Raw genomic sequence first — 1085213 nt, 5'->3', positions numbered from 1 at the left:
TGCAATTCTCAAAGTAAGCATCAAACTCTCTGCAATGACCTACTACAGACTATCATGGAGCTCTGAGCTTCTTATGGCCTGATACAGTGGTTGCCCAGAGACCCAGCTATACTCCATGCCCTATTGTACAGTCACAGATATAGCACACATGGCTGACATGGTGACAGGGTGCATGAGATCTGTTCTCAGTCCCTCATATCTGCCCCATGCATGGAAAGAGAAAGAGGTATTCTCAGAATCAGCTACCTGTTGGTGCTCCACTTTTGCAGTTTAAGTTTCAGGACCTGGGATAGGGTGCAGTGGGGTGGGGAATAGATGTGGGCACCTCACAGTCCTACATGGGTGCCTTGTCTCCTGTCAACCCTCCAGGGTATACTCAAGGTTATTGGGGAGTAGGGATTTTTTTCCTCTGTTAAAATCCCCTAGTCATGCACACCAGAGCTGCCAGAGTTTCTACTGGCATGAAGATGGCGCTTTCTCCCTATTGGTCACCAGGCATCCTTATAGGAGCATGAGGACAAAGAATATGCTTTTCTTTTCTTTCCTTCTTTTTAATTTATTTGAGGTATTTCATATATACAGATTTAGGAACATATTGGTACTTCCTACCCTACTGTCCCTCCCACCCCCACTACTACTCCTTCCTTCTCCCTCTTCCAATCCCTCTCTTAAATTTTACAATGATTAACTTTCAGTTTAATTTATATTCATAAAATTAAGAGACAACGGCTGTAAACAATCATTGAATCTCAATTTCACTCCTATACATTACATTTTTGTACACTATTAGTTACAATAAATCAGGAAAAAAATACGGTATTTGTCTTTTGAGTACTGGCTTATTTCACTAAGTATAAGGGTTTCCAGTTGCATTCATTTTATTGTAAAAAACAGGGTTTCATTCTTTTTTATGGCTGAGTAGTATTCCATAGTGTGCATGTACCATAATTTCTTTATCCAGTCATCAGTTGATGGACATCTGGGTTGATTCCATACTTAGCTTTTGTGCATTTAGCTGCAATATTCATGAGGCTACAGATAGTTCACTATTCCATATGCTGATTTCATTTCCCTTGGGTAAATTGCCAGGAGTGGATTGCTGGGTCATATGGTAGATTCATTTTCAGCTTCCTTAGGAATCTCCATATTGTCTCCCATAATGGTTGTACTAGCTTACATTCCCACCAACAATGGATTAGTAACCTTCCCCTTCTACAGCCATGTGTGTCACTCTGAGAGTCACTGGTAAACTTGCTCTACCTAAGAAAGCTACATCCCAGCTGGTGGAACAACCCCCACAAAAACCCTGCAACATAGGCTACTGGGACACCTACAGAAATTGTTGACACTGATTATAGTTGAATAAGGTATATGGAGACTACACTACTACACCCACCAGGAACCAAAGCCATGTAACCTACCCAACCAATATCCCAAGACAAATCTCTAAGAGAGTCTTTTACTAGAAGACCCAACCTATATAATTTAATATAAAATAAACATATCCACAAATGCACAAATTTCAATGCAGGTATATATAAGATGCATGAAAAAAAGTTATGACGTGTCTCCCAAGGAATATGACAACTCTTTTGTAAGAGATGCCAAAACAAAGGAAATCTGTAAATTGCCTAAAGAGATTTTTAAATAATGGATTTTAAGAGAAAACTTAAGAAGATACAATGGAAAAAGATAGACAATTCCATGAAATTAGGAAAATAATCCATTATATGACTAACAAATTAAGCAAAGAAATAGAATGTTTCAAGAGTGAAACATAAATATTTGAGCTGAAGAATCCAATAAGTGAAATTAAAACAAACAAACAAAACACAGCTGAAAGCTCCAACAACAGACTAGATCAAGTAAAAGAAAGAATTTGAGCTTGAGGACAGCTCTTTTGAAATAAAAGAGTCAGACCAAAAAATCAAATAAAATAAGAATTAATTAATAACTGTGAGTCTTATGAGACATCATTAAGTGAATATTTGCAGTATAGATGCAAAGAGAAAGGAAGGGGGAATAACATAGAAAATGTATTATATAAAATAATAGCTGAGAGCTTTCCAAACCTTGAGAAAGATACAGAATCTAGATCTGGGAAGCTCAAAGTATCCCAAGCATATATTACCTAAGAATGTTCTATGTGACGCATAGTTAGCCAACTGTCTAAAGTCCTAGACAAAGAGATAATTCTAAAAACAAGAGAAAAGGGTCATGTCACACTTAAGTGAATCTTTATTAGATGAGAAACAAATTTCTCAGCAGAAACCTTACAGGATAGGAGAGGATAGGATGACATATTCAAATTCCCAAAGAAAAAGCTGCCAACCAGCAATACATCACTCAGTGACGCTATCCTTCACAAATAAGAGAGAATGTAAAACTTTCTAAAACAAGCAGAAAATAAGAGAATTCTTTACCACCAAACTAGACTTAAAAGAAATACTTAAGGAAGTTCTATCTCTAGAAAATAAAGGATGATAAACTGTCATTATGAGGACATGCAAAAGTATAAAACTCATTAATAGAGCAGATACACAAAGAGAGATGAAAGGATCAAACCTTATCCACACAGAAAATCACCAAATCACAAAGATATATAAGAGAAAAATAAAGGAACAAAGGATATACAAAAGAACCAGCCATCCCACTCCTTGGAATTTACCCAAAGGAAATGAAATTGGCAAACAAAAAAGCGGTCTGCACCCTAATGTTTATTGCAGCTCAATTCACAATAGCTAAGACCTGGAACCAACCTAAATGCCCATCAACAGTAGACTGAATAAAGAAATTATGGGATATGTACTCTTTAGAATACTATACTGCAGTAAGAAACAACGAAATCCAGTCATTTGCAACAAAATGGAGGAATCTGGAACACATCATGCTGAGTGAAATAAGCCAGTCCCAAAGTGACAAATACCATATGTTCTCCCTGATCGGTGACAACTGACTGAACACCAAAAAGGAAACCTGTTGAAGTGAAATGGACACTATGGGAAACAGTGACTTGATCAGCATAGCCCTGACTGTTAATGAACAACTTAATACATTATCCCTCTTAGTAGTTTTTTTGTCTGTTCTACTTAATATGACTGGTTTAATTCTGTAATTAATACACAGTTATTCTTAAGTGTTGAAAATTAACTGAAATGTGATCCCTGTTAAACATAAGAGTGGGAATAAGAGAGGGAAGAGATGTATAATTTGGGACATGCTCAAGCTGACTTGCCCCAAATGGTAGAGTTAGAAACATACCAGGGGATTCCAATTCAATCCCATCAAGGTGGCATGTACCAATGCCATCTCACTATTCCAAGTGATCAATTTCAGTTCACAATTGATCATAATGAAAGGACTAAGAGTCAAAGGGAGCACATAAACAAGTCTAGTACCTGCTAACACTAACCGATAGAATAAATAAAGGGGAGAGTGATCCAACATGGGAAGTGAGATACTCAGCAGACTCATAGAATGGCAGATGTCCTAAATAGCACTCTGGCCTCAGAATCAGCCCTAAAGGCATTCGGATCTGGCTGAAAAGCCCATGAGAGTATTTCAGGCATGGAAAGCCAAGACACTCTGGCAAAAGATCTCTGTGAGTGAGATCCCAGTGGAAAGAACAGGTCTTCAAAGAAGGAGGTACCTTTCTCTGAAGGGAGGAGAGAACCTCCACTTTGACTATGACCTTGTCTAAACAAGATAAGAATTGGAGAACTCAGAGGGCTTCCATAGCCTTGGAAACTCATGACTGGAGCATAGGGAGATTACTGATGCCATAGACAGGAGTGTCAATTGGTAAAGTCAACAACAGGAGTCACTGTGCACTTACTCCTCATGTAGGATCTCTGTCGTTAATGTGCTGTGCATTGAGATTTAATGCTATAACGAGTACTCAAACAATATATTTCACTTTGTGTTTCTATGGGGGTGCAAACTGTTGAAATATTTACTTAATGCATACTAAACTGATCCTCTGTAAAAAAAAAAAATTATCAACTCCCAACTTGACTCTCACTGGGATTAAACATGACAATAGGTCTGATCTGATTTCATTATCATTTATAAAAAATCATCTATTATTTTTCACTTTATGTTTCTGTGTGGGAGCAAACTGTTGAAATCCTTACTTAATGTATACTAAGCTGATCTTCTGTATATTAAGATAATCGAAAATGAATCTTGATGTGAATGGAAGGGGAGAGGGAGTGGGAAAGGGGAGGGTTGTGGGTGGGAGGGACGGTATGGGGGGGGAAGCCATTGTAATCCATAAATCGTACTTTGGAAATTTATATTCATTAAATAAAAGTTAAAAAAAAAAAGAACCAGAAAAAAGTTAATAGAATAATAGTTGTAATACCTTACTTTTTTTTAAACTTTTATTTAATAAATATAAATTTCCAAAGTACAACTTTTGGAATACAGTGGCTTTTTCCCCCATAACTTCCCTCCCACCCGCTACCATCCCATCTCCCACTCCCTCTCCCATCCAATTCTCCATCAAGATTCATTTTCAATATCTTTATATACTGAAGATCAATTAGTATTTACTAAGATTTCAAAATGTTTGCACACACACAGAAACACAAAGTGTAAAGTAGTATTTGAGTACTAGTTACAACGTCAACTCACATAGTACAACACATTAAGGACAGAGATCTTACATGGGGAGTAAGTGCACAGTGACTAATGCTATCGATTTAACAATTGACATTCTTACTTATGGCGTCAGTAATCACCCTAGGCTCTTTTTTTTTTTTTTTTTTTTTTGACAGGCAGAGTGGACAGTGAGAGAGAGAGACAGAGAGAAAGGTCTTACTTTGCCGTTGGTTCACCCTCCAATGGCCGCCGCGGCCGGCGCGCTGCGGCCGGCGCACCGCACTGATCTGATGGCAGGAGCCAGGAGCCAGGTGCTTTTCCTGGTCTCCCATGGGGTGCAGCACCCAAGGACTTGGGCCATCCTCCACTGCACTCCCTGGCCACAGCAGAGAGCTGGCCTGGAAGAGGGGCAACCGGGACAGAAACCGGCGCCCCGACCGGCACTAGAACCTGGTGTGCCGGCGCCGCAAGGCAGAGGATTAGCCTATAGAGCTATGGCGCCGGCCTACCCTAGGCTCTTGTCATGAGTTGCCAAGGCTATGGAAGCCTATTTAGTTTGCCAACTCCGATGATATTTAGAGAAGGCCATAGTCAAAGTAGAAGTTCTCTCCTCCCTTTAGAGAAAGGTACCTCCTTCTTTGATGGCTCGTTCTTCCTACTGGAATCTCACTCACAGAGATCTTTCATTTGGGTCATATTTTTTTTACCAGAGTGTTTTGGCTTTCCATGCCTGAAATACTCACATGGGCTCTTCAGCCAGATCTGAATGACTTAAGGGCTGATTCTGAGGCCAGAGTGCTGTTTAGGACATCTGCCATTCTATGGGTATGCTGTGTATCCCGCTTCCCATGTTGGATCGTTTTCTCCCTTTTTGATTCTATCAGTTAGTATTTGCAGACACTAGTCTTGTTTATGTGATCCCTTTGACTCTTAGACCTATCTGTGTGATCAACTGTGAACTGAAATTGACCACTTGGACGAGTGAGATGGCATTGGTACATGCCACCTTGATGGGATTGAATTGGAATCCCCTGGCACGTTTATAACTCTACCATTAGGGGTAAGTCCGAGTGAGCATGTGCCAAACTGTACATCTCCTCCCTCTCTTATTCCCACTCTTACATTTAACAGGGATCACTTTTCAGTTAAATTTAAATGCCTAAGAATAGTTGAGTGTTTGTTAAAGAATTAAACCAATAGTATTAAGTAGAACCAAAAAATACTAAAAGGAATGAAATTGTAAATCGTTCCTTGACAGTCAGGACAAGTTCTAATAAAGTTATTGTTTCTCATAGTGTCCATTTCACTTCAACAGGTTTCCTTTTAGGTGCTAGTTAGTTGTCACTGATCAGGGAGAACATATGATATTTTTCCTTTGGGACTGGCTTATTTCACTCAGCATGATGTTTTCCAGATTCCTCCATTTTGTTGCAAATGATCAGATTTCATTGTTTTTTACTACTGTATAGTAATCTATAGAGGACATATCCCATAATTTCTTTATCCAGTCTTCTGTTGATGGGCATTTGGGTTGGTTGTAGGTCTTAGCTATCGTGAATTTTGCTGCAATAAATATTTAGTTGCAGATAGCTCTTTTATTTGCCAATTTAATTTCCTTTGGGTAAATTCCAAGGAGTGGGATGGCTGGGTTGAATAGTAGGGTTATATTCAGGTTTCTGAGCAGTCTCCAAACTGATTTCCATAGCAGCTTAACCAGTTTGCATTCCCACCAACAGTGGGTTAGTGTCCCTTTTTCCCCACATCCTCTCCAGCATCTATTGTTGGTAGATTTCTGAATGTGAGCCATTCTAACTGGGGTGAGGTGAAACATTGTGGTTTTGATTTGCATTTCCCTGATTGTTAGTGATCTTGAACATTTTTTCATGTGCCTGTTGGCCATTTGATCTCCTCTTTTGAAAAATGTCTATTGAGGTCCTTGGCCCACCTCTTAAAGTGTTGTTTGGCTATTGTGGAGCTTCTTGATCTCTTTGTAGATTCTGGTTATTAATCCTTTATCGGTTGCATAGCTTGCAAATATTTTTTCCCATTCTGTTGGTTGCTTCTTCACTTTCTTGACTGTTTCTTTTGCAGTACAGAAACATCTCAATTTAATGCAATCCCAATAGTTGTTTTTTTTTTTGTTTTTTGTTTTTTGTTTTTTTTTTTTTTTTTTTTTTTTTTTGGCTTTGACTGCCTTTGCCTCTGGGGTCATTTCCAAGAAGTTTTTGCCTGTGCCTATGTCTTGCAGGGTTTCTCCAATGTGCTCTAATAATTTGATGGTGTCAGGTCATAGATTTAAGTCTTTAATCCATGTTGAGTAGGTTTTTGTGTAAGGTGTAAGGTAAGGGCCTTGCCTCTTGCTTTTGCATGTGGTGATCCAGTTTTCCCAGCACCATTTGTTGAAGAGACTGTCCTTGCTCCAGGAATTGGTTTTAGATCCTTGATCAAATATAAGTTGGCTGTAGATGTCTGGGTTGATTTCTGGTGTTTCTATTCTGTTCCACTGGTCTATCCATCTGTTTCTGTACCAGTACCATGCTGTTTTGATAACAACTGCCCTGTAGTATGTCCTGAAATCTGGTATTGTGATGCCTCTAGCTTTCTTTTTGTTGTATAAGATTGCTTTATGTATTCGAGGTCTCTTGCTTATGCATATGAATTTCAGCATCATTGTTTCCAGATCTGAGAAGAATGTCTTTGGTATTTTGAAATGCACCACATTGAATATATAAGGCACTTTTGGGAGAATGGACATTTAGATGATATTCATTCTTCCAATTTATGAGCATGGAAGATTTTTCCATTTTTTTGGTATCCTCCTCTTTTTCTTTCTTTAAGATTTTGTAATTCTCATCGAAGAGATCTTTGACTTCCTTGGTTAAGTTTTTTCCAAGGTATTTGATTGTTTTTGTAGCTATTGTGAATGGGATTGATCTTAGCAGTTCTTTCTCAGCTGTGGTATTGCCTGTGTATACAAGGGCTATTGATTTTTGTGCATTAATTTTATATCCTTTGCCAAACTCTTCTATGAGTTCCAATAGTCTCTTAGTAGAGTTCTTTGGATCCCCTAAATAAAGAATCATATCATCTGCAAAGAGGGATAGTTTGAGTTCTTCCTTCCCAATTTGTATCCCTTTAATTTCTTTTTCTTGCCTAATGGCTCTAGCTAAAACTTCCAGAACTATATTGAATAGCAGTGGTGAGAGTGGGCATGCCAGATCTCCATGGAAATGCTTCCATCTCTCCCCCATTCAATAGGATGCTGGCCATGGGTTTTTCATAAATTGCTTTGATTATATTGAGGAATGTTCCTTCTATACCCAATTTGCTTAGAGTTTTCATCATGAAAATGTGTTGAATTATATCTAATGCTTTCTCTGCATCTATTGAGATAACCGTATGTTTTTTCTTCTGCAGTTTGTTAATGTGGTGTATCACATTGATTGATTTGTGAACGTTGAACCATCCCTGTATACCTGGGTAAATCCCATTTAGTCTGGGTGGATGATCTTTCTGATGTGTTGTTGCATTCTATTGGCCAGAATTTTATTGAGAATTTTTGCATCTATGTTCATCAGGGAAATTGGTCTGTAATTCTCTATCTCTGCTGCATCTTTTTCAGGTTTAGGAATTAAAGTGATGCTGGCTTCATGGGAAGAATTTGGGAGGATTCCCTCTTTTTCTATTGTTCTGAATAGTTTGAGTAGAATTGGAATTAGTTCTTCTTTAAATGTCTGGTAGAATTCAGCAATAAATCTATCTGGTCCTGGGCTTTTCCTTGTTGGGAGGGCCTTTATTACTGATTCAATCTCTGACTTGGTTATGGGTTTATTTAGGCTTTCTATATCTTCATGGTTCAATTTAGATAGGTTGCATTTGTCCAGGAATCTATCCATTTCTGATAGATTTCCCTGTTTGCTGGCCTACAACTCTTCGTAATAATTTCTGATGGCTCTTTTTATTTCTGTGGTGTCTGTTGTTACATTCAGTTTTTCATCTCTGATTTTACTTATTTGGGTCTTTTCTTTTTTTAGTTAGTTGGGCCAATGGTGTGTCAATTTTGTTTAACTTTTCAAAAAACCAGCTCTTTGTTTTGCTGATCTTTTGTAATTTTTTTTTGATTCAATTCTGTTGATTTCTTCTCTAATTTTAATTGTTTCTCTTCTCCTACTAGCTTTTGGTCTGGTTTGCTGCAGTTTTTCTAGATCCTTGAGATGCACTGATAGCTCATTTATTTTTCTGCCTTTCTAAATTCTTGATGTAGACACCTATTGCTATAAACTTTCCTCTTAACACTGCTTTTGATGTATCCCATTTACTTTTGTTGTTATCCTCATTTACTTCCAGAAAGTTTTTGATTTCTCTTTTTATTTCTTCTATGACCCACTGTTCATTCAGGAGCATTTTTTTCAATTTCCATGTGTTTGCATATGTTCTAGGGATTCCTGAGTTGCTAATTTCCAGCTTTGTTCCACTGTGGTCTGAGAAGATGCATGTGTATGATTTCAATTCTTTTGAAATTGCTCATATTCTATTTTTGTTACTTCTTTATGATTTTTACCTTATGTAATATTTTTTCTTTTCTAGCATGCTCTCAATGTACTAGTCATCTAGTGTTTTATAATCTATTCTTATCTCTTATTGAGTCCTTTTAACTTTTAAATTTATTTGAAATTTTGTTTTTTTTTTTTTACTTAATCCTCTATCATCCTTTGTCTTCCCTTCCTCCCTCTCTTTCTCCCTTTCTTTGATCTGTGTTATATATTGCTTCTTTTCTGATGGTTATATCTTTGGTTGGCGTCAGGTATTCTTAGAGAACCAAATGGGGAGAAATGGGAAATGATCTTGAGAGCCCCCTTACTTACTTGTTCTCTTTGAATTCCTCTCCAGATCTATCTTTTCTTTGCTATTGAGGCTCGTCTTCTCTCAGTTTAGGTATCAAGATGTTGTCGTAGTTATAAAGGAAGCTACCCCTTCCTCCATTGCCTTCTCTCACCTTCTAATCTCCATCACTGGAAAAAAGACAATAGAAAAAGATGGAAAGTCTGTGTAATTTTTCCCTTAGCTCTTCCTTCATGTCAGGTTTGTGGTGCCAAGCCAAGCCTCTAAGGAAACATTGTCTACTTTTCTTGGGGCTGGCACATGCCTATAGACGTAATTGCTGTTATCAAAAGAACATTGGGCAGTCCTTTGGAAATTGAGAGAAATCTACATCCTGCTAGAAGTACCAAAGCTAAGATATTAGGTGTCAATGCTTTTCCACATTTCAGTCAGAGTTGGAAGTTGGAATAGCTATTTTTTTCTTGAAATAATGATGCATAAACTGGATCAGTTTGTGTGTTTAGACATGGGTATTGGAGAACACTATTTATTTATTTATTTATTTGAAAGTCAGAGTTACACAGAGAGCTGGATTGGAAGTGGAGCAGCTGGGTCTCAATCCAGTGCCCATATGGGATGCCATCACTGCAGGCCAGGGCGTTAACCCACTGTGCCACAGCACCAGCCCCATGGAGAGCATCTTTTAAAAAATGAATGGAGGGGCCAGTACTGTGATCTGGCAGGTAAAGCTGCTGCCTGCAGTGCCAGCATCCCATATGGACACCACTTCGAGTCCTAGCTGCTCCACTTCCGATCCAGCTCTCGGCTATGACCTGAGAAAGTAGTAGAAGATGGCCCAAGTCCTTGGACCTCTGCACCCATGTGGGAGACCCAGAAGATGCTCCTGGCTCCTGGCTTCAGATTGGCCCAGCTCTGGCCAATGAGGCCATTTAGGGAGTGAACCAGTGGGTGGAAGACTTCTGTCTCTCTTTCTGTCTGCCTCTGCCTCTCTGTAACTCTGCCTTTCAAATAAATAAATAAATCTTTAAAAAAAAAATGAATGGAGTGAGCCTGTCACATTAAGGAAAACAACTGGCAATATTTGTTGACAGTAATCAAATTCAAGCTTTCAAGAGAAAATTAGATTTTTGAAATCTTACATCCACTATTATGACTTGACAGCTTCCAAATAACTAAATACTTCTATGATGAGATTGTGATGATTTTAACAAGTATGATTTACTGAATATTGCATACTAAATTGTGTCAAGACTTGTAAGATTTACTTAACTCAATAAACTAATATTTTCCAAATAACCAATTATGCATTCTAGAAAATCATAAATGAGTAAAAATTCATTTCAGTGTGCAAGGAAATCCAATATAGATGGTGCACCCAAGAGGACATATGCCAACACTCTACTAGGTATATTGCTTTCCCATTGCCATTTTGCCCACATTTCTCATTCAGGTCACCAAGGGGACAAGCATCCACAGCTCTGAAAGATGGTTTCTTTTATTTCTTATCTCAGAAATGTTCCATGAAAATTTTAGGCACAAAATTGCCCCCACTAGATCCTAATAACCAACATTTCAGCAGGATAGAAAATTTCCTCTCTCAGAAACTGAGGTTTCAAGGATAACCTTTCACATGAAGCATTTTCTGATAGTGTGGATGAGTTACCAAACCATGAGCAGAAATGCAATATTTGAATGAATGTTGTTAAGTTAACATCAGTACCCTGAAGAGAGAGCAATAAGTTTAAATTCTTTTGAGCAATAATATATTAGGATGGCTACATTATGAAAGAATGTCTGAATTAGACAAAAGAAATTCATAAGATAAATGAATTTAAATTTTCTTCAATAAATATTTCCTTTTGAAAGTAACTTGTTTATCTGCCTTCCAATCACATTTTTTTCTTTTCCTAGTCTATTTTTATGTTTATTTTTAAATTTTACCTTCAAACAACCTTTTATTTAAGAAGAACACACTTCATGCATTTCATAAGTATGACTTTGGGAATATGGTGACTCTTCCCACCATATCTGCCCCCCCCACCCTTCCACCCCCTCCCTCTCCCATTCCAGTCCCATTCTCCACTAAGATCCATTTTTTATTAACTTTATACACAGAAGACTAACTCTATACTAAGTAAAAAGTTCAACAATTTGCACACACAAAAAAACTTCCTCAACATTTGAGACAAGAGCTGTTCAAAGTCATTGCATCTTGAAGTTAATTTCACTTCTTCTCTCTTTTTTTTTTTTTTTTGAAACTTAAGTACATTTAAAGAAGCACCCAAGAATGATATGATACATCTTTTGGGAGCATTTGGTCATAGTTATAATACAGCTCTTTGAGGACAGAGGTCCTGCTTGGAATGTTAGTGCACAGTCACTCTTATTATTAATTTAACAATCAACACTTTTATGTATGATGTCAGTGATCACCTGAGGCTCTTTTGTTTTGGTTTGGTTTGGTTTTTGATAGGCAGAGTCAGACAGTAAGAGAGAGAGAGAGAGAGAGAGAGAGAGAGAGAGAGAGAGAGAAAGGTCTTCCTTCCATTGGTTCACCACCCAAATGGCCGCTACGGCCGGCACACTACGCCGTTCTGAAGCCAGGAGCCAGGTGCTTACCCCTGGTCTCCCATGTGGGTGCAGGGCCCAAGCACTCGGGTCATCCTTCACTGCCTTCCTGGGCTCCAGCAGAGAGCTGGACTGGAAGAGGGGCAACTGGGACAGAATCCGGCGACCGAACCGGGACTAGAACCCGGGGTGCCAGTGCCGCAGGCAGAGGATTAGCCAAGTGAGCCATGGCGCTGGCCATCCTGAGGCTCTTGACATGAGCTGCCTAGGCTATGAAAGCCTTTTGAATCCACAAACTCCATCAGTATTTAAATGTGGTATGCTCAACAATTAAGTAAGGAGGACTGAAAAGGAATCTTTGTGTTTATAAATTCTAGGAACAACTACAGACTCATTCAATGGTCACTTATAAATCAGAGCAATACCAAATTCAAAAGCTCAAATAGAATCAATTATCCTATAAAAATGAGACAAAATGGCAAAAGTCTTTATTTCCTTCCCTACAAAATATTTATAAAAAATGGGATGCTGTTTCTTTGGTCAAGCAAATAATTTATCCAGTGCATTCTTCACTACTGACATTGAGTATTACAGTATAAGAATGAACTTTACAACTTGTAATAGGCAAAATACATCACTTGTTCAATTCTCTGGAGTATGTATAACTCACTATTTCTGCCTACACATGTTTTCTCAGGGAAAAGATGTCATAAAGTCATAATCATTCTCAAGCGGAACAGGCAATATTTGCCAGAACACTTCCATACTTCTCTTTTGCAAGATTTCCTTCTCATGAGGAAAACATCATAGCTATCTCCCTGGAATCTACCCCAGGTGGTCGTGGACACTGTTACCTAGAGCTTGTACTCTCCTATTCCTATGTCTCTTTAAATTGTATTTCCTCTTTTTAGATTCAAGGTATTGCCCAGCTAACTATAGACAAAAGTAACACAATGGACTGTTTTGAGAAAACTAAGTTACCTTTAAGACAATGTAACATTTGTATCCTATACACTCACCTGTACTGTAGTTTTATGAGTAAGACGTTAAGTGTGTAGTGACACAAAATTGGAAAGCCAAGGGGAACATGCTAAATTTGGGGGTAGGAGACTGTATGTATTGAGGCTCCACAATATTTATAATGAGGGTGAATTCTAAAACAGAAATTTAAATACATGAAAGGAAAAGTATTTCAACTTCATGGATTTTCCTTTGTTAATGGTTTGCCATTGGTGTAGACATTTTAGTGTCTACCAATTGCACTAAAGAGGCAGTGAGGATTGTCATGCATGTAAATGGTTTGTACTCTACTGTGAAAATCACCATGCTTGGGTAGTTTCCTTTGAACTACCAATTTCATTTGAGACTTCAAGAGGGAGAAACAATTATTTGTGGGAGATGTGAGTTTGTAGCATGTTACATACAGATAAGCTAAAGGAAATCTCCTGTTAGAATCCTTGAAAAACTCTGCCCAACACAGAAATGTCAGACCTGTGTCTTATTAATCACAGAAGGACTACATCTCCCAGGGTTAGTCAATTCCTAGAGGTAGTAAACAAATTTCTCAGGAGCACACTGACAACCAAGCCCATCAAGTCAAATGCAAACCAACTAATCAAGAGCCAATGCACAACTACCTCCATTAATGAGGCTCTCACATTCCAGTCTTCTATGTCCCCGTTCTAATTCTGGGGCCAGACACTATATAAGCAGTGAAAGCATCTATCCCCCAGAGTTTGCTGAAATTATTCAAACTACCCAATCTTAGACTTTCTTATCCTCCCTTGCCCATTCCTTCTCACAAACCATAATAACAACTTTTGCCCATAGTTCTCTGCTCTCTCTTTATCTCCTAACTGATCCAATTACTTTTCCATGTGGCCCCTATGGCATTGCATGATCTCTTTTCTTAGGATCTGTGAGTACAATAAACTACCATTCCAGTGGAAATTATCTCCTGATTTGTTGGCCCTACCATATCTAAATAATAATAAAAACTATATTCAGTATATGGAAAGAAACCAACCTGCTCCCTGAAACAGATGAACTCTGGGGTCCCTTATAACTCTAACATTTCTTCATTCTCCTACTTTGAAGAGAGCTTTGTGCTGTCTTTAAAACAGATATTTCAGTTATAGGAAGTCTTTAATGTCAAGGGTTTTCTGAATCAGAAGTTACATAAAAGGATATTACACAGAAAGTCTTGTGTAAGAGTCATTGCTTAAGTGGAGACAGGGGAACTGTTAGTCCTACTTTAGGAAATCTTTCTTTTTGTTCTATTATAGCTGAAAGATAAAAATTATCACAGTGTACCTTTTATGGACTCCTATTAACTTTTCTACTTTTCTTAGCCCTTTTTTTATTCTTTGTCTTTGGATACAGAGTAGTAGAAGGTTCCCTCCTAAAAATGTAATTGTTTAAGTTAGGGATTTTTATTGGAAAGAATTAGGAAAATATGGTACAATTATCCATTTAAAGGGTACATGGAGCATAAGACAAAACACAAGAAATATATTTCCATATGTGAATAACTAGATTGGTAATTGGAATATGAATTAATATTTATTAAATGAATGAGCTAAATTCTAATCTACTATGAATAGTGTTTCTCTGTGTAGTCTCTGTGTAATCCATCATTTCACCGTTCCTCACCTTTCCTTTTTGTTTAAAAACAATTATTCCAACTTGTCTCCAAATAAGCTTCATAGAACTGCTATGAAGAATCATTTGACTTTCAAAATAAACCTGGAATTGCTTTCAGTTACTATAAAAATAACAGAGAGGATTATGTGAGGGACAAAATTACGCAAGCCTTTGTGTAAGGGAATAAACAAAGAAATGTATTTCAGTTCAAGAATCAGCACTGTTTCAAGCTGTGATAGAGTACCACAGTTAATTAAAATTAAGAAAATAATATTTTTTCAGAAATTTTTTTGTGAATTCTTTATTATAGCTGCTATGTTTGGTTCTGAAAAATGCACACACTAACACAACCTCTGGGAAGTCAGACAAAATGGATTTTTAAAAAACCCTGAAATAGGCCAGAACTTAAGGTGATGTACAGTTAGCTGGGCATTTAAGAACACACTGAAGAAAAGGCTCATCTTTCTCTTCCATATGAAGTTGCCAAATGAAACCTTCCAAATATCCTAGAGAAACAAAATGCTCTGACTCATTCTGTTTTCCTGTGACTTTTTTTTTTATCCAGGCAGAGTGGACAGTGAGAGAGAGAGAGAGAGACAGAGAGAAAGGTCTTCCTTTTGCCGTTGGTTCACCCTCCAATGGCTGCCGCGGCCGGCGCGCTGCGGCCGGCGCACCACGCTGATCTGAAGGCAGGAGCCAGATGCTTCTCCTGGTCTCTCAAGGGGTGCAGGGCCCAAGGACTTGGGCCATCCTCCACTGCACTCCCGGGCCATAGTAGAGAGCTGGCCTGGAAGAGGGGCAACCGGGACAGAATCCAGCACCCCGACCGGGATTAGAACCTGGTGTGCCGGCGCCGCTAGGCGGAGGATTAGTCTATTGAGCCGCGGTGCTGGCCTCCTGTGACTCTCTTAAAATACAGTTTTTAAAATTGAAAATGGAAGAATGAAGGAAACAGATTAAAAGTCAGTTAATTTTGTGCAGAACAAAAATCAAGCTGTGAAATCTCTAGGCTATCATTTTATAAAAGGAATTTTTTAAAAAAATATACTCAATTTATCTTATGCCTTAATTCAAGGATGAAGGATCAATATTAAAGAATAGTGGTTCAGAGCTGCTCCTCAAGAAAGATAGCTTTCTCTGTGCCTTACAGACATTTGAAAGAACACAAAACTTGCCTTCAGAACTCTCTCTTAAGCTGGAGAAACCACATTCATCTGGTTATTAAAAATCCCTGTCAATGGAAATTTTCTGCTCCTACCCTGCTAATTCCTGATATACAAAGGCAAGATGTTCAGAGAGTCCTTTAGGAGTAGAGAAAACTATGCATAAATTTCAAATTATTTTACACAAAAATAAATTCATATTAACTTGCTGTAATATGTGTCAAAAATAATCCAGTTTGAGGGATTAAAAAGGATAATGCACCAGTTTGAAAAGAGCTCCTATCAGAGCAACATGAATTGAAAAAAACTGAAGCAAGAACAAACATCAACTTTGTATTGACGCTTAAATATGATTATTAATGCGGTACAAAATTTTATGAGGATAATACTCCCAAATAAATCTATAATTTATTTACTGAAAACTCTTTTTAAGAAGCAATGAGATGATTTTGAAGATAAAGCCCACAGCAGCCATCCACATCAATTTGTAAGGCACAAAACTGTTGTAGCCAGATCATAGATAAGAGCTATAGACAAGAGCAAGTCTTTTAATTGAAATCTTAAACAGATGGAATCAAGATCATGAAGCATTCCTTCAAATAACTGTAACAAGAGATGAAAAATGGCTTCATCATTTTTCTTGACAATCATGAAGAAAAAGCACAATAAAAGCAATGGCTATCAACAAACGGAAGTGGTTCAGCTAAGGCAAAAGCAGATCTACTGAGAGCAAAGTTCAGGAAAACATTTTTTTTTTTTTGTGGTGGTGGTAGCGGGGGTGAGATACTCAAAGGATTTTGCTGTTGGCTGTTGGTAAGCCCAAAGAAAAGTAACACGTGTTTACTATGAGTGTGTTTTCAGGAAATTAACCATAGCTTTAGCAGAAAAATGCCCTAGAATTCCTCACCAAAAAGTTTTTCTGAATATTACAAGGTTGCTACTCACTCCTCTCATCAAAGAAGAGAGATTTTGTGAGAACTTCAATGGGAAATCATTACTATCTTTAGTCTAGATTTGGCTCCTTCTGACCTTTTGTTTCCTAATCTTAAAAAATTTTTAAATGGAGCTCATTTTACTTTACTTTCATAATATAAAAAGGCTGCACTGAAATGGTTAAATTCCCAGGATCCTCAGTGCTCCCAGGATGGACTAAATGTCTGATATAATCACTTATAAAAGTACCTTCAACTTGATAGTGCTTGTTAAAAATTAAGTTTCTATTTTTATATTCAAATTACATTTTCCTATGAGCCTTCTGAAATCTTCTCAAATGAGTTTGGCTGTTTTTTTCTTGCTTTAAGGTCAACACAATTCTGAAAATCCTAAAGACCCTTCCCTCAAAGGCTAGATTCAGGTGTATGGTTCTCTCTGTCACCACCAGAATCTAAATTGATATCATCTGTAGGGCCAGGAATTCTGGGACATGAGAGAACAGGTAAAAATTAAAATATTAGGTGTACAAGTTGTCTTAAGTCTTTATTTATTTATTAATATAAGGGGAACAGGTTTCACATATTTCACATAAGCTGTTTTAAGAACATAATGATACTTCTTATGCTCCTCCCTCTTTATTTTTCTTTTACTTTTTGCAATGACATACTTCAATTTACTTTAAAATCACAATCTTAATCTTCCACTAAATGAGAAATTCAACAAGTAGTAAGAAGAAAAAAATCACACTGTTCCTTAGGAGTATAAAGAAGGGCTATAAACAATAATCAAATACCAAGATCCCAATTTCACTCATAGCATTACAGTTTTGTATATGACAAATCAGAGAAAATATATGATATCTGTCTTTTTGGTACTGGCTTATTTCACTAAGCATAATGGTCTCCAATTGCATCCATTTTGGTGTGAAAGACAGAATTTTATTTTTATGGCTGAATAGTGTTCCATTGTATAAGATACCATGTTTTCTTTATCCAGTCATCAGTTGATGGACATCTAGGTTGATTTTTTATCTTAGCTATTGTGAATTGAGCTGCAATAAACATGGGGGTACAGATCACTCTTTCATATGCTGATTTCATTTTCCTTGGGTAAATTCCTAGGAGTGGGATGGCTAGGTCACATGATCTATTTTAAAATTTCTGAGGGCATACTGTTTTCCATAATGGCCATGCTAGTTTAAATTCCCACCAACAGTGCATTAGATATCATTCGCTCCACGTCCTCACCAGCATTTGTTATTTTTTGATTTTTGGATGATAGCCATTCTAACTAGGTGAAATCTCCTTTCATTTTGAAGACAATATAGCTGAGTCTCAGAGCTGGGATTATACACTTGAACTTATCCTGAGACCTCTTCTGTAAGTAATCAGTTCTCACCCAAGGCTTTACGCCAGGCATTTCCTTAACCTTGATATTGTGAATGTCTCCTTAAGTCTTGCTAGAATGCTCCTCTGGTTGGCTGAGTTTGAGAAGATTAGAGAAGCCTTGTGGATACCAACTAATATTCACACTCGTGTTGTATAGATTTGAAAACAGAGGATTCTCTGAACAGATCTTTGTACAAGCTGTGGAGGTTATCTAAAATGCAAGATGAGGCATTAAGGTCTGGCATTCCCAAAGGCGACACCAAGTGATATGTCATTTGCCTTTTTACCCTTTTTTCTTTTCATTTGAAAATGTTTTATTTGGAGCAAGACTAAAAGGTAAAATCAATCATAGGCATCCTTTTTTATTTAAAAAAATTTTTTTTAAAGATTTTATTGGCCGGTGCCGTGGCTCACTAGGCTAATCCTCCGCCTGTGGTGCTGGCACCCTGGGTTCTAGTCCCGGTTGGGGCGCCGGATTTTGTCCCAGTTGCTCCTCTTCCAGTCCAGCTCTCTGCTGTGGCCTGGGAGTGCAGTGGAGGATGGCCCAAGTGCTTGGGCCCTGCACCCACATGGGAGACCAGGAGGAAGCACCTGGCTCCTGGCTTCAGATTGGCACAGCGCGCCGGCCATACTGGCCATTTGGGCAGTGAATCAACAGAAAAGGAAGACCTTTCTCTCTCTCTCTCTCTCTCTCTCTCTAACTCTGCCTGTCAAAAAAAAAAAGATTTTATTTATTTATTTGAGAGGTAAAGTTACAGACAGTGAGAGGAGAGACAGAGAGAAAGGTCTTTCCAAATGGCTGTAATGGCCAGAGCTGCACCAATCCAAAGCCAGGAGCCAGGTGCCTTCTCCCGGTCTCCCACGTGGGTTCAGGGGCCCAAGGACTTGGGCCATCTTCCACTGCTTTCCCAGGCCACAGCAGAGTTGCATTGGAAGAGGAACAGCTGGGACTAGAACTGGTGCCCATATGGGATGCTGGCGCCACAGGCAGAGGATTAACCTACTGTGCCACAGCGCCGGCCCTGGCATCCATTTAAGAAAAAAAGTTATTTATTTATTTATTTGAGAGTTACAGACAGAGAGAAAGGTCTTCCATCCACTGGTTCACTCCCAAAATGGCTGCAACTCAGCAGATAGGAAGCCAGGAAGAGGAGCAGCTGGGACTCAAACCAGTGCCCATATGGGATGATAGTGCTGCAGGTGGAGGCTTAGCCTACTATGCCACAGCACTGGCCCCTCTAGTCCCTTATTAACAGACATGTAATCTTAGATTTTCATTGCTATATCTCTAGAACACATCACATATAGTAGTACTATAAGTCTTTAGTACTTAGTACTATAGACTCTTTGTAAATATTTGGTAAATGAATTAAGGAATATGTTTTGTGAAAAGGAATTGACTTTTTCTTTTAAACCACATAAATATATACACAGCAGATAAAACTTTGAACTATTCTAATCAGTAATGTCTAAGTTACAGACTATTGTCTTAAATTCTACCTCCTCCTCACGCATTTGAAAAACAAGTGAAGACTACTGTCTTCAATAGTAAGTCAGGGAGAGACCTGGTTTTATTCTATATTTATCTAACTCACTTTGTATAACCTTAGGAAGCTCCTTAACTCTGTGTCTTTTTCTTTCCCTCCCAGTAATTTCACCTGATTTTTGGCAGAAATAGTGAAAAGCAAAAGCACTACAAAAAGTTGGTAACGATAAATGTTCATTAAACTGAAATGAAAGGTAGCAGTTTAACCTCTTCCTCTAGACAAGGTTGGTCTAGAATGTTATGAACCCACATTACTGGCAGGGAAGAAGAAGACTAAAAGGGAAAATTAGTATCTCTGAGATATCACTTTCCCATTTTCCTCTGCTGAAGGCCAAGTGAGCACATGAGAAATTCTGAGCAGCACCAATTTTGGATCCGATTTCTAATTTAGGAAATTTTCTCTGATAGTAGAGTGAAAATGGGTTGGAGTACGACAAGAAAAGTATACCAAATAGGAAGTTACTGGAGATTTCTTGATTATCTAAATAAAGAGGTGAGAAAAGGGCCAGAGAGGAAGAGGAACAATCATGTAGATAGTTAAAATACACAATCTATAGGATTTTTTTGTGGTAGTTTATGTTTGAGGAATGAGATAAATGGGCCTGAAATAAGCCTAGAGTAATTACCAAAGATGTAGGAATAAATCCATCAAGATTTCTAACAGAAGATCACAATGCCAATCATTATCTCCCTCTCACATGAGATACTGTACCTGTTGAGTCAGAGCAAATATAGGACTTATCAGAGGAAGTGGTAGGAAGTGAATAGCAGCATATCTAAGACTGGTCCCAGGGAGCCATTGCTCCCATTAGCTCTGAACTCTACAACAAGCAGTAGCTTCACTTAGAAACCTGCTAGAATTTGTTCTATGCTTGACTTACTGAATAAGAGAGTAGGAGTGGGACCCAGAAATCTTTTAACAAAACTTCCTGGTGATTGTTATTCACAATAAAATTGAGCACTGCTCTATACAGAAATAGACTCATTCATAATATCACTGAGAACTCAGGCAAAGTGAATACATAATCTTAAGCCTCTAAAATGGGGTAGTACTCAAGCTGAAGTGCAATTGGCTGGACATGTAAAGACCCAATAATGAAAAGGCTCACCTTTCTTTCCTACCTGAAAATGCCAAGTGAAACCTTCCAAGTTCTCAAGACAAAAAAGATGCCTGTGGGGCCAGTGCTGTGGCATAGTAGGCTAAGCCACTGACTGTGGCACCACCATCCCATATCAGCATTGGTTCATGTCTTGGCTGCTCCTCTTCTGATCCAGCTCTCTGCTATGGCCTGGGAAAGCAGTAGAAGATGGCCTAAGTGCTTGGGCCCCTGCACCAGTATGGGAGACCTGGAAGAAGCTCTTGGTTTCAGCTTGGCCCAGTCTTAGCCATTGTAACCATTTGAGAAGTGAACAAGTGGATGGAAGATCTTTTCTCTGTCTCTTCCTCTCTCTGGCAGTAACTCTGCCTTTCTAATAAATAAATAAAATCTTAACAAAAAAGTGACTGGAAAGTACAACTTTAAGATATTTGTCTTCAGGAATAATTACAAGTGTCAAAGAACAGGTACCAAGTTCTAATTCTCTACACAGCACAGTGGGACTAATAGAAAGGATAGGTTCTAGTGTTCTACACATCACAGTAGGGGTGATTATAGATCACAATAATTTCTTTGTATTTTCAGAAGAAACAGTTTGACTTCTTCCTTCCCAATTTGTATCCCTTTAATTTCTTTTTCTTGCCTAATGGCTCTGGCTAGAACTTCCAGAACTATATTGAATAGCAGTGGTGAGAGTGGGCATCCCTGTCTGGTACCAGATCTCCATGGAAATGCTTCCAACTCTTCCCCATTCAATAGGATGCTGGCCATGGGTTTTTCATAAATTACTTTGATTGTATTGAGGAATGTTCCTTCTATACCCAGTTTGCTTAGAGTTTTCATCATGAAAGTGTGTTGAATTTTATCGAATGCTTTCTCTGCATCTATTGAGATAACCGTATGTTTTTTCTTCTGCAGTTTGTTAATGTGGTGTATCACATTGATTGATTTGCGAACATTGACCCATCCCTGCATAACAGGGATAAATCCCACCTGGTCTGGGTGGATGATCTTTCTGATGTGTTGTGGTATTCTATTGGCGAGAATTTTGTTGAGGATTTTTGCATCTATATTAATCAGGGATATTGGTCTGTAATTTTCTTTCAATGCTGCATCTTTCTCTGGCTTAGGGATCAAGGTGATGGTGGCTTCACAGAAAGAATTTGGGAGGATTCCATCTTTTTCGATTGTTATGAATAGTTTGAGAAGAATTGGAGTCAGTTCTTCTTTAAATTTCTGGAATGATTCAGAAGTGAATCTATCTGGTCCTGGCCTTTTCTTTGTAGGGAGGGCCTTTATTACTGTTTCAATTGCTGTCTCAGTTATGGGTCTGTTTAGGTTTTTGATGTCTTCCTGGTTCAATTTAGGTAGGTTGCATGTATCCAGGAATCTATCCATTTCTGATAGGTTTCCCTGTTTGCTGGCATACAAGTCCTTGTAGTAATTTCTGATGATTCTTTTTATTTCTGTGGTGTCTGTTGTTATGTTTCCTTTTTCGTCTCTGATTTTATTGATTTGGGTCTTTTCTCTTCTTTTTTTAGTTAGTTGGGCCAATGGGGTGTCAATTTTGTTTATTTTTTCAAAAAACCAGCTCCTCGTTTGGCTGATTTTTTGTAATTTTTTTGATTCAATCCTGTTGATTTCTTCTCTGATTTTAATTATTTCTCTTCTCCTACTAGATTTGGGTCTGGTTTGCTGTAGGTTTTCTAGATCCTTGAGGTGAATTGAAAGCTCATCTATTTGGTGCCTTTCCAATTTCTTGATCTAGGCACCTATTGATATAAACTTTCTTCTTAACACTGCTTTCGCTGCGTCCCACAAGTTTTGGTATGTTGTGCTGTTATCCTCATTTACTTCCAGAAAATTTTTGATTTCTCTTTTAATTTCTTCTATGACCCATTGTTCATTCAGGAGCATGTTGTTCAATCTCCATGTGTTTGTGTATGTTCTAGGGATTCCTGAGATGCTAATTTCCAACTTCATTCTACTATGGTCTGAGAAGCTGCATCGTATGATTCTAATTCTTTTGAATTTGCTGAGACTTGCTTTATGGCCTAATATATGGTCAATCCTAGAGAAGGTTCCATGTACTGCTGAGAAGAACGTAAATTCTTTATGTGTAGGATGAAAAGTTCTGTAGATATCTGTTAGATCCATTTGGGCTATAGTGTAGTTTAAATCTACTGTATCCTTGTTGATCTTCTGTCCGGTTGATCTGAAATTAAAGGAATACAAATTGGGAAGGAAGAAGTCAAACTATCCCTCTTTGCAGTTGATATGATTCTTTATTTAGGGTATCCAAAGAACTCTACTAAGAAACTATCAGAACTCATAGAAGAGTTTGGCAAAGTAGCAGGATATAAAATCAATGCACAAAAATCAACAGCCCTTGTAAACACAGGCAATGCTATGGCTGAGAAAGAACTGCTAAGATCAATCCCATTCACAATAGCTACAAAAACAATCAAATGCCTTGGAAAAAAACTTAACTAAGGACGTTAAAGATCTCTATGATAAGAATTACAAAATCTTAAAGAAAGAAATAGAAGAGGATACCAAAAAAATGGAAAAACTTCGATGCTCATGGATTGGAAGAAGCAACATCATCAAAATGTCCATTATCCCAAAAACAATTTAAAATTCAATGCGATACCAATCAAGATACCAAAGACATTCTTCACAGATCTAGAAAAAATGATGCTGAAATTCATATGGAGACACAGGAGACCTTGAATAGCTAAAGCAATCTTGTACAACAAAAACAAAGCCGGAGGCATCACAATACCAGATTTCAGGATATACTACAGGGCAGTTGTTATCAAAACAGCATGGTACTGGTACAGAAACAGATGGATAGACCAGTGGAACAGAATAGAAACACCAGAAATCAACCCAGACATCTACAGCCAACGTATATTTGATCAAGGATCCAAAACCAATCCCTGGAGTAAGGACAGTCTATTCAGTAAATGGTGCTGGGAAAACTGGATTTCCACGTGCAGAAGCATGAAGCAAGACCCCTACCTTACACCTTACACAAAAATCCACTCAACATGGATTAAAGACCTAAATCTATGACCCAACACCATCAAATTATTAGAGAACATTGCAGAAACCCTTCAAGATATCGGCACCAGCAAAGACTTCTTTAAAAGACCTCAGAGGCACAGGTAGTCAAAGCCAAAATTAACTATTGGGATTGCATTAAATTGAGAAGTTTCTGTACTTCAAAAGAAACAGTCAAGAAAGTGAAAAGGCAACTGACAGAATGGGGAAAATATTTGCAAACTACGCTACAGATAAAGGATTAATAAACAGAATCTACAATGAGATCAAGAAACTCAACAACAACAAAACAAATAACCCACTGAAGAGATGGGCCAAGGACATCAGTAGACATTTTTCAAAAGAGGAAATCCAAATGGCCAATAGGCACAAGAAAAATGTTCAAGATCACTAGCAATCATGGAAATGAAAATCAAAACCACAATGAGGTTTCACCTCACCCCAGTTAGAATGGCCCACATACAGAAATCTACCAACAATAGATGCTGGAGAGGATGTGGGGGAAAAGGGACACTAACCCACTGTTGGTGGGAATGCAAACTGGTTAAGCCACTATGGAAGTCAGTCTGGAGATTCCTCAGAAACCTGAATATAACCCTACCATTCAACCCAGCCATCCCACTCCTTGGAATTTACCCAAAGGAAATTAAATTGGCAAACAAAAAAAGCTGTCTGTACCTTAATGATTATTGCAGCTCAATTCACAATAGCTAAGACCTGCAACTAACCCAAATGCCCATCAACAGTAGACTGGATAAATACATTATGGGACATGTACTCTATAGAATACTATACAGCAGTCAAAAACAATGAAATCTGGTCATTTGCAACAAAATGGAGGAATCTGGAAAACATCATGCTGAGTGAAATAAGCCAGTCCCAAAGGGACAAATACCATATTTTCTCCCTGATTGGTGACAACTAACTGAGCACCAAAAATGAAACCTATTAAAGTGAAATGGACACTATGAGAAACAGTGACTTGATCAGCCCTTGTCCTGACTGTTGATGTACAATTTAATACTTTATCCCTTTTAGTACTTTTTTTTTGTTCTAGTTAATACTATTGGTTGAACTCTGTAATCAACACACATTTATTCTTAGGTGTTGAAATTTAACTGAAAAGTGATCCCTGTTAAATATAAGGGTGGCAATAAGAGAGGGAGGAGATGTACAATTTGGGACATGCTCAATCAGACTTGCTCCAAATGGTGGAGTTAGAAATGTGCCAGGGGGCCGGCACCGCGGCCCACTAGGCTAATCCTCCGCCTTGCAGTGCTGGCACACTGGGTTCTAGTCCCGGTTGGGGCGCCGGATTCTGTCCCAGTGCCCCTCTTCCAGGCCAGCTCTCTGCTGTGGCCAGGGAGTGCAGTGGAGGATGGCCCAAGTGCTTGGGCCCTGCACCCCATGGGAGACCAGGATAAGTACCTGGCTCCTGCCATCAGATTAGCGCGGTGCGCTGGCCACAGCGCGCCAGCCGCGGCAGCCACTGGAAGGTGAACCAACGGCAAAGGAAGACCTTTCTCTCTGTCTGTCTCTCTCTCTCTCACTGTCCACTCTGCCTGTCAAAAATAAAAAAAAAAGAAATGTGCCAGGGGATTCCAATACAATCCCATCAAACTGGCATGTACCAATGCCATCTCACTAGTCCAAATGATCAATTTGAGTTCACAATTGATCACACTGATAGGTCTAAGAGTCAAAGGGATCACACAAACAAGACTAGTGTCTGCAAATACTAACTGATAGAATAAAAAAGGAGAGAACAATCCAACATGGGAAGTGGGATACACAGCAGACTCGTAGAATGGCAGATGTCCTAAACAGCACTCTGGCCTCAGAATCAGCCCTTAAGACACTCGGATCTGTTTGCAGAGCCCATGAGAGTATTTTAGGCACAGAAATCCAAGACACTCTGGCAAAAACAAACAAACAAAAAAAAAACACCTAAATGAAAGGTCTCTGTGAGTGAGATCCCAGTAGAAAGAACGGGCCATCAAAGAAGGAGGTACCTTTCTCTGAAGGGAGGAGAGAACTTGCACTTTGACTATGACCTAGTGTAAATAAGATTGAAGTCAGCAAACTCAAGAGGTTTCCATAGCCTTGGCAACTCATGACTAGAGCCTAGGGAGATTTCTGACGCCATAAACAAGCGTGTCAAATTGTTAAGTCAACAACAGGAATCACTGTGGGACACTCCTTATGTGTGATCTCTGTCCTTAATGTGTTGTCCTATGTGAATTAATGCTATAAATAGTACTCAAACAGTATTTTACACTTTCTGTTCTGGGTGGGTGCAAACTGATGAAATCTTTACTTAATATATACTAAATCGACCTTCTGTATATAAAGATAATTGAAAATGAATCTTGATGTGAATGGAATGGGAGAGGGAGTGGGAGATGGGAGGGGTGGGGGTGGGAGGGAAGTTATGGGGGGAAAGCCATTGTAATCCATAAACTGTACTTTGGAAAATTATATTTACTAAATAAAAGTTTAAAAAAATAAATAGATAGATAATTTAAAAAAAGAAGAAACAGGAGAGAGGAGCTTGAAGTTTCAAAACAAAGTAAAAACAAGGAAAAAGAAACATGAATTACATTATTTTGATCAGTATGCATTATTACATGTATTGAAATACTATATCCCATGAGTATATAAATAGCTTTAAAAACATTTAATGAAATTGAAGGGTAACTAGCCTCAGTTGATCATCACATACCAAGTATATGAATCAAATTATCACACTGTACTCCACAAATATTTGTAATTAAAATAAGAATTTTTTTACAAAAGAGGAAGCCTCTGTTTCCTCATTCTGAATTATCTTTGCTAGCTTTTCTTGTTTTTCTTTTTCTTTTATTTTTATTTATTTATTTATTGACAGGCAGCGTTAGATAGTGAGAGAGAGAGAAAGACAGAGAGAAAAGTCTTCCTTTCCGTTGGTTCACCACCCAAATGGCTGTTACGGCTGGTGCGCTGCGCCGATCCAAAGCCAGGAGCCAGGTGCTTACTCCTGGTCTCCCATGTGGGTGCAGGGCCCAAGCACTTGGGCCATCCTCCACTGCCCTCCCGGGCCACAGCAGAGAGCTGGACTGGAAGAGGAGCAACCGGGACAGAATCCAGTGCCCCAACCAGGACTAGAACCTGGGTGCTGGCGCCGCAGGCAGAGGATTAGCCTAGTGAGCCACGGTGCCGGACACTTTTCTTGTTTTTCTAATAACCCTAGTGACCTCTGCCTCCTGGTATCCATGCCTTTGGGAAACCACCTCCCCTCGAATGTAGGCAGAACTTGTGACATGCTTCTAATAGAATGTAGCAAAGGTGATGGGATATCATCACTTCCTTGGGTATGCTGTGTTATAGGTGAAAGGATTGTGCAGGTGAAATTAGTTCAGTTTGACTTTGAATTAATCAAAACGATTATTCTAGATGGGCCTGCCCTATTTAAGTAGCCCTTTAAAAGAGGGTTTATTTATTTCCTGAGCTCAGAGACTTCAGACAGTACACTCAATTTCCCATTGGCCCTAAAGAAGTACACCATCCTAAATTATTTAGATGTAAGAAAATGAATTTTGTCAACATCCACAAGGATGAGGGTTCCAAATCGTAGAGGACACTACCAGCTCCTTGAATGAAGTCTTGTGAAACCATAGGCAGAGGAACCAGGTAAGCTTTGCCTAGAATCCAGACCCATGGATGTTCTGCAATAATGCATGTTATTTAAGGCTGCTAAATTTGCATTAAGTTTTTAATTTAAGAAGTAATAGTTAATGAATATATTTTTATTCCCTATATTTCACCACCAACAATACCCACCCCTCAAATAATTGAAGAAGCAAGTATAGTGGAGGGAGAACAGGATAAGAGAGCAAGTATAAACCAAATGGAGCTGGTTTAAGTGCAATCACATCTTTACCTGTATCAAAAGTGTGGTACAGCTGGTAGGAAAAGGATTTCATATCATAATAGGAGCCTTCTATCTCTGTAAGGCTTTCAAGACATGTATCATTGTTCCACTAGGTTTGCAGCTTAAGATGTCAGCCAAAACTTTCTCTGATGTTCCAAAGACTTCTGAGACTTAGTTAAAAATTTTGAGCCATGTAAGTTCATTCTCATTTCATGAACTATACCAGGAAAGCTAGTTTGTTGCTTTGGAGACACTGAATTTCAATTTAAAGTGACATCAAATACTGCCAATACTCCCGTCACCAGTGCTTGGTTTCACAATCTGTCTGTTCACAGACACTGTGGTCACAGTCAGCACTATAAACACAGGCAATATAAACAAACCTCTGTGCAGACTGTGCAGTTTGGGCCCTGGCCAGTTCTTTGTATAAAAGTTTTTGCACTGTAAATAAGTCATCTCAGATAGCTTCTGGTAGTGTGTAGAGAGAAGAGAGATAAATAAACAGAGTGCTCATTTTTCTTCCACTGCATTTATTGAACAATCCCCCACATATCTAATACTGATCTAGCCATTGTGAGTTTATCAGTGAACTTGTTAGACATAATTTCTACTTTCATGGAGCTTATATTTTTTTAGGAAAGAGAAGCAACAACAAGACAGCTATGCAAGAGTTATAAAAAAGGAATTTAGAGTAAAATAAGACTATTGCAAGAAAGAAACAGGAATACAGGATATGGGAAATCTGATTGAGTGGGAGAAGTGCTTTGAAAAGGGCAACTAGGGGACTGGCACTGTGGTACAGCAGGTTAAACTACCACCTGCAACGCTGACATCCTATATGGGTCTCAATTCAAGTCCCAGCTACTCCACTTCGAATCCAGCTCCCTGCTAATGCATCTGGGAAAGCATGGAAAATGGCTCAATTTCTGGCCATTGCAACCATCTGGGGAGTGAACCAGCAGTGGGAAGTCGCCCTCTCTCTCTCTCTCTCACTCCCTGTCTCCCTACACCTTCTCTTCTAACTCTGCCTTTCAAATAAGTAAATATTAAAAAAAGAAAGAGTTGAGATATAGGGATTAAGATGGCAGAGTAGGGAAGCAGCTTACTGCTCTAGTCTAGGAGAAGATAATTGTTTTAAAAAATTGGAGAGAGTATAGTCTCAGAGAAGAGTCAGGGAGAAAATGGAAAGGGAATGCCATGCAAATTAGAGGGGCACAGTGAACCTATGTGGAGAGTGTGGACATACACAAATCAGGACCCCAGCAGCTGGGAGCTTCCACATCAGCTTTGAAGAGAGGTGAGACCAGACTGCAGCAACCCAAGCCACTGGCAATAAATCTTCAGGAAAATCCTGGAGGGAATCCAGATTGGATCCCTGTGGGGGATAGTGTACCTGCCATATTAGAGCTTGCAAAAAAAAGAGGAGGCATGTTTTTCTTTGTTTCTCCCAAATAAGCCTGCAATGGTGTACTGTAAGAAGCCAATAGAGAGCAGGATCCATTTTAGACAGCTTGTGTCTGCACCCAGCAACCAGCCAAACAGAAACTCCTGAGTCTGGCAGGGAGAACTGAAGGGGGGTTGGGTGCTAATGACTGTGGGAAGCTTGTGTGCCAGGACTGTGAAAACACTGAGACTGCAGGGCTTTGAAAACACTGAAGCTGCATGGGAAGAGTCAGGGTGTGGCTAGGACATTGGGCAGTCACTGTGGGAGGCTCCAAACACTGGCTGATCCCTGGTTCCCTTGTGAGGGACATTGCTGGGGAATCTGCTTACAAAGAGGACTGTAATCCTTGATGTAGTCCTTGTGGAAGTGTGGATGAATATTAGACCCACTGAGGCTAGTGCCCAGAAACTGGTCTCCTTTGAGGAGAGGAAATGAGCTGAGTCTACACCAACAGAACAGAAAAACCTCCCTTCTGATAAAAAAAAAGAGATGGAGATTTACCATGCCCAACCTGGGTGTCACCTTAACACTCACTTAACCTGGGAGCACTGAACAGCTCCCTGGCAACACACACCACACATCTCTTGGTATTCCCTGAAAGCAGATACTCCACTAATCAACACAGACATAATCTAAAGATAAAAGGCACCACAGTGAAAAACCAAAGAAAAAACCAGCAAGTATCTCCACAAATGCCAAATAATAAACACACCAAATCAAGAAACAAGAATAAGGAACACAACATGATGCCACCAAAAGAATATCACACTTCAATACTAGATTGTGAAGATGAAGAGTTTGAAGAAATGCCTGGAATAAAATTCAAAAATTTGATCATAGGATTACTTAGAAGTAATCAGAAGCAAATGCACAAACTAACGAAATCTGTACATGATATGAAAGAAAATTTGTCATACAAAACTGAGATCTTAAAGAGAAATCAAAATGAAATCTTGGAAATGAAGTAGTCAATAGAACAAAAATATGCAGTGGAAAGCCTTAACAACAAAATCAGTGGAGCAGAAGAAATAATATCCAACTTAGAAGACAAATCATAGGAAATTACACAATGAAACAGAATACAAGAAGAGGAAATTAGAAAATCAAAAAAACACTGTTGGGAATCTATAGTATACTATCAAACAAGCCAACATTTAGGTTCCAGGAGTTCCTGAAGGCGTGGAAAGAGAGGAAGGATTAGAAGGCCTTTTTACTGAAATTGTAACAGAAAACTTCCCTAATTTGGAGAAAGAAACGGACATCCAAGTACAGGAAGCACATAGAACTCCTAATAGAAGACCAGAAAAGATCTTCACCATGACACATTATAATCAAACTCACCACAAAAAAACATAAAGAAAAGATTCTAAAAAGTACATGAGAGAAATGCCAGATTACTTTAGAGGATCTCCAATTAGACTCAGAGCAGACATCTCAACAGAAACTCTATAGGCTAGGAGAGAATGGCAAGATATATTCCAAGTCTTAAGAGAAGAAAAATTTCAACCCAGAATACTGTACCCTGGAAAGATCTCATTTATACATGAGAGTGAAATAAAGACCTTGCATAACAAACAGAAATTGAAAGAATTTATCATTACCCATCCAGCCTTGCAAAAGATGTTCAAGGATGAGTTGTACATGGAAACACAGAAACAGAAACACCAGTAGGAAAGAAGGTAAAGGAATAAAATCTCCAAGTAAAAGTACAAAGGAAATCTAAAGTAAAAAATAGGAATTTTTATGGAAGAACTGCAGGGCCAAGTAATTACTTATCAATAGTCTGAATGTAAATGGCCTCAACTCACCAGTTAAAAGACACAGATTGACTGGATGGATAAAAAAGAAAAACTGTTAAAAGAGACAAAGAAGGGCACTATGTAATGATTAAGGGATCAATTCAACAAGAAGATGTAACTATTATAAACATATCTGCACCTAATTACAGGGCACCTGGCTATTTAAAAGAAATGTTAAGGGACCTAAAGGGAGACATAACTCAAATACAATATTATTGGGGGAATTCAATACCCCAGTTTCAGCAATGGACACATCAACCAGACAGAAAACAAGCAAGGAAACAGTACAGTTAATTAATATTATAGACCATATGGACCTAATAGATATCTACAGAACTTTTCATCCTACACTTGAAGAATACACATTCTTCTCAGAAGTGCATGGAACTTTCTCTAGGATTGACCACATACAAGGGCATAAAGCATGTCTCTTCAAATTCAAAAAAATAGAAAACATACCATGCATCTTCTCAGACCACAATGGAATGAAGCTGGATATCAGTAACTCAGGATTCTCTAGAGCTTAGGCAAACAAATGGAGATTGAACAACATGCTCCTGAATGAACAGTGGGTCACAGAAGAAATCAAAATAGAAATTAAAAAATTTCTGGAAATAAATGAAGATGATAATAAAATATATCAAAACTTATGGGATACATTAAGAGCAGTGTTAAGTGCAAAGTTTATAGCAGTTTGTGCCTACATCAAGAAATTGGAAAGGCACCAATTACATTAACAATCATTGCATATCAAGGATCTAGAAAAACAACAACAAACCAGACCCAAAAATAGTAGGAGAAGAGAAATAATTAAAATTCAGGAAGAAGTCAACAGAATTGAAACAACAAAAAATATGGAAGACTAGCAAAATGAAGAGCTGGTTTTTTGAAACATAAACAAAATTGACACATCATTGGCCCAACTAACTAAAAAAAAGGAGAAAAAAAGACTCAAATTAATAAAATTAGAGATGAAAAAGGAACTATAACAATAGACACCACAGAAATAAAATGAATCATTAGAAATTACTACAAAGAGCTGTATGGGAAACCCAGAAGAAATGGATAGATTCCTGGACACATACAACCTATATAAACTGAGCCATGAAGACATAGAAAATCTAAACAGATGCATTATCAAGACAGAAACTGAATCAGTAATAATGACCCTCCCAACAAAGAAAAGCCCAGGACCAGATGGATTCACTGCTGAATTCTACCAGACATTTAAAAAAGAAATAACTCCAATATTTCTCAAGTTATTCAAAACAAGTGAAAGGAAGAGAATCCTCCCAAATTCTTTCTATGAAGCTAGCATCACCTTAATTCCTAAACCTGAAAAAAATACAACAGAGAAAGAGACTTGAAGACCACTTTCCTTGCTGAACTCAGACACAAAAATCCTCTGCAAAATTATAGTCTATCAAATGCAACAACACATCAGAAAGATCATTCACCCAGACCAAGTGGGATTTATCCCTGGTATGCCAGGATGATTCAACATTTGCAAATCAATCAATATGATACATCACATTAATAAACTGCAGAACAAAAACCATATGATTATCTCAATTGATGCACAGAAAGCAGTGGACAAATTACAATACCCTTTCATGATGAAAACTCTAAGCAAAATGCATATAGAATGAACTTTCATCAATACAATCAAGGTAATTTATGACAAACACATTGCCAGCATCCTATTGATTGTTAAAAAAATTTAAAGCATTCCTACTGAGACCTGGTAACAGAAAAGGATGCCCACCATCACCATTGCTACTCAATATAATACTGGAAGTTTTAGCCAGAGGCATTAGGTAAGAAATAGAAATCAAAGGATATAAATTGAGAAGGAGAAAGTCAATCTATCCCTATTTTCAGATGACATGATTCTATATAAAGAGGATCCAAAAGACTCCACTAAGAGACCTCTGGAGCTCATAGAAGAGTTTGGTAAAGTTGAAGGATATAAAATCAATACACAAAAATCAACAGCCTTTATATACATAGACAATGCCATGGTGAGAAAGAACTTCTAGAATCAATCCCATTCACAATAGATACAAAAAAATCAATCCCTGGAGCAAGGACAGTCTCATCAACAAATGGTGCTGGGAAAACTGGATTTTCATGTGCAGAGTATGAAGCATACCCTTACATTACACCTTACACAAAATTCCAATCAAAATGGATTAAAGACCTAAACCTATGAATAATATCATCAAATTATTAGAGAACATTGGGAAAACCCTGCAAGACATTGGTACAGACAAATATTTCTTGGAAAAGATCCCAGAGGAACAAGCAATCAAAGCCAAAATTAACAACTGGGATTACATCAAATTGAGAAGCTTCTGCACTGCAAAAAGAAACACTCAGGAAATTGAGAGGCAACTGACAGAATGGGAGAAAGTATTTGCAAACCATGCAACTGATGAAGGATTAATAACCAAATATATAAAGAGATCAATAAACTCCACAACAACAAAACAAACAACCCAGTTAAGAATGGGCCAAGGACTTAAACAGATATTTTTCAAAAGAGGAAATCCAAATGCCAACAGACACATGAAAAAATGCTCAGGATCACTAGCTGTCAGGGAAATGCAAATCAAAACCACAATGAGATTTCACCTCACCCCAGTTAAAATGGCCCTCATTCAGAAATCAACAAACAACAAATACTGGTTTGGATGTGGGGAAAAAAGTACTCTAATACACTGTTGGTGGGATTTTAAGCTGGTAAAGCCACTATAGAAGACAATATGGAGATACCTCAGAAATCTGAATATAGACCTACCATATGACCCAACCATCTTACTCCTGGGAATTTACCCAGGGTAAATTAAATCAGCATATGAAAGCATTATCAGCACATTCATATTTATTGCAGCTCAATTCACAATGGCTAAGACATTGAATCAATCCAAAAGCCGGTCAACCAAAGACTGGATAAAGAAATTATGGGATATGTACATTATGGAATACTACATAGAGGTTAAAACATGAAATTGGTCATTTGCAACAAAATGGATGACTCTGGAAAACATCTTACTTAAAGAAAGAAGCCAGTCCCAAGGGGACAAATACCACATGTTCTCCCTGACCTGTGATAGCAACCGAGCACCTAAAAGCCAATAAAGAGAAACTGACCTTGAGAAGCAATGTCTTGAACAGCCCTTGTCTTGACGGTCAAGGAACAGGTGTTTTGTGTGTGTGTGTGTGTGTGTGTGTGTGATACTATTTGTTGAATTCTTTACTTAACATAGCATTATACATATGTATATAAAGTCAATTGAAAATAGATCTCAGTAAAGAATAAGATTGGAGATAAGAGAGGGAGGAGGAAGAGGGGTTGGGAGCATGGGTGGTAGGGTAGGGTCAGTGAAAAGAATCACCATGTTCCTAAAGTTGTATAAAGCTGTATAGTTCTGCATACATTCCTACAGACTTAATTCTAAGGGTACAGTTTAAAAACCTGCCATGGTTCCCCAAATCCCCTTAAACCTGGTGATAAAAAAATACCATCTTAAGTATTAAAGTGACCATATGGATAGGATTAAGGGTCTGGTAATAATAAAAATTAGAATTTAAAAGGAGTGAATTCTCCAACATGGGAAGCAGTCCACACAGCTGACTCATAGAATAACAGTTGCTTTAAGTAGCACTCTGACCTCAGAATCAGCCCTTAATTCATTCTGGTCTGGCTGAAAAGCCTATAAAAGCATTTCATACTTAAATGGAAAGCCAAGGCACTGTGGCAAAAAATGTCCTACATGAAGCACCTTGGTGGGTGAGATCTCAGAGGAAAGAAGTGGTCGTCAAAGAAGGAGGTAGTTTTCTCTGAAGGGAGAAGAGAACTTACACTTTGCCTATGGCCTTGGCTAAATACTGATGGAGTTTGTGTATTCAAAAGGCTTCCATAGCCTAGGCAGCTCATGTCAAGAGCCTCAGGTGGTCACTGACATCATACATAAGAATGTTAATTGTTAAATTAACAAGTGTCACTGTATACTGTCTTCCTATGTAGGACCTCTGTCCTCAAAGAGTTGTATTATAACCATGTCTAACAGCTCCCAAAATATGTATCATTCTAGGGTGCTTATTGAAAGTTAACTTTCTTAGGAAAAAAAAAGAAGTGAAATTATCTTTAAGTTGCAATTACTTTGAATAGCCCTTATCTCAACTGCTGAGGAACAGGTTTTGTTTTGTTTTGTTCTGTTTTTTCCGTGCAAATCGATGAACTCTTTACTTAGTATAGAGCTGGTGTATAAAGTTAATTAAAAATGAATCTTAGTGCAGAATGGGACTGGGAAGGGATAGGGAATCTTCAAAAGTGAATGGAGTTGCATATTATTAATAAGCAATGCATATATTTCATTTTTTATACTCTAACATCTTTTTTTAATTTAATTGTTTTTTAACTTTTATTTAATGAATATAAATTTCCAAAGTACAGCTTATGGAGTACAATAGCTTCCCCCACATAACATCCCTCCAACCCACAACCCTCCCCTTTCCCACTCCCTCTCCCCTTCCATTCACATCAACATTCATTTTCGATTCTCTTTATATACAGAAGATCAGTTTAGCATACATTAAGTAAAGATTTCAACAGTTTGCTGCCACACAGAAACATACAGTGAAAAATACTGTTTGAGTACTAGTTATAGCATTAAATCTCAATGTACAGCACACTAAGGACAGAGATCCTACATGAGGAGTAAGTGCACAGTGACTCCTGTTGTTGACTTAACAAATTGACACTCTTGTTTATGGCATCAGTAATCACCCTATGCTCTAGTCATGAGTTTCCAAGGCTATGGAAGCCCCCAGAGTTCACCGACTCTGATCATATTTGGACAAGGCCATGGTCAAAGTGGAAGTTCTCTCCTCCCTTCAGAGAAAGGTAACTCCTTCTTTCCACTGGGATCTCACTCGTGGAGATCTTTCATTTAGTTGTTTTTTTGTTTGTTTGTTTGTTTGTTTGTTTTGTTTTTTGTTTTTTTTTTTTGTTTGTTTGTTTGTCTGTTTTTTGCCAGAGTGTCTTGGCTTTCCATGCCTGAAATACTCTCATGGGCTTTTCAGCTGGATCCGCATGCCTTAAGGGCTGATTATGAGGCCAGAAGCTGTTTAGGACATCTGCCATTCTATGGGTCTGCTGTGTATCTCACTTCCCATGTTGGATCGTTCTCTCCCTTTTTGATTGTATCAGCTAGTATTTGCAGACACTATTCTTGTTTATGTGATCCCTTTGGTTCTTAGTCCTATCATTCTGATCAATTGTGAACAGAAATTGATCACTGGGACTAGTGAGATGGCATTGGTACATGCCACCTTGATGGGATTGAATTGGAATCCCCTGGTATGTTTATAACTCTACCATTAGGGGTAAGTCCGAGTGAGCATGTGCCAAACTGTACATCTCCTCCCTCTCTTATTCCCACTCTTATATTTAACAGTGATCACTTTTCAGTTAAGTTTCAACACCTAAGAAAAATGTGTATTGATTACAGTATTCAACCAAAAGTATTAAGTAGAACAAATAAAAAAATACTAAGAGGGATAACATATTAAGTTGTTCATCAACAGTCAGGGCGAGGGCTGATCAAGTCACTGTTTCTCCTAGTGTTCATTTCACTTTAACAGGTTTCCTTTTTGGTGCTCAGTTAGTTGTCACTGATCAGGGAGAACATGTGGTAGTTGTCCCTTTGGTATTGGCTTATTTCACTCAACATAATGTTTTCCAAATTCCTAACAGGGATCACTTTTCAGTTAAAATTTAAACCCCTAAGAATAATTGTGTGTTAATTACAGAGTTCAACCAATGGTACTAGAACAAAAAAATACTAAAATGGATAAAGTATTACATTGTACATCAACCGTCAGGACAAGAGCTGATCAAGTCACTGTTTCTCATAGTGTCCATTTCACTTCAACAGGTTTCCCCTTTGGTGCTCAGTTAGTTGTCACCAATCAGGGAGAACATATGATATTTGTCCCTTTGGGACTGGCTTAATTCACTCAGCATGATGTGTTCCAAATTCCTCCATCTTGTTGCAAATGACCGGGTTTCATTTTTTTTGACTGCTGTATAGTATTCTATAGATTACATGTCCCATAATTTCTTTATCCAGTCTTCTCTTGATGGGCATTTGGGTTGATTCCAGGTCTTAGCTATTGTGAATTGAGCTGCAATAAACATTAAGGTGCAGACAGCTTTTCTGTTTGCCAATTTCATTTCCTTTGGGTAAATTTCAAGGAGTGGGATGGCTGGGTCGAATGGTAGGGTTATATTCAGGTTTCTGAGGAATCTTCAGACTGACTTCCATAGTGGCTTAAACAGTTTGCATTCCCACCAACAGGGAATTAGTGTCCCTTTTTCCCCACATCCTCTCCAGCATCTATTGTTGGTAGATTTCTGAATGTGAGCCATTGTAACCGGGGTGAGGTGAAACCTCATTGTGGTTTTGATTTGCATTTCCCTGATTGCTAGTGATCTTGAACATTTTTTCATGTGTCTGTTGGCCATTTGATTTCCTCTTTTGAAAAATGCCTATTGAGGTCCTTGCCCCATCTCTTAAGTGGTTTGTTTGTTTTGATGTTGTTGAGTTTCTTGATTTCTTTGTAGATTCTGGTTATTAACCCTTTATCTGTTGCATAGTTTGCAAATATATTTTCCCATTCTGTTGGTTGCCTCTTCACACCCCTGACCGTTTCTTTTGCAGTACAGAAACTTCTCAATTTGATGCAATCCCAAATGTTAATTTTGGCTTTGACTGCCTGTGCTTCTGGGGTGTTTTCCAAAAAGTCATTTCCGGTACCTATATCTTGCAGGGTTTTTCCAATGCTCTCTAATAATTTGATTTTGTCAGGTCATAGATTTAAGTCTTTAATCCATGTTGAGTGAATTTTTGTGTAAGGTGAAATGTATAAATCTTTCCCCTTTTACTCTAACATCTTTTAATTCCATTTTTTCATGAACTTTTTGAAGCCCCCTTATTGTCCTGGTTCACCTGACAGTAACCAGCTATCATTGAGTCTCAACTAACAGTGAGATTTTTCTATTACTGAGACAAATGGTTATCAGGAGAAAACCATCTTGTTATTTTTTATAGGGAATTCTGGCTCAGTCGGCAAACATATTTTTTTTCCTGAAGTTGCTTAGCAGTGTTTTAAAATCAGTATCTTTGAGGTAGGCTTCCTGGAAAAAAATTTTATGAGGGAGAAGGTAACAAATTCCAAAAGATGTGTGTCTGGTAACTAGTGTGTTATATAAGGCCTGCAACTAGACTTGTCTCTGGCCCCCTGTTGTGCTGGGTAGGTTTCAGACCAGAGACATCGGAAGTTCCTGGGCCTAATAGAGCAGATGAAGGTAAGACTCAAAGAAAGGGCTTTAGATTCTTCTGTGTGCAGAAGCTCATACTGTGATACTGTTTTATGACTCTGTTCAAATACACAAATGGCCACCAGACCATGTAGTCATTCTCAGGGCCAGCACCAGGGGCTAGAAGAAGACGAGGTGCAGTATGCTATATTCCAAACGTTAAGAAAGGCTTCTCTAAGAATGTGATAGTCAGATTCAGACCTGAATAAAGGGAGGGGAGTAATTCATGTAGGTATCTAGAAATAAAACATTTCAGATAAAGGGATGAAAATACACAAACAACCCAGGGTTATAGAATGATCAAATTATAGGAAGTGGGCAGGTATGGCTGGGAATAGTAGGCAAAGGAGGAGAAATCAGAGGGTTGGCAAGTGTTCAGTCAAATAGGTCAGGTAAGCACACTGAGGGAAGGATTTGGGCTTATTATTTTTTGTGAATGAAATGGAAGTTATTAGAAATTTCTAAGGGGTGTGTATTACTCTGCTTTGTGCTTTTTTGGCAAAATAACTGACACAGCCTACTTAGGAAGAAAAAAGGTTATTTAGCTAAGATTTGGAGGCTCAAATTCCAGATACATGGCTCCGCCTAACTATGGTGAGAGCTATACTCCAGCCATGTGATACAACCATGGAGGCCTTCACCAGAGCTGAAAAAATTCAACTCCACCATTTTGAAACTCCAAATCTGTGAGCTAAACAAGCTTCTTTTCCCTATAAGTTATGTAATCTCAGGTAATTTGTTATGATAATGGAAAACTGCCTTATATACTACCCAAAACAATATAGAGATTCAATGCAATCTCTGTGTCCCTTTTCACAAATAGAAAAGACAATCCTAAAATGTATTAAAGACCCTGAATAGCCAAAGCAATCTTGAGCAAAAAGAAAAAAGCTAATCTGTCACAATCTGTTTTCAAATTATACTACAAAGCCATAGTGATCAAAGATGCATGGTACTGGGGTTTAAAAACACAAAAACTAAAAAAAAAAAAAAAAAAAAACAGATTTATAGACAAATAGAATAAATTAGAGATTCCAGAAATAAATCCACAGTGACAGTCAATTGAATTTCAACAAAGGTGGCAAGAATATACATGAGGAAAAGCTAGGCTCTACAACAAATTCTGTTGGGAAAACTGGATATCCACATGCAGAAGAATAAAACTGGAGCCTCATCTCATACTGTGTGTAAAATCAACTCAAAATGGATTAAAGAATAAATATAAGATCTTTTGAGATTATAAAATTGCTAAAATAAAATATGGGGAAGAAAATTTGCAGATATTTGTCTGGGAAATGATTTTTTTTTATAGGAACCCAAAGGATAGGTAACAAAAACAAAAACAGACAAGCAGTATTGAATCAAACTAAAAAGCTTCTGGATAGTCAAAGAAACCATCAACAGTGTAAAAGAAACAACTTATAGAATGGGACAAAATATTTGATTAGAGGTTAATATCCCAAATATATAAGGAACTGAAACAACCCAATAGCAAGAAAACCAATAAGCCAATTTAAAAATGGACAAATGAACTGAGTAGACATTTTTCCCCAAATTATAAATAACTAATGGTATATGCTCATGATCACTAATTATCACCTGTTAGAATGGCTATTAACAAAAAGACAAAAGAGAACAACTAATCATGAAGATGCAGAGAAAAAGGAACTCTTATACATTGTTGGTGGGAATGTAAATTTGTATAGCCAGAGTGGAAAATAGAACAGACTCCTCAAAACATAAAAAATAGAGTTACTGGATGGCCATTTGGCCCAGCCCAGTAGTTAAGACATCAGTTAAGATGCCCCATCCCATATCATCCAAAGTGCCTGTGTTTGAGTCCTGCTTCTACTCCCAACTCCAGCTTCCTGCTAATGAGCACCCTAGGAGGCAGCAGATGATCAGTAGCCAGATCCCTGTCATCCATATGGAAGATGGGGATTGAGTTCAGAGCCCCAAATTTTGCCCTGGTCCAGTCCCATCTTTATGGGCATTTGAGGAATAAATCAGCTCTGTCTCAAATAAATAAAAATAAACAAATAAAATTTTTAAAAAGTAGAACTACCCCATGATCCAACAAACCTACTTCTTGGAATATACTCAAAAGAAATTAAATCAGTACTTCAAAACGATATCTACTCCCGTGTTCATTGACACATTATTCACAATAACCAAGATAAGTAATCATACTAAATGTCCAGTGATTTGTGAATGGATTAAGAAAATTTTGGACCCGCTGTGCTGTAGTGGGGAAAGCCACCACCTGCAGTGTGGGCATCCCATATGGGTTCTGGTTTGAGTCCTGGCTGCTCCACTTTCCATCCAGCTCCTTGCTACCATGCCTGGGAAAGCAGCGGAAGATGGCCCAAGTGCTTGGGCCCCTGCACTCATGTGGAAGATTCAGAAGAAGCTCCGAGCTCCTGGCTTTGGATCAGCCCACCTCCAGCCATTGCCACCATTTCGGGAATGCATTTCGGGAATGGAAGAGTTCTCTGTCTCTGTCTCTCTATCTGTAACTCTGCCTTTCAAATAAATAAATCTTTTTTTTAAATTTTATACATATGTCTACAAACACACACACACACACACACACACACACACTGGAATATTATTCCATGTTTAAAATTAAGGAAATACTATCATTTACAATAATATAGGTGAATCTGAAGGATTCAGTGAAATAAGCCCGGTTCAGAAAGACAAATATTGCATGATTCCACTTCTATGCAGAATCTAAAATTATCAGGCTCTTGGAAGCATACAGTAGAAGGGTAATTGCCAGAACCTGGCAGGTAAGGGAAATGGGGCAATTGCAGCCAAGCAATGTTGACTTACATAGCATAGATAAGTTCAGGAGATCTACTGTACAGCATGGTGGACACAGTTAATATCTGCATTGTATACTTAAACTTTGTTAAGACAGTAGATCTTAAATGTTCTCACCACACACAAAACATAGAACTCTATGAGGTGATAAACACATTAGTGAGCTTTATAATGATAATCTCTTCACAATGTAATCAGATTCCAAAACATCAGAGTTTTGGAATCAGTAAGCATACACAATTTGTATTTGTCAACTATATCTCAATAAAGCTAAAAAAATAGAATAAAGGGCTCACTCTGGCTGATCTGCAGAGAACGGACAATAGGATGGAAGAATAAGCAGGGAACTAAGAGTTTATGGTGGTGATTAAGACATGAGACTAAGATAATTTAGACTAGAGTATCTGTGGATACTGTGGGGGTGATCTATGGTGTTATGGCAGTTGATTGGATACTGGATAAAGTTTGGAAGTGGAATTTGCTGATAATTTGGCTACAGGAGTAAGAGGCAGCACTGAAGGATAACTCCAGGTTTGGTCATGTTGGTAGTAGGGTGTCTTGCTGCCTTCCTGGCACCATGTCTGTACACAATCACTCTTCCTCCCCTCCCCTCTTTGTTTTACTACTCTATTTCTTCCAATACCAAGGGCTTTCAGGTCTCTTTACACAAATATCTTAATGTGACCTATCTCCCACCAGGCCTGCCCTCTTTGACGTAGCCTATGAATCACCTGCATAATCACTGATTAGCTATTTTCACAAAAGGAAATGAGCAACAAGTTGATAATTTGAAAAAGGAGGGACTTTTTTTTAGCATGAACTATTTCATTTATTTTATCCTCAGAGCAACCTTTCTGAAAACATGACTAGTAAGTCAATACATCTGGGGTCCAACCCAAACCTGCCTGTCTCTAGGATCCACACTCTTTCATCTATCCCATGCCCTGGCACAGCAGAAGGGTGTGTAATGAATTTCTGCATGAAGAGGCTACCAAGGATTGGCTTTTTCTCTAGAGGTGCCTGAGAAAGAAAAAAAAGTCAGAATGCTACCTTAGAAGTACATTTGCTTCCAGGGTTTGAGATAATTTTAGGAATGACAATTTACTACAATGCTAAAATACCTATTTCAGAGTCTAGAATCCCTACATGTCCTATGGGTACAAAGTCTACTGCAGTTTGAGTCCCTTGGAATAGCCTGGTAGTAAATGATGAAAAATAAAGTTAGAAGTTTAATTTAGGTATTTCTTCTTTTTTCACCAGACTCCAAGAAATGTAGGCTTTACCATTCCTGGCACAGGCTTGGAGCTCATGCGCATCTTTTGTAATGTGATTGTACCCCATCACATCTATTCCAGATCCCTTTAACCTTCACCTTTGTCTATGGGTTTAGGGAAAGAATGGGCCATTAATGATGCCATCAACTTAACAGACCATGTCAACTTCTCCATTTAGGCCTATAAGACAAAAATCAGACCATCTGGATTTGCTAACTTTCCTGCAGCTATGAAGTTTATTCTTCCTGATTAGGAACAGGGACATTATGAGAGACAGGAAATGAGGAAGGCTAAAGTAATAAATCTCATCAAGGTAACTTTCAGTCCTGCAATTATATAATTTAATTAGAATAAGCTTATCTAATAATTAAGGGTATTAGTCCGTATTTGTTTCATTGCTTCAGAAAATTGTTTGTGCCACAGTATCATATACTAAAGTTTATTCATTATCATATTGGTAGTCAATCTACTTCTTTTTAAATTTTTTATTAATATAAAAAGGACAGGTTTCATGTATTTCACAGATAAGATTCTAAGAAAATAACCATGCTTTCCTCCCTCTCTTAAGACCATTTAGCCCAAAGCCTAGACTTCTCACTTAAAATCTCCTCTGGTTATTCAGTAATCTCCACAGAAATGTTTAAAATGCATGTAGCATCAACACATTTAAAACAGAACTCCTAATTTTCCCCTCAACTCTGATTCTCCCATGGTGAGTCTCATCTCCACCAACAATTCATCTACCTAGTTGCTTGAGCCAAAACCTTGCACTGTTTGATTAATCTATTTCCTATTCTCTTAAATGTATCCACAATACTTCTAATTCTCTCATTTCTTTCTTTTCCAATGTTCTCATGCATATCTACTGCTATGACTTTGGTTAAAATATCAGCATCCATCATATGGATTCAAATAAATTTAAATAATTTATTAATGGATTTTTTCCTTCTTGTTTCCCAGCACAGACCTCTCCCTACTTATAATGGTTTGTGTTACATTTCTTTTACTTCATGATGTTGAAAGGTATACCCATACAACTATTCTGTTTTTCACTTTCAGCATGGCATTAAATAAGTTATATGACATGTTCAACATTTTATTATAAAACAGGTTTGTGTTAGATGATTTTTCCCAGATGTAGTTCAGTGTAAATGTTCTGAGCACATTTAAGGTAAGCAAGGTTAAACAATGATGGGTAGGTTTGGAACATTAAGTATATGGTTTAGTTTTTTTTTTTTTTTTGACAGGTAGAGTTAGAGAGAGAGAGAGAGAGAGAGAGAAAGATCTTCCTTCTATTGGTTCACTCCCCAAATGGCCACTACAGCCGGTGCTGCGCCAATCTGAAGCCAGGAGCCAGGTGCTTCTTCCTGGTCTTCCATCCAGGTCCAGGGGCAAAAGCACCTGGGCCATACTCCACTGCCCTCCTGGGCCACAGCAGAGAGCTGGACTGGAAGAGGAGCAACCGGGACCAGAACCCAGCGCCCATATGAGATGCTGGCACCGCAGGCAGAGGATTAACCAAGTAAGCCATGGAGCCGGCAACAACATGGTTTAGTTTTTAAATTTATTTAAGAGGCAGATAGGTAGAAGGAGAGGGGAGAAACAGAGAGTGAAGGAGCTGTTTACTCCCCAAGTGGCCACAATGGCCAGGGCTGGGCCAGGAATGAGGAGTGGCCAAGTGTTACACTACTACAGTTGTAATGACCTGTGATTACTTGGAAATTTGTTGTATGTGGGTGAAATGGTCATCTTCCCATTTGATTATTATTTATAGCCCTTGACTATATTTACACTAAACTTGTGCCTTTTTGCTTTTTAATATTGAACTCCTTATTAAGTGAAGCATTAAGCCCTTGACTGTAATCTAAATTAAAAATATGTTATCTCAAAAGCACAAAAAGAAAAGAAAAGAAGAGAGAGAAAGAGGCAGGGGTACAGGGATGAATGGGACAGAAGCAGACAGAAGAAAGGAGGGAGGGAGGAAGATGATATCATTAAATTCTTAGAATTGTATCTAATGCAAATCAAAACCACAATGAGGTTTCACCTCACCCCAGTTAGAATGGCTCACATTCAGAAATCTACCAACAACAGATGCTGGCGAGGATGTGGGGAAAAAGGGACACTAACCCACTGTTGGTGGGAATGCAAACTGGTAAAGCCACTATGGAAGTCAGTCTGGAGATTCATCAGAAACCAGAATATAATCTATGAACAATAATGAATCTGTTAAAATTAAGAAACTAAACTAAAATTTAATTTTTAAAAAAAGTTGTGAATCAGAAACTCAACCCAAGTCTCCCTCAGAGGTGGCCAAAACCCAATAACTTGAGCCATCACTGCTGCCTACCAAGGTCTGTACTAACAGGAGGTTTGAATCAAGAGTGAAAATGCTCTGATGTGAGACACAGGCATCTTTACCACCAGCCTAAACGCTCATCCCTGCATTTTCAACTTATGGTACATTTATCAGGATATAAGTCCACTGTATGTCAAATAGCATCTGTAGTTCATTCCCAACAGACAGGATTATCATGTCTTTCTATTCAAAACTCTACAGTGGTTTCTTGTCTTTCTTGGAGTTTAAGCCTATAAAGTTATAAGTGATCTGTCTCTCTCCTGTTACTCTTCTCATTCACGGTACACCTGTCATCCTGGGTTTCTTACTTGCTCTTGATTACAAGCCTCACACTGCCACCTCAGGGCCTTTGCACTGGTTGTTCCCTCTGTCTAGAAATAACCTTTTTTTACAAATTCCAAATATTACTTATTTTATTCAATTATATGTTCAATAGTTACCTTATCAAAGAGACCTTTCCTGATTACATTAATAGAAAATAGAAACACTTACTTTTCTATCTCACTAATACTGATTAATTTTCCTCCTAGGCATGTTGACTATTTGACATACTAAATATTCTGTTAGAAGGGAATAGTTATCCTATGTTGTTGGATGTGAGGAGAAACTCCTGTAGTATTATGACTATGAGGAAGAAGGTGATTGGCAGAAATAAAATTTGGAAGAGGTACTGGAGGAAAAGATTGTGGATTATGGTTTGTGAAAAAGAACTTTTACTCTGTGGTTAAGCTTAATGCTGCCAATGGCCTCCAGGGTATTTATGACCATGGGAGGGATATGTGGAAAAATAGGGAAAGATTTTCAAACTTACATCATTTGTATGTAAGATATGAGAAGTGGAAATTTCAATCACAACTTAGTTTCCCTCCAGCCTTTTCCACATTGAATTGAACTAACATTCCAACCATGTGGTTTCCCATAGAAGAGCAGATATTCCAACTGTAAGGCAATGCTCTGATTAGGGTGGCTCCTTACATTACTGTATTCTATTTTTATCCCCTTCTATGAAGAGTGGTGAGTTGTAAATGCCATAAGACATCACAAGTCCAGGATTTGGCATTGGGCCTGCCATGGCTCACCTCCAGATCCCTAGCTTCCCTAAAGCTACAAGCCTGGTTCTGAGATTATAAAAGCAACACTTTGGCAGCAACCACTTTGAAAATTTGCACCCAGACTGCAATTTCAAGGATTTGAGAAACCACAGAAATACTTTTCTCTTTCCATTTCCAAAAGTGGAAAAATAGAGGGCGTTTTGAAAGATAAAGATATTTCTGGTGAAGTGACTTCTTGACTAAGCCATACTAATACCACTAGATCAGACATTAATTGTCACAATCACCAGATAGGACAGTAAAGTAGAGAATTATGCTTTGTGTATCGCCCCCCTGCCTGAAGCCCCTTCCCCGGCTTTTCTTTCTGTATACAGGGTACAGTGACCATATGCTGTATTTTTTTCATTTGTCATTCCCTTCTGCAGTCAAAAGCTGCTCTTAGAAAACAATCTTATATAAGTGTTTTATTCTTGAGATTTGAGACTATTTACTTTGTCTTCTCTCTCTGCTTTAAAGTATGTTTTTTTTTAAAGTATGCTTTAGCTCTGCAGTATTGTAAAGGCCACACTCTGAGGCATCAGGAGAATGGAGGTAGAAAGCAGGAGCAAACTTAGTTGGGGAAAGTGAGGCACACAGAGAAAAACCCTGTCAGTGAAGCAAAACAGGAATGGGTTACCCTAGAGTCAGAGTCAGAGTCAGAGCAATAGGCAGTAATATGGGATCGGACATATACAAAATAATTCGGAGGTAAAGCCAAGATCCAAATGAGTAAAAGAAGGCCAAATTAATTGTGTTTGAGGTAAGACACAAAAAATAGGAAATGTATGTAATTTGTCTGAATGAATTCCCAGATTTTCAGTGAGGGTGGCAAGTGTGGCTGGAGATGGTTCTCTTTTGGAAACTGAAGACTTGTGGAGGCACAGGTGGACTTCTACTGTTCTGAGAACAAGCTCTTCACCAAGGTGTTTCTCTGTGAGAGGCATTATGCTAATGGATTCAGTTGGCTTATCTCATTGAAGTCTCACAGCTCTATGATGTAATATGTTTATTCCCATCACTAGTTCAAGCTCAAAGAGTTACATGTGTTACATTCAGGATTTAGATCCAGCATTGGCTAATTCTAAAGGCAACACCCACTCTGAACAGCCATATGTCCTCCATATGGTAGAATGTTGGATGAACACACAGCCTGTATTTGACATATAGCAACACTTCCCAAGTGAATGGAGTGAGACCTCCTCAAAACCCTCTCTCATGTAATGCTGTTTCCATGAGATTTTCAATAATCCTGTGATGCTGTGGATTCTGTGATGATAATTTATCTTTTTTCAGGTCTCAAAATTTAGTGAACTAGCCATGGCTTGCAGGATCTAGTCTCTGAAAAACTAACTCAGGACCAGATCTAATGTGCTTATTTTATTTTATTTATTTATTTTTTTGACAGGCAGAGTGGACAGTGAGAGAGAGAGACAGAGAGAAAGGTCTTCCTTTGCCGTTGCTTCACCCTCCAATGGCTGCTGCGGCCGGCACACTGCGGCCGGCGCACCACGCTGATCCGAATGCAGGAGCCAGGTGCTTCTCCTGGTCTCCCATGGGGTGCAGGGCCCAAGCACTTGGGCCATCCTCCACTGCACTCCCTGGCCACAGCAGAGAGCTGGCCTGGAAGAGGGGCAACCGGGACAGAATACGGTGCCCCGACCAGGACTAGAACCCGGTGTGCCGGTGCCACAAGGCAGAGGATTAGCCTGTTGAGCCGCGGCACCAGCCCTAATGTGCTTTTTAATCCAATCCAAATGTGCCTAAGGAAGGCAGTCTTCAATGAGTATAACCATAAAAAAACTATTACGAAGGCATGAGTCGTGACATTTATATTATAAATTTTGTCATCCCCTAATAACATGTCAGGCTGACTAAATTCACCACTGAGTTTCTGATTCCCCAACAGTATTCCCCTGGGGGATATATTGTCCAAATTTCTGAAGGGAATTCTAATAATTAGAACATACTGCCTAATTCTATTTCTAATTTCAAAAAACCCTATTCTGAAATAGATAGATAAGCACTGAATCAATACTTTTCTTGAATCCACTCATCACTCTCTTTGCTGACATTCATTTGCCTAACACAGAAGAGCATTTGACTTTGGGCCATGCCTTAAGACTCAACACTGAACAGGTCAGTCATTATCCGTTGGAAGCTGGAAAGTGGGAGCCACACTGTAATCAGATAATATCTGTAAGTTTCACAATACTTCCCAACAAGCTGAACTTTTCAGTCATATTTAAATCTTAGTCAAATACAAAAGGGCCCTTAATTTGTGTTGAAACTGCTCCTGGGTCCCATATAGATGAAGAAAATTCTTAAAGAGTTGAGCTTCCTGGTTATAATACATTCTGCTTCAATATGGAATAAATTTATTCCTACTGCTGCATATTACTGCTATGTATATAACTTTCACTTCCTGGAAAACTTTTCCTTCTACTTTGTTTATCTAATGCTTTTCTGCTTTTTTTTTAGCCCCAGTTCCTGTCTTCAGAGTTTCTCTGAAACTCTCCCTGGCACCAGGAGATCCTTAACCTAAAATCCCAGGGCATTCATTATCTGTGTCACTGTTGTCATGACTTCTTGGGTTACTTAAGTCTTCTCTATCTACCATACAGGAATATTTTTCACCTTTTCATCTTTGTATTCTTTTGTTTAGAAAAATGCCTAGCACATGAAAGCTATCTAGAAAATGTTTGTTTGATAATACAAACACATATTTCTCTATGAACTTATGATTATCAGAAATACAGAATAAATTTTTTGAAGATAAACACATTATAACAATTGGCATTTGGCCAGAGAATTTTATCCTTAGACCCAGGATGTGTGTTTTGCTTTTGTATATCCATCCACATCATGTGGTCAGCTTTTTTTCAGCACTGGTTCTATACATGGTAGTATATTACAGAAAGAGAGAAAGCAGCAAGAAATAAGGCTTATGGTTCCCAAGACTGCTCTGGTAGCTGATATTCTTGGGGAAGTGGTTTGTTGTTCAGTTCTATGGATTATAAAGGCACTACATATGACATAAACTAAGGAATTGGGTGAAAATCCTTCATGGACCATTAGCAGTTAGAACAAGATAAGACAATGGGCTCAAATAATAAGAAACATCAAGAATTTGTCACAGACACATTTTAAAGTCAAAATAAAAAGGTAAAATTAAACACTATATTTCATTCATCCCGTTACATATTATTTTATGTGTATTTCATATAAAAGTTATATGGAAAAATTGATATATAAAGAGCCATTTTACTTTTTGATATTACATCTTCAAAATCTGCCATGTACTTTGCATTGAACATATCTCAGTTCAGACTATCCACACGTCAAGTGTTCAACAGCCAGATTTGACTAACAACTATCATACTTGGCAGCATAGTTTCAGCCCACTGGTGCCAGTGGGTTTCTACTCCTGCTTATCTTTGGGCTGCTTCACCTTCATCCTTTGTTTTACCTTTTAGTCACCAGACGGCATGTGCAGCTGTTTGCAAGAATTAAAAATCCTTCACTGTAAATATTTTAAGCTGTTTCTTTTAATTTTTTTTTTTTAAACCAGAGCCTGACTTTAAAAAGCATATTAGGGGCTGGCATTGTGGAGCAACGAGTTAATCCACTGCCTGTGATGTTGGCATCCTATCCTAACTGCACCACTTCTGATCCAACTTCCTGCTAATGCGCCTGCAAATGCAGAGGAAGATGGCCCAAGCACTTGGGCCACTGTCACTCACATGGGAGCCCCTGATAGAGTTCCTTGCTCTTGGCTTCAGCCTGGCTAAGCTTCAGCTGTTGTGGCCACCTGGGGAATGAATCAAAAGATGGAAGATTCTCTCTCTCTCTCTCCCTCTCTCTGCTCCGCCTGTCACTTCCACTCCCACCTTGTGTGTGTGTGTGTGTGTGTGTGTCTCCTTCACTCACTTTCTGTAACTCTGCTTTTCAAATAAATAAACCTTTAAACAATAAAATAAAAATTTAAAAGGTACATTGATAATGCCAAAGAATAAATACCAAAAAGTCATCCATGGGTTGATGGAAAAGGACAGTCACAGAAAACAAACTTTAGCAGCACCTCAAACCATGATTCCAAGAGAGCAATTTTGGCAATCAGACTTTTGGAATTATCAGTCATGCTGGGAAAGGTGTCTTGTACTCTTTTTAGCAAACAAACTTTCATTGAATTCTTCCTCCTTTCCTTCTTTGACTCCATTGCTCTAATTCTGTGCACACTTAGCAATCTGCAATTTGGCTTCCAATGTAGATCTGCCCACCAAATAAGAAAGCATTAGCTATGCAGATTAAAATGCCTAGCACCGTTGTGACATAATCAGGCACCTGAATTCAAAGGTCTCTACTCAGCAGCATCTTGCTGCCCCATGGCAGACCCTGCAGAAGTCTGCTCTATTGCTTCCAGTAATAGACGTGACCTGGCAGGTTTTAACTCTGTGCTTGAGCTTTCCCTCTGTGAAATGAGAGGAGATGGATTTTATTCAACTTTATGGTCATGGAGAGCTGGAAGGATCTGTAGGTCTACTGGTCCAAATCCATAATTATGGAAAGGAAAGTAGGGCCCATGAGGATTTAAAAATTTTCCCATGGTCATGCAGCAAGTTAGTAGCAGAACAAAGATTATGACCCATGTTTTCTGCCTCTTAAAAGAGTGCTCTTTTATATTGTGTAGCATATTAGGCTATTGCTTAGATCCTAGACAAAATCTCAAAGCTATACTTATCTAACTTTAAGATTCTCCAATTCAGAAATTATATATTACTTAGCCCATAAACATATAAGTTTATTTGAAATTTTGTAGATAGTCTCACTTTGGGCATGAGAAATCAGGCTAGGATCTGAGATGCTGTATTTAATAGCATGGACATTTGAGCATAGTGTGCTCTGAGCAAGGTTGGTCAAAATACACTGCTTTCCCTCTTTCTAACAAAGTGTGATCCAACCTATCTGTTGATGGATGATGCTGAAAATGGGATGGAATTCATCTCAAATGCCAAGGATTCGGGGCCAGCACTGTGGCGCAGCAGGTTTAAAGCCCTGGCCTAAAGCACCGGCATCCCATGTGGGCACCAGTTCGAGACCTGGCTGTTCCACTTCCAATCCAGCTCTCTGCTAAGGCCTGGGAAAGCAGTAGAAGATGGCCCAAGTCCTTGGGCCCCTGCACCCACGTGCAAGATCCAGAGGAGACTCCTGGCTGCTGGCTTCGGATCAGTGTAGCTCCAGGTGTTGTGGCCAAGTGGGGCGTGAACCAGCAGATGGAAGACCCCCCCGATCCGTCTTTCTATCTGTCTCTGTCTCTGCCTCTCCTCTCTCCATGTAACTCTTTCAAATAAATAAATAAAAATAAAAAACCAAGGATTTTTTTTAACAAGAATTGTTTAAGATTGAAAGTAATATTTAAAATTGTATGGCTGGCACCACGGCTCAATAGGCTAATCCTCCGCCTGCAGCGCCAGCACATGGGGTTCTAGTCCCGGTCGGGGCACCAGATTCTGTCCCAGTTGGGGCACTGGATTCTGTCCCGGTTGCCCCTCTACGAGGCCAGCTCTCTGCTGTGGCCCGGGAGGGAGTGGAGAATGGCCCAAGTGCTTGGGTCCTGCACCCCATGGAGACCAGGAGAAGCACCTGGCTCCTGGCTTCGGATCAGCGCAATGAGCCAGCCGCAGCGCGCTGGCCACGGCGGCCAATGGAGGGTGAACCAACGGCAAAGGAAGACCTTTCTCTCTCTCTCTCTTTCTCTCTCTCTCTCACTGTCCACTCTGCCTGTCATTAAAAATAAAATTAAATTAAATTAAAAAAGAAAGTAACATTTAAGGTTGTAGGAAACAAAATGTAACAGGATTCATTCATTCACTCAGTCAGTGGATGTCTACTAGGCACCGGGTGAGGCAATACAGAAAAAACAGTAAGCCAAAGATTTTTAGTTTCTGCCCTTATGAAACTTAGATGCTGGTATAGAAGATGCATAATAAATAAGTGTCAGATTAAAAAATAATTATAGTCAGTGATAAATGAAAAGAAAATTAGCAGTTTGCTATGATAGAGAATACTTGGGCATTTACTTTGGGTGGGATGGCTTGGTAAGGTCCCTCTTGGATGACGATACTTAAGTTGAATCCTAAATGAAAAGATTAGTGCATGCCTTAAGGGCTGATTCTGAGGCCAGAGTGCTGTTTAGGACTTCTGCCATTCTATGGGTCTGATGTGTATCTCGCTTCCCATATTGGATCATTCTCTCCCTTTTTTATTCTATCAGCTAGTATTTGCAGACACTAGTCTTGTTTATGTGATCCCTTTGGCTCTTAGTCCTATCATTATGATCAATTGTGAACAGAAATTGATCACTGGGACTAGTGAGATGGCATTGGTACATGCCACCTTGATGGGATTGAAATGGAATCTCCTGGTATGTTTCTAACTCTACCGTTTGAGGTAAGTCAGCTTGAGCATGTCCCGAATTGCACATCTCTTCCCTCTCTTATTCCCACTCTTATATTTAACAGCGATCACTTTTCAGTTAAGTTTCAACACCTAAGCATAACTGTGTATTGATTACAGTATTCAACCAAAAGTATTAAGTAGAACAAACAAAAAAAAATACAAAGAGGGATAACGTATTAAGTTGTTCATCAACAGTCAGGGTGAGGGCTGATCAAGTCACCGTTTCTCATAGTGTTCCTTTCACTTTAACAGGTTTCCTTTTTGGTGCTCAGTTAGTTGTCACTGATCAGGGAGAACATATGATATTTGTTCCATTGGGACTGGCTTATTTCACTCAGCATAATGTTTTCCAAATTCCTAACAGGGATCACTTTTCAGTTAATTGTGTTAATTACAAAGTTCAAACAATAGTACTAGAACAAAAAAATACAAAGTGGATAAAGTATTACATTGTACATCAACAGTCAGGACAAGAGCTGATCAAGTCACTGTTTCTCATAGTGTCCATTTCACTTCAACAAGTTTCCCCTTTGGTGCTCAGTTAGTTGTGGCAGATCAGGGAGAACATATGATACTTGTCCCTTTGGGTCTGGCTTAATTCACTCAGCATGATGTGTTCCAAATTCCTCCATCTTGTTGCAAATGACCGGGTTTCATTGTTTTTGACTGCTGTATAGTATTCTATAGAGTACATTCCCATAATTTCTTTATCCAGTCTACTGTTGATGGGCATTTGGGTTGGTTCCACGTCTTAGCTATTGTGAATTGAGCTACAATAAACATTACGGTGCAGACAGCTTTTTTGTTTGCCAATTTAATTTCCTTTGGGTAAATTCCAAGGAGTGGGATGGCTGGGTTGTATGGTAGGGTTAAATTCAACTTTCTGAGGAATCTCCAGACTGACTTCCATAGTGGCTTAACCAGTTTGCATTCCCACCAACCGTGGGTTAGTGTCTCTTTTTCCCCACATCCTCTCCAGCATCTATTGTTGGTAGATTTCTGAATGTGAGCCATTGTAACCGGGGTGAGGTGAAACCTCATTGTGGTTTTGATTTGCATTTCCCTGATTGCTAGTGATCCTGAACATTTTTTCATGTGTCTGTTGGCCATTTGATTTCCTCTTTTGAAAAATGTCTATTGAGGTCCTTGGCCCATCTCTTAAGTGGGTTGTTTGATTGATGTTGTGGAGTTTCTGGATTTCTTTGTAGATTCTGGCTATTAACCCTTTATCTGTTGCATAGTTTGCGAATATTTTTTCCCATTCTGTTGGTTGCCTCTTCAACTTCCTGACTGTTTCTTCTGAAGTACAGAAACTTCTCAATTTGATGCAATCCCAAATGTTAATTTTGGCTTTGACTGCCTGTGATTCTGGGGTATTTTATAAGAAGTCATTGCCGGTACCTATATCTTGCAGGGTTTTTCCAATGCTCTCTAATAATTTGATGGTGTCGGGTCGTAGATTTAAGTCTTTAATCCATGTTGAGTGAATTTTTGTGTAAGGTGAAAGGTAGGGGTCTTGCTTCATGCTTCTGCACGTGAAAATCCAGTTTTTCCAGCACCATTTATTGAATAGACTGTCCTTACTCCAGGGATTGGTTTTGGATCCTTGATCAAATATAAGTAGGTTGTAGATGTTTGGGTTGATTTCTGGTGTTTCTATTCTGTTCCACTGGTCTATCCATCTGTTTCTGTACTAGTACCATGCTGTTTTGATGACAACTGCCCTGTAGTATGTCCTGAAATCTGGTATTGGGATGCCTCTGGCTTTGTTTTTGTTGTACAAGATTGCTTTAGCTATTCGAGGTCTCCTGCATCTCCATAGGGATTTCAGCATCATTTTTTCCAGATCTTAGAAGAAGGTCTTCGGTATTTTGATTGGTATCGCATTGAATTTTAAATTGCTTTTGGGAGAATGGACATTTTGATGATGTTGATTCTTCCAATCCATGAGCATGGAAGATTTTTCCCATTTTTTGGTATCCTCTTCTCTTTCTTTCTTTAAGATTTTGTAATTCTCATTGTAGTGATCTTTAACGTCCTTGGTTAAGTTTATTCCAAGGTATTCGATTGTTTTTGTAGCTATTGCAATTGGGATTGATCTTAGCAGTTCTTTCTCAGCTGTAGCATTGCCTGTGTATACAAAGGCTGTTTATTTTTGTGCATTGATTTTATACCCTGCTACTTTGCCAAACTCTTCTATGAGTTCCAATAGTCTCTTGGTAGAGTTCTTTGGGTCTCCTAAGTAAAGAATCATATCATCTGTAAAGAGGGATAGTTTGAGCTCTTCCTTCCCAATTTGTATCCCTTTAATTTCTTTTTCTTGCCTAATGGCTCTGGCTAGAACTTCCAGAACTATATTTAATAGCAGTGGTGAGAGTGGGCATCCCTGTCTGGTACCAGATCTCAGTGGAAATGCTTCCAACTTTTCCCCATTCAATAGGATGTTGGCCATGGGTTTTTCATAAATTGCTTTGATTGTATTGAGGAATGTTCCTTCCAAACCCAGTTTCTTAAAGTTTTCATCATAAAAGGGTGTTGTATTTTATCAAATGCTTTCTTGGCCTTTATTGAGGTAATCATATGGTTTTTCTGCTGCAGGCTGTTAATGTCGTGTATCACATTGATTGTTTTGCGCACATTGAACCATCCCTTCATACCAGGGATAAATCCCACTTGGTCTGGGTGGATGATCTTTCTGTTGTGTTGTTTCATTCTATTCGCCAGAATTTTATTGAGGATTTTTGCATCTATGTTCATCAGGGATATTGGTCTGTATTTCTCTTTCAATGCTGCATCTTTCTCTGGCTTAGGAATTAAGGTGATGCTGGCTTCATAGAAAGAATTTGGGAGGATTCCCTCTTTTCGATTGTTCTGAATAGTTTGAGAAGAATTGGAGTTAGTTCTTCTTTAAATGTCTGGTAGAATTCAGCAGTGAATCCATCTGGTCCTGGGCTTTTCTTTGTTGGGAGGGCCTTATTTCAGGCATGGAAAGCCAAGACACTCTGGCAAAAACAAAAACAAAAACAACAACAACAAAAATCTAAATGAAAGATCTCCACGAGTGAGATCCCAGTGGAAAGAATGGGTCATCAAGGAAGGAGGTACCTTTCTCTGAAGGGAGGAGAGAACTTCCACTTTGACCATGGCCTTGTCTAAATATGATCAGAGTCGGTGAACTCAAGGGGCTTCCATAGCCTTGGCAACTCTTGACAAGAGCCTAGGGTGATTACTGATGCCATAAACAAGAGTATCAATTTGTTAAGTCAACAACAGGAGTCACTGTGCACTTACTCCTCATGTAGGATCTCTGTCCTTAGTGTGCTGTACATTGAGATTTATTGCTATAACTAGTACTCAAACAGTATTTTTCACTTTATGTTTCTGTTGGGTGCAAACTGTTGAAATCTTTACTTAATATATGCTAAACTGATCTTCTGTATATAAAGAGAACTGAAAATGAATCTTGATGTCAACGGAAGGGGAGAGGGAGTGGAAAAGGGGAGGGTTGCAGGTGGGAGGGAAGTTGTTGGGGCGGGGGGGAAGCCATTGTAATCCATAAGCTGTACTTTGGAAATTTATATTCATTAAATAAAAGTTAAAAAAAAGAAAAGATTTGTGCAACTCCCTATAAGAGGAAGAAGCATTCTAGCCAGAAAGAATAATTACAAGTGTGCTGAAGTGATAAGTTCTGGAATCTTGACCCAGCACAATAAGCTGGAAAATATTGGAATATAGGTGGATTCTATTTTGTAGTAAAATAAAATGAGTTTGAATTCAGACTTGACTTATTATCAAATGTGGAAAATGTGTTCAGTAGCATGCATGGACACAAGGAACGCTGTCTCACATGTGGTTTCCAGAGGTTTCTTGTACAGTGCCTGAAGGTTGTGACAGTGAAAAAAATAGAGTAAATTAGAAAACTAATTATATTCCAAAATTTAGAGCCCTAAAATAAAAATGAACATTCCATCTTAATAGACAACACTAATTGGCAACACTAATTAGACAACACTAAAATGTGAGAGCTCAAAGAGGGAAAAGGACAGTGATCACCTCCTCATCCTTCCTCTGATCCTCCATTAATATATTTCATGCTTAATAGTAATTGGAGAAGGTGACTTTTATTCTTGAGTTTTCATGGATAAACCTAAAACTTAGCATAAAACTAGCACAAGAGGGAGTAAGGGCTGGACAGCTCTAAATCAGAATCTCCTGGAAGCGTTTTATATAAGCAGAGATTTCCAGATACCTATCAGATCTATGAGTCAGAATATCTTGGAATGAGGACAATTATATATATATTTTTAAAGTTCTCTAATAAATGCACCCAGCTCTGGAAGCCACTGTATGCATTCTTAATAAAAATATGAGTAATAAGATATTATGTACTATATAATACTAATATAATAAGAATTATATATAATATATAGCAATTTTATATATATTTATGAAAACAATGCTCTATTCCTGTATATATTTGTAATTTTAATGTTCTATTAAGTTCCTGAAAACACTGAATTAGTAAATATTGATCACTCCTACTAGAAGTAATACAGGTTTAGGTTTCTGGGAGTCTCTGATCCTAACATTTTTATCAATAAATCAATATATAACAGTCTTCTGACTTGGGGATTAAAAATATATTTTCCAAAAGTCATATAGTTTATAAACCTTAAAGCCAAAATAAATCAATATATAACAGTCTTCTGACTTGGGGATTAAAAATATATTTTCCAAAAGTCATATAGTTTATAAACCTTAAAGCCAAAATACCTGTTCTGTGATGTATCAATCAAAAACCCATGATCATAGAAATTATGCTGAATTGTCCCTCTCCCAAATATAGTGCCTCACACAAGTGTTTCTTGCTTTCAAAGATTCTTCCTTTTCTGGGTATAGTCAGTAGATGAATTCTATGTCCTCTATTTCAAAATGGTCACTCTTTTGATGAGTTGACTTATCTTGTCAATCATAATATGCTATCTTTTCACTGAAACACTATGGCTTATAACACTAAAGCAGCGACTATCCATAGGGTAAGTTTGCATGATGTTCAGCCCAAATATTTAGGACTTAATCGTTTAACAGGAAGGGTGATCAATACTATTGGAAAGTCTTCTAAATCTAAGGCATAGGTATCAAAGTTTATATCTATGCAGAGTTTGGAGTTCTGGAATTGGATTCCCACCTCTCTCCCCACCACTGAATCACAAATATCAATTTCAACATGATAGGAAATATGACATTCTGTTTTTTAAAATATCAACAATACATAAATATAAAAAAATCACTACTAAATTATTATTTAACAGTTGAATGAAAAACGCACTTTATAAGGCACTCATTGCCATATATAAATTGTACTGGTAAAGCAATGAATGATTTTAAAATTTGAAATACTATAATTTTTTTCTCTCCAAATAAACACCATATGGATCTATAGGTCAATCATTAAATATCTTCAAAATATTCTGATACTAGCTTATTGAGAAAGTGTTTTGAATTACTTATTCTGCAAGAAGCACTAGTTTCATGAATGAACACAGAGTTTGTTAAGCTGAGAATTTGGAATATTTGTCTCCAGCAACTCACAACACATAATTGTTCAGTATTCATCAAGTATACTCTTAACACATGTCAATCTCCACTACAATAATAGCACTTAGCAACATGACATGAAAACAATGACTATCCCTATCCCTCTCTCCTTTTTTCATGAGGGTGTGCTGTTCATTTTATCGCTTAGAGGGATTTGCCAAGAACAACGACTACTCAAGGTGTTAGAGTATACTCAAAGGATAATCCAGATGCATCTTGAATTGACTAAAAACTATTCTTCCATGAAAAGATTATTTTTACCTCATGCCAAATGATGAGTTTGATTAAGGAACTTGATTGGATCATTAGAAACAATGATATGGAAATGATAGTTGTGCTTATCTTGTAATTTACAGCATGAATATATAATTATTCAGATTTTATTGAACCAAACAGCCAATTTCTGATTAAAATACAAATATTAATTTTTCATCCATTGGATTTTATTATTAAAGAAAACCCTGACTAAATGAATTGCTGGTAAAAACTGAACTGGAAAATTAACTTGCTAAGAATGAACCTTTTTGCTGTATTTTTAAGTTTGTGATTGGCATAAAAAAATGTTCCATTGGGTACAACTAGTAATTTTCTGTGATAATTCAGGAAATTCTCAAGAGATACAAAAAGAAGTACCGATTCTGAGGAGCAGGAGAGGAGAAAGGGTGAGTCCCTTATTTTGAAATAGTGTATTTATTCCAGGGAATGGGCAAGTGTTTTCGACCCCAAATAAGTTCCAAATAAATAAAAACATCCCAGTAGGATTGGATAAGAGATGAATATGTGTCAATAACACTGATATGCAGGAAAAGAGTTACTTTGGCTAAAGATTTTCAACAAGTACTCAGAATTTTTTCTCATAAGTGACTAGGAAACATGAATTTAGATGCCAATGAACAGATGAATCAGTATAGCACTAAGAATAACTTGAATTAGGTATATTAGAGATTGTATACTTTCATTTCCAAAAGAAAAGTAGAGATTTTCTAATTTCTCATGAGCACCTTCCACAGAGAACATTCTTTCCTGAAAAGTCTAATTAATAAGCTGAAGAGCTTTGCAAGGAAGGCAGGGAGATTTTTATACTTAGTATATGCCAGGTACAAGTGTGGAATAAGTCTTCGCAACTCATAGTTCACACATTTTATAAAAATAGTTATGAATGTTTTCACTTCCTGCCTGAAATGAAAACACAGTTTATGGAAAATTCAGATATTTATCAACTAATTAATATTAATTGAATATTAGTCAAACATGACTTAACCAACTTATCATTGTCTCATAAAAGTTTGGTCTTTAACCTAAAGATATGAAATAAATCCCTATAAAAGTAGAATCAGACTCCTGGGAGAAATATAAGTAAAATTTTGTAAACTTTATCCATGTTTTAGATTCAAATATGTGAAAAGTCCCAAAACTGGTACTGGGGATGTCCATGGAAACTGTGGCCTGGTAGAGGAGATAAATGAAAACAAATGTTTATAGCACTTTGGTTGATAAGATTTGCCAAGTGTTATGAGATCACATAGAAGGGAATAACTATGAGTTAGATAAGGGGAATCATTTAGTGTATCAAAGGATAGTTGAGCTTGGTACTAGAAACTGAATAGAAATTGAGTAGGTAGACAGTGGCTGGAGCACTTTTCAGGAAAAGGGAAAAACTTAATGTTATATTATGTCATGTTGAGTCATAAGGTATATGAGGGGCTGGCACTGTGGTGTCGTGGGCTAAGCCTCCTCCTGTGGCACTAGTTCTAAACCTGGCTGCTCCTCTTCTGATCAACTCTTTGCTGATGTGCCTGGGAAAGGAGTAGAAGATGGCCAAAGTGCCTGGGTCCCTGCACCCATGTGGGAAACCTGGAAGAAGCTCCTGGCTTCGGATTAGCCCAGCTCTGGCAGGAGTAGCCATTTGGGGAGTGAACCAACAGATGGAAGACCTTTCTCTCTGTCTTTCCCTCTCTTTGTCAGTAACTCTGCCTGTCAAATAAATAAATACATCTTAAGAAAAAAAAAAAAACAAGTGAATGAGGAGGAATAAAAGATGTGATTGAGTTAAAGGAAAATTATTGAAGGGTTTTATGTTGCATTGAGAAGGGCAGATTGTGAGTAACAAGAATGAAAAGAGAGGAAACAGTTAAGAGCTTAGTATACAAAGAGTATAAGTGATTGATATAGCTTTGCAGATGACACTCTGGAATTTATTTAATGAATATTTTCATACCACTTATATTGAATTCACCGATTATATTATTCCTATGGAAGTATCATCATCATCATCCCCCTTTTAATAGTTGAGGAGACACAGGCACAAAGAGAATGAGAATAAATGATAGCTTTAACACCTGTTTTCTTAAACACTATCCCTTATTGTATTCCAGGATAGGAGTTTTCATTCTATTGGCTAGATAACTAGGTAGATGATATCACCATTCATGGAGACTAGGAACACAGAAGGAATACCAGATTTCTTTCAGATGAGTTCAGAGCTGGAGAGCTCAGTTTTAGAGATGTCAATTTTTCTGCCCAATACTTTATTCAGGCCTAATCATAACATGATAGCCAACTATTTCTAGAGCCTAGAAACTTGGCTAAGTAACAATGTCAGTGATGGTCTAAATCCTCTTAGAGGATTGTGTATTTTAAACTGAATGCTGCGGCATACCAAGGAAGTTGATGAGGCCTGTGTACTTCCGAATACACAATTCTCTGTAAATCAGACTCCAACGGAGGAGTAATTCACTGAGAGTTGTATTACAGATACTTCTCGTGGAAGATTAAGAATATGCCATTCTTTCAATTTCTTTTCCTTCAAATTCCATTGCTAAGATAAAAGATATTTTACATTTTGTTGGGCACATTTTGAGCAAAAATCTTATCCCAAGAGTCAAGGAGTTAGGGTGATTGTTACAAAAATGATAAGTGAATAAAATATAGATGACTTTAATTCAACTCATATAAGACAGAGCAATGAATAAAATATCTTCTTACAAGAATTAAATTCAGCCAATGATTTTCCTCAAACCTTTAGATTCAACTTCTTTGCTGTCAGTCAGAATTATACAAAATATTTTAAAGAGGTGACTAAAGTCTATGATGCATGATTGTGTCAGATTTTTCTATTGGTTGTTACTTTGATTTTTTTTCCATTGCCAAAGTATAAATTTGGGTACAAGATAAAACAAAGTTCTGAAGCAAGTTTCAAATCTCTGGTATTGTTGAATTCTGTTCTTTAACATTTTGCCCCAGGATAGGAGGGAAATCAAACATTTCTCAACAAAAAGGTAAGTTTTGACATATTGTCTTGTCATGCAAGTGGGGACGGGAAAGGGAAAGGAAAGTTGCTTTATTTTTGAATAAGCATTGCTTGATGAACAATGGGACCTCTGGGAAGGTCTCTGGATTCACTTTCTGACTCTTAATTCTTCAAGATGCATCTAGTTTTCTCCAGGTTTCCATGATGTAAGGACTAGTTCAATAGTTTTCTTTTGACCTAGAGTGAAATGAGTTCTCCCTTAATTTATCCCAGAAGTTCACAAGTCAGGAAGTCAGAAAACCACTGCAGACAAACGCCCCTAAGTTTTTGGCAGAGTTTGTAGATTATATTAGGGGTATCTCTTTCCAAGTACAGGCTGTACCCATAACAGAATGATAGGCATGCCAAGCTACTCAAAATAGTCTTTCCAATAACCAACACATGGGTTTGTATTAAAATACTGTATTATTATCCTTGGAGAGGGTTAAGTGACTTTTCATTTTAGGTCCTACTTATGAAAGCAATGGATGGTATAAAATTTATAGAGTTGAATAAATAACCTGTAAATCCAATTCCATCTTTTCCTCTGGTCTCATGGACTGATACATTAGACTACATCCAAGTCAACTTCACCAGAATATCATAAAAACTTCTATCTTAACATGCCTAACATCTTTTCTGTAAGATACTCTTCCTCTTAAGAGTTTTTTTTTTCAGTTAGTGGCATTATCAGGTATCCAAACCAGAAACCCAAAAGGATTTTTCAACCCTTCTGTTTTTCTGATTCCCCACAGCAAAGAAATAGCCCTGGCTTTATGTATGATCTTCTAAATACCTCTCAACTAGACTTTCTCTTCTCCATCACCATTGCCACAATTATTGCTTTATTTCAGGCTCACATTATCTCCTCTATGGACAATGGCAACTGCCCTAAAAGCAGTCTCGACTGTTTGCAGTTCCTTCATTCATTCTATCTTTTTCCCTCCAAAAATCTATGTAAGTGATATTTCTAAATCACAGTTTTAATCCCTTTCTCAACCAGTTTCCTTTGGTGAGTTTTAAAGTTTTTTTTTTTTAAAGATTTATTTATTTACTTGGAAGTCAGAGTTACACAGAGAGAGTAGGAGAAGCACGCGCGCGCACACACACACACACACACACACAGAGGGTGGGGAGGGAGAGAGAGAGAGAGAGGTCTTCCATCCTCTGGTTCACTCTCCAATTGGCTGCAACAGTAGGAGCTGCGCCAATGCAAAGCCAGGAGCCAGGAGCCTCCTCTGGGTCTCCCACGTGGGTGCAGGGGCCCAGGACTTGGGCCATCTCCTACTGCTTTCCCAGGCCATAGCAGAGAGTTGAATCAGTAGTGGAGCAGCTGTGTCTCAAACAAGCGCCCATATGGGATGTCAGCGCTTCAGGCCAGGGCATTAACCCACTGTGACACAGCACCAGCCTCAAATTTTTAAAGTTTTACACATGAAGGTCCAAGATCCTAAGAATGTCGCCTGAGAACCTTCATGATTTAGACTTTCTCAACCAAGTTCTCATCTTCATTTTCCAGTAATCAGATCTCAAGTTCAGAGACCATTTTAGGGCCCTGAATCTTCCAATATTTCATACCTCTGTCCTTGTCCAAACTAGGTCTATTCCTTCAATATATACTGATTGGGCAACACCCAAAATATCTATGAATATCCCTCACACCTATTTCTTTAGCTTAGGAAATTATTCAGGATTAATTCCATGATTGTAGTCATGCTGTACCCATATTTTCCCTCTCTGTTAAGTCTCTTTTTCCAGTACAGTTCTATAATCTATGTTTCTTCTTAAAATATTTCTCTTTTTTTTTTCACATCTAGTTCCAAACAGAAAAATCTGAAGGCAGATGATACTTTATCCCTACATTCCTTCCCTAAGTTCCTCATACTACATCTCAACAAGGGTATATCTTGTGGATGGCATGAGTCTATGCCTTTATAAAATGCCCTCTCATTCATCTACTAATTACAGATTTTTTTTTTTTTTGGGCCAGGCAAAGTTAGACAGTGAGAGAGACAGAGAGAAAGTTCTTCCTTCCATTGGTTCACTCCCTAAATGGCCGCTATGGCTGGCGCTGCGCCGATCTGAAGCCAGGAGCCAGGTGCTTCCTCCCAGTCTCCCATGCGGGTGCAGGAGCCCAAGCACTTGGGCCATCCTCCACTGCCCTCCTGGGCCACAGCAGAGAGCTGGACTGGAAGAGGAGCAACTAGGACTAGTACCGGGGGTGCCGGCGCCACAGGCAGAGGATTAGCCAAGTGAGCCACAGTGCCGGCCCAGATCTTTCATTGTTCTTCCAAACCCAGCTCAAATGTTATCAACTCTGAGAAGCCTTCCAGTTGTATCTGGATTAAAATATTCTTTCCTACATGTAGCTCGGTATCTTATACAGATTTCTACTTTATTTATTAGTGTCTATTGTGTCATCTTAGGAAATATTTTTAAATTTGCTGTGCTTGATCTTTAAAACTGGGTAAATCAACTCAGGGTTGCTTTCTGTAAGTGCTTACTAAGAGCTGGTGGAAAGGATACTTCTATCCATAAGGGAGCCATATAAAGGTTTGGGATACATGCATTCCATGACTATTTTAGAGATCAGAAAGGCACTTTTATAATCATAAATTCCAGTTATCCAAGTTTAAAAAATTCTGGATCCAGACATAGTAGAATTTACATAACTGGGTCCTCAATTTCACAAAAATTCTTTGAAGAAAATGTTAGGAAAAATAGACAAACATTATAAATGCTTGTGAACGGATTTTTGTGTGTCCTGAACAGTAAATAGAATATTTACACTTTCAACCGGTTCAATGAAGTTGTTCAATGAACTTAGGAGTTGTTCCCTTTTAGTGAAGTCATCTTGCATCTATAAACTGATGTTCCTAGATCAATAATTTATAAATAGTATACTTTTTCACAAATATATCCTACTATTAGGATTTCCTTTGTAACTCAAATTTCAGGAAGTAAAATGAGTATTATCCCAAGGCTAGTTTTGTTTTCCAAATGGAACAGTTTCAAAAAAACTTTCTCCCTATTTGAACATTCAGTGGCCATTCAATGGTCACCAGACCTGACCTCCTCAGCTTTTTCTCAGTCTATGTTTTTTTTTAAACTCTTTGCACTATTTGGCACTCTTAAAGCCCATTTTATTCTTTATGAAATATATTGCTCTTGGCTTCCACGGTGCTCAGCTATCCTGGTCTGGTCTGGCTCTTCTCATTTTTTATTTCTTCATACTATGCATGTGAGTTTTAAACTTTACTTGGTTATTTGACCTTCTGCTTTTTCTTTTCTTTATCTTGTCTATGTCCTTTGGATGGGTGGATATAGCCAAATCAATGTTTCTAACCCTGCTTCTGTTATAAGATCCTGTTTGGAATTTATTTCTGTCTGCTAGGTATTTTCATAAAGATACACCAATCATTAATTGAAACTCAATACCTATGTCTAAAGCCAATCACAAGCAACTCCTTCAAGAATAGATTCTATCTATGCTACTAATGCCTCATGTTTCAGTCATACAGGTTTTTGATTAATGAAGAAAACATAAGAAAATACCTCAAGTACATTTTTTCTCTGGTCATTTGGAAGGCAGATGGGGGATAGATCTGTACTTTATCATAATATTTACATTACTATTTGAAATGTGTATCATCTACATGATTAAACTTATCTGGAAAGATATTCAACCTAAATAAGTTGAGAAAAGAATTTTTTTTGTATTTTTTTAACTTTTATTTAATGAATATAAATTACCAAAGTACAGCTTATGGATTACAATGACTTCCCCCCCATAACGTCCCTCCCATCCGCAACCCTCCCCTTTCCCACTCCCTCTCCCCTTCCATTCACATCAAGATTCATTTTCGATTCTCTTTATATACAAAGATCAGTTTAGCATACATTAAGTAAAGATTTCAACAGTTTGCTCCCACACAGAAACATAAAGTGAAAAATAATAGTTGATTTTTTAAATGATGATGAAACCAGATCAGACCTATTGTCATGTTTAATCCCAGTGAGAGTCAAGTTGGGAATTGATAATTTCCTTTTTTTTTTTTTTTACAGAAGATCAGTTTAGTATACATTAAGTAAAGATTTCAACAGTTTGCACCTACATAGAAACACAAAGTGAAATATACTGTTTCAGTACTCGTTATAGCATTAAGTCTCAATGTACAGCACGCTAAGGACAGAGATCCTACATGAGGAGTAAGTGCACAGTGACTCCTGTTGTTGACTTTACAAATTGACACTCCTATTTATGGCATCAGTAATCTCCCTATGCACCAGTCATGAGTTTCCAAGGCTATGGAAGCCTTTTGAGTTCTCCGACTCTTATCTTGTTTAGACAAGGTCATAGTGAAAGTGGAGGTTCTCTCCTCCCTTCAGAGAAAGGTACCTCCTTCTTTGAAGACCTGTTCTTTCCACTGGGATCTCACTCACAGAGATCTTTCATTTAGGTGTTTTTTTTTTTTGTTTTGTTTTTTTGTTTGTTTGCCAGAGTGTCTTGGCTTTCCATGCCTGAAATACTCTCATGGGCTTTTCAGCCAGATCTGAATGCCTTTAGGGCTGATTCTGAGGCCAGAGTGCTGTTTAGGACATCTGCCATTCTATGAGTCTGCTGTGTATCCCACCTCCCATGTTGGATTGTTCTCTCCCTTTTTTATTCTATCAGTTAGCATTAGCAGACACTAGTCTTGTTTGTGTGCTCCCTTTGACTCTTAGTCCTTTCATTATGATCAATTGTGAACTGAAATTGATCACTTGGACTAGTGAGATGGCATTAGTACATGCCACCTTGATGGGATTGAATTGGAGTCCCCTGGTATGTTTCTAACTCTACCATTTGGGGCAAGTCCAATTGAGCATGTCCCAAATTGTACATCTCTTCCCTCTCTTATTCCCACTCTTATGTTTAACAGGGATCACATATCAGTTAAATTTCAACACTTGAGAATAACTGTGTATTAATTACAGAATTAAACCAGTCATATTAAGTAGAACAAACAAACAAAAATACTAAGAGGGATAACATATTAAGTTGTTCATTAACAGTCAGGGCTATGCTGATCAAGTCACCGTTTCTCACAGTGTCCATTTCACTTCAATAGGTTTCCTTTTTGGTGTTCAGTCAGTTGTCACCAATCAGGGAGAACATATGGTATTTGTCCCTTTGGGACTGGCTTATTTCACTCAGCATGATGTGTTCCAGATTCCTCCATTTTGTTGCAAATGACTGGATTTCATTGTTTCTTACTGCGGTATAGTATTCTAAAGAGTACATATCCCATAATTTCTTTATCCAGTCTACCGTTGATGGGCATTTAGGTTGGTTCCAGGTCTTGGCTATTGTGAATTGAGCTGCAATAAACATTAGGCTGCAGACCGCTTTTTTGTTTGCCAATTTAAATTCCTTTGGGTAAATTCCAAGGAGTGGGATGGCTGGGTCGAACGGTAGGGTTATATTCAGGTTTCTGAAGAATCTCCAGACTGACTTCCATAGTGGCTTGACCAGTTTGCATTCCCACCAACAGTGGGTTAGTATCCCTTTTTCCCCACATCCTCGCCAGCATCTGTTGTTGGTAGATTTCTGTATGTGAGCCATTCTAACCGGGGTGAGGTGAAACCTCATTGTGGTTTTGATTTGCATTTCCCTGATTGCTAGTGATCTTGAACATTTTTTCATGTGCCTGTTGGCCATTTGGATTTCTTCTTTTGAAAAATGTCTATTGAGGTCCTTGGCCCATCTCTTAAGTGGGTTTTGTTTGTTTTTGTGGAGTTTCTTGATCTCTTTATAGATTCTTAGTCCATTGTTCTCTTCCTTTTTTTGAGGTGTATGTTTATATGGTCACTTTCAACTGCTTTTTTTTTTTCAAAATATGCATAAAAGACTGCAAATCCTCTTCCAATCTGTACTTCAATTGCATCCCACAAATTCTTCCCTTTATTATTTCCCCAAGAACCTTGGTGCTTACTGGTCCTCTTTTATGAGCCCTGCTTTATCAGTGTGCTGAGGACACAGCTAAGCATTTCAGCCCCTCTGCTCCTGGTAACCACACTGCAGGGAAAAAGGCTTAACGTTCTTCTCTCCTCCTTTTCTGAATCATGGCCCTACAAAATTTTAGTAGCTTTCTGACACTCTCCAACAGAAGTTTTACATATTTTGACCATTCTTTCTAAGTGAACTCACCTGAAATTTATTCAAAACCCCTACCCTGAAATTCCCAGATGCTTGGTCTTCTGGGAATCCATCAACTTTTGGCTTATTATTAAAGTGATGGTACCAAACTTTCCACTTTTGACATTGGATATGACAGAAAAGCAAGCAGTTTCAGAAAGTAAAGAGGTCGCATGCGTACTCAAAAATATTGTCTTGGCATTATCAAGTAATACATTTATCGTGGGATGAAATCAGAGTTATGAAATTTGGTCTCAAGGAGCTTGACTGTGAAGCTCAAGTTGAAATTTTTAAAAAGATCAAAACAGCATGGTGCTGGTACAGAAACAGATGGATAGACCAATGGAACAGAGTTGAAACACCAGAAATCCACCCAAAGATCTACAGCCAACTTATATTTGATCAAGGATCTAAAACCAATTCCTGGAGCAAGGACAATCTATTCAATAAATGGTGCTGGGAAAACTGGATTTCCACGTACAGAAGCATGAAGCAAGACCCCTACCTTACGCCTTACACAAAAATCCACTCAACATGGATTAAAGACCTAAATCTACGACCTGACACCATCAAGTTAGTAGAGAACATTGGAGAAACCCTTCAAGATATTGGCACAGGCAAAGAGTTTCTGGAAAAGACCCGGGAGGCACAGGCAGTCAAAGCCAAAATCAACTATTGGGATTGCATCAAATTGAGAAGTTTCTGAACTGCAAAAGAAACAGTCAGGAGAGTGAAGAGACAACCAACAGAATGGGAAAAAATATTTGAAAACTATGCAACAGATAAAGGGTTAATAACCAGAATCTATAAAGAGAAAAGAATTTTTTAAGAAAATATACCTGAATTGGGGCAGGCGCTGTGGTGCAGTGGGTTAACACCCTGGCCTGAAGCGCCGGCATCCTCTATGGCTGCTTGTTCAAGACCCAGCTGCTTCACTTCCAATCCAGCTCACTGCTATGGCCTGGGAAAGCAGTAGAAGATGGCCCAAGTCCTTGGGCCCCTGCACCTGCATGGGAGACCCAGAGGAAGCTCCTGACTCCTGGCTTCAGATCGGCTCAGCTCCAGCTGTTGCGGCCAATTGGGGAGTGAACCAGTGGATGGAAGACCTTGCGCGCTCTCTCTCTCTCTTTCTCTCTCTCTCTGCCTCTCTTCTCTCTGTGTAACTCTGACTTTCAAATAAATAAGTAAATCTTTAAAAAAAAGAAAATATACTTCAGTTTTTATTCTTTAGAGGGAAAATGTGAAATCAGAAAACTGAGGAACAGTTTTGTTCCCTTAGGTTGGCAATACTGTGCTGACTGGTTGGTTGGTTGGTTTTTGCAGCCAATTTTCACTATCAGTTAGGAATTCTTAGTTTTCTAAGACCCATTTCTAAGGAGTACCCTTTTGAGATCCAAGTTCTTTAATGCCAATTTATAGTTAAAAGCTTTCTAATACAAGCATCTTAAGAGTTATATTTATAAAAACTTAAAATAACTATTTTTCTTGGATCTGCACTCAGCAAAGCAAACTCATCAATTTCTCCATGATCCTTAATATTACCCCACAAAGCTGCTATAAGGAGAGAAACTTCTTTGTTTGCCCCTGTTGAAGAAAGTGAGTAGTCAAGTCTTCCACTACTCCTTAGGCCCACAAGTATCACATGTATAAATAAAACTCACAATTGGCTGAGCCATCTCATCTCATTGTTTAAACCTCACCCATGAGATGACTCAGACAGACTGTGTTTACTCAATTGCAAAAACTACATATTTTCAGAATGTAACAGAAAATGTATCAAGCCAGTTGTTGGTACTACAGAAGATAGGAAGTTCACATCAAGTCTACAGAAAGCAGATGGGAAGAAGCCAAGTTATTTCCAAGATCAAAGACTTTGGCTTCAGTTCCATGGGAGAAGGCTTTAAATTTTGCTAATTAATAGCTTCAGCATTACAAATGTACAAGGTCTTAAAGATGCCAGGGTAGCTGTAGAAGTTGATTATTGCTCTGATACATAAAAATCTATTTTTTCTTCTTTACAATTTTTTTTCTCCTACCAATAAAAACAAAGGGGTCAAAAACATGCCAAACAGTAATGAACTGAATGAGATGATGCCATGTAGGGATCATTTGAATGTTTGTGTGGTCTTTCAATTTTAATAATATTCAGATGCTCAGTTATTTTCATTTCTTCTTCTAGATTTCAAAAATACATCAGGAAAAGATGTGACAAGCCACTGGAAAATCTATCTGATGGTGAGAACTTAAGACAGCCACATTTGTTTCCTTCTTTCCCTCCCCTTTTATTTAGTTTCAGAATTCTTTTGAAATTTGCATAAAACAAATATTTCACAGTTCAGAGACATTTTTTCTAGAGTCTTCCTGTGCAAATTGCCAGAAAGTCTTGGCAAAGCTTACTGCTTAATGAAAAGTAGCACTATAGAGTGCTCTAGAATGTCAGTTACCATTGAGAGAAGGTCATCAACATTAAGTCTGTGGTTTCGAATCCTGCCTGAAATGGGGTTTGGATTTAGTTGATTGATTATCTGTTGCAATTCTGTATTCATACTTTAGTTTTAGTCTTGGACAGCATTTATGTTGGGAATTTTCTTGCTGTTATCCAAATAACACCTGTGGCTATTTTACTAAGAACCATTGATTTGGACAATCTGAAGAAAGGCCATAAACAGTCAATCCCCATTTCAAGCATGAACACAGCTTCTGAAGATTTCCTCTATTTTACTAAACCTCTGCTTCTTATTAAAACCAATGACATCATTGAATTGTGTTTTCCAAAAAGCTGCAAACAAATTCATTTTTTATTATCTATTTGGACATCGGATCAGTCACAAAACAGTTTGAGTCACTAAGCTATTTGTTTTTAATATCTCATGCTATTCACGCATTTTGATTATTTTGTGCATTACCCCATGATGTCTTCATCAAGCATTTGAAACTCATTAAACTTCAGGTATTTTTGTTTTATAAAGTGAAAAAAGTCTGCAAGAGGCAATGTGTGGGAATGTGCTCATCCAGGTAAGTATCAGTTGAAGAAACTGAGAGCAAACCATATCCACAACCAATCAGTATTTTTTTAAATCCTTAAAATATTTATTTTATGCTAATATGCTGAGTTGGAAAGTGAAACAGGTAACTTAATCACTAGCATAAAGCTATTGCTTTATGTATTTGTTCATTCAATGGACACTATGAGAAACAGTGACTTGATCAGCTCTTGTCCTGACGGTTGATGTACAATGTAATACTTTATCCATTTTAGTATTTTTTTGTTCTAGTACCATTGGTTGAACTCTGTAATTAACACACAATTATTCTTAGGTGTTTAAATTTTAACTGAAAAGTGATCCCTGTTAGGAGTTTGGAAAACATTATGCTGAGTAAAATAAGCCAATCCCAAAGGGAAAAATACCACTTGTTCTCCTTGATAAGTGACAACTAACTGAGCACCAAAAAGGAAACCTGTTAAAGTGAAATGAACACTATCAGAAACGGTGACTTGATCAGCCCTCGTCCTGACTGTTGATGAACAACTTAGCACATTATCCCTCTTAGTATTTTTTTTGTTTGTTCTACTTAATACTTTTGGTTGAATACTGTAATCAATACACAATTCTTCTTAAGTGCTGAAACTTAACTGAAAAGTGATCGCTGTTAAATATAAGAGTGGGAATAAGAGAGGGAAGAGATGTGCAATTTGGGACATGCTCAAGCTGACTTACCTCAAACGGTAGAGTTAGGGGATTCCAATTCAATCCCATCAAGGTGGCATGTACCAATGCCATCTCACCAGTCCCAGTGATCAATTTCTGTTCACAATGGATCATAATGATAGGACTAAGAGCCAAAGGGAGCACATAAACAAGAATAGTGTCTGCAAATACTAGCTGATAGAATCAAAAAGGGAGAGAATGATCCAACATGGGAAGTGAGATACACAGCAGACCCATAGAATGGCAGATGTCCTAAACAGCACTCTGGCCTCAGAATCAGCCCTTAAGGCATGCGGATCCAGCTGAAATGCCCATGAGAGTATTTCAGGCATGGAAAGCCAAGACACTCTGGCAAAAAAAAAAAAAAAAAAAAAAAAAAAAAAAAAAAAAAAAAAAAAAACATAAATGAAAGATCTCCGGGAGTGAGATCCCAGTGGAAAGAACGGGTCATCAAGGAAGGAGGTACCTTTCTCTGAAGGGAGGAGAGAACTTCCACTTTGACCATGGCCTTGTCCAAATATGATCAGAGTCGGTGAACTCTGGGGGCTTCCATAGCCTTGGCAGCTCATGACAAGAGCCTAGGGTGATTACTGATGCCATAAACAAGAGTGTCAATTTGTTAAGTCAACAACAGGAGTCACTGTGCACTTACTCCTCATATAGGATCTCTGTCCTTAGTGTGCTGTACATTGAGATTTAATGCTATAACTAGTGTTCAAACAGTATTTTTCACTTTATGTTTCTGTGTGGGAGCAAACTGTTGAAATCTTTACTTAATGTATGCTAGACTGTTTTTCTGTATATAAAGAGAATTGAAACTGAATCTTGATGTGAATGGAAGCGGAGGGGAGTGGGATAGGGGATGGTTGTGGGTGGGAGGGACGTTATGGGGGCAAAGCCATTGTAATCCATAAGCTGTACTTTGGAAATTTATATTCATTAAATAAAAGTTAAAAAAAAAGAAAAAAGAAACTAAATGATAGAAAAAAAAGAAAAGAAATGTACTGATGAATGAAAAGAACCTACATCTGTATTTTGGTACATGTAAGTGTTACACAAATATTGACTAACACGATTACTTTCTTGAATGTTCTGAATTGTGATCTATGTAGCTTTTCTGTTTCTTACTCAAGTATCAAAATCATGTGTTTACCCAGAAGAGTATTTGCTTCATCTTGGTTTACAAATGCACTGAGGATATAGTTGTTCATAGTATTATTTTAGTTGTTATTTTATAATTGTTTGCTCTAATATAAATTCTACCCCTTCATTCTGATTTTTCTTTTTATTTTTTTGCTGATTAGCTTTACTAAAAATTTATGAATCTTACTGAATTCCAAAAAATCATATGGTTTCATTATCACTTGATCTTAGCCAAAAGGCCGAGAAGCAATTATGGTTTCATTATCTATTCTGTTCTTGGATTTCTAATTTTCAAGGCTATTCTTTTATATAATGTGTATATATGTGTATTCCCAATCAGGAATTTTTTTAGTTTGCCTTTTATTCAATTGAACATTCTATCACATTGTCATTAAAGAATATAGTCTATAAAAAAAATAGTGCAGGGATTATGAGAGTAGAATCTTGCAAAGTCAAAGAGATAACATGGTTGGGTGTTTTGCTTGCTTATTTTTGTAGTATATGCTGTTGTTTTATCTTGCCTATACATTACCTCTATCCAAATAAGATCTTCAGTGAGTTTGGCAAATGGAGTGAAGAAATTGAGATAGTGACCTCACTTGAACCTGAAAAATCCAGAATGGGAGGAAATGGTTAATGGTATTTACTACTCACTAACCCCAGCAAATAGAATGATCCACACTAATATTTAGCCATGGTAGGGTCTGCCAGATTCAGCAAATAAAATTTTGGGATGCCCCACAAAATGTGAGTTTCAGATGAACAATGAATATTTTTAGTATAGGTTTACCTCATACAATATTTAACATATATTAAAAAGTGATTTTTTATTTATCTGAAATTCACATTTTTATGGGATACCCTGTATTCTGCCTGCCAGTCTTGTGAAGTAGAACACTGTTTTAGAAAGATTTTATAAAGATTTATTTATTTATTTATTTATTTATTTATTTGAAATGCAGATTTATAGATAGAGAGGGAGAGAAAATAAGGGGGGGAGTGGGAGGAGAGATATCTTCTATCCACAGGTTCACTGGGTCTCCCAGGTGGGTAGCAAAGGCCCAGGTACTTGGGTCATCCTTTGCTGCCTTCCAAGTTGCATTAACAGGGAGCTAGAATGGAAGTAAAGTATCCACTTGAATGGGGGCTCATAGGGGATGCCAGCATCACAGGTGGCAACTTAACCCACTGCTCTCCATCACCAGCACCAACATTTCAATTTTTATTGTAGTATTTACTTCACATCATTGGAGAAATCAAATAATAGCAAATATTATAAGGGATCCCCATTGTGGACTCCCACTTACCAGAGGCAAACACTTTCAATATGTTTTGCTGTTTCTCCTGGCATCATTTACTTTCGTACTTCTAAGTTGCATGCACAAACTGCAACTGCCATTTTAGATATTATTTGTTATGTTGATTTCTGTATATAAAAAATTAAGGGGGCCGGCACTGTGGCACAGCTGTTTATGACCCCCTCTGCAGTACTGGTATCCCATATTGGTGCTGGTTCAAGTCCTGGCTGCTCCACTTCTGATCCACCTCCCTGCTAATGGCCTGGGAAAGCAGTGGAAGATGGCCCAAGTGCTTGGGCTCCTGCACCCACATGAGAGATCCAGATGAAACTCCTGTCTCCTGGCTCCTGGCTCCAGTCTGGCCCAGCCCTGACAATTGTGGCCATTTGGGGAGTGAACCAGTGGATGGAAGATCTCTTCTCTCTCTCTACATTTCTGACTTTCAAATAAATAAATAAATCTTAAAATGTTTTAAATATTTTTAGTTTGATTTTATATGCAGAGAACCAACTCCATGTTAAGCACTGATTTCAACAGTTTGCACCCCCCCCCCACACACAACATATAGAGTACAGTTTGAGAACAAGATTTGCAATTAATTCTCATAGTATATCTCATTAAGGATGGAGGTCCTACATGAGGAGTGAGTGCACAGTGACTTCTGTTGTTCCTTTAACAATTAACACTCTTATTTATGACATCAGTGATCACCTGAGGGAAACTGCATTCATTAAAATAAATCTTAAAAAATAAATATAGCTGTCCCTCTTGGGAACTGGGATCAGTGTTAAAAGTAAAACAAAAAAAAAGTTTTAAATATTAGGATATAGGTCTCTTACACCCGTATATACACATAATTTCTTTCTCTGACCTCTCACCCATTTTCTCAATATATTTAAAAAATACAGTCTTCTCCCGAAAAGAGAAATATTATATCATTTCCAACATATAAATATGGTTTACAGAAGAATCACATGTGTATTTTATTTTCTTCTTTGTATTACTTTTATTTTCCCTGGAGTTAATAATGCTTAATTTTTCAATATTCATTCTTCCATGTACTAACTCTTAATTTACTTCCAAAGTCTTCCAAACAATTCTATAATCTTTTAAAAGTCAAACACAACAGAAAATCATAAGTTCCATTTTATTTTTCCCATAAAGATAGTCTTTCTGAAAACATCAGTTCTCTTGTTTTGATCTAGACTAGTTCCTATGTAAGCTTGATTGCCAGGTGTTATGGGACTTCTCTCAAGTCCCCCTTATGCTGGTAGAGTATATTTCTAGTACTTTCGGGATGAAGGGCATATGGGTGGGATCCACAGACTCCTGTATACCCCAGAGTTATTGCCATTCATCAAAAAGTCTGCACTGATGATAATATTTTTAGAATTGAAAGAATTTTTTAAAATTACCCTTTATTTTACAATTGAGGAAACTGAGGCTGAAGAATTAAAGTAACTCTCATTATAGTTATGTATTTATGAAAAATATAAGAAATTATTCTTGAAAAGAATACAGAAAAATCCACTCTACTGAACTTTGGTAGAAGCTTGTAATGCCCTAAACTATTAGGTTAAACAAGCAGAGGTGAGAAAGAGGATAAGCACAGATATCTCCATATTAAGGTAATTTGTTCCAACCTGCTAGTACAGGACATTCTCTTATCAATCCTGAAATGAATGTATTTACTGTTCATTGTCATTATTCACTTTCTTTCATTGATTAGTAATGAAAGAGAAATAGTAGAGCTTAGGATTTCTGGTGGCAACATCCATCTCTTTGAAATCAATTATAAGAGATAAAAATAAAAATAAATATCATTTTCTTTGAGAACTTACAACTCAAAGAGATAACAAAATTGTTCTCTTTTAAAGTCTTTTACACCTAACCAGTTTGATTCAACTAAAACCGTGATGTCTCTCAACATCAAGAACCTTTCAGTAAAATAGGACAAGGTACCACTGAGCATCTCTTCATTTTTAAGAAGAAAAGCCCAGCCTTATACAACAATAAAATGGTCTCTATCACATGTAAGGACCATAGAATAATAAAAATTTTGCTTCTATTGAGTATAATGAAAATAATGTTGGACAGGATAGTGCCTTTGTAATCCTTCAAATTGGACCATGGGCTGGGCTTGGGTATGGAACTAGAGATTTTACCATAAGGTAACAAAAGGATTTTCACAATTAATCAATAACATCAAATTTGAATACCAAAGAAATCTGAAAATTGTCTAGTACAACAACCATCCTTGTTTCAGAAGACTCTGCAATGGCTTGCACCTAGCTAATTAAAATAGACCCTGCTTTAGCATTGTTAATTTTCGCCTGCCCTGTTATGAAATCATCTCATCAATTCTTGAAGTGTTCCTGCATCTAGAATTTTCCTAGCTTCTGAAATCATGTGTTGAATCATTTGTAACCTGTTGAGAGCTACTGTGATCTTTCTTTAAGCTTAAAAAGAAATAACTCCAACCTGATGACTTCATCCTCAGGCAATCCTAGAAAAGAAGAAAGCTTAGAAGTAGAGAGAAGAAAGGCAGTTTGTTTTCTCCTGAGGTCTGAAACCATAATGGCATGTTAATTGAATCTGAATTTCTTGTTAACAGCTATTTCATTGGAACATTTTTGGGAACTGTATTAAGTTAATTATTTATAGGAAAGCAGGTGTTTTCTCATGTTTTTGTATGCACTATCCATTTTCCCTTTTTCTCTCTGAATAATTCATTCTCACAATATGCTTCTGACTTTTTACTTTGTAAATCTCCTTTATATTTAACAAATATTTGTTGAAAAATGTGATAAATACTTGAAGATGTTAGTTCCCCCTTCACTAAATGCTATTGGTGGCTTTATCAATAATAATTTAAGTCATAGAATAAACATTGCTGATCTGAGAGATGCTCATATAACTATGGTCTTTGCATTTGCACTTTATTTTAAATTCTATTACATAAAACAAAGTCTATGGTCCATGGGTGGGAAATAAATGGCCTGCGGGCAGTATAATGCTTGTGAAATCTTTTGGCCTGGCCCTGCTAAGGCACCTGCAGGTGGAACTCAGAATTAAATAAATCTACAGCAGGTTAATTTTTAAGCTGATAATTTTGTATGATCTGCAATGATGTTATCCAAATGCCTATATTTTCAAAAACTAAGAAAAATGCCTTTTATATTTACTTTTATTTTAAAGCAAATCTTGGGATCTTCAGTTCTCTGTAGATGAGAAGGAAGTTGAGAGAGACAGAAAAGTATGTCAAGTGACATGTAACCAGTCTAGAAGTTTCTGCTGCACAGGACTATCCATTGGTGAATAGTCTAAACTCTCTTAGAAGGTTTCAATCCCTCTGTACCCTGTGGAGAAACAGTGAGAAAACTAGTCCTAGGACTAGTCTTGGGGTCGGGAGAGAGAAGAGCAATACCATGAAGCTTCGCAGAAAGACTGTCCTTGTCCTTAGTCTCTTTCATCAGCCAGTCAAGCAAAGGAGCTGGCAGAAGGCCTTCAACAGACAAATTAATCAGGCTCTCTTAACAGGTGAGATACCCATGCTCATAATTTAAAACAATACCATGTGGGCAAGAAAGTAAAACTAAGAGTAACTGTGTGTGGTTCTTTGAACTGTAAAGAGTGAGAGTAGTCAATCTTTGAGGTCAGTGATGACTTGGTAGCCTCCTGTTAATTACCTTGGGAGAGTATCTTGGGCTTCTGAAGTTAAATGCTCCTCTGGAGCATATTTGGTCTGATTTACTGAGATATAAAGGATATTGTAAGTGCAAATTTTTCAACAAAGGGACTTCAAAAATTCATGGAAAATCAAATTAAATGATTTGTTTATTTTGGAGCAAAAAATTTGAACTCAATGTATATTATTTTCATAGTATGCATTTCAATGAACTTCTGAAGACACCTGTTTTGTTCCCTCCCCCATATAAGTTTGCCATTAATACCACACGTCTTCCAGAGCTTCCTAGTCTGAAGAAAAGCAAAGAGAGTCCCTTTATTGTTTTAGAAACCATCCTTTAAGAGTTCACTGACCACTAACTGTGACTAGCATAATACTGACAGCCAGTAAAGTCCCAGTGAAGTTTATTTTATCCCCATTATTAATATTTCAGTGATTCTTAAGATCCACAGTGACTCACTCACTTGTATTTTTATTTCCATGACCTCAACTAAGGAATTAAAAGTAATTATGCATTCTTTGGGAGGCTGTTGAAGTTCTTCTTCTGGAATCATCTTATAGACTGAAATTTCTTAGATTGCTGTGTCATCCTGAAAAATAAATAATATGTGATTATAGTCTAGCATTTTTACAAAACTAACAGCTAGACATACTGCTGTTCCATTTGTTTGATTTTAGTATCAACAACAAAATGTCAGAAAATTCTGTCAAAGATATAAAACATGTTCTCACTGACTATGTGCTACCTTATACCTCTATTTCATAATTTTCAATAGTAGAGAATACATTTTATGCCCTTTTGTATGGTTTACAAGCAGTCTAACTTAGTGTAGTTAAGTCCAGATGAAGTTTCTTACGGAAAACATTTTTCTAATCAACTGTCTTGTTCTAGGCTAGAATAAAAGGAATATGAAGTTACTATGAAAGAAAGTTATGAACAGCAGGCTGAACAAAACTCTCTTCCATTCATAGCATTATTCACAACAGCTAAGATATGGAAACAATCTAAATGTCACTGATAGATGAATGGATACAGAAAATGTAAGTGAGTGAGCATGTGTGTCTGTGTGTAGTACAGCCTTTAACAACTTTTTGAAAAAATTTGCCCAAAACAGATGGACCTGGAAGAACTTATGTTACATGAAATAAACTAACACAAAGAAAACTATTGCCCAATGTTGCTTACATGTGGAATATTTTTTATTTTATTTTTTAATTTTTATTTTTTGACAGGCAGAGTGGACAGTGAGAGAGAGAGGCAGAGAGAAAGGTCTTCCTTTTCCATTGGTTCACCCCGCAATGGCCGCTGTGGCTGGTGCGCTGCAGCTGGCGCACCACGCTGATCCGAAGGCAGGAGCCAGGTGCTTCTCCTGGTCTCCCATGGGGTGCAGGGCCCAAGCACCTGGGCCATCCTCCACTGCCCTCCAGGGCCACAGCAGAGAGCTGGACTGGAAGAGGAGCAACCGGGACAGGATCTGGCACCCCGACCGGGACTAGAACCCAGTATGCCAGCGCTGCAGGTGGAGGATTAGCCTATTGAGCCACGGCGCCGGCCGCTTACATGTGGAATATTTTAAAAGGAGCCCAAATACATAGATAGAAAATGAAATAATGATTACCATGGGCAGTAGGGGAAAAGAAATTAGAGATCTAGGTTAAAGGAAACAAAATAGCAGATATGTTAGATGAACAAGTTTAGAGACCTAACGCGCAACTTAAGGACTGAAGTTAATAGAATTGTTTTGTACTAGGGATTTTTGTTAAGCAGATTTTAAGTGCTCTTATAACACAAAAAATTATTTTTGATATTATAGATACATTACTCTGCTACACTATAGTAAGCATTTTACTATGTACATAAAGGTACTTCAAAAATTCATAGAAATACATATCATGAAAAAATATGGATTTCAAAAGATTTTGCACCATAATAAACTTACCCTGTAATTTCATCTTTCATTAACTTAAACTACCCCCATATGTATCTCATAATGTTATGCTGAAAACCTCAAATATACACAATAAAATTTATTTAAAAAATATGTTCATATTAAAAGAAGCACTCAAGAAACTCAAGTTTAGTTGAAGTCACAGAGTATCAATATAAGCCAACTTAATATTCTCATATTATCAAAAGTTCAAACCCTAGATTCAAATATTAACTATTTCTAAGAAATGACTCTTAATGTGGGTGCTCAGCCTACTGTCAATCCTCCCAGCCAGGCTCAAAGTCAGTGGGTAATGTGGATTTTTGCCTCTACTAGAATCTCTGTATCACATGAGGACACAAGAGCCACTGCCAAATGTTGTCGTCTCCCCAGTGCTATCACCAGTATTGCTGAGAAGATGGTGTCCTGTCTTAGCCAGTTGCTGTGCATTTGTACAAGGGCTTCTGCAGCTGCTACTTAGGCCCAGAATGGCGCCCACCCTCTCTCAGCCTGGCACCAGGCATTGTTGTGGGGAGGATGGGGTGAGAGAAACGCGCCCCTTTTTCTTCCATTAGGTCCATAGGCACCAGATAGCCCCTAGGGTACCGCATCTACAACCAACTTATTTTTAACAAAGGAGCTAAAATCAATCCCAGGAGCAAGGACAGTCTCTTCAAAACACAGTGCTTGAAAACTGGATCCCCACATGCAGAATTAAGAAACTAGAACTATATCTTATACCTTACACAAAAGCCCACTCAAAATGGATCAAAGACCTAAATCTATGACCTGATACCATCTAATTATTAGAGAACAGTGGGAAAATGTTGCACAACATTGGATAGAAAAACATTTCTTGGAAAAACCCTGAAAAACAGGCAATCAAAATCAAAATTGACAAATGGGTTTACGTTAAACAGAGAAGCTTCTGTACTGTCAAAGAAACACTCAGCAAAGTTAAGAGGCAACCAATAGAATGGGAGAAAATATTTGCAAACTTTGCAAATGATAAGGAGTTAATAACCAGAATCTACAAAGAGCTGAAGAGATTCAACAATAAAGCAAACAATCTAGCTAATAAATGGGAAAAGACTTGAACAGGCATTTTTCAAGAGAGGAAATTCAAATGGCCTATAGACACTTGAAAAAATGCTCAGGATCACTAGCCATCAGGGAATTGCAAATCAAAACTACAATCAGGTTTCACTTCACCCCTGTTAGAATGGCTCTCACAAAGAAATCAACAAACAACAACTGCTGGAGAAGATGTGGTGAAAAAGGTACTCTAATCTACTATTGGTGGGAATGAGAACTGGTCCAGCCACTGTGGAAGACAGTATGGAGATACCTCACAAATCTGAATATAGACCTACCGTTCTACCCAGCCATCCCACTCCTGGAAATTTATTCAAAGCAAAAGAAATCAGCATATGAAAAACTTATTTGCACTCCCATGATCACTGCAGCTCAATTCACAATAGCTAAAATATGGAATCAACCCAGATGTCCATCAACTAATGACTGGATAAAGAAATTATGGTATATTTACACCCTGGAGTATTAAACAAGGGTAAAAAAAATGAAATTGTGTCTTTTGCAACAAAGTGGATGCAACTGGAAATCATTATATTTAGTGAAATAAGAAAAGTCCCAAAAGACAGATATCATGTTTTCCATGGTCTGTGGTAACTAATAGAGTGCCTAAAGGGTAATGTTTTGGAGTGAAATGGACATTTTGAGATATGATGATTGTTTACAACTCTTGTCTCTTCAGTTGAGGAAGGGTTTTTTCTTCATATTATTTGTTGAACTTTTTACTTTGTGTATGACTAACCATGAATATTAAGTAAACTGAAAATAGATCTTTGTAAACATTAAGAGTGGGAATAGGAGAGTGAGGAGGAAGAAGGGTTGGAGTGTTGGTGTAAGGGAGGGTTGAGTGGGAAGTATCACTATGTTCATAATGTATATATGAAATACAGGAAACTTGTATAACTTAAATAAAATTGAAAAAAAAAAAGAAAACACTCTCCATCTCCCTTCACCCACAGGTGAGTACAGAAAGACAGTTTTGGATTTTTTGCGGGCGTGCTTGTTTTTCTGTTCTTGGTATTCCTTATCTAGGGCACAATACATTCTAAGTTCCTCCTCCCACTACCTCCTTGGGGTGAGTCACCAAGCTGGAATTACAGAAGCAGGCCTTTAATAGAGTAATTTAGGAAGAAAAGGAATTTATTAGCATAAGGGCATGTAAGAATTATGTTCTTCTTGATGCGAGTCACTTTTAGCAATATGAAAAGTCTAATAGTTCTGAAGATGCTTGATCCCAGTGGTTAATCTATGGGGAAAGGAAAGAATATGAGTCTGCCTGAGTAATTCCCAACTCGAGACACTGTTAGCTCACATGCATCCATGCAGGAGGAAATCCCACGGAGACAGTTCCCGGGGAACTGAGGACAAAGGCTGAGGAAAGTAAACAAGTTTCCTAATGTTGCAGAGACTGATGCATCTAAACAGGTGTGAAGAGAGCGGTTCTTCATAGAGAAGGGATTCCAGTATCTAGAAGAGGGGATACCACATAGAGATTAGAATGTAGGCCTATTTCACCAGAAGAGCTTCTGGGAGACAGAAAATAGAGAGGATCAGTCACTCATCATTACACACACGGTTGATGTACAATGTAATACTTTATCCATTTTAGTATTTTTTTGTTCTAGTACCATTGGTTGAACTCTGTAATTAACACACAATTATTCTTAGGTGTTTAAATTTTAACTGAAAAGTGATCCCTGTTAGGAATTTGGAAAACATTATGCTGAGTGAAATAAGCCAATCCCAAAGGGACAAATACTTGTTCCCCTTGATAGGTGACAACTAACTGAGCACCAAAAAGGAAACCTGTTAAAGTGAAATGAACACTATGAGAAACGGTGACTTGATCAGCCCTCACCCTGACTGTTGATGAGCAACTTGATATGTTATCCCTCTTAGTATTTTTTTTGTTTGTTCTACTTAATATTTTGGTTGAATACTGTAATCAATACACAATTCTTTTTGAGTGCTGAAACTTAACTGAAAAATGATTGCTGTTAAATATAAGAGTGGGAATAAGAGAGGGAAGAGATGTGCAATTCGGGACATGCTCAAGCTGACTTACCTCAAACAGTAGAGTTAGAAACATACCAGGGGATTCCAATTCAATCCCATCAAGGTGGCATGTACCAATGCCATCTCACCAGTCCCAGTGATCAATTTCTGTTCACAATGGATCATAATGATAGGACTAAGAGCCAAAGGGAGCACATAAACAAGAATAGTGTCTGCAAATACTAGCTGATAGAATCAAAAAGGGAGAGAATGATCCAACATGGGAAGTGAGATACACAGCAGACCCATAGAATGGCAGATGTCCTAAACAGCACTCTGGCCTCAGACTCAGCCCTTAAGGCATGCAGATCCAGCTGAAAAGCCCATGAGAGTATTTCAGGCATGGAAAGCCAAGGCACTCTGGGGGGAAAAAAAAAAACTAAATGAAAAATCTCCACGAGTGAGATCCCAGTGGAAAGAATGGGTCATCAAAGAAGGAGGTACCTTTCTCTGAAGGGAGGAGAGAACTTCCACTTTGACCATGGCCTTGTCTAAATATGATCAGAGTCAGTGAACTCAGGGGGCTTCCATAGCCTTGGCAGCTCATGACAAGAGCCTAGGGTGATTATTGATGCCATAAACAAGAGTGTCCATTTGTTAAGTCAACAACAGGAGTCACTGTGCACTTACTCCTCATGTAGGATCTTTGTCCTTAGTGTGCTGTACATTAAGATTTAATGCTATAACTAGTACTCAAACAGTATTTTTCACCTTATGTTTCTGTGTGGGAGCAAACTGTTGAAATCTTTATTTAATGTATGCTAAACTGATCTTCTGTATATAAAGAGAATCGAACATGAATCTTGATGTGAATGGAAGGGGAGAGGGAGTGGGAAAGGGGAGGGTTGCGGGTGGGAGGGACATTATGGGGGGGATGCCATTGTAATCCATAAGCTGTACTTTGGAAATTTATATTCATTAAATAAAAGTTAAAAATATATATATATAAACAAAAAAACACAAAAAAAAACCAGGACCCCACTAAAAAAAAAAAAAAAAAATGTTACATGGGGCCGGTACTGTGGCATAGCAGGTAAAGCCACTGCCTGCAGTGCCGGCATCCCATGTGGGCGCTGGTTCAAGTCCCTGCTGCTCCACTTACTATCCAGTTCTCTGCTGTGGCCTGGGAAAGCAGTAGAAGATGGCCCAAGTTCATGGGTTCCTGTACCTGCTTGGGAAACCTGAAAGGAGCTCCTGGCTCTTGGCTTTGGCTTGGCGCAGCTCTGTCGCCACCATTTGGGGAGCAAACCAACAGATGGAAGACTTTCTCTCTCTGACTTTGCCTCTGCCTCTCTGTAACTCTTCCTTTCAAATAAATAAATAAATAAATAAAGAGTATGTTACATAATTCTATGCTGACAATGAAAGACGATGTAATATACCCATATTAACTTAAGAAATTAAAAACACTTAAAAATCTTCCAATTGAGATAACTGAAAACCTAAATAGTTTTATTAGTGAATTCTACTAACCATTTAAAGAATAGCATAAATGTATTTTCAGAAAAAGGGAATAATCAGATGCCTTCCAACTCATTTTATTTTATTTTTTTTTTAAACTTTTATTTAATGCATATAAATTTCCAAAGTACGACTTATGGATTACAATGGCTTTCCCCCCGTACCGTCCCTCCCACCCACAACCCTCCCCTTTCCCACTCCCTCTCCCCTTCCATTCACATCAAGATTCATTTTCGATTATCTTAATATACAGAAGATCAGCTTAGTATACATTAAGTATGGATTTCAACAGTTTGCTCCCACACAGAAACATAAAGTGAAAAATAATAGATGATTTTTTAAAATGATGATGAAATCAGAGCAGACCTATTGTCATGTTTAATCCCAGTGAGAGTCAAGTTGGGAATTGATAATTTCTTTTTTTTTTTTTTTCTTTTTTTTTTTTACAGAGGATCAGTTTAGTATGCATTAAGTAAGGATTTCAACAGTTTGCACCCCCATAGAAACACAAAGTGAAATATATTGTTTGAGTACTCGTTATAGCATTAAATCTCAATGTACAGCACATTAAGGATAGAGATCCTACATGAGGAGTAAGTGCACAGTGACTCCTGTTGTTGACTTTACCAATTGACACTCCTGTCTATGGCATCAGTAATCTCCCTATGCTCCAGTCATGAGTTTCCAAGGCTATGGAAGCCCTCTGAGTTCTCTGATTCTTATCTTGTTTAGACAAGCTCATAGTCAAAGTGGAGGTTCTCTCCTCCCTTCAGAGAAAGGTACCTCCTTCTTTGATGGCCTGTTCTTTCCACTGGGATCTCACTCGCAGAGATCTTTTGCCAGAGTGTCTTGGCTTTCCATGCCTGAAATACTCTCATGAGCTTTTCAGCCAGCTCCGAATGCCTTTAGGGCTGATTCTGAGGCCAGAGTGCTATTTAGGACATCTGCCATTCTATGAGTCTGCTGAGATTCTCACTTCCCATGTTGGATCACTCTCCCCTTTATTTACTCCATCAGTTAGCATTAGCAGGTACTAGACTTGTCTATGTGCTCCCTTTGACTCCCAGTCCCTTCACCATGACCAACTGTGAACTGAAACTGATCACCTGGAACAGTGAGATGGCATTGGTACATGCCACCTCGATGGGATTGAATTGGAATCCCCTGGTATGCTTCCAACTCCACCACTTGGGGCAAGTCAGCCTGAGCATGTCCCAAATTATACATCTCTTCCCTCTCCCATTCCCACCACCATGTTCAACAGGGATCACATTTCAGTTAATTTTCAACACTTAAGAATAACTGTGCATCAATTACAGATCTAAACCAGTCATATTAAGTAGAACAGATAAAAAAAACTACTAAGAGGGATAATGTATTTAGTTGTTCATTAACAGTCAGGGCTATGCTGATCAAGCCACCATTTCCCATAGTGTCCACCTCACTCCAACAGGTTTCCCTCTTGGTGTTCAGTCAGTCGTCACCGATCAGGGAGAACATATGGTATTTGTCCCTTTGGGACTGGCTTATTTCACTCAGCATGATGTGTTCCAGATTCCTCCATTTTGTTGCAAATGACTGGACTTCGTTGTTTCTTACTGCGGTATAGTATTCTAAAGAGTACATATCCCATAATTTCTTTATCCAGTCTATCGTTGATGGGCATTTAGGTTGGTTCCAGGTCTTAGCTATTGTGAATTGAGCTGCAATAAACATTAGGGTGCAGACCTCTTTTTTGTTTGCCAATTTAAATTCCTTTGGGTAAATTCCAAGGAGTGGGATGGCTGGGTCGAACGGTAGGGTTATCTTCAGGTTTCTGAGGAATCTCCAGACTGACTTCCATAGTGGCTTGACCAGTTTGCATTCCCACCAACAGTGGGTTAGTGTCCCTTTTTCCCCACATCCTCGCCAGCATCTGTTGTTGGTAGATTTCTGCATGTGAGCCATTCTAACCGGGGTGAGGTGAAACCTCATTGTGGTTTTGATTTGCATTTCCCTGATTGCTAATGACCTTGAACATTTTTTCATGTGCCTGTTGGCCATTTGGATTTCCTCTTTTGAAAAATGTCTATTGAGGTCCTTGGCCCATCTCTTAAGTGGGTTGTTGGTTTTGTTTTTGTGGAGTTTCTTGATCTCTTTGTAGATTCTGGTTATTAACCCTTTGTCTGTTGCATAGTTTTCAAATATTTTTTCCCATTCTGTCGGTTGTCTCTTCACTCTCCTGACTGTTTCTTTTGCAGTACAGAAACTTCTCAATTTGATGCAATCCCAATAGTTGATTTTGGCTTTGACTGCCTGTGCCTCCCGGGTCTTTTCCAGAAATTCTTTGCCTGTGCAAATATCTTGAAGGGTTTCTCCAATGTTCTCTAGTAACTTGATGGTGTCAGGTCGTAGATTTAGGTCTTTAATCCATGTGGAGTGGATTTTTGTGTAAGGTGTAAGGTAGGGGTCTTGCTTCATGATTCTGCACGTGGAAATCCAATTTTCCCAGCACCATTTATTGAATAGACTGTCCTTGCTCCAGGAATTAGTTTTAGATCCTTGATCAAATATAAGTTGGCTGTAGATGTTTGGGTTGATTTCTGGTGTTTCAATTCTGTTCCATTGGTCTATCCATCTGTTTCTGTACCAGTACCATGCTGTTTTAATTACAACTGCCCTGTAGTATGTCCTGAAATCTGGTATTGTGATGCCTCCGGCTTTGTTTTTGTTGTACAAGATTGCTTTAGCTATTCGAGGTCTCTTGTGCCTCCATATAAATTTCAGCACCATTTTTTCCAGATCTGAGAAGAAGGTCTTCGGTATCTTGATTGGTATTGCATTGAATCTGTAAATTGCTTTTGGGAGAATGGACATTTTGATGATATTGATTCTTCCAATCCATGAGCATGGAAGATTTTTCCATTTCTTGGTATCCTCTTCTATTTCTTTCTTTAAGGTTTTGTAATTTTCATCGTAGAGATCTTTAACGTCTTTGGTTAAGTTTATTCCAAGATATTTGATTGTTTTTGTAGCTATTGTGAATGGGATTGATCTTAGAAGTTCTTCCTCAGCCATGGCATTGTCTGTGTATACAAAGGCTGTTTATTTTTGTGCATTGATTTTATACCCTGCTACTTTGCCAAACTCTTCTATGAGTTCCAATAGTCTCTTAGTAGAGTTCTTTGGGTCCTCTAAATAAAGAATCATGTCATCTGCAAAGAGGGATAGTTTGAGCTCTTCCTTCCCAATTTGTATCCCTTTAATTTCTTTTTCTTGCCTAATAGCTCTGGCTAGAACCTCCAGAACTATATTGAATAGCAGTGGTGAGAGTGGGCATCCCTGTCTGGTTCCAGAACTCAGTGGAAATGCTTCCAACTTTTCCCCATTCAATAGGATGTTGGCTGTGGGTTTTTCATAGATTGCTTTGATTGTATTGAGGAATGTTCCTTCCAAACCCAGTTTGCTTAGAGTTTTCATCATGAACGGGTGTTGTATTTTATCAAATGCTTTCTCGGCATCTATTGAGATAATCATATGGTTTTTCTTCTGCAGTCTATTAATGTGGTGTATCACATTGATTGTCTTGCGCACATTAAACCATCCCTGCATACCAGGGATGAATCCCACTTGGTCTGGGTGGATGATCTTTCTGATGTGTTGTTGCATTCTATTGGCGAGAATTTTATTGAGGATTTTTGCATCTATGTTCATCAGGGATATTGGTCTGTAATTCTCTTTCAGTGCTGCATCTTTTTCCGGCTTAGGAATTAAGGTGATGCTGGCTTCATAGAAAGAATTTGGGAGGACTCCCTCTTCTTCGATTGTTCTGAATAGTTTGAGAAGAATTGGAGTTAGTTCTTCTTTAAACGTCTGGTAGAATTCAGCAGTGAATCCATCTGGTCCTGGGCTTTTCTTTGTTGGGAGGGCCTTTATTACTGTTTCAATTTCTGTCTCAGTTATGGGTCTGTTTAGGTTTTCGATGTCTTCCTGGTTCAATTTAGGCAGGTTGCATGTGTCCAGGAATCTATCCATTTCTGATAGGTTTCCCTGTTTGCTGGCATACAAGTCCTTGTAGTAATTTCTGATGATTCTTTTTATTTCTGTGGTGTCTGTTGTTACATTTCCTTTTTCATCTCTGATTTTATTGATTTGGGTCTTTTCTCTTCTTTTTTTAGTTAGTTGGGCCAATGGGGTGTCAATTTTGTTTATTTTTTCAAAAAACCAGCTCTTCGTTTGGCTGATTTTTTGTAATGTTTTTCTTGATTCAATCCTGTTGATTTCTTCTCTGATTTTAATTATTTCTCTTCTCCTACTAGATTTGGGTCTGATTTGCTGTAGGTTTTCTAGATCCTTGAGGTGAATTGAAAGCTCATCTATTTGGTGTCTTTCCAATTTCTTGATGTAGGCACCTATTGATATAAACTTTCCTCTTAACACTGCTTTTGCTGTGTCCCATAAGTTTTGGTATGTTGTGCTGTTATCCTCATTTACTTCCAGAAAGTTTTTGATTTCTCTTTTGATTTCTTCTATGACCCATTGTTCATTCAGGAGCATGTTGTTCAATCTCCATGTGTTTGCGTATGCTCTAGGGATTCCTGAGTTGGTAATTTCCAACTTCATTCCTTTATGGTCTGAGAAGCTGCATGGTATGATTCTAATTCTTTTGAATTTGCTGAGACTTGCTTTATGGCCTAGTATTTGGTCAATCCTAGAGAAGCTTCCATGTACTGCTGAGAAGAATGTAAAATCTTTAGCTGTAGGATTGAAAGTTCTGTATATATCTGTTAGATCCATTTGGGCTATAGTGTCGTTTAAATCTACTGTATCCTTGTTGATCTTCTGTCCTATTGATCTGTCTATTTCTGAGAGTGGAGTATTGAAGTCCCCCAGTACTACTGTATTGGGGTCTAAGTCTCCCTTTAAGTCCGTTAATAAATCTTTTAGATAAACTGGTGCCCTGTAGTTAGGTGCATATACATTGATAATTGTTATATCTTCCTGTTGAATTGATCCCTTAATCATGATATAGTGTCCCTCTTTGTCTCTCTTAACAGTTTTTGTGGTAAAGTTTATGTTGTCCGATATTAAGATGGCTACGCCCGCTCTTTTTTCATTTCTGTTGGCATGGTATATCTTTTTCCAGCCTTTCACTTTCAGTCTGTATGGATCTTTGTTGGAAAGATGTGTTTCTTGTAAGCAGCAAATAGATGGGTTTTGTTCCTTAACCCAATCAGCCAATCGGTGTCTTTTAACTGGACAGTTCAGGCCATTCACGTTCAAAGTGACTAATGATAAGTGGTAACTTTGCCCTGCCATTTGCCAAAGACAAGTTCTAATATATGCTTTGAATTCCCTGTGATCTTTTGCTGTGAGGTTTCCTTCCTTGGTTTCCTTCCTTTACCTTCTTTCATATTGATGACCGTGTTTCTGTGTTTCTGTGTGTAACACATCTTTAAGCATCTTTTGCAGGGCTGGACGAGTGGCAACAAATTCTTTCAATTTCTGTTTGCAATGAAAAGTCTTTATTTCACCTTCATTCACAAATGATAGCTTTGCAGGATATAATATTCTGGGCTGGCAGTTGTTCTCTCTTAGTACCTGGGCTATATCTCGCCATTCCCTCCTAGCTTTTAGAGTTTCTGATGAGAAGTCAGCTGTGAGTCTGATTGGAGATCCTCTGAGAGTAATCTGACGTTTCTCTCTTGCACATTTTAGGATCTTTTCTTTATGTTTCACTGTGGAGAGTTTAATTACAACGTGTCGTGGTGAGGATCTCTTTTGGTCGTGTTTATTAGGGGTTCTGTGGGCTTCCTGTACTAGGATTTCTCTGTCCTTCTCCAAACCTGGGAAATTTTCTGCTAATATCTCACTAAAAAGGCCTTCTAATCCTTTCTCCCTCTCCATGCCTTCAGGAACTCCTAGAACCCGAATGTTGGGTTTTTTAATAGTATCCTGAAGATTCCCGACAATATGTTTCAGATTTCTAATTTCCTCTTCTTTTCTTTGGTCTGACTGTATCCTTTCCTGTTCTCTGTCTTCTAAGTCCGATATTCTCTCTTCTGCTTCACCCATTCTGTTTGTAAGGCTCTCTATGTGTTTTTCATTTGATCTATTGAATTCTTCACTTCAGTCACTATCACAGTTTCCTGTTGTACTAGTTGTTTCGTTTCATTTTGATTCCTCCTTAATATTTCATTTTCACGAGAGAGATTTTCTATCTTGTCCATTAAGGATTTGTGTAGTTCCAGAATTTGTTTTTGAGAACTTCTTAATGTTCTTATCAATTTTTTGAGATCTGCTTCTTGCATTTCTTCTATGTCATCATCTTCATAATCTTGAATTGGGGTGTCTTTTTCATTTGAGGGCGTCATGGTGACTTCCTTGTTTTTATTACCTCGGTTTTTGCGTTTGTTATTTGGCATATTGGAGATATTTGGTTTCTTCACTGTGGTGCTTTTTCTTGTTATACTATGACTCTAGATTAAGTGGACTATCTGTTTTTGATGGAGCCTTAGGGCTTGAGATGGGTGTGGCCTAAGAGCTCTGTTTGGTGTGCCAAAGGTGACACTCCCAGGTTAGGCGTGGTAAATCTCTCTCTCTCTTTTTTTTTTTGATTCAAAAGGGAAGTAATTCCGCACAGCTGAACGAAGTTGGAGGTAGTTAGCAGGCAAATGATATACCCACAGGAGCCAGAGATCGGAAGCTCTTTCCCAAGATCCCCACAGGGAATCTGTTCGGCCCTCAGAGTGGGCTCAAATTCTCCTTCAGCCTCCCACTGGGTTGCCAAAGTTACGGAATTGTAGCGTCTCTGGAGAGTGCTCACGTGAATTCCGTGAGTTCTCTCCCCCACCGTCTCTTTTTTCACAGTCTCAGTTCAGTAGCACCACAAATTTACTAGCTCCTAATCTCCTGTTAATTCGCCCCACCCAGAGTCGGGTTTTTCTGCTAGGCTCAGGGCCGGTGCAGACCTGAGGTCGCTCTGCTTATGACGTATGTCCAAGATGGCGCCTGCTCTTTGTCTTGCTCGCCCTTGAGAGGTGAGCGGAGAGAGAGAAACCCGTGTCCGTACTAGTCACCCTTTTTTTTCTCTCTCTCTCTCTTCCAGTTAGCCTTGTGAACTTCCCCCCCCGGGGGTCGTTCCCTCTAGTCTCCTCTCTCCGCTTGCCTGCCGGTGTCTCGGGCTATTGAGGTTCGGCTCACCTCGCGTTCCATCGCTGGTGTGTTGAGTCTGCCGCTGATGTCCCGAACTGTGGGCTCCCACGCTCTCCACGCAGGTCCGCTGTGAGTCACGCGTTCCGGAAGAGTTTCTTCTGCTGTTTCCTCCCCTACTCTTCCTTGAACCTGCAGTATCTCCACTTTTATTAAACTATCTCTCCCCAGACTATCAGTGTGCTCCCTTCCTATTCCGCCATCTTGCCGGAAAAAAAAACTCATTTTAAAATATCAATATACACTGATGACATAACTTAATGAGTAGAAAAAAGATAACAGAACTATAGTTTAATTAAAAACCCACAACTAATATATAATAAATAAAATCCAGAAAATAATAAAAACAAAATATGAATCAGGTTTTTTTCTCTTTATCTTTTCTCCATCTGCTCTACTGTTGAGGTTTGTATATTCATGATGGCAGTTATCATCCTTTCACTTCTAATGTAGGACTCCTGCATTTCTTGTAGGACTAATTTCATTAAAATAAATTCAGTTTTTGCTTGTCATGCAAAGTTTTTATTTCTCCTTCATTTCTGGAGGATATATTTGATGGGTATAGTATTCTTGGTTGGCAGGTGCTTCTAATTTGGTTTTCTGTTTCTTTTTTTCTTCTTAGGATTTTGAATATTCTATCCAATTCTATCCTGTCCTCTGATACTTCTATCATTAATCTATTGAGGATTCCCTTATAAGAGACTTCATTTTTCTTTTTGCTATTTTTAGAACTTTGTTTTTGTCTGGTAAAGCCACTAAGGAAGTCAGTTTGGAGATTCCTCAGAAACCTGAATATAACCCTACCATTTAACCCAGCCATCCCACTCCTTGGAATTTACCCAGAGGAAATTAAATTGGCAAACAGAAAAGCAGTCTGCACATTAATGTTTATTGCAGCTCAATTCACAATAGCTAAGACCTGGAATCAACCCAAATGCCCATCAACAGTAGACTGGATAAAGAAATATGGGACATGTACTCTATAGAGTACTATACAGCAGTCAAAAACAATGAAACCCGGTCATTTGCAACAAGATGGAGGAATTTGGAAAACATCATGCTGAGTGAATTAAGCCAGTCCCAAAGGGACAAATATCATATGTTCTCCCTGATTGGCGACAACTAACTGAGCACCAAAGGGGAAACTTGTTGAAGTGAAATGGACACTATGAGAAACAGTGACTTGATCAGCCCTTGTCCTGTCGATGAGCGACTTAATACTTTATCCCTTTCAGTATTTTTTTTTTTGTTCTACTTAATACCAATGGTTGAAACTTTAATTAACACACAATTATTCTTAGGTGTTGAAATTTAACTGAAAAGTGATCACTGTTAAATATAAGAGTGGGAATAAGAGAGGGAGGAGATGTACAATTTGGGACATGCTCAGTCGGACTTGCCCCAAATGTTAGTTAGAAACGTGCCAGGGGATTCCAATTCAATCCCATCAAGGTGGCATGTACCAATTCCATCACACTAGTCAAAATGATCAGATTCAGTTCACAATTGATCATACTGATGGGTCTAAGAGTGAAAGGGATCACATAAACAAGACTAGTGTCTGCTAATGCTAACTGAAAGAATTAAAAAGGAGAGAATGATCCAACATGGAAAGTGGGATACACAGCAGACTCATAGAATGGCAGATGTCCTAAACAGCACTCTGGCCTCAGAATCAGCCCTTAAGGCATTCACATCTGGCTGAAGAGCCCATGCGACTATTTCAGGCATGGAAAGCCAAGACACTCTGAAAAAAAAAAAAAAAAAACCTAAATGAAAGATCTCTGTGAGTGAGATCCCAGTGGAAAGAATGGGCCATCAAGGAAGGAGGCATCTTTCTCTGAAGGGAGGAGAGAACTTCCACTTTGACTATGACCTTGTCTCAATAAGATCGAAGCTGTCAAACTCAAAAGGCTTCCATAGCCTTGGCAACTCATGACAAGAACCTAGGGAGATTATTGATGCCATAAACAAGAGTGTCAATTTGTTAAGTCAACAACAGGAGTCACTGTGCACTTACTCCTCATGTAGGATCTCTGTCCTTAATGTGTTGTCCAATGTGAAATAATGCTATAACTAGTACTCAAACAGTACTTTACACTTTGTGTTTCTGTGTGGGTGCAAACTGTTGAAATCTTTACTTAATATATGGTAAATTGATCTTCTGTATATAAAGAGAATTGAAAATGAATCTTGATGTGAATGGAATGGGAGAGGGAGTGGGAAATGGGAGTTTGCGGGTAGGAGGGAAGGTTTTTGGTGGGCAAAGCCACTGTAATCCAAAAGCTGTACTTTGGAAATTCATATGTATTAAATAAAAGTTAAAAAAGAACTTTGTTTTTGATCTGCATTGTGATGTAATATACCTTAGATAATATCTTTTTTGGTTAAACCTATTATGCTCCCTTGGGCTTCTGAGAAACAGATGTCTACAAGTTTCCCAACATATAGAGTTTCCAGGAGTTATTTCATTGAACAGATTTTTTTCTATTCCTTTTCCTTTCTCTTCTATTCAATAAGTCTCAAAGGCTTCTTTGCTCTTTTAAATTATTTTTATATTTCATTTTTTCTTTCCTGTATCTCTCTCTCTCTCTCACTGGTTTTTTTTTAAGGATTAATTAATTTATTTTAAAGACAGTGTTACAGACAGAGGTAGACACACACACACACAGAGAAAGATATATATATATATATATATATATCATATATATATATGTATATATATATATATAGAGAGAGAGAGAGAGAGAGAGAGAGATCTTCTATCTTCTTGTTCATTCCCCTAAATAGTCACAATGGCCATGGCTGTGCCAGAACAAAGCTAGGAGGAGCCTGGAACTCCATCCGGGTTTCCCACATGGGTGCAGGGGCCCAAGGACTTGGGCCATCCTCCTCTGCCTTCCCAGACACATTAGCAGGGTGCTGAATCAGAAGTGAAACATCCAGGACTCATATTGGTGCCCCTATGGGATGCTTACATTTCAGGTGGCAGCTTATCCCATAGTGCCACAATGCCAGCCCCTGACTATTTTTAAAAGGCCTGTTTTAAAACTCGCAACTTCTCCTGTCTACTCAATTCTACTGTTGAGGCTCTCTATTGTATTTTTAATTTCATTCATGATTGGTTGTTATTTATCATCTCTACCTCTTTGTAAAATGTCTCATCCATATCATGAGTGTTCTTCATAATATTGAATTGTCTATATTCTCCTGAATCTCATTAAGTTTCTTTAAAATCATTATATAGAATTGTCTAACAAATTCATTGATTTCCCTTTTTTTTGTTCTGTTTCTTGAGAGTTGTGTTAATATGGAGGCATTATGTTATCATATTTTTTCATTTTCCTTGCGCCTCATGATTAGTCATTGTACAATGAGTCAGTTGCTTATACCGATTTAATAGGATAGCTTTTGGAGTAAAAGACTTGCTGTGGGGCCAGCGCTGTGGCTTACAGGTAAAGCCGCTGCCTGCAGTCCCACCACCCCATATGGGTGCCAGTTCGAGATCCACCTGCTCTGCTTCCAATCCAGCTCTCTACTGTTTCCTGGGAAAGCAGTAGAAGATGGCCCAAGTCCTTGGCACCCTGCACTTGGCTGCTGGCTTTGGATCGGCACAGCTCTGGCCTTTGCAGCCAATTGGGGAGTGATCCAGCGGATGGAAGAGCTCTCCTTCCCTCTCTGCCTCAACTTTTCTCTGTGTGTAACTCTGACTTTCAAATAAACAAATAAATTTTGCTGCAATGTGTTCTTGGGTGCTAGTTGGGTATGCTTCATTGTCTTTGGTTCCAGGTATGTATTTTAATACAGTGTTCATGTAGTTTCCTCAGTTATAATTAATGTTAACAATATCTTTGGCCAGCGCCGCAGCTCACTAGGCTAATCTTCAGCCTGCGGCGCCGGCACCCCGGGTTCTAGTCCTGGTCGGGGCGCCAGATTCTGTCCCAGTTGCTCCTCTTCCAGTCCAGCTCTCTGCTGTGGCCCGGGAGGGCAGTGGAGGATGGCCCAAGTCCTTGGGCCCTGCACCTGGCTCCTGGCTTCGGGCCGGCACAGCGCGCTAGCTGTAGCGCCATTTGGGTGGTGAACCAACGGAAGGAAGACCTTTCTCTTTGTCTCTCTCTCTCTCACTGTTTAACTCTGCCTGTCCAAAAAAAAAAAAAAAAAAAAAAAAAAAAAGGCAAACAAAACAAAAAACCAAAACCAAAACCAAAACCAAATCTGTAGAATCTCAGTATCATAGGTTACAGGAGTTTGAGGATTGCATTGCCTTTTGGGTTGAAGCTCCCTTTGATGGAGCAGATTAGTTGGCCGCTCTGGGTATGGTGTAACTGGCTAAGAGTATGAAGTCTGTGCCAGTTTTCATGAGTCATGTGAGGACGGGGTCACCCCTGTGGATTCAGCTGGGTATGGTGCAACATGCCCCATAATATGGTTGGGTGCCTGTCAGTATCTGGGTGCTGTACAGGAGTTAGGCCACACTAGTCTGCCCAGATTGGGCACCCTCAGTGTATGAGGGTTACACAGGTAACTTTACAGGTCTTCCAGGTCTTATCTGCTGAGGATGTTCTATCCAGCCTCTTCTTTCTGAGGCTAAAGGTAGGTGGGCAGAAATAAGCATCTTTTTCTTAGGGCCTCAGTGGGCTCAGTTGTTTTTTTTCCCCAAAGATTTATTTTTTTATTTATTTGAAAGACAGAGTTACAGAGGAGGGAGACACAGAGAGAGGTCTTCCACTCACTAGTTCACTTCCCAAAAGGCTACAACAACTTGGGCTGGACCAGGCTGCTGCCAGGAGCCAGGAGCTTCTTCCAGGCCTCCCACATGGGTGCAGGAGCCCAAGTACTTGGGCCTTCCTCCACTGCTTTCCCAGGTGCATTAGCAGGGAGCCGGATTGAAGGGGAGCAGCCAGGACACGGACCGGCGCCCATATGGGATGCTGGTGCCGCAGGCGGAGGATTAAACTACTGCGCCATGCGCCAGCCCAGGTTCTATTCTAAAAGCAGTAAAGAGGGTCCTGGAACTCTGGTGTTATTTTTACTTTAGAAATTAATGTCTTAGGAAGAGAGATAAGAGAGCTTGTTTCTCCCAGGGTCAATTTTAATCTTCCCAAAAGGATCCTCTTTGGGCATGGCTATGTCATATACCCAACTGTAGATAAATTATTCTATCCAAGATAATTGGCCAGCCTGGGAATGAAATTGTTCTGATGTGGGAGAAGCAGAGCTATGTGATGAGCAACAACTCCAAATAAAAATATGCTGGACAAGCTGAAAAATTAATACTCAATAAATGAACATGTGCACTATATTCTAGTTTTCTGGGGAGTCATGTGTCAGTTTTTTGGTCATTTCAAGGAACTATTTCTGATCTGTTATCCATTTTAGAAAATTTTTCTACTCCACTAAATATATAATCTTTAATTATGTAATCTTCACAAATCCCTGCTTTCTCTCTTCTTTTGGTTTAGTTTGTTATTTAAAAAAATCCAGTTGCATCTTAGTTTATTTTTCATCTTTTTTTTTAGATAAAAACATGTATCATAGCCTAACGTGTTTTGATATCTTGTACATTCACTATTTTATTCATAGATTCATAAACAATTTGCTTTTTTCTTTAGCTCAAGAAAATTTTATTTGTTTTGTAAATTTCTGAGAGAGAATAAATATTCTGTGCTACCCTTTTGTAGTAATTTCTAATTTTACTACATATTGGACACAGAATATGAATTCTGAAATTTTTACTTACTAGAATTTATGATTTAACACATGATGAAAGGTTTCAAATTTTCTAAGAATGTTTGCACAGTCCAGACTCTGTTTGATGTATGTATGTATCATTGCTTTATTATTTTTCATTTTTGCCTTCAAATATCTTTTTCCTGTCTGCTTGATCCACCAATTTCAAAAAGTAATATGTTAAAGGACACTCTGAATATCTGAAGATTTAGTTTCTATAAATTTCTCTTTGTACTTCTAATGACTTTTGTAATACACATTATGTAGTTATGTTATTTGACATATAGACATTCATGCTTATATACCATCTTTGTTTCATTTAATCATCTTTTTGAATTTTATTCTGATTTTAAAAAATTATTTATTTATTTGAAAAACACAGTGCGTGTGTGTGTGTGTGAGAGAGAGAGAGAGAAGGATCTGCCATCCACTAGTTCATTGCCCAAATGCCCTCAACAGATGGGGTTTAGCCAAGCCAAATGCAGAATATAGGACTTCAAATTATCTTCTCCATAAAACATGGTTGATTAAGACCAGTGTGTCATTTGCAGCAGGCAAATAATATTTGGGGGGTAAAAGAGAACATAATTAAATTGGAATTATTATGTTTTTTGTCTTGGATATATTATAAAGTATCATTTATATAAAAAATTTCAAAGTAAAACATTTCTCTGTGGCTTAACTTGGTATTTGTCCAAATACAAAGACATACTTGGTAAGAATTAGAGATGCACAATGTAATATTTTCATATTAGTTTTTAAGGCCCTTTACCATATTTTCTTTTTTGGGGGAAAACTTTTATTTAATAAATAAAAATTTCGAAAGTACAACTTTTTATAGGCTAATCCTCCACCTAGCGACGCCGGCACACCGGGTTCTAGTCCCGGTTGGGGTGCCGGATTCTGTCCCGGTTGCCCCTCTTCCAGGCCAGCTCTCTGCTGTGGCCTAGGAGTGCAGTGGAGGATGGCCCAAGTGCTTGGGCCCTGCACCCCATGGGAGACCAGGAGAAGCACCTGGCTCCTGCCTTCGGATGAGCACAGTGCGCCAGCTGCAGTGCGCCAGCCGTGGCGGCCATTGGAGGGTAAACCAACGGCAAAAGGAAGACTTTTCTCTCTGTCTCTCTCTCTCACTATCCACTCTGCCTGTAAAAAAAAAAAAAAAAAAAAAAAAGAAAAAAAAAAGAAAGTACAACTTTTTTATTATAGCGGTTTTTCCCCCTATAACCACCCACCCACCCGCAAACCATCCCATCTCCTACTCCCTCTCTCATCCCATTCTTCACTAAGATTTTTAACTATCTTTATATACAGAAGATCATTTTCAAGAATACAAACAGAACTCAAATCCTGTTTCTTGCCTAACTCACCAATATATTTCTTGGTGGTGTTGAAAGGGTTTGCCTCAGAGGAAGTAAAGAAAGAGGAGGGACTAGGGTCTAGGCACCAACTACCTCAAGTCAGGAAATCTCTCCTTTTCCCCATATCAAATCTGCAACTGCATTCTATCATCCGCTGGGCTGGCCACAGCTGTGGCTGTTGCCAAAATGAAAATGGAATCTAGCCATAGTAGGATTTCATATTCTCTAGAGCTGCTGTTCCTCTGGACATTATTTTCAGAAGTATAACTTTGCACAGCAACTTACTTTTTTGAAATAGCTTATAAAAAATTTAAAATCCTTTTTTTCCTTCTAAATAAAAAGACTAATGTACAAGTTTTCAGTCCATTACCTTTGCCTTTGGGATATCTTTATCTAAATGGAAATGAGAGAGCATGATTATTTGACCTGGCTTTCTTCCATGAAAACATTTTTTCACTAAAGAAGATAAATTACATTTCACGCTATTCATAACATAGCAGCCTGTTTGACACAAGAGTCTTCAAAGTGAAAGACTGGTGAATTCTTGTTAGTTTGGCTGTTCAATTTAGGTCAACCAACATTCTCTAACAGCCTACATTTATCAGGCACAGTGTCAGATACAGATGACAAAGTGACAAGTAAATCATGGTTCCTACCCACAATGAGTTCACAAATCAGTTAGGAAACAAATGCAAAACCAATAATAACTCCACAACATTGTTTATTATAATGGAAATACTATGTCCAGTGTTTTGTATAAGAAGAAATTTTTGACTTTCACTGAAAGTATAGAAGACATCAGAGAGGAGGTACTGGAGAATCACTGGCCAACAGAGAAAAGAAGCATACTTGCCAGATAGAGGACATAGACAGTGCAAAGGCACAGAGGAATGACATATATTCTTCAAAATCTCAAAGGAGATGAAAATGTTTTACGCATAAGGATAATGGTAGCAGTCAATGAGGCTAACACAACAGTCTGGGGTCAGGTCACAGAGGGACTTCATTCTCTAGAATGTTAAGCAGGGGCAAACACTTGGCCTAGCAGTGAAGACACTGATGCTCACATACTGTATCAGAGTGGCTGGGTTTGAGTTCTGCTTCCATTCTCCATTCCAGTTCTCTGCTAATATCTTGGAAGGCAATAAGTGATGGCACAAATAGTTGGGTACCTGCCACCCACCACCCATACGGGGGACCCAGATTGAGTCCCAGGATCTCTGCTATTCAAATTAAATAAATAAATAAAGTTTTTTTTTTAAAGTTTCAAGCGAAGGATTATATCGGTAATGTTGCAGTTTCTGGATTGACTCTGGCTTGGGACAAGCTAAATTAGAGGAGGATGCTAAAGAAGGCAAGAAGACTGATTAAAAAGCAATGTTGGCCTCAGGCTAAAATCTCTTAGCCTCATACACACACTCATTCTCATCATTATCCATTCCCTTTCTTACATTCTTCTCTTGTATTTTTTTTTTATTTTTTGACAGGCAGAGTGGAAAGTGTGAGAGAGAGAGACAGAGAGAAAGGTCTTCCTTTTGCCGTTGGTTCACCCTCCAATGGCCGCCGTGGCTGGCGCGCTGCAGCCGGCGCACCGCGCTGATCCGATGGCAGGAGCCAGGTACTTATCCTGGTCTCCCATGGGGTGCAGGGCCCAAGGACTTGGGCCGTCCTCCACTGCACTCCCTGGCCACAGCAGAGAGCTGGCCTGGAAGAGGGGCAACCAGGACAGAATCTGGCGCCCCGACCAGGACTAGAACCCACTGTGCCAGCACTGCAAGGCGGAGGAATAGCTTAGTGAGCTGTGGCGCCGGCCCTTCTCTTCTATTTTATCACTGCCTTGCTTCCTTCTATTCCCTATAGTTCCCCCTTATATTTTATGTAACACTATAGAAATTTTAGAACAAATGCTTTTATATATCCTGCATCATCTCACAGTCAATATGGCTAAGCTTCAAAAGCAAATTGGCAAAAGAAGGGAAGAGTTAACATAGCTCATTGAAACAATATGTAAAGTTTTTCAATTATAAATATCTTGGAGAAGGTACTGTTGAAGAATATATCTGGTAGCTTTTCTGCTGGTGGTGTTTGTTTATTTTAAAATGCTTATGTAGTTTTTTTGAAAGGCAGAGAAAGAGAAAGAAAGAGAGATCTTCCATCTCCAGGTTCACTCCCCAGATGAATGAAACAGCTGGCACTGGGCCAGCCTGAAGCCCAGAACCTGCAACTCAGTCCGGGACTCCCATATAGGTGACAGGGACTCAAGGAATTGAGCCATCACCTGCTGCCTCCTCAGGTGCACACTAGCTAGAAACTAAAATCAGAAGTGGAGCTGATACTTGAACCCAAGCACCCTGATATCAATGCAGGTCCTAAGTGATATCTTAACTCCTAAGATAAAAGCCTGCCTTGCTGGTTCTGTTAAATGATGGCAGATTAGATAGCAGAGCCTGATAGGTTTTCCCAATAATAAACAGTGTTATGGATTAAACAGAACTTGACTCCCCAAACTCATATAGACATTTAAACTCAGATTTTCGTGTTAACTGTTAATGGATTAATGCTAATGGTTGATGGGTTAGAGTGGAGACCTGAAGTAATCACAGTGGAAAGGAGGTAGGACCAACGGGAAATCTGTAGGTCACTGGGCTTGCCCATGGGAACTATTTCTCAGAAAAGGGTTTTTTATTTAAGGCAAGTTTGGCCTATCTTCATTCTCTGCTTCCTGGCTTACCACGTGATCAATCCTCCACACACACTCTGCCATTGTCCACCTCTACCAGTTGCCAGACTAATGGGATCTCCTGATCTTGAACTGTGAACCTTCAAAATGTAAACCAAAACAAACTTTTCTTCCCAAGAAGTTTCTTTCAAGTATTTTAGCTAAAGTGACAAAAACCTAATTAATACTAATAACAAGGAACAAAGTTTCTCATTATTAATGACCTGGTTTGTGGCTTATCATGCCCTGCAGACTTGATTGACTACAGGTCCTTGGCCAACCAAATATAATCTGACAGTAGTTACTCTTGTTGTCTGTATCACAGGTGATTCCTCTGTACACTTCTGTATGGATAAGCTGACTTCTTTGTGGCCTGCTCCATATCCAAGGCATCGGTTCATGGTAGAAAAGGAGGAGACACCTATAGTGGAGGAGTTGCTCCATTTTTAAACATGTAGACGAGCCACAGTCCAGTCTGACCAGTTAAGGTAAAGGACATTGAGGAGTATAAGAAAATTGCAAAAGGATCCCCAGATAGATAGATAGATAGATATAAACAAATCTGTCAAAAATGATTTGTACTTCTAAATGAGGTGTTACTCTTAGTATATATGAAATCCAGGAGAGGGGGATGTGAGGAATTTGAAAGACTATAAAATGTTTATTCAGGTTGGTCTTGTGGCGCAGCCTGCAGTGTTGGCATCCCATATTGGAACACCGGCTTGAAACCTGGCTGTGCCACTTCTGACCTAGTTCATTAGTAATGTATCTGAGGTAGCAGCAGAAAATGGCCCAAATGCTTGGGCCCTGGTCACACATGTGAGAGCGCTGGATAGGATTCTTGGCTCCTGGCTTCGGCCTGGCTCTTGGCTTTGGACTGTCACAGTCCCTGTCATTACAACCACCCAGGGAGTGATCCAGTGGATGAAGATCTATTTCTCCTCTGCCTCTCCTTCTTTTTCTGTTACTCTGTCTTCAATTAATTAAATTAATCTTTTAAAAAGTGATTCTTTAAAATGTTTTTGTGAGAGGTAGGTGTTTGTTGCAGGATAAGGTACTACTTGGGACACCTACATCCTATATCATAGTGCCTGGTTTGAGTCCTGCCTCCTCCACTTCTGACCAGCTTCCTGTTAATGAATACCCTGGGAGGCAGTAGATGATGGGTCAAGAACGTGGGTCCCTATTACTAACATGGGAGTCCTGGATTGAGTTCTGGGCTCCTGGCTTTGGCCTTACCAAACCCTGGCTGTTGTGGGCATTTGGGAAGTGACGTAGTGGATGGAAGATCTCTGTTTGCTCTCTTTTGAATAAAATGAAAAGGATAACTAAAATGTTACAAAAGTTTTTATCAAAACATTTTCATTTACTTGGAAAATTTAAATGTACCAGAAAGAGTGTGGAATATCTGTGCTTGTGAGAAGAGAATGTGTTTTTTTTTCTTTTAGACTAAGAAACACTGCTCTAATCTGCCCATATAACATACAGTGAATAGAAAGAAGCAAGCTAAAAGAATGAAGATCAAATCTAATATCTGATACGATAGTCTGAGAGGATTCTTTCCTACATTATGCCGGAGACTTTTCCTTTATAGTTAAAAATAAGTGGTCCTTTGACTAGAAACTTATTATCCCTTAAAAGAAATATTCAGAAGGGCACACCTTTGAAATTTTGATATATTACAAAACAGAGTTAAAACTGGTTTATTATAAGGCCGGCGCCGTGGCTCAATAGGCTAATCCTCCACCTTGCGGCGCCGGCACACCGGGTTCTAGTCCCGGTTGGGGCGCCGGATTCTGTCCCGGTTGCCCCTCTTCCAGGCCAGCTCTCTGCTATGGCCAGGGAGTGCAGTGGAGGATGGCCCAGGTGCTTGGGCCCTGCACCCCATGGGAGACCAGGAAAAGCACCTGGCTCCTGGCTCCTGCCAGGATCAGCGCGGTGCGCCGGCTGCAGCGGCGGCCATTGGAGGGTGAACCAGCGGCAAAAGGAAGACCTTTCTCTCTCTGTCTCTCTCTCTCACTGTCCACTCTGCCTGTCAAAAAAAAAAAAAAAAAAAAAAAAAAAAAAAAAAAAAAAAAAAAAAAAAAAAAACTGGTTTATTATAAGCAATAATATATAATAAAATGTTTAAAGTCTGTTTGCAAAGAACATTGTACATTTTCTAAGTAGGGTTTGGCTTCCCTCTTTAATCATAAAATGTACCTCCATCTTAAAAGTAAATTTAGGATTAAGAATTACATTGTGAGAAGAGGGCCAAAGATGGTGGTATAGCAACAGAACATCCCAAGTTACACAGGGAATAGTAGTTGATAAGCAAAGGGGATACAAGCCGCTGTCAGAATTGCAAGTTCACGGAGTAGCCCAGGAGTTCAGCAGACTGCCCAGGTCCACGCTTAGGGAGTGAAGAGGAAGGGAAAGCGGTGGAGGCACAGTGAAGACGCAGCAGAGAGGCCTAAGGAGGAGCATGGCGCCACCCACTCCCCACAGAGAACCAGGTAGAGACTGTGAGTCCACGGAGCTGTGGATAGCAGCGGCGGAGAAGCCTCATGCACTGCGTTTGAAGCTCCCAGTGGGAAGAGGGAGAAATTATAAGAGGGACAAACAGAGAGGTTGGGCACTCCACGGCCTGTCTATGTCTCCCGCCTCCCACAACCTGACCTATAGCCAGGGAGAGAATCCATATTGTTTACATTTTCGAGTGCAAGCAGGGTGCTGCCACGTTTGTCTCCTGTGCACACAGCCATCAATTGCAGGGGCCACCTCACAACACCCCACACCCGGGAACCAAATCACAACATTTCAGAGTGATTTCCTTCCCACCACGCAAGCTGTACAACAAGGAGTAGTCCTAAATTGCAAAAACAGAAGCTTGTTAAATGAACAAGTGAGAAGTGAGCCCATCCCCAGTAGGCGGGACTTAGTGCCCCAAAGTCCTGGTACCCACCTCCATCACAATCTAGAAGTAAACAGGGCTCCAGGAGGCAGGGCTGCATGCTTCCACTTGCAGCCCACAGACACATAGCAGAAGGAAATCATAACACAGATACAAATTAAAATCAGCCAGAAATGCTGAAGAACAAAGGAAAAATCCTTAATAAGAATAAGGAAGAATTTATGAACTTGCCAAAGGAGCAATACAATTCTTCAATAATGGAGGCTGAAGAAGAAGAGATCAAGGATTTGCCAGAAAAGGAATTCATACAATTAATAGCCAGATTACTTAGAAGCATTCAGAAACAAATTCATGATCTAAATGAAAAGCGCTCCCAAGAAACTGAGATTTTAAAGAGAAGCCAGAATGAAATACTGGAAATGAAGTATTCAATAGACCAAATTAAAAATGCAGTGGAAAGTCTTAGCAATAGAATAGATGAGACAGAAGAAAGAATATCAGAACTAGAAAACAAATTTCCAGAAATAATACAGTCAGACCAAATGTAAGAAGAAATTAGAAAATTAAAAATCATGGTTGGGAGCCAGTGCTGTGGCTCGCTTGGTTAATCCTCTGCCTGTGGCTCCAGCATCCCATGTGGGTGGCAGTTCTAGTCCCGGTTGTTCCTCTTCCAGTCCAGCTCTCTGCTGTGGCCCGGGAGGGCAGTGGAGGATGGCCCAAGTGCTTGGGCCCCTGCACCCACATGGGAGACCAGGAGGAGGCATCTGGCTCCTGGCTTTGGATTGGCGCTGCGAATGGTAGAATTTCATTCTTCTTTATGGCTGAATAATATTCCATTTTGTATTTATACCACATTTTCTTTCTCCATTTATTTGATGATGAACACCTTTGTTGATTCCAAATTTTGACTACTGTGAACAGTGCTGCTATAAACATGGTGGTGCAGGTATCTCTTTGATACATTTCGTTCAAGTCTTTGAGGTATATATCCAGTAGTAGGATTGCCGAATCATATGGCAAGTATATTTCCAGTTTTGTTTTTGTTTTTTAAGAAATCTCCACAGTGTTTTCTACAGTGGCTGCACTAATTTACATTATCACCAACAGTATATAAGTGTTCCCCTTTGTCCATATCCCACGTCCTCACCAGCATTTGTGACTCTATGTGTTTTGGATCTTAGTCATTCTGATGGGGTGGAATGATAGCTTATTGTGGTTTTGATTTGCATTTCCCTTATGGCTAGTGATGCTGAGCATTTTTTTCATACATTTGTTGGCCATTTGTATTTCTTCTTTTGTGAAGTGCCTATGGAAGCCCTGTGCCCATTTCTCAACTGGACTGTTTGGCTTTTTGTTACTGAGTTTTTCAAGGTCTTATATATTTGGGATATTAACCCTTTGTCAGATAGGTGGTTTGTAAATATTTTTCCCATTCTGTCAGATGTCTCTTCACTCTACTGATCTTTTCCTTTGCTGCGCAAAAGCTTCTGTGTTTGATATAGTCCCATTTATTTAGTTCTGCTTTTGTTATCTGTGCTTTGGGATTCTTGTTTAAGAAGTCATTCCCTACACCTATGTCTTGGAGTGTTTCCCAAATGTTTTCTTCCAGCAACTTTATAGCCTTGGGTCTTAAATTTAGGTCTTTGATCTACCTTGAGTTGATTTTTCTATCTGGTGAGAGGTATGTATCTAATTTCATTCTTCTATGTACATACACCCAATTTTGCCAGTATCATTTGTTGAAGAGATAATCCTTATTCCACTGGAGGGTTGAAGCACTTTTGTCAAAAGTCAGTTGGCTGTATGTATGTTGATTCATTTCTGGGCTGTCTACTCCATTCCATTGATCTATGTATAGTTTTTTATGCCAGTACCATGCTGTCTTACTTACTTTAGCTTTGTAGTATGCTTTGAAGCCAAGTACTGTGACGCTTCCAGCTTGATTTTTCTTGTTCAGGATCCCTTTGGTTATTCTGGGTCTTTTGTGATTCCATATGAATTTTAGGATTGCTTTTTATAATTCTGTGAAGAATGTCATTTGTATTTTGATAGAGATTGCACTGAATCTGTAGGTTGCTCTAGATAGCATAGACATTTTAATGATATTGATTTTTCCAATCCATGAGCAAGGAATATCTTTCCAATGTTTTGTGTCCCTAATGATTTCTTTCATCCATGCTTGAAAATTTTCATTATATGGATCCTTTACTTTGGGTAAATTTTCCTAAATATTTGATTTGTGTGTGTGTGTGTGTGTGCATGTGTCTACTGTGAGCAGGATTTCTTTCTTGATTTCTCTTTCTGTAAGTTCATCATTATTATGCTGTTTTGGTATGCTATTTTGTAAACTGCAAATTTACTGAATTGATTTACCAATTCTAACAGCTTTTTAGTGAAGAGTAGGTTTTTCCATTTACAACATCATGTCATCTGCAAACATGGATAATTTGACTTGCTCTTTTTCAATTTTAATGTCCATTTTTTCCTTCCCCTCCATAATTGCTCTTGCTAAAACTTCCAGTACTATATAGAGTAAGAATGGTGAAAGTGGACATGCTTGTCTTGTTCCAGATCTGAGGGGAAATGCTTTTAGCTTTTCCCCATTCGATATGTTATTGGCTGTTAATTTGTGATAAATAGTGGCCAGCGCCATGGCTCACTAGGCTAATCCTCCACCTGCGGCACCAGCACACCAGGTTCTAGTCCCGGTTGGGGTGCCGGATTCTGTCCTGGTTGCTCCTCTTCCAGCTCTCTGCTGTGGCCCGGGAGGGCAGTGGAGGATGTCCCAAGTGCTTGGGCCCTGCACCCACATGGGAGACCAGGAGGAAGCACCTGGCTCCTGGCTTCAGATAGGCACAGCACGCCAGCCATAATAAACCAGCCGTAGTGGCCACTGGGCGGTTAACCAACGGAAAAAGGAACACCTTTCTCTCTGTCTCTCTCACACTGTCTAACTGTGCCTGTCAAAAAAAAAAAAAAATAGCCTTCATGATTTTGAAGAATGTTCCTTCTATACTTAATTTGTGGAGGGCTTTTATCATAAGATGGTGTTGAATCTTATCAAGTATTTTCTCTGCATCTACTGAGATGACCACAGGGCCTTTATTCTTCATTCTATTGATGTGATTTATGACATTTATTGACTTGCAAATGTTGAACTACCCTTATATTTTTGGAATAATTCCCACTTGATAGTAACATATGATCTTTTTTATATAATTTTGGATTCAATGTGCTAATATTTTGGTGAGTATCTTTGCATCTATGCTCATTAAGAATATAGGTCTGTAGTTTATTCATGTCATGTCTTTGGTTTTGGTATCAAAGTAATTCTGGCCTCATAAAGAGTTTGGCAGAGTTCCATCTTACTAAAAAATTTGGAATAGTTTGGAGAGTACTGGAGTACTTCCTCCTTGAATGTTTTGTAGAATTCAGTAGCTCCCAGACTTTTCCTTGATGACAGACTTTAGATTACTGCTTCAATCTCATTGCTTGTTATGGATCTGTTTAGATTGTCTGTATCTTCTTGATTTAATCCTCGTAGGATATATGAATCCAAGAATTTATCCACTTCTTTGAGGTTTTCCAGTTTATTAGCATATAGTTCTTCCTAGTAGTTTCTTAAAATCCTTCATATTGCAGTGGTTTCAGTTGTAATGACTCCTTCTTCATCTCTAATTTTATTTATTTTTTTCTTTTATTCTTATTAGTCTGGCTAGAGGTTTATCTATTTTGTTTATCTTCTCAAAGAACCAACTTTTTTGTTGATCTTTGCCTCCTGCTGATTCTAGGTTTGGTTTGTTCTTGCTTTCCTAAGTCTTCAAAATGTATCATTAGATCTTCAATTTTAGACATTTCTCTCTTTTTAATGTAAGCACTTAATGCTACAAACTTGTCTCTTAATACTGATTTTGCTGCAGGGATTCTGATATGTTGTTTTCATTTTTATTTATTTCAAGAAAGTTTTTTTTTTATTTCTTCAATGACCTATTGATCATTCAGTAGTATGCTGCTTAATTTCTAAGTATTTATAGTATTCTATTGATCTTGTTGATTTCTAGTTTTATTCCTGTATGGTCTGAGAAGATACCTCATATTATTTCAATCTTTTTAAATTTGCTGAGTCTTAATTTCTGGTCTAAAACATAGTCTATTCAAAGTGTTCCATGTGCTGATGAGAACAATGGGTGTTCTGTGTCTGTTGGATGAAATGTCTTGTGTGTATTGGGTCTATTTGCTTGATAGTGTGTTTTAACTCTGATGTATTTTTATTGATTTTATGTCTGGATAGTCTGTCCATTGATGACAGAGGAATGTTAAAGTCACCCACAATTACTGTATTGGAGACTATCTCTCCTTTTAGGTCTAATAGTATTTTCTGTATAAATCTGGTCTTGTATTGGGTACAAAGATATTTATGATTTTTTTTTTGTTAAATTGAAACTTTCATCAAAATATAATTTACTTCTTTATCTCTTTTTACAGTTTTTGATGTCTCTTTTATCTGAAATCAGGAAAGCTACACCTGCTTGCTTTTGGTTTCCATGTACCTGGTTTACCTTTTTCCAATCCTTCATTTTCAGTCTGTGTATATCTTTGTGAAGTGAGTTTCTTGTAGGCAGCTTATAGTGGGGTCCTGGTGTGGGGAGCAACCGGACTAGACTGAGTTACTGGAATTAAGACTTATTCTATGCATCTGCTCTCCCACAATATGGCACTGGGAGAGAAGTAAACAGCTTCCGCACAGCTGCCTCCGGTTCAACTAATAAACTGTAGGACTTGCTCCTGATTGGAGGAGAGCAGCGTACTCGGCGTGTGGGCAGCCGAGTTGGGATTGGCGGAGGAGGACTATAAAGGAGGAGAGAGACGGCATGCACCAGGAACATCTATGGGGAACATCTAAGGGGAACATCTAGCTGAAGGAACACCCGTGCAGCCCCCGAGAAAGCCGGCCGGCGGTGTGCCGCTCCCCTGCGGAAGTGGGGAATGTGGCCAGGGGGAACCGCCCTTCCACGGAGGTGGAAGGGATAGTAGCCAACCCGGGAAGAACCAGCAGCAAACCCGGGGAGGGCCGAGCAGACGAAAGAACAGCGCAGGGTCCTGTGTCGTTCCTCCACGAAGACGGGGAGCGACATAATGGTGCCGTGACTCGGATATGAAGCCTAGGCAGGGCTTAGTGTCGTTCCCCCATGAAGACGGGGAGCGACATAATGGTGCCATGACTCGGATTAGGAAACCTAGCTCGGATAGGAAACGTGACTCGGATTAGGAAACCTAGGGCGGATAGGAAACTTAGGAGGGAAGAAACGTGACTCGGATAGGAAACCTAGGACGGATATGAAACCTAAGAGGGAAAGAACGGGAAGAACTAGGGAAAATATCGGAGAGAGAAACTAGTAAACAGCCTAGGGAAAAGCCGGACGAAAAAGGAGCCGGAAGAAGCTATTGAAAGCCTAGGCATAGACTCGGATACGGACTACGGGGGGAAGCTGGGAGAAATCTCTAAGGTCGAAAGTGAAAGTGAAAGCTAGAACAAACAGACTCGGATGCAGACTGTGGGGAGAGGCCAGGAGAAATGAGGGAGGAATATTGTTGGAGGAAAGCTTGGGGAAACATACCGGGTAGAGAAAAGTGTTAGGGAAATTGAAGCCGTGGGGGGCAGGCCGAGGCGGATACGAAAGCCACTTTGGGATTCTCAAGTTAGCCCGGGAATGGGGGGCGAAAAGTTGAAACCAGAAGCTGAAACGTAAGCCAGATTGGGATCCGTCTGATTAGCCCGGGGAGCAAAGGACGGGAAGCCAGATCGTGGGGCGGAGACGTATGCTGGGTTGAATTCGCCAGGCTAGCCCGGGGAACTTAGATTGAATGCTAGTGGCGGACACGTAAGCTACGCTGTGTTACTCGCGGAAGCCGCCGCGTGCAGAGAGAGCACGGGGCGTGAATAGATAGGGAACGGGGCTGGCGCGAGGCCGTGGTGCAGACGCGAAGGGCGTGGAGACCGCAGAGCGCGCGAAGCCAAGCCGCGCAAAGCCGAGCCGCGCAGATGAGAGAGATGCGGGCTGAAGCGGCTCAGAGCCGGAAAGCTGCCGAGAAGCAGCCTCGGGGCGGGCGCAGCCGGGAAGCTGCAGGGATAAGAGAAACAGAAGTTTAGAAGTAAAGTGAGAGAAATAGGAATGCTGGAAGATAGAAGTGGAATGGGAGAAATAGGAATGCCCGGAGATAGAGAAATAGAGAAATAGAAAGGCCTCCCCTCAACATGGCAATAAGAAAGCTTGGATTCGGTCTGCCCGATTAGTGAGGTGATGAGCACCTGGGCGGCTAGCAGCTTATGCGCCGCAGGTCACCGAAGACAGGCACGAATTAACATCAGTAAGGCTTCCCCACAATACAACAATGAGAAAGCTTGGATTCGGTCTGCCTAATTAAGGCGGTAAGCGCCAGCAAGCAGCTCGACCAGAGTATGAGCTGCAGGTCACCGAAGATAGGCACGAACCAACACTAATAAGTCTCCCCCACAATACGGCAATGAGAAGGCTTGGATTCGGTTTGCCTGATAGGTTTTGTAAGCCCCTGCGGGCAGAGCAGAGCATGCGCTGCAGGGCACCGAACACAGGCACGCATCAGCGCCTAAAAACCTCCTCACAATGGCGAAGAGAGGACCCGGATTCGGTTTTCCTGATTGATAGGACTTGTAAGAGCCTGTGGCAACTCTAGCAAGTAGAGCAGAGTGTGTGCCGCGGGACACCGAAGACAGGCGCGTATCAACGCCAAAAAATAAAAAGAAAGGGGGATCTGTGGGGAGCAACCAGACTAGACTGAGTTACTGGAATTAAGACTTATTCTATGCATCTGCTCTCCCACAATATGGCGCTGGGAGAGAAGTAAACAGCTTCCGCACAGCTGCCTCCGGTTCAACTAATAAACTGTAGGACTTGCTCCTGATTGGAGGAGAGCAGCGTACTCGGCGTGTGGGCAGCCGAGTTGGGATTGGCGGAGGAGGACTATAAAGGAGGAGAGAGACGGCATGCACCAGGAACATCTATGGGGAACATCTAAGGGGAACATCTAGCTGAAGGAACACCCGTGCAGCCCCCGAGAAAGCCGGCCGGCGGTGTGCCGCTCCCCTGCGGAAGTGGGGAATGTGGCCAGGGGGAACCGCCCTTCCACGGAGGTGGAAGGGATAGTAGCCAACCCGGGAAGAACCAGCAGCAAACCCGGGGAGGGCCGAGCAGACGAAAGAACAGCGCAGGGTCCTGTGTCGTTCCTCCACGAAGACGGGGAGCGACATAATGGTGCCGTGACTCGGATATGAAGCCTAGGCAGGGCTTAGTGTCGTTCCCCCATGAAGACGGGGAGCGACACCTGGTTTTTTGTCTATTCAGCCAACCTAGGTCTTTTTGTTGGTGAATTTAATCCATTTACATAGTATTGATAGATAAGAACTAAGACCTGTAATTTTGTTGATTGGATAATGACGCTACCTGCTCTGTTAGTGAATTTGGTGGTGTCATGTGTTTTCATGATGTTTAACTCCTAATTCAGGATGCCCTTCAGAATTTCTTGTAAGGCTGGCCTGGTGGTGGTGAATGCTCTCAGTTTTTGCTTATCTGAAAAATATTTCTCCCTCACTTTTAAAGAAGAGTTTTGCTAGATATAATATTCTTGGCTGGAGGTTTTTTTCTTTTAAGACTTTGAAGATATCATACCACTCTCTTCTGGCCTGTAGGGTTTCCACTGAGAAGTCTGATGTTAATCTAACTGGTTTTCCTTTATATATAACTTGATGTTTTTCTCTTACTGTCTTTAGGATTCTCTCGTGTTTAACTTTTGAGAATTTGATGATAACATGCCTTGAAAAAGACTTTGGTTGAGTCTGCTTGGAGTTCTTTGAGCTTCTTGTATCTGAATGTCTACTTCTCTGGGAAATTTTCTGCTACTTCATTTAGTAGTTCTCGATGCCTTTTTCCTTTTCTTCTCCTTCAGGAATACCTATAATACAAATATTTAGTCATTTAATGCTATCCAATATTTCACACAGACTTTCTTTATTCTTCTTAATTCTTTTCTCTTTATTTTTGTCTGGTTGGGTTATTTCAAAATTCTTGTCCATGAGGTCAGAAATTCTTTCCTCCACTTGGTCTATTCTGCTATTAAAGTTCTCAATCATATTCTTTATTATACTGATTGAAACTTTAATCTTAAAAATTTCTATTTGGTCTTCTTAATGAGTTCTATCTCCTAATATTTTCACTAAGGTCATTAATTGGTTTCCTCATTTCTTTAATCTGCCTATCTGTATTCTCTTGCGTATCATTGAGTTTCCTTACAATAATTATTTTAAATTCCATATCTGCCATTTCATACATTTCCTTTAGTTCAGGACCTAGTTCTAGAGGAGTATTGTGTTCTTTTGGAGGCATCATGCTACCTTGCTTCTTCATGTCTCCTATGTCCACGTTGACATCTGCCCATCTGGGATATTTGTCCCTTCTTCTTTATGGAGAAGATTTGATTGTAAAAGAGTTCATGGTTTAGCTGGTATGCAGGATATTACTTGGCTTGTTCCTTTGACTTTGGTTTTAGGTTAGATCAGGAATGTAGTTTCTGAGTGATTTATCTTGTCTTAAACAATGCCAGCTGTCTATAAGTGACACAGTGGAGTAGTCTGCTGCAGTTTGGAGGGACAGCAGTATGGCTTTGAGTTGAATAAGGGTTTCCTGGGGTGTTTATCTTTGGTCCACAGAGAGTTTATGGTCAGTTTTCCTGGCAAATGTGATAGCCAGGGCCTTGTTCTTTGTGCTGAGGAAGACAGGTGTGGCTTCTACCTTGTCCTACTGGCAAGCCTGATTGATGCCAGAGTTTACGGCACCAACTTCTGTGGCTCTAGGACTGTGTGATATATATGGACCCTTCCTCATGTCCTGCTAGAAAATTCCAGCTGGCTTGTAATACCAATAGCTCTAGTTTGAACTGAACCCCATTTTGGTCCTACAGGGCAACCACAAGGTATACAGGAGATTTTACTCTGGAAGGTATGAGTTCAGAGAAGTAGAATGCAGGTAGGTTTTTCTCTATGTCCACTGGCTAGATTCCAGTGGCACCATGGATTTAGAATGAATTGTTACAGTCCTAGCTTTGTATAGTAGGATCTCCCAGGGTGGAAGAGGATATTTTGTGGGCTGCTTCTGGTGTTCACCCCCAGAAGCTAAGGCAAATCCTCCTGGCTCACATAGAGTGCATGAGGGTAGCTCTGGGGTTAATGCCCCAAAAGTTTCACAGTTGCAGGTTGCAAAGGATCTGTCCTTTTTCCCACACATTGCCCTGACTCTGACTATGATGCTGGTGGGAGAACAGAGGCACACTGTGTCACATTTTTGCTGCTACAAGCCTGGCAGTTACTCAGACCCCAGTCAGCTATCCAGGCTCAAGTAAAAGTCAGGGGTTGACTGTGGAATTCCCTCTCAGCTAAAATTGCCAGCAGCAGGGAGCACAGCATTTTGGTCCTATCTTGACGTGGTAAGATGGTGGCTGGCAGTACCACACACAACTGGCGGCAGCACTGTCTCTGTCTTCTATTTGTCCCATGGAGTCTTTGTGGTTTTTTGTTGTTGTTGTTTTTGGTGGTAGTTTTTTTTTTTTTTTTCCTACTTCTTTGCAGAAAATTTGTGTCAGCCGGACCCCTGGAAACATAATCCTTCTTTTGTTCTTTTCATATCCCAGATCAGTTTAAGTTAGTGTGGCCATACCCTATTCAGCCATCTTGGATGTCCCAAGAAGTAAATTTTAAAAATGTCAAGTATCCAAAGATCATCAGTTCAAACAGGATATTTACTTCTCCCACGAAAATATACACTTTTAACAAGACAGGACTGGCAATGAATGGTACCTGCTCCCACAAGAAAGAATAACTTGGGAGAGATGAGGAAAATAATGGCTATATTAAGCAACATAGATGATTTCTTTAAAAAAAAATAAATGTTTTTACCTAAAAGCAGGAAAATCTGTTTGTATAAAGAGAATGTTGGTGCTTCAAACTCTCGGACTGATAAGCACATGAATCAAGACATCTATATATAAAGGTAGAAAAAGGAGCAGCTTTTTATCCAAATTAACCTGGTGATGAGAGAGTGACTGGCCATCGCTTAGAGTCAGTTTTCCACCATCCCATAATTAAGACTTTACATGTAGAATTATACCCATACTATGCCTTGCATTTTGGGGAAGCAAAATTTGAAATAGCAATTTTTAAAAATATTACAAATACATGGATGTAAAAGGCAATTTGTGGCAATTTGCAAACTCACTTCAATAAGAAATGTCCTATGCATTTTTAAATATTTATTTATTTGAAAGGTATGGAGACAGAAAAAAAGTTCTCATCCACTGGTTACTCCTCAAATGCCCAAAATGGCTGGAGCTGGGCCAGCCTGAAGCTGGGATCCAGTAACTCATGCCAGCTTGAAGTAGGCAGGCATACTGGTTAAAATCAATTAGGTTTGTGAGCTGGAAGACCATGCCTTCACCACACCCCATGTGACCTCATGCCCCTACGTGGCCACACCTGGGTGCCCACCAGCCAATCAGGTTGATTAACCATTCCTCTTTGGAAGTGGGTTAAAAGCCCTAGGCTTCCTGGCTTAGATGCTCCTCCACGTGGCTGGTTCCTGGTTCTCGGTATGAACCCAGATTTACCTCTCTCTTAGATAAAGCTCTCATTCTCAAGTGCATCTTTCCCACTAAATAAAAGCCTAAAATGTACCATGCTGCCTTGTTCATTTGTGCCGGTATTTAGAATTCTTCTCTGAATATTAGGCAAGAACCCTCTTGGGCTTATTAATATTGGGGATTTATTAATAAACATGTGGTGATATCATATGGCACCCCAAATTCCAGTAGCGTATGTGGCATCCCAGATGGCGCTTCTGGAGAACTTTAAGGGGCCATATTTCTGTATAGATTTTAGGGGGTCATCTCTGAAATCAAGCTCTCACACTTAGGTGGCAGGGACTCAACTTCTTGAGTGAGTTCCTGTGGCCTTCTAAGCTGTACATTATCAGGAAGCTAGAATTGGGTGTACAGTCTGAACTAGAAACCATGTAATTTGATATGGGATGTGGGTGACTCAACCAGCATCTTAGCAGCTAGGCCAAACTGCCACTACATACTCATTTTTAATGTGCACAGTAAATGTAAAGACATAATATAGTTTGGCATCACTGCTTCCACGTGTTCGCTCCCATCCAGCAGCCATGGCACAAGCCCTGACCCCTACCATCAGCCCCCAGACTGGCAACACAGTTCCCCCACCCTCATGCTGATGTCAGCTGTGAGAGTTCATGCTTAAGCATGAAATCAGGCCTCTCTGGAGACATTCAAACAGGTTGGACAACCGCTTTTCCAGAACAGAGAGGAAACTCATGCATCAGAGAAGGTGACTAATAAACATATGAAAAGAATATGGCTGGACAAATACCAGAACCCAATCAGATAAAACAGTTCAAAGAATTTCTTGGAACCTACAATAAATTTACAGAAACCTGCTTTATGGACTGTGTTAAAGATTTCAGAAGAGGCCAGCGCCGTGGCAGCTTATTTGACTAATCCTCCGCCTGCAGCACCGCAGGTGGTTGTAGTCTCCATTGGGGCGCTGGATTCTGTCCGGGTTGCTCCTCTTCCAGTCCAGCTCTCTGCTGTGGCCCAGGAGTGCAGTGGAGGATGGCCCAAGTCCTTGGGCCCTGCACCGGCATGGGAGACCAGGAGAAGCACCTGGCTCCTGGCTTCGGATCAGCACAGCATGCCTGGCCTTAGCAGCCATTTGGGGGGTGAACCAATGGAAAAGGAAGACCTTTCTCTCTGTCTCTTTCACACTAACTCTGCCTGTCAAAAAAAAAAAAAAATTACACAAGAGAGGTAAAGCCTGAAGAGACTACCTGTTCAGAACATTGCTTACAGAAAGAATATCCATGAGATTTCAGGAATATCACATCCAGCAGAATGAAGCACTGGCAGCCAAAGCAGGACTCCTTGGACAACCACAATAGAGAAGTCCTGAAGGATGGACTTTGCAATGAAAGATTGCCAGCAGGTGTTGCACTGAAAATGGGGATTCATCTGATAGAATACCTGAACGCAGTAGGAACCATGACAAACTATCTGTCATGCCTGTCTAGCAAAGGAAAACCACTGGAGAAACAAATACTGTTGTTTACCAGGAGTGACAAATAGGTCTTACTGTTCAATGAAAATAATAAGATGCAACATTTTGTTGAGGCTTTAAAATTTAGCAGCTTGGTCACTTGACTAGAAAAATAAACCATTGTTTCTTCAATTGTGACTGTTAATTTTAAAGTAAAATATGTGTTCAATCATGTGAAATGTATTAAAAGATTATTACTCAAAGTAAAATAAATGGAAACATCACCAAGCAGTTTTTTAAAGAAAAAAAAAAAAACATAATATAAGCAACCTTGGGGAAAAATGTAACTAGCATAATTCCAACTTTCTTGTAAATTATAAAGGCTATCAACTATGAGTATTTTCTTATAACAACAGAATTAATGACTAGATAATGGAAAAAATACACAGCTACTAAGTTTCTTGATATAGAGGTTATGTGGCATCCAGTTTAACTATTTTGAATAGTTGCTTCAAGTGACGTTAGCTGGACTGCTCTTCTGGTTGCATCCACCTATTGGCTCAGATGAAACAGAAGGTTGGAAAAGGCCTTTCTCACTTGTTTGGGTGCCAAGATGCTATTTGACAGAAATACTCAGTGTCTCCCTTTACAGCCTTGCTTTCCTTTCAGTAGCTTGAGGGACTTGACACATAATCCTTCTCTCCAGTAGGATATCCTGAACTTCTGAAGTACCATGTCCCCAATTTTAAATATCCCCGTGCACTGATTTCATCTGAGAACTAAAATTAATTTATTTTGGAATTGCTTCTTAACTCCCATTGTTAAAATATATTAAGGTGTCCAGACTTAAATTTGGAAAACATTTTTAACTACAAAAATATTTCATAAAAGTAACAAAGACTTCTATTTTTTAAATTTGAACAATATGTTTTCAGGGAACTATGTGTTGGAAGAAAAGAAGAAATTCATTCCTCAAAGATTATAAAACATTAGGCCACTTGTTTCCTCATTCCTTCCTTCTTTTTTTAAAAGTATATTTTACTTGAAAGGCAGACAAACAGAGACAGATATGGAGAGACAGAGATATTTTCCACTTGCCATTCACTCCCTAAATGCCCACAACAGCTAGGGGTAGGCCAGGTTGATATCAGGAGCAGGGAACTTAACCCTGGTCTCCCATGTGAGTGGCAGGGACTCAAATACTTACGCCATCACCGGCTGCCTCCCAGGGTATTGTATTAGCAGGAAGCTGGAGTTGGGAACAGAGTCTATATTCAAACTCACACCTGCCCCCTTTCTTGTTTTTCTCTTTCTCCTTCCATTCCTCCTTTTTCCTCAGTTTTCTCCGTCTCTCTTCCTTTCTCCCTTCCCTCCAAAATACTTTAGTATAAGAACCTATTTTGTACTAAAGAATTAAAGATTTCTCTAGAATTTGCTAAAACATTTAATGTTACAATAGCAAATGTTCAATAACATAAAAAGAAAAATATAAAAAGAGAAGGAAAAATGTATCTCTGTGAAAAAGAAATCCTCTAAGTGACAAAAGATTAAATCACCTCTGAGAATGGGATCTCTAGAATTGTTTGGGTTTTGCTTTAGAGTCCATTTGACTGAAAAAGTCATTAAGGTAACAAAGCAATTTATTTCTCAGATTCAGAGTGATTATAAAATTCCAAAATATACTATCAATTAAAAAAGAAAAAAATCATAAACAATTAAGAAATTTGACCAAATAATTTAGAATAAATTTGCAGCATTTCTGGAGATATATATTTGTTTGAAAAAAAAAAAAAAAAAACTATTGACCATGATAATAAGATTAAGAAATTAAGTGATTTGTGCTCCAGAGTCAATAAATATTCTGTTTGGATTTTTATTTTTGCCAGTAGAGAGCCAGGTGGGATCTGTACTTTCATTTAGAATAAACATATTTCTCCAGCTAATAAATAAGTAACCTTTATTTAAAAATTACAACCAAAATTTTTATTTGTTTCTATTTTAAAATTAACCATTGCTTGTTAAATATCCATGGATATTTGTTGTAATTATAATGTATTTCATTAATCACATTAATCATAAATAGAAATTAAATTTGTTTAACTTACATTCATATTAAAATATAACAATTTTTCAAAGCTTTTACGAAGTCTAGAGGAATGTGAAATATATAGATACAACATCTTCTTATAAACTCATAGCACATCTAGAATAGTTTGAAGTGTTCTTTACTAATTTCACCAGTCAGCAAAATATTCTTCACATGTTATATGATCTCTGGGCAAAGGTAAAAGCCCAAGGTGCCACCAGCAAAACATGGTCCCAGGTTTAAGATACATGAAAGGTTTAAAGACCCTTTGTAAAGACTTTTGGCCTTTTACACTAGAGAATCTTATGGGCATTTTCTGATTCTCAGCACAAGGTAGAGGAGCATGATATCGCCAGATTTACAGATGTAGCTTTTTATCTAATGCTGTGGACTAAACTGATACAAAGACTCACAGAGTTTAAGGAAATTGTATGCATAAAGACATGGATAAAAGAGAACAAAGCAGTTAGGTATTTAAGGCCTCAACTCTCTACAGGTCTTTTCTTCCTAAGCTTTGTTCTTAAATCTTCTTCTACAATCAAAAAGATTGCCAAAGCAGTTATATATTAGAACATAACAAACCACCTCAAAATTTAATGGCAAAGAACAATGGCTTTTAAATCTCTCACGTTTCTGTGGATCTGACTAGAGGTTCTTCAGGCCCAAATGATGTTCCCACCTGAGGTCACTCGTGTGGCTGTATTCAATATTCACTAACTAAGCTGAGCTCCGTGACTAAGTTGAGCTAACTCAACACTGCACTCATCTGTTGGGGCTTTAGTGCTTTCCACGGGTTGAATGACTCCTACCCCCAACTTTATTTAGGTTCTAATCCCCACTGAGATGGTATCTGGAAGTGGGATCTTTGGGTTGTAATTAGGTTTCTAGATGCCACAATGTGAAGCCCCTGTGATGAAATCAGTACTCTCAAAAAAGGATGAAGAAACCAGAGCTCTCCATCAAGTAAGGACACAGCAAGAAGACAGCTGTCTGCAAAGAAGGAAAAGAGTTCTCACCAAGCACCCAACCATGCTAGCACCCTGATCTTGGACTTTTAACCTTCCAGCCTCCAGAAATGTGAGCAATGAATTTCTGTTGTTTAAGCCACTCAGTCTGACATTTTCATTATAGTAGCCCAAATTAGGAGAGTGCTGTTGGCTAGGGAATCTCACTTCTGCCTTATGTAGCCTTTCTCTTCATGTGTTGTAACTAGGAATTCTCCACACGGTCCCTCTGTACAGGATGGCCTGGAATTCTATTATGATGGCTCAGGAGAGTGAAAGTGAAAACTGTCATACTTTACTTTCACTGTGTTTTATAGGAGAAAGTAAGTTGCAAGGCCATAACAGATTGAAGGAGAAGGGAAATGGACTTTATCCTCTGAAGATACTACAAGGACACACACTTCTGTGTGTCCAAGAAAGAAGGGGAATTATTTAGGAGTTATTTTTGAAAACTATCTTTCAAGGATCACCATTTGGCCACAATTTTTGTCCCTCTCACATGCAAAAAATACACTCATTCTGTATCCTGAAATTTTCACCCCATATGACAAAAGGTTAAATTCAGGATATCAGCAGCTAAATCAGGTACAGGTGTGGAGAAAACGCCTTGTTATTATCCTCAGGTACAAATGCTTAGGTGTAGTTTTCCAAGTGCCAATCTTGAAAGAAGTGAGGTTAGCCAGGATGGGAACCAAAGCACCTGCTGTTGTTTCCTAAGGAGACACTGCCAATCGCTTGGCAAGTATAATTGCTTAGTAACTCTTCACTTCTAGGGAAGCCAAGTCTTTTGGTATATATTTGGTCAAAACAGCAGACTCATTGCAAGCATTACACGAATAGAGAAATTTAATAAAGGAATTAGGACTCACCCAAATGTGGGTGTTACTAGGAGAGTTAATGTCTGGAAGGCTGCAGCAGAGGAGGATTAGAGAAAACAGTCAATAACTAGGCCAGCACAACACACTAACAGTACCTATGTTCAAATAAGGATATTTGAAACATGGAATTATATGGGAAAATGTTAAAACATTGTTAAATCTATGTGTGCTTGTTGAACTGTATACTTTCCCATATTTGAAATATTTTAAAATAAAAAATATAAAAATGCAAAAAACAAATTTTAGTGCAAAAAAATTTAGAAATCTGTGCTTATGAGATGTCTCCAAAAAGTTGATGGGGCTGGTGAGACACATTGGATTAAGTCGCCACTTCTGATGCTGGCATTTCATATCAGAGTGTTGATTTGAGTCTACTATTACAATACAGCTACATAATAAACAGTTATAAAACCAAGGGGAATAATAACCCTTCTTTGTTCATATCTAGAATCTGACAGGGGTTACATGACTGATAATCCTGGCTATGATCATTCACATATCTGGAAGTTGGTTGGTTTTGTCAATAGAGACATGAATCAGTAGGGTGGCCAGGACAACCTGGCTATGCTCCGTGGGTGTCTCATCCTCCAGCAGTCTGGCCTTACTAAGCCTGTTCTTATGTCAAGAGCAGAAGCACAAGTAGAAATACACTAGGTCTCTGGAAATGTATATGTTCCAGAATCAGAGTGAGTGGGTACTTCAAAGGAACCTTAAAAAGGACCTTGAATAGAAGGAGGAGTAAAAAATTAGGGCCATTTTGCAATGTGTCATACAAAAGAAAAACAAGGTAAGGACAGACAATTCATTATTTTAACAGATATTATCATCTTCTTAAGGGAAGAATTTGAGATTCTATCTGTACATAGTTATAAATTAGGCTCTTAGGAAGTATATGGGTTATCTTTCTTACCCCAGCTGTGTGATGAGGGGCAAATGTGCAATAGGAATATTCCTTTTTTCTCCTTCTGTTAACTGTTATGTGTAATTGAGTTGCAGAGCCAATTAAATGGCAATATAGTTTGGCTCAGGAAAGTCCAAATTTAGCCCTGAGAAATCCAACTTTGGCCCTGCTTAAGTCAATTCAAGCCTTCATCTATTCTCAGGGCCAACTTCTAAACACGAAGACATCTATTTTGAATTCAATCTTATAAAATATTGCTAAGTAAGCAAGCTAGTTAATCTGGCTCTATGAGGCTAACAACGTTCAAACCTTCCATAATCCACATTCCTTTTTATGAACAGTATAATAAAATGGTAAACTCACTGAACCCAAAGACATCAGAAGTTCTAGACTAGGTATTACCACTAACACATTGTATGATCAGCAGTTTACTTAACACTTACTAGTCAGTTGCCACATGTATATTACCAGGAATTGCTCTAAAATACAATATTCCAAATGTCTTATTTCCCTAGGATGTTAATTGGTGTTAACATATTTACATACTCAAGTACATTTAGGACACGCTAACTTAAATGAAGTTCAAAATGTTAATTTGTTCCATGACTTTTTTAAAACCTTTAATATGCTGTATGTTTTGAATCTCCAAGAGAGAAATCTATGTGTGGCAAATACCTCATCAAGAACTCTTTTTTTTTTTTATCCCCATAAAGCATGTTCTGTTTACCACTGCACATACCTTGGGAAACGACTGTTGTTTCTAGCATCCAAATGGTTGAATTTATCAGAGTCCCAAAAAGAAGCAGAAGGAAACTTCAAATGCAAACATATGAGAAGAATGTAATAAAATTCCTGTTTACAAAGGTATAGGGCAGGATTTAGGGAAAGCAACCAATGGTAAAGGAGGGGGAGCAAGGACTTCAACCTAGACAGAAACCTGGAATAACTGCATGGGAAGCTAAATGATGCCTGACAGGATAGAATTCAGTAGACAGACACAGACAATGCATGGCAGGAGGGGAGCCAAGGAAATGAAAAAGACAATTTTATCTACCTTTCAATTTCCAGTCTCCTGCTGGTGCTTCTCATCTGTTGAACCAGAGAGAAGCCAGAGGGAAAAGGAATCTATCTCACAGAGCAGAGAACAGAACGGAAAAGAGTGGAGAGTGGACCCAGAGAGGCACAGGGAAGCTATCACAGAAGGCTCCATTAAATGATGTCTCTATTCAATTGTTTTTTTTTTTTTTTTTTTTTTTCCCTCCACTCTGCTTTCTATCACTAGCTTCATGTTAAATCAAGCTCTTTTCACCTGGTAGCATACACTGCTACAAGCAGTTCTTGGTTTAATCGTTCTTAGTTTACACTTCTAAATAAAGAGTAAACACATACAAGCACAGCACTTACTATATTCTAGGCATTGCTGAAAGCCTCTTAGAAATACATTCAGTTAATCCTCCTAATAATCCTATAAGGTAGCTACCATATTAACCACCTTTTATAGACGGACAAACTGGTAATATGGTTGGTGAGTAGAAAAGGGAGAGGTGAGATTTAGGTTCAGGCAGTTTAGCTGCAGAGGCTGTGCTTTTACAAATAACTCTCATTGCCTGCAGCAGCCATACTACTTATAAAACAGGATGCTGGTGCTCTGGGATCATGTGTTCATCCTCAAATCGATCACTGTGGTTAGGAAGTACTGGGCACTTATCTTGCTACACTGGGTCATTGGTCCACTCCTATGGCAGGGCACAGTTTTGTTTTTTTTTTCTAACTCTTTCTCTCTTTTTAAGATGTTATTTACTTATGTGAAAGAAAGAAAGAGAAACAGACAAATAGACAGATCTTCCATCCTCTGGTTCATTCCCCAAACAGTTGCAATAGCCAGGACTGATTCAAGCCAAAACCAGGAGCCTGGAATTCCATCTGGATTGTCCACATGTATAGGAGGGGCCCAAACATTTAGGCCACCGTTTTCTGCTTTCCCGGGCACATTAGCAGGGAGCTGGATCAGAAATGGAGTAGCAGAGACTCGAATCGGCACTGATACGGATGCTGTCATCAAAGACTAGGGCTTAACTGGCTGTGCCCAGTGCTTGTCCTGGCAACATAATTATTAGCAATTTCCCCTTAAAAAATATCAGGCAGATGTAAAAGTCAACAAATGTTCATCACGGGCAGTGTAGACTTAAAGTAACAGCCCTAACCCCTGAAGCTCTAATTATAGTTCTGTCTATATTTGTCACTAACCTCAAGGAAGTCAATTATTACTCTCTTTCAGCAAGAAGATTCTGATTCCACTTATCCCTAAATGGGGTGGTGAGTATAGGTGAAAAGACACAATTACCTCTAAACAAATATGAAATGATTCTTATTATATGTGTTATATCTAATTACATAGATACAACACATAATTAAAATGTAATAAACTGAAATGTGCTAAAATTGAGCAAATAACTTCTGAAATAAGTTATTCAGTCTACACTATCTATGAGAAATTCCCTTAGATATAATTTCCTTTTATAAAAACTTAAGGTAGGGGCTGGCGCCGTGGCTCACTTGGTTAATCCTCCGCCTGCAGTGCTGGCATCCCATGTGGGCGCCGGTTCTAGTCCTGGCTGCTCCTCTTCCAATCCAGCTCTCTGCTGTGGCCCAGGAGGGCAGTGGAAGATGGCCCAGGTGCTTGGGCCGCTGCACCCACATGGGAGACTGGGAGGAGGCATCTGGCTCCTGGCTTTGGAACAGTGCAGTTCCGGCCATGGCAGCCATTTGGGGAGTGAACCATCGGAGGGAAGACCTTTCTACCTGTTTCTCTTTCTCACTGTCTATAACTCTACCTGTCAAAAAAAAAAAAAAAAAAAAAAAAAAAAAAAAACATAAGGTAAAATGAATGAAACCGGTACTTTTTAAGTAGTCTTATAGGCATTATTTATGATTTTTCTTAAGAATAAACAAAGCACAACTATAAGTTTATTGATTTTAGCAAAATAAAATGACATAGGTAGCTTATTAAACACTAATGTATAAGTTTTTTTGTTTCTTTATCTCCAGAGCATTTGGCATTCTTTATCAGCTGGTACATAAAAGAGTAGAAAAATAAAAGATTGTCATATTGTCCTTTGTATTTCTCTTTTAATATATCAGTGTGGTAGTCTACTAAAAAGTAGTAAATGGCTTCAATTGTGGAAAGGAAAGTGTCTGGCTTTCCTTTTTGATGGCGCCAAAAGCAAGTTTTTCTTGTTTTCAACTCAACTTGTAACAATCCTGCCAAAAAAAAAGGAAAGAAAAAGAAAAAAAAAAGAAAAATATAAATATTTCTTCTTAAGCAAAGGGCATGGAACAATAATAACAACTTCTTTTAATTATTGAAAGAATTTGTTATTTTAGGAAATACAGATAACTTTCTTCATTCTCAATTCCAAACAGGGTATTTTCTTAAATTCATAAGGTATAAACAGAAGGAATTTAAGACACAGTATGATGTATTACTCAACACTGGTCTAAGGAGCTAAGAGCATTCTGAGTTTCTGTGTTGACACTGATTTATAAGAGATGAAACATAACTTACAATATATAAATCTTAGATTTTATAGAAATGGATTAAAAATAATTAACATTTAAGATACTCATTTCTTTTACCCTCTATGAATCTTTTTTAATTTTAACCCAGGATAGGGTTAAACTCACCAATTTTCAGAAGGGTTTCATTTCCTTGATACAGTAACTTCAAAAATATTCCAATGCTCATAAAATGGCCCATGCTACTAGTAAAAGTTTACTTTTAAATTATCACTTTTAGGCTATATCTTCATTAATAGAACTAGAGCTGTATCTTTAGCTCTGTCATACCTATACAGTAGAGCCCCAAAACACACAAACAGCTAGAATATCTTACACTTCTAAACGTAAAGAGGAAATGGTTAATGAACTAACAATACTATCATCTCTTATAAAGCAGCTGTCAACACACATACCCAGAATGCTATTAGCTCCTTTGACCAATACTGACACTTAAATTAAAATTAAAGCTATTTGTTATACATTTTAGCATACTTTATTTTTAAAGTGAGAAATGTTGGGGAGAAGGTAGCATCATCAAAATTGGTCCAATGACCAATTTGGAATCTCTGAGTGGTCAATTGCTTCCTATCGTCATACCCTACATTTACACCAAAGCTATCAGAGAAATGTAGCCAACAGTGGTAAGACATAAATACATATGTTATGATATTAAGAGATATGGAAAATCAAGGGTCTAATAGGAATATGTGGGGGACAGAAAAAAAAGAATAAAGATAGCATTTAAAGAGATAACACCTCCGACTTTTTCAGAAATTGTTTTTTAAAAGGCAAAGCCATATAGACACATGAAACATAATATATCTCAAATAGCATAAATACAAAGAAATTAGTGGCTAGATACTTTATATAATAGTATAACTGCAAAGCACTAAGAATAAAGAGATTTTAAAAATATCCATTGAGAAGGGACAGATCATATGTAAAGGAAGGTAAGTAGGATAATAGGAAACGTTTCATTAGCAATAATAGAATATTGAAGATGGCATAATAATGTCTTCCAAATGGCAAAAGACAATAGTGGGGCTGGCACTGCGGCATAGTGGGTAAAAGCTGCTGCCTGCAGTGCCAGCAACCCATATGGGCGCTGGTTGAGTCCTGGCTGCTCCAATTCCAATCCAGCTCTCTACTAAGGTCTGGGAAAGCAGTAGAAGATGGCCCAAGTCCTTGGGTCTCTGCACTAGTGTGGGAAACCTGGAAGAAGCTCCTGGTTCCTGGCTTCGGATAGGCACAGCTCTGGGCATTGCAGCCAATTGGGGAGTGAATCAACGGATGGAAGACCTCTCTCTCTCTCTCTCTCTATCTCTCTCTGTGTGTGTGTGTAACTCTGACTTTCAAATAAATAAATAAATCTTAAAAAAAAATAGCTGGCTAGCTAAAATTACATGCCTAACAGAATAATACAAAGAAAGGGTAAAAAACATTAATAGACAACACACCAATAAAACCCAGTTAAAAGAACACTAACGATAACATTGTCAATAAGGAGGAGGCTGCAACAAGCTCAAGTGTACAAAGTCCCTAAAGTGTTTAAAGCAGAAGTTAAAGACAGTATTGTTTGCCTTTCAATATTTTTTGTTTTAATTTAAGAGGCAGAGAGAGAGAGGTAGCAAGCTTCCATCTGCCAGTTCACTTCCCAGATACCTCAACAGCCTCCCAGCTGAAACCAAAACTAAAAGCCAAAAACTCAACCCAGATCTCTCATTGGGTGCTAGGAACCCAATCTCACGTAAGCCATCACTACTGCCTCCTATGATCTGTATTAGCAGAAAACTGGATACAGGAGCCAGAATATAGGAATCAAACCCAGGCACTCTGACACAGGACATAGGCATCTTAACTGCTAAGCCAAATGCCTATCTCTGGGTCTGAAATTTATCAAGGGACATATGTGTATTTCTCTAAAAGAATTGAAATAGGAATATTAAAAACTGGAGCAAAACAAAAGTTAATTCAATAAATGGAAAGAAAAAAATGGTAAAAAGAAAACCAAATAGATATAAAATTAAGATGGTAGAAACAGAAAATATATCAATATTCACAGCAAATACAAATTAAACTTGCCATTTAAAATAAATAGATTATCAGGCTGAAACATGAGAAGGATGTTCTCTACAGAACTTCCATTCAATATTTTAATGGAATTCTTATAGTAATAAAGAATACATTAATTAGATTTATAAGAACTGGAAAGGAAGAAATACAACAGATATTAAATGAGAAATCAATAATTTCCAATAATAATTAGTAGAAACTTAGCATATTTAAGTAAATTTAAACAAAACATAAAAAGTACTTAACATATAAACTGATAAATTCTGGCCCAGTGCTGTGGCGTAGTAGGCTAATCCTCCACCTGCGGCACCAACATCCCATATGGGTGTCCTAGCTGCTCTTTTTCCAATACAGTTCTCTACTTATGGTCTGGGAAGGTACTGGAGAATGGCCCAAGTGGTTGGGCCCCTGCACCCTCACGGGCGGCCCAGAAGAAGCTCTTGGTTCCTGGCTTTGGATTGGCTCAGCCCCAGCTGTTGCAGCCAATTGGGGAGTCTCTCCCTCTCTCTGTAACTCTCTCTCTCAAATAAATAAATAAAATCTTTTAAAAAACTGATATATTTTATGAATATTTTTCTCAAAATTTATCATAAAGAAATTAAAAAGATGAGCCACTAACTCTAAGAAGACATTTCAAAGCAATCTGTATTTCTGGAATATATAAAGAATTCCTACAAATCAGCTACATAAAATCTTAGAAAAATGCGCAAAGGTATTTCACAGAATGGGATGTGTATATGACCAAATAAATTAACAAAACGATGCTCAGTCCAATTAATAAGTAGAAAAACAAATTAAAAACACGAGATACCATTTTATATGTGTTAGATAACAAATTAGACATATTAGATAACAAATTAGACATTTGACAAGTAAGTAAAAGGGATTATGGACTGATGGACGTCTTACACAATAATAATGGCAGTATAAATTTATAAACCCTGGGGCCGGTGCTGTGGCACAGTAGGTTAACGCCCTGGCCTGAAGTACCAGCATCTCATATGAGCGCCGGTTTGAGACCCGGCTGCTGCACATCCTATCCAGCTCTCTGCTGTGGCCTGGGAAAGCAGTAGAAGATGGCCCAAGTCCTTGGGCCCCTGCTCCCGCGTGGGTAGACCCAGAAGAAGCTCCTGGCTCCTGGCTTCGGATTTGCGCAGTTCTGGCTGTTGCGGCCAATTGGGGAGTGAACCAGCGGATGGAAGACCTCTCTCTCTCTGCCTCTCCTCTCTCTGTGTAACTCTGACTTTCAAATAAATAAATAAATAAATCTTAAAAAAATTTTATAGACCCTGTTTAAAACTATTTGTCATTATCTTATAAAGCTGACAATTCATACTCAATAACCCAGCAATTAGATTCCTAGATACATTTGCTAGAGGAGCTTGCACACACATGAGAATGTTTGTAGTAGCACTATTTGAAGCAAAAACTAGAAATAACCCAAGTGTCTCATCAACAGGAGACTAGATGAACTCATATATTCCCAGTCTGATGTTTTACGGCAGTCAAAATGAATAAACTAAAACCATAGTCATGTGACAATACAAATAAATTTTGATAACTTTAGGAAGCAAGTCCCAAGAAAACTTACAGGTGAAAATAAAGCAAAACTAAATAATATATGGCTTATGAAAAATAATGTACATAGTACTGCTAGAATCTATAGAAGTAAAAGAGGGACAGGTGTTTGGCCTAGCAGTTAGGACACAGCTTAGAATATTTGCATCCCTTAACTGAGTGTCTAGATTTAAGTTCCAGCTCCACTTCCAACTCCAGCTTCCTTTTGGTGTGTACCCTCAGAAGCAGCAGGTGATGGGTCAAGTAGCTGGGTCCCTAACAGCCAGATAGGAAAACCGGAATGAGTTCCCAGTTCCTGGGTCAGTCTGGTCTACCCTGGACTACTGGGAGCATTTGAGGAGTTAACTAATGGATGGGAGACCTCTGACTGTCTCTTTCTGCCTTTCAAATAAATAAATAAATAATTTTTTAAAAAATTAAGATAAATAATTAGGAGAATAATTGTTGAGAGAAATGATAATGGCATAGGAAATGAGAACACACAAGTAACATACTATTCTGGTGCCTGGGTTCTTAACTATTCGTTATGTCATTATCTGTAAGTTAATATTCAATATATTCTTTCATATGTATAATTCCTTATAAACATATAGCAAAAAAAAACACCAAAAACAAAAACTAAATCATTGCCTGTGTTTAGTCACAGGACTGGGTCTAATAGATATCCAACCAGTCCTTCCGACTGGATTTAAAACACAATCTAATCATGTCAGTGACAGGCATACAATTTTTTAATGATGTCACAGTATCCAAAGAACAAATTCTTCAGGCATGACATTCAAGGTCATTCATAATTTGAATTTATTACTGTCTTTTCTCCTACTATTGTCATATATGAATGTATTCTAGGCCACAGTATTAAAGTATTTCAGTTTCTTGAATGCAAATGTTTCCATACTCATGCATACAGCATTCTCTTGGCCTGAAATGTCCCTCCCTCACCACTCCATCCATCAAGATTTGAAAAGCAATAGCAACTCCTCTGAGAAATCTTTCAGAGGATGCTGCACTGCATCTAAATCACACTATATTTTCTGATTTGTTTACCTGTTTTTCATGATAGATTATATAACAGAAAACTCTCACTGCTTCTCAATAATCATTTTCTCTCTCTCGTAATAATAAAATCACAATTGTCTTCACCATGGCATGTGTCTAGCTAAAAATAATTTTCCTGACTCCCTTACAGCCAAGCTGGTCATTATGAACTAGTTCTGGCCAAAAGAAGGGAAAATGAAATCTACTATGCAGAACCTAGCCTTTTTATTTATTTATTTTTTTAAATAGAGAACACATATGGTTCTTTGCTCTTTGTTTTTCCTGGAATAACTATGTGGATCCTTGGAAACTAGCAGGTGTCTTGTAAGCATGAGGATGAAAGCAATGGTGGATGAGGAAACCAGTTCCTTTTTTTTTTTTTTTTTTTTACACATTATCTTTTTCATCAGATACATTTGTCTTTTTGTTTAAGATTTAATTATTTATTTGAGAGGTGAAGTTATAGATAGAGAGACAGAAAGACGGAGAGAAAGGTCTTCCAACCACTGGTTCACTCCCCAAATGGCTACAACAGCTGGAGCTGAGCCAGTTCGAAGCTAGGAGCCAGGAGCTTTTTCCAGGTCCTGTGGGTGCAGGACCCAAGCACTTGGGCCATCTTCTAGTGCTTTCCCAGGCTATAGCACGGAGCTGTATTGGAAGAGGAGCAGCCAGGGAAAAGAATTGGCACCCAAGTGGGATGTTGGTGCCAGAGGCAGAGGCTTAGCCTACTAAACCCCACTACTGGCCCCAAGTTCCAGTTCTTAATGGCATTGTGAAACTCCTATAGCAGGCCTGCATTTTCCACCTTTGGACTTTTACATGTGAAAAGTAAAGCTGTTACTTGTCCAAAAGATTCAAGGAAGAGTTTCTATTATATGCAAGTGAATACAACCCTAACTATAGCCACTGTGATCAACCAGAAGGTAGAGACTTATGTTATTCTCCTTTTTACCTCTCAATTCTAGGACACTGGCTGTCCAGGGAGAATGAAGCAATCATAAAGCCATTCTTCCTTTAAGTATTCTAGCTAGGTATTTTGAAAACATTTCATCTTGAATAATTTGGATTTAAATACATGCAACAGTTTTGATTTTGTTATTGTTAATTATAATCAAGAGGTAAAGGCAGACATTTGAAAATATTTTAAGTAATTAGCACAACTAAAAGTTTTTTCACCTTATGATTTTTTATTTCTAGATTTCATTTCATGTATAGCCTCTAAACATGAAATCTGTCTTGGGTATGAATCTTGTGTATCTTTCTGAAAAAGAAAAAGTGATCTTTGGACTAAGTCTGATAATCAGTGATTTGTTTTCCTGGCTTAAACATAAAAGTTTTCTCCAGGTATTTATTTTTTCTTTTCATTTAATTCCTCTAGTCATACATGAACATGTTCTTGTTACAAAAGATAAATAAAGAATACAGATAAAGCAAAAGTTCCTTTAGGTAATCTCATCTCTCTGTTCTAGTCTCATTCCCTTCTCTAACAATGTCAATGATGCTTGATACGTATTTCTGCTACACTTTACCCGATATTTAATATACATTATATAATTAAAATGTTAACGGAGGATTTTGACATTACCAACATAATTCCTAGAAAAACAAATTAAGAAAAACTACCAAATTGTGTCTGTTTCCTATGACACTTCGAATATGTTCGAAAATGTTTGCTATAAAAATGAAGCTTCAGTGATTAAGTAATCCAACCTGTTTTAAAAATTTGCTTGGAAGTACAGAAGAATCTTTTAAAAGTATTAGAATGTACAGACAAGGTATTATATAGAAAATTAATATTTATTTTTAAAAATTCAACATGTAACTTTTTTCTTGCTAATATTTCTAAGAGTCAGTAACTTCATAACAAAATAAGTAAAAAATTTTGGGGCGGAGCCAAGATGGCGGAATAGTGAGGGCGCGCACCGATAGTCCGGGAAAATTTAGTTTAATAAAAGGGGAGTTACGGTAGCCTCAGAAAAAAGAACCAGGAAAATATTGCAGACAAAACTCTTCTGGATTCAGTGGGCGTGAATCGGAGGACCTACTGGGAGAACAAGGTCGCCCACCGCGCGCGAAAGCCGAACCGCAGGACCGAGCCGCGGGACTGAGCCGCGGAAGCCGAGCCGAGGGACGGAGCTGCGCAAGCTGCAGGGTCTGCCCGCAAGTGCTCGAAGGGGAGTGCAACAGCGGGGAGACTTGGGAAGTCCAGGGCTCCGAGTCCACACATCGGCGCTGGAAGGGGAGCAGACCTGCGTGGAGAGCGTGGGAGCCCACAGTTCGAGACATCAGCGGCAGACTCAACACACCAGCGCTGGAACGCGAGGTGAGCCGAACCTCAATAACCCGAGACACCGGCAGGCAAGCGGAGAGAGGAGACTAGAGGGAACGACCCCCGGGGCGGGGGGGACTTCACCAAGCTAACTGGAAGAGAGAGAGAGGGAAAAAAAAAAAAAGGTGACTGGTATGGACACGGGTTTCTCTCTCTCCGCTCACCTCTCAAGGGCGAGCAAGACAAAGAGCAGGCGCCATCTTGGACATACGTCATAAGCAGAGCGACCTCAGGTCTGCACCGGCCCTGAGCCTAGCAGTAAAACCTGACTCTGGGTGGGGCGAATTAACAGGAGATTAGGACTTAGTAAATTTATGGTGCTACTGAACTGAGACTGTGAAAAAAGAGACGGTGGGGGAGAGAACTCACGGAATTCATGTGAGCACTCTCCAGAGACGCTACAATTCCGTAACTTTGGCAACCCAGTGGGAGACTGAAGGAGAATTTGAGCCCACTCTAAGGGCCGAACAGATTCCCTGTGTGGTCCTTGGGAAAGAGCTTCTGATCTCTGGCTCCTGTGGGTATATCATTTGCCTGCTAACTACCTCCAACTTTGTTCAGCTGTGCAGAATAACTTCCCTGTTGAATCAAAAAAAAAAAAAGAGAGAGAGAGAGAGAGAGAGAGGTTTACCACGCCTAACCTGGGAGTGTCACCTTTGGCACACCAAACAGAGCTCTCAGGCCACACCCATCTCAAGCCCTAAGGCTCCATCAAAAACAGATAGTCCACTTAATCTAGAGTCATAGTATAACAAGAAAAAGCACCACAGTGAAGAAACCAAATATCTCCAATATGACAAATAACAAACGCAAAAACCAAGGTAATAAAAACAAGGAAGTCACCATGAAGCCCTCAAATGAAAAAGACACCCCAATTCAAGATAATGAGGATGATGACATAGAAGAAATGCAAGAAGCAGATCTCAAAAAATTGATAAGAACATTAAGAAGTTCTCAAAAACAAATTCTTGAACTACAGAAATCCTTAATGGACAAGATAGAAAATCTCTCTCGTGAAAATGAAATATTAAGGAGGAATCAAAATGAAACGAAACAACTAGTACAACAGGAAACTGGGATAGTGACTGAAGTGAAGAATTCAATAGATCAAATGAAAAACACAATAGAGAGCCTTACAAACAGAATGGGAGAAGCAGAAGAGAGAATATCGGACTTAGAAGACAGAGAACAGGAAAGGATACAGTCAGACCAAAGAAAAGAAGAGGAAATTAGGAATCTAAAACATATTGTCGGGAATCTTCAGGATACTATTAAAAAACCCAACATTCGGGTTCTAGGAGTTCCTGAAGGCATGGAGAGGGAGAAAGGATTAGAAGGCCTTTTTAGTGAGATATTAGCAGAAAATTTCCCAGGTTTGGAGAAGGACAGAGAAATCCTAGTACAGGAAGCTCACAGAACCCCTAATAAACACGACCAAAAGAGACCCTCACCACGGCACGTTGTAATTAAACTCTCCACAGTGAAACATAAAGAAAAGATCCTAAAATGTGCAAGAGAGAAACGTCAGATTACTCTCAGAGGATCTCCAATCAGACTCACAGCTGACTTCTCATCAGAAACTCTACAAGCTAGGAGGGAATGGCAAGATATAGCCCAGGTACTAAGAGAGAACAACTGCCAGCCCAGAATATTATATCCTGCAAAGCTATCATTTGTGAATGAAGGTGAAATAAAGACTTTTCATAACAAACAGAAATTGAAAGAATTTGTTGCCACTCGTCCAGCCCTGCAAAAGATGCTTAAAGATGTGTTACACACAGAAACAAAGAAACACGGTCATCAATATGAAAGAAGGTAAAGGAAGGAAACCAAGGAAGGAAAGCTCACAGCAAAAGATCACAGGAAATTCAAAGCATATATTAGAACTTATCTTTGGCAAATGGCAGGGCAAAGTTACCACTTATCATTAGTCACATTGAACGTGAATGGCCTGAACTGTCCAGTTAAAAGACACCGTTTGGCTGATTGGGTTAAAAAACAAAACCCATCTATTTGCTGCTTACAAGAAACACATCTTTCCAACAAAGATCCATACAGACTGAAAGTGAAAGGCTGGAAAAAGATATACCATGCCAACAGAAATGAAAAAAGAGCAGGCGTAGCCATCTTAATATCAGACACCATAAACTTTACCACAAAAACCATTAAGAGAGACAAAGAGGGACACTACATAATGATTAAGGGATCAATTCAACAGGAAGATATAACAATTATCAATGTATATGCACCTAACTACAGGGCACCGGTTTATCTAAAAGATTTGTTAACGGACTTAAAGGGAGACTTAGACCCCAATACAATAGTACTGGGGGACTTCAATACTCCACTCTCAGAAATAGACAGATCAATAGGACAGAAGATCAACAAGGATACAGTAGATTTAAACGACACTATAGCCCAAATGGATCTAACAGATATATACAGAACTTTCAATCCTACAGCTAAAGATTATACATTCTTCTCAGCAGTACATGGAACCTTCTCTAGGATTGACCACATACTAGGCCATAAAGCAAGTCTCAGCAAATTCAAAAGAATTAGAATCATACCATGCAGCTTCTCAGACCATAAAGGAATGAAGTTGGAAATGAACAACTCAGGAATCCCTAGAACATACGCAAACACATGGAGATTGAACAACATGCTCCTGAATGAACAATGGGTCATAGAAGAAATCAAAAGAGAAATCAAAAACTTTCTGGAAGTAAATGAGGATAACAACACAACATACCAAAACTTATGGGACGCAGCAAAAGCAGTGTTAAGAGGTAAGTTTATATCAATAGGTGCCTACATCAAGAAATTGGAAAGGCACCAAATAGATGAGCTTTCTATTCACCTCAAGGATCTAGAAAACCTACAGCAAACCAGACCCAAATCTAGTAGGAGAAGAGAAATAATTAAAATCAGAGAAGAAATCAACAGGATTGAATCAAGAAAAACATTACAAAAAATCAGCCAAACGAGGAGCTGGTTTTTTGAAAAAATAAACAAAATTGACACCCCATTGGCCCAACTAACTAAAAAAAGAAGAGAAAAGACCCAAATCAATAAAATCAGAGATGAAAAAGGAAATGTAACAACAGACACCACAGAAATAAAAAGAATCATCAGAAATTACTACAAGGACTTGTATGCCAGCAAACAGGGAAACCTATCAGAAATGGATAGATTCCTGGACTCATGCAACCTACCTAAATTGAACCAGGAAGACATCGAAAACCTAAACAGACCCATAACTGAGACAGAAATTGAAACAGTAATAAAGGCCCTCCCAACAAAGAAAAGCCCAGGACCAGATGGATTCACTGCTGAATTCTACCAGACATTTAAAGAAGAACTAACTCCAATTCTTCTCAAACTATTCAGAACAATTGAAGAAGAGGGAATCCTCCCAAATTCTTTCTATGAAGCCAGCATCACCTTAATTCCTAAGCCGGGAAAAGATGCAGCACTGAAAGAGAATTACAGACCAATATCCCTGATGAACATAGATGCAAAAATCCTCAATAAAATTCTCGCCAATAGAATGCAACAACACATCAGAAAGATCATCCACCCAGACCAAGTGGGATTTATCCCTGGTATGCAGGGATGGTTTAATGTGCGCAAGACAATCAATGTGATACACCACATTAACAGACTGCAGAAGAAAAACCATATGATTCTCTCAATAGATGCCGAGAAAGCATTTGATAAAATACAACACCCGTTCATGATGAAAACTCTAAGCAAACTGGGTTTGGAAGGAACATTCCTCAATACAATCAAAGCAATCTATGAAAAACCCACAGCCAACATCCTATTGAATGGGGAAAAGTTGGAAGCATTTCCACTGAGATCTGGGACCAGACAGGGATGTCCACTCTCACCACTGCTATTCAATATAGTTCTGGAGGTTCTAGCCAGAGCTATTAGGCAAGAAAAGGAAATTAAAGGGATACAAATTGGGAAGGAAGAACTCAAACTATCCCTCTTTGCAGATGACATGATTCTTTATTTAGGGGACCCAAAGAACTCTACCAAGAGACTATTGGAACTCATAGAAGAGTTTGGCAAAGTAGCAGGGTATAAAATCAATGCACAAAAATCAACAGCCTTTGTATACACAGACAATGCCATGGCTGAGGAAGAAATTCTAAGATCAATCCCATTCACAATAGCTACAAAAACAATCAAATACCTTGGAATAAACTTAACCAAGGACGTTAAAGATCTCTACGATGAAAATTACAAAACCTTAAAGAAAGAAATAGAAGAGGATACCAAGAAATGGAAAAATCTTCCATGCTCATGGATTGGAAGAATCAATATCATCAAAATGTCCATTCTCCCAAAAGCAATTTATAGATTCAATGCAATACCAATCAAGATACCGAAGACCTTCTTCTCAGATCTGGAAAAATTGGTGCTGAAATTTATATGGAGGCACAAGAGACCTCGAATAGCTAAAGCAATCTTGTACAACAAAAACAAAGCCGGAGGCATCACAATACCAGATTTCAGGACATACTACAGGGCAGTTGTAATCAAAACAGCATGGTACTGGTACAGAAACAGAAGGATAGACCAATGGAACAGAATTGAAATACCAGAAATCAACCCAAACATCTACAGCCAACTTATATTTGATCAAGGATCTAAAACTAATTCCTTGAGCAAGGACAGTCTATTCAATAAATGGTGCTGGGAAAATTGGATTTCCACGTGCAGAATCATGAAGCAAGACCCCTACCTTACACCTTACACAAAAATCCACTCAACATGGATTAAAGACCTAAATCTACGACCTGACACCATCAAGTTACTAGAGAACATTGGAGAAACCCTTCAAGATATTGGCACAGGCAAAGAGTTTCTGGAAAAGACCCGGGAGGCACAGGCAGTCAAAGCCAAAATTAACTATTGGGATTGCATCAAATTGAGAAGTTTCTGTACTGCAAAAGAAACAGTCAGGAGAGTGAAGAGACAACCATCAGAATGGGAAAAAATATTTGCAAACTATGCAACAGATAAAGGGTTAATAACCAGAATCTACAAAGAGATCAAGAAACTCCACAAAAACAAAACCAACAACCCACTTAAGAGATGGGCCAAGGACCTCAATAGACATTTTTCAAAAGAGGAAATCCAAATGGCCAACAGGCACATGAAAAAATGTTCAAGGTCATTAGCAATCAGAGAAATGCAAATCAAAACCACAATGAGGTTCCACCTCACCCCGGTTAGAATGGCTCACATGCAGAAATCTACCAACAACAGATGCTGGCGAGGATGTGGGGAAAAAGGGACACTAACCCACTGTTGGTGGGAATGCAAACTGGTCAAGCCACTATGGAAATCAGTCTGGAGATTCCTCAGAAACCTGAAGATAACCCTACCATTCGACCCAGCCATCCCACTCCTTGGAATTTACCCAAAGGAGTTTAAATTGGCAAACAAAAAAGCGGTCTGCAGCCTAATGTTTATTGCAGCACAATTCACAATAGCTAAGACCTGGAACCAACCTAAATGCCCATCAACGGTAGACTGGATAAAGAAATTATGGGATATGTACTCTTTAGAATACTATACTGCAGTAAGAAACAACGAAATCCAGTCATTTGCAACAAAATGGAGGAATCTGGAACACATATGCTGAGTGAAATAAGCCAGTCCCAAAGGGACAAATACCATATGTTCTCCCTGATCGGTGACAACTGACTGAACACCAAAAAGGAAACTTGTTGAAGTGAAAGGGACACTATGGGAAACGGTGACTTGATCAGCATAGCCCTGACTGTTAATGAACAACTTAATACATTATCCCTCTTAGTAGTTTTTTTGTCTGTTCTACTTAATATGACTGATTTAATTCTGTAATTAATACACAGTTATTCTTAAGTGTTGAAATTTAACTGAAATGTGATCCCTGTTAAACATAAGAGTAGGAATAAGAGAGGGAAGAGATATATAATTTGGGACATGCTCAAGCTGACTTGCCCCAAATGGTAGAGTTAGAAACATACCAGGGGACTCCAATTTAATCCCATCAAGGTGGCATGTACCAATGCCATGTCACTAGTCCAAGTGATCAATTTCAGTTCGCAATTGATCATAATGAAAGGACTAAGAGTCAAAGGGAGCACATAAGCAAGTCTAGTACCTGCTAACACTAACCGATAGAATAAATAAAGGGGAGAGTGATCCAACATGGGAAGTGAGATACTCAGCAGACTCATAGAATGGCAGATGCCCTAAATAGCACTCTGGCCTCAGAATCAGCCCTAAAGGCACTCGGATCTGGCTGAAAAGCCCATGAGAGTATTTCAGGCATGGAAAGCCAAGACACTCTGGCAAAAGATCTCTGTGAGTGAGATCTCAGTGGAAAGAACAGGTCTTCAAAGAAGGAGGTACCTTTCTCTGAAGGGAGGAGAGAACCTCCACTTTGACTATGACCTTGTCTAAACAAGATAAGAGTCGGAGAACTCAAGGGGCTTCCATAGCCTTGGAAACTCATGACTGGAGCATAGGGAGATTACTGATGCCATAGACAGGAGTGTCAATTGGTAAAGTCAACAACAGGAGTCACTGTGCACTTACTCCTCATGTAGGATCTCTGTCCTTAATGTGCTGTGCATTGAGATTTAATGCTATAACGAGTACTCAAATAATATATTTCACTTTGTGTTTCTATGGGGGTGCAAACTGTTGAAATCTTTACTTAATGCATACTAAACTGATCCTCTGTAAAAAAAAAAAAAAAAAAAAAAAAAAAAAAAAAAAAAAAAGAAACTATCAACTCCCAACTTGACTCTCACTGGGATTAAACATGACAATAGGTCTGATCTGATTTCATCATCATTAAAAAAAAATCATCTATTATTTTTCACTTTATGTTTCTGTGTGGGAGCAAACTGTTGAAATCCTTACTTAATGTATACTAAGCTGATCTTCTGTATATTAAGATAATCGAAAATGAATCTTGATGTGAATGGAAGGGGAGTGGGAGTGGGAAAGGGGAGGGTTGTGGGTGGGAGGGACGGTATGGGGGGGAAGCCATAGTAATCCATTATTCGTACTTTGGAAACGTATATTCATTAAATAAAAGTTAAAAAAAAAAAAAAAAAAGAAAAAAAAAATAAATAAAAGATTCCTTCTTCAAAAAAAAAAAAAAAAAAAAAATAAGTAAAAAATTTTAGCAGTACAGATTTAAAGCAGACATTATAAATGACTTTCCTGCCAAAATCACTGCGTGAATTTATTCAACTGCAAAATGAGACTAAAATATTTTACCTACTCCCCTATGCTTGTTGAAAGAACTGAATGAGGTAGTACAGATACTCTCTGACCTAAAATAGTTTGCCTTCAGAATTTTTTAGCTTTACAATGGTGTGAAAGTGATATGTATTCAATAGAAACATTACTTCAAATTTTGAGTGTTGATCTTTTTCCAGGCTAGCAGTATGCAGCACCGTACTCTCGTGATACTGAATAGTGAGTCTCAGCGATCACGATAGGAAATAACCATATGCTGTGCTGGATGGTGTTGCTGACACTGCGATGTTCTGCAAATCAGGTGTATTAAATGCATTTTTGACTTAATTATGTTTTCAACTTAGTATTTGCTTATCAGGAGGTGAACCCATCATTAAGTAAGGAGCATCTGTAGATGACATAGTGCATATAATTTAAGCAATAATTATAATACGAACAAGTATTATATTGAAAATTGTATCAATGCAGTTAAATGAGGGGACAGCTGGCTTATAATTTTAACAAATTACAATATCATGTAACAATTAATAATATGGGCTCCTCCCAACAAAAAGAAAACATCTTTAATCCTGCATTCTCCCAGGCTTCCTATGCTGAATCTCCAAAAATCTTGTCACTCTTCACTTACCGTTTTGTTTTTTTTTTTTGAAGTTTGTTTGTTTGTTTGTTTTTATTTAAAAGTCAGAGTTACGCAGAGAGAGGAGAGGCAGAGAGAGAGCGAGCGAGGTCTTCCACCTGCTGGTTGACTCCCCAGATGGCTGCAACAGCCAGAGCTGCGCCGATCCGAAGCCAGGAACCAGGAGTTTTTGCCGAGTCTCTCACGTGGGTGTAGGGGCCCAAGGACTTGGGCCATCATCTACTGCTATCCCAGGCCATAGCAGGGAGCTGGATAGGAAGTGGAGCAGCCAGGACTCAAACCAGCGCTCATATGGGATGCGGGCACTGCAGGCGGCGGCTTTACCCGCTATGCCACAATGCCGGCCCCTCACAGTTTTTAAGTTTACCTTTGGTTATTACATCAGGCACTAAACCTTCCAGTGTTTTATTTTGACACTGGTAAAAGACCTAAAGCATTTCACTATAAAGTCTGATAAAAATAGTATATGTAGCTTTACATTGTTAAGGGAATTCTTAAACTCAGCATGCACAACAATAAAAAAATAGACACATAATTTTCAGTACATTATACTTGACAGTTCAGGCTGAGGTTAGAATTAATCATCTCAACTTAATCCCATCAAATAATAAATTATTTTAAACTCTAAGCTTTTTAGCACAGCAACTAAAGCAGCCTCCTGGGATGCTGGCATCCCATATGGGCCCCAGTTTGTGTCCTGGCTACTCCACTTCTGATCTAGCTCCCTGCTAATGGCCTGGGAAAAGCAGCAGAAGATGGCTCAAGTGTTTATGTCCTACCACCAAATAGGAGACATGAATGAAACTCTTGGCACCTGGCTTTGGCCTGGCCCAACCCTGGCCTTTGTGCAGTCTGGGAAGTGAACCAGCGAATGGAAGATTCCCCCACCCACCCCCCCTTTTCTGTCTCTCCTTCTCTCTGTAACTCTGACTTCCAAATAAATAAATAAATCTTTTTTAAAAATTGAAAAAAAAAAAAAAAAAAAAAACAACAAAACACTAAAGCCAAACAGGGATCGTTTCTTGTGGAAGCAACTTGGCTTACTCAGAGACTGATACTTCATATATACAGAAGTTATATGTAATTATGTGTGGATCCTTAATTATTCTCTGTGGTGCAATGAGAAGCCAGAAGGGGCAGGGATTGAAGTAAGGCATACAGTAAAGCCTGCCTCTAGAAATCTGTTTATTTTAAGACTTTGAAGGGATTAAGAAATCTCTTTTAAAATTTTTGAATAGCACTTCTATGTGGATTGGAAAGGAATAACAGAAATCTTTTGTACAAATCTGATTTTAGGCAAGCCTGAAGCACAAACAGATTTTGAATAGTACCACAATAATTCCTTTTATAGTTTTTAAAGGGTTTTCACTTATGTTCTTTCATTTGATCTTTTCAATGACCAAATAAGGTAATTATAAAGAAAAATCTTCAAACTGAGGAGTAACTTGCTGCTGTAAACATCCAAGGGAATGTGGCAGGCAGTACTCCTTGTCACTTTCAAAGGGCAGGGCCTTAGGGTAGTTCCTTTTCTACCAAACACCAGCAACAACATTTTTAAAGGTTCTATGCCCTGTAGTAACTCCCACTTCACACAAACACACAAGCACACACAATTAGATCGGCAAAGCAACCTTACTAATGTGATAGCATCTCAGAGGTACAAATTATATAAATTAAACTAGCTAAGTCTAATGTCAGCTGGTGACTAATTAACACAAATCAAACTCCAAAAAGTGTCAGAAACTTTCTTTTCAAGATTATGTACATTTTTAACTCTAGCTTGATAGGAGCTCTCCCAGGCTGAAACTTTTAACAACTACTTCCTGCCATCTCATACTTGATTCACAAACAAAGCCATCAAATAGCTAGGAATAAACCTAAAATTTTTAGAGGAACAACTGAGAAAGCCTGAAGATCTAAGTAAGGAGCAAGAGAAGAAGAGAGGCAATATGTTCTTCATATTATAAGGTGTGTTACTTGGCAAATAAAGTAACTCTTTTAAGCCACCAAGGTTCTCAATCTACCAGAAAAAGAGACACAGATAAAAAAATAAATAAATAAATAAATAAATAAAATCTCTTTGTAATGTTAAATCTCACTTGAAGCTATCCATGTGAACTCATGATATATATTTATTTTTCTTGGCTGTCTACTGAGGAAATAACATCTGAAGGGTAACAAGTTTATTAGATCTTAGGTTCCTAATATCATTTCCAACCAAAAGGAACCACAGCCCCTTAAAACCTTATTGATTTCAGGTCTGGGACAGGTAAAAAGTACAGGTATACTTGGGACATCCTTTTTTTTTTTTTTTTTTTTTTTTTAATCAGAAAGACTAATGAGGCAATGCCACAAGGATTTCAAGGGTTCTCACTGGCAAATTTGAGATAATTTGAGCATCAAAAGAACAGAACCATTAAAAAGCATATTGAATTAAAAAGAAAACCTGTAGGACTACAGTTTACAGTGATCTAAAAAAGGGGCAGGAGAAGGGAGAGAAAAGAAAAACAAGAAAAAAAAGAAAAAGCTTTTTTAAAAATATTAATATAAGAATGATAATTATAAAATGTAGAAGAAATAAGACTCCTAATTAAAACCTCATAATTTTTAAGTTTTCAGTGTGATCTTTGATTTAGGCAGGAATCAATAAATACCAAACCCACTCAGTGAAAAGCTGTTGGGAAGCAGTCCATAGTCTCAAAGCATCACTCTATAGATTATTACTAATTACAAAGAGAAAAACAAAACTACATAATGGAAAGATCTGGCAATCATCACTTTAATCAAAGTTATCACAAATAATGAAACAATCTGTATTATATGCCTCCTGATTTGATATAACAGTAAGTATACAACTTTACTTAGGAATTGGTTAATCATATAATTTATCATCTTAATAATTCATTTCTGAGAGTGAAAGGGCATGCTATTAATAACTATACAAAAACAACAAATATTAACTGAAATTGCCATAGACAATTCTGGATTTGCCCTTACCTATTGGCACCTTAACCAAAAATATTTAATTTTTATTTATGTATCTTCACTTTATTTGAAAAACAGACAGAGAAAGAATGAGAGATCTTCTATCTGCTAGTTCCCTCCCTAAAAGTACACAATAGCCAGGCTGGGCCCAAGCTGAAACCAGGAGCCCACAGTTCCATTTGGTCTCCCAAGTGGGTGTCAGGGACTCAAGTATTTCAGCCATTACTGCTGCTTCCCAGGGTGTACCTTGTCAGATAGCCAGATGGGAAGTCGAGTGGCTAGAACTCAAATTAGGCACTCTGATATGGGATGTGGGTGTCCCAACTGGTGACTTACCCATTGCATCAAACACCTGTCCCTAGCTAAAAATATTTAAACGGAACCTAATTATGATGAAATATTTAGATTATTGATCTGACCTCTTTAAAAAGGTCTAAGCCATGAAAACCAAGAGATTATTCTAGATTTTTAAAATACCAAAGATACATCATAAAAAAGGTAAATGTGTGGAGGTCAAATGCTGAATCAAGAGAAAAAAATCTACAAGAGATAGTCTTTGATCAGTTAAGGAAATCTGAATGCACACTTATACTGGACAATACTTACAGAACTTTCACTAACTTTTAAGAATGATGTTATTATGTTTATTATGCAGAATATCCTTATTCTTAAAAGATGTATACCTAAGTATTTAAAGGTATAGTGCTACAAAGCCTGCAACTTACTTTCAGATGGTGCAACCAAAATTTTATAAAATATAAATACACACACATATAAAAGAGAAAGCAAATATGGCCAATGTGTAGATATTCAATGCAATCCTTTCAATTTACGAGTAAGTTTGAAGTTCTTAAACATAAAACTTGCTAGAAGAGGAATAACCCAAACACATTTTTTTCCTTACCTTGAAGTCGCTCATCAGTCAATATTTTGTTTGTTTGGTTCCAGGTACTATCTATAAAAATTATTTTTTTCAGTGTCATGTCTTTGCACTTGCTGTCAATCAAATCACAGTCCTCCAGTTCTTCAGTTTTTTTGCGTTTAACAGATGGCTTGTCAGGGTCATCATTTTTACCTCTAATATTATCTTGAATTCTTTTTTGCAGATGAAAAGAAATATCTTTTATGGAGACTGACTGAGGTCCAGGAAAAACAAGTACAACCTAAAACAAAGAGACTAATGTGAGCGGTGTGCTATTATTATCTTCAAAATGAATTCTGACTGACTTAAAACTTCAAGAAAAATAGGCACCGAATGTCTGGCAGGAAAAAAGCAATGGGTTGCTATTTCTTTAGTATGTATGGTAAAGTTTAGGTTTTACCATTGTATAATCATAAAATACTACCTAAATGCATGATTTATTTCAAAATAAGTCTCTCACTGATTTACAGGGCCATGTTAATTGTACCTTAAATAAATAAAATATATAATATTTAATAAAATATAAGGCAAAGTACATGATACTTTGTAAAAGAACACTACAAGGGCAGGCATTTGGTACAGTGTTTACGATGCCACTTGGGATGCCCACAACACAATTCAACATGCCTAGGTTTCAGCCCTGGCTCCACTCAAGTCTAGCTTCCTGCTAATGTGTACCCTCTGAGGCAGGAAGTGCCGGCTCAAGTACATGGGTACCTACCACCCAGCTCCTGACTTTGGCTTGGCTTAGCCTAGGAAATGGTCTCTCTCTCTCTCTCTCTCTCCTGGTTTTTACTTGGCTCACTCTAGGATATCTCTTACCACCACCTACCTACTTCCCACCCCCCAACCATGGTTCTACTTAACTCAGCCTAGGAGATCTCTCTCTCTCTTTCTCTGCCTCAAAAATATATTTAAATAAAGTAAAAAAAAAATAGTGCAAAACTTCTCAAGTTTTAAATGCCATTTTCATTTATATGATAAGGATAAAACAAATGATTCAGTGAATACTGGTGAGGAAATGGTGATAGGAGAGTGAAACAGCATGACCTTTCATGAAAGCAATATGACAATTTAAATGAAGAGTCTTAAAATGTTCATACCCTTGGCACAGTGATTTCATTATGGGAATCCATCTTAATAAAATAATCCTAAATATATATACACTCACAATAAAGAATATGTTGTATAGAATGTACTTTTATTATGGAATATTAAAATGAAAAATATAGCTTTTAAGGAAAAATTTAAAAAATTATGGTACCTCCTTTCAGCCCCCTTTCTGAGATCTTATACTGTTGGAGCCTTCAATGACTAAACAGTTCCTGACACAATACAGCTACCAAATAAACATTTGTTAAATGTACAAATACTGATAGAATCATGCATATTTTATCCCTCACACTTCTCCCTATTCCCCACATTTTCTTCAATGTGCAGGTACATTTTTAAATTTTTTATTTGAGAGGCAGGGAGACAAAGAGAGAAAGCATGAGAGAAAGAGAGCTCCTATCTGCTAGTCCACTTGCCAAATGCCTGCTAGAGCCCAGGTATAGGCCAAGACTCAAGCCAACATCCAGGAACTCAAGCTAGATCTCCCAGGTAGCTGGCAGGAACCCAACTACTTGAGCTATCACAACCACCTAAAAGGGTTTGCATTAGTAAGAAGCCAGAGATGGGTATCAAACCCTGGCACTCTGATATGAACGTAAGCATCATAACTACTAGGCCAAACACCTACCACATATATACAATTTTGAAAAAGTCAACATTAATAAAAACAAATACATAATAAATAAAATTAAGAAATAATCTTGAATTTTTAAATTTCAAAGTTATAAAACTTCAAATTTTCATAATACATTCCTATACCTACATAGCAAAGTCCAGGGCTTCTTAATTTTCTTGGATTATAATCAAGGTTCCCCTAATAGAACCTATCACTGTATTTATTTAAACAATGTAAACAGCATACAGCTGACCAGAGAAAGAAATGCAAATATAATGACAGATCTAAAACTGAGACTATAAAAAGTCAATATAGATAGAGACAAGAAGAAAGAAAGAAGGAAAGAAAGAGAGAAAGAGAGAGAGAGTGTGAGAGAGAGAGAGAGAGAGGCAAACCTTACAAAATCTTTCTGGAATAAATGAATGTGTTAAATTTGTTTCCAGACTGACCACACCAATAAATGGTCCCCAAGGGACCTAAATAGATTCAAATGATTGTTTTAGAAGTATCCAAGGTCTAAATTTTTGAAATCTATTGTAAAATCAGTTCTTACCAAAAGACTAGCAATATCTCACCAATATGAAAATTTCAACTCTGTGAAAACCAATTAAGAATCTAACAATTGGCTGGCGCCGCGGCTCAATAGGCTAATCCTCCACCTAGCGGCGCCGGCACACTGGGTTCTAGTCCCAGTCAGGGCGCCGGATTCTGTCCCGGTTGCCCCCTTCCAGGCCAGCTCTCTGCTGTGGCCCGGGAAGGCAGTGGAGGATGGCCCAAGTGCTTGGGCCCTGCACCCCATGGGAGACCAGGAGAAGCACCTGGCTCCTGCCTTCAGATCAGCGCGGTGCACTGGCCGCAGCACGCTGGCCGAGGTGGCCATTGGAAGGTGAACCAACGCAAAAGGAAGACCTTTCTCTCTGTCTCTCTCACTATTCACTCTGCCTGTCAAAAAAAAAAAAAAAAAAAAAAAAAAAAGATTCTAACAATAGGCAAGGAAGACCTCTGAAAGCCAAAGGAAATTTTACAAAGGCTATGTACTAAAGCTCTTTAATTTGGGAGAATTCTTGAAAATTCTTCCAATTCAGTCTTTCTTTCATTCTTTTGGAGAAATTTCAACAATATTTGTAATCTACTTTTCTAGTCTGCATCCATTTAAAGCATGCATATGTAGTACTGGAATGAGAATAAGAAGGAAGAAAGTAAAAGCATGCAAAGTGATATCAGCAGTGTAAAAGAAATAAGGCAGAAAACTAAAATGAACAGAAAGACTCAAAATAGTATAACAATCCAGGATCATCTGACCTTTGAAGCATTAATAAAATAAGCTGTACCATTTAATGCTACATGAGCATAACACTAGGCTTTTAGGAAAAATATTGAATTAAAATAAGCTCATAAAAGCAATGAATTTTAAAATTCATTTTACAGTCAAATGTGAAAATCTATAAAAAATAAGCAGCCTACTTCATGGTCCTTTTCTTCATATTCTGGAATACAAGGATATGTGTAAATGTTTACAAATTCAGGTGCTAAAAGTTTTGCATGTATAGCTGTACTTTTGCCATCTGTTTCATTTGGGTGTTTAATGATGTCGATCTTCAATGGAAGCTAAAGTAAAACAAACAAAAAAGGCAAATGAACAAAAAAATCTAATTTTTATATTAATAAAATGGTCTTTAAAGCTAAATACCAAGCTCACAATGAGTCCTATAGAAATACATATGGTTTGAAAGGCATATTTTTCTAGGCCAGAATTTTAAGAATTATGAATGTCATAAAGCAAACCCAAGTTCTTCTTCAGGATTGTTAATTATGCAAGAAAACAACTATTGTCAACTTTCTTAACATAGAACCCTTTTTAAACAAAGCTCCAATGTCATTTTCATTTAAGTTATATAGTTATTAAGTCCAAATCCTAACATTTCTGTATCTGTACCGATAACAGTTTTTATAATTCTGACCAACTCCAAGTTTGTTTCCTTTATGCTATTTTAAATGGAAAATTAAGTTTTGGGAAAAGCTTCAGATCTAAATTTCAAACTGAAGTTCCATTCTTTGTATGTCCTTTCCAATCACAGGCATGTTGTGAACATCATGATCTTCACCAGCACATTTTAACACCAATCAAATTATTATCAATTGAAAAAAAAAGTAACAGAGTAAGTCTAAAAGGCATGATCTTCATATCACAAATAACTCTCTGCAAAATCATCTTGTCTTGAACAGTTCCCTTAAAGTTTCAGTACTTGTTATGGATTATGTTCCATCACTGTGAAAAAACTGGATTCCTTGAATTAAGATTCTTCTAGTATCTCACTTTATTTGGTTTAACTTTCTTTATAATGCCTACACAAATCCTGCACTCAGCCATGAATATGAAAATGAATGCTGAGACATATTTTTTCCACTATATATGAAAGAAATTCTCCTGAGATAGGTTCTTCACTGCAGATTTAAATGTCCTTTTATTAGGTACTATCTACCACCTCCAATCCCTATTCCCACACTGAATAGAGAGGATTCTAGGAATTTACCCTGGATCACACAGCTGTTTTGTCCTGCAGTTCAGAACTGTTTTTCTTGAGCTAGACACTGCATATAATTTAACTGTTATGATACAATAAAATGAATCACATATTATACCCTTGAGCCTATCACCACAATGAAGACAATGATCTGCAACTACCAAAGGTCTTCTGTTGTTCCTTACTTCCCTTCTCCCCATCAACCAATGCCTCCAGTCCTCAGGCAGCTATTGGCCTGCTGTGATTACAGATTGACTTTCATTTCTTATGAATGAAATCATATAATATGTACTCTTCATCTGACTTCTTTCATCCGGAATATCACTGTATACATCACTAGGTCTAAAATTACTGTTAAAAGGTATAGTGCTGCATGCTCCTAAATAATGCCAATTTCATGTTTTTTTTCTTTCTGGATAATTATGTGGGTACAGAAAGATCCTAGCTTACAAATAATTACCTCAGTTTTAAATTAGAGTTTAAAATACCATATCTCCTACCCTTTCCCTCTGGCCTAGTGATCATTTATAGGTTAGGGCCAATTATTTCATATCATCACACCAACTTCTAGTTGTAGAAAATTTACTATGTAAGTAGGCAGCTTTCAAGTGATTTTACACCAGTCTACTTCTGTCTGAACTCTACTTTAGACTTCCCTCATGACAATTAGTTTCAGCTGACACTATACTCTCCCTCCCCAGGGTCTCTGAGTGTCAGGTCAGCATTTTCTTAGTCCAGAGAAGGTAGAGAAAAGGAAAGAAGAAAAAGAAAGCAGACCATGACAAGGTATTCTATTACTAAAAAAATTAAATTTCTTATAAGATTGATGATTAGAGCTGAAAATTCTAAAAGCTATCACTAATACTCAAATCAGGTGGCTATCTTGAAGGACAGGACTCAGTGCTATTGTTACCAGATTTTACAAATCATATACACCTATTTTTAAAATTACACAATAAAGAAAGTATTATAAACTAAAATCTAGAAAGTATAAGACAATTACGCAAAATTTGTACCCCTGAAACCCAATCCAGGTATCATCAGTTCTCTGTGTTTAAGCCTGAGGTTTCCGACACTATAAAACCAAAACATGCAAGCAAATCAAATATGAAAATTGTATCTGTGTGTGCTAATTCACACATCATGACAGAGAATGGAGTAACAATGTTTACCAGAGGACAGTTTGAATAGAGATATTCTATTTTCAAACATGTACAGACTATCCATTTGTTCTATTTTCTGGAAGTGAATGACCACAAATCTTTTTGTTTAGGATATCAAAATGCCTTTAGCCAGGAGACCCCAACATTTTCCGAAATAATTATCAACTTTCCCACAAAGAAAAGAAAGCCTTTTTAAACTAGCCTTTTAGATTCTAATAAAACTGGAGGTTTTTTTTTTTTAACCTCCTGATTTTTTCTCACTTTTCAGAAAATCCCCAAGTACCTTTTACCTTTACCTACGCATTTTACAAGGCTTTTATAAAACTATATTCTGCATTAAAATGTAAGTATTTAGAATTTGTCCCCTAGACTAAAATTTAAACCTAAGAAGGACTTACTCATTATATAGCCATGCTCCCTTCCCAAGTAGGCTACATAAAAGCAAATGCTAAAGGGTTTGTTAAACAAACTTCAAGTAGACATCAGAAAAAAATACTTTGTAGAGTTTTTATTACCATTAATATATATGAAAGATTGAATTTATATATATAACAGATTGAGTTTATATATATATATATATATATATATATATATATAAATAAACCAATAAAAAAGAAGCACTAGGGGAGGCACTGTGGCATAGGGGGTAAAGTCGCTGCCTGCAGGGCTGGCATCCCATATGGGCACTGGTTCAAGTCCCAGATGTTCCACTTCTGATCCAGCTCTCTGCTATGAGCTGGGAAAACAGTAGAGGATGGCCCAAGTCCTTGGGTCCCTGCACCTGCATGGGAGACCTGGAGGAAGCGCCTGGCTCCTGGCTTTGGATCGGTGTAGCTCCAGCCTTTGTGGCCAATTGAGGAGTGAACCAGAGGATGGAAGACCTCTCTCACTCTCTTTCTGCCTCTCTTTCTCTCTCTGTGTAACTCTGACAAAGAAAGAAAGAAAGAAAGAAAGAAAGAAAGAAAGAGAGAGAGAGAGAGAGAGAGAGAGAGAGAGAGAGAGGGAGGGAGGGAGGGAGGGAGGGAGGGAGGGAGGGAGGGAGGGAGGGAGGAGAGAGAGAGAGAGAGAGAGAGAGAAAGAAAGAAAGACAGACTATAGAAAACCTTGCACAATCCAGACCATTTCGAGTCAAACATTTACATAGGGTTTTGAGTCATTTCTATTAAACAGTGGACATTAGTACACTGATTTGAAAAATAACCTACTGTTAACTTATATGAAAATATCATTTCTGTAAATATAAAGGTATTTCAAAAAGTTCACTAAAAAGAATTCAAAGAAAAATTTTGGCACAGAAAACTTTAGGAACCATGCACAATTTTTTTCATAATATACATTTTCCATGAACTTTTTTGAAGACCTTTAAATTATTGACTTGCATTATTCTTATCTGCAACCCTTTCTGAACAGAACACTTCTTAAGATAAAATTTTAATGGGACACTTCCTTTATGTAACTATGATATGAACCAAGACAGAATAATTCTATGTATACTTCAAAAACTGTACTCTGAAATATAACAGTCCTTTAATCTCAAGGTCTTGGTCCTCCTGAACAAAATGAAAAATGGCTGGGCCATTGCAGCCAGTTGGGGAATGAACAGCAGATGGAAGATCTCTCTCTCTCTGAAACTCTGCCTTTCAAATAAATAAAAATAAATCTTAAAAAAGAAATAGTCTTGATAAGCAACAAAAAGTAAAAAGTTAAGCAACTGATTCAAGTCAACTTTTAAATCTGGTTTTAAGTCACTATAATTATAATATAGCCCAATGAATAGGTCTAATCTTTTTTCTAGTTTAGCTTAGTTTTGATGACTGAGATCTAGTACTCCTCCCCATATAGGATTGAGCTAAGTCACAATAGCTTGAAAAAAAAAGCTCCTTAGGTAAGTCTATAAACTTGTCTATTTAGTATTCACTTTTTAAACCAACGTATCTCAATTCTATTTCTGCGCACTTTTTTTTAGATTTTTTTTAAATTTATTTGAAAGGCAGAGTTAGAGAGGCAGAGACAGAGAGAGAATGAGAGAGGTCTTCCATTCACTGGTTCACTCCCCAAATAGCTGCAACAGCTGAAGCTGCGCTGATCGAAAGCCAGGATCTTCTTCCTTCGGGTCTCCCATGAGGGTGCAGGGGCCCAAGAACCTGTGCTATCTTCCACTGCTTTCTCAGGGCCATTAGCAGGGAGCTGGATGGAAAGTGGAGCAGCCAGGACTTGAACTGGTGCCCATATGGGCCATATGGGATGTCAGCACTGTGGTGCCGGCTTTACCAGCTACACAACAGCACCAGCTCTGTAATAGTCATGTTTACAAAACACTTTTTCTATAATGTAAATAAACTATAATCACTATTTCAAAAAGTAATTGATTTCATTAAAAATTAGAAACACCATTCATTTCAGACCCAAGTGTTTTTACAGAGCTAAGGAAAACAAATAGGTTTAGTAAAATATAGGATAACAATTTCACTAACAATTTGTTTTCATACTATTGTTTCTCAAGCTTATCAATCATATCACAGCACAAGTATATGAAATATAGTTGTTGCATCTATTTCCCTACTATCAAACAAGTAAATTTCTTACTAACCTTCACAAGTGGAATCTGTTCAACAGGTACATTTTCAACTGGGACATAGCACGTATAGCAGTAAAACATTCTGGATCCACCGCATTTGCGACACTTTGACCTCCCACTTTGCTGAGCTTTTTGAAGAACATCTTGAGATGCTAAACATAAGTTTTGAAGGGGATCTTCTGAAGCTACAGAAGTAGTTTGTGACTGTTTTGTCTCCACAAATTCTGAGTTATTTTCTTCAAATTTAAGTGAATTGAGAGACATTCTTCATTTAAACTAAATGTAAATATTTATTGTTAAAAACATTTATTACAGGTACACTGTAAAAAAAAAAAAAGTAGGAGATAAAAACAAAAGACATTTTAGTCATTGTCTCTATAAATAAAACCACACAATCCACACTGTGAATTTAATATTTAACAATATTAAGAAGTTTCAGAAAACCACTAAATTGCATGCTTTTAAATATAAAAGTCAGTAGTCAAAACAACAAATAACAGTTCTCCTTTTGGGCCTTTCTGTACATAAATTGGAAATGGCACTATCTTAGAAAAGTTATTTCAAATACAAAGTTTGGGTACTGACAATCTACTTTTTAAAAATTCTTTTTGTTCCAGAGATGGCAATTTTATTTCATAAGTACTAAAAATTCAATGATTTCGAGATTCTGGCACTATGGTCATGGCGGAGGGGACGGCAGTGTTGAAGCGGAACAGGCCGGGCACCAAGGCGCAGTGTTGTTATGAGTAACTTACAGGATTTCTATAATTGGCCTGATGAATCCTTTGATGAAATGGACAGTACACTTGCTGTTCAGCAGTATATTCAGCAGAACATAAGAGCAGATTGCTCCAATATTGATAAAATTCTTGAACCACCTGAAGGCCAAGATGAAGGTGTATGGAAGTATGAACATTTAAGGCAATTCTGTCTTGAGCTAAATGGACTTGCTGTCAAACTTCAGAGTGAATGCCATCCAGATACTTGTACTCAAATGACAGCAACTGAACAGTGGATTTTTCTGTGTGCAGCTCATAAAACTCCAAAAGAGTGTCCTGCTATAGACTATACTAGACACACGCTTGATGGTGCTGCATGTCTTCTGAATAGCAATAAATATTTTCCTAGCAGGGTTAGCATAAAGGAATCATCTGTAGCAAAACTAGGATCAGTATGCCGTAGGATTTATAGAATATTTTCGCATGCTTATTTTCATCACCGGCAGATATTTGATGAATATGAAAATGAAACCTTTTTGTGTCATCGGTTTACTAAATTTGTGATGAAATACAATTTGATGTCCAAGGATAACCTGATTGTACCAATTTTAGAAGAGGAAGTTCAGAATTCAGTTTCTGGAGAAAGTGAAGCATGAAGGGAATCGTACAGAAAAATGTACTGATCACATAATTAATGTTAATTATGTACTGTATATATCATTTTAGACACATCAATCATGTATCCATATTATAGCTTCTTTGTTTAGATTAGGTTTTTGTATGCTGTGTGTTGCCTTTTAAAAGGGGAAATACTTTTTAAGTTATTCATAAGCTGTATATTCACTGGTGTGGCACTCATGGTTTTTTAAATAAGATTAGTATTATCTGTTTATAATGCCTGTTAATAAAAGAATTTACAGTTTGGTAAAATTGCTGCTAAACAATCATTGGATTACAATCCTCATCAAATAAACCCATATATAAAAAGATGAGTAAGCTTGAGGTCTTGCACAAACCATTTACTAAAGAGATAGTAATGTTTTCCTTTCATTTTGTCCCTGAATTTAGATATTATAGAAAATTCTATAGAACATAAACTGTAAACTTTTCCAAAATGAGATAAAAGTACTTTAAAATTCTGTTTATAGTTTTTGATATGCATTTATGATTATGTGTATATCCAAATATAAATGCAAATGAAGCATTAGTAATTCTTATATAATCTTACTATGCTATATAAAGTATATTCTAGGCCAGCATACTTGGAAAGGATATACCTTTTTACAACAGTGGACTGTTACATATAAGTTGATGCTAATGATAAGGCACATAAAAGGTATTCCCACTGGAAATCTGTTCACCCCCTTCTCACTTCCCATAATCCTGTCCCCAGATACTTTAGCTGAGAAGTCTTTCACCAGACTGTGACTTAGTGGTGACTTATACCTGTTTATACTCATGTTTGTATTAATTGCTTACAGATTTACCTCATATTAGCAATTATATTACACTACAAGAAAGATGTGTTGGCATAGGCTCTTTGTTTTGTGAAAATTTTCTAACTACTTGGAAAACAGACCTTAAAGCCATTTGATTCTTCCTCTCAGTAATATTAATCTTTTCATCTTACTCTAGGCAGCATTAAATAGAGTTGAAGAAATATTATAGTATTTATTTTGTACCCTTTCTCCACAAAATTTGAATTAAATACATATGTGAGGTTATTTGCAATAATTGATGCAAGGGTGTTGATGAATGGCCATACATTTTTTAGACTTTGTTGTAGCATATAAGAATTTGGGTGCAGATGTAACGATCTTATAATCTATTGAATGCAGTTTTTCATGGAGTACTAGAGAGGTCTTATTGCCAAATTGATTGTAATGAGGCACTAAGATAGGGTAGAAAAATTATACATGTAGTGAAGAAAATACTTAAACTCATCTCTAAGACATATTTAACAAATGTGAGAAAATTTTTCATTTAAAATAGTTATTTTGAAATGAAGATGAAAATGTATTCATCTTGATTGTCTTCAAAGAAATTATTTATACCATATTATGAGACAAGTATGCAAAGAAAAAAATATGAGAAATAGTAACATACTGAGAGTGTGTGTATATAGTTTATGCCTTTCCAAGGCTGCCAATCGTTTTGGCTTTGAACAGTACTATCCCAGCAGCCACAGTCCTTATTGTACCCCAACTCACAGCTATCTTTTAGAAGTTTTATGTTCACGGTGAAAGGAATGTTGAGTTTGAAATTATACGTTTTTTTTTTTAATGTCACTATAAACTAATGGAATAGTAATTTTTAAGCAAACTTGCTGAATATTGAGAGAATAACCTACTAAGCTCTTCTCTCTTGATGGTTTCTCATAATGGCTTTCTGTTACTTGACTATTTTCTTGGTGAACATTAGAACTAAAATAGTGACTGGAATTGGTTATCTGGCTAAGGATTTTGAAACACATTTTGAATAATATGACTTAGTGTTTAATGGGGAAATAAAATGATATTTTTTCGTATTCATTCCATCTTCCCTGTACTGTGTTTGGAATTGATCATAAAAGAAAAAAAAACTCCAAAAGGAAAAAAAAAAAAATTCAATGATTTCATGTTAGTATTAGCCAGGAATATATTTAAGCTGTTAGGCTCTGATTCTGAATTGACTTTACATAACATCAAATTTCATGCTTAACTCTAATGAAAAAAAGCTTCCAGAGAAATCAGTAAAATTTAGCGGGAAGTGTTCCAAAAGATATATTCCACTTTAACTTAAAATGTGTGTGTATACTAAAAAATAAGAGGCATCTACTACCACTTACAATTTGTAAAACATCCCATAATTGAAATGCCTGATCTTAAAAATTATAAAGCGTTACAGAATGACATTAATGTCCATTCATTCTAAGGTTTTAAACTACCCAGGTCAGCGTTGTGGCACAGTGAGTAAAGCCACTGCCTGCAGTGCCAGCATCCAATATGGATGCTGGATTGAGTCCCAGCTGCTCCGTTTCCAATCCAGCTCTCTGCTATGGCCTAGGAAAGCAGAAGATGGCCAATGTCCTTGGGTGCCCGCACCCGTGTGGGAGACCCGGAAGAAGCTCCAGACTCCTGGCTTCGGGTTGGCACAGCCCCGGCTGTTGCAGCCATTTGAGTGACCAGGGGATGAAATTCCTCTCTCTCTATCTCTATCTCTGTGTTCCTGTAGCTCTGTAGCCTCTGTGTCTCTGTAGCCTTTCAAATAAATAAATAAATCTTAAAAAAAAAAAAAAACAACAGAATTTATAATGCCTTTTAAAAATACACACCATTCAGATTCTGCAGTACACGAGATAAAGTAGTAAAATCACTTTCCCACTTAATATTTTCTTAAGGGTGAGAGCTGCAAAATTTTTTATTTGAATTCCCTTGAAACATGATATCTTTCAAGGGAGAAAAAAGACTGGGCCTGTTGATTTGATATGCATTCCACAGCTATAAAACAATTTTTCTGTTACAAAGCCTTATGGCACTGTGATGTTTAACTATGATGCTTCAGGCACTTTACAAGAAGATTTCTTTGGTCTTCCAAATGAAAGTGAACAGAAAGTCCAGAGAGACAAAGAATCCAACACAACTTGCTAATAAGAAGTTAGAGATACTAAGACTGTAAATCCAAGAGAGCTTGAGACTCAAAGAAAAGATGCCATCATTGAAGCGAAAAATGCACTTGCCAAATTTACCCCTGGAGAAAACCGAAATACGTATACTATATTTTTTGCTGTTTACTAATTAGGTGGAGATTTACATTTTGGGTTGCTCAGAAAAATGGATATGTGAAAACACTAGTCCAATTCCTTCTTTAAGCCTCACAAATGGAAAATAAATTCTACTTCTGACCACAATTCTAAATCACCAAACTAAAAATGGCTTCTATCTCTGTGGACATGTCTTCAGTGCTTACAGATTAGGAAGCTGTTGCCTTTCCTTGAGTCTCAGATCCTTTTAGGAATCATAAAAACATTAGTCCTTATTCCGCAAAAATACATATCCAAACTCAATTATTTTTTACACAATTTCAGAATCCACCTACGGATACAGGCAGAGAAATCTTGAGTAAGAAAATTCATTTTAAGTACAGAAGTAACCCTACAAGTTTGGGGAAAGATCCTATTAATCTCCAGAAACCAGAGCTATCCTCTGTTGGCCAACAAAGTGCTAACTGTCTCAAGCCAATAGAAGTCTTATAGCTGCACTTCGTGCACTAATTAAATTTCACCTATAAAAACCTTGTTTTGGGTCTGTTCTGTTGTTGCCTGAAGTTTTTACATAAAAACGCTTTACAGCTTTAATAGTCTTAAATTATTCAGATCACAGGACTCATCCTAAGAATGAAATTGGACAGGTCTCATTCAATGTGACTTGATTCCCCAGGCTATTCCTGTTAGCAATTTAGAGGGTTTGCCTGTATCACCAAAGAGCCCACACATACTGGAGCTTAACAACGCAGTTCCTGTGGATGTCATGGAAATCAACGTGGTAGTCTGACATTTAACAGAAAACTACTGGTTTCTACAGTTTTCTAAAGCCCTCAAAATACATTCTTCCTAAGATGCCTCAGAAATATCACCCTGCACTTCACTGGCCTTATGTTCTTATGTTCAGATAACTAAATGGATATTTGTTAAGGCTTATATAAATTAATATCCTCTACAAAATCAAAATAATAACACAAATACCTGTGAGGCAGTGAAAGGGAAATGTTTTTGCCTCCTCTCCCTGCCTCACCTACACACTCTCACCTATGGCTGAGGTGGCCACATAGAAGAGGCCAGCAGTTATAATACTGCAGCTCCCTTCAAGAGTCTCTGACACCATATGATCACAGCGTCTGTCCTGACCTAGCCAACAGCCTGTCTTCAATGTGTACCAATCATTTGTTGCAGTTTTGTTATTCAAAACCTTCAAGGCTTACTTATTAGCATCAAATATGTGTGGGGAAATACAACTGAAGTCCTGGGAGTTAAAAAGACAGAAAACATAAAAAGACTATTCTTAGGGAACTATTAAATAGTTTTAGAACCTTGATGTTACATCCATCATTCTGCAACTTAGGCTAAAAACAAATTTTTATTCCTCTTTCTACCCAATTTCCCCCAAAAACTAACTAAAGACACCAAGCTGCATCAATTTTATCCTGCATAGAACCTTGTATTTTCAGTCTCAAAGTCAGGACAGTGATTCAGTTCCTAATAACTCATGGATGGGTCAGGACACTCTTACAGCTCCTTACCTTTGAGCACTTATTATTGGTTCCACATATTTGACATGGAAAAATACACTTAATTTGGAGGTACCTTTGAGTGAGGCTGTCCCTCCCAGGAGATTCAACTGTGTAACAGCAGAATTCTTTCTTGATCTCACCTATCCCTTAATCTAATGCACTTAGAATTCAACAAACACTAATGAAATCAAAGCCATTTTGCGAAATGACTCTGGTACACACCTTGCTGCTTAAGTACCTGAAAAACTACCTTCGTGGGCTATCTGGAGCCTGGCACAAGTGACAGCCTGGCAAAACATTTTTTGTTTTGTTTTGTTTTGCTTTACAAAACAGCAGAAACCGTTCTTTGCTTTTTAATTCGGTACTAGATAAAATCCACTTCAAATTTTCTTTCTGGAGTATTTTTAAGAACCTAGTGCCATAATATAATCACATCCAACATCCATTGTCTGAAATCTAAGGTATCAGCTACATATATATGATATATAGGACCATATATGACATATATATGACAAATAGGCCCTCCCACAGCACCCACTGATAGGCTGATAGACGACTTGCTTTAGTTTTTTCCTCGTACACTGGACTTCAGTCCTTACATATTGTGATCTTAAACCAGTTCCCAAATTTATTACACTAACTCTGTAGAACTGGCGCCCGAAAAAATGTTAATGTACTTCCTTCCTTATCTACATTCACAAGAAATAATTCAGACACAACAAACAGACTCCGTTGCTTATTATGTAGCCACAATATTAATATTTTAAATACATCGCGTGGCATGCCTATTCCCACAACTGTACTGGACTTCCGAGATGACTGACCCTTCACAAACCACTCCAAAGACAAAAAAAAAAAAAAATGGAGTTTCTAGGAGTCTGAAGGAACACTTTCCTTAGGACAGAAAAATCCGAAAATCACTGTTTAATTTTTTTTTTTGAGGAAAAATCTGTAAGCTTTTTTTCCGAAAGGGCCCGCTAGATCTTACAAACCCAAGAGGCAGGGACCAGGGCTGCCCTCACAGGCGACAACCAGCGCGTCCTCCGCTGGCGCCCTGTTCAGGAGCGTCCACTTCCCGCGGCCGCGCGGCTCGGGCCAGACCGCTGAAGCGGCGCGCAGACCCGCACGGGGGATGGGAGTGGGATTAATCACACCTGCACAGCTCGCGGGTTCTCGCGCAGCTCCACGAGTCTTCCGCCTCCCGAGCCCGAGGCGCGCGCCGGGCCGTGACCGCGCACGGACCGAGCGGAGCGCTTTCCGGGAGACACCCGAGGGAGGAGCTAGGCGGTTGCCGCGGCAAAGGTAACTGACGGGCGGCGGGGCGGGGTTAGACGGGAAGTCCCGCCTCCGCCTCTCTCTCCTCGGGCCCTGTAGCCCTTCTGAGAGACTCTGTGGGAGCCGGGCTTGGGCCGCTGGGGCGAGGCCCTCACCCCGGCCGTCCTGGCGCAGAGCTCGCTCGAGGCTGACTGGGACATCAAAACGGGAACGCGGTGCTGGGAATGCATTCTCAAGGCTTAGTTGCAGTGAGCTGTGAACCAGTGCTGACCCCACTGAACACTGACCATTTTACCAATCCTCGGTGTATTTAAATTGTGAGAACTTGGGTCTGTTACTTTTCTGTATCAAGTGTTTCATGTGCTACGCAGTGCTGAAAGCTACTAGAAAAATCGAAAGATTATACTATGGAGTTTGCCCTTCTGGATATAAAAAGCAGCAAAAGCAAAGTCTTTAACCAGGAATAGTTCACAGCCATTTTCTCTCTTTTTTTTTTAAACTTAAATCTTAAGTTTTATCAAACTAGTTTGCACAGACTAAAAAGTAAATTATATATTTAATTATTAGCGTGTGGGGTTGTTATTTGTAAGGAACCAGTTACTCCAAAATATGTCAGCTTGAAATGACCATTTTATTATATTCGTGAGCTGTATGGTCAGTGGGGCACAATATGTTGGCCTTTTTTATGGTAACAACTGGTGAGCCTAGGCATGCTACCAGAATTCCTGTTTACAACTCCTCCATGTGGCCTGGGCTTCCTCCCAGAATGGCAGTAGCACTGTCAGACTTCAGTTTAGACCCTTGTCTTCAAAAGGAGTATTTAAATAAACAGGGCAGAAACTGCATGTGCTTTTCTGACCTAACCTCAAAAACTAACAGTTTGCTTTAGTCCATTTTTTATTGTCACAGTTTTGAAGGGCCAGGAGCACGCACTGGCTTATTCTTGGCTTTCTTGAGGGTCTCGTGGCAGATGGCATCAGGATATCAGGAGTTCCTACAGCAGAGATAAAGAGACAGGAAGTCATATTTAGCTATTATAACCCACACTTAAAGGAACCAACTAACTTTCTAAGACCAGCATTACCCAGGGCAATGACCAGAATGAACTAATCACTTTCCAGGAGCCCCCACCTCACCCACCACCACCACCACCTCCACCATCCCTTAAAAGTTCCATGGCATCCCAAAATCCACACACTGATGACCAGATGTCCAACATATGACCCCTTGGAGGACACGCTAAGCTACATCCAGACCATAACATGGTGTCAGTTTCTTTAGCTTCTTTCCCTCACAAGTCCTGTCCAGATTTTGGAGAAAGACAAAAGTCCTACTTCTCAAAAGATTAGCAAAGACTTTGTAGCCATTTAGGAAAAAGAAAAAAACTGACAGTGAATTTACTGCTTTAACTGAATTCTCGCAAAAGATCCATTGTGATTGTTGCTAGTCAGATGAAAAAGGTTGACTCAAGACTCATGGATTCAGGTTTATTTTCACTGGTTCTGTAGCCTTCTAGAACTTAGGGTCTGTAACTTCTCTGACAAGATAGAAAGTGTGGTAAATTATACAAGAACCTGTGGAGGTCAGCTCTAAAAATAGTACATAAATTGTGCCACATTCCAGTTCAGAATGTAGTCCCAATACCTCTCACTGTAACTGTAAGGTAGCCTGGAAAATGTAGAGGAATATATATATATATATATATATATATATAGGTGAGTACTATCAATTTGTCACATTCTAGGTTTTAAATTAAACCCCATAGTATTCAAGCCCTTCACTTGGTTCTTCTCACCAAAGGAAAATCCCTTAACAGCTTTTAATATGTCTTCTGTTATTTACTGTTTCTAAATATATTATAATTTCTTGAGTTTTTAAATGTCAGACATTATCCATTGGTTTTCTCTTGTGGAAGGCAATGGTGTTGTTCTTTTATAATACTACCCCAAGCATGTGAACATTTCCTCTCTTCCAGTTCTACACTCTTCTTGTCTCTCCGTCTCTCAATATAGTGATATCATAGTTTGGGTCAAATCAATTTTTAATATTATCACTAGTAAGTCTAGGTCAATAACATTCAACCCCGAACCACATAGTATACCACAATTATATTAATAAAACTTTTCCTTTCTCTTAATAACTACTGTATTTTGTGTATTCATTAGTAATCTGTTCTTCAGAGATTCTGAAGTGATAAAGCATAAAAATCAAATACATCAATCAATAAAGCAGTTTTTTTGTCCTTATAGATATTCCTGAGAGCATTATAACATTTAGTCAATTTAGGATGATTGATTTCACAGATCCAACATTGTTATACTGTGTTTAGATTCCTTTTTCTTTGTTTAATTCTGTGTGTTATGAAATATGCCCTCTAGTATCTTCCTGAGAAACATAAATGGAAGCATGGGAGAAAATTAATAACCTCCCCTTACAAGATGTCCACATTCTAGTTTCCAGAACAAATGAAAATTTTATATGGCAGAAAAAATCACCTATGCACCTCAATGTCTTGAGGTGGAAAAATTACTCTATTATCTGGGTGAGGTCTCCTAATAAGAGAGAGACAAGAGGTCAAAGAGGGGAGAATGCTCCAGACTTTGAAGTTACAGGAAGGAGCTATGAGGAAAGGAATGTGGGAAATTGCTAGAAGCTGGAGAAGGGAAGGAAGTTGACTCTGCTAGAGTATCAGGAAGGAGCATAGCCCCACAGACCCACTTTAGACTTCTGACCTCCAGAACTATGAGATAACGATCTTGTGTTGTCTTAAGCCACTGTGTGTAATAATTGGTTACAGCAGTAATATGAAAATAACACAGAAATAAATGGGGATTTTTAAACTACCTTGCAAGAAAGATGCAACAGATTTAATTAATGATTAGCTTAAATTTGAATTTATAGATTGAAAGTCATTTTCCTGCAGAATCTCCTAAATTCTTATATTTTTCCTCTGATTCTTGTTTTTCTTAAACATTTTTCTTCTAAAATTTCTTCAGTTTTTGTTCCATAACCTTTTTTTGGAGTATTTAATTTATATCCATTATGTGTACTTTACATTTTGTATTCTCTATTTCTTTATATCATGCTGCTTTTGTTTCAAGAATGCCTTATCTTATAGCACTTTAAGTATCTTAAAGACTGTTTTGAAGTTTCTTTTTGTTCCCCACATTGTCTGTATACAGCTGGATTTTATTCTTAGCTATTTATTTGGGTTTCTATTTTATATTTTTTATCGTAAATACTTGGTAGTCCTTGCTTCAATTTATATTGACGAATAAGAATTAAAGTAAAGACAGAATCTTCATTGTGTCTGAACAGGAATTGTCAAGCATTCACTTTCTTAGTTTATCACTGGGAGTTTCTCAAACATCTATAAGAGAAACAAGACTAATAAAGATAAAGGGAAAAATCAATGAAATTGATGTTATATGTGCACTATCGAGAAATCTAAGAAGGCCAAACTTGGTTCTTTGGAAAGACTAATAAAATTGGTGGAACTTGAGATTGATCAAGACATAAGTACAAATATCAAAAGTTTAAAAACATCATCACTGACCCTACAGATAGCAGATAAGAGAATATTAAGTGTAAAATACTTATGTCAAATACTTGATAATTTTTATTTCCTTGAAAAATAATTTACCAAAATGAATATAAGTATTAATAGAGTATCTGCATGACATTATATTAATTTTGATAAACTGTATCTGTATTAGTCTGCTCAGACTGTCAAAATATAATAGTAGACTGGATGACTTAAACAACAGAAATTTTTTTTCTCATAGATAAAGAGACCAAGGCTCCATCAGGGTTGGTTTATGATAAGACGTTTCTTCTTATATTGTAGGCCACTAACCTTGCACCAGGGCAACATAGTGAACATAATGAATTAAATAATAGTTGAAAACTTCCCAAGCCTTGAAGAGATATAGACATGAAGATATAGGAAGCTCAGAGGAGCTCAACCAAGACTCAACCAAAAAAGACACTTTCCAAGGCATTTTATATCCAAAGTGCTAAAATTTTAGGACACAGAGAGAATCTTAAAGACAGAGACAAAACATTAAGTCACATATAAAGGAAAACCTATTAGACTAATAACAGACTTCTCAACAGAAACCCTACAGGCCAGAAAAGAGTAGGATGATACAGTCAAGGTCTTGAAAGAAAAAAACCTCCAGCCAAGAATATTATATCCAGTGAAGCAATCCTTCATGAATGAGATAGAAGTAAATTATTTCCCAGACAAGAAAAAGCTGAGAGAATTCATCTCACCATGCGAGCCTCACAAGAAAGCCTGAAATGAGACCTACGTTAGATGTAACCTTCATGAAAACAAAACAGTACAAAATTCAATGAAAGAGCAAATGCACAAAAGGGAAACAGAAGGGTATCCAACCTTATGGCAGAAGGCTACCAAAACACAAAAATGATAAGAAAGCAGAAAGAAGTGGAGAATATGTAAAATGCTAAGCAACAAACAAAGGGATGTGGGGTTAGTGCTTACCTATCAGAATTAGCATTGAATGTGAATAGATTAAATTACCCAAAAGATTTAGTAGATTAAAAAAAAAAAAAGACCCAGGTATATACTGTCTACAGATAACTCACTTCACAGGTTAAGATACACATAGAATGAAAGTGAAGGGTTGGAAAAAGATATACCATGCAAATAGAAACCAAAAACAAGTTAGAGTAGCTATATAGTCACATAAAACATACATTTCACATTTTTTAAAATGTGAAAAGAGAGAAGAACATTATATATTGATGAGGATCAACTCAGGAAGATGTAATCATTATAACTGTATATGCATTCAACACAAGACCACTCAGATGTGTAAAACAAATATTATTAGACCTAAAGGGAGAGACACAATCCAATATCATTGTAGTAGGGAACTTTAACACCACAATGTTATAGACATATAATCTAGACAGAAAACTAACAAAGATACGTCAGATTTGAAATATACTATACAGCAAATGGGCTTAATATTTCACCCAACAGCTAGGCTAGACCATATATTAGGTCACAAATCAAGTCTCAGCAGGTTTTTTTTAGGGGATGAAATCCTGGTTTTATTTATTTGAAAGGCAAAGTTACAGAAAGAGCTCTTTCATCTGCTGTTAACTCCGCAGTGGGGAACTATTTATTACCCTCAATAGTTTACTATCTAGTTAAAGCTTAACAAGCAATTTGAATTGTCACATAGCAACAACTTATAGAAACATTTACCAAAAGGCCTGATGTCTTCTATAGATTTTAAGAATACAAGAGTACATATATTTGGAAACATTTATCTTTCACACTTACAAACTTATTTTTTAACAATTATAGTTAAATTACCTAAGAAACTAAAATATTAGATATGCATGGTTACTATCTTAAGTCATGATCTTCCCAGAGAACAACTCTAGAAGCTAAATTTGACTTTATAGGAGTCAATGAACATTGTATCATACCTTTACCTATGTTATTTGTTTTTAGGTTGATATAATAACTTTATAATTCCAAATATCTAACACAAATAGATATAACTTTTGCTTAATCAGCAAACCGAAACACAAACATGTGAAGCACTCTGAAAACATCTTTAGTTTCTTTTTACCAACGAATTTAAAACAACCTCTGAAAACATCTTTAGTTTCTTTTTACCAACGAATTTAAAACAACCTATCTATCAGAGATTTATCCAAGTATTTATGTAACACAAACCAAAAAAACTATTTTGGGTTAATTTAATAGTTTTAATTTATATGAGTGCCCTTTTATCTATAAGTCATTTAGAACAGACCTCTTAACAAAATTTTGCATGTAGATACAACATACAGCATGTACACAGTTATAATGCATTCATAACATACATCACAGGACAGAACAGTAAAGCAGATTCTGTTAACAGCTTTTGAAAATCTTTGACTTCTTTTAAAAAACAACTATCAATCAATTAGAATCACTTCTTGCTCTTAGTTACCTGAATTAACCATACTTTTTTTCAGTTGGAACCTGAAGGAAAAAAAAAAAAAAACTTTACTTGAGCATATAGTTTGTAAAATAACTGTAGTCCCAGTAATTGAATTAGACATTTTCACATGTAAAGAAAATAATATCTTTATTTCAGATTCTGTTAGCACTCTAACAGAGAAATGTTTTTGTTTATTATGTTTATAGTTTCTTGCTCCCCACTGTCAATTTTATCAGGGGCATCTGTAGGAATTTATACAGGTTTTAAGGGATCAGAGTCATCCCTGAGCCTGTGCTCTACCATTGTGGTGAGGGGGAGTCAAAGCTCTGCAGAATTTTTTAAACTAGGAGGGCCTCCTACCATATCTCCTTGGGCATCAATTACTGTAGACACAGCAATTGCAAGGTTTAAGGTATTTACCAAATTTCTAATAAAACCTCTCTAACTGCAGAATAGCATAACAGGTAGGGATCCATTTAACAGCCACCTTTCTTTAAAATCCAACATATATGTAGACCACACAGTATTTCCATAGGACATCATTTCCTTCTTAGTCATAGGCTATCACCTGTAAGCTGCCCAATCAGCCAAGATGCAACCTAGGAGGTTTTTGGATAGAACAGAAATTGAACTGCTCTTGTTTAACCAAAGAGAAAGAAATTCTCACATAACCAACCAACCAAAAGGGTACTATACCAAACCAAATCAAAATCCTCCTTGTAGAGGAACTGAGGTAAAAGTCTTAGAATCTTACCTCCTGCCAACTCAAAAAACTAATGTCATGAAGCCCAAACAGCAGATAGAGAGGATTCCCAGTGTGCACTTACCCAATGCGACTTACTCAGACTTAGAGTCCATCGGCTCCTTACCCATTTCCTCATACCAACAATGCTTTTATAGATAGCTAATGCCTCAGTAGGGAGAGAAGACAATTCCCCCACAGAAAGTGCTCTCAGCAGCTGCTTAAAGTGTCCCTGGAGTCCCATTCACAGGGTCAGCTCACCATAGCAACTCTGGAGTGGGGTACAAGTGGCCATTGCCCTTCCTTGCTGGTATGCGAGTGTTAGGCTACTTGAAGAATACACCCCAACGATTATTTGTTACCAAATAATCAGGCCCTTGCTGTTCTCCACTTGCATAGCCAACTCATCAGAGATAAGCATTGGTAAAAGGAAAGGATTCATTTCAAGAAGCCGACATCATGGGGAAAGAGATATCTCTTGATTCAAAATGTGCTCTTAACCCAAGTCTCAGCAATTTTTTTAAAAACGAAAACATGTGTTTTTTCAGACCACCATGGAATAAACTAGAAAGCAATAAGTACAATAGATGTTTTCAAACCAATGGAAATTGACCAAATGCCCCTGAATCACCAATGGATCATTGGAGAAATTCAACAGAAAATCAAAACTTTTCTTGATTCAAATGAAAATGAAAATTAAACATATCAAAAGCTGTCAGATACAACAAAAAAAAATTGAGAAAGTAAATTTATGCTAATAAGTGCATATTTAAGAATATACAAAGATTTCAAATAATCTAATGATGCATCTTAAGGACTTAGAAAAGAAAGAACAAACCAAGCCCCAAATTAGCAAGAGGCAAGAAGCAATAAATATCAGAGCAGAAATAAAACCCAAAAGTTAAACAGAATGAAAAGCTATTTTTTGAAATGACAGACAAAACTTTAGCTATATTAACAAAAAAGAGAAAAATTTGGGATGATAAAGGAGACATTGCAATTGATTACCACAGAAATAGAATCATAAGAAACTACTTTGATTAACTATGTGCTGGCAAATTTAAAACCTCAAGAAATGAATAAATTCCTGGATATGCACAACTTTCCAAAATTAAATCAAGAATGTATAGAAAATCTAAACAGAACTATAGCAAGTAATAAAATTTAAAAAGTAATTAAAAATATCCCATCAAAGAAAAATATAGGGTCCAGCATTATACCACTCTTTGTGGTGCCAGCTATCCCCTATCAACATCCCTTAACCTAGGTGAATCCATTGTCTGCTTCCAACCCAGCCTTCTTACTATGTTATTGGAAATGCAGCAGGTGATGATCCAAGTGCTTGAGCTCCTGCTGGTCTATGGAAGGAGGAGGAGGATGGAGTTTCTGACTCCTGGCTTCAACCTGGCTTAGTCCTGGCTGTTGCAGCCTTTTGGGGAGTGAATCAGTGGTTGTAAAATCTCTATATCTCTCTATCTTTCCAATAGCCAAGCCAAAAAATAAAAATAAAAAAAAATCAAGGAGGAGCCATCACAATACCTGATTTCAAAGTATGTAACAAAGCTATGGTAATTAAAAAAGCAGTGTGGTACTTGAATAAAAATCCACACATAAATCAATGGAACAGAATAGAAAACCCAGAAATTAATTCACATACATAAAACCAACTGGGTTTTTCACAATGGTGCCAAGAAATTTATTATACAAGGGATCTTTTCTTTAGATTTATTTTATTTATTTGAAAGGCAGAGTTACAGAGAGACAGAGAGAGATCTTCTATCCGCTGGTTCCTTCCCCAAATGGCCACAATGGCAAGGGCTGGGCCAGGTCATAGCCAGGAGCCAGGAGCTCCATCTAATTTCCCATATAGGTGGCAGGGTCCTAACTACTCGAGCCATCATCTGTTGCTTTTCCAGGCATGTTATCAGGGAGCTGGATTAGAAGCAGGGTAACCGGGACTCAAACAGGTACTCAGATATGAAATGCTGGTATCCCAGTGGGAGCTTAACCCACTACACCACAATGCTGGCTCTTCTATTTTTATTTTAGTCAGAATACATACTGTTAAATTTAAATTATTTTGACATTTTTAGGTTAAGTTGTTTGATAATGTTCAAATGTTTTTCATCCTTTCTGATTTGTGTCTACGTATGTACCTGATTCACCAATTATTCATAGAGGTTTGTTATATCTCCAACTGTAATTGTGGTTTTGTCTATATTTCCCTTTATTTTTTCAATGTCTACTACATTTATTCTAAATTATGCAAACACTTTCAGCACTGGTGTGTCTTCTTAATGAATTGACATTTTTTTCACTATAAAACATGTTTATCAACGTCTGGTAATACTCCTTGTCTTGAAGTCTACTTAGTACTTAGTATGATGATAATATAGCCATGCCAAATTTCTTATGATTAGTATACTCATAGACCTATAATATCCACTTGTTTCTTTTTTAGAATTTCTAATCATCTTGAAATATATAATAACTTTATGCACGATTATCCAACCTATGTTGTAAAAATCTTTAATATATTTATGGTAGCTATTTCAGAGTCCTTGGCTGCTAATTGTAACTGGTTTCTGAGTTAATTGGGTTATGTTCACAGTGTTTTCCATGACTTAGGGTCCTGTTTTCCTCTTTCTTTGTATGTCTTATTTATTGTGTGTTTACACATTATGTAGAGAAGCTTATAGAAGCTGAAACTTATTTTTGCTTGTTTTCAGAGAAGACAAGACCTTTCCTTTCTTTGGTATTTAGAGTCTGACCTTTTAGAATCCTCTGGGAGTTGAGCTGAGTTCAAGAATTTACAATAGCTTTAATTAGATTAACTTCACATGTGATTAGCTCAACCTCCAACCTCTTTCCCTCAAGGTCACCTCTTATATCTTTTGAATATTTGAGCTTGATGTAGGTTGGACTGAAGTTTTAGATAATGTTGGTTCAACGTTGGGGTCAACTCTGTTAAAGTTGTAGAATCTAATAACTGGAAAAGTATGGTCCTGTACAGTTTCTCTCTTTTCATATTGTCCTCCACTGCCACTATCATAAAAAAAAAAAAAAAAGTGGGGTTTGGAGGAAGGGAAGAAGGAATTGGCTAAGTCATTTGTGTTTACATTTGTATATCTTTCAGATTCCAGTTTGTTCCCCCAAATCACTTATGTCTAAGGCCTTGCTGATTTCTCTTCATCTCTGCAAAATTACTGCACCATGGCAGGCCAGCAGAAACATCAATGGATGGCCACAGGTGGCTCACAGGTAAGGAAACTGCCACAGCATTATGGTTGCTTATAAAGAGCTTGCTTTTTTCTGATTTCAAGTCATCAAGGCTTCCAAGGAAGGGTCAGGTTATGGGCTTGTGACTTCTACATTTAGGATAGAATCTCATGCTGAAAATGACCCCTTGCCCCTGATTTAATGCTCTTGTATTACCATCTTTAAATTCTTAATGATTTTTGAACAAAGGACTCTGAATTTCCACAAATAATGTAATTAAGCCTGCTTAGTAACATCCACTATTTTTCACTAACCTCACAGAGAAGTATGCTTTTTATTTTGTCTATGTTTCTCTTGCATTCTTCTATACCCTACCAAAAGTAGAAGTCTGTTTAAGTTATGCCTAGCCTCCTTTTAGCTTTATCCTGAAAGATAAAGAATTTTACATTGAAATTAGCTGGAATTTTTTTATACAAATTTCAATTCCTTAATTCAATTTTTCTAATTCCCATTAATTGAAATTTGTCTATTTTTCAATTCTTTGTACTAGAAGTAGTTTGACAGCCATTATAAGAAAAAAAAAGTCAACATCTAAATTGTTTTAATTAGGGTTTTTTTATATTCTGGGCATCTAAAACTATACTGCTAGGGCTTCTGCCCCTCATGTGGACAGTGACTGAGGAGCCATGTGCGAGAGAACCAAGGAACCTCATTGAACCCTAGGAATGCCCTTGATGCATGACACTGATAACATCCACTGCAGTGAAAGGACCACAATGTGACATCCAACTGAAATTAATGCTGAAATAATCCACCAAACTGATAACTAAAGAAACATCCTCTGGAGCTGCAGGCTCCTGGCTTTGGCCTGGCCCACCCTTGGCAGTTGGTGCCATTTGGGGAGTGAACCAGTGGATGGAAGATCTCACTCTCTTTCTCTCTGACTCTCCCTCTCTTTCTTGAACTATTTCAAATATATAATTTTTAAAAAAAAATTTAATACTAACACAATTGATAGATAATATGGTACAATAATCATAAAGATTTTTAATATTTGGTTAACATATATTAGTTTAAGTGTTTAAATGAAATAAAATATAATCAGCTAAAATATTTGGTAAGGTTCACTATTTGTGTAATTGGTGACTCATTAGGTACTAGAAATTATTAGCCGATATTTAAAATATGATGACAACTACTATGTTTCATAGGTGGCTCCTTTCAATTCTATTTATCTTTAGCCTCTTTTTATTTTTCAGAATTAAAGTTTTTATGGAATTAAAGTTTCTACTTAATGTGCCAACAGGCATTCCTGATCAATTAAAATGAACCCTCAGGGACAGGTGTTTGGCACGGCTTTAGGATGACACTTAGTATGCCCACAGCCCATGTCAGAGTATCTGAGTTCCGGTCTGGCTCCACTCCCAATTCCAGATTCCTGTGTTACTCACCCTGGATGCAGCGGGTGATTGGTCAAGTAGCTGGGCCCTGCCATCTATGTGAGAGACCCAATTTAATTCCTGGCTCCTGACTTCAGCTTGGCCAGCCTCAGCTGTTGGAGGCATTTATGAAGTGAGCCAGCAGACAAGAGACTCTCTCTCTCTCTCCTTCTCCCTTTCAAATAAATCAAATAAAAATTTTAAATTTCCATTTTTTTTCTTTAATATTTAAAATTTTATAAATGGATTTTGTGATTTGTGTAGCAGAAAAAAAAAAAAAAAACAAGAACTGTCAGGAAAAGCAAAAATGAATTCATCTTAACAGTTGTAAGGACTATTGAGGCTGTGGAATCAAGATGGTGTACCAGAGATAAAGAATTTGAATAGGGGAGGAAAATGGAAAGCCCTGGAAACTACTAAATATTTAGATATGACAGCGTATAAGAACCATAGCAGAATTCCATTCAATAAGTGGAGTTAGAAGTTATCACCAAGTAAACAGTATAAAATAAAATTAACCTGATACATTGAGGGCTTCAGAAATAGAGTTTTAAAATTCTCCAGTATTTAGATAGCAGTTAGGTTTTAGAATAAAGATTTATTTTTTAAAGAAAAAAAGATATATTTATTTGTTTGAAAGAGTGAGAGGGGGAAAGAGGGAGAGAGGGAGAAAGAGAGAGCTCCTGCATTCAATGTTTGCTCCCCAGATGGCCACAATGGCTGCCCCAGCTGAAGCCTGGAACCACTAGCTTCTTTTGGGTCTCCCTCATAGGTGCAGGGGCCAAACATTTGGGCCATCCTATGGTGCTTTCCTAGGCACATTAGCAGGGAACTGGATTGAAAGTGGACCAACAGGACTCGAACCACTGTCCATATGTTAAGCCAGAATGGCAGATGGCAGCTTAACCCATTGCACCATAGCACCATAGCACCAGCCCCTAGAGAACGAGAGACATTTCTTTCTTTCTTTCTTTTTTTTTTTATTTTATTTTTTGACAGGCAGAGTGGACAGTGAGAGAGAGAGAGACAGAGAGAGGGGTCTTCCTTTGTTGTTGGTTCACCCTCCAATGGCCGCCGCGGCTGGTGCGCTGCGGCTGGCGCACGGTGCTGATCCGATGGCAGGAGCCAGGTACTTATCCTGGTCTCCCATGGGGTGCAGGGCCCGGGTACTTGGGCCATCCTCCACTGCACTCCCGGGCCACAGCAGAGAGCTGGCCTGGAAGAGGGGCAACCGGGACAGAATCCGGTGCCCCGACCGGGACTAGAACTAAGTGTGCCGGCACCACAAGGCGGAGGATTAGCCTAGTGAGCCATGGAGCCGGCTGAGAGACATTTCTTAAGGAAAACACAAAGCATTAATATAAAATATTGATATATTTATCTTTATTGAAGTTAAGAAGTCATATCATTGGAAAACAACTTAAAGAATGAAAGTAAGTTAAAACCAACAAAGAACATATTTTATACATTGAACGGATGGTAACAAGAATGACAAAACTATATAAACCAATAAGAAATCACTGCTAAGCAAGCTTAAAAATTAGAAAAGGAGGATAAGCATTTCACAAAAGAGAAAAAAGTTAATGAAATAAAAAAATGTAGAATACATTCACGGGCAGTTGTGGCACACTGGTTAAGCCTCTGCTTGGGACACCCACACCCTATGCTGGAGTGCTGGTTTGATTCCCGGCTGCTCCGCTTCTGATCCAGCTTCCTCCTAATGCACCTGGGAGGCAGAGGGATCGAGTAATGTGTTTCCTTCCACGCATGTGGGAGATCAAGATAAGGTTCCAGGCTCTTCTGGTTTGGCCTGGCCCAGCCCTGGCTGATGGGGCATTTGGGGAGTGAACTAGAAGATGGAAGATTTATTTCTATTTCTTTCTGCCCCAAGTAGATGAAAATCAGTAAATATTAAAAAAAAATTTAAAAATATATCAATATTTTGGTGGGAAAAGAATTAAAGGCCACATAAATAAATGATATACTATTCTAATAAATGATTAAAATTAAAGTATTTAACATTAAAAAAAAAAAAAAAAAGAAAAAAAAAAAGAAACATCCTCAGCAAAAGCCATCAGTCCATGAAAGCCGCCCTTTAAAGTCATCCACTATGCTGATGTTCAAGTAGTAGTCCAGGGACATAAGAAGTATGAACAAATAAGATAATATAAGACACCAAAAGGAACAGAGTAATAATTTAGTATAAAAATATAAACAAAGGGAGATTGATAAAATGCCTGATAATGAATTTAAAAGAAGTATTGTAAGTCTAAACAAAGAGATACAAGAGAATATAGATAGTTAAATGAAATTGACAAATTCAAAAAAATGAGATCTTTTTCAAAAAATATTTATTTATTTGAAATTCAGAATTACAGAGAGAGAGAGAGAGAAAGACAGAGAGAAATCTTCCATCTGCTGATTCACTTCCCAAATGGCCACAATGGCCAGAGCTGGGCCGATCCAAAACCAGGAGCAAGGAGCTTCTTCTGGGTCTCCTTCATGGTTCCAGGATTCCTAAGGACTTGGACCATCTTCTTTCACTTTCCCAGGTGCGTTAGCAGGGAGCTATATCAGAAGTGGAGTAGCCACGACTCTAACTGACACCGACATGGGCTGCTGGCACTGGAGTCAGTAGCTTTACCCATCATGCTAGAGCACCAGCCCTCAAAGTGTTAAAAAAAAGAATGAAATATAAATCTTTAAGAACTTAGTAAGTCAAATAAAAAACGCAATTAAAACCTGTCAACAATAAATCAGATCAGTTAGACGAAGCAGTATCTTAACATGAAGTCAAATTTTTTGAAATATCTCAGACAAAAAGCAGAATGGAGACAACCTCAAAGATTGTTGAGATACAATTAAACAAAACAATATTTGCATGCTTGGGACCCCTGTGGGAAAAGGGAAAGGCACAGAATAATCTATTGAATAAAATAGTAACTTTAAAACTTTCACAAACTGGAGGAAGATGAGGACATCCAAGTACAGAAGGTTCATAGGATTCCAAAAAGACATGGTCAGAAAGTACCAATACTATGACACATTACAGTCATATTCACAAATTTACACCAAAAACAATTCTAAAATTTATAAGAAAAAAGCACCAGGTCACTCTTAAGAAATTCTCCATTGGATTAACAGCAGATTTTTCAACAGAAACCTTATCTGCCAAGACAAAATGGAATGGTATATCCAAGTTCTGAATGCAAATAGCTGTCAACCAAAATTACTTTACCAGTGAAGTTATCTTTCATAAATGAAGGTGAAATGAAGACTTCCCATTACCAGCATACCAGACTTAGGATACTTCAGCATGTCCTATATATAGAAGCAAACACAGCGAACATCATGAAAATAGGTGAAAGCATAAAATCATCTAGAAAAAGAACAATGGACATTCAAAAAAAAACAAAGAAATATTTAAAAACAAGACTAAACTATTACTTATCAATAATAACTTTGAATGAAAATGGATTAAATTCCCCAATTAAAAGGTACAGACTGGCTGAATGGTTTTAAGAAACAATGTACTCTGGGGCCTGCACTGTGGCACAGTGGGTTAAAGCCCTGGCCTGCAGCACTGGCATCCCATATGGGTGCTGGTTCGAATCCCAGCTTCTCTATTTCTGATCCAGCTCTCTGCTATGGCTTGGGAAATCAGTAGAAGATAGCCCAAATCCTTGGGTCCGTGCAACCATATGGGAGATCCAGTGGAAGCTCCTGGCTCCTGGCTTCAGATCGGTGCAGCCCCGGCTATTGCAGCCGATTGAGGAGTGGACCAGCAGTTGGAAGACCTCTCTCTCACTGCCTTTCCTTTTCTCTCTGTAATGCTGACTTTCAAATAAATAAATAAATCTTTAAAAATTTAAGAGAGACATGTGAATATTACTAGTCATCAAGGAAATGCAATTCAAAACCACAGTGATGTACCATCTTATTCCAGTTAGAATGGCTTATAAACAAGAAGAAAAAAGAGGCCGACTCCATGTTTGCAGAAGGGTAATATTCTCCCTGTGGCACTGGCATCCCATAAGGGCACTGGTTCTAGTCCCGGCTGCCCTTCTTCCAATCCAGCTCTCTGCTATGGTCTGGGAAAGCAGTAGAAGATGGCCCAAGTCCTTGTGGCCCTTCACCCTTGTGGGAAGCTGGGAAGAAACACCTGGTTCCTAACTTCAGATCAGCGCAGCTCCAGCTGTTGGGGCCATCTGGAAGGAAGACCTTTCTCTCTGTCTCCCCCTCTAACTCTACCTTTCAAATAAATAAATAAAATATTAAAAAAAAAAAAAACAAGAAAAAAATAAATGAGGCAAGGATGTGGAGAAAAGGGAACCATTGATACACTCTTGATCTTAATGCAAATTAATACAGATATGGAGAACAGCATGGAAGTTCTTCTATAAACCAAAATTAGATGTATCAATCATCTATCCCTTTTCTGGATATGGTTAAAAGGAAATTAAATCAATGTATGAAAGAGACACCTGGTACTCCCATGTAGGTTGCAGCACTATTCACAATAACCACTATATGGAATCAACTTATGTGTTTGTTGATGGATGAAAAGGTTAAGAAAATATGGAATATATGCACAATGGAATATTGTTCTGTGATAAGGAAAAGAAATTCTGACAAATTCATGAAAATGAGTGGAACTGGAGATCATTCTGTTAAGTAGAACATGGATGTAATGGGTTCTGGTGTCTTGAAGCACAGTACAGTTCAGTGACTATAGATATTGATACTGTATTATGTTCTTTATAAAGGACTGGAACAGAAAAGCTGGTGGGCTCTAAAAACAGAAAGATAAAGAAATAAGAAGGCTAATTGCCTGGTATGATCCATTTATATTGTGTGTATGTGTTGAACTATTGCACTATTCTCCTTAAGAATTTTGAGTTGTACATTAAAACAAAATTTAAAAATAAATTTAAAATGCACATGTAAACTGCTAGTTCCATATAACTAAATTATCCCTGAGGGTATTTATTGAACATTTTCTCTGTCTGTCTCCAAGCCTTTCGTGCACACTGTGTCTTGTATCCCTCACCCTTCTCAGTCTCGCTAGCACTAGGGAGCCATGTTTTTGTAAAATTTTCTTGACAGCTCTATTCATCTTTGCTCCTGTCTGAACACTTATTTGCTATAATGGCTTCCACAGATACCCTTCATTGTACTGTTATTGTATTGCCAGTTATAAATTTAGTTAGAGCCATTATATATATCAAACAATATTGAGAATAAAATATTCTTTCAACCTTAAATATGAATTTTTTCAGAACATGGCCCTGTGGTTTTATAATTTTAGCTGTTTTATTTATTAATGTAAAATATATTTTATAAAGAAAAATGAGGTGTAATCTATCCAGCTATGTCATTGTGAATATTAAGTTACTAGACTTCCAAAATTCTTATTTTCACTTTCTTTTCACTGGTTTTTCATTCTCTAGAAGTGTTTTCATTATTACTTCTCAAATAGCTATACATTTCTGACATTCATCTACTAATTTACTCTTAATTTTTGCATACTGTAAGTACTTCTTATGCACTGACTATGCCACAGCCACTGTGTGAAATTTAGACAGTTCAGTCATGATTACACCATAGTCTCTGTGTTCTTACTCATATGAATCTGCTCTATGTTACTATGCAGAAACATCTGGGGAGTCAAAGAAGGCTTCCTGAGAAAAGTGACTTTTAATTTGATACTTAAAGTAAGAGTTAAATATATAAAGAAAGCATTGGAGAGATGTTGGGACTGAGAAGCTTCTAAGCAGAAGGAAAAATGTGTACAAAGTCTCCAAGGCAAAAATGACCAAGGTGTGGTCTCCATTAAAATTAATGTGTGTAATAGTGAATACATTTTCAATTCACAATAAAACTACTAATACAAATGATACTATTACTTATTAGACTGAAACATCCTAATATTTAAATTGTAAGTTAAATATTTAAATTATATTCACCATGTCACCATGCCTTTCTAAAATAATTCATCAGCAAGAGGAATTTATTATTATATTTTTGGCCATGGATTTATTATGGACATCATCCACAATGGTTCTAAATTTCTTGGAACTCTTGTAGGAATTTTAAATGAGGACATTTAACAAGATTCATGTGAAGTTTTTCTCTAGGGGCAGTGTATAAGAGAGAAGGGTTTTGCAAAATTTGGTTTGGAACTTCAGAATTTAAAGTTATCTATGTTCCTTTTCAAAGCGCAGGGACCTTATAAATGGAATATTTTATAATGTATTACAGCTCTGAAAATTTTAACCTAGTAGAGTATCAAATTTAAATAAATTATATATAAATATTATGAGCAACCTGAATTTATGCCAATGAGCAATGTTGATTTTATTTCATTAGAAAATGCAAGAACCTCCAAAAAGCATTGAAGAATTCTTAAAGCTTCAAAACTGTGTAAGTAGAACATCCTATTTTATATGCCAATACATCCTTTAAAAATACCAGTATTTTGAAGTATAATATGAAGACCTAGAAAAGATTTTAAGAATAGAAATTCAAAAAAAATATTTCAATTAGGGAGGTGTTTATCAATATTAATCTCCCTTCAGTAGGATCTATGTTGTAGCCATTCCCTCAAGGCAATGCTTAATTATTTTTCTTACATTTTAAAAGCTCTAGCCCTATAGAAACATTCTGTGTAGTTTTTGCCAATGTAAGATTTTTATCTTATATATTTACACCTTGAAGACTGACAGGTGTGCTTACCTCATTTATCTATGATCCATGACTAAGATTTAATGTAATTTGTAGAGGTATTCATTAATATTCCTTGACTGTTGAATCACAGTGAAGTATCTCTCATGTTGAAAGCTCCAACTTCTGTCATTATTTGCAACTACTGGCTTTGTCTGGAGTTACTGGATTAGCTAAAGAGTTTTCCCTTGTCAGGTTTGTTTGGTATTGAGGAGTGTCAAGTAAGGGCCAGGATAAAGATGTTAGTGTGGAAGTCAGGAGAAAAGGTAGCTTTTTAATGAAGAACATTTGAATTTGTGTGAATTGGGGATACAAATAATTTGTATTTCTTTATGCTTAAGTATAAACAGAAGCATAATTTGATATAACAAAACTATTGACAATTTGATTTCAGAAATAATTATTTTGAACATGTATTCTCTGTTCTTATATCTATTTAAATAGATTTTCCCCCGATGTTTTGGAAAATGTTGTGTCGTCCCTTTATAGGTACAAATAGAAAATGAAAACATTCCTAGCCTGCAAAAGTTTATTTCAATCACTGTGATAGAGCCAAATATTCATAGTACTTTTGGGACAAGCTTTTTGCAGCTACTTTGTTTTAAATAGTGGTAGAGATGTCCTGAAACTTAATGACAATGTTTATGGTCTTTTTAATATTGAAGGGAAGGGATTATAGTTAACATTAATCTCTGGCCATTGCAGTCATTTGAGGAGTGTACCAGCAGATGGAAGACCTCTCTTTCTGGCTCTACTTCTCTCTGTAACTCTTTCAAATAAATAAAATAATTATTTAAAAAAGTAATAGAGACTTTTAGATAATACCATCATTATACCTGTTTCAGGACCCATGATTTTTAGGTGAAAATCTTTGATTATTTGAAGTGGAAAGCTCAAAACTCCTCTGTTTAAATTGAGAATGTAACCAATCAAATCAAGATGGTAGGTGTGTGCCAGACCTGACTAAATATAGAATAAAATAAAAATCAAAGTGAAAATCAAAACACATGTCATTTTAATTATATATGTTAGTGTATCATTGTATGCAAACAGCATATTTATATTTGTGTTTTCAAAGGCTCTATCTAGGGGTTAATTTTCTGGCATAACTATTAACACTGCTGCCTGCAACCATGACATCCTGTATGGGCATTGGTTTATATCCCAGTGCTTAAGCCCCTGCTATCCATGCGGGAGACCAAGAAGAAGCTCCAGGCTTAGTCCTGGCTCTACCCTGGCGATTATGGCCACTCGGGGAGTGAACTAGCTGATGGAATACCTCTCTGTCTCTCCCTTTCTCTGCAACTCTGACTTTCAAATAAATAGGTAAATCCTCCCTCCGCCTTTTTTAAAAAAAGGCTCTATCTATAACCTGCAATTATTTACACTTATAATTTGATAACACATTTCATAATTTATGGGTTTATTTTAAATATATTTTATTGTCTGTGTTTCCCAGCCAAATACTCAAATTCTGTAGTTATTTTATCAAGGCCTTTCCACATCTGTGCATTGCCAAACTATTGGATATTTGAGATTATCCAGGAATAAAATGACTAGATGCTGGCCGGCGCCGCGGCTCACTAGGCTAATCCTCCGCCTTGTGGCGCTGGCACACCGGGTTCTAGTCCCGGTTGGGGCGCCGGATTCTGTCCCAGCTGCCCCTCTCCCAGCTCTCTGCTGTGGCCAGGGAGTGCAATGGAGGATGGCCCAAGTCCTTGGGCCCTGCACCCCATGGGAGACCAGGAGAAGTACCTGGCTCCTGCCATCAGATCAGCGCAGTGCGCCAGCTGCAGTGCACCGGCCACGGCGGCCACTGGAGGGTGAACCAACAGCAAAGGAAGACCTTTCTCTCTGTCTCTCTCTCTCACTGTCCACTCTGCCTGTCAAAAAAAAAAAAAAAAAAAGACTAGATGCTTAATAGTTTGCTTGCTGGACAAAGTTTTTGTGTATAGTCAAGTAAGAAAGAAATAATTCTACTGATTCATTTAGGAAATTCTTTTAGTACCTTCTATGTACAAAGCATATAGACATTTATGATATGTCAGTGAATAAAACCAAAGATGTCTACCCTCATGAAGCTGTTATTATTTTAGAATTGAGGCATATTGTAAGGAAATAAATGAATAAAACACAAGAGAAGTGAAAAATATATCCTAAACTGCTTATGACTTTTTGAAAAGATTATTTTATTTTCTTCTTTGCTTATAAACTACAAAACTGGAGGTATATGTATAGTAGTGTGGTCTTTTAGAACAGAGTAGTTCGGTGTTAGATTTCCTATGTTCAAACCTTGACCCTGCTGAAGCAATAGAACAGAATCTGCAATCTACATGTTAGCTGTTGGTTTCTTAAAAAAAATATTTCTTTGACAGCAGAGTTAGAGAAAGAGGGAGGGAAGGAGAGATTGACTGACAGGCAGACAGATCTTCCATCTGCTGGTTCACTCCCCAAATAGCTGCAACAACCAGGGCTTGGCCAGGCCAAAGCCAGGTGCCTGGAGCTTCACCTGAGTCTCCTACATGGGTTCAGGGGTCCAAGCACCCGGGCCATCTTCCGCTGCTTTCCTAGGTGCGGTAACAGGGAGTTGAGTTGAAAGGGGAGTGCCAGGACTCAACCTTGTGTTCATATAGGGTAATGGTATTACAGGTGGTGGTTTAACCTGCTGTACTACAGTGCTGGCCACCATTAGCCATTAGGTATTTTTTATAATTTATCTTTTGTCACATGATCTAAAGGCCTCCCTTTTTTGCCATTTACTATCCATTTCTAAATCTCTTTTATAATTGTAATACTTTCCTCTCTATCTCTTGTTATAGATCTATGTACCTTTTTATTTCAGTAATTTGTATACTTTGATTATGTATGTAACAGTTGTTACATTCTTCCCATGTTACTCACCCTTAACTTTATTGCCATTTGTTTCTATTTTTATATTTCATTTGTATAGCATGCTGTCATTTTTTTTTTTTTTGACAGGCAGAGTGGACAGTGAGAGAAAGAGACAGAGAGAAAGGTCTTCCTTTGCCTTTGGTTCACCCTCCAATGGCCGCCGCGCTGCGGCCAGTGCACCGCTGATTCGATGGCAGGAGCCAGGTACTTCTGGTCTCCCATGGGGTGCAGGGCCCAAGGACTTGGGCCATCCTCCATTGCACTCCCTGGCCACAGCAGAGAGCTGGCCTGGAAGAGGGGCAGCTGGGACAGAATCCAGCGCCCCGACCGGGACTAGAACCCGGTGTGCCAGCGCCTCAAGGCGGAGGATTAGCCTAGTGAGCTGCAGCGCCGGCTGGCATGCTGTCATTCTATTTCATCATTGTCACCTCTATTATCCTATTCATTTATTTATTTTGTGAATTTTTACTACCTATTTATCAGGTATTTTTCTGGGTATATAGATATAGCAATGAGCAAAACAGGCAATAATTCCTATCCTTGTGAAGTTTATATCACCCTCACACTTCAGCCCCATTTCTTTCATATTGTCACACTTTTTATTCCTTTTTACTTCTTCAGATATTAAAGGTTGGTTCCAATTCCTTTCTTATCTATATATCACATTTGATCTTCAATGTTATTTACTTCTTATTCTAAATCTTCTTCTTTTTTCTTTCATAAACTTATCTAGTAGCACTTTAATTCATCATTTTATATATCATCAGTGCCAGTTTTTGTTAAGAGACTTACTAGGTTTGTAATCCAGATCTGGGAAGCACTTGGGTCCCCATTGTTATTTTTCTCAGAGGATCAAACTATTTTATAATAGAATTATTATTTCAACTCCATTATCTTTACTCAGGGAATAGCCTGTTTTATTTTTTTTACTTATCCTTCACTCATTCAAATCTCTCTTTATATAGAAGCCTAAGAAAAGGGAAGAAGAGCTAACAGTCACTTCTTCCTCCAACCCTAGTCATGCTTCTTAATTCTTACTTTTATTGGTTACTTCCACATGCCTGTGAGGTACAGGATGTGGGTGAAGACCTAATATTATATTCCTTAAGTGAAATCATTCTCCACATTTCAGGAAAGCCCTTTTGTCCATCTACTCTTCCTTCTCCATCTCTAGTTTTGTACTAGGATATAGTAATTTGGCTTCTGCCCCTGTCAAAGTTAATTGTTCCAGTTAAAAGAAACATAATAAATACATGGCTGATTCTTGTTCACTTACTTTTTTTTAAAAGATTTCTTTATTTGAAAGTCAGAGTTACAGAGAGGCAGAGGCAGAGAGAGAGAAATCTTCCATCTGCTGATTCACTCCCCAAATGGTTTCAACGGCCAGAGCTGCACAGATCCAAAGCCAGGAACCAGGAGCTTCTTCCGGGTCTCCATGTGGGTGCAGAGGCTCAAGGACTTGGGCCATCTTCCATTGCTTTCCCAGGCCATAGCAGAGAACTGGACCAGAAGTAGGGCAGCTAGGACATGAATCAGCGTCCATATGGGATGCCGGCACTGCAGGTGGCAGCTTTACCCACTACACCACAGCGCCGGCCCCACTTACTTTGTTTTTAATAAGGCAATTGTTCTACTGGAGTCACTGAAGAACTTAGTGCCAAAGTGGAATGGGGAACAGAATTTTCCAGTTGAATTCTTTTCTTCTTTTGGACTTTGAATCCACTTATTTCCTTTAAATTAATGTGATCTCTGTGGACTCTGGATGCTTCATCCTTTGTAATGCTTTTTCCCCTGAAACAGTAAAGACCTGACTTTTGCCTCACGGTTCACTTGCCTACTGGCTGCTAGGTGACTCTTGTTTACCTTCCCTTGGTCTGGCTATAAAATTTACTTTTCAGACCATATTCTATTCAAAGAGAATCTAGTTGAAGGCAAAATGCAAATGAGGAAAAAAAAAAAGGAAAGTAGAGAGATGAGAAGAGGACAGCTGATTATGACTTATCAGAAAATATTATTTATTCCAAACCATCGTAAGCTGGCCTTTTGATAATACATCCAAAAAGAATCTAGTGAAAGAATCAGGGTTTATGACCGGTGCTGTGGCATAATGCGTAAGCTGCCACCTGCAGTGCCAGAATCCCATATGGGTACTGGTTTGAGTCCTGGCTGCTCCACTTCCAATCCAGGCCTCTGCTATGACCTGGGAAATCAGATGGCTTAAGTACTTGGGCCCCTGCACCCACGTGGGAGACCTGCAAAAATCTCCTGGCTCCTGGCTTCAGACCTGCCCAGCTCTGGCTGTTGCTGCCATTAGGGGAATGAACCAAACTCTTTTTCTCTCTGCCTCTCTGTTACTCTGCCTTTCAAATAAATAAATAAATAAATATTAACCAAAAAAAGAATCAGGGTTTATTTAAACATCACTTTCTAAGTATTAATAGTTTTGGAATCCAGGTCACTCTTTGTTTACCTTGTTAATATAGCAAAGACAGAGTCTCACTGGTAGAGTTTCAAGATACTCTATTCATGAATAATCATAATACAGGTTGAATATTCCTTATACAAAGGACTTGAGACCAAAAATGCTTCAAGTTTTGAACATTTTTAGATATTTTCATTTATATAATGTGATATATTGGGGATGGGACCTAAGTCTAAACATTAAATTCATTTATGTTTCGTATATACCTTATACACACAGACTACAGTTAATTTTGTAAAAAGATTTAAATAATTTTGTACATGAAACAAAGTTTGTATATATTGAATCATCAGAAAGCAAAGGTGTGACTTTCTTAGTCACCCAAGAAGACGATCTGTGATTATTTGGTATCACCATCATTCCTCACTCTGAATTTATATGCTATTAATAAGAAATAATTTTATAATTATTCTCATGTAAGTACTTAATGCTAAAAAATATGACATAGCATAATGCAGTGAAAAATGAATGTGTTCACAGTAATAATTAAAAGGCACAGTAGCATCACCAGAATACCTGTATCAGATGCTAATCAACAGGCCAACAATCACAGGCTTCCAATCTCTACCTACAATGCTGCATTTTGGTTAAAAGGTATATTGTACACAGCATTTTTACTTTATTTTTTTCAGTTTAGAAGAAAGATGAGAATCAGTTCAATGACCAGTTCCCTTAGGCATAGACAGCCATTCTGCTGAATGGCTTTTTGAAATGTTTCCTCCAAAGTCATGTGCCTTGTTAACAATAGATTTTTTGTCTTAGAAGCCTGTCTGAAGGGGAGGGTTATGGGTTGGAGGGACGTTATGGGGGGGGAAGTCATTGTAATCAATATTCTGTACTTTGGAAATTTATATTCATTAAACAAAAGTTAAAAAAATCACAAAATAAAAATAGTTAGCTCTGAAAAAAAAAAACTGAGACAATTTCTTGTCCTGTTATGAATTCATGCTTCCATTGTCTTTCAGTAGTCCCATCACTTTGACCATGCCATCTAGAGACACTTTTCCTGCAGTGTTAACATCATCTTCATTGTCACAACCATCTTGATTCAGAAATTTTTGGTGTATTTCATCATTCATTAGTGAATGAATACTGGAGTCTCATTTCAATGTTAAAACCTCTTTCAAGATCCACTTTTTTTAGCTCACTCATGGACTCAAGTTGTAATTCTTTGTATACATAAAGAAGTAAAACATCATAACTTACAGAATCCTTTGAAGTCACCATGTTGTTGATCAACATCACTAAACTTTGACAAAGGAGGTAAAATCCATCCCTGGAGCAAGGATATTCTCTTTAACAACTGTGCTGGGGAAACCGGACCTCCACATGCAGAGTATGAAACTAGACCCATACCTTACACTTTATAGAAAAATACTCTCAAATTGGATCAAAGACCTAAATCTATGACCCATCAAATTACTAGAAAACGTTGGAGAAACTCTGCAAGACATTGACATAGGAAAAGACTTCTTGGAAAAGACCCTGAAGCACAGGCAGTCAAAACCAAAATTGATAAATGGGATTACCTGAAGCTGAAAAACTTCTGCACTGCAAAAGATGCTCTCTGTGAAGTGAAGAGGCAGCTAACAGAATGGGAGAAAATATTTTCAAACTATGCAACTGATAAAGGGTTAACATCCAGAATCTGTACAGTGCTCAAGAAATTCAACAACAAAACAAACAATCAAGTTAAGACATGGACAAAGAACTTGAATGGCTGTTTTTTTAAGAGAGGAAATTCAAATGGCCAAAAGACACTTGAGAAAATGCTCAGGATCACTAGCCATCAGGGAAATGCAATTCAAAACTCAGTGGGGTTTCACCTCACTCCAGTTAGAATGGCTCTCATACAGAAATCAACAAACCATAAATGCTAGCGAGGATGTGGGGGAAAAGGTACCCTGGTTCACTATTGGTGGGAATGTAAACTAATGCAGCCACTGTGGAAGACAGTATGGAGATACCTCAGAAATCTGATTATAGATGTACCATATGGCCCAGCCATCCCACTCCTGGGAATTTACCCAAACCAAAAGAAATCAGTATTTGAAAGAATTATCTGTACCCCCATGTTCATTGTAACATAATTCACAATAGCTAAGATATGGAATCAACCCAGATATCCATTAACTGTTAACTGGATAAAGAAATTATGGTATATGTACACTATGGAGTAGTCCTCAGCTGTAAAAAAAAAAAGAAAAAATTGAAATCCTGTCTTTTGCAACATGATGGACACAACTGGCCACCATTATACTTAGTGAAATAAGCCAATCCCAAAAAGACAGATGTCATATGTTTTCCCTGATACGAGGTAACTAACAGAGTAGCTGAAATGTAATGTATTGGAGTGAAATAGACATTTTGAGATTTGATGATTGTTTCTAGCCCCTGGCTATTCTGTTGAAGGATAGTGTTTTTTTATTTTTTCCTTCATACTATTTGTTGAACTCTTTACTTAGTGTTGGGTTAACTATAGAATCATTAAGTAAACTGTAAAAATTATGAGTGGGAATGAGGGAGGGAGGAAGAGAAAGGGTTGGAGCATAGCTAGAAGGGAGGGTAGGGGAGGAAGTGTCACTGTGTTCCTAAATCTGTATTTAGGAAATATATTAAACTTGTGTAACTTTATAAAATGTTTACAAAACCATTCAAATAGAAAAGGGATATTTTAAATTGTCTTTGTTTGTAGATGAATGTATCCTGACAGCTCATTGTGGATCAGCCCATATGAATCAAGATATGTGATTATGAAATGCCAGACATCTAAAGTAAATGTTTGGAATTCAATGGGTAAATAAATGCTGCTTTGGGGATATTTAAAAATAACAATCACATTTATGGTAGTAGCATAAAAATAAATTTAACCAAGAATATAAAAATCTGTACACTGAACACTATTTAAAAATTGATGAAAGAAATTGAAAATGATGTAAATAAATGGAAAGATAATCTATGTTAATGGATTCAAAAACCAGAATTGTCAAAATGTCCATTGTACCCAAACTAACCTACATGTTCAGTGGACTAAATATTGAAATTTGAGTTTGTTTTTTTTTTTTTTACAAAACTAGGGGAAACAAATCTTTTAATGTATATGGAACCATTGAAGACCTTAAATTATCAAAACAAAAGAACAAAGCTGGAAGCACCACACTATTTAAGACATATTACAAAAGTATAGTAATCAAGGCCCGGTGCTGTGGCATAGCAGGTAAAGTCACTGCCTGCAGTGCTGGCATCCCATATGGGCACCGGTTGGAGTTGTGGCTGAAGAGAGCTATGGCCTGGGAAAGCAGTAGAAGATGGTCCAAGCCCTTGGGCCCCTGTACCCTTGCAGGAATACCTGGATGAAGCTCCTGGTCCCTGCCTTTGGATTGGCCCAGCCCCAGCCATTGTGACCAATTGGGGAGTGAACCAGTGATGGAAGACCTCTCTCTCTCTCTCTCTCTCTGCCTCTACTTCTCTCTCTGTGTATTTTTTCAAATAAATAAAATAAAAATCTTTTTAAAAAGTATAATAATCAAAACAGCATGATAATAGCATAAAAACAGACACATTGGCCAACAGAGTAAACTATGTGGCCTAAAAGTAAATATATGTATTTATGTTCAATTGATTTTTGACAAAGGTGCCAAGCCCACAAAATGGAGAAAGGACATTTTCTTTAATAAGTGATATTGGGATGATTGTGTGTCTACATGCTAAAGAATGAAATGCAGGGGAAAAAAAGCTCAAAATAGATTAAAGATTTAAAGTTAAGATATGAAAATGTAATACTACGAGAAAAGACATTGCTGGAAAACTCCATGACATAGGTCTGTACAATGATTGTTTTTTTGGGCTGTGGCACCAAAAACATGGGCAACAAAAGCAATGATAGGCAAATGGGATTTCATTAATCTGAAGACCTCTGCATGTCCAAGGAAATAATCAGCAGAATAAAGACACCACCTGGAAAATTGGAGAAAATATTTGAAAACCATACATCTGATAAGGTTCAAAACATGATATCTCTGTTAATATTCAAAATATACAAGGAACTCAATAACTCAATAACCAGAAAACAAATAACTCAATTTAAAAATGGACAAAGGACTTAACTAAACATTTCTCAAGGGAGGATATGCAAATGGCCAACGGGATGTGAAAAGATACTCAAAATCATCAGTAATTATCAGGGCAATGTTAATTAAAACCATAATTAGATATTACCTCACATCTGTTAGAGTGGCTATGATCAAGAGCTGATATTGTGGCACAGAGGTTTAAGCCACTGCCTACAATGGCAGCATCCCTTATGAACTCTGGTTCACATCCCAGCTGGCCCAGCTTCTAATTCCATTTAGGGAGTGAACCAGCTGATGGAAGATACCTCTCTTATCTGTTTCTCTGTGTCTTTCTGTAACTCTATGTTTAAAATAAATAATAACATAAATCTTTTTAAAAAAAGAATGATCAAAAAGACAAAAAAATGGATGTTGATAAGTATGTGAAGAAATGGCAGTCTTGCAGTAGGAATGTAAATTAGTCTCGCCATCATGAAAAATAGTATGGATATTCCTTGGAAAATTAACAACAAACCTACCATCTGATCTAGCAATCCCACATCTGAATATATAGCCAAAGGAAATGAAATCAGTCTGTCAAAGAGATATTTGTACTCCCAGCATTATTCAGAAGAGTCCAGATTTGGAATGAACGTAGATGTTCATCAACATATGGATGGAAAAACAAATGTGTATGTTTGTGTATATATAAGTGGAATATTATTCAGCATTTAAAATCATGAAATCCTATTATTTTTATAAAATGGATGATCCTGAAGGACATTATGCTAAGTGAAATAAGCCACACATAGATGATTGCTACCTGTTCCAACTTACATGTAGAATTTCAAATTTCAAATTTTCATAGATTGAATTTATAGATTGAATAAGTTCTGGTGATCTATTGGACATAATGGTGACTGTAGTTAATAACATATAACACAGTTGAAAATTACTAACAGAGTAGATCTTAAATGTTCTCACTACAAAAAAAAAGTGTGTAATGTGATGGCTATGTTAATTAGCTTTATTTTGGTAATCATTACGCATAATATCATATGCATAATATCACATGAATATCACAGATAGGCCCAATGTTTGCTTGTTACTAATACAACTTAAAAAATGGAAAAAATTAAGAATAAATAAAACTAAGCCTCCAAATCTTCCTTCCCCCACTAAAACAATATTGAAGAACTATTACAGATTGAAAGAGAATAAAGAGACATGAAACCTAAATGCAATGTATGATTCTGAACTAGATTTTTTTTCTATAAAAGGTGTTATTGGTTCAATTGATGAAACTCAAATACAGTCTGAAATAAAATAGGAAAAACACACCAATGCTATATTTGTCTACTACCTGTTATTAGAATGAAATATTTGAGGGTGTGTACCTTGTATTTAGCTCACATTATTGGAAGTTGAAAGTCCAAACAGTAAGGTGCTGACTCTGGTGAGGGCTCCCCTAACTGATTCACAGCACCAGAGATGGCATCATTGTGAAAGTGCATGAGACAGGCAGCGAGATCATATAGCAAGATAGTAAATCAAAGAGAGAAATGGGGAGGAGCTATGTGTACTTTTTCGTAACAACCCCTTTGTGAGAACAAACCAGGATCCTAGGAGAACTACATCAATTTCTTTTAAGGGTAGCACTCTCAAATGATCTCCAAATAGTCCCACCTCTTAATGGATGCACTGCCTCTTAACATCACCACACTAATGACCAAGTTTCTTATACATGAACTCTTTGGGGAACAAATTATAGTTGGTTCAAATGTCCTGATTCTTATATTGTTATTATGTAGGAAAATGTTTATGTTTTTTATAAATAGATGTTGAAATACTAAAGGATGATTGAGCAATAAAGCAGCTTTCTTATATTGTTATTATGTAGGAAAATGTTTATTTTTTTTATAAATAGATGTTGAAATACTAAAGGATGATTGAGCAATAAAGCAGCTTATCCTCAAATGATTCAGAAAAAAATGTAAGCACTAAAATGTTCAGTAGTTTGTGATTATTTCAAATTTTTTTTTTTTAATTAGACAGGTAGAGATATAGTGAGAGAGACAGAGAGAAAGGTCTTCCTTCCATTGGTTCACTTTCCAAATGACTGCTACAGCCGATGCTGCGCTGATCCAAAGCCAGGAGCCAGGTGCTTCTTCCTGGTCTCCCATGCGGGTACAGGAGCCCAAACACTTGGGCCATCCTCCACTGCCTTCCCGGGCCACAGCAGAGAGCTGGACTGGAAGAGGAGCAACCGGGACTAGAACCGGTGCCATTATGGGATGCTGGCACCGCAGGTGCAGGATTAACCAAGTGAGCCACGGCGCCGGCCCCAGATTATTTCACATTTTAAAAAAGAAAATATACCAGCTGGCGCCGCGGTTCACTAGGCTAATCCTCCGCCTTGCGGCACTGGCACACCAGGTTCTAGTCCCGGTCGGGGTGCCGGATTCTGTCCCAGTTGCCCCTCTTCCAGGCCAGCTCTCTGCTATGGCCCGGGAGTGCAGTGGAGGATGGCTCAAGTGCTTGGGCCCTGCACCCATGGGAGACCAGGATAAGTACCTGGCTCCTGCCATCCGATCAGCGCGGTGCGCCTGCCGCAGCGCGCCAGCCGCGGCGGCCATTAGAGGGTGAACCAACGGCAAAGGAAGACCTTTCTCTCTGTCTCTCTCTCTCACTGTCCACTCTGCCTGTCAAAAAATAAATAAATAAAAATTTAAAAAATATAATAATATGAAATAAAAATCTTAATTTTAGTTGTTTTGACTTTGAATTCTACTTTCTCTTTCATATTGTTTTCAGGATTGTTGGCCAAGGGAAATCTGTTTTAAAGATCATGATAAGTGGGTACACATTATGAAAACTATAAAAGAAGATAGTTCATTTACTTCAATTTATTCATATCTATGGAAAACTGTCCCTCGAATAGATGAGGCACACATGTCAATGGAGTCAAGATTAAGTGAATGTTCCGTTCTTCTGAAAAACCATGCATCCAGAATATTTGAGTGGAATGACATGATTTCCAAAGCAAGTAAGCATTTTTTAATGTATGAGTGAAATAATGGTCAGTTCTGTGCTTGTGTGTGTGTGTGTGTGTCTGTGTTTCTATGTGCATTTTCATGAAGAATAAAATACTAAGGTAGAAAATATCTTGAAATGATAAGAAATTATTTTTTTAAAACATCTTCAACATAAAATGTCTAATACAGATTTTTAACTGAAATAAACTTGTGGTTTTGAAGAAAGTGTTATTACTTCAAGAAAGCCTGAAACAGTTGTAAACTTTGTTAAACTGCAGTCGAGGTAGGGGAATGCCAGGAAAACATGATTGTATCAAGATAACTATAAACAATTCAGCAAGGATTGGGATAGAAGGAAACAAGGACCTAAAACTTGTAAGAATATTTAGTATTCATTATGCAGTAAATGAATTAGTGAGAAGCATATCTATAACTAACAACAGTTTTTACTTCTTTTTAGTACTTGTATAATTTTTCTCTTATCTAATTATGTTGATACTTCCAGAATAGTATTAAATACTATTGGTGATTCTTGTCTTATTCTTGATTTAATGGGAAAATATGTAATATAGAATCTTTGAAAGTGATAATATCAGTTAAATAAATTGATTAGTTATATTTAGATATTTAATTTGCTGTTTTAGAAGAAGAATTTTTAAATTCTGAGAATGTATTTAAATACATTACTATTAAATTTACTATTTAAAATTTTCTTATTGACATTTTTAAAGATTATTTTATTTATTTGAAAGGCAGAGTGAGATAGAGAGAGAGAGAGAGAAAGGGGGGCAGGGGAGGGAGGTACACAGAGAAAAATCTTCCATCTGCTGGCTCATTCCCCAAATGGATGCAATGGCCATAGCTGGGCCAGACTGAAGCCAGGAGCCAGGGGCTTGATCCATCCTCTGCTGCCCTCACAAGTATATTAGCAGGGAGCTAGATGGGTAAAATGTTCAGTAGTTTGTGCTTATTTCAAATTTTTTTAATTAGACAGGTAGAGTTACAGATAGTAAGAGAGAGACACAGAAAGGTCTTCCTTCTAATTAGTCTTCCTTCTAGCAGGGGGTGAACCAACGAAAGGAAGACCTTTCTCTCTGTCTCTCTCTGTCTCTCTCTGTCTATAACTCTACCTGTCAAAAAAATAAAATAAATATATATATATATACACAAACATTATCTCCACGTTCCATTATTGCACAAACTTTAAAGTACCCTCAAACATATATATCTGTGTATATGTACATACATATATTTATATATATATATACAATTAATGTTGTAAAGATACCTATAAGCAAACAGCAAAATATGAATGTATCCCTTCATACCTTCCTCCTGATTAAAATAATTTAAATTTGTAGTCTTAAATATGTAAATACCAAGCTTGGATTTAAGTCTACAATATCTGATTTCAAAGTCCCATAATCTTTCACTGGGCCATGCACAACATTTCTTCACTTATTGATTTAAGGTAACCACGTAAAACCCAAATGTAAGTGACTGACATATTTGAAAAACATGGACTTTTTCAGAAGGGAAGGATTGAGGTAACACTTTAGATATAAGAGTATGTGCCTAGGGCTTGCACTGTGGCATAGTAGGATTAGTCTCAACCTGTGGTACCAGCATCTCCTACAGATACCAGTTCATGTCCTAGGTGATCTTCTGATCCAGCTCTCTGCTATGGCCTGGGAAAGCAGTAGAGGATGGTCCAAGTGCTTGGGCCCCTGCACCCTCATGGGAGACCTGGAAGTTGTCCTGGCTCGTGTCTTCAGATCTGTTCAGCTCCTGCCATTGTGGCCATTTGGGGAGTGAACCAGTAGATGGAAGACCTTTCTCTCTGTCTCCCTTCTCTCTGTCTATAACTCTACCTCTCAAATAAGTAAATAATTCTTTAAAACAAAAAATTAAAAAAAGAAGCACACTATATTAGTTTTTTTGTCACTTTAACTAAAATAACCAAGGAGCTTCTTGATAAAGAAAAGCTCTATTTTGACTTTCATTTTGGAGGTTCACAGTTCAAGATTGGGTGGCACCATTTGTTAGGCATCTGATGGAGGTTGGCAGTCATGGGTATTTGCAGAGGAATGATCACATGATGCACCAGGAAGCAGAGAGAGACACAGAAAACACACTCCACTTACATAACCAATGCTCTAGAGAAAATTACCTTCTGAGGGCATACCTCCAATTACTAAAGACCTTCTACAAGCCCACCTTCTCAGATGCTATAATTAGATCCAGTCTCCACCCTTAATCCATCAACTATTAACATAAAATTTTTGGGTTTAAACATCTCCCATTAGATTGGGGAGCTAAATCCTGTTCAGTCTGTAAGAATACTATAAATATGTTACTTGGAACATGATATTTCAGAAAAGCAAAGCAGAATATAAGAATTCTGATTATCCATTCAACTAAGAGTGTGTCTTGCATTGTACTTATTAAAATAACTAGTTGAATTCACTAAATGGTTTCATATATAATTTCTTTAAATTGTTTAAACTTTTCCTCAGTTTTATAGTATATGTATGTGTGTTGTGAATTCTTATGTTTTGTAAAGGTGCTTACGAAAAACTGGGAAGATACAAGACATTTGTAAAGAAGTTTGATAGGAAAAAGAAGATAATGGTATGGTATTTATGTTTCTATCATCCTTAAAGATTATATTTACACAGAAAATGTAGGCAATATAATTCCACAGATAAGCACTACAGTTTTGTAAATTTTCTTTTAGTCTTTTGTATTCTATCTATCTCTGTGTTTTTAAAATAACTGAACTCTTTTTCCCACACTTAATATGAGAGTACTGGCATCTTCATATAACTACAAGTTATTTGAAAAATTATTTTAATGGTTAAATATTCCATCATCTAGGTATTTGATAATTTATGACAACTTATATGTAAAATGCACGTTCTATATTGGTCATTTTCCTTTAGAAACAAATTTAACTTGAAACAAATTTTTCATGATCTTTGAGAATTTGATTAAAATTATAATAGAATTTTTAATTACTGTTAGATATTTAGAATTTTTGAAACTACATTCTAAAATTATATTAAAGCTATGAAAACTTTGTCACCACAAGTCTGTCCACCTCATTTAATGTTAGTTTTTTTAATTTTTGAAGTTTTTTAAATTTCAAAATAACTTTTTTTGAAGATTTATTTATTTATTTGAGAGGTAGAGTTACAGATAGAGAACGGGAGAGAGAGACAGATCTTCCATCTGCTAGTTCACTCCCCAAATGGCCGCTGACCAGAGCTGAGACAAGCTGAGATGATCCGAAGCCAGGAGCCAGGAGCTTCTTCTCGGTCTCCCATGTGGGTGCAGAGGCCCAAACACTTGTGCCATCCTATACTGCTTTCCCAGGCAATAGCAGAGAGATAGATGGGAAGAGCAGCAACCAGGATAGGAACCGGCTCCCATTTGAGATGCCGGCACCACAGGCAGGGTCTTAACCTATTACACCACAGCGCCGACCCCCAAAATAAGGCAGAAATACAGAGAAAAGAAAGGAGGGAGGAAAGAAAGAAGCGGGGGGTGGGAGGGAGGGGAAGAAAAATCTTCCATCCACTTGCTCACTTCCCAAATGGCTGCAAAAGGTTGGATTGGGCTTGACTAAAGCCTGGAACCAGGAGCCAGGAGCTTCCTCCGTGTCTCCCATGTGGGTGCATGGACCCAAGTACATGGGCCATCTTCCACTATTTTCCCAGGAGCATTAGCAGAGTTGGATCAGAAGGGAAGAAGCTGAGCCTCAAACCAGCACCCATTTGCAATGTAGGCACTGCAAGCAGAGGATTATTAAACTTTTGTGCCACAGTGCCAGCCCCTCAAAATAACTTTCATTCTTCATTCATCATTATGACTAAGGTAGTCATTTTAGAAAATTTAAAGAAATAAATGTATAATCACTAAAAAAGAATTGGCATTATAATTCAATCATTTAAGATAAAAATGTCTCTCATTCTGACTACTTAAATTTTCATTTATCTAAAAAACTAAGATTATAATCATTAAATGTATTGTGAGATTTCTATCATATATATTCTATATTCTATCATATATCTATAACATTTTAAAAATGTGTATTTCATAAATAATCTAATTCAATAGCCATTTTGTTGGACACAGGTTGGATTTTTTTAAGAAAACTTTTATTTAATAAATATAAATTGAAAAGTACAACTTTTGGATTATACTGGTCTTTACCCCCATAACCACTCTCCCACCTGCAAACCATCCCATCTCCTACTCCCTCTCCCATCCCATTCTTCATTAAGATTCATTTTTAATTATCTTTATATACAGAAGATCAACTTAGTATATACTAAGTAAAGATTTCAACAGTTAACATCCACACAGACACACAAAGTACAAAGAACTGTTTGAAGACTATTTTTACCATTAATTCTCATAGTACAACACATTGAGGACAGAGATCCTACATGGGTAGTAATTGCACAGGGACTCCTGTTGTTGATTTAACAATTGACACTCTTATTTATGACGTCCAATCACCAGAGGTTCTTGTCATGAGCTGCCAAGGCTATAGAAGCCTCTTGAGTTCGCCAACTCCAATCCTACTTATACAAGGTCATATTCAAAGTGGAAGTTCTCTCCTCCCTTCAGAGAAAGGTACCTCCTTCCTTGATAGCCTGTTCTTTCCACTGGGATCTCACTGAGAGAGATCTTTCATGGACGCAGGTTAGTTTTCATGTTCCAGCTTTTATGAAGATATTTGGAGTTAAAGATTGCACTTACCCATGATTATTTAATAAATTTATTTAATAAATTGATCAAAGTAGAACCAGTTGAAAGAGAAAATCTGGAAACCTTAAATTGTTTTCTGTAAAGCTACCTGAAATTTTTTAACAACATATTTGTGAATGATCCCTTATCTACTGCCTTGCAGACATTAAATATTATCACATTTTTAAAGTTTACAAACTTAATAGACAAATTTTTTATAAATTGTTTACTTTGGGCAGAGCCAAGGTGGTGGAATAGTGAGGGCGCGCACCGATAGTCCAGGAAAATTTAGTTTAATAAAAGCGGAGTTACGGTAGCCTCAGAAAAAGGATCAGGAAAAAAAATTGCAGAGGAAAATCTTCCGGAGCTAGTGGCAGTAACTCAGAGGACCTACTGGAAGAGCAGAGTCGCCCACCGCACGGAAGCCGAACCACAGGAACCGCAGAGTCTGAGCGCCAGTGCAGGAAGGGGAGTCGATGTGACACAGACACCAGCGGGGAGAGGAGGGATGCCCAGGGCTCCAAGTCCACACATCGGAGCTGGAAGCAGAGGTGAGCTCAGGAACCGGAGACATTGGCACGGAAATGGCAGACAGAATTTTAGAGGGAAGCAGGCTTTGAAGCGGGAAAGTTCAACAGACTACAGGAGACAAGGGAAAAAAAAAAAAAGGTGAGGGCATACTGGTACAGACAAGTTCCTCTCTCCACCAAGAGACAAAGAGCTGGGATATACATAATAAAAGGGGAGAGTTAAGGCTACAATTCAGTAGCCTAGGCAACCCAGTGGGAGTCCGCAGGAGAAACCCAGCCTGCACAGACTCTTTGGGTAGAAGCCAGAGATCTGAAGCTAAATACCATCCATTCTGCTCAACCTTGCAGTATTACTTACCTCCTGAATAAAAAATAAAATAAAATAAAATAAATGAATAAATAAATAAATAGAGATTTACCACGCATAACCTTTGCACACCTGTAACCCTGAAGAACCAAGCAGAGCTCTCAGGCCACACCCATCTCAAGCCTCCAAGGCTCCTCCAACAGCAGGCAGTCCACTTAACACAGACATAGTATATAAAAAAAAAAAAAAACACCTCACAGTGAGGGAAAAAGAATTAACCATGCCAAGCAATAAACACAGAAATCGAGGGAACAAGATCAACGATGGCACTATGATGCCTCCAAATAAACAAAACACCCCAAGCCAAGAATATAAAGATGATGAGATAGAAGAAATGCAAGATACGGATTTCAAAAAATTTATAATAAGAACATTTAAAAGTTTTCAAAAGCAAATCCTTGAACTACAGAAATCCTTATTGGACAGGATTGAAAATCTCTCTCGTGAAAATGAAATTTTAAGGAAGAATCAAAGTGAAACGCAGAAACTAGTAGAACAGGAAAGTGTTATAGTGAAGAGAAATCAAAATGAAATGAAGAGCTCAATAGATCAAATGACAAACACATTAGAGAGCCTTACAAACAGAATGGGTGAAGCAGAAGAGAGAATATCGGACTTAGAAGACAGAGAACAGGAAAGGATACAGTCAAACCAAAGAAAAGAAGAGGAAATTAGAAATCTAAAAAATATTGTTGGGAATCTACAGGATACTATTAAAAAAACCAACATTCGGGTTCTAGGAGTTCCTGAAGGCATGGAGAGAGAGAAAGGATTAGAAGGCCTTTTTAGTGAGATACTAGCAGAGAACTTTCCAGGTTTGGAGAAGAACAGAGACATCCTAATACAGGAAGCTCATAGAACCCCCAGTAAACATGACCAAAAGAGATCCTCACCACGACACGTTGTAATTAAACTTACCACAGTGAAACATAAAGAAAAGATCCTAAAATGTGCAAGAGAGAAACGTCAGATTACTCTCAGAGGATCTCCAATCAGACTCACAGCAGACTTCTCATCAGAAACCCTACAGGCTAGGAGGGAATGGCGAGACATAGCACAGGTGCTAAGAGAGAAAAATTGCCAGCCCAGAATATTATATCCTGCCAAGCTATCATTTGTGAATGAAGGTGAAATAAAGACCTTTCATAGGAAACAGAAATTGAAAGACTTTGTGGCCACTCGTCCGGCCCTGCAAAAGATACTTAAAGATGTGCTACACTCAGAAACACAGAAACACAGCCATCAATATGAAAGAAGGTAAAGGAAGAACACCTACCAGTAAAAGAGCATGGGAAGCTCAAAGCATATATTAGAACTTATCTTGGGCAAATGGCAGGGCAAAGTCACTATGTATCAATACTCACATTAAACGTGAATGGACTTAACTCTTCAGTTAAAAGACACCGATTGGCTGACTGGCTTAAGGAACAACACCCAACTATTTGTTGCCTACAAGAAACACATCTCTCTAACAAAGATGCATACAGACTGAAAGTGAAAGGTTGGAAAAAGATATTCCATGCCAACAAAAACCAAAAAAAAGCAGGTGTAGCCATCTTAATATCGGACAACATAAACTTTACCACAAAAACTGTTAAGAGAGACAAAGAGGGACACTATATAATGATTAAGGGTTCAATTCAACAGGAAGATGTAACTATTATAAATGTATATGCACCAAATTACAGGGCACCAGTTTATTTAAAAGGTATGTTAAGGGACTTAAAGGGAGACTTAGATTCCAATACAATAGTACTGGGGGACTTCAATACTCCACTCTCAGAAATAGACAGATCAACAGGACAGAAGATCAACAAGGAAACAGCAGATTTAATCCACACTATTGCCCAAATGGATCTAACAGATATCTACAGAACTTTCAATCCTACATCTAAAGACTTTACATTCTTCTCAGCAGTGCATGGAACCTTCTCTAGGATTGATCACATACTAGGTCATAAAGCAAATCTCAGCAAATTTAAAAGAATTAGAATCATACCATGCAGCTTCTCAGACCACAGTGGAATGAAGCTGGAACTTAGCAACTCAGGAAACCCCAGAAAGTATGCAAACACATGGAGACTGAACAACATGCTCCTGAATGAACACTGGGTCATTCAAGAAATCAAAAGAGAAATCAAAAACTTTCTGGAAGTAAATGAGGATAACAACACAACATACCAAAACTTATGGGATACGGCAAAAGCAGTATTGAGAGGCAAGTTTATAGCAATAGGGGCCTATACCAAGAAATTGGAAAGACACCAAATAAATGAGCTTTCAGCTAATCTCAAGGACCTAGAAAAACTGCAGCAAACCAGACCCAAATCTAGTAGGAAAAGAGAAATAATTAAAATCAGAGAAGAAATTAACAGGATTGAATCCAAAAAAAAATTACAAAAAATCAGCCAAGCCAAGAGCTGGTTTTTTGAAAAAATAAACAAAATTGACACCCCATTGGCCCAACTAACTAAAAAAAGAAGAGAAAAGATTCAAATCAATAAAATCAGAGATGAAAAAGGAAACGTTAACAACAAACACCACAGAAATAAAAAGAATCATCAGAAATTACTACAAGGACTTGTATGCCAGCAAACAAGAAAATCTATCAGAAATGGATAGATTCCTGGACACATGCAATCTACCTAAATTGAACCATGAAGACATAGAAAACCTAAATAGACCCATAACTGAAACAGAAATTGAAAGAGTAATAAAGGCCCTCCCAACAAAGAAAAGCCCAGGACCAGATGGATTCACTGCTGAATTCTACCAGACATTTAAAGAAGAACTGATTTCATTTCTTCTCAAACTATTCAGAACAATCGAAAAAGATGGAGTCCTCCCAAATTCTTTCTATGAAGCCAGCATCACCTTAATTCCTAAGCCAGAGAAAGATGCAGCACTGAAAGAGAATTATAGACCAATATCCCTGATGAACATAGACGCAAAAATCCTCAATAAAATTCTTGCCAATAGAATACAACAACACATCAGGAAAATCATCCACCCAGACCAAGTGGGATTTATCCCTGGTCTGCAGGGATGGTTCAACATTCGCAAATCAATCAATGTGATTCACCACATTAACAGACTGCAGAAGAAAAACCATATGATTATCTCAATTGATGCAGAGAAAGCATTCGATAAAATTCAACACCCTTTCATGATGAAAACTCTAAGCAAATTGCGTATAGAAGGAACATTCCTCAATATAATCAAAGCAATTTATGAAAAACCCACGGCCAGCATCCTATTGAATGGGGAAAAGTTGGAAGCATTTCCACTGAGATCTGGTACCAGACAGGGATGCCCACTCTCACCACTGCTATTTAACATAGTTCTGGAAGTTTTAGCCAGAATCATCAGACAAGAAAAAGAAATTAAAGGAATACAATTTGAGAAAGTAGAAGTCAAACTATCCCTCTTTGCAGATGATATGATTCTTTACCTAGAGGATCCAAAGAACTCTACTAAGAGACTATTAGAACTCATAGAGGAGTTTGGCAAAGTGGCAGGATATAAAATCAGTGCACAAAAATCAACAGCGTTTGTATACACAAGCAATGCCATGGCTGAGAAAGAACTGCTAAGATCAATCCCATTCACAATAGCTACAAAAACAATCAAATACCTTGCAATAAACTTAACCAAGGACGTTAAAGATCTCTATGATGAGAATTACAAAATCTTAAAGAAAGAAATAGAAGAGGATACCAAAAAATGGAAAAATCTTCCATGCTCATGGATTGGAAGAATCAACATCATCAAAATGTCCATTCTCCCAAAAGCAATTTATAGATTCAATGTGATACCACTCAAGATACCGAAGACCTTCTTCTCAGATCTGGAAAAAATGGTGCTGAAATTTATAATGAGACGCAGGAGACCTCGAATAGCTAAAGCAATCTTGTACAACAAAAACAAAGCCGGAGGCATCACAATACCAGGTTTCAGGACATACTACAGGGCAGTTGTAATCAAAACAGCATGGTACTGGTACAGAAACAGATGGATAGACCAATGGAACAGAATTGAAACACCAGAAATCAACCCAAACATCTACAGCCAACTTATATTTGATCAAGGATCTAAAATCAATCCCTGGAGTAAGGACAGTCTATTCAATAAATGGTGTTGGGAAAACTAGATTCTCACGTGCAGAAACATGAAGCAAGACCCCTACCTTACACCTTACACAAAAATCCACTCAGCATGGATTAAAGACCTAAATCTACGACCTGACACCATCAAGTTATTAGAGAACATTGGAGAAACCCTTCAAAATATTGGCATAGGCAAAGAATTTCTGAAAAAGACCCGGGAGGCACAGGCAGTCAAAGCCAAAATCAACTATTGGGATTGCATCAAATTGAGAAGTTTCTGTACTTCAAAAGAAACAGTCAGGAGAGTGAAGAGACAACCGACAGAATGGGAAAAATTATTTGCAAACTCTGCTACACATAAAGGGTTAATAACCATAATCTACAAAGAGATCAAGAAACTCCACAACATCAATCAAACAACCCACTTAAGAGATGGGCCAAGGACCTCAATAGACATTTTTCAAAAGAGGAAATCCAAATGGCCAACAGGCACATGAAAAAATGTTCAAGGTCGCTAGCAATCAGGGAAATGCAAATCAAAACCACAATGAGGTTTCACCTCACCCCGGTTAGAATGGCTCACATACACAAATCTACCAACAACAGATGCTGGAGAGGATGTGGGGGAAAAGGGACACTAACCCACTGTTGGTGGGAATGCAAACTGGTCAAGCCACTGTGGAAGTCAGTTTGGAGATTCCTCAGAAACCTGAATATAAGCCATCCCACTCCATGGAATTTACTCAAAGGAATTTAAATTGGCAAACAAAAAAGCGGTCTGCACCCTAATGTTTATTGCAGCACAATTCACAATAGCCAAGACCTGGAACCAACCTAAATGCCCATCAACGGTAGACTGGATAAAAAAATTATGGGATATGTACTCTTTAGAATACTATACCGCAGTAAGAAACAATGAAATCCGGTCATTTGCAACAAAATGGAGGAATCTGGAACACATCATGCTGAGTGAAATAAGCCAGTCCCAAAGGGACAAATAGCATATGTTCTCCCTGATCGGCGACAACTGACTGAATACCAAAAAGGAAACCTGTTCAATTGAAATGGACACTATGAGAAACGGTGACTTGATCAACATAGCCCTGACTGTTAATGAACAACTTTATTCATTATCCCTCTTAGTAGTTTTTTTTGTCTGTTCTACTTAATACGACTGGTTTAATTATGTAATTAATACACAGTTATTCTTAAGTGTTGAAATTTAACTGAAATGTGATCCCTGTTAAACATAAGAGTGGGAATAATAGAGGGAAGAGATGTACAATTTGGGACATGCTCAAGCTGACTTGCCCCAAATGGTAGAGTTAGAAACATACCAGGGGACTCCAATTCAATCCCATCAAGGTGGTATGTACCAATGCCATCTCACTATTCCAAGTGATCAATTTCAGTTCACAATTGATCATAATGAAAGGACTAAGAGTCAAAGGGAGCACATAAACAAGTCTAGTACCTGCTAACACTAACCGATAGAATAAATAAAGGGGAGAGTGATCCAACATGGGAAGCGAGATACTCAGCAGACTCATGAATGGTGGATGTCCTAAATAGCACTCTGGCCTCAGAATCAGCCCTAAAGGCATTCCGATCTGGCTGAAGAGCCCATGAGAGTATTTCAGGCATGGAAAGCCAAGACACTCTGGCAAAAAAAAAAAAAAAAAAAAAAAAAAAAAAAAAAAAAAAAAAAAAAACAAAACCTAAATGAAAGATCTCTGTGAGTGAGATCCAAGTGGAAAGAACAGGTCTTCAAAGAAGGAGGTACCTTTCTCTGAAGGGAGGAGAGAACCTCCACTTTGACTATGACCTTGTCTAAACAAGATAAGAGTCGGAGAACTCAAGGGGCTTCCATAGCCTTGGAAACTCATGACTGGTGCATAGGGAGATTACTGAGGCCATAAACAGGAGTGTCAATTTGTAAAGTCAACAACAGGAGTCACTCTGCACTTACTCCTCATGTAGGATCTCTGTCCTTAATGTGCTGTACATTGAGACTTAATGCTATAACAAGTACTCAAACAGTATATTTAACTTTGTGTTTTTATGGGGGTACAAACTGTTGAAAGCTTTACTTAATGTATACTAAACTGATCTTCTGTTTAAAAAAAAAAAAAAAGAAGAAGAAATTATCAATTCCCAACTTGACTCTCACTGGGATTAAACATGACAATAGGTCTGATCTGATTTCATCATCATTTAAAAAATCATCTATTAATTTTCACTTTATGTTTCTGTGTGGGAGCAAACTGTTGAAATCTTTACTTAATGTATGCTAAACTGATCTGTATATAAAGAGAATCGAAAATGAATCTTGATGTGATTGGAAGGGGAGAGGGAGTGGGAAAGGGGAGGGTTGCGGGTGGGAGGCATGTTATGGGGGGAAGCCATTGTAATCCATAAGCTGTACTTTGGAAATTTATATTCATAAATAAAAGTTAAAAAAAATTGTATACTTTTACTAATGAAATTGAATTGTTTGGTTTTTATTAGTTCTTTTATTTCTCTTATTGTGAATTACTTATTTATGAAATTTTACTATTTCTGAGCTTTTTTCTTTTTATTTCTAAAAGCTATTTATACTTTAAAAATATTGACCCAATCAGTGACTTATAAATATTCATGTCACTCTCTCTTTTCCCTTTTTAGCCCAAAAATCTTTTTTGATTAGAATTTTATATTTGCATGGATATACTATTTTTATTGAAATTTTGTTTTAGTGACATGATATTTAAGAAAATTAAGTATAGTGGCCAGCGCAGTGGCTCACTAGGCTAATCTTGCACCTGCGGCGCCGGCACACCTGGTTCTAGTCCCGGTCGGTGTGTCGGATTCTGTCCTGGTTGCCCCTCTTCCAGTCCAGCTCTCTGCTGTGGCCTGAGAGTGCAGTGGAGGACGGCCCAGGTACTTGGGCCCTGCACCCACATGGGAGACCAGGAGGAAGCGCCTGGCTCCTGGCTTTGGATCGGCGCAGCATGCCGGCTCCAGCGGCCACTTGGGGGGGTGAACCAACGGCAAAGGAAGACCTTTCTCTATGTCTCTCTCTCTCTCTCTCTCTCACTGTCTAACTCTGCCTATGCAAAAAAAAAAAAAAATTAAGTATAGCACAAGATCATAGATATAGTCACATGTGTTCTGTATTATTCTCAAATATTTATTTTTTCTATTTGATTCTTTATTCCATCTGGTGTTTGTTTTTGTGTGTGTACTATACGGGAACAAAATATAAGAATATTATTTTAGGCCTATCAATAAATTTGCAAGATTTTTTTCATGTAAGTTCTGTACATTCTCTATTAAATTTTTCCATTGATGTTTTAAATTTTCATTACTAATGCCAACTAGATAGTTCTTCTATTATTTTATTAAATCAGTTGTGTTAGTATATATAATTTTTTTGCTGTATGAGTATTATTCACCAATATTAGGTATTTCTCATCACCAATATTAGTAGAAAGGATACTAATTAGAACTTTGCAATTAAGTATAACTTTAAATAGTTAGATAGCTATATTCTTTAAGGTTAAGGAAATTGATATTCCTAGTTTATTATACTAAAGATATCTAGACATATTATGGATGTGAATATGAATGTAGATGGGGTATCACTGTCCTCAAATCTTAAAGAAAGCTGTGTGATTTGAAAGGGAAAGAGAGTAAGTCAACTATGCTGACAGGAACATAGCAGATTGTATTAACAGCTTTTCAGAAATGGAAGCATTTCATTTTCTTAGATTATACTTTTTAAATTCATTACTAGAGTTTATTGGCTTTATTTAGTCAGGGATCTCTATTTGGTAAGATTTACTTATGTTTTCCCATATTCTCTTTGGTTGCTTGGGGTATCAAATTTATACTAACCTCAGAAAATGAAGTCCTTTGCTTTATCTTTCTTTCTATTACTTCATAGAAATAGGGACAACATTTGTTCTTTGAATGTTTCACTAAAATTTCCTGTGAACTTTCATTGATTTATTTATTGTTTGTAGAAAAGCTATGTGGAAATTAATTACATAAATATCTGCCTTGAATGTCAAAACTTAATATTGAGTGAATGAATCAAGTTACCAAATAATATTTACAGTAGATATATCATCTATTTAAGATTTAAAACACATGAATCTCTGTTTTATTGTCTGTGTGTGTATGTATATGTGTACATAGTTAATAGAATGGAACATATAGAAACCAAAAAAGGATAATTCCAAGATGGGGAATATACTAATAGAACTAGAGATCATAAATTTTATATTTTGTTATATTTAAACTTCTTACTTATTTTAAAAGTGTGGTCTTGATTCAAGTGCTAAAATGTCAACAAGAATGTGTTCTAGGCTATGGGAATATGGAAACAACTGGTATTTATATTATTCATAAAAATGTTCTGGTTTCTTTTTATTTTCAAAAGAAGTTTTAAAAGTCTGACCAATTTTATCAGATGAATTTTTAGCTACTACTTAAAAGACCTTTAGATGAACTATACTAACAAAATTTTTAAAAATTATTCTTTATGTTAAATAAAAATGTTTTACTAGATTTGATTTTCAGGATTTTGACACATAAAAATGTTTTAATTTTGAATTTTTAAATGTTTTCCAGCTTTCAGATATAATGATGACAAAGAAGAATATAGAGGTATTTAAAATTTCTGTTCTGACACATTATATGTCAAAAGTATTATGTGGGGGCTAAAGTAATGTACACAATATGTATATAGCTATAAATACAGGTAGAGGTCTCACGGGAGAGAGTTGGAAGCAAGAATAGAAGCTTTCTGTTTGTGCCTAGTCCATATTTCTTTATACATAGTCTAGGTAAAATTCTTGGTTATTTGAGTATGTATAAAATTATTTCTAAAATATTTTGTTTGGCTTTTGGATTTGGCATGGGGTATACAAGGACTTTTAAGTTTCAAGAAGCAGAAAATATGAAGATTTTTCTTAAATTCAATGTAAAATCTTTTACTTGTTTTAGTAAAAAGAATTTAAATAAATTTGTTAATTGAGTGATATTTAAATATTTGTCCTTTGTAGTCATATGAGACTACTACACTGTGAGTAAAATAATAACTACTCTATGATGTTTCTTTTTTTAGGGTTGTAACTTCCCAGGATTCAAAACAAATGAACTTACTCAGCTACCCAGACATTTGGATGCTGAACGAATTTATCTTTTTGTTTTACAATCCCGAAACTATGATGTATGTAAATATTATCTTTAGGATCATTGTATAATAAAGTTAAGACTATAATGAATCAGGCCTTTATTTAAAACCGTGATAAATTAGCTGTTAAAAAAATTGATCCTTTGGACATTAAATTTGTTAGTAAAGACCAGTGATGCTCATTCCTTGATTACCAGAAGAGAAAACATTAGACTCTTTGTTACATTCACAGGAGTCTGAGGTTGCTAGTGTGTATGGGTTTGAAAGAGTAACAGGTGGTTTTTACTCTCTGTTCCTACTCTATCAGCTCAGGATATTTCAAACTTGCTAATTTTGACCCTGAAATAACTGATGAGAGCACTTCTCTGCAATCCTTTTGTTGTTACTTTTGAGCCTCCAAGTGTCCTGAGGAGTTGGGTAGTATCCTTAAAAAATAACCAAATGATAGAAGATTGCATATAAAAGGTGGGAGTATTAATGGCCAATGATTATCAGGGGTAAAATGGGGGTGGCTTATTACTGGTAAAATTGTTTATTTTACTCTAAGTATTTTAATTTTCTACTTTTTATGTTCATATGCTTCATATACATTTTTTAAAATTTATTTGACAGGTAGAGTTATAGACAGTGAGAGAGAGAGACAGAAAGGTCTTCCTTCCGTTGGTTCACCCCCCAAAATGGCCACTACGGCCGACGCTGTGCCAATCCGAAGCCAGGAGCCAGGTGCTTCCTCCTGGTCTCCCATGCGGGTGCAGGGGCCCAAGCACTTGGGCCATCCTCTACTGCCCTCCTGGGCCACAGCAGAGAGCTGGACTGGAAGAGGAGCAACCGAGACTAGAACCCGGTGCCCATATGGGATGCTTGTGCCACAGGTGGAGGATTAACCAAGTGAGCCATGGCTTTGTCCCCTCATATACATTCTTTAACATTAAAAGTACTAAACCTGGGGCTGGTATTGGGGCACAGGGGGTCAAGCTGCTGTTTGCATCACTTACATCCCATATCAGAATGCTGGTTTGAGTCCTAGCTGCTATGCTTCTGATACAACTTGTCACTAATGTTCCTGGGAAAGCTTCAGAAGATGGCCCTAGTCCATGGATCCCTGCCACCCACGTGGGAGATCAGGATGTAGTTCCTGGCTCCTGGCTTTAGCCTGTTCAAGACCTGGCAGTTGTGGCCATTTGCAGAGTGAACCAGTGGAGAGAAGGTCTCTCTTGTTCTCTGGCTCTTCTCTCTCTGCTGCTCTACCTTTCAAATATAAAATAAATAGATCCTTTTTTTAATTCTTTTTTTTTTTTTTTGACAGGCAGAGTTAGACAGTAAGAGAGAGAGAGAGAGAGAAAGGTTTTCCTTCCGTTGGTTCACTCACCAAATGGCTGCTACGGCCGGCGCACCGCACCGATCCAAAGCCAGGAACCAGGTGCCTCCTCCTGGTCTCCCATGCGGGTGCAGGGCCCAAGCACTTGGGCTATCCTCCACTGCCTTCCTGGGCCACAGCAGAGAGCTGAATTGGAAGAGGAGCAACTGGGACAGAATCCAGCGCCCCGACTGGGACTAGAACCCAGAGTGCCGGCGCCACAGGCGGAGGGTTAGCCTAGTGAGCCGCGGCTCCGGCCTTAGATCTTTTTTTTAAAATACTGAACCTAAGTTGAAGCTATTACCAGTTGTACTGTTTACTAAGTAGGATATTTAAAAGAAATGCTCTCCACAGATTAGGTGACAAATTTCTTGTGATATGTTTGCATGATATACTCTGTGTAGACTTGAGATAAATAATTGTCTTGCTATAAAAGTTGTCTGATGTTGTGTGTGTAAACTTGTATTTGAGGAGTAGGAATTTGTACCAATGGATTTCATTAGAAAAATATTGCATTCTACTGAGTCTGGCATTTATAAACTTTGGTGAATAAGAAAAAAAAAATGATCAGTTGAATATGCCTATTTAAGCAAAAATGTATAGTCTCTGTCATTACCAATATATTTAACCTTATGTACCAATTTTGATCAATTTCCATGACTGTTGATCCTTGTCTTTAGTGGAAAAATGAAGAAATTATGTATCTTACATTTTTGCTATTGTTTCTCTATCCTTGTAATAGCAACTATTCATGTATTATTATTGAACATATGAAATATGGTTCACGCAACTAAGGACCCCAATTTTTAATTTTATTTCTTTTAAATTATAAATAAAACTAAACACTATTATTTGCTTCCATTATTGAAAAACTTTAAATTATGTTGGAACACAATTACAGTCATATATTTTAGAATGTCTATATAGTGATCTGGTGTTTCTGATGAAAATGTATTCAAAACAAGATGTGTTATAAATATGAAATATAAACCATCTTTCAAAGACCTAGTACCAAAAGGGTAGAAAATATTTCATTTGGTTAAATAAAATGTCTTCAGGATTAATTTCACCTTTTACTTTTTCAATGCGGCTACTAGAAAATTTAATATAAATGAGTGATTCCTGTTAAATTTCTGACAGTGCTGGCCTATAATCACTGAATACATACTATTTTTTTTTTTTATTTTTGACAGGCAGAGTGGACAGTGAGAGAGAGAGACAGAGAGAAAGGTCTTCCTTTGCCATTGGTTCACCCTCCAATGGCTGCCACGGCCGGTGCGCTGTGGCCGGTGCATCGCGCGGATCGAAGCCAGGAGCCAGGTGCTTCTCCTGGTCTCCCATGGGGTGCAGGGCCCAAGCACTTGGGCCATCCTCCACTGCACTCCAGGCCACAGCAGAGAGCTGGCCTGGAAGAGGGGCAACTGGGACAGAATCCGGTGCCCCGACCGGGACTAGAACCCGGTGTGCCAGCGCCGCAAGGCAGAGGATTAGCCTAGTGAGCCATGGCGCTGACCATACATACTCTTTTTAAAGCCTATTTATGTTAAAATATTTTGTGATTTTTAAAATTTGATTTTTTTTTCCACAGGAAAGAGTTTTTAAAACCTGGAAGATGTATTTTCTCTCAGAAGCCTCCATTGCTCTTTTGCATGACTCTTTCTGGTGGTGGTTTCTCCATAAATTTAAGGTGAGTGGAATTTTAAGTTAATTTTTAGCTTAATTAATTTTTCTGTGGAAGTAACCCTGACAAAAGCTTTTTTTCTGGATTGCTTCACAGAGATTAGTTTTTAAGCATCCCACACATGTTAGAAGTCCTCTTGAAGTCTAGAGTTCTTTCAGGAAACAATAATTTATATTTCGAAGACTCTAGATCTTCATTAATCAAAAAAATGGTTAGTGAAATTAAGCATTACAGTGTGTAATGGAATTAGAGATTTACTCATTACAATAATGGACTTGTGAACACTGAATAGAAGACCTATTGCAAATAAGTGACATTGAAGGAAATTCCATTTGGCAAAGATTTTACAGATTAAACAATGGATCTTAATTGATTCAGAAACATCAAGATTCTGAATAGGACTAAAAACACAAGGAGAGGATCATCTGGGAAAAAAAAAAAGAGTGGAAATGCGCACCATGTGAGCTAACAGTGTTTGACTAGAAGAACCTTACTATTGATATTGTAGTATCTTTAATTTTTTGAAAAACTGTCCTTTGGACCTTGGCTCACCAAAATTTTTAGAAAGATGGAAAGTACATTATTTCTACCCGTATGACAACAATAAAAATATATATAACCCAATAAGTCACAGTGTTTTGAACCTATCATACACAGTAAATAATCAAACAATGAAATCAGGAACAAAGAGAATAATTATATAATGATAATACAGTCAATTCATCAAGATGTTATAATAAAGTTATTTATGTACATACCTAATAAAAATAACTCACAATGCATCTAATAAAAATGTTAACACTTCAATGAGAAAACAACAAATCCATAAATATGGTTGAAGATTTCAGCTTCTTACTCTCAATAACTGATAGACTATCTCAAAACATCACTAATGTTATAGATTGGTATAGAAGAATTTAGCAATATTATCAAACATCTTATCTACAACATTTATTTATATTTGATTATTTTTTTAAATGTAGAATTAGAAACAGACAGAGATTTTCTATTCACTGTTTCATTCTCCAAATGCCTACAAGAGCTAGAGCTGAACCAGGTTGAAACCAGGAGCCAGGAATTCTATCCAAGTCTCCCAAGTGGGTGGTGAAGGCTTGCTGCCTCCCAAGCTGTGCATTAATTAGCTGGATGCTAGAACTGGAGAAAGAGCTGGGATTTAAACCCAGGCACTCTAATATGGCATGTGAGTATCCCAAACAACATAATAAACTGCTGTGCCAAGTTCGTTGTCCAACCAATGACATTTATTTTTTTTTAATTTAAAAAAATGTTTTTTGACAGGCAGAGTGGACAGTGAGAGAGAGAGAGAGAGACAGAGAGAAAGGTCTTCCATTGCCGTTGGTTCACCCTCCAATGGCCGCCACGGCCGGTGTGCTGCGGCCGGCACATCCTGCTGATCCAAAGCCAGGAGCTAGGTGCTTCTCCTGGTCTCCAATGTGGGTGCAGGGCCCAAGGCCTTGGGCCATCCTCCACTGCACTCCCGGGCCCAACCAATGACATTTATTAAACATCCCTCTTGTGTTAGTCCCTTTTATGCTACTAAAACAGTATACCAGGGGCCAGTGCTGTGGCATAGCAGGTAAAGCCACTGCCTGCAGCGTTGGCATCCCATAAGGATGCCAGTTCGAGACCCGGCTGCTCTTCTTCCAATCTTCTTCCAGATCTCTGCTATAGCCTGGGAAAGCAGTAGAGGATGGCCCAAGTCCTTGGACCCCTGCACCCACATGGGAAACCCAGAAGAAGTTCCTAGCTCCTGACTTCGGATCAGTGCAGCTCTGGCCATGTGGCCATCTGGGCAGTGAACCAGTGGATGGAAGACCTCTCCCTGCCACTGCCTCTTCCTTTGCTTCTGCCTCTGCCTCTCTGTAACTCTGACTTTCAGATAAATAAATAAATCTTTTAAAAAAAATAGAATACCACAGACTAGATCATTTATACTGAACAGAAATTTATTGATCCATAGTTCTGTATTCTGGGAAGTCTGACTGAGGAAGCAGCATCTGTCAAGGATTCCTAGCTGCACCACCCCATGGAGATATGTAGAAGTGCAAGACTGGGAAGAGAGAGTGAAGAATTGAGAGAAAGAGAGGGAGAGGGAAAAGGGGAGAGAGAAAGAGAGAGTAGGTATCTCACTCCCACATAAATAACCTATTTCCTTGATGATGGCATTTATCTATTCATGAGGTCAGTGCTGCCGTAACCCACATAATTCCCTTTAGACTCTACCTCCCAACATTGCATTTTGGTGATCAAGTTTCCAACACATGAACTTTAAGGGACACATTCAACCATGGCACCTACCAGCAACAACAAATACATGTTTCTCAAGAACATGTTAACCATTTACCAAGATAAACTACATCCTGAGCTAGAAAAGCACCCTGATAAATTTATAATAACTCAACTCATATAAAGTGGATTTGAAGACCAAAATGGTATTATAGATGAGTAATAGTGAGATTTCTGGAAATTCCCCTAATATCTAGAAACTAAATAAAACATTTTTCAGTAAACGTGGGTCAATCCAAGAATCAACAGTGAAATAAATTCTTTTCAACTGAATGAAAAGGAAAATACAGATTAAATTTTAGGGACAGTAGCTAAAGCAGTCTTTAGAGGCAAACTTGTGGCATTAAAATTCCTATTTTAGAAAAAAAAGACAAAGTTCTCAAAAACTATGACCTTAGCTTCTACCTTGAAAAGCTAGAAATACATGAAGAAATGAAATTGAAGGCAAACAAAAGAATTAAATAATAATAACTAGAAAGGAAACCATTAAAAATAAATACGGAAAAGAAAGAAGAATTGCAGATCACTCTTTTCATATGCTGATTTCATTTCCTTTGGATGAGTTCCCAAGAATGGGATGGCTGGGTGATACGCTAGATCAGTTTTCTATAATGGTTGTACTAGTTTAAATACCCCCACCAACAGTGTATAGCTATACCCCCATGTTTATGGCAGTTCCATATGTATATATATGTATATGGAATTGCCATGTATATATATGTGTGTGTGTGTATATATATATATATATATACACATATACATGCACACATACACGCAATGGTATACCACATAGCCATAAAAAGAATGAAATCCTGTCTTTTACAACAAAATGGATGCAAAATAGAAAGCATTATGCTTAGTGAAATAAGCCAGACACCAAAATATAAATATCTTATGTGATTTGTGGTAGCTAATATATAGAATACAAAAATGTAATACATATGAGTTAAGTTGACATCTTGAGATTTGTTTATTGCTTATAGTCTTTTCTATACTCCTGAAAAATAGTGGTCTTTTCTTATTTTCTACTCATTGAATTATTTATTTAGTGGAGGATTAAGCCTTTAATCATAAACCAAATTTTAAATATTTTATCTCAAAATTTAAAAGAAAAAAGAGAAAGGAATGAAGAGGGAGGGTGGATGGGGGTATCATTACTTATGTGCTTAAAATTGCACATATGAAAATGCACTAAATCTGATCTCTTTATACAAATTTAAAAAGAAGAAAAATGAAGCCACATATGCTTGCTTAAGGGATAAAATTACTTTGGTATCCAAAATTGAAATAAAATATCTCAATTATTAGAGAAGACGAATAACAAGAAGAAAAGGAGCAGGAAGAAGAAGGAGGAAGAAGGAGGAGGAGGAAGACAAGAAGGAAAAATAATTAAATAAAATCAATGAAGTAAAAAACTGGTTATTGGAGAATTCTAAAAAGTAATACAAAAGGAATTTGAAGGTTGTGTTTCATGAGAGTAACTATAGCAAAAACAAAATCAAAATACAGTTCAACAATGTACTTAGTTGACTTGAGTCCCTAAAAGTCTATGGAAAAAAAAAGGCATGCCTATTTGCCAGCTTAAATTCTATATATCACCATTTCAACTAGCCTTTTGAAGATGCCAAGCTATCAAACAGAAATTATAAGACGTATAAAGAAGGAGCAAATAAAGTCAGAGATGAAAAAGGAAATGTAACAACAAATACCACAGAAATAAAAAGAATCTTCAGGAATTACTAGAAAGAGCTGTATGCCAACAAATAGGGAAACAGAAAAAGTGTAGATTGCTGGACACATACAATCCACTAAAGTTGAGTCATGAAGACAGAGAAAACCTAAACAGACCAATAACCAATGCAGAGATTGGGTCAATAATAAAGACCTTCCTAATAAAGAAAAACCCGGACCAGATGGCTTCATAACTGAATTCTACCAAACATTTAAAGAAGAACTAATTCCAATTCTTCTCAAGCTATTCAAAACAATTGAAAGGGAGGGAATTCTCCCAAAATCCATTTATTAAACCAATATCACCTTAATTGCTGAATAAGAAAAGGATACAATGGAGAAAGAGAACTATAGACCAATATCCCTGATGAACCTAGATGCAAAAATCCACAACAAAATATTAGCTAATCAAATCCAACAACACATCAGAAAGATCATTCATCCAGACCAAGTGGCATTTATCTCTGGTATGCAGGGATGGTTCAACATTTGAAAATCAATGAATGTGATACATCACATTAACAAACTGAGAAACCAAAAAAAGATTTTTCATTAGATGTAGAGAAAACATTTGATAAAATACAACATCCTTTCTTGATGAAGACCTTAAGCACTTTGGGTACACAAAAACATTCCTCCACACAATCAAGGCAATCTGTGACAAACACACAGGCAGCATCTTATTGAGTGGGGAAAAATTGGAAGCATTGTCACAATGATCCAGAAGCAGACAAGTTTGCCTACTCACACTTGCTATTCAATATAGTCCTGGAAGATTTGTCCATTAGGCAAGAAAAAGAACTCAAAGGGGTACAAATTGGGAAGGAGGAAGTCTAATTATCCTTTTGTAGATGACATGATTCTATAAATAGGGGATCCAAAAGACTCAACTAAGAGACTATTGGAGCCCAAAAGACTCAACTAACAGACTACTGGAGCCCATAAAAGATTTTGGTAATGTGGCAGGATATAAACAACATGCATAAATCAATAGCCTTTGTATACCTAGACAATGCCATGACTGAGAAACAATGTTTAAGATAAATCCCATTCACAACAGCTACAAAACATTAAATACCTTGGAGTAAATTTAACCAAGGATGTCAACAATCTCTATGAAGAAAATTATAAAACATTAAAGCAAGAAATAGAAAAAGACACAAAAAATGGAAAAATATTCCAAGTTCATTGATTATAAGAGTTAATATCATCAAAATGTCAAGACTACTGAAAGTAATTTACAGATTCAATGTAATCCAAATCAAGATACCAATGACATCCTTCATAGATCTATAAAAACTGATGTTGTGGCCCCTAACTACAACTTCCTGCAAATGCAGACCCTGGAAGACAGTGGGAGTGATTCAAATAATTGGATCCCAGCCACTCTTAGGGAGACCTGGATTTAATTCTCAAATCCCTGCTTGAGCCCCATCTATTGTGGACATTTGGAAGTGAAACAGCAGATGGAGTTCCCTATCTCTGTCTGTACTTCTAACTCTCTAATGAATTAATTAAATAATTTAAAAATGGGCAAAGTACATTATTACTGCAAATCTGAAAAATGGTATGGAGTCTTCTCAAACTAAAAATAGAAATAGCATGTTATCCTGAAATTCATCTCTATATATATCCAACAAAATTGAAATTGATGTGTTGAAGTAATACCAACCTAGCTATGTTCATTTAAGCATTATTATAAGCTTACAAGAAATGAAATCAACCTAAATATTTAAAAGTGAATAAATAAAGAAAATATATAGATATATAGGTTTTTCCAAACTTAAAAAAGAAGGAAATCTTATTATTTGACACAACATGGATGGAATTAGAGGACATTATGCTAAGTGAAGTAAACTAGGCACAGCAAAATATGTATTTGCGTGATCTTACTTATATATGGAATCTAAAATAGTTGATCTCATAGAAACAGAAAGTAAAAAGGTGGATAACAGAGGCTGGGACAGGACAATAGGAGGAAAGGGAAGATATTGATAAAAGGCTGTGAAGTTTCAGTTAAGACTAGGATTATAAGTTTTAGTGCTCTATTGCACTGCATGATTGCAATTAATATTGTATATTTCTTTTTTAGTTAATAAAGTGATTTTTTATTTCCGTAAGTAATACACAAATCCATTCTCATAAAGCCACATTTCCCATGGAGACAGAATACGGGTCTGGGCCAATGTATGCTTGCCTCCAAATTCACACTTTCTCCACTACCTGTGACATATCTGCCTCACTATTCCAGTTGTTAGCTCTGAAATGTTCATTTTTTTATATCCTCCATTTAATACACTAAAAGGAAGTGATTCTTTGGAACAAGCTCTACTATTAAGTCTCATGATATAACTCTTTGGGGACAGAGGTCCTTCATGGGAAGTTGGTGCACAGTGACTTTGTTGTTTGTTTAACAAATAGCACTCTTATGTATGACATCACCCAAGGATCTAGTCATGAGCTACCTCAGCTGTGGAAGACTTTTGGATGCACTAGATCGACAAGGCCATAAGCAAAGTGGAAGTTCTTGCCTCCCTTCAAAGAAAGTACATCCTTTTTTGTTGGCCACTTCTTTCCACTGGGATCTCACCCACAGAGGTTCTTTATGTAGAATATTTTTTTGCCATAGTTTCTTGGCTTTACATGCCTGAAATGCTTCCCTTTGCTTTTCAGCCATACTGTAATGCCTTAAGGGCTAATTCTGAGTTTGAAGTGCTATTTACAGTGATTGTACTTCTGTGAGTCTGCTGTATGGACTGCTTCCCATATTGGAGCCTTTACTCCTTTTTAATTCTATTATTATTTCCAAACACTTAGTCCTATTTATATGATCACTTTAACACTTGATCCTATCTGTATGGTCACATTGCCACTTAATCCTATCCATTTGATCTCTATAACACTTAAGCTGTTATTTTTACCAGGCAGCTTAAGCGAATTTGAGATCCCATGGCAAGTTGTTAAGCTGTACCCTTGGAAGTAAGTCCATAGGAATGTATGCAGGACTATACTGCTTTGCAGTTACAAACTTAATATAATTCACAGTTACAACTTTAGGATCTTGGTAATTCTTCCCACCATACCCACCCTCCCACCACACTCCCACCCCCCTTTCTCTTCCCTTTCTTATTCTCACACTTGTTGTTTACTAAGAACAATTTTTAATTATCTTTATACATATGGTTAACTCTATCTTAAGTAAAGAGTTCAATGATTAGTATGAAAGAAAAAAATAAGGAAAATATTATAAAGGAAAAGAAAATAAAAAGAAAAATATAGAATAAAAAGCTATTCCTCAACAGTCAAGAGAAGGGCTATTCAAAGTCATTGCTTCTTAAAGTGTCAACTTCATTTCTATACGTTGCCTTTTAGGTGCTTTATTAGTTATCACACGTCAGTGAGAACATATAGAATTTGTCCCTTTGGGACTGGCTTATTTCACCAAGTATGATGTATTCTGGGTTCATCCATTTTGTTGCAAATAACCATACTTCATTTTTGTTATGCTGTGTAGTATTCCATAGTGTATCCCGTAACTTATTGACCCAGTCTTTAGTTGATGGGCATTTGAATTGATTCCATGTCTTTGGTATAGTGAATTGAGCTGTGATAAACATGAAGATACAGATGCCTCTTTCATAGGCTGATTTCATTTCCCTGGGGTTTATTAGATTCCCAGGAGTGGGATGGCTGGGTCATATGGTAGGTCTGTATTCAGACCTCTTAGGTATCTCCACACTGTCTTCTATAGCGGCTTTACCAGTTTACATTCCCACCAACAGTGGATTAGGGTACCTTGTCTCCCACATCCTTGTCAACATTTGTTGTTTGTTGATTTCTGTAGGAAAGCCATTCTAACTAGGATGAGGTGAAACCTCATTGTGATTTTTATTTGCATTTTATGATGGCTATCGATCCTGAGCATTTTTCTTTTATTTATTGTTTGTTTTTTTTTTTTTTGACAGGCAGAGTTAGAGAGAGAAAGACAGAGAGAAAGGTCTTCCTTTTCCGTTGGTTCACCCCCCAAATGGCTGCTGCAGCTGGTGCGCTGCGCTGATCTGAAGCCAGGAGCCAGGTGCTTCCTCCTGGTCTCCCATGCGGGTGCAGGGCCCAAGCACTTGGGCCATCCTCCACTGCCTTCCTTGGCCACAGCAGAGAGCTGGACTGGAAGAGGAGCAACCAGGACAGAATCTGGAGCCCCAACCAGGACCAGAACCTGGGGTGCCGGTGCTGCAGGCAGAGGATTAGACAAGTGAGCTTTGGCACCGACTGATCCTGAGCATTTTTCATGTGTCTATTTGCCATTTGGATTTCCTCTTTTGAAAAATGTCTAAGCCTTTTTTTTGTCCATTTCTTAACTGGATTGTTTTTGTTCTTGTTGAGTTTCTTGACCTCTTTATATATTCTGGTTATTAATCTTTTATTGGTTGTATAGTTTGCAAATATTTTCTCCCATTCTGTCAGTTGCCTCTTAACTTTGCTGATTTTGTTTTGCAGTACAAAAGCTTCTCAATTTGATGCAATCCCATTTCTCAATTTTGGTTTGATTGCCTGTGCTTCTGGGGTCTTTTTCAAAAACTCTTTGTCTAAGCTGATGTGTTGTAGGTTTGCCCTAGTGTTCTCTAATAATTTGATGGTGCCAGGTCATAGATTTAGGTGTTTAGTCCATTTTGAGTGGATTTTAGTGAAAGGTGTCAGATAGGGGTCTTGCTTAATGCTTCTACATGTGGTGATCCAGTTTTCCCAGTACCATTTGTTTAAGAGACTGTCCTTGTTCCAGGGGTTGATTTTAACTCCTTTGTCAAAGATAAGTTGGTTGTAAATGTTTGGATTGATTTTGGGTGTTTCTATGCTATTCCATTGGTCTATCCATGTGTCTTTGTACCAGTACCAGGCTGATTTGATTTTAATTGCCCTGTAATATGTCCTGAAATCTGGTATTGTGATGCCTCTGGCTTTGTTTTTGTTGTATAAGATTGCTTTAGCTATTTGGGGTCTCATGTGTTTCCATATGAATTTCAGCATCATTTTTTTCTGCCTCTGAAAATAATATTTTTTGATATTTTAATTAGTATTACATTGAATCTGTACATTTTCTTGAATTTGCTGAGACTTGCTTTATGGCCTAACTTGTGGTCAATCCTACAGAAAGTTCCATGTACAGGTGAGAAGAATGTGTATTTTGTGGCTGTGGGATGGAAAGCTCTATAGATATCTGTTAGTGTCCATATAGTGTCTATTAACTATTTCCTTGCTGATTTTCTGTCTGGTTGATGTGTCTATTGCTGAGAGTGGGGTACTGAAGTCCCTCATTACTATTGTATTTGAGTCTATGTCTCCCTTTAAACCCATTAATTCCATTAACATTTCTTTTAAATATCTATGTGCCCTATAATTAGGTATATATACACTTGTAATAGTCATATATTCCTGTTGAATTCGTCCTTTAATCATTACATAGTTTCTTTCTTCATCTCTTTTAATAGTTTTTGTGTTCAAGTCTATTTTGTCTGATACTAGCATGACTACACCAATGCTTTTTTGGTTTCTGTTAGCATGGATTATTTTCCATCCTTTCACTTTCAGTCTGTGAGTATTGCTGTTAGTGAGATGTATCTATTAAATTTTTCATTGCTAGTATTTCATTCTGATTTCTCTTCAGTATCTCAATTTCATGAGAAAAATTTCCATTTAGTTTCATGAATTTGCTTCTGATTGCTTCTAAGTAATCTGATGATTAGTTTTCTTAATTCTATTTCTGGCATATTTTCAATCTCTTCATCTTCACCTTCTACTATTGAAGTGTTGTAGTGTTCCTTTAGGGGGCTCTTGCTGTCTTCCTTATTCTTATTTTGTTATTTCAGTTTCTTCCCTTTTTTGGCATTTGTGTAGTTTTTTTTATTGTCTGGTGACTTTTACCTTTGATTTATGTCTCTGTGGCTTAGTGGGATGTCTGTACTTTCAGTGAATGCTTAGATATGTGTGTTAGATGTTGTCTGGTGCTCTGTTCAGTATTCCAGGGTGGAGCAAGTATCCAAGGTAAGACTCCTGTGGGGTTTCGTAGCTTTCCTCTGGCTACTGGATGAAGGAGGGTTGTCACCTCTGTTGGTGTGACCCACCCTTCTTACAGCTGTGTGACACCCCCGTGTTAGTTTCTGGTGTGTTCACCACTCATTGGCACTGCCTAATGAACTGTACCTTTGATGTATGGTTCCCTCTGTTATGAGCTGCAATAGGTAACCAATGAAATCAGGCATGTGGGGAAGTGCTCTGTGGTTGCCCAGGGCCTAGGTATACTTTGTCTCTGAATCATGACCCAGGGTGGGCTTTTTTTCTTTGGTTAGATCTGTGGGTTGGAGGCAGGCATGCAGAGCCCCTGCCCACTGGAGCCCAGCTCACTTCTCAATGGTTGTAGGCTTCTCAATGTAGGTGGGGCTTCCCTTTACCATTTACATGAGGGGGAAGGAATTCTTCTGAATTGTTATGGCTCTCATTGTTTGGGTAGAGGGTGAGGTGCCCCCCACTATTGCTGGGCACATATATGGGAGGTAGGGGTGGCAGACACCTGCCTGCATAAAAAAAAAAGAAAGAAACTAACAAAATGTCTTTGCCCTGCTGGCTGCAGGTCTCTACTGTAGCAGGGTAGAGGAAGGGGGGTGGAAGGGGAGAGAGGTGCACCACCTCCTTATTTATTTATTTGTTTTTTGTTTGTTTGTTTTCTTTTTCTGGCTCTGCTGTCCCAAGGGGGTTGCATGGAACTTTAAAATCAGTTTGTCAAGCTCTCTCTCCTGCTGCTATCCTCAGTGCTTGGGCCTGCAGATTCCCCTCTCACCTGATCTGCTTGGGCCAGCGTTCTCCTCCCCGGTTCAAGCCTCCCCCCCTTTTTTATTCATATCTGCTCTTTTAGCACAGACCTGGGCCTTCTCTATTATTTTCACTGGGTTTCCTGCCATGAATTTCCCACAGCTTTATCTTAGGCAAGTAGTTTCATCCCTTTTAAAATACTAATTTTGCCCTGCAGATTCAGACCATCCTGTCGCTATTCCATCATCTTGGAACTCCCCCTGAAATGTTCTTTTGAAGAAGAGTGTGTGTGTTTGTGTGTGTGTGTGTGAGAGAATAATGTGTATTTCAAAATTCATGTAAGAATGTTGTTTAAATATTCTCACCATAAAAAAGTTAATGGATATGTTAACTAGTTTGAATCCATCTACAGTGTATATACATAAATCCAAAGAATCATATTGTAGTGTGTAAATTTATACAAATATTATTTGTTAACATCAAATACTTGTTTTTAAATGGGGAAAAGACCTGACAGATATTTCTGAAAAGTCTCCCAAATGACCAGAAGTTTTCTGCAAAAATGCCAAAACATTAAAGCCACAGTGTGTTAGAATGGCTATCATCAAAAGGATGAAAGATAACAAGTGTTGGTGAAAATGTAAGAAAAGGGAATTTTTGTATATTGTTGATGGGAATTATTACTACAATCAATATGGAAAACTGTATGGAATCTCCTCAAAGAACTAAACATAGAAGTACTCTGTGACCCAGCATTCCACTTTCTGGGTATATTTCCAAAGGAATTGAAGTCAGTATGTTGAAGAGATACCTGCATGTCCATGTCCATTGTAGCATTATTCATAATAGCCAAAATGTGGAATAAAACTAAGTACCCATTGATGAGTGAATGGGTGAAGAAAATGCTGTAAATACCTGTCTACCCAAAGGAATATTATTCAAGCCCTATAAAAAAAAAAAAAAAAAAAAAAAACAGAAAATCCTGTTATTTATTGCAGTGTGGGTGAACCTGGAGGACATTATGCCAACTGAAATAATCTAGACACAGAAAGACAAATATCTCATGAACACACCATATATGAATCTTTAAAAAGTGAACTCGTACAATTGAGAGCAGACTGGTGATAACTAGAAACCTAGGTTGGGAGCAGTGAGTGGGGAGATGTTAATATGATGTGGTTAAATAGAGGAAATAAGTTTTTGAGATATGTTGTACCACAGGTTCACTAGAGGTAATAATACAAGATTGTATACTTTGGCCGGCGCAACAGCACACTAGACTAATCCTCTGCCTGCACCACTGGTATTCCGGGTTGTAGTCCCAGTTGGGGCGCTGGATTCTTTCCTGGTTGTACCTCTTCCAGTCCAGCTCTCTGCTGTGGCCTGGGAAAGAAGTGGAGGATGGCCCAAGTCCTTGGGCCCTGCACCTTCATGGGAGACCAGGAGGAAGCACCTGGCTCCTGGCTTCAGATCGGCACAGCACTGGCCATGGCAGCCATTTGGGGGATGAACCAACGGAAGGAAGACTTTTCTCTGTGTCTCTCTCTCTCACTGTCTAACTCTGCTTTTCAAAAAAAAAAATTGTATACTTCAAAATTACTGTTAGTTTCAAATGTCTCTTCTCAAAAATTAGGTGAGATGCTGAATAGATTAATGAGCTTTGTTTAATCATTACACATTATATAAATATACCAAAACATTACACTGTATCCCATAAGTATATACAGTTATGATTTGATTATATAAAATGAAAATAATTTTAGAAAAAGAAAGACCTCAAGTAAGCCACTTAACTTTATACATTAAGGAAATAAAAAAGACAAAATAAAATCCTAAATCAACAGAAGAATGGAAATAATATTAGAGTATAGACATGTGAAAAAAAAAGAATAAAAAATAGAAAAAAATCAATAAAACCAACAGTTCAAGTAGATCAACAAAACAAACGATGCCCTAGTTAGAATGACCAAGAGACATAGAGGGCTCAAATAAGTAAAATTAAAAATATAGCACTGTCGGGGGAGGAGACAAGATGGCGGAATAGTGAGGGCGCGCACTGATAGTCCGAGAAAAGATAGTTTAATAAAAGTGGAGTCACTGTAGTCTCAGGAAAAAATTACAGAGGAAACACTTCCGGATCTAGTGGATGTGACACGGAGGACCTATGGGGAGAGCAAGGATGCCCACGGCATGGAAGCCAAGGCGCAGGAGCCAAGCTGCAGAAGCCGAGCCGCAGAATCTGCGCACCACTGGAAAGGGGAGGTGAGACAATGCGCACTGGAAGGGGAGGTGAGACAAAAACCTCGGTAACCTGAGTCATTGGCGGGGAAAGGCAGAAAGAGCCTAGAGGGAACGAGGCTTGAAGCCCCACTGGGAAAGTTCACCAGGCTGACTGGAGGAGAGAAAAAAAAAAACACATAAATAAGGGGAACCGGCACAGACACTAGCCTCTCTCTACACACACCTTACAAAGCAAAGCAAGACAAAGAGCAGACTCCATTTTGGACATACTTAATCGGCACCCACCATCAGCCAAGCAGAAAAACCTGACTACAAGAAACACATCTTTCCAACAAAGATGCATGCAGACTGAAAGTGAAAGGCTGGAAAAAGATATTCCATGCCAACAGAAATGAAAAAAAGCAGGTGTAGCCATATTAATATCAGACAAAATAAACTTTAACACAAAAACTGTTAAGAGAGACAAAGAGGGACACTATATAATGATTAAGGGTTCAATTCAACAGGAAGATGTAACTATTATAAATGTATATGCACCTAAGTACAGGGCACCAGTTTATTTAAAAGGTATGTAAGGGGCTTAAAGGGAGACTTAGATTCCAATACAATATTACTGGATGACGTCAATACTCCACTCTCAGAAATAGACAGATCAACTGGACAGAAGATCAACAAGGAAACAGCAGATTTAATCCACACTATTGCCTGCATGGAACTAATAGATATCTACAGATCTTTCAATCCTACATTTAAAGATTTTACATTCTTCTCAGCAGTGCATGGAACCTTCTCTAGGACTGACCACATACTAGGTCATAAAGCAAGTCTCAGCAAATTTAAAAGAACTAGAATCATAACATGCAGCTTCTCCTACCACAGTGGAATGATGGTAGAAATTAGCAACTCAGGAATCCCTAGAGAGTATGCAAACACATGGAGGCTGAAAAACATGCTCCTGAATGAACACTGGGTCATTCAAGAAATCAAAAGAGAAATCAAAAACTTTCTGGAAGTAAATGAGGATAACAGCACAACATACCAAAACTTATGTGATACGGCAAAAGCAGTGTTGAGAGGAAAGTTTATAACAACAGGTGCCTACATCAAGAAATTGGAAAGGCACCAAATAAATGAGCTTTCAATGCATCTCAAGGATATAGGAAAACTGCAGCAAACCAGACCCAACTCTAGTAGGAGAAGAGAAATAATTAAAATCAGAGAAGAAATCAACAGGATTGAATCCCAAAAAATAATAATAATAACAAAATATCAGCCAAGCGAAGAGCTGTTTTTTTGAAAAAATGAATACAATTGACACACCATTGGCTCAACTAACTAAAAAAAGAAAAGACCCAAAACAATAAAATCAGAGATGAAAAAGAAACGTAACAACAGACACCACAGAAATAAAAAGAATCATCAGGAATTACTACAAGGACTTGTATGCCAGCAAACAGGGAAACCTATCAGAAATGGATAGATTCCTGGACACATACAATCTGCCTGAATTGAATAATGAAGACATAGAAAACCTAAACAGACCCATAACTGAGACAGCAATTGAAACAGTAATAAAGGCCCTCCCTACAAAGAAAAGGACAGGACCAGATAGATTCACTTCTGAATTATTCCAGAAATTTAAAGAAGAACTACAATTCTTCTCAAACTATTCAGAACAATCGAAAAAGATGGAATACTCCCAAAAACTTTCTATGAAGCCACCATCACCTTAATTCCTAAGCCAGAGAAAGATGCAGCATTGAAAGAAAATTACAGACCAATATCCCTGATGAACAAAAATCCTCAGTAAAATTCTGACCAATAGAATACAACAACACATCAGAAAAATCATCCACCCAGACCAAGTGGAATTTATCCCTGGTATGCAGGGATGGTTCAATGTTCACCATCAATCAATGTGATACACCACATTAACAAACTGAAGAAGAAACATATGATTATCTCAATAGATGCAGAGAAAGCATTCGATAAAATTCAACACCCTTTCATGATGAAAACTCTAAGCAAATTGTGTATAGAAGGAACATTCCTCAATATAATCAAAGCAATTTATGAAAAACCCATGGCCAGCATCCTATTGAATGGGGAAAAGTTGGAAGCATTTCCACTGAGATCTGGTACCAGACAGGGATGCCCTCTCTCACCACTGCTATTAAACATAGTTCTGGAAGTCTTAGCCAGAGCCATCAGGCAAGAAAAAGAAATTAAAGAATACAAATTGGGAAGGAAGAACTCAAAGTATCCCTCTTTGCAGATGATATGATTCTTTATTTAGGCGACCCAAAGAACTCTACTAAGAGACTATTGGAACTCATAGAGGAGTTTGGCAAAGTAGCAGGATATAAAATCAATGCACAAAAATCAACAGCCTTTGTATACACAGGCAACGCAACAGCTGAGAAAGAACTGCTAAGTTCAATCCCATTCACAATAGCTACAAAAACAATCAAATACCTTGGAATAAACTTAACCAAGGACGTTAAAGATCTCTTCGATGAGAATTAGAAAATCTTAAAGAAAGAAAAAGAGAAGGATACCAAAAAAAATGGAAAAATCTTCCATGATCATGGATTAGAAGAATCAACATCATCAAAATGACCATTCTCCAAAAAGCAATTTATACATTCAATGCGATTACCAATCAAGATACCAAAGACATTCTTCTCAGATCTAGAAAAAAAGATGCTGAAATTCTTATGGAGACGCAGGAGACCTCGAATAGCTAAAGCAATTTTGTACAACAAAAACAAAGATGGAGGCATCACAATACCAGATTTCAGGACATACTACAGGGCAGTTGTAATCAAAACAGCATGGTACTAGTACAGAAACAGATGGATAGACCAATGGAACAGAATTGAAACACCAGAAATCAACCCAAACATCTACAGCCAACTTATATTTGAACAAGGACCCAAAACCAATCCCTGGAGTAAGGACAGTCTATTCAATAATTGGTGCTGGGAAAACTGGATCTCCACATGCAGAAGCATGAAGCAAGACCCTTACCTTTCACCTTACACAAAAATCCACTCAACATGGATTAAAGACCTAAATCTACGACCTGACACCATCAAGTTATTAGAGAACATTGGAGTAACCCTGCAAGATATTGGCACTGGTAAAGACTTCCTGGAAAAGACCCTAGAGGCACAGGAAGTCAAAGCCAAAATTAACTATTGGGATTGCATCAAATTAAGAAGTTTCGGTACTTCAAAAGAAACAGTCAGGAGAGTGAAGAAACAACCGACATAATGGGAAAAAATATTTGCAATCTATGCAACTGATAAAGGGTTAATAACCAGAATCTACAGAGAGATCAAGAAACTCAAAAAAAAAAAAAAAAACCCACTTAAGAGATGGGCCAAGGACCTCAATAGACATTTTTCAAAAGAGGAAATCCAAATGGCCAACAGCCACATGAAAAAATGTTCAAGATCACTAGAAATCAGGGAAATGCAAATCAAAACCACAATGAGGTTTCACCTCACCCCGGTTAGAATGGCTCACATACAGAAATCTACCAACAACAGATGCTGGCGATGATGTGGGCAAAAAGGGACACTAACCCACTGTTGTTGGGAATGCAAACTGGTAAAGCCACTATGGAAGTCAGTCTGGAGATTCCTTAGAAACCTGAATTTAACCCTACCATACAACCCAGCCATCCCACTCCTTGGAATTTACCCAAAGGAAATTAAATTGCCAAACAAACAAGCTGTCTGCACATTAATGTTTATTGCAGCACAATTCGCAATAGCTAAGACCTGGAACCAACCCAAATGCCCATCAACGGTAGACTGGATAAAGAAATTATGGGATATGTACACTACAAAATACTATACAGCAGTAAAAAACAATGAAATGCAGTCATTTGCAACAAGATGGAGGAATCTGGAAAACATCATGCTGAGTGAAATAAGGCATTCCCAAAGGAAAAATATCATATGTTCTCCCTGGTCGGTGACAACTAACTACCACCTAAAAGGAAACCTGTTGAAGTGAAATGGACACTATGAGAAACAGTGACTTGATTAGCCCTTGCCCTGAATGTTGATGAACAACTTAATACTTTATCCCTCCTAGTATTTTTTTGTTTGTCTACTTAATACTATTGGTTGAATTCTGTAATTAATACACAGTTATTCTTAAATGTTAATACTTAACTGAAAAATGATCCATGTTAAATATAAGAGTGGGAATAAGAGAGGGAAGAGATGTACAATTTTGGACATGCTCAAGCTGACTTGCTCCAAACAGTAGAGTTAGAAATATACCAGGGGATTCCAATTCAATCCCATCAAGGTGGCATGTACCAATGTCATCTCACTAGTCCCAGTGATCAATTTCTGTTCACAATTGATCAGAATGATAGGACTAAGAGTCAAAGGGTTCACATAAACAAGACTAGTGTCTAAAAATACTAACCTCTAGAATAAAAAAGGGAGAGAACGATCCAACATGGGAAGCGGGATACACAGCAGACTCAGAATGGCAGATATCCTAAACAGCACTCTGGCCTCAGACTCAGCCCTTAAGGCATTCAGATCTGGCTGAAGAGCCCATGAGAGTATTTCAGGCATGGAAAACCAAGACACTCTGTCAAAAAAAAAAAAAATGACCTAAATGAAAGATCTCTGCAAGTGAGATCCCAGTGGAAAGAATGGGGCCATCAAAGAAGGAAGTACCTTTCTCTGAAGGGAGGAGAGAACTTCCACTTTGACTATGACCTTGTCTAAATATGATCAGAGTTGGTGAACTCAAAAGGCTTCCATAGCCTTGGCGGCTCATGACAAGAGCCTAGGGTGATTACTGACACCATAAACAAGAGTGTCGATTTGTTAAGTCAACAATAAGAGTTACTGTGCACTTACTCCTCATGTAGGATCTCTGTCCTTAATGTGCTGTACTTTATGATTTAATGCTATAACTAATACTCAAACAATATTTTTCACTTTGTGTTTCTGTGTGGGTGCAAACTGTTGAAATCTTTACTTAGTATATGTTAAACTGATCTTCTGTATATAAAGAGAATTGAAAATGAATGTTGATGTGAATGGAAGGGGGGAGTGAGAGGGAAAGGGGAGGGTTGCGGGTGGGTGGGAATTTATGGGCGGGGGCAAGCCATTGTAATCCATAAGCTGTACTTTGGAAATTTATATTAATTAAATAAAAGTTTAAAAAAATTCTGAAAAAAATGTAGTACTGTCAATTTTGCAGAAATCAAAAGGATTCTAAAAGAGTACTATGTGAACAGATTTGGTCACATAGATTAAATGGACAAATTCCTGGAAGTATGCTACCTGACAAGGTTGAATCACAAATCAGTAATCAAAATATACTGTAACTATTAAAGATTTTGAATCAGTAATCAAAAACATCCCAACATAGAATTCTACCAATAATTTTAGAAGAATGAACACTAATCCTTTTCAGAATCTTCCCACAAAATTAAATAGGAGTTAGTATTATTTGATACTAAAAGAAAAGACACTACAAGAAAAACAAAACCTCTTATGATGAATATTGATGAAAATATCTAAAAACAAAATATTAACAAAGCAAATCCAGAAAGGATTATAAACCATAACCAATGAGACTTATTGCTGGAATTCAATGATAACTGAACATACAAGTATATTAAATAGCTTGACCTAATTAGTAATTCATATTCTCTCTAGCTGCAAGTTACATTTTTTATGAAGCATACACAAAACATTTACAATCCTATTTTTTGCTAATTCATCACTTCATTTAAGGTATACTCATATATGATCTGGACACCAGGTTGAATTACATTAATCAAAGACATATTTTGGAAGTTTTCATCTTGTAACTTTTTTTTCTTCTTCATACATGTTAAGTGTAGATTATGTACTTGAAACATGCTTTCTTGAGTAAGTCATATATAGAATTTTATTTAATTCTCACAGAATCACTGTTACCAAATGATCATGAACTTCTATTAACATCATCGTTATTTTTGCTATTACCTCCTTCCATAAAGTTATTAAACAAGTATGAGATTTGTATTGGGAGGTAGGAGACCTTGGTTCTAGTGAGGCTTTTGCCTAGTTAGCTAGATAATTTTTAATAATTTATTTATTTATTTAATAATTTATTTAATAATTTATTTATTTATTTGAAAGGCAGCATTACAGAGAGGCAGAGAGAGAGAGAGAGAGAGAGAGAGGAAGAGAGAAAAGTCTCCATCAGCTGGTTCACCCCCCAAATGACCACAGCAGCCAGAGCTGGGCTAATCTGAATCCAGGATCCTGGAGCTTCTTGCAGGTCTCCCATGTGAGTGCAGGGGCCCAGGGACTTAGGCCATCTTCTACTGCTTTCCCAGGCCATAACAGAGAGCTGGGTTGGAAGTGGAGCAGCCAGGACCCGAACTGGTGCCCATTGGGATGCTGGCACTGCAGGCAGCAGCTTCACTCACTACACCACAGTGCCGGTTCCTGTAATAATTCTTTAAATTTTCTGAGCGTCAGTGCAGCCATTGAAGTACAGAGACAAGCTAAGTAGTTTCTAACTTAATTTTAGGTATAAGATCCTATGTATCTAAAAATCCATTTTTTGATTTGCTAATTTCATAGATACTACTATAAAATGTTATAATCTTTTGCTTTTGTTACCAAAAGTTGTCAATTCCAGTTTCTGTTTGTATAACTAACCTCATAAAAAATTGAACTTCTTAATTTATATTTGCTTAATTCATGGATTTCGACTCTAATTCATCCTTCATTGCACATTAAAGCAGTGATTCAGAGTGCTACATTATTATATTAATAATATTATATATATATTTATATATATATGTGTGTGTGTGTATAGGGTCCTTTCTTCTTACATAATTATTTTCAGTTTTGTTTTGTTTTGTTTTGTTTTGTTTTGACAGGCAGAGTGGACAGTGAGAGAGAGAGACAGAGAGAAAGGTCTTCCTTTGCTGTTGGTTCACCCTCCAATGGCCGCCGCGGCCAGCGCGCTGCAGCCGGCGCACCGCGCTGATCCGATGGCAGGAGCCAGGAGCCAGGTGCTTTTCCTGGTCTCCCATGGGGTGCAGGGCCCAAGCACCTGGGCCATCCTCCACTGCACTCCCTGGCCACAGCAGAGAGCTGGCCTGGAAGAGGGGCAACTGGGACAGAATCCGGTGCCCCAACCGGGACTAGAACCTGGTGTGCCGGCGCCGCTAGGCGGAGGATTAGCCTAGTGAGCCGCGGCACCGGCCCTATTTTCAGTTTTAGTATTATGTACAATCTTACTAGTTCTGGCTTGCTCATATATCTGAGTAATTGCTTTAATTTCACACTGAGTTACTAATAATGAAAGAGTAAAAACTGTCACTGAACAATGGAAGGTAACTAATTCATTGGTGGCTTTCTGCATAACACCTGTGAAAGAACCTTCAACCTCAAATGTTTGTGTGATTTCTGTGTCCAAGGCACTGATCTAAGGACTTCAAATACACAGCTATGTAAAACATGATCTCTATCTTTATTTAATCTTACTTCATGCCTTTGATGTGTGGATATTATCTATCTTTGACAGATGAGGAAAACAGGACTTAATTAACTGAAAGGGTAATATAACTAATGAATAATGGAACCAGTATTCAAAATCAGGTCTGCATGATACCAAAACCTGTACTCCTTCCAGTATACCAATTGATCTGCCCTTTAAGAGGAAATAAAGTCACTGATTTTATGCAAATTCCAATTTTAAACTGTAATACTGACTATAATTTCATGCATGTTTTATATCTTAAGCCTGACAGAGAAAATCAAGATTACTTATTTAATAGAATTTCAGAAAGTTATGTGATACTTTTCGTGAGCATACCTCTAAGTCGAAAGGATACTTTCTTTCAGGTAATAGTAGAGATTAACAGTTATACTAATTATTTTTTGAGTGAATTAAATAGAAAAACTAGCTACTTCATTTAGATATATATGAGAATATATTCTGTTACTTTTGAAACTAAAATTGGCTTAGTGTGGAATATCTGATGATAATATTTTAAAGTTACACTGTTACCACATTCCTATCCCAAATACAAGTCTTGCCTCAAAATCTTCAGAATGTCTTCAGTGGTATCAACACTGTGTTTGAAAAGTAATAATTTAAAACATATTGACTTATTATATATATACATAGGTGTTCTTGTGCTTTTTATATTTACTAGAAAATTATCATTTTCCTTATTTTAAGCTCATAATGTATCTGTTTAAGAGGACTGGACAAGTTTATGTCACATTTAAGGATCAAACATGTGTTTATACAAAGCATAAAATTATGAATCGATGTTTGCTTTGCTTTTTTGTTGTTATACCAGCTAGGGGATGGAGTTGATTAAAATAATGTTCTTCAGTAATGTGAAATTAAGAAAATAGAGATTTCATTGAATATTGATAAATTTAAACTCTAGCATTTCAAAACACAACCCATATTCAAATATGCTGCTTTGGCAATCAGTAAATCAGAAATAAATAAGTATTTTGGATTTTGTATTTTCAGGGTAAGACAGACATAAGATAAAAAGTGTCATTCACAATGAAAATAAATATACACTCACAAATTTCCCAAATATTTACATTCAATCTTGACCTATCTTATGAACACATATATAAAGTGTAGTAGAGAGAAACCAATAAGTAGATTTAGAATAAAGAGATATGTTTTCATGTCCAGAATTTGCTACTAATTACCTGAGTAGTCTTGGTAAGCCACACAACCTCTCAGGTCCATAACTGGGTTATACATCAAATTAAAGGTTTGTTAGACTCATGATTTTTACTTTGTGGAACAGTGGTGTTGTGAAAGAGAAACTGGAATTTTCCTCTGTTAATATTGAAGTTTTTTTCTTGCTTTCAGGAGGTGGTTTAATGATTAGAAATTTTACAATTGTCTACAAATTACAGAAGTTCTGTTTTTACTACATTCTTTAAGCTAGTCTTTTGTAGTTTTGATATTAATGTATTTACTAATTTGCTCTATAGATTCTGGATATTAATCCTTTATCAGTTGCATAGTTTGAAATATTTTCTCCCATTCTGTTGGTTGCCTCTTCACTTTGCTGAATGTCACTTTTGCAGCAGAAGCTTCTCAGTTTGAGGTAATTACATTTGTCAATTTTGGCTTTGATTGCCAGTGCTTCTTAGGTCTTTTCCAAGAAGTCTTTGCCTATGCCACTGTGTTTTAGATTTTCTCCACTCTTCTCTAGTAATTTGATGATATCAGTCATAGATTTAGGTCCTTGATCCATTTTGAGTGGATTTTTGTGTACAGTGCAAGGTACGGGTATGAAAAGTAATACCATGGCCAAAAGCAAGTAGTAGGAAAAAAGAAAAATATATTTCCAGATCTGAGAAGAAGGTCTTCGGTATCTTGATTGGTATCGCATTGAATCTATAAATTGCTTTTGGGAGAACGGACATTTTGATGATATTGATTCTTCCAATCCATGAGCATGGAAGATTTTTCCATTTCTTGGTATCATCTTCTATTTCTTTCTTTAAGATTTTGTAATTCTATCGTAGAGATCTTTAATGTCCTTGGTTAAGCTTATTCCAAGGTATTTGATTGTTTTTGTAGCTATTGTGAATGGGATTGATCTTAGAAGTTCTTCCTCAGCCGTGGCATTGCCTGTGTATACAAAGGCTGTTGATTTTTGTGCATTGATTTTATACCCTGCTACTTTGCCAAAATCTTCTATGAGTTCCAATAGTCTCTTAGTAGAGTTCTTTGGGTTGCCTAAATAAAGAATCATATCATCTACAAAGAGGGATAGTTTGAGTTCTTCCTTCCCAATTTGTGTCCCTTTGATTTCTTTTTCTTGCCTAATATATCTGGCAAGAACTTCCAGAACTATATTGAATAGCAGTGGTGAGAGTGGGCATCCCTGTCTGGTACCAGATCTCAGTGGAAATGCTTCCAACTTTTCCCCATTCAATAGGATGTTGGCTGTGGATTTTTCATAGATTGCTTTGATGTATTGAGGAATGTTCCTTCCAAACCCAGTTTGCTTAGAGTTTTCATCATGAAAGGGTGTTGTATTTTATCGAATGCTTTCTCTGCATCAATTGAGATATTCATATGTTTCTTCTTCAGTTTGTTAATGTGGTGTATCACATTGATTGATGGTGAACATTGAACCATCCCTGCATACCAGGGATAAATCGCACTTGGTCAGGGTGGATGATCTTTCTGATGTGTTGTTGCATTCTATTGGTGAGAATTTTATTGAGGATTTTTGCATCTATGTTCATCAGGGATATTGGTCTGTAGTTCTCTTTCAATGCTGCATCTTTGTCCGGCTTAGGAATTAAGGTGATGGTGGCTTCATAAAAAGAATTTGGTAGGACTCCCTCTTTTTCGATTGTTCTGAATAGTTCGAGAAGAATTGTAGTTCTTCTTTAAATGTCTGGTAGAATTCAGCAGTGAATACATCTGGTCCTGGGCTTTTCTTTGTTGGGAGGGCCTTATTAATGTTTCAATTTCTGTCTCAGTTATGGGTCTGTTTAGGTTTTCTATGTCTTCCTGGTTCAATTTAGGTAGGTTGCATGTGTCCAGGAATCTATCCATTTCTGATAGGTTTCCCTGTTTGCTGGCATACAAGTCCTTGTAGTAATTCCTGATGATTCTTTTTATTTCTGTGGTGTCTGTTGTTACGTTTCTTTTTCATCTCTGATTTTATTGATTTGGGTCTTTTCTTTTTTTAGTTAGTTGGGCCAATGGGGTGTCAATTTTGTTTATTTTTTCAAAAAACCAGCTCCTCATTTGAGTGATTTTTTAATTATTTTTTTTAATTTTTTTTACTTTTATTTAATGAATATAAATTTCCAAAGTACAGAATATGGATTACAATGGCTTCCCCCCCATAACGTCCCTCCAACCCACTGATTCAATCCTGTTGATTTCTTCTCTGATTTTAATTATTTCTCTTCTCCTACTAGAGTTGGGTCTGGTTTGCTGTAGGTTTTCTAGATCCTTGAGGTGAATTGAAAGCTCATCTATTTGGTGCCTTTCCAATTTCTTGATCTAGGCACCTATTGATATAAACTTTCCTCTTAACACTGCTTTTGCTGCGTCCCATAAGTTTTGGTATGTTGTGCTGTTATCCTCATTTACTTCCAGAAAATTTTTGATTTCTCTTTTAATTTCTTCTATGACCCATTGTTCATTCAGGAGCATGTTGTTCAATCTCCATGTGTTTGCGTATGCTCTAGGGATTCCTGAGTTGCTAATTTCCAACTTCATTCCTTTATGGTCTGAGAAGCTGCATGGTATGATTCTAATTCTTTTGAATTTGCTGAGACTTGCTTTATGGCCTAGTATGTGGTCAATCCTAGAGAAGGTTCCAAGTACTGCTGAGAAGAATGTAAAATCTTTAGCTGTAGGATTGAAAGTTCTGTAGATATCTGTTAGATCCATTTGGGCTATAGTGTCGTTTAAATCTACTGTCTCCTTGTTGATCTTCTGTCCTGTTGATCTGTCTATTTCTGAGAGTAGAGTATTGAAGTCCCCCTGTACTATAGTATTGGGGTCTAAGTCTCCCTTTAAGTCCCTTAACAAATCTTTTAAATAAACCGGTGCCCTGTAGTTAGGTGCATATACATTGATAATTCTTATATCTTCCTGTTGAATTGATCCCTTAATCATTATATGGTGCCCCTCTTTGTCTCTCTTAACAGTTTTTGTGGTAAAGTTTACGTTGTCCGATATTAAGATGGCTACGCCCGCTCTTTTTTCATTTCTGTTGGCATGGTATATCTTTTTCCAGCCTTTCACTTTCAGTCTGTATGGATCTTTGTTGGAAAGATGTGTTTCTTGTAAGCAGCAAATAGATGGGTTTTGTTCCTTAAGCCAATCAGCCAATCAGTGTCTTTTAACTGGACAGTTCAGGCCATTAATGTTCAATGTGACTAATGATAAGTGGTAACTTTGCCTGCCATTTGCCAAAGATGAGTTCTAATATATGCTTTGAATTCCCTGTGATCTTTTCTGTGAGGTTTCCTTCCCTTAACTTCTTTCATATTGATGACCATGTTTCTGTGTTTCTGTGTGCAACACATCTTTAAGCATCTTTTGCAGGGCTGGACGAGTGGCAACAAATTCTTTCAATTTCTGTTTGCTATGAAAAGTCTTTATTTCACCTTCATTCACAAATGATAGCTTTGCAAGATATAATATTCTGGGCTGGCAGTTTTTCATCTTAGTACCTGGGCTATATCTTGCCATATTTATTAAATGAACATTTTCTAAAAATAAGTTACTAGGTGTCTGCTAATACTAGCTGATATAATTAAAAAGGACAGAACGATCCAACATGGGAAGTGCGATACACAGCAGACTCAGAATGGCAGATGTCCTAAACTGCACTCTGGCCCCAGAATCAGCCCTTAAGGCATGCGGATCTGGATGAAACACCCATGAGAGTATTTCAGGAATGGAAATTCAAGACATTCTGGAAAAAAAAAAAACTAAATGAAAGATCTCCGCGAGTGAGATCCTAGTGGAAAGAATGGGTCATCAAGGAAGGAGGTACCTTTCTCTGAAGGGAGGAGAGAACTTCCACTTTGACCATGGCAATCCTGTACAACAAAAAAAAAAAGCCAGAGGCATCACAATACCAGATTTCAGGACATACTACAGGGCAGTTGTAATCAAAACAACATGGTACTAGTACAGAAAAAGATGGATAGACCAATGGAACAGAATTGAAACACCAGAAATCAACCCAAACATCTACAGCCAATTCATATTTGATCAAGGATCCAAAACCAATCCCTGGAGTAAGGACAGTCTATTCAATAAATGGTGCTGGAAAAATTGGATTTCCACGTGCAGAATCATGAAGCAAGACCCTTACCTTTCACCTTACACAAAAATTCACTCAACATGGATTAAGACTTAAATCTACGACATGACACCATCAAATTATTAGAGAGCATTGGAAAAACCCTGCAAGATATAGGTACCGGCAATGACTTCTTGGAAAACACTCCAGAAGCACAGCCAGTCAAAGCCAAAATTAACATTTGGGATTGCATCAAATTAAGAAGTTTCTGTACTTTAAAAGAAACAGGAAAGTGAAGAGGCAACCAACAGAATGGGAAAATATATTTGCAATCTATGCAACTGATAAAGGGTTGATAACCAGAATCTACAAAGAAATCAAGAAACTCCACAACATCAAAACAAACAACCCACTTAAGAGATGGGCCAAGGACCTTAATAGACATTTTTCAAAAGAGGAAATCCAAATGGCCAACAGACACATGAAAAAATGTTCAAGGTCACTAGCAATCAGGGAAATGCAAATCAAAACCACAATGAGGTTTCACCTCACCCCGGTTAGAATGGCTCACATTCAGAAATCTACCAACAATAGATGCTGGAGAGGATGTGGGGGAAAGGGACACTAACCCACTGTTGGTGGGAATGCAAACTGGTTAAGCCACTATGGAAGTCAGTCTGGAGATTCCTCAGAAACCTGAAGATAACCCTACCATTCAACCCAGCTATCCCACTCCTTGGAATTTACCCAAAGGAAATTAAATTGGCAAACAGAAAAGCTGCCTGCACCTTAATGTTTATTGCAGCTCAATTCACAATAGCTAAGACCTGGAACCAACCCAAATGCCCATCAACAGAAGACTGGATAAAGAAATTATGGGACATGTACTCTATTGAATACTATATACAGCAGTCAAAAACAACAAAACCCGGTCATTTGCAACAAGATGGAGGAATTTGGAAAACATCATGCTGAGTAAAATAAGCCAGTCCCAAAGGGACAAATATCATATGTTCTCCCTGATCGGTGACAATTAACTGAGCACCAGAGGGGAAACCTGTTGAAGTGAAATGGACACTATGAGAAACAGTGACTTGATCAGCTCTTGTCCTGACGGTTGATGTACAATGTAATACTTTATCCATTTTAGTATTTTTTTTTGTTCTAGTACCGTTGGTTGAACTCTGTAATTAACACACAATTATTCCTAGGTGTTTAAATTTTAACTGAAAAGTGATCCCTGTTAGGAATTTGGAAAACATTATGCTGAGTGAAATAAGCCAATCCCAAAGGGACAAATACCACTTGTTCTCCTTGATAGGTGACAACTAACTGAGTACCAAGAAGGAAACCTGTTAAAGTGAAATGAACACTATGAGAAACAGTGACTTGATCAGCCCTCACCCTGACTGTTGATGAGCAACTTAATATGTTATCCCTCTTAGTATTTTTTTTGTTTGTTCTACTTAATACTTTTGGTTGAATACTGTAATCAATACACAATTCTTCTTAAGTGCTGAAACTTAACTGAAAAGTGATCCCTGTTAAATGTAAGAGTGGGAATAAGAGAGGGAAGACATGTGAAATTTGGGACATGCTCAAGCTGACTTACCTCAAACAGTAGAGTTAGAAACATACCAGGGGATTCCAATTCAATCCCATCAAGGTGGCATGTACCAATGCCATCTCACTAGTCCCAGTGATCAATTTCTGTTCACAATTGATCATAATGATAGGACTAAGAGTCAAAGGGTTCACATAAACAAGACTAGTGTCTAAAAATACTAACCTCTAGAATAAAAAAGGGAGAGAATGATCCAACATGGGAAGTGAGATACATAGCAGACCCATAGAATGGCAGATGTCCTAAACAGCACTCTGGCCTCAGAATCAGCCCTTAAGGCATGCGGATCCGGCTGAAAAGCCCATGAGAGTATTTCAGGCATGGAAAGCCAAGACACTCTGGTGAAAAAAAAAAAAAAACTAAATGAAAGATCTCTGTGAGTGTGATCCCAGTGGAAAGAACGGGTCATCAAAGAAGGAGGTACCTTTCTCTGAAGGGAGGAGAGAACTTCCACTTTGACTATGGCCTTGTCTAAATATGATCAGAGTCAGTGAACTCAGGGGGCTTCCATAGCCTTGGCAGCTCATGACAAGAGCCTAGGGTGATTACTGATGCCATAAACAAGAGTGTCAATTTGTTAAGTCAACAACAGGAGTCACTGTGCACTTACTCCTCATGTAGGATCTTTGTCCTTAGTGTGCTGTACATTGAGATTTAATGCTACAACTAGTACTCAAACAGTATTTTTCACTTTATGTTTCTGTGTGGCAGCAAACTGTTGAAATCTGTACTTAATGTATGCTAGACTGATCTTCTGTATATAAAGAGAATCGAAAATGAATCTTGATGTGAATGGAAGGGGAGAGGGAGTGGGAAAGAGGAGGGTTGTGGGTGGGAGGGACGTGATGGGGGCGAAGGCATTGTAATCCATAAGCTGTACTTTGGAAATTTATATTCATTAAATAAAAGTTAAAAAAAAGAAAAAAGAAACTAAATGATAGAAAAAAAAGAAAAGAAATGTACTGATGAATGAAAAGAACCTACATCAGTATTTTGGTACATGTAAGTGTTACACAAATATTGACTATCAGGATTACTTTCTTGAATGTTCTGAATTGTGATCTATGTAGCTTTTCTGTTTCTTACTCAAGTATCAAGCCATTGCAATCCATAAGCTGTACTTTGGAAATTTATACTCATTAAATAAAAGTTAAAAAAAAAGAAAAGTATATTTCAGAAACTAAACAATATCTTTGGTAATAGGACACATAAAATCTAACATAAAATCTAAAATTAATCTGATTCTTTTTTGATAGATATATCCTGATTGTTTGACACAAGCTATCTATGTAACATTCCAGGAAGCATTCCCAGAATCTAGTAAGATCTTTAATGATAAATTTAAAGAAGATATAGGAAATAACATATTTCTTTGGATGTCAGGTATGAATATATGCATTTTGAATATTGATTCTTATTTTTTTCCTAAAACTTTGGTGTTTCAGTATTTTGTTTACTTCCATCAGAAAAGGTGGTTCTTGATCTCATAAAACATGCCATATTACTGCCTCCTTTAAAATAATAATGATATTACATTTTGTCCAGTAAGTTTGTTGTACAAAATTTAATGGGTTATTAACTTCAGAACCCAAATAATTTTCTAAGCAGTGTTATTATTATAGACAAATCAATTGCCACAGAAATGAAATCACAACATCCTAAGAAGAATTTAATGCCTGTGGATTAGCAAAGTTAATCATAGCAACAACAAAAACCAAATACTGTTCAATACCTTACTAGATGAACAGAAGTGCATCTACTAAGCATCAAGCAAAACGAATCAATAAAATTTATTTCCAGGTATAAAAATTATTTACTTCATCTTTATGATGCTACATAATATATCTGACTTTCAACAAAAGGTATATAAAACATACCAAAAAAAGAAAGCAATAAAAGAGATGAAGCCATCAACACAACAAGTTTCAGAAAGGACTCAGTAAAATATCAGTCAAGAAATCTGAAATAACCTATGATTAATAGTTAAAGGCTCTGGCCGGTGCCGTGGCTCACTTGGCTAATCCTCTGTCTACGGCACAGGCACCCTAGGTTCTAGTCCCAGTTGGGGTGCCGGATTCTGTCCCAGTTGCTCCTCTGCCAGTCCAGCTCTCTGCTGTGGCCCAGGAAGGCAGTGGAGGATGGCCCAAGTGCTTGGGCCCTGCCCTCGCGTGGGAGACGAGGAGGAAGAACCTGGCTTTTGGCTTCGGATCGACGCAGCGCTCTGGCCGTGGCAGCCATTTGGGGGGTGAACCCATGGAAAAGGAAGACCTTTCTCTCTGTCTCTCTCTCTCACTGTCTAACTCTGCCTGTCCAAAAAAAAAATATGTTAAAGGCTCTAGTAGAAAAGGTAGGTAACATGCATGATCAGATGTTGTTATTTCAGCAGAGGTGTAAACTTTAAGAATCAAATGCAAATATTTGAAATGGAAAACACATTAACAGAGATGAAGAACAGCTTTGAGGTACTTATCATGAAGACTTGGCACAGCCAAAGAAAGAATCTACTAATTTGATGATAGACGAGTAGAAATAACCCAAAATGAAAAAGAATTTAAAATACAGACAAACATCTAAAAGTATAATTGAAAATCTCTAGAGAAGAGAGAAAAGAGTGGATAGAAAAAATATTTGAGGAGTTAATGTCTGAGATTTTTCAAAATGTAAAAAAATACTTTTTAATAAATTGTCTGAATAACTGGTTATCATATGTTTAAGTATAAGCAATTATTTAAACCTTACACTATGCAAAAATTAACTGAAATGGATTATGGATCTAAGTGTAAAATCTAAAACTGTAAAACTTCTAGAAGAAAGCATAGAAAGACAGTTTGTGTAAGTTTACGTTAAGCATAGATTCTTAAATAGAACATGAAAAAGAGAAGTCTTGATAGATTTTACTTCATCAAAATTAAGTTCTTGCACTACTCAGAAGACATTGTTAATAAAATGAAAAGATAAGCTGCAACCTCAAAGAAACTGACTTATCATCTATGATAAAACATTTTATCTGGATATATAAAGAACTCAAAATTCAGTGAAAAAAATCAAACTTCTCAACTTTAAAATAGGCAAAACATTTGAAAAGGAAAATAGGCAAAACATTTGAAAAGGAAATTTACCAAAGAATGTATGTGAATCTAAAAGTAAAATTTCAAATTATTGGCATGACTGTACTAATTCAGGAATAAATAGACAACTGTCATAGTAATTGATAGAATAAACAAGCAAAACACAAATAAAAAACAAAACATAAAGGATTTATACAACATGGTTAAAAAGGGTGAAACAACATTTACATATAGAATACTGCAATTGAACAATACACATTACTTTCAAACACATAATGTTCATAAAATTCTCCATATATTTTGCCCAAAATCAAATATTGCAACTTTTTAAAGAGTTTAAATCACACAAAGCGTGTTGATTCATTGAATGCAATGATATGTTAGGAACTATGATCCAGAAAAGTAGAGAGAATTGTTTCATGTGTGTGAAAAATAAAGTGCCTAAATAACTCAATGATCAAAGAATAAATAATAATGGAAATTTTTAAAAATGGTTTTGAGCTGACAAGAAAAAAGTACTGTGTATAAATTTATATATATATATATATATATATATATAACAATTAAAATAATTCTTAGAGTATTTTGTGGTCCTTAATGCAATTGTTTAAAGAAATATAAATTGAAGATCAGTGGTCTAGGCACCCATCCCCGATGGGAGAAACTGATCTTTCAGCCATTTCATTTTTTTCAGTCTCCAAAAAGAGAAAACAGAAAAGGTATGGACAGAAATAATCAAAAACTTTATAACTTCTGAGAAGAGTTTTGTTTCCAGTTTGAAGGGGATTATCTAGTGTTTAGGACAAGGGATTAAAATATGTGTGCATTATTTTAAATTCTCACAATCCTTAGACAGAACATGCTACAAGCTTCTAGAGAACAGACAGCACAAGAAAGATAGTATCATCCCTCTTATCAGCAACTCTTAATGTAAAAAGACATATTACGATCATTAAGTAAACTGAAAATAGATTCTTCTAAAAATTAAGAGTGGGAATAGGAGAGGGAGAAGGAAGAAGGGTTAGGGTGAGGGCAGGAGGAAAGAGGGGGTGGGAAGCATCACTGTTTCTCAATCTGTATTTATGAAATGCATGGAACTTTTATAATTTAAATCTTTTTAAAAAGCTAGAAGACAGTGGAAGGATGTTTTAAAAATTCTGACATCTGAGTGTATGTAGAAACAATTTGTATAGTAAAGGGGTAGTTGGGAACTAAGTTAATTATGAGTACATAGAAAATAAGTAAAGAAAAATATCAGTTATTAACTTCAGAGAAAAAAATTTTCCCAAGAAACTAATTATAGTAAACCATGTAACTCAGTTGTAAATAAAATTTTACATAGTTATAATAATGTAAATGTTTTTATTCATCCAATAAAAAAATGTAACATTTTGGATATTATGTAAAGGCTGAAAAATGAATTATATGTGGTAATTTGAGGATGGGAAAGTTAAAGACTATTAAGTAATTATCTCCCCTCATTGGAAGTTCATAGATAATGCCTGAAATTAAGACATCAAGAAGTAGCAACATTGTCCTGTTTCTGGTATGATATGAATACCAAAAAAGTTGTTGATATGGATTGGAGATGTGTGAGGAACTATTGGGATTTTGAAATATATAACTCTATATGCTTGAAAATATTTTCTCAAATAAAAAAAGAAGCTTAAGTTCCTGTGTATGCAAGCTACCTAGTAATTGCAAAATTATTTGGAAAATCAACTCTTTTTATTTCTTATGCCATTTATTTCTAAACCCTGTCTGGTAAAAATTTTCTAGGAAATATTTGACTAGATCTTACTGAAGTTTAATATTTAAAACTTATCAAAGCTAAAGATAAGGAGATACTTCACTTAAGTATTATCTTTCTATTTTAAGGCCATTCTTTGAAACAATCCATCTTAAGTGATCAATTTTTTAAAAAGATTTATTTATTTTTATTTGAAAGGCAAAGTTCCAGGGAGGCAGAGGGAGAGTAAGAGGCAGAGAGAGAGGTATTCCATTTTCCATTGGCTGGTTCACTCCCCAGATGGCTGCTACAGCTTGAGTACTGCAGATCAGAAGCCAGGAGTCAGGCGTGGGCCGAAGGACTTGGGCCATCTTCCTCTGCTTTCTCAGGCACATTAGCAGGGAGCTGGATTGGAAGTGAAGCAGCTGGGACTCGAACCTGCACTCATGTGGGATGCCAGCACTGCAGGTGGTGGCTTTACCCACTACACGCACTGGTCCCTCAATTTTTTATTTGTATTTAATGTTAGGATTACTAATTATTATTATTAATTATATATTAGTAGTTAATTGGGGAAAGAAAAAAAGATCAACTGACTTATATTAAGTGATTATTAAATTCATACCTACCTCAAGAGCAGACAGGAACTAGGTTAAATTAAATTTTGTATCCATTGTGGTTCATTGAGTGAACCTCTGTGTTTAACTGTATCTATACATCAGGACTAAATATGGTTCATATGTAAAATGGCATGGTTGATCAACAAGAGAGTATTATTAAAACTATTAAAACTAGAGTATTATCAACACTAGAATGTATAGTATTAGCTTTTCATTTTCTGTATTTTGATACCTTGACATCTGGGGCCTTACTGATTTTAGGAGGAATCCTCTTCTGACAATGACATGAGCAGCCCTTGGCTAGACTATTGAGGAACAACTTACTATTTTGTTCCTTTAGTATTTTTGTTGTTGTTGTTGTTGTTGCTCGATTTGCTCTACACAAGACCACTGGCTGAACTCTGCAATCAATGCACAACCATTCTTAAGCATTTAAAAATTAACAGAAAATTGATCTCTGTGGAACATAGGGGTGGGAATAAGAGAGGGAGGAGATATATAGGACGGCATATACTCACTCAGACCTACCTCCAATGGTGGAACTGGAAATGTGCCAGGGGATTTCAACTCAGCCTTACCAAGGAGGCAAGTACCATTGCCAGCACACTTGGTAAAGTGACAAATATAAATACACAACTGGTCAAAAAGATAGGGTAAGTGGCAAAGAGATTACACAAATAAGACCAGTGTAAGCAAATAATGAAAGATAGAATCAAAAGGGAGAGAATGATCCTGCGGGGGAAGCAGAACACACAGCAGACTCATAGAATGGCAAATGCCCAAAACAGCACTCCTGCCTCAGAATCAACCCTTGGTACATTCGGATCTGACTAAAAGGTCCATGAGAGTCTCACAGGCATGGAAAGCCATGACACGGTGGCAAAAAACAATCTAAATGAAGGATCCTGGTGAACAACACCCCAGCAGAAGGATCAGGCCATCAAGGAGAGAGGCGCCTTTCTCTGAAGGGAGGAAGGAACCTCCACTGTGATACGGCCTTGACTAAACAAATTCAGAGTTCTGAACTCAAGGGGCTTCCATAGCCTAGACAGCTCATAGCAAGAGTCTTGGGTGATTGCTGACATCATAAATAAGAGTGCCAATTGTTAAATCAACAACGGGAGTCACTGGGTTCATGCTCCCCACACAGGATCTCTGTCCTTAATGTGTTTAACTATGAAACTCAAAAACAACACTACTAGTTGAACAATACCCTATACCTGGTTCGGTTGTGTGAGTGCAACCTCTTGAAATCCCTGCTTAGTATATACTAAGTTGATCTTCAACATATGAAGGTAATTGAAAATGAAACGTGATGAAGGGCGGGATGGGAGAGGGAGTGGGTGAGGGGAGGGCTACGGGAGGGAGGGAGGTCGGGGGGGAAGCCACAACAATACAAAAGTTGCATTTTATATTCTACTTAAAACTATTGGTTGAACTCTGTAATTAATACACAATTACTCTTAGGTGTTTAATTAATGCTATAACTAGTACTCAAATAGTATTTTACACTTTGTGTTTCAGTGTGGGAGCAAAATGTGGAAATCTTTACTTAACATACGCTAAATTGATCTTCTGTATATAAAGATAATTGAAAATTAATCATGATGTGAAGAGGAAGGGGAGAGGGAGTGGGAGAGGGGAGCGTTGTGGGTGGGAGGGAAGATACGGGGGGGGAGGAGGCTATTGTGGTCCTTAAGCTGTACTTTGGAAATTTATGCTCATTAAATAAAAAACAAACAAACAAACAAAACAAAAAAAAACACAACACATAAATCAATGCGATAGAATAGAGAACATAGAAATTAAACCATGTACATAGAGTCAATTGATTTGTGACGGAGGTGCCACAAATATACATTGAGGAAAGGAATCTCTTCAATGAATGATGCTAACAAAACATACATAGAAAATTGTTATTAGAAACCTACCTCTCACCATGTAGAAAAATCAATTTTCAATGGATCAAAATCTAAATGTAAAGTCTGAATTGATATTACTAGAAAAAAACATAGGGAAAACACTTCAAGATATTGCTAATAAAAGACAAAGTACGAAAGTTGAAAAAAATAAATAAATATATTGAAATGTAACCTAATTACTTTGGGAGAAAAATATATTTTCATTACAAAAAGCCTTAACCATTCATTTTAGATAGATCAATATGTAGAAAGATGATAGGTTGATGATAGATAGATGATAGATGATAGATGCAAGGAACTGTGACTGGGTGGGATAAACTCAATGGGAAAAGCCAGTGCATACAGCTGTGCAAAGTTAGTCTCCCATAGATTCTGTTGTTGCACCTCAAGTGTCACTTTTGATTGGAAAAATGTGCTATCTTATAGGAGTTTTTTAAAGTACTGTAAAAGGCAACAAACACATCACATTGCATAATTATTGACATATGTCTCACACTCAATAAACAACATTTTAATTATTTTAAGACTTACTATATTGGGACCAGCGCTGTGGCATAGCAGGTAAAGTTGCTGTCTGCAGTGCTCGCATCCCATATGGGCGCTGGTTCAAGACCCAGTTGCTCCACTTCCAATCCAGCTCTCTGCTATGGCCTGGGAAAGCAGTAGAAGATGGCCCAAATCCTTGGGCCCCTACACCCACATGGGAGACCCAGAAGAAGCTCCTAGCTCCTGGCTTCAGATCAGTGCAGCTCCGGCTGTTGCAGCCAATTTGTTGGGAGTGAACCAACAAATGGAAGACCTCTCTCTCTCTTTCTGCCTCTCCTTCTATATGTAACTCTTTCAAATAAATAAATAAATCTTTAAAAAAAAAAAGAAGGAATCCTCTTCTTAGGATTAATAAAATAGTAAAGATAGTAAACAACTTGCCAGTAAACATGCTTCCCAAATACAAACCAACCAATCCAAATCTGATGACACTTCCTTTACCAGGCTCTCCCAGCTCTAGCCACTAACCACCTGCCATAATCATCCCTGATGAGATAACACACAAGTAGGGATAACCCCTATGACCTAGAGTCCACTGAAATTATTCAAATGAGCTGGTTATAAGCTTGCTTATTTTTCCATGCTCATTCCTCCTAGGAAACCCTATAAAAGCTCTTGCCCATAGTTTCATCCTCTTCCTCCTGACTGACCCCAGTGTTTCCTAAGATGTCTCCCTGTGGTGTGAAATGCTCCTTCTCTTGAGTATTTTGAAAAATAAACCATCTTTTAAAAATATTCTCTCATATATATATATATACATATATATATATATATTTCCACATATGAGAAAAAAATGTAATGTTAGTCTATCTGTGCCTGGATTATTTCACTTACCATGATGATCTCCAATTCTACTTTGTTGCAAATGTCAGAATTTTATTCATTTTAATGGCTGTGTAATATTGAATCAGGTATACATACCATATTTTCATTATCCAGTCATCAGTTGATGGATATCTAGGTTGATAACATATCTTTGCTATTGTAAATTAGGCAGCTATAAACATGGAAGTGCAGGAATCTTTTTCATATACTGATTTCATTTTCTTTGAATATGTTCCCAGAAGTGAGATGTATGGGTCATATGCTAGGTCCATTTTTAGTTTTTTGATGAATCTGGTACTGATTTCTATAATGATTTCACTAATTTTAATCCCACCAAAATTGTATTAGGATACTTTTCTCCATGATCTTGTGAGAATTGATTTTTAAAAATTTTTTGGATAATAGCTTTCTAACTAGAGTTTGATATACTTCATTGTGATTTTTATTAGCATTTCCCTTATGGCTAGTGATCCTGAGCATTTTTTCATGTGTCTGCTGGCCATTTCTATGTCTTCTTTTGAAAATATCTACTCATATTATTTGCTCACCTATTAACTGGATTATTTTGTTGTTGTTGAGTTTCTTGAGCTCTTTATATATTCTGGATATAAATCCTTCATCAAATGCATGATTTACAAATATTTTCCCTCACATGTTAGTCACTGTTAGTTGTATTTTAACTTTGTTAATAATTTCTTTTGCTGTGCAGAAGCTTCTTAGCTTGATATAATCTTATGCATCTATTTTTGCTTTTATATACTATGTTCCATGGTCCTTCCCAGAATAAACCATCATTTCAGTGTCAGTCAGCGGATCTGTTAACTTTACTATATTTCAAATTTTCTATTGCTATAAAATATTTCAAGACATAAGCCATCTTCCAATAAGAATTCTAGAGAATCAAATTGAAGGCTTCTATATAGTTTATCTAGTGAATTCATGCTAAATAGGTGGTAATTTATCTAAAAACACTTAGGAAATTCTAATTTGATAAACTAATGTATCAAATAATCCTCACTACTCTCAACTGAGAAAATATTGACAATATTCTTGAGTATGTCAATATATAGAAACAGTGATAATAACATTAATTAATATTTGTGTGTGGCTTTTCTTTTACTGAACACTTTAAAATATATTTTAATAAAATCTCAGGACAAATATATGAAGACTAGAAAGGATTTTACTTTTCTCTTTTTAATTGTTGAAAATGCACATGTTTAGAATGGTTAAAGGACATCTTGAACCCTACACAACGTGAAAAGAACAAGTAGAAATTTTTGTCCTTAGGTTTAAATGTATAATAGTATAAAATGCTTTGACCAATTAAAAGGTATTTTCAAAATTGTAATTCCTTTGCCTAATGTTCTTTTTATATTAAGGTTTAAAACCTCAAAGAGGCTTTTGGACCCATTGGAAACTGAGAGAACTTTCCACAACAACCATACATGGTAGCAAGAAAGCACCTACAAAATCAATAAAGCAAAGGATCATAAGCAGTCAAGAATCTATGTCACCTGGTAAGTAAATTTTTTAAACTTATTATTGTAATACTCAAAATCAAACATATCAGGTTATTAATATTCTGAATTTTCTAGTAATTTGTTTTTGAAGGCCTTGAAATAACATTTGACTTATAGATTAGTGTTGTAGTGATACATGCTTAATTCCTTTCCTCATTTCTGAATATATATTATATTTCTGCACCAACACCAAGATCCTCAGTTACTGTACATTAATTAGCTTTATGAGGCAAGTTTTTTTTTTTTTGGTCATACTGTATCTCCAGTGCCAAATGTAGGTCTGATAGTCAGACCTCCTTTCTGGCAAATTAAATTAAAATCTAGGCTCATCATTTATTTGAAGCTCCTTTAATGATTTCAGCATGCAGGCAAAGTTAAAAAACATTAGTGTAGACGGAAATATCTTTCTAGGGAAGAGGAAGGATTAATGTACTCAATCTAATAATCTGAAAGGTGGTCTGATTTGAAAATGATTTTATCAGTTAAGCACTGTTCCTACTATGTGTGCACTGTGAATTTAAGTAATTACTTTTTGAGCTGTGGGTTTCCCCACTTTTATCACCATAGATACCATCCTAAATGATTTCTATCTGTCAGTAACTGTTAGAAAATGCTTGTTTGCTAATGTCACCCTTAATAGTTTTTCTAGATCTTCATGTATATGTATTTGTTGTTTGGAGATCTTTTCTAAGAATTTGAAATGGCAAGAGAAGTAGTATGATATCTTGACCTAGTTTTACAGATCTATTTTTACTTAACACCTTCATATGTGAATAATTTGACTGAAGACAAAATCAAGCAGTTTGGAAGAATGATCTGTTTTGCTTTGTATAATGTTATAATGTTAACTTGCAGAAAAGTGATAAAAATAGCCTAAAGAATTCTCATCAATCCTTTTCCCAGCAGTTATTTACATTTTGCCAGTTTATCATTCTCTCTATGCTTTTTCAGATAAGAACTTTTAAAACCATAAATTTCTCTGTGTATCATTTTAATCATACTCTACAAATTTAGATATGTTGTTTTATTATTTAACCTAAGATGTTTTCTAATTTCCCATTGTAATTTATTTTTACTTTGACCTCTGTTATTCAGAAAGTTATTGTTAATTTCTAAGTACCTGTGCTTTTCTAGATAGCTTATAATTACTCATTTCTAATTTAAAAACTATAGTAATCTGAGAAAATGCTCTGCACAATCTTTTGCAATGTTTTCAGACTTGTTGTTTAGTGTAATACATGGTCTGTCTTGTGTACATTCCATGTACACTGGGAAAGAGTATACACTTTATGAATCTCAATTAGTTCAAAAAGTTAATAGTGTTATCACAATCTCCCGTATCAGAGATCAGCCAACTGTAGCCTGTAGATCAAATCTGGCCTGTAACATGTTTCTACATATATCTGTAATTTTTAAGCTTTATAAAAAACAAAACAAATGCTTTTTCTTTTCAAATCTCCCAACTATTTTTATTTGGGTGTTTGTCTTCTTCTTATTGAGTTATAAGAATACGTCATATTTCCTAGATACAGGTCCTTTATTAGATTTTTAAAAATTTCCCCTCCCTCAATCTGTGGCTTGCCTTTCCATTTCATAAAAGTGTCATTTGACACCTAGAACATAATGTGTTCGCGTGGTTTGTATTAACTTCGGATAAAGAGTCAAAGATCATCCTCTGAAGATTTGCAGAATGCTCTCATTGTACATCTCTGTCTTCTAGAGTACACTCACGTGTGAATTTTAGATTGCTTCAGACTTCCTGAATGCTCAACTTTAGTTTCTCAATTCAGTGAGCCCACTGTGTTCTATTTAGATTTACACCTTTTGCAGCATACATTGAAAATTCTTTACACACAAAACCTGGGACAAGTGAAGGGCTCTTTCATTTGTTTCTCTTCTCTTGGAGATCACTATCTGTGTAGTCTGTTATCCAAATTATGAAAATCATTGTGTCATATATTTTGTCCAGTGTTTGTTTGTTTCATACAGGACAGTAAAAGAAACCCCCATTATTACATCATAGATAAAAGTGGAAATGATTATACGAATTTTTAAAAGATGAAGAGAAAACTTAAACTTCTGTATTTATTCACATATTTATGCTTTCTGATTTTTTTTTATTCCTCGCTGTATATCTGAGTTTCCATCTATCATTTCTGTTCAGCCTGAAAAACTTCCTTTTTTATAAACTAGGAAACTAAAATATAAGATTAAGTAACTTATCCAAGGTCATATAACTCTTAAGTGCTGGAATAAGAATTCAAATACAGGATATTTTGATCTTGAAGTCTGAATGAACTGTTAACTTCACATAGTGTTTCTCAGTCATTTGATTTTACAGGCTTGTTAATACAGTGAGGTTTAAAATTATCATTATGGGTTAAGTGTTGTAATTTATGGGAGTTACCATAGCTGTAATCCTTCACTTATGAAAAACATGAATGAATTTTTAAAAAATGTTGGAAGAAGGGCCAAAAAAATAGTAGAAGTGTTGGAAGGCTTGAGGACATCACTTGTTTCCAAAGTTAGTATATGGACTCCTTTCGAAACAGCAAGCAATTGTTTGGGGAATGAAAAATGAACCCTGTGGGGCCAAAGTAGTACAAAAACAATGATAGCAAAGGGCTCGAATTCTTAAATCTCTTGAAGAAACAGAGCCTTTGTTGGAAACCATATATCAACTAATTACCACTGTTTTTAGAGGGGATCTAAAAGGACAGCTTTACCATTTCAAAAGGGCAAGCAGTACTTTAAAAGTATTTTTTAAGTTTCTACTTAGTTTGTAACTACCAGAAAATCTGGGTGAAGCAGACATTTATTCAAATATACATTTCCTTATTTGAACTTAGACTTTCATATTTCTCCAGATCCCTAGCCTACTTTTTATGCTGTCTTCTGAGTTTTCATATTAGTTAGTAGTCAGTGAGTACTTCTCTTCCACACAATGATTCAGGGCTTCAGGCTGCATCCATGTGTGGATTTACCATCCTATGCAGAGCTCCACAGTAATTAGAATATATCTATATCAAGAGACTAAAAGGAGGAATAAGCATACACTCTTAAAAAAGACTTTGTTCCAATCACAGAGTATTACCAAGAATAAGTCATGGCTATACTGAGGTGTAAGGTATTGTGGCAAGTAAGATTTCTGACTGGAAAGTTGCTACATAGTGACAGCTCTATACTGTGGAAAAGGGAGCACAAAATTTAGAGAAGCAGCTCATCTCTCTACTACAGGCAATCAGTTAAATAGTGCAGTTATCCTTACTTAACAGAGAGCTTTTGTTATGATCAATAATGAAAGTTTAGCTTCAAAGCAAAACATTGTGAAGAAACTGTATCCATCACCATGATCTAGAAAGTTTTCAATATTTAAAATACTTTCCTGATGAGATTACTGGTTGTATTACTGAACATGACTTTTTGATTATATAAAGAAGTGTGTGAATACTTAGAATATCCATATAACTCACTGAACCAGTTTTTTCTAAATGACCCTACATTATATTTTAAAAAAATCATACCTGCTTTTTCAAGTGTGAAATCTCAATGGATTTTAATGTAACACAGTACAGTGCTGATTCCAGATTCCACATTGCAACATACTATTATGAAACTACAACTTTAGAAGGGCATTTTTTACCTAGAAGTTCAGACTCTACTTGGATTGCTCACATCCCATATTGGAGTGACTGGGTTGAGGTTCTGACTCCATTCCCAGTTCCAGCTTCCTGTTAATTTGCATGCTGGTAGGCAGCAGGTAATAGCTTAAGTGTTTGGGCCCCTGACACCCATGTGGAAGAACTGGATTGACTTCCTGGCTGCTGGCTTCAGCACCCAGCTTTGGCCTTGCCCAGCTCCAGCTCTTCAGGGTATTTGAGACAACCAGCAGATGAGAGTAGGCAAGTGTGCTCTTTCTCTTTTTCTCTCTTTCTCTCTCTCTGCCTTTCAAATAAATAAACAAAAAATGTTTTTAAAACTACAAATTATCAAGTTTTGGTATAGTACCAAAGAATAATCACAATTATATGGAAAGGCTTTCAGAATATTCCTCCTTCTAACCTACTGTATGAGCTGTTTTTTATTTATGTACTTCAAAGTTTTTTTTCATAAAGTATAAGTATAGATGTTTTTGCTGTTTTTTAAAATTAATATAAAGAGAACAGATGTCATGTATCTCAAATACAATTCCAAGAAGACAACCATCCTTTTTCCTTCCTTCCCTCCCTCAATCCTTCCTCCTTTCTTTCCATTTTATTCCTCTGTTTTTACAATAACACACCCTCAGTCCACTCCACAATGTTAGGCTCAATGCACTAATCAAAAAGTAGAAAGACTACTGTTCCACAGGAATACAGTCAAGGACAATAAACAACAAGCAAATCACAAGGTGTCAGTTTCACTCCCATACATTGTTTTGGCTTTGTATTCTATATTAAGTACCACAGATCAGATAAAACAAATAATACTTGTCTTTTGAGGACTGGCTAATTTCACCAAGCATAATCATTTCCAGTCATGTCCATTTTGTTTCAAAAGACGTGATTTCATTGTTTTTTATGGCTGAGTAGTATTCCATTGTATATACGGAATCGTACATTTTCTTTACCCAGTCATCAGTTTATGGACATCTAGATTGATTCCATATCTGACCTATTAGCTATTGAGCTGCTGTAAAGATGGGGGATACAAATAATTCTTTCATATGCTGATTTCATTTCCTTTGGGTATCCCAGGAGTGGGATGGCTAAGTCATATTTTATATCTATTTTCAGATTTCTGAGGAATCTCCATATTGTCTTCCATAATGGTTGTACTAGTTTACATTCCCACCAACAGTATATTATGGTAGTGTTTTTTTTTTTTTTACACCCCACTAGAACTTATTATTTTTTGAGTTTTGGATGACAGCCATTCTAATTGGATTGAGATGATAACTCATTGTGGTTTTTATTTGCATTTCCTTGATGGCTAGTGATCATGAGGATTTTTTCATGTATCTGTTGGCCGTTTGTATTTCATCCTTTGTAAAATACTTGTTCATGTCCATTGCCCATTTCTTAACTAGATTGTTTTGTTGTTGTTTGAGTTTCTTTAGTTTATTGTATATTCTAGACATTAATCTTTTATCAAATGCACAGTTTGCAAATATTTTCTCCCATTTTGTCGGTTGCCTCTTTTCTTTGTTGAGTGTTTCTTTTTCCATGCCTAAGCTTCATAGTTTGATGCAATGTCATTGGTCTATTTTTGTTTTATTGCTTGTGCTTCTGGGGTCTTATCCAAGAAATCTTTGCAAATGCCAATGTCTTGCAGAGTTACACCAATGTTTTCTGTAGTAATTTTATGTATCAGGTCATAGATTTAGATCCTTAATCCATTGTAAGTTGATTTTTGTATAAGGCGTAAAGTAAGGGTCTTGTGTCATACTTCTGCATGTGAAGAATTTTTCCAATACCATTTGTTTAAAAGAGAATATTTTTTCTCCAAGAAGTGATTTTATCTCATTTGTCACAGATTAAGTAGGTTGTAGATGCATGCATTCGTTTTAAAGAGCCAGCTGCTCTAGCATTTAATTATTGCATGATGACCTTCTTTGTCCTTTTAACAGTTATTATCTTAAAGTCTATTTTGTCTGATATTAAGACAGCTACTCCTAACCACTTTTTATTTCCATTTGCATGGAATATCTTTTTTCATCCTTTTGCTTTCAGTCCGTGTGTATCTTTGTTGGTGAGGTGATTTTTGTAGGCCTCATATAAATTGATCTTGCTTTCTAACCCAATTTCAGCCTATCTGTATCTTTTAAGTGGAGATTTTAGTCCATTTACATTCAAGGTTATTATGGATGAGTAATGACTTGGTCTTGCCTTTTTTTCATGAACATTCCTACTGTTTGTTTTGGATATCCTTTGTACTGATCACAATACTCAAATAATTTAGGTACTGGGGAAATGAGTATATTTTTATTTAGAGACATTTCTATATTCTCTAATGTTTCTTCAGCTTGGATATATTCAGCTTGCACATAAAATACTTGAAAGTTCTTGAGCATGTCATATAAACGAACTTTATTTTTCCAACTGAATAATAAGGTAATTAGGATATATTCATTCTACAACCTCATTTTCTAACATTTTGTTACTTCATGACTTCTATCTATAGATACTGAATAATCTTCCAAAATGATTGTTGCTTATTAAAGACTAATTCAAAATGGAGGCAAGTAGTTTAGGATTGATGAGAGAGCTCTTTCTACTTTTTAGCTATGTCGGGTAGTGGTAGAAACTTTTTGTATATTAAAACCTTAATTTTGGGGCCAGCGCCTTGGCTCACTTGGTTAACCCTCCGCCTGTGGTGCTGGCATCCCATATGGGCATCAGATATAGTCCCGACTGCTCCTCTTCCAGTCCAGCTCTCTGCTGTGGCCTGGGAAGGCAGTGGAGATGGCCCAAGTCCTTGGGCCGCTGCTCCGGGATACTGGGAGACCGGGAAGAAGCACCTGGCTCCTGGCTTCAGATAGGAGCAGCTCTGGCCATAGCGGCCATTTGGAGGGTGAACCAACAGAAAGAAGACCTTTCTCTCTGTTCCCCTCTCTCTCACTGTCTATAACTCTACCTGTCAAATTAAAAACAAAAACAAAAACACCTTAATCTTTGTGCTGGAGGAAGCCTGAGGCAGGTCAAGAGCAGAACATAGGTAAAGCATGAGCATATATGTATATGTCTGCATATAAGGGGATTTCATAAAGGTTGTGGGAAAATGGAATAGAAAGATTATAAAAATAGAGACCAATGTATTTGTGCAGAAGATAGAACCAACTCTTATGATACATGTGTTCCAAATTTGAGTGCTGGGTCCAGTCCTGGCTACTCTTCTTCTGATCCAGCTTCCTGCTAATGTACCTGGGAGGGAAGCAGATGAAGGCCCAAGTGATTGGGCCTCTGCCACCCATATGGGAGACTTGAATGCAGTTCCTACCTCCTGCTTCAGCCTGTCCAGTCTTAGCTATTCCAAGTGTTTGCAGAATGAACCAGCAGATGGAAGATTCATTCTCTCCCTCTCTCTCCCCTCCTTTAATCTTTGCTCTCTTTTTCTCTGTAACTCTTCCTTTCAAATAAATAATAAATCTTTTTAACCAAACATACAAACTTTTTCTTTCAATATAAGTGCCATCTAGTTCAAGACATTTTTGTAAGCAGTGATACCAGCTACTTACTGTATTCCTAAAGAATTGAGGGTTCTGGAACTCATCTATGCCAGCGCAGTGATTTTTTACACTATTTATTTATGTGAAAGGCAGGGAGAGTGAAGGTGGCAGGGGGGGGAGGGAGAGAGAGAGAGAGAGGAGACAGAGAGGAGAGAGAGAGAGAGAGAGAGGGAGAGGAGAGGAGAGGAGAGGAGAGGAGAGGAGAGGAGAGGAGAGGAGAGGAGAGGAGAGGAGAGGAGAGGAGAGGGAGAGAAAGAGCGCACTCCCAATTGCCAATTCGCTTCCTAAATTCTCACAATGATTGGGGCTGGGAAAGGCCAAAACATAAACTCAATCCAAGTGCCCCACATGTGTGGAAGGAAACCCGTTATCTAAGCCACCACTGCTGCCTCCCAGAGTTTACATTAGGAGGATACCTGAGTCAAGACCTGGAGCCAGGTGTCCAACCAGGTACTCTGTTGTGGGATGCAGGCATCTTAGCCACTAGAGTAAATACCTGGCCAATTTTTTACCTTATTAACTGAGGGAAGCAGAGTCTCCTTTAAAGACTTTTTATGATTAGGAAACCAAGTCAGAAGGAGCCAAATCAGGTCTGTAAGATACATGCCTAATATTTTCCACTGATGCTCTTGTAAAATTGCCCTGATGTGATGAGAGGAATGAGCAGAAACTGTCAAGGAGAATTCTCTGGAGAAGCATTCTCAGAGGGTTTTCTGCTAATTCTGTGGCTAACTTTCTTGAAACACTCTCATATAGAACAGATGTTATTGTTTTTTGGCCCTCTGTAAAGTCAACAAGAAAAATGTCTTGGGCATCTAAAAAATGAAAAAAGCATTCAAACTACTATATAAATGAATTCTACTCTTAACCATTCTGCTTTTGCTCTGACCTGATCACTTCTACCTCTTTGGTAGCCATTAATTTGATTGTGCTTTGTCTTCAGGATCATAATAATAAAGGTATGTTTCATCTCATACAGTTCTTTAAAGAAATGCATCAAGATCTTAATCCTACTTGTTGAAAATCCTCATTAAAATCTCTGCTCTTGTTGGGAGATGATCTGGGTGCAAATGTTTTGGTATTCATCAAGCGGAAGGTTGACTCAACTTTAATTTTTCAGTCAAAATAGTGTTAGCTGAACCAATTGAGATGTCTGTGATGTGACTATTATTTCAGCTGTTACTCTATTACTCATTAGTCTTCTTCAATTAGTGCACAGAAATTTTTTCATGACAAATTGATGTAGATGGTATAACACTGTGGATTTCATCTTCAACACCATTTTGTCCTTTCTTAAAATGAGTTAACAATTTGTAAACTGCTGATTTGTTTGGGGTACTGTTCCCATAAGCTTTTTCTAAACATCATTGATTTTCATCATTCTCTCCAACCCAGGTTTAAGCGTGTTTTTTCTTGTGCTAATTTTAGCAGAATTCATATGATCTGATAGAGCTTTTTTTCAAACTGATAAGTTATCTTTCTTACTGCCTCAAAGTAGATCCCGTTCAGCTATGTCATAACAAGTTAGCAAGAGTTTATTTTGATGCAAAGCTTTGTTTAAATCTGTGCAAAGTTTTTTCACAATATGCATTTCCTGTGAACCTTTTGAAGAACCCTCATATAGATGACTTTCTAGTGATAGAATAATCTGTGTTCTGCATCTCCTGCTGTCTTAGAATTGCATGTTGTAATCCAAAACATATTTAAACATAATTTTTTCTTCTTGACATTTGGGATGCTTCTCGTCATGTGGAGTTATTTTTTTCAGAATTTTAATAAAAATAGCTGTTTATTCTGGTTTTTAATGAAGTTGATAGTGAGTAGTTAACAGTTTGCCTGTCAAACAAAATGGAATAATATCTCCTTTATTATGACGAGGATATTAGCAGTTACAGTTTCAGTATCTGGAATGACTTGGGATTTACAAGCCAGCTCCCCCTAACAAGTGTATTGTTTTATTATTTATAAGAAAAAAGTTTTAGTGTTCATTAAATGGTGATACAACACCATTTAAGCTTTTAAACTCAAAGATCAATTTTTGAACCATTATTTTCACCTTTTTTAGCACTTAAGTTTTTTTTTTTAAAGATTTTATTTATTTCTTTGAGAGGTAGAGCTACACTACAGAGAGGGAGACAGAGAGAAAGGTCTTCCATCCGCTGGTTCACTCCCCAGATGGCTGCACTGGCTGGAGCTGGACTGATCCAAAGCCAGGAGCCACGAGCTTCATCCAGGTCTCCCATGCAGTGCAGGGGCCCAAGCCCTTGAGCCATCTTTGCTGCTTTCCTAGACCATAGCAGAGAATTGGAGCAGCCGGGACTAGAACCAGTGTCCATATGGGCTGCCAGTGGTGCAGGCAGAGGCTTAGCCCACTAAGCCACAGCAGAGGCCACAGAACTTAACTTTTAAAACATTAACAAGCCTCATGATTTTTATATCGTTTAAACCATAAGTCAAAAAAAATCCTTATATTTTAATTATCATTTGACTTTAAATACCTGTTGTACATTACTCTACTTTGCACTATGGGAAAATAAAAAATAAAAACAAAATATAGTATCTTATACCAAGTTCTTATTGATATTTAGCAAATGACAACGCTACATAAATGCTTAAAGTAATAACCAGATGAGCTAGAAACATTTGTGTTAAAAGAGATACTTTAATTTTAATTTTAATTTTAATTTTAATTTTAATTAAGGGGCCAGCGTTGTGACAATCATGTTAAGCTACCACCTGAGGTGTCATCATTTCATATGGTGCTGATTGGAGTCCCTCCTGTTCCACTTCTAATCCAGCTCCTGCTAATGAGCCTGGGAAAGCAGTAGAGAATGACCCAGGTGCTTGGGCCCCTGCACCCAGATGGGAGATTTGGAAGAGGCTTCTGGCTTCAGCCTGGACAAGCCCCAGATGTTGTGGCCATTTGGAGAGTAAACCAGTAAATGGAAGACCTCTCTGTGTCTCTCCTTTGCTCTCTCTGTAACTCTGCCTTTCAAATAAATAAATGAAGTACTTAAACATTTTTAATTATTTTAATTGTACCTTTCATTTTCCTAGCTTGTCACTGTTAGAAATACTTAGAAAGAAGACCCTTAAATCTCTCATATAATGTAGCGCTTTGATAATTGAGACAATAAAATCTCCACATTATGCTTTTCATTGTATAGCCCTGAAAGAAAACTAAGAAATTCACACAGCAAAATATTTAGGAAGTCTCCAAAATGTAATTATAATGGACATACCTATAATCACCCAATGTGGTGATAATTTAATAAGTTGTGTGTTGTCTTGTTATTGATTGTCCTTTATAGTATGTGGGAAAAGACTGTGAACATAAGCGGAATGAATAACATTAGACATAGAATACAGGTAGTTCAAAGAATCTAAAATAGGCTATGTTTTTACAGAACTATTCATGTCTGATCATTGGAGTTAAATTTCATAATAACTTGTATAATGTGTATTTAATACCATTTCATGCAATGGCATTGTGACACTGCAGGTTAAGCCACTGCCTGCAATGCTGGCATCTCACTTTAGAGGGTCAATGTGAGTTCCAGATGCTCTGCTTCCCATGCAGCTCCCTGTTACTATGCCTGGAAAGACAGTCCAAGTCCTTGACTGCTGCCATTCATATGGGAAACCAGGATGGGGTTTCTAGCTTCTGCTTTGGGCTTGGCCCACACTTGGTGGTTATAACCAATTGGGGAGTGAATCAGCAGTTGAAAGATTGCCTCTCTCTCCCTTTCTCTCTCTATCCCCTCCTCCTCCATCTGTCAGTCTGCCTTTCAAATAACTATTTCACCTAATTTTTGCTTTGATGCTATGCACACCAAGGAACTAAATACTAATTTAGCTTCCATAGCAATTTGCCATGGCATATGATAAATTAACCCTCAAATGCTTTCCCTAAGTTTATTGGTCTGTTGATTGGTAGCAGTAGTCAAAGGTGTTGGATATCATTTTTAAAAAAAGAGGATTCTATTGTATTGTAAAATATATCACTACATACTAAATCAAATGAGATATAAATGCTATGGTATAGAGAAATAAAGGATAAGATTTTAGTACTTCTGAGAGATTTAATCATCAATTTTCACAAAACAAAGTGGTACTTTTCTGGTCACTTGCACTCAACACATTTGTTTCATGCTCAGTTACTAGATGGATGCTTTATAGTGATGTGTACACATTTGGTCACTGAATTGGAATTGATTTACCCACTCATTCAGTTAAAACTTACTGAATAAAATGAATACTTACTGATACCTTACTTATATATTCTGAGCACATACAAATATTTACTAAGTGCTTGACAGATAGTATGAAATGTTGCTGGGAAACATCAATTACCATTTTCCTTGTACCACATACAACTAGTCAGGGGAGACAATAACTAATAAACACAATAAATTATATAGTATTTATAGGGAGCATATATATTCCTACCACACACCTCTAGTTGTGGTAAAAATACTGTGTGAGAGAATTGCAGGGTAAATATTGTCCAAAAGAGGACAGTCAAGTTGTCATTAGAGTAAATCAGTAGAATGCATAAACATTACAAAATGTTAGGAAAAGTTTTCATTAGTAAAGTTCATCTAGCACCATGGAATTTCAGGACAATACTGGACCTTGTCAAACACAAAATGAAGTCATCCAGAATGTTATCAAGAACAGGACAGAATTTGAGTCCTTGCCATTCCACTTCTAATCCAGCTACCTGTTAAGGCATCTGGGAAAGCAAGGAAAGGTGGCCCAGTACTTAGGCCCCTGCTACCCATGTGGGAGTCCCTGATGGAGCTCCAGGCTCCTGGCTTCAGCCTGGCCCCACGGTGGTTGTTGTGGCCATCTGGGGAAGGAACCAGAGGATGTGAGATCTCTCCCTCTGTCTCTGTAACTCTGCTTTTCAAATAAATAAATATTTAAAAAAATAAATCTTTCAAATAAATAAATAAAACCTTAAAAAGACTCAAGCTTTAAATTTCAGGCTATCTAGGGTCAAAGTATAATGTCAATTAATAGATATTCTTCCACTTATGATTGTGTTCAATCCAAACAAACCCATTTTAGGTTGAATATATCAAGTTGAAAATGTATTTGAACAGATATTCTATGAAACATCCTAGCTTATTCTAGTCAACCTTAAAATGCTCAGAATACTTACATTAGCCTACAGTTGAGCAAAATCATCTAACACAAAACGCATGGATGGATAGAGATAAGTTGAAACATTCTAAATTATAGAAACAGTATTTACAGATTCAATGAGATTCCAGTCGGAATACCAGTTTTTCTCAGATCTAGACATTCTTTTCAGATCTCAAAAAAAAAAAAACTATGCTGAAATTCATATGGAAACACAGGAGACCCTAAATAGCTAAAGCAATCTGATACAACAAAAACAAAGCCAGAGGCATCATAATACCAGATTTCAAGACATACCACAGGGCAGTTATAATCAAAACAGCCTGGTACTGGCAAAAAAAAAAAAAAAAAAAAAAAAAAAAAAAACAGATGCATTATGTCAGTAGAACAGAAAAGAAACTCCAGAAATCAGTCCATCCATCTACAACCAACACATCTTTGACAAAGGAACTTAAATCAATCCCTGGAGCAAGCACATGCTTGGTATTGAGAAAATTGGATCTCTACATATAGAAGTTTGAAGCAAGACCCGTACTTTACGTCTTACACAAAAATCCACTTAAAATGAATCAATGGCCCAATACCATCAAATTATTAGAGAACATTGGGGAAATCCTGCAAGATGTTGACATAGGCAAAGAGTTCTTGGAAAAGACCCCAAAAGCACAGGCAATCAAAACCCAAATTGACAAATGGGATTAGATCAAACTGAGAAGCCTCTGCAGAGCAAACAAAAACACTTGCAAAATGAAGAAGCAACCAACAGTTTGGGAGAAAATATTTGCAAACTATGCAACTAATAAAGTATTAATATCCAGAATTATATCCAGGATATATAAAGGATTAATATCCAGAAACTGAACAACATCCAGGTAAGAAATGGGAAAGTTTTTTTTTTTTTTTTGATTCAATCCTGTTGATTTCTTCTCTGATTTTAATTATTTCTCTTCTCCTACTAGATTTGGGTCTGGTTTCCTGTAGATTTTCTAGATCCTTGAGGTGAATTGAAAGCTCATCTATTTGGTGCCTTTCCAATTTCTTGATCTAGGCACCTATTGATATAAACTTTCCTCTTAACACTGCTTTTGCTGCGTCCCATAAGGTTTGGTATGTTGTGCTGTTATCCTCATTTACTTCCAGAAAATTTTTGATTTCTCTTTTAATTTCTTCTATGACCCATTGTTCATTCAGGAGCATGTTGTTCAATCTCCATGTGTTTGCGTATGCTCTAGGGATTCCTGAGTTGCTAATTTCCAACTTCATTCCTTTATGGTCTGAGAAGCTGCATGGTATGATTCTAATTCTTTTGAATTTGCTGAGACTTGCTTTATGGCCTAGTATGTGGTCAATCCTAGAGAAGGTTCCAAGTACTGCTGAGAAGAATGTAAAATCTTTAGCTGTAGGATTGAAAGTTCTGTAGATATCTGTTAGATCCATTTGGGCTATAGTGTCGTTTAAATCTACTGTCTCCTTGTTGATCTTCTGTCCTGTTGATCTGTCTATTTCTGAGAGTGGAGTATTGAAGTCCCCCTGTACTATTGTATTGGGGTCTAAGTCTCCCTTTAAGTCCCTTAACAAATCTTTTAAATAAACCGGTGCCCTGTAGTTAGGTGCATATACATAAGTAGCAGGGTATAAAATCAATGCACAAAAATCAACAGCCTTTGTATACACAGAAAATGCCATGGCTGGGGAAGAACTTCTAAGATCAATCCCATTCACAATAGCTACAAAAACAATCAAATACCTTGGAATAAACTTAACCAAGGATGTTAAAGATCTCTACGATGAAAATTACAAAACCTTAAAGAAAGAAATAGAAGAGGATACCAAGAAATGGAAAAATCTTCCATGCTCATGGATTGGAAGAATCAACATCATCAAAATGTCCATTCTCCCAAAAGCAATTTATACATTCAATGTGATACCAATCAAGATACCGAAGACCTTCTTCTCAGATCTAGAAAAAATGGTGCTGAAATTTATATGGAGACGCAGGAGACCTCAAATAGCTAAAGCAATCTTGTACCACAAAAACAAAGCTGGAGGCATCACAATACCAGGTTTCAGGACATACTACAGGGCAGTTGTAATCAAAACAGCATGGTACTGGTACAGAAACAGATGGATAGACCAATGGAACAGAATTGAAACACCAGAAATCAATTCAAACATCTACAGCCAACTCATATTTGATCAAAGATCCAAAAACAATCCCTGGAGTAAGGACAGTCTATTCAATAAATGGTGCTGGGAAAATTGGATTTCCATGTGCAGAATCATGAAGCAAGACCCCTACCTTTCACCTTACCTAAAAATCCACTCAACATGGATTAAAGACTTAAATCTACGACCTGAAACGATCAAATTATTAGAGAGCATTGGAAAAACCCTGCAAGATATAGGTACCGGCAAAGACTTCTTGGAAAACACCCCAGAAGCACAAGCAGTCAAAACCAAAATTAACATTTGGGATTGCATCAAATTGAGAAGTTTCTGTACTGCAAAAGAAACAGTCAGGAAAGTGAAGAGGCAACCAACAGAATGGGAAAAAATATTCGCAAACTATGCAACAGATAAAGGGTTGATAACCAGAATCTACAAAGAAATCAAGAAACTCCACAACATCAAAACAAACAACCCACTTAAGAGATGGGCCAAGGACCTTAATAGACATTTTTCAAAAGAGGAAATCCAAATGGTCAATAGGCACATGAAAAAATGTTCAAGATCACTAGAAATCAGGGAAATGCAAATCAAAACCACAATGAGGTTTCACCTCACCCCGGTTAGAATGGCTCACATTCAGAAATCTACCAACAACAGATGCTGGAGAGGATGTGGGGGAAAAGGACACTAACCCACTGTTGGTGGGAATGCAAATTGGTTAAGCCACTATGGAAGTCAGTCTGGAGATTCCTTAGAAACCTGAATATAACCCTACCATTCAACCCAGCCATCCCACTCCTTGGAATTTACCCAAAGGAAATTAAATTGGCAAACAGAAAAGCTGCCTGCACCTTAATGTTTATTGCAGCTCAATTTGCAATAGCTAAGACCTGGAACCAACCCAAATGCCCATCAACAGTAGACTGGATAAAGAAATTATGGGACATGTACTCTATCGAATACTATATACAGCAGTCAAAAACAATGAAACCTGGTCATTTGCAACAAAATGGAATAATTTGGAAAACATTATTCTGAGTGAAATAAGCCAGTCCCAAAGGGACAAATATCATATGTTCTCCGTGATTAGTGACAACTAACCAACCACAAAAAAGGAAACCTGTTGAAGTGAAATGGACACTATGAGAAGCAGTGACTTGATCAGCTCTTGTCCTGACTGTTGATGTACAATGTAATACTTTATCCATTTTAGTATTTCTTCTTTGTTTTGTTCTAGTACTATTGGTTGAACTCTGTGATTAACACACAATTATTCTTAGGTGTTTAAATTTTAACTGAAAATGATCCCTGTTAAATATAAGAGTGGGAATAAGAGAGGGAGGAGATGTACAATTTGAGACATGCTCAAGCTGACTTGCCCCAAATGGTAGAGTTAGAAACATAGCAGGGGACTCCAATTCAATCCCATCAAGGTGGCATGTACCAATGCCATCTCACTAGTCCAAGTGATCAATTTCAGTTCACAATTGATCACACTGATAGGTCTAAGAGTCAAAGGGATCACACAAACAAGACTAGTGTCTTCGAATACTAACTGATAGAATAAAAAAGGGAGAGAACGATCCAACATGGGAAGCGGGATACACAGCAGAGTCATAGAATGGCAGATGTCCTAAACAGCACTCTGGCCTCAGAATCAGCCCTTAAGGTATTCGGATATGGCTGAAGAGCCCATGAGAGTTTTTTTGGCATGGAAAGCCAAGACACCCTGGGAAAAAAAAAAGAAGACGTAAATGGAAGATCTCTGCGAGTGAGATCCCTCCCAGTCAAAAGAACAGGGCCATCAAAGAAGGAGATAGCTTTCTCTGAAAGGAGGAGAGAACTTCCACTTTGACTATGACCCTGTTGGAATAAGATCGAATTTGGTGAACTCAGAAGGCTTCCATAGCCTTGGCAACTCATGACTAGAGCCTAGGGAGATTACTGACGCCATAAACAGGAGTGTCAAATTGTTAAGTCAACAACAGGAGTCACTGTGTGCTTACTTCTCATGTGGGATCTGTCCTTAGTGTGTTGTCCAATGTGAAGTAATGCTATAACTAGTACTGAAACAGTATTTTACACTTTGTGTTTCTGTGTGGGTGCAAACTGATTAAATCTTTACTTAATATATACTCAATCGATCTTCTGTATATAAAGAGAATTGAAAATGAATCTTGATGTGAATGGAATGGGAGAGGGAGTGGGAGATGAGAGGGGTGTGAGTGGGAGGGAAATTATGGGGGGGAAGCCATTGTAATCCATTAACTGTACTTTGGAAATTTATATTTACTAAATAAAAAATAAATAAAATAATAGAGTTGAGATAAGCACTGTCACTTCATAAAACAATGGCAGATAAAATTAATAAAGGGGAGTAAAAATATTAGATGCTTCTATAAAAGCCTGTAATCATGAATTGTTGGATACTAAGAGATGAAGTATTTGAAAGCAGAATGTTACCAAACAAAAAACTTTGATCTCTTGCTTTCCTAATGTATTGTTTAAATTGTATATTGCTTCCAGTGCTATCTGAAACAACTTATACTATCATACCTGTGACTGAAATCATTTTACCAAAATATAGATGTGTTTTACCTCACACAGTGAGTTATGCATTTATAAAATAACATTTTAAGAATAGATCCTAAAAGACTTCATACTGAATTTTGTTTAGGTATAGATAAGATTATTCATGTCGCATGGTTATATACCTTCAAAGATCATTCTATTTATAATTTATTATATATCTTATAAGTAGAATACTCATATATTCAAAATTAAGAGTATTATATAATTTTTGATATTCTATTTCCTTACCTACTTCCATGGGGAATTTCAAACTGGCAATCACTGTTCTTACTTCCATCACATTTAAAACATTTGACATATATTTTTTAAAGCTATGTGGTTTTTCTTAGATTTATTTATTTATTTAAAATGTGGTGTTACAGAGAGGCAGAGCAGAGAGAGAGAGAGAGAGAGTCTTCCATCTGCTGGTTAACTTCCCAAATGGCTGCGGTGGCTGGAGCTGTGTCAATCTGAAACCAGGAGCCTGGAGCTTCTTTGAGGTTTCTTTGCAGGTTCAGGGGCCCAAGGACTTGGGCCATCTTCCACTGCTTTCCCAGACCATAGCAGAGAGCTCGTTCAGAAGTGGAGCATCAGGGACTTGAACCAGCGTCCATATGGGACACTGGCACTGCAGGCAGCAGCTATACCTCCTATGCCACAGTGTCGGCCCCTAAGACCCCTATTTTTATAATAGGATTTTAATTAACTTTCTGAAGGTTCCCCTTTGGCATAGATTTCACAACTTTTCGCACCAAAGTAAACATTTAATTCCATTTGTCATGAAATTTTTGAAATAATTTATACAGTACATGACACAACTGTAGTAGGCTTTCAATATATGCTTGTTTACCTGAAGTAGATGAGGACATATATTCATAAACATTGTATATGTATCTATATATATGTATCTATGTTTGCACATGTATTTGTGTGTGTGTGTATGTGTGTGTAATCAGTTGCTGGACTATATCATAATAATTTTCAGAGAAGGAAAAAAATCATGTAAGGCAGGGATAATACAGGTTAAGAGATAAAGCTCATTAAATTTGAACCTTGTCCTAAAAGGAAGAAAAGGATGAGGACTGACAGTAAAAAGCAGATATTCTGGATGGAGGGGACAATACAGAAAAAACTCAAAGGCAAACACAATATAGTCTGCAAAATATGAAACACAATGGATTAAGTAAATTCTAAGATTTAGATTGAACAAGAAGTTTCTACAGGTACAGTAGTTTGACTGCTCTGGCTATTTTTTTTTAAGAAATTGAAACTGAATAGGCAAACAGGAACCATTATGGATTTTTTCAACTGAAACTGTCAAAGCAATATTTTAGAGGGATTAAGGAAGCATATGAGATAGGTAAGAACTGAAAACAGAAGGAATTCTTGCTAAATTGCAGGCATGAATTAATGAAGTTGTTGAAGGATCAAGAAAGTGACTAATACAAAAGGTGTTGAGAAAGAAGAGGTTAGGAAAACATTGGTTATTTATCAGAGTCAAAAAAGCAGAGACATGGGTAAAAGTTGACTAAATTTTGAACACAACTAAATTTTGAACACTCGCGTGCATTGCTGGTTATAAATTAAAAAAAAAAAAAACACTCTCTAAAGATTAGTTTTCCATTCTATTTCTTATAATTATCCTAAGAAAATTATTAAAAATATAAAAAAGCATATACAAAAATGTTCACATTTATATTAATGAAAAATTTAAAACAAAGAAAATAGCCAAATCAGCTTTCAGTTAAATAAATAGTAAAACAGAAAACCTTCTCACTTAGCCTAGATGAATGTATTGTTTGAGTAATAGAAAAATGTTAAATTGATGAATCATTAAATTTATATAGATAGATAGATAGATTTAAATATGTTTACTTTAGACAAAAATGTACCTTAGTTAATTTTTTATGTAGGACTATTACCTTTCCCCTGAGTCTGATTCTAATAGTTATACTGCCCATTAAATATTGTCTACCATGTCTAATTTCAGTTCTTTGGCATGAACTGAGATGTTAGAGGTATGTGCCAAGCACTTTGCATGCATAATTCTTCAATATCTTTATTACCTCTTTCCCATTTCATGCCTAATTCAACAGAAAAAAATTTATTCACTCACATTTTTCTATTTCCACTTCATAAATCACCATAAGGACTTAAGATTCTATTCTGAGTAATATGGAAAATAATTGCAGTTTGAACAGAAGAATTGCATGATCCCAAATACATTTTAAAACAGAGTCACTCTGTTTTGCTTGAGAATGAACTATGTGGAAGAGAAGACTTTGTGCATTTGTATTTTATAAACACTTTGGTGAAAAACAATTGTAGTTCTCTTTCTAGTGTTGACATTTCTCATTACCCCAATTGTGAATAGAAAAAAACAGGGAGACACCTAGGAAAACCAGGGGAAAATAAGACCTTTACAATGTTTGAGAAAGAGACAAGGTAAAGAACCATATGTGCTTCCTAAAAAAGTTTAGGGTTTGTTTTTGTTTTTGTTTTACTTAATTAGTTCTAAATTACAGAGGCACATTCAGATCTCCTGGGGAGTTAAGAACATACTATTATCTGAGACCTATTAATTATACGTATATGATGTAATTGGGCTAGAATGGGACCTAGACCTTGTCCCTTTTTTATTTCTATTTTTACTCTTAAGTTCCCAGGTGGATTCTTATGCCTCTAGCATTGAAACCAATTCCTTCCAATTTTTTTTTTGTCTTCTTTTTTTAGATTTATTTATTTATTTGCAAGTCAGAGTTACACAGAGAGAGGAGAAGCAGAGACAGAGAGGTCTTCCATCTGATGGTTCACTCTCCAGTTGGCCACAATGTTCAGAGCTGCGCCAATCCGAAGCCAGGAGCCAAGAGCCTCTTCCAGGTCTCCCACGCGGGTGCAGGGACCCAAGGTTTTGGGCCATCTTCTACTGCTTTCCCAGGCCATAGAAGAGAGCTGGGTTGAAAGTGGAGCATCCGGGTCTCAAACTAGCACCCACATGGGATGCCGGCGCTTCAGGCCAGGGTGTTAACCCACTAAGCCACAGCGCCGGCCCCTTTTAGGTCTTTTTACTTTTTTAAGGTCTTTTTACTTTTTTATATATTTATTTGAAAGACAGTAACACAGAAAAAGGAGAGGCAGAGAGAGAGAGGTCTTCCATCCGATGGTTCACTCCCCAATTGGCCACAACAGCTGGAGTTGCACTGATGCGAAGCCAGGAGCCAGGAGCCAGGAGTCCCTTTCGGGTCTCCCATGCGGGTGCAGGGGCCCAAGGACCTGGGCCATCTTCTACTGCTTTCCCAGGCCATATCAAAGAGCTGGATCAGAAGAGGAGCAGCCGGGACTAGAAGCAGTGCCTTTATGGGATGCTGGCGCCTCAGGCCAGGGCTTTAACCCACTGAGCCACAGTGCTGGCCCCGTTTAGGTCTTTTTATCCTCAGATAGACATAGGCAATCTGTGACTAACTGCCTTCACCATCTACGAAAAAATTCTCTAGAGCCCAAAAGAAATTCAACTGACATCCCTATCTTAATCTCAGAAGGCAGGACCATTAAGAGGAGGATTGCCTTCAGGTTGTCTGAATGCAGGGTAATTTCTGTCATGTGGAGGGCAAGTGGTATTTTTAGTTTTCCAACAATACAGGGAGTCCTAACGAAGGGCAACTTAGACTAAAGGAAGTCTATGCAGTGGATCAAACCTTTTCTACCTTATCCTGAGTAGAAATGGACCGTACAGTGTCCCCCATGAAAAGATAATGAATGTTTCCAAATAGAATATACCTATTTCATTCATACCTTTCGCTTCTGAATGGCTCACTACTGAAACCCATGAACTCCTCGTATTAAGCCCTCAAGAATCTCAGCTTATGGTACTGACCTTAAAAAAAAAAAAAAAAAAAAAAAAACAAACTAGTGTATGGCAGTCAGTCATTCAGATGACCTGCTGTGATTCTCACCTTCAGGTATTACTTCCTCATGTAATACCCTTCCTTCTTTGTGTAGGCAGAAGTGACATCACTTTTTTAAAAAAAAATAGATTTATTTTATTTATTTGAAAGACAGAGTTACAGAGAGAGGTAGAGACAGAGAGAGAGGTCTTCCATTTGCTGATTCACTCCCCAAATGGCCCCAATAGCCAGAGCTGCGATGATCCAAAGCCAGGAGCCAGGAGCTTCTTCCGGGTCTCCCACATGGGTGCAGGGGCCCAAGGAACTGGGCCATCTTTTACTGCTATCCCAGGCCATAGCAGAGAGCCAGATCAGAAGAGGAGCAGCCAGGACTAGAACCAGTGCCCAAATGGGATGCTGCCAGTGCTGCTGGCCAGGGCTTTAACCCGTTGTGCCACAGCCCAGCCCCATAACATCACTTTTAAGAACAGGTTAAAATAAAAACTGTGACTTGCTGGTGCTGGCACTGTGGCTTAGCAGGTAAAACCACTGCCTGCAGTGCTGGCATCCTGTACCGGTGCTGGTTCTAGTCCTGGCTGCTCCACTTCCAATCCAGCTCTCTGCTATGGCCTGGGAAAGCAGTAGAAGATGGCCCAAGTGCTTGGACCCCCACACCTCCATGGGAGACCCAGAAGAAGCTCCTGGCTCCTGGCTTCGGATTGGTGCAGCTCCCGCTGTTGCGGCCAATTGGGGAGTGAACCTCTCCTTCTCTCTGTGTAACTCTGACTTTCAAATAAATAAATAAATCTTTAAAAAAAATTGTGACTTGCATTTTGGACACTTTCTCTTGTTCTCTGATTTTTTTGTTCTGTGGCAATCTATCATGTTATAAACAATATATGAAGAAACCTGTGTTGTGAGGATGTGATATGCCCAGCCAACAGTCAATGAGAGCTTGAAACATATTCCTCTCTGATTTCAGATGGCTATATAGCCATAATGAAAACTTTGATTACATCCTTATAAGTGATTCCAAACAGAGATACCTATCTGAACCATGCCTGAATTCCTGAATCATGCCTATTGTTCCTGAACCACTTATAAACTATGAGATAATAAATATTTGATGCTTTAAGCCATTAAGTTTTCATTTTATACTAGAATAATTAATAATACCCATCTATTACTGGATTCTCCAAGAGAAGGACTTGTAATCTTCAAACTAATTGTTATTGTTGCTGACATTTCAGTATTAGGACACAAATACTGATGATATTAAGGGAAATAAATTTGCATAGACTCTCATAGATGCAATGATGTGAAGTTTGGAAAATAAAACCACATAATAATCAAGAAGTTAAAGGCAAACATAAGAGCCATCTTCTCAAGTGAGAGTAAGTACCTGGTTCCCTGAGAGGTGTAATTTCAAAAGTGGGAAATCAGAGATTGTTGGGAAGAAAATAGTATGTTATTATTTCTTGCTTCCTATAAGGTCTTTATTTGAGATAAACCATTTCTTGACAAACTATTCAAAATTGGAGAATGGGTTAGAATAGATGTAGGCATAAGGGAACAAGTCACCTTCATTGAAAGCTGCTGCTTTTTTGAATAAAGACAGAATAAAGAGTAACCTGACAACAACGCTAAAACAGTTAGACATGAAGTTTTAATGAACTATTTCATAGTTGGATACACATTTGAAACTCAAACCAGACAGACCAATTAATAGATATTTTTCAAATAGTGTTCTAGAATGATCATAGATGTGGTCAAGGCTGATAATCATCTAATACCACAAATTAGTAATATTAACTTGCATCCATTCTCATACATAGAGAGATATTCTGCTTGGCCAGTAACCACTCAAACAGGCTGTTAAATATTTTTAATACCACACCTGTACATAGTAAACTTAGATTAAGTTTTGTTTTTCTTTAGCTGTGTGTTATTTATATGTGAAGTTGGAGAATGGGAGATACCAAATCTTTTGTTTCTTATTTGTGTAACACAAATATATAGCAGTGAAGTGAGAGTGTAAATAAAGCCACCTGATAAATCTTGTATGTCCCTCTGAATCATCAGTTTTACTCACTGGTGTTGATTGGAGATTTTTAGAGCAAACACAAATGAATCATGTAGTAAAATGAAAAAATCATATGAATTTTAAGAGAAGAGAGACTTTCAAGAATTTTTTTGTCTTTGGTAGGACACCTTTATATTATTCCCTAGACTCTTATTCTTTTCTAGGCTTATTCTTTGTTTAATGTTTACATACATCAGTAGAAACTTCTGAGGGTCACTGCTTAAGGGATATTTCGTTATAGAATTGCTTTTACTACAGCTAGATACCCTAGTCAATCTTTATATTCTTTGGCACTATGGAGAACCAAAAGAGTGAACTCTTAAATTTACTTCTACTCTTAAGATGTAGAAGCTCTAAGAACTTATCTCTAACATTCCTTCACTTCTGTCATTAAATTGAATTTATAGCCAAATCAAATCCAAAGGCTGATAATTTATACTATAGTTTATGTCAAAATAGTTTACTTACTGCATCAAAAGTATATTTTTATTCTTCTATTAACATTTCATATTCTTTTATTTAATTGCTTCCTTCCTAATGTTTGAAACCCCTGTATTTAGCTAATTTTCCCTTTCAAAGAGCATTTTTGAAAGGGCTACTCTATTCATGTGGATAATTTGTACAATGCTCTCCATTTATAAAAAAAAGGGGTACACATAAGAGTTGAATGAAAATCATAATTGGAAATTACATCACTTCTTTTCTTACTCTGAGTCAAAAAATCACAATATAGATCAGTCATTGTGTCTGAAATAAATTGCCAAAATATGGGTCATATTTGTTTGTTTGTATTATCAAAAGAAATAAGAAAGCAAAAACAGGAGGCCACTAGCTAATAATCATAAACCAAGAGCATGTGCTAAATGACCAAGAATCTGGTAATCTATTCAGTTGCATGAACTTAGCTATATCAAAATCTCAATTTCCCAATCCACAAATGAGTAAGAGGATTAAATCTCCTTACAGTTTTAAGAGTCTAGAATTTTAAGTATATGCAACTAGAATACATTTTATTTTATAAAATTTTCATAATAAATGTTTCAGAAAGGAAAAAAAAAACAAATAATTAAAGGTATATGTTTCTAGAAAAATTTTTAAATGACTTAGACTACCAGAAATTCATTTACTACTAAATACTGATTTTACCTAATTCTGCATTGCTGTGTAATTTGGTGATAACTATAACTGTAGACAAAGAATATTTGGTCCTAAAATAGCTTGTATATATATATACACTATTCCTGTTTAAATTTTATATAATCATATTTTACTCTTTTTAAATTGAACTAAGATTAGTTTAATTTTGAACTTTAATATTCAAACATTGAGTGATTCTATAGAAAAATTTTTATGGACATTCAACTAGACAATAAGAAAATAAATATGAAAAATGTTAAGTCCTCCTCTGCCCTCAATATGTTCACAAGTTTGCAATCAAAGAAGCCTGATCTTGAAACCAGGGCCAGCAAGGTTTGGAATTGCATTCATGACTTCCTCCCAAGAGTATATCTGAAGAAGGGCAATGCTTTCTGATTCCTGCAACCTGGTAATGCAGGTGAACCACAAGAAAATCAAGTAACTGTTCTTTCTGTTGACCTAAGCTTTTAATGCAACTCTTACCTATAATTACCAAATAATATTTATTAAAGGAAATTGAATGATAATCATTTTGAAATTATAACACAATGATTGGCATCCAGTGATTTAATTTAAATAAATGTTGACCTCCCATTTGGTGAGCATTTCAAGTATGCCAAGATCTGTCAGTGGAAGAATTTTAAAGTGGAAACTCATTTTTCTAAAATGCCTGTGATTCCTAGTCTGACCTCAAGCCCTTATGATAGTCAAGGCCCTACAACCTCTATTTTAGGCATTGTGTTCTTGCCATCTAACAGAAGAAAAAAAAATTCAACGCTGCCATCTTTTGGATGGCAGAGATTTGTAGAAATTAGAAATTACTAACTTCAAATACATATAGCTTTAAAATACGGTACTTTTCTTCCCATGTAAGGAAATATTAACTTTGAAATCCTGTGAGTTCTTTTATCTGCAGTGATTTTGCTTATATGATCCAATTTAATTGGCAAGCGTGTGTGACAAAACATTTTTCACATATTTGTATTGTTCTCTGTAAGACATCAATTGTAAGCACTGCTGCAGGCTGTCATTTTTGTCTTTCATCCAGGATTTGCTGGCCCAAGTATTATATACTAGACTTGGTGTCAGTCAAAAGGAGGAAGGGAAATTAGCAGTTGAGCCAGATGGTTTTGTTATTTCTTTAAAATTAAAAGCATATGGAACACATACAGCTTATTAAGGTTTTTTTTATAAATAACATAAACTTAAATAACAAAACAATAAAATTCAAATACAACTTAAAATAGAGTTTAATGCTATAACCACAGAAAAAAGCATGATTATTTGTGGGAAGAACATTATCAAAAGCCATATTCCTGAATATGAATTCTATAAAAGGCAGATTATGTTACTGGAAAAAAAGATTTCTGAATTTTACTTTTAGGGATTATAAAATGTTATTTTGTGGCAAGTGAGATGAAATACAGTATTATCATTATTGCTATTTTATATACAAAGTTTTTGAGAACATCCTTTTCACAACCCTTTCAATTTGAGCAGCTTTAGGAGTTTGTTCTTATTAATAGGCACAAGCATATCCTAATCCCATGATTTGTAAAGCTATTTGACTCAATTCCACAATAGAATTTTTGAATATATTCCTTTTTTCTGATTAGCATTTAAGTGGATCATTATTTTTACTAAAATAAATTTTAAATACTGCTCTTCTTCCATTCTTAGTTTGGCTTGATTATCTGACAAGTCATTCCAGCAGCCTTTGGTCTGACATATCTTATATAACATCATCTGCATTATTTCTATTATTATAGCAGCCATTTTATTAGCAGATAGGAATATTTAAATAATCATTATCAGATAATCAAATCTAACATACTCTCAAGAGTAAATTAATTTAAGAAAAAAATTACTATTACTAACACCATGATTGTACAACCAGTTTTAAAATTTTTTACAACTTTTACTTACTAAATCTGATTTTTGTGTATATTTTTTCAAATCTTTCTTTAATGCAGTCTCTTAAAATAAACATAAATGCGCAAGTCCAGCTTGATCAGTTTTTCAGTAGTTTTCCAGCCTTTCTTGGTTACTTAAAAAAAAGAAAAGAAAGAAAGAAAGAAAGAAAGAAAGAAAACAGTCCATTTAAAGAAATCTCCCTGCTGGAACTGGTTTCTTATATACCATATATGATTAGGTTATTGCCATAGGAAGAAAGTGGGCCGTTTTTTGTTCTTTCTTCGTTTTTTTCCCTCTTACAGGAACCCCCTTTTGATTTAAGGCAACAAACATTTCTCCTCCACTGTGTGTCCATTTAGCTGATGCGTATGTGTTGTAATGGTTTTCCAGAATTAATTCCTTGAAGTTGCAATCTTCATTGCATTCTTTCTGTTAAAACAACAAACAACATTATCCAAATGATTTTTATGGGGGCTCAATTAAAGAGTAAGCAAGCAATATTGAAACATAATTGACTTTTTTACAACCCTAGGTTAAACAGGCCTAATACTTGGGTAGTATATTGCCAAAAAGGCATCTTATTTCAGAAACTAAGATAACATAACACAAATTTATTTATGCAACAGAGTTTCAAAACTGTTGCTTTTTGGCAGTTTGTTAGTATGAGGACCTACTTCCTCCTCAGTAGTACTCACTTTGCTATACCAAAGTCACTATTTCTCTACCCATTGAAAGTTTGGTGTACTTAGCAGATTCTGTGCTTCCCTCATCTGAGGGACATATTTCACAATCATTTCTTTATTAATATTACATTTATTTTAGTGGAATATAAAATTAAAAATTAATATATTCATCCTTCAATCATTCATTTATTCAATCAACCCTATATTATTATGTAATTAGCCTATGCTAGGTATTACACTGAGCTATGCGAATTCAAAGGAAAGTCAATTATAATTTATTAGTGTGGGATAAATTGTTAGATGTTTTGCATTGTAATAAAGTAGGAACAATGTGAATGCTTACAATTCAAAGCCCATGACTGTGAGATTGATGTTGATAAATGAACTGAATGAATACGTCAAGATTTTTCCCCAAGAATTTTCATGTCAGCAATATGCAAATTGCATGAATGTAACAAAAAGAGCTTTAATACCGACAGCTGGCAATTTCATATTTCAAATATCTAAAATGCATATGGAATTTTAGAGCTGGAAGAGTCCTTACAGACCAGTAAGTCCAACGCATTTTTACAGATGAAGAAACCAAGGAGCTTTAAGCAATTTGTCCATGGTTATACAGAAAATATTTTTTTCTTAATGCCTGAGTATAAGTCATTTTAATGAAATCATTAAATTATATAGTTGGGAAAAAATTAGTTCCATTTTTTACTTTGCTGAAGGGCAAGATGCTTTGACAAAAACAAATTTTAAAAATTAAAATCTAAGCTATCATTTATCAATACCTTTGCATACAGTTTTCCTTCTTTGTTCATTGCAAGATAATATTCACTTTCCACCCCTTTGATTGCCACAATTCCAACTGCCACAGTCCTGATTTCCATGATATCTGCAAAGAATCATGGGAAAATATGTCAATTATTCACTCAACATTGTAGATGATTTAAGAATGAGTATTCTTATTTCTGTTCCACTGGAAGTTAAGATTGTTAATGTACTTATTTAGTTGGCCCAACAGTCCCTACCCATAACATATTCAAACACCAGAGCAGTCACTAAGTACGGGAAGTGCAGACTCATGATTTTTTATTTTGCAGAAAATGGTATCTGTAATTCTAAGAAATTGTTACATACTTGGATTTCTTCTCAAAACTACATTCCTATTTTATAGTAATAATAATGATAACTAATAATAACAGTAATAATAGTCGATAATGTTTATTGAACTCATGCATAATATAATGTCACAGATTGTTCGAGTGCATTTGTGTATTAATTCACTTAATCATCTCCACAGACTATGAGGCAAGGGCTCTTGTTTACCACACTTGACAGATCAGGAAACTGAAGCCCAGAGAAGTTATTTAAAACAAAATTGTAACTCCTGAACCAATAAAATTTTATAACTTTACACCTTTCTATTTGTGAAATTTTTTACAAATATATACTTACATAAGAATGTTAACCCCATATTTTCTTTTATTATATGTTTCTTCCTTAAATACTGTATTTTAGTGATTCATCCTAAATATATTAAAATCTTAAGAAATTATTTTAAAGGATGTAGGAATTAAAAGTTTAGTATACTTTATCTATGACTTCCTGTTAATTAAATTTTCTATATAAAGTTGCAGTCCTGAAACATTCTCTCACCTGTGCCCAATACAAAAAGCAAATTCCAAGTGAGAGTGATCTGTATAAATTAAGTCTCCAGAATCCATTTTCTAAAATATTCACTTAATTAAAGGAAAATCTTTTTTTACCAGATACCTCCAACTTCATCCTCTTAATTATTCTTTTGCTTAAGACCTCCTATCTGAATAATTAAATTGCTATTCATGTCCTTAGCATTTAATGTAGCCTACCAAGTATTTGTCATCGCTTTCACATATATGCTATATACAGCAGCCTGTTTCCCAATATATTATTCTTAGCACTAGTCAGAGCTTATGGAGCTGAGTTTCTCAGCTGCTTTCCTAGAAAATGGAGTATATGAAGAAATTTCAAAGGAATGGATACTAAGATTTTTAGTATTTAGGAAGCATTGTCATACATAGAACCCTATGATAATTTTAGCATACAGATTGAGAGAAAAAAACTATTGTCTGAATCACAGAAGTAAACATCTAATAGAAATGGCCAATGCATCTATGAAATATGTGTTAATTTAAAAAGAAGAAAACTTTTTAGAGAGCACAGTCCTGATGAATATAGAGAAAATTTTAACAATGACTTACATGCTCGTGAAGGTTTATGATACTGATGCATTCACACAGAATTTAGCTAATCTTCACTGTGAGCCAATTCTATGCCAGGCTTGCAATTCAGGTACAAGCACTTAGCATATTCTATTATCATGAAGGGATGAGCAAAGGAAACCATACACCATGCAACAGAATCCCATTAGGTTAAACTTCTGCTACTACCATGAGGAATATTGAAGAAATGCATTGATTCAACATATTTTCTATACCTGCCAAACTCATCCAATCTGTGGAGGATATATGTAATAATTGACTTCAAAAATTTATCACTTGAAGTTTTTAAGAAGACTTAAACATTTTTCTTTTCTCAAGTCTCTTTACTCCTGTCATTCTTCCCTTTGTTAAATATATTTTCTTTTAGATAGAAAGGAGAATACTGATGCATAGGCTTAGGGTTTCTTTTTTTATGTTTATTGAAAAGGCAGAGTTAGAGAGAGAGAGAGAGAGAGAGAGAGAAGGGAAGACAGAGATCTTCCATCTGCTGGTTCACTCCCAAAATGGCCACATTGGCTACATCTGAGCTGATCTGAAGCCAGGAGCCAGAAGCCTCTTGCAGGTCTCCCACATGGGTATAGGAGCCCAAGGATTTGGACCATCTTCTGCTGCTTTCTCAGTTTGTCAACCAGGAGCTGAATCAGAAGTGGAGAAGCTGAGACTTGAACCAGCGTCCATATTTGATGCCAGCATCATAGGCTGAGGCTCAACCCACTGCACCACATTGCAAGCCCTTATGGTGTCTTTCTTCCTCCCCTGTACCCCTGCCAGGATATCTTTCATATTTTCTTGTAATTAGGAATTGAAATCCATAATGTTTGCTGGCTTCTTTAACAGAACAATTGTCCCCACAAATAACTATTGGATGATAAAGTATTATTAAGTATTTTATGTGGATAACCACTTTAAAGTCCAGACATGACATATTCATATTGTCCCACACCCAAAGCTTTTTCTTTTATCATCTGCCTGTCCATTTCTCTTTTTTTAAAGATTTATTTTATTTATTTGAAAGGCAGAGTTACAGAGACAGGTAGAGACAGATAGCGAAGTCTTCCATTTGCTGGTTCACTCCCCAGATGGCCACAATAGCCAGAGCTGCGCCAATCTGAATCCAGGAGCCAGGAGCTTCTTCCAGGTCTCCCACATGGGTACAGGGGCCCAAGGACTTGGGCCATCTTTTACTGCTTTCCCAGGCCATAGCAGAAAACTGGATCAGAAGAGGAGCAGAACCAGCAACCATATGGAATGTCGGCACTTAAGGCCAGGGCTTTAACCCACTGTGCTACAGCACTGTCCTCATGCTTGTCAATTTCTTTATAACACCATGATATTCAGTCGGTGATGGACATTGTTAATATTATCCCTCCTCATATCAACATTATGGATGCTGTGAATTTCTTTGTAAAGACCTCGCCTTTAATTGGGATGAGAATGAATTTGAATAAGATTAGATTCCTATATTCATTACCTGACATATTTTTTAAATTTTCACACTATGAAATCAACATATTTAAAAATCAGTGATTGGGGGAATGTTAAGCTGTATTGACAGAATCATTATGCTTTCAACCCTGCTATAGTTTGTTTGCCTCATGTGCTATGTCCATCTTCTAGTGAAGAACTCAAAAATGCAGAAATTAACATTATCACACTTTTTCAGCAATACTCCTTTCCATATCCACAAAATTCTGCAGAAATGCTAACTTTAAAATCATGGAATCCTACCTGCCAAACTAGAAGCCAAAGAGTCGCTTGGAAAATATAATTTAAAAATACACAATGTGCAAACATTAAGTTAGCTACTCTCATAAGTTATTCTTTGTCTTTTTGTCTACAGTATGTATGTATGTTGCCTCATATAAGAATACAAAAAAAGATTGTGTGTGTGTGTGAGAGAGAGAGAGAGAGAGAGAATTTATATTTCTAGTCAAGAGAAGATTTTTTGTATTCAGTAGCACTTATGGTAAATTTGTTCCGAATGTATAAGGCATATTATAGATGCATGAAATTGTTAACATAATGACTGTGGTAGCATGATGGTAGAGTTTTTAAAACAGCAAAAAAGAGAGTAAGGAGGAGAGGGAATGAGGGAGGGAAGAGAAGGGGAGAGACAGAGAGAGAGACTAAAGAACACAGTTTTGAAAAATGATAAAATATGAAAGTAAATCAATCATTAAGCCTTGTTAACAATAATATAAATTCATTATTTAGTATGGCACCCTTAACACATTAGAAAATATTGTCCAAATAACTTACATGCTTTTTTCTCTGTGGTTCAATCTTTAATGAAGTTATCTAATCTTTTTTTGCCTGTTTTTTGTTTGTTTTTGACAGGCAGAGTGGACAGTGAGAGAGACAGAGAGAAAGGTCTTCCTTTGCCATTGGTTCACCCTCCAATGGCCGCCGCGGCCGGCGCACCACGCTGATCCAAAGCCAGGAGCCAGGTGCTTCTCCTGGTCTCCCATGGGGTGCAGGACCCAAGCACTTGGGCCATCCTCCACTGCACTCCCTGGCCATAGCAGAGAGCTGGCCTGGAAGAGGGGCAACCGGGAAAGAATCCGGCGCCCCGACAGGGACTAGAACCTGGTGTGCCAGCACCGCAAGGCGGAGGATTAGCCTATTGAGCCGCGGCGCCGGCCCTTTTTTTGCCTGTTTGTTAAACTTATACTTGGAAAGAGAAGCAAAGAACTTTAATATAAATTTCTATTACATTTTTTAAATTCTTTAACATCAACTTCTAGAATTTTAAGTGTTCTCCTAATATTGTAGTTCAGAAATTTTTTTTTATTTTTATTGCCAGTAACTTTCTGATTTTGAAGTACTTTAACTTTCCTGTTTAAAAGTATTTTTCATGTCTTATACACAGAATTCTACCCTCATTCCAGCATGTTGAGTGTTTCTTTTCTATGCATATATTAAGCTGTATGGGGAAAGTTTTGAAGGAGCATGCGTTAATATTGCTGTGCTAACACAGGACTAAACATTTTTAAGTTGAAAATACACAACATTTAATTTTATGTTTAACCAGATATATCTTCTTGAACACATTAAAACCAAGAACTTGTAGCAGCAAAACTGAAACTTTTTGATTTTAAATAACTACAGTGATTTTCTGTGAAACTTTGTTGATTGGGAAATCATAACCATTCCATGTTTATATTACGTGGAATGTAATCTATTACTATAGATTCCATTCATTTTTATGTCAAGCAAAAGATACACTCAGTATATCCAAAATATACAAAAAAAAAAAAACCCTTAAAACTAAGTAAAGATTTCAACAAAAATAGTATGAGGAAAAAACAAGGGTAGAACAATCATTAAATCTCAAAGTGTCAATTTCACTCCTATACATTACCTTTGTGGTACTCTCTTAGTTACCATATCAGGGAAAATATATTACCTGTCTTTTGGGGACTGGCTTATTTCACTAAGTATAAAGCTTTTCAGTTGCATCCAATTGGTTGCAAATGAAAGGATTTCACTTTTTTTTTCACTGTGGAGTAGTATTCCATAGTTTTTATATTCCATAATTTCATTATCCAGTTATTAGCTAATGGATGTATGGGTGGATTCCATATGTTAGCTATTGTGAATTGAGCTGTAATAAATATGTGGAGTACAGATCACTCCTTCAACTGCTGATTTCATTTCATTTGGGTAAATTCCCAGGAGTGAGATGGCTTGGTCATATGGTAGATCTAGTTTCAGATTTCTGAAGTATCTCCATACTGTCTTCCACAATGGTTACACTAGTAGTTTACATTCCCACCAACAGTGGATGAGGGTACCTTTTACCCTACATCCTTGCCAGCATTTATTGTTTGTTGATTTCTGTATAAAAGCCATTCTGACTGGAGTGAGGTGAAACCTCATTGTGATTTTGATTTGCATTTCCTTGACAGCTAGTGATCTTGAACATTTTTTCATGTGTCTGTTGATGGTTTGAATTTCCTGTTTTGAAAAATGCCTGTTCAAGTTCTTTGCCCATTTCTTCACTGGATTGCTTGTTTTGTTGTTTTTAGTATTTTGAACTCTTTATATACTCTGGATATTAATCTTATCAGTTGCATAGTTTGCAAATGTTTTTTCTCATGCTTTTGGTTGCCTCTTCACTTTACGGAATCTTTCTTTTGCAGTGCAGAAACTTCTTCAGCTTGATATAATCCTATTTATCAACTTTGGCTTTGATTGCCTGTAATTCTGGGTCTTTTCCAAGAATCTTTGTTTATTCAAATGTTTTGTAGGATTTCCCCAGTGTTCTCTAGTAATTTGATGGTATTTAGTCCCAGATTTAGGTCTTTGATTCATCTTATGTGGATTTTTTGTGACAGTTATGAGATAGGAGTCTTGCTTCATGCTTCTGAATGTGGAAATCCAATTTTCCCAACACCATTTGTTGAGGAGACTGTCCTTGCTCCAAGGATTTATTTTAGCTACTTTGTCAAAAGTAAACTGGTTGTAAATGTAAAAATTGACTTTGAGGGTTTATATTCTGTTCCATTGGTCCGCATGTCTATTTTTTTGGCCAGTACCAGCCTGTTTTTTTAAATGTGCCCTGTTGGATGCCTTGAAATCTGATATTGTGATGCCTCTCGCTTTGTCTTTCTGTATAAGATTGCTTTTGCTATTTGAAGTCTCTTGAGTTTCCATATGAATTTTAGCATCGTTTTTTCTAGATCTGAGAAAAATGTTGTTGGTGTTTTGATGGGGACTATGTTGAATCCATGCATTTCTTTCAGTAGTATGGACATCTTGATTATATTAATTCTGCCAATCTATGAACATGAAAAATTTTTCCCTTTTTTGTATTTTCTTCTATTTCTTTCTTCAGTTTTGTAATTTTCATTGGAGAGTTCATTTACCTCCTTGGTTAAATTTATTCCAAGGTATTTAATTTTTGTAGCTATTTTTTTTTGGACAGGCAGAGTTAGACAGTGAGAGAGAGAGAAAGGTCTTCCTTCTGTTGGTCACCCCCTAAATGGCCGCTATGGCCGGCATGCTGAGCTGATCCGAAGCCAGGAGCCAAGTGCTTCCCCCTGGTCTCCCATGTGGGTGCAGGGCCCAAGCACTTGGGCCATCCTCCACTGCCTTCCGGGGCCACAGCAGAGAGCTGAACTGGAAGAGGAGCAACCGGGACAGAATCCAGTGCCCCAACCAGGACTAGAACCTGGGGTGCCAGTGCCACAGGCAGAGGATTAGCCAAGTGAGCCGTGGTGCCAGCCTTTAGCTATTGTGAACTGGATTTTTCTTAGACATTCTTTCTCAGTCATGGCAGTCTGTGTATACATAGGCTATTGGTTTTGTGTGTTTATTTTATGTGCTGCCAATTTACCAAATTCTTTTATGAGTTCCAATAGTCTCTTAGTAAGATCTTTTTGTTCTATATGTAGAATCATGTCATCTGCAAATAGGGATAATTTGACTTCCTCCTTCCCAATTTTTACCCCTTTGATTTATTTTTCATGCCCAATGACTCTGTCTAAAATTTCTAGGACTATATTGAGTAGAAATGGTGAGAGTGGGCATCCTTACTGGTTCTGGATTATAGTGGAAATGCTTCTAACATTTCCCCATTCAATAGATGCTGGCTGTGACTTTGTCATAAATTGCCTTGATTGTGTTGAGGAATGTTTCTTCTATGTCCACTTTGCTTAAGGTTTTCATCATGAAAGAATGTTGTATTTTATCAAATGCTTTCTCTGAATCTATTGAAATAATCTTTTTCAGTTTGTTAATGTGATATATCACATTGATTGATTTGCAAATGTTGAACCATCCCTGTATACCAGGGATAAATCCCACTCTGTCAGGTGAATGATCTTTCTGATTTGTTGTTGGATTTGATTAGCTAGTACTTTGTTGAGGGTTTTTACATCGATGTTCACCAGGGATATTGGTCTATAGTTTTCTTTTCTCTGTTGTTTCTTTTTCTGATTTAGGAATTAGGATGATGCTGGCTTCATTGAAGGAGTTTGGGAGGATTCTCTCCCTTTCAATCATTTTGAACAGCTTGAGAAGAATAGAAAATAGTTCTTTAAAGGTCTGGTAGAATTCAGCAGTAAAGCCATCCAGTCCCGGGATTTTCTTTATTGTGATGGTCTTCATTGATGATTTAATCTCCATCTTGGTTTTTGGTCTATTTAAGTTTCCTATGTCTTCATGACTCTATTTTTGGACAGTATGTATCCAGGAAAGTATAGCTTTATTTAAAGAATAAGGCTAGATATGCATCCACCATGCTTTAACTTCTGTACACTGACCCAATTTAAAGGATAGTAAAGAATTTTATAATAAGTGTTATAGTTTTTATCCACTAAAAACCTGTATCTTGTTATGTTTTTACATATTCCACACATAATTGCTCCTGTAGTTAAACACATATGCATGTTTATTTGCTATTGTAAATTCAGAGTAAATGCTTTAAAGTAGCACTCAATCTGGATTCCACCTGTACTTCCTGCCTCTCTTGGAGTTCTTCAGTCACTCTTTTCTTTGCCTTTTGATTACAGGAAGCTTGGAATCTTTTCTCCAAATATTTGTCTCACAAGGAATATTTTAGGACCTTTATAGACCCAAGGTACTTTATTTCCTGAGACAACCCTACACAGTTCACACATATTTAAAAATATATCCATGTTGCTCAATATATATAATACTTCATAATTATTTTTAAAGTCTATTTAATTGTTTGGAAATTTTTGGCTTAAGGTAACTCATTGAATTTATCTTTGGCAATAAACTTTCTGCAGATGTACACATTCTTGGGTACTCATATAAGGTAAAATATATAATCAAATGGGTTTCAATCATCATGAAAAAAGTATAATCAAGTTGGTATGATGGTATATTTTACATATTAAAATTTGTCAATCTAATATTTGTTTTATTTTCAAATTCTACTGCCAGTATTTTAAAGTTTTAACTGTAGTTATTACCCCTTGAAATTTTCATAAGTCTAGTTTCTGTGGCTATGACTCAAATGAATAAAATATCTCAATGCCTAACTCTGAAATATTTCAAAAGCCCACACAAAATTTCTAGAATATGTAGACTAAATCTGCTCATTCTCCTTTAATTTAATCCTTGCATCCTTACTTCTAATCTCCTTATTTTGTTTTCTCTCATTAAGGTCATTAGTGACCTCTTAATTGCCAAATCTCAAAGTAATCTTAGTAGACACAACTTTCTTCTATGTATTCTTTATTACACTTGACATCCCTTATGCAATAACTAATTTCTACTGCACTGTCTTGGTGTACAAATCTACTGAAAATTGTTAATTTTTGTATAACCATATATATATATACATGTTTTTAAATAATTTATCATTTTTTCTGCTTAAAATAAATTTTTTATCCCATTGTCTGAAATATATTTTGTTATAGCTTTTATAGTTTGAATTTTAAACACAAATTCCAGTTCTTTTAAATTCATCTGGATTTAATTTTGTGACATAATGTGAGCTGAGATTCTGAGCTGATATTTTATCCCTGCAAATAGCTGCTTGATTTTTTTCAACATTATTTATTAAATATTCCATTTATTTTTACTGGCCTGATTCCTCCCTTTTGCCTTTGCTGTCTATTTTGTCTCACTGATTTATCTATTTGTTGGTTATATACCTACATTGATTTATTTCAAGTTACCAATTCTCAAGCAACTTATTACATTTATCAGTAGCTCTGATTCTAGGTGTTACTCATTGCTCTTTTATCATTTTAATTTTAATTTTAATTTTAATTAAATCTTAACAGATTCAATATGATTTGTAGATACAAGTCTAAAAACTTAATTATAATCCCTTCCTACCTCCTTCCCATCCTCCTTTGTTCTACCTTTCTGTCTGTCTATTTTTAGTATTTTAGATAACATTTTAAATTTACATTGCAATAAAAAGGCTTAATACTTCACCAAATAAGAAGTTTAACAAGTAAAATGCAAAAAGAAGCTAGGTTAGTAGGAATATAAACAACAGCTATAAACAATAATTGAATAGAAAAATGGCTATTTCACCCATATACAGTTTTTTGATCAGTCACTCTAATTTCTTTCAATTAACTAGAGCCAATAACAATGTAATATCTAAACATTTCCTGTGTGATTACAAGATAATAATTAAGTTCATTTAAGCTTTAAGTTATGGAGATACAAAATGGCTTGAACTTATTGTTCTTGGATATATCCTCTGAAGCTGTACAGAATAGATATCATTTCCATATAACAGACTTTCAGAGAGTACAGACATTGATCATGCCCCCGTCTTCCATAGTTTCTTTAGCTCTCCACATACAGCATAGATTCTAGCCTCTTAATCAGATATGTAAACTAATTTCTCAGCAAGAACTGTACTGATATACATATAGATAACCTAAAACAGAGCGTTTAACTTTTAACTAATAATGAATTTTTAAATATTTTGATATAATTATGAAAAAAACTCTTTATTTGTGGACCAATACATTTCAAAATGATTTTATGTAATGTGTTCAGACATTACATATAAAAACAGACATTTAATATAAAAGTATATTCAATGATATAAGTTGAAATACAAATATCATATTATCAAAGATGACTATATATGAATACAATGGATATCTTTTCATTTGATTACTATTTATAGCCCTTGCCTATATTCCTGCTGAACTATGATCTTTTAACTTGTTGAACTGTTTATTTAGCAGAGCATTAAACCTTAGACTATAATGCAAATTAAAAATGTTATCTCAAAAAATAAAAAAGAAGCAAAGAAGTGTCATTATATTCTTACACTTCTATGAATTACATTGAATCTGTTCTCTTTGGTTTAATATCACGTTAAATCATATTGATGATAATTGTGGGATAGTAATCATCATGCATTTGTTGTGACCCTGAGAATCTAATGTATTAATTAATTCCTTAAAAATAAAAATAAATAAACCCAGACACTGAAAAAGATGATAAAAGACACATTCCTGTCCTGTGCTATGTCTAACAAGTTAACTCATCTATTTTTGGAATCTCTATGGTTTCTAAATGATTAAATCAGAGAGATGGTTCCATTCTGTTATTTGCAAATATTGCTCCACAAATAAAATATTGCAGGTGTGGAGAGTTATTATTTCCATCCCCCCCAAAACGTGACATCAACTCCAATAGTGATTTTAAGAATATTTTCTGTAGCATAAAAATTATTTAGCAGATAGTTATTGAGTCTTTATTGACAGACGGCATCCTAGACTCTGAGACGACTGATTTGGAGAAATTTCTATAAGTGAATAGTGAATTGTCAAAGGTTTGTGTGTGTTTGTGTGTGTATAAATATATAGAGAGTGCGAGAGAAGTGAATTTTTGAGTTATTTTTATGTTTTTTATTTAACTCGGTGTCCTTTATACTTTCTGATGTTACACAACAGCATATTATGGTTATGAATTTAACAGTATATGACAATGAAGGATCTTATTTATATAATAGTGAAAGTCATCATGACTTGATTAAATATTGAAAATGTCTGGGCCCTCGCCGCAGCTCACTAGGCTAATCCTCCGCCTTGCCACGCTGGCACACTGGGTTCTAGTCCCGGTCGGGGTGCCGGATTCTGTCCCAGTTGCCCCTCTTCCAGGCCAGCTCTCTGCTATGGCCCGGGAGTGCAGTGGAGGATGGCCCAAGTGCTTGGGCCCTGCACCCCATGGGAGACCAGGATAAGTACCTGGCTCCTGCCATCGGATCAGTGCAGTGTGCCAGCCGCAGCGCGCCGGCCGCGGCAGCCATTGGAGGGTGAACCAATGGCAAAAGGAAGACCTTTCTCTCTGTCTCTCTCTCTCACTGTCCACTCTGCCTGTCAAAAAAAATTTTTTAAAAATTTAAAAAAAATTAAAAAAAAAAGAAAATGTCTGTTAAGTAACTCATGGCAATTTTATCTGGTCTCTCTAATTATCAGACATGCAGATTTAACATACCTGTGCAGGCTCTCAATCTGTTCTTTTCTAAAGTAGAAAAGTATAAAATTGCTTTTTTAAAATATAAAAGTTAAAAAAATATTCTGTTCTGCCATTAGTAAAAATAATCCCCAGGTATCTTGGAAACTCTTCTGGAAACCTCTAGGTGCTCCACATACAATTGCCAAATAAATTGTGAGTGGAATTTCTTACTTCAACCTGATTATGTTGGCTATTTTAGAAGCAGTGGCACACTTTTGGCTTATGTTAGATTTGCAAAATGCCCACGACTTTACTTATGTGAATTAATTACATCTCCTACTTGTTTTTATCATGCAATATATTTTAACTAAAGTTCAGGTCTTTGTATCTATGTCTAATATTCACTATCCCTTCCTGTCACAGTTTTTAAAGTTGTAATTCAGCCACTTCAATCCTGTTTGTAACGGAATAAATTATAAGTAAATGGTACATGTGTATATGTAAAAATTTTGGCACTTGAAAACTTATATATTCTTTGTACTTATTTCTGTACATCTGTAAAGTCACATAGCTACTTAGATCTTCTCTGTCTCCTGTTTTTCATTGTATCTGTATATTTTATATAAATTTTATTTATACATTTTGATCATTCTCCTTTTCTTATGAGGTATTCTAAGCTTTCTAGTCTCTCCTTGTATTATCTTAGTTTCTGAAGTTTTCTAACTTATGATAGCACAATATCATTCATTGTACCATTTATTCATTCAATCATATGAATCATTTTTCTCTCTTTCTGAGCAAAGAAAGTTTTATTCTCTGGCATCCATTCTCTTCTATCAAATTTTAGCTGACTGTACAAAATCAATATCACATCTCAGTTGCCCTTGCAGTTCAGTGTGGCCAGTGACCAAGTTCTACGTAATGCAATGTATGTGAACTATCCTATGACAGCTTCAGAAATCTTCTATAACAGGTATCCAGCAGGAACCCTTTGTACCTACTTTTTCTTCCTCTGTTCCATCTTCCTACTGGAATTTGGATTATACTTTGGATTATGAAAAAAATATAGTTATGGAACCGTGAGCTGAATGGACCTGCAGACTCCCAGATATTTTTGTGAAATAAAGTCTTCACTCCTCCAGATATTAATTGAATGGAGAAATAAACTGCTTTATTTAAGTCAAAGCAAATCCTAACTAATGCATCCCAGTTTCATTTTCCTGTCAAACTCATTCATTATAAAATGCACATGAAAATCCAGAATCCTATTTTTCCAGTTTTTGTAAGTCACCAGCCAGAAAGACAAGTACTATTTTAAAACTGATTTAATAACCAAGTATTTACTTCCATAATTCTTTTCACTTCTAAAGTTAAGAGTTTAAACCAGAAGAAGAAGCATAACAACAGTGTGTTTTTATTTTCAACTTCCTATTTAGAATTTCAATGTCATTAGAGTTCCCATCTTTTTCTGGGACTATCACTTATTACTTCCTGTGCTGGCATTTACTTAGATTGAAAAATCTTCTGTGCGTCTCCTTTATGTATTGATACACATGCCATGTAAAGCCTCTACTAAGCTGTGTCAAACCTGTGTTCAGTTACTATCCAGTTGGGTAATGACCTAATTTCAGTGAGCTTTTCTGATTGCTCTTTATTGTTAGATAAAGCATGAGATGCCATTACTGCTCTTTCCATAAGACCTAGTTTGTCATTCTTGTTTGGAACATCTTAACAGTTCATTTATGAATAAAAGAATTTATTGTGTACTAATTATGTTCAGTACTCCTTCTATCTGTTCTCTGTCTTCCATGTAAATTTTTTTCCATTTTCCATGTAATAAATGATGGTATGAATTCTCCAGCCTCCTGGGTTTTATTTCCTTTCTTGGCTTCCCTTCTGAATTAGCTTTTTACCCCCTCTAAAAATTCTTACCTTCTCTAACAAATTATGGTATAAGAAAGAATATCTCAAACCTTTTCACTTTTACCTCTAGTGAAGTAAAGCAGCTTTTATTTATATTACACATTTGGTGACCATCTCAGACACAGGTCAAACACAACAAATGCATTCCAAGTCAATTGAAATAGTTCCTTTAGTGTCCTTACATCCTGGAACTACTTCAAGGTAGTTGTTGAGATCCTGGAAGCATTTCTTTTAATTCTTTGTGACTAATCCCCTTATCACTGATTCTATACTTGGCTAATCTTTCAGAAAGTGGTACATACTACTGGAGTGTATCACCTTAAACTCAAACCTAACTTCTTTCAACAAATAGACTAGAATACAAATAATCAATATAAACAGGAATGAACCAGGTTATGTCTATCACATTTACTCATTCTTCTTTTTTTTTAAGATTTATTTATTTTACTTGAAAGACAGAGTTACACAGAGAGGAGAGGCAGAGAGAGAGAGAGAGAGAGAGAGAGGTCTTCATCCGATGGTTCACTCCCCAACTGGCTGCAACAGCCAGAGCTGTGCTGATCCAAAGCCAGGAGCCAGGAGCCTTCTCCGGGTTTCCCATGCGGGGGCAGGGGCCCACGGACCTGGGCCATCCTCCACTGCTTTTCCAGGCCATAGCAGAGAGCTGGACAGGAAGTGGAGCAGCCAGGTCCCGAACTGGCGCCCATATGGGATGCCAGTGCCTCAGGCCAGGGCATTAACCTGCTGTGCCACAGTGCCAGCCCCTACTCATTCTTCTTGATACCCTCATTTCCTCAACTTCTAGGACCAGTGGATGTTGAAACCAAGGCATAAGGATTTGGAGAAATCAAGAATATTTCTAACAGATCATTTTGAAAATGAATGTTGAGAAAACTTGTGAAGATAACTATTTTTACTAGGTTGGCAGTGATAACTTGTTTTAATGAAAACATTGAGTTCGAAGCAGTTTGGTTTTGTGAATCTATTCCTGAATTCGGTATAAGAAAATCACTTTATGATCTAAATCCACAATTAAATTATAGCTATAGTCGATATATAAGTTTTTAAAATAAGTTTACACAATGCCAAGAAGTCTCAGAAGATATCTAACTTTGTACAATATAGTGATAATACTATAGTGTTTTTTCATTTTTAAAATATTTAATGTTCACTCAGTTTTTCCAAATTCTGTGTTAGAGAATTATATGTAGATGTCACTTTGAAGTATTCTCACATGATCCTCTAGGCCTGCTTCCCTCTTTAATCAACTTCTGAGACTTTGTTATTTAATATGCTCTAACTACAGTATTAACATCTTCTAAAGATGGAGCAAAATCAAAATGTCACAGTGTTTTAAAAATCAAAATACCATAGTATGTATTAAAGCATAATTACCGTTTTTATTTAATGCCACCCTCTGTTGGTAAGATGGAATCATTGAACTCTTTGTTAAACTTTTATTTATATGAGAGGTAGAGAAAGAGAGAGAGACAGAGAAAGCTTCCATTTGCTGGTTCACTCTCCATATATCCATAATGGCCAAAACTGGGCCAAGACTAGAGCAGATGACCAGAAAAACAATCCAGTTCTTCCACATGGGTGGCAGGAACCATATTGCTTGAGCCATCACTGCTAACTTCCAGGGTCTGCATTAGCTGAAGCTAGAGTCAAGAACCAGAGCTGAGAAACTCAGGTTCTCTGATTTGGACATAATCATCTTAACCATTAGACCAATTGCTGCCTCCTTATTGAACTCTTAATTGCACTGTGGAAGTAAGAATGCTTTAGTTTAATTTGTATGTGTAGCTTCTCAGTTCTCATTCCTTGTCATTTCTACTTTGGAATTTCCTTCTTATTACTTAGAGTCATAAGACTGAGAAATAATAGCAATATATTTCATCTAGTATCTTCTCATTTGAATTATTGCTATCATCAATTACTTTTAAAGGCATAGCTTAACTGTGATCCATATCTTTTTTTTAACTTTTATTTAATGAATATAGATTTCCAAAGTACAGCTTATGGACTACATTGGCGACCCATATCTTGTTAATGAATATTATATCATTCACTGAAGCCAACTAGTTGCAAACGAGATACTTGCCTACTTTTTGTCCTCCTCTTCATAAAATTAACGTATTTAAATAAACAGTTTATTGAATGATTAGTGACATCTAATAATTTAATCTATAAGTCACTATTTTGGCTTTCACTATAAAAGTAAGACTAAGAAGTGCAGCAAAAATTCTTGCACTGTGAAAATCCACATGATTCATTCATCTGAGTTCTTAGAATGAAATAAGAATATTGCTTGTAAGCCAAATATAATTTATTATAATTAAATATAAAATATTTTTTATTAAACAGCTTTTGATGATCCATAACATTCAAATAGAAATCAAATTATAAATAATGTTAAGAGAACTCTAGAGTAAGTAGCAATTCTGTGTAGATATTACAAAGTGGATTGAATGATACATTTACCTTTAACCAAGAAATTAGGCAAATATGTTTGAAAGCAGAGTAACGTAAGTCTCACATTAACCATTATGAAGAAATTTCTTATAAGGAAATAAATTACCTAAGTAGCATTTTAAATTTATTCCTGTCATGATTATTTCTAAGATAGTTTGTAAGTCATTTATTCTCTTGTAAATAACAGATAAGGACTTCTCTCTTGAACCAAGTTTTATCAAAATTACGTAAGACATACTCATTTAAAAACATACAATTACAGTATTTTGTTTCAAGGTATCACCCAGAGGCATAACTGACCTTTAGGGGCTGGCACCATGGCTGACTTGGTTAATCCTCCGCCTGCGGCGCCAGCATCCCAGATGGGCGCCAGGTTCTACTCCTGGCTGCTCCTCTTCCAGTCCAGCTCTCTGCTGTGGCCTGGAAAAGCAGTGGAAGATGGCCCAAGTGCTTGGGCTCCTGCACCCACATAGGAGACCAGGAAGAAGCACCTGCCTCCTGGCTTTGGATTGGTGCAGCTCTGGCCGTTGCAGCCATTTGGGGAGTGAAGCAACGGAAGGAAGACCTTTCTCACTGTCTGTAACTCTACCTCTCAAATAAATAAATAAAATCTTTAAAAAAATTAACTGACCTTTAGTAATGTATCAATATTATTCAAAATTGACTTTCTCAAAAGTAACAATGAAATAAATCCCAAACTATGAGCACATAGATTAAATAAATTTGTTTCATCAATTAAGTGGAGGAACTTAACATGGAACACAAATCTCTGGCCACTCTTGTTTTGGGTTTGAACAACTAGGTGGATATGCTATAGACATGTTGACTTTCCAGAATGGAGGGAATGATTCACTGTTTGAATTTGGAAACAAAATGTTCATTTTATTCATATTTCTTTATTGACTTTTACTTGGAGATGACACAAAAGCCTTCATGGAGATAATGTGGCAGTAGTCTGGATAGAGAACTTGCTTCCAAATTCTCTTTCTTTTCCCATTAACTCTAGAATCCATTATTATAAAGATAATACACTTGGGGCCAGAGCTTTGGCATAGTGGGCTAAGCCTACACCTGAGGCACGGGCATCCAGCTCTCTGCTATGGCCTGACAAAGCTATAGAAGATGGCCCAGGTCCTTGGGTTCCTGCACCCACGTGGGAGACCTAGAGGAATCTCTCAGCTCCTGGCTTCAGTTTGGCCCAGCTCTGGCTGTTGCATCCATTTGGGGAATGAACCAGTAGATAGAAAACCTTTCTCTCTGTCTCTCCCTCTCTCTGTCTATAACTCTACTTCTCAAAATAAATAAATAAATAAAAACGATAACACACTTGATATGCATGGTTGATAATTCTAACATTGTATTTGAATCAATCTGCCCTACGAAATCATGACCTTCGAATGTTAAGTAACGGATCTAAGACAGTACTTTGAAATACCTTAAAAGAAGTAAGAAAACTAATCAAATTAAAACCAGTTAGAAAGAAACACAAGTAGGTAAATTGTTAGCAAAACCTAGAATGTATAATTCTTATTGAAGCAGCATGAAATTCTGAATAGTTCCATGTGATTGCATAATTGCTGATATCAAATATAACTGAAATCTCCTGTAATAATATGTAATAATATAATTTGATTCCACATCATCATCATCATCTTTCAGGAATAAATCAATATAGTTCTTATCAATCTTGTATCTGCTTTATAATACTATCAAAATCACTTAAGTGCCTTGTTGGACTAAGTAAAAAGAATCATATAATTAATTTAGGGATTTATTAAGAAAATAAATAAACCATCATGAATTGTTTAGAAAGTACACATAGTATAGTGATGGCAATGCTTTCTTTTGAAAGAATTTAAACTGCAGCAGCTTGTTTCAGCAGGATTAAAACTATGCTGAAATTAGAAGCAGACTATTCAGTTGTACAATAAATTGGGTGATATTCATCCAGTAGCATATTAATGAAGAATATTATGGAAACACAGTTGCACTGTATAATGCAGACATATTTCTGTACCAGTTGACTGACCTTTTCTCTCATCACTAATGACCCCTCTGGAACTCAGAGGGCCTAGTATTCTCATTTGGGTCAGGGGAGATATTCTCTTTGAATCAGACAGAAAAAAATGCTGTATGATTACTCTCAATCACTGGAGGTGATTTTATTTTATCACTTTTATTCAGAAAGAATTATTTGTCTGATTACGTAGAATATTACATATGCTAAATACAGTATCTTTACTATGTTCTAAATGGTCCCAGAGTTACCAGAATATAGATACTTATAATCCTCAGATAATGAGAAAACAGCAGAATTTTATGTGAAATGGAGATAACTGAATAAGTCCCTTCACACAACCTAAAATATGACTCCCATTTTCTAGTATTTCCTAAAGTCAAACACAGAAAAATCAATCTTCATTACATAGGTTTAGAGGTAGGATTCAAAATACAAATATGCCTGAGAAACACAAGCATAGTCTCGTACTGTGGCATAAACTTCTGTCTCTTTTCTGGAGAGCAGAATTTGATTAGGCTACAAGAAAGTGAGCACAAGAGGTGAAACTAAAAGTGTAAAGTGGTCATAAAAGGAAGAAATTATAGAAACTTCCATTTACATCTTTCTTAAGCTAGCCCTAGAAGTTCAAGAGCCTCTTTGCTAAACTTCATCTAATTCATAGACATAGCTTCAAAGATCAACTGCAATTCCGCTTCATCTTTCCATTTTAACTATTGTTATCCCCTGTGAAATTTTATTGTCTGGCAAATAATATAGTGTAATTTTTCTTCTTTACCTGTTTCACTTGTATTTGATTTTTCTACCATGCAAGCAATAACTCTAAACATTGGTTTCAGATCATACCAGTTATCAGTATTTAGAAATTGCAACATGACTTAAAGTCATTTTGGTCAATGGCTCTTTTAGGAATGTTTAAGTGGACATCACTGATTTCAGTCTGAACAATGAATTCTGGGGCAGAGTAGTTGGACATTTTTGCAGAAACAAAAGTGAAAGGGAAAAGGAAGAAATAAAAACATTGATAATGCAGCGATACTTAAAATACTAAAAGGAAAAAAAAAACCAGAAAGGTATTCAGGACACCCTAAACTCTTATTAGAATGTATTACAAATGTGTATCTGGTACTTCTTTTCTGTTCTCACTGCCATATTAGTCCAGACCTTCATTATTTTGTACCTCAACTATTACCATACTTTCTTAACTAGACCTCTGCCTTCAGCCTCTCTATCATCATAGTTAGCCTTTGTGTGTATTCATAAAGGACATGCTATAAAGCTTACTTTTAAGTGTCAGTGGTGCACTCCCCTAGAAAGCAAAACAAAGCAAACCCTCTTTTACTAAGAATGAAAATCTTTTCCAAAATCTGACTCCAGCCTGCTTTTATATTTTTCTCCCGTTGTTTCTTTACATATTTCCTTTTGGCATCAAACAAATGATTTACTCATTGTCTTGCTCTCCCATGCAGAATGCCAGGCATGTTCCTTGCTCTTCCCACCAGTCCCCATAATTACATAGAATTCTCTACTACAATATTTGCCAAACATTGCCTAATGGACTGGACTGTCTTATGTTTCTGCCAGTTCCCAGCGCTGGCTACAGGAATTTGTATGTGGCAGGCTCACATCAAATACAGATGTAAATAGAATGATACACAAACTCCTCCTAACTAGTGTGTCAGATTAGAAATCAGCAAATGAAAGTAAGTAACCAGGTTTAAAAAATTAATGAGTGTTCTAATCAAACTAAACGTCAAAAGATCCGAGGCTAAAAGACTGATAAACCAGTATTTATAAAACTGCATTCTAATTTTCATTATATTTTTGAGGTTTATATAATTAGATAAGCAGAAAACTCTTTGATTAAATTAAATAGCTCGTCTAAGATTGTATTTCATTGATGCCAGCTCAAAAACATTGAGAGAATGCCAGGATTTTCTGGTTTTCCCATCAGTTATAGATTTTTCTCACTAGTTTTAGCTAAACCTCTCTTGAATCTATTTGTATTTTTAGCATGCAACACTTATATGAGTAACAACTTCCATATGCTTTTTGTTTGCTGTGTAATATAGCACTACTATCTATCTCTTACTCCTGGCACATTAAGATGTTAAGAAGTACACATTAGTTCCAGTATTTTATTAGTTAAATAACAAGTCTCTGTTCTCCTTATATATTTTTTTTACAATTTTATAAAAATTGAATATAGTCCATCTTAATATTCATTTTAATAATATTTACTATTCTAGATGGTAGACCAAATAAGTATATCACACAGTGCATGTCTTACATCATTCATTCAAAATCCAAGCTGCTTCCATTGTATTGTGTAATCTTTATTAATTCTAAGAAGGGAGGTTGACATCTGTATTCCATATGTAGATATATCATATTGTTTATGCAGAGATATTATAATATGTTTTGTTTTGTGTCATATTCTAACAAATAATGTTCATTACTTCATTGGTCTTTTGACTACAGCTATACATTAATATAACATCTTTAGGGAAACATCCAAAGTGATTTCTTGGTGCCTTTTTGGTAATGATGTTATTATTCTTTTACTTTTATATTTAAAGTATAATTTAAATGCTATTATGAAATTTATTACATGAAAACTCATCTGCCAGTTTTCTGTCTACCTGCATTGCAATATTCTGTCTTATAACATTTTATTGCCAATAGCTTATTTCACTAGTTGAAAGCTGTTAGCATAATCTGCAAATACAAAATTTTCACCATACATTCAACTTTTAGATAATTTCTAAAAATGTCTACTAATTTGGTTAATTTTACTGACTCCTATAGAATCACACTGTTACACATTTTTGTTGAAAATATTCAAATGAATTCCATATTCATCTTCTTATTTGAAGAAATAATCTATATTTATTCATTTTAAAATAACTACTGAATACCAGATATTACACCAACTCAGTATTTCAGTGTTTTCCTAAAAAGTCCATACTAAATATTAACTAATCTAGTTTTTGTTGTTTTTTTAATATTTTTTTTTATTTCACAGGCAGAATTAGACAGTGAGAGAGAGAGACAGAGAGAAAGGTTTTCCTTCCATTGGTTCACTCCCCAGATGGCCCCTACGGCTGGCACGCTGCACCAATCCAAAGCCAGGAGCCAGGTGCTTCCTCCTGGTCTCCCATGCGGGTGCAGGGCCCAAGCACTTGGGCCATCCTCCACTGCCCTCCCAGGCCACAGCAGAGAGCAAGACTGGAAGAGGAGCAACCGGGACTAGTACCTGGCGCCCATCTGGGATGCCGGCGCCGCAGGCGGAGGATTAACCAAGTGAGCCATGGTGCTGGCCCCAACTAATCTAAATTTTAAAATCCATGGTTCTTGCCGGCGCCACAGCTCAATAGGCTAATCCTCCACCTTGCGGCGCCGGCACACCGGGTTCTAATCCTGGTCGGGGTGCCGGATTCTGTCTCAGTTGCCCCTCTTCCAGGCCAGCTCTCTGCTGTGGCCCGGGAGTGCAGTGGAGGATGACCCAAGTGCTTGGGCCCTGCACCCCATGGGAGACCAGGAGAAGCACCTTGCTCCTGGCTTCGGATCAGCACGATGCGCCGGCAGCAGCGCGCCGGCCACTGTGTTACCATTGGAGGCTGAACCAACGGCAAAAAGGAAGACCTTTCTCTGTGTCTCTCTCTCACTGTCCACTCTGCCTGTCCAAAAAAAAAAAAAAAAAAAAAAAATTTCCATGGTTCTTAGTATGACAGACTAGGAATGAGGGTACAGGAAGATATTGTTGAACAGAGAACATCCGGAAAAAAAAAATGGTGTCAGAATCACTGGGACTTTCTCAAACTACACATACTCTGTAGTGATTTAACCTGTTCAGTCTCTCATCTTAGGAAAGTCAATCCTTACCTACCCCATCCCTCATGAGATTTGTCGCAGTAGTTAGCCAAAGATTCTAATAGAGTTGTTCTCCACATAATAGGTATTTAGCGGGTAGAAGAAATCCACAGCCTATTCAAAGCCAAGTTTTAAGCTGTCTCACTTCCCTAATACAAAGAATCATCTCTGTCCTAAGAGCATAATACTAACCCCTTAAAAAATAACAATATCTTTGTTTCTTGAACCACATCAAATCATTTTGAACATCTACAAAATGATTTCTACATGTTTATTTGCTCACAGAACTTTAGCAAAAAGGTATAATTTTCTCTTTGCATAAACAGACTTAACTTTCCTCAACATCTATTCCATAAATATTATTACTTTGTAACCTGTACCGTAGTGAAATAGGAAATAAACCCCCCCCCAAAAAAAAGCTTCATGAAAAACGTGCAGGCGGAAGATTAGCCAAGTGAGCCATGGCGCCGGCCGAAAAATGTGCAGAAGCCTAAAACACTGTAGCATTTGGGAGTTGGTTTGCTGCGCTTGGAACATAAACGGGTTGGTCTGCTAGGAGAAGAAACAAACAAACAAACAAAAAAGGCAGAACTAGATCATGAAGAACCTTATGTGGCTAGAAGACTGGATTTTTATCTTTCAGAAGAATATGGAAGTAGGAAGAAGATGGTAGTAGGGAGAAAGGTGGAGGGAGCAAGGGAGGAAGGAAATATTATTTTCTTAGAATTGTAGCTACAACTACATTGAATCTATTAAAAACTAATTAAAAATTAAAATAAATTTTTTCAATAAGAAAGAAATCTTTAACATCAGTGTGGGAAATGGCAAGAGGCAAGAAAAGTAGAAAGAAGTAGAAATATAAACAATATTAGTCTGGGCAAGAGCTGATGATGAACAAATCCATGGCGAGAGTGTCAGGACTGGGGATGAGGACATGTGTTTCTTCAGTAAGGTTATATTTGCGTAAATTGTTAGTACAGACCCTAAATCCTAATCTGAGTGATTTAAGATACAACCTCTTAAAAGACTCCAAAGTATTGTTGTCACAGTTCCAATATGCAAAAATTGAATGTGTAAAATGCCTAAATTAAGAACTAGAGAAGAAAACTTCTTTTTATTTTTAATGTAAAATCTTTATCATCTATCAATAATCTTATAGAATATAGCCATCTCTGTCCATGCCACAGTCTTCTGTAGTCTGAACTACTTAAATATTCTTCTCTCATTTTTTTAAATCTTTCAAAGTTATGTTTTAACTTAATTGAAAGTAAAATAGATTTAATGGGAGGAGAAATAAAGGAGAGCAGTCACAGAATCTTTGAGGAAATGTAGGTTATCTTTCATGACCTACTCTTACCCTGCTACTCTACACTTCCTAGTTCTATGCCATGGAGAGTGGATCATACAGAGTGAATCAAGAGGCACAAAGTTAAGATAGAATCATGATAGACTAGTAAGCTATGTTTGTCCAAGTGGGAAAAGAGAATTGTGAGACTAGATTCAAGATATTTCTGGTCAGAGGCTGAATCTCTAGCTAAAGTGATGGAAGAAAAGATGCGGAACACCCCCTATCAAGAAATTGCATCCAAAGATACCTGAATTTAGTAAACATATGAGGGTAGTTGAAAGTTTCATGAAAACTAAAATTAAAAGTTTATTTTGTTTTAAAAAGTTGAAATCCATGTATGCAGAGTCTTCAAAAAAAGTTCATAGATGATGCATATTTCAAAAACTTATTAATGAATATAAACAATTTTTTGCACCAAAAACTCCTTTAGTTGTACTTTTCCACAAACATTTTGAAATACTTTAAATAGTAACATATGTATTATATGTGTATATATATCATATATGTCTGTCTGTATGTATTTTACTTAAATTATATTTCACTATATATATATATTTGACCATATATTTATTTATTGAACTTAAATATATACATGTATGGGCCTCAGACACCCACATGGGATACTTGGATGGAGTTCTTGGTTTCTGGATCCAATTTGGTCCAGCCCTTGCTCTTGCAGGTATTTGGGAAGTGAATCAGCAGATGGAAGATCTCTCCCCCACAGCTTCAAATAGATGAAAATACATATATAATAAACTTTAAAAATATATTCTTTGGGAAGGATTTCCTGTATGATATTTTAAATAATGGGATCTTTTTTAACGTGTTCAAATGTGATTAAGTTACTGCAAAGAAACTATAATCAAAACTATACCTATTAAATAATCAGAGTACATTTGTAACTGTATACAGACATGAGCTTTCTTTCAAAATTAAACCAGTCCAATAGCTAGCACAGGGAAATTCAACTTGACTTTCCCATGTGTCTTCTTAATGTTTCACTAAAATATAAAAAAATTTATCCTCAAGAAATCGGAAGTGCTTTTGCTTTTTGTAAAAATTTATTTTGAAAGAGTTCTAGAAAGAGAGGAAGAGAGAAAGAATGAAAGTTATTGACTGCTTACCTATCTAGTGTCCAGCATTGTTAGTGAATCTGTCATGCAGTACATGTGGAACACAGAAAAAAATATGTTGCAAGCTTTGAAAAAGTCATCTTTTGTGGAATCAGGAGATACAGTTACCCAAATGACAAGGAAGACTATAAGTGACAAAGTAGTGAAGAATGGGCCAATGTCAATAGTCTAGCCAAGCAGGACTACTGAGGACAGGAAGGCCTTGAACAAGTCCTTTAAGATGGGCATTATTTAACTCTGGAAGAAACAGATAGAATAAAAGGAAATAAACTAAGAAAAATGGCAGGTGTGGGGTGAAGGGCAGTGTGTTCAGAATAGAGCTGACCTCATTTAATACACATCACCCCTCCTTGTGGTCCATGTGAATTCCAGTTATTAACATAGACTTTGACATAGTGGAATTTGGCTGGGCAGTATTCTTCTGAAAAGGAAAAAAAATCAAACTCTAAAATATTCTGAAAAAAGGAAAATATAAACAAAGTGAACAAACGTACAAACAACAAAACCTTCTTTGATATTTACCTCATATGTAAAGACCACACAGCTTTGCTTTGCATCTCTGCACAGTGCAGAAAATCATGTTGCAAAAATAGAGAAGTTACAGTTTTTACAAGGGTCAGAGGGTTTAAAATTTTTTAATAATTATATACATGACTAGTATCTAGTCTTTTTTTTCAAACTATAATGAGTACAATGTGTGTGGGTTAAAATATTTGTTTTATGACTTGGCTGTTGCTAGAACATTTTTGGAATTTGCTAACCCTCCCACCTCGAATATTTGGTAATGATCTTCTGGATTATGAAGAAATGTGAAAATATAAGTAGGAAAACAAAGAAATTATGCTACTATAGATTTAGAATTTGAGCTAATTTGAGTACATACATTCTAGACTTTTCAGGGGAGTCAGTGATTTTATGTAGATACAAAAACATACCTGCAACACTGATTTTGTTCACTACAGTCAAACTTCACTTTCCTTAAGCATGACTGTACTGTGTTTCTTAGCATATTGTTATCTGTGTGTGTATCCGTGATTACATATTAAACATTCAGTATGTGGTTTATTTGTAGAAGGACTGAGCTTGGGGAGTTTCTTTTATAGGCCATCAGAAAGAACTTCACAGGTAGCAGGGAGAGGTTTCCTTCCTCTCTTCAGAGTCCGGGGCTTGCCTCTTCCATGATACTTGATGCTCTGGCTTGACTTTCCTTGCACAGGTTTCCAAGCACTAATAAAGACACGGACAAAGCAGCAGCAAAGATATGAAGTCTGTCTTTGTGAGAGAACAACTAGGAGTAGTGACGTGTTCTGTCCAGGGAGGAAAGTTATAGTCCTGGACATTTCTTCTGCAGGCAGTGGGTGGGCTGGTAAATTTCAACAACTGACTCCCAGAAGAAGCTGTTCTGATTTATAACGCTTGCCACTTTCTAAGATGAGTGTCATGCTTCTATCAAGAAGGCAACATGGTATTATGGTATTGGGAGAAGATGCATACTGTTGATCTCAGGTACCAGGATGAGCACACTCTAACACACCACCACCTGTTAGTCTCTTAAGCACAGTTCACTCTATTAACCATAGCCTGGCATTGACCCCTGAAAAATGTGTAACAACATTTCTCAAAATCATAAAATCATAATGGTACTATCCAAATATTGATTGTAAATATCCCCCAAAATATGAATTCACATTAAAGCAAAATTTACAAAATAATAGAATATAAAAGAAAGTAAGAAGAATTTAAAATATTCTAATTAAGATAAAGATAGATAGAGGAAACTGTAATTCCTTTATCAGAAAATGAAAAATACTTAACACAGTACTTTCATTCTTTACACTTTCATTCTTCTGTCTTATGAAAAGGTAAAAAGCACCATCAGAATGTGCAGAACATGGACTCGAAGGCTCATAACATTCATTGGACAGGTTTGCTAATTTCAGGTGCTCTGATTCTAAGAGAATTTTTGAGCGTGCTGAAGGCATCCATTGTGCCGTTTCTCGGGGATACCTAACTCAAAGAACCTGTTGGGGAACCCACTTCATGAAAGTGGCCGAACATGCACAAATCTCTCCTCTGTGCAGGAGGGCTTACATCTGGACACCAACTGTAGTGTAGTTGGAGAAACAGATACATACACAATCTGTCTACCAGATAAAGATTTGGGGCATTTTGAAATTTTCCAGGGCTAGCACTATGCCATAGTAGGCTAAGCCTCAGCTTGTGGCACCAGCATTCCATATGGATGCCAGTTCATGTCCCTGCTGCTCCTCTTCTGATCCAGTGGAAGATGGCCCAGGTGCTTGGGCCCCTGCATCCACATGGGAATCCTAGAATAAGCTCCTGGCTCCTGGCTTCAGATCTTTGTGGCCATTTGGGAAGTGAGCCAGCAGATGAAGACATTCTCTCTTTCTCTCTCTCTCTCTCTCTCTCTCTCTCTCTCTCTCTGTAATTCTACTACTCAAATAAATAAAATCTTAAAAAAAAAAAAATTTTCTAGGCCGGCGCTGCAGCTCAATAGGCTAATCCTAGCGGCACCGGCACACTGGGTTCTAGTCCCGGTTGGGGAGCCAGATTCTTTCCCGGTTGCCCCTCTTCCAGGCCAGCTCTCTGCTGTGGCCAGGGAGTGCAGTGGAGGATGGCCCAAGTGCTCGGGCCCTGCACCCCATGGGAGACCAGGAGAAGCACCTGGCTCCTGCCTTCGGATCAGCGCGGTGCGCTGGCCGCAGTGCACCAGCCGTGGTGGCCATTGGAGGGTGAACCAACGGCAAAGGGAGACCTTTCTCTCTATCACTATCCACTTTGCCTGTCAAAAAAAAATTTTTTTTTCTAAGAAACTCGTAGGAATTTCTGTAAATTTTAATTTTTTTATTAGTACTACCAAAGAAAGAACAGATATGGTCAAGCATTAATTATATTGCAGTAGTTTTTAAAAATAGAAATTAAAAACAATCAAAGGAATTATCCTATTAATCTGGATAGCAAATAGATATTAGTGGAGGATATTCTTATGTCTCACAATTTATAGTTATGTCTAAATGCTCCCAGAAGTTGTATCATTCTTTCATTCTTGGATGCTTCTTTAATTAAGTTTCTTAAAAAAAAAAAAGTGAAATTAACTTTGATATTCCATCTTTGAACAGCACTTGTCTCAAATGTTGGGGAACATTTTATTTTTGTTTTTGTTTTTGTTTTCATGCAAATTATTAAACTCTTACTCAGTATAGAGTTGGTCTTCTATGTATGAAGTTAATTGAAAATGGATCTTAGTGGAGAATGGGACTGGGAATGGAAGGATTGGGAGTGTGGTGGGATGGTGGGTATGGTGGGAAGAATCACTATATTCCTAAAGTTGTACTTATGAATTGCATGGAGTTTGTATTCCTTAAATAAAAGGTCTCTTTGGGGGAAAAAAGAAAATAAATAAATATTTTCACAGTCAATGGTAACTTTTATTTAATAGCCTGATTAAATTAATTACAATGAAAGATATTGGGCAGCCTAGAAAAAATTGATAAAATACTTGTACAAAAGGGAAAATATTCTGAATTTATCTACAAGGCTTAATTTTATCTACAAATTGAATTTATAGAATAAATTTTTAGAAGACAAGATCTTAGGACTGCAAAAATATCCACAGCTGTAACTAATCTCACTGATTTTAGAAACATTATCATAATGTTGTTTTTTCTGATGTATTACATTTTCAATTGTATGACTGTCAGAAAATTTGGGAACATAAACTTAACTCTGATTTCCATAAAGACAAGAGTTTGGCAATGATAAAAAGCAATTTTTAGTCACTGTGTTCTTAAAGCATTCCTTCTAGTATTATCTTAAAATGCATGAAGTGTGTTGAATTTTAACTGGGAAAGAGAGAACAAGAAAATCTTGGATGAAAAATAATCCAAATAAAACTGAAACCTTTAAATGATAATTAATTAGAAGCACAAGTTAACAATGCTGGAAGTACATGTTTATGAGTTTAAATGACCTTTAAAGATGACTCAAAGCCACGTAATAGCTTATTTGTGGATTTTGACTATTTAAATGTGTGATTATTTTTATTTTTTCTCAAAAAATCGTTAGTTTGTGTTGCTAACCATAAAAATCCTTGACATCTATCTCACGCAACTTAAACCCTACTTCAGCACTTTTTACTAAATTTTCCATGAACTTTCACATGTTGTATTTTATTTGATCTCCCAAACAGTATTTTTTGCTATGAAGTGAATATAGTGCTTTATGGAAAAAAAAAAAAAAAAAAAAAAAAAAAACAAGACCAATTAAGAAATCACTGCCTAAACAAAATAAATAACATCAATAAATGTTTGTTTGTTTGTTTGTTTTTGACAGGCAGAGTTAGTGAGAGAAAGACAGAGAGAAAGGTTTCCTTCTGTTGGTTCACCCTCCAAATGGCCGCTACGGCCAGCGTGCTGCGCCCATCCGAAGCCAGGAACCAGGTGCTTCCTCCTGGTCTCCCATGCGGGTGCAGGGCCCGAGGACTTGGGCCATCCTCCACTGCCTTCCTGGGCCACAGCAGAAAGCTGTATTGGAAGAGGAGCAACTGGGACAGAACCTGGTGCCCCATCAGGGACTAGAACCCTGTGTGCTGGTGCCACAGGCAGAGGATTAGCTTAGTGAGCCATGGCACCGGCCATCAATATAAATGTTTAAAACACCTGATGCCAACATTAGCACAAAAATTTCTTTGTTAGATTTTTTATATAGTAATGAACCTTTCCAAAAGAGTTTAATTGTTGACTATAAAAAATTCTGTTTAATATAGTGCATTCATGAATTCTCTTAATTTTAAACTGATAAAATAAATAAGGACTCAAAAATTGCCTTGCACTTTCTAAATAATGAATTCATAGACATTAGAAATCTACTGTCATTGGCATGACAGGACCACTTCAATGAGTCTGCCCTAAGAAGACACCACTTATTTTATAGATTCATTTTCCTGTGGTTTCTCTCCTCTGGAGAAATGGAAACATTACTCTTCTTTAAGGAATTTAATAATATATATACTCTTATAAAAATTATTGCTATATATTTTAAGAAAAAATTATGTAAGTAGTATTTTACTAAAATTTACTAGAACCCTCTTGATTTTCTGTTTAAATGGCATCACAATTTTCCAAAGCATTTGGCTTTGAAATTTAAATGATTTTTAAACAATTCTCATTTCTAATCTGTTACATCTGATTACATTTCCTATGGATTCCATCTATGGGATAGTTTAAACATGGGCCCCTTTCTTTTTTCCATTTCTATCACCAACACCATTGTATCACATTTGGAATATTACAGTTTAAACTCTCTACTCTCCCCACTCCAATCTATTCAGTAAATTGTTTCCTGTTTCCTAAATAAAAATTAAAAAACACTATTTAGAAGTTTTTAGTAATTCTCTATTATTCATGAAATAAAACCTAAAGTCTTGGCCTAATATGTGGAGTTTTCGTGTCTTGGCATCTTGTGTTGACTTTGAGGCATGGTTTTAAACCTAGATTGATCTACATTTTAGTTTTGTGATCTTAAGCAAGGTGACTTACTTAGAATCCTGAGTTTCCTTCTCTAGTATAGGAGGATAATTGTGTCATTTTAAACATTAGATTAAGTTGTAATGCACTTAATACAGTGTCAAACACGTAGTGTCAACCATTACCTACCTTTTTGTAGCCTTGCTTCTCATCCATGAAGTTGGAGGCCATTGACTCACATCTCTGAACCTTTTGTTCATTCAGCCTGCAAAATGACCTCCTACTCCATGTTTACCTGTCAACCACCCTGCTCATCTTTCAAAGCTAAGCTCCAGTGTCTTCACTGATCCTCCATTTTTTCCCTTTTCAAAAATTCCAAAAATATAATATCTCCCATTCTTTTAATAAAGAACACTTATCTTATCCTTCCTTTGTAGTTACTTGTGTAGTTATCTCCCCATTTAGGCCATTAACTACTCGAAGAAAGAGAAGCAAAAACAGCAAAACACAAAAAATTATTCTTGAGTGTTTTATTTTTTTATGTATCTAGCCCAATGCTTACCCTTGATAGAAACACTGTATTTGTTAAATGAATAGAAATATCATTTTTGAGAATTTACTTCAACTATGTTACTGATAGCATTACATTTACATTAACCTTTTCTTTTTTACTTTAACCTTGCTGAACCCTGTCAGACCATTTTAATTGGCAATAAATGACCTGTCATGTAAGACATTGTCCAGCTGCTTTCCCTTTTTATTAGTTCTTTCAACTTCTAGATATGACTATCCACTTTTTAGTTCACAGAGGGGTATGATGTGGTCATCAAGCACATTTTGGAAATTTGGATAACAACTCAGGTCTCAGAAGGAAATGGGATAAAAAAATGAAATTGTGAAAAACTAACTCTGAACTGTATCATATCTGGAGTAAGAACCCAAAAGAACCTCAATAAAATGTATTTAATCAAAACAGATGGTCTAGACACAGACTCTAAATTTACTTTAAAAATTTTTAATTGTCTCATAAGTTTAGTCATAAAAAACAGAAGTGGCATCATTATCTGGTCACATTAAATAGTCAAATTAAATCATGTAACAGAGCCGGCGCCGTGGCTCAATAGGCTAATCCTCCACCTTGCGGCGCCGGCACACCGGGTTCGAGTCCCGGTTGGGGCGCCGGATTCTGTCCCGGTTGCCCCTCTTCCAGGCCAGCTCTCTGCTATGGCCAGGGAGTGCAGTGGAGGATGGCCCAGGTGCTTGGGCCCTGCACCCCATGGGAGACCAGGAAAAGCACCTGGCTCCTGGCTCCTGCCAGGATCAGCGCGGTGCGCCGGCTGCAGCGGCGGCCATTGGAGGGTGAACCAACGGCAAAAAGGAAGACCTTTCTCTCTCTGTCTCTCTCTCTCACTGTCCACTCTGCCTGTCAAAAAAAAAAAAAAAAAAAAAAAAATCATGTAACAGCATGTTGAGCCAGTACCTGGTTATTTAGGTTAATGGAAAGCTCTTACGGAGTATTCCTGATACTCCCTAGACAACAAAATTCCAATTTGAGGGTATTTTCCAACACAGTTTGAATTCTAAAATAAAAATCAGAAGGAGTTTATTTCCAAATACCAAAAGAAAAAATAATAGAGGCATGGTTTTACCCATAGATGATACAATTGAATATTTGAAAAAAACCTGATTTTGTTCCTTTATTATGCCTATAGTATATTTTGTTATTTTCTCCAACTTTGAGAAAAACCTGAAAAGCATTTAAGTGTTGCTGTTTTAATATATGTATGTTTAGAAGTGTGTATGATAAAAACTGTTTGAAATATTTCCTAAAGGACTTCCTCTAAATGATTCTTATAACTGATGATAGACATAACCACAAACTCAGCTTTCAAATGTGTCTTATCTTTTTCAGAGTATTTCATTTGAGCAGTTACATGATTTAGCACTTACTGCTTTTAACACGTCCTTACTACATTTATGTTACTTAAGGGAACACACGTGTTGTTTTTAAGAACATTTGTATTTCATTTGTTTCTTTGCCCATGATGTCTGTCAAGAATAAATATTTTTATAATGAAAGCAACGTATAAAAACAGATTGGCCTTGCTTTTCACACTAGGTGAATTCATGACAAATACAAACACCATACATTAGGGATATCATGTACACTTTTTTAGCCCTGTGTATTCAACACCTACCACAGAAACATAAATGAACAGGAGTTCACCAAAATTTGAAGTGCCGAATATTTAGTAAGTATACAAATCATCTGAGAAGCCTATTAACATAAAAGATTTGGATTCAGTGACAGGTGAGGCTTAGAGAATATGCTTTCAAAGAAGTAAAGTGGTAGCCCTAAGCCAGAATCCAAACTAAGTCATACTGCTCTGAAAAGGAAAAGTCCATTTTTCCCCCATCCCGGCTCACTAAAATCCCTGGAATTGGCAGAAGAGGATAATGAGACTGAAGACTGCCCAGAGTGCTTTAGGAGTACAGCCATTGTGGAGAAACCTAGATCTTGGGGACTTCATCTAGAATAGAAGTACACATAAGTTGTATAGAGCCCCAGTACTTTCTCATTCATAGGGAATTCCAAAGAACTGAATTTTTAAAAAGATTTATTTATTTGTATTTACTTAAAAGGCAAACAACGGGTTGGGGAGAGGGGAGGAGACATGAAGGGAGAAGAGAAAGAGAAAGAATTTTCCATCCACTGGTTCACTCCCCAAATGGTTACAACAGCCAGGTCTAGGTCATGCTAAACCCAGGAGCCAGGAATTCCATCCAGGTCTCTCAAATGGGTTGCAGGGGACCTTCAATCACTGCCTACAAGCACTTAGCAGGAAGGTAGATGGGAAGCAGAGCAGATGATCTTGAACTGCCCTCTGATATGGGATATCCTTGTCACAACAGCAATTTAACTTGCAGTGCCACAATGCCAGCCCCAGAAGAGCTGAATTTACATGTAGGCCATTTACATGATAGGTAAATACTTTTCTATATATGGAGCATGGCACTCAAAATACATTGGCTGTTAGTATTATCAGGATTTTTACCTAAGTTAATATTAGTGTTTCTTCCTCCAGTTTATCTGTGTATGTTTTGTTTCTGGGATTAAAGTGGAAATGAGGGAAAGAAGAAATACACATGAGAGCTCTGAGAGTTGCTCTTCCATCTGTGAACATTTGTGTGATCTATCATATATCTCAGGGATTCCCGGGCAACATATTTAATCTTTGTTTATGATAACATGAAAACGTCACAAGAATAATATTCAATATGGCATTCACTCTATTTTTTTTAAGATTTACTTATTTGAAAGGCAGAGCTACAGAAAGAGAAGAAGATACAGAGAAAAATCTTCCATACACTGGTTCATTCTCCCTAAATAGCCTTATCAGCCAGGTACAGACCAGCTGATGCCAAGAGCCAGGAAGCCCATGTGGCTTCCTGCATGAGTGGCAGAGACCCAAGCACCTTGGCCATCCTCCTCTGCATTCCCAGGGGCATCAGCAGGAAGCTGCACCAGAAGTGCAACAGTTGGGACTGGAACCAGCACTCCAATATGAGATGCAAGCTGTGCCACAGTTCTGGCTCCCATTCTATTTTTTAAACTATTCACCATCTATGTTTTCTATTGTTATTCACCAGGAAAACAAAGGGTGAGAGAACAGACAATGAAAATATACATAAGTGTGAAAAGTTTGTGTGTTTGACGCAAAGAAAGCAGTGATGTAGAGTTAGAGCAGAAGGAAGAAGGGAAAAGCAAGAGATGTTGGAACTACATATTTGGTTTTGATCTCATAGACATTAGAACACCATTTGTGGGGCCGGCGCTGTGGCTCACTTGGTTAATCCTCCGCCTGTGGCGCTGGCATCCCATATGAGCACCGGGTTCTAGTCCTGGTTGCTCCTCTTCCAGTCCAGCTCTCTGCTGGCCCGGGAGGGCAGTGGAGGATGGCCCAAGTGCTTGGGCCCTGCACCCGCACGGGAGACCAGGAAGAAGCATCTGGCTCCTGGCTTCAGATCAGCATAGTTCCAGCATAGTGTCCACCTTGGGGGTGAACCAATGGAAGGAAGACCTTTCTCTCTGTCTCTCTCTCTCTCACTGTCTATAACTCTGTCAAATAAATTAAAAAAAAAAAAAGAACACCATTTGTGACCATATAAGTGAGAATGCAATAATTAGATTTTTATTTCAGAGTTATAGTAAATCTGAAGGATAGACTGGAAGCTGAGAAAATAGAAAATTGCAGATCATTTAAAAGACTGTTAAAATAAACTGAATTAGGGGCATGTGATGGATAAGAGCCTTAATTAAGGCTCAATGGAAAATATTGGCAGTGAAAGAAGGGAAGAAGTGGAAAGAAATTCATCTTTACTGATAATTGCCTATTATACTTTATACAGTTTAAACCATAAAACTCATTTTTCAAGAGACAAAATTGAAGCTCAGAGACATTAAATTTTCTCTTCTAAATTCTTTTTTAATATTAACTCAAAATGAAGCTCAGATTCAAATTCAGACTTCTTGACTTATCTTTTCTATTATACTACTCTTCCTTTCTAGTCGTATCAACTTTCTAGGAGATTTGAGGATCTAGTTTGAGAGATACTTAAGTGGTAGAATAGTAGGACTTGGCGAATAAAACTGGCAACTAAAGCAGATGGAGGAGTGCAGGGCTTCCAGTTTGGTCAACTGAATGGGTGAGGTCATAACTCAAATGTAAGGATAAGTGCAAGTTAGAGAGGGAATCTTATGAGCTCACGGGAAAACACTGAATTTTAATTTTCTGGAGATCAAGGAAAAGTATCTTGTGGGCATTAAGTGTGTGTACCAGTAGCTCAAGAAAAGGAAAGGGAATGAATTTCAGATTTCAGATGATCATATTGGTCATAAGTGAAGACATGGGTTAGATACAATTACTCAGAAATACAAAGGAGAAAAAGACAGTTGTTACAATGTAAAATACAAAAACATGCTGCAACTTTTCATTGACCTCAGTGCAATATTTTAGAATTATCCTAGATTGTTTACAAAACCACATTTCCACAGTTTTAAGAGAAAGGAGAAAAGGCATCACTGTATTCATGACACAATTTTTAATGAGTAACATGTTATAAATTTGGGCCCTATGGGAGGAAAACCAGTTTAAAGTGAGACAAATCACGACTTTTGAATATATAAAATATTTAGTGAAATTTAATTATCTTTTTGTTCATAACATAAGTGAAGCATAAACAATAGCTAACATATATTAGTTGCATATATTGTACTATGCCCTGTACTGAAATAATATAACTGTAATTCTAATAGAGAAACCAAGATTCAGAGGAACTAAAGAATTTGCATTACTTAATAGCATTTCAAATCTTGGCTTTGCACTCTATCTAAAGTCTCTTTATTTTACTTCCTAAAATATTATATCCAATACAGTTCTCATTAAAATAGTTGCTTAAATAAAAATATAAACAATTATAACTAGAAAACAATTTTATGTAGACTTTTTCTTAAAGTGTCAGAAGATAATACTATACTTTAATAGATTTTTGGTTTTTGATTTGTTTACCAAGCATCCTTTTTCACAAAAAGTATAAGGATAAATATCAAGGAGTATTCCTTTCCATTTTCCAAATGTGAATTAGTGGGGTAACTAATTTAAAATTAGTTAATTTAAAACTAGTTTAAAATTCTGGTTGGTGTTATTAAATAAATTTTGAATACATGTCAAGTAGTATGGTAGGATATTATATTGACAGAGTTTTCCCAAAGACCTTTTTTTCTCTAGTTATTATATTGAATCTCAAATTCTGAAAGGATCCTGAATCCCGAAATCGCAAATTATAAGTTGCAATTGGAAGAACTTAATTTAAAGTAAGTCATTGCCAAATAGACTTAAAAATATTTCTTATGTTTTCTCTCTGGGCAAAGGATTTTCTTATCTTCTGTCAATTGGCATATAAATATGATTTTCAAACCTAGTTAATAAGAGATTCTAAACAAAGACCGAGAGTATTAATCCCTAAGAGAGTATTCAAAGCTAGAAGATATGTTTCATGATTTGAGAAATACTTAAAAATTGCAATTAGGTTAGGCTTCTAATTACATTTCATTTCATGTTCAGCCAAAATAGAAATGTGAATTAATGCATTGTATGGTCAGCAAAGAGGTGAATTGAAGAAGACTCATAACAATTTGAAATTACTATTAATTACTATAAATAAATTACTATATAAAGACTAAAATTTTAGTAAAGTTAAAATTTCTAAACTTAATCTCATTGTTGAGATTATAATCTTGTGTATATGTATATATTTCAGCAAATATATCTGCAACACTCAATATATCTGTGCCAAATATACATGCAAGGTATACATGCAAATATATGTGATGTTGGTTAAAATACTCTTTAATTCTGTCAATATTTTGTGGAAAAAAAAGAAAGCTTCATGAAACTATTTCTGTGCCTAATAAAACTTTTTTTTATAATTTGTCTTACAAAACCTTAGATTCTATGACCATAAACGATATTGAAAAAAGTTAACCTCAAGGTGGACATTTGACACAGTGGTTAAAGTCACTGCTTCGTGTGTGTTTCCTATACTGGAGTGCCTGGTTTGAGTCCTGACTGCTCCACTTCCAATTCAGCTTCCAGTTAATGTACACCCTGAGAGGCAGCAGATAATTGCTCAAGTGCTGTGTCTCTGCCACTAATGTGGGAGACCTAGGTTGAATTCCAGACTCCTAGTTTTGCCTTGGCTGATGGTTGTGGGGATTTGGAAGATGAACCAGTGGATGGAATATCTTTCTCTGTCTCTGTACATCTCTTTCTCTTTCTATCTCTCTGCTTCTCAAATAAAAGGAAAATAAATATAATAAATAAAAATGTGGTCTCATAGAAGTTAAAAGTATAATGGTTTTCACAAGGTTGGAGAAAGTAGAGGTGGAATAGGTATAGGTTAATTAAAGGGTGCTACATGGGAATAAGAAGTTTTGATGATTTGGTGCACAGTAGGGTCAGTATAGATAACAATAATGTGCTGTATATATCTCTTTAAAAAATAGAAGATGTTAATTTTCACCATAAAGAGATGTTAAATGTTTGAAGAGATTAATATGTTTACTCTGAACAGTACACAATGTATGCATGCGTTGAAATATTACATGATACCCAAAAATATGGACAATTGTATATGTCAGTTAAAAATGCAAAAAAAATTCTGGGACTAGTGCTGTGATGTAAATAGGCTCACACTCCACCTGCAGCGCCAGCATTCCATATGGGTGCCAGTTCATGTCCCAGCTGCTTCTCTTCCAATTCAGCTCTGATTATGGCCTGGGACAGCAGTGGAAGATGACCCAAGTGCTTGGGCCCCTGCACCTGCGTGGGAGACTCAGAGGAAGCTCCTGGCTCCTGGATTTGTATCAACACAGCTCTAGCCATTGTGGCCTTTTGGGTGTGAACAAGTGGATGGAAGATCTTTTCTCTGTCTCTCCCTCTGTCTTTAACTCTACCTCTCAAATAAATAAACAAAATCTTTTTTAAAAATGAAAAAAAAATTTTCTTAACAAGAACTATAGTCATATATAGTTATGTAACCTTTTCTAGAAATTGGAAAACTCAAGGTGAATGTTTGACCTAGCAGTTAAAATGCTGCTTAAGACTCCAAGATTGGCTGGCACCAAGGCTCACTTGGTTAATCCTCCGCCTGCAGCACCGGCACCCTGGGTTCTAGTCCCAGTTGGGGCGCCGGATTCTGTCCCAGTTGTTCCTCTTCCAGTTCAGCTCTCTGCTGTGGCCAAGGAAGGCAGTGGAGGATGGCCCAAGTGCTTGGGCCCTGCACCCAAATGGGAGACCAGGAGGAAGCACCTGGCTCCTGGCTTCGGATCAGCGCAGCGTGCCAGCCACAGCGGCCATTTAGGTGGTGAACCAACAGGGAAGGAAGACCTTTCTCTCTGTCTCTCTCTCTCTCACTGTCTAACTCTGCCTGTCAAAAAAAAAAAAAAAAAAAAAAAAAAGACTCCTAGAGTGCCTGGATTCAAGTCCAGACTCCACCCCAGTTCCAGCTTTCTGCTAATGCACACCCTGGGAGACAGCAGGTTATGGCCTATGTACTTAGATTCCTGACATCCAGATAGGAGACCTGGACTGAATTCCTTCCCTCTCATCTTCAGCCTGGTGTAGCCCCAGCCTTTGCAGGCATTTGAGGAGTGAATAACCAGTAGATAAGAATGTGTTCTCTCTTTCAATGTCTCGCTCTTGCTCTCACTCTCTCTCCCTCCCTCCCTCTCCTTTTCTCTCTCCCTCCCTTTCAAATAAATAAATATTTTTAACAAGAAATTATCCAATTCTAAATTGTTTAAATTTCAATGACAATATTATTATATATTTCACATGTAAGTTGTCACATTCTTAGTTTATATTTAGGAAGAAAATGCATATAAATCCTACAGAAAATTGTTTTCTGATGTGTTTTTTCCAGATCATGGGATTTATATCTGACTAAAATTATAGTACAATTAAATTATATCTTAAATAAAAGTTTTTTAGACATCCAACTTTTACACACTCACACACATGCACACACACTGCTGATATTGACTAGGACAATAAAGTTTTGGGTCCATTCAAATGAGTTGGTTAAGTGTAGATATGCTAAGCACATCTCTAGTTTAGTTGTGCAGTATTTTCCAAATAGGTTTAGCCCACATGTGGAAAAGATTACCTGGCAACTCGAGAGAACCTAAGCTATCCAACTGTGTGTTAACAGATTTTATAGGCAAGCAAGATGAGATTTATTTTAAGATGAATTATCATAACAAGTTCAATTTTATTAACTTTTTATTGAGTTGGATTTGAAGATCAAGAACATAATTGAAAAACTATGGTATAGCATCAAGTTGTATAAGAAAGATTTTCTTCTCCAAAATGCTTCTTTCTTGTCCACACTCTTGCCTACTGCTAAATACTCTACAGTAGGCATCATATTCCCAGGGGCACATAACTAAAGGGCAGATATTCCTGAGAAAGCTTATGCATTGAGCTATTCACATTATAACATCAGTTTATAAAACTGATATCTAATGTGGATGACTGAGAGAAGGGCCCTGAAAAACAATAGTATTCAGGAAACTTTTTAGTAAGGGAAAGAAATTGATCTGTAGCAATATAGTCCCAATGCAGGTAACTCTGGAAGGTCAAAGTTTCGAGACTTGGAGGAGAGGCAGATAGTGTGTACTGTCAGAGAAGTGCTGAAAGATAATGATGGGGACAATGAACACACAGCTCATCAGTTATTAAGTAATGTCTCATGTCAGCTGAGTATTGCTATTGTAATTTTTTTTTACCATTCTAATTCTGTTATGGTCAATTTCTTTAGAGTGAATTTCCATCTAGTAAGAAAGAGTTATGCTACAAATTTATGTTTTTAATTTGTTTCTCAGTCTTATGAATGAACACAAGTTAGCCACATGCATTGCTTATCCACTTCTGGGTCTATGCAACTGCGTTTGTATGAATGGCAGTTTCCCAGACTAGTCTGTGATTGGGCAGGACAGCCTCTTTACAGACATCTATAGAGTGCTCCTTCCATGCATTTCTAAAAGTCTACTTTCTAAAACAGAAATTTTAACAGTGGAAAGCCACCGGTGATAACAATATGTTAAGTAATCTCTATACATAGTTATCTGACTTTTTTTATAATTGACTTCAGTGTTGGGATGAAACAAGATAAAATTTAATAAAAAGGATGGCAAAGAGCTATGAACATAGGTTCAAAACAGCAATTACACAAGTACAAAAGCAGAGGAGACATTACTTGGCAGCAATTAATTCAGTTGAAAGACACCTGACACTTTTAGTAGACAAGGTTAACATAAGCCAACAGTATGACCCATCTACTGCCAACTATTTTAATGGCAAGCTTGACTGCCTTAATAGAAATACAGTGTTGCCAAGGAAGCAGCAGTTTTGCTGCTCCTGGACCCAGCCTGCTGAGTTTGGAGCACTGTGTTCTGGGAACCCATTTAAAATGTTGATACTTTTAAAGGACTTAGTGGGTAGTGGAAAATTGAGAAATCCTATTTAAGTGTAATGGTTGATGGAATTTACATTGCTTAGTCTAAAAAAGATATGATTAAATACAAATCTGTATACTAAAATAACTCTCCCATAGAGAATGTAGGTATAGGATTAAAAATATTTATTAATGCATGGTCTTATTTTAGATCATGTATAGATTGATTCATGTAGTTTCATTTCATACAAAAAGGACAGTAAATACTAGAAGCCCAGTGAGAGTCTATGTAGATGGAAATTAAGTAACAAGAAAACCTTAGACTGGATAATATAATCTGAAAAACTTTTAGAAAAAGTAAGCAATTCTGTACCAAGTGGAAGTATCATTCAAGTCCCTACTAAACAGGAAAGCATTTAAAATAATCAAAAATCACTTCAAATTGTTATAAGAGCTCTAAAAAACCATACCTAGAAAAGTTTCTAGTGATTACCTGGTTTACTCTTCCTATAAAGAATTGAGGTTGGGGCCGGAGTTGTGGCATAGTAGGTAAAGCCATAGTGTGCAATGCTGGCCTTGTTTGTGTCCTGGCTGCTCCACTTCAAATCCAGCTCCATGATAATGGCCTGGGAAAAACAACAGAAGATGGCCCAAGTGATTGGGCCCTGATACCCATTTGGGAGACCTTTAGGAAGCTCTGGCTTTGACCTGGAGCAGCTCCAGCCATTGCAGCCATCTGGGGAATAAACCAGCAGATGGACGATCTCTCTCTCTCTCTGTCTCTCTGCCTCTCTCTCTAAAACTGACTTTCAAATAAGTAAATCCTTTTTTTAAAAATGACAATCTTTTTAAAAAAGAAATTGAGATTGAGAAAGTATTATAATTCTGTCTACATGAGAATGAAATTTAGGATGTTTTATAAAGTTTCAGATCTTTAACCCCCAGAACCTATTTGAATATTTTAAAAATTTTATTGCTACAGACTAATTATACATATTTATATAGTACAGTGTGATATTTTAATGCTTGTATATAATGTTTAATGATGAAATCAGCATAATTAGCATGCCCATCACCTAAAACTGATCATTTCTTTGTGTTGAGAGCATTCTAAATATCCTCTTCTATTTTTAAATACACAAGAAAATATTAATTATAGTCACCTTACTGTGCTATTTAACACTAGAACTTAATCCTTATAACTAACTATAATTTTGTACCCATTAACCAACCTCTCTTTATCCCCTTCTCCCTACTACTGTTCCTGTCCTACCAATAGCTATGAAATCAAATCTTATTAGCTTCCACATATAAAAAATGCAGCATATGTCTTTCTATGCCTGCCTTATTTCACTTAACATTCTGTCCTCCTGGATAATCCATATTGGTGTAAATGACAGAATTTCATTCTTTTTTATGGCCAAATGATAAATATTCCATTGTTGAAAAAATTTATTACTGTCATTGTACACTGAAAGATATTCTGGAAAGAAAAATATATATTTTTGAAAATGTTTTAATGCTTTCAGAATTCTTAAAAGCTTATTCAATTCTTAATAGCTTTTTTAATTCTTAAAAGCTTATTCAAGAACTTTCATAAGCCAGAATAATTCTCATAACAGTTACAGATAAGTGATTTGAATGTGACATGAAACTTAAAGACCAATTAATCTTTAAGTAATTAATATCCCTGAACTCAAGCATATACACTTACCTAACCACAAAATTTAAAATAAAAATCTCTATTGAGCAATTTTGAGTTCAGTTATTCATGGTTGTCTCTCATTTTTCTATTAACCTTGGGAAACAAGTGTATTTATATTTAATTATTTTTCTACCATAGTCCTCAAAGAGGAATACCATTTTCATTTTTCATTTTTTGTTTTTTCTTTCTTTCTTTCTTTCTTTTTTTTTTTTTTTTTTTTTTGACAAGCAGAGTTAGACAGTGAGAGAGAGTGACAGAGAGAAAGGTCTTCCTTCCGTTGGTTCACCCCCCAAATGGCCACTACGGCCAGCACGCTGTTCCGATCCAAAGCCAGGAGCCAAGTGCTTCCTCTTGGTCTCCCACATGGGTGCAGGGGCCCAAGCACTTGGGCCATCCTCCACTGCCTTCCCGGGCCACAGCAGAGAGCTGGACTGGAAGAGGAGCAACCGGGACAGAACCAGCGCCCCAACCGGGACTAGAACCCGGAGTGCCGGCACCGCAGGCGGAGGATTAGCCTAGTGAGCCATGGCGCCAGCCCATTTATTGTTTTTTTCTAAATATTTTATTTATTGATTGATTCTAGAAGTAGAATTACAGACACGAAGAGGGAGAGACAGAGAATAAGGTCTTCAATCCACTGGTTTACTCCCCATTTGCCTCAATGGCCACAGCTGGGCCAATCCGAAGCCAGGACCCAGGAGATTATTCCAGATCCCTCACTTAGGTGCAGGGACCAAAGCACCTGGGCCATCTTCCACTGCTACCCCAGGCCATAGCAGAGAGCCAGATCAGAAGTGGTGTAGCCAGGACACAAACAAGCGTCCATATGGGATGCTGGCACCGCAGGCAAGAGGCTTAGGTTAATAGGCCACAGCACCAGCCCCACCATATTGTTACGTTTTCTTCTTGATCCCTAGTGCCTTGGCCCATTGCTTGATACTAATAGTCACTTAATAAATATTTATGGAAATCATCCATTCTTTTTCTCAACAAATATTTATCGAGCTCATACTACATTCCAGACACCATTCTGAGTACTGGATTTATAAACATGAATAAAACAGACAAAAATCCTTGCTTTGTGATTGGGGAGTTTACATATGAGATGAATAAAAATAATACATATCATGTTAGGAATGATACATGCTAAAGAGACCGATATAGGAAGAAAGAGGATAGACATTTGTGTGTTTGGGTAAGAGGACAGGGAAGGACTCAGTGAAAAGGGTAATATTTCAGTCACCTAGGAAAAGCACAGGAGGCCACTTTGAAGAGAATGGCATAAGCAAGGGAGATAATTGTGCAGGGGACAAGGATAGTTCTTCTGGTTCTCTGTAGGCCATTGTAAAGACATTGGAGAGCTTTCTCTGCTGTGGCCTGGGAGTGCAGTGGAGGATGGCCCAAGTCCTTGAGCCCTGCACCTGCATGGGAGACCAGGAGAAGCACCTGGCTCCTGGCTTCAGATCAGTGCGGTGCGCCGGCCGCGGTGCGCCGACCGCAGCGGCCATTGGAGGGTGAACCAATGGTAAAGGAGGACCGTTCTCTCTGTCTCTCTCTCTCACTGTCCACTCTGCCTGTCCAAAAAAAAAATGACATTGGAGAGCTTTGAGCAGAGAGCAATATGTTCTAATATATTTTTTTGAAATATTTTCTCTAATATTGCATTTTAAGAGAAGACTTAAAATTACTTGGGTGGAAGCAAAGAGACCAATCAGGACGCTTTTACATTAGTATGGGTAAAATAGGACAGGAGTTTGGACTAAAGGTCTAAACAGTGGAAGTAGCAAGAAGTGATCAGGTGTACATGTTTTGGATATTATAGAGACAGTAGGATTTATTAACAGATCAAATTAGGCTATAAGAGAAAGATAAAAGTCAAAGATTACTCCAGAGTTTTTGGCCAGTTAACAGGAAAACTGACATTGTACTTTCTATTTTCTTTTTATTATTATTATTTGACAGATAGAGTTAGACAGTGAGAAAGAGAGACAGAAAGAAAGGTCTTCCTTCCGTTGGTTCACCCTCAAAATGGCCGCCACGGCCGGAGGTATGCCTATCAGAAGCCAGGAGCCAGGAGCTTCCTCCTGGTCTCCCATGCAGGTGCAGGGGCCCAAGCACTAGGGCCATCCTCCACTGCCCTCCTGGGCCAGCAGAGAGCTGGACTGGAAGAGGAGCAACCGGGTCTAGAACCTGGTACCCATATGGGATGCCAGCGCCGCAGGCAGAGGATTAACCAAATGAGCCATGGTGCAGCCCCTGTATTTTCTATTTTCAAGAACAATTGGAAGAAAAATCCTGAGTCAGTTTTGGACATGCTTAGTTTGAAATGTCTAATAGCCATCCAGTTAGAGATAAATTTTGAAAGTTAGAGGAGTCAGCAAGGCTAATAACATAAATGTGGTAGTCATTAACCATGAAAGTTAATGAAATCATCAAGGCCATGAGTGTAGACAAGAATATATTATTTCTCTTAAGAAAATGTTTTATTATTGGCATACCAATTTTATCCATATGCAGAAAAACAACATGACAGGAATTAAATTAAAGTAAGGAGTAGCTTCCTTATATATGAAAGTGCCCCAACTGTTAGGGCAATTCAATATTGGAACAGACTGCAAAGAAGTCAAATGTTCAATTCCTGAAGAGCTTCAGGAAACATTTTGGAAGTTATCTGTCTTAGACAGGTGGGTATTTGAGGAATCCTTTCTTGATCTGTGATAGTGTGATTGAAAGAAGAAATTAAAGCCACATGTCAAAAGCAATATAATTTATTATGCATATATACAATATATGCATCAGAACCACTATATTCCTAAAAGCTGTACATATGAAATTTGTATTCATTAAATAAAAACCTTCTAAAACACACACACACACACACACACACACACAAGTAGACTACTTGGCCAGAGTATGACAGGCATTCCTTTTTAGCAAAAGCGAGGGTTATGTGAAATAAAAGGAAAAGAAAAAAAAAGAAAATTGGATATACTTCAGTTCTATATTGTGTCTAGTTAAAGCAAAGAAAAGGAAAATAGGAATTAAAAAGAGTATGATGGGAATAAAATGGAGAAGGAAAGACTTTAAAAAAAGAGAAGAAAGGATGGAGGAAAATCTAGCAGGAAAGAGGAGAAAGAAGAATAGAAGGAAGGAGAGGGAGGAGATGCAGTGAGAAACTGAAGAGTTAGTACAACAATAGAAAGATGTCAAGCAGAAGGTTGAAAAGGTTTTAGTAATTTATGAGAGATTTCTTGGGATAATCTCCATTCATCTGGCTTTCAAACATGTTAGCTCTAAATAATAAGAGCATAATATGTTGCCTTTGAAGTTCAGATTAATTTGTTGCTACTGGTTACAAGTCTTTATGTACTCTTTGGCATTAAAATAGTTTCAAACAGGTCAATAGAATTTCTGGAGCATCCTGTGAGTGGGAAAGTTCTCTGGTAGAATATAAAGCTGGATCCCTACAGGACAAAAACCTAAAGAGTCTCTCTACTTTAAATATTAACCTGCAGAAAAAGCAAAGGATAAAGCAACCAACTGCTTATTCAACATATTCTAGTTCTATGAATCTTGAATTTTATTTTTTCCATAAAATTGATTACCAGTAAGTTGAATTAATCTGTAGTCAATAGTAATGAGCACAAAGTCATTCCACAAAAAATGCCCTCATGTACTCACTAACAATTTTCCAAGAAAACAAAGATATGAATTCAATTATTTGGAAATATATAATTTGCATAAATTTATTGCAATTTGCAAGAAATTCACCACAAGCAAATATACCACTTTTGATGAGCATTTATTTTAAACATGACAACAATACATCAATGTACTTGATACCAGGATTTACTTAATTGTATATAATTAAATCACATGAAGACTGAGACGCTCTGCTTTAGCATGATGCTTTTGCTAGTTGCCATATTGTTCTTTTTTATACTTCAAGTGTACAACTGTGTATCTAGAAACCTAGATTCCAAATATGACTCTACCACTAACTAGCTTTGTGATCTTAACTTACATGTCAACTTGACAAAAGTTCAAACCAAAGAACCCCCTGAACAAAGCTCAAAGTGATCAAACAATATTTTTGCCATATCTGTAGTTTCTTAGATTGGTTATATAATGTCACTTTGTCTATATAAATTACTAGTTCAAGGATCAGTTTTTAGAAGCTTTAGATCAGTGTAGGAAACCACAGCTTTTTATATCTGGCCTATAACATAATTTCATTTGGGGCTTAGGGTAACACTAGTAGGATCACAGTCCATTTATTCAGAAAGAATTCTTGCACTTCACACCCTCGGTGGGTTCTCTCCTTACTCCCCGCCAAGGTCTCTGTGGACTTCAGAACTTCTAGTGCATCCCTCTGCTTTTTGTCTCTCCTCCTTTGTTGCTGAATCTGTGTATTCCTTTTCCTTTTCTTTAGTGATCCCTCTTTCTCTACTTCTCTCCCTGCATGTTTCTCTTTTTACTTCCTAACACCCTATTTATTGTAGTATCTATTAACTAGTCCTGTGTTGCTACTTTCCTTGCACCATCTTCTCTAACTAAATTGGACCATAGCTATTAGAGCAGAGGTCCCCACTCCTCTTCACTCTTGCCCTACCACGTTTAAATCTTTTTTCATGCTTTGTTCCTCCTTTAGCAGAAACCTCTTTACCATTTGTTCTGAGAGGCATAGAGACAGACACAGAGAGAGAGTTCCCACTGGTTGGCTCATTCCCCAAATGCCTGCAGTGGGCAGGGACTGAGGGCAAAAGTCAGGAACCAGAAACTCAATCTAGGTCTTCCTCCTGGGAGGTACTAATCCAATTACTTAAACCATCACTACTGCCTCTTAGGGTCCACCTTCGCAGGAAGCCAAAACTGAGCATCAAACCCAGGTAACTGAATGTGAGACTTGGGCATCTTAACCACTATTTTAAATGTCCACCACTACCCTCTATCAAAATCCTCAACCAATGTCCCTTTTGTACAGAAACACCTTTTCCAGTATGCTTTCCTTTCCTAATTCTTCCACTTTCTCCCTTCACCTCCTTAGGCATACCCAAAAGTATGCTCTCACACTCTCTTGATCAAATGAAACTTATTAGTAACTTATTTGAACCTTAAAATGAAAATTGTTAGTAACTTTCAGAATTTACCAAATTATTTCTGTGGAAGAATAGTAAAAGGCAAAAACCATATTGTTTATCTTTGTTTCTTTTATTGCATACTGTTACTGTATATTAAAGATGCTCCATAGGCTTGAATTCTTAATTTAATTTCTAATAAACTAGATTGCATTGCCTTTTGATTCCATATGACACTAAGTTTAGCAGCCCTTCACTAAAAATAAGAAAGTCTCATTTATATCAGTAAGTGAAGTCTTCTCCAGAGAAACTGTCGTCAGCCTACTCCCAACTATAATGTACTAATTATTTCCTCAGTCTGATAAGAAGAGTTAATTAGAGGCCAGTGTTGTGGCCCAGCAGATTAAGCCATCACGTGAGATTCCCACATCCCTTATCAGAGTGTCTGGGTTTGAGTCCTACATGTGCTTCCAAATCAGATTCCTGCTAATGTGCACCTATGGAAGCAGCAGATGAAGGCCCATGTTCTGGGAGTCTCTACTCACTTGTGGCTCCTGTTGCCACATGGCCCAGCCCTGGCTGTTGCAGACATGTAGGGCATGAGCCAGCAGACAGAAGATGGATCTCTCTCTCTCTCTCTCTCTCTCACTGTGCCCCCACCCTGGGTGAATGTGTATATATGTGTATGTGTGTCTCACTCTGCCTTTCTTTTTTTTTTTTTTTTTTTTTTTTGTCAGGCAGAGTGGACAGTGAGAGAGAGAGATGGAGAGAAAGGTCTTCCTTTTCCATTGGTTCACCCCCCAATGGCCGCCGCGGCCGCTGATCTGAAGGCAGGAGCCAGGTGCTTCTCCTGGTCTCCCATGGGGTGCAGGGCCCAAGCACCTGGGCCATCCTCCACTGCACTCCCTGGCCACAGCAGAGAGCTTGCCTGGAAGAGGGGCAACCGGGACAGAATCCGGTGCCCCAACCGGGACTAGAACCCGGTGTGCCGGCAACGCTAGGCGGAGGATTAGCCTAGTAAGCCATGGCGCCGGCTCTGCCTTTCTAATAAATAAAAAAACAAATTAACTTTTTAAAAATAATTTAAGAAAACACTTGTATATATAATGTACAAGAAAATTAAAATCTGAAATATCTTAATTCTAATAAAGAGAAGACATGAAATCTGTAGTCATAATGTAGATGGGAAATCTGATACTTTGTCACTTTAACAAAGTTATGTTTGCCTAGGGAAGTCACTGTCTAATCTCAAGTGGTCAGAATATTAAATTTTAGTTTGAAATTATCTAATAACTTGAATTTATTTGGTGATAAAAGAGTTTCAAATATATCTTACGTTCTTTTTTATTGCTTCTTGGCAAACATTACCATAAGCAGGACATTGCTTTAAACAGTTGTTTACAATTTTTAATAACTGAATAGCTTTTGTAATCTGAACTGAATAAGTCATAGATATTTTACATGAACCAAAACAATAAAAAAGTTAACAAGAAATAAAACAGAGCTTAAGCAAAAGGTCCATTTGTTTTGGATAAAAATGTTCTAAAGAAAAAGTAATAGAAAATTTAAATATTAAGTGGAAAAATGTCTAAAGAGGAAAAATTAACATTAGAAAAATAAGTTTTGGAGGCTAGCGTTGTGGCATAGCAGGTAGAGCAGCTTCCTGCAGCACTGTCATCGCTGCTCCATTCCCAATCCAGCTCCCTGCTAATAGCCCAGGAGGAGCAGCAGAAGATGACGCAAGTCGTTGTGCTCCTGCCACCCAAGTGGGAGACCTACAAAAAACTCTTGGCTCTTGGCTTTGGGCTGGTGCAGCCCTGGCTCATTCAGCCATCTGGGGAGTGAACCAGCGGATGGAAGACCTCTCTTTCTCTCTGCAACATCACCAAGCCATATTAGAGTGCCAGTTAAGTCCTCTAGATGGAATTTCTGGATCCCGGCTTCGTCATGGTACAGTCCAGTCCACTGTGGCCATTTGAGGAGTAAATCAGCAGGTGGATCTCTCTCTCTCTCTCTCTCTCTCTCAAACTCTAACTTTCAAATAAATAAGTAAATCTTCAAAAACGTTTTTTAAATTAGAAATCGTTATCCTGAAAAAAGAAGATCACTAAGGATACCTTTAGTGTACCTAAAATCTATACAATTATTAGAACTTTAACTAGCATGAATATGTATTTGTTAATCAAATCTCAGAACACTGGTATTTAGAAGCTTTCTTCATAGATTTGAATATGATATTTTAGGACAAATATTAACAATTTTATCTATTAGGTTGCAAATTTGCTATTTCTTTTAGCTCAAAGTATAGCACAAAACAAATAGGTACAAGATGATCCTCAAATGATAGAGTCATAGAAAATCTTAAAAGAACTGGAAATATTTGGGATTTATTTCTAACCTTTAAGATAGGCTATGGGAGAAAAGTACAAAGTGTCCTTGGTATGCTATCAGTAACAGAATATTAGGCTAAAAAGATCCCTGATCCAACTCAAATCTGCACATAAATACTTGATTAGATTTCATATCATTTGAGCTTCAGGTAAACCTTATGTTCTTAAAGAAAAATAACATTTATGGGGCCGGTGCTGTGACTCAGTGGGTTAATGCCCTGGCCTGAAGTGCCGGCATCCCATATGGGCCTTGGTTCTAGTCCCAGATGCACTTCTCCCAGTCCAGCTCTCTGCTATGGCCTGGGAAAGCAGTAGAAGATGGCCCAAGTCCTTGGGCCCCTGCACCCGCGTGGGAGACCCGGAAGAAGCTCCTGGCTCCATTCGGATCGGCGCAGCTCCGGCCATAGTGGCCAATTTTTTGGGGAGTGAACCATCGGATGGAAGACCTCTCTCTGTCTGCCTCTCCTCTCTGTGTAACTCTGACTTTCAAATAAATAAATAAAATCTTTAAAAAAAAAAAAAAGAAAAAGAACATTTAACTGAATATAATTAGACCCAAATAATACAAGCTATTGATGTTATTAAGTATATACTTAAATGTTATTTCCTTGTCTACCTATGTTTTTCATAAAATGAAGTTTTAAAAGGCTAATTTTTTTTTTACTTTTTATACAACAAAACAGAATCTGCCACTGTTTAAACCAACTTTGCTTCCCTGAATTTTAAGATCTTTTCTTGGTAGTATATTTTATTGAAATATTAAGGAAAATAGAGATGAGGCTAAATTGCTGAATTGTGGGCTTCCATTCTCTGTTTTCTCAATTGTCTGGAAAGCAACCATAAATCCTAATGAGGGAGAAGGAATACTACAATGAAAAATTAAACAACACATGGTTCTCATCAATGAATAATCTACCATCCCAGCAGTGCCACTTTCCACCCCAAGATTGCTTCCTACACTGCTCTAAATTTCCTGTAACAAGATTGACCCATTCCTGTTTGCCTAGCACAGTCTCACTTTAGACTTGCTGTGTTGGTGTGATTATTTATAGCGGCATCTTTTACTTCCAGGAGTATTCCAGTTTGGATGACATATTACTGTTTATGTAGATGTGTTCTGTTTTACAACTGACTCTTAGGAAAAAGGTAGACATATGAATGCACACATTACTAATATAAAGGAAGCAACACATAATTGTAAATAATAAATTGGATAATACTCATAAATTCTTTTGTTGGTTTTAACTTTTTTCTGAAACTACCTACAGTTACCATAAAGAAACAAATATAGTTCTGACAAAAATGGTTGTTGATATTTGCATTCATGCTAATAAGATGAAAATGAGTCAGTGAAGATGTATGTTGGAACAGCACTTAATTTTCTGATGATGTAACTGCTGAATTAAATAATAGTTTTTAGGGATACTGGAAAGATATTTTTCACTTTTTGTCCTACTTGTACTTGTACAGTTACAGACAAAAACATTTAAGCTTAATAAGTATTAACATTTTCTCTGTCATTCTCTTATGTCTAGATAATCAACAAAATAATGAGTCAATCTCTAATTTGTAGCATTTGCCAATTTCTGTGGTATAAATACTATCAAGAAGACATCACTAAATAGAATTGGGAAGAAATACACAGTAGAATACCATTATGTAGTATTTCCATCACCTAGATACATTAAAAATAAGTAACTTCAAAAGCATAGATAATAGTAAAATAATTCAGAAATAAAGAGTTTTGAATATTACCTTTGCTCTTAATGTAATTTATTTAATTGTAAATTTTATAATTAAATGTTCAATAATAGCTATATTTGACAATTTCACAAATTAATAATTGATAGTACAAGTCAGCTCCAGCATACCTCTGAATATGTTCACCCTACTTATATCTGGTCTAATTCATTGGACAGATATTTTTCAATCAATATATGCCAAGAATTGTGCTAGTTGTTGGAAATGCAGTACAGCAGCACTTGGGATAGAAACTATTTCTGTCCTAACACAATTTCTAGCCTTCTTCTATCCACTTCTACCACTTCTAATTTTTTTTCCTAACAAACCTGTTGAGTAGTGTAGGTAGCACATAACTCATGGATGGCTAGAACTGAGTAGGGATATAGTGAATATGTGTGTGTGTGTATGTGTGTGTGTGTGTATAAAAGAAAAGCAAATGTTTGGGCACTTGAAGTATCTGGTGTAAATAGCAACAAATTAAAACAAGGTTTTTTCTGTGAATGCTTAAATAACGATGCTAGTAGCTTTCTTTTATACACGGCTTTATAATAGTCAGAAATTAACAAATGACACTGAGTAAGGTGATTGGGTGGTAACTACTATACGTAGAGCACAAGCTTGATATCCGAGGTGATGAAGGAATAGAGAAAGTTGATGCTAGGGTCAGTGCTGTGGTGCAATGGGTTAAGCTATTGTCTGTAGTTCTGGCATTCCATAGGGGCTGCTTCATTAACGCTCTGCTAATGGCCTGGGAAGGCAGCAGAAGATGGCCCAAGACTTTGGGCCCCTGCAGGTACGTGCAGGAAGAAGTTCCTGCTTCCTAGCTTTGGCCAGGGCTGGGCTATTTAAGGAGTGAACCAAAGGATGCAAGATCTCTGTCTCTTTCCCTCTCTCCATAAACTGTCTTTCAAATAAATAAATAAATCTTCAGAGAAAGAGAGAAAGTTGATGCAATACATGGACAGTTGTTTATCAATTTAAACTCCTGATCCTAAGCTCTAGGAGAATATAATAATCTAAGAATAAAAATAACAGTAATGCCTTATATTTGCATACTAATTTACAGTTTTCACATTTTACACTTACATTGTAGAAATATGCACAGAAATGGCATTGCCAAGGGAAGCTTTATGGGAGAGTTGGGATCTAATCTTCGAACTAAAGAATGGCTGAGAAGAAAAAATTTCTAATTAATATGATCGTCAACAGAATGAAAAGTATAGATGTTTATTTCCTTTGGAGAAAAGGATACAATAGAATCTTTTCATTAGCAAATAGTAGAAAACAAAAGAAAAATGGAGCTAAATGATAGCATCTTAAATGATGAGCTTAGGGAAGTTTTACAATGCTTTATTTCATGCAAATTTTTATTTCTTTTTCATTAATTCAGTTGCTCAAACACTTCCCCTCTAAAGGGTCAAACAGTATCTGGGTCTACAAATTAAAAGAGGAAAAGAAAAGATCCCTGACCTTGATGAGCTCTAGCCAGGACGTTTGCATCTAGACAAACACATACAATTAGTTATCATCTTTGTGCACTATACTAAGAAAAATAAATGCATAAATGCAATAAGAAAATGGTTCCCTCCTCTTACTGCCCACTGAAAATCAAATTCTGTATGGTAGCCTCTGGTTTGACACCCAATGATCCCCACCACTTAGTAGTCACTATCTGTACCCTTGTGTCATTCACTCCCACATTTTACTAGACTTGATTGGTGTGAGCAATAAAATAAGCCAGAAATAATCATATATCACATTGTTGCTTCTATCTTGGAATATCTCTCTCCTCTCCTCCCTCTCTCTCTCTCTCTCTCTCACTCATTCTTTCTCTCTCAGTACTCTTTGTAACATTTTACAATTGAAATCTCTTCAAATGATCTAGTCTAATTAGTCTAACTATCTTTGTTTTTAAAAGAAACTGAGGCCCAGGATGGTTAAGGCTCAGTCATTCAATTAATTTTTGGAAGAAAAAGAGGAAAAAACCCAAGTCCCAAAATAACTAGCACAGTGTTAGCTCCATGCCCTCATGCTGCCCCTCACTTTCTAACTTAATCACTTTTAACCTATTCAAACTACTCGTAAGTAGTAGATAATATGTAATGTCCATGCTAAAATAGCATTACCATTATGATAAACTAAGACTGATAATTATTGATAAATTTTAAGCCTACTTTTTCTCCTACTGTCAAATAGTGGGTAAGCAAATTAATGGATATTTATGAACGTGAGTTAATATTTTTACATACGGGTAGTCCTGGTAATAAGCTTTGACAAGAAAAAAAGTTAAACTTTTCAACAAAATAATTTTGTGTTACTAACAAATATTACCTATCCAGGTCATATTTGTGAATGATGTACATAACTGACTGGTGTTTTATTTTGTTTTGGTTAAGTAGTTACTGCTTTTACCCTTCTTTTGCAATTGTTTCTTACTACCTATGGGTAAAATGTTCCCTACAATGAAAAACAGATTTCCAAGGTACAAGATATCACTGCCGTCTCATCTCTTCCTACTTCTTGCCTAGAACTTGATACTCCAGAAACACTAATTCCCATATGTGCATATTTTTCTGCATGTAGTATTTTCCAGGAAGAAATGCTCTTTTCTCTGACTCCTTTCTCCATTCCCTACTCTCTTCTCTAGCCAGATTCATTCTCACCAGCTCTTCAAGATGTGATTGAAATAGCATGTCCTTTAAGAGTTTTGCCCTATCTTTCCTGGGTTATGTTAGCTAAGATCCCTAACTCCCTAAGCGTATATTTATCATCATACTACTTTCTGTTAGAATTGACTCTCGTGTTCATATCCCCAAGCAGACTGAAATTTCCCAAACAGTAGGTCTTTACCCTGTGTGTCTATGCATCCGTAGTACATGCTTATAGCACAGTAAGTGCTCAATCAGTATTACAATGAATTGTATTTCAATTTTGTGAAGAGCCACTGAACTTTCAGAATAAAAAATTTCTTAGATATTCTTAACATATTTAGAAAAATATAAGATCAACCATTTCACAAAAATATATATAACATTTAGTTTGCAGAAAACTATTGAGAAACAAAGATATAATATGATTTATCCAAAATCACACATATACACAAAATAACTTTCTTAGACTAGCATTCAAGATACACTGTCTTTGTATTAACTCATTATTTTTATTTATTTTGCCTCTGCTTTTATTGGGCAGGGTCCTAAGAGGAAAGAAATAAATTGAGAACACAATAATTCAGGACAAAAGAAAGAACCAGTTTGCCAGTAAACTATTTGTTTTTCAACTTATCGTTCAGAAGTATTTGTTAGAACAAACTCTCTGCTGTTTATTTTAATAGTTTTTGTGTTTGTTCTGTTTGGATTTAGTGACCTTTAGAGAAGAAACTATCTGGATGTACTCCTAAAAATGACTGATTTATTCTCTAAAATTAAATTATGTGTGAATATGCATTATATAATAATTATGCAGACACTAATAAAGTATAAATATTTTAATAAATGCCAAAAATATTTTAAATACAATCCAAATAAATTTTGAAGCATCTTAAGCAACTTGTAAGGAAAATAAACTGAATGTTGCTCCACCAACTCAGAGGAAGACAGATGGAGATGTTTTGTGCAAGGAAAGTTGGAGTAAAGTTTTTATTTAATAAGAAGATGATAATGCCAAATACTCAATAGGTCATATTACAGAGAAGAAAATTTCAGCTGTTTATTATTCAGATGCAATGGGTCCCCCTGTGTGGTACAAATTAGTATTTGATGTTGTATTAACACCAGCGGCAGTATAGTGATACATGTGGTGATAACTAAAACTCTGCTTTGGAGTTAAGCCTATTTGGGTAGCATCCCAACTCTAGCTGTGTAACCTAGAGCAAGTTACTTAATTCTGTGAGACAAAGTTATTCCATCTGCAAAATGAGCTTAATCTACCAAACTTATAGGTAGCTCATGAAGATTAAATTAGAGAATGTACAAGTCTATGAAGTTTTTAGCACAGTGCCAGGCCCTCAGACACCATTCATCGGTTTAACTCCTGTCATAATAGTAATTGTTTTTGCAATCCCAGAATAGTACTAATAGCATGTGTTTTCACTAAGGGGAAAGTGCTACTTATAAAATGTCTTGCTTTTTCTTCTTAAAAGTCTCTAGTAAATTGTGTTAGCTGTAAGTAAACTGGAAGATCTATAAACCACATTCTGTACAGGAACTCCTTGCACTTTATGTGTCTATGTAATGATGTTCATCACACAGTGAATTCATCAGACTTACTATTCAATATCTCTCTTTTGTAAGTTAACCAACACCCAAATATTGGCAGAAAACAATTAATCATTGCACATAAAGATTTATGACATGATCATTTGAATCACTGATAGTTTTGAACATCAATATATTTCTTAATTAAAAGGAATATCTAAATGGAAAGAAAAACAGAACCATGTAAAATTTTTAAATTATAACTTTCATACAAGAAAACCTATTCATCTGGCCAATTTCCCAAAGGTCTTTGTTTTCCTTTGTAAAATGAAATAATAGTGATTGTAATCTTATAGCAAAAGGATATTTTGAGAATTAGTTAAAATGGAATATTTTTTCTATATCAATGTTAATATTGGATATTTGTATATTTTAAAAGATTAAAATTGAGATTATATTTTAAAGATTTTAAAATCAATTTAGTTGTATACTTATGTTTAGTTACTCAACAAAAAGGCTCAATTTTACACTGCACAATTTTGCATAGACTAAGAAGATTTATGGCACCAATAACGAAATTTATTTCCACACAGTGCAGTAATTTAATGGTAATGTAAATGTAAATGCAAGATAAAGTACTAAATAATACTTTAAAACATCATAAATTTTAAAGTGCAACTTAATATCCATAGATTTATGCTCCTCTCCTTTGGGATGTATTATTTAACATCTCATCAACTTTAAGCAAGTTAAAAGACTATTTGGAGAGAATATTTGACCAGAGTCTTTCAAATCCAAAAGCACATCCTCTATGACTATAAAACATATGATTTTAAAACTCATTAGTTATACAAGAAGGGAGATTAGCCTAATTTCCCAGAAACAGAAACACCTGGATAGTTTTACTAAGTGGAGGAAAACTCACCTCATTGCTTTGTGAATTAAAGGGAGTAAGACTATGCACACCTACTGGACTACTGAGTGTCCTGATTATAGTTGATATAGGCAGTCAAACACATATGGTAATAAAAGAATGATTTGTTTTAAAGAATGAGGAAGATAAACTGCTTTAATTTGTCTGACTACTAAATATGTGCCTGAAAATTATTGTTTCTCTCACTTCCTAGAAACAGTTATGTACTTTGTAGAAACAGTAATGGAAGAAAATTCTCCATAATGATGGAGCTTTTACAGTGATTATTTGCAACAGCTGACTTAAGCAGGTTATAGTTACAATCAAATAATGAAAGGCATTAAAATGAGATAATATGCAATTACTCAGGAAAATTAAATTATTCCAATTAGTTTGAACTGGAATTATGCCTTCAATGAAACTTACTCTGTAAAGGAAAGATATCATACAAACTTTGAAAGATTTTGTGAACTCTTTTTTTTATTCTTTTTGAAATTCAACAAATAGCCATTGATGCTACTTCCTTTTGCCAGATGAGAATATAATAGTGAACAAATATACAGTTTATGTTTTTAGTGAATCAATTGGTTTATTTGGGATACTTGTGTTTTTAATAACCATAGCAATGAGACAAAGTCTGAAAATTGAAAAAGAACAATTGTTCTCCTATTTTTAATTGGAAGACAGTGATTTTTATATAACATTTGCAGTATTCATTAAGAAAGTATAGCCATTTTGGCAAAAATTTGGCATAAATATACAACCTTATTTCCCATCTAAAGTTAATGAGAATACGTTTTCTATTAAATGTGGCATTGAGATAAAGTGCCAAAAACTAAACTACAACCTTAAAGTTTTAATTTCACATTCTGACTATCAAAAACAGTTAAAATTTCTAAAATAATAGATCTTGGGGAGCTTCAACATGAACACTTGGAAAGTGTTTCTCAACCTCTCTTAATTGCCAAATATTTACAAAAAGTGTTTCCTCTTAACATTATATGTCTGTATTCTTTCATTCAATTCATCCTCTGATAATTTACTCTCAAAAAATACTTCCACACTCTCCCTCTTCATGTGGGGTTGAACAACCCTCTCTGTGTTCTAAACTTGTCTCATTTTTTCTTCTTACTCCCTACTAAACCATTATTTCTCCAAAAACATGGACCATGGGAGTAGGCATTTGGCAAAGTGATTATGACATCAATTGAAATGCCTGCATCCCCTGTGGGAGTACCTGGATTTGAATCCTGGGTTCACTGTCAATTCAAGTTCCCTGCTAATGCACATCCTGGAAGACAATAGTGATGGCTCCCCGCTACCCATTTGCAAGACATGCCTTGAATTCTCAGTTACCAGCTCTGGCATCACCCAATGTTGCAGGGATTTGGGAAGTGAACTAGCAGACCAGACCTTTCCTTCTCTCCTTTTCCCCTACCTTTCCCTCTCCTTCTCTCTTTTCTTCTTCCTCTCAAAGAAATAAACAGGGCCTGGTACTGTGGCATAGCAGGTAAAGCCGCCACCTGCAGTTCTGGCCTCCCATATGGGCTCCTGTTCAGGTCCCAGCTGCACCACTTCCAATCCAATTCTCTGCTATGGCCTGGGAAAGCAGTAGAAGGTGGCCCAAGTCCTTGGACCCCTGCACCCCATGGGAGACCTGGTAGAACTCCTGGCTCCTGGCTTCGGACTGGCACAGCTCCAGCCGTAGCGGCCAACTGGAGAGTGAACCAGTGAATAGAAGACCCCATTTTCCTCCTCTCTGCTCTCTTTTTCTCTGTGTGTAACTCTGACTTTCAAATAAATAAATAAATCTTGGGGAAAAAAAGAAATAAACAAAAATAAACTTTAAATTATTTTAAATGAGCACTATAGATTTTTTGACTACTGTATCATCAGTCTGGCAAAAGGAGGTATCAGTCAATATTGGTTGAATTAAAAATGAATGATATGAAGCCATCAGTCTTCCAGATTTTTGTATGTCTTCATTATTCATGCAAATGAATAAATCTTGAATCAGAGCATGTACTTGGAAGTATAGTTAGAGATAACCTAAGACAACAAACGACCCTCCTGAGGATCAGGCTATTAGCACTAAAACAAATTAAGAGTGAATTCACCAACTTTCTGGTTCTCTGTCTGTATATACGTGAGCCCTTTCTTCCCTTCAGTGCTGATCACCAAGTCCCAGATCAATCTTATTTGTAGATAGATTTCCTACCCAAAAACTATCAGTCCACTGCTTGCTTTCTATTAGTTAGGATGGTTCATTTAATTCTTAATGAGTTTCTTCTCTATGTCTGCTTTTATTGAGGATATTCTTTAATCTATTGTCAGCTATGAGTCACTTTTTTCCTTCAATTTTTTTATATACAGAGATTAGTCAATAATTATGAGAACAATAAGGTTGTTGAAGAGGCCCACAGCTCTTCCAGGACTGATCTTCACCATGCCCTGCCAATCACCCAGTGTCACTAGTGGTGCCTATGTCTGCTTATATAGTTGACCTCTATAGTAAAACAACTTCTCCACTAGTTTCTTGAAATTATCTAGAAAGTAAATCAAATTGGTTCCAGAAATCAATACTTTTTTAAATGATATAGAGTAAGAGAAGGATTGGGTGTTTTTTATCAAATCTTTTGATACTTGCCCACATAAAAATTTCATATAACTCAGTAATCTATTTCTTACAGTCATTTTAGAAGTGTAATAATTAAAGGGGAAATATATTGTGATTATCAGTATTTCTCCATTCTTCCACCTCTTCCATTGTATTAAGTGTTGCACCTTCTACATTGGAGATAAAAGGAAAAGTAAGATAGTATGCTTATCTTTCCAGAACTGGCATTCTAGCACCAGCACCAAATGCAAACAGAAGAAACCATAACCTAAGCCACATGTGCTATATATAGGTAGAAAAGCATTTGGGACACAGAAGAGAGTAAGAATATTACTGGCTCTTTCTCTATTTAAAATTTCAGGGGGAGAAAGGCAGAGGAAGGTTGAATGATGGATACCAAAACATGGTTAGAGATGGAATAAGATTTAGCTTTCGGTAGCACAGTGGGGTGACTATAATTCACAAGAACTTATTACATATTTTATAAACATATAGAAGATCTCTAAGTCTCCAGAGAGTACTGACAAAGAGAAGAAAAGCTTCATCAATAGTTTAATTAAAAGTTTGATTAGGGGGCTGGCGCTGTGGCTCATTTGGTTAATCCTCCATCTGCAGTGCCGGCATCCCATATGGGCACCGGTTTCTAGTCCGGGTTGTTCTTCTTCCAATCCAGCTCTCTGCTGTGGCAGGGAATGCAGTGGAGGATGGCCCAAGTGCTTGGGCCCCTGCACCCCATGGGAGACCAGGAGAAGCACCTGGCTCCTGGCTTCAGATCAGCATAGCTCCAGCTGTAGCAGCCATTTGAGGGGTAAACCACCTGGGTGCAGGGATCCAAGAACTTGGGCCATCTTCTACTGCTTTCCCAGGCCACAGCATAGAGCTCGATTGGAAGAGGAGCAGCCAGGACTAGAACCGGAGCCCATTTGGGATGCCGGCGCTTCAGGCCAGGGCTTTAATCCAGCATGCCATAGTGCCGGCCCGTCTTTATTGATTTTCTATCTGAATGATCTGTTTTTAAAACTGGGATGTTAAAGTATTCTGTCAGTATCATACTAGAATCATTCTATCTTTGTGATTTAGTAATATTTACTTTATGTATTTGGATGTTCTAATATTGAGTACATATATATTTATGTTATTAATGTATTGAACACTTTATTATTATATAGTGATCTTCCTGGTCTGTTCTTGCTGATTTCGTCTAAAATCTATTTTATCTTGTAATGGTATTCCTGCTTTCTTTTGGATTACATTCACATGGAATATCTTATTCCATCCTTTCACTTTGACTCTATGTATGGGCTTAAATGTGAAGTGAGTTTCTTGTAAGCATTGTATAGTTGGGTCTTTTTCTTTATCCTCTCCTCACTCTATACCTTTACATTGAAGAATTTAATCCATTTACTACTGATAGATAAGGTCTGACTACTGTCAATTTGATGTGTGTTTTCTAGTTTTGTTGAAGTTTTTTTTTTCTGCCTCCCTCTCTTCAGTCTTCCTTGCTTTGTTAGTACCATGAAGCTTGCCAAAATAATTGATCTTAAGAAACTATTTTGCAATAACAACTTAACATTGATTGTAATGATAGGGAGAGAGACAAACTTAAACAAGAAACAATAATAAAGAACTCTATGGGGCCGGCGCCGTGGCTCACTTGGTTAATCCTCCGCCTGCGGCACCGGCATCCCGGTTGTTCCTCTTCCAGTCCAGCTCTCTGCTGTGGCCTGGGAGGGCAGTGGAGGATGGCCCAAGTGCTTGGGCCCTGCACCCCATGGGAGACCAGGAAGAAGCACCTGGCTCCTGGCTTCGGATCAGCACAGCATACCAGCCGTAGCAGCCGTTAGGGGAGTGAACCAATGGGAGGAAGACCTTTCTCTCTGTCTCTCTCTCTCTCACTGTCTAACTCTACCTGTCAAATAAATTTAAAAAAAGTAAAGTTTAATTAATTACTTTGATTTTGATTTTACCACTACACATTGTATAGATGTGTTGAAATACCATTCTATACCTCATAGATATGTGTAATTATTAAGTGCTAATCAAAATAATTTAAAGGTTTAAGAAAAATAATAAAATCTCAAATAAGTGAACTCTTCAGAGGATATAGAAATTAGTTCTTTAAATTTATAGTCCTCTCATCAGGTTATGTTAGATTTCTAATTTCTAAATAGTGTTTTTCCAGTAGAGAAAACTTGTTTTTATTCATATAATTAAAATAACTACAACTTCTGCTCAAACAACTTTGTTTGAAAAACAAAGTTTAATTGTTTGCGGTCCATATAAAAATAGCTTTTCAATGATGTTAGGACCCTGAAACACTTTTAGGTTCTTCATGGAAAATGTTTTTGGTCAGTTTATAGGTTGCACAAATAATAGCTATTGGGCATCATGTCAGATTAGGAGAATGGTGCTATTAAACTGCTCTGAACTCAGAAAGAACTTCAAATTAGGCTGAAGTTCCACCACAGATCTCTGGGTTTCAGTCCAGCATCTATGCCCAAAAAACCACCCTAATAGTTGGAAATTTTTATAGAGAATCCTGGTTTTGGCATAATTGCCTGGTTCAAGTTCATTCTTAGAATATTATTTCAGATAAATTTTATAACCATTTTACTTAGGTCAAGCAACTGAGTGTCAGCTTGGTTTAGTTCTTGGCTACAACAAAAACAGATCACAAACAATATCTGTCAAATTGAAATTTAATGAAAGGTAAATGTTCTACCCAAACCAGGGGCTGGGAATGGGAATGGGATCACACATAGTGTTCTGTGGTCAAATAAATTTGGGGAAGCTTTCTAATTCACATTAGTGTAATATAGGTTAAGAGAAATTCCAATTTAAAAAAACTTGTTCAATTTTACTTAAGCTAATATTTCCCAGTTGGTTAGCCACAGAAACTGTGCTTCAGGAAACACCATTAATATCTCAGGGGACATGAGTGTTCTAAGAAACACAGTTTGGAAATACTTCCTTAAGAAAAATAGGCATAAATTCAAATTTGAGTTGATTATGAATTCGGTCTCAAGTCATTTTCTCAATATTATCTATTATTACATATAAAGTTCAACTAGGTACATAAATTGGGGATTATGCATGATATGAAATTATAATAGAATATGAAAATATGCTATTTAAAGTAGTTCAAATCTGCATTTCTTTTGTATTACATTTATCATGAAATAAGCCAAATTTTAGAGTACTCTGATAAATTAGCAAAGATTATCAGTTTGAGGCACAAAATTAGCTAATAGATTCAAGCCTCCAACTTGAATAATATCTGCAATAATATATTATTATTATTTCAACCTCTTTGCACACTGTTACTACAATCTCAAGTTAAATCTTTGGCCTCTCATGAATTTTAGAGATTTTGTTTTGTTTGATCTCAGAATTCTCCCTCAATCATCTTATCCACCCATTGCATTCCATTGCTCTAATTCATTAAATGCATCCAAAAAAACTTAGAGCTCTATCTTATAAGAATTCTTTGAACTTTAAGTTTATAGAGGATTTAAAACCTATTAATTTTTATATAATTTCCTCCTTTTTTCTTCTTTTGCTCTTTTCCCTCCTGTTCACAAAGATATTTTCTTCTTATTTAAACAGACATGAGCTAATGGCTCTGTCAAGTACTAATGACCACTCCAGTAAGAGTTTACTTTCTTCTGCAAGGAACTTGACTGGAACAACTGGGTAGTCTTTAGGGTCAGTTATCCACAATAAATATCAAACTTTTTCCCTCTGAGAATATTATCTGCCTGAAAGATAAGGCCTTATCTGAGTGTTGGATAATTCACCTCTCTCCCTCTCTAAACCACACTAGTTCATACTAAACCTCAATTTCACTTAACAAGAGTTCTTTTTTTCTCTATATTACTTAGGTATACAAAATTCCTCCTTTTTCGTCTATGTGTCATATATAAAATTAAAATATGAAGAAGTACTGACCTTAATACCAGAAATCATTTCATACAAAGTAATAGAGCTAGAGCCCTTAGAAAATAAATACTTGCCTTAATGTACATTATCCCAATCTTATGACAAACTTCTGATTTCATGTCCATTTCATTAATCTGGATAGATCTTCTAAACTAATGGTTTCCCTCCACACTTGGTTTTCTATGCTGGAAGTTGTGTCTGAATTTTTGCCTTTGAAATTTGTAAAGTGGCCATAAGTGGTGAAAGTGTAATTTAGTGTCATCTGTGTTCACAGTCAGAAGTGGTTTATTTAAGTTCTGAGTACATTGGAATGGATGGTTGAACTACAGGCCCCTGCTGCAGTGCCACATGAAAGTGGAAGAGATTCAGACCTGTCTGTCATTGTCGGACTATAGCACAGGAACTATTCTCCCCTGCAGCAAACTCATTCACCAAAACATCTTTCTTTTAAACTCATAGTAGCTACAGATCTGTCATCACATTTATTTTCAGGTCAGTTCACCAAATATTGAAACCTCAGATTCATCAGAGAGGTCAGATGGGCCCAGAAGAACTCCCTCGGCACATAATTCAGAGATACATTCCTGATTGAGCGTATTTCAAAATCCTCTAGTGTACAAGTTGACTCTGAAGCCCTCTAAGGGCTCTGGAACATTCCCAGGAAACCTGAGGAAGCCCGTGCTTCATCAGAATTCTTGGTCCCGTTAACAGTGGCTTGCAATCTTAGCTTTTCATTAAGATCCCTGGAGAACTTTAACAGATACTGATGACTGAATCCTCCCTGCCTCATGAGATTGATTAACTTGAGCTGTGAGTTCCCTAGTAATGTAATGTTATCCTCTAGTCCAGTGATTCTCAGCCTTAAGCATGTCAGAATTATCTGGGGACATTTTAAAATTCTTGATGCACATCAGGTCAATTTGGTGAGAATTGGAATTCTTTCTTTTTTTCAAGTTCCCAAGCTAATTAACAATATGTAGGCTGAGAAATAGAAAAATGTAGGTAAAGCAACGTCTTAACATATATCTAACAGATGACTTCTTGTACTCTCCAGTTCATTGATCCCCTGAATTCTCTAAACTATAGACTAAAGAGTTGTCATACGGCTGAGTCACAAGAAAACATGATCAGGCCGGCGCCATGGCTCACTTGGCTAATCCTCCACCTGTGGCGCCGACACCCCAGGTTCTAGTCCCGGTTGGGGTGCCGGATTCTGTCCCAGTTGCTCCTCTTCCAGTCCAGCTCTCTGCTGTGGCCTTGGAGGGCAGTAGAGGATGGCCCAAGTGCTTGGGCCCTGCACCCACATGGGAGACCAGGAGGAAGCACCTGGCTCCTGGCTTTCGATCGGCGCAGCGCACCAACTGTAGTGACCATTTGGGGGGCGAACCAAGGGAAGGAAGACCTTTCTCTCTGTCTCTCTCTCTAACTCTGCCTGTCAAAAAAAAAAAAAAAAAAAACAAAAAAAAAACAAAAAACCATGATCAGATGTTCTGAGTTGATATGGAAATGAAAGTGGTATAGCGGTATAGAAATGGTCAATTTAGACTTGGATTCATAAAAGAAATCAGAATTTATAAGAAATGTGCCTGTGGCAATAAATGAACTTATCATTTTATCAGTGTCACATTTGATAGAGAGAAAAAATGTAGATTATGAAATGAAAAATAATTAGTAGTATTAGAGTTTTCTAAGAATAGCTAATATTTCCAAATCTACTCCACAGTGATTTGTCCATCTTCCATAATTTAATACCTTGACAAGTTACTTAAGGGAATTCAGTTCACCAGACCAATAAGGATTCCATCTTATCAGTAATTTCTAGGATTTTGGTTCAACTTCTTAGATATACTCCATATTGTCTGGTGTTTTAAAGACCACTATTACCTTTACATTTTTAAAATTTGATAACATGAATTATTACTTTTTTAGATAACTTACTAAGATATTTGGAACATAAGCAGGTTTTCCAACTCCATATTCATAGGTGATATGCGTATTTGCTAGCTATTAACAGAGATTACTGTTGAGTGGGAGCCTATCCAAAGAATTGTTGACAGTTGAGTTGCTGAAGATTTTGTGGACAAAGTCAAATTCAACAGCACTGTGTTTATTTGCTTTTTGCCAATTGTTAGGCCATATCCCATCACAGTCTAACAATCCAAAAGAGAATGTTGCCAAATGACTGGCCAGTTTTCAGAATGGCTAACCCTTTTCTTGCAATGGAACTAGCAATGCTCAATTATATCCATGTGAGGCATACTTTCTCTTGAAGCAATGGTTTATGACAAGGACTTCTTCTTAGAAGAAGTGAGTAATATTGAGTATGGTTTTGAAGAGCACAGGTTTTTGGTAATTAGATACCAAAAAAGAATATCATCTCGAGGGATTAAGTTCTGAATTCCACATCTGTCAGGGCAGTTGTCAGATGCCCCGTGCAGTGTTGCCATCTCTCACTCAGCACTTCAGCTCCCAACATAGACAGTAATGTTATTTCTGTCAGGTGTGGAGTGATTGTCTCAGTCTGCTGGTTGATGCCTGGTCCAGTAATTACCTAAGTTTGCCCTCCAGCCTTGTCCCCAAGGGGAGAACTTTGACGGAAGTAGAAGTATTGACCTTTCATTTCCAGTCCCTTTATGTTATCAACGCTCTCCTGCAGAGAACATGAATATTTATCTCATTTTGGATGAGCATTTTAGAGGGACATTTTATGCTTTTATTATCCTTGTTACTAGTTCGAGTAAGGTTCCAGGTTCATTGCATAGAAACCTAATCTAAAGCTAAATGTGGACCCACAGACAAAACAAGTTTAGAGGAGAGGCTTTCTGCCTCCTGGGTGAGAGTAATGTGCAATCCTTAGACTAGTCTCTAGTCTTCTCTTCTCCAAGCCCCAAGAGTAGAAATGTAGTCCAACTTCTCTTGGTCTCTCATGAATCCTCTCACCTGTGTTGTGAGTCCTTATTTATAGGTCTACTAATTCAAGTTTTATTTCTGTTGGGTTTCTTGGTATACTTTCTGCAGTTTGTTCATGTCTAATCTAAACTTTAAATATTTCAACAGACAATACTGCAATCAGCTAAGACTGAAGTTCAGTAAGATCCTCATTCTCTGGGATGCTTTAAGTAATTTTTTAAATTCTCAATTGATGTGAGACATGAGCAGTTATAATCACCTCCCCCCTCACCACTCCCCTTTCCTTCCTCCCTGCCCTTCGTCTAATTACCCCAGCACAACCCCTTCTGGAAATAGAATGGTACATCCAGATTAATTTCTCTAGCTCCAGGCCATATTTACTAGTATCTTATAAACCACACTGCTATGCAGGAGTTGTGCTTCTCTGGTGAAGTGAGCCATTGTTGAGACACATCAACATCCTCAGGTTATTTCCCGCTTCATTCAAAGCAGGCCATGAGAATGGACTGGGTGGGGACTTTCTTATGTTAACAGAGAGAACAATTATGTTTCACATGCATGCCATCCTCTTTTATCATCTAAGACATTAAAGTATTTACCTCCAAATGTACATTAAAAGACCCCCAAAGATCAACAACCTCTTAAAAATGTAGGTTATCAAAACATTAATAATGAAATTCGGAATTTGATTCTGATCTCTACTTTCTGAATTCATCCACTAGCAGGCAATCCAATTGCCTTTTACTCCCATTTTAATGACCAAGGGAAGGAAATGTCTTTTGTTCATTTGCTCATTCAGTTAGCAACTGAAAACTGTAAATAATCTTCTGGTTTTGTAATTTCATCTTCTTTGAGTATTTTAACCAAATTCTGCTAAGTATTTTCCTTGTACCTAGCTTTCCTAACATAATGGCTTCAATTTCACATCTATCAATTTGCATGTTTATGTGCATTCTTTAAATGAGTAAGACTGCCACATAAGTAATAGGAAATGACAATTTCCTTCTAATAAATTGTTCTCCATATTTTCTTCATTGAAATATTTTCTTCTATACCTTACTATTTCCTATATTTAAAAATGCCTTAGCCTCTTTTCAGCTTTGTAAAAATCTTACTGACTCTTAAAAAGCATAACAGCATAGACAATAATTTTAGAGTTTACTTAAAGAATCCTAATGGAAGTTTCCTTTTCCAGGATAATATACCATATCAAGAAAGCATAACACACACACACACACATATATATATATATATATTATGAAAAAGCTTGTAGGTAAGAATTATTTATGTAATGCATACCATGTCTTTTTAGTACATATGACATTCTAATTTATAATGACATAACTTTGTTATTGCAGAACTAATATTAGAATACAAAATATTAATCAAATTGAGTTTATGATTACTCCAGGCTAGCATTAAATTGTGTCTCAAAATATAAAATAACTTTAACCCTTTGTTTATGTATATAAATACCTTAGTTTCATGATTTTAAGAAATTTTAACATAAAATTTATGGGTGATTTATGTATGTGAATTAATTCCAATTGTAGATATTTTTATCTCAAATACTTACACATACTATTCACTTCCACTGAGTTTTACATTTAAGTTTTTACTTTTCATTATTTGTTAAAAGCATTCAAAAGGAACTACCTTTACATAGGATTCTGTAGTGTTTGTTTGATCATTCATTACTACAATTTGACAATAGTTCCAGCAGTTGATCTTACCATCAGATAATATTTAATCTCATTTGTTGTGTGTGATAATTATAAAATAGATACTTAGGTTTCTTCATATTTATGTAGTATGTTATGTAGTTTAGAACAGAATAGACTATAAGAGTTAGAAAGTACCTTAGAAATCATCTGTATACATCCCATGTTTTAAAAATGGAAAAATTGAACATTACAAAAACTAAGAGATTATACCAAAGTCATTCACACACAGGAATTGGACCTACGTGTTATAAGTCCACCAGAGTACTATCATCTCCACTAGACTCCATTAACTATGACAAATCTCAGTGAATACATTGATGTCTACAAGTCAAATCCTTTTGCTTATATAAAACTTCCTCCAAATACTCATTTGCTTAGCTAAAAGTCAGTATAACTAGAACAATCTTCTAGAATTAACATACCTTTATTAATGCCAATAATAATAATAAAACCATAACTTAATTCATTAAATGGCCTTAACATCATGTATCAATTATAATTTTAAAGATCTCTCACTTTGACAATGGAAATTTATTGGCTGATTAGGTAAGAAGCCTAAAAGCAACTCAGTAAACAGCAAAAGTTTTAAGTAACTATTTCAAGCCTGGCACTGTTCTAGGTATGTGTGTTTACACCATCATTCCCATGTATTCCTTTATAACTGACTTTAACACACACATTATAAAATATGTACCATTAACATTGTCCTAGTGCTAGTAATGCAACAAAAATTCATGTTCATTGAGATATTTTAAATCTTTAATGTGTATGTTGAGATATATTTTGCCCCACTAAATTTAATATTATTGAAATTGGCTACTAATCCTGTTAAATGAAAAACCCATCCCTTAAAATTTCATCATGAATAGAAAAACTGATCCTTGGGGAATATATCTTTTCAACTGGAAATCATTGAATTAATATCTCTTCCAATTCATTTTTATTTCCTCACACTTATGTTTATCTTAAGGCAACATATAACTTGTGTGATATAGAAGATTTGGTTAAAGAAAATGTTAGAAGAAATCTATTTTTCTGTGTAGGTATATAATTAAGCAATTGTATAAGTTCATTATGACTTGACTGGATAAGGATACCATAGACTCCCTTCTGTTTCATAACTACACACAATTGGATAAGAATGCATTTTTAAACACAGTTTAAGTATTTTACATCATGAAATATTCTTTGAAAGGAAATCAAATCAATAAAAATAAATGAATTTTGTTTCTCACAGGAGTGATAAGTAGTTTTAGTGAGCATTTACTTAGTACTATATGACATTCCCTAATGAGTTTTGCTAGAAAATTATAAATCACATTTCATTGTGAATAATATATTTTACATTTTGCTTTATTTGTGAGCATTTTGAGATTAGGACATGCAACATTTATTTTCAAATTGTCTTTTGTTATCAATTCAAATATAATATTTATAATATTCATAATAATATTTTCCCTGTTCTAGAGGATATTTTTAAGGACATAGTTCAACTATCTCAAGTTAAAGAATTAGGTGACATTTCACTTAATTGCTTTAAAAGGAAAATGAGAAAGCATGTCCCCTGAAAATTGATCCTTTAACAGATTGTTAAAGTTCATAAGCAGTGCTTTAAACAAAAGACGTTACTTACTGTAATTGTTCTTCATCTCTTGAGTCCCTTTTACTTTGCCTCGTTTATCAATCCTCAGATACCACTGTGTTCGACAGAAAAGTCTTCTCACTCTTATATCCCCTCCTTCCATGTAATCATAACTTCTTGTATGTCGCTCAGGGCTGGAACAGTTCACATTTGCAGCCATTTGCTCTGGAGTCATGTCATTGCAAGCTAAAGATATAGTGGCCACTAGACAGATAATGTGAAAGCATGATCTGTAGAGCAAAGTTGGCAGGATCCATGTCAGTATCCATTTGTGCATTATAGTGTAGTGCTCCGGGTGTTCATGAATAACATAATGAAAATTAAATCTTGAGTTGATTGTTATTCCTAGGTCATTGACCTCTTCCTATCTTTGAATTGCAGATTGATTTAAGAAAGAGTAGTTGCTCTTTCCAAATGTTAGACTTATCCTTTTAGTTCCTGATAAAATATAGGATTCCTCCTTAAGTAACTCTGATATATCCTTATAAAAACAGGTTGTAATAAACTCAGTTGCTGCGATGCTGTTTGCTACTTGGCTTCTGTTTATAATGAGAGATTGGGAATGGGGAAGGGAGAAGAAAAGGAAGATAAAAATACTATGTATAAATTTCAGTGGCTAAATAGTATTATAACATGCAATGTAACTTATAGTACAAAGATACATTTAAAACAGCTTTCATAGAGGATGTCAGCATCTTTACCATTCTACATGTAGATTTATAAAAACTGTGCATTAATAGAGACAAATAAGAATTTGACTGTTCATATAAGAATATAAGAATTCATATGAGAATATGTCCATTCATTCCGGTTGCTATTTTGTAAGAAACATCCTGTACTTACAGCTATTTATTTAAATTAAGTTATACAGTTACTGTTAACAAAATATAAATGCTTTTCCTGGATTTCCTTATTATATGCTTTTACATTTTCAGTTATTTTCTCCTAAACAGCCCACATTTTCAAGTTAAGTGTCAGGAGTTCCCTGCAGAACTTCAGCTTTATCTTTACATAAGTTCTACAGCATAATTATATATTCACATAGCTCAGAAATCTGGTCACTTTACTTTTCCCTTCAACACTAAAACCAGAGAAAGAGACAAACTTTTAGAAAAACATTCAGCATTGTTTTTAAAGACAAATAACAGTAACTTACTTGTTCTGTTTATAACAGCTGGATACACAAGAATTCCATGTCTGTTGTCTGCCTTGTGCAACTTGAGCCTCTCTACTGTAGCTACAAACTATTTCTCAGCTGAGAAATTCTCCAGCAGAATCATAATTGTTTCCATAAATCAACAGGCAAGAGGATTTTCTTTCTGTGTGTGAGCGCGTGTATGCTTGTGTGTGTGTGTGTGGAGCCTTTTTATTCAGCGCTTTTCGATAAATACCTTTGCTGACCTCATTGGAAGCAATTAAAACTTAACCAGTGAGCTGTTAGTTGAATACAACAGCAAGAATAAAAAGAGGCTTGTATAGTATTCAGTGGTCATGAGAGGGAGCTATGAACATGGTTTATGTGTAAATCCACAAACGGGTACCTACTTTGAAAATAGATCTGATTCTGAGGTAGTTAGAAGAGGAAAGGGTAATTTTTACACCTTCTTTCCAGATCAGAGTTGTATAGATTGAAAAATATTCCCTGAAACATATATCCATATTATACACAGTGTTTTTAATAGTTAGAAAATCTATTCCATAACTTTCTGATATATGTATGTCTTTAATTGCTCCTTTGTACTCAAAATGCAAAAAAAAAAAAAAAACCTACTAATACATATTAACTCACATCTTAGTGTCTTAAAGCACTGCATAGCTGAGCTGATGGTGTATCTCTCCATACGGAGATAATTTACTGTTGCATATTAGTATACTTTTTATATCTTCTATTGTTAGGTTAAGAGTGAGAAGACCTAGTCTTATGTGAGTTGAGCCACTATTGATCAGTATGACCTTAGGCAAGTAATTTGATGTTTCTGAGTTGCAACTGCTACATTTGTAAAATTTGTACATTAATCTAAAAGAATCTGTTGTGCCCTGTAGTTTTAAAATTCTGTGACCTGTGACTTAGAATATTAATAAAGAAGATACATATTTTTAAAAATTAGTATTATTGAAAGTTAAAATATTTTACTTTAGTTACCAATATTTGACTTTTGACTCAACAAATTCATTGACACAGTAGACAAATGTCAATTTGGGGACAGAATTATAAGAGCTGTAGCTAATGTATATTTGAGAAACCTATTTTACTTTACAATACGGGTTATTCTGTCCTTTACATCCTGTTCTATGTATATGTATAGTAGAAATTCAAATGTTTTCTTAGATACTTCATGTTGAATAATTGTGTTGTCACTCTAAATAACTACTTAAGAATGTATATAAAAATTATTTTCCCCATGTTAGATACCTCTTTCCTCTCTCTCTCTCTCTCTCTCTCTCTCACACACACACACACACACACACACTTCTGTACTTGAAAATTAGGACTTCACCACTAGGTGGTGCATGTGGACCAAATAGGAAATAAAATTAAGTCTATTCATTTGTGATTTCTCTTTGAATTGATGCTTTTAAGACATAAAATCAAGCACACAGAATAGTTTAAATGTATCCAATTACTTTTTATGAACCGAATTATCCAAAGTGCTGAGTTTATTAAAGTTTATTAGAGAATTTTTCTATAGTTACCTCTTGAAAGCTGGTTTACTCAAAACACTGTATCATGTATTTCTCTAAAAGAAGAAAGAGGGAAAAGAAAGAGAATTTGATGCTATTGTGTTCTGAATGATACTTGGTAGTTTTGGAGGCTTCAGTAATGAGCAAGGTCAGAATCCCCAGGACTTGGATATTCCTTCTGAAGTAATGAAAATGATTAAGTAAGTATACCAAGTGAAGCTATGCAGAGCTACTGAATCCATCTGTTTCATGTGGACATTACAGACTTTAGATAGAAAAATCAACAGATTAGAAGTCAGTATTTGCTAAATAAATGCTTATGACTTCCATGAAAGTAACAGATAATTTGTTAGTAATAAGTGTTTGGCGCCTCCTTAATCTAATATACAGGATTAACCATAAAATTGGAAATAAAGAATAAAATTGTTATCTACGCATGTTAAGTACATTGGATGTTATTATACTCTATGATTTGGAAATGTTCACATGATCCCCATAATTTATTTTTTAAATATTTATTTATTTAAGGGACAGAGTTGTGGCATAGTGGGTAAAGCTACCACCTGCAGTGATGGCATTCCCACATGGGCCAGTTTGAGTCCCAGCTGCCCCACTTCCAATCCTACTCTCTGCTATGGCCTGGGAAAGTAGTAGAAGATGGCCCAATTCCTGAGCTCCTTCACCTTCATAGGAGATCCAGAATAAGCTCCTGGCTCCTGGCTTCAGACCAGCCCAGCACTAACCTTTGCGGCCAATTGGGGAGTGAACCAGCAGATGGAAGACCTCTCCCTCCCTCTGCCTCTCCTTCTCTCTGTGCTTAACTCTGACTTTCAAATAAATAAATTTAAAAAAAAGATTTATTTATTTATTTTGAAATCTGAGTTACACTTGGACAGAGAGATCTTCCATCTGTTGGTTCACTCCCTAGATGCTTGGAACAACCAGCACTGGACCAGGCTAAGGCCAAGAGCCGGGAGCTTCATCAAGATCTGCCATGCTGGTGGTAGAGTCCAAACAGTTGGGCCATCTGCTGCTGCTTTTCCCAGGCCGTTAGCACGGAGCTAGATTAGAAGTGAAGCACCGGGACATGAACCTGTGACCATATGGGATGCCAGCATTGTAAGAAGGAGGCTTTACCTGCTACACTGCAATGCCAGTCCCAATCCCTATGCTTTTAATGAGAAGATTAATCTAAACCAAAGAACAACATCCATCATTTAAATTCTTTGATTATTAGTTTCCCAACTATAGAAAAAATAGTTCAAGTTGGGCCCACAGACAGTTTCTCTAGTATCACAGTTGTAAGGGAAAATCTCAGTTAGATTTCACTGACACTCTTACTATACTTCAGGAGGAATTCTATGGGAACTGAGATACCTCAGATATCTCTAAACAGGGTAATCCTCCAGGGTTTTTATGTTCTAAATTGGCAACCATTTATTGCTCTTTTTAAAATATACATTAGTGATAGACTAAGCACAAAAATATCTCAAAGATTGTTTTTCATTTGTTGTTTATGGATTGAGTTAACTTTATTGTTTTATTGTCTCTGAGTTTTAATTTTGCAAGACAAAAAAGATTCTTCTGTTACTAAAAATTGGCTCTTCAATGTCTTTCAAAAGTAGAGGCTAGCACCTGAAATTCTTCAGAAAGAAACAATAATTTACCAGTGAATACCATGAAAACAGGCAGTTACAAAAATAATAATTAACCATCCAATAATGCTTAAGCAAGTTTTAGTATATCCTGCATTCTATAAGGAGGTAAATGATAAAAAGTATGTATAATATAATCAATAGAAGGAAACATCATTTAATACTTTGATTACTTTGTGGACCTTTTTTCAAAGATTTTATTTATTTATTTGAAAGAGTTTCAGAGGCAGAGGGAGAGACAGAGAGGAAGGAAGGAAGGAAAGAAGGATGTTAGGAAGGAAGGAAGGAAGGAAGGAAGGAAGGAAGGAAGGAATAAAGAGAGAAAGAGCGAGAGAGAGCAAGAGAGAGAGAGAGCGAGAGAGAGGGAGAGAGAGTTCCCATCTGCTGGTTTACCCCCAGATTGCTGCAACGGCCAAGGCGGATCCAGGCGAAAGCCAGGAGCTTCATTTAGGTCTCCCACATGGGTGGCAGGGGCCCAAACAGTTGGGCCATCCTCTGCTGATTTCCCAGACCATTAGAATAGAGCTGGATCTGAAGTGTAGCAGCCAGGACATGAATCGGTGCCCATATGGAATACCTGCATCATAGGCAGCTTTACCAGCTATGCCACAATGCCAACCGCACTCTAAAGTCTTAAATTCTGTCCTGCTTCCTGTGTTTCTTTTCAGTTCCCATCTGTTCCCAAAAATATGGTCATTGTTAGTAGTTTCTTCTATATCTTTCCAGTTTCCTTATGTATATGCATGCAAACAGAGCACATATATATGCAGTTTTAAATATTTTTTAATTGTCATCCTTCCTATACAAAAGATGGCATACTATATGCTTTGTTCTACATGTAACTTTTTCAGTTAATACAAATAGAGAATCTTAAGTATTTTAGGAAGATTTCTTGCCTTTTTATAGCTGCATAGTATTCCACTGAATGTATATATCACAATGTATTTGAATAACCCCATTTGATTAACATTTAATATTTTATAATATTTTCTATTACAAAAATACAGTGGAGAATAAATTAAAATGTCATTTATAATATGCAAATATATCTATATGGTCCATTTCAAAAAATAGACTTGATCAAGTGATATATATATATATATGTGTGTGTGTGTGTGCTTATAATTACTATTTTCAATATACTCTCCAGAGACTGTTCTGGTTTTACAATCCCAGAAGCAGTACATAAGAGTTCCTGTTTGTTCAACAGAGTGTATTGTCAAACTTTTGGAGTTTTGCTAATCTGAGAAGTAAAAAATGGCGTTTCATTGTAGTTTTTCCTTTCATTTCTCTTCTTTAATTTTTTTAATGAAATAAATTGATCTTTAGTGTGATGAGGTTTTTTAAGATTTATTTTATTTATTTGAAAGGCAGAATTAGAGAGAGAGAGAGAGAGAGAGAGATCTTCCATCTGCTGGTTTACTCCCCAAATGACCCCAATGGCCAGGAATGGACCAGGGCAAAGCCAGGAGCCAAGAGCTTCTTCCATGTCTCCCACATGAATGCAGAGACCCAAGGACTTGGGCCATCTTCTACTGCTTTCCCAAGGACATTAGCAGGATTGGAAGCAGCCAGGACACAAACCAGCACCCGTATGGAATGCCTGTGTTGTAGGCGGCTGCCTAACCCATTACACCACAGCACTGACCCCTCATTTCTTTTCTTGTGAGACAAAGCAATCATCATGGAAAAGGGATATAAAGAAAATGCACATGGCATTCCTTATATAAAAGATTTCAGTAGGGAAGGTATTCCTGCAAAAATGTAGAGCTGTGCTTTGAAGCATGAGTGGGACTTAACCTTGCAAAGGGGTATCTAGGAATGTACAGAAACTCTGTACTGAAAGACAGAATACCTCTTTCAGCCATCAAATGCCAGTATTGCCCTTTTAGACAGAATGAGAGGGACTGTGGTACATGAAGAGACTAGAGAGGCAGGATCTCAGTGGGCACATTAAGGATTCAATTTTTATCCTAAGAGCAATAGGAAAATATTATAGTATATTAAGAAAAAAAAATGAAACTATCACAACTACACTCCCTGTCGCTCCCCCATTCACGGAGGAATGACACAGGACCCTGCGCTGTTCTTTTGTCTGCTTGGCCCTTCCCGGGTTTGCAGCTGGTCCTTCCTGGGTTGGCTGCTGACCCCTCCACCTCCGTGGAGGCGCGGCTCCCCCTGCCACTTTCCCCACTTCCGCGGGGGAGCGGCACACCGCCTGCCGGCTCTCTCGGGGGCTGCTCAGATGTTATCCGGATGTTCCTGGTGCATGTTGTCTCTCTCCTCCTTTATAGTCCTCTTCCACCAATCCCAACTCTGCTACCCACACGCCGAGCACGCTGCTCTCCTCCAATTAGGAGCAGGATCAGCTCCTGCAGCTCATCAGTCAAGTTGGTGAGAGGCAGCTGCGTAGAAGTTGTTTGGTCCTTTCTCTCAGCGCCATATTGTGGGAGAGCAGATGCATAGAATAAGTCTTAATTCCAGTAACTTAGTCTAGTCCGAGTTGCTCCCCACAACTCCCTATCTCTGTTTCGGTAAAAACTTAATTCCTATGGACAGAATAGATTTATGAAACATTAAAATTTGTTCATTTAGCCTATATTTTCTGCTTTTCAGTTCTCAGAAAGATAGTCATTTGTCATTGGAACATTTGGAGGGAAATGTCATATATGTTTTCCAACTTGGATAAAATCTGAGTTGGTTTTAAAAGATTTGTGCTCTCTCTCTCTCTCTCTCTCTCTCACTGTCTAACTCTGCCTGTCCAAAAAATAAATAAATAAATAAATAAAAGGAAGTCCTCTCTCTATCTCTCTTAAAAAAAAAAAAAAAAAAGATTTGTGCTGAGTGCCTTGAAGACAAGGGAAGCCTAACATGACTTTTGAGAAGCATCCTAGTGAAAACAAAGTCCCAAGACTTGGGAACTTAGAGAAATTCTATGGGCTGCATATTTGAAAAGTCAAGCTCCTATATTTCTGGTACCAACACAGCATACAACAGAGGCAATGAAACTCCAGAAAATAAGGACTACCTTATGTCTATAAATAGATGGGTCCATAACTGTCATTTCAAAAAGATTCCTCATATTTTAAAAGAAATATGGAATCATCATGGAGCCCAGACATCAAGGAATTGTGTAAACAGAGCTAATGAATTCTGCAGAAGTAACCCAGGTAGACAACTCCATGACTAGAGGCACTTTCCATGGCACTTCATGAAACCCTTGAACTATATCCCATACTGAAACAGAACTGAGGTTAAGTTTTCCACCAGCTTGGGAGTGTAGAATTCCCAAAATTGCAGCTGTTGATTTACATATTTAAATTTATATTTTTCCTTGAATATCCAAAACTGTGGTCCAAGATTTATTTCTACTACATCCAGCTATCCTCACACAATGATTTGTCTTCTTCTGTTCTTCTGTCAGTCTCGTTCCATAAATTCCACCTCAATTCTGCATCATGCCATCCAACCAATCAGTGAGAAGATATACATAAACAATCCACCTCGATCTTGAGGTGGATGGTGCTGGCAGATGGGGCTTGGGGCTGGGAATGCAGGTGGTTCCATGCAGATACAGAGATCTCGTATTCCAAGAACTGAAAGAAGTTCAGTATGAATGAAGTGCAAGAGCAATGGGGAAAGCAGTGGGAGGTGAATGAAGATGAAGTTGGAGGCTGGGGCTTGATCATCAAGAACTTTGTTGGTCATGTTAATAGGAATTTGGGCTTATGTTAAGTATAATAGGAAGTTAAAATACAAACATGCCTACTCAAATCTAATGGACCTGGTCAAAGACAGTAGTTTAAACTCAGGAGTAAAATTCCAAAAGTAATTGAGCAAGCCTGAAGTCCCCATAAATCCTCAATTATGTAAACTTTGTGCTTACCTTTGGCATAATGCTCTAGCATTTTAAAACTAATTGTATATAAGATACAAAGTCTGAGTCATATGCTCAGAATTGTGGCGTGCCTATGACTCAACTATATAAATACCTCAGTTTACAAATGTTACTTGACTCTTTGTATCTCCGAGCCTATAAAAATTTATGTTTTACTTGATTTATATTTATATTTGTAAAATCCATCTGAGATGCTAAAATTCTTCAAAATATATCATGACTTTATTGAATTATAAGCAGCTTTAATTAAAGCAACTAGTTGATTTTTTCATTTTGTGAATTTCTATATACTGGGGACACAGTATATAATTCACTCTTAATTGTCTTGATTCCCTCTTAAATTATTGCTTTATTTTAGGGGGAAAAGCAATCCCCTTGATTTAGGGTCATTTAACCTGATAACTGGCTTTAACAGCCCAATACCTTTCCAAAAGTAAGAAAGTGTTCTAATGGAGAGAGTTTTGCTTCGTCCCTAGGAGAATATTGTGAAAATCCCAAGGATTCTGTGCAATTAGGATTACTACATTGTGTACTAAAATTGTCATCTTTGCTTCTATATTAATTGTCCACGTAGCAGGGAACAAAATTGGGGGGGGGGTAAAAATAGCAATAATTCTTTCAGTGTCTCATGGATGTCAATGTGCTAATAGCAAAACTGCTTTAATTTATTAGCCTTGAACCCATGACTTTTCAGCACCACGTGAACTTTACAAAAGTAGGAGAAAAGACTGAACAAAGGTAGTTATGATAGTAAAGAACAATCAAGTATGGTTACACAATCTTTATTATGACAATTAAAGGAGTTTAGAAAATGCCACCCTAAAATGAGATACTTTGGAATGCTGATTAAATAGAGGACAGTTGGGGTACAAGATATGGACAGAGGTTTCCTCCAGGCTCTTTTTATCTGCCTAAGGGTGGATCTTCCAAAAGGAACGCAATCACTATAAATACCTTCCCTGGGGACCTCAGCCAGGAAGAAGACTGGACGTTGATACCAAGTCCAATAGGCTAGCACCTATTCTCAGAACTGCTCGGAAAGAAATTTTATTGCCTGAGACTTTTGATATTCACACAAGACAGCCTTATTCACCTTACATGTCTTCCCCTAACCCTCCCATATCTTGAGTTCCCACTGAGCTCCAGAAGACCCAATTCCCTATTCCTTTCTGTAGCTCAAGATGCTACATAAGCTTCAATCTTCTGACCTTTCTTTAAATCTCATATTTTGTTGGATTCCTATGTATACATACTTGATGAAAATTTTTCTCCTGTTAATCTGTCTTATGTCAATTTAATTTGTAACCTATCCAAAGAACCTAGAAGGGTGCAGGGATACAATTTTTTGTTCCTCTAAAAAAATGCATCCATGAAAAGTCAGGTATTTGGTAAAATATGTACTCATTTATAAGAGAAAGGAAGTTCATACTTACCCTTATGTTTCTCTCCAAACTATACATTCCTGCTATCATCATACATTACTCATAATTTTTATCCAATGGTAGGTAATATGAACTCAGACATAGTGAGTCCCCCTTATTCTTCTTCCAATTAATTCCAAAAATTGTAAATTCTACCACCATAAATTTTTCCATACATATTTCTTTCTGCCAGTTATCACATCCTACAGGTCAAGTCATTATTACAGCTCATGTCAACTCTATTCCAAACCCATTTCTGTGCATCTCATCTCTCCAATATCCAATCTATTTTAAATGTTGAAATAAGTCTTCCTAAAACACAGTTGTAATGATGTCATTTCTATGCTCAAGAGTCCTCAGTAACACCCTCTTTTTTCCTGAATAGAGCCCTAATTTTCTGCCACTATGCCCAATGTCTTCTGTCATCCCTGCAACCCCCCCAAACACAAGATTTGGAGTGAAAGGAGATTCACCCACTCCTATTTGTCCTCTTGGTAGAAAATAGGACTAATAAGGAAGAAATCCCCCCCATACATACTCTCCCCTCCTTCTCTCCCTTGCTCTTTCCCTCTCTCTTTATATATTCTCTCTTGTATTTTCAGTCTTGGTGAATGACACAGGAGACATGTCAGCAATTATCAGTTATTTCCTTGGAAATTATATGAATTGAGTTTTCAATGATGCAATAAACTCCTTAGCCCTATTTATTCTGGTAGCTAATCACCTCAAATCAACACTTACTATGTATTCAGATAGTATGCAATAAACTATTCAGTAAGATAACCATGGTTCTTGCTTTCATGGAGTTTAAACTATGGAAGAGAAACCAGATAATAAACATATAAAAATAATTCTGGTGATATGTATGATAGCAAATACAAAGGAGAATCAGGGTTGGCATATGGTCACAGATGTGTCTGAAGCAACATTTAAACTGCAGTATGAAAGATAAGAAGAAAATGTAAATGGAGGTGGAACATTCTCCACAAAGGTGACAGAACAGAAAGTTTTGAAGTGAAAATTAGCTTGTTGTGTTTTATCAAATGAAAGATAGCAAAGCTGGAGCGCAGTGAACAAGGGGAGAGTCAAGTGGTGAGACTATGTAGGGCCTTGACACCAAAGGTAAGGAGTTGGGATTTGATCCTAACAATATAGATTATAATTAGCAAATAATGTGATCATTCTGAAAACTTTGTAGAGAATGGTTTAGGAGATGGCAAAGATGAAGTCAGGGGATCGAAGGCCGCGGCTCAATAGGCTAATCCTCCGCCTTGCGGCGCCGGCACACCGGGTTCTAGTCCCATTCGGGGCATCGGATTCTGTCCCGGTTGCCCCTCTTCCAGGCCAGCTCTCTGCTGTGGCCAGGGAGTGCCGTGGAGGATGGCCCAAGTGCTTGGGCCCTGCACCCCATGGGAGACCAGGAAAAGCACCTGGCTCCTGCTTTCGGATCAGCGCGGTGCGCCGGCCACAGAGCGCCGGCCTTGGCGGCCATTGGAGGGTGAACCAACGGCAAAGGAAGACCTTTCTCTCTGTCTTTCTCACTGTCCACTCTGCCTGTCAAAAAAAAAAAAAAAGGTTAAATTCCAGATGTCTGACATTTTTAACTGGATAAATGGTGGAGTCATTGGCTGAACTAAGGAAACCTGGAAAGAGTCCAGCATTGGAGAAGAAAATCAAGCAGTTGGAAAGTTTGGGTGAGAAGAATGCCATAGCCCAAAGCCCAGCTCACCCACATCAGAGAAATCTGGATTTCTTACTGCCTTGAAAAGGGAAAATCTTGAAAATCAATTATATCAAAAGTGTGGAAGTGGAAACAGAATCTCACTTAAGGGATATTTGATGCAAAATAAAACTTCTCTGGGATTGGAGCTGTGGCACAGCAAGTTAAACCACTGCCTTCAGCTGTGGCATTCTTTATGGGCTCCAGTTTGAGTCCCAGCTGCCCTACTTCCAATCCAGCTCCCTGGTAATGGCCGGAGAAAACAGAAGAAGATGTCTCAAGTGATTGGGCCCCTGCTCTCATGTGGGAGACCTGGAAGAAGCTCCTGGCTCCTGGCTTCCATCCTGGCTGATGCTGCCTTTTGGGGAATGAACCAGCAGATGGAAGATCTCTCTGTCTTTGTCTCTGTCTGTGTGTGTGTGTGTGTGTCCACCCCCCATTTCTTCCTCTTTTCTCTGTAACTATGCCTTTTTAAATTAAAAAATCTTTTTTAAAAAGCAAATTTTCCTGTGTGATGTTACGTTTTTGATGAAAATGTTAAGGGTTACCCTCTCCATTTGTCTAATTAAAAATGTCTCTGATAACCAAAATATTGTAGGTCCCAGTATTAAAACACATGAAACGTAACAGAAGTCAGGCTTTGTACTCTGGCCTCAGAATCAGCCCTTAAGGTATGCGGATCTGGCTGAGTATTTCAGGCATGGAAACCCAAGACACTCTGGCAAAAAAAAAAAAAAAAAAAAAAAAAAAAAAAAAAAAAACAAAAAACAAAAAACAAAAAAAAAAAACCTAAATGAAAGATCTCCGCAAGTGAGATCCCAGTAGAAAGAACAGGTCATCAAAGAAGGAGGTACCTTTCTCTGAAGGGAGGAGAGAACTTCCATTCTGACTACGACCTTGCCTAAATATGATCAGAGTCAGTGAACTCAAAAGGCTTCCATTGCCTTGGAAACTCATGACAAGAGCCTAGGGTGATTACTGATGCCATAAACAAGAGTGTCAATTTGTTAAGCCAACAACAGGAGTCACTGTGCACTTACTCCTCATGTAGGATCTCTGTCCTTAATGTGCTGTACAGTGTGAAGTAATGCTATAACTAGTACTCAAACAGTATTTTTCACTTCGTGTTTCTATGTGGGTGCAAACTGTTGAAATCTTTACTTAATATATGCTAAACTGATCTTCTGTATATAAAGATAATTGAAAATGAATCTTGATGTGAATGGAAGGGGAGAGGGAGCGGGAAAGGGGAGGGTTGTGGGTGGGAGGAAAGTTATGGGGGGAAAGCCATTGTACTCCATAAGCTGTACTTTGGAAATTTATATTCATTAAATAAAAGTTAAAAAAAAAAGAAGTCAGGCTTTGTAATGGGAGCTTTATTGTAAAAGTTAAAAACAATTTTATTCTTTGATTTTAACCAGAAATGTGTTTAGAGATGTCAAATATAACTTAATGCACAGTGCTCAAGCCAACTCTTGTGATATTGAAAAAGAAATTTTAAAACAATATGTTTACATCAATACTTAGTACCTTCTGTGATTATTTTACCAAAAAAAAAAATGCTTCTATGTGAGCAGAAGAACATAGTAGAGTAGTTCACATTAGCTTATAAAAGGCCTTAGTGATGGGCTAACATTGCAGTGCAGTAGGTTAAGCTGCCTATTGCGATGCTGGCATCCCATATCAGAGTACGAGTTCAAGTCCCAGCTGCTCTACTTCCCATACAGCTTCCTGCTAATATGCCTAGAAAGATAGTGAACGATGGCCCTGGTGCTTGGTCTCTGGCTACCCATGTGGGAGTCCCAGATGGAGTTCCCAGCTCCTGACTTCAGCCTGATCCATATTTGGCTTTTGCAGCCATTTGGGAAGTGAACCAGTGGAAAGAAGAGTTCTCTCTGTCTCTCTCTCTCCTAGTCATTCTGCCTTTCAAATAAACAAATAATTCCTTTATTAAAAGCTCACAGATATAATTTTTAAATATATTTAAATATATCATAGTAGATTACACAATAAAAAGAGTATGTTAAAAATGAAAATCTTGTCTATCTAATGCCAAGAAAAATTGGCTAAGTTGGCACACACAAAAAAAAGAGAGACAATCTTATTAGTCATTTGTTAGTGGCCAGAAAAACAACAAAATATGACTGACTGATTTATTTCTAATAGAATTTTTTGGTTGCACTTGATTATAGCTTTGGTTTCTTGGCTGAAATAGCTTGGGAATTGGAAACATCATATATTGAATTAAGAAAGTTGCTGAATTAGTAAAAATCTGAAATTATAGCATATTTTAAAGAAATGTTTCTTAATGCCAAATACTATTTCTGTAATAAATCAAATTATCACCTGGTTTAATTGAATCAATAGAAAGACTGTGGAAGCAACTTATTAGCTTTTCTGCAAATGTGGATATGAAAACACTAAAAAATGTTTCTAACTTGTCTATTCTGTTATTTTTCATAATCCTGGAAATGGGTAATTTACTAGGATAACATTCATCACATTATTTTGCCTTGGGTAAATAAAGAGGACAATTCTAGTTCATAGTACAACTAAAGGGAATTCCAAGATGGCTAAATAGGTAAAAGATGTGCTATTTTTAATCAGGGGAAAATAGCAGAAGAGAAGCAGAGGCAGTTCATTCTTAGGGGAGAGTTGGAAAGAAATTAGCAGTGGAAATTCTACAGAAAAAAAGTGGGTTCTGTGGAGCAACGTAGAAGGTGTGGAAGTGCAGCACTGAGAAGGGTTACCACACATGACTCCCACAGCCAAGAGCTGAAGGAGATGCCAGCCCAGGGGAGCAAGGTAAGAGCAGATGGCAGCAGCCCTTGTCACCAGTGATATTGCCTCAGGAAATACCTTGTGGACCACACTGACTTTGAGTCTGACCTGGAGCCACAGCCAGGGGCAGGGTATCCATCTAATCTATTGATGGAAAAACACAGTTCTTTCTCCCCGTTCCCCCACAAGGGCACTTGGCAACAGTGGGGAGAAGGTGGGCCATTTTGACACCAGTAGAGACTCAGAGGCTCTTAGCTCTGCATGGACCAGGCATGCTTGCAGGACTGAGTGGATGCACTGCACCTTGCGACTTTGGGAGCCTTGTGTGCTGTGCTGTGGGAATGCTGTGACTGCACGATAGGGCGCAGGATGTGCAGTGTGTTTGGCCTCAGAGGCTCAGAGCTCCCTGATGGCCCAGCATGGATAATTGCAGAGAGTTCCTTGCTCACACTGAGGCCACATAGATCCTATTTGCAGTTCATGCACCAGCATGGAAGGGGGTTGTACCCACTGTGGGCTAACCCCAAGCATTGATCACCTTTGAAGAGAAGAAGTGAGGTGTTGTTCTTGGAAAAGACCATAGAAACACAGGCAATCAAATCAAAAATAGACAAATGGGATTATATCAAGCTAAGACATTTCTGCACTACAAAGGAAACACTCAGCAAAGTGAAGAGGCAACTGACAGAATGGGAAAAAATATTTACAAAATACAGAACTGATAAGGGATCAATATCCAGAATCTTTGAGGAGCTCAAGAAACTCAACAATAACAAAACAAAAATGATCTAGTTAAGAGATGGACAAAGGCCTTGAGCAGGCATTCATACAGAATTTAACAAACAATAAATGCTGGCAAGGTAGTGGGGAAAAAAGCACCCTAATCCACTGTTGGTGGAACTTTAATTAGTACAGCCATTGTGGAAGATATTATGTAGATATTTCAGAAAGCTGAAAATAGATATACTATATGACCCAGCCATTCCACTTCTGGGAATTTACCTAAATGAAATGAAGTCAGCATATTTGAAAGAGTGACCTTACCCCCATGTTCTTTGCAGCTCAACTCACAATAGCTAAGATGTGTAATCATCCCAGATGTCCATCAACCAATGATTGGATAAAGAAATTATGGTATATATACACTATGGAATACTACTTAGCTGTGAAAAAGAATGAAATCCCATGTTTCACAACAAAATGGATGCATCTGGAAACCATTATACTTAGTGAAATAAGCCAGTCCCAAAAAGACAGATACTACATGTTTTTCCTGATCAGTAGTAACTAGTAGGATACCAAAAATATAATGTATTGGAGTAAAATTGACATTTTGAGCTTTTTGGTTTTTTTAACTTTTATTTAGTAAATATAAATTTCCAAAGTACAGTTTATGGATTACAATGGCTTTCCCCCCATAACTTCCCTCCCACTCGCACCCCTCCCATTTCCCGCTCCCTCTCCCATTCCATTCACATCAAGATTCATTTTCAATTATTTTTATATACAGAAGATCAGTTTAGCATATATTAAGTAAAGATTTCATCAGTTTGCACCCACACAGAAACACGAAGTGAAAAATACTGTTTGAGTACTAGTTATAGCATTACTTCACACTGTACAGCACATTAAGGACAGAGATCCTACATGAGGAGTAAGTACACAGTGACTCCTGTTGTTGACTTAACAATTTGACACTCTCGTTTATGGCATCAGTATTCACCCTAGGCTCTAGTCATGAGTTGCCAAGGCTATGGAAGCCTTTTGAGTTCACCGACTCTGATCATATTTAGACAAGGTCGTAGTCAGAATGGAAGTTCTCTCCTCCCTTCAGAGAAAGGTACCTCCTTCTTTGGTGGCCCTGTTCTTTCCACTGGGATCTCACTCGCAGAGAATCACTATGTTCCTTAATATGTACATAGGAAATTCATGGAATTTGTATCCCTTAAATAAAATTTTTTAAAAAAATACAATTTAAAAAGATCCTCTTGAGGCTTTTGCTTCTGAGGAGGATGCAGTAGTTCTCACTGCATCCCCTAAGGCTTAAGTAATTAGGAAAAAACAGAATAAATAAAAAAATACTGTGTTTAAGAACACTGGAAACAATAGGAACACGAGATTTTTTTTTTTTTTTTGACAGGCAGAGTGGACAGTGAGAGAGAGAGAGACAGAGAGAAAGGTCTTCCTTTATCTGTTGGTTCACCCCTCCCCCCCACCATGGCCGCTGCGGCTGGTGCGCTGCGGCCGGCACACTGCGCTGATCCGAAGCCAGGAGTCAGGTGCTTCTCCTGGTCTCCCATGCGGGTGCAGGGCCCAAGCACTTGGGCCATCCTCCACTGCACTCCAAGGACACAGCAGAGAGCTGGACTGGAAGAGGAACAACCGGGACAGAATCCGGCACCCTGACCGGGACTAGAACCCGGGTGCCGGCGCCGCAGGTGGAGGATCAGCCTATTGAGCCGTGACGCCGGCCTGGAACAAGAGATTTAAATTTTCACATGAAGAAGAATTCTTCCTATGTGGACTGACAATGTCTAGTCATTTTCTTTTCTTGAAGGCATTTACTGATTTATTTTTTAAATGTTTATTTATTTGAAAGGCAGAGGAGAGAGAGAGAATCAGTGTTCCACCTGCTGCTTCATTCACCAAGTGCCCACAACAGCCAGCACTGAGCAGGCTGAAGCCAGGAGCCTGGAACTCCCACTTGGTGGCAGGCACTGAAATACTTGAGCCATTCCCAGAGGGCACATGAGCAGGAAGCTGGAATTGAAGGAGGATCTAGGACTTGAAACCAGGCACTCCAGTATGGGCTTCTGGTATCCCAAGGAGCATCCTAACCTCTGTGCCACAATGCTTGTCCTAGTGTTTACAGATTCTGAGTACTGCTGAGTGTTAGGTTTGGAATAGGCTGAAACATTATACTCTGACAGAAAGGCTGTACTTCCACAGTTATATAGATTGGTATAAAGTCTAGAGGATCTCACCTACTTAGCAGCCAGTTTTTACCATGGAATACTTGCTGAGTTGTGTGGTAATATAAAGTCTTGGCCAGAGCTGGGCCAGAAATTTCTAAAAGCTGTATGACTTTTCTTATACTTGTTTTTTTTTTTCATTGAAGAAAGAGTCATCTATGCTTTTATAAAAAATGTGGGATATAATACAAAATGCCATGAAGTCAGTGGTGCTACATAAAATATCTTTGTTTCTTTTTCTTGGGAGAAAGGAACTATATGGATAGTTTTTTTCATTTTTTCATTCCTCTATGTCCAAAGTTGTAGGCAGGTTATATTATAAGGTCCATCACATCTTCCAAACTGAAAAACCACTTATGCCATTTTTCTTCTAGCCATAGCAACATGGAAAACAGTCTCATGTGCTATTAAGAGTCCACAAAAAATGAAGTAATTTATAACACAGCAGCCAGCCTCCCATCTAAAGAGGTGAATAGGGTTTCATACTGAACAAAAATTTTGCTTTCTTTCAGCATCCTTGCAACTAAATCCAAGCATTCATTCACAGGATTAGCCCCTGCACAATCTGGTCCTTCCTTAGAACAATGAAAACACATTGTAAAAACTCAAGTGTTAAGACTTCTGAGAAAGAAGTCAACAACTTTCTTCTCTAGGAGAGAAATCCCTCTTTTTATCCAAAAATGTGGATTTACACATGTAAAAATGTGTATTTGAAAAGAAATTGTGGTGGTTTATTCGCACATAAAATGAACCTTGAAATCCTGTCCTTACTCTTCTTTAACAGATAAACTGGACCTTTGATCTTATCCAGGAAATCTATGTCACAGGATGAGCCAGGATTCAAATATATAAACATGTGTCACTTTAGCATCTCTTTTCATTTCAAATTCCAGTGCAGATTTGGAATTTACTGCTGCAGTCTCAACTGTGCGCCTCACGGTAGTGGCTGATCTGGAAGACAAGCTCTGCAATCACCTTGTATTTACTCTTCTTGTTTGGAACAACAGGTAGAGAACTGACAAGTACCCCTACCTAAGCACCTGCTTCAAACTAAACATCAGCCTTCAGTGTGTAAATAATTTCTTTATAATTAGGAAAACTGCAGCAGAAGATTCATATCAGTGGCTTCTTTCTTTCTGGGGAAGTCAGCCTGACAGCTGCATGCCACGGGGTTCTCTGTTGAATCTGAGAGGTGGAACAAAAGAAAAGCAGTCTTTTCCATCCCAAATCATGGAGGTAATGTGCAGAGAAGAATATCCATATTTCAAGAACGAGGAAAGTGACTGGATAAAGGAAGCAGGACTACCCACTCTAGGAGTCAACACAGAAATATTTGCCAAATCCTAAATTCAGAATCTTGTTTTCCAGATGAATAAAAAGCACTTAAATGTCAAGGGAAATGTTTTTCCTGTGATAAGGAACCTTACACGGCCCAACTGCTACACTTGGCCTCCCGGGGGCCTTATGCCCCCAGCCCAGAGGCCAGCAGGCCACGGCCCGCCTCACTCTACCATCTTCACTCCTTCTCAGCTCCGCAAACCCTCTCTTATCCTTCTTACAGGAGGCAAAGACCGATAAATACCTGATTGGTCTTCTTCCCCATAAGACACATATCTGATTTTCAATATGTGAATTTTTGATGTTTAAAGAGTTAAGTTCAACACATTCAAAGGGTAGAATTGAATCTCCATCAGGTTCTCATACCTGACAATTCAAGGACTTCCCAGGTTCTTAACTGAAAGTCTTTGAAGGCCTTGCTCAAAGGAGAGGGAGGAAACAGAAGTAGGGTAATCTAACAAAACTAAAGTCCAGCTCTGGTTCACCTTAATCATGTTTAAATCATGGGACTTGGTCTCACATCCTAAATGGGAAAAGGGAGGACAATCTCTGCAGAATACAAAATTATCTACAGGCTCAACACTTCTATTAAACATTATGCTTGGTGGCCGGCGCCGCGGCTCAGTAGGCTAATCCTCCGCCTTGCGGAGCCAGCACACTGGGTTCTAGTCCCGGTCAGGGCGCCGGATTCTGTCCCGGTTGCCCCTCTTCCAGGCCAGCTCTCTGCTGTGGCCAGGGAGTGCAGTGGAGGATGGCCCAAGTGCTTGGGCCCTGCACCCCATGGGAGACCAGGAGAAGTACCTGGCTCCTGCCATCAGATCAGCGCGGTGCACCGGCCGCAGCGCGCCGGCCACAGTGGCCATTAGAGGGTGAACCAACGGCAAAGGAAGACCTTTCTCTCTGTCTCTCTCTCTCTCACTGTCCACTCTGCCTGTAAAAAAAAAAAAAAAAAAAAAAAAAAAAAAAAAAAAATTATGCTTGGTGTTTGATGATGGATTACAAGAAAGCGAAGGGAGTGAGCCGCAGAGTCTGAGTGCCAGTGTGGGAAGGGGAGTCTATGTGACAAAGACACCAGCGGGAAGAGGAGGGACGCTAAGGGCTCCGAGTCCACACATCGGCGCTGGAAGCGGAGGTGAGCTCAGTAACTGGAGACATTGGCAGGGAAATGGCAGACAGAATTTTAGAGGGACACGGGTTTTGAAGCGGGAAAGTCCAACAGACTACAGGAGAGAAGGAAAAATAAATAAATAAATAAATAAATAAATAAATAAAAAGGTGGGGGCATACTGGTACAGACAAGTTCCACTTTCCGCCAACCTTGCAAAGGCAAGCAAGAGACAAAGAGCTGGGATATACATAATAAAAGGGGAGAGTTAAGCCTACAATTCAGTAGCGTAGGCAACCCAGTGGGAGTCCACAGGAGAAACGGAGCCTGCACAGACTCTTTGGGTAGAAGCCAGCAGAACCTAAATACCATCCATTCTGCTCAGCCTTGCAGTATTACTTACCTCCTGAACAAAAAATAAAATAAAATAACATAAAATAAAATAAAATAAAATAAATAAATGAATAAATAAATAAAGAGAGATTTACCACGCATAACCTGAGGGTGTCACCTTTGCACACCTGTAACCCTGAAGAACCAAGCAGAGCTCTCAGGCCACACCCATCTCAAGCCTCCAAGGCTCCTCCAACAGCAGGCAGTCCACTTAACATGGACACAGTATAATAAAAAAAATAAATAAATAAACTCACAGTGAGGGAAACAGAATTAACCATGCCAAGCAATAAACACAGAAATCGAGGGAACAAGATCAACGATGACATTAGGATGCCTCCAAATAAACAAAACACCCCAAACCAAGATTATGAAGATGATGAGATAGAAGAAATGCAAGATACAGATTTCAAAAAATTTATGATAAGAACATTGAGAAGTTTTCAAAAGCAAATCCTTGAACTACAGAAATCCTTATTGGACAGGATTGAAAATCTCTCTCATGAAAATGAAATTTTAAGGAAGAATCAAAATGAAACGCGGAAACTAGTAGAGCAGGAAAGTGTGATAGTGAAGAGAAATCAAAATGAAATGAAGAGCTCAATAGATCAAATGACAAACACATTAGAGAGCCTTACAAACAGAATGGGTGAAGCAGAAGAGAGAATATCGGACTTAGAAGACAGAGCACAGGAAAGGATACAGTCAAACCAAAGAAAAGAAGAGGAAATTAGAAATCTAAAAAATATTGTTGGGAATCTACAGGATACTATTAAAAAAACCAACATTCGGGTTCTAGGAGTTCCTGAAGGCATGGAGAGAGAGTAAGGATTAGAAGGCCTTTTTTGTGAGATATTAGCAGAGAACTTTCCAGGTCTGGAGAAGGACAGAGACATCCTAATACAGGAAGCTCATAGAACCCCCAGTAAACATGACCAAAAGAGATCCTCACCACGACACGTTGTAATTAAACTCACCACAGTGAAACAGAAAGAAAAGATCCTAAAATGTGCAAGAGAGAAACATCAGATTACTCTCAGAGGTTCTCCAATCAGACTCACAGCAGACTTCTCATCAGAAACCCTATAGGCTAGGAGGGAATGGTGAGACATAGCACAGGTGCTAAGAGAGAAAAATTGCCAGCCCAGAATATTATATCCTGCTAAGCTCTCATTTGTGAATGAAGGTGAAATAAAGACCTTTCATAGCAAACAGAAATTGAAAGACTTTGCCGCCACTCGTCCGGCCCTGCAAAAGATACTTAAAGATGTGCTACACTCAGAAACACAGAAACACGGCCATCAATATGAAAGAAGGGAAAGGACGAACACCTACCAGTAAAAGAGCATGGGAAGCTCAAAGCATATACTAGAAAATATCTCCGGGAAAATGGCAGGGCAAAGTCACTATGTATCAATAGTCACATTAAACGTGAATGGCCTGAACTGTCCAGTTAAAAGACACAGACTGGCTGACTGGCTTAAGGAACAACACCCAACTATCTGTTGCCTACAAGAAACACATCTCTCTAACAAAGATGCATGCAGACTGAAAGTGAAAGGTTGGAAAAAGATATTCCATGCCAACAAAAAAACAAAAATAAGCAGGTGTAGCCATATTAATATCAGACAAAATAACTTTAATACAAAAACTGTTAAGAGAGACAAAGAGGGGCACTATATAATGATTAAGGGTTCAATTCAACAGGAAGATGTAACTATTATAAATGTATATGCACCTAATTGCAGGGCACCGGTCTATTTAAAAGATATGTTAAGGGACTTAAAGGGAGACTTAGATTCCAATACAATAGTACTGGGGGACTTCAATACTCCACTCTCAGAAATAGATAGATCATCCGGACAGAAGATCAATAAGGAAACAGCAGATTTAATCGACACTATTGCCCAAATGGATCTAACAGATATCTACAGAACTTTCAATCCTACATCTAAAGACTTTACATTCTTCTCAGCAGTGCATGGAACCTTCTCTAGGATTGATCACATACTAGGTCATAAAGCAAGTCTCAGCAAATTTAAAAGAATTAGAATCATACCATGCAGCTTCTCAGACCACAGTGGAATGAAGCTGGAAATTAGCAACTCAGGAAACCCCAGAAAGTTTGCAAACACATGGAGACTGAACAACATGCTCCTGAATGAACACTGGGTCATTCAAGAAATCAAAAGAGAAATCAGAAACTTTCTGGAAGTAAATGAGGATAACAACACAACATATCAAAACTTATGGGATACGGCAAAAGCAGTATTGAGAGACAAGTTTATAGCAATAGGGGCCTATATCAAGAAATTGGAAAGGCACCAAATAAATGAGCTTTCAGCGCATCTCAAGGACCTAGAAAATTTGCAGCAAACCAGACCCAAATCTAGTAGGAGAAGAGAAATAATTAAAATCAGAGAAGAAATTAACAGGATTGAATCAAAAAAAAAAAAAACATTACAAAAAATCAGCCAAGCGAAGAGCTGGTTTTTTGAAAAAATAAACCAAATTGACACCCCATTGGCCCAACTAACTAAAAAAAGAAGAGAAAAGATTCAAATCAATAAAATCAGAGATGAAAAAGGAAACGTTAACAACAGACACCACAGAAATAAGAAGAATCATCAGAAATTACTACAAGGACTTGTATGCCAGCAAACAAGAAAATCTATCAGAAATGGATAGATTCCTGGACACATGCAATCTACCTAAATTGAACCATGAAGACATAGAAAACCTAAATAGACCCATAACTGAAACAGAAATTGAAACAGTAATAAAGGCCCTCCCAACAAAGAAAAGCCCAGGACCAGATGGATTCACTGCTGAATTCTACCAGACATTTAAAGAAGAACTGATTCCATTTCTTCTCAAACTATTCAGAACAATCGAAAAAGATGGAATCCTCCCAAATTCTTTCTATGAAGCCAGCATCACCTTAATCCCTAAGCCAGAGAAAGATGCAGCACTGAAAGAAAATTACAGACCAATATCCCTGATGAACATAGACGCAAAAATCCTCAGTAAAATTCTCGCCAATAGAATGCAACAACACATCAGAAAAATCATCCACCCAGACCAAGTGGAATTTATCCCTGCTATGCAGGGATGGTTCAACATTCGCAAATCAATCAATGTGATTCACCACATTAACAGACTGCAGAAGAAAAACCATATGATTATCTCAATTGATGCAGAGAAAGCATTCGATAAGATTCAACACCCTTTCATGATGAAAACTCTAAGCAAATTGCGTATAGAAGGAACATTCCTCAATATAATCAAAGCAATTTATGAAAAGCCCACAGCCAGCATCCTATTGAATGGGGGAAAGTTGGAAGCATTTCCACTGAGATCTGGCACCAGACAGGGATGCCCACTCTCACCACTTCTATTTAACATAGTTCTGGAAGTTTTAGCCAGAGCCATCAGACAAGAAAAAGAAATTAAAGGAATACAAATTGAGAAGGAAGAAGTCAAACTATCCCTCTTTGCAGACGATATGATTCTTTACTTAGGGGATCCAAAGAACTCTACTAAGAGACTATTGGAACTCATAGAGGAGTTTGGCAAAGTGGCAGGATATAAAATCAATGCACAAAAATCAACAGCCTTTGTATACACAAGCAATGCCATGGCTGAGAAAGAACTGCTAAGATCATCCAATTCACAATAGCTACAAAAACAATCAAATACCTTGCAATAAACTTAACCAAGGACGTTAAAGATCTCTACGATGAGAATTACAAAATCTTAAAGAAAGAAATAGAAGATGATACCAAAAAATGGAAAAATCTTCCATGCTCATGGATTGGAAGAATCAACATCATCAAAATGTCCATTCTCCCAAAAGCAATTTATAGATTCAATGTGATACCAATCAAGATACCGAAGACCTCCGTCTCAGATCTGGAAAAAATGGTGCTGAAATTCATATGGAGATGCAGGAGACCTCGAATAGCTAAAGCAATCTTGTACAACAAAAACAAAGCCGGAGGCATCACAATACCAGATTTCAGGACATACTACAGGGCAGTTGTAATCAAAACAGCATGGTACTGGTACAGAAACAGATGGATAGACCAATGGAACAGAATTGAAACACCAGAAATCAACGCAAACATCTACAGCCAACTCATATTTGATCAAGGATCTAAAACCAATTCCTGGAGTAAGGACAGTCTATTCCATAAATGGTGCTGGGAAAACTGGATTTCCACGTGCAGAAGCATGAAGCGAGACCCCTACCTTACACCTTACACAAAAATCCACTCAACATGGATTAAAGACCTAAATCTATGACCTGACACCATCAAGTTATGAGAGAACATTAACATTGGCGAAACCCTTCAAGATATTGGCACAGGCAAAGACTTTCTGGAAAAGACCCGGGAGGCACAGGCAGTCAAAGCCAAAATCAACTATTGGGATTGCATCAAATTGAGAAGTTTCTGTACTGCAAAAGAAACAGTCAGGAGAGTGAAGAGACAACCGACAGAATGAGAAAAAATATTTGCAAACTATGCAACAGATAAAGGGTTGATAACCAGAATCTACAAAGAGATCAAGAAACTCCACAACATTAAAACCAACAACCCACTTAAGAGATGGGCCAAGGACCTCAATAGACATTTTTCAAAAGAGGAAATCCAAATGGCCAACAGGCACATGAAAAAATGTTCAAGATCACTAGCAATCAGGGAAATGCAAATCAAAACCACAATGAGGTTTCACCTCACCCCAGTTAGAATGGCTCACATACAGAAATCTACCAACAACAGATGCTGGCGAGGATGTGGGGAAAAAGGGACACTAACCCACTGTTGGTGGGAATGCAAACTGGTCAAGCCACTATGGAAGTCAGTCTGGAGATTCCTCAGAAACCTGAATATAACCCTACCGTTCGACCCAGCCATCCCACTCCTTGGGATTTACCCAAAGGAATTTAAATTGGCAAACAAAAAAGCGGTCTGCACCCTAATGTTTATTGCAGCTCAGTTCACAATAGCCAAGACCTAGAACCAACCTAAATGCCCATCAGCGGTAGACTGGATAAAGAAATTATGGGATATGTACTCTTTAGAATACTATACCGCAGTAAGAAACAACGAAATCCGGTCATTTGCAACAAAATGGAGGAATCTGGAACACATCATGCTGAGTGAAATAAGCCAGTCCCAAAGGGACAAATACCGTATGTCCTCCCTGTTTGGTGACAACTGACTGAACACCAAAAAGGAAACCTGTTGAAGTGAAATCGACACTATGGGAAACGGTGACTTGATCAGCATAGCCCTGACTGTTAATGAACAACTTAATACATTATCCCTCTTAGTAGTTTTTTTGTCTGCTCTACTTAATATGACTGGTTTAATTCTGTAATTAATACACAGTTATTCTTAAGTGTTGAAATTTAACTGAAATGTGATCCCTGTTAAACATAAGAGTGGGAATAAGAGAGGGAAGAGATGTACAATTTGGGACATGCTCAATTGGACTTGCCCCAAATGGTGGAGTTAGAAAAGTGCCAGGGGATTCCAATACAATCCCATTAAGGTGGCATGTACCAATGCCATCTCACTAGTCCAAGTGATCAATTTCAGTTCACAATTGATCATAATGAAAGGACTAGGAGTCAAAGGGAGCACATAAACAAGTCTAGTACCTGCTAATAATAACCAATAGAATAAATAAACGGGAGAGTGATTCAACATGGGAAGCGAGATACTCAGCAGACTCATAGAATGGCGGATGTCCTAAACAGCACTCTGGCCTCAGAATCAGCCCTAAAGGCATTCCGATCTGGCTGAAAAGCCCATGAGAGTATTTCAGGCATGGAAAGCCAAGACACTCTGGCAAACAAACAAACAAAAAAAAAAAAAAAAAAAAAAAAAAAAAACACCCTAAATGAAAGATCTCTGTGAGTGAGATCCCAGTGGAAAGAGCAGGTCTTCAAAGAAGGAGGTACCTTTCTCTGAAGGGAGGAGAGAACCTCCACTTTGACTATGACCTTGTCTAAACAAGATAAGAGTCGGAGAACTCAAGGGGCTTCCATAGCCTTGGAAACTCATGACTGGAGCATGGGGAGATTACTGAGGCTATAAACAAGAGTGTCAATTTGTAAAGTCAACAACAGGAGTCACTGTGCACTCCCTCCTCATGTAGGATCTCTGTCCTTAATGTGCTGTACATTGAGACTTAATGCTATAACGAGTACTCAAACAGTATATTTCACTTTGTGTTTCTATGTGGGTGCAAACTGTTGAAAGCTTTACTTAATGTATACTAAACTGATCTTCTGTAAAAAAAAAAAAAAAAAAAAAAAAAAAAAAAAAAAGAAGAAGAAGAAGAAATTATCAATTCCCAACTTGACTCTCACTGGGATTAAACATGACAATAGGTCTGATCTGATTTCATCATCATTTAAAAAATCATCTATTAATTTTCACTTTATGTTTCTGTGTGGGAGCAAACTGTTGAAATCTTCACTTAATGTATGCTAAACTGATCTTCTGTAGATAAAGAGAATCAAAAATGAATCTTGATGTGAATGGAAGGGGAGAGGGAGTGGGAGAGGGGAGGGTTGCGGGTGGGAGGGACGTTATGGGCAGGGAAGCCATTGTAATCCATAAGCTGTACTTTGGAAATTTATATTCATTAAATAAAAGTTAAAAAAAAAAGAAAAAAACAAAAAAACAAGAAAGCGAAGGGAGTGATAGAAATGGACACATAAATGATCCATGCATTGGAACTTCTGTCTTTATTGATGCAGAGCAACAGCTTTAAATATTACAGGAGTCGGCATTGTGGTACAGTGGCTTAAACCACTGTCTGCAGCACCAGCATCCCATATGCGCACTGGTTTGGATCCCAGCTGCTCCACTTCCAATCCAGATCCCTGCTAATACACCTGAGAAAGCAGTGGAACATGGCCCAAGTGCTTGGGCTCTTGCACCACATGGGAGACCAGGATGAGGTTCCTAGCTCCTGGCTTTGACCCAACCGTCACAGCCATTTGGAGAGTGAACCAATGGATAGAAGATTTCTCTCTCTTTGCCTCTACCTCTCTGTGTAACTCTGTCTTTGAAATAAATAAATAAATCTTTAATTAAAAGATTATCATAAATATATTGAAACATAATGGGAAAAGATGAACAAAATGGAGCAAAAGTAGAAATTTTCACAAACTACAATTTACAAAAAAGAGTAAAATATATGTCCTGGAACTGATAACCACAATATCTAAAGAAGGCAGAATAAGTGACTTCAAGGAATTCCATAGAAAATATCCACACTGAGATGCACACAGACAGAACTGAAGGAAAATGACAGAGTATGTGAGTCCTTATGGAGATGAGAGCAGGTCTGGAGCAGAACAATATTTGAAAAGATAATGACAGAGAAGTTCCCAAAACTAATGAAAGACATCAATTCATATATTTAAAAAGTTTAGCAGACCCCAAGGAGAATAAAGGAAACCACCGTTAGGCATGTCATAGTCAGACTGCTAAAACCAGAGATGAAGGGAAAAATTTTAAAAACAACCAGGGAAAAAAGATATATTACTGTCAAAGGAGCAATAGAAATTTTCAACAGAAACAATGCAAAGTAGTTTAAAGTGCCAAAAGAAAAAAAAAAAGTCAAAACCCTCTGCCGAATACAAATATACACTCTGAAAAAATACCCATTAAATGTGAAAGTCCAATGCAGACTTTTAGAAACAAAGTAAAAGGATCAAGCATTCAGTATGTTGGACTTTTTCTATATTATTTTTGTTATTTCCCAAGTCACAACACCATTATTTTACATTGCTATTACAGATCAGAAGTAATCTAGCATGTTCTCCAACTTCTTAAAACAATTTAAAAATGTAAAACTGTTGTGATGAATATCCTATACCTGATATTTGGATCTACCAATTTTAAACATTTTTTCACATTTGTTTTCTCTTTCTTTTGTAAAATTGTCTTGAAAACAAGTTGCAAATTCTGCTAGCATTAAAAATAAAGCACACAAAAAGAACTGAAATATCTATGATTATAACTTTCTATGCCTACAAATAATCTGTGTCCTTGGAAGCAGCCTCCATGTGAAAAATTCAAGGGCTTGTAGTCTGTTGGAAAGGAGCAAGGTACATGGGCTGGAGAGGGGAGAAGTGATACAATGAAAGAAGGGCAGTCAATGAAAATCAGTATGAAGCTAGCTATCACATGTGACAAGATACATAATCTCCTAGGGGAACGCTGGGAGTCAGGGGGCAGGTGAACAACACATGCCTCGGAACTATCCTAGTTAAGGATGGGGTCTGGAAGAAAGCTGTGGCATCTATTAACCGTCTCTCACCAGTCAGGAATTAAGGGATTTCCCTCCAGAGATATTAATTCTGGTCTCCCGTGTGTGGCCAAGGTGAGTTCTGGCAGCCCTCTGATCAGGATGTAGTTGCTTGTCTCATGAAAAGCAGGCTGGTTTATTGAGAGCACCAGTAGTTTTTCAAGAGCAAATTTAACACATTTGAACAACAAAATTAGGAACAAATTGTTCAGAGCAATGTACTTCTTAAGTTATTGAAATAAAAAGACATGTAATAAGCAAAGAGAAATCTAGGTAGGGGTAACCATCAAAGAAAGATACAGTCATGTGTTACTTAACCGGAGGATATGCTCTGAGAACACTTTATTCTGCAATCTTATAAGGTGTTACTATCATAGGGTACAAACTAAATTACACAAACTAAGATGGCTATCAACACTAGACAATATAATGTTATGAGACCACTGCTGTATATGCGATCTGTCATTGCTTGAAATGTTGCTATGAGATACATGACGATAGCTGCAATCTTTAGCACTCTAGTTGTCATCATATAATTTTTCTTTCCCTTACATGCTGACTAAAATCTGTAGGAAATGACATTGAACTTGTTTCACCCAGCTGCTTTGATTCAGCAGGCAACAAGTGTTAAAAACAAGGGTATCAGAAAATTTGGGGATGGTATCTATGTCTCTGAAAAAGGAACAATTCGGCAGGCTGATGAATAAGATCTAAAAGTTGCCTGGCCATAGAAACAAGAACTTGGATTATAAACCTAATCCATGACATTTTAACAATGCAATAAAAAATCTATTAAAAGAGAATTTGAAATGCCTATTTTATGTTTTTTGGGTTGTCTTTGTCAAGGATCAGTTTTTTGTATTCACATCTTGATTCCTCTATGTTTTCTTCAAATGTCTGTTATTCTGTGCTCTGTAAACATTTTATGTATAAAACAGTGATTCATTTCATGAGTGTCTTTCTGTTTCTTGCTATGTTCATCTCTGCATTTACTGTTTGTTTGGCTCCTTCGGGCTCTTAGAATTCCTTTGCTCTCATTTCCTTTCGGGTTTACTTTCTCTTTAGAAGTCCCTGCTCAATCTCACCTGTGATGCTGCCACTAGCATTATCTAGTCATCTTCTTTGAAAACTCTACTCCCACTTCAGATACTGTAAAGCACTCTGTTTATTTTTTGTGTCCAGTACCCATCCCTTTATCTTTCTCCAAAGGGGAAGTTGGTCCCCTATTTTGATTTTTACATATGATGGTCTCAGATAAGTGACATAATTCACTTCACACATTTGTTATGAACAATATCACAATACAGATATATCTGACTGCAAGTCGTCTGAAAACCTGAAAGTTCTTCCTATGCCAAGCTTGTTCCATATTACATTCAAACACTATATTCTCTTATTGTGAAAGAATTCTGCACATAGCTTTGTTTTATAAGTAGTTTTTAATGACTTCTCAATGTCTAGTTCTCATTTTTTGTCTTCTCTTTGCAAGACATAGGGTTTGTGATCTCCTCATCTCCATAATACTCTCTATGTGTCATTTAACTGTGAACAAGCAGAAATGATTTGCTCACAAGAAGAGTGAATCATTTTACACGTTTAGCTTCCAAGATTTCTTATTTTGAAAGAATAAGTTTCCAAATATTGACTTGCTTTAAATCATTACCCATATAAACTCCACCTACAAAATTTTATCTTTAAAAAAAAGTTTATGCCAGTTTAGATTACATGAATAGCTCTTTTAAAATTATTGGATAAGATTTTAAATTACCAGAAGTTGCATCATTATGGGTTATTATTTGAGAATTGTTTGCCTTATATAATATGAAGTTATTCTCAGAGGGATACTGATTATAATAGAAACCAGATGTGTTTTTCAAGCCCAGACTGGGGAAAAAAAGATAAGCAAGTAGAAAATTAATGTAAGAACAACATAAGGAGGTTTCTAGAAACCTGAAACGTGGGTATGTTAGAAAAAGAATGTGAGTGTGGACTAGTGTGTGATGGGGATTGGGGTGGGGGGTTTGTATTAGAGGGTGGGGAAGAAGGAAGGAGGGTGAGCAAGTGGAAGAAAAAAGAAGTAGAGGAGAAAAATGCAGAGAGAAGGAGGAAGCATGATGGAAAGGATGAGAAAACAAAATTCCCAAGCCTTTGTCAATATTTGCTAACACTAAGGAAATACGCCTCAAAGCATAATTTAATTTTACCTGTAAATCAAAGAAGTAAAAAAAAAAAAAAAGAGAAAAGATGGTGTCCATGTATGAAAGGAATAAATAAATTACAAATGAGAAGAGAACCATTGTTCAAAGAAAAAACATCCCGTCTCAACTCTAAAGTGTAATATGTTCTAGGTATGAAAAAATAATTCAGAAATTTTATGCATTTCATCCTATCTTGCTATCATTTTATGAGGGATAAAAAGAGAAATAATGTTTTTGTCACTTTTTTAGTTGGCTTCCTCATGGCATATTTGGTTATTTTGGAAATAAGCTATGTTTACTACCACAGTAACTCAACACGCTGATTAAAATGAAATGGAATGGAAGACATGAACAAAGTAATCAAGGGAAAAGAGGAATATATCATAAATAATTTCACTATAATGTTTCTCATATCCCTTAGCTCTTGGAAAACTTTATTTTTTGAAATACCTACTGGTTGTTAATAGCCCACCTAGAAAATACCATATGCTATTTTGCTGAGAAATTGAAAATAAAAGGTAGATTCTTAATTTAAGGTTATATATTTAAACATTAAGCTACATGAGAGTGTCATCATGGCAACTGGCATCAATGTGTGATATCTGTAGTAGTTTGGAGAGTATACGGTAGCTCTGGAAATACTCAAATACATGGCATAAAATAACAGATGTTAGCAACAAGGGCAGAGAAAATATTTTGTAACAAATGATATATTGCAACCCCTGATGTGAATTGGATCTGTCTTCTGTTGGTGCATGAATTTAGAAGACTACAATTCTAGTGACATTCATCTTGCTTTGTTCACAGATTATTTTAATGTTACTAGTGCAAAAGGACCTAACTGTATTTGACAGAACTTACCAAAGTCCATGCATACAGATGGCATGTACAGATTTTCAAGAGCACTTTGATAACACTCTCTTTAAACAGCTAAATTTATTTAGTGGCCCTCATAAGGTTCCCAAAGTCCTCCTAATTTTGAAATCTAATATTCCATCTTCACTGCTGGCCTTACTGGACATCTGAAAAACAACTGACATGGTTGACCACTCTCGACATCTAAAAATACTTTCTAATTTGGTTTCTCTTTTGTTTTCCTTTTTATTATTAAATGTTGGTTTCTGATTTTTTTTTATTTTTTGCATTTATCTTTTTAAAATTTTTTTAAGATAAACAAATTTCATGTATTTCATGTATACAGATTTAGGAGCATAGTGATACTTCCTGCCCTACCCTCCTTCCTGCCCACTTTCCTGCCCTCCTTTCCCCATTCTTTCATTTAATTTTTACAGTGACCTATTTTTAGTTTATTTTATACTCATAAGATTAACACTACACTAAGTAAACAAATTCAACAAATAGTAAAAGGAAAACCACTGTTCCACCACAGTGAGAAAAGGGCTGTAAACAATCATCACATCTCAAAATGCCAGTTTCACTCATACACATTATATTTTGTGTACTCTATCAGTTACCACAGGTCAGGAAAAACATATGATATTTGTCTTTTTAGGACTGGCTTATTTCACTAAGTATAATGGTTTGTAGTTTCATCCATTTTATTGTGAAAGACTGGATTTCATTATTCTTATGGTTTTGTATTCCATAGTGTATATATACCATAATTTCTTTATTCAATTATCAGTTGAGGGGCATCTGGGTTGATTCCATATCTTAGCTAGCTGAGCTGCAAGAAACTTGGAGGTACACATAACACTTTCATATGTTGATTTCATTTAATTTGGGTAAATTCCCAGGAGGAATCACTGGGTCATATGGTAAGTCTGGTTTCATATTTCTGAGGGATCTCCATACTGTCTTCCACAGTGGCTGTACTAGAGATTACATTTCCAACAGTGGATTACAATCTACCAACAGTGGATTAGGGTACTTTTCTTCCCACATCCTTGCCAGCATTTATTGTTTGTAGATTTTGGTATGAGAGCCAGTCTAACTGAGTGAGGTGAACCCTCATTATAGTTTTGATTTGCATTTCCCTAATGGCTAATAATCCTGAACATTTTTCCATGTGTCTGTTGCCCATTTGAATTTTCTCTTTTGAAAAATGCCTGTTCAAGTCCTTTGACCATTTCTTAACTGGATTGTTTGTTTTGTTGTTGTTGAGTTTCTTGAGTTCTTCACAGATTTCTGGATATTAATCCTTTGTTAGTTTCATAATTTGCAAATATTTTCTCCCATTCTGTTGGTTGCCTCCTCACTTTGTTTCTTTTGCAGTGCAGAAGCTTCTTAGCTTGGTATAATCCCATATATCTATTTTGCCTTTGAATGTCTGTGTTTCTGGGGTCTTTTCCAAGAAGTCTTTGCCTTCGCCAATGTCTTGCAGTTTCTGCAATGTTCTCCTCTTGTAATTTGATGGTATCAGGTTGTAGATTCAGATCCTTGATCCATTTTGAGTGGATTTTTGTGTAAGTGGAAGGTCGGGATCTTGTTTCATACTTCTGTGTGAGGAGATCCAATTTTCCCAGCACCACTTGTTGAACAGGCTGTCCTTTCTCCAGGGATTGATTTTAGCTCCTTTGTCAAAGATTAGTTGGTTGTAGATGTGTGAATTGATTTCTGGGGTTTCTGTTGCATTCCATTGGTCCACATGTCTATTGTGTCTATTTTTTTTTTTTTTTGCCAGTACCAGGTTTTTTTGATTATATATGTCCTATAGTACGTCTTGAAATCTGCTATTGTGATGCCTCTGGCTTTGTTTTTGTTGTATAATATTCCCTTAGCTATTCAGGGTCTTTTGTGTTTCCATATGAATTTTAGCACCATTTTTTCTAGATCTGAGAAAGCATTTGTTAAAATACAACATCCTTTCACAATGAAAACCTTAAGCAAATTGAGTATAGAAAGAACGTTCCTAATATAACTAAGGAAATTCATGGCAAACCCACAGCAACATCTAATTGAATAGGGAAAAGTTGAAAACATTTCCACTAAGATCCAAAACCAGACAAGGATGCACACTTTCACCACTACTATCTAATATAGTCCTGAAAGTTTTAGCCAGAGCCATTAGGCAACAAAAAGAAATCAAAGGTATACAAATTGGGAAGGAGTAAGTCGAATTATTTGCAGGTGACATAATTCTATATATAAGAAAACCGAAAGACTCCACTAAGAGACTATTGGGACTCATAAAGAGCTTGATAAAGTTGCAGGATGTAAGCCTAACACACAGAAATCAATAGCCTTTGTATACCCAGACAGTGCCATGGCTGAGAAAGAACTTCTAAGATCAATCCCACTCATAATAGCTATAGAAAAAAAATAATTACCTTGGAAATCATTTAACCAAGGAGGTGAAAGATCTCTATGATGAAAATTATAAAACGTTATGGAAAGAAATAGAAGAAGACACACACAAAAAAAATGGAAAAACTTCCATGTTCATGGATTGGAAGAATTAATATCATCAAAATGTACATACTACCAAAAGCAATTTATAGATTCAATGAGATCCCAATCAAAATACCAAAGACATTCTTCTCAAATCTGATATGTCTTTATTCTTCTTACCAAAATATCTCACAATAAAAACTAAAACAAAACCTGGAAAAGTCAAAATTAAAGGAAATAAATATGTAAATATCTACTCAAAGAAAGCTGGTCCGGCCCAGCCTTTGTGGCACAGGGTGTTAAGCTGCTACTTACAACATTAGCATCCCATATGTGAGCCCAACATGAGTGTGAGCCCCAGTCACTGCACTTCCAAGCACAGAAGGAAAAGCAGAGATGATGGAAGGTGATGCTGGAAATAAGGGAGATGTGATGATGAGAAGAATTTGTGGAAGTTCTCATTGCTTTAATATTCTCATTGTAGCAGAAGGCAAAATCATCATCTGAGAATGAGGATAGGTAATGTAATGTTGGAGATTTAAAAGGGTAAAGGTGGAAATAGTTGTCTAGGTGAGTGGGAGAAATAGGATAGGGAATATAGTATGATTGACAGAATTATTACCTTTTGAGGGGGCCGGCGCTGTGGCGCAGCGGATTAATGCTCTGGCCTGAAGCGCCGGCATCCCACATGGGCGCCGGTTCTAGTCTTGGCTGCTCCTCTTTTGATCCAGCTCTCTGCTATGGCCTGAGAAAGCAGTAGAAGATGTCTCAGGTCCTTGGGCCCCTGCAACCATAGGAGAGAACTGGAAGAAGCTCCTGGCTTTGGATCCGTGCGGTTGAGGCCATCTGGAGAGTGAACCAGCGGATGGAATACCTCTCTCTGTGTCTCTACCTCTCTCTGTAACTCTTTCAAATAAAATAAAATCCTTTAAAAAAAAAAGAACCTTTTGAGTTATGTAATTATGAATTTAAAATGTTAGCATGGTTCTATATTTAGTTTATACATTAAGATATGGAAAGAGTGAAGAATTATCTCTAATTAGATTTGTAATGTCTTCAAGTAACTTACACAGTGGAAAATTTGAGAAGGAAGTAAAAGGGAATGCAAAGGAATAACTATAATGATTGACCATGGTATTCAATTTAGGTACAGAGGTAAGTGAAGACATCAGTGGGCTTAGGGACAGCAGAAGGGTACTAAGGTCTATATACTGCTAGGACTTCATTTATGACTTAGTTTGTGAAAATTTTTTGTAAATGTTCCATGTACTTGCCCTTGAAAGGAGTATAGAGTCTTGATTTGTTGAATGCAGTATTACACACACACAAACACACACACACACATACACTCACACTCACAATACATATCAAACTAAGTAATGTTTCCTAATATATAGTATTTGCTAATTCTTTTCACAAAATTTAGGTATTGTTATCTAAAATGATTAAAATATTCCCTCGTAATTATGGCTTTGTCTGTTAATTCTTGAGAGTTTGAACATTTTGTCTTTACATACTTATATATATATATATACATTTTGACACATTATTTCTATAAAAATACATTTTGATACATTTCTATTCACATGTATGTCTTCTTGTTGGATTATCTTATCAGCAGATGATTTCCTTCACTCTTCCAGTGATTCCATGAAGTTGGTATTGGTGGTGTCAATTTATGGCTGAGAGCACAGGTTCAATATCACATCATTAGGAAGGAGTGATTCCAGCTCTGCACCCTCTGTCCATCTGCTGTTCAAAGGGTGACTCCAAGATCATGAGCATCACCAACACCTGTGATGTTATTTGAGCCCAGAACTACTTAAGTTTAAAAAAAAAAATACAAGATCCTCAGGTATTTCTTATGCCCTTTGAAGGTTATAGAACACTGCTGTGTACAAGTCCATTCTTTCCCATTCAGTACTTTCCACTAGAACATAGTGGCACAAATTATTTTTTAAAAAATCAAATTGTTTCTTAGATCATATAGTAACACTCAGTCTTTTTCAATTGGAAGTATTATTAAGAAAGACAGGTCTTCCCAAGGTACTAACTAATTCAAACCTTCCATAAATTTTATTAGTGTCTTGTGGTCTTACAAATGGAACTTCTGGTGGTGTTCCTTTTCTTGGTGTGATTGATTTGATTAAGTCTGGATACAGTTAGTCTCAGCAGTCAGGGTAGGAGCTTAGTGGTAGCCAGATCAAAGAATTTTGGATTGCTAGCCTTATAAGAACCCATTCTTATTCTAATCATTCATTTTAACTGTTAATTTCTCATTCACTGAGAAAGAGCTTGGTTTAATTAAAAGCAGAACCAAATTTTACAAATTTGATCTTGGAATATGGACTTATTTTAAGGCATATTGTTAGTGGTAAATATTGAGAATCCACCCATGGAAAGAGCTTGAGAGCCTATAATTTATTTGTTTTAAATAATGGAATCAACTGTTAGTTTCTTTGTTCACTACAGAAGTCTGACTTACAGTAAACATTCTGATGGAAAGGGTTTGGTGAAAGGGTGGGGATCTGACACTGCGTCACTAGAACTTCTGCTAGCATTTTTCCTATTAAAGCACAATGGCTCCAAATAAAGAGGAAATGATATGGGTGAACCACAGCACCCTCCATTTAACATTTTCACTAAAACAAAGGGCAGTGGGCTCTTGCATAAGTTTTTTCCCAACTACGTTTGACCCCTCAACTCACATTTTAGAAGAAGCATGTATATATCCTATAAAATGTCTATAACACTGACCTCACCAATGTGTAAATCCTGTGTCACTTTGATTGAAGTACTTCAAGGTTTTGAATATTTAAGCTGAAAATATTCTACTGTATACCTCTACAGTAATAAGTATTCCTCTATGATAACATGTAGCTATGCATTCTTTGGCTCCTCTTTTCTATATCATTTTCATAGTGGTAGGATTGGTCCATTCCTGTTGCTATTATACTTTAACTTTACTCACACTAACAAAACTTTGAAGCCCTTGGCAAACATTTATAAATTATTAGATGACAATATATAAAACAGCCATAATTGCTGTCTACTTCCAATAAGCTACCATGTTACCTTTCTGTTTTATAAGCAATCTATGGGGAAATGAAGTTTATGATAATTTAAAATAAGTAGGCTCATTAACAACTTTGTGACTTAAGGGGTAAAACCACATCAGTCATGTCATTTCTTAAGCAACTATAGTATTTAAGTGAACTCTTAATTACCCACCAATTATTTTAATCATACTCAAAGATGTGAGTTCAGTGCACTATTTCCTGACACACTTTAAAGTCTTCTGACACTAGGAGAGCTCTCCATCTTAATGTTGCTCTTTTCTTTGCTCTCTTTCTTCATTATTTTTAAAGTAAGGACAGTCCCTAAAGCAACCTTTGGCTGCACTGAGGGTGGTCTTCTCATGGTCCTGCCCAAATGTCTGTTATCCCGTCTCACCACTATGTATCCTCCAGTGGCCTGAATTATTTTTTCATGTCTGAAACGTATAAATCTAATCAGCTTTTAAGTGAGACTTCTCTAATGACCTCACCCTACAAACAGTCCCTATCTCATCCTAAATGTTTCATTTCTTGTACACTTTATTTGCCCCTTAACCTACTATCTTTGTGATATAATTTTCCACACGTGTGGCTTGTACTTATGATTCTTATCAACCTATTTGATTATAATTGACTTCCCAAGACTGTGTCCTTTATGTCTTTTGAAATTTACAGTGTTTTTCAGATCATCCACAGCATATGAATCAATTAATAAATGGAAAATAGCAGATTTAGACTTGAAAATTCAGATTCATGTTTCCACCCACCCCTCCCCCACTTCTTAGAGGTCAATTAACTTGATCTATCTCCTCATTGTTCATTCATGTAAAATCAAGAAACATAACTTGAGCATAAAGTTTTTTTTTAGAAAGATAGCACGTTTCACAAATGAAGTTGAGACTCAATTCAAAAGTGGCTTGATAGAAAAGTGAAACTAAAACTTTCTGAGCCAGTGGTCTCTCAGTCATTAGGCCATTTCAAGGAAAAGATAACTGAGAGATAAGGTAAAATGTACAGGTCAGTTCATACTGCAAGTCACATGTTCCAACCCATTTTTTTTAAAAGATTTATTTACTTATGTGAAAGGCAGAGAAGTGGTAGGGGAGGGAGGAGAGAGAGAGATGGAAAGAGAGAGAGAGAGATATCTTGTATCCACTGGCTCACTTCTCAAATTTCTCAATTTTGTATTTCTTCTCAAAGAATCAAATCTTTGTTTAGTGATTCTTGTATTGTTTTTGGTCTGTATGTCATTTATTCGTACTCTGAGTTTTGTGATTTCTTTCCTTTTACTAATTTTAAGTTTCACTTGTTCTTATTTTTCTAGTTGCTTGAAGTATAGCAATAAGTTGTTTGAGATTTTTCTGCTTTTCTGATATTCTCCTTTATTTATTTATTTATTTATTTTTGACAGGCAGCGTGGACAGTGAGAGAGAGAGACAGAGAGAAAGGTCTTCCTTTGCCGTTGGTTCACCCTCCAATGGCCACCACGGCCGGTGCGCTGCGGCCGGCGCACCGCACTGATCCGAAAGCAGGAGCCAGGTGCTTTTCCTGGTCTCCCATGGGGTGCAGGGCCCAAGCACTTGGCCCATCCTCCACTGTACTCCCTGGCCACAGCAGAGAGCTGGCCTGGAAGAGGGGCGACCAGGACAGAATCCGGTGGCCCGACCGGGACTAGAACCCGGTGTGCCGGCGCCGCAAGACAGAGGATTAGCCTATTGAGCCACCGCGCCGGCCAGATATCCTCCCTCTTAATACTGCTTTTGCTGTATCCCATAGGCTTTGCTGCTGTGTTTATATTTTTATTAATTTCAAGAAGTTTTTAAGATTTTCTTCTTAATTTCTTCCTTGATTCATGGGTTGTTCAATAGTAAAGTCTTTAGTCTTCATGTGTTTATGTAGCTTTCAAAGTGTTACGAGTTATTAATTGCATTATAATAAGAAGACACTCAATGTGATTTAAATTTTTAGAAATTTGTTGAGATTTGTTTTCTGAAACTCCAAATGGTATATCCTGAAGAATGTTCCATGTGTTGTTGAAAAGAATGTGTATTCTGCACCTGGAATGTTTTAAGATGTCCATTAGGTCCAGGTGATTTAGGATACAATTTAACTGTCCTGTTTCTTTATTGATTTTCTTTTTTAAAAAAGATTTATTTTATTTATTTGAAAAACAGAGTTACAGAGAGAGGTAGAGACAGAGGTCTTCCATCTGCTGGTTCATCCCCAGTTGGCCGCAATGGCTGGAGCTGCGCTGATCCGAAGCCAGGAACCAGGACCTTCTTCTGGGTCTCCCATGTGGGTGCAGGGGCCCAAGCACTTGGGCCATCTTCTACTGCTTTCCCAGGCCACAGCATAGAGCTCGATTGGAAGAGGAGCAGCCAGGACTAGAACCGGAGCCCATATGGTATTCTGGTGCGTCAGGCCAGAGCTTTAAACTACCATGCCATAGCGTCGGTCCCTCTTTATTGATTTTCTATCTGAATGATCTGTTTTTAAAATTGGGATGTTAAAGTATTCTGTCAGTATCATACTAGAATCATTCTCTCTTTGTGATTTAGTAATATTTATGTATTTGGATGTTCTAATATTGAGTACATATATATTTATGTTATTAATATATTGAACCCTTTATTATTATGTAGTGATCTTCCTGGTCTGTTTTTGCTGATTTCATCTAAAATCTATTTTATCTTGTAATGGTATTCACATGGAATATCTTATTCCATCCTTTCACTTTGACTCTATGTATGGGCTTAAATGTGAAGTGAGTTCCTTGTAAGCATTGTAGAGTTGGGTCTTTTTCTTTATTCTCTCATCACTCTATACCTTTACATTGAAGAATTTAATTCATTTACTACTGATAGATAAGGTCTGACTACTGTCAATTTGATGTGTGTTTTCTAGTTTTGTTGAAGTTTTTTTTCTGCCTCCCTCTCCCTTGCTTTGTTAGTACCATGAAGCTTGCCAAAATAATTGATCTTAAGAAGTATTTTGCAATAACAACTTAACATTGATTGTAAAGATATGGAGAGAGACAAATGATAAACAAGAAACAATAATAAAGAACTCTATAGAATACTATACAGCAGTCAAAAACTATGAAATCCGGTCATTTGCAACAAAATGGAGGAATCTGGAAAACATTATGCTGAGTGATTTAAGCCAGTCCCAAAGGGACAAATATCATATGTTCTCCCTGATAGGTGACAACTAACTGAGCACCAAAGGGGAAACCTGTTGAAGTGAAATGGACACTATGAGAAACAGTGACTTGATCAGCTCTTGTCCTGATTGTTGCTGAACAACTTAATACTTTATCCATTTTAGTATTTTTTTGTTTTGTTCTAGTACTATTGGTTGAACTCTGTAATTAACACACAATTATTCTTAGGTGTTTAAATTTTAACTGAAAAGTGATCCCTGTTAAATATAAGAGTGGGAATAAGAGAGGGAGGAGATGTACAATTTGAGACATGCTCAATCGGACTTGCCCCAAATGGTGGAATTAGAAAAGTGCCAGGGGATTCCAATACAATCCCATCAAGGTGGCATGTACCAATGCCATCTCACTAGTCCAAGTGATCAATTTCAGTTCACAATTGATCACACTGATAGGTCCAAGAGTCAAAGGGATCACACAAACAAGACTAGTGTCTGCTAATACTAACTGATAGAATCAAAAAGGGAGAGAACGATCCATCATGGGAAGCGGGATACACAGCAGACTCATAGAATGGCAGATGTCCTAAACAGCACTCTGGCCTCAGAATCAGCCCTAAAGGCATTCCGATCTGGCTGAAAAGCCCATGAGAGTATTTTAGGCATGGAAAGCCAAGACACTCTGGAAAAAAAAAAAAAGAAGAAGACCTAAATGAAAGATCTCTGCAAGTGAGATCCCTCCCAGTGGAAAGAAAGGGGCCATCAAAGAAGGAGATACCTTTCTCTGAAAGGAGGAGAGAACTTCCACTTTGACTATGACCCTGTCTGAGTAAGATCGAAGTCGGCGAACTCAAAAGGCTTCCATAGCCTTGGCAACTCATGACTAGAGCCTAGGGAGATTACTGATGCCATAAACAAGAGTGTCAAATTGTTAAGTCAACAACAGGAGTCACTGTGTACTTACTCCTCATCTGGGATCTCTGTCCTTAATGTGTTGTCCAATGTGAAGTAATGCTATAACTAGTACTCAAACAGTATTTTACACTTTGTGTTTCTGTGTGGGTGCAAACTGATGAAATCTTTACTTAATATATACTGAATTTATCTTCTGTATATAAAGATAATTGAAAATGAATCTTGATGTGAATGGAATGGGAGATGGAGCGGGAGATGTGAGGGATGCGAGTGGGAGGGAAGTTATGGGAGAGGGAAGCCGTTGTAATCCATAAACTGTACTTTGGAAATTTATATTTACTAAATAAAAAATAAATAAATAAGGAACTCTATACTTGTGCTGCATTCCTCTCTACAAATGAATTTTTAATATCCATTTTACCTCTGTATATAGCCTGCCTCCTAACATTTTAATGTAGTAATTATAATTTAATCAAATATGAATTATAATTGGAAATATTATGTTTTATGCACCACGTTTACAACATTAGAGCATTCTGAATTTGTATAGTTACACAGTGAGTTTTCCATTTTCTGCTTACTCTTTAGTATCTCTTTCAGCATTAAGAATGCCTGTTAGCATTTGTTGTAGGAAAATATTGTGGTGCTGAATTCTCTCGCTTTTGTTTGGGAATGTCTCTCTCTCCTTTTTCTGAAGGACAGCTTTGCTGGAACGGTATCTTTTAGCTGATTTGTTTTTCAGTGTTGTGAAAGTCATCACATTCTATCCCAGCCTGTAGGTTTCTACTGAAAAGTCTTCAGACAATTCACAATTCCTTTAAGTGGTAATCATTCCTTTTTTCTTGCAGCTTTTAGAATCCATTCTTTAACCTTGGAGAGATGGACTGTAATAGTCTTGGGATAAACTTGTTTGAGTTGAATCTAACTGGACCTTTGAGCTTCCTGTTTCTGGAGAGTTGTGTGTCTCTCTAGGTTTGGAATGTTTTCTGTTATTATTTCTTTCAATGTGATTCTACCCTCTTTGGCTTTCTCAAGTCCCTCTTGAAACTTAGTAACTCATATATTTGCTCTTATCATGCTAAACCAAAGTTTCCATAAGATTTCTTCATTCCTCTTGATTCACTTTCTTTTTTCTTGTCCAACTGTTTATTTTTAAATGGCAGTCTTCAAGTTCACTGATTCTTTCTTCTATATGGTTTATTCTGGTAGTGATGCTTTTAATGCATTTTAAAATTTTCTTAGTGTGCATTTCAGGTGAAAGGTTTCTATTTGTTTTTTAAATTACTTTCATCTGTCTGTAAGGTCACTCTGTTAGAATACTAAATCGTTCTGTGTTTTCTTGAAGTTTGTTGAATTTCCTTAAAACAGCTATTTTGAAATCTTCCAAGAATTTGAGAATTTTGATTCCTAGATAGAAGCCAATCTGGTACCTTATCTTCCACATTCAGTGAGGTCTTGGTTTCCTTGAAGTCCTTGATGCATGATGCATTTTGGTGTATGACATCATCTGTGCATTGAAAGATTAGTTATAGTAATCTGGCTTTGTTTGGCACGGAGTCCCTGGCTTTGTTTGTAGCTGTCCTTTTCAGAAATTCGAAGCAGTCTGTTTTTTCTCCTAAGCCTCTGCTATTTCAATACCAGATGATGTCATAAGTTGAGGTTCACTTCAAGTCTGCTATTGGTGTGTTTTCACTGTTTCAGTATGAATATATACCCCAAACTCAGATTTGTCCCAAATCAACAGTTGATATATTCAGAATGAATTGAGAAAGTATCCAGAAGAGGATAGTCCATCCCTACAAGCCTCTTCATACATAGTACTGGGGTATGCCCGAACACCTAGTGCTGTGGACACCAAAATCATGATGGTGGATCACACTTGGAACCTACAGCCTGCCAAACTAATGCAGCCTTGGGGTAGGACCAAAGCCCGGCCTGCTGTGATATGTCTGTAGCAAATATGAACTCATAGTTCAGGACTGCTCCTATCACCCACTGTTGATGCTGGCTATGATGTAAGACTGATCAACCGGAGTCACAGAATTCTCTTTGACAACAGAGCAGTTCCAGAGGCTCCATCAGCAGGCACTGACCTGGTGACAGGAATCATTAGGATTTATTCAATATTGGGTTTTACTAGCCTGGCACTGAGACCCAGTATAGTTCTGTTGTTCCTTGCTGTCTGCCCAAGGTTGAAAGAAGAGTAATACAGGCAGCCTATCAGTTGCCCAAGCAGGCACTGCATGGATCACACCTGTATCTCACTGTCACTAGGTCCCTTTCAATTTTGATGGTACACACTAGGCCCGCATGAGGCTAGCAGTAAAACTTGTGGAACAAGTCTGTCCCATCAAGGCGTGTATTCCTGCCTGATAGTAGGGCAAATCTAGATAGTAGGGCACTAACCCAGAAACAGGAACCATTAAGATTTGCCTAGTGTAGGACTTTACCAGCCTGACATGCAGTCCAAGACACAGTTCTGTGGTTCCTTGCTGTCTTCCCAAGATTGGGGGAGGGTTGATAAAGGCAGCCCCTTGCCCATCCAAGTTGACACAAAGCTGGATCTCACATCTGGATCTCACAGTCACTGCATTCTGTAAGGTTCAGAGATACATACTAGGGGAATTTCAGGCTGGCAGAGACACACACACACAAGGGTCTGTCCCACCAGAGAGCAGGTCTCTGCCTGATGCCCTGAATACTCTAGAATTTCCATTTGTGAGCACTGGTCTGAGGGATAGAGGCCTTTGGCCTTTCTCGAGTGCTGGATCTGGATCTTATGGTAGTGGGCCCAACTCTAAGCTCCAAGGCAAGCTCTAAGCTTCCTCTCTTGCAGCAACTGGAGTCCTGATCTGCTGGGAAAAGTGTGGCAGAGGCAATTTGCTGGCCACTCGGCTATGGAAAACACAAATACTCAGTTTGCAGGTATGAGAACGCTGAATTTTATCATGGTGGGCCTGGCACTGGGATTCAGGTCTCTAGGCTAAACTTAATATCTTCTCCCTCTCCTAAAGTAGGAGGCAAGGTGTCTATCTTAAAAATTATATATTTTTTATTTATTTATTTGAAAGCTAGAGTTACACAGAGAGAGGAAAAGACAGAGAGAGGAATATATAGAGAGTGGGAGATCTTCCATTTGCTTGTTCACTCCCCAAATGTCTGCAATGGCCAAGGCTGAACCAGCCTGAAGCCGGGAGCCTGGAACTTCATCCAGTCTCCCATGTAGTTGGCAGGGGCCCAACTCCTTGGGCCATCTTCTGCTTTTCCAAGTGTATTAGCAAGGAGCTGGATCAGAAGTGGAGCAGCCTGGACTTGAACTGATACCCATAAGGGATGCAGGCATTGCAGGGAGGAGCTTAACCCACTGTGCCACAACACCAGCCCTAGCATCTATCTTTACACCAGACTATTTAAAGCTGGGGAATGGTTGATGCAGGCAACTCTCTCCTTCCTACTTTCTTCAATATGACTTTTTTTTATTATTGCACTAAAACCAAGCACTGTGGCCTCTCACCTGGCTTCTTTAGCTCTTGTGAAGGTTACTTGGTGCATACTTAGCTTAAAAAATGGGTTTCTCTGCAGAGAGAGAGTTACTAGGGCTTCTTACTCAACTATCATCTTGTTATACTTCTCTTAACTCATATCCCTTTATATTTCAATATTAAATAAGTCTGTTTCTGAGACTAGTTCAGATTTAAATCAGGCGTGTTCTAAAGTACATCTATGAATAATGTTTTTCCGTTTCTAAAGTTTAAGTATTATAGTTAAATATTTATAATGTGCTTGACCTTTAATTTTTTCAAGATACATTAATTATTTGCAATTCAGAAAGACTATTAGAATAAAAGCTGCAAATGTGGAGAGAGATAGCCATACTTACCTGTGTACCTCCTGGTAAGGAAGCAAATACCTCTAAAATAAATAGACGTTAATTTTAAAATGAAATGTTACCATTGTAGGTGGGAAAAGACTGGGACCATCTTTCACTAGTGGGATTTCTGAAGACTTAGTACAAACAATTAATACGTACTTTCTTAAAGATTTATCAAATGTTGTCACTCTCCGCTTCTCGGGTAATCTGTCTAAGCTCTCAGAGATGCTGAGAACAGAAGAGTCACAAAAGCTACAACTGGGAGAAAAATTAGTATTTTCCCTAAAATAAATCAGTGAGTTGGGGAAAGTTGAGTTTCAAAAGGGACTTGAAAATGCCGAAGGGGTAGAAAGCATATTCAAAGATACGATAACAGAAAATTCCCAAACTGAGAGAAAGATACAACCATGTAAGTATAGGAAGGGAAGAGGTCACTAATTTACATTCAACTCAAGCAAGGTCAGCCCAAGACATATTATAATCAGGCTCTCCAAGTTTATAGACAAAAAAAGTATTCTCAAAGCTGCAAGAGAAAAGAAACAAAGAACACTTAAAAATGTCCCAATTTACCTAGCTGCAGACTTTTTGGCAGAAACCTTACAGGCCAGGAGGCAATGGAATGAGACTTTCACAATAAACTGCCACGCAAGAGTACTACATCCAGCAAACCTATCCCTTAGATAGTAAGGAGGGATAAAGACATTCCCAAACAAAAGCTGAGAGAACTTACCACTACCAGCCCTGCCTTACAAGGAATTAATAAAGAGAGCTCTTCAAACCAAAAGAAAGAGACAATTAAGAGTACAAAGAACATATAAGGTGGGAGAAAAAAATTCACTGTTAAGACATACAGGGTCTGGCGCTGTGGCATAGTGGGTAAAGCCACCACCTTCAGTACCAGTATCCCATATGGGTGCCTGTTCGAGACCCAGGAGCTCCACTTCCACTCCAGCTCTCTGCTGTGGCCTGGGAAAGCAGTAGAAGATGGCCCTAGTGCTTGGGCCCCTGCACTCGCATGGGAGACCCAGAAGAAGCTCCTGACTCCTGCTCGGCTCAGCTCTAGCTTTGTGGCCATTTGGGGAGTGAACAAGCAGGTGAAAGATTTCTCGCTCGCTCGTTCTCTCTCTCTCTCTGCCTCTACCTCTGCCTCTGTGTAACGCTGCCTTTCAAATAAATAAATAAGTAAATATTAAAAAAAAAAAAAGAGTGACCATACAGGAGCCAGTGCTGTGGTATAGCAGGTACAAGTACAGATTGCTCAATACTGTAATCATGATGCATAAACCATTCATATATTTAGTATGAAGACTAAAATATAAAACAATTTTTAAAATGATGACTATGTTTTTTATTATTCATATCTTTGCAGGGGTGTAGTTTTGTCCAATTTTTTTCTCTGTATTTTTCTTCTTAAATTTCTTTGGTTTGTGTTTTTTATTTATGTCTTACTCTTTGTGTTTGTTGCCATTACTCCTAGATTACATTCTTTGCTTGATATTAATGTATTACTTTCTGTTTACAATAATTCTGCAATCAGGATCAGGTGATCTGAAAAATAAGTGTTTTATTGTGTGTAAAATGAATGAAGTAGAGCTTTCTTTTTATTCTTAAAATTATACCTGTTCACAGAAAATTAGACTTGATATTGCATAAATATGTTTAACACTAATTCAAAGTAAAGATTAAAATTTTAAGTATATAGTTTGTTACCTTTTTTGCACATTCTAATTCTACCTTAATGTAACCCTGGTATTACTCAAAACTTAAAATATGTATTTCAATAACCAATCCTTTAATTTCTGGTGGAGACAAATTCCTGTCCTCTGGTAATTCAGACTAATGTCTAATTTCTGATTGTCTGATATCAAAAATTAATCAAGTGACTTTCCTCAACTCTTAAGTGTTTGTCATTAATATTACAATCCTAGACAGAACTAGCCTACATAGTCACTGATAATCGGTACCAGAATCTGCAGTAAACCTCTCAAATAACCTTTTTCTCTCTACTCTGTGTCAATGTATATGTAATGCCTAGCTTGTGCTTTTAGTCTTATTTACAGTGTTGATCTAATCATATGGTTTTCCTTTCTTTTGAAAGTTTGCCTCAGTATTCTTATGTATTTTAATGCTGATTGGAAAGAAAGATTGGCAAATCTTTTTTTCTCTGTGTGGTATCAGAATATGGGAAAAGTGGAGTCTGACATGCAGAGAACCAAGCTTCCTACTGTACTTACCTGGAGGGTTATGGAAAGAGATCTGGACTTAGACACAAAAGAACTAGATCTGCTCTCTACTAGTTAATAAACAGTGGCTTAAAAAAGTTAAAGAATTTCTTGTACTTTGGTTTTCTCATCTTGAATTGTTAGGAAATGATACAGATTTGTGGGGATAACTTGAGATCATAGATATCAATAAATTCTATAAACTCTAAGACCCTACTTAGTTAAAACATGATATAAGGACATTCATTTCTGTAAGCAGGACAAGTTACAACAATGTCTAATCCTCTATCATCCATGTTTACTTCTCTCCACATTTAGGGTACATTGCTAAAAGGAAAAAGTGAGTATCAATGCCTTTTTATGAAGGAAAACATCAGATTTTTAAAAATGTGTTATTTCCTGTTTCAGCTATAGACTTCAATACAGCAAAAATTTTAAAGAATCCAAGAGCATATACAACGTCCACAATCAAGGAAGACTCAAGACCTACAATGAAGGTTTGGAATATAGTAATTATAAAGAATGTTCTTACTTGTTTCATTTTCAGTGTAATTGAAATTTGCTGGTTTCACATAGGCAATGTTGGTTATAACATTCTCAACACACATTTTAGGAAAAAAATAGTTATTAAAGAGGTTTATTTTAAAGGATTAATCTTAATAATAAAAATATGAAAATATCTCCATCTCCAAAGAAAAACTCATAGCATTTATCTCTTCCTCACAACACTTCCTGACATTGGTTCTCCTTGATGTGACACACAGATTTCTTTTACTGTTTTCACCTGGATGTGATCTCAAAAAGATCAAAGTGGCAGGGAAAACCTCAAAGGAATATCAGTATAGTTGACTGTGCTCACATCTTAAGCCATGGTCCCCATAACTGACTCCACATATCCACTGTGACTCTTGAGTATTGAGTGCTTAGTTTCTCCATGTTCGTGAAGTTGCCTTGCAACCAGAGATCTCAGCGACTTGCTGCTTTGTGTTGTTTTAACCAAGATTTGATGAGATTATTGGCTTGAAATTCTGAATCTTGTCTCTTAATTTGTTAGACATTTAGGTTTTACATCTGTATGATGTTTGTTGATAAAATTTTGTCTAAATCAACTAGTTAATTATGGCCATTGTTTAAAGTCAGAAATTACAACTATGTAAAATCCACTTTCTGAAAGTCACTGTTCATATATTTCCTTAACATTAGTATTTCAGTTTTATATAATCTCTTCCTACCTTTTTTCCAACTTTTACGATGCTGTCAAGGATAGTTTGTAAATTAGACTACAAACATGATCTAGACAGAAATCCATTTTGGATTGATGACAATGTCACCCCATTTCCTTCTGGGGCAAGATTACTAGATTTAGGAATTGGGAAAATGTAGTAGGAATTTACATATAATCTTCATGAAGCACTGTAATCTCTTTTATTTTGTTTACTGGTTAAAAAAATAGAGACAAAAGCATTTGTAATTGACTAAGCAACTTTAATCAAAATGAACACTCTCAAAATGATAGAAAGTCTATTGGAAAATCTTATTTAGTAGTACAGCATATTACTACATCATTGGGCTTCTCCCATTAAATTAATCAGCTTTGGCTAGCATTAAAAAAATCATCAACTGGATAGATTAAACAAGAATTCATTTCTGACAGTTCTGGAGTCTGGAAAATCCAAGGTCAAGGAGTCAATCAATTTGGTTTCCAGGTGAGGGTTCTCTTCCTGGGTGTAAATGACCTTTTGTTATCATTGTTGTATCCTCACTTGGCAGACAGAAAGCTCTTGCCCCTTCTCCTTGTAAGAACACTAATCCCACTATAGATAAACTCATCTAAAGCTAATTACTAAAGACCCCCACACACACACCTCCAAATACCATTACAATGGAAATTAGAGCTTCACCATATAAATTTAGGAAGGGATACACAAAATCTTTTTTTTAAGATTTTATTTATTTATTTGACAGGTAGAGTTACAGACAGTGAGAAAGAGAGACAGAGAGAAAGGTCTTCCTTCCGTTGGTTCACTCCCCAAATGGCCACTACAGCCGGGAGCTGCGCCGATCCAAAGCCAGGAGCCAGGTGCTTCTTCCTGGTCTCCCATGTGGGTGCAGGGGCCCAAGCACTTGGGCCATCTTCTACTGCCTTCCCAGGCCACAGCAGAGAGCTGGACTGGAAGAGGAGCAACTGGGACTCGAACCGGCACCCATATGGGATGCCAACGCAGAAGGCAGAGGATTAACCAACTGTACCATGGAGCCGGCCCCCAGGGATACACAAATTCAATTCATCTTGGAGGCAGGGAAGTGCCCAGGGAGCTCCTGTCTGCATCTTCCTTGCCTCCTGCTATCTGCAGTGTGACACCCTGACCTCCCTGCCCTGCACTTTGTAACTGCTGTTCAGGAGTTCACTCAGGGCCCCAGTATACCATAATAGGGAAAAATGATAGAAGAGAGTGAAATAGGGATAACATCACCTGGAACTCCTCCACCACACCCTGCAGGCCTGGCTGCTGCTGTCACCTTTGCCATCCCAGTTCCTTTAGCTGTACCCAGTTATTTCTCTTCTGTAAATGTGTCCTCTACGGAGTCCTTGCCACCACACATGTATTCTATTCCTCAGCCATCCCTTGCTCCTGCCAGACATTCAGCACCATTGCCTTTTGTGCCACCTTTCCCAATTCCTTCAGTCCCCTCCCTTGAGACTTCTCTACCACCTCCTGTGTCTTTATCACCTGCTACTGCTTTCAGTAATCCTCATCTGTCCCACTTCCCACCTTCAACTTCTGCTCCAAGTACTCTTTCATCTGCACCCAATCTGGGTCCTCCTGTATCAGGATTTCTGTTGGTTCAGCTCATGACATTACAAGGGGACATGCATGAAGATGCCCCTGATGTCATCCTTTTCTGCCAACTCATTATTTTGCCAACTCTTACTACTCAGCAAGCCAGCTGGACATCTCTAGAACAAGGAACTGGAACCACGTTGGCCATTGCTTTCTCAAAGGAACATGAAGATCCTAGAATCAAACAAAATCAGGATGAAGCATCTGTTGGTGGAATCTGGGGTTTTATTAAGGGTGTGGTTGGGAATCCTATGGCGAAATCTGTGCTTGATAAGATGATTTGGTTGATGAGTACCCGGCTGGATGCTGGCACGGCTCCATATATAAAATCCGGAGGTGAACTGGATATTGTAGTGATCTCAAAGAAGTAAAAGTGGCTACTGTCTGTGATACCTTCCAGGAGGTCTTTGACTTCGCTGTGGTTGTAGGTGAAGCTGGACAGTCCAACTCTGCCCCACAACCAGTGGTCACAGATGGTCTAAAGGGAGCCCAAGAACACAGAGATAGCTTGCGTAGAACTGGAATGGTCCACAAGAAACTGTGTCAGTGGAAAACTTCATTGCAGAATTGCTGACTGACAAATGGTTTGACATTGGCTGTTTGGTGGTTAAAGATCGTGTATAGGGCATTCATCTAGAAGCATTTACACAGGTCACACCAGTGCCTCTAGTCCCAGTACAGAGTCTAACTCCCCGGGAATACAATCAGGTGGTCAGGCCTTTTGGTGACAGTGGGCGAAGTCCTGGAAAAGAATTTTACTCAACATCAGCTGGACTGGTTGGCACATGGCTTTCACCATACTGTCTCATCGGCGATGATCTACAGCACAGCCAAAGCAAATGCAGGCATGTATAAGCAGCACCGGCCCTGTAGGACCGTGTGAGTGAAACCTGTAAGGGAGACCAAGATTTTTCCTCTTCGGAAAATTTCCATTTAAGACTTCTTAAATGAAAGCCTCAATGAATCTGACAGTTTTGATAATTTTCCTGTAGGCTGCAGTTTTTCTTTTTGTAGAAAGACATGGTGTTATTCTAATCAGTAAAAAGAAACAGATCCTTTAATAGTCATGTAATTACATGTCATATTTCTCAAAAAAGAAAATATACAAATATAATTATAGCACGATTTAATGTGCCAAATTTGTGGAGACTGATGTGCAAACTTAAACTCTTGATATTTACTTGATTATTTTGTTGTGTAAAGAAAATGTTTATTGATTATTTTTTTAAAAACTTCAGTTCATAACATGTAGGATCTACTCCATGCTAATGAGACAATAATTGGCGTACTATGGTTGCTATTGGCGATCCACATTGTAAAAGCCTGTAAACAAATGTAAATACTTTAAACAGAAAATCAACATGATGAAGGACTTTTAAATAGAAAGGAAAAGATTCTGGAAGCCATAATAACTATTTTAAAATAAGTAGAGAGCTACTATGGTGCATAATTACACTTTTCCCATGTGGTTCAAAAGAAGTGTAACTCTTACCAATAAGTGAAAGTTATGGGAGACAGATTATAGCTCAACTTTATGAAAAATAAAATTTCCAAGCATTGGAGTTGTCCAAATGCTTAATGGATGCCTGTGGGTTCCCTGTCACTGAAAGTGACATTGGATGTGATCATTAGCAGAACATTCATTGAAACCTCAAAAATCAGGCTGGCGCCACAGCTCAATAGGCTAATCCTCCGCCTGCAGCGCCGGCACCCTGGGTTCTAGTCCCGGTTGGGGTGCCGGATTCTGTCCCAGTCGCTCTTCTTCCTGTCCAGCTCTCTGCTGTGGCCCGGGAGTGCGGTGGAGGATGGCCCAGGTCCTTGGGTCCTGCACCCGCAGGAGAGACCAGGAGAAGCACCTGGCTCCTGGCTTTGGATCAGCGCGGTGGCCACTGGGGGGTGAACCAACGGAAAAGGAAGACCGTCTCTCTCTCTCTCACTGTCCACTCTGCCTGTCAAAAAAAGAAACCTCAAAAATGAAAATTTTGCTTTCTGTTCATTGTCAACAATTATCTTTTTAAAAAGTAATAGAAAATTTGGACACCAAAACTACCCTTTGGACTCTCTAGTTCATCCCTGATGATGCTTCTAAAGTCTACAGAGTTGCTTGATTCTTCAAATCCAATGCTAAGTTGACTTTTGACTAGAAATGTCTTATTTAAGGAATCTTAAAAGTTCTTGAACAAATTTCTGCTATTATCTTTTGTGAAATGAATGGAAGCTTTGGGGTTTCTGTCAATTTGTCCATTAGGCATATCTCTATCAAGATTCTTGGAATAACTTGGCAATTGGTGCTTTAAAGAATCTTTTTTTAAAATGGTTCGGTGTCCACAAAGCATTAGATTTTCATTTAATACCTAGTTTTACTCTTGCTTAGTTGAATATCCTTAAAAATAATAGATCCTCATAGAGGAAGAAGAAACTATAAACTGTGGTTTTCCCTACTTTAATAGCTCATAACTGAAGAAAAATAACAGAATGTCTATTTCAAAAAAAAAAACTTTATTGTTAGAATATTTATTTTATATTACCCATGGAAGAATCAGGAAAAGGGCAACAAAACATCTTTACAGACAGGACAGTTATTTTTAAATCTAAACTGTGCTTGGTTTTACATAAATTTTATGGGAATTTTTAAATTTTTAAATTTAATTTATTTGAGAGACAAAGAGAGAGAGAGATTGAGACATACAGACAGAGAGCTCCCATCTCAGGTCCACCTCCCAAATGCTTGCATTAGCAATGGCTGAGCCAGGTCAAGGTGGGAACTCAGCTCAGGTCTCCCACATGAATGGCAGTGACCTAACACATGAGCCATCACCTGCTGCCTCTCAAGGTATCCATTAGCAGGAAGCTAGAATCTGGAGCAAAGTTGAGACTTGCACCATGACACTCCAATATGGAAAATTAAGAAAAAAGAAATTATATATGTAATTGAAACATGTCTGATATTGACATTATGTTTTCACCATCAAAGAATTGCTTTTGATTATTATGGTCTCATCATTTCAAATAACTTTGAAGCATTTGGGAATTCTGAAACACACATTGTTATAAAAACCTATAGATCAGCCAGCGCTGTGGCATAGTAGGTAAAAATGCTGTCTGCAGTGTTGACATCCCATATGGGCGCCAGTTCGAGTCCCAGTTGCTCCACTTCCATTCTAGCTCTCTACTAGGGCCTGGGAAAGCCGTAGAGGATAACCCAAGTCCTTGGGCCCCTGCATCTACATGAGAGACCTGGAAGTAGCTCCTGGCTCCTGGCTTCAGATCAGTGCAGCTCCAGCCATCCAGCCATTGCGGCCATCTGGGGTGTGAATCAGCAGATGGAAGAACTCTCTCCCCCACCCCCAACCCTGTAGTTCTGCCTTTCAAATAAATAAATCTTTTTAAAAAAACCTACAGGTTGAAAAAGTGATCAGAAGCAAAAGAAATTCAGGAGAATTGTATGTATCAATAAAAACAAATGAAAATAAAAATCTTATTTCCCCACAGGAAATGGTGTTAATAACATCTCACTTTGGCATTACAAAGATTGAGGGAACTTAAAACACAAGTAGTTGCTATACTTGTCTCCCATCAGAAGTCAATAATAAGATCTTGGAGTAACTATATTTATGTTTGTTGTTTTTTAACAGAATTCTTGATCAACTATTTTTTCCAACAACACTGTGATTCTGTCATCTCACTGCTTTCTGGCCTCCATATTTTGTCTTCCTTTTAATTTTTTAAATTTTTTATTTATATAAGGTGAACACATTTCATGTATTTCATATATACAGGTTTAAGAGTATAATGATACTTCACACTCTAGCCTCCCTCCCTCCCTCCCATACTTCCCCTTTCCTTCCTTCTTCCTTTCTCATTTTTTCTTTTAATTTTTACAATAATATACTTTCAGTTTACTTTATAATCACTAGCATAACCCTCCACTAAATAAAGAGTTCAACAAGTAGTAAGTAGCAAAACCACTGTTCCTCAAGAATATACACAAGAGCTATAAACAATAATCAAATCTCAAAATGTCAGTATCACCCATATATATTGCATTTTTATACTCTGCATTTTAGTTACCTAAAATCAAGAGAAATATATAATAATTGTCTTTTTGGGACTGGCTTATTTCCCTAAACACAATGGTTTCCCGTTGCATCCATTTCCCAGATGTCCATTAACTGATGACTGGATAAAGAAAATATGGTATACATACACACACTCTGTGGAATACTACTCTGCTGCAAAAAAAAAAAAAATCCTCCATTGTTATGATGAGAAGTCAGCTGTTTATATTACTAAGGGTCCCTTGTATGTAAGGAGTTGTTTCTTTCTTGCTGCTTTTGAGATTTCCTCTTTGTCATTAAATACTTGGTCTAAGATGTGTTTACATGTGAATTTATCCCATTTATAGCTATTGAAGTTCTTGGATATGTTCTCATATAATTTGGAAAGTTTGGGATATTATTTCTTTATAGTTTTTCATTCCTCCTTTTCCTTGCTCTGTTCATTTTCTTTAGTCCTTTTTCTTTCTTTTCTTCAGAATGAATAATTTATTTATCAGTACTCAACCTTGATGATAAGTGAAAAAGTTAGAAGAGCCTTACTGAATATACCCATAGATTCATACTTTGGTAAAGTCCTTTAGTTGAGGCAATTATTATATAATATACATATATTTAATTTTATTTATTTTAATACTTCAAATGGTAATTTTTTATACTTATAATGAAGTTATATTTTATTCACAGTTCTCTAGAAATACAAAAGTAGTCATTGACTTGATGTTTTTTTCTTTCTCTTGCAGTCTCATTATATTAGCACTGGTCCAGAGTTTTACCGTATTCTCTTCAATGTTGGAAGTCAGAGTCCACTAATTCTGTATTATCTTAAGAGGCATAATCTAACTGGGGTTTTCAAAGCCCTTAAACAAACCAAGATTAAACTCACTGCAATATTCCAAGAACCATATCCTTTTTTAAGTTCTTCTTTAATATGATATGTATAAAGTATTCAATTTGTTATAGATGCCTCAAGGAAGAAACAAATTGCATACTTCTTTCTTTACTTATTTTTGAGATAAAATATTTTTAATTTACATTATATTCAAGGGCTTAATGGTTCAGTCAATAGAGAGTTCAACAAGTGAAAAGTAAAAGACCATAGTTCAGCAAGAATATAGGCAGGTAATAAGCAATAATCAAGTGACTTTTGTTTAACATTCACTTATACTCAAAACTACTGCAGCATGTTTGACTAAAGTGCTTTCTCATTTAACTCTGAGGTTGTGGTTTTGGCATGTAAAAAAAAAAAAAGAATAAAACCCAGGAACTTCAAAAACTAGTATACTTAGCTCGCTGATAAAAGGAGGTGTCTTTGAAACTTTACCATTCAGTGTTAAATTTCAAACATTTTCAGAAATGTGGTTCATGGACTTCTCCAGAGAGAATTTCAGACATGTTTAAGCTACGTAATCCTTTGTTAAAATAAAAATATATCAGAAAGCTCAAAATGTAAAAAAACAAACGAATGACCTTGCTACAACCTTGATTGTAGCAAGGAGAGGGGCCAGGAATTCTGTTCACCTATACTCCTGTGCATCTTCTGTACAATACCTCTTGGCCAAGGCCCCACGGGAGACTCAGGTGATTGTCAAAGGGATCTAATACAGCTATGAATGTTGAAAAAATAAGACTCCTATTTATATCTATATCTATCTTTAAAAATAAAAAGGAAGTTACATTTAACTAATATTTAATAAAGGTTCTCTCAGCTGATGGTTCAGTCTGCCCTGTACTATTTTGAGGGATGATGATGGTATCTTTGCACTTATGGTTTTTTTCTTTCTTCTCTCCTTCTTTCAGCTTCTCTCTCGCTCGCTCGCTCTCTCCCTCCCTCCCTTCCTTCCTCCCTCCCTCCCTCTCTATCTTTCTCTTTCTATCTCTCTATCTCTCTCTTTATCAGAGGTAGGGAGACAGTGAAAGAGACAGAAGCAGAGAGAGCTCCCATCCACTGGTTCAGTTCACTCCCCCAATGCTTGCAGTGGCCAAGACTGGGCCAGGCTGAAGCGAAGAACTGGGATTTTAATTCAGTATCCCACGTGGCCAATTACTTGAGCTGTGATTTACTGTGTCCCAGGTCTTCCTTGGCGTGAAGCTGGAGTCAGGACCCAGAGGTAGTTATCAAGCCCAGCCACTCCACTATGAGACATGGGCATTTTAACCATCATCCTAACCAGAAGGCTAAATGCCTACCCACCCAACCCCCTGCCATGCCACGTTATTTTTGGAATACCACAACATATTGCTGTTTTCTTTGGGTTATGAAGTAGATTCACAAATTACAGCATATAGTTTTAACCTAATCAACACTCATTAATGAATGAGGAGCTTAAAAAGACTCCTAAAAAGAAATTTTAGATGATGATAATAGTTATAATGCCAAGAACAAATTTTTAATACATGAAATTAGAAGAAATATATTTTTCTGATTCCTCAAAGAAGCTCCTTTTCAACCATGCTAAGAGAAGAAATCAATAAGTTCCACCAAGAGGTAGGCAAAAGAAACTATTTGAAAAATGCATATGCATCATAATTATAAACAATGAATCTAAGTTTATGTTTTCCTTTTCAATATTAGATAATGATATTTGTTTTAATTAGCAAGACATTTAAAAGCCAACTGTTTAGAATATCACTATAAATATCTACAATTTAAGAACAAAAAGATTTGGTGTACCATTAATAAGTTAAATTTAATTTTTAAAATATCTTTATTTCATATCACTGTTTTATATTTTTATTTTATATATATAACAATATACATAATATATTAATATTTATTTGTGTATTTAATGTATTAATTCAAAATTATACCTATATCAGAGTATGCTCACTTGTCTTTTACTCATGAGATACAAAATGAGGAAAATGTAGAGATCACTTCTCTAGAAGTGTTCTCAGGACCCTACCCAGGACAGTTTTTCTCCTGCATTTTAGTCAAGACAACCTCCAGAGCCGCACTGACCACAGACACCTGGAATTTATTTGAACCACTCTGGAACACAAGGAGAGACAACTGGCAGATTAAATTAGTCTGTTCTCAACCTTGTAGCTTAAGTAATGATGCAAGAATTCTCACCAACCTCAGACTAGGTCCAAAACAAATTTTTAAAATGTTTAGAAATTAAGTTTGAAAAGTATCTAAGGACTATCATATTTTATTTTTAACTAGTTTTTATTCTGATTATAAAAATAGCACTCTTTATGTTTGCATTTCTTTGGGCACGGATTTGTCTGACAGGTATGCAGGGATTCATACCCCCAGTTCAAGTAGAATGTGGAAGGAGTGAGAGTATGTGTTGGGGCAGGGAACACAGGAAGTGGAGCTCTAAAGTATAAATCTTTTACAAGATATTTTCCTGTAAAATTTTGAAAAAGTCATCATTAGGAATGTAATGGATTTTTCCATGATGTTTCCAGAGATTATAAAATGTAGTACCCACTGACAATATATAATGTTTCTAGATCTTTTTTTAATTTTTTTACTTGAAAGTGGGGGTGGGGGCAGATCTGAAAAAGAGAAATCTTCCATCTGCTGATTCACTCCCCAAATGCCCACAACAGCCAGGGCTGGGACAAGCTGCAGCCAGAAACCGAGAACTGTATCTGGGTCTTCCGACATTAGTGGCAGGAACCCAAGTACTTAGACCAGCATACGCTGTCTCGCAGGTGCATTTATTGGAAGCTGAATCAGAAGTGTGGAGTAGCCCGGACACCAGCCAGGTACTTTGAAATGGAATCCTGGCATCCCAAGTGGCGTATGAACCCACTGCAACACAACATCTGACCCTGACATAATGTTTAAAGTACACTTTTAAGGAAAATAATAAACATCTTTATTAAGTAATGACAGTAAGTCATTTAAATATAATTTTTATGAATGCTCTTTGAATTTCTTCTCTTAAAATCTGATCATTTAGTATTAGAGTTGTGAGTAAAATGAGAAGAAAACATTGACTTCCAGGACTCAGAACTGAAAGTGTCATGCAACTTCTAGCTGTGCAAAATGTTTCTAGAGCTTCCACTGTTCCCTTCACGCATTGGTCTGTGCATTTGTAAACCACGTTCTGCCCTTTATGTGTTGAGGGTAAAATAACAAAAAAGTATCTCCAAATCTAACTATTCTTAGCATGTGAAATGTAAATTTAAAGTTTGTCTTAAAATTGAAAATTTAACAAAATATTGGTGTAAACCTAGACACTGTAACATATATCTCTGACATGAATGTTCACATTTTGTTGCAGTTTAGAAAACTATACTCAATGCAGTGTCAAGATGAGTGTATTATGTACTATAAATACATATTCCCCTCATCATACTCTCACATACTAGTACACAGTTTTTTAACATGTAATGTAAAAACTGTCCAGAGATGGATTATTTGAACTCTACAATTGAAAATAGTGTGCGATATATCAACTTACTCTGCATTAAAAAAAGACTTATACAAAGAAATCATCTGCTGTGAATTATCTATGATGTGGGAGATGCAGCAATCAATAGTGAAAAAAAAAGAAATGGAAAACATTCTGAGACTCCAGAAAGGTCATAAGCTCTGTATGAATATACCAATATAACATTCCATCTTCACACAACAGGACCCAGCAGAGCCTCTTTAGAGTCAGGTGTAACTTACCACTTTTATGGATGTAAAGATGTTTGATAGCCTCCACAGCCATGTACACATAGATTTCTTTCTATTATGTGAATAACAATTTCTAACTTGTTACTAAAGTTACTGTCAATCAGTGACTAGTTAATATATATTAAGGAACTGATGATACAATCACTTTTTTTTAGATTTTTATTTATTTATTTTAAAGGCATAGAGGAAAAGAGATGGCCAGGACTGGGTCAGACTGAGCCAGGAGTCAGGAGTTTCCTCCAGGTCTCCCACATGGGTACAGGGACCCAAGGACTTGGGCCATCTTCCTCTGTCTTCCTACATGCATCAGCAGGGATCTGGGATACACTCACAGTTTTTAAAGATGCATTTATTATTTGAAAGGGAGAAAGAGAATCTTCCACTCACTGGTTCACTCCCCAAGATGGCTGCAACAGCCACAGCTGGGCCAGGTCAAAGCTATTAGCCTCGCAGTCTCCCACATGAATGGCAGGCATCTTTTGCTTTCCCAGACACATCAACGGGGAGCTGGATCAGAAGTGGAACAGCTGGAACACGAACTGGCACTCCACGATAGGATGCCGGAATGTTATAATCAGCGGCTTAATCCACGGCACCACAATGCCATCCTTGATCGCATTTTTAAAAAGATAAATTAGCTGAACACAAATATGTGAAAAAAAACTCTAGTCCAGGACCCTCCCATCTAATTGATTTTTCAGTATATACAAGATAAAATACCATTTTTCCTTCAATCCTTCTGAAATACTCATGGTGAAGTAAATAGGAAAGCCCACACTTCTAGAAAGCTCACTCCATTATTTATGAGATTTTTACAACAACAACAACAACAAAAGTAACTCTCACTTCCCCTCATCTTCAAAAATCAGAAGGTGACTATGACAATGCTGTCCGTTAATGAGATCTTTCGGATAATGGAAAACAGATATTAGCTTTCTGGAATGTGAGGTTTCTTTAAAGACATGTTTTTGTTCAAAACAGCTCTGAAAACACTCTGGCACTACAGAGATGAAGGACTACCTCCACCCCAGTACAATGGAGTTCTGCTATTTTCTCTAAACTCTGAAAAGGGGGAAAACAGGAACCAAGTTAGCTCAGTGTGGGGGAAAAATGTAACATTCGCAGGCCCACTGAGCCTCTTCAGCAATACAGGAAAACAAAATTTAACCTAATTTGAGCCTCTTCTCCATCCACATTAAGTAGATGAATGGGACTAGATAAATTTTAAGTCTCTTTCAACCCGAAATTTTGTGACTCTGTTGGAGGAATTTGACTTTAAACACCATTGGTGGCTGAATTAGTTCAGTATTTCCCTAAAATGATGACATTCTCATTTTGTCAACTCACTGTAGCACAAAGTTCTCCTGAGACTAAACTAAGAAAAAGAATGCTTAGAAACCATTTTTCCCATTGTCAGCTGTTGACTTATAAAAAGACCAGCAGAATAACCTGTGTAGTAGACTTTCTGTAGTAAGCGAGGATACCAGTTTCACAGGGATTTAGTAGTGTCTCCAACAGGGAAATTCCAGGAGGACATTTGCCGGGTTTTAAGATCTGAGTTGGGTGATTTTTGAAGCAGGCCTTGGAAGGCAGGAAAGTGCCTGGAATCAGGTAGAGTTTATGATATTATAATTTTGGATTAGCTGATGAAGCAAGAGTCTTGAAGTGAGCTTCGATTAGGTTGCTCAACTTTATCGTACAGGGAGAGCATTGCCTGGAGCAAGCAGCTATTACTTTTGCTTACTCTCAGCATTGTTAAGCATAGCAGGAGAAAAAATGGTGCATGTTCCTCCCAATGTAGGAACAAGAAGATTTGTATAGGAGATGCTCTCAAAGCCCTGATATAGAAGAAGAATAGACTTACTCTTCAGCTCCTCTGGATGGTACTAATCCCAAAAATCCTCAGCCGCCAACACCCTACAAAGATTAGTTCATCTGACGATAGCAGCCTCATCTAAGATTACGTCATATATTCTTCACAAGTAGCCATAACAACTTTGCCCTTCCCACCTGCTTTTGTTACAATGTGACCTTGGCACCTTTCCCATCAAAGTATAGTGCCTGTATTTGCTGCCTTTGAATTTGGGCAGTCTTGTGACACTTCCACAACCAAGAGGGTGCTTTGCGGTCTAAGGCTAGGTCATAAACGCCTTGACAGCTTCTGCCTGTTTGACTTTGAATTTTTTGGAGGCTTGTCATTGGAAACAGCTGTGATGGTAAGACAGTTCAGAACACATGGAGAGACCATGTTCCAGCTGACTGCCACAACAGAGATTCAGCCACAGCCAAAATTAGCCATCAAATACCTGAGTAGAGAAACCTTTCAGGTGTCTTCAGCCCCAGTCACCTGACTTTGTCCATAGGCTCATCAGCTCATGCAGCCTTTTTCCAGCCTTCCCCCTTATGCTTACCTGAGCACTCTCTGTTCTTCTTCTCTCCTTAAAAGCTGCAGCACAGATGGCCTCACTTTGCCTAAAAATGGATGGAATCCACAGAAAAATGGGTATAATTTTTTACTTGTCCTGGAAGCACAAGGGGCATCATTTAAAACATAAGTAAAGGGGCCAGTGTTGTGGCATAAACAGTAAAGCCACCACCTGAAATGCTGGCATCCCATATGGGAACCAGTTTGAGTCTTGGTTGCTTCACTTTTTATCATGCTCCCTGCTAATGGCCTGGTAAAAGCAGCAGAATATGGCCCAAATGTTTGGGCCCCTGCCACCCTTGTGAGAGACCCAGATGAAACTCCTGGCTCCTTGCAGCCACGTAGGGAGTGAACAACAGGTAGAAGATCTCTCTCTCTCTCTCTCTCTCTCTCTGCATCACTTTGTAACTCTGAGTTTCAAATAAATCTTTCAAAAAAAAATTAGTCAAGTTCTTACAGTGTTGAATAAGGGTATCTTGAACGAAAACTTAGTCTAGAAAATGGAAAGGAGGGTCACCAGGTTGCCTTTCTCTATGGAACGACCACAAAAAGGGAGTCTGCTTTTTTTCTACATTCCATATAATAATATTTTCTACATAATCCATTATAGAGATGAGCTGGGGAAATTTCACCAGAAGGGTGAGACAGAGTAAGGAGGGAGTAGAATGGGGAAATTAGGGACAAAGAAACAAACCAGAAGCGTGGAAAGGCATAGAGATTTGAAGAGAGAGAGAGAGCGAGAGAGGAAAGTAAGGAAAGAGGCAGGGAAGGAGGGAAGGAGGGAAGGGAGGGAGGGAGAGAGGGAGGGAGGGAGGGAGGAAGGAAGGAAGGAAGGAAGGAAGGAAGGAAGGAAGGAAGGAAGGAAGAAAAATTAAACAGTACTTGTTTGTGTCAATTTGGTTAACAATTAGGGGCTTTTGGATAACAATAAGGGGCCAATTCACCATGTCTTTGGCTTCCATATCCCAGAGGAATAAGAATGTTAGGAAAATCAAAGACATCTTCACCCTGGAGCATGTAAGAGAGAAGTTGCCTAGGCTGTAGGGACAATAAAAAGTCAACAGTGCAGAAGATACAACAAGGTTAAAAAAAAAAAAAAAAAAGGACTATGAAAAAAAGCAAATTAAAATGCTCCTGTTAGGTATTTATCATGTTTTTTTCTTTCTACAGTTTCTCTGTCCATTATCATGGCTACTAGCCATGTGTGGCTATTTAAATTAACAAAATTAAGTGGAAATTCAGTTCATCATTTACATAACCACATATCAGATATTCACTTGCCATATGTGACTGACTACTGGACAGAGAAAATATCAGACATTCCAGCATCACAGAAAGTTCTATGGACAGCACTGCTTTTAGTAAGAAGAAAAGTTTAATCTATGTTACAGAACTTGAGATGTCACCTTCTGATATCAGATTAAAAACATGTACAGAATTCCTTTTTTGTCTTGTCATTTGCAGGCTTCTAACTTTAGAAGGAGAGGTTTAGGAGATTACAAATTATCTTGTTCATTCATTCATTCTTGCATCTATCCAATAAAATTCCTGTATATATTCAAAGTTAATTTCCCATCTTATACTGCTTCTTCTTGGTCAGATTGTTTTCTCTTTTTTTCTAGTTTAGTTTTATTTTGTGTCTGGTTTGTTTTTGCTAAAAAAAAAAAAAAAAAAAAAAAGTACTTTCAACATAATGCCAATTTTTGGGCCATACAGTTCCATACAGTATGGCTTCAACACACATAAGAGAGCGTGCCACTCTCTGTTCTAGCCCTGAGGTGAATAACTTTGTAAATAACCTAGATCTCCATGAAAGCCAGTGATTGCCTTTTTATAGTCAAAAGATTTCTGATCCATGGATTCCTTCCTTTATTTCATTCCCTTTGATGCTAACTTTTGCCAACTACCTAAAATAACATCATAACTCTCCTACTTGGTTCTCAGGGATTCCATAGAGGATTGAATTTTAGTTTTTAAGAAATACATTTAGGGGCTGGTGCTGTGGCACAGTAGGTTAATCCCCGCCTGCGGCACCAGCATCCCACATGGGTACCGATTCTAGTCCCAGCTGCTCCTCTTCAGTCCAGCTCTCTGCTGTGGCCCGGGGAAGGCAGTGGAGGATGGCCCAAGTGCTTGGGCCCTGCACCCACACAGGAGACCAGGAGGAAGCACCTGTCTCCTGGCTTCAGATCGGCACAGCTCCGGCCATTGCAGTCATTTGGGGAGTGAACCAATGGAAGGAAGACCTTTCTCTCTCTCTCTCTCTCTCTCTCTCTCTCTCTCTCTCTCACTGTCTATAACTCTAACTCTCAAATAAAATAAACAAAATCTTAAAAAAAAGATTTTTTTAAAAGAAATACATTTAAAGGGGTGGCATTGTGGTTCATATGAGCACAGGTTCCAGTCCTGGCTACTCCAGTTCCAATCCAGCTCCCTGAAAATACTCCTGGGAAAGCAGCAGATATGACCTAGGTACACAGACCCCTGCCATACATATAGGAGACCTGGATGGAGTTCCTGGCTTCTGTCTGGCCCAGCTCCAACTGTTGTGGCCATAGATAAAAGATTCTCTCTTTCTCTCTCTCTCACTTTGCCTAATAAATAAATCTTCAAAAAGTACATTTAAATTTATATAAGAGTACTTTATAAACAAAAAAATTCATGGAGGCATAGTAAAATAAAGGTTACATCAAGTATTTAAATTTAGCTCTTAGAAAAGAGAAGGGTGTTTTATGTTTAGATGACTTTTGCTTAAAGCTATTCAAACCCTTGTTGAGTAGGTTGCTAAGTTTCTTCCATTTATAAACTCTGCCAAGTGTTAAAAGGAATGAAAATGAAAATAATTGTATAAGAACGTGAGGAGCAAAGGGGTTTAGTTATTATATGTGTGAATATGTGCACGTGTAGTGTAAGCATTTTGCAGCCACCTTGAGCCATAGACAAATCTAAAATTGTCTTTAAGATCCAGCCCCTTTTTCTTGCAGACTCAGTTCAATGTATTTTAATAAAATACACAAGACATGTACCATAATTTTCCAACTTGTTATTATAGTAACTAGTTAAATAAAGAGAAGGCTTCAATTGCTTTAAGTAATCAAATATTTTATCCATGATTCATAATTTCGATTATAAACACAGCTTAATGTAAAATAAGAGAAGGGGATGGAATAAAAAGATAATAAGCATTTTCTATGAACATTTTGAAGCTCCTTCGTTTATCTGTTTGCTGTATTGTTACTAACAATCAGATTTGGTCAATCTCTGGGAAGTGATGGCTCCAGAGTTTCTACCTTCATGTGGAAGGACTTGGATAGTCAATTCACTTGCAGGCAGGGGGCTGGAGAACTTGTCTCCAACATGCATTTGCAAAACAAACCCTAAGTTTGTATGTTTTTCAGAATAGCTTTGTGGGGGTGGATGAATTAATGGAACTAATGGAGATGGTTAAACTTCCTCCAAACAACCTTTGGAACTGGGTCTGTTAAAGGGCATCCATTATAAAAATGTTGGAATTTCTATAAATCAACAATTTATTTAATCCAGCCTTATCAGGGATAAACTGTCACCCATAATTAAATGTTCCTGAAAACCAAAGCTGACCATGTGAAGCACTAAGACTTTTTATGTTGACCATTCTTTTTTAAAGATTTATTTTACTTATTTGAAAGACAGAGTTAGAAAGAGAGGTAGAGAGAGAGAGAGAAAGAGAGGTCTTCCATCTGATGGTTCACTCTCCAGAAGGCCGCAACGGCTGGAGCTGCGCCGATCCGAAGCCAGGAGCCAGGGGCTTCTTCTGGGTCTCCCATGTGGGTGCAGGGGCCCAAGGACTTGGGCCATCTTCTACTGCTATCCCAGGCCATAGCAGAGAGCTGGATCGGAAGAGGAGCAGCCGGGACTAGAACCGGCGTCCATATGGGATGCCGGCACTTCAGGCCAGGGCCTTAACCCACTGTGCCACAGCGCCAGCCCCAATGTTGACCATTTTTTTAAAAAGATTTGTTTATTTATTTGAAAGGCAGAGTTACAGAGAGGCAGAGACAGAGACAGAGGCAGAGACAGATAGGTCTTCCATCTGCTGGTTCACTCCCCAGTTGGCTGCAATGGCCAGAGCTGCGCCGATCTGAAGCCAGAATCAAGCAGCTTCTTCCGGGCCTCCCACGTGGGTGCAGGGGCCCAAGGACTTGGGCCATCTTCTACTGCTTTCCCAGGCCATAGCAGAGAGCTGGATCCCATATGGGATACTGGCACTGCAGGTGGCAGCTTTACCCACTCTACCACAGTGCCAGACCCTTTATTTTGACCATTTTAATGAATACTTTCATTAAATAATATCATACTTACCTGATTTCTTAATATAGCAAAAAAAAGTTAATTTCATGATGATGACTGGGTTTCTCAGGGTGAAATCTAAGAGTAAACAGTCCTGAGATATGAATAAGAATCTTTGTTCAGTAGATGAAAAGCAGTAAATATTTACTGAGTACCTATACACACTAGCACTGGTACTGTATGAGGGTGCTAAGTAATCCAGCAGCTAGGGTAGGAATTACTGTCACTAGTACTCTGTCCTCCACTTGGAATCCTATAGTAGAACAAGGATGCACTCTCATCCAATTTGAGACAGACTGCACAAAAGAGTAGACTTCTAGGTTTTTTATGGTGTTTTTGCTTTGTTGTTCTGTTTATAACACTTCTTTCTCCTTCAAAGACTGCCTGTTGTCACTTCTCATGCCTACTAGCTCCTTAAGGGCGAAAGCCATGGTCTTACTCATCTTTGTGTCTCAAGGCCCAGTGAAAGTCCTGGCAAGTGTGCTGAGTGCCTCTAGTTAAATATGTGTTACTACTTCCAAGTAGCCTTATTCCCTTAGTTTTCTAGACTATGCTACAAAACTGCCCAACTGATATATTAAATAATGAAATTTACTAAAACAGAGCTTGACTTTATATACACTACCAGGCCACCTAAAATCAGCATAAGATTCCATCAATGACACTATCTTATAGAATAAGGCATGTGTGCATAGTGATAATTTTTTAATATTTGTTTTATTTGAAAGTCATATTTAGAGAGACAGAGAGAAGAGAGGTCTTCCATCTGCTGGTTCACACCCCAGAGGGCCACAACAGCCAGGACTGGGCTGGGCTGCAGCCAGAGCTTCTCCTGGGTCTCCCACATGAGAGCAGGGACCCAAGCACTTGGGCGACCTGCTGCTGCTTTTCCCAAGCCATTAGCAGGGACATGAACTGGTACCCATATGGGATTGCAAGCAATGGCTTTACCAGCTATGCCACAATGCTGGCCCCATGGTGACAATTTTTTGGGGTTTCTGAATACATGGTTATGTAGATATTTAGCACTCATATCCAACATTAAAATATTTGAAGTGTAAGCAAAGGTAAACATTAAGCAGGGAATCAGTTTAGGATACATGTTATTAAGTTATTCCATAAACTCAGTTTTTAGGATTTAAAATCAAATTAATTCTACAGTAAAAGGAGATTCTGGCCACTGCTTGATGCCTAGCTTCATTTTACTAATTGTGCAATAGCACTATTTGTGTAATGGGCACGTTGGCCTTAAACTTGGTGATCTCATCAACAACTCCGAATGCGATCTATGGAAAATCTCTAGAGATGTGAGGGAGACAGCAAAGCCTCCTATAGCCTCATTCTAGGACAACATGTTTGGCAAATAAGAGCAAAATTTTTACCTGGGAAATTCTTTCCATGATTCTCACACCCAGGGTGTCAAAGACAAGGAACTGTACTTCCAGAAGCTCTGTTTCTCCATCTATAACATAATTGAATTGGACCCTGTAATTTCTAAGGTCCATTGTTTCTCTAATATACTGTGATTCTGAAGGGAGACAAAAAGCCCCAGTATAAATTGAAGCTTCTAGGATGTTTCAGGTCTTGATTTGTTGCATTTCACCATGGTTGTTTGAAAATCCTGGAATGGGACCATTTCATTTGTCCCCAAATGGCTCCTTCTCTGTTTAGTGGCTTGCCCTGTAGCCTCCACATAGTAGTACATGGGAAAATGAAATTTTAGGCCAATTCAGACAGTGGAATTGGAAAACTTGTTGCCACAGCCATCCCGAAGGAATAAAATATAGCTATTCTTCATAATTTATAAGTTTAAAGTATGTTATTTTTCTACAACTGGGAACAAATTTATGGCTTTAAGTATCTGGAGAAAATACAAATTAGGATATTCATTAAGACAAATTAACAGAAATCCACCATCATAATGCAGCCCAGAACCTCACTATACAGCATAAACATACAGCTTTGACCAAAGTTTGTGGGTAATTAGAATGACTTTATATAGAATGTATACACAGTTCATGTCAGCAAAGTGATATGCTCAAAATTAATAATTTATAAGAAATAAAACATAAATCTTTATTTCAATAGCAATAATGTTCTCTATGAAAATCCAATTAGTTCAAATCGGCAAATATATCTTTTCACAAATAATCATGGAAGCCACACTCAAGAGCATATTATCACTTTGTAGAAGAATAAAAATCTTTGAAATTCTAACAGGAACTCTGAGGGATACACAAAGTAATAGCAGTAAATAACTGCGTGCAAATAAAACTTGAGCAGCTCAACACCACCTGTCCTAGGAACAGTGTCTCATTAGTTGATCTAATCATTTTACAAGAAGAATGATATTCAGTGTTCTGAGTTCTTTTCTCAGAGAAGTCTTAGGCTGTCAATCACTTGATGTAGCAGGGTAAAGTAAGACAAGAATTTCAAGGAATCTAGTATCATCAGTTACCTCTCATTTCAGGAAGATTGCTAGACCTTCCCTTCTAATTCTGCTGGACTTCTTCCTGGTGTATGACAAAAAAAAAAAAAAAAAAAAGGATGAAACTAAAGATGAAAATCTGGCATGACCAGAATTCAAGGCAATGTGATATAGTAAGTAATTTAATGAGCAGAATCATGGCCTCTTTGTTTTTCTATGTGAATCATTCCAGTTCCAAGCTAAGTAAGACTAGAGTTATCTTTTCCCAGAATTCATAGGGACCTACAATAGGAGAGATGCAGTCCTCCCTCGTTAGACTCTTGGGGGCAACAGTGTCATATTAAAAAACCTAACTGTGGAAGAGAGAAGAAAATGGTTTCTTATTTAAAAAAAAAAGCAAAATTTGTACCATGCTATATCATCAGGGCAACAGAGCCAACACATGCACCTTATACACAAACTTAATGAAAATGTTTGTAAATATTAAAATAATTACTGTAAAACCTGAATGTCTGGAGAATTTATGACACTGAGAGTAACCACATTTATAAAATAATATATAATATAACCACAATAATATAAAATTTATTTACATATGTCAGATAGACACATGAAAATGGTTTTTATTTTTTAAAGAATGAGATCATAGGAGAATTTTTTCTTTTTATTAATGTTTCCAATCTTTGTACAATATCATTAGGAAATGTTTGTTAAAATGGGAAGATTTGAAAGATTATGTTTTTCTCAGTTTTAATGACTTAAAGTGAGGCTTCTACTGCTTCCTTTTAAATTTAAGGACTGATGTGTTCTTAATGTTGAACATTCATTGAATAATCAAAAATATTACTAATCTCAAAACCAAAACTTGAAAGAAAGCTGGGGCCAACCTAAGGTCCTGTGTACACTTCACTCCCCTTCCTTCATGTGGGTGATGTCTCTCACACACACACTTTACTGTCTAATTCAAATTAATGTTTCTATGAGGGAAGAACACTGGAGAATCCAGCAAGTGTTAATTCATTTCATTTCTACTCCACTTCCAACTCCTGTCTCACACCTTCACTACCATCTGATTTGATTCCTATCAAGGCAAAACTGTAGTTCATAAGTGTCGCTCCCCCTCTTCATGGAGGAACGACACAGGACCCTGCGCTGTTCTTTCGTCTGCTCGGCCCTCCCCGGGTTTGCTGCTGGTTCTTCCCGGGTTGGCTACTATCCCTTCCACCTCCGTGGAAGGGCAGTTCCCCCTGGCCACATTCCCCACTTCCGCAGGGGAGCGGCACACCGCCGGCCGGCTTTCTCGGGGGCTGCACGGGTTCCCTTAGATGTTCCCCATAGATGTTCCTGGTGCATGCCGTCTCTCTCCTCCTTTATAGTCCTCCTCCGCCAATCCCAACTCGGCTGCCCACACGCCGAGTACGCTGCTCTCCAATCAGGAGCAAGTCCTACAGTTTATTAGTTGAACTGGAGGCAACTGTGCGGAAGCTGTTTACTTCTCTCCCAACGCCATGTTGTGGGAGAGCAGATGCATAGAATAAGTCTTAATTTCAGTAACTTAGTCCAGTCCGGATTGCTCCCCACACATAAGAACACTTACTCCAGAAATATCACTTAGAAGATCCCTGAAGACAGGGTCATTTGTACAAGAGCGGTGTGATCAGAGTTTGTGAATGTCCTGGTATTCTGATGGCATTGCTGTGTTTCTCATTATAGGTTTCCAGAACATTTGACTAAAAACTGGTAATTCTAGTAGATAAATTGGTCATTCAATAACTGTTACTGTTTGCATATAACCTACATCACTATAAAATTTCTCTCCTTAAGTAAAATGAGTTTCCATTAAGGGCATATTTGAAATTGGACTCCAGCCTCAAAAAATGAAATCCCCACTAGGAGGAGACTTCTTGGAATGGCCTCTGCCAGGCAACAAGTAGGATTATGTTAGGTAGAGCCATGTTCATTTAAGTGGAGACACCAGTTACCCTTTCATGTTGCAGCCTCAAACACTGACACAGGAGTGAGCAGTCAGGTTTGAAAGTGCTGCCTGTCATCTTGGGCCCAGGGAGCCTTCCTGGCACTCACTTTCCTGGAGTAGGGCTGGTGGTAGGGTCTGAGCCAAGGTCCTGTGTACACTTCACTCCCATTCCTTCATGTGGATGATGCCTCTCTCACACACGCTGTACTTTCCAGTTCAAATTAATGTTTTGGTAAGGGAAGAACACTGGAAAATCCAGCAAGTGCTAATGCTAATTCATTTCATCTCTACTCCACTCCCAACTCCTGCCTCACACCTTCACCACCATCGTAGATACTGTACCTTCAAGGTTTCTTAGTTAACACCATCTTCCCGCAATGTTTGAAATAAGAAGTAGGTTGGGGACAGGCATTTGGCACAGCAATTAAGTTGCTGCTTAGGACATCTACATCCCCTATCAGAGTGCCTGGTTTGAGTCCTGGCTCCTCCACTTCCAATCCAGCTTCCTGCAAATGTGCACCCTGGGAGGTGGCAAATGATGTCTCAATATTGGGGCCCTTCCCATCCACATGGGAGACCAAGACTGAGTACTTGGTTTCTGGATTCAGCCTGGTTCAGCTCTGTCTGGGATATTTGGGTAGTAAACCAGCAAATGGAAGTCTCTCTCTCTCTCTCTCTCTCTTTCTCTCCTTCTCCCTCCCCCTCCCCCTCCCCCTCCCGTGTGTGTGTGTGTGTGTGTGTGTGTGTGTGTGTGTGTGCCTTTCAAATAAAATTTCACTAAATAAAAGGTTTTAAGAAAAAGAAGAAAATTAACTTGACAACCTGAAGGAAGTCTTCCCTGGACCCAGACTTCCACTGTTAGAACTTCACTGTCAGCCTTCTGAGCAGGTATCAGTTGGACATGGGAAGATTTAGGGGCTGCCCACTAGGCAGGACTAGCAGCCTAGTACTATCACCTGCACTGATCAAGCTTAGTGCACCAAATCATTCTTTTAGAAGTTCCTCATGGTCTGTAATATTATTCCAGTCTTAAGAACACCCATTTAAAAATAGCGCCAAGTCATATAAGTTCTTTATATTAAAAATGCCAACTTCTTTCCCTTCTATGATGTTATCAAATCATCATACTCTAGAGTTGGTGTGGTCCAGATAATGATCTGATGGGTGTTGTCTTCTTTCCATCCTTTTAGTATAACTCCAGACATAATATTCATGTTTGCACCTGAGATTACTCATGACATGGAAGCATAGGCTAGTGGTCCTCTTGCGTCTCCTGTGAAAGGTATTGTTTACCACTCCCAAATGTTGTGAGTTGGAAAGCTTTCCTTAACCATGAGCCCAGCACACCACCTGCTCCAACATACTCTGATATCATCAGGGAGGCGAAAAAACAATTTGAAAGAAACTACAAGGAATTTAGAATGTAAGCTGCTGCCAAACTTCTGTTAAATATAAAATCATACTTTTAAATAGCTGGAAGTGATCATAGAAATCATCTAAATTAAGCTTCTTATTTTGCTGATCCTGCAAAATATCTGAGCATCTTACAGATTTAGAGATTCTTTTCAGGTAAATGGTGTATGTTATAACCATAGAGCCATAGCAAGTGTCAGGAACCAAAGAGAGGAAGGAAGCTATACTGTGGTGTGGTTGAGGATGCACCCTAACGTGGGCTACAGCTGCAGGGAATACAGTATAATCCATGTACAAAGATGAGCCCTGAAAAAGGGAAGAGCTTGTGTGTAGTAGGGGTTCCCTGGAGCTGGATGGAAGCTGGGGTGGTATTGAAGAAGGTAAGAGAGGTATTTTACAGAATGCTTTCTTGGGGAACAGTTTCAGGTTTTTGTGGTTAATTTAAATGACTGCTTGTGCCCAATCATGTACTAGAAAACTACTGATGGGTTAATAAATGAGTTATCCATCAGTTTTTATAAGAACAAATTGGCAGGATCCAGTTCTTCAGTCCATATTAAGGTAACTGCCTAGAGACTTTATTACTGTAAGAGGGAGAAAGGATGGGTATCCTCCTCTTTGGGAATCCATGGCTGGTCAGAGAACACCTATTGCTAAGTGAGGTAAGTAAAGGAGCAGCCAGATAGGACCTATTCAGCAGACAGTGACAGTTCTGAGACCCTGATTTCCACAGATGCCCAATCCCCTTCCCTGCCACACATGCAGTATATTTCCCTTAGATTTCCTAAGCTTGCTGGGAACAAGATATCCTAGTAAGGGTGCCATGGAAGCAGAAAGATGGCATTCAGGCCATAATAAGGTGTCTTGGGCAATGCTTTGGGCACATGTTTCTAAGAGGGAGTGTGTTGGGTGATTCCTCACATCAAATAGTGCATAGACTCTGGCCTCAGAATCAGCCCTTAAGGCATTCAGATCTGACTAAAAAGCCCATGAGAGTTTCTCAGGCATGGAAAGGCAAGACACGGTGGCAAAAAATGACCTAAATGAAAGATCTCTGTGAGTGAGATCCCAGTGGAATGAATGGGCCATCAAAGAAGGAGGTACCTTTCTCTGAAGGGAGGAGAGAACTTCCACTTTGACTATGGCCTCGTCTAAATAAATAAGGTTGGAGTTTGTGAACTCAAGAGGCTACCATAACCTTGGAAGCTCAAGACAAGAGCCTCGGGTGATTACTGACATCATAAATAAGAGTGTCAATTGTTAAATCAACAACAGGAGTCCCTGTGCACTTACTCCTCATGTAGTGTCTCTGTCCTTATGTGTTTACTATGCAAATTTATGGTAAAACTTGTCTTCAAACAGTACTTTATACTTTGTGTGTCTGTGTGGGTGCAAACTGTTGAAATGTTTACTTAGTATATACTGAGTTGATCTTCTATATATAAAGATAATTAAAAATGAATCTTAATGAAGAATAGGATGGGAGAGGGAGTAGGAGATGGGATGGTTTGTGGGTAGGAGGGTGGTTATGGGGGGAAAAACCACTATAATTCAAAAGTTGTACTTTTGAAATTTATATTTATTAAATAAAAGTTTTCTTAGTGCATAGAGAGAGATAAATTAGTTTGTAAAGGACATTTACTGACATATTTGTGCCAGTTAATTGATTATTTATTCTTTCCCAATTAAGATTGCCTGCTTTATCTTAAAATTTAACTCCAAAATTTTGACTTCATAGAGAAAAGCAAAGAATTAATGAAGAAATAAAATTCCTAAAACAGCGACAGGAAAGAATTGACAAGGAGCTTGACAGGTTTGTTTTGTATTCAACTTCGTAATACTTAAAGTCATTTTAATTAATGAATGTTACATTAAATCACTAGTTATTAAGTAAAACTACATTCACTATAATACCTGCAAAATGGATTTTCTCCTTAACCAGTTCATCTGGAATAACACTTTTTTATCCACAAAAATCACCTATCTTGCTAATTTAATTACTAAACATTGTCATCAACTGTTTTTACTCCTCCAGCTATGGGACTTAAAATAAACCCAGCCCTGCCCTAGGGAAGATGTAAACTAGAAAAACAGCATGTTTAGCTGGTCTCTCCTGGGCTAATTCCTTGTTTCCATTCTGTTCTGCCTTTCTGCTTCCTCTACACATACAAACATTTTTCCCCAATGAAGCAAGGAAAATTGAGCTCATTTAATTTGTTTATTTTATAAATTGGAGTATAAAAAGGAAAACTACAAATTTTAAGAACAACCACTTCTTCCAACACACCCACATGCACAAGAATAAGTATCAGATGGGTACAGCCCTTCACAAAAAGCCCCCCTGGGAAACTAGAACTGCGCCAGTCACATGTCATACTTGTAAATACTATTTTGGAACTTAGAAAACTAGTTTTCACTTATATGAAAAAATCCAACCCATTATTTTAGAATCTTATCCCCCTTACCAGAAACCTCGCATTCAAACGTGTAAGGTCAAATTTCAAGTGGTGTTACAGGTTTCCACAAATAAATCCACACAAGACAGAATTTCTCACCGTCGAAGCTGTGCAGAAGAATCTAGGCGAGTTCTCAGGGTAACCCCCAAGAAGCATCCAGATATATTTTATGTAAGGGCACGTTGTAGGAGAAAGTGAAGGGGAAAATACTCATTTGGCTATATAAATCCCATGTGCTTGTGAAATTTATAGGCATGGCATATAAGCTTCCATCTGTCATCTTCAAAAAAACTACACCCATGAAGTCGAAAGGCAGTCACAAGAGGGAGGATTAGATAGTGACAATGACCACAGGACTTGGTGAATATTTTTTTTTTGACAGGCAGAGTTAGACAGTGAGAGAGAGAGAGACAGAAAGGTCTTCCTTCCATTGGTTCACCCCCCAAATGGCTGCTACGGCCGGCGTGCTGCACTGATCTGAAACCAGGAGCCAGGTGCTTCCTCCTGGTCTCCCATGTGGGTGCAGGGCCCAAGCACTTGGGCCACCTTCCACTGCCCTCCCGGGCCACAGCAGAGAGCTGGCCTGGAAGAGGGGCAACCGGGACAGAATCCGGCGCCCCGAACCGGACTAGAACCAGGAGTGCCGGCGCCACAAGCGGAGGATTAGCCAAGTGAGGCGCAGTGCCAGCTGACTTGGTGAATATTCTAAAACCAGTGACTGGTATACATTAAAAGGGTGCAACTGAGAAAGGGCACCAGGGATAATTTGGAGTGTGTTTAAACAGGATTATGAATAAGAGCCAGTTTGGGATAAGAATGAAAAGACAGATGTGTGACCCAGAGGAAAACAGAAAGTGAGAAGAAAACAGAGGTTGAGGAGAAAAAACTGACAGAGATAAAGACTGAGTGAGGGGCATGTGTCTGTCACAGAGCATCAATGCAAAAGACCTACGACTTGGTAGCCTCAGACTGAAGAAACACGGAAGGAACCTAGAACAGGCCTGTCAGCTAATCCACACTTCCTGGTACAGCAGTGTGTACTTTGAATTTTCAGAAAATTTTACTTCCTACAAATTTTATGAGGAGTTGGGAATCTTCTGCTTTCCCAGGCCATAGCAGAGAGCTGGATTGGAAGTAGAGCAGCCGGGACTTGAACTGGCGCCCATATGGGATGCCAGCACTGCAGGCCAGGGCTTTAACCTGCTGCACTGCAGTGCCAGCCCCACATATTAAAATCTTTATAAATGTTGGCTATTACTTTGTGTCAGTATAAAGACAGTTTGGTTACTAATTTTCCTTATCCATAATTAGACTCCAAGCAAAGGCTATGAAGAAGCCTTATGAAGTTCAGAGTGACTTTGAGAAGTTCCTACATAAATTGGTATGTTTCCTTTCTGAAAATAATAATTCCTTAGTTTCTAATATATACACTGGATAATATTTCATAAGCAGTATCTGATTCACACCCAAGTTACAGTGGCGCAACAAAATATATTCTTGGTATTTAATCATCCATATGCACATTTAAGATATTCTTTATTTAACATATTTACTGACAATCTCATGCCCTCTTTTCCCATTCCTTGCCTCCAATGGACAGTTTATGCAACTGAAAACCTCCAAAAGCCGTTAGAGCTACAAACTCAAGTTTCCTTTTATTTTTCATTAATAATTCAACAAAAGCATATTGAATACGTTGCTATGTTAGATGAATGGCCCCTGGCCTAAATTAACCAAAACACAAGGCAGACTGCGATAAAGCTCTAAACAGGACTCTACTGTGAGGAAGAAAGGAAGGGAAGGAGACTCTGCCTTCTTCCTGGTTTTCTTTGTCCTTGTCCCTTCGGCTCCTTCTTACTTTGTGGAAAATTCTGTTAAGTCTAAAGGACCTCTTCATGTCCAACAGGCACATGTATACAATAAAGCTGAAAGTGGTACAAGTGGAGATCGGCAATCAAAGACAACTTTATATTTTCAGTATCTCAGGCTTCCACTTAAAATCAAGAGCAATCCAATTGGCTAATGGTATAATGTCAATAATGAGTCAAATAATAAATTCCTACTTGGGCCTGAAGGGTGATAGAACACAGTGAAATACCTGGATGTCTCTCTTGAGCAGGGCCATTCTTTACTTCACACACGCACACACACACACACACTCATTTTTCTTGATTTATCTTTCCTAGTATCAACAGACGCATGGTAAAAGAGAAACACTTAATGTAAGAATACAACAGTGTCACTGTGCTGGTGAAGGGCGAGTGGTCTCAATTTGTCAATGCAGGGAAACTACAAGGGGCTGTGGGAATTGTAGCACCCTGGAGAGTCACACCTCACCTAACAAGGCAGCTACTACCTCAGCTCCAGGTCTTTGTTGCCTTGTAGGCAGGTAGACCAAAATGTTATCAGATTTTCCACTATCAGTAATAAAGATTCTTCAGTAAAACCTTCTTCTTTGAACCCCAAGATTTTGAAACACTGTATGAGTATTTTCTGACTACATTTAGTTTGCAAAAAAACATCTGTAAACCAGATGTGGCCCATAAACTGACAGTTTGCAACCCCCGGTCGAAAGTCTGCCTGGATTTGGACCTTTTAAAAAGCTGGCTCCAGCCCATGTAGCCAATATTATTCTTCACTATATTCCAAAGCCTCTGTACACATCGTGTGCATAGGTTCCACTCACATGCAACACCTGCTCTCTAGCTTTCAAAATTGATTCACTAGTCCATTTGCTGCATGAAACTTTTCTCCAGTGACTCCAGACAAGTTTTCTATCTCTATTATAAATACCTAGAACAACTCTTAGTGATGGTAGAATTGAAATATAGTTCTTTTCAAGCTAGAAATCAAAACAGATATGTATTTGATGGCTTACAGGAGTACACACAAAATTTTTATTCATCTATTGCAAAGCAGAAATCATGCGGTTAAAAAATTTAAGTAGTATAGCAAAGTGATGACAAGTATCTTTTTTTTTTTTTTTTTTTTTTGGACAGGCAGAGTGGACAGAGAGAGAGACAGAGAGAAAGGTCTTCCTTTTGCCGTTGGTTCACCCTCCAGTGGCCACCATGGCCGGCGCACCACACTGATCCGAAGGCAGGAGCCAGGTGCTTATCCTGGTCTCCGGTGGGGTGCAGGGCCCAAGCACTTGGGCCACCTTCCACTGCACTCCCTGGCCACAGCAGAGAGCTGGCCTGGAAGAGGGGCAACCGGGACAGAATCCGGTGCCCCGACCGGGACTAGAACCCGGTGTGCCAGTGCCGCTAGGCAGAGGATTAGCCTATTGAGCCGCGGCGCCGGCCAAGTATCTTTTTTTGTAACAGTGATTCAGGTATCTTTAAAAAGTTATACACACATGACAAATCCTTTGTGGAAAATTGCAAGATATTAAAAACAAAGGGTTTTAAATTTAAACTACTTGAATTTAAAGAATTCAAAATTTTTTCAACAAAGTTTAATTAAGAATTCTGAAGTGCCTACCTTTCTGCTAAGAATAAAAATTTATCAGAAGTTTATTTTACAACAGAATATTTTTCTAATACTTTATGTATGTTGTCCTTTAAGAATTATCATAACCAACTTTTCTTAGGCCACTGTAAAACTGAGATTCTAGATGATGATGCTCAATCTTTGAGTTGCGCATCAATGAACAATCAAAATCAAAGAAAAATGGAAAATTGTGATAGTTTCCTAGATAATTCAAACTGCAAAACCGCTGTTTATGTTATCTGAATATTTTAGCTAATTGTGTTTTGGTCAAAATTACCATATAATTCAGGAAGGCATTCCTGTAGTCTGACCATGAAAGAAAGTCATTCATTTGCCACCATTACATGGCCAAACATTTCTTTCCACTCTTGATGAATACACACAGGTACCCACCAATACTATTACCAAGCCTACAATCAACTTTAAGCCTTTTCCTGCTACTCTCACCTATATCCCTGCATACCTATATCCTTACACTAGCCACAGTACTCAGGTAACATAACGACATTCCTGCACACCTACCTTACTGGCTGAAATACTCATGTACAAACCAAAAAACAAAACAAAACAAAAAAAACCCTCAGTAACCTACTCATGAAAACACACACAAAAGTGATGGAAGGCATCAGTGTAGTTTCCAGAATACATGTTTCTTGGATTGAAGATGCATTTGAGGAAAGATTGGATAGAGTGGGAAGAACAAATCAAATTATCTGAATTATTATCTAGATAATTCTATATTTCACTATGATATGAGAGACACTTATAGTGTCATCTAAGTTAACTACTGAGTGATGGAGATAGTTTAAGTGCCAAAAGAACTACATTGTATGACAATACATTTTTTAAAAAAGCAATTTAAATGATCCTGGGTTTTTCTTCCTAATTCCAATACATCGTTTGCCAGAAAAAAAAAGTGACCCTTACCATCTTAATAATTTGGAAAATTTCACATTCAAGTACACGGTGTTAAAGAAAATTTATGAATTTTCAATCATGTATTATTTTCACAGCGTTCTGAAGAAAGCATGGATTTAGAATATATGACATCACAGTCATCATCATCAACGGAAATCTACACATTGGAGGAAGCAGAACACAGTGAGAAACCAGAAATTAATTAAATTCAAGAATAATAGACACAGTCAATTTTATCAGTTTAATTGTAGCAGTATGTTTATTTAAGTCAAGTCCAATCCATGTATTTAGAGTGTTTTATCATTTATCTTTAAAAATCTTCCCATCGACAATCTCAGTAAATCATCCTTAAAATACCTAAGTCTAATGTTGTCTCTGATTAGTTTTTTAAAATCCTATTTTAAGGTGGAAAAATAATCATTATGAAGCATAGAGAGCTTTCAGCTGTTTGTAAATACATCTTTATAATAGCAACTGTAAATTATAACACAAAACAGAAAGAGAATTAATTTACTGTGGCATAGGAAGTCTTGCAAGTGCCTAAATGCCCTAAATAGTTTTCTGAGATTTTTTTACATTGTTTAGGCCTCAAGGAAAACCAAAGCCCCACCTCCAGGTTTGGTAGCAAACAAGCTCTGTTTCTCAGGTGCAAAGCTTGCGTCACTCCCCTGGTAAAAAGCTTCCTGCACATTTGCCAGGAAGCCAGGCAGCTTGTCAACAGGCACTATTGATACGGTGCAGCCTCCCCATCCTGCTCCAGTAAGCCGTGATCCTTGAGCACCAAATTTCCTAAAACAGAAAATGAAAATAAGAATGATTTGCTTGGAGTCACAGAACACATTGCCAACCCATGTTCTCGACAGGGAATATGTGGGGGTTTTTGGGTGGTGTCAAACACTTTAGGACATCAAGAAGCATATAATGTTTCACAAGGTGATTTGGAATGTCTTCATTGTATCCAAAGTGAGTCCCTGCTTTTGAATGCAAGGAGTAAAAGTACTCCCATTTCTGAAGTCTGGCAATAACCAGCTGTAGACTTGATTCCATAAAGTAGCCACTTAAAGAGTTGTGTTTCAAGACTAAAGGTAAACCAGGAAGAGGGAGTAAAAAGAAAACAGGCAATGGACATGATTAATATGAATCAGAAGATCACTTCAAATAAGGGCAAATCAAAAGCAAGGACGCTTCCTCCTGTGGCTATTTCAGCTGCATTCTTCAGGCTTGGCTATTTCACACATTAGAGTCAGTCCCCTAGAACAGATAGCCTAGATTCATGCTAAATAAACATATCAGCAAAGAAGTTGTTATTAAACTCTAGGAGAGTTGGTTTCAGGAGTGGGGAACCTTTTTTCTGCCAAGGACCACTGGATATTTATAACATCATTCACAGGTCATATAAAATTATCAACTTAAAAATTAGCCTGCTATAGATTTATTGAATTTCCAGTCCCACCTGTGGTTGCCTTGGCAGAGACAGACCAAATGATTTCCTGGGCTTTATGTGGCCCACAGGCCAGACAGTCCCCAACCCTGTAAAATCTCTAATGGAAAAATAGGCAAACCTTTCCACAGAGAGGAAGGTAGACCCTACCACTTCCTACCACCTTCCCCATGTCTTCTGTTGTTGGCTTGAGAACTGGACTCAGAACTACCATGAGAGGAGATGTGTCTGCCTGGGAAATGAGCACATAAACTGGCACACAGCAAGTGGTATTTCAGTCACCATCAACCAGGCACAGTTTCAATCCTAAGATCTGAACCAACGAAAACGGCGCTATACAGAGTGCAAGGATCACTCATCTTTAAAAGATGCAATTTGCCCTGCCAACAAAAGTTAACATGTACTTCCAATTAATTCTTTCTAATAAAATTTACTCCAAATTAGTAGCATATTAAAAAACACCATAATTAATTTAGCACAGTTTTGTCCCTTTTTTCCATCTAAATGAGCTACTTTACTTCCTGGAAAATATCAATAGATTATTACCCCTATTCCAGGACATTAGAATTAGTGTACACCAGTAATTCATTTCCCCCCTCAATGATTTTCTCAATTGATTTCTTTTCATCATCCATTTTATTCATTAAAATATGCTTTCCAAATGAAAATGAATATTTAAGGAAGAAAAATGCTTACAAACAAATAAAGAATACTGATTTCTGCCTATCCTTCAAACATTCAGCATGTGGTACAGAAGCTGAACTGAGCCAAACTCTTATCCAGACTAAAAATGTTCTCTGATTCTAGGATTCTAGGATTATTTTGAGTTCCTAGGTTGGCAAAGGGCCTGTTTGCTGTTGGCTGATTATTTTTAAAGTTGTCATCCAATCATATCAAAAACTCTAACTATGTAAGATGCTGGAGAAAACTGAGAGGTCTCTACAGCCTCTGCGGAAGACCCAGCCAACCCTGGAGCAGTCTAGAGAACAAAAATGTGCCAAACCATGCCATTGTGCTGGACTCAACTCACCAAGTCTTTAATGGTCTTTAATGCATATTTTCTTACACTTTCTCATTTGAGCAGTTTTTGAAAGCTGTGGTTTCAAAACTGAACCTAAAGCAAATTGAGAGTATTGTTTCTAATCTGGATGCAAAACCCATAGGAATTCTGCTAGAGGGCATATTTTCCTGAGCCTCCTGCCAGTTTCCAGAGAGCAAAAACTGGAAGTCCTTGTAGGTGAAAACTCACGCGTTCACTTCTGAGTCTCCAGAACCGCTCTGTCACCACCCTGCCTACTGCAGATGAAATGGGCTGGGTCGTATCAGCCACAAGGTCCAGAATGATCAGAGCTCAAATTTCCCAAATAGGGAATGGTAAGTGCTTCATAAATGGCCTTCTGTCCCTGCGCCAATGGCACCAGTCAACAGCCTGCCCTGCTACACACACTCACAGCAGCACAAAGATTGTGTCTGCTGTGTCTCTTAATAGGCCGTATATCATAGAAATTTCAACGGAGATTCAAAAGTTAGGAGACCAACATAAGCTTTAAATTAAGAAAGAAAAAATAGGTGAGCAAATGGTATTGTGTGCATTTTTGCATTTTTTTCTGCAAGAACAGTGAAATACTTAATATATCTCCTGAGCTATTGCACATTAGAGAGGTGATTCAAGAGTTACAAAAGCCAAAACCCTAAAATCTCCCAAATGATACTCTGATAATTATACCCATTGGATTGGGAAAAATGTGGAATGGTTTGTTAAAGCAGCCTTTCCCTTACAGAGTAAGATCTACAAAACAAAGGCTAAGGTAAATGAGGGATGGAGGTTGAAAGGACTTTTTCCTTTGAACCTCTTATCACCAAAAAATGTATTTGCATAATTAAATGCCCAGATACCCAAAATAACCTAACTAAAATTTCCCATATTTCAATGAACTGCTTTGACCATGAAACATGTGCTAAATTTTAAGGGTCGAAAAAGAAATTAAAAAGGACACAACTGCACTACACACTGGAAAGAGGGAAAACCTGGTAATGCATATGCTGGGAGGCAAGCACTCAAGTACTTGAGTGGGGGACCTGGACTGAGTTTCTGGCCAGCCCAGCTTTTGCAGGCATTTGGGGTATGAACCAGTGGATGAAAATATGTCTATGTCTGTCTCTCTCTCTCCCTCTCTCTGCCTTTCAAATAAGAATTTACAAAATTACATAATTTTTTTAAAGATTTACTTATTTATTTGAAAGGCAGAGTTACAGAGAGGCAGAGACAGAGAGAGACAGAGACAGAGACAGAGTCAGTCTTATATCTGCTGGCTCACACCCCACATGACTACAACGGCTGGAGCTGTGCAGATCCAATCTGAAGCCAGGAGCCAGAAGCTTCTTCCAGGTCTCCCACATGGGTGCAGGGGCCCACGGGTCTGGGCCATCCTCCACTGCTTTCCCAGGCTATAGCAGAGAGCTGGATCGGAAGTGGAGCAGCCGGGACTCGAACCAGTATGCATATGGGACACTGGCACTCAGGCCAGGGCTTTACCCACTATGCCTCAGTGCCAGCCCCAAACTTAAGAGAAAAGGGGAGAGTAGGGAATTATGCCTTGCATTTCTGTTCAATTTGACTTATTTCAAAATATACCTTTTTTTAATTTTTTTAACTTTTATTTAATGAATATAATTTCCAAAGTACAGCTTATGGATTACAATGGCTTCTCCCCACCATAACTTCCCTCCTACCCCCCACTCTTTCTCCCCTTCCATTCACATCAAGATTCATTTTCAATTCTCTTTATATACAGAAGATCAATTTAGTATATATTAAGTAAAGATTTCAACAGTTTGCACCCACACAGAAACACAAAGTGAAAAATACTGTTTCAGTACTAGTTATAGCATTAAATCACAATGTACAGCACATTAAGGACAGAGACCCTACATGAGGAGTGAGTGCACAGTGACTCCTGTTGTTGACTTAACAAATTGACACTCTTGTTTATGGCATCAGTAATCACCCTAGGCTCTTGTCATGAGTTGCCAAGGCTATGGAAGCCTTTTGAGTTTGCTGACTCTGATCATATTTGGACAAGGTCATAGTCAAAGTGGAAGTTCTCTTCTCCCTTCAGAGAAAGCTACCTCCTTCTTTGATGACCTGTTCTTTCCACTGGGAGGGATCTCACTCGCAGAGATCTTTCATTTAGGTCATTTTTTTTTTTTTTGGCCAGAGTGTCTTGGCTTTCCATGCCTGAAATACTCTCATGGGCTTTTCACCTGGATCCAAATGCCTTAAGGGCTGATTCTGAGGCCAGAGTGCTGTTTAGGACATCTGCCATTCTATGAGTCTGCTGTGTATCCCGCTTCCCATGTTGGATCGTCCTCTTCCTTTTTTATTCTATCAGTTAGTTTATATCTTACATAGCTGGATATTAAATTATTTGATGAAATCTTGAATTTGGAGACAGTCATTCTGTCTCTAATCACAACCTAGCAGAATTCTAGGAATCTGTAAGTTATTATAATTGACTGCCAAACTGTTAAATTTATTTTCAAATATAAAAGAACCTTACATATAAATATAAGCAATCAATCAGTAGCATGTTCTATACCACAAAATATTTCTAGCTTCTAATCTCTGGAAACTGGCAAGAATCTCGTGAAAATAGAAAATAGACTTTTCCACACAATTTCTATGATACTTACAGTTCAGTTACAAACACTTTCAGGCTGATTTAGATTCAAGAAACTACAGCCCCCAAATAGGGTTCATACAAGAAAGAATATGAAAATATGCCCAAGTCTATTTTAAATCTTAAGCCACTACAAGGCCACTGAAGAGCAGTTGCTGGGGAGCAAGCAAATGACGTATTTATCAACAAGTGAAAGAGGCCCAAAGAAAAAGAGGCCCTGGGGTAGGGGAAATGGTTCCCTCCACTTTCCATGCCAGGATATACAGATTACCATTTTTTTTTTTGACAGGTAGAGTGGACAGTAAGAGAGAGAGACAAAGAGAAAGGTCTTCCTTCCATTGGTTCACCCTCCAGTGGCCGCTCCGGCAGCGCGCTGTGGCCGGTGCATCACACTGATCCTAAGCTAGGAGCCAGGTCTTCTCCTGGTCTCCCATGAGGTGCAGGGCCCAAGCACTTGGGCCATCCTCCACTGCCTTCCCGGGCCACAGCAGAGAGCTGGACTGGAAGAGGAGCAACCAGGACAGAATCCGGCGCCCCAACCGGGACAGAATCCGGCGCCCCAACCGGGACTAGAACCCGGTGTGCTGGTGCCACAGGCAGAGGATTAGCCTGGTGAGCCGTGGCGCCAGCCAGATTACCATTTAAAGTCAATGGGGGAAGAGCAGACACTAGGGGACTGCACTTCATTCTTCCCCATTCACACCTGACGGAGAATGGGTGCAAGGGGCTGGGCAACCAAGCCCTGGAATAAAGTTGTAGAAAGACTTCTAAGGAGAAAAAGCAAATTACCTTCTGTAACCATTGTCAGTCCATTAAAATTTGTCATTCATTGGCCTTAATAGCTTGGGCAATAATGCCGCAATGGATCCTCTCTAATTTCAACAAATGTTAAAACAGAAATAAAAGGCATGAACTATTTTTTTTTTTTTTTTGACAGGCAGAGTGGACAGACAGAGAGACAGAGAGAAAGGTCTTCCTTTGCCGTTGCTTCACCTTCTAATGGCCGCCGCGGCCGGCGCACTGCGGCCAGTGCACCGCGCTGATCCGATGGCAGGAGCCAGGAGCCAGGTGCTTCTCCTGGTCTCCCATGGGGTGCAGGGCCCAAGCACTTGGGCCATCCTCCACTGCACTCCCTGGCCACAGCAGAGAGCTGGCCTGGAAGAGGGGCAACCGGGACAGAATCCGGCGCCCCGACCAGGACTAGAACCCGGTGTGCCGGCGCCGCTAGGTGGAGGATTAGCCTAGTGAGCTGCGGCGCCGGCCGGAACTATTTTTTTGTAAGTAAAACCAAATAACTGATAACAAATGAACTGTCCCACACATAACTGTTTTAGCTTTTTGTGTTCCTCAGTAAATTCTACTTTAAAGTTTAGCCATTTCTTTAAAAAAAGATTAATTTATTTATTTGAAAGGCAGTTTTAGAGCAAAAGGGAGAAAGAGAGGCAGAGACAGAGAGAGAGAGATAGAGAGAAAGAGATCTTCCATCTGTTGGTTCACTCCCCAAATGACTGCAATGGCCAGAGCTGGTTCAGTCTGAAGCCACAGTCCAGGAGCCTCCTCTGAAATCTCCCACGTGGGTGCAGGGGCCCAAGCACTTGGGCCATCCTCCACTGTTCTACCAGGCCACAGTAGAGAGCTGCATGGGAAGTGGAGCACCTGGGACGCAAACAGGCACCCATATGGGATGCTGGCATCACAAGCAGAGTTAACTGTATGCCATGGCACAGGCCCCTAGCCATTTCCTTACATTTACATTTTGTTCATTTAAAAAAGATACTTTATAGTTGCCCAAATATCACCTTGTTCTTCATTATTATGCGTTTTCACACAATTAAAATTCTAACATTTATATTTTAATGATTTATTTATTTCTTTGAGAGGCAGAGTCACAGACAGAAAGAGAGAGAGACAAAGAGAGAAAGACCTTCCATTCACTGGTTCATTCCCCAAATGGCCACAAGGGCCAATCGGAAGCCAGGAGCCTGGAACTTCCTCTGGATCTCCCATATGAGTGTAGGGGCCCAAGCACTTGGGCCATCTTCTACTCCTTTCCCAGGCCACCAGCAGAGAGCCAGATCAGAAGAGGAGCAGCTGGGACACAAAACAGCGCCCATATAGGATGACTGTGCCACAGACAGAGGATTAACCTCCTGAGCCACAGCACCAGCCCCTAATTTGATTTTCAATAAATCAATTAATTATGTTAGTGTAGTTTCCTTCTTTATCCCTGGTCCTTACTTTGGATTCTAAACTGTTTCTATTTTTTTTTTTTAAAGCATCAAAAGGCACAATTGAAAAAACAGCAAACATTGATGATTTCTTATACTCTTTCTTCCCCTATTCTGTCTGCTTGGGTCCTGAAGTTGTCCTACACATGGTCCTATGGGCGAACTACCTAGGACACCTTTGCAATGCAGTCTAGCTCAGATCACACCAAGATTTCCACTTTTATGTAGTGCCATGGGTATTTCCAGGCATTCAAACTTTTCACTCAGTCATTCAATTAGTTGTCTTTTTCTGCAATTGCTTGAAAGAAAGCCTTCAGAAATACTGAGGAATTTTAAAGTACCACAGGTGGACCAGGGAGCACCATCTCAAGACCATCTTGGCAGTGTTCTTCCTTGAACTGATTTCAAGTCCTTCCTCCTTCTGGTTCCCTGAAGATGGCTGATCACTCAGATTGCCCAGGTTTACTCACAGCTTCTCCACCGATGTTAACATTTTTCAGGGGAGTATGGATGTGTGGAGATAGCTGTGGTCCTTAATGTAATACTCTACCAGATATTGAGCTTGTGGCACTAGGTGGCCCACACCAGGCCTGCCAAGTTCCTTCGCTGCATATCCAACACCTCCTCTGCCTGGATGAGTGAAGCAGTCATAAGGCCTCAGAGGAAACTAGCATCACCATCATTCATTTGATCCTTTCCCCATGTTTACTACCTGCTGCTCTTCCACCATCTGTCTTGCCAGTTTTTAACCATCTTTTATCTCAGGGATTCTTCTGAATCCCTCCTCCTTGCTGTGTCGCCACAGCTTTTGAAAGTGGAAACTAAGCTTCAATTTCACATGATACACAAATATCCATGTGAAAAGTATGTGCTGACCTTTAAGAAGGAATGACATCAACTCTTGCATCTACTTAATTACTCTCTAAGGTTGTCCTGCCACTCAGATCTTTCAGTAGCCAGCAATCAACTCGGATATTTGGCTGGAGTATTTGGAGACTATTATCTGCTGGTCACAGTGACAGCAAACAAAAATTAATTATATAAGAAGCCTAGAAGATGGCAGAATAGTGACGGTGTGCACTGGTAGTCTGGGAAAAGACAGTTTAATAAAAGTGGAGTTACTGTAGTCCCAGGGAAAGGCTTGGGAAAAAAATTGCAGAGGAAACTCTTCCAGATCTAGTGGATGTGACACGGAGGACCTACAGGGAGAGCAAGGACGCCCACGACTCAGAAGCCCAGCCACGGATTCTGTGCACCAGCGCTGGAAGGGGAGGTGAAACAAAAACCTCAGTAGCCCGAGACATTGGCGGGGAAATGGCAGAAAGAGCCTAGAGGGAATGAGGCTTGAAGCCCTATTGGGGAAAGTTCACCAGGCTGACTGGAGGAGAGAAAAAAATGAATAAATAAGGGGAACCGGCATGGACACGAGCCTCTCTCTCCACTCATCTTACAATGCCGAACAAGGCAAAGAGTAGGCGCCATTTTGGACACACATACAGCAGCGCCCACCATTAGCCAAGCAGAAAAACCTGACTCTGGTGGGGACAAATAACAGGAGGTTAGTGAAGGTGTGGAGCTAATGAACTGAGACTGTGAAAATCTGAGGGCAGGCAAGAGAACTCACGGAGTACACAAACTCGTTAACCTTGGCAACCCGGTGGGAGACTGCAGAGAAATTTGAGACCACACTGAGGGTTGCATAGACCCTTTGTGTGGTCCTTGGGGTAGAGCAGACAAATACCCACAGGGGCCAGATTTCATACATCGACTACCCTCAATTCTGTTCACCTGTGCGGCATTACTTCACTTCTGAGTCAAAAAAAAAAAAAAAAAAAAAAAAAAAAGAGCGAGCAAGCGAGAGAGAACAACCTGGGTGAGTCACCTTTGGCACACAATTAACCCTGAAGAACTAAACAGAGCTCTCTGGCCACACCCATCACAGCCTCTAAGGATCCATCAAAAGCAGACAGTCCACTTAATCTAGAGTCACAGTATAATGAGAAAAACACCACAGCGAAGAAACCAAAGAATATCTCCACAATGCCAAACATCAAACGCAGAAACCGAGGTACAAGAACAAGGAAGACATTATGATGCCCCCAAATGAAAAAGACACCCCAATTCAAGATTATGAAGATGATGAGATAGAAGAAATGCAAGAAACTGATCTCAAAAAATTGATAAGAACATGAAGAAGTTCTCAAAAACAAATTCTTGAATTACAGAAATCCTTACTGGACAGGATAGAAAATCTCTCTCGTGAAAATGAAATATTAAGGAGGAATCAAAATGAAATGAAGCAACTAGTAGTACATGAAACTGTGATAGTGAAGAGAAATCATAATGAAATTAAGAATTCAATAGATCAAATGACAAACATTAGAGAGCCTTAAAAACAGAATGAGTGAAGCAGAAGAGAGAATATCAGACTTAGAAGACAGAGCACAGGAAAGGATACAGTCAAACCAAAGAAAAGAAGAGGAAATTAGAAATCTAAAAAATATTGTCGGGAATCTACAGAATATTATTAAAAAACACATTTGGGTTCTAGGAGTTCCTGAAGGCATGGAGAGGGAGAAAGGATTAGAAGGTCTTTTTAATGAGATACTAGCAGAAAATTTCCCGGATTTGGAGAAGGACAGAGACATCCTAGTACAGGAAGCTCATAGAACCCCTAATAAACATGACCAAAAGAGATCCTCACCACGACACGTTGTAATTAAACTCACCACAGTGAAACAGAAAGAAAAGATCCTAAAATGTGCAAGAGAGAAACATCAGATTACTCTCAGAGGTTCTCCAATTAGACTCACAGCTGACTTCTCATCAGAAACCCTACAGGCTAGGAGGGAATGGCAAGATATAGCCCAGGTACTAAGAGAGAAAAACTGCAATCCCAGAATATTATATCCTGCAAAGCTCTCATTTGTGAATGAAGGTGAAATAAAGACCTTTCATAGCAAACAGAAATTGAAAGACTTTGCCGCCACTCGTCCGGCCCTGCAAAAAATGCTTAAAGATGTGCTACACACAGAAACACAGAAACATGGCCATCAATATGAAAGAAGGTAAAGGAAGAAAACCTACCAGTAAAAGAGCATGGGAAGCTCAAAGCATATACTAGAAAATATCTCCGGGAAAATGGCAGGGCAAAGTTACTACTTATCAATAGTTACATTGAATGTTAATGGACTCAGTTCTCCAGTTAAAAGGCACAGACTGGCTGAATGGATTAAGGAACAAAACCCATCTATTTCCTGCCTACAAGAAACACATCTTTCCAACAAAGATGCATGCAGACTGAAAGTGAAAGGCTGGAAAAAGATATTCCATGCCAACAGAAACCAAAATAAAGAAAGTGTAGCCATATTAATATCAGACAAAATAAACTTTAACACAAAAACTGTTAAGAGAGACAAAGAGGGGCACTATATAATGATTAAGGGTTCAATTCAACAGGAAGATGTAACTATTATAAATGTATATGCACCTAATTACAGGGCACCGGTTTATTTAAAAGGTATGTTAAGGGACTTAAAGGGAGACTTAGATTCCAATACAATAGTACTGGGGACTTCAATATGCCACTCTCAGCAATAGACAGATTAACCGGACAGAAGATCAACAACAAAACAGCAGACTTAATCGACACTATTGCCTGCATGGATCTAATAGATATCTACAGATCTTTCAATCCTACATTTAAAGATTTTACATTCTTCTCAGCAGTGCATGGAACCTTCTCTAGGATTGACCACACACTAGGCCATAAAGCAAGTCTCAGCAAATTTAAAAGAATTAGAATCATACCATGCAGCTTCTCAGACCACAGTGGAATGAAGCTGCAATTTAGCAACTCAGGAATCCCCAGAAAGTATGCAAACACTTGGAGACTGAACAACATGCTCCTGAATGAACACTGGGTCATAGAAGACATCAAAAGAGAAATCAAAAACTTTCTGGAAGTAAATGAGAATAACAAAACAACATATCAAAACTTACGGGATACGGCAAAAGCAGTGTTGACAGGAAAGTTTATAGCAATAGGTGCCTATATCAAGAAATTGGAAAGGCACAAAATAAATGAGCTTTCAATGCATCTCAAGGATCTAGAAAATCTGCAGCAAACCAGACCCAAATCTAGTAGGAGAAGAGAAATAATTAAAATCAGAGAAGAAATCAACAGGATTGAATACAAAAAAAAATTACAAAAAATCAGTCAAGCCAAGAGCTGGTTTTTTGAAAAAATGAATAAAATTGACACCCCATTGACTCAACTAACTAAAGAAAGAAGAGAAAAGACCCAAATCAGTAAAATCAGAGATGAAAAAGGAAACGTAACAACAGACACCACAGAAATAAAAAGAATCATCAGAAATTACTACAAAGAGTTGTATGCCAGCAAACAGGGAAACCTGTCAGGAATGGATAGATTCCTGGACACATGCAATCTACCTAAATTGAACCATGAAGACATAGAAAACCTAAATAGACCCATAACTGAGACAGAAATTGAAACAGTAATAAAGGCCCTCCCAACAAAGAAAAGCCCAGGACCAGATGGATTCACTGCTGAATTCTTTCAGACATTTAAAGAAGAACTAACTCCATTTCTTCTCAAACTATTCAGAACAATCAAAAAGAGGGAATCCTCCCAAATTCTTTCTATGAAGCCACAATCACCTTAATCCCTAAGCCAGAGAAAGATGCAGCATTGAAAGAAAATTACAGACCAATATCCATGATGAACATAGACGCAAAAATCCTCAATAAAATTCTCGCCAATAGAATACAACACATCAGAAAAATCATCCACCCAGACCAAGTGGGATTTATCCCTGGTATGCAGGGATAGTTCAATGTTCCCAAATCAATCAATGTGATATACCACATTAACAAACTGAAGAAGAAAAACCATATGATTATCTCAATAGATGCAGAGAAAGCATTCGATAAAATTCAACACCCTTTCATGATGAAAACTCTAAGCAAATTGCCTATAGAAGGAACATTCCTTAATACAGTCAAACAATTTATGAAAAACCCATGGCCAGCATCCTGTTGAATGGGGAAAAGTTGGAAGCATTTCCACTGAGATCTGGTACCAGACAGGGATGCCCACTCTAAGACTACTATTCAACATAGTTCTGTAAGTTTTAGCCAAAACCATCAGGCAAGAAAAAGAAATTAAAGGGATACAAATTGGGAAGGAAGAAGTCAAACAATCCCTCTCTGCAGATGATATGATTCTTTATTTAGGGGATCCAAAGAACTCTACTAAGAGACTATTGGAACTCACAGAAGAGTTTGGCAAAGTAGCAGGATATAAAATCAAGGCACAAAAATCAACAGCGCTTGTATACAAAGGCAACACTATGGTTGAGAAGAACTGCTAAGATCAATCCCATTCACAATAGCTACAGAAACATTCAATTACCTTGGAATAAACTTAACCAAGGACGTTAAAGATCTCTACAATGAGAATTACAAAATCTTAAAGAAATAGTAGAGGATACCAAAAAATGGAAAAATCTTCCATGCTCATAGATTGGAAGAATCAACATCATCAAAATGTCCATTCTCCCAAAAGCAATTTATAGATTCAATGCGTTACCAATCAAGATACCAAAGACATTCTTCTCAGATCTAGAAAAAATGATGCTGAAATTCATATGGAGACACAGGAGACCTTGAATAGCTAAAGCAATTTTGAACAACAAAAACAAAGCTGGAGGCATCACAATACCAGATTTCAGGAAATACTACAGGGTAGTTGTAATCAAAACAGCATGGTACTGGTACAGAAAAAGATGTATAGACCAATGGAACAGAATAGAAACACCAGAAATCAACGCAAACATCTACAGCCAACTTATATTTGATCAAGGATCTAAAACCAATTCCTGGAGCAAGGACAGTCTACTCAATAAATGATGCTGGGAAAACTGGATTTCCACGTGCAGAAGCATGAAGCGAGACCCCTACCTTACACCTTACACAAAAATCCACTCAACATGGATTAAAGACCTAAATCTACGACCTGACACCATCAAGTTATGAGAGAACATTAACATTGGAGAAACCCTTCAAGATATTGGCACAGGCAAAGAATTTCTGGAAAAGACCCAGGAGGCACAGGCAGTCAAAGCCAAAATCAACTATTGGGATTGCATCAAATTGAGAAGTTTCTGTACTGCAAAAGAAACAGTCAGGAGAGTGAAGAGACAACCGACAGAATGGGAAAAAATATTTGCAAACTATGCAACAGATAAAGGGTTAATAACCAGAATCTACAAAGAGATCAAGAAACTCCACAAAAACAAAACAAACAACCCACTTAAGAGATGGGCCAAGGACCTCAATAGACATTTTTCAAAAGAGGAAATCCAAATGGCCAACAGGCACATGAAAAAATGTTCAAGATCACTAGCAATCAGGGAAATGCAAATCAAAACCACAATGAGGTTTCACCTCACCCCAGTTAGAATGGCTCACATACAGAAATCTACCAACAACAGATGCTGGCGAGGATGTGGGGAAAAAGGGACACTAACCCACTGTTGGTGGGAATGCAAACTGGTGAAGCCACTATGGAAGTCAGTCTGGAGATTCCTCAGAAACCTGAATATAACCCTACCATACGACCCAGCCATCCCACTCCTTGGAATTTACCCAAAGGAAATTAAATTGGCCAAAAAAAAAAAAAGCAGTCTGCACCCTAATGTTTATTGCAGCTCAATTCACAATAGCCAAGACCTGGAATCAACCTAAATGCCTATCAACAGTAGACTGGATAAAGAAATTATGGAATTATGGGACATGTACTCTCTAGAATACTATACAGCAGTAAAAAAAAAAAAAAAAAGAAAAAATGAAATCCAGTTATTTGCAACAAAATGGAGGAATCTGGAACACATCATGCTGAGTGAAATAAGCCAGTCCCAAAGGGACAAATATCATAACTTCTCCCTGATTGGTGACAACTATCCGAGCACCAAAAAGGAAACCTGTTAAAGTGAAATGGACACTATGAGAAACAGTGACTTGATCAGCCCTTGCCCTGACTGTTGATGAACAACTTAATATTTTATCACTTTTAGTATTTTTTGGTTGTTCTACTTAATACTGTTGGTTGAATTCTGTAATTAATACAGTTATTCTTTTTTTTTTTTTAACTTTTATTTAATGAATATACGTTTCCAAAGTACGAATAATGGATTACTATGGCTTCCCCCCCATACCGTCCCTCCCACCCACAACCCTCCCCTTTCCCACTCCCTCTCCCCTTCCATTCACATCAAGATTCATTTTCGATTATCTTAATATACAGAAGATCAGCTTAGTATACATTAAGTAAGGATTTCAACAGTTTGCTCCCACACAGAAACACAAAGTGAAAAATAATAGATGATTTTTTTAATGATGATGAAATCAGATCAGACCTATTGTCATGTTTAATCCCAGTGAGAGTCAAGTTGGGAGTTGATAGTTTCTTTTCTTTTCTTTTTTTTTTTTTTTTTACAGAGGATCAGTTTAGTATGCATTAAGTAAAGATTTCAACAGTTTGCACCCCCATAGAAACACAAAGTGAAATATATTATTTGAGTACTCGTTATAGCATTAAATCTCAATGCACAGCACATTAAGGACAGAGATCCTACATGAGGAGTAAGTGCACAGTGACTCCTGTTGTTGACTTTACCAATTGACACTCCTGTCTATGGCATCAGTAATCTCCCTATGCTCCAGTCATGAGTTTCCAAGGCTATGGAAGCCCCTTGAGTTCTCCGACTCTTATCTTGTTTAGACAAGGTCATAGTCAAAGTGGAGGTTCTCTCCTCCCTTCAGAGAAAGGTACCTCCTTCTTTGAAGACCTGTTCTTTCCACTGAGATCTCACTCATAGAGATCTTTTGCCAGAGTGTCTTGGCTTTCCATGCCTGAAATACTCTCATGGGCTTTTCAGCCAGATCTGAATGCCTTTAGGGCTGATTCTGAGGCCAGAGTGCTATTTAGGGCATCTGCCATTCTATGAGTCTGCTGAGTATCTCACTTCCCATGTTGGATCACTCTCCCCTTTATTTATTCTATCGGTTAGTGTTAGCAGGTACTAGACTTGCTTATGTGCTCCCTTTGACTCTTAGTCCTTTCATTATGATCAATTGCGAACTGAAATTGATCACTTGGACTAGTGAGATGGCATTGGTACATGCCACCTTGATGGGATTAAATTGGAGTCCCCTGGTATGTTTCTAACTCTACCATTTGGGGCAAGTCAGCTTGAGCATGTCCCAAATTATATATCTCTTCCCTCTCTTATTCCCACTCTTATGTTTAACAGGGATCACATTTCAGTTAAATTTCAACACTTAAGAATAACTGTGTATTAATTACAGAATTAAATCAGTCATATTAAGTAGAACAGACAAAAAAAACTACTAAGAGGGATAATGTATTAAGTTGTTCATTAACAGTCAGGGCTATGCTGATCAAGTCACCGTTTCCCATAGTGTCCATTTCACTTCAACAGGTGAAATCCAAATGGCCAACAGGCACATGAAAAAATGTTCAAGGTCATTAGCAATCAGAGAAATGCAAATCAAAACCACAATGAGGTTCCACCTCACCCCGGTTAGAATGGCTCACATTCAGAAATCTACCAACAACAGATGCTGGCGAGGATGTGGGGAAAAAGGGACACTAACCCACTGTTGGTGGGAATGCAAACTGGTCAAGCCACTATGGAAATCAGTCTGGAGAATCCTCAGAAACCTGAAGATAACCCTACCGTTCGACCCAGCCATCCCACTCCTTGGAATTTACCCAAAGGAATTTAAATTGGCAAACAAAAAAGCGGTCTGCAGCCTAATGTTTATTGCAGCACAATTCACAATAGCTAAGACCTGAAACCAACGTAAATGCCCATCAACGGTAGACTGGATAAAGAAATTATGGGATATGTACTCTTTAGAATACTATACTGCAGTAAGAAACAACGAAATCCAGTCATTTGCAACAAAATGGAGGAATCTGGAACACATCATGCTGAGTGAAATAAGCCAGTCCCAAAGGGACAAATACCATATGTTCTCCCTGATCGGTGACAACTGACTGAACACCAATACAGTTATTCTTAAGTGTTGAAACTTAACTGAAAAGTGATCCCTGTTAAATATAAGAGTGGGAATAAGAGAGGGAAGAGATGTACAATTTGGGACATGCTCAAACTGACTTGCCCCAAATGGTCGAGTTAGAAACATACCAGGGGATTCCAATTCAGTCCCATCAAGGTGGCATGTACCAATGCCATCTCACTAGTCCAAGTGATCAATTTCAGTTCACAATTGAAAATAATGATAGGACTAAGAGTCAGAGGGATCACATAAACAAGACTAGTGTCTGAAAATATTAACCAATAGAATAAAAAAAAGGGAGAGAATGATCCAACATGAGAAGTGGGATACACAGCAGACTCATAGAATAGCAGATGTCCTAAACAGCACTCTGGCCTCAGAATCAGCCCTTAAGGCATGAGGATCTGGCTGAAAAGCCCATGAGAGTATTTCAGGCATGGAAAGCCAAGACACTCTGGAAAAAAAATGACCTAAATGAAAGATCTCCACGAGTGAGATCCCTCCCAGTGGAAAGAACAGGTCATCAAAGAAGGAGGTAGCTTTCTCTGAAGGGAGGAGAGAACTTCCACTTTGACTATGACCTTGTCTAAATATGATCAGAGTCGGTGAACTCAAAAGGCTTCCATAGCCTTGGCAACTCATGACAAGAGCCTAGGGTGATTACTGATGCCATAAACAAGAGTGTCAATTTGTTAAGTCAACAACAGGAGTCACTGTGCACTCACTCCTCATGTAGGGTCTCTGTCCTTAATGTGCTGTACATTGTGATTTAATGCTATAACTAGTACTCAAACAGTATTTTTCATTTTGTGTTTCTGTGTGGGTGCAAACTGTTGAAATCTTTACTTAATATATACTAAATTGATCTTCTGTATATAAAGAGAATTGAAAATGAATCTTGATATGAATAGGATGGGAGAGGGAGCGGGAGAGGGGAGGGTTGTGGGTGGGAGGGAAGTTATGGGGGTGGGGGGAGAAGTCATTGTAATCCATAAGCTGTACTTTGGAAATTTATATTCATTAAATAAAAGTGGAAAAAATAGGAAAAAAAGCCTAAGAACCAGACAACTATTTTGGCCAGTATTTTCAACATGCCAGAAGAGAAACTTTCAATATGGGAAACTCTGACCTTACCCAGTTATATAATAAGTAGAAATTCATTTTGATATATACCCATTCCAAACAAAAGAACCTTGAAAAAGGCATATAGCTCCCTATGCTGGATCCAACTGCTTTTTTCTCAGAAAATCAATATAATTGATGAAAATGATCTAGTCAGAAAAACTTTAGCTGCAATTAAGAAAAAGAAGTTTCCCAAAACAAGTAAAATATTTTTTAAAAAATAAAAGGTGCTCTTCCAAACCCATTTAAGACATGCCACAAAATCTTTTACTAGAATCACATATATAAATATCCTCTGCTCAAATATCCCGATAGACTGGTAGAAAACAGACAGACTCTGGAGATCATGAAGCAAGACTACAGTTCAAAGTTACAAGGCACCAAATGAAAAGAAGCATGGCTAGAACTCAGCCTTCTTAAAATTCCATGCTGTCTGCCTTCTCACAGCATGGCTTTTCCCAATGTTTGAATGCTAGAAAACATGACATCCAAGGCTGCCATCATAGATTCAAAGCTAGGAGATGAAAATATATATTTTTTTAAAAAAGACCCATTTGAGTGTAATCACATTTCAGGATAACCCAAGGGGAAAGAGACAAGCGTGGAACACACACTGGATTGGGGGTCAGGTTTTCCCACTAACTCATGGTGCAAACTCATATGTTCAAGTCACTTTGTATCACTGTCTTCTCAGATCTTAAAGGCCCCTTCCTGTTGTCATTTCTAATAGTACTGTAAGATAATCAGGACCCAGAATGGTGAAATGTGGCTTCCAAGCATGGGACTTTGAGAGAAACAAAGACAAATTCTCAGGCCAGAAACCCAGGAGTCATATTAATTCCTCTCTTTCAGCCACACAGAAGTGTCTGAAACCTTTCTTCAAGACACATGACACTGAATCACTTAGCATTCCACCACCCCTTTTCCTGCTCAGAGCTGGAGTCCTTCCCACAGTCTGCAGAGGCCACTGCATGGCTCCCCACTGCCTCTTCCTGCTCATCCCCTGATACTTTCTCCTTCCTTCACTGCCCTCCACCAGGTCTTTCTGTGCTCACCTGTGACAGCCACGTGGCCCCTCTCAGCCTATGCACTTGACTCTTCTCATTTCTGAATTTCCTTCAGGAGGGCTCTGCTCAAATATCACTTCCTCAGAGAGGCCTTCTCAAATATCACTTCCTCAGAGAGGCCTTCCTAGACCACTCAATGAGAAGAGTAACCCCCCTCCACAACCCTGGCAGTTTCTATGCCTTCTAATTTTTTTTCATAGCACTGAATACTACCACGCAAAGCATTTTTGTCATCTCCGGTCTTCGCATGGGAATGAAATCCCAAGAGAATGAATCTATGCTGATTGGCTATCCCAGGAAGGGGAAGTTCATTCAATTCCTGGAGTCTGGCAAGTGACCCTCCACTGCTTTCCAGGTGGGATTCAAATAACCCCACTCTCTTCCAGGCAAAGATGCTCTTTCCCGACTTCTGTACAAATCATTCTCTTCCAAAGCTGAACAGTAAGTGCCCCTTCCACTTACTGGGCCCTTGATATTTCAGAAAAGAGCACTTATAATGAAACAACCTTGGTAAGGATTTTTGGCAGTGAGTGAAAAAACACTGACGTCAGTAGAGTGATTCTCGTCAAAGCTGTGTTCAAGTCTCTCAACAAATTGGGCTATACGTGTCATTTGTGATCACTGGAGCTACTTGGCTTAAGTTTTTCAGGCTGGGAGTGTGGCAATGAGTTAGGCAAGCCACAGGCGCCAAGTGGTTAATTATATTTCCATTACTAATTGCATGCAGCACTATAGTATCTTCTCACAGTGAAACGGAATCTCAGCCATTTGAGTTCTCCCAGTTTCCCTTTCAGTTCTCCCGAGGTCAGTGAGCTCCCTGCTGGCTAAGAGGACCACTCGACTCTATTAACCCCATTCTTTTACAATTATAAGGAAGCTGTTTCCAAGCTTTGGGAAAGAGTTTTTTTTCTTTACACTTCTGTCTCAACTGACCATTTATAACCTGAGCTTTCTTCGGTTCTCATTTTCCCAATTTGTCTAAACTAAACCTGGAAGGCAGAAAAACACTGGCTGGCTCTCTGAGTGATTCGTTCAGCAAGCTCTCTTCCCCACATACTCCTATCATCTGAATGGAACCATTAAACTTCATTAGGACAGCAGACAGGAGGTTCTGGCACAGCAGTCATGTAGTAATTAAAATATCATGAGGCAGTAACAACAGGGCCCGTGCCTGAGAAAATCTGCCTACCTAAAGCATCCGCCTTCCCTAATCATCCAGGCATGGAAAAGTCTTTCTCTCAATGTTGTACAGACCTGACTGCAAACTGGCCCCAAACTCAAGACCTCATGAGACCATGAAGCCAGGTCGCTAGTCTTTCATGCCGCAGATACAGAAGAGGAAACACATTCAGCTCATATGAGAAGTGGGAAAGGATCCTCTTTAATGAAGAAGATTATGGGAAATGGTGCAGTGTTTTGTTCATTGACTTCAACAGTATTCTCTGGCAGTATCCCTTGGTTCCCACCACGCTGCTCTCCCAGCCTCACCGACAGATGTCCACCAGCTGGTCCAGCTCAGGACAGCTGCACTCGTACATGTCCCTGCAGCTCCTGTGGCTCTGGTTCATCAACTCTCCCAGCTGCTGGACCACGTTGTCAGGTGCTTCTTCACATATCTTCTTAAACTGAAGCACTCGTGCAGCCTCACTGTATACGTGCTTTGCACGTTGGTAGAGTTTGAAGATGGGCACTGAGGGAGGAAGGGCATTAGAAGGAAGTTAAAAATGGTTTACTGGACAGCCCAATACAAAGAAAAATATAGTTTTGAGGGCTTCCATTTTTGCCTTCATTATCAATATCTTAGACTTCAAATAGTTTTCTATTTCACTGAAAGAATGCTTTCTACCCAAAATTTGTGTTTGCAAGTAGGTTTTACTTTATTCTTGATTGTGAATCAAATCTTATAACTGTATTTTCTTCAGTCTTTCCAACCCACCCAGATGGGTGCATGCATACGCATGCAAACTAAACCATCCCACAGGAGGGAAGAGGGTTACGTGTGTGGAGCACTCCCTACCTGTCAGATCCTTCAAGCACTACCTAATGTAGTTCTCATAGCAGCGGGTGACGTGCAGCAGGATCCTTGCTCAACAGACAGAGACTGAAGCTGAGAAAAGCAGAGTGAGTTGCCAGGGGTCCCACATCCAGAAAGTGGCAGAAGCAGAACAGATGAGGGGTGTCTGGCCCCAGAGCCATGTTCTTTCCTCTGGGTCCACCAGAAAGGAGCACTGAAACTGCTTGTGCTGGCAACGATGCACCCATGTGTGCTATAGCATTCCTTATCATAGAAGAAAATAAGAGCCCAATGTCCGGTAAGAGGAGGCTTTAAAAAAATTACACTATAACCATCAAAAACCTGAAACTCAGTTCTAAGGCAATTTCTTCCTGATTGGGTTGTGAAATAACACTTAAAACTATGTACAACTGACACCAATTTTGCATACACATATAGACATATTTATGTATATTTTTTAATGACAAGAAGGCACCAAAATTTCATCAGTAGGTCTCTCTGTAGTCCAGTATGGGTGATTTCTTGGTCTTTATCACACCTTTCTGCACTTTCCATATTATTCACAAAGACTGTGCTACACAATTGTATTTTCAGTTACAGAAATTTGTCCTAAGCAATAGTTGTGTCTTTTCTGCTTACACATTCCCTTGAATAACATCTGACATCCTCACCGTTGTCAGCCAAGCTGAACAGTGACTGAGCTGGTAGGTGTGGTAGGTCTGGGAAAGCTGTGGGGAAAAATGTATGGGATTTACCTGGCCTGGTGGAAAAAGCCAGGGCTAAGACCCAAAAGACCTGTCATTTCTTATCAACTCTGTGACAACTAGCTATCACACACGTTGCTATCTCTACAGAGCATTTCCTTGTGTCTAAAATGAAGTTGAGAATGACTTCCCAGTGTCCTTCCAACTCCAACATTTTACAGTTCTATGAAGAACTTTCTCCGAGCATAATCCCTCAACATTTCCCCCATTTTGTTATCCTTTGTAAAGAGGATGCTAACTATGACTATGACCTTTCTGGTTGCAATTCGGGTTCTGCATTCTGCCCTTCTCTACCCTGCTGTGTGCATCCAGACGCTGACCTATATAAACTACTTCAATGAGTTCCTTTGCTGTCTAGAGCAGAGCAGAGGAGAAGATCAGCAAACAACGGGAGGAGAGACAGTAAAGTCAGACGATTGATTTCCTGGCTTCCCTCTTGCAGAGCCAGCTAGACTTGAACATCCAGGACACCATGCATCCTTCAAGGCTGCCTTTTCTGCATGACTGTCTCCTGCATCTGCCTCCATGTTGCTTTCCCAGGAACTATGACTACTTTTTCAGAAGTACTTTCACGTTTCTAGTTATGAGCCAATAAATCCTGTTAAAGTTTCATGTTGTCTTTGTAGTTTCCACTGTGCAGCACTGCCCCCATAACTCTCAGAAGTAGAGGAAAAGGCGGTCAGGGTTAGAGGAAGTGAATAGTCACTTGTTACAAACTGCATGTTTCTGTCTCCTCAAACTTCATGTGTGGAAATCCTAATCCCCAGAGGGGAGGTATTAGGAGGCGGAGCCTGTGGGGGTAATTAGGTTTAATGAGGTCATAAAAGTACAGACCCATGAAGGAACTGGGTGTCCTTATAAGAAAAGAAGAGACCAAAGCTCACTTTGTCCACCATAGAAGGACACAAGGGGAAGACAGCCATCTGTAAACCAGGAAGAGGACCTTCCCCAGACACCAGATCTGCTAGGACCTTGATCTGGGACATCCAAGCCTCCAGCACTTTGAAAATAAATTTCTGTTGTGTAAGACACCAAGTCTATGTCATTTTTGTTAGAGCAGCCCAAACTGACAAAGACATTATTTTTGGTATTTGTGAGGCCAAACTTCCCATAAATTAATAATGAAGAATTAAAATTTTTTTCAGAGGTTCTCAATTGAGTCATATGAGATATATTAAACTTACAGTTAACCATTTTCATGAAATGATGCAGATTTGTGTGAATTTTCCTATTGTTCTTTTTTTAATTTTTATTAATATAAAGAGAACAGATTTCAAGTATTTCATAGGTACAATTCCAAGAAGAGAACCATACTTACCTCCCTCCTTTTTTCCCCTCCCGCAGTCCCTCTCCTTCCTTCCTTTTTTTTTAATTTGTGCAAAAATAATTTCAGTCCACTATAAATTATAGGCTTAAATGCAGCACTAACCAGAGGACTTGTATTCAGTCATGTGACTGGTTCTTCTTTCCCAGTGTGTCTTGCAGCCATCCCCCACTCCTATTCCCTCTGTCATTATCCAAATTTCCAATTTTATTCTCTTTTCCACCTGGACTATTTTGCAGCAAGCTCTGAATTTATATTCCCCTCTTGATCACTCCTCCCTGTGACCTACATTTGATCAACACTCACAGACTGCCAACAACAGATGTGAATTTAAAATTCAAATAATAATAATAATGACAGGAGTTACAAGTGAAATGTAGGTGGGAACAAAAGTACAACAACATGTTTTGTCCCATCGGTAGCCAGGTCATGTGAATCAGCCCACACTGTAATGTGAATTTGTTATTCCCATCATTTAGTTCTCTTCAAATGGGAATGTGATTCATTTTAGGGTCTGAGTGTCAAAATATCCCAAGGGGAAACATGTCTTACCAATACCCCATACTGGCAATACACCGTCTTCAAAACCCACTGTCTGAAGGAGCAACACAGGAGCATGTAGCAACTTCTCAAAATCTCTCAATGGGAAAGGGAAAAGAAGGGCAACTGGTGGCCATGTACATGCCTGAGACAGCACTAATCATTTCATACCTGTTCTTGTAATGCAGGTTGTATGATTCGCATTTTGAAAGCAAAGAAAGTGACTTTGGTAACTGTGGCTTAAGATTGTTCTTTTTTAAAAATTTGAGGTTGAAACAAAAGTTTAAATACCATGACCCCGTATGTTTCAGTTTTACTTTTGAACTACTTTACCTCCCATAATCATATATGAAGTTTAAAGTTCCCAGCATGGAGAAGAGGAGGAGAAAGCAGAGTTGTTTTGTTTTTCCTGTAAAGTACAGAGGATTAAAAATCACCTGATTTCCAAGTCCACTGCTATTTATGGCTGCAGCACAAAAGGTACACGAAAGTGGCGTCGACTATGATAATAAAGCAGTGCTATTTAGCTGACAAGTCAGGCTAGTATGCTCTGATGTGCAAAGGTTTCTTTTAACAAAAAATTTAAAACATATGGGAAAGTAGAGAAAATGCTATAATAAACCCCATAAGCCCATCATCTATAATGAACAACTATTAATATTCCCCATTTGTGCTTTGATTGATATCTTGCTGAAGTATTTTTAAATAAATTATAGATACACATATCTCCACTTACATATTTCAGCATACATCTCTATAAAACAGAAATATTTTCCCTATATTACCACCATATAATTATCACACTTAACAGAATCACCAATGATCCATTAATATCTTATATCCAGTCCATATCTAAATTTTCCCTGTTGTCCTCCAGTTTAAATTTCAGTTGGTTTATACCCAAGGTCCACACATTATATTCAGTTGTTATATCTAATAGGTTTATTTTAATCAACAATTTATAATCATTTTTGGCACTCTGGATTCTCAGTATCATATCCAAGTACATTTCAGTGCCATATCCTGCAATAAAACTCAATATACTCTGAGAAATATGCTTTGGTTTTCCTTTAGGATTACATATTTATTTAGGATTAAATGTTCTCAAGTATAAATTGTCCAGAGAGATGTTTCCTATTAAACCTTAGGGTTGGTGCTTTGATTTGTGACAAGAAACATTCTAAATGCGTCAAGCATATTACCAGAACCTCTCGATCCTCGCACTTTCTGGCGTCTATTCTGTTTGTAGAGGAAGCATTTCACATCAGGACTCCTGAAGAGGAATGCCTAACGAGGACTCTCACTGGGCAAACTGAAGGTGCATTTGAGACTGCCATAGCTCACACCCTCTGAACAGTAGTAACTCCGAAAACAAGGCGAGGGCAGAAAGGGCATCTGTTTTCAATTGTGATACAAAGATTTTGCCAAAGGCTACAAGAGATTTGGAGACCACCCTTTGGGAGAGAAAGCAGTTTTGTGCTGGCTGGATATCATAAATGCTCTCTGGATCCAGGGTTCTGGCTCGTTATGTGCTGGCAACTCATCAGGTCTCTGTGCTCCAGATAAAAAAAAAAAAAAAAAGAAAAAAGAAAATCTGAAACTTTGTTTGGAACAGTTTTTTTCCCTGTCCAGTTAACTGTATAATTAGATGTTCCATCGGCCTATAAGCTCTTGCAATCCGTGAGAGCAATTATTATATTAAAGGATGGAGGAAGCTGTTTCTTACTATGTTCACTACATGTAGGATTACTTCCAAGGCACATTCAATTTGAGAATATAATGCTAGATGCTGTTTTCCTACGAGACCACTAGTGGCCTAACCTATCCATGGGAAATCCAGGGCTTCAAAGCAAGATATGCCACATGGACTTTGGAACATTGTTTTTCTCTAGCATGAATCTTCAAGGATTATTGAATCTAATCCTGAAACCATGACACATTGACTCCAATCTGAAACCTAAAAGTTCGTGGCAATACACACTGAAACTGCAGAATAAATATTTCATTTTGCTATTGAATAATTTCTATTTTTATATAAGCTCTGTTTGCTAGCTCAGATTTTTCCTTTTCTTCTGACTTCATCCCTCACTGCCCACCCCTTTCCCAGACACACTGCCTTCACACTTTGCCTCCAGAATCTGCCAGGGGCTCCTGCCTTGGGCCCATTTGCACAATAGCTGTTTTGTTGCTCTGAAATGTTCTCACTCATAATTTTCACATGGCTGGCCCCTTTTTGGTATTTAAGTGTCAAATGTTATAGTTGCAAGGAAAATTTCCCTCTAAAAATTCCTATCTAGAGTAGTCCACACAGCATATATTCTCTCCATCCTATTTTACTCTCCCAACATTTATGACCAGATAATAGTTTCTGGTGTGTTCACAGGCTTGTGGTTTTCTCCCACAGCTACAGTCAGCTCCAGGTCAAGGGCCGTACCTGATTTCAACACCACTGTATCTTCTAGCAGCTAACGTGATCTGGCACATGGTAGGGACTCCATAAATGTGTGCAGAATGAGTGCTTCCATTCCTGGTCTTTGTGACAAAACTGTACTGAAACTAAGCTAAATAGGGGCCAGCATTGTGTCATAGTGGGTTAAGCCAGTGCCTGCAGCGCTGGTATCCCATATGGGGGCCAGTACGAGTTCTGGCTGCTCCACATCTGATCTACCTCCCTGCTAATGTGCCTGGGGAAGCAGCAGATGATGGCCCAAGTGCTTGAGCCTCTGCACCCATGGTGGGAGACCTAGAAGCTCCTGGCTACTGGTTTTGGTGTGGCCCAACCACAGCCATTGTGGCCATTTGGGGAGTGAACCAGAGGATGGAAGAGTGAGTATCTGTCTGTCTGTCTGTCTGTATCTCTGTCTCTCTCTCCCTGTAACTCTATCTTTCGGATAAATAAAATCTTAAAAAAAAAAAAAAACTAGACTAGATAAACAATTATGGGACAAACACAATAGGGAATATATAGAAGACCTGCTATTTTGGCAGTCACACTTACTAGTCTTCTCACCAAAAAAATTGGGAAAAGTTTGCTAGAGTAAAGTTAGTAGGTTCCTATGCCCAAAGTGGACTGTAATATCCATTATCACAGATGACTGAGAAGCATTTGTTTATAACATATTCTGCTTCAGAGACATAGGAGAAAAGATATTTCTAAAACAAAATGTGTTTCAAATAAAAGTGAAGGAATAGAAAATAGATCATCATCATAACCAGTTTAAATAGTCTTTTGTTTTCTTTTAGGCAATCTTTATAACAAAGAGGTGCCTATTAATCTAGCTCAAAAGATGGATGGCTACAGAGTTCATCATAAGAACCCATCTCTAATCAAACAATCTAAACCAGGACACAAGTAATTGGTTATTTTGTTGTACTTTTGGTGTTAAAAGATGTGGGAAACTCTTTGACAGATGAAACACACCGGGCACTATTTTGCTAACAAAAACTCTGAGGGGGTAGGTATTTTGCCTAGCAGTTAAGCCACCCATTAGGCAATATCCAAGTGCCTTGGTTCATGTCCAGTCTCTGATGCCCAATCCCAGCTTCCTGCTAATGCAGAATACAGGGGACAGCAAATGATGGCTCAAGTAGTTGGGTCCCTATAACTCTCATGGGACACCTGGATTTGAGTTCCCAGTTCCCAGCTTTGACCCATCTAAGCCATTGAAGGTATTTGGGGAAGTAAACCAGAGGATGGGTGTCTCTCTCTCTCTCTCCAATTTTTTTAATAGGTCTGAAGACAGCAGCTCAGTAGTAGATAAAGGATATGCCTATTCAATCTCTAAAAAGAGATCCACTGGTATAATTTTAAATTCTGCATGAAGAGCTGAGGACTTCCTCTTCATTACCTCATCTTCTACTAAAAGTAATGCCAAAAGCCCTGAGTCAGATGGCCATGTAGCAACATTCAACCAATAGTTCTTACTGAGTACTTGCTATGTGCCCCATACCATGCTCCAAATGAGATGGAAGACACATGAAGTAGAAGCCCCTGCTTTAAGAAACTTGTAACTCAGTTAAACAGGTAAGACACACGAACAGACCACTGGACAGTGACCAACTGCAGCAGATACCTGAGAGATGGAGATGCTAAAGGTGCATGAAGACAAAGTTTAATGTTCGGGGTGCGGCAGTAGGAGGTGTCATGGGAGAAAGGCCTGAGCCTTAAGCTCCCCTGCTATGAAGACAGATGGTCAAATGGCTGTGGACGGGAACAGGCAGGCTGGAGAGAGCAAGCTGACCAGAACATGGGCAGCCTCTCCAGGCAGCCATCCTCTCATCTGATGCTTCCACATCCCCTGCTCCACAAACATTGTGCACTAACAACCTATGGGCCATAGCCAGTGACAGTGGTGCCCTCTTCACTGACAAGATATCTTTAAATTGGGAAATTATATATGAGTGTAGATTTCTGCTTTTTCTTGAAAAAACTGAAAGTTCTAGCTGCCACAGAGCAACAGTTGACAGGAGCTGAGGAGCAGCTACCCCCTTGGGACAGGACACACACACTTTAGTTCTCACAGTTCTACCATCACCAACTGTCTGACATTCAGCCTGCCCAACTAGTGTATACGCCTGCCTGGTCACCATGGGTATCTGCTGTGGCCCTTGTTCCACAAAACTCTATATGATGGGAATTCTCAGCAGAGAGAGAAGAGTGGGTAAAACTCTTCCCTAGGGAGTCATCTTGCCATAATGAGTCACTCCTACTGTTACTAGCAAATGCACTTTCCACTTATATGTATTGACAGCTCTGCATTGAAATAGTCTCTCTTGCTGTAACTTCTGCTATTTGGTTGTGGTTCTGTTACCCAAATTTACATAAACACAAGGTATCTGAAGATAGCTCTCATGTCCTATGTCTTTAAAAAAAAAAAAACAGATTTATTTATTTATTTGAGAGGTAGAATTACAGGCAGAGGGAGGAAGACACAGAGAGAAAGATCTTCCATCCACTGGTTCATACTGCAAATGGCCACAACAACCGGAACTGGGATGATCTGAAGCCAGCTTCTTCCCGGTCTCCCACACAGGTGTGGGTCCCACACACTTGGGCCATCTTCCGCTGCTTTCCTAGGCCATTAGCAGGGGGCTGGATCAGAAGAGGAGCAGCTGGGACATGAACAGCCACCCATATGGGATGCCGACATTGCAGGTGGAGGCTTAGCCTACTGCACCACAGTGCCAACCCCTGTTCTAAGTCTTTTACACATTGGTAGTCTGTGTTGAAACTGAGGGAACCATGATAAATAAGTGTTCCTTACTTACAAGAAGTAACACTCTACTAGAGAGCATTAAACAAGAACAGATGCTAAGGCAACCCCTCACAGCTACAATGGAGATACCAAGGCATCCTAATCTAAATTAACCTGAAAGCAGGTTGCAGATGAGGTGAAGATGTAAGAAAACTGAGATAAGAAAGGAGAGAAGCCGAGAAAGGAGGCTTAATAAGTGAGTTACCAATGCTTCCTCCTCTGAATCTACTTTAGTCTGTGCTGGCCCTTCCTGAAGGGTACCTTCCAGGACCTACTTACAGATTCACAAGAGAGCGGAATTCATCTCGTGAGCTCAAGGGAGAGCTGGACTACGGTCCCTCTCACTCTCCACATAGCCTCCCATCACTAACCCACATGAGGGTTTATGAACACACAAGAGGGCAGAGCACTGGTTTTCCAGAACGAAGCTAAAAAGTGCTAAGTGTTTTGGGAATCAGACGTGGCTTCATGAAGACTTCATCTCTAGATAATCAAATCAAAATGAATAAATATGCTGGTCTCGAAGAAATAGAAATATTTATCATATAACTGCATAATTTATCTTTCTGAGAATCTCACATCCCAAAATACTTTCCCATTGTTTGGGTAGGGGCTAAGAGCAATTATGGCCTTAGCAGTTTCTGCACAAGCACGCTGCTACATGCTACTGGCCAATTTCTTTGCAAAGAAGAAAAATCCACTGGGCTAACCCAAGCGTCGGTTCCAAGAACAGCAATCGGAGGTAGATGGGGAAAACCACTTCAGAACCTACTCTGGAGCTCGCTGTTTTCTATGCAGCACAGTTATAAGTCCCTGCTCTGAGGCAGAGCCTCTTTGGAGTATTTAAGCAGCATAATGGAAAAACACTATACAATCCTCATTGATGTTGGACTGTGGTTGCAAATTTATTTTCCTAGTAGTAATATTTTTCATAAATGTGAAGTTTCTGAAATGGTCAAACCCACAAAAAATAAACTGCTGTTTTCAGCCACATTAGTACCCCATTCCCATGCTACAAAGCTTAAATTCAATTAGCATTTTACATTTAAAGGGGGAAAAATCTTTAACTACCTGCTTTTAAAAGCAAAACCACTGATGAAAAAAATATATATGCACTTTCAACACAGACCACATTAATCCCTGGAAAACTACATTCCAAAAACATTTGTAAATATTTGAAAATCCACAGCATAATGCCATTTTGTACATGAAGACTAACAGCACCCCGCATGTTTATAACTTCCCTTTCTCAGATTACCAGAGTAGCAAGAACCGGCACCATCTGTTTCACAGTAAATTTTACTCCTCTGATCTTGAAACTTTTGCTCTAGTTACATTCACCTGTATTTAACACTCTGGCAATACACTAAACTGCAAATAACCCCAGGATCACTCACACAACAGGAAGGAGCCTATTGCTCCCTTGTTTTTCATGCTATCATCTACCCTCCAGGTTCACAGTCTTAGCACGCAAGTCTGAACCACTGCACTACCTTCTAACTGATCTCCCTTTTACCTCTCAACCTGGACACAGCTGCCCCAGGGGTCTGTCGTGATGCAGTGGGTGAAACTGCCACCTGCAACTCCAGCATCCCATATGAGCAGTTCAAGTCCCAGTGTCTCACCTTCTGATCTGGCTCCACGCGTATATGCCCAGAAAAGCAGCAGATGCCTCAAGAGCTTGGGCCCCTGTGCCTAAGTAGAAGACCCAGATGCAGTTCCAGGCTTCTGGCTTTGGCCTGGACCAGCATTGTTGGCTGCCATCTGCAGAGTGAACCAGAGGATGGAATATTCTCTCCCTTTCTCTCTCTCTCACTCTCTCTCTCTATCAAATACATTTAAGATTTTTATTTATTTGAAAGTCAGAGTTACACAGAGAGAGGAGAGGCAGAAAGAGAGAAAGAGAGAGGGAGAGAGGTCTTCCATCTGCTGGTAAACTCCCTAGATGGATGAAACGATGGGAGCTGCGCCAATCCGAAGCCAGGAGTCAGGAGTTTCTTCCGGGTCTCCCACACGGGTGCAGGGGCCCAAGGACTTGGGCCATCTTCCACTGCTATCCCAGGCCATAGCAGAGAGCTGGATCAGAAGAGGAGAAGCCAGGACTCGAACCAGCACCCATAAGGGATGCCGGCGCTTCAAGCCAAAGCGTTAACCCATTGTGCCATAGTGCCAGCCCCCAAATACATTTAAAAAAAAACTTTAATAAAAAAAAAGACCTAGCATGTGCATCCTACCCACACTGACTGCATTCCCCGCATCTCTTCCAGTATTAACCCAGACGCCACCTCTTCCATAGCACACTCAGAGGAATTCATACCCTCCACCACTGCACACCTCGTTAATTACTGTGTTCCTTTCTAATTGTTTTTGTAATACACTGCTTTAGGAGGAAAGGAACCTTCACTTGCTCTTCACCTTCATAGCTGCCTTAGAACCCAGCAGAATTCCTGGAATACAGCAGGTTCCCAATCAATATCATTTCCTTGCCCCCATTCCATCAATGCAGGAAGAATCTGCAGCTGTTCCCTTGATGAGCCACACTGTTCTATTTTCTACTTTCTTGGGGGTAGAACTTTCCCACTGACTTTCCAGCTCTTCCCTAAAGCTTTGTTCATGGGGAAAGTGAAAAGAGGAGATAGTATCAAATCCTTGAAAAGGAGCCAGGGAGTTGGAAAGGAATCTCTGTCGATGCAGAGCTGAATGAAGCCTGTGGGAACAACGGTCAGGCCTGTTCTGGGATTTTTACACAAAAGGAAATTAGTTCCTGTCTTAGTTTTAATCTGTTAATTGGATTACAGGGAGAAAAGTAAAAGAATAAAAAGGGATTAAAGAAGGCCATCTTTGTGGCATAACAAGTTAAGCCAGCACCTGCAATGCCAGCATCCCATAAGTGCCCCAGTTTGAGTACCAGCTGCTCCATTTCTGATCCAGCAGCACCCACATGAAAGACCTGGATGAAGCTCCTGGCTTCAGCCATTGTGGCCCCAAGCCACTGCAGCCATTTGGAGAGTGAACCAGCAGAGAGAAGATCTCTCTTTCCCTCTCTCTTGTAACACTGCCTTTCAAATCAATAAAATAAATCTTAAAAAAAAAAAGAAAAAAGAATGGGGGCCAGCATTGTGGTGTAACTGGTAAAGCTGCCGCCTATGAAGCCAGCATCCCATATGGGCACCGGTGTGAGATCCACTTCAGATCCAGCTCCCTGCTAATGCACCTGAGACAGCAGCAGAGAACAGCCCAAGTGCTTGGGCCTTTGCACCCATGTGGGAGACCTGGAAGAAGCTCCTGGCTCTCGGCTTTGGCCTGGCCCAGCTCTGGCCATTGTGGCCATTTGGGGAATGAATCAGCACATAGAAGAGCTCTGTCTCTCTGTCTCTTCCTCTCTGTGTATCTCTGCATTTCAAACAAATAAAACTTAAAAAAAGGGGGGGGGAATGAAAGAAAGGCAAAGGAAAACTTGGTGCTTATCTGAGAAAAATCTGAGAAAATATTTCTACCAGAACACCTTTGTAATTATTTTGTTGTTCTCGTCCCACAAAACGCTAAACCAAATGAGGAAAAGGATTTTTCTGTCCTTGCTAATTGCCAACACTGTCTATCACAGTGCTTGAATTATGGGGCCTGAGTTGAATATTTGTTGAGTAAAGGAATCAAAAATTGATAGTTGAAGCAAATGTGAAGATAGGTTATATACCAGGCAGCTAAAGACTCATGTGGATTACACAGGCTGTTGCCCCAGGTTTGCTTTTGAAAAGCATTCACATGGGGCCAGTGCTCTGGCATAGCAGATAAAGCCACCACCTGCAGTGCTGGCATCCCATATGGGCACTGATTTGAGTCCCGGTTGCTCCTCTTCCAATCCCTCTCTCTGCTATGGCCTGGGAAAGCAGAGGAAGATGGCCCAAGTCCTTGGGATCCTACACCCACACTGGAAACCCAGAAGAAGCTCCTGGCTCCTGGCTTCAGATCAGCACAGCTCCAGATATTACAGTCATCTGGGGAGTGAACCAGCAGATATAAGACATCTCTCTCTCTCTCCGTAACTCTGCCTTTCAAATAAATAAATAAATCGTAAAGAAAGGAAGGAAGGAAGGAGGGAAGAAAGGAAGAAAGGAAGGGAGGAAGGGAGGAAGGAAGGAAGGGGAAGAAATTAATTCGCTGAAGCAGACCAGAGTGACCTAGGCACTGGGTGCAAGGTGACTGAGAGTAAGGGAGCTAGGACTTGTGTGCTAAATGTGGCCCTCCTCTGAAAATTCTCATAGCAACTATCAAAGGACAATGTACTTATTTTTTCCCAAAGAAACCTTTAATTTAAGGAATACAAATTTCATAAGAACAACTTTAGGAATATAGTGACTCTTCCCACCATACCTGCCCTCTCACCCACACTCCCATCCCTCCTTCTCCTCCCTCTCCCATTCCCAGTTCCATTCTTGATAAAGGTTCATTTTTAATTAACGTTATACACAGAATACCAACTCTACACTAAGTAAAGATTTCAACAATTTGCATACACACACACACACAAAAATACCTGTTTGAGGTTGACTCTCATAATACAACTCATTGAAGACAAAGGTCCTGAATGGGAAGTTAGTATGCAGTGAATCCTGTTGTTAATTTTAATTTAACAATTAACACTTTTATATATGATGTCAGTGACCACATGAGGCTCTTGACATGAGCTGCCTAGGCTATGGAAGCCTTTTTTAAAAAAGATTATTTATTTATTTATTTGACAGGTAGAGTTACAGTCAGAGAGATAGAGACAGAGAGAAAGGTCTTCCTTTCATTGGTTCACCCCCCAAATGGCCACACAGCCGGAGCTATGCCGATCCAAAGCCAGGAGCCAGGTGCCTCTTCCTGGTCTCCCATGCAGGGGCCCAAGCACTTGGGCCATCCTCCCCTGCCTTCCCGGGCCATGGCAGGGAGCTGGACTAGAAGAGGAGCAGCTGGGACTAGAACCCAGTGCCCATATGGGATCCCGGAGCTGCAGGTGGAGGATTAATCTAGTGTGCCACGGCGCCAGCCCCAATGGAAGACTTTTGAATCCACAAACTTCATCAGTATTTAGACAAGGCCATAAGCAAAGTGGAAGTTCTCGTCTCCCTTCAAAGAAAAGTACATCCTTCTTTGATGGCCACTTTTTTCCGTTGGGGTCTCACTCACAGAGATCCTTCATGTAGAACATTTTTTGCCACAGCATCTTGGCTTTTTATGCCTGATGTTCTCATGGGCTTTTCAGCCAGACCAGAATGCCTTAAGGGCTGATTCTGAGGTCAGAGTGACATTTAAAGTGATTGTCATTCTATGAGTCTGAAGTGTGGACTGTTTCCCATGTTAGAACATTCTCTCCTTTTCAATTCTATCTACTATTATTACCACACACTTGATCCTACTTATATGATCACTTTAACACTTAATATGGCATTTTTATCACCCAGTTTAATGGGATTTGGGGTCCCAAGGCAAGTTTTTAAACTGTACCCTTAGAAATAAGTCCACAGGAATGTATGCAGAACTATATAGCTTTATAGTTACAAACTTCCTACTCCTTCTCTTATTCCCACTCTTATTTCTTACTGAGATCTATTTTCAATTGGCTTTATACACATATGGTTAACTCTATGTTAAGAGTTCAACAAATATCATAGAGAAAAACAAACTGTTCCTCGACAGTCAGGACAAGGGCTGTTCAAGTCATTGCTTATCAAAATGTCAATTTCACTTCTACATATTTCCTTTTAGGTCCCCTATTAGTTATCACAGATCAGGGAGAACATATGGTATTTGTCTTTTGGGACTGGTTTATTTCACTAAGTATGGTGTCTTCCAGATTCATCCATTTTGTTGCAAGTGACCAGATTTCATTTTTTTAACCTCTGTATAGTATTTCATAATGTACATATCCCATAATTTCTTTATCCAGTCTTTGGTTGACAGGCATTTGGGTTCATTCCATGCCTCAACTATTTTAAATTGAGCTGCAATAAAATGGGAGTGCAAATAACTTTTATTTATTGATTTCATTTCCCTTGGGTAAATTCCCAGGTATAGGATGGCTAGGTCATATGGTATGTCTATATTCAGATTTCTGAGGTATCTCCAAACTGTCTTCCATAGTGGCTTTACCAGTTTACATTCTCACCAACAGTGTGTTAGGGTACCTTTTTCTTTTCTTTTTTTTTTATTTATTTATTTGACAGATAGAGTTAGACAGTGAGGAAAGAGACAGAGAGAAAGCTCTTCCTTTCATTGGTTCACCCCCCCAAATGGCTGCCATGGCCGGAGCTATGCCGATCCAAAGCCAGGAGCCAGGTACTTCTTCTTGGTCTCCCACGTGGGTGCAGGTGCCCAAGCACTTGGGCCATCCTCCACTGCCCTCCCAGGCCACAGCAGAGAGCTAGACTGGAAGAGGAGCAACCGGGACTAGAACCCGGTGCCCATATGGGATGCTGGTGCCGCAGGCGGAGGATTAACCAAGTGAGCCACGGTGCCAGCCCCTAAAGTATCTTTTTCCCCACCTCCTTGCCAATATTTGTTGTTTATTGATTTCTATATGAAAGCCATTCTAACTGGGGTGAGGTGAAACTTCACGGTGGTTGTTTTTTTTTTTTTTATCTTTTATTTAATGAATATAAATTTCCAAAGTACGACTCATGGGTTACAATGGCTTCCCCCCCCATACCGTCCCTCCCACCCACAACCCTCCCCTTTCCCACTCCCTCTCCCCTTCCATTCACATCAAGATTCATTTTCGATTATCTTAATATACAGAAGATCAGCTTAGTATACCTTAAGTAAGGATTTCAACAGTTTGCTCCCACACAGAAACATAAAGTGAAAAATAATAGATGATTTTTTTTAAATGATGATGAAATCAGATCAGACCTATTGTCATGTTTAATCCCAGTGAGAGTCAAGTTGGGAATTGATAATTTCTTCTGGTCAAGCCACTATGGAAATCAGTCTGGAGATTCCTCAGAAACCTGAATATAACCCTACCGTTCGACCCAGCCATCCCACTCCTTGGAATTTACCCAAAGGAGTTTAAATTGATAAACAAAAAAGCGGTCTGCACCCTAATGTTTATTGCAGCACAATTCACAATAGCCAAGACCTGGAACCAACCTAAATGCCCATCAATGGTAGACTGGATAAAGAAATTATGGGATATGTATTCTTTAGAATACTATACCGCAGTAAGAAACAACGAAATCCAGTCATTTGCAACAAAATGGAGGAATCTGGAACACATCATGCTGAGTGAAATAAGCCAGTCCCAAAGGGACAAATACCATATGTTCTCCCTGATCGGTGACAACTGACTGAACACCAAAAAGGAAACCTCCTGAAGTGAAATGGACACTATGAGAAATGGTGACTTGATCAGCATAGCCCTGACTGCTAATGGACAACTTAATACATTATCCCTCATAGTATTTTTTTTTGTCTGTTCTACTTAATATGACTGGTTTAATTCTGTAATTATCACACAGTTATTCTTAAGTGTTGAAAATTAACTGAAATGTGATCCCTGTTAAACATAAGAGTGGGAATAAGAGAGGGAAGAGATGTATAATTTGGGGCATGCTCGGGCTGACTTGCCCCAATTGGTAGAGTTAGAAACATACCAGGGGATTCCAATTCAATCCCATCAAGGTGGCATGTGCCAATGCCATCTCACTATTCCAAGTGATCAATTTCAGTTCACAATTGATCATAATGAAAGGACTAAGAGTCAAAGGGAGCACATAAACAAGTCTAGTATCTGCTAACACTAACCGATAGAATAAATAAAGGGGAGAGTGATCCAACATGGGAAGTGAGATACTCAGCAGACGCATAGAATGGCGGATGTCCTAAATAGCACTCTGGCCTCAGAATCAGCCCTAAAGGCACTCGGATCTGGCTGAAAAGCCCATGAGAGTATTTCAGGCATGGAAAGCCAAGACACTCTGGCAAAAAGATCTCTGTGAGTGAGATCCCAGTGGAAAGAACAGGTCTTCAAAGAGGGAGGTGCCTTTCTCTGAAGGGAGGAGAGAACCTCCACTTTGACTATGACCGTGTCTAAACAAGATAAGAGTTGGAGAACTCAAGGGGCTTCCATAGCCTTGGAAACTCATGACTGGTGCATAGGGAGATTACTGATGCCATAAACAGGAGTGTCAATTTGTAAAGTCAACAACAGGAGTCACTGTGCACTTACTCCTCATGTAGGATCTCTGTCCTTAATGTGCTGTACACTGAGGCTTAATGCTATAACGAGTACTCAAACAGTATATTTCACTTTGTGTTTCTATGGGGGTGCAAACAATTGAAATCTTTACTTAATGTACACTAAACTGATCTTCTGTAAAAAAAAAAAAAAAGAAATTATCAATTCACTGTGGTTTTGATTTGCATTTCCTGATTGCTAGTGATCCTGAACATCTTTTCATGTGCCTGTTGGCCATTTGGATTTCCTCTTTTGAAAAAAGGACAATATACTTATAAGATACCCAGACTTTCCAAAATGCAATCTATAACTGGGAAAGATAAAAAGGTTTAATTTTCACAGACATCTATTGAGACGTCCCTATTTTCAAGGTATTTACAGTCTAACTAGCAAAATCCTGAAAAGATAAATGAGGATGCTATTTCATAGTCTTCCATGGTTATAAATGTGTTTATGTAGCTCTCTGGGGGCTAGGGTGGGATGCGAATGCACACCAGCACAAGTTTGTTTGTGTCTTTTCTGTATTGAGCCTTCTGGGCTTTTCTACACCTCACAATTCAGTCTCTCCCTCTTTATCAGATCCATTTTCCTCTTCTCATTGTCCATGTGACTCCTTCCCTTTTGATTTTCTTCCTCTCTGTCCTCTTTCCTTTATGAGGCTAATCTACACTTATCTTTCTATTTCTTGTGTTAATTACAGGAAAATTTTTTTGTTGTTTATTTGTTTAAAAGACAGAAGGACAGAGACAGATAGTAAGAGATTTTTCCTTCTGCTGGTTCACTCTCCAAATGTCCATAAAAGCCAGGCAGGGTCAGGCCAAAACCTGAATTCAGGAAATACATCCAGGTTTTCCATACAAGTGTCAGGGGCTCAACTAATCAGGCCATCAGCAGCTACCTCTCAGAGAGCACATTAGCAGGAAAGTGGATGGAAAGCAGATGTGGAACTCAAACCCAGACCTCCAAACCCAGTACTGGATGTGGGCATACCAGCCAGCAACTTAAACCACTGAGCCACAACAGCCACCCCAGTTAAGTAGAATTTAATATTCCTTCTTCCTGGAATATTTTATAATTTTATACATTTTATAATTCCTGGAACATTTTTTAATTTCCCATCAAAAACCAAAATCATATTGTTTTCCTAGGTAGACAGTCTCTGGCTTTTTTACTGTTCCTGATGGATAAAGTTTTCCTAGTATTGAAGAGGTTCTAATAACTGAGGGAATGAATCTTGGTGGTCTCTCCCATTCCAATCTTTTCTAAAGACAATGCAGAAACTATATCCCTCAAACTTTTTCTTAAATAACTATGCATTACCTCTGACCTGAATGTGGTGTGGTGGCCTGGCATGTTTTCATGTGATACTTGCAATATGAATGACAATCAGTCGAGGTCCCTTAGGTTTATAACTGTTTGTATCTATGCAGATATGATGGATCATTATTTTTGTTGACATTGCTTTTGATATTTGGGAACAACATGCCAAAAATCACTAGATCCAGTCTTACTTCTGCTGACCAACATGGAAACAAGCAGTATGATGGGTAGAAAGGAGTATCTAATTTCTAATTTAGAAGACCTTATTAGGAAATTTTATTCTGCCTGAGGCTAATTACATATTTAGCATCCCTAAAACAAAAACTGAGGCTGGCGCCGCAGCTCAACAGGCTAATCCTCTGCCCGCGGCGCCAGCACACCGGGTTCTAGTCCCAGTCCAGGTGCCAGATTCTGTCCCGGTTGCTCCTCTTCCAGTCCAGCTCTCTGCTGTGGCCCAGGAGTGCAGTGGAGGATGGCCCAAGTCTTTGGGCCCTGCACCTGCTTGGGAGACCAGGAGAAGCACCTGGCTCCTGGCTTCAGATCAGCGCGGTGCCATTGGGTGGTGAACCAACGGAAAAAGGAAGACCTTTCTCTCTGTCTCTCTCTCTCTCTCTCACTGTCCACTCTGCCTGTCAAAAAATAAAAATACATTTAAAAAAACTGGAAATTGGAAATGCTCCAAAATTTGAAACTTCTTGAGCACCGACATGATGTCACAAGTGGAAAATGGCACACCTGATGTCATGTGACAAGTCACAGTACAAATGTAGGCACAGACCACATGGTTTATTCAGTTTCTGTAAAAGAGGAAAGACCCTTCCAGACCCTTTTAGCTGTGCTGTATCTTTTCCACGCATGCCTGAATTCCTCACACAAGCACATTCACAAAGGGTAACATATGGCACATGTGTAGGGTGGACACCCAAACAGCAGATTCCCTATAATGCCCTATATGAGGCTAAGACCTGTGGGCTTTACTCTTTGTGGTTTTTGCTTAGTCTCTGCTCTGCAGTTGTAAAGATACTGTTCAAAATGTCAGAAAGCACTGAAGATACCTCTGTGCATACCAGTGATAAGAAAAGGAAGCTCTCACAAAACTCACGCTGTTGGAGAAACTAAGACAGCAGTGTTAGAATGAGTATGGAATCAGAATGATTATCATTTATGACCTGATGAAATAGAAAGATAAAACACTGAAGTTCTGTGCTGATTACTTTCAGAAGTTAACAAAACAAACAAACAAAAAATAAAGCTAAAAATGAAGATCTCAGTCATCTTTTGGAAGAGTGGATCTGTCGGCCTCACAGGGAACATTTGCCACTTAATGGTATGCTGGTCATGAAATAAGCAAAGTTCTATTATGATCAATTGCAAATTGAGGGAAACCATGAACACTCAACAGGCTAGTTGTAGAAATTTAAGAAAAGACACAACATTAAATTTCTAAAGATCTGTGATGATAAAGTATCTGTTCATCACAGAACAGTAGAGAAATGCATTAACGTGTTTGTCAAGATCATCACTGATTCAAATCTAACACCAAGACAAGTGTATAATGCTGCTGATAAGCATCACTGTTGGGCATTATTGCCCAGAAAGACACTGATCCCAGCTGATGAGACAGCTCCCACGGACAGAATAACTGCTGGGATGTTCTAATGCAGCAGGCGGGCTTAAGTGTAAGTTTGCTGTAATAGGCAAGATCTTGTGTTCCTGTTGTTTTAAAGAAGTGGATTTCTTACAAGCTCATTAGAACACTAATAAAAAGACCCATTGGATCACTAGCATATCTCTTCTGGTTGGTTTCACAAGCATTTGTACTAATGTCTCATGCTCACTTCAGAGAAGCTGGACTGGACAATGACTGCAAGATTTTGTTACTCCCTGATGACTGTTCTCATCCTCCAGCTGAAATTCTCATCAAAAAAAAAAAAAATATATATATATATATATATAGTTGCCATGTACTTTTCACTAAATTCATCCATGTGACCAGGGTTCCCTAAATCAAAGAATAATAAATAGAAAACACTTTCTTCAACAGCATGCTAGAGTAGTGAAAAGAGGTGTGGGTGGGGAAGGTTTCCAAAAGAAGTTTGGCATAAAGAAAGCCATATATGCTGCTCCCAATGCTTAGGACCCAGTGACTAAAGACATGCTTGCCTGGCACAGCCTCCAGCCTGCATCTACATTCAGTGACTAATGATGGTGTCTTGGAAGTGTTCCTCACATCAAGTGAAGAAAATCTGGATGTCTGACTCCCTTACATACACAAAGATTTATATACCTTGAGAGTCCATTCATAAGCAAAAGAACTGAGTAGCAAAGTTTTTAACATAGATAATTAGGCTCCAATTGTTAATTCACTGGCCAAGGATGAAGCGGACAAGTAGTTCTGAATCAAGATAATGTGATAATAGTAATGATGAACATGACATTGTTAACACTACAGGAATGGTATCTACAGATGAGATGATGAAAACATGTGATAGACTTACTGAAGGACTAAGGCAGGGTGTATTCATAATGGAAAAAGAAATCATATCAGTTTATAAAATCAAAGAGAGCCTTCTAAGACAAAAACCATGGGTAATGAGGCAGAGCTGACTGGAGAAAACATAAATGAAAGTCATCCATCCAGTAGACCATCTCTGCCTCCCCAAGGGATACACTTCCTGGTCTCTTAACTATGTGATGTTTTTTCTCACCAAAAGTAAAACAAAATACAGTATATGGTAATCTTTTAATCAAAACACAGCATCGTAGTGACTAAGAGCCTACCATTTGTTTATTGGTACTGCTATTCAACAGCTGACACAAGGGTTCTGGTGATGCTACCACGCTACTTGCTCACCCTGAACATGTGGACTTTACACAGTCTTAATGTTGTATCATATTCTTTACTGTTTAACACTTATGTAAGAATAGGGATAAGAAAATGATTACTTATTAGTAGCATATTAATTGAGAGTCAGGGATGATGCTGATACCAAATACCCACAAATGTCCACATGGGTGGCTGAGATGGTGACACGTTTGCTTTTTAATGGTTCAGTGTACACAAACTTTGATACATGCACAAAATTATTTCTAAATAATATTTTAAAATTATTTTTAAAAAACTACCTTCAGGGTATCTGTATAAGGTATATATGAAACATAAATGAATTTCAAGTGTAGACTTTAGTACCATCCCCAAAGTATCTCATTATGTACATCCAAATTTCCAAAATGTGGGGCCAGCGCTGTGGCATAGTGGGTAAAGCCATTGCCTGCTGGCATCCCATATGGGCACCGGTTGAAGACCCGGCTATTCCACTTCCAATCCAGCTCTCTGCTATGGCCTGGGAAAGCAGTAGAAGATGGCCCAAGTCCTTGGGCCTCTGCACCTTTGTGGGAGACCCAGAAGAAGCTCCTGACTCCTGGCTTCAGATCAGAGCAGCTCTGGCCATTGCGGCCATCTGGGGAGTGAACTAGCAAATGGAAGACCTCTCTCTCTCTGCCTCTCCTCTCTCTGTGTAACTTTCAAATAAATAAACAAATCTTAAAAAAAAAAAAACCCAAATTTCCAAAATGCAAGGCTGGCACTGTGGCATAGTGGAAAACATGCAAGAAACAAAAGCAACCAAAAAAAAAAAAAAGGGAATATGAAATCCAAAACATTTCTGGTCCCAAGCATTTCAAGGAAGAGGTACTCAAACTGTACTTTGAAGAAGAAAGACAGCTATAGGAAATGAATAACCTTCAAAGGAAAGATGTGTTCCCAGACCAAGCCCTAGGATATTATAATGGGAGGCTCTGGAAAAGAGACTGTGTGAACTCTACAAAACAGAGAAGAAAGTGACAAGCCATCAGGACAAAGGAAGCTTCCATCAGACCAAGTGCACAGAAATGCTAGTGTGAAAGAAATGTGCAACAACAAAAAAGCATGTCTGTCTAATTCTTAAGTGAAAATATCACGGAATTTGTTTAAAAACAATAGTCATTGTGCCAGATGTCTGAAAAGAAATGTCAACTTCATATGCTTATATGAGCAAGTAAATTGGTTCTCAATGATATCACCAAAAATTGACAAAATGAGAATCATAGCTACACAGCATGGAGAAATGTGGTTATCATTAGAGCTGTTTCTAAATATTCCAGTTCTCCTCATACAAGTTCATACTGCACTTTCCCATCCCCTTTGAAGTTCATCACATTCATGTTACTTGCTTTGGCCAATCAAATGAGAAATGGAGTAATGGGGGTCAGTCTGGCAGATAGTAAGAGCCAGTGAGCAATTAGCAACACTCGCTTCCTCCTGCCACAGTGACTATGGACAAAGGCATTTAGGTGGAACTCCCTGACCCACGCTCAGGTCCCAGAGTGCCTCAGATGAGCGGACCCCTTTGTTGACTTGTATTAGAGATGCAGAGCAAAAACACTTGTGTTTTGTTGGGTTAGGCCACTGAGACTTTGGAACTGTTTGTGACTGAAGCATAATCAGTTTTAATCCACTAATACTGGACAGACCAAAAGAAGTATAAGAAAAAAAAAGTGTAAAGTATTTCTTTATTCAGAAAAAAATGAAAAAAAAAACATTTTCTTATACAGAAACCTGAAAATATGAAAAAAAATCAAAAGTAGCACAAAAGGAAAATAGGATGGCAAGATGTTGTCCTCTTAGTTAGATGGTGACTATAGATGATGTCTTCCTGTAGAAGATGTTTCCAAAGCAGCAGAGAAGCGACTGAGCAGATGATGAGACATCAGCTGACCTCATATCTGCACGAGCCCCATTCTGCTCAAAGCAGAGTGTCCAATCACTTCACAGCTGATCCTGTGATAATTTTTTACCTCTCAGAAGACAGAGACACATCTATGATGAATTCAAGCAAAGGAATACCATGGAACAAATCCTCAGACTTAAAAAACATACATTTAGAAGTTTAGATATTACAAATGTCCCTTTCTGTTTCTTCCCTTCCCTTGAGGCAGCCATGAATGGCAGAGCCAGCAAGCCTAGGACCAAAGAGGCTTCTGGTGCTAAGGCATCCAGGAACAGCGGGGTCAGAGCCATGGAGGCTAACAGGGCCAGACAAGGAGGGAGGTCAGAACTCAGGAGCCCAGTGGCATCAGCGATGCCAAGGTCAAGGAGGCACCTGGGGTAAAGAAAGCTCACAGGGTCAGGAAACCAAGACATACAGGGGGATAGGAAAATAAATAAGCTAAGAATGATGAAACATATTTTTTCTACTTCATGGGTCTACTTAGGGGAAGCTGATTCCATTGTAGCTCATGCACATGGTTACCTATCTGCTGATCTCAGCAGCCAGAGCCACTGCTACCATCAGCCTTGTTGGGTAGGAGGCAGCCTCTGAGTGCTAGCCTACCCACCAGCAGCTTCCCTTGTGACCAACATAGAACACACACAGCTGGTGTGAATCCCCCCCTCCCAGTCTTGGGCTGTCCCTAGAGTGGTTTAGAATGTTAAGATGCTATGTCTTTGAAATCATACCTAATAACATACGCTCACATTCATCTTAATTCCTTAAATATTTGAAGAGAGAATGTGAGCTCCAGAAAAGGAGAGCCATGCACACATCTGAAAACGGAAGCAGAAGCACGGGCAGGAAGGCCCATTCTCACATACCAGTGCAGTCCATTTTTTCCTAGAAAATAAAGTAGGAACTTTTACTCCTGATATGAACCTGCCCTCGATGGCCAGGCAGCTGAGAGATCAATAGATACTGAAGAACAAAAAAAAAAGAAAAAGAAAAACCAGGCAGAACAGGCAAAGGAAAAGGACTAAATGAAAGACAATTTTCTCCAGACTTGATTTCCAAAACAATTTAAAGCATAATATCTTTTGTGTATAACACAAATAGTTATTATTTGATTTTACTTTGTTTCATTAATAATCTATTAGTTTATTTCATCTTGCAAAAATGAAAACAACAGATAAAACCAAAGCACACATTTCATTTGGCCTTATTATTAGAAGTCTTTCATGCAGATTTTAAGGATTTCTGCTCAACCAACATCTGTAAACTCCTTTGGATTTCTTTTAATGAGAAATTTTTCAAAAATTTATACACGAACAATTCACTCTCTTGAAACAATAGAAGGCTTTGTTTCCATTTTTTTAATAGAGATATAGAGAAAGCTCCCATCCACTGGTTTACCCCCAAAATGCCCCCAGTGACTGTGGCTGAGCCAGAAGAAAGCTGGGAACCAGGATCAATTCAGATCTCCCATGTAGGGGGTGGGGACCCAACTACTTGCGCCAACACTTCTTCCTCCTAGGCTCTGCAAGGGTAGGAAGGAGGAGTCAGGAGTCAGAACTGGGAATCAAACCCAGGCACTCTGTAGTGGGACACGAGTGCCTTAAGGAGTAGGTCACCCACCCCAACATCACGGAGTTTAGAACTTGATGTCTGATTTTTAAATTAGTTTCTCTGATATCTGAGAACAATTAGCTAGAAACTTAAACTTTTAAAAAAACTGACTGGATGTATACTGTAAAGTACCATGACAATTTTCAAGTGGATCAAAACAAACTACCCTTCACAGACTTAACAGAGATAATCTACAAGAACTATATTTTTAAAAAATATGTGCATATGTATGCATGTATTGGAAGGGCAGAGTGATAGAGAGGGAGATACCAAACACAGAGAGAGAGATTGAGACAGAGAAAGAATCTTCCATCTGCTGGTTCACTCCCCAAATGGCCACAGTGGCCAGGGCTAGGCCAGGCCAAAATCAAGAATCTGGAAATACGTCTGAGTCTCCTAAATGGGCAGCAGGGGCCCAAGTACTTGGGATATCCTCTGCTGCCTCCTCAGGCACATTAGCAAGGAGCTGGATCAGAAGCAGAGCAGCAAGGACTAAGAACCAGCTTTGCAAGCAGTGGCTTAATCCACTGTGCCACAACACTGGCAGGAGAACCACATTTCCTACCAAAGTGAAAATTCCCTATCAGTTCTCACAGCCCTTGAACACCACAACCCGAGTTATCCTCACGCAAAATGAGCTCTGGCTGCCATGCAGCCCTACCTCTTCTAAGGTCCAAATGCCAGAATCAAAAGTAGTCGAAAAGAAACTATCTGCAAAGCAGCCTATTTTCATCATCTATCTTTAGTCTCAAGATAAAACGCAGGAGCCGGTGCTGTGGTGCAGCAGGTTAACACCCTGGGCTGAAGCACCAATCCCATATGGGTGCCAGTTTGAGACCCGGCTGCTCCACTTCCTGTCCAGCTTTCTGCTATGGCCTGAGAAAGCATTAGAAGATGGCCCAAGCTTTTGGGCCCCTGCACCCATGTGGGAGACCAGGAAGAAGCTCCTGGCTCCTGGCTTCAGATCAGCACAGCTCTGGCCATTGCAGCCAATTGGGGAGTGAACCATCATATGCAAGACCTCTCTCTCTCTCTCTCTCTCTCTCCCCACCTCTCCTCTCTCTGTGTAACGCTGACTTTCAAATAAATGAATAAATATTTAGAAAAGAAAGAAAAAATGCAAAAACTCCTTGTTAAGGAGTTTGTGCAATTAGAGCCAAGCAAATTCAAAATTAGACAATATCTCCCTTATTTGGTAAGGGACTGCCAAAGCCAACTTACAAATATACAAGATGTAAAACTAAAAAAAAAAAAAAAAAAATACAAGCTAGGGTCAGCTGTTGTGGTGCAGCACAAGGTAGGCCAACTTGTGGGATGCTGGCATCCCATATCAGAGGGCCTGGGTTTGAGTTCCTCCTCTACTTCTGATACAGCTTCCTGCCAATATGCATCCCAGAAAAGGAACATATGACAGTTCAAGTGTTTGGGTCCCTGCCACCCATGTGGGAGACCCAGAGAGGGTTCCTGGCTCCTGGCTTCTGCCTGGCACAGTCCTAACTGTTGTAGGCATTTGGGGAATGAACCAATGGACAATCAATCTCTCTCTATCTCTCTCTCTCTCCCTCTCCCCCCCCTCCCTCTCTCCTCTCCCTCTCTCCCTGTCTTCCTCTCTTCCTCCCTCCCTCTTTCTCTCTCACTGTCACACTGTCTTTCAAATAAATAAAAATTAATAATAAATTTTTGGAAAAACTAAAAAGGAAGAGAGTATTGGATTAAGTAACTCAGAAGCCTAGGATCTGGAGTCTGGCTGCAATGTGTATTATCTATAGGCTTAACAATCATGTAACTCAGTTTTCTCATCTGTGAAATAAGGATAAGGGTTGTTGAGAGATTCAAATTGGATGATGTGGGTGAATAGTGTAATGTGTAAACCATAAAGTAAACAAGCTGTGTGTTTTACTATCAACTGTAAGTGTCTTCCCAAAGAACAATCTATGCCAGTGCCCAGTCCTTGAACAAAAGCCAAGATTACCACTCATGACTTTGGAGATCACAATATCCAAACAAATTACTCAGCAACTGCCCCACCCCTTATCAGCACAGGGACAAAGGCAAAGCTGGTAATCTAAGCACTGAAGTTTGTATCCAGTCCAACACAGTACAACTAAGCAGCCAAGCCACCCAAATTCTAAGCAGTTTGGACACTCATCAAAAAATGTTCCAAATAGATTCTCCCCTTTTTAAACTAGGGATCATGTCACCTGGCCCACTCTCTACCTTAGTCCTCATTTAGTTCTTCACAGATTCCTCTGTTTATCCTCCAATGTGTATCCTTGACTTAGCTCCCAAGCTTCATAGTTGTGTGCAACTCTCCTAGCTTAGACAACAATTTCTTCTCTTCCTATTGGATTATGCTTTGGGAAATATCCCTCCAAACTAAGGATTCAGCTCAAAGTAGAGCCACATTCTTCAGGCATTTATCTACTCTATACTCCATATTTTTAAGATTTTGATAAATATTTTTATTACAACTGGCATTAAATACTGTGAGTGCGTTGGACACTTAGTCACTACAAGGTAAAAGTCATGTCTATTTAACTTTGTATGCCAATTTCTAGCACAATACCAAGTCCCAAGAAATCAATACATATTATTATCTGAATTAAAGAAATCAGACAATGTCTTAGGTCAAAACAGAAAGGCTATTCTCCTAGAAGCTCTCTCTATCCCACGTCTACCCTACACAATTTCTTCATTCAATAAAAATTTTATTAACTTCCCCATTACCTATAAAATTCACACAAAGAATTTAACAAGGCCTTTGGTGATCTGTGCCTGTCTTTATCAGCTTAATATCATCTCACTTTCTAGTATGTATATTATTTTTAAGATATACTCAAAAATGTGTAGTTCCTTGGGCATATACCCTCTTTCACACCTCTCTGCCTCTGTAGTTGCTATTTTATCAGCCCTGAATTCTTTCTGATTGCTTGTCTGTTTAGAAAATTCCCATTTCTTATGTACCTTTTGGCTGACTGCTATCTCCTTAGTAAAGCTGGCTTTGAATTCTTTGTTTTCTCATCTCCCTACACCTCCACCACCACACCCACCTCTATGAGCACCTCCATTACCAAGCACTGTTCTTAGCACATTACATAGGTTACTCCTTTATATCCCTTTTATGCCTGTTTTCAAGAGAAAACTGAGGTAAGCTTTGGTCTAATACATGTTTAGAATGGAAGTCAGCAAACATTGTCTACAAAGGGCCAGATAGTAAACATTTTAGGTTTTGTAGCCTGTTCAATCTATGTCACAACTACTCAACTCTGCTATTGTAGTGCAAAAGTAGCTATGGCAAATACATGGTGGTATTTTAATAAAAGTTTATTTCACAAAAGTTTTTATCAGGTATAATTTTAATAGTGGACTATAGTTCACTTGTCCCAGTTATAGAGACTCAACAATTGTTCCTAAAATTAAACTGGATATGACAATGTTAGACATCAAATGAAACCAGTCCCTAACCTCAAATGATTACTTTACCCCCTCCCAAAGTTGTCAGTAGTTTCAGCCTTTTTTTTTTTTTTTTTTTTTTTTTTTTTTTTTTTTTTTGACAGGCAGAGTGGACAGTGAGAGAGAGAGAGACAGAGAGAAAGGTCTTCCCTTTGCCGTTGGTTCACCCTCCAACGGCTGCCGCGGCCAGCACACTGCGGCTGGCGCACCGCGCTGATCCAATGGCAGGAGCCAGGTACTTATCCTGGTCTCCCATGGGGTGCAGGGCCCAAGCACTTGGGCTAATCTCCACTTCACTCCCTGGCCACAGCAGAGAGCTGGCCTGGAAGAGGGGCAACCGGGACAGAATCCAGTGCCCCAACCGGGACTAGAACCCGGTGTGCTGGCGCCGCAAGGCGGAGGATTAGCCTAGTGAGCCGCGGCGCCGGCAGTAGTTTCAGCCTTTAAGATATGAATTTTCAGGCATACCCACAGTAGTCCCTCAAGATGCAATTGTAGAGTTGAACTTAATAGAATGAAAGTTGGAACCCTGAAGCGGATCTTCGTGCCAAGCTCCCACACTACCTACCCCTACTCCAAAGGACAACTGGATCTTAATGCAATGTCCTTGCACCTAACATTGACTCCCCATCAATAGACAACCTCCACTTCTAAGAGGAACAGACGTTTCAAGGCTCCATCCTGTGCCTCCAACATTTACCTTGCCTTCATTTCATCTTGTGATGGTACTGGTATAAAAACAAAATTACTTAAAAGCAACAGCTGGGCCATAAGTTCCAATCTGAGCCATGAAGGTCTCTGGTATTCTAGAGTAGTATGTTTGTTCTCTCTTCTCTCTCTCTCTCTCTCATCAATAAATAAATAAATAATGAACCTCTTGAGGGCAGGAATCATGTTTTATTCACCAAAATACCTGGCATGTAGCACACCAGGAAATGTTTATGATACTTGAATGAATATATAAAGCTAAGGATCTAGATAGTTGAGTTTCCCAAAGTATGTATGCATTCCCCAAATTCCCTCAAGTATGCCTTACAATCCAATAGAATCCATGGGGAAGTGGGAAAACATTCCAGCTATAAATGAGGACAGCTCACACCCTGGTTTTTCTAGCAAACTCACCATCTCGAGTGTTTTGACTCAGGATCTGGGTTCGGAGTTCATCCAGGCTAATACCCAGACACATGCAGATCTCCTCAGGGCTATAGGGGTCAGAGTGAAGGGCATCCTCTGTGACTGAGAGCATTTCTTCCAGACTAATCCCTAGCTGGGCCTGTACCTCCTCCAGTCGCAGAACTTTGTTCCATTGCAAGCCTTTGTGCTTAGCCAGGAGCTGCAAGTTTAAACCAAGATAATGGTCAGTTTTCATTTTTCATTTCAGAATTTGATATGTACTATTTTAATTAGCCAGATTCAACTTTAAGCTGTTTTTTTTTTCCATTCAACCTATCCAAATTTTGACCATTGTTTGGACATGCATACTGGGTTCAGATGTTTGGAATTAAACATGCTTGTATGATGCTCAAACTAGTGAAGTATTTGTCCCAACACAGACACACACACACACACACACACACACACACACATGACTAATCTCCCACTGATTTTTTTGGTCTGTCACCACTTTCCCTGAGGCTTTTTCTTTGAATAATTTCATTCTTTTATCTTTATTCAGTTTAACACTACTATGTCCCTCTCTGTAAAGTCTAGAGGAAACTATTCAAATCTCATGTGACCTGAGTACTGAGATGGACACTGTATGCCCGGTTTCATTAGAGCACTTCCTGTTTACTACATGCCTCTTTGAAAATGGCTAATGAATTTAAGTATCTTGGCGTTTGGAGTAAAGTCCTAGATTTTAAATGAAAACCTCATTGGTGACCTTATAAAAAACCACTTCATTAGATCGCTAGTAGCAGAAGAGCTGTCTGTTTCTCCACTCTCAAGAAAAGGCATATGGCTTACAATCTCTTCGTGGGGCATCCTCCAGTGGACACAGAAGGTTAAGTACAAACCAAATCTTTATAACCGGGTATACTCCTGGTAAACCAACCTAGATATGTTTTTTTCATTCTCCCCAAACCACTGCCCTTCACAGGAGGTGACAATCAAAACTGTTAAGATTTCTGTCACTCTGAGGTCCATAAAATTCATTGCCAAGGTATAAAGACAGCAGGTGCAGACAGTTCAAACAACAATAAGAAACAAGAGAAGGAGAAACTCGTCTTCAAGGAAATGTGCATCTGATTTACTCTTCTATTATGTTGCTGAGTTGATTTTCATTCTTTTCGACAGGAAGCAGAGTTTACCAAAAAACTATTGTACTTTGGTTAGGGCAACTCACTTCTGAAGAATGTTAATAACAGAAGTTCTTAAATTCATTAATCATCTTTTTTAAAACCTTGGCTCACACACTTGAACAGTTAATGATTTTAAAGCAGAACTTGGAAAAGAGACAATAGAATTATGTTTTTCTGTTCAGTTATTTCATAGAACATGCTGCCATTTTTAAAGCAAGAACATGAGCTAAGACTTTTCTTCTGCCCTTGTTTGCTTAGCACATTTAGTTAGTGCTATTAACAGTACTGGGTTAATAGTCCTATAGAATGACCCACTTGTTAATTTAGTAAATTCATTTATTCATGTTCTATATTTCAAAGTATTCTAAAACCAATTTGAAAAAATCTTAAAAGGCATATATAAGAAGAAAATGAAATTTCGAAGATAGTGTTGTGGCACAGAGCTGCAATCTGTAGCGCAGGCATCCCATATGAACGCTGGTTCTAATCCCAGCTGTTCCACTGCAGGCTCCTTGCTAATGCAGCTGGGACAGCAGCTGAAGATAGCCCAAGACCTTGGGCTCTGTACCCATGTAAGCAACCCGGAGAAGCTCCTGGCTCCGGGCTCTAGCCTGGCTTAGCTCTGGCTGTTTGTGGCCATTTGGTGAGTGAAGCAGCTGATGGAAGATCTCTGTGTGTGTGTGTGTGTGTGTGTGTCTTTCTCTGTCTCTCCCTCTCTCTGTTATTCTGACTTTCAAATAAATAAATCTTTAAAAAATATTTTTAAAAAGAATGAACATAAAATATATATTTATTTTATATGGAAAGAAAAGCTGAAGTCAACGATTTCCTACAACGATGCATTCTGGCAACATATCCAGAATGCATCTGAGATAAATAATGGAAGCTAGCGAAAATAATAGTGCTGTATGGATTAAAATGTGCTCTTTAATTCTTGTAATCTTCAACAACCCTGTGAGATAGGTATTTTTACTCTTTGTGAGAGATAAAAGTAAGTGATTTGTCCAAAGTCACCTAACTAGAAAATAACAGATTTGAAATTAAATCCAGGTGCTACATCTCTCTTTCTTCCCCAAGGCCACATTCTCTAGGAGATATGGACGATATATATGCTACTCATGTTAGTTCAAATCACCATTCAGGTCTTAGAAATGCATTTCTAAGCATAAATTAAGATATGTGCTAGAAGTCAACATTCAAGTGATTTTAAAACACTTTAATAAACAGTTGTTTCTTTCAAAAAAGGAAACGCAAAAGGGAAAATGTCAGAGAACTGCCCCCATTATCAGAGTGGGTTCTTTCTAAGAACTTTTCAGTCAAAAACGGTCTCCGAGTTCCCATCCCCATTCTCACTTGAACCAGTCACACTGCCCCAGGCCCTTAATTCAAGAAAATTCGGCCAGTGATGCGTGAGGAGAAAGTCTGTAAAAGATGCCTGCAGCCCACAGGTTTAGTTTTCAAAGGCAGCCTCCCCATGTGCTTTTCTTCTACAGACAGAGGAACTAACATACAAAAGTCCACGTTCACTCCAGCAACATCCCGCTTTGCTCTTAGCCCAATTGTCTACTTAGCCTTCAGCTGGAGGGTCCATTCAGCCAATTTGGTGTGTATTTCAATTAAGGATGAAATCTACCACATGCCCTCAAGGACAGCTGCATAGCCCATGAGCCGTTGAATTGCACTACATTGAGGGAGTAAAATAGGAAAGCCGCTTAAGCCCTTTGAAATTTGGCTCAGGAAACAGAAAGATGACTTGCAGATGAGAGAAGTGGGTGGGTAAGACTGCTGTTGCTCAAGGACAGAACTCCATGAGGGAATCTGTCACTTACGGCTCTGGTGACTAGCCGACTTCACATTTGTGAAGCAGGGCTATGAGTCAGGGATATGGGTCGTTTCGTCATGAGTCCCTCACTCAGTAGCGGAGTGGGGAAATAAGAGAAAGCGGTTCTTTGTCATTGTTCACCATTTTCTTTTCACCACAGCTAACATTAAGTATTCATTCAGATACCACTTCTGGGAGGTTCCTGAGCTCTGTTTTCATGCTTTGCAGACAAGAAAGCAGACAACAGCTGCTTTGTCCACAGTCATGGGAAGGAACTCTGTTAGTGCTGGGGTCCTGACACAGGTTGGTTTTTCTCTGAAACTCGTGACAAGAATTTGAAGGCAAGAATTTAGGAGCAGAGTGATCCCAACAAGCACCAGAATAGGAATGGAAAGTGAGACAGGAAAAAGATGTCAGTCCATGGGGCACTGATGCAATCAGGTGAGGCTGGGCCTTATGGATCTTCCGAGATCTGTCTATATAATCCCCAGGGGCGAGAAAACTCAGGTATTTGCCCCCTAAATCCCAGTAAGTTTTGGTTGAGGCTTCCATCAAGAGTCTGAACTCCCTATCACCTCCCAGTTGTGCCAGATGCAAACTAAAATACTAAGATCTTGCCTACAGCCAGAAAAAAACCCTGACTGGGGCTTCCAATAAAGGGAGTGTACTAAGAGAAGGACCCTCACTCAAGAGACTGTCAGAATCCACCTCTTTTTGACTTTCTCCTTGTATTTGACTGACACCTCAGTGAGGAAAGCACCAATTCTTCTCACTAGGTCCATGAAGGGAAATTTTTCTAATCCTTTCTCTGTGTCCCCTCTAAAAATAGCAATTCATTCAAAAAGTTATTTTCCACACAACAAAAGCAGCTGTGTTGTTGTTTTTGGTTGCATAAATCACACATGCTCATTGTAGAAAGTTCTAAGTACTCCCCCCAAAAAAACTGAAATAAATGAATCATCTTTAATCACTCAATTCAGTTAGCACACCGATGTGACAGGCATTCTAGCATGCACTTATTATGCACACCTACACAAACACAATTTGACATACATAAGATCTTACATAGCAACTTTTACTGTGGACACCTTTTATCTTTCTTTTTTTGGGGGGAAGGGTCTTATTTCCCTTTCATCCCTCTTCCAACTACATGGAGGCCTTCCCCAGCATTCCACAGTAGTTAGTGATTTCTGTGTCCATGTTCCACCCCTAGCCATAACCACATTCATCATGTGACCTTCCCCAATCCTATTCATCCCTATTGTCATGTTCTCCATATTAGTTTGCAGGCCACAGACTAAATCAAGTCATGCAAACGAAACTTCTACAATTCTCCCTGCACCCTCAGCACAGCCTCCTTTGTAAGGCAACACCATGCATTGTGCTCTAGATCCAACTCATGCCCAATAGCCAAGAAGTACAATGCAAGGAGCACAGGCTAAGGCAGACCTGGACTCCTCTATTCAAAACCATCACAACAGACCTCTCCTGAAAGCCACAGTAAGTGAAATGAGACACTTATTGGCTACCTCACAAGCTATTGGGAAGGCTAAATAAGATAATAATAAAATCAACCAGCACCCTGCTAGCCCAGAGGGAGCCTTGAAGGATTAAATTTCCTTCCCTCAGGATGGCCCAAGTGCTTGGACCCCTGCACCCGCATGGGAGACCGGGAGGAAGCACCTGGCTCCTGGCTTCAGATCGACACAGCGCCAGCCGTAGTGGCCATTTGGGGAGTGAACCAAAAGAAGGAAGACCTTTCTCTCTGTCCTCTCTCTGTGTCTATAACTCTACCTGTCAAAAAAAAATATTTCCTTCCCTCCCCACATTCTCCTGCCTCTCTAGCTTGTCCTCTCCCACCTGACACCTCTTCATATGTCTTTAAACATAGACAGATCAGCCGGTGCCGTGGCTCACTTGGCTAGTCCTCTGCCTGTGGCGCCGGCACCCCAGGTTCTAGTCCCTGTTGGGGCACCGGATTCTGTCCCAGTTGCCCCTCTTCCAGTCCAGCTCTCTGCTGTGGCCCAGGAGGGCAGTGGAGGATGGCCCAAGTGCTTGGGCCCTGCACCCACATGGGAGACCAGGGGTAAGCGCCTGGCTCCTGGCTTCAGATTGGCGCAGTGCGCCGGCCATTGCGGCCACTTTGGGGGTGAACCAATGGAAAAGGAAGACCTTTCTCTCTGTCTCTCTCTCACTGCCTAACTCTGCCTGTCAAAAATAAATAAATAAATAATTAAAAAAAAATAGATCCACCCTAAAATTCCTGTTCCTAAAGCAAAAGCCCTTCATTTCTCCATCACTTCACCATCCAACACCTAGAACCAGTGGAGATACTCACCAAAGCTCTTAGTAACTATATTAAATACTGAATATGGCCACCCAAAGGCCCTTCCTCATCTCTAAAAACTGAAGCCATCTTGCTTTTAATTTTTACTTAAACTGTGGCTTTGGGAATTCTTCAACACTCTGTGTTATATTGGCTTCTAGAGTATTGAATTTTCCTAGTCTCTCTCTCACCTCTCTCTCTGATTCTTATATCATTTCCTTCTGTGACTCATTTTTTCCCTTTCTTTATTGAATTACAGCATTTCCCTAGCTTATTCATAGCCTTCTGGCCCTCTCTTTTCACATTTCTTCCCTCAGTGAACTGAATGTGGCTCTTGGTTTCAACGATTATCTCAAACCAAATACATCTGAAGGCTACAGCCCCATCCATGAGATACTCTCCTAGCTGAGATTGCCAACCACCTACAAGAAAATTCTGTAGGGAATTATCTTCACCTCCTACTCTCCCGTCACCTTCTACCTCAACTTCTCCAAACCTACCAGTGGCAGCACTGCCCTTTCTGTCCAACATTTTAGCTCAAACTGCAACTTGTCAACTCAACACTTTCCTTTATTCATGCACATCTGCATGCAATGAGTGTCTGCTAAGTACCTACTACCTCCCAGGCTCCAGACAGACAGCAGTAAACAAGGTACACATGGCTCCTGGCCACATGAAACTCTCAATCCTAGCAGAGGAGACAGATGTTAAATAGAAATCACCCATTGAAGAACTTAACCTGTGATGAACTATGGTAAATGAAAAATACAGGACATGACAGGAACATATGAAAAAGTGTTCAACCTAATGGGTATAGAGAGGTCATCAAGAAAAACTTCCTCAAAGTAATGATGCAGTAGGCCAGAAGGAAAACTGAAATCCAGTCACAGAGAGCCTTGTACTCGACCCTTTACCAGGCCCAGTCATAGCTTCTCTCCCTTTTCATCTCAACCTCACTATTATGCTAATACCCACCTCTTTTCACCCAAGGCAAAGGTTTCTCCTGCCAGAATAATAATTCTACAATCCCCTGCTAACAACATTAACAGCTCCCCTCTACTCCCAGGACCAAGTCCAGGTGACCCTTAGCCCGGCCCTGAAGGTGCTGCCACAAGGCGGTTCCATGAACAACATCACCCCTATTCTCCAGAACATAACATCAACTGCCATGAAGCTTGGACTCACCATTCTCTGCATACTCCATGCTACAGTCTTGGCAGAGTATGCTCTACCGAGTCAGCAGGCTGTGTGAAAGTGGCCACATTCTTGGGTATTTGGTTTTTCTCTGCTTGGATTGAAGGAAACTGCCAAGTCCTGAGAAGTATAATGCCAACTCTCCTCACAGTCTATCACCAGAAAGAGAATAAGTTCCATATCAACCACTAAATGACAGGAACTGAAAAACTGTGAGTGATGGGCCGTGACCAGACAGGCCTTGTAAAGAATCGCTGTAAATTTTCCTTACAGTGTCACAGGACCACATGAAACTCCCCTCCATTGCTTCACATGTTGCCACGAGGAGCTCAGAGCATTCAAAAAAGCAACGGTCTAATTTCTCTTCCCTAGCTGACTTCTCATAATACTTACTATTGGCATCACACATTTTATCCCTCAGTATGACTAGGGATACTCTCTTTTATAGGCATGAAATATTTCTACTTAAGCCACTAAGTATGTGCAAAATATGAAAAAAAAAATTGTGCCCATTAAAAATCCCTGGCCACTTTGTTAATTTAAGAACACAAAAATGTGCTTCACTTAAAAGTATCACTTACGCAAGTAATAATTATAAATCTCTATTGAGTTTGCCTTGAAATGTTTTCAATTTTAGTTCAAATACACTACAATACTCTGAATTTTAATGAATCTAAATCAGTTAATTTTTTAAAGTTAGTCGAGAGAAAGAGAGAGGAAAATTGAGAACAGGAGATATTTTCAATGAAAAAAAAAGTACAACAAAGAAAAATCTTTATTATCTTAGTATACTTTTCAGTGTTAATGATATGAAAGTCACTCAGTTTCAATAAACAATCTTGGAAGGAGAGGAGGAGAGGAAAAGTACATATTATTCATTGCAACTTTGCCAGGTGGCGCTCCGTCTGATTAGTCTCATTTTCTCTTTTTCTTTTTAAAGTTTATATTATTTATTTGAGAGGCAGAGTTTCAGACAGTGAGAGGGAGAGACAGAGAAAAAGGTCTTCCACCTGCTGGTTCACTCCCCAAAATGCCCACAGCTGCACCAATCCAAAGCCAGGAGCCAGGAGCTTCTTCGGGATCTCCCACATGGTTGCAGAGGCCCACGGACTTGGGCCATCTTCTACTGCTTTCCCAGGTCATAGCAGAGAGCTGGATCAGAAGAGGAGCAGCTGGGACTTGAACCAGCATCCATATGTGATACCGGCACTGCAAGCGGAGGATTAACCCTCTGTGCCACAGTGCCGGTCTCTAGTCTCATTTTCTAAACTACCATGATTAGTCATTCTCCAATGACATTTTGTTATTATCTTGTGAAAACAGCAAGTTTATCCAGGCTGAGATATTGTTCTCTACCTTTTCACATGGGAGTTTATTTCCTTATTTAAGGAGACCATTTTCAAACAAAAATTGGATTCATTCACATATTGCCAAAAATAGAAGAAAGGACAACAAAATATAAGAAAAATATGCTTAGCAGAATCCCAGCCTATATTTTTAACACCAATATCTACAGGTACAGTCCACTGTGTCAGTTTTATCTTCAATTTCCTTTTATATAGAACCTTGGATTCCAGTGATTTGCAACAACACAATTTAGAAAACATTCTCCATCTTGATAAAATTGTTCACTTTTCAATCATCACACACATCCCAATGGCTTTTACTATAAAGATTCAACACCATAGTTGTATTCTTCACTTTCTTCTTACTTCTCTGAAACACAGTATTCACAACATGACCCATTTCACATGTCCCATCCCTGTTTCCGCTCACCTATGGATCTGGCACAATATATCTGATTTTGTGATAGAACTTGGGAAACAATGTGTCTATATTTGAGATCTTCTTAGGAAGACAACACTTACTCATTGACCTCAAGATAAAAAGTCAACAAGCGTAAGCCCTCAAACAAATAAGACACTAATTTTTCCATTTCCTGAAAGAGGAAGTATGTCCTGAAGAAGAAAAAAAGTTCAATGAGCCCTTTATAATGAGGTTTACTGCACATATATGCACAGATGAGGGGCTGTAAAAAGTTTCATGTTAAAATTTTTCTCTTACATCATTTTTAGAAATTATTGAGTAAATTCCAAATTTGAAATATGATCTTTTTAAAATCTGTAAGCTCAAAACTTTCTAGAAACAAGCAAACCATAAAACTTTAATTTTTCTGACTTTCCCCACTTCACAACATCAGGGGTGAGAGTAAGAGGAGACATGCAGAGTCAATCACACAGGATAACAACATCTTGCGTATCTCTACAGAATCTATTCGGTGCTGGACACACGATGGGCACTTCTAGAAAACTGTGAAGCTGAGCAAAGTGAATGGAACAGAGCAGGTGAGACAGAAAGCAGTCATCTGTGTATTCACTAAATGTATATCCTATGTCTACTTTAGTCTAAGCATACATCAAGCATTAGGGGCAGAAGAGTAAAGAAGGGTACAGTCTCAGCTCTGCAGCAAAACTGAATCTGAAAGAAGAGATGGACATTAAACAAATAATTGTAGTAAGTACCATAACTGAGTAATGCAAGTGCTATACAGTACAAAGAAAGTTCTACCTTAGTCCAGAAGTACAGAAGTCAAGGAATGTTCCCCGAGGGAACTGGATTGAGAGTTCAAAGAGGGTTGGAATAGTGTACTAGGCATGGGCAAAGGCCCTGAGAAGACATGATCCTCATTATTGGAATGCAATGGAGTAGGGGACTCTAGGAGACGAACAGGATGAGGTGTACAGGCATGAGGTTTCGAGGCTTTCCACGTGTTGATAAGCACTGTTTAATGCAATGAAATAAGAAGCCTGTGAAAGGTGTTAAGCAGGGGAACCACTTAGATTTAAATTTCTCAACCACCATTCTGCTTCTTGAAGAGTGACTGGGATATAGACAAGTATGGATTAAGGAACAGTGAGGAGGCTAATGCAATAATCAATGAATGATGGGACAAACAGAGGAGTAAAAGACTTGTGAGAAGAAGAATGAGCTCAATTTTTACATGCTCAGTGTGAAAAGTCTATGACTCATTCAAATACAGATGTTCAATAAAGTTCTGTATAATATACAAGTTTGAAGCTCAGCCAAGAAGACCTGAGTCAATTCATCAGCACAGAGACTGAAGTTGAAGCTATGATAGAGTATGAGATTAATAGAGGAAAGACCACAGGAAAGAAGACAAGGTCAAAGTCAAAGCCTTAAAGAACTCCAATATTTAAAGACTGGTTGAAGATTGAATTCCACCATCCCTTTACCCTTACCTTTGAGGAGAAAAAAAAAAAAAAAAAGGAAAGCTAAAACTAAAACCAAAAAATAATGGCAAGGGAACAGAAGGAAAAAAAACAGGAAGTGCATTATAATGGAAACCAAAGGAAGAGAATGCTTCAAGGAGAGAATGGTAAACCTTATCCAAATGAGGACTAAGATGAAGACCAAAGAGTGTCCACTGCAGTTACTAATTCTAAAAAAAGAGTCTTCAGTGGCCAAGAAAGAACAAATTGAGTATTGTAAAAAAAAGCAGAACTGAAGGCTTAGTAGATTACAGAATGAGAGGGAAGTAATGGAGGAAAGATAATATCTATTGAGCAATTTATGAGTTTACTTGTGAAGAGAACAAGAAAATAGAACAGAAATGGTAGTTGGGAGAGTTGTGAGATATTGAACAGATTTCTTTTTTAATGCAAAATAATAACTATGTGAGGTCTAATGAAGAGGATTTAGTAAAGAGATGGAGACAAGAGACAGATCAAAGATGGAGGGAGTCCCTGCAAGCACGCAAGGAAGGGCTGGCTTCAAGAGGAGATGCAGATACAGGGAGACCTGCACACATGGTGGCAGGACACCATAGCCTGTGTGATCACACCTATCTCAACATGAAATAGGGGATACGATCACTTTTGGAAGTCAGTCAAGCTGATTTTGGATATGGTTTGAGTATCCCTAAGACTTCAGGTATTGAAATCTAACCCCAAAAATGAGATATTCAGAGCATGGAAACTTAATCTGACTCTAGTGCTTAAAGGTAAAGTCTTTGGAAAGCAAATCAGGATTAGAATAGGTTGTTAAAGTAGAGACCCCATGATTGAACCCTAGTGACTTTACAAGCAGGAGAGACGTATAGCACAGATATACACGTGTGCTCCCTGTCTTTCTGTGATGACATGCGCTGCCTTGGGACTCTGCCAGCAAGAAGAACATCACCAAACAAACACAGCCTGTTTACCATCCAATTCCAGATCCATAAGTAAAATGAGCCTCTTTTCTTTATAACGTTAGTCTGCATCAGGTATTTTATAGTAACCCCCAAAACAGATTAATATAGTCAAGTAATGAGAGTTTGAAAGGAGTAAGGAAGGTATGAAATTGTTACTAGGAACAAAGTAGATTTCAGAATGTGTTTAAGGCCTGGTGAAGATCGGTGGTCATGAATCTTAGGTGATATCCATCACTTCAGTAGGGAAGAGATCAAAGGAGGAGCAGGAGAAAGTACAGTGGAGCTCCAGACCCAGAATCCACTCCCTAATCCTCAAGTTCAATTCCCTCCAATTTTCTAGTCATATTATGTGCTCCTGAATCCTTCATAACATTTAAGTACTACATCACTTTTTACTACATGATCACATACTAAAAATTTCCTATTTGGTATTCCCCTAACTTCAACTCTCTACTCTGTCTATTCCTATGTCCTTGTGTATGTCTTCATACTACTCCGCAGACAATGGCTACTCAGTGAATGATTCCTAAATAAATTTAAGGATCTTCTAAACTGTCAAATAGAGAACTGCCAATATTCCCTCTGGTTTGTGATTTCCTGGTAGACATGAAGAAATCTTTTTAATCACAGGGTGGTTGCACCAAGCCTTTATTTTTGGAGTGATCACTAACAGCAATGGTGAAAAATGGTGTATCTGAGAAAACCAAGCAGAGACTGCCATCACTTCTGGTTAGGAAACAAGACCAGGTGAGGTCACTTCCTGTCAATCACTCCAAACTATCTTTTTCCACCCCTCAACCTAACCCATGGACTGCGCTTTATGGATATAAACTGCCCTCTTCTTCTCACTGTCACCATGGAAAACAGTGGTTAAGTTCATGTAGCTTCTGCAGAGCTAGAAGTCAGAGGGCACACACCTACTGGCTTATCTATTTCCTGAGTTTGGATTCAGATTGCCAACTGTTCCTGCAGTCACAATGTTGTCCTAAAATTGGAGAGAGAGACAAAGTGATAGAAACAAAAAGAACAAGGACAAGAAAAGGCCTACTTCAGATTTCACTACTTTGCCATGTTCATACCTTTGCAGCCAGCCGACACTCCATCACTCTGATATTAAAATGGGAAGTTGCTGCTTTGTTCATTTCCACACAGCTGTTGGCGATCACAAACACTGCTCCACTTGGGAGTTTAACATCAGTCGCCCTCAAAGGACTAAATTCTATCAACTTGGCCTATTTGAAGAAAAATGGCAGAGGAGATATAACTAATTAGAATTCAGACATGTCTAAGCATAGATACACTAATTTACCTTAACAATATCTTTTCTCAAAAATGCTTTCATTTATTTAAATATAATTTATTGACTTCCAGGCACAATACTAAATGAATAAGATAGACAATGACCCTGCCCTCACAGAGCCTATCATTTCCAAGTTGTGTGACAAAAGCACCAAAGCAGAATATGCTATATAAACACACACTTGAAGCACCTGATCACATAAACCTAGTACATTTTCCTTTGAAAAAGGGAAATTTAAACCAAGTCCTAAAGGAGTAACTATAGTAGGACAGACAGAGGGTTCTCTCCTCAAACAGGATGTGAAGAACAGGGAAGAGCTCTGTGAGTCCAGAGGTGACAAACAACGTGGATGCTAACTACATTTTGGGAATTGTAGTTTGGCTGGAGCTTAGAGTCTGAGAAGTGAGAGGTGGCAAGAGATTACAATGGAGGGGTAAAGCAGAGGTCAGATGATGAAGTACTTTGCAAGTCCAAAAAACCTGGACACTGTGCAGACTTTATAGCCAATGTACATTAATGTCAGCACACTTGCTATCATGTGTGATTGTTGGGCCTCATCCAAAACACCCGTAATATTTTTCAGAGTATTAAACCAAACTTCTTCATTCCACATGTCTTTGACTTAGGGAAATCAACAGCAAATACTTTTAATAAGAAGGAATCTAGGTGTTCTTGGAAAATAGCCAAGCCTAGAGAACTCTGAAAAAAAAAAAAAAACCTAAGATTTTAAAGAAATAACTGTTTCTATTTTGGAAGTGGGTAGATTATAGACAACAACCAAAATCTATGTTCTACCTAAAGAAGCTGATAGCCAAGAGGAAGTGGTATTTGCTGGGGAATTCACTCTTGGCTTGCTTTCAACATTCTTTTTCCCACCACTAAAGACCCAAAAATGTTGACAGAGAAAAATGATACCAAAGAGTAAATTATAAAAAGAGGAGTTAGGAATACATGTGGTAAGAAAATGAACATATGAGTTTAAAACCAACATGAGATTAGGAAAATGCCATGAGATGAGAAGTGATTTAGGACAGAAGTTACAAAAGGGGCTGAAAAAACTAGGGAATTGAAAAATCTCTTCCTAAAAAAGAAGAAAAAAAGGAAAAACACATGAGAAAAATAGTTTTGAGGTATGAGTCTGGAAGTTTAGAGTAGAAGTGATCAGCATGAGACAAAGTAAATTCACCCGTGATAGCCTTGGGTTACAAGGCAACTAGAAAATAACACCCTACAGTAAAGCATAACAAAGAAGAGGCCCATAACCCAAAATGCTGGTGATCCCAAGGCCTTCCTCACTGTGTGAATTTCTCCAAGCTGATGTTTTCAAATAACTCAATGCCACCTACAGTTCCTTCTTCTGCAAGAAATGATATGGATTGGTCCATGCCTCCTCCTTCAGTGCCAATATAACGTTCGCTCTTAGCACAAATTTCTGCAAGTTCCACCTGAAAAAGTAAAGATTGATTTGTACTGTGAGTACAGCTTTAATCTATTTCTCATCCTTTTCTTACATCAAGCATGACAAATACAGTGCCAACTCTGACCAACTAATAGTAGCTGGCTGTAGCATTGTGTTAACAAGAGCTGTAGGCAACAACTGAGCCCAATAGGAAAAACACTAAGATTGTTTAACAACATCTGCTTGAGTGTAGAATGAGATATTTACTGTGTGCCATGTTTTTGCTATCCCTAAAAGATTCCATAGGGCAAGCATTTCCTCCCTTCCTTCTTTATACTCCATCCTTCTTTAGATTGGTGTCACTAAACATCACATATGGGCACTCATTAATTTCTGCCTCAGATTCCTTTGTCTTCCAATGGTGGACTATTCTGTAGTCTTCTCACTGTCAAAGTGGGGTCATTCACCTATATTTTTCAGCCCAAAAGTAATGCTGTCTCCTTGACATTTCCATTAAATATATGAATCAGAACTAGTGTCACCAAATACATCTTACTCAAACCAACATGAAGAGGTACAATTCGTGAACACAGTTTTAATCCAAGCTGAAAAGCTCAAAATGGTTTTTTTAAGGATCTTCAGTGGCTTCCTACTAAATAATGAAATAAGTCCAACCTCCTCAATTTGCCATTTCAAAGCCTTCGAAAACCTGGGACCAATTTGCATATGTAATTGTATCACCTATCACTCTTTTCCAGTTAGATTTGTCTCCTTGACCATCTCATACACATTCATGCAACTGGTATTACTTCCTGTCTTCTCTCCTATATAAGTCTTGTTGCTACTCAATACTCAGCTTATACACAAGTCAGAAGGCTGGCCATTCAAATCTTCCTCCATCATGTCTTCTTCAGATATTGTTACCACTTCGGTATCCCCTTTCTCTACACTCTTACAATACTTACAGTTATTATCTATTTACTCACATTATTATTCATTCATCTATCTGTCTTTCGTCTAAGACTTGTTTCAGGCCCTGGTTTCTCACTTGTTTTACCTGAAGCTGTTCCTAGAGTCATCATTCTGAAACACTGGCATTTTGTAATCATCTCTTGCCTGCCTGGTTTCCAGTACCTTCATACTTAGACTTCTCAGTACACAAGGCCTTTAATGACTTAACTCACTTCTCCAAACTGTTCTACCACCGCTACTCCCATAAACTTGAAGCTCTGCCCATAAGGAATGCTGAGCAAATGCTGTTCTTCATCACCCTCAGACTTTCCACCTCTAGTGACTTTACCAAGATGCTTCACTCAATATTTCTTTCATCACTAACATTCCACAATTCCAGCCTTACCTCCCCAGGGAGCCCACACCACCACTCAGATGCATACATACCACATAAACCCTCTCCTATGTTCCATATTAATAGCTCTATTATAGCTTATTGATTGATGCATTGAGTGTGGATTTACTTGTCTCTTTACCCACTAGGCTATGAGAGCCCATGTGGCACCCAAACCAGAGTCCACTTAACTAATATGAGCTGAATCATAGTGTTTATTATTGTTCCTTAATTGTTTCTTGCTTCCATCACATCTATTTTCCCCAGAAAACTGTGAGTCAGAGAGACAGATAAAGTACAGTGTTCTTTCTGTACCTACTTCACACAACACTAAGCGCGTAGTAAAGACTCAATAAACACCTGCTGCTTCATTTTCTGAGAATAGCTACTCAATTACCACCTGTCAGATTCTGCAAGTGTCATATTTCATCTTGGTCATGTGGATTCACTAACATTAACTTTGCCTTGTGACAAGAGGTCAACTTGAGATGTCTGACGTAATAGGCATTGCACATGGCCTAACACACAGAATCAGTGGCCTGTCCATAATAAGCACATTAAAAATAAGTTTGTAACTAAAAGGTCAAAACACTTGGATTAAAAACATAGAGAAACAACACATCCAGACGGAGCAATATGCATAGCATTCAGTGAAGAATAATGAAATTGGGGTACCCACGTAAGTGTAACTCTGAGACAGTGTAAGGATCACCTCTCCTTTAACAGCAGTAACAGCCGCATAACTGAGAGCCAGGTAGCTGTCAAGTATGTTAAGTACTCTTTATTCTCTTTTGTATTGTCTCTTTTGTAAGAAATACCTCCTTTTCACCTCCAAAAACCTTCTGCTTACCCCCATTATATGAGTACAGATGAGAAAAATGGAGTTGAGAAATATAACTGGGAGTAGAGGAACCTCACCCAAAAGCCTGTGTTCTTTACACACTGAACTTCAATTATCCCTTAAAAAACAGAAATAATATGACCTATTTCTTCACTTTCTCAAGGAATGTAAAAACACCAAAGAGATCTACCAAAATGTAAATATTATCCCTCTTTAAGAGGAACAAAACCATGGCATTGAGCAGTTTATGCTTATTCTTTATTAACTGGGGCCAGAGCTGTGGCCTACGGGGTAAAGCTGCCACCTGTGATGCCAGCATCCACTATGGGCACTGGTTTCGCCCTGGCTGTTCTACTTCCATCCAGCTCCCTGCTAATGAGCTGCAAAATGCAGCAGAAGAAGGCCCAAGTACTTGGGCCCCTTCTACCCACATGGAAGATTCAGATGAAGCTCCTATCTCCTGGGTTTGGCTTGGCCAAGTGATGGCCATTGTGGCCACATGGGGAGTGAACCAGCATATAGAAAGTCTCTCTGTCCCTCCCTCTCCCTAATAACTGTGACTTTCAAATAAAGAAGTAAATCTTTGAAAATAAATTAAAACATAAATAACTACTTTTTGTGTAAATCAAATGATTGTTTATTCACTATGCAAAAATAAAGTTTACAATTGCACAGAGCTTTAGAGCACCATGAGGTGTTCTCATTCAAAGTGTTTTTTTTAATTCATTGGATTATCATAGTAATCTTGTAGCCAAGGAAACAGGTATTTTTTTCATCTTGTGAAGGAGAGATCATGTGACATGGTGACTAAGAGTATGGGTGTTGTGGTTAGATAATTTGAGTTTGAATTTTAGCTTTAGTATTAATTAGCTTAGTCTCAGCCAATAAACCTACTCAACCTCTTCTTTATAAAATGGAGAGAGATACCTACCTTATAAGCTTGTGTGAGAGATACATAATTCAGGAAAGGCAATTAGAACAGCATTTAACAAATAGTAGGTGCTCAGTAAATCTTAGCTGCTAAATCGGGGCAGGCACCATAGTGCAGTAGGTTAAGCTGCCACTTGGGATACCCACATCCCATATTGGAGTACCTGGGTTCAAGTCCTGCCTCTGCTTCCAATCCAGCTTCTGAAATGCACATCCTGGCAGGCAGCAGATGGTGGCTCAAACACACACAGGAGACAGGTGGAGTTCCTGGCTCCCAGCTCCTGGCTTCAGCCTGGCCCAGCCTCAGCTATTAAAGGCATTTGGGAATGAACCAACAGATAAAAGATGGATTCATATTCTCTCTCTCTCCTCTCTCTCCCTCTCCCTCTCTCTCTCTTTCAAATAAAAAATAAACATTTAAATGAAACTATTATTGTTGCCAACAAGTATATGGATAAATGAAAACTTGGAAAAGTGAAGTAATCTAAGGTCACTTAGCCAGTAGGCAGGAGAGTCAGGGCTTGCACTGAGATTTGGAGTCATCTGATACCAGTTTGTTTTCCACTAATTTCTAAATTCTTCATGCATTTGTGGGGTAGGAGGGGTCTATAAGATAGTTCATTCTTTCTTCCATCTTTCAACTTCCGTATCTTAATTTTCTTTATTTTCTCTCCACTTAGAGCTGTTAGGTATTATCTGTTCAATTACAGGATTGAGCTGTCATAATTCAGCAGAAGAGGGAGCAGAAAGATGGAGAGATACCCCCTGCCCTTTGGTGTGCTCGCCTGATTCAGAGACTGGGAACTTCTGGATGTGCCTCTGAATTCTGTCCAGAAAGATAGATTTGAAAATTTCACAGCCTGTACCTATTAAAACACAGTTGTTGCCACGCATCAAGAACTTTTTAAAACAATAAGCATAAACTTCTCATGCTTTCTTTTCTCTTGGGAGAATATTTAAATTTTGGTGAATTTCATTAGCATTTTCACATTCCTTTAAGAAAGTGAAGAAAGAAGTTACGTTATTTCTATTTTTAGTGGGATAATTGAAGTTCAGTGAGAAAAGAACACAGGATATAGAGTCAAACAGATGAAGTTCCTCCACTTCCTTTTTTTAAGGTTTTTATTTAATGAATACAAATTTCATATGTACAGCTTTTAAAGATATAGTGCTTCTTCCCCCATTCCCGCCCTCCCACCCCCACTCTCATCCCACTTCCTACTCCCTCTCCCATTCCATTTTCCATTAAGATTCATTTTTAATTGACTTTGTATACAGAAGACCAACTCTATACTAAGTAGAGATCTCCACTATTTGCATCCACACAGACACAAAAAGTATAAAGTACAGTTTGAAGACAAGTTTTATCATTACCATAGTACACCTCATTAAGGACAAAGATCCAACATGGGGAGCACGTGCATAGTGACTCCTGTTGTGGATTTAACAATTAACATACTTATTTTAGAGGTCAGTGCCACCCGAGGCTCTTGACATGAGCTACCAAGGCTTTGGAAGCCTTTTGAGTCCACAAACTCTGTCGGTTTTTAGACAGAGTGGAAAGTGGAAGTTTTCTCGTCCCTTCAGAGAAAAGTACATCCTTCTTTGATGGCCCCTTTCTTTCCACTGGGGTCTCACTCACAGAGAGCTTTCATGCAGAACCATTTTTGTCACTATGTCTTGACTTTCCATGCCTGAAATGCTCTCATGGGATTTTCAGTCAGATCCAAATGCCTTAGGGACTGATTCTGGTTCCTCCACTTCTGGTTACATGTTTGAAACCTCAGTTTCCTCACTTGTGCTCGTATACTGGGGTAAAGCAGAGGGTCTTTGGAGGTTTACAGGAGGTAATTCTCACAAAAGAGAAAATACAAAGTGGGAAGACAAGTTACAATTATTCTGGAGTTTAGAACCATGTTTTAAGCGCTCAGGGAAAGACATTTTTCATATTCTGAATGTCTCTAGAAAAGCCAATTCAGTGAGAGGGAGCAATAAGCCTGAGGTGAGCAGGCAAGCGTGAGCCTCGATAAAAGCCCCGCAGTCCCACTGAGGGATGAGGGAGTCCCTACCCGCTGAACAAAGCGTGTCTGCAGTGGGAAACTTCAGGCCAGGCCACAGGATGGCTTTCTCAGTCCTCCTAGTCCTTCATGCCTATGCTAAAAGTAAAAAGTGGCTATGATGTCTGAAGAAACTAGAAACAAATGTGGTGTTTTTTTTTTCCTTAAAGCCTTCTAATCCTATTTAAGGAAAAATTGTGACAACAACAACAACAAAAAAATGAGTTAGGTCCACAGCCTAAGCCAGAGGTGGCATGACCCGAACTCAGAGAGCCTCTAGTAGAAGGACGGTAACACCCTCAGGATGTAAATAGAAGCAGAGAGTTCCTGCCATCCCGCAGGATATGACAAAGACATGTGAGCCTGCCCACGCCTTTTCTGTCCTTTGGGACACTGGAAACAGAACTACAGAATGTCCTCCAAGAATTATAATCAGACAGTTTGACTTGCAAATGCACTAAATTATAGCTCTGTACCTACATAAGTCATAGAAGATCTCCAAAGATTGCTGGAGAAGAGGGAGGAGCTATCAAACACACATTAACAGAAGTGCACGGAAAGGAAGCCTCGCAGAAGCCAGCCCAGCAAACATGGAAATGAATTTGGGGACTCAGTTCTAGTTAGCAAAGACAGAGTTTTCTTGGTACCTGATGACCAAGGGATACCCAGATGGAGGTCCCCTAGTTTTGGCCTAGCCCAGCCCCGACCATTGCAGCCAATTTGGGAGTGAACGAGCAGATGAAAAACCTCTCACTGTAACTCCTTGAAAAGTTACTAGACATCCCTGTCTGGTACTGGATCTCAGTGCTGAGTGAAATAAGTCAGTCTCAAAGGGACAAATATCATATGTTCTCCCTGATCTGTGACAACTAACTGAACACCTAAAAGGAAACCTGTAGAAGTGAAATTGACACTATGAGAACCAATGACTTAATCAGCCCTTGTCCTGACTGTCAAGGAACAGCTTACTATTTTATTCTTTTTAGTATTTTCTTTTTCTACTTAATACTATTGATTGAACTCTTTAACACACAAGTATTCTTAGTCATTTAACTAAAAAGTGATCCCTGTTACAAATAAGAGTGGGAATAACAGAGGGAAGAGATGTATAGTTCGGCACATGCTCACTCGGACTTACCCCTAATGGTAAAGAAATGTGCCATATGACTCCAAATCCCATTAAGTTGGTAGGTATCAATGCCATCTTTTTAGTTAAAGTGATCAGTTTAAGTTCACAATTGATCATAATGATAGGATTAAGTGTCAAGGGAACACATAAATAAGACCAGTATCTGCTAATAAGAATTGATAGAATTAAAAAGGAGAGAACAATCCAACATGGGAAGCAGGGTACACAGCAGACTCATAGAATGGCAAATGCCCTAAACAGCACTCTGGCCTCAGAATCAGCCATTAAGGCATTCAGATCTGGCTAAAAAGCCCATGAGAGTTTCTCAGGCATGCAAAGCCAAAGCACTGTGGGGGGGAAAAAAAAAAAAAAAACCACCTAAATGAAAATCTCTGTGAGTGAGATCCCAGCAGAAAGAACGGACCATCAAAGAAGGAGGTACCTTTCTCTCTGAGGGAGGAGAGAACTTCCACTTTGACTATGACCTGGTCTAAATAAGGCCGGAGTTTGTGAACTCAAGAGGCTTCCATAGCCTTGGCAGCTCATGACAAGAGCGTCAGGTGATTCGTGACGTCATAAATAAGAGTGAAAATTGTTAAATCAACATGGGAGTCACTATGCCCTTACTCCCCATGTAGGAACTCTGTCCTTAATGTGTTGTACTATGAGAATAAATTGTAAAACTAGTCTTCAAACAGTACTTTACACTTTGTGTGTCTGTGTGGGTGCAAACTATTGAAATCTTTGCTTAATATATACTAAGTTGATCTTATGTATATAAAGATAATTAAAAATGAATCTGAATGAAGAATGGGATGGGAGAGGGAGTAGGAGATGGGATGGTTTGCGGGTGAGAGGGTGGTTATGGGGGGGGGACTGCTATAATCCAAAAGTTGTACTGTTGAAATTTATATTTATTAAATAAACATTTTCTAAAAATAAGTTACTAGGTGTCTGCTAATACTAGCTGATATAATTAAAAAGGAGAGAACTATCCAACATGGGAAGCGGGATACACAGCAGACTCATAGAATGGCAGATGTCCTAAACAGCACTCTGGCCTCAGACTCAGCCCTTAAAGCATTCGGATCCGGCTAAAAAGCCCATGAGAGTATTTCAGGCATGGAAAGCCAAGACATTCTGGCAAAAAAAAAAAAAAAAAAAAGACCTAAATGAAAGATCTCTGTGAGTGAGATCCCAGCGGAAAGAATGAGCCATCAAAGAAGGCAGTACCTTTCTCTGAAGGGAGGAGTGAACTTCCACTTTGACTATGACCTGGTCTAAACAAGATCGGAGTTTGTGAACTCAAGAGGCTTCCATAGCCTTGGCAACTCATGACAAGAGCCTTGGGTGATTACTGACGTCATAAATAAGAGTGTCAATTGTTAAATCAACTACAGGAGTCACTGTGCACTCACTCCCCATGTAGGATCTCTGTCCTTAATATGTTGTACTATGTGAATTAATGGTATAACTAGTACTCAAACAGTACTTTATACTTTGTGTTTCTGTGTAGGTGCAAACTCTTGAAATCTTTACTTAGTAGATACTAAATTGGTCTTCTGTATATAAAGATAATTGAAAATGAATTTTGATGCGAATGGGATGGGAGAGGGAGTGGGAGATGGGATGATTACAGGTGGGAGGGAGTTTATGGTGGTGGTGGGGGGAAGGCCACTGTAATCCAAAAGCTGTACTTTGGAAATTTATATTTATTAAATAAATTTTTTTTAAGTTACTAAAAAGGAATGCTAATCTCTTTGAGTCAGTTAACCAGCCCTATGGGAAGCCTAATCACTCAGAACCTAAGCCTTTAATCTAGCAGAATCCAGCTACTGCTTTTGGCCACCCTTAGTGCAAGTCAAGAGAAAGGAAGGAGATAAAGAGCCCTATTCTATTCACTCAATAATCATTAAATAGTATTCTACATGCCACTGTGAACATGCCACTGGCTGCCTTCAAGGAGTTCAAAGTACTGAGATTGTCCTGGGGAGTAACTCTTTACAAGAGAAAATGTGAAACTACTGTAACTGACAGCTTGATTGCCCTTCCAGATCTGCTGCCCACCTACTCATCGTGGTATCCGCCTCAGCAGCAGGCTACCTAGGGTGACCCAGAGCACAGGCTCCTGTGCACTATGCTTTCCACTGGGTCCTTCCAACAGAAGACCCAAGCATGAAAGAGGGAAGGGAGGGGGAGTGAGCTCAGATGCCTCTCTGCCAAGGGCACTTGCAGATCCAAAGGCAGGTAACAACCCAGCTACAACTAGTCCTGAGTTTCCCCTACAGCCACAGTTTTTAAATAACCCCAATGAAATACACTGTCCTTTATTACTGACGATGCCATTTGTTCTCCCTTAGAACCCTGACTGCATATCTAGATAAGGTGAAATGTGATGGCTCCTCTGACTCTTCTTTACCTCAGATATTTTCTGCCCTGTCAATCCTTCTCTACTCTAACTTTCCAAATGCTTGGGTTCTTACCTAGGTTGTTTCAGATTTTTTCCCAAATTGGCAAACTTACCAGGAAGAGCCCTTCTAGGAAGGAGGAACTACATGAAACGGCACCAAGGCATGTGTAAAAGAGACTGACATAGACTTGCCGTGTTCTGTAGCATGGCTGAAGACCAAGCTCAAATCTGGAGATTCTGTGGAGTGTTTTAAGGGGGGAAATGAGCCTTGCTTTAATTTAAAAAAAAAAATGAGGAGGAAGCTATTATTTCATCTTCACATTTCTAACTCAAAGAAATGTCACTCAAAGGAATTAGTAATTTTTGCTTTATTACTGCAAGAGGAGTTGCCTGAGAACAATGATAGCTAATTCCCCAGCATGAACACAGCAGAGGCAAGTGACCCTGATAGCTGAGGCTTAAAAGTTTCAGTAAATAACAAAGGAAAGAAAACAACAGTGAGTAGGTTTCTCTAAAGTAAATCTGAGGGGCAGCATTCGGTCTTGCATTTAAAACACTGCTTGGAATACCATATCCCCTGACAGAGTGCCTGGGTTCAAGTCTCAGCTTCACTCCCTATTTTAGCCTCCTGCTGAAGCATACCCTGGGAAGCACCAGAGTATGCTGCTTTCAAATCCATGAAAGAAGATTTTATTACTCAATAAAGTTTATAATGAAACTGAAGCATAGGGAAGTTAAATTGACCAAAATCATTCAGCTAGCAAGTTGCAGAGCCAGGACCCGAAGTCACAACCTTGACTGTATTCTTTTAAGCACAATAGTATACTTTATCTCTAAATGGGAAAGAGTTGAACCCAAAAGTTAGGAACTTCAAAAAGCCTTTCCAACACACTTATTTCTCACATATCACAATTAATTAAGCCCCTTTCTCTGTTTAACTTCTTAAAAAATAAAGTAGGGGTAGGTAGCAAACAAATACAACATTTATTGGGTAAATGGAAGAGAGAATTGCCAAGAAGTGGTTGTGGTGTGAGAACAGGAGGGAGCAGCCTGGCCAGATTGATGGAGTCTGACAAGAATATGACCCAAACACTGCTACTAAATACCAACGGGGCCTCCAACACCGTTGTAAAGGCTAGTGTCGCTTCCTTGGCAGGCAGACCATTTACTTTGGCTCTAACATTCCAAAAAAAAAAAAAAAAGGCAAAGTAATGATGATAATAATGAATGGATGGCAGCCCTACAATCGCTGTGGTTTGGCAAGTGTGTCCTGGGACTACACATCCTCCCATGATCAGAGGGACCCTCCCACTCCCCAAGGGAAGGTTTTTCACACTGTGTTTTCAGCATCATTCTCCTGTCCCACACTAGTCCACACTGCAGGTACCCCCACTGTAACCAATCCAGACTCTCCAGGACAATGTAAAGAAGGGACATTCACTTACTTAATGACTGCTACCCCCAGCATCATAATAATAAAAACCAAAACCTGTTGACTTTCCTAATATGAATCTGAAAATACAAATGTAGACATAAACCAAAAGGGGCAAGAAAATTACTCCCATGCATCATTGTCTAATCAGGGTATGGGGAACCTGTTTCTGCCAAGGGCCTTTGGATATTTATAACATCATTCTGGGCTATATGGTCCATACAAAATTATCAACTTAAAAATTAGCTTGTTGTAGTTCTGTTGACTTTTTAATCCCTCCTGTGGTTGCCTTGGCAGAGCCAGACCAAATGATTTGGTAGGCCTTATATGGTCCACAGGCCAGACATTTCCCACCTGTGAACCAAATATATATAACACAATGTATATATTAGACTGTGGTATACAAGAGTCAACTCACAAAGACTTTCACATGAAGTTGAAAGATTCTTTAAGGCCAGGAAATGGTGAGGTTGTTCAAAGTGTGTTACATGAAACGAATTTATTTTACTGAGTTGTTATCAAATGTTATGCCATGAGCATCTAGCAAAAATTATTCTAAGAAGCAGTCATGGTAATAACAATTTTGCATTTGTTTTCACACTGTTGCAGAGAGTCATTTCATTATTTCGATTAAGTGAAAACAGTCTGTCTCCACCAAAACTCATGTGGAAGTTTGATCCCAATGAAATGGTATTAAGAAGTGGTGGAGTCTAAAAAGTCTTTGAGGTCATTAGCAATGTGCCCTCAAGAATAGTTAATGCTTCTCTACGGGAATGAGGTCACTGTCTCAGAAGTTTGGTCCCCTTTTCTTGCGATGCCTTCATGTGCTCCCACCATGTGATGTCATTCACAATATCAAGATGCAACGTGAGGTCCCCACCAGGTGTAGCTGCCCAATCTTGAGCTTCCATGCCACCAGAACCATGAGAGAAATAAGTTTTCTTTGTAAATTACCCAGTCTCAGGTATTCTGTTACAGCAACAGAGAATAGGCTAAGACAGTTACGTTTTTATGTGCTGTAAAGAATCCATGTGAAAAATGCATTAGAGAATTTAGCACACTAGGGGAAAACAAAGCCTCTTCTGAAGGGCTGAAATGATCCTTCTATTCTGTTCTATGAGATCTATAAAACTTACTAGGTTTCCCTCTTTATCTTGGCTTCCAGGAGCCTCAGTAGATAAGATTAAACAAAAAAATTTCATGAAATAATTAAGTTGGTATGTTTTCATTCTTCTTTCCTCTGCCCTGATAGTCTACTTCTAACATATTAACCTTATTTAATAAATATTCTTGGTTGTATAGTTAGTTCCTAGATTTTTTAAAATTTTTATTTATTTATTTTAATGTTATTTGAAAGGTAGAAAACAAGAGCTAGAAATATCTTCCATTCACGGGTTCAGTTCCCAACAGCTAGAGCTTGGGGGCCAAAATCAGGAGGCCAGAATTCAATCCAGGCCTCCCCACGTGAAGTGGCAGGGACCCAAGTACTTGAGACATTCTTTGTTGCCTCCTAGGGTGCACATTGGCAGGAAGCTGAACAAAGAAGAATAGCTAGGACATGAATCACACACTCTGATCTGGGATGTAGGCATCCTGAGTGGTGACTTAACAACTGTGCTATATATCTGCCCCTGGACTTTTTTAAAAGGAAAGCAAAAGGGTATTACGTATAAGGAAAAGGAAAAAAATAAGACATAACAGGCCTCAGATGGAATAGTCACATGAAGATAAGAACACATTCTAAGAAGCAAGGGGAAGAATAAGGAGGAGGTCCAGTAACCGTATTCCGTAAGGAATAGTTGCAAGATCAGTGAATATATGATCTAAATAAAGAATAATAAAATAAAGTAAAATAATAAGCAAAAAAAATAGAATAAGAGGCATCAGGACAGGTTCTTTCATACTGTGAAGAATTCAAATTCTAAAGAAGGAAAAAATTGAGAATTTAGGTAGAAAAGGTAGATTTTGTTTTCATGGTTTTTTTGGTTATTGATGAACAGAGAGATAGAAATATAGACAAAGAGACCCCATTTGCTGGTTGATACCCCAAATGCCCACAACAGCAGGGTCTGGGTCAGGGCTGAAGCCAGTAACCCTGAACTTAAACCAGGTATCCCATGTGGGTAGCCAGAGCCCAATTAACTTGAGCCATCACCATGGCTTCTCAGGGTCTGCATTAGCAGGAACCTGGAGTCAGAGGCCAAAGCTGGGTGTGGAACTCAAGTAACCTGAAGTGAGGCAACAGGCATCTTAAACAGCATCTTAATTATTAGGATTAATGTCTGCAGAACACATATATTTTTACTCAGTATAAAAAAGATGTGGGGGAGGGACATTTGGCAGTGGTTAAGCCACCAACTGAGATACTGCATCCCATATCAGAATGTCTGGATTCAACTCTTATTCTACTCCCAATTCCAGCTTCCTGTTAATTCACACCTTAGGTGGCACAAGGTAATGGTTCAAGCAGTTGGCTCCATTCTACCACATGAAAAGTCTAGATGGAGTTCCTAGCTCCTGGCTTCAGCTTGGCCCGGCCCCAGCTATTGCAGGTATTTGGGGAGTGAATCAGTGAATAGGAAATCAATCTCTCAATCTCTCTCTCTCTCTTAAATAATTAAAATGACTTTTTTAAAAAATTATTTATTTATTTATTTGACAGGTAGAGTTACAGACAGTGAGAGAGAGAGACAGAGAGAAAGGTCTTCCTTCCGTTGGTTCGCTCCCTAAATGGCCTCAACGGCCGGAACTGTGCTAATCCCGAGCCAGGAGCCAGGAGCCAGGAGCTTCTTCTGGGTCTCCCACGTGGGTGCAGGGACCCGAGGACTTGGGCCATCTTCTACTGCTTTTCCAGGCCACAGCAGAGAGCTGGATTGGAAGAGGAGCAACCAGGACCAGAACTGGCACACATATAAGATGCTGGCGCCACAGACGGAGGATTAACCTAGTGTGCCACGGCACCAGCCCCTAAAATGACTTTTAAAAGTTGAAAAAAAAAAAAAAACTTTTTTCTAATACATTCAGTCATCCAAGAATGAATATTTTGTAAAGCGGTGAAATCACTGGAGTTATTCAAGCAGAGAAGCTAGAAAACTACCTCCTATGAATGCTGAAAAGTAGAATTTTGCTCAGGTTAGATGACGAAGTATGCATGTACTCAAAGAGAGGACTCCAGAGATCTGGGGTTCAGAGACAGGGGCCTGTTAATTTCCAACTGCTGGAAAAACTGTATATTTCTTTGCCCTCCTCCAGATTTTAAACTCTTAATGACATTACATTCCATAAAAGATGAAGATGTATATAGAACTCCTAGAGCCAATTCAAATTCCCTGCCCTTTGTGGGGAAGAGAAGTTAAAAAAGAACTTCATGAAAAGTGGAAAATTTCCTGTGTTCCAAAAATGTGGATTGCTGGACACAACTCTAGACTCCATCATCCTAATTAGGTCCCTTCAGACACACCACAAGAGCTTACCTTCACCCTCCATGCAACATCCCAGGCCCCCTGCCTGCACTGTACAACATGCCCTATGAAAGGGCAGCTCTGTTGCAGATCCAGTCAATCTTTTATAGAGCACTTTCAAAGACATATTTAGACCTCTACACCATACACTGTGGGAGAACCAAAAGAAGGGCCAAGACCCAATATCCACTTTCATGGGCAGACAATCTAATTATGAATCACAGTCCAAGGACAGTCCAATCCAAAAGGCATAAAAAACTGACCAAGAAAATTTACCCTTTGGAAAGTAAATTCTGACTGCATCTCCCTAAATTTTCATTCCCTGTTAAGTTCCTTAAATGAAGTCATTTCTGATATTCCTCAAAATTATAAAAGTTATAAATGCTGTGTTCAAAAAAAGACTAAGATGAAAATAGAGACAATATTGCAAATGATATTGCATAATCACTCTCCTAGATATATAGAAATGCTAGTCAATGGTTTAGTAAACTACTAGTAGATGGGCTAAAAACAAGAGGAAATGATTTCTAAGAGAACAGGATCTAATGTGGACCAGAAGATGAGCCCAACTGGTAAGGCAATTTCCATACATGGAAGAAACTCTAACATTGTCTAAATGGAGATAATGTGAGAGAAGGGGAAGAAAAGATGGTGATCAGTTCCATGAGATCCCAGTAAGGGCAGTGCTCTGCAAGGTGGATAATAGGCTCTCTGCCTTTGGACCTCACAGCAGCCTGCAATATCAGCCACGGTTCTTGTAACATCTGTGCCTTGGGTCTCAGCTCTGTTCTTTCCCTCTTTCCCTCCTGATTCCTTCACCTTCTTGTACACCTCAACTTACTCCACTAAGACATCCCCAAAAACTACCCTCCCCATATAAAGTGAGTTCTCTCTCATAACCTACTTCCTTCAGCATTCATCAGTCTTTGTATAGATATTTATATATGTTTGTTTAATTTTGATCTCCATTATTCTAAGCTCTATGAGGTGGAAAAGTAGTCTATTCACTTCTGTAGTTCTAATATCCAACAATTTGTTAATCAATGAATATTTAATAAATGAACAAGGTCAATTTCCCATTCTCCTACTAATCTGTCATATTAAAAGATAAAAATCTGCTCCTAAAAAGTGAATGAGTACCAAATGAATACCCTGGAACTGATTAATTATTCACTCATTGCACAACATTGGTGTGTGTTGGATAGTGAAATATTACTTTCTTTTGCTTCATTTAGGATTTTATAATAGGTGATCAATCTCATTCTCCCTTATATTTCTGTGTGCTAAGACATAGAAAAAAAATACAATAAAAATAAAAAAAACTCACTTTGGCCAGTAATTTTCAACTTTATTCTTTGACAAAAATATGAGATGGTAAGAACTTCATGTCTTTCCATTTTCCTGATTTATTTCATGGGAAATGTGCAAATAATTATCAAAATATCTACAGTGTTAACAGGGAAAGGAGAACATAAAGGACCCAAAAAGTTCCTCCAAAATAGAAACAACACACTATCAAGCCAACGATATTTTATGTGGAAGAAAAGAGAGCTGAGTAAAAACTACCCCAGCTATTCACAAAGAGAAAATTTCTCAGTCTGTCACTAGGAACTCGCTACTGCCCCTATCAAAGAGATTGATGTTTCCCCTTCTTTGAATGAGCCCTGGAGACAGAAGACCTTGGCAAAGATCCTTTGCATGACCCAACTTTAGTCAGATTCCTAAGCCATCTACCAGGCACATCTGTTCACATTCTTCTAAAACCCAATTTTAGCAAGAAATTCCCCCCACCCCCTGGTATCTGATCACTTTTGATGTCTGATCAGGTTTCATATCTTCTACCCACTCCCCACAGGTGACATCTGATCACCCTAGCCTGCTTTCAGCATAAATCTGCTAAGTTAGTGTGGCTCCTGATCACCTTAGTAATTTTCCATCCACTGACTGCGACCACCAGCACCACCCCAGCTCCTTGGCAGTAACTTCCCAGTAGCCTATGCTGTAGTCCATGCTGTATTGAGGGGTTAGCCAAATCTCTCTCCCCCACTGGGTCCCCCTACCTATCACAATGGTCCTGAAGAGAGTCTGCCTTGCTATGTTTTTTCTTTAACAACATGTACTCCTTTACTTTGCTCAAATATCCCTCCTCCATAATGGTTTTTACCCCATTATCTCTTTTTCCTCCAAGGTTCCAAGCCTTACTCTCAGTTCCCTGAAATTAATGTATTATTGATACAGCTTAGTGTTGTTAGGTGTCATGATGTATATCTAACCACCCTATCTCTACCATTTTGGAGGGGCACTTCCCTCTTTTCCCCCTTTCTCAAACCTCCCATGCCTACCAACGACCACAGATAAGAATATAATTCTTGTTTGCCAAATTCACACACTAATCCTCTCCCTCCCATCCACCCAACCCACCCGGCCACCACATTTCATAGTTCCAGGGGTGAGTACCTTGAAAACAATAACCAGATAGATTCCCTTCCAGATCTCCTTCTCCAGAAGCATCTTCCTGATGGAAGAGAGAGCCAGTTTGGTAGAATTTGAGTCTGTCCCATATCTACACAGGGACCAGAGAAGTAGAGCAAGAAGATCTGAGGACAGATGGATGAAAGAGAGAAGCAAAAAGAACAAGGCAAGTGAGAGAAGCAGAGTTAACCACATTCAGGTTTCTGGTTCCTGCACTTTCCTGAAACCCAATGATACTCCACATATTTAACAGCAAAATGGCCACAAATCCTTTCCCTACCTGTTCTCACACCCCTGCAATATGACTTTGCAACTCCTTCCATCAAAAGATGAAACATAGGGCAGGCATTATGGCACAGCTCATTGGTCCACTGCTTGAGATGCCCACATCCCATATCAGAGTGCCTAGTTGAGTTCCAGCTACGGTGAGCTTTCAATCCAGTTTGCTACTAATGTGCCTGGAAGACAGCATATAATGGTCCCAGTACTTGGATTCCTGCAACCCATGTGGGAGTCCCAGATGGAGTTCTTGACTCCTGGTTTCAGCCTAGTCTAGCCCTGGCTGTTTCAAGTATTTGAAGAGTAGACCAACAGATCAAAGATTTCTGTCTGTCTGTGTCTCTCTCTCTCTTTCTCTCTCTCTCTCTCTCTCTCTCTCTCTGTGACATTCTGCTTTTCAAATAAGTGAATATTTTTTTTTAAATGATGGAATCTATTTCCCCACCTCTTGAATCTGGGGTATAACTCTCTTTAGCTAACTGGGACAGTGGCATATGGGACACAGACACTTGAAAAGCACTTGTACATTGGGGTTGCCCTATTGCTGTTCTTGGAAGCCTGAAACCTCCATTTGAACAAGCCAGGGCTAGCCTGAAGGATGATGAGAGATATGCAATCCCCATCAGCCCAGCTGACAACCAGCCAATCCAGAATGAGCACTGCCTGGCTGACCAGCAGCCGAGAGCAGATGTTTTAATGACCCAGCCAAGATAAGCAGAATTATTGTCAAGTTGAACCCAGTTCAAATGGTTGTTATTTTAAGCCACTAAGTTTTGGGAGGGTTTGTTTCACAGCAAAAGCTGAACTATGAAATCAAGTCCCTATACAGTGCCTTTGGACACAGATGCCAGACACCATCAGGCCTCAGTCTCCCAGCCTCCCTCCTTTAGCCTTAAGTTTCCTTGCCCTGGTTCTACATTGCAAATCAAACCACTTACTAAAATAAACTCTCTAAATTGAAGGAGTTATTCAACTGATCCCAGAGGGTCCCAGATGACGAGACTCATGAGGTCATTTATCACCCCTATAGACAACATCTTGATATTTGGTCTCATCTTGAAGAATTTAGGACCCCAGGCCCTGAGCAAGAAGTCATTACCATCTGACTGACAGAAGCCCAATTTGTCATCATCAAAATTCTCAAAAGAACATGGTTGTTGCTGACTAATCCAAGGAAGGCCATGAGCTCTGTGGACTGACCAGGAGCCTGCACACAAGCTGAACACGCACTTTTCAACCTCAATCTACAAGAACTTTTACTCCTAACTCCTCAGGGAGTCCAAGAATCAAGCAATGGCTGCCCATCTCCTTGCTCTGAGCTTTGAAAATAAATACCTACTTTCTTCTACCACTTCAATGTCAGTGATTGGCTTTCTGCATGTCAGGAAAACAGACCCAGGTTTTGGGATTCTGCAACAACTACATATCCACCTTTGCATTTCAAGACACAGACTTAGAGCAATTCCTTTTAATTCAAGATAGTTTGACTGAGTGATCTTTCTTTGGCATCAAAAATTATAATAATTCACCTTTGCATTTTCAAATGCTTCTCTTCACAGGAGCCCAAAGAATATTCAAATATTAAACAATTTTAAACATTTTGTTCCACTGAGATTTTTTCAGATGAAGCTACTCACACATATTATGCTTTCCTAGGCTCCATAATCATCTATGTCCTCTATAGTTTCACCAATCTTAAGCTTCTGCATGCTGCCAAAGTATGTATCTTATAGACTTTCTACCAAAAAACAAAAAAGATTTATGATCTGACCCCTGCTTATTCTTTGTACTACAGATTCCTGTTGTTTTTATCACATGGTTCATGATTCTGTCAAAGTGAACTACTTTCAGTTTTCTGAATATGCTATGTTCTCCTATGTCTTTAAGTCTTTGGAAATGTCCTTCATTCTTGCACTTATTTAACAACCATGCATTAAGTGCCAAGTGTGGGCAAAGCACTATTAAAGCTTTTGGGGATCCAGCAGGGGGAGGAAACAAAATTTTAAACCTTTCTCACCTCATAATGGCTCTATCACCAGAACTTACTTCAAGCAGCAGCTCCTCTGGGAAACTTTCCTGGCCTCCTGGAACCTGAGTTACACACTCTTCACTCTCCACTCTATCATGGTATTTCTTGGTATAGCATAGTGGTTAATTCATACAAGTTTCTTCATCTGCAAACTGGGAATTATAATGGATTACAGGTGTGTACCCTGTGTCATTGTCCCTTTTACTCCTTGCCACTCCCTGTCTTAAAACTCTCACCTCTCAGGTGAGAATGTACAAGGCAGGGAACAAAATTTAGGAAGTTCAAGTGTAGGATTTAGAGACAGTCTTTACTAGTATCATCACTATAACAACTCTCCTAATTGACAGCTTTGGATATATGGAACATATTTTCATATATGTGTAAGACAGACAAAGCCTGTTAGTAATGTGGAGAAACTCAGCACTAGGAACAAATACACAAAACTAGAGAAAACAGTCACAATTTTGACAACTAGTGTGGCACACATTCCAACTAGGAAGAACAAATATCAGCCATAGGAGAGGAAGGTAGCATATTATTAGCTTAGCCCTACCTACAACTTAATAACTCCTCAATAAATGTAAATACATTAACATTCTCTGGATTAGATCTAATTGTAAAATTTTTAAACTCTCAAATGGTTATACTACATAAAAGCTCAAATAATTATTTTTGTTTTATCCAGGAATTATCATGTTGCAAATGATACATTTTTTTTTCTTAATTCAGCTGGACACAAAACTGCCTGATCTAAATCAGTTGTGATGTGGATCTTTTGGGGTCCAAATTTTACAAGAGATAGGCTCTATGATTGAAAACCTAATGGTGGTATACAAGGAAATATCCTTGCGATATAAAATAAGAAGTACTATAGTGAGATTAGGGGTTATTCTGAGATCCTATATGTTGGGGAGCCTTAATATATGTGTTGGGCATGGGGGTTGCCCATTAAACCAGTCAGCTACCTCACATGCCAAGTGACATGGATGGTATTGAGTAAGCAAACACATGCTAATGGTTCAGTACCCAACCATACATGTTTCCATCTGCCTGATACATCAACTTACTAAGCAAAGGCCTGAACTATTTATCTTTTCCTTCCTACATTGTACTAACTACATGACTGGAGAAGCCAAAAAAGATCAAATGATAGTCCTGATTTCTATCAACCCCACACACCTAAGAAGGGGGGAAAAAGGTTAAATACACATAAATTGCACATACACATGGGATAGGCAGGGCACTCTCAAGTTCACCTGTTCCCTGCAGAAGCTCTGGCTTACACCAACATTATCTAGACAGGCTGCATTATCATGTTTACAGATACATAGCCTACTGACCAACCTTTCTGAATCCAACATAAAGTTTTAAAGAATTAAGCCTGTGTAGTATAAACCCCTTAAAAGATTACAATAATTAGAGATACAGAGACATGTAAATATTTGTTGGTCAAACCAAATTCGTGTTGCCTGGTATTTTCCTTGGAGCCTTCCCATGCCATTACCCTGAAATATGATATATACAAATGCTGAGTGACTGCAAATGAAATAATGTGACCCTATATACACAGTGACAGTTTAAAATTACATTTGCTTTGGTTATTTTTATGTTAGACATCTCAAACAGTTTATCCCAAGCTTAGTACATTTCGTTTCCTAAACAAAACAATGAAGGGGAACATAAAAGTACTTAAATAGCAGTGCAACAATGAGTAATTTTAATTCCTTGACAAAATTGAGACTATGATTTTTAAGTCATTGGTATTTTCATTCATTCAACAAATATGCATTGAGTATTGTATTTATTAAAACACATAATAGAAGACTATATCAGTGTCTGTGATCACTTTTATTAGACTTTTAAAATAACTATTAACAAAAAGGCCACATTTTAATGGGGAATTTATATCACACACCTAAACTAAAGCATTCTTTTGGATAGGTAGCAGATTTCTACCTATCTAAATACTGTTTTAAAAAAAAAAAAAAACATATAATTGGAGAAAGAGAAACTTACATATAATGTGATTCACTGATAAGAACATCTGCCACTACATTATATTCCTGAGGGGCGAAACAGCCTCAATCTAATAATAAGGCAATCACATGACAAAATGAAATTGAGGACTTGATCCCACCCCCACCCCCACTGACAACACTCAAAAGAAAAAATTGGCCTGGACTTTTCAAAAATGCCAATGTCATAAAAGGCTAAAAGCTGGGGAACTGTTTAGAGTGCTCAAAAATAAATGAAGCTCAAAAAACATGACAATTAAATGACAGAGGCTAGAAAGTGGAGAACAGGCTGCAGTGTTGGGGCTAGCTGGTTTAGCTGCTGCCTGCAACACCTGCATCCACTATAGGCACGAGTTCATGTCTCAGCTACCCCACTTCTGATCCAGCTCTCCACTTATGTCCAGGAAAGCCCTGGAAGATGACCCATGTGTATGGGCTCCTGCACTCATGCAGGAGACTGGGATGAAGCTCCTGGCTTTTGGCTTCGGCCTGTCCCAGCATTGCCTGCTGCAGCAATCTGGGGAGTGAACCAGCAGATGGAGGATCTCTCTCTCTCTCCTCTCTCTCGCTGTCTCTCTCTCTCTTGCTCTGTGTGTGTGTGTGTGTGTGTGTCTCCCTCTGTCTCTGTAACTCTGATTTTCAAATATATATAAATAAATATTTTTTTAAAATGTAATGAGGGGCCGGTGCAGTGGCCTACTGGGTAAAGCCACCACCTGCAGTGCCAGCATCCCATATGGATGCTGGTTCGAGTCCCAGCTGCTCCTCTTCTGCCCCACTCTCTGCTATGGCCTACAAGATATGCCCACGAGGGGGACCCGGAGGAGGCTCCTGGCTCCCAGCTCCAGCCGTGGCAGCCATTTGGGGAGTGCAGCAGTGGATGGAAGACCTCTCTCCTTGAATAGATTCTGGATCAAAAAAAATTTTTTTAAAGGAAAAGAAAAAACAGAAAAAAAAGTTATAAAAGACATGATTATTGAGGTATTTGGGAAATTTGAATATGGACTGCATTTTAGATAATAATATTGTACCACTGTTGGGTTTTCCAAGCCTTGCTCCCAGAAGATACATAGTGAAGTCTCCAGCGGTGATGTCTACATTAACTTTTAAAAAAAAAAAAAAAAAAAGATTTATTTATTTATTTTGAAAGTCAGAGTTAGAGAGAGAGAGGGAAAGACAGAGAGAGAGATCATCCATCTGCTGGTTCATTCCCCAAATGACCACAATGGCAGAGGAAAAGCAAGGCTGAAGCCAGGAGTCAGGAGCTTGAGCCATCTTCCAATGCTTTCCCAGGCCATTAGCAGAGAGCTGGATCAGAAGTGGAGCAGCCAGGACATGAACCAGCACCCATATGGGATGCTGGAAAACAAAGTACAGCTTTTCCTAGTATGCCACAACACTGGCCCCAGCAATTAACTCTTAAATGGATCAGAAAAAAAAGAAAGATAAAAGCAAATGTGGCAAACATTTATATGGATTTAAATGAACAATGTGCACGTGTTCATTGACTCTTCCACATTTTCTGTACTTTTTTTTTGACAGGCAGAGTGGACAGTGAGAGAGAGAGACCGAGAGAAAGGTCTTCCTTTGCCATTGGTTCACCCTCCAGTGGCTGCCGCAGCCGGCGAGCCAGGTGCTTCTCCTGGTCTCCCATGGGGTGCAGGGCCCAAGCACTTGGGCCATCCTCCACTGCACTCCCATGCCACAGCAGAGAGCTGGCCTGGAAGAGGGGCAACCGGGACAGAATCTGGCACCCCAACCAGGACTAGAACCCAGTGTGCAGGCGCCGCAAGGCAGAGGATTAGCCTATTGAGCCGCAGCGCCGGCCATTTTCTGTACTTTTAAAAGTTTCTAATAATAAACAGTTTGAAGGAAAATTTTAAGTGCTACATTAGCAATCCATGTAATTGTGTGTATGTGTGTGAATGTGTGAAACAGAAATAAGAGAGATACCAACAATGTTATCTCCAAAACTTGAAGCAAATCAATGTAAATTTCTAAAGGCAGCCTACATGGAAACATGGATTTCTATGAATTATTCCTAAAAGAAATGCATATTTCTTACATTTTTCTAAAAATTTTTGGCTTTATCGCAAATTTTCTTTTCTCTTTCAAGTGTTTTGCCTTATCACCAAATTTAACCATAACTACTTCATTTGAAGAATTAAATGATTTGTAAAATCTGACAATAATTAAGATATTTCATCATGAAAATTAACATACATACAACTCAAATTATGAAAATTACAAGGGGGACTTTGATTTCCTTACACACGTTAGAGCCCTGGTGTCTTGAATTTTTCCATATGTTTTACAAAGAAATAACACGAATTTATCAAAAGAAAAATTAGTCAGATACTCTGTGGATGTCCTGCTAACCACAGGGATCATGGCTAGTTTTTAAAAACCTTCTCTGTAACTGACTTAAATTATAGGAGATTATAGGCTTTGATGACCACACATAAAGTTCCAGAGGGCCCCACTTCCACTTGATTTAAATAAACACAGTCAAAATTAACAACTGGTTAATAGCCCAGAATGTCTTCTTATGTAGAACAGATGTTACTAAAGATCTTTGAAACAATTGTACTTTATTTGCATGCTTAAAAGAATTAAATCAGCATATTGGCTGAAGAGTAACCTGGGTGGCACTCATTAAAATCTATCATTTGAAAGTGATCCCCTCTAGGAAAAAAAAAAAAAAAAACACCGACCTCCTCATAGGCTGTCTTTAGCAAGTTCAGACTGGTGCTGATACTAAGCAGGGCACTGGGGTTTCTAGAAGATGAATTTTACAAACTTTCCTTGTTCGTTATAGGAAATAAAATGAAATTGGATCCCCACTCCTGCTTCCAATTCTGCTCCAAGAAGTTATGATGTTCCAAGGGAATTAGTTTAGTTACAGATAAAGATGTTCCCACTGTAAATCACTTTAATATGTTGAACTGCCAATCTGACAGTATGATACTCTACACACATGAAATGAAACTTAAGGAAATGTTAACTCTGCCACTCACACACCCAGGAAAAAAATCCTTCTTTCTCTGAATAATTTATTCTGTAAAATATTTATTTTTTAAGAAAATTAATAAGGAGAACAATAGGAATCCTGGCTTTTACATTTTTCTTTTTAGATATATATTGTGGGATCTCCAATCACATATATCAGTGAAATGATAATTAGAGATACAATGACATCATAAGAGTCAAAGCCATAAATTATACGATATTGGACATCAGAATAATATTTGACCATAGAAGTTTGGCAATTTGGAGCTGGCACAGTGGCATGGCAGGTTAATCCTCTGACTGCGGCGCCTGCATCCCATACAGGTGCTAGTTGGTGTCTCGGCTGCTCCTCTTTCAATTCAGCTCTGCTAATGGCCTGGGAAAGCCAGTATGACCCAAGTGCTCTGGCCCCTGAACCCATGTGGAAGACCTGGAAGAAGCTGTTGACTCCTGGATTCAGACTGGCCCAGCTCTGGTCATTGCGGCCATGTGGGGAGTAAACCAGCGGATGGAAGACCTCTCTCTCTTTGTCCTTCCTTCTCTCTGTCTGTAACTCTGCCTCTCAAATAAATAAACAAATCTTAAAAGAAAAAGTTAGGCAACTTGAGGATCAGGCATTTAACTTAGTGGTTGAGATGCCTGCATCCTGTATCTGAGTACCCTAGTTCAAGCCACAGCTCCAGCTCCTGACTCTAACTATGACAATGCAGTCCCTGGGAGGTAGTGGTGATGACTCCAGTAATTGGGTTCCCACCACTCATGTGGGAAATCTGGCGTGACCCAGCTTTGGCCATTACAGACATTTAAGGAGTGAGCCTCCCCAAATAAATAATATAATTTTAATTTTTTTTTCTTTTTAATTTAGGAAATTTGAGGCAACTGGCAGTATTTATATACCTAACAAAGCAATGTCAAAGATCTGGGACTTCTTCAGGCAAGCTCCAGAAGAGTAGCTTCCCAATTATAGCAAGGTAGAATCTTTATAATACTTAGAAATACCATGATTGGAATACCCAAAAGGCACATTTTTTCCTCTTGAATTTTGTTTTAACATTTCCTTGATGTTAATCTATTGCCTAATAATGTCCATTTTTAAATATCTAAGTTGAATAAAGAAATAGCACTCCTGACCCAGGTGGTTTGCTCCCAACAGAACCCCATGAAAACTGGGAAAGGAAATATGAAAAACATTACATTTGGAAATCCACTAGAAGACTTCAACCCAGAAACACAAAAGGCTGACCACAGCGGCTGCCATTTCCGTGGACTCTGGGTTAGCTACCCCTGGATAGCCCCAGGAAGAAGAGAGAAGCCCACCCACAGGGGTTTGAAGTACCGTGTTCAACCATGGCACCACCATGATGATGAGTCGGCAGAATAGAGAAGACTATACCCAAAGAGCATTACCAAGCCCCTCAAGATGAAAAATTTGCAACCAGCAGGGTGGACCTTATCAGAGATGAAAGGTTCAGAACAGTTAATAGTTAAATGTTTAGGCCAGCACTGCGGCTCATTTGGCTAATGCTCTGCCTGCAGCGGTGGCACCCCCGGGTTCTAGTCCCGGTTGGGGCGCCAATTCTGTCCCAGTTGCTCCTCTTCCAGACCAGCTCTCTGTTGTGGCCCAGGAAGGCAGTGGAGGATGGCCCAAGTGCTTGGGCTCTGCACCCGCATGGGAGACCAGGAGGAACCACCTGGCTCCTGGCTTCGGATCGGCGCAGCGCACCAGCCGTGGGAGCCATTTGGAGGGTGAACCAACAGAAAGGAAGACTTTTCTCTCTGTCTCTCTCTCTCACTGTCTAACTCTGCCTGTCAAAAAAAAAAAAAAAAAAAAAAAGTTAAATGTTTAATAATACACTTCAGCTCAACTGTCACTCTCTACAGTTTTATGTTATTATATACCCCAATACTCAGTTTTAAAAATAATTAGTGATTGTTGCATTTGGCAATATTTTCTCTTTCACACCTCTCTTATTTTAATTCTCTATACTAATCCTATGATCTAAAGTAACCTTTCTCCAAGCCATTCTCCATTATTGCTAAACTTCATTCTCCTTCTTAGGTAAATTAACCCTATGTGAAAATATCTTTCCCACTCAGTTATCATATCTGTCTCTCCCATCTAGAAAATAAGCTCCTGTCTACTACTCTAGCCCCAATTCTGGAAATAGTGCCCGTTTCCATAGACAGTAATGAATAAAGGAGGAAAAGTAAAGTTTTTCGATTATCCTAATCTATGTGGGTTCCTAAGGAAAATCATAAGGCTTCCAGTGACCTAGAATGCCTCACTTACAGAGCAAATCTACCTTTTAATAAACAGAATAAGAATTACAGATTGCTATTAGTATCATCATCACTATTATTATAATGTTGTGATGATGAAAGAAATGATCATTATGACTTATTTTGAGTTAGGCCCTATACTCTTCTTTTTTTTTCTTTTTTTTTTTTTTAAGATTTTATTTATTTATTTCAGAGGTAGAGTTACAGACAGTGAAAGGGACCTTCCATTGGTTCACTCCCCAGATGGCCGCTACAGCCAGCGCTGCGCCGATCTGAAGCCAGGAGCCAGGTACATCTTTCTGGTCTCCCATGTGGGTGCAGGGGCCCAAGCACTTGGACCATCCTCTACTCCTTTCCCAAGCCACAGCAGAGAGCTGGATGGGAAGAGGGGCAGCTGGGACTAGAACCAGTACCCATATAAGATGCCGGCGCCACAGGCGGAGGATTAACCTACTGTGCCACGGCGCCGGTCCCCTCTATCTTCTTATAGAGTAAGGCTGTTAAGTAAATATGAATATCCCAACTTTTCAGATTAAGAAACAGGTCCCCAGAAAGTAAGGAATGTGCCCACAGTCCCACAGCTCTTGAGGGAATGAGCTAGGAGCCCAAGGTCTGGCTGACTCCAGAGCCATGCTCTTTTCACCTGACTGTGCTGTAAATTGATGAGATGAAATTACCCCCTTCAATTCCATCCTTCAGGATTTAAGATCAAGCCAACATGCTTTCCTGTCCCCCTACCCCTTACCAATTCTGCTACTAAATAGTCTCTTGTAGTACTTCTAAAGCATCTGGTATGTAAAGTAACTAAGGAAACTTCAATTTGTAAAATGTTTCCTTTCAGTGCTTGTGCTGTGGCCTAGTGTGTAAAGCCATCCATTTGTGCTGCCAGTATCCCACATGGGCACTGGTTCATGTCCCAGCTGCCTCACTTCCCATCCAGTTCCCTGATAATGGCCTGGGAAAGCAGTGGAAGACGGCCCAAGCGGTTGGATCCCTGCATCCACGTGGGAGATGTGGCTGAAGCTTCTTGATAATAGTTTTAGCTTTGCTCAGGCCTGGCCGTTGCGGCCATTTGGGGAGTGAACCAGCAGCTGAAAGATTCTCTCTCTCTCGGGGCCGGCGCTGTGGTGCAGCAGGTTAATACCCTGACCTGAAGCACTGGCATCCCATATGGGCGCCGATTCGAGACCCGGCTGCTCCACCTCCAATCCAACTCTCTGCTACGGACAGGGAAAGCAGTGAAAGATGGCCCAAGTCCTTGGGCCCCTGCACCCACATGGGAGATCCAGAAGAAGCTCCTGGCTCCAGATAGGAGCAGCTCCGCCCATTGTGGCCAATTGTGGAGTGAACCAACGGATGGAAGACCTCTCTCTCTCTCCCTGTGTAACTCTGACATTCAAATAAATAAATCTTAAAAAAAAAAAGAGAGAGATTCTCTCTCTCTCTCCTCTCTCTGTAACTCTGAATTTCAAATAAATACATAATTGTCTTTTACAAAAAACATTTCATTTCCTCAGTCATTCATTTTAGAAATATCTAGATAAAGTGTTATTATTTTACATGACTATTTTATTCATTAAGCAGTAATGAACAATGTAGGCACTGATTCCCTAAAATTATCCATATATATCTTCTTTTTCTATCCTCATTCTCTAGCATTACCACCCAGAGTTTGACCCCAGGATCTTGCTTTCATAATCATCAAAGGCCTTAGAATAATTGAGTTGGAAAAAGTCTCAATATACTTGGTAAAATGCTTCCATCTCTGAAAAAGTATAAATACTTATAAATTGCTCAATATGCTTTTAGGAGAGTTGATTACTAAAATTTTAATAGGAAAAAATACTCAAAAGAAAATTAAAATTATGTCTGTTAAGACTAACCCTAACAATTAAATTTGAGAAACAGGAAAACTTGATAAATGAGAAGTTCTTAGATTTTTTCAAAGATAGTAAATTAAACAATGATTTCAAGGGGTATGGGTATTTGCAAATTAGGTCAATGTATCTGGTAGTTTTTTATTGTTGCAAAACATTTTAACGAATGCATGTTTGTGACAACTGCCATTAGAGCTGATAGTAGCAGTAGGCAGTGTTAGCTTTAGCATTATATTCATGTGGAAATATACTTATTAAATTTAAATTTTATTAACTTCAGACTATAAGTCTGAAAAAAGAAAACATTTCTAACCCACTGAATTGTCCTAAGTATTTGAGGTGATGCATATGTTAACTCGTTTGATTTAATTATTGCACATTGTATTCATAAACATACTTAGTTTTAATGGACGCTTTGAAATGCTTCAGGATGATTTATAGAGTCTTTCAATATGTCCTTAAAGCCATGGGAAGCTGGGTTTCACTCTCAGTCCTCACACCCTCACTTTTTTTGTTATTCTTTTCTTTTTTTGTTTATTCATTTATTTTAATTAGAACTAAAAGCATACTATCCAGAAGTAAAAATATGTGTGGTAAATTGAAGGGTTTGGTTACCCCAGTATCTCCATCTAGTGGACACTTAGATTATAAAGTTTATTCAGTAAATTCCTGATCGTCAAGTTCATCGAGCAAAATAATAATGAACAAGATTAACAGTAGAAAAGCAACAGGTATTTTCCTAGAGTTGAGATGTTCAATTAGCAAAACTAGGAGAATCACATTACATTGTTATACTGGAACCCATCCCTAAAGCCACAGTGTTTTAATTTTCCTAAAATTAGGATATGGCTCTCCAGTGTTTTCCTTCATTTCCAGTGACGATTTTCTTGTCACTAAGATCTCGAATCTTGAAAAATTCATTAGAAGTTTTAGATTTAAGCATAAATTTATTTACTGCTATGCAATTATTCACAAAAACCTAGTCTTAGATACAGAATCTCAGTGCTAAAACAGACCTAAGAATTAGTTGTCTAAATTTGCTCATTGTATTAATGAGAAAACTACAAACCAGAGACTTCCCCTCAATTATAGTAATGGAGCCAGAATTCAGATCAGCTCTGTTTTACAGTTCCACACTCTCATGGTGAAAATAAATGCACCCTCCCAGGAGGAGATACTGCTCTCTTTGGAACAAAGTATTCCTGTTATGTTTTTCTCAATTTATCCAAAGTAGTAATAATATGGAAAATGGCTATTTGAAGGATTATAGTAGTAATGCTAACTCACTAATTTAATCCAATCTAATCAATTGCCTCCTTTATGGCAGGCATTGTAAAGATGCCCACACCAACTAAAATAATCATCTCTTTCTTCAAAGAAAAAAGTTTTTGTAAGGTTATTTACTATTTTCCAAGCTGGTTGCACTTATTTCATTATTAATGGAGTCGCCTTTCAAAAGATTGAAAAAGTCATTCCCCATTGTCAATTTCCAGGAGCCCATCTTCCCAACGACTGTCATTTTGTTGTTAATGATGTTTGGTATTGTAGGCCCTAAGGGCAAGTAGCGGGCAACACTGACATATTATGAAAGTGAAATAGGTCATATCTCTTGGCTATAACATAGAACCCAGAGCTCCAAGTAAACAATCCTATAGTTGAGGTCCAGAAAGTCTCTTCAGGGCAGGACTATGATCTAAGCAGCTCATACCTTACCTTACAGAGCTAAGAAGACTAGCATGTGGAACATGGTAACATTCTTTAAAATTTTCCAAGTGATAAGCAGATGCTAACTTGCATTATTCATTCAAAAGGGCATATCTCACTGCATTATTGCTATTAGAAAAAAAAATGTTCCTGCTTGCAATTCAAATCAGTCACAATGCTGGATCCTCTGAGTAAGCTTCTAAAGAATCAAGATCAAACAAGTGGTAGCCCAGAGAGCCCTCAGGCCCATATAAGGGAAAAAGGTACTTAACTCCTGAGAAATTCTAAATAAAATGCTTGAGTCTATCGGGCTCATTTGTGTAAAAGTCCTTTATTTTAAAATTAAAGAATGTATTTTCAACTCGAGGAAGATAAAACTGAACATACATGCAATAATCCCATCCTGTATATTTACTTAAATATGACTGAAGTGATTTTGCTTCAGAATTATTAGTTTAAAAGAAGCCAAATGGAAAAACAGTTGGAGAATAGTGAATATTTACATTATATAATAAATGAGTGGTTAACATGGAAAGCGTTCTTATAAAGCAATGAGGCAACTAATGCACACTCCAGAAGAAACTGAGCTGAGTAGATACCCAGCCAAATCAGAAATTCAGATGGCCAATAAAAGGTATGGAATAGATTTTTTAAACTACTTGATAACCAAAGATGCATCCATAACGGCATCTATCAGCTTGGAAAAGATTTTAAACATCAAGAGTTTTAATAAGTGTATGGGGAAATGGATCTTCTTGTGCAACATTGCTGAATTTGGCAAAATCTTTCTAGATGGCAATTTGGCAATGTATTTCAAAAGTTCAAATCAGAATATCCCTAAAACCCATAATTTTATGCCCTGAGATTTATGCAGAGGAAAGAACTGCACAAGTATGAAAATAATTGGGGAAGACTATTCATCAGAGATTTTTATAATAGTGGAAATTTGAAGCAACTTAGATTCTCACCATAGATGTGTAGTTAAAAATTATAGCATATCCTTTTAAAGACATCTCATTAAATATGAAAACAGGTATTATATAAAACCCTGGAAACAACTGAAATGTACAGTAATAGAACCAAATGGATTACAGTGTGCCTATATATTAAAAAATAAGGCAGAGACCAGCACTGTGGTGCAGTGGGTGAAGCTGCCGCCTGCAGTGCCAGCATCCCATGTGGGTGCCCATTCGAGTCCCAGCTGCTCCACTTCTGATCCAGCTCTCTGCTGTGACCTGGGAGGCCCAGGTCCTTGAGCCCCTGAGCCCACATGGGAGACCCGAAGGAAGTTCCAGGTTCCTGGCTTCGGATCGCCCCAACTTCAGCCATTGTGGCCACTTGGGAAGTAAATTTCCAGATGGAAGACTTGTCTCCCTCTCCCTCTCCCTCTCCCTCTCCCTCTTCCTGTCTCTCTCTCCCTCTGTCTCTCTGTAACTTTGCCTTTCAAATAAATAAATAAATCTTTAAAAAAAAAAAAAAAGGGCAGCTGTTAAAGGTAATTCAGTAATGTCCTGACATGGATTGATTCTCAAATTATAGCTTTAAGAGAAAAAGCAGGAGAAAATGTTCGTATAATTTGTATACATTATTTATACATAAAATTGTCCTATGTGTTTCACAAAATGGGGGAACATATGTATCTATTACCTTGGAAAGAGTATTTCTAGTTGATGCTGGGATTGAAAGGAATCTTACCATTTTTTTCTTTTGCTGAACTATAAGACACTAGAGGATAGTGTATAAGTATAAAAATAAAGCTTAATAATGTATCATCACAAAGGAAAGAACCTTGCAGTCAACATCAAGAAACAGTGAGAGTATTGAGAGGAGAGGAAGATGGAGATGGGACGTTACTAATCAACTAGCAGTCCAAGATGAGTAAGCTTCAGAGATCTGCTCTACAACATTGTACCTGCAGTCAACACAAGTGTATTATACACTTCAAAATGTAAGCAGTGGGAAGATTCTGTTTACTAGTTTGCTGGCTCCCTGTTTTTGTTGATCCATGTATTTTGTTCCAGCTCCACATCCTACATTGAGGATATAGAGTGATGTTATGTGCTTTCATTTTTATGATCAAATAAAATCCTACAACAAAAAGCATATTAAAATGGTGGATATCATGGTGTCTTTGCCATGTGAATAAAAGGGAGAAAAAGAAGAGAAGAAAAGAAAAAGAAATGAAACACTGTTAGCACTCTATAAAGTCCCTAGAGGTCCCCAGCTGGTCATTTCCCCTCCCTAATTCCCAAAGGCAGCCACTATACAGAAATCGATTTAAAACTGGCTAAGAATTCCCATCATGAATACTAAATTTTATCATTGCTTTCCCTTATCTGTCAAAATGATGACCTTTCATTCTTTTAATCTGATAAATTACATTAATGAATTTTTAAATGATAAACCAATCTTTAATTCTGAGAACACACACAATTTGCCTATGATGTATTATCCTATTGTATTACTGGATTAAATTTGTGGACATTCTGTTTTGTGTCTTTTTTGCATTTAAAGTCATTAGAGATGGACTTGTAATTTTCTTGTGATGCCTTTATCAAGTCTGGTATCAAGGTTACACTGGCCTCATAAAAAAGTTCAGAAATATTCTTCCTTTGGCTATTCTTTTGAGGAATTTATAGATGATACTTTTATATGACATTTCTATTTTTATGTTAATCCAATCTCCTGCACATAAATTGTAAACTCTTTAAACCTAGGGACTATATCTAGAGTTTTCTGTATCCTGAGCATACTACCCTTTACTTTGGGTGTAGTGGAATTTTAAAAATAATCATTATTCCCTTGACAAAACAATATAAAATGTCACCTATAAAAATGCATATTACTAAGCATATACATGAGATCTTATGATTCACTTTCATCTTTTTAAGAATTTTCTTTTCAGAAGAATCATAAAATGTTGGGCTGTACCACATTTATCGGGTGGTCACTGTGTCTGATACCAGTTACATTAGACCCTAAGGTACCTTATACCATGGGTAACAGCACGAGTTAAGTAGAAAAGTATCTTGTTTTGGCTCAAATACATGTCAATTGGAACTTGGATAACTCCATTCATAGGTTATTTGTCTTTGGTCACATTATATAAATTCTCTGAGCCTCAGTGTTTTCCTCTGCAAAATTGTAAATCTTGCTTTACAAAGTTACCACAAATTAAGAGATGATGTGCATAAAACATCTAGGTGATTAATAGAAATGGTGGGGGGCATCTTTTACTCTCACATAAATTCTAACATAGAAATTTAAGGTCATGTTTTTCAGTAGTAACTTCCAAATCTTGTCTCTCCAAAGCTGCCATGCATACCTTAAACAGTCTCCATTCATTAGCCATTATCTTTCAAGTCACTTTTTTCTCTATGTAATACAGTTTGCCTCCTAACTGTTTCCATGACCACCAATACCTCCAAAAAAAACTTCATACAATTACAGAAACTTCCCTGATTGCTAATTTATTTTCCTCTCTTGCCTGTATTCTTGTTAAATCCTTTCTCTTGCAAATATTCTTGTTAAACTTTTCTAAAATCTATGAGAAAGATCAGAGAACTAGAGGTATTAAATCAATGTCACTGATTTACCCCTGTGAAGTTAAAAGAACTACTCTCATTTTCTTTTTTTTTTTTTTTTTTTTTTTTTTTTTTTTTTTTGACAGGCAGAGTGGACAGTGAGAGAGAGAGATAGAGAGAAAGGTCTTCCTTTTGCCGTTGGTTCACCCTCCAATGGCCGCCGCGGCCGGCGCACCGCGCTGATCCGATGGCAGGAGCCAGGTGCTTCTCCTGGTCTCCCATGGGGTGCAGGGCCCAAGGACTTGGGCCATCCTCCACTGCCTTCCCGGGCCACAGCAGAGAGCTGGCCTGGAAGAGGGGCAACGGGGACAGAATCCGGCGCCCCGACCGGGACTAGAACCCGGTGTGCCGGCGCCGCAAGGCGGAGGATTAGCCTAGTGAGCTGCAGCGCCAGCCTCTCATTTTCATTTTAGAAACAGACACTGGACCGGCCATTGGAGAGTGAACCAACGGCAAAGGAAGAGCTTTCTGTCTCTCTCACTGTCCACTCTGCCTGTCAAAAATAAATAAATAAATAAATAAATAAATAAAATAAAAAAGAAACAGACACTAAAGCACAAAGAAGTCCTCACAAGTCACAGAGCGAATCGGTCACAAAAGGGGAGAAAGTCCAGGTGAGCTTTAGTAGTTCTTCTTCTGGAGTCAGCACAGGGGTAATTCTTAACCAAGGTGGTTCCTATCACTCCTGTGAAATATGAATTAATAGAAGATAAAAAACACCTTGAATTTGGTAGGAAAGTTACTTATCTTTATATTTTCATCTTTGGGGATGTCAGATGCATACAATAAATGTAGTAGTTAAGGGCTAGGCACATAGATGGTGTACTTAACATCATTCCCACTGTTCCAATTAATTATTTAAATACTGGGTGCTACTTAACTGTTTGGAGGCCTCTAAACACAGTGACCTAATAATGATAAGAATCTAACGATCACAGTAAAAGTTCAAAACATGAACAGGAATACATATGAATTTGCAGCAATAGTGATTATATTTGAAACCACTCATAAACAGTGACCCATACTCTTCCAATCTGCTATTCCTTAATTAGTCTTGTTTGCCTCCGTTTATGCTAAAGGTAAACATGTAGTTAGCCTAGGGGCGGAAATGGAAAAAAAAAAAAAAAAAACACAGAGGTGACCTAAACAATCTCTGCAAAGCAAGCCCGCTAATCTGCAATCAAACAGCTTAGTCACAATCCAAGTTACTCATAATCATTAAATAAATGATTCAGTCTCCAATCCTACTCCTAAAAAAGAATGCAGAGATACAAACACCGTCCCACATGACTGAAACATGTGGAGGTTTTTAATTGATAAAACTATGTGAATGGTTTTGTATTTACATTTTTATTAACTTAAAATTTCATATACATGAGTATTTAAACACTGGTCACTCAGAGCTAACACTAAAGTTTCCTTGTTTTTGAACCAGTGAGCACATGGCCTGTGTCCATGTTCAACACTTAATCAAGAGATTCTTTTCAAAGATTGTATTTTGGATTTACCATCTTCTTTGAGGCTGTGCTGCTGCAGTTCATTAGCAGTCAACATCTGGCTAGAATGTTTTAAACTACTATTCTCCTTAACCATTATATGGCTGAGATTTTTGTTATTCTAAGCAAACTGAAACAATGTCCTTGTATGGATTTCTAAACATAATAATTAGTGACAGTGCAAATTGGTTTCTGATTTTTCTTGTAACATGCAGCAAACTGATATTGAAACATTCAAATCATAGCTTAAACCTTTGTATGATTATGAGAGTGTTTGCGATGTGTAATGTAGATGTGGCTTGACTTTGCAGGCACAAAGTCTCATTCTGAAGGCTGAGGAGTATTTCTTTAAATGTAGCTACAGGAGAAGATTAGCACAGCCCCAAACTTTCTCAAGAAAACAGCCTTTATCAACTCAGGGAAGTGAAAGCTTAGAAAATCCCACTTATTCTTCTTAGGTCCCCTGCATAGTGTGGATTTCAAACTTCAAAAACACTCCCTTCTTGTTAAATTAACAACAGGAGTCACTGTGCACTAACTCCCCATGCAGGACCTCTGTCCTCAATGAGTTGTATTGAGAGTTAATTGCAAAACCAGATCTCAAACAGTTGTGTGTATGTGTGTGTGCAAATTGTTGAAATCTTGACTTAGAATAGAGTTGGTCTTCTGTGTACAAAGTTAACTGAAAGTGAATCTTAATGGAGAATGGGGCTGGCAACAGGAGAGGGAGGAGGAGGAATGGTGGGAGTGTGGGTGGGAGGGCTGCTATGGTGGGAAGAATAACTGTACTCCTAAAGTCGTTCTTATGAAATTCGTATTCCTTAAAAAATAAGAAAAACTCCCCTCTAAAGAGCATCAACCCATGTCTATACCATTAATTCACCCACTGAAACTGAATAAGTTATAGCTGTTCAGGGACTTCAGCAACTTGAAAATTTCCCTGTAGTCAAATAAATTTTTTCAAGGACCTTCTTGAAGCTGCATAAGAATCTTGGCTGGCGCCGCAGCTCACTAAGCTAATCCTCCGCTTGCAGCGCTGGCACTCTGGGTTCTGGTCCCGGTTGGGGCGCCAGATTCTGTCCCAGTTGCCCCTCTTCCAGGCCAGCTCTCTGCTGTGGCCCAGGAAGGCAGTGGATGATGGTCCAAGTGCTTGGGCCCTGCACCCACATATGAGATCAGGAGGAAGCACCTGGCTCCTGGCTTCGGATTGGCTCAGTGCGCTGGCCATAGTGGCCATTTGGGGGGTGAACCAATGGAGAAAAGAAGACTTTTCTCTCTGTCTCTCTCTCTCACTGTCTAACTCTGCCTGTCAAAAAAATAATAATAAAAATAATTTAAAAAAAAGAATCTCTAGGCTTCAGCTAACACTTATAAAGTGGCTCAGAGAACGGTTACATGTATGGGTTCACTCTGTCTGAAATGCTCTCGAGCCTCCCAGGACTCTGTGTCATGACACGGCTTTCCCTTCCTTTAACGTTTTCTTACATGAAATCTTCCCTGTTTAACTTCACCAAGGAGCCATTATTCAACCTTATTCTCCATGCATACTTGAAATACTCCACACCTTGCAAGAGATAGATGTTCCGTTTATAAATCCTCTGTTAATATTCCACCATGCACGGTACATTCCAGAAGGGCACTGACGTTTTCCTTTCTTGTTAGAGTCTGCTCCCTTGCCTGGGTGGGGTACAGGAATGATTCTCCCAGCTCAAAGAACTCCACCGACGTAAAGCACGTCTTGCCATCCCAACTCACCACCCTCCAAAGGCTTGCTATCACACTTAGACTACAAGCCAGAGAAAGCTCTACAGGCCCTGGCTGCCTCTCAGCTCACCTCCCACCACCCTACTGCTCACTCAGAGCAGCGAGCAGTCAGCGCTCCAGCTACACGGGTCGAACTCAAGCTTGCTCTCACCTCAGGGCTTATGCACCAGCTGCTCCCTCTGCTTCCTTTCTGTTCGCTCTGTTAAGGACTCTGTCAAATGTCCCCTCCTGGAATTGGATTTCTTCCAGCTCCCTAGCTAACTTAGCAGACTTCCCTTGCCACAGCCCGTTTTGCTTCACAGCCATATATGATTTTTTATATATGCATTTCTCTAGCTTTTCATTATCTATCTCTCACCATCACCACCAGCAGCAGCATGGAAATTCCATGAAAGCAGGGGCTTCCCTGACACTCTGCACAGTGGTATCTCTGGTGACTAGAACAATTCTTCTGACACATACTGTGTGTTCAGTAAATGTCAGGGAGTCACTGCTTCCAGGACTTGGGACAGAAGTTCATACTGTGGCTGGAAACACTGTCCTCTCTGGAAAGCACTCCCAAGCAAATCCAGTGTTAGTCCTGTTAGTCCAGTCCTCCCAGTGAATGAGTAAGATTCTTGAGGCCAACTTTGAGCTTCCCCATCTTCCTCACTGGACTGCAAATCTCAAGGAAACCTTTCATAGCCAATCTGTATTCTGAATTATTCGGAATCACATTAACTGTGTTTCTGACAAAATGCCAAAGTAGAGATATCCGAAGACGTCTCTTCTACTGTATCCCCCAGATCCTCCAAAGTGGGTCTTCTGAACAGCTCTTGCTCAGTCCACACCTCATTAAATTCAAAACTTACACCCCTTCTCTTCCCACTCCAGCAGAGGGATGAATTTGTGGGTAGAAGCCAGCACAACCCACCTTACTACTCGAGGCTAGCTTTTGGAGTTGCAACCTGTTTCCCAACTCAGCCAGCTACCTCCAACCTAAGATCCTTAGGAGGCACTTGATCCTTCCTTCATGGGTTTCAAAGACAGCTCCAAGGACAGATAGAAGCAGAACACATATATGGTAAAGCAACCGAACTCTTAAGCTAACAAGATGCAGGCATATTTTACAGAGTATCTCGGCAACTAAAATTTTCCTAGTGGAACACTTCTTAATTTTTTTTTAATAATCAAACTTCATAGAATATTTGTATCTTCCAATACAACACATTTTGAAAGGTGCTAATATAGGAAATATATATTTACAGTTTAAGACCTCAATCCCACATTGCAAACAAAACAGCATGCAATGCTAACACCAGGTGTCAACAGAGAAGATACACAGGTATTAATAAGTAAGGGACTTGTTTGTGAACAGTCATATTAACTGTTTGATGTCTAAGAAAATTGGTTTAAGGGGCCAGTGTTGTGGCGAAGTGGGTTAAGCCACTGCCTGAGATGCCAGCATCCCAAAGAGCACCAGTTAGAGTCCAGGCTACTCTACTTAGTATCCAGCTCCCTGTTAATGTACTTGGGAAAGCAGCAGATGATGGCCCAAGTGCCTGAGCCCCTGCCACCCATATTAGAGTCCAAGATGGAGCTCCAAACTCCTGGGTTCAACCTGGTCCGACTCTAACCATTGCAGCTATTGGGGAGTGAACCAGCAGATGCAAGATCTCTTTCCCCCACCCCGACCCCTCTCTCTCTGTGTAACTGTCTGGCTTTCAACTAAATAAAACTTTTTAAAAGAAAGAAAATGGGTTTAAGCATTTTTTTTTACCCTACTTCTGTGTAGAGGAAGTTTCTCTGTGTTTTTCTAACATTGTGGGAAGTTAGAAATGTTTGAGTTGAGGAATCATGCATAATACTTTTTCCTGTTTAATAAGAAATTGGGTCTTGCAAAATGATTTTCTGCAGAACATCTGATTTTTAGAACAGCCTATTGCCATTAAATGAAGATGCCTGTTTTTTCTGGATTCTTTCATCTAAAACCCACCATCAAGCCTCCCCTGGCCCTTTCTTACTTAGTCCCATTGCAGCAGCTCATCTGTTCTCCATCTCTAGCCTTGATTCACCGAATCCCTTCCTGCCTGTTCATCTTCCAATACCCCCAGTTATGGTCATTGAGGTCATCCACTGCTCCTTTTAATTTTCATTGTATGACTATTCATCTCTCCTCTCTATCCTTGTCGTTATTTCACTTTCACCAAAGGGATATTTGCACATAATCTAAAAAATCATATGGAGCCAAAAGCCTGAGAACAAGAATCCGTAGCTCTTACCCCCTCATGCCATCCCCATTGTAGTGTGTATACAGGCAGTTTCAGCTTTTTGTTCTCACTTCAAATTATTAAAACATGAATAAAATGGTCTCTCCCAGTTATTCCAATTTTAACTTTATCTAATGCTTTCCTATTAAGGCAAATGAGGATTTTAATTTATTATATCCACCTTTCTGTCCACCCTCATCTTTCTCAATAAATTATGCCAAAATGTTGTTTAAATCTGTACTCAGTATATGAAGTATTCTGACTATTGTTCACTTACGAGCCATTTCCTGAAAAATTATTGATTTCCTTTCTATTATAAATTTTAACAGTTGGCTCATTTTTCTCTCTTAGCTTTATCTGTATATCTGCCCAAGCCTTCCCAAACCCTACAACAACTCTGTAAAATTACTTTCATTCAGGAGCAGGTGTTTAGCCTAGTGGTTAAAATCTTGTGTCCCACATTCGGATCTGACTAAAAGGTCCATGAGAGTCTCATAGGCATGGAAAGCCATGACACGGTGGCAAAAAAACAATCTAAATGAAAGATCCTGGTGAACAACACCCCAGCAGAAGGATCAGGCCATCAAGGAGAGAGGCGCCTTTCTCTGAAGGGAGGAAGGAACCTCCACTGTGATACGGCCTTGACTAAACAAATTCAGAGTTGGTGAACTCAAGGGGCTTCCATAGCCTAGACAGCTCATAGCAAGAGTCTCAGGTGATTGCTGACATCATAAATAAGAGTACCAATTGTTAAATCAACAACAGGAGTCACTGGGTTCATGCTCCCCACGCAGGATCTCTGTCCTTAATGTGTTTAACTATGAAACTCAAAAACAACACTACTAGTCGAACAATACCCTATACCTGGTTCGGTTGTGTGAGTGCAACCTCTTGAAATCCCTGCTTAGTATATACTAAGTTGATCTTCAGCATATGAAGGTAATTAAAAATGAAACGTGGCGGAGCCAAGATGGCGGAATAGTGAGGGCGCGCACCGATAGTCCGGGAAAATTTAGTTTAATAAAAGGGGAGTTACGGTAGCCTCAGAAAAAAGAACCAGGAAAATATTGCAGACAAAACTCTTCTGGATCCAGTGGGCGTGAATCGGAGGACCTACTGGGAGAACAAGGTCGCCCACCGCGCGCGAAAGCCGAGCCGCGGGACTGAGCCGCGGAAGCCGAGCCGCGGGACTGAGCTGCGCAAGCTGCAGGGTCTGCGCGTAAGTGCTCTAAGGGGAGTGCAACAGCGGGGAGACTTGGGACGTCCAGGGCTCCGAGTCCACACATCGGCGCTGGAAGGGGAGCAGACCTGCGTGGAGAGCGTGGGAGCCCACAGTTCGGGACACCAGCGGCAGACTCAACACACCAGCGCTGGAACGCGAGGTGAGCCGAACCTCAATAACCCGAGACACCGGCAGGCAAGCGGAGAGAGGAGACTAGAGGGAACGACCCCCGGGGCGGGGGGGACTTCACCAAGCTAACTGGAAGAGAGAGAGAGGGAAAAAAAAAAAAGGTGACTGGTACGGACACGGGTTTCTCTCTCTCCGCTCACCTCTCAAGGGCGAGCAAGACAAAGAGCAGGCGCCATCTTGGACATACGTCATAAGCAGAGCGACCTCAGGTCTGCACCGGCCCTGAGCCTAGCAGTAAAACCTGACTCTGGGTGGGGCGAATTAACAGGAGATTAGGACCTAGTAAATTTATGGTGCTACTGAACTGAGACTGTGAAAAAAGAGACGGTGGGGGAGAGAACTCACGGAATTCACGTGAGCACTCTCCAGAGACGCTACAATTCCGTAACTTTGGCAACCCAGTGGGAGACTGAAGGAGAATTTGAGCCCACTCTAAGGGCCGAACAGATTCCCTGTGTGGTCCTTGGGAAAGAGCTTCTGATCTCTGGCTCCTGTGGGTATATCATTTGCCTGCTAACTACCTCCAACTTCGTTCAGCTGTGCAGAATAACTTCCCTCTTGAATCAAAAAAAAAGAGAGAGAGAGAGAGAGAGGTTTACCACGCCTAACCTGGGAGTGTCACCTTTGGCACACCAAACAGAGCTCTCAGGCCACACCCATCTCAAGCCCTAAGGCTCCATCAAAAACAGATAGTCCACTTAATCTAGAGTCATAGTATAACAAGAAAAAGCACCACAGTGAAGAAACCAAATATCTCCAATATGACAAATAACAAACGCAAAAACCAAGGTAACAAAAACAAGGAAGTCACCATGAAGCCCTCAAATGAAAAAGACACCCCAATTCAAGATTATGAGGATGATGACATAGAAGAAATGCAAGAAGCAGATCTCAAAAAATTGATAAGAACATTAAGAAGTTCTCAAAAACAAATTCTGGAACTACACAAATCCTTAATGGACAAGATAGAAAATCTCTCTCGTGAAAATGAAATATTAAGGAGGAATCAAAATGAAACGAAACAACTAGTACAACAGGAAACTGGGATAGTGACTGAAGTGAAGAATTCAATAGATCAAATGAAAAACACAATAGAGAGCCTTACAAACAGAATGGGAGAAGCAGAAGAGAGAATATCGGACTTAGAAGACAGAGAACAGGAAAGGATACAGTCAAACCAAAGAAAAGACGAGGAAATTAGAAATCTAAAACATATTGTCGGGAATCTTCAGGATACTATTAAAAAACCCAACATTCGGGTTCTAGGAGTTCCTGAAGGCATGGAGAGGGAGAAAGGATTAGAAGGCCTTTTTAGTGAGATATTAGCAGAAAATTTCCCAGGTTTGGAGAAGGACAGAGAAATCCTAGTACAGGAAGCTCACAGAACCCCTAATAAACACGACCAAAAGAGACCCTCACCACGACACGTTGTAATTAAACTCTCCACAGTGAAACATAAAGAAAAGATCCTAAAATGTGCAAGAGAGAAAAGTCAGATTACTCTCAGAGGATCTCCAATCAGACTCGCAGCTGACTTCTCATCAGAAACTCTACAAGCTAGGAGGGAATGGCGAGATATAGCCCAGGTACTAAGAGAGAACAACTGCCAGCCCAGAATATTATATCCTGCAAAGCTATCATTTGTGAATGAAGGTGAAATAAAGACTTTTCATAACAAACAGAAATTGAAAGAATTTGTTGCCACTCGTCCAGCCCTGCAAAAGATGCTTAAAGATGTGTTACACACAGAAACAAAGAAACACGGTCATCAATATGAAAGAAGGTAAAGGAAGGAAACCAAGGAAGGAAAGCTCACAGCAAAAGATCACAGGGAATTCAAAGCATATATTAGAACTTATCTTTGGCAAATGGCAGGGCAAAGTTACCACTTATCATTAGTCACATTGAACGTGAATGGCCTGAACTGTCCAGTTAAAAGACACCGTTTGGCTGATTGGGTTAAAAAACAAAACCCATCTATTTGCTGCTTACAAGAAACACATCTTTCCAACAAAGATCCATACAGACTGAAAGTGAAAGGCTGGAAAAAGATATACCATGCCAACAGAAATGAAAAAAGAGCAGGCGTAGCCATCTTAATATCAGACACCATAAACTTTACCACAAAAACCGTTAAGAGAGACAAAGAGGGACACTACATAATGATTAAGGGATCAATTCAACAGGAAGATATAACAATTATCAATGTATATGCACCTAACTACAGGGCACCAGTTTATCTAAAAGATTTGTTAACGGACTTAAAGGGAGACTTAGACCCCAATACAATAGTACTGGGGGACTTCAATACTCCACTCTCAGAAATAGACAGATCAATAGGACAGAAGATCAACAAGGATACAGTAGATTTAAACGACACTATAGCCCAAATGGATCTAACAGATATATACAGAACTTTCAATCCTACAGCTAAAGATTATACATTCTTCTCAGCAGTACATGGAACCTTCTCTAGGATTGACCACATACTAGGCCATAAAGCAAGTCTCAGCAAATTCAAAAGAATTAGAATCATACCATGCAGCTTCTCAGACCATAAAGGAATGAAGTTGGAAATGAACAACTCAGGAATCCCTAGAGCATACGCAAACACATGGAGATTGAACAACATGCTCCTGAATGAACAATGGGTCATAGAAGAAATCAAAAGAGAAATCAAAAACTTTCTGGAAGTAAATGAGGATAACAGCACAACATACCAAAACTTATGGGACGCAGCAAAAGCAGTGTTAAGAGGAAAGTTTATATCAATAGGTGCCTACATCAAGAAATTGGAAAGGCACCAAATAGATGAGCTTTCTATTCACCTCAAGGATCTAGAAAACCTACAGCAAACCAGACCCAAATCTAGTAGGAGAAGAGAAATAATTAAAATCAGAGAAGAAATCAACAGGATTGAATCAAGAAAAACATTACAAAAAATCAGCCAAACGAGGAGCTGGTTTTTTGAAAAAATAAACAAAATTGACACCCCATTGGCCCAACTAACTAAAAAAAGAAGAGAAAAGACCCAAATCAATAAAATCAGAGATGAAAAAGGAAACGTAACAACAGACACCACAGAAATAAGAAGAATCATCAGAAATTACTACAAGGACTTGTATGCCAGCAAACAGGGAAACCTATCAGAAATGGATAGATTCCTGGACACATGCAACCTACCTAAATTGAACCAGGAAGACATCGAAAACCTAAACAGACCCATAACTGAGACAGAAATTGAAACAGTAATAAAGGCCCTCCCAACAAAGAAAATCCCAGGACCAGATGGATTCACTGCTGAATTCTACCAGACATTTAAAGAAGAACTAACTCCAATTCTTCTCAAACTATTCAGAACAATTGAAGAAGAGGGAATCCTCCCAAATTCTTTCTATGAAGCCAGCATCACCTTAATTCCTAAGCCGGGAAAAGATGCAGCACTGAAAGAGAATTACAGACCAATATCCCTGATGAACATAGATGCAAAAATCCTCAATAAAATTCTCGCCAATAGAATGCAACAACACATCAGAAAGATCATCCACCCAGACCAAGTGGGATTTATCCCTGGTATGCAGGGATGGTTTAATGTGCGCAAGACAATCAATGTGATACACCACATTAACAGACTGCAGAAGAAAAACCATATGATTCTCTCAATAGATGCCGAGAAAGCATTTGATAAAATACAACACCCGTTCATGATGAAAACTCTAAGCAAACTGGGTTTGGAAGGAACATTCCTCAATACAATCAAAGCAATCTATGAAAAACCCACAGCCAACATCCTATTGAATGGGGAAAAGTTGGAAGCATTTCCACTGAGATCTGGGACCAGACAGGGATGTCCACTCTCACCACTGCTATTCAATATAGTTCTGGAGGTTCTAGCCAGAGCTATTAGGCAAGAAAAAGAAATTAAAGGGATACAAATTGGGAAGGAAGAACTCAAACTATCCCTCTTTGCAGATGACATGATTCTTTATTTAGGGGACCCAAAGAACTCTACCAAGAGACTATTGGAACTCATAGAAGAGTTTGGCAAAGTAGCAGGGTATAAAATCAATGCACAAAAATCAACAGCCTTTGTATACACAGACAATGCCATGGCTGAGGAAGAACTTCTAAGATCAATCCCATTCACAATAGCTACAAAAACAATCAAATACCTTGCAATAAACTTAACCAAGGACGTTAAAGATCTCTACGATGAAAATTACAAAACCTTAAAGAAAGAAATAGAAGAGGATACCAAGAAATGGAAAAATCTTCCATGCTCATGGATTGGAAGAATCAATATCATCAAAATGTCCATTCTCCCAAAAGCAATTTATAGATTCAATGCAATACCAATCAAGATACCGAAGACCTTCTTCTCAGATCTGGAAAAATTGGTGCTGAAATTTATATGGAGGAACAAGAGACCTCGAATAGCTAAAGCAATCTTGTACAACAAAAACAAAGCCGGAGGCATCACAATACCAGATTTCAGGACATACTACAGGGCAGTTGTAATCAAAACAGCATGGTACTGGTACAGAAACAGATGGGTAGACCAATGGAACAGAATAGAAACACCAGAAATCAACGCAAACATCTACAGCCAACTCATATTTGATCAAGGATCTAAAACTAATTCCTGGAGCAAGGACAGTCTATTCAATAAATGGTGCTGGGAAAATTGGATTTCCACGTGCAGAATCATGAAGCAAGACCCCTACCTTACACCTTACACAAAAATCCACTCAACATGGATTAAAGACCTAAATCTACGACCTGACACCATCAAGTTACTAGAGAACATTGGAGAAACCCTTCAAGATATTGGCACAGGCAAAGAGTTTCTGGAAAAGACCCGGGAGGCACAGGCAGTCAAAGCCAAAATTAACTATTGGGATTGCATCAAATTGAGAAGTTTCTGTACTGCAAAAGAAACAGTCAGGAGAGTGAAGAGACAACCGTCAGAATGGGAAAAAATATTTGCAAACTATGCAACAGATAAAGGGTTAATAACCAGAATCTACAAAGAGATCAAGAAACTCCACAAAAACAAAACCAACAACCCAATTAAGAGATGGGCCAAGGACCTCAATAGACATTTTTCAAAAGAGGAAATCCAAATGGCCAACAGGCACATGAAAAAATGTTCAAGGTCATTAGCAATCAGAGAAATGCAAATCAAAACCACAATGAGGTTCCACCTCACCCCGGTTAGAATGGCTCACATTCAGAAATCTACCAACAACAGATGCTGGCGAGGATGTGGGGAAAAAGGGACACTAACCCACTGTTGGTGGGAATGCAAACTGGTCAAGCCACTATGAAAGTCAGTCTGGAGATTCCTCAGAAACCTGAAGATAACCCTACCGTTCGACCCAGCCATCCCACTCCTTGGAATTTACCCAAAGGAATTTAAATTGGCAAACAAAAAAGCGGTCTGCAGCCTAATGTTTATTGCAGCTCAATTCACAATAGCTAAGACCTGGAACCAACCTAAATGCCCATCAACGGTAGACTGGATAAAGAAATTATGGGATATGCACTCTTTAGAATACTATACCGCAGTAAGAAACAACTAAATCCAGTCATTTGCAACAAAATGGAGGAATCTGGAACACATCATGCTAAGTGAAATAAGCCAGTCCCAAAGGGACAAATACCATATGTTCTCCCTGATCGGTGACAACTGACTGAACACCAAAAAGGAAACCTGTTGAAGTGGAATGGACACTATGGGAAACGGTGACTTGATCAGCATAGCCCTGACTGTTAATGAACAACTTAATACATTATCCCTCTTAGTAGTTTTTTTGTCTGTTCTACTTAATATGACTGGTTTAATTCTGTAATTAATACACAGTTATTCTTAAGTGTTGAAATTTAACTGAAATGTGATCCCTGTTAAACATAAGAGTAGGAATAAGAGAGGGAAGAGATATATAATTTGGGACATGCTCAAGCTGACTTGCCCCAAATGGTAGAGTTAGAAACATACCAGGGGACTCCAATTTAATCCCATCAAGGTGGCATGTACCAATGCCATCTCACTAGTCCAAGTGATCAATTTCAGTTCGCAATTGATCATAATGAAAGGACTAAGAGTCAAAGGGAGCACATAAGCAAGTCTAGTACCTGCTAACACTAACCGATAGAATAAATACAGGGGAGAGTGATCCAACATGGGAAGTGAGATACTCAGCAGACTCATAGAATGGCAGATGCCCTAACTAGCACTCTGGCCTCAGAATCAGCCCTAAAGGCATTCAGATCTGGCTGAAAAGCCCATGAGAGTATTTCAGGCATGGAAAGCCAAGACACTCTGGCAAAAGATCTCTGTGAGTGAGATCTCAGTGGAAAGAACAGGTCTTCAAAGAAGGAGGTACCTTTCTCTGAAGGGAGGAGAGAACCTCCACTTTGACTATGACCTTGTCTAAACAAGGTAAGAGTCGGAGAACTCAGAGGGCTTCCATAGCCTTGGAAACTCATGACTGGAGCATAGGGAGATTACTGATGCCATAGACAGGAGTGTCAATTGGTAAAGTCAACAACAGGAGTCACTGTGCACTTACTCCTCATGTAGGATCTCTGTCCTTAATGTGCTGTGCATTGAGATTTAATGCTATAACGAGTACTCAAATAATATATTTCACTTTGTGTTTCTATGGGGGTGCAAACTGTTGAAATCCTTACTTAATGCATACTAAACTGATCCTCTGTAAAAAAAAAAAAAAAAAGAAATTATCAATTCCCAACTTGACTCTCACTGGGATTAAACATGACAATAGGTCTGATCTGATTTCATCATCATTAAAAAAAAATCATCTATTATTTTTCACTTTATGTTTCTGTGTGGGAGCAAACTGTTGAAATCCTTACTTAATGTATACTAAGCTGATCTTTTGTATATTAAGATAATCGAAAATGAATCTTGATGTGAATGGAAGGGGAGAGGGAGTGGGAAAGGGGAGGGTTGTGGGTGGGAGGGACGGTATGGGGGGGAAGCCATAGTAATCCATTATTCGTACTTTGGAAACGTATATTCATTAAATAAAAGTTAAAAAAAAAAAATGAAACGTGATGAAAGGCGGGATGGGAGAGGGAGTGGGTGAGGGGAGGGCCACGGGAGGGAGGGAGGTTGTGGGGGGGAGCCACAACAATACAAAAGTTGCATTTTATATTCTACTTAAAACTATTGGTTGAACTCTGTAATTAATACACAATTACTCTTAGGTGTTTAATTAATGCTATAACTAGTACTCAAATAGTATTTTACACTTTGTGTTTCTGTGTGGGAGCAAAATGTGGAAATCTTTACTTAATATACGCTAAATTGATCTTCTGTATATAAAGATAATTGAAAATTAATCTTGATGCGAAGGGGAAGGGGAGAGAGAGTGGGAGAGGGGAGCGTTGTGGGTGGGAGGGAAGTTACGGGGGGGAGGAAGCTATTGTAATCCATAAGCTGTACTTTGTAAATTTATGCTCTTTAAATAAAAAAAATTAAAATAAAATAAAATAAAATAAACCTTGTGTCCCATATTGCAGTGTTTACGTTCAATTCCTGGTTCTGGCCCTGGCTCTTGACTTCAGCTTCCTGCTAATTCACATTCCTGGGAGGCAGCATAGATGGCTCAAGTAGCTGGGTCCCTGCCACCCTCATGGGAGACCTAGATTGCATTCCCAGCTCCAGCCATTGAAGTCCTTTGGGAAGTGAAGCCACAGCTAGGCCTCTGTCTCTTTATCTCCCTAATTAAAAAAAAAAAATCTGGATTCATTTTGCCATGTGATTGAACATGTAAGATTTATCAGATTTACTTCTTTTCTGTTAGGATTTATGAGCTCCATTTTCTCCTTCCTCTTCTCATTCTAATCTTTACTGTGTTCTAAGCTACCAGATATTATGATGTTATATTGCAATTTCCCTTATTCAGTGTTCTATAAATACCCAACTCCTTTTTCCAGTGTTGGATTTTCCATTTCCTAATACCCTTGTCAGCTTCTTTTTTGGATTACTCTCTAGTTTTTCTGAATTACTTCCTCTCAACTTTTAGACTTTGCATGTTGAAAATGTTTTATTCAATATTCACATTTAATTAATTCATTTAAACAGAGCATCTAAGCTAAAACTCATTCATATTTTAAAGACATTATACTGCTACCTTCTATCTTCCAATACCATTTCTGAGAAATTAATTTTTATTCCTGACTTTCTGATCTATCTCTCCCTTCTCTCTTGCTCTCTCCATCAGCTTTTAGTTTCTTTTCTATTAACACTTGAGTTTCAAAAATCTCAGATGATTGGGCCAGCGCTGTGGTATAGCAGGTAGAGCCGCCAACTGCAGTGCCATCATCCCACATGGGTGCCAGTTCAAGTCCTAGATGCTCCACATCTGATTCAGCTCTCTGCTATGGTCTGGGAAAGCGGTAGAAGATGCCAAAGTCCTTGAGCCTCTGCACCTGTGTAGGAGACCCAGAAGAAGCTCCCAGCTCCTGGCTTCAGATTGGCCCAGCTCAGCCATTGCGGATATTTGAGGAGTGAACCAGCAGATGGAAGACTGACTCTCTCTCTCTCTCTCTGCTTCTCTATAACTCTGCCTTCCAAATAAATAAATAAATCTTTAAAAAAAAGAAAATTCCCAGATGATATGCTCTGTTTTGGCCTTTTTCATTAATATGCATATACCCAAGGAGCCATTTTGATCAGAATTTACATTTTCACTTTGGAGAAATATTGTTTAAAAATAATTTTCTAATGACTTTTTTCTGTTTTTCCTTACTAGCTGTAATTTGGATATCTGGAAATGATCATAAATTTTCTTATTTTCTCTTTCTCATTACCCACCTCTTTTTTTTTTCAGAGAATCTTCTAATCCTTTCACTGAACTTGTTTTAGTGATCCTATTTTTAATATCCCAAAGCTCTATCCTCTTGTCTGTTCCTGTTTTTAAAAATTGTTATTTTTCAAGGATTTAACTTTTATCTTGAGATTTATGTATTTATTTTAAAGGCAGAGTTACAGAGAGAAAAGAAACAGAGAGAGATCTTCCATTCACTGGTTCACTATCCAACAGCCAGGTCTGGACCAGGATGAAGCGAGGAGCCTGAACTCCATCTAAGTCTCCCATGTGGGTGCATGGACCCAAGCACTTGGGCCATCTGCTGCTGCTTTTCCCAGGTGCGTTAGTAGGGAGCTGGATTGCAAGTGGAGCAGCCAGGTCTTGAACTGGCATCCATATGGGATGCTGACATTGACCAGTGGCACCACAACTCCATCCCCATCATTTTTTCATCTCTAAGGACAGCAAGCATGTCTTCTTTGATGCAGTCTTCTGTTCACAGCATTGTGTCTGTCTCCTCTGAGTTCCTGTTTTCTCTTTGGGTTTTTATTTGCTTCATTTGGGAGGCCTTTCCTCCAAAATCTGATTAATCTTGATGCCCTATCATATTTAAGAATGAATCATTTGGAAGATGATTAGGATTTATGCATATGGGCTTCCAATGGGATTACAGATTAGCTGGGGAATTTCTGAGGAAAGGGGTTCCCCAAATATCAGTGTCTGTAGGTCTTTTCTCTAGGATGGCTGCATTTCCTCTAAGAAGGATCCACCAATTATCCTAATGGATTATTATTAAGGTGGTGAGGCTGCCAGTAGGAGGGAACTGGAAATTTCACTGTTCAAATACAGACTGTCCTTTAATTCCCCAGTTCTCAAATGTGTTTTTTGTCCTGCCTTTCTCAGTGCTCAGTGTCCCCAAGTCTAGATGATCTCTGGTTGTTTATCCAAAGACTCCTGCAAAGGTGGATGGAAATGGTCTCAGTTGAGAGCGGGCTTTGAGGGTCTGACTGACTCTAATAAAGACTTTCAGATGGGCTCCCAGCTATCACATCGTGCTGATTTCTCCCTAAGCCTTTCCACAGGGCTGCGGGGTGAGTCAGACTGCTTTCCATCTTTCTCTGTGTCCACAGGCACTTGGCCCTGACCTTTCTCCACTCTGCTATGTCATGCACCAGTTTTCCACCCACTTTCCATCTTTATATTTTGTGGCTTAGGGTTATTTATGTCTCTTTGGTTATCAAAGCTGGGGCTTGTGTTTCCTTGTCTTATTTTCCCTGTTGTTTGGGAGTGGCTTTTGATAAAAGACTAAAGAACCAAGAAATAAAGAGTAAATATGTGTTTATTCTGACATCTTAAATCCAAAAAAGTCTTTTACCACACCATACTCTCTCCTATCAGTACCATTCTGATTCATGATTTCTGGTTTCTACACTCTCTGGCTGACTAGCCAAATTGTTTTACTGGTTTCAAACCTGCAACATTTAAAGAATTAACAAGTTCTACATCTTCCTACCATGCCCCATTTGCAGCAGTTGTGTGCAGTGGCGTGGGGTACAGTGTCCATATCAAATAGGCTGGTTATTCCCTGTTTGTCCCTGTGCTCCTTGTTCTCACACTTTCTCGACACCAGAAGACTGACATCAATGAACCAACCCCCTCCTCCACTCCTGCTCCTTGCTACTCTCACCCATACCATTCTTTCCCTGCTTCACTGTATTTCTCTACAGCCATAGCTCCTTTGGCTTCCTAAGGAAACCCTTCCTAGTTGTTTTGTTTGACCTTGCTCACACCTCTGTAAGTAGTTGCTTTATTAAGTTCTGTATCCCACATGTCATTTGTTTACTACTGAGACACTGATACACCCATAAAAAGAAAAGTTTTAACTACTTTATCTTGAAATTTTATGATTTTCAAAAATCATAAATATGATCATACTTAAAGACTCAGAAAATTGGGGACTTCTCCTCAAAGATTCTGACTTGAGAAAAAAGAGGAAGGAAGGAAGGAAGGAAGGAAGGAAGGAAGGAAGGAAGGAAGGGCTTTCCAAATAATTATGTTCATCCCCTAGAAAATACGAATTTTTATTACAACTTAGATTAGCGGGGAAAGCCAGAAGATACACATTGCTCCCTTTATGCTGTAGACTTTGGAGTCAGTTCTGACAAAAATATTCTTTGCTATTTTTTTGACCTTGAAAACAGAAATAGCACAACTAATTCTAAAGCTTCAAATGTTTCATTTTCTGTGTCTTTTATTCTTTCCCCTTAATAGTCACATTATCAAAGGGCCAGAAAAACACACAAAAAAAACTTTTACCAAACCTCCCTAAAAAGAAATGAATTCCTTGACTTCACACCTCCCTTCAGACACCAGAGGATCTTGTTGTCCAGGCACTGCCAGACATTTTGTATCGACACACCTTTCTCAGTTTCTCCTCCCTCATAAACCTTTCAACCCATTCCCGACCCCACTTCCTTTCTAAACTGTCCTTCCCAAAGTTTTGTTCAGTTTCTTTGTTGCTCTTTTCCCTGGAAGCTTCTCAAGCCTCACCCTCTTGGAAGCATCTGACAACACTGCCACTCTCTTCATGAAACATCGTCTTCCTTTATTGTTATTTCACTGTCTGGTTTTCCTCCTACTGATTGGGATACTCAGTCTTGTCGGTGGACATCTCCCCTTGCCATTCCTCAGTGTTCATGCTTATGGGGCTCTGTCCTCATCTTCTTTATATGTCCTCTAAATTCCACTACTGGGTGTTCTCATCCACTCCTGTAGATTCAAAAGCCAATGACAACACTAACGATTCTCCAATTGACCGTCTCAAAGCCAGATCTCCCTCTTGAATTTCAGAGATTTTTTGGTAACAACTCAATAACTTATCATAATGCAGAGACCCTCACACTCAGCATGTCAGATCAATTTTCCATCAACTCTATTTTCCATCTATGTTCCAATGAATAAAGCCAGAGACATGGGTAGAATCCTTGACTCCTGCTGTCCCCCATCCCTACACCCAATCAATGGCCAAGCCCTAATGATTCTGAGATGTGCCTTGAATCTTTCATCCAATCCATTCTCAGTGTCACTTCCCTATACCAAATCACCCCTGACAACAACATTATTACACTCAAATCTAAACTTAACCTTGTCACAATTCAGACATGATCATGTTACCCTCTTCTTATAACCCTGCAATGGTTTTCCATAGAAATCAAGATAAAGTGCAAATTGTTCAACATTTTTTACAAGGCCCAGCATCTGATCTCCTACCCTGCTACCCAAGTTACTACATGTTCCACACTTACTGAACCCCTTTTAGTTCCTTCAACAAGCCTGATCACTTTTATTTATTTATTTTTTTGACAGGCAGAGTTAGACAGTGAGAGAGAGAGACAGAGAGAAAGGTCTTCCTTTTCCGTTGGTTCACTCCCCAAATGGCCACTACAGCAGGCGCGCTACGCCGATCCGAAGCCAGGAGCCAGGTGCTTCTTCCTGGTCTCCCATGCGGGTGCAGGGCCCAAGCACCTGGGCCATCCTCCACTGCACTCCCTGGCCACAGCAGAGAGCTGGCCTGGAAGAGGGGCAAGCGGGACAGAATCCGGCGCCCTGACCGGGACTAGAACCCGGTGTGCCGGCGCCGCTAGGCGGAGGATTAGCCTAGTGAGCCGCGGTGCCGGCCGCCTGATCACTCTTATACCAGATTGTTTCCACATGATGTTCCTCCCACCTGATATTTCCTTATCTCATGTTATTAGCACTATAATCCCATCAACATTTTTTATTTTTCTTTATTTTATTCTATTTATTTGATAGGCAGAAACAGACAGCTCCTATCTACTGGTTCATTCTCCAAATGCCCACAAGAGTCAGGGCTGGTCCAAGCCAGAGCTGGGAGCTGGAACTCAATCCAGTTCTCTCATGTGGGTAGCAGGAACCCAACTACCCAGGCACTCTGATATGTGTTGTAGGCATCCCAAACAGCATCTCAACAACTATACCAAAAGCTCACTCCTCCATTAGTTTTGTCTTGTATTTGATTTCCTTTCTCTCTTCCTTTGTTTCTTTCCTCTTTTCTTTCTTCCTTCCTTCCTGCTTTCTTTTTCTTTCATTTTCTTTCTTTTCTCTTTTTCTTTATTTCTCTCTTTCATACATAGAGAGTGAGACAAAGATAGAGATCTATCTGCTAATTTATCCCCCAATTGCCTTCAACAGCCAAGACAGGATCAAGCCAAAGCCAAGAACCTGGAATTCATCCAGGTCTCCCCTCATGGGTGGCAGGGACCCATTTACTTGAGCCACAATTACTGCCTCCCAGGCTGAATATCAGCAGGAAGCTGGATGAGTAGAAGGCTAGGACTCAAACCCAGGCACTGCAATATGCAATGCAGGCATCCCAAATGGTCTCTTAACCACTGTGCCAAATGCCATCCCCCATTAGTACTTCTTGACTAATATCTACAATTCCTTGACTCCTTTATGTCTCAGGTGAGATGTCCTATGCTCTCTAAATCTGTGTTAAATCTGTTCCCATACCACACTACTTACCCAACTGCCACATTATAACTGCCTATATATTTGTCTCTATTCCCCTTTAAGACCATAAGTACAGTAAAGTTTAAGATGGTATGTATTATATCTCAATACTTTAACATCACTCAGCACAAAGCAGCCATTAAATAAATATTGGATGAATGATGAAAAAACAAATGAACAAACTACCAGACTGAAAGTTGAACCTATTTCCCCCTTGCTTTCTCTCTTCTCTAAAATCAAATAATAAGTAATTATCCTTAGTTACTTATCATCTGCCCCAAATAAGTCATTGCTTACAAAGGACTAATTATGTATACTTACACATGACACTAAGGCAAAGAATTCATTCTATCTTTGCCTTTGCCTTCTCTTTCATTGTTTTCCTTTTCCCCACATATAAAATGTTCAAACTAAAAATTTAAACACACTTAAAAGAGACTAAGTATGTGACTGACCTTCTCTTCTGCTGCCTGCTGCCTAGTTTGTTCCCAAACTACCTGTAAACTTTGCAGTGTCTTACAGGGGCAGAGAAGAACCTATGATAACATTTTATTTGAACCAGAATGCCAAAACATTAATTAAAGCTGAGCACATGCACTCCGAACTGCAAGTCAGAGATTTATGTGAACTTGTAAAGTTGAGGCTTTCTGGCCTCTTGCAGGATTTACATTTCCTTTAAATAAGCATTTCCTCTTTTAAATGCCATTTTTTTTTTTTTTAGTTTATGTTAGTGACTAACCTGCCAGCATAAACAGATTTGCTGTTCAGTTCCTTTATTACCTGCTCTTTATCCTTTTCACCCACTGCTTGTCAAATATTTAAATTTAAGGTTTTAGGTGCAAATAAGCAGATTCAGCCACAAGACCTAGAATTTCTTGCTCTAAATTTACTTTGTTAATGAAGTCACTGAAATATACCTTCAAACTGCATACTTAATCCAAGAACATTTTAATACAGTTATTCATAGATCGGTTCACTCACTATCTTATAGTGATTTAACACAAGCAAGACTTGGTAATTTAACATGCTTGCCCACCTGTGCTGTCCTTTCAGGGAACACAAGGTTTCTTGATCTTGAAGGATATTCTGATTTTGAGATTCGGATGCTAATGCCTTTAGAAAGAAAGGCTGCTGTGAGCACTACTATAAAAGGTGGTTACCTTGGATAGGTTCATTCCCAGTGCTGTGAGTGTCACCAAGCCAGCACAACAAACTAAGGCACTGGAGCTGGAGAGGCCAGAACTTGGCGGTATGTTTCCATCTACCAGGCAGTTCATTCCAGTCAGGTCACTGAGACCAAAGTGTTCCTAAGAACATAAGGAAAAACAGCAATAGTCATTTCAGTGTTGAATTTAAGGAGTAGTATAACCTTCAGAGAACAGAGGTTCACCAGTAGACTTCTTATAATATTTATAGAAACTAGGTGTACAATTCAATTTAATTGGGACTATACATAACATTTTTTTTTTTTTTTTTGACAGGCAGAGTGGACAGTGAGAGAGAGAGACAGAGAGAAAGGTCTTCCTTTGCCGTTGGTTCACCCTCCAGTGGCCGCCGCGGCCGGCGCGCTGCGGCCGGCGCACCGCGCTGATCCGATGGCAGGAGCCAGGAGCCAGGTGCTTTTCCTGGTCTCCCATGGGGTGCAGGGCCCAAGCACTTGGGCCATCCTCCACTGCACTCCTTGGCCACAGCAGAGAGCTGGCCTGGAAGAGGGGCAACAGGGACAGAATCCGGCGCCCCGACCGGGACTAGAACCCGGTGTGCCGGCGCCGCTAGGCGGAGGATTAGCCTAGTGAGCCGCGGCGCCGGCCTATACATAACATTTTATTTAATGGCTCTTGGCCAATGGGTAAGGCAACCTGAAAATCACTTTTTTACTTTGTTCACCAAAAAGCTACTGGTCCATTTCCTAAAATTGCTGTGAATATTCTTATATATTGAATTTGAGCAAATGCAAAAAAAAAAAAAAAAGACAATGAAAGTTCAACATGTCAAGTATAAGAAAAGAAAGACACAATTATCAGCAAAGTGGGTTAAAACTCCACATAGTACATCTCCAGCATTCTTGCATTATAAAAATTCTAACGCCTAGAGAAGTGCTGGCTTCTATGCACTGTCTCGCTTCAGAAAGTCCTCTGGAAAACAGAGTTTCAAGGTTTCTCAGTTCTATTTTACTTACAGAAAAACCTAGGCACCAAGAGATTAAGCGACTTTCCCAATATCACACATAGGGAGCTGGGAATAGGTCTCGGTTCTCAGATTCCCACTGCAGTTAGAAATCGGGGCCAGCATACTGTCACTGTGATTTAATGGAAGTCAGCTATATGAGGAAATCCAGATTTCTCCTCAAGTTTATAGATACAATTTGGCCATATGGTAGCTTTAAAGACAGCCAAATTAGAATTCAGCCACAAATGAGAATGGAGACTCTAAACAAGGCAGGGAAACTCTGTTTCTACAAATAGGGAAGTCCAAAGAAACAGTAAGACTCAGACTTAGACACAAAGCTCTAATATACTCACAGGACTAACTGGGACTATGACACTGGGTGATATCATATAGCCTTTGTGGTTTAGGATTAAAGATAAATTCAAGGCCACCTCCTCCTCAAGAAAAAGTACCCTCATCTTTGCAAGGCTCACGCAACTCAAGACCAAAGTATGAAATGCTATTATGTTACCTAATTATGCATTTCATCATACACATTATTCTAGGGAGAAATTTCAATACACTAGATAGAATAGCCAGAGTAACAACAAAACTCTGCAAATAAAAGATCATTTCTTTCCTTAATTTTTTTTGTCCTTTTCTCCTAGCTGGCAAAACTCATGTACCACAAAAGAAGAGATTCACTTGGATGTGCTTCTCTTTTTTATTTCAAGTCATTGAAAAATTTCCTTCCAGAAATACAAATTATAAACTGAAACACTGCTTCTGCCAGTGCCCTTTCATACAGAATGTTAGACAGCTTGCTTAAAAAAATAATCCTTGTAGGATACTATCTATTTAACTATAAACTGATCTACAGGGTGTCTTGAATGTGAGTCAGACTTACAAACTTATCACACAGTGTTTAAATTAAAATGTACAACAGATTCAAAAATGCAAATGGCTTATGCCAAGTTCTGTAATAGCTCTATCCCAAAAGGATACATGTTCAATTTTGTATAAACAGATTATTCTTTGGAACTTTCTAGTATTTTAATTTGAAGGTTTCTGAACAGGCAAACATTTATACTACTTTTCTGCTAGAAGTTCACTGTACAAACCTGCTCTTGCACATAAGTTGTCAAACCAAAGAGGAAGGTTTTTAACACAAAATGCTCAAAAACAACACAACGTGCATTATTTAGGCCATTTTACCCACACACTACAAACAGACTTGTTGTTGTATGGAAAACACAACTGCATTTGCCAGGCAAATGCTTCCAAATACTGTAATTCCCACTAATACTTCTGACAAGCCAGATGGTTTGAAGGTTTAGAACCTGCCAATAACTTTTCCCATAAGTTATTACCACAGGAGAAATAAAACACACACACACACAAAAGACAGTAATGAATGTGGTAACTCTAAGAAAAGATACCACATTTAGAGTTCAGGACTATGCATTTGATGCATCTCTGTAACAGATATGCCACTGAATCCTGGGCTACACACGAATAAGTTGTAAATATGACCACCGGGCAGTCAGGAACACAAGCTCTCTAAAACAAGAGTTAACATATCTGCTTTTGGTCTAAAAAGCAAAATCTACCTCTCATTGTTCTTTGCCTGTGATTCTCTCCAAGAGCCACTACCAATAACATAATTGTCTAAAATATTAAATTGTTATAAAAAGCAAATACCCATTTTCTTTTTTTAAAGATATTTATTTATTTATTTGACAGGTAGAGTTACAGACAGTGAAAGAGACAGAAAGGTCTTCCTTCCGTTGGTTCACTCCCCAAATGGCCGCTATAGCCAGGAGCTGCGCCGATCCAAAGTCAGGAGCCAGGTGCTTCTTCCTGGTCTCCCATGCGGGTGCAGGGGCCAAAGCACTTGGGCCATCCTCTACTGCTGTCCCAGGCCATAGTAGAGAGCTGGATCGGAAGAGGAGCAGCCGGGACTAGAACCGAAGCCATATGGGATGCCAGCACCGCAGGCGCAGGATTAACCAAGTGAGCCACGGCGCCAGCCCCCAAATACCCATTTTCTATTTTGTCCTTCATACTTTTTAAAAATTTATGAAAATGGAAGTATTTCCTTGTTCTTACACATGACATTAGATATTTTCAAGGGAATTATTCAATGTTTCTAGGAAAATACACTAGTGTATTTCACTGTATCTTTTTTAACCCCATCTGAGGTAAGCAGTAACAACACTACTTACCATTTATTGGATGCCTAACAACATCACACACTGTGTTATCCTCACAACAACCTCTGTTAAGAGAGCAGTAACATCTACTGATAAATCTGAGTCTTATGTGGCTAAGTTACACGCCTGAGTAGCATAGAGACTGAAATTCAGGACTGCCCAACTCTAAATTCTACTACAGTGTACTCCTTTATAGCTCAGGAACAAAATGTAAACAGTATTATGAGAAAGGATCTTCAAAAGATTCAAAAACCAGACAGAGGAGGTTCGTGTTTGGCACAGCAGTTAGGATGTCCATGTCCCACACTGAAGTGACTAGTTCAAGTCCCACCTCTGTTTCCAATCCAGCACACTGTTAAGGTGCACCCTGAGAGGAGGTGGTGAGGACCCAATTATTTGGGTCCTTGCCACCCATATAGGAGACCCAGATTGAGCTGATGGCTCTTGGCTTTGGCCTGGTCCAGCCCTAGAGGTTGCAGGTATTTGGGGAGTGAAAAAGAGCTCTCTCTATCATTATCTCTCTATCTTTCAAATAAATGAGGGGGAAAAAACCCAGTCATTTAAAAACAAGACAGACATTTGTCAGATATACCTGATTTATGAACAGCCAGCTATCTATGAAAGACCACTACCACCTGCTATGAGCAATACCCAGAAACATTCATATTCCCCCATCCTGTGAAAAATAAATTAGCAAAATAGAAATGTACATTAGTACTGAAAGGAAACAAAAATTGATACAGCAAATTTTAAAATGTGACATAGTACACACCACAATTTCATTTGCTAGTAGGTGCTTTACAAACCAATTTACCTGAATTCCTTTAAATCCACATAGGAAATAGTTGTGCCACAGAGGCTTGGTTTTGTCGATCTGAATGTTATTAGAACTAGTACTGAAGTCCCTGCAAAAACAAAAGACAACATGGATTTAAATCTGGAGGCCTTGAACTGTAAAAAAAAAAATCAATGGCTATCTGCTGCCATCTTGTGTCAAAACAGCGATACTGACATTTCCTTGAGCATTGAATTTACGTACTTCACAGTCTACCCTGAAACAACGAAGACATCCAGCTGCTGCTAAAAGTAAAAAGGGGAAGCTGTAGAGGCCTTAATGACTAAACTACCTCCAAACAACCCTTTTTACTTCCTGAAACAGAGACGACAAATGTATTATCGCATAACCTACAACCGTTTTCTCTTTCACGTTGGACCTCAGTTTGCAGGTGTAAACCACAGGAATGCTTTATCCTCTGGGCCTGCCGTTTGGCAGACCCCCAGCTGAAACAGACCCAAAGTGATAGTCCCCCCCTCTCCTACCACCTATCCAATTTTGCCATCTGTACAATTTAAGAAAAAGAACGAACACACAAAATACATGATTCTAGTAGAGTATCACACATTGAACAAACTAAGAATCTATGCTGAAAAAAGAAACACAAAAATGTAACAAAAGCGAAACTATGTGCCTGGTACAAAGTGGGGACCTGATATGCTGACTATGTATGTTTGCAGATGAATAGACCTGAAGGTATAAAACCCAAAGCATTTATAGGCGTTACCTCCTGAAAAAGGTATGTGTGTTTTTAATCACATACACTTGTAGTTCTTGAAAATTTTTTGGCAATGAGCGTGTGTTACTTTTTTAAAGATTTTTTTTTATTTATCTATTTAAGAGGTAGAGTTACAGACAATGAGAGGGAGAGACAGAGAGATCGATCTTCCAGACCCCGGTTTACTCCTCAAATGGCCTCAATGGCCGGAGCTGAGTCGATCCAAAGCCAGAAGCCAGGAGCCAGGAGCTTCCTCTGGATCTCCCATGCGGGTGCAGGGGCCCAAGTGCTTGGGCCATCTTACACTGCTTTCTCAGGCCATCGCAGAGAGCTGGATCTGAAGTGGAGCAGCTGGGACTAGAACCAGCACCCACATGGGATGCCAGTGCCACAGGCAGAGGATTAACCTACGGTGTCACAGCACCAGTACCATGTGTTACCTTTATATGCCTTTTTAGCAATTACAAAGGAAGAAATGAAGTAAAATTCCATGCATCTAAACTGATATAAATTAATAAATGCATAAATAGTTAAGTGAAGAATAAACTCTTCCTTACAGTAAAATGCCAAAAGGGAACTTCAAAAAGTTCAGGAAAATTGCACTAAAAGATAATGCACACTTCCCACATACCCTCTGAAGTACACTTTAAAAAACTGATTTATTTATTTGAGAGGGAGAGTTACAGACAGACAGAGGAAGAGACAGCGAGAGAGGTCTTCCAACTACTGGTTCACTCCCCAAATGGCCACAACAGCCAGAAGAAGCAAGCCAGGAGCCAGGAACTTCTTCCAGGTCTCCCTCGTGGGTGTAAGGGCCCAAGCACTTGGGCCATCTTCCACTGCTTTCCCAGGACATTAGCAGGGAGCTGAATCAGAAGTGGAACTCAAACCAGTGCTCATATGCAATGCCAGTGCCAGAGGTAGAAGCTTAACCTACTATGCCACAGCGCCAGCCCCTGGAGTACCTGATAGATGTAGAAGAAATGGTGGTGGAGGCAGGCGTTGTGTCACATTGAGTTAAGCCACAAAGTCACAGCTTGAGATGCCTGTAATCCCATACCTGAGTGCCTGGGATGGGGTCCTGCCTCGATTTCCAACCCAACTTCCTGCTAATGCACTCAGGAGACAGCAGATGAAGGTCTAAGTACTTTGGTTCCTGCCATCCCTTTGGCAGGAGTTCCTGGCTCCTGGCTTCAGCCTAGCCCAGCACTGGTCACTGTAGACATTTGGGGAATGGAACACCAAATGAAAGAGCCCTCCCCTTTCCTTTTCTCTCTCTCTCTTTCTCTCTCTGTTACTCTGTCTTTCAAATAAATAAATTGTTAAAAAAGAAAAATCACTACATGGTAAACTCCATTATAATTCTTTCAGGAAAGAATCATCAATGGATGCTAAAATTGGAGAGTAAAATTTTGGTGAGAAACAAGATATTTTCATAGACTACAAGTATTTCCCCATGAGATAGTTATTAATTGTAACATTTTTAATACTAACTTTATGTTGGAAGATTCTGTCAGATATCACCTTAACCAAATGATCAAAATTAACATCACCTGTAAAAGGATATCATACGCCTCCTTATGTGATGTACAGAAGATGAACATGTGTGGAGCCTTTCAGTTATTTTCAAGACATCCTTGTGCTTTATTGGTGAATAAGTTATGGTATTTCCATGCCATGAATGCCACCCAAAAAGTGAACAATTCTGAGAGGAACGCTCATACTTCCTAGGAGTCCTGGTGTAATCATACCCCTTGCCTACAGCAGAGGCTACCTACCTTGAAAATGTATCTTTACTTCCCTAACTCTTATATGGTATACTCTATTGCTCCTAGGCTACAAACCCATACTATTTGATACTATAGGCAACTTTTTTAAAAAAAGATTTTTATGTGAAAGGCAGAGTTACAGAGAGAGAGAAGGAGAGATAGAGACAAAGAGAGATCTTCCATCTGCTGGTTTACTCTCCAAATGGCCACAATGGCCAGGGCACAGCCAGGCCAAACCAGGAGCCAGGAGCTTCCACTGGGTCTCCCCTGTGGATGGCAGGGGTCCATGAACTTGGGCCATCATCCACTGATCGGAAATGGAACATCCAGGACTTGAACAGGTGCACATACAGGATGCCAGTGTTGCAGGCAGTGGTTTAAACCACTGCGCCACAGTGCCAGCCCCAACTGTAGGCAATTTCAGCACAGTGGTACATATCTGTATATATAAACATATCTAAACAGAAAAGATACACATCAAATATGATCTTAACATTTTTTAAATAGCACATTTGTACAGGGCACTTGATATGAATGGGGTTTGTAGGACGAGCAGTTGCTCTGAGAAGCCAGTGATTAACTGGTGAGGGAATGTGAAGGCCTGACATTACTGTCTACCACTGTGGGCTTTATAAACACTGTGCATTTAGATTATGCTCAACTTATTTTTTAATTGTCTCTTCAATAATCAAATGAGCTTAGCTTAGCTTACTGTAACTATTTTACTTTTAATGTCTTTAATTTTCTAAGAATTTCTTGTTGTTTTTGTGATAATACTTAGCTTGAAACACAAACCCATGATAGGCAATAGGCATTTTTCAGCTCCATTATAACTTCATGGGACCACCATCAGGCAGGCAATCCATCACTGACTGAAATTTGATTATATGGCATGGGTCACTATACATTATCAACAGATAGGGCTTATCTCAGGGATTCAAACATGGTTCAACATTAGAAAACCCAGCAAAGTAATTCATCATATTATAAAAAAACTGATCTTCAAGACTGAATGGACATTTAATAAAACTGAAAACCCATTATTGAATGTTTTAAATCCTGGTAAACTAGAAATCTAAAAAGAAAAAAAAACTTAACTTGATAAAGTGTCTGTACTAGAAACTTGAATCTGTTATGCACCAGACTCTCTTCCTCACGCTGAGGCTAGGGCATTGAAGAAAAGGGACAACAGTACCTCCAGTCATAGAGCTTACAATCTGTTGAGGGATACAGGTAAGCAAAGAGGTAATAATACAAAATATAGTAAGATGTTGTGACAAAGGACTTACCATGTGCCGCACAAACACAGGACAGATACTAGGCCTGACTGCTCAGTTACTTCAGTAGACTATTTTAAATACCTCTGCGCAAGATCAGAATTATTGTCACCTTTGTATCACCTGGTATTAAAGACAATGCCTAGCACATGGTAAGTGTTTGGTAAATGCTTCTGAATGAAGGAATAAATGAACAAAATGAACAAACACTAAATACTGGCCTTAGATTCTTTTAAATATCAGATACAAAATTTCAATAAATTATATGAATGATTATATATGTGGTTATTTCCTAAAGAGTTCTTTCAGGCACAAATAGTCCACTACATACACACACACACACACACACACACACACACCAGCAATCATAAATACTCACGGATATAAGGGGTTTGTGTTGCCCAGTTGGAGAGTGTTTGTTTTCACAGGTTCCACAGCTATTAACATATCTTGTTCTACAGCCATTGGAAGTACAGAATATCCACAGTAATCTATATGCTCTCCTAGAAAAAAGAGAAACCATGTTTATCACTGCTACCACATGAAACAAAAGAATTCAAGTAGGTTGACATATACAAAAAAAAAAAAAAACAACAAACAAACAAAAAAAACCTGACCACAAGCCAGGTTTAACAACAAAATAAAAATATTATAGGTGAAGTTATTCCATTTTCTTCCCCTCTCCCACCCTCTGCCAGGATATCTGAGCCGGGAACTTCTGCTAGCCATAAGTATATCAATCAAAAGTTTCTGTTAATTTGTGGATATCTTTAAATCTTAAAGTTTTATTTTTCCAATTTCTAATTCATGATGATTTTCAAATATTTATGTTATGTGGAAAACTGTATGAGCATAAAGCAAGTATTTCCTTTTTCAGTTTCTCTTTTGTATTACCTTTTTGAAAATGAACAGAGGAGGGGAATATTATATTCTTAGACTTGTATCTACAAATCATATTGAGTCTATTAAAAATTAATTAAAATGAGCCGGCGCCGTGGCTCACTAGGCTAATCCTCCGCCTTGCGGCACCGGCACACCGGGTTCTAGTCCCGGTTGGGGCGCCGGATTCTGTCCTGGTTGCCCCTCTTCCAGGCCAGCTCTCTGCTGTGGCCAGGGAGTGCAGTGGAGGATGGCCCAAGTGCTTGGGCCCTGCACCCCATGGGAGACCAGGAGAAGTACCTGGCTCCTGCCATCGGATCAGCGTGCTGCACCGGCCGCAGCGCGCCGGCCACGGCAGCCCTTGGAGGGTGAACCAACGGCAAAGGAAGACCTTTCTCTCTCTCTCTCTCTCTCTCTCTCTCTCACTTTCCACTCTGCCTGTCAAAAAAAAATTAATGAAAAATGAAAAAAAATTTAATTTTTTAAAGAAAATGAACAATCAAAGCCTTTAGCTCATTCTCCCTTATATTCACATTATTTGAGTTTCACTCTTCCTACAGCTTCCTATTGGTTTTAGTAAGCCAATGAGCTTACTAAAGGTAAAGACTTTGCTTAGCTTTATTACCTTACAAAATGTCTAGCAAATTAGATTGGCACTTGTAAACTGTGTTAAATGTGTTAGACTAGGAAAAAGAAAAAAAAAAGCCAGAAAAAGAATATGCAACCTGAACTTTTATATATAAGCAAATAGCCTCTTTTGCTTTTCATGCTAACTGCTCCATGACTCATCAGCAGGGATTTTTTTTCTATTATGTTATAATGTCTTCTCCAAGTTACCATTAAATTCAAGGCTGTTATTCATAAGATTTAAACAGAAAATAACAAATTCAAGAAAGACAGCCTAGCCAAACCCTGAAACATATTTTTATATCTAATTGTTACTATTGCAGATATCAGTCAACTAAGAAATAGAAAATTAACAGAAGACAATTCAACTGCATAATTATATTTTAAATAAACATTATTCTACAGATTACAGGCAACAAGTTTTTGTTTCCATATTGATTTGTTGTTTTATGGATTAAAAATAACAGATACAGCAGTTTTCAAAGTTATCTTTTACACCAACTACCTTCAAAAAGACAATAATGGGACATGTGCCCTAGTAGTCAAGACTCTGCTTAAGATGCCCACAACCCATATTAGAATACCTGCATTTGATACCTAGCTCCAGCTCCAGATTCCACCTTCCTGCTAATGTATACCCTGGAAGGCAGTGATGGTGGCTCAAGTAATTGGGTCCCTCTACCCATGTGGGAAACCTGGATTGAGTTAGGCTCCTGGTCTCTGCCTGGCCCAGTCCCCTACCATTTGGGCATTTGAGGAGTGAACCAGCAATGGGAGCTCACTGTTGTGCTCTCGTTCTCCCTCTCTCTCTCTCAAATAAGCAAATAATTCAAAAAGACAATGACATGAAACAAGTAAATGTATTCAAATAAGCTGAACTCCAGGGAAACATTCAGATTCTGTTAGGGAGGCTGCAGCACAGATGGCAGCCTTCTGAGAATGAATAATTTCTCCCATAGTCAAAACTGGTGAAAACAAAACAAAACAAAAACAAAAACACCACCCTGGGTGAGGAATAGGGAGGAAGTAGGAATTTCCCAAGAAAAGAAAACAAAAGGCAAGAAAAGATAATAAAATATAATAATCCTTTTAACAGAGATTAAAATTCATTTTCCCATGAACTAACTATATTGAAAACACGTAGAGACCACTCCCTTTTAAAATTAGAAAATAGTCAAGTAACTTACTAGAAGAATTATTCATCATGAAAACCCTTTGGAATCACTGCCCCCAAAACCAAGCGCACCCTGGCTCTGCCTGAGGATGGTGCTTCTCTGCTAAACAGGGGCACTGTTGATGTCCTCCTCCCACTTCTCACCTCCAGGCCTCCTTCTGCACTTCTCTTCTCCTGAGGTTCCTGTCTCCTCTCCTTCTGATCACTTTCATCTGACTTTCTTAGATACCTTGCTCCTCATGGAAGACCTCAGCACCCAACTATAAACCCTCTCCACCTAAACTCCACAAGTATCTGGATAACATTCAGGTAAAACTGACCTTATCCAAGGCCCTAGCTTCCCAAACCCTGACCTACAAGGAGCCTGACCTTCTTTCTGTTTCCAGCATCCATTTCCATGGCCTTGATAAATCCAGCAATGACCACAGATCTTCTTTTTTAATATTTATTTTATTTATTTGAAAGACAGTCAGGTCAGGACTCCCATCCACTAGTCCACTTCCCAAATGCCCATAACAGCCAGCTTCTTGTTAATGTAGACCACAATGACTGAAGTAATTTGCTTCCTGCTATCCATTGTGTGAGATCTGGATTCAGTTTCTGGCTCTAGGCTTTGGCCTGTCCCAGTTCCAGATGTTGTAGCTGTTTGGGGTGTGAAACAGCAGATGGGAGAGCTCTCAGACTCTGTTCATCTGTCTCTCTAATAAAAAGAAGAGTGGAAATTTTAAAAATTGGGGTTTTTTTGATCCTCCTTTTGTCTTCTGAACTTTTCTCAGCTCCCCCATCCCATTTTTTTCTTGATAAAATTTTTTTCTTATCCTGCAGGTCATCATTCATAACTTACCCAAGTCCCTTCAAGTCAGGATTAAGCACCCTTCCTATAAACTTCTATCATACCCTTTTTCTCTACAAAGAAAATATAATAATTTTAAAATATAATAATAAGAAAATAAATTTTTAAAATATTTAGTTGCAGATGCCTTTGCTGAAATGAAATCTTATACGGACATGAAATAAGAAAGAAGATAAATAATATGCTCCTTTTACTGAGCCCATGGCATGACAGGTACTCTACTCCTAATAGTGGTCGTTGAGCAAACTGCAAGGAATCTTCTGGGCTTTGCAGAACCCAATACAGAAGCACACTATCAGAGTGTTAAGAATTCCATCATGATTGTCATTTGACTAACTTTTGTGAGGGGAAGGACTATGCCTTTTTAGTCTCACATGGCTAGCCACACCTGCCATATAGAAGATAAGATATACAACAATTCTACTAAAAAGAAGAATGGATAAAAGACTCGCTTTGGGTAAAATCTTAACTTCTATGTAGCACTTGAAACATGCCTATTCTTAACGTGGTGTTCTCCTCAGCTTCCAAGATACCATTGTGGTGGTCAAGTTCAAGCACCACCTTGATGAGTAAAAGGAGAACTGGATGGCATTATTTCTAGGTGTGTCTGTGAGGATGTTTCTAGAGATTGACATGTGAGTCAGTGGGCTTAGAGAATGCCTTCCCTCAGTGTGGGGAGGCACCATCTAATTGGCTGTGGGGCACAGATAGAACAAAGAGGCAGAGGAAAGGCCCATTTGTACTCTCTCCTGGAGCTGGGACAACCTTCTTTCCCTGCCCTTGGACAGCAGAATTCCAGATTCTCCAGCCTTTAGACTCTGGGATTTGCACCAATAATCCCCAAATGAATAAGCCTTTGGCCTTAGACTGGGTTACACATCAGCTTCTCTGGTTCTGAAGCCTTCAAATTGGATTGAGCCAAACTATTGTCTTTTCCTGGTTCTGCAGAGTTTGTAGATAGCATATAGTGGGACTTCTTGCCTCCAAAATTTTATGAGCCAGTTCCCCTAATAAATCCTCTCTCATATATCTCTATCTTTATACATCTGTCCATATATCCCATTGATTCTGTTTCCCTGCCATCCTGGTTTTCTTCCTTCTGGCTTGGCCTTTCATCCTCATTCTCTCTGTGGGGCTTATTTCCTGCTCTTCTGTTAAGTTACTCTTCTTAAGGCTCCTTTCCTCAGAACTTTGCATTTTTCATCTATACATTTTCCCTTAGCAATTTAACCTATCCTAAGAGCTTCAGTGATCAGGTATATACCATTTACCCAAATCTGTATCTTCAGCCCCACATTTCTTTCAACAAGCTTCAGAATACATATGCAAAGGCTGCTTTTAGATAGCCAAAGGCACTTCAAATTTACATTTAAGACTCTTAATATTCTTCTCCAAACCTACTCCTCTCCTGGGAGTTCCTGTCTTAGCAGACAGTGCCACTATCTACTCAGTTGCTCAACCATGGAATTTATCACTCAGTCCTCGTCTCATATACAAAACAACAACCAAAAAACAAAAAGTAATATATAATTGATTCTTCTACATAGCAATGTTTATTGAGCCCATCAATTTCTTTCTATCTCCACTCCCCGCCCTCCCCACTCTCAATCCTCACATCACAATCCAGCCATATTTAATGACTTACACTCTCAAAGTTATGCCAAACTCTGAATTGGCTCCAGTTATTGCACTCCTGTCCCCTCTAAGTAGAATGCCTTTCTCCTTACCCCATACCCTTTCCTTCATCCAAAAAATTCTCATTAAGAGTTTTAACTTTCCAGTCTCATCTTCCTGGGGAAGACTTCACTACCCCCTTCATTATTTGAGCCAGTTTTCCATTGTTCCTGCCTCTGTATGAAGCACAGCCCACTATATCTTCCTCAGGCACAGAGATTTAGGTGGAATAATTCCAACTAGAAGGGGAAACTGGGCAGACAGACACCTTCACTGATGGACAGTTCAATGAAAGAAAGAAATCTGTAAGATAACCAATAACTAATCAACAGTCTGTTATTAGACTCCATCTAAATATGAATAAAGTTTGCTTGTGAATCTAAATTAAGAATTGTGAAGTAGATAAGTCTGATATCAACTGAAACTAAAAGGATGCACAGAGATGTAGGTATAGGTCCAATAAGAGTCACAAACAGAAGGCCCAATTTACAAGGCAGTAAAAAATAAGAGAGTAAGCATCCAGAATAAAGAGTAATAGAGAAAATAAAGAGTAACATTTGGTAGAATAATGAATATCTAGAAAAAGTATGAAGATAAGCAAAGGAAGAGTATGCAGTTAACTACCTTATGGGACAGAACTACAGCAAAGATCTACAATTTATTTGCTGCTTAATTTTTTAGCACTGCCTCTAGTTTAGTTTAAGTTTCCATGAGGCCCAGCTGTATTTTGGCTCCTGTCCTTATAAGGCCCTGTCTCTCCCTTATTACTACACATACAAAAACATATATATGTTTGTACATGAACTGGTCAAATTAGTTCCTTTGTTCTAGTTGGGCTCTTTTGGTTGTGAAGAAAAATTAAAAATTTACATGAGGATGATTCCTATATGTTTGATTTCCTACAGTATCTTTCAAATAGAACATAAAACCCTAATTGTACAGTTTAGTGAAGCAATTCTACCAAAGACTAAATGGTGTATTTATTACACAAAGGGGTCTAGTGATCTAGATTAATGCAAAAATGAACTCTACAGTATACCACCTAACAGAATGTAACCTTCACTTTCCATAATAGAGTCATCTGAACAGGTCTCAAAAAATAGGCAGATGGCTGGCACCGTGGCTCACTTGGTTAATCCTCCGACTGTGGCACCAGCATCCCATATGGGCGCCGGGTTCTAGTCCCAGTTGTTCCTCTTCCAGTCTAGCTCTCTGCTGTGGCCCGGGAAGGCAGTGGAGGATGGCCCAAGTGCTTGGGGCCCTGCACCCGCATGGGAGACCAGGAGGAAGCACCTGGCTCCTGGCTTCAGATTGGTGCAGCACACCGGCCGTGGCAACCACTTGGGGAGTGAACCAATAGAAGGAAGACCTTTCTCTCTGTCTCTCTCTCACTTTCTAACTCTGCCTGTCAAAAAAAAAAAAAAAAAAAAGAACAAAAAATAGGCAGAAATTGGTCATGTGGACTAGGATATAGGCTAAAGGTTTCAGGTGGAGGAAAGAACATGAGGAAAAGCAAAAATGGAATAGTAGGAAAAAATATGATTCAACTCAACCCTCCAACATTAAATAGATGTATTCTACATAAGTGAACCCAGAAATGAGATAAATATTCTTCAAAGATTTAAGGGTCAGCTGGCAGCCACCTGTTCTTTATGCTCTAGATCTACACAGGAACTCCCCACCTAGTCATCTCCCTAGGACCTTATGCCTTAGGGAGACTCAAGGAACAACCAGAGGAAGCTTCTGTTCCTGCTCTTCTGGCAGCCAAAACAAACATCCAGACCATGCAGCACAGGATATGGACTGTTCTGGAGTGATGGAAATGTTCTATATCAGTGCTGTCCAATACAGTAACCACTAGCCAAATGTGGCTACTGAGATTGAAATGTGGCTGGTCAATTTTAAATTTTGTTTCAGTTTAATTTACTAAGTCACATGTGGCTACTGGCAACAGCAACAGAAAATATATATGATCTTATCCTCAAAGTAGGAATTTTCCATTGCTTCTTCAAAGAATGGCCAATATCTTCAGTAATATATCCTCATTGGCCTTTTTTTTTTTTTTTTTTTGGACAGGCAGAGTGGACAGTGAGAGAGAGAGAGACAGAGAGAAAGGTCTTCCTTTGCTGTTGGTTCACCCTCTAATGGCCGCCATGGCTGGCGAGCTGCAGCCAGCACACTGCACTGATCCGAAGGCAGGAGCCAGTTGCTTCTCCTGGTTTCCCATGGGGTGCAGGCCCAGGCACTTGGGCCATCCTCCACTGCACTCCCGGGCCACAGCAGAGAGCTGGCCTGGAAGAGGGGCAACCAGGACAGAATCCGGCGCCCCGACCGGGACTAGAACCCGGTGTGCCAGCGCACAGGCGGAGGATTAGCCTATTGAGCCGTGGCACCAGCCCCTCATTGGCCTTAATAATGGGTCTCATTATAAATAACACAGGCACAACTTGGTAAAAACAACTCTGCGTGTAAAGTACATATATTTCTGAAATCCACTTAGATCCAGAATAAATTTAGAAGAAAAACAGGATCTAAATGTCCTCTAAGTAACATTCAACTCAAGAAGGCCTATAACAAAAATTCCAATGCTAAGAATCTTGCTGATCAGAAATATAAATATTTGTAAATGCAAACATTGTTCCTAGCTCCTAAGTTGGCCACCTCCTAATAAACTAAATTAGAAAACATTCATTATTTATTTGTTTGTTTGTAAGGCAAAGAAAGAAAGAGAGAAATCTTCCATCTGCTCATTCACTCCTCACTAGCCAGGGCTGGGCCAGGCTGAAGCCATGAGCTAGGACACCATCAAGGTCTCCTACCTGGGTGGCAGGAGTCCAAGTCCTCGAGCCGTTATGTGCTGTTTCTTAGGCGCATTACCAGGAAGCAACATTAGAAGTGGAATAGCTGAGTGGTACTCAAACCAGCATTCCAATATGGGATGGGGATGTCCCACCATGTCACAGTGCTGGCTCCTAATAAACTTTCTCTCCATTAAGACCATGGCATCACTATCTGGATTTCCAATGCACGTGGGCAATGAAGCTCTTATTGGCTCAGTGACAGTAATACATAATGACAACTGAATATGCTGTTCTTACCCAATGTTTCTTTTTAATCAATCTACTGGCTATAATATTGAAAAATTTGAAAGGTTTATGTATATTTAAAGAAAACTGTTCCTTAAATTTCAATTTAGCTATTGTGAAGTCATTAAAACAATCATTATGAATACTGGAAATGGAAAAATATTTATGATCAGTTAAATGAAAAACAGAATAATGTTACATAACTACAACTATATCAATTTTATTTATATATGAAGATGGACAAAAAATTATAGGCAAAAATGTTAAAAGGCTATGCTATTTATTTCTAAAAGAAAGTAAAACTCAAAATACTTCACAGAAGAAACAAAGACAAAGCCACCTAGAAATCTGAAAAATGTGGGCCACACTTATAAAGCAAGGAATCTAAGCATTCCAAATGTTCCTCTGACTCATGATTCAGTATAAACACAGTAAAATTATTACCACAGTTTAAAATTTTAATCTGAGGCATAGCAAGATATATTCATCCTCCATTAAAAAATATTAACATCTAGATTTCAACAAACTTACAGATTTAAAAAACAAATGGACAAAATTAGTGTTAGTAATTTGGATTGAGAAAAACAAAAATAAAGTGTGTTCCTTATGCAAAATTATATCTTACTATTAGTGGATGTATGTAAAATATTCTATTTTAGAAAAATTAAGAAAGAAATACATTAACAAAAATTTGGGTCTTACCAAAGGAAGAGGAAAATGTTTAAAAAGAAACTTTTGAAATACCTATTATATTGACTCTTCCTGGGGCTCGAACATAAAATTTGGGAGAGGATCCAAACTTGGAATTAAACATCTCCTTCAGCTTCAGCAATCTGAAAACAAGAGTAGACTATTTCATAATACCATATAATACCATATAACAGAAAATCCAGAAGACACACACACACTCACATTTCATGTAACCCTCAACATTAATTACTGCAAAAAAAAAAAGGCAAAATCTTTAGTGATATACCTCTGGAAAACCCCAGGACAATAATATCATAACCTCCTAAATGACATAAGGTAATGTTAAGGCTGATGTAACCAGCAAGGGGGAAAAAAATCCTGCATTTATGAAGAATGTAACTTTCTGCATAATGTTTAAGTAATATTCAAGGCAGAATCTCTTTATACTAAAGAAGTAGCACAGGATATGGTGTATTTGTTTCCTAAAGATGCCATAACAAAATACCACAAATTGAATGGCTTAACAGAAATGCATTGCTTCACTCTTCCACAGGCTACAAGCCTGAACTCAGGGGTCAACAGGGTTTAACGCCTTTGAAACCTGTAAAGGAGACTCCTTCCTTCCCCTTCCTACCTTCTGGTAGATGTCAATCCCTGGCACTCTTTGGCTTAGACCTGCATCACTCCATTCTCTGCTCCTGGCATCTCCCTGTGTCTCTGCTTTTCATTCTTATAAGGATACCAGTCAGCTTGGATAAGACCCACCTCATTTTAATTTGGCCACATTTGCAGAGATGGTAGTCCAAATAAGGTCACATTCTAGGGTTCTAAATGGTCATGAATTAAGGGGTTATGCCATTCAATTCATTACAAGTAGTCAAATGAAAACTAGACTTGGTATTATGAGACCACAGGTATAATTCCGATAAAGCCTCTAATTCAACACCAGTTTGTTAAATTGTTTTCCTTCAACCTATACTCTAAAATTCAGGAATTTGAGCTAGACAGTCCTCACAGGCCCTTTCCAGATCTAAAATGCTTATAAGAGATTCAATAATTTATACTGTCAAATCATCTCTGGTCAAACAACTTCACTGTTTGTAGTCCTATATCATACTGTGTATAGATAAAAACACCAGGGCAGGAGCAGACATTTCACATAATAGTTAAGACACCACCTGGGATGTCAGCATTCCCATATCAGAGTTCCTGTGTTCAAGTCCCATCTCTGCTCCAAATTCCAGCTTCTTGCTAACGTGAACCATGGAAGGCAGTAGGTAATGGATGAAGTGGTTGGATCCCTGTCACCAATATAAGAGACCTGGATAGAGTGCCTGGCTTCTGGCTTCAGCCCTGGGCTAGCATTGACTGTTGCAGGTTTGTGGAGAGTGAACCAATAGATGGGAGATTCTCTCTCTCTTCTCTCTCTCTCTCTCTCCATCTCTGCCTTTCTAATAAATAACTTAAAATAATTTTAAAATAACAGAAAGTTAACATTTATTAAAGCCTACTATATTTAGGAAATTAATTAATGAATTAGTCTGAGACATTAATTAGTTGCAAGAAATCCACACATAAAAGAAAAAAGATAAATTTTTTATAATGATAGAAATGTCTGTTGAATCTTGCTGGAAGTTATTCGAACAGAGCTCCTGGTAATAGAAAAAGATCAAAAACCTTATAGAAAAATGCATGGAAGATATGAACAAAATTCATAATAAAAGATTACTGAAAGGGGCCAGTCTTGAGGCATAGTGGGTAAAGCTACCACCTGTGCAGTCAGCATCCCATACGGGCACCCATTCATGTCCTGGCTGTTCCACTCGGAATGCAGTTCTCTCCTACTAGCCTAGGAGAAGTAGGGAAGGATGACCCAAGTACTTGGGTCCCTGCTATTCATGTGAGAGACCTGGATGAAGCTCCTGGTTCTTGGATTCGGCCTGGGTCAGCCCTGGCTGTTGTAGCCACCTGGGAAGTAAACCAGTGGTTGGAAGATATCTATCTTTATCTCCCTCTCTCTGGGTAACTCTTTCAAATAAATAAATAAATCTTTTTTAAAAAGATCATTGTAAAATACCAAAACATGGAAAGATTTGCACCTAACTTACAAATGGAGAAATGCAAATTAAAATTACACTGAGATACTATCAGATTGGTGAAAATTAAAAAGTAACATTGGGGTTCAGTGCCACCCCTCAGGACATCTACTTCTCTTATCAGAGTATCTGGTTCAAATCCTGGCTACTCTGCTTCTGATCTACTTTTTTGATAATGTGCCCAGGAGGCAGCAAGTGATGCCTCAAGTATTTCAGTTCCTACCTCCCTTGGAGGAGCACCAAATGGAGTTCCTGGCCCCTGGCTTCCACTTAGTCCAGATCACCTGTTGTGGGCACTTGGGGAGTGAACCATCAGATGGAAGATGTCTTTTTCTGCCCCCACCCATCCCCAGGATTCTCTTCCTCTCAATTAAGTGAATGAATGAACAAATAAAACTATAAAAATAATTCCCTTCCTTAATTTTAAAAAAAGAAAGAAAGTAGGAAACGAGAGCTCCTTAAAGAAAAGGCTGATTCCAGAGCTGGGCAGAGAAAATACAAGACTTTATAAACCTACAGCATCTTGCTATGCCAGACAGTAAGAAGTACCCAATGATAGCCATGAGTCAGAATGGCCAGGAATCCACCTGAGCAAGTTCTCATTGCCCAAATCTGGAAAAACTGAGTATCAAAATAAAAATAACAATAATGGTAACAGAATATAATCCATAGATTAAAAATAAAAATCTATTAGTCCATACTGATACAAAGGGAAAGCACTTCTTCACAACAGAATATCAACTAATAAGTTTTTAAAAAGTATGAAAAAATTAGAAAGTCACTGTTTTGTGATCATCAAAGTAATAACCGATTCAGGCATAAATGGATGCTAAAGCTGTAAATCAAAGTTTGATAAGAAATACAATAGAAAAGGGCAGGTGTTTGGTCTACTGGTTGAGCTGTAAGTTAGGATGCCCTCATCCCACGTAGGAGTGATTGGGTTCAATTCCCAGTCCCAGCTTCTGACTCAAGCTTCCCTCCAATGTTGATCCTGGGAGGCAGCAGTGATAGTTGAAGTAATTGGGTTCCTCCTAGCAGCCAGGTGAAAAACCTGGATTTTGTACCTGGCTCCTGGCTCCAGTCCCATGCAGACATTTGGGGAGTGAACCAATAGGCGCAATCTCTCTCAAAAAATAATTTTTAAAAAATACTTTATTTTCAAAGGAAGCATTTTCTGATGTTTTACTAAGTAGTCTCAGAAAGGAAATTAATAACAGCTCTGGGCCTCAAGGAATATGTATCTGGCAGAAGAGGAAGCTAAAAATTACAATATGGGGTACAATAAAAATGATAAGACAGTTGAATACAGTTCTTTAGGAGCAAAGACCATTAGCCCCTATTGTTGGAGAATTTGAGTGGTAAAATAAATCAAAAAGAGGAAAGTAAGTTACAGAAGTCTCTCCAAAGAAGCAATGATTGAAATGAAATGGAGTGAAGGATTCTAGGCAGTGGGCATGAAAAGGCCCAGCAAGCTGCATTCAGAAAACCACAATTAGCGCCTGGGGTTATGGCATGGTAGGCTAAGCCTCTGCCTGCAGCACAGCATCCCATATGGGCAATGGTTAGTGCCCCAGCTGCTTCTCATCCAGTCCCGCTCCCTGCTGATAGCCTGAGAAAGCAGAAGATGGCCCAAGTGGTTGAGTTCCTGCACGCGTGTGGGAGACCAAGAAGAAGCTCCTGGCTCCTGGCTTAGAATGACCTAGCTCCAGCTGTTGCGGCCATTTGGGGAGTGAACCAGCAGATGGAAGACTTTTCTCTCTGTCTCTTTCACTGTCTGTAACTCTACCTCAAATAAATAAATAAAATCTTTAAAAAAATAAAAAGAAAACCACAATTAGAGTTTCAATAAACACAAACAGAGCTTAAATAGAGAAAGAGGGGAGAAGAGCTAGGAGGCTTATCAAGCCCCAAATCTTAAGGGGTTTTATTCAAGAGTGATTTAGAAGACTGTGGGAAAATGCATTTAAAAGACAATGTCCATTTTTAAGAATTTTTTTGAGGTTCCCTCATATGCCATGTCTGGAAACTTGTCTTTTAACATATACACAGTGGGTGTGAACAGATGTTTAAGGATGGAGTGGTATCATCAATTTGCATTTAATAAATTTCACTGAGTAGCATATAGAAGGGTTGCAAAACCAAAGAAATTTAACAGAAAAGCTAGAGAGAAATGCTGAGACCACTAGCTGTGGAGATAGAAAGGGGTCACATTAAATTGAGATGATAATTAAAATATCAAATCCATAGGAGTTGGTGACCAATTGCCTGTGGGAAAGAGGAAGATAAGGCTGATAACTTCCAGTTTTAGGGCTTAGCTAACTCTGCTAGTCTAGATACAGATTAAAATCATACATAGGGCCGGCACCTCGGCTCACTAGGCTAATCCTCTGCCTGCGGCGCCGGCACACCGGGTTCTAGTCCCGGTCGGGGCGCTGGATTGTCCCAGATGCCCCTCTTCCAGGCCAGCTCTCTGCTGTGGCCAGGGAGTGCAATGGAGGATGGCCCAAGTGCTTGGGCCCTGCACCCCATGGGAGACCAGGATAATTACCTGGCTCCTGCCATCGGATCAGCGCAGTGTGCTGGCCGCAGCGCGCCAGCCGTGGCGGCCATTGAAGGGTGAACCAACGGCAAAGGAAGACCTTTCTCTCTGTCTCTCTCTCTCACTGTCCACTCTGCCTGTCAAAAAAAAAATCATATGTAGATGAAATTCATATATAGAAAATTATATATAGACTCTTGAACTTGAATCCTTATTAATTAGCTTTTATAAGCACTGTAAACACAAAGTAAAGTGCTAACATCAGAGTTAGAATGAGATTTCTAAAATGTGTTTAAGTGAAAACATTCTGAGTGATTAAACTTTGTGTCATTTTTCCCAGAGGACCTGAGGATAATAGTTCGTTCACTTAGAACTGTTCCATCACCAAGAGGCTTGCTATAAAGCACTTCTACCTTTTAAATTTAGATGCATGCAGGCTACAAAACAAAATAATGGGAGCATTTTTCTCTAAGAACAGAAAGCACTGAAGTGCACAGGAGCTTTCTAAATGTCATACTTAATCCCCTGATAATGAAACAGTGTGGTTATAATGAGAGCAGTTTGTACTTTTACCTCTGAGATTCCAACAACAAGACTAAAAGTCTTAGGGGCCAGCGCAGTGGCTCACTTGGCTAATACTCCTGCAGCACCAGCACCTCATATGGGTGCCGGGTTCTAGTCCTGGTTGCTCCTCTTCCAGTCCAGCTCTCTGCTGTGGCCCAGGAAGGCAATGGAGGATGGCCCAAATGCTTGGGCGCCTGCACCCGCATGGGAGACTGGGAGGAGGTGCCTGGCTCCTGGCTTCGGATTGGCGCAGCACCGGCCATAGCGGCCATTTGGGGGGTGAACCAATGGAAGGAAGGCCTTTCTCTCTCTCTCTCACTGTCTGTCAAAAAAAAAAAAAAAAAAAAAAAAAAAAAGACTCTCAAAGTCTTAAAGTCGTAACTGAAAGTATGCCCAAAAAAGAGTGCAGTGAGCATTCCTTTTTCTTTTTTTTTAATTTTTATTTAGTAAATATAAATTTCCAAAGTACAGTTTATGGATTACAATGGCTTTTTCCCCCCATAACTTCCCTCCCACCTGCAACCCTCCCATCTCCCGCTCCCTCTCCCATCCCATTCACATCAAGATTCATTTTCAATTATCTTTATATACAGAAGATCAATTTAGTATATATTAAGTAAAGATTTCAACAGTCTGCACCCACACAGAACATAAAGTGTAAAATACTGTTTGAGTACTAGTTATAGCATTAATTCACATTGAACAACACATTAAGGACAGAGATCCTACATGGGGAGTAAATACATAGTAACTCCTGTTGTTGACTTAACAAATTGACACTCTTGTTTATGGCGTCAATAATTTCCCTAGGCTCTTGTCATAAGTTGCCAAGGCTATGGAAGCCTTTGAGTTCGCCGACTTTGATCTTATTTAGACAAGGTCATAGTCAAAGTGGAAGTTCTCTCCTCCCTTCAGAGAAAGGTACCTCCTTCTTTGATGGCCCGTTCTTTCTACTGGGATCTCACTCAGAGAGATCTTTCATTTAGGTGGTGGTTTGTTTGTTTGTTTGTTTGTTTGCCAGAGTGTCTTGGCTTTCCATGCTTAAAATATTCTCATGGGCTCTTCAGTCAGATCGAAATGCCTTAAGGGCTGATTCTGAGGCCAGAGTGCCTCAGGACATCTACCATTCTATGAGTCTGCTGTGTACCCTGCTTCCAATGCTGGATCGTTCTCTCCCTTTTTATTCTATTAGTTAGTATTAGCAGCCTTTTTCTTTTTTAAAATAATTTATTTGTTTGAAAGATAGACAAAGACAGCAATCTACCATCCCCTGGTTCATTCCTCCAAAAGCCCAGGACAGATGGGGCTGAACAAGGCTGAAACCATGAGCTCAGAACTCATTATGGGTCTTTAAAGCAGATGGCAGGGTCCCATGTACTTGAGCCGCCACCTACTGCCTCCTAGTGTGTGCATTAGCAGGAAGCTAAAATTGGGAGCAGAGCCTGGACCAAATCAGACACTCAGATATGGGATGTGCACATATCAAGCAAATCCACCAGGCCAAATGCTCACCCCAACAATGAGCATTTTTGATAGGAAATTAAGAGCTTCTTCAAAAATCATACTGTTAAGGGAGCTGAATAGGAAATAGAACAGCTGGTACTCAAACTGACACTCATATGGGATGCAGTGGTTTAACCATCGCACCACAACACTGGCCCCAAAAACACTAATTTTTTTATTTTTATTTTTTGATTTTTTTTAAGGTGAACAAATTTCATGTATTTCATAGATACAGATTCAGGTACATAGTGATACTTCCCACCTTACCTTCCCTTCCACCCACACTGCCACTCTTCCTCCTCCATCCTTTCTTATTCTGTCTCTTCATTTTCACAATGATATACTTTCAGTTTATTTTATACTCATAAGATTAATCCTATACTAATTAAAGAGCTCAACAAATAGTAACAAGAAAAAAACACTGTTCTTTAACATTAGAGACAAGTGCTGTAAAAAAAATCATTGAATCTCAAAATGTGAGTTTCACTCCTATCCATTACATTTTTTGTTACTCTATTAGTTACCACAGTTCAAGGAAAACATATGGCATTTGTCTTTTTTGGACTGGCTTTTTCATTAAGTATAATAGTTTCCAGTTGCATCCATTTTGTTGCAAGATAGGATTTCATTTATTTGTTTATGCATGAGTAGTATTCCATACTATATATATATAAAACACAATTTCTTTATCCAGTCATCAGTTGATGAACATATGGATCAATTCCATATTTCAGCTATTGTGAAATAAGCTGCAAAAAACATGGAACTATAAGTCACTCTTTCATATGCTGATTTCATTTTATTTGGGTAAATTCCCAGGAGTGGGATGGCTGGGTTATATGGTAGACCTATTTTCAGTTTTCTGAGGTATCTCCTTACTGTCTTCTACAATGACTGTACTAGTTTACATTCCCACCAACAGTGGATTAGAGTACCTTTTTCTGCACATCCTCATCAGCATTTATTGTTTGTTAATGGCTGAATAAGAGTCATTCTAACTGGGGAGAGATAAAACCTAATTGTGTTTTTGATTTGCGTTTCCCAGATGGCTAGTGATCCTGAGTATTTTTTCATGTGTCTATTGGCCATTTGAATTTCCTCTTTTGAAAAATGATTGTTCGAGTCCTTTGCCCATTTCTTAACTGGATTGTTTGTTTTGTTGTTGTTGAGTTTCTTGGGCTCTTTATAGATTCTGGATATTAATCTTTTATCAGTTTCATAGTCTGCAAATATTTTCTCCCATTCTGTTTGTTCCCTCTTTACTTTGTTTACTGTTTCCTTTGCAGTTCAAAAGCTTCTCAGCTTGATGTAATCCCATTTGTCTATTCAATAACACTAACATTTAATACTAATGTAAGAATATCTGGCTACCAATAGGAATTTTAATGATAGCTTATATAGGCTGCTATTTGCCTTATTTTTCTCATGTACAAATTGAGGCTAATACAGCAACTCAATGCAACACTTTTGAAGATTTATAAGTACATGATAATAAATATTCATTATTGCTGCTATACTTGAAAATGTAAAATATGTTATGGATGGCATTTCAAAGTATGGTCACTGCCATTAAGAGATGTCAAGAATCTCACTCCTTTCATCACAATAAATTCTCCCTAGATAAGAAATTGAACATAAAAATGAAACCAAGTTAATTAGAGATTTTAAGAAAAAGAAGTAGTAATGGTAAAAAACAGAAACTGTAGACAGGTTAAGCAGAAGAATGAAAAGAGTTGCAGAAAAAATTAGTGAACAAGAAGAAAAGTTGAAAGCAGAAATTGAGACCAAAATAACAGCTTTTTGGAAAAGAAAAATGGGGGCTCTACATATCAAAATCCATGACATGGGACCAGCACTGTGGTACAGTGGGTTAAGCCACAGCCTGTGACACCAGCATCCAATATGAGTGCCAGTTCAAGTCCCAGCAGCTCCACTTCCAATCTAGCTCCCTGCTAATGTGCCTGTACTCCTGTGCCCAAGTGGTATTAAGACATAAAACAATCTAGCAACATCTTTTTTGCAAGCCCATTTAGGAACTATCAAAATTTTAAGTCCATTTCCATGAATTATCCTCAAAAATATTTGCACAAATGCTGAAAGATATATATAGAAGGATGTTTATTGCAGCATTATTTCTAAGAGTGAAAACTTGGATATCTAAATGTACCAAATAGTGAAGTAGCTACATAATAATGGTATTCACACTACAAAATAATCTCAGCCTTTAAAAAGTGAATTATATCTATATGAACTGTTTAAGCCAGGATCTCTGAGAAAGAGGAAGTGAAAAACATAGATTTCACTTATGTGAATAAGCAATATTTGTAAAAAATTTTAAAAAAGGAAAAGAATGATTTTATAAGGATGCAATGAAGTTACAGGATTCAAACCAAATGTTTGACTTCTAAGAAGGGAAGTAGGAATTGGCAGCACAAGGCTGAAATCAGAGACAACAGTGAGAAAAGGAACTGCAGGATTTTCAGGTTTCATTGAGTGTATTTTTAAAGCATCCAAATCTTTAATACTGAGAATATGTTCAGTGTCACCTAGCCAGCTCAGTTGCAGGAACATGAAACTTTTAAAAATGTATCCATAAAGCATGACATATAGCACTATTATTCATGAAAGCCAGGTAAAAGAAGCAACCCAAAGGCTGATAAGAGGATAAAGAAAATGTAGCACATCCAAACAAAAGAATATCATTTAACCATGAAGTGGAGTAACATCCTGATAAATGTTACAACACAAATGAGACCTTGGAAACATTATTCTAAGTGAAACAGTCACAAAATAATACACTTATTATATCATTGCATTTATTAGCAATGTCAAGACTGACCAAATCTATATAGAGAGAAAACAGATTAATGGCTGCTTAGGGAACAGGGAACACAGAATGGGGAGCTCAGGGGTGACAACTTAGGGATGTCAGGTTCCTTTTTAGTATGAAAATACTAAAAAACACAGATAAATTACATGGTATGTGGATATCAATAAGTCCACTGGAAAAAAATAATAATAATCAACTATTTAAAACTTAATCGTGAAGAAAAGAGAAGAAATAAGTTACCACTACTAAGAAAGCAAAGAAAGCTAGAACAGGGGAATTTGAAATCTAACAATACAGATAATATGCAGGAGTGGAATGCAGAAATAAAACATTACAACATCGATTTCAACATGATTTTTATATAAAGAGAACAAAAAAGAAATTGTTTTTATTGAAATTCACAGTGTAACAAGTGCCTTTACTCAGAGCATCATGCACCCTGTGAAGGTGAAGAGGCATCCTGAAGACAGTAGGAGTTCCACAAGGAAATAGACTGACCTAAGGGCCTCATGGCTTCCCTTTCAGCACACTGCAACACGTGACCTGTTAGGTGGGTCTGCAGATTGCTATTTAGATTGAACAAGACTCACCCCTCCTAAAATTGTTAAGTGGCTTCCCAAGATTCTTGCAAACAAAACATTGCCTGAAGCTAAGAATTGCCTTGCAAGCACAAGTGAAAATAGCAGAGCTTATCTGAATACTGTTATGATCTCTTCTGTGGCTAGCATAGGACAGCAAATAGCAACATTTAATGTTTACTGCATGAATGAATATAGTAAAAATCATGAGAGGCAAGAAAGGATACTAAGGAAATTTAGTAAAGAATTCTTCACTTTGAGAACATGTGCCTGTACTTGTTACCACCACCCACTAGCCCCTACAGCCTAACTATAAAAATATAAACCAGAAACACATTAGACATATATGAAATATATACATGAACACATTCTATGTAATTAAAAAAAAAACTGAACTACAAGGGGCTGAATTGTTTTCATGTAACAAGTTCCTCATGGGTCTTATTTGAAACATGACTTTTTTTTTGTCTTTAACAATGTGTCCTAATTCATTCAAATATATAAGGACAAAGAAGTTTGCAAAGACCTCTAGAGAATACATTAAAACATTCAAAGATATTCAGAAACAGTCCAAGGCTCACTGTTCTCTGTAATTTAAAAAATGATAACTAAAGACACATTTTGCTCACTTAAGCATGAAACAATATTTCAAGTTAGAGTACAATATTATCAACAGTAACATGATGGAAATAAACCAGGAAGCAAGAATTGCTTAAGGAGTTGATGTTAGAGGAAAAAGCTAACAGGAAAAGCAAACAAAAAGCACTTTAAAAAAGAGTGTGAGTGAGGAAAAGCAAAGAGGGACAGGAACCAACCTCAGAAAAGTCCCTGGGCTAGTGCAGCTATGAGACTTCGTTCTAAGAGGTTTCGGTCCTACAAATCATAACAAAGTATTCCTACAAAGTGTCTGCAATTCATGAGATTCTCCACCAGACAACACTAAACTGTTACCTATGCTGTAGCTAGGGACTGGTAGTAAATTCATTCCAGGAAAGACAGCTCAAATATTCCCGGATATTTTTTTAAAGAGTGCAGAGACCTAGAGGTTAATGTGTTTGTTTTCAATAAATACTCATAATTAGAGAGGAGACTTTTTACAATACTACCAATCAGCAGGTATGACAGAAAAGGATTTCAGAGCTGATCCGGGCATCTGTACTAAAGAAAAGAAAAAGAAACCCCACTCATGAGCAATACACCCAATCCTCCACAGCAATCCCAGGTGGAAACTGACGCATGGTCTTTCTTGCAAGCCTAGCCTAATCACACGGCCAGACATAATCCCAAGGACACTGTTTGCGTCCCGGTGGGGGAAAGGCAGCGCCTCGGGGACGCAGTCAAATCGTGGACCCTACCTGCACCTGCACAACCTAGGCAGTCCCAAAGCAGGGAATCTCCCTTCCCCCACCTGGGATGTTCTGCAACCTGGATTCGACGCATGGCAGGGCCTTCCGTTGCCATATTTCTCTAGATCTTTCTTTCTTCTGCAGCTTCTAGTGGCAAAGCACAGCAATCACGAGGTATCTGCCAGAAGCCGCTTTCTTCCGGATGACACGGACCCTCAGTCTGCGGAAATCCTGCAGCTGCGCTGAGGTGGCCACTCCAGCGGGCTCCGCCTCCGACTCCTCCTCCCGGATCTCCCTGCGGCTTTCAAGTTCAGCCGCGAGCTGCCCTGAGCTCCTGGCGGTAGGAACTTGTGGGAGCCCCTTCCCCTGGCACTAGGGATAAGGTTTCCTTCTGCACTCTGGGAATGTCTAAGGACAAAATTACAACCAGGCCCACACACACCTTCTACATCTGATCTTAGGCTTTTTTCTTTTTTCCTCCTTAATATCCAATAACTATGCATTAAACAATACTAAAATGTTTAGCTTTGCTTCTTGTGAGGATTATTCCCAAATCAAGCAATATAAAATTGATGTAGCATTTGATTAGTGGGCAGGGGTGGGGGGAGAAACACATATCTTTCAATTTGCAAGAACACTTAGCATCCAGTTCAATCCCTTTATTTTTCTTGTCTAGGAAAATCCCAGATGCTTTCTAAAGAGGCACAATGTTACCCCACAATGCCCTACCATATTACTGACTTTTCTTCACAATTCTCAGAATATCACAAAGCACCCTGCCAGTTTACTTTCTTATATATGTACTGTCTTTCTTACCACCTCCACCATCATTGCTACTAAAAGGTGAGCAACATGACAGCAGGAGCTGGGCATCTCCAGCCCTCAAAACAGTACCCATCAGATTGGTTTGGTTTTTAAAATTTTTTAAATTTTATCCTTTTTTTTTTATTCTATCCTATTCTACAGGCAGAGGGACCGACAGAGCTCCATCTCCTGGTTCACTCACCAAAAGCCTGCAGCTGCCAGACTCGACCGGGCTGAAGCCAAATGTCAGGAATTTAATCCACGTCTGTGATATGGATGACAGAGACTCAAGTATTTGAGCCCTTACCTGCTGCCTTCGAGGGTGCACATTAACAAGAAGCCAGAATTGGGAGTGGAGCCAGGATGCATAGCTGGTAAGGGATGTAGACATGTCAAGTGGTGTCTTAACCATTAGGCCAAATATCCACCCTCAAATTGATTTTTAATAAATGGACAAGATAAGCTGAATGAATGAAAGGTGAAGTGACATGCTCTTCAACAGCAAAACTCAAATTCAAATTCAAGTCTATTAGTTCTCAATCTAGTGCATTTTGTATCTTGGAATACTAAGACTAAACCTGAGGAAAGGCAGCTGGCAATCCAACTATTTGTAGACTCCCTAAATGAGGAAGTTTGGGCCCATATGCCATGTTAGTCTGTTTTCTGATGCTATAACAAAATACCTGGGATTGGATACTTTACAGAGAAAAGAGATTTAGCTCACAGTTTTGGAAACCCGAAGTCCAAGATTGAGTAGCCTCATCTATTTAGCCTCTATCAAAATGGCAGCAGCATGCTAGAAAGATTCAGGGGTCAGGCTCCCACTTTTTAAGCAACCCATTCTCAGGTCAATTCACTCGCTCTCAGAGACATTAATCCCTTCCCAGGGCAATATCCCCAGTAACCTAATTACCTCTCATTAGACTCCAACTCCTAAAGGTTCCACTACCTTCCAACATTACCATATTGGGGACAAAGCTTCCAATTCATGAACATTTTGGGGAGACACTCTCAAATCATATCCAAACCATAGTAGTGTCCAACACACTAGGGACAGTAGCATAACTGAGAGAGATTCAGTAAGTTACCCCTCCAGAATCTCTAAGTGTATGTCAGCAGGTAGGGAAATGGAGGCCAAAGAGCAAATCAACAATACCAAAGTATAGCCAAAGAGGGGCAATCTCTTGGCACGTGTAGGGATTCAGCTTGACAGAACTACAGGCATTTTGGTCATAATCACCATCTTGCCCTATAGGAAACTCTGAAAGCCATCTCAAATCTTTTTTTTTTTTTTTTTTTTTCAAATCTTATGGGATAAACAAAGCCAGCTGGCCATATCTTGCCCAGTCAAATCCTGGAATATCCCTTATCTAATGCCTGACATATCTACATTTCTTTAGAAAGTTCAGGGTGCACTTAGGTTAACTGTGGACCACCTTTGTCTAGCTTGACATAGAAACCACCTTGTACTGACTGGGAGCACACACATCCATTTCATTTGTGTTCACCTGAGACCATGCTTCTGTCCGTAAACCCCCTCAACAAATTACATTCTTTGTCATCTTTAAATTATCCTTTCTCCAGTTTTTGAGCATTGCTTTTGGCAGTCAATTGTTATACACCAGGTTTTTCTGAAACAGCATCTCATGAGTTATTACTGTCAATTGTACTTGGGGCCAGAGTTATGGCTCAACAGGTTAAGCCAACGCCTGCAATGTCAGCATCCCATAGGAACACCACTTCAAGTTCCAACTACTCCACTTCTGATCCTTCCTTGCTAATGTGCATCACAAAGCAGAGAAAGATGGCCTAAGTAGGCCCCTGCCACCTACATGGGAGACATAGATAAAGATCCTGGCTCCTACCTTTGGACTGGCCTAGCCCCAGTCATTGCAGCCCTTTGGGGAATGAACCAGCAGAGGAAAGCTGTGTGTGTGTGTGTGTGTGTGTGCGCGCGTGTATGTCTGTAACTTTCAAATAAATAAATACATAATTTTTTTTAAAAAAATGGTACTCCACAGTTATTTCTGGTCTCAGGGCTGCCTTCTCACTATTACTTTGCCCTCTCCATTATCATTTTCAACTGAATAAATTATATCTTCTCTTTTTGAACTCCAATAAATCTCAGTATAATGATCATTGTGGCTTAATCATCCTTGTCAATCCTTGTACATAAGTTTGAACAGGGAGAGATTCTAGGTGAGATGAAATGGAAAATGTTTAGGAATCACTAAATTTGGAAAAGGATAGGATATTTTTTATTCAGACATATTTTTAATTATTCTCATACACTGCTTAACTATAACCACATTTTAAAGCTTTGAAATAAACTTATTTTAAACAGGGTTAGAAAATGAAAACAATGACTATGGAAACTCTGATTCATAAAAGCATACTTCCTATTGATGAGTATTTGGTGACCAAACATTAACTTTGCTAAATGAAACAAACACCAAATCATTGGTTTCTATCTTGGATACATTTCTATTACATTATCAACAGGGCTAATGCAGATTGGGAAGCAACTTATAGTGCAACTAGTAAAACATCCTTTTTTGAAAGAATTTGCCCAAAATAAAAAAGCATAGTGGACCTGAAATTAAGACCCAGGTCTCTGGTATCCTAGCCCAGAGGCCATACTACTTTTGAATGTATGGCCTTTGACAAGGCCCCCGCTTAAAAGCAAATAATTGTCCCCAAATTAAAATGTGTACATTATAGTTTTCATAAAACATTGTTCCTAAAATAAGCTACTATCAAACCACAATAGAATCCCAAAGAGACAACAAAAAACAAAATTAGCATTAATTCTTTTTCCTATCTTCTTTATGCCAGGCATCTTGCAAAGTAAATGCTATACAAACACACACAAACACACATTATTAACTCTTTAAATCTTCACAACAATCATTATGGGATAGAAAAAAATATTCGATTTTAAAAATATAGTCTTTTGGTTCTTATTAGACATCTCTCATAATAAAAATATTAAAAACATATTTTTTTCAAAAAAATTTTTTTGAAAGCCAGTGTTAAAGAGAGAGAGGGAGACTCAGAGAGTAAGATCTTCCACCAACTGGTTCACTCCCCAAATGGTCGTAATGGCCAGGGTTGAGCCAGGCTGAAGCCAGGAGCCAGGAGCTTCCACTGAATCTCCCATGGGGATGCAGGGGCCCAGGCACTTGGGCCATCTTCTACTGCTTTTCCGAGGTCATTATTAGAAAGCTTGATCAGAAGTGGAACAACCAGGACTCGAACTAGTGCCCATATGGGATGACAGCATCATAGGCAGCAGCTTTACCTGCCTTACCACAATGCTAGCCCCAAGAATATAAATTTCACATTATTATTACTTTCAACTCTCAGACTTCTCAGTTTATTTTTTGTATGAAGGTACATTTATAATAAGGTTTATAGTCTAAATTGTAAACTAACAGATGGTATATCATGATAGATTCTTTTTTTTTTAAAGATTTTTTTATTTTAAAGTCAGAGTTACACAGAGCAAGAAGGAGAGGCAGAGATAGAGAGAGAGGTCTTCCATCTGCTGGTTCACTCTCCAATTGGCCACAACGGCCAGAGCTGCACTAATCCGAAACCAGGAGCTAGGAGTTTCCTCTGGGTCTTCCCACATGGGTGCAGGGGCCCAAGGACTTGAGCCATCTTCTACTGCTTTCCCAGGCCATAGCAGAGAGCTGGATTGGAAGTAGAGCAGCAGGGACTGGACCTGGTGCCCACATGGGATGCCGGCACTGCAGGAGGCGGCTTTACCCACTACATCACAGAGCCGACCCCCATAATAGATCATTAAACAGAAACCTAATTAATAAAGTTGAAATTGTTTCTCAAAGGACATTAGTCTCTTTACAGGTAAAATAGTACACCAAACAAAAATAAATAAAACAGACACTAAGATGAAAAAAAAAAAAACTTGATTCAACATAACAAAAAAAGCATGACTATTACAGTCTTACAGACCTGGCATTTAGGTCTCAGCTTAGAAATGACTTCTTCCTCCAGGAAGTTCTCCCTGTTTCCTATTCCTACCTCTACCTTCAAAATTAAGTGAAACAATAATCAGTTATCTGAAATAATGTTATTTCTATTGTTTAGTTATGCAGCCTCTATAAAAAATATTTCCAGGGCCAGCACTGTGGCATAGCGGGTAAAGCCACTGCCTTGCAGTGCCAGCATCCCAAATGGGTGCCAGTTGGAGTACTAGCTGCTCCACTTCAGATCTAGCTCCCTGCTAATGCACTTGGGAAAACATCAGAGGATTGCCCAAGTTCTTGGGCCCCTGAACCCATGTGGGAGGCCCAAAGAAGCTCCTGGCTTCTGGCCCAGCCCTGGCTAGTGAGGCCATTTGTGGAGTGAACCAGGAGATAATGGAAAAGATTTCCCTCTCTCCCTCTCTCTCTGTCTCTCCCTCTGTGTGTAATTGTGCCTTTCAAATAATAAAATAATAAAAAAATTCTAGTTTGATTTATAATCAAAAAGTATTGGTCATAGTTGGGAGAATCTAGTCACTAAGCTGGGTATTTTTCCATTGTGATAAATAATGTGTTATTATTCCTAAGTTTCTTCTTTATAATGTGTTATGTTCTTTATTTTATATATAAAATAAATATATGAGGAGACTTCAAAAATTTCAAGAGATGGAATTAAAATATAAAAATATATAAACTATTTCTCAACATACACTCAAGTTCAAGACGTTTTTGTAAGTGATAACAGTCTAACAGTAAGTGATAACACTCTAATAGTCATTTATCCCACCTCTAAAAAAAACTGAGAATTCTGGGATTTAGTCACTTCAATGCAGACTTTTTTACATTATTAATTGAAGAAAAATGGGTGCCCTTAGAGATTTTTTTTAAGACTGGGAAACAAAAGTCAGAAAGGAACCAAATCAGGACTCTAAAGTGGCTGCCTAGTCATTTCCCAACAACACTTAAAATTGCCCATGTCTGATGAGAGGAATGAGAAAGGAACACCCTCATGGTGGAGAAGGACTGTCTGGGAAAGCTTTCCTGGGCATGCTTCTGCTGAAACTTTGGTTAACTTTCTCAAAACACTCCCATAATAATAGATGCTATTGTCCATTAGCCCTCCACAAAGTCAACAAGCAAAATGTAGTCTGTTTTTCCTTTGATGGGACCACTTTCAACTCTTAGGAGCCATTGCTTTGATTGTCCCTTGTCTTCAGAACTGTTCTGGTAAAACCATGTTTCATCTGCAGTTTCAACTTCTCAAAGAAATGTTTCAGGATCTTGGTCCCACCTATTCAAAATTTCTATTGAAAGATTTGTCCGTGACAGATTGGTACAGTTTTGGTCCCCCATTGAACAGAAAGCTTGCTCCACTTCAGTCTCTCAGTTGGAATGCTGCACGCTGAACCAGTTGAGATGTCTATGATGGTAGCTACTGTTTCTGCTTTCAATAATTTGTCTTCCCCGGAAGAACCTCCTGACTTTGGATCAGCGCAGCTCCAGCTGTTGCAGCCATCTGGGGAGTGAACCAGCAGATAGAAGACCTCTCTCTCTATCTCTACCTCACTCTGTAACTCTTTCAAATAAACAAAATAAATATGTAAAAAATAATAATAATTTGTCTTCTTCAACCAGAGTATGAACAAGATGAACTCTTCCTCACAACTACATGTGGATAGTCTGCTACTGAGAGCTTGACTTTCAACACAAACTCATTCCTTCTTAAAGTCAATTATCTACTTTTGAATTGCTAACTGTCCCCACAAACTTTTTGTGAAGCATCAATGATTTCACCATTCTTCTATTCAAGCTTCAGCATAAATTTGATGTTTGTTCTTGCTTCAATTTTAGCAAAATTCATGTTGATGACAAAGGCTTTTTTAAATAGTGTATTTTTCTTTTTAGTGCTTCAAATGAGATTCTACTCAGAAATATTATAAGTTTATTGTAATAATACAAGTTCATTTTGGTGTGGAAAACTCCTGAACTCCATGCATAATTCTCTGTAATGCTCATTTTCCATGAACTGTTCAAAGGCCACATGTTATCTTTTTAGTTCATAATCATTTAAGCCAAAAGGCGAAAGATAAACTCAGGAATCAGAGAAATATACATTTATGTCATTAAGTATAATATTTTAATATCTTATAAATCAATATGAAAGGGACAGAAATTGTGTAAAAATTATTTATAGAATATATTTTGCAAAGCAAAAAACTAAACAAAATTTCTGAGCACCCTCTGCTTGCCTGCTCACGGTAATTATTATACCAGTACTGTAAATATTTGTATGTTGGCTTGTCTGTCTATTGTCTACACCTTGCTACTCAAAATGTGGTCTTCAAACAGAACCAGCATCAGCATCACCTGGGAGCTTTTTACAAACGCAGAATCTTGGGCCCAGACCTACCGAATCAGAATCCACAATGCAAGCCAACCAATCCACTTCAAATGGAGTAAAAAGTAAAGTTAATTTTAATATTTTATTAAATATATACAAAATCTTATTTAAAATATAATAATTTTAAATCCAGATATTTACTTTTTGTGGCAAGCCTCCATAATCCAGTGTATGTTTTAAACCAAATACATATTTCAATTCCAGCTGGAAATAAGTGGTTACTGCATTAGATGGCACAGATCTAGCCTATAAGCTCCCTGAAGGCAGGGACTGTTTTATACACTCTGGCTGCAAAATTTGAAAATTGCAATTTCAAAAAATAGAGACTTTTTATAACATCAAAGTCAACTCAAGGAATGAAACTACTATTATGTTATAGAAGAGAAAAAATTTCTCTTAAATTTAATGGCCAGAGTCTACAAGTTAAATTGACAAATAATAGATTAACAGGAGAAAAAGCATATAAATTTTGACATTTTTAATTCTGTGTAAATGAGGGCTTTACTGAAAAGAAATGAAATGTCAAAGAAGTACTCAGAAGTTTAATAAATAAAGAGAAACAAATTGTGGAGAAGTAAAGAGCAATACATAGGGAGAGTTAACAGCAAGGATTTGGCATGGTTAACAGCAAGGATTTGTGCTGGCTCTTTGCATCCTGGTGTAGGAGAGGGGGCATATTTATGTTATCTTTACAAAGGAAGCTTTATATCATGTTTTTAGGCAGATAATGAGAGAGCAGAGAACTTTTCTGCAGCTGTTAGTTCTCAACTGACTTCAGCTCAAAATAATCTTTATGTCAAAGTGACATATTTGGGGGTGGAGTATTCCAGACTCCTTCAATTATTAGTTATCTCTATTTGCTCATTACTTCTATGGCAATTTTAGAGATGAAAGATGTTAACTGCAGTGCAGAGCATTCTGAGGTCTTAGTATGAGTAGTTGAGTTATGATCCATTTACTGAGTACTTTGCAAACACCATTCATTTACCTGCACCATTTTATTTACTCTAAAGAAACCATGACAGACTAAATAGAGAACTAACCAGGTAAGGACATCAAGCCTGAAGTGGAAATGTAGTGAGATCCTGCAAATAGAACTCCTCGCAGGAAGGAGTGAGTGTTAACAGTAGGCAGAAATAACATTTTGCTAAGTCAGTTAGTAGGGTCATAAGATCAAGGGCTATGCTCCAAAAACAAAAGTCACCAATTTGCCTTTGGAGAACAGAAAATTCCTTTCCTTGGTGAAGTATACAATTTATGCTATAGATGAATTATACGAGATAATGTTGTGCTATTTAACCCCTGTATGACATCTGGATCCATTTTCCACCCTTCTCTGTGCTACTGGGGCTGGCTGGGGTTGCTCAGGGAAGGACTAAAAGGGTGTAAGAGAACTGAGGCCGACATATGTGTTTCCCCAACCTCCTACCACACCTTTGACAGGGGATTGTGGCAGTCATTGTGTTTTTCTACAATCACAGATGCTGTTGGGAAGCTTTATCTTCCATGCCTCCCTCCTTTTTCTAGGCTCTGGTAAAACCATTTCTTTCCTTTTCCCTTTCAAGCCTTCAAGGTGTGATAATGATTCCCAGCCTGCTGTTAGAATTTTTACCTCCTAATTTTTTCCTTAAGCCTGCTTCCATCAATGTAAATATAAATAGTCCCTTCATTAAGCTCTTTTCAGTTAAACCCTCTGAATATTTCATGACCTGGGCCAGCACTGTGGCACAGTGGGTAAAGCCTCCACCTTGCAGCACTGGCATCTTTATAGGAGTGCTGGTTCGAGTCCCAGCTGCTCCACTTCCGATCCAGCTCTCTACTGTGGCCTGGGCAAGCAGTAGAAGAACACTAAAGTCCTTGGGCCCCTGCATCCACCTGGGAAGCCAGAGAAAGCTCCTGTCTCCTGGCTTCGAATAGGAGCAGCTCTGGCCATTGCAGCCACTTGGGGAGTGAACCAGTGGATGAAAGACCTCTCTCTCTCCCTCTCTCTTTCTCTCTCTACCTCTGCCTTTCAAATAAATAAATAAATGTTTAAAAAATAATCATTAAAGAAATAAAAATTAAAAGCATAATAAGATACTACTATACTCCTTCTAGAGTGGGAGTGGCTAACATTAAAAAGACTGACGACACTAAATGTTGGCAATGCTATGAGGCAACCAGAACTACTATACATTGCTGGCAAATACACAAAAAGGTAAGATCACTTAAGAAAAAAATTTGGGGGCTGGCAAATGTGGCGTAGCGGGTAAAGCAGCCACCTGTAGTGCCAGCATCCCATATGGGTGCTAGTTCAAGACCCGGCTGCTCCACTTCCGAGCCAGCTCTCTGCTATGGCCTGGGAAAGCAGTAGAAGATGGCCCAAGTCCTTGGGCTCCTGCAGCCACATGGGAGACCTGGAAGAAGCTCCTGGCTCCTGGCTTTGGATCAGCTGTCATGACCAACTGGGGAGTGAACCAGCGGATGGAAGACCTCTCTCTCTCTCTCTCTCTCTACCTCAACTTCTCTCTCTCTGCAACTCTTTCAAATAAATAAATAAAATCTTTAAAAAAAAAAACAATTTGAGGGTTGCATAAAAATTGAAACACATACCTATCATATAATGCAACCGTTTCACTACTTGGTATTTACCCATATTAGTATCTATTGCTGTATTACAATGTTACTACAAACTTAGGTGTATAAAGTAATACACATTTACTATTGCACAATTTCTGTGGCTCAGGAGGCAGGATATGGCTTAGATAGGTCCTCTACTTTATGGACTCACAGTCTTAACTGAAGTTCAAGTAGAGAAGGATTCAGTTCCTTGTGTATTGTCAGTCTGAAGGCCACAGTTTCATCCTGGCTGTTGGCCCAGCACTACCCTCAGCTCTCTGCCACATGGGTCCCGCTGCATGGGCACTTGCCAACAAAGAGAAAATCTCTCCTAACAGAATAGATGTAACAACCTGTGTAACGTAATCATGTACACATAATCATGCACATCACCTTTGCCGCTGTATCGTATTGGACAGAAGCAAGTCACAGATCTTACCTACGCTCAAGGTGCAAAGACTTATCCAAAGGCACAGATACTGAGGCAGCCACCTTATAGTCTGTCTGGCACATAACTGAAGACAAATGAAACCTCTGTCCACACAAAAACTTGGACACAAATATTCTTAGCAGCTTTATTTATATTAGCCACAAACTGAAAAAACTCAAACATCACCAAAAGGTAAATGGATAAGATAAATTGTGGTTGATCCATACAATGGAACACTCAGCAATAAAAAGAAACAACCAATTGGCCCATGGAGCAACAGATAAATCTCAAAATAATTTTACTAAGTAAATGAGCCATCTGATTCCATTAATATAAAATTCCTGAAAATGTAATCCTATCTATAGTTGACAAAAAGCAGATTAGTGGTTGCTTAAGTGAAGTGGGGGAGGAGATGAATTGTCAAGTAATCTATGGACAAACTCCTGCAGTGACAAATATATCTTGGTATGCTCATGGTTTCACAGGTGTATACATAGCCAAACTAACCAAATTGTACACTTTAAATATGTGCAGCTTAATGTACCTCAATAAAGCTGCTAAATTATACTCCAATAATGCTTTAAAAAAAAAAAAAAGTCCTCGCTTGCTTTGATGCCAGAATTCCATATGGACTTCAAGTCTCAGCTGCTCCACTTCCAATGCAGCTCCCTGCTAATGAGCCTGGGAATGCAGCAGAAGGTGGCCCAAGTCCTTGGGCCCCTGCATCCATGTTCTAGGCTCCTGGCTTCAGCCTGGCCCAGCACCAGTTGTTGCGGCCATTTGGGGAGATGGAAGATATTTCTGTGTGTGTGTGTATGTGCATGTGTGTAACTCTGCCTTTCAAATAAACAAAAATTCTTCAATTATTTATGATTGAATAAACTTGATGTCAACAAAAGTAAAAAAGAATATCTTAGCTACTCAAAGTATTCAGGAGAGGCTCTGTAAATGAGATAACATTTAAATGGACTCCTAAGGACAGGAAAGATTTCTCCACATTCCCTGTACAAAAAGATTAATTCATTCACATGTTTATTCAATAAGCATTTACTAATACCTATGTACCCAAATAGCATGCTAAGGACTGTGAATGCCTTTTCATTTGCTTTTAACAAATTTCCAAATTGGGCTTAATAAATTTGGCTATGGCCAAGGAAATTATGCTCAAAACTCAGCATCCATTTTCCTAGTGTTCCTAGTCACCAATTTACTTGCATGATCCTTTCCTCATTACAGGAGTAAGGAATTCCAATTAAAAACAGAAAATTATGTAAATAAATTCAATGTGAATCATCACACAGTTTTACACATGGAATCAGTATGTGTTAGTAAAACGGCACCATGTTACTTGTGGCGCCATCTATGCCCCATCTATGTGAGGGTAGGTATTTGGGGCAGCATAAAGTCACCACCTGACTCCCGCATCCCTTATCAGAGTGCCTGAGTTTCAGTCTCCACTGCACTTCCAATTCAACCCCTGCTAATGCACACTCTGACAGGCAGCAGGTCAGGGCTCAAGTACTTGGGCCCCTTCCACCTAAGTGGGAGGCCTGAATTGGGCTGCAGGTTCCTAGCTTTGCCTTACTGCTCTTATAAGAATTATGACACAACATCCAGTGAGTATTAAAAAACCCGACTGTAATTCCTTTTCTTGGATATTTTTTCTAAGAAAAAATAAAATGTCAAAGATATTCACTTAAGAATTGTTTCAAATAGTGCTATTTTTGCAACATGCTGGATGTACAGTAATAATGGATAAATTAGAGCATGCTGCTACATGCAAAGGAGGGATTATTACATAACCATTGAAACAGTAATTGTCAAGAATATATCGGCCCCTGCCTCTACAAAATTGGTGTAAACAGAATCCAAAATTACATCTGGGCCACAACTATGTTTATAGACTAAAAGGAACAAAACCGGACGTTGATATGGAAAAAGCTACCTGTCTGATAAACAGTTTTTCCTCTTATATTTTCTCTTTTTTCTGCTCATGGCTTTGTGCAAGAAAAATGCAACTTTTAAAAATAGGTCGTTAACTATTACCTTAATTTCGTCAAGGCAGTAAAGGTCAGTTTATAACCCAATAAGATTTAAGGCGCCTCAACTGTTGACATACGAGTATACCTACTTTGAGATATCCACTTAATTGTTTCCCCGACTACAAATATAACCAACATTGCGTGTCAACTGTGTTGCTGAAAGGGTCGCGAACCATCACAAAACATCCACCGCAACGTGTGGACCAAATGCATGTAGATAACGGTGGCAAAAATAATACAACCTGTCATACAGCACGGTCATTCTCTGCCTTTTACCCGCGAAAGGCTTCTGGTCCTAGACTGGCTCTTTCTTTGACCAGAATGAGATAGTTCCAGACTCGCAGGCAAAAGAGAACTGTTCCCTCACGCTGGAGGCTGGAAACTGCTCGACCAGCGCGCAAGGTTCCGATTCCCCAGTTGCTATGTTTAGTTGCTAAGGCACCAACCGTCTCGCAGGAAGAGCCGGGTCGTGTGCCTCCTTTTGGCGTCGTAGCTAATCCTCTCGGTGCTGAGCACATTGGTTCCGGGAGGAAACGCAGCTCCTCTAAGAGCCACGGGAAGGCGAAGAGAAGCTGGGAGTGACGCGCTGAGCCGCGGAGGATTGTGGGAGGAGGTTGTCTCCAATTTCTCCTCCCCCTCCCCCCACCCGGCCAAGATGTCTGACATGGAGGATGATTTCATGTGCGATGATGAGGAGGACTACGACCTGGTGAGGCGCAGGGGACGGAATGCTGGGACTGGAGATGGTGTCTGGCTTTCCGGGCCGGGGCTGTGGTGGCCGCGGCCTTTCCCTGTGGAGCATGTGCCCCTTCCAGCTTGTCCCGGTGTAGTGACAGGACGGGTTTACCTCCTCCCCCTTCCCGCACCGGGCCTGGGCCCTGCTTCTCCAGCACGGGGGCAAGAGAGGGTCAGGGAGGCTGCTAAGGGGGTCCCAGGCATTGCGTTCCGAGTCCAGGCGCCTCCTTGGTTTACACGGACGCTCCTGACCGCGGGCCTCCGGTTCTCGCTGCCTCCTGCCTCCTCCCTTCCACGCGAGACGCCTCAGGGACCGTGCAGCGGTCTAGGCCCTGGCTTTGCCCTTTCGGGCCCAGCATTCCGGGCCCTTGTGCTTCACACTTGAACTGAGCAGGTTGTTAAATGCTGGGAGAAGAGTCTGAGAACTGGGGGGCCATCCTGCTGCCAGGCCTGGCCCGGAAACGCTACTTGTGAGTCTCCTGGAGGTAGCGACCTCACAGTCTTGTCCAGGGCCGGTTCTGGTCCCAGGTAGAGGTGCAGTGGACAGGTCAGAACAAGGAGAACTGCAAAAGTTGTTGAACTGTGTGTTCGGTTCTTTAAGGAGAAAAGCTGGGGAGGAGGTGTTGCTGCTGCTGCCGCCTGGCTTGTTGTTTTGGAGGAGGGGTAAGGGGATTGAACCAATGGCTTTTTCCTTAACTTAGGAATTACCCAGTATTCAAAGTTTAAAATATCAACAGGGTAGGAATAAACGGATCTACCTACTTGACTGGTGCTTTTTAAAGATGGAAGGTTTAATTTAAGAATGCGCTTAATAACATTTCTGGTTGCTTTTCAAAAACATTATCTGGGAACCAAGACAAATTATCTTGACCAAAAATTAGCGCCAGCTTTGCTTTGCTGCTTTTTGCCTTTTTTTTTTTTAATTTTTATTTTCATTTTCTTTTAATGTGGGCTGTTTGGTTCTTATGTATTGTAATGATGCTGCATTATCATCAAGTTGTTAAGTAGATTCTTTGGGAAGTGTGTCTCATCTTAACATCTTAGTGCCCGAGATTCTCAAGTTATGAATATATTTGTTTTTAATTTGTATGTAATGTATATTTGTATAGGACAGTCCATAAGTCATCTCAAATTAATCTTTGCATTCTAGAAGAAGGCACATTTTGTAAAAGGAATAGGGAAATGCTTACTGTTACTTGAAAATCATAATAGATTTAGACAATTCTTTAGTTGGAGTTTTGCTAATAGTTATGGTTCTACATTACATTTCCATTTATGCGACCCAAACCAGTTGTAGTGCTGCTCTCAGTTCATTAAGCTTGTATTACTTGTGGGATCTGTGTTATTTTTATTATTACATGTTTATTTGTATTTCAGGCTTTTTGTAGCTATCAAAGTGTTTCTTTTACACGTGTTTGTGTTTGTAAATATTCCTGCCCATCTCTTTCGTAAGCAATGGTCTATTTAATAGCCACTTATCTACAGTGTGATTAACTTGAAGATCATCAATGTAGTAATAGCAGTGAGAATCTTATTGTTTCATTAAATACGCCATTCTTTTTTGCAAGATTTTTAATTAAACATATGGTGTTTTAATTTGGCTATGGTTCCACAGCCTTTTAGGGCCTATACTACATGACAGTATATGTAGTTGTTTTGACTTTTAAAAAATTTTTTTGACTAACTTTTTGGGGGTTTTGGGGGAGGCTTTTTGGTTTTCAGCATTCTTTTAAATAGCTGTCCCTCACCTTAATCTCCCTCTCATGTAGATAACATTCTGGATTCCCAATCAGGTGTTAAATAATGGAAGCTCTTACTCCCATCTACAGATAGTTAAAACTTTCAGAAAACTTAGTAACTGATTTTTCAATCATTAAACAGCGTGAATTCAAAGAAGTTCATGAAAATGCGTATTAGGAAAAAACTCTGCATGGATTTCAAAATTTTTGAACCAAAATAACCTATTAAATCCTCATATGTTTAAAAAGAAGACTCAAGGAATATGTTGTATATTGCCATTTTATGCTTTTGCCTAAGAGGTTTTTTTTTTTAAGATTTATTATTTCTTTGAAAGTCAGAATTACACAGAGGAAGGAGAGGCAGAGAGAGAGAGAGAGAGAGGTCTTCCATCTGCTGGTTCACTACCCAATTGGTCGCAACAGCCAGAGCTGCACCACTCCAAAGCCAGGACCCAGGAGCTGCCTCGGGGTCTCCCATTCGGCTGCAGGGGCCCAAGGACTTGGGCCATCTTCTACTGCTTTCCCAGACCATAGCAGAGAGCTGGACCAGAAGTAGAGCAGCCGGGACTCAAACCAGTGCCCATATGGGATGCCAGCACTGCAGGCGGTTGCTTTACCAGCTGCGCCACAGCATGGGAGAACTATTTTTGAAGATTCATTTAATTTATTTGAAAGGCAGAGTTAGAGAGAGAGGTCTTCCACTCACTGATTCCACCCAAATGGCTACAACGGCCAATCGGAGCCAGGAGCTTCCTCCGGGTCTCCCATTTGGGTGCAGGGCCCAAGGAGTTGGGCCATCCTCAGCTGCTTTCCCAGGCGCATTAGCTGGGAGCTGGATTGGAAGTGGAGCAGCTGAAACTTGAACCACTGCCCACATAAGATTTTGGCACTGCAAGCCAAGGTGTTGCCCCCCCCCCCTTTTTTTAATAGTTATTTTGCTTGAGTCTTTTTTCTGTCGCTTAGGATTTTAAAAGTCTAAGAATGACTTGCTGTCTTACGGAGAGAAAAAAATAAAAGCTTGTTGGAAAATTGGTCATCACCTCATTTTAGTTAAAATATTGACTAGAGCTGAGTGTTTCTGACCACATTAATACCATATTTTTATAGTTTTTCAATGATAAATTTTAACACCTGACTCGCTTTTTGTTCTTGCCCAACCTAGTGGAAATAAGTAGTTAGACTATCACCTGAAAAATTAAAAATATTTCTTGACTGTTTTTATCCAAGAAAGTAAATAACAATTTGTGCCCAAGATCTAAAAGGAAAAAGAAGAAACAAAGGTAAAAGGAACTTAATATGCTTGCCTCGTACCTCTAAGGTCTGTTTAACTTATACGAGGGAGAAGCAGGCATTTTTTTAAGCATAGTAATCTATGTAACTGAATAGAGAGGTTGGAGATGGCACTAGTAAATGCCTTTTAGTCCAATGCTAATTTTCTGGATTTGTAGGTTATTTGCTGGTCTGATACTAAAATAAAATGACTTAATACCAAAAGTTATTCTTCAGTAAGTCCTGTTATACCAGGGTATTTCACAGAGTATGTGGAATCATGGAATTAAAAGATAAGTTTGATGCAAGAAAAAATTGAAATCCAAGCATAGTTTTTTCATAGTACACATTTCCCATGATCTTTTTTGAGAAACCCTCATATGTGTGGATTTCAAATTGTGTACACCAAAATAAGCTTATTTCAATTTCATTGCTCATGAAGTTTTTGAAGTATCCTTGAAATTTTATTTATATGTATTAAAGGTAAAACATTGTTCAAAAAATAGAATAATTCGACTTAGTTAACTGTGTTACCAAGTTGTGAACCTCATTATATTTTCTTAGTCATATTCATAGTCAGGATTAGTGAATGAATATATACTAGTGTTATTCTTGTCTTAATATATAGCAGGATTTATTGTTTAATGTATTTGAAAGACAGGGAGAGCTCCTATCCACTGATTCATTCCCCAAATGCCTGCACCAGTCAGGACTGAGATGGAGAGTAGCCAACCTGAGTCTCCTATATGGAAGGCAAGAACCCTATTAGTTGAGTCATCACTGCTGCCTCCCAAGGTCTGTAGTAATCCGGAGGCCAAGCTGAGTGTCGAACCCACGAACTCCAATATGGGTTAACTAACATCTTAACCACTAGGCTAAGCACTCATTTCTGTAGCAGTGTAATACTGTAAACTTTTACTACTGTTTTTTTTTAATCTGCATTTTTTTTTTTCAAAGAAAAAGGAGATGAATCTTAGCTACAGGATATCTTCAAAAATTATTTATTTATTTATTTATTTGAAAGTCAGAGTTACACAGAGAGAGATGGAGAGGCAGAGAAAAGTCTTCCATCTACTGGTTCACTCCCCAGTTGGCCACAGCGGCCGGAGCTGTGCTGATCCAAAGCCAGGAACCCGGAGCTTCTCCCATGTGGGTGCAGGGACCCAAGGACCACAGCAGAGAGCTAGATCGGAAGTGGAGCAGCCAGGACTCGAACCAGCGCCCATATGGGATGCCAGCACTGCAGGCGGCAGCCTTACCCACTGCACTACAGAGCCAGCCCCAACACAGGATATCTTACAGAATCTCTTATTGTCATCGTTTTTATAAGATCAGAGAGATGATTTTCAACGGTCAATTGCCAGCACTATGCACATATTCACTGTAAATATTAAGCTTTAAAAAATATTGAAGAAAATGTAATACATATTATCCCAGTTTTGCTAGGTGGGAAAGAAATTAGAAATGATGTCTGGAAATAGGTTATTGGTGATTTTAGTTTTTAATTTTTTTTAATTTCTTACAAACTGTTCACAATGAACCTGTATTTTATTGTTGGTGGTTGTGGATAGGTCGTAGTCTACAAATGATGAACAGAAACGTTACTTTAGTCTTGGGAAAGCAAAATTGACTTCTTAAAGTTCAAAAATTGTCTTTGGAACCTGAAGAATGTTTAACCTAGCTTTTTAAACTAGGTAATGGTTCATGCACATGTTTCAAAAACAGAAAATATAAAAGAAAATATATTTAAGTTTCCACTGCTGTTCCTCTTCAAACTAGTTCCTATTCCTTCCATAAGTAACTAAATAACTAAATATACATGTTATCTCCCATCTCCCTTTTTAACCAGAATATAGCATATTACATATTGTTCTACACTTTGCTTTTTAATTTATCCTAAAGATTATTTAGTGTGAATATTCAAAGACTATATTAGAGTACTTCAAAAAGTCTGTAGGAAATGCATATTATGAAAATACTACATGGATTTCAATTTTTTTGACCAAAATAAACTTTCCTGGTTTGTCTGTTTTTTTTTGTTTGTTTTTGTTTTTTTGTTGTTTGTTTTTTTTTTTTTTTTTTGAGATTTACTTATTTATTTGAAATACAGAGTTACAGAGATAGTGGGAGAGACAGAGAGGTCTTATATCTGCTGGCTTACTCCCCAAATGGCCACAACTGCCAGGGCTGGGCCAGGCCAAAGCCAGGAGCTTCATCTGGGTCTTCTGCTTGGGTGGCAGGGGCCCAAGCACTTGGACCATCTTCCACTGCATTCCCATGCACATTAGCAGAGAGCTAGCTTGGAAGTGGAGCTGTTTCTTAAAGCTAATATATCAAAGAAAAGTATTAATTTGTAATGTATTAATTAATTTGTAATGTATACCTCATAGGTATACCTTGTAGAATGAAATTAGAGAGATTCAAACAAGGATAGCTACATTAAGTAATGGTAGATAACTCATACATGCTAAGAAGAAATAGTTATATTATTTAGATTTAAGTGGTAAATTAATACATTTGATAATTTAACAATTAGCATATATAAATTTAATAAATGGCAAAAATAAATTGAAGCCTTGTCATTGGTAATTTACATCTCTAACAATGAATATCCAGCAGAGTGATTTATCTTTGTATGTTATATCTCGATGAATACTTGACTCAGTAAAATTTAGAAACTTTATCCTGGATTCAACTCTCAAAATGGAAATTACAAGAGTGATGTGATGTATCTAAATTAATAGGATAGGCATGCATATAGCTTAGCATTTAAGATGCTTGCAACCAACATCAGATTACCTAGGTTCAATTTCTGGCTCCAGCTCCTGATTCTAGCCTCCTGCTAATGCTGACTCTGTGAGGCAGCAATGATGGCGCCCACATGTAAGACCTGGATTGCCTTCCCATCTCTCAACTTCTGGGCCATTGCAGGCATTTTCAGAATGAACCAGTGGATGAGAGTGTTCTCTCCTCCCCAGCCCCACCTCTCTGCCCCTCAAATAAATAAATATTTTTAAAAATAAGTGATTTTGTGATACAAATTAGTGGAAAGCCCAGATCGAATGACTTTTATTATGTCTCTCCTTGAGAAATTGAATTTGAAAACTCAAAGGTCAGGCCAATTTAAAGAACACTTTAATTTACACCGTTGAAAACAAATCCAGATCCCTTTACTTGAGTGAAAGTTTTCCTGGGACCCTTGCTGTAGCATAGCAGATTAAGTCACCCCCTACAGGCCAGCCTCCCACATGGACAGCTGCTCCACTGGTCCCAGCAGCTCCACTTCCGATCCAGCTCCCTGCTAATGTGCCTGGGAAAACAGTGGAAGATGGTCCAAGTCCTTGGGCCCCTTGCACCCACATGGGAGACCCAGCAGAAGCTCTTGGCGCTTGGCTTTGGAATGGCCTAGCTCCAGCTGTTGCAGCCATTTGGGGAGTGAACCAGCAGATGAAAGATCTCTCTGCCTCTGCGTCTGCCTCTCCCTCTCTGTAATTCTGCCTTTCAAGTAAAGTAAATAAATCTTTAAAAAAAAAAAGTTTTCGAAACTTGCATAACTTTATGAATAGCTAAACCACAAATGGCTGCCTATGATTTGGATTATATCTGTTCTTTAAGGATAATAGCACATATCTTGGTGTGCTTAGCTTCCTAGACGTGGTCAAGGCTTGGAAAGCATTGTTAATGAGTCTTATTTTCCTAAAGTACATTTCTTTGGTCCCCTATTGGTAACAGATACAAGAGTAAGTAGATGGACTATCAAACTGACCCTGTTCAGTAATTTCTGCATTCCAGCATATAGTCAGGATAGATAAATAACCCTGCCTGTTATGTGTTGCATTCTTTTGGAACATTCACCCACTTGTCATTTCAATTAACCATTTATTGAGCAATGTTGGAATGCAAAGATGAGTAATAAAGTTACTTGTTTTGAGAAGATAAATGGAGCAGAAGGGGGATGACAACAACATACAGAGCTGTGTGTTAGAGATGCATGTCATATTGAAGCAGGGCTGAGGAAAAAATTATCTTTCCAAGAATTGGACAAAGAATCATGAAAGTAAATCTTGATGAACAGATTTTTCAAGAGTGTTAGCAACTGAGAAACTTAATAGAAAAGCAGGAAGGTTAGAAGGAAAGGTGGTTTAGAATTCCTAACAAAAAGAACAGTTTGTGCCAAAGCGGAGATTTTAAATTGTGTGACATATTTGGAGAAAAGAATAGATTTGAGTAGTATGGCTGGAACACAGGTTGCTGGGCATGAGTTATTCTTTACGTAGGTTGGAGCTATTACTGAACTTCAGCATTTTTAAAATCCCTTTTACAATACTTATTTTTCATACATTGTGTAGGTTCTTCCTAGGTTTTTTTAGATTTATTTATTTGAAAGAGTTACACAGAGAGAGAGGCAGAGAGAGAGGTCTTCCATTTGATGGTTCTCTCCCCACTTGGCTGTGCCAGAGCTGCGCCAATCCGAAGCCAGGAGCTTCCTCTGGGTCTCCCATATGGCTGTAGGGGCCCAAGGACCTGTGCCATCTTCTACTGCTTTCCCAGGCCATAGCAGAGAGCTGGATCGGAAGTGGAGCAGCTGGGACTCGAACCGACACCCATATGGGCTGCCAGCACTTCAGGCCAGGGCGTTAACCCGCTGTGCCACAGCGCCAGCCCCATCTTCATAGGTTTTCATTTTTTTCATTTGAGAGCAAAGAGACAGAAAATGAGCTGCTATCCACTGATTCATTCCCCTGATACCCACAACAGCCAGAGGTGGGCCAAGGCTGAATGCAGTAGGCAGTAATGCAGTGCAGGTGTCCCACCTGAGTGGCAGAAGCCCAATCACCTGGACTATCACTGCTGCCTCCCAGGGTCTGCATTAGCAGAAAGCTGGAGTCAGGAGCCAGAGCCAGGAATTGAACCCTGGTGCCAATAAATCAGGATGGGGGGCACCAGTGTTTTAACAACTAGGTTAAATGCTTTCTCCCTTAGTTTGTTTTTCGAAGCATTCTTCATATGTTGATTAAAATTTCATTTTTTCTTCTATTAAACATTTTATTTAAATGTTTTCAAATTATCCCAGTCATTTGAATAAGTGGATTCAGTTTAACAATACTTAATGTTTCTCAAAATTCCCTGTTTTGATTTTTTTTATCTTTTATTTATTTTTATTTATCTGAAAGGCAGAAAGAGAAACAGAGACATTCCATCTGCTGGTTTACTTCCCAGATGCCAGCAACAGGGCTGGGCCAGACTCAAGCCAGGAGCCTGAAAATTCAAGCCTTCCATGTGGATGGCAGGTTCCCAAATACTTGAGCCATCCCAGGTATCCATTATCAGGAAGCTACAATAAGACACAAAGCTGGGACTCAAACCCAGACACTTTGTATGGGCTACAGATGTCCCAAATGCCTGCCCCTTCCCTATCCTGATTAATGGTACCGTGTCTTACAAGCAGTTGTCATTATAAATAAGTTTATTTTCCTTTATCTTGTACCCACACGATGAATCTCCTATTTTATATCATAACATCATTTATCAGCTTTATTTATTCCATTCTCTTCCTTTTCTCCCCAGTCTGTTACTTGGGATTAGGACTTTATCACCTCTTAGCCTGACTTAAGAGTATCCTTTAGGCTACTTCATTGCTAGTACTCTTCTTAAAAGATTATTTCCTTAAGGCTGTCAATGTCTCCCAGTTAGATCTTAAGTAGATTTGTGTTTTCTTGTTGCTCCATCCAACTGATCTCTCATTAACCCTTTACATACATTCTGTGCTTCAGCCTAATCTATTCATGGTTCTTCCAAATGTGTAATACTATTTCAAGCTTGCCTTAGCACTGCTTGTTTTATTTCAGCTGCCCTTTCTCATCACTGACATCTCTTCTTCATGCTTTTATACTTGTTTCAGGTATCTTTTCCTTCCTCTAACTTAGGAGTAATTGTTCCTTTTTTGAAATACCACTGTACCTAGTTTGTGTCTCTGTTGCTGCCTTTATTATGTTACATTGTAGTTTTGTTTGCATATAGACCATGAGTAGGTTGAGGGGAAGGACTTAATTTGCATTTTTGTAAGCAATACTTCATTACTGGCATATATAGTCTTGTGCCTCATAATGACATTTCAGTCAACAACAGACCACATAGGTGACAGTGATATCACTTAGTGCTATAACTGTCTTTCTTTGTGGAAGTAGTCTTTGATGTTCACACAGTGACAAAATCGCCTAACAAAACATTTCTCAGAACTTGTCCCTGTCATTAAGTGACATATGGTTGTATTAAGACCATGATTATTGATTATGAAAGAATAGAAGCATCAACAGAATTGTTCATCTGAAGGCATTTCAAAATGTCATCAATTTTAAAAATTATGCCTGTGTATTAACTGAAGAATAGTTTGTTGTAGTACACAACTTGTGGTAATAATGTGATTCATTGAGCTACAAATGACAAATTAGTGATGTCATATTGGCAGCTTCAAACCATGTGAACATGTTGGAAATCAGCATGGAGACTATCTGTGTCAGTTCTTTCATATTTGTTCATTTGGGCAATAATAGTTTAAGTTGAATTGCAATTATGTGAAAAATATACATTCCACTTAATCCATATAACATGAAAAACAAAAAATATATATTCACAAAATGGTGATGATTGGATCAAGTCATATCTCAACTGTTGTTTCTTGCTTGTGAACTATCCAAGGTTTAGAATCTCATTGATCTGAAATCTGTCAGGTCCCAAAAATGGCAAGTACTCAGTCTTGGAGTATAAAAGATATAGGCTCATATGAGACATGGCAGGAAATGTAAAGGATCCTGTATTCAAAAAAATGTTATAATTGGTGTGGTAATTTCCATATAATTAAAGGTAGTCTCTTCAATTTCCAAAGTATTTCAGTTTCCCTTCTCTGGGAAACTCTGTAATTCCAGTCCTGTCATTCATGTGTGCCTCTCAGCTTCTGCTTCCCTCTTCTGATATCCTGGCCTAGTTGTTTTTCTAATCTGTTATGGACCAAGAAATAAAACATAAATGGACTTTGATTGAGTTCAGATTTTTAGATTTTTGTGGTAAGTGTCAATCTGAAATGTTTCATTTTGTTTCCAGATTCAGAGCTGTGATCTGAAGGCTTTGGGTACAAAAAAGTAATATTCTGCTTTAGCAAGCTATTCTGTTTTACTGAACAGTTTTAAGTGAGGTTTTCAATAAAAGTTTATTCTATGATAAATTATTCCAAACTAATAAAAGAATTCAAGAAGGACTAACTTCCAAAGGATAGATTAGGTTTTATATCTGTGTTTTTATATATATATAGAGAGAGAGAGAGAGAGAGAATGAATGAATGAATGAATGTATTTGAAGGCAATTAGAGGGAGAGATCTTCCATCTAGTGGTTTACTCTGGAACTTCATCTGGGTCTCCCATGTGGGAGCAGGAGCCCAAGGATTTGGGCCATCTTCCACTGCTTTCCCTGGTACATTAGCAGGGAGCTGGATCAGAAGTGGAGCAGCTGCCCATATGGGATGCCAGCACCACAGGCAGCAGCTTAACCCACTGTGCCACAGTGCTGGCCCCAATATAGCTGTGATTCTTTATTCCAAGTCTTCCCTGAGGAGATGGCAGTTAAGCTGAGATCTGAAATACACTGTAGTTAACCAGCTAAAAGAGAAGTGGAACGAGAAGGGAAAATCACATTAAAAGTGAGGAAGAGTATAGCCACTTGTGAGTTCAGGCCAAGGTGGTTGCAGCAAAATGAATGAGAGCAGGCTTCAAAGAAGATATGGTTGAGCTTGATTGTAAGAGCGATGGGAAGCCATTTTTGAGGGTAGAAATGAGATATTTTATATTTTATGAAAATTGTTCTCTGTTTACCATGAGAAGATTGAAACTTAAAGGTTACAAAAGAGAACAGGAAGAATGTTATAGTTTGTGGAGAGGTTAAAGTGGCTCTACACAAAACTCGGGAAGAAGGAGAAAGTTGGATGCATTTGAGAATTATTTTTGAAGGTAGTTCATTAAGGTTTTTTATGTTCCAACAATATGACTGCTTTTAGTTCTTCAATTGCCTCCATTGCTTATGCTATTTTTGAATGTGGTGTTCACTTTACCTTCTCCCATTTTATTAAGTAAACTCTCTCATTTATCTGTCAAGCCCCAGCGATGACATCACAGTATTATTAAGTATAGAGTTGAAGTGCTTGCTTATTTATTTATCTAGACTTATTTTTATTTGAAAGTCAGAGTTACAGAGAGGCAGAGAGAGAGAGGTCTTCCATCTGCTGGTTTACTCTCCAAATGGCCACAATGGCCGGAGCTGGACTAATCCAAAGCCAGGAGCTTCTTCTGGGTCTCCTACATGCGTGTAGGGGCCCAAGGACTTGGGCCATCTTCTACTGCTTTCCCAGGCCATAGCAGAGAGCTAGATTGGAAGTGGAACAGCCAGGAATCAAACTGGTGCCCATATGGGATGCCAGCACTGCAGGCAGTGGCTTTACCTGCTATACCACAGCTCTGGCCCCTTATTTATTTTTTATTAATTGCTTTTTTAGTTTGATCATTTTCATTGGAGTCAACTAAATTATATGGGTTAAGAAATGAATGAGTCTTTATGAAATTTACTTACTACCTAGTTTTGATCTTGTCCTTAACAGAAGTAGCACAGGGGATTTTCATATATTAAAAATAGCTGAATTCTCGGTCTTAAAACATGTCATTCATGTCCTTATGCAAGGAAATAATTATCCTCCAGAGGGCGCACATTACCAAGCTATTATTTTGATTATTGAAAAATTCATCTTGTGTCAATATATTTTTAGTCTTCTAAACGCTTATCACACTCAGTATACCATTCTTCACTTCTCTCTGCTTTTATAAGACTTTACAGAATTTTCCATTTTTTATACAGCAGTTTATTAACTGGTTAAATTTGGAAATAACTCTAATACTGCTTTCATCTTTTTGTGTTTATTTCCACATACTGTTCTTAACTTAACATAAACTTATGCCTTTGCAATGAACTTTTAGCTGAGGTGAAAATAATCTGTTTCTTATGGCTTCCTAAAATAATAATTTTCATTATACCAGTTCATGTGTGTTGTGTAATTCCCATTATTGTTTTGAGTATCTTGAAACTATTTAGAACTTATTTATACTGCTCACAAAATAGTTGTTTTATTGCACTTGTCCTTTATGCCTTCTTTTTTTTCACTAAGAATTGAATTTAAAATTCTATAAATTCATTTGTTTTACTTTGATTTGTTACAAAGTTCAGTTACATTAACAGCTGTTCTAATGTTGAATGCACATATGACACGTATTATTAGCATATAATTATACTTAGCATTAGACTGCTCTGCCATATGTGAATTACCACTCTCACTAGTTAGATGATGTAAATATAAATGATATTTAGGCTTAAGAGGGTAAAAGGGTATATTACAGAAAGATAACTAATTAGAGCATATCTATCCTAGATTTTTCTCCAGCAGAGATTTAACTACTGTAGAATTGGGGGTCATTAGCCAACAATAGCTCTTTGCATTCTGCTTTTGGGTTTTTTTTGTTTGTTTGTTTTGTTTAAGAGTTATTTATTTTGAAAGTCAGAGCTACAGAGAGGGAGAAACAGAGAAAGAGAGAGATCTTCTATCCACTGGTTCACTCCACGGATGACCACAGTGGCCAGTGCTGGGCCAGGCTGAACTTCATCCAGGTCTCCCACAGGGGTGGCAGAGGCCTAAACACTTGGGCCATCCTCCACTGCTTTTCCCAGGTTATTAGCACAGAGATGGATCGGAAGTAGAGCAACTGGGACAAAAACCAGCACTCATATGGGATGTTGGCATCACAAGCCTTACCTGCTATACCACAAAATTAACCCCTCAGCTTTTGTGTTCATTCAGGTTTCAATCTGAAATAGAGAAATTGTAATTTTGATCTCAAAGAAAATTATTCTATTATACTATACATATTTTGTTCTTCCCACCCTCCATTTTAAAATAATGATTAAGGGGCCAGTGCTGTGGCGCAGGCCAGCATTCCATATGGGTGCCAGTTCGAGTCTCAGCTGTTCCACTTCGAATCTCGCTCCCTGCTAATATGCCTAGGAAAGCAGCAGAAGATGGCCCAAGTCCTTGGGCCCCTATACCCATGTGGAGACCTGGAAGAAGCTCCTGGCTTTGGCCTGACCCAGTCAGATTGTTGGCGGTCATTTGGGAAGTGAACAAGTGAATGAAAGAGCTCTCTCACTCTCTTCTCTCCTTCTATCTATAACTCTGCTATTCAAATAAATAAGTAGATCTTTTTAAAAAATAAAATAATGGTTAAGCATCAGTGGCATTTTGCTTATTATACCAAGTTGTTTTATATAAATGGATAATTTTCATTTTTTATAATATAGGTTTCTTTTTTTCCATCTAATGTCTCTTTCTTTCCAACATACAGGAATACTCTGAAGATAGTAATTCTGAGCCAAATGTGGATTTGGAAAATCAGTACTATAATTCTAAAGCATTAAAAGAAGATGACCCAAAAGCAGCATTAAGCAGTTTCCAAAAGGTTTCTATTTTTTCCCAACTGATTGTATTTTAAATTTTATTTTTTCTTAATCATATTTTAGATCAAATTAAGTCCCAAGTGATTTTGTCTCAGAAATGTGTTTTGAATACTTAGTGATAACCCCATAAGGTAAGTTTGTATTAAGAAGCACAAGCAAATATCCAGTCAAGCTATCTGTGGAGCAGGACCATTGTCTTGAAAAGCTAGTATGATTCTGGCAGGGGAAACCAAATGATAATCACTAGGGATTATCACTACAGTCTTGTTCCTTTTGGTACCAATCACATGGGTATGGTTACATTATTATAAATAGCTTGATTTCTTGACTTACTAATACACTATTGGGTTATGCTTAGCAGAGTTTATTCAGGAGGAGAAAGTATTTCTGTGACTATATAATCAAGAAGTAATTTGTGTTTTAAATATTTATTTATTTATTTGAAACGCAGAGTCACAGGGAGACACAGAGAGAGGTCTTCCATCTGCTAGTTCACTCCCCAGATGGCCGCAACAGCCAGAGCTGCAGTGATCTGAAGCCAGGAGCCAGGAGCTTCTGCTGGGTCTCCCACATGGGTACAGGGGCCCAAGCACTTGGGCCATCTTCCCAGGCCATAGCAAAGAGCTGGATCAGAAGTGGAGCAGCAGGACATGAACCAATGCCCATGTGGGATGCCCACACTGCAGGTGGCGACTTTACCCACTATGCCACAGCGCTGGCCCCAAGAGGTAATTTTTGATGAAGGAACTTCAAAATAAGCTCACTAAGTAAGCATCATAAGACTTATTTCTTTTAAAGTCTTTTAAAAATGACACTGAAAAAGGATAGAATTCTTGGGGAAATTTTTTTCATGAATATGAGGTAAAATTACTTTGAAACTACACATTTAATGCAATTTAAGAATAATGCATTGGGACTGGCACTCTGGTGTAATGAGCTAAGCCTCCACCTGTGGCACCAGCATCCCATTTGGGTGCTGGTTTAGGTCCTGGCTGCTCCTTTTCCCATGCAGCTCTCTGCTGTGGCCTGGGAAAGCAGTAGAAGATGGCCCAAGTCCTTGGGCCCCTGCACCCACGTGGGAAAGACCTGGAAGAAGCTCCTGGCTCCTGGCTTCAGATCAACCCAGCTCTGGCTGTTATGGCCATTTTGGGGTTGAGCCAGTGGATGGAACACCTTTTTCTCTATCTCTCCCTCTCTCTGTAACTCTGCCTCTCATTAAATAAGTAAATAAAATATTTTTAAAAAATAAATAAATAATGTGTTAGGTGTTTAGACTAAAAATGTATTCCCTTTTTTAGGTTTTGGAACTTGAAGGCGAAAAAGGCGAATGGGGATTTAAAGCACTGAAACAGATGATTAAGATTAACTTCAAGTTGGTAAGATTTGTTTTGAGGGGAATTCAACTAATAAATAAATTCTATAAGTAAAAACATTGTAACAAAATGCATTTGTATCTTCTTATTTTCTATTGCTTTGTTTCTGTATTCAATCTGATTTGCAGTTACGACTACGGTATTACTACTCAGTAAGAATATTCTCCTTAAGATATAAAAGTTTTCTGTTTCAGAAAACTTACCCTTTGGATATAAATGAACACTATTTAGCTGCCTTATTTATAGAGTGCCTTTTCCACAAATGACTAGTGTTTATTTTGGAGTTTATAAATTCAATTTATTACAAAGATTTTACTTTAGTACTTAACTCTGTCTCTCACTTGATGAATAACCCATTGACAAATCCAGGTGGCTTTTTATATCTTCAGAATATATCCAGTATCCAATTGCTACTTAATGTTTCTAACTCTGCTGCTGTGGTTCAAGCCAGCATCACCTCTCACCTGGATGATTGCAGTAGCCTCTTAATTGGTCTCCTTCATCCTTGCCCTGCTGTAGTCTGTTCTCAACTCATAACACAGTAGTCATTTGCAAATTTAAGTCAGATTATGTCATTCCTTTACTCCAGATCTTCTAGTGGTCCTTCACTCCCCTCAGTAAAACCCAGAATCTTTACCATGGCCTAAAAGTGTCTGTACGAGCTCACCCTTTGCTACCTTTCTGGTCTGTTTCCTAATTGTTCCCTTACTAACCTCCTTGCCGCCCCTCCAGTCATCACAAGTACGTCCCTGTGTGAAGGCTTTTACTTGCTGTTTCCTCTGCCTCAAATGCTATTTTAATTCTGGTCTCTGCTCAACTGAGACCAAATATCAGGATGATCTTCTCCTGACCACCTGATATAAAATAACATCCTTCCCATCATCGTTTAATTTCATATTATTGTGCTTTTTCCTTCTGTGCACATTACTACATGATCTATTATTTATTGCTTGCTTCACATCAACTGCTATCGCCACTCCTGCAATAAGCTGCAAGCTCCATGACAACAAGACTTTGTTTTATTCCTTTGTTATATTCCTAGCACCTATTGTAGTGGCTAGACTTTAGAAGACTTCAAATATTTTGTTGAATGAACTCACAAATTAACTGGAATTTGCATGAATATTACAAGGCAATATTCAATTTCTTTTTTTTTCCCCCAAGATTTATTCTATTCATTTGAAAGACAGAGTTACAGAGAAAGGTAGAGACAGAGAGGCATTCTACCTGCTGGTTCATTCCCCAAATGGATTCAATGGCCAGAGCTGAACCCATCTGAAGTCAGGAACCAGGAGCTTCCTCCAGGTCTCCCAGGCGGGTGCAAGAGCCCAGGGACTTGGGCCATCTTCCACTGTTTTTCCAAGCTATAACAGAGAGCTGGATCAGAAGTGAACCAGCTGGGTCTTGAACTGGCGCCCATATGGGATGCCTGCACTGCAGACAACAGCTCCACCCACTATGCCACAGCACTAGTCGCAGTACTCAATTTCTTTACACTGAAACAGTCATGCCCCTTTTTTAGTTGGATTCATTATATTACCATGTAGTTGCTTTAGATGGTAAAACATTTGAAGAGTTCATTATCAACTGCTCTGTTTGTTCACCACTGCAACTAAAGCCAATTTATTCAGTCTTCCTTCAGTCTTTAATTGCTGCAGCATAATTTTTGAAAAATTAGCTTTAAACTTATAGAATAAGGAGATAAATTCAGAACTAACTTTTTGCTAAAATCCTTTCTCTGTACCAAGATAAAAATCTGAAGAGTTGGGACAGTCATATTTTTCTGATTTCCCTTTTTCTATAAGATGTATTCTAGAACTTGAGTTTTGGCAGCTCATTTATAGGCTGTTAACCTATTATTTACCCATACAGGAAAACTGTGTAATTTAGAGACAAAAATAGAAACACGATGAGTATGCCAAAGTTTTTCCGATGGTTCTGTCCGTTTTCCCCACCTACTTCTTTTCAAGGACTTTTCTTGAATTGAGTCTTGGGGCTTGAAGAGATTTCTTCATTTCACATTTTTATGCAGAGCCATCCAGTGGTAGGGAGAAAGAAGACATGTAATTCTAAGAGAGCTTCCTAATGAAGGGATGAATCTCGGGGGATAGTAGCTGGGGTCTAAGACATTGGAAAAGTTGGTCTTTATAACTCTCAGTCTATGAGTTTTAGTAGTTTTTACCATTTACATAAATGTTTTGTTAAATGAGGAACAATGTGAAATTTGGAAAATTTGTTGTACTTGTTTCATAGTCTCCACAAAATTTGGTTTATGTAGGAGTAATATAGTCATTTCAAACTTAAGATAAAATGTAGAATGTGTATATAATAATAGTATAGTGTAGGAATACTATATATTCCTCTTTCATAAAGCTATATTATGAACTGTATGAACTATATTTCAGTTATATAGTAATTTGTACTATAATCTTATGTGTACATATTTTAGCATATAAACTTTATCTAATTATAATTTTTTTTCTTCCCTCACAGACAAACTTTCCAGAAATGATGAATAGATATAAACAACTATTGACCTATATTCGGAGTGCAGTCACAAGAAACTATTCTGAAAAATCCATTAATTCTATTCTTGATTATATCTCCACTTCTAAACAGGTTAGGCTCAATTTTTTCTTCATGGTACTGTCAATGTGATTGTAATAGCAAGCTTTGTTCCTTAAAGAAGAAAAAGCCTAAAGGTTCTCTTTAGTCAGTTATGCTAAGTTGCTAGAATGCTTTAAAAATAACACATAGTTTCTGTGATTATAGAATTCATTGTATAATATTAAAAGGTAATAATTCCAACTTAATCTCTCTAAATAATATCTTCATATTTTAAAATAAATAGCTTTTGCAGACTTACGAGTATTAGACTCCATACAGTTACTATCACAGTTCCTTCTAATAAACTGCATCACCACTTCAGCTAGCCATTTGGAGGTGTTAAATACTTCACATCGAATCATAGGTTATTTGTGTAGATTTCATTGGGTTAAAATCTTTGAGAAGAGCCTATGCTTACATCAGTGCTTAGCATTACTCAGTATGTCCTCAATAAATAAGTGGATGAAAGGAAGGTCTGCTGATGAAAAAAACTAAAAGGAACATCAGGAGTGATAGTGCTTTCATTAGTCTAGATTTTGGTTGAATTAGATCATTTGTGCATATTCTTTTAAGTGACATAGCCCTAAGTTTTAGCTTTCTTACCCTATGGTATTTGAGCACAAGATGTATTCCATATATCATTTAGCTTTTCTCAGAACATTTGACACGTTTATATTCATAGTAAAAAATATTCATCTCAGGACTAGCCTTTCATTTCCTGTCTCTTGTACTACATTTTTATTTCTTGAGATAGTTGTCTCAATATTTTGAATTTAAAATGTATGTAATGGGAATAGAGGGAAGCAAATTTACATGGTTTGTTAGAATGTTAAAACACTTAGTGGCACTAATTCCAGAATTAAGTTATATATTATGGGATTTTCTGAAGTGGGAAAATGTTCCCTGAGTCTTAACAAACAAATGTTATCACAACATTTTTTGAATGCTGTTTATAAGTGTTATTTCAAATGTTGGGGGAGATGACTAAGTGATTTTAAAACTTGAAGATTGTTTTCTTCAGTGTGCTATTATGTATGAACTTTTTTCCTTTGAAAGTAAGAGTAGTTTTTGGGCGGATGGTACTCGAGTTACTCTGTATTCCATCAGCAGTCATGAGTAAATAGGCAGCCCTTCCTGAAAGTATTCATCCTTCCTTCTCTGATGGTCCTTGTACTTCTTGATCCTGTTGACTAGAGATTTTGAGAATCATAGTCAAAAGCAGAGTCAGAAGTGTGGGAAGAAAGGTGGACAGGGAAGCTTATCACGATGCAAAACAAATAGGGATTACCTTGGGGAAAAAATGTATACTTAGATTAGAGACAGCTAAAACTAGACTGGACTTCTCCACCTAGCTTCAAGGTTTATTAGTGACTTAAAAACGGTGTTGTTCAGTTAATTGATTAGTCTATTTATAAAAACAAATTTCAGAGAAGGAGCTCATTCTTGTTTCTTCAGCAACTTGCTTGGTGTTTGCCACAAAGCAGCTAGCAAATAAAGGTTGAGTGGGTGATACATACACTGGTAAGAGTACAGCACATTGTTTACTTCTGTATGAGTTTATTAGATTAGAAGGGACAAACCTATACTATTGCAGCACTAGAATTTATAGTAGTATAGATACAGTGAAAAAATGTTTTCTGAATTTTATAAAACAAATATGAAAACAGATTTGGGCATGTGTCTTACAATCTATATTTTGTTTCAATTTTGTTCGTTATGGGGGCTATACAAGACAATTGGTGAGATACAGATAGTGTATCTTATGTGTGTTAAAGTTCAAAGATGCACTTTTAGTTTGCTCAAATAAACTTTATTAACAGGTACAAATTTGCTGTTTACAATTATAGAATTCTGATTTTTTATGTCAGATGGATTTACTGCAGGAATTCTATGAAACAACACTGGAAGCTTTGAAAGATGCTAAGAATGATAGACTGTGGTTTAAGACAAACACAAAGGTAACAGTTACAACTACTTACATGTTTTTCTTCTGGAGAGTGGGTGGTTTTTCTTAACAAATTCTCCTAAAGTTGAACATCTTCTTTTGTTGAAATGTTTTGATTTTAATAAGTTTGCTTTCTTACAGCTTGGAAAATTATATTTAGAACGAGAGGAATATGGAAAGCTTCAAAAAATTTTACGCCAGTTGCATCAATCCTGCCAGGTAACATTACCTTATTTTTTCTTTATATTTCTTTCTTCATAATAAAAAACACAGGAAGTATTTGTGTTTGAAATACTGTTTAAGGATATTCTTGCTCAAACATTATCCCAGAATAAAATTTGGAAAATAAGTTATAAAAATGCTACTCTTTCTAAGGATTGCATTTCTTGCTTTAATCCTAATTTCAGTCTTTATCTTTTGTGGAATGAGGTATAGATATCAATGAACAGTCTAGTCATTATACTTACTAAGAATAAACCTTGATGGGGCTGGCATTGGAGCACAGTGGTGAAGTGGCCACTTGTAACACAGTTATCAACCATATTGTACTGCCACCTTCTCCACTTTCAGTCCAACTTCCTGCTAATCTGCCTAGAAGGGTAGAGAAGATGGCCCAAGTATTTGGGCCCCTACAACTCATAAGAGAGATGAGGATGGATTTCCTGGTTCCTAGCTCCAGCCAGGCCTAGACCTGGCTGTTAACAGTCAATCTGGGGAGTAAGCAGGTAGATAAAAAAATCTGTCTCTCTTTCTGTGTCACTATTCCTTTCAAATAAAAAATCAATAAACCTTGATATTTAGTTATGCGCTCTATAAAAATAGGAGAGGTGAATTGTAAACATACATAATAAACATATTCTGTATTTCAATTTATGATATATAAAGCCTCTATAGCAGCACTGCCCAAAAGAACTTCAAGTAGTACTGAAATAATTATATATCTGTGCTGTCAGTATGGTAGCACTAACATTGCTTTTAGTTATGCATTGAAATGTGACTGGAGTGACAGAGGTACTGAGTTTTGAATTTAGATTTGAATAAGCCATATGGACAAGTCAGCACAGCTCTCTGCCTTTTTAACTTTGGATTCTCTTTTTATGATTCCTTGTTTTGTCTTGTTCAAATAAGTCATTTGATGTTAGTATACATTTTATGGAAAAAATACTATTTTTAAATATTTTTAAGCTTTTCCAATGCCTTTTACTATTACTTTAATATATAATTTCTGTGGATAGAGAAAATGATTAAGAAGCTATTCTAAACTATTTACTTGCAGATATTTTCATTTAATAGCAGATCAGTTATTTTGAATTATTTATCTACATATTGTTAACAAAATATCAATTGATTCATAAGTAACTGTGGGTTCAGATCTATGTCAAATGGAAATGGTAAAGAGGCCATATCTGAATGAAATAGTGTCTTTCAGTATGTGTATTAGGAATATGAAAAAACCTTGTGAAGAACTTTTGCTTGGTTACCCTAGCAACATAAAATGTTATCTGTATTGTGAATAGCAGTATAGTTCTTAATATTTGATAAAATTGTTTAGACAGGGATTCATGATAATCAAGATATAAAGATTGTTTTTATCACATATTTTACCCTGGTCATTATTAATGAAAAATAAACAGAATTTTAAGTTGGAAGACCCAGTAAACAAGTTTTTGCTTAATGTATATCAGTATTTGATATTCCTGGATATCTGTTGACTCTATGCTGTTTTCATGGCCCTTATTTTGTGAGGGTTTGGTCATCCCTCAAAACTGAGCTGTTGTGTCACCACGTTTTGATTCCTTTTGCATCCCCCAGGAGAATTAGTCCTTTTTCTTCCCTCTCCTAGGTACATGGTTCATACTTCAACTAGAATCATCATAATTTATCCATTGACAGTTCCATCTTCTATTGACAGTTTTTGAGATGAGGAGGTTTAACTTATGAAATAACTTCATATTTCCCCAAATTAGACCCACTGCCTGACACGTGGAAGGCACTCAGGAAAGTGCTTTTGGATTGAATAAGTGATCTAAAGCAATTGTGAAGATTTGGGAAATACCATAAGTAAATCTCCAAGAAAAGGCATAAACATGAAAAAACCTCTGTCCACTTTTACCTTCCAGTAACCAAAAAGTAGAAAGGATATATGGATTTCTTTGTGGTCATGAAAAGTAGTGTTCTTCATGCTGCAATTCCCAAATAAAATTTGTAGTGTGTTTTTGCAGAGAAATAGTATTATAATTGTACAGTTCCCAAGCTAACTCAAATACTTGTAAAAATTACCAGATTGTCTCTGAATTCTGTCTTGACTGAACTTAAGTGTTTACTTTCCTAGACTGATGATGGAGAAGATGACCTGAAAAAAGGTACACAATTATTAGAAATATATGCTTTGGAAATTCAGATGTACACAGCACAGAAAAATAACAAAAAACTTAAAGCACTCTATGAACAGTCACTTCACATCAAGTCTGCCATCCCTCATCCACTGATCATGGGAGTCATCAGAGGCAAGTGTGGTTTGGAGAGGGTGGGCAGTGATATTGGATCAGGTGTCAAGCTTGTGACTTAGTGACTATGTTTTACTGTTTCTGTTTACTGAAACTAAGTGGCTCAAGTATTGAAGTCAGTGAAGTGACCTCACATTAGAAAGATATTAGCTTGAACTCTCTGTGAAACTTATAGCAGTAAAGATATTAATAGAAAATTTACTTTACCAGAAGTTGTGTTTCTGAATTGTAACAGTGCGTTCAAGATTAGTGCTTCAATATGTATGCCCAGGAGCCAATAGTATTAAAGATATAGAATTAAAAGACTGAAAGCCAGTGAAATACTTTTTATTTGATCTTTATAAAGTGATTAAATTTGTTACAGAACTGAAAATGTTTTCTTGTGGTTTATTCTTTACAGAATGTGGTGGTAAAATGCACTTGAGAGAAGGTGAATTTGAAAAGGCACACACTGATTTTTTTGAAGCCTTTAAGAATTATGATGAATCAGGAAGTCCAAGACGAACCACTTGCTTAAAATATTTGGTCCTAGCAAACATGCTAATGAAATCGGGAATAAATCCATTTGACTCACAGGAGGTATGTGTGCTTTAATTCTTAAATTCTTGTGTAGTTCTGCATACATTCCTAAGAACTAACTTCTGGGCCGGCGCTGCGGCTCACTAGGCTAATCCTCCGCCTTGCGGCGCCAGCACACCGGGTTCTAGTCCCGGTCGGGGCGCCGGATTCTGTCCCGGTTGGCCCTCTTCCAGGCCAGCTCTCTGCTATGGCCCAGGAGTGCAGTGGAGGATGGCCCAAGTGCTTGGGCCCTGCACCCCATGGGAGACCAGGAAAAGCACCTGGCTCCTGGCTTCGGATCAGCACAATGAGCTGGCTGCAGCGCGCCGGCCACGGCGGCCATTGGAGGGTGAACCAATGGCAAAGGAAGTCCTTTCTCTGTCTCTCTCTCTCTCTCACTGTTCACTCTGCCTGTCAAAAAAATTTTTTTTTTAAAAAAAAACCTAAATTCTAAGGACACAGTTAAAAACTTCTTACGGGACCCTAAATCCCATTAAGCTGGATGATAAAAATGTCATCTTAAGTGTTAAAGTGACCATATAAATAGGATCTAGTGTTGAGTAATTATAATAGAATTAAAAGGTAGAGAATGTTCCAACATGGGAAACAGTCCACACAGCAGACTCATAGAATGACAATTGTGTTAAATAACACTCTGACCTCAGAACCAACCCTTAAAGCTTCCTGATCTGTCTGAAAAGCCCATGAAAGCATTTCAGGCATGGAAAGCCAAGACACTGGCAAAAAATGTTCTGCACAAAGGCTCTCTGTGAGACCCCAGCAGAAAGATGTGGCCATCAAGGAAGGATGTTCTTTTCTCAGAAAGATGTGGCCATCAAGGAAGGATGTTCTTTTCTCTAAAGGGAGGAGAGAACTTCCACTTTGCTTATGGCCTTGTCTAAATACTGATGAAGTTTGTGTATTCAAAAGGCTTCCATAGCCTAGCCAGCGCATATCAAGAGCCTCAGGTGGTCATTGATGTCATACATAAGGGTTTTAATTGTTAAATTAACAACAGGAGTCACTGTGCACTAACTTCCCATGTAGGACCTCTGTCCTCAGTGAGTTGTATTATGAGAGCTAACTGCGATACCTGTTCTCAAACAGTTTTTATGGGTGTGTGTGTGTGTGCAAATTGTTGAAATCTTTACTTAGCACACACTTAGTATAGAATTGGTCTTGTGTATACAAAGTTAATTGAAAATGAATCTTAATGGAGAATGGTACTGGGAAGGGGAGAGGGAGGATATTGGAAGGAAGAATGGGAGCGCAGGTATGGTAGGAAGAATAACTGTATTCCTAAAGTTGTACGTATGCAATTTTATTCCTTAAAAAATAAATTAATTCAATGATTTTTTAGAAATTGTTAATTTCTCTTATTAGCTTTCTTTTGTAGAATTAAATGTTTTTCTTTCTTTGTTCACATACCTAATTTTTTTTTTTACTGTATTTAGGCCAAGCCGTATAAAAATGATCCAGAAATTCTAGCAATGACAAATTTAGTAAGGTAAGAGTCTATATTTTGGTTAAGGTAAATTTCCTTAGAACATTCATGAAAGAAAGAACTTTGCAGAATTCACTTAATATTTGACATTTGCGTTTTCACATGAAATATATAAATGTGATTTATAAAATATTTTTATTTATTTTGTATTTGAAAGATAGAAATATAAAGAGACAGAACTCTCCCATCTGCTGGTTTATTTCCTTATGCCCACAGTAGCCAGTGCTGTGCCAGGCCAAACTCCGAAGCTGGTGACTTAGTGCAGGTCTCTTATGGAGGTAGCAGGGACCTATATACTTGAGTCTTAACTTGTTAATTAACAGGGTGTGCATTAGCAGGAAGTTTGAATTGGAAACAGACCCAGAAATCAAACTTAGGAACCCCGCTATGGGATCTGGGCATCCTAAGTAGTAGCTTAACTTCTAGGTCAAACATCCATACCAGTTGATCAAATTTTTAACTTCTGAAGTCATTTGTTGTGCTGTTTTAGCTAGTCACAATATTTTATAAAGCTTCCACTATTTGTTTTTTTCTTATTATCTATGTATGTTTGGGGTGTGTGTGTGTTTGCATGTATGTATATGTACCTGCTGTTTTTCAGTGAAAAACTGATTGTGGGTCTCTTAAAACATTATTTTACAATGTTTGTTGCCTCTGTCTACCTGAATCCAAAATGAAATTATGAATTGATCCAATGCAAGTCAAGAATTTTCAGTAAGACAAGACTGCAGAAACATATTTACTCATTTATTTTCTCAACAACAAGATCAAAATACCATTTTAAAAAATGTCTACCCCAAGTGATTTTCTGAGGTAGAGGATGAGAAGGCCAAAAGGTTATTATAATGTAAGAAATCCAAAGATTTATTGAATATTTCTGTGCAGAAAGATGTGAATAATGATGATTAGCAGCTAATGAATTTGCCAGAATTAATTAATATTAAACAAAATTGTGAAACCAAAAGAGAAGGCACCTATTTGTAAAAGATATTGAGTAGCAGAACCTTTTCTCTGTTCTTTTCTCTTCCTAGCAAAAAGAAATGGAGCTAGCTCTAATCTTTTGTGGAGCTTTCTTTGTAGAAAAATATAATAAACCTACCAAGTTTCTCTAAGTCCTTTGTTTTAAGTTTTACAGCTGAATTTACACTTCTGGAAAAATGTAGTTAGGGACATAGGGTAAGGTGTTATTTGGGGGGGCTTTTTTTGTAGGTATCTAGATAATTTAGATGATAAAATGTTTCTTACTAGTATTTTATCAATTAAAAAATACTATTAGACTGTCATTAATCATATATATAAATTATAAATGGAGAAAATAGCTTATTTTGTAATATTGAATTCCTATGTACAATATTTTCATTTACTTCCTTTTTATTGGCTGTGGGTTTACAAGTTGCTAAAATTTTTTTTTCTAAGGAAATCTTAATTTTAGCTGTAGGAAAAAAAATTGAGGGGTTTTTTTTAGGGGGGACTAGGAATATTTGGGGGATAAAAAAACCTAAATTGCCATATTAAAAAAATCAAATTTGTGTTTATTTAGTTACTACTGTAGTCTATTTTAATATATGTATGTTGAATTAGGTTAGTTTTAGTTATGAAAGGTAACTTCTCCATCTTTATTGCAAACAGTTTATTGTATCTACATTTGGCCATATTAGCTAAGGTTAATTTGGTTAGAGAATAACTTCAAAATACCTTTTAAATGTTTGGTTTATAATGTTAAATTGCTGTATAACAGTTTAAACTTTTAAAGCTTTTTTTAAAATATTGAGGAAAAGTTTTGTCCTAGACATTGACATTTTATATAAATGAAATTTGTTAAATGGGTTGAAGATCTGAATTGCTGACCTATAAAAATTCCTAACTGTTCTTATATATTTGTTAACATCTGACTGCTAATCTCAGTGAAGCCTTTATATTGGAACTCAGAAGTTTATTTTAATGATGAATTTTGACCCAAAGAAGTTGACCCATGGTGTAGTCCACTTCTATATAAGATTTTTTAAAAAATAAACCCCACTTAAGAAATGGAAGAATGTCTCATGATTAAAATGTATATATGTATATATGTGAATATAAAATAAAATGTAAACATCTGTAAATGTTTTCATTACTTGAATATGCCCTCCTACAGTATATTACACTAATGTATTCTGTGTAGGTTAGAAAGTAATGCTTCCTAATTTTATCTTCCTAGTCAGTTGCCAGCAGACTAGAGGAAAATAATTCCTGTTGAAGCACTTGAATCACCTACCCCTAACATGAAGTTACATTGCGACCCAACAAATGGAAGCACATCAGAGGGCGTGCAGAATGGCTGTGATATGTTTTACTTATAAAGCAGACAGTGGTGCCATATCCAGAAGGTTGGCTTCTTCCTTCTCAGCACCTTAGAAATCCCCATAATGCCTTACAGAATTCATTCAAGAGTAGGTATTAGATATCTCAGGGAAATTATGAACATAATTTTGAACATAAATCAACCTTTGGCCTTCTGCAACAAGGAATTCCATCACTCTCTACCTTGTGTGCCCATTTAGTGCTATTTATCTGCTGCTGATGTTTCTGTTCAGTGGAATTTTAAGGACAGTGACACTTGAGAATGAAATGTTCTTTTTGAAAAGTTTTGGCAGTTCCTGATAGCTCTCTAGAAGTTAAAAATTCAGAAGCTGCATTTGTGAATAACCTTCAAGAGAGGATATACTTGAAAGACAAAGCCTAACTCCTCCATGTAATAATGTGCGTGAAACCTGGTTTTTTCTATCAAGAACAGTCAGGTTGGGGGGATTAACCTAGCACTTCCTGGTTTCAGTACCTGACTCTGACTCCTGACTCCATTTTCCTGCTAAGACAGACCCTGGGAAGCTGCAGTGATGGCTCAAGTAATTCGGCTCCTGCCACCCATGTGGGAAATGTGGATTAAGTTCCTGGCTCCTAGCTTTAGCCCTGATTCAAGCATTTGGAAAGAGAACCAGTGAATAGGAGTTCTCTTTGTTTCTCTTTGTCTCTCTAAAATAAATTTTTAAAGGCTTAAATTTAACTTTAAAATATTTAATATTTGAAAATACCAAGTATTTAAAAATATTGAATATTCGTTAAACATTTTATTGTCTATATAAAAATATAGTATATAACCATGAAGGAAGATTTATTCAATCTTTCTTTTAAAAGAGCAAAAAATTACAAAGGAAATGTATTTTTTTTGACAGATGGTGTATTTGTGGGTATGTGTATTTAATTCTAATTTCCATGACAGAAAACAATAATGTAATTTAGATTTTTACATATGAAAATTGAGAAACAGCTTTTTGGGTCATCTGATTTTATTGACTTCTTCATGTTTGACAAAATTTACATTTTTTTTATTAGTGCCTATCAGAATAATGACATCACTGAATTTGAAAAGATTCTGAAAACAAATCACAGCAACATAATGGATGATCCTTTCATAAGAGAACACATTGAAGGTATATTCTTTATGCTAACTGAATTCTGTTTCTTTGCCACTGTCAAACTAATGCTTAATAGAGCTGCAGTTTACTGCAAAGTACGGAAATGCTGTCATGGAATAGGAGACTCCTTAAAATGATTAAGCAGTTTCAATGAAATCACTAGCTGATTTTATGTGACAACAAAAGCTTTGAAAACTCTCCTGCCATCAGTTAGGCTGAGATCATTTACTAAAAAGATCATGTAACATTGGGATAGTTTCATGCCACGAAGGGAATACGATTTTTGGTAAGTTTTGCTGAATTACCAAGGAAAAAAATCACTCCTTTGTGTTCTCTCTCACAACTGCGCTTTTTTAGGGTTTTTAAATGGCCATTTGGAACTACTCATTCAAGTACTTAAATTCCAGGTATGTCAGGAAAATCTGAAGAATACTTCAGAAAGCAGGATTTATAGTTCCCTACCTTTCTCTTTCATTCAACAGACATTTTAAAAGTTCTTATATGAACCTGGAATGGTACTGCACTTTGTAGACATTGAAAATACAGACTCATTGTCCATGAATTCTAATCTAGTTTAAAAAAAAATTAAAAAGACAATTGTATGTGAAGAAATTGCAAGAATGTATAAAATCATTGTATAAGATATAACACTGTGGGTTTTGAGAGCATAAAACAAGGAACTTGGCTAGTATAAATCAGCTTCTTGAAACATGCTAGCTATTAAGGAAGTAGTCAGTGGGATATTATTGGGAAGGCAAGAAGTTACTTTAATAGAGTTGAACATAAGCAAAATGAGGGAGGTAAGAACAAGAAATGAGAGAAATGTCTAATCATGCTCCGTGGACTCACAGTGTTTTTAGATTTAAATACTCCTTGCAAAAGAGAAAGATGATCTTGCAAAGCGGAAAGATGTGTTTTGAGAAAATAAATGTTGTAGATAATTACTGTGATTTAGAAGTACATAATAATTCATAGATACCCAACTACTAAATACAAATATTTTAATTTTTGTCTTTTCTTTCAGAGCTTTTGCGAAACATCAGAACACAAGTGCTCATAAAATTAATTAAGCCTTACACAAGAATACATATTCCTTTTATTTCTAAGGTACATATATTCTTGGATTATAATGATCTTTCTAATTTGTAGTTATAAATGCGGTCTGCCTATCTTTCATTTAAAAAAGTAAACCTGACTTGATAACATTTTTTTTGTCATTTTTTTTTTAACTTTTATTTAATGAATATAAATTTCCAAAGTACGATTTATGGATTACAATGGCTTCCCCCACATACCGTCCCTCCCACCCACTACCCTCCCCTTTCCCACTCCCTCTCCCCTTCCATTCACATCAAGATTCATTTTCGATTATCTTAATATACAGAAGATCAGCTTAGTATACATTAAGTAAGGATTTCAACAGTTTGCTCCCACACAGAAACATAAAGTGAAAAATAATAGATGATTTTTTTTAAATGATGATGAAATCAGATCAGACCTATTGTCATGTTTAATCCCAGTGAGAGTCAAGTTGGGAGTTGATAATTTCTTTTTTTTTTTTTTTTTTTTTTACAGAAGATCAGTTTAGTATACATTAAGTAAAGATTTCAACAGTTTGCACCCCCATAGAAACACAAAGTGAAATATATTGTTTGAGTACTCATTATAGCATTAAATCTCAATACACAGCACATTAAGGACAGAGATCCTACATGAGGAGTAAGTGCACAGTGACTCCTGTTGTTGACTTTACCAATTGACACTCCTGTCTATGGCAGACTTGATAACATTTTATAATATTACATTTTTTAACAAATAGAGCAGTAGAAATTTGTTTTCTTTTTTAAATGTTATTAATATAAAGAGAACATTTATTTCATAGATAGAATTCTAGGAAGATATACTATATACATACTTGATTCCCTTCCTCCCTCCCAGGACTTTACTTTTGATGTGGATTTTTCAATTTTCTTGGCCTAAATTGAGTTATCCCAAAGTGCCTTAACAGTGTAACAAAGAAATTGAGATTGAATAAATTTTATTTTAAATATTTCTTCAGCCTCAGTCTTATCTACAATAATATGGTTAGGAAAATACTTCAGAAGTTAGAATATTAAATCTTTATCAGACTTGTGTTCTCAGAGGTATTTTAGAATGATATTGGAATTTGTTTTAAAATCTTCTCTGCACTAATTTTCCTTTAGGTGATAGAATTGAATGTAAAATTAGAATGGTTACATGAAATTATTAAAACTTTTAAAATGCTGATTAGTGGAATTATAATAAGTCTTTTGTCTTAGGAGTTAAACATAGATGTAGCTGATGTGGAGAGCTTGCTGGTCCAGTGCATATTGGATAAGTAAGTACTTTGCTATTTTTTAACCATAAAATGTTTTGGACCATGAATTTTAAATAATGTTAACAAAGTTAGTGGTTCAATTCTTGATTTTTCATAGAAAACACTCCAATTTTCTGTTAGAAGATCTTTTGATGGTTTTTGATCAGTGAATGAGCATTTTAAACACATGATCTCTGCAAAATTTTAGGTGTTTTTTCAGAGGGATTTCTTGTTCAGTATATGTCATTTATATAGTTGAAAGAATTATCTAATGGATAGCAATTTTTGTCTGCATTTTTAAAGGTATTTGGTAGATAACAATTTTTAAATCATCTGAGTATATTATTTAAAGCATCACAGATGATATTTGCCTTTGATGGTAGGGTGAGTCTATGCTTAGTGGTTCTTTGAGTGAAACTGATGAAAGGTGACTGAAATCTTGTTTCTGTCTGGAGTTTGAATAAGACAATAACATTATTTTGAATCTGAACTCACTCAATGTAGATAGCAGTGTTTTGTCTTTTAAAATATATTTTTTTTTTTTTTGAAAGGCAAAAAAAGGCAAGTGACAGAGTCAGAGAGACAGAGAGGGAGGGAGAGATATCTTCCATTCGCTGATTCATTCCCCCAAATACCCTCAACAGATGGGTTGGGCCAGGCCAGAGCCAAGTACTTGGGCCATCATCTGCTGCCTTCCCAGTGGCATTAGCAGGAAGCTGAATCAGCAGTGGGGTTGCTGGGAGTCAAACCAGCTCTCTGATATGTGATTGCAGGCATCTCAAGCAGCAGCTTAACCCACTGTTCCACAATGCCCACCCCAGGATTTTTTTCTTTTGCATTTATTGACCATAAATATTTGATGTAACATTAATCCAGTAACTACACTTAATGAAAATGATCTGTAGACAACCTTTCTGTTATTTATTTATTTCCAGCACTATTCATGGCCGAATTGATCAAGTCAACCAACTCCTTGAACTGGATCATCAGAAGAGGGGAGGTGCACGATATACTGCACTAGACAAATGGACCAACCAACTAAATTCTCTCAACCAGGCTGTAGTCAGCAAACTGGCATAACACAGAACAAGCTTTGACAGACGTCCTTGAGGCAACAGTGCAGAGATGTAAACCTTAAAAGAACTGGGAATGGCAAAACTACTGTCGGTTGATGTGTCCTGAAAATTATTGGAGTATGGCAGAAGTGCTTTTTTGATCAACTGGTTTGTGTTTTGCTGCTGCATTTATCCCAAGAAAAACAGCTTTAATCTCCAGAAGAAAACCAAAATACCATGGGATTTATGCTGTATTGACATCTTGCCCTAAACATACAACATCATAGTAATTTGTCATGGGCAACATGACCAGAGAGAAGATTTTGTCATGATTTTAAATATACTGACACGCTACTGTTGGTTAAATTTAAACATGTTTTACCTGCAGAAATTCTCTCACAAATAACCTGCAATAACTTGAAACGCATACCCTTTTGAACACTTCCTTTTCTCATGTATAAATGAAAATGTTTGCTGCATTTTGCAAAATGTCAATTCTCCAAAAATGTGTCCGTATATTTCTGTACCTGCAGTGTAGTAAAGGTTTAGATGAAACCCCATAATTATAGTGGCATACTGTCACTTAGGTTTCAAGCAGCAAAATAAACAGTGCAGCTCAGAAATTGTAGTTTGGTTCTTGATGTGTTTTTATTACTTTTGGGATTGTTTTGTTTCTTAGTACCTTAGAAATTTCAAACTATTTTATCTTCAGTTAATGATTTTAAAAAGCCTGGGGGCAAATAAGTTGTGGTTATTTGCTTTCAAGTTTTTAAAAGTAGTCTTTATTGACAAAGTAAGGAGAACTACTTTCTAACAAAACACTTGCATAGTATTTACTTTGACAGTGATGCTTTAAAGGAATAAAATTCTTTTTTTTTTTTTTAAAGAATGCTATTCCTTTAAAAAGAATAAGTTCTAACTCTCAGAATGTCACTTTAAGCAAATATGCCAGAACATAGACAGCTAAATGAATGTTACCTTGCATAGTGATCATGCTGGAAGGTTATTTCCTGATGCCAGCAGTTTACCATTGCCCAAAACCTCTTGGGTTTGCTCTTTTATAATTGCATTCAAAGTTAACTCATGCACACTGTTAACTTTATGAGTATGCATTGTTTTAAAAAAGAAAAAAATATATTTTAGCAAGCTGATTGTTTTTAGCATTATTTGGCAGTTTCCAAAAATTAGATCTGAGGTAATGCAGAGTGTATGCAAATGTCTTTGAAAGCAATACCAAAAGAGTTTTAAAGGTATTTTGAGCAGTGGCAGTGAAGTTCACAGAATGAACTGTGGCCTTCCAAAGGTGACTACCTTAAAGGAACTCAGCTCATTTGAATGTATTGAGTTTTGGATGTATTTTGTTTCATTTTTTAAAAAAAGGTCACATTATTTTATAGTGTCAGAAGGAAGAACTAAGATTAACATAATTTCTTTGGTTTTTCTATTGCTTGTTATTATGTAAAAAGTGAGTGGCAGTGCAGAAAGAAGACTGTTATAACTGAAGAGTGACAACCAAGAATTTTTGATCATTAAATCAGATTTTATAAACAGTGGAAGGAGCATGGACTTAAAGCAAGGCATGCTTATTCGGTTTTGTCAAATTTTACGAAAATATGTGATATATATTTATACTAAAACTATATACTCCTTAGATTTAGGAAAGCAATCAGTTAATGTCTTTAGCAGATTAAAGCAGTATTAAATACAGGTAAAGGTTGGAAATTGTAGAAAACTGAAAGGAAACAAAAGACAAAGTTACTGTCTATGGTAGGGAATAAAAAAGTTTAAGATATTATAAAATTATGTGTATTTTCTTCTCTTTTACATAAATCATTTGTGAAAAGTGTGCTAAATTTTTTTTACAGGAGTGATAATTAGGATTTATTTTTCAATATAATTTGGAGACCCTTTGTTACCCAAATAAAAATGACAAGTTTCTGTGCCTGTATTCAAATATGTATGCATGTGATAACCTTGGGAAGCTAAACATCTGCTTAACTTTGAATTTGTGGAATTAGAATTCAAAGAATTTGAATGATGTGATTTAACCCTTACCCTGCAACTCTTAATAGTCCCATTTGTCCTGTGATGAGATCTTCACTAGGTGTGATCATGCATTTTCCAGTTTCTGGAGAGAAAGTATGTACTTCATATTCTTTGGAAACCTGAGCTCAGTGTATAACAATATCCATAGTTACACCATAGCCCTTAGCTTACTATAATTGTATATGTACCACAAAGGCTTTGTTATAAAAACCTCAGATACAGGTTAATATCAGTCGATAACTTAGAACAGGTTATTTTTCCCTTTAAATGGTTTTCTGTGCTTTCATACATCAAATATTGTAAATGTTGAAATCTTAGAAATTGCTTATCAGAATATAACTAAAATTTAAGGGAAGGAAAAAATCAGTTGGGAAATTCGTAGCATTTATCCCCTAGTTAAATCTTTCCTGCAAGTAGCTTTTATCATTGTAATGTGGTCACCTCATTTTTATTTTTCATTCCTAAATCTGATAAAATTTACTCTACAGCAATCCTTGGCTTCCACAAACTGACGCTATTGACTATAAGAGCTGGATTTTTATTCCTCATTCTTGTTCTTATATTAATTTTTTTTTTTTGACACTGTGGACAGTGAGAGAGAGAGACAGAGAGAAAGGTCTTCCTTTGCCGTTGGCTCACCCTCCAATGGCCGCCGCAGCCAGCGCGCAGCGGCCAGTGCGCAGCGCTGATCTGATGGCAGGAGCCAGGTACTTATCCTGGTCTCCCATGGGGTGCAGGGCCCAAGTACTTGGGCCATCCTCCACTGCACTCCCTGGCCACAGCAGAGAGCTGGCCTGGAAGAGGGGCAACCGGGACAGAATCCGGCGTCCCGACTGGGACTAGAACCTGGTGTGCCGGTGCCGCAAGGCGGAGGATTAGCCTAGTGAGCCGCGGCGCCGGTGCTCTTATATTAATTTAAGATTTATTTGTTATTCTTTTGTTCTCTACATCTTTTTTTTTTTTTTTTAACTTTTATTTAATGAATATACGTTTCCAAAGTATGAATAATGGATTACTATGGCTTCCCCCCCATACCGTCCCACCCACATCCCTCCCCTTTCCCACTCCCTCTCCCCTTCCATTCACATCAAGATTCATTTTCGATTATCTTAATATACAGAAGATCAGCTTAGTATACATTAAGTAAGGATTTCAACAGTTTGCTCCCACAAAGAAACATAAAGTGAAAAATAATAGATGATTTTTTTTAATGATGATGAAATCAGATCAGACCTATTGTCATGTTTAATCCCAGTGAGAGTCAAGTTGGGAGTTGATAGTTTCTTTTCTTTTCTTTTCTTTTCTTTCTTTTTTTTTTTTTTTACAGAGGATCAGTTTAGTATGCATTAAGTAAAGATTTCAACAGTTTGCACCCCCATAGAAACACAAAGTGAAATATATTATTTGAGTACTCATTATAGCATTAAATCTCAATGCACAGCACATTAAGGACAGAGATCCTACATGAGGAGTAAGTGCACAGTGACTCCTGTTGTTGACTTTACCAATTGACACTCCTGTCTATGGCATCAGTAATCTCCCAATGCTCCAGTCATGAGTTTCCAAGGCTATGGAAGCCCCTTGAGTTCTCCGACTCTTATCTTGTTTAGACAAGGTCATAGTCAAAGTGGAGGTTCTCTCCTCCCTTCAGAGAAAGGTACCTCCTTCTTTGAAGACCTGTTCTTTCCACTGAGATCTCACTCACAGAGATCTTTTGCCAGAGTGTCTTGGCTTTCCATGCCTGAAATACTCTCATGGGCTTTTCAGCCAGATCTGAATGCCTTTAGGGCAGAATAAATAAAGGGGAGAGTGATCCAACATGGGAAGTGAGATACTCAGCAGACTCATAGAATGGCAGATGCCCTAAATAGCACTCTGGCCTCAGAATCAGCCCTAAAGGCATTCAGATCTGGCTGAAAAGCCCATGAGAGTATTTCAGGCATGTTCTCTACATCTTAATGTAACATAACTGAATTTTTTATTTTTTTTTAAGATAAGATGAGCTTGTATGCGCTAAGTACTGCTTTTATCACCTGAACCCCTTCTAACTAAAGGTTGATAGTCTATCTTTTAAGACTACTGAGATCCTGTTTTCACAATGGAAATATAGTTTTATGTGGATCCTATTCTATTTTAAATGGGCTATATTGTAGGTGGTATACTACTGTTTGTTACCTTATCTAAGACATAGATTTGTCCCAGATACAAAAAAAAAAAAAAAAAGAATTGTTATTTAAAATATCCATGAGAGTAGAAATTTGAAAAGAAATTTTTAATCAATAGTCTTCATAATTCTTCAGTAAACACAAATAAGGTAAGTAAGTATATTTCTGTTTTAGGGAGGAGGTGTCTAAATCAGCATAGGAAAGTTATTTGTTTGATATATATAAGACACTGATCAGCTTGATCCATAAGATAAAGTTAGTTGCCTGATGGAGTCCTCTTAGCTCTTAGGAGGAGCTCAGAGATAACACTAATGATTTAATTATCAAGGCTTTTTGAAAATTACTATTCTAGCTCTGTTTTGAATAAAACAGATATTTTCATTTGATTCAAGTCCAAAGTGATATTTGAACATAAAGCATTAACTGGGAGTTTCATTCTTTGAATGTATAACTAGAAACTATCCGTAACATTTTGAAAGTGATAAACATCATTTTGAACCGAGATGATAAAGGAGATAGACATGTACTTATTTTGTTTAAAGTATTAAAGAACCTGTCCATGTGCTTAGAACAAGACATAGGATTTCAGATCCCAAAACTTGAAACTCAAAGAGTCTTGGATCTTCATTTGTATGACCAAAATTTTAAGATTTCCTTGTCATTTTTGGAGGTCTTTTTTTTTTTAAGATTGATTTTATTTATTTGAAAGAATTACAGAGAGAGGTAGAGACTGAGGTCTTCCATCCGCTGGTTCACTCCCCAATTGGCTGCAATGGCCGGAGCTGCGTTGATCCGAAGCCAGGAGCCAGGAGCTGCTTCCGGGTCTCCCATGTGGGTGCAGGGGCCCAAGCACTTGGGCCATCCTCCACTGCCCTCCCGGGCCAGAGCAGAGAGCTGGCCTGGAAGAGGGGCAGCCGGGACTAGACCCAGTGCTGGCACTTCGGGCCAGGGCTTTAACCTGCTGCGCCACAGGGCCGGCCCCTTGTTTTTGTTGTGTTTTCTTTAAGCTTTAGTTCCCCCTTTCCCCTCAAGGAAGCATCCTGTATTTGTTTAGATACAAGTAGGAATTTGTAAGACTTTAGTCAAATTGCAGTGTGTTTTTAACTCAAAACTTTATTAGACTATGTGATTTCTAGGTATTGTGTGCCGTTGATGGCTTAGGTTAGTCAGTGATTCAAAACTATTACTCTATCAGATGAAATGTAAAAAGCCTTAATTATTGGAATTTCAAGGAGAGCTCTAGAGTTTTAACACCATTAAGAGGATTTACATTTTATGATATTAAGCACCTTGAATTAAAATTCTGTCAGTAGCTCTAAATATTTCTCAAAAAGCTACAGTTCAGTATCAGTTACTTGCTTTTGAGTCTTAAAAGATAACTTTTTAAAAATCTCTAATTTTTGCCCTTTTATTCTCTAACTGCTAGAATAATTAAAAATCTTAAGCCATAAAGTGTCAGGATATCAAACATAGATACCAACTCTACCTTAAACCCTGTGACGGGCAAGAAAAAATTTATCTTACTATTTGGGACAAACTTTGTTACATCTTGGCAAAATTATAAATCTTGGTCAGAATTTCCACATGAATGGTGTGTACAGTTCTTGTGGGTGTATGTATATACAGAAGGCCTGCACAAGAGGTCTTCAGAAAGTTCATGGAAAATGCACCTTATGAAAAATGTAAGCATACATTAAATTCTTGCTTCAAAATAATCTTTAAATTCCATTCTGCATGAATTTTGTTAAGTCATATTTATATTGAGTGAACATACTGAACGCCCCAATGCATCACAATAGTCTTAACCAGTTTCCATTACTTGTTATCACTTGTGGCTGACTCAAGTAAGTATATTCCATAAAAATAATTGCTAGTGTACCTGTCACATTTCATGACCATCACATGTAAGACTGTCCAAATGTAGGTAATAATCTAGAGGAATTTTGTTTGAGGACATTGTTTTTTTTTTTTTTTTTTTGTTTTGTTTTGTTTTTTTTTTTGACAGGCAGAGTGGACAGTGAGAGAGAGAGACAGAGAGAAAGGTCTTCCTTTGCCGTTGGTTCACCCTCCAATGGCCGCCGCTGCAGCCGGCGCACCGCGCTGATCCTGGCAGGAGCCAGGAGCCAGGTGCTTTTCCTGGTCTCCCATGGGGTGCAGGGCCCAAGCACTTGGGCCATCCTCCACTGCACTCCCTGGCCATAGCAGAGAGCTGGCCTGGAAGAGGGGCAACCGGGACAGAATCCGGCGCCCCGACCGGGACTAGAACCCGGTGTGCCGGCGCCGCAAGGTGGAGGATTAGCCTAGTGAGCCACGGCGCCGGCTTGTTTGAGGACATTGTAAGATCAAATACTAAAGATGACTTGCTTTATTGGACTTGATTGGTCTTCGGTAAATTTAAAGATTAGTAGAAGTGTGTTTAAGATGTTTCATTTTAGGAATGGGCCTGTGGTGTAGCAGGTTAAGCTGCTGGCAACAGTGCAGGCATCCCTTGTGAGCACCTGTTTGAGTACCAGCTGCACCACTTCCAATCCAGCTCCCTGCTAATACGCCTGGGAAAGCAGTGGAAAATGGCCCAAGTGTTTGGGCCACTGAGCCCACGTGGGAGACCCAGAATTTCCTGGCTCCTGGCTTTGGCACCAGCCCGGGCTGTTGCAGCCACTTGGGGAGTGAACCGGCAGATGGAAGATTCTCTCTCCCCTTCCCTCCCTAACTCTGCCTTTCAAATAAAATAAATTTTTAAAAAATTGTCTCATTTTGAATCATGTATTTGGTTATATAAGTTCTCTCAATTTTGTTTTGCTTAAACTAATATTAAAGTTGACAAATTACTTGAGTTTACTCTAATTAGGTGTAAACAGTACGTGACTAGGAGCATTTCAGAGTGGCAACCTCCTAGAATTGGAAACCTCACAAGTTAATGCTTGAGAATTGAGTTTACCAATATTTACAGGATGAGTCACAAGAACCATAAGGCCTAGGTACTCAAGGGTTTCTTTAACTCATCTGAAAATATGCATTACTTGTTGGTAACAAAAATTACATAATGTACCTCTTAGGAAATATTTACTGTGTAAATATTAGTAACAATTATCACAAGACCAGCACAGTGATATAAACAGTATAATACTTATGCTTGATTGAGTACCTCTGTAACATAACTTTGAGTGTTTTGAGAATTTTTCTCAAAGTAGAACTGAAAATCATTCATTTGGTTTGAAAATAAGGGCTTTAATGTTCTTTTAAAGTTGCTTTTTTGTTCTTTGAATTATTCATGGAGGAGTTGGCCTCTCCTGACCCCTGTTAAATCTGTCCTGGAACAATTCAAGTTGCAAACAACTGTTTTTTAGAAACTATTCTTTTATTCTTTATCAAATTAAACATTCTGAAGCAGGAAGTAAAGCCAAGGAAGAGTGTACTCTCTGAAATTTCTCCTAGGGTGCTTTAAGATGAACCGTTTGAGAACTGCAACATCTAAGGAACCATATGTGAGTTTAAAGTACTGTTTTCAGGAATAACCTTCACTCCAGGAGAAAGGGCCAACCTTAAATCTCAAAAACCATGATAATGCAATCAGCATTTGAAAGTCAAAAGAACTTTGAGACTAGTATCTATGTGACCAAAGTTCCAGTGTGTAAATGTTTTGAAAACCAAAGTCATAAATTGCAAATCTTTTGCCCTTCCAAGTTGTAGAAGTACAACAAGAGTGAAGTGGATTAGCTACTTAATATTTCAGCTGCATTTCAAGCAGCAGTAGTAGGTGGTATTACATTGATACCCAGCAAGGAACTACATAAGCAGTATGTATACATCCAACATTTTGAGTTGCTTTTATAATTTAATAGATTTATGTTCCCAACTCTTAGTTTTTAGAGAAATTTACAGTTTTCTTCTAGAAACCTATCCTAAGTTTTGCATTATGATTATCCTCGCTAAGTCAGTGGTCTTCAACCAGGACTTGTTAAAAAATTTTTTGAGAATAAATGTAGCTTATAAACTGATACACTTTGTTGGGTAGGGTAGGATTGATTGCTAAAACTTGGTTACACCTCTTTCTCATTGTTGTCTTCAATACTAAGAGGCAGTTGGAACAGAAGTCCAGAGGAGCTGGAATTTCTCAGACCCCTGCATCTGTTTATTTAACTGGTTAGGTGCTCTGTGCCTCCCAAGTGCTTGGGACTGTCCGAGGTCTGAAGAATACCATATGGGACAAATCATCCTTGTGCTCTAAGAGCTTAATTCTATGGGGAGAGGCAGATAAACAATTTGATTTTAGGTAGAGCAAAGTTCTAGCAATCATTGAGTGAAAGCTGATTGCATACCTGAATGAGGAAAAGAAGCTGGATATGCAAATCTAGGGAAAGAGCAGGTCAGGAAGAAGTAAGGTGCATCTGAGTTGGGACAGGTACACCAATCTGAGCAAGGTGAAATAAGATTGGAGAAGTGGGCAGGGACCAGATTAAATACTCTTGTAATTTGAAGTCATAAGATTTTGTCCTAAATATGATGGGAAGCCACTGGAAATCTAAAAGACGGTTTGGGCTATTTGTGGGAAAATTAATTATATAGGGCAAGAGAAGGCAGAAAGACCAGTAGGAACCCACCACAGCCGTCGGAAAGAATGATGGAGGTTTTTGGACAAGGATTTGGAGAGGACTGCACAGAACCAGGATGGAACCAACAGAACTTGTTTAGGAGTAGAAATTGGATGCTGTGAAAGAAAAGCATAAAGGATGGCTTTTAGATCTCTACTAACTGGTAGATAGCAAACAGGAAAAGCGCTTTTGTTCTTTGCTTTTGGGGGTTTTTGTTTTTGCAAAAGAGTCATCAGCAGGCCGGCGCCGCAGCTCAGTAAGCTAATCCTCCGCCTAGCGGCGCCGGCACACCGGGTTCTAGTCCCGGTCGGGGCACCGGATTCTGTCCCGGTTGTCCCTCTTCCAGGCCAGCTTTCTGCTGTGGCAAGGGAGTGCAGTGGAGGATGGCCCAAGTGCTTGGGCCCTGCACCCCATGGGAGACCAGGATAAGTACCTGGCTCCTGCCATCGGATCAGCGCGGTGCGCCAGCGGCAGTGCACCGGCCGCGGCGGCCATTGGAGGGTGAACCAACGGCAAAGGAAGACCTTTCTCTCTGTCTCTCTCTCTCACTGTCTGCTATGCCTGTCAAAAAAAAAAAAAAAAAAAGTCATCAGCAAAAGAATGAAAATAAATGAGTGCTATCACAAGCAAGGCATTTCAAATAGAAAAAATCATCAACCAAATGCTGCTGAGATAAGAAAACACAGAGAAGTGCTCTAGCATTTAGCAAGATGCAGATCTTTGTTGATGAGCATTTTCAGTGGAGCAGTGAGGTTGTTTACAGCTCTTCTATTTGACTATGAGGAACATCGCATAAACAGTCACTGTCCTTAATTTCCCATTATAAATTGGAGGCTTTTACAAAGGCAGCAGCATTTTGTCTAGCAGTTAAGATACTGGTTAAGATGCCCAAGTTCCTGGGTTCTAATTCCTGGCTCCAGTTCCAGATTCTAGATTCCTGCCAATGCAGACCCTGGGAGGCAGTGGTAATGGCTCAAGTTATGGGCTCCCCTTCTCTCTCGTAGTCTTCTGGGAGTTAAGCTGTCTCTGCACACTCTCATGATCTCTCTCTTCTTCCCTCATTCCCTTTCAAATAAATAAGTAAAAATCAGAAAACAAACAAAAATGACTGTACCATTTACGCTATAACCAGCATGTGCGTAAGGATCCCGATGTTCTTCCATCTTACAGAATATCTGACTTTCTAAAGTGATATCATTATTTTTTAAATATTTATTTATTTGGAAAGTAGAGGGACAAAGAGGGAGAGACAGAGATATTTTATCTGCTACTTCACTCCCTAAATGCCCAAAACAGCTGGGGCTTGGCCAGGCCAAAGCCAGGAGCCAGGCACTCCATCCTGGTCTCCCATATGGGTGACAGGAACTCAAGCACTTGAACCATTGTCTGCTGTTTCCCAGGAACATCAGCAAGGTGGTGAATCAGAAAAAGAGTTGCTGGTACTAGAAACTGTCCTCCCTTCCGGGCTGTGGGTGTCCTAAGTAGCAGCTTAACCTGCTGCACCAGAACGCTGGTCTCCTGTTCTTTTTAATTCACATTTTTGTGATGGTGATGCAGCTTGGACATCTTTTCATACACTTACTAGCCATTCACTTTTCCCCTTGTATGGACCTACTTTTGTGGGAGGTGTATTATTGTTATAAACCTCTATCTCTTCTATTTTAAACTTGCAAAAGTTATCTGAAGCATTGTCTCATATCTCCTTTACTGCACATAAAGGTTTTTGATTTTGATGTTAAATTTATCCCTTCCTCCTTACCCCTCACCCCCATCATCCATACATTTTTGGGTCTTGTTTAAGAAAGATTTTCTTAAAATCTTAAAACAAAAATCTTAAAAGTGTTCTTTATATAGTTTTGTTAAAAGTGTTCTTTATGTAGTTTTGTTGTCTTTATATTGAGGTCTTTATCTGGAGTTTCTTTTGGTGTATGATATGGAATAGTAATCAAGTTTTCTCTTTCTTGTGTAATGAGCCAGTTTTCTCAATACCATATTCTAATTACTATCCTTTACAGATTTGTGTTGCCATCTTTTCAACTACTGAATCTCTAACTATTTCTTTGTTCCCTAATCTGCTTAACTCTCCTATTTGCTCCTTCACCTGTACCACCTTGTGTTGCTGTTGTTAAATTTTATCATTTATTTTGAGAGACAGAGACAGAGCGCTGTCATCTGCTGGTTCATGCCCAAGATGCTTACAACAGCTGAAGCTGATCCAGGCCAGAGCTGGGAACTCAATCTAGGTCCCCACATAGGCAGCAGGAGCCCAATTACTTCAACTCTCACCTGTTGCCTCCCAGCGTCAGTATTAGTAGGAAGCTGGAGCCAGGGCTGGTGCCCAGGCACTTCAGCGTGGGATGCCGGCTTCGTAACTACCAGGCTAGGTGCCTGCTCTACCACTCTGTGTTTTTATTACTGAGCTGAATAGTGTCTTCACTGCTGCATCTCCCTACTCAATTTGCTGTCATTATGATTAGTTTAGTATCCATGGACTTTTTTTTCTTATTAGGAATTTTATTTCTGTATTTTTAACTTTTATTTAATAAATATAAATTTCCAAAGTACAGCTTTTGGATTACAGTGGCTTTTTCCCTCCTATAACTTCCCTCCCACCTGCAACCATCCCATCTCCCGCTCCCTCTCCCATCCCATTCACATCAAGATTCATTTTCAATTATCTTTATACACAGAAGATCAATTTAGTATATATTAAGTAAAGATTTCAACAGTTTGCACCCACACAGAAACACAAAATGAAAAATACTGTTTGAGTACTAGTTATACCATTAATTCACATAGTACAACACATTAAGGACAGAGATCCTACATGGAGAGTAAGTGCACAGTGACTCCTGTTATTGACGTAACAATTGGCACTCTTGTTTATGGCGTCAGTAATCACCCTAGGCTCTTGTCATGAGTTGCCAAAACTATGGAAGCCTCTTGAGTTCGCCAACTCCGATCTTATTTAGACAAGGTCCTAGTCAAAGTGGAAGTTCTCTCCTCCCTTCAGAGAAAGGTACCTTCTTCTTTTGATGGCCCATTCTTTCCACTGGGAGGGATCTCACTCACAGAGATCTTTCATTTAGGTCATTTTTTTTTTTCCAGAGTGTCTTGGCTTTCCATGCCTGAAATACTCTCCTGGGCTCTTCAGCCAGATGTGAATGCCTTAAGGGCTGATTCTGAGGCCAGAGTGCTCTTTAGGACATCTGCCAGTCTATGAGTCTGCTGTGTATCCCGCTTCCCATGTTGTATCATTCTCTCCTTTTTAATTCTATCAGTTAGTATTAGCAGACACTAGTCTTGTTTATGTGATCCCTTTGACTCTTAATCCTATCATTATGATCAACTGTGAACTGAAATTGCTCACTTGGGCTAGTGAGATGGCATTGGTTCATGCCACCTTGATAGGATTGAATTGGAATCCCCTGGCACGTTTCCAACTCTACCACTTGGGGCGAGTCTGATTGAGCATGTCCCAAATTGTACATCTCCTCCCTCTCTTATTCCCACTCTTAAATTTAACAGGGATCACTTTTCAGTTAAATTTAAACACCTAAGAATAATTGTGTGTTAATTAAAGAGTTCAACCAATAGTATTAAGTGGAACAAAAAAATACTAAAAGGGATAAAGTATTAAGTTGTTCAACAGTCAGGACAGGGGCTGATCACGTCACTGTTTCTCATAATGTCCATTTCACTTCAACAGGTTTCCTTTTTGGTGCTCAGTTAGTTGTTGCTGATCAGGGAGAACATATGATATTTGTCCTTTTGGGATTGGCTTATTTCACTCAGCATGATGTTTTCCAGATTCCTCCATTTTGTTGCAAATGACCAGATTTCATTGTTTTTTACTGCTGTATAGTATTCTACAGAGTACATATCCCATAATTTCTTTATCCAGTCTACTGTTGATGGACATTTAGGTTGATTCTATGTCTTAGCTATTGTGAATTGAGCTGCAATAAACATTGAGGTGCAGACAGCTCTTTTATTTGCCAATTTAATTTCCTTTGGGTAAATTCCAAGGAGTGGGATGGCTAGGCTGAATGGTAGGGTTGTATTCAGGTTTCTGTGTAATCTCCAGACTGATTTCCATTGTGGCTTTACCAGTTTGCATTCCCACCAACAGTGGGTTAGTGTTCCTTTTCCCCCACATCCTCGCCAGCATCTATTGTTGGTAGATTTCTGTATGTGAGCCATTCTAACCAGGGTGAGGTGAAACCTCATTGTGGTTTTGATTTGCATTTCCCTGATTGCTAGTGATCCTGAACATTTTTTCATGTGTCTGTTGGCCATTTGGATTTCCTCTTTTGAAAAATGTCTATTGAGGTCCTTGGCCCATCTCTTAAGTTGGGTTGTTTGTTTTGTTGTTGTGGAGTTTCTTGGTCTCTTTGTCAATTCTGGTTATTAATCCTTTATCTGTTGCATAGTTTGCAAATATTTTTTCCCATTCTGTTAGTTGCCTCTTCATTTTCCTGACTGTTTCTTTTGCAGTACAGAAACTTCTCAATTTGATGTAATCCCAAATGTTAATTTTGGCTTTGACTGCCAGTGCCTCTGGGGTCTTTTCCAAGAAGTCTTTGCTGGTGCTAATATCTTGCAGGGTTTCTCCAATGTCTTCTAATAATTTGATGGTGTTGGTCCATGGACTTTTTTAATATCAATTTTGGAATCAGTTTGTTATGGTACCTTGAAGTATTGTGAAGTTTTCATCAGAACTGCCTTAAATGTGAAGATTAATTTGTCGTTTTATGCTATTTAAGATCTTCATTTTTATCTAGAAAAATTTTGATGATTCATTGTTAAATTAATATAACAAGTATTTTTGAATAAATAGGCATTATTGGGCTTCATTTCTGAATTTTTATTATTTGTAATCTTCTCTAAAGTATTAGAATCGAATAATTTACTAATATTTGCATATTGATTTTTCTGTATACTGACCTTGTTCCTCTTTACTGATTAATCTCAAATTATCAAGAAAAAACCAGATTTCTGTCCATTCCTTTCATCACTACACCTCCTATTTTCTTTTTCTTGTAAAGATGTATTTATTTATTTATTTGAAAGGCAGAGTTACAAAGGGAGAGGTCTTTCATCTGCTGGTTTATTCCCCAGAGGGCCGCAGGCCAGAGCTGCGCCGGATCTGAAATCAGGAGCCAGGAGCTTCCTCTGGATCTCCCAGGCAGGTGCAAGGGCCCAAAGACTTGGGCCATCTTCTACTGCTTTCCTGGCCATAACAGAGAGCTGGATGGGAAGTGGAGTAGCTGTAACTCGAACCAGTGCCCATATGGGATGCCAGTGCTGCAGGTGGTGGCTTTACCCACTATGCCACAGCGCCAGCCCCTATTTTCTTGAGGTAAGTCTCTCTGCTTTGTGCAGGATTTCCCGTAACACTTGGAACAACCATGATAAAAGCTGGCATCTTTGCCTTGTCCCAGCCTCAAGGATAAAGCGCCTCAAGTTTCTCTGTCAGGTGTGAGGTTTATTGTCAGTTTGGGAAAGTGAGCTTTAAAATTTCCTTGTTTTTCTAAGATTGATTGATTGATTGATTTTGAAAGTCAGAGTTACAGAGAAAGGGACAGAGAGAGATCTTCCATTCGCTGGTTTACTCCTCAGAAGGCCACAAGGGCCATGGCTGCCTTCCCAAGCCATTACAGGGACTTGGATCGGAAGTAGAACAACCAGGAATCGAACTGGCTTCCGTATGGGATGTTGCTTTACCCTCTATACCACAACACCAGCCCAAGAGCATTCCCTTCTATTTTGAATCTTGTAAGAGGATTTCTTTTCTTCACTGTAAATAGGTTTGGGGCTTTAGTAAAATGTCAGAACCTCAGAATGAACATATGATTTTTTTTTAGACCATTACAGTCACAGGTTTTTCTGATGTTAATCATCCCTGCTTTCTGGAATAAACTCAGACTGATGATTATATATTCCTTTTCAGTACAATGTTGGATGTGTTAGCCCACATTTTATTTAGAGATTTTCCATCTGTGTTCTTAGGTGATGTTGAGCCATATTTTTCCCTTCTTGGGATATCTTTAATCAGTTTTGCTACCAGTACTATTTTACATTATAAAGTGAGTAGGCAGCTTTCACTCTTTCTCTGTTTTTTAGATCAATATGTGTAATACAAAGATAATCTGTTTTTGTAGAAGAACTCATAATTCCATTTGGGCTGTGATTTTTCAGAGACAATGAAATTTTGTTAGTATTTCAGTTCATATAGAGTTTATTCATCCTTTCAAATGTTTATCTTCCACTATTTTGACACCTAAATTTTTGTGAAAAAATTTAACACATATATAAACATTTTCACATACTTATGGGGTACTATGTGATGTTTTGATACTGGTATACATTGTGTAATGTCTATTTAGAGTGAATAAATTATCCTTTCAATTAACATTTCTTTATAGTGAAAACACACAAAATCCTATTTTTTCAGTTACTTAGTAGAGAAATACACAATATGTTATGTATAGTAATTGTTCTGTGCAATAGAATGCCAGAACTTCTTGCTCCTATCTGGCTATAACCTAGTACCCATCAATCAACCTTTCCCCATCTGTCTGTCTGCACTTTCCTCTCCAGCTTCTGGTACCACCTCATATTTTCAATCTCTATGAGATCACCTATATTTTAGATTCCACATAGGATTAAGACCATGTGATACTTGTCTCTCTGTGCTTGGCTTTTTAGCATAATGACCTCTGGTTCCATGCATGTTGTTGCAATATTTTGGCATTTTATTTGTTCTCAGAAATACATCTTTTTTGTCTGGGATAAAGTTGGTAATATTATTTTAATTTTTATGTTTTCCCCACCTGTCTGGTCTATTGCCTTTTCTCCAACCATCACATTGGAATCCTTTGAGTTTTAGTTTCAGATCACTGCGAATACATTTGGACACTTTGATCATTGCTTCTTTAGATCACAAGAAAGTCTGAATCCATTACTCTTCTTGTGAGTGCATTCAGAGAGACTCTTTGGTAAATTTTCTGAGTCTCATATATGTCTGTGGATACCTTGTTTCAACTTTACATACAAAGGAAATTCAGCTAAAATAAAATTGTAGGTTCAATTTTTTTTTTTTCATCTAAGCTTTACACATTACCCTGTTGCCATTTTTACTTCCAGGATCACTTTCCTTTTACCTCTGGAAGCTTGTGAAATTGTTTTTAGTGTTGCTTTGTTTGTTGTATTTTTCATAACCAGACTGTTTAGCATTCTTTTGATATAAAGACATATTTCTGTGTAATTCTAAAAAAAATCAGTCATTATTTCTTCAAAGGTTTCTTCCCTTCCATTTATTCTTTTTTTTTTTCATTTTGAAAGCCTATTAAAAGCCCATTAAATTCACACTTATATTCTTGAGCTATCCATCACCTGCTACCTCCCAGGGTGTGCATTAGCAGGAAGCTGGATCAGAAGGTGAGTCACCAGGACTCAGACACTCCAACAGGGGATGTGGCCGTCCCAAGTACTGATTTAACCACTGCACCAGACACCCTGCCCCTTTCTCTCATTCTTTTCAACCTTTCTCCTCCTTCTTCATGAATCTGCTTTTTTGAGCTAAATTTCAAGTTCACTAATTGTTCTATTATGACTTGTTCAACAATTTATTCCATCATGTTATTAATGCAACTTATTCACAGGAAGAATGTGTTTGTACCCATTATCTTTACTTTTTCTCAGAACTGCTTCTTTTAGATGTAGCATATTTAACCTAGAATGTGAGGGTAATTATCATGCTTACTTTAAATTCTTGTGATCTAGGCCATTAATTCTGTTCACTCCAGAATAAATTTATCTTTACTTTACTTATTTTGAGGTAATGTTTTTTTGACACATACACATTTAATGTTTCTCATCCTGGTGAATAAAATCCTTTATTGTTATGATGTATTTCTTTATCTCTGGTAATACTTTGTGCCTTATAGTCTATATATGCAGCCTCTTTCATTATTGTTTCCACAGTATGCATGGGATTTTTCATTTTTAACTGTGACGTTTTTACGTTTTCATGCTTTACGTAAGTTTCTGTTAAAAAAAGATTTATTTATTTATTTGAAAATCAGAATTACACAGAGAGAGAAGGAGAGGCAGAGAGGTCTTCCAACCACTGGTTCACTCCCCAGTTGGCCACAACAGCCGAAGCTGTGCCGATCCGAAGCCAGGAGCCAGGAGCTTCTTCCGGGTCTCCCAGGTGGGTGCAGGGGCTCAAGGACTTGGGCCATCGTCTACTGCTTTCCCAGGCTGTAGCAGAGAGCTGGATTGGAAGTGCAGCAGCTGGGACTTGAACCAGTGCACATATGGGATGCTGGCGCTGCAGGCAGCAGCCTTACCTGCTACGTCACACCACTGACCCCTTGCCCCACAAATTCTTTTCATGCTACTTATCATAGGGTCCCTCATGATCCACAGATCAGTTAAAATCATCTTTATATGAACAGCGGAGCTACAAGTCCTTGGGTTCTTTTATTTTATAGTGAAAATCTTTGCTGAGGACATATGCCAAGGAAGTGGTATTAATCTGCCTGCCTTTGAAGAACAGTATCCCCCCTACCCCCCAAAAAATCGCGCTTTTGTCTCCACCAAGATTCATTTCTGGGAAATGTTTCTATGGGCTTTTGAATGCTTATTCTGATCTTAGCTTGGACTTTGTCATAGTCTGGGGCTTTAGGAGGGCTTTTTATGTCTGTATTCTTTAACTTTGATCACTGATGTTAACTCCCTATCAAGAGACTGCTTATCAGGACATTTTAAATTTTCACTAGGTTTATAAAGAATGCAGGAAAATTTAGTTATTAGCGAGTTTTTGACTTTTCTATTGTAGCACTCAAGAGTGCAAACAAGGTGCAGACACAGTGTAGACACAGAGAATCCATTGCTGTTATGATACAGCTACAGCCCTTAGAGTCACGATTATGACTTAGTGAAGGAAAACACTGGACAGAATTGGGTGAGGCAGCAACGATACATCCAGGTCACTATGATTTGCATGTGATTTGTCTTCCAAGTGTTATGTTGGAATCATGGTCCCCAGTATGGTCATATTAAGACTTTAGACGCGGGGGCCGGCGCCGCGGCTCACTAGGCTAATCCTCCGCCTTGCGGCGCCAGCACACCGGGTTCTAGTCCCAGTCAGGGCGCCGGATTCTGTCCCGGTTGCCCCTCTTCCAGGCCAGCTCTCTGCTGTGACTAGGGAGTACAGTGGAGGATGGCCCAAGTGCTTGGGACCTGCACCCATGGGAGACCAGGAGAAGTACCTGGCTCCTGCCTTTGGATCAGTGTGGTGCGCCGGTGGCAGCGCGCCAGCCGCGGCGGCCATTGGAGGGTGAGCCAACGGCAAAGGAAGACCTTTCTCTCTGTCTCTCTCTCTCTCTCACTGTCCACTCTGCCTGTCAAAAAATAAAAATAATAAATTAAAAAAAAGACTTTAGACGCAGGGATGAATGTGAGGTAATTAGGTCATTGAGGGCATCAGCTTGGAAAGGCATGCATGCTGGTATCTCTTGGAGAGAGTGATCCCAAGAATGGATTATGATATTAGCGTGAGCCCGACCCTCGAATCTCGCTGGCTTCCTGTCTTGTGATGTGATCTCTCTATCCCCTGAGCATCTCCATCTCCATGTGCTCCCACAGTGATGCCATCTGCCACACAGTCACACAGTCACAGTGCCCCGACGAGAGCTGAGCAGATGCAGGAGGCTTGCTCACAAACCTCCAGAACTGTGAGTTTAAAAAAACCTCTCTTCTATATGGAATGCCCAGCCTTGGATATTTTGCTATAGCAATAGGAAACAGACTAACACACGTGTGGACAACTAAGTGGGACTGGAACCTATGAATCAGAAGAGTTTCTTCAGGATGCAACTTCATTGAGTTACCTCATTTTAGTGAAACTGTTACAGCTAAACGCCTACATTTTTGGAGTAACTGTGAATGCTTGGAGGGAGTTCTTAATGAAACTCACTGTTCAACAAGAATTAGGCTATATGTAAGCATTATTATATTATAATAGCCATGCACACGTGTGCACACACATACTTGTTTATTTTATTTATCTATATGTTGTCTTTTATTTTGAAAGACAGTTTCAGATGACTACCTTTTTATGTCTTCTCTCTCAACTATTCCTGCTGCTTTGGGATCTACTCTTAATTTGGAAGTATAATTTTTTTTCCTGTATCCAGTTTCATATGGCTTAGAAAATTACACTGCAAATAATACAGACTCATTATTAAGAAATTAACCCAAGAGTACACAAGACTACATATCGAGAAGTACAAGAATCCTGATGTTAGATGTAGAGTCACTGTCACAGATTATTGTCTGTCTTTCCAGAAATTATCTGTGCATATAGATAAATATTTTTTCATAAATGAGATCCCACTAAATATTCTGTCACTGACTTTGTACCTAATATGTGTATTTTAAGCTGACATTAAAAAGGCACAGCCTGCAGTGTGACATTTCACGCACAGAATTGTATTCTTTTGTTCTTCATGGCAACATAAAGTGTCTTTAAAGTAACCTTTGTTTCAGTGTGCATGGCAGGAACACAAGAGTATTACAATAAACAATATCTCACAAGAATGACTCATTATTTGGAGGAAAAAATCCAGCAAATGTCTTGAGAAAATGTCATATGCAGCTGGTGGTCAGCAAAGTTTGAGTGGGATTTCTGCCTAGTTCTGCTGCATTCCATATCTAAGCTCACAAAGAATGAGATTGTGAGAAAACTCTAACCAGTGGGATGTTGGATGAAAAAATTTTTTGACTGAGACACTACCACCATCCTCAAGACCTATAAACTACTTATATTTTTTAAAATAAGCTCCATAGAAAGCATAATGTTTATTATTTTTAACACTGCAAATGTATTCACTTGTGCCTTTAAAGAAACATCTTCTACTAGTTAATTATTTTAAATCTTACTATCTGCCAAGCTATGATGAGTTCTTTTTTTTAACTGGCACATAAAAATTGTACACATTGATGGGGTGCCATGTAATATTCAGGTACACACACACACATGTATATAATGCAATGTTCAACTTCTAATGACTTTTCTATGTATATTAACTCATTATCCTCCCAGCAACCTATAGGGTAAGTACTTTTTCTTTCTTGTTTTCTTTCAGCAAACAAAAGTAAGGCATGTGAAGGTTAGATAACCTGTTCAAGGTCACACTACTTAAGGGGAAAGCTGAGATTTACATGGAGGTCAGTCTGACTCCACGGGCTGTATTCTGAATTCTGAGCTGTTTACCTCCTGCTCCTATGTGAGATCTTGCCCCATCTCCCCCCACCTACTGCCCTGATGCTCAGGGTACAGCCCCGCCAGCCCATCTGGAATGCCAACTTCAACTGCGTATTGCCTTTTTAGAGTCTCCTTTGAATCTCCCTTCTAGGCAGTCCTGTCTTCAGCAGACACTTCCCATCAAAGTGAAGGCAGGAGTTCACACCGGCCAGGCAGCCTCTTTCTGCAACCTGACAATGCGTGAGCTCTGTAAGCCACAGATGCTTGTTTACGAGCTGGAGTTAGCCTGACCTGTATGCTTAGAGTAGTGCAAAAGGAGTTAACATGGTTAGCAGAACAGGTTGAAGAGAAACTCATCGCACCTGGCCCTGAATCCTCTCTAGGCCAAAAGGAACCTTGAATCTTGACTCCTCCCTTGTAACTTAACTGTCAAAGTCTTTACTCCCTCCTACCTATCCAGTCTCTTTCTCTCCCAAAATTATATTGTGAGTTTATTTTTTTTTCTTCTGCATCTGCATCCTTGAATCATTATTTATAGGTATATACCAGTGAGATGAGTGAGTGGTTGGCAGAGTTGAATGTTTGGATGTGTAGTGTGTGTGCGTATGGGTAACAAGGGCATTTGTATGCCTACAACACGCTCTGCCATACTCATATATTCAACAAATGGGACAAATAAATAGGAATAAAGATGCACAATTATTTTCCTATTACAAGAATGCAATTGCAGAGCTAGGAAATTTCTCTCAGGCCTTTTCCCTGTGGCTAGCACACCTCTTTGTGCCTTAGTCACGGCTTGCAACATCTCATGTCTTCACCCTAACGGCACACTTCTCCCCTGACCCTGACCTATAGATTCCAAATTAGTACCCTCAACTCTTCTCTTTCAATTCTTTCTGGTAGCTGATATCAGATTTGTCTTCCTGAAACTCTCTTCTTGAGAACCCAGGTATTATGAACTGAATTGTGTCTCCCTACATCCAAGTTCTTATGTTGAAGCCCTAATCGCTAAGGTGAATGTATCTGTAGATAAGGTTTGAAGGGAGTAATTAAAGTTAAGTGAGTTAATAAGGGTGGGCCCCCAATAGTATTAGAGCCCTTGAAATAAGAGGAAGAAAGGGGCCAGGACTGTGACGTAGCCGGGAAAGCCACTTCTTCCAACACTGGCATCCTATGTAGACGCCAGTTCGGGTCCTGACTGCTCCACTTCTGTTCCAGCTTCCTGCTGGTGCACCTGGGAAAACAGGAGGATGGCCCAGGTCCTTGGGACCCTGCGCCCTTGTGGGAGACCCAGAGGAAGCTCTTGGCTCCTGGCTTTGGCCTGGCCCAGCCCTGGCATGTTGCAACCATCTGGGGAGTGAACCAGCAGATGGAAGACCTCTGTCTCTCCCTGTCTGTAACTCTGCCTCTCAAATTAATAAAGTAAATTGTCGCTCCCCGTCTTCATGGGGGAACGACACTAAACCCTGCCTAGGCTTCATATCCGAGTCACGGCACCATTATGTCGCTCCCCCTCTTCGTGGAGGAACGACACAGGACCCTGCGCTGTTCTTTCGTCTGCTCGGCCCTCCCCGGGTTTGCTGCTGGTTCTTCCCGGGTTGGCTACTATCCCTTCCACCTCCGTGGAAGGGCGGTTCCCCCTGGCCACATTCCCCACTTCCGCAGGGGAGCGGCACACCGCCGGCCGGCTCTTCTCGGGGGCTGCACAGGTGTTCCTTCAGCTAGATGTTCCCCATAGATGTTCCCGGTGCATGCCGTCTCTCTCCTCCTTTATAGTCCTCCTCCGCCAATCCCAACTCGGCTGCCCACACGCCGAGTACGCTGCTCTCCAATCAGGAGCAAGTCCTACAGTTTATTGGTTGAACTGGAGGCAGCTGGGTAGAAGCTGTTTTCTCCTCTCCCAGCGCCATATTGTGGGAGAGCAGATGCATAGAATAAGTCTTAATTCCAGTAACAGTATAGTCCGAGTTGCTCCCCACAGTGGGAGAGCAGATGCATAGAATAAGTCTTAATTCGAGTAACTTAGTCTAGTCCGGGTTGCTCCCCACAGTAAATCTTTAAAAAAGAAGGAGGAGGAAGAGCAGGTGAAGGAGAAGGAGAAAGAAAGAAGACAAAGAGAAAGCAGAGCTTTTCATCTCTGTGCCAGCACAGAGGAGCAGCCATGTGAGGGCACAGTGATCAAGGGACTCTGTGAGCCAGGAACCAAACAGGCTTATACCTTGACATGGGACTTCAAGGGTCTGTTGTTTAAGCCAACTAGTCTATGGTATTTGTCTTGTGACACTCGTAGCTAACATACTAACATATGACAGTAACTTCCTATTTTTCTGAAACCAGACTGCTTTCCACCTCCCACTAATTTCAGTTCCACCATAATTACCTATCAACTCCAACCTCTCCCTATTTGTCCTTCTCTGCTCTCATCGTATGGCTCTCCAATGCTCCCTGATACCTCTGTCATTTGTTCGTGGTGACTCCCTGCTTAAAAATATGGCCATGCCAACTACTTCACACCACACTCACTGCAGCCATCCTGGTTCAAGCGCACATCATCTCCCACAAGATTATTTCACGTGGCCGGCACTGTGGTGTAGCGGGTAAAGCCGCAGGCTGCAATGTCGGCATCCCATTTGGGCGCCAGTTCAAATTCCGGCTGCTCCACTTCCGATCCAGCTCTCTGCTATTGCTTGGGAAAGCAGTGGAAGATGGCCCATGTCGTTGGACCCCTGCACCCACGTGGGAAACCCAGAAGAAGCTCCTGGCTCCTAGCTTCAGATCAGCACAGCTCTGGCCGTTGCGGCCATCTGGGGAGTGAACCAGCAGATGGAAGACCTCTCTCTCTCGCTCAATCTCTCCCTCTCTCTCCTTCTTCCTCTCTCTCTGTGTAACTCTGCCTTTCAAGTAAAAATAAATAAATTAAAAAAAATTATTTCGCCAGCTTCCCAATTGGTCTCTGAGCCTTCAGTTTGTCCCTAGTTCTCTGCTAGCACAGTTTTCGTGGCAATTTGATTAAAGGTACCCAATTATCTCATTCATGGACCCCAAACCTTCCATTGGCTTCCCATCTATCACTCAGCCTAGTAGACCACATTCTTAAGACAGCCCCCAACACCCTGTCCGCATCCCCTTTCTCACCCGATCACCTGCTGTTCACACAGTCGCTACACTGATCCCTTCTCCCAAGCCACAATGATCTCTTTGCAGTCTCTCTGACCTGCAGGCGTATCCCTCGACACCATAGCTGCACTTGCCGTGTGCTGTGGCTGGGACTCAGTTTTCCTGGGAGAGCCAAAGGAATGATGCCTTCATTTCCTCAGGCCTGTGCTCGTCTGCATCCCTTTCTAAGAGACACTATCCCTGACCACTCGATTTTAATTTGCACAAATACTCCCAAATTCTTTTTTGTTAAAGATTTATTTATTTATTTGAAAGAGTTACAGAGAGAGGTCTTCTATCCTCTAGTTCACTCCCCAGTTGGCCACAACAGCTGGAGCTGCACCAATCCGATGTCAGGAGCCAGGAGCTTCTTCCAGGTCTCCCACGCAGGTGCAGGGGCCCAAGCACTTGGGCCATCTTCCACTGCTTTCCCAGGCCACAGCAGAGAGCTAGATTGGAAGTAGAGTAGCCAGGACTTGAACAGGTGCTCATATGGAATGCTGGCATTGCAGGTGGTAGCCTTATCTGCCAAGCCACAGCACCGGCCCCCCACACTTCTTAAAAAGATTCATTTATATTATTTGGAAAGCAGAGCAACAGAGAGAGAGAGAGAGAGAGAGAGAGAGATTCCATCTGCTGGTTCACTTCCCAAGTGGCCACAACAGCCATGTCTGGGACAGGCTGAAGCCAGGAGACAAGATCTATTGTGGTTTCCCACAGAAGTGGGAGTCTTGTACCGAGTAAGTGCAAACAGAGGAGCACCACACATTGATGAAATTTGATGGTCCTTTACTGCCAGCGGTGGAGAGTGGGCTCATGACCTAGAGAACTCTCGACCCCAAGCCCAAAGCAACAGGGCTTATAAAGGCAAAAACCACAGAAACGGGAGAGGGAATACATGGTTGCTAGGATCGGGGGGAATACATGGTTACTGGGGTCAAGCTAACCTAAAGCTTATGCAAAACTAATACCAATTTTAATCTTAACAGAAACTGATATCAGTTATAATCTTAACAATTTTAATTATAATCCTGACATTAATCCAGGTATTGGCCTAAATTATATGTAGAACATAGACAAATTGCAATCTTGTCATTAACCCAGGTGCAATCATGCTAGGAGGTTTCTGTGCTTTGCCAAGTGTGATGTAGTGGGAGGCTATTGTCTGAGTGTTTTAGATCATAGTTTCAGACCACAATCTCACGGTGTGTTGGGGGGTGCCTTCTCAAGATGGAGTCTTGCGTGCTCTAAAATGGAGTCTCTACTGTCAAGGTGTTACTTCAGGAGGAGTCCAAGAACTCGGGCAAATTTCCACCGCCTTCCCAGGCCCAGTTGCAGGAAGCTGGATCGGGTGCGAGCATCAGAACTTGAACTGGCACTCTGATATGGATGCTGGCTTTGCAAGCAGTGGCTTAACCCACTGTACCACAACGCCAAACCCATATGCTTCCAGCTTCTTATCTCACTATCTATTTTATTTTTCCATTGTTATTTCCTATATACAAGGGTAGTTCATAAAGGTCTTGGGAATGGGATTAAATGATAACCTTATTTTGGTGCAAAAATTTTGAAATCTATGCATTATTTTTTCATAATACACATTTTCCATAAACTTTTTGTATACTTCTCATATTTTACTTATTTTTTTATTCTCATATCCTCACAGAATTTAAGCTGTCAGAACCTAGGAATTTTGTCTACTTTGTTCATTGCTTTATCTCCAGTGATGGGACAGTAGCTGACACGTAGGAGGTGCTCAAAGGGAATTAAGTTCAACCTGCCTCATGGGATGGGCATTTGGTCTGGTTGCTGAGCCTCTGCTTGGGATGCCCACATCCTATGTCAGGGTACCTGTGTTCAGATCCCAGCTCCACTCTCAACTCTGGCTTCCTGCTAATGCACATCCTGGTAGACAGTAGGTGATGACTCAAGTAGTTGGGTTCCTGGCACCAAATGGGAGACCTGGATTGAGTTCTTGGCTCCCAGCTTTGACCTGACCCAGTGCCAGCTGTTGTGGGCATTTGAGGAATAAGCTAACAAATGGAAGATGAATTTCTTGGTATCCCCCTGCCACCACCTTTCAAGTAAATAAACTAAGTATATTTTTTGAGAGTAAAATTCAGAGTTTTGTTTTAAAGATGTATTTATCTATTTGAAAGGCAGAGTTACAGAGAGAGAAGCAGGGATAGACACACAGTGATACCTTTTAACCAAATGACCCCAAATGACCGCAGTGGTCGGAGCTGGGTGAAGCCAAAGCCAGGAGGCAGGAGTTTCATCCAGGTCTCCTGTGTTGGCCCAGGGTCCCCAAGGACTTGGGCCATCATCCTCTGCTTTCCTATGTGCAATAGAAGGGAGCTGGATCAGAAACGGAGCACCCAGGACTTGAATCAGAGCCCATATGGGATGCCAGCGTTGCAAGCAGGGGCTTAACCAGCTGCCCCACAACACTGGGCCCCCCGAACTATCCACTACTCCACTATCCTAAAGCACAATACTCACCCCTAACCTGTTGGGACCTCAACTATTCTGTTCAATATGTGTTTAGTTTTATCTTTCCAGGCAAGTTATACATTACTTAGGGCAAAGATGATATCATGTTTCTTTTCTAAAACCACAGCTCCTAACTGAATACTGGGCATGTAGCCAACATTCGTTGGATTTTTATTATGATTGGGTTCTACCCACAAAGAACCAGAGTCTTTCAAGGTGAAGCTGCCTATTGGAAAACTATAAAAAATTTCCAAAGGAACCAGGCAACTGAGCAAAAACAGTACTTCCTTCTTGAGTACTCAAATTCTTTGTAATAGAAATTTCCACCTTCCAGAAGAGTCAAGTGGAGAGTCTGTTGCTTCTCGGGAGTTTAAGGAAATATGAAAGCTGCACAGGAATCATCAGTAATTTCTAAGATGATGATTTGGGGCAATGCAAAGATGGCTGTAAGTTTTAGAATAGTCTCTCCTCAGTCTAAAACTGCTGAGAAGAGGATGAGAAAGCAGATTCAGGGGTATATCTGAACACAAAAGGTGAACTTGAAACCCTGGGGTGGACTTGAAAAAAGACAACACGGCTGCTTTGTAAATCAGCTTGGCAGTTTCTCAAGAAGTTGAACATAAAATATATTTCACTCCTACGTATCTATCAAAAAGAAATGAAAATATAAGTCCATGTAAGAATACTTTTTTTTTTTTGACAGGCAGAGTGGACAGTGAGAGAGAGAGACAGAGAGAAAGGTCTTCCTTTGCCATTGGTTCACCCTCCAATGGCCGCCGCAGCCGGCGCACCGCGCTGATCCGATGGCAGGAGCCAGGAGCCAGGAGCCAGGTGCTTTTCCTGGTCTCCCATGGGGTGCAGGGCCCAAGCACTTGGGCCATCCTCCACTGCACTCCCTGGCCACAGCAGAGAGCTGGCCTGGAAGAGGGGCAACCGGGACAGAATCCGGCGCCCCGACCGGGACTAGAACCCGGTGTGCCGGCGCCGCTAGGCGGAGGATTAGCCTAGTGAGCCGCGGCGCCGGCCCATAAGAATATTTTTTAAAAGATTTATTTTAATTTACTTGAAAGGCAGATTTACAAAGACACAGAGGCAGAGGCAGAAAGAGAGAGAGAGGTCTTCCATCTGCTGGGTAACTCCCCAAATGGCTGCATGGCCAGAGCTGAGCTGCTCTGAAGTCAGAAGCCAGGAGCTTCTTCCAGGTCTCCCACGTGAGTGACAAAGGCCCAAGATTTTGGGCCTTCTCTGCTACTTTCCCCAGGCCATTAACAGAGAGCTGAATTAGAAGTGGAGCAGTTGGACACAAAGTGGCACCCATATGGAAGCCTGGAGTCTCAGGCTTCACCCGCTATGCCACCACAACACTGGCCTTAGTAACCAGATATTTTATGATACTCTTTACAATAAATAAATGCATAAATAAATTTTTGCAGACAAAAAGTAGATTAGTGGCTGATTGGTGCAGGGTGCAGGAATAAGCTTAATTGTAAAGCAACATGAGGGATCTTTTAGGGATGGTGAAAATGTTCTAAAACTGGGCCGGCGCCGCGGCTCACTAGGCTAATCCTCCGCCTTGCGGAGCCGGCACACCAGGTTCTAGTTCCGGTTGAGGCTCCGGATTCTGTCCCAGTTGCCTCTCTTCCAGTCCAATTCTCTGCTGTGGCCAGGGAGTGCAGTGGAGGATGGCCCAAGTACTTGGGCCCTGCACCCCATGGGAGACCAGGAGAAGCACCTGGCTCCTGCCATCAGATCAGCGCAGTGCGCCGGCCGCGGTGGCCATTGGAGGGTGAACCAACGGCAAAAGGAAGACCTTTCTCTCTGTCTCTCTCTCACTATCCACTCTGCCTGTCAAAAAAAAAAAAGTTCTAAAACTGATCTACGACGACAGTTGTACCACTGGGTAAAGCTAGTAAAATCTGAACGGTACACTTAAATGGGTGGATTTTATGGTATGGAAAATATTCTTCAGTAACAGTTGTTTTCAAAAAGTTAATAGACCTGTTTCTGATTGTAAAAGGAATATATGCTCATTTTAGGAAGCACAGAGAAACTTAGAAAGGAAAATAATCAGTACCTATCAAGAGATTAAAATCATCTTATTTCCTTCTGGTATTTTTTATTTTATTTTTGAAAGGGGGGGAGAGAGAGAGAGAGACAGAGAGACAGAGAGAGAGAATGAGAATCTCCCATTCTCTGGTGAGTGCTGGACCAGATCAAAGTGAGGAGCCTAGAACTCCATCCAGCTCTCCTACTTGGGTGGCCCAAGTACTCGAACCATTACCTGTTGCCTCACAGGGTGTGCATTAGTAAGGAGCTGGAATCAAGATTGGAGCCAGGACTTGAACCCAAGCATTCCAGTATGGGATACAGGCATCCCAACAGCATCTTAACTGCTATTCCAAACAACTGACCTGGTCTTTTTTTTTTATGTGTTTTTTTTCCCTACACAGTTGAAGTAATTCTTTATATGCAATTTTATATCCTAATTTTCTCACTAAAAATTACACTATAAGCATTTAACTTCATCATCAAAGACTTTTAATGAACATCAGCTGGTGAATAATATTTCATCATTGGATACATAAGAATTCATTCAACTTCCCTCTGTTGGTGAATATTTCCATTTTATTAGCAACACATGATGAACATCTTTGTAGAAAAAGTCATTAGGGCTTATTTTTCAATCTAGTTCTTCCCCGGTTCTTGGTCTATGTTACACATTTCACATTTTGAATTTGGAAATGTAACCTTTGAAATACGGGAAAAGAAGGAAGAATAAAGAATCCTAGGTTGGAGAAATGAGCCCTGCTTAAGTTCAGAGAGCCACTCGTGATTTCAAAATAGGGCATGGGTGAGCACAGAGTGGGGCTGATTGGCTAAGCCTGTTTGTACTGGGGAGAGGGCCAAGCAGATATCAGGCCCTGGGATCTACACCGGAGGGTGAGGCTGGAAGCAAGTCCAAGAGCCCTTGGAAAGGTGGGAAAGGTGACCAAGGCGCTTTAAAGCAGACTCCAGGGTGTCAGTGGGTGACCTGGAATCAGGAGTGAGCTGGAGCCCCAGCAGAAAGAGATCATCAGCTCTCCCAGTCCATCACAGAAATGAGGGGCAGAGCCAAACACAGTGCCAGCGATAGGAGCCCAGAAGTGGGTGTGGGCCTGGGGCCAGGGTTGCTGTCTTCCTCACATGTTGACCAAAAGGAACCTGTTTGCTGCACGTGGGAGTCCTGGTTAATCTTCCTACCTGTCCAGAGGTAGAAGGACTGAGTTATGCGCCTTATTAATCCAGCAGTCTTGGTTTGAGGAATATAATTTTAAATAAATAATTATAAACTAATCAATGGAAACTGATATAAAATGCTATGTGAATTGGAAGTGATTGCACTCTCATCATTCATAGAAATTGACCAGAAATATTACACACTAGACTGTGGTGATGGCTGGATAAACTCAGTGAAAATACCAAGGCTCATCAAATAGTACACTGTAAGTGGGTGAATTGTGTGGTATACCAATTATATCTCAATAATACTGATTAAAAAGAAAGAAAAAGAAATTGATCACAATGGGCTACTCATTAACATACAGACAGGAGAGCAAGTGAACTTCTCCCCACGTTCAAAATCTACTCCATCTGCATCCCAGGGAACCCACGGTTTCATCACCAAGAACTGATTCTTTTGTGTCATTTGATTGCTTCATCCAGGCTTCAAAGTACCCTGGAAGACTCAACGTGGAGGAAAGGTGCTAAAGAAAACAGTGCCACCTTGCCTCTGGGAGAGTGCATGGCCCTTCCAGGCTCCGTGAAAATGTGGAATCTATATACAACATCATTACAACCACAAGGGGAAAATCTACGCAAAGAAAAAAAAATTAAGGAAATTAACAGGCTAACAGCAGTGTAGGGGAAGTAGGGAGAGGGATATTTCCCTAGCAACTTGCATCTTAATGTTTCCTTGCCTGTTAAGGGATAACATTCTGTGCTTTTTAATACTCTCTGGAGAGCCAAGCATGCACACAGTTCTGCTCAGAGAACTTGCTCTATGAAACCTGCTTTTTGTTCTGTAACAGAAGGAGTCCAGGGAAATCTGAAAACTCAGTATGCTCTAAAGGGCTGAAAGAAGAAAAAAGAGCAGAGGTAAAGGCAAGGGAGAGGAGCAAAGAAAGCTGCCTTTTATTGCTCCTACTTGGAGTTTGTGTATTCAACCATATTTAAAAAATCAACTTGAGGTTACAGCTATGTAGGACAACCTGGTTTATCTTCTTTCATCTTGGCCTCTTCTACTTCAAAATATTTTTTTTGTGTGAAGAGACCAGATACCAGCTGCTATTCTTCTCTTAGAGAGAGATCTTGTACCAGGTGAACTGAAATAAATTCACATCTGTTTTATATGCAATGGAGATAGTAAAACAATACAAATATCAATAAAAGCGTTTTTCTAGACACCATGACTGGGTTACCATGAAGAACGAACGTTGCCTTGTGCTCCAGCTCTCTGGAGGACTGATCCATATTGGGAAGTGATGGTCTGCTATGGAGAGGTTAGGTCAGTTCTGGCCAGACTGGGGCTCTCAGAGCTGCTTAAAATGAACAAGTAGTACAGTGGAAGAGGACTGGCCCATTCGTTTCACTGTCATTTTGTGAATGAGAAAACTGAAGCCCAGAGAAGTGATGATCTATCCACAGACACGTCAGTGGCACAGCCAGAATCAGACTCCACACCACTGCCTTGCAGCTCAGTGCCAGGCCTTTCTAAGGCCAACCCAAACCTGACTGCACAGAGGGCCCGCAAGTGCCCTGTCCTCATCTCTCCTCTTGTTTCCTTGGAAACAAACCTGATCCTAACGTGGATTTCTCTTTCAGTGCTGCCTGAACCCGAGCGTAGCCAGGTCTAGGCTTGCCCTCTGGAGCCAGGTCAGCCTGAGCAGCTGCAACGGGAGGCTTGGGAGGGCTCAGTGTGTGGCAGACCTGGCTCGCTGAGAAGTCACTGGGTCATTCTGCATTTCAGTCTGCGAGTGTCCACAGCAGTAAGTGTCCTCAAGAGCAGCAAACACGAAGCGCAAAGGTGGAGGCAGAATGCTTGTGGTTCTGGGAACCATTGAGAGCTTATGAAACATCAGCAAGCTGCTGGTTTGTGGATGGGGCTGGGGGAGATCCTGGGATCCTGTGACAGCTCTGGGTTATGCAGTAATCCAAACAAGGAAGCATTCCTTTGGGCTGGAAGGGAGTGGCCAGGGATGTGCTAGAGGTAGAACCTTGGGAAGAGGTCATGCACAGCTTTGTATTCTCTTCTCTCTACTTCCTGCAGGTCAGCAGCCAAATGCCCCACAATTTCAGCAATAGCTTTTTCCAGCACATCTGAGGTGTGTCTTGCAGGGCACAATCAAAATCTAATCACAGCAACCAGAAGAAAAAATCAAATGTTTTCACTTTGAAGATCAGCAAGGTTGTGCATGATGATGAGTTTTAGCAATTCTCCGTGCCTTTTGCTAAGGTTTAACCAAGTATTCATACCTACGCGGTGAGTTAGCCATGTTTAAGCAGAATGCTTTCATGAGAAAATTCAGGACTTTCCATGTAAAAACATTTTTTAAGATGGGATACATCAACTGTCTGCTGAAGATACAGCTCAGTGGATAAGAAGACATTTCCCTAGTGGATGTCTTCAGGCTAGAAGTGACCTTAAAGGTAACCTAATCCATCCCCCTATGTGAGAAGTGCTTCTTGGGGCAAGCATTTAGCCTAGTGGTAACAACATAGGTGAAGGCACTCATGCTCCCTAAGGGAGTATCTGGGTTCAATACCTGGCTCCAGCTCCTGACTGCAGTTTCCTGCTAATATAGACCCTGGGAAGCAACAGTGAAAGCTCAAGTAATTCTGTGCCTTGGATTGAGGAATAGGGCATGGGGGACCTGGGTTGAGTTTCTGGCTCCTACATCAGCCCCAACAATGGGCCATTATGAGCATTTGGGGATGAACATGATCCAGTGGTTGGGAGTGTGCTCACTTTAAAATGTTACTTTATATTAGGGAGATTCAATCTAAACTTTGTCAAAACTATCTTATGTTTGTTTGGAGGACTAAAGTGTACTCTTCACAAGTTACAAATACATGGAGGTTTATTTTAAAGCCACAATATTGCCTAAATTCTTTCAAATTAAGTTTATATCACTGGGAAATTAAATTTCTTTCATTATTCTAATACTAAGCTAGATGATTATATGAAATCATCTATAATTCATGAGTTTAATCTGATAGTTCAGAAAATCTTTTTGTAAATATCTGTCACTGTTTATATTATCTTTTTAGAATGAAAAGACTGCATTTCAGATATTTAAAAAACAAAAGATACATATACATGAGTATTTTATATATCATCTTTTTTTAATGTATTTTTTTTTTTTTTGACAGGCAGAGTGGACAGTGAGAGAGAGAGAGACAGAGAGAAAGGTCTTCCTTTGCCGTTGGTTCATCCTCCAATGGCCGCCGAAGACGACGCGCTGCGGCTGGCACACCGCGCTGATCCGATGGCAGGAGCCAGGTACTTCTCCTGGTCTCCCATGGGGTGCAGGGCCCAAGCACTTGGGCCATCCTCCACTGCACTCCCTGGCCACAGCAGAGAGCTGGCCTGGAAGAGGGGCAACGGGGACAGAATCTGGCGCCCCGACCGGGACTAGAACCCGGTGTGCCGGCGCCGCTAGGAGGAGGGTTAGCCTAGTGAGCCGCAGCGCCGGCTTATATATCATCTAAAAATAAAACTTGCATACTTCTAATGGATCCTCATGAAAAATTTAAGAGAAATTGATTCTATTATTATCAAATTTAAAATTTTTCTTGATTTAAAAAAATCAACTGACACATAAAAATTGTGTATATTCATGGAGCCCCAATGCAACCTGATATGTGTACACATTGTGCAATGTTCAATCAGGACAAATATATCCATCTAACCCTGACCCGCTTGTATTTCTTTATGGTGAAAACATTCAAAATCCCATATTCTAGTTCTTGTTTTCTAATATAGAAATATAGAGTATAGAATATAGAAATATAGAGTACATTGACATTATCTGTGATCACCTTCCTGTGTAACAGAACATAGAATGCATTGCTCCTTTACATGACTTAGCATCTGTCAATCAACCCTTCCCTTCCTTCCTTTCCTCCTTCCCTCCCCAGCCTCTGATAACCACCAGGATACTTTTTTAAAAAAATAGTTATTTATCGGAGTCAGAGCTGTGACCACCTGAGGGGCCGGCATCCCATATGGGCACCAGTTCAAGACCCAGCTGCTCCACTTCTGATCCAGCTCTCTGCTATGGCCTGGGAAAGCGGTAGAAGATGGCCCAAGTCCTTGGGCCCCTGCATCCGTGTGGGGGACCCAGAAGAAGCTCCTGGCTCCTTGGCTTCAGATTGGTGCAGCTCTGGTCTCTTTCTTTCTTTCTCTCTCTCTCTCTGTCTCTCTCTCTCTCTCTCTCTCTCTCTCTCTGCCTCTCCTCTCTTTATGTAATGCTGCCTTTCAAATAAATGAATAAATCTTTAAAAACATTTATTTATTTGAAAGGCAGAGTTATAGACAGAGAGGGAGAGGGAGAGAAGAGATCTTCCAACCGCTGGTTCACTCCTTAAATGGCCTCAATGACCAGGGCTGGGCCAGGCTGAAGCCAGGAGCCAGGAGCTTCCTCCAGGTCTCCCACATGGATGCAGAGGCCCAAGGACTTGGGCCATCCTTCATTGCCTTCCCAGGCCATAGCAGAGAGCTGGACGGGAAGTGAAGCAGCCAGGACTCGAACTGGCCCCCAGAGGGGATGCCTGTGTTGCAGGCTGTGGTTTAACCCAGTGCACCACAGCCCTGGCCCCACCAGGATACTTTAAATTTCTATGAAGTTGAGGCCGGTGCTGTGGCATAGCGAGTGAAGCCTCCGCCTGTGGTGCTGGCATCCCACGTGAGCACCAGTTCTGTCCCTGCGGCTACACTTCCCATCCAGCTCTCGGCTGTGATCAGCCCAGCTCCGGCTACTGCGGCCATCTGGGGAGTGAGCCAGCAGATGGAAGACCTTTCTCTCTCTCTGTAATTCTGACTTTCAAATAAATAAAATAAATCTTTTTTTTTTTAAATTTCTGTGAGGTCACATGCCATATGCTATTTTTTAATATTCCTGAACTGGAAAATAAAGATGGCACCAACTATTATAATTCTTTTCTCAGTGTATTTCAAAGGCAGAATGACCAACTTGGAGAGCTATCTAATGCATCAAATTTCCAAAATAAATATTTGGATATCTCCACAGAGTAAACTAATTCATGGATGCAATAAAATGAGATTTAGAAGGAATTAATACACAGGTATTATTTTGGTGGCTTTTAAACAAAATGTTGAATCACTTGGAAATGTTTAACTTACACAAGAGAAGACTAGGGAGAAGAAAGAAGCTATTCACAAGTACTTATAGCATTTTCAGAGTGGCATTGGCCTTGCTTGTTGCTCCAGAAGTTAGAAGTAGGAGCCTGGAAATAGTGGGCCATAATAAGGAGAAATTGGTTTCAATCACAGCCGAAGGCAGAGCAAAGGGCCGTTCTGTAAATGGAGAGTTCCCGCTGAAGAGCCTTCTAAGCAGTAGTGGTTTCAATATCTAAATCGCTGTGACTTGAAGAAAATAAGCTACTCATTACAGTCTCCCACCACCCAGCCTCCTTCCCAAAACCAGCATGGTAGCCTGCACTGGACTGATAGCCCATAGATTTTGGAGTAAACTCCTGAGTGTAGACTGATGCTTATTGCTACATAAAGGTAAAACTGAGGGTATATGAAATGCTTAAAATCAAAAAAGTATGTAGTTAGTCTGATAAAAGACATTTTAATAAACACTGAAGAAATATTTGTAATCCCTTTTAGCTTTTAAAGCATTTCTTGGCACATTGAAAAATGTTTGACTTTTACCACATTGCTTTGTACTCAGGACTGTGTGTGGATTATGAAACAAAAGCCTTGTAGCCAGTGTCTGCAGGACTCTCAGAGAACCGGTTATTTCATAACAAAGCCATATCGAATTTTAGCCCAGCTAGGAAACCAATCAACCTACAGCCTCACTTTTGACACAGTTTAAAGACACTTTGAAGGGGCCGGTGCTGTGGGTTAAAGCCCCAGCCTGCAGCGCCTGCATCCCATATGGGTGCCAGTTCCAGTTCCAGCTACTCCTCTTGCCATCCTGCTCTCTGCTGTGGCCCGGGAAAGCAGTAGAAGATGGCCCAAGTCCTGGGGATCTCTGCACCCACATGGGAGATCTGAAAGAAGCTCCTGGCTCCTGGCTTCGGATCAGCTCATCTCTGGCCGTTGTGGTCATTTGGGGAGTGAACCAGCAGAATGGGAGACCTCTCTCTCTCTCTGGCTCTACCTCTCTGTGTATCTTTGTCTTTAAAATAAAATAAAAATAATTCTTTTAAAAAAGTAAAGACAGTTTGGAGTTGAAGATGGTAGTTTTACTACTAGAAAAACATAACCATGGGACCAGTGCTAAATGGTGTCAGCATCCCGGTTGAGTCCCAGCTGCTCCACTTCTGACCCAGCTCTCTGCTATGGCCTAGAAAAGCAGTGGCAGATGGCCCAAGTGCTTGTGCCCCTGCGCCCACATGGGAAACCCAGAAGAAGCTCCTGTCTTTGTATTGGCTCAATTCTGGTCATTGCAGCCATTTAGGGAGTGAACCAGCAGATGGAAGATCTCTCTCTCCCTGTCCTCCACCTCTCGCTTTCTCTAACTTTACCTTTCAAATAAATAAATAAATCTTTAAGAAAAAAAATAACCACAGACACTATCTGTTTGAATTTTTTTAAAAAGATTTATTTATTTTATTTGAAAGTCAGAGTTACACAGAGAGAGAAGGAGAGGCAGAGAGAGAGGTCTTCCATCCAATGGTTCACTCCCCAAGTGGCCTCAATGGCCAGAGCTGCACCGCTCCAAAGCCAGGACCCAGGAGCTGCTTCCAGGTCTCCCATGCGGCTGCAGGGGCCCAAGCACGTGGGCCATCTTCTACTGCTTTCCCAGGCCATAGCAGAGAGCTGGATTGGAAGTGGAGCTGCAGGGACTGGAACTGGTGCCCACATGGGATGCTGGCACTGCAGGCGGCAGCTTTACCCACTATGCCACAGCGCCAGCCCCTCTGTTTGAATTTTTAAGAGCAATGCTTTTCCCCTTTACTATATAGGAGGTTCACTAATAAAATGTCATGCATACCTACTGGAAAATTAAATAAAATTTAACAAAAGAGAAAAGAAGTGAGATTTTGGAATCCTTCCATCTAGAGAATTCAGAGGTCATCACTTATGGATGCACCTGCTTATTCAAACCAGCAAACAAAACAGTCATTATGTTGCATATTTAGTTTTGACTGCTGCTGCTTTTTGTTAACCTAATGTTATATTCTGGTTAGTTTTTTGACATTTTGTTAAAGAATTCCCTCCTTTTCCTTTCCTTATTTGCCTCATAGTGTTGGGGTATTTCTTACTCCATACCCATGTGCCACCACTTTAAAGAGAAGTTTTGAAGGCATTTATCCATCCTACTTGAACGTCATTGTTTAAAATTATGGATGGAAGACTTTACAAATTCCTTAAAATGGAATTTAAGAAAATCTTCCATGTTTCATAAATCATATCCTATTCAATGTGCTATTTTCAGTCTTTTTTCCCCAAGCAGACAAATTCCCCAGAGCTATGCAACATTCCAGAGCATCCTCTTTTTATTTCATTATTTGAGAGGATGAAAAGCTTTTTCATAGCACTCCCACAAAATCTGCTATCCCAGGCTCTACAAGAAGGCACACATAGCATTGAGCCCAACACAAGGCCTGCAATTGTCACTCTCCTCCTCAGCTTTCTGCCTCGATTCTTCAGGCTGTACTTTGTACTCATATCTCTTCCGGATGCAGGTTTAACACTAACAGACCCAGTACCACACCCATCCTGTGTCTGCCTCAGAGTGTGGAGGAGTTTTTCTCCGGCGTGAGAACTCCCCAGTGGAGGATGGATCACATAGGAAGCAGTTCTGTTGTCAGATGATAGGAGGGGCGACACTTGCAATGTACTGCCAAGTGTCCTGAAGCAAAAGCCCTCCATGTTGGTAGCTATCTTTCAAAATACACCCTGGCTTCAACTTAATAACGACATGCAGCAAGTGATTTGATTTGGATAGCGACCCAGCCATACCTTTGGCAAACAGTTCAGTGCAGAAGTTTCCCCAGGAAGTATGAGAATACTGCTCACAGACTTTCTCTGAAGAGTTGTTTTATGTGTTTGCTTTTGGGGGTTGGGTGAAATGGGCTTTAAATTTTTACTTATTTATTTATCCTCACTTCATTTGAAAGGCAGAGAGACAGAAAGAGAGATCATCTATCTGCTGGTTCATTCCTCAAATGCCTGCAACAGCCAAGGGTGGCCAGGCCAGAGCCAGGAGCCTGAAACTCCTCCTGTGTCACCCATCTGGGAGGTAGAGAGCCAACGACTTGACCCCCCAGGGGGCACGTTAGCAGGAAACCAGAGCTCTAACCAGATGCTCCACATGGGATGCCGTGTCCCAAAAAGTGGTTTAACCACTGCACCAGATGTCCAACTCAAAGCCTGCTTTATAAACTGCTTCCCATCAATGCCACTTCAGGTGTGCTGCCATGACATGGAAGGTAAGGCTTTGGGTCACTGATTCGTCCCAGTGTCGATGGAGAGTCACTCAGGTCTCAACTGAAATGAATCTCCTGGGCCTTTATGAGTGGCTGTGCCTCACCAGTTTTTAACTCACAGATCCTGTGAGTCATGATTGCCCACCCCCATAACCGCCAGGAAGACCAGACACATGCCTGTGACCCTCCCCTGCAGGTCTGTAGAACTTCAGGACTTAAGCCTGACAGCTGGCCCTATTTTATTTCTTTGACTATATTTCTATGTTACAATTCTGTCATAGGTATTTTCTGTGAGATATCTAAGATTCTTCCTGGAGATATGTCAATAAGTAAGTTAAAATAAATTTTTCATTTCATACTGAGCAGAAAGAGTTCTGATTGGTTTTGTGTTAAAGAATGATTTTTATCTGTGAGATATTTAAGTTATACAGAAGCTTCCTTTAGGAGCTGACAATCTTTAAAAGTCCATCATCAGGCACTGGTGTTGTGGTGTAGCGGGTTAAGCTGATGCTTGGGACACTAGCGTCCCAACTGGGTACGGTTCGAGTTCCCTCTGCTCCACTTCTTTTTTTTTTTTTTTTTTTTTTTGACAGGCAGAGTGGACAGTGAGAGAGAGAGAGACAGAGAGAACCTCTGCTCCACTTCTGATCCAGCTCCCTGCTAATGTGAATGGGGAAGCAGAGCAAGATGGTCCAAGTCCTAGGGCCCTCGCACCCACGTGAATGACCCAGATGAAGCTCCTGACTCCTGGCTTTGGCTTAGCCAAGCCCTAGTTGTTGTAGACATTTGGGGAGTAGATTACCATAGGGAGATCTCTCTGTCTCTCCCTCTCTCTCCGTAACTCTGACTCTCAAATACATAAACCTTAAGAAATAATAAAGTCCATCATCAGTTATCCCCCTTGTTACTCCTTCCATGCTTTCTAAAATCATTATATCATCATTCTTTTTTTTTTTTTTTTTTTTTTTTTTAATATGAGAGGCAGAGACAGAAAGAGAAAGCTACTTGTTGGTTCTCTTCCAAAATGCCCACAATATCTGGGACCAGGCCAGGCTGAAGCTGGGAGCAAGAATTCAGGACTCCCACATAGGCGGCAGGGACCCAACTATTTGAGCCATCACCACGGCCACCCAGCATCTGCATTAGCGGGAAGCAGGAGTCGGTAGCTGGAGAAGAGGACTGAATCCAGGAACTCCAATGTGGGATGCCAGTGTCTTAACCACTAGGCCAAACACCTGCCTCACCTCTCCTCTCTTGTTTTTGTTGTTGTTTTTGTTTTTGCCAGGCAGAGTTAGATAGTGAGAGAGAGAGATAGAGAGAGAGAGTTATAGACAGTGAGAGAGAGACAGAGAGAAAGGTCTTCCCTCTGTTGGTTCACCCCCAAAATGGCTGCTATGGCCAGCGCGCTGCGCCAATCCAAAGCCAGTAGCCAGGTGCTTCCTCCTGGTCTCCCATGTGGGTGCAGGTCCCAAGCACTTGGGCCATCCTCCACTGCCTTCCTGGGCCACAGCATAGAGCTGGACTGGAAGAGGAGCAACCAGGACAGAATCTGGAGCCCCCAGCTGGGACTAGAACCCAGGGTGCCAGTGCCACAGGCGGAGGATTAGCCTAGTGAGGCACAGTGCCGGCCTCCTCTCTTGCTTATTGAAGGAGAATTAAAAAGGCACTGTGGCGGAGCGGGTTGAGGCTCTGGCCTGAGGCGCTGGCATCCCATATGGGCACCGGTTCTAGTCCCAGCTGCTCCTCTTCTGATCCAGCTCTCTGCTATGGCCTGGGAAAACAGTGGAGTATGGCCTGAGTCCTTGGGTCCCAGCACCCACGTGTGAGACCTGGAAGAAGCTCCTGGTTCCTGGCTTTGGATCGGCGCAGCTCTGGCCGTTGCGGCCATCTGGGGAGTGAACCAGCCGATGGAAGACCTCTCTCTCTGCCTCTCCTTATCTCTGTAACGCTTTCAAATAAATAAAATATATCTTAAAAAAAAAAAAAAAAAGGCGATCAGGAGAGCCCATGTTAAAAGGGGAAAGAAAGGGAATATTAGATATACAAATGAGAATTCATTTAAACTTATTAGTAAATTGTCATATATATTTAGAGTATACACACTGGCTTATTAAATTAAGTCTATCATTCTGGGTGAATTATTAGAACTCTTACTGAAGTTGATGGGAACTAGAAGCTAAACAGACTTTATGCACTAGCTAGTCTATATAGTCTCCTAAATGTACAGATAGAAATAGGTATGTCCTATATAAAATTTAATGTCTGCCAGCACCGCGGATCACTAGGCTAATCCTCTGCCTGCAGCACCGGCACCCCAGGTTCTAGTCCCGGTTCCTCCTCTTCCAATCCACCTCTCTGCTGTGGTCCGGGAAGGCAATGGAGGATGGCCCAAGTGCTTGGGCCCTGTAGCCACATGGGAGACCAGGAGGAAGCACCTGGCTCCTGGCTTCAGATAGGCGCAGCATGCCGGCTGTAGCGGCCATTTGGGGGGGTGAACCAACAGAGGAAAGACCTTTCTCTCTGTCTCTCTCTGTCTAACTCTGCCTGTCAAAAAAAATTTAATGTCAAAGAGATTAATTATCTGGACCTTTTAGAACATAATTTGCTGGTTGATTTATGGGTTTCAATCTGCTTTTGGTTACAAAGAGTCTGAGATATTTAGCAAAGGAGTGGAAAGAGCAAAAGGTCATTGCTATTTAGGGCTAAAATAAAGAAACATGAAAACCTCATCAAAGTCAGACATGCTTACTATAGAAAAAAAAAAAAAAACTCTTCTGTGAAATAACTTACACCAACCTCATCACTGAAGAGAATTTCTTGTGACCAGATCAACAGAATAGTATTACTGGAGTCTCTCTAAAAACTAAAGTTACTCTTGGGACTGGCACTGTGGTGTCATAGGCTAAGCCCCAGCCTGCAGCAAAGGAATCCCATATGGGCTCTGGTTCATGTTCCAGCTGCTCCTGCTTCTCTGCTTATGGCCTGGAAAAGCAGTGGAAGATGGATGAAGTACTTGGGCCCCTGTACCTGCGTAGGAGGACTGGAAGAAGCGCCTGGCTCCTGGCTTCAGATCGGCTCAGCTCCAGCCGTTGCTGCTGTTTGGGCCGTGAACCAGCAGATGAAAAACCTTTCTGTCTCTCCCTCTCTCTTTCTATAACTCTACCTCTCAAGTAAATAAATAAAATCTTAAAAAAAAAAAAAAAAAACTAAGCTAAAGTCATTCCTGTACGTAGAAGCCAGTCTTTCTCATAATGTTATACAAATATGCACATATATTTTCTATAATATGTTTGTATTTGTAATATATGCCATACATTCTATACATAAAATATACACTTATAGGGCCAGCACTGAAGCAAAGTGGATAAAGCCACCTCCTGTGATACTGGCATCCCATATGGGCCCCTGATGAGTCCCAGCTGCTCCATTTCCAATCCAGCTCTCTGCTAGTGTGCCTGGGAGGCAGCAGAAGATGATCCAAGAACCTAAGCCCTGCATCCATGTAGGAGACCTGGAAGAAGCTCCTGGCTCCTGGCTGCAGATTGGCCCAGCTCTGACCATTGGGGCCAGTTGGGGAGTGAGCCAGTGGGTGGAGGATCTCTCTTTCTCTTCCCCTCTCTCTCTGTGACTCTGCCTTGCAAATAAATAAATAAAATATTTATAAAAATATTTATGGAAGTCAGAGTTACACAGAGAGAGTAGGAGAGACAGAGAGAGAGAGAGAGATGTCTTCCATCCGCTGGTTCACTCCCCAATTGGCCACAACAGCCAGAGCTGCACCAATCCGAAGCCAGGAGCCAGGATTTTCTTCCGGGTCTCCCATGAGGGTGCAGGGGCCCAAGGACTTGGGTCATCTTCTACTGCTTTCCCAGGCTGTAGCAGAGAGCTGGACTGGAAGTGGAGCAGCCGGGTCTCTAACTGGCGCCCATATGGGATACTGGCACTGCAGGCAGCGGCTTTACCCGCTACACCACAGCACTGGCTCCAATAAATAAATAAATTTTTGGCTTAGCATGTCCCTACTTATCTTGGTAAATGCACAGACAATTTAATAAATAGTGTAAAAGTCTGATGGAAAATAAAATGCAGGGAATGCTAATCTCTGTCTACCACAGCCTGTATTCTTGATGACCATCTTTAATGATGAAACCTTGGTGGGTTTGAATTTAGGATAAATTATATGTTGGCTGTCTCCAATTGCTCTGAGATGTTAATAAAGTCTTCAAATTTTTTTGAATAGCTGATGTCTGCTTGGTCCTCATTAGACAGACTACAACTAGAATTTACTGACCTTGGATGTTGATACTTTCTGTTCTTAACTGATGAACCTTCTGATTAGCCTTTGATTTTTCCAGGCTACTGTTTGCTAACAAGTACTATTTATTTACTTTAACTCTGGTTTTCTATGATTTCTTCCACCCAATTACTGGAGCTTTTTCTCTCATTTCTTGCTCTGAATTAAACACTTTGAGTTCATTGTGTAAATTGACATTGTGCAATTTTTTTCTATTTCACACAGTAAATCCTCTCTAATCTTACCTTGTTATCTATTGCAAACTTTGCTAAAGGTAAAGCAAACGTTTTGATACAATGCTTAAAGTGCAATACTCAGTTCTCATCATGTATTTTATTTCAATCTAATTTTATTACAAACTATTTTAACCAAAATCTCAATACCATTTCTCAAGAACTTCCAGTTGCTATTTCATCATAGACCCTGCATTATTTTTTATAAAAAGGCCACATTTTGTTGGCTCTAATTAGTTTGGTTCAACCCATTGGCTCCAGGAACAATAAACCAATTGTCAGTGAAATTAGCCATTTATCTGTCACCCTTCCCCCTCCTCCATTTTCTCGCTTAGTATAGAGAGAAGAACAGAGTCTGCTGATTTGAAACCAATTATTTCATCTCTCTGAGCTTCAGTTTTCTCATTTGCAAAACAAGCACCGCAACACACACATGTTAGTGTTGCTGGGCAAAAGGATCCAATTCCTCCAGAAGAATCAACAGTAAAGTGAATGTCCTTGGCTTCAAAGAAGGAGCTTGTAGGAAATTATACCATCCAAGCTAAATCACTGGAGAGCAAGAAATCAACTCTTAATCTTAGGTTCACATTCAGGCTTGGAATTACTCTCCTAAACAACTTTCTTTTCTTTTAATATTTATTATTTTTATTTGAAAATCAGAATTACACAGAGAGAGGAGAGGCAGAGAGAGCAAGAGCGAGAGAGATCCTTCATCTATGGTTCACTCCCCAGTTGGCCACAACAGCTGGAGCTGCGCCAATCCAAAGCCAGGAGCCAGGAGCCTCTCCCGGGTCTCCCACATGGGTGCAGAGGCCCAAGGACTTGGGCCATCCTCCACTGCTTTCCCAGGCCATAGCGGAGAGCTGGATCAAAAGTGGAGCAGCTGGGACTAGAACTGGTACCCATATGGGATGCTGGCACTTCAGGCCAGGGCACTAACCTGCTATGCCACAGCACCAGCCCACCAAACAACTTTCAACAATTTAAAGCAAAGAAGTCCAAATTGAAGCTTGAAAAAAAGAAACCCATTTTTAAATTTGTCCCTTCATTTAAAATTAACTTCCAGCTTAACAGTCCAATGATGAGAAATTCATTTTGATAACATTTTGCATTTTTCTTTTATAGTATTAATCAAAATGACAATGAATTGTGTTGGGAAGGACTGTGTCTGTCTTGGTCCCCTCTGTATCCCCAGGTGAGAACCATTTGCAAAGGCAGTGAGTGAGCACAGTAGTTTGTGTTTCTTTTTAAAGTTGTGCCCCCTGAAAGTCTGTAGGTGAAATTACTTTGAATCCATTTTTTTCTTTCCCCCGAAGACTTACAGTGAAATTATCACAAATGCTTTCTCCCTGTTAGGTAGCAAGTCAGAAATTGAGCCCATGTGTGTATGAGAAAGGCCTGAAGACCAGCACCTACTGCAGAAGCTCCAGAAGCCAGCATCTTGCACTTCAAAGTCCTGCTCAGACCCTGATAACTTTTCAGGTGGTCCCAGCCCTTCCCCCAAGGAAAGCTCCCAGGAGAATTCTCTCCTCTGGACCAAATGGGCTACTTGACCTGATAACATGGGACAATCAAACCTTCTCAGATGCCCAAAGGGAAGCCCCTATTCTGCCCTGTGCCAGCAAATCTAGGGAGCAATTTGCTAATTTTCACCCAACAAACCCCTTTGCCAGGACTCTCCATCATTTGTCCTGGAGGAGAGGGGGAGGTGGGTAAACAGACTCCCTTAAAAACCTAGGGAGTCCAAACAGACTGCGGTGCTCAGCCCTCTGCCTCTCTGCTGAGCCACCCGCCTGCCTGCCCAGGTGTAATCTCTCCACTCAACCAGGTAACCCCGCTTTCCCCCAGTCTGAACGACTGGGCACTCTCTCTCAGGTTCTGTCTGGACAGGTGCCCATCTGTTCTTATAGATGTCCCTACCCTAATAAACTTTGCTATTTTGCTTTCCACTATTCTGTCTCATGCCTGAATTCTTTCTTGTGCGAAGACAAGAACCCTTGCTTTCTCCGGTAACACAGACAGCGACTTTACCCACTACACCACAGCACTAGCCCCCAAATCCATTTTAGTTTCTTATTCTATGCAACAAAAGTGTATTTGCTACAACTCTACTGAACATTTTCCATTCATTATTTAACTAAAAGTCCATTGGAAGCGAATCTGCCTTAAAATCCATCAGTAGAAAAAAAAGCAATTTAATATTTCAATAAAACCAGGGACTGGGAATGGAAAGAATATAGAATGGGTTTGAATTCTTCAACAGCTTTTTTTTTCCTGGGGGTGGGGGTGGAGGAGGTTGGCGATGGGAAGCTTTTCTCTAAGAGTTATTGTGATGGATCTTTTGACAAAGGCAGCTCTTTTTTCATTGTTTTTCTGGCTCTTATGGGTTGGGATAAGGATCTTAGAGGATGGAACATATGCAGATCAACACATGAACTGGAGCTTGTCATATTTCAAAGAAATTTCTGAAGAACATAAGATTCTTTAGCTTTGCCAAACACAATTGGAAAATCACTCTTCTAAATCTGAATATGAGTAGTTCCCATCTCACACTAGTCCTTGAAACAAGACTATGTCTGGAAGAATTACCTGGGAGTTTGTGAAGAGTGTACATACATACATGGGCCTGAGGCAGGCACTGCCTGTTAACCAGCAGGCTCTGAGCTTCTTCTAAAGATTACCATTACTATGCTTGGAGAGAGACACTGGTTTTTTAAGGACGTCTGTTTTAATTTTTAAAACTTTTTTGAGTTTATTTGAAAAGCACATAAATGGGGGTGGGAGTGCGATCTTCTATTCACCGGCTCACTAGCCAAATACCTGCAGCAGCCAGGGCTGGGCCGCGTCAAAGCTGGGAGTCAGGAACTCAATCCAGGTTTCCCATGAGAGTGTCAGGGATCCAAATACTTGAGCCATCACCTGCTGTCTCCCAGGGTGTGCATCAGCAGGAAGCTGGAATAAGAAGCGGAGCTGGGACCTCTTCAATAAAACCAGGGACTAGGAGTGGAAAGAATCTAGAATGGGTTTGAATTCTTCAACAGCTTTCCTAATTCCTAATAGCACACAGTCTGCTTGGACTCCCTAGGTTTTTAAGGGAGACATTCCCATGTGGGATGTGGGCATCCCAAAGCACCTCACTGCTGAACCAAATGCCACTGCAAGAGACAAGAGTCACTATTTTAAGACGGAAGGGGGCAACTGTGTTTCAACTGACCTCTCCACTTTTCCCGTTTTTCCTTCTCCATTTCCAATCAGTCAGTGCCTCAAATAACCTTCCAGGGGTTCCCCATCTGCTTTCCACCAGGATCAGCCCATCCAGAAAAGGTTCATGATAGTATGTGGTCTCCAACTGCTGTCCCAAGTCCTTACCCCACACTCCTATCCTGCACTTCATTTTAAGACCATTTGGTACTTTGTTCCCTGGTCCACAATGTCACCATTTATGTTTCTCCAGGCATGTCATCCTGGACCTTTGTGGACCACAGTGACAATCTAAAAATGTGTCTGGAGTGGAGTAATCATGGAACCCACATCCCTGAGGACTGGGAACTGAGTTGTGCGGCTGAGAGGATTTAGCTGTGTGAAGATAGTTATCCCTGAGGGGATAGATGTCTTATGGAAGTCAGCTTAGACTTTTCTGTGGAATTCCATGAGTCCTAACTAAGACAACTGAACAAAAATTACTCAAATCTGACTCTAGACAAGAATAAGGGTAAACTTTCTAAGAAAGATAGTAGCCTTGCAAAATTACAAATATCCAGTCCCTGGGAGTGTTCAAACAGAAAATGGAGAGCTTCCTATAAAGCGTTAGGAAAAGAAAATATTCTATTAGTGAAGATCCGTGTTCATTCATTTGTTCATTATTCAACAAACATCTACCTTGTGGATAGTGCTGCAAATGGTGACGATACAGAGATAAATAAGACACCTCTATTGCTTTGGAGGAGCTCAGCATCTTGTAGATATTTGGACATTTGAGCAAACACATTGCAATGTGGCATGTTGAGCACAATAGAAGAGTACACACTGCAAGCTAGAGAGATTCCAGCTCTGAAACTTTGAGTTGCCCCTGCCGACATCAAATTGAGTACCAATAGGCTCCCTGCAAACCCATCTTCACTTGAGTTGCAGATTTTGGAACAGATATACATATTGCTGTTGTTTCAAGTGCTAAATTTTAGGGTAGTTTGTTATGAAGTGACAGATGACCAGAACAAGGATGAAGTGAATTAGTCCACACAGAGATTATACAGCAGCTGTCTAGCACATGCTAAGTACTCAGTAAGTATTAACTACTATGATTATGATTTTATTATTACTTACCATTTTTTTGTTTTAAAAACACAGTATGTCATGATCGATGTCTATTTATTCAGCTTCATTATCCCATGAACTATCTGCTTGGATGTTCTGTCTTTTTCCACTTGCATTTCCTCCATCTTCTCCCACTGCTTGCATTATCCACAGCCACAGGATTATGTCTGCAAGGGGCTGAGTATTTAACATTTACCATTTATCATCTGGACTATTGCAGTACTCTCCTTCCTGGTCATTTTGTTGTCCCTCTAATCCATTCTGAGAGACGTTTTTAGCTTTCTTTATAGCTTAATTAATTAACTGACTTTCTTATTTATTTGAGAGTGGTGGTGGTGGTGGTGGGGAGGCAGAGCTCCCATTTGCTTGTTTACTCCCTAAATGCTCACAGTGCTCGAAGGGACTGGGCCAGGCCAAAAACCGGAGCCAGGAATCCATTCCAGGTCTCCCACATCGGTGGTAGGGACTCAGTTACTTAAGCATCACTTGCTGCCTCTCAGGGTGTTTGTTAGCAGGAAGTTGGAATCAGGAGAACATAAATCATGCACTCTGATCCGGGATGCAGGTGTCCCAAGCAGGTATCATACTTGCTAGGCCAAATGGCCACCTCAGAGTGATTTGTTTTTAAAATACTCACATATAGCCACATACGTATAGCCACATTCTCCTACTTAAAATTTCCCAATAGCTTTCCACCCACAGCACACAGCTTCCAGTCCTAATCATGGCTTCTAGCACTAGATAATCTGCCATTGGCTCACCTCACTAGTCTCATCTTCTTAGCTCACTGTTCTCCAACCAGCCTGGCCTGCCTGTACCTCCATCTCCTTCCTGCCTCTACATCCTGGAGCACACAGTTCAGTCTGGTTTCCTGAGGCTCTTTGAAAAGGCTTTAATTGGGTTGATTTCTGTCTTTGATGCATCGCTTTAAGTTTCTTTGTCTCACAGAAGACCCCAGTTCCACACTTCCTAAATAATAATAAAATTACTATTGTATAATTGTTTACTGTCTGCCTCTATAAAGGCCAGCCACATCCCCAACATCTGGTACCCAGGAGGCAAATGAGTGTCTAATTGATTCATTTCAATGGGGTGTGCTTAGTCTATTTTGATACATGCATTGTACTTTAATTTTTTAGAGTAGTTTTAGGTTTATAGCACAATTTAATGAACAGTACAGAGAGTTCCCATATAACCCTTTGTCCCAGATATGCACTTTTCCCACTTACGTACCAAGTGCTATGTTGGTTACAATCAGTGAACCTGACCCCAGACAGCAAGAGCTGCTTGGTAACCAGGTTCTTGGTCTCAATTCAAGAAAGATTTTGGAAGTGAGTTGGAGGGGCTGGCACTGTGGCGTACTTGGCTAAGCCTCCATTTGTGGTGCTGATATCCTATATGGGCACCGGTTCTTGTCCTGGCTGCTTTTCATCCAATCCAGCTCTCTGCCTGTGACCTGGAAAAGCAGTGGAAGACGGTCCAAGTGCTTGGGCCCCTGCACCCACATGGGAGACCCGAAGGAAGCTCAGGGATTCTGGATTCGGATTAGCTCAGCTCCAGCTGAGCAGTTATACAACTGCAATGAAATCGCTTAAAAAAAATAAAAATAAAAGCATTATCCAAGTGTTTCCTGTTTGGGTGGTTCACCAAAATGGATGCACCTGTACATGTGGCTTAGTCTATTTTCTGCTGCTATAACTGAATACCATAGACTGGGTAATTTATTTTTTTAAAATATTTATTTATTTGAAAGGCAAAGTGCCAGAGAGAGAGAGAGAGAGAGAGAGAGAGAGTCTTTCATCTGCTGCTTTTTCTTCCCAAATGGTTGCAACAGCTCAGACTGAGCCAGGCTGAAGCAAGAGCTAGGAACCCCATCTGAGTCTCCCACATGGATGGCAGGGGCCCAAGGACTTGGCCCATCTTCCACTGCTTTCCCTGGTACATTGGCAAGGAACTGAATTGGAAACTGAACAGCCAGGACTGGAACCATTGCTTCAATATGGGATGCTGGTGTAGCAAGCAGTGACTTAACCCACTGTGCCACATGAAAGTTGGGTATTCAGCCTATGGGTTAGGATGTTTGCACCCCACTTGGAGTGCCTGTGTTCAATTCCTGGCTCCACCTCTCCATTCCAGCTTCCCATCATTGCAAACCCTTGAAGGCAGCAGGTGATGGCTCAAGAGATTGGGTCCCTGTATCTACATGGGACACATGGATTGTGCTTCCAACTTTTAACTCTGGACCCAGTCCCCCCTCCCCCACAACCAATGTGGGCATTTGGGGAGTGAACTAGCAGCTCTCTCTCTGTCTCTCCTTGTGTGTCTGCTTCTCAGATAAATAAATTAAAAATTTAAAAAGAATGCAGCAGAAACAAGATGTCAGAATCTGAAGTGAGTAGGAGATCTGGGAACCCAAGAACCCTTGAGTAGCAGCACAGATGAGACATAGTGCTTAAAGCTATGTTTACTTACTGTCATAAAAGTGGGTGTGCTTATAACGCTGGAGGACTTAATGATACCATCAGCTGATAGCCAACTGGGGGTGATATCAAGCATAGACAGCAAGACCAAGTGTTACAACACTTCATGTTGCAAATAATTAAGGCAGAGTTATCATTGTGGCAGAGAATTGAGATCAAACAGAATTAAGAGAATACACTTCAAATAGAATCCCCCCCCAAAAACCTGTAAAGAGTTTAAATTGTTAACATTTGGTCAGAGAGAATGACTCCTCAATCCCAGCAAGGATTTCCTGGTCAATAAATCTGCTGTACCTTACAATAAGGAAGCTAATCATTAGGTACAATCTGTACCTTAATGCCACATGGGATCAGTGGCCAAAGAGAGCACTAGAATGATAAGGAGAAGCACCTCTGGCAACAGGGCTCTCTTTTTATGATAATAAATTAGCAAAGGCTTTGAAGTCAACAACTGTATAACATTCTAAGGAGTATTACCTTATGATGTGTAAAATATGCGTTTCCACTTGCATTGCAATAACAAGGGCTTTAATTTTTTAAGAGGCAGAGAGGGAGAGGGAGAGGGAGAGGGGGTGGGTGAAGGAGAGAGAGAGGAGAGAGCTCTCCATCTACTGATGTTATCCTTAAATGCCAGCAACAGGTTGGACTGGGACATGCTAAAACCAGGAGCCCAGAACTCTGCCCAGGTTTTCCATGTGAGCAGTAGGGATCCAATTACTTGAGTGATCACCTGCTGCCTCCCAGGGTCTGCATTAGAAGGAAGCTGGAGCCAGGAGCCAGGGATAGGTATTCAACCAGGTAGTCTAATGTGGTACTCAGGTATTTTAACTTCTAGGCCAAATATCCATCTCAATTGGACTTTGTGTAGCAGAAAAAGCATAAGGAATAGTCCTCCAATGCCCACCTTGCTTAATTCAGGCACAGCACTAATTGTATTGCATTTTAACATCAGATAATGTCTTTTTCCTCCAGTGGACCTTGCACAGCTTGAAATCAAAGACTGCTCCTTCATTAGACCCTAGAACATTCAACATCCTCATAAGAGGAATTACTTTTATAAGTGCATCAAGAGTTGTATTATCTTATAGTAGCCAAAGCAAATAATACTAAGCATCAAAGTTTTTCTCTATAAAATAAAATGGTAGAGTTGTGTGGCTGCCAAGATCTCCAGATTTCCAGGACATTTTTTGTCTCAAATAATTAATATAGTGAAATTATTTAGAACTTCATGAAGTTTCCCCCAAGAAACCATTAATTGAATCACTCAGGGCAGAACCTTATCTCCTAGACGCCAGGATCTCCATTAAACATTGGAGAAGTCCATGGATATCAAAGTGAGGGGGTGGTGGGGTGAAGATTCTTCTTTTGGGAGTCTATAATTTCATCTTCAACAGTAAATCACTCTAAATGAAAGAAGTCAGACAAACAGCCAGATATGGCTTGATTCCAGTTATATAAAATATCCAGAACAGGTAAAACCTAAGGACTTCAGGTTAGCAGTTGCCAGAGGCTGGGAATGGGGAGGAAAGAGAAGTAAAACTATTTAATGGTATTTAATGGGTGGGGGATCTGCTTTAGAGGGAATGGAAATGATCTGGAATTGGGTAGAGGTGATAGTTGTACAACCTTGTGAATGTTGTAAATGCCACTGAATTTTACACTTTAAAATGGTTATGGGAGTCCTTAGCAAAATCATCTAATCAAACACTGTGATATTGATGGAGTCCTGGCTTATTGGTAATTCTGGCAAAACATCCTATGAGAAAATATTAAGTGGAGTCTTTTTTGATTATAAAAATGTCATGCTGTGCTTCCCTCCCTCATTCATTCATTGATCCTGTTACACATTCTGAGTCATTGTAAGGTATACATCTTCAATATTTATTAGCACAACTATATAAGTCACTGACAACCTTGAGTTAGGTCAAAACTGAGTACCAAACTTCAGTCTCTGAAAGCACAAATTGCATGATGTTAACTCTCTACAGAAACCTGTTGAAGGACTACTCAGGTATCTCAATTATATTGGATAAACAATTCCAAACATCTCTTTTCCAATAAGCTTTAAATTAATGATATTAATAATATTAATAACAGTTAACATTTATTGTGTTTATTATGTTTAAGATACTCTTCTTATATCTGTGAGGATTTAAACTCATCCAATTCTCACAATAATCCAATGATGCTAGTATGATTGTTATTTTAATTTTATAGTGGCCAAAGTTCACCCATCAGAGTAGCAAGTGACAAGACTGTACTCAAAACTCCAATCTGGGGGCCAGCACTGTGGCATAGCAGTACCCATATGGGCACTGGTTTGAGTCTCAGCTGCTCCACTTCCAATGCAATCCCTGCTATGGTCTGGGAAAGCAGTAGAAGATGGCCCAAGTCCCTGGGCCCCTGCACCCACATGGGAGATCTGGAAGAAGCTCCTGGCTCCTGGCTTCAGATTGGAACAGCTCTGGCCATTGTGGGCATCTGGAGAGTGAACCAGCAGATGGAAGGTCTCTCTCTTTCTCTTTGTCTCTCTGTTACTCTGCCTTTCAAATAAATAAATCTTTAAAAAAAATTCCATTCTGACTAACTCAGGCCTATGTTCATTATTAATGACTTGGAGGACACAATTAATATAGTCTGTGGTAGTACCTGCAACTGATTAGAAGAGATTGTTGAATGAGATAACCAAGTTCTCTATACATTTTTCTAATTGTAAAGATACACTGGTCTAGTTTTCAAGTGAATGAGTATAATGATGGGGTCTAGTTGGTGAGCAACAACCTTGAAAGAGATTTCAAAGACTTAATCCAATTAAGGAGGACAAAGCCAGAGTGAGCCTTATAAGCTCCCAGTGTCTTGGGAAATCTGCCAACACCTTCTTCAATCAGACTTTCCAATGACAAAGACCCTCTGCACCCAGGTCCCTAAATTCCTTCTTAGAAGGACAGGGATACCCTCTCCCCAGAGGAGTCCTTGGCAAAATCATGTACGTAACCATGCTAATATTGATGAACTCTTGGCTTATCGGTAATTCTGGCAAAATAACTCATGAAAAAATAATGTGAGCCCAGCCTTTACTGCTTGCACAAGTGCACTGCTTTGCTTCCTTCAGCCAATCAATCGTTTATCTTGTTACATGCCCCAGAGTATCCTAAGGTGCATAGCCTCACCCTTCTGAATATGACGCAACTCTTAGATCTCATTGTTCTGTGAATAATCCAGGTCATTTGAAATCAGGTGATGTGACCCTGTGGCCCAAGTTCTGGGCTTGCATCCAGCATCATTTGAATAGTATGCTCTTTCAAGGTGGCTTTTCCTCATCCAGAGTCCACACTTCACATCTTTATATCTGTGACCTACCACATCCTCCAAAAGGATTAGTATGCCTGAAATTCATCTCCAGCTATTACAGAACACACATCCTTGTACTTAGCTGCTTCACTTGGCCAGTGTTTCTGCCTGGGTTATGGATAATATTTAAGGAGCATGATTTCACTGATTGGGGTCCTTCTGAAATGTCAAAGTCTAACTGCTCAAGAGGGACTTTGGTTAAGCTACCGCCTGAGAAGCTGGCATCCCATATCAGAGTGCTGGTTTAAGTCTCAGTTGTTCTACTTGTGATCCAGCTCCATATTAATGTATCTGCAAAAGCGGAAGAAAATGCTCAATTACTTGGGCTTTGCCACTCCTACGGGAGACTTGGATGGAGTTCCAGCCTCCTAGCTTCCACCTGGCCCAGCCCTGGCCATTGTGTTCATTTAGGAAGTGAACTAGTAGTGCTCGCTTTGGCAGCACATATACTAAAATTGGAAGTGAACTAGTAGGTGGAAAATCAATCTCTCTCTCTCTCTTTCTCTCTCTCTCTATTTCTATCTGTCTCTCGTTATGCCTTTCAAGTAAATAAGTAAATTTTCTTTTTAAAAACAAAGAGGCACTGTTGGAGACTACTATGGTGAACTCTACAAACCAACTGGTCCCTTAACAGCTCGTCTAATACTCTTCTACCTGAGCATGGAAACAGAGAGCAGACCTCTGCATGATGGAAGGTAGTACCCTTGAATTCCTTTTTCAAAAATAAGATTTATTGGGGCCAGCACTGTGGTATAGCAGGTTAAAGCACTGGCCTGAAGTGCCCACATCCCATATGGGCACCGATTCTAGTCCCAGCTGCTCCTGGGATTGGAATAATCCAGGTCTCTGGGAAAGCAGTAGAAGATGGTCCAAATCCTTGGGCCTCTGCACCTACATGGGAGACCTGGAGGAAAGCCTGGCTCCTGGCTTCAGATTGGCACAGCTCCGGCCGTTGCGGTCAATTGGGGAGTGAACCAGCGGATGGAAGACCTCTCTCTCTCGCTCTCTCTCTCTCTCTCTCTCTCTCTCTCTATCTCTACCTTTCTCCGTAACTCTATCTTTCAAATAACTAAAAATAAATTGTTACAAATGTAAGATATATTTATTTGAAAAGTAGAGTGACAGGGTTGGGGGAGGAGAGAGAGAGAGAGAGAGAAATCTTCCATTCACTGGCTCATTCTCCAAATAGCCTCAACAACTGGGTCTGGGCCAGGCTGAAGTCAGGAGCCAGGAACTCCATGTCTCTCACACAGCTGGCAGGACGTTAAGCACTTGAGCTAACATCCTCTGCCTTTCCAGGACTGGTAGCATTAAGTTGGATTGGAAGCAGAGGAGCTGGGATTCAAACTGCCACTCTAATAACATGGGATGCAGGCATGGCAAATGGCAGCTTAACCTGCTGTAACACAAAACCTGCCCCTGAATTCCTTCCTTTTTTTCTTACAAATTCAGATCTCTACCTATTGACCAATACTGCTGTTAAAAGTGTTTTAGTAGGGGCTGGCACTGTGGCAAAGCGGATAAAGCCCTGGCCTGCAGTACCGGCATCCCATATGGGTGCCAGTTCTAGTCCCGGCTGCTCCACTTCTTATCCAGCTCTCTGCTATGGCCTGGGAAAGCAATAGAAGATGCCCAAGTCCTTGGGTCCCTGCACCCACGTGGGAGACCCAGAGGAGGCTCCTGGCTGCTGGCTTTGGATCACCACAGCTCCAACATTTGTGGCCATTTGGGAAGTGAATCAGTAGATGGAAGGCCTCTCTCTCTGCCTCTGCCTCTCTGTAACTCTGCCTTTCAATCAAATAAATAAATAAATCTTTTTAAAAAAGTCTTAGTAAACACCACCTCACAATGAGCTCTGTGCTTGCTTTGTAACTACCTACTTAGCATGTCTTCAGCCTTCTCAAATTTCATATGTCCAAAACTGAATACTGGATTTACTACCTTCCTCTTAAACTTTTCCAATCTCACTAAATGGCTTCATCATTCACCCATTCCTCAGGTTGAAAATCCAGTGATGGTCTTGAATTTTCTCTTTCCTTCACATCCAAATCATCATCACATCCTCTCATGTTTGCCTACAAAACATATGCCAAACCTCAGATTCTCCCCAGTCTCTCTTCCTTGGTTACTCTGATAGCTCTAAGTTGCTTTCCTGCTTCTACCCTTCTCTCCTACGTCTATTATATAATCAGAGGTCAAAGTGATCTTTCAGAAACATAAATCACGTCACTTTCTGTTCAACCCCTGCAATGACTTCTCATTGCATTTACAATACAATCAAATCTATGAACTATAGCCTACCGGGCTCTGCATAGCTTTGTAGCCATAAAGACACAGCCTCCCTCCTGAGTCTGTTCTAACTTGATTGACCTGGAAGTTTTTCCAACTCACCCAGCCCATTTGATCTCAGGGCCCTTGCACTTGCTCTTCTTTCTGCCTGGAGCAAGGTACTTCCATAGATATTTGGCAAGGTGCTTCCCTCCCTTCCTTCAAGGCTCTACTTAAACATCACTTTTTAAAAAAATGTATTTATTTATTTGGAAGTCTGAGTTATACAGAGAGAGAAGGAGAGGCAGGGAGAGAGAGATAGGGAGAGAGAGATCTTCCATCCACTGGTTCACTCCCCAGACGGCAGCAAAGGCTGGAACTGTGCTGATCCAAAGCCAGGAGCCGAGAGCTTCTTCCAGGTCTCCTATGCGGGTACAGGGGCCCAAGGACTTGGGCCATCTTCCACTGCTTTCCCAGGCCATAGCAGAGAACTGGATCGGAAGTGGAGCAGCCGGGACCTGAATGGGCACCTATATGGGATGACAGCACTGCAGGCAGTGGCTGTACCCGCTACACTACAGCATCGGCCCCAACATCACATTTTGAGTGAGGTCATTGCTGGCCAGCTTATATAAAACAGCCCCTCCTACATTTTCTATTATTGAACCATGATATATTTTTATTCATTGTAGATATCGCTTCTGAAATAGTTAAGTATGTGTTGATTGAATGACTTACCAACAGTACTGCAGAGTGAATTTTCACCACCTAATGTTATCCAACTTTCTATACAGTAGTATCAAATCTTTTCCCTTTGCATATAGTATACTTCTCTCAAAACAGATTTTCTATCAGCAACAGAAAGAATATCTTAATACTTTTGACACTGAGTCCAAACTAGTGACACTAACATAAAATTTCAAGAATACAAAAGTACAAAACCACCAACCTGGAGCTCAAGAAGATAAAAGGCTAGAAGCACCGAATCACAGAGTTTCACAGCATGCAACCATCTCTCTCCTGCAGCAGCGGGGTTGCAAAATGTTACCGATGACACAGGTCAAAGGCTGCCACAGGGTCCTGGTGGAACAGGACTCAGGACTGAGTTACACCACTGAAAGCGCTATGATGCTATCAGATTCCAACCCACAGGACTTGACCCCAGTGAGAACAAGGACACTAAATGCGCTGGAGTTGAATGTCTCACTCTGCTTCACGTCCTAGTACAACAACCTAGTAAATGAGTCACACCCCACCCAGAGCCAGGGCTAGCAGCTCTGTCTGTGCTGCCTGCTTCTGGGTACAGCACTTGCAGGGTGAGACAATAGAAGGAAAAGGTGAATGATGGATAGATAGGAAAGGCAATGTGGTAGGGTGGGTAAAGAACAGAGGGAGAGAAATAAAAGGACACTTGAGGAGCCGGGATGGAGCTGAGGGGAAGAGTGGGTGTGTGTGTGAGGCTCTGTTGGAGCACCATACCCTCAGCCACCCCTGTCCTGTTGGTGGCACTGGTGCTGGCCTTTGGTACTGGGTATGATGAAAAGTGAGAGAGCCCAGGGTATTGACAATCTTCAAGGAACACAAGGTCTTACTAATTGGGGCCCTTTTTACACATCAACTTTTAATTGCTCAAGAGGTACCATTGGAGGCTATGATTTGGAACGCCATAATCCTTAACATCTAATCTAATCAGCTCCTGTGCCTGCAGTTTTGAAACAGTGAGCAGCCTCTCTTTGTGTCCTCTCTGCTTGAGGCTCTTATTCTCCTCTCCTGTCTTTCCTCTCTGCATATTCCTTGTCCCTCTGCTTTCTTCCTTGCAAATGCCCTGATTTTCATCAGCTGGGGAGGCTGCATTTATTGCCTGTGAGTGAGATGATTGGTTTTTCTTGCACCCTGGGAAATATAGTCACAGATGTGTGGACACCTGTGTCCCTAGAGCAGCTTTGCCAAAGTGGTTGCTGCTCTTTTCTGGTCAGTTGGTTGGGACATCCCAGACCACAGGCTGTGAGCAAGTTCGTGAACTCACCAGGAGGACCTTTGTCCTGACCACTTCAGCAGGTGGGAGGAGGTTTCCTATGCAGGGCATTTCTATCCAGCACAGGACCAAACAGCCGTGAGTCAAACTGTCTGGCTACATGTCTGAGATGCAGCACTTTGCAAAGCTTGCCCAGCTCAGAACCCGACAGCCCATGGGTTTCAATGCAAATTAAGTGTTCTCACTTTACCAATCCTTATGTACAAGCTTCTTTGTTTGCCATATTCAAATTCCAGCACTGTCACTTTCTAAGTATAGGGAGATCTTGTGTGAACTCATTAATTATAAACATCAGTTTCCTACCTCAAGGATGGGGTGAAGATTAAATGAGATGCTTGCTGTGAGGGCTCGGCACTGCTTCTGGCACATTCAGTGTAAGCCATTGTTACAGTCACTACTCAGTGAGAGGCCATTGTGAACAGTCTCTGCCTCTCATTGTTCTTGACCGCCAGGGGCTGCAGCTCCCATTGTTTCTCTCATAGAGGTCTCCACCAGTTCAAAGTCTGTGCATTGTAACCTGTCAGAGCTTGGCACAGCAGGAAATCCAGAGGCCCAGTGGTCAGCTGCTGAGGGAGTGGCAGAGTGAATGGTATGCCTGTTATAAGTCCAGGTGAAGAAATGGGGCAGGTCCGCCAGAAGCAACAAGCCTAGGAGTGTTGCGGGCATTCTGCCAGCTGTGTGGAAGGACTGGGGAAGAGCTTGGGGTTTTGCAGCAGGTGCAGTTTCTTGTGCACAGGTCTTAGGTGGAAGCAGCACAGGATACAGTGATGCCTTCCCGGTATCTCCAACACAATTTTAAGATTCTTTATCATTACCTTTCCCCTCCCAATATTTGTTTCATACTCCTTTCCACCTGCAGGCTCAGATAATACAGGGCAAAGATATCTTGGCAAGGGAGTGTGGACTTGATATAATCGTCAATACGAAGACTCCAGCTGTCCTTTAAATGAATGAAGATGATATTTGAGACCTTGTGGGAAATACTCTGCTCTGGGCTCAGTGATGGGCTTCTGGACCTTCCTGACCTGGGTCACGTATCAGACCAAGTGACTTACACCTTGGAGTCAGTCATGCCCTCAACTCTCAAATTTCTCTAGTCTGTTTTGAGCTCTTCCCAAGTTTCTGGAGGTTATTAAACAGACCCCCAGACGGGACAGAGGTTTATTCTTGCTCCGTAGACCTGACAGTCCCTAGGTTACACAGATATAAACTATAGCATATAAACACCTGTGCATATATAGATGAACCAGGAACTAGTAAAAAAAATCCTTTTTATGTTGGAAGATAAGCTGGTGGGTAGTTTTCTTTTTTATTCTGCAGCGGGCACCTTTTCAGAGGTGCTATCTCTGCTGGTTTCAGATATTTAAATAGCACTTATTTTCCCTCTCAGGCTGATGATCATGCATCTTGCTTGGTCAAGTTGGTGAGACGTCTTAGGGAAACTTGGTGACATACCAAGGCTGGCATGAAGTACATATTCACAGGTGGAATTTTGTAAATTCCTGGGTCCAACCATCAGGTCCTGTTGATGAAGTTTTCGCTAGGTTCGGAGAGGAAATTCCAGAAAGAACAGAGTTTTGAGCAGCTGTGGATGTGAGCCACTGACTCGAAAAATCCAGATAGCTTGTTTACAAAGGTTTTTAAACGCAAGGGGGAAAACCATTTAGGTGAAGGAGATTTTTCAGTTCAGCTTCTGTGACATTTCCAAATGAAGGGGAACTATCAGAGACTTAATATCATCATTATTGCTAACAACGTCTTCTAAAGAGAGTGAAATTTGGAATCATTTGTGAAAATAATTTGAAGGATACCAAATAAATTTGAGAAATTATTTCCCATTTTTAGCTAGGATGGCCTGAAATTCTCGCTGCCTTAATGATGGATGCCAGTCTAACATTTTATCTGCTTTATTTATGCAATAAATTCATTCCTTTTCAACTCACTCTCACCTAAACCAGGTTATGTACAAGATTATTGTGCTTAGTCTTTCATGTAGTTGATCTTACCATCTACTGATCATTTTTGGATATTATCATCTTCTGTCTTTATTTTACTCACATGAAATCTATGTTCTGGAAGGATCTAGGGACTCCCCCCCCTCCATGGAATCTACCATTTAATTATTTCTCTTTCTTATTCTATGAATGTTTGAGCCAGCTATAAAGGCAAGTTCATTTGTTCATTCAACAAACATTATTGAGTAACACTATTCCTCTTAGGAAGGAAATAATTACATAAATAATTATACACAATGTACAAACAGTCTAAGGCAAGATGTGGCACAGCAAGCTAGAGGAATTTTAAAGAGGATTTTTTTTATCCAGAAAATGGAGAAAACTATTTTTATTATGGGAGGGGCAGGCTAAGTAGAAAAAAACTGCATGAGCAAAGTTAGGGAGGCAGAAAGGCACAGAATATATTTGAGGCGACGGTGAGCCACGCTAGGAGTTTTCAGACTGAGCCAGGTACCTGCTCAGAGCTTGTATGTGGAATAGCAACAACACATATACACTGAGGGCCTCCTATGCTAGGCAGTGTTCTAAGCCCTGGAAGTACTCAGCAGTGAGCAAAATTAACCAACAAACAAAATCCCAGGCCTCATGGATCATTTGGCTGGAAAATGACAGTCAATGAACAAACAAAGCAAATAAAACACACAGCATTTCAGGTGGCGATAAGCGGTGTGGAGGAAAAGCTGAGAAGGAACAGGGAGGGTGTGTCTGCGTGGCTGTGTTACAGAAGGTGGTCTCAGAAGACCTCACTCCAAGGTCACAGCTACTGAAGCCAAGGCCTCAAGTGCGGCCTTGGGCCCTGTGGGATAACAGGGGCAAGAATGTTCCAGCTTGCAGAAGCCAGAGGCTCCCAGGTGGGAAGTGTGCTTGGAACGACAGGGGGACAGCAGGGAGGCCATGTGGCTGAGCAGAAAGAGTAAGGTGGAGGCGGAGTAGGCGAGGTGGGGGCTTCCATGCTGCTCTAAGGACTTTGGGAAGCTCCACTGGAGGGTTGAAAGAGAGGAACAGCACGATCTAAGATTTTATAGCTCACTCTGTCTGGGAGATTATTTGTGCCAGAGATTCTTAACTCTTAATCTAAATGTGTCCCACGTTAAGGGCCATTCCTCTTGGGGGTGGGGAGCCTTGTTTCTGCCAAGGGCCATTTGGATATTTACAACATCATTCATGGGCCATACAAAATTACCAACCTAAAAATGAGCCCGTTACAGATTTATTGGATTTTTAGTCCCACCTTTGGTTGCCTTGGGAGGGCCGGACTAAATGATTTCGCAGGCCTTGTTTGGCCCATGGGCCAGGCCTTCCCCATCCCTGAAGCTTGTAATGTGTTTTTACATTCATGTCCACAACCTGAACCTGTCAACACTATGCGTTGGACAGCTAAGAAAGCTGAAGCCTAAGTGACATTCAAGGGCCCATGGCCTATAACGGGCAGAGAGAAGATTTAAACCCAAGTTGTCAGTTCTTAGTCCAATAGTGCTCCTCCCACGATAATGCTGATATTATCGGTGGGACCTTCTTTTCTGTCAATTTGCCACTATCGCAAAGGAATTCTGGTGGATTGATCTTCTAGGCTGCAACCGTGGAACCATGACCACCAGTAATTTTTAAATAATACTACCTTTAGCCAGCTTTGATTCTGTGTTCTGTCACCTTAACTGCCCTTTTGCCATTAGATCGTGTTACTCTTCTGCAGAAAAAAAATATGATCGACCCTCAAGCTCACCTGAGTTCTGGCCTTAGTGTCTGGCCCAAATCTGCCTTTCAGCTTTGTCTTCAACCTTGGCCTCTGGAAAGCCGAACCACCAAATTCCTGTTTCACCTCTTGTAACTCTAAACTTGGTACGGTCCCTCATCATATGGTGATCTCACTTGGTAATCATTACATCCAATTAATGTCACTGTGTAAGCTACAGGAACAAAGTATATCAGACAGAGTTAGTGCTAACATGTGAATATGCCCTTTCAAATATAAGGAAGCATTTTGGAAGTAACTCCTTATGATGAAGTCCAATTAATAGTCTAAATATAGAGTATATTTCAGTCATAAGGGTGGTTATGAAAATGGTTAATTTTATGTAAAAAGACTATTGAGAACTTTCCAATATTTAAATAAACAGGGAAATAAACAAACACTAATACAACTTTAAGAAAAAGCTTGGCTAGATAAATTTAAGGAAATCATCTTTATGAGCCACCACTATATACAATTTAAAAAGGTATGTAGAAATAAACACATAGAAGAAATAAAAACTCCAAATGAGAGTAATAACCTCGGGTCTGCGTCTGAAGATACTCACAAAGCGTCTTTGAGCACAGCACGAGCTTCAGTTTCTAGAAGGCTTCAGTGAAATTGAATTGTCTCAATTGGTCATATCTTCCAAGCCCAGGTGTTGAAGAGCAGATAAAACTTTACCTAAGTTCCTCTTAAAAAGGAAAGGAAGCTTAAAAACAGGGGCAACATCACCCTCAGAAATATCCTATCCCAGCGAAGCTGACCAAAAATGATCTTGCTCCCTATCTGACTTTAGCTGAAAGTGGTCTTTTATTTAAAACTGCGATGTGTAGAGGCAGACTTCAGTCCAGTTGTTAAATTGCCACTTAACATGCCCTCATCCCATATTGAAGTGCCTGGGTGGAGTCCTAGCTAATTTCCTTCCAACCCAACTCCCTGCTGATACACACACTGGGAGGTAACGAGGTGATGATTCAAGTACTTGGGTCTCTGCCTCTTATGTGGGAGACCTGGACTGAGTTCTGGACCCCTGGATTTGGCCTGGACCAGTACCATCTGTTGTGGGCATTTGGAGAGTGAACCAGCAGATGGAAGAGCTGTCTCTGCTTTTCAAATAAAAAATGAAAAATAAATTTAAGAAATTTTAAAAAGCACAATGCATGATCTCACAACTGCAGGAACATGTAAGTAATAATAATGCTAAAAAGTTATTCCTGCACTAATTCAAACTTAAAACTTACTAAAAATTTTAATAATAAAGTTGTAATAATAATCTAATTCTTAAACATTCAGATTTGTTTATGTATCCTAACATCTGAGTGAGGGGATTCCTATTTGCTGGCTCACTCTCTAAATGCCCACAACAGCAAGGACTGAGCCAGGCCAAAGCCAGCCCATAACAGATCCAGAAGACGCGAACCCTGTTCAGGTCTCCAGTATGTGTGGCAAGGATCCAATTATTTCAGCTATTACTGCTTCAAGGCCAAGAAACTGGAGTCGGGAGCCAGTGCCAGGAACTGAACCCATGTACTCCTATGTATCTTTTTTTAAAAATAAAGATTTATTTATTTGAGAGGTAGAGTTAACAGACACTATGCCATGGTGCTGGTCCCCACTAAGATATATCTTAAATGCTAGGCAAAACACTTGCACCACCCCTTCCAACCCTACTCTCCATGACTGTTTGGCTTAGAATTAAATTTAAATTCCTAACCATGGCCTGTAAGCTTTTACATGGTCTTATTCTGGTCTCCTGTTCTATCATTGTTCTCCCCCTCCCACCATTCCAGTTCCCACTGGTCTCTTTTCCTCCAATGCATGATTGTCCCCTCCTGGGCCTTGCTTTGTCATTCACCTCTCCTGTATTCCTCAACTCTCAGGTCAGATGTCACCTCCTCAGAGGCCAACCCATTTAAAATAGTCCACCTCCTTCTTCATCTGCAGTTATCATAATAACATGTTTTACACCCATGATAATGTTCATCTTTATTTGAAATTGCCTTCTTTTTTTTTATTTTGTCTGTCTTCCAGACTAAATTATAAATTCCATGAGAGCAGGAATTTTGTTTTATTCACTATTGTATTCAGTGCCTAGCATGAAACATATGCTCAAAATTGTTGTTAAATAGATAAACATATGTTTATGGTTTCAGGAAGGGTCCCCAAAGGACAATAGGCACCAAGTACCCTCACATCTTAAACCCAGGTGTGTTAGTTTACCATGCAAGACATTGCTAAGAAAGTACAGCCTGGTATTATTCATCATTCACCTGCAGCCCAGAGACAGTGAGACAGAGTCCTGTAAGGGACAGATGACTCACGAAGACTATTGCTTTGGAGATACCTGATCCTTACCTATACCTCCCACGGGAAAAAAAAGAGACGCTTCCCCTTATCTTAAGCTATGTGAGAGGAGCTTTCAGGAAAACACTTGGTGAACTTGATACATGTCACCTGGAGTCTGGCAGAGTACAGGGACTTGGGTCCTGATACTTTGTGGAGAAAACCAGACAGAGACGGGCATGAAAGAGAGGGACACAGGTGGTGGAAGAGTGAAACAGAGGGTGAGAGAGAGCACACACACACAAGAGAAAGATTGGGAATAAGCTTCATTTTACCACTTCTAGGTACATCAGGGGAAGAGTACTGAAGTCTGCAATCTCCTTTTTTTTTTTTTTTAAAGATTTATTTATTTATTCAAAAGTCAGAGTTACACAGAAAAAGGAGAGGCAGAGAGTTAGAGAGGTCTTCCATCCGCTGGTTCACTCCCCAATCGGCTGCAATGGCCGGAACTGTGTCGATCCGAAGTCAGGAGCCAGGAGCTTCTTCTGGGCCTCTCATGTGGGTGCAGGGGTCCAAGGACTTGGGCCACCTTCTACTGCTTTCCCAGGCCATAGTAGAGAGCTGGATTGGAAGTGGAACAGCTGGGTCTCGAACCGGCGCCCATATGGGATACCTGCGCTTCAGGCCAGGTCTTTAACCCGCTGCACCACAGCGTCAGCCCTATGCAAACTACTTTTATAAGATGGATTAATGTGTGGATAAAGGGAACGATGGATGAATACTTACATGATAAACCAAGTCTAGCAAAATGATCCCAGGGGTTGGTGGGAAGGAATTCTGCCTGATGCCAGTTTAAATGGAACTCCAGTTCAGAGGACTGCCCTGCTGAGCCCTCAAGGAATCAAGCGGGAGGTTGAACCTCAGAAGCCCAAGGGCTGAGCGCCAGGGTCATACATGGTTGCCCTAAAGTGATTCTGCGTGTCTTAGCAATCGAACTAGGTGGAGCCCTTCCAGTCAAGCCCTCACAACCCAAACCTGGAAGAACCCAAAAGCCTAATTAGAGAGTGGCTCAGGTGGAGGAGATAGAAACATGGGAAAGGCAGAAAACCAAACAGAAGAGGATCTTGCCACGTTCCCTCACGGGAGGTTTCTGGAAGGATGGAGCTGGGAAGAGAAAAAGCTCTCATTTGGAATGAAGTTTGCGTGACCTTCATTAGATTTCATTCAGGGCAGAAAAAAAAATAGTCTTCAGAGAATTTGAAGGGCAGCACAGTAAAAAGGGCAACAATCTTCTGCTCATACCACCCTCCTGAATCCTGCTCATTCAGTGAAATATACATGTGTAGCAAAAGCCCAATCCTGGACGAAAGAATCCTGATTTACTATTATATTATATGCTCATTTATTCAATAAATACTTATTGAGCACCTGCTATGGGCTAGACATTGGTATAGGTAGTGAGATGCAACAGGATATGACACTTGATATAAGTAGAAAAATTTTAAATATCACTGGGGGTAATGGTAGCATTTTATATCTTGATGGAGATTTGGGTTACATAGGTGCATGCATTTGTTAAACCTAGAGTTAGCTATAGTGTTTTTTTCTTTTGATGTACAATTTGCTCTATGCTGATATGGAAAATCTTACATTTATGTTTCCTGAGTCTTGACAAGTGAGCCCAACAATTTTGCCTCCTTTCCCCAGGCCGGCCCTTTGGCAAGCGGCTAAAACAGCTGCCTGCAGTGCTGGCATCCTATATCAGCGCTGGTTCTAGTCCTGGCTCATCCGCTTTCAATGCAGCTCCCTACTGATGTACCTGGGAAAGCAGAGGAGAATGGCCTAAGTCCTTGGGCTCCTGCACCCATGGGGGAGATCCAGATGAAGCTACTGGCTCCTGGCTTCAGTCTGTCCCAGCCCCGGCCATTGTAGCCATTTGGAGAGTGAATCGGCAGAAGATTTCTGTCTCTCTGCCTCTTCTTTTCTCTAAATCTTTCAAATAAATAAATAAATCTTAAAAAGAGACAGAAGCTATCAGACAAACATTCCTTCAACTCTTGGCAACAAATAATATATCTGCAGCTATTATCTACTATCTTCCTTTCCAAACTTGATATATCTGTCACCATTATCTATCTTCTCTTCCTTGTCTCCTGTTAACAGTGGACAACATGTCCCTACTCCCACAGGAGGCCTTGCCCTATTAGATTATCCCTTACATCTGCACATCCTAAACTCTCATCTCAAGGAGTGAGCAAAAGTAAAAATGCTGAATTCTTTTTCTCCTTGGGTGCTAATGCATGCCATTTCCTCCTCCTCCTCTATTTTTTTTTAAAGAATTTTCCTTAAATTGTTTTATTTTGGAGGCAGAGAGAGAGAGAGTGAGAGAGAGAGAGACAGAGCTGGAGATAGAAAGAGAGCAAGAGGGAAGGAGAGAGAGAGAGAGCAATCTTCTGCCCTCTGATTCTCTCCCCAGATGTCAGCAAGAACCATGGCTGGGCCAGGCTGAAGCCAGAAAGCCAGAAATCAGTCTGAGTCTCTCACACAGTTGGCAGGCACCCAAGTACCTGCTTCCCTACAAGGTGAGCATTAGCAAGGAGCTGGAATCAGGATCAGGTCTTGAACCCAGGCTCTCCAATAGCAGCTGCAGGCATTTTAAGGAGTATCTTAACCACTGCACCAGACGACCTGATCCTTTTATTGAAGCCACTTTCCTGCTTCTTTTCCTTTACCCGTTATAACTGCTCCAAGTCTTTGCTTAGATGCTATTTTTTTCAGATATGAATTCCCTGACCTTCCAGCCCCATTCCATGGTATAGCCAACTGAACATTTTTTCACAAAACTCACATAACTTGCAATAACTTGTTCTATGTATGTGTTGCTCCCAAGATAAATAGTTTCTGCCCCATTGTATTTGTTAACTGCTATACCTCCAGTAGGTAGCATAGCACGTGGAACATTCAATGCAGTACTTATTACTAAATAAAATAATTAACTCAAATGCATTCATATCATCTGCAAAATGTAGTACTTGTGAAATTTCTTCATAGATTTAATTTTTTTAATATCTACTGCCACCTTTTTAAGTATTACATTAATTAAGAAGGGCATTATGATTCTGTTCATATGGTTTAAATGAATGTCTTGTACATGGAAGATTCTTAACAAGAATTATCTCACGGCCTAAAAATCCTATAAGGTGAACAGATCCTTGGAGATCCTATCTTTAAACCTTCTCAGGTCATTCTTCAGGAGAAGAAAGAGGAGCCCATGTTGTGGCACACGAGTTAAGCTGCCTGCGATGCCAGCATCCCACATGGGTACCAATTTCATGTCCTGGTTACTCTGCTTCCAATCCAGCTCCCTGCTGATTTGCCTGGGAGGGCAGTGGAGCATGGCCCACATGCCTGGGCCCTTGCCACCCATGTGTGAGACCCCAGTGAAGCTCTTGGCTCCTGTTTCAGCAATTTGGGGAGTGAACTAGCAGGAGAAAGAACTTTCTCTCTCGTCCTCTTCCTCTTTCTCTTTCCCTCTCTCTCTCTGTAACTCTGCCTTTCAAATAGATGGGTGAATCTTTAAAAATAAATAAAAAAGAAAAACCAAAGTACTGTAGTATTTTTATGACTGCATTATTTTTATCTTTTTACTCAGATGAGGGTATCTTATGACTGGAGATGACCAATGTGGAGGGTCTGAAAATTGAGTTGATTCTTTCAATTGTGAGGAAGATGATCATCTGTTCGTTTACATAACTTCACCTTATAAATAGCTCAGTTTTTCTGAGCAACTCTAAACTCATTCAGGATACAGTGAATTCTGACTACATGTGTATTAGGCTCTAGGAAACCAACATTACATTAATTGCACACACATGTAACAATCGCACATACATGTGCAATTTATATACACGAGCATATTAAATTTGAGGAGGTAGAAGAATGAATAATACTGAATAAATGAGAGATCTCTATGTACAGGTGTAAATATTTCTCCTTACAAACTGCTTCTTCTGCAGCCTTGATAAATGTCTTGCTGACACAATACAGCTCCTTTCAGCAGGCCAAAATACAGTACCAAGATAAGTACAATCAGGAGCTTCACAGAACAGCCTCATCCTGGGCGTCTTATTCAGAGAAAAGAGACTAACCCAGACTACCAGATAAGGCAATTCAAGACTTCACTGACATCTGCTCAAGTATGACAATGCAAATTTCTTAAAGTTCTCGTTCCCTTTAGCTGACACTGTTTTTCGTATTTCTTCTTCCTCACCCTGGAGCTGACCTGCAAGCAAGAACTCTTGTGGGAGGGTGTGTCTAGGAGGGAATTTGCGCGCCAGGGAAGTGTACAGTTTCATGGCAGTCTTTACCCTGTAGGAGCTAATGATCTTGAAGATTCAGAGGAACTATCAATACCTGCAGTGGGGGAAGGCAGCATTCCTGAGGATGTAATTACCTGTTGGGCGATGTTGTATGGATTCTGGGTAACATGAGGGGTTCTGAGACAGGAGAGCTCAGCCTGGACCTGAACAAAGAATTCACTCATCAATCAGTACCTGCAGGGCTTTTGAAAAGGGATTCCAGAAGGTGGCCACTCTGTGTAGGCATTTTATATACGCACTTTCCCTAACTATTTTCACCATCTCCGCATTCCTTTCTGGTCATGACTCCCTTTATCTGGAGAACAGGAAGAAGGCTCCTACGTATAGTGGGCAGCGAACAGCTCTCACAGCGTGACTAAGAGGTGGTTTTCGAGTCTCGAGAGTTCTTGAGGACTGGACTCCGGGTCCAAGTGGCCCGACCCCCACGGGTTGGCGGCACCTGCTCCCGAGCTCCTCCTTCAGACCCCAGTCTGGCTAGTCCTCCCACCCGCGCTCAGGCCATTTGCCGTCACTCAGCCTCCTCCCCCCTCCCTTCCCTTCCGCACACCTCCATTTCCGACTACTCCTCCGCCCATTTGGGCCCTCCTCGGCTTCCGTCCCAGATGATCCCACCCCGAAGCTGCCACCGCCTCCTCAATCTCCGGGAGCTGGAGCCGCCTCCTCGGCTAGTGGCGTAGCCGAGTCGCTGTCGCGTCCAGGCAGATAGGGGCGGCGGTCCGGAGCCCAGTGTGGACCCGAGCGGGGGGCCATGGAGAAAGCGGCCCGAGGCATTCTCGTTACCGATTAGAGCGGGCCTGTTGCGGCTGCTGGCGCCATGGACCGAGCCCCCACCGACCAGGTACGCGGGCTCGGGCCGGGCCGGCCGGGCCAGGGGATGGGGGTCGCCGCTTCCTGTCAGGCCGGGCCGGGTCTCCGGGCGTAGAACCGGAGCTCCCGGGTTCCGGCGGGCGCCGACCCCCGTCCTGCGGGAGCCGGGCTGCGCCCCGCTCTCCCGCATTGTTCCCGTCGCTGCCTCCGGCTCAGGGGCTTTCCCTGCCCCGCACAGCCTGGCGCCTGCGGCCTCGGCCGATGCCTCTTCCTCCCCGGCCTGGTGGAGGGGACCCGGAGGCTCCAAGTTGCCCGAGCTCTCCCGAGAGGAGGGATGATAACTTCCAGCTATGCGAGCCCCCTCCCGCCCCGTTCCCCCCCAGCTCTGGAATGTGCTTTCAAGGTGGAAGGGCTTTTTGCAGCCTCTGCCCTGGAAGAACGTCCGCGAATAGGTGATAACTACAGCCCCGGAGGGGTCTCGGCCTGTCCGCTGGGTGTTGGGGAGCGGAGCAGTGTGCATGTGTGTGTGTGTGTCTGTGTGTGTGTTGGCATTGGCTTTAGAGAGGTTATTCCTTCTAAGAAATGGTACTACGGGTCCTCCTTGCCCTTCTATCCAGTTATTTTGCAAAAAAATTGTAGCTAGTCCCCCCCCCCCCCAATGGAACGTAGATTTTAAAGGTTTGGCCAGAGCGTGAGTTCATTTCCGAATGCGTTTTCCCACTCGCAAAGTCGTCCCGTCAGCGTTGTTTTGTTTTTCATTGCATCAGATCCTTGGTTGTCCGTGCTAGGAGGTGCTGGCAGGCAGGGATAATGACAGTGTTTTCCCCCAGTATTTTCCGCCCTGAGGATTTCTACGAAACGACTGAATTCGGTTGAAGTCGAAGTTTATTCAGTCTCCGTTTCCGTCTCCAAAGGCTTTGCCTAGTTTTGAACTAGACAGACAGCTGAAGAGGAGAGGCTAGTGGTTTGCCTGTTAATTTTACAAAATAGATAATTAGCACCTGAACAAATGAGACAAGGTTTCCCTAATTCCTAGAAGTGACTCTGGGTACTTAGAGCCGGTGTTGTTTCTGAAATCAGACTCTGAGCAGGCGAAGCACACCTTCCTAGTTGTGAATATTTGTTTTTGCAGAAGTTTTAAGAAAAAAGCTTTATGTGACTGTAACTGAAAGCACAGGTATTTTTATGAACTAGTACCTGGGATTACCAAAGCAAAACTGATGTGGAAGCCTCTTGGCACGTACAGATTCATCCCATAGAGCAGGAGTATTCTATGTAGTCTATATCCAGCTTAACTAAAAATACTTAAGATATCTAGCTGTCAAAAGTACCCATGATCTTAAAGCTCAACAAATGAATAGGAAATGTCCTTGAACAGTTTCCCAGTATGTATGTCACTAATGAAAGGGTTCAATGTCTTGGTCTTTCACCAGCAAGCCAGAGCTGTAACCAGTAATGCTGCCATATATATACTTAGGGTTCCTTTCATCCTGGGGGAAATGTAATTAACTCTTTAGATTGTGACTTTCTGCGTAGCTGTTCGTGTGTGTGATTATCTTAACAGCAAGTGCTGTAAGCAATTTATTTAAACTAGGCAGCCTCTTCCTCTTTCATCCCACATCTTCCCAAAGTCCCCTTCCTATTAAACCCTTGTACAAATTTAAGGACTAGGGTGAAACCACGAGAAAAGGTTTTACTATTGAAGATTTTTTTTTAGTACCTTCTGCTTCTTCCCAGCCTAAACCCACAGAGAATAATTTGAAACTCTCCCATTCCTCAGTACACCCCCTAGAAAACATAATGCATCTTTGCCTAGTTAACTAGGCTGTAGTCAGTTAATTTAGGGATCTATGGGTGACCTGGAAGGAGTGTGCCTCATTTTATATATGTGTTTTTCTGGGCAAGACTCCATTAGTTCCATCATATTCTCAATGGAGGGTGTATCATTCAAAAAAGTCCAAAGACCATTAACCGAATGGTTAGGTGCTGAGATTTCTCAACTTCTGGAAATCTTTATAATTTTCACTGTACTTTAGAGTAATGTAATGGCTTTTCAAGGTTAAATTTCCAGTAAATTTCAATTATAAAAGTATATGCTGAATTTCCTTTTTTCCTCACAAAATGTTTGTTTTTTCCTTTTAAACTAATGTTGACTTATATCCAGAATTTCTAGAAATGCTTGTAGCATTAAAACATAGTATTGTAGTGGTTAGCAGGTCGTAGAAGTTTGATTTTTTAAAAATAGTTCTTAACACAGATTTTCTGCATTTTATCATAACCTACCTCTTTAAGTACTTACTGCTCAAGTGTAACTTTTTAAAAAACAAAAGCTCTTTTGCCAAAAGTTCATGTTGCAGAATTCCTTTTTATCTTTTACATAAAATCTTTTTATAAAATGATAAATTGTGTATATATTGATAAAGATTATACAAAGTAAGTCGCTGGTAATACCGTGCTAGGTAGGTAGTCTTTTTGCAGTAATGACTGTTTGAAGGAATGTTAAAACCAAAGAGAATCTCAGGAGTGTTGTCCTTTTGCAAGACTGTATTAAATCAAAGGAAGTAGCTTAATTTTAGCTGCTAGAGTTAGATGTTCTAAGAACAGATATTACTTGGCATAAATGCATTTTTCCCTTAAAAAAGCTAGTGTAAAGGGATGTGAAGAATAAATCATGAAGTTCATTTTCTTTATAAAGGCTTAGTTTCCATTTTCAGGAAATTTAGGAAAATGTTTTGAGTGTTTTTTTTAAATAAACTGGGCTTAGTGGTAACCAAACACCTGAAGTTCATAGATGTTTATGTTATCACAGATAATTTAAATATTAACTTAATTTTTAGTGCATTACTGTATATATTCTTCCAAAAGAATTTATGATTATTAGTTATTAACATCTTTAATTCTTAGAAAAACAAATATGCAGTGGATGCATATGATTGTATGCAGAGCTGTTCACCAATAAGATGTAAAACTATCTGTTTTATAACTTTCTTTTAAATAATTTATAAGGTTCAAATAATGTTAGCACTAAGTAAGTCAGTATATCATTGCTCTGTATTCTGGTTAGTTGGTGGATTAAAAATATTCAAGAAAAAATTATAATAAACAATACACTTTTTTGGGGTCATTATTCCCTAAACAATGCAGTTTGACAACTGTTTACATAGCATTTAAATAGTGTTAGGTATTATTAGAAACCTAGAGATTATATAAGGTGTCTAGGAGATAGTGTATATATTATGTGTGAAAGGAAAAAGAATTTGAGCATCTGAGGCTTTAGGCATCTGTGGGGAGGCCTGGAACCCATCGCTTCAGATACCAAGGGATGAATGGATCCTAAATAAGTTACTGCAAGTAGTAATTATTCAGCAATACTTGTACTTGACTTCTATATATGGATATAAGTAAATGATGTATCTTATCAGATAATACTTTTATAGCCAGAAAGTAAATACATGCTCATTTAGAAAAACTGCCATTTGGAAATTTAAGGAGACATTTTCAAGCCTTTAGGTCAGGAAGGAAATAAAAAGTAGAATTATAGATTATTGAAAAATGATCGCAATAAAATGCCATATGTGAAAACTTTTGGGATGTGGTTGAAGCTATAGTCTGAGGCAAATGCATAGCAAATGCTTTCATTGTTAAATGGCTTCAAAATGAAATAAAAATTTAGCAATCTAGGCAAGAAGTTAGGAGGAAAAGTCTGCCAGAGCAAGAGAGACGATAATAATACATCTAAAACCAGAAATTGATGAATTAGATAAGCCAAAAACTAGAAAGTTTTTTTTTGCAAAATACCATCAGATTTGAACAGGATTAGATTTAATCTGGGTTAATAAAAGGGGGAAATGTGTAGATAACAAACATCTGGGCCCGAGTCTAAGTTAAATGTTTCTCCTCAGTATTTTCTGAAGTCTTAGAAAACTTACATAACTACCGCAGTTTGTTTTGGCAAGTGGTTTACTTTCAGTATAAGCCAATGAAGTCAGAAAACAATATAATCAGCAGGTATCTCTTAGACATTTGTCATTATTTTTCCTTCAGAAAAGGAAGTATTTTGTAAAATATCTTAATGTTTGATATATTTTTACCTTAACATAGAAAGAAGATGTAGGGTTTGCATGGTCCTGTCTTTTCCTGTGGGTGGTTGGTACACACTCTGAAGTTTCACTGTGGGAGACTGTCTCATTATGTTCTACTTTAGTTTTGACTTTAAGTGGGTGTCATTTTTTTTTATAAATGCTTAATCTGGGAAAATTACTTGCACTCTCCTGGAGGTGCCATCTCTGAGTTTAGTGTGCATTCTCTGCTGATGTGTGCCTCTTGGTAGTGTGTGCTGATTCCTCTAAACTGCTCTAGGACAGTTCTCTTTCCATGCCTGATGCATGGTCCTTGAATGATATGAGTTCTGAATGATATGGACGTGTTTGTCTAAGAAACTGTTTTAAACAAAGTTTTTATGCTTTTATGTTTTGATAAGTTCTTGGGTTTTTCTGGATTATTCACACCAAAGACATTCTTGACATTTGATTTAATATGTACAGAATTACAAATGAGTGTGACACTGCTGAAATATTTAAAATTTTTTATATAAAGGGAATAAATTCATGTATTTCATATAAACAGTTTTAAGAGAATAATGATACTTCCCATCCAACCTACTTTCCCTCCCTCCCTTGCTCTCCCCCTGCCTCCTCTTTCATTTCTAATTTTTCTTTTAATTTTTTGCAATGGCATACTTTCAGTTTATTTTATAATCACAAACTTTTCTCTCGCTTTTTTTTTAATTTATCTTATTTATTTGAAAAGTAGATTTACATAGTTAAGTCTTCTATCCACTGGTTCATTCCCCAGATGGCCACAGCAGCCAGGACTGAGCCAGGCCAAAGCCTGGCTAGGAATTTCTTCCAGGTCTCCCATGTGTGTGCAGGGGCCCAAGCACCTGGACCATCCTCTGCTGCTTTTCCAGGCGCATTAGCAGGGAGCTGGATCAGAAATGGAGCAGCTGGAACTGGAATTGATCCCATATGGGATGTCAGTGCTGCAGGCTATGGCTGTAAACCACTGTTAATTATCTCAAGCTTAATCCTCCACCTAAAATAAAGGATTCAGTAAGTAGTGAGTAGAAAATCACTGTTCCTCAGGAGTATAGACAAGGGCTGTAAACAATAAGCATATCTTCAAATATTTTTTAAAGATTTATTTATTTATTTGAAAGAGTTACACAGGAAGCAGAAAGGCAGAGAGAGAGATCTTCCATCTGCTGGTTCACTCCCCAAATGGCCTCAACAGCCAGAGCTCCACTGATCCGAAGCCAGGAACCAGGAGCTTCTTCGGGGCCTCCCATGTGGGATCAGGGACCCAAGGACTTGAGCCATCTTCTAGTGCTTTCCCAGGCCATAGCAGAGAACTGGATTGGAAGAGGAGCAGCGGGACTAGAACTGGCACCCATATGGGATGCTGGCGCTTTAGGCCAGGGTGTTAACCTGCTGTGCCAGAGCGCCGGCCCCGAAATAGTTTTTCAAAACAGTTTCCTGGAATTAATATGTTCATTAATTTGGAAAATTCTGAAATAATTTTTCAAAGATAACTTTACTATGGAGATAGTTGGAATTTTTTGAAGCCAGTAGTAGCATAAGAATAATTATAGACTTTGTTCAGTGGCAGTCAGACTTAGAGATAATCTCTGCAATAAAATTTCTGATCACTAAAAAGTAGATCATGGCAAAATAGAGTAAGCCCAGAAATATAAAATTGAGGAAAAACTTCATATGAAGTTAGCTAGTTTAATTTTTCATAACATCCTGTCCCTATGCAAAACATTTTTCTTTGATGTCTCCATTAATACAAGGATACTTCAAAAAGTTTGTGGAAAGTAGAGTTAAAAGACAGCTTATTTTGGTGCAAAATATTTTTAAAGTCCATGAGTAAAAAATTCATGGAAAGGCGTATTATGAAAAATCTGCTTGAATTTCAGATTTTTCACATCAAAATTAACTTCATTTTCCACAATTTTTGGAAATAGTCTTACATAATTAAGATATTACAAGATTATGTTGTTTGCTTATTATTATATTATCTATATGAATTTTATTATGTGGAATTTTAAGAGTAGTTTGGGTTCTTTACATTGCTTCTCAGGCCTAAGAACAACAGATGCTATATTTTGATGTATGATACTGACAGTCTTAAAAGCACAATAAACTACTTTCTGACTGTGCGGAGTTGTAGCGACAGGACAGGAAAAAGTTTGCCATTCTGTTCCTACTAGTGACATCTTCTGTTTGTGCAGCTGTTGACTATAGCAGCTTCTCTCTCTCTCTCTCTTTTTTTTCCCCTTTCTGAAAACAAAGGATCATTTCAGTGTTTCTGAGTTTTATTGTTGAACTTTGGTATCTAGAATTGCATTTAGAATAGAAGCCAATGTAAATTTTAATATTTAAAGGTATGTGCTGTGTTTACTTGCAGACATCAGTTTAAAATTATGCGTAAAACCTTTTGAAAGGTAGGCTGCCTGAGCTCATAAAGTACAAATGAAATTAGGAGTAAAAGATTATTGCAACCTTTGACCTGAACAAGAATTTGAAGTGATTTATTAATGATATTAATATGGTTTCTTTCTTCATTTTAGACTGAGAATTTGATGTACTTGTATTCATTAGTGTGTCCAGATTTATAAAACTTATGAATTTTTTTTAAGATTGATTCATTTATTTGAAGGGCAGAGTTATAGAGGGAGAGACAGAGAGAAAAAGCGTGCGAACATATGAGTGAGCTTCCATCCTCTGGTTTGCTCCTCAGATGTCTGCAACAGCTGGGGTTGAGCCAGGCAGAAGCCAGAAGTCCATCTGGGTCTCCCACATGGGTGCAGGGCCTCAGGCTCTTTGACCAGGAGCTGGATTGGAAGTGGAGCAGCGGGGACTTGAACTGGTGGCTAGATGGGATTGCAGGTGACAACTTTACCCACTGCACCACAACGCCAGCCCCGTTCAGAGAGTTTTTGTATGTTCCAAAGGACTTCTGATTTTTAAAAGAAATCTTAAAATTATTTTTAAAATGTAATTTAAGCCTCTTTTCTTACACAGATGTATGAACTGTATAAACAAGTTACCGGCCGGTGCCATGGCTCAATAGGCTAATCCTCTGCCTTGTGGCGCCGGCATACCGGGTTCTAGTCCCGGTCGGGGCGCTGGATTCTGTCCCGGTTGCCCCTCTTCCAGGCCAGCTCTCTGCTGTGGCCAGGGAGTGCAATGGAGGATGGCCCAAGTACTTGGGCCCTGCACCCCGTGGGAGACCAGGAGAAGCACCTGGCTCCTGCCACCGGATCAGCGCGGTGCGCCGGCCACAGTGGCCATTGGAGGGTGAACCAATGGCAAAAGGAAGACCTTTCTCTCTCTCTCTCTCTCACTATGTAACTCTGCCTGTCAAAAAAAAAAAAAAAAAAAAAAAAAAAGTTACCATTACGTGTGCGCTATTGCTGAAAGGTGTTTTTTTTCCCTGACTGGAGAAGCATTCATTAGCTTGATATTAAATTATAAATAAAGTTTTGGGTCCCAGTGAATACCACTTCAGATTTGGTTCATACAAGTATAAACTTCAAAATTAAAGGACGTAGGAGGATTAATGAGTGAATATTGCTATATTGTTCATATTTTGTCTCTTCCATCCCTTTCCCCTCCTTTTAACAAAGATTTTTGAATATTTACAATGAATTGTTTTTTGAAAATTTAATTTTTCTAGGTATGTATTGAGTGTATCAGGTCTTTAGATTTTCAGATTTATTACTAACCACTTTTGTGAAACATGTCTAAAATTTATTCTGAAAACTATGACAACTTCTTGTATAAATGTAGTGAGTTTGTTGATAAAAAGTTCTAGTTAGGACCATTGCTTTTACAGTAATTGTTTTGAGTAATTAGAAAATTGGCTTGCATTTTACTTACTGGTTTCATTAAAAAGTTTAATTTTATTTACACTATTTATGTTTTTTTTAACTTATATTTAGCAAATATAAATTTCCAAAGTACAGCTTATGGATTACAATGGCTTCCCCCCCCAAAAAAAACTTCCCTCCCACCTGCAATCCTCCCAACTCCTGCTCCCTCTCCCATCCAATTCACATCAAGATTCATTTTCAATTATCTTTATATACAGAAGATCAATTTAGTATATATTAAGTAAAGATTTCAACAGTTTGCACCCATACAGAACATAAAGTGTAAAATACTATTTGAGTACTGGTTATAGCATTAATTCACATTGAACAACACATTAAGGACAGAGATCCTACATGAGGAGTAAGTGCACAGTGACTCCTGTTGTTGACTTTACAAATTGACACTCTTGTTTATGGCGTCAATAATTTCCCTAGGCTCTTGTCATAAGTTGCCAAGGCTATGGAAGCCTTTTGAGTTTGCCGACTCCGATCTTAATTTAGACAAGGTCATAGTCAAAGTGGAGGTTCTCTCCTCCCTTCAGAGAAAGGTACCTCCTTCTTTGATGGCCCGTTCTTTCTATTAGGATCTCACAGAGATCTTTCATTTAGGTCCTCTCTCTCTCTCTCTCTTTTTTTTTTTTTTTTTGCCAGTGTCTTGGCTTCCATGCCTAAAATACTCTCATGGGCTCTTCAGCCAGATCTGAATGCCTTAAGGGCTGATTCTGAGGCCAGAGTGCTGTTTAGGACATCTGCCAGTCTATGAGTCTGCTGTGCATCCCACTTCCCATGTTGGGTCGTTTTCTCCCTTTTTTATTCTATCAGTTAGTATTAGCAGACACTAGTCTTGTTTATGTGATCCCTTTGACTCTTAGACCTATCAGTATGATCGATTGTGAACTGAAATTGATCACTTTGATTAGTGAGATAGCATTGTTACATGCCATCTTGATGGGATTGAATTGGAATCCCCTGGTATGTTTCTAACTCTACCATTTGGGGCAAGTCAGTTTGAGCATGTCCCAAACTGTACATCTCCTCCCTCTCTTATTCCCACTCTTATGTTTAACAGGGATCACTTTTCAGTTAAATTTAAACAACTAAGAATAATTGTGTGTTAATTACAGAGTTCAACCAATAGTATTAAGTGGAACAAAAAAATACTAAAAGGGATAAAGTATTAAGTTGTTCATCAACAGTCAGGATAAGGGCCGATGAAGTCACTCTTTCTCATAGTGTCCATTTCATTTCAACAGGTTTCCTTTTTGGTGCTCAGTTAGTTGTTACCGATCAGGGAGAACATATGATATTTGTCCCTCTGGGGCTGGCTTTTTTCATTCAGCATGATGTGCTCCAGATTCCTCCATTTTGTTGCAAATGACCGGATTTCATTTTTTTTTTTCTGCTGTATAGTATTCTATAGAGTACATATCCCATAATTTCTTTATCCAGTCTACTGTTGATGGGCATTTAGGTTGATTCTATGTCTTAGCTATTGTGAATTGAGCTGCAATAAACATTAATGTGCAGTTTGTTTGTTTGCCAATTTAATTTCCTTTGGGTAAATTCCAAGGAGTGGGATGGCTGGGTTGTATGGTAGGGTTCTATTCAGGTTTCTGAATATATTCAGGTTTTGAGAGGCAGCGAGGGAGATCTCCCAGCCACTGGTTTACTCTCCAATTGGCTGCAAAGGCTTGGTACAGGTTGGGCAAGAGCTGGGAACTCAATCCAGGTCTCCTGTGTGGGTGGTAGGAACCCAGTTACTGAAGCCATTACTGCTGTCTCCCAGAGTCTACATTAGCAGGGTGCTGGAGTGAGGAGCTAGAGCAAGGTATTCAACCCAGGTACTGCGATGTGAGTCTGTGGAGGTCATAACCGTTTGGCTAAATGCATGTCCCTTACTTGGTTTTTAACATTCTGCTTTTTTCCATTTAATATACTGAAAACCACATAAATCCTGTGTAGAGCTTAATGAATCGTGATTCATTAAAAAGTGGACACTTTGTCAGTTACACACACACACATACACACACACACACATACGCACATACATACACGCATACACCTCTACCCCTGTTAAGAAACAGAGTTTTGCCAGTCATCCAGAAGTTTTCCAGGTTCCTCCAAGATACAGCTCTCTCTTTCCTTAGTGGTAACTCGTATCCTGACTTTTGTAGATCTTACTTGTTGCTCATACATGTATCCCTAAATACTGTAGTTTCTTATGTCTTCTAAATCTCTGTAGATGTATTATGAGACAAGGTGTAAAACATGAACTAAAATGGAGTACATGTTACGAATTTGTTTGCTGAGATGTCTGCTGGGAAACTAGTACTCATCACCCTGCTCCCGCCCCCGTCCTCCCCCCCCCCCCCCGCCTCGTTTAACTGTGAGCCAGAAGTTTTTCCCCTAGTTTTTTTTTTTCCGTTCATCTTAAGATATTTTCCTTCCTATTAATTTCATGATACTAATCTAATTTCCTGAAATGGTCAGAAGTAGACTATTTTTTGGACTATTCAAACAAATATAATTATCCTTTAGAACTCCGTTTAATGCTTTTTTATCCCCCAAAGAAAATTAGCAAAAAGCACATTGTTTTGTCTGAATAGCCAGTTCTTTACTTCCAGCTTTATTTTTAGACCCTGAGGTATGACTTCCTTATACTCTTGATTGCTTTAACAGCTTTGATTACATAAGAAGTTATTTCATTGAAATATAGTAACTTTTGATACATTTTTCTTATTTTATTTGATGACTGTCTAAATAACTTGATCATTAAAGTTGACATTGTTATTCCTTTTGGATATTTTGTGAATACTGAGAAGTGACCTAATTACTATTTATAAAGACTATTCTGCTAATTTGTGAATTTATATTAAGTTGTTTGCTCATTTGTTATTAATCATTCTACCTTCTCTTTGAAGAATGTCAAGCTGTCAGCTGAGGTAGAGCCGTTTATTCCCCAGAAGAAGAATCCTGATACATTTATGATCCCTATGGCTCTCCCAAATGATAATGGAAGTGTTTCTGGTGTAGAACCAACTCCAATTCCAAGCTATCTGATTACTTGTTATCCATTTGTGCAGGAAAATCAGTCCAATAGGTAATTTCTTTATTATTGTTTTATTGTGGAGTGGTGGGGAATATAAAAGTTGGCAGAGAATGCTTCTAAATTTTGTTCTTCTGTACCTGTAAACATGAATCGTCTCTGTTTATTTTCTAAGAGGAGTAAAATAAAACCAAATGATGTGGAAATGTGAAAATTGTTTTTTCTTTAAATATTTACTTATTAATTGAAAGAGTTATAGAGAGAGAGAGGGAGAGACAGAAAAGTTTTCCACCTGCTGGTTCACTCCCAAATGGCCACAATGGCTGGAGCTGGGCTGATCCGAAGCCAGGAGCTTCATCCAGGTCTCCCATGTGGGTGCAGGGGCCTAAGGACTTGGGCCATCTTCTACTGCTTTCCCAGGCCATAGCAGAGAGATGGCTTTGAAAAGCAGCAGCCGGGGCTCAAACCCGCGCCCATATGGGAATGCCGGCACTGCAGGTGGCAGCTTTACCTGCTATGCCACAGCACTGACCTTGAAAATTGTTAACATTGTTATCATTCTAAGAGGACATGGAGTTTTTTGGGTATGTCTCTTCTATTGCCATTGAAATATATTTGAAATAAATTGACTGAAAGGGAGGAATGAAGTATATAGAAAGAAATAAACAAAAACTCTTTTTAAGATTAGGTGTCTAATCTCATAATTGCCATGGTGGTCTATGGCTTGAGAAGAAAATGTCAAGGCATAGTCCTTAACTTTGAAGCTTTTGTGGGTAGTTAGCATGTTTCCAGACTCCAGTTTTAATTTGAAGTGTGTGCTGTAGTCTCACAGTGATTTCACACAGTGCTTGCGGTTCAGATAGTGTGTGACCTACTGGTTAAGAGTATATCTCGGGGCCGGCGCCACGGCTCAATAGGCTAATCCTCCACCTTGCGGCGCCGGCACACCGGGTTCTAGTCCCGGTCAGGGCGCCGGATTCTTTCCCGCTTGCCCCTCTTCCAGGCCAGCTCTGCTGTGGCCCGGGAAGGCAGTGGAGGATGGCCCAAGTGCTAGGGCCCTGCACCCGCATAGGAGACCAGGAGAAGCACCTGGCTCCTGCCTTTGGATCAGCGCGGTGCGCCGGCCGCAGCGCGCCAGCCGGGGCGGCCATTGGAGGGTGAACCAACGGCAAAAGGAAGACCTTTCTCTCTGTCTCTCTGTCTCACTGTCCACTCTGCCTGTCAAAAAAAAAAAAAAAAAAAAGTATATCTCGGCCAGCACCGCGGCTCACTAGGCTAATCCTCCACCTGCGGCGCTGGCACCCCGGGTTCTGGTCCCAGTTGGGGCGCCAGATTCTGTCCCGGTTGCTCTTCTTCCGGTCCAGCTCTCTGCTGTGGTCCGGGAAGGCACTGGAGGATGGCCCAAGTGCTTGGGCCCTGCACCTGCATGGGAGACCAGGAAGAAGCACCTGGCTTCCTGGCTTAAGACTGGTGCAGTGCACCAGCCGTAGTGACCATTTGGGGGGTGAACCAACAGAAGGAAGACCTTTCTCTCTGTCCTCTGTCTCTCTCTTTCATTGTCTATAACTCTCTCTCACTGTCTAACTCTGCCTGGCAAAAAAAAAAAAAAAAATGTATCTCATGAAACACAGAATAGCCTTTCTGACCCTGCTTAGTTTGCCTGAGTGATTGCATTTCATTGATGTAGTTCCTTTTTTGAAGTATTGAAGTCCTTTCAACCTTTTTCAAGTTATGTTGCACAGAAAATTGTATTTTTCTGGCATTATGGGGTAAATGGATGAGGCAGGTGGTGACTTTAGGCTCAGCCCAACTATCCCCGAGGGCTGAGACAATCAGTATTTCTACACAAATATAATACATTGTGTCAGTGCACATTTTTTGAGAAATTCTGGATGTATGATATGTGAGGCCATTGAACTACCTTCTCAGGTATTAAATATTCAAGTTAATATTGTGAGATTCTTAAAACAGAATCTTGGGATTGGATAAACAGTCCAAACTAAAGGATCCTTTTCAGTTGAAATTAACATTTATATTAAAAATCTTAGACCTGTTAATGTACAAGATGATTCATAGCCTTAATTTAATAGTACTGTTTTTCTGTTTGACAAAATGGCCAAGTGTACAGTATGATGTTTTTAAATATTTATTTATTTATTTGAAAGGCAGAATTACAGAGAAAGAGTTAGGGACACAGAGGAGAGAGATCTTAACATATATTGACTCACTCCCCACATGGCCACAACTGTTGGGACTGGGCCAGGCTAAAGCCAGGAGCCTAGAGCTTCTTCTGAGTCTCCCTTGTGTTTGCAGGAGCCCAAGCACTTGGGAAATCTTCTGCTTTCCAAGGCACATTAGCAGGGAGCTGGATTGGAAGTGGAATAGTCAGGTCTTGAACCAGCACCCATATGGGATGCTGGTGTTGCAGGTGGTGGCTTTACCCGCTGTGCCACAGTGCAGACCCTGATAAGTTTGTTTTCTTGCCTTACCAAATAATCTTTGAGAATACATGAGTGAGACTGCAGATTAGTTTAAAATATTTTTAGAATTTTAAGAGATATTTTTCCATTATGCTTTGTCACAAAATTATTGAATACTTTGTCACAGGAATATTGAAGGAAAACTCTGCTTCAACTCCCCCCAGCTCAAACCCCTCATTCATCAGCAGTGCTGTGCAGCAAGGGGATGCTGGGGCAGGAAGACTTGCTGGTTCTAATAGGAACCCTATTAGAAGAAGCTGTAATGCTGGAGATAAGATGTCAGTGGACAAGTTTTCTTTTTCTCTTCTTTTCCCTAGACCTGGAGTATTCTTTCATTGCTAAAGAAGGGAGCCAGGAAAACAGGTGGACTTTGCCAAGTGGTTAGGAAGGATGGGAAAGAGGAGGCCCTGGGGTTGAACAGAAAATGAGTTAGAGGAATTCAGTCACCCTGTGAAATGATGATCTTACACAATGATCACCTTGCTTTGCTTTTTGCAAGAGGCAGTCACAGTTGTTAGCATTGATGGGAACCTTGCACTGCTGTTGTTTGCTTACCCAGCAGCAAGATGTTTTAAGCAGAAGTTTCTTGAGAAGGCTGAGGGCAGAGTTACATACAAATAATAATAGTTTGTGGAATGCCATAAAACTCATCAGGTTGGATTCCTTTATACTGTCATTTAAATGTTTATTGCATGTACCTAATCTCTAATTCAAGCAAAGAAATTTGTAAGATGGTAATTTTGTCCCCTTTCCCAGACTTATGAAGCCACTGTTTGTTCTGTTTTTTATTAAACAAAGTTAAGAGATTTTGTTTGTTTTTAGACTTGTAAATAGATTTGTTCTGGTTTTATTTGGTTTTGCAGACAATTTCCTTTATATAACAATGATATACGATGGCAACAGCCCAATCCAAACCCCACTGGACCATACCTTGCCTACCCCATTATATCTGCTCAGCCACCTGTTTCGACAGAGTATACATATTATCAGCTGATGCCAGCGCCATGTGCCCAAGTTATGGGTTTCTATCATCCTTTTCCTACACCTTACTCCAGCACCTTTCAAGCTGCAAATACTGTAAATGCTGTAACCACAGAATGCACTGAGCGTCCAAGTCAGCTTGGACAGGTCTTCCCGTTGTCCAGTCACCGAAGCAGAAACTGTAATAGAGGGCCAGTGGTACCAAAAGTAAGTGGCTGTTTTTGATTGGATTTTACATCTAATATTTCTTTGGTAATACTTGTGTAAGTGATGTATTTCTTGCATTGATTGACCTTTAATGCTGATTTTACTACAGAGCATTTCATTCACTAATATAGTATCAAGAGTATGTTATTTAAAAATAATTTTTTCTGTCTTGTTTATTGTTCCTTCACTTTTGATTGGTGGTATGATTAAGTCATCTTTATGATCCTTCCAAGAACTTTACATAAACACAGTGCACAAGTATGTCTGAGTTATTTTAATTTAGTCATGAAAATTGCATGGTGACACCAACGTTAATAAATGGTTAATGTGGATGCTATGCTAATGGGATTGAACAGCTCATGCACTTCAAGGTATTTTAGTGTTCAGATATCAGCAGGAGACATTCTTCTGGAAAAAAATTTGTGATTCATTAGATCCCTTCAACTTCATTGGTTCAGTTCTATGAATTTTTAGAAATGCACAGGAATAGCACTTTGTTATTTGAGAGGTACTTTGCTATTACATGAATAAGGAGTCTCCTAAGGCTGGAGAAAGTGCAGATAGCATATGAAACCACGTTTATTCAGGGCCAGCCATTTAATTAAGTTTAAAAAACACACATATGTAAGAGAAATTAAGGGTTATTGTAGGCTACTTTTTCATTGTGACCTTAATATTAAAGCTAATAAGAGGAAAAGCCATGTTTTTAGTCAGCACTTTGGAGCTCCTAGAAGACACACATTATGCGTGTACCATCAAAGGATTGATGCTTTCCCTGCATTCCATTAGCCCAACTTCTTTAGTGAAAAAAAAAAAAAACAAAAAAAAAACAAAAAAAACACTGTACTTCCTCTTCACATAATTTTTACAAATTAAAAAACAAATAAGCATCTGAAGTTATTTTGAGAAGTTTATAGTCGTTGCTCATGGAAGCTCTCTGAGTCAAGGGACATCCTTTGAGTCCTCTGAGAATGAGGAGGTAAGTACTGGAAGTCCGATAATAGTATATAGTTCCAGATGTTCAAGGAATGTAATTTCTCAGAATGCACTTCTAGTTTAAATTAGGAAGTTATAGAAGTTAAATTCAGCATTCTGTTTTATATATTGCTATTGAATGATGAACACTCATATTTTAAAAAGTCAAGGAAGGATCAGCTTTTATATATTTTCTTTCTGAACTCTGAAGCAGATTTTTTGGACATTATTATTATGAAACTAAAATTTAGTGTTGGGATTTCATAATCCTTTTTATTACCCTTTTAAATAAATGCATAGAACCCCACATATGATATGATTATACCCTTGTTATTTATTACTTATTAAGAAAATAAAAAGTGCAAGTAACAAAAGTGGATTATAGTTTATTTGTCATAGTAGTGTTAACAGCTATTAGAAAAATGTGTGTAAGTATGGGTATAACACATTATTCAGCCTACCAGCCTTCTTTGCAGATAATTTCATGAAACACTAAGAGTAACCCTTTTTCCCCACACCAAGTTAGAACATACATTTAATGTATTTTTTAAGTAAATGTGTATTTTATAGTGTTTGGCATACTGAATACTTTCTTTTTTAATTTAATTTAAATCAGCAGCAGCTTTTACAACAGCACATAAAAAGCAAAAGACCGCTGGTGAAAAATGTAGCTACTCAGAAAGAAACAAATGCAATGGGTCCTGATAATCGATCAAAAATTGTGCTTTTGGTGGACGCTTCACAGCAAACTGGTAAGGCGAAGGTTCTTAAGTCACTGATTTTACCTTTTTTCATACATTAACTTTACAGTTGAACACTACCTTTCAGGATTCTAGACTTTTCATCCTTTGATTTGTCTTGTCATTTTGTGAAATTCTCTAGGAGGCATAAAACAATGTTCTTTCAACTTGCTTTCTGGTGTTATGTACAATTTGGAGCAGAATTTGAGGTTCCTTTTGCCTTTAGTGGGGCTGTTCAGAAATCAGAGATGTAATTTTGCACATACTAGACATTTGAGTGACCCATTTTGGTAGAAATCAAAATTGATTGTGTTTTTTATAACTAGTTTACAACTTTTTATAAGTCATTCTAAAATTGTGTAACGTTTTTAGAAATGACTTAGTACTGAGTTTTCTGTGCCACATGTAAGCATAGGTCTGACCAAACCTGTGAATGACGTCTATATTCTGTCACACAGAGAAAAACTTCAGTCAGTTATAGTGTCAGCATTTTTTAGAGGACTGTATCAGCATTAAATAATAAAAAAAAAAAAACTTTATCTGGCAATAGATAATTTTTTTTTTTTTTTTTTTTTTTTTGGACAGGCAGAGTTAGACAGTGAGAGAGAGACAGAGAGAAAGGTCTTCCTTTTCCGTTGGTTCACCCCACAAATGGCCACTATGGCTGGTGTGCTGCGGCTGGCGCGCTGCGCCGATCCAAAGCCAGGAGCCAGGTGCTTCTTCCTGGTTTCCCATGTGGGTGCAGGGCCCAAGCACTTGGGCCATCCTCCACTGCCCTCCTGGGCCACAGCAGAGAGCTGGACTGGAAGAGGAGCAACCAGGATAGAATCCGGCGCCTCAACCGGGACTAGAACCCAGGGTGCCGGTGCCGCAGGCGGAGGATTAGCCAAGTGAGCCGTAGTGCCAGCTAATAGATAATTAATATTCTTATAACATTCTAGATATTGACTATTTTATTTCATGAAATTCTAATTTGTATCTCTGGTCTCCGCTTCTTATCTGCAGAGTAGATGTTTGTTTTCTCTGACCCGCTCTCACTGAGTATAACAAAAAGTTCTTTTTTTCCTAAATTTTTAAATATTTTTTAAAAGATTTATTTATTTGAAAGTTAGAGAGAGAAAGAGAAAAAGAGTACTTCTACCTGCTGGTTCACTCCCCAAATGACTGCAACAACCAGGCTGGGCCAGGCTGGAGCCAGGAGCCAGGAGCTTCATCCAGCCTCCCACATAGGTGCATGGGTCCAAGCATTTGAGTCATCTACTGCTTTCCCAGGTGGATTAGCAAGGAGCTGGATTGGAAATGGAGCAGCCAGGACTCAAACCAGTGTCCATGTGGGATGCTGGCATTGCAGGTGGTAACCTGTTATACCACAAAGTTGTCCCCCCAAAAAATCCTTGTTAATGATCCAAGACCAACAATTAGAGCTGTTCAAAGGCACATTTATGTTTTATTTCTGTATAGCCTATACTCAAATAAGGTTTGATAATGAGTAATTTAGCTTATGCTTTATTTTCATTTGGGTATGCCTTTTCTTTTGGATGACTATTCCAGTTTCTTTTACAATGGCTTAGATCCATTAGGAACAGAGAAAGGATCTAAGAATCAGTTAAATCTTGGTAATATTATAGTCACCGTGGTTTGTAGTAAGATGAACAGATTCTTTTTTTTTTTTTTTTTTTTTTTTTTTTTTTTTTTTTTTGACAGGCAGAGTGGACAGTGAGAGAGAGAGACAGAGAGAGAAAGGTCTTCCTTTTGCCGTTGGTTCACCCTCCAATGGCCGCCGCTGCAGCCGGCGCACCGCGCTGATCCGATGGCAGGAGCCAGGAGCCAGGTGCTTTTCCTGGTCTCCCATGGGGTGCAGGGCCCAAGCACCTGGGCCATCCTCCACTGCACTCCCTGGCCATAGCAGAGAGCTGGCCTGGAAGAGGGGCAACCGGGACAGAATCCGGAGCCCCGACCGGGACTAGAACCCGGTGTGCCGGCGCCGCAAGGTGGAGGATTAGCCTATTGAGCCACGGCGCCGGCTCAGATGAACAGATTCTAACAGGTGCTTAGGGGATGTATGGAAAAGGTTTATTGCTATGTGATATATTAAAATTTTTTCTGTTCTGGTCATTCCTAGTCATAGTGTCCATTTCTGATGCTTTAAACCCTGGGAAAGCCATTAAAAATTACCCTTCCTGAGGGTAGTTATTGGACCTAGCAGTTCAGCTGCCCAGTGGGATGCCCATGTCGCTTACCGGAACGCCTGGGTTTGAGTACTGCCTATGCTCCCCATTCTTGCTTCCTGTCAACGTACATCTTGGGGGTGATAGCTCAGTTAGTTGGGTTCCTGCTACCCAAGTAGGAGACATGGATTGAGTTCCTGGCTTCTAGGCAATTCCAGAGTGAACCAATGGATGAAAGCTCTGTCTCTGCATCTTAAAAAAAAAGTACTAAAAATTGTCCCTGTCTAGTTTTGTCATTAACTTACCAAAATGATAAGCTTTATGAAGTATTAGAATTAGAAAATGGGGAGTGGTTGTTTAGCCTGCTGTACCCCACATCAGAGTGCCTGGGTTCAACACCTGGCTCCTGACTCCAGCTTCCTGCAAATACAGACTGTGGGAGATAGCAAATAATGGCTCAAGTAATTAGATTTTGGGGCCTACGCTGTGGCATAGTAGATTAAGCCTCTCATATGGGTGTTTCAAGTACAGACTGCTTTACTTCCAGTCCATCTCTCTGCTAACGGCCTGGGAAAGTAGCAGAAGACAACCCAAGTGCTTGGGCCCCTGCACCCGCGTGGGAAACCTGGAAGAAGCTCCTGGCTCCTGGCTTTGGATTGGCCCAGCTCTGGCCATTGTAGCCATTTGGGGAGTAAAGACCTCCCTCTTTGTCTCTCTCTCTCTCTCTCTCTCTCTCTCTCTCTCTCTGTAACTCTGCCTCTCAAATAAATAAATAAATCTTTTTTTAAAAAGTAATTAGATTTCTGCCAACCATATAGAAGACCTTTGGGACGTGAACTGGCAAATGGAAGGGCTGTTTCTGTCTCGTCTCAAGCAAAATGAAAAATAAGGTTAAACTAAAAAATTGTGTAAGAATTAGATGATAAAAAGATAAAGATATAATTTAAATAGAAGACTGTACGTTCTTATCGGTACTTTCATTGTTAGTTTGCTTTTAATTTCTGGGTATTAATTTATGTCAGAGAAAGAATTATGTATTATGTAACAAATTTGTCTTTTCATTTGTAACAAATTTTTACTTTTGCACATAGGCTTATAGTATTTAATAAGAGTTTAATAAGATAGCTAGATGTGAAATAATATATTAAAGTTAATTGCATTTCAGCGAGCCATCAGCCAACGAAATTTATTTATTTATTTTTAATAGATTTATTTATACAAAAGTCAGAGTTACACAGAGAGGAGAGGCAGAGAAACAGAGAGAGGTCTTCCATCTGATGGTTCACTCCCCAATTGGCCGCAACGGTGGAGCTGTGCCTATCCGAAGCCAGGAGCCAGGATCGTCTTCCCGGTCTCCCATGTGGGTACAGGGGCCCAAGGACTTGGGCCATCTTCTGCTTTCCCAGGCATAGCAGAGAGCTAGATGGGAATTGGAGCAGCCAGGTCTTGAACCGCCACCCATATGGGATGCTCGCACTTCAGGCCAGGGTGTTAACCCGCTGCACCACAGTGCTGGCCCCAGCCAACAAAATTTAAGACAAGATATAATTTATAATAGCAAAAGAAATAGTTTCTGGAAATAAATCTTAGAGATGTATGAGATATAATATGTATAAAACCGTAAGACTTTCACCATAGGACCTTAGAAAAATCTATATATTCATGCAAGATGATTTGCAATTTTAAGTGTCAGTTTTCCCTGAGTTAGTCTATACATTCAGTGCAATCCTGTTGAAATTTTAGTAGGAATTTTTGGACAATTTGACAAATTAATTCTAAAACAGGAGCAGTGGTTTGAGAAGAGCCAACACATCCCTGGAAAAGAACCTTTCCTTTAGATATTAAGACTTATACAGGGCCAGCGCTATGGTGCATCGAGTTAAAGGCCCAACTTGCAGCGCCAGCATCCCATATGGGCACCAGTGCTGCCTTCTCTTCTGAGCTATCTCTGTGCTATGGCCGAGGGAAGCAGTAAAAGATGGCCCAAGTTCTTGGGTCCCTGTGCCCGTGTGGGAGACCTGGAAGAAGCTCCTAGCTCTTGGCTTCGGATCAGCTCAGCTCTGGCTGTTGTGGTCATTTGAGGAGTGAACCAACGGAATGGAAGACCTCTCCCTGGCTCTACCTCTCTCTCTACTCTGTCTTTCAAATCAGTAAAATAAATCTTTTAAAACAAAAAGACTTCTTAAGCCACCTTGAATCCTATAGGTTAAATTATCAGTGCCATACACAAAAACCGAACAGAACAGAAAGCCCAGAAATAGACTCTGCCTATATGGAAATGCATGGCACATGACAGATAGTGCTAACTCTCATTTATACCTCACGCGAATCTATTTCAGATGGATTAAGGACTTAATGGGCAAACCAATGGTAGAAAAAAAAAATAGGGGCAGATGTCATGATTGCCAAGAGGAAACTCTTTCTGAAATGTTGATTATTTAAAGTGAATAAGTCAAAAAGAGTAAGTCACAAACTTGGAAAAGATTTTTGCCGTGTATATAATTGACAAAGGATTAATCTATATAAAGAATTCATATTAATTAGTAAGGAAGTGATCCCATCCTGTACTTGGAGTCCCTGGGGCACAGTGCCAGGCATCTGAAAGAAGTTGTCAGGTGTTTAGGATTCTTTGTTTTGACCTAAACACCCACTCATATGAATGTATCCAAATGGAATCTCTCCCTAGAAGAGAAGGGGCTGTTTGATTAAAGATGCACATTAAAGCAGTGCCATAAAAACACTGTCCAGTAGCAGGTGATGAGTCTTAAAAAAGTACAGTATACCCATTCAGTAATACAGAGCTATATTACAGTATTTTTTTTTTTTTTTTTGACAGGCAGAGTGGACAGTGAGAGAGAGAGACAGAGAGAAAGGTCTTCCTTTTCCATTGGTTCACCCCTCAATGGCCGCTGCGGCCGGCGCACCACGCTGATCCGAAGGCAGGAGCCAGGTGCTTCTCCTGGTCTCCCATGGGGTGCAGGGCCCAAGCACTTGGGCCATCCTCCACTGCACTCCCAGGCCACAGCAGAGAGCTGGACAGGAAGAGGAGTCACCAGGACAGAATCTGGCGCCCCGACTGGGACTAGAACCCGGGGTGCTGGCGCCGCAGGCAGAGGATTAGCCTAGTGAGCCATGGCGCTGGCCACAGTATTTTTTTAATAGAAGATTTATTTATTTGAAAGAGTTAGAGAGGGAGGGGAAAGAGAGAGTTTTCATCTGCTGGTTCACTCCCCAGATGACCCCAAGTGCCAGAGCTGAGCCTGGCTGAAGCTAGGAGCTTCATCTGGGTCTCCCATATGGGTCTAAGCACTTGGGCCATCTTCTGCTTTTCCAAGCACATTAGCAGGAAGCTGGATTAGAAGTGGAGCAGCTGGGACTTGAACCTCCTCCTGTATGGGATGCTAGCACTGCAGACAGCATCTTAACTCACTGTGCCACAGTGCTGGCTCCTACAGTATTTTCTGAAACATATCACAACATAGAACATAGTATTAAATAGATGATGACTCAAAATTGTGTTACTGTTACATAAAAATGTAGGGGCAGAAGTGTAGCTAAAGGAACAGTTGTGATTTATTGGGAGATGATTATAAGTGTTTTTGTTTTGGGAATGTCTTACTATGATTACAGTTTGCAAAATAAGAATAAAAAATAGTAGGAAAATGGGTAGAAGTTAAAAATAAATTAACAGAATTTTACAAAAGGGAAAGCATTATTGTTTCTAAAAAATACCAGAAAAGGTATTAAACCTCATTATTAAGCAGAAAATGCAAATTGAAACCCACAGTAAACCCCCTTTTTACTACAGGTTGGCAAAAATTATACTTTAGGGAACAGTTTCAAATATTTGTTGAATATATGAATCACTGGGGATATGTGTATGTATGTATATATACTGCTGGTAGAGTGTTAATTGTTTTATCCAACTTAAAAAATGATTTGGTATTTTCATTCATGTGGCATTCATGTGTCTGTATAAGGGTGCTTACAGCAGTATTTTTTAAATTTTTTATTTATTTTTATTTATTTATTTTGACAGGCAGAGTTAGACAGTGAGAGAAAGAGAGACAGAGAGAAAGGTCTTCCTTCCGTTGGTTCACCCCCCAAATGGCCGCTACAGCCGGCGCTGCGCCGATCTGAAGCCAGGAGCCAGGTGCTTCCTCCTGGTCTCCCATTTGGGTGCAGGGCCCAAGCACTTGGGCCATCCTCCACTGCCTTCCCAGGCCACAGCAGAGAGCTGGATTGGAAGAGGAGCAATCGGGACAGAATCCGGTGCTCCGACCAGGACTAGAACCCAGGGTGCCGGCGCTGCAGGCGGAAGATTAGCCTAGTGAGTCACGGCACTGGCCTACAGCAGTATTTTTTTAAAGATTTTATTTATTTATTTATTTGAGAGGTACAGACAGTGACAGGAAGAGACATAGAGAAAGGTCTTCCATCCACTAGTTCACTCCCCAAATCGCTGCAACAGCTGGAGCTGAGCTGATCCGAAGCCAAGAGCCAGGAGCTTCTTCCAGGTCTCCCACGTGGGTGCAGGGACCCAGCATCTGGACCATCTTCTAGTGCTTTTCCAGGCCATAGTGGAGAGCTGGATTGGAAGAGGAGTAGCCAGGACTAGAACCGGCGCCCATGTGGGATGCTGGTGCCGCAGGCGGAGGATTAACCTACTGAGCCACAACACCAGGCCCAGCAGTATTGTTCTTTTTTTTATTTTTTTAAGATTTGTATTTATTTATTTGACAGGTAGAGTTACAGACAGTGAGAGAGAGACAGAGAGAAAGGTCTTCTTTCCATTGGTTCACCCCCCAAATGGCCGCTACAGCCGGTGCTGCGCCGATCTGAAGCCAGGAGCCAGGTGCTTCTTCCTGGTCTCCCATGCGGGTGCAGGGGCCCAAGCACTTGGGCCATCCTGCATTGCCCTCCTGGGCCACAGAAGAGAGCTGGACTGGAAGAGGAGCAGCCGGAACTAGAACCCGGTGCCCATATGGGATGCCAGCTCCGCAGGCGGATGATTAACCTGCTGTGCCATGGCACTGGCCCCCAAGCAGTATTGTTCTTAATAGCATTTTTTCAAAGCAATGCAAGTGTCTTATTAATGGTACAATTAGGGCAAATTCATTATGGTGTATTTAGTCTGCATTCCAGTGACGTTAATGAATTTAAGCCACATGCACCTTAAGCAAGTCAGAGAGGAATACCAGCAGTATGATTTTTAAAAATAAAGTTAAGAACTGCAGAATTACATGATTTATGGTTTCCGAATTTAAAATCTATAGTTAAACTAATGGAATGATAAATGCAGAATTCTGAATAGAGGTAATCTCTGCAGATCAAAGAGGATGCGGTAGTGGTTACAGGGCACACAGCGAACTTCAGATGACTGTGATGTTCTCTTTCTTAAATGGCTGGTGGTTGTTAAAGTGTATTAATGATAAAAATATTTCATTCTCTTTTCATCATTACTTGTTAAAAGTGTTAGGAACATCTTACCTTTGCACGTTCTTTTTAAAAAGTCATCACCTATACCTATTTCTCCTCTTAATTAAAGCTTGACATGTTTATTTTCTTATGCCCTTAATGATGATTTAACAAGAATTTATCACTTTGGTCATCACAAAGAATTGTTGCACTTTGTTTTCTTGTAGATTTTCCATCGGATATTGCTAACAAGTCTCTCTCGGAGAGCACTGCCACAATGCTGTGGAAGTCTAAAGGCAGAAGGAGAAGAGCATCCCACCCCACTGCTGAGTCTTCCAGTGAGCAGGGCGCTAGTGAGGCTGACATTGACAGTGATAGTGGTTACTGTAGTCCCAAACACAGCAACAGCCAGCCTGCAGCAGGGGCTTTGAGAAACCCTGAGTCTGGGACTGTGAATGTATGTACCATGACCTTGATTTCTGCATTATTCATTGACATCAGTATCATTTTTGCATCCTCTACTAATGCTTAAGTATCTATATTCATTAACAATTTCTATAATAATAGGATGGTTAAAATGTATATTTATTACTAATAGAAATTATTTATGAAAAAATATTCTGATTTAATAAGCATGCTTTTACTGTGCATTAACTTATTAAGTGTTTTGCAATGTATGTAATGTAGACAGGCTTTAAGTAGAAAATAATTCTTTTCTTTTTTTTTTTAAGCATGTGGAGTCATCCGTCTGTGCAGGTAATTATTTTATGCATAGTGTTTTTGGTATACTTTCATTCATGTCAGAATTTCCTTTTTTAGTATGAATCTTACTGATACTGCAAGAAGACATTAGAAATCTTTCAGGGATTCAAGTTATTTCTAAATATAGGTTTGTCAAGCAAATTGAGAAAATGCCAGCTGCGAGTATTCTGCAAGATGACACATATTACTAAGAACCAGTATGTCACTTAAAATTTAAAGAAAAATACATAGCATTAAATTTTGATTGAATTACGTACATGAAGGTAGGGGAATATTTAGGTTTTGACATCTTTTGTAAGTAAGTCTTACACTTAAATCTCATTTGTTACAGGTGGTGTAAATTGGTCCAGTGTAACCTGCCAGGCAACTCAGAAAAAACCTTGGATGGAAAAAAATCAAACATTTTCTAGAAGTGGAAGGCAAACTGAACAAAGAAATAATTCACAGGTAATTTGAACTGGGTTGGAGAAATCTGTGATTAAGTATGAGAGGAATTATTTTAAATGTGTTAGTAATAGGCCAGCGCCGCGGTTCAATAGGCTAATCCTCCACCTAGCGGCGCCGGGACACCGGGTTCTAGTCCCGGTCAGGGCGCCGGATTCTTTCCCGGTTGCCCCTCTTCCAGGCCAGCTCTCTGCTGTGGCCCGGGAAGGCAGTGGAGGATGGCCCAAGTGCTTGTGCCCTACACCCCAGGGGAGACCAGGAGAAGCACCTGGCTCCTGGCTTCAGATCAGTGCAGTGCGCTGGCCGCAGCGTGCCAGCCGTGGCAGCCATTGTAGGGTGAACCAATGGCAAAAGGAAGACCTTTCTCTCTCTTTCTCTCTCACTATCCACTCTGCCTGTCAAAAAAAAAAAGTGTTAATAATAGTGAGCTACCATGATGTCTGAAACATTTCTAAGTGGCTTAACCAATAAAATTTATTTAAATAATGAAACAAAATGATAACAACTTGAAAAACAGCATGAGTATATGAATAAGGAATAATGGCATTTCCCCGGTGATGGTTGCCTGCTGCTGTAATGTGGCCTGATTGGGCAGCTTGCTTCAGGCCATGAGCAAGGTCTAGCTGCAGTGTAGCGAGCAGGCTGCTCATTGCCATTAACTTCTACTAGCTGTATCTGCCTGCACTGGCTGGCTGTGAAGTCGGGGAGTTGTTTATTGGTCAGTATAATCCTTCTCATTTTTTTATATAGACTTCATAGATTCCTTAATCAAGTTAAGGAATTAAAGCTATCATAGAATAGATTTGTGGATGAACAAAAATAAGAGCTAGTAATTTATGGATTAAGTTTCCCCATGACTTGCCTGTTTCTTTGTCTCCCTGAAAGGAAGTACTTTAGATCTACTTTCGCATTAATTAGGCTGTTAGGAGAACAAACAGAATAATGCCCTCTGCCCTGTAGTGATTGCAAAAAGGAATTACTGTTGTTTGTTTCAGGCTTGTGAGGCAATGTAGCTCATTAAAAACAAAAGAGTGAAAGCAAGAATCATTTATATAGTTTAAACAAAATCTACAAAATGTTTACTTTTATGTGCTGAAATTTTCTGTTGCAACTGTAACTGTTAGTCTTGCTAAGTTTGCAGTCTTGATACCATTTGTGGTATCAGTAGCCTACTGGAGTGGAAATAATACTGAAGTGAAAAACATTTTATCTCTGTCTCAAAACTGATAAGAAGAGATAAATTGCAAAAAAAAAAAGAGAGAATTATGCAAATACATAGGGTATGTTAAGTTTATTTTTATCTCTCTCTTCTTTCCAGAAGTGGATCCAAGTGCTGACAGCATGTTTGTTTTCTTTCCTACTTCTGATGATTTGTTATTCATGTGCTTTTCTTAAGTATATATTTAATTTTAAGATGAATAATCTTTTTATCTTCTTTTAAGTCAACATTTTTCCCCTTTTGAAATTTATGATTATTTTTGGGCTTCAGAAGTCTTCTATAAATCACATATTTGTATTATCCGATGCTTTTTTATGGGGTAATGTTTCAAGACATTTTAATCTGAGATTTATTTTAATGTGTGATAAAATATGATACAGTCTTATTTTCATGCATGATAAAACATAATGGTGTCGATTTTCAGAGCAGTTAATTAGTTGTCCTAACTTTGTAGCCCTTCTTTCCTCTAGTTCACGCTTCCATTTTAGTTATTTGCTAATTTCTTCTGGCCTAAGTTTTGTTTCTGGGCTGTTTGCTTTGTTCCATTTTTCCGATTTTTCACGTATTTCATAGTTTAATTGTGATGATTTTAAACCTTTTCAAAAATCTGTTTAATGTTTGAAAGGCAGATCATTTTCTGTGTGCTAGTATAATTTTAAATGATGAGGAGAATATAAAAACTGTTTTTTAAAGATTCATTTATTTATTTGAAAGGCAGAGTCACAGAAAGGCAGAGGCAGAGGCAGAGGCAGGAGCAGAGAGAGAGAGAGGTCCTCCATCCGCTGGTTCACTCCCCAAATGGCCGCAACAGCCAGAGCTGAGCCGATCCAAAGCCAGGAGCCAGGAGCTTCTCCTGGGTCTCACACGCGAGTACAGGGGCCCAAGGACTTGGACCATCTTAAACTATTTTCCCAGGCCCTAGCAGAGAATTGGATTGGAAGTGGAGCAGCCGGGACTTGAACTGGCATCCATATGGGACCAGCAATGCAGGTGGTGGCTTTACCCACTATACCACAGCGCTGGCCCCTCTTTTTTTTTTTTTTTCTTTAAGATTTTATTTATTTATTTAAGACGTAGAATTATGGACAGAGAGAAAGGTCTTCCATCTGCTGGTTTACTCCCCAAATGGCCACAATGGCTGGAGCTAGACCAATCTGAAACCAGGAGCCAGGAGCTTCTTCCAGGTCTCCCACATGGTTACAGGGGCCCAAGCATTTGGGCTGTCTTCCACTGCTTTCCCAGGCCATAGTCAGAGAGCTGGATCAGAAGAAGAGCATCTGGGACACAAACTAGCACCCGTATGGGATGCCAGTGCTGCAGGCAGAGGCTTAGCCTAGTATGCTACAGTGCTGGCTGCCGGGTTTGACTTTTTAGAACAAATTATACACATAATGAAAACTCATTAAGTTGTGGCACTTTTGTATACACTTTTGCAAATATGTTATACTTCATTAAAACATTTACTTAAAAATAATAACGATTTACTTTTCTCCTCTGTGATTTATTTAGGTTGGATTCAAATGTCGAGGACATAGTACTTCCTCAGAAAGAAGACAGAATTTGCTGAAGAGACAAGATAATAAGCATTTAAACTCTAGTCAGTCCCATAGAAGTGACCCAAATTCTGAATCTTTATATTTTGAGGTATTTTTTTCAAACCTTCTAAACTGCTTTAGAAAATGCTTGCATTAAGATATTAATTTGTTAATTTATGAACACTGGAAGTACTTTTTATGTTTTAACCTGTGACTGTACTATTAATTATAAATTACTCAAAAATACTATTTGTCTTGATTATATATATTAGTCTAACATTCACTTCATTAATGTTAATTTTTTATACATTTTTGTAATGTGTGTTCGTTATTTTGAGGTTATGTGTAGAGGTAGATCTTAATTTTTATTGCTATTATTTTGTGTATTTCTAAGATTTTTTAAATTTGAATAATGTAATCTAGTTCATTTGTGCTGCCAGTGAAGGGGATTTTAGAAAGAAAAATGGCTATTGTACTTTCTCTAATAGGCAGACAGTTTATATTCTAATTGCACTGTTTCTTTTGTTTAGTCATCAAACCAACTCTTGCGGTGGCCTATTGTATACATGTAAAATATTCTTTGAATGATACATTAAAGTGAAAGAACATACTATCCTCAGGGAAGTTTATTATATAGTAGAGGAGTATAGACACGTACACACTTAATATGGTTAGAGTTGAAAGGAGAGACAAGTCACTTGGGGTTTAGGGTAGGGTAGGAATAACATTTGGAAAAGATTTTAAAGAATTAAGGAGAATTTGGTTTTGTCTAGATGTTTTCTACCAAACATCTCCAGTAACTCACTTCAGTAACTCATTTTGAGTGGATCATAGATTGTATAAAATGAGTTAATAGGTGGAGATTAAACTAGAAAACTCACTTGAGGCCGGAGGATAGAGATTAATACTGTGTTAGATGAGTTAGTACTTACCTTAAGGACTTGAGAGTACATCTCCATTGTTCTATCAGGAATAGTTTTAGGATGTCTGATATGTCTGAGTTTTTGTTTTTGAAAAATTCTATTTATTTATTTATTTGAAAGGCTGAGTGATGGAAAGAGGGAGAGAAAGAAGAGTGAGAGAGATAGCACTCTTCTGTGCACTGGGTCACTCCCCAAATGGCTGCAATGGTCAGGGTTCCGGTTGGCCTGGAACTCCTTCCCAGTCTCCCATGTGGATGGCAGGGGCCCAAGTACTTTGCTGCTTTCCCAGGCAGATTAGTAGGGAGCTGGATCAGAGGTGAAGCAGCCAGGACTCAAAGTGACACTCCAATATGATGTCAGTGTCACAAGCTGTGGCTTAACCCACCATGCTACAACACTGGCCCCAGTATGTCCGATGTTGGCAGTTTTATTACATGTAGTATTGTATGATTGGTTCTATGTTTCTATTTAGTTAAAGATATTAGATACAATTTTCAGTATAAGGTGGGATATTGGTTAAGAAGTTAATTTAAATAGAAATAATTTTTTTACTTTTTAACTTGTAACCCTGTTGATATCTGTATGTAGTTATGCAGGACAGGGAAAATATTTGTAAAACTCATAGACTGTTTAAAATATTTTCTAAATTATCTGAATGTGATAAAGTCCATTTTCCATTTCTTTTTCTTTACCTACTCTTGGTATAATTATTAATAAAAAATGGAGTAGTAGATAAAGTGGTTCAGAGGGTGAACACATGTAGGTATGCCCCTTGAATAACTGTCTGTGTTTTAGCATGTGAGGAATGAGATGTCCTTTTTAAGAATAATTAAATGGTAGGATCCAACTTCCCCGTTATTCATTACTGTTAAGCATTGTAAGAAGGTTTTCTAAGAAGTCTGTCTTGAACTCTCCATATTTACTTAAAATGTGGAACTATTTTAGGATGAAGATGGGTTTCAAGAACTAAATGAGAATGGAAATACTAAGGATGAGAATATTCAACAGAAACTCTCTTCAAAAGTAGTAAGTGACTCTTTAAAAAGATAAGCAACATAGAAAATCATTTGAACTATGATTATGTTGAAAGGAAACATTAAGGTAAATTTAAAAACTTGGGAGGTAGCTTCATCTATAGGAAACAGTGTTTTAGTACTTATCTTTAGTATTTCTTTTCAACATAGTCAAAACAAAGATACTTTCCTGTGAAATCCATAGTCCCATACTAGACAAGAAAATAACCATTAATAAAATGGCATCATACAGTATACAGTCTGTGCAGAAATTGTCCCAATTATTGCAAAATTTTACTTTGGTGCTGTTTTGTTGGATTTCGGTCAGGGTTCCAGACAAAATCACCCATTGTATTAAGGTCTTTTGTCCCTTTACTTCCCAATCTAAAATGATCCCACCATCTCACTGTGTTTATGACTTTGAATCTTTTGAAGAGTCCAGTTAAAATGTAGAACATCCCACATTCTGAATCATCTTTCCTTGTGATTATACTTTTATGAGATCACTAAAAAATATTTTTCTTGGGTTGTCATAGTTGGATGATTTACCAGAAAACTCGCCAATCAATATAGTTCAGACTCCAATTCCTATTACCACTTCAGTTCCTAAACGTGCAAAAAGTCAAAAGAAGAAAGCTTTAGCAGCAGCCCTTGCCACAGCACAAGAATATTCAGAAATTAGTATGGAGCAAAAAAAATTACAGGTATGTAGTCACTCTGTGAACAAATGTAGTAGTTTATTTGCTAGGTTTAGGGGGATGGATGGAGGAATAGTAAATATCATCTTGACTTGTTACACTTTTATGCTGTAATAAAAAACAAGCATTTTCATGTTCACCTTGCAGGAAGCTTTATCAAAGGCAGCTGGAAAAAAGAACAAAACGCCCGTGCAGCTAGATTTGGGAGACATGTTAGCTGCTCTGGAAAAGCAGCAGCAAGCTATGAAAGCACGGCAGATTACTAATACCAGACCTCTGTCATATACGGGTAATACATCAGTCTGAGCAGTTCACTGTTTGGCTTTGGTGTAGTTTATTTTGAATATTGATAATCTAAAATTTTTGGCTATATATATAAAAGATAAGAAATATGTATGTATTTTAAGTCAGTTCAAACCATATTCTCCTTGAAATTGCCCATGACCCTTCTCTTTGCACATCCTGTCCGTTCTACCTTCCCAACATATCCATAATCTTAACTACTCACCACATCCTTTCCTGCCACCCTATTAGCCTCTGTCATCATACTATACAGTAGTAGTCTATTAACTACTGCCACCTTTCCTTCCCCCTGATTCTGTTTGTCTTCAAAGAAGTTATCTGTTTAACATACAAGCTGGATTATATTAAATAATAGGTTATAGCCAAGCTGGATTATATCAGCCCACTGCTCAGAACTCTCCAGTAGCTCTTCATGTCATTTGGAGTGAAGCCAGATTCCTAAGGCTATATCTAAGCTGCCCTGAAGTTCTTTACTTTCGTCATCATCATGATCTCATCTGACACACACTGCCTTCCCCATATTAGCTGTCCTCCAACACACCCTACTGCTCCTAGCTCACTTACCTTTGGACCTGCTATTCCCTCTTCTTGGAATGCTTTTTGGATATCAGTTTTGCTTGTTCCCACAGGTCTTTCAGATCTCTGCTTAAATGTCAGTTGGTATGCATTTTGAACCAAACACATTTCTTTGTTCTTCAGAGGTCGAAATAAAAATCACAAGTAATGTGGTCCTCTTAAATATTAAATTGCCCAATTTAAAACCAAATGACAGGGTCCAGCGCTGTAGCGAGGCAGTTAAAGCTGCTGCCTACAGTGCTGGCATCCCATATAGGCGCCGGTTCGGGTCCCAGCTGCTCCACTTCCAATCCAACTCTCTGCTATGGCCTGGGAAAGCAGTAGAAGATGGCCCAAGTCCTTGGGCCCCTGCACCCATGTGGGAGACCTGGAGGAAGCTGCTGGCTCCTGGCTTCGGATTGGCACAGCTCTGATGTTGCAGCCATCTGGGGAGTGAACCAGTGGATGGAAAATGTTTCTCTCTCTTTCTGCCTCTGCCTCTCTGTAACTCTACCTTTCGAATAGATAAATTATCTTTAAAAAAACAAAAACAAATGACAAGTAGAATTTTGATCAAATTGTGTGTCTGAAAGTAATCTTTCTGCTAAAATATTAATTTCTATTTTAGCAAACCTTGTCAGATTTAGAGCCTAGCAGTTGTAGTGTACTCCCCATTTATTTTCATAGTCTTTGTTTTAGAGGGTGACGAATAGGACAAAGAAAAAGGAAAAGCATCAATAAAAAGTGGTGATGCTAAAAGGCAGAATTGAGTTTTCTGTTGTTCTGTTCCCATGTGACGGGATGATGCTTTAATGATGAGTATTAGTATGTAACTTTAAGCCAATCTGCAAAATGTTTAAACCTATAGCTAGTTAACCCACGTGTGTACATCTGTGCTTTGAGTAAGTATTAGTAACGAATTATCTTGCTAAGCTTTAGAGTTGCATGTTGTTGAGATGGAGAGAGTAGCAGTAATGTCAGAGTAAGGACCACAGGGAATAGAGTTGAGAGTTAGTAGTTTAGAAAACCAACATAGTGTGGTAGCTAAAAGCAGGGACCCTGGAGTCAAGCTGCCTAGACTGGAATCCTATTTTTCCATGTATTTCCTTTGCAAGTTACTAACCTTCCTCTGCTAAAATTCCTTACATTAACATAGGAATAATGGTAGTACCAACTTCAGAATTGTCTTGAGGATTAAACAAGGTGATACATGAGAAGTCCTTACAGGATCTGGCTTATAGTCATTCAGTAAATTTAAACTAATATCGTGGAGAGAGATTGTTAACCTTTGAGTAACTTATTGTTGAAATTTTGATTCATTTAGTAAATGTTAATGTATATGAATGTTAAGTATCTTTGTGCAAAACGTGTCAGGAACTGCTGGATTACAAAGATGATAAAGATAACACCTTTGGTCAAGAAATTTATAATCTAGTGGAGAGAAATATATAAATAATCAAAAACAGTGTCTTAGGAAAGATAAAAGCAAAGTTTCATGAACTTACACAAGCTAGTGATTTCTGTCAATAGGGAGGGAGGAGAAAGATGTTAGAAATGACTTCATGTAAGATAGCATTTGAACTGGGCTTTGAAGAGGGAGTAGGATTCTTGATAGAAATGAGATTAACCTCTTCCCTATTACCACTGTTTAAATTGAAGTGTTGATTGCAAAGAAACGTTTAAGACTATGGTAGCAATGAAAAAGGATTGTAAGTGGTAGAATGTGAAAACTAGTCAAAAATGGCTCCATACCTTCTGACTCGGAGCATCAGGGTGGTCGAGGCTGTGGTCATGCTGTACGAGAAAAATATCACGGCAGAACTTTGTTGGGAAGAACAGATGCCCGCCGTTTTTGAAATGCTAGCAAGCAGTCTTGGTGATTCTCGTTTGGAATGTAGTTAGTAATGTGCAGTGTAGGTTACAAGTCAGTGAGTTCCACATAGAGATGAATGTGGTAGCTCTGGAAATAAGATTATTGGGAGGAAAAAAAGATTAGGAAGATGTTCAGGGGTAAGCCTGTGAAATGCTCAGAATTAAAGGACAAAAGGAAGTAGAACCAGAAAAGACAGACTTGAGAAGAGTAAGAAAAATAGAAGACTACAAAGTCACAGAAGGCAAGGGTGGAATTATGAGAAGGATGTAGTTCTGGTACCAGACACCAAAGAAAACTAGAGAAGTGAAGACTCAGAATTGTAATTGGCATTTGCATGGCTATGTGTGATCTTGACAATAACAGTTTTGAAAGAGTGGGTAGAGTAGAGGCTAGATTCGGGAAGTACTGATGAGAGACTGTTTAGAGTTTGACAAGTAAAGAGCAGGGAGGAGTTGTATCTTAGCTTGAGCAGAAGACTGGAAGCCAGTCAAAGGAAGGATTTTGTTGGTTTGTCTTTTTCTCTCCCTTTTTTCTTCCTTTTAGATGATTTTTTTTAGCTGGTTGAGTGGGGTCAGGGAAAGATCCTAGCAGAGGAGATGGGATTAAGAGCACAGATAGGAGCTGGTATTGTGGCGTAGCAGGTAAAACAGCCGCCTGCAGTGACGGCATCCCATATGGGTACCAGTTTGAGTCCTGGCTGAGGCTCCTCTTTTGATCCAGCTCTCTGCTATGGCCTGGGAAAGCAGTAGAAGATGGCCCAAGTCCTTGGGCTCCTGCACCTGTGTAGGAGACCCGGAAGAGGCTCCTGGCTCCTGGCTTCAGATTGGCACAGCTCCAGCCATTGTGGCCATTTGGAGCATGAACCAGTGGATGGAAGACCCCTCCCCCACTCTGTGTCTATCTGTCTTTTTCTCCCTCTCTGCCTCTACCTCTGTGTAACTCTGCCTCTCAAATAATTAAATAAATATTTTTTAAAATGATATAACAAAAAGAGCACAGGTGGTCAGTGAACTTTGAACAGGGGTAAGGATGTCTGCCACCTCCTTCCATGTGGTTTGTAGGCTTATACTGGAGAACATCTTAGGGAAATGGCAGGACATCTCATCTCTGCCAGAATGAGAAGATTGAGATTGGGGGCTTAGAAATGTGAAAGGATTAGGGTGGGCACTGGAGAATGAGGACATCGACATAAAAGGCATAAGAAAATTACTGAATCATACCAAGAGTGCAGCTAAGGGAGGAAAATTAGCACTCTTTACTGACTGAATGAAAGGAGGAGAGGCTGCTAGGCTCCACGTGTATCTTACATGAATTTGAACAGCAGATTCTGTAGAAATAAGGGAAGTGCAGAGTTTTGAGATTTCAGAGATAAAAAGAAGACCAGTTGCAAGGAATTGCCATGCTTGAGAGTGCCATTCTAGGCTAGAACTACTTATTTCTCCCTCCTGTAGGCCTGTAAATTGGTTAGCTGTATAATTTTCATCTCTTTTGTCTTATGGAGGCTGACAAGATAGATAAAAGCTGTACCTGCTGGGGACACTGTGTAACCATGTTCTACTATCATGAGATGTGTTTTTTCCACAAGAAGCAAATGTTTGTGTTTTTGTAGATTTAAGTTTGGAAACTCTGAAAGTGTGTGGCATTGTCCGTAGCAGTTAATGTTCTTGTTTGTTTTTAGTGGTGACTGCAGCTTCTTTTCACCCTAAAGACTCAACTAACAGAAAATCTTTCACCAAAAGTCAGCCCTGTGTGACATCCTTTAATTCTTTGGACATTACTTCCTCTAAAGCTAAAAAAGGAAAGGAGAAAGAAATAGCAAAACTAAAACGACCCACAGCACTTAAAAAGGTAAACCAGGATCTGGGGATGTTTGTATTACAGGATAAACAAGGGTTTTAATTTGTTTTGCAAAAATGGTTGTGATGTAGCAGGCATTTGGTCTAGTGGTTAAGTCGCCAGTTAAGATGCTCGTGTCCCACTTGGATTTCGTGGGTTTGATTCCCAGCCCCTGACTCTGTCCTTCCTACTCATGAAGAGTCTGGGATAAAGTGGTGATGACTCAAGCAGTTGGGTTCAAGCCATGCACTTGAGAGATCTGGACTGAGTTCTCAGTGACGTTGGCCCAGTCAGTGTTGCCCTGTGGGCATTTGGGGAATGAACCAGCATGTAGCAGGGAGGGAGGAGAAAAGAAAGGAGAAAAAAGAAAAAAAAATTATGGTGTTTTAAGCATCATATTATTGTGAAGTGCACATAGGCATGCATCTTTATAATGACTAGTTAATTCAGACTTAGGGATATCATCTCCATTGAGATTGTGTTTTGAATGGAACAAGGCCCTGAACAATGAATTCTTTCTAAAAGGTTAAAAAACAAAACAAAACATGCTTTTAATATACCAAAACCTTAGCTTTAGGAATTAAGAAGCCCTGGATTTGCACATCATTGCTTTCTATGTATGTAATTTTAGGCAGCCTTTCTTATTCTCTTCTTTTGCGTCTATAGATTGGGGGTAATTCCTGCTCTGATTCACTCATTCTTGTTACTAGGAAGATCAGAATGAGATAATTCATGACCAAATAATTGAAAATGGTAAAATGTTATAATTGGGTGTTCTGGTTCCCAAACTTTCAGATTTATCTCTTTTTTGGGAAACTCTTATTTGGCACCCTGGGTTTAAAGATCTAAGAAAGTATTGTTTGATAGCTGTGCATTCTGCAGCATTATTGTCTCCCTTTATTTTGTATAAAATATTTTATTCCGCTAACATTGTCTAAAAGTACATTTGCTTTTGGTCAGTTTCTATGCAAGACATAACCGGTGAGTATCCTCAGGTATATGTGTAAATGAACCACTGTACCTGGGCCAATGCTGTCGCATGGTGGGTTAAGCTGCCGCTCGCAGTGCTGGCATCCCACATGGGCGTTGGTTTGAGTCTTGGCTGCTCCACTTCCAATTCAGCTCCCTGCTAATGGGAAAGCAGCAGAAGATGACTCAAGTGCTTGGGACCCTGCATCCACGGGGGTGACCCAGAAGAAGCTCCTGGCTTCAGCCTTGCCCAGCCCTGGCTGTTATGGCCATTTGGGGAGTGAACCCACGGATGGAAGACCTCTCTCTCTCTGTAACTCTGCCTTTCAATTAAACAAAATAAATCTTTTTTTAAAGATATAGTGTGATATAGTGCGCATTGTAATAATTCAGAACATAGTTGAGGAATGATGAGTAATTGAAGACTGGTATACTGACTTTTAGGTTATTTTGAAAGAAAGAGAGGAAAAGAAGGGCCGTTTAACTGTGGACCACAATCCTTTGGGATCTGAGGAACCAACAGAAATGCACTTAGGTTTTATTGACGATTTGCCACAGGAGATTGTTTCCCAGGAAGGTAAGGGGTCCTCTTTCTCCTCTTCTCAGGGAGTGGACGGGACTGTTTCAGTTGATAGATAAACCATCACTACTCATGCTCCTAACTAGAGGATATTTTCCATATTTTCCATAAATTTCTTCATTCTTGAGAGTGTTTTCTTTTGAAGATGCTTTTGTAGGGAGATAGTTAAAGGGAGGGGTAGGTGTTACATAGTAGAATGATGGCATTTTGGGAGCTAAAATCCTGAATTTTAATAAACTCAAAATTAAGATCTCATCAGTGCATGAAAAATTTCCTGGAATTTTTACAACTTTTCAGTGTGTATGTTTTATATTCAGTTATCTTTACTTGTGACTCTATGTTTCATTGAGTCATTTTTGTCAGTGCTCTTTCTTGCTTTCAGGGAATTAATACATTTGCCACAACGAGTAGAGAATTGCAAAGCAGAGTCTAGTTGGTCAGTGAGATTCAGTCACCTGCATTAAGAAGCTAGCATGATTCCGGTTAGCAACTCAGCGAAGCTGTGCATTTCTTCTAGTGTTTATACTGCAGTAGAAGAAAGATTTTTCTGCTGGCATACATGTATTTATTCCTCAGTTTTTGCAATACATTTATTTTTTTTACAAACTATGAATACTTTTATTTTTTAAATGTATATATTTTTAAAAGTGTGTTCATGTATTTTTTTAACTTTTATTTAACAAATATTAATTTCCAAAGTACAGTTTATGGATTACAGTGGCTTCCCCCCCCATAACTTCCCTCCCACCCACAACCCTCCCATCTCCCGCTCCCTCTCCCATTCCATTCACATCAAGATTCATTTTCAATTATCTTTATATACAGAAGATCAATTTAGTATATATTAAGTAAAGATTTCAACAGTTTGCACCCACACAGAAACACAAAGTATAATGTACTGTTTGAGTACTAGTTATACCGTTAATTCACATAGTACAACACATTAAGGACAGAGATCCTACATGGGGAGTAAGTGCACTGTGACTCCTGTTGTTGACTTAATAAATAGACACTCTTGTTTATGGCGTCAGTAATCACCCTAGCTCTTGTCATGAGTTTACAACACATTTAAATCTGACTTATGTATAGATTAAGCAGTAGTGTTCATTATTTTTAGAAAAAAGGTCACTTCTAAGGATTGTTCACCTAGGACATACTCAGAATTCCTCTTTGCCATGTATTTGGGTGTATCCATGCATCCATCCATTCTGCAAATGCTTATTGAATGCATACACACTACATGTATTTTAGTAACAAGAATGGAAGAGTGAAGTTAGAGAATGTAAAGATATATAGTGTACAGGTCCTACTATCACTAAGAGCTTACAGTCTTGCAGGGAGATAAGAAGATACAGGTGTGATTCTTCTAACTAATGAATTAGGTACATAAATCTGAACTCCTACCCTGAGTTTAGCTGTTTAGGAAAAAAGTAGTCATGAAGGAGAATGTGAATGAATGGAGACAGGAGATGAGATCTCAGAATGTGACTTTCAGCACAGAAACAGATTCTTAAGAGACAAGTGGTTGTGGTGCCCAGAGATTTCAGATGGGTATGGAGAAAATGTATTGTCAGCGACAATGAGAATTTTGAGACAATTATAATTCTGGGGGCAGGTGCTGTGGCACAGCAGGTTAAAGCCCCGGCCTGCAGTGCCGGCATCCCATTTGGGGCACCACTTTGAGTCCTGGCTGATCCATTTCCAATCCAGCTCCCTACTAATGCACCTGGGAAAGCAGCAGAGGATGGCCCAAGTTCTTGGGCCCCTGCACCCACATAGGAGACCTAGGAGAAAGTCCTGGCTCCTGGCTTGGGATTGGCTCAGCTCTGGCCATTGCAGCCACCTGGGAAGTGAAGCAGCGGGTGGAAGATCTCTCTCTGTCTCTAACTGTCTCTGTCTCTGTCAAATAAATCTTCAAAAATAAATTCTAAGGAATAGGTGGGAAAATAAAGGCAAAGGAGATAGGTAATATGATCTAGAAAGAAGTGCAGTTCTTCATGTTGTAGGTAGTTTGGCCTTATCTCTTTTACATAGACTTATAGGCTATGCTTGTTTGTTTTAAAGAGCATATTTCAGTAGATGATAGGAAGATAGTATTTTAGTAGTGTTGAGAAATAATTATGATATGACTAATGCCCAACCTTGTTAGCTTCCAGAAAGTTAGAATGAACTCAAAAGACAACTTCCATTCTAAATTGTGTTGATCAGTCTGCAGCTTTTCAGCATTTGAAGTTTTCTGCATTCTTTCCCATCATCTACTTCTCTACAGATACTGGACTGAGCATGCCCAGTGATACCTCACTCTCTCCTGCAAGTCAGAACTCTCCGTACTGTATGACACCCGTGTCACAAGGCTCTCCTGCTAGTTCTGGGATAGGCAGTCCAATGGCATCTTCAACAATAACCAAAATCCACAGCAAGAGATTTAGAGAGTAAGTATTTTACTTTTTAGGGTGAATAGTTGAAGGATCTTGATTGTGGTTCTGAATCTAGTATTATCTTTGTTACTTGGTAAGTTGAATAAACAAACCACAAAAATTTTAGAATTCTTTCAGGTTTTGTTTTCATAGTTGGTTTTATTACATTTAAAGCATTGCCTTCTGTCAGTGTTTAGTGATTTGACAGTAAACATACTCTCTTGGTATCGGATAGTGTTTTTATCCTGGAAACCTGGCCTCTTGGGTCTTATTTAGAAAATGGGGGCAGGCATCTGGTGAAGCACTGACAGTGCTGCTTGGGACACCAGCAACCCTTCTCAGAGTGCCTGGGGTCGAGCCCTGGCTTCATTTCCAATTCCAGCTTCCTGCTAATGTGTACCCTGCAAGGCAGCGGGTAATGCTTCAAGCACTTGGGTCCCTGCCACCCATGTAGGAGATTTGGATGGCATTCCCAACTTCTGGCTTCAGTCTGGCTCAATCCTGGGTGTTGCAGGCATTTAGGGAATGAACCAGTGAGTGTGAGATGTGCGATCCTCGTCTGTCTTTTCGATACAAATTTTGTTTTAAAATGTTGCTATAAGTTTTACCCCAGCAAATGCTTTTTTGCTTGTATTCTTGGCCCTTCAGAACAACCTCTTTAGCCGCTTAATACCAGGTATCTAAGAACCTGTTACACAGCTATTTTTAAGCAAATGTTCTTAAGTTTTAGAATTGAGATAGAAGATCACAAAATGTGATACTCCATGTATGAACAACCTTAAACTAGAAATTATTGTTGTGAAGGGTTCTAGCATTCGTGTAGATGAATTAATTTTAACTTTAAAAATGACACATAGGGGCAAGTGTTTGCAAGCTGTTGCTTGAGACACCTGCCATCTCGTATCAGAGTGTCTGGATTCAAGTCCTGACCCTGCTCTAATTCTAGCTTCCTGTTAATGTGTGCTTTGGGAGGCTAAAGTTGTTAGGTTCCTGTCATTGGGTATTGGTTTGAGTTTCCAGCTCCTGGCTCTGGCATGTTCCAGCCCTGGGCTCGAGTGGGCATTTGAGGAATGAACCAGCAGATGGAAGTTCTCTTTGGCTGTGTATTTGTCTCTCTCTGCCTCTCAAATAAACAACAATAATAAATACAAATTTTAAATGATGTATAAAAGAATTCCAGGATGAAAAGTATAATCTATGTGCATCCAAATGGTTTGTTCTGTTCCTTTTCCTTGTACTATTGTTTTTGAGCAAATGCTTCTTGCGTAGCTTTGAGAAGTTAATTAAATGTCAAATAGCAGATGTGGAACAAATGAAACACTTGGAGGGTAAAATGTTACATATGAATGAAGTAAGCAGCTTGAAAGGAAAAAAGGAAGAAAGAATGAAGAAAATTGCATTTTTGAGGTTCTGTTCTTTAATTGCTTTCTTGAATTTTGCATACCTTATGACAGTTAACCTTTCCAAAGTGTGTCCATTTTTATCCCCTGAAGTAGTATTGTACTTTTTTTAAACACTTTTCAAATAAAACACTAATGAAAGGCATGTATTTCCATGATGTAATTTAGAAGTAGGAATGTGGTTTTGCGTTGTTACTAGATTAGAAATTCCCGCAGTTCTCCTTGGTGAGTACTTAGGTATGTGGAGATGAGGTCTGAGAACCAGGGATGGTGGAATGAGTGTATCAGGAGACGTACACGGATGCCTCAAAATGTCTGTAGGAAATAGAATTCAAGTTTATTTTGCTGCAAAAAATCTTGAACTACATCGAAGGAGTCTTCAGAAAGTTCATAGAAAATGTTTTGTGAAAAAGCTACATATGGATTTCAAAAATTTTTTTGCACAGATAAACATAATTCCATTTTTCTGCGAACTTTGTGAAGTATCCTTGTGTACTTGGATGATTTCCTAATTCCTGAAGTAAAATATCATGGTGATTTCCACTTTCTCTTTTTCACATTATAGCCATACATGATCTCACAGAAAGCCTCATGTAGTAGCTTTGCCTGCTGTAAAGGTGTGTGATTTTTACCTCAAAGCCTCTTTGGTTGTTACTTCAGCTTGGTTATTGTCGATAGCCATGTTAATTATAACCATAGCCATAGACTTTATGAGCTAAAGGGACCACAGAAGTCATCTTTCCTAACCATTTATTTTTGTGGTTGAGAAAACCAGTGCTTAGACTTAGCCACACTCAGAGGGTGAGTTGTTGGTGTTAGGACATTCAGGTAGAAAGTACATTTCTTTCCTACTAGAAGCATCTTTAGTATTCATTGAAATGAAAGAATTTTATCTTTACCAAAAATGTTGTGCCTGTTTCTGGCTAATGGCAAGCTATCACTTGATATTTATCTTTAGGAATTTAATAATTGCAAATTCAGATAGTATTGCCCTGAGATTAACCTATCCTTTACATAAAATTCAGTTTGTTGAAATTTAGAAACAATCTATATCTGTTTCTTTTCTATTTTTCTAATTGACTGAAGAAAGATTTAGAAGTATTTTAATGACTTATGAAAACCTCTTACTCCGTATCTTATCTTAAAGGAATTTTCCTAATTTTTATTTTTACAATTACATAAAAATAAGTTAGAATGACAGTATATTTTCGGTTTCTTTTACAGGTATTGTAATCAGGTTCTTTGTAAAGAGATTGATGAATGTGTGACTCTTCTTCTCCAAGAACTTGTCAGTTTCCAGGAACGCATCTATCAAAAGGATCCTGTGAGAGCAAAAGCAAGAAGACGGCTGGTTATGGGTCTAAGGGAGGTTACCAAACATATGAAGTTAAACAAGATCAAGTGTGTTATAATTTCTCCAAACTGTGAAAAAATCCAATCAAAGGGTATGCACGTGTTGCTGTTAAAATGTTTTAATATGTAAAATCATAAGATATTCAAAATTTTAAAGCAGAAACTGTATGTCTTTCTGAGCAGAGTATAGGTATAACAAAATCTTGAGTATGAGAAAATGAAAACATTTTTAGTGCCTGAAATTAAGTGGTATAATTGAGATTGGCTTGTATAGAAAATGCTCATGTATGAACACTAGTACAGGATTTCACTTGGATCTACCAAGTGTCCCCTTTGTTGAGATCAGAGTGGGGACTAGTTGGTGCATTTCTTTACCTCTATAAATATTTTCTGCTTTAAAAATTACTATGTTAGCTTTGATGTCCCTCTAAACAAAGAGAATCAGACAAAGAGGTAATGTTCTCTGCTTCCACTTACGGTAGAGATTTATCTCTCAGAAACTAGCAATTACATAGATACAGATGTACATACTCTAGGTAGACCTACTCACAAGTACTTTTTACCATGTCACATGTGCTTTCTTGTCCTTTATTTTTGGTGGAAGAGCCACTTTGGGTGATTGGCATAGGTAGATGCATCTAGAAACAGTAGTAAGGGTATGCACAGGGAAGAGAGGCCAATTAAACTATAATGTATCATCTATCTCTTTGCACTGTGATAGGTCACTACTTGACCTAAAACATTGTGCAAAGGAGTTACATACTATTAACAATTTTAATTAATTTCTTTGTAATACATGTTGAATTAAAATTTGATTCCCACTTTGTTAATCTCTATTGAGAAACAAAACTAGTGGGCTTGAAGGAATTTAGAATTTAAGTGGGAAGAAAGAAAAAACAATCTATCTCCATTTACAGTACAAAATCACATAGGAGAATGTGTGTAACAACATAAATGTTAGCATTCATAGAATCCTTTGCCACAGTGTTTTGCTTTAATTGTGGCATGCTCCATTTAGGAAATAACTAAATTAAAACCTCTACATGTATTGATTTTCTCAGGTGGCCTGGATGAGGCTCTCTATAATGTTATAGCCATGGCACGAGAACAAGAAATTCCTTTTGTGTTTGCTCTTGGAAGAAAAGCTCTAGGACGTTGTGTGAACAAGCTAGTTCCTGTTAGTGTAGTGGGAATCTTCAACTACTTTGGTGCTGAGGTAAGAATTTGGAAGACACACTCTCTTGATCTCTCACATATACCCCACAGAGAACATTTTATGTTGAAACAGGGTAGCATTATGCTCACGCATTTGAAGGAGTGATGACTCTGAAAAGAATGAATGGAAAATTCTTGGGTATTACATTTCCTTTTTCAGTAGTGCAGAATTGTACATAGGTTAATCTTATAGCATTTTGAAAAAATTGTAGTTTATTTTCTGGGCTTAAATATGTAGAACTTGAGAACTTCCTGGTTAAAAATATTCAGTATTATGCAATGTTAAATAATCTTTTCTACCTTTGTGGTGGGCATATATTTGTGCCATCAGGAGTCAAGAGAGAAAAGAATCTTTTAAATGGAGGGAGTTTTTCCTTTAGAAAATGAAATTCCTGAGCCAGTTGTCAGAATACTTTTGCAGTTCTGACACCATTATCTTTCCCTGGCAGTCTGCTAATACAGAGCTTGACCTATAGGAGCTGAAAATGACAAGTTATTAATACAGAGTATGAACATCAACTGATGATGTTTTAAGACTTCTTTGTGAGGTTGATCCTTGGTTGTTTTTTGATGTCATTGACAGGCCATTCCTCTCCTCCCTGGCGTGCTAGTCTGTATATTTTAAAGCACCTGCCCTTTTCTATTCAGTCACTGCATTTGCATACCTCCAATCAGTTTCTCTCTTACCACCCCTGGAATCCTCCTTGCACTTACCTACTCTCTATGAACTTGTAATTAATATTTGTGCTCTCTCATTAGCTTACTGTAATTTATGTGTATTTCTTCCCCTTTAACTGCAAATTACTTGGGGGCAGATCCCTTGTCTTTGCATCCCTGTGACACCTTTTACATTCCTTGAGCATGAGCATACTGTAAATGTTTCTTGACCACTGTGATACTGTATGTCTGCTGGCTGTGTGAACTATATGTGAAAATTTGGAGATAAAACCCTCTGTGGGAAAGAAAGGTCATATTTATAAAGACACACAAGCATAATAAAAATGGATTAATCAGAATCACTTTGTTTTCAGAACCTGTTTAATAAGTTAGTCGAACTCACTGAGGAAGCCAGGAAAGCATATAAAGATATGGTTGCCGCAATGGAGCAGGAGCAGGCTGAGGAGGCCTTAAAGAATGTGAAAAAGGTACCACACCACATGGGGCACTCTCGGAACCCCTCCGCAGCAAGTGCCATCTCCTTCTGCAGTGTTATTTCTGAGCCCATCTCTGAAGTAAATGAAAAGGAATATGGTAAGTTGTTACATGACATTTTAAATTATGTAGAAATGAAACGATCTACATGATTCAAATGATTTGATAGAGGTGTCTCTGCTACCTTTGGTTCTAAATTTATTCAAATTTTACTCAAAGTTTTGGTTTTAAAAAATTATGTATGTCTTTGAAAATGAGGTCATATTTGAGACTAAGACTTTCTGTGAGACCTGGAATTTAATCACAACTTGAAAAAAAAATCCAAAAAACCCCAAGAAGCCTTCAAAAGAAGAATGTATCATACTTGTAACATATCACTAGTTAAATACTAGGAAGTTTTATTCTAATACTTTACTTAGGAAACACAAAATTTTAATAATAAACTAAAAACCTGAATACTATTCAGTCTGAGCTTGGAAAACCTAGACATGTGACATTTGCTTTGAGTTAAATCTAATTGTAGTCAAAAAGAAATAAGAGACTGGAAACAACATTTGTATTTAATGTTTAACTTTATTTTTACTTCAGTCTGTGGCTTAGTAGATTCCTTGCTTCCTGTAACACTTTGAACTCTTTCTCTTTCTGGATCTAATTTCCAATTCATTTCCCCTATAGCCAAAGTTTTCTTTTTGGCCCCCTATTCATCCTTCTCTTCTTTTCTCTCTCTGGAAATAGCCTCATCCAAGCTATTTCCAAATAGCTTGTTGCCATCTAAAACCTAATGTGTACAGACCTGAGTATTCCTGCTCTTCTGCCCGCCCTAGAATTTCCTGGCCTCCTTGTCTGTGATGACAGTTACCTGTCTGGAATGCTTTTGATAAAGCTGCAGACTGGAGGCAATTGACACTTTGCTGTGGGATTTAGGAAGCTGTTGGGTATTAGATAGGTGTTCCTGGGATACAATTTCTTTTCCCAGGTTGACGCTAGTTGAAAATACAAAGAAGACAAACAGAAAGCACCAACTTTGTAAATAAGTTCTCTCTGAAGAGTGAAATGCCATATCTCAAGGCAAGCAACAAGATTAATCATAAAGCTTTGGATTTGGGCAGTTGACACAGTGACAGATGATCTTCATATGGCCACGTGTAAAGAAAAGTAATATGAAGAGAAACTCGAAGATTTAGGAGATATTTTCAAAAAGCACCGGATTTAATGTGTTCAAAGGGTGAAGCCTTATTTTTTTCACACTCTGCCTGGAGGATTTAGATGAAATTGGTTCATTTCTGGCCCTCAGATTTCTTTTCCCCCAAAAAATGGTGGGAAGGAAAAGACAAGTACATTTAAAATTTAAGAGAAATTTATGGCTAATTTTTTTTGCTACATAAGTATGTTTTGTGAAGATTTTCATTTAATAGGTCCCCTCTGCCCCGTCCCTAGCACTTACTATATGCCCCACCATAGGGACACAGATGAACTAGAATGGGAGTGAGGAGGAATGACGGGGTGGAAGAGCAAATGCATGTAAAAAATGGCTGTGGGAGTTTATATTATTGAATGCCTCTTAGGAAAATCAGGGAAGACTTAAACAAAGAGCCTGGCATTTAAGATGAGTAGGAGTCTGAAGGGGAAAGGAGGAAGATGCGTCTGGTCCAGAATGAACAGTATAGACTGAAGCCTAGCATACGTTGTAACTTCAAGAAGCCGGGCGGATTCAGAGACACACTAAGTGTGGAATCCATGGCCAATGGTCTGAGTGAGATGGGACCGAAAGATAAGGAGTAGCTCATGGAGTGCTTAGCTGTGCCAAGTGAAGGAGTGTTAGTCTAGGGTGAGAGAAAGCCAGTTAGATAATGCCGTGAGCAGTTCACAGCTCCAGCCTGGAAGATAGTGCAGATGCACAGCCAGATAAAGAAGACCTGAGCTAAAGCAGTAGTGAGCAAACGGAGTAGTTGTTGAGCTATTCATGGTGTGGTTTATTGAAGACTTTAGTGGAATGAAAAGTATAGTAAGAAAGAAACATAGGATCAAAGATTACTGTCAGGTTTCTCCTGCTTTGAGACTTTGTAAATGATACTGCCATTGAGGATGAGAATAGAGGAGAGATTTTATTTTCATGAGGTAGGAATGAGAATAGAAAGGACCCGTGCTACACTAAAGTAGCTACAGGAAAGAAAGGTTTCTTCCAAACTGTGTGCCCTTACTTAGCATGCCAAAAATATGGCTTGTGTCATTATACAGTACACGGGTGATAGTCGGGTGAGATATATTAATGTGTATAGTTTTGCTTCTGTCACTATAGCCTGATAAGAGGATCCTGTGTAAAATGCAGACAACAGCTGGAGAACTGTACTGATTCCTGGTACTTTATTTTGCTCTATACGACTTTCCTAACATTAAAAATAACTTAGATTGTCACCACTGGGTTGTAACACTTGTTTTGGCCCTCCACAATCACTTTATAATCAAGCTACTTAGAAAACACATTTTCAAAAATGTTAGAAGTGCACGGATGGGTTATTTGCTTGTAAACACACATCCATTATGGGCCAAAAGACAGCTTGGATCACTTGTTCAGTGAATATGGTACAAATTCATGAAATCAGAACTGTTTTCACTGGACTTGTGGCTCCAGCATCTGACAGTTGTGGGTCCTTGAGGATAGCACACCGCTAGACTACCAAAAAAAAAATTCATTGATTTTCTTGAATCTATGAATTTGTATGTGAATGTCAGCAAGTTTCTGTTGCCATCTTTTGCTCTATGAAATATATATATTTGTCTTCTTCATCTTGAATGTACATTTTTGAGAGCTGTTTTCCCTTTATAACATTTAAACTAGTATTCGAAGAAACTGAATTTTTTTAGTTTTTCCAATCAGTTGTTGAGCCAACAAATTTCTATATTTTGTTCTTCTCTCATTTGGGGGCTTTTCTGGCTTTTAAAAATCTGTTTGATATTTGTAGAAACAAATTGGAGAAACATGGTGGAAACTTCAGATGGACTGGAAACGTCAGAGAATGAGAGGGAGGTTTCCTGTAAGCACAGCGCATCTGAAAAACCCAGTACACTGCCATTTGACACAAGCCCTGGTGGTAAGCAGCCGTCGTCAGTGGCTGCAGGCAGTACTACCTCAGCTACAAACCCTGGGAAATCTGCAGCGAGCGATAAAGAGGAAGTGAAGCCGGATGACCTAGAATGGGCCTCGCAGCAGAGTACAGAGACCGGCTCTTTAGATGGCAGCTGCCGAGATCTTCTGAATTCCTCCATCACCAGCACCACCAGCACTCTCGTACCTGGAATGCTCGAGGAGGAAGATGATGAAGATGAGGAGGAGGAGGAAGACTATACTCATGAACCTATTTCTGTAGAAGTGCAGCTCAACAGTAGAATTGAGTCCTGGGTCTCCGAGACACAGAGAACTATGGAAACCCTGCAGCTTGGAAAAACCCTTAATGGTTCTGAGGAAGATAATATAGAGCAAAGTGGAGAAGAAGAAGTAGAGACACCCGAGGCACTGGAGCCGGGGATGGACGGTGAGGCCTGGTCTGCAGACCAGCCAGCCAGTCCAGAGCAGCAAAAGCGGAAGCCCAGCAAGAGCAGCTCCGTGAACAGAGAGCACTCGGATTTTGATTCTTCACCCCAAAATACGTGACTCAGGAAGCGTCGGCTATCTCCAGTTGTGTAAGGGTTGCAGCCATTACCTTTTATGCTTCATCTCAACATTTTGCACTGTCTAGTGTCTAATATATGTGTTTAATTCCTGATAACTATTTTTGTAGCTTTTACCTGTTTTGTTACGATCTATAGCTTAGCTTTTAATTAGCATCTAAGTGTCTTTCTAGGAACTGTGTGGAAAATTCAGATCTGTTTCAGCTTATTTTGTAATAGAAGATAATGATTAAAAAAGAGGACTAGGTTTTAAAGTAAATAAGTTTAAAACTGCCTATTTAAAGTCATTTTGAAAGCTAAAGATCAGGGTTGTAAAAGGATAGAAGCAGTCACCAATATGCCATCTTCATTCTGACTTGTCTGACCTAAAAGTTGTGGAGGCTTCTTTAAAAAAGAACTGATGGTCAAGTCAGAAAACTAAACAAAAAACTGAGGGGAACCAAGTCCCACAAAGTATTTCATGCTTAAAAAACAAACAAACAAAAAAAAAGCTTGGCGCAAGTTTTATTTGGTTCACACTTGCTTGTTTCAGAGGTCGCTGGAGACTGTAGTCCATTAAAGTTGGGATAGGCTAGAGCAGAGCCTCCAGACCTTTGGCCAGCAGTGGAGCCTTCGTGGTAGATGGGAGCTAGCTGGCGCCACTCATGGAAAGCAATGGATGCTGTCTGTCACAGTGAACAGTCACTCAGGATGGGACCTGCCAGACTCTTGTCTCACGTTTGCTTCTCACTTACCTCAGGAATGCTCTTGTACATAGTCTTATTTACATGAAGTTAGGCAAAGCTTGACAGGTGAATAACTGTAACCAGTTGTATGACTGCAGCACTTACATGTAAACTATCCAGAAACAAAGTCTTATACTGGTGTGTTCTTTTGCATGCTTCTGGTTCAGGGCCCTCTTGATGTGAGATACAGATTTGATTGAGTCTCCAAACTTGTCTTGAGTGCAAAACCAGTTCTCTTTTTTAAAATATATATTTTGCGCCTAGCCTTGAGCTCCTTTCACATTATAATGACCATAGTTCCTGACAGAAAGTCAGGGAAAGGAATTTTGCACAACTTTTAACATGAATCCTAATAATCAAGGCTTAGAAGAAGAAGGTTGAGAAGCAAAGAGAAAGTTGTCTAATTGTGGTGAAAGTATTAGATTTAGAGTATACAGATATATGCAGATATTAATTCTTTATTCACTATTATTTATCTCTATCCTTCTCTAGGAATGTATATACCTGTTTGGGAGGAATTAAACTTACTGAGCTAGATGTTTTATTTCCTAGTTAGTCACCACCTGGACTTTAGTGATCTACCTAAGTTTATGTAGTGGTGGAAGAGTTATAAATTATTTTCTGTTTTCCCTCCAACTCTCCCTTTTCCCCAACAGCTCTCTACCCCTTCCCACACCCCCCTTCACCCCAAACCCCCCAACGCACATACCAGCTTCCCACATACAAGCTCCCATAAGCAGGCACAAAAAGGAGGAGGGAGGGGTATGCTCCCTGCCCTGGTTATATGGGGCAGGGCTTTGCCTCACAGAGGCAGGAAAGACGTTGGAAGATTCTTTACTGAAATCCTTGGGACTACTGTGCTAGTTTTGATGTTTTATACTGCAGACATTTAATTACTGGAGAAATTGGATTCTTGGTTGATGATGATTTAGTATTTGTGGATTGTGAAAGTTTAGGAGCATAGCTGTGTAGAAAATGTCAGCGTATCAACTTTATCAGTGTGCCGAGAAGGGGACATTATTACACTGTCCTGTCTAAACTGTTCTCCACTTCTTACTTCCTGGGCACCAGTTATCTAATACTTGAGGGGACACAGCATGTAAGGAATGAAGCCTCTGAAGTAGTGATCATAGATTTATATATGGCAGATCTTACAGTCTGTACATTTGGAAGTATTAGTTTAAAGAAATGATAGACGTTTTGAACTACTGACAATCTTTAAAATAAATTTTAAAACTTTTCATACTTTTTATGATGTAAATTTCCTTTGCTCGATGTCAGTGATTCAGATAACTCTTGATCTTGAGGTAATGGCTTTTCAAAAGTTTCTTATATTTTATATCTCTTCTGAACATGAATGGCCATTTTAGATTTTTGACATTTGTATCAAAAAGAGAAGTTGAGGAAATCTTCAGAACACCAACACTGTTTACTCTGCTGTAGACTTCAGATTCAGTGTGTTCAATCAATGTTTTCCCACCTGCAGTACCTCTTCTGCCAGCAAATCCAAGGGACCACAGCCTTTTTTGTATGAGACCGGTCAGCTGTAGAGCACAGCCCAAGATTTACTAAAGGAAGTGCTACTGTGTTGAAAGTGTGCTTAAATAAGTATTAATAATAATGTCTTTATAATTTGTTTCCTTTAGATAAATTTTGGAATTTGTGTATATTGAATTACAGGCTTTGGAGAGGCATGAAAATTAGGAAATTTTTTTGGCTTGTTTTTGGAAGTGGGTGTAGTGGGCTCTTTGGAGACCCAGGAAGAGATTCGGTGGTAAGAGTAAGGTATCATCATCACAAGAAATAAAAAGCATAGTGATTTTTTTCTTAGTCTATAGAGATTGTTTTACTGGCAATAATTAATACTAGATTTCTATTTTAGCACATAAGTATGCAAATTACAATATAAATTACACCCCCAAAATTAGATTTCTGCTTCAGTAGGTTTGTTTGTTGTGAAGATTACTTCTCAAGACAAATGTTCATATTAGCTTAATTTTCGGTTTAATGTTTGTAAATGATGTAATATATTTCTTTTGACTAAACATGGGAAAATAACGTGTGTTATACATTGAAAAGTTTTTACAGGCTTTGACTGGAGGTCATTTTTTGCAGAGATGGTATTTTATATGCTTCCAGTATTTAGAAAAGAATTAGTCAAAAGGAATTCACATAGTTTAAATATTGAGAAATTAATATCCAAATAATATACTTGTCTGATTTCTTAATAAGCTAGGGGAGGTGGGTGGGATGGGAATTGTAATGTGCAAACGAGTAGTAAACTCCATATTCATTTTCAACTCTTTAACGTGAAATCACTCAATCTTAACAATGGTTACTTTAATATATGTATAAAGAAGTATTACTGTTTCTAAGGCTGCTGTTTGCTTTAAAAAAAAAAAACAAGCCCTTGTCATGTAAGTATTTTCTGTACATTGTGCCAACAGGTTAGAATATTAATCCATATGAAAACTCTGTTAACTGTTTTTGATTTGAAGAATTATCTCTGAAATAATTTATTTACAGACATCCTCCTCTTCCCTTGTCCCTCGCACCCTTTACATACATCACAGAATCAACCAAATTGTTTGTCTAGGCCGAATCGTAATGACAAAAATTTTAACTTTGTTGGCACATCCCACCTTAAAAGTATTTGTATTATTTTGTAATTTAATTTCTAAATAGATCATATGAATTTATAATTTAATATCTTCATTGTAATGTTCTAATAAAAAACTAGTAAAATTAGTGTGAGTTATGACATGAAGGGATTTTCATCTTGTTAGTTCTTTTGCTCTATGAAGGATAATTGTTATTTCACATTTGGGGGGTAACAACAGCTTTTTTTGCACTATGTAAATACCAGTGGGGATTCTTCTGTACTAATAAAATGATTATTGAAAAGTAATCTATCATTTCAGAATATTACTTAAAGCACTAACGACTTACCCAGGGTGTAGGACAGAGGAAAACATGTCCGCCGTGTAGTGTTTATTATTCAGTGCTTGCATGGGTTTCCCGAAGGTTGAAAAATCTGCAGGAAGGAATCAGCAGTGCAACTCTGCATGTGTGGTGACTGGTGTGGTCTGCAGCACAGACCTGGAAGTCGACCAGAGCCCAAGCAGATGGTAAGAGAAGGCTTCTATAGATCCCTCTCCATATTCTAAGCCGTTTCCCAATAGTGGTAGTTCACTTAAGCCTTCTAGGAGCCTTATAGATGCTGCTAACTAGTTCTCAGTTTTCAAATCAAAAGAATTGTGCAGATACAGAGCAACTTGCCCAAGACCCCACAGCTGTTAGACTCAAACCCAGGCCTGGTCCAGAGTCCATGCTTTTAATCACTGCTCTTGTGTCTCAGCAGAAAGAACTGAGATTCTGCAAAGCAAACATTCTTCCTCCCTTTCTTGAGGTGTTTTCTGGAATGTGAAGTGTGAGGACTGAACTGATAGGTTGACTTCACCTGATAACTCTTTCTTGAGAGTAGTCCTGGATCTTGTCACTACGTCACATTGAAATGTCGAGGATCTGAGGTGACTCATCTGTTAGAAAAAACACTAAATATCGTGATGAAGTAAATTTTTGGTGATCATAAAGAGGAGGGGTATCTCATCCATTCTAATAGATATTCCTTTTTCTTTTGTTTATTTTTATTTTTATTTTTTGACAGGCAGAGTGGACAGTGAGAGAGAGAGACAGAGAGAAAGGTCTTCCTTTTCCGTTGGTTCACCCCCCCAATGGCCGCTGCGACCGGTGCACCGTGCTGATCCGAAGCCAGGAGCCAGGTACTTCTCCTGGTCTCCCATGCGGGTGCAGGGCCCAAGCACTTGGGCCATCCTCCACTGCACTCCCGGGCCACAGCAGAGAGCTGGCCTGGAAGAGGGACGACCGGGACTAGAACCCCTGTGCCAGCGCCACAGGCGGAGGGTTAGCCTATTGAGCCATGATGCCGGCGATATTCCTTTTTCTTAATGTTTGTAACACTCCCTGGATTTGTTTTCTCAATAGTGATCAGTTTTTCTCCTAACTGACCAGAAGAGGGTGTGCATGGCACCTGAAAACAGTCAAAAGCTACAATATAATAATTTTTTTAATGTGTGGATAGGGAAGGGAAGTATCCTAACCTGAAGGCCTTGCCATAGAAAGTACACTTGCTGAGTTTAAGTTCAGATCTCAGGAACCATGCCCATGGAGCTATCATTTCATTTTAGAAAGAGAACACCATCAAAAGACACTGAGACCACTGTTGAGGATTTAGTCATGTGACATTTCTAAATTATTTTGGCAGTTCAGTCAATGGCTTTTGGCTTACCTAGATTCTTCTGATGTTACTGATAGGAAGTATGATCTCTGTGAAATATTTGTTCATAGACATCAGTATACCACTGTTGTCTTGAGGATCACAGGACCAAAGCATACTCTTGTAAAATCACAATGCAGGATTTGGAGAAATGGGAGATGTTTCTGTTCCAGGCCCCGTCTGAGTTCTTACATTCCTCCCTATTCCATCTTGACAGGTGGTAGTTAAGAAGAAGCAGGTAATAACCGGATTTGTAACGGTGGGGCTCTAATTGGAGGTACCGGTTGTGCTCTTGTCTACCAGAAGAGTGTTATTCATAACAATGGCACCTCCTCAGTAAGCATTCAGCTTGAGAACAAGATAATTGAAACCTAAGCAGTTACTTCTGTTCTGGTTGAACAGAAATGAGAGAATAGCTTAAAAATACTGGCTTCTCAATCCTAGGAAAAATGTTAGGTGTCTTTATCCCTGTCATGTTCTTTTCCTTACTTCCCCCTTTATAAAGCCAATGTTGTGAGACAAATAGCTTGTAACAAATGCTGTAACATTTGCAATTAGGAAAATAAAGCATTATGTTCTTAGTTTACAAATATTCAAACACGATGATAACCAAGAAAGATACCACTATTGCTTTCATTTTAACTCTTTTGCCTAACACTTAATGACATACAGTTTGAACTATTTTGTAATCTTTTAGGTAAGGTGATCTGATCTTTGCCTTCCTCTAAAATTGAGGTACTGTCCAGCCACACTTTACACTTGTGATTCCCTATCCCTGTTTTTTTTTTTTCTTATAAAGTTCTAGAGAGGATGCATATGTTACGGATTTACACATTAAAAGACACATTCAGCTCTGCCCAGTGGTAGAATGATGTCAATGCCCGGGAGGATCACCATCAGGAGCAAACCTAGATGCTTTGTTCCAACATCCTGGAAGCCATGGGCTCTTGTATTTTTACTTGTTGTTGTTGTTGCTTTTAAAGATTTACTTATTTATTTGAAAGAGTTACAGAGATGCAGAGAGAGAGATGTCCTCTATCCACTGGTTCACTCCCTAGATGGCCACAATGGCCGGAGCTGCACTAATCTGAAGCCAGGAGTATCTTCCGAATCTCCCACGTGGGTGCAGGGTCCCAAGGACTTGGGCCATCTGCCACTGTTTTCCCAGGTCACAGCAGAGAGCTGGATCAGAAGTGGAGCAGCTAAGGACTTGAACGGGTGTTGCCCATATGGGATGCTGGTACTGCAGGCAGTGGCTTTACCCGCTGTGCCCTGGCCCTCGTGTTTGTTAATTGTGTACTTGCTCTGTACCATTGGGCAAGTCCCTTGAATGTCTGGTTTTTGGTTTCCTTTTCTTACTGATGAAGGATGTAGTGGATGAGTCAGTTACAAGACCCCCAAAACTTGGTTCTTTTTAGGGAAGTTGAAAAGGCTGAGGTCAGGGGTAGGCACTCTCTTAAGGCTAATGCAGCCCAAGACTGCAGGCACCTTCAGGTGGCCTGGTACTGAGAATGGGTCATGCTAATTAAGACAATCGCCTTAGTTCCCTTGAAAATTCAGGTTGAAAAGTGCAGTAAGCACAGGTTTGCAGAGAAAATAGCCTTTAAGAGCAAGGAGCCTCCTTTTATCCTGAACGCTTTGCATTTTTAGACTTTGCCTATGCCTTTAATCGACACTTTTAATTGTGTGGAGCTTTTTATGTGCTTAGTAAGAGTAACCAAAAGGAACTGACCAACTAAAAGGCAAACCGTTTTCTTTCTATAATTGACTTCCCAAACTTTGCATAGTCTGACTTTTTAATACATTGACCAGGAAAATTAGTGGTAGAAAGAGAATTAGAAGCCAGGCTTAAACCCTTACCTTGATTGATTTGTCACATGTCTACTATTTACTAAATAGCCAAGAGCTCCAGCTACAGTGTTTATCTTCTTCCCAGGAAGAAAACTGTCTCCCTTCATTCTTCACCTGGCCTAACCCCACAGCCGAGGCTGAAAATGACTCTCACCTGTCTGCTCTTTAGGTCTAGCAAGGTGCAAGGCGCTTGTTTCCTTATCCTTTGCTCAGGATAGAAATTGAGTAAGCTTGATCATGGTGCCTCTGGTCTGTTCACAGTTGCTTTACCGCTTCAAAGACTTTATTTTTCACCGGCTATTCATAGTAGCACACTTCTAAAAGAGCAGCTACCTGGAATATAATTGAAGCAGAAGCTCTAGACCTGGATCCATAGTCAGCTTCATGCTTGCCAGTCACAATGGCCCCTATCTCCAGTTCATGGAAATTCTGACCAGAATTCCAGAATCTGAGAAAATTTTCCGTGGCCTTGTAACTGGGACTTGAACCAGCACTCATATGTGGGATGCCAGAGTTGCAAGGGGTGGCTTAACCCACTGCGTCACATTCCAGCCATGTGTTAGAATCTCTTCATTGCAACAGGAACAGCCAGTTAACTGATCCTAAAACCACTGATTGGTTTGGGAACCCTGAAGCAGCTGATCAATGCTGGGCCAAAGGGTTTTTCCCTTGGGATTTTTGGACTTGGGGCTGAGAAAGGTTGCTTAGTTTGGGGTACCAGGATTTTAAGAGTGAAATCTATAAATCTTTGGTAGCCATGAGGTCAGACGTGTTGAACAGATTAGTTTACTGTCAGAAGTTTCAGATTCTCCAGGTTCCCGATGCATTCTGACTGGATGAAGGTAAAGGTTTAGTGTGTGTCGGGCAGCATTTCCCCAATGTGTTGGGCCATGAACATGACTTTTCCAAATTTACTTGGTCACAGAGCGCTTTTTTCTGTGCAACAACCACAAACATCCTGGGTACCTAACTAGTTTGTTGTGTACTGTGCATCGAAACCTGCTGTTTTAAGACTGAAGGTGCAGAACAGGACATTCAAGAGATACCTGGACTGCTTTAGTTCAGAGATTCTCAACCAGGGGCAATCCCCCCTGCTCCAAGGGGACAGCTGTCTGGGAGTATATTTGATTGTCAAAACTGGAGAGAGTGCTACTGGCACCTAGTGGGTAGAAGCCGAAAATACTGCTCAACATCTTGGAATTTGCCAGACAGCATCCATTTCCCCCACAAGAATGAATTATTTGCCCCAAATTTCAGTAGTGCAGGGTTGAGAAATCTAGCACTCACTCAACACTGGGATGCTGTATTAGTCCTGTGTAGGTTTTAGGACCCACCCCAGTAGGTAGACACATGCTCATATGATTTCATCATATGCTTTGGAGTTCTGTTTCTGGTGCATGCTTAGCTATTCCCGAATGTGTCAGAGTGGACTTGGCCAGATACATTCTGATCTTCTGGATAAAACAATCCTTTATTTTATAACTTCCTGGCGGGGAGAATGGGGAGAGTTTGACCCAAAGCTCCTGCTCACATGCCAGTGCCTTCCATGTCTCCCACTAATTTTCTCCCATCACATGGGCAAGCATGTGAGGAGCAAAAGGGCAGGGAGGCACCCCTGACATTGCCAAATGAATGTTCCAATAAAAGCATGAATCAAGTGCCAACAAGAGGCCTGAAGAATGAGCTGGTCTGGTCCTGACCACACAATTGAATCAAAGAGTGGGGAGGGCTGTTTTGTAAGACAGCATGAGAGCTCACTCTCATTCTGTGATTCACTTCCCCAAATGCCCACAATGGCGAGAGTCAAAAGCAAGGAAGTCAACCCAGGTCGCCTGTATGGGTGGCAGGAACCCAGTTACTTAAGCCATCACCTCCTGCCTCCCAGGGTCTGCATTAGCAGGAAATTGGAATCGGGAGCTGGAGCTGGGAATCAAACCTAGACATGGCTGAGGGATACTGGCATCTTAACCACGAGGCTACATGGCCACCCTGGTACTCAGTGTTAAAACCAAGACAAGTCTCACTAGTCCAAGTGATCAATTTCTGTTCACAATTGATCAGAATGATAGGACTAAGAGTCAAAGGGATCACATAAACAAGACTAGTGTCTGCAAATACTAACCAATAGAATAAAAAAGGGAGAGAACGATCCAACATGGGAAGTGGGATACACAGCAGACTCATAGAATGGCAGATGTCCTAAACAGTACTCTGGTCTCAGAATCAGCCCTTAAGGCATGCAGATCCAGCTGAAAAGCCCATTGAGAGTATTTCAGGCATGGAAAGCCAAGACACCCTGGGGGAAAAAAAAAAAAAACACCTAAATGAAAGATCTCCGCGCGTGAGATCCCAGTGGAAAGAACAGGTCATCAAAGAAGGAGGTACCTTTCTCTGAAGGGAGGAGAGAACTTCCACTTTGACTACGACCTTGTCTAAATATGATCAGAGTCGGTGAACTCAAAAGGCTCCCATAGCCTTGGCAACTCATGACAAGAGCCTAGGGTGATTACTGATGCCATAAACAAGAGTGTCAATTTGTTAAGTCAACAACAGGAGTCACTGTGCACTTACTCCTCATGTAGGATCTCTTTCCTTAATGTGCTATACATTGTGATTTAATGCTATAACTAGTATTCAAACAGTATTTTTCACTTAGTGTTTCTATGTGGGTGCAAACTGTTGAAATCTTTACTTAATGTATGCTCAACTGATCTTCTGTATATAAAGAGAATTGAAAATGAATCTTGATGTGAATGGAAGGGGAGAGGGAGCGGGAAAGGGGAGGGTTGTGGGTGGGAGGGAAGTTATGGGGGGGGCATTGTAATCCATAGGCTGTACTTTGGAAATTTATATTCTTTAAATAAAAGTTAAAAAAAAAAAAGACAAGTCCCCAGTAATCTGGGAAGAGATGATCACCCTATTGTTCAAAGACATAGACTGTTGGCTGGTATTATGAGCCCAAGGTTGAGTCAGATGCCTTGGTGGAGTTGAGACACCTTGTCCCAGCTCACACATAGCTGTGTGCTTGAGTCAGTACTCATTTGCTTGGGATGAAAACCATTTTCCCATAGAAACTGTATTAAAGTGCTCATTATACTCCCAAGCTAAACTCTAGAATCCCTTAAATACATCTCATACTGGACTTGGAATGATAGGAAAAAAAATTTACTACTTGAAACAATGCTGTTGTAAATGTCATGTTTCATGTAGGTTAAAACTGCTGTCCAGTTCCCCTTGTTTGTAGGGGCAAGTATATCAGGATAAAAGTTACACTTTTGCAGTTTCCTGACCCCTCCTACTAACTTACATAAATTAAACATAATGCCTGCATTTGCATACATGCTCACATGGTCTCTCTCTCAGCCAAACTCCCACCCCAATGGGGCAATGTGAGACTTAAGGCTTCCCATGTGAAGGCAGGTCAGTGGCACTTGGTGACACTTTCCCCTCCTGCAGTGTTGGTGTCAGGATACACATTGTCCCATGGCCTCCAGACACTGAAGACAGGCATGAGAAAACACAGCTTGCTCTTCCCAAATGTCACATAGACATGGGGCAGGCAGCATGTAGGTAAGAGCCAGCATGAGCTGCACCCAAGGCAGAGTTCCCAGGACACAGGATCTTTGGTGTGGGATGATTCAGATACAGATGGGAATACCGTGGGATGATTCATTTACAGATGGGAATACTGAGGCTCAAGGAACTTAAGGGACATGCCCAAGGCCACTTTTGGAAGCAGCTTAAGGTTGAGAATCCAGATCCCCCAGTCCCCAAGTTCCTTGCACATACCAGGAACTGAAAATCCTCTGGGACTTTCCCCAGCCTCCTATTCTACTTTTGAAAAACAGATTCTCCACGGGAAGATTTGTTTTCATTTTAAAATAGTTGTGGTTGCTGAATTGGGGTCAAAGGACTCCTGAGGCAGAGCTTCCTAAACATTGCTACCCTGAGCCTGGAATATTCCTACTGAGCCGAAGCCAGGGACGACGATGGCACCACCAGCCACCAGCAGCACTTCTCCCATTCCATCATGTTTACCTCCATTGGTTGGAGAAGGCCTGCCTAGCTTCTGACCATCTTCTGGTGTCAATCAATGTTTACAACTCCCAGAGCAGTGAGACCACTCCCTGTAGGTGTGCAATGGTGATGGAGGAGGAATCACTGAAAAACTCAATGCTGATGCTTCCTTGCTTCTCTTTCTCAGATGTCAGGTAAGTATTCAACTCTACTCCAATCTGGAAAAGCCAACTGGCTGGCTCATGGCCATGAGGCTTTGTACTAGGCTCCCAGGTTGCTGGGGTGGGATTAAGAGTTGACCTTACTTATTCAACTGTGATATAATAATGTACCCCAAGTGTAGTACTGTTGGCACATTGCAAAATGATTGCAGAGGTGATCTTGTTGACCCTGGGGAGGAGGTAGGACAAAATGGATGAGGAAGAGGAACTGAAAATAATTTGACTATTCAGATTTTCCCTTGAGTGAGTGTTGTGCAGTAGTTAAGCTGCCGATTGGGACACTCACATCCCAAATTGGAGTAGCTGGTTCTATTGGTAGCTATTCTGCCTCCAATCCTGCTTCTTCAGATGCATACTTTGGGTGGCAGCAGGTGATAGTTCAACTACTTGTATCCCTTCCACCCATGTTGGAGACCTGGATACAGTTCTTGTCTTTGGCCTGCTCTAGCTCTGGTTTTTGTGAGCATTGGAGGAGTGAATCAGCAGATGGAAGTTTCTCTCTCTCTATCTCTCTCTCCCTTTCTCAAACAAACAAACAAACAAAAAATGTAGAAATAAATTTTGGCAGAGATGCAATTAGAACTGGACTCTCTTGGATCTGGTATATTATCTACCAAAGATATACCAAGTATTTATAATTTTTTAAATTGTTTTTGAATCAGCAATACGTTCACATGGTTCAAAATTCAAGTGGCTGTCGCTCCCCCTCTTCGTGGAGGAACGACACTAAGCCCTGCCTAGGCTTCATATCCGAGTCACAGCACCATTATGTCGCTCCCCGTCTTCGTGGAGGAACGACACAGGACCCTGCGTTGTTCTTTCGTCTGCTCGGCCCTTCCCGGGTTTGCTGCTGGTTCTTCCCAGGTTGGCTACCGACCCTTCCACCTCCGTGGAAGGGCGGTTCCCCCTGCCACATTCCCCACTTCCGCAGGGGAGCGGCACACCGCCGGCCGGCTCTCTCGGGGGCTGCACAGGTGTTCCTTCAGATAGATGTTCCCCTTAGATGTTCCTGGTGCATGCCGTCTCTCTCCTCTTTTATAGTCCTCCTCCGCCAATCCCAACTCTGCTACCCACATGCCGAGTACGCTGCTCTCCTCCAATCAGGAGCAGGATCAGCTCCTGGAGGTCAGCACTCAAGTTGGCAAGAGGCAGCTGCGTAGAAGCTGTTTTCTCCTCTCCCAGCGCCATATTGTGGGAGAGCAGATGCATAGAATAAGTCTTAATTCCAGTAACTTAGTCTAGTCCGAGTTGCTCCCCACAAGTGGCAAGCAGACATTGTGGTGCAGTAGGTTAAACTGTCATTTGGGATGCCTGTGTCCTTTACTGGAGTGCTTGAGTTTGAGTCCCACCTCTGCTTCTCATCTAGCTTCCTGCTAACGCACCTGGGAGGCAGCCAATGATGGCCAGTTACTTGGGTTCCTGCCACTCACAGTGGGTACCCATAATGGATTTCCTGGCTCCTGGTTTTGATCTAGCCCTGTCTCCACTGTTGTAAACATTTTGGGAGTGAGCCAACAGATGGAAGATCTCAGTCTAGATCTCACACCAGGTGGTAGAGACTCAAGAACTTGAGCCATCACCTGCTGCCTCCAGTGTGTGCATTAGCAGGAAGCTGGAATCAGAAATGGAGCCAGGACTCCAACTGCAGCATCCAGTATGAGAGGCTGGCATCCCAGGTGATGCCTTAATCACTATGCCGAATGCTCACCCCTACCTTAATTTTTTTTTTTTTTAATTTTGAGAGTAGAAAGATGGAGAGAGCGAGAGAGCAAGGGAGACAGAGACAGTAGAAGCAGTGGAAGAAGGAACTGGGTACATTCTTGACTGCAAGAAGAGGAAAGTTCCTTTTCTGCCCAAAGATCATAGGGTCGTCCTCTTTGGGGCTCTCCCATTGTTGTGACTGTGATGAGTGCCGGCCACGAGCTGGACCTGTCTCTCCCAGTTGGCCTAGGAGAGTGCTGAAGTGACAGAATGCCAGAGTGTCCTTTCTCCTTCTGTCTTCATCACTGTTGTAGTTGTCATTGACGCAGAATTTACATGGCCCTTCCTAGTTTCATTTTATTCACTGTGGTAGAGGACAGTGCTTATGTCCATTTGGGGAGTAGGGGTGGGAGGTTGGGAATTGCTCATCACTACTGCTGCTTCTCACTCTACCACAATCGTCCACATTCTGAGGGAGACTAGATGGATACTATTAGCCTTGTTTCACAGATGGGGAAACTGAGGCTGGGAGGTTTTCCATGACTTGGCTAAGATTACCACTCATACACTACTAAGTCAGGTGTGGTCTGTAGGATTCTTGCACTAATGTGCTGTGATGCTGCCCGTGGACCCCATGTCAGACCTTGCCCAGATTTCACCCTGTACTGAAGAGCCTTTCAGTGCATCTTTTAAATTGTTTTGGTTTTATACTTTAAAGGTAGAGAGACAGAAAGTCAGACACACAGAGATCTTGCATCTGCTGTTTCACTCCCCAAATACCCGCAACGATAGGGCCAGATCAGACTGAAGCCAGGAGCCAGGTACTCAGTGTGTTGCTCCTAGGTGGGTACTTGAGTCATCACCTGCTGCTTCCAGGATGTTTATTTGTAGGAAGCTGGAAGGGATGTACAGGCAATGCTCAAACCTAGGCACTTCGATATGGGATGTGGGTGTCCCCAGTGTGTCTTAACCACTATGCCAAACACCACCCCTAGTACTGCATTCTTTACCAGGTAGAACTAAGCTGTGCCCCACGGTTCTCTAGTCCTGGGGCAATAAGGTCCTCATTGGCAGGTTTGGACTTTCCTCCTTCCCTGTGTTCTAGGGATACTAACTCTTCCCCACTCTGTTTCCTGTTATGAATTAAATTATGTACTCCCAATGCATACGCTGAAGCCCTACTACCCAATGTGACTTATTTAGAATTAGGGCCTTTGAAGGGGTAAAGTGAAATGGTGCCATAAGGGTGGGACCTGAATTCAATAGGACTGCTGTCCTTCAAGAAGACAGGAAAACACCAGATTTCTCTCTGTCTGAGCAGGCATGGTGGAAAGGTCATGTGAGGACACAGCAAGCCAGGATGAGAGCCTTCGAGAAGCTGAAGTGGCAGGCACCTTGATCTTGGACCTCCAGCCTTCAGAACTGTGAGATAACAACTATGTTGTTAAAAATCACCCACTATGAAGCATTCTGTGATGGTAGTCCAAGCAGTCTAATACAGCTCCCATGACCTAACTCACCAGCCTCTACCTCCACCTTAAGGCCATCAGCCCAGGCGACTTACCCAAGCCATACCTATAGCATTCTCCCCAGTGAAACCCTTTGTCTCCTCTTTATCACCTTCCCAGCTCAGAGCACTTCACCCATAACTAAGCTTCTCTGAGTTAGGCCAGTTCTTATCAGCTTTTCTGTAGTGCATTCAACATTATCATTAGGAGACAGTAGATCTCTTTGTCTTCTCTATGTTGCTTCGCACTTGCTCATGAATTATTCAGTGTTGGCAGAGCCAAGCATGCAGGTGTAGGAAAATCTGGTTTGTGAGAGAGGAATGAAGTAGTGTATGTGAGGAGGACTTGCCAAGTGTAAGAGCGAAGCAGACAAGTGGTGCTATTGAAGTTGCTGCTGGTGGCCAAGGTGCCGGTTCCGTGAGCTGCTGGCAGGCATGCCCTCACTGGAGCTGCACGTTGACTTGAGGCCATGATGAAGGAGCACTCTGAGAGGCAACCCGGCGAAACTCACTGTGCTGTCAGAGAGAGAACACTGCCAGTGCTCATGAGAGTGCAGGGTTCCCTTCACAACAACTTCCAAAAGAAATTTCTAAAGAAATAACTTGTGGGCTTGAGTCAGCAATGAATACCAGGAATTAGGAAAATGAGCCTGTTCTCTTTGCTGTGGCTTTCTGGGAGCTCGGAATTAAATGGACAACTTACTTCTAGCAAGTGTACTTAACTTTCTGCCAAGCATGTTGTACACTACCACTTTCATTTCCTTGCGTTTTTTTCCCTTCACTTTGTTCTTACATTCATTTATTTCACAAGCTAATGGATTAATACATTCTTGTTGCAAAAGATGAAAAGAACAAAGCAAAACTAGAAAGTATCCATTTGTTATTTATGTTGTAGTACCCTCTAAATGTGTGAATAGCCTCAGATTCACTTGGAACAATATTAGGGATAGTCAAGCTTTTAAAAATATACAAATAGGCCAGTGCGTGGCACAGTAGGTTGATCCTCCACCTGCGGCGCTGGCATCCCATATGGGCACCGGTTCTAGTCCCAGCTATCCTCTTCCAATCCAGCTCTCTGCTATGGCCTGGGAAACTGGGAAAGCAGTGGAGGGTGGCCCAATCCTTGGGCCCCTGCGCCCACGTGGGAACCCGGAAGAAGCTCCTGGCTCCTGGCTTTGGATCGGTGCGGCTCCGGCTGTTGTGGCCATCTGGGGAGTGAACCAGCAGATGGAAGACCTCTCTCTGTGTCTCTTCCTCTCACTGTAACTCTACCTCTCAAATAAATAAATAAAATCTTTAAAAAATACAAATAATTGAACTTTATTTGAAGCTTAGTATTGTGCTAGAAACAGTTATATGTGCTTTATCTTCTGATTCTCAAGTAATATTGTAAGGCAGTTATCATATGCCCATTTTACAGATAAGGCAATTCAATGTGGTTGTTAATTGTCCAAAGTTGTAGATAATAAGTGGCAAAGCATTCTAGAATGAAATTCAGGTCTGAAATTCAGTTTTTGTGTTAGTTCATTTTTTGTAATTTAGTTTTTATTTATTTGAGAGAAAAAACAGAGACAGAGAGGAGCAGAGACAGAGAGACTTTCTACCCACAAGCTCACTTCCCAAATGCCAACAACCAATGAGGTTAGCCCAGAGCTAGAACCAGGAGCTAGAACTCAAACCAGGAGCTCCAGTACTGATGGCAGGAATCCAACCACCGGAGCCACCGCCTCCTGCCTCCCAGGGACTGTATCAGCAGGAGGTGGCAAGGAGAGCCCAGCTGGACCTCAACCCAGGTATCCCCATGTGGGATGTGAGCCAGCTGCCTTTGTTTATTATTCCTTTGAAAAAAAAAAAAAAAAAGATCTTACCTGTATAACACAAAAGAGTACCAGAGTACCATGTGTGTTGCTGGGAGGGTTGAGAACTGCTCTTCATCACTGTCACTTCTCACTCTGCTACAAGTCATTGGAATTATCTAAGTAATTCAGCCAAGGACTGACAGAGGTCTGGCCCAAGACAGCAGATTTTTAATTTAATTTTAAAAATCTTATCAGAGTAAGAGAGAGAGCGAGCCAGCTTCCATCTGCTGGTTCGCTCCCCAGATTGCCTCAACGGCAGGAGCAGGGCCAGGCCGAAGCCAGAGCCAGGAGCTTCTGGGTCTCCCATGTGGATGCAGGGGCCCACTCTGCCGCTTTCCCAAGCCATTTGCAGGGAGCTGGATCAGAGGTGGAGCTGCTGGGACTAGAACCGGCGCTTTAGGCTGCCACAGCACTGGCTCCCAAGACAGCAGATCTTGTGCGGATTCCAGGAGAAGACTCAGCCAAGGCCATGGGTAAGGACCGCAGACCTGCACCTACCATCACTGACCCTGCGGCTATCGGGCCGGAACACAGCGGGGCGTCTCTCTAGGGGAGAGGCCGAAGCCGTACGTGGGCAGCGGGTAGCTGGTTAGGGTCTGCAGTGGGGCGGAATCCGCACGCCTCCCCCGCCCTGCTCCCAGCGAGGGCAGACTGGCACGGAGGCCCTCGGCGACCCCTGCTTCCAGTCATCTGTCCTGGCTTCCCCTCCACCGACCGCTGTCCCGGCGAGCACGCGGGCCCATTTCTATTTTCATCTGAATTCCCAGCATCTGGGAGAAAGCACTTGGCCCTTGCGATCGACCAGACCCCCGAGGAGGGAGGAGAGCCTGCAGGCTCCTTCTGTAACCTTCCTTTCACTTGGACTCGGCAGACAAAGGTGAACTTGAGTGCCGGCGAGACACAGCTTCCCTTTATGCTCGCATCAGGCCCCGGGGCTGCCTTCTCGCCAGCACTGAGGCCCTTTTGTCCCGGCCGGGCACCCACGGCCTGACTGCCCGCACTGTTCCAGCGCAGTGCCAGCGCCCTCGGCCCTCCCCCGGGAGTCGCTGGGCTCGAGAGGGGCTCTGCCGCCTCGCGGGCGCACAGGGGCCCTTTTCTTCTCGGCGCGCCTGCAGCTTTGATGCTGCGCGCCTGGCGGCCTGGCGCTCCGCGGCTCCTTTCAGGGAGGCCGTGCGAAAGCGAGCCCCGGCGCTCTCCCCGCCGCCGCCGCCGCCCGGCCCTCTCCGCTCCCCGGCAGCTCGCGGGCCGCAGCTCCCGCCGCCGCGCCGAGGGGGCGCTGCGACCTCCAGCGAGGAGCCCCTAGCCCCGAGTTCATCCGGGACACTGTCCTGCAGCCCCGCTTCTCAGACGCGGTGCTTCCAGGAACTCATTCCAAGAACGGAATTAGGGATCCTTGCGAGGGTATTTCAAGAAAGGTCACCCTGGCTTGTCGCAGCGGGCTATGCCGCTGCTTGCATTGGCCGCGTCCCATATAAGCGCCCCTAGGAGTCCCGGCTGCCTCACTTCCCATCCAGCAACCCGCTAATGCACCTGGGAAAGCAGTAGAAGATGGCCCAAGTGCTTGGGCCCCTGCACCCACGTGGGAGACCTGAAGGAGGGTCCAGGCTCTCGCTTGTGATCGGCCCAGCTCCGGCTGCTGAGGCCAACTGGGGAGTAAACCAGTGGATGGAAGACCTCTCTCTCTCTGGCATCCCATATGCTGGTTGATTCCCGGCTGCTCCACTTCTGGCTCAGCTCCCTGCTATGGTCTGGGAAAGTAGTGGAAGATGGCCCAAGTGCTTGGGCCCTTGTACCCATATGGGAGACCTGGAAGAAGCTCCTAGCTCCTGGCTTCGTCCTGGCTCAGCCCTGGTTGTGTGACCATCTGTGGAGTGAACCAGTGGATAGATCATCACTCTTTCTTGGCTCTCTCTTTAACTTTGCCTTCCAAGTAAATAAATACTTTTTGGAAGTCACTGAAACTTTATTTTGTAAAATATGCAGAGCAGTTGGAAGACTGGTACAGTGGATACAAAGTCACCCATGGTCTAGAGTCTACACTTGGCATAGTTTAGGGAACGATTTGCCTATCACTGTTGATAATGTGTGTGTACAGCTAAATCCCGCCCCTCCCCCATTTGTTAAATTACAGCCCATTTGCACAGTAATACTGCATACCCATTAAAGTAACACCAGGGCCAGCCAGCATTGTGGCCCAGCTGGTTCAACCATAGCTTGGAACACCCACATACCATGGAACCCAGTCCCGCCTCTGCTTCTGATCCAGCTTCCTGCTAATGCACCTGGGAAGGCAGCAGTTGATGGCTCAAGTGCTTGTGTCCCTGCTATCCATGTGGTATTACTAGATCCCGGGTTGGCCTGGGCCAGCCCAAGCTGTTGCAGGTACTTGGAGGAGTGAACAAGTGGATGGAAGATGGCAGGAACCTAGTTACCTGAGCCTCCACCTGCTGCCTCCCAGGGGGCACAGTGGAAGCTGGATGGGGAGCAAAGGGGGGACTGGAACTCAGGTACCTTGATATGGGATGTGCAGGGGCCCAGGGACCCAAGGTCATCCCAAGTAGTTACTTAACTGCTCTTCCACCTGCCAGCTCCTTGAGGTGTTTTTTTTTGTTGTTGTTTTTGTTAAAATGTTAACAAGGATTGTGTCTACATGAGGATATGGATGAATTTACTTTTCATCTCTGGCTGATTTTTATTTCTTTCACTGAAGTGCTGCTGTGTGAAGTGAGAAGGGAGATTTAAAACTGTGTCCATCAAGAGGCTAGAAGCGCTATTCCATGCAAACTCACCCTGACAGAAGTCCTGGGCTATCTCAGCCTTCTTGCCCAGAGCAAGCATCATGGGATAGCCCCTCCTGGCCATGCCCAGCCCCACCAGCCCCACAGTTTCTGAAATGTGAGCACCAGGTCCTCCTTTCTTCTCTCCTCCTTGCTCTCCTCCTCAACACTTCTCCTGAGGCCGGGGAGTTTCCTTTAGCCTCTTAAGAGGAAGAGTCTCACTGGGCAGTGAAAGTCTCATCAGATGAAAACCATGTCTTAAAGGAAAGACAGCACTAATGCAGCCGCTGGCCTGCTGGGCCTGGGCCCTGCTGTCTCTTTGTGTTGCCTGTCCCAGTTAGACTCTCAGGGGAAGCCTTGCTTTGGAAGGGGTCTTTCTGGGACCTGTAGGATCAGCTGGATGGTATTCTGATCCCTATACAAGCAGTGGTACTTTGGGAAACTACAATGATACTTTGTGCACACATTCTTGGCTCACAAAATCAATCTACATACTGTCTTACATAGGTTCCAGAGCGGTGTCAAAAATTGGTGGAGCCAGCGCTGTGGCACAGCAGATTAAAGACCCAACCTGCAGCGCCGGCATCCCATTTGTGCCTAGGAAAGCAGTGGGGGATGGCCCAAGTGCTTGTGCCCCTGCACCCACATGGGAGACCCAGAAGCAGCTCTGCTCCTGGCTTTGAATTGACTTGCCTCTTGCTGTTGTGGCCATCTGGGGAGTGAACCAGCTGATGGAAGACCTCTCTCTCTCTCTTTGCCTCTGCCTTTCTGTAACTCTGCCTTTCAAATAAATAAATAAATCTTTAAAAAAAATGCAGGCAGTGCAGGAATTGAGGAAGATGAGGAGGCATGGGCTGCATTTATTTTGCCACATAAATCTATTTTTAGAACTACTATTTATGATTACCACGACTTTAAAACAGAAAAGACATGTTGTCATAGGAAGGATAATCTCAAAAATTTTTTTAAAAGTATTTAAATGTAGCTTTTTTTAATGTAACTTCTTATAAAGTTCTCATTTTCCCACTGTGTACTTTAGAAACTATTGCTCTTTCCATACAAAGTGGTCAACACTTTTTAACAGACAAGCACTGACTTGGGAACCATTTGTTCAGTTTTTGAGACTGCTACCCATCTCCGGTGGTGATACATGGAATTCTTTGTTTGGCCTCCTCCATGGATAGGACTTAAAAATCACTGAGAACTTTAGACTAGTGCAGCAGAGATGGGCAGCGTGTCTTTCACTCATGTACTGTAGAATTACAGCCAAGAATCAGTAAGTTATCCAGGGAATGTTCCTGCATGTGACTTTTTTTTTCTTAGTATAATTAAGGGCTCAGACTCTGAAGTTACATGTTAACTTGTAGACTTTGTGTGAAATGTAGACAAATAATTTCTGTCCAGTTGAAAAAGTAACCTGAAAGGTTACAGTTTGATTGCCCCCTAGAACATTAACCGCTTTTGTTCCTAACTTGGCAAACTTATTTCATAATGACTTTCCTGGTAGATTATATAAACCTGTTCCTATAATTCTCATTTGAATCAGTCTTTCATTTTGACTTGGTGTGAATGAAGGATTGGAGAGCAGATTTTGAGAAACTAAAAGACATAATAGTTGGGGGGACCAGTGCTGTGGTGTAACAGGTAGAACCGTTGTCTTCAGTGCTGGCATCCCATATGGGCGCCGGTTCGAGACCCAGCTGCTCCTCTTCCAATCCAGCTTTCTGTTATGGCCTGGGAAAACAGTGGAAGATGGCCCAAGTCCTTGAGCCCCTGCACCCATGTGGGAGACCCAGAAGAGGCTCCGGGCTCCTGTCTTCAGTCTGGCCCAGCCCTGGGCATCACAGCCATTTTGGGGAGTGAACCCCAGCAGATGGAAGACCTCTCTCTCTTTCTCTCCGCCTTTCAAATAAATAAATAAATCTTTCTTTAAAAAGATGCAGGAAGTGCAGGACCTGAGGAAGACGGGGATGCATGGGTACACGGGGGATTAATCAACATTTTCAGGGCACCTGGACCAGAATGCCATAAATTTTTTTTCACGAAGCTCCTGTCTTTGATCAGCAGTCAGTAGGATGGTTTCTTAGCAATGGAGTTTTCAAGGAGGAGTGACTGAGTAGAGATTAAAAATTTACTTAAGGCTAGCTCTGGTAAAGGGTTAGAATTTTATCCTATAAATCTCAGAAGTCATTAAAATTTGGAACCCAGAAACCAGTAAGATCATATTTTTGAATTAGAAAGAAAGAGCGTATTGGATGAGTAGAGGGAGGGTCTCCATGAGAGATGACCAGGGCTTGACCTGGAATATGTGAATGGAAAGCAGAGGATAGCATCAAAAGGCAGTTTGAGGGTGGAGTGGACAGATTTGGGTGAGTGGTCAGATGCTGTTTGGCACACCAGCTGAGGAAGAATGCTTTAGTTTTGTCTGATTGAGTCTGAAGATTGCCAGAAATTTAATCTGAAACTTGAGAGTGTGGACTAGAAAGAAAACTTGGGATTTAACCGTGCATTGGTTATGGGTGAAGGCTGTGGACATGTGGATGATGGCTGAAGAAACGTGTTCCATGAGAAAACCTCCCACTACCCCGCTGGCTAGGGAGCAATGGCATGATGTGCCAGAGACTTCCTTTCCGATTATGGTTCTAGGGCCATGAACAGCTTCTGACCAACAGGCAGAGGATGTTCATGGCTCTGAAAAGCCAGGGACTGTTCACTGCCCAACACCTTGCAAAGAACATCTGTTCTCTGTTCTCCGGCCCATTTTAAAAATGGAGGCTCAGAAAGACAAAAAAAAAAAATGCTATAACATGTGGGCTGCAGGAATGGCAGATTCCTGCATTAATCTTGCAGTCCCAGCAAGTACAGGCAGCCTAACCCCTATGTCGTGTCCCCCAGGTCTTCTGTTGACAAGTCTGACAAGGCCAGAACCAAGTGTGGGGTGACTTAGCTCCTCTCTCTCGTGTCCCTCCCCAACCTCGCTCACTACAGTGTTGTTCCATGACTGCCCATACTGCACCTGCAAGATCAGCATTATTCTAGACCCATTACATGTGCAGAACAAAATGGAGCTGATTCCCATATACCCAGCCTCCAGCTCCAACAGTCATCAACAAACAGCCAATCTCATGTCACTTGTGCCCTTCCAGCCCCCACCCCAACGTTTTCTCCTTTGTTGTATTATTTTAAAGTAAATTTCACTGGCCACATTACTTCATCCCCAAATATGCACGTATGCATCTCTAAAAGTCATATAAGGACTTCTTTTAAAACATGATGGAAGACAGTGTGGAGATGCTTCAGAAATCTGAAAATAGATCTACCATATGACCCAGCCATCCTACTCCTGGGAATACACCCAAATTAAATGAAATCAACATAAGAATGAGTTATTTGTACCCTTATGTTTATTGCAGCTCAATTCACAATAGCTAAGATACAGAATCAAATCAGATACCATCAACTCATGACTGGAGAAAGAAAATGTGGTATATATACACTATGGAATACTACTCAGCCATAAAAAATAATGAAATCTTATCTTTTGCAATAAAATGAATGCAACTGGAAACTGTTATACTTAGTGAAGTAAGCCAGTTCCCAAAAGACAAATATCATATGTTTTTTTCTAATATGTAATAGTAGTTAATATAGAATACAAAAAAATGTTTAGGAATGAAATGAACATCTTATGATTTGATTGTTGTTTTTAGCTCTTGTTTATATTCCTTGGAACTGTGGTCTTTCTACTTTTTACTCATTGAATATTATGGGTAGTTGTGCATTAGGCCTTTGATTATAGACTGGACTGAAATTATATTTTTGCAAAAATTAAAGAAAAAACAAAAGGAAGGAAAGAGGAGGATTGAGGGAGGTAAAAAAGGAGGGAGTATGGTTATCTTCGAATTGTACCTGTGAAATACATGGAAATCTCTTTATATTAAATTTTTTCAAAAACATTTGTTTATTTAACAGTCAGAGTGACACAGGGAGAGGGAGGCATGAGAGAGAGAGAGAGAGAGATCGATCTTCCATTTTCTGGGTCACTCACCAAATGCCTGCAATAACCAGGCAAGAGTTAGGAGCCAGGAACTCCATTCAGGTCCCCCAGGTGGATGGCAGGGGCTCAAGTTCTTGGGCTATTCTCTGCTGCCTTTCCAGACACATTAGCATGAGGCATTGGAAGCCGAGTAGCCAGGACTCAAACCAGCACTCTGTTGTGGGCTGCCAGCATCTCAGACAGAGGCTTAACCTGCTGTGCCCCGATGTCAGCCCCAATTTAGAGGAAAATTTAGGATATTCTTGATCAGAATCCACAGGCTCAATGTGTACTCAGCTCTTGCTGTCGGTTAGTTCTGCTCCTCCTGGAGCCTCTTTTCTAACACTTTTTTTAAAAGATGTATTAATTTAGTCATTTGAAAGTCAGAGTTACACAGAGAGAGGAGAGGCAGAGAGAGAGGGAGAGAGAGAGAGAGAGGTCTTCCATCTGATGCTTCACTCCCCAATTGGCGGCAATGGCCAGAGCTGTGCTGATCTGAAGCCAGGAGCCAGGAGTTTCTTTCGGGTCTCCCATGTGGGTGCAGGGGCCCAAGGACTTGGGCCATCTCCTACTGCTTTCCCAGGCCATAGCAGAGAGCTGGATTGGAAGAGGAGCATCCAGGACTAGAACCAGCACCCATAGGGGATGCCGGCACTTGAAGCCAGGGCATTAACCCGCTGCGCCACAGCGCCGGCCCCATCTGTTCTAACAATAATGGCTGCCTCACAATGATGACCTACTGTGTGCCATGGGCACCTACTTCTGACAGTAATGCCACGTGTGAGGTAGACTTTGTTACCTTCATTGGACAAATGAAGAGAAACTGGAGGTGAAGTAACTTCGCCAAAATGACATAGACGATGTGAAAGGAAGACTCAGACTCAAAAGCATTTTGGAAAGAAAAATTGTGTACCTTGTAAAGAGGTTCTACCACGAAGCCCATGCTTTAGAAGATTGGCTCACAAAATGAACAATGTAGTTGGTATTTGAAGGCAAAAACACGAGATTCCCAAGGTTACCTATCGTGCGGTTAGTCTGTTCATGGTAGAAAAACAGTGATTTTCTGCCCTGATTACCTTGCTGCAGAGAGCATCCTGCATCTTCACTTCAGTGTCACAAAGGCTGTTTGGTTGAAGAATCTGTAGATTTCAAGAAAGGCTCAGGGATCATTTAGTTTGGGGGCCAGAAGCAGATGGGGCAAAGCTTTTCACCGTTTGTTTATTTACTTATTTGTTTAAGTTGCTGTTTCTTTTTCTTTCTTTTTAAAGATTCATTCATTTACTTGTGAGTCAGAGTTACAGACACAGAGAGAGACAGAGACAGAGAGAGAGAGGTCTTCCATCCGCTGGTTCACTCCCTAAATGGCTAGAGCTGGGCCTGTCCGAAGCCAGGAGTCAGGAGCCTCCCCCGATCTCCCATGTAGGTGCAGGGGCCCAAACGCTTGGGCCATCCTCCACTGCCTTCCCAGGCCGGATCAGAAGAGGAGCAGCCAGGGCTCGAACTGGCACCCACATGGGATGCCGGCGCTGCAGGTGGATGCTTAACCCCCTATGCCACAGCGCTTCCCCCCTCTTTTTTTTTTTTTTTTTTTTTTTTTTTTTTTTTTTTTTAAAGATTCATTCAGGTTGCTGTTTCTTTATCTCAAGGGCGCGAAATGCTTCTTTTCTGTCTGCTCTAGAGTACAGGGTGTTTGCTTGGGGTCAGTTTTGTGGCACAGTAGTTCATCTGCCTCCTGGGATGCCAGCATCCCACATGAGAACTGGTTTGAGTTCCAGCTGCTGTGCTTCTGATCCAGCTGTATGCTAATGCACCTAGGAAAGCAGAAGACAGACCAAGTTCATGATTCCCTGACACCCACATGGGAGAGAGCAGGATGGAGTTCCAGGTTCCTGAACCAATGGACAGAACATCTCTTTCTCTATCTCTCCCTCTCTCTCTGTAATTCTGCATTTCAAATAAATAAATAAATGAATGAATGTTTTAAAAAAAAGAAAGTGTCTGTCTTGGTAACTATTGCTACCTTTAAACATTACTGCAAATTAGCAGCTTAAATAACACAATATTATCATCTTAACTTTGCATGGATCAGTCAGTCGGTCCATCCTCTGGGTACCAAAGGTTTGCATCTGTTGCCTGTGTCAAATACATTAGCCCCATCCCAAGGTCCTCCAGCATCAACTCAAAGTCCAGCACTCTGACTAGCTCAGAAGTCCCAGGTCCGGGGGACGAGTGGAGCACGAGGAAGGATCTGAGCAGGAGCGAGGTGTTCTCCATCTGTGGCCCTCTGGGTCTAAAGAGGTTATCAGGCCGGCACTGCGGCTCACTAGGCTAATCCTCCACCTTGCGGCGCCGGCACACCGGGTTCTAGTCCTGGTCGGGGCGCCAGATTCTGCCCCGGTTGCCCCTCTTCCAGGCCAGCTCTCTGCTGTGGCCAGGGAGTGCAGTGGAGGATGGCCCAAGTGCTTGGGCCCTGCACCCCATGGGAGACCAGGAAAAGCACCTGGCTCCTGGCTCCTGCCATTGGATCAGCGCGGTGCGCCGGCCACGGCGGCCATTGGAGGGTGAACCAATGGCAAAAGAAGACCTTTCTCTCTGTCTCTCTCTCTCACTGTCTACTCTGCCTGTCAAAAAAATAAAATGAAATAAAATAAAATAAACAGGTTATCTGCTTTCAAAATACTCTGTAGGATAGACCTGGGATAGCACTCACAGGTATTCCAGCTCACAAAGGGAGAAAATTAAAAGCAAAGAAATGTCATTCACCTCACATAATTTAGAAATCCAGCCAGGTAAGTCTCACTGGGTTTCAAAGCCTGGGACTGGTCCTCTGTGGCTCAGGACTGTGTCCTCCAAGCTTACGGCTGTGCCTTCTGAGCTGTCTTGTTTTCTAGAAGGCTCATGTGTGTTTTCAGCTGAGTATTGGATCAGCTAGACTTCTGTGGGTCTGTCAGACTTCTTTCATTTGGTACACTAGCTGTCCATTTCAAATAAGCATTGTTCTGTTAGTATAACATTCTGAAGGTCCACATGGGTCTCCCATATACTTCAAGGGATTTTACTCCACGTGAAGAAGCTCATTCACGGCCCTTTCCTATGTATTCCTGTCTCTAATTTTGGCTTTTATTGATATGGCTGAGAGAATAGACCATAAACTCTCTAGTTTGTCTGAGGATATTTGTAAACTATATCCTTAATCTCTCCTAAGAGCCTTTTGTGTGATTTGTACCTCTGGACTTTTTTTTTTTTTTAAGATTTATTTTATTTATTTGAAAGAGAGAGTTACAGAGAGAGGAGAGGCAGAGAAAGAGAGAGAGAGAGAGAGAGAGAGAGAGAGAGAGGTCTTCCATCTGTTGGTTCACTCCTCAATTGGCCGCAACGGCCGGAGCTGTGCTGATCTGAGGCCAGGAGCCAGGAGCTTCTTCCGGGTTTTCCCACGTGGGTGCAGGGGCTCAAGGACTTGGGCCATCTTCTACTGCTATCCCAGGTCATAGCAGAGAGCTGGATTGGAAGAGGAGCAGCCGGGACTAGAACTGGCACCCATACAGGATGCCGGCACTTCAGGCCAGGGCATTAACCCGCTGCACCACGGCGCCGGCCCTTGGACCTTTCTGAGATGTCACACCGTGGGCTTTCTTGTAGTGTACACATTCCTGGCACGGAATCTTTTACTTCAAGAATTTTTTTTCCAGCCAGACAGCCTGAGAGTTTTGAAAACTGTGTCTTTTTTTATTTTCTTTTTAACAGTTTCCTGCTCAGTTGGGCCCTTCCCTCCCTCATTTGACAGTTTACATTTTAGAGTAGCAAAAGCAGCAGGACCTCATTTTTGACAGTTTTCTCGGAAATCTCCACTCAGTGTTCAGGTGCATCTTTTTAAAACTTCTGCTTTTCACACACCTACAGGACGCAGTTGCTGGATTTTATGCCACCACATGGGGAGGAGCCTCCTTCCTCTGTTGCTATTCACGTGTTTCTCAGAGATCCCAGTGCAGCATTTTTAATGTCCCTGTTTCCAAGAGTCCACTAAGAAATCTAGGTTTTTTGTTTTGTTTTGTTTTTTTTTGTTTGTTTGTTTTTTGCTTGTTTTGATCCTGCTTCTCCTCAAAAGTCTCCCAAGCACTGCTGATTACTGAGTTTCCAAGGCACTCCACATTTTGTATTTGTCATAGGAGCTCCTCTTTCCTGGTGCCAAAATCCATATCTGCTTTCTGTTGCTATCATAACAAATTATCACCAGCTTAGCTTAAACAAAACCCATTATCTCGCTGCTCTAATGGGATGTAGTAGCAGTCACGCACAGTCTCCTCGGCGGAAAATCAATGTGTTGGCAGGGCTGTGGTCCTTTCAGGAGGCCACAGGGAAGGATCCATTTTCTTGTTCATTCAGATTGTTAATAGAACTCGGTTCTTTGCAGCTCTCAGGCGGAGATCCCTGTTTTTGTTTTTGTTGTTGTTGTTGGCCGCGGATGAGGGCCCTTCCCTGGCTCGTATCCCCCTTCTTCCATCTCCAAAGCAGTGGAAGCAAGCTAAGGCTTTCTGATGCTTCAGACCTCTCTTTCTTCTCGTGTCTGTCTCAAACCTTCCAGCTGGGGAATGTTCAGTGCTTTGAAGGATTCGGGTGATTAGACTGGGCTCTCAGATATTCCCCCAGCCCACCCCAATCTCGCGATGGGTAATATTCATCACATCGGCAAAGTTTCTTCCTTGGATTAGGGTGCGACAACTTTAGTCCGCCCACCCAACTGCCTGCATCCCTGTTTGAACTCAGGTTAGTCTGACCACATTGGAATTCTTCCTACCCGATGCCATCATCTCTCATAACTAGGTTTCTGTCTCCTGCTTCAAGGCTGTGCAGGTCCTGTGGTCCTGTTCTCACCACTGTATTTGTATCAGGTAGGAATGCTTTAGGCTCCAACAGTGAACAGCTAAGAGCTGCCTTAATAAAGGAGAGGTTTATTATTGATTTCTTAAAATTTTTATTTGTTTCTTTGAGAGGGAGAGAGAGCAGGTGAGCATGTTCCCATTCACTGGTTCACTCTTCAAATGCCCCCAACAGCCAGAGCTGGGCCAGCTGAAGCAGGAAACTCACGAACTTAATCCAGGTCACCCACATGGGTGGCAGGAACCCAATTAATTGAGCTTCACTGTAATCTCCCATGGTGTGCAGTAGTGGGAAATTGGAATCAGGAGCTGGGGCTGGGAATGCACAGCAGGTGCTCTGATGTGGGATGCAGGCATCCGCCTGGGCAGGCTAAATGCTGGCTCCAGAGGTTTATATTTCTCGCATAACATACCTAGAGGTGGTTTTTTTGTCCTGGTCCACTGATGCAATGATGTCACAGTGCTCGGCTGAGATGGTTGGGCTTTTTCTCATGGCTGCAATATGGCTGCCACAGTTCTAGATAATTACATCCACAGGCTGGCTCCGCTGCTCACTTGTTAATCCTCGGCCTGCAGCGCCGGCATCCCATGTGGGTGCCAGGTTCCAGTCCCGGCTGCTCCTCTTCCAGGCCAGCTCTCTGCTGTGGTCGGGGAAGGCAGTGGAGGATGGCCCAAGTGCTTGGGCCCTGCACCCGCATGGGAGACCAGGAGGAAGCACCTGGCTCCTGGCTTCGGATTGGCGCAATGCACTGGCCGTAACGGCCATTTAGGGGGTGAACCAACGGAAGGAAGACCTTTCTCTCTGTCTCTCTCTCTCACTAACTCTGCCTGTCAAAAAAAAAAAATCTATTTAAAAAAAATCACATCCACAAACAGGATGACATGGAGAAAGGTAGGGTTGGATTTCAGTTTTATTTTCTCCTTTTATCAGGGAAGCTGATGTTTTCCTAGAAGTCTCCATCAGACTTTTTTTTAAAAAAATGATTTATTTATTTATTTGAAAGACAGACTGACAGAGCCAGAAAGAGGGAGCGAGGGAGAGAAAGGGGGGGGGTGGACAATGGAGACACAGAGAGAAAGAGATCTTCCATCTGCTGGTTCACTGCCCAAATACCTGTAACAGCAACAGGGCTGGGCCAGGCTGCAGCCAGGACCCTGGAACTCCATTTGGGTTTCCCATGTGGCAGGGATCCGAAGACCTGGGTCATCTTCTGCTGCCTTCCCAGACACATTAGCAGGGAGCTGGATCAGGAGTGGAGTAGCCAGGACTTGAACCAGTGCCCATATGGGATGGCAGCACTGCAGGCGGCAGCTTAACCCATGGTGCCAAATTCTTGCCCCCTACTCCCCACAGTCAGACTTTTATTTGCAACTCATAGATCAGAACATGTGCCACATGTCCCACCCCCTGAAATTGCAAGGAAGCCTAAGCCAGTGAGTAGCAAGATTTTCCTGGTGGAGTTGAGGAAAAGAAAAGAACACTGGAAATGAGGATTGGATTAGCTAACTCACAGTGCCAGAGTTTCAGCCTCCGCAAGATTCTGTCTGTGCCCTTTTGCTCTCCATGTGTAGAACTGAGGTCCTGTTCCTGAATCAGACACTTCCTGATGACTGGAGTCTGACCACTTGTCTAGCACTCGCACACTCCTTCTCCTAAGATATTTCTATGGACACCGGGTTCTAGTCCCGGTTGCTCCTCTTCCAGTCCAGCTCTCTGCTGTGGCCCAGGAAGGCAGTGGGGGATGGCCCAGTGCTTGGGCCCCTGCACCTGCATAGGAGACCAAGAGGAAGCACCTGGCTGCTGGCTTCGGATTGGCACAGTTCCGGCCATTTTGGGGGTGAACAAACGGAAGGAAGACTTTTCTTTCTGTCTCTCTCACTGTCTATAACTCTACCTGTCAAATAAATAAATAAATAAAAACATATTTCTGACCCCAGCTAACCCCTTAGACTACCACCTGCAGTAAGCTGCACGCGTTCCCTGTTGCTTCCTGGACTCTCCGAACCATCTCTCAGAGGCAGAGACTCCATTAGTCCTATGGCTGTGCAGAGGCGAGCTTCTGTTCTGGCAGCACCTGTGTTCACATTTATCAAGTTCAACAACCTATACATACGTGTTTGCACAGAAGAAAGAGGAAATGGGGCTACACTGACCACAGGGAAGTTTATCCTATGCTAGCTTTACAATCTAAGAAGAGCGTCTTTTGAAAACACTACCTCAGTGGAATCTACTGTTATCTCCCACATTCCCATTCTCCTCTTCACCCTTGGTGACAGAACGCGATTTGATGTGCAGCACCCATGACTCCGTCATTCTCCGATAAAGAAGACTTCATCTTCTCTTGCAACCAGGTGTAGCCATGGGACTAAGTTTCTCTAAATGTGATATAAATGGATGCATCAGATGGGGCTTCCAGAATATTCCTTTTTTTGAAGATTTATTTATTTGAAAGGCAGAGAGTGGGGGCAGGGGGGAGAAAGAAATCTCACATCTTTTGTTCACTCCTCAAATGACCACAGTGGCAGGGGCTGGTACAGGCTGAATCCAGGAGCATATAACTCTATCCTAGTCTCCTGCTTGGTTGTCAGGGACACCTAAACCATCTTCCGCTGCCTTCCCAAATGTATTAGCAGGGAGCTGGATCGGATGCAAAGCAGCGAGGACTTGAACACACACTCTGAAATGGGATGCTCAGTGTGCTGGCCCCAATAATTTTTTAAAATATTTATTTATTTACCTGAAAGACAGAGTTGCAGAGAGAGAGAGAGAGAGAGAGAGAGAGATTGAGGACTTCCACTTGCTGGTTCACTCTCCAGGTGGCTGCAACAGCTGAAGCTGCACATATCCAAGGCCAGGAACTTCTTTTGGGTTTTCTACACAGGTGCCGGGGCCCAAAGACTTGGGCCATCTTCTACTGCTTTCCCAGGCCATAGCAGAGCGCTGAATCAGAAGTGGAGCAGCTGGGACTTGAACCGGCACCCATATGGGATGCTGGCACTGCAGGCAGCAGCTTTACCCACTATGCTACAGTGCCGGCCCCAAGAATGTTTCTTTAAAGATTTAGAGAGGGCATGTTCTTGGTCCCTTCATGGAATTCAGATGAAACAGCCAGAACTCCATCAGTCATTATGCGCCTGCAGTGCCATTGTACTTTTATAGTTTGGAGTTAGCTGAAACAGAACCTACCCTTAAGTAATTCATCTACTTTTCATCTACATGATGTCTTAAATCTTTACATAGCACTTCCAGGGACGATATCTAATTTCCAACACATAGGAGAATGTCTGCTATCCTGTGCTGTTCTATCTAGTTTTGGTTCTAGGCAAGCTGGTTGGGCTCAACAGCAACCATCAGAAAGTTGTCTACACCCAGGGATGGAGACTATGGGAAATGGAAAGCATCTGGCTCAGGAGGCAGAGAATGCTGCTGCTCCTTGGGGGGAATGGTCCTGCCTCTCAGACTCAGACCTTCACCACCCGCCCTGCCTGTCCTTTAAATGGTGTTCTGGTCCCTGCCAAGGACTTCATATTTCCTGTGAAATGTCTTCTCCCATAATAGAGCACCAGCGGTGTATTCATTCCCTACTGATCAGCTGGTAGACCCATCCTGGGTACTGCCCAGTGAAAATTCTTCAGGGGTAGTGCTGCTATGCGATAGGAATGATAGTGGGGGCTTGGAGGAGGCACCCCTGTGCTGTAGCTCTCCCATGCTCCCTGCTACACTTTGGCTCAAAGTAGCAAGTGGCCCACAATCCTTTGCAGTGATTTCTCTACTTTCCCACTGGGCAGGCTTTTTGCCAGGTCCTCTTCTCTCCTTTCCCTCCTAGAGATTCTAGCAGGACCTGGCTAATGCTAACACAATCCTCTCTGATCCAGCTCTCCCTCGACACTGCCCAGGAAGCCTGGCCAGAGGAGGCTGTCCAGTAAGAAGCTGGCTTGTTGATTCATGGCAGGCACCCTGGGACAGGACAGGGCTCAAAGCACAGGGGGGCATGCTGCAGTGGTCTGAGCAGAGCTCTGCTTTCCAAAGGTGGTGATGAGAGAGATGAATGCTTCTCTGATGGTTTAATGACAATAATGGTTTTTCTCATCTATTATTCACATTTTTACTTGGGAGGTAGACAGAGTGAATTTATAGGCATGATCTTGAAGGGGGACAAGGGAGCAAGAACTGACAGTAAACACAGAGCAGGAGTTAGGTTCCTGCAGACACCAGGTCCTCTGACAGTGGTTAAAGGCGTGGGCTTGCTGCCCACTGGTGTGTGACTGGGACAAGTTAGGTAATGGTATATAGCAGCTGCTGCACTGAGTGGCTGGGAGGCTTACCCATGAAACACTCAGTGCACACTAAAGCAAGTGCCCAGCAAGTATGACTTATTATTACCATGATCATGACTTCCTCGGAATCCCGCAGCTATGTGACACACCTAAGCTAGCGTTCTTTCTGCTGCATTCTACTGGGAGATGGAGAGGAGCTTGCTGAAAGAAAAACAGTGCATGAGAGGTCCCTTTCTGGCTGATCTGTAAGGACAGGTCAGGAATAAGCTTCCTGACAATTTTAGGGCCTCCAAAAAAAAAAAAAAGTCACAAGCTCTTCCTGCTCCCTCGATTCCCAGAGCTCTAGGGAGCAGCAGGATGCCCGGAGCCCTGGACATGCTCCTGGAATCTGGACTCAGCTCTCTGGTCCCCTGGGAGGCAGCAGAGTACAGTGGCTGCCAGCACAGGCTTTGCAGCCAGGCAGAGCGGCAGGAGGGATTCCCAGCATCACGGTCAACAGCTGGGGACCTTGGCCAAGTCACTGCACTTGCTCGCAGGCGCCTTTCCCCATCTACAAGGACGTTGCTCCAGCCTCAAGCACTGTCAGCGCGATTAGATGAGAATGTAGATAAACCATCAGGTGCTCCATAAATAGTAGCTCTCACTATTATTATTTTCATTATTACTAATTGAAAAAGATGTTTTAATGTTCTGGGGAAAAAATAGAGAGGATACCTTGCCCACTGACACACCTGGAATGGAAATCCACTTAATTAACAAGCCTTGTCTTGGGCTGCTGTGACAGCTTTTCAGCTAGGACAGTTGGGCTGGGAAGGCTGCCTTCCTGGGCTGGCTGGACTTATGAGGCTACCCGTCTCTGCCCATTTGCAGATACCGTCTCTTTGACCCTCATCAAGGCACACCCGTGAGCTGCCTGGAGCTGCCTAGGAGAGACAGCGGAGGTCTCCAGGACAAGGCAGGCTTTCTTAGGTTTCACTCACGTTGCGCTTATTTTTCTCTCATTGTGTAGAATGGTGTGGACTCTGTACAGGGGAAGAGCACCAACCCTAGGGGAGGCTGCCCTGGTTCCAGAGTGGTCTTTCCTTATATTGCCCAGCATGTGCTTAGTGAGGCAGGCACCACGTGCAGCATCTTGTAAAGACTTCACAGGGATTAGGGTTACACTACGAGCCCCCACAACACCTGCATCGCATAGCTGCTCCTCACACACCAGGAAATCCAGCCACAGAGAAGTGAAGGGACTTCCCAAAGCAGCACAACATTGGGTCATTAGAGCATCACAGAAATAAGAAAGGGACCAGGATAGGGGAAGAGAGAAGAAGAGAAGAAAGAGAGGAATGCCCAGAGCCTGTCCACTCCGTTTTGCCAGGAGGAAGGGAGGAGGTCAGCAAGAATAGAATGGCGGATTTACGAAGAAGCAGAAAGGCTTTTTCCAGGGGAAACGCGTGCTAACAGGCTTGGCAGACAGGATGGGGAAAGGTGCATTCCCTGCAGAGGAGCAGGGAGCTGCTGAGGATGCTTTTCTCCCAGTCACCATTTCATTCAGAACCTGTGTTTGGCTCTCAAGGGAGTGCAGGTGACCAAAGCCATGAATACTCACCCAACCTTGTGGGCAATAAGACAATGAGGGTGCCATCCCAGATTCCCTTGGTTGCCAGTGTTTCTGTTAATTTTTTCTGGAATGGAACAATTTGCAATGCGGAAGCCCTGGCCCACGGGAACACGCAACCTTCAGCCATTTCCTTCTGTCTTTTGGAGAGGTGCTCTCCCCACCCCGCTAATGCTTCAGCACTTTCCTCCTCTCCATTCCTAAGAGAACCTGCATTTCCTTTGCCCACGTTGGGGTTGGCTTCCTCCGTGTTAAGCCTCTTGCAGTTGTCATCAAGTCTTCAGCATGATTTGATAGGTACAGGAAGTTGCACCAGACAGAAGATGGAACCAACAATCAATAAAAAAAAAAGAACTATGTTTCTAAGAAAAATGCATCATTGGCTTCCCACAGGGTTTGTACACCATATGTCCTAATATCGCCGGAACAATGTATCCATCTCTTTTGTAGCTCTTCTGCTTGACTCTCTTGGCTATCTCAACCAGAAAGCAAATAGATCTTTTAACCTGCTACTTCCCAGCTTACTGATGATGTGTAGTAAAGATCGTCTTTCCTCCTAACGCATTCATCAGCTATCACAAAATAACATCTCTCCCTCCTCTCCCGTCGCCCCCACCCCACCCCAGCCCAGCCTTATTTCGCCTGGCTACTAGTTTAGTATATTTATGGTGCATGAGTCATCAAGCTGCCGCCGGATTGGACAGAGAGCGAGCACCCCCTGAGACCGTCAGTCAATTACAGCTATTCTCAGCTTCATTCACAGATTTATTAGCTTGCACACACGGAGAGAAATTCATTCGGCAAAGTTCATTCATAAAAATTTCAACACTCTGCGTATCATCCTGCACATCTCAGCTTTCTGCTGCGAATGGGCTCGGGAATGAAGCTCGAAGAGGGTACCGGGAGGGAGGGCTGCTCCGAGCGAGGGTGTGCAGGCTGGGAGCCGAGCTGAGCCGCGCGCAGGGTTCGCAAGTCAGGGAACAATGCGGAGCAGCGCCCCTCGCTAGCCCGCCTGGCCGCCGGGCCGGACCGGGGCAGGAAGCGATCTTCCAAGGGAAGACAGCCCGCAGGACCAGCGAGCCCAGGCAGGAGGGCCCTGGGCTCGTGCATACATGTCTTTCCCCCCACCTCCTTTTAAATGAACAATCACTGGAACAAATAAAGGGTTAATAAGGCCAGTCGTTGCCCCGCCCTGCGGGAGCCGAAGGGAGCAGGTTTGAAAGTTCCTGTTTGCAGAAGGGGAGGCCGGGGGCTGGGGGGCGCTAAATATTTCTCGCGGGCTCCTGCAAGGCTAGTGATGCGGCGGAACCGGCGGGCCGGTACTCGGCCCGGTTCTGCGCGGAGGAGTTGGCGGTGAGAGATCCCCGCCGCCCGGGGCCTGGGTGCAGGCAGGCGAGGAGCCCACAGAGAGATCCCCGGGCGCCGCTGCCTGGGCCAGGGAGGGACTGGGATCGGAGCCGGGCAGGCGTCTTCACGCCCCGGGCTGGCTGTCCCTCTCGCGGGGCCGGGTGCCCGGGCAGGCGAGAGCCGAGTTGAGAGGCGGCCGCCGCTAGTTGCGCGGGGCGTTGGGCGCTGGGTGTCGGTGCGGTTCATCTGCCAGACGACGCGGCGGTTTATGCAACAGTATCGTGTGTCAGCACTGCCAAGGCTATGCGAGAACGCGGCCAGGACTGCCCGGCAGGACTCGTGCTGTGTGTAGGACTCTTCGGGCACCCCGGCATGCTGCACAGGGCCAAGTACAGCCGCTTTCGGAACGAGTCCATCACGTCTTTGGACGAAGGCAGCCCCGGAGGCTCGGTAGGGAACAAAGGCTCGCCGCAGCCTCCCTGCCCCGCCCTGGCACCCCACCTGCCTGCGGAAGATGCCACCTTGCCGTCCCAGGAGAGCCCCACCCCGCTGTGCACCTTGATCCCTCGCATGGCGAGCATGAAGCTGGCCAACCCAGCCACTTTGCTGAGTCTGAAAAACTTTTGCCTGGGTACCAAAGAGGTGCCCCGGCTGAAGCTCCAGGAAAGCCAGGACCCGGCTCCCAGCAGCCCCGCTTCCCCCGAAACCAGTCTAAGTAGGGCCGGGTCTGCACCGCCACCGCAGCCGGACCTGCTGGGGCACAGGGCGACCGCCTTGACTCCTAATGCTTGCCCGCTTCCCGGCCCTGGAGAGCCAGCCCCCAGGCCCAGGCAGGACAAGCAGTACCTGCAGCACCTGTTGGGGATGGGCATGAACTACTGCGTGAGGGTAAGTGGTTTGCCTCTAAGAACTCCCGGGGAAGGGGGCAGGCATCCCTCCTGACTTCTGCAAGAGGCTGAACATTATTACCTGAATGCCTTCTAGGGTTGGACCAGATATTGTGCAACTAGACCAAGGGGAAAGGGGGCTGGGTTTACAAAAGTCTCTACAAAGATCTGGTTCTTCCTGGAGTTAGCCTCTGGTTCAATGGGCAAGGACTGGTGCTAACGGGTACTTAGTTGCCAGGTGTAGGGGCGACTTCTGGGAGAGGCAGCTGAGATGATGCCTTCTGGTCGCCACCAGACCTAGCAGGCCAGCTGAGAAGAATCAAGGAGTTCAAATCTGATTACAGTGATTGATTCCTGGTGGGTTACACTGGCTGTTAGGTTTTGCATGACTAGAGCAGAGATTTCTGTGCTGGAGGAACACATGGGGTGGAAGGGGTTTGAATTGCCTAAAAAAGGGAAGAAAAGGTAATTCGGCATTCAGTAAACACTAATCAAAACCTGGCTGAGACTCTGACCGCGTGCAGGAGCTCCCTCAGCCCTTTGATGCAGGTTTGTCACCTGTGCTGCAGCAAGTAGGCCTTGGCCGTGCATGGCCTGTGTGCAAAATCCAGGTCTTACTGGCCTCATATTTATCTTTGCCCAATCTAAATCTGGGTACATGAAGATCTGGCTCCTGCCCTGTGGAGCTGGAGTTTCACCTGGAGAGACCAATGAATGCATGTGAAAACACTAAGAGAACAATGCTTATCAACAGATAGCAAGTGTGAGAATGCCGAGGGAATTAAGGAAAAGGGAAAGGTTGCTGCGGTCTAGAATTCATTCACGTGGAAAACCTTCAGGGGAAGGTGGAATCTGGAAGAAATATCAGATCTAGATTGGCAGGACGGAGGAGATTCCTGGCAGGCTGGAATAGGCGTAAAGCCACTGTTTCGGCTACAGGGGATCGCAGCATAGGCTGGGTTTGATGGGAGAGGAAGGGTAGCACCTGAGAGTAGTGTGCGATCAAGAGAGGGGCTAGTGCACGGTCAGTGCTCACGCAAGGGTGAATTGAATAAAGACAAATGCAGGTCCTGGGTAGCCTGGAGACGAGGGGTGATTTGACCAAGGCTCTGATTGGTCAAGAAGAACACTCCTAGGTCTGTAGGCAAACCAGGACTAGGTGAGAGTCATTTTACGAAAATCAGCCCTGATGTATTTGGCATGCATTGAAGCAGGGAAAAATCAGCGAGATTTAGAGTCCAGTGAGAAAGATACTTTGGGAGTTTAGGTGTGATGGGTTGAGAATGTGGATTAAGGTGGAGAGGAGGAGATACATTCAAGAGACTGTGAGAAGCCTCAATGACTCTGGGTGGCTGACAAAGTAAATTTCAGATCCTAATACAAAGAGTAGACTAGAGAACACTGCTGGTGGTAGTCTACCCATCAGTGGGTACACTGATGACTTTGTTGTTGTTTCTGGAGGTTCTGGATGGTTTTTGATGAAGGGCAGTGAAGAATGAAAGATAAGTTCCAAATTTATGACCTAGCGTGATGTTAGTGATGCCAATGATAGACACAGGAGTTAGGAAGTAATTGTTAGGACTCGTGCTAAGGTTGCTTTTGACATTTACGTTTTGATGATAATGATAGCTAAGTGGTGCTCATATATAGGTAAGCCGTGGCGTAAGAGAAGTCTGATTTGGAAAGTTGAGAGCTAGCCCAATCCCTGCGCCCCAAATAGGATTTCAAGGCAGGTCAAGTCAGGAAGGCTGCAAGAGTTGCTGAAAAGAGCAGGCCTGGGGCAGCCCTGACAAATGGCTTAACTAAAACCTCCCAGGAAGGCAATGCGCGGGCCTCTCCGTGGTGATGTGGCTCATAATGGAAATACTTTGATGGACATGTTCTCAGTTGTCAGGCTTAAGCATGAGCCAGGCCCTCGTGGGCAAAGTAGCACTCTGTGAACCTGTGCTCTGTGCCCCTCCCTGCCTGTCACCTCCACATGCGCCACCCTCTGCCTGCCGGCTCCTTCCCTCTCGTACCCCCTGCTGTCTTGCTGCACCCACACACCTCCACGGTTTTAAATGGGAAGAGCTTTGCTGTGTGAGCTCCATTTTCTCTGGGAAGTGCCTCTGCTGGCCTTTTGGATTTTTAATGAGGACATCATCTGTCTTTTCATAGCGGTAATAACTGACCTCAGGAAAAGTGCTGACCCCATGACCCGAATGAACCACACAATATTACTGATAGCTGCGATGTGTGACACCAGTTAATCACCTGTCCTACGAAGTCAAAAATACATGAAGGGCTTGCTTTACTAATTTGTACAGAATCCTTACTTTGAAACATGGAAGGGAGTCAAAAGTCATGAAGTTCAATGCCGCTCTTGAGGAAACTGAATTCCAGAGAGGTGTTTTTTGAAAGTCATATATGGGATCAAAAGCTGAGTTAGGTCTAACACTGAACTCTCCTTTCTACCATTTGTAGCCACAGTTTCCATGCTGGCTAACATTCTATTCCTCAGAATTCTTCCAAAATGTGAAACAAATAAAAAAAAATCAAAAACCAGCTTATTAGTTTTCAATGGAAAATGTGCCAAGTAAAGCAAAATTGTGATCCCCACGGGAGAGGGTTTAAATCAAAGGGTGCTTGGTGGTGATGGATTCTGAGCAGACAAGTGTCAGTGTTCTTAATGGCTCATGGATGTAGTTCTGTACGTGTTGTAGGCAAAAGGAGGCCCTCCATTCTACCTCCTTCATAGCCCCTCCCTGCCCAAACTTACTTGCTTATTCATCCATTTATTGAACAAATATATTTTTTGAGCCAGTTACATAGCAGAAACTGTTCTAGGCACTGAGCATCAGTGGACAAAACAGAGCAGGTCTGAGCCCTTGTGAAACCAACACTGTAGTAAGCAGATATAGGTCCTAATTTAATAAATGAATAAATGTAATATTTCAGATGCTGTGGAGAGCAGTAGTGTAGGGCATGTGAAAAAGACAGTGCTTGGGTGGGAGTGTAAGGTATTCTTTCTGGGTAAAAAATGGCATTACAGCTAATCTTTGGGCTTTATTTGCAGTTTGTCACTTGATTGCAGTAAGGACTATATTTTCTGTCTTATATTAGTGTTGACTTCGGATTAAATATCCTTTTGAAAAACAGCTCCTCTTTTGGTCTTATGACAGAGAATTAATAATACAGTTGGAAGACATTTTATGAATCCCATGCACCCATTTTTGAGTAACTTTCATTCAAGCTCAGACTTGGAACCTTGATAGTCTCTTGGCCTAGCAGGCCATTCTTAGAGCGATACTGAGCCAGCAATGAGACATCCAGACCCTTGTCTGGGCAAAGTACTGAGGTAGGTGGATAGAGTCCATTAAATGACAGCAGTTGGTTGTTGCAGTTGATGGCCTTCTCATTCCACCACAGTTGGTGACTTTTGTTTCCACCATAAGACTAACTCCCATTTCTTGATGAGGTCTTCCCAGTTCATTTATTCTACCAACAAACATTCACTCAAAGGTCTCCCAGGTACCCAACACAGTCTGTGTGGAGTGTGTCCTCCTCATGTACACACCTCTTACAAGAAGAGCGTGGGCCTCTTGCTCTCGGATGTCCCTCTCAGCAGCAGCATGGATGGACTCCAGAGCCCTCTCTCCATAGGGGTGGGAGGTGTTGAGGTCATGGGTTTCCATTTCTGACCTCCAGCTTGCTTCAAATGTTAAATAAAGCAGAGGCAAAGAAGCTAACCGTGACAGCTTTGACAGATAGTCACGGTGGTCCTTGCAACAACCATCTGAAGGAACTGTAGAGACCCCAAGACCTGGGCAACTGCAGGCTGGGGATCCCATCCGGGTTTGTCTCCTGTGCCCCTCTGCTTCCTGCCTTCTCACTGCCGCTGAGCAAGATGAGTTGTCTTGGAAGTTCATGATGGAGCAAGGCCATTAGGACCACACCGCACAGGACAGCCTTATTATGCACTAGCACACAGACCTGGCCTGATGGCTTCATTTTTTTTTAAATTTTAAAAAAAATTTTTTTGACAGGTAGTGTGGACAGTGAGAGAGACAGAGAGAAAGGTCTTCCTTTTGGATGGCTTCATTTTTATCATTTCAGTCTCCTCACTTGAGCCCAACCCAGCCCAACCATCTTCCTAGACGATATTAGTTTCCTAGGCCACAGATTGGGTTGCCTACCGCAGCAGGAATTCTGTCATGGTTTCTGAGGCTACAAGTCCAAAATCAAGGTACCGGAAGAACCAGGCTCACTCTCAGACTCTAGAGGAGGAATTCTTCCTTCCTTGTATCTAGCTTCTGAAGGTTGCCAGCAGGTCTTGGTGATTCGGGGCTTGTAGGTGCATCTCTCCAGGCTCTGCCTGTCTTCATAGAGCATTCTGCTGGTATGTTCATGGCCAAATTTCTCTCTTCTGACAAGAATGTCGGTCATTGGATAATGGCCCACCCTAATTCCATTTGACTTCATCTCAACTTGATGACATCTGTGAAGACCCTACTGATTTCCAAATAAGATCACATTCACAGATTTTAGGGGTAAAGCTTCACTATATTTTTGGGAGGCACAATTTAATCCACAATGGTCCCCAAGAACATTTGTTGCAGTGTGTTTGCTCACACAGGCAATCCTGGGTATTGGTCTCTTCAGCTTTGCGTGCAAATATAAATTTGTATTGAAAAGTTTGCTTTGCTTTTACAAATCTCAGAGCATTCTTTTAAAATCCATCTTCCCTTGTTTGATCTTACTATTGAGCCAGTAAACTAGTATTGTCAATTTGTGTTGTCTAGATATAGTCCTCACTACCACAGGGTTATGTCTGCCTAGGGTATCTTTTCCTTTTGTAATTTAAGAGGTGAGTGGGGGGGGGGGCTGGCAATGTGGTATAGCTGGTCAAGCCACACCTGCAATGCTGGCTTCCCATATGGGTGCCAGTTTAAGTCCTGACTGCTCCACTTCCAATCCAGCTCCCTACTAATGCACTTGGGAAAGCAGCAGAAGATGGCCCAAGTGTTTGAAACCCTGCATCCATGTTGGGAGACTTGGAAGAAGCTCATGGCTTCTGGCTTCAGCCTGGCCTAGTCCTGGCCATTACAGCCATTTGGGGAGTGAAAGAGTAGATGGGAGACCTGTCTGTCTGTCTGTCTGTCTCTCTCCCCCTTTCTCTCTCTGTAGCTCTGTGTTCAAATAAATAAAATATATCTTAAAAAAAAAAAGAGGTGGGGAGAGAGATAAAAAGAGAGGATGGGGAGGGGAGAGAGGGAGAGAGAGATTGATTTTCCAGTCACTGGTTCAGTTCCTAAATGCCCAAATGTCCACCCCCTACCTAGAATATCTTTTCCACAGGAGACCACAGATCTAGGAGTTAGGAGACTTGGCTCTGACGCTCATCAGCTGTGGGACCTTGAGTGAGTCACTTCAGCTCTTTGAACTAAGTACTGTCTAAGATCTTGAGACTCCAGGTCCCCTTTCCAGCCTGTCTGCAGTCTTACTGTTCGGATCTCTTTTGGGTACAAAGAGTTTCCTAGAGGAAATCACTTCTACCACCTTCATGTCAACAGAGAGGAGAAAGAATATTTTCGGGGATGTTCTAGCTTTCAACTTAACAGCCTCTTCCTAAGGCTGAGCTGGCATCACCGTTAAGACAGAAAGAGCAGTGTTATATGGCAATGGTGAAAGTGGTAAATTTTAGAGAAGTGGTGTTGTAGGAAATTTTAGAGAAGTGGTGTTAGAGAAGTTGGTGTCCAAGGATAGGACTCTAGGGGGCTGAGGAGCCACCTGGTTGGGGGCAGTCCAGGGTTGGAAGAGGTGACTGGTAATGACTCGAGTTCTGGGGAACATGGCATCGCCCCTGTGGACTGGCCTGCATGGTCCAGCTGGGGTTTGGTGTCCAACATGAGGACTGCAGGAGCAGCAGGAATTAACCCTACTCTGTTCTCTCTGGACAAAAATGCTAAGAGAAAATGGCTCAGCACACATGGAGTCTGGCAATCATAAACTCCAAAGAGGGTGATTTGTAACTCTGGGAAGCCCTCGAGAGGTGCTATGGCCCCAGTACCCACAGCCAAAGGAGATGGCTTGTTGCTTCTGCTGTTTCCCTCTTTTCTAAGTTACTCATGATTCAGAGGGAGGTAAGGATGTGTAGGTGAACATAATTCCAGAGGACAACTGGGCATTGATGGTGCTACAGTTTTTTCTTGAAGTAGGTTTGGAAGTGGTTTTGCTACAATTCAGGCTTGACTTGTTCTCCTGTCATTCTCTTGAGACCTTCACGTTTCCCTTGTCATGTCCAGTCCTTCCACAACCCTGGACACTAGAGCATTAACTGCAAGAGTAAATCTTAGAGGGGTGAACGTAGTATAGCAGTTAAGAAGCTGCTAAGGACACAGGCATTCCATTTCACAGTGCCTGGGTTCAAGTCCCAGCTCTGCTCCCAATTCCAGTTTCCTGCTAATGAGCACTTTGGAAGGCAACAGGTGATGGCTCGGGTGGTTGGGTCCCTGCCACCCACATGGGAGACCTAGACTGAGTTCCCAGATCCCAATTTTGGCCTGGCCCAGCTCTGGGTGTTGTAGGCATTTGAGGAGTGAACTAGTAGATGGGACCTCTCTCTGTCTCTCTCAAATACTCAAATATATAATTATATTTATATATTTATGGTCTTAGAAATCATTGAGTCCAAACCCTTCATTTTATAGTTGGGGAAACTGGTTCAGAGACATAGAATGACTCTTTCCAAAGCACACTTTTCCCAAACAGGAACCCCCAATTCTGTGTACAGCTCTCTATTTTCTACTCCCAGCTTGATTTGTCTTTTCTCACTCGCCAAACTAAGCATGCTGTATGGCATGTCTCTACTTGATTAACATACTGCATGTATTTTTTTAAAATATAATTAATTACTTATTTGTTTTTATTGATATATTTGAGAGGCAGAAGGAAACAAAAAGACACAGCTGGTTCACTTCCCAAATGCCCATGACCTTGACTGAACCTGGGATTTGGGAACTCAATCCAGGTCTCCCACATGGATGGGGGGAATCCAATTAGTTGAGCCATCATTGCTGCCTTCCAGGGTCAGGAGTCAGAGCCGGCTATTGAACTCAGGCATTTTGATATGGTCATAGGTGTCTTAACCAGTGTCTTTTTAAAAAAAAGAATTTATTTTCATTTATTTGAAAGGCGTGGAAAGAGAGAGAGAGAGATTTTATATCCACTGGTTCACTCCTAAATACCTGCAAAAGCTAGGTCTGGGCTAGGCTGAAGCAAGGAGCCCAGAGCTGTGGGTGACAGAGACCTAAGTACTTGAGTACTTGTGCACCCTCCCAGGGTGCACATTAGCAGGAGCCTGGATAAGAGGTAGAACTGGGACTCACCTAGGCACTCTGTCATGAGATATGGGCATCCTATGTAGCTTTTCACTGCCATGCCAAATATCAATCTCTTAACCAGCATCTTAACTGCTAGGTCAGACACCTGCCCCAGAATGTGCTAATAGAAAAATTGTCTCTTGTGGCCGGTGCTGTTGCATAGTGGGTAAAGCTGCTGCCTGCAGTGCAGGCATTTTCATATGGGCGCTGATTCGAGCCCTGGCTGCTGCTCTCTGATCCAGCTCTCTGCTGTGGCCTGGGAAAGCAGTAAAGATGTCCCAAGTCCTTGGGCCCCTGCACCCATGTGGGAGACCTGGAGGAAGCTCCTGGCTCCTGGCTTCGGATTGTCATAGCTCCAGCCGTTGCGGCCAACTAGGGAGTGAATCAGCAGATGGAAGACCTCTCTGTCTATGTCTCTTTCTCTATGTAACTCTGACTTCCAAATAAATACATAAATATTAAAAAAGAAAAAAAGAAAAATTATCTCAAAATGGCAGTGGGAAGGAAGAAGAGAGCATGGAAGAGTGGTCAGGAAACTTTTCTTAGTCTGCTTCCTATTGCTATATCAAAATCCCTGAAGCTGGGTAATGTTCATTTAGCTTACAGTTTTGGAGACTGAAAGGCCTAGATTGGGCAGCCTCATGTGTTCGGCCTCCAGTGAGGGGCTCCTTGGGTGCGTCACATCATGGCAGATGGCAGCGTGGTGGAAGTGCGGGGGAGAGAGAGATCATGATGAGCAGAGAGATTCAGGGGTCAGGTTCGCTCTTTGATAGCAACCATTCTAGGAAGAAGTAATCCAGGTCCTGGAAAAGCTTCATTAGTGCCTTTGAAGGGTGCGCTGCCAATGACAATTATCTGGAGGTTCTGTGGCTCCCCAAGACTGACACTCTGGGGACCAAGCTTCCAGCCCGTGAATCTTTGAGGGACCCTCAAACCTTGTCCAAATGGTAACAGAGCCCAAAGAGCATTGGCTTTGCCACTTTCACCCTTTTGCTTAAGGAACTTCCTGTGATGGCAGTGTGTCCATGTTGGACCAGGACTTATACAACATGCACAGACTGGTCCCCATTTCATTCATCTTCTACAACCCATTGGGGTCATTTCTTTGGATGGCTTCCTTTCACTTCCATTTTCATATTGTAAACATTGTGACATCACATGGGTGAGAGTGAACCAACCCTGGATCCCAAAACCAATCTCAACATGAGCAGAGTGATCTAAGTAATGCACACAGCTGTTGAGTCAAGGCTGCTCTACGCCGATCCCACCCAGTGTCACTCACATTACCTGTTTGGTCCTGAAGGTGGTTGGCCCTGTCTGCCCTCCTGTGCAAGCATGTGAAGGAGTTCCTAACCTCTTATTCTGTAATTTTCCAATTTAGACTACCTGAGAGAGAAATTGAGATTGTCTTCTTCTTGGGCAGGCATTCTGAGACTTCTCTCTTTGATGCAAAGAAAGTGTTTTAGGGGCTGGATGAAACCCGAGAGAGCGAGAGTGCGAGCTTGCCTTCTCAACTCAAAGAGCCTTTTCCTATCCTAACAGTTTTGCGGAGAGCTTCTAAGAGCAGTAGAACTCCAGGACTAGTACTAGCTGTCCCTGTTTTGTGAAGAGGCTGTGGACCAAAAGTTAGTTTGTACATCAGTTTTTTGGGGGCAATGCATTTTCCCAGAGAAATACTGCTACAACTTGATAAGCTTGCTCATGGTTAGAGAGAAGATAATGAGAAAACACGTGGCAAGCTTAGCTCAGAGCTTTTCTCATAGCAGTTCCCAGATGAAAGGAGAGTAAATTTCTAAAGATGCTTTGGAACAAAAAAAATTAGGATAGATTATCTTCGATTTCGGTGTTTGACCACATTATTTTGGTGTCCTTTCTCCTGGACAGCAGTGTCACCATGGTGGAACTTTCTTCCCTCAGTCTTTCTTTGTGGTGCTCACCAGGAAAAGCCCGCCTTCCTCTTTAAAGTTGCCTACCACTGGGCAGCTGTCTATTCCCTTAGTGCAGCAGAAAGAAAAGCATTTGCAGTTTGCAAAGATCTGTATTTGCATCATGAGTTCTTCATTGCAGTATCTCCCAAAGTTTGCTGAGAAGCGCCTATGTCAGTCACACATAGTATTTGAATCTATGTAGGTTCCCAGCCCCCATCCTAGACTTACTAGACCAGAATATTTGAGACTGGGACCGAAAAGAAGCTCCCTATGTGATACTGATGTACAGAAAGTTTGGGGACCTTAGTGCGGTGGTTCTCAATTAGAGATGATATTGCCATCCAAGGGACATTTGACAATGCTTGGGACATTCTTGGTTGTCATCACTGTGGCAGTCCTACTTAGCATTAATGGCTAAAGGCCAGGGATACGGCCAAACATCCCACTTTGTACAGGACAGGCCCATGGTAAAGATTTATGAGGCTCAGCCCATCTATAGGGTTGAGGTTAAGAATCCTTGAGCAGTGAGCTTATGGATTAGGCAGTAATATTGAATGGAGGGACACACAACTCATCAGTAATTCCTATAAATTTAACCTCAGTTCTAATTTTCTCAAGTTTTCTTCTTTATTTTTTTCTTTTAAATCCGTAGATTTTCTACAGATTGCAGTTTACCACCCCATTCTTCACTGAAGAAACATTCAGTGTTTAGCATCTCGAGCAATGGGAATGGGAGTGGGCCAAGTGTTGCTATGACTCACTTCTGTAGCAAGTGTGTCCACATGAGCACAGGTGCACTCTGGGAGAAATGGTGTTTACAGGTGGGTTGGTGCTGCAATCATGGTAGCCTGCCATTCGTGGTACCCTCATTTCTATGGGGAAATGCATACAGGGTCTTAATGATGAACTTACAAGTAAATTTTAAGTACAGAGCCTGTTTGGTGTTGGAAACTTCCTCTAGTTAGGAGGAAAAATGTATCAGAAAGCAAGAGACATGAAGAAAAAGCTTGTGTGCTCTGTGGGCCCATTACAGGAATTGTATCCCCCAATGTGATCATATAATAATTTATAGGAATCATATCTTGGGAAATAGTGAAATGCATAATTCAAACTCAATTTCTTTATAAACTTAGTGCCAATTCTAGGTCCTTGAAAGGCATTGTTCCCACCCCCTCATCTCAGCCCAGCTCCTTAAGCCCTGCACTCAGAACACAACAGAGAGATTGCACTGCAAAATTCTGTTTCATGGTGAGTTAAGCTATCAAGGTCACAGGACTCAGCAGCAGCGGAACAAGGACTAATAGGTCATCTGATGTGCTCTTTTTACTCTGTGATGGGGCTAAATCACAATTCTTTCATAAAGAGGTTACAGTAGAAAATAATAAAGGCATCCACATAAATTAATATAGGGCAATCTATAATAAATGACGCCACAGTGACACAAGTAAAGCACTTATGAGAGTTCAGCTGGGGTGACTGAAGAAGACTTTATGAAAGAAGAGACATCTTAGTCTTGAGAAACGGGTAGAGTTTCCATAGGCGGAAGTGCAGGGTGAGCATTCTGGGCCAAGAGACGACAGGCACAGGAGCATGGAGGTGGGAGAGTGGAGGGTATGCTTCGGGACCAGTAAGTAATTTGACTTTTTTTGGACAGTGCATGTGGTATAGGTAGGATATTAGAGGTAATATATAATGGACTATTGCTAGGGCTACAGAAGGGACAGACTGGAGGTAAGGAAGCCCGTGAGAGGCGATTATAGTAATTGCCAAGGTGAGAAGTATCTGTATTAGGGTGTTGATGGAGGGAATGAGGTAGAGGGATGATGGAGGAGTGATTTGATGGAGAGAGCCAAGGGAGAGTGTTGAGGTCAATCCACCAAGCTGAGGTTTTCAGGTAGATTTCCTAGGGGAGGTGGGGGAAACCACAGGAGAGGAGCTGCTGGAAAGGAACGTGAGAGAGTCCATTCCTGAAAGGTTGCAATGGCAGAGTCCTCTGGTTAAGGGGGAGGTGACCAGCGACAGGCAGAGCTGGGTGGACATCCAGCCTGGGGTGTGCTTTTTGGGTCAAGCCAGAAGCTGGGCCCTGTTATCTGACCACTGTCCCATTAACACAGAGAGATTTTAGGTGATTTTTGAGCATGGTAAAGGATGGAGTATTTCTTAATGTTACACACTAGAAGGCCACTTCTCTGACACAGTTGAAACTTGTCATTGAGAAGGAAAATTGAAATGTTACACACTGAGGGGGACATGATGTTGCAGTAGGTTAAGCTGCTGTGTGGGATGTCTGCGTCCAATATCAGAGTGCATAGTCCCTACTACTCCACGATTCTTTTTAAGGATTTATTTATTAATTTGAGAGGCAGAGTTACACATAGAAGGAGAGACAGAGAGGTCTTCCATCCACTGGTTTACTCGCCAAATGCTCACAAGGGCCAAAGCTGTGCCGATCTGAAGCCAGGAGCCAGGAGCTTCTCCTGGGTCTCCAGTGTGGGTGCAGGGGCCCTAGCACTTGGGCCATCTTCCACTGCTTTCCCAGGCCATTAGCAGGGAGCTGGATCAGATGTGGAGCAGCCAGGACTCAAACCATTGCCCATATGGGATGCTGGTGCCCTAGGCAGAGGCTTAAGGGCGCTGACTCATAATGATTCTGATCTAGCTTCCTGCACCTTCCAGTGCCTGGGAGGCAGTAGATAATTGCTCAAGTACTTGCGTCCCTGCCACCCTCCCATGAGGGAGAACCAGATGGAGTTCCTGGCTTTTGGCTTTGGCCTGTCCTAGCCATGGTTGTTGCAAGAATATAGGAAGTGAACCAGAAGATGGAAGATCTATCATTTTCTGCCCCTCTCTTTTCTCTTTGTCACTCGGCCTTTCAAATAAGTAAATAAATAAATATTTAAAAACTGTTACATACTTGTGTTATACAAGTATACTTTTGATGCTTAAGTTCAATTTGTATGAATGTGCTTTTGTGTTGTTGGGTCAAGGCCCTTTCCCTGAATTTTGTAGAAACAGCTCTGTGCCCTCTTTCCTCATTCTTGCATTAATTCTACCACTGTCTCTTCTGTGCCCCTTCTACATTGCTCCTTTCAGTTTCTTTAGAGTAGAAAGAGCCCTTAGAGATATCTTCAAAGCAGTCTGAGTGCTGAGCAGTTTCATTTAAAAGAAATGATCAGAAAGAGAGGATTCCATCCAGTAGTTCACTCTTCAAATGCCCACAATGCTGGGAGTTGGGAACTCACTTTCCAGGATCTGCATTAGCAGGGTGCTAGAATTGAGATCCAGAGTTGGGCCTCAAACCTAGGCACTTTGACATGGGATGCAATTTCTTAACCTGTGTTTTTGTAAATTTATTTATTTATTTGGAAGTCAGAGTTAACAGAGAGAGTGGGCGAAACACAGAGATCTTCCATCAGCTAGTTCATTCCCCAGATGGCCACAATGGCTGGGACTGGGTCAGGCTGAAGCCAGGAGCCAGGATCTTATTTCAGGTCTCCCATATAGGTGACAGGGGCTTAAACACTTGGACCATCCTCTGCTGCTTTCCCAGGCCATTAGCAGGGAGCTGGGTTGGAAATGGAACAGCCGGGACTTGAATAGGTACCCATATAGGATGCTGGCATCTCAGGTTGCTGCTTAACCTGCTAGGCCACAATGCTGGCCCCTTAACCTGTGTTTTAACTGCTAAGCAAAACACCCACCCTTAAGTTTCATTTTTTAACATGTGTTTTATCTTAGTCTTACTTACCTCTAGTTTAATAAGGTTTTTAAAAGCAGCCTACCTTTGTGAAGTCTTTCCAGTGTTTTGACTTCATTTCCAAGGAAGGAATGACTACTTTTAAAAAATCCACCCTTTAACATCTATTGAAATTGTTATTTCAATAGTAACTATAACTGCTATATACACCTGTGGTGCAGGCGCCTCAAGATTCTTGGCAGGCCCACATTACAATTTGAATTGTCGCAGCAGATGGTGTGGACACACCAGTGGCCTGCTGGCTGCAACAAGTTGGTCAAGTGGAGATCAATCAACAAAGTAATGTTGTAGTATTGTATGTTAATAATTCAGCAAAGAGGCTTGTTGATAGGTCTCACAATATACTTCCAATTTTTGAACATGTGTATTTTAAAAATTACTTAAGAGAGGCGGCAAGGGAGGCGGAGGAGAAAGAGTACTTACGTCTTCTGGTTTACTCCCCAAATGCCTACAATGGCAGGGACTGGGCTGGGCCAAAGCTGGGAACCAGAAATTCAATGTAGGTCACACAAGTGGGTGGCAGGAACCCCTTTACTTGGGACTTCATGGCTGCATCTATAGGGTCTAAATTAGCAAGGGGGGTGGGTATTTGGCACAGAAGTTAAATTGCTGCTTAGGAGCCTGCATCCCATATTTGGGATCCTTGGGTTTGAGTCTCAGCTCTGCATCTGATACAGCTCACCGCTAGTGCTCACCCTACGAAGCAGCAAGTGATTGTATTCAAGTTCTTGAGTCTTCGCTGCCCACATGGGAGACCCAAATCGTATTCTGTTGTCCAGGTCCAGACCCTGGGTGTTACAGGCATTTTGGAGGGTAAAGGAGTAGGTGGCTGATCTTTGTTTGCCTTTCAAAAAAATTTTTTTAAAGATTATTTATTGGCCGGCGCCGCCGCTTACTAGGCTAATCCTCCGCCTTGTGGCGCTGGCACAGCGGGTTCTAGTCCCGGTCGGGGCGCCGGATTCTGTCCCGGTTACCCCTCTTCCAGGCCAGCTCTCTGCTGTGGCCTGGGAGTGCAGTGGAGGATGGCCCGAGTACTTGGGCCCTGTACCCCATGGGAGACCAGGATAAGCACCTGGCTCCTGCCTTCGGATCAGCACAGCGCGTCAGCCACGGTGGCCATTGGAGGGTGAAGCAACGGCAAAAGGAAGACCTTTCTCTCTGTCTCTCTCTCTCACTGTCCACTCTGCCTGTCAAAAAAAAAAAAAAAAAAAGATTATTTATTTATTTGAGATGTAGTGTTACAAAGAGAGAGGGAAAGACAGAGGAAGGTGTTCCATCTACTGGTTCACTCTCCAAGTGGCTGCAATGGCTGGAACTGAGCTGATCAGAAGCCAGGAGCCAGGAGCTTCTTCCAGGTCTCCCACATCGGTACAGGGGCTCAAGCACTTGGGCCATCTTCCACTGCTTTCCCAGACCATAAGCAGAGAGCTGGATCAGAAGAGGAGCAGCTGGGACACGAACCAGTGCCCATATGGAATGCTAACACCACAGGCAGAGGCTTAGCCTACTATGCCACAGTACCGGCCCCTGCCAAAAAAATTTTTTTAATAAAACAACAATTACTGGCCGGCGCCGCGGCTCACTAGGCTAATCCTCCGCCTTGTGGCGCCGGCACAGCGGGTTCCAGTCCTGGTTGGGGCGCCGGATTCTGTCCCGGTTGCCCCTCTTCCAGGCCAGCTCTCTGCTGTGGCCAGGGAGTGCAGTGGAGGATGGCCCAAGTGCTTGGGCCCTGCACCCCATGGGAGACCAGGAGAAGCACCTGGCTCCTGCCTTCGGATCAGCGCGGTGCACCGGCCGCAGTGCGCCAGCCGCGGCGGCCATTGGAGGGTGAAGCAATGGCAAAAGGAAGACCTTTCTGTCTCTCTCTCTCACTGTCCACTCTGCCTGTCAAAAAAAAAAAATAATAATAACAATTACTAGGAAGCTGAGGGAGATATTGAATCCAAGCACTGCTATGGAAGATGTGTGCATCCTAACCAGTGTCTTAACCACTGGGCTAAACACCTGATCCACATTTCTAACTTGTGTCATCACGTTTTGTTGCATAGTTGCAATCAATAAGCACATTCTACATTCACCTTTTTTTTTTCTACTAAATTTGACAACAATGTCTTTCCCTTGAATAGTAGATAACATACTCTTGTACTTACTCTCAAAATGGTTTCTGTTCAAGGAAAATGATACATGGTGTTCCAAGGGCACCTTATAAGATGTAAACTGTTATTAAGAAAAACAAAAGCCAAGGCATCTTCATTTAGTCTTCAGGTGGTTAAGAACACTGACAACAGAGGGGGGACTGAAACCTCACACATTTTGGCTTCTTTATAAAGAAAAGACCATAGACGAGTTTCTGAATTTAAACCTCTATCTCCAGAGACCCTTCTACTTGCTGATTCAGTTTCACCTCCAGAATACAGGGTCTTCGAACTATTGATTGGGCAGTTGGGGTGTCTGTTGTAGTCCTGGTTGTGTTTTTCACGTTCTAGGTTGCCTTACATGAAACACATTAGAATAGAATGTGTTACAAAGGCAGATGTAATTCTCCATAGCTTTTGGTTGTCATGGAAAAATATTTTTCTCAGGAATGATGACATTAGCTATTAGAAATATACCCCAACAAAAACCAATTTGGCTTTCCGTGTCTCTTTGCCTGAAACCAATACACTTTATCCTACAAAATGGATATATTCAGCTTTGATTTACCTCATGCTCCTAGGGACTCAGATCTCCACGTCCCTGGTGAATGAGCTTGCTCTCTCATTTGTATACATATTTTTAAATGGAAGAGTCAAGACTAGAATAAGGGAGGGCATACAATGAGGAATAGCTTTTCTAGTTCTTTTTGTTTAGCCTAATTTTTTCATTATTTTTTTTCCTTTCAAAGGGAATACGTGCTAATTTTGGAAAAATCTAAGGAATATAGAAGGAAACCTTTCCCTGGGAATAATTGCCATGATTAGCAATTTTGTATTCTTTAAGACATTTCCCCCAAGTTTTTCATATTTATATATATCCAGAAGTATATTTGTTATGGTTTTTCTTTTTTAAATTTTGGGTTTGCCCCCATTTTTTTTTTTTAATTTAAGATTTATTTTATTTATTTGAAAGGTAGAGTTACAGAGAGGGAGGGAGAGGGAGAAAAAGAGATCTTCCATGCATTGGTGCACTCCCCAAATGGCCACAATAGCAGGGGCTGGGCCAGGCTGAAGTCACGAGCCAGGAACTCCATTCGAGCCTCCCAGGAGAGTGGCAGGGGCCCAAATACTTGGGCCATCCTGTCACTCCCCCTCTTCATGGAGGAACGACACTAAACCCTGCGCTGTTCTTTTGTCTGCTCGGCCCTTCCCGGGTTTGCTGCTGGTCCTTCCCGGGTTGGCTGCCGACCCCTCCACCTCTGTGAAGGGGCGGCTCCCCCTGCCACTTTCCCCACTTTCCTCACTTCCATGGAGGAGCAGCACACCGCCGGCCGGCTCTCTCAGGGGCTGCTCAGGTGTTCCTTCAGATGTTCCCTGGTGCATGTTGTCTCTCTCCTCCTTTATAGTCCTCCTCCACCAATCCCAACTCTGCTGCCCACACGCCGAGCACGCTGCTCTCCTCCAATTAGGAGCAGGATCAGCTCCTGCAGCTTGTCAAACTGATGAGGCAGCTGCGTAGAGGTTGTTTGGTCTCTTTCTCTCAGCGCCATATTGTGGGAGAGCAGATGCATAGAATAAGTCTTAATTCCAGTAACTTAGTCTAGTCCGAGTTGCTCCCCACACCATCCTCCACTGCTCTCCTAAGTGCATTAGCAGGGAGCTGGATCAGAAGTGGAGCAGCAGGAGCAAGAACCAGTGCACATGTGGGATGCTGGTGTCAGGTGGCCTTGGGGCTCTGTGCCACAACACTGGCCCTAAATGTGATTGTTGGCCTGGGTGAAGATGACACTGCCTGCTGTTCTGTGGTGTGCTGTTTGCTCTCCAGCTGCCTGCAGTGCCTGCTGACCCGCCTTGGCAGCATGGAGTCCCTGGGAATGGGCCACACTTCAAGCCAATCCTCTTTTCAGACCACAGGCTGATCAGAGCCTTTTTCTTTTGGGTTCTGAAATTACGGTAAAGATACTTATCCTGGGCAAATGAAAGTTAGTCAGATAGAGTTTTTGAAAACAAAATATCTTGAAAGCATTGAATGGTGGAAATAAAAGATGAAAACTTTTCTGAGTGGCTCTGACTGTGCCCATCCCCAGACTCCTGCAGCTTAGCCATTGTAGTTCGCTCTTGGGCACCAACTCAACACCTGTCTGCATAACGCTGGTCTCCCTGAATCTCTCTTAGTTACTTCAAGTCTTTCTTCTCAACCCCTTCAAATACGAGGGTGAGTCTACAAAATGTTAGCCCATCCAAAGCAGCTAAAAGCTCTTCTCTTTAAAACAAAGAAACCCTCTGAAACACCAAATCTTAAATTCCTTATCTTTTATGAGAAATAGCAATAAGTTGCAAAGTTCTGTGAAAATGAAGGCTAAGGCAGCCAATGCCATGTCAGTGTGCCTGGTCCAACGATACGGACGTTCTAGGGAGGGAACGTTCTGAATGTCTCGCCCAGGGAGCAAGAAAGATGATAGGGGAGGAGGGAGGAAAGAGCCATGCCCTGAAAACCCCATAGGCAACCGGTGAAGGGGTTCTGGCCCGCAGTGGGGAAAACATCTCCATCGCTCTTGAGGAAATGTAAGAATCAGCTTTCCCAGCTAAGCTGCTGCCTATGACAAGGAGGAGGAAGAGAGGGAGGAGCGAAGGTGGGAGTAGATAAGAAAGAGGGGCGAGGAGATGAGGAGCAAGGATGAGGCATGGCAGGCACCGTCCTGGGAGGTCTTGGGCCCTGGCAGGGAGCGAGCATTGATCCTGCAAGCCTCCAGGGAGTGCAGTGTGTGCACTCATGGGTGGTGTGTTTATTTACGAGCTACACCCCGCTGACTTGTGGAAGGGGGTGAGGTAGCTTATCTGCTGGTGAGGTAATGCTGCCTACACACAAGGAGTGACTCTAAGAAAGTGAAAAGGGCAGAAACACTGTGAATCATCACCCACCTGTTAGGGTTCAGGGGCTGGGGGGCTGTGTTTTCTGAATGAGACACCCACATGTGCTGTCACTGCTTACCAGAGCAAATCCTGGCTCACCAAGCAGTCATTGTGTTTCAGATAATTGGAGCTTCTCCCTTTACAAGTCAATTTTCCAAATCTTATAGTATTTTACCTGGAAACCTTTGTATAATGAAGAGTATAAGCTTTTGTTTTCCTCTTCATGTGTGGTTGTTACTGACTGCAAATAATTTTTTTTGAGTAGAATGCCTGGTTTCTTTTTAGATATATGATTCCTTTTTTAATAATAGCTTTATTGAGATATAATCCACACACATCATAAGATTCACCTTTAAATGTACAGGTCAGCAGTTTTCATATAGAATTTTTCCTCAGTATCTGTGGGTGTTGGTTCCAGGACATGCTGGGCATACAAAATTCACAGATGTTTAAATTCCTTATATTAAACGATGTAATATTTGCATATAACCTATGCATCCTCTCTTTATATAATCCCTAGATTACTTTTAATACTAGCATAACATACATCCATGTAGATAGTTGTTATGGAAAATGACAAGAAAAATGTTTGTATATGTTCAGTACAGATGCATTTCCCCCAGATATTTCCTATCTGTCATTGCTTGAATATATGGATATGTTACCTATGGATATGGAGCTCTAATGTGTATTCAGAGAATTGTGCGGCGTTGCCACCGGGAACACTTTCGTCACTCCCGGAAGTCCTGTAGTCATTAGCAGTCACTCCCTGCTGCCCTCCTTCAGCCCCTGGCAGGCCCTACCAGTCTATGTTCTACCTCTGTGTGTGTGCCTCTTCTAGATGTTCCTTATAAATGGAATAATATAATATATAGGTCTTTCTGTCTGGATTTTTTCACTGAACGTAATGTTCTACAGGCTCATCAATGTTGTAGCATGTGTCAGTATTTCAAGTCTTTATTGCTAAGTGATATTCCATTGTATGGATACAACACAATTTGTATATCCACTCACTAGTTGATGGGATTTTGGGCTATTTCCACTTTTTGGCTATTATGAATAATACTGCAACAAGCATCCAGGTATAATTTTTGGTGTGACATGTGTTTTCTACTTTCTTGGAGATATATATACACACACATGTCTTTATCTAGGAGGGGATACTTATTGGCATGCAACCTCCTTTTTCTCTGCTAGAAGTGCAGCCTTCGTTCTGACAGTCATGTTGCTATCTTGGGATGGGGTAAGCCCTCAAGAGTGAATAAAAGGCAATAGGAGAGAGAGAGAGAGAGAGAGATCTCATCTGCTGGTTTACACCCCAAATGGCTCTAACTACTGAGAGGGGACCAAAGCTGGGATCCAGGAGCTCAATCCAGGTCTCCCACACGGGTGACAGGGCCCCAATTACTTGATCTATCACCACTGCCTCCCGGGATCAATATCAGCAGGAAGCTGGAGTCAGGAATCAGAGCTGGGTATTGAACTCAAGTTCTCTGATGTGGGTCATGGCCACCCTAACCACTAGCCTAAAATCTGCCCCTGAGATAGGACATTTGAATTTGTTAGGTATAAGACAACTTGTTAATGTATAAAGGCTTTCCTTTCTGATAATGAAGATTAAAAAATAAAACTGCTACTTTTGCTGGCTTGTAGGAAAGTCTGTTTCAGAGCTGCTGAACTGACTTAGTAGGAAACCTTTTCACAGAGCTTCTCCTTGGTAGGAAGGGACCTGCAGAGGAGCCCTGGCTCCTGGGCTGACGCCTGCAAAGCACAGGCTAAAATGTCTCCTTATCATTCTGGATTAGGTTATTAGAAAAAGCTCAAATCACTGCACTTTAAGCAAGAGAGAGACAATATTTTTGCTCATGTCATAGGTGGGTCAGAGCTATGAGGTGGTCCCACAGTCATCAATAACTCAGACTCCTACTGTCTTTTTGTTTGGCCATCCTTAACACATGGCTTCTGTTCAGGATCATTCAATAAGGCCACTGGAGCGCTGACTGTTAGGTCTCTTTTCCTTGCAGGAGGAAATGGGGAGGGTGAGGACAAAATGGTGAGGGCAAGGACTTGCTGGCTGGGTCAGCTCCCTTTAATAGTCTTCTTTGAGGTCTGACCCAGTGACATCTTCTTACATCTCAGTGGGCTCCTGGCTTCATGAGAATCTGGGAAATGGTAGATTCTAAGCTGGGCACATAGTAAGTTCTGTTAGCAGGAAAGAAATGGGTAAAGGAAAAAGGGAGGAAAGGCATAGGTAGGAAATCAGTCTCTGCCTTGGCCTCTTAGGAGCTGACCATTTTTTAAGAAGGATGAGACAGAAGTAGGTCAGCACACAGTGTTACACAGCACATGGCTGTGTAGAGCTTCACAGGGGCCCTTCCTGGGCCTCTTGGATGTTTCTAGGCCTACACTGTTGAGAAGGATGAATGGATACTTTTCCATGGAAGACTTACAAATGGCCAACCAGTAGGTGCTCAGCGCTACTAGTTATCAGGGAAATGCAAATGAAAACCACAGTTAGATATTACTCACATCTGTTGAGATGGCTACTATCAAACTGACAAAAGATTACTAGTGTTGGCAAGGGTTTGGAGAAAAGGGAACCCTGTGTACTGTTGGTGGCAATATGGATTGGTACAACCATTATAGAAAACAGTATGGAGATTCCTCAAAAACACAAACTAAACTACTTCCATATGACCCAGCAAATCAGCATCTTGTTGTGGTAACTGCATCTCCACATTTGTTATAACATTCAGAATATCCAAGATATGAGGACAACTTAAGTGACCATTGGTGGGTTAATGGATACAGAAATTGGGGAATACATATATATATATATACACACACACTGGAATATTCTTTGACCTTAAAAAAGAAGGACATCTTGTCATTTGTGAACATGTATGAAACTAGAATACATTATGATAAGTGAAATAAACCAGGCACAGAAAGAAAAATACTGCATGATCTCACTTATACGTGGTATCTGAAAAACAAAACAAAATGGACAGATCCATAGTACTGGAGAGTAAAGGGGCAATGAGTGGGAAGAAATGAGCAGGTGTCAGTCAAGGGTTATAAACATGCAGTTATGTAGGATGATTAAGAACTGGTATGGAGCTTGGAGACAAAAGTTAATAATATTCTCTTGTGTACTGAATGTTTGCTAAGGAAATGGACTTTGGGTTCTCTTACCCACAAACACATAAAAAATTGTTGCAAAGGTTGATTTTTTGGAAGTGGCTGAATTGTCCAGTGCAGTTCTTCGGTGGATGGATCAGAGGAGTTCTGGAGACATGGGGATTCAGGCGAACGTTAAAGGAAATGATGCTGTGAATGGCCATTCTTCAGGTATTATGGAATAAGGCTAGCTCAGAGCCTGCCTGCTGCTGTTCATTCTTCTTCTTTCCCCCTGTTATACTCACGAACACTGTTAGTCACAGGTGTTTAGGACAATGGTTGGAGGTGCAGAGTATAGTCAGTGGCTGGGGAAGAAATGAAACTGCTTGACTTCAATGAAAATCCCAAGCCTGAGCTGAGCTTCTCATAACCAAATGACCTCTCTCGGCCCCTCAAATCTTACTTGAGTATTCCCTTCTTTTTGATTACTTACATTGAATTATATATACTTCCATAAAGTCATTACTTACTGTAAAAACCAGTAGTATTAACATCCGCTCGAGGCCAATGCCATGGCGCAGTAGCTTAATCCTCCGCCTGCTGTGCCAGCATCCCATATGGGTGCCGGTTCAAGTCTCGGCTGCTCTTCTTCCAATCCAGCTCTCTGCTGTGGCCTGGGAAAGCAGTAGAAGATGGCCCAAGTGCTTGGGCCCCTGTACCCATATGGGAGACCAGGAAAAAGCTCCTGTCTCTCCCTCTCACTGTCTGTAACTCTACCTCTCAAATAAATAAATAAAATCTTTTTAAAAAATCCACTCACACTAATGTAATTTAAAGGAAAATAGAGATCCTTTCACCCTTTTTTCTCCACAACTAAAGTTAGAAAACGAGCAGGTTGAATCTGATCCTGTTAGCGTTGCATCCTGAAGGTGTCAGTTTCAGTAGTATAAGGGCATTATTTGGGTTCGAGTCACAATTTTTTGTCAGTATTTGTTGGCAACTTGATGCCCATGAAGGTGAGCAGCTTAGCAGGTGTCTGAGCTTATTTAGAGCTTTCTGAGACAAAGTGACTTTGTTGAAAAGTTAAGTGTGTTGGAGCAAATCGTTCCTCCCATCAGAAAGGATTTAGTAGCCCAGTGATTTTTTTGTTCTTACTGACTAGCAGTCACCTCTTTCTAGCTCTGATCATGCTGTTTCTGTGACTTAATCCTGAAGAGCCTGTGGTTGCTGAAGTTGTAGGATCTTGCTGCTGTTCGCCATTGGTATATTTTCACTTGAACAAACCTTGGGTCGTTCTGATTAGTTATGAGAATATGGGGGTGGGAGTCAGTGGTATTGTAGCACATCAGGTTAAGCTGCCGCTGTGGCAGCCACATCCAATTTTGCAGCACTGATTTGAGTCCCAGCTACTCTGCTTCCAATCCGGTTTCCTGATAGTGCATTTGGGAGGCACCTGCTAAAGTAGCTGGGATGGACCAAGTACTTGGGTCCCTGCCACCCACAGTGGAGACCTGGATGGAGTTCCTGGCTCCTGACTTCAGCCTGGTCCAGCCTTAGCCATTCCAGTAATTTGGGGACTGAACTAGCAAATGGAATATCTCTTTCTCTCTCTCTCTGTCCCTTCTCTCTCTCTCTGTCACTCTACCTTTCAAATAAATAAATCTTAAAAGAAAAAAAGAGTAAAAGGGGATTTCTTTAAAAAGTTTGTACAAAATGGAATTGAAAAATGTTTCTTTTGGTGCAGAAAACCATTTGAAATCTAGGCATATGAGGAATCTTCAAAAAGTTCATGAAAAATGTATCTTATGAAAAAACTATGAATGGATTTAAAATTTTTGTATAAAATAAATTTAACACTTAATTCCATTTTTTCACTATCTTTTTTTTTTTTTTTTTAATTTGAGAGACACACAGATATAGCTCCCATTCTCTGAATCATTCTCCAAATGCCACAATGGCCTGAGGCTGGGCCAGACTAAAGCTGGGAGCCAGGAGCCCAATCTGGATCTTCCATCTGGGTGGCAGGGACTCAAGTACTTAAGGCATCACTGTCTACCTCCCAGCATGCACATTAGCAGGAAGCTGGAACTGGGAGCGGAGCAAGGACCTCATCCCAGACACTCTGATAATCATAGAGGCATCCCAAGCAATGGCTTAGCCGCTAGGCAAATGTGTGCCACCCCATCCCCAATCATTTTACAGGCTACAGTATGTTCCATACTTAAAATAAGCTCCCCCTGCCAGCTCATCTTTCCTCTTTTGTTAAAATGTAAATTTTGCAAAGCCAAAACAAAAGCACTATACTCACCAGCTCGCTTTCTCACCCCTGTATCAATTTCTAAATCTGCTATCTGGCTTCTACTTTTACTACTGTCCTGAAGTTGCTCCACTACGGCCAACAGTTAAAGCCAACAGGTGTCCAATTCCAGGGGATGTTTTCCAGCAGCTCGGCCTGTTATCCCTCTCCATGGCCTCTAGTAACAAACTTTTCCCCAGAAAGCTCTGTGTGCTCTTGACTGCTGCCATATCACACTCTTCTGGTTCTCCTTGTACATTTCTGATTTTGTCTGTAGTGGACTCTTCCCAGCCTGCCCTTCAAATGCTGAGTGCCATCAGCTAAGTTCCTTAATTTCTCATCTATGAAAAGCTGAATTGTTGAACTAAATAATCTCTTAGTTTCCTTCAAACTTTAGTATTCTTTTATTTATATTATCTAGACTGAGATTTCACTGGCTTGAGCTATAGAAAACTCTTGTTTCATGTGAAAAGAAGTGTAAAGAGAGATGATTAATGTGTGGAACGTGATTCTTTGAAGACGTATTGTTAGCAGCTTCTTTTGCAGAGAACTGTAAAAGCTGAACACTAGTACGCTATCATTTAGCAGTTTGTCACCATGTCAGAGATGGGCTGATGTGAGTCATGGTTTCAGCAGAATGGAACACTGGCCATTCGTGCAGGGCTTCAGTGCTGTGACATGGAGGGAGGATGGTATGAAGGTGGAGTTTTGGCCACTGGGTCTTTCAGACATGACCACACAGTGGGCAAGGTCAAGTCTTAGGGTGCTGGGGAGATCGGGACCACCATCATGTAGCTGCTCTTACTAGGGGCATCCAGAGCAAATGATGACCAACATTTTGGCTTCTCCAAAAACAACTGTATGGTTCCAGTAGCTTTAAATACTTACCTATGCATATGAGCATGTAATATTTCATTTTTTTGCTGAGATGAGAATTTGATATGATAAATAGGAACAGGAAAAAATTTGATAGTATTTGAGTCTTTAAACGGGGTGGACGCAGACACTGGTGAGTGGGGGAGGGGGGACAGAAGAGGGAGTTTTAAGCTGTTCACATTTGTCTACTTTGTGGTGGTACTTGCAGGTGGTCTCATTTGTGAGTATACAGAGTTCTTCTAATAGGTGCTGAATTCAGTCAAAAGCTGTAGGTCCTGGGTACTCAAGGCTGAGCCAGATTTATGTGATTTTGGGGGTGCAGTGGATAATTATTTAAATTTTTGAGGAACTCAGAACTGAGAATTAGGGTAATAAAAACTCAAAGATGTTCCACTTTAAGTGGATTATGGGTTGGCAGGGGAGACTCTACACACACTGTCTTTATTAGGTTAGATTATATCCCCAACTTAATTAGACTGGGATTCAAAATATAATGGATGGGTCATTCACTAAGCCATTCTGCAAAGATGTTGCCTTGGCTACAGAAATAGCCATGCTAATGCCATAGCCAACAAGATGGTGGACACATTGGGCCCTTGAGATAACAGATGGGGCTCTATATCCTATTCTTGAGCACCCTTGTTAGAATTTTCATCTAACATCCCTTCAGTGGGGATGCACCCAGCCGCTGCCCCTTGGCATGTCTGCCTGGGAGCCTCCGAATACCAGATGGGCTCCCACTGGCAGGCCTGGGAATTGCATTAGCTATATCTGTGCAGCAGTGGTACTGGCTTTTTGCCTAACCTTTCAGAGCAAAGGACATTCAGCAAGACTCTCTTGGGAAGCAGATTAACTTCTGTGAGTCACTGCTTTTCCATCTCATTTATGATTCATGACTTGGGCTATATTTTTAGCTTTTATTTATTTGGGTCTGAAAAGTGGGCTGGGCAGAAGTATAGTTCAGAAGCTCATGGAAGAATGAGGAGAAACTGGCATCATACTTAGGCTAGTATGGCCTGACATTTGGTTATAATCCTCAGACATTCAGCAGGCATTTATTGAGAGCCTACTATGTGCCACATATTGTGCTGGACTCTAATGATGCAAGGGTAAACGAGGATGCCCTCCAAGAGCTCACTGACCTGTATGGACAGATACCTACGTGGAAATTCGTACAATGTAGTCTCTACTGACACTCCCATTAAGATCTCTGAACTTGACTCAGATTGAAGTATTTGGTAATTTTGGAGCGTCCCCTATGTTTGCCCTTACTTTTTGCACATGCTGTGCCCGTTGCCTGACAATCCCTCCCCCAGCCTCCCCTTGCTTGCCCTTCATGACTCACCCCAGCATCCTTTCCTCTGGCTTGATTCTCGGAGCCCCACCTACTTACTCCCATAGCCCCTTGAATCCCGCTGTTTATCACAGTATAAAGTGGCTTGGTTGAGGTCCCTTCTCAGTAGTTGAGGCTTATTCATCAGCTCCCCAAATGAGGAACTGAAGTGGAACTGGGGACAGTCAGGAAGAACAGCGTTGTCATCCCAGAACATGCATTACTTTATTGGGTCCTCGCAATACAAAATAGATAAATATTGTCTCTGTTTTATAGACAAGGAAACTGGGCTTTGGGAATTAAGTTACTGGCTCATGGTTTCACAGCTAGGACTGCACAGCTGAGATTCAAACCCAAGCCTGTGTAGCATGGAAGCCCATGCTTGCAGACTGTATGTTGTCTTCCTTCTCCCGTCTCACGGTTATTGCATCAGTCAGGATAGTCTAGGTTAACTAATCCCAGCTTCCCAGTGGCTTATTTCCCTCCTCTGTGATGTGTCCCTTGTACCTTGACTGGGGAAGGGCCCTGCTTTATGTCATTCTCACCCAGCGACATTTGCTGAGGACAGCTCTATCTCTATGCTTCTCCAATGGCAAGTGAAAAGAAATGTGACGATTAATCGCTTCCATAGTTTTATCACTGGCCGTATCAGAGGCTGCATCCAACTTCAAGGGGGCAAGAGAGTTACTATTCTATTATGGATGGGGGGAGGGTGCTGAAAAGTTGGAAACATTTGTGGAAGGGCATTAATGACTCCCATGCATGCAACAGAAAGGAGTAGGGGAGATAGATACATGAAAATAAAAGAGAAGGAGCTCAGGTCCAGAGGAGTAATGGACTTCCTGAGAAGAAAAAACTTGCCTTCTTAACCATAGGTCTCTGGTTCAACAGCTCCTGGAATCAATTATTCAGTTGTTCTTCCTGTTAAGTAGTGCTGTGAAGGCTTCTATTCCGGATATATTGACACAACTAGGAATATCTCTGGATCCACCATGGGAGAGCGGGCAATTGCTATTACAGAAACAACTTAATCTGAGAAATGCCAGTCTTTGCAAGCCAATATTTCAATCCTCATTTTCATTATGGGGAATCAGCCCTGCCAGGTAAGAAATTTTCTCAAGAAAAATAGAGAATAGCATTCCTGGATTTTAGGATTAGGCCTATCCTGTGATAAAAAAAATCTCTTCATTGTTAGGAGCCTTGGATTTAGTACCAACACTTGCTCCTGCCCATAAATGATTTGGGTTAAAGTTACTAAATGCAATTTCTGAATCTCCATAATAACATTAAAGTTGAATATAACACCCAGCGCCCCAAGGAGTTTCTGCAAAGGACACTTTGAGAATGATATTTTGGTTAAGGAGAGTTCACCTTTTCTAGTGCAGTTCTTATTTCCCCAGAACAGAGAAGGTGATTGACAGGGTGTGGAACTGAACACAGTACTCACTGTCTTAGTCCGTTTTCTTTTGCCGTAACAAAATGCCTGAGACAGGAGGCAGGTGTTTGGTGCAGCTGTTAAGACGCTACTTGGGAAGCTTGCATCCCGTATTGGAGTGGTATTGGAGTGCCTCGGTTCAAGTCTTGGCTCTGCTCCTGATTCCAGCTTCCTGCTAATGTGCCCTTGGGAGTCAGCAGGTGATGGTTCAAATACTTGGTTCCCTGCTACCCACGTGGGAGGTCTGGGTGGAGTTCCTGGCTCCTAACTTCAATCTGGCTCAGCCCCAGTGGTGATGGACATTGGGGACTGAATCAACAGAGGGAAGAAATCTATCTGTCTCTGTTGGTGCCTCTCAAGTGAAAATGAGTACCTGAGATCGGGTAATTTATGAAACATCGAAGTTTATTTGGTCAGGTTTCTGGAGGCTGGGAAGTCCAAGAGCACAGTACTTATGTGGGCCTTCTGGCTGCATCATAACACGGCGAGACAGAGCAAGTGTGAGAGCTGGAATCCTCCTCTTATGAAACCACCAATGCTGGGCTGGCGCCGCGGCTCACTAGGCTAATCCTCTGCCTTGTGGCGCCGGCACACCGGGTTCTAGTCCCGGTCGGGGCGCCGGATTCTGTCCCGGTTGCCCCTCTTCCAGGCCAGCTCTCTGCTGTGGCCAGGGAGTGCAGTGAAGGATGGCCCAAGTGCTTGGGCCCTGGAGAAGCACCTGGCTCCTGCCATCGGATCAGCGTGGTGCGCCGGCCAGTGGCAGTGGCCATTGGAGGGTGAACCAACGGCAAAAAGGAAGACTTTTCTCTCTGTCTCTCTCTCTCTCACTGTCCACTCTGCCTGTCAAAAAATAAATAAATAAATAAATAAAAGAAATAAATAAAAGAAACCACCAATGCCATCTAATTTAATCCTAATTACCACCCAAATGTCCCACCACCAAATACCATCAATATATGTTAGGGATTGAATTTCCAGCACATGAAATTTTGAGGGATACATGCAAGCTACAGCACCGTTCTTCAGGTCACACTCTAAGTTATTATGAGATATAGAAACATTTGCTACCTCCAGAGAATGCCTGGACTCACCATTTTTTGTTCTCTTCATGATATATATTACCATGTAGAGAGGATTTTCAAGGTAGGTGGAGGAGAGACACAACACAGTAACTTTAATGCAGAGGTTTTACATTTCCTGAATTCATTTTCTTTGTAAATATCACCCTAGCCTGTAGCCATCGGGGCTCAGGGGCACTGCAGGAGGGTAAGTATGATGGAGACACTTGTGTCTGATCCAGGTGCCCCGGGAAAGTTGTCAGCAGCTTGCTCATGGAAAGGATGATGCAAACTTGAGTTTTTTTAAGTCAGAGCCCAGCTTTATTGTGTGACATCTTATGTATTTTTTTTAATAGAGGCAGGGCTTGGAGTCTCCCGTATCTGATAAACTGCTCCAGGTCAGGCAGATGACATGGAACACAGCAGCTTCAAACATCAGAATAGCTGAGTTCTTCTCCATTAAGCCCCCTTTTGGCTCTTGGGCAGAGCACTGAACTTCTGAGAAGCAGTTTGTCCATCTGTAAAAGGGGATCTTCCATCCATTCAGGACCCAATACATGGGATCCGAGGAAATAGCACTCAAAAGAGCAGACCCAGTGTGCATCTCTACACAGAAGTGTGTGATCACACAGGTGACTTCTGGCCTGAAAGAGCTACCTGTGGCTCTCACCCTGTGGGTACGAGCTATTCCTAGGGGGCGGTCATAGCCCTCCAAATGCTGCCAGTGTGGTTTTCCTCCACAGGGATGACCTCTACCTTGCTAGCTATGTCTATGCTCTGGCTTGCAGGCAGAGAGGAAACTTTCAGTTCAAAAAATCCACATGTGTAAGGGATTTTCAATGGGCGTAGGACTGTTGGAATGAGACACAGCATGGCTGCCCACGGATGTGGATGATTGTCATACTTTCCTGCCCGTGGACAAGCAGGGCCTTTTTTCAAATTAATTGGAAGGTTTCTTTGGACAGTTGTAGGCAGCCCATAGCCTAGTGCATTAGGGTTTCACCAAAGTGCTGACGCGATCAAGATCACTGTGTATCAGTGCTTTGGGCACTGAAGACACTACTTGCCTGATCCTTGGTTGCCCACTGTCAAAGAGAAACTTCATTTGAATCAATCCACACTTCCCTCATTAATCCTAAGATTCCTCAAGAGATTTTACTCAAGGTGTGATCAGCTGTGCTGACTTAGAGGGACTAGGACTGGGACCATAGAGGGTGGAGATGGTGGGAGCGCTCTGCCTGTGCTGTGGGTGCAGGAGCCCACCTGCCGGTGAAAGGGCATGGAGGGGCAGGGGGTTTGGTCCTTGCGCATGTCACATCCCTGCTTTTTGGCTCCAGCCAGAGCCCTGGAGAGGGAAATCTTCCTTTTAGAAGGTTCTATCTTTGTAAACACTAAGGACTCAAAGGGTTGAAATTCCCTGGTTGCCAAGACTCCAGTTGTAAACAAATTCAGATGTTCAGGCTTTTGAAACTAAAGTGGAAGGAAGAGATTTTGGCAGTGTGGATGTTTAAAAATGTGTCCAATTCAGTCAACCCAAAAATGTTTGAAGAGGCTGCTTTGTGCCAGGAAGTATTCAGGGTGTTGGGGATAGAACAGTCCTGCTCTCTGCTACTACCTTTCTAGTGGAGGACACAGACGAAAACCAAACACATAATATTTTCAGCAATAAGTACTCCACAGGAAAGCAAATGTAAGTGGACAGAGAATGGTGGGAAGAGGGAAGGTGTCAACAGCTCTGTACCCTTGGACAGGAGTGTCAAACATGCTGTAAGATCACTCCTGAGAGAAGTCAGCATTTGCCAAGACCACTTTCCTTAGAGGTGTGTCCTGAGTGGCCCATCTGCTTGGCCACCTGTCTCATTGAGGTCCTTCTACACTTGCTCCCCATTCCCAGGGAGCACCCATTGCCTACCCACCTGGGTCTTTATTTGATTGACATTGCATGAAAACGGGCAGGATTTCCATTCCCTTTTCATAGGACCCAAGTTCCAACTTAAATCTGGACTAGGAGGGGTCTGACCATCTTAACAGAGGATTATGTTAGCTGGTGATAATACCCCTTTAAGAAGGAATACATTACAGATGGTCCAGTTAGGATGCAGGTTATTTTCAGACTTCCTGAACATCATTTCTTGGCTAATTCATTCAAATAAATCATTTATTGCTCTGTAAGAGGTGCTGGGGATAATGATGACTAAGATTCACTCTCTGCCCTTGAGAAGCCTGTAGTCCAGTGGGGGGCATAGACGTAGAAACAGACAAACCATAGCACCACTGGGCAAGTGCAACCTAGGGGTGTGACCAAGATGTTCTGAGAGCCCAAAGGAAGAGTAGTGAACACTACCTCCAGGGTGTTGGAGAAGATAGCAAACGACTGGAATAATTTCCAATGTTTCATTCATTAACTCATTAGTCATCCATTCATAACATATTTCCTGAATAGTTTTTACCAAGGTCACACACTGCAGATACAGCTTGTTTGGCCTCTTGTTTTTTTTTTTTTTTAAGATTTATTAATTTATTTGCAAGACAAATGCACACACACACACACACAAAGACAGGGAGAAAGAGAAATAGAGTGAGTGAGCGAGAGAGAGAGAGAGAGAGAGAGAGAGCGAGCGCACTCTCATCTGCCAGTTAACTTCCCAAGTATTCACAGGGGCTGGAGGGATGAAGCCAGGAGCCAGGAACTCATCCCAGGTCTCCCAGGTGGTAGCATACCCAACCACTGTGCCATCCCTGATGCTTCCCAGGGCCAGGCTGAACCCAGATATGCAGTATGTGGGCAGAGCAACTGGTCTTAACTGCTAAGCCAAACATCCACCCCTATTGCTGCTTTTTGGTAATTATTAATTTATTAATTTATTTATTTATTGAGATATAATCCATATGCCATAAAATTCACTCATTTAAAGTGTTGAATTCAATGGTTTTCAATAGATTCAGAGTTTTTCAACCATCACAAATTTTAGAAAATCATCATCAAACTCAAGGAAAGTTCTGTGTTTCCTTTAGCAGTCACACTCCACCCAACTCATGATCCCCCGCTCACAACCCCCCGCTCTACGTTTTAGCTCTACAGATTTTTCCATTCTGGAAATTTCATATAAATGTAGTCATAGAACAAATGGACAAGTGGTCTTTTGTGATTACTGTCTTTCACTTAGAATAATATTTTCTTTCTTTTTATTTAAAAGATTTATTTTATTTATTTTACTTTGAAAGTCAGAGTTACACAGAGAGAGGAGAGGCAGAGAGAGGGAGAGAGGTCTTCCATCTGATGGTTCACTCCCCAATTGGCCACAACAGCTGGAACTGTGCCGATCCTAAGCCAGAAGCCAGGAGCTTCCTCTGGGTCTTCCCACGCAGGTGCAGGGACCCAAGGACTTGGGCCATCTTTTACTGCTATCCCAGGACACAGCAGAGAGCTGGATCAGAAGTGGAGCAGCCGGGACTAGAACCGGCGTCCATATGGGACGCCTGCACTTCAGGCCAGGGTGTTAACCTGCTGCGCCACAGCGCTGGCCCCATAGAATAATATTTTCCAAGATCCCTCATGTTGTACTAGGATGTATCAGTATCACATTCCTTCTTATTGCCAGATACTTTTCCATTCATTGATATAATACTTTTCATTTATCCACTTGTCAGTTGATGGACTTTGGGATTTTTCTACTCTTTATTATTAATAATGCTTCTATGAACATTTAAGTGCTCATTTTTGCATGAGCATGTTTTCAGTTTTCTTGATATATATCTAGGAGTGGAATTGCTGGGTCCTATGATAATTCTGGGAATTTTATGTTTAACTTTTTGAAGAACTGCTCAGCTATTTTCCCTTGTTACTTTCGCGCCAGCCGTGTATGCTGCTTCCGGTTTCTCCATGTCTTTATTGACACTTGTGATTTTTAATTTGTTGCTTAAAAAAAATTATTGTCATTCTCGAGTTTGTGAAGTGGTATCTGTTTGTGGTTTTGACTTTTTGAACATTTTTCATGTGCTTATTGGCTATTTGTGTATCTTCCTTAGAGGAATGTATATTGAATTGCCCTTTTTTAAAAAAAGATTTATTTATTTACTTGAAAGTCAGAGTTACACAAAGAGAAGGAGAGGGGGAGGGAGGGGAAAGGGAGAGGGAGAGGGGGAGAGGGGGAGAGGGGGAGAGAGAGAGAGAGAGAGAGAGAGAGAGAGACAGGTCTTCCATCTGCTGGTTCACTCCCCAGATGGCCACAATGGCTGGAGCTGGGCTGATTCGAAGCCAGGAGCTAGGAGCTTCTTCTGAGTCTCCCATGTGGGTGCAGGGGCCCAAGGACTTGGGCCATCTTCTACTGCTTTCCCAGGCCATAGCAGAGAGCTGGATCGGAAGAGGAGCAGCTGGGACTAGAACCAGTGCCTATATGGGATGCTGGCGCTGCAGGCGGAGGATTAACCTACTGCACCATGGCATTGGCCCCAAGTGGATTGTTAGAGAGAAAGGTCTTCCATTCACTGGTTCACTCCCCAAATGGCTGCAATGGCTGGAGCTGAGCAGATCAGGAGCCAGGAGCTTTTTCCAGGTGCAGGGGCCCAAGCAGCTGGGCCATCTTTTATTGCTTTCCCAGGTCTTAGCAGAGAGCTGGATCAGAAGAGGAGCAGCCGGGACCATAGCCAGGGGCCATATGGGATGCCGGCGATGTAGGCAGAGGCTTTACTGACTACACCCCAGTGCCAGCCCTGTCCTGATTTCTGACTGTTTTATTTTAAGGTTTTATAGTTTGGGCTCATATTTAAATCTTACAACCATTTTCAGTTTATTTTTGTAAATGCTGTAAGGCAGAGGGTCAATTTCATTCTTTGTTTATGAATATCTGGCTGTCCCAGCACCTTTTGTTGAAAAGACTGTCCTTTCTCTGTTGAATTACTTTGCATCCTCACTGAAAATCAGTAAAACGAGGTTTTATTTCTGTTCTGTTGACCTATATGTCTGTCTTTATGCCAGTACCACAATATCTTGATTGTGTAGCTTGCATAGCAAGTTTAAAACTGGGACATATAAGTTCCCAACTTTGTTCTTTTTCAATCAGTGTTGTCTATTGTTGATTCCTTGAATTTCCACAAGAGTTTTAGAATCCATTTTTCAGTTTAAGCAAAGAAATCATCTGGGATTTTGATCGGAGTTGAATTGCATCAGATAAGTTTTAAGAGTATTTCAATCTTAACAATTTTATTTTCTGATCCATGAACATGGGAGATCTTTCTATTTAGTTAGTTCTTCTTGAATTTATTTTTTTAAATAAAGATTTATTTATTTACTTGAAAGTCAGAGTTACACAGAGAAAGAAAGAGAGGCATAGAGAGAGCGTAGGTCTTCCATCTGCTAGCTCACCCCCAGTTTGCTGCAATGGCTGGAACTGTGCTGATCCGAAGCCAGGAGCCAGGAGCTTCTTCCAGGTCTCCCACGTGGATGCAGGGGTCCAAGCACTTGGGCCATCTTCTACTGCTTTCCCAGGCCACAACAGAGAGCTGTATTGGAAGTGGAGCAGCCTGGACTCGAACCGGCACTCACATGGGATGCCATTACTGCAGGCAGTGGCTTTACCTGCTATACCACAGCACTGGCTCCAGTTCTTCTTGAATTTCTTTCAACAATATTTTGTAATTTTCAAAGTATAAGTTTTGCACTTATTGTGTTAAATTTATTCATAAATATTTTATTCTTTTTGATTATATTATAAATGGAGTTGTGTTTGTAAGTTCATTTTTTAAAAAAGATTTATTTATTTTATTTGAAGGGCAGAGTTACAGAGAGGCAGAGAGAGAGAGGTCTTCTATCTGCTGGTTCATTCCCCAAATGGCCACAATGGCCAGAGCTGGGCTGATCTGAAGCCAGGAGCCAGGAGCTTCTTCTGGGTCTTCCATGTGGGTGCAGGGGCCCAGGGGAGTTGGGCCATCTTCTACTGCTTTCCCAGGCCATAACAGAGAGCTGGATTGGAAGTGGAGCAGCCGGGACTCAAACCAACACCCATGTAGGATGCCAGCACTTCAGGTGGCAGCTTTACCCACTACGCCACAGTGCTGGCCCCAGATAACGTTCAATTTCAAGGAGGGTATACTATCATCTAAATCCTTAATATGATCATTTTTATGTATACATCCCATCCTTTCTCAAAAGTTATCTCAAACTGTATCTTGCTTATCTCAAGAACATTGTTGAGCCAGACTTTGCATGGAGGATACAAAGAAATAGAAACCTTTCCTGCTCTAGAAGAGACACAGACATAGTGACAAAAAGTTCTTTATGGGCTATTCAAGTATTATAAAACATTTGCTAGAAATTCCTAGAATGTGTAGAGGATTGACCACTCCTGTGGTCAATCCCGTGGGCAGGCAAGGGAAAGAAAAGGAGAGGTTTTGTAGAGGCAACAGCTTTTGTTTTTCCTTGTGAACGATGCCTACGTGTTAGCCAGCTGGATGGGCACGAGACAGACATTGCAAGATGAAGGAGCAGAGGAGGGGGCAGTTCTGAACTGGAAACAGCCTGGGGGAGTTCAGACAAATGGCTCAAGTGTAAGCAGAGGGGGTAAGAGAGAGCAGCAAGGGGCTACAGAGTTCAGCAGGAGCCAGATCCCTGGAGGCCCTGAACGTCATGTTAAGGAAGCTGGGTTTTTCCCTGAGTGCTGGTATTTTCTTTCAAGTGTGGTTCTTGAACCCCTGTGGTGGAATGGCTCGAACGCAATCAAAATGTGATTTTGCAGATTTGCTGCAGAAGAAGCTCTCAGAGTCCAGGTGTCTTTTATGTTTCCCTGTTGATTCTGTTGATTCTGAACTTCCCCAAAGTTCCAGACATTCTGCTTTAAGGGTAGAGGGAACTGTAAGAGTGTTCAGTGAGAATGGGATGGGATTGTATGGAATGATAACATGTCACATTCACTGTTCAGTAAAATGCTGGCTCAGTGGGAAAGACAGATTCAGGGAGTGAGATACCAGAGACACCCTCTCAGGGAAGCCTACGTCAGCACTAGAGTGAAACTCAAGTAGAATAAAGAATATACTGGCTGGGGCCGGCTCTGTGGCATAGTGGGCTAAGCCTCCACCTGTGGTGCAGGCATCCCATATGTGTGCCAGTTCAAGTCCCGGCTGCTCCTCTTCTGATTCAGCTCTATGCCTATGGCCTGGGAAAGTAGCAGAAGATGGCCTGTGTGCTTGGGCCCCTGCACCTGCATGAGAGACCCAGAGGAAGCTCCTGGCTCCTGGCCTTAGGTTGGCCTGACTCCAGCCATTGAAGCCATCTGGGGAGTGAACCAGAAAATGGAAGACTTTTCTCTCTCTCTCTCTCTCTCTCTCTCTCTCTCTCCTTCTCTCTGTCTGTAACTTTCTCTCTCAAATAAATAAATAAAATCTTAAAAAAATATATCAGTTGATCCTTGAAATCACCGACACCTGTGCATCTGGACTATCCAAGGTCAAAACCAATGTCTTGTATTTGATTTTGTGTGTCCTGGGTCAGTTGAGGTCAAAGTCTAGTTTGGAGAATAGTAGGAGGCTAATGATGTAAACAAAGAAACCGATCTCTTGCTTTCTGCCTGCCAAGTGGATGCAGTTGAAGTCATGTACGTCGAACTTGTGTGTGAGATGAATCCACTGTATGGCAGCTGAGAGAGTGAGCCTAAACCGAGGGTACGAGTTGGGGCAGAGTGTGGAGCTGAGGGAAGAAGACAGGCCAATACGAGAGAGATGTGGAGAGTGAAAGGCTAGGGCTCAATCACTGACTGGATGAGGGATTTGAAAGCAAGGGGAGGGCTTAGTTTCCTGGTTTACATAACTAGGTAGATAATGATACTGTTGGTTGAGATTAGAAATGTGAGGAGAGGAATAATTCGGATGTGTTGAATTTGAGATACAAATAGATTATTCATGTGTTCATGCTGGCCTGGAGGTGGGAGAGTGCTTGGGCTGAAAAATCTTTGCACCATCACACCAGGTATTGATGTCAGGAACAGGAGTACGTGTGCTGGGGATTGACTTTATTGGACTGGAGTAGAACCCGGAAAGCAGTATCAGGCTTTTCTGAGTTTCCCTACTGAATTTATCAGGCACCGAGGCTCGAGAACCACTGGTGTGCAATAGCAGAGAAGGAACTGTTGTTCAAGAGAAAGAGATGGAAGTAAGGATCCGTCCGGGGGAGCGAGAAGGAATAGAGGAGAAAGATGAGGAGTTGGGGAAAATGTTCTCATGAAAGCCAAAGGGGAGCGGTCAGCGGAAAAAGAAAGGGGTGGGGGTGGGTGGGTGGGGGTGGGTGTCAGCCGTGGACCTGGAAGAAGCAGTTGGTTTGCTCAGGCAGTTTCTGAGAGTGCTGAAACTTCACGTGGCATAAATGGAAAGTAAGGAGAATGGAGACAATGTTATGAAGGCAATGTCCTTCCTCCCTACCTCCCTGCTTTTTTGTTTGTTTTCCAATGGGAAAGATTAATGTATTAAAAGGAGGCAGAAAAATCTTCTTGTTACCCTGGTGGCCTTCACCACCATTGAGCACGTATTGCATGAAAGTCGGCCACTCATTGTATCAGACTTGATTATATACCATTCCTCACTGTTTCTTAAGGGCTGTTCTTATCATTCTTGTTATAGACTTAAGTGCAGGGCCCATTTCTTAAACCTCTTTTTTTTTTTTTAAAGACTTATTTATTTATATGAAAGGCAGAGAGATGGAAGAACACATAGGAAGAGGGAATATGACAGAGAGAGAATCTTCCATCCACTGGCTTGCTCCCCAATTGGTGCCAACAGCCATGGACAGGCTAGGCTGAGGCCAGGAGCCAGGAACTCCATCTAGGTCTCCCACATGAGTGGCAGGGCCTTGACACTTGGTCCATGTTCCGCTGCCTTCCCAGGCCCATTAGCACAGAGCTGGATCAGAAGCAGAGGAGCCAGGACACGAACTGGCGCCCTGATGCGGGACACTGGCATCACAAGCAGTGGCTTAACCCACTGTGCCTTCAACGTCTCCAAGTCACATTCTCCCATACTCAGCACGGGGGCAGGGACGTTCTCAGGAAGTGTGTGCGCCCTTGACAAAAAGGGCCTTCCCCTTATTAATAAATGCTTCCCAGAAGGGGAAGTGATGGACTTCGATTACCAGATTTTTTTCACTCAAATAATACCACATATTTATTTTAAAAATATAAGCAGTGCAAATGGGTAAAGAGTAAAAAGTCTACCTTTTCCCCACTTCTAGAGACAACTACTGTTAAGTGTCTTACATATCCTGCAGACAAACAGGGACATAAAAGATGTTCAAAAAGTTCATGGGAAACATGTATCATTAAATAAAAACTATGCATGGGTTTCAAACAGTTTTTCACTGAAATAAAAAATAGCATTAAAAATTATTTGTGAAGCAGAGATACAAGCAAACAGACAGAGATCTCCCATCTGCTGGTTTACTCCCCAGACGCATGTAACAGCAGGAGCTGGGCCAAGCATAAGGCAGGAGCTGGGAATTCGTTCCAGGTTTCTCTCATGGGAGGACCGACTACCTGAGCCACCGTCTGCTGCTTCCCAGGCTCTGCATCGGCAGGGAGCTGGAGATGGAAGCAGAGCCCCATTCAAACCCAAGCACTCATATTTTGGATACAGACATCTCAGATGGTGTCTTAACCACTAAGCCAAATGCCCGCCCCAATAAACTCTTAGTTTCATGGACTTATTGAAATACTCTGGCATAAGAATGTACATCCCTTTGTCTTTAGGTCAAATACTTGAAGTCCTCATTCTCTAAGAGTCGGGATGAGAAGTCCCCATAAGCCGGCTGTCATGCCTTTGCTCTGAAAGCTCTAGTACTTTCTTCCCTGGCGTGCAGAGCCTAAGATACACGTGAGCATGAATAGGCGGCTCGCTTCTCCCGGAAAGCAAGTGGTTGAAGCTGGGACTGCAAGAAAATATTATTACTGCCTTGGGGCATGAGGGGAGGGTGGGAGGGAGCTGGGCTTGGGTGAGCTGTCTGACAGGTGCTGAATAGGAAGGTTGTCTGGGCCCTGCTGAGTGCCACCACTTTCTTACCAACCCCGTATGCCTCTGGATAAAGGGCTCCAGTGTCCTCTCCTCACCCAAGGTCGGGAATTAGGGAGTGTCTCTGTCTCATGTGCCACCTCCTGCGGTCCCCAGAGCAGCTTAAAGTCACATCTGCTATTAGCATTGTGGCCCCCAGTCTCAGCACTGGATTACCTAACTGGGCAGACCGAGGGGAGGGAGTCAGCTAGCTAACCTTTCTCCTCCAGCTGCATCTGTTACCCAGGGTCCCCGCGATGACTGCGGACTCTGGAATCAATGCTGATTCAGTCTCAGTGAATCCATGAAACCGAGCCAGGCTCTTCCCTTTAATAGGCTCTAATTTCCTCATCTATTAAATGGAGCTCACAACAATGACCAGCCTCATAAAAAGGAAAGTCATTGCTTTCCGTGGCTGTCGGGGCTTTATGGGGCCGGGTTTCTTAAGAACGGAGACCGTGTCTTACACCGATCTTCATTTAATAAATGAAGGAGAGGCACTGTCATCTCCAGTTTACGTTCAACACACTAAATGCCTCCCTCCGGCCTTGGTATTCAGCCACTGTCTGTTTATGCAGCCTTCCGGCACCTAAGCAAAGAAGCAGGAAGGTGATTTTTATGCACAACCCCTCCCCGCTTCCTTACAGCAATGGCAGCGATCTCTACATGAAATGAACAGTGCCGGTCTGTGGGAGGATCACCTCTGTTCTGGGGTAATGGTGGCAAAAATCAGCTGTGGTTTCTCCAGGACTTGCCCATGGGGGATGGGGGTTTGTCCTCATTGTCGTCACCTCAGGCTATGACACCTTTCTCCAGAACCTTCCATCATATCACAGTGAGGCTGGCGGAGGGTGTGGGTCATCTGTGCTGGTACTGACAGAGACAAGTGTGAATCGGCACAGGCTGGTGCGAGGCCAAGGGCCTGCTTCAGAGGAAGCAGATAAGGCCGTTATCACTGGGAAGTGATGAAGAACAGAACCTTGGAGGAGGCCCTCCTGCCTTGTCCTACTCCCCACCCTGCAAAAAATCATCAAAACCCCCATCTTCACAGATGCCCGCAGCCCCATCTTTGGCTGTTCATTTTATTGGGTCAGTTGCCACTAGTGTGACACCATCCCTCCCACGGAATTGGTCCTTGGGGTGCCTCTGTCCCTGCCAGCTCCCTTTGTCCTCCTCCCATCAGTCAAGCAGGCTCCTCCCCTTTCCTTTCACAGTTCGTCCTCTGCCCTGTCACTCAGGGCTGTCCTTGCCCCCAGCCTGAGAACTTGAGCAGCCTGCTTCCTATAGAACGCACTCTTGTTTAGGTTGCTTGTGGCCGATCTTGAGAATGAGGATTAAGAGAAGTAACAGACACGGAGTAAAGACCTGAGAAACCTAGAACCCTCCCCAGGCTCCTGCCCCGTGGAGCCTGAGTCTCCCTCTGAGGCCTCCTTGTTTTGTCCTCCACCTTGGTCCCCAGGGTGGAGAGGCCACAGTCATACCATCACCTCCCTCACTCTCTTTCCCTTGGTGCTCATCTTAAAGGTACAGTAGCATTGAAGACTTGATGCTGTCTTCAGTTTTCTAATCAATGTTTACTGCTCACCTGCCAGGTCCTGGGTACTGGCCCATGAGCTGGAAATGTGGTGTTGGTCATGGTCCCTCCTCTTAGGAGGCTGTCAGCCAGGGAATGAGGACAGGTAATTGATGGACAAATCAGCGAGGAAACTTGATAACCACTCAGAAATGAGAAGGTGGCAAATCAGGATGGAGACGGCAGGAGGGGGCCTCTGGGTGTCATTTGAATTGAAACCTGCAGGATGGGGGCCAGGCCATAGTGCAGTAGGTTAATCCTCCATCTGCGGCACCTGCATCCCATATGGGCACCGGTTCTAGTCCTGGTTGCTCCTCTTCCACTCCGGCTCTCTGCTGTGGCCTGGGAAAGCAGTGGAAGATGGCTCAAGTGCTTGGGCCCTTGTACCCATGTAGGAGACCCAGAAGAAGCTCCTGGCTCCTGGCTTAGGATCAGTGCAGCTCCGGCCATTGCAGCCAACTGTGGAGTGAACCAGCAGAAGGAAGACCTTTCTCTCTGTGTGTCTCTCTCTCACTGTCTGTAACTCTACCTCTCAAAAAAATAAATAAAATCTTAAAAAAAAAAAAAAAAGAAACCTGCAGGAGGACAAGGAGTCAGTTTTTCAGAGCAATGGGCGAACAGCTGGGTGGAGGCAACAGCAAGTGCCAAGGCCCCGCAGCAGTGTGTGGCGGAGAGTGACACAGGGAGGGCAGAAGGGGTAAGCAGAGGCCAGAAAATGCGGCTCTAGGAGTTTATAGTAATGCACTTGTTTTTCTCTTTAATAGACTATCTGATATGTTACATTGAGAAGAGATTCCTACTTTTCTTTTAAAAGATTTAATTTATTTGAAAGGCAGAGCATCAGAGAGAGCAAGAGAAAGAGCGAGAGCGAGAGAGAGAGGGAGAGAGAGAGATCCTCTATCCATTGTTCATCCCTTAAATGGTCATAACATCTGGGGCTTGGCTTGTTTAAAGCCAGGAGCTAGGAACTCCATCCAGGTTTCCCACATGGGTGACAGAGGCCCAAGCACTTGGATCATCTTCTGCTGCTTTCCCAGGCCATTAGCTGGGAGCTGGATTGGAGTGGAGCAGTTGGGACTCAAACTGGCGCTCTGACATGAGATGCTGGTGTTGCAAGTGGCGGCTTTACCCGCTGCACCACAGCTCCAGTCCCAGTGCCTTTGTTTCATATTAGATGTCAAGGTTTTAGGCAGTGGAGGGACATGATATGATATGTATTTTTGAAAAATCGCTGTGGCAGCGTATGAAAAACGTAGTTGCTTGGTCACCTTTTCAAAAAGTGTGCAGTGAAGGGCTGGTTGGTATCACCTTGTTTTAAATCAGTGATTGACAGTTGTGGGGAAAGATGTCACCCACCTCTGCACCAACAAGGAGTCCTGGGAAAGTAGCCTCTCCAGCCTGTGTATGGGGAGTCTGTTCTTCCCTGGGCCAGAGGTGAGGGAGGGAGGGGAGCAGGTTATGTCTTGGAGTGGACAGAGGGCCGGCCCTGCAGGGCAGGGGACACTGGAGCCCCCAGGGAAGCTATGTAAGCAGTTTTCTCGATCTCCCTGCGTATGGAGCTTGGCTCCATACATTGTGGAGATGGCCTTTAGCCCTGTAAATCTAGCTCTCTTTTCCTGGTTTATGGCTTTATGGTCTATTAAATAGCAATCTCTTGCCATCACTTATTTCTCAATGGTACTCAAGCCTAAGTTAAGCACGAGTGGGACAGATTGAAATACTCAGAATGGTTGTAGCAATACTGAAGACCCCAAGAGGAGTGTGATGGACTGGGGTCTGGCTGAGAATGTTCTAGCTAGCGTGCTCTCCCCAGCACTAGGCGCAAGACCGCGCTGGCACACTTCGCTGCTCTTAGGACGTTAAGTCTGTAGAATTACCTGCTCAGAAATACTGTAAGGAGTATCTGGGGAGGTGCCTTCCCCACCCGCCATGTGGCTCCTGCTGTCTTTCCACAGTGCCTTTACCATTTCCGCTCAGAGAAAGGCATGAGAACTCCAAAGGAAAACTGAAGAGGAAGCACACCGTTCCCAAGATCCCTTTCGATCAGACTGCTGGGCTCTCATAGCCCTTACAAGGCAATGCTCAAAGCAGTGCACGCCCTGGCCAACCAAGGCTCTGCTAAGAGGATTTACTCCCACAGCCGCACCTGGTGAAGCTATACAGAGCACCAAATCTGCATCTCCAGCTTAATTCCTCTCCAGGAGCCTGAATTCAGTGTTTGACTGCCGGCTTGTTATTTCCTGGATACCCCACCAGCGTCTTGCTGTCAACATGTCCCAAACTAATTCATCATCTTTCCCCTTCCTGGCTTTCCTGTTGATGGCATCACTGTTCCCTCTGCTACCCTGGCTGGATACGTCTGAGTCACCCTTGACTCATCCTTCTCTCTTACTCTCTGGCTCAGATCCACTGCCGAGTCCTGTAGTATCTGTTTCCGTGATGTCGCTTGAATCTGTCCCTTCCCTCCTCTTGCCACCGTCCCTTCTCAGTGTGGGCTGTCATCACTTCCTCCCTGATGGGAGCTTCCTAACTTATTCCCTTACTCTTAACCCACCTCACACTGCTGCTCACTTAAGCCTCCTCAAACACAGATCCAGTTACATCATGCTCTTGCCCAAAGCCTACCACAGCTCCCCACTGCAGCCCTGTTAAATACAAACCATTCATACCATTCGAAAGTCACAATTCCTTTTCTAGTACTCCTTGTTCAATTTAAATATGCTAATCACTGGTGTGGAGCATGAATTATTTTTCTTTCTTGAACTCCCTGAATCTTTCTAATCTTGCAAAACCTGCTAAGATCTTATATTACTAAGTTTGGTATTACATGCATTTCTATACTTGTTATATCTCTTTAGATGTTTCAACAATCCTATTTTATTTCTCACATTTATTTTTGGGTATCTATGTGTACTAGACATTGTTCTAAAAGCTTTGCATGTGTGAAATAATTTAACACAGTTCTAATTGAAGCTCCATTTTACTAATGGTAAAACTGTGCTGCAGGGAATTTGAGTAGCTGGTTGAGATTCTGTAACTAAGAAGTGGCAGAACCAGAATTCAGAGTCATGTAGTCTGACCCCAGAGCCTACTCTTTTAACCACTGAACCCATGTTAGTCTTTGCTACCTGCATTCCTGATGTTATAGTTTGGATTTAGCTGATGCTTTAAAACTGACCTGAAACAGAAAGCTTGTGTCCATTAATGATCAGAAATATCAATGGCAGGTAGTGTGCAAGTGTAACTTGATATCAAGAGCTGACTTCAGGGCTTCCCAGGAAGTCCCTAAGAAGCTAAGAGGCTGCTTTGTGGTATTTCTGTCCCACTTGTTCTTCTGTTTTTCTCCTTCCAGTACATGGGCTGTATTGAAGTGCTGCAATCAATGAGGTCACTGGATTTTGGAATGAGAACCCAAGTGACAAGGTAAGAGACCAAAAATGAGAGAGGTTTTTAAGACTGTAGTTTGTTACGATAGTTTCTCCTTCAGGAATCACGTGCAAGCCTTCAGACATTGTGAGTCTTATTCACGTGGCTGGAGGGTAGAACATAACCCAGGGACCTTGGATGAGTGGCTTTATTTATCATGTGAAAAAGTCCCCAACTGGATGGCAGAGCATCTGCATCCCATATGAAGATTAATAAGATGATGAATTATACAGAAATAGCTGGTTTCCCAGGTACCAAAAGTATTTAAAATGATGCCTGGAATTAGGACATTACTGAAGCTCAGATCTGCCAAGGACATAGCTGAAAATAAGACCAGACAAGAACTTTTAACAGCAGAAAGCCCAGACTGTCCCCTTTAATGGCATTCCTGGTAGGAGGACTTGCTCATGCCTCGTCCAGGTCCCCCTTCTCTGTGTCCAGGGAGCTGAATGGCACATTTGGACCAGGGGAGCTTTACCCAAGATAACCCCAGGCTGCTTTGGGGAAGAAATCAGAATCCTTGTTAGATTAAACTCAATTCAGAAGCAGAAATATAAGCCATGGCTCATTAAAGCCAAGTTCCAAGCAAGAATGGAAAGGAAAAGAAGTGAATGCTGACCTCTGACTCTGGGAGAAGAGTAGGGTGAGAGAGAGGAGCTGAGAGGATTGGGTTGATGAGTGATTCAGGATGAAGACTCGGGTGTCCACTGGACCTGGTGCTGAGGTGTGTCTGGGGAATGCCACTGTGCCATTGCAGACCACGTGTTCTGAAGGTGAATGCTCTCATTACAAAGAGAAGATAACTTCTTAAGGCTCATACCATGGAATTCTACCCTTAGAAAAAGCTTTTGTGGTCCAAAAAATTTAGGAAAAGAAACTGTTCACTTTTTGTTACTGTAACAAAATACCTGAGGCAGGCTAACCTTTAAATAAAAAGGTTTATTTTGGCTAGTGATTGTGTGGGTTCAAAAAGCACAATGCAGGCTTTGACGAGGGTCGTCTGTGGCTGCATCCCATCATGGCGGGAGCAGGTGCTTCTCCGTGTGTCTCTCTCCCTTTCCTATAAAGCCACCCACATTCAATCACAAGGGCTCTACTCTGTAACCTAATCTCATCACAGTACAATTAGCATAGGACTTTGGGAACTAAACACTGGCCTGAGTTTGGGGAGAGAAATACTGAAACTGTAGCAGGAACCACATTGCTCTTTAGCAAAATCACAGTTTCCAAGAGTGTGGTTAAAACTGAGAGGTCCAGGCTGGCGCCGCAGCTCACTAGGCTAATCCTCTGCCTGCAGCACCGGCACCCCGGGTTCTAGTCCTGGTTGGGGCACCAGGTTCTGTCCCGGTTGCTCCTCTTCCAGTCCAGCTGTCTGCTGTGGCCCAGGAGTGCAGTGGAGGATGGCCCAAGTGCTTGGGCCCTGCACCCGCATGGGAGACCAGGAGAAGCACCTGGCTCCTGGCTTCAGATTGGTGCAGCGCACCGGCCGTATAGTGGTCATTTGGGGAGTGAACCAACGGAAGGAAGACCTTTCTCTCTGTCTGTCTCTCTCTCTCTCTCTCACTGTGTAACTCTGCCTGTCAAAACAACAACAACAACAACAACAAACAAACAGAGAGGTCCTGTGCTGTCGCTTGTGAAACTCCTATTTTATCTCAAGATTCTCTAAAGTTATCCAGCCCTAGAATAAACATAACGAGCATCTCAGAGATCCCTGGGGGTCCCTAAAGTGCATGTTGATTTGGACCCTCTGCCTTGTGATACATCAGTCTCTGTCTTTCCAAAGTTCTCCTCAACAATCCTTGTGCAGCCAAACAAATGAAATATAATCCTGGTTTTGTGCTGCTTTGACACTTGGTGCCTACCTTAGTCTCTGGCATATGGAAGATGCTCAAAGGATATTTAAGGAATAGATACATGGTTCCGCCTGACTACACTTTCAGTATTTGCAGAGAGCTACAACATTTCTTCTCCCCTTCAAATATCTTTCACATTCTCGGCCCGTTCAATGATCCTTCAGTGACGTAGTTCCTAAACTGCTTCCCACTCTGTTAACTCCACTTTGAACACACACTGTGGGCCTTATTTCTTTTTATTATTTTTTTAAAATTATTTATTTATTTGAGAGACACAAAAATGCACTGAGAGTGAGAGTTCCCAGCCCCCGAGTTCATTCCCTAAATGCCCACAATGACCAGGGCTGGCAGGAGCTGGGAACTTGATCAAGGCCTTCTATGTGGGTGGAAGAGATCTACCTACTTGAGCCATCACCTGCTGTCTCTAAGAGTATGCATTAGCAGGAGCCTGGAGTCAGGAGCTGGAGCTGGAGCTGGGGTTGGAGCTCAGGCACCCCAGTATGGGACATGAGAATCCTAACCTGTGTCTTACAGCTAAGCCAGGTGCCCACTCCCACTTGGATGATTCTTGACCTGAGAAAACCCTTCCTCCAATTCTTAGCAGACTATAGTTAAGAAGAAGAGGGTTGAGATCCAAGTACCTGGAGTAGGGGCATAGAAGAAAGGAGTGCCCACCGTCCTAACTTGAGTGCTCTGGTCTGTGTGTCCCCCCAGATTCACTGCTGAAATCCAAGTGGTGGGAGCATTTAGGAGATGATTATGCCATAAGGACAGAGTGTCAGGAATGAGACTAATAACTTTAGAAAGAGGTGTGAGGGAGCTGTTTGCCCCTTTTCCCATACAAGGATGCAGCAGGAGGTAACAACTGTAAGGCAGAGAGTAAGTATTCACGACTCCACGTTTGCTGGTACCTCCAGCTTGGACTTCCCAGCCTCCAGAACTGTAACAAATAAGTTTCTATGATTTATAAATTACTTCCTCTAAGCTATTTTGTTATAGCAGCAGGAGTTGACCAAGACACTGAGGGTGACTGCTTTTCTGTCCATTCACCCACTCATTCATTGGCTCATTCTCTTTCACTTATATATTTATGGAGTGCCCCTTAAGTGCCTGAAACCATTCAAGAATCCAGGGGCCAGTGTTGTGGCACAGTGAGTTAAGCTGCAGCCTGGCATGCCTGCATTCCATATTGGAGTGCTGGGTCCAGTCCAGGCTACTCTGCTTCCTGACCCAGTTCCCTGTTAACATGCCTGGGAAGCAGCAGAAGATGGTTCAAGCCCTTGAGTCCCTCTCTTATGTAGGAGACCTGGATGGAGCTCTTGGCTCCTGCTTTCAGCCTGGCCTAACCCTGGCTGTTGCAGTCATTTGGAGAGTAAACCAGTGGATGGAAGATATCTCTCTCTCTCTCTCTCTCTCTCTCTCTCTCTTTCTTTCTTTCTTTCTTTCTTTCTTTCTGTCCCTCCTTCTCTCTCTACCTTTCAGTAAATAAGTATATAAATAATTTTTTTAAAAAATTAAGGATTCAGCAGTGAAAAAGACAAAGCCTCTGCTCTCATGGAGCCTCCAGTCTAGCAGGGAAGACAGAATGTGGAAGGAAATAATTAAGTGTATCATGTACTTTCTGATAATAGAAAGTGCTGTCACTCTAACAATAAAACTAAGAGGACAGAGATGTAGGGAGTTGGCTTTGCAATTTCACTTTATACTTAACAAAAGTATGAAAAAATTATTCACAATCCATCTAGACATAATGTCTTTTAACATTCTGTGGTTGGAGATATCTTTCTTGTCCTTTTCTTTTTTTCTATACATGAGGTTCCAATTATTTTTTATGGAAAATCCAAACAATGTTATATACTGTTTCTCTCTATTGAACTTTTTCCTGTTGCTAGATATTCAAAAATATTTATGTTGTGGTAAAATATACATAGTATAAAATCTATACCTTAACCGTTTTTAGGAGTATGGTCCCATGTCATCGAGTGCATTCATATTGTGGTGCAACCATCGCCACTTCTCTCCACAGAACCTTTTTGTCTTTCCAAACTGGAAAGCTGCATACTCATTAAACAGTCAACTACCATGCTCTGCCCCTCCAGCTCCTGATAACCACCATTCTGCTTTCTGTACCTCTGAATCTGATTGCTTGAAGGACCTCCTGCAAGTGGAATCACAGTTCTTGTCTGTTTCTGTCTGCCTTCAAGTATTCAGTATCTTCACAGTGTAGCATGAGTCAAAATATCATTCCTTCTTATGGCTGAGTACTCTCCCATTGTGTATATGTGTACTACTTTTTCCCTATCCATGAATCAGTCAATAGATATTTTTCACTTTTGGCTGTGTATCATTCTCTTATTTTTCATTATTATTTTAATAGAAAACTTTTATTTAATAGAAATTTTGAAAGCACAACTTTTGGATTATAGCAGTTCTTCCCCCCATAACCACCCTCCCACAAACAAACTATCCCATCTCCTACTCCCTTTCCCATTCCATTCTTCATTAAGATTCATTTTTAATTATCTTTGTATACAGAAGATCAACTTTACACTGAGTAAAGATTTCAACAGTTTGCACCCACACAGACACACAAAGTATAAAGTACTGTTTGCAAATTAGTTTTACCATTACTTCTCATTATTATTTTTAAAGATTTATTTGAAAGGCAGAGCAGCCTGGTTCATTCTCCCCAAATAACCACAATAGCCAGATCTGGGCCAGGCTGAAGCCAAGTTCCAACCACTCCATCCTGGCCTTTCCCATGTGGGTGGCAGGGACCCAAGCACTTGGACCATCTTTGCCTTTCCAGGTGCAATAGCAAGAAGCTGGATTAGAAGTGGAGCAGCTGAGACTTCAACCTGCACTCTGATATGGGATGCTGGTGTTATTAGTGATGACTTAACCCGCTATGTCACAATGCCAGCTCGACTTTCCATTATTATAAATAATACTATTATGACCATTTTATCCATAGCTCTTGCTTATTCCCACGGGATGAATTCTAAAATTAGTATCACTAAGTCAAACTAAATAAATACTTTGAAGGTTTTTGATGTATGTTGCTAGATAGCTCTGTAGAAGAACTATACTCATGGATACTCTTTTCTCTGAGCTATCTATCCTTTGTATCTGTTTTTTAAAAAATCTTCATCAATGTATAAGGCTAAATTTCCCAATTTATTTATTTATTTTTAAAACTGCCACTTTTTTTAAAAAAATTATTTATTTGGAAGAGTTATACAGAGTGAGAAGGAGGGAGGGAGGGAGGGATGGAGGTCTTCCATCCACTGGTTCACTCCTCAATTGGCTGCAAAGGCTGAAGCTGTGCCTATCTGAAGCAAGGAGCCAAGAGCCTCTTCCAGGTTTCCCACGTGGATGCAGGGGTCCAAGCACATGGGCCATCTTGTACTGCTTCCCAGGCCATAGCAGAGAGATGGATCAGAAGTGGAGCTGCCGGGATTTGAACCAGTGCCCATATGGGATGCCGGCACTGCAGGTGGTGGTTTTACCCTTTATGCCACAGTGCTGGCCCCCTATTATTTAATAAGCAGTGAAATGCTGACTTCTTTTTCTCTGTCATGAAGATAGTTGGTGATCACTGCACACACCCAGGGGAAGGTCTCTGGATGTTATTCCTTACATATGTACCCTGTACATGACTCAAGCATGGCAGATTGTATTCTAAGCACCTGTGTGGCAGCTTGAGGTGGTGTTCTATAGTTTTTAGGCTGGGTGGTCAGGAAGGTCTCCCAGAGAAGGCATTTGAGTCCAGACCTGACTAAAGGGAGCCAACCAGCCATGGGCACGTCTGGGAGAAGAGAGCTCACAGCAGAATGCAGGAAGACAGCCATAGACGTCATTGCTCCATGCATCAGCACTCGGTCGGTTTTGTCAGGGTGGGAGAGACTGGGTATTTCCTCCAGAGTGGATGTGAAAATCGCTAAATGGATCCCCACTCAGGAAGAGAAGCTGAGTGGAGGGGAGAATCCAGTTTAATGGACCCTTTGATGTGTAATGGTCCTACTTGAAGTCAGTAGTCTGAGGACCTTACCTGCGGTGGGGCTTGAACACTTGAGACTGATTCCCACTCACCAGGACTGCCCAGCCAAGCCCTTGCTTCAGAGTCTATGTTCCAAGCTGCTCCTGCCCGGCTTCCTCAACCCTTTCCCCAGGTCTTGTGAGGGTTGAAATGCTATGCCTTGTATGCCTGGGCTGAACAGAAAGCTTGGAGCTGCCTGACCCAAAAGGAAGTGGAAGAAAAACCCACCAAGAAAGGTTAGATAGAAGACACAAGAGAAGGTGGCGGCAAATAGGTTGTGTCCCAGTTTAAGGAATTAGCGAAAATCTAAATCTACTCACAGCAAAATCATCATCGCAGATTTCAACTCTGGGTTCCCTAGTAAATTCCTTGCCAGCATTTCAAAGAATATTCAGAATGGAAAAAATTATTTTCACATTTTTTTCCCCCTGGGAGCTCACATATTGCTGAAAGTGTGAGTGATCTTTGAAACTCTAGGCCTTGGGCAAACCTTTGGCACAGTGGATTAGATGCCACTTTGGATGCCTACATTCTGTATTGGAGTGTCTGGGTTCAGGTTCTGGCTCTGTTTCCTATCCAGCCTCCTCCTAATACACACCCTAGGAGGCAGCAAGTGATGGGTTAAGTAGCTGGGTCCCTGCCACCCATGTGGGAGATCCAGTTTGAATTCCTGGCCCCTGCTTCAGCCTGCCCTAGCCCTTGCTATTGTGAGCTTTTGGGGAGTGAGCCAGCAGGTGGAAGATCTCTCCTTATCTATCCATCTCTCTGCCTTTCAAATAAAATGAAAATGTTGAAAATTGAAGCTCTAAGTCTGGTAGAATGTTCTTTAAGTGAATATAAGCTTAAGTGTTAGTACACTCTCCAAATCCTCCCTCCCCATACAGTCATTGGATAGGAATATTTTATTTGAGCCCAGAATCATTTCTTTAAGCCCTCCCTCACCTTGGCATTGAACTGGCACAGTCAGCAAAGTGTGTATCTCAAAACTGTAAGTGTTGCTGCCTCTGAGCAGATGGCTGCATAGTTCTGACTTGAAAGTTAAGAAAATGGGTCACTTTCCATTTAGCCTGCATTTTGCACTCTGCCTCCCAAATATTTCTTCTTTTTCCTCCATTTTTCTTTTTCCTTTTTTTTTAAAGATTTATTTTTATTTATTTGAAATACAGAGTTACAGAGAGAGGTAGAGATAGAGAGAGAGAGATAGATATTCCATCTGTTGGTTCATTCCCCAAATGGCCACAATGGCCAGAGCTGGGCCCATCCGAAGTCAGGAGCCAGGAGTTTCTTCTGGGTCTCCCATGTGGGTACAGGGGCCCAAGGACCTGGGCCATCTTCTACTGCTTTCCCAGGCCACAGCAGAGAGCTGGATGGGAAGAGGAGCAGCCGGGACTAGAACCAGAGCCCATATGGGATGTGGGTGCTTCAGGCTGGGGCTTTAACCCACTGCACCACAGCACAGGTCCTGTTTTTCCTTCTTTTTCTTGTTCTCCTTCAACTTCTCTGTGTCTTTGACACTCTATCACTATTTAAATTGCTCTAGTACCAGGTTTGCTGGCTGTTATCCTGAGAGCATGACTGTTGAAGCAGCTGACCTGGGAGGAAGGGGTTGACCCTGGGAGCAGGAGAGAGATGCGGCAGCGTTCTTGTCATTGGGAGGGACCTTCCTGCAATCATCTGAGGGCTGACTCCTCTGGACCTGGAGCACAGCGAATGCTCAGAATCCAGCAGAGAGGAAGAAGACAAGAGGCCATTTGCTTCCTCAGTAGTTGCCTGGATTTCACCCTTTCAAGGCCCACATCACTTTTCTGCACCTGTTCCAGGTGTATCCCTGGGCAAGCTCCTGGGGCAGCTTCTACTGCTGCTTCTCCACTAATTCTTAGGCAGGCATTCATCCCTGTAAATGGCTCTGGACCAGGTCTCAAGTTTTCATCATAGAGTCTTCCCGCAGAAAGACAGGTGAGAAGGAAGTAAAGAGAAACGAGGCCATTAGGAAAAACAAAGGCTCGCAGCCAGGTTGTCTTGAAAATGTCTGGAAGTCAGTGTCCAAGCAAGGGAAGGGAAGTGGCAGTGGAAACAAGCTCCGGATGATACAGCCGTGCATTTTCCTTGTGATTTTTAAAACAGAAAACCCCCCATTTGACCTAAATCATGGAAATCGGGTCACTAAAAGCTAAAGCCTAGCCTTCTCTTCTTGCAAGGAAGCAGACTTCCTCTGCCCCAATGCTGCCTCCTTGTTTGGGACCATACGGGAGCCTGCCCCTGAGATGAAGCAGACACATCAGGGTAAATCCGCAAGTGGAGCCGGTGGGACGGGCTTGGCGCTCACCTGGAGACCAGAGCGTTACATTCTGAAGTGGCAGAGGGCACGTGGAGTTCCTCACCCCAGTACCCTGAGGGCAGGGGACACCGTTAGTAGAATCACCTCCAGGTCATTGTCCGACTACTTTGTCCTCTTCCGGTATTTGGTACCTAACTAACATGTAACTCATGTTCGGTAACAAAATCAGTCAGACTGAGAGCGAGGCACCTGACGCAGGATCGGCCCACACTAGCTCCAGGGGCAGCTGAGAGGCAGTGGTTTGTGGTAGGTTTGCCTTCTTTGTGTGATGGCCATTCGTTGAGGGGTCTGTGAAGGAAACTAGGTGCCTGTCAGAGAAGAGGTGATGAGTGCTCCTGTTTGGGGTCCTCATTTAAGATTCATTTACTCTAGGATATCGTTAGGGCTGCACGAAGGGAATTGTCTGCTCCATTCCATCCTGTGGGGGTGGGGCTGTAACTGAGTTTCTCATTGGCCTGCTGCTGTGGACAGTAAGCAGGCTGATGGGTGATTTGGTACTGAATAAAGCAAAAAGGAAACGAAGATCATAATTCAGAAGATGTTGTAACTGGGCTAATTTCCTGTTTGTAATGTAATTGCTCCTGAGCAGTGATTCTGCAGTTTTAATTCACTATCTTGAAAATATTGATTCTCTGGCTTCAACAGGACATTAAAGCTAGTTCTCTCATAACAAATGCCTCCTTCTTCTCTCTCCCTCTGTGTGTGTGTGTGTGTGTGTGTGCGTGCGCACATGCACATAACTATCAGGTCCAAAGCAGATCTACGATGTAGCTGAGCAATTATGTATGGATCTAGGCTTGAGATTTTTAAGGAATGTGAACATTAGGGAGGGGAAATACTCTGTAGAGGTAAAATATTTTCATGTGAAGTGGCTAAATTAAGGTACCTATTAGTTTGAAAACAGGTTTGCAGTTATCTAAATTTCTTTTGGATTTTAGAGTGGGATTGGTTATAGGTGTGCATGGATAAGTGTTTGTATCTCTGCTAAGCCTTGGCGTAGTTGAACATCTTGTGGTATTTGGATTCTGATGAAAGTCACAGAGTTAGGAATAGAATTGCCATCTTCATGGTATATAAAATAAGGACTATGGTGTGGGGTGGAGATGAAGTGCTGTCTGTCAACTTGCCAGGCAAGGGAGCTCTGAGAAGAGTGCTAAGGAGAAAGCAAATCATGAGTGTCCAAGTTCTAGCTTATGGCAGTCTTGCTAAGGATAGAACTGTGGTTAAGATGGAATGTGGGGAGCAACTCGGACTAGACTGTTACTGGAATTAAGACTTATTCTATGCATCTGCTCTCCCACAATATGGCGCTGGGAGAGGAGGAAACAGCTTCTACACAGCTGCCTCCAGTTCAACCAATAAACAGCAGGAGCTGCTCCTGATTGGAGGAGAGCTGCATACTCGGCATGTGGGTAGCAGAGTTGGGATTGGTGGAAGAGGACTATAAAGGAGGAGAGAGACAACATGCACCAGGAACATCTATCTGAAGGAACACCTGAGCAGCCCCCGAGAGAGCTGGCCGGCGGTGTGCCGCTCCCCCGCGGAAGTGGGGAAAGTGGCAGGGGGAACCGCCCTTCCACGGAGGTGGAAGGGTCGGTAGCCAACCCGGGAAGAACCAGCAGCAAACCCGGGGAGGGCCGAGCAGATAAAAGAACAACGCAGGGTCCTGTGTCGTTCCTCCACGAAGAGGGGGAGCGACATAATGGTGCCGTGACTCGGATATGAAGCCTAGGAGCAACATAATGGTGCCGTGACTCGGATAGGAAGCCTAGGCAGGGTCTAGTGTCACTCCTCCACGAAGAGGGGGAGCGACAACGGAATGTATAAGATTGATTAAAACAAGTTTCATGGGGCCAGTGCCACGGTGCAGTAGGTTAATCTTCCACCTGCAGCGCCGGCATCCCGTATGGGTGCCGGTTGTAGTCCCAGCTGCTCCTCTTCCAGTCCAGCTCTCTGCTATGGCCTGGGAAAGCAGTAGAAGACGGCCCAAGTGTTTTTGCCCCTACACCCATGTGGGAGACCCAGAAGAAACTCCTGGCTTCAGATCAGGATCGGCGCAGCTCTGGCTGTTGCAGCCATTTAGGGGAGTGAACCAATGGAAGGAAGACCTTTCTTTCCCTCTGTAACTCTACCTCTCAAATAAGTAAATACAATCTTTAAAAAAAAAAAGAAAGAAAAAAGTTTCATTATTCATTGATCAGGAAAGAGTGCTGACTCCAAAAGGGTCTAGTGTCCCCGGGTCAGTGTTCACAGCCTCTATAAGTTGGCTGGAACAATAAACCATGCAATAGAACACAGCTTTCAAGGTTGATATCTCCTAAGCAAGCATTGGAGTTGGTGGAAATATTTTCTTTCACGCGTGTGTAGATGTCAGGAGGCCCTTGCTGGATGCTTGTGTGTGTGTGTGTTCAGCACCTGCCTCTTCTAACTTCAAGTTCCTCTGTTCTCTAGTTCCTCTCAACATGCTTAAGCTAAGATCTTCTCAGATATTTAAATGAAATAGCCAATTATGTTCTTTTAGAAGTCTTCAAAGATGTAGGAACTAAAAAATAATTTTCTATCAGTTGTCCTGACAGCATGACAGAGTCAAATGCAGAGAGAGAGGGTATGAAGGTTATATGGTTATTAGTATAGTTTCTCTCACATAGCAGGTGCACAGTTACTACTTGAAGGCACTGATGTAAGGTTAAAAGGTTATAAGGCAACCCACAGAGGGGAAAATATTTGCAAGTCATGTATCTGATAAGGTATTTTTTAAAAATTTATTTATTTATTTGAAAGTTAGAGTTACAGGGCCAGCGCTGTGGCTCAATTGGTTAATCCTCTGCCTGTGGTGCCAGCATCCCATATGGGTGCTGGGTTCTAGTCCCGTCTGCTCCTCTTCCAGTCCAGCTCTCTGCTGTGGCCTGGAGAAGGCAGTGGAGGATGGCCCAGATGCTTGGACCCTGCACCTGCATGGGAGACCAGGAATAAGCACCTGGCTTAGGATCATCGCAGTGTGCCAGCCATACTGGTCATTTGGGGGGTGAACTAATGGAAGGAAGACCTTTCTCTCTCTCTCTCTCTCCGGCTGCAATGGCCGGAGCTGCGCCGATTCAAAGCCAGGAGCCAGGAGCTTCTTCTGGGTCTCCCACGCGAGTGCAGGGGCCCAAGGACTTAGTCAATCTTCTACTCCGTTCCCAGGCCATAGCAGAGAGCTGGATTGGAAGAGGAGCAGCCGGGACTCAAACCGGCACCCATATGAGATGCCGGCACAGCAGGCAGCATCCCTACCTACAACGCCACAGCACCGGCACCCATGCTTGAGTTTCTAGCAGGTCCTAGAGCAAAGAGAAATCAGTGAGGAGGGGTTGGTGGCCTCTTCCTCTTTCTTGACAGAGAAGCCAGCCCCAAAGCCACACTTGTAGAGGCAGCTATGGTGGGACAGGAGGAAAGAGCGGCCACTCATAGCTACTGGGTGTTGAGCACCACACAGAACTTTTGTATCTCTGCTCTCTTAAGAACTGCGTGGTCACCTGGATGAGGGTACTAGGATTCCCTTATTAAAGCAGGAGGGTTGAGGCTCAGGAAAGTAAGTGACCATCCGGAGCCCACACTGCTGTTCCATGGGGCTCAAACCCAGGTTCTCCCCTCTACAACATTTCCCTACAACACTTACTTTTTCCTAATGATACTGCTTTGGTTTGGACCTAAGAAACTTTTCTTTGGCTGTGAATAGATTAAGATGGTGGGAGACTAGGGGAATATAGGCAGGCCTGCCTCACCTTCAAAACTCACTTTTAGGGGTCCACGTCATTGTGTAGCAAGTTAAGCTACATATGGGATGCCTGCAGCCCAGGCATCCCATATGGGTTATGCTCCACTTCCCATCAAGCTCCCTGATAATGCACCTGGGAAAGCAGCAGAGGATGAACCAAGTGCTTGGACCCTTGTACCCGCATGGGAAACCTGGAAGAGGCTCCTGGCTCCTGGCTTTGGCCTGGCCCAAACGTGGCCATTGTGGCCACTTAGCGAGTAAACCAGTGATGGAAGATCTCTCTCTCTCTCTAACTGTGCTTTTCAAATAAATAAAATGAATCTTTAAAACAAAATCCTTTTAAGTGAGAGAAGAATATCATCATGATCTTCATCATTGCTAATATCAGTTCTCTGGGGGTGACATCCAGTTCTTAAAATTTTCCCAGTTTTTTAAAATTTCTGATTATAAAAGGTGGACCTGGGGACAGAATTGTGCCACAGTGAGTTAAGCTGCTACTTGTGAGGCCAGGATCCTGCATCAGAGTGCCAGTTTGCATCCTGGCTGCTCCTCTTTGGACCCAACTTCCTGTTAATGTGCCTGGGCAGGCACTGGAAGATGGCCCAAGCACTTGGGCCCCTGTCACCCATGTGGAAGAACAGGATGGAAGGCCTGGTTTCTGGTTTCAGCTTGGCCCAGCCCTGGTCATTGTGGCCATTTGAGAAGTGAACAAATGACAAATGGGTAGAAGATCTCTCTCTGTCACTCTGCCTTTTAGATCAATGGATCTGTGTTTTTTTTTTTTGTTTGTTTTTTGTTTTAGAAAAAGTAAATCTGGCTTATTGTGAAAAAAAATAGTCAAATCACTAGAAATAGCCAATAGTAACTGTTTGATATTTGTTTTTTCTAATCATGTTTAAAAACCAAAGTGGGATTATATGTTGTATAGTAATTTGTAACATATTTTTCTCATTTATGAATATTGTACACATTTTCTAAGTGGTTTAAGCCTGAGCAGTAATGGCTTTGATCTGAGTATTAAGGTGAAAGAAGTAATTTTAAGTATATCTCCTTGTTATAGGTATATTATTAAGAGTCTTTTAGACTTTATGTAACAGAAAGAGACTGCCTAGCTTAAGCAAAATGGGGAATTATTTGAAAGGATATTGGGTCTTCTCATTTAACCTGAGGACCACTGGACAAGCCAGCTAACTAGAAGGACCTGGATAGGGCTCTTTAGGCCATTAGCTACAGTAAAAAAGACACTCCCTCATCTCTGGTCTCTTGGTTCCAACTACCAAATTCCCAAGGAAAAGGATGACTGGGATTCAATCCTGGACCAGTTGTCTCTGCCCAGGACAGTGCTGCCCTGGGGAGTAAGTTGTGGGGTGGCGAGGGTGGGGACGGGAAAGCCAGGAGAAAGGCTTGTAAAATGCAGGTAGTAGATGCAGTAAAGAATAGATTTCCATCGCAGGGAGAGGAAGGCATTAGAGCAATTTCTTTGGACAGTTTAAATCATGTTCAAGCGCTCTGCTAAACTCTAATGTTTCTACAATTGTTGATAAATGTGTTTTTTAAAAGATTTATTTATTTGAAAGAATTACACACACACACACACACAGAGAGAGAGAGAGAGAGAGAGAGAGAGAGAGGTCTTCCATCCATTGGTTCACTCCCCAAATGGCTGCATCGACCAGAAGTGGGCCGATCCGAAGCCAGGAGCCAGGGGTGTCTTCCGGATCTCCCACAAGGGTGCTGGGGCCCAAGGACTTGGGCCATCTTCCACAGCTTCCCCAGGCCGTAGCAGTGAGCTGGACCAGAAGTGAAGCAGCCGGGACTCGAACAGGCACCCATGTGGGATTTTGGCACTGCAGGTGGCAGCTTTACCCACTATGCCAGAGTGCTGGCCTGTGGTCAAATGTTTAATATTATCATAGCACAGCATTCATTTTAGAACATAATTCAATTGAGCTGTATTTTTATGTGGTAATTGGACAATTCTAGAAACTTTGAGCCTCCATGTATAGGTTCTGTATATATTTATTCCCTTTTATAGGACCTAGAGCATTATTTTAATGTTTTAGATATTTATAGACATTTATAAAATGGTCATAGTTTTTGTTCCATGACAAGCAGTTTGCAGTATTTATTTTATTTGTTGAGGAGCCCTTGGCCAAGAATGAAACTCCCAATTATAGATCTTTTCCATGGAAAATATGATGCATTTGATGAAGTAGTTTCTAAAAATATGTTGTAGCTAAAAGCAGGGCCTGCTACTTTGTTAGAGAAATATACAGACATTTACAGATGTGCACATAGTATCACACAGCACATACCCTTGAACAGATGCTGGGCGTGCACTCAGCAGCCTAAGTGAGAACCATAGGTATCTGTCCATGTCCAAGCATGGGTTATAGCGGTTGGCCTCGAGTGTTTGAAGAGGAACGGGTTAATCCAGAGATTGAGACACACGGATGTTAAATTAGCCTCAGCATGCGGAGGTGACTCCAGAATCCTAGCTCTGATTGCTGGGTGAAATTGCTCTCTCCTGTGACTTCTTCCCAGGGCTTCCTTAACATGCATACTAGTGTCTCCCTTTTGTGTTTCTTGAGGACCAGATTTCAAGTTTTGATTTTGGATAGGTACACAGGCAGCCCCTGGTCTAGTCACTTGCCACGCGTGGCGCATAGGACTTTTGAGCCACTTTTCCTGGAAGCGCCAATGGTGCAGTTGCTCAGGAACTTCCCGAGAAGGCTCAGAACGTGCCCCAGATCCTGTCTGGCCTGGAAGGGACTGGCTCCTGTTTTAGTGACGCCGTCATAAAGGCTCATCTTTGGGAAGCCTGGGACATGGTTGGATTGATAAATACCTACCATTTAGTGGAGAGGCATCAGGGCTTCTCAAGCCTATATTACGCTTCTTGAGATGACCCTGGAGTTCTTGAAGTCTCCATGGTCACTGCTGATCAGAGGAAAGCAGAAAAGACCAAGAAAATTGAAAGCAGAGGATCTGGCATCCTGACCTAGGCCAAGCTCCAGAATGAAGAACTCTTGGACAACCAGGTCAGGTCCCAGGCCCTAAAGTAGAATGTTTGGCATGTAGGGCACCACTCATATAGAGTTTTGAACTAAAGAATAAAAGTAAATTCACTGAAGATAATCAGTTTGGTTCAGACAGCCTTTTTTAAAGAATAGTTTTATTTATTTATTTATTTAATTGAAAGAAATAGAAGGGGGGAGAGAGAAAGAGAGAATCTTCCATCCTCTGGTTCACCCCCCAAATGGCTGGAATGGCCAGGATTGGGCCAGACCAAAGCCAGGAGCCAGGAGCCAGGAGCTTCTTCCAGGTCTCCCACGTGGGTGCAGGGGCCCAAGCACTTGGGCCATCTTCTACTGCTTTCCCAGGCCACTATCAGGGAGCTGGACTAGAGTGGAGCAACCGGAACTTGAACTGGCACCCATATGGGATGCTGGCACTGCAGGTAGAGGCTTTGCCTTCTCTGCCACAGCATCAACCCTGGTTCAAAATCCTTGAGTCCAAGGAAGTTGATTAAGATGAAGAGAAAGATTTTCCAATCTATGTGGAACTGGCTGAATTACAACTCTTTCTACTTGAATGAATCAAATGTGATTTTCAACTATTAGCAGACACTTTACTATTAATTAATAGCTACTATCAACATTGTCACCATTGCAAAATTTAACATTTATGAAGCAGATATTAATATTTATTCTTGTTTGCCCATACTACACTGAGACTTAGAGAAATAAAGGAATATACCAAGGTCAGCTAGGAAATCAGTAAGTGATGAACTGGAAGCCAGATCTGCCTCACTCTTGTGCTCTGTGCCTCAATCAGAGAGAAACAGTTTTAAGGAACAAATTTTATCCAAAGGAGTAAGTGTTCAGTACGAGCTACACTTGTTTTTTTAAATTTTATTTATTTTTTGATAGGCAGAGTTAGACAGTGAGAGAGAGAGGGAGAGGAAGAGGGAGAGGGAGAGGGAGAGGGAGAAAGGTCTTCCTTTTTCCTCTGGTTCACTCACCAAGTGGCCGCTATGGCTGGCAGGTTGCAGCCGGCGTGCTGCACAGATCTGAAGCCAGGAGCCAGGTGCTTCTCCTGGCCTCCCATGCGGGTGCAGGGCCCAAGCACTTGGGCCATCCTCCACTGCACTCCTGGGCCACAGCAGAGAGCTGGCCTGGAAGAGGGGCAACTGGGACAGAATCCGGCGCCCAAACTGGGACTAGAACCCAGGGTGCTGGTGCCGCAGGCGGAGGATTAGCCTAGTGAGCCGCGGCACCAGCCAGTATGAGCTACACTTGTAACAGAACATCACTGGAAGATGTATTTCTGCCTGAATGTTATTTGTTACATATAAATTTAGTGTTCAGTATTCCAAACTGTGAGTCTATATATAATTATAAACAAATGCTATATTGTAATTACATGGATATAAAACGTAATATGTGAAACATGTTATATATAATTATGTGTATTTAACCAATTATTTTTAAATTTTGATCTTTAGTTTTGAGTGTATTTATTGCATTTTAAGTTGAAAATTGTCTGAATAACTTGAAATTCAGACACATGTCAATTTTAAAAATCATTGGTGGGTTTCGGAATGCAAAATTATAAAGTTTTTTTTTTTTTTTGTTTTTTTTTTTTTTTTTTTGACAGAGTGGACAGTGAAAGAGAGAGACAGAGAGAAAGGTCTTCCTTTTCTGTTGGTTCACCCTCCAATGGCTGCTGCAGCCGGCGCACCACGCTGATCCGAAGGCAGGAGCCAGGTGCTTCTCCTGGTCTCCCATGTGGTTGCAGGGCCCAAGGACTTGGGCCATCCTCCACTGCACTCCCTGGCCACAGTAGAGAGCTGGCCTGGAAGAGGGGCAACCGGGACAGAATCCGGCGCCCAGACCGGGACTAGAACTCAGTGTGCCGGTGCCGCTAGGCGGAAGATTAGCCTATTGAGCCGCGGCGCCGGCCAAAATTATAGTTTAATAGAAAGTATAGGGCATAAATATTGATGTGAGAAAGTTTAAGACTAAATATGATTTTAAAAAATCTAGAAATGGAAGCTGAAATAGCTAATTTTATTAGGTAAGAAAAGTTGACCATTTTATATTTCTTAAAAATGTATTAGAACCAGGCAACGCCTACATAGCAAGAGCTAACTTAATTTCTTGTGCAAGGTTTATGTTTTCTAATCTCACATGTGTCTTATTTTCATAGTTTAATTCCCTATGCACGAATTATTGCAAAATGACAAGGTAGGAAAGAAAGGCTGCTGGGGCACAAATCAGCAAGTGTCACTCCAAAGAGGTGATAAGCCCAGCTTTGGTGTGGTTTTACTCTTTGTCAATAAACCTTAGTAAAATAAAAAAAAAAAAGAACAGATTTTAGGGATATGCTAAAAGCCAAACGTGACAGAATAAGGAAAATTTAAATCTTCAGGTTGGAATTTGTGGTTAAAATGCTAAGTTTTTCATTTGTGACTTCAGTCTGGAGGAACTTCATAGATACTCAGAAATCTTTAGGTGAGGACACTTTAATGTCCTTTTTGAATCTCTACTGAAAAAGAGGGGGGAAATGAGGTGGTAGTTCTCCAACTTCAGGATGCAAAGGCTGGTCGTTAAAACAAGAATTTGCTCGTTTTGTAAGATGCGGTCCAGGGACCGCACTCTGAGGGTCACAGGTACAAGGGAAGCCTACACAGCTGATGTCAGACGGAAGTCTCGGTTGAAACACAGACCACATAGGAATGGAAGCCCCTTACTTCTGAATAGGTGGTTCCCTAGAAAATCCCCAAGCCCATCTGCAGGTTTTTATTGGGGTTTTGTCTTAAGAAAGGACAATGGGACTCCTGGGGAATGCAAGAGATTGAGTTTTATTCTGCTGTGTCCTAAATATACAGAAAAATGAATGATACGCTTCCTTTTAGGAAGAATGAGCCAGCAGAAGGCACCCAGAATTCTTTAAAAGTCCTTTCGCTGATAAAAAGAGAGCTTTGTGACCAAAGGGAAAGCAGGACAGTTGGTGCAGCTGTGTACCTGCGAGGCAGATTTGTTCCATTTCCTCTTGGTATTCTCTGTGGGAAGTGAGAGAAATGCCCTCTCGGGTCCCTGCGATTTGCATGATTGATTCATAGCTTGTGAGAACCACGCGTACTCTAGGAAATGTGTATTCCCCTGGAATGCAACAGTAATAAAAGATGGATCATTTTGGTCCAGATCTTCTGTGTCCCTTATGAGGAATTCTCTAAAAATGATTTTGTTCATTATTGTCTGTGACAGCACAGATTCTTAAAATAGTATTTAGTTAAGTGCATGTATGAGTGTAAGGTGGCATAACTCTGACAGCAGCTCGCTAGCAGGTTTTAGGTTGGATATAGAAACAGGTTCTGGAACTGGCGCTGTGGCATTGCAGGTAAAGACACCAGCTAGAGTACCAGCATCCCATATGGCACTGGTGTGAGTCCAGGCTGCTCCTCTTCCAATCCAGCTCTCTGCTATGGCCTGGGAAAGCAGTAGAAGATGGCCCAAGTCCTTGGCCCCTGCCCCCATGTGGGAGACCCAGGAGAAGCTCCTGGCATCTCATCGGCATAGCTCCAGCCATTGTGGTTATTTGGGGAGTGAACTAGCAGATGGAAGACCTCTCTCTTTGCCTCTACCTATCTGTAAATCTGCCTTTCAAATAAATAAATAAATATTTTAAAAACAAAACAGAAAAAGAACAAGTTTTGAGATGCAGAGTGCAGTGCAGAAAGTTTTCGGGGAAGACTCAAGATCAGAATTCTGGGGTCATGAGCGAAGCAGGGCTGGACAGACAGACAGGCTGGACAGTAATGAAGTCGCAAGAGCTTCAGCCTCAGTTGTAGAGCTGGAGTGGCATTTTGGAGTTGTCCCAGATTGAGACCAGGGGACGAGGCCTTTGACCCTCATATCAGCGTCATCGGAAGTTTGCTTGACAGAGCAAGTCCCCTCTGGAGAGGACAAGTTCTGGGGTAGGAGCTCAGTGCCATTAGCAATGAAGCCTTCAGTAGCTGGGCAATGAGTACTTCCATTCTGAAGGGGGGGTTACATCAGGAGACAAGGGGCATGCCCATTTCAGTGTCACGGAGATGCCTAAACTTCTCTGCACTGAATGTATTGTATGTCCAAGGTAGCTTGCTAGGTGCCTCGGGTATCAAAAGAGCGTCAGACATGCGTTCTGATTTTATAGAAACTTGTTTCATCCAGTACTGTTTGCATATTATCTATAGCATCCCAATTATACACATAGAATATCTTGCGGGGCACTAAAAGTTGTACAGGGTAGGTTCAACCCAGATAGCCATGAAAGGATAAAGTGAGAACAATGGCAGCATTTACTGAGACACTATTCTAAGCACTATTGTTATCCAAGTTTTATTTATTTAAGGAACTGAGCAGAGCTTTAAGAACTTGTTCAAGGTCACAGAGATTATAAGCGACAGTTAGATTTTGAATTCTGGTTGCCTGATTGTAGAGTTCAATTAACTAGCTTTTCTTCACTCTGTTGTTCTGGGGAAGAGGAATTATACAACAATAAGGCCTTCAATTTCTGTTCCTTTTAACATTTACTATACTTTTGCACTTTAATTAATTTCTGTCTCCCCTGCCAAAGCACTCTGTCAAGTACATAGTGTCCCTTAATGAAGGCTAATATTAAAAAAGTAAAAACGAATTTCATTTTCCCATTCTCTCCCTCTTGTTTCTCTTGGGTCCTGAAAGGAGAGACAAGGAAAAGTGGAAGATGATAATGTACAGTGTAAAAGAGGCTCCATAATTCTTACAGAGTGTTTTAAGACTTCTAAGACCTGTTTCTTATAATATCCAACTTCCTGTACCAAGAAGCTGAAAAGACCCCAAGTCCAAAATGCTTCTCATCTTTGTGAAGGTTAAAGGATTGTGTTTGAATAGGTTTTGTGCCATATTAGCAAAAGCTAATAGCTGACCATGACCCCAGCGCCTCTTTTTTTTTTTTTTGACAGGTAGAGTGGACAGTGAAAGAGACAGAGAGAAAGGTCTTCCTTTTTCCGTTGGTTCACCCCACAATGGCCGCTGTGGCTGGTGCACTGTGCTGATCCAAAGCCAGGAGCCAGGTGCTTCTCCTGGTCTCCCATGCAGGTGCAGGGCCCAAGCACTTGGGCCATCCTCCACTGCCCTCCCGAGCCACAGCAGAGAGCTGGCCTGGAAGAGGGGCAACCGGGATAGAACCGGTGCCCCAAGTGGGACTAGAATCCAGTGTGCCGGTGCCGCAGGCAGAGGATTAAGCTATTGAGCTGTGGCGCCGGCCCCCAGGGCCTCTTACATTCATTTCTTGTTTGCTGTAGAGAAAACTATAGTCTTTTCTTTTTTTTTTTTTTTTTTTTTTTTTTTGTGACAGGCAGAGTGGACAGTGAGAGAGAGAGAGAGAGAGAGAAAGGTCTTCCTTTTGCCGTTGGTTCACCCTCCAAGGGCCGCCGCGGCCAGCGTGCTGCAGCTGGCGCACCGCGCTGATCCGATGGCAGGAGCCAGGTACTTATCCTGGTCTCCCATGGGGTGCAGGGCCCAAGTGCTTAGGCCATCCTCCACTGCACTCCCGGGCCACAGCAGAGAGCTGGCCTGGAAGAGGAGCAACCGGGACAGAATCTGGTGCCCGGGACTAGAACCCGGGGTGCCGATGCCGCAGGCAGAGGATTAGCCAAGTGAGCTGCAGCACCAGCCGGTTTTGACATTTTTAAATGATTGAAAGCAAAAAGAATATTTTTGTGACATGTGAAATGTGTATGGAATTGAAATTTCAGTGTCCATAAGTGTAACTGGCACAAAATCGTGCCAACTTGGTTATGTGTTGTTTGTGGCTGCTTTGCAAGCTGCAACCATGGGGTTGGGCAGTTGCAACAGAGATCGTGTTGCCTGCAAGGCCTAAAATATTTACTATCTGGATTTTTTTTTTTTTTTCGAAAAAGCATGTGGACTGCTACTGTAGCATGATTCTCAACTTTAGCTCCATTGTAAATACTTGGGAGGGAGAGCTTGTAAAACTCCCAGTCTCTAGTGCCATCCTACACCAGTGAAATCAAAACCTCTGGAGATGAGGCCCAGCCTTCTGTACTTGTTAATCCTCTCCAGTGTTTCTCTAATATCCAGGCGGGGCTGAGAACCCCTGCCTGAAGCATGGATGCAGTTTGAGGGGCAGATGGACTGGGCCCCTGCCTCCAGGCTGCCTGACGGGAGACAGGATGCAGGTCACTCTTGCCACCTGTGTGTGCAAGCAGTGATACTAGCAAAGAGGTTCAGGACCTCCAGGTGCCCTTCTCCAAGAAGAGGTCGGTTATAGAGAAGACAGGATTATATCAAATACCCATCCCACTGTGTAGAGTGACTAAGCGGAAAGCAAATTTTGTCCCAAATAGAATATTATCAAACGTGCAGGTGGTGTAGCCTTCCATACCCTAGCCTCTAGAAATAGGTGACCTAATTCCTTTGCATCCACTAATGCAGCCAGATAATTGCAGCTATAGAGCCCAGAACCAGTCACCTTGTACAGTGAGTCCAAGTGGAAGGATTAACCACCTGTATGGTCCATAAACTCTGCTTCAAAATTACCTGCAAGTCTTATTAAATCGCAGATTCCTAGGTTCCATCCCAGACATTTGGAATCAAAATCTCTAGGGACAATCATAGAAATCTGCATTTTAGCCAGCTTCCAGTTGATTCTTTTTTAAAGATTTATTTATTTGAAAGGCAGAGTTACACAGAGAGAGAAGGAGAGGCAGAGAGAGAGAGGTCTTCCATCCCCTGGTTCATTCCCCAATTGGCTGCAACAGCCAGAGCTGTGCCAATGCGAAGCAGGAGCCAGGAGCTTCCTCAGGGCCTCCCTTGCCGGTTCAGGAATCCAAAGACTTGGGCCATCTTCCACTGCTTTTCCCAGGCTGTAGCAGAGAGCTGGATCAGAAGTGGAGCAGCCGGGACTTGAACTGGTGCCCATATGGGATGCAGGCACTGCAGGCAGCAGCTTTGCCCACTACACCACAGCACTGGCCCCTCAATTAAGAACTTTAAAGTTAGGGGCCGGCATTGTAGTGTAGTGGGTTAAGTTGTTGCTGCTACCCCAACATCCCCTATTTGAGTCCTGGCTCCTCTCTTCAATCCAGCTTCCTGCTAATGTTCCCATGAAGGCAGTGGAAGATGGCCCAAGAACATGGGTCACTGTCTTCCATATGGGAGACCAGGATGGAGTTCCTAACTCCTGACTTCAGTCTAGCCAAGACCTGGCTGTTGAGGCCATGTGGGGAGTGAACCAGAAGATGGAAATCCTCTGTCTCTCCTTTCAGATAAATCATTTTTCTTTAAAGTGAGCTTTGAAGTTGGATCACCACTTCCCCAAACGGTTGTGCTGGTGAATTCCTGCCTGATGTGCAGGCCAAAGTTGTCCTACCTTTATTTGCTACAGCGGACTTAACTGACTGGGCTGGTTATTGATTCCTTCCAGAGATGCACACACATACATTTTTAAAAATGGACTTCCCAAATGAAATCAATAGATTTTTAGCCAAAATAATCAGTTATTTAAAAAAATGTCATAGAAGTCAAACTCTTCAGCCCACCAATCACTGTCTTACTCAGTATTAAAGGTACTTCCACTACAAGCAGTTATAAATATCTGAACTAGTCCCAAATCTTCCTTCTTGAAGGTAGGCCTAATTTTTAGAAGTAGATACATACCATTTAGAGTGAATGGGGTGAATAAAATGGGTGGTTAAGCGGGAACTGTTTCTTTACTTTTTTAACATTTATTTTTATTTATTTGAGAGGCAGAGTTAAAGACAGTTAGAGGGAGAGACAGAGAGGTCTTCCGTTGGCTGGTTCACTCCCCAAATGGCCACAATGGTCAGAGCTGGGTCGATCCGAAACCAGGAGCCAGGAGCTTCTTCTGGGTCTCCCATTCTGATGCAGGGGCCCAAGCACTTGGGCTGTCTACTGCTTTCCCAGGCCATAAGCAGAGAGCTGGATCCCAAGAGAAGCAGCCGGGACTAGAGCCAAGACCCATATGGGATGCAGGTGCTGCAGGCGGAGGCTTAACCTGCTACACCGCAGTGCCGACCCCATTTTTGATTTTTTAAAAGATGAGCTTTGACTCACAAGTGACCACACTGTGTTTCAGTGCACTCTTTCCTGCCAATAGCAGATATAGTTTCATAATAGTTTTGTCTAAAACAGAGTTGTTTTAAAGAAACCCAGCTTATCTATCTCAAGAAAAAAGAGTCTTGTAAATTTACAAATTCCAGTGTATTTTTGTGTGAAACCAAATGTATTTCTTCATTGTCATTTTCATAAGATTTATTAACCACTGGCAAACCCTATAAATCCGTCAGCATATGGATGTAGGTGTTTGAATATTGAAATATGATACTATTGTGAGAAATCATGGTGGGAATAGAAAATAAGTACTTAATTTTTGTTAACTAGAGAGATTTGTAAAGGACATACGATATTGAGGACAGTGCAATTAAAGGGCCCACATTTGCATCAGAGAGTAGCATCACGGAGAAGCTAGAAAAGCCCATATGTTAGGGTTGCTGGGCTGGGTCAGATTGCAAATGTGACTTCAGAATCTGATGTTAAGTGTAATTCAGGAGCCAGAGCGGTGTGGTAAGTGGGCGTAGGGGTAAATGCTCTGGGCAGTACTGCAGGGTTTTATCTGAGCATCCTGGGACCTGAGGTGTCCGTTTCTAACATGAAAGGCTATATTTTATGAGCTGAGGCGAGCCCCAGCAGCCTGCATGGGCGATCCCTCTTGATAACAGCACAAAGGGAGTTTGAAGCTTTCTATTTTCGACTGGTGTGTGGGCATTGACTGTGCCCATTGTGTGCTTCTCGCCATAGAGGCAGGCTCATGTTCTACCGTGTCCTGTCTCAGGGCTTTCACAAAATTCTTGGGTGTCTTTAATTTCACCAGACTGAACAAAATGGAACACATAGATCCCTGAGCCTTGATGTCCTGAAGGCAAACGTTTCACAAAAGATGGTACTGGTTTCCCTAGGATAATCAGCACAACAGAAAACCACCCCGCTGTGCAATCTGAATTACTCACAAGGCTCTTCATTCATAATCGGAAGGCAATTTGAGACATTGATGATCTGTCCCTGAGACATTGTTAACTGATTTTTGAAGGGTTCATGTTGGAGATGAAAGGTAAGGGCAAGACCATTGGGAGGTGCAGGTGAATGTGTTTAGTCTGGGTATCTTTGACTTTCACTTTGGGAAAGGCTCTTGCCATGATTAAAATTGTATTCTCCTCTCATTCCTATTTGCCAGGGTAAAACTGAAACCACTCCTTCACTGTGTGTGACCTGTCTGTGACTGTGTGTCTGCGTGGTGGCAGCATTGCCCTTCCAACTGGGCCCTTGGCTTGGTTTCATGTTCCACATTTTCTGGCTCCTCTGTGTACTGAAGAACTGCATTTTGATCTTCACTACTGAAAGTCTGTCCCCATTAAGTGCTCCACTTTGTCCTGATGGTGATGATTGTCTTCCACACGTTAAAACAAAAAACAGATGGGGGTTGTTAAACAAGCCTCCAGAGGAGCTTGACTGTGTAAGGCTTCAACTCAGACAAATGACAACGGGAATATCGCCACAGCCAGGGGTTGGTAAAGAAAGGTGGCTTTGTTTGGATGATTTGTTTGGACTCTGTTAAGACACACAAAATATCTTTTTTGGGTCTTATGGCGTAGGCAGAGTTTTCTATGCTTAAAAGCAAATCTTCAACTGCATTCTCATTGCCTTACATCAGCCGCTTCTCCCCTTCCTTCTCATGTGGCCAAACAATAAACAAAGTGACCACTGTTGCTGCTGTGGAGCCTTGCTCCCTCTCTCTTTCTAGTACAGGCTCCCAGGATGGAAATCCGTACCCAGTGAAATCCCCAAATCCAGCTCCTCTCAGAGGACGTGCGCCCCATGTTTGCTCGCAGGACGCAGTGGCGTGGCAGGTCAGATCCACAGGGGGTCTGCAGAAACCCAGGCAGCCAGCGAGGCAGGCGATCCTGGGGGAAGGCACTGCCTGTTTTCATTTTCCCCAGCTTTTGTCAAGTCCACGCTTTAGGCTGTAGGGTGTGGCTGAAATTCCAGAAAAGCACTGAAAGTACTGTTTGTTCTTTAAAATGTTACAGTTACTTTCTTAGTCCTAACTTTAGGGGAGGGAAAGATCTTAATGTAGAAGAGCAACAAAATACCGACACAGATCTCTCTTTCCTGGAGTGAAAGATATCAGTAGAGAAAGCAGCTCTTATTTTTTTTTTAAGATTTATTTATTTATTTGAAAGTCAGAGTTACACAGAGAGAGAGGAGAGGCAGAGACAGAGAGAGGTCTTCCTTCCGCTGGTTCACTTCCCAATTGGCTGCAATGGCCAGAGCTTTGCCGATATGAAGCCAGGAGCCAGGAGCTTCTTCCAGGTCTCCCATGCAGGTGCAGGGGTCCAAGAACTTGGGCCATCTTCTACTGCTTTCCCAGGCCATAGCAGAGAGCTGGGTTGGAAGTGGCGCAACTGGGACTTGAACTGGTGCCCATATGGGATGCCAGCACTGCAGGTGGCAGCTTTACCTGCTATGCCACAGTGCCAGCCCCTGAGAGGTTATTTTAAAACTACTCTCAAGTAGTCCACATAATGTTTCCAGGGTTGGGTTGAGCCCTCTAAAATGGAATAGAAAAGTTTGAATGAAAGGTCTTTTTTTTTTTTTTTTTTTGAGAAAATCCATGGTGCCTTCTAGAATCTCAAATAAAAAAAAAAAACATTAATGACTTAATTTAAGAAAGCAAGCTTATAAGCACACACTTTGCTTTTCAGCAGACTTGTGAATCCTTCCAGAGATGTTGAGGCTCTGTGAAGCCACAGGTGCCTTTACCTGGCTGTCAAGTTCTCTCTGAATCTGTGAGGGCACGCAGGTGCTTGCTGGCAGATGACGGCTAGCGATGACGGCCGATGTCCAGTGGCTCTTCCCTGCTAACATTTTCCCATGTTGACGCCTGCCTTTTTGTCTTTTTCCATTGGTAGTTCCCCACAGACTCAGTGGTGTAAGGACTGGCCAAAAAGTAGCCCCTCACTCTGCTGGGGAAGTGGGCAGGGGAAAGACAACCAGCACTGTGCCTCCCCGGTCCCTGGAGCCCAGGAGTCCTCCCTCTTCACACTCCAGGAAACATGGCTCCTCCCTTGGTGGGTTTGGGTTTTGAAATCCTTGTTTACATTGTTGGTATCTAAACATTTGTAGAATCAGAAACAACAAACCACAAAACAACACCTCAAACCAAACCACTTTTTATCAGCTCTGTGTCTATCACTATTTGCAGAGAATTAATTTTACATCACTGCTACCAATGTGTTTATGGCATGCCAATGTCTACTTTCCCATGAATTTCTATAGGTTTCCCCCATATTTCATATTTAACATTCCAAATATGTTATTTGGATATTTATTTTGGCATGTCTTATCTCTATATCACAAACTTAGGGTTTTTTTACTCTAAAATATTTCTTTTTTTATTTGAAAGGCAGAGTTACAGAAAGAAACGGGTACAGACAGAAACACAGAGGTCTTCCATCTGCTGGTTCATTCCCCAAATGGCCTCAATGGCTTGGGCTGGGCCAGGCCGAAGTCAGGAGCCAGGAGCTTCTTTCTGGTCTTCCACACGGGTGCAGGGCCCCAAGGACTTGGGCCATCCTCTGCTGCCATCCCAAGTGCATTAGCAGGGAGCTGGATCGGAAGTGGAGCAGGCAGGACTCGAACAAGCACCAATATGGGATGCTAGGCATTGCAGGAGGTGGCTTGATTCACTATGCCACAGCACCAGTCCCTTATTTCTTTTATATACTCAATGCTACTTGGCTACAAGACCCCCCCACACACACACACATCAAACACCAATGAATTATTTTATGTTTGTCATCTTTTACCAAATTGCTCTTTGGAGAAAATTTATTAGGCCTCTGGCAATGGATAAATATTGCTGAAGCAGAATTTTACCCACCCTTCTCAATATTAGATTTTTGTATTTGCCTTTTTGCTACTTTACTGTGAGTGAAGTATTTTAGAGTTGCTTTCATTTTCAATTTTGACATTATAATGCATGTGAAAATTTTCCCATTTTTAAAAATTGAGCTCTCTCATTTTATGTGAATTATCTAATCCAGAGTTTGGCAAACTACAACATGTGGGCCAAATCTGGAAAGTGTCTCTAGAAATAAAGTTTTATTGGAACACGGCCATGCTGGTTTTGGTTTATTTATTTATTTATTTATTTATTTATTTTTTTTTTTGACAGGCAGAGTGGACAGTGAGAGAGAGAGACAGAGAGAAAGGTCTTCCTTTTGCCGTTGGTTCACCCTCCAATGGCCACCGCTGCAGCCGGCGCACCGCGCTGATCCTGGCAGGAGCCAGGAGCCAGGTGCTTTTCCTGGTCTCCCATGGGGTGCAGGGCCCAAGCACCTGGGCCATCCTCCACTGCACTCCCTGGCCATAGCAGAGAGCTGGCCTGGAAGAGGGGCGACCGGGACAGAATCCGGCGCCCCAACCGGGACTAGAACCCGGTGTGCCGGCGCCGCAAGGTGGAGGATTAGCCTATTGAGCCACGGCGCCGGCCTTGGTTTTGGTTTATTTACATGTTGTCTAAGGCTGCTTTCTGTTCTACAGTCCCAGAATTGAATAGTTGCAATGGATTTCAATATTTTTTGCGCCAAAATAAATTTACCTTTTAATTTCATTTTCCCAAGAACTTTTTGAAGTACTTCTGTATTTACCATCTGGCCTTTATAGAGTTTTTGTTTTGGGGGGGGAGGTAGATTTATTTATTTATTTTAAAAGAATTACAGAGAGAGGAGAGGCAAAGAGAGATTTCCATACTCTGCTTCACTCCCCAGATGGCCACAACAGTCAGGGCTGGGACAGGCTGAAGCCAGGAGCCAGGAGTTTTATCCATGTCTCCCACATGGGTAGCAGGGGCCCAAACACTTGAGCCATTTTCTGCTGCTTTTCCAGGCCATTAGTATGGAGCTGGATTGGAAGTGGAGCAGCTGGGACTCAAACCAGTGCCCATATGGGGCGCCAGCGTTGCAGGCGGTGGTTTTAACTATGCCACAGTGCAGGACCCTGAAAAAAGTTTTTTGAGACTCTAATCTCATGTCTTGGCTCTTACTCACTCTTGCTCAGTCACACCTAACTTTAAAAAAAAAGATTTATTTTTTATTTATTTGAAAGGCAGAGTTACAAAGAGAGGAGGAGAGACAGAGACAGAGAGACAGCTTCCATCTGCTGGCTCACTCCCAAAATGGCCGCAACAGCCAAAGCTGTTCTTCTTGCAGCTCTCCCACATGGGTGCAGGGGTCCAAGCACTTGGGCTGTCTGCTGCTGCTTTTGCAGGTGGGATAGCAGGGAGTTGGATTGGAAGTGGAACAGCTAGGACTTGAACTCCACTTATATGGGATGCTGGCATCGCAGGCAGAAGCTTAACCTGTTGTGCCACAATGCCAGTCCCACTGTCACACTTTATATTCTGTCACACTTTATACTCTAGCAATATCAAAGTAATTGTAGTATTTTGTAGTACTAAATTAGCAGGGAGCTGGCCATTAGTAGGGAGCTGGATTGGAAGTGGAGCAGCCAAGACAAAAACTGGCGCTCATATGGGATGCTGGTGCAGGTGGCGGCTTAACCTACTACACCACAGCATTAGCCACTGTACTTTTATTTCAAACCATTTACCAAAGCATCCCACCAGCTCTCATGGAGTATTTCTTTTATAAATACTATCAATGCAGCAGGTGCCAGGACTAGTTATTGTTGAAGTATGAAAGTTCAATTTCTGCCAGTTATTTGGGTCTCATCAGTTACTGAGTAATCACTCAAACGACACAAAGCATTAACCGAGCAACCAGAGAGTCCTGCCTCTGTGTAATCCTTCTGTTTGACTACAGAGCACTAAAGTCTGCGTATTAGAGAAACAAGAAATCCAAAATTCTGAGAAAATATGCTAAACCAAAGGGCCATTCTATCCTTTGGTTGCAGGTAATTAGTCATAAATAAGACAAGATAATATCTTGGGAAGGAGTTTCATTTAAGCCAAAAAAGAAAACAAAGAGGAAGAAGGAATCTGGACTAAAACATGTATGTCTGAAATAATGCCTGCAGTCGTAGGGTTGAGTTCTACTCAACTCTCCAGCGCTCCCTAGAGAAACACGCTCTGCACCACGCCATGCAGATTTTTAGTCATGGGTCTACTACATTCCTCTGTCTGACTGGTCCCTTCCTCTGGGAATCAAAAATATCTCCCAGAAAATATTATCATGAAATGGAATATATTAAAAAGTTGTAGTGCAATGTAGCATGTGTGTGTAAACAGTCCATTAACTTAAACAGTCATCTCAGGGGGGTGCGGGAGGAGTTCAGAGATTTCCATTTGCCTTGTGAGAAGTGTAATTCACGTGTTGAAAACCACAAGGCTAAGGTTCACGTTACGCAGAGTGCCGCTTGGGCAGGGATGACTGCCCTGAGTCCCAGAGACAAAAGCTTTTAGTTAGCACTAGGGCGCTGGAGAGGAGGGGCCTGTGCCTTCACCACTTCCATTAAGGAGCACCTACTTATTTTAGTCGTGCCTTTCTCTCAGGAAGTGCAATGTAGAGTTAAGGGCAGAAAAATAAGCGAAGGAGGAAATTCGGTATTGATTTTCTCTTCTTCGGTGGAATGACGTGAGAGCTCAATGGCTCGTAGCAGGAACCTCGTGGATAGGGCTCCATCCGAGACCACCTTGGCGTTCAGTGCTCTCCCTGTCCTTTTCAACTTCTGCTGGGCTGTCTGTGATTGTCTGGGGTGCTGAGCTCCTCGGGAGAGATCAAGCCTCTGCCCCTCCTTGGCGGCTAAAGCTCAACAGCACGAAAAGGCAAATCTGCAAAGTCTAAGGCAGAAAGAGACGAAGAGAGTGGACGGGAGGGCTCCACGCTGAGCGGCAATCTTGCCGTGCTAGGGTGTTTTCCTGGGTTTGAACTGCAGAGAGACGGTGGGCTGAGGGAAGGTGGCTTGCGAGGGACCCGCCATCCTGGACGGGTACATTTTGGTCATAATAATTTCCAACAGGTTTTGAACGCTTCCGGTGTGTAGCCGGTGTGCTAAGTCTTTGTGTGGTTTCTGTTCTGTAGGGAAGCAATAAGTCGCCTGTGTGAAGCTGTCCCTGGGGCAAACGGAGCCATTAAAAAGCGAAAGGTAACTATTGATGTGGTTTTCTTGCTTGATGTTTCCCTAACTATGGCGAAACTAGCATCGCGATAGTGGGTATTTCCATCTACCATATGACCCCCGCCTTCATTAGGAGGCGTGCTCTAAAAAGACTTAGCCTGAACACAGAATGATGATGACTACAGACCGAGAAAGATAGGGAGGGCGGATAACAGGTATCAAACCAGAGTGTTCTAGAAGTATTCTAGAAGTTGCTAGTGTCACACAGTATAGTGGGGTGACTGTAGTTCACAATAACCTATTATATTTGTACAAATAGAAGAGAGGAGCTCCAAGGCTGCAATCATCGAGTAATGTCAAAGAGGGAAAAGGTTGATTACCCTGGTTGCATCAGTACACGTTGGGTGCATGGATCACAATCTCATTTTGCCAGCTACTCAAGTGCACCTTAGGGAAAGGGTGGAGGCGCCAGGTCTTCAGATTCGCAGCCTAGTGCTCTGCTTCTATAACACCCAGGGTCTCTTTTGTTATCACTGTTGATTATTTCACACAGAGTTGAACCCAGTGTCACCCAGAGTGACTCAGAGGAGCTGCATGGCCTGGGAAACTGACAAATGGCCTTTGAATTCTATTAAGGACTCCCCATTCCCAGTTTCTTTGACAGAACCCATGGCCCCAAAGCTACCTCAAGCTTCCTGTTTCTCATAACCTCCATGATGAGAAAACTTCAACTGGATGATCTCAATAAATGTGCTCATGTATTAAAGATTCTCTTATTTCAGAAGAAGAGATTCCACCTCCCAAATTAAAGCAAAGCAAACCTAATTAACGTCCTCCCAGAAAGTTTACCTGTAAACAAAAACTGAAATTTCTGAGTTAATTTCCTTTGATAGTCAGCATTTATTGACTAGTTAATATGTCAGGGATGCTTCTCAGCCCTTTACATTTTTAATTAAAAATTTCATTTTTTTGTTATTTGATAGATGGAGAGACACAGGGAATGAGAGAGAAAGAGAGAGTGCTCCCATCTACTGGTTCACTCCTTAAATACCCTCAACAGCTGGAGCTGGGCCAGGCTGAAATCAGGAGCCTGGAACTCAGTCTGGCTCTTCCATGTATATAGCAAAGACCCAACTACTTTAGCCATTACCTGATGCCTCCCAGTGTACACATTAGCAGTAAGCTGAAATTCAGAACGGAGCTGAGACTAGAACCCGGGTGCTCAGATGTGGGACATGGACATCTTACTTGGTGTTTTTGTTACTGCTGTTTAAAGATTTATTTATTTGAAAGGTAGAAGTACTGAGAGAGAGAAATGTCTTGCATCTGCTGGTTCACTCCCCAAATGGCCACAACAGCCAGGGCTGGACCAGGCTGAAGCCAGGAGCCAGGAGCTTTATCTGGGTCTCCCACATGGGTGCAGGGACCTGAGCACTTCAGCCATCTTCTGCTGCTTTCCCAGGTGCATTAGCAGGGAGCTGGACTGCAAGTGGAGCAGCCAGGACCAGAACCAGTTCCAATATGGGATGCCGATGGCACAGGCAGCAGCTTTACCTGCTGGGGCACAGCTCCGGCCCTTTAACTGGTGTTTTACTCACTAGGCCAAATGCCCACCATTACATTTTTTTAAAGATTTATTTATTTATTTGAAAGGCAGAGAGAGAGAGAGAGAGAGAGAGAGAGAGAAAGAGATAGGTCTTCCATCTGCTGGTTCACTCCCCAAATGGCAGCAACAGCTGGAGTTGGGCTGATCTAAAGCCAGGAGACAGGAGTTTCTCCCGGGTCTCCCACATGGGTACAGGGGTCCAAGGACTTGGGCTGTCTTCTACTGCTTTCCCAGGCCATAAGTAGAGAGTTGGATTGGAAGTGGAGCAGCCAGGACTTGAACCAGCGCCCATATGGAATGCTGGCACTGCAGGCATTGCCTTTATCCCCCACCATTACATTTTTTTTTTTTTTTTTGACAGGCAGAGTGGACAGTGTGAGAGAGAGAGACAGAGAGAAAGGTCTTCCTTTCGCCGTTGGTTCACCCTCCAATGGCTGTCGCGGCCAGTGTGCTGCGGCCGGTGCATTGCGCTGATCCAAAGCCAGGAGCCAGATGCTTCTCCTGGTCTCCCATGCAGGTGCAGGGCCCAAGGACTTGGGCCATCCTCCACTGCACTCCCTGGCCACAGCAGAGAGCTGGCCTGGAAGAGGGGCAACCGGGACAGAATCTGGCGCCCCAACCGGGACTAGAACCCGGGTTGTCGGCACCACAGGCAGAAGATTAGCCTATTGAGCCGCGGGGTTGGCCCTACATTTTTTTATATTCTTTTTTCTCCAGTTTTTTATTTTATTGTGATAAAATATACATAACATGAAATTTGCCATCTTAGCCATTTCTAAGTATATAATTCAGTTGTGTTAAGTACATACATTTCTATTGTTATAAAACCATTATCACCATCCACCTCCAGAATTCTTTACATTTTACAAAGTGAAACTCTATATGAATTGAACATTCTCATTCTCTTCTCTCCTTAACCCCTAGCAACCATCATTTTACTTTATGTAGGGTTGACATTGTGGTATACTGGATTAAGCCAGCATCCCATATGGGTACCGGTTCGAGTGCTGGGTACTCCACTTCTGATCAACTTCCCTGCCAATGTGCCCGGGAAAGCAGCAAAGGATGGCCCAAGTGCTTGGGCCACTATCACCCATGTGGGAGACTCAGAAGGAGCTCCAGGCTCCTGGCTTCAGCCTGGCCCAGCCTTCTTCAGTGTAGCCATTGCTTTCAAATAAATTAAAAAAAATAAACATTTTTTAAAAGGATCATCTTACTTTATGCAAGTGGAATCATGCAGTGTTTGCCCTTTTGTGACTATATTATTTCACTTAACATAATGTCCTCAAGGTTCATCCATATTGTGGCATATGTCAGAATTCTCTTCCATTTTTAGACTGAATAATATTGCATAATGTATATATACCACAATTTGCCTATCCATTTATCTGCTGATGGACACAGGATGCTTCCACATGTTGCTATTGCAAATAATTCTGCCATGAGTATGGCTACAAATATCTCTTCAAGGCCCTGCTTTCAACTGTTTGGGGTATACAGGGACACTTTAAAAAGTTCACGGAAAAATGAAATCGAAAGATAAGTTTATTTTGGTGCAGAAAATTTTGAAGTCATGCATACAGAGTGTCTTCAAAAAGTTCATGGAAAACATGCATACTGAGAAAAAACTTTGCATGAATTAAACTTATCTTTTAATTTTCTTTTCTTTTTTTTTTTTAAAGATTTATTTATTTGAAAAGCTGAATTACAGAAAGGCAGAGGCAGAGAGGCAGAGAGACAGAGGTCTTCCATTTGCTCATCCACTCCCCAAGTGGCTGCAACAGCTAGGGCAGGGCCAGGCCAAAGCCAGGAGCCAGGAGCTTCTTCTGGATCTCCCACATGGGTGTAGAGACCCAAGCACTTGGGCCATCTTCTGCTGCTTTCCCAGGCACATTAGCAGGGAACCGGATTGGAAGTGGAGCCTCTGGGACTCGAACCAGCACTCTTATGGGATGCCAACACTGCAGGCAGCAGCTTAAACTGCTACGCCACAATGCTGCCCCTAATGCAATGTGATCACTACAGTTTATTAGCACTTCACTGTATACCATGCATTTCCATATACTTTACTGCTGAAAATCTTCTAAGACCATGGCAGGAGTGAGAGTTTGGAAGTGGTATTATTATTCTTGTATTGTAAACAAAGACACTGAGAGTATCCCTGGGCTCATAAGTAGCTCAACTGGGACTTGATTCCAAGTTGCCAATCTTGTATGTTTTCTACTCTGCTGTACCTCCCTGAAATTCATGTGCTTTCTGTTCCATGGGTCGTTTAAGTCATTTCTAATGATAAAATGAAAGACTTTGTCTCCTGGATAATAAATGTATTTTGGGCAATTCTCAAAAAATGGCTATTGTGAGGACAGAATTATGATATATGTAAAAGTTCATTACAGGGTTCGGCGCTGTTGCATATTGGGTAAAGCTGCTGCCTGCAGTGCCGGCATCCCATATGGACACCAGTTAAAGTCCCAGCTGCTCCACTTCTGATCCAGCTCTCTGCTATGGCCTGGGAAAGCAGTAGAGGATGGTCCAAATCCTTGGACCCCTGCACCCACGTGGGAGAACCGGAAGAAGCTCCTGTCTCCTGGCTTCGGATTGGCACAGCTCTGGCCATTGCAGCCAATTGTGAAGTGAACCAATGGAGGGAAGACCTTTCTCTCTCTGTCCCTGTCTCTCTCTCTCTCACTGTCTGTAACTCTACCTGTCAAATAAATAAATAAAAATCTTTTAAAAAAAGTTCATTACAAAGAAAAAGTACTTTTCAAGTGTGAGATAATATTGTTAGCTTTTTTTTTTTAAATTTCATCTGCTTAATCATGAAGGCCATTGTTTTAGAAAACTTTTATTTAATGAATACAAATTTTGAAAATACAACTTTTGGATTATAGCAGCTTTTCCCCCATAATCACCCTCCCACCCGCAAACCATCCCATCTCTTACTCCTTCTCCTATCCCATTCTTCATTAAGATTCATTTTTAATTATATTTATATACAGAAGATCAACTTAGTATATACTAAGTAAAGATTTCAACAGTTTGCACCTACACAGATGCACAAAGTATAAAGTACTGTTTGAAGATTAGTTTTACCATTAATTCTCACAGTACAACACATTAAGGACAGAGAAGCTACATGGGGAGTAAGTGCACAGTGACTCTGTTATTGATATAACATTTGACACTCTTATTTATGACGTCAGTAATCACCCGAGGCTCTTGTCATGAGCTGCCAAGGCTATGGAAGCCTCTTGAGGTCACAAACTCTGAATTTACTTGGGCCATAGTCAAAGTAGAAATTCTCTCCTCCCTTCAGAGAAAGGTACCTCCTCCTTTGATGGCCCCTTCTTTCCACTGGGATCTCACTCACAATAATTTAACAGTTTAGTGTGGTTCCATAAGAAGTCAAGCAAGAGTAACATACAAGTAAAACTGTGAAAGAAAGAAATTATGTTGTCATTGATTGTGTCAAAGTATTGATCCAATTATTGAAGAAGCACTAATTTCCAACTGGCTCACTTTCCAGCTGATGATTTTAATACTTAATCTAAACATCTAACATAGTATTGAAATCTCTCACATCATTTCTTAGACTCTTAGTATTGGAAAGGACCAAAATATTAAGGATGATGCTGCTACCTCTGTTTTTTTTTCTTGTGATTTTGCTTGTTGATTTTTTTAAAAAAAGATTTATTATATAAGTTTCATGTATTTCATAAATAAAGACTTAGCAACATAGTGATAATTCCCCCCTGCCCTCCCTCCAGCCCACCCGCCAACCATTCTTAGCTCTGGTGTATCCAGCCTAGCACTGTGCTAAATGCTCTCTGCTTATTATCTAATTCAGTCTCACAACAGTCCTTATATGGTGGTTTTTGTTTTTCTCACTTTTTTAAGATTTATTTATTTATTATTTGAAAGGCAGAGTTACAGAGAGGCAGAGGCAGAGAGAGAGAGAAAAAGAAAGAAAATCTTCCATCTGCTGCTTCACTCCCCAGACGGCCACAACAGCCGGAGCTATGCCCATCCGAAGCCAGGAACCAGGAGCTTCCTCTGGGTCTCCCACACGGATGCAGGGGCCCAAGGACCTAGGCCATCTTCTACTGCTTTCCCAGGCCACAGCAGAGTGCTGGATTGGAAGTGGAGCAGCCGGGTCTCAAACCTATGTCCATGTAAGACACCGACACTGTAGGTGGTGGCTTCACCTGCTACTCCACAGAGCTGGCCCCTTTCTCACTTTTTTACAAAGGAAATTGAGGCTTTGAAAGGTATTTGTCTAAGGCCATACAGCTGTTAAGGCACCATTCTGCCTGAGAAAATTGGCCAGCCCAACCTCTCACCTCTCCATTCAGATTCCTTTGCCCACTTATAAGCCCAATGCTTTTAATAATCCCTGGGCAACCCCTACTCTGCTAGTTCTCCACCGAGGCCCCAGACCTGTCTGTGAGAAGAGCCTGGCCCAGTATTTCAGCTTTTGTCAAAAACTTGTCCCGGGGCAGGCATTTGGTATGACAGTTAACACACAGGTTGAGATGCCCATGTCCCACATTACAGCGCTTGGTTTCTGTCCCTGGATCCACTCCTGATTCCAGGTTCCTGCTAATGCACATCCTGGGGAGGCACCAAGTGATGACTCAAGTAACCAGCTGGGTTCCTGCCACCATGTGTGATAGCCAGATTCATCTCCTAGCTCCTGGTTTCAGCCTGGCCCCGTCCCAGCTGTGGTGGGCATTTGGGAGTGAGCTAGTGGCTGGACTATTGCTCTCTCTACCTCTCAAACAAAAACAAAGCAAGAAAAAAAAAGTGTTCCTTTCCTGAGGACCTCCCTCTAAATTTCTATTAGTTAATTCTGATAAACTGTCCTTATTAATGAGTTGCTGTCGAATGGGGTAATCCCTTCCTAGTAACATTTGTTCATTTTAACAACAGGGTCTTTCTGGAAACAATGGTTCAACCTTAAAGAATGGTGGGTAGTTGTCTGAAGGTGAAGAAGAGACTGGTAGAGAGGCCTTTAAACTCCAGCCAAGGGAAACAGTAGGCAGAGACAGGGATGGCTTCCATGAAGGAGGCAACTGGGAACTGTCAGTGCCTGCAGTGGCATTAGATTGAGGAAATTACCATGTTTTGTTTGTTTGTTTGTTTGTTTTGTCCCTCTGATTTGTGAGCCAGTCTAAGCTCTCACAGGAATTCATTTATATAAAGCAGGCCCATGCTCTCAACACCTGGGGAGGTGGAAATGTAGGAGACAAGTTCTGAGGGCCCACATTTCACCATTTACTAAAAATACCCTGCATTTCTGTTTCAAAACAAAAATCATTTGATTTATGTAAAGTGAAATACAGAGAAAGAGTATGGGCTTTGATCCATTGTTAACGTTACAAAAGTTATAACTTACAGTGTTGTTTTGTTATTTGTAAAGCCCCCAGTGAAGTTCCTGTCAACAGTTCTTGGCAAAAGTAATCTTCAGTTTTCGGGAACGAATATAAAACTGACCATCTCAACATGCAGCCTCACACTGATGAATCTTGACAATCAACAGGTAAGAGTGAGAATGTCATTTATGGTCTAAAAAAGCATTTTTCTTCTAGCAAAGCCTGAAGATAATAGAGAATAGGGTTTCAGACAACTTGCCTACAATTTAATAAGGCACAAGAGAAAAAATCTACCCAAGATTTATGCACAACAGTAATTAGAATGACATTACTAGCCCATCATTATCTGTCTATATACTTGCCTCTATCTAATTGGGCTTGGTATGAAGAACTAAGGTGCAAAGAACATGGTCAATATCATTTGGCAACTAATATCCTTGATTTGGTCATTGATGAGTCCCTGCCAACCCTCTTCACAGAGAAAACAACTCCATTATCAGAAACCAGCAGCCTGTGGGTTGGGCAAAAGTGCAGAAGAGGGACAGGGGAAAATTGAAGCTAGGGTTTATGTTCTGGCTAACTGAAGTTTTAACAGAAGATATCTTCTAGCTCTTGTGGTCAAAAAGCTTTCTAAAACATTACTGTATGAACACAGTTTTGCTTCTTTCATGTTTATGATACCATGGTGTGCCTGAGTTTTCACTGTTTCGAACCTCACTTCTCACAGAACAGCATTGCTGAGGCAAATGTAAAAGACAGACCGACATTGGGCTAAAAGTGTACAAAACTAGGACTCTCTGCTTGCTTCTAAGTTGTTAAGCTTCTTTATATCAGGTTTTTATGTTGTTGTTAGAGTCTGATTTTTCTCATTGTCTAACATGTAGACATTTGAGGTTCTTAATATTTAAGATTTTGCCGAGTGCAGTGTTGTTGATCAAGGATTCATGGGAGGTTTCATGTGTGCTTGGCGATGATAAACATTAGAAGGTTTTAATGTGTACAGGTTGAAATACTGGCCTTGCCACTTAACAGCAAGTTCCCCCACCACTCTGAACTTGAGGGTTCCTCATCAATGAAATGAGGAACACGGTGTTTATTCATAGGCTGTCTCAGAGGATGGATTTAACAGTAAGGATCTCATAGGACTATTTGGACGATTAAATGAGATAATGGATGTAAATCCCTTAACACAGTGCCAGTCACATTGTACCCATTTTTGTTATTATTTACTCACACATTTCTTTTTCAAGGGCCTTTTCATATTTTAAATTTATTTTCATATTTTTTATACTTTCCAGTGAAAGCATAATTTAATTTATAAAATTGTTAGTAGCTTAAAAATATAGGTATTGAGGGCAGCTTTATTCTCTAAATTCAAAAAGGAATAAAATATATTGCTTATGACCGGCGCTGCGGCTCACTAGGCCAATCCTCCACCTGTGGCGCCAGCACCCCGGGTTCTAATCCCGTTTGGGGCGCCGGTTCTGTCCCAGTTGCTCTTCTTCCAGTACAGCTCTCTGCTGTGGCCCGAGAAGGCCGTGGAGGACGGCCCAAGTGCTTGGGCCCTGCACCTGCATGGGAGACCAGGAGGAAGCACCTGGCCGCTGGCTTCGGATTGGCACAGCACGCTGGCCATAACAGCCATTTGGGGGTGAACCAATGGAAGGAAGACCTTTCTCTCTGTCTCTTTCTCTAACTCTGCCGGTCAATAAATAAATAATAAATAAATAAATTGCTTATACAATGGGATAAAACACCTCAGAGGAAAATAATTAGTATGAAACCGTTCAAAATAGATTCCTGGGTTTTTAGTGATTTCTCAAGAGAGGTGACCACATTGGTATGATAACAGCATAACATTTTTGGCTTGCACTTAGAAGAGGCAACAACAACTAGGTTGAAGGGGAAACACACATTTCTTTGACTCCAAGACATATCTAGATGTATTTTTTCCTTAGTTTTCACTTTTGTGTGGTAGCATAGACGCTCAATGCTTTTAGTCATGAGATCTCACTGAGTACAGGAGCCCTTGAATTACCTTAGGGTTTTGTAAGGGAGGAGCAGGCAAAGCTGGAGCCATCACAGAGACACCTCATGTGCAGATTCAAATAATCATTTTTCAGAACAGCCCTTTTGACTGGGAATGGGAGAGGGAGGAGGAGGAGGGATAGGAGGGTGGGTACGGTGGGAAGAATCACTATATTCCTAAAGAAGTTTCTATTCCTTAAATAAAAGGTTTCTTTGGGAAAAAAATAAATAAATAAAACAGCCCTTTCCATGGGGCTCCACAAATGAAAGGGGAATTGACAAAAAATAAGGTTGTAGTGTATCAGCATACTTCAAATATTCATGGAAAATAGAATTAAAAGATGTTTATTTTGGTACAGAAATTATTTTGAAATCTGTAGTTTTTTCATAGCACTTGTACACATTTTCCAATGATTTTTGTAGATCTCTCATATGCAAAAACTCTGAGCCAAAATAATCTTTTAATTCCACTTTCCATGAGCTTTTTGAAGTGCCCCTGTGTATGGTTTATTCTCAGCCTCTCCCCTCTACTACTGTTCTTCAGGTCACAGCAGTTAATGTTTGTAATCTTTCAGGCAAAGCAGAGATGGGGATAATGGGAATGCATGGCTTCCACTGCCAGCAGCTATAGCAATGATGAGCTTTTGACAGTTATAGTTTTCCTGCAGTGGTGGCATGAACAGGGTTGTGGTCAGACCATTGCTGCAATGAGATCCACATTGATCTCAGACGCAGGGGCTGATTTTTAATAATTATTTTGTGCTGTTTTACAAGCCTGGAGGAAATGGCCGGGGGTGAGGTGGGGGGACAGATGTGCCACTGTGGATGATGCTTCAATTCAAGCAGCTTTATATACCCCATAAAAAGAGCAACTAAAAGGTTCAGAGGATGAAGGCAATGGAGAAAATAGACTTTTTGGAGGTAACACGAGACAAAAGAAAGCTGCCCCTGTAAGTTCCAAAATAAATACAGAGAAAACTGCCTCCTCCGCCCCTGACTCCTAACCTCGTCTTTGGATCAAGATCATAAAGGGATTAAAGTTGATGGATGTATTTATCATAGATGACAGCACTTTTTGGGTCAGATGGTTCAGATTTAGCCTCAGTCATTAAGGACATTAATGTAACGATTTATTCTCAGGTAATTTTTCATAGATCCTCAGAGGCAAAAAATCAAATCATATTAAATAAAAAACACTTGTAATTTAAGAAGTTAACCATATTTTGGGGTATGAAAACACATCTTGGAAAGGCCAATGATATGTTTCTATATATTCCTGGTTTTAAACTTCAATCAACAGTTTATTGACATTTTCATATAGCAGACTGCCTTATCCATTGGGGATGCATTTCAAGACCTCCCTCTGGATGCCTGAAACCATGGATAGTACTAAATTCTATACATATGTTTTGTTCTAACTGTAGGTCTTTGCAACCTCAGTATATGATTTTTCTTAAGTCAAAAACGTTCACTTTTTAACTTAAAAGAAGCATTTTCTGGGCCCAGCACCGTGGCGCACTAGGTTAACCCTCCACCTGTGGCACCGGCATCCCATATGGGCACTGGGTTCTAGACCCGGTTGCTCCTCTTCCAGTCCAGCTCTCTGCTGTGGCCCACGAAGGCAGTGGAGGATGGTCCAGGTGCTTGGGCCCCTGCACCCGTGTGGGAGACCAGGAAGAGGCACCTGGCTCCTGGCTTCGGAATGGCGTAGCTCAACGGCCGTTGTGGCCATTTGGGGGATGAACCATCAGATGGAAGACCTTTCTGTCTCTCTCTGTGTGTCTATAACTCTACCTCTCAAAAAAAAAGGCATTTTCCACGTTCTTTTTGGCGTATCTGAATTGCCAGCATCACTACTCTTGCTTTTTTTAAATTTTTATTTATTTATTTGAAAGTCAGAGTTACACAGAGAGAGGAGAGGCAGAGAGAGAGAGAGAGAGAGAAGTCTTCCATCCGCTGGTTCACTCCCCAATTGGCCACAACGGCTGATCCAAAGCCAGGAGCCAGAAGCTTCTTCCAGGTCTCACATGCAGGTGCAGGGGCCCAAGGACTTTGGCCATCTTCTACTGCTTTCCCATAGCAGAGAGCTGGATTGGAAGTGGAGCACCCGGGTCTTGAACCAGCACCCATATGGGATGCTGGAGCTTCAGGCCAAGATGTTAACTCGCTGCACCATAGTACCAGCCCCATTACTCTTGATTTTAGTCTCAGTAAAAATAAGGGTTACTTGAACACAAGCACTGAGATACCACAGCAGGCTCTGACAACTGAGATGGCTAGAGAGTGACTATTGGTGAGGAGAGTAAATGCTGGACAAAAGGATGATTCACATCTGTCGCTCCCCCTCTTCGTGGAGGAACGACACTAAACCCTGCGCTGTTCTTTCGTCTGCTCGGCCCTCCCCGGGTTTGCTGCTGGTTCTTCCCGGGTTGGCTACTGTCCCTTCCACCTCCGTGGAAGGGCGGTTCCCCCTGGCCACTTTCCCCACTTCCGCAGGGGAGCGGCACACCGCCGGCCGGCTTTCTGGGGGCTGCACAGGTGTTCCCTTAGATGTTCCCCTTAGATGTTCCTGGTGCATGTTGTCTCTCTCCTCCTTTATAGTCCTCTTCCGCCAATCCCAACTCGGCTGCCCACACGCCGAGTACGCTGCTCTCCTCCAATCAGGAGCAAGTCCTACAGTTTATTGGCTGAACTGGAGGCAGCTGTGTAGAAGCTGTTTTCTTCTCTCCCAGCGCCATATTGTGGGAGAGCAGATGCATAGAATAAGTCTTAATTCCAGTAACTCAGTCCAGTCCGGGTTGCTCCCCACACACATCCCATGTAGGACAAAGAATAGCACGAGATTTCATTCTGTTATTCAGAACAGTGTGCAATTCACAATGTATGAATTGTTGGCTTCTGTAAATTTTCTATTTGATTTTTTGGATTGTGGTTGAGCCTGAGTCACCGAAACCATGGGTGGGGGTACCTTATAGTATTTTAAGGCCTTAAGTGGTAGCTCTAATTCTCTACTCATTTCTACAGCTATCACCAAGTGTAACAGCTACTGAGCTATGAGAGGCATAAAGAGGCATGAAAGTAAAATAGGCAGGAAATGAAGACATCATTATAGGCAGAATCCCGGGACCAGGCAGGAAATGCAAACTGTCCAAGTATAGGAAAAACAATGTTGTAAGTAAGCACGGGATAAATGGCGAGAGCTACCTGGCCACTGTGTTGGGAAGACAATGCTGGAGACCCTGGCAGACAGAATACCTTCCTCATGTAACGGTGATCTAGGTGCCCTCTGACACGTAGGACTACATGTCAAAAGTTGTCAGATCTTCTACTTTTGTGAGGAAAAAAAAGTGAACATTTGGGGTTTTGGCTGTTATTCCTGGAGGAAGACGTTCATCTCTCAAAATGCAAGTATGAGGCAAAAGAAGAAAATACGCCTGTGATCTGAGGACAGCCAACGTGGGATATCGGATCCATGTGAACATAACACATATGGACAGATTTTGGCTACTCTCTCCCAATACATTATGTACCCATAAGCTTCTTTAAATTCTCTCACATCCTCCCTCTTCCCGGTTGCAAAATCACTATCAGAATTTCCCCACAATTCCTTTAATTCCCACTAAATGAAGATACAGATCATGCATATCTCCACTTTAATCCCCATGATTTATAAGGCACATCCAGTAACCCTTAGTTTATGAACCATGCCAGAGAGATTAAGTGTCCCTTTGTCCCTACAACAGGACACTTAAAACGTAAATTGAGCAGTCAATATACCACTTAAGGCAACTTAGAAAGTATGTCACTGAAATACTCACAGAATTGAAAATTTGGGAGTTGTGGACTAAGTACTTTACCAATAACTGAGCTAATTGGTGGAGCTGAAATTCGAATGTATTCAAAATGTTAGAAAATATTACGATTTTCTACCTTTAGTAAGTAAGAACTATTAATCTTAGTGGTCTCGGCTTACCTCTATTTTTAAGACCTACTAATAACCAAGCATCGACCAGCTGCAGAGCCCAGGTTTTCCAAGAGAGTCTTCAAATTTAACAAGGAATGGTTTTCCCTCCCTTTTATTCCCTGAAAGAAACAAGCACCACCTATTTATAGACCTGAGTTTTTTTTCTGAGCCTGCTTTCCTGGCATCTTTACCTAGAGGAAAATGCAACTGACCATTTCCTGTGTACTGGCATCCTCCCCCCTGGAGCACTTGAAATTTAAATTGCAGATAGGATTAACTACCCACCTAGGTATTCATGTGATTCCAACGACAAGCCAAGTGAGACATCTGGAAGAAGTGAGGTAGGGGAGAAGCAGTATGATGAGGATGTTTTGGTAGTAACTTTTACTGTTTTTCTTTCCACTCTCCCTCGTGTCCCCAAGCTAATGTTTGAACAATTTTAATCACTGTTACTTCATACAGTCCTGTATTTAACAGGATACCACTGCTCCCCGACACCACCACCCAGTAAGATAGGAGTTCTGTAAACCAAGTGAGGTTCTGAATCGTCCTGTTGTATTAAGTATGTCCTTGACTGCCATAATGGAGCCGCTGGAACCACCTTATTGATCATGGTAAAACCTGATATACTCATTTTGCTTGGCACAGCCTTCTGATGGAATTATTACTCCCACATAGAGTGCGTAAGCATCTTAACTATGGCTCAGATGGGTTTTCCTAAGTTGATAAGTTCTGTGAGCGATATTTATTTACTAAGTTGAACTTCCAGAAGTTAATCTGTAAATCAGGTATTAGAAGCTGGGTTCTTTTCTCTTAATATACAGAAAAAGTATGTATACAATACGATTAGCCAGATAAAATACACAGAACAAAAAGTTTTATTAACGCCAATGCTGGTGCATAACAAGTAACGGGTTTAATTAGAGGAGGAGACAGAGGGAAACTTCAGATACTGAGCTGGATTTCCGGGCAGATTAAAACCTTTAAAGGTCTACAGTACAATTGTTCATGAAACGTTTTTAGATATAGGGCTTTTACTTGACACTTTTAATTAACAGTTCTTAGAATTTCAACTAGTCTTTCATCTGTCAAGTTACATCAAAAACAAAATGTCTCCAGTATATGAGTGTGAGAAAGTTTTCTTTGTACTTCCATTATGCATTTTTATGTCTACATTTAAAAATTTTTAAAGGTAACCTTAATTTTTGACGTTTAAAAAGAATCATTACAAGGGATTTTTCTTGATTTATAGATCACAGTGGCTGTATAAAAAATCAAGATGAATGTACAAACATAATTTCACATGCTCTTGGAAACACATCTTAAGATATAGCATGTGTGATAAGTATTTCTTCTCGAGTTTGTTCATGCTTTTGGATAATGAAGAATACTCAATTTACCCTTACATTTAAAAGTTAGCCTTTAATAACCATGGCGAAAATAGGTCATAAATTGTAACTTTCAAAGTTTTTTGCGACAAGCTTTCAGTCCAAATAATCTTGTGGACACTTTTGTTTTTCATTATGTAATTATTATCAGTGGGTTCTTACATTGCCAGTTTGTCTTGGTCGTGGATTACTCTTGCAAAACCATCTTTTCAGCCAAACAAATCTGAGAAAAGTATTTCCCAATGCGAGGAAAATGACCTGGATTGCTAACAAAGTCACAAGCCATGGGTATTTCAGGGCATTCTTGAAAACGGACTTCGACAGTCCTGTTCTTTCCCTCCTTCGCGGCTGTGCAGTCACTGTCCTATTGTCTTCTATTCCGAAAAACAAAAACAACTTCTTGTTTTGAAGATCGACTTTCTCACTGGCACAGAACCTATCTGGAACGAACCCCAAAGCAAGTGGAATGTCGGGTCCCTCCTCTCCGGTCAGCATTCAGCTACTCTCTATCGATAATCTCATCGCAACCGAGTTCCTCGGTCAGACGATTGACAACCATAAGTGAGAAGAGCTCTTCAATAAAAGCTAACTGGTCGAACGGGGTCTTCTCATAATGCATCTGAAAGCCGCCATCCAGGGCTGCTTCTCTGGCTCGGGATGTGCCCAGGAACATCTTGTTGGCTTCCTCCAGGGCCGCGGACACTCTGTAGCCCGCGCCGCTCGGCGGCTCCTCTTCTGGATAGTCGTAGTCGTCCTCCCAGTCATCAAATTCCTCGCCCTCGTCCTCGCTCTCCAAGTCCGGGCCCGCGACCTGGCCGGGCTGCTCCCCAGGGCTGCGCCCGGGAGCCAGGCCGCGTTTCCCCGCCGGCGCCGCCATTGGCTGGGCCGCCGCCCCCTCCTCCTCCTCCATCGGGCCTTCCTCTTCGAGCTGTGGCGCGGCCCCGCTGCGGGAGGGACTCGGGGTCGGCTCCCGGCTCCCGCTGCCTACCTCCATCTGCGGAAGGTCCCCGTCGCCGGGCATCACATCCATCTGCAGGTCGTTGCACTCTTCATACAGCTCCGACAGCTCTGCCATTGCCGACATGGTAGAAACCGCTCAGGTTCTAGCAAAGCGCTTTTAGCAAAACAGGGGCGACGCGGCTGCGCCGTTGTGCGCGTGCGCACAAGCCTTGCTTTCGCGGGACTCGGGGCGCATGCGTGGCCCCCCAGTTGCCGCCTCCCGCTGGGCGCCCCGCTATGGCGGGGAGCTCGCCGTTCCCCGGGGAATGTCGGGGCGGCTCGGTGGACTGTGTGTCCACCGATTCAAACCTCACAGCTAGAGACTGTGTGTACGAGAGCGTTCCGTGGGCTCTGCTTCGCTGTGCCGCGATACTACTTAGGATGCTATAAACTGGGAGATACCTCCCTAACCACAGTTAACGCTCCTGCTGCTCCTCTTCCTCATCCCCCAGGCAACCGCACCTGCTCCACGGTTTCGTCTAGTCCCTAATGACTTCTCAATCCACGTCTCCGAACCACACGCAGGCCAACATATTGAGAACTGAGCCATTCTGCTCTTTTCTTTTTGCCCCTTAAAATTAAGTTCACAAGTCATATAAGTTAAGTTATCCTATTTTCAGTTATAGTCAGTGAACATTTGGTCCCATTTTTCTTTCCTAGTAAGTAGCTTTCTCCTATTATCAGTCAGCTTGATGTATATTCTTTAAATAATTTTTTTACATTATTTGGATTTTTATGTGGGAAAACTTTTTTCTGCATGCTCTATATAACTCTCAAAAACGTTTATCAATATCCTGAAGACTTAGCTCTCTCTATGTGTATAGGGTATGTCTACTTTAAATATTGTCAAAGTACTCTCCAAAGTTGCTGTAAAAATTTAAGTTCTAGACAGTAGTATTTGAGAACTCCCCACACCCTTTTCACACCTGCTTTTGTTGGATTTTAACAGTTTTATCAATTTAATAGTGTATCATTTAATACTATATATTTTCTATAGTTTTTATTCTTAAAGAAGCCCTATTTGGTATTTCTTTTGTTACTGACTTGTGTCCTCTGAATTCCTTATAAAATCTGTATGTGAATACTTTGTTTTTAAGGTTACAACTGTTCCTCGTCTGTCTTAAGAGGTCTTAAGAATTAGTTTTATTTAATCAGATTTAAAGGTTTTTTTTTTCTGAATGTCTTTTTATCATGATGGATTTTCCTACTGCACAAAAACAATTTTTATCTTCCTTCTGATTCTTATAGATCTTTTGTAAATCAAACATTTGTGCAATACAAGGAATCTTTAAAAACTGTATGGAGGAAGAGGTGTTTAACTTAGCGGTGAGGATGCCAGTGGGATGCTTTCGTCTTGTGTCAGGTTACCTGAGCGTACCGAGGAGGTTCACTGCAGCAGCCGTGTTCTCCCTGAGATGCAGAACCCGTTCTCTGAGATCACAGGAGCAAAGCGACTCTCGGGTTCCAGTTGCTGACTCCAGGTTCTTGCTAGTGCAGACGCTGGGAGGCAGCAATGGTTTCTCAAGTAATTGGGGTCCTGCCACACCTGTGAGACGGGGATTGCGTTCACAGCTCCAGCTCTGGGCATTCTGGAAGTGTATCAGCTGATGGAAGCTCACTTGCTTTTCCTCTCCCTCTTTCTCCCCTCCCCCTACCTCGCCCTCCCCCTCTCCTCTCTCCATCTCTCCAATAAATATATTTAAAGATAGTATTTTTTTCCTGTTTTTAAATGTTATATGCATTAAAAAAGCAGCATGTATTCTTTGTGTCTGGCTTCTTTGCTCTCCAAACATCGTTGCTGTGAATGATAGACCATTTGAGTAGCACAGTGGTAATATTAGGATTGTTTCCAGTTCAGAGCAGTTACGACCAGGGAAGTTTTTGTCTTTCTTGAGAATATCTACCATTCCATATAAATACACAGTTCTGTGAGATGTACATTGCTTGGTCATTGTATAATAGCAGCTCTAGCAGATTCTGCCACACAATTCTGAAATGTAGTACATAGTGCATAGTATTAGTGTTTTAAGTTTTTAAAATGTAGTTATTGGGGCTGGCACTGTGGTGTAGCAGGTGAGGCCGCCGCCTGCAGTGCTGGCATCCCATATGGGCACTGGTTCGAGTTCTGGCTGCCCAACTTCTGATCCAGCTTTCTGCTATGGCCTGGGAAAGCAGTGGAAGATGGCCCAAGTCCTTGGGCCCCTGCACCAAAGTGGGAGACCCAGAAGAAGCTCCTGGCTCTTGGCTTTGGATCAGTCCAGCTCCAGCCATTGTGGCCATCTGGAGAGTGAACCAGCAGATGGAAGACCTCTCTCTCTCTCTGCTTCTACTTCTCTGTGACTCTGCCTTTCAAATAAAATAATCTTTTTTTAAAAAAAAGAAATAATAAAATTTATGTATTGGGACCACCTAAGGTGCCGGCATCCAATGCAAGATCCACAGGGGAGGATGACCCAAATCTTGGGCCCATGCATCCATGTGGGAGATGGGGAGGAAGCTCCTGGCTTCCAATGGGCTGTTGTTGCCATTTAGAGAGTGAGCTATTGGTTGGAGGATCTTGCTATCTCTGCCTCTCTCTCTCTCCCTCTGTAACTCTGCCTTTCAAATAAGAAAGAAAGAACTTTTTAAAAACTACTCTTCATTTTATCTGAAAGGTGGAGGTGGGGGTGGGGGATTGAGAGACAGAGGAGATCTTTTGTCCACTGACTCACTTCTCAAATGCCGTCAGCAGCCAGGGCTAGGCCAGATTGAAGCCAGGAGCCAGGAATTCATCCATGCTTCTCACATGAGTGGCAGGGACCCAAGTTCTTGGGGCATTATCTGTTGCCTTCCAGGGTGTGCCTTAGCAGGAAATTGGATCAGGAGCAGAGCAGCCAGGAAAACCAGGCACTCTGATAGGATGTGGGCATCCCAAATAGGAACTTAACCACTTAGCCAGAAGTCCACCCATAGTGTTGATGTTCTAATGAAACTTTAAAAAACAGTGTGGCAAATACATCTCCGGGATGCCTGTGTCTCATATTGGAAGGTCTGAGTTCAAGTCCCGGCTCTGTGCCCAGTGCTAGCTTTCTGCTAATGTGCACTCTGGTGCCCAGTGCTAGCTTTCTGCTAATGTGTACGCTGGAAGATAGCATGAAATGGCTCACGATGTTGCATCTCTGCCACTCACGTGGGAGACCCAGACTGAGTTCCTGGCTCCTATTTGGCCCAGCCTCAGCTGCTGCAGGCACTGAGGGGAGTGAACCAGTAGATAGGAGATCTGTTTCTGTTTTTCAGATTAATTTTTTAAAAAAAGTTCTTTAAAAAGATTTTTCTTGGCTTATTGATGCAATTCACTTGACTAGTTTTATTTCATATTGGAAGGCTTAAGGGTACTGACTTGGTCAGAATACTTTTGGTAGTGAACAACAACACTTCAAACTATGCAAAAATAAATACATAGAAAACAAAAACATAAAGGAAAGGGGAAAGTGTACTGACTAAAGCTAAGGAACAAATGTTGCCACCAACCTTTTCTTTTTTTTTTTTAAGATTTTATTTATTTATTTGAGAAATAAAGTTATGAAGAGAGGGAGAGACAAAGTTCTTCCATCTGCTGGTTTACTTCCTAATGGCCGGAATGGCCAGAGCTGAGCTGATCTGAAGCAAGGAGCCAGGAGTTTCTTCCAGGTCTCCCAAGTGGGTGCAGGGGCCCAAGCACTTGGGCCATCTTCTAACTACTTTCCCAGGCCATCAGCAGGGAGCTGAATTGGAAGGGGAGCAGCGGGGACAGGAAACAGCACCTATATGGGTTGCTGGCACATCCCCAGCCCTTATTTTATTTCATTTTTTCAAAGAGTTATTTATTTATTTGAAAGGCAGAGAAATACAGAGAGAGAAGGTGAGAGAGAGAGAGAGATGGAGAAATCTTTCATCTGCTACTTCTCTCCCCAAATGGCCACAATGGCCATGGCTGGGCCAGCCTGAAACCAGGAGCTTCTTCTGGGTCTCCCACCTGGGTTCAGGGGCCCAAGCACTTGGGCCTTCCTCAGCAGCTCTCCCAGGTGCAACAGCAGGGAGCTTGATAGGAAATGGAGCAGCTGGGATTTGAACCAGCTCCCGTTGTTATAGGATCCGTCACTGCAGGTGGAGGCTTAACATTCTATGCCACAGTGCCGGCCCCACCACCAAATGTTTTCTATTTTTAAATTTTGGCTCTGATTTTTTCCCCAGAAGGAAAGCTTCATATTCCAGTAGGCTTGTCCCACTTGGCAGCAAAAGGTGGTCTTCACAAGTGTTTGAACTTGCATGGCCCTTAATGGCAGAGAAAGATGCTTTCTCTTCTACTATCCATTTCAGTTCCTCCCAAAGATATTGATTGACTCTTCAGTGTCCAAATGGTATTTTCTGATTGGCTAAATCTGGATCATGCATTCGTCTGGGTGGGGAGGGGCACTGAGAGGGGCCTGTCAAGCCTCCATGAACCTCATGATTTATATGAGATTCTTGTACATAATGGGTGGAGTGGTTACCAAAGGGATGAAGAGCAAATGAAACCCAAACAAATTTATGTTGATTATTGTTAGTCTGTGTCTAACTAGGAAGAATAATTTTCTAGCATCATGCATGTTTAATTTATGTTTTTCAGATTATTGCAAATCATCATATGCAGTCTATTTCATTTGCTTCTGGAGGGGATCCTGTAAGTATGGATTCATGGAATTTCTTTTGATAAGAGTTAAAAGAGCTTCTACATAAAGCTTATTAGCCATGGCCTATCTTTTCTAAGTGTTACAATTTGTGAACAGCTACCTTTATCAGGTAATAAAATTTGGCTTGGAAAAATATTTTCTGTCACTGAACTAAAATATATTTGGATGAGTAGTTGAGCTAACAGTTCTCCATTGTGTTGCCAGCCATGGAATTGCCATATGATGGCTTCATGTCTATAATATCTAAGTTATGAATAGCACACATGGCCAGTGCTGCCTCAGAACCCCCAGCAGGCTCTATTTATCACTGTCCCTATGAGAGGGTGACTCTTTGCCATATTTGTGTCAGCCAAGGCAACTAAACCTAATCTAGAATGATTCTCATTTAGAATGAGCAGCCAGGTTTGCAGAAACCCAGGGAGGGAAAGCTCCGTTGGGGATCGAGAACTTGCAGTTTCTCTCCAGCGAGAGGCCACGTGGTACTCATGTCCCACAAATGGTACAGGACTCTCTCTCCAAGCCTTGTCTGCAGAGCCCACTCCCTCCTGCATCATTTCTGGACCTTGGAGAGCGACCTTGAAGCTGGGGAGTCCATGGCTGAACAAGATAAAAGTCTGTTGAAACTGAGGGAGTTGAAGGACAAATTTGCTCCTCTATAACGTGGTGGGTCTTTCTCTTGTACCTGTAAATATATGGAAATCTGAAGGAGGGTAGGGAATGACTTTCATAATAAACACAGAAAATGGTAAACAAGAAAACATACAGGATAACATAAAATATATTACCTTATTTTTTGCAAATCATTTAGAATTAAATACTGTATTGCTCAGAAATAAGATAATAGAATCCAGTCCAGTGATGAATCATTTTCTATCCCTCATATTTACTTTCTCATTTCTAATTGAGAAATAAAATTTAGGGTCATAAATGGCAAGATACATGATCCAGAAACCGGAGAGAGATGGACAGTGGTAACAACTAAATCTGGCAGCTGGTGTCACTGCAGAGTTTTAATTTGCTTTAAACTCTGGCTAAATATTTAAAAGAAATCAGAAAGGATGGTGTCTCTCCTAAGAAGAAATAAAGTCCTAAAGTAACTGTGTGGGACCCTTGGTTCATAAATTGGCATCTAAAGTACTTAAGCGGGTTCCTTTCCTTGCAGGCTGGTGCAGCTTTCTTACGTGAATGCTATTTAAATGGGGTCATTCTCAGAAACATCTCCATAATTACTTGTCTTCACACTGGCTACCAGGAACCCGAAGTATTTAAGTCTAGCAAAGCAAGACAGCCTGCTTTCAGAGCTTTTTTGAAGCATACGGCAGAAAGAAGCCTTTACAGGATTTCAAATTAATTTCTTTTTTTCCTTTTTGATGGGTACTCAGTTTTCCTTTCAGACTTCACTACTTCCTCATCTTTCAGTCTTGGGTTTGATTATTTCCAAATTATTGCATTCCATCACGCTACTATTTAAAAGTAAACCAAATTGGGGCTGGCGCTGTGTCGCAGTGGGTTAACACCCTGGCCTGAAGTGCTGGCATCCCATACGGGTGCCGGTTCTAGTCCCGGCTGCTCCTCTTCTGATCCAGCTCTCTGCTGTGGCCTGGGAAAGCAGTAGAAGATGGCCCAAGTGCTTGGGCCCCTGCACTGCATGGGAAACCCAGAAGAAGCTCCTGGTCCTGGCTGCGGATGGGTGCAGCTCCAGCTGTTGTGGCCAATTGGGGAGTGAATCAGCAGATGGAAAACTTCGCTTTCTCTCTCTGCTGCTCCTTCTATCTCTGTGTAACTCTGACTTTCAAATAAATAAGTAAATCTTTAAAATAAAAAAAATTAAACCAAATTAAGAGCTCCACCTTTTCTCCAAGAGATTCCACAGATGGCTATTTGTGGTTCCATTAGTAAACAGGGAGCTGGCAGAGTGGTTGGCCCTTCGAGGCTGCTGTGTGAGCTTAATAATGGATCTGGACCCTGATCCATCCAGCCTTGTAACACCAAGGGTTAGGCAGCAGGGACGGTGGACTGAATCCAGGATAAAAACGGCAGCATTGTTTTTCCTCTTCCTAACCACTGTAGCTTGGTCATCCTTGAAGGAACTCAAATACTTTTTGTAAGACATTTAAAGGAATTTTCTATAAATGTGGTATGAAAAGCAATGATTGGTGTTCACCCCGTGTTATCCCTTTCCAAATGTCAAGGGTTGCCATCACTTTAGGACACAGCCCCAAGTCCTCATTCACCCTGGGCACGCCCTGCGTGACTTCTACAGATGTTCTCCTGAATCTTTATTCTTTTCCTTCTGTCTTCCTGTGCCTTTCATCCTTCAGTTCTTTCAACTCGCCAAAGCACTGCCCCTTCCAAAAACAAACTGGATTGGATTCATTGTCGCTGTGGCGAGGTTTGACTGGCTGAACTGAGTGGAACCCTCTGTGTTCTCTATAGCTGGAAAGAAAATCCACTGATGAGGATTTAAAATAGAAATAGGGCGCCACCCTATTCTCAGTGAAGTCTGACTCTGTCGGGAGGCACAAGGGGCAGCGCCAGGCTTTGGCAAAGCAAACTTGACTTGTAAAACCTATCTTAGCTTCAGGATCCTTGTCTATGAAATGGAAAGTGATCCCCACTGCCCCACAGTGTTAGAAGAATTAGGTGCCTGGCACCCCCATCACAAGAGGTGAATATCACCCCTTCAACTAAGGCACATCCATATTTTTTAGGTTACTCACTGAGAGAGATTACAACTTCATATCCAACACATTACAAGGGGTAGGAAGCTGAGTTAAAAGTTTCCATAGCCCAACATAGTCATCTTTTTTTTTTTTTTTTTTTTTTTTGACAGGCAGAGTGGACAGTGAGAGAGAGAGACAGAGAGAGAAAGGTCTTCCTTTGCCGTTGGTTCACCCTCCAATGGCCGCCGCTGCAGCCGGCGCACCGCGCTGATCCGATGGCAGGAGCCAGGATCCAGGTGCTTTTCCTGGTCTCCCATGGGGTGCAGGGCCCAAGCACCTAGGCCATCCTCCACTGCACTCCCTGGCCATAGCAGAGAGCTGGCCTGGAAGAGGGGCAACCGGGACAGAATCCGGCGCCCCGACCGGGACTAGAACCCGGTGTGCCGGCGCCGCAAGGTGGAGGATTAGCCTATTGAGCCACGGCGCCGGCTTACATAGTCATCTTTTTTCTACCAGATTGCTCTCTGAATTTTAGTAAAACTGAGGATTCTCCCTTATCTCATCATCTTTGTTCTTACTTCTCTTTACTGAGTGTGTTTTACTTCTAGTGTTATTTAAATTCTCCCAGATATTAAGAGCTATAGAATTTTAGGACTGCACGGATATTGGAAGGGGCTGATGCTGTGGTGTAGTAGGCTGAGTGGAAGCCAGTTTGCGCCCCAGCTGCTCCATTTCCGATCCAGCTCTGCACTATGGCTTGGGAGAGCAGTAGAAGATGGCCCAAGTGCTAGGGTGCCTGCACTCCTGTGGGAGACCCGGAAGAAGCTCCTGGCTCCTGACTTCAGATCAGCTGAGCTCCAGCCTTTGTGGCCATTTGGGAAGTGAACCAGCGGATGGAAGACCTTTCTCTGTTCTCCATCTCTCTGTCTGTAACTCTGCCTCTCAAATAAATAAATAAAAAAATCTTAAGAAAAAAAGAATGCTTGAGGCTGGCGCTGTGGTGTAGTGGGTTAAGCCGCCCCCTGCATTGCCAGCATTCCATTTGGGCGTCAGTTCAAGACCCGGCTGCTCCACTTCCAATCCAGCTCTCTCCTGTGGCCTGGGAAAGCAGTAGAAGATGGCCCAGGTCCTAGGGCCCCTGCACCCACATGTGAGACCCGGAAAAATCTCCTGGCTCCTGGCTTTGGATTGGCGCAGCTCCGGCTGTTGCGGCCAATTAGGGAGTGAACCAGCAGATAGATGGAAGACCTCTCTCTGCCTCTCCTAGCTCTGTGTAACTCTGACTTTCAAATAAATAAATAAATCTAAAAAAAAAAAAAAAAAAAAAAAAAAAAACGCCAGAGACTGTTTTGAAGGTGAGGAAACTGAGGTGTGCTGAGGCTCCACAGCCTCCTTCTCGTCATCTAACAAGCTGCACATCAGCACGGGCATCCTGCTGCCTCTTCATTTTAATATTAGTGCTGAAGTCCAGAGATGGCTTCTCTTCTCAAGTAATCTAAACAAAAGCTCATAGGTAGGACCTTATTTGCTTCAGAGACATTTCAGACCTTTTTTGTTTTGCATAAGAGGAATTTACTTCTGTGTGTGTTATTTTCCAAAGTAACCTGAGCTCTGCTGACCCTGAGATCTGCTTCCTGTGTGATTCATTGTGAGTTATTAAGTGATTGTCCTTGAGGGTATTACAAACGTGGGCTCTTATTTCCTGCCAGCTGATTGCATCTTCCCTCCAGAGAGTCATACTTCTAATCTGCAAATGGCATTGTGTGTATTTTTTCCCTGAGAATTGAGATAACAAAAAGCATCCTTAATTATTAAAATCTTGTCACTCATCAGCTTACCATTTTTAAGAGCAGCTGGCATCACCAGTGGTTTATTTGCCTGTGTTTACAAAGTCAGTATCACATCTCTTTTTCCAACGTAAGGTTTTCATGAATTCTCTTTTTTTAAAAAATGACTCTTTCTTTTCTATATTCTCCCACTATCAAATGAATACCTTGCATTTTTGCTTTATTATTCTTGTGCTTCACACAAAACCCAAGCTGTCTCTTCAATCAACTATTTTTCTGATATACATTGGCATCTGTTTGGACAACAGAGGAATCCTGATGCCCCATCCTAGTTGTTGACACCCCAGTGACTGTAGAATCCATGATATTTTCATTTTAAACACAGGAGAGAACCATAGTTCCTAGCCAATTTAAAGAATATATCCTAGCCCATTCCCTATCTGCATTCCTTTTTATATTTCATGACACAGTCTGCCTCTAACATTTTAATCCTCAGATTGTTTCTCTAAGGGGCAATGGATATGAAGTCCACACTTGTTAAACTAGTATGTGTTCATATTCTTCTTGTGTTTAAGCTCTTGCCTCAGTATCATACCCTACATGTACTCTTATCTTTCGATGGTCCAATTCATTTATTTTAAATGCAATTATTTTCCCTTTTTTCTAGGATACTACAGACTATGTTGCCTATGTAGCTAAAGATCCAGTTAATCAACGAGGTATGGAAAGCAACTTCGAAGATGTTCGTAAGAGCTGGTATATACTGACTTTAAAAGTAACAAGAAGTTATTTTCAATACATATAGTGATGGGTATTACTAAGTGCCGTGTTGCATTGTAGAAATGTTATGTAAATTTGAGTTGGTAATAAAAGGCCCTACAGGGCCAGTGTTGTGGTGCGGCAGGTTAAAGTGTTGCATGCAACACTAGCATCCCTTATCAAGAGTGCTGTTCCCATCCCAGCTGCACTGTTTTGGATCCAGCTCTCTGCTAATGTGCCTGGGAAAAGCAGTGGATGATGGATCAAGTACTTGGATCTGTGCCACTTGCATGGGAGACCCAGATGGGGTTCTGGGTTCCTGGCTTCTGCTTGACCTAGTCCTGGCTGTTGCAGCCATTTGGGATCGTGAACCAGAAGATGGAAGGACACTTGCGCTCGCTCTCTCTCTCTCTCTCTCTCTCCCCCTTCTGTCAATCTTTTTTCCAACTAATTTACTAAGTAAATTTTTTTTAAAGTGGTCCTGCCAGCAGAGTAAAGTAGAAAAATATATAGGTGAGATTTAAGATCCATTCTTTGGAGAGACCCAAAAACTAACGAGAGGCATCTTTGGTTACAATGAAGGGGCTAGCTGCCATAGCATCAGTACAAAAATGAATTACCCAAAAGACTTAAGCCAATCATGTTATTGGTCTGCATTGGCCTGTGTGTGTGTGTATGTGTGTGCAGCATGTACACTTGTTGTTAAAGAGCAAAATGCCACTTTGAGTGTTTGGTCTTTTCTTTTGGATTTCAGTTTAAATGCCTCTTCTTCAGAGAGATCTTTGACTGGTAGTTGCTCCTACTCCTAATAGCATATCCCATAGGTGCTGCATCAAAACATTTTGTTTCTCTTATTGATATCTATGCCACACTCTATTATTTTATTTACTCACTTGTTGCAGCTCTTGATGTCTTTAATGTATCTGTTCAAGTAGGCTAAAATTTCCATGATGGCTAAAACCAGTTTCTCTTACTCATGTCCCCACTGTTATTGTGATGTTCCAAAACCATTTTGTGGAAGGGCTGAATAAATGGAAGAGTTAATATTAAGCAAAATTGCCTAAACAACTCATCTCTCAGATACACCTGAGTTCCTCAGGTAGTTGGACCTCTGTAGACAGACATGATTAGTATTATTCTCATCTCTAACTCTGAGACATTCAGACCCCTATTAGGGATGAAAGTTTGGTTCTCCTCCTTAACTAGGGCCCTTCGTTAAGCAAAATCTCTGCTGCTCCATGGGTGGAGTTTGCTCTACCACATTTATTAAGCAGACATGGAGTGGGAATTGGAAATGTAAAGAGCTATAAGGCACAGAGGTGGAAAGGCACAAGATGTGTTGGGGGCCAAATGAACAGAGCACATAACATTGTAGAATCTATGTGGAGGAAGAAAAAGTTGTCCAGTGGGCAGAGAGAAGAAGGCCCAATAAGAAGGGGCTGAGTCTTATGGGAAAGTGGGTTCAGATAGCCGTTTACCAAGCAGAGTGTAAGAAGGGTTTACTTGGCGGGGGAATGCTGTAGTAAATGGATTCAGGAAAAACTTTTTTTGCACAGAAGCCTTTTATTTAAGGAATACAAAGGTCATGCATTTCATAATACAACTTGAGGAATATGGTGATTCTTCCCACTGTATCCATCTTCCCACCCACACTCCCGCCCCTCTTTCTCCTCCCTCTCCTATTCCCAGGCTTATTTTTTACTAAGATCTATTTTCAATTAACTTTATACACAGAAGATTAACTCTATACTAAGTAAAGAGTTCAACAATTTGAAAAAAAAAAAACTGTTGCTCAACAATCTAGACAAGTGCTGCTCAAAGTCATTGCATCTCAAAGTTAATTTCACTTCTTTTTTCCTTTGAGAAACTTAATTAACTTTAAAGAAGCACCTAAGAATAAGACATCTTTTGCAAGCACTTATACATGACTACATAAGAATATCCTCCACTTAATACATTAAAATATTTAAGAACAAGTTTTATCATTAATTAAAGAAGCACCTAAGAAACCAAGCAATGGAGTTGGACACTTACACATAACTAAAACTTATGAGACATAAGAATATTCTCCATTTAATACACTAAGATGAAATAAATCTTTGAGAACAAGTTTTACTGTTAACTCTCATAATACAACTCTTTGAGGACAGAGTTCTGCATTGGAAGTAAGTGCACAGTGACTCCTGTTGTTAATTTACCAATTAACACTCTTATGTATGATGTCAGTGACCACCCAAGGTTCTTGCCATAAGCTACCTAGGCTATGGAAGACTTTTAAAAAATATTTATTTATTTACTTGAAAGTCAGAGTTACACAGAGAGAGAAAGAGAGGCAGAGAGAGAGAAAGAGGTCTTCCAGCAGCTGGAACTGTGCTAATGCGAAGCCAGGAGCCAGGAGCTTCTTCCAGGTCTCCCACATGGGTGCAGGGGCTCAAGCACTTGGGCCATCTTCTACTGTTTTCCCAGGCCATAGCAAAGAGCTGGATTGGAAGTGGAGCAGCTGGGACTCGAATCAGCACCCTTATGGGATGCCAGCACTGAAGGCGGCAGCTTTACCTGCTATGCAGAAGGCTTTTGAATCCACAATCTCCATCAGTATTTAGACAAGTCCATAAGAAAGTGAAAGTGCTCTCCTCCGGAAGAAACTTAAGGGAGGGAGGTCCACTTGGAAGCAACTGTGATGGCCAGGAATGAAATGATGACCGATCACTGGCACAGAGCCTGGGATAAAATAGATGCTTAGTAAATGGTTGCCCAAAGAACACGGTCCGGATAAGATGGAGAGGAAGGAGGGGAGGACAAGCACCACGACATACCCTATAAAAATTAAGTCGCTTTCAACCACCTAACGAAGCATGGCTAACAGCCGAAGAGTGGGTGTGAGAGACAGGAACTGGTAAAGGGGCAGAGGGAGTACAGCAAGGGATACCAGAAAAGTGCCACTTCTTTTCATCCCTGCTTGAACTTCTCAAAGAAGAACTCCTTTCTATGTTTGGAAAGGCCTCTGCACAGCAAAGCTTTGTCCCTTCACATGAACTGAGCGGGATAAAAGGAAGAAAAGAAATACACTGAGAAGGGTAGGTGTTCAGTAACTTGGCCACCGGTCACTGCCTGTCTCTGCACATGTCCTGGCTCCTAAGTAAACGGTGGTAAGCAGTTCTGACATCAGAGCTGGTGGCACTGGGTAAGGCCAAGGAGGACCCCCATGCTTGCAAGTCTCTCCCTTTGCCGCAGTAAAACAAGAGGGAGAGAACATTCCGATGCCGTGCATTCGCGTAGAAAGCGCCGGCTGTGGGCCTGAGCTGTGTGGTGGAGCCGAGTGGCACGGAGACTTCTAGAAGGCTTTCGTGAGAAGCGCGGAGTGAGGACACGCATGGGGTTTGAGGAATGGAAACAGTCCAAATAGAGCTTTCAGTTTTTTCTTCCTTTAGTCAGTAACCTGAAAATGAGAAATAAGGAATAAGTCACAGGACACAAGATTGCTGCTGGAGTCAGAAATCCTAACTTCTGCCATCTCGCTGTGTGAGGCTAGGCAGATGGTCTCATGTTCTCAAACCTCAACTTCTTATTTTTATCTTTTAGGTGGGAATAATAATACATACCTCCTGGTATCATTGGGTTGAATAATTTAGGAAACACAGAGAGCATTATTTTCTTTCTCTTCATCTCATCTTTCTTTTTTATTTAAGAAAACAGGTCTGAGTCGATAAATAGCTTAGAAATATACAATAATTTTTTGTATTTGAAAGTTAGTGGATTCTCATCATTGCTTATTTTTTCTTTTTTGCTGTTCCCTTATTTCTGTTTCTCCCTTATATATCTTGTTATAAAAACCTCTGTGAGAAGCCACCATGTTCTCAATATACCCGCTGCTTGCACATGCATACCTCTAGTGTTAAATTGTTTCCCCTCACTTGGGCCCCTGGTTAGCACAGTCCCCTCAAAGGGGAGGTCATGGCGCAGCTTTTATGTCCACAACTAATCATGAGTTAGAACCTAATATGCAAGGGGTGAGCTGATTGTTACAGAAGAAAAATAATTCCTGGCCACTGTGGGCTCCTGATCCAGTGTGAGGGACAAGCATGAGCTGTAAGATGTGCATGGAAAAGGAGGGGTAGCCGGAGAGCAGTGCCTGGGTTGCAGTAGATGCTCAGTTAGGATCTGTGGAATGCGAGAAGAAAGGCACAGGTGAAGACCATCGTACTGGGAGCCCAGAGCCGTGTGTCGGATGCTGAGTGTGTGTGTAAAGGTGGGGTGCAGGGAAGGGAAGAAGTGAAAGTTGAGGAGCTGTGAATGAAGACAGGCTGGAAACAGATTGTGGAGGGCACTCAGTGCCAGCCGGTAGGCCACTGGCGTCATGACAGATTTTCAGCTTTTTAAAAATTATCCTAGAGGGGCTGGTGTTGTGGTGCAGCAGGGTAAGCTGCTGCCTGCAGTGCTGGTATCCCACATGGGTGCCAGTTTGAGTCCCAGCTGCTCCACTTTCCATCCAGCTCCCTGCTAATTTGCCTGGAAAAGCAGTGGAAGATGGGCCCCTACACCTATGTGGGAGACTTGGATGCAGCTCCTGGCTTTGTCCTGGCCCAGCCCTGGCCGTTGCAGCCATTTGGGGTAGTGAACCAGTGGATGGAAGATATTTCTCTCTCTCTCTCTCTCTCTCTCTCTCTCTCTGTCTCTCCCTTTCTCTCCCTTTCTCTCGCTGTAACTCTGCCTTTCAGATAAATAAGCCTTTACAAAAAAATTATTCCAGCTTCTGCCGTGCTACAGAAATGCTACAATGATGACTTGCATCTGTAAAGGTGATGTGGAAGGGCAGGAAGGCGGTCTGTAATGTGCAGTCCAAGTCAGAGGATTTGTCGCTGGTCCTGAGCCCAGCTGGTAGTGTGCATGGAGAGGGAAGGCACAGTTTGGACCACCGCTGTGAATGAACAGTACTTGATGACTATTTACCTGTGTGGATTCATGAATCCGTGGGGAGCAGATGTTTCTGAGGAGTCAGTGGGATATTGTATGCAATGCAAGTATTTCTGTGCCTGGCTCTGCCACAGTGCCAACCCCAAACAGATTCTTATACATAGGAGACAGGTAGCCCAATACAAAAATCAGCCACCATTTACTGTATGCTAACCACACGCCAAGCATTGTCAAGAGTACTTTCCGTGATCTCAGTTGCATCCTCACAGCAGTCCTACGAAGGAGGCACTGTTACTATGGAAGAAAATACGGGAATTAGGGCTGGCATTGTGGCACAGCAGTTGAGGCCACTGCCTGTGATGCTGCTGTCCCATATGGGTGCTGTTTCATGTCCCGGCTGCTCCACCTCAGATCCAGCTCCCTGCTAGTGGCCTGGGAAAAGCAGCACAAGATGGCCCAAGTGTTTGGGTCCCTATGCCTACGTGCAAGACATAGAGGAAACTCCTGGCTCCTGGCTTCAGTCTGGCACAGCCCTGGCCATTGTGGCCATCTGGAGAGTAAACCAGCAGATGGAAGATCTCTTTCTCTCTGTCTCTTCCTCTCTCTCTGTAACTCTGCCTTTCATATAAGTAAATCAATGTTAAGAAAGAAAGAGACACAGAGAGAGAGAGAGAGAGAGAGAGAGAGAAAGAAAGGAAAAAGAAAGGAAGGGAGAAAGGAAGGGAGGAAGGGAGGGAGGGAGGGGGAAAGGAAAGGGAAAAGGAAAAGGAAACCTGGGGACTATGAAAAGTAGGATCTTCCTGAGGTTATTAGCCAACAACTGGGTGGATTGATTGTGAGCACGCTTTTATGGAAGAACATTGCAGGGCACCAAGAAACATCTGAAAAAGAAGATAAAGGCTAGAAAAAATAAAATTAATTCAATATTCATAGATAACAAATTATTTAAATGAATGCAAAACATAGTTCTATGCAGCAATTAGAACTAGTGTTGTAGGAGAATAAATAATGACATGGAAACCATTCACATTACTACTGAGAACAAATGGCAGGTTGTGAAGCAGCGTGCGTAGCATGAGCCTAGGGAATTTGGGCATAGCTTTACAGAGGAGGAGGACTGGGGAGATGCATGCCAAAGTGTGCATAGTGGTTATCTGCAGGGTGAGAGTTTGTGTAATTTTTATTGCTCCTTGGTGCCTTTTTATTTTCTAGAATTCCTATACTGAAGTCCATTTCATAATTTACGTAATTTTATAAAGGGGAAAAATCAGAAGTTCTCAAATAAATAAAAAAGACAGGTAAAAGCAGAAAGATGATGTTATAAAATTACCTAGAGTTAATTCATCCAGGGGAAAACAACAGAAGAAGCCCAAGAAGAGGGTCTTGGGGGTAAGGTGCAGCAAGGTGGGGTGAGGAGAGAGACAGACAGACAGACAGACACTAGGTCTGAGATGTGGGTTTGGAAAAACTGTACTTATAATTCCTTAGCCCTAAAAGTGATGGAGGAGCCCAGAGAGATGCGGGTGAGAACGTTGAGTGTCGCTCCCCCTCTTCGTGGAGGAGCAACACTAAACCCTGTCTAGGCTTCATATCCGAGTCACGGCACCATTATGTCGCTCCCCCTCTTCGTGGAGGAACGACACAGGACCCTGCGCTGTTCTTTCGTCTGCTCGGCCCTCCCCGGGTTTGCTGCTGGTTCTTCCCGGGTTGGCTACTATCCCTTCCACCTCCGTGGAAGGGCGGTTCCCCCTGGCCACATTCCCCACTTCCGCAGGGGAGCGGCACACCGCGCCGGCCGGCTCTTCTCGGGGGCTGCACAGGTGTTCCTTCAGCTAGATGTTCCCCATAGATGTTCCCCATAGATGTTCCCGGTGCATGCCGTCTCTCTCCTCCTTTATAGTCCTCCTCCGCCAATCCCAACTCGGCTGCCCACACGCCGAGTACGCTGCTCTCCTCCAATCAGGAGCAAGTCCTACAGTTTATTAGCTGAACTGGAGGCAGCTGTGCGGAAGCTGTTTACTTCTCTCCCAGCGCCATATTGTGGGAGAGCAGATGCATAGAATAAGTCTTAATTCCAGTAACTCAGTCCAGTCCGGGCTGCTCCCCACAGTTGAGAAGTTGGAGAACTCAAAGGAAGAGTGGTCAGGAGCTGGAAAGGAGCTCAGATGAACATTACGAGAAGTTTCTCCCAGCCATCGGCGCAGGGCCCCCACCGCAGAGGAGTTAAGGGGGATGAAGGTGGGAAACGCCATTTAGCCCAGCCCTTAACAGGCCATTGGTCGCCTTGGAGCGCGCAGTTTCCTTGCACTGGTAAAGGCAGGCTGCAGGGGAGAGGAGGAGAGCGTGGCTGGCGGGAAGGGGAGACAGCAGAGGAGACAGGCTTCACACCAGTAATGCTGCACAGTCCCACTGTCCCCTTTGCATGATGAAATTTTGCATTAGTGCATCTGAGTCACAGCATTGCCAGTTTTCGCCCTTCTTGGCCAGAGCCCTTTTATGCACTACTCATCTGATAAAAGGCCCTTTTCTGGGGCCGTTGCTGTGGCACAGTGGGCTAACACCCTGGCCTGACGTGCCGGCATCCCATGTGGGTGCCGGTTCTAGTACCGGCTTCTCCACTTCGTATCCAGCTCTCTGCTGTGGCCTGGGAAAGCAGTAGAAGATGGCCCAAGTACTTGGGCCCCTGCACCAACGTGGGAGACCTGGAAGAAGCTCCTGGCTCCTGGTTTCAGATCGGCACAGCTGCGGCCATTGCGGCCAATTGAGGAGTGAACCAGTGGATGGAAGACCTTTCTCTCTCTCTCTCTGCCTTTCCTTTCTCTGTATAATTCTGACTTTCAAATAAATAAATAAATCTTTTTTAAAAAAAGAATAAAAGGCCCTTTTCTGAAGAAAAGGCAAATTGCAGCAAGAATGGCTGGCATTTACTAAGTGGCTAACATGGCCTGAACCTGTCCTTGCTGTGAGACTAGCCACATTCTTCTTCTTTTTTTTTTTTAAGATTTATTTAATTATTTTGAAAGAGTTACACACAGAGAGAAGGAGAGGCAGAGAGAGAGAGAGAGAGAGAGATCGACCGACCATAGCAGAGAGCTGGATCAGAAGTGGAGCAGCCAGGACTTGAACTGGCGCTGACATGGGATGCCAGCACTGCAGATGGCGGCTTTACTTGCTACACCACAGTGCCGTCCCAACTAGCCACGTTCTCTTCACTGCTTACTCAAAGTGTGTAGCAATCCAGGAAGATTTCAGTATTTTCTCAGGGTTTAGTCTAGGGAGAGGCCCAGGTCACCGGCACCAGCTCAGCATAGGAAGGCCATGGTTCTAAGTCCTTGAGGAAAGTTCTTTTAAAAACCCCATGAGGGGCCGGTGCCTTGGTGCAGTAGGTTAATCCACCGCCTGCAGTGCCGACATCCCAAATGGGCTTCGATTCTAGTCCCAGCTGCTCCTCTTCTGATCCAGTTCTCTGCTGTGGCCTGGGAAGACAGTGGAGGATGGCCCAAATGCTTGGGCCCCTGCACCCACGCGGGAGACCAGAAAGAAGCACCTGGCTCCTGGCTTCGGATCAGCGCAGTTCCGGCCATGGTGGCCATTTGAGGGGTGAACCAACGGAGGGAAGACCTTTCTCTCTGTCTCTCCCTCTCACTGTCTGTAACTTTACCTCTCAAATAAATAAAATCTTAAAAAAAAAAAAAAACCACCTAAATGGACCCACTTGTTTATATTTATTCTCATGGTTATAAAGTACATGCACTAGTGCCCTGATGATGTTGGTTAGCTATAGGCTGCTGGGGGAGCTTTGAATGAGTTCCCAAGGCTTGCAGGACACTCTGCTTCAGTACCACAGCACCATCTGGTGGCTGAGCTGAGAAACTGAACTTCTTAATTTCTAGTCTCCTAACAAAATGAAGACAAACGTAAAACTAATAAAGAAAAGCCTGTAAACCTCTAAGAATTGTTCTCATCCTCTTGTCCATGACTTCCTGGCTAGGAAGCCAAAGGAAAAATCTAGAAGACTATGAATATAAGATTCTTTTAAATCCTTCTTAATACAGTGTCTGGAGCGACACCCAGTGGTAGAACTGTGGGTCTGTCCGGCTCCAAGGCAGGAAGTCAAAACCCCATGCAGACAGGGAGTGCAAAGTGAAGCGTCCTTAGCCAAATTACAGGTCACTGAGAAGCTGCATTCCTTTTTGGTACCTGGAACTCTGTGGATACTTGTCTTTCTTTTAGGACTTTGTATAAACTGGCCTTTCTTCCTTTCTGTTAGCTATAGATTGCAATTCTTGGTCAAGCTTTTGGGGGTATCTCTAATATTTGGAAATGGGCATATGTGTATGGAATTAAAGGCCCGCCCCATCCTGATCATTTTCACAGAGCAGCATGTCTGAGAATGACGGCAACAGATAGCTCCATCCAAACAGGCGTGTTCCCCAAGGGAGGCAAGACTGGGAAGAAGAACAGCTGTCCAGGATCGGCCTGTTCCACTTCTCCTGGGGAGAGAAATGGGCACCACTGGTTTTCTTCCTGTTTAATCTCCTAAAGAATAAGCTGGCAGTCATATGGTAATCTAAAGCCAAGCAGAAAATGTTGTTGGTGGCATCAGCCCATAAAGAGGCAAAAAACCTCAATATATCAGCATTGGAAAAGTTAAGACAAATAAAGCATTTTAGAAGTATGGAATGTACTTGAGCGGGTTCTTGGAAATATGGAATTCAAAGATAAGCTTACTTTGGAATAAAAGAATTTAGAAGCCCATGCAGTTTTTTCATAATTTCCACAGACTTTCTGAAAGGCCCTCCTGTGTTAGAAGTGTTAAAGGGTGGTTGGTGGGTTTGGCTGATTCGCTCATTCCATTGTGCCTACCTGCTTTGTTCTGTTCCTTAAAGGGTTTAAGCTACTGTGATAAAGGATAAGAGTCTATAAAGTAAAAAAAAGGGCTTCAGAAGCCACCAGCACTTTGCCTTGGCAGGTGCGGACCTTGCCATTGAGCGATTTGTCCAGGTCACACAGATGGTGGCATAACTGGAACTTGAACTCAGATATAAATCTTTTCACAGAGTTCTTTTAAACATCCTTCGTCTCTTATCCCTCTCACTGGAAGCACAATATATTTTTCTGTACGTGTGTATACCTACATGTTTGAGTCTCCTGCCTCTCATTATCTTCTTCATTTTTTTAAAGGCTTATTTTATTTATTTGAAAGGCAGAGTTACAGAGAGAGGTGGAGAGACAGAGAAAAGAATATTCAATTTACTAGTTCACTCCTCAGATGGCCGCGACAGCCAGGACTGGACCGGTCCAAAGCCAGGAGTTTCTTCTGGGTGTCCCATCTAGGTGCAGGGGCCCAAACACTTGGGCCATCCTCCACTGCTTTCCCAGGCAAATTAACAGGGAGCTGGATCAGAAGTGGAGTAGCCTGGACTCAAACTAGCACCCATAATGGGATGCCGGTGTCACAGGTGGTAGCTTTACCAGCTATGCCATATATTTAAAAATATATTTTATTTATTTATTTGAGAGAGAGAGAGAAATCTTCCATCAACTGGGGACTTGCTGCAGCTCACACTTCAATAAAAGAGCAGAGAATTTCATGTCCTAGAAATAATGATATGATTCAGAGAAACTAGGATTTATTCTATCAACTGATATTTTTTTTTTTATCTTTTATTTAATGAATATAAATTTCCAAAGTACGACTCATGGGTTACAATGGCTTTCCCCCCCATACCGTCCCTCCCACCCACAACCCTCCCCTTTCCCACTCCCTCTCCCCTTCCATTCACATCAAGATTCATTTTCGATTATCTTAATATACAGAAGATCAGCTTAGTATACCTTAAGTAAGGATTTCAACAGTTTGCTCCCACACAGAAACATAAAGTGAAAAATAATAGATGATTTTTTTTAAATGATGATGAAATCAGATCAGACCTATTATCATGTTTAATCCCAGTGAGCGTCAAGTTGGGAGTTGATAATTTCTTTTTTTCTTTTTTTTTTTTTTTTTACAGAAGATCAGTTTAGTGTACATTAAGTAAAGATTTCAATCGTTTGCACCCCCATAGAAACACAAAGTGAAATATACTGTTTGAGTACTCGTTATAGCATTAAGCCTCAGTGTACAGCACATTAAGGACAGAGATCCTACATGAGGAGTAAGTGCACAGTGACTCCTGTTGTCAACTGATATTTTTATTATTTACTTGAGAAGGAGAGAGAGACAGCAAGAGAAAGTGAGCCCATTCTCTGGTTCAGTCCCCAAAAGCCCAAAGTTGGGTACCAGGAACTGAATCCAGGTCTCTCATGTAGGTGGCAAGAACCCAGTCACTTGGGTCATCACAGTTACCTCCTGGTGTCTGCATTAGCAGGAAGCTGGAATCAGCAGCGAGAGGCAGATGTCAAACTCAGACACTCAGTTATGGCACATGGGCACCCTAACCAGTAGGCCAAATACCTGCTCAAACAAGTGTTTTTAAAACTACTATAGAGAAGAATACAGGGAAAATATTAAGTGATAGTTTAAAGAAAGAGAAAAGACTGTCTTTGGGTGGTTAGGATGTACATTTATAACATATTCTTAATAGTTTTCAAAAGTAGAGTTAACTTGTGTTTCAGCATCCAAGGCACATAGCCCTTCCAAAAGTGTTCAGAGACGTAAATCCTTCCAAAACCAATCACATCCGGTCCGACATTTGGCTTCCCGGTTAAGATGCTGGTTGTGAGGCCCTCATCTCATGTTGTAGGGCCTGGGCCCAAACTCTGGCTCCAGCTTCCTGCTTATTCAGATCCTGGGAGGTAGTGGAGATGGTTCAAGTAACTGGGTTCCTGCCACCCGTGTGGGAGATCTGGATGGAGTTCCTGGCTCCTAGCTTCGGCTCACCCCAGGCTGGGCCATCACAGCAGTTGGAGAGTGAAGCCGTGTATAAGAGCTCTTTATCTATCTCTCTGTTTCTCAAATTAAAAAAAAAAATTAATTGTGGAAAGAGACTTTCTGAGAGTCCTTGAGTTGATTAGCAACATAAGGCTCAGAAATGCTGTTATAGATTCTATGATTTATTATTATCAGCCCTGGAAATTTTATCAACTGTGAATGGATTGCCTTTTACTTTAAGTAAATATGGTATCTTTTCCAAGACAATGCAAAGCATAAAGTCAATGCGGTTAAAACTATTCCACAAAGATAACTCTCTCTTCTCTTCAGATATCCCTGTGAGTAATAGGTTCCAGTGTTGGTTTTGAAATTCCAAGACCCAAGATGCTTTCCTTGGTGTTTAATCTGCTTTTCCACGCATGCCCTGAAGTGCATCACCTCTTTTTCTTTCCTGTGCTGAGAGAATGGCTGGCAATGTTCACTACCATCTTGAAATGGTTACCTAGTTTTTCTTCATCCCTCAGTTATGTTTAGGATTTCTCCAGATATTACTGCTATTTCAACTCCTCCTAAGGACTTTTTTTTTTTGGACAGGCAGATTTAGACAGTGAGAGAGAGACAGAGAGAGAGGTCTTCTTTCCGTTGGTTCACCCCCCCCCCCCCCAAATGGCTGCTACGGTCAGCGCGCTGCGCCGATCCAAAGCCAGGCGGTGCCTCCTCCTGGTTGCCCATGTGGGTGCAGGGCTCAAGCACTTGGGCCATCATCCACTGCCCTCCGGGGCCACAGCAGAGAGCTGGACTGGAAGAGGAGCAACTGGGACAGAACCAGCGCCCCAACTGGGACTAGAACCCGGAGTGCCGGCACCACAGGCCGAGGATTAGCCTAGTAAGCCGCGGCGCCAGCCAGGACTATTTCTGAGTCATCCGTGTGAAGCAGCAGATTAAGACTTTGCATTGCCAGGCCCTAAACATCACGTCCTACTGTAACCAAGGCAAGAATGGTATTATATACATTGGGGAAACTGACTGACAGAAACCCGAACACAAGCTCCTGCTTTGATGTCAGCAGCACATTTGCTAATGTGTGGTCAGCTACCTTCCCACCTCTAGCTTATTTTCTTTTTTAAAGATTTATTTTTATTTATTTGAAAGACAGAGTTATAGAGAGGTAGAGGGAGAGACAGAGAGATAGGTCTTCCATCTGCTGGTTCACTCCCCAGATGGCTGCAACGGCCGGAGCTGTGCCCATCCAAAGCCAGGAGCCAGGAGCTTCTTCCTGGTCTCCCACGTGGGTGCCGGGGCCCAAGCACTTGGGCCATCTTCTACTGCTTTCCCAGGCCATAACAGAGAGCTGGATCAGAAGAGGAGCAGCCGAGACTAGAACTGGCACCCCTGTGGGATGCCGGCACTTCAGGCTAGGGTTTTAACCTGCTGCGCCACAGCACCAGCCCCAAGCTTATTTATTTTGCACATGAAAACTAGCCCCTTCCCAGTAACTGCTTCTCAGAGAAAAATCTTTAGTATCTTCCAATACTAAATTTCCTGTACTAAATTCAGTACTGATTTTGATGCTGGTCTGAGAGAGTTCTTGAGCAGAATTTTGAAGATGGATATTACCATACTGATCACTGCTCTGAGAAGTGGCTAGAGAAGGAAGTATTCCCAAGCCCTTATCTGCACCAGCAGCCCCGTCTCTGTCTGGGGGTGGGGCTGGAAAGTTACCTTTTTCAGTCTCCTGTAACCCGCCACACAGGAAGCCTCAAACCTCATCCTCCCATCAGATCGCAGGCTTGAGCATCTCCTGTATTGACTTCATGAACGCCAGATTATGATTCAAAATCAGTTTTCTTTTATAAAAATGTGGACCCAAAATACCTGCTGTGAGACCCAAATGTGTGTAAAACCCCAGTGTTTCTTCCCATTGTTTTGCACCCTTCCTACCATTTCAGAGCTGCAGAGAGTTTGTAAAACCACTTCCATTCATTCAATTACCGGTTCATGTGCTGGAAGTATTTTGACTTTATGTAATTTTCTCTTCCTGCAAATTTATTGTAATATTCCTTTTTGGTATGTGTTCTTGCAGCCTGCCACATTCTGGAATGCCGCAGCGGAATGGCTCAAGACGTCATAAGCACCATAGGGCAGGCTTTTGAACTCCGGTTTAAACAGTACTTGAAAAATCCTTCTTTGAATGCTTCTTGTGAAAGGTTGGCAGAGAGTGGTATAATTATTTGACTTGCTATGTATTTTTTAAATTAATATGGCATCTTAAAATTGACTAATGGAATTAGTATGTTTTCCCTTACCAATAGACACAGCTTCTATTCTGTTTTTCTTCCATTCATATTTATTCAGATATTTCCCCTTGCTTTGTAATTAGATTAAAGGAGAGACAAAAAGTAAGAAGAGGTTGGCCCTGTTTTTCTGTTACACAGGGCTATGAATTAATTAAGGGGAATCATCAGATAATATGCATCTACAGATTTCTCCGACTTATTTCAAACTCAAATTCCTAGCATATCAGTTAAAAAAAGAGCCACGTAATAAGAATAATAATAATCAGAGCCAAATAATAAGCATCGCGTGTCTGTTGCCGAAATTGCCGTTAGTTTGCTGGTTTGCCATGGCAGTAGATCAACTCCAGCGCAGCTGTGGCAGGAGGTGGGATACGACGTGACCTGAGGATCTGCTCGTTCTGCTTGTTAATGCACAGAAAATCCACAGTGACAGTAAAACCTCTTCATGGCTGTCAGACTCCATGTGTGCAATGCAGTGAGGCCTCAGGCTTGCACAGTTCACGCCTGAGAAATGAAATGCTTGGGCACTTTAAAATGCATTTTCCCCCTAATTTGACATTTTGTATATCAACAAACACTGGGCGTGGTGATTTTCCTTTATGAAGGGATCTGGGCTAGCAAAGAGAGGGTTTTACTGAGGGCCTTGATGCTAAATTTTTCCCTGGATGGCACTAACTCTAGTGTTTTTGTTTTATTGACTGGTAATGAACCCAATGAAACCATGTGGATCGCCAGTGGAATGAGTTTAATCAAAAAAGACTTGATTTATTCTTTTTTATAAGAATTTACCAATCCCAATTTGTAAGAGAACTCCAATTTTTTTTTTGCCCTGTTTCAGTTTTAAAAACAATTGTGTGTTTACCCACTTGCCACATATGGTTCTAATATTTCTTTATGAATCCCATATACGCCTCCAGATTTGTGCAGACGTGATAGCTGGCCATAGCTCTCTTATTTTTTTTTTTTTTCATCTTGATTTTGAAAACTGGGCTGGGCCCTCTACCCAAAGAACAATATGTGAATTTGCTTCCAGCAAAACATTTCCAAAATGGAACAATCAAGGTATGCCAGAGATACCCAGGGAAACTTTGTATTTTTGTGATCCCAAGGCAAAAGGACCTCTATTTGGGACTTCATTATTTATTACTATTAGTTATCACTGGAGGGGTTACAAAAACATCACCCTCGGTGCTTTTTGTCAGCTTTCACTCCACTTTAATTGTCTATGGAATGCTAAACAACTCAACCATCTGGTTGCTTCTATCCAGATGTTTGACATCACTTAAGCATAGCTATAAACTTAAAGCATGAATGCACAGTTTTTCGGGATCATTTGCTGGTTCTGACCCTCTGCATTCCCTCCAGCATTGGAAGTCTCACCCAACCCCTTGGGAATTCTTTTTTGCCTTTCAGTGAGGAGGTGCACATTGATGGCCCAGCTGAAGAGAGGGAAGGTCCTGAGTATTACAATGAGATCCCAGGGAAGCAGCCACCTGCTGGTGGTGTCTCCGACGTACGCGCCAAAGTTCAAGCCACAGAACAAATGGCTTACTGCCCCATCCGGTGTGAAAAGTTGTGCTATCTGGTAAGTCATGTCTTATTGTTACTTGAACCAACAAGGCAATTCTGGCTTTATTTATCATGGGGAGCTGTTAATTTGAGGGCTTCCAAATGCTAGCTTAGAGAAAGCCCCATCTCGTTCAAAAACAAGGCCAGAGAGTGAATCATGTTGGAGCATGTACTAGATGATTTTTACTTCTAATCTCCCAACCAGAGCCTTAGCGGATGACCTCATATCCACTTCCAGGAGGACTAGGGCGATCCAACAAGTTATCCTCAACTTCACCCTTCCCCATCTGCACATCGCCACTGTTCTTTCTGCTTCTCTTCCTTAGCAACCGTCTCCAAAACCAATCTTTCCCCTGCACTCCCAATCCAATCCCCTCTTGCCAACTTTGTGCCCTTGTTCTGTCCTTTAGCCTCAACCTCAAACTTTGTTTTCTGTCTATTGATTCTTCATCTTCTGCCTGCAGATAAACTTGACTTGCCAACCCAACTAGTATGTCCCACCTCTTTCTAATTTTCCCTTTATCCACAAACTTCTAGAAAGCATTGTTTCTATCTGCTTTCATGTCACGCTAGACATTTTTTCTTAAGATTTATTTTACTTATTTTTTTTAAGATTTTACATGTTTATTTGAGATGTAGAGTTGCAGACAGTGAGAGGGAGAGACAGAGAGCAAGGTCTTCCTTCTGTTGGTTCACTCCCCAAATGGCTGCAACAGCCGGAGCTACACCAATCTGAAGTCAGGAGCCAGGTGCTTCTTCCCAGTCTCCCATATGGGTGCAGGGGCCCAAGGACTTGGACCATTTTCTACTGCTTTCCCAGGCCACAGCAGAGAGCTGGACTGGAAGAGGAGCAGCCGGGACTAGAACCTGGTGCCCATATGGGATGCCGACGCCGCAGGCAGAGGATTAACCAGCTGCACCACAGGGCCGGCCCTGTACTTATTCTAAAGGCTGAGTTACAGAGGGAAACAGGGAGAGAGAGAGAGGACTTCCATCCACTGGTTCACTCCCCAAATGACTGCAACCGCCAGGGCTGTCCCAGGCTGAAGTCAGGAGCCAGGAGCTTCCTCCAGGTCTCCCATGCAGGTGCAGGGCCCCATGGACTTGAGCCATCTTCCACTGCTTTCCCAGGCATTAGCAGGGTACTGGGCCAGAACTGGAGCAGCGGGGATACAAACTGGCACCCATGTGGGATGCTAGCATTGCAGGCAGCAGCTTCAGCTGTTACACCACAACACTGGCTCCTGACCTCTACATGGTAACTTGATTGCTTTTACAAAGGTCACCAGTGGTTTTTAATTGCTAACTGTATTTCCCTACCCAATCTTCTGCATTTGTCTACAGCATTTGAGACCTGTTGGCTGCCTCTCTTTTTTTGAGACCCTCTTCTGTTAGATTCCAAAACAGTTCCAAGTTGTCTTTTTCTTCTCACATCTCTAGTTGCTGCTTTCTTTCCTTTTTTCATGTTTTGCAACATTTAATTATGAGTATTTTCGAATATACAGAAACATTTAGAATTATGCAGTGAATAGCTACATACTTGCCACCTACGTCCAGCATTTAGCATCTTGCTATATTTGCTCTTTGAAATATGTATTCATTTATCATCCATTGGTCCATCTTATTTTTGATAGTTTTCAAAGTAAGTTGCATCTTTTTCTTTTATATTGTGTTTTCTTCCATCCCCACCTTCCTACCAGGTAGGCACCCTCCAAGGCTCTGCTGTCGGCACTCATCTTGCCCCATCTTTAGCCCTTATCTGTCTTCCCTGATGTAATACCACATTGTAGCACATTGCTTATTTTTGTCAAGGTTAGACTCAGCATTTTCTCCTTGACTCCCAACTCAATTCCTTGACTGATTTGCTCGTGTTGTTTAGTGGTAGTGCCACTGTTTCACTAACCTGCAGTCTTTTATTTTTCTCATACTTTAGGTTGTGTATCAACCTAGTCTGTTATCTTTTGAGTTTGCCCAAACGTTTCCATCCTCAGAGTATGTTTCTAAGTTCTGGTCCCTAATTGCCTTCTGAAAACCCCATTTTTATGTCCAGTCTCATCCCTGAAGTGCTCCTGCACAGGTCTAGAGTCATTATTCTAAAGCCCATAATGACACTGTCCTTCTCAAAGGTCCGAGTGGATCCCCATTCCACTCCCGAGGACAGCCATGGGATGGCTGAAGCCCTCCGAGGAGATGAGATTTCCAGAGTGAGAAGTGAGCCTGCCACAAGCCTCAGTAGACCAGGGCTCCAGCCTGCCAGTTCAAAGTTAGAAAGAGCTTGGCAACAGGGCCAGTGTTCATACTAATGCCCTGAAAATCACTTTGTGGCTGAGATTTGATTGAGTCCTGGGTATGAAATTCGAAACAAAGTGGTAACCCTTCAGACACAGGGCCGTGTCAGTCTCTGCAGCCCTCCACCTCAGTGTCTCACCTCTGCACCTCCAAAACAATGGGCTGGGAGACGCAGGGACTCTCCCCACCCTGGATCTTACCTGGCAGACAGTTGCCATGTCAGAAAGTGCAGGGGCCTGCCCTGATCCTCTGAGAGTATTTTTTTATGAATATTTGTAATGAGTTTATGAATGTGTGCTATGTTTGTAAATGTTTCACAACTTGTTTGTACAGCCTGGAAACTCCAAGTGCAGCAGTGTGTACGAGAACTGTTTAGAACAAAGCAGGGCAATAGGTACGTACCACGCCCTCCCCGTCTGCCACCCTCCTTACTCCTGTGAAGCCAGAAGGATGTGTGCGGCCCTGTTCTTCAACCCTTCATGGAAGGAGCAGCATATGTAATTAGCGTGTAACATTTGGGGCTGCAGACTTCTCCGAGGCCCGGATGCTGCACGTGTGTCACTGGGAAGCCTCGTGCTTCTCTTTGCTCTTGGGCGCTCCACCCTGCTGATGGTTTTGCTTCCTGGGCCTTTTCACTGCTCCAGCATCAGGAAAGCTCTCTAAAGGGAACACAAACCTCGAGCGAGTTCCACTTCAAAGACAATGAGACAGAAAACTGATATGAAAATTGACACCTGTCAGATCCATTAGGGTTAAAATCAAAACCTTACTCCAGCCTGGCGGAGAGAACAAAAGGCTATCTGAAACATGAGAGTCCCAACTACAGGGACCTGTCCACTCTGGACCTGCCAGGATATTAAATCTCTTATTGCTACAGGAGATCATTGATGTTGGGCAGAAGTTTTTCAGAATACAAGTATAGGACATTAGCTATCAGGCTGAACATAAATTTTCATGAAACAAGTTATGCTGCCAGTTAGTCATTTCATTCTTAACAAGGTGTTGAAGGGTTTCTTTTTTTCTTTTCTTTTTTCTTTAAGATTTGTTTTATTTAATTTTGCAAGAGTTACAAAGAGGGGTAGAGCCAGAGAAAGAGGTCTTCCATCCAGTGGTTCACTCCCCAAATGACTGCAATGGCCAGAGCTGAGCCGATCCGAAGCCAGGAGCCAGGAGCTTCTTCCAGGTCTCCCATGTGGGTGCAGGGGCCCAAGGATTTGGGCCATCCTCTACTGCTTTCCCAGGCCACAGCAGAGAGCTGTATTGGAAGTGGAGCAGCCAGGACTCGAACTGGTGTCTGTATGGGATGCCGGCACTGCAGGCCAGGGCTTTAACCCTCTGCACCACAGCACCGGCCCCAAGGGGGGTTATTTCTTGTGGAAGGAAAGTTGTGCAGGTTTAGAGGGGAGGTGACTGACAGTACAAATAACACAGTGGGGGATAAAGTTAGAGAGCTATATTTAAGGATGCCATAGACAAAGTAACCATTTTCAACAGTGCTTTTATATTTCTTAGGAAATTATGCCAGTGTATTCTAATGGTTTTGTTATTTTTTGTGTGTAGCAAAGTGTTTACTTGTTTGTAGTATAGCTCTGATCGTCACCTTGTAAAAGAGGAGTAGTAAGCTAAGGCAGTAATTGTTTTTGAACACTTATTAATTTTATTTTATTTTTTAAGTGTTATTTTATTTATTTGAAAGACAGTTACAGAGAGAAGTAGAGAGAGAGAGGTAGAGAGAGAAAGAAAGTAAGTCTTCCATCCACTGGTTCACTCCCCAAATGACTGCAATGGCCAGAGCTCAGCAGATCGGAAGCCAGGAACCAGGAGCTTCTTCTGGGTCTCCCACGTGGGTGGAGACCTGGGCCATCTACTGCTTTCTCAGGCCATTAGCAGGGAGCTAGATCAGAAGCAGAACAGCTGAGACTTGAACCAGCACCCATATGGGATACTGGCACTGCAGGCTGGAGTTTTAACCTGCTGCGCCACAGCGCCAGCCCCTTTCTTTTTATTTTTAAAAATTAAAAAAGTAGTATTCATTTGAAAGAGAGACAGAGAGTATTGCCATCTGCTGGTTCACTCACCAAATGCCTGCAAAGGCCATGGCTGTGCCAGGGTGAAGCTGGAAGGTAGGCACTCTATCCAGGTTGCCCACATGTGTGGCAGGAGCCCAATTAATTGAGCCATCACTGCTGCCTCCCAGGGTCTGCTTTAATGTGAGGCCAAAGTCAGGAGCTGGAGACAGGCATTGAACACAAGCACTCCAATGTGGAATACAGGCATTTTAACCATTAGGCCAAATGCCTACTCCTAAGGAAGTATTTAAAATTTTTTTCTAAAATATAGCCCCTTTTGATAGAAATTAAAATCCCACGTTATTCTCTAACATTATTTAAAATTCTGAAATAATTCTTAATAAGATGACTGAAAAAAATTAAATTAATGATGTAAATATGTTTTAAAAATTATTCTCTTTAGAAGCTATACTTTCTCCCTCCTTCCTTTCACTCACCCTGAAAATTCCTAAGCTAAGGATTTAACAGTCAGGAAGGTACCTTTAGTGATGCACATACTTTGTCCCTGCACGGAAGCTCACTTGGAAACAGCACCAAGCCCTGTTTTGCTTCCCTCATTTTCTTCATTTGTTCACATGAACATTTCTTCAATGGTTCACTCACTGATGAGTTACTGAGGACCTCCCAGGTGAGGCACAACTGACGCGCCTGTAGTTTGCAGTTTAGCCAGGGAGACACACCTTATCCAAATGCTCACGAATGTGATGCATGTTTCAAAGCCCAAGGTGTTACAGGAACAAATAAGAGGAAAATCTAGCCTAATCTCCGGGGGCCATGGAGTCTCTCCCTAAGGAAGGGATAACCAGGCCAAGGACGGACAGAGATGTGGGAGTTCACCAGGCACAGAGGAGGAGGAGGAGGAGGGAAAGGAGAAAAAGAACTAGAGAGTGGGGGTGGATGAGTGATCAGGAGAACTACGTGTGTCACGGCCAGTTCTCAGGCCATTGGCACCAAGCGACCGGTGGAGAGAGAGATGAATCTTGAATTGGTGAGTCCTGAGAAATCTTCAGCCCTGCCAGGGCAGCTCCCTTCCCAGCCTGCCTCACTCCTCTCCATTAAATACATTAGCACAGCCGCATCTTCCTGTCCTGTCACCCAGCTTCCAACGGGAGCTCAATGAATGAAAATTCTTGATGTTTCTAGAATTGGGCTGAATGTACAAAATCAAAATACTAGCATAAGGCCGGCGCCGCAGCTCAATAGGCTAATCTTCTGCCTGCGGCGCCGGCACCCGGGTTCTAGTCCCGGCTGGGGCACCGGATTCTGTCCCGGTTGCCCCTCTTCTAGTCCAGCTCTCTGCTGTGGCCCCGGAAGGCAGTGGAGGATGGCCCAAGTGCTTGGGCCCTGCACTCCATGGGAGACCAGGAGGAAGCACCTGGCTTTGGCTTCCGATTGGCGCAGCGCGCCGGCCGTAGCATCTGTTTTGAGGGTGAACCAATGGAAAAAAGGAAGACCTTTCTCTCTGTCTCTCTTACTGTCTAACTCTGCCTGTCAAAAAAAAAAAATACTAGCATAGGAGAAATGGGCATGCTTTCCCTTATGTTTTCTTAAGAGCTCTCACTTGGGAAAAGAAAATCTTCCTAAGACTGTCTGTTATGTATAGCCAAAGTGATTATATATAACATATAAAATAGAAATACAGAAAATATTATATGTGTGTGTGAGTGTGTATATACACACTTGAAAGCACTGTTCCCCCAAAATATAAATTTATGAAGGGATTAATGGATATCATTTCAACCTTATTCAAGATTTTTCTTTTTGTGAGTATAGCTTTGTCATAGAATCTAATTTATTATTTCTGATCACCTTGGTTTTATTTCTTTTTTAAACCAACAAACGATGTAATCCCTTTATTCCTATGTGACACACATCACAGATATAATAAATATGTATATCACATGTATAATCTCTAATATATCTCATCAAACACTGAAAGCAGATCCGAACACATGAATAGACTTTGTAATAAAAGTCTGTTTGGAGCCTGGGACATGTTTTTCCATAGAATAAATTTTAGCCATGATGGCTAACTCAGACAAGCACACCACATTTTTCTGTTCTGATTTGCCTATCCTGGAGCTTCAGTGTGTATTTTATAATGACAAATCCTAGTACAGTGGGATTTTCTGTGGTACACCACCTTTCTTAACTGTGGTTCTAAGCCAGTGATTGTAACTGGAAATATTTTAGAATCTTGGGAAGGTGAGACATGACATTTATCGTTGAACGAAGTCCTCAAGTTGGACAGCTCCCTCCCCTGTCAGTCACAACATTGTTGTCACAGCAATGCAAGTTCTAAATTCCTCTGGGGAACCCGCCTGCTGGCAAACCATCTCCCCAAACAGCCACCAAAGCCATGGCGGGATGGGAGAACTCAGCACGTGTACCAGGGCCAGCACGGGACAGGGTTCCTCCTGTTGTGCTAAGAGGGAGTTCCCACAACATCGTTCTTTCATACCACAACTCCTATAAATAAAGTGTTCCTATCTTTGGACCTGCTTGGGACGATGTAGGCAAACCTTTAAAAGGGAACGTGAAATTCTTGACCGATGAGCAAATCAATAACAATTGCCAGAATAGCAAAAACATAGTTTTTCAGGCTTTCCCCGGATTCATATGTAAGCATTTGAGAGACAACTATACAAATATTTTCAATAAGATTTGACTTTTTCCTCCAATACACTTATTTATTCAAATATTGGCTTAGAATATGAATTCCAGGTTTATTATAAATATTGCAATAAGCTCCTGGCTATTGAAGGAGATAATTTTATTCATCAGTGGCTGTAGAAAAGATCTCTATACCTGATGCTAGATTCCCTTATGAAAAAACTAACCAGCAAAGTAGAACAATGTTTCCCTAACCTTCCAGTTAAAACGGAAATTTGATATTTTTAATAAAAAAGATGTTAAATTTCCACAAATCCTAAGGGCTTAGACTTTAAAATTCTGTTGTTCACAGTATTTACACTGTGGATATATTTATCTTCTGCCAAAAATCTCAGACAGGTTGGCTTGTTCTCCAAGTTATCATTGGTGTAAAGGATTTTTGGGATATATAAGGTCATGTGTGTGACTAAGCTCCCATCACCCAAACACTGTAGCCCAGAACTATGAAAAGGTATGGGACAGAATATCTTTCTTTATTTTCTAATTTAAGACAACATTGACAAATATTGTCATATTAAAAAAAAAAAAAGGAGTGGAGATTTTCAGGAGAGGATGGGTATAGACACTGCTGCCTTTGTGTCACCCTTTGGGCTGGTGAGCTGGTGTGGTCGGCCCCGGCCAGTGCTTTGTGAGGGGCCGCTGAGTCTGCACCCTGTTGTAAAGGCTGATTCAGGGTCTTGAGAACGTGATAAAGTCCCCGAGGTGTCATCATCATTTATAATGATGATGAATAGACAAAGAAAATTGTGTGTGTATATATATATAAAACACATACAATGGAATATTATTCAGCTATAAAAAGAATGAAATTCTATCATTTGCATCAAAATGGTTGCAACTGGAGGACATCATGTTGAGTGAAATAAGCCAGACACAGAAAGACAAATATTGAATGTTCTCCCTTGAATGTGGGAGCTAAAATTAAAAAAAAAAAAAAAAACCACACAATATGTAGCTGGCGCTGTGGCTAGCAGGTAAAGCTGCCACCTGCAGTGCCGGCATCCCATATGGGCGCTGGTTCTAGTCCCGGCTGCTCCACTTCTGATCCAGCTCTCTGCTATGGCCTGGGAAAGCAGTAGAAGATGGCCCAAGTCCTTGGGCCCCTGCACCCACATAGGAGATAGGAAGAAGCTCCTGGCTCCTGGCTTCTGGCTTCTGGCTCCTGGCTTCGGATAGGTGCAGCTCTGGCCATTGCAGATAATTGGGGAGTGAACCAGCGGATGGAAGATCTGTCTCTCTGCCTCCTCTTCTCTCTCTGTGGAACTCTTTCAAATAAATAAACAAATTTTTTTTTTTTTTGACAGGCAGAATGGACAGTGAGAGAGAGACAGAGAGAAAGGTCTTCCTTTGCCGTTGGTTCACCCTCCAATGGCTGCCGTGGCCGGCGCCAGGAGCCAGGTGCTTTTCCTGGTCTCCCATGGGGTGCAGGGCCCAAGCACTTGGGCCATCCTCCACTGCCTTCCCGAGCCACAGCAGAGAGCTGGCCTGGAAGAGGGGCAACCGGGACAGAATCCAGCGCCCCGACCGGGACTAGAACCCAGGGTGCCGGCGCTGCAGGCGGAGGATTAGCCTATTGAGCCACGGTGCCGGCCAATAAACAAATCTTAAAAAAACAAAACAAAACAAAAAACAACAACAAAAAAACAACTAAGAAACAAAAAAAGAAAAAAATGGCTGCAATTCCTGTGTTTATCAGTTTTCCTGCATATATAGTGTTTTGTCAAACTTTATTTTAAATCTTTGTCAAATTAAGAATGATATACTACTACAGTTTTAATTATCTATGACTTAAAATTTACTGTATATGCGTTAAATAGACATATTTTCATTTTTTTTTTCTGCCAGGCAGAGTTAGACAGTGAGAGAGAGACAGAGAGAAAGGTCCTCCCTCCGTTGGTTCACTCCCCTAATGGCCGCCACAGCTGGCATTGTGCTGATCCAAAGCCAGGAGCTGGGTACTTCCTCCTGGTCTCCCATGCGGGTACAAGGACCCAAGCACTTGGGCCATCCTCCACTGCCCTCCTGGGCCACAGCAGAGAGCTGGACTGGAAGAGAAGCAACCGGGACTAGAACCTGGGGTGCCGGCGCCGCAGGCAGAGGATTAGCCAAGTGAGCCACGGCGCCATGGGACATATTTTCATTTAATTATCGTTTATAGCCCTTGCCTATAGTCTTGCTGAACTATGGCTTTTTTTTTTTTTTTACTTTTTATTTGTTGAATTTCTTATTTAGTGGAGCATTAAGGCTTTTAATCATAATGTAAATTAAAAATGTTATCTCAAAAATTGAAAAAATGAAATAGAAAATTCTTAGTTGGGGGGGCCGTGCTGTGGCGTAGTCAGTTAAGTCTCTGACTGAGGCACTGGCATCCCATATGGGCACCAGTTTGAGTTCCGGCTGCTCCACTTCCGATCCAGCTCTATGCTTATGGCCTGGGAAAGCAGTGGAAGATGACCCAATTGGTTGGGCTGCAGCACCCATGTGGGAGACCTTGAGGGAGCTCCTGGCTCCTGGCTTCAGACTGGCTCAGCTCCGGCAGTAGCAGACATTTTGGGGGTGAACCAAAATGCCTCTCCCTCTGTCTCTCCCTCCCTCTATCTGTATGTAACTCTGCCTCTCAAATAAATAAATCTTCAGAGAGAGAGAGAGAGCGAGCGCGAGCACGATGAGATCAAACAGGCTAAGAAAGGATAGCTGGGTAGCCATTCATTCATTCATTCAGCTGATAACTGTTTTTCTTTTGAGCATTTGCTTCATCCCAGGCACTGAAAATCCAGAAGATATACAGAGACACCCGTTCTAGTTTAAAATACTTCCTTAGGAGTAGGCATTTGGCCTAATGGTTAAGATGCCTGTATTCCAAATTGGAGTGCTTGCGTTCAGTGCCTGTCTCCAGCTCCTGACTTCGGCTTCATGCTAAAGCAGACCCTGGGAGGCAGCAGTGATGTGAAAGATGGGCAAGGAAACAGAGGCCAAGAGCGCTGCCCATTATATTACGAAAGGGCACCTGACCCAACCTGGAGGAGAGAAAGCCACAGGGCAGACTTCTTCAAGGAGACAGATTCAGAACTGTCTAGAAATAAATAATAAAGATTTATTTATTTGAGAGGCAGAGTTACAGATGGAGAGAGAGGTCTTCCATCCTCTGGATTGCTTCCCAAATGACCACATAGCCGGAATTGAGCCAATCCAAAGCTAGGAGCTTCTTTCAGGTCTCCCACATGGGTGCAGGGGCCTATGCACTTGGGCCATCTTCCACTGCTTTCCCAGGCCATACGCAGAGAGTTAGATCAGAAGTGGAATAGCTGGAACTTGAATTGACACCCATATGGGATGCTGGCACTGTAAGCGGGGGCTTAACCTACCACAGTGCCGGCCCCCAGAGCAGAGTCTTAAAGGACAAACAGGAGTTAGATAAAGAAAGGGAGGCGAGGACATTGTAGTAAGAGGTCCACATTGTGTTCAGAGGTCAAGCATCCATGAATAATATTGATTAAATCCCTACTTTTAGGCAAGCATTGTGCTCAGTGTCTCACCAGGTTTATTCCACTTTGTCGTCACTAGCTGTACTTGAATCTAGGCATCCCCATTTTACAGGTATGAAAACTGAGTATCAGAAACATTAATTAACTTCTCCAGGCACACCGATAGTAGGAGATATCACTGGTATTTTAACTCAGGTTCTTATGAATTTAGAAGCAGACCTCTTAGACATTTGCAAGCACGTTTTTTCTAGAGAGGTAGAGAGAAAGAAAGAGCAAGCAAGGGAATGAGAAGGAGAGCACTGCTCTCAAATCCTCTGGCTAACTCCATACCTGCCCACAACAGCCAGGACTGGGCCTGGGCCAAAGCCAGCAGCCAAGAACCCAATCTAGGTCTCCCATATGGGTGGTAGGAACTCAACTGATTGAGCCATCATCACTGCCTCCCAGGTCAGCATGACCAGGAAGCTGGAATCAGGAGCTAGAGCCAGGAATTTAACCCAGGCACTCTGATTTGAGATGAAGGCATTATAATCAGTGTCTAAACTGCTATGCACCCCCAAGCACTTTTGATCATACACACTCTCAGTAAATTTTTATAGGCAGGCACTCCTAAATAAATGATTATTCAATAACTTATTTATGTATAAGTTATATACACATGTACTAATATATTTTGCATTATTATAAGATGCAAAAGTATAAAAATTGTGAAGTTAGAGTGGATGATAAATAAACATATTTTAAAAAGTTCCTACTGGGGGCTGGCACTGTGGTGCAGTGGGTTAAGTCACCTCTTGGGATGACTGCATCCCATATATCAGGGTGCTTGTTCAAGTCTTAGCTACTCTGCTTCTGATCCATCTTCCTGCTGATGTGGCTGGGAAGCAGCAGATGATGGCTCAAGTACTTGTGCCCCTGCCACCCTACATGGAAGACTCAGAGGGAGTTCCTGGCTCCTGGCTTCAGCCTGACCCAGCACTAGATATTGTGGGGAATGAACCAGCAAATGGAAGATCTCTCTGTCTGTGTTTCTGTCTCCATCTCATCCTCTCCTCCTCTGTCATTCTGCCTTTCAAATAAATCTTTGAAAACAATTACTGCTGATGACAACAGCTGGATACTATCAGATTATATTTCAAGGCCCAGTGTATATTTGCTGATAAAGAAAATAGCTGTAAATCTACATTTCAAACCTTGGTAGTTTTAACTTTCAGGAGGTCAAATTCTGATCCCATTAGATCATTGTTGCTTATGAGCTCATGATGCTGCTAAGGAGGAGTTTGCCCTAGGAGTAAAAGGATTGTCTTCAATCCTTGGTTTCTTTGCAGTGATCTTTTAACCACTTGTCATCTGCTGAAAGTAGATTTAGTGTAAACTAGATAAATCATAAATCCACTTAGCCTAGCAAATGGAAACTGTCGGGTGCATAAATGAAGCGCTGTGCTAACCCCTCCCTCTGTGGAAAGCCCACTGCTCTCTCAGGACGCCTTGCATGCCAACAAGAGCATGTGTGTGACAAGACGACATGTCCCAGCTGACAGACAAGCAGTAAAGGAGCAGCAGGTCACCAGCCTCCTGACTGGGCTTCCCCTGCTTGGTGGACTGTTGGGTTTCCATCTGTGAATTACAAGAACCTGAGCGCTGTTCATCATGAGGTGAAATCCTATATGGGCTTGGTCCTTCTTGGACCTCATGATGATGTTGAATGACTGAAGCAATAGAAGGACTCATGTTTTATGGTCAGACTATGGACTGTCACAACTCTAGGGGCAGCCTTGGGGTGATCCTGGTCCATATCTGATATCTGGCCAAAATGATAAATGGACTTTAGAAAAACAAAAGCAAAAAGTTCTATCTTGGCTTTCTTAGATCCATTTGGACAGTCCAGGGTACTTCATGCTCTGGGTAGTGAGCTATGGTCCTAGAATCCATGAGTTCCATAACTGGTGTGCCAGATGTGTGCAGAGGTTGCAGCCATGACCAACGCAGGCAGGATTCCTGCCTTCATGGTACCTGCAGTCTGCATGCAACCAGACATTAAACAAATGATAGCATGATGCTAGAATTAATGACTCTTTTTTAAAGATTTATTTATTTGAAAGGCAGAGTTACATACAGAGGGAGAGACAGAGATGGAGGTCTACTGGTTTACCCCCCAAATGGCCACAATGGCTGGAGCTGGGCCAATCCAAAGTCAAGAGCCAGGAGCTTCTTCTGGATCTCTCATGTGGGTGCAGGGACCCGAGGACTTTGGCCATCTTTCATTGCTTTCCCAGGCCATTTACAGAGAGCTGGATCAGAAGAGGAGTAGCTGGGACTAGAACCGGCACCCGTATGTGTTGCTGGCCTTGCAGGTGGAGGCTTCATCTACTACACCGCAGCACTGGCCCCAGCTTACTCTTGTAAATGGGGCCTTCGAAGGTTGAGTACCAGCTGCTAGGGAAGCAGAGAAATGTCATCCAGTCTGGAGGGTCAGGGAAGGTTCTCTTGAAGACAGATGTTTAAACTGACGTGTGAAGGATGACAGTGATGGAGGTGGGGATGGAAGGTCCTGTCACAGAGGAGATGGGCCTTCCAGTCCGGTTCATCCCTCAGCGCCAGTGTGGTGCCCAGTAGAACTGCAAAGGAGACAGTGGGAAGAGAAGCTAAGACAGAGCAGACCCTGCAGCTTGTTAGAGAGTAGGAGAAACAATTAAAGGGTCTTTAAACCTCCAAGAAACACCATATGATCAGATTTGCAGACTTAAGAAGATCCTTTTAGCCACAGTATGTAAAATTGAATGGAGAGTGGAAGACCTGAGGGTTGATTGCTTCCCACTGATTAACAGAATTGAAATAACAGCCACCAGGGCAAGACCGAGCTGGAAAACAGGAAACTGAGGGCATAGAGAGAAGCCAGATGCCCCCTCCCCACCTTAAGAATTTTATTCATTCATTTACTATAAAATTAATTTAAGAATTTCAAATGAAGTCATGCATTTTTTAATAAGAGTTTATAACAACTACTGTAGTTGAATATTGCACGCTTATTTTGCTGATTTTGGGGCAACCACTTGGAGTGGTGTTGCATGTATGTTCGTGCTGTTTGTTGAGGCAGTTGGTCAGCTGAGGGGAGGGCAATGAGAGGATGGCTTTCCCTCAAAGACTGGTGCTTATGTTGGTTTTATGGGTCAAGTTCAATCTTTGGGATGGACAAGGATTTTAGCATCCTATACAGCCTATGTACAAACAGGATTTTAGATTTATGACTTAAAAAACAAGAACGTAATGCATTGGTCACTCCTAATTACTACAGGTAACACCCATGAGCGAGGAGTGCCGTTCCCACGAGAGGCCTCATTAATGAAGCACACGTGTCGAGTGGACCTCTTTGACGACCCTTGCTACATTAACACGCAGGCTCTTCAAAGCACACTTGGCTGTGCCAGAGATCAGAGCTCAGGTCAGCCACCGGGGAACTCATGGCATCGTGGAAGTAAGTCCTACTCACTGCCTGTGTTAGTTTTCTGGGCTGTTATAACAAATGGCCACAAACTGCGTATCTGAAAAGAAGAGAAATTTATTCTCTCAGAGTTCTGGGGGGCGGAAGTCTGAAATTAAGGTGTTAGCATGATGAGTTCTTTCTGTGGGCTCTGGAAGGGGATCTGTCCCACCCCTCTTCTTGCTTCCGGCTGCTGCAGTAATTCTTCATGCTCCTTGGCCTAGAGATGCATCAGTCCTCAGAGGACCCGCCCCGTGTCTCTGCGTCTCACACCCCCCTCTCTCCTAGAGGACAAGTCATTGGATTTAGGAGAGCTGAGGTGATCACATGAAAGACCATCTCACCTCAAGATTCGTAATTGAATTACACTTGCAAAGGCTTTCTTGCCAAATTAGGTTACATTCACAGGTACCAGGGATTAGGACTGAACATATCTTTTACATTACCTGTCTCTCATTTTTTTTTAAAAGATTTATTTATTTATTTGAAAGTCAGAGTTACACAGAGAGTGAAGGTGAGGCAGAGAGAGAGAGAGAGGGAGGGAGGGATGGGTCAAGGGAGAGGTCTTCCATGCACTGATTCACTCCCCAATTGGCTGCAACAGCTGGAGTTGCGCTTATCTGAAGTCAGGAGCCAGGAGCTTCTTCTGGGTCTCCCACGTGTGTGCAGGGGTCCAAGCACTTGGGCCATCTTCCACTGCTTTCCCAGGTGCATTAGCAGGGAGCTGGATCAGAAGTGGAGCAGCGGGGACATGAGTGGGTGCCCATATGGGATGCCGGTGTGGCAGCTTTGCTGGCTATGCCACAGTGCGGGCCCCCTAAAGGGAGCCCTCATTTTTAGAGTTACAGGGATTCTTTCTTCACCTCAGTCTCTCACTTCAGTTAATATAGATCAGAACTTTGTGGAAATGTTTTAAATGTTTTAGGTTTCAAGGTTTTTTGAATAATCCTTTCAAATATTTTAAATTGACTCCCATTTTGGTTTCTGCTGTGTGCTTTTGCTGTAGGAAGGCTGTTAAACACTGGAGATTTTGCTTATTTGCATGAGCAACAATGGCCACTATTTCTGTTTTATGTAATGATGGTATTAATTTTATTCATTTCCTAACCCCTTGATAAGTCATCTATACAACACTAAAATGAGATAGCTCCTTTCTGCAGCCTTATACTGTGGTAAGATACAATAAGACAAACAGAATTTTCCTGCCGAATTGCTTCCAGGGGTAAATGCATAAACAGGAACATAAATAAATAAGAGCAGAACAAGCCAAAGGCCTACAATCAACTGAAAAATAAATAAACAGAAATGCTTTTTATAAAATATTGAAGCTTGTTGGGTTCAGAGATTGGCTTGGTCTCAAATTTGGTTTGCTCCAGAAATGGAGAGCCAGTTCTGAGAAAGCCCTTTCCCCAGCCCAGCGAGTTTCTCCAGAGCTGCCAAAGGCAACTTTCCAGTGTGGCTGGGGTGGCAGGCAGCACTGTAAAGGAGATTCTGTTGCACTTGGGCTTCACTAGACTGCCTTAATTCTCTAGATGAAGAGAATCTTCATTGTCAGGCGGGGGCAAATGGTCCGTCTCTTTTGAGACATTCTGGGATCATTCTTGGTACCCAACCCAACCAAGTTAGATCCTCTAGAAGTAGATACTAAGAGAAAACTTGACATGTAGGGTCCTTATGGGCATCAATGTTAGGAAGCCAGGGGGAGGGCTGGATAGAGGGGAGATGGAAGTACAAGGGAGCCTGTGTGGTCTGTCAAGTGTCCCACATTGGATTGAAGTGGCTGGGTCTTTATCCCTGGGTTATGCCAGTCTTTGTATGTGGGCCATTCTAGGGTGGATAAGCCCGTGGCAGCTGAGACAGACCTTGAATTGCTAGTAAACTGGGAAGTGACACCTGGGGCAATTAGTCCTTTCTTGAAGGGGGATTTGGGTGGTGCTTCTCAGGTCCACCACAGAGAACATCTTGTCTGATGGGTGGTGGGATATGAAGCATTCAGACTCCTGCAGTAAGCAGAACTCAACTGTTGAATGTGAAATATTCTGTGTGGATAAGTTTAAATATTTTAGAGAGATAGCTTTTTGGGAAAAGAAAGTTTCTAGACCCTAGGTTTTAAAAGTAAGGCAAGGGGCCAGTGCTGTGGCACAGTGGGTTAAAGCCCCGGCCTGCAGTGCCAGCATCCCATATGGGCACTGGTTTGAGTCGCAGCAGCTCCACTTCCAATCCAGTTCCCTGTTAATGTGCCTGGGAAAGCAATGGAAGATGGCCCAATCCCTGCACCCATGTGGGAGACCCAGAAGAAGCTCCTGGTTTCAGCCGGTCCCAATCCTGACCATTGTGGCCACTTGGGGAGTGACCCAGTGGATGGAAGATCTCTCTGTCTCTCTCTCTGTGTGCCTCTGCCTCTCCTTCTCGGTTACTCTGACTTTCAAATAAAATAAATCTTTTAAAAAAGTAAATATTTTTAAAAAGTAAAACATAATTTTAAAAATCTGTCACATAGTGTGCTTTTAGCAGAATTAGATTTTCAGCAAATGTTTGGATGATTGAAATCTCCCGGCACAGTGTATCTTGTCTTTTTGCTAATTTGGGAAACTATGTTAGGAAAACATTGTCCACATCCTCTGGCTGGCCCATGATCTAGTGCCTCTTTTCAAGATGATATAATGTCTGTTTTTCTTTTGTTTTGTCCTTGTCCAAAAGTGCTTCACCATAATCTCAGAATAAACCAGAAGCCATCATGCACTAAACTGTGCACACACACACACACACATGCACACAAGCACACATCCACACCCAAGTAAACACACACAGATGGACAGAGTTACTCATTAGAAGGTCTCCATCGTGCTGGAAAGCAGGCACACCAAGGCCAGCTATAAGGATTATTCATCAAATCTGGACATGTTTCATCAGGCTTTTCCTGGCAACAATGGAAATACTTGCTTGTAGAGGAGAATGTTTCCAGTCATTAGATTTCGAAGAAGGATATATTTTTGAAAGATATAGTTGAGAGTGCTGCATCATAACTGTGTTATGCAGAAAGAAGTTCTTAAGTAGGGACGAAATTAGAACATATTAATAGAATTGAACTGTGTCTACATCTACAGGCGCTGCTTGCCTATGCTAACGACTTTCGGGGGTGGTCATATATATAAGTTGTCAAACTCAGAGCCAAGCAAGTTTCCCATTTGTGAAACCTTTGGATAAGGACCTTTGTGTTAATAGAGGTGAAGGTTGGTTTCTATGAGAAAGATCTCCTGCGTTTCACAGTGCATTTAGTTATCCCTTAGAACTGCAGGAAGTGGGTTCAGCATCTCCCACCAACCCTGGAATCTGTGGATGCTCCAGGGTCTTATATAAGATGGTGTAGTATTGGCACAACCTATGCATATCTTCTTGAGTGCTTTAAGTCATTTCTAAATTACTTATATTACCTAATACAATGAACATGATATGTAGTGGTTGTTTTACTGGATTGTGTAGGGAACAATGACAAGAAAAAAATAAGTCTCCACAAGTTTGATGAGACAAAAAGTTCTTTTCATATATTTTCAGTCCGAGCATGGTTGAATCTGGGGATGTAGAACTGTGGACCTGGAGGGTGGACTGTATAAAGCCTGGTCTCTATGGTTATTTTTCCCAGTAAATTTGTCACATTAAATGCACAGCTTTTCTTTTCCTGGATTCAGATGTAAGAATTTTATGTCATTGCTTCTGGAGATGCTTCCTGGCATCTTGAGAGCCTCATCATCTACTAGAGATCTTTGTGGGCACTGCAGAAGTAGATGGCTTGACAAGTTCTGGGAACTGAAAGATTTTACATGCAAGGCAAGGGCCTTAGAGTTTGGAGAACCTGGGCTTTGGAATCAGATAGACTTTATTTCAAATCCTGTGACTTTGGCTAAGTAACCTCTGTGTGAAGACCCAGGTCCTTGTCTGTCTAATTTTGAGAATTAAGCAGTACAATGGATGTGAAGCATTCAGATGGGCTTTCATAATCCGCAGGAACTACACAATAGTTACTGTCACTGTGAGTTTAAAGCGGTGCCACCAGCTCACCGGCTTTTTGATGCTTACCCTGTAGACCATTTCTCATCACCAGTGTTCTCAACTCTAGACAACACTTATTCTGCAGAGCCTGGGGGAACTGCCTCAGACCTGTGTCCCTGAAGTTTTGCTTGCTTTTAGCTCATCAAGTCTGTTTTGTCCATACACGTGAAAGACACAAAGCTGAGTGATCAATTACTAGGAATGCTGTGAGGGTTAGCAAAGATTTGAAATTTCTGGTCAGGACAATGTCCAGAAGTTCAGCACTGATTTGGTTATAAAAATCCCAAATGCTCAAACATGGACATGGTCCAGAGTTACCATAGCTATTTTCATAGAGTTTGGGAACACTGTAGGAGTTATCTGTAGTCTAGGTGCAGGATAAGGCTTTTTTTTCTCTTTCACAAGCAGCCCTTGGGACATAAAGAACCTCTCTCTGCAGTTATAAAAGCAGTTCTCATGGGCCAGTTCCATTTCTGATCTGAAAGGAAAATTCTTGCACATGGGCGAGCCTTTGCTGGTAACAGAAGCCAAAGGCAATGTTTGGATCAACCATTAAGTGAGAGACTGTGGGGAGTTCTGAAAGCAAAAACCTCATTTGTTTAGGAATGGGCTTAGTTAAACAGTGCCCAGCACGCAATAGGACCTCAAGTCGTATTTGAGGATGGATGGATGAAGGCTAACGTGGTGATGACCTTCTTTGTGTTCTGATTTCAGAGACACCAGAAACTGTTCAACCAGGTGCCACAGCCCAGCCTGCCAGCTCGCATTCCTTGCCACACATTAAGCAGCAGCTGTGGAATGAAGAGTGTTACCATGGCAAGCTGAGCAGGAAGGCGGCAGAGAGCCTCTTGGTTAAGGACGGGGACTTTTTGGTTCGAGAGAGTGCAACCTCCCCTGGCCAGTATGTGCTGAGTGGACTCCAGGGAGGCCAGGCGAAACATCTGCTCCTGGTGGATCCTGAAGGCAAGGTATCACCAGCTTCGCATGACACGGTTCACAGGGTGGGGTGTTTTGTTAAGAATAACCTGAGTGGTTTCTAAAACTGGCATTGGATAGTGTCCGAGGCTAAGTGTTTAATGTCTCTTGAACCTTCCAGCTGGTGCAGGAAGTGCTAAATAGAGAGCAGGGGAGGCGTGAGAGCGGGAAGCCACGCTGGGTCATCAGGTAGAGGATGGCCTCTTCCTGCCTGCCTCAGTTCAGTTCCACAAAGTGAAGGAATATGTGATATGAGGAAGTTAAGGGACCCACAGGTCATGATGCTCAGTATCACATATGTAGTCCTTTTTTCCTTTTTAAAGATTTTATTTATTTATTTATTTGAGAGGTAGAGTTACAGAATGAGAGAGAGAGAAAGGTCTTCCATCTGCTGATTCACTCCCCAAATGGCTGCAACGGGCAGAGCTGGGCCAATCCGAAGCCAGGAGCTTCTTCTGGGTCTCCCACGTGGGTGTGGTGGCCCAAGCACCCAGGCCGTCTTCCATTGCTTTCCCAGGCCATAGCCGAGAGCAGGATCGGTAGAGGAGCAGCTGGGACTGAAACTATGTGGAGACTTAGCCCACTACCCCACAGTGTTGGCCCTGCGTATGTAGTTCTTACTGTCAGGGTGCCTATGGTTCCATGAAACAGGTGCTTAAATAATTATAAGGATGAATGAGTTAAGGATGGTTCAACCGAAGAATCATGGTATGACTCAGGATCGAGAGGTTGCTCTGGTTGAGGCAAAGTGAGAAGGCTCCTTATGGGGTCTGACACATAAGATAAACATTGAAAAGAGGGCGTGATTTAAGAATGGGGACATTCAGAATATAGGGAAGGGACTAAAGGAGCAGACAGAGTGACAGAATGTTATGAAGCCAATAGAAGGTGTATGGCTGGAGCAGAGGGCACCATCAAGACAGAAAAATGATCCAGCAAAGGCAGGTTGGAGCCGCCCCGTGGGACGTAATGTGGAGTAAGCTGCCTGAATGGCCAGATAGTGCGGGGGTGGGGGCAGGCCATTGGCAATTGGATACAATCCAAACCTGTGTGGGCGGTGACATCATCAGGATTGCAGAAGGGGAAGTCCCAGCCCTCATTCACCCACAGAAACACTGATTTAACAACTTAGATGGACCAAAATAGCGTCATGAGAATTGCAGAATCCAGTCGAGAAGGTGTAATACCCAGGTAAGCATAAGGCTGAAAACAGTCACGTTGACTTGCGTAAGGAGAGCAAGTTCACCTTGGCAGCGTCCATCCCTTTCCTGAGCCAGCACAGCTCAGTGCCTGCAGAAAATGCCTGGACGCACGACTTCTCTCGCGGTGGGGGAAGAGTAGAGTGGAGTGTGCAGCCATGGCTTGGCTTTTTGCGGGCTGCCTGAGGAACTGGTTTCCATCTGGCCTCCTTCAAAGCCCTGGTGGAACCAGCAGGGTTCGGACGCCCGGGTGCCACTGAGGACAGAGTACAGGGAAGCAGCTGCCCTTCCTCAGTGTGGGCAGGAGCGTGTGCACAATATAAGGCTTCTCCCTCAGGAGGGAGGAGAGAAGCCAAGTGCCACCAGCTCTCTGGCTTTTGGATGCAGGACTGCTTGATGGACCGGTGTCTGCCCTGCCTGTCGCAGTTCAGACGTCGGTGGCCACTGAGAACTAGAGAGAACGGTGTGGCTTGCTGCTGTAGCGCCAAAGGACATGCAGTTGCAGTTCCACAAAAGGACACCAGAGGGGGCAAGGGATTGCAAATCCTTGGAAACTAGCAAGCCTCTGTAATTCAAAAATTGATCATACAGGCCCAGAGAGGTCACATCCCTCTTCAAAAGGTTGTAAAACTTCTTGAAACTCCAGCTGGTCTGAGATGACGGTGTCCCCTTATATGAAGCCAGTTGATACTGGGAGAGGCAGCTGGTGTTTTGTTTTGTTTTGTTTTGTTGTTGTTGTTGTTTTGACAGGTAGAGTTATAGTCAGTGAGAGAGAGACAGAAAGGTCTTCCTTCCGTTGGTTCACCCCTCAAATGGCCGCTACAGCCAGTGTACTGCGCCAATCCAAAGCCAGGAGCCAGGTGCTTCCTCCTGGTCTCCCATGTGGGTGCAGGGCCCAAGCACTTGGGCCATCCTCCACTGCCCTCCCGGGCCACAGTAGAGAGCTGGACTGGAAGAGGAGCAACCAGGACTAGAACCCAGCACCCATATAGGATGTCAGCGCAGCAGGTGGAGGATTAACCAAGTGAGCTATGGTGCCGGCCCTGCAGTGCTTTTAAACGCATGGATCCCACGTTTTGAGACACATGAGAGCAAACATGGTTCAAAAAGAACAAAATAAATCTTAAAGAAACCTATCTCCCTGAAACAAAGATATATATAAATTACCTGACAAAGACTTCAAAATAGTCATCCTAAAGGTACTCTATGAGCTCAAGAACACAATCCAGAACAAAATGAGAATATTAGTAATGAAAGATAACAAAAAGCAATCAGAGGGGCTGGCGCTGTGGCACAGCAGGTTAAGCTGCTGCCTGCGGTGTCGTCATCCCATATGGGCACCGGTTCTAGTCCCAGCTGCTCCACTTCCAATCCAGCTCCCTGCTAATACACCTTGGAATGCAGCAGAAGATGGCTCACATGCTTGGGCCCCTGCACCCACGTGGGTGACCCAGAAGAAGCTCCTGGCTTCAGCCTGGCCCAGCAGTCATTTGGGGAGTGGACCTATAGCTAGATAGCTAGATCTGTCTCTTTCTCATTTTCTGCACCTCTCTGTGTAGCTCTGCCTTTCAAATAAAAAAAATAAATACTTTTTAAAAAATCAGAAATTGTGGAGTTGCAAAATACAACAATAGGGAGTCAGTGCCATGGCACAGTGGGTTCATCCTCCGCCTTTGGCCCTGGCATCCCATATGGGCATGCGTTCTAGTCCTGGCTGCTCCTTTTCTAATCCAGCTCTCTGCTCTGGCTTGGGAAAACAGTAGATGATGGCCCAAGTCCTTGGGCCCTTGCACCCACGTGGGAGACCAGGAAGAAGCACCTGGCTCCTGGCTTCGGATCATTGCAGCTCTGGCCATTGTGGCCATTTGGGGAGTGAACAAATGGATGGAAGACCTTTCTCTCTGTCTTTCCCTACTGTCTGTAACTCTACCTCTCAAACAAATAGATAAAGTCAATAACAGGACAGAAAAATTCACTAGAGGGGTTCAACAGCAGACTTCATCAAGCAGAAGAATCACTGAACTTGAAGATGGGCTATTTAAAATTATCCAGACAGGGAAACAAACAAAATAACGAAAAAAAAAATGAATGAAACCTAAGGAACTTATGGGATACCAATCTAATGCCAATACCAGTATGTGCATTATGGGAGTCCAAAAAGGACAGAGAACGGGAGGAGAAAGCATAAAGAAACCATGGATTGCCCCGAATTCCTCAAATCTGGAGAAGGAAGTGAGCATCATAGTAACGAAGCCCAAAGAGGGGTGGGCATTGTGGGATACACATCCTGTATTCGTGTGATAATTCAAGTCCCAGCTCCTCTGCTTCCAGTCCAGGGTCCTGCTAAGGTACCCAGGAAACAACAGATGATGGTGGAAGTACTTGGATGCCGCCACCCTATGGAATACTCATTCTGAGTTCTGGACTCCTGGCTTCAGCCTGGCCCAGCTCTGGCTGTTGCAGGCATTTGAGGAGTGAACCAATAGATGGAAGATTTCTCTGTCTTTCTGTCCCTCTGAGGGAGAGAGAGGGGGGAGAGAAGAGGGAAGAAGGGGGAGGGGGGGAGAGGGAGACGGGGGAGAGGGAGAGGAAGATTTAAAAAAAGAGAGCAAGACCTAGAGAGAATACATCAAGTAAAATAAGCTAATCACAGAGGGACAAATGCTTTATTGTTCCACCCACAAGGAAGCAAACTCAGAAAGTAGAATGGTGGTTGCTAGGCAGTGAGGGGAGGGGAAATGAGGAGTTGCTGTTCACTGGGTGTGGAGCCTTGGTCACACAAGAGGAAAAAGTCCTTGAGCCCTGTTGTACAATGCTGTGCTTAGAGTTAGCAATACTGCATTGCACACTTAACAATCTATGAAGAGGGTAGATCTCATGTTTCAGTTTTTTTCTTACCACAATGTCACACACACACACACACACACACACAGCCTATGTGGGTGGAGCCCAGCTGCCCACGTTTGCAGGGTCCAGCATTGTAAAGCTGGGCAGATGCAGGAGAGAGCACAGTGTGGTGGGCCGGGTGGAGCTGGGCAGCACAAGTCCCTGGGCAGGGGGACACTGCCACACCAAGTAGAGGCCCAGTGGGAACAGATGGGGTTCTTCCAAAGAAGCCACAAGATCGGAATTTTATTTGAACTTTCCGCTGTTTAATATTCCAAATATTTAAAACTCTCAGCGCTGACCTCCTCCTCCTACCCCCAGCACACTAAAACATCGAGTGTATTCAGCCAGAGAGTGGCCTGTTTATAATCTCTGTACTGCAGAGATTAACTTGACATGTGTATGCAGGATCAATTAGAGAAGAGGGAGCGTCAGAGACAGAGAAAGCAGTTGCGGAAGAAGTAGTGGAAACCTGAACCAGAACTGAGTCGGGAGAAGTTGAGGCGGGAGGGCAGAGCGAATGGGGATTCCAAGTGCAGGCAGGCACTGTCTGCCATCTGATTTAGCGTGGGGTGGCGAGGAGATGGGGCAGGAAATAATTTCCACAAGATTTGAAGCACTGGGGACTAAGTTGAAGCCATTGTGCTGATTTCCTCCAAATCCTTGAATATGTAATTACTAAGAAGAGGGATATTCTTTTTCTTTCTTTTTTAAAAAATTTATTTATTTATTTGAAAGACAGAGTTACAGAGAGAGGTCTTCCATCCGCTGGTTCATTCCCCAGATGGCCACAACAGCCGGAGCTGAACCCATCTGAAGCCAGGAGCCAGGAGCTTCTTCTGTGTCTCCCATGCAGGTGCAGGGGCCCAAGCACTTGGGCCATCTTCCACTGCTTTCCCAGGCAATAGCAGGGAGCTGGATCAGAAGAGGAGCAGCTAGGACTAGAACCAGCACCCTTAGGCCATCTTCCACTGCTTTCCCAGGCTATAGCAGGGAGCTGGATCAGAAGAGGAGCAGCTAGGACTAGAACCAGTGCCCATATAGGATGCCGGCGCTTCAGGCCAGGGCTTTAACCCTCTGCGCTACAGTGCCAGCCCCAGGGATATTCTTTTTCATAGCTATGATGCGATGATCAAAATTAGGAAATTTAACCCTGGTACTATCCTGTTATCCAATTCATATCTAACGGTTATTCCAATAAGTATGTGTATGTGTGTGACATGTTTAAAATGCCAAAACCCATGATCTAGAGAGAACACAAAGAATCCCTCGTAGGAGAGCTGACAGAATTATATAAAATATGCTCCCTGGCTGCACACCTTACCTCTCCAGGATGGTCCCCAGCCACCTCCAAAAGGAAGCACGTGCACAGCCAGGCTGCCGAGCCAGGGGAGCTGCGATGGGGAGTCATCTGCGTCTGCTGGGCACGCACAGCGCGAGGGTGCAGAAATGCTGGGGAAATTCCTCAGGAGAAGGCGTGGCCTTGGAAAACTGAGCCCCTTCGGCAAGCAGACAGTAAGCGCTGTGCAGCAGATATCTGTGAATCAGCTCTTAGGATATTTGTGGGAAGGGACCTTCTTGGAAGGGATAGGACTTGTCTGGAGTGTCCAAGGAGGGGTATGACTTCCCCAGATGACCTGCTTCTGATAGGACGGGATAATGTAGAATGGCCTGAGCTGGGCCAGGCCGAAGCCAGGAGCCAGGAGCTTCTTCTGGGTATCCTTCATGGGTGCAGGGGCCCAGGGACTTGGCCCATCCTCTGCTGCTTTTCCTGGCATATTATCAGGGAGCTGGATCTGAAGTGGAGGAGCCGGGACTCCAACCAGCACCTGTGAGGGATGCTGGTGCTACAGGCCATGACTTAACCCACTGCGTCACAATGCCGACCCCTCCTTCTGATTCCTTACAACTTTCAGAAGAAATACTGTCATTTAATCGAAGTATATTTGTTCTTCCTTTTCAAGGTGAGGACCAAGGATCACGTGTTTGATAATGTTGGCCACCTTATCAGATACCATATGGATAACAGTTTGCCAATCGTCTCTTCTGGAAGCGAAGTAAGCCTTAAACAACCAGTGAGGAAAGATAATACTCCAGGGCTTTTGCAGTCTAAGAAATGACAATATTGCAGCACCATCACACTGATCTTTCAAGAAACTCCATTTTGTGCTAGGACACAAGGAGAATTCAAACTGTTTTCTAGATAAAATAGAGCACGAACTGCAAAGTGCATCTTCCTGAGACCATCCTGGACTAGGTCCTTTATAAAATAAAGAACTAACAAAGTTGATCTTCAGAAAAGAGGAAGAGGATCGATCCATGTGAAAAGAAATTATACATATGCACGGATGTCACTTTTTAAAGGTCATATTGCATTAATAACAAGCTAAAAGCACAATTAAAATTTCACATGCTAAAGACAACTTGAACTTCTGGGGCTGTGTATGTGCCTTTCAACTTGATAACTTAGGGACATTTTCATATTGGGGATCTTAGTTTTAAGTGTCTTCATGTTCTATAACTACAGAACCATTTGCCAAAAAGGAGGTTTTTCTTGCTGCAAAAAAAATATTAGGGAGCAATTTGCTTGATAGTTATTAACTTTATTACATTTTCTGTTTAGTGGCATTTTTCACTGCAATGTTAAAATAAATATGACATTGAATTCAGACTGTGTCTATGCCATGGAATCAAATCAGAAGCCCTTGAAAGTGCTAGTCCATCCCATTTACTAGTTAAAGGATTGAGGGCTAGAGTCTTTGGCCCAGTATTTCTCAGTCTTTACCGCTGGGACCGTCTGCATACAGCATGAGACAAACTAAAGAGATCAGATCCATCCATCATTTCTGGTTTCATCACATTCTCCCTTTCTCTCTGCCCCAAAACATGACTCAAAGTACATAGGTTTAAGAGATGACAAACAAAACCCGTGTTCTTCATATTCAATATCTACATCGGTTCCATGCTTATTGAAAGCACAAAATTTGAAAGTGTGGGGACATTTTCTTTTGATTGGCTGCCATTGAATCAAAGTCTGTCACCTACATGTGTCCTAACACCTTTTCTAAATATGACCAAAGTGGAGAAACATAGTGAATGCAACAGTTGGAAATGTGTGTCACATGTGTATCAGCTGGCAAAATAATGATGGCAGTGTTATGTAGGAGAAAGCACTGGGCTGGAGCTCATCAGTGAGACCTTGAGCAAGCTGCCAAACCTGTCTGGATTCCAGTTTTCTTGTCTATAAGATGAGGAAGCTGAGCTAGTTGAATTCTGAGATCCACTTCAGACCTAACATAGTATGAATCTATAAAAAAAGCAAGTTTTTGATTCGCTAGGAGTCAATATTGATAACCAGTCTATATAGCTAAGGTTAAAATCGGTTATTTTCTTTGACTGTAATCACTGAATGATGCAACATTTGCATAGTTTAGACCTCAAGCCTTTCTGTTGAAAACATTGCAACTTTGGAATAATATAGATAATGATGATAGAAGTGGAGTTGGTTTGAGTAGCAGAAAATCGTTTCAGCCCTTTATTTGCCTTTGCGTATAGAAATAAGATCATTACTATAGTATGTTTTTTTTTTAAATCCTTTGTTACCAGACAATTGCTTTAAGTTCATTTCATTTTAGCTATGTAGATTCAGCTTAATCTTTGTGGTTATGATCATTATAGTTGTTCAGTTTTAAGTAAAATATTGGAAATTTCTTTCAGATAGATATCACTAGAAACCAAACACATTGGATTCTAATATATTTATGTAAAAGCTATAATTTCATTTTATTTCTACTGCCAGTGATTTCTTAGGTTTTTGCCTTTTATACAACTAGAAAATAATGTGTGTTTTTCATTAGTTTTCTATCTACCTTAGTTCATCATTTTTCCTCTTAAAGAGGATCAGTATGAATATAGATGATAGAAACTTAACCACATTTATCAGAGACAGGGTAGGGCTGTGTCTCAGTCTGACTGAGCAGATGTTAACTGGGTAGCGAGAAAGAGTTCTGATACAGTAGATGCAGAGTATAAATGGTGTGAACAGTACACATGGATAATCAGTATTTAACTGTCATGATATAGTAGTTAGGTGAGCAAATACTGCACTTAGAATTCTCACAGACACAGATAAAACAATACCAACAAAAAGGAATGTCTGCATGCTGTTTTAATCTCACATTCTTCAACTGTCTTAATGTGTAAATCCATTTGTCTATAAATACCTGTAAATGACCTTTTTTAAAAAAATAAATGATTATTGCTTTCTGACAGTTGATAAAATATGTCTAATGTTTTGGTTTTGGAAAAATCTATCATATGTAGGCGATTTCAGGAACCTGGAGGGAACAGATGGCTCACTTAAATCGGGTAATATGAGGAGAGTTTAACAAACAGGCAATTTACAAAGGTGTGGGCAGAATGTAGGGAAACCACAGGGGAGAGTGCAGTGTCCTGGGACCAGAGGAGAATGTATGGGAGAGAGCGGTCACCGAATCTAGAGAGAGAACAGTCCTGGTGACTCGGAGAGGCAGCTAGGAGTCTTAACCTGAGTTTTATCTGCTCACCCTCTGCTCCCCTAATGGGATTCCCACCTGGCCCAAGCAACTTGAAGATAGAGCTACTAGATACAATCCAAAAGGCCAGCCTCTTGGGACACAGAGAAGGAGGGAGAAGGGTAGAGGGAGATCTGGAAGGGCAAACAGAACACATCCAGTACTAAAAACTTTGAGACAGTTAAGCTCCTCAAAGGAGATGGTTTGGATTAGCTAATAAGCTAAAGCCAGTTTGCAGAGGAAAAAGTCCATGTATTCAGTTAACTCTATATGAGCCACAGCAAAAATGCCAAATTTTCATTATGAAAAACCTAATAAGCTGGGCTGGCGCTGTGGTGCAGGGGTAAAGCCGCTACTTGCAGTGCCAGCATCCCATATGGGTACTGGTTCAAGTCCCAGCTGCTCTACTTCTGATCCAGCTCTCTGCTATGGCCTGGGAAAGCAGCAAAAGATGGCCCAAGTGCTTGGGCCCATGCACCCACTTGGGAAACCTGGAAGAAGCTCCTGGCTCCTGGCTTCAGATTTGCCCAGCTCTGGCCATTGCGGACATTTTGGGTGTGAACTGGCAGATGGAAGACTTTTCTCTCTGCCTCTGCCCCTCTGTAACTCTGCTTTTCAAATTAATTAATTAATTTTAAAAACCCAATAAACTGTATTTTGAGGTTTGGTTATTTTGGTCAAGAATAACTTCAAATACATTAATTCTTAGATACTGTTAATCTTCGATCTTCATGCTCTTGCAAGTCCTTCTATTAATTTTTCCATTTTCTTCCCAGGGTTTTATCTGGAAAAATAATGAACCTCATGTCACTGCCTTTTATGATTGGAATCATAGATCCACATAGATTACAGTATGAGATAATTTCTTACTATGTCATGCACATATATGAGACATATCATCTCTAAATGTGGAAGATATTTAAATATACACACATTAATGTTAAATTCATTGCTATTTAATCTTTTTGAGCTTATCTTATATGAGGTTAAAAAAGACTCTTTCCTTCATTGGTATGCTTCTATGTGCTCTAGCGTTAGTAGGCCCTTAACCTATCTGTAGATTGTTATAATTTTGCCAATGGAACAAATAACATTATTAGTGTGGGAATGAAAGAGAGGTTACTACCGCAGACCTACAGACAAAAGGAATAAGAGAATGCTACACAAAATTCTATACACATGAATTGAACAATTTAGATGAGACAGACCAATTCCTCCAAAAGCCTAAACTACTACATACCATTCAATATGAAACTGATCATTTGAGTAACCTTTTAACTATTAAGAAAAATTGAATTCAAAATTAAAAATCTCTGAAAGAAATTTTGGCTCAGATGGATTCACTGGACAACTCTATCACTTAAATAATTAGCACCAATGCTATGTGACCACTTCCAGAACTCTAAAGAGAAGGGAACACTTCTCAATTTATTTTTTGAAGCTAATATTACTCTGACATCAAAAGCAGACATAGTACAAAAACAAAAATACCACAGACTATAGACCAATATCCCCTTGAATAGAGATGTGAAATCTTCAACAAAATGTTAGCCACACTAGATGGCTTAAAATAACAGAAGCTCATGTTCACAGTTCCAGAAGCTGGAAGTCTACAGTCAAGGGATGCTCTCTCTAAAGGCTTCAGGGAAAAAACCTTCCAACACATTCCTTGGCTTATGGCAACATAACTCCAATCTCCAGTTCCATCTTCACAGAACTGTCTTCTCCTGGTGCCTCCATGTCTCACATACATACACCAGTCATTAGATTTAATCCAGTGTGACCTCATGTTAAGTAATTACAACTGAGAAAGTCTATTTCCAAATAAAGTCACCTTCTGAAGTTCCAGATAGACACCAACTTTGGGAGGACATTTTTGAACTGCTATATGAGCCAAGTCAGCTTAAGTCAAACAGTATTTTTCTTTAAAGTTCAGGTATCACAGAATCCAAGGAAAAGTGAACTGTCAGGCATTTCAAAGTGCAGAAATGCAGCAGATCTATGATGAATGGCAGAAGTTCATGATCTTACCTGGGATGTATATATGACACAGGGAGGCAGCACATCTCCCACATAATACAGACAAGTGTAATAAAACGTTGCTTCTTGGCTGGTGCCGTGGCTCACTAGGCTAATCCTCCGCCTGCAGCGCCGGCACCCCAGGTTCTAGTCCCGGTTGCCCCTCTTCCAGGCCAGCTCTCTGCTGTGGCCTGGGAGGGCAGTGGAGGATGGCCCAAGTGCTTGGGCCCTGCACCCGCATGGGAGGCCAGGAGGAAGCACCTGGATCCTGGCTTCGGATCAGCGCAGCACACTGGCCACAGCGGCCATTTAGCGGGGTGAACCAACGGAAGGAAGACCTTTCTCTAAATAATAAAAAAAAATGTTGCTTCTCTTTTATATGACTACTTCTTTACTCTGTTTCATAGAGGCCTAGTCATCTGGGATGGAATATGATTGTCCCACGTTGGTCTGGTGCTCACTCTTGATCTATGACTAGAACTGGGGGAGGGGACATGGAATGGTGACAGTGGTGAGGTTGTGGTAGCCATGAGTGTGAGAAGATTCTGTGAGAATGGGCTTGGGGAAAGCAGACATTTTGACCACAATGTCAGTGTTAAACGAACTCCTATAACAGGGGTTGGTCTTAAGTACTTGTTTGCTCAAAAAAATATTGTTGAATATATTACAAATCATGAGGCAGTCTTTCTTAGTTCTGGTTTCATCTCTAGCATTTTCCTATTTTTTTCCTGTTCTCATAGAGCTGTATCATTTGTGTAGTCCTTTGTCTCATTCCATATGCCCCTGTCATCCTCTGCAAACCTTACCCTTCAATTCTGCCACCCACTTTCAGAACACCTTAGTATTTGCATGGTAGTGATTGTACTGTCTTGCTTTTTCTTTACTGGTTCAGATCCCAGTATACAGTCTAGTCCAGTAAGCCATAATACAAAGAAACACAATAGATGAAATAATTTTAAATAGTGTTTCTACATTTTAAAAGCTCTTTTCACACAATCTCCTTTCATCTTTCCCACAATACTGAGAAGCAGGTATTATTCCTGTTTTCAGATAAGGAGTTTGAGGGTTTTGAGTGTTAAATAAGGTGTGGAGAAAAGCAAATAGGTGGGAGAGCTGGAACTTGCATTTTTTTTTTTTTTTTTTTTTTTTTTTTACAGGCAGAGTGGACAGTGAGAGAGAGAGAGAGACAGAGAGAAAGGTCTTCCTTTGCCGTTGGTTCACCCTCCAATGGCCACCGTGGCTGGTGTACCGCGCTGATCTGAAGGCAGGAGCCAGGTGCTTCTCCTGGTCTCCCATGGGGTGCAGGGCCCAAGCACTTGGGCCATCCTCCACTGCATTCCCTGGCCACAGCAGAGAGCTGGCCTGGAAGAGGGGCAACCGGGACAGAATCCGGCGCCCCGACCGGGACTAGAACCTGGTGTGCCGGCACCACAAGGCGGAGGATTAGCCTAGTGAGCCGCGGCGCCGGCCTAACTTGCATCTTCTTACTCTGAGTTCAATGCTGTTTTGGAGAGAGAACTCCTTGATGATAGCGCTTTGGATGTCCCTCCCATGGTGGCATTGCTTGGATCTGATAGCTTTGACACTAAAGAGAAGGCAGGAAAAAGAAGTAAGGGTGGTTTGGCTCAGCTTTACAACCTTGTTAGTGGGAGGAATCCCATCTCCTCAATAATGAGACATTGAAGTATAAACAAGTTGGTTAAAGGTAAGAGTCCCACCCAACTCACAGGTGTGTCCAGAATGCAAGACAAACATTTACCCAATGTTCCACAAATAATCCCTTGCTGTGTATTTAAGATGTCTGGTGATTTTTCTCTCTTCCTCCACACTTGTCTTTATTAACCTAGAAGCTTCTGTCAGTCATGTTTCTCTGGGTGTATTATGCTTGTGGCTTGTGCACACTGCACCTTAACTTGTGTGGTGCCTTTACTATTCCTCCAGGCTTCAAGCTCTTCTGTGATTAGTTCCTAGCTGCCTATCTCTAAAGAATAAATCTTCATTTTCAGTGGACTGTCTTTTAAAACATATTTTTGCTTTATTTTCACTTTATTTGAGAAAGAGAGAGATTATCTTCCATCTGCTAGTTCACTCCTGAAGTGCCAACATCAGCCAGAATTGGGCCCGGCCAACATCAATGGCCCAAAACTCAATCTGGATCCCCCTCATGGGTGTTGGGGACCCAAGCATTTGGACCATCATCTGCTGCTTCTCATGCATTAGCAGGAAGCTTGGTGGAAAGTGGAGGAGCCAGAACTTGAACCAGCCACTCTAATCTGGGATGCCCCAAACACCTGCTCCTGGTCTGGTCTTTTCATCTCAGGCTTAGCAACTTGCCTATTGAGCTTTCTCCTCTCCTTTCTCTTGGAACCTTTCTGGATAGGTCTTTCCTTAGATGTTCACTTTCACCAAAAACTATTGCCTATTCTATTCATATGGCAATTATACTATTGTGTTTTTTTTTTTTAAGATTTATTTATTTGAGTTAGAGAGGTAGACACAGAGAGAGAGGTCTTCAATCTGCTGGTTCACTCCCCAGATGGCCACAAGGGCCAGAGCTGCGCTGATCTGAAGCCAGGAGCCAGGATCTTCTTCTGGGTCTCCCACATGGGTGCAGGGGCCCAAGCACTTGGGCCATCTTCTACTGCTTTCCCAGGCCATAATAGGAAGAGGAGCAGCTGGGACTAGAACCAGCACCCATATGGGATGCCAGTGCTTCAGGCCAGGGCTTCAACCCACTGTGCCACAGCGCCAGCCCCAATTTATTGTGTTTTAACATTTGTCTATGTAAGCATCTTGCACTCCAAATAGCATGTGTGACTTGAGGATAAGGGTCTCGACCTACACTTTATATATTAGTATCTGGGCCAGAAATTACACAGGAAAGGCAAACAAAATTTTGGTTATATCCACAACTCAGACCCACAGGCAGGTGGCTCTTGATTTAGTCTCTGTTTTGTCTCTTTTGTCATTTACATGCTAGCTTCATTCAGGTATTTTGTATGTAGTGAGAAGCTCTGGGTTTGGAGATAAAGGACTTGGGTTCAAATTCTGCCTGTCTTGTATTAACTGTGTGCTGGTAATAAAGTTGCCTTTTTTTTAAGAACATAAGTTTCTTCAACTATAAAATGGTTAATATCGCGGTTTTGAGAACCCAGTGAGATAATGCCTATGAAAGAATTTACCAAACTATAAAGCTCTTCTACGTCTTTGTGTACTGTCCCCTTAACATCTTTTATTTTCTATCAAGTACCCGTGTGTGAACAGAGATCAGGGAGCACTCTTGCTGTGGCTTTCCATTATAAACCCCAGCATGGAACGTTATGCACAATTTGCTGATAAACTCCAAGGGGACATAAAAATTGCCTTAGTTCTCATTAACAGATACTTTGGCTCAGGCTTAACAAATGCCGTTCACCTGAATGTCTTCTATTTTGTTTTTTTTTTTTTTTTTTTTTTCTGGCCCCCTTCCTCAAGTCTTCCCTTTAGTTTTTTTCCACCCACTTAAGAGAATTCAACACAGTAGTTTTGCATGCCTACCAGGGCCATGAAGCCTGCTAGAAGCAAAGTGAATTCCTCAAGCTGTCCACATTGCGAGAGGGAAACGAACACACAACAACCAGTCATAATAGATGTAAGGACTATAACCGGATGTGCGCGTTGTGTGCAGGTGTGGGAAAGGTCATTTCGGCAAAGTGAGCAAGATGCGTGCGTCGTGAACGGCTTCAGAGTGGCTCCACTATGAAAACGGGGTAGGCGGTGAGTTCAGGCAGGGCAGTGCAGCTGCAAGACGAAGTCTGGGAACCATTTAGCCGTGATTCCATTCACTCGACTCCCGTCATTAAGTTCTCATTATACACCACACCGTATGCTAGATGATGCCAGTCAGTGCAGGCAACATGGGGGTGTGATGGGAAGGAGCTAAGGAAAACTAGCCCTGTTCTGGAGAGCCTTGAAGGAGCACTTTACTCCATACTAGTATCCATGGGAAAGCACTAATTAAAAGGATATGATGAACCTGTTGCTGGCAGCCTTTTTTATTTTATTATTATTTTTAAGATTTTATGTATTTATATGACAGGTAGAGTTATAGACAGAGAGACAGAGAGACAGGGAGAAAGGTCTTCCTTCTGTTGGTTCACCCCCAAATGGCTGCAACAGCCGAAGCCGCACCGATCCGAAGCCAGGAGCCAGGAGCCAGGAGCCAGGTGCTTCTTCCTGGTCTCCCACTCGGGTGCAGGGCCCAAGCACCTGGGCCATCCTCCACTGCCTTCCCGGGCCACAGCAGAGAGCTGGGCTGGAAGAGGAGCAACTGGGACTAGAACCCTGCGCCCACATGGGATGCCGGTGCCACAGGCTGAGGATTAACCTAGTGTGCCATTGCGCAGGCCCTATTTTATTAGTTTAAAAAATATTTATTTATTTATTTGAAAGGCAGAGTTACCGAGAGGCAGAGAGAGGTCCTCCATCCACTGGTTACACCCCAGATGGCCACAAGGGCGGGAGCTGGGTCCATCAGAAGCCAGAAGCCTTTTCCGGGTCTCCTATGTGAGTGCAGGGGCCCAAGGACTTGGGCCATCTACTGCTTTCCCAGGCCATAGCAGGGAGCTGGATCGGAAGTGGAGCAGAGGGACAGGAACCAGCACCCATATGGGATGCCGGCACTGCAGGCGGTGGCTTTACCTCACTATCCCACAGCTGCTAACCTTCGATGTTCACCAGAACCTTTTAACCAGAGCAGGTAGATATAGTAACCGGTTTTTCAGAAGACAGGGTGGTGCTGCATTCAAGGACAGGATAACGCAAACCTCAGTGACAAAAGCATTCATAATCAAGGAAATTAGTGAATGCATATGTGATAGAATGGGCCCTTTTTTTTTAGCAACTAGAATCACACTTAAACAAGGCAGGGCCTAGGCAGCAATACGACAAAGCAAAAACAACATGTCTGGCTGTTGGGAGCTGGAGAAACCAGCACCTTAGAAAAGAAGGGCAAATGCAAAAATCTCTACGCAAGAGTTCTGTGAGGAAACAGAGCTTGAGTGCTGTAGCCGACAACTAGAATTTAGGAGTGGAAGCGGGCAGGGCACGAGGTTCGGCGCCTATTTCCCGCACCAGTGGCACAGCGGACCTGGCTTTGCTGATCTAAACTAAGTTATCTGGCTTGGCGCTCCTGTGTCTCTAGGATACCTATAAGCCCGCCCACTCCAGAGTCAACCCTCTCGTAATTGGCTCACAAATCCTCCAATGGACGCACGGGGGGAGCTTCCCGCCACCTCTGGCGCCCGCTTTCAAACAGCCATACACTTGCAACTGCAGGCAGACCTCTCAACCAAGCTTGAGGAAGGCGGAGCATCTCGCCCCGCCCATAGCCGATATGGCCCCGCCCACCAAGCGAGAGTCCAGACGGTGATTTAAGGAGGCTGCTGCTAATCAAAGGCCTCGTGGCTCCGGGTTAGGTTGCGACTAGGCGGGAGCTAGTGGATTAGAGCTAGGATAAGGGGGGTTGCTAGAAGTTGGTCTTCGGCTGGGGCCTGAATTTTCCCCAAGTGACAGCGTCCGTGACCCCCGGTAAGTTCTGCTTCGCGCCTAGGGATAGGCCTGGGGTTGGAACAGTTACGGGGTCCTCGGGATCCTGGCTGAGGCTTCCCTAAGGACAGATCCACCCCCTCCCACATTGCGCAGTGGTGGACTGCCCTCAGGTTGCAGAGCTGAGCTTTTGACCCCAGGTTCCTAATTGAAAGTGACGGCTGGGGAGCCCTGCTCTTCTCTCCTTCGGGCGCCCCCAGGCCCCACGCCGGAGACCCCAGCAGTGGTCACCCAGCGCCGCGCTTGGCTCACAGTGGGCGCTCTGTGCACGTATGCTGACCGAGTGCAGGTGTCGTTGGCACCAAAGCAGGCAGCCCTAGGCAGCTGGGCGCCGTGCAGCTTGGGTCTCTGGGTAGCTGTTGGATGTGTCTTGACTGAGGTCCAACAGTTCTTCGGTAAGGTCGTTCGTTTATGCAAGGGCATTTACTTTTGTACTTATACACTCGTTCATTCTGTGGGTGCCTACCGTGTAGTAAGATTGCCTCTGGGCCTCTTAGCTATCTGTCCAAGCTGCTGTCATTAGAATCGTCATGTTATTTCTTTTTATAGGGCTGTTTTCTTTCTTTTTATCCTGTTCTGTTAAGCTTTGTCGTCTTAAACAGTGGTTACGATTGAATAGGCATCCTCAGCTGAGCCTTTCAGGTCTAAAACAGGATAGTGAGTTGTTTCCATCTTAGCAAGTAAGTAGAATTTCCCAACTCCCAGGACAGTTCCTAATCACTTAACCCTTTTAATTTTGTAGTTCTGAATTTGAATGCCTTAAGCGGATTTTCATCTCATATCCATGTTTCGTGACATTTTATGCATAATTTCTAGATAAGTGCATGCTTTCAAAAGAGACTGAAGTTGAAAAGCATTGGAAATGCAGTCTGAAGTGCAAAGAAGGATTTGATTTCATGGGGGAGCAGGATTGAGGAGCATCTTGCAAGAGGTGCATCTTCATTCCAGAGGGGGTTGGTTGTGTTATTTGAAGTACGGTTTCCCACAGGCTGCACACTCTCCATTTCTCAGTTAAATGGGATGCTGTTTGTTCCCTAAACTTCTTCTGTGGCTGGCAGTCTCCAGTTCAACAGTCATAAAGTCTTAATAGTAATAACCTAAGATGTGTTGGTTGGTACATGGTGCTAAGCATTTTATGTGCATCATTTTGTCAATTCTCACAACCAGTCTTTGAGATATTAATTCACGAAGAAATGGAAACAGTTGCTTAAGATTACATAGCTGATAAATGAAATGGCCAGAAATGAGCCCTGGTTGACTAAATCAGCGACTAACTCTTCAGCCAGTTACCCATGCTGTGCCCCTTAGTATCTACAGATATTTCTAATCTAAAGCATCTTTTTTCTGTAACTTCTCTAAACCTCCCTTCTTAGGCAAAGTTAATTTGTACTTTGTTTTCCTCTACTACAGAATGTAATACAATGTATTATTGTAACTACTAGTTTATAAGACTGTGATCTCCCCCAGGCTGGTACCCTGTTTTAGATGCATTTAGGATATAATCTGGCACTCAGTAGGTGGTCAATAAAACTGTATTGTCGTAGAGAATTTCATAAGGTGTGATGTGTGTATATTCAATGAATATGTGTGATGTGCCTACCATGTGCAAGGAGGCAGACATTTTAAGCCTTTAGTGTTTTTATTGTGCATTTCATGAGGCAAAAACAGTGCTAGTTTTGTTTTGTAATCTTTTGTCCAACAAAACAGCTATTAGTTTTCTTCTCTGTGCAAGAAAGGTAAAGAAAACATAACCAGAGACAACAAAATAAGTGCTGAGTCAGAGTGCTGTCCCATCTGAGTGTGACAAAAAGGCAGACGTGTGTTTTATAGTCTGTTAAGGATTCGGAAAATGTTATCTAGGAAGAAAGTAACTAGACTGCTGTTTTTAAAAGCATATTGTTATTCTGCATCTTGATTTTTTAAATCTGTAAATACAGGAAATAAATACAGGAAAATTTCATTTTTACTAATGGCATTTACTAGGGCACATATATTATTGATTTCAAGATAGTTTTAATTTTGCTAACAATTCATGAGTCACACAAAATATCTACTTGTTTAAAATGACATTTTTCTTGTTTAAATGACACTTGGAATAGTTCATGAGTGTAAGCCTTTTTTTAAATTAATTGAGCATTTATATTTAAAATGCATTTTTAGCTCAGTTGCCCATTTTTAAATTGAGTTGTTCATCTTTTTTTTTTTTTTTTTTAAAGATTTGTTTGTTTATTTGAAAGGCAGAGTTACAGAGAGGCAGAGGCAGCTGGTTCACTCCCCAAATGGCCACTATGGCCGGAAGATGGGCCAATCCAAAGCCAGGAACCAGATGCTTCTTCTGGATCTCCTTTGTGGGTCCAGGGGCCCAAGTACTTGGGTCATCTACTGCTTTCCCAGGTCATTAGCAGAGAGCTGGATCAGAAGTGGAGCAGCCGGGACACGAACCAGTGCCCATATGGGATGCCAGCACTGTAGGTGGTGGCTTTTCCTGCTACACCACAGCACCTGCCCCGAGTTGCTCACCTTATTTCTTGGCAAGTGTTATATATATTTACTCGGTCATGTGTTTTGCAAATATTTTTCTCATTTTTTTAACTTTATGTGATTTTTCCATATGTAATATTTGTCTTTTTAAGATTTAATTATTTGAGAGGCAGAGAGAAGGTCATCCTTCCTCTGGTTCGTTCCCCAAATGGCCACTGTGGCCAGAGCTGGGCTGAACTGAAGACAGGAGCCAGGAGCTTCTCTCAGGTCTCCCACACGGGTGCAGGGCCCCAAACACTTGGGCCATCTTCTGCTTTCGCAAGCGCATTAGCAGGGAGCTGATTGGAAGTGGAGCAGCCGGGACATGAATCAGGCAGCAGTTTAACCCACTACACCACAACCCTGGCTCAATAGTTCACACTTTTTTGAAGAAAAACATACCTAATATCTTTTTTTCCCCACTGGGGGAGACTTTTTTTTTTAGTTATTTTCATATTGCTTTAATGATATGGCTTGGTTTCAAAATGCCATCTAAAAATATAATTGTCTTTCTAAATTCTCTTCACTTAGAAAAACCTTGTAGAATTAGTTTTCTGTCGGAAAAAGTAGCTCTTTATTAAAAATATCAATATTTAACAATAAGACACTTGCGATTTTTAATTGTCATTGGCAATATGCAACATCAGTTGATGGCAGACTTATGACCAGTTGGGACGAAACCTCACTTCTCTTACCTAAGAAAGCAGAAATTAACCCAGATCCCATATTCTGCCTTGGATTTATGTGTTTGTAGTTAAATGCAAGAAGAGGTGGCAAGCACAGTTAGAATTCAGAAGCAGAAAGGATTATTTCTTCCATGAAGGATTCAGGGATATCTCTAGGGTCCAGGTTACTATCTGTTTAGAAGTTGGGACTTGGTATCTTCATTTTTCGTGGGTTCTGTTGGCTTGATGAGCACTTGCAGTAGTGAAAAAACCCAAGAGACATGGGACTGTTTTCCCCTCACCATTGCAGTTCTATTAGAGGCTCTTTCTTGCGTTCAGATCTTCATTTTAAAGCTAGTAAACAAGAGGTTTCTGAGCCGTGCTGGGTGGGGACAAGGATTGAGATTCCCCGAGCTGATCTGTTTTACCTTTCAGTGAAGGGGGTACCCATGACCCTTCTCCTTTCAGCCTTAGCTTAAGAGTTAGAGTGAGTAGGTCTGGTCTCAAGCAAAGGCTGGACATTAAATCAAAGGGGATGAGCTCAGTGCATGGCCCAGAGAGAAGGGGATTAGAAGGTGGCCTGCAAATGAGAGCTTGGCTAAGAAATAGAATTCAGTTCTTGAAATACAAAAACCAAGACTTGACAAATAGAGATTTTTAGCACTGAAATTTTTGTGTTACTCTGTAATACCATATTTATCAGCTCGGAAGTTCACTTTTTCTTTTCACATTTTAACATCTACAGAATAGGCTACATTTCTGCAATTAGGCGTTGTAATTTAATTGGCTGCTTATTACTGGTACAAATGGAATTGCTTCATACGATCAAGGGCACCTTAGAGCTGATGGGATGGAATAATTTTTGCTGTTGGGCCACTGCTTAAAGTTTGTGACAGTTTCAAACTGTTATCAAAAAGGAGCCAGGATCTTAATAGTAGTAGGGTTTGGATTTCTGAGTCTCTTTGCTTCTCATTTTGATATAGGATAAGGGAAGTAGCTAAAGCCACACCTTCACCCTATGTAATCCTATCCACCTACCTGTCAATCAAATTACCCCTTCCCCAAGATGTACCTCCACTCACCTGGGACCTGGAGGTGGTACCATGTAACCACGTCCCTGGCAAAGGCCAGGGGTGTGGTCTGGTGTGTCTCTCCTTCTCTCCCTCCCTCCCTCTCCACCCCACCCCCCTTCTGCCTTCTCTCTCTTTACCCCTTTCTCTCTCTCTCTCTCCCCTCCCTGCCCTTCCGCCATCTCTCCTCCCTCCTTCCCTCCCCCCTCTTTCTTCCCCCCCATCCTTTTTCTTTCTCTCTCTCTTCCCCTCCCTCCCTCCTTTCCTCTCTTTTTCTTCTCTCCCTCTTTCACCTCTTCCCATGGACCCAGAGCAAGCAGGGTACTGAAATCTCTTTTCCCTCCCTGGCCCATTCTCTCTGAACAATGCCCTTGTGTGTGTGTTTTCCTCATCTTCATCACTTTGTGTTTGTGACTGTACTTGGAATGCTTCTGTAAGAGGCAAGAGCCTGGACTAGGACTTTAGGCCTAACCTAGCCTACAACAATCCAGTTTAATGTCAAGTTAGAACCTGAACGGTATAGAAAGAGTTGAGGCTCAGGCTTATATTTCATTGACTGGGCAGGGGGATGCGAGGAGGCAGGCAGTGTTAAATCAAGTAATTGCTGACACCTGCCTGCCCTTACGTTTGTCAAGCTTGTTCAGAATTTTGAGATTCAGGGTATTTTATGTGTAGTGTCAGGATAGCTAAATCTAATCTAGATTGTCAGCAGCCTTTTGGATTGTAAGTAGATGAAGACCCATCTCTTGCTGCTGCTCTCGCAGGGAACCCCTGTTGCTTTTGGAACTGGAACATCACAGTTGTGTAGCTTCACAGACCTCACTTCTGTTTTCCCTGAGTATTTTGGCAGAATCTGACTTTATCGAGTTTAAGAGCAGGACATTTAACACTCAAGTTTTTGTTGTGTGCTTTGTTTTTACCAGGTCATAAATGGTTCCTGGATAGCAATCATTAACTCAGGATGTAGGTGCCTTCTTTTTTCTTTTTCTTTTTTTTAACTTTCTTTCAGAATTTTTTTGTTAAAAGATTTGTTTTGAAAAGTGGAGTTACAGAGGCAAAGAAAGAGAGAGAGAGAAAAAAAGAGATCTTCCATCTGCTGGTTCACTCCCCAAGTGGCCGTAAAGGCTGGAGCTGAGCCCATCCGAAGCCAGGAACTTCTTCCTGGTCCCATGCGAGTGCAGGGGCCCAAGGACTTGGGCCATCTTCTACTGCTTTCCCAGGCCACAGCAGAGAGCTGGATCAGAAGTGGAGCAGCTGGGACTCGAACTGGCACCCATGTTGGATGCTTGTACTGCAAGCGGCGGCTTTACCCACCATGGCCCAGCGTCAGCCCTGGTGCCCTCTTTTTGTAAAGCATGAAATTTGGATTTGTGGCATTTGAAGAATGAAGCAAATTATAGAGGATATTACTTGTGCATGTTTGAGATTTTGTTTGAGCTTGTTCTGAGATTTCTTATTTGGCATACTTCTAGTTATTAGGGTCATCTGATGTTTGTGTGTTAAAAAAAAACCCTTATTTTTAAGTTCCAGACCACTAGAAAAATACCTTCCAAGGTTTATTACCGATTTCTTTTTCTTTTTCTTTCTTTCTTTTTTTTTTTTTTTTTTTTGATGAATCACTGGCATCTGTCTTTTCTATGAACTGCAAGTCATTTGTAAGGAGTCTCTGTAATTGGGATGGTGTTTGATATGTTGTTTTTTGATGGTGTCTATGGCATCTTGTATGTAGTTTGTTTTGGGGGGGATTTTATGGGTTCCTTAAAAACCAAGTTTTCTTGCCCTCCCCACAGGAAGACCATGTCGTTAGACTTTGGTAGTATGGCACTACAGACACAAAATGAAGATGAAGAATATGACAAAGAGGACTATGAAAGGGAGAAAGAGGTGAGTTACTGGAAAAAAAGATGCCCTAAACCTAATCCATATGTACAGATTGGAAATCTCATGTGACAGTAAAGAACTTCAGGCTTGAGACTTCCTAAGCGTTGGCCACACCCAGTCCATATTTGCACATGGCAGCAGATGGGCTGGAGCTCAGCAGGACCCTCCCGTACCAGCTGGTCACAGTCCCACTTCTCACATCAGCACTTAGACTTACTCACTGTGTGTTCTTATACATCCTCTACCAGGTCCCTGAAGGCATTTTATTTTTTTTTTTTTTTTAAGATTTTATTTATATGAAAGAGTTAGAAAGAGAGAGCTAGAGCCAGAAAGAGAGAGAGAGAGAGATATCTTCCATCCACTGATTCACTTCCCAAATGGCAGCAATAGCCAGAGCTGAGCTGATTGGAAGCCAGGAGCCAGGAGCTTCTTTGGGTCTCCCACATGGGTGCAGGGGCCCAAGGACCCTATCAGAGAGCTGGATCACAAGTGAAGCAGCTGGGACTCAAACCAGTGCCCATCTGGGATGCCGGTGCTTTGGGCCAGGGTGCTAACCAGCTGCACCACAGCGCTGGCCACAAGACATCTGAGCTGACCCTGGTGAGAACTTATGAGTTTTGGCAGGGTCCTTCAAAATTGTTATGGCAAGGATGTGGGTGAGGATTTTATATTACTCTGTGAACTTGCAGCATGACGTTTTCAAAACCCTGCGTCAGTCTAGGTAGTTGGCTAGGCTGTAGCCACTGCAATTTGTGAGAGTTAGTTTAAATAATCATTAGTGTAAAGAAGAAGAAACAATATTCTGATAGGCGGGTTTTCATTGGGAAAGAAATTATTAGATGGATAGGGTATTAGAGGGAGTTTAGTGCCAGGTGTGTTATGTGATGAAAAACTCAAAGGGAGTGTTTGTTACGGAGGCAGTTAATTTTAGATAATACAGAAAATAGCCACTGGGCTCACCACTTTGGTAGATCAAATTCTGGGGTAGGGAATTTCCAGAGGAAAAGGCATTCTTAGAAGATGAAGTTGAGACATGTGTTTAGCCTACTGATGAAGCTATCAGTTAAGACCCTTGTCTCGTGTTTTTTATCGGAGTGGTTGGGTGGTTTGATGCCTGTCTCCAGCTCCTGAACTCAGCTTCCAGCTAAGGCAGACCTTGGGAAATAGCAGTGATGGCGGAAGTCGTTGGATCTCTGCCACACACATGGGTGATCTGGATAGAGTTCTTGGTTCCCAGGTTTGGCACAGCCCGGTCCTAGTTGTTGCAGGCATTAGGGAAGGGAACCAGCAGATGGGAGCTTCCTCTCTTTGCTTCTCAAACAATAAATAACAATAAAACAGATGAAGTGTTTAGGAATGAGTATTTCTAGCAGAATAGAAGAAAGGAACATATAACTAATTTGACTCTTACATGACATTATGGTTACATTCCTCAGAAGCTTCATGTTAATAACAAGTTTCTATTTTTGTCTTTTCAGATTGATTTTATTTTCTTAGCAATATATATTTTTAAAAATATTTATTTATTTATTTGGAAGTCAGAGTTACACAGAAAGAGGAGAGGCAGAGAGAGAGAGAGAGAGGGAGGGAATGAGGGGTCTTCCATCTGCTGGTTCACTTCCCAATTGGCTGCAATGACTGGAGCTGTGCTGATCCAAAGTCAGGAGCCAGTAGCTTCCTTTGGGTCTCCCACGTGGGTGCAGGGGCCCAAGGACTTGGGCCATCCTCCACTGCCTTCCTGGGCCATAGCAGAGAGCTGGATCATAAGTGGAGCAGCCAGGATTCAAACCGGTGCCCATATGGAATGCTGGCACTATAGGTGGCAGCTTTACCCATTACACCACAGTGTAGGCCCCTCTACTTTTTAAAAAAATATCATTTATTTGAAAGAGTTAGTGAGACAGAATCTTCCATCTGCTGGTTCACTCCCCAAATCGCTGTTTCCAGTCTCCCAGCTGTGTTCAGGGGCCCAAGGAATTGGGCCATTTGCCTTTGCTTTCTCATGGGTATTAGCAGGGAGCTGGATTGGATGTGGAACAGCCAGGGCTTGAACTGGCAACCATATGGGATGCTGGCTCTGCAGGCCAGGGCTTTAACCCACTGTACCACAGCGTTGGCCTTGGTTTCTACTTTTTAAAAGAAAATAGTTACTGCAAGGGACAAAGTGAGATTTGGGGCTAGAGAATTTCAGATTTTTCAGTAACAAAACTCAGAATTACTTATACAGATTGAGCTGTATGTATGTAAACTTTGTCATTGTAAGTTAAAATAGTAAATTGGCTGATCAAACCTAAGCTTGTTTGCATATCCAGTAGTCTTTTTTAGCCTCCTCAGTTTCCCTGATGCCCCAATAGCAGCACGGTTCATAATCTTGAGAGAATGAAAAAAAGAGTTAGGGCAGGCTTTTTGGTCTTGTAGCCACAGTGCTAATTGGGACACCTGCATCCCATATCAGAGTGCCTTATTATGAGTCCTGGATCCACTCCTGATTCCAGCTCCTTGCTATTACAACCCTGGGAAGCAGCAAATGATGGTTCAAGTAGTTGGGTCCCTGCCACCCTTGTAAGAGATCTGGGTTGAGTTCCAGGCTCCAGGTTTTGGCCCCTTGGCTGTTGCAGGTATTTGGGGCGTGAACCAGCAGGTGGGAGCTCTGTTGGTCTGTCTTTCTCTGTTTCTTATTTTACAAGCAAGCAACAACTGTCTTTTTCTGCCTGTTTGGTAGCTTTGGGATTATAGCTAGATTATAAGTGTTAGCAGTAGGCTAATACATATTCTTGCTTTCTCTACATAGTGAATCACTTTGTGTTTTAATTAACAGGGGTAGGAATCCTTATATATTGACTAAGGTGGGAATCTGAAACCTCAGTTATGTGCTATAAGGCTGGCCAAACATACAACCTTTGACTTACAGTCTTACTAAGGATTTAAGAAACCCATGTCTGTAAGTGGTAGGATAGTCCTGATTTTGACCTTCTAGTATGGATGGCCAGTTGACAATACCACATGAGTTAACAAGCTGTGTTTCATTTTGTTGCTTAGTGGCCAATTGGGATTTTTGTCTGCATTTGCCCATAACTTAATGAATAAGTCATTGTCAAATTCCAATTTCCATGCCATCTTAATTAGCAGCTCTAAATTATGATCTTGCCTGTGCCATTTCTGTTCTGTCCATTGTTTGTATTGAAGGTCAAGTGGAAAAAGTACATTTCATCTTCAGAAAAGGAAAAAAAGTTGGTAAATAAGTGATTGACTATTCAGAGGACAAATAGATCAAGGTATTGGCCAGCATGAATAGATCCATATTTTGAAAAACCGCAAAGAATTTTGCAGAAAAGAAAGATAATTATTTCTAAATTTCTGCAACTTTTTTTTAAAAGAAAGCTTTTATTTAATGAGTACAAATTTCATAAGTACAGCTTTAGGAATATAGTGGTTCTTCCCCCCATACCCGCCCTCCCACCCCCACTCCCATCTCACCTCCTACTCCCTCTCCCATCCCATCTTTTATTAAGATTCATTTTTAATTAGCTTTATATACAGAAGACCAACTCTATACTAAGTAAAGATTTCAGCAATGAATTTCTGAAACTCTTAGTGGTTCTTTGGTAAAAGTTTGGCCAAAGCATGGCACACACATTTTTTCCACTGCCACTCCATTTCTTATACAGTTGTCAGATTAGTGAGGAGTACAAGGGAGTGAGGATGATAGCGTGGAGATACGGTATTGTACCAGGCAGGATTCCTATCAGCTAATAGTTGCACATTACTCAGATTTCTCACAACTTATTGCTGCTCCATTTGAAAGCTGAGATGTAGCTGTCCTTGCTATCACTATCAAGTAGACCTCATCCAGAGTATTTTAGGCAAGCTTTCGAGTCTGGCCCAGAAAGAATATGAAAAAAAAATTTACATGAATGAAATGTTAAAAGTTCATAATGTAACAATGTTACTTGTAGATTAATCACTGTATTTTGTGATTTCATGGTTATATATTACAGATGTGGTTGCTATTTTTGTGATCTGAATAATTGACTTTTGTTTTTTAATAAGTAATTTTCTTTTAGATTTATTTACTTGAGAGGTGTAGTTACAGACAGAGGGAGAGACAGACAGAGATGGACCTTCCATCCACTAGTTCATTCCGCAAATGGCCAAAATGGCCAGAGCTGGGCCCATCTGAAGCCAAGAGCCAGGAGTTCTTCCAGGTCTCCCACGTGGATTCAGGGGCCCAAGCACTTGGACCATCTTTTACTGCTTTCCTAAGACATTGACAGAAAGCTGGATTGGAAGTGGACCAGCCAGGACTTGAACCAGTGTCCATATGGGATGCTGGCATCACAGTTGATGCTTAACCTACTACACCACAGTGCTGGCCTCAGGAATGATTGTTATAAGCATATAAGTTATTGATGAGGCCACTTGGGGACCTTACAGGGTGTTGGAATATATACATAGTCTCTGTAGTGTTGCAGTGTTGCCAGAAGTAACTCTGATTATTGTTTGGTGTAGATTGTAAAACTGTATGTGCATGCTTTATTCTGGAGCTGATGGTGTGGGACAGAAATTCTTGGTAATCTGTGCTATCAAGATAAAAATTTGCCGATGATGGTTCATTTAGTGATAGTATATTTGAAATGATCTTGAGTAGAAAGGTACTTGGTTTACTTCCCATCCAGCCCTTGCTAATGGACTGGGAAAGTAGCAGAGGATGGTCCAAGTGCTTGGGCCCCTCCACCCATGTGGGAGACCTGGAAGAAGCTCCTGGTTCCTGATCGGCCCTGCTCTAACTGTTGCAGGAATTTGGGGAGTGAACCAGCAGATGGGAGCTCTCTGTCTTTGTCTCTCCTCCCCTCTCTCTAACTCTGCTTTTCAAATAAAATAAATAAATCTTTTAAAAACCTACAAATTAGTTCTCAATTAAAAAAAAACAAAAAGAAAGGTACTTGTCTAAAGAGTAGATGATAGAACCTTGTACCTGGCAATACTGATTTGGGTTCCTCTCTCTTTTTTTTTTTTTTTTTTTTTTTTGCTTTGTTTTGTTTTTTTGTAAGATTTATTCATTTATTTGAAGGCAGAGTAAGAGCGTCCCTCTGCTAGTTCACTCCCCAAATGGCTTCAATGGCTGGGGCTGGGCCAGGCGGAAGCCAGGAGCCTGGAACTCCATCCAGGTCTCCCACATGGGTGAAGGAGCCCATGTACTAGAGCCATCTTCTGCTTTCCTGGGTGCATTAGCCGAAGCTGGATGGGAAGTAGAGCAGCAGGATTTGAACTGGTGCCCATTTGGGATGCTGGCGTTGAAGGCAGTGGATTAACCCACTGTGAGGCAGTGCCATCCCTCTCTGGTTTTCATACTAGTATTTCCCTAACAGAATCTGCACTGCATAACTCTGTTCTCTTCAACTGCTTTGCTTGATGCAGTAATGGCTCCAGTTTGCTCTTTTGTCCCCACTAGAGGGAGTTGTAAAGCTAATATTTGTTTACAGTCTGTATTAGTTGACTTATTGAGTGGAATTTTCTTGTTTTCCCCCTACAAAGTCCAAGAAACAAATGGTTGAGTCCTCAGGCTTTTTTTTCTTTCCCCTGATGTTTTTCTTTAGCTGTTTCTTACTCTTCATCCAGATTATGCTTTGTGAATTTCTCCTCATATGGTATAGGTACTTGTCAGTGGCTGTCACAATTGGGATAGAAACATTGAATGTTGCTTGCTAGTACTGAAGCTTGCTTACATACATAGAGGTAGAAGTAAATCTCTTACAGTGACTGGCTAAATGCCACCTAGAGGAGAAGAGTGAGAATGGGGAGATTTAAGCTGTGGTGCCTGCTCTCATTGGCTCAACCCTTCTCTGAGCTTTGTGCTCACCTTTAGAAATGAAGGCTTGGCTTGCAGGAACTCCACTGTTCCTTCTGGGCCAAAAATTCTATCATCTGTCATCTGCAGTGCAGCTGTTACTTGTCTACTAAATGTTGCCATATTTCCTTTTCATATACATGGCAACCCAGACAAGGTCTTTCCTCTTAACACTATGAAATTGTTTAGCTGATGAAATGCATTTTTGTAAAATATTCTGAACTCAGCATAATTCCTAAACTAAAGGGCTAACTGCCAAGTCATTTTGGTCCTTTATCAATCTCATGATGGGCTTTTTCAAGTGTGAGGTTCTTTCAAAAACTTTTTATTTATTTAAGAGACAGAGACACAGAGATAGAGGAGACAGACATGCACACACACACACACACACACACAGCGAGCACATGAGAGCAAGCACTCCCACATATGCTGGCTCATCCCCTAAAGGCTTGCAGTGGACTGGTCTGAAGCCCAAAGCTAGAAACCTAATCCAGGTCTCTCATGTGAGTGTCAGGAGCTCAACTACTTGCACCATCACCAGTACCTTTCAGAGTCTCTGTTAGCAGGAAGCTGGAGTCAGGAGTCAGGAGCCGGAGCCGGGTATTGAACTCAGGTAGTCCCATGCAGTACACGGGGCTCTCAACTGCAGTCTTAACAACCAGGCTAAATGTGTACCCCTTAAGGATGTTTTAAAGTCGCTTCTTGGCTAAAATAAAGATTCTGCTTAATGTGTATCCACAAAAGCATTATTTTATAATTCTATTTTTAAAATGTCAGAATCTTTTCAGGAGTGTGCTTAGGTGGTAACCTATTCTAAAGGATTATGACTGTTGGCAACTCCATTTGGTTCATTTCTCTTGGGAGAAGGTGCATTCTGTGGTTTGTAATGTGGGAACTCTTGCTTTCTTCAACACTGGGGATTATAGGCTCTGAAGACAGTCTGTTAATTTAAATTGGTAATCCTAGTAAGGTTTACATGTGTATTTTACATTTTCCTTTGAACATAGATTTTTTTTGGGGGGGTATGTGTGGGGGTGCTGCCCAACATAGGTTCTTGTAAAGTGTTTTGTTGAAAATGCTATTTGAAGGAGCTGCCCACTCCCTGTACTCTTTAGGAAGCAGTAAAGGGAGAGGAGTTTATAGAGTGATTTAGAATGTATTTCAATAGAAGCCATAATCGTAGCAAATTTTTTTTCCTGAAGAAGGTATCTCTTAAATTATTCAGTGCAATTGACAGTCAATAATACCCCACTGAGAAGATTGCCAGTTGCAACCAAAAAGCAGTCTGATGAATTAGAGTGAGATGAAGTCTTGTCATTTATGAAGACTTCTCTCTGTTCTTGAATCTGTTATTTGGAATTTGGGTGGAACTTTAATGATGAAAATTTACAGATTCTAAAATTTTCTTCCTTCCTGATAACCCTTATGGGTCAATAGGGCAGCTTTGTGTTTTACAACACAAGGTTCGGTGACCAGTAGCCTAGTCAATTTACAGTGTACTCGAGGGGACACTCTGATCCTGGGACCTGGAAACAGTGGAGGTGGGATGTTGTTCCTGAGTGGCGTTATTACCAGGACTTGACTTCATGTAGCTTCTCTCTGCCCTGAAAGTTACAGAAGCCAAAGAATATTTCTTAGCTATGCCAAAGAACTTGATGGAGAAATTTTTTGGAGGTGAATTAAGCTATTTAAAAACTTTAGCATACATGTAAAATATCTTCCAAGACTCTAATACTATTGTGTCGATTCTCCGAGTTGATAAGTTTATCTGTAGATCCAGAGCATTTTGATCAGCTGATTGCTTACACTCAAGTGAATTTGCTACCACAGATGCCGGGTTTGTTAATTTCATGGGTGTCACAAAGAAAGGTATGATAACTGCTTAATTGTCAGGTAGCTTTTTCTGACTTAGTTGGGGGAGGCGAGAGGGAAGTGTGCTGTTCACATGTGCCTGTGAAGGATCCCCTGGAGGATGAGGCTGTGTACTTGAACCTCGCTGAAGGTTTGGAAGAAAATGTTCTTTCCATTCAGGAGTCCTTAAGAGGTGAGTATGGAAGGTTTACTTTGGTGTTCTTTTTCCCTGTGTAATATGTGGGGATCGTTTCTTCTTCAGAGCTGTGATGCATAATTATAGGTAAAACAGGTTGGGCTACTTTTAAGTCTCTTAAAATTCTCATGGGTATTTCTTTTTTCTGGTGTAGTGCATTTTGTGTGTTAGAATTGCTTTGCTGCCTTCCACTTGAGACACATGATACATTAGTATGTTGATGTGTTCTCTTTTGTGTTTCTTGTCATTTATATCTTTGGGTCAGTCTGATATGTCCAATTCTCAAAATGACTTCTCAACTACTCTGCCTGAGCTGGGCCTCTGTTGTTAATAGCAGTATCAAACAAATTTAAAGATGAAGATAACTGTTCATCTTTCTCTTGTTCCATCATGAAGGAATCAAATGGATTGAGAAACCCCCCCCCCCATTTAAAAAAATTAAGTGAACATCATAAAAATATATGGGAGTGAGGCAGTATCTTCTCTTCACCTCTCTTATTCCATACCATTCCCAGGTTGTTCACTGAAACTCTGTGAACAGCTTGGGACATTCTTTGCAGATCTTTCTTAGGTTATGTCTGTTTAACTTTTACCATATGTCTTGTTTAGTGAAGTTTTAAACTTCTAAAAATAATACTCTTAGATGTTTTATAACTACAGTTCATTTCTTTTATACTAGTATAGAGAAATTGGGGAGAAAACCTGCCATGGACTGAGATGCACGTCATTTGAGAATTTTTTTTTTTAAGATTTATTTTTATTTATTTGAAAGTCGGTCGGGGTGATCTTCCTCTGTCCACTTGTTCACTCCACAAATGGACATAATGACTGGGGCTGGGCTAGGCTGAAGTCAGGAGTTTGGAACCCATCTCAGTCTTCCACTTGGGCCATCTTCTGCTATTGTCCCAGGTGCATTAGCAGGGAGCTGGATCGGAAGTGGAGCAGCTGGGACTTGAACCAGTCCTCATATGGGATGCTGATGTCCCAGGAGTGTGTCTATCACAATCTTTCCCCTTTTGTATTATCTTTTAAAAGATTTATTTTTACTTATTTGAAAGGCAGAGTTACATAGAGGGTGGGAGATGGAGAAGGAGGGGGAGAGAGAGAGAGAGACAGAATATCATTTTTTTCTACAATATTTTACAGAGTATTTAATGCCTTTAAAATTTACCCATTGTGTAAATCTGTGAGACTAGTTCATGTACATTATACTTGTTAGACTGGTGCTCAGTTTCTTAAAGAGAAGTCATTATAGCAAGTCCCCTACAAGCTATTTGAATTATGTAATATTTGAATCTTATGATTGTTACAAATTTTAAGATACTTTATGTTGAAATTTGAAGAAAGGAGATAGGGAGATTCAATAAACTCATCTTTTTCACAGTTTATCTTGTGACTTCAGTGCGTTTATATTGTCTGCTTAGTTTTTATTGCTAGAATGCTAAAAATGATTTTCTATAAAAAATTGGAGTGTGAAGTGAAACTTTTAAAATGTCATTTTAGTGTAATGCTGTTGAGGATGTTATCTGCAGAAAATTGAATCTTCTTTTTTTTTTTTTTTTTTTTGACAGGCAGAGTGGACAGTGAGATAGAGAGACAGAGAGAGAAAGGTCTTCCTTTTGCCGTTGGTTCACCCTCCAATGGCCGCCGCTGCAGCCGGCGCACCGCGCTGATCCGATGGCAGGAGCCAGGAGCCAGGTGCTTTTCCTGGTCTCCCATGGGGTGCAGGGCCCAAGCACCTGGGCCATCCTCCACTGCACTCCCTGGCCATAGCAGAGAGCTGGCCTGGAAGAGGGGCAACCGGGACAGAATCCGGCGCCCTGACCGGGACTAGAACCCGGTGTGCCGGCGCCGCAAGGTGGAGGATTAGCCTATTGAGCCACGGCGCCGGCCCAAAATTGAATCTTCTAAGCCTCCTAGTACTCACATGTTTCATAAGAGCAGGGTATTGTGTGTCTTCACTATTGGGATCAGATGGCTGTCTACCAATTAGTACTCCCCAAGGGTTTCCTTCACACTGCCAGAGCTTAAAGGCTTCTAAGGCCACCTGCTGCGGCTGCTGTTCTCACCACCTGGGCGAAATGCATCTGGCTTCTCAGATTCCCTGCAGTTTGTCTGATTGTCAAGTCCCCAAGGTCTGAGTACTGGTGACACAGGATTTGGAGACTCGAGTCTGCCCTTTGATAACCTGATACAGTGATTGTACCATTAGTGTGACTTGCTGTAGTTCCAGAAAGAAGTTTTCCAATTCTATTGCAGCGTATGTGCATTTAAATACCTTCGTAGGAAAAAAAAAAAGGTGCCTAATATAAATCCCGATATTTTACTTTTCTCTTTCCCCAAGTGAACTGAGGACCCTAACTATGCGTTATTTAGAGAATGAATTATGTGGGGCAGTTAGGATTTCCTATTCAGTCAGACATCACCGCGTCCCAGACAGCCGTGGCTGGCGTCTGGTGGCTAAGCTGGTGTGAGACTGATGTGGCTCTCCCGGCTCAGTTGCAGCAGTTACTCACGGACCTTCCCCATGACATGCTGGACGATGACCTCTCCTCGCCCGAGCTCCACTACTCGGACTGCAGTGAGGATGGCACGGAGCAACAGTAAGGACCTGACATTCCTTTTACTTGGATATTTCAGCTAGGTCTTTGTTGCACATCAGGCAATGATAACTTACATGATGTTAGAGTTGTAGAGTTGAAACTGGGTGAAGGTTGAAATCTTGGGGTTCTTTGTGTTATCTATGTTCAAATAAATGAAAGGCTTTAAATCTAAAGTGTTGATTTTTCTGAAGACCGCATCATTCTGAGCAGCTGGAGGCGAACTGGAACGAGCATCAAGTGCTGCCCAAATCTCAAAGTGTAAATGTAAGTGTCTGGTGTGATGATGACTTTGAGGGTGGGAATAGACCTTAGTGCTTTTGTTTCACTTATCTAATTAGGACTGTACTGAAATTCAGGGTTTATATGAAAATAGAAGCAAAACTGAAGACGGACATCTTGAGTACCATCCTGAAGAAGGCGGAGATGAAGGTGGAAGTGGGTACAGTCCTCCAAGTAAATATGAACAGACTGAGTTATATCGCCTTCCTGAGAACTTCAGGCCATACACCAGTGGTCGGAAGCAGGAATTCAATAGCCAGCCAACCAATGTCATTACGTTTTCAGATCCTCAGAGGAACCATTTTCAGGTACTGTAAGAATCTGACTTTAAAGGATATGTGTGTGTGGGTATTTGTCTGAGGCATGTGTGTGTTTAAGAAATGTCAGTGTGACAGTAAGATTTATTTTAACTACAAAAGTTTATTCAGGTTCATGCTGAATTAGTCCTGCTTTTTTTCTGTTTACAATCTAATGCAATTATGATCCTAAGTCAGAAGTTCAAAGTGGAAGCTTTATGGAAATGGTTATATAAGCATTAAAAGTTAAGTTCACCTGTGTGTGCGCGCATGTGTGCACAAATTGTTGAAATCTTTACTTAGAATGGAGTTGGCCTTCTGTGTATAAAGTTAATTGAAAATGAATCTTAATGGAGAATGGGACTAGGAATGGGAGAGGGAGGAAGAGGTGGGAAGGGTGTGGGGGTGGGAGGGTGGGTATGGTAGGAAGAATCTCTATATTCCTAAACTTGTATTTATGGTGGCGGGAGAAACAAACAAACAAAAAAGTCTACCAAAGCCTAACCTTCCTCATTAACTGATGTTTCTGGCTTCTGCCACTTTACTGTGCTTCAGTGAGAATCTATATGTACCCATCTTGATATGGTTTTTAAAGCAGTAATTCCATGTAGATGACAACATTTAGTTTCCTCAATTTTCTTCTCACCACTCTTACATAAAATTTTAGGTGAAGTGTTCAAAACTGGTGTCTTTTCTGAATGGTGATAGAGCAGTAGACAGGATGGATGTGAGAGAGTCTAATGAAGTAAGACCTCAGGATATTCTGAGTTGCTGCTTAGAATTGCTTGATGACAATAACTGCCTCATTTTGCCAATAGATTTGCTATGTCACCCAGTGACAGGAATTCTTTAATGTCCTTTAATGCAGTCATTTTCTCTTAATTCTGTCTGTAATAATATTGTTCATTCCACAAAAGTTAGTGAGCATGTATTACCTATGAGTCATTATATCACATGTTCTTGTTAATGAGCATGTGCCTTTTTATGTTCCAAAGATGTTGGCATCTAAGTCATTTGTAATAAAATACTTGCATATAAAATCTCATTGGAATTCTTTTTATGAAATTGGTTCCATTAGGTGCTCAAAAGTAAAACTTAAGTTGTTAAATTATATGTTACAGGCTTTCAATTAACTGTTTAACAGTAAATACTATTTTCCAGCAAGGATATGTATATAAAATTTGTAATTGTATTGCCATGAAACCTCTGTAACATAAAATTAAGGTGTCTAGTTCAGGTAGTTTTGAAAGAAATGGCTAAATCCTCATTGTTAATTCCACTTGTCATTTTAAAATAGCATCTTGGTTCATCACAGAGTCCCAGTTGTCCAGCTTTGGAATCATACAAAGTGACATATAAACCTTTTCAGTCTTCAGCTCAGAATAATGGCTCACCAGTCCAGGAGGTGGCAAGAAGTGACACATTTGAAGGCCTGCAACAACAATTTTTAGAAGTTAATGAAAGTAGGTATCAAACTTATATTTATCTGTTAGTACAATAATTGGGGGCTATCTAAAATTATGAGAAAAGAATTGTGATATTTCAAAGAGCCCATGTTTTTAGAGATATATACTGAAGTATTTATAAGTAGGCTGATTTGAAATCTAGGGTTCATTTCAAAATGGTTTTGGAGAGTAACGTTGAGTGGTAGTATAGGTAAGACAGAACTGTCCAGGAGTTGCTAGCTGTTGAATCAGGGGCATAGTTTCTTGGGATTCATGGTGCTATTCTCTTATAAATTTGAGGTTTTACATATTAAAAAATTAAAGGAATTTCTTAACTATATATTTGTTATTATAGTTTATTGACACTTTTCATGAGCTTCATGTTTTTCTAAGTGAAGTCAGATTCTGAAAATAGTTTTCCATTCATTCTGATATTTCATTCTATTGAAATGTAATTTAATATTGTCAGTATAATAACTAGTCAGCTTTTAGTAAAAATTACTTTAGATTCAGAATTAGCCTTACATCTCAAGTTCAATTGTGTGATATTTTCCAAAAAATTCTTTGGTATAATTTGTATAAAAATGTGAGAATGACAGAAATGTTTACAGCTAACTAGAGAATTTTGAGATGAAATATTGATATCATAAAACTAAAAACCAAAGGCCAAAAGTTATATGGTAACTATTCTAAATTAGTACTTTTGTATATCTAACCTTATTGTCAGTACTCTCTGGCATATAAGTAAACTCTAATTATTGTATTGAGTGAAGAGCCAGTGTGATGGCAAGTTTTTTTGTGTATTTGTTTTGCTTTTCCTTTAATTGAGAGAGGGCAGTCATCCTGGATAGTCAGGGTTATTTGGGGGAGGTTAAAGAGAAAACTGGACTTTCGTGCATTGCTACCATCATATACAGGGGACACAGGACATTTATGGGGGGGGGGTGCTTAGGAGTTTCTTTCCCCTAAACGCATGAATAGCAAATGTGAGGGTGGCCTCTGTAGATAAGCTTTTGTGGAATGAGGAAGTGGACAGTGTTTATGGCATAACTGGCTTCAGTTTGAGTAAATCCGAATCACAGAAATGGCCCTACATCTCCCTGGTGTTCACTCTTTTACTCCCTTTATTCAGTTATATCTACTGGTCTTTGCATCTGTGGCCTTTCATCATTTCTCATGCCAGACCGTATTTAATCAAGTAGATTTACGTGAGGCAGTTACATATTTGCCTGCATTTGACATGTAGAAGTGAATTAAATAACTTGGTGGTAGTAACAGATTTGGTGATTACAGTGTCTTAGCAGTAGTTTTTAAAAATGAGTTTGAAGACACTTGAGGCTTGGAGACTGTTAATTTCTTGTCTAGCCCTGCTATATTAGTTAAGAGGAGTTTCATAATGAAGTTTTCAGTCTTCAGTTACTTTTTTAAGTTATTTATTTGAAAGCCAGAGTTATATATAGAGAGAGACAGAAAGGGTCTTCCATCTGCCAGTCCATTCCCTAAATGGCTGCAATGGCTGGGGCTGGGCCAGGCTGAAACTAGGAGCAAGGACCTTCATCCGTGTCACCCATGTAGGTGCAGGGGTCAAAGCTCTTGGACTATTTTCTGCTTTCCCCAGGCCATAAAGAGAGAGCTAGATTCAAAGTGGAGCAGCTGGGACCTGAACCTGCCTGTATGGGATGGTGGTGTTGCAGAGAGATCTTCCATCCACTGGTTTACTCTACTAGTGACCGCCATGACCATGGCTGAGTCAGGCCGAAGCCAGGAGTCAGGATCTTCGTATGGTCTCTAATGTGGGTAGCAAAGACCCAAGCACTTGGGCCATCTTCTGCTGTTTTCCCAGGCACATTAGCAGAGAACTGGATCAGAAGTGGAACAGTTGGGACATGAACCAGTGCCCAAATAGGTTGTCGGTGTCACAGGTGGCAGATTTACCCACTATGCCACAATGGTAGTCCCAGTTTTTAAAAATTTTATATCTTTTTAAAAAAGAGGATTGACTAGGAGCGGCATTTAGATTACTGTTTAAGACACTTGTGTTGCATGTCAGAGTACCAGGGTTTGATTCCTGGTTCTGTCTTCATACCCCAGTTTCCTGCTAATGCAGACCCTGGGAGACAGTGGTGATGGCTCAAATGGTTGGGTTCCTGCCACCTGCATGGAAGCTTTGGATCATGTTCTGGCCTCTGGTTTCAGCCCCAGCCCTGCCCCAGCTGTTGCAGGCACTTGGAGACTGAACTGGCAGATGGAAGACTGAACTCTTTCTCTGAAAAAAATTTTTTTTCTTTGACAGGCAGAGTTAGAGACAGAGAGAAAGGTCTTCCTTCCGTTGGTTCAGCCCCCCAAATGGCCGCTACGGTGAGCATGCTGTGCCAATCCAAAGCCAGGAGCCAGGTGCTTCCTCCTGGTCTCCCACACAGGTGCAGGGCCCAAGCACTTGGGCCATCTTCCACTGCCTTCCTGGGCCACAGCAGAGAGCTGGACTGGAAGAGGAGCAACCGGGACAGAATCCGGCACCCCAACCGGGACTAGAACCCGGAGTGCTGGCACCATAGGTGGAGGATAAGCCTAGTGAGCCGCGGTGCTGGCCTTGAAATTTTTTTTTAAAAAGGAACAAATTACTTTCTTAGCTGGTAGTTAAAACTCAGTAAATGCATTTATTACTGGTGGCAAGCTTACAGAAGCAGTTTTCTAGTAGAAAATGAATATTTATTATGTAGTTGAAGCAGTATCTTTCTCTTAGTGATCATTATTTTCAGTTTTTCCTAAGTCTGTCTTTTTTTTTTTTAAGACTTATTTATTTATTTGAAAGTCAGAGTTGATGGCGGGAAGCGGTTCTAGATGGCCATTACCCATATGGCCACAACATCCAGAGCTGGGCCAGGTCAAAACAGGAGCCAGGAGCTTCATCCATACCTCCCATGTGGGTGGCAGGGGCTCAAACACTTGGGCCATCCTCTGCTGCTTTCCAGAGGCCATTAGCAGGGAACTGGATGAGAAGTGGAGCAGCTGGGACACAAACTCGTGACTATATGGGATGCCAGCATCACCGGTGGCAGCTTTACCTGTTAGGATACAGTTCTGGCCTTTTCCCCATCCCCAGTCTTATCTTTTTTTAAAAAAAGATTTATTTATGTATTTGAAAATCAGAATTACAGAGAGAGAGAGAACGAGCTTCCATCTGCTGGTTCACTCCTTGGATGGCTGCATTGGCCAGGGCTGGGTCAGACTGAAACCAGGAGCCTCTTCTGGGTCTCCCACGTGGGTGGCAGGGGCCCAAGCACTTGGGCCATCTTCCACTGCTTTCCCAGGCCATTAGCAGGGAGCTGGATTGGAAGTGGAGCAGCCAGGACTTGAACTGGTGCCCAAATGGGATGCTGATATCACAGGTGGTGGTTTTACCCACTGTGTTACAATGCTGGCCCTAGTTTTTTCTTAAGTAGTTCCTAAAATTACTTAATTATTTCTGAAGGAATACTTTAAGATTCTTTAATAATTGACTCATTAGTTAATTTAGCAGTTATGTTCTAACAAATAATACAAGGAGTCCTCAAAATGTTCATGGAAAAATGCATGTTATGAAATCTATGCCTGAATTTCAAAAATATTTGCAACAAGCAAACTTGTCTTTAATTCTATTTTATAGTCTTTTTGAAATTCTCTTGTACAAAATATTCCCACTCTTGCCCAAGAAAATATTTTGAGAAGCAGATCTAGACTTTTCTTTAGAAAAAATGATTTTATAGAATCTGATGTACTTGTTTTTAACTTTATAAGACTGCATTCCATTGCAATTATTCTATATTTAATTTTTTAAATTATTTATTTACTTGAAAGAATTACAGAGAAAGAGGGAGAGACAGATCTTTCATATGCTGGTTCACTCTCCAAATGACTTCATTGGCTGAGTCTGGGCCAGGCCAAAGTCGGGCATCTGTAACTCCATGTGGGTCACCTATGTGGGTGGCAGGGGCCCAAATACTTGTTCCAACTTCCACTTCTTTCCCAGGTACATTAGCAGGGAGCTAGATTGGAAGTGGAGCAGCCAGGAAGCAAACCAGTGCTCATATGGGATGCTGGAATTGTAGGCAGCAGCTTAACCACTGCTCTGCAATTCTGGCCCCTGTATACTGATTTTTAATTGGCAAAAATGATAGTGTTCCAGGGTTGTACCCTAAACTGTGATTTTCAAACTTCTCTGGCAGTGATCCACAGTTAAGAGTATTTTTTTTAGCATTGTGTTATGGGCAGCAATATGTATCTTTATAAATAAATATATATGTGAAACAAAAGGTTTATAAAATAATATTTATTCCTACTATGTAATGCACTCTGTTCCTTCCCGTTTTTTGGAAGAAAAAAAGCTACTACTGACTGCATTGATTTCATGACAATCTAATAAGCTGTGTCCACAGCTTGAAAAACACTGCTCTAAATGACCATAAGTTTTAATATTTTTATCTAATAAATTATATTTAATTCCAAAGGGGATTCTGCAGAAAATATGCAGATTATTCAACTTCAGGTTCTTAACAAAGCCAAAGAGAGACAACTAGACAACTTAGTTGAAAAGTTAAATGAAAGTGAACGTCAGATTCGGTATCTGAATCACCAGCTTCTCATGATCAAAGGTAAGATGACCGCCGCTGGGTGCAGTCGCAGACCAGTTACACTAGAGGTAGATATCTCGGACTAGCAACCTCGTTTCAAATATGAAGCTTAGGAGAGTTGAGGCACTTGTAGAGAGTCAGAGTGAAACAAATCCCCAGGACTTCTGAGTCCTTCCTTTGAATTACTTCTCTTCACAATAGAACATACAGCAAGTGTTTGACAGTCCTCATTTTTTTGCTTTCTAATTTCCTGTCATTTTAGTCCCCTGCCCTTTTCTCTCTTGGGCTGATAGACTCAATGAATATAGTGAATGAAGTGTGGAACTCCTTCTGTCCTTAAAACTTGATGAAGTATTCCAATTGCCAGAGTGTTTTGTATTTAGTTTGTAATGCAGTGTTTTCTGAGCTACAAATTAGCATAACCATTTTAATCCCAGTAAGAGTTCAAGATCCTGAACTGCTTTAGATGCATCAAAGAGGATATGGTGACCTCTGGATAATCACACGGAGACAGTACAGATGCAAATTATAGTTGCTTACTTTTCATGTTTTCTGCAGCTTTGGTTAATGTTGAACTTCTTATTTGTAGAATAATTTGGTGACTGAACTCTAGCTCATTTCAAATTTGGTAATAGGAAGGTCTCTTTCTGTAATGTTCATAAAATTTATTTTGAGAGAAAATATGGACCTTGTGATAGCAAAGTATGTGGGAAGAATTTATGATTAGGTGAGTTTAAGAGTTTATTGGAAGTATATTTAAGAAGGAATTGGTCCTCAGATACTGTCATTGATTAGCAGGTGTATGTGACTTCCTAGGTAAATGCTGACATGGTTAGGAAATCTTTAGGCCCCTAAAAGGATACAATTATATTTTTAAAGGAAGTGGTTCTGTTTCTCTTAAAATTTTTCTTGGTGCTACTCAGATGTTTTGTTTGTTTGTTGTGTTTATCATTTTGAAAATCTGGGTTTCCCTAAATTGACCAAAGTTCACTTGTCTGAATTGTATGATGTAGATCTGTTATCTTTCTGAAAAGGGGTGTGACAATTGAGGTGCCTCCACAGTGACAGATTATATACTTATTAAATTAATTATTTATTGCTTTTAATGCTGTAGATGAAAAGGATGGATTGAGCCTCAGCCTTCGAGAATCACAGAAACTCTTTCAGAATGGAAAAGAAAGAGAAGTACAGCTGGAAGCACAGATAAAAACGCTGGAGACCCAAATACAAGCCTTAAAAGCCAATGAAGAAAAGGTAAATTTTTTTTTTTTTTTTTTTTTTGGACAGGAAGAGTGGACAGTGAGAGAGAGAGACAGAGAGAAAGGTCTTCCTTTTGCCGTTGGTTCACCCTCCAATGTCCGCCATGGCTGGTGCGCTGCAGCCGGCGCACCGCGCTGATCCGATGGCAGGAGCCAGGTACTTCTCCTGGTCTCCCATGGGGTGCAGGGCCCAAGCACTTGGGCCATCCTCCACTGCCTTCCCGGGCCACAGCAGACAGCTGGCCTGGAAGAGGGGCAACCGGGACAGAATCCGGCGCCCCAACCGAGACTAGAACCCAGTGTGCCGGCGCTGCAAGGCGGAAGATTAGCCTATTGAGCCGCGGTGCCGGCCAAAAAGGTAAATATATTAACTCGACTATTTATGGTAAAAGGGTTACTGAGTCCCAGTTACTTAACTACACTTTCGTTAAGTAGGGTAGGGTAGACTCCGTGTAGAGGGACTTTGCTCTTGGTTATCTTGCTTTACCCTGAGCCTCGTCTCTGGCAGAGTGTTGCTACAGTCACCTTGCAGCTTGCACGTGTCTGGGGATTTCAGCTGCTCAGTTCTGCTAACAGATTTCTGTTTCTGTCCTTTAGGATTTTGTCATCTTACTGCAAACGCCCTTTAACTAGTTTCTACTCGTGTTTCCTGTTTGGCTACTGTCATGACTTGTAGCTTTATGTCATGCTTTGAGATTTGGTAGAGAAGGGATATCCTTACTGTTCAAAGATTTACAAGTGTTGTTCATGTTTCCTCTTGTAGCTTTTACAATCATTCTTTCAATAAATTCTTGTTGGAAGTTTGATTAGCAAGATATTGTATTTTACTGTTTTATAGATGAGTTAACCAAGTCTCAGAGAAGTCAAGTTACCTGCCCAAGGATATGAAGAGAGTTACTGACAAAGCATCAAAATCTATATTTCCTGCCCTAAACAGTTCTCATCAGTGTTGTTATCCTGAGAATATGTGTGTGTGTGTATGTGTGTGTGTGTGTGTGTTTTGTTTTGTTTTTTTTTTTTTTTTTTTTTTTTTTTAGGGAGGGGTGGGGAAATTCTGTTAGCTTCTTAACATTTCCAGAACTGTTTATTAGACTTGGCCTTTAATGTGGTGACACATTATTTGATTAATGAGATATTTGAATTTTGAAAACAGTCTGTGTTAAGTCAGCCTTGCATTACTATAACAAAATACCTGATGTGGGCTACTTAAGAAGATAAGAGATGTTTGTTTAAGTCCCAGTTTTGGAGGTTCAGGGGCACTGTAGCTGTACCAGCTCAGTTCTAGTGAGGACCTCAAAGTAGATGGCCGATGGCAATGGCAAGAACGTGGAGAGGGGAAAGTGATCACAAACCAGAGAGAGGCTGGGCTTGGCCAAACTCAGGCTTTTATGACAGCGTCCTATTGAGAACTACAGGGAGTCCCACAACTGACCTCTGTGGTCATGCCCAGTGACCTGAGGTCCTCCTAGTAGGCTCCACAATACTTCTCAGTACCACCATCCTGGAGGTCAAGCCTGCACTCACAGAGGACCCTTGGGAACACTAAAGCCACACCTGAAATGTAGCCAGGCTGAATGGCGGGTGATTCGTGAGGGTAGTGCCGCTTTGCAGGGAGAAGAGGGGAATGAGAACTCAGTGATTATAAAACAGTGAGCTTGGTTTTGGGTGAGATTTCTAAGTTAGGAGAGTTTAGTTAGAGCTTAAACAATAGTGTCCTTGTTGGCTCCTCTTCATCCTTCAGGTCTGAGATAAAAATGTCACCTTTTCATAGAGGACTTCCCATCTACTCCCATCTACCTTAAATGTAAAGTTGCCCATAGCTCCTCACTCCTATTGCCTTTGTCGTGATATATTTTCTTTCTTTCTTTCTTTCTTTTTTTTTTTAATTTGACAGAGTTAGTGAGAGAGAGAGAGACATAGAGAAAGGTCTTCCTTCTGTTGGTTCACTGCCCAATGGCCGCTACGGCCGGCGCTATGTTGATCCAAAACCAGGAGCCAGGTGCTTTCTCCTGGTCTCCCATGTGGGTGCAGGTGCCCAAGCACTTGGGCCATCCTCCACTGCCTTCCCGGGCCACAGCAGAGAGCTGGACTGGAAGAGGAGCAACCGGGACTAGAACCTGGTGCCCATATGGGATGCCAGCACTGCAGGCAAAGGATTAACCAAATGAGCTACAGCTCCGGCCCCGTGATATATTTTCTATTATCATAGTTTAGAACTGCCTGAAATGACCTCATTTGTTGACTTGTCTTTTCCCACCAGAAAGTAGAGAGACCACAGACCTATCTATGTCTTGTGGTTGTGTGCCTAGAGCCTCCCCTGGCTCAGAGTAACTATGTTATTTACTGAGCAAGTGAATAGTACCTTAGCAATGAATAACCATCTTAGCAATAAATAGACAATCTCTGAAATAGAATATTTCTCATTTGAAAAAACTTTTTTCAAGATGTATTTACTTCAGAGGCAGTTAGAGACAGAGGGACAGACAGAGTAGAGAAGTCTTCCATCCGCTGGTTCACTCTCCAAATAGTCGCTATGGCTGGAGTTAGGCCAATACGAAACCAGGAGACAGGAGCTTCTTCCAGGTCTCCCACATAGGTGGAGGGACCCAAGCACTTGGGCCATCTTCTACTGCTTTCCCAGGCCATTAGCAGAGAGCTGGATCAGAAGTGGAGCAGTCAGGACTAGAACCATTGCCCATATGGGATGCTGAAGCTACATGCAGAGGCTTAAGCTACTATGCCACAGTGCCAGTTCCTTGAAACATTTTTTAAATTTCATTTATTTATTGACTTGAAAGGCATGGTGACATGATGTGCTGGAAGGGAGGAAGAGAGCTTGGTCTTCTATCGTCTGGTTCACTCTCCAAATGCCTGCAACAGCCAGAGTTGGGAAAGGCCAAAGCCAGAGCCAGAAACTGCATCTGGGTCTTCCACATGGGTGTCAAGGAACCAAGGACTTGATCCATTATTTGCTGATTTCCCAGGAAGCTGGATTAGAAGAATCAGAAGTGGGACTGAATCCAAGGCACTCCAATATGGGATTCAGGTGTCCCGATTCCAATCTACTGAGCCACAATGCCAACCCCCTCATTTGAAATTTTAATGTTTTGGGTGGCCAGAATTGTGGTGCAGTGGGTTAAGCTGTTGCCTGCAATGCTGGCATCCCATGTCAGTGCCAGTGCAAGTCCCAGATCCTCCACTTTCCATCCAGCTCCTTGCTAATGGCCAAGGTAGCCTCTGGCACTCAAGTGGGAGACGTGGATGGAGATCCTGGTTCCTGGCTTCTGCCTGGCCCAGTCCCGGCTGTTGAGGCCATTTGGGGAGTGAACCAGCAGATGGAAGATCTGTCTCTCCCTTTCTAATTCTGCCTTTCAAATAAATAATCTTTTGAAAAAGGAAACTTTAAGTTTTGTGTATAATATAGATTGTTTTTAACTTTGAAAACTGAAAAAACAGTTTAGATTTTAAAGTTAAATTGCATTCAATAGTCAAAGATTATAATTTTGTAAGCCTTCTGTGTTAGAAATTACACTTAGAGAAAAATAAAGGCATCAGGTTCACCAAATGTATTCATTTCTTATTGCTGCTACAAGAGATCACCACAGAGCTAGTGGCTGCAGACTAGACAAATTTACCCCACATCTCCAGCAGGGAGAAGTCTACCGGAGACCTCACTAGGCTGAATCAGCATGTCAGCAGGGACACACTGCTTTCTGGAGGCTGAGGCAGAGAATCCATCTTCTTGCCTCTCCAGTTTCTGGAGGGCACCTGCATTCCTTGGCCTGTGGCCTGTTTCCATCTTCAGAGCTGGCAGTGGCTGATTGAGGCTCACTGGTTCTGACTTTTCTGCTGCAGTGTTCCTCATTTGTGGACCCTGGTGCATTACCAGACCCACTTGGTAATTCAGCTTAGCAACTTTAATTCCACCTCAACTTTAATTTTCTCTTGTCTTGTAACATAGCATAGTCATAGCTTTTTGTTTTTTGGTGCTTTCTTCCATAGATTCTGTTGATTAGGACGTGGGACTTTGTTACAGGCCATTATTTTACCTAGTGTGCAGTTCTAGCCTTTATAATTTTTTTTAGTAAGTGACCATGGCAGGTTTTATCAGTTTTTCACGGAACACTTGTTATTTTTTTATGACCTAAGAGTTGGGTGCCCCACACTTTGCTCATAGCAGTGCAAACAGCATTAGGACCAATACAGATTCCTTGTCTGACACCTACATTGCTGTCATGTTGCACACAATCCTCTTTTACTCTCCTCAGGTAACTACAGAATCTGTTTTCTCAGTGAATATTTCCAAAAACCATGGACCTGGTAGGTCCCAGCTAGTGATTTAAAAAGTTTTTTAAATTTAAAGATTTATTCATTTGAAAGGCAGAGTTAGAGAGGGAGGGAGAAGAGAGAATCAGTCTTCCATCTGCTAGTTCATTCTCCAAGTCACTACAATGGCTGGAGCTGGGCCGGTCCGAAGCCAGGAGCTTCTTTCTGGGTCTCCCATGTAGGTGCAGGGGCCTAAGTATTTGGACCGTCATCCACTGCTCTTCCCAGATGCATTAGCAGGGAGCGGGATCAGAAGTGGAACAGCTGGGGCTCGAACTGGCACCCATATGGGATGCCGGCATTGCAGGTGGTGGCTTTACCTGTTATTTAACAACACCAGTCCCAGCTATAGATGTTGTAAGGAGCTAAGTCCACAAAAGTGGCGGACTCTCTCTACTCTCATTAAAACATTGTTGAATTTTAAAGTCAATAGAAATCTTTACTTAGTATATACTAAGTTGATCTTATGTATATAAAAATAATTAGAAATGAATCAATGAAGAATGGGATGGGAGAAGGAGTAGGAGATGGGATGGTTTGTGGGTGGGAGGGTGGTTATGGGGTAAAAAAACCCCTATAATCCAAAAGCTATACTTTCGAAATTTATATTTATTAAATAAAATTTTTCTAAAAAAAATAAAGTCTATAGAGAGCATAAAGTGAAATAGTGTAAACATGGGTATATTATGTGTGTTTACTAGATAATCAAGAAGTCCAGAACAACTGAGATGGCTCTGGAAAGCTTGAAGCAGCAACTGGTTGACCTTCATCATTCCGAATCACTTCAACGAGCTAGAGAGCAGCATGAGAACATTGTCATGGGCCTCACCAAGAAGTATGAAGAGCAAGTGTTGTCCTTACAGAAGAATTTGGATGCTACAGTCACCGCACTTAAGGAACAGGTTGGGATGATTTCAAATGAGCAAATGTTATCAACAAGTAAAGCTGATTACTTTTTGTAACTGGTATTTTGTGAACCATCATATAGAAATCTTGAATGTTCTTAGGTAGGTATTAGATTGTGAATGAAATTTAAAAGCCAGTGATTTCTTTAATCTATGAGTACATCCTAAACGTGTAATTTGGGAAATCCTTCTGGTAGGTTAGTACTTTTCAATTCTCACATTACTATTCCCTTCTCTGCCAGGTGTTTATGAACATTGTTCATGTTGTCTTAGAACAAATACAGACTGAGAAGGATGAACATGCAGGGGGCTGGCCAGACCTGAGAGGTTGTCCTGGGGAAAAAAAAAAAACAAAAAACAAAAACAGCCGTTCTTGGGTCTCCCAGTGTTTAGGAATTCATATATCAATGAAGACTAGAGAATGGGTTCTTAGGTGATAATTTTGATAATACTTGATAAAACGAGTATTGGGGCCAATGGCCGTGGTGCAGCAGGTTAACGCCCTGGCCTGAAGCACCAGCATCCCATATTGGCGCTGGTTCGAGACCCAGCTGCTGCACTGCTGCACTTCCCATCCAGCTCTCTGCTGTGGCCTGGGAAAGCAGTAGAAGATGGCCCAAGTCCTTGGGCCCCTGCATCGACATGGGAGACCCAGAAGAAGCTCCTGGCTCCTGGCTTCGGATCGGCGCAGTTTTGGCCATTGCGGCCAATTAGGGAGTGAACCATCAGATGGAAGACCTCTCTCTCTCTCTCTCTCACTCTCACTCTCACTCTCACTCTCTCTCTGCCTCTCCTGTCTCTGTGTAACTCTGACTTTCAAATAAATAAATCTTTAAGAAAAAGCAGTATTGTAAAAAAAAAAAAGTATGTATAAAAAAGGGAAGAAAATCTTGTTTCTATTTTTTTTTTTTTTTTTTTTTGGCGGGCGGAGTGGACAGTGAGAGAGACAGAGAGAAAGGTCTTCCTTTGCTGTTGGTTCACCCTCCAATGGCCGCCGTGGCCAGCGTGCTGCGGCCGGCACACCACGCTGATCCGATGGCAGGAGCCAGGTACTTTTCCTGGTCTCCCATGGGGTGCAGGGCCCAAGCACTTGGGCCATCCTCCACTGCACTCCCTGGCCACAGCAGAGAGCTGGCCTGGAAGAGGGGCAACCGGGACAGAATCCGGTGCCCTGACCGGGACTAGAACCCAGTGTGCTGGCGCCGCAAGGCGGAGGATTAGCCTATTGAGCCGTGGCGCCGGCAACAGAAAATCTTGTTTCTAAACTCATTGAGAAGTTTGAGTATATTTCATAATAAGTTTTTATTACTTTTCTCAAAACAGAAGAAAATACTGTAAGTTGAGGGTAGCAAGTTTGTTGTGTGCCAAAACCCTAGGTAATTAGTTAAATGTATTATGAAATTTTATTGATTTTTTTTTTTCCCCTAAGGTAATTTCAGAATTAATTTAACATGAAGAGAAAAATAAGATATGAGAGTGAGGAAAACCCTACCACACTTAAAAACTTCATCCTGATTTGGGTTGTTATTTTTTTTATATAGATTATTTATTGGAGAGGCAGAGGTCTTCCATCCGCTGGTTCACTCCCCAAATGGCCGCAACAGCTGGAGCTGGGCCAATCCAAAGCCAGGAGCTTCTTCTGGGTCTCCTACATGGGTGGAGAAGCCTAAGCACTTGGGCCATCTTCCAATGCCTTCCCAGGTGCATTAGCATGGAGCTGGATTAGAAGGGGAGCAGACAGGACTTGAACCGGCACACTATGGTGCTGGTGCTGAAGGCGGAGGCTTAACCTACTATGCTACAGGTTGTTACTCTTGACTTAAATGGCTGACTCTAAGCTTTTCCGTGCTTTTAGATAGAGCTATATAAAATTGCATTGTTGACAAATAATTGTATGTCATTTTCTTTCTATATGTATTTAAATGAGAGTTTTTTTAATTTACTTTGCAAGTTGCATTTGTATTACTTCTATATGTAAAGATGTTTTGAATTGTAGAGCTTAAATAGGGCCAGGGAAAGGTGAAAGCTATGCCAAAGTATTGAAAGTTCTACTGTATGGAATATTTAAGCAAATGGAATTTGAAATATAGCTTCGATAATTTTTACTTTGTTTCACTTTTTTTTTTTTTTAATTTATTTGACAGGTAGAGTTATAGACAGTGAGAGACAGAGAGAAAGGTCTTCCTTGCATTGGTTCACCCCCCAAATGGCCGCCACGGCCAGCGCTGTGCCAATCTGAAGCCAGGAGCCAGGTGCTACTTCCTGGTCTCCCATGCAGGTGCAGGGCCCAAGCGCCTGGGCCATCCTCCACTGCCCTCCTTGGCCACAGCAGAGAGCTGTACTGGAAGAGGAGCAGCCGGTTCAAGAACCCGGCGCCCATATGGGATGCCGGTGCCGCAGGCGGAGGATTAACCAAGTGAGCCATGGCGCCAGCCCCTTTGTTTCACTTTTTAAAAAAATGTTTTCTTTGGCCAAACACAGTGTAGGAGCATTAAAGTGGGCAATAGTTTTTGGATGGGTGGAGAAGAGTAGGAAATATGGTGACTTTTTCATGTTGCTTAGTTGAGAGTCTCTACATTCTCTGCTGAAGCAGTTACATTGGAGATGGACCAGAAGGAATTCCTAGTGTGTCCCACCCTTGCCCCTGCATTCACCTTCCTCATGCAGTCCTAGAGCCTTAGACTGGAAGGCAGAACAAAGTCTGGATTCTGCGCTGAGTGGGCATCAGACTCCTGAACCATAAATTGAAGGTGTTGAGTTAGGTCTTTTCCCCACTGTTTCATTCTGTTGTTGTTTTATTTTGTTAGTATTATTTTTGAAAGCATGGCACTGATGTTAGGGTCGGCACTTGCCTTAGTGGTCATTTCCAAAGTGCTTATAGTTTTTTTTCATGGAGTATCCCTTTGTGGTATCAAATTTCTATGAGCTCACTGTTTTTTTTGTTTGTTTGTTTGTTTTTTGTTTTGTTTTAAATAAGATTGATTTATTTGAAAGTCAGAGTTACACAGAGAGAGGAGAGGCAGAAAGAGAGAGAGAAAGAGATCTTCCATCCTCTGGTTCACTCCCCAGTTGGCCGCAATGGCTGGAACTGTGGCGATCCGAAGCTCGGAGCTTCTTCTGGGTCTCCCATGTAGGTGCAGGGGCCCAAGGACTTGAGCCATCTTCTACTGCTATCCCAGGCCATCACAGAGAGCTGGATTGGAATGGAGCAGCCAGGACTCGAATTGGCACCCATATGGGATTCTGGCACTGCAGGCAGCGGCTTTACCCACTACACCACAGCACTAGTCCCTCACTGGTATTTTTATTTTTATTTATTTTTTATTTTTTGACAGGCAGAGTGGACAGTGAGAGAGAGAGACAGAGAGAAAGATCTTCCTTTTACCGTTGGTTCACCCTCCAATGGCCGCTGCGGCCGGTGCACCGTGCTGATGCGAAGCCAGGAGCCAGGTGCTTCTCCTGGTTTCCCATGGGGTGCAGGGCCCAAGCACTTGGGCCATCCTCCACTGCACTCCCTGGCCACAGCAGAGAGCTGGCCTGGAAGAGGGGCAACCAGGACAGAATCCAGCGCCCCGACCGGGACTAGAACCCAGTGTGCTGGCGCTGCAAGGCAGAGGATTAGCCTAGTGAGCCGTGGTGCCGGCCCCTCACTGGTATTTTTAATACAATTTCAAGGCATCTATATTTAATCCATATTATCTCAAAATCTAAATTAAGATTCCTGATTGGAGCTAGGGAGTTACCTGCTTTTACAGTATATTTTGCTTTTTTTTTTTTAATTGTTTATTTGAAAGGCAGAGGGACAGAGGCAAAGAGAGGGAGAGAGAGCTTCTGTTTACAGTATACATTCCAAATGCGCTCAACAGCCAGGGCTGGGTCAGGACAATCCAAGAGGCAAGAACTCCATCCAGGTCTCCCACGTGGGTGGCAGAGACCCAGGTACTTGGACAGTCTTCCACTGCCTTCCTAAGCACATTTACAGGAAGCTGGATCGGAAGCAGAATAGGCACTCCAACATCAGATATGAGATGTGGGCCCCCAAGTGTCAGCTTAACTTACTGTGCCACAATGCCTGCCCCACATGAATGTATTCTACACAAAGAGGGAGAATAAAAATTTTTTTAAAAGAATTATTTAAGCCGGCACCGCGGATCAATAGGCTAATCCTCCGCCTGCGGCACCGGCACCCGGGTTCTAGTCCTGGTTGGGGCGCCAGATTCTGTCCTGGTTGCCCCTCTTCCAGTCCAGCTCTCTGTTGTGGCCAGGGAGTGCAGTGGAGGATGGCCCAAGTGCTTGGGCCCTGCACCCGCATGAGAGACCAGGAGGAAGCACCTGGCTCCTGCTTTGGATCAGCGCGGTGCACCGGCCACAGCACGTATTAGGGGGTGAACCAATGGAAGGAAGACCTTTCTCTCTGTCTCTCTCTCTCACTGTCCACTCTGCCCATCAAAAAAAAAAAAAAAATTATTTGAGAGGCAGAGTTACAGACAGGGAGAGAGGGAGAAAGGTCTTCTATCTGCTGGTTTACTCCCCAAATGGCCGTAAGAGCCGGAGCTGAGCCTCTCAGGAGCCAGAAGCTTCTTCCAGGTTTCCCAAATGAGTACAGGGGCCCAAGTACTTGGCCATCTTCCACTGCTTTCCCAAGCCATTAGCTAATGGGTTGGAAGAGGAGTAGCCAGGATTCGAATCAGCATCCATATAGGATGCTGGTGCTGCAGGTGGAGGCTTAACCTACAATGCCACAGCGCTGGCCCCAACATTTTCTTACTTAACTGGTAACCATCTATCCATGTTGCATTTTGCCTTTTGCCTTCCTTTTCTTTACAGCAGTTTTATAAAATATCCCTTTCAGATAAACCTTCCCCTAAATATTCCATCTGACAGATATACAAAAAGAAATAAAACAATTCTTGGAAAATAGTAGCAAGGAATGACCTACTGGATAATTTACCCAAATGACCTTGGATAGATTTGCCAATTTTTAGATTGTAAGTGGCTCTCATGTAGTCTCACCTGACTCTTTGTCTATGTATTTTACATAACATAGTGCTAACAGGTTAGATGTTCAGTCACAGTAAATTTTGCTAGTTATAGGGATTCTTTATTTTAAAAGATTATTTATTTGAAAGGCAGAGTTACAGAGAGGCAGAGGCAGCATGAGAGAGAGGTATTCCTCTGCTGGTTCACTCCCCAAATGGCCGCAACAGTTGGAGCTGGACTGATCTGAAACCAGGAGCCAGGAGGTTCTTCCTGGTCTCCCACATGGGTGCAGGGGCCCAAGGACTTGGGCCATCCTCTGCCTCTTTCCCAGGTGGATTAGCAGAGAGCTGGATTAGAAATGGAGCAACCAGTACTTGAACCGGTGCCCATATGGGATGCTGGCACTGCAGGCTGGGGCTTTAACTTGCTGCACCACAGCGCTATGGCTGATATTGTGCATTTTTTTAAAAGATTGATTATTTATTTGAAAGAGTTACAGAGAGAGGTAGAGACAGAGAGCGAGGTCTTCCATCTGCTGATTCACTCCCCAAATGGTTGCAACGGCCAGAGCTAAGCCTGTCCAAAGGCAGGAGCAAGGAGCTTCTTCCAGTTCTCCCTCATGGGTGCAGGGGACCATCTTAGGCCATCTTCTGCATTCCCAGGCTGATTAGCAGGGAGCTGGATTGGAAGTGGAGCAACTGGAACTCTAACCAGAGCCCATATGGGATGCTGGCACTGCAGGCTCTGGCTTTAACCTGCTGTGCCACAGCACTGGCCCCCAATATTGTGTTTTTAATTTTAAATTCTACTTGCTCATTGCCAGTATATAGGAAAGCAATTGTTATTTTTTTGGATTCATCTGGTTTTTGCAATCTTGCTGTAATCATTTATTAGTTCCAAGAGTGTTTCTGTTGATTTCAAGTTTTCTACATAGATTATCTAGTCATTCACAAATAAAGGTAGTTTTATTTCTTCCTTCCAAATTTGTATACCATTTATTTCCTTTTCTTTTCCTATCACATTAACTAGGCCTTCCACTGCAGCGTTGAAACACACTGAGATGGGACGTTCTTGCCGTATTCCTGATCTTAGTGGGAAAGCTTCAAGTTTTCACTGTTATAATATGAATGTTAACTGTGGGATTTTTTGTTTTTGATTTTTTTTAATTCAAATAGAGGAAGCTCCCCTCTATACCTAGTTTACTGAGAATGCTGTTCATGAATGAGTGTTTCATTGTAATTCACAAGACAAAATTCAGCACAGGGACTTTGTAATTCTGTGTAGTGGAAGGAATAGCAGTCTGTGACACGATTGGGTATACATGTTTGTATACTTAGGTTAAGTTTGTATAATTATGTTGTTAATGTCTTCCTGGATAGGACATTAGCTTTTCTGAGTAGAGCAGATTGTATGAACTCCACTTCATTATAACAGTTCCTTTTACTTTAACTGAGTTCCTCTTGAGTTTTGTTTTGTTTTTATGAAATAGAAAAAGGAATGGGCTTCTGGAGCTCATCACGGTCCACCAGTGATGGAACTCTCTCACAGCAAGCTGTTTGCTGAACTCTCTTATAAACTGCCCTTTGTAGAAGTATCATGGTCTCAGATCCCTGGTTATTTCTCCAGACTGCCTTCTACCGCTCATTTATGGAAACATCATGCTAAGATCTCTGATAACCGTAACAGAATAATGCCTTTCTTCATTCTGGTCATTGTGAAATCTTTAGCTTGAGTGAACTTAAGGACTTTGGTTTCTTTGTCACCAGTATCCTATTGAGAGCTCTGCTTTGAACAAAGTTCTCTTGGCTTGGAGAGTTCCAGGGACCTCCCTATGGTCTAATCCTCCTGTTTCTGTGCACCAGAAGTCATTCAGCTATCATCTGTTTAGCATGATGTTGTCTTGTTTGCTTTGCTTTGCTTTTTTTTTTTTTTTTTTTTTTAGATTTATAGGGGCCGGCGCTGTGGCACACTTTGTTAATCCTCCGCCTGCAGCGCCAGCATCCCATATGGGCTCCGGGTTCTAGTCCCGGTTGTTCCTCTTCCAGTCCAGCTCTCTTCTGTGATCTGGGAGGGCAGTGGAGGATGGCCCAAGTGCTTAGGCCCCTGCACCTGCCTGGGAGACCAGAAGGTGGCTCTTGGCTTCAGATCGGCACAGTGCTGGCCGTGGCGGCCATTTGGGGGGTGAACCAACACAAGGAAGACCTTTCTCTCTGTCTCTCTAACTATGCCTGTCAAATAAATTTATAAATCTTTTAATTAATTTATTTATTTGAGAGAGTTATAGAGAGGCAGAGAGAGACAGATCTTCTATCCACTTGTTTGCCAGTGGCTTGGGCTGCTATGGTCTGGTCTCACCTACTTTCCAGCACTGGTATGTAGGCTCTCGCTGCTGGAGTCCTGAGCTGTGGGCATCCACGCCCTCCACGTCGGTCCACCGTGTCCCTCTAATTTTGGTAGAGTTTCCTCTGCCATTTTCTCCCTAACTCTTCCCTGAGATGACAATTTTTAAACTGTCTTCTCCTGGGCTAGAGCAGTAAGTTCCCTCCCTACTCTGCCATCTTGGAACTGCCTTCCTGCCTTCTCTTTATAATGTTTTTTGCCTCTACCTTTTAACTTTTTTTTTTTTCCCAGTTCCCAGTTGTTTGTAAAAATGATTATGACCTCGCAGAACATAAACATGAGATGCCTACCCGCCTCTCCTTGCACACACATTCATACTGTCATTCATATTAGGTTATTCACCGTGTCTGTCGTCCTACTTTAGTGCTTTAGAATGACGCTTCTCGAGCGGGCCTGGGGATCAACAGCTTACACCAATACATCTGCAGTGCTGACTCCATATAGACCGGTTCCTAGAAGCTTCGTTTAGCTCAGAAGTATGGTAGAAACATTTAAAGGAAACACAGCCATATTATGAAATGGAGCACAAAATTCACATGAATTTTCCACTGTCCCTTCTTCCCCTTATAGGAACTTCTGTGTGCCCTCCTTCAGTGCCCTTGTGGAGTATACCTGTGGTGGTATCATTGAGGCACTCTTAAGCTTTTACTTATCCTGTGGATCAAGCATCAAAGGCCTAAGCCTCTCTGCTTCAATGCCGTTTCTTGGTATTCCTGTTACTACTTATTTTCTTTAATTTTTTAAGGTAGTTTCAATAATTACCATAATCTCCTCTTTCTCTCCCATGTTCTATTTGCCTGAAATTCAGCCTATGTAGCCTTTTTTGAATAAGATTTAATTTCTTCTGTGATGACATCTTCTGGGGCTTGGGGTCATGACTGACTTCCCCAAAACACGTTTTTTTTAAAAAAAATATCTGAGTATATAATATTTATTTGCTATATATTTACTATAGGTCCTCATATAATTATGCATATACACATTTGTCCTGTTTTTACTTGTCATTCACTTCTCAAGTGTTGATTATAGCACTTGCTGTGGGCTGTGTATGAGGCAGATAGAAACAGTCCATGGAGAAATGGATTGGAAAGATAATGCAAGTTTCCCATGAACTTGTTGAAGCCCTTTATATAAAGCACTGCAGAGACACCTTCAAGGTTAAGAGAAGTCAGGCATGTATGTAAATGGTAGAAGAGAAACATAAGAGAAATAGATCAAGTTCAAAAGAAGTTCAGAGGAAGGAATCATTATTTTTGGATGTTCTGAATAGAATGAGCTTTTGGCTGCCCACAACAGAGTGAGTTTCCATGGGTTTATCTGTATCCTTACTGCCTCAGGATGCAAATTCCATGATGCAAAGTGGTCTGCATGTACACTTTGGAATGTAAATAGGAAATAGGAATGTAATACTTTTACTTTGGCATGAATAAATTCTAATTTTAGAATTAATGGTGTCTTCTGAATGTAGAATAGAAGGGGTCTTTAGAAGTAACTAACCCAACTTTTATTAACGTAATTACAAAAGAAGGAACAGACTGAGAAGCTGAAGCATCATTCAGGATCACACAAGTTTGTTCTGACTTGTGGTCCTGTGCACTTAACTCCATAGAAAATATGCTGCCATGTGGTGACTGTATAGTTGACTTAATATACAATTATTTATCACAGTTTTGGTTTAATATTTATTAAAACTGATCATGAACATGATTTTTGGAACTCTTTGTTTAGGAAGATATTTCCTGTCATTTGAAAGATCATGTGAAACAACTGGAAAGGATTCAAGAAGAAATCAAATTAGAAAAGACTGAGATCATTAACAGGTTGACAAGAAGTCTAGAGGAGAGTCAAAACCAGTGTGCCCACTTGTTGCAATCAGGTGAGTTTCTGATTGAGCTATCAACTTCCCAGAAAGCCAGGATAACATGCAGAGGGAACACAGTAGGCTCCATGAATTACAAAATCCAGGAGACAGAAAAGACAACCAGCAACAAATTTCATTTCCTTGTAAAAAAAAAATTGTTATATCTGTAAAAATCTAGTTAATTCTTATTGGGTAATTTGGAAAATGTAGACAAGTATACAGTACCAAATACAAATAACCAATAACCCAAATACTTTGAGATCATTATCATTCATATTTAAATATTACTTGAAGTGAAATGAATGTACACACACAATGTCCTGCCGCTGTATATAGTACATTTCTGAAAGCATAGCAAAGCTGAGTATGCAAAACAGTAAAGCACATGTCCTAAGGTGAGCTCTTTACCTGAAAGCCAACATTCATTCAGAAATCCCATTGTATTTTGTGGTTTTAAACTCAATATTTGATCATATAGTTCTATCCTTTTGTATAACTTCTATGATTTTTTTTTTTTTACCCCCTACACAGTGGAATAGCTTAATTGGTCATCGAGGCCAGGGAGTTGTTTTTGTTTGTAACTAAGATTTCTATCATATTCTCTATGCTGTTAAGTTGGAAACATTTGCTTCTGATCACTTCAGTTTCGTAAGCAGCTTTATTTCATATGAATTTTTATGAAATGATGCTGGGGTAAAGGACAATAAAATACATTTGTACAAAGATGGCTGTACTGACAAAACTGCCTGTTTGCTGCTGAGTAGCAGCAAACTAGGTCAGTGGTTATTCATTAATTGATAGAGGAAAGTCACACTTTGGCATATAAAAGTTAATTCATACTGTTGGGACATTGTATGAAGGGGTAGGTTTTTCAAAAGTTGTTAGTACTGAAGTCAAGGACTGCCTAAACGTGTATATATTTTGGTGGGAGGCAAAATTTGAGTCCACTCTAGTTTTCCCCTCCCTGTTTACTTTTGTATCCTTTTTCTTTTTCCCCACTTGGTGATCCTTTTTCCTGGCCATTACTGTCTTTGGAAATATGGTTCTCTTTAGCTGCATAATAAGCCCATGATTACTTCACTTAACCATTTCCCAGATGGTCATTTTCTTTTGGGGGAACTCAATAAAGTCCTTTCCAAGTGGGAACTTCCCTAGAACATTTAAAATATTGGGTTACTAAGGTTCCAGAAGTACAGCCCTCATAGACTTCTTTCCTATGTGGAGGTGGGGGTGCTGGAAATAAATAGAAGCATTTAGAAAGAAGCCAAAGGCACCAAGTGTAATTTTCTTAATGGAGGACAAATGGGTTCCAACAAACTGTTTCTCTGGCGTTGAGCTGGAATGTTGTGCTCCCATGAAAGGACTTGAGTGTCACACTCAAGGACATACAGGAAGCTGTGCTGAATCTTGGAAATGCCTCGACCACATCTGTGCCTTCTGTGTCCCACTCGCTCTGTACCTGTACACCAAGAAGGAGAGTGGTAATAAAGCCGAATGCCACCTTCTGATCCCTTTGACCTCTTACTTCCGGTGTACCCCTGATTCTTTCCCTACAGGCTCAGTACAGGAGGTGGCCCAGCTACAGATCCAACTGCAGCAAGCACAGAAGGCGTATGCTATGAGTGAGAGCATGAACAAGGCTTTGCAGGTGAGTATTGCCGCTGGGAAGAGCTCCTGTGGGTAACTGAATTAAGCAGTGAGTATATCGCTTCTTTGACTCTTGGATCACTCTGCTTGATTTTGGTGGTAGTTGGACCATCTTCAGGTTAGCTCATGGGAGTGGTTCACAACCTTACTCACACATTGGGGCATCCAAACCCAGGTTTGTCTCACTGCAGAGACAGGCCCTTCTCTTCTCCTGCTGGTCTGCCTGCCAACTCCTTCATGTGATGTATCCTTTCATCTGTGGGTGTATTTCAGAGACAAGCTTATCCGTAGGTGTGGGAGACATTTAACTGAACTGCAGCTCTTTCACATCCTCCTCCAGCACTGCTTATGTTTTTTCTGGAGGATGAAAAAAACACTGGGGAAGGGTCCCCGCATTACTTCCACTGAAAGAGGTATTTTCCAGCTTCACCACGGGCATACTATAAAGTACATCACATTCTTTGAAAACCAGCGTGCTTTGTCCTCCCCTCCAGAAAGCCAAAAGGCGCTGTCATCATCTCAACTCATGGGGCACTGTTCATGGAGGATAAAACAGTGAGAGAGTGAGATGTGGCAGAAACGGCTTATGATCGCTTTCTCCTTCGTTTAGTCATTAGTTCATTCAATTTACTTGAAAACCTGATGCATGCTATCCTTTATGAAGTCATTTATAATATTTGCTAATAATGCATTTGAAGAAGTACTTCTGTTGATGACAAATTTTGAAACAGTGGTCTTTTCATATAGGAAAATAATGAAAATTTTTTATTTATGTTCTAGGAAGAATTAACAGCGCTAAAAGAAGAAATTTCTCTCTATGAATCTGCTGCAAAACTAGGAATACTTCCAACTGATTCAGAAGGAAAGTTAAATATAGAACTCAGTGAATCATATGTGGATTTGGGTATTAAAAAAAACAAGCAGAAGAAATCCAAAGTTAACAGGTACTGAGAGAAAAGTTGACTGTAGAACAACCTGCAAGAATAATACTGTTGCTGAATGGTAGTCAGGTGTTCCCAGACATGAAATCTTGAATGTGGGACAGTATATTGTAGTAATTTTTAATGAAATGTAAATGTCTGAAATCAAAATGAACAGAAATCTCATTTTGATATTATACTATTTTCAATATCCAGACATTTTCATTTTAGAAAGGTAAAAACATGGTTAATGTAGTTGAAATATACAAAGTAAATTCTAAAATAAGATTATATATCTGTTCTAATTATTATGGTGAGGACTTTTTGTATGTTAACACTGTATTGAAAGCACATACATAGCATTTTTCATTGAGAAACTCACTGAAGAAAAATAAGCATTTATTTTTCTTGAAACATCACTACTGTAACCTTACTTTTAAAATAGGGATTCTAACTGGTACCGCGGCTCACTAGGCTAATCCTCTGCCTGCAGCGCCGGCACACTGGGTTCTAGTCCCGGTTGGGGTGCCGGATTCTGTCCCGGTTGCTCCTCTTCCAGTCCAGCTCTCTGCTGTGGCCCGGGAAGGCAGTGGAGGATGGCCCAAGTGCTTGGGCCCTGCACCCACATGGGAGACCAGGAGGAAGCACCTGGCTCCTGGCTTTGGATTGGCACAGCGTGCCAGCTGTAGCAGCCACTTGGGGAGTGATCCAACGGAAGGAAGACCTTTCTCTCTCTCTCTCTCTCTCTCTCTCTCTCTCTCTCTCTCACACACACACACACACTCTGCCTGTCAAATAAATAAATAAATAAATAAAAATAGGGATTCTGCCATTTTTCTGTTACCTAATGGAAATATTTTAGCAATCTCATAGAAGAGAGTGCTTTGTCAACCCTCCCGGGGACTGATGGAGGAAGCGGTGGTGGTGGCAGGAGAGAGTGTTAAACCTTTAAGAGGGTGAATGAATGAGGTTTGAATTCATTTACACTTTGGAAGCACTGGAAGGTGCTAAGCAAGGCTCTGTGAATAGAGTACAAAAGATGTACTCCCACAGTGAGTTTGTGTTTGTTCTAGTGGGGAACTTGCAGAAATACTTGTTAACAAGTAAGTACAAAGGGATCGAGTTAAGGGATGTGGTGTTGGGAAGAGATTGCTTTTAGGCCAAGGAAGCATTTTCTAATCTTTTAAAGTTTTTGTTTGTTTTTGTTTTGAGAGGCAAAGAGAGAGCTCCTAAATGCCTACAAGGTTGGGACTCAGCTTGAGCCAAATCTGAGAACTGGGAACACAGAACTCAATCCAGGTCTCCACATGAGTGGCAGGAGCCCAATTACTTGAACCATTACCTGCTGTTTCCCAGGGTGTTACATTAGCAAGAAGATGGAATTGGGAGACAGAGTAGGGACTTGAACCCAGGTACTCCAGTGTAGGACATGGACATCTTTTTGTTTTTCTTATTAAAAATTTATTTATTTGAAAGTCGAGTTAGAGTGAGAGACAAGGAGAGAGGCCTTCCATATATAGGTTCACTCCTCAAGTGGCCCTGATGACCAGGATGGAGCTGGGCTAAAGCCAGGAGTTCTATCCAGGTCTCCCATGTTGTGGGAGGGGCCCAAGCATTTGGGTCATCTTCTGTTGCCTTTTTCAGGTCATTAAAAGGGAGTTGGAATGGAAGTGCAGCAGCTAGGACAGGAACTGGCACCCATATGGGATGCTGGCATCACAACTTGTGGCTTTACATGCTACCCCACAACGCTGGTCCCATGACATGGGCATCTTAAATGCCCAGCCAAATGCTTGGCCTAGAAAGCTTATCTTGAATGAATTTGGCCCTCACTATCAGCAAATGGTTTATAGTTTATTGTTTAGTGAGAGTGTTAATGCATGTTGTATTTCAGGCATCCCACAACTAAATACAAGTATATAAATCTCTAAATGGCTTGCTCTGTAATAAGTTTTAGAAGTTATGTATTTTAGGCCGGCGCCGCGGCTCACTAGGCTAATCCTCCGCCTAGCGGCGCCGGCACACCGGGTTCTAGTCCCGGTCGGGGCGCCGGATTCTGTCCCGGTTGCCCCTCTTCCAGGCCAGCCCTCTGCTGTGGCCAGGGAGTGCAGTGGAGGATGGCCCAGGTGCTTGGACCCTGCACCCCATGGGAGACCAGGAAAAGCACCTGGCTCCTGGCTCCTGCCATCGGATCAGCGCGGTGCGCCGGCCGCAGCGCGCCGGCCGCGGCGGCCATTGGAGGGTGAACCAACGGCAAAAAGGAAGACCTTTCTCTCTGTCTCTCTCTCTCACTGTCCACTCTGCCTGTCAAAAAAAAAAAAGAAGTTAAGTATTTTAATACTGTGAGGGACAGTAAGATCAGATTCAATAATTTGAAATCTGAAGCAATCATTTGAAAATGTGAAACTATTAGTTTAGTAGAGCTCCATTTAGCTGGAGATCTGTCTCCAGGGATTCTCATTTATATAGATCACATCTACAATCCAGAAGGAAGTAATGAAGAAAATAGCCAAGCTAGATTATTTGATGTATTAAATAGGAGGCACCTTCAAACTCTTACCCCAGGGCCATATTGACTTAGATTGCCTAACTGCAGAGTAGCTGGAACAGGGGATTGAGAAAGGTCCTGGTGGTGCTTAAACCAGACAAAGCTGGTCCTTAGCAAGGAGAGAACTGTGGAGACCCAGGTAGCTGGAGTTGCCAAGCATAAAAGCAGATATGCTGTATACATTCATGTATTTATTGATCTGTGCTAAGATGTCCTCCATGACGATCCCAAGTTGTTGAAGAGAGGCTTCCACTTGGGATAATTAAAGCAAAAGAGGAAGAGTGTTTTATGCTTTTTAGACAGATTTTAAATAACAGTTTAAACATTAAAATGTGATCTTCTGGAAAACTCAATGCTACAAAGGCCTCATTTCCTGTTGATGTCAGATTCTAAGTGGCTGGTGTGTAGAACCTGGGCTTCAGAGTCAAACTGTTTTAAATGATAGCTTTGCGACTTGTCACTAGTTGTATGACCAGGAGCATGGTTCCTCACTTTTCTGAGCCCATTTTCTTCTCAGATTGATATCCCTTGGAGGCTAAAGTGAGGATTAAAATTGTAAGTATAAAGGGCCTCATATTATGCCCTAGCACATAACACACTTAATAAATGATAGCCATTACTATTATTAAATAGGTTGGTTAAAATATACTAGTGATCACATTTTATATTAATCCACTTTTAATTCAACACGTACTTTGTAAGAAGTTTTTGCTCTTCAACTTTGTGAAAAACATCAGGTCCAATATCATGGCCTTAGTGTTGGGAAACTCCTTTGCTCTTGAAGAAACAATTAGTGGAACTAGTACTTGAATCAAAAACTCAGGCAAGGCCCAGTTCTCGGTTTGTTCATATTTATGACAGACATTTTTGCCTTAAACTTCGTTCTTGTTTATGTTGTTCATTTTTGAGTTATTTACATCAAAAAATATTTGACTCTAATTTGTTATTGCTATAGTTTGTGCCATAATTGCCCTAGGAATTGGATAAATACATTATTTATCTTTTCAGATAGACTTACTTTGTCATAATGTATACTAAAATATGTTCTACTTTTGTATTTTCTATGTACTTGGCTTTCATATCCAAAATCCTACAGTAGTTTTAAAGCATGTTCCCTGTAGAGGGTAGTCCTGAGGCAGCACGTCATTATCACAGTGGAAGGAAGGATGGGCATGCTCCTGATGGGAAGCAGAGACTAACCCAGCACAGAGCGTGCTTGGTCATTGAGGTTCAGTGTGAAGACAGCCAGTGAAATGCAGGATAAGGGAAGAAACATTCGCTCCCCTCTCCCACAGTTTAACAGATGGTTATCTGGCTTTGAGGACAACCGGAAACACTTATTCTCAGATCCAGCTGAAAGAAGAGATGTGATCCATGCCTTTCCTCCAGAGGACTGTGATTCTTAGAATAAGAGGAAGCCAACAGTTTTCCCAGTGTTGAGAATCTTTGAGTTGCTTTCAAATCAGTGACCCAGATACTAGCAGTTCCACGCCTTTATTACCAGCTACCACGCCCCTCAAGCTCCTGCCTAGTGAACTTTAAGGGCTTAGCCTCAGTGTTCTATTTTTCTTTCATGGAATTTGAGTAGCTAAATCTGCATGCCCCCTGCAGACGGCTTCCTCTCTCCCTTATTAGAGTTGGCTGCTAAGCTCAAATAAACATTCAGCAGGTGGCATGCCTTTTCCCCTTTAGTCATCTCAGCAGGCTTCACAGGGGACCTAACGTCCACAGGCCCAGCGGTCAGCCTCATGCAGGAGTGATGCTCACCACTGGCTTTTCCCTTTTGAGGAGAGAGAAGAGAAGATGATTTTACCAAGCACTTTCTCTGCTCTACAACTTGGCTGCCATTAGGAGTACAGGATGTGCTATTTCAGTAGTCAACATCCACTAAGAGATGCAGCTAGGGATTCACAGTTTGTTAACTGAGCAAAATAAGTGCTTTGTTTGAAATTAATTTGGCACATCAATAGCCCAGGAAGATAACATTGTAAATATTTTCTATTTCTTATATATTCTATTCATATTTCTTATCTTCCATTTCTATTCAAACAGAAGTGATTTAAATATGTGAAATCTATATATATAGACATACTTACATAGTATTTATATACAAAAGTTGCATATATGAATTGCAAGGTGCATCTTTTATAACATTAAAAGTAAATCTACCCAACAGTTAATTCTCTCTCTCTACGCACACACACATACACACACTCACAAAATTTTTTTATTTAAAAAAAATTTTCTTTTCAAGATTGATTTGAAAGGTGGAGGTATGGAGAGGCAGAGGGAGAGAGAGATCTATCCACTGGTTGACTCCCCAAATGGCCATACTTGTAAATGGCCGCAATAGCCAGAGCTGGGCCAATCTGAAGCCAGGAGCTTCTTCCGGGTCTCTCATGCGGGTGCTGGGGCCCAAGCACTTGGGCCATTTTCTACTGCTTTCCCAGGCCATAGCAGAGAGCTGGATCGGGAGTGGAGAAGCTGGGACTCGAACCAGTGCCCACATGGGATGCTGGCACTGCAGACAGTGGCTTTACCCACTGTGCCATTGCTCTGGGACCCACAATATTCCAGTATTTGTTTGGAATCATCTGAGACTGAAGAATAGTAAAAATTTTGACCTAGGTACTATTGTTAATTTTTCTTAGAAAATAGAGTATTTTTTAGAACTGTTTCTAGTTACAGAATGATGTATATCCTACAGAAAGTTCCTGTATATGCTGCTTCCATTTTCCCCTACTGACATGTTAACAGTAGTGTGGACCATTTATTACAATTAAGAACCCCATGCTGATGCACTATTACTTGATATTCTTTTCCTCTGGTTCTTTCTACAGCCTGATGTGCACACACAGATAGATCTCCAGAGCTCGTTTTCTGTGCAGCTCCTTTCTTCCTTGTATTCTCCTCCCTTCACCTTTAGCCCCTCTGGCCTCTTCACACTTGAAACATTTTGTGTGCAGCGCATTGAGGTCACTCTGGGTTTCCCCTCTGTGCTGGGGCCTGCTGGTAGATGACGGGGCCCATTGTAGTACTTACCTTCTTTTCCTTTCCTCGGGAATCACTATCCTGAGCTGCCTGCTGTCTCATGGTTGAAAACTGGGGCTTCATCCATTTGATTTACTTTCTGGTTTTTTAAGGGGGAAGGTAAATTTAGTCCTTGTTAATCTATCATGGCAAGAACAGAATATCTCACTCCAAGCTTTACATTTATTTTTTTTAAAGATTTTTTTATTTATTTATTTGAGAGGTATAGTTACAGAGAGAGAGAGAGATGGACAGAAGATCCTCCATCCAATGGTTCACCCCCAAAATGGCCGCAATGTTCGGAGCTACGCTGATCCGAAGCCAGAAACCAGGTGCCTCCTCCTAGTCTTCCATGCAGGTGCAGGGCCCAAGCACTTGGGCCATCCTCCACTGCCCTCCCAGGCCACAGCAGAGAGCTGGACTGGAAGAAGAGCAACCGGGACCAGAACCCAGTGCCCACATGGGATGCTGGTGCCGCAGGCAGAGGATCAACCCAGTGTGCCACGGCGCTGGGTCCCCAACTTTACATTTATTGAAACTAAAATTTGGGTTAATTGGCTTTTCCAGATACCCACTCAGATCCATGTTTTATTAAGTTTAAAGAGATAACAAATTGTTGGTTAGGATGGCTAGTGTTTCTTCTGTTGGAATCCTAAAGCTATGTATGTGTATCACGCAGTTTCCCCAAAGCACAAATGTCAGCCAGGTAAGGCAGCAAGACTAAGCTTAAGAATGGTCTCTGCATGAAGAATCTTATATGAGGACACCAGCAACCAAGGCAATATCCCTGTGTGTGACCAAGTTTACAACTGTCTTGCAATTTGTATATGAAACATGTTCATCACTATAGCTAGTACTTGTAAAGAACAACCATGCTTGGTCTGTTACTTGATTCATTCTATAATTTCTCCACTAGCATAGTGCAGCAAGAAGACTCAAATGAAGAACTTTTGAAAGATGAGGTCATCCTAAAGTTGAAGGCAGAAGTGCAGCGTTTGCTGGATAGCAACTCAGTGAAGCGTCATCTGGTGTCTCAATTACAGAATGACCTCAGAGGCTGTCATCAGAAAATTGAAGAACTCCAACAACTGAAGGATGAGAAAAGCAATGGAGTGGAGGTTTGTAGAGCTTGTAGAGGTATTTTCTAAACAAGTTTTTATTAATATAAAGAGATTTTATGTGTTCTATAGATACAGTTTCAAGAAGACAACCACATTCCCCTGCTCCCCAACCCTCCTCTCTTCCTCCCTATCTTAATCAGTTTTTGCAAAGCCATAATTTTACCCTATTCTGTATTCACAGGCTTAATTCACCACTAATCATAATGTTCAACAAGTAAAAAGTAGGAAGACCACAGTTCCACAGGAGTATTAACAAGAGCTAAAAATGAGTTATATCCTGAAATGATCATTTCATTCCTATACATTTTCTATAGATGTTTTGCTGTCTTTTTGAGCCTGTAGAGTTTTTTAAAAAAAGGCAATTTTTGTGCTCTTTACCTTTTATTAAATCTTTAGGTTTCATAGGTTAATTTGATTATTTTAGAAAGTTAAGTTTATAGAAGGAAATGCCATTTAAAGTGATATTTTCTAGTTTCTCTTGGCACATAGTAACTGAGGTGCCAATTAGGTAAAAGTCTTTTGCCAAGGATATAAGAAAGCATTCTACATAGCATAGTGTCTGCTTTTCTTCAAGATTGGCTTGTATGAAGAGTACTCTAAAATCTAGTTAAGACAAGTGCTGTGTAGTCAAATCCTGTAACAGTTTGCTATGAGATTTCCATGGCCCATGTTCTGTGTAAGGGGAGTGTGGTGGTAAGACTTGGGAAGGGCATGGAGTCTGGTTATGTCGGTCATTGAGACCCATCTCTGTGTTTTCTGGTTAGTTACTTTTCAGATTTTATAGATGGGGGAATGTGGGGCTGGAGGAGTTTGTGACCCTTCTGAGGATACAGAAGTTTCAAATTGCCTAAGACATATGACTTGTCAGGGTTATGTCCATGAGTTCATGGTATCAGAGATTTTTAGGGATGCCTGACTATTTTTCTTTAAACATCCCATATTTCACAAAGTAACTAAGGAAAGGGAAGAAGGGTGGCGGGGAGGAATGTAGGTGACAAACTCCTTTTTGCTCCTGGATGGAAATAATTTTTTACTTCCTGTTTTAATCCTTTGAAAGTTGTATTCATTAAAACAGTCCTATTAAAGCACAATACGTAAGACGTTCTATGGTGCTAATTTTAATGGGATTTTAATTGTGCCTATTTTCCAGAATAGTGTATTTTTACTTGCAAATTCCTGCCCTGCCTAGTTTTCTCCTTTGAATAACTGCATCTGATGAGTACAGTATTGATTTTAATGTTAACAAATTAGGAAGAACTACCTCATTTCCCCACTAGCACATTTAATCTTTAAGTGGAGCTGTTTTAATTGCTGCTATAGATTTCTTTAAAAGGATGGGAATGAAAGCTTGTCTCGATTTGTGTTAGAAGACTAGAGTTGGTTCCTTCAAGAATTTTGGGAGAGTAGCCTAAAGGTAGGAGAATAGGAGCCTGATTTGGCGTCCACCGCCCAACTCAGGTATCTTGAAGTTACTAATGGCATTTGTTTATTTTAAATATTTGAAAGTTTGAGAAAGAGAAATCTCCCCTATGCTTCTTCATTTACCAAATACTTGCAACAGCTAGAGCAAGCCCAGAGTGAAGCCAGGAGCCTGGAACTCAATCTAGATCTCCCATGTGGGTGGCAGGGACCCACGGTACTTGAGCCATCACCTGCTGCCTCCCAGGATACACATTAGTGGGAAGCTGGAATTGGAAGTGAAGTCAGGATTTGAATCGACACTTATGTGGGATGCTCACTAATAGTATTTGTCACACAGATACACTTTATTACCTGTGGCAGTTGATAAAGGCTGTGTCTTCTGTTGCTTATTTAGTGTTTCCCTTTGCCTCTGTCGTTTGGTAGATCAGTAGATCAAAGGGAGCTGTCTCATCTTTAAGTACTTGTTTAGTTCAGCTAGCCTTTTGCCATGGCAACTTCTCAAAGTCTGCATTTAAATTCAGATTTTTTTTAAGTGTTACTTTAGTATTCCTTGCTTATGTCTGTTCTTCAACTTGCCATATAAGGATTCCCTGGAAATATTGTCTTTAACTCCCTGTGTAATTGCTCAGTAAATATTTGGAATTAATCCACATTAATTAATACACATTTAATTAATAAATTAAATAATTAAATAATTAATACACATTTCCATCCACCTCCTACATGGGGAGAAAAGGAGAGGAAGTAATAACTTGACTAACATATGGTTTTAAGAAGATACTCAAGGGACTGGTGCTGTGGCACAGTGAATTAAAGTCCCAGCCTGCAGCACTGGCATCCCATATGGGCACTGGTTCTAGTTTCGGCTGTTCCTCTTCCCATCCAGCTCTCTGCTATGGCCTGGGAAAGCAGCAGAAAATAGCCCAAGTCCTTGGACCCCTGCAAGAAGCTCCTGGCTTCAGATCAACTCAGCTTTGGCCTTTGTGGTCATTTGGGGAGTGAACCAGCAGATGGAAGACCTTTCTCTCTCTCTGTCTCTCTCTCTTTCTTTCTCTCTCTCTTTAGAACTTTCAAATAAATTAAAAAAACCTCAAATTCATAGGCATTTATATTAGCCAATGAGCACCTTTTTATTTTTAAGATTTATTTATTTGAAAGGCAGAGTTACAGAGAGAAAGGGAGAGAGAAAGAGATCTTCTATCTGCTGGTTCACTTCTCAAATGACTGCAACAGCCAGGGCTAGAGCAGGCCAAAGTCAGGAGCCATGAGCTTCTTCCAGGTTGCGCACATGGGTGCAGGGTCCCAAGGACTCAGACCAGCCTCCGTTTTCCCAGGCACATTAGTAAGGAGTTGGATTGTAAGTGGAGCAGCCAGGAATCAAACTGGTGCCCATATGGACTATTGGCATTGCAGGCATAGGCTTAACCCACTATGCCACAATGCCAGCCCCAGCCAATGAACACTTTCAAACTTTCTTCTTTCTCACATATTTTATCATGAAACTCTTTGTATAATAAAAAAAAAAGCATGATTGGGAGGCATATGGAGGAAGGATAGTTGTTTTTTTCTAAAGGTGTTTGCTACAGCATCTTATGGGATTCAGTGATGAAACAATCGCCATTCCTTGAAGGAACTTAGAATCTGGAACAGTATTGTCCAATAGAAACATATAACAGGCACCACACGTTAATTCTAAATTTTCTGGTAATGAGTGAAATTAAATTTAGTGTGTTTTAATAGTTTAACTCAGTGTAGGTGCTGCTTGATTTAAGATGGATGATTTATTGAAGTGTAACCCCATCATAAGTTGAAGGTATTATACACTGAATTGGCATTTAATATACCTGTCTTTTTGTTTTGTTTTGACGGGCAGAGTTAGACAGTGAGAGAGAGAGACAGAGAGAAAGGTCTTCCTTCCGTTGGTTCACCCCCCTAGATGGCTGCTATGGCTGGCGTGCTGCGCCCATCTGAAGCCAAAAGCCAGGTGCTTCCTCCTGGTCTCCCATGCGGGTGCAGGGCCCAAGCACTTGGGCCATCCTCCACCGCCTTCCCAGGCCACAGCAGAGAGCTGGACTGGAAGAGGAGCAACTGGGACAGAATCTGGCGCCCTGACCGGGACTAGAACCCGGGGTGCTGGTGCCACAGGTGGAGGATTAGCTTAGTGAGCTATGGTGCCGGCCAATATATCTATCTTAACAAAGCTTAGCCTTACCTACCTTAACTGTAGTCAGAATACTTATATTAACCTGAGGTTGGTTAGAGTCTTCGGACACAAAGTCTGTCTTATAATTAAGTGTTGTATGAAATATTCGACTTCTGAGTAGAATACAGTATCAGCTGTTTCCTTTTGTGATTGCATGACTGATTGGGAGCTGTGGCTCGCTGTTAGTTATCACAAGAGAGTGCTGAGTGAGTATTGTACCACATACCACTACAGGAAAAGATCAAAATTCAAAACTTGAAATATGGTTTCTACTGAATATCTACCAGTCTTAGTTCATTGTGAAGTTGAAAAATTCTAAGCAGAACCATCTTATGTCAGGTACCGTCTGTATGTGCAAAACATTACCAAGTGAATATGTAATCAATATAAAATTTACTGATGTGATGGATCACATTTGGGAATATGTGGTAAGTCCTTGAACTGTAGCATGTATTTTATACTAACATCACACTTCAGTTTGGACCAGCCATACTTCAAGTGCTTGATGACCATATGTGGTAATTGGGCTATCATATTTAACAGTACACACCTCCAACTTTATTAAGGTTGCTACTAGTTTGAATGAGGTGCTGTGAGAAGGAATAACTAACTCTATTTGGGGGTGAAATCTTTGAGGATAGGGAATTTTGTACTGAGGGAGAAATCCTGGATGGAAGGTGGGAGGGGACATTGCAGCCTTGCACAGAAATACGGGAAGTCATGTGGCAAGTCAGCTGGTGTGACTAGAAAGTATGGCACATGAATAGAAGTCTTTATTATATAGGCTCAATCTTTCTGAGATCTTTAGTAAGGCCAGAAAGATTTAAGTGGCTCAATATTTCAAGGAATGAACATACCCGTCATCAAATCCTGAGGTTAATATAAGGATATAGAACTTCTCTGCTTGCTACATGGAAATCGATTGAAAGAAAGAGCACATCAGTTTAAACTTCACTGGGTATCTTATACTAGAGACCTGGGCCATCAAAATCTTCTCCTAAGTATTCTTTGAGTGTTAAGGCCAGAAAAAATATGTAACTATTAGGCTTTTTACAAATGAACACTTTAAAGATATTGATTTTTTTTATACATGCTTTGTATTCATTTTATATAGAGTAAGTTAAGGTTATTACAGAGAATTGCAGATTTTTACTTTATGGTCTATCACTATTCATAGCAGTTTATATGAAGCTGAATTCTTTCTCAGAAACCTTATCTGCAGTTATAAATTCAGAATATGCTGCTTTATGACATTGCCAAGATACGATGTGATGACAGTTAGATACTGGCCATACATAGGCAGTGATTAGGAGTGGATGAAATATTATACCATTCATTCTTATTGACCGAGTTGTTAAGGTAGAATGTGAGACCGGCGCCACGGCTCAATAGGCTAATCCTCCGCCTTGCGGCGCTGGCACACCGGGTTCTAGTCCCGGTCAGGGCACCGGATTCTGTCCTGGTTGCCCCTCTTCCAGGCCAGCTCTCTGCTGTGGCCAGGGAGTGCAGTGGAGGATGGCCCCAGTGCTTGGGCCCTGCACCCCATGGGAGACCAGGAGAAGCACCTGGCTCCTGCCTTTGGATCAGCGCGGGTGCGCTGGCTGCAGCGCGCCGGCCGTGGCGGCCATTGGAGGGTGAACCAATGGCAAAAGGAAGACCTTTCTCTCTGTCTCTCTCTCTCACTGTCCACTCTGCCTGTCAAAAAAAAAAAAAAAAAAAAAAGGTAGAATGTGAGAAAGGCATAAGGGAAACCAGAAAGGCTTACTGATGGCAAAGCCTGGATAGGCTGTGTTCAATAGACAGTTCAGAAGGTCTTTACCTAGAATCTTTTTAGACACAGAAACTAGGAAAATAGCATGGGTTGGTATATTAAATCTCTTATTCTGTTGACGATAATGTGTTCCATATTCCTGAAATGCTTTTAGTGACATTCAAGTGATCTTTCTCTTTTTAAAGATCTTGGTAAAGGTACTAAGCTGTCATGTATTTGTGTTCGTGCAGTGGCTATGTCAGCACTGGCCATAAGGTGATCTTTGTGTGCCTCTCTAGTCCCAAGTATGGCCAGAGAGATATCAAGATCACCAAGAATAATTTGGAGGTTGCCAAGGACTTGTTTAAAAGTGTTTTCAAGTCTGACCGAGAACTCTGACATTTAGAAATAAAGACACCATGGGTGGAGGGGACAAAAAAACTAGCCATGAAAAGATTTGTCAGAGTACCAGTACAATGATATTTTCATTCCCAGTATAAAAAATTACCAGTCTGTAAAGAAATGTAAATATCATAAACTTTAAAAAGTAGAGATCAAATTAGAAGAAAAAGCCTTTCGCTTCTCGGCCTTTTGGCTAAGATCAAGTGTGAAAAAGCCTTCCTAGTGAGTCGGTAAAAATCCTAAATCTCTGTAGTACCTCCTCCCCACCTCTCTAGTCTGAGAGAAACTAAACACAGTGAGAATTCTTAGCTCTTTTCTCTCTCATTTTAAAGGTTTATTTATACATTTGAGTTACACAGAGGGAGAGACCGAGATCTTCCATCTGCTGGTTCACTTCCCAGTTGATCGCAACAACCAGGGCTGGATCAGACCGAAGCCAGGAGCTTCATCTGGGTCTCCAACATGGGTGGCATCAGCCCAGGCACTTGGGCCATCTTCTGCTGCTTTTCCCAGGCCATTAGCAGGGAGCTGGATCAGAAGTGGAGCAGCCAGAACTCGAACGGGTTGCTGCGACACAATGCTGGCCCCCGCTTTTCTCTCTTCTGGCTGGAGTAGAAGTGGCTGTGGGAAGGGTTGACATATGTAAAGAAACTTCAACTAGAGCTGTTGTCCCCTAAAGGATGTGAAGACTCCACTGCTCAATGCCACATTGGAAGACCAATCCAAACCCTGCTGTCTGTCACCCTACATGGGAATGAGATCTATGTACCTGCTTACTCACCTTTTCCCTCCCTCTACCCCAAGTAGAATGGACCTTGGTATAGGATGTATTTTAGACATTGTAGATGAGACCTCAGAGTCCAGATACATACACAAACCAACAAGTCAAGTAGAACATAGTTGTAATATATTTGTGTTCTCTCTCAATGAATAAAAAAATTAGGGAAACACTCATGCTCAGAGGAAAATGTGCATAGTTGTATAAATAGACAAATCTGGGATGATGAGAAAACGAAGAATGGAGGTATAACAAGAATTGCAAAGGAAAGCAATTACTAGATTCCCTTTCGACATCAAATACAATGATGTTTTAAAGATAATCATTGCTGGGGCCGGCAATGTGGCGTAGCAGATTAAAGCCCTGGCCTTCAGTGCCAGCATCCCATATGGGCACCAGTTCAAGTCCTGGCTGCTCCACTTCTGATGCAGCTTCCTGCTAATGTGCCTGGGAAAGCAGCAGAAGATGGCCCAGTGCTTGGTCCCCTGCACCCACATGGGAGACCCAGAAGAAGCTCCTGGCTTTGACTTGGTTCAGCTGTGGCTATTGCGGCCATTTGGATGGAGAATGAATCAGCAAATAGAATACTTCTCTGTCTCTACCTCTCTATAAATCTTTCAAATAAATAAAAAATAAATCTTAAAAAAAATCATTGCAATTGGAGGTGAGGAGAGTTAGAGTTAGACACCATTTGATAGTATGCATTTGTGTACTCTTTCTGGTAAGCAATTTACCAAAGTCCATAGCGTGAGTCTTAAGAATTTTACTATTGAATAAAGTATTTCCATAAGTTAACACAGGTATAAGTACATCAATAAAGTCCTAAAATTAGTGGGTATGATGAAAATTAGAATATTTGCATAGTCTTGAGCTTTATCATAAGAAAACTTATTAATCACAAATCAAAAATGAGTAAATTTTCAATGAAGATACCTGCCAGTCACTACTTTTATCAAGTGATTATTACCACTGATAATACCTGTGTTTCTTGCAAAGAACATTCATTCCAAAGTTGTATAACCTGAATTTAATAAAGAAATAAGCCCAAATAACTGGCTAGTACACTCTTAGAAAATGTCAGCAGTTGAAAAGACAAAGGTCAGAAATTATCCTAGATTGGAGGAGACCTAAGAGACTGACAAGTTAGCGTACTGTGGATTTAAGAATCGTAGGTAAGGAAAAGGACATTAGAGAACGATAGGAAGAATTTGTACAGAGTCTGTAGATTTGTTGAAAGTACTATATGCATGTTAATTTCCTTGTTTAATTGTGGTATACTTGGAGAAGATAAAGGTAAGTGGAAATTATTTTAACTGTGTCTTGCAATTTCTTTGTAAGTATTAACTTATTTCAAAAATGTATACTTAGAATGTTTTAAGACCCTGGAAAACTTTTTACTTCTTTTTAACATTCAGAATAAAACTTCGGAAAAACCAACAAATCAGTTATGGCCTGACCCTTCTACGTTTGATATGATTGTCAGAGATGACATTTTGCAACTTAAAAATGAAATTCAAGTTTTACAACAACAAAACCAGGTGAATAAGAATTTTCTACATTTTATGAGAATTTGTGTGCAGACTCATTAAATTCAAAGAATACAGTAGACTTTTCAACACTGAGACAATGCAAGTCAGTGGACAAGTACAGTAGTACGTGATGATTGTGGACTACAGTTATTTCCCTTTCCTGTTGGGTTACTGAGTAGTAGTTTCACTGAAACATACAGTAGTGGAATTCTGTGTCCCTTCTGTATACTGGCATGGCCAATGGACATATTTTCTCCTTAGCCAGCCCTTGACCAAAAAGCAAAACCTTACATAATATTTTTGACTTTGTTTTTTTTTTTTTTTTTTGACAGGCAGAGTGGACAGTGAGAGAGAGAGACAGAGAGAAAGGTCTTCCTTTGCCATTGGTTCACCCTCCAATGCCCGCCGCGGCTGGCGTGCTGCGGCCGGCGCACCGCGCTGATCCGATAGCAGGAGCCAGGAGCCAGGTGCTTCTCCTGGTCTCCCATGGGGTGCAGGGCCCAAGCACCTGGGCCATCCTCCACTGCACTCCCTGGCCACAGCAGAGAGCTGGCCTGGAAGAGGGGCAACCGGGACAGAATCCGGCGCCCCGACCGGGACTAGAACCCGGTGTGCCAGCGCCGCAAGGCGGAGGATTAGCCTAGTGAGCCGCGGTGCCAGCAGATTTTTGACTTCTAAGACTCATTTTACCAGCTAATACATCTCTACCTCTCTGGTTGAATTTTTTTTCATACATATTAAAATATGAAAATTTAACTTCCGTAAAAAAACTTTGACACGTAGCTTTCTTACAGAAGTAAAAGAAATGAGAGATTTTTTAGACTTATTAAAATACTATGTCAGTGTTACAGGGCAGAGTTCAAGCACAAAATGTTAAAACAAATAGATTAATCAATGAAAATAACACCTGTTTCCTCTAAATGGTTTATTCTTTTGTTCCTAGGAACTTAAGGAAACTGAAGAAAAATTGAGAAATACAAATCAAGATTTATGTAATCAAATGAGACAGATGGTACAGGATTTTGACCGTGATAAACAAGAAGCTGTGGACAGGTAAGGTCTATATAGATGCCTAATATCTGACTCCTAAGTCCCCTCCCCTGTAAGACACTACTCACCTCCCCTAAAAAAAGATTCAAGAAAAATGATGAAATAAACTCTCCCTTGTTGAGATTTTGGATTGTCAGAGATGAGTCTTGGACTTCCCAAATTAGAATTTGGAACATATTATCCATAGAAACAATGTTATGTAGTGGGCTGGGTTCTGCAGCACCACTGAAACTGCAGTCCACTGAAATATTTATGGCTCAGTGTTTGTTTTTTAAAGGCTAGTCTGGGAACCAAAGTGTTCTTTATAAAGAAGAAATCTATGGGAAGGGGGACTATGTCTTCCAAATACCAAGTCATGAACTTGGAAACAGACTTTTGGAGCATAACTTACCTGTAAGTTGGGCGCTTCTAGAATTTGTGTTTAACATGGAGGACTTGAAATTTTGGAACCATACCTTCAATTATTTGTATTAATCTTTTATAAACCGAAGTCTTCAATATAGATTAATATCCTTGTTTGAAGGATAGGGGCATTTACACATCCAAGTTTCTAGTTTTTCTGTAGAAACATTTGAGGAAAGAAAATTTGGAAGATTCTCATGAGCTCATTGTTTGTAGATTAATCACTGCCACTTTTGGTTGGGAGAAAGCAATCCAATCTGTGTTCTAGTTTGCATTAGCAAGAAAGGTTGGGAAGGAAGGAAAGGAAGGAAGGAAGGAAGACAGACAGACAGACAGACCATTTCAGGCCTTGTAGTGACACTGGGCATTGCTGTAGGTTCTGTTGTCTGCTTCCAGGTGTGAGAGGACTTACCAGCAGCACCATGAAGCCATGAAAGCCCAGATCCGGGAAAGCCTCTTGGCAAAGCATGCTTTGGAGAAGCAGCAGCTCTTTGAGGTTTATGAAGGGACTCACTCGCAACTTAGGTGAGAAGAACAGAGTTCAGCTGCCTTTGATGCTGTAGAAACTATACTCTCCTCTTACATGCCTTAGAAGAAACTTGCTTGTTTTGCATTTTCTGGTTTTGTGTTCCCAAGGTCTGACTTAGATAAGATCCATAAGGAGATGGCTGCTGTGCAGGAATGTTACCTAGAAGTGTGCAGAGAGAAGGATAATCTAGAACTGACTCTCAGGAAGACCATTGAGAAGGAGCAGCAGGCCCAGGAGAAGAAGGTAGCATCCAAGTTTGTGTTGTGTCTCCATGCTTTCACTTCTCAGGCCTCAGTCCTGTCGTTTAGACTTGTATACTTGTGGGGAAGTTATGGGGAAGGTGTTCCTAGAACTTTTTTTTTTTTTTTTGACAGGCAGAGTGGACAGTGAGAGAGAGAGACAGAGACAGAGAGAAAGGTCTTCCTTTGCTGTTGGTTCACCCTCCAATGGCCGCCGCGGCCGGGGCACCACGCTGATCCGATGGCAGGAGCCAGGTGCTTCTCCTGGTCTCCCATGGGGTGCAGGGCCCAAGTACTTGGGCCATCCTCCACTGCACTCCTGGGCCACAGCAGAGAGCTGGCCTGGAAGAGGGGCAACCGGGACAGAATCCGGCGCCCCGACTGGGACTAGAACCTGGTGTGCCAGCTCCGCAAGGCGGAGGATTAGCCTAGTGAGTTGCGGCGCCGGCGTTCCTAGAACTTTTACTTTGGCTCTTTGCCCTAAAATAACTCACAATATAGAGTGAATGTTGAAATGATTATCAGAACCTTAGAAGATATATATATATATTATATATTTTCACACACTATATAATATATATTATATATTATATTCACACACACACATATATATATGAAGATTTTTTTCCTTATAGGTTTACTCTAGAAGGCAAAAAAGAGTTGGTCCGATCTGAAAGGCCCTTTTCCTTCGTGTGCCTCCTCCTCAGGAGACCCTCCCTGGTCCTGTGAGCGCTCCACAGAGTGTTCTTGAGAGGCCAGGTCCTCCACCCTGTCTCTCTCAGTACGTAGCAGTCAGTTTATCTGTGCGTCTCATGATAGGGAAGGCGATGTTGTGGAGGGTGAGAGGGGAAGGTCAGAGTGTTAGTGTGGCCGCTGTAGTGGGACTACGGTAGTTCTGCGATGCCCGGTTCTTCCGAGTTGTCCTTGGCAAGTGTCTAGGAGTAAACTCACGTGCATACAGTTGTGCTAGCTGGCTACCTCCCCAAGACACTGCTCTGACTCCTCCTCGTACTTCGGACCAGCCGGCAGACCACAACTGGAAAGCCACCTGCCTCACGATTAGAAAATATTTTTAAAGCTGCGAGTCAATATCCTATACAGAAGTTTTTGTAGTAAGTTATATTAAAGCAAACTTAGTCCTGCAGAGTTTAAAAGAATAGTAAAGAGCAGGTGAGGAATTCATTTAATATTTTTATTATTTCTGAATAGATTAATATGATGAAAAAAACTTGCCTTGTATATATATCATTTAGAGGAAAAAGAACTTCTGAAGAGAGTTGTTTTAGTTACTGCTGGCAGTATAAAACTTTAAAAGAATCAAATTACCTAGAAATTGAGGACTTAGCTTTCAGTAATGTTTTAAAAATTAGGGAGAAGATCTCTAGTATGATTCTTTACTCAAAAAAATATATAAATTGGCAAGAACATAAGAGCAGTTCTCTCAAAGAGGTCATTCTTTTCAGAAATATATTTTTGGTACTTCTCAAAGAATGAGTTTTCCCGTAAAATTGAATCTTATATAATAGATCAGTTGCAATTAGTAGTTGCTACTGACATATTTTGGCTCACAAGTGTTTGTGCACAGTGAAAGAAGGAAAAGTTAAAACTGCTCTTTGGCCCTTCACAAAGAAAAACCTTAGAGGTTAAACTTATTTTCTTTAAAAATTTCAAATTATGGAGTAAAACTGACCGTTTTGCCCACATGGGTTGTATAGTTCTTATAAATTTTTAACACACTTAGTCTCATGAGCACACAGAACAGTGTTACCCCCCTAAAACACATGTTTGTACCATTACTTTGAAGTTACATTCACCCCCTACTTAAAGGATCAATGTATTTAAAGCATTAGAAGTTTTAATTTTTTCTTTCTCTGGAGATTCTTTAGTTTTCTGTTATGGATTTATGTAAGACTTTGTTTTTTTCATATCCTCCAGAAGTAGGCAAAGATACACCAACTTGTTTGCTAAGAAATGTTTCCTACATATACATTGCAAGAATCTTATTAAACTTTGAGCAAACTGGAGAACTTTAAGGGTAGCCCTTCACTGTAGGACAGAAGTCATTTCCCTGCTGCTAAGTTTTAGCAAGTTAAACAGTCTGAATACAGAACTTAAGAGACAGGCAATTCCTAGAGTCCAAGAGTGTATTTTCATGTTTCATGGGTGTTGTTTTCTGAAATGCTGTTGAGTCAGGCTGTGGATAAGAGCTACATTCTAGTATTTATTAGCACATGGAACTTTCGTTGTGTGTTAACTTGACTCATCCAAAGGCAGAAAGAGTCCTACTCATGGAACCCTTCAGATTGGGTGGTAATCAGTGGAGCTCATGGCTTTGAAGAGCAGGCAAAGATGATCAGTATTCCCATTCTAATTCTGTCTCTGTACACACTGATACAACACAAGCTAAGCAAGTCCTTCTTAGGAGCTGGAGGTTATGTTTTTCTTTTGGCAACCTAAGCCATACACAACAAGTTGAAATGTTTTTAACTTGGAGATGATTAGTTTCACAAAGATATTTACTTGAATTTTGTTTAAAGAGACAGCTATTGGAGGAAAGAGAAGAATATGTAAGCAAACTGCAATTGAAACTTGAAGAAAAGTACCAAGATGCTCTTATGGTGGAAAAGAAAAAATGGCTGAAAGAACAAGAAACTGATATTAAGCAGCAGGTTGAAAATGAAGTGGTGTTAGCCAAAGCATACTGGGATAAGGAACAGAAAGAGGTGTGGGTTAAAATTTCTTTCTGGACACCATATTTAAAAAAATGCAGTATTAACTACAGAAGACAATTTTTTTTTTTTCTGAACAGTCCTACAATTTTTAATTGCCAAGGACCTTCATAGCCACCCAGTCTACCTTTCAGAATGAGGCTCTTAGCAGCATACCCAACACCAGGTTCAGATTTTAATGTTTAGCCCCTCTTGACTCTTCAACCCAGTTGAGCATGTAACAGATTTTTGGGTACTGTATTGATTCCTCCAAATGAAACCAGGATCTGATTTCATATTATGAAATGATTCTGATAACTCTAAATTACTTTCTTGATTAATGAATAAATAATCGATGTCATGCAGAAGAAAGAAGTCACAGACATAAAACATTACTTCTGTTAGCTAGCTGGCAAATGAGATTAGGAAACAGTAGTTTCCTCAAAAGTTAACAACCAAATAATTAACCAGGGAAGTAGTTTGAGAGCCCTGGATACACAGGAGGTGGGAAACCAAAAACCAAGAACCACAAATTCTACTCTTCATGGTTTTGCCTATGATTGATTGTGCTCATATCTACCCCACTCCACTGTTAAAAGTGGAAAAAATCATTAAGACATCTTCCAATAGTGCTGCTCTTGAATGTAGTCTATTCTATAAAATTTCACATCATTACAAATAAAATACTAGTGTTTTGGTTGTTCACTTTTAGGTTCATTCATTAGGTTCATTCATTTATGGAAAGCATGGTGTTGATGGCAAAATACTCATTAATGTCAAAAGTTTTTTAGTGCCAACTTCGTAGTGGCAATAGAGTTGCATATTGAGAGCATGATAGTGTGACCTTACACAACATAATTAAATTTTCCATGTGATTTTTTTGTTGTTGTTATTACATAGTTAAGGTGAAAGCATAGCTTTCAAGTTAACCTTGAGAATATATTTTCATTCTAAGCCTCGTATAATTACTACAACTGTCTAGATGGTTTTCAAACACAGCTGTGGTTGCTTTTCTGGCTAGTTATTAATTCTAGTTTTTACTTCCTTGATTTTTTTTCATACAACTTTTCTTCTGAAAACAGATCAAACAAAAACTCATCCAACAACTTGAAAAGGAGTGGCAGTCTAAGCTGGATCAAACTATAAAGGCACTGAAAAAGAGGACCTCCGATTGTGGCAGCCAAACCGACCAAGTAACCACCCTTGATGTTATTTCCAAGAAAGAGATGGCAGACATGATAGAAGAGCAGAAGCGAAAGATCCAGCAAGATTTAGAACAGGAGAAGGAAGTAGCTATCAAGGGGGGTCTGAAGAAGCTCGAAATCGAATTGGAGCTCAAATACTGTGAAAATATTGCCAAACAGGTAATTGATAGGTTTATTCTAGTACAATGTTCAGAACTGCCTGTGTGTTCATGGAAACCTGCAGAATACTACCACTGAATTTATAATTTTATATTTTAAAATTCCTGACCTGGGATGTTGTTCCTCGGTTTCTCTTCATGGTATTTCTGTCATAGAACTCTCACCCTTCAGTGTTGTTGCATATATGTTCTTTCAGTTTACAAGGGTGTTCGTTCCTCTGAGATCAGTTTAAGCATTAAGATGCCTGAGGTTAACGATGGTGGTTTTATATCTGAATAAAGTGCTATTTAGTTATGAATCTTTCATATCTAATGTTATAGAAAATATCCCACTAACATAATTACAGATAACTAAATGTAGGCAAATAAGGTATGTAACAGTATTTGTGTTGCAATTTGATGCAGGGTGAATCTGCAGGCATGTCTCTTGGAACTTTGTCTATAATTTCCATCAGCTGCCAAAAAGTGGTCCATTGCCTTTGCTTTTGCAGCAATCGCAAAATTTTTAACTGAGGCAACATACTTGACTTGAAAGAAATCTCATATGAAGACAAGGATAGCCTGTGCTAATAGAAGAAAGATGAGTTATTACCAATTACAGTTAACTGAGGACTCTAAAGAGTCCTTTTTTATTTTTGGGTGGGATGTATCTGTTCACCCTACTGGAAAATGAACTTGAGGAGTTTGGGAAAATGGAATGCCCATGCACACAGTTCATTGGCTGTCAGAGCAGTGATGTCATCACCTGGCACAAAGTCTGAAATTCTGTGTTTAAACATGAGAGAATACAGTACAAAAAGGCAAAAGATGCCTTGATATTATGCAAATAGTTTTGACCTCACAACCCACCCAGCCCAGTCTCTTGCCTTTACAAGTGCCCTAAACCTTTATATATCTACCAGGTATTTATTGTTTTAGATTTACTACTTATTAACCCTTAAACAACCTCAGAAATAAGCCTTTAAAAACTAAACCTAGCTCTTGACAAATATTTGAAACTCTGCTTATTATATTATTCTACATGATTTTGCTGGGCATCCTTCAAGTTTTCAAACAGGCGAATACATGTAACGGTTTCGAGGGCATCACCAATCAAAAATAGTTTTCTGAAATGTTTACCGAAAGATTTGAACAGAATTAAGAAAATAATCTATAGACAAAGATTTGTTAAAAGATATACTGCTTTGTTACTTATGAATTACAGATCTTGTAAAGAAAAACAGTTAACATAATAGAAAGGAAGTGTTTCATGATAACTTGTTCAGGAATATAAATTTCCAAGGAATTTTATTCTTTTTCCTGCATTTTTCACTCTGGGGTTTACATGGAGATGTATGTAACATTTAGGTGAGGAATGCAGCTTCCTGTGTCAACTCTGCTGTTGTGCGTACATATGGATATATATGTGTGTGTATCTGTTAAAATGAAGGACTAAGGAAAAATAAATGATTTTCTGATAACTGGTTATAGATTTACCATCAGATAGGTCACCCTGAAGACTCCTTGTCTTAAATTTTTGCCTGAATAGCAGCATCACTCTCATTCATTAGTTTGCTAGGTAAGACTCTATGTTGGCGGGGTGGGGGGTGGGGGGGTGGAGTGTGTGAGGAAATGATAGATGTACTGATTGACCTGCAGCTGGCAACATGCAGCCTGAGGCCGGCTTTCTCCTAAAAATAAATACAAGTGTGTTGGAAAAGGCGATTACTGCTTTATACAAAGCATTCTAAAATAGCGTTGGTCATCAGAGTCCCACTTCCTATTGTGGCATTTGCATGAGACAGTGTGGGAAGTATAGACGAGAAAGAATAGAATCTGCTGTTTGGGATAAGTTAGAGAGCTTGTAGTCAGTGTGACTATCATGTTGTGAAATATAATGTAAAATACACATGAAATCATGGTTGCTGGTTGAAAATGTGGTCTTTTTGGAATTTTCTAACCACTTGACCTCTATCTTTTTTGATACCTTACAGGTGGAAACAGCGGTACAAAATGCTCGTCATCGGTGGCTGGAAGAACTGCCTGAGCTTGCGGAATATAAAGCGCGTGTCCGAGCAGAGCAAAAGAAGTGGGAAGAGCAGCAAGCAATCTCTGTGGCCAAACAGGTATGAGCTCTCCTGGAAGGAAACTTCTCTCCAGGACCTCTTTTCTCCCTTCAGTCTTGGGAATTCATACATGCTCAGAGTTGGTGCAGGATTAAAAATGACAATGCACATTTAGCATCCGCCCCGGGCCTCACAGATGGCCTCTATTTTCACCACCTTCAAGATGTTTAGGGAGAAACAATTGTATGTTAGCCGTTTAAAACTCTTGAGTCAGTATGGTAACTTTGACTTAGAAACCAAATTCAGTCTCTCTTGCTCTATGTTAGGTAAGATTGAGAGCAGGTGTTTGTCTGTTTATTATTAGATATACAGTATCCCTTCCCAAGCTTAAAGATTGTTTTCTATGCTGTTGTCAGTAGTCTTATAATTTATTCTCTTTGGTAAATAGGTAACTTCCCTTCCCAGAGATGTCATGTTCCTTACCTGGAAAACTTAGCTATTGTAACCATTTGTAATTTTTTTAAGATTTAATTATTTATTTGAAAGGCAGAGTTAGAAGGAAAGACACAGAGAGATTGTCCACCTGCCAGTTCACTCCCCAAATGGCTACAACAGCCAGGGCTGGGCCAGGCTGAACCAGGAGCTTCTTTTAGGTCTCCGACATGGGTGCAGGGGCCCAAGCACTTGGGTAGTCTTTTCTGCTACTTTCCCAGGCCATTAGCAGAGAGCTGGATGGGAAGTGAAGCAGCTGGGCCTTGAATCGGTGCCCACGTGGGATGCCACCGTCACAGGCGGAACTTATTGCTACTCCACAGCGCCCACCCTACCATGTTTACCCTCCCAGCTTAGTTTACTACTCTAACCCGGTTCTAACTAAAATGCCAACACACTGAATATAGTTTTGAAATTTGACATAATTCTAAAATTTATCTGGAAAAAAAGAACTAGGAATTTTTTTAATGTTCTAGAAAAGAAGTTGTAGTCTAGCCTTAACACATAATAGTGTTGTCACGAAATAGAATTCAGTGCAATAGACTTTATTTTTTTTATTTGACAGGTAGAGTCATAGTGAGAGAGAGAGAGACAGAAAGGTCTTCCTTCTGTTGGTTCACTCCCCAAATGGCCGCTACAGCCAGCGCTGTGCTGATCCGAAGCCAGGAGCCAGGTGCCTCCTCCTCATCTCCCATGCAGGTACAGGGGCCCAAGCACTTGGACCATCCTCCACTGCCCTCCTGGGCCACATCAGAGAGCTGGACTAGAAGAGGAGCAACCGGGACTAGAACCCGGTGCCCATATGGGATGCCGGTGCCATAGGCGGATGATTAACTAAGTGAGCAACAGTACCAGCCCCACAATAGACTTTGAAAAAAAAAAAAGAGATTTATTTTATTTATTTGAAAGAGTTACAGAGAAAGGGAGAGACAGAGAGAGAGGTCTTCCATCCACTGGTTCACTCCCTAGATGGCTGCAACGGCCAGAGCTGCGCTGATCTGGAGCCAGGAGCTTCCTCTGGGTCTGCGATGTGGGTGCAAGGCCCAAGAACTTGGGCCATCTTCCACTGCTTTCCCAGGCCACAGCAGAGAGCTGGATTGGAAGAGGAGCAGCCGGCGCCTATATGAGATGCAGGCACTGCAGGCCAGGGCTTTAACCCGCTGCATCACGGTACCAGTCCCAGTGCAATAGACTTTAAAAATTTGAAAGGCAGATGGGGCTGGCACTGTGGCATGGAAAGTTAAGCCTCTGCCTATGGTGCCAGAATTCCATACGGGTCCTGTTTCGAGTCCCCACTGCTCCTCTGATCCAGCTCCCTGCTGGTGTGCCTGGGAGAGCAGCGGAGGATGGCCCAAATGCTTGCGCCCCTGCCACCACATGGAAGACCTGAAGGAAGCTCCTGGCTTGGGCTTGGCCCAGCCCTAGCCACTGTGGATGTTTGGGGAGTGACCCAGGGATGGAAGATCTCTCTCTCTTCCTTTCAAATAAATTCATAAATATTAAAAAAAAAATACTACAAAGGGAGAGGGAGAGACCGTTATCTTCCACCTGCTGGTTTATTCCCCAAATAGCTACAACAGCTGGGGCTGAGCCAGGAACTTCATCCGGGTCTGCAATTTAGGTGGCGGGGCCCAAGCGCTTGGGTCATCTGCTGCTGCTTTCCCAGGTACATTAGCAGAGAGCTAGATGGGATGTGGAACAGCCAGGATGTTTTTTTTTTTTTTTTTAAGATTTATTTATTTACTTGAAAGTCAAGCGTTACACACACATACATAGAGAGAGAGAGAGAGAGAGAGAGGTCATCCATCCGATGGTTCACTCCCCAATTGGTCGCAACGGCCGGAGCTGCGCCGATCCCAAGCCAGGAGCCTCCTCTCGGTCTCCCATGTGGGTACAGGGGCCCAAGGACTCGGGCCATCCTCCACTGCCCTCCCAGGCCACAGCAGAGAGCTGGATTGGAAGTGGAGCAGCCAGGTCTCAAACTGGTGCCCATATGGAATGCCAGTGCTTCAGGCACATTACATTTGAAACATTTTTGTAATAAATAACATTTAAATTAAGAAAATAGAGAAAATAAATGAATCAAACATGAGAAGTATTAATAAAAATATTTAACACAGAGCTCATACAAATTTGTAAGAGAACTAGGAGTCCATGGATAAGTAGGCCAAGGATATGAGCAGATGACCTCCATGAAAAGTCTAACCCCCCACAAAAAAAAAATCAATGAAAGAACATTCATACCTAACCATATTAACACACTCAAGGTACCATTTTATGCTACATGTATAAATCATCCATAGATTGTAGCATCAAACATGTACTACCCCCCTGTTGGCACAAACATTTTGGAAAATAATGTGGAATATAACAGAAATTGTGATTCATACCTTGTATTCTTTATCTTACTCCACAAATTACTTAGGAATTAATTCAACATAAAAAGTTTGTTTTTGAGCTGGCGCTGGGTGTAGTGGGTAAAGGTGCTGCCTGCAGTGCCAGCATCCCATATGTGTGCTGGTTCAAGTTCCAGCTGTTCCACTTCAGATCCAGCTCTCTGCTATGGCCTGGGAAAGCAGTAAGATGACCCAAGTCCTTGGGCCTCTGCACCCATGTGGGAGACCTGGAAGCAGCTCCAGGCTCCTGGCTTTGGATTGGCGCAGCTCCAGCCGTTGTGGCCATCTGGGGAGTGAACCAGTGGATAGAAGACCTTTCTAACTCTACATCCAATTAGAGAGGCTTCCTCTTTGGAATAAGGAAATAAATTATTTTGGAGCCTGCACTGTGGCAAAGCAGATAGGGCTGCTGCTTGGGGCACTGGCATCCCCTATGGGTATCGGTTTGAGTCCTGGCTACTCCACTTCTGATCCAACTCCCTGCCGATGAGCCTGTGAAGGCAGCATGGGATGGCCCAAATGCTTGGGCCCCTGTGCCCATGTGGGAGACCTAGAAGTGCCTGGCTCCTGGCTGTTTCAGCCATTAGGAGAGTGACCAGCGGATGGAAGACCTCTTTCTCCTCTCTCCCTCTGGCTTAAATCTATTTTAATGTATTTTTAAGATACATGGGGTGTTTGCTACATTATCCTCTATACTTTCCAGTATGTGAAAATTTGATAGGAAATTTGATAGAGGAAACAAGGGGATGGTGAGAAAATTTGTCCCAACCCAGAAGTAAGTTGGATAGAAAATAGATATAAAGTAGGTCACCAGATCTTCCCTTAAGAACACAGAGGGCCCAAATACATGAGAACGCGAAATATAAAGTGGCAGCACAGTATTTCTGTAGCTTGTCCATTTCAGAGCCATGAGAATCACCTCTGGGAGTAGAGTTCCTGGGCTCTACTCCCAGAGACAATGACTTGGTGGGTTTGGAGTGAGTCCCAAGAAGAATTTACATTTCTATCAGACTCCCAGATGACCCTGCTGGATTTTGGACCCTGCTTGGGAATCACACTGTACTAGATAATTGTATCAGCCACAAAACATGATGTTATCATTATCCTTCCTCCAATCCACAAAGGAGCTGGGAAAAGGGAAATTTCATGACAGTGGCTAGAGAGAGCTCTTTTAAGAGTCATCAGTGGCAATTTAAAGCCGGTTTCTAGGGTTTATAAGTGGTCAGGTTGGTTCAGTGGTTCCCAAACTTTGCTGCACTTTGGAATAACTTCATGATCTTTTAAAAACACAGTTGCTTTCTCCCACCCTCAGATTTTGATTGGTATGGAATGTGGTTTGGGCATTAGAGGTTTTAACTGCTCCTTAGGCGATCCTAATGTATGGCCAAATTTGGGAACCATTGAATTGATTAATGTCAAATTCTCCTTGGAGAACTTTGTGTGAGAAGATGCCTGTTTTTTTGGTAAGGTTGGGCAGGTCATCCAATTCCATGGGCTCCCACCTCCAGCCAAATCACTTAGTAAGGATTTCCAGGCACCCACTGCAACATGATTTTCTGTAAAAACACAACTGAAAGTCTTCAAATCACTGCTGATCTTGCTGTTGTTAGCAAAGGGTTTTGCAGTAAATTCCTTTGTAAAGCTCATGTTAGCTGTTCCTTTAGGAGAAAATTTAGTAAGCTTGTCATCACCCTGAGCATAGATAGTGTGTACAGTTATCCCTTGGTAACTGAGCAGATTTGGATCCTGGAACCTCTTTGGCTACCAAAATCCTAGGATGCCCAAGTCTCTTAGATAAAATGGTGCAGTATCTGCATTGGACCTGTGTACATCCTCCCACATACTGTAAGTCATCTCTAGATGACATAAAATGTAAATGCCATCTCAGAAGTTGTTAAACTGTATTGTTTAGGAAATAATGACATGGAAAATGTTTGTTCATGTCAGTGCAGATACGTAGTTTTTACTCTGAATATTCAGTATCTGTGGTTAGTTGATTCCACGAATGTGGAATACACGGGTTTAGAGAGCCTGTTGGAGTGTTGACTAACTGGGGAGACCCAGTTCTGTTTGTTGATGACTGTTGTGTCCCTTGTGACTTTTTGAATTCTGTCAGGGAATAAGAAGTAAGAGGAACTCAAAATTATATCCAGTCCGCTCATTAACTAGATGAAGATACTAAGTGCTTCGTTTAACAACTTCCTGATAGTTATTGAATCCTTGTTATATACAGTCTTTGGGCTAAGGACTCTAAAATGGTTATCTCATGTCACTGACTCTTAAACACTAGCAAACTGGCATTCTAGTTCTTCCTACATTATGGGTGAGGAAACTGAGGCTCAGGCAAGCTGGGGAGTGGGCCCATGGCTCCCTGGTTGCTAAGCTAATTCCAGCAGTTTGTCTTCAGAATCTGTTCTGTTAAGCATGGTGCCAGGCCGTCTCTGTGGTCTCAGGCAGGGTTTGAGCTAGAGCCCGGGTTTTTTGATTCGTCTTTCACTGTTTGGTTGTAGACTGCTATTTCCTATGATCTGCTCATCTCATTCTCTTTGGCCTTGTCATTTAACAAGCTGTTCTAATTGTTAAGCTTATAAAGAAATTAATCAACAAGGAATTATCAAGATGTGTGACTTTAAGTGACATTAAGATTTCCTTATGAGCCTGCTTTTGCTTTAGGTAAAAGATGTTTACAATTTGTTGGGAGTTTAGGCTGTATCTATATTTTACCAAACTAACACTGAATATTTTTCTAACATTAGCTTTGGCTAACTATATAATTTTGTCCTTACAAGAGTATTCCAAAAATTTATGGAAAAATAGTTAAAAGATTTTTGTGCAAATAAAATTTGAAGTTCATGAATTTTTTTCATAATTTGCATTTTCCATGAACTTTTCAAAGATCTGTCATATGCCAATTTCAAATTCTAGTTCTCCATCAGCAATTAGTGTTTTGTTTTCTAAATAACATAAGACAAACTATTGAGTGATTTAAATAAGGAAAAAGATCTTAAAATATAGTGTAAGTATATTTTAATATAGAATATTCTTGCCTAAATTCACTTTTCCCTTTAATTTTGATTTTAACTCTAAGTTCAAGTGTTAACCCAGATAGTTCCTTTAGTTTAATTTCTTTGCTAATGAGGAGAATCATAAAAACTTCTGTTATGGCCTTTAGATATCACTTGCTGTTTGCGAAGCTAAAGAGAAATGGAAAAGTGAACTTGAAAATATGAAGAAAAATGTCATGCCTGGAAAGGAACTGGAAGAAAAGATTCATTCTCTTCAGAAGGAGCTGGAGTTAAAGAACGAGGAAGTCCCAGTGGTTGTCAGGGCTGAGCTGGCGAAGGCCCGGAATGAATGGAATAAAGAAAAGCAAGAAGAAATTCAGAGAATTCAAGAACAAAATGAGCAGGATTACCGACAGTTTTTAGATGATCATCGAAATAAAATTAGTGAGGTGCTTGCGGCAGCTAAAGAAGACTTTGTGAAACAAAAGACTGAACTGCTTCTTCAGAAGGAGACTGAATTACAAGCATGTCTAGACCAGAGTCGTAGAGAATGGACCGTGCAGGAGGCCCGGCGGATAGAGCTGGAAATCTCTCAGTATGAGGAGGACATCCTCACCATGCTGGGATTTCTCTTAAGGGATACTCAGAAGGAGTGTGTCAGTGGGTCAGAGGACTCACAGCTCATGGAAATAATGTCCATTTGTTCTTCGAAATGGGTGTCTGTGCAATATTTCGAAAAACTAAAGGCCTGCATCCAGAGAGCATTTCAAGATACACTCTCCTTACTTATTGAAAATGTCAGCCTGGAATGGGAAAAGGTATGTTCCTGAGAATGAACAAGGATAACTAGATGCTGCAAATGGTATTTTCCTTTCTTCAGTTTATAGTTTAATAGATCTAAGACTTATGTTTTTACCAGTGGTTTAAAAATCTTTTTGTAGAAAATCTAAAGGATTATATATTTTATTCTTAAACAGCAACAACAACAAAAACTTACTATTCCATAATGCCACAACTTTCAGGTAGAGCTTTTAGCCTCTAGACATTTTTTCTTAACGTGTATATGTGTGTGTCTGTGTCTGTGTCTGTGTCTTTCTTATATGTGAAAGGGCCTGAGATTTCAGGATCTGAATAACTCTCATTCCTATTTTTGTTTTTTGGGCCTGACCACTTCAAGAAACATGCAACATGTTAAACTAGTTTCTTAAAAGTTTTAAAAGAGTTTAGAAGCGTAATTCTTGTCCTTGATGAAAAATGCCAACCGAGTACATATTTACCTGTGCATATAGAATATTGAATTAGATATGTTTGTCTCTGAGACCAGCTTTTAGTTTGTGTGGAGGACCTGTCAAAAACCAATGCCTTGCTACTTTCTTCAGTCAAGTATACATGAAAGATCCAAAATGATATTGTGATCAACCAATTTCAACATTTGGAATTAGAGGTGGAAAAAAATGCCAGTATTATAAGGTTTGCCTCATAGATGAGTTGAGAAGAGTTAAGGCCCATCAAAGTATAAGAGATTCAAAGACAGAATTGAGCATTTGGTACTAATACCTACTGGAAAGAGTTATAAGCCAGGAAAAAAATCTGAGTTCCAGTCCCACACTTGGTGAGAGTTAGCTTATTGTTTCAAGCAGTCATTTACTGGCTCATCTGAAAAATAAAATACAAATCCCTGGGTGTTGTAGGATATGCATGAAACAGTGTGACCTTTCTGCATCATGCATGTGAAACAGTATGGTATGGAATTTTAGAGCTAGAAGGTGGCAGAAAGATCAGTGTACCCAATCCCAGTTCACCCCAGTTGATACTTTTATCCTTGATTTTACATGCTACTGATGAGTAGTTACGTTCAATGTAAAAATAACTGAACAAGATCACTTTCCATAAATACTGCTTAATGCATTGGGAACTTTTAGGGAAAATAGTTAAAATAAGAAAAATTATTTGTAACATGTTTTAAGATGAGAAGTGGTGGAGAAATCATATTATATACTTCGAAGTTTGCTTTCCTGAAAACGTGGTATCTGCTATGTAAACCATGAAACTACAACACCTTTCTCTTACCACTTATGTGTATAATCAACCCCAAGCGTTTTTTGTTTTTAATAGGGCTAATAATAAGGGTAAGCAGTGTTAAGGTCATCTGTGTGATTTAATGGGGCTCACAAGTCTATGGAGACAAAATCACATAATCTAGCTAGGAATTTAGACTTTCTCAGCTTTTATGTGGTGGATCAGATTCCATTCCCAAGAGAATGATGGCTTTGAAATGCCTTATCTGACAATTGTCATAGAAATAATATCTTACCTTTTATAGTTTTCAAGCTAACTCAGAATCTTGAGGTAAAGCATTGGTTATAAATTTGTAATAGTTTCCATAAACATGAGGAACTGTCATTCATAGTTTCTTAAATCTGTTTTTTAGACTTGCTCATTGAAATTAAAACAAGAATTGTTCAGGGTACATAAACAAGTCCTCGTTTATATAACTGAGACCCTCAAAAGTTTAAAATAGGTGTAATGAATGAAAAATAGTTTCCAAGAAAATGAATACCTTATCAAAATATGTTAATGCAACAGTACAAAATTGTAAAGTAAATTTTAGGTTATGTGTTCTGTCTTTTAATCATACCAAAGTCAAGGTAAAAAATAAGATCAAATGTTTGTCTTGTCAAGAGTTTTGGCCCTTCTCTAGCCTTAGGTAGAAGCCAAAATTGTTGATGCCTTTGGGTTCAGCTTTTCTTCCTTTTGGCTTGAGCCTCACAGCCTCTTGATTGGGTAGAGTTTTTGCCTTTTCTTTATAATTGTTGACCTGTTCTTGTTGGCCATCATAAGTAGGTTTCCTGACAGTTAAGTTAGTTTCTCATAATCTAAATCAATACTTCTTAGAATCAAGCATGTTTTACATGTTTTTAGTAACTAGACAAGAGTGCTTTCTCAGTGTCACATTCTGGCGTTTTTTGATTTAGTAGTGGTCTAAAATCTGAAAATATTGCTTTAAAACCCACTAGTGAATTTAGTAGTTGCGTTGCCTGTAACAGGGACTGGAACATAAAAATAATTCAATAAATGTTAGTGAAGAAATAGCCTTGTGCAAGATGTCTAATTTGGCTAAGCCTCGGTTTCTGTCCTTCCATACAAAATGGCAGTATATGTTAAAGTATTTAGAAGGATAAAAATTATTTTTACTGTGGTTATTTTTCATTGGAGGCAAAAGCTTGATAATAGTTGCTAATGAATTTGATTCCTGCTGCAGCGCTGGATTTTGAAGAACATTTCTGATTGCATGTTGTCTGTCTATGGTGTGATCACATAAACCACTAAAATTATCTCACATTCCTTTGTATGTTTCAGAGTTGAGCTTCATTCTGTCTTAGCCGACCCATCAGTCTTTTCTGACACTGTTCTAATAAATATGGTCATAAGAGAATCATTTATGATATCGGCAGTAGTCATGTGATAGTTCAGGCAAGATTTTTTTCCAAGCAACATTTTCTTTTTATGTTTTTAACACTTGAAGTGGAAGTTAGCGTGAAGATCTTTACTGGGTACTCACTATGAGGATAATTAATTTCAGGCAAGTATGGCTAAGATCTCTGCGGATCCTGCCGCCCAGGGCATTGGCAGAGGAGACCTGGGAGCAACAGCAGCCCTTCCTGCGTCTACTTCTGGACACCGCGCTCAGCCACTGGCCTGGCAAGAAACAGCAGCAGAAGCTGGTAACTGGATTTTGTTCCCACTATTCTTTGTAACATCTGTAATCACCATTCCCCAGGGTTTCTTTGAGGATAAAAGGAGATCAAATATGTGAATGGTTTTGTGAGTGAAAAAATGTGTGCTCTTACTCCAACTACTGTGTATCCTCTCCCTAGATTTTATTTCGTATTTTTATGGACAGGGTTGATTTAGACCCTCTTCTTTTAATGGTTTCCCTTCCATTTACAAGTGATTTTTGGGACTAGACAAATGAGAATTTTATCCCCTAATGAGAAATCAAGGGTTTCACCTAAGAAAATTGCCAGCGAATAAAATGTTTCATCCAAATTCCTGAAGCTGATTTCAGCCATTTTAAAAATGAAAATCATCCTGCAGTATAGGCATTGTCTAGCTTATTTGTGAGGGTTTTTTTTTTTCCAGCTAAAGGCAGTGTTTTTAATTTCTTCCTCTCTAACATGTGACAGAGTGAATGCTGCATAGTATGTGTTCCTTAAACCTTGGATGAAGTAACAGTTTAATTCTTCTTTAATGACTTAAACTTGTCATTATGAAAGAATTTTTGTACTGTACCACAACCCTTTTTATTCCTAGCTTCCTGAGGCACAAGGACGTATGTTGCCTCTGAGTTTTCTGAGGTAAGCACTGACACGTCCTTGATTAGATATCTTCTCCTTGCAGCCTGCTCCTTCCCTCATACAAACGTGTAAACTCACTTTCTGCTTCTTATTTACACTTTTCACTGGAATCTGGAAGAAAATTAGCAATTGCCAGAGCAAATTATATGATGTACCAAGTCAATAACCTTAGTTTCTACACATTTCTAATTCAGTTGGTAATGTTCCCAGGAGCTTAGGTAATCTCTGTTAGTTGATAGTAATTTTCCTCATTCACAAGCTCTGTCCCCTTATTTCTAGGTTCTAGATGGCTCTGAGAATATTGACTATTAAGTGGGTGGTAATACTACCTTAATTTGTATCTTTTTCAATTTTTTGTCATATTTGCAATAGCCTGATAGTTTATTTTCATCATGAAAGGGCTAGAAATAACTGTTAACGTTATGTAGTTTTGGGAAGTCCTATAAATATGAAAGAAGATTTCTTTTTTTCCCACCTATTTAGAAAGAACTAAATAATCCCAAACATGTGTTAAGTGATAAAGTCCATAGGACTCCCACCAGCAGATAGTAACCATTGTTGACTGGTTATATGCTCCTAATAGCTTAATATTTTAAAGATAAACATCAGTTATAAAACACTTGATACATAAGAATGTGTGTAAGTTAGAGTGTAACAGCCAGGAACCCACTATTCCGTTTAAGAAACAGAACATCACCAATACCATGGAACACAGTTCTTCCCCTGAAACCCGAGGTAACAAATAATCTGTTTTTTTTTTTTAATTATTAATGTTTTAATAGAATATAACTATTTTTAAAAAGTTATTGTTTTTTGTAATAAAAGTGGCTTAATATTCATGTCCTTTGTTAACTTGCTATCTTTCCACAGAACTTTGTGTTAATGCATACAACTCTAGCTCATTTTCATTTCTGTACAATATTTCACTTTAGAAATGTACTAGAATGGACTTATCTGTTATCTTGTCAGTGGGTACTTGCATGGTTGCTGATCTTACAAAAGTAGCTGAAATGAAAAATAGAAAATCAGTGTTTAGTACAAGTATGATGCTTCATTAATCCCTAATAAGTGAAACTGATAAAGAGAACTAAGATTAATTTTGCGTGACCAATCACATTATATGCACATTTTAGGTACTCGCTTCTGAGCCTGTGCCGATTTGTATTTCTATTTGATTATATCACTGATAGTAGTAGTAATAACCCTTTGTATAATTTTGTTATTCTAATTTTATAATGCCATATGTTAGTAATGACAGTAGCTATTTATTTTGTATATGCTGTATTCCAGGTGCTACACAAAACAGTTTTTATATATTTATATCAGTAGTTTTGAGTCATTTTTTTAAATTTGGAGATGACTTCAAACTTATAAAATGTAGAAGTTAGAAAAATAAAAAGTTGCAAAAATACTTATATACACCTCTTAGTAACACCTTACTCCAGCTGGTGTTCACATTTGGGTGTTTGTGCATGTGATCTCCTTTTTTTCCTGACCCATATGAGGTAAGTTATATCATTGTGACCTTCTATGTTGCCCATTACTCCTTGTTAACAGAGCTTTCCCCACTTAGGTTTGTCTGTTTCTTCCCGAGAAGATTCTTGCCTGGACACTGCCTGGGTGATCCCCTCTCCTGACCCCAGTCTGGTCATAATGCTTTCTAATTTCTTCACTAAATAATTACTGGGTTTTTCCCTCTAGGAACTAATGAATAATCTGTGGGGAGACACTTTAAGACCATGCAAATATCCTTTTCCTCATTAGAACCTTCTGTTAAGTTTGGTGATTGGCGATTCCCACCTGATCCAGTCTTTACTACAGTGGAAGCAAAAGTGTATTTTTTGTTTCCCCAGTTGCAGACCTCCGTCCAGTATTAGCAGGTGGCACTCTGTGGTGTCACAATCAGGAGTCTTCCCTCCCCTTGGCCTGTATATTTCTTTATCTACTTGCCTTCCATCCACAGGATTACCGCTGTGACTCTTGATGATTCGTAATGCATCGCTGTATTTAATGATGCTCAAATTGACAGCAGTTTATCTAATAGAGGCCCTTCAAACTGTGCTTTTGTGATGGGAGTGTATTTGAGTACTTTCTTACATGGCAAGATCTTTCAGTCTCTTTGTTCTCTTTCCCAGAACTGGAATCAGCCATTTCTTAAAGATTCCCAGTTCCTTTTCTTAGGAAACGATACTCAGTGCTAAGATCTGAATATAGGTTTCACAGTAGTTAAAGTAGATCGTATTATCCAATTCTACGTATTAGAAAACTAAGCCTCAGAGAGATTAAGGAGTCCGTGGAGGCACACAGCCAGTGCGTGGTGGGAACAGGATCTAAACCCAGGTCTCTCTGTCTCAGGATCCTGCTCTGTCAGGTGCACTGGAGCCTTTGATTGTGAGTCACATCATCTGCTTTGCTTTTCGTAGTTCTCGGGCCAAACTGATATAAAAGCTTTCTGTCATTTAATTTTGCAGATAAGAAAAAGATCCTTGAAATTAAGAATTTATGCTGTGGACCCTGCTTTCAAGAACTTGAAAAGGCAAAGCAGGAAAGTCAAGATCTGAAAAGAAAACTGGAGAAATGCTGTAGGCATCTTCAGCACTTAGAAAGGAAGCACAAAGCTGTAGTGGAAAAAATTGGAGGTTAGCATTTAAAGTGGCACTGCTACTGCTATAAATCTTTCATGCTGTTGACATAAATGTTCAAATGTGACATTTTAGTTAACGTTTGCACGGTTTCTCTTTTGGGATTAACATAACCTAATTTGGACCTTATTTTTACTAACAGAATTATTCCTAGTCAACTCAAAAGAGGAAAACTTCAGCTGTGATTAAAAGGTCACATTCCTTCCTTCCTTTTCTTGATTAAACAGATAGCAAGGGCCCAGTATGTGTCAAGCAGGGTTCCGGGCAGTGGGGATGCTCTGAGGAATGTTTCCAGACCTGGTGGAGATACAAAACACCCTGCTGCTCCCTTTCTCCAAAAAACTTAAGTGACAGGAACTAAGAACAGAGTAATAAATAACTTGACATTGAGTGCTATTGGCAATATGCTGTGCGTTTTTAGCAGAAAGGATGGTAACTCTGTCTCTTAATTAGAGTTAAGGAAAGTTGCCTGAGTCTTTGCCAAGGGGAAGAACACATTCAGGGCGGAGGGAAAAGGCGTGTAGCTTTGGCCTGGCCGCCTTCAAGGCTGCTGACCACATTGCAGTCAGGGAAGTCTTTGCCATTTCCCACTGTTCTTTTCAAGAAGGAAAGCTATTGGGCTTAAAGGCTGCTTTCTTACTACTTGCTGCACCCCGAGCTCTGGATAATGGATTCCTTAACTGGTCATGTTTTCTTTTACTGCTGATCCTTGCCTATAGTGTTATCAATCTGACCTGTTCTTTGTCCTACCATTTGACTTCCAATTGCTCATCCTTTAGGATTCAACTCAGAAGACACATCTTCTTTAAAACCTTCCTTGATTTTCCTCAGCCTGGGTTAAGTGGGCTGCTTCTATGTAGCCCTGTAGCCCTTGGCTCTTTCTCTTACCTTTCTGTATTTTAATTGCTTTGTTGCATGTCTGATATCCTCTCCCAACTACAGGTTCTGGGAGGATGAAGAATGTATTTTATCTTGTTTATCCATATACTTATGATATTGAGCACATACCAGACAATGAATGTTCGAATGAATAAAAAACTGAGCGCCAGGGTCCTAAATAATTTTATCCAGAAAAGATCAGGTAAAGAGGTTCATTCATTTTCTGCATTCACCTCGACAATGGCAGTCACCTCTTAAGTCTTTCTGTTTCCAGCATTACCCCTGTAATTCATTCCCCATGGGGCAGCTAGAGAAACCTTTTACAAAAGTAAATTGGATCATGATAGTCTCTTGTTGAAAGCCGTTCAGGGGCTTGCCATGGTCCCCAGTATGAAGTACAAATACTTGATTTTACGTGGTTTAAAAAGCTCTTTATGATTTAGTACCTGGCAACCCTTTTACACTGAGTAGAGCCATAGCATGGATTTCATTGTCTCCTGTCTGAGTCAGTCTGTCTGTCTTTAGCCAAACTTCCTGGTCTCATTTCCTGGTTAGATCCTCTTATTATACATTCCCCATTGCGCCTGTGCTTTTTATAATATACATCACTTTTGTTATTTCTTGCCTGTACTCCTTTTTGGAAGATAGACTTCAAGGATCAAGTCCTGTCCCAGCAGTTAATGAAGTATTCAGCCTCATAGCACATAGAAGAAGCTACATACTACCACACCTGTTTACTTACCGTTTACTAAGTTTGTTAGATAGATAAAACCTTTTGGAATTATGAATTTTGAGGTAAAAAATTTAAAAACTACACTTCCCTTTGTGATTACTTTGCTCTTTGCTAGAGGACAGAGGACTAAATAACATTTTGCCCAACTATAGCTAAAAGTACAATATAAAGAGTCTCCAAAAGTTCATGCAGTGCTTATATGAAAAAAAACCATGCATGGATTTTAAAAAAGTTTTGGATATTTGTTTTTCTATTTATTTGAAAGAGCAAGAGAGACGGGGAGATGTTCCACCCATTGGTTCCCTCCCCAAATGACCACAACAGCCAGGTCTAGGTCAGGCCAAAGCCAGGAGCCAGGAACTCTATCTTGATCTAGATGAGTGACAGGAAGCAGAGTACTAGGGCTACCTTACCAGGCACATTAGCAGGAACCTGGATTGGAAGTGGAGCAGCAAGAACTTGATCTGGAACTCCAGTATGGGATGTAAGTGTTAGAGGTGGCAGCTTAAACCACTGTGCTACAATACTAGCCCCAGATTTCAAAGCTTTTTTTTGCACCAAAATAAGCTCATATTAATTTGCCTGTCCGAACAGGATCTATTTTAAGGCACTAAGAAGGATAAGACATGAGTTTGAAAAGAGCCCCTCTGAGAGCAACATGAATTCTGTTAAACTAGAAGCAAAAACAAACATTAGATTTATGGTGGAGCTTGAGTGGAGACAGGGTGAAATCACTGATACTTTATGAAAAGTGTACAGGGAATATGCTCCAAAGAAATCAACAGTTTGTAAATGGATAACTCCTTTTTTTTTTTTTTAAGATTTTATTTATTTATTTGAGAGGTGGAGTTATAGACAGTGAGAGAGAGAGAGACAGAGAGAAAGGTCTTCCTTCCATTGGTTTATGCTGCAACTGCCAGAGCTGTGCCGATCTGAAGCCAGGAGCCAGGTGTTTCTTCTGGTCTTCCATGCAGGTGCAGGGCCCCAAGCACTTGGACCATCTTCTATTGCTTTCCCAGGCCACAGTAGAGTGCTGGATTGGAAGGGGAGCAACCGGGACTAGAACCAGCACCCATCTAGGATGCCGGTGCCTCAGGTGGAGGATTAACCTACTTCGTCACAGCACTGGCCCCTGGATAACTCATTTTAAGAAAGGACAAGACAATTCTGAAGATAGTCTACAGAGGCAGACTATCAAGATCAATTTGTGAGGAATCATTAATCTTATTTGTTCCCCAGTTGAAGAGGGGGATGGACAAAAGTAGAAACAATAGCCAACACCACAGACATTTCAACTGGTCCCATTTAAATTTTATTTTAAAGATTTTTATTTATCTGAGAGAGTTACAGACAGAGGGAGAGACAGAGAAAGGTCTTCTGTCCGCTGGTTCACTCCCCAGGTGGCTACAATGGCCAGAGCTGTGCTGATCCTAAGCCAGGAGCCAGGTGCTTCCTCTCGGTCTCCCATGTGGGTGCAGGGGCCCAAGGACCTGGGCCATCCTCCACTGCCCTCCCAGGCCACAGCAGAGAGCTGGATTGGAAGAGGAGCAGCCGGGACCAGAACCACCAGAACCCATATGGGATGCTGGCGCCGCAGGAGGAGGATTAACCCACTGCACCACGGTGCAGGCCCCATCCACCTTCCACAATTCTGACTGAAAAATTAAAGCTGAACACAAACTTCCTGCTTGATGGACCCAAAAACTGTTGCACATCCATCAGTCGGCTGCATGTAGAACTTTGAATAAGATGTTAAACATGTGGATCACGATCTTGAAGCATTTCTTTGAAGAATTATAACAGGAGATGAAACCTGGCTTTTCCAGGGTAATCCTGAAGACAAAGGACAATCAAAACAATGGCTACCAAGACCAGTACATGGTCCAATCAAAGCAAAAGCAGACCAGTCAAGAATAAAGGTGTGGCAACAATTTTTTTGTAAGGTGAAGAGCATTTTTGCTTGTTGGCTTTCTAGAGGACCAAGGAGTGCTAACACCTGCTTGTTTTGAGAGTGGTTTGAGAAAGTTAGCCAAAGCCTTCACAGGAAAACCCCAGGCAGTTTCCCCAGAGTGCTTCACAGTGCTCTTGCCACTTCCCATCAGACAACGGCACATTTGTAAGATGATAGGGAATCCCTCATCCACCTTACTCCTAATTTGCTTCCTCTTTTCGGTTGTCTGACATTAAGAAAAATAGGTATACTTTAAAAGCTTTTTAAGTTAATGCAAAAAAGACTACACTGATATGAATAAATTTCCAGGACCCTCAGCTCTTCAGAGGTCAGAGGTGGACAAAATGACTGGAACTTTTTTTGTTTTTAATTCCATTTTCCATGAACTTTTTGATGTTTACTCATATAATTATTGCAATATTTGATGGAAATCAAGAAAAATTTTTTACATAAGATGACGAGTGGTAGGATATGATTCTTTATAATATTTAGTACCATATATTATCATCAAACAGTTACTCTACATAGTGTTTATTGAAACTAATCCCTCCTACATTTCATAGCAACGAAAGTTTGTACTTTCTCAAAAGCACTGGCTGAGGATGGTCATCAATGCCAGAATTTAAGTCATTGAATTTTGCTCTTAATATAAATCTTACTAGATGATATTTTTGCTATCATTGCTTTTTTGTTTCTTAAATTGTTTTCTCTCTTGGTAACATGTATTGAAAAATGGGAAAAAAGTGATTTCATTTCCCAAATTATGGGTTAACAGGATGGCATAGTAGGAAACATGACATGCTATCTTCACATTGGTATTTCCGAGCCTATGTAAGGTGTTATGCATTTGTTGTTTTATTTCTTTTATAACCTTTAAGGTAAGTGACACTATCCCCATTTTACATGTAAAAAAACTTAAGTTCAGAAAGTTAAATAATTTGCCTTGGTTGATCCAACTGGTCAGAAGCAGAGCTAGGATTTAAAACTAGTCTCTGTGTCTCTGAAATTTATACTTTTTTCTTTTATACCACATAGACTCTCTCATTTTCATCTTTCTGAAGGTCCAAAAAGTTGAAAATCTTACATTATTTCTGAGCATGGCACCTACTTAAGGTTTTTATTTTATAGAGATGCTTGAACACCAGGATCCCTGGTAGAACTTGAGTTAGAAATCCTACTAGGTTTCAACAGAGCACATCTAGCAGGAAAATAAAACACATGTCTGTGAAACAAATTCCAGGACGATGTGTGACCCTAAGCAAGAAGGTGGAATACAGATCTTGAGTGCTGAGATGACAGAATAGGGAATGATCGGACTAGAGTTTATCAGGGCATTGATAACACAGGAGAGCAACTAGAATTATGCCGTCTTTATAAACATGTGTGTCAGGCACTTAAGGAAGAGGAAGACTGGAAAAAAAGGGAACTGACTACTATACTATAAACTTTCCTTTGTAGAAGAGAATAACAAAGTTGTTGAAGAATTAATAGAAGAAAACAGTGACATGAAGAATAAATTGCAAGAAATGCAAGCACTTTGTAAAACACCACCAAGGTAGACTTTTACCATTTTAAAGAGACTGTTTATTTCTAACCATTTTGATGTTTTTGAAGCTATCAACTATTTCTTTGGTTATGTAGCAAAAGGTATAAAAAAGTTTTGGGAGATTTTCTATCTCCAGAAGATACACTGTTAACTTCTTAAATAATTTAAGCTTCTTTACACATGCATGTCCTGGGCACAGTGTATTTAAATTGGGGTTATTGCAGAAAGTATTATGTAATCTTTTATTCATTTGATGTTATTAAACATTTTCCCATGTTAAATACTGTATGCTTTTTTTTTTTTTGGACAGGCAGAGTGGACAGTGAGAGAGAGAGACAGAGAGAAAGGTCTTCCTTTTTGCCATTGGTTCACCCTACAATGGCCGCCGCAGCCTGCGGCCTGCGGCCAGTGCATGGCACTGAACCTATGGCAGGAGCCAGGTGCTTCTCCTGGTCTCCCATGGGGTGCAGGGCACAAGCACTTGGGCCATCCTCCACTGCACTCCCAGGCCACAACAGAGAGCTGGCCTGGAAGAGGGGCAACCGGGACAGAATCCGGCACCCTGACCGGGACTAGAACCCGGTGTGCCGGCGCCGCAGGCAGAGGATTAGCCTAGTGAGCTGCGACGCCGGCAATACTATATGCTTTTCAATACCTACATTTTTATCCTGTGGATTTACCAATATTTAAGCATCTGTAATAATGAAGTTGTGTCCATCCTTCCTCCCCCCCATTTTAAATAACTATGGTAGTGGTCTTTGGGTATGAATTTTAGCACATCTCAGTTGATTTCCTTTGAATGCATGAATACACATTTTTTTCAAATGAAGTTTTTCACTAACACTGTCTTTGCAACCTTTGGTTTGTTTTTAGGTCTTTGTCAGAAGGGGCCATTGAAAATCCTTGCCTGCCATGCCACAGGGAAGCCTTAGAGGAACTTCGTGGGCAGTACATAAAAGCTGTAAAAAAAATTAAACGTAAGTTCCTAGACAGACTCCCGTTATTTTGAAGTTTGGACCTTTTTAAAATTGTGGTTGTTGAATGAAAACTTGGAGTTTACCAATAGTAGTACTTTTTGGGAACTTTCCAAACTATTTTATTATTTAATCTTAGAGTTGTGATGCTTTTTCAAAATTATGCAGTGGCTAATTTTGTCCAAGTATAATATATTTTGGAAGTGACATGGAAGTATGAAAGTAGAGTTAATTCTTTTCAGACTTAAAAGCAATTATTAATTTGAGAGGTTGAGAGAGAGAGAAATGAACTTCTTTCTGTGTGTTCACTCCCCAGATTCCTTCAATGGCAAAGTTAAGCATAGCTGAATCCAAGAACTCAATCCAGGTCTCCTACATGGTGACAAGGAGCCAACCACTTGCCCTCAGATATTTTTTTTTTATTGTTGATTATTCCATTTCTTTTTTGTAAACTAAAATTTGATAACCTCACAGCTTAAATAACTTGCAAAATAAGTCACATGAGTTTTTTTAATTAGTAATTACTACTTTCTATGGTAAGATCGAACAATTGCTAACTAGATTCATTTCTTTGTCATTATTATTCCTCAGAGCTGTGTATTTTTATCAGTTCTTGTCCATACCAGGTGGTGCCAGCATGCTCTGAGAGCCTTGCCCTGACAGTTTCCCAGTGTATAATACTTCCTGGTTTTTAATGACAAAATTGCATAGAAGGGGATGTGTGTCTTAATACAATAGCCAGCATTTGAATAGGAAAATGAATTTACTTTGTAAAAATATATTCATTTTTAACAAAGAGCAGGAAAGATCTCAAATACCTAATATAATTGGTAGAACATCTATACATGATAGATGATAGATCTATACATGATAGATGTTCTAGAAAACTCAAAGGGAATTTTCTTTATAGTAACATATTTTGTTAGTATCAGCAATAATTACAAACATGCCAACTTTTTGTTAATACTTGTAATTTGTTAACTGAGAAGTAGAAGTTTAAGCTTTTTTCATCCTACCACTTGGGTAAGTGTGTGTACTGGGTCTTAGATATATTTTTACAAAGTTGGTTGGAGGTTTTATATTGATATATGCTCCATTTTCATTTTTCCAATGAAAAAGTCTCCCAGTTAATATTTTTGCATAGAGCATGTAATTTTTAGATGGTTATTGACATTAAGAGGGAGACTTCCATATGAATGGGTTGGCTAATATAACAGATGCAGTCTTAGGGCTAACATTTTTTATTCAAAAAGTGGTTCTGATCAAAACCATGTTACATTAAAGAGAGAACTCGAGGGGCTAGTGCTATGGTGTAGTGGGTAAAACTGCAGCCTGTGGCTCCAGCATCCCATAATGGGCACCGATTTGAGTCCTGGCTGCTCCACTTCAAATCCAACTCCCTGCTAATACACCTGGGAATAGTCCTGCACCCAGAAGAAGCTTCTGGCTCCTGATCAGCTCAGCTGTAGCAATTGGGGCCATTTGGGGAGTAAACCAGCGAATGGAAGATCTCCCTGTCTCTCTTCCTCTCAAATACATCTTTAAAAACAACAGCAACAACAGCTTGGAGCTGAGAGTTACATTACCTTCTGAAATTCACATTCACACGGACGTCTCATCACCCTCCTTATAGTAGCATTTTGCACCTGTCTCCCATGGTTTGTGAGATTACATTTAGCAAGGTGCTCAGTAAGCGCTGCTGAGAGAATTGATGGAAAGTGGACTTTCAGAGCACAAGCGATGAATATGAGTCTCTTCAGCTCCTGTTGCCTCCTCTCCGCCCTTTTAGTGTCTCCTTTCTTCCTCACTCTTTCTATAATTTCCTCTTTTCTCTTAAATGGACGTAATGTACAATTGGAATACATGTTTCTGTGCCTAGTAGTTTGGGTATTTTCTTGCTAAGTGTTTTAGAATATGACAGAATTTCCCTGGGGAGCTTATCATGTTTCCTTGCCGTATGTTATGTCATCATTCCAGAAAGACTTACTAATTCTCTTTTGAGTCTATCAAAGTGGGATCTGAAGTATTCCATTTACATGACTACGGAAAGTTTCATTTGTACCTCCATCACTCTCTCTCGCAGAAAATTGGGGCCTGAAGGCAGCCCCTCCTGTTTCTGAATCAGTGCTAATGAACCTGCATTCTGTGGGTATCCCCTCACCCCACTGTAGGTGACATGCTTCGTTACATTCAGGAGAGTAAGGAAAGAGCTGCGGAAATGGTAAAAGCAGAGGTATTGCGAGAACGCCAAGATACTGCCCGAAAGATGCGCAAATATTATTTGACTTGCCTCCAACAGATTTTGCAGGATAATGGAAAAGAAGAAGGGTAAGTTCATTGTAAAAGTTGTGTCCTAAGAGTCAAAGACAACTTATGTCATTTTCTAAACATTTTCCTTGACCACAGTATTACCTGTTTCTACACGATCAGCCACTGGGGGTTATGAGAGACTTAACTGTTGTGCTACCCTAAGTGTTGGCAGAGCTAATAGGAAAACAGAAATCTTGGGGCTAAGAGAACTCATTTTTTCATTTAAACTGTTTTAATTCAATATTCTGGAATTCCCCACAGGGCTGAAAAAAAGATTATGAATGCTGCTAGCAAACTTGCTACAATGGCAAAATTGCTGGAAACGCCTATTTCTAATAAATCCCAGAGCAAACTTACACAGTCAGGTATGTCACAATGAGTCACTTGAATGGTTTTTCTGTCTTTTTTGGATATTAAATATTTTTAGTATGAAAAACTACAGGAAATGTAAGGAGTAAGAGTTAAATTATAAAGTTATGTGCGTGTGATTTATTTGAACTAGAAAACTCTACATTCATTTATGCAAATTTCTGGTTTAAATAGGAAGCTTCCCATTGTTGCTTCTACCCATACAAGTAAAATTTTTTTCTAAGATAAGATAAAGGTGAAAGTTAACTGAGCTTATATAGTTGCCATGGATAGACCAGATGCTGTAGAAAAGAAGATAGTGTAGAGTTACAGATGGAAACCTCAGTTCAAAGCGGCCAAAAGGTGACAGGCACAATTAGGAACAATATCAGAACTGTTCCACATATGGAGGGGAGATGGCCCAGGAGAAGTAGCGGGCCTTGAGGGTACCAATGCAACCAGTGGGGCCACCCTCTGTTTTTCCTTTCCCCTCCCTTCCCCAACCTCAATACTGGGCAGCAGCATTAAGAACAAAGCGTGTGAGAGCAGGCAGTGTGCTAGGTGGCTAGCCACACCAAGAAATAACTGGGAGCCCCCATGCCACCTAATGGATCTTTCTACCTCTCCCAGCCTCTAACTGCTTGCTATTTAAATGTCCTAAATACCGTATCTGTGCTGCTTGCTTAATCAAGACTCACCATATATTTACAGAAATCTGTCACCATGATAAGACACGAAACTAAAACAATAAAGACCTGAGAGTATTAGAAAGTATAATTTTCTTGAAAAATGTAGGAAGAAATGGTAGAAGAAACTAAAATTATGCTCAGATTTTCCCCATTTTCATGAAGAGAGTATAGACTCTATTAAATGTAGTCATTGGCGGAAAAATACAGGTTTAAGTATATTAAAATTCAAGGGTAACAAAGAAGTAGAATATATAATTTTCAAATTGGTTGGGGAAAAACTTGGAAGAAAGCATTTTAGCCTAGCAAAATCAGGAAAGAAGAAAGAATTAGAAAATCTGGGTAAATAGAACTCTTAGTAGATTGAAACATTAGCAATCATAGTAAATGTGAATAGGTTAAATTCGCTTATTATTAAAAGACCACGGAGCTGGTGCTGTGGCATAGCGGGTTCAAGTCCTGGCTGCTCCACTTCCAATTCAGCTCTCTGCTACAGCCTGGGAAAGCAGTGGAAGATGGCCCAGGTCCTTGGGCCCCTGCACCCGCATGGGAGACCTAGAGGAGGCTCCTGGCTTTGGATCAGCACAGTTCCTGCCATTGCAGTCAGTCAGGGAGTGAACCAGCAGATGGAGGACCTCTCTCTCTCTCTCTGCCTCTTTTTGTAACTCTGCCTTCAAGTAAACATTTTTTTTTAAAGGCCATAATTTTCTTTCTTTTTTAAATTGATTTTTAAAGATTTATTTATGTTGAAAGTCAGTTACAGTGCGGGAGAGACAGAGGGATCTTCCATCTGCTGGTTTACTCTCCAAGTGGCCGGAATAGCCAGCACTGTGGCAGGCAGAAGCCAGGGGCTTCATCCGGGTCTTCCACATTAGGTGCAGAGGCCCATGCACTTGGGCCATCTTCTGCTTTCCCAGGCACCTTAGCAGGGAGATGAATTGGATGTAAAGTAGTCAGGACATGAACTGTTGCCCATATCATGCCTGCCGGTGGCTTTCCCCTCTAGCATCACAATGCTAAAAAGCCATAAGTTTCAAACAGGGTTTTATAAAATATGGACATTTGCCATTTTTACAAGAATACCACCTAAAATTCCAAAAGAGTAGGGAAAGGCATGCCAGGCAAATGCAATATTGATATTAGATGACTTATAAATATAGTATTAGATGAATCAGAGCACTAAAAGGAGCAAAGATAATTTTTAATAGGAACAATCTCCCAAGAAACTATGAGTTGTTTCTGTGTGTAACAACATAGCTTTAGACTCGTAGTGTATGAAGCACAGGGTGGTAGAAATATGTGAAAAACAACTGGTGAGTTCCTGATCGCCCCGGGAGGTGTTTAACACAGGAGTATTTGTAGGAAAATGGGCTTTTTGAACTACTGAGAACCTGAAGCAGAGATTATCTGGAAATTCAGCATGTTGTTAACCATTCCTCATGGAGAAGAAAACTGATTGTGTAAGTTTTGGAATGGTGATATTACTCTTAGGACAGTGGCATTGGATAAGAAAGTAATGTTCTAGACTAGAGGCAACAGTGTGTAAATAGTGGCCCCATGGAAATGAACTTCTAGTGGACTGAATTACAGTGCTTCTAATTCTATGCTGTGTGGCCACATAGTGTCCTACCCAATTAAATCAGAAAACAGATTTTATAGAGAGATGTGTGCACACACACAGATAGGTCTAGGTACATGACTCTTCTCGCAAGCTTCCTTCATCAAAAACTCCATTCCTGACACCAGAATCGGAATAGGTTAAAAAAAAATTGCAATTGCTTCTTTTTTTTTTTTTTTTTTTTTTTTTTAATCTTTTATTTAATGAATATAAATTTCCAAAGTACGACTCATGGGTTACAATGGCTTCCCCCCCCATACCGTCCCTCCCACCAACAACCCTCCCCTTTCCCACTCCCTCTCCCCTTCCATTCACATCAAGATTCATTTTCGATTATCTTAATATATGCAATTGCTTCTTAAAAAGCATTGTTGTAGAAAGTGATCAAATGAATGGCAATAATATATTAGATGTCATTAACAAAATTACCCTGGTTTATTTAGCAGATATATGTAAAAATTTTTTTAACTGTTTAGCATTGATATAGTTCCTTTAAATGTTCATTTTCTCTTACTTTTATGTTCCTTTGCTTATAGTAGCCCTGCCCCTGGCTTCGGAGACACTGATTGGAGTTGAAAAATCAAAAAGAAATGAAGTGCTTCAGAATACAGCACGTTACATTGAAAGCAGATCAAACAGCGTCAAAAGTATCCCCAAAAGTATGTGTGAGCAAGTTCCTAAGAGGAGGGCTGCTTGTAACTTACGACGGCGGTTAGAGGACTCGGAGCACGGGGACACAAATCATGTGGGTTCCAAAGGGTCCCTTTCGGACTTTCAGTTTGGAGATAGTAGTGGCAAGCACCTAGATGTTTTGCCCAAGAATGTTTCTCCTGAGTTTGTTCCATGCGAAGGTGAAGGAGGCCTTGGTTTGCACAAGAAGAAAGACCTACTCAGAGATACTGGTTCTGAGTCACTTCCACACTCAGCCACATACCCCTGCCCTGGAACCTTTGGAAATAAACCCTCACCTAGATGTGCCCCTGGTCTTTTTGAATCAGGATCCACACACATCACCTTTCAGGGTGCTAAGGAAAAGCCTCTTTTGAAAGGATACACACACAATTCACTAATGGCAAGTGAAAATGCTCTGTCCGAGGAAAGCCAAAGCCTGGGTGTTCAGGAAACTCCGGTAAAGGATGGAGGGGACCCTAGTGACTCCTTAGGCTGCCATCCCACCAGTGCAACTCTACCCTGTAACAGCCCCGAAGTGTCATTTTTACACAGTAGGCCGCAAAACACCTTGGATATACTGGGTGAATCTGTTCATTTCAAAGAGTTTTCAGCAACCAATTGTCTTTCAGATACAGAGAAAAATAATATGGTTTGTCAACCAATGAAATGTCAGAGTGATCATGTTCCAGACCTGTCAGAAGAAACCACGTATTCCCAGCTAGGGAAGATCAGTGTGACTCTTGGACACCCACCTCATCCTAAGGCTGATAACTTAAAGTCAGATTTCCAAACACTGAGCAGGACAGTGCCAACTTCAATGTGTCGACAGCCTGCAAGGAAGTTAATTCCTCCCCTGTCTAGCCAACAAGATAGTGGCTTTGATAGCCCATTTGTCAATCTAGATTAATCACTGAACAGTTTTTAAGAAGAATCATTAACATATTGATCAAATTACAAGGAAAGACTTCATACTGAAAAATTGTGGATTTCTGCCTATCTTGAGATGTTTTAATAACATCTATTATATGAGTAAAGCATTCTCATAAAGCTGTTTGGGATATTTATGTTGCCTTAATCTTCCAAAGGCCTGATGGTATATGTGTAATGTGCTTCTGTGTGGTGCTTATATTTGGTTGCTAAACCATATATTTTTATACTTACAAATTGGCTCACTATGTAGTGTTATTTAAATAAACTTGCATATGATCTGTAGCATTGCTATGAATTCTTTTGTAGTTTATCATATAGAAGTGTTATATTGACATCATGCTTGATACCAGGAAAAAAAATACAAGCTTACTCTTTGTATGTATGGTCAGCCAATTTTTTTTGAAATTGGCATGTTTAATGAGGCTGCAGACAATTTAGATATGCTTTTTCTGGAAATAGGTACTCACAAATTTTGGTCCTTGCTTTGATTTAGAGAAAAGGGGTTTTACAAAGTTTGCTGAAGAAGACAAGTACATAGCTGTTTCCCTGTTTTATTATTTAAAATATTCTTCTGAACTTCTTCAGTTAATATTTGTGTTATTTCAGATCACCTGTGACATCCAGAGACTTCAGTGTCTTGTTTTTCTTTTGTCAGAAACAATACTTGGAGATTTAAAAAAGCTTTATCATGAAGTAAAAAAAGCAGCACTGTTTTTACCTTGTTTATAGTGCAGATTTGACATATTATGCTGTGGGTTGCAAGAAGTACTTCTGAACTGAAGGGCAGGTGCAGAAATGAAGAACTCCCTAAGCACTATCATTTCTAGATTAATTCTTTTTCCAATTGCTAGAGAGGGATATGAGAGTTCAGGTGTATGCAGATACTTCCTGGAAGCAGTTACTATAGCTTCCTCTCCTCTCACTCCAGCCATGTTATGAATTGTACTTGGGGCTGATGTTTTTCCATCCAGAAGCAGGCTGACTTAGGTGGTGGTCAAGGGAGCATTTTCTTCAGGCTTGATCATTCTAAAAGCAAGAACCTAGCAGGGAAATGTTTGGAGCCTAGAAAACTGTCCCCTTAACTGGTGAGCAGATACAGCCAAGCCTAAAAATTAGCACTGATTTCAGTGCTTGAATTGACAAGCAGCTGTAGCAAGGAACACACCAACTCTCAAGTCTTACTTGTGGGCCTGGCATTGTAGCAAGTAAAGCCACCATCTGCATGCCAGCATCTCATGTGGGCAACAGTTCAAGACCTGGCTGCTCCACTTCTGAAACAGCTCCCTGTTAATGCACCTGGGGAAGCAATAGCAGATGACACAAGTGCTTAGGCCCCTGCACCCACATGGAAGACCTGGAGGAAGCTCTGGGCTCCTGGCTTTGGCCTGGTCCAACCCCAGCTATTGCAGCCATCTCGTGAGTGAATCAGCAGATGAAGATCTCTGCCTCTCCCTTTCTAACTCTGCCTTTCAAATAAGTATTTTTTTTAACTTATTTGAAAGTCAGTTACACAGAAAGAGAGATCTGCCATCTGCTGGCTGACTCCCCAGGTGGCCGCAACAGCCAGGGTGGCCTAGGCCAAAGCCAGGATTCGGGATCTTCTTCTGGGTCTCCCCCATGGGAGGCAGGAGCCCAAGCACTTGGGCCATTCTCTGTTGTTTTCCCAGGTGCATTAGCAGGGAGCTGGGTCAGAAGTAGAGCAGCTGAAATTTGAACTGGTGCCCATATAGGATGCTGGCAGTGGCCCATCGCATTGTGCCACAGTGCCGGTCCCTCAAATAAATCTTTTTTTTTTTTTTTTTTAAAGATGACATTTCCCTGTGGAGACAATGCCTTTTACCCAGTAGTAAGACAGATTTCTCACTCTAGGAAAACCTCTAAACCAGCTGAATTTCTATTCCCTGCATTAGCTTTTTGTTTCTACAATGAAATACCTAGGAAAAGATGGTTACCAAGGAAGGTGGTTTACTTTGGCTCATGGTTTTGAAGGTTCACAGTCAAAGATCCATGGCCTCTGGTTCAGCATCTGGTGATGGCATTCTTGCTGGCAGTGAATCTCTCCTTGTGAAGCCACCATGATCTGATCACAAGGGCTTCACGGTAACAATTACTTTCCAAAGGGTGTGCCTCTGAATACCATAATTGGGTTAAGTATCCACTGTCTTAGTATACCTTAACCGAAGACTTTAGGGGAGTGAGCCTCATGGTACAGCAGTTGCGTGCCTTTGAGACACCCACATCCAGTAATACAATGCTGGGGTGCAAAGCAAGTCCAGCCCCTGCTAATGCACACACCCTTGGGTGATGAGTCAAATACTTGGATCCTCCCACCCATATGGGAGACCCTGATAGAGTTTCAGTTTTCTGGTTTTGACTTGGCCCAGCCCTGGCTGTTGTGTGCATTTGGGGTGTGAACCTGTGGATGGAAGATCTTTCTATCTATCCCCACCTTTCCCCTACTTCAAGTAAATGAAAAATAAATAAAATTTTAAAATCTAAAAAAGCCCCTTAGATATGGTTGCATAAATCTCACTTCACAGTGGTGTTTAATCCTGTCTTATCCTGCTGATTTTATTTGCTAATATTATATAGGAGTTACTGTAATATTATATAGGAGTTACTGTTCTCTTATTTTCTTGTGATATTTTTCTCTGTTGGAAAGTGTTCCCTCACTTCATTTCTTATGAAAAAATTGGTTTAGGGTTGATATTTCTCCTTTGGATTAAAGTAGGAGAAAGTATCTAGCCTGGGCTTCGGAATTTTTAAGTAATTTTCTTGTTATGGTTTCCATTTGTTCTTTAGTCATGTTTGGTAGTTTTTGGTTTTGAGGAATTTTGCCATTTTATCTAGATTTTTTGCATAACTTTCATCATTCATTTCAGTAGGATTAGCAGTGTTGTCTCCTTTCATTCTTGATTGTGGTATTTTGTGTCGTTTTTCTCTTAGTCTTGCTAATGGTTTATCAAGTGTTTGGATTTTCTTTTTTAATTCCTTAAGAACTTTTGGTTTCTCTTATTTTCTGTCTATTTCATTGGTTTTACCCTCTTATCCTTATTTTATGTTTTTAGACTTAATTTACTCTTCTATATTCTTAAAATGGAAGTTTAGATCACTGATGTGTTTTTCCAATGTCAATGTTTGAAGCTGTGAATTTCCCTGTTTAAGCTCCGCCTCTTATGTTTTTCATTAGTTCCCTTGTGATTTATATTCTGGCCTATTGGTCATCTTGAAATATGTTGCTTCCATTTTCAAGAATGGAGGATTTTCCAGAGTTCTGTTTTTAACTCCTTGGTTGCTGGAGAATATACTGTGAATGATTTCAATCCTTTTAAATTCCTTGAGAATTGTTTTATGGCCTAGCATGTGGCCAGTCCTGGAATACATTTCACATGGACCCAAAAAGAATGTATGTTCAGTTCTTGTTAGATGGAGTGCTCAAAAATGGGGCAGGCATTGTGGTGCAGCAGGTTAAGCTGCCGCTTGACATACCCGTATCCCAAGTCAGAGTGCCAGTTCAAGTTCAGGCTGCTCTGCTATGATCTAGCTTCCTGCTAATCCAAAACAGACAGCATGTGATGGCCCTGTGCTTGGATTCCTGCCACCCAGATGGAATTCTGGGTTCCTGGCTTCGACCTGGTCCTGCTCTGGCTGTTGCAGGCATTTACAGAGTGAACCTGTGGCTGGAAGATCATTCATTTTGCTTTTCAATTAGTTGAAAATACATATGTACACATATTTATTGACCAACAGTAATTGTACATATTTATGCGGTACAATGTAATATTTTGATCCATGCATAGATTTTAATAATATATGTATATTTTATATCAGGTCAGTTTGGTTGACAGCATCATTCAAGTCTGCTAAAGTCTTGTCGATTTTCTACTTATTCTGTTATTAAATGTGGGATATAGTAATCTTTAAATTATTGATTTGTCTATTTTTCCTTCCGGTTCTGTCAGTTTTTGCCTCATGTATTTTGGGACTCCTGTTAAGTGTGTATACTTTATATTTGTTATATTTCAGATATATTTACTTTTAAAAATATTTAGGTATTTGAAAGGTAGAGTTTTTAGAGAGTACTTCCATCTGCAGATTCACTCCCCAAACGGCTTGCAAAGGCCCGGAGCCTAGAACTCCATCCAGGTTTCCCACGACGGTGGCAGGGGTCCAAGCTGCTGGAGGTTCAGCTCCTGCAGGGCGCTGGATTGGAAGCGGAGCAGCTGAGACTCATGCTGGCTCAAACCCACGAGGGATGCCAGCGTTGTGGGTCGGAACTTAACCAGCTTTATATCACAATACCAACCCCAGACTTTTTACCATTATAAAGTATCCATGTCCTCCCATTAAGAGGAAAAATGAGTTCAATAACTCCTCCACATGCAAAAATCAGTTATAAACCTGCTTGCTTTTTTAAAGTGAGCTTGAGGGGCCAGTGCTGTGCCATAGCGGGCAAAGCCATCGCCTACAGTGCCGGCATCCCATATGGGTGCTGGTTCAACTCCATGCTGCCCCACTTCCAATCCAGCTCTCTGCTGTGGCCTGGGAAAGCAGTGGAAGATGACCCACATCCTTGGGCCCCTGCACCGATGTGGGAGCGGGGAGAAGCTCCTGGCTTTGGATCAGCGCAGCTCCAGCCATTGTGGCCATTTAGGGAGTGAAGCAGCAGGTCGAAGACCTTTCTCCTCTCTCTGCCTCTGCCTCTCTGTAACTCTGCCTTTCAAATAAATAAATAAACAAACATTTAAAAAAAATAAATTTGAGAGCACTCCCATCCATTTTCTCATTTCCCAAATTCTTGCAATGGCTGGGGCTAGGCCAGGCTGAAGCCCAGAGTTAGGAACTCAGTCTGGTTCTCCCATATTGGTGGCAGGTACTGACCTGCTGAGCCATCATCTGCTGCCTTCTAGGAAACTGGTATTGGTAATGGAGCTGGGGCTCAACGCAGACACTTCAGTATGGGGTGTGGGCATCCAACCAGCATCTTAACCAGTAGATCTAATGTCCGCCCTAATTTGCTTGGTAAGATATAGAAAAAAGCCAGTCTTTTTTTTTTTTTTTTTTTTTTTTGACAGGCAGAGTGGACAGTGAGAGAGACAGAAAGAAAGGTCTTCCCAGTGGCTGCTGTGGCTGGTGCACCACGCTGATCCGAAGCCAGAAGCCAGGTGCTTCTCCTGGTCTCCCATGCGGGTGCAGGGCCCAAGTGCTTGGGCCATCCTCCACTGCACTCCTGGGCCACAGCAGAGAACTGGACAGGAAGAAGAGCGACCAGGACAGAATCCGGCGCCCCGACCGGGACTAGAACCCGGTGTGCCGGCGCCGCAGGAGGAGGATTAGCCTATTGAGCTGCGGCGCCGGCCAAAAGCCATAGTCTTTAATGGATATTTTAGTGGAGGATCTTATATGGAGGTTATGTTGCAACTGAAAGCCTTTAGTCCAACAGAACTATCTTGTATAATTTAAAAATTCAACCAGTGATGGTTCTTTTTAAAAGAAAGTTAAAGACATTTAGATATTTCCTATTAGGAACTATGATTATATCAAAAGATTTAAAATGGCATAGGAAGCTTTCCCTTAAACCAGAAAATTAATTCAAAAGCAAAATGACAAAATAGCATTAAACAGATCTTTACTTTCAGGTGTAATGTAAATAGAATGGTTTCATCCATGAAAGTCAGCAACAATGTGGAAACTTATGAGACACAAATCTTGTGCTCCTAAAATTGTTCTCTGGTGAGTGAACTGAACAAAACACACACAAAACAAATTTTGAGTTTAGTTCAGACATAGTCCTTGTCTGAAAGATCCTGTTTCCTTACAGAAAATTTGATTAAACAATTTTATTAATCATGTTGAATATGGAATGTACTGGATGAAATTCTGCTTTCTGTCTTTCCCTGAATTTACAAGCCCTAGAAGAAACAGTTCATTTTTCTAAGAACATTGAGTGAACTCAGTTATGTATTATCACAATGGCTCTATTTTTTTTAATAAAAGATTTTATTTATTTATTTGAGAGGCAGAGAATCTGGAGCCAGCAGAGCCTGGACTTGAACCTATGTAGTATGATATAGGATGCATACTTCAATTTGGGACTTGGATTTTTTTTTTTTTAAGATTTTTTTTTAATTTATTTGAGAGGCAAAGTTACAGAGTGAGAGACAGTGAAAAAGGTCTTCCATGTGGTGGTTCACTCCACAAATGGCCACAACAGCCAGAGCTGGGACAGGCAAAGCCAGGAGCCAGGAGCCCCTTCCTGGCTCACAAGAGCAGCAGCTGGGACACGAACTGGTGGTGTGTGGTATGCCAGCACCACAGGCGGAGGCTTAGCCTACTACACCCCAGCGCTGGCCCTGGACTTTGCTCTCTTAACTGCTAGGCCAAACAGTTGCCTCTCAGTGGCCCTATTTTTATTAGGAATCTTGCTGGTTTCCAATTTGTTTTCCTGGAAAAAGTTTTAAATGCAGTCCAATGTCAATCTAAATGTCCAATGTTTATTCAGATTACTTTGATTCTCCTATACACAGATATTTCTAACCTTCCTATGAACTCAAATTCCCAATTTTGTGTTAAAGAGTTCTTTATGTTTCTTAAGGTTTGGCCTATGTATACATACAAACTAGTAGTACATGCCTTTTAAAATGTTTTTAAACATTTATTTGAGAGGCAGAGAGAAAGAGAAAGAGCTCCTATCTGCTGGTTCATCCCCCAGACGCATCACACAGCTGGCGCCAGAGCCAGGAAGTGACTCAGCAACTTGAGCATCACCTCTGTTCCTAAGGTCTGCACTGGTGGGATGCTGGCACTGGTAGCCAGCACTGGGAAGTGAACCTAGGCACTCGAACATGAGATGCAGGCATCTCGACCAGCATCCTCCTAGGCCTAGTGCCTGCCCTGCACATGCTTTTTGAGCTCCTCTCATACTCTGCACATGCACTTTTATCCTATGTCTTCCCACAGCCTTTCAAACTAGGTCTTACCATCATTTTATGGATGAGAAATGAGGTCGAAAGAGGTGAAGGGATTTAGGCAAGGACTCTTATCTTGGGGCTAATCCGTTATTCCAAGAAGCTTGGAGTTACTGCAAGGTGGACATGAACTCATATGCTAACCAAGCACGACATATCTCCAATATCAATATCACATGTTCCCCTAATTTATGTAAATCTATTGTCAACAGAATTCTTTACTCCAAAAACATTTAGACAGCACCACACTGTTCTGAAAAATCCCTTCTTCAAATCGGATTGGATTTGTCCTAAATAGCTCAAATGCAATTACCAGAGTTTTTTCCAGGTTAGACTCCTGACATATTTATGAATCAGCTATGTTTCAAATCTTTATTCCCTCACTTTACCAGTGAGCCTAGATTCGACATCTAAAAAATGGGACCTGGATAGCCAACACTGTTGGTTGTCCACATGAGCTGAGTTCTGTTTGGTCTGAGGTAATTGTGGTGGCTCCAATTTCCTGTTGCTGGCTCTTGGTGTACACGTGAGCAAATGACCCAGTTCTGGGCAACGTGATGTCAGGGGAGGGCCGGCGACCTTCTGGAAAATGCTGCTTCCTAGAAAGCATTTCCTCCCACACTCAAGGCTAAGTGACAGTGGTAACGTGCAACTTGTTCTAGATCAGTGGGGACAGACACTTTCTAGATGCTGCTATGTCTGGTTGTAACACCTGCATTTGTCAGAACTTCCTGTGCCCCCATCTGGAGGAAAAGCAGGCCAGAGAACAGGACAGGAGCCCCAACATCCTGCCCCCGAGCTAACTGACCCCTGCTTCTTTATTATGTGAGGCAACATACGTTGTTGCTTGGGAAACATATGCCTGTTACTTGCAGCTAAAAGCACCTTAACATAAAAATCTGCTTTGTGAAGTCATTGGAAAGTTTCAATGAGGATTTTTTCAAAGGACCCAATGATACCTGGCTCACAGTAGAGAATCAATAAATGTTAGCTCTCAGTGACAATAAGCACTTTTAGTTTTTCCAAGACTGTAAGTCTGCTGTGATTTTTCATACCCAATAAAAGTTGCACATCAATATATCAATTCTAGCTGAATATACAATGACACAAATTTGTGTCCCCAGAATGCCGGGCGGTTGAGAAATACCCAAAACTACATTTTAAGAAAGGAGCATCTCTCCCCTCAGATCACAATGTATTTGGCACATTCCCCAAAAAAGTCAGCAACACTTCTGTTTGGAGATAGCGAATAGAGCTCACCTACTGAAACCAAGTTAGCATCTTCAATTTACCTCCAGAATAAACATTACAGGAAGTTGATTTTCAAAGGTGTTTTCCCCGGAGCAGATCAGATTATTTACAGGTATTTTTGCCTGCTCTGAAGCAAACACACTTGACTACCAGAAGAGGAACTTGCTCAGAATAAAAATACTTAAGAATAGGGAAAATGAAGTCTGGTTCTTTTTGGAAGAAGTCTTCAAAAAGATTTCAGAGCTGAACATAGGACTGCGGACATGGATACCCTAAGATGAAAAACTCAGGACGATGTTTTGTCTCTAGCCCCTCAGAGTAATCAAGTTTTGTCAGCTGCTATAGCTGACAAAAACTGTGGCCAACGAGAGAGGAACCTGCAACTTGCAGAATGTGGAGTTGTCCAGCCTCCCACTTCTACCTAAGACCGAGATCACATATTTGCTCTCCATTCCCTTCCCAGTGCCATCAGCCTGCCTAGAGGAGTCAGGGGGTCAGCTGTCTCGTCGGAAGGGTGCCAAGACTAAGTGGTTCAGAGGCCCAAGCCCAGTGCCAGACATGGCTTTGAAAAGGTGCCCTCTGATGCGCGCTCGGTTCGAAACACCCAGCCAGCCAGAGAAAGGCTTTTGGAAACGACACAGTGATTGACGTTCTTCAGCACTCGTTTTCCAGAAAGGACAAGTATTTTATTATATAATGAAGAAGTTATGTCTCCTGGCACCCAGAGAACTGACCTACAATGACAAATGTGCAATTTATTAAGCAAATTCCATTGAGCCTGCAACATGGACTAGTCGTTTTCCCAAGGCACGGAGTTGCTTTACCACCAAGAGCCCGTTCCTCGACGGTTCCAGCTGGCAAAACCCATTCTCATTTGGATCTGTTGCTTTGTAATCACACAGAGCTTCTCTGTGGGTTTTTAAAAATACAAGATAAACTTATCTGCTCTCATTTCCCACTGCTGTCATGATTCTAGAGACCATAGATAATTGTTGAAGCCCAAACCCATAGTGTGAGTTTCAGCAGGAGAAAAACCAGAGAAAGAGCCCTTCTATAATGCATCTTACACATCCTGCCTCCTCTGGGGGCATGCACAGTTTCATTTTCTTCAAGACACACAGCCTAGGCAGAAATGCCTGGTTTTGATTTAAATGGGCACATGATATGTTCCCATTGTTCTGGGGCTCTCATTAAAGCTAGTCCAGAAACTTTGGCTGTATATGTCACTGGAGTTTCTCTTGTGCTCCCAAAGTACATGGGATGGATGGCTGTGCCAAGGGAGATCAGGGTCATTGTCAGCTGGCTCCGATCTTCGGTTTGCTGGGGAGAAATAGAATCACGAGTGGAAGCACTTCCCTGGGGAATCCAGCATCACCATCTGTACCTATGAAGCTTCGGAGAAGCTTAGCAAAGAGGACAGCAGCGGTGGCTACCTGTCTTCATTTTGCTTCTTTTGCTTCCACCTAAAGTTGTGTTGCAGGTGCAGCAGATGGAGTGCCCAATACCTATGATGAGGATTTATTCACAAGCAAGGGAATAGTTTTTAAATGATTAATATAAGTGGAAAATGAAATATTTAAAATTTATTTGGAAGGCAGAGAGAAACAGATCTCTTTCATATACTGATTCATTCCCTAAATGCCTATAACATCCAGGCAGGACTGTGCCAGGCGGAAGCAAGGAGCCAGGAATTCAATCAAAGGGTATCCCACGTGGGTGTCAGGGACACAGAACTTCAGCTATCACCCACTGCCTCTCAGGGTATGCATTCCCAACAAACTGCAATTGGGACTTAAACCCAAGCATGTTTGTATGAGATGTTGGGGTCCCAGGTGGCATCTTTAACTGCTGTGCCAAATGCCTGCCCCGAAAATGTAAACATTGCAAGAAAAGCTCCTTTCCCAGCTGACTCCGCTTGTCAGCTTTTCTACCCTTGAAGTAGAATCTTACAGTCCATGTACGCAGGCTTATCAGAATAAATGTCCCTTATTTTACACAAATGGAATATTACACCCATTATTCTGCACCTTATTTTTTACACCAGAAATTTTACAGCAAGCTAATGAATGAGAGACTATCATGATTTTTTTCATGATTGATGAAAACCTTAAAATAGTGAAAACTATAAAACAATCACCCACTTACAAATGGGAGGGGGGGTGATTCTCTGCAAATAACTTATAAATGAAGGGTAAGGCGACTTTGTAATGAAGAAAACTTCCCGAAACCCAAGAAGGCACGATGGTGAAGACAGACTGAGTAAACTCAGACGTACACTGCTAGTCTCCCTTCCGATCTTCTCCGTGTCCTTCCCAGAACACTGGCCTGTCCCCCACGCCTCTTCCTTTCTTTAAAAAAAAATTTATTTGAAAGGCAGAGTTACAGAGAACAAGTGAGCGTGATATCTTCCATTTGTTGGTTCACTCCCCAAATGGCTGCAATGGCCAGGGTTGGGCCAGATGGAAGCCAGGAGTTTCATCCGAGTCCCCCACATGGGTACAGGGGCCCAAGCACTTGGGCCATTCTGTGCTGCTTTCCCAGGTGCATTAGCAGGGAGCTGAATTGGAAGTGGAGCATTCGGGACTCGAACGGGCACCCATGAGAGATGCTGGCACCACAGGTGGCAGCTTCACCTGTTAAGCCCCAGTGCCGCCCACCCCTCCTTTCTCTGCATTCCTCACTCCTCCTGCAGTCACTCCCTCAGTTCTTGTCATCCACCCCTTTTACCACCATTCCATTCTTCTGAGCTCCCAGACTGCGCTTCTACGGTGTTCCTTCCTTTGCAGGGGTGAGGAACTGCCTGTGGCACTGGGGTCATAAGAAAAATGGAAAAGGCCACAGAGAAGCTGGGTCTGGAAAGGACGGCACTGAGCTGATGGCGACACACAGGTGGCACCCTGGGGACTGGAGTCAACATTGGATTCCGCTGCCTTCCCTGATGCTTAGCTGTCAGTGTAATGAGACTTCAACCAGAGAGGCAGAATCAGTAGGACAGATGATAGGCAGATGCTAAGGATTTTGCTTATGCAGTTGTAGGAGCTGAAAACAAAGTCCCAAGTCTAGAGCACAGGCATTCAAGGAGGGAAGCAGAGCAAGCAGGAACCTCACATGGATAGACCCAGCTATCATCCATAGGCAGGTTCTCTGTTCTCGTAGGAACTCCCAGCCAAGCGAGACAGGCCCACCCAGGAGAAGCTCCCTCACTGTTTATCTGATGATGGACTTTATTTAATCTGTAAAATCCCTTAGCAGCAGGACCTCCATCAGTAATTGATTAACTGGGAGAGGCATGGCTGCAGGAAATTTCCCTCCCATCCTTTAACCCTTGCAAGAGACCCGCTCTTGTAGAGCAAAAGGGAATCCTGAGGAACACAGTTAAACCCAAACGGAGACACTTTAAAACGTCCTAAGTAGCTAACACCACGGGCAGCTGCTAGGCTAATGCTGCAGTCTTGGGCAGGCTGCACTCATCCTGCAGGGACCTGCTGCTCTTGATGGCTCCCCTGCTGTTTCTGGGGTGGTCCTTTATTGGTTGTCCTTAAGGAATGTTGCAAGCAGAGCTAGAACCTGCCAATACGCCCTCACCTCTTCCTCACAGAGCTCTCCAACCCTTTAGTATAGTCATGAGGAGCACTTGTTGAGGGGGAAGGTACTTCTAAAAGATACGCCTTTCCTCTCATGCCAGAATGAGAAGAAACGTGGCAAAGGGAAGTGTCAGAGGAGGAAGTGGGTCTGCATGGATGGGAACCCGACAGCTCGCCCTGCACACCCTCCCTCTGTCGATCACCCTGCTTGTTTCTCTGGAGCCCTACACCAACCCCACCAACCACGCTTCATCACCCTCCCTCTGCCCCGCAGTTGGGTTTCGCCAATGGGTAATGTCAACAAAAAGGAGAGGAGAAGAGAGTGGAGTCCCAGGGTTTAATTCCCTGGCTGCAGCCCTGCAAGGTGACTTTGGGCTGTGTCCCTTAACTAAAAGGAACACTTACTTCAAGGCATTTTTCTGTCTACCTGTGCTTCTCTCTCTCTCTTTTTTAAAGATTTTATTTATTTTATTTGAGAGGTAGAGTTACAGACAGTGAGAGGGAAAGACAGAGAGAAAGGTCTTCATTCTGTTGGTTCACTCTCCAAATGGCCGCAACAGCCAGAACTGTGCCAATCTGAAGCCAGGAGCCAGGAACTTCTTCCCGGTCTCCCACATGGGTGTAGGGGTCCAGGGACGTGGGCCATCTTCTACTGCCTTCCCAGCAGAGAGCTGGATTGGAAGTGGAGCAACCAGGACTCGAACCAGCGCCCATACGGATGCCGGCACTGCAAGTGGAGGATTAACCTACTGCGCCACAGTGTCGGCCCTACCTGTGCTTCTCAAACCACATGCAGTGAAGGAACAGGTATTGTTGTTTTCATTATGGATGATCCTCTTTGTAAACCGATCACACTAGGGCCAGCAATGGGGTGCCACAGGTTAAGCACATGCCAACATCCCATATCAGAGTGCCAGTTCCAAGTCCCAGTTGCTCTGCTTACAATCCAGCTTTCTGCTAGGAAGGTAGGAAGGAAGAAGACGGCCAAAGTGCTTGTACCCCTGCCACCCATATGGGAGACTTGGATGGAATTCCTGGCTCCTGGCTTTAGCCTTATTCAATCTTGTCTGTTACAGCCATCTGGGAGGTGAAACAGCAAATGGAAGGTATCTGTTTCTCCATCTGTTACTCTGCCTTGAAAAATCAATCTTGGGGCTGAAATGTAGAGAGCAGTAGGTTAAGCCGCCACCTGAGACACTAGCAACCCACATGGGTGCTGGCTCAGGACCCGACTGCTCCACTTCTGACCCTGCTTCCTGCTAATGTGCCTGAGAAAGCTTGGGTCCTTGCACCCAGGTAGGAGACCCAGAAGAAGCTCTGGGCTTTTGGCTTCACCATGGCCCAGCACCAGCACTTGTGGCCACTTGGGGAGTGAACCAGTGTATGGAAAATCTGTCTCTTTCTCTCTCTTGTAACTCTGCCTTTCAAACAAATAAAAATTTAATCTTTTAAAAAAAATAGGTCTTGTTAAAAGGTAAGTTGATCACAGGCTTGGCTAAATCAATAGTGTCAAATTCTTATAAAGTTTTCTAAGTATTTTCAATTTTTATGCTCTTATCTCATGTGAAAGTTGCAAACTGGAGCCAGTTTGTAGGCTACACTTTGAGGAACACCACTCCATGAGTCTGTTTCTGGGTCCAGTAATCTGTTTCTCCATCTTTTAGAGCCTAGGGGTGGTATCAGACCAATTCTTCTTGGCTTTAGTGCTTTCTCTCTTATGGTTACCCTACATCTACACCTTTGTACATAGAAATTTTGTCAATAAATCATTCTCAACCCTGGCGTTATTATTCTATGTTCTTATTATCAAAGTGATGCTCTTTTTGTAAAAGCATATGAAATGCTCAGTTATTTTTAAACCACCTTTAGTATCAAATCATTTGTGGTACAAGTTGAACATTTTTGATATAAAAAATCTGAAATTCAAAACAGTCTGATCCTAAGCACTTTGGACAGGGGATATTTGTCTCCTTCACAAATAATCCATACATATTTTATTAATGATACTTCCTGGATGACAGGATCCAAATTTATATATTTTTAAATTTTTACTTATTTATGAGAAAGTGAGAGAGAGAGAGAGAGAGAGACGGGGGGGGGGGAGTATGGGGGAGAATGACAGAAAATTCATCCACTGGTATACTTCCAAATGCCCACATATGGCAGGTACTGGCCAGGTTAAAGCCAGGAATTGGGAACTCAATCCAGGTTTCTCCACTGGGGGAAGGAACCCAACTGTTTGAGTGATGGCATTAGTAGGAAGCTGGGATCAGGAGCCAGAGACGGCTGTGGAATCCAAACACCACAATATGGAATAGACATCTTAACTAGTATCTTAGCTACTAGACTGAACCCTGGCCTCAATCTAAATGTTCTTTATTTTTTTAAGGATTTATTTTACTTATTATTTGAAAGTCAGAGTTACACAGAGAGGAGAGGCAAAGAGAGAGAGAGAGAGGTCTTCCAGCCGATGGTTCACTCCCCAGTTGGCCGCAACGGCCGGAGCTGTGCCGATCCGAAGCCAGGAGCCAGGAGCTTCTTCTGGGTCTCCCATGTGGGTGCAGGGGCCCAAGGACTTGGGCCATCTTCTACTGCTTTCCCAGGCCACAGCAGAGAGCTGGATAGGAAGTAGAGCAACCAGGTCTTGAACCGGCACCCATATGGGATGCTGGCGCTTCAGGCCAGGGCCTTAACCTGCTGCACCACAGCGCCAGCCCCCTAAATGTTCTTTAAAAGATTTATTTATTTGAATTTCAGAATTCCAGAGAGAGAGGGAGAGATAAAGAGGGATTTTAGATCTGTTGGCTCATTCCCCAGGAGGCTACAAAGGAGCCAGGAGCTTCTTATGGGTCTCCCACATGGGTGGCAGGGGCCCAGGCACTTAGCCCATCCTCTACTGCTTTTCCCAGGCCACTAGCAGGAAAATGGTTCAGAAGTAGGGCATCCAGGACTCAAACCGGCACCCATATGAGATGCTGGCATCACAGGTGGCAGCTTTATCCACTATGCTGCTATGCTGGCCCAATCAATCTAAATATTTTTTTATCAGTTCAATTTATTTTTCATTTAATATTTAACTTGTGTGGCTTATTATAGTATGATTTGTTGAACTCTTTACTTAGAGTTAATTTTATGTGTATGAAGTTAAAGTAGATCTTAGTAAAAAATGAGAATGGGAATAGGAGAGGGAGGAGAAAGAAGGGCGCGAGTGCAGGTGGGCGGATGGTATGGTGGGAAGAACTACTATGTCCCTAAAGTTGTATTTATGAAATGCATGAAGTTTGTATACATTAAGTAGAAGTTCCTGGGGAAAAGAAGTTTTAGTATGATTGTCTTACCATGTACAGCTGTCACTGAATTACTTAGATGGTATACTCTGGAGAGTGAGTAGCATATATTGAACCTCAAAAATTAAAATTGAGTAACAGGATAGCCTATTTGGGATCTGATTTGGAATGGATAGGGATGAGCACCACACTGGAAGTAGATCCATCAGTCTTTAAGATTTCCTAAACAGTTGTTGAAGCAAAGAGGCTCTCTGCTTCTAAGGATGTCAGTTTTGAAATTCTCGGCAACTAGCTAAATAAAGAAACTGCCATGAGAATGAGATACGGGGACCCTAGAATTGAGAGAAGAGAAAAAGGGAGTGAGAAGAAGGGGGTGGAGTGGTTAAGGAGGCAGAGATATCTGATGACATTACAAGGTTAACTTATGTGAGTAGGGTTTCTGTCCCTTTAACCAGAATCCTGCTTTATATATTGTGACCCAGGAAAGTCACATAAAAAAACTTCAGGTGGGGCTGGCATTGTGGTGTAGCGGGTAAAGCCGCTGCCTGCAATACCAGTTCTAGTCCGGCTGCTCCATTTCCAATACAGCTCTCTGCTGTGGCCTGGGAAAGCAGCAGAAGATGGTCCAAGTCCTTGGGCCCCTGCACCCTGTGGGAGACCCAGAAGAAGCTCCTGGCTCCTGGCTTGGGGTCAGCACAGTTCCGGCTGTTGGGGCCAAGTGGGGAGTGAACCAGCGGATGGAAGACCTCTCTGCCTTTCCTTCTCTCTCTGTGTACCTGTGACTTCCAAGTAAAATAAATAAATCTTAAAAAAAAAAACTTCAGGTGATAGAAATGATCACTTTTATCCTACCAACTCCGAAGTTAATATCCTATCATTCTGCCTCTACTAGGAAGCTAAGCAACTAAGAAATCCTCCAGAAATAGAAACCAACAAACAGGTGTGTGTCTGGATTTCCCTCATCTCTTGCCCTCTGAGCTGACTCACCAGGGGAGCCCCAACATGGAACCATCTTTTTCTTCTCTCTGCCTCCCTGTCTTCCTCTGAATTTGTCTGCCTGAGCTTAAGAACCAGGGGACCAGAACTTTTAAAATTTCTGCTCTGGAGATGAAGAGAAACTAATTATGTCAAAATTTTATTTCTTCAAGGTAAAAGTTTTAAACCAATGGGCCGGGGGTCTCTAATCATGGTAATGTGAGATGACCCCTACCCAGGGAATTTTTCAGCCTTCGAATATTGCGCTATCCAAGGGTTAGGGGCACTGCACTTGCTCCTGCTTTTCAGTTAGAATTAGCTGTCGGGATAAAGCGCCTCTGCTGAACTGAGGTTTGGGGAGTTTTTCAAAAACTTGTAACTCAGTTGAAAAGATGCTAGAAACAAGAAGGTCATACATGTTTTAGGGGACTGCTCTTGCTCCATTAGCAAGTGGCCTTAACGAGTACAAAGACTTCCTAGTTTCAGGCTGGGCGCTTTTCCACGTGGACGTGGGGATTCTTTCTCAGCTCTCGGTTTTAAAACAGTGAAGTGGGGCTGCTTGGAAAGAACAGAGGTGCGGCAACAGTTACACTATACATAGAGCTGTGGTATGTTCTTTAATGTTTTACTCCCCCCTAGTGGAGTTTTATATAGCACGCAATACCCAGAGCATGTTATAGGATGGCACCTTTTAGAGGAAAAGAGTGATCCGAAAATGTGTTTAAAACAGGCTCATGTTTTATAGAATTTGGGTACAACTGTGTCAAATTTCAGAGACGAAGAAATTAAAGGTCTCTTCGTTCATTTTCTTCACAAAGCAGGTGAAAAAGTTAAGAGGCAGTGACTCGCCCAAGGTGACACAGTTTCTGGTAGGTTTTCCTATTACTAATGGCGAGAGTGAGCAGGTAAACCTGTTTTTCCCGTGGAAGCACAAAGCCTGCAGCTAGCCACTCCTTCTCATCAACTGAGGAGACTCACGTCTTGGAGGAAACTGGCTCTCAGATTTAGTATCACGTGGGCTGCAGGTTCCCCAGGAGGGGAAGGACCTGCACCAGGAAGGGAAGGCGAAAACAGTGATTGACCGTGTAGTCCCTGGTTTGCCTTTGCCAGCTGGTGTAGCGCCTGCCAGAGGCGTCCTTCGGCTTGGAGACTGCCCTCTTCCACAGTATGAACACTCGGCTGCACGATTTTCAGCTCTGCTTAATTCTCCTGAGATTTTTGTGATTATTCTCCAAAGAACTTCTACTTACCTCCATCTTCTATTTAACTGTAAAGTTACAACTTTAACTTTTTTTTTTTTTTAGTTTGGAAAGACTTTATCTGTAATGTAATTCTAATACAATTAGAAAAAACTTTTCCTGAGTATAAGAGTAACTCTCACTCATCGTGGGAAATATAGTAAAAAAGTTTTTTAACGATTTATTTATTTATTTGAAAGGCCCAGTTACAGAGAGAGAGAGAGAGAGAGATCTCCCATCCACTGGTTCACTCCCCAAATGGCTGCAACGGCCAGACCTGGGCCAGTCCAAAGCCAGGAGCCAAGAGCTTCTTCCAGGAAGAAGCAGGGGTCCAAGGACTTGAGCCGTCCTCTGCTGCTTTCTTAGGCACATTAGCAGGGAGCTGGATTGGAAGTGGAGCAGCTGGGACTCGAACCAGTGCCCACATGGAATGTTGGCACTGTAGTCACAGCTTTACCCACTGTGCCACAGCACTGGCCCCAGTACCACAAAATAGTAAGAACATTTAAAATCTCCTACAATGGTGATTTGCTTCAGGAGCCTCTAATTAAACTCCTATGAAACTTGTCCTTGTGTAGATAACAATGGTAATCTCTGGGCAAAACAAACTGCCACAAAAACAAAACTACTTCCTGGAGGCAGTGGAAACTGAACAAAATCAAATAGATTCTGGAGTGGGTTTGGCATTTAGGAGGAGGGAATGGCAAATGATGAGTTTCCTGTGTTTTTACAGCATTGAACCTGAAGACAGACCACAGCTGGTCACACGGGGAAGCTAAAATTCCCACAGAACCAGTTGTTTTTCTGGGCTAAAGAAACAGAAAGCAAGTTCAACACAACTACAATGACTGGAAAATGAAGAGCAAATACTAGCAACAAGAAATCCAAAGAAGGGAAATCTAAAATTCTGTGTAAAATCTGCTAAAATCTGGGGTCTGTGCTGTGGCATAGCAGGATAAGCCTCCGCCTGAGGCACCAGCATTCCATATGGGTGCTGGTTTGAGTCCCAGCTGCTCTACTTCCAATTCAGTTCTCTGCTGAAGGCTTCAAAGAGCAGTGGAAGAAGGCCTAAGTGCCGGGGCCCCTGCACCTGCTTGGGAGATCCAGAAAAAGCTCCTGGCTCCTGGTTTCAGATCAGCCCAGCTCTGGCCATTGCAGCCATTTGGGGAGTGAACCAGGGCATGGAAAATCTGTCTCTCCCTCTGTAAATCTGCCTCTCAAAAAATAAATATTTTTTAAAAATCTGCTTAAATCTCTGCTGATTCCTAAATTGTTTATGGATGGACCAGAGTTGAAGTAGCTTAATTAATGCTAAAATATCTGGAAGGGATGTTTAGCCTAACAATTGAGACATCCTGGATTGTGTTCCTGGCTCCCAGCTTTGCCTTGACCCGGCAAATATTTGCAGAGTGAACCAGCAGGTAAGGAGCAAGCTCTTCACACACACACACACACACACACACACACACACACTCACACTGCCCCCCCCTTCAATCCCTCAAAAAAAAAATTTTAAAGAAAAAAGATAAAACAGCTGAGCTGAGATTTAGGCTACTGTCCCAAAGAAAGGCCAGCACTGTGGTATAGTGGGTTAAAGCCCTGCGGTGCCAGCATCCCATGTGGGCGTTGGTTCAAGTCCTGGCTGCTCCACTTCCAATCTAGCTCCCTGCTAATGCGCCTGGGAAAGCAGCTGAGGATGCCCAACTCCTTAGGCCCCTGCACCCATATGGGATACCTGGAGGAAGCTCCTGGCTCCTGGCTTGGATTGGCTGTTGCGACCATTTGGGGAGTGAATCAGTAGATGGAAGACCTCTGTTTCTACCTAACTCTGCCTTTCAAATAAATAAAATGAATCTTAAAAAAGTTCACCAGCACTATGGCGTAGTGGGTAAAGCCACTACCTGCAGTGCCAACATCCCATATGGGCGCTGGTTCTAGTCCCGGCTGCTCCTCTTCCAATCCAGCTCTCTGCTGTGGCCGGGGAAAGCAGTGGAAGATGGCCCAAGTCCTTGGGCTCCTAAGCCCATGTGAGAGACCCAAAAGAGGCTCCTGGCTCCTGGCTTTGCATCTGTTCAGCTCTGGCCATTGTGGCCATCTTGGGAACAAACCAGTGGATAGAAGATCTTTCTCGCTCTGCCTCTCTGTAACTCTGCCTTTCAAATAAATAAATAATTTTTTAAAAAAAGAAATCAGCAGACAAGACTTTAAACTAGCTATTATAACTATACACAATGATGTAAAAAATATGCTTACAAGAAATATAAAGATAGGAAATTTCAGCAAAGAAATAGACCAGGAAAAGAACCAAACAGAATTTCTTGAACTGAAAACTAAATTCATGAAATGTAAAATTCACTTAATGTGCTTAACAGCTAAAGGAGATGAGACAGGAACAGACTACTGGACTTGAAAATAGATCAATATCATTATCTAATCTGAGGTACAGTGATCAAAATGATTTAACAAAGGGAAATAGAGCCTCAGGTCTGTAGTACAGTATCAAAAGGCTTAATAGACATACAGTAAGAGGTCCAGAAGAAAAAGAGGATGGGACAAAAGTTGTTTTTTTTTGTTTGTTTGTTTGTTTGTTTTTTTTTTTGACAGGCAGAGTGGACAGTGAGAGAGAGAGACAGAGAGAAAGATCTTCCTTTGCCGTTGGTTCACCCTCCAATGGCTGCCGTGGCCGGCCGGTGCACCACGCTGATCCGAAGCCAGGAGCCAGGTGTTTCCTTCTGGTCTCCCATGCGGGTGCAGGGCCCAAGGACCTGGGCCATCCTGCACTGCACTCCCTGGCCACAGCAGAGAGCTGGCCTGGAAGAGGGGCAACTGGGACAGAATCCGGTGCCCCGGCCGGGACTAGAACCCGGTGTGCCGGCGCCGCAAGGCGGAGGATTAGCCTAGTGAGCTGCTGCGCCGGCTGGGACAAAGGTATTTTAAGAAATAATGGCCAGTACAGCACAGTCAGCTGTCAGTCACTATTTTCACAAGTCAAGGTGGAAGGAAGCTGCCATGTGTCCTGCCTCTGGCAGCTTTGGCTGAGGGAGAATTCCACAGTCACACCTGACTTTAGCCTGGGGAGCTGACTGGGGGCTGAACAACTGGTTGGCTCCCAAGAAGCGAAGCCACTTTGCTTCCCTTCCCTTCCTCCACCCTCAACCCCCAATCAGAGTGCCAGAGTCAGGGCAGAATTTGACCCAGAGAACAGATCTCCTGCTTCCTGCAACTGTGGGAGTTGTGGGCATAACTTCTGGAGTTGTGCTTACTCACTTCATGTGATCTGTGGGGGTTTCTCTCAACTTCTTGGGGCTAGCATCAGCAGTAGGCCATAAAAATTCTGAGTCAGACCTGAGAAGTTCCCTCTGCACCTTCTAGTTCCAGCACAAACCCCAGCAGCACCCTTGCGTGTCTTGTGAGAACTGACAGCAGTTTCATCTGTGCCTTATGGAATCAAGACTATTGATGTTGATAACATAATCTTTGAAGTAATTTGCACTTGCAGTATCTGGAGTGTTGTATTTGTATTGCTCTGCTTCAGACAGGTGGCTACTACTATCGCCAATACCCGGTTCCCACCTGGAGAGATCTGGAGATAACCTTATGACCACATGGCACCCTACAACACCAGCACTGTAAACAATCAGTACCAATCTCCTCCAACCCACTGGAATCATCCTATTTGGAAGTAAGGAAGAACTTAACTCCTTTGAACCTCTCCAGAACCATATCTACCAGTGCAACATCTCTTGTATACCTTTTAGCCATCCTGTAGAACTGGAGCAGAGTTCAGTTCATATCTCCCAGTCACAGGACTAGGGCTATTGGTGTTATAAGCCCTAGCACTGGTTACACCCTCCTAGTAGGACTTGAGGAAAACCCACCCATATCATACAGTCCTGGAGCCACAACTGGTAGTGCCACAAGCCCCAGCATCACCCAGGCTCATCAGTGGGACAAGGGGACAACCACCAGTGTCTCCTTTAGCACCAAGACCATGACGTTGGCTATCACAATCCCCAGTGTAACTATACTGAATCTCTGGGGACTAAAGATACATACCCTAGGAGGCTCACATTCACCTTAAAGTCATACTTGTACCCCTACAGACTATAGCAGACTAGACCATGGTGCCACTTATAGATATAGCTGACTTTGATTAAAGCAAAGAAATTACTCAGAGACTACGATTCTAGGCTCACCTGGAACCAAAGCCAAAGCCAAAAGCCAAGTGATATGCTGCATTCTGCCTAAATAAAAGTAATTTCCAATGAAACCAACTCCATAAAGAAGGGACTATTACACCAGATGTGCAGATGTCAAGGGAGAAACACAGAAAACATGAGGAAATAAGGCACCATGACACCTCCAAAAGAACGGTATTTCCCCAGAATTAAATCCCAATAAGGAAATAATGTGAAATGCCAGAAATTCAAAATAATGATTGTAAGGAAACTCAGTGTGATGCAAAAGAATACAAATAGCTTAAAGAAATAAGGAAATAAATGAGTGACATGAATCAAAATTTCACTGATAGATATCATTGAGATGAACCAAACAGAAATTTTGAAGATGGAATCTTCAATCAATGAAATAAAAAATACAATTGAGCACTTTAACAGCAGAATAAAGTGGAGGAAAGAATTTTTGATCTGGAAGACAAGACTTTTGAAATAACCTAATCAGACAAAAATAAAGAGAAAAGAATTAAAAATAAAGAAAGTCTACATGAAATATCAGACACTGTTAAATGACCAGATATTCATATTGTAGGCATTCCCAAAGGAGAAGAGAAGAAAAAAAAGGTGCAGAGAACGTACTAAGTCAAATAGTTGAAAATTTCCCAGGTCTTGAAAAAGAGACATGGACATACAGATATAGGAAATGCAAAAGACTCCAAGTAGACTCAACCTAAAGAGATCTTCTCCAAGGCATACTGTAGTCAAATTATCATAAATTAAGGATAAGGAGAGAATCCTAAAGAAAGTAAGAGAAAAACATCAAGTTACATATGAAAGAAAACCAATTAGACTAACATCAGACTTCTTAGCAGAAGCCCTCCAGAGGCCAAAAGGGAGTGGGATGGAATATTCAAGGTCTTAAAAAAAAAAGAAAGAAAGAAAACGAAACAAAACAATAGCAACAACAAACCCCAAACTTCCAACCAAGGATATTACAGCCAACGAAGCTATCGTTTAGGAGTGAAGGAGAAAAAGTATTTTCCTGATGTACAGAAACTGAGAAATTTCACTACCACCAGACCAACCTTATAAGAAATTCTGGAGTGTCCTGCATTAGAAGTAAAACATCATGAAAACACATGACACTACCAATTTTGCTAACAGAGCAAGTATGATCAGTAACCAATCAAAGTGACATGCATTAGTTCTTATCATACTAAACTTGACTATAAGTGGATTAAGTTCCTCAGGCAAAAGATTACAGCTGCCTGAATGGATAAAAAGCGAAGACCCACTGTGTGCCACATATAAGAAACTCACTTCATTTCTGCAGAAATTTAGAAAAAGCTGGCAATAGTAATGCCGTGTTATGAATCTTAAGGACATTGAAGTCACTGAGGTACCTGAAAATGGCAACAACAACAACAAAAACTCACTTCACGAATAAAGATACATACAGACAGTGAAGGACTAGAAGATATAAACCAGGCAAAGGGAAACCCAAAGCAAGCAGGATATGTTTCATTGTATTAGATAAAACAGACTTAAAATTAAAAAACTGCAAAAAAGAGAGAAGAACATAATATGTTAATAAATGAATCAATTCAGCAAGAAGATATAGCCATGAAATTTATACACATTCAATACAAAACCACCCAGGTATGAACAGCAAATACTATTAGACCTAAAGTGATAGATAGACTCCAATACAATAATAGTAGGTGACTTCAATACTCACTCTCATCGGTGAACAGATAACCCAGACAATCAACAAAAATACACTGGAGTTGAACCTATTATTGAGCTAATGGACCTTATAGACATTTATAGGACATTTCACCCAACAACTACAGAATACACACTCTTCTTATCAGTAGATGGAACATTTTCTAGGACAGACCATACACTAGGTCACAGATCAAGTCTTAGCACATTTAAAAAGACCGAAATTATATCATATATCTTCTCAGACCACAAAGGAGTAAGATGAGAAATCAACAAGAACCACAGAACATTAAAAAACACATGGAAAGTAAATATGCTACTGAATCACCAATGAGCTATTGAAGATATTAAAAATGGAATTAACTTTCTTGAAATAAAATGAAAAAACAACACACCAAAAACTGTGGGGTACAGCAAAAGTAGTACTAAGAGGGAAGCTAATAGCATTAAGTACTTAACATTAAAAAAGAAATGTCTCAAATAAATGATCTAATGATGCATCTTGAAGACAGAAAAAACAAGAATAAATCAAACCCCAAATCAGCAGGAGGTGAGAAATAAGGATCAGAGCGCAAAAAAATGAAATTCAAACTAAAAAAATAGAAAAGATCAACAAAAAAGCTAGTTTGAAAGGAGAAACAAAATAGATATTTAGTCAGACTAACAAAGCGAAAAAGGAAAAACTCAAATTAGAGATGAAAAAGGAGACATTACAACTGATACCACTAAAATACAAAGAATCTTAAGAAACTACTATGAAAAACTGCATTGTAACAAGCTGGAAAACCCCAAAGAAGTGGATAAATTCCTAGATACATATAAGCTACCAAGATTAAATCAAGAAGATATAGAAAATCTAAATAGATCCATTACAAAGAGATTGAATCCATAATTATAAGTCCTCCATCAAGGAAAGTCTAGGACCTGATGACTTCACTACTGAATTCTACAAAACATTTAAAGAGGAACTAACTCCAAATCTTTTCAAACTATTCCAAAATATTGAACAGGATGGAACTCTTTGGAGGCAAGAATCACCCTGATACCAAAATACAACAAACACAACGCAAACAAAACAAAACAAAACAAAACAAAACAAAAACCACTACAGACCTATATCATTGATATATAGATGCACATATTCTCAACAAAATACTAGCAAACTGCATCCAGAACCACATAAAAAAGATCATAAATCACAATCAAATGGAATTTATCCCTGAGATGCAAGGTGGTTCACCATTCACAAATCAATAAATGTCCTACGCCACATCAGCAGAATGAAAAGCAAAAATCATATTGTCATCAGAGAAATCAACTTTTAGAAATGAATGAAGGTGACAATCCAACGTATCAAAACTTATGGGATACAGCAAAAACAGTGTTAATAGGCAAGGTTAGAGCAATTGGTTCCTACATCAAGAAATTAGAAAGGCAACAAATTTATGAGCTATCAATCCACCTCAAGGATCTAGAAAAACAACAGCAAATCAAACCCTAAACTAGTAGGAGAAAAGAAGTAATTAAAATTAGAGAATAAATAAAGTTGAAACAAAAAAATAAAAAAAGAGCTGTTTTTTTAAAAATATAAATAAAATTGACACACCATTGGCCCAACTAACCAAAGTAAGTGGGAGAAGACCCAAACCAATAAAATTAGAGATGAAAAAGAAAATTTAACAACAGACACCACAGAAATAAAAAAGAATCATCAAAAATTACTACAAAGAACTATATGCCAACAAACCGGGAAACCTAGAAGAAATGAATAGATTCCTGAACACATACAACATACCTAAATTGAGCCATAAAGACAGACCAATAACCAAATGAAAATTCAATCAGTATAAAAGACCCTCCCAACAAAGAAAAGCCAAGGACTGGATGGCTTCACTGATGAATTCTACCAGACATTTAAAGAAGAACTAACTGCAATTCTTCTCGAGCTATTCAAAACAATTGAAAGGGAGGGAATTCTCCAGAATTCTTTCCATGAAGCCAGCATCACCTTAATTCCTAACCCTGAAAAAGATGCAACAGAGAAAAAAAAAATTACAGACCAATTTCTCGGATGAACATAGAGGCAAAAATCTTCAACCAAATACTAGCCAATTGAATCCAACAACACATCAGAAAGATCATTCACTCAAACCAACAAGGATTTATCCCCAGTAAGGAGGGATGATTCAACATTCACAAAATCAATGTGATACATAACATTAACAAATTGAAGATCAAAAACCATGATTATCTCAATAGATGGAGAGAGAGCATTTGATAAAATATAGCACATTTTCATGATGAAAACTTTAAGCAAATTATGTACAGAAGGAACAATCCTCAACATAATCAAGGAAATTTATGACAAATCCATGGCCAGCATCCTATTGAACTGGGAAAGCAGGAAGCACTCCCACTGAAATCCGGAACTAGTCAAGGATGCTCATTCTCACCATTGCTATTCAATATAGTCCTGGAAGTTTTAGCTAGAGCCATTAGGCAAGAAAACAAAATCAAAGGGATACAAATTTGGAAGGAGGAAGTTCATATGCCTATTCACAGGTGATAGGATTCTGTACTTAGGATAATTAAAAGACTCCAATAAGAGACTACTGGAACTCATAGAAGAGTTTGGTAATGCGGCAGGATATAAAATCAACACACAAAAATCAATAGCCTTTGTATACACAGACATGCCATAGCCTAGAAAGAACTTCTAAGATAAATCCCATTTACAATAGTTACAAAAAATTTAAATATGTTGGAATATAACCAAGGAGGTCAAAGATCTCTATGATGAGAATTACAAAACATTAAAGAAATAGAAGACACAAAAAAAGGAAAAATATTCCATGTTCATGCATTAGAATAATCAATATCATCAAAATGTTTATACTACCAAAGCAATTTACAGATTCGTTGTAACACCAATCAAAATACCAAGGACATTCTTCTCAGATATAAAACACATAATGCTGGCATTCATATGGAAATACAGGAGACCCTATATGTAAAGCAATTTTATACAACAAAAATAAATCCAAAGGCATCACAATACCAGATTTCAAGACATATTACAGGGAAGTTATATTTGGCAAAGGGGCTTAAAAACCCCTGAAGCAAGGACAGTCTCTACAACAAATGGTTCTGGGAAAACTGGATTTTACATGTAGAAGTATGAAACGAGACATCTGTCTTACACCTTACGCAAAAATCCACTCAAAATGGATCAAAGACCTAAATCTATGATCCGATACCATAAAATTATTAAAGAACTTTGGGGAAACCCTAAATTTATGATCCAATACCATCAAAGTAGTAGAGAACATTGTGCAAACCCTGCAAGACATTGGAATAGGCAAAGAGTTCTTGGAAAAGATCCCAGAGGCACAGGCGATCACAGCCAAAATTGACAAATGGGATTACATCAAATTGAGAAGATTCTGCACTGCAAAAGAAACACTCAGCAAAGTGAAGTGGCAACTGACAGAATGGGATAAATTATTTGCAAACTATGCAACTGATAAAGGATTAATAACCAGAATATATAAAGAGCTCAAGAAACACAACAACAACAAAACATACAACCCAGTTAAGAAATGGGTAAAGGACTTAAGGAGGCATTTTCAAAAGAGGAAATCCAAATGGCCAACACACACATGAAAAAATGCTAAAGATCACTAGCTGCCAGGGAAATGCAAATCAAAACCACAATGAGATTTCACCTCACCCCATTAGAATGACTTTCATACAGAAATCAACAAACAACAAATGCTGGTGAGGATGTGGGGAAAAAGGTACTCTAATCCTTTGTTTGTGGGAATGTAAACTGGTACAGCCATTATGGAAGACAGTATGGAGATACCTCAGAAATCTGAAAATAGACCTAGCCTGAATATATGACCCAGCCACCCACTCCTGATAATTTACCCAAGGAAAAGGAAATCAGCATATGAAAGAGTGATCTGTACCCCTATGTTTATTGCAGTTCAATTCACAATAGCTATGATAAGGAATCAATCCAAATGCCCATCAACTGAAGACTGGATAAAAACATTATGGGATATGTACACCATGGAATATTACACAGAGGTAAAAAAATGAAATCCTATAATTTGCAACAAAATGATGAATCTGGAAAACATCATACTTAGTGACAAAAGCCAGCCCCAAAGGGACAAATACCATATGTTCTCTCTGACCTGTGATAACTCATAGAGCACCAAAAGACTATCTGTAGAAGTGAAATTGACACTTTAAGAAACAATGACTTGAACAGCCCCCCTTTTTAATACTATTTGTTGAACTCTTTACTTAAGAGTTAAACATATGTGTTATAAAGTTAATTGAAAATAGATCTCAGTAAAAAAATAAGAGAGAGAATAAGAGGGAGAAGGAAAGGGGGTGGAGTTTGGGTGGGAAGGCAGGCAGGGTAGGAAGAAGTACCATGTTCCTAAAGTTGTAATTAAGAAATGTATGAAGCTTGTTAACTGTAAAGTTGTATAGTTCTGCATACAATTCTACATACTGACTTCTAAGGGTATAGTTTAAAAACATGCTATGGGATGCCAAATCCCCCCAAGCCGGGGGTGGCTGGGGGAAGCATTTTAAGTATTAAAGTGGGATAGAATTAAGCATCAAAGTGATCATATAGTTAGGATTAAGTGTTAAAGTGATCATACAAATAGGATTAAGTGTTTGGTAATAATAACAGAATTAAAAAGGCATGAATGCTCCAACATGGGAAGCACTCTGCACAGCAGACTCACTGAAAGATAATCTCTTAAAGTAGCACTCTGACCTCAGAATCTGCCTTTAAGGCATTCTGGTCTGGCTGAAAAGCCCACAAGAGAATTTCAGCCATGAAGAGCAAAGACACTGTAGCAAAAAGCGTCCTACATGAAGGACCTCTGTGGGTGAGACCTCAACAGAAATAAGTGTTCATCAAAGAAGGATGTACTTTACTCTGAAGGGATGAGAGAACTTCTACTTTGCTTATGGCCTTATCTAAATACTAAAGGAGTTTGTGGATTCAAAAGGATTCTATAGCCTAGGCATCTCATGTCAAATGCATTGGGTGATCATGGATTTCATACAGAAGAGTGTTAATTATTAAATAACAGCAGGAGTCACTGTGCACTAACTTCCTACTTAGGACCACTGACCTCAAAAGCTGTATTATGAGAGTTAACAGTAAAACTTATTCTCAAAGATGTACTTCATTTTAGTGTATTAAGTGGAGGATATTCTTATGTCTCACAAGTTTCAGATAAGCCTACGTGCCCAACTCTTCTACTTGTTTCCTAAGTGCTTGTTCAATTAGTGATAAAACTTGTTCTCAAAGAGAAGAAAGTACATTATCACAAAAATTAAAAATAAGAAAGGAAGTAGGAGAAAGTGTGAGAGTGAGTGAGGGAGGGAGGATGGAGTGGGAAGTGTCATTTTGTTCTTAAAACTCTATGAGAGGCCGGCACCACGGCTCACTAGGATAATCCTCCTCCTGCAGCACCAGCACTCTGGGTTCTAGTTCCGGTTGGGGCGCCGGATTCTGTCCTGGTTGCCTCTTTTCCAGTCCAGGAAATGCCCGAGAAGGCATTGGAGGATGGCCCAAGTGCTTGGGCCCTGCACCTGCATGGGAGACCAGGAGGAAGCACCTGGCTCCTGGCTTCTGATCAGTGCAGTGCACCGGCCGTAGCGGCCATTTAGGGGGTGACCAATGGAAAAGGAAGATATTTCTCTCCCTCCCTCCCTCTCTCTCTCTAACTCTGCCTGTCAAAACCGACCAACCAAACAAACAAAAAAAACTCTATGAGAGGTGGCCAGCGCTGTGGCCCAGCGGGTTAATGCCCTGGCCTGAAGCGCTGGCATCCCATATGGTCGCTGGTTCTAGCCCCAGCTGCTCCTCTTCAGATCCAGCTCTCTGCTATGGCCTGGAATGGCAGTAGAAGATAGCCCAAGTCCTTGGGCCCCTGCACCTGTGTGGGAGACCCGGAAGAAGCTCCTGGCTCCTGGCTTCGGATGGGCGTAGCTCCAGCCATTGCAGCCATCTGGGAGTGAACCAGCGGATGGAAGACCTCTCTCTGTCTCTACCTCTCTCTGTAACTCTTTCAAATAAATAAAGTCAATCTTTTTAAAAAAAAACTCTATGAGATACATAGAATTTGTCCCATTTACATAAGTAAAAATTTTAATAAAACCCTCATACTTAGTAAAATAAGCCAATCCCTAAAGTACAGATACCATATCTTCTCCCTGGTCCATGATAACTAATAAAGCACCTAGAAGGTAATCTACATAAGTGAAACTGACACTTTGAGATGCAATGACTTTGAACAGCCCCTGTCCTGGACTGTTGAGGAACAGTTTTTTTTTTTTTTTCATACAATTTGTTGAACTCTTTACTTAATACAGAATTAATTGTATGTATATAAAGTTAGTTGAAAATAGATCTTAGTAACAAATAAGAGTGGGAATAAGAGAGAGAGATGTTACAGGGGTGGGAGGGTGGGTACAGTAGGAAGAATCACTATATTCCTAAAGTTGTATTTATGAAATTCTTGAAGTTTATATTCATTCAACAAAAGGCTTCTGGTTAAAAAAAAAAAAAAAAAAAACCCTTATGAGATTTCACCTCATCCCAGTTAGAAGGCTCTCATGCACAAATCAACTGGCAATAAATACTAGCAAGGATATGGGAGAAAAGATACCCTAATCCACAGTTGGTGGAAAAGTAAACTGGTACAGATACTGTGGAAGACAGTATGGCGACACCTCAGAAAGCTGAAAATAGACCTACCACATGACCCAGCCGTCCCACTCCTGGGAATCTACACAAAGGAAGTGAAATCAGCATATGAAAGAGCTAGCTGTACCCCCATGTTTATTGCAGCTCAATTCACAATAGCTAAGATATGGAATCAACACAGGTGTTCATCAACCAATGACTAGATAAGCTAAATGTAGTATATACACCCTATGTTATATACTCCTCTATAAAAATGAATCAAAATCTGTCTTTGCAACAAAATGAATGCAACTGGAAACCATTATACTTGGTGAACTAAGCCAGTCACCAAAAAACAAATACCATATGTTTTCCCTGATCTGTTATAACAGAATATAAAAAATTTAATACGTATTAATAATATTTAGATTATTAAAATATTAATATTCTAATATTAATATTTAATGTATTTATATAAACATAAATATATTTTATATTATTTTATATAAATATTCATATATTTTAATGTTAATGTTTAAAATATTAAAATTTAATATGTATTAATTAATAATTAACAAAACTAACATTTTGAGAATTGTTTACAATGCTTGTCTCTACTGTTGTGGGTCAGTGTTTTCTCGAATAAATATAATTTTACTTCAACAGGAAAGTATTACAAATAATACCAATCCTAGTGAATAATACACGTGCTGACATATTTAGAGGGAAGTGCAATGACACTTGTATTTTTTTAAATACTTAAAGGTAAGTGACGTTAATGTGGGTAGAGGAATGGATTGGTTGTTATGTGCTAAGTATAGCAAAATGTTATTGGCACTGTCCGGGTAGCAGGTATATTATAGTTCTTCATAGAAAACTTTGCAATATGTTAGAAAATGTTAAATTGTTGGAAATATGAGATTGAAATTGTATTTATGAAGATTTATATGTATCTGCTCTTTTTTTTTTCCAGTGTAATACTTATCACTGGCTTTTGGAGGATTTTTAGTCTGGCATTAGAACATATATTTCAAACCCAAATGTAACTGTAAACACAAGTGTCTTTAATATAGGAGTTACTAAAAAGAGAAAACTCCCAAAATTCCATCCTCCAGCAGAGATGTTTTTAGTATTTTGGTGAATTACCTTTCAGTATTTAAAATATGTTATCTCTTACCATAGTGATTTTATTATGACAATTTTTTAACATATGATTTTAATGACTAAAATACATGGAAACATCACTCAACAGGAATGATAAGATGGTAATAAATTAACCTGTTATTTTTTGAAATGTAAATTGTCAACTTTTCACATAAATGTTCACATGAGAAGAGGTCACAGAAAAAAGAATTAGAAGAACTTCAAACATCTCAGCTTTGAGGTTGGCATTGTGGCACAGCAGGTTAAGCCACTGCTTTCAACCACAGTATCCTGTATTGGAGTGCTGGTTCAAGTTCCAGCAGCTCTGCTTTTGATCCAGTTTCATGCTAACACATCTGGGAAAGCAGCAGATGATGGCCCAAGTGCGACCCACGTGAGAGACTTGGATGAAGTTCTTGGCTTCAGTCTAGAATAGCCCTGGCTATTCCAGCCGTTTGAGGAGTCAACCACCATGGAAGATGGGTCTCTGTTGCTCTTTGTCACTCTGCCTTTCAAATAAGTGAATAAATCTTTTAAAAGACTCAGCATCAACAAATAGAATTAAAGCAGTGCAACAGTGCTTTTAAAATTCTGATGGAAGATTTAATTCACATTTCAATACACAGCCTGTCAACAAAAGGAATAATGCAATGTCTTTAAAAATTTTATTTTTGACAACTCTTTTAGGATGTGCTTTCCCAGAACACGGAGGCAAAAAAAAAAAAAAAAAGACAGTGGAGGACACAGGATCCAGGAAACAGGAATAAAACATGTGCAATGGAAAAAGGAGGGAAATTCCCAGGGAAAAGGAGATTCCCAGAACCTGGGAAGGGAAGTTCCAATGGCATGGCAGGCACAAAGTACAACCAGCCTAGGATTGCAGGACAGGCTGGCGATACCCCTGGGAGACAGTTCTTGACGCAAAAAAGGATAGAATACCCGAGGAGTTCCCACGGCAGAGAAGAGTTTTACTTGTTGGGGAACTGTGGTTCAAGCAATGACAAGTACACATCAAGCTACTTTCATCTCAAATGCTTGAGACCAGGAATGTTTCAGATACCGGACTGCTTCAGATTTTGGAATTTTGCATACGCATAATGAGTCACACCAGGGATGTGACCCGTCTAAACACAAGATTTCTTTCATGTACACCTTATAGACTGAATGCAGTTTTATACACTATTTTTAGTGTGCCTGTATTCTGACTGTGGTCCATCACATGAGGTCAGGTGTGCAAGTTTTCCCTGTGTAGCATCTCATCAACACACAGAAAGCTTTACGTTTTGGAGTATTTGGGATTTTTTTCTCGGATTAGGCATTGTCAATTTATACATTAAAAAGTTGAGGAAATAAATGAGTTCCTCTAGAGAAAACAAGTACACATGGGAAGACTGTTTGTATTACAGGCTTGCCCTGAAAATCTTTATCGGAATAATGTCATCACTTTTTATTCCTTTGAGTAAAAAGTATAAAGCCATATTGAGATTATCAGAGAAGACAAGTGCATATATGTAGTAGGAAGCAGAATATGTAACAAAATCCTTATTTCCCATAGGTGGAAATAGTTAAAACATAAAAATGCAAAGAAAAAACCCATAAGAAGATGTTAGAAATTTGAAGGTAAATACTAGACAACAGCTAACAAGATGCAAAGTTTCCCTGCAGGACAAGAATGTGAATAGGAAAGGATTGGGCAGGTTTTTGCTGTTTTTCCATTATGACTTCTTGAAACTTTAAAAAAAAAAATTATTCTATTTGAAAGACTTAGAGATCTTCCACCTGCTGGTTCACTACCCAAATGGTTGCAATGGCTATGGCTGGGCCAGGCCAAAGCCAGCAGCTTCATCAGGGTCTCCCATGCGGGTACAGGGCCCAGGGACTTGGACCAGCTTCTGCTGCATTTCCCAGGCCATTACTGGGGAGCTGGACTGGAACTGGGGCAGCCAGGACACAAACTGGTACCATGTGGATCCTGGTGTTGCCAGGTGATGGCTTAACCTGCTATGCTACAGTGTAGGCCCCAACTTCTTGAAACTCTTAATGGGAGACATGTGTGTGTTCTGCCAGCCCATGCTGAGCTACCTCCAGACAGCCTGAGTGGGGCTTGCAAAGCCCAGCCACATTATGCTGCAACTCCCCTATAATGGCCTTTCATGGGTACAGGACTGCACTTAACTTCTGGGTAGAATTTTTAGATTTTTCGTCTTACTTGCAAGGAGGGGAGAGTGGGGAAAGAGAGGGGGAGTGGGGGATAGAAAGGGTAGAGACTGAGGGGAGAGAAGAGAGGGAGGGGAGGGAAGAGAGGGAGAGTGAGAGAGGGAGGGGGAGGGAAGAGAGGCAGGGGGAGGGAAAATTCCCCTATTTACTTGTTCACTCCCCAGATGCCTCCAACAGCCAGTTCTGAGCCAGGCTGAAGGCCAGGATCTGGGAAAGTCCATCTGGATCTCTCACGTGTACATGTACAGCAGGGTCTCAAGTATTGAGCAATCCTTTGCTGCCTTCCAGGATGCATTAGCAGGAAGCTGGATCAAAAGCAGAATGGCCAGGGCTCAAACCAGGCCGTCTTACATGGTACTTTAGTGTCCTAAGCCGCAATTTAAGCTGCTGCAACAAATGCCCACTGCAGGGTATAATTTCTTACATCATCACCAAACCCATCCGGGACATTCATTGCCCAGACCTCTCAGGTAGTGCCTAGATAGCTCAGGGGTGTAGCTGAATTATTGCTGTGAAAGAATGACTGATCTGTAGACATGCCAACTAATTGAAGGCTGGCAGGGGCTGGAGGGACTGTCCAGAGACCACCACAGTACCTCGTCTTGGAGAGATTTGCACAAAGCTAGATGAAGGCTTTTGGACGATGCTGAGGAGACTTTTATGTTAGAGGATTAAAGTAGATAACCGAGTTTCCTCCATCTTGAGATTCTAAGGAGCTTCTTTCTCTGGGCCCGGTCTACAATTGCAGGCAAAGTATTAGGACCCAGAACAAGGTGCTAATCATCTCTCTACCTCTTAATTTTTCCATGAACATTGAATACACTCAGTATCTTCCTCTTGCCTTTCAAATGTTCCTCGTGTGTTTGAAAAGAATGTACTATACGTTTTTGGCAATCTATATTCCATGTGCTTAGATTAAGCTTGACAAATGTGTTCAAATGTCTACAACCCTGTTTCTTGCTTGCTCAAGCCATCAATTATTTATATCATGTGAAACCTTTCACTAAGAGTGAATTTAGCCATTTCGGTTTGTAGTCATCTCAATTTTTAAAATGTATCTTGTGGGGCCGATGTTATGGCATAGCAGGTTAGGCCTCTGCCTACAGCACCAGCATCCTATATGGGTTCACAACTTGGCTGCTCCACTTCTGATCCAGCTCCCTGCTAATGTGCCTGGGACAAGCAGCAGAGGATGGTTCAAGTGCTTGAGCCCCTGCACCCACATGGGAGGAAGCTCTGGGCTCCTGGCCTCAGCCTGGTTCAGCCACAGCTGTTGCAGCCAATTGGGGAGTGAATCAGCAGATGGAAGCTCACTCTCTCCCTCTCTCTATCTCCTCCCTCTGTATCTCTGCCTTTCAAATAAATAAAAATATTTAATAAAATATGTTTTGTCCACAATGAGGTTTCGCCTCACCCCCGTTAGAATGGCTTTCATACAGAAATCAACAAACAAATGCTGGCGAGGATGCAAGGGAAAAGGTACCCTAACCCACTGTTGGTGGGAGTGTAAACTGGTAAAGCCACTATGGAAGACAGCATGGAGATTCCTCAGAAATCTAAATATAGACATACCATATGACCCAGCCACCCACTCCTGGGAATCTACACAAAGGAAGTGAAATCAGCATATGAAAGAGCTATCTGTACCCCCATGTTTATTGCAGCTCAATTCACAATAGCTAAGACATGGAATCAACCCAAATGTCCGTCAACTGAAGACTGGATAAAGAAATTATGGGACATGTATGCTATGGAATACTACACAGTGGTTAAAAGAAAAAACAACCTGAACACCGGACATTTGCCACAAAATGGATGAAATAAGCCAGTCCCAAAAGACAAATACCCTATGTTCTCCCTGACCTGTGATAACTAATAGAGCACCTAAAAGGCAATCTGTAGAAGTGAAACTGATCATTTGAGAAGCAATCACTTTGAACAGCTCTTGTCTTGGCTGTTGAGGAACAGTTTGCCTTTTTTCTTTTCTCTTTTTATTTCTAATGCTATCTGTTGAACATTTGCCCAAAATGGAGATAATCATATGTGTACGAAATTAACTGAAAATAGATTTTAGGAAAAAAACAAGAATGGAAACGAGAGGGAAGGGGAAGAGGTGTGAGAGTGTGGGTGGGAGGGTGGGCATGGTGGGAAGATTCATGTTCCGAAGGATGTAACTGTGAAATGTATGAAGTTTGCAACTGCAAAACTACATAGTTCTTCATACATTTATACGGACCTACTAATAAGGATATGGTTTAAAAACTTACTATAGGATCCCAAACCTCCTTAGGATGGGTGGTAAAAATATCATTCTGAATGTTAGAGTGAGCATGGGGATAAGCTTAAGTGATAAAGTGATCATATAGATAGGATTAAGTATTTTTTTATTTTTATTTTTTAACAGGCAGAGTTAGACAGTGAGAGACAGAGACAGAGAGAAAGGTCTTCCTTTTTCTGTTGGTTCACCCCCCAAGTGGCTGTTACAGCCAGGAGCCAGGTGCTTCTCCTGGTCTCCCATGGGGTGCAGGGCCCAAGGACCTGGGCCATCCTCCACTGCCCTCTCGGGCCACAGCAGAGAGCTGGCCTGGAAGAGGGGCAACCAGGAAAGAATCCGGCGCCCCAACCGGGACTAGAACCCGGGGTGCTGGCGCCGCAGGCGGAGGATTAACCTAGTGAGCCGCGGCGCCGGCAGAATTAATTATTAAAGTGATCATATAAATAAGACTAAATGTTTGGCAATAATAATGGAATCAAAAAAGAGTGAATGCTCCCACATGGAAGCAGTCCATATAGCAGACTTACAGAATGATAATCACTTCAAATAACACTGTGACCAGAATCAGCACTTAAGGCATTCTGGTCTGGCTGAAAAACCAATGAGAGCAAAACAAAAAGTGTTTTTTGCTTCTATGGGTGAAACCCCAACAGAAATAAGTGGTCATCAAAGAAGGACGTACTGGGGCCAGCACCATGGCTCAGTAGATTAAATCCTCTGCCTGTGGCGCTGGCATCCCATATGAGTGCCAGTTCTAGTCCTGGCTGCTCCTCTTCCAATCCAGCTCTCTGCTATGGCCTGGGACAGCAGTAGAAGATGGCCCAAGTCCTTGGGCCCCTGCACCCACGTGGGAGACAGGGAAGAGGCACCTGGTTCCTGGCTTTGGATCAGCCTAGCTCCGGCTGTTGTGGCCACTTGGGGAGTGAACCAGCAGATGGAAGACATTTCCCTCTGTCTCTCCCTCTCACTGTAACTCTACCTCTCAAATCTTGTAAATAAATACATTTTTTTTTTAAAAAAGGATGTACTTTACTCTGAAGGGAGGAGAGAACTTCCACTTTGCCCATGGCCTTGTCTAAATACAGAAGGAGTCAATGGATTCAAAAGGCTTCCACAATGGCCCAAGTGCTTGGGCTCCTGCACCTGTATGGGAGACCAGGAAGAAGCACCTGGCTCCTGGCTTCAGATCAGTGTAGTTCCGGCGGTGGTGGCCATTTGGGGGGTGAACCAACGGAAGGAAGACCTTTCTCTCTGTCTCTCACTGTCTGTCTTGGGCGTTTCTCCACTGCCCTCCCAGGTGCATTAACAGGGAGCTCGATCAGAAGTAGAACAACCAGACTGAAACCAGCGCCCACATGAGATACCAGCATTGCAGGCAGCAGCTTAACCTCCTGAGCCGCAGCGCTAGCCTCGAGATATTTTATGTAGCTACTGTTGAGATTTATCCATGTATGACTTTTATTAGCATTTTAAAATTTTTGATCTTCCTTCTGGAGTTTTTATTTTTGATAGATTTGTTTTAGAAGTTCTTTTAATAAAGATATCTTGGAAATTAACTCCTATGAAAGTTAAAATTCTGCTTCAAAGATAACATTTCTAAGTATGAATTTATAAACTCATGATGGCTTTCTTTTGGCACTTTCAGCAAACATTACTCCACTTTTTTTTTTCCTGTTGTTGAGAAATCAGTTTTTGATCTACTTGATATGCCTTTGAAAGTAATCTGTTCTTTTTATTCTCTGGCTTCATTGTATTTCTTCTCCCCTAAGGACTGGGGACTACTTTTAAGATCATCTCTTAAAGAGAAAAAAGATTTGAAAGAGGGAGGTATAGAGAGGCAGAGACAGAGAGAGCGAGTGGTCTTCCACCCACTGGTTCACTCCCCAGATGGTTGCAATGGCTGGAGTTGTGCCAATCCAAAGCCAGGAGCTTCTTCTGAGTCTCCCACGTGGCTGCAGGAGCCCAAGGACTTGGGATATCGTCCACTGCTTTCCCAAGCCAAGGCAGAGAGCTGGGTCAGAAGTGGAGTAGCCAGGACTTGAACCAGCACCCATATGGGAAGCCAGCACTCCAGGCTGCAGCTTTGCCTGCTATACCACAGCGCCAGTGCTAAGATCATCTCTTTAACTTGATGTTCTACAGTCTGTCTATAATGAATCAAGGTTAATATTTGTATTTATTCTGCTTGGATCCACTGGGCACTCCGAGTCTGATGATTCACCATTTTAACAGATTCTGGAAGAATTTCAGCTGTAATCTCTACAGAAGATTGCTTATCCCCATTACCTCCTTCTGCAATTATCATTAGGTGTAGCTCAAACTTGTCGATCTATGCTCTATGACTTTTGATTTTTTCTTTTGTATTTTAAATTTCTGTATCTTGAGTTGCATTATAGTTAATTCATTTGTCCTGTGTTTCACTGCATGAAGTCTCTTTTCAGCTGCATCTAATCTGTTTCACCTGTCATTGTATTTCTAACTTCAACTTCTAAACGTTTTGCGTGGCTTTCAAAGACTAAATTCCAGCTATTTGAGAACTTACATCTTCCCATGTTTTAAGTACTATTCACTTTTTTCTTAGCTATGTTAGACAAGTTATTTTGTTACTGGAGGAAATTATCAGTCCCTTTTTGGACAGTCAACTCACCAGACAAGAGTTGGTAATAGGAAGGGATTTATTTCAACAAGCCAGCAGTCTTGGGCAAACAGTGATCTCTGCATCCAAAAGGTGCTCTTTCAGGGGCCAGCATTGTAGTGCAGTGGGTTAAGCCACTGCCTGAATGCTGGCATCCCATATAAGCACTGGTTCAAGTCCCAGGTGTTCCACTTCTGATCCAGTTGCCCACTAATGTGTCTCAGGGAGCAGTGTAGGATGGGTCAAATGCTTGGCCTATTTCCCACCCATGTGGGAGAACCTGATGGAGTTACAGAACCTTCTGACTTCAGCCTGGTCCAGCTGCCCCTGCCATTGCTGCCATTTGGGGACTGAACCAGTGAATGGAAGATCTGTCTCTCCCTCTCTCTGCCTTTCAATCCAGCAAGAAAGTTTTCTAAAGGGAAGGGGTAGCTGCAGGTGGAGATTAGGGGAAAAAAAGTCCCATCAATTGATAATTAAGCAGATTTTCAGATTTGCTCTGATGGTCTGGGCAGAGGCTTCTTGCTAATGGAACTCAGCTGCTTGCAATTGACAGTTGCATGCTTTCTGCTCAGCGGGGTGTCAGGTCTGCCTTTGCAAGTCATCCCTTCAGAGCAGGCTCTTGAAACTCCCATGGAAACACCATTGTTCACAGGTAATTCACAACACCTGCAGCCAGCCCTCCTCAGTCACATTATGGAAAGGGAAGGGAGGATGCCTTCATTATGGTTACAAATTCCCCACTGTCAATTTTCCACTCTGTCTATGCATGAGGCCAATGCTGCTTCCTGCCACGTGGAGGCAAAGTAGATGCTTAAGAGTGAAAAATTTTGACATGGTGAAGAACAGATTCCTCAGATCCTCCAAGGCAGAGCACATCAAAAATGTTTAACTGCTATCCTATGTTTGTGAAGTTTGTCTCTATAACCCCGCAGACAAATAATACAAAAGGAGGATAGAGTCATTATCAATGTTTACACTTACTTCTTTAGTGGGTGAGAGTCACCAGTTTTAACCTTTGGGGTACAGGTACCTGGTGGCAATGCTTTTGCTTCCAAGGTTTCCTGAAAAATTGATATTGCATATTTGGCCTTCTAGCTACTTAATCCACCTAGTTGCATTCATCTCAGGAATTTTAGCTCTATAGTTTCTTTTTTTTTCTTTTTTTCTTTTTTTTTTTTTTGACAGGCAGAGTGGACAGTGAGAGAGAGAGACAGAGAGAAAGGTCTTCCTTTGCCGTTGGTTCACCCTCCAATGGCCGCCGCGGCCGGCGCGCTGTAGCCGGCGCACCGTGCTGATCCGATGGCAGGAGCCAGGAGCCAGGTGCTTTTCCTGGTCTCCCATGGGGTGCAGGGCCCAAGCACCTGGGCCATCCTCCACTGCACTCCCTGGCCACAGCAGAGAGCTGGCCTGGAAGGGGGCAACTGGGACAGAATCCGGCACCCCGACCGGGACTAGAACCCGGTGTGCTGGTGCCGCAAGGCAGAGGATTAGCCTAGTGAGCTGCGGCGCCGGCCGCTCTATAGTTTCTAAGGGGACATCGATCAGGCACAGTCTGCTGGAACATAGTGGTCAAAGCGGTCCTGCCTAAGTTCCTGAGCAGTGTCTAGAAGCAAGGTGACTACTTAGAGACAATATGGTTTTAGAGTAATACTTAGATTCAGATAATATGACTAAGTGTTTCCCAAGAGGTTCTAAGTGAGGCGGTAACCTCCATGTTGTCTGAGCATTAGCAACTGTTATGTAGGGTGCCCAAGAGATATATACTTGACCTCCTTCAGTGTATCACTTGTGTCTGTTTTTCTAAGACACCACTACCCTTGGCCAACAATGTCTGGATTTTTGTAATGAATGCCATTGGACATTTCATTTTTAAAGATTTTTCACCTAAACTCAGTCCTAATCATTGCTGTCTCAAGTCTGACAACCTCAGAACGGGCGCTATATGTAGCTTCTAGTGTAAAGTATGAGGATTCGCAGCATCATATTTAGTTAACGTATTTTAGAGCCGGTGGCCCTCTGCAGAGCCTGCACTTCTGGTACTCTGTTGTGATAGTTACCATGAAGAACACTTTTTTTTTTTTTTTTTTGACAGGCAGAATGAACAGTGAGAGAGAGCGAGACAGAGAGAAAGGTCTTCCTTTGCCGTTGGTTCACCCTCCAATGGCCACCGCGGCTGGCGCGCTGCGGCCAGCGCACCACGCTGATCCGATGGCAGGAGCCAGGTGCTTCTCCTGGTCTCCTATGGGGTGCAGGGCCCAAGCACTTGGGCCATCCTCCACTGCACTCCCGGGCCACAGCAGAGAGCTGGCCTGGAAGAGGGGTAACCGGGAAAGAATCCTGCTCCCCGACCGGGACTAGAACCTGCGGTGCCGGCGCCACAAGGCGGAGGATTAGCCTACTGAGCCACGGCGCCGGCCCAATGAAGAACACTTTCTTCATGACCTCTCAGCCTTATGTTGCAGTTTAGGGTTGACACCGGGGACTCCACCTCAACCTTCATACTAGCCACATTGTCATCTTTCTTCAAAGTACCATTGATCAGTCATCCTGTGGCTAGGCTCTGTTCCAACTTGGCCTGGTTGTTTTGTGTTACCTGATCTCATGTTGGGGTGAGGTGGGGGAGAGGAGAAATTGACTCACAAGTCAGTGTCAGAAACACTTTAAACCACCATTAAGCAATAAAGATAGGGGTCCTTAGGCTAAGTTTACCTGCCTTCCGTTGTTAACCTAATTATCACTTGTGCAGGTGAGAGCCATCTTCTGAAGCTATCAGGCCAGCATTATCTCAATAGGAATACTGTACATCCATGGAACTCTGATACATAATATGGACCAAACTCAGGTCTCTAAAATACCGTCTCTAAAATACGTTAACTACATATGATGCTGCGAATCCTCATACTTTACACTAGAATCTACGTACAGCGCCCGTTCTGAGGTTGTCAGACTTGAGATAGCAATGATTAGGACTGAGTTCAGGTGAAAAATCTTTAAAAAATGAAATGGACCAAACTCAGGAAGGAAATTATACAAAACCAACAAGGTCTTTAAAAAGTCATATTTGCATCTTAAGACCATTATAATCTGATAGACCTTATTTCTTATTGATTACTTGCATTAAGACAATTTGAGTTGGCCAGTGCCACAGCTCACTTGCCTAATCCTCCGCCTGCGGCACCGGCACCCCGGGTTCTAGTCCCGGTCGGGGTGCCAGATTCTGTCCCGGTTGCTCCTCTTCCAGGCAGCTCTCTGCTGTGGCCCGGGACGGCAGTGGAGGATGGCCCAAGTGCTTAGGCCCTGCACCCCATGGGAGACCAGGAGAAGCACCTGGCTCCTGGCTTTGGATCAGCGCAGCGCGCCGGCCGTATCGGCTATTTGGGGGGTGAACCAACAGAAGGAACTTTTCTCTCTCTCTAAGTCCGCCTGTCAAAAAATTTTTTTTGATTTACCATATAATCTAAAATTTTGAAGACTCAAAGTTAGCAAGCCTAATCCAGGCAGACGGGTTTTCATTTTACACGGTCTAAGTTAGACAGCTATTATCCCTCCATGCTGAGAATCCTATCCTTTGATGTTTCCAGGGATCCAACTACAAGTCGAAATACTCAGTTCAGAACTTTTAATAAGAATTCTTAGAGGTTCAAACTACCTGGTCAAAATAAATCTTGGATCATTGTAAAATAATCCATTTAATCTGAGCTCTCAGCAAAAGCTGTAGGTCAGACCTAATCCGAGTTAAGGTGATCACTTACACATTTTTTTTTTTTTTTTTTTTGGGCAGGCAGAGTTAGAGAGAGAGAGAGAGAGAGAGACAGAGAGAAAGGTCTTCCTTCTGTTGGTTCACCCCCCCAAAATGGCCGCTATGGCCAGCACATTGCGCTGATCCAAAGCCAGGAGCCAGGTGCCTCCTCCTGGTCTCCTGTGCGGGTGCAGGGCCCAAGCACCTGGGCCATCCTCCACTGCACTCCCGGGCCACAGCAGAGCGCTGGACTGGAAGAGGAGCAACCGGGACAGAATCTGGCACCCCAACTGGAACTAGAACCTGGGGTGCCGGCACTGAAGGTGGAGGATTAGCCTAGTGAGCCGTGGCACCGGCCAACACATTTTTAAAGTAGGCAGATAATGATAGTGCCTTTAAAACTCAGTTTTTTCACTCAAGACTCGTCAAGACAACCTAAGAAATCTTCCAAGATACAAAATCCCCATTACAAAGTCCAGTTACAAAGAAAACCCTTGATTAAAAGGATTAGCACGTGACATCAACATACAATACCACTATTTCTACAACAAATTTAAAACAACCTATGCATCAGAGACTTACTGGTCACACGAGTTATAGATTTGTAAGAGTGTGCTTTTTGTCTGTAAGTCTATTAATAGAGTGTTAATTTTTCACCAGACACAACATACAACATGTACATATACAAGACAGAATAAAGCAGTTTCTGTAACAGGGTTCAAGTCTTGAACTGCTTTAAAGAATTGTCTATTGGAATTACTTCTTGCTCTTGGAGTTCTGAATTAACCTCGCTTTTTCCTCAGTTGGAACCTGCAGGGAAGACTTTACCCCAGCATTTAGTTTGTAAGGCATGTAGTCGTGGAGGAGTGGAACATTTTCACAAGAAGGGTATTTTGTCATTTCAGATGTTTTCTAATGAGAACCCACGTGCCTTGGAATTTTATCCTTAGGTATTCACTGAAATGTGGGTTTAAGTAAGGTGTGCTACTCCACAAAGAATTGTGTTTGCTTCTATGACATGTCCAGAAGCCTTTCCAACCTGAGAATGCTTTACATGATGTTTGTGTGTGTGCGCGCATGTGCGTACCACAGAATTCCAACTCAAAACCATGATTTTGGTTGACATTTTAGGTCAGAGCCCCCCCCGCCTTTTTTTTTTTTTTTTTTTTTTTTTTTGACAGGCAGACAGGCAGAGTGGACAGTGAGAGAGAGAGACAGAGAGAAAGGTCTTCCTTTTCTGTTGGTTCACTCTCCAATGGCCGCTGTGGCCGGGGCACTGCGCTGATCCGATGGCAGGAGCCAGGTGCTTCTCCTGGACTCCCATGCGGGTGCAGGGCCCAAGCACTTGGGCCATCCTCCACTGCACTCCCTGGCCACAGCAGAGAGCTGGCCTGGAAGAGGGGCAACCGGGACAGAATCCGGCTCCCCAACCGGGACTAGAACCAGGGGTGCCAGGGCTGCAGGTGGAGGATTAGCCAAGTGAGCTGCGGCGCTGGCCAGGATAGGCAAATTTCTTTATGGTCTACCTCTATGAGGCTTTTGCTTCTCTGCTTTTTGTATGCTAAGGGTGTCCCCTTTCAGGGGTCTTTATGTGAAAGGTTCTGGCCTGACTCACTGAATACGAACCCTGTGGTTTCTTTTCTGTGCCTCTTTTTCTGTAGGCTACTAGAGACTGACTGATTTTCTGTGAAGATTTATTCCTTTATTTAAAAGGCAGAGTTACAGAGAGGAGAGAAGGGGGAGAGATGCAGAGGGGGAAAGAAGAGATCTTCCTTCTGCTGGCTCAGTCCCCGAATGGCTATAAGAACCAGGGCTGGGCCAGGCCAAAGCCAGGAGCTTCATCTGGGTCTCCCATGTGGGTTCAGGGGCTCAAGTCCTTGAGCCACCCTCCATTGCTTTCCCAGATGCATTAGCGGGGAGATGGCTCAGAAGTGGAGCAGCCAAGACCCAATCAGCTCCCTCATAGGATGCTGGTGTCGCAGGTGGTGGCTTAATCTGCTAAGCCACTATGCTGGCGAGTTGACTGATTTTTTTCAAAGGAACTTTGTTGTCTTAGTGCTTGTTGGCCCTTTCAGTTCATGCTTGCTGGTGATCTGGGACCTCTGAGGATTTTCCTTTCTCCCCATTATCAGCTGCTATTTAATGACTTGTAATTTTAATGACATAATCTCTCTCTCACACACACACACACACACACACACAGAAAATACTTCAAGAAGTTCATGGGGAGGCACGAGTTGGGTCTGGTTGTTAAGATGCCAGTTAAGACACCAATGTCACACCCCTGAGTGCCTCTGCCCAATTCCTGGCTTTGGCTTCTGACTCCAGCTTCCTGCCCTTGCAAGACCTGGGAGCAGAGGTGACAGCTCACAGGAGTGAATTCCTGCCACTCCTACGGGAGACCTGGTGTGGGTTCCTGGCTCTTGGTTTTGGCCTGGAGCTGTTTCTGGCATTTGGGGAGTGAATGCTGAATGCAAACACTCTCTGTCTCCCTTTTCCTTTTCCCCTTCCTCTCTCTGACTCTTTTTAAAAAAGAAAAAAAATTCTTAGGAAAATAAAAGTAAAAAATAAATTTATTTTGGTGCCCCAAGAGATCTATAATTTTTTATGTGTATTTTTCCATGAACTTCCTTGAAGATTTTCATATTCATGAATTTTGATAATTTTTGTAGCAAAATATATCTTTTCCATTTTCCACAAACTTTGAATTATGTGTTAATATATATGTATATATATATATATATTATAGACACATATACACCTTACACTCCAGTATTCTAAATTTCTGGCTATTTAGTTCAGCATATTGAAACAAATATAAATGCCTTATTTCCTTTGACTCTTGATTTCTTTTTCTTCTCTCTCCTCTCTCCCTTTTCTCTATCGTATTCATGTTTTTCTTTCTCATTGTTCCATTTTCCCTCTTATTATTTTATTTTTCTTCCCATTTGTCCATGATCTCTTCTTTCTTGTCTCTTATTCTGTTTCTTTGCTATATTTCTTTTCCTTTATTCCTACTGTTTGTTTTCTCACTTTTTTCCCCCTGTCATTTATGCCATTTTTCCCACAAAGGCCAAAACATTTTTTGTCTAATATAGTACGTTTTCATAATCTCTACTTAGGACATGTAGTATCACCAATTAAAACAATTAGGATATACATCATTGGATGAGATCCTATTGATTGAGTACAGTGCTTTTCACATAATAAATGCTCAATAAACAATTTTCTGTTTGTGTGAAACTTCATTAACGATTCTGACTCTATGGTGAGCATATTGTGCAAAGTGTTGCCAAGTAGTACCTGTGACTCCATCAAGTCTAACCCAAACTGACAGAGAAACTTCTGGAATGTTAATTGATAGCAGCTGGATGACTGGCATGAGAGCAGCCACAGGGAAGGGCCAAAGATCTCTCAGTGAGTGTAAACCTTACATTTATCAAAGACCCCAGAGGCTTTTTAATGAGAATGACCTCTGGCTAAAATTAGAGTGGAGGGGAAATAATGATAGTAATTTGAGGACTTTGGGTTCTAGCAAATTTCTACTTAGTAGTCACTGACTTAGAAAATGAAACTCCTGGAATTCTTAGGATAGTACAGACTTGGCCTTAAGGACCTCAAAACCCCATTAGGTGTATTCATAACTTGCTGGTTAGCAACATTGGAAAAATACACTGAGTGGAAAAGACAGAAATGTTTGAAATACCATTATCAGTGTCTTGGCCGGTAGAAAACAGGTTGCTGTGATTGGATTTGCTCTGCAAGGAGGCTAAGAGGAACAACTTATTCTTTGGAATCAGTGGATTAGTAGCTGGCTGCACAATAAAAAAAGATCTCACCTTATGTGTAGAGTCCTAAGTTACTACTAGAATGAGGTGACAAGGCTGAACCTTACTACAGGTTCTAGGGTTGTTTTGGTGGGAGCCCCCCTTTGGAGTCTTGAGATTTCCCCAAAAGAAATTAGTGATCACCCTGCTCACTAAATGAGGCCTCTGATGTATTAAAATAAAGCTGACTGATGCAACTTGATTATTTACTAGTTGATTATACTAATTTGACATTGGCTGTGTTCAACATGTTAAAGCATGATAGTGTTTAAGTATATACTGATGAGTTGTTTAATCTATTTCCTCTCAATATACACTTTTATTTTCTGTAGCATTTTGAAGTACATTCATGATTCTACTGCATCCTATCTATAAATACTTTTAAATCCTGGATAGTCCTCAGAGGGGTCAACGTTATATCCAGTTGGTCAAATAGAAGTTGTCACAAGATATGAACCTGGTCCATGATACTTCCTTCTTATCTGCTAATATTAACATATGTGTTGTGACTTGCATGTATATATCAGGAGCATTTTAAGTGGTTTTCATTTTCTAACCCTCTTAACACCCCTGACAGACTTGTCAGTTTCCTTGGGACTTCCCAAAACAACTCCACCTTAGTATCCACCGCCAACTCACACTGGATTCTTCCGGAAGTTTGGGAACTGTGGCCCTTTGGACCTATTTGGCCAGGGTTTCTCTTTTCTTTCCTACTGAGCTTCAGACGATGGAGGTGACTTTACCATTTGCATGTGTTTTACCCATAACTGAAAAGTGTGTTTCCCAAGATAAAAGACTGTTTAGGGGCTGGCGCTGTGGCGCAGGGGCTTAATGCCCTGGCCTGAGGCAATGGCGTCCCATATGGGCACCAGTTCAAGTCCCGGCTGCTCCACTTCCAATCCAGCTCTCTGCTATGGCCCAGGAAAGCAGTAGAAGATGGCCCAAGTCCTTGGACTCCTGCACCCGTGTGGGAGACCCAGAAGAAGCTCCTGGCTCCTGGCTTTAGGTCGGCGCAGCTCCAGCCGTTGGGGCCAATTAGGGAGTGAACCATTGGATGGAAGACCTCTCTGTAAATTTTTTAAATAAATGAATACTTTAAAAAAAAAAGACTTTCGTTCAGGAAACAAAAAGCTGTTTTCATTCTTGGAATCTGAAAGGTATTCCTTCATCAGACTAATATTCAAAGTTATCTTTACATTTTTACCATTGCACAGTGCTTGGGTTCTGCTTATTTGTGATGATTATGAAGAAATGGAAGAAGTCACATAGAACAAACAAATTCACTTTGGAATTAACCAATTTGCTTTTCCCTAGAAGGTATAAGGAAATTAGTCACTGTGGTATGTGACTGCTTCCATCTACTATGAATTATCACCTGCTATGATGATCTTTTAAGTTGGAATATTTTAGTGTTTTTGAAACTAACCCAAGGAAGGTTGATCACCTTACGTTTTGACTCAAAATAAATTTTGAGAATTATTTGAATATTTAAAGAGAACAGATGGGGGAAAATGAATATTTTAAATATATTGTTTCATGCTTTGCAAATTATGAATATTAAGTCTTTGAGAATTCAGATGTATAAAGAAAAGATCTTCATTAGGAAGAGATCAAACTGCAGGTGAAATGGCCCAGTGCCACCACTCTAGCAATCAGGGACAATGTGGGGGACTTTGCAATTTTACAGCCAATATCAGAAAGGGGGAAAAAAGTGTTAGGGTAGAATTAAAGCAAAAGGGTCCAAACAGATATTTTGGAGTGATATAGTGATAATTTGGAGTCTGATATAATAAGATCTGGAAGTCAGTGTCCAGGGTCAATTGAGAAGAGCACAATGGGTAAGAATTATCACAGGGAGGTTCATTTTAGGAAACACTGATCTAGGTGGTAGCTTTCAAATTTGATTCTTCCTCAAAATTACGTAGAAAGTTTTGAAAACCTTTAGATTCTCAGACATACACAAGATCTACAGAATCAGGCTATGGGGATTAAGTCCAAGAATAAGTATTTTTCTGAGATTTATATATATATTTGAAACACAGAATGATAAAGAAAGAGAGAAAGACTTCCCCAAATGGCCCCAAAGCCAGGAGCCAGGAAGTCCAGCTGGATCTCCCACGTGGGTGGCAGGAATCCGAGTACTTGAGTCATTATCTGCTGCCTTCCCAGGTACATTAGCAGGGAGCTGGATCAGCAATAGAATAGCCAGGACTTGAACTAGCACTCTGATAATGGATGTGGGCATCTCAAGTGGCGGCTTAACCCACTGTGCCACAATGCCACCCATGAATAGATACTTTTAGAAAGCTCTTCTGGCAATTCTGATATTTACCTAGTTAATAAAGGACAATGCCATGATATTTAATGGTTGTACAATATTCCATTCTATGGATGTGCATGTATTTTATTGCTATTTTAAGCAACATTGCAGCAAACATTCTCAACTCATAGACAAATGCTCAGCTATTTACTTAGAATAAAATCATAGAAATAAAATGTCTGAGTGAAAAGGTGTGCGTGTTTGTAAGCATTTCGTGTTAAATGCCCATTGACCTTTTAGAACTGAACCAATCAACATTTCCCCTACTATTGCAGGAAGGTTCCCATTACATCATTTCCTTCCTAATTCTGGGCATTTATATTTCATCTTGGTCAACTACATAAATAGGAAGTACTCTATTGTAGTTTTAGCTTGCCTATTTGTTATCAAATATATTTATATGTGTTTGAAAACCACTTTTTAGATTCAACTCCATGAAAATCAGCTCTCCTTGAAAAGTGTGTGAGTGTGTGTGTGTGTGTGTGTGTGAACAGTCACCTACAGAATATGGTGGATTGAGACTGGACCATATCTTTAACTTGTTCTATATCTCAGGAGGAAATGGGGTTTGGAGCAATGGTGCCTGTGTTGCACTGTTTACCTAAATCCCTCTGTGTGGGAGGAAACTATTTTTGGGAATTGTTGAGGCCTAGAGGTTTTTATCTTGGGGCGGGATGATCCTGTATGTAGTAGGTGAACTTTGCTGTGAACATGTGGATACCAGAGAGTTCGTTGCTCTGCAATGGAAGAGGCTGGCTAAGAGGAGTCATACATGAGAGCTTATAGTGAGGTTGACAGGCAACCACACAAAGGAGCAAATCCTTTCTAAAAATCTTAAGAAATATCAAACAAGGAACTCTCTTTTAATTAGCCAATTATTTGAATTATTTTATTTGTACTTCTTTAATGTTACAGAAATTATTCCTTTATTGTTTATAGTTATGTGTCACTTGAAAGGGTTCCATTGTGAGAAGTAAGTCATTAGGTGATCATCACGGTGTGAACCTCATAGAGTGCTCATCACTCACAAACCTAGATGGTATAGGATGGTATGGGATGCTGGTGTTGTAGGTTGTGGCTTAATCTGCTGTACCACAATGCTGGCCCCAGCGCACATGTATTCTTACAGTATTCTTTTTTTTAAGATTTATTTTATTTATTTGAAAGACAGAGTTACAGAGAGAGGTCGAGACAGAGAGAGAGAGGTCTTCTATCTACTGGTTCACTCTCCAGATGGCTGCAACTGCCGAAGCTGCGCTGATCTGAAGCCAGGAGCCAGGAGCTTCTTCCGGGTCTCCCACATGGGTGCAGGGGCCCAAGAACTTGGGCCATCTTCTACTGCTATCCCAGGCCACAGCAGAAAGCTGGATCGGAAGAGGAGCATCCAGGACTAGAACCAGCGCCCATGTGGGATGCCGGTGCTTCAGGCCAGGGTGTTAACCCGCTGTGCCACAGCACTGGCCCCTCTTACATTATTCTTACATTTTTTTACATTTAATTTTTAGTTCCTAGAGATATTTTTGGTCAGTAAATTTCCAGATAGGCAGGTAGTGATTGTGATGCTATATATTGAGTAATCTATCCTTTCTTCGGGTGTATAAAATTTCACTTCCCAAGTAATGTTCTTAAAAATAAGTCTTTCTAAGCCTACTATTCTGTCAGTTTTCATAGTTCTGATGCTAATATCATATACTTTCATAAGTCACATAACTTTAAAGTAATCTTTGAAATTTAGCAGGAGAATTCTTTTTTTTTTTTTTTTTTGACAGGCAGAGTGGACGGTGAGAGAGAGACAGAGAGAAAGGTCTTCATTTGCCATTGGTTCACCATCCAATGGCCGCCGCGGCCGGCGGGCTGTAGCTGGCGCACCGCGCTGATCCAATGGCAGGAGCCAGGTGCTTCTCCTGGTCTCCCATGGGGTGCAGGGCCCAAGCACTTGGGCCATCCTCCACTGCACTCCCTGGCCACAGCAGAGAGCTGGCCTGAAAGAGGGGCAACCGGGACAGAATCCGGCATCCCAACCGGGACTAGAACCCTGTGTGCTGGCGTCGCAAGGTAGAGGATTAGCCTAGTGAGCCGCGGCGCCGGCCCTCTATTTGTTCTGATATTTCCTGGCTATTGCATACTTTCTCCAGATGACTTTTTTTTAATTAGAAAATTATTTGAGAGACAGAATGACAGACACAGTGCCAACAAAGGAGAGAACTCTCCCACCTTCTGGTTCACGCTTCAAATACACACTGTGGTTGAGGTGGGGTGGGGCGGTGAGGTAGGACAGGCCAAAGATAGGAGCCAAGAATTCAATCCCAATTACTGGAACTGGAATCAGGAGTTTGACCTGAGAATTAAACCTGGATTCTCTAACGTAAGATGTAAGGTATATTAAACACTAGGCCAAACACTCCCCTCCAGATTAAATTTTTAATCATTTGTTAATGTTTTAAAATTACATTACAGTTCCAAAGAATTTATGATTAATTATGTAAGACTGCTGTTTTTGTGTTATTGATTTTTTTCAATTTCAAAATGCTACATTTGCCCTCTTAATTTTTCACATTTTCCAGAAAATCTTGTTGCATTGCTTTTGCTTTCTTTACTTAGGTTCTGCTTATTCCTTAAGTTTGTTCCTCCCTGTTTTATGTTTTTTGTTACTTTATATATTGTAGTTTCCAGTAGAGACTAAATAATAAATACGGTAACCTATTGACTTAAAAGACAATTTATTTGATAGGGAGGGAGGGAGGGACAGAGACAGAGACAGAGAGATTGAGATTCTACTGATTTACTCCTCAAATGTCCAGACCAGGAAGGGCTGTGCCTGAGGTTGGAGATGGAAGTGGGAGCTGGGAACACCATCTGGGTCTCCCACACGTGTGGCAGGACTTCAATTATTTGAGCCCTCACTCTGCTGCCTCCTATGGTCAGCAATAGTAAGAACTAGAATCAGAAACCCAGTAAGTAAACTTCGTCACTTGGATGTAAGATGTAGGCGTCTTAACTATGAGACTAAATGACCATCCTGCCCATTGACTTCTATGTATTAATTCACTTAAGAGTGAGTGCTTATTAGGTTTAGTAGTTTCCTAGTAGTTTTTATGTCTCTTAGAGGAAGCAGCTACCAGCAAGAAGTAAAAATTATTTTTGCCTTTTCTTTTCCAAAATACATATATCCCTTGTGTTGTTGGCATCTCTGATTATACTGGCTGAACTGCTAGAATGATATTAAGTTATTGTGGTAGCAGGATTCATTCTTGCCTTGTATGTGACTGAAAGAGGAATGTCTTTGTGGCAGTGTTTCTCAAAGTTTGGTAAGATATTGCTTAAAAATAGTAGTCAAGTATATTATAGAAATACATATTAGTATATTAATGGCTTTCAAATGTCTGTAGGAAAGGGACTTGCTTAAATGTAATTCATCTATACTTAATGTTTTCTAAATTGAATTTTTTTTGACAGGCAGAGTGGACAGTGAGAGAGAGAGAGACAGAGAGAAAGGTCTTCCTTTGCCATTGGTTCACCCTCCAATGGCCGCTGCGGCCGGCGTGCTGCGGCCGGCGCACTGTGCTGATCCGAAGGCAGGAGCCAGGTGCTTCTCCTGGTCTCCCATAGGGTTCAGGGCCCAAGCACTTGGGCCATCCTCCACTGCACTCCCAGGCCATAGTAGAGAGCTGGCCTGGAAGAGGGGCAACCGGCACAGAATCTGGTGCCCCGACCGGGACTAGAACCCGGTGTGCCGATGCCGCAAGACAGAGGATTAGCCTAGTGAGCCGCGGCGCTGGCCTCTAAATTGAATTTTAAACCATGAAATTTCCATTGCTTCTTTTTTGCTTAACACAATAACTAATCTTTTTTTTAATTTTTATTTTTTTTGACAGGCAGAGTTAAACAGTGAGAGAGAGAGAGAGAGAGAGAGAGAGAGAGAGAGAAAGGTCTTCCTTCCATTGGTTCACCCCCCAAATGGCCGCCACGGCCGGCGCACTGCGCGGATCCGAAGCCAAGAGCCAGGTGCTTCTTCCAGGTTTCCCATGTGGGTGCAGGGCCCAAGCACTTGGGCCATCCTCCACTGCACTCCTGGGCCACAGCAGAGAGCTGGACTGGAAGAGGAGCAACCGGGACAGAACCGGCGCCCCAACCAGGACTAGAACCCGGGGTGCCAGGGCTGCAGGCGGGGGATTAGCCTAGTGAGCCATGGTGCTGGCCCAATTTCTCCTTTTAATTCAAGCAAAAATGTTTCCCACCAAAGAGAACAGCAGTTTTTCTTTTTTGAGCATTTATCTGAAACAGTTTCTAAGGTCACTTTACATAAATTCCTTTGACTTCAATTTTACTATTAAGTGAATAAAAAATTTTGCCAAACATATTTTTAGTATTTAATTAAGATGATTGAATCAGACTAATGTGTTGAATTACATGAATAGATTTTTTGACATTAAATTATTTTAAAAATTTTACTTATTTAAGAGGCAGAGAAAGTCCCTAGCTGCTAATTCATTCCCCAGATACTGACAACAGGGGCCAGCATTGTGGCATGGCAGGATGAATTGCCACCTACTGTGCCAGCATCTCATGTGGGCAGTGGTTTGAGTCCCAGCTGCTACATTTCCAATCCAGCTCCCTGCTAACATACCTGGAAAAGTGCTTGGGCCCCTGTACCCAAGTGGAAGAACCAGAAGAAGCTCCTGGCCCCTGGCTTCGGCCTGGCCCAGCCCCAGTGGTGGTGACGATTTGGGGGAGTGAACCAACTGATGGAAGATTGCTCTGTCTCTCTCCCTCTGTCTCTGTAACTCTGTCTTTCATAAAGTAAAATAAATCTTTTTTCAAAAAATACAATAACTGGAGCTAGCTGGGACTGTAATCCAGGGCTTCCACATGGGTTGTAGGAACCCAATTATTTGAGTCACCACTGATGTCTTCTAGATTCTACATTAACAGGATACTAGAATCAGAAATTGGATCCAGGGATTGGCACAGCGAGTTAAGCAGCTGCCTGAAACACCAGCGTCCCACATGGGTGCCAGTTTGAGTCCTTGCTGCTCTACTTTTGATCCAGCTCCTGTTAATGCACTTGGGAAAGCAGCAGAAGATGACCCAAAAACTTAAGCCCCTACCACCCACATGGGAGACCCAGATGAAGCTCCTGGTTTCAGACTGACCCATCCTTGGCTGTTGTGGACAATTTGCAAGTGAACCAAGAGATGGATGATGTCACTATCTTTCCCTCTCATTTTCTGTAACTTTGCCTTTCAAATAAAATAAATAAAATCTTTAAAAGAAAAAAAAAAAGCTGGAGTCAGGAATCAAACCCAGGTACTCCCATGTGAGACATGGGTATCTTAACTAGTAGGCCAAACAACCATTCCCTAAGCTATTTTTTGAATTCCTAAAAGAAACTATTTAATGACCATGGGGTTTCATTCTTTTAATATTCTTCTGTTTATTTTTAATTTTTCTAATAGTTTATTTGGTATTTTTAGATCTACAGTCACAAATGATCACTCTCCAATTTTTTTTTTTTTTTGACAGGTAGAGTTATAGACAGTGAGGTGAGAGAGAGAGCCAGAGAGAAAGGTCTTCTTTCCGTTGGTTTACTTGCCAAATGGCTGCAACAGCCAGAGCTACACCCATCCGAAGCCAGGAGCCAGGTTCTTCCTCCTGGTCTCCCATGCGGGTGCATGGACCCAAGCACTTGGGCCACCCCTCACTGCCCTCCCGGGCCACAGCAGAGAGCTGGTATGGAGGAGGAGCAACCAGGACTAGAACTCTGCACCCATATGGGATGCCAGCGCCACAGGCAGAGGACTAACCAAGTGAGCCCTGGTGCCGGCCCCTCCAATTTTCTTTGACATGTCAATATCAGTCTATGCCAGCTTCATAAAAAAAAAAATAGAAATCTTCCCTACTTTCTCAAAGCTCCAGGACAGTATTAGTCTATAGAACTTCCATTCTTAACTGTTTGAAAGAACTGAACAAATAAGACTGATGCACATTTTGGAGGTAATTATTGGGTCATTTCTGTGTCTTTCATTGTATATCTATATTTTCTTTTCTTTTTTTTTTTTTTTTTTTGAAAGGCAGAGTGGACAGTGAGAGAGAGAGACAGAGAGAAAGGTCTTCCTTTTGCCGTTGGTTCACCCTCCAATGGGCGCCACGGCTGGCGCGCTGCGGCCGGCGCACCGCGCTGATCCAATGGTAGAAGTCAGGTACTTATCCTGGTCTCCCATGGGGTGCAGGGCCCAAGCACTTGGGCCATCCTCCACTGCACTCCCTGGCCACAGCAGAGAGCTGGCCTGGAAGAGGGGCAACCGGGACAGAATCCGGCACCCCGACCGGGACTAGAACCCGGTGTGCTGGCGCCGCTAGGTGGAGGATTAGCCTAGTGAGCTGCGGCGCCGGCCTTGTATATCTATATTTTCTCTTCAGTCAGTTTATGTGGCAGTTTGGTTGCACTAAGGGACCTGATGATTTTCTTACATTGACAAGAGTGAATTTTGCAGCTCCTCCTATCAAAATGTGGATTCTGTTTCTCTACAGCTTGATGCTGGGTTTTTGGAGCTTACTTTGGCCAATTGAATCTATAGAAATGATATTTTGCCATTCTAAGCTTGGGCCTCAAATGGTCTTGTGTAATTTCTTTCTTGCTCTTGGAAACCTGTGCACCTCCCTGTGAATTAGCTCAGGCCAGCCTGCCATAGAATGAGACCACATGAATGAAATTACTGTTTGTCACAAAGCAATAGTTAAGTGATAGTTATATTTCCTTAGAAAGAAAGTCTTTTCATGGAAATTTAAACATTTGTAGCAATGGTTTTATATGGAATTTTTCTTATGAAATTTCTGTATTTCTTCATATCTATAGTGATATGTTTTTCTGAATCATAATGGTTTGCTTTTGTGTCTAAATATATATTCAGTTAATTTAAAAAGTTTTGTCTTTTATTGATTTTTCAAAAACCCATCTCTAAGTAGACTTGTCCTATGCTGTTCTAATATATATTTTTCTCATCCAATTTCTTTGTATAGTTTTTTTTTTTTTTTTTTTGGACAGGCAGAGTGGACAGTGAGAGAGAGAGATAGAGAGAAAGGTCTTCCTTTTGCCATTGTCGTAGTTTATTTTTCACAAATTTGTGGGTATTATTTTCTTCTTGCTCTCCTTGGATTTCTTTTGTTATTATTTTTCTAAATGTTTGGGCTAAATGCTTACTTTACTTTTTGTTTTTATACTTAAAGAATGCATTAAGCCTATAAATTTTCCTCTTAGTTCAGCTTTGGCAGAATCTCATCATTGCTACATCTTATAAAAATATATAAATTGTTATATAAACTGGTAATTTAACTATTTTATCACATAATTATAAAGAAAATTAATTTTTAGTTTTTGAATTTTTTTACTTTTTCTATGTATTTCTTTAATTATAAATCCTAATTTTGTGACACCATGACCAGAGAATATGATCTTTACAATTTTGGGAAATTAATGAGTTGTTCTGGTGAGCTATGATAGCATTACTTTCTGATAATGAACTCCTTGGTTTTCAACAAAGAGCATAATGTCACTCTATATCAGTAAAATGTGAGATTGTTTATTGGTTACATGTACAGGAATATACTGAGTAGTTAATATAACATTATGGAAGTGAATTATAAAACAAAAAAGAAATAATGGGAATGTGCACAAGAAATGATGATGGAATTTCCAGCATAAGCAGAAAAAAAAAGTAATTCCTGGCAATTTTACTATTACTAATGCCTGAATTATGTTTAGTTGATTTAAAGAACAAAGTAAGAGTTGGTTATATTTCTGAATGAGCCTTTACACACAAAGCAAAAGTTCACAAGGATTGTGTAACTGAAAAGATGCCTTCAATGTTGTTCCATCTTGTTCTAAACCCCACTCTGCCCATCTCCGATCCTCAGAAATATAATTTTGTTTTATCACTTGGGGCCCCTTTGGGGAGATACAGCAATTTTGCCAAGAGATACCAATAGATGTATCAGTGATGGAATGGCCTGCGTGTGGGTACTGTTGCCTAGGCTGCCCTGGGGAGAAAGTTGTGGGGTTGCCCTGTTGGAGTCCTAACTGGGAGGTCATGATTATTAAAGAAAACAGCCAGACACTAATATCTAGGATGCCTAGATACAAGTAGCTCATTGGCCCTTTTTCATTATATTGCCAATGTTAACCAAAATATCAGTGTCTAAATCCAAACTTCTGAATTATATTCAAGTTATATAGATATGCTCTCAGTTGATATTTATGCTGTTATTCCTATCTTTGTCAGCAAAACACTTGATGTGAATTTTTGCTAGAAAATCAGAGTTTTAGTTATTTGCATTAACAATAAATGACATTACTTTAAAAACTCTTTGATATATAAAATCATATTTTGCTAAATTTAAAAGTTAAAGGCTAAGATAAAAAAAAAAGGAGATCAGTAATGGTTTTTTAATCAGTGGGGCCCAAGCATTATTGTTAATTTGATAATTTGAAGAAGGAAAATTGCTTTGGGAGAAAGTGTTGTGTAACAGTAAATCCTTACTAGATTCTGAAATAGAGAGTCAGAAAATAAAATTATTCAGATTTCTTTTGGGTGAAGAAACACTTTCTTGCACATTTGCAGAGGAAACCACCAGGGGATGTTGTGGCTTACCTGCTGGGTAAGTTGGATTTTGAGATTAAAATGGCTGCATTCCCCCAACATGAGGCAGGTTGCCAAGATCCCTTAATAACTACTAATGCCTGTTTTTAATGGTTATTTTTTCTTGCTGCATATCTATGAATATAAAAAAGTAGAAAATCTAAAGCCCAAAAGGCTTAGTTGAGGCCTTTGCTTAATAATGATTGCATATGTGATAGCAATTCTGGACACATTTTAGTTGGTGTTTCTACATCAGTAGCATTTTAAGCACATGTAATTATAGCTCACGTGACAGTGAACACAATGAGTTACCAGTGACTTGTGTACTGCTGCTGCTCTTTTTCCTCTATCAGGGTTTGAGTGCAAGTTATAGAGATTACCCCAGAGAGGACCCTGAATACTAGACTTCTCGTAGGGCCCCATTGATCTTTAATATTTCTGTGCACCCCTAGTTTCTCTAGGCCTTTGCTTTTAACCATCCACACCTGTTCAGAGGACTGCTCTGGGTTCCTGGAGCCACTTTGTGTGTGAGCATGAGACATCTTCTGTGCCCCCATAGGGTGGCTCTTGGCCAGTGACAACTAGTGTGAGGTTTCAGGGTCCAGCTATCTTCCTCAATTTAGGTCAACCTCTGAGATGTAATTTGCCTCCAGAGTCCTTCTGTGGGATCTTGCTAAGGTTGGGGCTTTGCCTAAAATCACACCCTTCTTTGGCTTTTTTCCTTTTCCATTCCCACTTTCCCCGACCCACTTAGTGGTTTCTCTTGGAAGTGCTTCTTAATAAATCACTTGCACATAAATCCTCAGCTCAGAGGAAACTGACCCAAGATACAGCTTAAGTATTTTTGGAAAAAAGGAATTTAATACAGGGAACTAGGTGCTTACAAACTCATTGAAAGGGAGCAGAAATTAGAGGCCACTGTGAAGATTAAAATACAGGGCCAGAGTTACAATCCAAGGATCAGGAAGCTACTGCCACCAGGGAAACAACTACTTCTCAGTAGCCAAAGTTTGTGATCAGACATCAGAGCACTGTGCTGTAGATGCTTTTTCTTCAAGACCTTGATTCTGGCTGTAACCTCCGAGTTACTACAGGAAGGTGGTGTCTCACTCAACTCCAGCTTCCTCCTCTTGCATCTGCAGCTAACTAACAGAGCCTATTTCAAAGGGAGAACCTAGCTGCAAGGGAGTCTGGGAAACCTAGTTCACATTTCCCAGTCACTACAGTATATAAAGGTAGCCTTGAAGGAAGTAGAAATGGCAGCTCGTTCTCAATTGGTCATAATCATAACATTTTGATGTTATTTAATATTTTTTATTTGGCCTGGAACATGTATCTGATATCCTCGATTTCTATCCCAGAGCTATTTGACTCTCATGTTCAGTTCACATTAGTGTTTTTCACTAATCAAACCATCATAAAATTAACAAAGGAGTATTTAACAACATAATGGAAAGAAGAGTATAGATCGTAAATAACATTTCTTGGTGTGGGTCATGATCTAAAGGCTGGAAAAACTTTCCCTTAAATTTAACTCCCTTAATTCTTGGGTATTTTATTTCTGGGTATGATACCTCTACTGTATGTTGCAGAGAACTCTAATTCATTACATTTTTTATTGTATACTTCCCCCCCCCCCCCACACACACACTAAATGTTTTTGTTCCTCATTAGACTCCAGCTCTTAGAGGTATTGCTATTCTTGCTTTCTGAGACCTTGATGGTGGGTCTGTCGTATAGTAGTCTTTTTAATGTGTCTGTTGAAAGAGTAAAGGAGAAAGGGATTGCTATGGACTTTGTATCACTTAGACACTCTTGGGATAAAGAGACTCAAGACTCAGAGAAGACTTTGAGCAAGTGCATAAACTAGAAATAATCCAATTGTATATGTATAGTCCATTGAATAAATATCTCAATCAAGTATGGGTTCAGTTTTTCTCATCAAATCTCCGTGTGATCTTCAGTAAGTCTTGAATTAGCAAATCCCTTAATGGTATTTGATGCAGATTCCTGTGCTGATGTACCTATCCAACCAGAGAGTGAAGAATCTCATGAGTAAGGCCAGTAAACAGCTCCTTACCCATTAGAAAATTCTGCTGGGGGAGGTACATGTGTGTAGTCTTCGTGTTATTTAATGAAATGTTACCCATGGTAAATTCAGAAGTATGATAATTATTAAAAATAACACCAGCATGTATTAAATGCTTATTATGTACTGCGCCAAGCACACTATGTCATATAATTCTTACATGTCTTAGCTGCATTTCATGGGTCAGAAAACTCAGATTAGAGAGAGTAGCTAACTTGCTCCAGGTAGCAGAGATTATGTGTGACAGTGAAGACTCAAACCTAGATCTGTCTCACCCCCAAGCCTGTGCACTCAACCACTCTGGCAAAGCAAGTGATGACTAATTGTTTAATCCTTTTTCTAGCCCTTAATTGTTGCTTTCTGCTCCTTTGTGGCCTGAAATTCATTTTAATTTTTCCTGTGGTTGATGGTCCATGGCATCGGGTTCCACATTCATATACTGTAATTGCAAAAGGCTTCTATGGATGGCCAAGAAAAACTTCCCTTTCAGATCACAATCACTTGGAAACATTTGCCTTTCCTCTCTAAGCTTGCAATTGTGGTTGGAATGCATACACATTCCTAGTTGTTCTGCTTATTCTGTGTCAGGCAGAGTTCTAGACGCTGGGGACATCTGACAAAGTCTGTTGTTTCACCAGGTTTCCATTTTAGTGGGAGAGGATAGACAAATTTAAAGTTGACATACATAATAGGAAAAGTGGTCATAAGTACAATAAAAAGCTACAAACATTTAGATGTGTAAGTGTATAATACATATAGATAGATAGATATGTAGAGTAGTCAGGAAGACTTTTATGATAAGGAGATAAGTGAGAAAAGTGAGGGAGAAAAATCTTAAGGATATATGGAGTAATACTTTTTAGATGGAGGGACAAGAAAGTACAAAAACCCTGGTGTGGAGGTACACTAGGCTTGTTTGAGAAATAGCAGGGAGTTAGTGTGACTTCAGGGAGGTGAGTGAGGAGGCAAGTGGTACAAATGAGACAAAGACATGATGATACAGGACCCTGTAGGCCCTGGTAAAGCTTTCGCTTCAATCAGAGTAAGATATTACAGTTGTCAGGGAAGTAACATGAGCATTATTATTCTCCAGCTACTGGGAGAAGACTCAAAATAGAGAAGCAAAGACAGAAACTGGGAGCCAGAGCTGAGGGAAGGCTATGACAGTGCCTTGGGTGTGGTAGGGACCAGATTGGTATGATAGTGCCAATGATGGAGAAAAGAGGTGGGGACCTGCATATAGTTTGGAGATAAGCTTGTAGGACTCTCTGATGTATTCTTGTGAATGAGATGAGATCAAGAATAGTCAAAGGTGTTTGAAGATATGGAAGAATGTAACCATCATTCACTGCGAAGAAAATGACTGTGGTGGGGTAGTTGTGATAGCAAGAATTTAATGTTGCTCGTGTTAAGTTTGAGGTGTCTATTGCTGTTTAAAAGGAACTGTTAGAAACACAGCTCATGTGAGTGGAGAGGATTGCAGGTATTTCAGGGGGGTTGGCAGAATAGAGATGAGACTGAATCAGACCATCTGTATGGTGAATGTAGATAGAAGAAAGAAGGCGTCCAATGATTGAGCTCTTGACACTGCACTGTTTGGAGACCAGAAAGATGAGGAACCTCATATTCAAAACAATTGAGAAAGAGTGGACGGTGGTGGTGGAGGAAAACCCAAAGTGTGGTACCCTGGAAACCAACTGAAGACCATGTCTGATGAAAGAGTGAGCGATCAACTATATGAAATGCTTCCAAGAGAGTGAGTAGATACATTGCATGATTGAGGATTGACCACTGAATTTGACAATATTGAAACTGCTTCAACTTCGCAAGAACTATTCACAGGAATGGCAGAACTGAAAGACTGAGAGGAGAGGGAACAGAGATGGCAGGTACAGACATCTCTTTCTCAGAGTTTTGCAGAGCAATGGGCTGGAAAAAGAAATTGAAAAATAAACATTGTTTTTAAAGATGAAAGAAATGATAACATGTTTGTTAGTTAATGGACTTTATCTAGTGGAGAAAAGAAAACTGGGCTTTGACTGGACTATGGCTGTGCACATTTGAAATGAGAGGAAAGGTGATGTACAGGGAAGTAGATGCAAGTAGATGGTAGAGTTCGTAGGGGAGAGCTTGTGGATCTACCCTCTGGTTGCTCTGCTCAGTAAAAGAATAGTCTTAGCTGTCAATCAAGCGTTAAGGAGGAGGGTTCAGTGTTGCAGGTTTGAGAAGAGGAGAGAAGGGATGAGACTGAAATAAGAAGGAGAATATAGAAGTTCCAGGCAGTATTGAGAGCCACTCAAGGCATGTGGTCATGAATTCAAACTAAAACAAGTCAACATGGGAGTACGATTTCCTCCAGCTATGCACAGCTGCTTGGATCCAGACCTGGGAGTGTAGGTGAGAGTTGAGTTTGCTAGGGCTGTGGTTAGCGGGGCAAGCACAAGAAAGGTTTCCAAGCAACTTCCCTGGAGGGACAGAAGGACAGAGGAGTTGGAGTGAATGTAAGAGAGTTACAGTGATTTTTCATGGTATCTGAAGTGGATAAGAAAGGAAATATTGAAGAGGATTGAAGGACAGTCAAAAGCTAACAGATCAATAGGCCGGAAACCCTGAGATGGCTGAAGAACCAATAGAGGTGAGGTGTTAAGAGAGGCAGCTGGAGGTAAAGGATGAGGTGGTCAGAAAGTGGAACTCTGGAGATGAGGATAGTAAAAGAGCTCAGCGATTCGTAATGACTCATACTTGTATAAATTGCAATCCAGTGGCTCTTGAACAATGACTCCATAGTGTTAGAAGTAGCCAGGCCTACTTTGGTTGTAAATAATTACTATTTGATTATTGAAAAGTATTATTTTATAAACTTTGAAAAATATTTATTTGAGAGGCAGAGAGAGAGAGAGAGAGAGCTATTTCCCATCTACTAGTTTATTCCCAGATGCTCCCAGTGACTGGACCTGGCTGAAGCTGGCAGCTGGGAACTCAGTGCAGGTCTCCCATGGGTGTAGCAGGTGCACAATTAACTTGAGCTATCACCACTGCATCTTAGCATATGTAAAATAATTTGTAAAAGGAATTTTTCTTAAACTAGTTAAGTAAGTATAAAAACTCTCATAGATTTAACCCCAGAAGATAATACGAGATGTGTACTAAAGTGTGTGTTCACATTGCTTACCAAAAATTACTTATACTAGCAAAATTTGGGAAGAAACCTTTGGTTTGTATTGATTCTATCATTATGAAATATTTTTACAATGGAATACTATACAGAAATTAAGCTATGACATGTGAAAATATTTATTGACATGGAAATATGTTCAATATACACTGATAAGGGCAAGTCAGTAGGTGTATTATGAGACTTTTTGTAAACAATATGGTTTTATTTATATGGAAGCAATCCTGGAATGTGCTGTAGTGGAAATTGACTGGTTGGTAGCATTGCAGATGATGATTTTTCCCTCTTTATGACCAGTCTTCTGTGATTGTCAGGGTATTTTAAAATTGAGCATATACTAGACAATAGAGAAAAAAATCTATTTTATATTTTATTTATTTATTTTTTAAGACTTATTTATTTATTTGAAAGGCAGAGTTACACACAGAGAGAAGGAGAGACAGAGGCAGAGAAACATAGAGAGAGAGAGAGAGAGAGAGGTCTTCCATCCAGTGGTTCATTCCCCAGATGGCCGCAATGGCTGGAGCTGCGCCGATTCAAAGCCAGGAGCCAGGAGCTTCCTCCGGGTATTCCACATGGGTGCATGGGCCCAAGGGCTTGGGCCATCCTCCACTGTTTTCCCAGGACACAGCAGAAAGCTGGATTGGAAGTGGAGCAGCCCGGGACTTGAATTGACACCCATATGGGATGCCGGCACTGCAGGCAGTGGCTTTATCTGCTATGCCACGGCACTGGCCCCTTATTTTATTTTTATTACTATGTAATACTTGTACATTTTTTTGCAGAGTTAGACAGTGAGAGAGAGAGACAGAGAGAAAGGTCTTCCTTCCGTTGATTCACTGCCCAAATGGCTGATACGGCCTGCGCTATGCCAATCCGAAGCCAGAAGCCAGGTTCTTCCTCCTGGTCTCCCATGCGGGTGCAGGGCCCAAGGACCTGGGCCATCCTCCACTGCCTTCTCAGGCCACAGCAGAGAGCTGGACTGGAAAAGGAGCAACTGGGACTAGAACAGGTGCCCATATGGGATGCCGGCGCCACAGGCAGAGGATTAACCAAGTGAGCCACGGCGCCGGCCCCTTAACTTCTATTAATTTCTTAGCAATCTCCACTGGTTGTTAATGGCTCAGTTGTTTCTGCCTTCCCTGTTGCTTAATGCTCTGTGGCATAAAGCCAAGTGCATGTTTTCAACTTTTAACTAGTTTCTCTACACCACAGGAAATGTGGAATGTGTGTCACATCCATGGAAATATTGTACCTACACCATGGACTCTTGTTTCATTTAAACATCTAGTTTTTGATTTTCAGAGTGTTAAAATTCTAGCTACTTTGTTGTTTAAAATGTTGATTTATTATTACCTGCTGGAAAGTCAAACAGAGGAACAGAGAGAGAGAGAGAGAGAGAGAGAGAGAGAGAGAATCTCCCATCTGATTTATTCCCCGAATACCTTGAACAGCCAGGGTTGCATGAGGCTAAAGCCAAGAGCCAGGAACTCCATCTGGGTCTCCTTTGTGCATGGCAGGAACCCAAGCCTTTTTTTTAATTTTTTTTAGAAAATTTTTATTTTATTTGAACGAAATACAGAGAGAGGTAGAGTCAGAGAGAAAGAGGTCTTCCATTCCACTGATTCACTCCCCAAATGACTGCAACAGTCAGAGCTAAGCTGATCAGAAGCCAGGAGTTTCTTCCAGGTCTCCCACGTGAGTGCAGGGACCCAAGGACTTGGGCCATCTTCTACTGCTTTCCCAGGCCATAGCCCGGGATTGGAGCTGGATTGGAAGAGGAGCAGCCAGGACTCGAACCAGCGCCCATATGGGATGCCGGCACTGCAGGCTGGGGCTTTAACCCACTATGCCACAGCGCCGGCCCCAAGGGGCCCAAGCCTTTGAGTCATCATCTGCTGCCTCCCAGGATACCTTCACAGGAAGCTGGATCAGAAGCAGAATAACTGCTCTGGATCCAGCACTCTGATATGGGATGTGGACCTTGCAAGCAGTGGTTGAATCCACTGCACTACAACACTGGCCCCACTACCTACTTTCTTGCTCAATCTAAGTCAGAATGAGTGGTTCTTCCGAGTCCCTCTCCTCTAATACTGGATTCTTCAAATTTAACTCTTTCTTACCAATGTAAACATCTAGATTTAAACACTTTTGCAAAATCGATTTTAATGGACCCCAGGGAACTGGAAGCAAACCCTGGAACAACTGTGGGAAATACTTTTTCCTGCTAGAGAGCCTGTGCTGACTGTAAAGCTTCATTTCTCTGCCCCACAGCATCCTCAGGAAATTCTTACAGAGTTTTCTGATAAGCTAATATAGGTAGCAACGATAATAAACCCTTGGGGGAATAGTCATCTGATTTATATCCTGACATTCCATGACACCATCAACTCCCAAGAATAACAAGCAAGTTCTGCCTTGCCCCCTAAGGGAATAGTCAAATTTCCAGGTGTATTTATCTTCTGTTAGCTTTGTGAAAAGGCATATATCATAAAGCTGAAAGGTTCGGCTATTGATTTAAGCATTCACTGAATGAATCGAGTGAATAGGATATAATTTTAAATTTGGAAATTTATGGAAAGTATTTGAAAGTGTGTGATTGTCCACAAGATCCTCCGGGCTTTTTCTCACCTAGTATATTCTTGCACTGCCTTGTCACTTCATCCTTTATTAGCATTCTGTTTTAATCTTCATGCTTACTGTGAAATTAGACATGATAACATGGCACAAAACGTGCATCTGATTCACTCATATCTGTCACTGAATCAGGTCCATTCTGTCTCCTTACAAAATTAGCAATTAACTTGATCACAACAAACGTGCTCTGTGCTGGTGAAAGACTTGCCTGGGACCACAGCATGCCGAAGTGAAAGAGATCCAGTTCTCATCATGCAATTCCTCTTGGGGGCTCCAAAAATGTGTGCCAGGAAAGAAAAAAAAAAACTAGAATCTGCCTTTATTTCCCACAAACAACACTTATTCATTTGCCTTCAGAGGTCTATCAAATATTTAACATTATAAATTATTATTATAGGATACTTACAGCTTCAAGTCCCCATGAAGACCTCAAATATTTCCCATATTCTCATATGTTTAGATACAATTAGACTACCGTTTCCTAAATAGACGTTTCATAGTTATTAAATTTGCCATAAAAGTTTGTTGCAGGAGTATTTTTGGTAAACTGTACTAAAATCAGTTTAGAAGATTTTTTTTTTTTGACAGGCAGAGTGGACAGTGAGAGAGAGAGACAGAGAGAAAGGTCTTCCTTTGCCGTTGGTTCACCCTCCAACGGCCGCCGCGGCCGGCGCGCTGCAGCCGGCGCACCGCGCTGATCCGATGGCAGGAGCCAGGAGCCAGGTGCTTTTCCTGGTCTCCCATGGGGTGCAGGGCCCAAGCACCTGGGCCGTCCTCCACTGCACTCCCTGGCCACAGCAGAGAGCTGGCCTGGAAGAGGGACAACCGGGACAGAATCCGGCGCCCCGAGCGGGACTAGAACCCGGTGTGCCGGCGCCGCTAGGCGGAGGATTAGCCTAGTGAGCCGTGGCGCCGGCCGGAAGATTTTAATATATGAATACTCATATACTTTATACGTTTTAAGGAAGCATCTGTTGGTGTGGGTGTCTAGTGTAGTGACTAAGTTACCTTTTGGGATGCTTACATCACATATGAGACTGCCTGGTTGGAGTCTCAGCTCCTGTTTCTGCTTCCTGCTAATGTGCACCCTGGAAGGCGGCAGGTAATAGCTCAAGTATTTGCATCTTTACTACCCACGTGAGAGACTCTGGTTGAGTTCCAGTCTCCTAGCTCCAGTCTGGCCCATCCATGGCTATTGCAGGCATTTGGGGAGTGAACCAGTGAATGTAAGAGCTCCTTCTCTCTCTTTTTCTCTGATTCTTTCTGCTTTCAAATACAATGAAAATAAATAAATAAAAATTTAAAATATAAAGAAGCATACATTATTAAGTACTTGGACAGTGTTCAACAGGATACTTTCCAGAAGCCTTGGCATGATGAAGTTGGCAGCAAGCAGATAATTTTATTGTTAATTTTTTTCCATTTATTTATGGTTACAACTTACAATTCAAAAGGCTTTGCATATTACATTTTCTTAACTTGTTTGTTCATATACCGGAGTTTTATTGGCTCAAAAAGTGAGACATTTCACATATTCTTTCCTATCACATTTGTAATGTTAAATTCATCTTTGTAGGTGAAACTCAGCAGTTTATTTCCCCTGTGTCCACTGGGTGTGTCCTAAACTCCCACAGAGGCTGCCTTGAATTTCTGCACGTATTCGTCAGCTGGTAAGGCATTGTGCTTTTGAGTTCCCACAGGAGTTAGATTCCAGAGACTTGGGAGAGGTCTCTTGAACCCCGGTCCCTCCTGCTTGGCCATCGCTTTTTCTCCTGAAGCTTAGGTTAGTAGTTTCACAGCCCTCTTCCTGCTTCACCTTGTCCACCACAGGGATGCTCTCCTGTGTACCACATTTCAACTTGCACTTGAATTGGGCAGGGAAGCAGCTCTCAGGGGACGTCCAGATTCTCCTTCCAACCTCAATAAACGCTGCCTGAGGAAGAACTTAGAGGGCCCTGTGGACTAACTTCTTGAAAGAGACATTGTACCACAGACACATCATCATCTGCTTCAGCTTCCTTTTCTACCTCCCAGGCTTGCAAATCCTCAGAGAGCAAGATGTTTAAAGCAGCATTTTTCTTCAACTAATAGGATGTCTTTTTCAATTTGAGGAGTAAGGACTTCCTGCCTATCCCAGCCTTTTAAGTTTTTGCAGTTTTTGATGTTCTTATTATAAATGTCCTCTATCTCTTCTTTCATGATTTCCAACTCATGGCTACCTCAGCCTATTATTTTTCAATAGCAATTTTGAAGGGAAATCACGATAATCTATTAAAACCCAGGAAGTCTGAACACACATGGAAAACTACCCTGGTAACTTTGTTTGTGTGTTGTTTGTTTTTGTGAATGAGGCAATCGCTAATGATGCAGGGACTGAGCTAAAAGATAATATTATAAGCCTTAAGAAAAAAATCAGTATTCTGGCTTATTAGAAGAGACAAAAAGATTTTTAAAAATAGATCAAATAGGTAAAGTAGGAAACCAGGGGTAGGTGGAGATTCTTGATAAAAAGCTGAAAGTTGGAAATGTTCAATAAATTGGTGAAAGGAATAAAAGAAGAAAAGAAATACCATCCCTCAAATTGTACCAAAGTTCAGAGAGGCTAGATATATAGAGTGACGAATAGGATATGAAAGCAGTAACATCCATATTTTGCTCCAAAATATTAAGGAGCCTTCCTGCCTGTTGATAGTTAATGGAATCCTCTTATCTCAGCCTAAGGAGGAAGGGACGCTCTTCGCTGAGAAGAATGGAAGCTGCCATAGAGAGCCCACACATGGTGATGAGGGAAGAATGCATTTTCCCCAGATTATGTTTCCAAAACAGGATTGCCAATCTAACCCAAGGTTCTGCTACCCATAACTGCAGGTTCACATGGGATGAGTTATGTTGCCTTGGGAGACACGGATTGGTTACCTGGTGGTCCAAGTCCTGACCTGAAAGCTAAAGGGCACAGAGTGGTGATTTAAGACTTTTAGAATCAGAAGAGACTGGATCCCAATCCCAGGACTGTTGCTTATAAAGAATGCAATCTGGGATAGATTGGCCTTCCTGGATATGGGTATTTCATTTCTAAGATGGAGACTACATCTGCTTCTCCAGTACATATTAGGTATCCAGAATAGGATTTTGCACTTAAAAGTCACTTGCATAAATGGCTATTTAGATTCCAAAATAGCTTTAATTCAGCTTTAAGATTAAAGTAAAAGGCTTACAAGTATTAAGTAACAAAGCTTAGAGATTATGATGCAGCATGTTTTAAAATTTATTCTCAAAGTTGTTTCAAAGGCAGAGAGACAGAGAGGTAGACAGACATAGAGACAAAGATCTTCCATCTGCTGGTTCACTCACCAAATACCTGCAACAGCCAGAGTAGGGCCAGGCCAAAGCCAGGAACCCAGAACTCAATCTGGGTCTCCCGTATGGGTGGCAAGGATCCAACTACTTGAGCCATCACTTGCTGCCTCCCAGGATGCACATTAGCAGGAAGCCGAAATTGGGAGGAGAACCAGGACTTCAGCCAAGGCACTGGGATATGGGATGTGGACATTCCAGTCTTTCTGAAACCTCTACGCCAAAACTCCCATCCCATCATGTAAAAAATCAAAGTACTAGGTTATCATCACCCATGTTTAGAAAGACAAAAGATAGTTAATATTTATGAATTAATCGCCTTAGAATTTACTTTAAATTTGTATTATTATCAGAGTTTTCTGTAAGTCTGTTTGCAAAAATGTTGAGTTTTTTTATTACTTCTAAGAACAATTGAATTGTGCATATGAATGTTATATGAGACTACATTTGGTGTAAGTGTGAAAAACTGCTCATTTTGCTGATTAGGGTTCTGGCTACTCCACTTTGGATCCAGGTCCCTACTAATGTGCTTGGGAAAGCAGCAGAAGATGGCCTGAGTACTTGGACCCCTGCCACCCACATGGAAGATGTGGATGGAGTTCCAGGCTCTTGGCTTCAGCCTGGCCTAGCCTTGGTTATTGTGGCCATTTGGGAAGTAACCAGCACGTGGAAGGTCTCTTTCTCTCTGTCTATCCCCCTATCTCTGTAACTCTGTCTTTCAAATGAATAAAAAAAAAAAATCACTCGCCTTAAATGCTAATCATGCCATAAGATACTGATTTCATTCAGCAATCTTGTTAAAATGAAGCCATGAAGCTTTGGTCAGTTTGTTGTACAAATTAACTCAATAAAAAGATGGTAAGATTCTCGGAATTATGAACATATTTGAACATCTTTATTTAAAAAATGTTTATTTTGCTCAAAAGGCAGAGTCATACACATACACACAGAAACACATACAGAGAGAGAGAGAGAGAGAGAGAGAGAGAGAGAGATTCCATCTGCTGACTTCCCTAATGCCTGCAGCAGCCCAGTGCTGGACCAGGCCTTTTTCAGAGGCCTGAAACGCCATCCAGATCTGTCCTGTGGTTGGCAGTGCCTGCACACTTGATTCATCACCTGCTTCCTCTCAGGATGCGTTAGCAGGAAGCTGGATCAGAATTGGAGTGCTGGGACTCAAACTGGCACTTCAGTGTGGGATGTGGGCATCCCAAAGAGCAGCTGGATCTGCTGTGCTACAACACCCATTCCTACATTTTAGTTTTTGAAAAGTTTACCTTACGTATAAAAGTGACTGAAACAAATGGGCTTCAAAATACAATGAAGGGGGTGGGTGCTTGGCCTAGCAGGTAAGATGCTGGTTAAGACTTTTGCATCCCATGTGGGAGTGCGTTTGATTCCTGGTGGCTCAGGCTCCTGACTGCAGATCCCTGATAATATGCAACCTAGGAGGCAGCAGGTGACTGCTCAAGATATTGGGTCTCTTCCACCATGTGGGAGACCTGGACTGAATTCCAGGCCCCTGAGTTGGGTCTGGTCCAGCCTTGGCTATTGCAGGTATTTGGCAAGTGAACCAGCAGATGAGAACTCTCTTTCTTTCTTTGTTCTGTCTCCATCTCTGTTTCTCTCTCTTACTGTCTCTTTGCTCTCAAATAAATAAATATACAATGTAGAAACATTTTTCTGCAACACACTTAAATACCTGTCCTTAGGATTAGTTGAGTCTGCAACCTATTCCCTATTCTTGCAAAGCTCATATTCCAAATAGTCTACAGATCCACCAAGCCTCAACAATTCTAAATTAAATATTATATGTTCAATTCAGGAAGGCAACCATACTTTTTCTCATTATGTACTCCTTTTCAAGCAGTTGTAAGCTACCTGGAAGTCATATTTATTGGTTTAAGAGAGCTATCCTAACTTAGGTGGGGAGGAACTTAAAGAACCATTCTGCAGATTCTGAGTTGTTACAGTCACCTTACCTTTATATAAAACTTTTCATTACCTTGGAATTTGTTCTCTGTTTCGATAGGAATCCTCTACTTTGTTTTGAGTTGTGAGTGTGTGTGTGTGTGTGTTGGGGGGTAGAGGAGTTGGACCATTTGTCTACAGTAAGCTCAGCTTTGTTCTCTTAGCTAATAGCCTCAATTCACTTTTTCTCCAGCCTCTCTTATCCCTTGTCCCCAGGACAAGGCTGACTTGGAAACTACCCATAGAATGAGTCACACTAGGCAATCAACAGAGGCAACAATGGGATGTTGCAATAGAAGAGAGAATCCAGAAACGATGGAAAAGATGGTCGTGTTGATGTACCTAACTTGGGATAGTTCCCCATCGTTGTTGGGTATTTACGCTATTGCTTGTTTTCCTGCAGTCCTTCCTCCATAATAAAGAGAAAGGCACATGAAGTGGTGAGTACTGGTCTGAGCACCTGGAGGAATAACTTCCTGTGACTCTGTGAATCTCTGCCTTGGGTCCTTGTAATTTTGCCTTCCTGGGCTACCTCCTGACCCTTCACAGTTTTCTCATATTTCCTGAAAAATATGTGACTCAGAACTGGTGCTCCGGAGAATTGGAGGGGAATTTTAGAACAGTGCCTACACTGGTCACCTGTGTGAAGTCAGTTGAGGGCTTGGAACTATTGGATCATTTGTTTTTGGATTAGGCCACCTGAAATGGTATTTGCTGCCCTGATGTATGAAGTTCCCCTTTCCCTTGTGATGTGTAGCTTTTACGTTCCTGTGATCCCTCCAGTTATCTCTCTGTAAAATTTGTTTTTGACCACCCAAGTGCTAGCTAGAACCGAGCCTTCAATATCCTGGGTGGCAATATTTAATACATGGATTTTATTAATTCCTAGATAATAAAATTTAAAAATAAATCTTAAGATGCATTTAAAAATGTGTCATGTATTATTTTAGGCATGTGAACTATGAAATAATGGCAATAATGATGTGTTTAAATCCATTAAATCATGTAGCTGGCTGAAAGTGTTCCATAAAAAGAGAGTGGGAGGAATAACTGTAGGTCAAACAATTCTAAAAGATGACCACACAGGGACCAGGCAGGCTCAAGGACATGGATATGCTCTGAGGCAGAAATCATCTTAATGGAATTTCCTGAGATTCACAGTGAACACATGTAATTTATAAATCCAATATAGTGTGTGTAGACCCAGATATTCAATAATTGATAGAGTTCAAGTAGGATGGTATGCAGGGACAGTTCTTCTTTAAGCCAATCAGTATTCTACATCTTCTATGCTTAAAGAATTTAGCAGGCACTGAAGAATTCACAGTTGACTTGTCCTAAGGTGCTTTTATGCACAACATCCCTTTCAGTTCTACCTTAAACTCTAGTAAAGGAGGCAGAGCAAATAGTTATTTTCCCATCTTATGGATGAAGAAATTGAATGTGGGCAGTAGACCTCAATTTTAAATGCACATATGAAGCAACGCAAGTGTCTGTTACAATGCAGATTTAGCTACAACAAGTCCAGAAGGGAGTTTGAAAATTGTTTTTCTAGCAAGTTTCCAGATGATTCTGATACTGCTATGAAAGGTAAGATCTTGGAGAACATAAGTGATTCCAATCGACCTGGCCAAGAAAAATCAGAATGTTTCAAGGCATAGTGGAGAAATAAATGGGTATCATATGTTTTTTGAATAACTCAGCATCCTGATGCTATTGGTTTATCTTTAAAAATATTTAATATTTATAGTTTAAAATATTTAATATTTAACTTCTATAACAGAATTGACCCTGATGAATTGTATCTTATTGATACATTCAGCTACTTCTTGTAGTAGCCTGTAGGTTTCTTAGGGAGAAGTAGTGGTGGTGGTCGTGGTGGTTGTAAGAGAGTGAGGTGCTGATAGTATTGATAAAGATGATTCTGAGAATAATAGCTAAAACTATTAAGCAGTTACTGTGTCAAGTATTGTGCTATATCCTTTACATTACTGTCCTTAATCTTTATGACAATTTTATGATATAAGTCATTAACCCTAATTTACAAAAGAGGTATTCAGGGGATAGAGGAGAAGTCACTTAGAGAAAGTCTTAAAACTCAAATCTGTCTTGTCTATGAGAAGAACCATGTCTTACTGGTCTTTGTCTTTAACTTCTGGCATAGAACTGGAAAGGGATTACTTGTGTGAAGTAGATACTTCAGGATACTCAACACAGGAGGAGTTAAACTTATTAATAACTATAGGATGGGCTTTCTGGTAGAGTGCTCTGCTTCTAGGAATCATTTTTTATTTGGTTACTTTTAATTTATTTGAGACAGAGACAGACAGAGATCTCACATCTCTAGGTTCACTCCCCAAATCCTATAACAGCCAAGGCTGGGCCAGGCCAAAGCCAGGAGCTGGAAACTGAATCCAGATACCCCTCTTGGGTGGAGGGGACCCAACTACCTGAGCCATTACCTTGATGCCTTACAGGGTGTGCATTCACAGGAAGCTGGAAGCAGGAGTGGAGCCAGGACTCAAAGCCAAGCCTCCAATGAGCTAGAGGTGTCCCAAGCAGCATCTTACTGCGGTGCCAAATGCCCACACTTCTGGATTCTATAACTGGGCAGACAATGGGGCTTCTCAGTGGTTTTTAAACTGAACTTTACATAATTTCTTCAGAGGTGACCTCTTTCTGCTTTTACCAGAGTAACATTGTTTTGTCTGATACACACATTGGGGTTCTATGCAAGGTTAAAACATGTTTGAATAAAGTTTTCTGGTGCTGTAAGCATGAGCAAAGCCTGCAGACCAGGTGCTGTATAGCATGACTTGGCCTGATCAAGGTTGCATGCCAGTGGGTGGCAGAGCTTGCATGACAATTAGGTTAACTTCTCCTTCTCTAACCTGTGCTGTCCTGAAGCCCATAGACCTGTCTCCCTTAGACATTTCATTGGCAAAGTCGCTGCCCTGAGGCTTGATAGTTTAGGGGAAAGAGTAGAGAATTGAATGACTTTATTGCAAAGTTTAGTCCTTCAACTAATTAGCTGTGAAAACTTGAGCAATCATTTATGCATCAACTATTTGTTCTGTCTCACTAAAAACCAGGTTCTGTTCTGTGAACTGAGGCAAGACAGGTTCCCAGCTCTCATCAAAATCACATGTAAACGGGATGACACAGAGAAAAAAAGCAAATAAAGAATATAATTCATACTAATGAGGAATACCACACAGTAAAATAAAACCAAAAAATGTGATAGAGACTGGCAGTCTTGTGGGCCACTTTAGATAGGGCAATCATCTCTCAACACTGAGCTGAGGCCTGAGGGAGTCAATTCTTGTAGTGACTTGGGAGAGAGGATGGGGAGACATTTATGTTGAGATAGTCGTACATACAAAGTCGTGATACGGAATGAACTCCACATTATGATATTTAGAATGTTATAGTGTAATTGGAAAATTGTAATCATAAGGAAAGCTGGGCTAAGTACGAGTGAGGAGGTGGGCAGGGGCCAGATATGTAGGGCCACAGTGTGCATATGTGCGCATGCGCACACACACACACACACACACACACACACACAAACGCACACATTGTTTTGAGGATTGAGTTGAAACAGTGGGAGTGAGAACCTTGCAATCGAGAATGTGTCTTGGGCTGGAGTAGTGGCTCTTGAACAGCCTTTTATTTCTCTACTTTCTAAAGGGAGGAAAAAGTCCTCTCAAAACAAAACAAAACAAAATGAAACAGAGCAGAGGGATCCAGCAACTTTTCCCAGTTGGATCCATTCTTTTGGTGTTGGCTTACCCAGGCCCATGAGAAGGAGCAGAAATGCTCGGAACTGCTGACACTCTATCTGCAGAGGCCCTGCCCTGTGGCATGTGTGTGCTCGTGTGTGGGAAACAGAAAGCCTCCTATGGGGCTCCAAGGGGCCCCAGGCCACCCTCCTCATTGGTTTCTACAGCTTGCCCAAGCAGTGAGTGAGCAAACCTCACAAGAAATAAAGACTGCCTTCCAGGTGTTTTTGCTATTTCCTCCTTCTGCCTTTTTCCTGCAAAAAGTTGACTTTAATCAAAAGAGCATTCCACCAGGAGATGTAGGATCCAATTAAGGATCTTTTGCTAACTAGTTGGATGGCCTTGGGAAGACCTTGGATTTTAGATCTCAAAAGAACCTAGGGAAATTCTTCATTTTAAAGATAAAGGAAAGAGATTACTCAAGGTCTTCAACTCCAGGTCTTTTGCTGTATGGAGAGTCAGGTCTAGAATTTCAGGTCACATGGTTTACATGGCAATGTTCTTTCTATGACAAAATGCTCTTGTTTTCCCTGGACCTCTGGTACCTCATTTGTAAATGAAGGGATTGAGTTGGATTAGGGGTCTAATCAGTGCACAGATGTGCTTTGTCCAGCCAGGAAGGAGTCATAATATCCTTCCAAGTGAATCCTTTTGGATGGGGCATCAAGTATCCCATTTTATACAGGCCCTGTCCCTTGTGCATTATTTCCCCTCTTTTTGTTGACAGGAATTGAGGACCCTGGACTATCAGATCTCTAAGATCCTTTCTGACCTTCAAAGTGGCGAATGCCAAGTCTTCTTGCTTCAGACTTTTAGACTGCAGACAGGAGTTCTGATGGGAAAAGAGAATCCTTTGGACTGACTTTATCCCCTTCTGGCAGAAACACTACCCATCTATCCAGAGGGGAGTGAGAAATCACAAAAGTTTAGTCATCCCCACCCAGGGAGGCCAAAGTCTGACTAAAAACAGCCCCAGTTTATTAAATTTAACTTGCAGAAAACTACCCAGCAATATCAAGAGGGTGAACTCCTTCAGGGCTAGGAGTAAGGGGCCCTTGTAGCTAAAACTCTACCCTTTCAAGGGGACCCCTACATCACACACGCAGGAATTATGTGAGGCTGGAACACCGTGTTTTGGGGGATGGCAGCAACCCAGTGGATCCACTCTGAAGCTCATGCTGGGAGGAGTGATGTTGGCTGCTGATATTGGGTTGGCCTCGAATGAAACAATGACTATGCATGCTTCAGGGAATTTTACAAAGTATGAGATCACCCCGGCTGTGCTGGGCTTTCTTCACATAGAGTGTTATCTATAATGGGGGAGTTAGCAAAGGCAATGACCTTCAGTATCCCAGGGGACCTTTACCCGGCCCCCAGAGTGAAGCTCCTTTTCCAGCTCTGCTCTATCCCTGCCCGAGAACACTGGCCTCAGGTCCAGAAAGGTTTGACCTTGTGTCTCTCCACAATGGAAATGTGAATCGCTCGCTACCTGGTTTGCTCTGTCAAAGATCTGTGTGGCCAGAGTGACAAACCATTAATTTCATGATGCCTGTCTTCCTCATCTACTTTCATTTGTTTACACATTCTTTTCAATAATTACTGATCAGGGGCTTACTATGTACTGAATATGACTCTAGTGCTTAGGTTACATGAAAGAACAATCAAGAAAAACATAGAGCTTCCATTCTTTCTGTGCTATAGTTGGGTTATTCTGTCTTGGATTCTAAAAAGGCCTAAAGATACGCAATTTGCTTCTTAGATGCCTAACAATCTTTTTTTTTTTTCTTTGACAGGCAGAGTGGACAGTGAGAGAGAGAGACAGAGAGAAAGGTCTTCCTTTGCCGTTGGTTCACCCTCCAATGGCCGCCGCGGCCGGCGCGCTGCGGCCGGCGCACCACGCTGATCCAATGGCAGGAGCCAGGAGCCAGGTGCTTTTCCTGGTCTCCCATGGGGTGCAGGGCCCAAGCACCTGGGCCATCCTCCACTGCACTCCCTGGCCACAGCAGAGAGCTGGCCTGGAAGAGGGGCAACCGGGACAGAATCCGGCGCCCCGACCGGGACTAGAACCCGGTGTGCCGGCGCCGCTCGGAGGATTAGCCTAGTGAGCCGCGGCGCCGGCCAATGCCTAACAATCTTTTTAAGTGATATTTTACGAGATACTAAGGATCTAACACACTTTGCCCTCCCTCACTTTTCTCCTCATGCTCTGGTTTAAATGTCCTTTCTAAAACTCATTGAAGTTTAATTGCCATTGTGACATCATGGAGATGTAGGATCTTTAGGTGGTTGATTAGGCCAGGAAGGCTCTGTCCTTATTAATGCATTAAAGTTGTTATCATGAGAGGGGGTTGGTTATAAAGGAGTGGATTAGTTATCACAGGAGTGCTTGGTTTCAAAGTGCTTGGTTATAAAGAGTGTGAGTTTTGCTCCTTTTTCCTCTCATTCTCACCTGCTTTCTTACCATGTAACACCTTCCACCATGTTATGATACAGCAACCCCTTGATCTTGGACTTCCCAGCATCCAGAACCATGAGGTGAATGAAATTCTGTTCATTATCAATTACCCAAATCCAAACCCAGCTATTCTTTTTTTTTTTTTTGAAGACATATTTATATAGTTGAAAGTCAGAATTATGCAGAGAGAGGAAGAGAGAGATTGTCCAGAATTTGGTTCATTCATGGGCTGGGCCAGGCAGAAGCCAGGAGCCAGGAGTTTCATCCAGGTCTCCCACAGGGAGACCAAGCACTTGGGTCATCCTATGCTGCTTTCCCAGGCCATTAGCAGGGAACTGGATTGGAAGTAGAGCAGCTAGGACTTGAACCAGAGCCTATACGGGATGCCAGCACTGCAAATAGTGTCTTAACCCACTATGCCACAGTCCTGGCCCTCCAACCCAGGTATTCTGAAATAGCAGCAGAAAACAAACTGAGATCATTCATTCACACCCTTGATGACTGGGAACAAAACTATGATATTACAGTTTCTGTGTCTCTTTTTCCTCCTCCAATTCTGTAACTTCTAGAGAACCTCAGGCTTAATTATTATAGCCTCAACCTCCTCCCCAAATTTCTGAATGCCAAAATGGGCTTTTAAAACCCCTGGTTTATATATAGAGTTTAAAGATACTTTGGCGGGTATTCACGTGAAAACTCAGTATGTGTAAAAGTGAACCGGTCTCTCCACAATGAGCTCTCTGTCCCAGGCTTGATATCTTTGTTATCAACATCAGTCCTCCCCTCCCCCCACTCTCCAGGTTACGTCTGAAACCTTGTCTTCAGTCACTTCTCACATTTCTGGTACACAGTCAGCTCATCCCCTGCCTTCTTTCATCTCAGTCCTCATGTCTGTTCCCATCTCTTTGTTCTCACTGCCTCTCCCCTCCACCCCACATCCAGTTCCTCTCCAGCTCATTCTTGGATCAGGACATCAGCATCCCCGGGAAGCTCCCTGACTTCGGGTTTCTCCTGCTCCAATCCCTCCTGCATGTGGACAACAGGCGAATGTTCCTTCCACATGGCTTTCATCTCAGCACTCCCTGCTCATATCAAACAGAGATCCCTTGCCAGGTTTCTGAGGCCCTTCCTGGTATGGCGCTCCCCACCACCCCCCTTCCTGAACCCAATAGCTTTTTCCATTTTTCTCAGCACATTTTCTCTGCCTCTGAATATCTCTCAAGTGTACCAAGCTCATGTACTTTCGTACTTTTTCTCTGCTGCATGAATAGCCTTGTCTCCTTCCTTTAGCTTATACTTGATCACACAGCTATCATTTGAAGCAGAACTTGAATGTTACCTCCTCCATGAAATGGACCATCATAGGCCATTAGTTTGTGTCACATTGCTTAGCAATCCTTTGTTAGTATTGTTTGTTTGATGTGTCAATGCCCACTCATCAAATGAATCATTAATTCCTTGGGCTAGGAACTATAGGCTATTGTATTACATATTCTATACTAAAATATATTTATAGATTATACTATTGCATAGATATGTAGGTTATACTATTAAATATATAGTAAAGCACTATTCTGCACTATACTCTATTAAACTGTGCTCTACTATTTTGTGCCTAAAGCTTTTACTATTCTGGTTGACTGTGTTTAGGTATTACTATAGTTTGAATGAGGTTTTTCCCTGCAAAAACTTGGATTGAGGATCAATTTCTCAATGGAACAGTATTGAGGGGTTGGTGCCTTTGAGTGAGGCGATTAGGTCTTAAGAGGGATTAAAACTTTTCTGACTGCTATGGGGTGTCCAGCAGGCAGGCTGTGATAAGCAAGCCTGGCACTTCCCCAGAATCTCTGTGCTACATGCACTCACTTGTCCTGCACACCTTCCCGCCAGGTGATGCCATCTGCCAGCAGGCCCTCACCAGAGCTGAGCATGTACCACCTCCATGTTCCTGGACCTCCAGAATTATGAGCTGAGTAAGCTAAGTGAGCTCCTTTTCTGTAGAAATTACCTAGCTTCAGATATTTTGTTATAGTAGCACAAAACGGGGGAAGACAGATAGACCCCGCCCTGCCCCACATTCCCCCATAGTATATGGTGCCTTTGTACCTCATTGTCCTCTCAGAACTCCCTTATATCAAAGAGAAATGGAAGACCGATTTTTATCAAGGGGAAATCTGAGCCATGCGATCTGTATGTGAGAACAACAACCAGATCAACTGTGGGAGATAATGAAGCCGATTTTCGTTATGAATCTAATGGACAGGACACACTGAGGTTTCTAGTCACTAGGGATCTGTGCTGCCTTGGCAGGACACAGAAGGAAAGTGCATATTGTGGTCTCTTGTTGTTCCAGTGTGGGGTGACCGTACATGCAGCGCTCAGACGACAGGGACTAAGTGCTCTGGCCCATGACTCTCTGCATGCCCCTTACTCACCAGGGAATAAGCCTCATGCTCATCTCCCACTCCACCTACTTCCTTCATCCTCTGACACACACCTAATGTACCCTTGCTTTTACCATATACTTGAGGGTCTGGAACCAAGGGGCAGGTGGCCCAGGAAGGTTGGGATACTCTTGTGTCTAGAATAGTTATATGCCCCTTGTCTACTTTGGAAGAGATGACAGAGGGACCTTCTCAAGAAGATATGCAGGGGCCGGTGCTGTGGGTATAGCGGGTAAAGCCACTGCCTGCAGTGCCGGCATCCCTTATGGGTGTCAGTTCTAGTCCCAGCTGCTCCACTTCCAATTCAGCTCTCTGCTATGGCCTGGGAAAGCAGTAGAAGATGGATCAAGTCCTTGCATGGGAGAACTGGAAGAAGCTCCTGGCTCCTGGCTTCAGATGGGCACAGCTCTGGCTGTTGCGGGCATTTGGGAAGTGAACCAGCGGATGGAAGACCTCTCCCTCTCTCTCTCTCTGTGCCTCTCCCTCTCTCTCTGTGTAACTTTGACTTTCAAATAAATCAAATAAATCTTTTTTAAAAAAGAAAATATGCAGCATTCTGACAAAAACAATAAGTAGCCCTTTTAAGTTATAAGGATAAAACTTATGTAAATGTAAACCCTTACATTGATATAAGAGTAGCAATAAGTAGCCCTTATTCCCTAGAAGTCCTGACTATTTCTTTTTTTAGGATTTGTTTTTATTTATTTGAATGGCAGAGTTAGAGAGAGGTAGAGAGAGAGAGAGGTCTTCCATCCAATGGTTCACTCCTCAAATGGCTACAATGCGGGGAGCCGAGCTGATCCAAAGCCAGAATCCAGAATCTTCTTCCAGGTCTCCCACATGGGTACAGGGACCCAAGCACTTGGATCAGCTTCTGCTGCCTTCCCAGGTGCTTTAGTAGGGAGCTGGATTGGAAGTGGAGCAGCTGGGACTCGAACCAGTGCTCATGTGGAATGCTGGCACTGCAGGGCAGGGCTTTAACCCACTGCGCCACGGTGCTGGGCCCGACCACTGTCTATTTTTAAAAGCAAGGCTTCAAGGTTCCTGAAGCAAACCCCCTCAGTCCAGGAGTTAAAACTCTGAGTCTGAAGCTCAGAAATGCACTCCAATACAAGTTGCCATCCAGGGGTCAGGGGCTGTGTACCGAGCTTCCCCCATCTTCTTGCCAGAGGTAGCTGGCTGTGTCCACATCCATCCTGGGAGAGCCTGCTAGCAAGATCCCCATTCCCAGGGTGGAGAAAGCCCTACAGCTTCCCAGGAGAGAACAAAGGAAAGGAAAATTCTAGCAAGAATTTACCAGCTTGGGTTATAATTTCTTCAATTTTATGACAAGTTCTTGTAATGTTTACTCATTTTTCCCTTTTTTGCCCCAGAAAAGATTGTATCTCTGCCTCCCAGGGTTTTACAAGTAATGCTGACACATTTTTGTAGCAGCTGTCATTGAATAATACTTCCTTTTATCCTATTTTCATCATGAAGTTAGAATTCATAGAAATGAGACATATGATGTCTTTTTTTCTGTGGTTTTAAGACCATATTGAAGCACCAACAATAAAGGAAATGAGTGAGCAATTGTTAACTCTATTCAACTTGAGTTCTCCTAAATCGGACCCACTATCTTTCTAGAAAGTTACCCTCAGCTCCCTGAACCCTGAATTCCTTTCTTTTTGCTTTTCCCAACTTATTTTCCTTTCTTTTAAACTAAACTGAAATGTGAATTAACACAGAAAAGCCGTGGAATAGCACTTTGCAAATAATAGGTAGTCAAACAATAGTTCCAGAATGAAAAAAATTCAATTGTGGTTTTAACTGGCATGCTTAGGAGAGATGAATTCCAAAAAAATCATTCTTTTCCTGCCCTTCAATTACTAAAGTTTACTTCTTTCTAATGCATATTTTTGTGGTAAATTATATATACATAAATGAGAAAAAATATTACCCATAATCTCACCACAATGAGAATACTTTAATATGTATTTTATTTTAGTATTTTTCATATATATAATTACATATAATATATGCATAGTTTCCAGTTTCCATTTTAAATACCATTATATTGTGAGCAGTTCCCTGCATCATTAGTATTTTCCAAGATATGATTTTAATGGAAAATCACGTATATCATTATATATATATTGGTCTTTTGTTAGTACTATAAATTCCAGGTAAAATTTTGTTTTTGACAGGCAGAGTTAGTGAGAGAGCGAGAGACAGAGAGAAAGGTCTTCCTTTTCCATTGGTTCACCCCCCAAATGGCTGCTATGGCCGTCGCGCTGCGCAGATCCTAAGCCAAGAGCCAGGTGCTTCTTCCTAGTCTCCCATGGTGGTGCAGGGCCCAAGCACTTGGGCCATCCTCCACTGCCCTCCTGGGCCACAGCAGAGAGCTGGACTGGAAGAGGAGCAGCCGGGATTAGAACCGGCGCCCCAACCGGGACTAGAACCCGGAGTACCGGCGCCACAGGTGGAGGATTAGCCAAGTGAGCCGCAGCACCGGCCTCCAGGTAAAAATTTAACATGAAGAAACTTACTGCTTTTGAAGACATACTCAAGGGGTCACAGATTAAGGCCAAGAAGAGTTGATTAAGTGAACGAGGATGCTGCTTGCCTGATAGTTAAATAAAACATGTCCAGATGGCAAAGAACCAGCATCCTTGACTTGCAGCCACCGAGGACCTGCAGGCAGCCAATAGCCAGGTGAGATGGAGAGCAGCTCCCCCTCCAGTCTGACCTTGGATGATTATATCCTGAGAGAGAACTTTGCAGCCTATGGAAGAGCCCAAGTGAGATGTGTTGAGCTCTGTCCTGTGTTACAGACCCACAGAACTTGGGGTAATACTTGGGTATTTTTGTAAGCTGCTAAGTTTTTTTTTAGGGGGACATGTATCTTAACCCAATTTTTGTTGCTAAAACAGAATACAACAGACTGGGTTATTAATAAATAAAATTTATTTCACACAGTCTGGAGGCTGGAAAGTTTATGCCAGGATCTAATGACAGTGTTCTTATTGCATCATTCCATGAGGAAGCCAAAAGAGTGAACGAGTACGCAAGTGAGAGAGAGCAAAAGGTGGCTGCTTTTATAACCAGCTCACTGGCATGATAAGTAACCTGCTTCTGTAACAACGTCCAGCCATTAATGAGGGAGGAACCCTCAGGAGCTAGTCAGCCCTTAGTAGGCCCCACCTCCCCATGCTGTGGCTCCCAACATGTGGGCTTTGGGAGGCACATTCAGACCATAGCAGACTGTGGCTCTACATGGGGACAAAGCAGAGAGAGCAAAGCAAGAGATATTGGCTTGCTTTAGTAACAACTGCAGAGGTCGGCGCTGTGGTGTAGCAGGCAAAGCTGATGCCTGCAGTGCCGCATCCTATATGGGCGCTGGTTTGAGTCCTGACTGCTCCTCTTCCAATCCAGCTCCCTGCTAATGTGCCTGGGAAAGCAGTGGAAGATGGCCCAATTCCTTGAGCCCCTGTATCCACATGGGAGACCCGAAAGAAGCTCCTGGCTCCTGGCTTCAGATTGGCCCAGCTCTAGCTTTTGCAGCCATTTGGAGAGTGAACCAAGAAGACCTCTCTCTCTCTCTCTCTCTCTCTCTCTTCTCTCTCTCTCTCTCTCTGCCTCTGCCTCTCTGTAACTCTACCTTTCAAAAAAATTACATCTTTAAAAAAATAACAAGTACAGCTATGTTAGGACCACTCTACCTGTTTCCTATGAAATATCACCATGAGATATGCCAGCTGGACAATGCTGATTTATACGTTCAGGCTGTGGATTACCTTTCTATGATTATTTTCTTCAAAGACACTTGTATTAGTCATTTGAATTAGGCTTCATAAATGTCTGAATATTTACAGTTGGATAATACTACTATTATCTACTCCAGGTTCCACTTTTCCCTGGGAATGGCCTTGGAAATGAACAAGCAATGTAATTATTCCACAACTGGGAAAAATTGGTTCATAGAGAAGTAAATTATCCAAGATCAGAAATCTGGGGAAATGGCAGAGAATATTATAACATTTTCCTCTTTGTAGAAATTATTCATTTTAATTATTATGCTATTTTAAAATTAAGTACATATGAAAGTTTCAAATTTAAATTATGGTTGACTTTTGGTAAAGTTCTCAAAAATCTATCTTCAATATGTCTGTTCTTCCATCTCTGTGATCTTTTCCTACTTCCATCTTCTTCCAACTCTACCTATCTGTGATATTTCAACTTTTTCCAACTCTGCCTATCTGTGATATTTCAAAATCTGGTCTGCAAAAGAACTGAATCTGTACCCTATTACAAGAAAAATGTTTGTGAATGTTTAATGTATTGCTTCTTCCTAAAAATTGTTCCAAATAAGTGAATCTCTCATTGTAGAATTTGAGGACTCTAAACGCTGGTGAAAGTGTTTAGAGAAACAAAGTGAAGGGGGGCGAGGGGAAAGAAAGCTGGAAAGCGTTTATTGGATTTTGTAGCCCACCGTAGAAGTTCTGCTTCTATTAGAGTTACTAACAAGATGAAGTGGAGGACAACAGGAATAATTGTCCTGCTTGCTCAGGTTTGCGTCAATATAAATGTAAAAGAGTTCCCTATTATGTTAATTTTCTGTGTAGTTCCAAACAAGCAGCCAACAGAGCTAAGGAGCTGTGGAAACCATATTGTGTCCTGATATCAAATGCCCCAAATGCATCATTTCTTACGAATTTCCAGCTGCTGAGTACATACATCTCATCACCAGCGGCCTGTGTGGAGGGATCAAAGCATCTGGAAACAAGGCTATTCTTGGGATTTCTGTGATAGCCCTTAGATGTCAAGACCTTTTGTTCTTGGAAGTTCTGGATTCCAAATCCAAGTCTCAGTATTATGTTGGCTGCTGGGCCAGCCCTGTCTCACAGCACTAGTTATTAATTGAATGAACCCTTCATAGTGGTCTGACTGTGGTTTCGTTTCAATTTCTATTTCCCAACAACTAATGATGCTTAACGCCTTCTTATGTGCTAGTTATATATCTTTTTTTTTTATTTTTTTATTTTTTGACAGGCAGAGTGGACAGTGAGAGAGACAGAGAGAAAGGTCTTCCTTTTTGCCGTTGGTTCACCCTCTAATGGCCGCTGCCGCCGGCGTACCACGCTGATCCGAAGCCAGGAGCCAGGTGCTTCTCCTGGTCTCCCATGGGGTGCAGGGCCCAAGCACTTGGGCCATCCTCCACTGCACTCCCGGGCCACAGCAGAGAGCTGGCCTGGAAGAGGGGCAATCGGGACAGAATCTGGCGCCCCGACCAGGACTAGAATCCAGTGTGCCGGCGCTGCAAGGCAGAGGATTAGCCTATTGAGCCACGGCGCCGGCTATATATCTTCTTATGCTAAATTTAAATACTTTGTATACTTTTTTAAAAATATTTATTTATTTGAAAGTCAGAGTTACAGAGAAAGAGAAGGAGAGGCAGAGAGAGAGAGAGAGAGAAAGAGAGAAGGAGGGAGAGAGAGAGGTCTTCCATCTGCTTGTTCACTTCCCAATTGGCCGCAATGGTCGGAGCTCTGCCGATCTGAAGCCAGGAGCCAGGAGCTGCTTCCAGATCTCCCACGTGGGTGCAGAGGCTCAAGGACCTAAGCCATCTTCCAGCACTTTCTCAGGCCACAGCAGAGAGCTAGATCATAAGTGGAGCAGCTGGGACCTGAACTGGCGCCCATATGGAATGCTGGCACTGTGGCTTTAGCTACTATGCCACAGCGCTGGCCCCATATACTTCGTAAAACTTGGGTTTTTTTCTTATTGAGTTATAAGTGTTTTTTATGTATTCTGATACACATGCATACACATCCACATATCACATAAATTCTCTTTTTACTTTTTATTTCTAATGATATCTTTGATAAGCAAAAGTTTTTAATTTTGATCAAGTTCAATTTATCATTTTTTATGATTATTCCTTTTGTTCGCTTGTCTAAGAGTTCTTACCATTTGTTGAAGGGACTGTCCTTTCTCCAGAGATTTATTTTAGCTCCTTTGTCACAGATTAGTTGATTATAAATGCATGGATTAATTTCTGGGGATTCTATTCTGCTTCATTGGTGTACATGTCTATTTTTGTGCCAGTACCAGGCTCTTTTGATTATAACTGTCTTGTAGTATGTCTTGAAGTCTGATATTATGATGCCTCTGGCTTTGTTTAAAATTGCTTTAGCTGGTTGGGGTCTCTCGTGTAGCCGTATTAATTTTCGCATATTTTTTCTACATCTGAGAATAATGTCAGTATTTTGACTGAGATTGCAATGAATCTGTAAATTGCTTTTGGTAGTATGGACATTTTGATAATATCATTTCTTCCAGTCCATGAACACAGAAGATTTTTCCATTTTTGGGTGCCTTCTGCTATTTCTTTCTTTAATGTACTTTTCATTGTAGAGATTTTTCACTTCCTTGGTTAAATTTATTAAAAGGTATTTAATTTTTTGGAGCTACTGTGAATGGGACTGACCTTGCAAGTTCTTTCTCAGCCATAGCATTATCTGAATAAACAGAAGCTATTGATTTTTGTGTGTTGGTTTTATATCCTGCAAATTTACCGAATTCTCTTACAAGTCTAAATTGTCTCTTAGTGGGTTGGTTCTCCAGTATATAGAATCATGTCATCTGCACATAAGGATAATTTAACTTCCTCCATTACAATTTGTATCCCTTTGATTTCTTTTTCTTGCCTAATGGCTGGGTCTAAAACTTGCAGAACTATATTGAATAGCAGTGGGTAAGTGGGCATCCTTGTCTGATTCTTGATCTCCATAGAAATACTTCCAACTTTTCCCCATTCAATATTATATGGGATGTTGGTTTGTTATATAAATTGAATCCCTGCATGCTGAGTATTAAACAAGACTTCTACAAGACTTCAAAGATCTAAATCTAAGACCTGATACCATCAAATTACCAAAGGAGGACACTGGGGAAACTGCAGCACAGTGGCATGGGCAAAGACTTCTTGGAACAGACCCCAGAAGCACAGGCAATCGAACCAAAACTAGGCAAATGGGAGTAAATCAAGCTAAGAAGCTTCTGCACTGCAAAGGAAACACTCAAAAAAGTGAAGAGACAGAATGGGAGAAAACATTTGCAAACTGTGCAGCCAATAAAGGATTGATATCTAGAATCTATAAAGAGCTCAACAAACTCAACAATGACAAAACAAACAATCCAGGAAAGAAATGGGCAAGGGGCTTGAAAAGGCATTTTTCAACAGTGGAAATTCAGATGGCCCATGGACACATGAGATAATGCTCAGGATCAATAGCCATCAGGGAATTGAAAATCAAAACCACAATGTGGTTTTGCCTCACCCCAGTTAGAATAGCTATCATACAGAAATCAACAAGCAATAAACTGGTGAGGATGTGGGGTAAAAGGTACCCTAATCCACTGTTAGTGGGAATGCAAACTAGTATAGCCAGTGTGGAAGACAGTATGGAGATTCCTCAGCAACCTTAAGAATAATCTACAGTATGACCCAGCCATCTCACTCCTGGAGTTTATCCAAACAAAATGAAATCAGCATATACAAGAATTATCTGTACCCCCATGTTTATTGCAGC

At 40.2% G+C, this 1085213-nt stretch overlaps 9 protein-coding genes, 1 non-coding gene and 2 pseudogenes across 44 annotated transcripts; 8 read left to right on the top strand and 4 right to left on the bottom strand.

The window, feature by feature from the left end:
• Positions 1–123662: 123662 nt before the first annotated feature.
• On the bottom strand, positions 123663–158413 carry DTWD1 (DTW domain containing 1). Of its 3 annotated transcripts, XM_070054165.1 has the most exons (6): positions 158265–158403; positions 155791–155915; positions 151136–151443; positions 146322–146465; positions 143111–143369; positions 123663–123991 (listed from the first exon to the last, which is right to left on the bottom strand). In XM_070054165.1, the coding sequence occupies exons 3-6, from the start codon at positions 151385–151387 to the stop codon at positions 123744–123746; spliced, it is 903 nt and encodes a 300-aa protein (XP_069910266.1). In that variant the 5' UTR covers positions 151388–151443; positions 155791–155915; positions 158265–158403; the 3' UTR covers positions 123663–123743. The 3 variants fall into 3 exon arrangements, with proteins under 3 accessions (XP_069910266.1, XP_069910265.1, XP_069910267.1); XM_070054164.1 differs by lacking the exon at positions 155791–155915 and having other exon boundaries at positions 158265–158413; XM_070054166.1 differs by having other exon boundaries at positions 155791–158357.
• On the top strand, positions 151785–158313 carry LOC138844682 (MOB-like protein phocein pseudogene; annotated as a pseudogene).
• Positions 158287–419557, top strand: FAM227B (family with sequence similarity 227 member B). 3 transcript variants are annotated; one of them, XM_070054159.1, is made up of 17 exons: positions 158287–158412; positions 168233–168357; positions 176124–176177; positions 188718–188949; positions 191502–191569; positions 203311–203346; positions 203807–203911; positions 206821–206919; positions 227787–227888; positions 235697–235823; positions 244533–244670; positions 388242–388330; positions 395475–395636; positions 411877–411953; positions 413682–413756; positions 415711–415780; positions 418905–419557. In XM_070054159.1, the coding sequence occupies exons 2-17, from the start codon at positions 168310–168312 to the stop codon at positions 419013–419015; spliced, it is 1593 nt and encodes a 530-aa protein (XP_069910260.1). In that variant the 5' UTR covers positions 158287–158412; positions 168233–168309; the 3' UTR covers positions 419016–419557. The 3 variants fall into 3 exon arrangements, with proteins under 3 accessions (XP_069910260.1, XP_069910262.1, XP_069910261.1); XM_070054161.1 differs by lacking the exon at positions 227787–227888; XM_070054160.1 differs by lacking the exons at positions 158287–158412; positions 168233–168357; positions 176124–176177 and adding an exon at positions 184547–184625.
• On the bottom strand, positions 267300–342223 carry FGF7 (fibroblast growth factor 7). 4 transcript variants are annotated; one of them, XM_008268784.4, is made up of 4 exons: positions 341919–342223; positions 340754–341301; positions 272252–272355; positions 267300–271215 (listed from the first exon to the last, which is right to left on the bottom strand). In XM_008268784.4, exons 2-4 carry the CDS (start codon positions 341037–341039, stop codon positions 271021–271023), a joined length of 585 nt encoding a protein of 194 aa, XP_008267006.1. In that variant the 5' UTR covers positions 341040–341301; positions 341919–342223; the 3' UTR covers positions 267300–271020. The 4 variants fall into 4 exon arrangements, with proteins under 4 accessions (XP_008267006.1, XP_051677663.1, XP_051677662.1 ...); XM_051821703.2 differs by having other exon boundaries at positions 340754–340992; positions 341919–342209; XM_051821702.2 differs by having other exon boundaries at positions 340754–340966; positions 341919–342209.
• Positions 388415–394417, top strand: LOC100354808 (protein PRRC1 pseudogene; annotated as a pseudogene).
• GALK2 (galactokinase 2) lies at positions 419041–576540 on the bottom strand. Of its 8 annotated transcripts, XM_070054163.1 has the most exons (11): positions 563907–564100; positions 557597–557909; positions 552443–552531; positions 543785–543908; positions 539621–539711; positions 535606–535752; positions 481246–481344; positions 479679–479831; positions 467867–468077; positions 438968–439169; positions 419041–419598 (listed from the first exon to the last, which is right to left on the bottom strand). In XM_070054163.1, exons 3-11 carry the CDS (start codon positions 552510–552512, stop codon positions 419391–419393), a joined length of 1305 nt encoding a protein of 434 aa, XP_069910264.1. In that variant the 5' UTR covers positions 552513–552531; positions 557597–557909; positions 563907–564100; the 3' UTR covers positions 419041–419390. The 8 variants fall into 8 exon arrangements, with proteins under 8 accessions (XP_069910264.1, XP_008267252.1, XP_008267257.1 ...); XM_008269030.4 differs by lacking the exons at positions 557597–557909; positions 563907–564100 and adding an exon at positions 576351–576540; XM_008269035.4 differs by lacking the exons at positions 557597–557909; positions 563907–564100 and adding an exon at positions 576385–576534.
• A 64-nt stretch (positions 576541–576604) lies between these two features.
• Positions 576605–609684, top strand: COPS2 (COP9 signalosome subunit 2). Of its 2 annotated transcripts, none has more exons than XM_002717813.5 (13): positions 576605–576817; positions 590286–590399; positions 591696–591773; positions 594264–594389; positions 596225–596335; positions 596464–596541; positions 598655–598829; positions 599230–599408; positions 600842–600894; positions 604261–604358; positions 605368–605450; positions 606644–606702; positions 607617–609684. In XM_002717813.5, the coding sequence occupies exons 1-13, from the start codon at positions 576764–576766 to the stop codon at positions 607759–607761; spliced, it is 1353 nt and encodes a 450-aa protein (XP_002717859.1). In that variant the 5' UTR covers positions 576605–576763; the 3' UTR covers positions 607762–609684. The 2 variants fall into 2 exon arrangements, with proteins under 2 accessions (XP_002717859.1, XP_002717858.1); XM_002717812.5 differs by having other exon boundaries at positions 576621–576817; positions 596246–596335.
• A 65245-nt stretch (positions 609685–674929) lies between these two features.
• Positions 674930–726824, top strand: SECISBP2L (SECIS binding protein 2 like). Of its 2 annotated transcripts, none has more exons than XM_008269039.4 (18): positions 674930–675355; positions 686182–686360; positions 689650–689974; positions 691566–691701; positions 699503–699732; positions 700007–700031; positions 700369–700484; positions 703210–703344; positions 705104–705184; positions 705708–705875; positions 706017–706158; positions 710279–710448; positions 711850–711982; positions 714255–714417; positions 717027–717247; positions 718217–718371; positions 719402–719621; positions 722486–726824. In XM_008269039.4, exons 1-18 carry the CDS (start codon positions 675332–675334, stop codon positions 723172–723174), a joined length of 3312 nt encoding a protein of 1103 aa, XP_008267261.2. In that variant the 5' UTR covers positions 674930–675331; the 3' UTR covers positions 723175–726824. The 2 variants fall into 2 exon arrangements, with proteins under 2 accessions (XP_008267261.2, XP_008267262.2); XM_008269040.4 differs by having other exon boundaries at positions 675059–675355; positions 691569–691701.
• A 31350-nt stretch (positions 726825–758174) lies between these two features.
• Positions 758175–900912, top strand: SHC4 (SHC adaptor protein 4). Of its 2 annotated transcripts, XM_070054157.1 has the most exons (13): positions 758185–759181; positions 802344–802414; positions 832577–832640; positions 839639–839758; positions 852598–852651; positions 857779–857830; positions 871742–871865; positions 873369–873540; positions 876147–876207; positions 887336–887515; positions 892286–892539; positions 897964–898146; positions 898596–900912. In XM_070054157.1, the coding sequence occupies exons 1-13, from the start codon at positions 758597–758599 to the stop codon at positions 898749–898751; spliced, it is 2076 nt and encodes a 691-aa protein (XP_069910258.1). In that variant the 5' UTR covers positions 758185–758596; the 3' UTR covers positions 898752–900912. The 2 variants fall into 2 exon arrangements, with proteins under 2 accessions (XP_008267264.1, XP_069910258.1); XM_008269042.4 differs by lacking the exon at positions 897964–898146 and having other exon boundaries at positions 758175–759181.
• EID1 (EP300 interacting inhibitor of differentiation 1) lies at positions 846444–850355 on the bottom strand. The gene has a single exon (XM_008269041.4). The coding sequence runs from the start codon at positions 848053–848055 to the stop codon at positions 847471–847473; it is 585 nt and encodes a 194-aa protein (XP_008267263.2). The 5' UTR covers positions 848056–850355; the 3' UTR covers positions 846444–847470.
• Positions 900913–908631: 7719 nt separating the features above from the next.
• On the top strand, positions 908632–999292 carry CEP152 (centrosomal protein 152). Of its 18 annotated transcripts, XM_051822401.2 has the most exons (29): positions 908922–909184; positions 914835–914928; positions 925320–925423; positions 925615–925687; positions 925780–926010; positions 927296–927461; positions 931931–932074; positions 933168–933307; positions 938340–938540; positions 947652–947799; positions 949341–949432; positions 950212–950375; positions 956846–957047; positions 965021–965143; positions 966078–966187; positions 966983–967111; positions 967223–967358; positions 969892–970077; positions 971145–971426; positions 973399–973530; positions 979531–980181; positions 982947–983088; positions 986193–986360; positions 991385–991481; positions 992346–992449; positions 994618–994774; positions 995018–995121; positions 997945–998067; positions 998710–999292. In XM_051822401.2, the coding sequence occupies exons 2-29, from the start codon at positions 914842–914844 to the stop codon at positions 998985–998987; spliced, it is 4674 nt and encodes a 1557-aa protein (XP_051678361.1). In that variant the 5' UTR covers positions 908922–909184; positions 914835–914841; the 3' UTR covers positions 998988–999292. The 18 variants fall into 18 exon arrangements, with proteins under 18 accessions (XP_008267267.3, XP_069910254.1, XP_069910252.1 ...); XM_008269045.4 differs by lacking the exon at positions 908922–909184 and adding an exon at positions 908632–908771 and having other exon boundaries at positions 997945–999292; XM_070054151.1 differs by lacking the exon at positions 908922–909184 and adding an exon at positions 908635–908771 and having other exon boundaries at positions 927368–927461; positions 997945–999292.
• Positions 999293–1021786: 22494 nt separating this feature from the next.
• LOC127484050 (small nucleolar RNA SNORA33) lies at positions 1021787–1021909 on the top strand. The gene has a single exon (XR_007910831.1). It is a non-coding gene; the product is annotated as a small nucleolar RNA SNORA33 (small nucleolar RNA).
• Positions 1021910–1085213: the final 63304 nt, after the last annotated feature.

Source organism: Oryctolagus cuniculus, chromosome 12, assembly GCF_964237555.1.
Source record: "Oryctolagus cuniculus chromosome 12, mOryCun1.1, whole genome shotgun sequence".
Lineage (NCBI taxonomy): Eukaryota > Metazoa > Chordata > Mammalia > Lagomorpha > Leporidae > Oryctolagus > Oryctolagus cuniculus.
The sequence above is the reverse complement of the archived record's forward strand: the minus strand, read 5'-3'. Positions and strand labels throughout refer to the sequence as shown.

What these genes read in the sequence shown, in the direction of transcription:
- FGF7 (XM_008268784.4), bottom strand. Translation starts at nt 341,039, where the DNA reads ATGCACAAATGGATACTGACATGGATCCTGCCAACTTTGCTCTACAGA. An exon ending in AGAGATGAAGAACAATTACA is followed by an intron (nt 272,356 to 340,753) that starts GTAAGTAACGTC and finishes GATTCTTTGCAG; the next exon opens with ATATCATGGAAATCAGGACT. An exon ending in AAGGAAAACTGTATGCAAAG is followed by an intron (nt 271,216 to 272,251) that starts GTATTGATAAAT and finishes TTGTTTTAACAG; the next exon opens with AAAGAATGCAATGAAGATTG.
- CEP152 (XM_008269045.4), top strand. Translation starts at nt 914,842, where the DNA reads ATGTCGTTAGACTTTGGTAGTATGGCACTACAGACACAAAATGAAGAT. An exon ending in CTCAGAGGAACCATTTTCAG is followed by an intron (nt 926,011 to 927,295) that starts GTACTGTAAGAA and finishes ATTTTAAAATAG; the next exon opens with CATCTTGGTTCATCACAGAG. An exon ending in CTTTGTAAAACACCACCAAG is followed by an intron (nt 991,482 to 992,345) that starts GTAGACTTTTAC and finishes GTTTGTTTTTAG; the next exon opens with GTCTTTGTCAGAAGGGGCCA.
- SECISBP2L (XM_008269039.4), top strand. Translation starts at nt 675,332, where the DNA reads ATGGACCGAGCCCCCACCGACCAG. An exon ending in GAGGGCCAGTGGTACCAAAA is followed by an intron (nt 689,975 to 691,565) that starts GTAAGTGGCTGT and finishes AATTTAAATCAG; the next exon opens with CAGCAGCTTTTACAACAGCA. An exon ending in CACAGCAAGAGATTTAGAGA is followed by an intron (nt 714,418 to 717,026) that starts GTAAGTATTTTA and finishes TTTCTTTTACAG; the next exon opens with GTATTGTAATCAGGTTCTTT.
- COPS2 (XM_002717813.5), top strand. Translation starts at nt 576,764, where the DNA reads ATGTCTGACATGGAGGATGATTTCATGTGCGATGATGAGGAGGACTAC. An exon ending in GGTTTAAGACAAACACAAAG is followed by an intron (nt 596,336 to 596,463) that starts GTAACAGTTACA and finishes GCTTTCTTACAG; the next exon opens with CTTGGAAAATTATATTTAGA. An exon ending in AGTTGCATCAATCCTGCCAG is followed by an intron (nt 596,542 to 598,654) that starts GTAACATTACCT and finishes TTACTTTCCTAG; the next exon opens with ACTGATGATGGAGAAGATGA.
- EID1 (XM_008269041.4), bottom strand. Translation starts at nt 848,055, where the DNA reads ATGTCGGCAATGGCAGAGCTGTCGGAGCTGTATGAAGAGTGCAACGAC.
- DTWD1 (XM_070054164.1), bottom strand. Translation starts at nt 151,387, where the DNA reads ATGTCTCTCAATTCACTTAAATTTGAAGAAAATAACTCAGAATTTGTG. An exon ending in AACAGATTCCACTTGTGAAG is followed by an intron (nt 146,466 to 151,135) that starts GTTAGTAAGAAA and finishes GTTTTACTTTAG; the next exon opens with CTTCCATTGAAGATCGACAT. An exon ending in GACTGATGAGCGACTTCAAG is followed by an intron (nt 123,992 to 143,110) that starts GTAAGGAAAAAA and finishes TTTTTTTGGCAG; the next exon opens with GATTGTTACAAGTTGAGTTG.
- FAM227B (XM_070054159.1), top strand. Translation starts at nt 168,310, where the DNA reads ATGGCAGGCCAGCAGAAACATCAATGGATGGCCACAGGTGGCTCACAG. An exon ending in ATAGGAAAAAGAAGATAATG is followed by an intron (nt 191,570 to 203,310) that starts GTATGGTATTTA and finishes AATGTTTTCCAG; the next exon opens with CTTTCAGATATAATGATGAC. An exon ending in GGTTTCTCCATAAATTTAAG is followed by an intron (nt 206,920 to 227,786) that starts GTGAGTGGAATT and finishes TTATATCTTAAG; the next exon opens with CCTGACAGAGAAAATCAAGA.
- SHC4 (XM_070054157.1), top strand. Translation starts at nt 758,597, where the DNA reads ATGCGAGAACGCGGCCAGGACTGCCCGGCAGGACTCGTGCTGTGTGTA. An exon ending in AGATCCAGTTAATCAACGAG is followed by an intron (nt 857,831 to 871,741) that starts GTATGGAAAGCA and finishes GTGTTCTTGCAG; the next exon opens with CCTGCCACATTCTGGAATGC. An exon ending in TGGTGGATCCTGAAGGCAAG is followed by an intron (nt 892,540 to 897,963) that starts GTATCACCAGCT and finishes TTACCTCTCCAG; the next exon opens with GATGGTCCCCAGCCACCTCC.
- GALK2 (XM_002717732.5), bottom strand. Translation starts at nt 563,959, where the DNA reads ATGGCAACGGAAGGCCCTGCCATGCGTCGAATCCAGGTTGCAGAACAT. An exon ending in CAGGTTGCAGAACATCCCAG is followed by an intron (nt 552,532 to 563,906) that starts GTGGGGGAAGGG and finishes TCTTGTTTTCAG; the next exon opens with ATTGCTGAAGCTGAAGGAGA. An exon ending in AGGAAGAGTCAATATAATAG is followed by an intron (nt 543,909 to 552,442) that starts GTATTTCAAAAG and finishes TCTTTTTTCTAG; the next exon opens with GAGAGCATATAGATTACTGT.